Below are 1,153,433 nucleotides of genomic sequence, written 5' to 3'. Positions count from 1 at the left end.
GAAGGAGGAAGAAGGGAAGGAGAGAGGGAGGAGCAGAGGGAGGAGGAAGACACACAGACAAACGCCCCTCTTCTCATAAGTTGCTTCTGTTAGGTGCTTGAGCACAGTAAAAAGAGTAGCAAGGCCATACAAGACCAGCCCTTGTGCCTTGTGCCTGTGAGGCTCCCCTGCCCTTGTCAGCTCCAGGCTCCAGGCAGTTTTCGGCCCTGGCGCTTCTCCAGCTCCCTGCGGCTTCACGAGCTAAGCTCTCCTCCCGTACACTTTGCTTATGGCCATGGTTATATCCCCCTTAGGGCTGCGGATGAACTTCGGCCATGTGACTAAGAGCCCCATCAGTGTCCAGTAAAAGGTTCCTTGAGGAAGGTGGGAGATTTACCTACTTCCTGGGGTCGGCCATGCATCAACACTACAGAATTTCTGAAATGCATCCTGATGACACATCTTCTATTGTTCAGAGCAGCTTGAATACATCCTGTTGCCAGGCACTGTGCAGCAACTTAGAGCAGAAACACGCACCTCAGAGGCGGCTGTGGAGAGCATCAGCTCCCTTTGGTGAAAGTCACCTTTATCCTCCAAGGACTTTTGTCTAAATAAACAGTCACAGGGGGAAACTGAGGCAGACCTCTGTGGCCTGAAGTTGGAGTGAGACAGAAGTGTTAAGTGGGTGTAGTGCACCATGGGACAGTAAGAAGGGTGGGGACATGATCCGAGCCTTCACCCTCTAGATAAAGAAGATCTTTGTCTTAGGACCCCATGTCTCCATATAAGGACTGGTCAGCACATTGATATGGTCTTACATGTTCCTGCACTGTGACAGCTTTTTGAGGTTCAGCAATACTGAAAGAAAAAGCAGCTTGGGGCCAGGGAACATGAAGAACTTGAGTGTGGGGGAAGGGCACATGATGCAGAGCCTTGTAAAAATGGCAACCAATCCAATGGCTGTGTCAACGGCTGTGTCTAGAAAGAAACATGGCAAAGTCATCAATAACTCCACTACACTTCCCCTCTGATTTAGGTCAGCCTATGAGAGCAGAGTTTGTATAACTCTGCACTGTTGGTATTTGGGCCTGGATACGTTTTGTAGGGCTAGCCTTCTATATTGTAGGGCATGTAGTCTTAAGACTCTCCCACCTTGGTTCTGGAAACAATGCCACCCCCAGTTCAAATATGAACATAATTAGAAAGCAACAAAAACTATCCCCAGACATCATTTGATATTCAAAACGTCTCCTGACCTGAGAAACACTAATCTAAGGAATAGCAACTCTCATGTCCATCTATGAAATAAAACCTGGAGCTGAAACTTCCTCCATATACAGTCTGAGCCACTCCTGGGGTTCCCTCTAGTTGTGCTCTCAACAGACATGTGATCACTTGTACTCTTCCCTAGTGTCAGATCACCAGTTTCTTCTAAGATATCTAGAAGGTCACTGGACCCAATAGACTCAAGGTTTCCTGGGGAAGAACAATGCTATGTTCTTCAGGTTCCACCATTAAATCAACCATTACCTGATAAATAACATAATAGGTTTTGGACTCATGAGATTTTAAAAAGATCTGCCCCAAGCTTCTTAAAACTCTTTCTTCTCTCTGTCTCTGTCTCCATCTATCTCTTTGTCTCTGTCTGTCTGTCTATCTATTTATTGTTCTGTCTGTCTGTGTGTCTATGTCTCTCTCTCTCTCTCTCTCTCTCTCTCTCTCTCTCTGTGTGTGTGTGTGTGTGTGTGTATGTGTGTGTGTGTGTGCGCACGTGTGTATTATTGCACACATACCTATGTGAATTTTAAATTTTAAAGGTTGGCATCGAGTGTCTTCCTCAACTACCCTCTAATTTATTCTTTGAAATCTTTGAACTCTGAACTCATCAATCCAGACCATCGAGCTCTAGGGATCATCTAACTCCCTGTGGTTCTTGTATGCCAGGTTTTTAAATGGCTGCTGAGGGTTACAACCCAGATCCTTTGGATTATGGAACAGGTGCCTCACTATCTGAGCCATCTTATAAACCATTTTATCCTATTCCAAAGCAAAGAAAAACTTGACCAATATTTTTAAATGCTGATAAATTCTAGGCATACTCACCACTTGCCTACCTACCACTATTTCCACGTGGGCCCATGCCATGCCTCTCCTTTTCAGGGCTTCCCTTCTTCAACTCATTGTCAATAGGGATTCAAATGTATGCTTAGGGTTCATCATGATTGACAGCCTATGCTCAGATAATGGGGCCCACGGGCCAGAAACAGATGACACCATATGAATACCTGACAGTTTTTTTTTCCATCTCCCATCTACCCAGTAATAACTCTGATGAAAAGTTAGAGCTCAACAAGTTCATAGATGAATGAATGACGTAGTGTGTTGTCTGTTGCTGCCCAAAATCAACTTGGAGAGGAAAGGTTTCCAGGCTTCTAGGTTACAATCCATCATTAATCAAAGCACAGGCGGGAGATTGAGGCAGGATTTTATAAACAGAAACTGAAGCAGAGACCATGGAGGAACACTGCTTGCTGGCATGCTTCCCCTGTGCTCAGTGAGATGCCTTTTTTTTTTACATATCCCATATCTACCTGGCCTGAGATGGAACCATTTGCAGTCCCACATCAACCAGAAATCAAGAAAATGCCCCAACAAACACTCCAATAGGCCAATTAAAGCAACACAACTCCTCTTCCCAAGTGTGTTAAATTTTCAGTTGTAGTTAACTATGACAACTCCAAGTTACAAATGTAGTGATGAGATTTGAAAAAAAAAGTGCAAAATGAGAATTTCATCTAGAAAAACAGAGGAGGGAGAAGCTACACAGTCCATGGAGGTCTGCAGATAAATACTTTACACACCCAGCTATAGTTTAGGATGACAGTGCATTTCAATGGGGTCTTTTACCCTTAAACACCACCCTTCCCTATTGTGTCACCATAACACTTTCTATGGAAGTCTGGTCTCTAGTCATGAGCTTTCTTCATTTTCCTTCCTTAGCAGTCGACAGCACAGACTGTCATTTCTCTGTCCAGGTCTCCACACACCACTGATATTTCTATCAAGTGATATGCCTCATTTGACCAGTAACTAAGATCTCTTCTTTTTGTCCTATGGATTTTGGAGTTTCTTCATGATGACATTAGCCTATCAGTTCAGGTACAGCTATTTAAGAATAGTCTCTAAGCTACACTCTCTAAATGGGTGAAGCCAGGATACAGGCAGGGTCTCATGGTTTGAATAAAAAAGAACCTCCAGCCCAGGCTCCTGAGTGAGTGTTTGTTTCCAGCTAGTGGCACTGTCTTGGTGACTGTGGACCTTCTAAAAAGCAGAGGTAGCTATATAAAATCAGCTCCTAGGTGGGTTTTTAAAGATAATAGTCTGACCCCTGGTTTTGGCTACTTTCAGTCTTCCAAGTCTACCAATAGGTGACCAGCTGATACTAGAAACTCTCACTACCAGGGACTGAGCCATACCCCTCTGCCTCCTGTATTGTTGTAGAGTGCAAAATCTCTAAAACTGTGAGGCAAGATTAACCCAGCCTCCTTTCAGTTGTTTCCATGACAGACTTCGGTAGCATCAAGGCAAACAAAATTATCAGAACCAACAAGGCAGAACTTGCAGGCCTTATTATTTCTTACTCCTGGGATGGGATGACCCCAGCAAGCTCTCATCACAGATAATTCTCCAGCAGGAGCCTATGTTTATGTGACTGGGAGTCAGGGGTCCTCAAGAGGTCCTCAGAGAAGGATGATAAATAAAGTGACAGACAGAAGACAGAAAGATCACACCTGGCTCAGGCCCTGGTCCGGTTAATATCCTGCTGTCTTTCGCACCACGTTTTCTACTCCCAGTAGAACCTCGAAACCACATGTGAGGGAAGCAACCCAGCTCAAATGAAACAGCGTGGATAAAATGGCCTCACATGTCCAGATCTCCTCTTCTCTGGGCCTTGACTTCAGATCCAAATCAGAGCACCTGTGTCTTTGCTCTGCAAAAGGAAGTTGTGGGGAGGGGAGGGGGGGTCAAGGGTAAACTTAAGAGTTTTGACCTTAAGAGGCGCTTGCTGCCTTGAGCATCAGTCTGTTACACCGACAGTCACCACTGTTCTTTGTCAGGACACAGGGTTTGTGGAATGTGATGCTAGACACTGTGCAGGGTAGAGGCAGGCACTGCGGATGTCATTGAGGATAGCACAGTTCCATAGTGACATTCCTGAAAGGTGCTTCACAAAGACTTTGTAGATGTCATTTGAGGGGGTCATCCCAGCCATGGTATAAAAATAAAGTGCTTGGGAGTAAGTATTTTGAAACTGTAGGGCAAGAGAGGGGATGCTTATTGGTCTAAAAGAAGCAAAATTCAGTTTTGCATTCTGTACCTAATTTAGACATCACGTTCCACAAATTCAATGTATCATGTGCTTTATAAAGATAGGGAAATAGATTGCAATTTAAAAACACAGGCCTTTGGAGTAGCATGAGGTTCATACCCATGACTAAAATAGAAGGTAGGTAAAGAAGGAAGCCTTAAAAGGTTGAGCAGTCAGATGCTGTAGGAGGGAGAATCTGAGAAAGACAGGGCTAAGGACAGTCAGTCTGTCAGAAAGCCACAGTGGATCCTTTTTCAAGCTATAGGAAGTTTACCCAAAGAAGTAAAATTAACAAAGAAATTACTGAAACAGCCTGATGTGATGGTTTAAATATCCAGGTAGATCATTTAGGTATGGAAGAATTATTATCAAAGGCAAAAAAGAATTTCTGGATGGAAAGGAGGAGCTGGAAACAGAGGATATTCTTTTTTTTTTTTATTCGATATATTTTTTATTTACATTTCAAATGTTTTCCCCTTTTCTGGACCCCACTCCCCGAAGTCCCATAAGCCCCCTTCCCTCCCCCTGTTCCCCCACCACCCCTTCCCACTTCCCTGTTCTGGTTTTGCTCTATACTGCTACACTGAGTCTTTCCAGAATAAGAACCCCTCCGTTCTTCTTGTACCTCATTTGATGTGTGGATTATGTTTTGGGTATTCCAGTTTTCTAGGTTAATATCCACTTGTTAGTGAGTGATTGATCTTTTGAGACTGGGTTACCTCACTTAGTATGATGTTTTCCATCTCCATCCACTTGCCTAAGAATTTCATGAATTCATTGTTTCTAATGGCTGAATAGTACTCCATTGTGTAGATATACCACATTTTTTGCATCCATTCTTCTGTTGAGGGATACCTGGGTTCTTTCCAGCTTCTGGCAATTATAAATAGGGCTGCTATGAACATAGTGGAGCATGTATTCTTATTACATGCTGGGGAATCCTCTGGGTATGTGCTCAGGAGTGGTATATCAGGATCTTCCGGAAGTGATGTACCCAGTTTTCTGAGGAACCACCAGACTGATTTCCAGAGTGGTTGTACCAATTTGCAACCCCACCAGCAGTGGAGGAGTGTTCCTCTTTCTCCACACCCTCTCCAACACCTGCTGTCTCCTGAGTTTTTAATCTTAGTCATTCTGACTGGTGTAAGGTGAAGTCTCAAGGTTGTTTTGATTTGCATTTCCCTAATGACTAATGAAGTTGAACATTTTTTAAGATGCTTCTCTGCCATCCGAAGTTCTTCAGGTGAAAATTCTGTTTAAATCTGTATCCCATTTTTAATAGGGTTAATTGGTTTTCTGGGGTCTAACTTCTTGAGTTCTTTGTATATTCTAAAAATCCCCCATAAATGTCTCACAGAAGGGAGGGACTAGACAGGGAAATAGGGGAGGCTCTATGGCCTTCTAGAGCCACTTTCCTTCACCCAACAAAGGAAATTCTGGGTCTCTTGGCTGAAGGTTCAGGGGAGAGAAGCTACACCAACCAGGTATATGTCTATCAGATGGTGACAGGCAAGAACATAATAACAACTTAGCTGTGGACATTTCCAAGTTTGGCAGTGAAGGCTGTGGATAGAGACAGAAGCTAGACTCTGACAAAAGCCTTTTAGTTCTAGGGTTCTTCTGGGGCTCAGACTATATAAGAGAGTCTCTCTCACCCCAGGAGAGCAGAACTGAGATGAAGGATACCCATGCTTGAAGTGGGGTCTACTCCTTTTGTGCAAGAGTTTCTATGAGACTGGAGGGTAATAGAATGGAGGCAAGGTCACCAACAGCCATGGCTGTCCCCTGAGCTGATGGGGGACTACCAACATCTACCTTAACTCCCATGTCAAGACAGAAGGGTTCTCACAGTTCAAGAGAACAATTTCTTTCTGGCAAAGAGAAAAACAGGCTACCCACTGTTTTAAATAGAGATGGGAAAACTGAATAAGAGGAAAAAGAACAAAAGGAGGAAAGGAGAAGTGGTTCTATTTCCTAAACAGAAATTTTGTCTCTCCCACACACCCACAGCAAAAGGAGATGCCAGGAAGGAGCAGTCAGAGGAGCTGAGAGTGTGTTTCTGGCCTCTGGTGCCAGTTCTTGGAAGGATGAGTAGGTGGGACTCAAGAGTTCTAGGCTCATCTGAGCTTCATAGCAAGACTCTGCCTCAACATAGAAGGGGAGACAGAAAACTAAAGATGTTTGGAAAAGCCATAAGGAGTCACATCATTTTTTATTTACCCCGAATTACATATCACAAACACACACACACATACACACACACAGTGACACACACATACACACACACACACAGTGAGTGGTGATGTTAAATGACATTATGACAATTGAGCTGACAAGGCTCCCTGTGAAGAGGCATAGACCATCTAAAAAGCTCCAATACCAGGCATGAGAAACTCCCTTTCAAGCCATCCAAGAGACTCCCAAAAGGATTTACACTATTGCTGTTCCCCTGGTCTCCTTCCAGTAGTTAAAGATAGTTAAGCCCTACTGCTGAAGATATCATGTACTTAGCACTTAGGAATTAGAACGTCCAATCTGGCTCTGACGTGAAAGATAGGACCAGAAGGCACTGTGTAAGTTGCTAAGGCTGGGAAGCAAACAACTGTCCTACCCAGCTATGAGCCACAAAGCAGCATGACAAGATGACCCTTGGAGTGCAGTAGTAGCCTCATACAGAACCCTGTAACCAAAAGCTGTCTAATTGGACTTAAGATCTTGTCAACAAGGTGGAAATCGTGCCTGGCACTGGAAAGCTAGCCAACATCCTGGAGCTACCGAGGTCATGGATCTTAGAGGAGAACCTACAACTTCCGCTTTATTAAATCAGCATAAATCCTAAATAGTTCTAAATAGTTATCCTTAGAGCCAAGATAAATGTAGCTTTAACCCCTCATCAAAGACACTTCTCTTTGCAGCAGAGGGAAACCATTACAGAAAATCACACTGGTCAAAACACAGACAACAACGGTCATGAATGCTTTCTTTTATAAATCACCTTGGTCATGGGTCTCTTTGATAGCAATAGTGAAGTAACTAAAGCACCACCCCAAGTAAGTCCTGCTAACAGATTAAAATAAATAAATACAAACCTTCCACATCTATATGAAAGAGAATATCAAAACCAAGATTCAAACAATGTGGGAAACACCATGAGAACATTTCTGCCAAAATTTTATAAAACCTATTTTAAAAATTTTATATAGCAAAACCTAAGATGAGCGAAATCATCTTCCCATGTTTGTCAATAGCAGGAAAGACTGAGAAATTTAAGGCAAAAATTTCTAAAAATGTAGAAAAAGCACCACAAGGATAACAAGAAAGTAAAGAAAGAGAAAATGATAAAGTTGTTTTTTCTGTAAAAAGAAAATCAAAGACAGAAATAAGGCTGAGTATTTGTAAATCCAGTAAAACAGAGCAAGCAGCAGTGAGTCTAAGCAATAACCAAAAAGGGGCTGCTTCAGACTTCAAACTAGTCATAAGAACAGGAAGTGAACTCAAGAGCTAATGAGTACAGCATAGCCAATGAGAATGTGAGAAGACAGGGCAGCCATAAGATTGCAACAATATAGTCACTGCCTGGGTTCACCGTAAGAGGGGCCAATAAGTCCTATCCTGAATGGAGCAGTAACCAGTGCATACTGTCGGGAGGACCATTTGGGAATTCTTGTCAAACTTCTGACTCAGGGAGCTGTCCTAACATGTTACACACACAACAGTACATGTGTGTGTGATATAAGAAAAAAACCTCTGCAAAAACAATAAAGTGTGTGTCGTGTTAAAATGGCATAGATTTACATAAACTTGAAAATACACGGTATACCTATACATATATGCGTATAGCAACAGTTAATGAAAAAAGAGGTCATGAATTTGAAAGAGAGCAAGGAGAGGTTTAGGAGAGGGTTTGGAAGGAAAGGTAAAGGAGAAACAATGCTATTATAATCTCAAAGATAAATGCAAAAATAAGCATATAAAATGTGAGATGGTACACCTAAAAATATATACTTCAAAATGTATCCATCAAGAAATGGAGAAGTGGCCATGGGCAAGACTGCAGAAGTTCCTGGCCCCATAGAGTTTGGGGGCAAAGTATGAGTGAGAATTATCTGGGAGCGCGTTCCTGGGGAGAACACGGGCTCCTGTGAGCAGTAGCCATTTATATTTAATGGGACCACTGGTTACTTCTACCTTCTGTTTAATTCCTCTTTTTACTATGTTTAAGGGTTTGCTTTAACTGTGCTTGTTAGATTGTTTTAATTAGGAAAAGGCTTTTTCTGAGAGGCACAAGAGTCATTGGCGTTGGAGGAATAAAGGAGGCACCAGAGGTATTAGTAGCATTTGCACTTATGCGGGCCAAAGCATTTCCTGTTATGACCGACATCATTATTGTTCACGGAATTTGATATTATTATCAATAAAATAAGTGTAATAAGACTTTTCACATAAACCTAAGACACACACACACATACACACACACACATACACACACACACACCATGTCCAGATGTAGTAACTCTAGAAGATGTTGTCTGAGATATGAGCATAAAAAGATGAACACCCAAATCAGCTCATTGCTGCTTGTCTAAGGCCTTGGTCCATCAGTGTCCCTGACTGAGATGGAAGGACAACCGCTTGTGGCCCTCAGCCTGGCTAAGTCCACCACAACCCTGGCAGTTTCTTAGAAGATGCCTCACCTTCTATTTGAGCAAGCAGTAAAGTGTCAAAGGAGAGACAGGTGCTTTACTTCAGCTTACTCTGCATGTTTGACTTGCATTTGTGAAATCCCTACTTAGGGTTCTGATAAAGGCATGCGCTTCATGCTTCCATTATTCCTCAGTGCGTGCTTTGATTGATGTGAACATCTCAACTTTTGGGTGAGGTCTGCTAGTCCAGCCACAAAACTGAAGTTTCCCCTGAAGCTCGGCACAGGAATAACAGGGTTCTGTGCCTAAGGATGATGTAAGCATTGCATATTGTGCTTGCTGCTGGCCTCTGGAAGCCACTGGAGTCTCTGTTCCTTGAGTCAGAGGTTCAAATTCAGCAAACGAAATTGCCATGAATACTATTCGTCTGCGTCTTCTCAGAACCCCTTGGTCTACCTCTCAAGGGCAAAGAGCAAGAATTCAACTCCCTGTTTGTTGAGGATCAAGATGGACCTTTCCCCACTGAACTTTGTAAGTTGAAAAGGATGCATTTCACAGGTGTTTTAGATACAAACTAGGATAAACACAAGCTTTGAAAATAAATGAATTATTTTCTGAGTCTAAGTCAGAAGAGCTTAAATAAGATAGAAGTTTGTTTTTCAAACAAATAGGAAACTGGAAGAGAGTCAGTCCGGAAAGATGACAAACCCATTAAGCATTCTATTTTTGGCAGGGAAGGGCAAGATGATTCTAAAGTTCTGAATAGCCAGGACATTAGGGAATGATGGACTCACATGCAGACAGAGGCTGGGTTTGGTAGAATGATTTGATTAGTAATGTCTGCACTGTGCTTTGGAGGTGGGTGTGCAAGTCTGTTGTCCTCTTTAGACTGGATGGCTTTCAAGTTACCAAGATCAGGATGTCATAATTGATAACATCACCAGCTCTGGACCATTTTCACATGTACTTCTGATGTCAAGATAACAGTTATCTGACACCAGTTACTCATGATAGCGTATTCACTACAGTGAGTTTGTCTTTTAATGGTTTTGTTTTCTTTGTGTTTAGTTTTAGCTTTGGGTCAGGAAAATACAACTGTGTCTTCCTGACATCCCTTTACCCTTCCCGTTTTGTGGCCAGTTCAAAAGACCAAAGGAATGCTCTGGTCCAGCTTAACCTAAGTAGAGATATGCAGTTGGAGCATCTCTTGCTGAAAGGCTAGCCTTTGAGAACTTCAAGATGCCTCTTTGAGCACGGGCTTCCTCTCCAGCTCCCTTACCCCATTCTCTTTCCCCATGGACTGATGGAATCTGCCAAGGAGCTCATCTCCAGGTGTGTCTCTTCTCCCTGGAGGTGAGAGGATCCAGTAGAAAGTTCCAATCATATGGATTAGTTGTTTTGGCAGTTAGTCCCTGGTCTCCATGGCCCCCCTGCAGTCTATCACCTCATTAGCATAGAAAAAACACTGGTGGCCCCTAGGGGTCCCAAGGGAGTTAAGAGCTATATAGCAGGAAACAGGGACAAAGTTTAAATCTTTTTAAAATTATTATACTACAGGCCATGATTATGCAGACTTGCTTTAAAAGGTAGGGGTGAGATTTAAAAGTAGCTTACATTTTAGTAACCTCTGTTAGACAATAGATGTAGGAAATATAGGTATGTGAAATAAATACACACTGGTTGATCTGGTTCAACCCAAGAATATCCCATGATATTCTATAAAATTCCATTCTTAGTATTTGCCAGGGAGCTGGGCTAATGATCAACATGGCAATGGTAAATGATATGGGCCAAGCTCCTACTATGTGCTCACATCCTGTTAAACCCCTTCCTGATCTTTGCCTTATCTCAGCAACCCTGAGGAGAATACACCACCAGGCGGCATAGTTGCTAGTCACTAGTCCTGACAAGGGAAGGGGAAAGCTATGCCCTGGAGCCTGCAGCTAGTCACTGATAAGAACTAGGCAGCAGACAGCGGCCTCCAGCTCAGACTGTGTGGGCTCTTCACTTGTCACTCTCTCTGGGGCTTAGTACTTGCAGGCCAAGCAGAGACTCCCAATTTATAGGAACAGGAAAAGAGCTTGACTGCATGTCAGTCCTTCCCCAGGGCCTGATGGGTACCAGGGTGGATCCATGTCTTTAAAACCCATGGGAATGAAATGACTCTCAGTTTTAGATATCTTGCTGAGGTGCTTCCTACTGAGAAGAAAGTCTAAAACAATTTAAAATATGTTGGAACTTATGAACTTCCTCCACAGCTTTTCTTCATTTTAGAATCGCTGGACGGTTGAGTTGGACTGAAGTAGGATCAGCCTGAGAGGTGAACTAAGGAGCAGTTGGGGCTTTTCTCATTGGTGGAGTGTTACCTGCAGGTTACATGTAGAGGAACCAAGGGTGACAAATCCCTGGATGTCACAAAGAATTGTGTCAAGTCTCAGTCAAGGGGATACTCATTCTCATGACCTATTTCTCTTTCCTGCTAGACAGTGTGGGCATACGTACTTGTCCCTTCCTCTGTATCCTCCTCTTTAGTACCCAGAATGCATGTTAGATGCCAATGTCTGCGTTAGACACACGGGAGACAATTGATATGTGCAAAGCAGCTTCTCAGATCTCAGTGGGTCTGTAGCTCTGGGGCACACAGACCACGCACACAAAACTAAGTTGTCACAATGTTAAAATTCCAGTGACAAGGGGCATTGACTCTTGGTTGAGTTCAGAGTCTCGAAAACAGTGTCTGCCCACAACTATAGCATATCTTAGAATAAGGTCTTTGACATCATATCAAGTTTGTGAACAGAAAAGGAACATGACTGCTTCTATTAATCGTCTTTCCCTTTATAATGAAGTAGTTCACATGAAGCAACTTGATGGAGGGAGGGGTCATGTTGGTCCTTAATTAAAAGGAATATAGTCAGTCATGGCGGGAAGGGCATGGTGAGAAAGAAACAATGGCAGAATCCAGAGTCAGTTTGGTCATATTGCTTGCATTAGTGGTCAGGAAGAATGGAAACTAGGCTAGGAGGGTCTATGCTAAGCCTAAAGTCACAGTGATTTATTTCTTTCATAGAAGCCCTATTTCATAAAGGTTCTAGGCCACTTTCAAACCATGCCACCAGATACAGTCAAGTGTTTAATCAAATAGGACTATTTGGGGCATTTCACATTCCAACAAGAACACTAACTATCCTTTCTCTTCAAAATGGCCTGGGAGATAATTTTCTCAATGACAGAGCAAATACTTAAAATACATGAGGCTCTGGATTCCATGCCTAGAACAGAAATTAGATAGATAGATAGATAGATAGATAGATAGATAGATAGATAGAGGCAAACCGATTAACTAACTTACTCTAAATAGTATTGCATAGGATGTAGAATTCACCATCCAGTTTCTAAAAAATTATATAGTATTTTAAATGATTCTTTAATAATTTCATACAATATATTGTTATCTTTTCCTCCTTCCCTTAAGCCCTCCTAGGTCTATCTGCACCTCCCTACCCTTCCAAAACTTCATATCCTCCTGTTTTGTTTATAATAACCTCTTGTTTACAATTTTTACTTCTCAAAACTCATAGGTGTGGAGCCACACAATGGAGCATGGTCAACCTACAAAGATCCACATTCTTAAAAGAAAGAGATGGCTGTCTGCGCAGGACCCTCAGCTGGAAGGAAGTAGAGGCTAGAATATCAAATGGCTTGACCTGGCACAGGCAAGCCCAGCTGCTGTAACTTCACGGGCATAACAGCTATGTTATGTCCTGCAGATATTGTTTAGCTCAAGTCCTTCCCATCTCTGGCTCTTAGAGTCTTTCTGCTCCTTCTTCCATGTTGGTCCACAGGTTTTAGAGAAGGGCTGATATAAATACTCCACTGAGGTATTTTCCCTGTGCTTTGACTAGCTGTGGGTTTCTGGGCTAACCTCTATCTGCTACACAAAGAACCATTCATAGTTTTATAGGGCTTCTTCTCCACCAATGACCCTAAAGGAAAAAAGCATACATCTGGCCCAACACTTTAAAAAAAAATGATGCATTCATGAAGAATGAGAAGACAAAAAATAATAACAATAATAAACTCCAGAGCTTGCCCTGAGAATAATGTTCTACCAACGGGATGTATCATAAATATTAGCTGGCCAAGAAAGATGTTCCCAGATTTGTCCTTTGTCGTTTGTTAGCCAGACAGATAATGAGCTCCCATAGGGGATTTTTCTTTCTCATTCAAACACGAACTACATATAACTTCCATACTTCTGTGGAAAGGAAGCCCATAAATCACACATTATTATTTCCTAGAAACTGGAACTGTACAAGGGAGAGACCAACGAAATCCTTTGTTTCATGAGCTTGCAACTTTTTAATTAAATACCACTTTAAAGTCACACATACACGAGCCAAATGTTCTTGGCCCGTTCAGCCTCAGAGCACAGTGGAGAACTTCCTTGCCCTGGCTGCTGTCAAAGAGGCACAATTCTTGCCTTTTTATTTTTTTGCTCTAATATTTTCCTCTGTCAACTTAAGTAGTATGAAAGCAGCTCATAGGACAGAAACTAGTTCTAAAGAGCTTTGGGGAGACATCCTATCCAAAGAGTCAATCACAAACATATTCTAAGGGAAATAAAGAAGTAGGGGGAGAAGACATGGGTGAAGAGAAGGATGGAAATTAAGGGAGGGAGGGATAGCCTGGAGAGGACAGCACTAAGAGGGGCAAACCTAAGGCCTTTGATCTGGTCACAGGTCTAGACAAAGAAAGCACGATCTCCTGAGCAGCTTTCTTTGTGCAATTCTACTTTTTTCTTTTCCTGCTTGGTCAATACATTTATTCATTTATTGTCTTTATTTAAAAAAAAAATCTTCATAGAAAATTCCTTTAGCTTTCAGTAACCGAGGAAGTGTGCCATCTTTTGAGCAACCGGATCTTTCCTCTGGGCAAGACACATATTGGGTTGGTTCTACCTCTTCTACTTCACTTCTCTCTTGAGCTTCTTCTCATAGACTGGATTCTCTCAGATAGCAGCATGAGCTTTCTTATACCTCTCCTCCATCATGTCTGGAGTTCCCTTGCTCTTGAGTACTAAGAGAACGGTATCTTATATGCATCATCGGCTTCCTTCATGAAGTAGTGCATGCAGTCTGCCACTTTCTGACCTGTGATGTGCTTCCCATGTATCTCTGCACTTAACTCCTTGCTATCAGAGTCATAACCAGGAAATCATTTGGTACTATGAGGGATAGACAGGCCTCCATCCACAGGTCCCTTCAGGGCCCCAAAAACTTTATTGCCAGTTATAGTTCGGACAAGATCTGCATCCAAATAACAGGTAAAGGCACCAGGCTGACTATCAATGCTTTCCACATTGTATTTACCTCCATTCACCTCCAGTTGACCTTCCTAAATAGGTTTCCATGTGAAACCTATTCAGAAGCCTGCAGGCCAGCAACAGGCTAGTGCAATAGGCTAAAGCATAATTTGTCAGGCCAACTTTCACGCCAAAATTTGGAAGTTCACGTGCATATGCTGCACAGAGTATCATATCCCCTTCTATACTGGCATATGCAATCTGGTAGGTGATATCTCTGTTAGTTACATGAACTATCATCTTATATTTGGGTGTGTTGTACTTCGTTTTGTCCTGGATCACCAATCATTTGCATGCATAGTGGCCAGTTTTACCCTCTGGACACCTTTGAAAATCTCACTTGGTGTCTTTAAAAATGGGCCTTATTCTTAATACCTTCCATGGACCCTATCCTGTGGAACAGAAACCTGTAACCATGGCTTCAAGCAGACTTGCAGGCCCAGCCAGGATTCCATGTTTGGCAAGGCTTTAGCTGCACTATGCAGGCTCCTTATGTACAACTGCAAAAATATAACTACTGTGTCTCTCCAGAATGTGGCGGAAGTGTTCTAGGGACTGTCCCTAAAACATACTGCTACCCTTGCTTGTTCTCCCTTCACCAGTCGGCTAGTTGGAAAGAATCCACAGGTGATCCCTAAGGTAGTTGGAAGGCCATGACATGTGGGGCAAGTAGAACCATGTCATCAGACAAAAACTGGGAAAGTTGAGTGGATTCAGAAACCCCAGAAATTCTCCTATCTGAGAATGGTAGGTGGTTCATCTACACCTAACCTGGAGGCATTAACATATTGGAGGCATTAACATATTGGAGAAGCTTCCTATATAGAAAACATCCTTCCTTTACAAACTTTCATAACAATCCTCTTCTATTGAAAACCCCAAACTCCAAAGTAAGCTTGGGTCTGCTCCTCTGGACAGCCATACTAACACCTACATTTATTCCTTTACTTATAGCAAAGGATAGAAAATGTTTCCGGCTTCATTGATGACATAGTAAAAGGACAATGGTGTCTTTCTCCTTTTCTTGGGGAACTGGAGGAACCAATGCCTTTCATGGTACTTCTCCACAAGTGCCTCTTCTAGTCTCCCAGCATGCAAGCCTCACAATGTACTCAGCAGCCCAGGCTTGCATTCGCAATGAAAAAGAAGCACAGGCTAGGTGGGCAGTACAGACACCAGCCAGGGTCCAGAGGCAAGAAGGCTCTGCTCATGTTTGGTGACTTGACACTCCCAAGCTATGGGAGGAGGAAGGGCTCTAAGATGTCCATGAGAGAAGCCAAAGATGTGACCAGAAAGACTAAGCTTTGGGACATAAATGCCAATGTATCCTGCTTCCTGTGTGGCAGCTATCAATCTGTGCCCAAGTGCTTTCCCATGTCCTAAAGGAGCTGCTGCAGAACACATATAGGATCATGAACCAACAGAACTACCTATCTAGTACATCATGTCAGAACCATGTAGGAAACTGTGTGTAAGCAGTGCTGGGCTTCAGGAAGAAGAGATGAGGAATGTACAATGATGTCTACTGTGAGCTAGCCATCTGCATAGGAGGAAGTGTGGTTTCAAACCAGGGGCTGTGGTCTAAAACTGCCTCTAGGTTCTGTAGAATGGAGAAATTCAAAACAAATGACAACTCAAATACAGAGATGGTAAAAACGAGAGGGAAAAGGAGGACAATTACCCCAGAAGCAGTAAGCAGGTGAGCAGCTATCCAGACTGCAACCGTGGTGAACTGCAAGGCCTGCCGCAGAAGTGGGACAGCAGCTTGCCCAGGCTGTAGTGGGATTTGAAGAAGCATGTCACCAAGAAACTCTGTGTCCTCTCCTCCAGGAAGGCAGCCTACAGAAGCCTCTCTAGGCTTTGATAAAGAGATGTTTCAAACCAACCTTGTTAACGTGGCTTGCTTACTCTTCCAGGAATATGTCAAGAAATGGCAGTGAGAGTTGTGAAATGCCCACCAGACAGCACATCACAGCAGACTAAGCTACAGATTTGCCTAAGGAACAACTCTATTCTTTAATTTTAAATTTTAGGAATTGTGGCTTAGGAGAATGAATGGTGTATTAATATGGTGCATAAGCCACCAACCAAAGAGCACACATGGATGCATATGTAGCAGAGGATGGCCTTATCTAGCATCAATGGAAGGGGAGGCCCATGGTCCTCTGGAGGCTCGATGTCCCAGTATATGGGAATGCTAGGGCAGGGAAGGGGGGTAGGGCACACTTATAGAAGCAGGGGGAGGAAGATAGGATAGGGGTTTGCAGAGGGGAAACTGGGAAGGGGGATAACATTTGAAATGTAAATAAATAAAATAACCAATAAAAAAGAAGGTAGTAATGGATAACTGGTAAATAAAGCAAAACCGGTAGACCCAGGGTTTGTGGGTAGCTAGCATGAGGGTCTGGTAACAGATCTGTGAACATACTAGCTCACACCCTTTAGGCTGTGGCACTTGTATAAAGGAAGGTGCAAATGACCAGCCAGAGCCAACCTTGTCCCATTGTCCCCTCTGTGGTTCAATGCATTGCTTCAAAAGACCCTATAGGGTGTATGCAAAATCATTTGTGAGGTGTATACATAGATATACATGTGATACATGTGCTTGTTCTCTCTCTCTCTTTCTCTCTCTCCCCCCTCTGTCCTTCCCTCTCCCTCTGCCTCTCCCCCGCTCTCTCTTTCCCTATCCCATCCCCTCCCCCTGCTTCTATAAGTGTGCCCTACCCACCCACCTACCCACTCCTGCTTCCCTGCCCTAGCATTCCCATACACTGGGACAACAAGCCTCCAGAGGACCAAGGGCCTCTCCTCCCATTGATGCCAGATAAGGCCATCCTCTGCTATGCTACATATGCATCTGGAGCCACGAGTCCCTCCATGTGTACTCTTGGTGGCTTATGTGTACTCTTTGGTTGGTCCCTCTCTCTCTCTCTCTCTCTCTCTCTCTCTCTCTCTCTCTCTCTCTCTCTCTCTCACTCACTCATTCAAGAGAGTCCACCATCATTCTGGAAAGACCAATGTGCTGCAGCTGACACAGGGGAGTGGTGATTAAGAAATGTTAGGAAACAATCAATACAGCTGCACCAGCCACCCAGCCCACATCCCAGCTGAAACCTGACTGTGGGGCCCCCACTGGGGGAAAAAAGTCTCTATGGAGATGATCACTTCAAGGGATTTGGGGGGGGGGGGAACTCACTAGATAAACCCCTTGGTCTAAACAGTGACAAATGTCCTTTGTGGATATGAGACAGAAGAAGACTTGAGTGATGCAGAGGAGGCCAAGAGTTGTCAGGGGAAGAGACTTGAGGGATCCAGTCATGATTCTTTGGCAATCAAGAGGCCAGAGAGTCCACATAGAGTCAGTGTCTCTAAAATCCATGGGCTAGAAAGGAGCCCAACTATGGTGCAGGGAGGCAGGGCCTGGGGAGACACTAAGGTGATGGAGACTGAAGTCTGAAAAAAAAAAGACTCTCTTCTATTTCCCGGTATAATGAAGCTTCCACTTGCTTCATCTTCAAACTAGTTTCTCTTGAGATGTTAATCTCTGAAGTGATCCACACACCTCCCCACCAGGTCCTCAAACTAAAAATCTAACACCATCCTTGACTAATCCTCCAACCTTCTGTTAACTTTAACATACAAATAAATCTTGACTTGCTTCCTGCAGCTCTGCCACATGGCCTAGGCATCCTTGCTCTCAGTGATCTCAACAGTTTCCTGTGTACAATTCTGCATCCTGGCCTAACGTCTAAGTCCTGTTTCTCAGACTTCTGCTAAAGGGTACTACTGAAGTAGATACTCCAAAATCATCACAGCAATGCTGTGCCACCAAGCTCTTGCACTGACCTTCTTACTGGTCTCAAAAGCATGCAACTCCTGAGCCAAATAAGGGTCTTCACTTTTTTTAAATTAACTTTTTTGTATGGTTCTTCCCTATGACCTCCTTGGATAAATTCAGATTCTTCAAGTAACTAAAACACCACCTCCTCAAAGAGAGCTCATTGCCCAACTTAGCTAATCATTTCTCTATCATCCATACCCTTGGTCCCTACCTTCCTACAGAGCCTCAGGCTTCTTCAGGGAATCCCATCTGTGGAAACTGAGCATTTAAAGAGTAAACAACCATATCTATAAATATTTCCACATCAGGAAATGTAATATTGATCCTTTAAAGTTTGGGGAACTGTTGTATATGCCTTTTATAGATAATCTCTAATAAGATTTATTTGAAATGGAAATGCTACTTATCTCACTCACTACTGGGGATAGATAGATAGATAGATAGATAGATAGATAGATAGATAGAAAAATTCTGCATAGTGAAGAATTCCGAACTGTAGTAAAGAACTTCTTTTCTGGGAAGTTCACAAACATTCAGAATGAACATTCATGCTGGGGTAGAATAGATGTCCTTGTTTGAACCATGGGACACTGTCTGCCCTTATTAAACCTGTTTGCCATCAATTGTCTTATTTGGGACACCGTAAGGGCAAGAACCCTTAGGGTTTGCCCATTTCTATATCCAGCAGCAGAAGCTGACTGCTGTTCCATAACCACACTTTGAATCTGTGCAAAGATAGAGCCAGGAATCTGTCTTGTTTGTTGGGTGGCCTAGGTTCATTTAGGATACAGTCATCTCATGAGAGGACACCCAGAAAGATGAAACCATATCCCTAAATTCGTATTCATTCCATGATCCCATAATTTCTAACAGAATCAGAAACAAAGGGCAATTGTGAAAATCTTTGTCTGCACCCCTCCTCAGAGCCCCGGGAGTAGTTCTCTTTGCCTCAGATGAGGTTTGGCTGGTGTAAATCCCATTGTTTGTGCTTCCATTGGGAGAGGCCATCTCTTTCCCTGGACCTCGTGCACTCTTTGAAAATAACACTCACTAGGGGGTGTTTCTTACAGAATACATTTTCTCTTAGGGAAAGTTTCAGATGACAGATCATAAATTTAGAAGATCCTGGTCTCAGAAGGTATTTTGAATGATTTTAGTAAAGTACAGAAGGGAAATGTACCTTTAAGAGAACTATGGTGGGATGATCAGAGGAAAGAAACTATGTGTTTGAAAAAGGCTGGTTGACTTATTAAAACACCTGTGTTCTCTGAACAACCTAGTCATGCACTCCTTTGAATCAATAAAGAACCTATGACCAACTAGCCTTCTTGACCCACAGGTGAACTGACCCTGGGGCTTCCTGAGTACAAAGGCAGTCCACCACCTATAGACCGGAAGCCCAGGAGATCAGGATGTATTTGTCCCAAGATCTCTTCTTTTACTTTTTCTTCATATTTATTCTAGAACCTGACATAACTAATACCCAGGCTGACCCATGAAACCCTCTTGTTTTGAAGAAAATAAGCCTATTGAAGGCAAGAACAGATTGTTAAGGCCATCAAAACAGACTTTAGAAAGAGGAAGATCATATAGTTTGGGTAAGCAGTTGGAATCTTATTCCAGATGACATCTGGGTCAATCAGCTCAATATTGAAGGCCAAGACCTGATATGGCTTCCTCTGAATGCCAGTGGGGAACATGGGAATGGTCCAATTTATCTTACTTGTTAGCCTTTCTTCCTATTTGTTATTAGGGGCTCCTCTATCTATTTACATTCTGTGTGAGACATTCAGTCCAGTTGTCAACTTAGAGTGAACACTCTAAAATATTTGTGAAGCTGTTATCAAGAGGTATACTCTATTCATCATTTCACCTATACCTTAGACTCAGCTTCTAGGAATAAAAATCACTCATTTTTAAATTACTTCATTTTTTTCGTAGGCAATATGTAGACTGATATATCTCCACCAGATAAATACATTCTGAGCCCAACTGTAGCCACAGCCTAAAGGTGTTCCTTGGTCTCCCGGAAGCATATCCCATGAAGATAGAGTATCATGGGTCTCCCCTAACAAGATTTAAAAGACGAAGCTACACACAGCTGAGTATACAATCCCTGGACTAGAGCCCAGTGAAGTCACTACCTTGGGGGCCCAGGACTGTCATCACTGTCCTCACAAGTCCATGCTTCTGGACTCTAGCAGTAGACTCTACACACCTGCAACATCTGGCTTGTGGCTGAGTGCTTTGACTACAACAGACCGGAACCAAATTCAGCTTGCCGTGGGCAAGTGTACTGAGTCTCTCTAGAACATAAGTCTTTTTGACTCTGAAATGGGAAAGACCACAACTTGCTCCCAATGAATCAGATCATAAACTTGATATGCACACACCCTGCCTGGGTTACTATTAGGGTCCAAGTTCAGACACAGCAGGCCTTACTTGATGCGGAGATCACATAAGTTCTAGCAAGCATCAGGTGATCTAAAGACCACAGTAGGAGCTGCAAGGTCAAAGGGTCAGAGGGTAATAAACTAGATGTAGGGAATAAAAATAGATAATTAATAAGCATTGAAAAGCAAAGTATTTTCAGTACAATCATTTTGTTTGAAACACAGAAAATGATCGTGAATGGGGCTTGGATCTAATTGCTTTTAGCCCTGAGTTCCTTTAGGTAAGCTATATCATCCCATCTGAAGCCTCTTTGAACCCTTCCCATGAGCCCGGGTGTAACTACAGAAGTCAAGGGCACAGTGGGGAGATATTTTATTACCCAAGTATTTATGTATGGGTTTTGGGGTTTTTAAACTGGCAATTAAAACCCTGTAAATTTGTATTATCAACAAAATAAATGTAGACGGGTTAGTTACTCATTGCTAATAAATTTGATCATTCATTTAGAAAACGAATGTTCACCCAAGAATCACAGAGCACTCTATAAATATCGCTTCACTAAGCCGCAAACCACCTTGACAAGGAAGGCATACAGCACCCCTGAGGGGTTAAACAAACCCTCCTGGCTGGGGGGGTGGGAGGGGGGGTGCCTGAATTCCAGCCCCCTTGTCCCCTCCCAAGTCCAGTTCAGCTTTAGCCCCAGGGGCCAAGGCTTGGAAGCCTGATATCCGTTTGGAAGCATTTCAAATCAGCCTGCCTGGAGGCCCAGTCCTCACATCGCCCCAGGAACCTGTCTGCAGGAGCTTGGGAAACCATCTTTCTCTGCTTGTGAGGTAGGGGAGGTCACCCCCCTCCCTCTAGACCTTGCAGTTCAGCTACTACTGAGGAGCTCACTTCAGACCTGACTGGCCAGCTGTGTAACTGAGGCCTGGCAGTGAGGGGAAGGAGCTGAACTGTGTGACCTGAGATACCTCAGCTTCCCTACATTGTCAGCTTCAGGCCCTACCCTGCTTTGGCTCCTCCTCTCTTCTCTCCTGTAAAGGACATTCAGGCAAGCATTTATCTTGAGTTCCTGCGCCTTCACAGAGCAGAGCATTATTGGTGGCTGTGGAGACCACAGGCCTCCTGTTCCCTAGAGGTGAGCTGCCATTACTGCAGGCAAGGGCATCTGGGGAGGTGGGGTGATTTGAGAAGGTGGGTGAGAAGGTCCTTTCCTGGGTGGGAGTAGGTCACTGGAGCAGTAATTACTGAGCACATGGTGACTCTCAGATGGCAGAATCAGCTCAGTGTCAGACTGCATTGTGCACTCTAGAAAGCTTAAGCAATGAAAGTAGGAGGTCCTGTGATCCATCATACATACACATATATACACACATATACACATACATACACACATATACACATATATACATATAACACAGGCTCAGACACACAAACACACGCATACATACATACATACATACATACATACACATACATATATACACACAGGCTCATGCACACACACAAACACACAGGTACACACATGCATGCACACATGCACATACATTCATAAAACATACATATATACACACAAACACACACATTCATAAACACAGGCATACACACCCAGACACACACATACACACTCACAAACACACATACATATACATGCTCATGCATGTATACATGCACACACTCATGCATGCATAAACACACACACACATATACACATACACATACATATACTCGCACAGCCAAATACACGTGCATACACATGCACATCACACAGAGCCACACATACCACAGCACTACATGCACAAATACACCTGCCAACATCTATACACATGCCAATATGCATGGACTTACATACAGCTTTGCACCCATATCCCCCATCTACACATACACAAGGGTGTTCATGCTCACACAATCAGATGCATCTCTCGTCCACAGTTCCTACCATTCATGATATTTCTACCCAGATATCAATGAGCACACTTGGTATGTGTGCTTGTACATGCATTGTTCGAAAGAAACCCATAGTACTTCAGCTTACATTAAAACTTAAATGCTGGTTCTGATGTCAAATCTAAATAAGCATTTTTTTTTTTAGGGAAGAATCATGCAAATTCTGTCTCTTGTCATTTCAGAGGAGGGAGATAGAGGGGTAGTCTCCTTTTGTGATTTAGTTCCCTAAGCAGAAAGGAAGGTCCTTGCAGGTGACTGGCCATCTAACCCTAATGACTATTGGGTTGTACTTCTTCCCAAATTCATTTCCAGCCCATCTTCCTGACTGAAACACCTTTCCTTTCTGTCTTGGTTAGGATTACTATCTATTGCTATAATGAAACACCATGCCCAAAAGCAACTCAGGGAGGAAAGGGTTTAATTTACTCACAGTTCCATCACAGTCCCATATAACAGTTAGTCATCAAAAGCAGCGAGGGCAGGGACCTGGTGGCAGGAGCTGATGCGGAGGCCATGGAGGGGTGCTGCTTACTGGCTTGCTCGCCTTGGCTTGCTCAGCCTGCTTTCTTATACAATCCAGGACCACAACCCCTAGGGCCTCCCAAACCAATCACTAATTAAGAAAATGCCATACAAACTTGCCTACTACCTGATCTCATGGAGACATTGTCTCCGTTGAGGCTCCCTCCTCTCTAATGACTCTAGCTTGTGTCAAGTTGACATGGAACTAGCCAGCACACTTTCCCATCCTCCTAACCAGCAGTTATCAATCCTGCCCTTGCTGCAGAAAGGATAATACTTATGGAATCCCCATTCCCATAAGTATTAACAAAGAGTCCTACAGCATCCCTGAACATGGTCCACTGAGTGACCATACACCCCAGCTTTGTCTAGGTATGAGGAGTTCCAATGTGTACTTTTGTTTGCAGGTTAAAAGTTACCATCTTTTGATATTCTTGGTTACCTACTGACCTCTTTTAAACTGATGGCTACGTCTATGTTGTTACTTGTTCAACCTCAGAAAGGGCAGTATTCCTCTTCCCTTGCATACTTCACTGCCTTCTGAAAGATGGACTATCAAGATGCCTTGAGATGAGCTGCTCCGTTCTGTACACTGTGTTGGGTTGAGAAACACAGAATTACAGAATTTCTTATAATCAAAAGCGCAAACCATGTGGAATATTCAGCTTGCTACAATACACCTACAAGGATGAGGGGATCTATACATTCCTAGTATCTTCAAGTTTTCTATAGGCTAGGATTGATTCATCTCCACAGAAATCATCCATACAGTCACAACCTTAGCTACCTGCTGCAGGAGGGCTGTTTCCCAAGGGGACTAATGTCTACTGTCAGAAATGCTACAGCCTGCTTAATGGATCTTAATTTAGCCATACTCCCCTTCCTCAACGCCTTCTTCCCCATGCTTGGAATTGAATGTAAGGCCTTGCTTTTTTCAGGCAAACCTTTTACCACTGAGCTGTAGATCCCCACCCTACTCCTCATCAAGCCCTTAGCATACTTTAATTTTGAAAGAATAAAGATTGTCATAGCCACCAGGCAGTGGTGGCACATGCCTTTAATCCCAGCACTTGGGAGGCAGAGGCAAGCGGATTTCTGAGTTCAAGGCCAGCCTGGTCTACAGAGTGAGTCCCAGGACAGCCAGGGCTACACAGAGAAACCCTGTCTGGGGGGGGGGGGCGCGGAGCTTGCCATAGCCTCATTTTTGGTATGGCAAATGTCTGTTGGTTTCTTTGTATTTTTCTTTGGTATTTTTTATAAATTTGTCCAGAAGATATTCACTGCTACAACTTGTAAAAGTGGGTTAAAACTTGGTGTCTTCTTTGTATAAGTCAATAAATGCTGAAAGTGGGAAGTGACTGGTAAACCTTTTCTGTTCATGCCTTTCTGTCTCTGGAATTTCATTCCAAGTTTCCTTCCATCTAGACAATCCACTTATACATTTCAAACTCTCATTTTGAAGATATCTTGAAAGGCTCTTAGTCTTTACATTTCAAATGCCTCTCTTGCTAGCTGTCATTGATGGCCCCCACAGAGGACATCCTGTACACTTTCCCATAAGACATGGCAAATTCCAAGTGCTCTTTCATTCGGTTTTCAAAAACAGGACAAGTCAGACACATACTCAACTGTGAAATATCTAGTATGTGCCTACATACATAACCACTACCATAATCTAATTCTAGAACAACTTCATTGGCCAGTAGTGGAACCCCAACACTGAATACACACTACCAGTCACCGCATCTCACCCACTTCCAAACCCTTCACAACCGCCATCCTATGGTCCATCTCGACAGGCTTGTGTATTCTAGATAGTTCCTGTGAACAGAATGACATAATACTCTCTATCCTGTGTCTGGCTTTCTTTCACATTGTGCTTTCTCTAGTTTCCATGGTGCGGATTAGTACCCATTGCCTACCATTTATTGATTGGCATACATTTGGTTTGTGTGTCTGATCTGGCTATTCACATTTCAGTGACTATTTGTACATGTCTGCGTGTTTTCAGGTCTTTCCAATACTTAGGAGTAGAATTTCTGAGTAATGTAGTGAGTGATTCTTTGCTTAAGATTTGGAAGCTGTCAAGGCATTTCTGAAGAAACCACCATTTTTTTTTTTAATTCCCAGAAGCAAGGCAAGAGTGCCTCAAACTGTAGTACCTTCGTAGTACTCATAACTATCTACCTTTTCATGGTCAGGGATTGAAAAGAGAGATCTTTATTTTTAATTATGTATGTATGGAGTGCACACAGGAGAGCTGGTGATCACAGAAGCTGGACGCAGTGAACACCCCTCAAGTTGGAGTCACAGGTAATTGGCATCCAGTGTGGTGCCGAGATTGAAACTGGGGTCTTCTGGAAGAACAGAATGTGCGCTTCACTATTGAGCATGCGCTATCACATCGGCCTCCACAATCAGGCTTGAGTTCTTGTCTGAACCTTGGTTTCAGAGAATAAATATGAGCTAAGCAGGAGCATTTAACTAACTTGCTTTAACATACTTTGCCACTCTAAGGATCTTCCTTGACCCTGACTGCTGGTTCATGGGACCAGGAGGCCTGGGATTTTCCTCTCAATGCTGTGCTGAGCAAAGGCACTACTTTGCTGCATCCCTGTCCCACTCTTATGGGCCACATGAGGAGAACATAGATGCTTTCTGTATCACCTATCACAATGAAATGGGACATGTACATAAGCCTATCTAGCAGCTCCTATGGACCACACAGGGCAATCTGGAAAGTTCCCTGGCACACTTATAGCTCTCTCATAGTGTGCCTCTGCAAGTGCCACCAAAGGGAAAGGATGCCTTGACTGACTTTATAAATCTTCCATGTGTGTGCAAATATAATTATGCACACACATACACACATGTCAAGCACGTGAAGTATGTAACTCAAATCAGATGTCTTGCCTTTTTATCTTCTTGATTAGTTGGTCTCTGAGGAAGTCGTGAGCAGTTTTCATGATGACTACTTAATAACTCATCCTTCTGTTCATATTTCTGGGGCAACTTCCCAGCACCCTTCCAGATAATGTTCTCCTACGTGTTATGCTCTCTTCCCAAGACCCACATTGTCTAACAACAATTTCTCAAAATTCCAAGAGCAAAAGGACATGGGTGTGTCTTAAGTGAGCTACGTCAGATACATGACTGGACATATTTGTGTCTTTCTATATGATGCAAATTTATTGGGTAAACAACATGGTCTCCAGATCCATCAATTTCATTGGCTTTAACTCACTAAGCACTCTTAGTTTCAGTAGGTATCCTTGGGCATTGGCAAACACAGGGTCTTTTATACCCATCTTAATAACTAGTATCACCTCTCAGATTACATTTTATATTTCATTCAATAATATACAGGTTACAGAATGGCAAAGAAAGGATTTTATTTAAGACACAGGCAGATAGCTGGCCAAGACATAAGAAGCATCTCTGTAGTGGACTAGATAGGGGACTCATCTTCATCAATTGTAGGCCTAGGTAGCAGGCACATTGGAATGTCAATTTGACAAAGGCTATGCTGTAGACTGGAGAAACTGAGCTGGAAGCCTTGGGTCAAAGGTCTTTCACTGTCCATTTCCTGGACAAAGTTTACAACAAGTGACCAAATGATGGCTCAATGTGCCTGCCACATCTCAGTCTTAGGATGCTCTTTTTTTTTATATAATCCCAGGTAAAAGGGTCCTCTCTGGTATGATCAATAATGTCCTTGGTATAATATTTATATAACCATGTGTCCATGTGTTCCTGCTCTAGTTGACAAGTTCATAGGTGGTAATATTTTACTTGAGTGAATAAAGTCATTTATCACTCTGTGCCTTGTGATTTATAGCAGACAGACATTAATGACTTACCTGCACAAAGATTATACAGTTTATACCTCAGCATTTGCACTCAAAAGTGAAGTTAACTGTCCTATCACCCTCAGCCTGAAGGTTACTGTTCTACATAGTAGAAGAAGTCATGTCAAGCAGGGGATAGATAGATTCCCACAGGGTACTGAGGACTAGGGAGCTATGTGGCATCTGTAAATAGAACCTTCAGAGATACACAGACCTAAATCTCAATCTCTGGAATACTGTTTCCCTGTTCATGAACTTGAAGAGGTGATTGAATCGTGGGCCTTAATGGTCCTGCCTATAAACTAGGAAGACCCAGGGAGGCTTTAGGGATTCAATGGGTCAAGGCATTTCAGCAACTTGAAGAGATGAGGACAGCAGCCTAAGAAGCCAGTTCTCCTGGAACCAAGTAGACAATCCCTGCAGCAGCCCTTCTGGCCTTCCTTGTGTCTTGCTAAGCTCTAGGGAACAGGTTGGTCAGCTCCTTTAGTCCTCACAGCATGTCTGTGGCATCCTAGCCAGCACTGCTTGACAGCTGAAGGCACACAGAGATGAGGCATCCCCCTAGAAGTCACCAGAGGCTGGCAGCTCTCCAAATGTGCTTCCATTGTGGGCATCTGCTCTGATGACAAAGTAGGTCACAAAACAAAGAGACATGCCACAATAGGGCCTGTTTGTCCAACATCCCTTCCTGTGACCTCCCAGAAGTGGCCCACAGACAGCATCAGCCTCACTCTGGGTGGCTACGATGGCTCTCCTTTTATGTCTGGGAAAGAAGGGTGTCCCATAGGATCCAGCTGCCAGATCCCCAAAGCTCTGCTCCTGCAGCTCCTGTGTGACAACACAGCCTTTACTGGTGTTCTTGTTCCAGTAACAGTCAGAAATACCAATGACAACTCTGGGATTGAAGGCCAAGTAGACCTTACAAACTTGCACAATACATCTGTGTTATTGGTGGCCATTGATGGATAGCATATGACAGTCTGGAAAGTCAGCACTGGTTTATTTGAGTCTCACCTTCTTGGTTTTGTATTTTATTTTATTATTGATTTTAGAAAAATAGTAGTATGCAAATATACCCCCTACTTAAATAAAAGTCAACCTAAAATTAATAATCAATAAGAATAATGGCTGCATATTGTTGCCCCGTCTCAACTCTGAGCCTATGTCCCTTTCCTTCAAGTCCTAACTGGTCAAAATTCCTCCCAAGCTTTCTTTTTTGTATTTCAAGAAATACGAGTGGATCATTTGAAAAAATAGGTTTTTTTTCATATAACTGGTTTGAAAGTGTATCCACTGCTCGCAAAAATATTTCCTTACTTTATCTACTTACTGGAAAACTTAGAAAATCCTATCCAAGTCCAGGCCTACATAAGGACTTCGATCCTATATGTAGCTGGTCGACTCCTACACTGTAGAGCTACTAGCATCCATTCATCCTTGCTCTTTTGATAGACCCTTGATTTCCCTGGGTGAAGATTCTAAAATGGTCACTAATGATCCCTACCTCCTGGTGTTAGTGTCCTGGATAAGTTTTGCCCCCTTAACATGGGATAGCTTAATGGTTTACTTTTCTACTCATCCAAATAAAGCAAAGGGAGGAGATACCACACCTGGACTGGTAAGGTAGCTCAGTGAGCACTTACCAGGCCCTACATCCTATCATGACAAAAAGAAAGAGAAAGGTCTAGCAAGATGGTTCAGTAGGCAAAGGTGCTTGGCACTAAGACTAATAACCTGAATTTGATCCCCTGGGTAGAACAAAAGAACCAATTCCCACAAGTTGTCTTCAGGCTTGCACACATGCACAATGACATACAGACACACACACACACACACACACACACACACATATATATATATATATATATATATATACATACATACATACATATGTACATACATACATACATATATACATACAAACAGACAGACATACACATATAAGGAAAAAAGGAAAGAGAATGAGGGAAGGGGTAGGGAGAAGTAAAACCATCACATGGGAAAGATTCTAAGTTGCCTCTTGCTAGTGTGTTCTCCCTTGTGGATTATAGCAAGTTTGACATGATAACTGTTGGAGAGTCTTAAAGGAAAGCTAAGAGCAGCCTCTCTCTGACAGTTTACAATAACCACAGCCTGCCAACAACCCTGTGAGTCTAGAAGTATGTCCTCCACTATCACTGCCTCAGGCTAGTCCTCAGCCCTAGCCAACATGTCATGGACACTTAGGAGAAATGAACACAGGATGCAGACAAGCTATGCTTCAGTCCCCAGCATAAACTGAGATTCTAGAGTAGTATTCTTTTAGACTGCCAAGTTTATGTAACTTTTATATATAAATTAGAGAAAACCGATACAGATGTTAATTGCTTTGGGTCACAGTGCTAAGACAACTGCTCTCTGTGATGAGTGCTGTGTTCTAGAGACCTTTCCTAGACCCGAGTCTGTCAAGTCGTTAGGTAAGCATTTACTAATGGTACTCTAAAAACAGGCCAATTACGCAACAGAATAGGACGGTTCCTATGTCTACCTTTGAGCCAAAGGAAATTAATAATTTAAATAGTATCAGAAGGAGTAAAACTAACAACATACTCCATTGGTTGAATTTGCCTGATAAATATGGTAACCTTTAATAATAATAATAATAATAATAATAATAATAATATCATCATCATCATCTATTGGTCATTTTTTTCTCTTCTTGTAAGATCTGCTTCTTTCTGCAATTTCCTTTAATCTCATCTCAAGTCAGTAGCTAGAAAGATAGATGAATGAATGTTAATTCCACAGAGGATCTACCCTCTTGGTGATAGCAATATTGACCACCAAATATCACCTAATTTCTCCACTGTGAAGTCCCCTCATTTCACCCTTATGACTGTTATATGAAGTAAGCCAATCATTCTACTAATCATTAAAATAACCACCAAGATTTAGTACCAGTAAATATCTGAAGCCTGGTTGTGGTAGCTATAAAATGGTGGTCCCTGGATGCTCACCAGTTCATAGTCATCCTTCTGTAGTAAAACACTCCCTTTCCCTTAAATATTTATTAACTACATACACTTGGATTTCTGTGTTCACATGGTTCATAACTCATCACTTCCCTTTATCGCTGTGATGTTGACATTTTCTCGCTTTAGATAGTTGAGTCTCTCCAAGTTGACTCCTGTCTTCTCATCCCTGCCCTGACGTCTTCCTCCCTTTCTGCTTCCCTCCCTTCCTTCATCACTACTTTCTAGAACAAAAAAAAGGGGGTTCTTAGATGGGGACAGAGTTGAGGAGATGGCACAGTAAGTGATGTCCTTGTTGAGCAAGCACAAGGACCTGATTTTCAATCCACAATCCCAGCATTCTTATACAACTCTGCATGCATCTGGTATACCTGTTAATTCTAAAGCTGGGGCGGTGGAGAAGGCAGCATCCCTGGTGCTTGTTTGGCAGTCAGTTCAGCAGAATCAGGGATCACAGTTTCAGTGAAAGATTTCATCTTAAAAAATAGGGTGAAGAACTGATTGCAGAAGATACCTGACATATTCCTCTAGTCATTCTTCACGTACATGTGAATTCACCTACACATATACACTCTATCACAGGAGAATGCATACATGGGATAACATAACATATTTCAGAGTCAGCTAACACTCACCTTCCAATTTTCTAAGGAATGTTGATTCTACTTAATAAACAAAAGTATTTGAGACCAAAGTCTGGGACCAGATATGTCCATTAAATTGGAACATTTCAAGTGCACACTGTGTCAGTAGTTACCACAAAACAAAGTTCTGCTTTGTTCTAGAACTTTCTTTAGTTCCCTCAGCAAAGGATCATAGTTTCTTTTTCTGTATTTCTCACTCAGCTAATAAGAATTAGCTGCATGTCCTGGAGAGAATTAAGCATGTTCCATAGGACCATCATGATTTCCCATCTGCAAAGCCCCCATTCCTACCATGTTTGATAGTTTAACAACCAAAGTATCTCTCAGATGTCTGCACTTGGGACATCTACCCAGCTATCTACATATTTACAGAGCTCTGTATTGCTCTTAGTGAATTCTCTAGGCTCCTGGCATCTTTGTCTGTAGGGGACCATTATAATGCATTCCCCCTGATGTCACTGACACCATCTGAAGGAATGACAATTGGCATGAGGCTGCCTGACTGCACACTCTGTGTCTCCTGCTTGCCTTTCTCTATGACTGCAGACAGTGGGGAATACAGAATTCCCCACCTAATAGCCTACTCTTTTTGCTGGAATGCATACCTCTCCAACCTAGTGCTTGGGTACAACCTCGAAGCTTCCAACAACTTCTACAATGAGCTCTAAACTGCTGTGGCATACCCTTGGCTCTCTGGCTCCTGCTTTTTGGTAGCAGTTTCCATAATTGTCCCAATTCCCTTTTATTTTGTGATATTTGGATCTTGGTCTCCATGATTAGAATAGACTGCAGAATACTCTCAGAACTGAATGTGTAGCATATTTATTAAGACAGGAACTCAATAGATAGCCATTGAAAGTATAAATGTGCCACTGAGCAAGTGTCAGTAAGAAATATGATAATTCATGGCGTAAACACAGTATATATAAAAAGTACTCTGTGGACCTGTCCTAAAACCTCTATGGATGTCTGAAACTGCAAATGAAATTGAGCATGGTTCTTACATACATACCTACTGATAATGAAGCTCAGAGTATAAATCAAGAAGAAAAGAGCAATAATGAAGTAGCCAGATTGTAGCTGAACACTATGCTAAAGGTCATGTGATTATGGTCTCTCTCAGTGTTGATCTATATATTATGTTCATAAATCTTAGAAAGCTCAGCATATTACTCTTTTATTTAGGTAGAGAACTTTCACCATATTATTTTCCCAACCCCCTTTACTGTTTCTCTTTGGCGTGTCTAAACTACCAGTAATGCTTCCGTTACTGTTTAGCTTACCATTAAATATCAACCCAGCCCTGGAACACTGTGCTAGTCAATGCAGCAATCAGGATGTCTGATGAGTGACTAACCAGTCGGTTGCATATTCAGTATATATACTCTGAACAAAGGGATGGGTCCTATTCCCGGCAGGATCCCAAGAACCTCAATGCATTACCAATATGATACACTATCAAAATGTGTGGACTGTTTACTTCTGAGATTTTTCCTTTAATATTCTCAGACTTCAGACTGTGTGTAACTAAAAGCATGGGGAGCAAGAATGCAGGTAAGGAGAGGCGATGGTTAGGGGTTGCTGCCTGAGGGAGGAAAGTACAGAGCCCATCCCTCTATTTACCATTTTCTGCTCTAAGCTTTTCTTTAAATGCCTGAATTTCCTACCATTCGAAAACGAACATGCCTCTAAGGTGAAGAACAAGTCAAACTCCTGTCTCTTCCACATCTAGTGTGATAGCATCTGTCTTACTAAGAGAATTGCTAGATGAGACTTTATCAATTAGTCTATGCTAACTGGCCAGTGGGCCCAAGGGTCCACTTGTTTCTACCTCCCTATCAGTGTGATTACAAATGTACATCAGGATTTTTTATATGGTTATAAGTATGGAATTTAGGTCCTTGTGCTTGCAAGGCACTCTACTGACTGAGCTATCCCCAGCCAATCCTACAGTATTTAGAAAAAGCTAATTATTAGCTGTGTGATAGATATTTCCTTCAACTATTTATCACTTGTCATTCAAGACATAGCTATTCATTGGCAGTCATTTAGTTAAAGTTTAATTAAATCTTGAAATAATGTTACCTTCTTCCCAATTAGATTGCTTTCTTAAATATATATTTATTCTGTAAAATATAACATATAGTATACAATGTATATATTACATGTTATATTATATGGCATATATTATATAAAATATAATGTGCATATTATATAACATATAACTATATGTATATATATATACATATATGCTATGGGTATTTTATCTAAATATAAATATATAAACATATCATATTTGTATTTAATATATATTGCAGCCATTTCTCAAAACTGCAATATCCAGGAAACTGCTGACTCTCTGACTTCTTATAAAGTATGACCAATGTCACCCTTACTCAACAAAAACCATAATTGGCATTGGAGCCACTAAGACATACTGGTCAGTCAGCTCTGTGATATGCAGAGTAGCTGAGTTCCTTGTATTCCAACTGAGTCACCTTGCCTGCAAAGGTACAGTGTTCTTTGATGACTCTGGTATACACAGGATGGTTCTCATAGGTTTCCTCCTGAGGATGATTCTTGTGGTTCTGAATGAGAAAAATCAAAGATGGCAGTCCTCTGTTCAGAATTCAGCTCCTAGCTAGGAAGTCTTTGGCATTTTCCATTTCAGTTTTATTGGTGTGCATCTTATCTGGGAAACTGAATCATGCTTACAATTCCTTACATCCCAGAATATAATCCTTCTTCTTCAAAAGCAGGCAGTCTTGGGCTTTCTCTGAATGTCTCCTTGAAGCCAAACAACCTTTTCCTTCCAGCCAGAATTGAGCATTTGCACTTGTCATTGACTCTGAGTGAAAATGAAAAAGATCCAGCCTTCCAACTGGCTCTTCTCTGATCGCCTTAATTCATGGGAAGCCAAGGAGGAAAAATTGGTAGGTTCAACACTGTTGGACAAGGGTAAACAGAATCATATCACATTAACTGTAATTTATAGCATTTCAACACATTGCTGCCTGTGCCAAAGCCAGCAATAGTCCGCCACTATTGGAAAAGGGGGAAAATAGGGTGAGGCTGAGGGCTCAAGTAGGGAACCCAAATTTCTGTTTTCTACGCCAGAGTTTGAGAATTGGAGCCCCATCAACACTTTCTTGAATGTTTTGCTCATTCATACTGTAAAAATAAATATCACAAAATATTTTCTGGGCTCAGCCTCGTATGTTGCTAAAACCAGAGCCAGCCAGCTTCCAAACAGACTCACCGAGGCTCGCTTCACAAGCACGGACATTTTGAGGCTGGCAGGCAGCCACTAGAGGGGTTATTGAAATTCAATTCAAAATGATGGACTCTGCATGAAAATGCCCATTTATGAGCACTCCAAAGGGCCCAGCGTTTTACGGGAAGATGACAGCAATGACAGCTTCTAGGGGTGCCTGGAGATGATTAGCCCCCTAAACACACACTCTGAGAGCTTTGTTGGAGAGTCTTCTAAAGACTAAGGCTGTTTGAATGCATACGGAAACTTCTCCATAGATGAGGCTGCTTATTACAGGCTGAGAAAACAAACACATGCACAGGCTGGGGGGACAGGGTGGAATTCCTAGATAAAATATCCCATAGCAGGGTCTGAATCATGGACCCCAACCAGCATATCTACATCAGAGGCTGAACTGAAAGAACCGTTTCCTAGCCTGGGGGGCATCTTCACATACTCAGGGGCAGAACATTGAGAAACTATGTTCTTTCTGGAGCATCCCCAGAAACACTATTAATATAATATTTTTACTCACAAATGACCTAAGAACAGCTTTTATGGCTAAAATTATGCCTATGTGATGAATATATAAATCAACAACTCTAAAAACATTGTGCTTCTTTAAGAACTATCTTTTTCTCTCATGAACTGATATCGATGAGGACAGGACGTTATCACATTCATTGCTCCCTTTCCAATGGTTAAAAAGTATCCTCTGAAGCAACAAAAGGCCAAAATACACATGCTCAGTTATTTCTGAGTTCTTCTAGAAAATGCATTGCCTTCTATTAACTTTGTAAGGCAAGCAGTATCAGGATTTGTTAAAAAAAAAAAAAAAAGGAACTCAAAGGCAAGGGGATGGCTAAGAATTTGAGAAGTCACCTAGCATTGTTGTTTCATCTTGGACTTTGAGAGAAGAGCACTATTATTATACAATTTTAGAACTGGTGACTGTTTCTGGATATCAGAGGTCCACATACATTGGATACTAGCATGAGTATAAGCAAAGTTTGTGAATTATTGGTTTCACCCATTCTGACATTGCTTAGAATGTATGTTTTGGATCCTATCAAATAAGAGGACCTTGCTCTCAGCATTATCCAAGACATATATTGATTAATATTCATATAATAAATGTATTTCTGGAAGTGATTCCATGTCGTGTATAATGTCTCAAAGTCAAGAATGCTGTTTCTACAGGCATGTCAAGGTATCCATGAATCTGGAGCTGAAGACATCCATCATTCATTTGATGAACAGCTAACACAAGGACTTCTCATTTCCTAAGACCAGGAACTGTACTACACACAAAATGGTGGATATGATCAAGTCCTTATTCTCATAATATTACTTTGTTTTGTGAAGTTGAAAGATATAGATTCAAAATTGAGTCAATCAATGGTAACTAGGGAGAAAAATAAAATGAGCTGCAGATTTAGAGGAAAGTCACTGAGAGGGTGTTCTGGAAGGCTTCTGTGGGAGGAATATTTGAGCAAAGGCTCTCATAAGTGAGAGCTTACTCTGCTAATGGGGCCATCAACATCTGACAAGGCTCTAAAGAATGTTCTGGTTTGAAACAGCATCACACAATGACATAAAAACCAACAGACAAGAACAATTTATTGCACAACAATACTTGAATGCTGAAAATTGGAAACATGTTGTTTCTCCAACCAGGCTGGCAAACACTTAGCAAGGGACACGGAAAAAGAGGGAGCAGGGGCCCAGTAAGTAGGGCAAGTTCTGACGTGTCTGTGTGAAGCTGGGTAAGTTACTACCAACTCAGATATGTGTTTTCAAGAAGTCTTGATTCTTTATTCTCATGACTTAGTCCAGTGGGCATGGGGCTGCTATAATAGAATAGCATTAAAAAAAACATAAAAAGCAAATTAGAGACAGTAGCAGAAATCCGTTTTTTTAAATACTGGAAGCTGGGACAATTAGATATAAGCAAGGCTTTTAAAGAAGAGAACTTCTAGGTACACAGAATGCCAGGTTTTCAGTCTATTATCACCTGTCAGGAAGAGAGAGGGATCTGTGATGTCTCTTTCATGTCTTGTTCACAAGGTCTGGCTAATCACCTCCCAACCCCACCCCCAAGTTCCCAGTAAATACCATTGCAATGGGAACTGGATTTCAACATGGTTAGGGATAGGACATGAACATTAGACTACAGAGACTCCCAGATATTATTTGTTGAATTAGGCTTTACGGCCAGCGTGAAAAGAACAACCATATGGATTTCAGCAGGGAGAGGATTAAGTTTGGAGCTAGACATGATAGTCATAAATCTTGATTCTGCAATCCCCACACCATTCATCCACAGCTTCCTTCCGTGTGTCAATTTTCTCACGTGGGAAATAAAAATGTGTGTTTTTATCTAGTTCATATGACTGTGCTGGAAATTAACAAGTCCCTCTCAAGCCCATCCTACTGGTAATAGGATGCAGTAACATATAATTTTAGATTTAAAACATTAGAAAGAAAATATAATTCATTTTAAGCAATAATCCTAAGGGTAGTTTTCCTTCATCATCTTCAGAAAAATCTATTATTAGATAACAGCCCATCATTACCAGTGTCCACAGTACAGTCCACTCATGGACAGGTCATATTCGTTAAATCTTTCTAGAAGGATATATTATATAAATGGCAGTTTCAAAAATGTGTATTCTGTATTGTGGATTGATTATTGGCACAAAAAGCTAACACAGGGAGCAAGTACTTGGGAGCAAGTCTAATCTGAGTTCTCTATTTACCATGCACAGAATATTTTAAGAAGTCTAAGCTTCTAAGTGTAAGTTTAGAATAAGGTGACCTAAGGGAAGAGATTCACTGGTACCTTTAAATGGCTGTGAAACAGCTATTTCTAACTGAATATTTACTTTTTTGTGGAGCAATTTATGTATATTCTACTTAACCATAGAAATTGACTGAGTTCCTGGCAGTAGCTATTATGTTTAGAACTCAACCAAACCCCAGAAAGCATAATGAGTGATCAGAAGGAGCATATATTCTAGTTCAGAAGATAACAAACTCTCTTATGATGAATGTATTTCCTGCAGCTGTGACATGATTATCTCCATCATGAGGCAGAGCTCTGTGGCAACCGAAAGAGGACCTTGGGCCCCAGTCATAGCAATGACATAAGGACAAGAGAGTGACAGCCAGGCTGATGGTAATGGTGATGAGTCTATCATCCTTACCTCGCAGGAAGGAGATTCTAGTCACCACTTCCTCCTGCCTCCTAGGTGCAGGCCACCCTATACCTACTGTACATAGAGAGTCTTGAAAAGGACAAGAGCAGATAGAGGACTGGGAAAGGCCACTAGGGTTGGAACAACTTAATGGTTCAGCTTTTCACAAGCCATCATCCCTGATGAGAGGGAAACATTTCACTAATTGCTGTCGGATTCCCCAAGCTATTGTAAACAACCCCAATATTTCATTGTTTTCCCCATGCTAGACTTTGATGGAACACTTTCTTTAGTGTGTCAGCATCCCATCTAAAACAAACAGTCATTTCTTTGTAAGAATCGCACAACACCACAGATAAACAAATGGGTTCATAAATAATTTGAGGTATGAATGAATACTATTGTTACCAAGATCTCAACTAGGCCTCTTCTGGCACCCCAATCTTGTACTGAATGAACTCAGATGAGACATAGAATATAATTTAGAAGACAGGCAAATAAGGGCAAATAAATTATTATTCCAATCTTCTTGAATAGATATGCTTTATTATATCTTAATGTATTATATCTTAACATTTCTGGGTTTTAAGGGGACACATATGATTGGCAGGCTCATTTAGATTAACTCATAGGGAAAAAATAATAATGTGCCTCTGCGCTTTATTACAGAACCTCTGCTGCATGATAATCTTACAGTGTCATATCTTTACTCAGAGCAAGAAGCATGATTCAGATCTGTTAAGAATGAAAGAAAGAAAACACTTCTTTTACATCTATAAAAATAAAGCCATGCTTGGGTTAGGGAAATGGTTCACAGAATAAAGTGCTTACTGTACAAGCTTGAAGACTGGAGTTCAGATCCCTAGAACCTATATAACCAAGCAGGCATTTTGGCCATGGTTACATAGCAGCCACCTACAATTCCAGGACGCGAAACGGCAGAAACAGAGGATCCCCAGGGCAAGCAGAATGTCTAGACAAGCCAAAACTGGTAAGCTCTACCTTTCTAAAGAGACGTGGCTCTATAAATAAAGTAGAGAGAGAGGCCTAATATCAACTTCAGACCTACACAGGCACATTAATGGGTAAACATGTGCACATACATTTGCACCTGTACACAAGAACATGTACACATATGAATGCACACTACCCACAAAAGTGGGATAAAATAGAATTCTTTACCAGAAAAAAAAGCTTTTCTTTATGACTCTTTAGCTATCTCTAGCATCCCCCCTTTTATGTGGTATGTAAGGTAACACAATTGTGATACTACCTCCATCTTTTTTTTATTTGATATATTCTTTATTTACATTTCAAATGATTTCCCCTTTTCTGGCTCCCCACTCCCCGAAAGTCCCATAAGCCCTCTTCCCTCCCTCTGTTCCCTCATCTACCCCTTCCTACTTCCCTGTTCTGGTATTCTCCTATTCTGCTGCACTGATTCTTTCTAGAACCAGGGGCCACTCCTCCCAGAGAACCAAATAACCCTATTAAAAAGTGGGGTACAGAGCTAAACAAAGAATTTTCACTTGAAGAACTTCGGATGGCTGAGAAGCACCTTAAGAAATGTTCAACATCATTAATCATTAGGGAAATGCAAATCAAAACAACCCTGAGATTTCACCTCACACCAGTCAGAATGGCTAAGGTCAAAAAATCAGGAGACAGCAGGTGTTGGTGAGGATGTGGAGAAAGAGGAACACTCCTCCACTGCTGGTGGGATTGCAAGATGGTGCAACCACTTTGGAAATCAGTCTGGCTGTTCCTCAGAAATCTGGGCATAACACTTCCAGAGAACCCTGCTATACCACTCCTAGGCATATACCCAGAGGATTCCCTGGCATGCAATAAGGACACATGCTCCACTATGTTCATAGCAACCCTATTTGTAGTAGCCAGAAGCTGGAAAGAACCCAGATGTCCCTCAACAGAGGAATGGATACAAAAAATGTGGTATATTTACACAATGGAGTACTATTCAGCCATTAGAAACAATGAATTCATGAAATTCTTAGACAAATGGATGGAGCTGGAGAACATCATACTAAGTGAGGTAACCCAGTTTCAAAAGATCAATCACGGTATGCACTCACTGATAAGCGGATATTAGCCTAGAAACTTGGAATACCCAAGACATAATCCACATATTAAATGACGCCTCCATCTTTTACATGATGCTTTAAATTCTAAGGAAGAACAATTATAAAAATTTCCCTCCCTGAAAATTAGTGTGTGGGAATTAGGATTTTTCCCTGCATAATCTCATTAGGGCAATGGAAAGCCTGTGATTGGACAGGAAAAGGGAGGCAGAGCTAGGAGTTGGTGAGACAGAGAGGTCACAGGAGGAGGAGAGAGGAGAACTGAGATAGCTTCAGTCGTGGACCTGCTTGGCATTTATTAGCAACAAATAGCTATGTTTTTATAAGGTTAGAAATATTGGGATCAGCCAACCTAGTCTACAGAATGAGTTCCAGGACTGCAAGGGCAATGGAAAAAAACCTTGTCTTGAAAAACTAAAAAAAAAAAAAAAAAAAAAAAAAAAAAAATGGAATAAAGCTTTTATCATTATCAATTGGCTCTAAAATTATTGTATTGACATCTTATAAAATTTAATATTATTTATACATAAATCTGATTGGTTAATTAAGCATTAAGAGTCTCAATTCTACCGGGCAATTAGGTGATAAGGAGGCAGATCATGGGGTATGTGGGGAGTTGCATGGAAGAGAGATGAACTGGGGGGGGGGGAGGTGGGCACCAGAGAGATAGCCCAGTGAGAACCCTGTGCTCCAGTGGGCAGGAGCATGGTCTGGCATCATGGAGGGTTGGCAGGTGACTTTTTAATATTTTCCACAACATCAGTGTGTTAGGGATCATAGAAATTGAATTCAAGAATTATTTTGAGGAGAGGATTCATCCTTAATGACTTCCAAGCCTTCATTTTTTTTTTAATGAGCTACTTAACACTATGGGAATTTTTATTCTGGCTATGTGGAGAACAAGACATAGTTCAAGAGAGGTAGGGTGGGATTGTTAATACTGCGGTCAAAGAGGTAGTTAAATGTGGTTAAAGACATGACATAACCTTTCTCTACAAATATCCCTTTCACAACAGCTTTTTCAAAAAGCACTAGGAATTCATCAAACCATAGAGATAAAAGGCTTTTTCAATGAGATGTTTAAGACATTGAAGAAATAAATTAAAAACATTATAAGATGGACAGACCTCCCATGCTCATGGATTGGCAGAATTAAACCTAAGAAAATTGTTATATTATCAAAAGCAAATTTCATATTTAATAAAATCCCCATGAAAATTTGAATTACTTCTTTAAAGGACTAGAAAAAATCAAACAAAAACTCACATATAAAGTAAGAAATAAACAAAAACAAATCAAAACAAAAACAAATCCAAACGAACTTGCGTAGTCAAAGCAATGCTTAGCAGAAAGAACAATTTTGGAGACACCACAATACCTGATTGTAAATTATACTTCAAGCCACAGCAATAAATACTATGTGAAACCATAAAAAAAAAATGTGGTTCAGAAATAAAGCCACACAGATACAGCCACCTAATTCTCCACAAAGATGTAAAGGAATATCCAGTGTTAAAATAAAAAGACAGCCTTTCCCCCAAAGAGTATTGGGAAAGTAGGCATCCAGATGAAGAAGAATAAAATTGTATGCAGATATCTTACAGCAGACATTTTCTTACAAAAGTCAATTCAAGATGGAATTTGGTAAAAGGCATAAAACTTTGAAACTACTAAAGTAAACCTAGGTAAAACTCTTCAAGATATAAGGTATGATAAAGGCTCAAAAATTTATAGACCAATTATCCTGAAATGGGAAGGGGCACTACAACTGATTCTCAAGAAATCCAGAGGACCATGAAGTGATTCAATGTTTTCACAGAACTGAAAATTCTACCAAATTTGCTCTACCAAAATTTGCTCTACCAAATGAAATCAAGAAAACATGAAAAATTATCTGGAAAGTATTCAAATTTCACAAAAAATAATCCCAAATATTAATGAATGGGATTATATGAAGTTACAAACAGTCTGCACAGGGAAGGAAAGAAATAATTACCACAGTGAAGATGCAATGTGCAGAACTGGAGGAAATCTGTATTAACTGTACATCAGCAAAGGGAATGTTATGTAGAATAGATAAAGAAGAATACAAATCAAATACCAAAATCCAAAACCCCAATCACCTAATAACAAATAGAACAATGAACTAAATAGACATTTTTAAAAGAAAAAAATTACAAATGACCAATAAATAGTTGTAAATGTATTCGACAGCTTTAAACTCTAGGGGAAATGGCCTTAAAACTCATTTGAGATCTATCCTGCCCTAGTAATATAAACTGCTGCAGTCACTATGGAAGGAAAAACAGGCTCCTAAATAAAACTAAATGTTGAAAAGCCATATGACCCAGCTGCACCACTCCTGGGTGTATCTGCAAAGAACCACAGAGGCACATGCACACCCATTTTTGTTGTGGTTGTTGTTCTTGTATGTTTCACAGTAGCTGGAAAATGGGAGAAACCTAGATGAATGGATGACAAACGTGGGGGACATGTGCACAATGGATTTGCCTTTGAATCTAAAGAATAATCAACTCATGATAGCTGTAGGAGAATTAATTAAAAATGATTATTCTCTGTGAATAATCTAAACTCAGCAAGACAAATACTGCCCTGCCCGCTTTCCTTCATGTGTGAAGCCTAGATTTTAACTTGCATGTCTGTTTACACCTGTGTAAGGGGTTTATAGATGACAAAAGTAGAAAAGGGAATCATAGCTCACTTTATGAGGTGACAATAACCCTAGGACCAAAACATCAAAAAACCATTACAAGAAAAGAAAAGTGTCTTAAGGTTGGAGAATGTAGTAGTAGAATACACATGTTGTAAAGGAGAAGAGCCTGTTAGGAAAAGAACCAATAAGAAGACAGTGGGGTTTGGGGGAGAAATGAGCAAGAACACAGTTGTAATGGCTGGTGTTGTGTGCCAACTTGACACAGGCTGGAGTTATCACAGAGAAAGAAGTTTCAGTTGGGGAAGTGCCTCCATGAGATCCAGCTGTGGGGCATTTTCTCAATTAGTGATCAAGTGGAGAGGGCCCCTCGTAGGTGGTACCATCTCTGAGCTGGTAGCCTTGGGTTCTAATAAGAGAGCAGGCTGAGCAAGCCAGAGGAAGCAAGCCAATAAGGAATATCCCCCCCTTGACCTCTGCATCAGCTCCTGCTTTTTTGCCTTCTTGAGTTCCAGTCCTGACTTCCTTTGGTAATGAACAGCTGTGTAGAAGTGTAAGCCCAATAAACCCTTTCCTCCCCAACTTGCTTCTTGGTCATGATGTTTATACAGGAATAGAAACCCTGATTAAGACAAATTGGTACCAGGAGTGGGGTATTCCTGTGAAAACCTGACCATGTTTTGGGGAGGACTGTGGAAGGACTTTGGAACTCTGAGCTAGATGAACCATTCAGTGTTGAGACCTATGTGGGATGTTGTGTAGGAGCTTGGAAGATAATGATGAGAACAGTGCAGAAGATGGAGGCTTGGCTTGTGAAATTTCAGAGGGAAGATTAAGTACTCTTATCAGGGCCATGTTTAGATTATGAAGATTCTGTGATTTTGGTTAGCTGGGGTTGAAAAATCAGCTGTGATTAACAAGATACCAGAACCACTAAAGCAAACCTTTGTGTTACTGGGACTATTGATGGTAGTCAGCTAGAGTTAAGGAATTAGCCGTGATTAAGAAGAAACCAGCATCACTGTGGTGAAATCTTCTGACAAGTGTTTTTTGAGAGCACAGAGGCCCTGTTCCAGAGATAGCCAAGGTTGTACCTCATGCTATAGCAGGACTTAGTACCGTGTAAGAGTCACCCAGATGGTATTGATTTTGAAGGCATGAAGGGGTCATGAAGAGCAGATGAGGCTCTCGGCACTGTGAGAGGCTGGCTGCAGAAGGCCATTGGTGAAAGTGTAGTCTCAGTTGCAATTGATGGCCCAGGACTTGAAGGGGTCATGCAAAGGAGTAAAAACTTGGCACCATGAAGAGAGCCTATGAGAGGATATTGGTGAAGCCTAGTTACAGAGGAAGATAGCAGTGTTTGAAGATTCCAGAACCATGAGATGACCACCAAGAACAGTAGCAGCAATGGAGTACAGGCAGCTGGAGCCTAGAAGACAAGCTGTGTGCTACAAAGGGCAGAGCTGGAGAAGTGACCCAAGCCCTTGGAGGAGCCTGGAAGATCGTGAGTTGGATCCTAGACATTGAACTATTGGAGTTTGAGTTTTGCTTTTGATTGTGACTATGCCTTGATATCTTTCCCTCTTGAAGGAAGAAACTATTTTAATGGAGCCCACAATTAAGAGACTTTGAATTTTTAAAAGACTTTGAATTTTAAAAGATATTAGACATTTTAAAGGGACTGAACTTTTAATATGTGAAGACTGTGGGACTTTTAAAGTTATTTAGATCTTGGGGATGGATAAGAAAATACAGGTTGAGGCTTAAGAGTGATGTGCCTGTGTGTCAAGTTAACAAGGGGTTAATTGTACTGGCTGGTTTTGTGTGTCAACTTGATGCAGGCTGAAATTATCACAGAGAAAGAAGCTTCAGTTGGGGAAGTGCCTCCATGAGATCTAGCTGTGGGGCATTTTCTCAATTAGTGATCAAGTGGGGAGGGGCCCTTGTAGGTGGTACTGTCCCTGGGCTGGTATTCTTGGGTTCTATAAGAGAGCAGGCTGAGCAAGCCAGTGGAAGCAAGCCAGTAAGGAACATCCCTCCATAGCCTCTGCATCAACTCCTGCTTTCTGGCCTGCTTGAATTCCAGTCCTGACTTCCATTGGTAATGAACAGCTGTGTGGAAGTATAAGCCCAATAAACCCTTTCCTCCCCAACTTGCTTCTTGGTCATGATGCTTGAACAGGAATAGAAACCCTGACTAAGACAACAATATAAAGATACATATGCTCAAAATGCCACACTGGAACCCATCACTTGGGCATGCTAACTTTAAAAAGTAATTTGAAAGGACTCTAAAAAAATGAGAAACTAGGGCGTCTTACTCCTTGGACTTTGGAAAATATTTTATTTTTCTCTCTACATGACTGATTAAAATATATAAAAATTTACAGGATATACTGAATACACATTATTTTTAAGGCATATATGGAATAATTTTCAGAACAGTTCTAAGAAATCAGAGAATTTAAAATGTGAAATTAGACTATCAATCAAGGAAATAAAAAAGAAATAGGGATATTTCCAAATGCTTAGAAATTATGTAACATACTTCTATGAAATCTCCAGATTGAAGTCACCAGAATGAAGACTGGAAAATATTTTGAATTAGAAAAAATATAAATATTATATATCAAAATGTATTGTAGGCAACTCAAGTAGTGTGCAGACCTAAAGGTAGAGCTTTAAGCATAAAGATGAGTAAACATAAATGAAAACAAATTCCTAATGCTTCTATCTCAATAAACTGCAAGTGGGTTGACAAAGCATGCAACAAGAAAAGAGAGAACACAGCACAGGCTAGAGCCAAAGCAAAGAGGAGACAGGGACGCTAGGAGGACAGGTCTAATGAAATAAAAAACAGATTGCTTTTTAAGATGACTAAGGAAAGTAGGAAGGGAGAAATGAAGGAAGGAAGGAAGGAAGGAAGGAAGGAAGGAAGGAAGGAAGGAAGGAAGGAAGGAAGGAAGGGAGGGAGGAAGGAAGGAAGGAAGGAAGGAAGGAAGGAAGGAAGGAAGGAAGGAAGGAAGGAAGGAAGGAAGGAAGGAAGGAAAGAGGGAGGGAGGGAGGGAGGGAGGGAGGGAGGGAAGGAAGAGAGGGAGAGAAAAAGGGGAAAAGGGAAGGAGGGAGGGAGGGAAGGGAAGAGAGAGGGAGGGAGGACCAAGAACAAAGGGCATAGCTTTGGGGTGGGGTTTTGGGGGAGTCACCAGTGTCAGGATATAAAAAGCTTATCCCATGGCAGCTCACACAGACTTTAAAAATATTATAATGGGCTGTTTTGGATAACTTTTTACCAATAAATTCAACAACTTAGATGAAACAGATAAATCCCTTGTAAAATACAAGTTTTCCAAACTATCACAAGAATAAATAAGAGATCTATTAAAGAAACACAGCTTTTAATTAAAAAAATCTTCCAACAAAGAAAATTCTGGCCCAGATGGTTTCATGAGTCCTGTGTTTTAAACGTTCAAGAAGAAATAACAGCAATCTTATATAACATAAGCTGGGGGGGGGGGAGGTTAAAGAAAAGAAAACTTTTTTTAGCTCACTTTATGAGGTCACAATAACCCTAGCACCAAAACATCAGAAAACCATTACAAGAAAAGAAAACTACAGGCTGAGCTCTCTCATAAACACAAAGATAATAATATTGGCCACTAAGCACATTTCTCTTCAGCTAGACGTTTGTTTCTATCTATTTTGTTGAATTGATCTAACTTGTAAAAGACCTGAGACATTTTTGATGGCTCAAAGAAGGATTCAAGAACATTCAAGAATGGCAGGTTTTCTTTAAAGTTTTTAATTAAAGATGCCTATTCTGGGTCGGATGCCTCCAAGGAATACATTTTGCATCCCTAGAAGGAAAATCACTAGGACTCTTTTCTTGGATGAAACCCATCTTTTTGTCTACAATGCAGAGAAGAAAATGATCTCAGCCCAACTTGCTTCACACCATCTGCATGACGAGTATCTGTTGACACAACGGATAATGGCAGACCATTCCTTATTGTAAGGGGATGAGTTGCAATGAAAATATACAATCACACATTAGGACACATTTATATACAAGGGATGTGTGTAACTACTTGGCACCACATCTCCATGACAAACAATGACTTTATTAGACAATCCACGGCAATGTCCCATCTCCAGTTATTCTCATATAATGGACTGTTGGATCAAGAGATAGTAGTCCAATGTTATCTTTCATATTCACCATTTCAAATATTTTCATGTGCTATTAGTCTCAACACTCCTTAAGTGTGTCTAACCTGGTATGGCTATGTTGGCGCGTGCACCAATCAGGCAAAACTCCCAGGAACCTAGAGAATAATCTGGTAATTGTTCTGAGTTGACCAAACATTTTAAATGAGTTTATTAATGATTAGCTCTAGTTGCCAAAGACTAAAGATTCTCAAAACCAGGTGTCCAAACCAGCAGTGTGAGCTCCATGTAAGAACCAGCTAGCAATGCAAGCTCTTGAAGTCAGGCCCAATACATTAGACTATGATCTGAAATACAGACATTGGAGCTTTAGTCTGTTCTTCTGGGAGGTAGATGTCCACTCAAGACTGAGAACCACTGAGGGTCAATGTTACCCCTCTTCCTGCCACACCCCATTGTGTCATAAACATGTAGGCCATGTGTGTGCCCCATATGGAACCCCCCCAAGACATATATGCCTAAGAAACAAAGAAAAGTTATAGAAAGAGAAAATGTTTCCATAATCTGAGATCTTTAATCATAGAAAGTCAATGGCAGTTGTTGAGTTTTGTTGTGATATAAAGTTGGATGAGCTTGGATCTAATTTGTAGATACCTCAGCATTGGCAACCCCCTTTCTCACCAAAGGACTCACACAATATAAGTGGGTGCTGGTGATGTACGACACCCCCACTACACTGTGCTAAGGAGCAACAGGAAATATGTTAAAAAGGATGAGCTCTAAAACCTGGATATGAAGCCTGCCCCTCCCTTTAGCTACAAGGTCTTGAGTATCAGTCTTCTTGTGCTTTGATTTCCTCAGACAATCTTTTATTTTATGGGTCTGGAAGGATTAAGTAGAATGGGATTATATATATATTATATCATATCATATCATATCATATATCATATTATATCATATTATATATATATAATACATCTATGTTTTGTGAATAAATGGAACACATACTTATGAAGCATATTCTTGGGCTAGGGCTTAGAATTCAGTAATCTCTCAATAAGAGTTAGCAATTGTCATTATTAGCTTTTATACTACTGGGCTAGCAAAAGTAGCCTATTCATAAGTTTCATCATTGAAGGGATCAATAAAATTGAACCCATTTAATAGCAAGAGACAGAAACTCAGTGCTAGTTTAGGCAAGAGCGGGTGGGGATGGAGTTACTGGTTTGTTTAACCAAATTGTGGAAATGATAGTTTGACTCAATGTAAGACTAGAGGATCCTAATATTCCCAGGACACTCTGGTTTGTTCTTTCTTAATCACTTCATTTTTTACAAAATTATTTGATATTTCATACATGTAGACAAATATTATCGTATGCAAACTCAATTCCTCCCTCCAACCATGTATCCCCCTAACACGTTTTCCTTCCTTTTCGTCCTCCTCCTCTTCTTGTCATAGTTATCATTGCCATACAATCCTCTAATCTAAATATGTGCACGGATGCAGAGCATCCAACAGAGCACAGGAAACCTACTTCCAGGAACGCCCTTAAGAAGGAATGATCTTCCTTCTCCGTTCTGGTTAGCCTTAATTGTCAACCTGACACAGCCTAGACTCGTTTGAGAGGAAAAACTTGATTGAAGAAATGCCTGGATCAGATTGGGCTGTGGACACACAGACGGAGGATTATCTTGATATTACTAGATGTAGGCTGGCCAGGTCCACTGTGGGTGGTCTCACCCCTGGGTAGACAATGTTACACTGTATAAGAAAGCTGGCTAATCATGAGCCTGTGAGTGAGCCAGCAAGCTGCAACCTTCCATGGTTTCTGCTTCAAGTTACTACTTGAGTTCCTGCCCTGAGTTCCCTTAATGACCTGGAAGTGTAAGGCAAACAGATCCTCTCTTTCCCTAAATTGTTTTCTGTTAAAGTGTTTATCACAGCAACCAAAAACGAAACCAGAACATTCTCCCAGCTTCTGTCAACTGCCAATAACAACTCAGTAAAGGGTGGGACCTAGAGATCACCTCTCAATCTCTACCCAAATTTTGGCTGGCTTGACCTTCTTCGGGTTGCCGGAAGATAACCACAGCTGTTATGAATTTACCTTCATTTTCTTATACAAGGAACCATCTTCTTTCATGGAGCATAGGACACTGTCACCATGTGTTTCTAGGCTTACAATATTTGTGATGAGAGATGTTCCAACTAAAACAACCAAAGGGGACATGCTGCCCTTTGTGAGCTCCTGCCCTTCTTGGGACAGGTTTAGTTGACAAGTGCTGTCACCCCTCCTGTCTTGTCTCCCAATCCACTGTTCAAACCAGCAGCAGTCTCTGTGTAGATTTTGCTGAGAACTTATATCCTTGATGGTAACCCTGGACAATCTTCCCAAGCCATTTGACCCAGGAGAAGTAGCCAACCATGCTATTCCTTTCCTGTTGTTACTGTCGCTCTGAGAATTTCACAATCTGGGACTTAATGAGTGTCCTCATCTTTCATGGCTTTGGTTGAGTTTGACCTCAGGCTAAAAACAGGACATGTGTTTATTTTACCTGACAAAGTAGCCATAGCTGAAAGGCTAAGAGCATTTGAGTACTATCCCCCTCCCTCTGCCAGTCACCAGACCGACACACACACACACACACACACACACATGCACACACACACTGAGCTGTAATTATAATTTAACTGTCTGGGTCTAGCTTAAGGTGAGGAAAAGATATATTAAGCTTGCACACATGTTATTTGCCTGCCCCTACCCACAGCCCTTACACATTTCATATGCAATAACCTTCTATGGGAGGTGTGTGTGTGTGTGTGTGTGCTTGTGTGCATGCGGGTATATACACAGTCATGTTACAATTCTCATTTCACGAAGTCTATACAAAGAACCAAACACCTGGGTTGAGATTTTCCTAAAGGAGTCATCTGAAGTAGGTACTTCATGCCAAAATGTCACAAAGATTTATGTGCTTTCATTTGTGCATTAAATTGAGGACAGGTGGAGAACTCTCTAGCCTGAGAAAACCTGATAGCACCTTTCCCTTCTCCCTTAGAAGAGGGGTGGCTGTTAGGACTACTGCTGTTCTTGTTAGAAAAAAAAGAAAGAAGGAGTGCTCATGGTTGAAAAAAGTAGTATTTCAATGGTCATCTAATTATTTTTGCAATCTTGTTTCTCACAAATGAAGGCTCTGTACTGGCATCCCAAAGTCAGTTCTAGCTCAAACACAGCAGGCAATCCTGTACCCACAGAGCCAATAAACAGCTAGGCCTTCTTTCTTGCCTATGGGTAAGATCTCTGGGACCTCCACACATTCTACTATAATGTCTTGCAATAGGGTAGGTTACACACATGTAACCACTCATGCTTTAATTTGGTTCTTGTTTCAGACAACTTTCTAGGACCCAATACATCTAAGAATTGCTATCACTTGATAGGTTGCTAACTACTCTATGCTCACAGGGCTTGAAACAGGCCATTCTATATTCTGAATCTTCACCTGCACTAGGAGTCTGAATGTTAATGTTAGAAAGGAAGGTTTTGTCAGAAGATATGAGCATTCCAGGCTTTTCATGGGGGAAAGGACATACAACTAATAAGTATTGTTGTATGATCTCACTCAACTCCAATCCCAAGATGAAATTTGAAGCCTAGCGGTTTCTTACATTTTCTTGTGCAGGCATTATGGCAACTGTCATGACCTGTCCATCATTTAGAATGACCCATGAATGACGTGATTAGAGAATCAGAAATGCCCAGATGCCATTGGCAAAAGCTTTCCAATAAAATACTTCATCATCCCCAGAAAATTTTGCAGTTTGTTGAGCAACTCAGTGTGTGGTACATAAGTGTTTGTAGACAAGATGTCTGCTGAAGAAGATGGAAAAAGGAAATTATTTTTCCTAACGTTTTGCTGGTTCTTTATGAATTGCATATCATGTATCCCAATCCCACTCATCTTCCCATCTTCCCTTTCTACCTGCCCTCTACCCTTCCAATTCCCCCCAACCTAGGGGAAAGACCTCATTGTGGAAGCTATAGTGTGTCACAATGTGTCAAAAGGATACCCTTTTGTCCACACTTCTTTGTTTGCAAATGTTCATTGCAATGCCTCATTTGTTTGGTAAGAGGCTGTTAGCTTCTGTTACCCTCTCAGTACTAGAGCCGCACTGGGACTCCCCTCTTGGATATCCTGTTCTCACCCTGTGTCATGGAAATCCTAAAGTTTTAGATCTGTAAGACTGGCCCCTTCGTACAGTCCAGCAGTTCATCGATGTGGTAGATATTAGGGAAGGCCAATTCAAAACTCTGGATCTGGGCCTGAGACGTATACAAGCTGCTAGGCCTACCAGCTCTCTTACTTTTATACCTGTGGGATGGCTCACCAGCAACTCTTGCAACCAAGGCCAGCTCTCCCCTGCTGCCCAGGTGAGGTACAGAGCCCATTCTCCCAACTGTTGCAACCAATGAGATACAAGTCCTCTCATTGTCGTGGCTCTTGGGTCAGCTCTCTCACCTGCTGTAGATGGTGAGGGATTAGGGAGGAGAGAAAGGAACTGCTCCTTTGTCCATGCCACCACCCAGCAAACAAGACACAGGACCAGGACTGACTCTCCTGCTCTGATGCCCTTGGAGTGGGAGACCAGATCACCTGTACTGCCCAGACAAGGTACAGGGCCTGTTTTTCCCAGGTGCTGCTACAGGTGCACAATCCTCCTTCCCCCATGTTCCTTCCCCTTCTCCTCTGAGCAGCTGGGGGATCTTTCTTAAGCACACAACTCCAGACTCTTTCAGAATAGTTAAATTAGTTGCTTCCTTCCTTGGAAGAATTTTTCTCTGAAACCGCATGGCTCCTGGCTCCACTTAATGTTCTTTGCTGGATAATCACCTCATCACAAGTGTCCAGGCTGACCTGTTCATTTATTGTGCACGTTAGCATTTATATATAGTAATTGTGCCTATAGATGGGTACAGGGTGCCACTGCACTCACACAGCACACAGCACAACACGCACACAGCACACAGCACACAGCTGGCCCACTCACACAGGACCAGCTCTCCTGCTTGCCTTAGATGGCAAAAGGCAAGGCTTGGGGAATGCATCATTCCCTTACCTACACTGCTACACAGCAGATAAGGGCCAGCTCTCCCATGCTCATATCCTTGGGGCAGGCGCGCCTATGTCCTGCAATCAGGGTTAGCTCTACTGTGTTGCAAGTGAGGGGCAGGGCCAGCTCTCTTGCTCCCATGACCCCAGTCTGGCCAACTCTCCTACCCACTGCCAATGGCACATGCAAAAGGGAGGGGAGGGGATGTACCTCTCTCACTGATGCCACTGCACAGCAGACAAGAGACAGGGCTAGCTCTTCCACAACCACTACATCCAGGGCCAGCTCTACTGTGCTGTCTCAGTGAGGTACAGGGCCTGCTCTTCTGAGTGCCACAGCAGGTAAGGGACAGGTACTGCTTTTTTGCCCACTGTAGGTGGCAAAAAGGTATCTCTCACTTGCCCATGTCACCACATCACACAAGTAACAAAAAAAATAATTGCTTCCACACTCATGTCCTCTGGACCAGCTCACCCATAACCCTGCCACCATGGTCAGTCTTACTGTGTTGCTCAGGCAAGATACAGGGCCTGCTTTGCTGAGTGCTACAGGTGGTGAAGGGCAGGGACAGCTCTCCTGTTTTCATGACTTCATTGGGGCCAAGGAAAACAGGTTCTAGGTTAAGATAAATATTAATAGTTCGGTAAGATAAATACTTGCCTTATAAGGGTAAATCCCAAAAGAACAAACAACACAGAACCTGACTGAGCCTCTATTTTTTGTATGCCAGCATAGGATGTTACATTGCACATAGATTAAAGTTATGTGTTATAGCTGGAATGATACTGGGAGGGAGCCACATTTGGTTTTGAGAATATATGCTTTTTTTTTATATTACACTTGAGCTGAAGTTCTGATTAAAATTCCATTACTTGGTGTACATTACTTAAGGTTATTTTGCCATTGAAAAACAACCAGAAGAATTCTATTCAGATGTATGTGTGTGTGTCTATGTGTGTGTTCACTATTTAATTTTTGTTTTGTTATAAGCACCTTGTGCAGGGTAGGCAGGTGCTGTAACGCTGAGATATACCACTTCTCTCACAATGGGTTTAAATGCTTCAAATGAGATTCTACCATAAATTCACACAGCTCCATTGTTCTAATACCAGCACACAAATAATTGCTTATAAATGTCGATGGATGAATGGACAATGAAGTACCCTCTTATGGACACTACATAGGTCATCTAGTTGGGTAAACATGTTCAGCTCCATACTTGACCTTCTCAACCTGCATCATCAATCTCCCTAGATGTAAATACAGATCTCTCTAGAAATTAACACTCAGTCACAGGACCTGATCATCCCAAGTCAGATCTCTAACTGAACCCATGAACCTAAGCATGACCATTTCTGACTCCTCTCTAAGACTTGTTTTCTCTACCTCTCCCACCCTGTCACAGCATCTCGTGCATCCCTTTCATATTGGATCTAACTTGAAGTGTGCCTGAGTCTTGTTTGGGAGGCTGGATAGACCATATATAAAATACATTGTTCATGGGGTATTTTAGTTGGGATTTCTATTTCTGTGATGAAATACCATGAACAAAAAGCAAGCTTGGGAGAAAAGAAATTATTGGGCCTACACTTTCTCATTGTACTCTGTTACTAAAGGAAGTTAGGATAGAAACTCAAACAGGGCAGGAACATGGAGGCAAGAACTGATACAAAAGCTATGGAGAGGTGCTACTTACTGGCTTGATCCTCTAATTTGCTTGACTTGCTTTCTTGTAGAACCCAGAACCACCATCCCAGGGGTGGCCCTAACTACAATGAGCTGAGTCCTCTGCATCAATTACTAATTAAGAAAATTCTCCTCAGGCTGGCACATAGCCCAATCATAGAGGCATTTTTTTTTTTATCAAGATTTCCTTCTCTCATGTGACTATAGTTGTGTCAAGTTGCTATAACTCTAGCTAGCACAGGAAGAAATAGTCAACGTTGCTGAGTGTCCCCAACTAGACCTAGGCAATGGCAGTGGGTCCAGAGAACCTACCTCCATCAGAACACCTGAATGAGAGAAAATCCACTGTGGCTCTTTAGAGAGTACTTCCCTTGCCATGATGGTACCAGAATACCCTGGCCCCACCCTCCAGGACATAGAGCTAGCTTAACTCCCTGCCATTGGCAACAAACCCTGCCGTGACTTCAGGTAACTGAAATAACAATTCAGCAAACACTGTCTCTGTCACCCAGCACTGTTCCAAGCTCCATGTATTAGCTGATACTTAATCCTTACAGCAAGCGTATCATTCCACTCTCTTCATTAAGAAAGAAACTGGGGGGGGGGGGGGGTTTAGAGCGGCAGCGGCAGCAGCAGCAGCAGCAGCAGCAGCAGCGGCTGGTCCAGAGGAAGGGCCATCAGCAGTAGAACCAAGCGGACAGAGTCCAGGCAGACCCGGCGCCCACGACCACTGGCCATCGCTGGCCAGCCAGGCTGCAAGCAGCGGCGGAATTACGGTGCCTTTCACCACACAGAAGCCACATCAGAACTCTGCCTCCCACCAGTCAGTTACCAGGGCTCCATATTGGTTCTCGGTCGCCAGAGAAATCAGACTGAGGTACGCAAACATAACCCAAGACCAACATCGCGGGGGTCTAAGCCCGACGGGCGTTGGCCTGCACCCAGGCCCTGGGCTGATCGGGGGTCCACCGGGGTGCAAACCCGGCCAGGAGGTTTTTTTCCTCCAGGGCCAGCGCGCGCGCACCACCACCATTTTGCCTAAGGGAAGCCAGGGAGACCTAGCAGGTAAAACCAAACCGGCTAACAGGCATAGCCCGAGGCGGACATAGCAGGGGTCTCAGACGGTCAGGCCCTGGACTGCCCCCAGGTCCTGGGCTGCTCGGCGGGCCATCTGTGTGCCGACCCAGCCAGGAGCTTGTTTGCCTGGGCCGGCGCGCACCGCTGCCATTTTGCCTACAGGAAGCCAGAGAGACCTAGCAGGCAAAACCAAACCAGCTAACAGGCATAGCCCGAGGCGGACATAGCAGGGGTCTCAGACGGTCAGGCCCTGGACTGCCCCCAGGCCCTGGGCTGCTCGTTGGGCCATCTGTGTGCTGACCCAGCCAGGAGGTTGTTAGCCCAGCAGACTCTCCCAGCACTCTCAGGGAACTCGCGCACGCCACCATCCTAGCCACCTGACACACCCAATTAACACCCACAGCTGAGGGGAACTTTGCACCGACATTGGCCTGCCAGGCTTTTGCCTAGACTCAGGGCCTGAGCAGCTAGGCTAGCCTTGTGTGCACCAACCCGGTTGGGAGTTCTGCTGCCCAGATCAGCCTGGGCAGCAGCACCACATCTCCAAGTCCTGCAAGTGGCTAGCTGGGTTTCCGGTGCTCCAGTGAATCCATCGGGCCCCAGCGGGAGCCTTCGGGTGCCTGCTTTGGGATCTGAACAGCCTGGGCAGCATCACCCTGTCTACAAGCAGTGCAGGAGGTAAGCTGTGCACCAGAGGCCAACTGGGAAGGGGCAGCTTGCACTGGTGAGTCCAGCACTGACAAGACAAACTAACACCAGTGAGAACTAGATAGCAAAAGGCAAACGCAGGAACGTCACTAACAGAAATCAAGGCAATATGGCAACATCTGAACCCAATTCTCCTCTACCAACATGTCCTGGATACCCCATCACACGAGTAAAACAAGATTTGGATTTAAAATCATTGGTCATGATGGTGGTACAGGAACACATGAAGGACATACTTAAAGAAATTCAGGAGAAAATGGATCAAAAGTTAGAAGCCCTTGCAAGGGAAACACAAAAATCATTGAAAGAAATCCAGGAGAATACAAAAGCCAACAAGGAGGAATTGCAAAAAACACTTAAAGAAATACAGGAGAACTTTGGTCAACAGGCTGAGGTCATGAAAGACGAAACACAAAAATCTCTTAAAGAAATACAGGAGAACTTTGGTCAACAGGCTGAGGTCATGAAAGAGGAAACACAAAAATCTCTTAAAGAATTACAGGAAAACACAAACATGCAAGTGAAGGAGCTAAGCAAAACCATCCAGGATCTAAAATCAGAAGTAGAAACAACTAAGAAAACTCAAAGGGAGACAACTTTGGAGATAGAAAGCCTTGGGAAGAAATCAGGGGACAGAGATGCAAATATCAACAACAGAATACAAGAGATAGAAGAAAGAATCTCAGATGCTGAAGATTCCATAGAAACCATGGACTCAACAGTTAAAGAAAATGCAAAATGCAAAAAGCTTGTAACCCAAAATATCCAGGAAATCCAGGACACAATGAGAAGACCAAACCTAAGGATTATAGGCATAGATGAGAGTGAAGATTTACAACTTAAAGGGCCAGCAAATATCTTCAATAAAATTATGGAAGAAAACTTCCCTAACCTAAAGAGAGAGATACCCATGAATATACAAGAAGCCTACAGAACTCCAAACAGACTGGACCAGAACAGAAATACTTCCCGTCACATAATAATCAAAACACCAAATGTTCTAAACATAGAAAGAATACTAAAGGCAGTAAGAGAAAAAGGCCAAGTAACATATAAAGGAAGACCTATCAGAATCACAGCAGACTTTTCACCGGAGACTATGAAGGCTAGAAGGTCCTGGGCAGATCTCATGCAGACTCTAAGAGAACACAAATGCCAACCAAAACTACTATATCCAGCAAAACTCTCAATCACCATAGATGGAGAAACTAAGATATTTCATGACAAAACCAAGTTTACCCAATATCTATCCACAAACCCGGCCCTAAAAAGGATAATAGGAGGACAACACCAATACAAGGAGGGAAACTTCACCCTGGAAAAAGCAAGATAGTAACCTTTCATCAAACCCAAAAGAAGTTAAGCATTAAAATTTAAAAAATAACGTCAAAAATGATAGGAAGTAACAATCACTATTCCTTAATATCTCTTAACATCAATGGACTTAATGCCCCAATAAAAAGACACAGACTAACTGAATGGATACGTAAACAGGACCCTACATTTTGCCGCTTACAGGAAACACACCTCAGGGTCAAAGACAAACACTACCTTAGAGTAAAAGGCTGGAAGACAATTTTACAAGCAAATGGTCTCAGGAAACAAGCTGGAGTAGCCATTTTAATATCAGATAAAATTGACTTTCACCCAAAGTCATCAAAAGAGACCCTGAGGGACACTTCTTGCTGGTCAAAGGAAAAATACAAAAAGAAGAACTGTCAATCCTGAACATCTATGCCCCAAATGCAAGGGCACCCTCTTTCGTAAAAGAAACTTTATTAAAACTAAAAGCACACATTGCACCTAACACAATAATTGTGGGTGACTTCAACACTGCACTTTCCTCAATGGACCAATCAGGAAAACAGAAACTAAACAGGGACACAATGAAACTAATTGAAGCTTTGGACCAATTAGATTTAACAGATATATATAGAACATTCTATCCTAAAACAAAAGAATATACCTTTTTCTCAGCACCTCATGGTACCTTCTCCAAAATCGACCATATAATTGGTCACAAGACAGACCTCAACAAATATAAGAAGATAGAACTAATCCCATGCCTCCTATCTGATCACTATGGAGTAAAAGTGGTCTTCAATAGCAACAGAAACAACAGAAAACCCACATACACGTGGAAACTGAACAATACTCTACTCAATGATACCTTGGTCAAGGAAGAAATAAAGAAAGAAATTAAAGACTTTTTAGAACACAATGAAAATGAAAACACAACATACCCAAATCTATGGGACACAATGAAAGCAGTGCTAAGAGGAAAACTCATAGCCCTGAGTGCCTCCAAAAAGAAAATGGAGAGAGCATACATTACCAGCTTAATGACACACCTGAAAGCCCTAGAACAAAAAGAAGCTATTTCGCCCAGGAGGAGTAGAAGGCAGGAAATCATCAAACTCAGGGCCGAAATCAATCAAGTAGAAACAAAGAGAACCATACAAAAAAATCAACAAAACCAGGAGCTGGTTCTTTGAGAAAATCAACAAGATAGATAAACCCTTAGCCAGACTGACCAAAGGGCACAGAGAAAGTATCCAAATTAACAAACTTAGAAATGAAAAGGGAGATATAACAACGGAAACTGAGGAAATCCAAAAAATCATCAGATCCTACTACAAGAGCCTGTACTCAACACAACTGGAGAATCTGGAGGAAATGGACAATTTCCTTGACAGATACCAAATACCAAAATTAAATCAGGACCAACTAGACCATCTAAACAGTCCCATAATGCCTAAAGAAATAGAAGGAGTCATAGAAAGTCTTCCAACCAAAAAAGCACAGGACCAGATGGCTTCAGTGCAGAATTCTACCAGACCTTCAAAGAAGAGTTAACACCAATACTCTTCAAACTATTCCACAAAATAGAAACAGAAGGAACACTACCCAATTCCTTCTACGAAGCCACAATTACGCTGATACCAAAGCCACACAAAGATCCAACAAAGAAAGAGAACTTCAGACCAATTTCCCTTATGAACATCGATGCAAAAATACTCAATAAAATTCTTGCCAACCGAATCCAAGAACACATCAAAACGATCATCCACCATGATCAAGTAGGCTTTATCCCGGGAATGCAGGGTTGGTTCAATATACGGAAATCCATCAATACAATCCACTACATAAACAAACTCAAAGAACAAAACCACATGGTCATTTCATTGGATGCTGAAAAAGCATTTGACAAAATTCAGCATCCCTTCATGCTTAAAGTCTTGGAGAGAACAGGAATTCAAGGCCCATACCTAAACATAGTAAAAGCAATATACAGCAAACTGGTAGCCAGCATCAAACTAAAGGGAGAGAAACTTGAAGCAATCCCACTGAAATCAGGGACCAGACAAGGCTGCCCCCTTTCTCCTTATCTTTTCAATATTGTACTTGAGGTACTAGCTCGGGCAATTCGACAACATAAGGAGGTCAAAGGGATACAAATTGGAAAGGAAGAAGTCAAAGTATCATTATTTGCAGACGACATGATCGTCTACCTAAGTGACCCAAAAAACTCCACTAGAGAGCTCCTACAGCTGATAAACAACTTCAGCAAAGTGGCAGGTTATAAAATCAACTCAAGCAAATCAGTGGCCTTCCTATACTCAAAGGATAAGCAGGTTGAGAAAGAAATTAGGGAAATGACCCCCTTCACAATAGCCACAAACAGTATAAAGTATCTTGGGGTGACTCTTACCAAACATGTGAAATATCTGTATGACAAGAACTTCAAGACTCTGAAGAAGGAAATAGAAGAAGACCTCAAAAAATGGGAAAACCTCCCATGCTCATGGATCGGTAGAATCAATATAGTTAAAATGGCCATTCTGCCTAAAGCACTATACAGATTCAATGCAATACCCATCAAAATCCCAACTCAATTCTTCACAGAGTTAGAAAGAGCAATTATCAAATTCATCTGGAACAACAAAAAACCCAGGATAGCTAAAACTATTCTCAGCAACAAAAGAAAATCTGGGGGAATCAGTATCCCTGACCTCAAGCAATACTACAGAGCAATAGTGTTAAAAACTGCATGGTATTGGTACAGTGACAGACAGGAGGATCAATGGAACAGGATTGAAGATCCAGAAATGAACCCACACACCTATGGCCACTTGATCCTCGACAAAGAGGCTGAAAACATCCAATGGAAAAAAGATAGCCTTTTCAACAAATGGTGCTGGTTCAACTGGAGGTCAGCATGCAGAAGAATGCGAATTGATCCATCCTTGTCTCCTTGTACTAAGCTCAAATCCAAATGGATCAAGGACCTCCACATAAAGCCAGACACTCTGAAGCTAATAGAAAAGAAACTGGGGAAGACCCTTGAGGACATCGGTACAGGGAGAAAGTTTCTGAACAGAACACCAATAGCGTATGCTCTAAGAGCAAGAATTGACAAATGGGACCTCATAAAATTACAAAGTTTCTGTAAGGCAAAGGACACCATCAAGAGGACAAATCGGCAACCAACAAATTGGGAAAAGATCTTCACCAATCCTACATCAGATAGAGGGCTAATATCCAATATATATAAAGAACTCAAGAAGTTAGACTCCAGAAAACCAAACAATCCTATTAAAAAATGGGGTACAGAGTTAAACAAAGAATTCTCACCTGAAGAACTCTGGATGGCGGAGAAGCATCTTAAAAAATGCTCAACTTCATTAGTCATTAGGGAAATGCAAATCAAAACAACCCTAAGATTTCATCTTACACCAGTCAGAATGGCTAAGATTAAAAATTCAGGAGACAGCTGTTGTTGGAGAGGGTGTGGAGAAAGAGGAACACTCCTCCACTGCTGGTGGGGTTGCAAATTGGTACAACCACTCTGGAAATCAGTCTGGCGGTTCCTCCGAAAACTGGGCACCTCACTTCCAGAAGATCCTGCTATACCACTCCTGGGCATATACCCAGAAGACTCTCCACCATGTAATAAGGATACATGTTCTACTATGTTCATAGCAGCCCTATTTATAATTGCCAGATGCTGGAAAGAACCCAGGTATCCCTCAACAGAAGAGTGGATGCAAAAAATGTGGTATATCTACACAATGGAGTACTATTCAGCCATTAGAAACAATGAATTCATGAAATTCTTAGGCAAATGGATGGAGCTAGAGAATATCATACTAAGTGACGTAACCCAGACTCAAAAGGTGAATCATGGTATGCACTCACTAATAAGTGGATATTAACCTAGAAAACTGGAATACCCAAAACATAATCCACACATCAAATGAGGTACAAGAAGAACGGAGGAGTGGCCCCTGGTTCTGGAAAGACTCAGTGAAACAGTATTCAGCAAAACCAGAACGGGGAAGTGGGAAGGGGTGGATGGGAGGACAGGGGAAGAGAAGGGGGCTTACGGGACTTTCGGGGAGTGGGGGGGGCTAGAAAAGGGGAAATCATTTGAAATGTAAATAAATTATATCGAATTTAAAAAAATGAAAGAAACTGGGATACAAAGAAGGGTGGTTTTTGATTGGTTGGGTGGTGGTAGTGGTCATGATGGTGGTGATGGTGATAATGATGCTGACAGTTGTGAGGATGCTGGTGATGATGATGGTGGTAGTGGTGGTGGTGGTGATGATGATGATGGAATTTTTGTTTTGTTTATAATCACACAGCCAGTAAAGAGTAGAAACAGAACTCAAATCCCAGCTCTGGATTCATTTTGACTTCATGACACCACTTAGGCAAGAAAAACTATACACCTCATAAATAACCAAATATGCATGTTACCTTAGACATCTTCACCACCCTTTCAGTCTCTCTTACTAATATGAATTTGTACTCCAAAATACTGGAAATGCCCTCATTAGCGGATGGAAGCAGAGGTTGAATAGGAAGCTGAGAGATTATGAGATTTGGACAGGAGGAAGCTGCTGTGAACTTGGCATAAGGAAAGACATGGAAGGTCACTCCTTCGTCTTTGTCCACCATCAACAGACCATGGTACCCAGAGATTACTGCATGAGTAGGGTCTGCCTGGAGGTAAACAGATGAAAAGAAATTTCCAGAAGTTAGGAACTCTGAAGACAAATCAATGCTTCTTGATTCTCATTCAGGTGTTTCTGGAGAGTCAAGAGCAGCACAGCTGATGGCTGCTGTCCACAGAGGCACATAACAACAACTCCTGGTGGGTACTAATTGTCTGTGTCTAGCCCATCTCCTTGCCAGCATCTAACTGTGGGCATTAAAGTTTGCATTGTCAGAATTTAGATCTAAAGTCAACAGGAAAAGCTGATCCTGAAAATCTGGATTCCACCCCCAGACTAGAACAGAGACATACCTCCATCAGCAGGTGCATCACTATAAAGCCTTCCTCTGGGAAATAAAGATAAATCTGTTGACTATAAGGGGCACATTTTCCACATAGGATAGATTTTCACATAGCATAATTGCCTTCAACATAGGTAGACACTCGGGCTAACAAATACACTAGGAACATAGCTAGGAAAGGAACATTGGACTCCCATATCCCACCTAATGCCAAGATAAGCAGAATAAAAGGGATGATTGCCTAAGAAGACCTGGGTGGGAATGGTCCCGCCTGGCCAAAAGAAGCATGTTAAGGAAGGATTCCTCTCTTCCCCACTCAAGCAGGGCTGGTGTTAAAGTATTATACATTTGAGATGCTGCACCAGCCAGGAAAACTTCTAACTGATCAGAGACCAAGTATTTCTCTCTCTGTTGCTAAAGTTTTCAGTCTTTTTAACCAAATGTACATAGGGACCCACAAACATGGAGCTGGACACACAAAGTTATGCAAACACACACACAGGCACATACACACATATGTACAGGGACACCTACATCTCCTTCATTACAGAAAATACATTGTTTTGGGGCTCCCTAGACTTTGGCACATTTAGTCATCTTCCTAAGTCTGGCTCAAGTCCCGCCTCTAGGCAGACTCTGATTTTCTTCAAACAGACACCATCTCTCCTTCACTTTCTGTCTTTCCTTTCCTTACACTCTGCCTTTTATTGCTGTTGATTGAAGACCCTATGTCCCATCTGGGAGGGAGGATTGGCAGTGGAACTCATAGATCTCAATAGCTCCAGCTTTCCAAAGTATTAGAGTGCAGCCTTTTGCAAGGTCAATATCATCAAATGTTTCCATGGAAAATAAAATAGCCTATAAATGAATGGGGCCTTGAAATGGCATATTTAGGATGAAGAGAATGTGAGAACACTAGCTACAGGATTTACCTCTGTGGGACTCCTTTATTCAAACCATTCTTGTCTGTAGCTCCTGAGCCCTCCTTCCAATTCCTTAACTCTGCCCTCCACCAGAAGAAAAGCAAGAACATCAGCAAATGGGAAGAAATGATGAAACTTAGATCTTGGATTTGACTTTAGTTGAGATGAGAGGCATTAAGTCAAGAGCACAAGTACACCTTAGTTTTCACCTTTATAGAAAAGGCAGTACAAAGGATGTCTTGCCCTTTCCCAGCCACTGCCATGGTTTGAATATGCTTAGTGTACCAGGAGGCTCCACTGTGTTTGAAGGCTTGGTCCACAAGGTGTGGTGCTAGTTGGACCTTTGTGAGGTGAGGCATTGGAGGAAGGCTGTTCTGTGAAGGGTTTAAGTTATTTCTCAAATGACCCTTTGGCTTCTCTCATAAGGATGAGTACAGAAGGAGCCAGCCTGACTCCACATAGCCTTTATCAAGGATATGACCTTGAATGTAGCCACTCGCTTCAACAGATACTCCCACCTGGAGGTACTGCCAACTGCTGCCCACCCAGAAGACAAACCAATAGGGCCAGCAACCAACAAAACTGTTAGGTAAGTACATCTTATCTGGCATCTGGCTCAGATACTTGATTGTAATAACTCAAAAGTGAATCACACTTTCTCTCTCCTCCCTCCTCCCTCTCCCTCTTGCTCATCATCCCTCCCTTGTTCCCTCCCTCCTTTCTTTCCTGTTTTTCGAGACACAGTGTCAAGCTAATCACCAACTCACTAAGTAGTCATGGATGAGCTTGGACTTCTGATCCTCCTGTGCTGGTATGACCATACCCAGTATATGTGGTGTTGGTGATCAAATCCAGAACTCTGCGCCTGCTTGTAGAGCCCTACAACTGAGCTCCATCCTCAGCACTACATCATCATTTTATTACAAATTTCTAACTTTCCCAATTACCTATTTCCATAGCATAACACAACCTCTTCCCTGTTGGTTCCCTTCAGAGACTGTTTTTCCTATACTGTCTTCCTCTAGGGGAAGTTGAAGGCCAGAGGTAAGCCCATCTTTTGTAATGAAGCATAGACGGAGTGGGATTCTGTCCCAAGACTTTGAGAATTGGTCTCAGAAGTCAAGATCAAGAGGTCAAACTCCAGAGAAGTGACAGTACTGTCTGAACAGGCTGTCCCAGGTTATTTTACTTGGAGTCCCTCTCTCAGATGCTCTGCCCAGCCTTTCATACTCACCCCTGGAACTGAGCTTCTTGCTTTCCCTTTAGCCCTGTATGATCTCTCTAGCCTCCCTTTTCTTCTCTATGACCTTTCTAGCTTGTGATTCCCCCTCCATGAACTTCCCTGTAGATAACGAATTCCCCAACACTTGGACTTGCCCAGATCTAGTTCACTGCTAGCAGTCAAGACTTTACCCAAGAAATGCTTCAGGAGGAAAAATGTTCTATGCACACTCTAGAGGCACACACCGGGAGATGGTTTCAACCATTGTCTGAAAGAGCATGACACCACTGAGCAGCCTGGTGATGACTGAAAAGCTCACATCTGTTGGTGCACATGTGTCATGCCTTCTAGGGCACAACCTCTCTGCCAGTCTGAATCTTAAGGTCATCAGTGCTACCTGCCTAGCTCCGTGGGCATTTCCTTACAACAGCTTAACCAGAGTCTCCAGAGAAAACAATTCTCCTCAAATACTCAATATTACTTCTGTTGTTTTATGAGGGACAAGAAAAGTTTTCATATTTTGTTGTCATGTCCCAGCCAATTCATTGAAGGTAATTGTTTTGTTTCTTTAATGGGCCCTACTTTCTCACTCAGTCCTCTGGGGAGAGCTCGATGGCTATAACTTAACTACCTTTTGAGGGATATTTTAAGTGGCTCCATTCAATTGGCTCTCACTGCATAAAGTAGCCAAATCAAAGCTTTGGCGTTCCAACCCAAATATTTCTTTCTTTCTTTTTTTTCTTTTCTTTTTTTTCCCCCTGGTTCTTATACACATAATTACATGTGATTTACAGTGACGCACAAAATTTCCGGAAATGAAAACAGAAATCGTTGCTCAAAATTTTATCCACTCCAGAAAAAATATACCCAGGCAACAGAAGACAGATGTCACCAACATGGGGTATATGAGGTTGGAAAATGTTTGCTGAGTAAGAACAGCTCTGGTGCCCAGATAAAGGCTAAAAGCTCAAGCTAGGCCTTATCCATAGCCCAGAAAGAAATGGAAGGTCTCAGAGGATCTCCAGAACCTTTTCTGATACTCTTCTAGTGATCCCATGGTTTAAACCTCCTCCCACAGTCTAAACTTCTATGGAAGATCAAACTGGAGATTATGAGCTACATGGAGGCTAAGCCATGGAGGATCATACACAAAACTGCAACGTAAGCATGTATTCAGTGTCCCAGGGCCAAGGGATCTGACTCTCAGTACTGGGTCTCTAGGGAAGGTTCAAAGGTGGATGGTAGGGGTTCTCCTGCTGGCCCATAAAGGAAGGTTAAGCAATCAAACATTAAACTATTTTATGTGAGCTCAACATGTGAGGTGCTAGGATTTTCTCCTCCTGGGTAATAACAGCTGTGTACAATTATCAGCTCTAAATAGCAAGTGGCCATTGAAGGAATCTGAATCAAAACACCAGCCAGGGTATCATGAGGACTTCTGGGTAGCACCAACTTCCTCTGGGTGATCTTCAGCCATTTTCTCCCCTATCATCACCCTGTCAAAAGGGATGTGATGACTTTGCAACTGTCATCTGTAGGAACCCTTGCTCTAGATAGATGTCCACACCCATCTTCTAAATAGGTAGACAGAGGAAATGCTCCTGTCTGCAGTGTAAGGCCCAGGAAACTCAATATGGGGCCCCTGTCTGCTTTTTCAACCTCTCTTGCTCTCACACATTTCATATTTCCATTCTTCAGACTTCATTTACTTCTAGACCATATTCTTCAATCCCACACCAGGCAGATGATGGTCACTATTCTGCCTCCAGTGTTCACTCAGTCCATGGCTAGCTCCTACTCTCTTAGCCCTCAAATGTCCGCTTCCATGGAGAACATGTGCCTAGAGATTCAAATAATCCTCACTTTGTTCTCACTGTGGCTCAGGAACCACGTACCATGGGCTTCTTGCTTTTATAAATAAAGTTTGGTTAGTAGGCAAACACACCCCTTCATTTACACATGCATGACCTTGTAACTGCTTCCACCTTGAAATGGTAGACTCAAGTAACTATAATAATAGTCATAACCCACAAAGTCAAAACTAGTTCTCCATTCTCTGGCTATTTATATATGGTAAGGTAGGGGATTTCTGACCCCTCTTCAGTAGACTCCACACATATTATAGCTCATTTTTTTTCATTACCTACGTATTTCCAATCAAGCTTATGAGTCCAGACTTGCAGTGACTCTGTGTATACCGTTCAATGTTTAATCTTCGCATCTAGTTCATTGCCTGGCACAGACATCACATGGTCCTGTGCTAGGGATGGATTCTTATCCCATTACCCAGGTAGTGATGTTGGGGGAGCTGCACCCACGAAAAGGGGCCTCTCCAGAAATAAGAAGTCATAACTCTTGTTTTACAAGTATTTGTTTATTTGTTTTCAGTTATGCATATGGGATGATATGTACTTGAGGGCAGACACTTGTGGAAACCAAGGGTTTTAAATCCCCTTAAGCCTGATTTATAGGTCGTTACTGGCTACCTTATTCACGTTCTGGAAACTGAACTTAGGCCTTCTCCAATAACAGTATATGTTCTTAACCACTGAGCCATCCTTCCAGTACTGTTATTTTTTTTTAAATGATGTTTATGCAGAATGGCTGGGTGAGTCTGTCTCTATAGTGGAATGTAAGTATCAAGAAGCTAGCCGCCATCTTCCTTTGTTCAGTGTGATGTCATTAGCACCCAATCAGCACCTGGCATTTGTAGTATGTGAAGGAACCAAGGAGTGAATGGACAGCATCACCTCTGTGCAGCTTCTAACACTGCCCAGGACTGCACACTCACTGACTGTAAACCCTGCCGTAAGGAGCCAGCATGTACAAACTACATCTCAAAACAAATAGTCATGTGCCAATCACATCACTGCAGAGTCCTCGGGCTCTGGTAATCCTGAATGTACATTTGCTCTCAGGAACCTACTTTACTGAAGAAGAAGAAGAAGAAGAAGAAGAAGAAGAAGAAGAAGAAGAAGAAGAAGAAGAAGAAGAAGAAGAAGAAGAAGAAGAAGAAGAAGAAACAAAAGCAAAACCCACCCCTCCGTCTATGTACCTAGGATCAGCAAACTTGCCTGGTGGGAGTGTCACCTTCATCAAATCAATCATGTTTTCTTTACAGGTGAGAGGAGGAGGAGAAAAATGATGGAGAAAAACATTACAAATCACCACGGTGCTCAGTCCCAGGCTGGATGCTACATTCAGCCTCACCGTTCCCACCCATGAAATGGAAACACAAAATTCTACATCCTGAGATTGCTTTAAGTCCCTCATGAGATGAAGATGCATTGGAATTTGTTCGACACGGTGCACTGTTGGTCCATGAGGAGCTGCCCCTACAATTTCAGCCCTGACAGCAATGGATTTCCAATAGAATTAGTGTTCAAATAACTAGTATGACATAGAACCAGGTGACCACAATACTATACAGAGTACTAGTAGTTAATGATGGAGTTTTAAATATCTGATTGCAAATCATAGCTCTGAGTAAGTAGCTATCTGACCATGGGCAAATTATTGTGTCATTGCTGCTGTTATTGTAGCTAATGGTTTCTCTCCACAAAAAATTCCTTGGAGATATGTGGGGCATGACTGGGAATAAGAGATGGGGTGACTCCTCATAAATACCTCAGGACCAGCTCTTCAAACCACGTTCATGAAAGGACCCCTTCTCTATCAAACCTTGCAAACACAGTACCTTTCAACAACAGCTAGGATTATGACCATAATATAGTAAACAATGGAGAAAATGAACTTGAAATATAAACAGTAAGCTATATGCACAGAGAAGAAAATCAGAGATTGGACTTTCTACTAAAATCCACAGTCAACAGCAGTCAACAACAGTCAGTTGATGAATCCCAGCAGTCCATGCTGCTCTCCTGCTGGCTGTACAGGAAGTTATGACCAGCCGAGCCTCACTTGGAGGAGAGGATGGGGTATATCCAAACATGGCTCCCCTCTGAAGGACCTCTTGCCTTCCAGCAGAAGAGAAAGTCACAGGCATGAGTGAGGCTCTCCAAAGACACAGAGTCCAGGCCTGTTCTCTATAAGCCACGTTTCTAGTGAGTCTAGGGAACAGTCCTTCCATATTTTTAGTATTTCTCTGTCTTGATCAATCTCACCACTAAAATTTTGGGCACAGTCAGTGACATCAGAACTTTTTCTTCCATTCCTCTGCGTCCACCTATGTCCCTCTGGCTACAGTGACTCTTTCATAAGTGGGCCATAGAGCACATATTCCTGTGTCACACGCCTAATCAGTCTGCATTTCTTGTTCCTGCTGCCATAAGCCTTTTTTATTAATACATTTAGTCAGCACGAGGATTATGATTAGATACTCCTGTTTCTCAAACTTCATCCTGAGGATAAGACAAGCAGGAATTTGCTTCCAAAGCAATTTACTGTTGCTACTTTTTAATAATTGAAGGTTTTAGGGCAGTGATTTCTCTTTAAGCTTTCCGATAATCCCAGCGAAATCCGCATGTCAGAAAGTGGAGGGCAGCCCTCATGCCTCACACCGTGTCTGTGCGACAAGGGTGCTGACTGAGTCCTGCTTGGCTTGAAGACTGGGTCAAAACAAGAGAGCAAGCTGCGGGCAAACCAGGCAAACCAGGCCCTGCAGAACAGGAAGTGAGCAGCACAGTGAAAAATGTGCCCGCTTCTCTGCCTCCTTGCCCTCTCCTACCACCTTAATGTTAGCCTAGGCAGCAGCCCTACGTAAAATAAAGCAGGGACCAGAGCCACAAACTGTAGGCTGCGAAGGCCCTTCACAGGAGGGCACGGAATCAGGGAATCTCTTCAATATACCAGGTAACACAGTTTTGGTGGTCAACCCCCTCATAGCCTGATAAATATGGGGAGGGGTGGGAATTCCAAAAGCAAACACAGACTTCTCTGGGGTGTAAACTTAGCAGCACCAAGCACTTTGCAGGGTTCCTACCCTGGACAGGCCAGGAGACAGTACACATTTTCTGAAGGGTGCTTCTCGCACAGGCAGTCAGAACAGAGCTGTCCATTGCCAGAAACCATTCATCAGACTCCAGAAGAGGCTGTCAGCTCAGCCTCCAGGCCTCCAGCCAGCCTGTCAGGATCCAGGCAGACGGCCAGAGTGTCAGGGGCTGCGGCTGGTAGCCAACCAGGACTTTGATGTCTAAGGGTTGGCCAGCTGGTATGTGAGGGTGGCCCCGGAGGCTCTGAAATCATATACCCAGTTTAGAGGGCAGGGATTCTGAAGCAGGCTGTCCATGAGACTATCTCTAATAAAGATGGAGGGAGACCTCTTATATTGTTAAAGAATTATTTGAATTATTTCAGTATTTGTTTTTATTTAAATTTCCATTACACATGCTTTTCATTATGCAACTCAATTAGTATATAGAAGTTTTTTTCTCTCCTTAAAATGTTTAAATGAACGTAATTGTTCAATTTGGAAAGATTACAATGCTTTTATTTAATTAACACTGCAATAAATACATCTCTCTGTAATGAACCCCATACTTTTAGGCCATTAACCATTCAATAAATTTGCAATATGGAAGGTCCTATATGCAGAAGAAGATAAATAAAGCTATTTCACTGAATGTAGGAAAGCTATGATGCTGAACAGAAAATTACTGCATTTTGCTTCTCATCTCTGAGAGCTACACCTTGATTACAAACATATGTGCCTGCAATAAACACCACACATTTCCATGGCTGTTTTGAACATGAGCTACACTGGACATTAAAGAAAACTTCTAGGACACTGATGCTGAGCGCTCTCCATGGCACCTTCCCAAAGAGAGGTCCTTTCAACATTTGTTCAAAAGGTTCATCTGTCATGCGCCTTAGCAAACCTAGCCTTGGCCTAACAGGAAAAAAAAAATCAACATCTAACCAGCCAGCCTCCCCAAGTCAGAGTGTGCTCCTCGAAGTACACAGTTAGAGCCACTCCCGTCCTTAGATGCTTCATGATGTAGGACCATCCAAGACAGACCTTACAGCAACTAAGGACATGTCTCCTATGGCAAAGAGTTCCCAGCCCTGTGTCCATTCCCTCTTCCCAGGGATGTAATGTACTTGAACTGATGTAACATTAGTTACAGCACATATTCTCCTCTCTTCACACCTTCAACTCCTCCTAGTATGGAGTCCTGAAAGAACTGTGTCCCCAGCTGCCACCCAGTTTTAAATGCAGCTCCCAAAAGATAATTTGAGCATTAAAAAAAATTCAAGAGCTCACATGAGAATAACTTTTTTCCCCAATCCATGCACCTAGTTTTACAACTCTGGGAGAGCAAAGTAATCGTGAAGGCTTGGTTCTCAAATGTAATACAATGTCTCAGGAATTGGCCTGAGCTTGGATATAGACCTCCCTTATAGCAGGACTGATCTGAAGGGGCATTAGCCATTTTACAGGAAAGACTAAACCTAGCTAGTAAGGTTGGCATTTCAGTGTAGGGAAAGAAAGGCACCAAAAACAAGAAGAAAAGGAATAGAAGGGGGAAGGCACAGGCAAGTATGACCCAGGCATGTGTGAAGCTGTTAAACAGCAGATGTTTCCAACCATCTTGAAGTCTGGACCACAGTCCCACCCTCAGCAGTTCTGGCAGCCTCTCTCCAGAGAATCCAACACCTGGTAAGAGGGTGCTGGCAAAAAAGAAGCATTGAAATTGGGGGATATGAGCAAGTTTCTTGAGGTATTTGGGTTTGTAAGCTAGTTTAGGAAATCATGGATGTTGCACTGTCCTGGACGGCAGGGAACATCAATGGAGCTGGGTATCCACAGAGTGTAAAATGGATTGTGACTATAGCCAAGGAAGCAAGCCAAGCCAGAGGTGAGGAAGGCGGAGCATTCTCTGTGTGTGGTGCAAGTTTGCACCCCTGATGAGTTCACCATTACTTGTAAACAGCCTCGTTGAAGGAGGTTTTCATTGAATAATTCAACCATGGTCTAGAAAGGGCTCAGTGAGAACACGGTGTGAGAAAGTTTTAAGAGAAGAAGCAGAGAGATTTATAGAAATACACTGCCAGTGGTGGTTGATAGGCAAATTGGAGAAGACACTACAGAGCCTAAAGTATCTGAAGGGGAAAATTGGAAGTTTGGAAATCGTCAGGAGGAGCTTTGGAATCAGAAGGATGTAGAGATATGCCCTTGGGCTGAGATTAAAATGTAATTTTGTTGCCTGCTTCACGCACCTTACTTAAATTGGTGACCATAATTATCAAATAATCAATAGCTAAAATGCAGTGTTAACACTGAAAACAGAGGCTGCTATTGGATGAACCCTGTATGCCAGTTACCCTGCACGTTAAAGAGGAGGAAGCTAAGGCTTTAATGTGTTGGGAACTGGACCACAATTGCAAGAGAAGCACAGTGGAGTCAAGTGCAAGCTCTCTAGCTGCTCCATGGCTTCTCTCTCCACAGATATCTGGGAAACTCTATCTGTTGACTTATATAGTATTGTCCCCTTTGCTTTCCTCCATGACCCATTCATATGCATTGGTCCTGTCTCCAATCAGTTTTATAAGGATCACAGACTGGGACTCTTTAACCCCCCCACCCCACCCCCACACCCTCCACCCCCCTACCCCCACCCCCTTACCTTCTACCCCCCTACCCCCACCCCCTTACCTTCTACCCCCCTACTCCCCACCCCCTATCTTTCACCCCCTACCCCCATTCCCCTACTACCCACCACCCACCCCTCACCCCCATTCCCACCCCCATAGATCAGGAAAGACAGCAGACTACAACCATACAACATACTCCCTGGGTATTTAATTAGCTACATTTTATTTGTATGACAAAGGGCTGTCAAGGAAAGGAGACCCAAAACCATGGTGTTTGTGGAGTCAGCTCTGGTTTAATTCCCATCAGCTATGTACTACATGAATAGCTTTAACAGAGTTACTTACCTTCTCACTAAGAGAGTATAAGAAAGTTATAAATAATAACAATGATTTTTTATTTTCATAGAGCTACTATGAGATGTAAGTCATAGAGTCGAACTTAGCTAAATTTACTGAATTTACTAGCATGTAGTAAAGCAAAGAGTTTGACAGACAGTAAATGATTCTATTTTCTAGGCTATAGTTTAAAAGGAAATTTAAATAATTCAACTGATTAATAAAACTGATTCGTTTTTTGTGGACCATTGTGTTATTTTCCTAGTTCTTGCAGCCAAATACCTGGTAAAATGCAATTAAGGGTTCATTCTGGCTTACAGTTCCAAGGCACACAGTCCATCATAACAGGGAAAGCACGGGTAGTGGATGCCTAAAATGCATACCTGCATCCCACTGACAGGAAGCAGAGAAAACAGACAGAAAGTTGGGCCAGGCTCTCAAACCTCAAGTTTCATCCCCAGTGACCCAGGTCATCTTCCATGACAATGCTGCCAGCTGGGGACCAAGTTCTGAAACCTCAGGAGCCCACAGGGGATAGTTCACATTCAAATCTCAAGAAGCACCTACTAGTATCTGAACATTGCACCGAGCCCTTGGGAAAGAGAGCTAAAGTTTCTATCCTGATCCTATACTGTTTTAAACTAGGTGGTAGGCATGTAAGTGTGTTTAAAATAAATCAGTAGACAAAAATACATTCCTATCTGTAGGACAAGAAAGGAAAAATACAAGAGTTGAGTATGAAAGTGGGGACCATTCAGAGAGCCATCACTGAAGTCTGAATTCAGTAGAGGGTCATTTGCTGCAGTAGCGATGGCACAGCAGGCTTAAGTATGGTTAGTCCTGTTTGCCCTCCAAGAGTCCAGTATGAACCCTGATTTATTCATTCCAACAACATATACATATTTATAATGACCTTCCAACCCCAGAGGAGACAATGAGACTGGCTTAGAGCCAAACTAGCTTATACTCTTTCCTGGATGTGATACCTCCATTACAGGGTAGCATAGTGATCCCTTCTAGACTCCAGATCTTCCACTGTCCAGATCTCTTTTCACAGAGGATAAATATTGAAAAGTAAATGGGAAATAAAGGCAGGATTAGCGCCAGATGGAAGAAATGGGAAAGAACTGCTAGCAATGGGTAGAATCTAGGAATGGCCATTTGGTAGAAGGGGTTGTGGGTTAAGAATTTCAAAATCCTAACTTCAGCTCCTCTTCTGTAACATCTGGCAGTATGGTCTCCTTCCTGAGTATTTTGTAGTCCCATGTAAAGTATACATATCTTTACATAACGTAGGATAGTGATAATCATTCATGTCCATTCTAAGTTACAAGTAGATGATAATGGTGTGCTGTATTTTCAATACCTGCAGAGTACAGAAACAATAAGAAGAAAATATATGCATATTAAGTTGTTTTGGTTTGGTTAAGTTTTGGTTAAGTTTGGTTTGGTTGGGTTGGGTTTGGTTTGGTTTGGTTTGGTTTGGTTTGGTTTGGTTTGGTTTGGTTTGGTTTGGATTGGTTTGGTTTGGTTTGGTTTGGTTTGGTTTGGTTTGGTTTGGTTTGGTTTGGATTGGATTGGATTGGTTTGGTTTAGTGCAGAAATCCACTTTGAATCCTCACAGGTCATTGAGTTCTACCTAGGAGTAGAGATGTAAAGGGAACCTCTCTATCCTTGAGGACAGCCTCTTAGTCCTGATTTCCTAGTGGTCTTTGATGAGGTTTTTTTTTTTTTCTTACATGTCTTTGCATCCTCAGCCACAGACAATTTTAGGAAAAATCCAGGATGTAACCAGATAGTTGGTTTGAGAAATAGAAGGATGGAAAGGTCATCCAAGAGAAACTTAAGAATGTTCCAGAAACATAAACCCTTAGTTAATTAAAAACCAAAGCAGAATAATCTGGCATTTTCATAGCTGGGCTGGCCTTCTCTTTCCTTCCTGAACCTACTTTTCTCATCTTCTCAACTCCACTCTTTTATGAGCAATGAAGGAATGTCATGAGCTGGGATAGGGTGTCCCCTGTAAGGTCTGCTATGAAAGCCCTCTTTCCTCCAGTAACAAAAAAAAAAAAAAAAAAAGCATATTTGCATAGTTCTTAAAGGGCATTCCTGTCTCTTACATTCCTGTCTCTTAAACCAGCTCTATGTGACAGACAGGATGGTTAATCTAGTGCTTATAATGCAGTTAAGGAGATTAATAAAAGAGTTGCTAAAAATGTTCAATAGATCTGGACAAGAAAATCCAAAAGGCCAGACCCCAAATGCCATGCCAAGGAATTTGAAAGATGTTCTCCCCAAACTCCACATGTCTCTCGTCTTTCTCTTATCTGCTTTCTATTTTACTGTTTTCCCTTAACTCCCATTCTCTTATGACTTACATTTGCCCTTTATCTACACCTCCCCACTTCTTGACTTCATGCTACCTGACCACAAATCTGCCTCTCAGCACTACAGATTAAACTTATTGCAGATCTTGTTGGATCTCATATTTGCTCTAACTCTCCCTCTCTCTCTCCCTCTCATTTCTAATGTCTGAGCATGGAGCACACACACACACACACACACACACACACACACACACACACACGGCTTCACAACATTCTCCTTCAGTGGACAACTATCATTTCCTTCTCTGGCATCCATCAGGCCTTCTCTGAAACAGTCGCACCAATTCTCCTTGAGAAAACCTGTTCTCCCCTTGTCTTCCTTTCCTATTTGCTCTTCTCAGGTGCCATGGGTGTGCATGCATCGAGTCAGTAGGAGCCTTTTCAGTCCTGCAGCTGCAGGGATTGGGTCTTAGATGGGAGATGGGGCCCAAGGAGTGAAACTCAGAGCTTTCCTGCTGGGTTATAAAGCTCACAGGCTATGTCTACAGTTGTCAGGGCCTGCCTTTCCCACCTCTCGGGAGCAAATTACTTAAAAAGAAAGAGTAGTCAACAGAGAAAAGAACTTATGGACAAACTACTAAGAATTTTATTTGAGCACCTGGATTCAGTCATGACTAAAATGAGACCACTTATAGTCTATAAATGAACTGGAAAAAAATAATCTGGTTTTGAAAGTGTTGGTAGATTAATGCATCACCCCTTTAATTCCATTCTTCCTTTTTATTATTACTACTATTCTTTGACAATTATGCCCATGTATATACTCACTCTTCATATATATATATATATATATATATATGCCTTTGTGTTATGATTTTTCAGTTCTATGAACCATTGGAATGGTTTAGAGATTGCTGTAGTGATCAGGATGTTAGGAGAAAGAAAACTAAACCTGAGATGTGCTTTCTTGACAGAACTGGTTCATTCACAGAGTTCCATTCTTGCCATTTGAATGATCCAGAGCAAGCCTACTGGAGGAGACTCACAAGGCCCAGTTACCAAGCCAATCATAGCACATGTGAATGACCATGGTAAAGCCATTGTAAAATTTGTGACTGTAGACTTGTAAGCTATAAAAGCAGTAACCCCTGGGGGTGGCAAAAATTTAAGAGTTATTTGTTAAGCATCACCCTGTGTCAATAGATAAAGCATAGTGCCAGTTTTCCATTATTTACAACAAAGGGCATCTAAATAAAACAGTAATCTTATCCTTCCCCAGCTGCTGGATCCCATGAATAATATGATCATTTATAATTGATACTCACTATCTATATATCTCTCTAGACCAGCACTGTGCAATAGAACATATGCAATAATATATGGTTGATTACTCTGTTTCTGTATTGTCTATGATGGGTGCCACTTGATATATATAATGACTAAATTTCTAAAAGGGTGCATTAGTGCATTTAAGAATAGAATTTTCTGGAACTATAAATACATAGATATAACTAAGGGGGTTGAGTGCTTGCTGTGTAAGCATAACAACCTGGGTTTGGATCCATGGCACTTATATAAAAGTCAAGAAAATGGTACCTGCCTGTAATTCAGCACTGGGCAGCAGAGACAGGGCTTGAGAGCCAGCCAGGTCAGCAGAAATGGCAAGCTCCAGGCTTGATGAGGGGAGAGACCTTCCCTCAAAATATGAGATAGAGAAAGAAGGAGGAGGACACTTGCTTCTGCTCTGGCCTGCATACTTATACTGCACATGTAAACATACCTGCACATACATGCATGTGCACATACACACACACACACACACACACACACACACAAGAATTTAATTTTACTTAAATTAATTAAAGTTTAAATAGCCATCTGCAGCTACTACCTACCATATTTCAGAGGCAGCTTTAATTCCTCCTGCTTAAAACCAGGAGTCATGTCACTTTTGTTTATGATCATACATTCAGCGAAAGAAAAGGTTATTCATGTGTTTTACGATACAGGACCACACTCAGTGGCAAATGTGGATGTTCAGGCTCTCCTACCACGTGTGTATCTGATGTCTAATCTCTCTGGCCATGTGTATCTTTTTTTTTAATATGCACTGGTGTTTTGCCTGCATGTAGGCCTGTGTAAGGATGCCAGATCTTAGAGTTACAGACAGCCATGAGCTGGGAATTGAACCTGGGTCCTCTGGAAGAACAGTCAGTGCTCCTACCCAATGAGCCATCTCTCCAGCCCCATTCCATGTGTATCTTTATTTAGTGACAAAGGGAACTTTAAAAAGCTATGTGCTTTAGCCTGAGCCCTTGGGAGTCAGCAGCAGAGAAAATTCATAAAGGTACCAGGGGGAGATAAGACTCATGAAGCCACCTGTCTCTTTCCTCCCAGAGTAGATGCTGAAGCAGATACTTCAAACAATATGGCAGGGAGATTCCATGAGGCCCCAGGGGAACAAAGATGGGAGCCAAGTTTCTAAGTTGGAGATTATTCTCTCACAGGCCACCAAGGATCTCATGTCCAAGCCTAACCCCTAGTCTAAGCCAAGCCAAAGAAAAGAAAATGTTTTGACATATTCAGACCCTACCTATAAAACAAAAAAGCAAAAGTTGCTATATTGGAAATATATCTTTATTAATCTTGAGGCAAGGTCCTCTGTTTGACAACTACTAGTTAAAGAACAATATCCAAAAAAGAAAAAAGAAAAAAAAAAAACTTTGTCACCCATCACCTGCCAGAGGATTAATATCTAGAATATACAAAGAATTTTTTTAAAAAGCTTCTGCCCAAACCAAAATAATCCAAACAAATAAGTAAAAGATTTGAAGAGGTAGAACAAATGGCTAATAGATATGTGAAAAAAAATACTTGAATAATCTTAGCCTCCAGGGAAATGCACATCAAAACTCTACAAGATTCTAGCTGACCCAGTCAAAAAGGCTATCACCAAGGCAAACAATAAAAACAAAACCAGGAAAAAAACAATAAATGTTTGTAAGGATTCCCCCCTAAAAGGGACCCTAAAACACAGCTGTTGGGAATGTACACTAGAGCAACCACTATGAAAATCACCGTGAAGTTTCTTCATAAAACCAAAAACATACCTCTTATATGATCTAGCAATACCACTCTTGAGCATATGCCTAAACAGATCAAAATCAACATGCCATCGGGGTACCCGCACACCCAAGATTACTACAGCACCATTTACCATAGCCGGATGGTATCGAATCTGCCTAGATACCTATCAACAGATAAGTGATTTTAAAAAAAATGTAATGTATTTCTACATAATAGCATATTGCTTAGCTATAAAGTTGAATGCAATTATGGCATTAGAGAAAAAATTGGTGGAACTGAAGATAACAATGTCTAAGGAGGCTTAGAAAGACCAATGCATGTTTCTATTTATGTGCAGAATCTAGATGTAGGAAGGGGATGCTGACGGTACAAAGAGATGAATGAAGGTGAGCAAAAATGTCCCATAGCTGTGTGAAAATGTCACACTATCAGCAAAATAGAAGTAAAACTGCCTAAGGAATTAATGGGAGAGTGGTAGGGTGGAGGGGATGAGGGGGACATGCCCATAGAAGGCAGACATACACAGAAATGGACTTATGAAATCCAGCACTGTGTACACTGAGAATATGCCAATAAAAAGCAAAATAGGGGCTGGAGAGATGGCTCAGCAGTTAAGGGCACTGACTGCTCTTCTGAAGGTCCTGAGTTCAAATCCCAGCATCCACATGGTGGCTCACAACCATCTGTAATGAGATATGATGCCTTCTTCTGGTGTGTCTAAAGGCAGCTACAGTGTACTTATTCATAATAATAAATAAATCTTTGGGCGGGAGGGAGCCGGGACTGAGCGAGCAAAGTGAACCAGAGTGAGTGGAGCTGACTAGAATGAGCAGAGGTCCTAAATTCAATTTCCAGCAACCACATGAAGGCTCAAAACCATCTGTACAGCTACAATGTACTCATATCAGATCCTTAGAACTGGGGAAGAGCTAGGAAGCAAAGCCAAGTTTGCTGCAAGTCCTTCAGGAACTCTCTGGCCAATTAAAGCATTGACTGGAGATTCCTGGAGCCACCAGCTGCTTAGGTCCTCTGTCCCTGGTGTCACCCAGGCGGTTCAAAGATGACCCAGGGCTTGCCCCTCCCATGTCACTGCTTCCTTAGATGTCCACACCTGCTCACCAGGAACCCTGCTGGAGACCCCAGCTTTGAAATCATGTGATTGGTCTAACTCATTGTTTCTGTAACCTGACTTCCCAGCTCCTGTCTAGAGCCCTTGGAACTCCAGTGTAATCTCTAGGGCGCCCACCATCAAGACTCCCCCAGTGGTTTACATGCAAAAATAAAAGCCACAGAAGCCCCCCCCCCCCAAAAAAAAGGCAAAATAAAATACTGTTTTATGTTTTAAAAAGAAGACAATGTCATAATGACACCCATTGATTCTTACAATAAAAGTGATGATGATGATAAACAAATTAAAAATAAACAATGCCCAGAATACAATGGATGCCCAGTAATTATCTGAATCACAGTCTTAGAATGATCAATACTCTTTTCAAGCCTCAGTACCAGATAGTGGCCACCTATCAAGAAGATAGATAAGAGGTTAGATGGGTTTTGTTGTTGTTGTTTGTTTGTTTATTTGTTTTTTAAGACAGGGCCAGGAGGTCACATGTAGAACAGAGTGACTATGAACTTACAGAGATCAGCCTGCTTCTGCCTTCTGACTGCTGGAACTGAAGGCATACTGATACTGAAGAAGATGGCTCAACCAGTAAAAGAACATCTTGATTCTGATGCCCCAAGCTTCCAGCATCTCTACACACACACACACACACACACACACACGTACTCCAATAAACACATATAACTTAATTTAAAAATAATAAAATCAAGTCCTTTTAAAATATAAAAATAGTGTCCTCCGGAAGTGTCATGCCCAGTTTTCTGAGGAACCACCAGACTGATTTCCAGAGTGGTTGTACTATACCACTTCTGGGCATATACCCAGAGGATTCCCTGGCATGCAATAAGGACACATGTTCCACTATGTTTATAGCAGCCTTATCTATAATAGCCAGAAGCTGGAAAGAACCCAGATGCTCCTCAATGGAGGAATGGATACAGAAATGTGGTATATTTACACAATGGAATACTACTCAGCAATTAAAAACAATGAATTCATGAAATTCTTAGGCAAATGGTTGGAACTAGAAAATATCATCCTAAGTGAGGTAACTCATTCACAAAAGAACACACATGGAATGCAATCACTGATAAGTGGATATTAGCCCAGACACTCTGAATACCCAAGACACAACTCACATATCAAATGATGACCAAGAAGAAGGAAAGAGAGGGCCCTGGTCCTGGAAAGGCTTGATGCAGCATGGTAGGGGATTACCAGGACAAGGAAGTGGGAGGAAATTGATTGGGGAATTGGCAGAGGGAAGAGGGCTTATGAGACTTATGGGGAGGGGAAAACTGGGAAAGGGGAAATCATTTGGAATGTAAACAAAGAATATAGATACAAAGAACTCAAGAAGTTAGACCCCAGAAAACCAAATAACCCTATTAAAAAATGGGGTACAGAGCTAAACAAAGAATTTTCACCTGAAGAACTTCGGGTGGCTAAGAAGCATCTTAAAATGTTCAACATCATTAGTCATTAGGGAAATGCAAATCAAAACAACCCTGAGATTTCACCTCATACCAGTCAAAATGGCTAAGATTAAAAACTCAGGAGACAGCAGGTCTTGGTGAGGATGTGGAGAAAGAGGAACACTCCTCCACTGCTGCTGGGGTTGCAAATTGGTACAACCAGTCTGGAAATCAGTCTGGTGGTTCCTCAGAAAACTGGGCATGTCACTTCCGGAGGGCCCTGCTATATCAGTCCTGGGCATATACTCAGAGGATTCCCCAGCATGTAATAAGGATACATGCTCCACTATATTTATAGCAACCCTATTTATAATAGCCAGAAGCTGGAGAGAACCCAGATGTCCCTCAATGGAGGAATGGATACAAAAAAATGTGGTATATTTACACAATGGAATACTACTCAGCCATTAGAAACAATGAATTCATTAAATTCTTAAAGAAATGGATAGAACTGGAGAGCATCATACTAAGTGAGGTAACCCAGCCTCAAAAGATCAATCATGGTATGCACTCACTGATAAGCGGATATTAGGCTAGAAAATTGGAATACCCAAGACATAATCCACATATCAAATGATGTCCAAGAACAGAGGAGTGGCCCCTGGTTCTGGAAAGGCTTAGTGTAACAGTATAGGACAATACCAGAACAGGGAAGTGGGAAGGGGTGGATGGGCGAACTGGGGGAGGGAAGAGGGCTTATGGGACTTTCGGGGAGTGGGGAGCAAGGAAAGGGGAAATCATTTGAAATGTAAATAAAAAATATATCGAATAAAAAAAATTTTTGAAACTGGAAAAAAAAGAAATGAAAGAAAAGAAAATAAATCAAGTATTGTATCATCATTGTTTCTTCTATATAAAACTGAAAGTACTTTCTAAGCAATATAATAGAAATTTTAAGCACAAAATGTTCTTTCAACCAAACCAGCACCACCCAGAAACACTTTGGGGGGCTTGCAGACTCAGGATTTACCCATGGTCTTTGTCATCATTCAAGACAACTAGAGCTCCGAAGTTTGAATGTTCCAGTCCAGATGGGCTACAGCTGAAAACATAAGAGCTGAATACTGACTTTGGGCAAACCAAAAATGACTTACTACACAGGAGTTATGAACCTTTCAAGGCTTCCTGAGTTCCGGGTGCTGAGATCTCTATAGGAATGACAACACTCATCTGACCAAACGGAGGGAGCACCTAGGCTAAGAACTTATTGCTCTACATCCATCCAACCATAGGAACTTCACAAACATGTTCCCTTTTTGCTCTTCTAGACAACCAGGGTCATAGGCAGGAACATTCTGTCCCACTGACAAATGAAGACTCTCAGAGGCAGAAAACTGTCCAAGGTCACCCTTCTAGAGAGTGGCATTCAAGACTGAAAACCAGACCTACAGACCCCAAGGCACATGGTGAGGCTGCCACTGACTTGGAGAGCAGAGGTTACTGACTGCCTGGAAGCTTTGCAAAGCCAAATGCAGCAGAGATGTGCTGTTTTGGGAAGCTTCTTCTGTGTTTCCTCAACAATTCTTAACTGCACCTAAAACCAAGTAAACACTAAAACAAAAAAAAATAACAAAACAAAACAAAAAAACAAGTACTACTTTTTTTTTTCAGCATACCAAGAAATCTAGACACCTGCTTTTGTATATTTTCTAGAGGGGGAAAAATAGGTTCATTGTATGAAATTTATTTCAGTCATTTGAAGGGTTTTTAGTCAAGATGGGTCACATTTGCAATTCAGCAATGAGACATAAATGTTTAACACAAGGTCTTCCTCCTTACCCACCTTTCTTCAAGGATGCTCTGAATAATGCAAAGCCTGTTTCAGACTCTGCTGATTTACTTGAGAAAAAAGGATCAGACTGTTTTGAAATATTGTTCCTACGGTCTGGAGGACGAGAGCGTTAAAACACAGAGTAAAACTCAACAAGCCACTTCCTGTCAGCTGCTTCTCAAGCCTTCGTGGGTTCCCAGCACTCAATAAAAAAAACACAAGCTGTAAATAAACCTTGATTTCAACCGCGTTTTCCATCAAATGAATGGGACTTCTGGAAGGCTGCTTAGTACATGCTGGTGAACACATACACCCTTTGTACTTAAGCTGCTCATTTCCTGTGCCTTCATTAAGGACCTACTAGGTGCAGTACATTAGGCTGTTTCCTCCGTTCTCATAAAATGAATGATATCCAGATATCTTTTTACTTACAAAAAAAAGTACAGTATCATGTAATTGAACTTACTGGATATTTCGCATATTTTATCTTATAGGCCTAGATAAGCTGGTAGAGTAAGTTGTTTTAAAACTCCAAGGACATGAGAATGTCAGCTCAAAAGAACAGAAAGATATGTTTTATCACCTCAAAGTCCTCAGTGTCTAAAACAGGGATTAGCCCACAAGAGGTGTTAATTATTGCATTGATGGGCAGATGGATAGATGGATGATGTAAATAGACAAATTGACAATCGTGGGTGGATAGGTGAGTAAGTGGGTGGATGAATGATTATATGTATGGCTATATGTGGATGGATGCTAAACAAAGGCTTAACTAGGCCATTCAGGCTTTAAACACAGATCTGTATGTTGTTGCAACACTGGAAAGCATGCCACTATCCAATGGTTTGTTAAAGAGAGAAGGCACGCTGTTCCTCATTTCTAGCCCATGACTATAATATCCTTTCTCTAAAAGCATGCTTTGTGCCTGTGGACAGAGTAAAAACTCAAGACATCCAATAACAACCAACTGCCTTCTCTGACCTTCCTAGGTCCAACACGTGTGGAGCAGGGAAACATAACAGAGGGATTATCTTTGCTGACGAGTTCCCCGGTATTTTAATCCTGAAAACCTAAGGTTATGCAGGGAAAAAAAATCACAGCCATCAAAGGAATCTGAGATGGTAGTGGGGTGCCCAAGGTCCATTGCTACAACATGTGGAACTGTATCTGCCACAATGCTTGCTTAAGTGGGTCCCTAAGGGTTAACTGGGAAGGTGGAAGGGCAGAACAGAGCTGGGGAGAATAAACCCCAGGAGGAGGAAGAGGGGGAAAGCAACTCAGGCTGGAATCGTTTTTGTTTTATGAATAGTTTATGAGGCGTATCAGGAGTCACACTAACGGGCAGGGGCTGGAATGTTTTCTGGCTTTAAAGTAAAAGCCGCCCACCAGGCTGCGAGTGTGGGAGAGCCCAGATATGAAAAACACGGGGGCCCCTCTCAGCACTGCCCAGATAGCTTGTAAAACCTGCATCTTCGGGCTGCAGACACTAGCAAATGTGTCTCACCGGGGACACTGAAACCGCCTTCCAGTTTTACATGACCACTGTGCTGTGCTAAATGTTTCAGGCCCTCGCTTCTTCCACTGCCTGGAAAAGTACCATGGGAAGACCCGGGGACTGAAAAGAAGTCTGGAGGAGAGGACCACAGAGCCCAGGGGGCACTCTCTTCCACACCAAGTGCTTTCCATGCCCAGAACTGCACTGGTCACATGGAACAAGGAGGAGGTTCAGCCAGGGGTAGGTGGTCTTTCCAGTAGGGAGGAACACACAAGGAGCCTCAGAAAGAAATCTTTATTTGTCCAGATCAGCTTGGAGCCTTTAACAACTCTGTCTCTATTCACAGGCAAAGACATGGGTGCCCCACACACTGACCCCTCCATCTAAGGCCTCAGGGACCAATTCCTTCCTCCCTTCCTGACACCAGGACTCCATCCATAAGCTCATAGAATGACATCTTCAGGGACCCACATTCAACCACCCTCCTTCTGTGTCTGCTCTGTTCCTGGGTCCTGAGAATTACCTTAGCAACATCTCTTGTGTTCTCTAGGCCCACATCTTCCCTTTGTTCCATTTCTCAGGCAGGTTTGGGGCCCACCTCAGCCTCTGGATTCAAGCCAGCATCCGATTCCTGGCCCCATGCTTTCCTGGAATGTGAATTCAGATGTCAGTCAGCAGGTTAAAGTAAGGGACATTCTTGTCACAGAGCCTGACAGTCAGGTGCTGAAGTCTCTCCTGGCTGGGTACGCATTCCTGCCTCTGCCTTCAAACCCACTGTTCTCTCCCAAATCAATATGAGTTTGGAATCCTGGTTTCCTTGATCAAATCTGGACCACCACCACCCCCTTTATATCCCCTTAGAAATTCAAGTCAATTCATCTCCCTGGTAAGGTTTTTTTGTTGTTTTTTTTTTTTCTTACAGTGAGTTGAAAGGTTTTAGACTTTTGTTTGCTTTTCAGAACTGGGAGTATGCATACATCTTCTTGTATTATTAAAATTCATACTGCTATGATCCAGAGTGCATTGCTGTTACCACTGGGGAGGCTATCATGAATTTATTTGTGGAGTCTGCTAGACTCATGGCTTTCATGCTACTGGCACAACCTCCCAGAAGTACATGTACATTGGAAATTATAATGCACATATCAAATGACCATGTGGCCCTGGGAGTGTGCCTATATTTCTGCTTATTCACTTGTTCAGGTCTGCACTTTTCACATATTCAGTTGAGATCTGAACAACTAAAACAACAGCAACAAGAAGCAGAATATAAGTCCCTGGAAGAAAATACATAAATAAAACATGTGTAGTCATATATGTTGGTGATGAAAACATACAGGCAGCATGTAAAGGCAAAGAAAGAGGGATGGGAAGGTGCTTGGTGGTCTATGAGCAACACCATATACAGCACATCAACAATAACCTGATACGAGGCTCACCCCAGAAACACCCTCTGAATAGCATGGGTCTGAAGAAACTACAGCTATTAGACCAGATAAACAGTCGCCACTTCGGCTTAAGGAAAGAAAGAGTAGAGGTCCGAGCAGCAAAGACAGAGGTCTATCAGGAAGTGAGGGTAATTGGTGCCTATCAGTAATCTAGCCAGTAGAATCTGGTGACTGCTTTGCTCAGATCTTGGCAGGCCTAATAGTGTAAACTTTCCCAGACTCTAGCCCAACCTACAGAATCACAATCTCTGTGTGCAACCCTAAAGACTTGCATTTTCAAAGTCTCTTTGGTGATTTAAAACACACACACACAGACACACACACACATGAACACACACACATGCACGCACAAACACACACACACACACACACACACACACCAGCAGCAACAGCAACTTAAGAATGGCTTAGGTTAGTGGTCAGATCAGTTTGGCTTAAAGTGAGAATTATTTAAGTTCCCAGGAGCTTGAGATCACCAAGATCATTAGAAAAATAAAGCCCATGCTTCCAGAGGAGGTAAGAGGCCAGAGACACACTCAGCAATGCCAATGACTCTTTACTTGGGCTGTTCATGAACAAGGTAAGCAAGGCTTGTCTCGCCTCTTACCTTCCCCAGAGACGAACTCAGGTCCTGAAAGCCCATTGATTTAACTGCAAGGAAAAGAAAGTAGAGATAGCTAGGGAGTCTGACACTCAAGGACTGATTTTATAACTAGTTGCTGTTAAAGCCCATTTTCCTAAGGACTGTATGAACTGAAGGCTTGGATAGTATCAGCAATGAAGAAATCCTGTCAGGTGCCTGGAACAGGCTGTAATATTCCCATACTGTTGAATGCAGCTTATGAAATACAAGGACCAACCTAGGTTCCTATAGTTTCTTCTTCCCAAGATCTGTATTGGGGCGGGATGGAGTCTTGGCCTTGAATCTGTTTCAAGAGGCCTATACAATGTCCTTTGTGCCCACCAGCTCTATCAAAGAGCCCGGTGTAGTACAGTACTCTGTAGGCTGTAGGCAGGAGATGCCTTTGGGTTGATGAGGGGAGCTTTTATCCTCCTACAGAGGGGCTGGCTGTGCCCTGTTCCCTCCTGCCTTTCTGTTAGGCTTTTGGGAAAACAGTGGGCCATTGTGGGGGGAGAGTCTGCCTCTCTCCACATGAAGCCAAGGGTAGCTTGGCTTCTGTAAATGGTTCGTGGGACCAGTGAGCAGGTCTCCCATGGCAGCCCTTTGAAAAGCCCAGCATGAGAGCCGGAGAGCTGATGACTACAGGGCAGGTCCCCTCTCTGGGGCAGGACATGGCAGGGCCCCAAGACCCTCATCTCTATTCTTGAAACGTTTCAACACCTTTCCTGGTCTTGTCACATTGGGAAGGTACAGCCCCTTTGAAAGAGACATTTTGTAGACTTGGCCAAGGGCAAAATTTTACACCTGGCTGAGTAAAACAGGCCATATGGCAGAGCTGTTCCAGCCAGAGCACTTCAGTTACATGCTGACACACGGACACACATACACACTTGGCAAACTCAAGTGCACTGATCTCCAGGAGCATACCACATGACCCAGGATACTTACACCCAGGCCAGAGAAACAGACTCGGGCATGGGACTGAATGATTACAGGCAGAATGAGTGTGTGCGTAGTCACTCTGCAGGAAGCAGGTATTGTGTCTCCTCAAAGTCTTGGGTTTTGTTGTTGTTGTTGTTGTTGTTGTTGTTGTTGTTGTTGTTGTTTTTATGCTATAGCATTAAAGAGAGGGGACAGAGGCATACTGGATGATGCTGCATCTATAACACACCAAGGCAAGCAAGCTTCCCAAGATGTCGAGCTTGAAGCTGGCCTGGGGGAGCATCCTTTCTTACCAGAAGTGATGCAGACAAAAGCAGGAAGGGAGCCCCGGAGGGAAGCTGTGGGAAAATATGGGGAAGTTGTTGGCAGAGTTGGTGGGGGAGTAGAGAGATTAGAAAACAAGGAGTCAAGCAAAAGTTTCCACCAGCTGAAACAGAGAAAGAAATTTGACATGGAAAAATACCAGCCCAGCAATAATCAGTGGGGCCTCCAGGGGTTTCTGCCATGGTTGCAGAAAAGGGGGAAGAAGCAGGGATAAGACTACAGGAGGATTTACTTTTGTCTACATGAAGATGCCCTAGTGACCCAGACAGCTGAACACTTTCTCCCGTATACTGTCTGTCATGCACTCGTCTCCAAAGGTGTGAGGACACATAATCACAATGGTACCTGTATCATCTTCTGCATTTAGAGGGGCAAATGACAAACCTTCTCTCATGTGCACATATAATTCAGAGGATGGGGAGGAGAGTAAATGAATTATATCCCAGAACCCAAAATTGTACTTTCTAATGCATTGAACAACCTTCTACAAAAATGCTTCCATTCTGTCCACACATACTGTAAGAGCCAATACAGCTTGCCCTTTATGTGGTGGCCTTACTGAAAAGTCAACTATCCAGCAGAAAAAGTTCTCTGGGAGACTCTTCCCAAGGGATTCTGTAGAGATAAACTTGAAAGAATAAAGGGGTCAATGATCATCAGAAAAGGATCAAGACTTAAATAGTTTTGTGATAATCAAAAGTACAGAGGAATTGGGATCTCAGGCTCCGATTCCTGGAACAGATGCTTGAGATGTGGTACAGCAAGCAGGCTTCCCATGGGAAATGGGCAGCGAGGAAGCCCCAGGGATAAGTTGGTCTTACCAATAAGGGAAGGGAGTCAGTGTTAACACCGGAAAGAAGTGATCCAGGAAGAGGGGGCTTATTCACTTAGAGGCTCCGAGGTTTGGAGAGCAGGATGTACAGATGGATTGGAAGGAAGTTCAACCAAGGGAAAGAAGTTTATGAGGTGCTAGCAATGCTGAGGGGTGAATACAGATGGGTATACATGGAGGGCCCTGTGAGCTTCCCCTAAGCTGCCCAGGTCTGGCCTGATAGGGAGGGAATAACTCTTTCAATAACCCTGGTAGCTTCAGAGGTTGAAGGTACATCAATTGTACTTCAGGACCAACATGACAAAGGAAGTTGTAACTTTAGAGAAAGGTAGGAAACCTGTAAAATCATAGTCCCTTAACCATGGGAGGGGCAGCGTCTTCAGAAGCAGGACTAGAGTAACTGGGTATTCACATGGAGAAGCATAAAACTCTACTTCTATTTCTTAACAGTTGTAAAAATCAGCAGAAAATGGACTGAAGTCTTAAACATCAAGACTCCAAACTATAAAACTACTAGAAGAAAACACAGGGCAGACACTTAGAATGGGCAATGGTTTGGACAGGACCCTCCCTCAGCAGAAAAAAAAACCAAAAGTAAATAGATTGATGACAAACTCAGAAGCCTTGCAAAGGTAAAGAAAAACCTACATATGGAATGGGGTGGGGGGGAATGTATGTCTCAAACTATGTGGACTACATAAGGAATTCCAAACATTTATAAAATTTTGTTTTCAATTATCTGTATGCACATGTAACTTTGTAGGGGTATGTGCACATGAGGGCAGGTACCCATGGTGGCCAGATTTGAAGGATATTCTGAGGCTGGAGTTATCTGCCCTTATAAGATGCACAATGTGGGTGCCAGGAACTAAATTAATATTCTTTCCTAGACCAGTATGTCTGTCTGTCTGTCTGTCTGTCTGTCTGTCTGTCTCTCTCTCTCTCTCTCTCTCTCTCTCTCTCTCTCTCTCTCTCTGTGTGTGTGTGTGTGTGTGTGTGTATGCATCTGTGCACAGAGAAGTGCATACCTATGAAAAGAGACAGATGGATAAAAGTTGATCAGTGGATAACAAGTTACAGTTAAATGAAAGAAAGAGGCTCTGGGGGTATTGTGGTGACTAAAGCTACCTATACCATCTACTTTCCATCTAAAGTGGCTAGAAGAAAGAATTCTGGGTATTTTCACTATAAAGAAATGATACACACAAGTCTTGGGAAGATGACACATTTTGACTTAAACACTGCACAGTGTGTCAAAACATCCCCTAGAATTCAATGGATATACCTGCTTTTGTGTTTTATGTAGCATTAAAGAAAAACATTAAATATATCAAAATAGAAGTTTAATCTCTTCTTCTTACTCTGGCTCTTGAGAGAGAGAAACTTTATGTCAAAAGAAAATGTACAGATTGACTACTGGGAGATTTTAATTCACTGACATCTTCAACTCAACAAATTTCCTTTTGGTAGCATGTGGAAGAGAAGAACCATTTATGTTAGAGGAAAAGGATGGGTTCCTGGGTTTTGCCTTAATAGTAGGGCTTGGCTGGCAGATTTCTTGATCTCTTCTCTCCTACTCTTGCTGTTAAACAGATCTGGGTGTCAGAAACTTAATGGAAGATCATAGAAGGGGTGAAGGTTACCTTAAAACATTTGCCTCCCTATGAACAAATCATGGGTAAAGAGACAAATTCAAGCTTAAAATGTAGAGTCTGCAATCTCTGCACTATCACAAGTGTCAGTCAATTCAAACAAGCAACCTTGAGGTGTTTCTTTATGTCCTACTATTAATATAAATGTCCATTCATACCCAGCACACAGCCTCATCTGAGTTCAGTCCATCCTTAGACCCCAGCAGGGGAGGGGACACGTGTCTGATGAATGTATGCACGCACACATGCCATGGTGTACTCGTGGAGGTCAGAGAATGACTTTGGGAAGTAGGTTTTCTCCATCCACCTTTATGTAAGTTCCAGGGATTGACTCTGGTTGACATGTTTACTTGGCAAATTTACCACTCCCCTTCTTCAGCCCTCTCAGTGACCCTTGTACTAATTTTAATAATACCATTGGCCAAAGTAGGGCTCTCATTGAAACCTACTAAGGCTGGGAAGACCTATATATGCTAATAAATAGATATGTAGGTACACAAGCAATGCCTGGATGCTGCCAAGAGAACTGCAAAGCCACTGTAAAACCACATGCCAGTCACACAGCAATCGACACCATCGGGAAGGAGAGAGGTTGCCAAGAACTGCATTAGCTTTCACTTTCAAACTGGTAGAGGTGGTGGTGGCATTGGGGTGCCATGTGAGACAGAGTGTGTGAAGTGGGAAAAGCACAGGATGTATTTTGCCAATCCTGAGCAACCACACAAGGCAGTGAATGGCAGAGCGACAAGGAGTGGGGGTGGGGTGGGGACGTCCCAGACCCATCAACTCAAGACACTTTCCACACATTTCAACACCTGGTGAGATCTTTATGGTGCTGGGAATTCCAAACTGCCTGTGTGTCAACAGACAAGAGTAAAAGACAGGACTTTTATAGGTTTTGGCTTCCTGAGTCTTTATGGTGCTGTGTGTACTAGAGTGGCTGGGAAATCAACTCAACAAAGCACTGTGCCTAAGTGTGCCCCAGAGCCTGGGGATGGAGCAGGAAAACCAAGCATGGTGCTACAAAGAGGGAAGGCAGTGCACACAACACTTTATAAATTCATAAGGGTCCCTGCAGCTGGTGTGTGTGGCCTTGCCTGGTACACAGTAGTTTCCAAGAGCTTTTGATTTTGCCTTTGAAAATGCATTTTATCCAGGGAGATGCTGACTTGACTTCTTGCCTGGACTGACTGATGCCACATTGCTGGCAAAGTATTGACCAGTTCCTTCTAGGTGTTATTTGCATCTGAATCTGTAGCCTCAGTAAAGATGGGTCTCACCAGCTTGAGCGACCATCCTAACTACCCAGGCCATAACAGAACAAAAAATACGAACCCACTTCCTCTGGGTGCTCTGGGTGCGTCGGGACATCTACCTTCTTCTACACAAGGGAATCTACACTCTGGAGTCTCAGGCCTTTGGATTTGGACATCAGACTTTGAACTTTCATAGTTTCCAGCTTTCACATGACAGATTGGGGATAGGGTGTGAATTCTATGATCCCATGAACCAATCCCCATTATATACAAATATGTACATATATAAAATATTTTATTTCACATAAGTAAATAAGAATTATCTATTTTGAAGTTTTTCTGGTTTGCTTCTCTTATGACAATAAAACACCAACCAAAAGCCACTTGGAGAGAAAGTATTTATTCCATCTTGTAAATAACAGTTCCCAAGTGAGGGAAATCAATGTAAGAACTAAAGGAAGGAATCTGGAGCTCGGAACTGAAGCAGAGATGGTGGAGGCGTCCTGCTTACTAGCTTACTCAGCCTGCTTTGTTATGTAATTCCAGATGACCTTCCAGGGAATTGAGCTGCCCACAGTGGGATAGACTCTCACATCAATCATCAAGCAAAAATGACACCTCACAGACAGAATCATAGGCCAATCTGATGGAGGCGATGTCTCAATTGAGGTTCCTTCTTCCTAAATTACTCTATTTTGTGGTAAATTGATAAAAACTAACCACCACTGATGCTATATAAGTACATATGCCATGGTGTACTTGTGGAGGTCAGAGAGGCATTGGGAAGTATGTTTTCTCCATCCACCTTTATGCAGGTTCCAAGGATTGACTCTAGTTGACATGTTTACTTGGCAAATTACTTTACCACTCCCCTTCTTCAGTCCTCTCAGTGACCCTTGTACTAATTTTAATAATACCATTGGCCAAAGCAGGGCTCTCATTGAAACCTACTAAGGCTGAGAAGGTGCATATACGCTAATAAATAGATATGTAGGTACACATGCAATGCCTGCATGCTGCCAAGAGAACTGCAAAGCCACTGGAAAACCACATGCCAGTCTCACAGCCACTGGTGCTGCATAAAGTTCTACAGTAAGATACAAACTACCTCTTGCATAAATTTGAGCCATTTCCTACTCTTTATTCAGTATATGGATATCAATATAAGTCTATATTCTTTATAATAATGTATAATGAGTATATTATGTTATAGAAACAACACCAAGCTCTTGTGATCTGTGATAGTCCAGGCAAAGAATTTACCAATGTGATACTTTGCCAACTTGTGTCCTCCAAAGCAGTTGTACCAATTTACTACCCCAATGGGAACATAGGAACCATCCTCGTTTCACCAACACGAAAGTAGGTCAACAAGAGCAAGCCCGTGCCATAGCCATTTGGTTGGTGCCTGCTCCTTTTACCCTGGCCTCGTGTCTTATCTTCTTGCTGCCCACAAGACATCCTTCAAAGAAAGACTGTCTGCAAAACACCAAGATGCTCACTAATTACATTGTGTCATGTTGGTCCCAGTCCCTGGGGCTCAACAAGTTTGCCTCCCAAGAAGGCCAGCCTGCTGGCAGGCTCCCCACCCCCATTCACCCCACCACACAAGTATGCGCCTCTCCTAGCCAGCAAGACTTTTATTTTCATAACTTTGTGTCATTATCTCTGTGCAGAATTGTGAGCAGAGAAGAGGAAGAGGAAGAGGAGGGGGAAAAGCCCAACACAGAGAACATTCTTCTGAAATCACCTCCTTTCATTCTGAAGTTTTAATTACCCCAGATGACTTTTATCTCCAAGGAAACAGCCCCAGTTCCCAGAACACATGCTCCCAGCCTCATTTGACCCCCACATGGTCATGGGATAAAACGAAAAGCTAGGCTGAAGCTACTGAAGAGTCATAAGGAAATCATTTCTCCAGCAGATAGCATCTGTCCATGCTGGTGCTCAGGATACCCCAGCAACCATGACAGTTTCCAGGAACCAAGCAGACGCGGCTCGTATTTCCCAGTGCAGCGGCTGCAGATGCTCCTCCAGCAGCAATCACCCTACCCACAGCTTCCCACCAGTCCTCCTCATGGTGGTCTTCTGGCCCCACCTCAGTCAGTGGAGGCTTGAACTCTGATCTACCAGAGGCCAAGGAGAACAGACCCAAAGAAATGGAGACTCCAGCTGCAAACATTCTGCCTCCTAGCGCTAAGCTTAGCATGCAATCCTCTCTTAATCGCTCTGAGAAACATGGACAACAGTGGCTCTCTGGCTGAGACCTTCTGGATGAAATGAGATTATGCCATAAAGCTCACCTGTGACAGCTCACAGGGCATACAGCACCACACTGAATGGAGCACACACAAGCTACACTTGTACTTCAAGGTGTGACCTTTCCATTCTGATCCTGTTCTCCCTATCTCTCCTCAACTAGTATAATTGGCTCCTCCTGGCTCTCCCGGTTTCCATGCCTTCCTCTGATTCACAGAACGCACAGCCAGTAGGAACATCATTCACTCACTCACTCTCTCAGTCAATCGGGCCCATTCCATAGAATCCATTTCATTGGTTGATGAGATTTTTGGCATCTGGAACATGAAACATGAACTTCTGTGTCTAGGTATCACTAAAATGTTTAACTCTGAAGACTTTATCAGGATTTACCAGTGCCTCTTCCTCAACAGGAAGTCATTTTAAAAATTGAGTTTGTATAAAATCCATCCAAAGGTCTTGTTCAAATGATGATTCCAAAGCTCGCTCCTTGATTAGCTCTGAGGTAGACGGAAGCAATCGTTATAGGAATCCACTATCAAAAGTCAAAACAATGAGGTAGGGATAGGAATGTATTCTTCCTGTTACAGAATTCACCCAATATCTAGGGTACAGAGGGCATCACAATTAGAGCGTCTGAAAGACCACTGGACCAATCAGAACACATCTGAGTTCTACCAGGAGATGCACAGCACAGTAGGTATTAGTTAGCTAGTTAGCATATACCAGTGGAACATGCACATGGGTTTTGCATGCAACAAGGACAGGCACATATTCTAAGTATTGGGAAACCATGTGCTTAAAATTCCTGCAGATGTGCTTCTGATAGTACTTTCTCCCACAAAGTTCCAGTACCCTTCCTTCCCAGCCCGCGATGCTCTACTTCCTGCACCACACAAGCAGCAGCGATATGCGGAAGGGAGGATAAGGACTAGGGAGAGGCGGCTGTTAAATGTTCTTAACTTTTGTGGGCCACATGACTTGATAGCCTTCATTTGGCCCTGCTAGCTGTATGTGTACCAGTGAAGACCACAAAGGCAGCAGACCTAGTCTCCCCACAGTCCTGAGAGCTGGTTGTTAAATATTTACTAGCACACCATAGCAGAGAGGTTAATTTGCCCCTCCCCCATTCTCCCTTTTCCCACAGTGCTCATACAGGCTTGACCCCTACCCCTCAGCTCCAAATCTAACTGACTGTCCCAGAACCACCCAGATGAAATGTCACACCATGCTTAGCTGTTTTCTCTGGGAGAGTGGTTGGATGCCAGGTCACCAATCCCACTGGCAAAGATGCTCATTGTTAATGAATTCCACCTGCTGGCCACACCCTGAGCCTTTGGTGGAGTTAAGGAAGGATGTTCCCCTCCAGCAGCAAGGACAGTTGATGGGCATTCACCAGGCTCGCGCTCTCTCTCCCCCACCCCAGTTCTTACTCTGTATGTATGTTTGTCTGCCTGTCTCTGTCTCTCTGTGTCTCTGTCTCACCATCTCTTTCTATGTGTCTTTTCCTCTCTTCTTCCCTCTTTTAGTGCCTCTCTTCCTCTTTCCTTCTTTCCCTTCCTCCCTCTCTCCCCACCTTCCCCCTCCATGTGAAACAAGTGCTGAGCTACATGTTCAGCCCTCTCTTTTTTTGTATGTGTGTAGATACAATGTATGAGCATGTGTGTAGATGTTTACATGAGAGTTCACTACACATGTGTGCACAAGTGTACATGCATGTGTATCTTCACACATGTGGAGGCCAGAGGTTGACATGTGTCATGGATCACTCTCCACATTATATGCTGAGGCAAGGCATCTCAGTTAAACTCATAGCTCAACAATATGGCCACTCTGGCTAGCCATTTGTCCCTGGATCCCGTCTCTGATTCCTGAGGCTAGGATTACAGAAGAACCACCAAGTCCATAGAGCATTTGTTTGAGTTCTGTGGATCTAAACTCAGATTGCCATGCTTATATAGCAAGTACATTGCCCCAGTCTCTAGTAGACTTTTTCTCACCATTGTTCTGCATCTTCACTGGCCAGCTCTCCACACTGGGTCAATGGGAAGCAGGTCATTTCTGAGAATCCCTTCCAAAACGGTGTGCTCCAGCAAATTTCTTCATGGGCCTAAGGATGGAGATGCATTGGTCCTGGTAGGTGCTGCAGGATGACTCCTGATCCAATCAAAGATTGGCCCTACCACTGGAGATTCTTTGCCAGAACATTCCCTCCTCCATAGATTACAATGATAGAAATGCAAATGGAGAAAACCAGGCCATATTGTTGAGACAGGAGGGCCTTCGACAATTTGCCTCACACTTCAGCAACTTTGCAGTTTATGTTTGTAAACCTCACATATTTACTTGCCCTGGTTTTGTTACAGTAAACTCATTTGGAGTCACCACATAAAAGGGCTTTGTTTACACGGCCTCTGCTTTCAGTTTAGATTCCTGGTTTCATCTATTAAAATGAGCCTAGATTTATTCTCCCAAAGAATAAGAAAACTCTAAATAAAGCCCCAAGTCTTCCAGACATGGATAACAAACAGGCCCAAGACTCTATACAAAAGGCTTTAAAAAAACATGGCTGGCGAAAGAGAGAAAGAGAAGAAGTAAAAGGGGAAGGAGAGAGGGGCCAGGGACTCGGGCCTTTGCAGATCAGATCTCCTTGGGCACTGGAGCTTAGGGCTTGGGGTTTGTCCAAGCTTTCTGGCCTGAAAATCATGATAAGGTTCCTTTGGGGGTGTAGCTAAGAGTCTGAAACTTATGCTGCCTCAGTGGGGCTGCAATGAGGGTTCTAGGAGTTTGCATCTCCCTAGTTCTTTCCATTCTATTTTACAGCCAATACCCTTCAGGGGCAACCTGTGGGATATCTTAGTATTCACCCATTACTCAGAAGAAAATATTGATGCTTGCAAAGGAAAAAACAAGAACAAACAAACAAAAACCTGCTGGCATTGTAACACGTCCTCCTGCACTGAGGTATCTAAGGGTATTCATGCATACAGCATATCTTTCTGGAGCATTGAGGAAGCCCCTATTGATATTAGTAGGCAACTAAGATAGCTTGACAGATACTAGAATCGCCTATGAAATGGGTCTCTGGGCATACTACTAGGAGCTATCTTGATTGCACTGAGGTAGGAAGAACACTGTGGGCAGCACCATTCCCTGTGTGAGATCCTGTACAAGCAGAGAAGGATAATTGAGTAGCAGAACAAATCATGGTTTTCTGCTTCCTGAATGTGGATGCTTCAGGCCTCCATCATGATAATGGGATAGGAGAAAGAAAACAAAAACTAAACAAAAGGAAACAAACAACAACAAAAAAAAAAACAAGAAATACAAAAAGCAAAACCCTTTTCCTCTGAGTTGTTTTCCCCAATGCATCTTAGCACAGCTGTGGCAAAAGTGACTAAGGGACTGTGAAGATGTTGTTTGTTTTTATCCTTTCCCTAGAGCTTCGTTCCTCTTTCCAGGTGGTAGAAATGAGGAGTGACCTTCAAGCATACCAACTAACTAACGTTAAGCATAATGGGTGACTCATTTCATGATTGGAAATCCTTGCTGGGGACTCTTAAGGGCACTCCTGATCAGTTTGCTTTTGCTTTCCAGGTCTAGCTAATGGCATCTTGGGGTGATCCCAGGTCCCAGGGCTGGAGACTGTAAGCATGTCTTTGAATGGAGAGAAATGAAATTTATTAGCAAACAATATCCTCATGAACATATGCTGACTCTTGAAATCTATAAACTATTATGTGAGAGTTCAGGGGACATTGGCACACCTGGGTATTCTGAGGGGAAACATCCTCAGGGACGTGAGGCTTAATTAAAAATCCTGTGTAAAGTGGCCCATCATTCACGGTTTTTAAAAGTTTTACTTTGGAGGGCAATTATGTTGAGAGAAATAAAAAGGTGCCATCAGAAGTCTTGATGTGGTCTAATGTCATAGTTGCATTGCTGAGGACACTGCAGAGGTGCAGAACTGGAGAGCGGATCAATGGCTGTCTATGAGATAAGTGGATATCACGGTGTGGGGAGACATATGATTATGGACAGATGGGTGATGATGTAATTAGAATGGTGTGTTGACCAAATAATTCCACATCTTGCTTGTGGTGGTAGCAACACACATCTGCTTGTGGAATACAGTCTACAACTATTACACATTCCCCAGTGCCTGTCTGTGGATTTGATACTATTGTGTAGCTGTATAAGAAGTGGCTGCTGGGAACAACTAGGACAGAGGACAAGGGACCTCACTGTGTCATTATGAAAACATCTTTCTTTCGATCAATGGTTACTTCAAAATCAAAGTTTAAGCCTCAAAATGGTACTATATACATTTGTAGATATATTTGTAAGCAAATAAGTAAAAAGTAAAGGCTACATGCCTGCCCAAGCCTGTGGCCCTCACCCGATCTTGTTGGGATGGGGGCTCTTAGGAAGATACTTCTGCCTATCTGTAATGTTGGAATATTTTTCCAGCAGAATGCATTTGTGTATTTTTGTGTGGATAGTTTAGAAAAGCATTATAAACTTTGTAGAGTCAGCCAGAATCAACAAGTATTGATTGAACATGCACTGTTTGCCAAACACCGGGCTTGGGGGAGTTGCCAGACAAAACCCCTGTCCTCATAGAGGGTCAGCCCAGCTATGAAAACAGTCATTAAGCAGATGGCCATTTGTGTAATGGCTGCCAGGACTAAAAAGCATTGTGGTCTACATCAACCTGGAGCAGGAAACCTAGGATTCCTTTCTGAAGCCCCCACTGTCACGCTGTTCCCAGGAGCTACTTACCCACTAGAGGTTTGTTTGTGACATTTGGTATGCTTTGCACGACTCTACTGAAGAGCTGGAGAAGACAAGAAGGTCTTGCCTCACTTAGCAGAAAGCACAATCAAGAACATGACCACTGTAAAGCCCAGGAAGACAGCCATGAGCTACAGTCAGGTAGAAAGGTCTCAAAAGAGCCACTCCCTAACCTTTGATTCCCATCAATCAAATCGTTAAATACAGTGGTTATTTCAAATAAACTATAATGACTGGCACTGTGGTGCAAGTTTGCAAGTCTAGCTCTTAGAAGGTGGAAACAGGAGGATCAGGAGTTCAAAGATGATCTCAGCTATATAGTAAGTTTGTGGTCAACCTGGACAACCTTACAATCCTGTCTTTAAATGAAAAACTAAAAATTATATACACACATCAGATAGATAGATACATTATCTACTTTTCTGTGGCAGAGAGTTGACAGAAACAACTGGAGGAAATAAAGCTCTCTTTGTCTGAAGGTTTCAGAGTCTATCACAGTGGGGAGGGCATGATGAATCCGGCAGAGAGACAGAGGAAAACCAGGGCTCTCAGGATCTCAAATCCACACACTTCTCAGGGTATTTGTATTTAACATTTGTTTCCTTTAGGGGATATACTATTTTTTTTAAGCTTTAATTAAAATTTCCACATAAAACTGATAAGTATCAAGCAACTCTCACAGAAATGAGACTTGAGCAAGTTGGCTGGTCAAGCCCTGCATCATGTGCCATTTGAACAGTGAGCCCAGAACCAGCTGATTTGGTGCTTGTATGTTTGATTGTTTGCTATAGGGTAGAAACTGACCCTTACATGCTAGGTAACTACTCTTCCAACGATTATACCTTCATCTCTCTTCTTACTTTTTATTTATAGTATCTCACTATATTGCCCAAGCTAGCTTTAAATTTGGCAATTCTCTTGCCTTAGATTCTGGGGTAGGTGGATTACAGAACTGTACCAGAAGGCTCTACTTCTGGTTCTGAATATGAGACTCTAGATCCACTGAGTCTTTTCTATTCTGTTTCTATTCTCTGCCTAATAGCTCTTCTCCCTACTGGATTCTGCAGAGCTCAATGTGAGGTGATGTCTTTCTCTTTTGGTTGGTTGGTACCCACCTTCCTCTCATCTCCTAGATTAAGTTCTTTGTTCTCAGGGTAAACAATTTCCTTTCTCATCAAACAATTTTCACGTCATTTAACATGGTTCAACTCTCAAGCAAAGATTCAGGAGCTGGATGTCAAAACCAGAGGGATTCAACTTCAAACCTCTCGTGACAGTTGTTGAAAAGAGGCATTATTTCCACAGAAAATGTGAGAAGAGTTGTGAGGCATTAATGGGCATCCTGTCTGAGAATGGAATGGACATGGGAAAACAGAAGGGAACATCTGAAGAATCCTCAACAGCATTCTTTGAACTGCTGGAATTGGCCATGCCTGAAGACCCAAAGCTAGATGATTCTCTGTTTCTATTTAAGGTAGCCAGGAAATCCTGGGGGAGGGAGGTATCCTGTGTACAGGGTTTTTTTCTACAGTTTAAAAGCTGCTGGGAAGTCAAGGACCCTGGACTCAGGGTAAGTTGGTACAGTTGGCCTTCTCAAGTGGTAATCCTGCTACCACAGTGGCTCCTTATGAACTTCTTCCTATTGCTGCCTTATTTTAATAGATTAGATACACCATAAAAGTCTGTATTGTTAATCAGGACAGGCAGTATTGCCCAATTTACTTGAACATGACAAAAAAAAAAATCTATTTTCTCTATGGTTCCGTGGTAAATGCAATAAAGCTTAGGGGTTAAAAATAATGGCTCCTGACAAGGCCAGGCTAAAAATCATACCTGCCTCTTCTAACACATAGAAAGTAACTTTCAGAGAGTGATCTCACTTCCCTAGGAGGTGTTTTTCTCAGCAGTTGTTCTATTGCTGTGAAGAGACACCATGGCCAAGACAACTCATAAAGGAAAACATTTAGCTGGGGGTGTGCTTACCGTTTCAGAGGGTGAATCTATGATTAACTAGGCCTAGCATGGGTCTTTGAAACCTCAAAGCCCAATCCCACCAACAGACCTCCTCTATCAAGGCTGCATCCCCTGATCCTTCCAAACATTCTTCAAGTGGAAATCAAGCATGCAAATATATAAGCCTATGGGGCCATTTTCATTCAGACCACCATACTCATTTCAGAGAGCTATTGTGTGGAATAATCAAGAAAAATAAATGCTGGGGAATCTTCTGGGTATATGAAGATTCCCCAGCATGTAATAAGGATACATGTTCCACTATGTTCATAGCAGCCCTATTTATAATTGCCAGATGCTGGAAAGAACCCAGGTATCCCTCAACAGAAGAGTGGATGAAAAAAATGTGGTATATCTACACAATGGAGTACTATTCAGCCATTAGAAACAATGAATTCATGAAATTCTTAGGCAAATGGATGGAGCTGGAGAACATCATACTAAGTGAGGTAACCCAGACTCAAAAGATGAATCATGGTATGCACTCACTAATAAGTGGATATTAACCTAGAAAACTGGAATACCCAAAACATAATCCACACATCAAATGAGGTACAAGAAGAAAGGAGGAGTGGCCCCTTGTTCTGGAAAGACTCAGTGAAGCAGTATAGGGCAAAACCAGAAGAGGGAAGTGGGAAGGGGTGGGTGAGAAAACAGGGGGAGGGAAGGGGGCTTATGGGACTTTCGGAGAGTGGGGGTCTAGTAAAGGGGAAATCATTTGAAATGTAAATAAAAATATATCGAATTAAAAAAGGGGAAAAAGGGGAAAAAAGAAAAAGAAATGCTTAGTGCATAACCCCATCTGAGAAAAAATTACTGTTCACTGTCACTGACTTAATCATCATAGTCATCTTCTCAGTAATCCCACAACTTGATGTTGTTATTTAACCCTGCAATGGACAAAAATGGACTCTCCAGGGTTGCGTGGCATTTGCTTGGGTTTCAGTAGCCTTAGAGTCAAATTGTCTGGCGGAAATCACTCTTATTAACAAGAATACCCATGGAAATGGCTTGGCGCATAAAGGCTCATGCCACCAAACATGATGACCTAAGTCAATCCTTGAGACATACATGATAAAAGAAAAGAATCACTTCCCAAGAACTGTCCTCTGACCTCTATGTGTGTGCTGTGGCATTTGTGCACATGCACATAGAGGCACAAACACCAAATAAAATGAATGTAACTTTTTAAAAGGAATTCCCCTTACCCCTATGCTAGAGGTCCCAAAGCAGTTTGCTCTATTTTGAGAGGATCCCAAAATGCTGGTATAAACCAGAACAGTTTACAAGTCTCCTGCCTGCGGGATTTGGGAGTTTAATCTCTAGAATTTTCAATTCAGCACTTTCTGCAGAGACCTTGGACCAAATCAAGTGAAGACAGAGTTGTGCAATCTCACCTCATTCCTCAGATACCTCAGCTGCCCACGTCCTGGGGAGGTTTTAGGGAAAGCCCATCAGAGCTACACAAAGCATGTGTTTACATGGACATGGAGAGGTTCTCAACTGAGGTGAAGGCACCAGGGACTCATTTCCCATCACCACAGATCACCCTGCCTTCTTAGTGATCCCCACTTCAGCTGGTGTGGTGTACCCCTTCTGTCAATGTCACCAAAACCATTTTGTCTAAAAAGAATACAGGTACCCACATGACTGTTCTGCTGTCAGCCCCTTGCATCCCGGTCTGCCCCCTAGGTCTATAACAGTTCTCATCCACAGAACACACATCAAACCCAATCATTCTCAGGCTCAGGAACCACCAAGGACTTCCTTTTTCAATTGTGATAAAATGCCCCCCTACATATCTCCTGACATCCTTCAATCCAACCACACAGCACTCTGAGAACCCTACCTGCTCCCAGCTCTGTGCCTTGACTTAGCTGTGTCCTGTGCCCACGGGACCTTCTCTCACTGTCTGTCTTTCAAGTCCAGTCAGCCACCAATGCTTTCAGCGTCCATACATAAAATCCTGCAGAATTCATAATCAAAAATGAATCACTGATATCCCACTCTAGTGTGACCAGCAGAGAAGAGGGGATACAGAGTACCTTTGCACGAAGACCTGACAACAACTTATCCAGAGGTGAGTTTCTCAGCCCAGGAACAAGGCATGGGATCCTAAATATCTCATTTAGAATGACAAATTCATCAGTACTTTCACACATACCCATGCCTTTGCTTCAAGGACTCTGCTTATTAGTCAAAGTCCTGTGCTACTAGACAAGTATGCATCAGGCCACATTTCAGTCTCTGGTCCCTTGTTAGCTAAAGCTACATGACTATGTACTTCTTAGAGTGGGCAGTACGCAGCCTTGTGAGCCATTCAAAAGGCTGCAGCCAGCAAGGGAAAGAGGACTCTGGGGACAGCAAGATCCAAACAGTGCAGCTTCCTTCCAGCTAGCTGTAGTGCTGTTCATAACTTCACTTTTAACATAATCTGCTGCATTGATAGACCATCGACTGACTCATTCCCTGCTCTAGAACATTGTCTTCTTACCAGGCTGCAAGAAGAGAGGCACTCACATTATTTGGATCTATTTCTTTTTCCTATCCAACATCTCTTAACGACCTCCTGCTCCCATCTTCCCAGCTGTGCAGAGTGAAATACAGACAGACTGACCTGACATATAAGTGAATCAGTATCAGCGTTCAAGCCTTTATTTTTTAAATATTTTTAAAGATAACCATCACCGGTTCTTCTGCCAAGTAAGCACAGATAGAGTACATAGAAAGAAATCATAACTTAATCTCAAAACAAAGAAGCACCAGGAAGGCGCATTAGGGATAAATGTTGAAAAGCATGATGTAAGAAGAATGAGTGGCCTCCTCAGCTTTATCACTGGTTGGGTAATGTGTATGTGTGTGCACACCACTCTCACCTGGGCCTCTGCAATTGGTCACTCCTAAAGAGAAATTCTTCTGCCTTCCAAGTCCACACACTGATATTCCATTTTGACCTTGGCTTGGCATAGAAGGTCTTTAGAAAGCATGGTTTCATTTCCACACTTCCAGGTCTGAAGTGCTGGGGAGAAGACTGAATCCTGGTGGAAAGGCCCTGCCACCCACAACTTATTTTGACCATGAATTTTTTATTTATTTATTTTTATTGAGTATCTTCTTCATTTACCTTGCCAATGGTAAGACCTTTCCCAATTTCCCCCTCCCAAAAGCCCCCTTCCCAATGATTCCCTATCCCTCCTCCCACCCCCTGCCACCATGCATATGCCCCTCTACCTGACACAGTCCCACCTCCCCTCCAATTCCCCCCCTGTCTGTTTTCTTTTGTTGTGGTCTCTATTGAGCCTTTACCTGACCAAAGACCACTCCTTCCACTGATGCCCAACAAGGCATTCCTCTGCCCCATTTTTGGCTGGAACCATGTATACCCCTTGGTTGATGGTTCAGTCCCTGGGAGTCTTGGGGTATCTGGGTGTCCAAAGTCATTGTTCTTCCCATGGGGCTATAAACCCCTTCAGCTCCTCTGGACCACTCTCCAGATCCTCCATTGGGGACTCTAAGCTCAGTCCAATATGGTGGCTAGTTTCTGCCTCTGTATTTGTAAGACTCTGGCAGGGTCCCTCTGGAGAAAGCCATTTGGCCATGAATTTTGAAGAGAGGTCTGATATTTGTGAGGGCCTGCTGGAGGAGCTCCCTCGAGTCCCAACCCCAATTCAACTCACACGTGCCAGGCAAGGCTTCTGTTCCTTCAGTCAGTATCCTGAAGTGATCATGCCTTAGATCTCTCAGGGTTAACTGGGAAACCGAAGACTCCTTGGCTACCCAGGAGGCCCGCTACATCCCCTCCAAAGCAGACTGACACTAACTGAGCAGATGTTTCCAAGCTTGCCGGCCTCCCAAGGACTGGTCTCTAAAGGATCCCAGGATCTGGGCTGGGGATGACTGGGAGGGGGTCTTCCTGCTTCTGGGGAAGTTGGGATCATGCTGAAACTACATGTACATGAACTGGTGTGACTCTAGGCAATGGAAGAAGGAAGTGACTCTTCATGTGTGTTGATACACAGGGAGAATTGTAACCAAATGGAGACACTAATGTTCTCCTAATGAAAAGATGCTGCCATCAAACCAAGTTCAGAGACAGACAGAACAAAGAGAGCTGGGTGGCCCCCAACCTTAGATATTTTTGACTAGGCAACCAGCCTAACTCCCACACCCAATTTTAGATTTAAATATGTGACCCTCGATTGTACCTGGGCCTGCTTGAATGCTCCAAACTCATGATTACTTTCCAGTACTTGATGAACATCAATTCTCTGCCTCATCGTTTGCAGACATGATAAGAACAACAAAAATGTACATAATCCTCTCTCTTCAACACAGCGCGCGCGCGCGCGCACACACACACAGACACACACACACACTCTACATATAACATGATATGTCCATTGGAGTCAGGGGTGTCAGGGAAGAGCAGCAGAAAGCACAAGTGGCCCCTTTCCAATTCATGAACTCCATCCCCATTAAAGCAAGCAGAGAGGCAACAACCTCATTATAAACAGCAGTGGACCTCACATTTCAGCAGCACTGGAATCACTGACAGAAAAAATCTGAATGCAGCTCATTACCCTCTCCTAAGATCTTTCAGTAGAACTGGTGGGGCATGGGGCTGAAAGTGTGCTTGTTGAAGAAGGCTGAAAGACTCAAGAACATGGTTCTGTAAGGTGATGCTTGGTGCCCTCAGTAGCCAGTAGTAAGTGCTGAGTTATACCACCAACATATTATTGAATATATTGAGTTATTTCTAATGTTCAGTTCATTGATATTAAGGATGTTCTTGATATGCAATGATCACTATCATTTGTTGCTAGAAGTTTCCATCCTTCCAAACTCACTTCTAAGCCACTGGTAAATGCTGTCCTCTGTCCCTTCATGTTTCTGTGAGTTGGAATCCTTCAGTTCTCCATGTCTGTGTAATAGAACAGTATTTGACCTTTCATGCAGGGTGATTTCACTTAGCATGATGCCTTCATGATCATTTACTTCACAGTGTGCATCAAAATTTGATTTTTGTTTTGTAGGCTGAATAATATTCCATCATGTACATGTATGTATTTTCTATTTGTCCATATATTGTTTTAATTAGTCTTAGTGGCATTGCATATTGTCATGATCTTACTGGCCATGAATGTGATTTGGAGAAAAATCTACTTTGAAATTAGAGTGATGGAATTTGGGCTTTGTTTCTGCATTCTTTGTTGTTGTTGCATTGTAGAATTTGTTTTGTTTCATTTGTCTACTGTTACCACTATAACCCATTATCATGTATATGATTTGAAGATAGTTTCTCTCCCATTCTGTGGCTACATTTTCTCTCTCTTGATAGTGATCTTTGCTATACAGAAGTTTTTGATTTAATAAAATATGCTTTTCTTCCTTTTTCTCCCATTGCTTCTAGTTTGGGGGTCATATCCAAGAGGTCATTGCCAAATATAATATAATGGAGCTTCTCTTCTATTTTCTTACAGTGTTACTGTCTGTTACACTTAGACTCTGAAAAATCATTTTATACAATAAAAGATGCAGTCCAAACTTTTTTCTTCTGCATGTGGACATCCAGGCTGTCCAACAATATATTCCTCATGGGAAATGTACATCATTTAATTATAGCCAAGCTGACATGGGCATGTCTCCATGGACATGTCTCCACGGACATGTCTCCATGGGCCTGTCTCCATGGACCTGTCTCCATGGACATGTCTCCATGTTCTTCTGTTGTCCCTTTGATCTCTCACCTACCTGTCTTTATGGCATACAGTTTTGATCACTATAGTTTTGCAGCAAATTCACAATCAGGAAATCTGAACATCTAGTGAGTGAGTGTGTGTGTGTGTGTGTGTGTGTAGAAATGGAGACCAGAAAAGAACCTACAGTGTCCTGCTCCATCATTCTATATACTGAGTTTCCCCAACCCCCACAGTAGTAGAGTGTTTGATTTGCAGGTGTCCAAATCTAGCTTTTGTCTCGGAGCTCATGACTTGAACTCAAGTTCTCATGCTTATATAGTAAGTGCCCTTATCTACTGAATATCTTCCCAGCCCCAAATAAAATTAAAGAGCAAATTTATTAGTATCTGGAAATGACAATGGAATTCAACCTTAGGGTAACCCCTAAAAGGACATTGGAGCTGGGATGACCCATGTGTTCATTTTCCCAGGCAGCCCTAGATGACATGTGTGGATTACATGCTGCGTTTTATGATGACTCCAGCCAACACTCCCTCAAAAGGGGCTAGAGTTCTAAGTTGAATTTTAAAGGTATGAAAAGAAGGTGTCACCTACACCCATCTCCCCTGCATCCTCCCAGGATAGACTTTTACAGCTTCCCCACTAAACATTCATGTGGAACTAGATAGTCAATGAGGGAATTCTCACTTTGTGCTTTATAGCAACAGGTCCAATTTCTGAGAAACACCCAGGCGTCCAGCCTCTCAAGCCAAATGAAATGATACCAACTGGCTTCATTTGAATCCATGGGACTCTTAAGCTGGCCAAGAGGTGGTCACTATACCTTGCAATGGAATGCCATGGACTCACCCTGCGGTCCTGGGCAGAAATCCCAAAAGGTAATGAACTTGAACTAAACAAGCCTCCTCATTGGCTGGTGCTGTTGATGTTGTAAAAGACTCTGCCCAATGGCTTTGGGCCTGAGTAAATGTTGGCTTGGCTGACCTGGTCCACTGAGATGAATTGAGCATGACTAAGGTGTAAGGATGCCAACCCTTCCATTAACTGGGAAGGCATGCAGGGGCAGCAGAGAGGGGCTGCATACCAAAGCCACAAACAAAGACTCCTATCCAAGCAGGCCTGTTTGGGGGAACAGCTGGGGAGAAATGGGAGAAGACAGATCTTGAGGACTCTGGGGAACAGGCTTCTGAACTATAGCCCAAGAAAGTATGTGATAGCTTGCAGCATATATGAGGCCAGCCTCCCTGCCTATGAAATGAGCACGACACTCACCTGCATTTCCCAGTAACTAAGAAATCACTCACTGTAAGGGGCAGGTCATGGGAGAAGAAATAAAAACACTTACATCCTCAACAGGGACATAGCAACATCACACAGCCCAGGGTGGGGGTAGGGTGGCTCAGGGAGGGGAACAAATCAAAGGGCTTCAGTTTTAAGGACAATACTTTAGGATGGAGAATTCCTGGATGATTTTGGTACATTTCAATGACCCCTCTGTGTGTGTGTGTGTGTGTGTGTGTGTGTGTGTGTAAGAGAGATAAATCAACACATTCACAGAGAATTGCAGGTAGGTGTCAACGCATGCTCCTCTACCCTCATTTTTCCATTTGATTCACTCTTAGGTTGGGTACTTTATACTTTGGAGATCCCCCATAGTCCTGTGTGTTTTCTGTTCTGAAAACAGGAGATGTACTTTTGTTATAGTCTTAGAAAGTATGTCATTTTACTAAAGTGAGCACAGTGCCATTTGTCAGTCAAAACAGTACTTACAGCTTTCACTGTCCTGTGCTTGAAAGGCCTCACGTTAGGCCCACCATGCAGGTCTGAGCACACCGATTCACCCTTATTTGCTGTTTTGCTCCTATCTTCCTTTCTACTGACTCCTGGGGCCCTGGAATGAGACGTCATAAATATGGACTAATATAATGGAACACTGTTTGTTTCTGAAGACATGAAAGATGCTTATGATCATCTCTTTTTCTAAGGGCAAGTTGGGGTTTCTAGTTGACTTGACAATTCTTCCTTCATTTCATTAATGGGTCGGGGAGGGGTGGCTATGCCATGATTCTTTTGTAAACAAGCATGTCCTTTCTCTTTATCTCATGATCTTCCCTTGCTCTCTGGCAAAGGTCAGCCCATGCAGGGTCTCACTGTTGGCCATCTAGTGTCACTGAAGATGGGTATGCTCCTCATATGACAAACCTCTGATCATATAGCAGTCAGCTCACTAGAGAGCCTCTCAGAGCAAATATCCCTTACAACCAGGCTCTGTCCTCATCCTCCTTCCAAGTCAGAAAGTCTCTTGGTGAGTTACCTCAGGCTCTTGGGGTTCAAGCTTAGAGCTCTGTCCATTTACTGAGGATGAATGGGAAGCACCCCCAAAATGGGACAGTCATGGGGAAATGAGGACCCTACTCATCCCCTACTCAAACCTCCCAGCATCTTCAGTTTGTAATCAGTCGTCTTCTGTTCTCCAGTGAGAGGCTAATGTTTCCAAGACCATCCTACCTAATTAGGTCCAGCAAATTTTCCTAGATATTACATAATATTAAAAAGCAATCTTCCTGCCTCTTATCTATAGTGTTCCCCCAAAACAATCTGGTTTAAAATACTGTCAGATTCTTTATTCAAGAAGAGTTCTTTTGCCCTGGCACAGATTTTTTTTTTTTAACAAAAGACATTTGATGTCAAAAAATAACAAATTATAAGGGCTAGAACCATGAAAGATTTGTGTATGCCTCTAGCTTAGAAAGAAATTAATTTATAATGGAAAACAAGATATGCATTATTTTAAAACTGTTTTTCTACAAAGTCAGAATCTAGTTTTTTACTTTATTAATTTAAAAATCCTCAGAAAAGCATAAAAACATCATAACCAACATTGAACAGACCCCAAAACCACAAAACTTAGTGAACTTACATACTCTTAGAATCTGCATTTGAAATGGAAGTTGTGATATCTCTCACTAAATTTATACATTTTATCTTCCATCAAAAATTGACAGAATTAGAACTAGAAAAACTTACATATATATATATATACATGTTCACATGTTCACTCTCAGCATTCAGTCTGTTCAGTCTTACCTTATTTACATTTACCTTTTCTTTTCATGTTATATTCACATTTACACTTATTTAAATGTTTATATATATTATTGGCAAGATCCCTCATATGAGAGAGAATGTGTGATTTATTTCTGAGATTCTGTGACCTCACTTAATTTCATACATTCTATGTTTATCCACTTTCCTATACAGTTTTGACTTCATTTTTTGTTTTTATTTTTTTTAGAGCTGAGTATTATTTACACAAACACACAAGTATGCCTATTCTATTTCTGATAAAGGGTAAAAATATCCTATAAACTGAGAGAAATGAGAAAACAGACAAAAGAAAAGAAATATAGAATGAGAGAGAGCAAGAACAGAGAATAACAAAGAGAAAGGGCAAACCTCCACCCTCCCGGGATCAAAGCATGGCATAGAAATGGCATAACTACAGATCACAATTTTCTTTCCAAAACAGGCTTTCTAAGTGTCCATCGTTGTATGCCATATGCAGGCAGCCCTCAGGAAGCAGATTGGCAACACCCTCCTTGTGAGGGGTAGGAAGGTAGCCAGAACACACCACCTCCAGCCACATTTGGAGAGGAATGAACCAGTTCATCTTTGCATGGAGCTCAGCCACAAGTCAAGCTCTCAATCATAAGGTGTGATGCTCACAGTGAACCAGCAGTGTGGACAAGACTTGGGGAAGCTAATCACAATGAGCTACATAAACAAGGCTGCAGAGACCACCTACAAGCTCTTTAAATAACATTAGCTTAACAGCAACCATTTGAACAACGTGCTAATCTCAGAAAATCTTCTCATAAAAGCAACTTTTGGCAGCATCTCCTTGACGATCAGCGTCTTACTAAAGCTGGGAGAAAAAAAAAGCCACAGCTTTTACTTGAATGCAAACACATTGACTTATCTCTTATCCTCAGAGACAGAGCATAAGCAGCAAGGGCACACACCATGGGATGGAGCCATAGTTCAGTGGCAGAGTGCTTGTTTAGCATGCTTGAGGTCCTAGGTTCAATCCCTAGTACTGAGACAAACAGGCAAGACAAGACAGAGCCAGTGAGGGACAGAGATCTGAAGCAGAGCTGTGCATGGAGTACAGTCTGGATGTGACTCAGATCCCTCTTTATGCTTCTCCAGCATTCTTTGAGTCCCAGAAGGCTGAACTATATAGAGCTCACCTCTTAGATTCTCTTGCTCTCTATATTTGAGTAAGGTTTAGTCAGTGGAAAGTACCAGAAGGTCATGGAGTCTGGAGAGGAAAGAGTGTGCTAGGTATTTATTCATGATTCATTCATTCATGCCCTGTAGGGTTCCTGGCAGATAGTCCAGTCCTATAACCACAGCTCTGGTCAGGGTTGGTCTGGTAACCACATGCCTGGCTTTCACTTTCAGATCATACTGGCTGCAGTAGAGATGTTCAAGAAGAGTAAAAAGAGATGTAGCAACCTTCGCTGGTTTCTTGTGTGTCTGAGATGATAATGGCTTCTTCCAAATGTTTATGGTGGCAGCGATGCTGAGCAGTACACCAATGCCAGAAGCACTCAAGACATAAAATCGACACAGCATGTCACAGACTGGAAATGAGAGGGAAGACCAAAATTCATAAGCTTGAGGTCCAGGAACTATGATGATCAATTGATAATAAAAGGATTGCAGCAGTGGGTTGGTAAGACGGAGCAGATAAAAGGCTCTCCTGTCAAGCTTGACAACTTGAGATCAATCCTCTAGAGCCACACAGTGGGAAGAGAGAAAGTGACTCCCTGAAGTTGTCCTCCAACCTTCATAGATGCACCACATCACATGTGCACATGCGCACATTGGAGTACACACACACACACACACAGACACACACACAGTGGTTTATAGCACAGGAAACTCTACAATAAGATGGATGGATTCAAGGCTGAATCTTAACCCAATCTTCTAAAACCTGACCCTCAATTCTTCTCATGTTCTCCACAGAACTGAAATTCATTCTCCCAGGCCAGCAATACTCCATTTCTAAAACCTGACAGGAACACAGCAAATCACACACCAGTAACTTCGATGAACACAGTTGTAAAATATTCCCACCATATAAAAGTTCACATTCAATGAGCAATGAAAGCATCTTTAACCACATGAAACCGCTTCCTTTCCAGGAAAGCTAGAATAGTTCAACATACATAGATCAATAAATACAACACAGTGCAGAAACAGAATGGCAGGGCTCATCTCAATAGACAAAGAAAATGTGTTTTAAAAAAATGCAAAATTCATTCCTGACAAAAGTTTTGAACATATACGATATAGAAGAATCATACAGTAATAAATCAAGTCTGTATATTACAAGCCAATGATCAATATTATATTAGATGGGGCAACATAAATGCATTCCCTCTGAGATCAACAATAAGGCAAAGGTGTCTTTTCTCACTGCCCTCATTCAGTATAATACTGAAACTTTTAATAAAAGAAACAAATAAAAAGAATACAAAACAATGAAAAAAGTTTTAACATAAAAACCCTCAAAGCCCCTCCAGGACCATTAGAACTGATAAGGAATCCAGTAATGTGCAGAATACAAAAATCAATGAATAATGTTTAAATGAAGCGATGTTCTAACTGAGAAAGAAATAATGAGAGTGATCCTACTCACAACAACTACAAAAATAAAGTAAATTAAAGCAAGGTGTTAAAAAAAAAAAGAGTTAAAAACAAAGAGGAAATTCAAGAAATTAAGGCAAACAACTAGTCCAATAAAAATGGGTGTTTGAAACACACACATCTCCAAAAAAAAAGAGATACAAATTATCAACAAATATATGAAAACACTCAACATAATTAGCAATCAATGAGTGTCAATCAAAACTATGAGTCCACTGCAGGCCAGTTAGGGTTGCTTAGTAAATAAATGCTGGTAAGGATGTGGAAGAGCAGACTACACTGTTAGTGGGAATATAAATTAGCATAGTCATTATGGAGAACAGTGCAGAGGTTCTTCAAAAAAAAAAAGGAAAACTAGAACTACCAACAAGATCCAGTTACACACTCCAAAACATATGGCCAAAGAAATCTGCATACCAACAAGTTACCCTGGGTGCAATTCAAGATAGTGACCTCAGCCTAGGGAAGACATTCACGGATTTGTGGACCAAGCAAACATGGTTATAAACACAATGGGCTATCATGCAGCCAAGGAAAAAATGAAATCATTTCATTTGCTGCCAAATGGATGGAGATGGAGGGCACTGTGTTAAGTGAAATAAGCCAGGCACAGAAAGGTTAGTCTTGAAAGTCTCTCCACACACACACACACACACACACACACACACACACACACACACACACGCACACACACACACACACGCACACACTTAGGGAAACAAACAAAACATGGTCTGAAGGCAACTGGTGATTACTAGGGATTTGGAGAGATGTGGAAGTGGAGATAGAGAGGGGACAGCTGGATAAGATCTTTGAACACTGCATATGGATATGCTGATATCACAGGAAATCCCATAAATAAGTAGAGTAACTTGCATTCACACACACACAAAGAACTATAGATGGTGAGACTACAGACAACGACAAAAGCTCAGACTTGATAAATTACTAGTGGAAACTCCCTTAGTGAGTTGCTGTGTTGGAGTGTGGAAGAGATGATACAGGAAATAGAACCCACGACCTAGAAAAGAGATCCCATTACAAGGTAAGAAAACTCCTTTGCAACAGAGACAACCCCTCTGTTCTCCTCTTGTTCCCTTCCCTCCCCTTTCCTCCCCTCCTCTCCTCCATTCTCTTTGAACAGCAAAGTCATTTTCTTTCTAAAAGCTCAATTTGCATCTACACCAAAGCCTCATGCTGTTTTTCTTACAACACCTAATAAAGACAGATCTGTCCGGACAAAGCAACTCCCAAGCACCAAAGGAGGGGAAAGAATGAATGCTGGATTTATAATTACTGTACATTTTGTGAGAAAAAGAAAGACTCATACTCAAAGAACATTTTCATAAATCATGCCTATGATTTTAAAAATGTGGCTCGGAGAGACAAAACTATGCCTTCACGCCGCATCTGTTTCACATACACAAATGTGTCAGGTTTACATAAACCACACTGATAGAGATGAAAAATAAGGAAAGAAGAAGATAAAAATAGTTCTTATGGTATCAGCAACACCTCTTTTATTATTATTATATATGACGATGTTGCAATCAGTCACACTCATAGATTGCATTGGCTAATGACCTCAAACACTACAGAGAGAATGAGCCAACATCTACAATCAATTCTTTCCACTTACAAAAAAAAAAAACAATAAAAAATAAATAAAAAAATTAAAAACCCTCCAGTATTATATGCATGACCATTTCAGAGGTAGTAAAATAAAGTCATCATATCCCCCTCAGATGCAGTGCATCCCTGCCCTGCCCTCAGATGTATTCCTTTGGTCTGATACTCCCCTGGGATACAGAGGCAAAAATATAACTTCAACCACCTTCCCTTTGCCAATACTTACTGTGTGTAGCTCAACTATAAAGGTAACTATCCAAGAAGTCCCTACCCCAGTTGCTTCCCAGTCTTGAGGAGTAACTGTTGAGTTAGTTGGTCCTCTTATCAACTCCATAAAATATCCCTGTCTGTCCTTAATGAGCCTTGGAGGGAGGGGCACTTCATTTTTCCTTCAACTAATACAGTGTTTCTCACCCTGTGGGTGGGTGGAGACCCCTTTGGGAGCTGCATATCAGACATCCCACACGCATATCAAAAGTTTACATGATGATTCATAACAGTAGCAAAATTGAAGTTCTGAAGTAGCAATGGAATACTTTTAGGTTGGGGGTCACCACAGCATGAACTGTGTTAAGAGGTCACGCAGCATTAGGAAGGTTAAAAACCAGTGACATTGAGTTTTTTATTCGACAATTGCGAAGACCACTGGTGTTTCTGAAATGCATTGAGTGTGACCCCTAAATAAGGCTATTCACTGACGGAAGCACTCTTTTATCTCACCCACCTGCATTATTTACAGGTCTCCTAATTCTTCAGCTTTATCTTTTGGGCTGTCACCAGCTTGGATCTTGAAGTCCATTGAGCCATTAGCACACACTTTCTTCTCCTGCCAGGGGCAAACCAGTCTGGTGATGAAGAATTACTTCATGATGCAAACATCTACCCCAGATAGAACATCTTATTGATATTAATTTCCAAACTCCTTTCATCTTGATAGATTGTTTTTGAAGCTTTCAGAATTTTGTGGGTTTTGTTTCTTAAGACTGAGTTCCTATAAATCTGTTTAGATAGCTCATTTTGAGGTAATCCTGTTCAAAGTCCTGTATTTAATGTGTGTGTGTGTGTGTGTATGTGTGTGTGTGTGTGTGTGTGTGTGTGTGTGTGTGTTTGCCCATTGTATTTTCATCAAAGTCCCCTTCAGCTTCCCAGGCTAAGAAAGATGTGCATTTGGTTAACTTTCCTCACTGCTGGTCCAGTTTTTTTCAAGTATGTAATGTCTGACACGTTACAGTCCAATAAGACCCAGAACCATCCCAGTCAAAAGTGAGGAAAAGTTACCCCACAGCCTCACAAACCATGGCTTCTCCCCCACCTAAGAATGACTCAAAAGACAAACTCTTCCAAACTGAACTGCCCTGGCTCCTATCAGAGCTTAAGCAGCCTTCCTTCCTAGCATTTGTAAATCATGAATACTCTGCGCAGGCCAGAGGACATGACGAGTTCCTGGAGGCTGAGTAACAATACGCTTGTCTCCCTGAAGACTCCTCCCTTGCGATTGAATAAACACAGCTTCCCTCCTTGATCACTGCCCAGCCACAGAAAATAGAATGATAAACATGAAAGGATTTTTAAATCCGTACTGTGAATCCCATCACCCAGGACAGTGGTTGGCACCATATAGGTTTTCCTGCCCTCTTTCTTTGGTGTCTAAGCTGCCTTTACTGGGCTCTCTGATCACATCTGCAATTACAGCCCTATGTACTATTGGGATTATCCATTCTCCTGTCAGAAATTTTCATACAATGAACTAGCACATAAGGTTTTTCTTTGGTACCAGGTTGTCCTTTGGAGCATTTAACTTGCGGGTGCCTAATTTGATTTCAGGGCCTCACGATGTGGTTCCAAAATACCATTGTGAAGTCTCAATCTGCACTGTAACGAGCAGTCCATGGGACTCAAAGGCCATAAAAGCTTTGGTCTTTCTCCTTCTTTCATCTCCATCACTGATTTTATGCGCCCCCACCCCCCACTGGAAGAAGGAAGAAGTCTTTGTCTAAGATTAAAACCAAGTGCCATTGATATCCAAGCTCTGATGTATTCCGTGCCTTTGAAACATACTCCTCCTTTCTAATCCCCAAACCTATAAGCTAAGCACTACAGAACCTGGCTATTTCCTGTTTAGTCTCTAGGCCTCAAGTCAACTTTCACTCCCTCTAAGGAAAGATGGGTCCTCTTGCCATGTCTCTTCTTAATGTGCAGTGAACTTCCCATTAGCGCCTCACATACTAACCTTAACTGACTATTCTTTACCAGGATGGGACATCCATTGGCTAAGCTTTTCTTCTATCTACCATGGGATGTTTTCATGATGCGTGTACACAATGAGCATTTAATTGAATTCCAGAGTGAATCAATGTGTTCAAACACAAGATAAACAGGAGAAGGGAATAGAACTATTTCCAAAGCCTTGCTTTTCCAGACAGGGACAATCAGTGTACATAAGCTAATGCTCCCTGACCGAAATGTCCCCTACCAGCCCTTCTCCACCATCCTCCAAGCAGAAGTTCAACATTTCCATTTTAAACCCATTCTTCCCCTACTCATGGGTCATGTGGATTAAGTAGCCTGACTTCATACCTCACTTTGTGGGTCATTGACTGAGAATAAGACTTGAATATTTTGCTGGGTCTATTGGGAAGGAAGGATCTTGCTATCTGTTACTAAGTAGCTTCTGCTAGAACAGAGCTCAGCTTTTTTCTGGAGGGGTCAGAGATCTAAGTGTATGATGGTATACATTAAACACACAGCTCTATAATCATCTGTAGTAACCACCGCTGTGAACTTTTCAAATACTTTGATCCCTTTTAACTGTTCTACTTTTGATTTGATTCAGTTTGACCTTGAGCCATGTCTATTGAAATAGACTCTCACCATCTTTATTTTACTCTATGCAATAGAGACAGAGATGAGACCAACCGAACAACGCTCATGCCCCTCTCTGGCCATGGTCCCTCCTATGTAAGACCAGGGAAACTGATCACTTGGTGAATAGATCCATTGATAGTCCCTTTCCTAGGAAACACCACCTCATGTGACTTTTCTGCTCATGGCACAGAGGCCACAGAAGCATTAAAAAAAAAAAAAAAAAAAAAAAAAAAAAAAAAAAAAAACCTGGCCCTCTGCAACAGAAACATTTATAAGCAAATCATAAAATCTACCTTGCCAAACATTTCTGTTGAGAGTGAAATCCAGATAATCTCTTCCCTATGGGCCTTCTGAGACAGTCTTTGAGTTCTGAAATACAACACTTACAAAATTTTCACTTCATTCCCAAATTTCTAAAACCCTGAGAAGCAGCAGACTGGACTCCCTTCTCAGGCCAGGCCAGCACTAGCCACTGGTGAGAGCTGGGCTACCTCCAGGTGAACTCGCTGCCTCCATTACAAATGTGGATGTTGTACTTGGATGAGAAGCCCTGGGAAGAGACATAAAACTCTGCTGAGAAACAACCACACCCCTAATACCGTGGACCCACAACGATCCACTTGGCAGAGGAAACACCTACATGAGGAATTAGAGAAGGGAAGTTGTCCAACAGTCTGCTAAACCTTAGGAAACCTACAACTGTCCAAGAATGTCTCATAAATACAGCGATACACTTTTGTACAGACACCACACATGTGCATACACGTGTGTACACACAGATATTCAAGAGAATAGCAGATAAAAACAAAATGAAATGTTATGGTCTAAGAATTTTATTTTAGAAAAAAAATGCTATAAAGGAATAAAATTCAATCTCACTTAAATACATCCAGAGTTACTTTTACTAAAAAAAGAAGAAAATTGCATAAAATTTGGACTATGGCAAAAGTTCAGAAAATGAAAAGATGATTATTACCTATGGGTATTGTATCCAAAATGACCAAGATAGAGGACATAAAAACAGAACCAGGGTTTGGGCTATTTACTCTACACACACACACACACACACACACACACACACACACACACACATATTAGACACTTATCTTCTTGTAATTCATTAACATATATTAGCTTTTGGCAGAGTTTCTTGCAAATGTAATGCTTTGCCCCTGGACACATAAATGTGCATAATAGTCTCTTTTAGTAACATCTGAGATACCAAATCTGATATATTGAAGTTAGTAAAGAACAAAAATTCAAAGTCCCTAATGATGACACACATAAGTCTCCACTTGCTGTTAAGCCCACTGAGGCCTATGTACAATCAAAACTTCATCCCCAGGATCTCAAGGCACGGAAATGCTGCTCATAGACTACAAAGTTAGTTCCAAGCATAAGACACCACCACTGTGAATCTCATAGATGCCACCTGCTGCCCTATGACATTTGTAAAGTGGTCTGATTCCACTGATCCTTGGCTTCACTCTTGTCAAGGTATAGGCATAGCTGATTACAGTGCTTGAGTAGGAGGGTCATTGATAATATTGAATCATCAGAACTATTGTTCACCTTCCAAATGTTGTCTTTGCTGCAGAGCACTTTCTAGGTACTGAAACCTTTTGTGGCCCACAGGAGGGAACAGGTTTGCCTCAATCTCCTGATGCCTTTGCCTAGTTTAAGGGTGGTGTTGTTTCCAGGCAGATGACCTCTGGATATTTACATGGGCCTGAAATGGGATAACCCTGAACATGTAGTCTCTGAAAATTATAACCGTGGAGTAAAAAGGGACACCAGAAACTATGTCAGTAGAGTTACTGTTAATGAACTGTGAGCTCCACAAGGCTAGGACCAGACCACTTTAGTTCACTACTATTCTTGTGACATCCAGCAAAAGGCCTATTGCAAACAGTGATATGTGCTTAAAACAATCACCAAAGCAAACAAGCAGGCAAGCAAACAAAACATAACAATTCAGTCAATGGTGACTGGCCAGATGAACGTTGGCAAATCACAGTCAAGGCAACATTACCAATAGTCTTGGCAACGGCACCACTGAGAATGGGCAGGATAAGTGTCCTTTCATCTCAGCATCATTGCTTCACAATGATTGCAGATAAATAGCCTTTTTCATGGATCCTAAGCCTGGAGCTCACCAACTCTGAGACGTTAAATCAACAAGGGTGTTGGTATGCCTCAAAGCTGACTTTGGCCAAGCACCATGGGCATTCTGTGTCTTCACTAGTCACTTCTCCATTGCCTAGTCCAAAAATAAAGGGAAACCAATACCTGGCTGTCTACTGCCCTCTAGCACATGGTAAACATTCTCATCCACTATCAAACCATGTCTTTTGTTGGCTCAGTTTGAGGCTGATTCTCCACACAATATTCCAGAGAGCTGTCACCAATAACTGAACTTGGCCTTTGGGCTAGAGCTATTCTGTCATTTCTGGTCTAGCTCCGTTGTTGTTTTGCCTTGTTTTGTTCTGTTTTTATATCATTCTAAGAGTTGCTTGCTGCTTACTCTCTATCATCCTCCCTTCCTTAGTTTAACAACCTACTTTTCATTGGATGGCTCATTTCTCGGAGCTTCGAATTTACTGTCATCCAGTGACCAGGACCTGGGGGGGGGGGGGGCGGGTGCAGTATACAACATACCTTGAGTACAGGGTTGTTCTAAAGTAAACTGATCCTCTGCATCATGATTACTGGACTTCTGTCAGAGTGGTAAGAAGGCCTCCCTTGGTCTAGACTTGTTACAGGCATAGAACTGAGAGGAGCTGACTGAGGAATGGATGGAAACAATTGGATTAGAGCATGCAGATAAGAAGAGATCGAGTCTTTGAGGCCACTAAAGTTCTACCTCTAGTCAGAACCAAGCTCAACCTTGGGCTTAATGATTACAATGCTCTTTTTATTTTCCTTCAACTGGCCTGAGTTGAAGGTGCTGCTGCCTGAAACCAAGAGAGTAAGGCTTAATACAACACTGATTCTAGTACATTCTCTGGTTCTTTAAAATCAGATATCCCAGGAAATGACTCTAGAGGTCCACCACTCGGCCAGCGTTAGCCTAGCTTGGTGAAGGATACATTTAGGGCTACCATCTCTTTCCAGTAGGAGAATCTCATCTGGGTACAAAAATATAAGTATCTCAGAGATTCAGCAATGCCAGCAGGGTCTCAAAGGGCTTAGAGACCTGCTGACTGACTGCTGGTTTATGGAATTCCTTCTCCTTCTTTTTGCAACCTAAATGTCCTGAGCACAGAAATGCTCTCCACCCTTCACAAATATTCCTCCAAGTTCTGCCAGCTTTTGCCCTTCAAATCCTTTGGTAAACGGGATCCTTGGTGGGAAAGGCTAAATTTGAAGTCCACAGTCTGAACCAACCTCATTAACCATGAGAGCTATGTGATTTCAAATATGGCCTATGTATTTAAGACATGTCAGTAAAGGAAATGAATCCCCATAATGCTTATATTATAGAGATAGAAGCACAATGATAATTAAATTATGTATAACATTAGGAAGTGGCAAAAGCCAGAACCATATAGAACAGGTTGAGAGCTCTTGAGGGGAGTTCAACCATTCTAAACTAGACCTCAACTGTGATAATTGATATTGAACTTCAACTTAAATGAAGTCATAACCTTTGCAGAGTTGGGACATTCATGCACAAAGTAAACACTTCATTAGAATCTTTATTCTTTTAATTATCAAACTTCTAAAAATAAGGCTTCACCAGGGTGACATTTGTTAATTATTCAGGGCCATAGCCTTACACAAACCAGTCCAAGTATGTTTTCTTCTTTACATGCTCAGGGAGGGAATGGAGGAGAACTCTTTGGCCGTAAGCAGCCAGGAGCTGGAGAGTACTGCTTATGGGAAGTGTGCCGACCTCACAGTTTGCTTGGGCCTCACCCTGCCAGGGCATCATTTCCCATAAACATCTGGAAAATGAAGTTAGTACCAGAGGATTCTGATAAGTGAGCAGACGGCCACCCTTGACTGGGTCAGTTCATCTATTTTGATTTTTGCTTTTCCAACAGCAGCTGAGGATGCTGCTTCCCAGGGCAGATCTTTGAGTCCCAGGGCTAAGGAGTGGTTGCTGGGACGGGGTTCCTTGGACTGGGATATCCGAAGAGGTGGGAGTGGGGTGGTGCATTGGGCACATTTCCCATGCGTGCTGGGGTACATTTGTTCCTAATCTGTCCTCCCTCTGGCTTAACCACTTGACAGAGATTTATTTGCCAGCGTCATGATCACCCTGGATCCTTTGAGGAAAACATAAAACAAATCCCCAAGATTGGGGCAGGAGGGGGCAGCCATCAGTTACCCAGAGGGAGGAATGGCAGGCAGCTGTACAGGACTCCTGTGGTTTAAGGTGCATCTTGGGGCTTCAGGCCAAATTCCAGGTGCTGCCAGAAACCAAGCCAGAGGAGACTCTGAGTACTTCCCACTGAGTCTAACCAAGGGACCACAATAGCCCCACACCCATGAGACCTCCCATAAGTCCTTCCTGCCTGCTCAGTCGGGATCCCAGGAGTAGGCAGTGGAGACAAGAACATTTCAGCTCTTCAGAATTTCTCAGATCTCAAAGAATCAGAGGTGAGAATAAACTTCCTTGAGTAGATCATTCCTCTTCTATACTTCTTCTCCCAGAAATGGACAAACATGTGGAAGCTTGCCTGGTATTATTCAGGGTTCTCTAGAGTCATAGAAACTATGGACTGTCTCTACATATTAAGGGAAATTAGTGAGTAACTTACAGTCTGCAGTCCAACTAACCAACAATGGGCAGCTGTGAATGGGAAGTCTTAAGAATCTAGAAGTTGCTCAGTAACATGAGGCTAGATGTGTCAGCTGGTCTTCTGCATAAGCTGGAATACTAAAGAAGTAGGTTCCAACAGATATGCTAGAAAGTCCAAGCAGAGGAAGAATGAACTCTTCCATTTTCCATTGTCCTTCATAGGTCTCCAGCAGAAGGTGTGGCCCAGATTAAAGGTGTGTACCCCCACATCTGGATTTGGAATTTGCTGTGTCCCAGGCTGGCCTTGAACTCTGAGATTTGCTTGCCTCTCTCTCTGGGATTAAAGGCATGTGCTACCTTACCTGGCCCTAAGATTTTCATAACCACTATGCCTTAAGATCTGGGTCACATATGTACCCTCCATTCTGGATTGTAGTTCATTCCAGATGTGGTCAAGTTGACAACCAGGAATAGCGATCCCACCTGGTAACAGAGAAGGCTAAATTGTCAAAACCATATGAAGGCCTTGGCACATGCTAAGCCCTTCCAACACTGATCTCCAGTGATAATTTCTAATTGTGTTAATATAACAATGGGCACAGGCATGCTTACATCAGAGCACATAGCTCTGCCTGGGATGTGGACTCTCATCAACTCTGAAAATGAGATATATCAATGGGTGGAAGTACTTTTTTGTCAAGGCCAATGACCTGGGTTCAATCCCCAGGACACTCATGGTAGAAGGAAAAAACTGACTAGACTCATGCAAGTTACCCTCTGACCTCCATGCATTCTCTATGGCCCAAGTGCCCCCACACGCTTACATGAGTACAAACAAATAAATAAAATATAGTACCAAAAAAAGTATTTTTTTTTCAAAAGACTAGTCCCCTAGGAATACGATAACAAAAACCTTCTGTTTTATTACTTTCTTGTTATTCTAAAACCGCAGTGGGGTGATGCGCCTTGCACATTCAGGGCCTGCTACAGCAGGGTAGTTAACCTGTCTCTTTGTGGGGAGTGAGAACCATATACATTGGCACAAACCCAAAGCCTGGGAGAAATCAGGCTGTGCAAACAAAGTCTTTAATGGAAATCATCCTTTTGTCCCTCTAGTCATGACCTGGTCATTTCAGCATTAAAGACACATAAAATTTGGAACAAAGGCCCATGGGAACCATGGGTCTGAATCAAGACATAAATCCTACAGGACCTTGATCCACATCATGGGATGCAACGCACCGGTCCATGTGTCTGTAGGAATTTGGCATCCACCAAACACAGTACGAGATAGTGAGGGTGTCTTAGTGAAAACCATGTCCAAAATACATCCCACCCACAAAGAGGGCAAGAAAAGTACCGGGGGTGGGGGGGAGAGCAAAAAGAGAAAGAAATCACTTCAGACCTGGGAGAGGGGTCATGGTTTCCTAGAGACTCTGGCCTCTGAGTGAGCCGGGCAATATAGAAGAAGGAGATACCCCATTGCATTAGGGAGTCCTGCCTCTATTCAGAGACACAGCTGTACACATGAAATACCTCGCATTTCATTTTTAAAATATTGAGTGAGGGGTTATCATTGGAAGTGGGGCACAGATCATTGGGGGGGACTCAGGCCACATGGTGCAGAGAATACTCCTTCCTTAAGAAGGGGGTGACCCTGGAAGGGCCTATTCCCTCTCTGAACCTCAGTTTCCCCTTTATAAAATGGGGGTATAGTCAGAGACCTCACTTGGCTGTGGCAGGAACTAGATGACTTAGTTTGGTTTAAACATTTAGAAGAAGTCACAGCACGTGGGCCACGCAAGAATCAGCTGTGACATCCCAATATGCTGCATACTCCAGTTCTGAGGTGGAGCCCTGCACTGAAGCATCTGGTGCCTGGCCTAGAGCAGAGTTGGTACTTTCTGCTCAGGGAAGAGCTGGCTAGCTTGACACTGGGGTTTTCCTATTCTTTTTTCTTAAATTCCTTTTTTTTAAATTTTGAGATCATTATAGACATCACTCACATTTTTAAGACATGATAGACAGTGAATATGTCTCCCCATCCCAGGGAGCTGGGGACAGGGTGGGAAGAACGTGCTACAAAGATGTCCTAGAGTCCCATACTACCCAGATGTTTGACACTGACAGTAACAGCATCCACTGGGATGGGAGTCTCATTCAGAGTTCTCAGGTGTTCCTTGAGCGCCTTCTCTGTGTGTTTCATGACTCTATTCAGGCAATTTATCAGACATGCTGCATTGGAAGTCCACCATTACAGTCAAAAAAGGAGGACATAAACCCTGGTGCTGTGTCCACACCCATTTCCCTCACACTTGCCCAGTTCCAAAGTCCCTGAAATCACAAAACAGTTCATTGTGACTGACTAAGTCAGTTCTTTTCAAAAATTCATTTGATGAATAATGCGGGGGGGGGGGGGGGGGGGCGGGGGGGGGGGGTTGGGGGCACTGTATGGTCAGTATGGTCACAGTATACATGTGAGGGGTCAGAAGACAACTTTGTAAAGTTGGTTCCCTCCCACCTTTTAATTCCAGGGATCAAACTCAGGTTACTAGGTTGGGAGGCAGGCATCCTTACCTGCTGAGTCAATTGCACAGACTCTCATGCACACACATGCACACACACACACATACACTCACACTCACCACACATATGGTAAGGCTATTTGATCATGTGATATTTTATAAAGAAGGGACAGAGTGGCTCAGGACCACTCTAAATTCCAACCAGCAAAAGATCCTTTTATCAGCAGCCTCTCAACACTAGGTGCAGAGACTGACTTCTCAATTGTTACCCATCCTGAGAGGCATACACTTTTTATTCCTGAATGGTCAGTGGTGTTGGACCTACATCTCATGCTTATATGCCACATATACATCCTCTTGAGTAAAACATCCACCCATTTCAGTGAAATGTCTTTGTGCCTGTATCCTCTGTGAATTGTTTGGATCTCTTAATGTTGAGACTTTAGGGTTTGTTATATATTCTCAACCACAGTCTTGTTAGATGTATGCTTTGAAAACATTTTCTCTTCATTGGCAGCTTGCCTTTTTCCCCTTTGAGCAAGGTCTTTTACAGAGCACACATATTTAATTTTAATGTGGTACCATTTATCATTTAGCCTTTTATGGGTTATCTTAACTCAACCATAATAAAATACCATAGACACAGTATCTTAGGCAACAGGTATCAGCAGAGTCAGTGTATTGCAAGAGCTGTCTCCTCAGATTGCAGACCACTGACCCCTTGAAGAGACTTTCTTAAGTTGAAGTGGGTGGAGAGAGAAAGAAAGCAGGCTCTCTGCTGTTCTTCTCCCTTGGACATGAAGCCTTTCACGAGAGCCTCATAGCATGACATTATCTGAATATCACTAGTTTCCCAAGAGGCATAGCTCCAATATGATCTTGTAAGTGTTGGGGCTTCGAAGTAAAAACCTCAGTGGAGAGACACAGCTCAGCCCAGGGTATGTCTCACACTCTGTCATAAGCTGTGACTCTGCCTAGCCCTGTGTTCTGGGTATTCCCCTCCAAAGTTTTACAGTTTTTTCTTTTACATTTTAATCCATGTACCACTTTGAGCTTTGTAAGATGAGGTCACTTCTTGCCTTAGGGTATCCGCTTTTCCCATTGTTGAAATGATTATCTTCCCACACAGAACTTCTTTTGAAACTTTGACAGACAACACTGGGTATATTTATGTACATCTGGGTTGCTATTTTGATCTGGTCTGTGTATCTCTTCTTCTATAATCTCCGCATCACCCCCATGGATACAACTACACTGAAAACCGTAACCCTGAGGAAAAGAATTTCTCTCATTTTATTCTTTATTTGAAAGATTGCTCTGGCTATTCTGGGGTCTTTCCATATAAATACTGTAATAATCCCATCTACACCTACAGAAAATCTTGGTGGAATCTTATTAGAAACTAAATTAAAATTATAGATCATTTTGTGAAGAAATGACACCTTTGCGTGGTGGAATCTTTGAATAGATTGACATCTTTTCTAGTTTATTTTCTGTTGCTATGATAAAACACCCTAATCAAAAGCAACTTGGGGATGAAAGGGATTGTTCCAGTTTCTACTTCCAGGTCACAATCTATTGCTGAAGGATGTCGGGCAAGAAACTCAAGGCATGAAGCACGGACGAACGCTCTTTGATAGATCACTCTCTGGCTTGCTCAGGCTCATGCTCAACTAGCTTCCTGAGACTGCAAGGCCCACCTTTTGAGAAAGGTCAACATCCACAGTGAGCTGGGCTCTTCTGCATCAGTTAACAATCAAGATAATCCCTCAGGGACCTGCCCGTAGGCCAACATGATAAAGACGATTACTCATTTGAGACTTTTTTGTTTCAGATGATTCTAGGCTGCATCAAGTGGACAGTTAAAGCTAAGGAAAGAGCTCTACCCCTTGTCAGCTTGACACAAAGCCACATCACTTTAAACCATAAACTTCCATTCCCTTGTCCCCAGGCACTCATGTTAATATTACAATATAAAGCACGATGCAACTTTTAAAGTCCTACGGTCTTTAAATTTTTTCAATGCTTTAAAACTCAAAAGTTCTCTTTTAACATATGAAAATTCTTAAATATGGGTCCCTATAAAATCAAAATCAAGGTCTATATATTTTCATTCCAAAATGGAAGAATTGGACATTAAAAAAAAAACAGTCTTTAGGCAAAATCAAAACCTAGTAGTATAAATCCAAATCCAGTTGCTAAAAGAACTGACATCTGGGACCCACTCATCTTCTGGCTCCAAAAGAAGGGGGTAGTCTGTCTTAGTCAGGGTTTCTATTCCTGCACAAACATCGTGACCAAGACACAAGTTAGAGAGGAAAGGGTTTATTCAGCTTATACTTCCACATAACTGTTCATTACCAAAGGAAGTGAGGACTGGATCTCAAGCAGGTGAGGAAGCAGGAGCTGATGCAGACACCATGGAGGGATCTTACTGGCTTGCTTTCCCTGGTTTTCTCAGCTTGCTTTATTATAGAACCCAAGACTACCATCCCAGAGATGGCATCACCTGTCATGGGCCCTATCACACTTGATCACTAATTGAGAAAATGCTTTATAGCTGGGTCTCATGGAGGTATTTCCTCAAGGGAGTCTCCTTTTTCTGTGATAACTCCAGCCTGTATCCAGTTGACACACAAACCCAGACAGTACACAGTCCCATCTCTCCAGGTCTGGTATCCATTGTACACACAGCTTTTGCGTGGGCTCATACTGGCTCCAGTTCACACCATGATGGTCTCACACTCCTTCTGCCATCTCCAATATTCACTGCGGATCTCCACGGTGACAAGGCTGTACCTTCACCAATGGCTTCTCAGGGAATCCAACCCTGCACATGGTGCCAAGCCTCAGCTTCACTGCTTGGCCTCTTCAATCCTGTAGCTTTCATGCCTTCAAAACCATTATCCTGTGAGTGACTTTTAACATACCACCAGGTTCAGCTCACCAGCTTGGGATGCAGTCTTTGATACCTTGGACCACAGTTTCTGAGTGCTGACCACATGAAAACACATTCTCATTCCCCCAGGGAAGCATAGAATATATCACTTCAATAGTGACAAGCTCTTGTCAATCACAGCTAATCTTTCAGGCCTAGCAAACCAGTACTCTATTAACCCCAATGAACTCCAAAGGCTCCACTTCCGTGATGCTGGTTTCCTTTTCATCATAGCTGATTCCTCAGCTCCAGAGGATCGGCACACACGTTTCTTTTTTCTCTCTCTCTCTCTCTTTTCTCATACATTACATAAAAACTACAGTTTCGCTTCCCTCAATATCTCTCCCTCCCCTTCTTCCCTCTCCCCCAAGATCCACCCCTCTTCCATTTCCTTTTAGAAAAGACCAGGCCTCCCAGGCATATCAATCAAACACAGCATAGTAAGCTACAATATAACTAGATATAAACCCTCACACCAAGGCTGAATGGAGCAATCCAGTAGGATGAAAAGGGATCCAGGAGTAGGTAAAGAGTCATAGACACCTTCCATTTCTGCTGCCAAGAGCCCTACCAAAACAGCAAACTACACAACTATAATGTATATGCAGAAGACCCAGCACAGACCTGTACAGGCTCCCTGTTTGTTGATTCAGACTCCATGAACCCCATGAGCACTTGCTTAGTTGATTCTGTGGGCTGTGTTATTATGGAACACACAGAGATTCTCAATCCAAAAGAATCACATGAGTAGCCACTATCACAATATCCAGGTAGAATCCTTGTTTACCAATGAAACGGCACAACACACTCAATATTCCTCTAAGTGTTCATATCTCTCAAGTTGCAGCCAATCAGCCCATTGAACTCTGTACCCTAAAAGACTTTCGCAGCTCCAAGTCCCACCTTCCTAGGGAATGGTACCGCCACAGTGGGCTGGGCCATCTTACATCAGTTAACAATCAAGACAATCCACCCCTTGCAGATATGCCCACAAACCAACCTGATAAAGATGATTACTCAACTGGGAATCTTTTGTCAGGTGATTCTAGGCTGTGTCAAAATGGCAGCTGAAAGCAATCAGAACAATATAAGATCGATTTCATAAGTCAGTCAGAAATTTTAGTGTATAGATTCTATTACCTATCTTGGCAGGTTTGTACCTAAGTACTCAAGTCCTCTGGAGTGTTTAAAGAGGCACTCTATTCTAGTTTTGCTTCTCTCGTGTGCAGGATTAGTAAAGGACAATGTGATTGTTGATTCTCTGTGCCCTGATCTTGAACCTTGTGAAGTCCCCTGGGTCTAGGAATCCTTCTATAGAATCTTTGGGACTCTGTGCAGTGTATCAACTGCTGATAAAAATTATTTCCCCTTTCCTAATCTGTATGCTTTTCATGGTGTCCTATTCAGATATAACTACCAAGTCATCTGAGAAGAGAAACCGCAATTGAAGAATTGCATAGATCAGATTGGCCTGTAGACATGTGTGTAGAGACCTAGCTTTATTGTTACTTGATACAGGAAGGCCCAATCCATTATGGGTAGCACCATTCTCTGGGCATGTGGCTCTGTGCTATTATAAAAGAAAATTAGCTAAGCATGAGCCTGCACATGAGGGAGAAAGCAGAATACCTCTAGTGTTTCTGTTTCAAGTTCCTGTTTAAGTGGCCTGACTCCTCTCAATGATGTAGTGTGAGCCAGAAGTGTAAGATGAAAGAAACCCTACCCTCCTGTAAGTTGCTGTTGATCAGAGTGTTTTATCTCAACAGAACCTAGAGCCAGTGCCTCCTCCCATGTCAGCCTACTCTTTTAGGTGCTAGTGCAGACATAGTTTTTAGATGAACAACAAACACACAAGACAGTCAGGTAAAGCAATGGTCCCCCATAGCTCATCATTTTGTCCAGAGAATGACACAAGTACCAGGAGTACCACTGACTTTTAGTGAAAAGAGACCGGTGATAGTTTGAACATCCTACCAGGCAAGAACAGAGAATTATTCTTTCTAAAATGTCAACAGTGCTGAGGCTGAGAGATGCTGGGTTAGCTTGGGATCCCACTCATCTGCTCCACACATACTCAGAGCTGGGCCCCGGTTATAAGCCTCCATTTAACAACAGTTGAGAATCCCATTTCCTCGAGAATGGTGAGAATGTTCATTTCAGTCACCAGGTCTGTCATTCCCCATCGGGTTTGAGATCCACCTTTGAAATTCGATACTATTCATCACTAAACCATATACTAATTACTAACTTTCTCATAGTTAAGGTAAAATTAGTATGTTTCTAGAACCCCAACATCTATACGGTTATCAAAGGTTATACACCTCAGTGCTTTCTAATATTATGCCAGAAAAGGCCTTTGAAAATCATCCAAGAACAAGAGCACCCAGGGACATGTGCCTTCCTTTAGGTTTGAAACATTTTCTCCAATTATTTACCAACCGCAATCATGTTGTATGTTCTAAATAAGAAGGGGCCATCTTGTCATCAAGGAATGGAGCTCCTCCAGCAAGACTGAAGATCCCATTAGAAGACTATCGCTCCACAAAAATTAAGTGCTCAATCCCTGAAAAACCCCTAAGAACCAGGTTACATAGATTCTTTGATCAGGGCCCAGAAAAAGCTTCATCAAAAGGTATCAAGAAATTATGATTTGGCTGAGTTAAGAAACTGAAAATCCCCAAGAGCAGTAAGTTCAGGCACAGATGGATCCAGTTCCTCAGAAAGGAAATCTTGTCTCTCAATTCATCTGCCTCTCTGCCTCTCTGCCTTCCTCCCTCCCTCTCCCTCTCCCTCTCCCTCTCTCTCCCTCCCTCCACCCTCTCTCTGTGTGTCTGTCCATCTGTCTTTGTGTCTTTCTCTTTCTCTGTCTTTGTATCTCTCTCTCTCTTTCTGTGTGCACATGTGCTCTATTTTCAGAATGACTTTGTTCTCAGCATAGAAATATAGCTTATGAGAGAGTACCTTTCCCCTATATCTTCACAGGCCACGGTTCTGAGGAAAAGATGATGTGACTCTTCTGATAAGTCTCAGTGTGCTTCTGACCAGAGCACATGCCCATCCCTGAACCAATGTCAGTGCTCAGAAGAACATGCCAGTCCACCTGCCTGGGCTGTACTGGAGATTGGGGATGGGGAAGGGAAAGGAAGACACAGCTTCCTGATGAATCACAGTGATCAGGCAATGGCTGATATAACCCAGCAATGGCTTTCAATTCAGCAATGCTGGTGCCTCAAGATCAAACAAGACCCTTGCCTGGAGGGACCATCCCACCTTCAAGTGGCCCCATGGAAGACATTTGTCCTCTCTAAAGAACCCCCAAGTTCTCCTCAACTGAAGAATCAATTCCTGCATGGGTGTCCTCAACCATCACTATAGTTTGAGATCAAATTGTTCCATAGATCACAGGACAAGAAGAAAAATGGAGATGAAGCCAATGGTACATGACCACTACTATACATCTTTACCAGAAGTTCAAGTAAGCTCGTGGCTTGGGAAATCTTTGTGGTCACCTGATTTCATTAAGGAATAAATTGGTTATCGTAGGAGATTCCGAATAAAAACCCTGTAACACCAAAAGATACAGTGCCAAGGATAGCGGCCAGAGAAACCCTCTAGAGTCTGACAAAGATGGACAGGAGAAATGAGGAAGGAAAGAGTATGTGTTGGCCAGAAAGGCTTGTCTTTTCCCACTGGAGAAAATCAGTGGCCTGTGGAATTGTTATCAATATTATGATAAAATTATATTCTTTGCTGAAAGCATGAAGCCTGTAATTGGTGATTTCATCCTCTGATGTGGTCAATTACAGATACATACACTGGTAGAGTTCTTGGCTAGAAACCCTTGGGTCTCTTCTAAGAGCATGATAAATATGCACAGTGTGGCGGGTGACCCACTGAGACTCCAAGTCTATCCAGGAAGAGTCTATGCACACCTTGGAAAATCTATCATCTCTGAGACTGATCTGGTCTTCATCTAGATGCTGACAGGGCATCCTATGCTGCCCTTGGAGGCACATCACTAAGTAGAGGAAAGTGACTACGTGTGATTACATTTCAGCCAGAACTTTGAAACTGGGTGTTGGGGGGGTGTATGTTAATAAAATATCCAAAGGAAATGTTCTGAACTCATCAAAGGTAAGTAATAGATGAAGTGTACAGCAGGTTATGAGACACAGAAAACCAGGGGAGAAGAGTAAACCAGAACCTAACAAGATCCTTGGAAGAGGAGAAGAAGATAATCAGGTTATCAAGGAGAACATGCTACTGCATTGTAGGTACTGTAGGTACATAGTGAAGAACTAAAGGATACTCTAAATGGTGACCGGGCACCGAGTGCCTATGAAGCAGCCACCTGCAGAATAACTGTCAACATCCAGAGTGTACTGGCTGGTTCTGTGTGTCAACTTGACACAGGCTGGAGTTATCACAGAGAAAGAAGTTTCAGTTGGGGAAGTGCTTCCATGAGATTCAACTGTGGAGCATTCTCTCAATTAGTGATCAAAGGTGGAGGGCCCCTTGTGAGTGGTACCATCTCTGGGCTGGTATTCTTGGGTTCTATAAGTGAGCAGGCTGAGCAAGCCAGTAAGAAACATCCCTCCATGGCCTCTGCATCAGCTTCTGCTTCCTGACCTGCTTGAGTTCCAGTCCTAACTTCCTTTGGTGATGAACAGCTCTGTGGAAGTGTCAGCAGAATAAACCCTTTCCTCCCCCAACTTGCTTCTTGGTCATGATGTTTGTGCAGGAATAGAAAGCCTGACTAAGACACAGAGTGAAAATCCCTAGTGGGACAAATGGAATCAACGGATCTGTAAGAAATGGGTCTATTAGTCTGTTTTCTGCTACTATCACAAAATACCAGATGCAGACAACTGACAAAATTAAAAATATATATATTCAGCATGCCATTTGGGAAATGGGAAGTTCAAATGGTAAGAAACTCCTGTGGCTCAATCCCTTTACAGTGGAGACAGAAATGGTGTCTGTACATCCAGGGGATACAAGTAGCTACATATCTTATCCAAAGTACATCCAGGGGATACAAGTAGCTACATATCTTATCCAAAGCAAAGGTAGTTAGAAGTACTAAACTTGCTCTGGAGAAAGGAAAACCTAAAGAAAATATGCATTGTAGAACACAGGCACAAATGAAAACAGCAATCATCCATCAAACAGGGTGCTACCAAACATCCTCGACACGATAATTCTAGAGATCGAATGTTGAGAAGAAACACCATCCTGGAAAACAGACAACAGGTAGAGGAAAAGTGAAGAAGGTGATCACTATATTGGCACCAGGCCAGTAGAGATTTCACACACGATGAAAATGCTATCAAGTGGGCTGGGGGCAAAACAATAGGGTAAACATGCATAAATATCATTGATATCTGAAACAGACAAAGCTCTCAAGTCAATGGTTTATAGGAAAATGCAGAGCTAAGCACTTGAAGGCTACAACACTCTCCAATCTAAGTATACATACTTGCCTCACAGGACTCCAGAAAGCAAGCTTCCTAGGGACCAGAGAAATGGCTCAGAGATTAAAGGCACCTGCTGCTCTTCCAGAGGACTAGGTCCCATTCCCAGTACTCAGATGGGAGCTGACAACCATCTGAGACTCTTATCCCTGGGAGAGCTAATGCCCATTTCTGGAATCTGTAGGCCCTGTATGCATATGGTGCACAGAAACATATGCAGTCAAAACAATGGTACATACAAAGTTTGAAAAATACTTCTTTTGAAAAGCTAGTTTACAAAGCCTAAAGAAAGCTAAAGCCTAAAGCTTTATTTATGTCACACCATGACCAATGCCACTCCAAGTAGGATATGATGGGGTCCTAGACTGAGGAATAAAGAGAAAAAGTACATTATACTTGAAAGTGTTTTAGACTGTCAAAGAATAACTATGAAAATCAGAAATATAAACTTGTCAAAGGCACATAAAAGCATCATTGCAGAGTAGTTACACTATAAACGTTTAATTAGAAATAATGAAGTCCCAAGAGGCATGGTAGTTTATAACTGTAATCCCAACACCCAGAACTTAGGGCCAGGAGGATCTCTGTCACCCATGGGCCAGCCTGGGCAAATTAGAGATCTCTAGATTCTAATTTGGAACACCAAATGAGAAAGACATCTGATAGCAGCCAAGATCTGCCGTCCAACATACATACACCCAAATATACATGGGCAAATGTTCAAGCAGGTATGCACAAATATATTACACACATTAAAATAAAAATAATGCAGATAAAAGCAAAAATTAATAAAAATAGAAATGAAACATATAAGAATGACTATTGGTAAAGTTAACAGCTATTTCTTTGAAAACCAAAACAGGAAATTAATCATCATATCAATAAAGAAGATACGAGAGAAATACTATTAGAGATGAAAGAAAAAATCCTAAGAAATGCTTATGATTAGCAGTTTATGAATTATTACTGATAACTTATTTCCAGGAAACATAAATTTCTAGAGATAGAGGCAACCTAAAATTGTTGACTCAAGAAAGAAGAAAAGGCAGTCAAAATTTTTTACTGGCATTTTTAAAAAAATCATATCAATGGCTTCAAATGTTAGCACCAGGAAACACTACACTGGATGGCTTTACAAGCATGTTCTACCAAACAGAAAAGCACAGATAATTCTAAATTGATATAAACTCTTCTAGAGAACTCTTTTTATTAGACCAACCTGACCTTAATCCCAAACAAGATAGACACAGTGTACCGGGCTCACTGTGCTCATCAGCATACATGGGAAAAAAACGTAAACAAAATATTGGCCAACCAAATTCAGAAACACGAAGAGAAATAAAATGCTATTTTCAATTTGAGTGTGTCTGAAAGCACAACACTGATGGGACATAAAAATCATAAATTAATGCAGTTCATCATATTAACAACTTAGAACAAAAGCTGAATGGTTATCCCGCTAAATAAGTGTCCACCCCACCCCCCCACCTCCAACCCCCAGCCCCCCTGCCTTCCATAAAATGAAATCTGAAAAACAAGACTCTGAATCAAAGGTATTGCAAACATGGCCCTCAATGACAAAACACAAGCTGGTCAGTTTCTTACTTTACCAAGGAAAACATCTCAAAGAAGAACAGTAAACACAATCAGCAACGTGAGAGATCAGAAATGTTGACAACTTAAAAATCAAAAACTTGCTCATTTTCATCTTATTTTTCAAGAAGGAACTGGGAGGTTTGAGGATTATTTATTTGTTTACAATGATTAGAAGCAGAAGGTTAGTATCTAGGATAAAAAGGATTTCCCAAATCAAAATTTAATAGAAAGAATTATAAATGGAAATTTAGCATAGACTTAAGATATGATAAGTCTTAAATAATCATTAGAGAAACATGAATTAAAAACACATGGAGATCCTCATGAAGCTGAAGCAGAAGGGTTGAGAACAAGCCAGACTACAATTATGGTTCCAGCTCAGCTACATAGTGAGACATTTTCTTACATAAAAGGAGGGATGAAGGGAGGGAAGGGCAGGTTAGGGGAGGGAGAGACCCTCATCACAGTGAGACATAATCTTGGACTGGGCATATAGTAAGCAAATATTCTGACATTACTAAAGTTGGCCAGGACAGGAAACAGTGTGATTTCCACCACACTGTTGATGGGAACTTGACTGGCACAGCCACTATGGAAACGGACTGCACACAATTTCATGACAGTGGCTATATACAGGCACCAAAATCTGAAAAGGCCAGTCATTGGTTGGGTAACACTTCCAGGAAGCTCAGAGAACTCTTTCTCGAGGGTGTGTCAGTAACATACACAAATGGATATGGCCGGGCTGTTTACAGAAGAGTCAATCTGGAAACAAGCCCAGAGCCAAACAGCAGCTGGGGAATGGACAGCCATGAAGACCTTCTGCATGAACAGCACCCAGAAATCCAACAGCTAGAAACAGGCACTGTCACACAAAGGTGTCTCAAAATCAGAACACAAGTTATAAAAGATTACAAGCTACATAACTCATCTGTGTTACATTCAAATTCACATTTTAAGCCATTGGTTAGGGGTTTGTACATTAGCAGGACAGCAAAAGAGCAAGAGAAGAAGTAAGAAAATCAAAATTCTGAGCCGGGCAGGGGTGGCGCATGCCTGTAATCCCAGTACTCTGGGAGGCAGAGGCAGGCGGATTTCTGAGTTCAAGGCCAACCTGGTCTACAGAGTGAGTTCCAGGACAGTCAGGGCTATACAGAGAAACCCTGTCTTAAAAAAACCAAATCCAAAAAACATAAAACAAAACAAAACAAAAAATAAAATAAAAACATAAAAAAAAAAAGAAAGAAAATCAAAATTCTGGTTGCTGGTTACTTCGAATAGAGGGATGAAGCAGAAATCAAAGGGTGCCTGGGATTACTCAGCAGGCCTGGAGATTCTTTCATCTAAATAGATGATAGATACTCAGAAAGCATTTGATGAAGCTCAATGAACTATGCACACACATCTTTCTATTTTTATGTATGTATGAGATGCTTTACAATGAAAAGAACTCTTCCCACAAAAGAACATTTTCCCAACTTCAGACAGATTGCGAAATGGAGCTTCAGGACTTTTAAAATTGTGTGTGTGTGTGTGTGTGTGAGAGAGAGAGAGAGAGAGAGAGAGAGAGACAGACAGACAGACAGACAGACAGACAGTCAGAGACAGAGACAGAGAGAATATCTGAAATGAATTGTCAGAACTGTGTTCTTTGAAGAAATGCTGTGACTCACAAGGAAATTAAAAATGGAATAGTGACATAGCCCTCCCATTGAGTTGGCTGTACAACATAGCCAAGGAAATGGGATAGCTTTAAATTATAAGTCTGGAAGCGAGAACATGGCTATTACTAATTATAGGGTTTTTATTTAATCTAAAAAAAATTTAAATTTATTTTTGAAAATCAAAATATTTTAAATTTAAAAAGCCAAGAAGAGAATCAAATACATTAAACTGGATTAAAATAAGTACACAAAACTAAACAGGTTTATGTAATAGTCTACTGAACACATACCAGGAGAATATCATATTCTTGTGTAAAGTACAAGGTTCTGGGGGCTAAGGACATAGCTCACTTTTTAAAACACTCACATAGAATGCATGAAGAATCAAATTTAGTTCTTCCCATTGCACAAAAAGAACAGGTGACACACATCTGGAATCTCAGCATGCTAGGGGCTGAGGCAAGAGTATCAGTATGAAATCCTTGGCTGCACAGTAAAGTTAAGGCTAGCCTAAGCTATATGAGAGAAATGAAAAATATGACATATTCAAGACCCTCATAAATAAAACTATACTTATATCATAGTGCTTAATAAATATTAATAAATTGATATACCAAAAATACTCTTAGATATGGAAATGTATTTTCTTCAAAATGGTTTAAATTTATTAATTTAACCCTACCTAATTATCTAAGGACTTAATAAATTTACTAAAACTACCCGAAAACTGATGGATAAAAATTGCAAGGACAAAACAAAAATCTTCAAAGATAAATATAACTATGGGAATTTATCAAACTCCTGGATGTTACAATGTATCATGAAGCTTTCACATTGAAAACAATGTATACTGCAGGGAGTGGCAGCACCCACTTTTCTGCTCAGCATTTATACAGAGGCAGGAGGATCTCTCTGAGTTTGAGGCCAGTCTGCTCTGCATATTGAGTTCCAGGCCAGCCAGTTTACATGGCAAGAAAATTAAGTGTTCATGAAGTATTAACCATCAGAAACTTCCAAATAATGCATGTATGGATAGCTTACAGAAAAACCACAAGAGACAAAGGGAAAAATCACAGACACAGTCAGAAGTCATATTTGCAACCTGCCTAACAGCATTGCAACCAGCAGCTAATCCCTCAAAAACACTAGCATAGGTCAGAAGAAAATAGAGTAACATGCCAAAAAAACAGTGGAGAAAAATAAATAATCAGACTATAGTGCAAATGAAAATAATGTTATTTTCTGCAATTTTACCTTTACAAAGATCCAAGCCAAAAGAGATGAGGAAGAGAGGGATCGCAGGGGTGAGGGGTGGTGGGAGGGTGTAACCTCACAGGAAGAGAATGAGAAAAGCTAAGGAGGCCAGAGGCCAGAGAAGGGCTAAGCAGGTAAGCAGACCCCTGTGGCCAAATAATCATAATTATTATTCACCTGGTAGGATAAAGGGGGTGAGAAAAAGCATGGGATTACTGTAACATATAATTATCAGATTGATGGCAGGAAAACATATACATTTTGATTGTACGTTAAGCAATCATGTTGAAAAACATACCTTTAATATACATAAAAGGAATACACAACTTTGCAACTAACAGAGAGATCAAAGAAAAGCTGAACAGAAAGAACTTTGAACAAGTCAACAGAAGGATAAGAGAAAAAGATGGCGGGAAAACATATAAGGAAAAATAAGCCAAATATATAACATTGACTCTATTTAGGATATGGAACATGATAGAGCATTTCTCTTGTGCAAAAGGAAAAAGAAGAAGAGAAGAAAAGAAAATACTAGAAAACAGAATAAATCATTCTATTGCAACGGGATAATAAAGAGTACTTAAAAGCCTGAATAACTGACTTACAGAGAGGAAAAGTATCGTGGACAGAGAGGACGGCTCCTGTTTGGAACAGGTGGACAAAGATGACAGTCTTCCACAGACCAAAGTCAAGGAAATCAGCCAAAAACACAGAGCAGTCTACAAGACACCAGACCAGCAATCCTCAGAATTGTCAAGAGCGTAAGAACAGGGGAGTTCTGAAAGGCTGCCATGGGCCGGAGGAAACAAAGGGCATGGTGTAGTATCTGGGCTAAGATTCTAGAACTGATAAAGGACATGACAGGGAAATTGGTGGCATCAGAACAAAGCCCAGACTTCAGGGAACATTAACTAACTACCAGTGGCCATTTCTTAGTATACAACTCTTAACAGGTTGTGAGTAGAAACAGATCCTCCTTAATTTTCCCTAAATCTGAACATTTTTGCATGTTCTTTAAAAACAAAGTAAAAATATAAACCTGAGTGGGTGTGGTGGCCCATCTGTCATCCCAGAACTCCTGAATTTAGAAACGGGGCACCCCAAGAGTAAACTGATGGGCTAGACAAGCTCTAAGGTCAGGAAAGGACCTTAAAACAAGGTATATGATGGAGCATGAATATACAAACATATATGAACACACATTCACCAGGGCATGCATATCACATACACATATAAAAAAAAAAACCTAGAATGTTGACTTAAATAAAAACTTATGAACAAATTCAACAAAGTCAGCCAGCAATAAAAGCATATACAAAAAGAATTTCTTTTTTGTTTGTTTGTTTTTGTTTTTTGGAGACAGGGTTTCTCTGTATAGCCCTGGCTGTCCTGGAGCTCACTCTGTAGACAAGGCTGGCCTCGAACTCAGAAATCCGCCTGCCTCTGCCTCCCAGAGTGCTGGGATTACAGGTGTGCACCACCACTGCCTGGCCAAAAAGAATTTCTTAAAGATCCAACAGTATACTTTGTGCTAATGAGTTTAAAATCAAAGTACTGTTGAGATGCCACACACCCCAAATTGATCGGTAAGCTGATGCTAGAAAGCTTTTTGGTAGGATGTGCTCAATCTTAAACAATGAACAAATCTGAAAGCTTTATATTGCCTAGTTTCCAGCACCTTCCTAGGGACTCATGGTAGAAAAGCTAATGCAATAATGGCATAGACATATGGAACCAGAAACAGGCAGAGACATTTGCACATACAATACAAAGTGAAGAAATAAGAATGGTGTTTTCAACAAATGATGCCAGAATAGTGGAAAATGAGCACCAACTTCTTTATCATACAACATAACTCAGAAACATTACTCCTAGTTACTTAAAGGAAAATGAACGTTCACAAAAGTTGTATACACAACATTTTTCATGTGTGTTTGGTTGTGTGCATGTGTGTGTGTATGTGTGTGTATGTGTATTGTACTCTGTTGAGCATACACTGTGGGCATGTTCATGTAATTCAAGCACTTGCGTGTGAAAAACAGAGCTGGACATTTGGTGTTTTTCTGGATGGCTTGCCACCTTTTTGTAGATGAGAAATCTCTCCCTGTAGCTCTTTGATTTAGCTGGGCTATACTTGTCTCTAACTCCCAACCCCTAGTCCTGAGGTTACACAGATACACCACAATGCTTGGGTTTGTACACCAGTTCTAAGTATCTACACTAAGGTCCTCACACTTGTATGGTTGTGCTTTATCGAATGACCATCTCCGCAGTCCTATAGGACCTTTTTAAAAGTAAAGCTTCCATTCATTCCATTCATAAAAATCAAAATCTGGGGTTGGAGAGATGGCTCTTCTGTTAAAGGCTAGGTTCACAACCAAAAATTCTAAGAATCAAATCTAGAAGCAATTAAACTACCTACCAACCACAAAAGAGATATCAAATTGTGGCACACTTATACAGTAAAATATAGTTTACCAAAATAGAAGACCTAACGTAAAAGTTTCAGTATCTGAAATGTGAATCTCTGTTAAAGAAGACTGACATAATACTTAATGAAGAATTACAAAAGACAATCACCTTACAGTAGAAGAAATAGAATTCTCTTGTCTATTATTAATTCCTAACACAATACTTGTTCTATATAATAAGATAAAACAAACAATTTAAAAGTATAATCTTTTTTCTTTATTCATATAAAAAAAATCCACTAGTACTTTCTGGAAAACACTCAGCATTGTTCACTGTCTTTGTAGGAGAAGATGGAAAAACGTGCAATATGGGACAAACAATTGGGAGAACAATTTGGAAGCATTTGCTTAAATTAAAGATGGTTGTTGCCTGTGACCAGCACACCTACTTGTATGTCCTGGAGAAATTCTAAGACATGCCAAAAACAGTCTTTTGCTTTACTGTTGTCCATGCACAGTAGTGAAGAAGAAAGGAAAGACAAGAAAGGATGAAATAAAGCAAGCATGGAAGAACAGGCAGACAGAGGAAAGCAAAGAGAGAAGGAAGAAAATTGTCTCTGAGTGGTGGGATTAGAATATTCCTGAATATATTTATGAAGCCACATGCAAAAACATGGATGTGTTTAAAGAATGTATCACTGAGAGAGAAAGCCCTACAAGCTAGAGACAGTGGACTCATAAATATTTAAATAATTATACTTACATATTCTACAATAAACACACAATAAACTTCTTAAACCACTAATATCTGAAACTCACATTTCAGTATGTTACCATTCCCTTTGGCATTTATAGGTGTCAGGCGACATGATAGTGGAGTACTAATTCACACAGTGATTCCTGAACTACTAAGTATTCCCTACTTCTTTTGCTTTCACAATTTTGTGCCTCACATATTATACATTAAAGAGTTTTACCAGTTAAATAATATTAATTATGATGAAGTTATAGTGAGTGCAGCTGCAACAAGAAAAGTTGTTAGAAAGACTTCTACTTAAGGTTATAACAGGGTTCTTATAAGGACTTTCAATGTTTCATCAAAAAAAGTAGAGGATTACTAATACTTTACTGTGGATTGTTTACTTTTTAAGAAAACTGAGGGCTAGAGAGATGGCTTAGTGCTTTAGAGCATTGATTGCTCTTCCAGAGGTCCTGAGTTCAATTCCCAGCAACCACACGGTGGCTTACAACCATCTGTAATGTGATCCAATGCCCTCTTCTGGTGTGTCCAAAGACAGAGCTACAGTGTACTCACATACATAAAAATAAATAAATCTTAAAAAATAAAAGGAAAACTTAATTATCTGATAAATTGAAATTGTAAAAGATCATACTCAATAGAAGCAACAGGAAGCCTGGAAGTGGGTAATATACAGCAGAAAATTGTGCACCTAGAAATAGGAGTCTAAGACAGAAATGATAAGAAACATGGAAGGTATGCTTTTAGCATGTTCCAGAATGTGATCAAAATGATACAGCTCCAGGTTCCAGAATGAGAATCCAACACTCCAGAAGGAGAAGAAAAAACAAACAAACAAACAAACAACAACTTACCAAGACCCATTTATTTTATTTTCTTCTTGTTGACAGAATAAATTCAAACCAGAAAAGACAATTGTTTTTCTCTAAAAGGCATGAAGACAAACGAATACCTATGAAATTTATACCTCACTGGCACTTCATTAGCATTTAGAAATATACATTAAACATAAATATTGTGTCAGGACATGAGATATAGTGATGAACCAGACCAGCAAAATCATCCTTCCTGGGGCTTATAGTCTAAGGATGCAAGCAGGATCTCACCAGGAAATACTGCTAAGGGCCAAGGAGAAAAATAAAGACAAAATAAAAGGATGATGGGCAACACCATCAGACTAGGAGCATCTGCTGATCCGTGAATAGAGGTATGAACAAGGCCAGAGACCAGAACTAAGAGACACACATTCCTGGTAAATGGGACAGCAACAGACAACTGTGACCATGGCTAGTATGTTTAGCTCCACAAGGCGACAATGTGGCTAGAGGATGGTGAGTCCAGAGAACTCTGAGAAGAAGATGGAGACCAGATCACTCAAGCCTCAGTAAGGTCTATTGGTGAGAGACCATGGTTAGCTCAAGGAGTCTGTGCAACCTTTCATGGGAGGAGTGACTAAATGCCTGAAAACACAGAGATGGCACCAACAGAAGAAGGATGAATCTAGCTCAACTAAGTCTAGCTTAGTCAACAAATGAGTTCTGGGGGGACGATTTTAGAAATATGGGTGAACAATTACTTTAATAATCATGAATGACTAAAACGTAGTGGCATCTTTAAAAACCCACCCAGCCTGGATACTGACTTATGAGATCCACATTCCTGTTCCTCACTGTCCAACAATGCAGGAAGCTTGACCAACTGGGAACTTTCACTGCTTATACAACCTGGGAAAGAAACCGCGACTGTAATTTTCTGAGTTTCCTGATCCTTGTAAGTTTCATTTACTTCCTGAGTATTCATTTACTTCCTGAGTCTTACAATTCCTCAGGAAGGAATATTTTAAGTCTGAAGAAACAGTCCACAAAAGAGAGGAGAGACATATCTTCTTTGTTTGAAACTCACACTGAGCAGAAAGCACATTATAATGGGATGGAATGACCAGTAGGGTAAGTGGGAATGGTAAGATAATATATGCAAGAGGTGGCCAAGACTCAGACCACAAAAGTGATGCACTAGAGAAATATGAATCAGTACATCAAATGCAGGGACACCTAAGCTATAGATGAATAAGAATATCAGCGGAAGGATATAAGGAGAGAACTAAGGGTACCAGGTCCCGACACTGAGTCACCAGTGCTGACAGTTACTGAACAGTCAGAGAGACAGCAGTCATGGTGATGGGCCAGATAAATAAATAGAAATACTCTCTGGTACACATGAAGTCTGAGAGCCCTATTTATCCAAATAGTCATGAAAAAAAATGAAATGAAACTAAAGCCTACAAGTGATATTGTAACTTAAGATTTATGTTCAGGGGTCATTGGAAAATACCTGATATTTACTGGCACAGCATAGGATAGATAAACTCACTATGGTATTAGTGCAGATAGATTAGGACCCATCCCATAGCCCTCCTGAGACTGAGGCGGGATCCATGACAGGAGAGAGGAAATGATTCTCTAATTCCATCTTGACAGTTCAGATTTCTTTTGCACTTTATATAGATACTCAGAATCTTTTCTCATTCTTTTTTAAACTTCCAAGCTTAGATTTGATGAGTCCCAGAGTTTGGGATAATTTATGCATACAGCAATAGGTTTTTGATCAATCTGAGCAAAGCCAAAGATATGTCAGAGGAAAGGAGAGCAATAATTCTCCATTGTTTCCAGAAACAGAAATGGTAAAATGTTTATAATATGATTGCAAACTGGTTCTAAACCATGGTAATGCCAGGGTTACTTGTGACCACTTAAAAGAGAACACAATAACCAACCAAACCCAGCATAGGCTGGGTGTCTTTTAGGGTTTTACTGCTGTGAACAGACCCCATGGTCAAGGCAAGTCTTATAAATGACAACATTTAACTGGGGCTGGCTTACAGGTTCAGAGGTTCAGTCCATTGTCATCAAGGCAGAAGCATGGCAGCATCCAGGCAGGCCTGGTACAGGAGGAGCTGAGGGTTCAACATCTTTATCCAAAGGAAGCCAGGAACAGACTGGGCATACTCAGGCATCTAGGAGGTAGTTCTCCAAGCCCACCCCACAGTGACACACTTCCTCCAACAAGACCACACCTTCTAATAGTGCCACTCCCTGAGACCAGTATATACAAACCATCATACTGGGTGTGGTGGCATATGCCTGTAATCCCAGCACTGGGGAGACTAAAGCAGGAAGGCTACTAGTTTGAAGTCAGCTTAGGCAGGAAGGTGACACATAGGCAGACATGGTATTGGAGAAGTAGCTGAGAGTTCTACCTCCAGATCAACAGGCAGCAGAATGAGAGTAAGACATTGGGCCTGGCTTGAGCATCTGAGACCTCAAAAGCCCACCCAAGTGGCATACTCCCTTCAACAAAGCCACACATACTCACATATGGTCATACCTCCTAATAGTATCATTCCCTATGTGTCTAAGCAAGCCATTTTCAAACTACCATAGAGCCTATCATACTTGATTAACACATTCTTTTATTTTATAACTTAAAAAAATATTTATTATTGCTTGTGTGTGTTGATATGTTGCCTATAAGTACATCTATGTGACAGTGTTAGATCATCTGGAACTGGAGTTACAGACAATTGTGTGCTGCCATGTGGGTGCTGGGAATTGAACCTGGATCCTCTAGAATCCAGTGCTCCTAACCACTGAGCCATCTCTCCAGCCATGATTAACATATTCTTAATGAATGAGGACACAGGTAGGCGAGGCAATGTTCTCAAAGTGAAAATGGAACAGGGGATATTAATATGTCCGTAGTACTCTAGTGAGCTCATTTCTTCATTGGTATCCTGGGACTCCTGAGCCATTTGAGTTAAAGAGCTCTGACATGGGCAATGCTAAAGAGATCTCTCCTGAGTAAAATGAGTGTCTTTCTCTTTGGCAGGTACATGTTCAAAGCGGCTCTGACTGGTGGTTAGTATTGTGTAGTTAGTACTATTGATTAGTTGATTAGATGACCAGCTGTCGTCCTTGAGTGGAACTACTCTGTTCATGTAGCTAGACCCAGAGACAAGGCCTGAAGTAAGACTGTATGTCCTGTCCTGGGGACAGAGGCCTCTCTTATCTAGTGCAGTCACTTCTACTTGGCTCTGGACTACTAGCAATCCTAACCACATGTTTCATGGATCACGGCTCTGCTCATTTCTTCTCTGTTGATAGGATAAAGCATTCTAACCCAAAAAACAACTTGGGGAGGCAATGACTTATTTAGCTTATACTTTCAGGTCATAATCTATCATTCAGGGAAGTCAAGACAGACTTCCCTGTCTTGAAACTCAAGCAGGAACAAAAGTAAAATGCATGGAGGAACACAGCTGGCTCGCTCCCTCTGCTCACTCACTAGCTAGCCCACCTGTTAAAGTTGGCCCTCCCACACCCATCATTAGTCAGGACAATCTCGCACAGACGTAGCTGAAGGCTACCCTTATCTGAACAATGTCTCAACAGAGACTCCCTCAGAGGCTTGGTCCAGTTGACAACTGGAGCTTACCAGAACAGTGGCCATAAATCTTTATGCACTATCCTCACACTAGACATGACATAATGAAAAGACCATCTTCCCACCCTCCCTAGAGCCTTTATATAATAAAATGCACTCATTAACTGTAAAAGTCCTTTGAGAAATGTTAATTCAAGTAGATTGAAGATAGTATCAGACGCCACCTTCAGGGATTCAAGCACATGGGGAGGAGGAGAGGAGAAAACGGGGTGCTAACAAGATGTATTTGCTATGCTTTCCTAGGAAGAGAAACAAGCTAGACTAGATATGTTAAAAATGCCTTCTGTTTGGTTCCTGAGAAGCCAAGGAAGGGCCCAGAGGGCAAGAACCCTGACATGCTCTCCAGAACTCACACAGTGACGCTAATGAATATATTAAATAGCTAATGAATATATTAAAGACATGGTCAGCTGATAAAATTCAACACAGCTGGTGAGATGGCTTAGTGGTTAAGAGCACTGACTGTTCTTCCAGAAGACCTGGGTTCAATTCCTAGCACCCACATGGCAGCTCGCTACTATCTGTAACTCCAGTCCCAGTAACTCCAGTCCCAGAGCATCCAACACCCTCACACAGACATACATGTAGACCAAAGACCAATGCATATGAAATAAAAATTTTAAAAAAACATTTAAAAAAATCAAACCAACAGAGAGATATCCTTTACAAACAGTTTGAATGTTCCACATAAAGACAGGGCCTGGAATCCTGGGAGCCAAACCCATCACCTGAGAGATGAGACAGGACTGGGATTGGTGGCTGATAATCATCATTAAGACCAGCATGGAGCCCTCATCTTGCACAGCCAGGGTTAACAGGCACTCTGGTCCTGCAGCTCTGAGCCTGTAGTTTGAATGCAGAATTCCAAATCTCCAAAGGACACCCCAAGAGGTGCAAACACATGCAAACACTCGGCTGCAGAGAACATTGCTTGGCAGGATATATGTTCTTAATTTTATTTTCAGCATTCCAAAGCAAAAACTGACTGCTGCTGCTGGCACATAAGTTGGCACGGGGCAACGATGAGAAACACCAGCGTGCCATGTGCTTGTATGGCTGGCCTCAGCTTATACCTGAGAGGTTTAAAGGGACTGGATGCATAAGAGGATTCTAAGGGCAACAGGCATGTATTGGAAAGACTAGGTTCTAAATTCAAGGCAAATATTTTGCCCATAACTGTGTCAGCAATGAGCATGAAGCTTACTTTTTTTTGTTCTTTTAACTGTAAGTATGTGTTCTCAATGCTAGGATAGCTGTGCTCTGCTTGCACAGAAACACACTACATGCTCAGCACTGAGATGAGTGTCCCTGGTCCTCCGGCGTCTAAGCACTCAACCATTTTCCTGTAGAGTGTAGTTTTTCAACTACAGAGCCGGTCAGCTCAACTGCATACAGCTACCCAGTTGGGCATTTGAAAGAAGCAATGGAGTGCCGGCCACCTGGGTGACTTTCATCAAAGCCACACTCCCCAGGCTAAGATCCAGTTCTGACACACCTTAGGCTACCACCAACTTACAGAGATCATGCCACACAATTACACTAGAATCTTCCCCATGCATCTTTCTTACCGTCACATTTTCTCAGGTATATGTTCAGACATACCCACCTCATGCAGATAGAGAACATAGGAGAAGTGGGCCTATAACAATGTTGGGAGGATATGTCTAGTGAAAGATAAGATCTCTTATCCTTGGCAGTGGTTTTATCTATCCCTCTGTGTTTCATACCCCTTCAGAAATAAGCCCTTCACTGGCATATTAGAAAGGTCTTTTATCTCAAAAGCTTATCACTGCAGTTACTAGAGGCCTAGGGCTATAATAACACTGCTAAATATAAAAGGACCCATGTAAGCCAGCTATTGTGGTGCATGCCTGTGATCCCAGGACTCCAGAGGCTAAGGCAGAACCTGTCTCCAAAAGTAAATACATTAATACATTAATGCATGTGTTTATAGATAGATAGATAGATAGATAGATAGATAGATAGATAGATAGATAGACAGATAGATAGATAGATAGATAGATGCTTAGTATATATAGAATTATAGAAAACCATATTTAGTATATAAATGAGTAGTATAAGCATTGTGTCTAGGTATGCACAGGTATAAATGTGTGTGTGTGTGTGTGTGTGTGTGAGAGAGAGAGAGAGAGAGAGAGAGAGAGAGAGAATACATAAAGCATATATATATGGCAGCTTGAATGATTAAAGGAAACACTGACAAGCAGAGATTGGGAAGGGCTGGCACTAGGACAATGTGAAGCCCCTAGCAGCTAAGATGTCAGCCATGTTTAGATCTTGGTCCTGTTGGCTCCAGAGTTCAAATATCAGGTAGAAAATGTACTTACTGGTCTTCCTTGAAGCTCCTGAACACTCCCTGTCCTGCTGAGGGACAGTTGTTGTGGGAAGCTGCTTCCATAGCTAAATGAGGTAAGAGAAGGTTATCTCCCTAGAGGGAAGGCAAGCATTAGGAAGTTTTCAAAAGGGCCATAGATGTACAGAAGTGAACCATTGTGCACCAGAATAAAGACACCAAATGCAGACTGGCTAAACAGTGCACTACCCACCTACACTGCAGCTGGATAGCCATGCTTAATAATAATTAGGTAGACTGTGTTTAGTCCCATCATGAGGTGGATTCACACTGACCCATCTGACTTTAAATCCCACACTCCCAACCTACCAAACACACCACCAATCGCCTAGTATTGCTGATCCCCACACTTGCCTAGGGTAGACAATCAAAGAGAATAAACATGGTCAGCTTACCACCATTACCCACCATGGTCCCCATTCAGGGTTAAGATATCCCAGATGCTGTAGCAAGGGTTAAATGTGGCCACATTAAGAGGAACTACTGGAGTGGTACAAGGAAAGAAAATGTCTGAGAAATAGAATTTTGTCTCCATCCCATTACCAGAAAGAGTAGTGGGGCCAAGATGAGAGCTTGCCAGAATCCATGGAAAACCTCAGAGGATGTCTGTAGTGTTGGGCCTGGCCTGGGTGAATCCAGGAAAGATAAGCTATTTCTAACCCACTTACATTTAATTTATTAAAACACTTCAGGCCAAAGTTATATGAGTCCCACAAAGCACCATGGGTCTATTTTATTACACTTTAAGAAAGAAAAATTAAAACCTGGGGCTGGAGAGATGGCTCAACAGTTAAGAGCACTGACTGTTCTTCCAGTGGTTCTGGGTTCAATTCCCAATAACCACATGGTGGCTCACAACCATCTATAATGGGATCCGATGCCCTTTTCTGCTGTGTCTGAAGACAGAGCCATAAAATAAAATAAATACATAAAAAAATGAAAAACTACGACCTTTGCACAACAACAAAAAAGACTTTCATTGACATTGCTATGATTGTACAGAAAGTAGAAATAAGTAATTTTGTAAAGGCTTGACAAAATATAAAGGATAATTTTTATCATCCTCATTGTATAGTAAGGAAAAAGACTACATTTATAATGGCAGACAGCTTCACCAACACTCAAAAAGATTATTTTTCTCAGTTTGTATTGAAGCCTGGCTTGCCTTAAAGATTTGCTGAAAAGTCTTGGTTTACACATGTCAGCAAAAACCACACTAGGGTGGAGACCATGTGCCCATCACTGTGGCAATAGGTTGACTTGAGAACATGCGTTTGTGTGTTCAAGAATCTAAAATAGTCACAGAATAAATTGTGAATAAATTATCCAAATAAATCTGATTCCTGCCCCTACAGCTGAGCGATAAATACAGGCGTGAAGCACGGCTCACATAAACCTCCCTTGAATTTAGCCATGACGTCATTTTCATTTTGGGTGCAAGCAGGGAAGGTTAATGGTACAGCAAATGCAAGAGGAGAGAGGCCAATTTGGGTAAAGTGTTAACTTACTCAACTCTCAGACCGCAGCAGAAAATATGACGGTTCATTTAACAGCTCTGTGTGGAGTAATATGCAGAACTGTAGTGGCTGCAAAATCATCCTCCAAGAGCTCAGGAATAATTCTCTCTTTTTATTAAAAGTGCACAATGATGTATATCATCCATCAACTCAGGTGACATGTATTCCTAGTGGGAGTTCGAAATTGTGAGGATTCCGTTTGCTCCTCTGTGTGTTCCATGGGACAATGCCAAATGCGAGATCAAGCAAAAGAAATGTCATAGAATTTTCCACATGTTCCTGTGAACTAAAAGCGGTTCCCAACAGAAACTGTGCACTCTGGGGGTCACCAAGGGCAACCTTAAGGCTAACGGGGATTACTAGTGGGAAGATTTTTTTCCCTCATCAAATTTTCTCAAGTTTTCATCATCTAGAACTGAGAGGTAGTGCAGGCTATGGCATGTATTATAAAGACCTGGACTCTGTGCAACCTCTAGTGGAAATCCCTCCTTCTAGAAGCCTCGGTGAGGTGAGAGACAAAACCACCCTGGTCACTGATGTTCTAAATCATGTTTGGCAAACATTATCATCAAAGGTTCAGTAGTATATAGCTTAGATATTATGGGCCAAGAGTCAAGTGAAGGACATCACAGTAACTTCCCAGTCAATCACTCCCAATATAAAACTCACACAGGAAGCAGTATAAAAAGCAGCATAAAGGATTTGGCTAACAGGTATAATTGAAACTTCATTGATAAGAAAGTTTTGGAGACTAGACTACCCAAAGATGGAATCTATCCAAGGACTCTGTATCCTGCCACAGAAACATTTGCACATCCATGGTTTTCTCTGCTCCGTTCTCAATAGGAGGAAATGGAAACAGCCTAGATGTCAATCAACAGAAGAACAGATAATGAAAATGTGGTGTGTGGGAGGGTACATGCACACAGACACACATATGTGGAATTTTACTCATTTATAGAGACAAATGGAATGTGCAGGAAAATGCAAGGGTCTGGAATTCATTAAGTAAGGTGACCCGACTCAGAAAGTCAAACACATGTTCTCTGAGACATCTGGATCTTAGCTGTGAATGCGTGTATGTACATGTGTATGTATACGTATGTATGTGTGTGTGCAGAGATGGATGAATGGATATACGTATATACTTACGTGTGTATGTATGTGTATACGTGGGTATGGGCTTTAAAACTATAAAGGAGACCATGAAAGGTGAAAATAAGGTACTGAGGAAGGCAGGAAGGGCCATGAGATACGTAGAACATGAAACCAGAAAAGAGGCTTCTGGGAATGTGAGTGCAAAACTGGAGACAGGAGAATGGAGGGAGGGGAGTTTAAATTTTTGATGCAAAGGAACATAATGAAATCCCATACTTTGTTAAACAGACAAGAAAAGAAAAAGGGAGAAGGAAGGAAAGGGGAGAAAAGAAAAAGAGGGGACTGAAGGGAGAAGGAAAACTGGACCCAGCCCTCTAAAGCAACTTTATGTATAGGATTTTGGAATGGTGCCTGATGCAATCTGTTTCTTTTCATTTTCTCCCTATTCTTCCCTTGGTCTTTTATCCACCTATTCTAGGTTCATTGTCTCTAAACAAGATAAATCAACAAAATAAGAATAATCTTTTCCTGGCTTCAGAAGGTCAGAGCCCTATGTCTTTTGTTCTCCTGGGAATGAGGAAAAGAAAGAACTTCTGTGTAAGGACAGACACGGGAAAGGTAGTAATGTGTCCATCTTTGAGTCCTCAGCAAGTGACCAGCAAGGTGAGAGATGACCTGAATTTGAACACATGGACATGGGTGTGTCACAGAAAGGGAACCAAGACAGAACCATTCTGATACTCTCCCAGGCCAGGTATCATCAGGGAAAGGGAAGCAAGCCAGAACCATTCTGACACTATCCTGAGCCAGGTACCATCAGGGAAAGAAGAAACCTCAGGTCCATAGAGCTGGAGTGTTTGATCTGAAAAGAGATGGATTCTGAAGCCCAGATTCTAAGCAGAAGCTTAAGGCATCAGAGAAGAGGACACTTCTTGGTGGGTGGAGCAGCCCAGACCTATGGCCAACCCAGGAGCAGCCCTTACTCTAAATGAACCCCAAAAAATGACACGGTGTACCTACTTTCTTAGAGTATGAGTGGATGTGAAGGGACTTTGTAGATGCTGACAGGGGATCACTAGCTCTATGAACCAGGACTAATGATCAGAGGAGATGAGGGACAAATATAACGATACCAAGTCAACAAAAAAATGACCATTGAGGGACAGGGTTTGACTGGCAGCTCACATCCTAAAAGAGGGACTAAAGAAGAAAGGCATGAGATGGCCTATGCCTGCCCTTATGCACACTGAGACTGAGATGCCACCAAAGAGGATTGCAAAGGCTCTGCCGCTGGCCCCATGCAGAGATGACTAGATCCAGAAGCCAAGCATGAGTGATGACTGCATATACCTGTTCTCCTCTGAACTGGAAGAGGCAGGGTGCTAACAACTAAAATGGGAAGACAAAAACAAAACATCCAATTCTGCTAGCTAGTTAGGGACCTTTGACCTTGTTTTCCAGATGTGTTAAAAGAAAGACTTGTCCAAGGTAGAGGGAAAGCAGGTTTCTTCTGTGTAGTCTAGAATCTGAATCAGGAGCTACTCACCAAACTTGGGGCTAAAGAGTGTTCTTTGATTACACTGGATTCTTTGGTAAAAGATGTCAATTTGAATGGATGATGCCCCAGGAGGCAAGGAAAACATAAACATGCACATCCTACTTCTGGGTTTGATGTATTTGATGATCAAACAATTGATCTCTGAGGTCCCCTTGGACTGAGAAAATCATTTCAAATCATCAGAAACTTTAATTGAGAAATTGGAATATTTCCTATCTAGCTTTCTGTGTAGAAGTGATCCAGGTGAATACAGATGCTATAGCTAAAAACAGCAGGAGACCTAGTTGAGCTAAGCTCACTTCTCAATTCCAAAGACTCAAGTAGAAATGTAGAATGAGCTCTCCGTATGGTTTCTACTTTTATACAAGGGGGTGAGGTGCTGCTGGCCTCCTCCCTGTGACTTGTTCTGTATAGAAGATCCCAAGCTCTGGAGAACAGTGGGTATTTCAAAAAAGATAGCAACTAGAAAATATATGAGGCATACAGTAGGCACACAATAATTGCCTTATTTTTCTCTCTTACACAGTAGGAGCTGTTTGCCAATAAGGAGGCAGTCTAAAATAAATCTTTGCTTGAATTGGTAATTATTTTCCAGGTTTTCAAGGTCCATACAATTTAAAATGTGGTTTCCTTTTGTAAGTTGATCTTGGACCTTTATAAAAAGTATATGAAGAGCTTTCTAGAAATGCAGGTTGTAAGACACAGACAGCATTAGACAGAATGTGGAATCCCTTGGGGTGGCAATTGGGAAACTATATGTTACCACAATTCCCACACCCACTAAAACTCCAGACTCCAGTTCAACAGGAATTTAGGATGTCTCTCAATCTTCACCCTCTCTATGAGCCCTTTCCCAGCCATGAGAGCTAACACACTGCCATCTTTCATCCAGCCACAGTGTCTCTCTCCTGCCTGCTACACTCTTCAGTGGCTCAGTGTCCTCACCATCAGTCTATCTCCCTTTTCTCATCCCACCCAGCCTGGATGTCAGCATTGCAAAGTGACATTACCTCGTTTTCACTGTCACTTCTCAGAGACAAGGCCAGTACCTGGCACACAATGAGCACTAGGTAAATACTTTAATCTCTCCTACATCCTGAGCTCTCCTTTAATTCAGAGGACCCCAAAGGGAAAGTGTGGAATCCCTGTAATCTTTTAAGAGAAGAATAAAGTAACTGCATCCTTCAAACATTCTCTAAACACGGCCATTTTCTCTACTAAATAATCTACAGAGTCAGTGTTCAGTTGCATTCAGAGACATGGCCTAAATTCAGCAGATAGATGCCTGAAGCCTCCTGTCATAGACTATCTGTGACTCTGTCCCTTTTCCTACTGCTTTGGTCTGCCTGCTCCCTAGCTGATGCCCTCAATGGCCAAGCCCCACTAGGCACCACCCTCATTGCCTTCCACAACAAAAAAAGAGGGTGTGGTTGCAAGCATCTGGAGATGAGGGGGAGGCTGTGATTTCACAGAAGAGACACATCATTATTTTCTTGTGCCAGGATCATGTTTCATTTAGCTGACTTGGCTCCATAGCTACACAGCATCCCTCAGGCAAATAATACAATTAAACAAATGGAGAGGAGATTTAGTAACAATAAATTCCATGGAACCACTCATTGTTTTGCATTCTGTTTTAAATGTTGCTCAGCGTTTAGAAGGATCAATCACCCTGAATCTCATGGGCTCAAACTGGTATGGAAACTGCTAGTAAAAACTGATGGAGACTTAAAAATACACATACACACACACACACACACACACACACACACACACACCAAACATGTTTTAGGTGGCGACATTTTTTTTACAACCCAATAAATAAAAAACAATTATAAAAATAGACAGGATACGCATGGAAACATTCAGGCCAAAATGGAAAATAAATTAAAGAACTCAAGTCTGAGGCAGTAAGCACACAAGTTCTCAGGAAAAGAATTGTATGCTAGACTAGGTCAAGTATTCAATAGGAAACCAAGAATGACTGTCTCAGTTGTACCCAATATGCCACACATCCTCATAGGTTCAGATGTTGTCTTCTGTTAGCTTCTCGTGCATGAAACATGTTTAAAGCTCGTTGTCACCATTATAACTACCTCTAAGCACTATGAGTTTTGTTATTTACTTCCTACTTTCTTTCAAGTCCACTGACTTCATTCGAACATAGCTATACCTTATATGAAAGGAAATGGGTATTTGTTACACTATTTATTATATTTCCTGGAACCTGTACATCTTCCATCATAAATACATTTACTTAAAAAGGAAAGTATCTCATGAATATTAAAGGAAGGCCAGAATCACTGGTCTTAAAATAGAATACACAGGAAAAAAAAGTTAAGTATAAGAGACTCCTGCTTTTGGTCATAGCGGACAAGTTTGCTTCAGACTAAATCCTTTGCCAAGAACAACTTTAGACACAGGATTAAACATATAAAATATATGAAGAGAAAAACAAAGAACCTCTGTTTGAAGACATTCAAGAGATACTAAGGCAGCTAGGACTGAAAGATCCAAGAAAGGAGTGAAAAACACAGAGATAAATCTAGCAAACAGAGCTGTAGATTGGTAGATGTCACAGGACTCAAGCTCTCAAGAGTCAACCATTAGGAAAGAAAAACTGAAATGTGCAGGCCAAGAGTGAGCCTGGTAAGGGTCCAAGTACTACCATGGAAAGAAAAGGCATGAGAAATGAGCATTAAGTTGAAACAACTCAACAAAGACCAAAACCCAATTTCTAAGCCAACTCAAAGCCAAATAAAGTATGGTAACATACCAGTGCTAAAAACCCTGGACAGAGGTCAAGGTTAATGCTATTTCTCCAGGAGAAGGTAACATGAACCTGAGATCCATACTGGTTTTATACTTACAATATTTCCAGCTTTGATCAAAAAAATACCAGACAATTTAGGAGACCTAACCAAACAACCAAAAACTAAGGAGAAAGAAAAAACATACAGACCCATGTATGACCCAGTTATCAGATACAAACTTCAAACATCCACAATTAATAAGTTCTAGAAATCAGACAAAAAAATGTTATGAGAACTACAATTTTCTGAAATAAAGAAAGGAAGAAAGGAAGCAAGAAAGCAAGAAAGCAAGAAAGCAAGAAAGCAAGAAAGCAAGGAAGCAAGAAAGCAAGAAAGCAAGAAAGCAAGAAAGCAAGAAAGCAAGAAAGCAAGAAAGCAAGAAAGCAAGAAAGCAAGAAAGCAAGAAAGAAAGAAAGAAAGAAAGAAAGAAAAAAGAAAGAAAAGTCCAGAACTGAATGTTAGTAATTGAAATTAAGAACTCACTAAAGGGAGCTTAAGGCAGGCTGGAAATACATGGACTAAACATTGGAGGACACTAAGTGCAGAGACAGAGGGAAGTCACACAAGCAGAGTTCGAGTGTGTGTGTATTTGGGGATCCTGAAGAAGAAACAGGGAAGAATGGAGCAGATACAATAGTTTGATAGATACTAGATGAGTCCAAAGACATCAAGTTAAAGATTCAAAAATATTTACAACACCAAATAGAATAAAGACAACCACAAGAAATATGATAGTCAAACTGTTGAGAGAGAGAGAGAGAGAGAGAGAGAGAGAGAGAGAGAGAGAGAAGCCTTACAAGCAGCCAAAGAAAAGAAACACAGTACCTTCAAGGGATCAGGAGTAATAGGGAAGCTGGCTTTTAAACAAAAAAGGATGGAGGCCGAGGAACAAGAGGATGACATCTTCAACATGTGGAGAGCTGGCCACTGCCAACTTTAGAACTCTTTGCTCAGTGAGAACAGCCTTCAAAAATGTCTGCAAAGAAAAAAAGAGAAACATTTTCAAACAAACAAAACCTGGGAGGATTAATATCCAACAGGCATTTGCTGAAAGAAATGGCAGAGGGAAACCTCAAGAGACACAGGAAAACAGAGCAAGAGGAGCGTGAGAGTAAAAAGGGAAGAAGACAGCCCGTGTTGTATAAAATTAAATCGATATTGCCTCCACAAGGCCATGGGAAAACGCTTGTTTGTTTTTAAATGGTAGCATCAAATAGGTAGACTGTTGATACCAGAACAGAGAGGAGCACAGGGGATGGACTTAAGGCCATCGAGGGCCAGAATTACTCACGTGTAGTAAGAAGACTCTTTAGGACCCCACTCTAATAAGCTAAGGGTGTGTGTTTTCAGCTCTAGGAAAAGCACTAATAAAAGAAATAGAAAAATATCACCTAAAAGGGTCAGTAAGATGGAAAAAAAATGAGAGTAATAAATTTATTCAAAAAGGATAAATTTCTCCACAGAAGACAATTCACCAGAAAATATTGTGAAACTTTAAGAAAATTATCAGATAGTCATTTTAACTTACTAAATATTCTTCTCTAAGTATAAAATGCGCAACCTTTTTTAAGTATATGATGCTTAAAGGTGACTTATCTTTTAAAAACAGGTCAAAGTGGAAAGATGAAGAAAGAATAAACATGTCAACACTGGCAAAGAAATAAAAGAAGGAAAGATAACCAGCTAAACGCACACCAAGCAGATCCTTATAGAGGACGCGTGCTTGAAAGCAGAGCCTCTTTATAACAAGAAGGAAACATCCCTGGGAAGACTTAAGGATTCTAAAATGTATATACCTGATGTGGTAGCTATTCTTAGTTGTCAATTTGACTATATGGAGAATTAGCTAAAATCTAGAAATGGAAGGATCTTTGTTTAACTTGAAGCAGCAAGAGCCACTTCTAATCCAGATCTTTGAAATAGAAAGATACATGCTTTAATCATAATCGTGAGGTAGGAAAACACACCTTTAATCTGGGCCACACCTTCTGCTGGAAGACAGGGAAGAAGGAAACTTTTGCACTTTGCCCATTTGATATCGCCTTGCTAGCAAGTCCATTTCTCTTCTGACAATAGAGTCTATTTCTTGAGATTCTGGCATATTCTGAAGACCACCTGAGACATCCAGCATTGTGGACTAAACAACAACTGGATTTTGGAGACCGTCCACTCACAGCCAACCACTGTTGGCCAGACCAAAGCTTGTAAGTCATTCTAATAAATCCCATACATATGTATTGATCCATATATAATATATATATTACAAACATACACATATATACACATATATGTGTATATATACACATATATGTACGTATATACGGGTAGACAGCTGTGGCTCATATCATGACTACAGCATCTGTTGATGTTCTTGTAAGATGACATTACCTAGTGATATCACACCAGACTTTGTATTAAAAGGATACTTTGTGATGTGTATGCCATGATAAAAATCACTAAAGATGCTTTCATCACTGATAGAGTTTAAAGAATTTCCCCAAACACATCCTCAAGGCTTAACAATATGTGATCTCATACACACTTGACTGAACAACTATGAAAATATTTTTTCTATGATGCATTGAACATTTACTAAAACTGACACTTTCTTTGGCCAAATCTAAATAAGCATCAACAAACTGAAACCATGGGGTACTTGTTAGTTTGCATCTGTACAGGTAACATATTTTCATGAATATAGAAACTAAAACAGCACAAATTATTATCTTGCTGATAGCCAGACTGGAAGTCCAGGATGGAAAAAAAAAAACACCAAAATTTAAAAAAAAAAAAAAACATTTATGATAACACAAACAAATTAAATGCTCAGAGGCAAATTGAAACAATGAATACAAAATGTGTACATTGCAAATGTCAAAAAAATTCATGGAAGGAATTGAAGAGTATCTAGACAAAAAGGAATGTCGCATGGCTTCAAAGACTAGATGTTATTAAAATCAACACACTCTCCCAAACTAAAGGTTTCAGCATGATCTCTATCAAACCACCTCTTTCAATAAATGAAAAAAACAGATATTAGAATTTACATGGAAATTGAGGAAGACCTCAAATGGCCAAAAACAACCCCTGCAGAAAATGAACAAAACTGAAATATTCACATGTTCTAACTTCTAATCTTATACAAATCAAAGCAGTATGGTATTTACATTAATGATAGACATAAAGACCAATGGAATGCCTAAGTCCTTCTATGATAAATAGACCATCAATATCATCAAATCAACTTAGAGAGCATTTAATTTGGTGGCTCATACTTCCAGAGGGTTAAGAGTCTGTGACTGTCATGGCAGGAAACACAACCGTAGGATGGCTAGCACGGCACTGGTGAAGTAGCTGAGTGCCTACATCTGATCTGCAAGCATGAGGCAGAGGACAAACTAACTGGGAATAGCATGGAATTTTGAAACGTTAAAGCCCACGCCTCCTCCAAGATCCTTCCCAAAACATTCCACCAACTAGGAACCAAACATTCAAATATGTGAGCCTATGGAGCCATTCCCATGCAAACCACACTACCCAGTGGAGAAAAGAAGAGTCTTCCAAATGTGTTGCAGCAATTAAATATTTACCTGTGAAAGGATAAATTTGGATGAAACCCTATATCATGCAAAAATTAATGTAAAATGAGTTTCAAAAGAACTTTAAAAAAAAACTAGATCTTGAGAACTCTTCTAGCGTTTCTCTTTCTGTTGTTTTTGTTTTTGTTTGTTGTTTTTTCTCTGTTTGTTTTGTTTTGTTATGCTTTTTGTTTTGTGTTTGTTTGTTTGAGACAAAGTATCTCAGAGCACAAACTGCCCTCAAACATGACACTTTGCTCAAGATGATCTTAAACTCCTGATCCTCTTGTTTTTGCTTCCCAAATTTTGGGTTACAGGCAAGCACTACCACACCCAGATTAGATCAATTGAGCTCTAAAGAAGGAAGTTGTAATTCTTCGTGGCTATACAGTAGGCTACAGAGGAAACAAACAAGAGAAAAAGAACATAGAACAAAAACCAGGAAAATAATTATTTTTTGAAAAGTCATTTCTAAAGTAGAGGTCATTGTTAAGAAAATGAAAATATAATTCACAAGACAGAGAAAATATTTGAAAGCCATACAGATGATAAGTGTCTTGCATCTAGAATGCAAAGAGGATCTCGCAACTAAAATCTGAAAGAAAAAGAGTAGCCTAATTTTTTTCTTTTCTTTTCCCTCTATGAACCCCTATGAACACAGGTTAGTTGGCTCTGTGGGTTTTCTTGTGGTGTCCTTGATCCCTCTGACTCCTACAATCCTCCCTCCCATTTTCTGCAGGATTCCCCAAGCTCTACCTAATGCTTGGCTGTGGGCCTCAGCATCTGCTTCCATCAGTGGCTGGATGAGGCCTCTCTGATGACAACTGGACTAGGCACCAATCTATGAGCATAGAAGAATATCGTTAGGAATCAGGAATCATTTCATTGACTTTTTTTGGCCAGTTGTGTTTGGTTCAATCCTGGGTCTCTGGTTTATCCAGCCTCTGAGTCCTACCTAGCCTTCCAGGCAGTGTCAGGGCAGGACTCCCTCTCATGGCATGGGTCTTAAGCTAGACCAGTCCTTAGTTGGCCAATCCCACAATTTCTACACCACCTTTACATCAGCTTCTTGTAGGCAGGACAAATTATAGGTCTAAGGTTGTGTGGCTGGGCTGGTGTCCCAGTCCCTCCACTGGAAGTCTTGCCTGGTCACAGGAGATGGCTCAATGTCCCCCATTGCTAGGATTCTTCTTTGCCAGGGTCACCCTCATAGGTTCCATTGTACTCACTAGGTTTCAGCTTTGTCTGAGATCTCTTCCCCCCACTTCCAATTCCAGTTGTCCCAATGTTTCGAAAATGAATAAAGATTTTTGAAATAACATTTATTCAAATGAAATGAATAAATGACAAGAGCATACATGAAAAACTGCCCCGAAACATTATTGTAAAAATAATGTAGTATTGGTAAATGGTAAAAGCTGAATGACAGGCTAATACAACACACTTGAACATCTAAAAGCAAGCCTAGAAACATTAATAACTCCCTATAAAGAAAAATACTTATCAGTTGGGTGACAATATCCTCTGGTATATATATAATATTAAGAACTCATAAGTTAATTTAACAAGCATCTTTCAATCAAATATATTTAATGGGTAAAATATAAACCACATATTTTTTGAAAAGACAAATAAGAAGGAAAAAGTGATACTACATCTCATTAGTGAAAGAAAATACAACTCAAATTCAATAAAAAGTCTTTTAAAAATTAAAAATCTACCAAGCCAGTTGTGGTGGTTGCATATGTGGTGGGTAGAGAGACAGAAGCAGGAGGATCACAAGTTCAGTGATCCTTGGCCATACCACCTTATCAGTCTTACCCAAGTGGAAACTCGATAAGCTACAGTTACCAAACTAGATCATCAGAGGCACAAATGCTAAGGGATTAACCAACCACTTTCTAATTTGACTTAGGACAAGCTTCACAAGATAGAATTCAAGCCTGGAAGCACTAACAGGTCAAAAGCTTGTACCTAGGTGAATCACAGGCCCTAAGGGAGAACCTATTATTCAACTATATTATTATCCAGAAATAAATACAGTATTAAGCAGAGTAGATTTAAATAAACTCCTAAGAATGTATACCCACAGATTAACACACGTCCTAACCTTCATCACAGGAACTTCTTTTTCCAATAGATAATAATATGGAGATTCGCAACTTATCAACATGCAGAGAATAGAAGACTGGTTGAGCGCTCAGTCACACACACACATACACACACACACACACACACACACACACACAGAGAGAGGCATGCATGCACACACAGAGACTCCCAAGAGTCAGGGATTATCATAAAAGAAAGTTCAGAAAGATCCTAAGGGCCAGAGGCAGTGGGTGCCTCAACAAAGCAGTATTTTCCAAACACAACAGGCCCGTTGCCCATTTAAATTCATAGCAGCTATGTCAACATGCACAAGACCTTCACAAACCAAGCCAGGCAAAGTCCCAATATGGAGGAGGAGGATAGGCACAAAGTCTCACCCTTATCTGAGAAGCAATTGACCACTGATGACTGTTGGGAGAGAGAAAACCAGCTTTCCTCAAGGATATGGATACCCAAGATCCAGAGATGAGTCAATACCCAAGCACCCACCAGCCACACTATATAGAAGCAGTGGTTTGGTTTGGTTTGGTTCTGTTTGGTTTGGTTTGGTTTGGTTTGGTTTGGTTTGGTCTAGTCTGGTCTGGTCTGGTCTGGTCTGGTCTGGTCTGGCTTGGCTTGGCTTGGCTTGGCTTGGCTTGGCTTGTTTTGGTTTGGTTTGGTTTGGTTTTGTCTGGTTTGGTTTACTTTGGTTTGGTCTCGTCTGGTTTGGTCTGGTCTGGTTCTGTTTGGTTCTGTTTGGTTTGGTTTGGTTTGGTTTGGTTTGGTTTGGTTTGGTTTGGTTTGGTTTGGTTTGGTTTGATTTAGTTTGGCTTGGCTTGGTTTGGTTTGGATTAATGAAATTGGAAAGGATTAGTGAGTGCAGTAGGAATAGAGATTGGAGCAGAACCAGAGAGAAAGGAAAATGAGAGTAAGCTTGATCAAAACACATTACAGGCAAAGCATAAAATTCTCAAACAGTAAAACAACTACCAATTTTTAAAGTAAAACCTCAGTGAGATGTAACCCAATGTCTACAAGAAATATGAACTGTATATCTGACAAAAAATATCCACATATCTATCTATTTCATTATAAAAGAATGCCAATAACTACATAGAACCACAAAACAAATACTGGCAACCATGTTTACCTATGTCAGATAAGTACATAGAGAGGCATTTACACAGTACAATATAGTCTAGGGAAGCAAAATAATTAAGTAGTGTGACAATTCCTAAACTATACAGCATCCTACAAGAAGTGAACTGTCAAAGAATTCATCCTGACTGATTATAGGTACACAAACTGTATTAGAAGTCATAAAAGCTGTGCTGACTTGGGAAGACAGGACTGGAGAGTACAAATTAAAGCAAGGAGGACTGTACGCTGATTAAGGGTATTGAGTGATGACTATCCATTGAGTGGTTTGTAGGAAGGCATCAGCTGTGCATTTTCCTTTGTATATGGATATATTCTTTAATACATTACACACATCAGACACAAGAATATCTGCAACCTTCTTAGGTCTTTTAGTGAATTATGTAGACCAAATGCCATGATTTCTTGGTATACTTGATCAACATGGATGAAAAAAGACACGTCCATCAAAACATGGCATTGACAAAAAATAGATATGCTTAGTGAGTCAAGACCATGTCATTGAATCCCAGTGAGATCCTGCTGTAACTCTAACCTCATGTTCTCATCTTTCCCAGGAAAGTGAAGAAGAAACATCAAAGAGGTGCTTTAGTTATCAGGCCTAGACTGCTTCTTAATGTACAATAAACCAGGGCTGAAAAGGAAGGAATTTGTTTTCTCACAATGCTGTGAGACAGAATGGGATACCTTAGTACCCTTGGCATCTATGATTTGGCCTGCTGGCCCTCCATGATTTGCTGATAGGCAATGCTTCACCACCAATGAAAGCTATGAATGTGGCCTAATGTAGAAATGGTTTCCAGCCTACGCAACAAAACCGTCAGTATCCATACTATGACACATCAAGTCCTCTACCACCGGTTGGCTCATGAGCTCTAAGTTTTGCCTTTGATGGTGCTCTCTTAGTTTATTCTTCTCCAGCTACAGGGTTCTCACTGCTAGTCTTCAACAATGTTAAACACATCTCTGCCTTAGAACCTTTACACTTGGTGTTCCTTCTGCCTGAGGCTCCCCCCATTAGATATCCATGGTGGGACCCTTCCCTCCCTCCAGATCTCCATTCAAAATTCATCTCAGTAATTAATCATTCCATAGCACTCTTTAAAGAAGATTGCTACCCCCAGCCCCAACCCAGCCCAATACCTGTGTCTATGCCTGTTTGCTGGCTTGGGACTAATCACAGTATAATATTCTCTATTATGTCCTCTACTCATTTTGAGAACACTAGCCCACTTCTTTATAGCAGTGAGGAAGATAGACCACTGGACATGAAACTCAAGAGATAGTTTAGCCAAGAACTTGAAAATGTACTACCCCCTTCTAGCTTTGGAGTGAGAACCAAGCCTGTGGTTACAGTTCCCTTAGCAACAAAGTCCCGTTCATGTTCACTGGCTGGACAAAGCCAGAAGGATAGGTAAGCTGCTAAGACAAGGTTTCTGTTTATCTGTCAAACCACACCACTCACTCCAATTCCTCCCTTCTAGTTCTGGAGGATTATCTGATTTAGTGGGGGTTGGGGTGGACTCTTTTCTCTCACTCCCTGCCCCCCAGTGGAGGAGTACAACTGTCCATTCAGCAAATATCTACCCTTTGCTATTTATGTACCAGACAACACACCATGTGCCAGGAACAGAAGAAGTCAGTATTTGCCCAAGAGAAGCTCAGTCAGGAACAACAGGAAGGGAAGAGCCAGCCAGCTCAGCATCCCAGTCAAGCCTCAGCCAGAGCCCTGATGTACGGCATCCTGTTGGATCCTGACAGGTGTCAGGTTGCTGCCAGGAATGCACAGGCAGCGCACTGTGCAGATCTGCAATCATGTCCTCTTTATTTCTAATTGACAGAGACTTGACACTGTAACTCTCATGTCACTTTTACCCCACTACATGGATTAACTGAAAGGAAGCAAGGTCCAGGGAGAAATGAAGCATGGGCTTGGAATGCCCTGGTGTGGTTGTGCCAGGCACAGCTGCCTCCGGGGCTAGATCAGGAAAAGGACAGATACTTCTACTAAGATCTTCTTTGCCTTAGCTTATGTCTGGTTTAAATCAGAGGGGTTCTGAAGATGGCACTCTTCCTGCCAGACCCTGGTAAATTTATACTTGGTGCCAGGTACGCTGGTTAAGTTAACTGAGTAGATATTACTACCATAATTTAAGCCCATTTTGCAGGCATGAAAGTTGGCATAAAAGTCAAATATGACACCAGGCTTCTATAGGTGATCTTAGTTGGAATTTGAATTCAAACCCAGATTTGACAAATAAAACCCCCAATCCTTCTAACAATACCCAGCTTTTCCAGTCAGGTTCAAAGATTTCAGAATATGCTCTTAAGAGGAGGAATTTAAGGCATCAATGAACCTGAGTGATAGCTAGCTGAGTGAACTGACTGAAATAAAGTGGGGGGTAGAGTGACCCAGAACGCAACAGAAACTCACAGTAAGTGATGGGTGTTAAGTACATCATTGCATTCATATTCATTTTTCACTGTTCTCTAATTCTGTTCCCCTCTGTCTCTCTGTTTCTGTCTCCTAAACACACACACACACACACAAACACACACACATTGTTTTTTGCCTTAAACCAACTATATCCCCACTAATGAGTCTTTATGTTGGCTGGGAAGCTCCGATGATCTTATCAAGGCTGGGTTTAGCAGATGACATCTGTCTGAGTTTGTTAACATGCCTGCAGTCCACTGGCAGGTCATCTGAGGACTGGCTGGTTCAAGGTGACCTTAGTCATACATCTGAGTTAGGCAAGATTTCAACCCTGGGAACTATCAGAAAGTCAACCTGTGCCTATTTCCTACTTATCCAGTGGCAATAATGTCATAAAAGAAAGGGGGAGAACAGGATTCAAGTATACTATATGCATGTATGAAATTGTCATGAAATCCATTTTTTCTACACTATTAAAATATTCCAAGAACATATGCTGAGAGAAAGGAAGTCGGTGAGAACTCTACAATCCAGCTAAAAATTGGCATTCCATTGATTTTTATTCCCATAGCAGATTGAGTCACTGGTCAACTCAGATTCAAGGAGCAGACAGCCAGCCTCTAGTGGGCAGAGTCAAGAAATCACAGCACACCGGGCACATCTCCTTTATCCTAACAGAACCCACACTTCCCATGTGCTTCCTGCATACACAGGTCTCCATTCCCAAGTTTGTCATGACAACCTGTTGGCTGTCAGCAATTCCCCTTTAACTTAGACTTCTAGGGTCAGCTCATTTGAGGTTGTTGTTTGTTCTCTTCAAATATGGGCAGACCTTCACTAACCTTCCCTAGCAGGGTTCCTACTGTTGCCCTTTCATTTGGAATTAGTGATATCATTTGATGTGAGACTCAACTGGTGGATAAGCAAGGCATGGATCTCTGAAACAACAAGGCATTCCCAAGTCAAAACTATTTGAATTGGAAGAATTCTATAGAAGTTCATACAAGCTAAACCTATGGCTTCTGCCTCTCCCAGATAAGGTCTACCCTTCATTCCCTTTCTGCCATGAGCCCGTGTGCACCCTTCTCCTGCAAGCTACCAATGTCTTCTTTACCCCACCCCAATGTGGCCTGTGTTCCTAATTTGTTGTGCCTGCTGGCTGGAGCAAGCATTCTACCCTTTTTTGCATCCACTGAGATCCATTGTCTCTTAGCAACTTGCATTCTCAGATTTTCACACATGCAATCACTCAACAAATATTTGCTGGTCCATTGGGCCCAAGGGATACATCACAACTAGAGCTACACCCAGACACTATGCAGAGAGCTGTCACTCTTATGCAAACGCCCCAGCTCCCTGGGTCTGCTTGTTCTTGCAGGCACATGTGTCTGTGACTGTGCATGCGGCATACACCATGTATGTATGTGCATAGAAATTTTTGCATATCCCCACACACATCTTTTTGCAGCACAGACTACACTGGGTTCTGGTGATTTATCCATAGACTTTTTTTTCTTTTCCATGAAACTCAAAGTTCTTCACACTCTGAGATCACACCTCCTTATTCCATTATTATGATTCTATCACTCTGAACTCTCCTTACATTGAAATTCAAATAAACATTTGCTGGAATGACAAATGAGCGAGCCCTGGATGGAACCAGGCTCTTGGACTGTATTGAGCTCATCCACTTTCTTCATCGTGCAAATGAGAAAAGTTTAACAGCCAGGAAGATAAAAACTATTTCTCATGTCTTCTACATTGACGACAATTCGGTGGCGCCTACCCCGGGGTCAATGTGAGGGTGTGTTCTACATTCTAAATGCAGTTTCTAGGTCAAAGAAACTTTAATTGGCATTTTAGAGAAACTTGACACTTGGAGACCTGCAAGGTGGTTCAGCCAGTAAAGGCATTTGCCACCAAGCCTGGTAAGCTGATGAGCTAAGTTTGATCCCTGAGAACCACATTAGGAGGAAAAAAATTTCCTCTGATATATTCATAGTCACATAATCGCACAGTCTCTTTCTCTCTCTCTCTCTCTCTCTCTCTCTCTCTCTCTCTCTCTCCCTCTCCCTCTCCCTCTCCCTCTCCCTCTCCCTCTCCCTCTCCCTCTCCCTCTCTCTCTCCCTCTCCCTCTCCCTCTCCCTCTCTCTCTCTCTCTCTCTCTCTCTCTCTCTCTCTCTCACACACACACACACACACACCACAAATATAATAAAAATAAAAGCAAGCAAGCAACAGAAACCTTTTAAATTAACAAAATGCTTTATACACCAAAAGGGAACAAGAAACTGGATTATTGAACCAAACAGACCCAAAACAAAATTCCAGCACAGTTTGTTCTTGGACAAGCAAGTCATTTCTCCTCACCTCCAAGTTTCATCTTTTGTACCTGCACCATGGACCTACCCTGGAGATGTACTGGCAAGCTATAGAAAAAAAGACAGCAAGACAGACATAGGACTTGACACTCAGCACAAGCCGTGGATGTGTCAAGCTGTTCCTTTGCTGTTTGTTGAAATCAGAGCCAATGGGTGCACTGGTAGATGCTTGGTGTTTCAAATCTAACCATAATTATATTCAGGAGCTCCCCACAACTGTTATTAGTGACAGAAAGCTAGAGGTGAAATGTAGCATCTTCTGGTTAGGGATTTGGAGTACAATCTTACTTTGTACCACGGGATTTACCTGTAAGAATTAAAGCATTAGTGGGTCCTAAGCACAAGAAAAGGAACACATTCCAAAGTATGACAACAAGCCCCACATCTCTGAGTGACGCAGAAGCCATCTCTACAGCAAAGCCTGCTTCTAATGGCTAGGAGATGTTCCTATCCTGCGGCCGGGTAAGTCTACTCAAAAATCTGGTTTGTTCTAGCATAAAAATGGAAATGTAAAGGTTAGGAGACTATGGTTAAGAATGATTTTAAACAAGATTTTATGGCAACTGTAAGAACCCCTTTTATCTTTTATGTCTTCACTTTTATTGTCTGGACTTTTATGAGCTGTGTGCTTGAATTTGACCCAAATCCTGGGTGCCACACTCGGAATCATATGGAACATGTGTTCCTCTGACTCAGGGCATGGATCCTGCATAACAGACTCTTCTTCCCACCACCAAGTCAACAACACACTCACCCTGGCTGAGAGTAAAGAAGAAAAAATGCCACCTCTAGGTCCTGAGGAAATGTGATCTTACCACATTCTGTGGGGACAAAGAGCTGACCTCAACCAGACTCACCAGGAGAGTCTTTGACACCATTCTTACTACCCAAGCTTCCTGTGTTTTCTGGAATCATCTTTAATACTGGCAAGTACACAGCCTTGGCCTTACCAATATTTCTGTGTGATAAAATGGAATTTTTCCTTGGTTCCAATTGTCTCTAACAACCCCTTATCTCCAGACAGCAGCCCCTTAGAATGTCTGGTGTAGAACATCACAGACCCTGGTGTGGATCATGGATCAGGCTGATATTCTCTAATCTACATGAAATGTGTGCATGTGTATATGTGTATAATATGTGTGCATGAGTGGGTATGGTAAGTGTGTGTATGAGTACATGTATATATGTGTATATGTATATGCGTGGGATATATATAAGTAGTATGTGTGTATATGTTTTTATGTGTGTATACACATGTGTTGTATATGTGTGTATATATGTGTATGTATGGTGTATGTGCATGAGTGTGTGAGTATGTGTGGTGTGTATGCGTGTGTGGTATTTGTGCGTATGTGTGTATGTGTATGCATATGTGTGTATGTATATGTGTATTGTGTTCATGTATATGTGTATGCATGCATGTGTGTATAATGCATGTGTGTATGTATGTATAAGTGTATATATGTTGGTATAAGTGTGTATATGTAAGAGTGTATATGTATGTGTGTGTGTGTATGTGTATATGCATATGTATGTGTGTTATATGTGTAAATGTTTATGTGTATATATATTTGTATGTGCGTATGTATACATGTGTTGTGTATTTGTGTGTGCACATGTTATATATGTATACATGTATGTATGTATGTATGTATGTGTCTATGTGTATGTTCTGTGTATTTGTGTGTGCAGATGTTATGTGTATATGTGTATATGTATGTATATGGTATGTATGTGCATGTGTATGTGTGGTGTGTATGGTGTATATGTATATACCTATGTGTTCACATAAGAGGTAGAAGAGAACACCTGGAGTCTTTCTCCATCACCCTTCTTCTTGTCCTTTGAGCAGAGTTCTCTCTCTCACTAAGCCTGGATCTCATCACTTCTGCTAGATGAATTGGCCAGTGAGCTCCAAGTATACCCTGGTCTCTGCCAACCCCACCACCCCAATACTGGGGCTATAGACATACAGGGGCAGGCTTTAACATGGGTTCTGGGGACCTGAACTCAGTCCCTCTTGCTTTCATGTAGCACACACTCTTCCTCACTGAGCTATCTCCCTGGTATTCTCTTCTTAGAGGAGTTAACTCAGGTTGTTGTTGCTGTTATTGCTTTGCTGTATTTGCCTGCTTATTTGTTTATCATTTAGCCAAAGTTAGCTAAAAGCCATTGATTGTGTCTTAGCCTATGTATTTCAGGACTGTGCTGTTGAAAATGAGCCAAACTCTAAAGCAATGGTTGGTGTGTAACGTGAGAAACAAAAGGATGGAGAACCTGGGTGAGGTGATTAAGAACAGCAGAGGAGCATGCAGGACAAACTGAAAGAAATGGTTGGAGGTTGTCCTGGATAGGTACTGACAGTAAAAGCATGGAAGGGGGGAAAAGCAATCCTCCAAACCCAGAACACTACATATAAGCTGCTATAGCCACATGGGCTGGATGGCTCCAGTTCATTCTAACCTTTCTACCGGTTCTTGCCCATCTCACACCAAAGAGCCAGCAATACAGTGCTGTCTCCTGTTGTTCCTAAGCTGCCTGCCTCATGCCCTGTAAATACCTATAGAGCTTTGTTTTTTCTGGTTCATAGGGACATTAGCTACCCCGATAATGGAGATGCTATCTTCTGCTTCTAGTGACTTACGGTGTGGATTTCCTGAGAATGTGTAGATCTGACACGTGATCATGGACTATAACTCCTACCACTGGGGAGTTGGTAGAATCACCTGACATTTTATAAAGGAGGAGGCCAGGATGGGCATTAGGGAGATTGGCTGTTTCCCTGCTGGCTTGGAGGCGGCCTCTTCAGCTGTCTCTGTATACATAGGGAGGAACTAGGGACACTTTTACGAGAATGCTTATGTTGTTATCGCCATAGAATCTAGAATTGAAGAAGTGTGTGTGTGTGTGTGTGTGTGTGTGTGTGGTATGTATGAATAAACCATTAAACTATCTGTTTTAACCTAGAACAGAATGAACTAACAAGGAAAAAAATAGAATAAGGAGATACCAGATTTTAAGAACAAATTTACAAATTTGGGGAGGCTCCCATCCCTACAGGAAGCATCTTTGAGCACCCTGGTGTAGCCTAAGCAGCAGCTTTTACAAACGATGGCTGTCCCCCTTGGTGACAAGCAGCAAGCTTGCCTCTCCTTCCATAGTACTCTTTTGGGTTATTCCCGGGAGGTACAAAAGCACACAGACACCCCACTTCCTGGGGAGGCAGTCGTGCAGTGCTGAGTAATGACATGTAAACAGCCAAAGAAAGAGTGGGAGCTGGGAAGGATGGGCCTTCCTACTTGTAAAATGAATTCCACGAGATAAAAACAGCTGTGTTGATAGGAGTTACTTGGAATGGAGCCCTGGGTGAGGAGGTAGTGCCTGGAGACAAGGGGTTATTAGAGGTGATGGCACCAGGGGGAATATCCCACCTTATCACACAAAAATAATGTCTTTTAAAATACCAAATTAACTACTTGCTTCACAGCTGTTCTGCTTACTTAGTAAACCAAGGTCCAAAAGCCCGCCATGTACCTACCACACAAGCACTGTGTGGACAGCAATCTGCCCAGGACCACAGGCAGAAGAGAAGCAACCTGGCAGAGCACCCAGAGGGAAGTTTCTGACCATCGGCAGAGACAGCAGCCAGTCCTAAGGCCTCCAGGTATGGGAGGGAGCCTTGGCCTGCAATCCTAGCACTCAGAGCAAGGCACAAAGACCGAGGTCAGGGAGAGCTGCACTATGCACTCTGTCTGAAAACACAGAACCAGGAAACTTCCCTGCCTCAACCTGACTTTCCTTTTAAAATGTAAATATTAACACTTTCATTATTAACCAATTTAGAAGACAAATGAATTCATTAAATATAAACTAAGATATATCTAACCAGACTAGTCAAGTATAGTTAGTACTAACTTTTTGGTATTTTATCACAACTGTAAATTTTTCTCTACTTAGTTTCCTCCTTTCCTTCTTTTGGTAAATATTTGCACCCCACTGGGTGGTGGTGCATACCTTTAATCCCAGCACTTGGGAGACAGAGGCAGTCAGATCTCTGTGAATTTAAGGCCAACCCAGTCTACAGAGCCAGTTCCAGGACAGCCAGAGCTACACAGAGAAATCTTGTCAAAAAAAAAAAAAAAAAAACACAGCACAATAATAATAGTTTATAATAATAATAACAATAATACCTGCAACCCTTTAGCAAACATGATTTTAAATAGTCATGTCTTCTGATCATAAAAGTATTCATACTTATTTTATGTTTGCTTTAGAAAAGGTTTGAAATGCATTCAGGTATAAAATAAAAATTACCCACAACTTTCCAACAACAGGTCAATACCACCTATATTTTGAAATAAATTCTACCAGATCACTTCAGACTATAAATACACTGCTTTACTAATAGGGGTTATAGTAATTATGATTGAAAGAATCAAGAAAATCGTGTCTACTTTTTAAAGTTGTATTATTATTTATTAGTGTGTGTTGGGGTGGGGGATAGAGTCTGGGTTGGATGTATGCATGTGACTGTGGAAGCTGCAAGGGGACATTGGATTCCCTGGAACTGGAGTTACAGTTAGAAGCTGTCTAACCTGAGTGCTAGGAACTCAGCTTGCATCCTTCCAACAGCACAAGTGCCCTCGACCTCTGAACCATCTTTCCAGCCCTACGGTGTTATGGTTTTGAACCTGTCACATTCAATTACAACATTCTTATAAGCTCTTCTCAGTGACAATTCTTCTACAGGTATGGATTATACTTATAGAGCATACATCAGAGGACATTAAATGATTTCATCCTCTGAATGGATGCTAAAGGTTTATGAATGGGAGGTGTTATTTCTCATTTACAATCTGTTTCATATTTTTCATTGAGGGATCCACCCTATGTTAGGAACCATTGAGGTTCTGAAGCACAGAAGAGAAAGACCTCTAGTTACTGTTGTTTTTTTGTGTTTTTTGTTTTTTCCTACAGCTCTTAGATTATTTCCCAAGAGTACAAATGCCGGAGCTGGGGAAATGGTTCACTATTTAGCAGCTTACTGCACAAGCCTGAGGTCTGGAGTTCAGATCCCTAGCACCCATGTGTATGCCAGGTGTTCCAAAGGCAGAGAGAGGGTCGAGCGACAGAGCAAGCTAGTTCCCCAGACTATCCACATTGAAGATTCTGGGTATAGTTAAGAGATCTACCTCCAAAAAAAAATGTTTATAAACACAAGCCTCTTTGCACTACTGCCCAGAGAGTTCTGCATCAGGTAGGTGAACTTGCTTTAAGTTACTTCCAGTAACTTACTTCCTGTTAGATGCATGGAATTCCATCTTGCCCAGTCTCTGAGTCCCTCAACTCATGATGCTTTGCTTCAAAAATGAACCAGGAACTACTTAGGCCAACAGGAAATGGAGATAGATCCAGAGGCAGTTTCCTGTGCAAGAATGCATGCTATGTACCGAGCTCTATCAAACAAAGAAACTTTGTCGTAACTTTATATAGATGGAGTGGGGCAGAGGAAGAATTGGGAAGGAGCGAAGGAGGAAGGGAGGGAGGGAGGGAGGGAGGGAGGGAGGGAGGGAGGGAGGGAGGGAGGGAGGGAGGGAGGGAGGGAAGGGGAGAGAGAGAGAAAGCAAAGGTACAATATGAATGCCTGCCTTAATGATTAAGGCTGGAAACAACCATGGGTAAGTCCTGACAGCAGCCTCTGCCTTCCACACCCATGCACACTACACATAAACATTCACAAATGCACAGAAACCACACAGACATAAAAACCATGTAAAATGCTGCACTAAAGGAGCAGACAGAGTTCATTTTTACTCAGAGAAATACAGTATAAAAATGACCTTATCTATCACAAATAGTGAGCTTCTAACAACTTATGAATTTGGGAGATGGGCAATCATTTGTGGGAAAGATAACTGAAAATGAAGGTCTAAGAGATATAACTTATCAAAAATATCAGAAGCAGAGAAAACCCTCAGATAAATCAATTATAGAAGGGAAACCCAGCTGTGCATCCAAACACAGAACTAAATGTTTAATCCTGGTGTGATTCCCACTAGGGAGAAGTTCTGTCAAAGTTCTACAACTTTTCCATGTCTCCATTTCTTTATCTGCAAAATGGACATAATAATCAAATACACCTCAAAGAGCTACAGTACCTAGGATAGAAAACACACAACACAATTAGAATGGCGTCTAGGGATTTGACCATGCTCCAATGAGTATATGGACAACATCAAATGAAGTTGGTTTGGTTTTATTTGGTTGGTTGTTTTGTTTTTCATTTGTTTTGTTTTCATGGGTGACAGAGGGCTCATGAAGGAGGGGGATGGGTATGGGGGGAAGACTGGGAGATGAGCATAATGTGAAATTCTCAAATAATTTAAAAAAAAATAGGGCTGGAGAGATGGCTCAGTGGTTAAGAACACTGATCTTCCAGAGGTCCTGAGTTCAAATCCCAGTAACCACATGGTGGCTCACAACCATCCACAACGAGATCTGACGTCCTCTTCTGGTGTGTCTGAAGACAGCTACAGTGGACTTACATATAATAATAAATAAATCTTTAAAAAATAATAATAATATTTTAAAAGACTATCACTCAGCATTTCTTTATTTTTTTAAGATTTATTTATTATTATATGTAAGTACACTATAGCTGTCTTCAGATACACCTGAAGAGGGCGTCAGATCTCATTATGGATGGCTGTGAGCCACCATGTGGCTGCTGGGATTTGAACTCAGGACCTTCGGAAGAGCAGTCAGTGCTCTTAACCATTGAGCCATCTCACTAGCCCCCACTCAGCATTTCTTAAGCACTTGGTAGGTCATTTTTAGAATAAAGTCTAATTCCTGGTCCTTGTTGACAATCAATTCATAAAGAGAGCAAATCTAAATATCTAACTTCAAAAATAATTTCAATTTGTTGATCTAGAATGGACAATTGCACACTATATTGGCAAGCTATGACACCTGAGCTGTTATTTTCTGTTGTTTGGGGGCTTTGATGCTAGGACAGAACTCAGGGTCTTGCAAATGCTAAGTAGCAAGTGCTCGGCCCCTAAGCTCTACCCAACTCCTTCAAGTCTGAGTTCTCCGGCTCTCTCTTTTAGGGCTTACTCTACTTAACCTAATCTTCATGTAGGTCTTAGCAGTTCAAGTCTTTCATGGCCTGGGGACCATGGAATGTTCTCTACCTCCTCATTGTGTGACCCCCACAAAGCCAGGATCCAGTGGGAGAATTACTCCGTATGGGGTGCTTTTCTGAAGAAATTATCAAAAGTCAATTATCTGAAACTCTGGGTGCCATTTACTTGAAGGAAAAATGCCGAAATCCAGACAGAATTGACCTTCTGAGTCACATGACACACAGCCCACAGAAGGTGGATTTCAGTTGTGACTACTGACGTCCCTTCACTAGTGATTAATGGCATGGGGAACACAAGCCAGCGGGTCCTGACATTAAGAGAGAAAGCTATTTTAAACACCCCTGTCCTAATTAAATATTTCTTCTCAGAGCCCTTGCAACCTAAAAATAATTTTGATCTGTCCACTGGGGGCCACATCAAGTAAACATGGAGTTTAATTAGATTGCTTCAAGCAAGAATTTTATTCTCTGAGCTTTTGACAGGAGTGCTAACTCTAGACCTCAGGTCTGGCTTATCTGTGCATAGTGTCTGCTCGTGAAGCTGTGTTTGCTCACTTGGGGTTGTTTTTCTTTAATTAATTAATTAAATAAATTTTGACTGCAGAGAGGACAGAGAGAAGCATTTATAATTGATTTCATCTTTATAATTAGTCTACTGAGTTCTTAAGATTTCATAATTGGTGATGAAGAATGTATTTAATTATTTTTAAAAAAATGTTTGGGGTGTTTCCACACAAACACAACATGGAAGCCAGTGTTATGTTCCATGTACCTCTGCCCCCATGGAATACAAAAACTAAACACATCACACAATGTCCTTCTTCAAGGCTTCACTTTGACTAATGTCAATTTTGTCAACCAGTTGGTGGATCATTCAGTAAACTGGTGGTGTGACACCCTAGACTCTTCATATATAAGCAGCACATTACAGATCAATGTAGAAAGCGTCTCCAGTGAGCCTGCTACTAGGAGCATCCTGACATTGTTTCTAGTATCTCAGTTGTTCCTTCATCCATCCGTCTCTTCATTCTGACAGACAGGTGAGGCATGGCTCAGTCAATCAGGGTCCTCATCCTAACAGGACAACCAGAAATTTTAAACATAGTCAATTCTCAAACAGAACTGTAGACTCTAGAGCATTTCTTTTCAACCTTCCTAATGTTGTGATCCTAAAAGACAGTTCTTCATGGTATTGTGACTTGCAACCATGAAAATTATTTTGGTTGTTACATCACAACTGCAATTTTGCTACTGTTATGAATCATAATGTAAATACCTGATACGTAGGAACTCTGATATGTGATCCCCCCCCCCCAATGAGGTCACAACCCACAAGTTGAGAACTGCTGGTCTAGATCTACACAGCTGTACTAGTCTCATCACGTTCACTTCACTATTATTTGTTTTTTATCTTTGTCAATTTGACAGAACATGGTTATTTGAGGATGTTTTGTTTGTGAGTTATTTTATTATTAATAAGATTGGACATTTCCCCAAATATTTGTTGACTAAATGCATTTATGTCTTGAAGCATCTGCCTAGGTCTACTTGTATCTCTCCACCCATACATAAAAATATATTGCATGTACAATACAGTTCTTTAATACAGTTCTTTATGTTTTTATGACCTCATGACCACAAACTTACTTTCATTGCTACTTCATAATGGTGATCTTGCCACTATTATGAATTGTAATGTGAATATTTTTTGGAGATAAAGCTTTGCCAAAGTGTTCCACAACCCATGGGTTGTCAACCACTGCTCTACAGTTTTCAGTTTGGATGCCCTGCCCTTGGTGATTAGAACATTTTATGTGTTCTATGATTTGCTGGATAGTAATTCTGCAAAGTTATGGTTCTTGGTAATTTTCCTATTGTGGAGGGAGGTCTGATCTAAAATTTTAATTATTATAAATCAGCTCTGTCTTTGAATTGCTGCCTCAGTTATATGTCTGGAGGTACTACAGCCTCTAAATTATGTCTTTTAAATCTTCATCAATCTTTGTTTCTTCCAGACTGACTCATGATGGATTCTGAAATGAGATGAAACATGGATTCTATTTATATTTTTCCTCGAATTCAATAAGTCGCTTGAGTTTTTCTTAAATCCAAATGGTTCCACTGATGTCCAGAGAGACAACCCAAAAGGAGCCTCTCTCAGCAGTCCGCAGAATCCAGTGACGGCCAATGGAATGACCACAAGGCAATAAACAGGCTCCATCATAAATTATGAAGCAGAGAGCCAAATAGTTTCCCTCTGAGAATATTTTTTAAAAAAGCATTTTGTCCCAAATCTCTTGCCGAGGGACAAATGCCATCAAAGAAGAAGAGAGATATTTTCTGAGAGCCACAGTAAGAGCAGCTCTGGGTTAAACCAGATGTAATAAATGATGCAAATCCAGGGTAGGAGCAAAAGGTTGATCTTCAGTGGTGATTGCAATGACTAGCACCCTAAAGAGGAAGCCAGAAAACCACTCCTTGCTTGGAAAGGATGGAAAACTGAGAATGTGTGTGTTGAACAAGACCCAGTCAGTCACCTGATGTGTTGGTAACAAGTCCTATTGGGGTAAAGCAGAGCCTGGGACAGCTGCCTAGTCCAGTGTTTCTGAAACAAAATGAAGGGGTCCCAGAATCCTCACAAGCTGGATCTGTCTGGGAACATGGGGAAGAGGAATAGTATAAAACAGACAGGAAATAAAAGCACATTTGGTTCTGGGAGTGAATTCCAAAAGATGTAGTACTGGATTAGATACAATAAGTGTCAAAGATGGAGGCCAGATTCCCAGTTTAAATAGGGCCACTGATGCCTCTGTAGAGGATCACTGATCCTCTGAAAGGATTGTGATCTAGTTTGCCTGGGAGAGGGGAGAGAATAATTTGTCTTTTGGATGTCCAAGGAAAGGTGACAAAGAGAAGCATTAGATCTAAGAGCCAGGAATGCTACAGAAAGTCAGTGAAAAAACTGACTACCCTACTTTCTAAGGCACTCAAGAGGACTCACTCTGATGGCCCTGATGGCCTTCTCATGAGGGCTTCTGTGAACTAGCAGCAGGTGGACATGCCATTGTTTCCTGATCAGCACTCCTCCATCCTCTAGCCTGGCACACAATCATCCCCTTTGACAAACAATTCTTCTCATCTTTTTGGTCCTGTTGTTTCAAGTAACACGAGTCAATCAGTGCCTATGGTCTCCAGACATGGTGCCAGAGCATAGACAGGGTTTTTGGGGGGTAAGATGAGTTTTCATGAAAAAAAGGTCATACCTGGTCATGCAGTGCCCATTAAATATGTTTTCTGCCCAACTTGAAGCAACCATATGCTTGTAGAAGCCAGTCAATGCTTTCAGCAGAAGCACTCAGCTGACCAGAGACTAGGGAGGAGTGAGTGCTCTAGCAATTCTGGTGAGTGGTTTCACTCTTTGGGGTCACCAGAAGACTAGTACAAAGGTCACTTCCCAAGCAACACTGACACTGAATCTGTATCTTCCTGGCAAGCTCCATCTTACAAGACAAGAGCACAAATGACCCAATGTGTATATCTCTCTACTCTTTCAAACTTCAAGTACACCAGCCCACCTCCCACCAAAATCAGTTGTCAACCATCACTCGGTGTCTTGTGTAGAACCAAAGATGTGAAACCCTCACCTCTCCATGAGAAGCAGTCATAGTATAGCCTTCATCAGGCCATTGTGAAGAGGAGACTCCTACACACTAGAGAGTAATAAACACTCCACAAATATCCCACCTCAGTATATGATTAACAAGTACCTCCAGTGTGGCAGACCCAACTCACCCAACACTGGGACAGTCAACTTCTTTATCATCTCCCGAGTTAGGGGGATCTTATTAGGCTGCTTTTTGAAGGACTAATTTCAGTAAGCCTCCCCAAGCTGTTACCTGGTAGAGCTGCATCAAAACCTGTATAGTTCTGGCCCTGGATGTCTGAACCTCTCCTTTCCCAGAATTCCCAGAATTCCCTCTCTGAGAATATAGAGGGAGTAACACAGGGACCTTGTGAGGACATATCTGGAAAGGTTTTGTTCTGCATAGGAAGGATCATTTCTCAAGGGAATAAGGTACACACATGCACACACACACACACACACAAATACTCTTTATGTCAACACCATGCTGTAGTATTATTCTTGCTATTTTAGGAATGAAGACATAGAGGTATAGAGGGGCAGAGTAACTTATCCAATATTGTACAATCAACTGATAAATGATGTGGAATCTGAGTCAAGACAAAAATCTCTGTTCTTAAACAAAACAGTCCAGCTTCTCCATGGTGGTCCAAAATGATGACATAGCTTGCCCACTGCATCCAGAGTGCTAGCTGAGGCTCTGTGTCCTTAGGAACAAACCACACAGCATTGTTGCACTCATGCTTGTTGATCTGGCCTGTACACATCATACTAGATAGAACCAAAGGCCAGGAGGGTTTCTCGCCAGGCCTCTGAAACCTACGACCCACCAGTGTCTGGCACACACACAACCTTGCTAGGGTCTGGATGAAACTCCTGTACTAACCCTTAAGATCAAGCTTAAAAGACCAAGATATACCTGCTTAGCATGTGCAAGGCCTTGAGGTCAGTTCTGAACACCATAAGAAACAAACATCAACAACAAAAAATTCAGCTTAAACAGCCTGTTGACTTAACTTTCCAAATCTGGCTTCTGGAGTCTCCTCTCAGCTACTCCAGGGTACTAAGTCCTCCCGGCCACTGGGCCTTTGCCCCTGCCGTCATCTCCTCTAAAGGTTTTAGGAACACTCTTTTGTTCTTCAGTCTTCTGTCCTCAAGCCCGAGTCAGACTTTCATGTTTCAGGCTTGCATATATCTATGCGAGGCAGGTAAACACAGGAAATATTTTATCTTGGATCCTTCATATCTGATTCATACACAGGCATGCGAGCGTGCGTGCATGTGCACACACACATACACACACACACACACACACACACACACACACACCTTTGTAATAATCCACTTGACAGCATAGCTCCTTTACCTGAACATGCAATAATTCATGTACATCCCCCCCCTACCCCCTCCCTACTCCTACCCCCCTCATGCTAGCAAACCTCAAACCCCTGCACTCCCCCAACCACATCAGGATACAAGTACTCATACCTTTGAATAATGATGTGAGTTTCCCTATCCCTGATAACAGTCATATTTAGACAGTTTCTACTTATGTGTATTCCAGTGTCTCTGGAGAATACAGAAAGAATAGAAGGGCCAGTTTGGCCGGAACTCTTTTTGAGTGCACATGAAGAAAGTCAAAACTGTGTCTCCTAGTAACTTTTTCCAGAGTCCCCTGTTTACCAACCTATGCCTATGCATAAATGAGCATGCAAATGATAAAAATCAGATGCCTCATGGGAAGAGACATGTGCAGTCTAGAAATAATTACATAGCCTAAACTGATCAAAATCCTAATAGAGAACCACACAAACAACATCTCCTTGGAAACCCTGGGCTGCAGTCTTGGGCTCTTTAGACCCTCACTCTGGTGGCCCACTCTTAAGCTCTGCAGCTGTGTGTACCTCTTTTTGAATCTGCATTATTCATTTGCTTCAATACATTTATCTTGTTTCTTTTGCAAATCTGCGTGAGACCTTGTTTTCAATTCTTTGCCTAAGAGGCTAAGAACCTAGAAAATACCCAAGCCAGACTCCAACCACTGGTAACAAAGGAAAGGTAACCTGTGCATTTCCTTTAAAACAACACTTCCCAAAGTATAATCCCTGAACCTCAGAGAACCCACCTCCCAAGACTTACAGAATCTTAGAGACCATAAGCACCATTACTTTTATATTGCTAAACATTAAGAAAATGCAAGTCAGGTTATAATGGGTGCTCAGTGGATATTCATAGAGGCTGAGCAGGTATATTCCTTTCTGTAAAATCATGAGGACCTGAGTTCAGTTCTGAGCATTCAATTAAAGGTCAAGGGTAGTAGTCAACCTTTATAACTTCAACACTGCAGGGGGAGGAGGCAGACAGATCCCAGGGACCTTCACAGCTCCTTCCCAAGGATGAACCTCAGGGCTACCCCTGATAAGGCAGGGTGTATTGGAAATGCACATTGGTATTTGGAGTCATCCTTGGGGCCTTGACTCACTCATTCATGAATATTTACTCTTTTTAAATTTAATTTAAATTTTAATGTTTTTATTTGTATATATGATGTATGTGTGCACCCCTGTATGTGGGTTCATGCACTTCGATGTGCACGTATAGATGCCAGAAGTTGTTAGGAAGTATCATTGTTATTTTTGGAGACAAAATTCTCTCACTTAACTGGAGATTTGGAGATCTGACTCCAAAGACCAACGTGTACTAAAACATACAACTTCCCACTGAGTCCATCATTGTCCTTCCTTTTCCCAGGTGCATCCTAGACACATCAGAAAGATGGTTTGGAAAACAACCTTTGGTGGAGCTGAACACCTGTGGAAAAGAACACAGCACTTGGTGGTGTCCTTGGTATGGCCTGGGTGCTGAAACTGCAGCTTCAGACAAGTGCCAAGCTGTTCCTCCTTGCCCTGTCTCCCAGAGACCTTTGATTCAACCCTTTCAGACTTCAGTAAGAAGGCCTCCTCCCCACCCGCCTTCCCATGCCAGCCTCTTCCCAGTGCCTGTCCTGACCCAAACCACACACTCAGCCCAGGCTTGCTCTGTGAACACCAATGGTAAAGGTTACATCAGCAGCCAGCCACACCCCATGCTATTCCTAACAACTGAGTCCTCAGTTGCAAGCTGGGAGCTTTATACATTCTCTCTTTCTCTCTCTCTCTCTCTCTCTCTCTCTCTCTCTCTCTCTCTCTCTGCTATACCCTAACTAAACCCTCAAACTATAATACTTATGTTCCCACAGCAAAGACAAGGAAATCAAAAGGTTAATGGATACCAGATTTCTCCAAACTCAAACCCAGGGTAATACAGTTTGGCTTCCTAAGTCCCTAGCCCACCAGTACCCTAGAATGCCAACTTTCTCTACACATGAAAATCTTTTCTCCCAAACCAACTGCATCTAGAAGCTTGACATTGGGATAAAGAAGTGGACTCCAGACACGGTACCTACTTACCCATGACAACCAGGGGACAGGGGTGGGGGGGGGGCTTTGTTTTAAATTCAGTCTCCTAGACCTGCAGCCATAGCTCCAAATCTAGCTTTCAAATGAAATACCCAACACCACCCTCACAAGTTAACACTATATGAGCAGCCACCATGGACTCATTCACAGCCACCCCTGGAGAACTGAGGTCCTTCAGAGCAGAGGGAACTGGCTGGATCCGGGAATTTGTTGTGTTTTTTTAAAAATCTCCCTCCACTAGGGATATCTCCTCTGAGAAGTCCAGTGTTACTCTTCAGTTTTGATCCAAACAGCAGTAACCAGACCATGAACTCAGCAAAGCAGTGGGGAGAAAGATTAATGGAGCCCCCAAGCTGTCTCAGTCCAAAGAAGACATAGTTCTTCATCCAAGCCCACCCTGTAGTCGGTTGCAGGTAGAGAGAGAACTGGAAATAGGGAAAAGTGTCACAGGGTTCAACCTGACACAAGGCCTGTAGGCATATGCCACATTGTCCCAACCACAGCCAGGAACCACCCAGAACTCTGGAAGCATCCTCAGAACTGAGTTGCACTTTGTTACTTCCAACCAATCTGGTGGGGGGGGGGGAGTGAAGTATGTTAATAATTATTGTCATACTAACCATGAAAACACGTTAGCCACATTAGGCTAAATAAAGTTTTTAGGTTAATTTTCTTTGCTTGTTTATGGGAGGCTACAAGGAAACACTTGAAGTGCATAGATGGCTGGCAGTGCACTTGTGACAACACCGTCCAGGAAGAAGAGCAGAGTCAGCATTAGGGCCAGACTTTAGGTACAGTCACACCTGGATGTTCCTTCCTCCACCCCAAACCCAGCTGCACAGTCACGAACACTGCCTTTATCCTCCCGGAAGCCTGCCCCTCCCTCCACCTAGAGCTTACCAAGGCTCCCAGGCTCAGGTCCCATCAAGCCCAAGGCCAGGCCTCTTTCCCTTCCTGGCCACCCTGGTTGATTCACAGCACTGTCCTGACCTAAACAAATGACCCCTGGGAGCTGTTTCCGTCTCCTTTCATGCCTTCCGCCTTCCTGGCATGCCAGGGCCCCAGGGAGAGAAGTCCCGCTTCTGCCCCCACTCCTCGTGGTCTTTCCCTTCAGAAGTCTGTGTGTAATTGTTCTTTGCCCTCCTCTTTAATGAGCTACTGGCTCCTGGGTGCAGAGTACATGGGCCCAGACTTGCTCCTGTCTGAAGCTGGTTACTGCCCAGCCACACCCACCTCGCCCTAGCACTAATGCTCAACAGATGTGGGGCCAGAGTCTAGCCTCACACCCAGAGCTGCGCACCTGCCAGTCTCCGACCATAGCAGCAAGTGCTTCTGGGAGCTCCTTGCTGGGGGCATCTTCTTCTATTTGGTGGTGCATACTCTTCCTCCTTGTGCTCCCCTGCCAGTCCATGCTTCCTTCCTACCCATCCTCTGTGGCCAGTCTCTACCAGATGCATTAACGGAGAGAGAGGACCAATCTCTACCAGGTGCATTAACAGAGAGAGAGGAAACCCCTGCTCTGAAGGTACTTGATGTTCACAGCAAAGTAAAAGTCACATAGCTATCTTAGGGTTAGAGAAATCTACCTTAGGGATAGCCTCATTAGAGAAAGAAAGCAGAGGCAGCACAGGCTGAGGACCTGGCTCTGGTTCTGCACCTACTGGCTTGCCTGTCTGGATGCTTCTGGACCATAGCATGTCCCAAGATCACACACAGATGGACAAAATTTTGAACCGCAGTGCTGCTTCTAGTCTGTGATGTTATGCTAAGATAAATATCTAAATATTATTAATATTAAATATTAATATTTAAACATCAGTCCATTGCTAATATTAAGAGAAAGTTTTAATTCATATACATATAATGATCAACTCAGAGTAATTGACTTATCTTTCGCCTTAAGTGTTTCTGCTGTGCCTGAAACACTAAAACACATTTCTCCCATCCAGCTGAAACCCTGCACGTGTTGCCTGACCAATAACCACTCTCCATGCTGCTTAGACTCTGGTAACCGCCATTCTCCTAATTTCTAAATTAGACAAACATTTGCTCGGATTTCACATGAATGAGTGCATGCAGTTTGTCCCATGGCCCCTCACTTATTCCATTCCATGATCTCCCCCTGGCCTTTTATAAGAGTTCACACTTTATCACATTATGCCTGGAGAGTATTCTATGTATTCGTCTCCCATGTTTCTCTTTTTTAACAATAGGTGCCTAAGTAGGCTGAGTCCATGTCCTGATGCTTGCAGACAACGCTGCGCTCTGCATAGATGCTCAAGTGTCTCTTCAATATTCTGACTCCATTTTAAGCCGCTAGCTGTCTCTATGCCTCGGTTAATTCATTTGCACAAACTAATTGTTCTTTGAATTGTGAGAATTTGGGGGAACTGAGGTAGTGCTGACGGGTGCCATGGCCTGAGGACCCAATCAAAGGTAGCTGGTAAGTCTTCTGCTTCTCTGTGAACTCTGGAGAGTGTGGGAAGAGGGTCTGGGCCATTCTCTGTCTCGCTGCCTAAGTCTCCAGTGATGGTCTGTAAGGCCACTAAGGGTGTGACAGCAGAACAGATTTAGATGGATGGAGGTTTTAGGAGTTGGAGGCCGGTGTCCCTCCAAATTGCTATGCTAACACACTAACCTGCCCTTGGAAATACAAAGATTAGAAAGTTTGTATTCCACAACTTTATCCCTGTCCTAGGTAAGGGTAGCCATCTACAAGATAGGAGGCCCTCACAAGAAAAAACCCCCAATGGCTCATGGTCTCAAGCTTCTTGCTTCTTGAACCTCAAGAAAGCACTTCCTCAGTTCAAGGCACTCATTCATTCATGGTCTTTTGTTATGGAATCCCAAGCTCAGAAGCTGTAGGGTCCTGCTGCTCAGGGATCCTCACAACAGAGGCCAACCTCAGGCTCCCCACAAGGGTCCCCTGTTGCCTCAGGCAGGCCAGCAGCCTTCCATTAGGAGCCTGGGGCCCAATCTCCTGGTCTGAACACTGACCATGTGTGATTCTCTCCATGACATTATCATACCACACAGAGTCTAGAGCATGTTTTACCAAACCACCACTTTGCCGTCGGAATATTCTAAACTACAAGACAAGGGATGCCAGCATTAACAGAACACAGATACCAAGCACGCCAAGACACAGAAGTCAGTGGCAGAGCACAAGCCTAGTGGGTTCAAGGCTCTTCATTTACTCTGTGTACTGCCAAAAAATACAAAGACAATATGTGCAAATACAGACAACTCAGACCAAAGGGCAGCAATAGTCTGTTACTTGTCTGCCATTGTTGAGGGCCGGTCTGAAGAAAGAAGCCATCTATGAGAGCCCGTCCAAGTTCAGCTCATGCTGCATTTGCTAGACTGTGGCCAGTCTTTCCCCTCCAATGTCATATCAGAGCTGTTTTTCCTTGTCATTAAAATTCTTTGTGAACCACACTTTAAGGGCAGAATAATATTTTACCATCAGGTTGTGCCATGATTTATTTAACCGTTTCCCTATTGTTAGACATGTAGGCAGTTTCTGGTATCATGCAGCCATAAATAACGCTGCCAGGAACATGCAGCTACATAAATTTTTATGTGCCCACCTATCCCTGATTGTTTTCTTATGAGGGATTCGGAGCAGTCGGAAGGCTGAGTAACTGCAGGAGTGCTTTTATGGCTGGTGCCCCACACTGAGTGGCAGCTGAATAAGAATGCCCACCTTCCCACATGCCTACCAGCACTGGGCATTATCTCATTTTAATCTGGAGGTGTGTCATGGCATATCTCTGTGCACTACCTTGGCGATATGTATGAAGAGTCACAGACACTTAGGTTTGGGGGGCTTCCGCATGTCTGTGGGAGGTTATCAGATCTTAGAGTTACAGACAGTTGTGAGCTGACATGTGGGTGCTGAGATTTGAACCTGGGTTGTGTAAGAGCAGTCAGTACTCTTAACCACTGAGATCTTTCCAGACCTGGCACTTAAGTTTTAATAAACTGGATTAGGGGTGGGGAAAAAAAGCAGAAGAATGTTCTATCAATTTCTACAATGGCCAAGATGAGATATTTAGGTTTTTAAGAACTGTTGTGCTTGTTATTAAGTTTAGCTGTGGTTTGTGACAGTGACCTATAGCTGGCAAAACAGCTGGAACAGAGATGTGATGTGCATAACTTCATAGAACAGATCCTCCTACATGGACGAATGCTACTCCTCTAGGGGCAGGTCCACCTAGGGGGCAGGTCCACGCTGCAAGTACTTCCCAGGAGGCTTCATAGCCTTCTTCAATCCTGTACAGCAATGTCACTCCTAGGTCTGCAGGCACGCGAACTGAGGCTGGGAGAGGGTTTAGAATTGAACCTAATGGATTCCATTTGGGGTTACAGCCAGCTCGGGCACTACGGCCCCATTGTGGAACAACTGATGGCAGACAGTAGGCAATGCTGGCTTATTTTCAAGTGCTTGCCGCAATGGGGACCAAACCCACGCTAGCCAAGTGCTCTTACCACAGAGCTGTAGCCCACTTCAATGTGATTCTGTCACACAGGACAAGGTAACCCCAGACAATCTGTTTATTTTACTAGGTCCATTACAAGTTCCTCCATAGCATAGGAAAGGACTTGGTGCAGCAGCCCTTATCTAATAGGGACCCACAAATAAGCTTGTACATTTGTATGCAACAAATTTCTTAAAACGTACATAAAAATTAAATATGAAAATTTTCCAGTAAAGGATGAGTTTGTGTTACAGGGGGCATCACCCACATAACTGTAACTTAATGACTCCATATTTTAGTCATAAAATTATTTAGACATAAGTGGTTTATGAACTTCCCAGATATTCTGTCACACAAATAGGATTAATTGCAATATACCAAGACATATTAAACCCTGGCACAGAGAAAAATAATGAATGAATTCTCTGACTAGACTGGAGGGATGTAAAGTTACATACAACACACTGATTTCTGTTCAGACAATATAAATCTTTTTTATCTTTTAAAATTACCTTCAAAGGATACAGAAGACAGATGCCCAGGATAGACTGGGCAGAATGGACTGTGGGCAACAACTTCAGATAGGCTAGAGAGCAGAGAATGAATAAGACATGGCTGCCATCAGCTTTGGTTGGCTTTTTTGTTATGTTTTGTTTTGTTTTCCATCCAGACACCAGACAAAGAGAAAACTCAAATCAAAGCTATAAGTCATCCTTACACTGATATAATCCTCACCATCAGTCAAAAGAACAAAAACTCCGGATATTGAAAACAAAATGCTGAAAACATGAAGCCACCAAAGCAGTCGAATAACAGGATCAGAGGAGATGACGCTCTAGAGGCAGTTCTGAGGTGTTCACAGTAGACGGGAAGACTGTGTTAAGTCCCCTTCAGGAGAAAGATCTCAACTGAACAAGTGTGTAGCAGTTACCTGCACCTTTCTGTCATTTGGAAAACTCAGCATAGAAAGGGGACACCTCTTTCCACACCAAGGGGGACACTTGCACGTTGGCTTAAGACACATCGTGCAATTAGGAGCCCTGACTGCCGTTTGCCACTACTGTGGAGCACTGTATACTGGTGTACTCCTTGGCCATTATTATCTTGAAATCAGACCATCTGTGCTTGCCCTAAATGAGTGCCACAAGGCTCATTACCATTCCCTAGTAGAAGGGGAGGGTCATCAGATCCTCACCTGAGACTATAACAACTCACACATTTCAGCAGCATGTAAGTAATTCTGCTGAGCTGTAAATAGACTCTTGTGGCACAAGGAGGTGTGTCCAATCTACAGCTCAAGGATACATGTATCCCAGGACATCTAGGGATATGGTCCAATTTCATGTCAGCATGGCCAAAGGTTGGAGACCCCTGACAGCTAGAGTGTTTAGCAGGTGGCAGAAGGATAGAAGATAGGGGTAACTGTCTATGCGGCTATGGGGAGGCCATTACCCATGATCTCTAGGGTGGCAGTCTTCAGTGACACAATTGTCTGGGGGAGGTCACCCATGCTCTCCTAAATAATCTTCCATGGTCCTATATGTAAGTCCAAGAAACTCATTGGTTCACCAAATTGGAGCTGTATGGGTTCATATCTTTGGTCTGTCACTGTTGCCTGGTATTGGGAGAGTAGACATTAACTTGTGTCTCTGCAGAAAAAAAGCCACTTAATACTTGGTACCTAAACAGAGACAGGGCATAACCAAACTTGGGTTTTGGGGGAAGCAGATACATTGCTCCTGGTGTGGGTAGAAAGGCATATGATGGAAGCTAAGCTATATAAGGATGAAGTGGACTTAGGTACAATCTCAATATAGCCATCCTTCCCTGGGTGGTGTGAACCACGGTCTGGATATAGAAGCTGCTGCATTGCCCCTGCTATGGTTAAAAAGACATTCACTTGAAGCTATTGCATGCCAGGCTGAAGTGTTCATGGTGGGAATCCCATGGGGGCCATCTTTTTCCATGTTGTACAGAATGGCACCTCTCTTTGATAAATGTGGTCTGCCAGGACAATGTGGCAACATTTTGAGATCCCAAGAACGGCTGAGGACCAGAAAACATATTGCAATCCCTGGAAGCAGCGCAAGAGGAATGGGTGCTCGTTAGGAGCTGAGGAAGAAGCTGTCCTGCCCCGGCCACGGGTGGTAAGACTGCTGCTGAAGCTTAGCTGTCTGCCCAGAGAGAGATTGCCCACATAAGGAAGCAATTATGAGAGAGAAAAAGACCTGCTGGTACCATCCTCCACATTAGCCTACCATTTGGTAAGTAAATTGGATAAAGGAGAGGCTGAGGTGGACCTTCTTGTTTGCTGTTTTTCAGGGCTTGGGTGTGACAAAGGAAAGGGACTCCAAAGGAAACTCTGCTAAATAGGCCCCTCTAGGATCCAAAACCCTTGAGTACATAGGCATCAGTGGGAAATGGGTAAGAGAGACAGCAAGTGAGCTAACAGGAGAGAGCCTCTGTATGACGCCCAGTTCCCTGGGCCAGATAGAACTCTTTACAGGAGAAAGTTCAGCAGAGACCCAGCCTGGTATGGGCTTCTGTGACTTTGCCAAGACCCCTAGTGGGTCATGTTCTTTATGAGGTGGGAAAGGCTCTGGTGGATCTGAGTGACTTAGACCAGCATGTAAATCAGGTTTGTAAAGTACTAAAGCAATCAAGAGTGGATGAGAGAAAGAAAAAAGCAGATGAAGGGGAGGGCTGTCCAGGTCACTTGAAAGCAAATGTGGCAAGATTGGTGTGGAGCCAGGCTTCCCGCGGAAAACCTGACAGAGAGCCAAGCGCTGTATTTGTGAAGTTCTGGAAGGCTTTAAAGCCTGAATAGTTCACCAAAGAAGTGCAGGTGATCCCTGCTGCCAGCTGCTGTGAAGGAAGCAGATCTCATGGGTAGGCACTGGGCCAGCGGCTTCCCTAACAGGGAGGCTAAGGCTGCCTGTGGGCATAACCATTCAGAGTGGATTCAGGGTCCGGGCCCTACTCGGGTCCCGGTGGCCTGCAGAGACATAAAGAAGATGTGAGCATTTGTAGTGAATGTGTAGACAAGGGGTGCAGGTGAACAGGGCCTGCAGGCCTTGTTGAAGAGGAGGGAAAGGTCATGTGTTCCCCCTCCCCCCATGCCAGGACAAGTCACACAACACATGCCAATCACTACCTCATGCATCCTACCCAGTTTTCTAGTTTAAAAAGGCTTGAATGGTTCAAAAGCAGATCACAGTCATCCAGAGATGGATGAGATTAAACAGTTTTGGTTTTTGTTTGTTTGTTTTGGCACTTAGAGATAAGAACTAGGTAACGCTAGATAACACTGTGTGCAGGTTTTTCTTCCTAAATACAGGAGGCAGAATTTACCTGCTCATTTCCATTATAAAGCATGAGATCAAGGCTGAATGCAAAAAAGAGGATGAAGACCCTAGGGTACCAAGTCAGATGCTATACACTACCCTTAATTATCATAGGATTAACTATAAAGGCTTCATTAAGACACCACACAGCCAACAGCACACTAATGGATAAAGGAAATGCCTTCAAAAGACTCCCTGGAAAAGAAACGAATTTGGAGTGAAAGACCTTCCTGGTCCCTAGACATCACTAGATAAAGAAAAGGAGTGGCATCCCCAAAGGAGATGGATTTGCAAATCTTTAAAATTCAGTCACCCTCACCACCACCACCACCACACCCTCTTTTCCTCACTCAGCCTCAGAGCTATAGGTAAGTTTTTAAGCACATTATCATATTGTTCTCTACAGGCAGGCATGCTGTGTGGCTCGCCTTCTTTTCTCCACCAGCCTTGGAACTCCTGATGAGTCCCCACTATCTTCGCTACAAATGTAGCAATTTTAGACACTCTAAGTGGAATTGTATCCAGTATTTGTCTTTCTGCACCTGGCTTTTTTTCACTTAGCTTAATTTCCTGCAGACTCAAGTCTAACATTGGGTTAGTCGGTACCTACCCCTTCTTCATGGTCCACACTGAGATTGCTTCCATGTCTTCAGTTTTCAGTAGTCTTGACAACAATATAAATATAAATTGAATATGAAAGAGTAGGTATTTCTTCAGGGACCTGCTCTTAATCCACTGTAGGATGGATATGTGATAGGCAAGGTGAAGGAGCTTAGCCCTTAGCAACCAAGCTAGAGGCTCCATGTTCCACTCCACCACCCCAACCAATGACTGTTGAGTTAACAACAGGCACACCCACGGTGAGCCAATCAAGTCCTCTCACTAGGCACTTAGGTGTATTCCCTAAGATGACTGGGCTATTATCATCTTGAGATCAGAGCAGCTGTGATTACCCACAAGCCACCCTCCCAAGACCTGAGCCTACTCACAATCTCTAGTAAAAGAAGGGGAAGCTGCTGGGTCCCCCCACCCCCCACCCCCAGCCTAAGAAAATACAGACTCCCTGGGAATTGCTATCTGCACAATAAATCTGAATAACCTAAGGAAAGTCTTAGATCTGCATTTTCCTGATGTCTCCTGTTAACTTAGAATCCATGGTGAAGGTGAATTCATGAATACCTTGCTGGGGCCTCCTCCCTGGAACCTTGCTGATGCTTCCTCGGGTTCAGGCAGACCTTGCCATCATCACTTTGTAACTGTGGCCCCCACCCCCAACCTCATCCCCACCCCACAGCCTGCAGCCTGTAACAACAGCTATCAGATCCAAAACTGAAGCAACCAGAGCCTCAGGGCCCGAGCAAGGTATATAGAGTCTTCAAGGAGCTGCAAGACAGCCATAGGTACTAAGGCGCAGGCTGCAGAGCCCGGAACTATACAGACTGGACTCTGTCCTGCAGCTCCTTGAAGACTCTTCTCTTGTTTCAGTGTTGCAAACGGATCTAGATGTAGTGACACTTGAAGCCAGCCTGCCTTCCATAACAAAAGCCTGTCTCAAAAAGGAAAGAAAAGATAGGGGGGAGTGGCCTGGAGGAGAGGAAAGGAGGACTACAAGGAGGAACAACAATGGAATTCCCATCACTATGACAGTGTAGCAGTCTATAGTCTGAGCAAATGGTTCCCATCGTGTGTCTGAAGCACTGAGCAGCAGGCTTCCTATGCTGGTGAAAGATGGTGAGGGACTAATTCCCTGCTAGGTGCTTACTTAGCATCTCATATGTGCAGGTACACCTCGAGACCCATACTTAGGAATGTCCTACACTGATGGGAAATCCTATAGCTATTCTGCCATTTAGTTTCCTGGCTATATTGACCCCCCTGATAGGTGGCTCAACGCACAGAAGAAATGCTTCAAACCATCCCAACTGAGCTAGTTCTCCAAAGCTGATGATGACTCTTGTTGACTCGGCTGTTTTAGATACTTTGCCTAATTAATTGTGCAGAGTAGGAAACACCGGCTTAGTTTTTAGTAAACCAGGAAATTGATACTTGGGGATGGAAAATGGCATGCCTGAGGTCACAGGATGAGGCAGGGCAGGAATCCAAATGCAAACTGATTCTGTGACACACCATAACTACTCCACACTTACACACATGGGCGTGAAACTCTGATAGGGGATAAAAATAAAACGGGGCCGTCCCATCTCTCAGGCATCAGCTCTGTTTTAGTTACAAAGCCAAAACAGAAAGCAAAGCCAGAGGCAGGACCCACACTATCAATTCCGCCTACCCATGTGGACTGCTGGCCAGCGGGCTTGGCCAGCGACTCGGGTAGTCCTGGCTCAACACAAACCTGTGGTCAAGCATGTTTTATTGCATGCCGAAACTCAAAGATCGCTCAGCCTCCAAGACCAGACGTGATTGCAGGGCAACAAGGGAAGAGAGGCTAGAGACTGCCCCTCCTGGCTCTGAGGGTGGACACCCTGTCTGGCGAGTTGCCTTCTGCCTTCATAGAATTCCCCTGCACCCCACTTCAGGGAGGCCCCCATTGCCTGGGAAACGTCTCCAGTGCTTAGGCTCCCACGCCCAGGGGAGCCTCCATCTCTAACAGTTGGGGCCAGCCATTCAAATCATATTACACTGTAAGTGGTTCTACAAATTGTCAGCCCTAATGAAATTTAGCAAGAAGCAGCGGGAGAGGCGCAAACAGTTTAGAACTGGTTTCTTGGGTTTCGAGCCCCAAATTCAAGTGGTTGAAGCTTCTGATGGAAAAAAGCAGGGGGCATGCATTCCCCGTTGTCACTGGGGCACACTCTTGGGACTCTTTCTTTTCCAGTGCCCCACCCTAAATGGTACCAAGTCAGTATCCTTCCGCACAAGATAAAGTCTGAGCGATTTGTTTACCCAGCGAAAGTTTTAGTTGGTAGAGGCCCCGGAGAAACTCGGAGGGGAAGAATAAAGGTGGAGCGCTTGGGCCCCAGCCTGGATTACGGACTTCAGGAAAGCCCCCCACCCCCAGGAGGAAAACGGACCTGCCTGCCAGGAATCCCTCCAGGAAACCAGTCTGTTAGACAGGACCTGTGTTCTCCTCACTGCAAACAGTCTAGAAAAGGCAAGCTACACGCCAGCTGCTTCTTCCTGCTCTCTCTCCACCACTCAGTAACACCCCCGGATGTGCTCTCCATGGCCGATGGGTCATGTGCAGTCCCTGCTTGCAGATTATGATAGAAGACTTACCTACCACTGGTAGTTTATTGAGTGAGCACCATGTCCAGGTTAGTCCCCTGCACAAACCCCTTCCTGGGGCGTCCCTGGGAGCCGGTGCATAATGGCCAGGAACTGCCCTTTTCACGGATAAGAGCCAGGAAGGCCAAGAAAAGGGCCAATACTCTGTGGGTGGTATTGAAACCGATGATCTTGGGGGGAAAGCAACTAGCTAAGCAAGGAGAGGGCAAGGCACGTGGACAGATGGGCAGGAGGACAGAGGACAGAAGGACAAGGGCCAACCGATACAGTCTGTTGGCTTCATTTGCCCATGCTCTGTTTCCCACCTCTGAATATGATCAGCTTGCTGAAGAAGAAGTCAAACACTCTGGACTCTTTCCAGACTACTATGCGCATGTTGAAGAATGAGAGTCCAGAGAAGGCACAGATTTTGCCCAAAGCCACACAGCAAAAATGGCAGACCGTGATGAGCACGAATGCAGACCAAATGGTTTGGGTCTAGGGTCATGATGGTTGGTGTGCAGAAGATAATTCGTCCGAAGGAGGGAGAGGGAGGAAAAGCCAGGAGACCTCGATTGGAGCAGAGAGTCCTTGTAAAATGTCAGGTTGAGAATGTCTGGACTTCCCATGTTCTCCCAGGACTCCAAATGACGTCCTGGGCTTGGTGAATGGGAGCTACTGTGGTCCCAGAGCCTGTGCTATGGCCTCTGGGCTTACACATGAGGAGGCTGAAGCCAGGAGAGAGCCAAGTCTGCTCCAGAAGCACAGTGGCTGCCTGCAGCACATGCCTGGGATGCCAGGGCCCTGCCCCTGGTGTGCTCAGTGCCTGCTAACCTGGGCTATTTCTCAGCCTCCACCCAGCCCTGTGGAGCTGATGAGTCTATGCCACGCCCAGCGGCCATAGTCTCTCCTGAAATAAGGAAAAGCTTTTTGGAGCCATTCTTGCGGACCCCCACTGAGTCATGTGAATGTGACACCCTGAATCTGCAGAGCACAGGGGTTCTAGAGCACCCTGGTGCTGAGAAGGGGCTGTTTTTGTAGAAGCCTGTGATGGCCACAGCAAAGGAGTCAGGCAAACAGGATCCACAGTCCTCACCATCACCTACAAAGCAGTCACTGTCTCATGTATTAGAGATGATAATGTGGAAGCTCAGAAAAGTTCTGTAGGTGGCTAAAGGATGATCAGTTAAGGAAGAAAGCTTAGAGCCAAGGATTTTTTGTTTCTATTTTCAGGGAGATGATGATTGTTATTCTTTTTTTTTTTTCTTTTCTTTTCTTTTTAGCAGAAAGCTTTGTCCTATCCTCTGTGCCATTCTTGTGGCGAGTGTGTGGGAGTAAGTCTTTGAATCTCAGCTGTTCTCAGCCTGCTAATGCAACTAGAACGATAAATCTAGGAGGTCTCAAGAGGTCGCAGAGCCCAGAGTGCCTCACTGGAGATGGAAGATGACAGGGAGAAAACCCCATTCTGTTCATCACCACCTTCAGAGTCATGAGTGAGGGCACTTCTGTAAACAGGACCTACAATAGAGCAGTAAACACTTCTCTCCACCCAGATGGACTTGGATGGAATCTTCCTCAGGCCTTTCCATGCCTCTCCTATTTGGAGTCAGCAAACATTCTTCATGTCTCTCCAGGAAAAGTCACTAGGCGCCCATGTCCCATGAAGATGGGCTACCAAATTGTTCCAGGGACTCACCTGGTCTGCATTTTCTTCAAGCTAGGGGATCCACACCAAGTCTGGGGACACAGCAATGGCCTTGGAAAGCCAGAGAGCCAATGCATTAGATGGATAGAATTACTACTTCTAAATCTCAGAGTCTTGCAGTTGATACATATAAGGAAGCCACCCAGAGAATGTCTGGTGGATGTGTGACCCTCCTCTGCAGGGTGAGTCGGAGACCCAGGCCTCTCGGCCTGGGATACCATCAACTGCTGGTGTTCAGGGCAGTGACATGAAGACACAGAGAATTCACAGTGGCTTTTCAAAACCTCAGGCTCCAGCCTCCCAGTCTCTCACCCTGAAGTATGCAACCCTCCTAGTCTGCCCAGTGAACATACCAAGTCCTCTGGTCATATATAGGGGGACTCTGAGAAAACAGCATTCCATTACGTGGACATCTTCCCTTAACACTGCCATACAGCTGAAGAAGAGAGACCATGGCAGACGGATGGACACTTGGGTCAGACTTAAGCTCTTCAAATTACCCATTCCTTCATCTACAGAGTCAAAATACTAACTCGGGTAGTCCTGGAAGGTCTTAAGCAAAACAAAAGAAGGAACCATTAGTACCAAACAAGAATAAATGTTATCAGGTACAGGAGCACATAGCTATGATCCTAGAATTCTAACTTGGGGGTTTGGGGGAGACAAGAGGACAGCTAGCTTGGGGCTAGCCCAGGCTACATAGCAAATGACAGCCTATTGAGTCAGAGAAAAGAAAGAGAAGGCAAAAGGCCAGGGAGAGAGAGGAGAGAGAGAGAGAGAGAAAGAGAGAAAGAGAGAGAGAGAGAGAGAGAGAGAGAGAGAGAGTCAAACTTACCTTCCAATAGCATTTTAACATTTTTCAATTTCCAATTTGAAGAAATGAGAGGAGCCCATGCAGATGCCTCCCATCTTGCCCAGGTGGCACAGGTTTCCTTCCAGCAGAAGAGACACACCCCACCTAAGGGACTCAGCAGCAGGCCTCTTTCCTGCCTGCAGTCCGGCTACTGCACTGCCCTAGCCTACATTAATGACATTGTGAGTCCCCCAAAGAACAAGGGTCTTTCCTGGGCTAGGAGTGCTTCCTGTTTGGCATCTCCAGGGTGCCTCTGGCTCACAAGCCAAAGCACCTGTCGGTTTAGCTAGGTGGGGGAGCAGCAGCGGGCTGGCTAGAACAATACCTGGTGGTTTAAAGTCTTTGTTTCTCAATGGATTCCACCTTTTATGGAAAGTTGTGAGGCATCCTGGGGGGAGGGGGAGGGAAGTTAGGTCACATCATTTAAATATTAACTCTAATGGAGTGATTGCTTATGTCCCTTGTTCTGTGTGAGGGCTGAAATCATCAAGACTCTAGAGGACACTGCCCCATGAGTGGCAGAGGCAAACCTGGAGAGGGAGAGCCTTGTGGGACACCCAGGGATCACTTATTGAGATCCCGTGATATGGGTTTGCACAGGAAGTCTTGATTTTCATTAATTCTCACACTAATCCCACACCCTAAACACACCCTACTTGATAAGGACTGCCTTGGCTGTCACTCTCGGGCGTCCCCACCCCCCACTGGTGACATCTCACAATGTCTGGGGGCAACGTTGCGATTGTCCTACGTGAGAGAAGGCTGTTGTCTTCTAGGAGAAACCTGTCGGGAGTGGCACCAAAGTCCTATGATGTGCAAGAGAAACACCTCATAAGAGAAACACCTGGACCAAAAATGTCACCATGCTGAGGCAAAGACCCGCCCCCCAGGAAGGGGAGGGGCTGAGAGAGGGAGGAGTACTCTGTTCAAAACAAAACAAAAGGCAAAAAGCGATGGATAGGCCATACTGGCCCCCCGGAACGACAGACAGCTGCTCGGCCCAGCTATACCAGGGCCCAGCCCCCATTCTTCCCGGCTATTAATCCAGAAACCTAAATTTTAATGTGAAACTCTTTTAAAAGTCCACATCTAATTTGCACACCTGAAAAACACCGTGCTGGTTAAACAAGACAAATCGGGAGGCACTGAAATGAGGGTGCAGAGGGCAGGAGCCAGGGGCTGCCGTCTAAAGCAGAGAAAGGCCACGCCCCACAGGGGGCAAGTATTAGCATTACATCTCGGGTGGAGCCCCCGGGCTTAGTCAGTCCCTTGCCCTACCTCCTACCTACTCCCCTCCCAGACAACATTTGTTGTGCTAGGAGTCTGTAATAGAATCCTGCTGCTGTGGGTTTTTCCGGCACAACAGCTCTAGGAGCTAAGTAAACCTGTGATCTCCCATTTTAAATACAAGAGGTTCAGCGTCACGAAGCCGCCATTCCTCAGGTGGCCAAGCTAACTTCGGTGTTAGAATCTGAACCCCACACGAAGCCAGGTTGCTGGATCTCTGGTGTCCACGCGGAAACCTCTGCAAGGGTATAGCTTATCTCACTCTTGGGTCCACACACAGGCAGCAGCAGCGGACCTCTGTGGTCTGGGCAAGCCAAGTTCCCCCAAGTACTCAGAACCTCAGCCCCACATCTAAGGCTGCATTTCCCCATTGGGAGTGAGGTTCTTCTCCGGGTCACTGTCTGATACTTCAACCACTGGGAGGTGGCCTTGGGCACGGGTAGGCGGAGGCCAGGAGTGTCCGTAAAGCTACACAGGGCAGATTTACTCCCGAGAGCCACCCAGCCTGAAATTCCAGTGGTGCTGGGGGGAAGGAGCCCAAGTTAAGAAACTCCTGGCAGTCTCTGTGTCATTAAATAAGCAACCAGCAGAACATTCCGGTTGATTCTGTCTGCTCTTCAACTCAAACACTTTACGTCTCTCCCCAGCTCATTCTTTTTGTTCCCTGACCCTGGAATTTTATGGTAATCCCTTCTCTCCCCTCTAAATGTCTACAGGGGAGAATTATCTAGCAGAAATCCTACATCTCAGCAGCAGCAAAGCAAAGAAGGTAAAGGTACAATTAATCGGAGGCCGATGAAAGACCAGCATTAATCTACAAAAGACATCATTGAGGCTCAAACATAATGATCTCTCGCGCCAGAAATATCAGTGCCTTTTTTATTTTTAAGATTTGGAAGTCCTATGCCATTTTCTGAACACACCCCAGACTCAGATGAACTCAGGCCCTCTCTGCTAAACACACACACAGGAGCATGCTGGATTTCATAAAATGATTTTAATAAAAAAGTACAAGATATGAACAAAAATAAATAATCTTTATCTCCTTTCTAACTCAGCAAAATGTATAAAGATTGGTCTAAGTTGTAAGTCTCTCCTGTCATTATTAGATCGGCTCCCATCGACCTTTAATTACATCTGCTTTATAAAATTCCGCTAACAAGGTATTTCCCTAACATAAAAGACCATCCAGTCATCAGATTTAAGTGTAAACTCCATGTTAACAGGCAAATTCGAAGATCCCATTTATAAGTTTTAATTCTTAGGTCTCTAAATGTTTCTGCAGTTTAAGAAATTTCATCTTAAACCTTCACAACATGGCATCTTGTTTACAGCTCCACCAAGAGAGGGAAAACTAGAAAATGCTTTCCAAAACAATAAATATTTTTAAAGTATGCTTTACAATAACAGTGCAGCGATTTAGCACTTGCCTCCATGCCTGTGTGCATCAAACATGTACCAAAAGTTACAAGCAACTTCGCCATCCCCGCTCACTCTCTACCTATATTTCAGACTAAACAGTTATTGCAGGTGCCTTTCATTGGCGATCACGTTAATACTACTTCATACTAGCAATCAAGTTAATACAGCTCCTGTCCACAGGTTGTGGCAACCTGCTCTCGGGCTCTATCTGAAGGTTCCAGTGGCTTGAATAAGGTTGCAGAAAAAAGACACATTGGAACTGGGTATTGGAAAAAATCCTCGAAAAACAGAGTGCAGGCAGGCAGCTGTTGTCCTGGGAAGCAGCAGCCCCCAAGGTCAGGAGCACAAAGAAACAGGACTGGAGCAAGCTAGCCTTCCCCTGGAGCCCAGCGCTGACCATTTTGAGCATGGTTCTGTTTGCCACTGCCTGTATATAAATGCTTCATTGATGTTCCTGTACTGGGAAGGTCTTGAATGCTCTCCAGAATGGGAAAGAAAAAGATGCTGACATTGCTTCACCAAGTATATGTTTTAGCAATAAGGAACACTGGTCAATATACAACTGAAGAAAAACGGAAACAGATGTGCGTCCTAGAGCCACAAGCATTTGAATTTGCCCAGAAATGCTATTTTAAACACTCTATATGTTGGTCTACTGTAGTGTGTGTGTGTGTGTGTGTGTGTGTGTGTAATAATGCTTTCTTGGTTTCCTTTAAAGGTTTCAATATGTTACAAGGTTATCCGGAAAGAAAGGGGAGTGGGGAGTGTGGTGGAGAAAAAGGCAAAGGACTAGCTAATTTATCAGTCTATAGTCCTAACCAGGTTCTGGTCTACATTTCCAGAAAGCAGGAGGCCTTCTATTAATTGCACACCACACAAGGAATCTTTAGTTTCTGTTCTCTGCAGACCCTTGCTTTTTTCCATAAAGACTGCCCTCAAATGGGACATAGAGATGCCCCAAAAGATACCTGGTCAACCTGAATAGAGAGGCACAAAGCTTGTAGTGGCAAGCACAAGAAAACATACAGATATGCGTGCACACATGTACATGCATGTGTGTATAAGCTGAAAAGCTGCTCATGGGTGAGAGCGTGAGTCTTTTTGGTTCATCTCTGGGATGTTACAATAGCAACACACTCTAAAACAATTAAGTCGCATGCATAATGCCAAAAGAATGTGAGCAGTCCTGTGACCAGCTTCGAGCCATCTGCTTGATTCTTTCTCTCTTTTTGAAGGAACATATATAGGAGAAGAGAATTCCACTTTTGCTCCAATACATATAGAGCTCTATTGAGGTTTCCCAACAGTTTGGTTTTGGTAAAAAAAAAGAAAGAAAGAAAGAAAGAAAGAAAAAAAAGTCCACTATTCTGTTATTTGAACACATAACTCACATAACTGCCCTAAGCTGTCTCTTGTGGCTTCAACTAAAAATATTTCTCTACATGAATTAGCTGAAGGACAACTGAAACCTCTTACCAATATACAAGTAACATTTTATTTTATATTCTATCTTCCATTGGCATAAGCCTTTCAATGTTTTTTTTAACCAGTGAAATATACAAATCACACAAGACAGAAATATGTACATTAAAAGTACAGAATAAAGACCATGGGGGATATACAAAATATCTGAATGATGCGGAGAATATCTTACATTAAATAGTTTTTTATTTTAAAGCTAGGATTGTTAAACTCCACTCTGCTCATAAACATGAATCATAAAAAAAACATAATCTGATTTAACAAAAAAGAAAGAGAGAAAGAATACTTCATGGTTTTTGTAGAATAAAAACCAAAAAGTGACATTTTAAACTAAATTAGTGCTTTTTCTCATTTCAAGATCTTTTGCTTGCAATTCACTGTAGCTGAGGGGAAACGAGCACTGTTGGGCAATAAGTTAAGAGCCACAGGACTGAGGTGACCAGAAGGCTACCAAGCCCAAGAATGGATACATACATCTTTTCAAACCTTGAAAAAGAGTATTGGGCCTCGAAAACAACACAGCAGGTGTCACTTTTGAAACAGAGGTGCTCTTATTTTAAAACATTGTTTAAACTAGCTATCTATGTGGTGAGCTGGTTTGCTTTGGGAACTCAGATCTGTCCTGTCAGATGGGACAGACACAAGACCTTCCTGGGAAGGGAGTTAAGCAAATAGAGAGGAGGCTGGTGATCCTGGGCTCTGGGAGCCTGTCAAAGTCCAGGACTATGGCAAACCACAGTGCCCTCCCCACAAAGAACACCAAAGAGAGGGTGGAAAACTGGCCCTGGGCAGGAAGCAGAAAGGCTACTTTCTAACCAACATCCATTCAGGACAGGAGCCCTGAGCACTTCTTCAGAGTCTTAGCTTGCTTCCTGGTGTTCGTGGTAGGATCCTGTCACAGGCCAATGTCAAGACTCAAAAATTTTGGAAAAAAAAGAAATCCCAGTTGGACTGCAATGAAAGACAATACTTCTGGCATAGAACAAGCCCAGAGCAAACTGTAAATCTAAATCCCAGACTGCACTGAGATATAATTATATCTATATTTATATATGTATATTTATATATATGTTATATACAAAAAACTGAGATATCAGGCACCATTAAACCACACCCCCCTTATAAATGCAACTGTTCAAGTACACTAGAAACAGTTTTAGGGTACACCTGCACGATACTAGGCAAAGCACAAATGGAAGGTCTAAACACAGGAGTACAACAACCAAACAGCGGCAACACCTCTGTAGACTCCTTGGGCCAATGATACCAGCAAAACACACCAAGTTACCATACCTCCAAAGAAAAGCCTTAGAGAACAATCCCTAAGTAGCTGGGTTTGAGCATCGCTCCTCATGTACATTTTCTGCCCTACCAGTGCCGAGCAGCCACCAGCACTGCCATTTGGAAGCAAGGCCAGCAGAGAATCCAGAGAGGGCTTGGGGTCATAGAGGAAGATGGCTGCCCCTGTATCTCCTCAGAGGTGTCCTGGCCTTCTTCAGTGCTCAACTACATGGGATTTTCTTGTTGCCTGTGTGGGTGGGGAGTTGCAAAGGGGGATATATGGGTAATTTTTCATAAGAAAATAAGATTTTCTTAACAAGATTTTTTTTTTTTAGTCAAAAATCCCTTCATGGACATAAAGTCTGGTATTCAGAATCAGCTGGGCTAACACCATAAGATTGTGGTCTCAATGTAGAGAATTTCAAGTTTTCTAATTTCTAGGGACTTCCCTCCCCCAGTCTACCAGCTCCCCAAGTTTCATGAACTGTTAGAAAAAGGCCCATCCTTGCATGGAGTTATCTGTAGATGGGATGTTATAACATACATGATATGCCTGTTTATGAAGATATGAGATTCTTGCTCCTACCTTCTATAAGTTCATTCTAGAACCTCTGAAGTAGAGAGTATCTCATATTCTGTATTTTTGGCATATATCTATATTTAAGATCTTTTGTACCAGAGCACCTGTAATTCATTTTGGTCACAGGTCATAGCTTTGTACCACCTCTTTCACCTGGATACCAACCATCTCAAAGGACTCTCTGTTTGAGGAGAAAATAGTTCCTACGCCTTCTAGATGTGGACCCCAACTGCACAGCTAAGTTTGAATGCATGTTATTTCCACTTTATCATGTAGCATCAGCAGAAAGAAGTTTTATACTAACTTTGCAAAGATCCTCAAAATAAATATTTTTCTTAGTTTCCCCCGCTATTGCCAAATATTAATTATAATATTAATAATAAACCACAGAGTTCTTAGATGGTAACAGAAAGAGGAGAAAAAACCCAACAACACATGGTTCCAGCTGCAATTCTCAGGGAGAAATAAAAAGAACCAGAAGCACTGTACTTTCTATAAATAAGTGGGTCCTGGGAGTGGGACTGGGTGATGGGCAGGCACACCACTATTTGCACACGAACTGATCCACAATCTCCGTGCACTTCTTGCATTTGACATAGCAGCACCAGTGAAACTTGCAATGACAGCGTTCTGTCTGCACCGTCTTAAATTGGTCATAGCCACGCCCACAGCACATGAGCTCGCAGCCGTCCATCCCCTCTGAGGTCTTGTTGCACAGGCGTCCCTGCGTGCCCAGCGAGCCAGTGCTCTCGTTGCGCACACAGTAGTCCGGACTTGGGTCGATGTAGACCAGGTCCTGCGTGGTCGGGGAGTTGAAGCGGCTGTTGACCTGTACCAGCTTGCCCCGGCTGTTGAGCCTCATGGCCGCTGCGCTATCATACTTCTCCTTGAGGGCATCGCCCACCTTTCGGAAGTCCGCCAGCTGCAGCCAGCATGTCTTGAGGCTACATGAGCCAGACACTCCATGGCACTTACAGGCTACATCTGCCAGGTTGTATACTGTCTGTGGGAGGAAAAGGAGAAGGTTACTGTGCTAATCGCTGGAGGAGCGGAGATGCCAGCATGACCCTAGTGAACACTTTGTACAGGCAGCCATGTCCCCTGGCTGAATCAAGGGCTGTGTTACTTTTTCATTCCCTACCACTAGAAATATTGCACTGCCTTCTTTGAAACTCTGCAACTTCTTAGCCTTTATCATTCTGTCCACAACTATAACATTCAGATGGGAACAGGAAAAAAAATAATCATCCCAGTGGCCTCCAGTTTTGTGGGAGGGGAATGTTATCAGTACAATGAGATCTCCATTTCTTGCCTATCCTATCTGAATGGAGACCCACATCCAAGCCTGTGGAGGATGGGCTATTAAGAGAAGGGAATGGACACCTAGAGAGATGACCACTGGCCCTCGGGGAGTGCCAGGATTCGAACCCAGACAGTAGGACCCCAAGCCCATGTTCAATGACTTGCTAAGGGCTGAGCTGGGAGGGGTCCATCCCCAGTGGGATCAGGGTTTCCATGCTCGTCCATTCTGCTGTGTTACTGTGTTAGCTCCACTGTCAGGACACCTGCTCTGACACCCAGGACCTCATCCAATCGTGCCAGCAGCTCTGTGGCATGCGCAGAAACAGGTGATGACACAGTGGCACCGGAAGTAGGCTCACACGCAGGCCACACAGCCAAGTTGTAGGGGAGCTTGGTCTGGGCTTCAGTGATGCCCACTGCTGTACCCTCTACATCCCTGCTCTGCCCTGTCCTGTTCTAGGTCTCGAGGACCACCCAGCAGCCATGGACACAGGATGTCTAAATTTGCTCTTGAACTTAATTAATTGGCTGCCCCTTTCTAAACCTATTTGGCACCTTTGGATGGTACCAACTTCCTACACAGGAGGATAAAATTGAAGGACCCAAGCAAGGGCTTGGCTCTCCAAAGCCACTCCGTAAGCCTGGTCTTCCTCCAGGGCGATGGGGCCACGGCCCTGGGTTTTTGCCCAGTCACCTCAGGCCTCCCGGGAGCAGTGCTCGTAGATCTGGCCCCACAACACTGTGCCCAGCAGTCTGGGAGGTGGTGGTTGCCTATTTATAGTCCTGACTGCCCACAGTTCCTCATGCCAACGGCCTTCCAGAGTCATCACGGTATGGCAGCACTAGCCAGGGCCTGTCCAGAACCCAGAGCTGCTTCTGCCCAAACAATTATCTCCCTCCTCCAAAGAATTGTAAGGGCTTTCTTTTAATAGGGGCCCACAGAACTTGCCATAAAGACTTTCAGATTGAGGAAGATTTTGCAAATATATTTAACCTTTGCTCCCTTTTGAAGGAAAACCAAAAGTTAATGCCCTAAAAAGTGTTAATATGATTTTCTGGCATAGTGTATAACTTTCAGTGGTACCCAACCACCACTTTAGAGAGGTTGGTTTCTGTGTCTTTTAACTGACCAAGATCCTTCCTTCTGCCCATCCTTCCCATGACAGAACAAAACCAAAAGACATGGCACATAAAAGATGCAAGCATCGACAGTAAGGGCAACAAAAGTAGCCAAGTCACTTTTCGGCTTCTCTGGGGGTCCCTCTTGCCTCTTGGAAAGGTTTGACCCTCTTCTGACAATGGACAATCCTCTTCCCCCAAGGATTTCTCTCTAGGAAATAAGAGATAGGGAAGTTCCAAAGATGGCCCAGCACACTTCTGGTTGGAAGTGTTAATTGTATCCTACACAGGGGAAGATGCCCAGGAGATTGGGATCCTGGAAACACACCCTTAGGGGTTTTCAGAGAACGGAGCTGGACCCCTCCCCTGCAATCACTTGTGGACTTATTGTGACAATGACAACCTAGAGAGAGGTGCAGTCCCTAAGGTGGAGAGCCTGAGCCAACATCCTGTGCTTTCTCTCTGGCAACTATCTGTCCCCTCAGGGAAGCATAAACAAAATCTCATTGACACCCTCAGATGTTTAACATTCACTCGGAGAGGAAGTTAGCTGGAATTATCTCCAGGATCTGTGGCTTCCCTGGGTCCTAGTATTCTGCAGTGTTTAATAATTAACGTATCATTTATCAAGCACTGGCTGCTGGATGACTTTAAGCTATAATCTGAGATTGAACCAAAGGAAGCATTGTTGTAAGTCAGATTTCTTATGGTGTGGCCCTAATACCTGACCTCACTTCATCTTCACAAGGACCGCAAGTGGAAGTCCTTACCATGGCCACTGGAAGATGTGCAAATGTGGACACCCAGGATCTGATTTTCAGTCAGTGTCTCCAGTGGCCACTCCCCAGTGTTTCAGCCCTAAGCTCTGATGCATCTGTTTAAAATAAGTTAACTGAGGCTTGTAACATCATAGATCCACTGCTTTTCTTACACAGCTGCTAAGTGGTCGGCCTCAGTTTCCCAATCTGTGACACAAGGGTTTTGGGGCCAGAGGCTCCTTCCAGCCCTCTATGCTCTACTCTGTGATTATCTTCCTTTTTCTTCACCCCAAAATACAGAAGAGTGAAATCTCTGACCAGAAAGTTCCTGGCACCTACCTTGGGTTCTGTGAAAAACTAATGACCCTGGTTTTCAATGCTGCCAAAGTTAAGAAACATTTTCACCCCTTCATTTTAAAGCGGCCATAAAGTGCCATGTGTTTAACCGCAGGGGAAAAAAGGGTCTTTTAAAATATCTTGGAGTAGCTTTTCATATCCCTACCAGGAGAAGGAAAGAGGGGGGGAACCAGGAGGCTTAGGAAGGCTGGGGACAGACTGTCAGTTTCTCTTCTCTCTAGAGCCACCCTGGATTTGCCTGCTGGTCAGACTTAAGAAATGCCAAACTGCTAAAATGCCTGTTCTTTCCCTAAAGAAGGGCCCTTTGGAAAACCTTTCAGCCCATCAGGTCTGCTGCATAATGCCACAAGACAGACAGGGGAAAAGAAAATGAGTACCCAAGCTAAAGTGAGGCCTTGCATGGTGCTTTCCCCAAACTGAAACCCAGCCACAAATGGTGACCCCTACTACCCATCGGTGGGGACCAACTAAAAGGACACACAGCACACTCCTCGGAAAACAGCTGGATCTCCAGAGTTCATTTATGGATCATTTGACCCCCTGTAGGCAGAGGGCTTTCCAGAATGCATGCCTTTCTCCAGAGAAGCCCGTAAATGAGGAAGTGACTTAAGGAAAAAAACAAACTTTTAATCCCAGCACTCACTGACAGAGGCAGAGACAGGTGAATCTCTGAGTCAGAGGCCAGTCTGGTCTACAGAGTGAGTTCCAAGACAGTCAGGGCTACACAGAGAAACCCTGACTTGAAAAACCAGGGAGGGAAGGAAGGAAGGAAGGAAGGAAAGAAGGAAGGAAAGAAGGAAGGAAGGAGGGAAGGAAGAGAAGACAAGAAGAGAGGAAGAGGGTGAAGAGAAAAGAGGAAAAGAAAAAAGAAGAGAAAGTGAAAGGAAAGGAAAGAAAGGAAAGAGAAAAGAAAAGAAAAAGAAAAAGAAAAAGAAAAAGAAAAAGAAAAAGAAAAAGAAAAAGAAAAAAAAAAAACCCTGAGGGGGCAGAGCAGAGGAAGATACAGGATGCCAAGCATATACAGAAAGCCCAAGGTGTGAGTATCCTGAAAGACCTGAACTGAGCTATAGAGACAGGCGGGCCAGGACCCAACCCCTGTGTGTGTGGAGGGAGGGTACAGGGGGCAGGTTGGGGAATAAATGATATGGGTGTTAGTGGTGTCAGGGGGACCATGGCACTCACCCTGCGGCCTGCTTCATTGTTGTGCAAATTCATGAGGATGCGTGCGCTCTCATAGGAGCCCTTGGCGTGGATTCGTTCCCTTTCTCGTGCGTCCACAAATTCCTTGGCGAAGCGGTAGCCATAGTCGATGTTGTCCCCGCAGCCGCCCCACAGCCAGTCCCGAGGCAGGTCCTTGGGGCGTGCAGCGCGGCTGCAGCCACAGGTTGACAACTCGCCCTCCCGGCATGCTCGGCTCATAGCATTCACCACCCCAGCTGCGCTCACCGCGTACGTGAAGGCCGTCTCTCGGCTGCCTGCGATTAAGGAATAAGGTCACTAGATTGCCTGCCCCACGCAGAAGCCTAAATCTTTCTGGTAGGGGGAAGAGAAGGCGGGGCAGCACTAAGGCCCCAACACACTGGCCTGAGCAGGCTAGTGAAGGCTGAGAGCCCCAACAGACACCAATCATTGGAGAGGTAGGGGTCCCCAGCACATCAATGGGTCCCCTTGGACTAAATAGTGGGGCTGGAGAAAACCACTCGTCAAACACGGAAGCAAACAGTTCTCATGCCCCTGAGGGCAGGGAAAAAAAAAAAAAACTAGACAGCAAACACTGCAGAAAGAAGAGGAAGAAGCCCTAACACAGAAAACCTGGATTATTTGGTAAAGGAGAGAGAGAGCCCCCCCTCCCCATGCCTCAGCTGCTACAGAAGTGAACAGGCAGAGACAAACCTCAAGCTGACATCCCATACCCGAGCCACACCCCAAAACGTCCACCTGGGCCCTGGGCCCTGGGCCCACCTTGTGGCAAGCTCAGGATAGATCCAGTCACACACAGCAGCAACAAATAACAAAGGAGACAGCGATACCTGCTACCTGCGTCTGCTGGGATGTTTTAGAGCCCAGGCAGGACTCCAACGCTGGCTTGATTTTTCATTAACCCCGATTGAAGATATTCAGAATGTCTTATTTCCAAAAATGCACATGAAAGAAGCCATTGAAGGAAAGCTCAGAACCAGGCTAGACTTTTTTTACCCTTGTTTAATGTGGATATTATTTTCATCTTGAACAGAACAGAATTCGCTAGGCTTAGAAGCCTCTGTGAAGCTCAGACCCCCATCCTCAGCCACACAACGCCTGGGGGGGCCACAGAGAGTTCTTGCCTGGCACTCTCCAGCTATAATCTCTTCCCCTTTATGGGCCCCAGCTCACTGGGGCCATGCTCGATCCACTCTTTACCACTCTGTTTCTCATTTAAGAATAAGCAGTTAAGTTTTTTGTTGTTGTTTGGTTGTTTGGTTGGGTTGTTTTGCTTGTTGGTTTGGTTTGGCTTGGTTTCTCAAGACAATGGTTTCTCTGTGTAGCCCTGGCTGTTCTGGAACTCACTCTGCAGACCAGGCTGGCTTTAAAACTCATAGATCTGCCTGCCTCCGCCTTCCAAGGGCTGGGATTAAAAGTGTGTGCTGCTCCCACCACCTCCACCACCACCTGTACACAAGAATGTGCAGTTAAGTTTAAAACAGTCCCCTGGTTCATCTTGGTCCTACATCTACTACTGCCCTGTACCACTGGACCCTCCTACCCTATGCTCTACCCATGGCCTTTGCCAGGTGAGATGACAAGAGAAAGAAAACGGGAACAGACTCAGGGTGAGTGTTGGGGTGCGGAATAGAAAGTGTAAAGATAATTTCCATAGAACATTCATGGGGGCCCTATCCATAGACACCAGCCTGGGCTCTGCTTGTATACAGAGAAGTTTCTAATGTAACAAGAAGCAACTTGATAACCAGCTGCACCATGAGAGAGAAAGGATTAACATTCTGCCCATTGAATGAAGCTGGGCCTGCATTTAGGGGAATGACTGGTACACCTCACTTTCAAAATCAACTGTAAAATAAAGGTATTGAAACGGATGCCCACAATATAAAGGTCCCCTCTGATGCTAAAATCTCCTGTATCAGACTGGATTTCTCATCCAGTCAGAAAGCTTGCTAACTTTCATCTTTATGAAGTAGGGGCAAAACAAAGGCAGCTGATCTCAGCTGGACTTAACCAGCCCCAAAGAGAAAGTCTATCCAGGAGAATGGTCCTGCTAACTCTGGTGCCTGCCCTCTCCAGGATTAGTCCTGCTCCACAGCTCACTGGGACCATGTTTGATCCTCAGGAAGTCCTGTAGCTTCAAGTCATACAGACTCCTCTCCTACATTTAACAAACGAAAAACTGTCAGGAGCGTGCTAGTGGTTGGCAGGAAGATCGAACCAAAAAGTTCCAGTGGGGCTTTACATCTGTCTAGTTCAAATTAGAAAGCAGAGTATGTACGTTGTGGGAGAGGAAATAAACCAGGAGAGCAGACAGATTGGCAGGAGTTAGTTGAAGATTAACACTGATAATATGGGAAGCATTATGGCCTGAGCAGGAGAGGGCTGTGGAATAAAAGTGTTGATAGAGGAAAAGGAGATAAAATAATACTCAGAGGACAGAGGGGAATGAGACACTGCCCTTTGAATGCATAGAGCGTAAAGAGCTTTTATACAAAACACAAATCACACACAGCTCCTCCCCCCCACCCCCACCCCATAGGTCTAGTCTAGCTCAATCATTTCGATTTTTCATCCAGAATACAAAACCTGGTAGGAGTCTCTAAGCTAATTGTTGACTGTTGGAAAAACAGAATTTTGAAGAGGGCTGCTCGGCTAGGGGTGTGACCTGGGCATCTCTCTGCGGTCCCTCATCTGGTTAAGTCTCCCTCTGCATGAAATCTAGGCTGACTTAGATCCTCACATCCCTTAAAAATGGTGCCTTCCCGACATCTTTTCACAGTATAGAAACAAAGACCAGAGAGAGACAAAAGCTGGTAGGGAAGGGGAACATGGTGAAAAATGAGAATGTTTCCAAAATGAAGCTAGGGGCCCTTTGGGAGGCGTCTGTGCACAGAGCCTCCAGGGCAACGGGCACCTTAGAAAAATGAGCCTGGAAAGGGGTCAGAGGTGGCAGCAGGAACTTCTCAGACACTGGCCCCTCCCAGGGTCAGAGTCTCACAAACAAGGATTACTCTCCACATCCCTGGGATCCTGAGAGTTTTGGAGTAACCAGGGCACACCTTGGGCACCAAAGATGATTTCAACTGTCCCAAAAGTCATTGACTTCAAGCAAAGCCCGAGCTAGGAAAAAGAAGGCAAAGACTTTTTTCCATTCTTGGAGTTCAGCCTTTGTTCCTTCTCATCCAGAAAATTTCATTGTAATTTTCCTATACTCACCTTCCCCTCTTTCAAATATTAAGGAAAAACCAAAAAAGCTCTTGAGCGTCAAACCTAAGCTGACAGGTGGCTTTCTGCTCTAGGACAACCAGGTACTTGGGACCCCCTGGCCAAGGAAGAGACATCCTGTGCTTCTTGGAGCATCAGATGAACCCCCCCCACACACACACACCACAGCACTGGTCACTGGTCGCTCTCACCTCACCAGACTCTGAGTGGGTGGAATTCACACAAGCCCCACCATCCAGTCCCCACTAGGGAGTAGCACATAGTCAAAGACCAAAGAGAGGACAATGAAATGCAGGAGTTTAGAGTAGAAGCTCTGATCAGGTCTTGAGAACACAAGCAGTTTGGATTTTGGACCACATTTAAAAGGAATCTTTCAGCGGTACTTAGATTCCCTCAGCGAATGAGAGTACACTCTTGTCTAGAGCAGGCCTCCAGTCAAGGATGAGGAGGGAGAGGAGGATGTCCAATCAAAGCTATGTTCAAGTGAGCTTACAGTGAAAGCGTTTGCCACTGCCACCTTCCCCTGGCTTTTTCTAACATCTGTCCCTGTGAGAGCACAGTGTTTTTAAAGACAGCCGAGGTGCTTATAAAGGAAACACCCAACAGCACTTGACATTTAGATAGAATTCTGAAGGAGGTTTTTAACTCCTCTGTTGAAGTTTCAGAAGGCAGAAGTAAGGTCCCTACCAGATCCCCACTTGGCTACTTTAAAACATCCTATATCTAGGGACCATTCCTGGTTCCCTGGGCTTTGCTATCCCAATCCAACCCCAGGATATACATTAGCACATTTTAATCATTGACAGAAAGGACAAAGCCCCATGAACCTTGCAGGCTGGGGCCACAGGCTGTCCCCCCACTGGATTAGAGGAGTGGTTTCCAAACCTGTGTTATTTTTGTTTATGAAGTCCTTTGGCTCAAGCATCCACTTTTCTGTTCTCAATGAATGTACTTTTTAGGGTTTTCGTTCAAAAGTATTTTATCCATCTGTGATGGATATTAAGCCAACTCTATCTCCAGTCAGTATAAACAGTTAATTGCCTTGATAAATTGCTTCTTACTTTTGGAGTCACTGAAGTCATATTAATTATAAGGGCTTGTTTGCATAAAACTAAATAGACCTAAAATATTCACACTTAGAAAACACACAGAGCCCATCTGTCAAGTAGGGTCCTAGACCACTCTAGAAAACCACAGCAAAATGACTTTTCAACTATTTTTTTTTCTTTTGGTCCAATTTAAATGCTGTCTCCTTCCTGAATGGAACAACAAACTCAATAATGTATTTGAGATTAAAACCCAAGCTGTATGCAAAACACTTCCAATTGTAATTTCAAAGTTTCTAAGTTGAAAGAGCCCAAGTGTGTATTTTCTCTGCCAGTTGTCAAAAATCACACACACACAAGTTGTATCACTTCTTATTAAAATTCTTTCTGGGACTAAAAATAAAGCTTTTAACTTTATATATCTCTGTAGCCTCAGGAAATGTCTATATTAGGAAAATTAAAACCTTACTGCCGGCATCGCCAGCGTTCTGAAAGATGACAACTTGGGCCATTTGGATTGTGGCTTAAGACACAACCATCAGAAGGGTTTTTAGATTTAAAAGGGTTTAAATGACTCAGGTCTACTTTTGATCAATCAAAGCCAGTATCCTGCTTCTACTTTAAACAAAATGCATTTTACAAAAGAAAAAAAAAAAAAAGAAGTGTCGAAAGGAATGGTGGGATCTGAGGTATCCCCCTTCTGATCTGGTTCAAGGAATTAGAAACTACAATCAGAAGTGGGGCTCAGAACTAATACCATTCTGGAAAGTGACGCAGTTCCCAAGTCATCACCCAGGCTGTAAAGCAGACAGCTCATCAAGAATTCAAGCAAACATAGTAAAATCCCCCATGCAGACAGAGTTGATGGGCACTCAAACGTGTCCTACCTATTTGCATCACCCTGCCAAAGACAGAAGTGTTGTCCACTGTGCTGCAGTTCCACCTCCGATGCCGGAACTGGTACTGGCATTCCTTGATGCCTGTCTTCGCACCTTCTCCAATGTACTGCATGTGGTCCTGATACAAGTGGCAGAGCTTCTTCTGTCCTTGAGAAAGGCCTGCCAGTTGGCTGCAGAGAGGCTGTGCACCTATGATATATACTTCTGACATCTGAACAGGGTTATTCATACCTAGAGACCTGCAAAGGGGAGGGGGAGATGTTCATTCAAGATTTACGTGAACCCTAGAGGTAGCTCCCTCCTCCCTGAAAACATGTCAGCCACACAGGGCTTGAGGCAGACAGATGCCTTTTCTCTCCTGTTTGTCCGCATGACAAAGTAGGAGAAGGCCTTCATAGAACTCCTCTGTTTAAACTCTGCAGAAAACAGAGGTATTGTGCAGTCCCCACCCGGCCATCTGGCTCCCTCAGTCAGTGTTTTCATTGCCTTCTTCTCTAGTCACCACATACCTGAACTAGTATTTTCTGAGAGTCACTGAGAAAAGGGGGAGGTGGAGGTTTTCAGAGACCGGCCACTGACTTTAGAGAAAGTGACTTGGTGCTTACAAGGTGGAAACATTGAAAGTAGAGAGAATTAGGTAGGAGATAGCAGTACCCAAGGGATGGAAGTACAGACAGACAGGGATGTCTCTACAGACTGAAGAAAGTCCCCCATGTGTTTAGACACATTAAAGGGGATTCTTAAGTGAATGTGAAGGATTCAAGCTAGGAAATCCAGTGACCAGAAGTCACATTTGACAGTCAGAAAAGAAAAGAAAAGAATAGAAAAGAAAAGAAGAGAAGAGAAAGAAAAGAAAAGAAAAGAAAAGAAAAGAAAAGAAAAGAAAAGAAAAGAAAAAGCTACTCTGTTACCAGGGAGAAAAATATCCAGAATGCTACCGCACACAATCCCTTGGATGTACTGCAGTCCAGAGAGAAACCCTCATTTAGGGACATTTGACTATTTCAAGTTCACCCCCATTTGATCAAATTTCAAGTGCAAATACTCTCTATTTGGGTGTTAGGTGTCTTCTAGAACTCTGCTGCTTCAGATTCTGAGGGTTAATAATCTAAAACATCAGGAAAAAAAAGGGAAACTCATTTTTAGTTTACCTGGTGAGGGGGTGGCAGAAGTAAACTTTATAGCTAGGCTTACAATTATTAAAGAAGTGTATTTCCCCTTTAGTACACGATGTTACTGCAAGTCCACATCTCAACAAGGGCCTCATAGAAAAAGGCTGAGATTTATATATTCGGGTTTCCCCGTGGAACTGAGTGTATGATTTACAAAATGAGCGGGTTACAAGAAAATTCATATTTTAAAAGCTCACAGAACATAGATCCATCTATATTAGATGAATGTACCCACGCACACTCTTCAACTTTTAACGCTATAGCATAGTGGAAGTGTACGTTAAAAAAAAAAAAAAAAGGAAGAAGAGGCATACAGAATCAACTTACCACCAAGAATTAGCTTCTATTACAACCTGGGCGAAGGAGAAAAATGTGGCCAAAGCCATTAGGAAGAACTTGGAAGACATGGCACCTCCAGCGGTCCCCAAAGCCACTCCCGGCCTTAATATTCCAATGGGCTTCTGGAAAGGGAAGAAAGGAGCAGATGTTTATTGCCTTCAGATAATTTTCAAGCATACAAGTTCAAACAACGGAAACATCCGAGGTCTCTTAAGTTTACTGCTGATTGACTGCGCTTCTCCTCCGTGAGGTTTTTGATGGCAAGATATAGGCAGTTTCTTTTTTCCAAATTAATCCACCCACGCAACCTCACCAGGAAATCTTATTTCGCTAGGATCCTGCGCGCGGGGCACGCCAGCGATTACAAACATGTCTCAATGCTGTTGAGTCAAAGCCCGGGTACCAGGCGTCCTGCAACTTCCAGGCTCGTACCCCCTCGCTTTCCTCTAGTTCCCCGCTGCGCTCGGTCCCTCCCAGAAAATTCGCTCGGGGACCCGAAGCCACCCTCGTCCTCTCCCGGACCTGGGCCGGAGCAACAAGTGGAGCCAGAATTAATTCCATGGGCGAGAGGAGCGCGAAGGCGAGTGGAGCGCACTGCCGGAGGCTGCCGAGGAGGCGGGGTGGCCGGCGCGGGGGTGGGGGTGGGGGCAGGACGCGGGAGGGAAGGGCAGGGGGTGGGGGCGAGGCCCCAGGGACCAGCGTGGCGCGCGAGTGCCCAGCTGGGAAATGCAGCTCCGAATTAACATCGTATGTTTTATAATCAGTTTACGGGCCGATTTTGGGAAAGCCACTTCCAGATGGGGAAGAGCAGCCTGGATTTCCTTTAGGATCTGCTTCAGCCAGTTTGGGGCGGGGAGTAGATGGAGTTGGGGGTAGGTAAGGGATAATGAATGGGGAAAGGGTCGGCTCTCCCACCCCAGGGAACCCAGAAAGCCTGCCCCCTCCTGACAGCGGCCTATCAGTCTGAGGGGTGATGTAGGTCTCGGGAAAGAAGTATCCGGCTTCAGTTCCTTTAGAAGAGGCCCTTTCCCCTACCCTTCCCTTCCCTCGGACCTCATTATTCTGACTTTGTACTCTCCCTCTGGCCCCCACGTCCAGCAGCGGCTGGGGGCGGGGCGAAAACCACGGAGAGCCTGTTGTTTCTCTTGGAGTTGTCCCATGTTTTCATCGCACCACTGCGGGCCTGTGTCTTGAAGTACACAGCTACCCTGCCTCCAGTCTAGCCTCTCTGTCCCAAGTCGGGCTCAGTTCATTCAGTTCCAAAAGGTTGGCAAACGGGATGAGGCGACAGGTCCCCAAGCGGAGCCAGCTCCCAAGTATCGGCAGTGCCCCTGGCCTCCAGGGCGCAGGGAGCTGAGCGGAGAAGTTTCCTTCCTGAAGATTTTCGGGAGCAGAGAGTTCTCAGGCTGTTCCCACTGGTGACTTTTCCACCTGCAGGCGGCGGCGGAGAGAGAAGCGTGTGGGTGGGAGGAGCAGGTTTCCAACGCTCCCTTTTACGTCTCTGATAAGTGTAACTCTGTGATGCCCGAAGCCCCCGAGGGAGCCCCTTCTTTTGGAAAGGCAAGAAAGGTGAACCTCTTCCAGGCGAAGGCCCTGCCGAGACCAGCTCCGTAAAAGGGATGAAGGGGACCCTGTAGGCTGTAGGAACGCTAAGGGGCCCTGGAGCAGGCGGTAGCTTTCCTTTCCGAGCCACCCCTTTGGCTTGGACACCTCCGGGCTCCTGGTAGAGGAACTTATGTGTTTCCCAGCGCCAGCTAACCAGTGCTCCGAGCCTCGACTCGGCCGTCCCCAAAGCACGGCAAAGCTGGGGACGCATCCTGGAGAGAATAGAAATCTGGAGTTTCCCCAGTCTAAGAGAAAGAAGGTTCAGTCTCCTTCCCTACCCCCGCTCGAAGTGTCAAGTTTCCTCCAGGGGAGGGGTGGGCTTCAGGGTCTTTCTTTGCGAGCGACCCAGGCTGCAAAGGTTTAGAGTCCCCAGTGGAGGCTAAAACCGAGCGCGCGAGCGCGCGCGCGCACACACACACACATCACATCCATACACGCCCTCGTGCACACTTACACACACACACACACACACACATATATTGCGAAGGACTCCAACTCTCAAATCGCGGCGGGTCTCACTAACTTTTGGAGCTTCACAACGGGCGGGGCGCGCGGGGCGGGGCGCGGGTGGTAGAGAAATTGATAACAGATTCGGCGGATTACAGGGAATCTCTTTGTTAGAGCCGAAACCACACAAACCGAACCCTATCCCGGCCCGACGCCCCCGGGGCAAATCCACCAGTTCCCAGAACCCTGGCCAACAGCGAGAGGAGGCACCGGGTTTACTCAACTCCGGTTTCCTCGGTTACAGATTAGGGGTGTCCCAAGGAGATCGACTGGAGAGCCCCAAGAGCAGCATCTGCCTTGGACTCACTGCACTGGCCTGGAAACACCTCGGTTTTCTTTCCTCTCCAGTCTGTCGCAGCCCCACAAATCTGAGCGAATCGAGGACCTCACAGCGAAATCACTAATGAACACCTCCAGTCTAGAGTGTAAAACATCCGACTGGGTGAGTTTAGGAGAGATCCGAAGCGAAGAAGACAGTGTGGAAGGAGAACTTTCGGGAGACTGCCGCAACAGGGTTAAAAAAAGTTCTGGTCAAAATTATCCAGAGAATGAGCCAAATGTTTTCCAATAGGGGCTCTCTCGGAAAGAAGGCTGAAAAGCCGGAGCGTCTGTCCTTACCGGGCGCAGACTGGAGGGTGCGGGCTTTTAAGAGGTGCAGGGCAGGGGTGAGTGAAGTGAAAGAAAAGCGTTTGCGGGTCTTGAAGGCAAAACAGCTGAAATCTTGATGCTGCTGCTTCCCCATAAAGGAAACCTCAAAGCCTTCAGAGTGGACTAGATGAGAGATGCAGGCTATAGCATTGCTCTAAGGTGCCAACATGAAGGAGATAGAAGTTGGTGGGGAAAGACGACTTCCTCTGTCTAAACACACACAAACGTGTTGAGCTCCCAAGTGCAGAAACAGGCGGTCCCTTAAGGCGATCACCAGAGAGGCACAAGAGTCTTTTTCGAGGGTCGGAAGATAGCGGGCAGTGACCCTACTTCCCAGTCTGGTCATTTCCTTCTGCTAGACTCTAGATTTAGGGCCCACGTCTGGGAGTGGAAATGATGAGAGATGCCAACTAGGCGGAAGCAGAGAGTAACCCAGGCTCCCGGTGGCGAAAAGGAAGATGGGAAACTCCCAGATCTCCGTCCTTGAAGAGATGGAAATTGAACAGTGTTCTTCAGTCTGCTCTTTTTCTGAACCGAGAAGACGGATGGAGAAACTTGAAGGAGGGTCGCTGGCATAACTTGGTTCTCTGACTTCAAGAACGACATAGAGAAGAACTTGAAGAAATGGACAGTAGGGTGTCTGCTTAAGGGGGATAGACAAAGGAAGCTTTGCTCCCCATCTTTCGGGCCTGGGCCCAGCTGAGCTGTAACTGTCCCACTCCATGAATATGTGTGGAGAGGACACGTGTAGCAGGCTGAAATAGCTAGTGAGATAAGCCGGAGGTTGTCTGGAGCTACAGTCAGGGTTAGAAACCTGAAAAGTTCCCGAGTGACCCAGAATTGCCAGGAGGCCAGAGAACAGTAATAGTCTAGGAGATAAAATTCTTCTCCTTTTCCTAAGCCTCAGTGATGTACCCCAGGGCTCTCCAGGACCCACACACAATTACCTAGCTTAACCCAGCACAGAGCCATCTGTCTAACACTGAGTTGTGGAGAGAGAGAGAGAGAGAGAGTGAGAGAGAGAGAGAGAGAGAGAGAGAGAGAGAGAGAGAGAGAGAGAGAGAGAGAGAGAGAAATTAAAGATAGGTTCAGTCCCCAGTCTTTACAGGAGATATTTTACAGACGAAGTTCATAAACGAAAACAAAATCACTATTTTTGTGTTAGATAGATGAAGAAGCAGAGTCTGAGAAAGGGGAACCGGAAGGCAACAAGCATCCAGGACCACAGAAAGAATTGTTGAGATACCCAGGGCCACACCCGAGGCCTTCTATGGTGACACTCCCTCACCAGTAAAGGGAAAGGGTCGAAATCCTTCGTCCAAATTACCCAAGGCCTCTTTGCTAGATTACACCTATGGTCCTTTTCTATTCGAAACTCGAGACAACACAGATTGTCCCCTGGCGGAAATCTTAGGAAGGGTCTTGGTGGAAGAGTGGGGTTAAGTCGTCTCCGGGGGTACAAGTTGAAGGACTGAAACTCAGAGGGGTCTTACTTCCAGATGGCCAACAGGGGGCAGCCGGCACCGCGCGGCCGGTTAGAAAGGCCGTGTTAAAACTCAAGAGTTTTGCCGGCATGTAGTGCTGCGCCCCTTGTGCACAGGAGCGCCCTGGAAGGGAAGACCAGGGTCTTGGGCTGGGCCTCCTTTCCTTCGGGGAGGACCTAGGACCGAACCACCAAGAAGACTAAAGCCGGATTATCAAAGACTGGTCTCCGGCTTCCCAAGCCTCCAAAGAAGAGCAAGGGTCCCAACGCGTCCACCCATAAGCTACTTTTTGCCATTCCCCAGTCGCTGGGTACTTTACTTACGACATTGTCTCCTCCAAGACACACACCAGAAAAAAAAAAAAAAAAAAAAAAAAAAAAGCCTCGCCTGATGAAAAATGTCTTGAAAGCAAATCTGGCTAGGTGAGCTAATATTGTCAAGACAGCAGATGCTGAGGAGGTGCGACCTCATCTCCGGGCCCAAGTTATTTCCCAAGAGCGAATTGTCCATTTAAAGTACGACCAAGGAGTCGTGGCTCGGACAGGGCATAGAGGGTAAAACAGGGCCCTAGAAACACCAGGGTTTCAAATCCTTTCTTTGAAGAAAGAAGGTTGTTTGCTTTTAGGAAACAGCGTCGTTCCGATTTTCATCTTACTCCCTACTAGAAAGCTGGAAACGAGAGATATGAAGTATAAATGGAAATTGTTATCGAGATGTGAAGGGCAACCAGAGGAAAAGTTGTTTGGAAAATTGCTAGTTATATTTCAAGACGAAACGTTAACTTTTTTGTAAAAGTGAACTCTCTGTGACCCTAAGAGTGTGTGACTCGGCTTTAACATACAACTGACAATTAAAACAAACACGAGTTCACAAACTAACCCCCGCCCGCTCGCTCTCGCAACGCAGAGGCCCTAGAGGCTCTAAAGCACTAGGTTGACTCTGCTCAGGGGGTAGGATTAAAGCCACTAGGACCACTACTCCCCGCCCCCAATGGTGCAGTAAAGGACCTGAGCTCACCCAGAGGCCGCTAATAAAGCTAATAACGCGACCCTGCTCCCCGCGCGGGGTGCGCTCTGGCCCCCCGCCAGGCACTCTTAAAGGGATAGGGGCCGGGAACGCTCGGGTTACTCGACCTGGAGAGCCGAGAACTGGGCCCTGATCGGAGGTTGGGGGTGGGGAGTGCATTGCTCTAGGGTAGGTGGCCCCTAGCCTCCCTAGTCTCGCAGTCGTTTCTCCTAACACAGTCCTCATCCCGCCTCAGATCTCCAGCCACACAATCTCCGCGTGCTGGTGAAATGAGTTTGATATATACTTGATGAATCGAATCATTATCCAGTCGTTGAAATACACATAGTAAAGCTACATTCCGGTTCCCGAGGTAAAGAGGAACACTGTCTGTGACCCGAACTATCTTTCCTGCCCTCGCTCTTCTCCATAGTTGAAAAGGTTTGAAGAATAGCTGGTGCAAGAAGTCTCCAAGGACGCAGAGGCAGTGTCCCCGGGGTAAGGGACGAAAAGATAGGCGTCCCAGCCAGCGAAAGAAAGTTTAGCTTTCTCCAGGCAGTTAGAGAAATGGAGGGGATAGGGATAGATTGAAAGAGTTCAGTTAACTTTGAAAAGAAAAAACAAAAGTAAGGCGAGTCCGTGCGCACAGAACACTTACCTTCATGGCGAGGGGGAGGGGGCGCGGAGAGGAAGTCGCCACCCGAGCGAAGGCGGCCGAGAAATCCAAGCGAAGCGTAGGGGTTAAGCCTTGGGGGACGATCCAAAACAGGGCTGCGGGGTCCTCCTGGGCGCGTCGGGTGGGCGCAGCGACCCGGAGCGGAAGCGAGCACTGGCGCCCGGGCTCGGGCTGCGGAGCTGGTATAGCGTGGAAATGTGCCCAGGAACCGAGAGGGCGCCGGCGCGCGCGGGCGAGCAGCTAGCGCAGGGCCGAGCGGGGACACAGTGCAGGAGCCGCGGGTCCGACGAGGGCGCGCAGGCGACTGTTCCGCGGCGAGGCGCTCCCTCTCTAACGTCCATCAGCGACGGCGGTAATTAGGGCTTTCCAACCCCAAATGTGGGCGTGATTGTGCAAAAGACTTTACAACAAATAATAAAAAAAATTCTTCACAAGAAGGTGAAAAAAAATGCCCCACTACTCAACTGTGGCCCGAGGCGGGGAAGGAGGGGGGCAATCCCTGTGCCCAAGATGCCCCCAGTTCATTCACACCACGAATTCTGCAGACTCCTGGCGGCTCACGCCTCCTGATTGTCAGCTCCTCCTCTCCGGGTCTGTGGCCGAAACGTCTGCTTCCAGGGGCTGCCCCTGCAGCTGAGTTAGCTAGTGGACGTCTGCGTACACACACGCACACACAAACACACACACACAGGCAGACACAGAAACACACGCGCGCGCACAGACACACACACACACACACAGAGAGAGAGAAAGAGAGAGAGAGAGAGAGAGAGAGAGAGAGAGAGAGAGAGAGAGAGAGAGAGAGAGAGAGAGAGAGAGAGAGAGAAGCAGCAGCAGCAGCGGCTATGGGGCCACAGAACAATCAGGCACGCATGGTTTTTTCTCCGGGAGATGCCGCTGAAATCGCACAAGTCGCCATCAGAGCTGCAAGAGTCAGCGCCAAATTTTGTCCTTTCATTTTAGAGTCTGGCAAAAACCAGGCGCAAAGAAAGTGGGTTCAAGGCAGCCCTGAACTTTCTGCCGCCTGGTGGCTTGAGCCGTTGATGGACAGCTAGCCCGTGGGGGAACGCTGATTTCCCCCTTCTGGTCCCCTTTTCTTTCTTTCTTTCTTTCTTCGGGTTAACCTTCTTCTTTTCACCCCCCGCCTTTCCAGGGCGAACAGAGCGAGAGGATGGAGGACGCGGAGCTCCGCGGTGGCGACTCAACTCCAGAGGTCCATGGCGGCCGAGGCTGCCCACCTCCTCGGTCGCGGCCGGGGTCCGAGGGGCGGTCGTGGGGCCAGGCTGAGGCCGCGGAAGGAGCTCACGAAACAGCGGCCGCACAATCTGGACTCCGGACGGCGGAGGCGGTGCCTCGGAGCCTGCAGCAACTTTCCACGCGATGTGGTGCCCCACAGACTGCCCCAGCGTGGGGACCGCGTGCCCCCCCACCCCCCCGGCCCTCCTGACCAGCTCCCTCACTTTCGCCCTCCCTCTCTCCAGATTCCTCTTTCCCTTGGTGTTCTCAGCGAGAAAAAAAAAAATATTTTTAAAGTTGCAGAACCAAACGCTGGAGAGGCAAAGGGGGTTGGGGGGGGGGGAGGAAAAAAAAGTCAACTTTGCCTATGCGCATGCGTGATGAGGCCGTCCTATGACAAACTTCGCAGGATTTTAAAGCTGTACTACGGGCTGGGGTGCCAGGAGGCGGGGTACACTTCCCCTTGGGCCCCCTCCTCAAGGCTCCCCATCCCCCCAGGCATCTGTTGAACAAGGTCCATTTCGCTGCTGTTGCCTGCCCGCCTTCTGACTAGCTTAGCTTCTTCCAAAGCCATCGACCCGTTTGGAGGGCTGAACCCCAACTTTCCGATCCAGACCCCTTGGCTCAACTATCCCAAACTACATTTACTGGAGCCTCTACAGAAAGGACCTCACTGGGTCCTCGTTGGGATGTCTCCTTCCTACGCGCCCTGGGGAGAGTACTTAAAGCCTGGGCTTGGAGGGTAGGGTGGGCTCGTGCATCCAGCAAAGCCCCTGGTGTCCTAGAGGTTTGCTAAATAGGATTGCCCCTCACACCAATGCGGCCAGGCATGCTGCTGGTATAGATCTAGGTGGTGGCTCTCAGGTGAGAAGACTGTGAAGTCTAGGTGAATCGGGGGATCCAGACTCCGGAACTTCTAGACACTTCTAGATAGCTGAAATTGTTAAGACTTCAGTTGGACAGAGTTGATGGATATGCAACACCCCATCCACCAGCATGCCACAGGGACCATGCTCAAACCGTGTCTCATGGAATAATGCAATTCTTTTCTCCATCTTTCCTATCTTCCAGCATTCAAGGGTAGATGCTACACAAACACATACACACATATACACACCCCACTACACACACTACAAACACACATACCCTGCCACTTCCCCCCACACACATTCGACATACAGCCTACACACACGTACACACAACACATACACACTACACACACACCATGCTCTCACACACCACACCACATATGCATACGCCATGCCATATACACATACCACACCACATACACTCACATACACTGCACACTACACACACACACACACACACACACACACACACATCACTCACAAGAGTCAGTTGTCTTCATCCACTGGCTTGCCTTTGACCTAAGCACTTGGTGCTGACAGTTGGAGTTTGCTACCCTGTTTCTCACCCCATCCCTAGCAGCCCACCCTAGAGCATGCATGCATAAGCCACAGGTTCAGCTCCAGAGATGTGACTGCTCCTCCATTGACCCAACCACATATGTACCAACTGACTGATAGCCTTCCCATCACTGCACCCCTGGTCCTTTCAGTGCAAATGCAAACTGGGACAGATGGATGGATTCGGGCCATCCTCCCACTGGATTTCTTTTGCTAAGGATGCTTGTAGTCCCAGGGAAAGCCAGAGGGTCTCAGAACCTTGGGCCCCTTTCCCTCCAGCCCTTTCTAGGCTCACATCCCTTATCAATCTCAGGCATTTCACAAGTTTTCCTGCAGCTTTAGATCTGCACACTTGAGGGGGGAAAGTAAGGGTTTGGTTTTTTTTTTTTTTTCCCAATCAGAATTGCTTCCAGGCTCTCCTCTCTTCGCTTCCTTTCCAGCTACTCAGCTCTGTAGCTGCAGCTGCAAAGAAATTCCCATGCCCCTCCACCCCCAGCCCAGGTGTCCCCAGGCAGGCGCCCCAGCTCTGCCCTGGGCTAGCACATCTCCAGGCTACAACTCACCAGTGGCTGTTGAAAACAAGCAGGGAGTAGCTGTGAACAGAGCCCCACAAAGGGCAGAGAAGCCACCTGACTCCCCAGAGCCCTGGATTCCAGAGTCAGGCCACATAAGTGAACAGGACAGAAGACAAAATCCCTTCCACTTAACAGTCAAAGCAAAAGACACAGAGCATTTCCTTCCTTTTACTTAGCTGCTGCCTGAGTTGACTGAAGAATTGCTTGCTTCTCCACAGTTGCCATTTTGGGTTAGATCCAGCCTCAACAGTTCATCCCTTGATCCTCTCGTGGAAGATGGAACCTGGAGTCCCAGTTCCTCCTCTGTTACTTTGTAGATGTTCACAAGACCCCTCTGCAAGTCCATAGATTCTGAAACACATGTGCACACACACACACACACACACACACACACTACAAACAAACAGAAAATAGCTGGGGTACCCAGGAGGGCACTTAGAGTAGAATACAATGGCTTTTACAATGAGAGAGGAAAGGCTGCACCAAGCTGACTACAGAACCACTGGGTCTGGGCTATGCACTCAATGTTGCTAGACACCGACTTTTCTAGGGAAAAAAAAAAATCAGCTCTGGAAATTGAGGGAATTTTCAAATCCCCTTTGTGGCATGCAAATTTTGACTAGACCAGTTTTAGCTGTTCTTTATTTCACTGCCAGAGAATGTTCATCCTTCCAACATATTTGATTATTAGCTATTTCCCCAGACATCAGGATTGCTGTTTGAATCATATACTATATTTTGTCATTCAAGAAAAAAAATTTTTGGCAAGATTTCTAGCAAGTCTATCTGATCGCAATGACTTCAGATAAAGGGATGAGAGCTTCAGAGCTGGTGGTTTTAATAATGGTTGCACAGAGCTATGTCAGTGGCACTCTGGGCTCCAAGTACTAAAGACATCAGTCCTGTCCTTCAGACCTGAACAGATGGAAAATCTTCCCCTTCAAGTCTTTACTGAGGGGCCAAGGGTGAGTCTCCTGGAAAGCTAGACTGCATTCTAAGAAGCAGTCCCATTTGTGGGTGCTGGCTGGTTTAATTTGGAAACTAACAGATGAGAAAGGGAAAGAGAAATCTATGCCTCTCCACTTGGGAAGGTTCCCAAAGGAAAGCCTCCAGTTTGTGGAAGTCCCTCATCTCCTGGCAAACTATGGCTGCACTGGGGCATGTATTCTCTGATTAAGTCATTGAAGACACACGGGCAGGGCATCACCATGCTTCTCTCGTTAAAAAACGCTCTGGACTCCGAGGAACAAATAAATCAATATTTTTTTGGCCGCTTTCCCAACAGGGTTCTTTTCCCAAAGCACAGTGCAAGATAAGGAATTTATGAACGACGGCATCCGTGTGCCGCCTTTCCCAGCGGGAGAAAGCAGGGCCTGGGTTGTCATTCTGGGAAAATCTACCCTCTTTTTATGCCTGGCAAATAATGTTTTATGGCCCCGGGTTTATGGTGGGTGTTTTAATGATCTGCTGTAGAAAGCGGGGTTTTCTCTCCAGTCACTAGAATTTGTCAAGAGGTCCTGGAGGCCATAAAAGAGGGCTGGGCCCGAGGGACAAACAGGCTCCATCTTCTGAAATAAACTAATAAAGCACCCCAAGATGTTTACCTCTTTCCTTCAGAGTCAAGAGCAGCAGGACTGTGTGAGGGCCCTGCAGATGGAGCAGTAGAAAAGGGACAAAGAGGCCAGAAGGGGCTGGAGGGCTTCCCCAGCTCCACATGGCCACAGTCAAAGTAATCCCATCATAGAATACTGCCACTGGCCACTAGCCTGTAGGGGACAAAGCCTCCCTTGAGGTTAGGGGGCATTTTTTGGTCTGTGGGCAGACTCAAGGAAGTACCTTAAGAATCCCAAGCAATCTCAAGGTTAGCTGGGCATGGTGGTCATGATGGCACACACATTTAATCTCAGCACTCAGAGGCAAGGGCAGGCAGATCTCTGAGTTTAAGACCAACCTGGTCTACAGAGTTCCAGGAGGCAGCCAGGGCTGCACAGAGAGACCCTATCTCAAGAAAGAAAGAAAGAAAAGAAGAAAGAAAGAAAGAAAGAAAGAAAGAAAGAAAGAAAGAAAGAAAGAAAGAAAGAAAGAAAGAAAGAAAGAAAGAAAGAAAGAGAAAAAGAAAACAACCGAACAAGGAGAATCCCAAACTCTATGTGCCGAGACCTGCTCTCAGCCAGCACCCTCTCTTCTTTTTCAGTGGTACTTTCTGATGGTAGTGTCTATCAGGAATTGCCTGACTTGGAAGCCAGAACTCTCCTTTTCTTCCACCACCAAGAGTAACACATCCTGAGCCAGATCCAGGACCCCCTGTCCCCCAATTCTTACCTTTCTTCCTTGCTTTCAGGACACAGCTTGAAATGGGTGGGGGTCCTTCCACACAGCAAGCACAATGAGTGCTTGTTCTTTCCACAAGGTTCCAGCCTAGTCTCTACCTTGCTTAAAGTTCTTTAGGGTCTCCTCAGACCTTATGGGTCAACTCTAAACAGGTTGATAAGGCTCCATGGGGTGTGTTCTTTGTGTCTGCTCTGCCACAGGCATGAGATACTATTCCCTTCCTACCTGGATGACCTCACTGTCTTGCACTGGAAGCCCTCTCTGTCTCTGTCTCCATGACTCTCCCTTGTCCCTGATATGAGGATGCTATTCTCCCTCCCTTCAGATCAGAAATGACTTTATTTAATTCATATGCATATTTGACTGCACTAGAATGTGAATGCAGGAAGGCAGGGGTCTTTGTCTTGCTCAGGGCTGTGATTTCCCATGACTGACAAATGCTCTGAAATATGAATGAAGGGCTGTTCTCACCATGGTGTTGGCCTTAGTGTCAAGGAAGTAACCATCACAGTTCCTCTACTTTGTAGCATCACTGACAAAGCTAGCCCTAGATGTTTCCTCAGCTCCTACATGTTTTCCCAGTTTTTCTCTCAGCCCCTTTCCCTGAAGTGGAGAGAGTCCAATAAGAGAAATAATTTTCCTCTACAGATAGATGACATTCCACTTTATCGGCTCCTCACCAGGGCCCATGAGTTTGTCCTTTGGGTTGGCATTTGTTTCTGAAAGGCAGACATCATGGCTGTTCTGGAAGACCACTCAAGGCAATCATCTCTGTATTGCACAGGGTCGCCAAGCAGTTACTGACTGGGTTGAGAAAAGCCCAGACTGACCATTTGCAGTGAGCAGGGGCCTTCCCTCTGCTCAAGAGAAGCTGGATTTCTTAGAGAGGTAGAACAAAAGGCTGGGGTTTGTTTGTTTGTTTTTGTTTGTTTTCAATCATTAGTGTTGGATGCCTAAATCTATGCAGCAAGGCTTTGGAAGTCAGGGTTAGCTTCCTTATCAAGTCCATTAGTTTTCCTCCAAACCCAACACACAGCTACCTCTGGGCAGGCTGCTTTACCATTTAGCTAAGCCCCTCTCTCTAGAAGGGAAATCTGGACATACAAGAGTTTATTTCCCATTTATTGGACTTGAACAGGCTGTGGTACCAGATGCAAGAAGCATCAGAACCCTTTAGGGAGGAGCTGGCACAGGGCAGATTTGCTTCTATCGATTTTTATAAGGATCAAATCTGTCCCTTCCAGACCCTGCCTTCTCAGGACTACCTGTCAAGCTGACAGCTGACCTGGAGACAGCCTGAAAGTGAATGCTAAAACAGGCTTGCCCAGCCTGAGAAAGACAAGACATTTCCCAGTGCTGAGGAATGTAAGCTTCTCTCCCCAATAATCTCATCCCCGAAACATTATCTTTAAATATTAGGCATACATTTTATTCATTTTTTTAATAGACCAAGGTTTAAGTTGGTGTCTCTTTACAGTAAGAGAAAAGTAATTGCACACAAGTTGTGGTGTGCAGATGCATTGTGGCTAAATAAAGCTACTTAACAGTTACATAGCTATTATTCTTTCCTATGCAGAGAACATCTTGTTTCCTTTTGTGTCGCTGGGGATCTAACCCAGGGCTTTTAGTCATGCTAGGCAGGTGTTCTCCACCATGCTATAATCTCAGCCTAAGAACGCTAACATCTATTATCATCAATTCTAAAGGAAAAATATGTTATTAACTATAATCAACATATTAGATAGTATATCCCTTGAATTTTTCTCTTGTATAATTGAAATTTTTATATCCCTTGATTGACATTTCCCCAGGTTCCTCTCTCCTCAACCCTAATATATGAGTCAACTTTTCATTGTTAGGATGAACCATCTGAAAACTAAGGAGGAGGGTCCACTTTGGTTATTTAAATGGGCGGATTCCTCTAGGCATGGGGTGAGGTAGAACATCATCACTGGGAGGGTGTGGCACTGAAAAGCTGCTGGCAGAACAGCAGTTGCTAGGATGGGTGGGGGACTGGCAAGATACAATAGTCAAAGGCAGACCACCGATGGCGCACTTCCTCCCTTAAGGCCTCTCTTCTTGCAGTTTCCACAGCTTCCCTATAGTCCATTCAGTTATGGACTATATGACTGTGAACGAGAGATTAATATACTGGTGCAGTCACAGCTCTCACGAGTCCACCCACTCCCCCTCAGAACACTGCTGTGTGAGAGATCAAGTCTTCAACTTGGAAGCCTTTGAAGACCTTTCCAGACCCAAATTATAAGACCTTATAACCATTATTCTCTACAGTACTTACTTCTAGAAATTGATTCTTTTAAAAAAAAATGCACATGTAATTAAGATCATGGACTATTTGTCCTCTTGTGGCTGACTTATTTCAGTTCACACAATGTCCTCCAGGTTCAAACGACATTTCTTAGGACAGAAAGGCATTTTATTGTGTACATGTGACATATTTTCTTTCTTATGTATTTATTGTACTGTGGTGGGAATTGAACCCAGAACCTCACTCATACTAAACATTGGGGTACTTCCTCAACCTATATGACATTTTCTTTTACAATTTATCTGTTGATGACTTCCTAAATTGATTCTATATCTTGGTTACTTTTGCTGCTCTAAACATTGAGTTCAGACATCTCTTCTAGTCGTTGATTTCAGTGTGTGTGTGTGTGTGTGTGTGTGTGTGTGTATGTGTGTGTGTGTGTGTGTGTGTGTATGATTACTGAATCATATATGTGTGGTGGTTTGAATAAGAATAACTTCCATAGGCTCATAAATTTGGATAGTTCTGTGTCACTTGGTGGAACTGTTTGGGAATGGTTAGGATGCATGGCCTTGTTGGAAGAAGTATGTCATTGGGGGATGGTGTTGAGGTCTCAAAACCTCACACCCTCCCCTGTTAGCTCTTTCGACTTCCTACTTGCAAATGAGGATGTAAACTTAGTGGTAATATTCCAACTCAATGCCCAACTGACTGCCTGTTAACATGTTCCCACCATGACACTGTCTAATTCTCTGAAATCTTAAGCACCAATAAACCGTCTTCTGTAAGTTGCTTCAGTCACAGTGTCTCTTCACAGTAATAGAAAAGTAACTAACTTGTTAGTTTTGTTTTGGGGGGGACATTCATATTGATGTCTGTACTGATCATACTAATTTATATTCCTATCAACAGATGTGACATTCAATTTTTTAAAAAAAAAATTAATATATGAGTATTTGTGTGTACCTGAATGAATGTATGTTCACTGTGTATATAGAGTTGTCTAGGAGGCCAGAGGGCATCAGATGCCCCGGAACTAAAGTTCTAGATGGTTAGGAGCTGCTTGATGTGCTGGGAACAGAACCCAAGTCCTCCTCAAGAGCAGTAAGTGCTCCTACCACTGAGCTGCCTGATTTAAGTTGCACATTTTAAAAATGTGTGTGGGGTGTAGTATACACAGGTGTGTTCATGTGTATGTGGATTAGGGTCCACTCATGCAGGGACCAGAGATGATAGGTGTCTTCCTCAGTCAATTTTCACCTCAGTGTTTGAGAAAGGGTCTCTCGATGAACCTAGCGCTTGCCTATTAGTCTAGGCTGGCTGGCCAGTAAGCCCCAGCACTTGACTCTCTACTTCTTCAGGGCTAGGATTCCAGGTGCCTAGTGCCTGGCTTTTAAATGGGCTTTGGAGACTGACCCCAAGTCCTAATGCTACCATGAGCATCTCTCCAGACATGACCTTTAATTTTGGTTTCCAAATCAACAGTTCAAAAAAAATATATTAAAAGAGGGCCACATACTAGCAACATTTTGGTCAGGTATCTGGGCTTCTTGACCTCACATTGTACAAAGTATCCAGGGTGTCTTTTAAAATGTGTCCAGGATGTTATGATTAACACCTCAATTGCATGTTCCACTGATTTTTAACTAGAGTTGTTCTATCTTAGTCTATGTGAATTCTTAGTCTATGTGAATATTCCCAGTCTCCTTTTGGGGGACTTCACACAATTCTAAGCAGCAGACTGTATTGTGAGTCATTTTAATTTTTTGCATACTTAGCCATTGTCCTACTCCAAAACATGACTCTGTTATGACTTCCCAAACATATATCAATAAACAATTGGGTTTTGAGTAAAAGCTGCTTTCCTTCACTCAGTTGAACTCCCGATTGCAGTGATCTATATAGGTCCGTTAAGGTCAAGTGACAATTCATTGATTTTGAAAAGCATGAATAACATTCTCTCTTGCAAAAGATCCCCACATAGCTGCATGTATTTCACGTAAGTGGTTTTGAATTAAGCAAAGATTTCCACTTCACCCAGAAGAAAACCAGTTGCTCCTTGGTAATACCACAGAACTCAAGGAAGTGAAATGAAAAATTGCAAAGGATTACACGTACCTAGTCCAGTGGGTACATATATCTACCAAGTATATACAGGAACTGGATGGCGCCAGTCATGTGTCATCTGTGGACAACCTTCTTCCACTCTGCCGAGGGGCACGGTCCTACCCCCATGGCCCTCACTCCTTAGTCATGCAGATTTGTCATAACAGAGATTAGCTGGGACATAAGCGCCATCCCTTTCTTCTCTTGCCTATTCCACTCAGGCAAGTTTGAAAATATTCCTTAACTCTTTGAAAACAGGATTCAAGGCATAGCACGTCAGCCTCTAATTCAAAAGTCACCAGCAGAACATAAAAGCAAACCATAAATTTAGAGTCAGTTTGTTGGGACTGTATTATGGCTACAAAAAAAAAAAAAATCAAAGAGCAGCTTAAAACACATGGAAAGAAATGGCCATAGGTGCCACAGGCGGCCATTCGCTGTTCATTCATGTATTTGGTGTTGGCTAATTCAATACATATTCCATAGCTTTACCTACTCACTTAAAGCACTAATGGGACATCATTCATCCCCTGGTTATGTTAGCACTGGCTTGGCCAGATCCTGATGGTCTGTCCATTTCAGTCCATCAATTACTGGAGAGATGGTTCAGCAGTTAAGAACACTCACTGGCTGCTCTTCCATAAGGCCTAGGTTCAATCCCCAGCATCCACATGAGAGCTTACAAGTGTCTAACTCTTAATGTAGGGGACCTGACACCTTCACACAGACACAAATGCAAGTAAAACACTAATGCACATAAATACAACTCACTTTGTGGTATTCTCTCCTCCTTGTCATTATTGTATGTGCCTGGTGAGTGTCTTTCCTCTGAGCCCTGGAGAGGCAAACACTGGTCCATTTCTCTGTATCACCAGTAACCCTTCATCTGTATCTATGGCTCGGACCAATGTCACCCAAAGAAGGATCTTGATTCACAGGTTGTTCATCTTTATCTGCTATGCTCGAGATATGTGGGTAGCAATGCAAAGAGGGAAGCTGATTTGCTCCTAACAGGGGGATGTGAAGTAACTTGTTGTGATAGTGAGGAAGACAGCGCATCTAGCCTGGTCAACTTCACGTATCATTCCTCCTTCTCCTGAACAGAGCTCCCAGAGAATCCCGTCCTCCCAGCCAGGTGATTGGAGGAGAGGGCTCTATCAAGCTCAAGGCGTTAGCATTTGACTTAGGCCTGGCCCATAATTCAAGCCTCATTGGTGGCTGATTAGATCAGGAGAGAGAGACTTAGTAGTTTGGGGTCTGGCAATAGTGGGATGGGAATCACCTCTACTTTGAGGCTTGCAGCCTTGCTAACTGTAAATGAGGAGACCCTGAATGAGGCCCTGAAGAACACTGCAAGATGAAAGGTAGCTTTGGAGGTGAACACAGTGTGTCCATCCAGATGTGTAGAGAAAATGGGACCTTGCCTTTGATCTGTGATGGGTCCAGCTGTGCTCAGACCACAAAGTTGGTTTGAGTTGGCTTTAAGATCTGTAACTGAAAGTGTACTCTCCCTGTTAGTTTGGTTTAGGGACATTACCATAGGCAGAATCAGGTTTAGGGTTAAATGAAAGCTACCTGTTTCCTCTGAGGGTTCAGACTATCCTCATAGACAGACACTAAAGGGAATTTTCTTAATATGAGGCTGTCAACACATTATCTTGAGGTAGAACATGTCCTGGAAGAAACTACATCCGGTGAGCTCTAATGCATACACCAGCAGAGCTGAATGGGAGCAGATGCTATGCGTGCCAGGAAGGTCTATAAATGCAAGTAAAGATCAGGTACAATACATGCCTTTTTGGAATTTACACATCTTCCCTGCCTAAGAGACCTTCTTCCCCTCCGGTAGAGAATATATTCACACATTCGTTTATTTGCACAAAGTGTATGTAAACATGCATATCATACATAATAAAATAAAAGCATGAACTGCAGAATGCTCCAGAAATGGGCTCTTTCAGGGCAAACTCTTTGGCAAGTCAAAAATCTAAATCTTAAACTTCCAGTACATACCTGAGTGTGCCTTCTGAATTCATTACGTTTGCCAAACTTGCACTCGGTCTTTGTAATCTCATGACTGTGACATAATGCCTAATGTGAATAACTCAAGGGAGATAGGTTGGCTTCAGTTCCTGGGTTTTGAGAGTTTGGTCCATGTGCTTGGTATCATCACAGCAATAAGACCATGATGAACAGGAAGGAAATGGAAAGCAGGGGGTTACAAGAAGGAGCAGAGTGTGATACAGTCCCCAAAGATATGCCTTCAAAGTGACCCCTCTTCCAACTAAGCACCACCTACAACCTTTCACCATTTCTTCACTATGTCCACTCAGGGTTAATCTATTCACTAAGTCAAAGCCTTCAGGATCTAACTGTCTCTGAACTAAAAGACATAAAACTTGATATAAAATACACAGATGATGTGTACTTTTTTTTTCTATCAGACAGCAGTGTGTGTGGTAGAACTCTGTGGTCAGGTAAGGACTGGGATCCATGCTCTCCTTGGCATCACTGGGAGGCACTAGGTGTTTTGTTTTTTTAACCTGACCAAAGCTTGGCTCTCTAAATGGGATTATTCAAGGTACCCAACTTGCTGGGCTTTTGCAATGATGGAACAAGAAAGCACAATCTCAGTGTTTAGCACAACACTTGGCATGAATCTTGTTCTTAGTCAGCGTAGACGTTCACCTGGAAACTCAAGAGACTGGGGTGAAATCAATCATGCCATAAAAAATGGACTGTGGAAATTTGCACAAATCCCCAACACAAAGTTTTTGTTTTGTTTGCCTTTTGATTTGTCATTTTCATAAATCTGGAGGGCTCACCAAAAAAAAAAAAAAAAAAAAAAAAAAAAAAAAAAAAAAAGGCTGTTGTTAGTGGATGACTACAGGGTAGCAAGACTCTTGATAAGCACACATTCCAATGGGGGGGGGGGTTGAGGGTGAGATGCTTGGATTGAGTAAGGGCCAACCAGTGATCATCACACCTGGCAGTTCTAAGAGCGAAATGCAGAGACCATTACACAATCTATGATTGTGCTAATATCTCCTGGCAGATTGTCACGTGCTCTTGCTAGGTGTCAAGGAGGTACAGGGAAATCAGGTGATCTGCTTGGGATCGCCCACCCAGGAAGTAGCAGAGATAGGTCTCAGCCCTGGCTTGTGTGATACCCCGGCCCCCAAAGTCAGCCTATGCACTGCTAGGGCAGAAATGCTCTGAGGAAGTGTGTGTATTGTTGAAACAGAGGCGTAAGCATGGCTTACCACAGCAGTCCCCTCTTGTTGCACCAACAAACACACCAGAGGTTTTGGGGTGATGAAAACACTGCTTTCAGAAGCAGCCATTCCTTAGCTATGAGGCTGGAGATATTACATCCCTCTGTAGTATCTGTAGAGTTTATTGAGCTCAGCCCTACCTAGCCTAGAATATCCAACCAGAGTTACCAAGGCACAGGGACATTTTCTTTCTTGAGAGTTTCCCAGGACTTTGCAAACATGACCCTATTAATCCACTCAGTGCTCGGATGAGATAGGTAGTTGGAAGTTATTATTATTCTCACTTTCAAAGTAGAAGATCTGAAGCCAAGAGAGATTAAGCAATTAGTCTGAGGTCAAATGGTGAGCCAGGGACAGACCTAGGAATGAAACAATTATCTTCTGAAATTCCAATCGAATGCACAGACTGACTGGCTTTTTGTCAGAACGTCTACGGTTGCAGCTGCCTGGGTTTGTATGGGTTGCTTTAATACCAATATCCAAACGGATATAAGGTTTTCCTAAAGGATTGGCTGAAAACAAAGCAGAGAAGCAGGCAGATTCCCTACATACTGTCTTACCCCTAATGGGGTATCTGCTTTACCTAGATCTGAAGTCTTTTATTTCACCTGCTAATAGTTTTGGAGGGCTAGGGCCCAGGGGCACAGAGACCTCCTTCCTGCTTGTGGGTTCTGCCCTCCATCTCTCACATCCACCCTTTTGTTTAGAAACAGGGTCTCTTTCCCTCTACCTCTCCTTATCCCTTTACCTCCCCCTTCTCTTTTTCCTCCCCTCCCCCTCCCTCTCTCTCCTCCTTCCTCCCTCTCCATTTTAAAATATTTTTATTTACCTTTTTTGAGAATCTCATATCATATTTTGATCATATCCTTTCCTCTCCCCAACTCCCTTTCAAATCATCTCCTACACACTGAATCTCATCTTCTTTCTCTCTTAAAAATAAAAACTAAAATCAACTCCCCCCTCCCCATGCGCACACAAAGCCTACACACATAAGTAAAAATAAAACATGGGACCTGGTTTGTGCGGACTTCCTACCCTTGAGCATAATGCCTGCTTCAGAGTGTGTTGAAATACACAATGACATTCCGCTGAGGAAAACGGAATTCCTCTCTCCCAGTGGCTATCCATTGAAAACAGCTTCTTGGTGAGGGGTGGGATTTTATATCCACTTCCTTTTCTAGTTCCGGGATTGTGTTTAGGTTGATCCTGTGCAGGTCTTGTGCATGCTGCCATGGACTCTGTAACTTCATTTGTGTTACCAATCCTGTTGTATCTGGGAGACACTGTTTCCTTGGAGCCTATCACCAACTCTGGCTCCAACATCCTTTCTACTTCCATGTATATCCCTGAGCCTTATGGGGATGGGGTTTGACAAAGACAGTCAAGGCAGAGTGCTCCAAAGACTCTTACTCTTGGTGAATTGTCTAGGGTGGGTCTCTATTTTAATTACCATGTCCTACAGAAAGATGCTTCTTTGATGAGTTATTGTTCACCGTGATGATTTGAAGTTCTGGTTGAAACTCCAGGCTCAGAGTCCAAGCAGTTTTAAGACAGGATATTTCTAAGGAAGCCATACTGACTTTAACTTGTAATCATCTTGCTTCAGCCTCCTGAGTGGCAGGATTACAGGAATAAACTGGCATGCCATATTCTTTTCTTTGGGGCTTGTGTATTTTCATGTGTGCATACATGTGCATGTTCATAAAGGTGTGAATGGCATGTATGTACTTGCGTGTGAAGGCCAGAGGTCAACTTAGGGTGTTATTTGTTCTTCAGGACTACCTTGGGTTTTTTTGGTTGTTTGATTGGTTGGTTTTTGGTTTTTCAGTTAGTTAGTTGATTAGTCAGTCTGTTTTTACTGTTATTTTGTTTTAAGAAAAGTCTCTTAAACACTAATTGATCCTTCTATGCTAGACAGCAGTGAGTTCCAGAGTTCTTATCTCCTACTGGTGGGGTTTTGAACCCATTTACTACATAAGGCTTTTGGGTCAGATGTAAGGAACTAAAATCAAGTTGTCATTCATATGTGGCAAGTGTCTCTCTAGCCCCATGTGTTCTTTTCTTTAGAGATAATCTGCACCACAAAAAGGGTTAGGGAACATTTTCTCCTATGTTGAGACAGAAAAGATGAATAGAAACTATTTTCAAATTGTGTGAAATCCAGAATCCAACTATTTAGCTTTGAGCTCCTTCTCAGTCTTTAAAGACACTCTAGTCTTGGGGCTATACAGTTTGGGCAGTAGGTGACATTGTACGGCCCAGGTGAGGAGAAGAGAAAACTTCCAGGTGGAAGCCCTGCTTCAAGCAAGCATTTCTAAGGGCATATGAATAGGGTATTCATCCATAGCTGACAGTAACACTCCTGCGTTCCTCTGTTCAGTTCAGACCCTGGCCCTCCAAATACCTGGCATGATGTTTTCGCCTTTTCTGATTACTTCAATCATTCCAGATATTCAGCCACTCTGTTTTGATTTTGTATAGTTTTAGTTTGTCTAGTGAGATTTCAATGAATTCATTTCTACTGGTGGGAAAATATGGTCCTATTTGATTCACTAGGTGGGAGACTCTCTTTATAAGTGGCTATATGCCATGTTCCAGGGTTTGTTTTCAGGATTCATGGTGGACACTCCTGGATCTGTTGAATTCCAGTCTCTGGAAATCTGTGGGACCATGGAAGGCAGTCTATGGCCTGGCTGAGAGAGGCTTAGTCCGGAGACCCAGTAGAATATTCTACAAGTGACAGAACCAGAGAGCCATGCTCCGAGACTCCTGACTCCGTAATGCCATAATCCTGTGGCCATCAGTCATATAGAGCCCCAGTGTTTTGGCTGGATTCCAACTCCACAGTCACCTGGCTACAGCCAGGTTTCCTCTGCCCCACAGTTATCTGGCAACAGCCAGGTAACCCAGCCCACTATAAAAGATGCCAGGCCCTTCCTAGCTCTTTTGCCTCTTTCTATTGTTCCTTTCTCTTCTCTCTCTCTCTCTCTCTCTCTCTCTCTCTCTCTCTCTCTCTCTCTCTCACCCTCAGTCCCCCTCTCTCCCCATTCTTCTCCCTTCTTTCCACATGGTCATGGCCAGATCTCTCCCCTCGATCTTTTCTTTCTCTCTTTACTTTTCTCTCTCTTTTTCTTTTCTTACTTCTCTATAATAAATCTTTGAAATCATGGGCTGCCTCTTATCAAAACCTGACGTGTAGGCACAATAGAATAGGCCTCAGTGTCTCCAGCCTCCAGACTGTACCAAAGACTCTCCCAGCTAGCCAGGCTTCCTCTACAGGTACACAGGAACCGTGCCAGAATGGCCCTGCATTCTGGGCAAAGACCTTCCCCCTAGCCTGGCAGCCTCCCCTCTGTAGATACATGGGAGCTGCTATCCTTACATGTGTACACGGGCCCTGCCCACCAGTTTTCCCTACAGAAGTCCTCATCAGACTTTTGGAAGAATTTTCCTATGCCTTCCACAACTTCTTAAAGTGCCAGAAGTCCTCCAATTTGTCACCCAAATAAATTCTACTTCTGTCCCTATCACTTTCTTACCCCTCCTTGGTTTTGTCTCACACACATACACACACACATATGAAGTCTGAGCCTGCACAGGAATGCTAGGAAGAAAACAACTTTCTAACCTAAACAACATAGCCATTGTCTTCTGTCCAGGAAATGAAACACTGAGGAAGTCCTGAGGCAGGAGGATTCCTTCCCTGTATGCCTCGAATTTCTTTTCTTCTAAACTAAAATTACAGTGGTCAGAAGCCAGAACATCACCAAATAGGGTTTAGGGTACATGTTCAGAACCTTGCCAAGGATGCCCATGAACATTTCCACAAGGACTTGAGGTATCAAAGTATCACACAGGTCTTAACTACTCTTTTGGGCTGTGGAATACTTGAAAGTAGCTTTGTGACAAGCATCTCACAGTATGGTAAGTACCATGTGTAAGCAGCTATGGTTGAAACTTCTCCAGCACCTAGGCTCAGGGAAACTGTACTATAAAATCAACCAATCACATCACAGACTATGGCTGCAGGTACTGGTTGCCAAGCAACCCAGAGCTAATCATACAGATGTGTGAACATCTGTTCAGAGAGAAAGGACATGTGCAACACCCAACAATGTGTGTAGTACCCCACTGTCAAGCCTACTACCATGTTTTTCCCTAAGCAAGCTCACATTTCTTATCACATAAGTCAAGCAGATTTCCCCCCACCCCTACTTGTTTCAACCTCCGTGTTTTATTGTCCCAAATCCTTGTTCTTGACTTGAGTTCATGTGCTCCTTGGTAGTACAAGTGGTAATTACACAAGCCTTTCCTTCCCTGTCATTGGCAACAGTCACCAAGGAAATTTACAGCCCCCAATATCCAGATCTGGAAACTGGTTATTAAGCATGGCTGAGGAAAACCCTGACGAGGCAAATGGCATGTGAACAAGGACTAGCTCCGGCAGCTCTTCGGAGAGAACAGCTGGGAGTGAGCCAGTGACCAGCGACGTAATTTCACTGCATGCTTATTATTTATGATCTATTACTGCTAATAATAGCTATCATCTCCATCTTTGTTCATGACCTAGCACTGTAACTGGCATTGTGTGAACTATTCATTTGGCTTTTATTATTATTTTTGTAATAAAAAAAACTGATAGCTCTGAGTGATAATTTTAGGATCAGAAAAGAAAAAAACAAAACAAAACAAAAAAGAAATAAAAGAAAAAAGAAAAAAAAAAAAAGCAAACCAGCAGCTACTCCTCAGGGCAGGCCAGAGCTGAATTGTTTGGCATGCGGGAGAATTGGAATTCTAAGGAGGGTTGTAAACTCAGGCCCGCTCAGATGCACGCCGGGCAACACAATGGGTGGGCTTGGCCAGGTGTCAAATTCTAGAGGACAGGGAGGACAATGAAGGGATGGACATGGCTTCCCACCCTCCTAGACTCAGAGCCCTCTGTGACTACTCTTGCCAAAAATATTTTTAAAACGGTTTATTTTGAGGCAACTTTGAACTTACTGAAAAGCTGGAAGAGTGTAAAAGTAGCATCTATATGTCCCTCTCAAATGCCACTGCATCAGATCCTCAGGGTTTCTCTCTTTTATGTCAGTGTAGAAAAACATTATCAATTCCTCTGAGCCACAAGCTACCAAACACTTTAAACTCCCCAGCATTAATTTTTCTGAAACAAGACCACCCCTGTATCATAATGATATTCAAATAAGGAAGCCATCTTGCTACGACGCTGCCATCCAATCTCAAGTCCTCTTCAAATTCTGATGAATATCTCAATAAGAGGTCCACAGACCCATCAAGAATCATACATGATACTGTGATCATGTCTCTTTAGTTCTGTTTAATCTGGGTATTTCCTCAGGTTTTCAAGTACTGGGGACTGAACCTAGGGTCCCATGCTCACCCGTCCATCACTCTACCAGAAAATGCACCCTTAATTCCCAATTTTTCAAGTTTCAACTTGAGACTGCAGATCAAACAAGAAGCTCTTGAAGCTTAGGTTTACTACCTGCTTTTCTGATGTCTGTGGTGTGAAAACTGGTACATACTGTTCTTAGCATTTCTTAGGTCAAACCTTTGAAATGAAGAAAAAAAAAACACCCAAAAGGTAGAGAAGTATGTTGCTAAATGAAGTTTAACAAAATAAACCTAACTTCATAAATTATTTCCAGGCTAAAGATTCAGATTCAGATGCCCACAGGTGGATCTTGTCTTTTTCTGAGCTTTACCTGAGTAGAGATGGAAGGTTCTTCTCTGTCCAGGATTATGAGATGTTATCATGTTAGGGCACATGGCAACCATTTCCTCTGTAGAGCAATTTGTCTCAAGTCAACTGCTTGCTACTGTCCCTCCAGTGGTGGGCAGATACCTCAGTAGCTCCTTAGCAACTGAACAGGAAGATGCCCTTACTACTCCAAGCACACCTCTAACACTGTTTAGGGTACACACTTCATACTGGATGGATGGTATCTAGGAGTTACATTGTTCCTGTTGGCTCTGACCAGAACATAGGCCACATTCAGTTATAATGTTACGTACTTTCTCACAAAGAGAAAAAAAAATGCCACCCAGTAGAGACTCTGGAGCAGGCACCAGTTTGCAGGTCTTCTGCTGTTTAACTGAGCTGTGGTTTTCTTTGGAGGTCATAGTCTACTGCAAGGCAGCTTTGCCGTGAACTTTTCTCTTCACTATTTGCATTTAATGTCTGCCTTTCAGCCTTCCATTCTTGTTCTTATTTGGGGTTTATTAGATGCTTTTCAATAGATATATACCTTGAGCAGGGGATTCCATTCTTAGCAAGGGGATAATGAATCTTATCTCCTTCATAGAGGTGTGTAATATCTGAGTTCTTACCTATAGGACTGAGAGTACCCAGGGAAAAAGTTGAATTATGTATATGTGTATGTGTATGAGTGTGCATATGTGTGTTTGTTAGATTATGTAGCCCATGCTTGGCTTGAGCTTACAACCCCCCTGCCTAGCATTCTAAGCACCTTTGGTTACAGGTGTGTACCACAATGCTTGTGAATTTACTGTTATTCACGACACTTTTTCTGTTGGAGAAGAAGAAGAAGGAGGAGGAGGAGGAGGAGGAGGAGGAGAATGAGGAGGAGGAGGAGGACGAGGAGAAGGAGGACGAGGAGAAGGAGGACGAGGAGGAGGAGGAGGACGAGGAGGAGGAGGACGAGGAGGACGAGGATGAGGACGAGGACAAGAAGGAGAAGAGAAGGAGAAGGAGGAGAATGAGGAGGAGGAGAAGGAGAAGGAGGAGGAGGAGAAGAAGAGGAAGAAGAAGAAAGAAGAAGAAGAAAGAAGAAGAAGAAAGAAGAAGAAGAAAGAAGAAGAAGAAGAAGAAGAAGAAGAAGAAGAAGAAGAAGAAGAAGAAGAAGAAGAAGAAGAAGAAGAAGAAGAAGAAGAAGAAGAAGAAGAAACCCTAGCAGATGTGGTGTTTTAAAACTAGAAATTCTGACTCTACTTTGCACTCAGAAAGGGGTCTAGTCCTCTCATACTGGCTGTTTCTGTCACAGATACTCACATGATTTGAGTAGAGAGAGGACCAGAGGAGGTAGGAGGGTGTTTTTTTCTCAAAAGCAAAATCCCAGCCAAGCAATGAAGCTGTAGGTCAAAAGATTTTGCTCCTAAAACACTGGGAGTCAAAAAATAATCCTGTAGCTATTGTATCATCCACATTGCCACCAGAACATTTTAATGTAGAGAGTTAATCGTTTATCTTTGTACCTTGCACATGAAGTACATGTGTATGTCCGTGTGGATGGGCGTGAACATGTGAGGAGCATCTTCCTCTCTATCACTGTTTCATTTTTCTGAGGGAGGTTCTCTCACTGAATGCAGAGCTCATAGATGGCCGGAATTGTAGGGCAGTAAGACCTGAGATCCTGCTGTTTCTGCTTCCCAATGATGCTGTTAAGGTGAGTGCTGTAACACCCAGCTTTTTACCTGGTCTCTGGGGATCCAAACTCAGGTCTCCGTGCTTAGCTAGCTGTTTTCCTGGCCCCTAATTCAATGCTTTAAAAGTCTAACACAATGGGAGGACAAAAATGACCTTGGTGGCAAAAACTGACAAACACTGACCTAGCCAAAAAGGCAAAGCCAGTATCAACTGTGTTAAGTCATGTTGCAAGTATGGGCCCTCCTTGATAAGCTGCTCTAAAGATGGTTGTGTATCAGCTCTGTGGCCTTCCTCCCTTGAGTTCTCCAGGCTAAGCCCGGACAAGAGAGAGAAGCTAAACCCCAACCGAAAGAGACTTACATTTTACCCAGATAGTGACCTCCAAAGCATTCAAGGTCATAAAGAAAGGACAGTCTCAGTAATAGGAATTTAGGTGGCATGGCAGTTAAATTAGCATGGTGCCCTAGATGAAAACAGAAAAGAGAGATGAAGATCACACCAAGGGAATCTAAATAAAGTGTGCACTTCATGTAATATTATTGTAAGGAGTGACACGTGCATCACTAATTTATCATTTTAACAATTAAGAAAACCGCCTATCTGTGGGCATGGGGCCCTGTGTAAGCTCCGTGTAATGGGTTCTCTTACAAACTGGTCTCCTACAAATACAGCTTATGCAACACTAGACTTCTGTGAGAACCTCCTAAAAGCCAGAGACCAGGACAGGTTCTAGAAATGGTTTGTAGATAGGACTTTAATATTCCCCTGGGTATAATTTGGAAACCTTCCAAATCAGAACAAGAGGGCCCCTAGGTTAGGGCTCAGGAACTCCTGTGGGACACTGTCAGTTTCCTTTTCTGATAGAGATTTGACTTGAAGTTCCATGCTCCCCAGGTTGAGCAGGGGCTCTTGCTAGCACTGCTTTCAAGCCTGGGGAACCCTGAACAATATGTATCAGCTCTGAGGAGTTTTAATGGAATCATAATAGCACCTGCCTTATGGAATTGTGGTAAGGGTAAATTCACAGAGGCATAGCATTTAGCACGATGTGACACTAAATAGTAAGTACTCTGTCAGTACTGTACCTGGTCATGTCTGCAGCCCTACTTCTGTCAGTAAGGTGAAATGTGGATCAGGACAGTACTTACCTCACAGAGCTATGGCCAGGGTGGGTCAGAGTAGATTCCCAGTTTCACAGACCTGATCCTAGCAAATCCTTAGTATGGTTTAACTTCCTATTTACTGCCTATGTTTACTATCATCAGTAGGACTACGTTTCTGGATCCACTGTTGTCTCTGGTCCTCTGGAAGAGCAGTTCACAGATGGTAGAGGCAATCATGGGAAACTTTAAGGCTCAACATTAAACATTAGTATCAAGTGTTTCCAAGTCTAGAGGCCCCCAGGAGTTGGAGATTCCCTGTGTCTTTCTCACCCAGGTGGACTAGATTCATTGGTTAAGATGTAGGATAAGCAGTCCTGAATAAGTGCTGGTTGCTTCAGTAAGTGTATGATGCAAGAAATTCTTTTCTGATAGAAGTTATCTTTCTACAAAGACAATAAAATACAAAGAATAAACAGCCTCCCAAAGAACCTGACTATCAAACCCATCAACCCAAAGTGTGGAGGCCAAAGGCATTTCCCTTGTCAACTGGAGGAAGACCTTGGTCCCCTTTTCTCCTTCCCAAACAACCTCTCAGCGACACACATTCCTGTCTTGGATGGCTATAAGTTTACCACATCTTGCTAGATCAATCATTTGTGATCCAGCCTCAGTTTCTGCATCTGGTAAAAACACAGCGTTTTCTAGCAACCACTCAATGATTTCACTTTTGGCCAGAACTGGACTTTTCATTGTGATGATGTAATTCAAAGCTTTAAAAGAAATACAACTTGGTTCTGCAGGCTTAAAATGGAGATATAGCAACAAGCCATGGTTGTGAAGGGGACTGGTCTGTCTATGGTCCAACTCAAGCTGCAAAGGGCACTGTGTCTGCACATGGGTAACTACGTTCATCCAAATGGTGGCAGTGCTGGTCATTTTTTTTCTTCCTACTGTTTCCATCTCTCTTTCCTAGAATGGAATTCATGGTTTTCCATTAGGAACGTCCTTCCTACAGGCAATGAAGCTGTCCACCACATGGGATCACCCTCTCAGCTCCCACAAAAAGGAAAGATTCAAGATCTAAACAGAGCTGAAGTGTCTTCCCCTCTTGGGGACATCTGTAGATACTGAAAAGGTAAAGGTCTCTTCTCTTGAAACCCCAAATACTCAGAGACATCTCTGTACCACGGGGGAGAATTCAGGAGATACTAAAGCCACCAGCATAATAAGGGATATAAAGGAGGAAAGGGGATGAAAGGGAGGTGGAAGAGGAAGAGGAGGGGGAGGAACAAGAGGAAGAAGAGGAGGAAGAAGAATAAGAGGAAAGACAGGGAAAATGGAGGGTGTAGGTAAAAATACAGGAACGGGAGAGGGAATGAGAAGGAGACGGCCCTTGACATAACTTCCTGAACTGAACCTCTATGACCAGCTGTCCATCTTGGCCTTTCCAGTTAAGGAGGTCAATGGCTTTCCTTCTTCCCTCCCCACTCTCTTTTTCTTCTGTTGGCCTGTATGTTCTTCAAATGGTAGCCAGTCCCCCTGGCACCCCCAGCACCCCCAGCACCCCCAGCACCCCATACACACCAAGAGTTAGAAAGAGTTATATGGCATATTTGTGAAAGATAAGATGAATTCACTTCGGAAAGAAACAAGGTTTATTTGATGAATATAAATAAGACAATCGGCACAAAGTACTCCTCATACACACAATAACAAAGTTATGAGCTGTACATACCTTGCACATGGTTAATTCTACTAGACACGAGGTTACAGTGACTGGCTGATACATGCCCGTTGGTAGTTTCGAGGGTTCCTTAATTTTATTTTATTTTTTTAATTTTTTCATATCGATGTCCATAATCACATGGATCAATATCACAACCCACATGCCACTCACTTGAAGAAAAATTACAAGAAGCACTATCAAACAAGGGTCTCGGGGAATTAGATACACGGACCCTTGGCAGCATTCAAACGGCGCTCTACACAAAGACGGAGCAGCTAGAGCTTATGCCAATACACTTGAGGGCTCATCAGAAACACTGCTTAAAAAATAAAACTCACTTCCAAATGAAAGTTGACACGCTGTGAACGTGCATACTTAATACACAAAAATCATTAAATACAAAATTGAGACTGTATATAGAAATCAAATAGGGTATAAATACAAGCTTGCTTTCGTACAAGGTAGGACTTACACCAGCTTCTCCTAAATGTTAGCCCAAACTCTTTTGTTGTTGTTGTTGTTTAATTTCAACTACACTATTATTAGAAGGGAACCTGCTAAAGTTTTCACAAAGGAAATATCTTTTGAATAACACAGTGTTGGTTGTAAACCCAGACACTATTTTCAATGCCTGGAAAGGGATATTTTTGTTGTGACTTCCAAATATCAGAGAATATTACACAAAATGGGAAAGGATACTGTCTTACTATTTGATTTTGCAGGGACTAAATGAAATGTTTGCATGAAAGTAAGATCGATAATACTTTTGACCAACGAAAGTGGGGCAAAAAAACGACCCCCAAACATCAGCTGTGTCAAAATTGGCACGAATGCAGATATAGCTAACTACACAGAGTTGATCCCTTTGTTGCTACTTCAAGGACCCTGCTTACCATCCTGGTTCTTCTATTTCCAATTTCAAGTATTTAGTTGCAGAGTTCAGGCCTGGACCTGGTGATCAGAGGCTGTGGGGTCTTCTCTGACTGCATCCAAACCACACCTAGGGACTAGTCTGTGGCAACTCTCTGCCAAAATGTACTAAATAAACTTGCAAAGAACTCTGCTCCCTTCTGCAACAAAGACCTAGATCCTTTTGATAGTTAAAGGACAAACTTTTTTAAACATGAATGTATTTAGATCATTTATATAACACATAAGCTTTACACAGGTCACTATTTACTGACAAGAATGAAGCCCAAAGCAGGAAACAGGCTTGAATATATTACCCCGGGTGCACCAGGAATAAATGGTACAGCCCAGGGACAGTTTCCTTTCCCCAGCAAATAAGGGGTTTGTCTTTTAAATATCTCTATGGCTCATGAGAGAGGTCCAGAGTTAATTGCACCAACATTTTGGAAAGTAATAATGATTAGAGTCAATGCAAGATTTCAGCAACTTCTGCTTAGAACCCTTTCCACAGCAGCAAAGAAAGACAATGGTATTTATTAAGGCCACTCATGCTTAAATTCATTGTTTGTCCTTTAGGAATGCAGGTGGGTGGGAGGGTTTCTCCCATCGACAAGAAAATGGGTCAGGACAAGAGCTGCACATTCGCCAGGCTCAGTTGTGTGTGTTTACAAAGTTGTAAGGACTAATACTTTTTAATCTTCAGAGGAAGCAGTAGGAGTTGAGTTCTCCTTAGTACCTTGTCACTGTATGCAAAAGACCTTGGAGTGCGGTCTCTTTCCCTGGCATGTGCTTTAAGATAAGGACTCTGTATCCACACAGGTTGTATAATGCTATTTACAGACACACAGCTTTTGTGATTGTTCTTCATTCATCAATGTTTTCATGTTGGATGCCAAAAATGCTTTGGAATCCATGTTGAAGACATTTTCTTAAAAACCAAACAAAAAAGAGAGAGAAATGACCCTTCATTTACAGAAGACCCAAGCCCCCCACTGCTTGCACAGCATTTGGATCTCGGAACACGAATGCACCTCAGCTTCCCATGGAGCCCTGCATGTTAGGAGAAAGAGAGGAACCTGAGGCCTGGCCATGTCCCAGCGAGGGCCTCCAGGAGCATGGGGAATAGACACGCAGGTGCCTCAGGCTCTTGTCTTTCTCTGGTACATGAGCAGGACAAAAAAAAAAAATTATGAATGACCAATTTAGATGTGCCATGCACTGTCAGAGACACACACCATGTTCTCATAAGGCGATTTCTTGGCAAGTTATTAGTGGTTTAAAAAAATTGATTTCATTTCCAACCTGGCCCAGAGGTAACTACTGATAAAACCATTCAATATGGTTCCTTGACCGACAGATTAAAGAAATGGAGGAGGGTAAAGGCTCTCGATTTTTGGTCTTTTGGTTTCTTTGTCAAACACTCCATGCGCCATGGTAGTCAAACGCCAGCAGCAGCACTCGCTCACAGCAAGCTGAGATTGTCTGATAATCTAATGTGTTAGGACCACTTAGGCTGACCAGCAGGACCATGGGAGACAGAGCTAGCTGTCGGACGGACGCGGAAGCCGCACTCTGAATCTCGTGCAGTGCCCCTGTATCCAAGAGGCAAAGCAACAGGAATAACTCGCTACACAGCTTTCCGCAGAGAAGCTCACTTGGTAAAGGTCCGAATCCTTGATAGAAAATGAAGGAGTTGTTTTTCTTCTTCTTCGTACTCTGTCTTTCTCTTACACCCAAATCTGGGCAATCAAGGAGGACAGAATTGAGCGGGAAAGTAAAGGCGAAAATTCAATTCCCCTTCCTTTCGGACCTGCTGCCACGGTGGCCGCTGGTGGGCAACGAGGAGAACCAGGCTGCAATAGATTATCAGGATATTGCTGCAGTGCTGAGCTATCCTTTTAGCCAACCCTTCTGACAACTGCAACGAGAAAGCACATGAGTTAACAGGGAAAGACACTGGTGGTGATATCTGCTATCCCCGGGCAGAGGCTCCCCTGCCTCTCCCCACCCCCCACCCCTGCCAAGGCCACTCTCATTGGTTGGGGTCACGGTTTCCACAATGATTATGGTTTCGCTTTTTTAACTCCACTCAGAGATTAGAATTCGAAAGGCAGTCCATGTGCCAAAAGCTTTAACAGTCACTTATAAACATGTGACAGCAACAATTTCGAAGAACTGCAAAGCACGCTCTGACTGTTAGAACTGGCAGCTCCATTCATATGCATACAAGCAAAGGAACCCAAAAATCTGGGCTCAAACAGACTCTCAAGCACAAGCACTCCAAGTGTCATTATTCACAACAGCCCAAAGTGTCTGTCAACAAATGAGTGGCTAAGCAAAATGTGGTGGCATATATCATATGGCTACCGAAACTGCAGCTGTGACTGTCTTCACTGTGCTCAACTGTGTCACTACCATTCAGAGGCGCTTGGAATGCTGGGTGTTTCCAGTGTATAGACAGAGTGTGGCTATCGGGAGACTGTGGCAGGGAAGGGAGAGTGCAAATGTGTACCACACACACACACACACACACACACACACACATACACACACATGTATCCACACTTTTTGTTTCATTTTTACTTTTTGAGACAGGTTCTTGCATTATGGCCTGGGCTGACTTTGAATTCATGATTCCCCGATCTGCCTGCCTCAGCTTCCCAAGTGTTGGGACTGCGAGCATGTCCCTCCATGGCTCGTACTATACATCACTTTTTTTTTTTAAGTATCTCAAGTAGAAATGATTTAATTTAAGGAATCAAATCACATACCTGCAAAACCACCAGAGAAAACAGAGGAACAAATGTTAGGAGAACCAAGTCTAATTTGGAGGCACACTGTTGTCGAGAGCTAGGTGCCACTTGCCAGCCAGAATTTAGACAGCAGGTGTTGGAGAGGGTGTGGAGAAAGAGGAACACTCCTCCACTGCTGGTGGGGTTGCAAATTGGTACAACCACTCTGGAAAGCAGTCTGGCGGTTCCTCCGAAAACTGGGCACCTCACTTCCAGAAGATCCTGCTATACCACTCCTGGGCATATACCCAGAAGACTCCCCACCATGTAATAAGGATACATGTTCTACTATGTTCATAGCAGCCCTATTTATAATTGCCAGATGCTGGAAAGAACCCAGGTATCCCTCAACAGAAGAGTGGATGCAAAAAATGTGGTATATCTACACAATGGAGTACTATTCAGCCATTAGAAACAATGAATTCATGAAATTCTTAGGCAAATGGATGGAGCTAGAGAATATCATACTAAGTGAGGTAACCCAGACTCAAAAGGTGAATCATGGTATGCACTCACTAATAAGTGGATATTAACCTAGAAAACTGGAATACCCAAAACATAATCCACACATCAAATGAGGTACAAGAAGAAAGGAGGAGTGGCCCCTGGTTCTGGAAAGACTCAGTGAAACAGTATTCAGCAAAACCAGAACGGGGAAGTGGGAAGGGGTGGATGGGAGGACAGGGGAAGAGAAGGGGGCTTACGGGACTTTCGGGGAGTGGGGGGGCTAGAAAAGGGGAAATCATTTGAAATGTAAATAAATTATATCGAATAAAAAAAAAAGGATCTACATCACTTTTTTATATCTACCCTTGCATGTCTGATTTGGCAGCTGTTGCACAGGTCTGCACAAGTCCCACCTGCTAATGAGAAAGTCAAAGATCTCTTGATCTGCTCAGATAAGCATCCATTTTGGAGCATCAATGGAACGTACGGCTTGGATGAACGCAGCTATTACATACTTTGAGCAGTCTGTTGTAATTCTGGTTAAGAAACTTGAATAAGGGCACACACACACACACACACACACACACACACACACAAATGATTTTTGCAGAGCCAGAAATTTAGGGAGTTTCTAGGGCAGATCATATTACTCACTCGGGCACATAAAATCTCTGCAAACTTTGTATGAAAATTGTAAGTCTGAGCACGCTTTCTGTTTCATGAGTGCTGCATAGCTCTCATTCTTTCGTGTGCTAAGCATTCCTTAATCATCCCTTTAAAGGACTGACCAATGTATTAAAAGGCCATATAATGAAAAGAGAAAGGGAAACCTGAGGTAGTTTTAAAATGCACAGGTTGTTTTCTTTACAGATGGGGAACTAAGGGAATAATAATTATGGTTGATGTCCAATGTCCTTGATACTTTTCCAAGATAAAGTAGCAGAGAACAATTGTTTATTCAGTTGTGAGATAGGTTTCCAGCTGGGTACCAGGTCACAGAGCAGAACACAGGTCTTGCAATCACAGTGTTCTACTTGGGGAAAGGTAATAATTATTTACAGATAATTAAATTAAGTTTTAATGACTTAATTAATACTAATTTGTTATTTATAAATTCTGTAATATAAATGTAGAACATGTCAATTATTTATTATGATAATAATTAAACCATCCCTGATGGTTTAAATACTGATTTTAAAATGCCAAAAGTGATGGAGACAGCAGAAAGAACAAGTTGCATACCTCTTAATGCATTTGGTGAGGACCATCTCAGAGTCTTTATGCCAACTACATCTCCCGCTGCATCCGGGAGGCCCTGCAATGCTGCATGATTTTTTTTTTCCCATTGAAAAGACAACAGAGATAACTAAGTCCCATGGATACAGTCAGAGAACTGTCTTTAACAGTCTAGCATGTAAGTCTAGCTTGCAAATAAAATGATTATTTTTTTTTAAATGTTGCTACCCTTCAACAAAATAACCCATTCACCAAGAGGCTTGGATGAGTCTACAGGAAACAAACCAAACCCAACCCAACCCAACTTGACACGACATTGCCAGCAGTTACAAAAGAGATCACCACTCCTTCAGGCACAAGTGAGAGTGTACTTTTAAAACATTCAAACTGTGGCACCCAGCCTTCCAACAACAGCAACCAGCACCACTACCTGCTCTGAGGCTATTCCCAACTTTTGGCTGATTCTCCCTCACATGGCAGCTGGCCCTAACCTCTCCAGTAATCTCTTGCCAGAGCCAGCTCTGTGCTCTGGGGCAGCTGACAGCTCTACTATCATGGTGATTGACACTCCAGTGCACAGCTATTTCTATTGGGCTAACCTTGTCCATAGCTCTTTGCCATCCTGCTGCACTTGGCAAGATGGAGGACCTGTGGACTCTTGGCCAGCCTGGCAAGGTCTCCTCTAGGCTCCATCTGCCCTGGTGCTCTGTCTTTCAGTCTTTCCACGCTGTCCCCTTTGGCATCACTGCGTTGCTCTTCTCCTGATTGTCCATATACGCGTAGATCATTTCTCCAGAGGACTGAACTCTCTTTATTCTTCATTCTCAGCTTCGATGGTGTGCAAGCCAGGAAGTTTCCTGTATGCTCCCCTTATTGTAAATTGTCTAGACTTGCCCTGCCCAATATATGGTAGCGGCTGGCCTCATGTGGCCACTGAACGCTCAAAACATGTCTAATTCAAATTGAGACATGCTTAAAGTGTGAAATGCATACCAGATTTTGAAGGTTTAATATGGAAAATAAAAGAATGTACACTACTATCTCAGGAACAATTTTAGATACTGACTTCATGCCCAAATACTTTGGATGTACTGATGCCAATAAAATCCCTACCCCAAACTCTACCTGCTTCTTATCACTTCAAACTTGTGACTGCTAGGAAGCTCAGCGTTATAGACACTGCTAGCCGTTTTACCTCCATGGAACACCTATATCCCAGATAATAAGTTTGATGAAGGCAAAAGCAGGCTGTTCTTCCTCACTCTGCATCCTCTGAGCCTTGTGCAGTGCCTGCAACAGGGCGATTTCCCCTTTCATTCCACAGATACTAAAGATTACAGTAAGTAGAGTCCTAAGATTTCCTCCCTACCCAGACTCTCCCGAAACAAGCCTTTCCATCCTAACCCCTGGGTTTTGGAGTGGACTACGGTAGACCATGATTACATTAATCCAATTAGGGTTATTAAACAGTTTTAAACTGATATTCAGGAAGTTTGCCCAAACAAACGTAGCTTCAGGACAGGAGCCCTTTATTAACAGATATCTTTCTCCTGTCATCCTTACAAAAGAGAAATTCACATGTGAAAGACCTGGGGCCTCACCGAGCAAGAGAGAAGATAGCCACAGGCCTGAGGAATGACCACTTTCTTTAAGAGTTGTTCTCGACCTGCCTGATGATGTGACACTTTACTACATTTCCTCCTCATGCTCCCCAGCAATAAAATTATTTCATTGCTACTTCATAACTATAATTTTGTAGTTGTTATGAATTATAATGTAAATATCTGATATGCAGGATCTCTGATTATGTGCCCGCCGGAAAAAGGGTCTCTCAACTCCTAAAAGGGGTCGTGACCCACAGGTTGAGAACTGATGCCCTAGGCAATCCGCCGGCTGGCATTGCAAAGCTGTTAAGAACCTCAGTCCTAGGCCCACAAGCGAGTGAAGTCTGCAGTCAAGCCAGAGCCTGGAACCCACTGCTCCCCTTCGATTCCTCTAAGGGCTGCTTTGCCTTGTGCTGTATGAAAGCTATACAGACAGCAGAAGAGACCTTCTGGACTTCCGTTGGGGAGCTCATTAGCATACCAAAGCGCTTGCTGGTAACCAGACTCTCTCAACAACACAAATACCTGTTACAGAGTCCACGCTGGAGATCCGGGCTCCTCGCCACGCCCCCTACTCAGAGTTCTCCAGCTTGGAGCTTCCCTCCCCCAGCACTCACGCTACAGAACCCTGCTATTTCAGCCACATGCTGTTTTTTTCTCTGTCTCTTCTCTGTCTCTCACTCTTTCCTCTCCCCTCCTCCTCTCTCCTTATCTGCCCCACCCCAGCGTCCACCCACCCACCATGGCCCAGTCCATTACGCTGGTCATATTTAGCCTACTTCTTTCTGTGCTCCAGACTCTTCTACCTTACACTTCTGTCTGTACTGTGACGTCATATCTACAATACAAACCTTCCCCTCAGCCATACCTCGGGGTGATCCCGTCCTCACTTTCTCTTTGGACCTCCTGCAGAATTGTGCGGGCAATGTGCCTGGCACTGGTGACAAAGCCCGTGTGTTCACTGAACCTGTACTCTCATGGGGAGACAGACATATGCAGACATACAAACTGACACATGAGGGAGGTTTTCAATCTTTGTGCATCTATGGTCAGGAAGCGTACATTTTATGCATTGATTTTGGACAACCAGGAAGCAGATATCTCTGATTGTGGATGGGGGAAGATGCCTAAAATTTCTGGTGGAAGAGAAAAAAAAAGGCAGATCAACATCTTATTTATACAATTTGACCTCATTTTTGCACTCAGGCATAAGTAAACATTTGCAAGTGTATGCACAGCAGAATTACTATCAATACTATTGATGATGATATCATAGGAAGTATTTAAATTTTTTCTCTATTAGAATTTTCTTTTGCATTTTTTGGACATTTTTTAATAGAAGAATGTGGAACTGGTATCATAGTAGAATGTAAAGCTAGTTCCTTCTTGAAAAGAAAATCCCTGTTTGGTGTCACAGCAGCCTTTGGCTTGACTCTAGGTAGGGTGCAGAAGAGAAACAGGACAGTCGGGTGCAGCAGGGATATTCTGGCCCAGGACAGATACCCCCAGGACTGCCAGCTATAAATGTGCCTTCAGACTGTTTTTCTTTGGAATAAAGACACCTGCCTGGTTATGGCTTTCTTCTCCTGCCCTCTCCGTAGTGATTTGCAGAAACAGGCTGGGAGAAAGGGGTCTTTGGTAAACACAGAGGGGTTAAAGGGGAAACTGTTTAATAACAGTAGTAAAATGCAGGCTATTTTTGACATCTGGGTTAATGTCCACTCCATTCCATGTGTGTCCCAAATGTGTGCAGTGTGCCCCAGGAACAAAAACAGACACCCATTCACAACAGGCACGGATGCCCTAACGGTTTACACATGGTGCCCACATAAAAGGCCAGCAGCCCCTGATAGACTAATTAACCATGGCGGAGGAGAAGGTTCCTTCAGGGCCCTGGGCATCCTACAGAATAACTCCTCTGAGTGACTGTGTACAGGAAAACCCAACACAGCAGTAGTTTCTTCACATATATATGTGTATATATATATATATATATATATATATATATATATATATATATATATATATATATATATATATATAAAACTACATCTGTGTTATGACTTAACATCTTTTAAAATGGGACGGAATGGGTTTCTCATTTTCTTCATGAAGATTTATTTATTATTGTTGTGATCAAAGTGGCAACAAATTATGTTAAATCATTTAATTTTCTTGATAGGAGCAAACCACCTTGAAGCCATAACTCAAAAATATGAGTGGAAAGCAACATTTTACCTTGAGAGTGGCCTCCTACAGCTCCACAGGGCAATAAAATGTAACACTTCAGAGCCTGAAGGGCTGTAAGGGTGGGGGCAGGGCCAGCTTGCCAGCCCCGGTTTGAAGCTGTTAGGATGACAGAGCTGCAGGAGGCAGCAGCAGAGGGATTCTGCATTTCATCTCTGCCCTCCTCCCGCTGGGTGTGACTCACCCATATTTTAAAAGAAGGGATTCGGACTGCTAGGCAACCTACACCTGGAAATGGCCGCATACAGGGCTGTGTCTCCTTAGGATTTAGTTTTGTAATTATTATCGTGGTCAGGAGTATTGATGGCTCATGTCCCTGAGCAGGCTGCCTGTCTCAGCATCTCTGAATTATCTCAAGCGAGTCTGAGGGCACCACACGACCACTTGCTTGACTAACAGCCCCTCCCTGCAAGAAAACTGAGCTGAGGGGAACTGAGTGTTTGGGTCAAATTCCCTCCTTTGAACCTATATCTTTTCGACTCTTCAGTATTTTTTTTCTTCCTGGGCCAAAATTTCTAAAGCCTGGGTCTTTGTCTCTTATTCTTCCAGCTTATGTAATCTCTCTCTAACATTGGAAGCATTTATCAAATTATCTTTCCATGGTAAACAACCTCTAAATACATCTATAGCTATGAATATATGCATATATTCTACTTCAGGAAGTTTTTTTTTAATACTTTAATGGGACCAACTCTTCTCTCTTACACATGTTGATAAATGCCTGGCCATTGCAACACGAGGCCTTATCCCTCAAATCAGATGGACAACACCATGCCACATCGTAGCCATGCCTTGGGCCTGAGATCCTGAGATCCTGAGATCCAGCAATGGCCTTCTCTCAGGAGGCAGCACCTGATATGGCCATGCTGGGTGCAATATTTCACTGGCCACCAGCAAGTTCTGATGCCACCACAGTTTACAGTTGGGGTCAGAGTATTGTGGACTGAGCTACCTCTGTCACAGAAAGCAGGGACAGAGAGAGAAGGAAAACACCAAAGTCCCCTCTTCAGTACCAGTGGGAGGTGCTCCATCTAATCTTTAACACACTGGTTGAATAGTAATGAGCTCTGTTGTCATTTTGTTTCCTTACAAAAACAGGGGCTTAGTCTGCCCACATTTGAAAGACTGTAGTCCAGGTCTCCTCAGTCTCAAAATTATGGACCTCTGTGGCTGACCAGTTCTTTGCTAATGGGGCACTGCCCTCAATGTAGGATGGGTGGCTTGCAGCCTCCCTGGCCTCTCACAGTTAGACACCAATAGCACATCCACACTCCAGTCATGGCAGTGCAAAGACTGCAGATATTACTAAAATATCCTAAGGAAAAGCACAGTGAGCCCCAGGTAAGAATCCTTGATAGTGGTTGACTGTGGATTTTTAAACCTAGAAATATTTTGGTGAGGACATATGTGCATACATGCATTTACCAACCCACCACAGAAGATATGAAAAATTTTTGCAGAAATAAAGATGTATTTCTACGCTGCTTCATGTTATTTAACATACAGCTGCCTGGGCTTAAAAGTCCCTGGAAGTAGGTAAAACCCAAGGACCCAACATAATGAAAACATACAGCAATCTGACATGAAATAGACAGGCTGCTGTGCAGAGATAGCAAGGCACCTCAGACACTTGCTGAGTTAAGTGAAAAGGTAAAATCTAGTTTAAATTTATAGCATTCCTCCAGTGTCCCTCTAGGAGTTTGGCATTTTGCCAGGGTTCCTTGTTAAAAATTTGTTAAACGTGTTTGGCATTAACGCAAACACAAAGTGGTCATTTGTTACAAATTCTATTGGAATGCATTCATTTAAGGCAATGAAGTAGTTACTAGAAAAGAAAAAAAAGTTCATTAAGTACATTTCAAAAATACAATGATGTATGCAGTGTGTAACTGTGGCGCCCCTGTGGCTATATAAATCGCCGACAGAATAACCACACATTGTGTTCAGTTTGAAACTGGAATCTTTTAAACATAACAGATAGAACAAAACCTCGTTTTGTTTGTTGTCAAAACTGATGGGAGCCTTTCTTTTCTGAACTAGTTTAAATAACCCAGAGTTTGGCATGGATTTTCTAACATCTCCAATCAGGAAAACACACAGGTCAAAACAATGCTTTGGGAGTCTTTGAGGGGTGCTGCCAATGACATTGGAGATGAGGGGCTGATTCAGCAAACAGAACTCCTGTGCTCTGGAGAGAAGGGAACTGTCCCTGGGAATCCTGGAGAAGTCTATTTGGGTGGGGTCATACTTCCGCACCCTCCTAGTTGCAGGAAGCTATTAAGTTACCCATGGAGGGGAAACCGTAAGCTTTCATCACCGAGTATGGAATCCTATGTGCAAATACCCTAAGCCTGTGTACAGAACTACCATCTTCCTGCCCCACCCGGCCTATTCATAACTAAGGCATTACCGCTGAGCAACAGTTTGTGGCTGGCCAAGAACAGTCCCAAACTTGAGTTTCAGGAGAAGAAGGCTATGACCTGTGGCCTTGTGACAGGGCTTGCTGAGGATGTTAACATGGAGCGTCTTTTCAGAACCCACTGAAGCTTACTTGTGGGTCTTAACTAAAATTGAGTTAAAAACTTAGACTTGGTAACCTTAAGAAAGTCTGACTCAACTGCTCTTGTTTCTGAATAATAGAACCAGAACTGTAGAGTGCCCCAACACCAGGATCCCAGATCTAATATGATACTGACATAAGCCTACATACACAGAGCTCCCAGGCCTCTCTGGTTTGGCTTTTTTCTCTCTGAGCTTGGTGTAACCTGGGCTGCCCTCAAAGAAGATAGAGGCAGGATCTCCTGGTCCCTAGCTCTTAAAGCGTTCTCCCAGTTCAAGTGTGAATTGAGAGGAAACCTAGAACTCTGTGTGTGACCCGGATGAGTCTGTTTTTCCATTTACAAGTGCCAAGTAGGACCAAGAGACAAGACTGAGCAGAGGGTGTGTATCTCCAAAAGAGATAAGAATATAAGATTCAAAATGGACCAAATGAAATACAAGAATACTGCAAAGCCCACTTTCATTTTGTGTGTTTCAAAGTTCATGCCATTTGGGAAGTACCTTTTAAAGAACACACACACACACACACACACACACACATACACAAATAATAGAAGGTTTCAAACTTGACAAAAAATATATGGCCATACCATACAGAGACGCCATTAGAGCCCCTCTTAGAGTCTCGGAAAGGTCTGTGTACTCAGCAGGCTCTGAAATGGAAGACTCGACTCGCTATAAATTCTCCATAAAGACCCCATGGTAAATCCTCTCTCTCCAGTAGAGGCTTGTTCTTGAGACAGAGTTTTTCAAAGACAGATGAGAATAAAGTAAGATGTGTTTTAACCCCCTTACAAGAATTCTGTTAGGATGAGCTTGTCATGGGTACAGAAGGGAAACCTTTCCCTAAACTTGACAGAAAGATGGTTGTCATGTTCAGCAAGGAAGTAGGAGGGCTGGAGAAGCATTTTGGAGAATTTAAAATATGAAAGAACAGTCTGATAGCTTAGGTTTACTGACCAGAAGCGGTTCAAATGACAAGTGTTCCAGCAGGATCCTCAAGAGCTACTCCTCCTGGCAATTAGTTTCTGGGATTTGAAAGGGTCCTTCCCACCTTGCTGAGGTGGAATGCCATTTACTCTTGGGCTAGTGACTAATTAGGGGTCTCGTTTGAAGATCAAGGTTTTGCTATCCCTGCTTCCTAATAACATGGTTTGCCTGTCGGCCACCTGGGTCCAGACAAGACCTCCTTATCCCCCTCCCCAAACTACCAAGCACTGCCTCAGGCCAGAACAAGTGTGGGCAGGAAACCACAGATCCAGCCTTTTTGAGCAATTTAACCTCTTCATCACCAACATCCTGCAATCCTGTACTTACTTGATTGAGCTATCCTGAGATGAAGTCTGAGCTTGCTTCTAAGACAGATTTAAAGGCTTTGCTTCAATGCAAAGGAAACCCTTGAAGGTGCAAACTCTGTAGCATGCTTCCTCACTGAAGGAAAAGAGTAGGGGGGAGAATTCCACTTTTCCAGACGAGCGGGGACTCAAGAGGTTCTCTGCGTTTGCTTGGAGTTGGGTCATTTCTGGAAGGTACGTTAGAAGTGACTAGCTAAAGCAAGAGATACCGGGAACTAAAGCTGCATGTCACACATCTCGCCAGGACCCAGTGGCTATATAGTCCGAGTCTGGGAGAGCTGCTACCATCTTAACATAGGGCAGGGGAGAGGCCAACACAGCAGGACAAGTTAGCTGCAAAGCATGAAGCTCTAACAACTTGGGCAGAGCACAAACAGCCCTGAGGTTGGTTTTTTGGCTGTTGACACACTCTGGTCTGGGTAGGTTGTGGTCAGTAAGCCCATTAGTGTTCCAATGTGGCAACAGCGAATGCAGCAAGTTCAATCTGGTTCTGTTTAATTTCTAAATGCCCGTGCATGTGGCCAGTGATGGCCAGCTGAAGGCAGGCAACCTCACCACTGTGAACACAGCCATCACTGTCATCGGTGTGAAATTCATCTTAAAAACGATTCACTTTTGGCAGATAGAACCTTCACATTTGATTAATTGGACTTTGATTTCAATTCACTGAAGATTGCTTTGTTTTCTAAGCACCAAGAGTTTCCTCCAACAAAAGGAGGTAGCCTTCCCTGGGGGAGGAGAAGCTCTTTGGTAAGTGGGAAAGAAAAGAGAAATAAATACAGGCCAGTAACAAGCCAGGGGTTCGGGCTTTAAAGGTATTCTCTAAGCACTAATAATCTTCACCTTCAGCAATTACAGGGACAGGACAAATGCTATCTCCATCTGTTGTTCAGAGTTAAAAGTAAAACATATTCTGGAATGAGCTACAAAAGCAAACTCAATCTGGATTCTATATTGTCTATTAGCTGTGTTTATAAAAAGCACAAAACTTAACCCATGGCCTTTTCCCTTTCTTCCCTATTCTCCACTTCTCTTCCCTCCTTTTTGCCTGTGGGAGTCCTCCCTTTCCCATATGTGGGAGTCATCCCATTTCTCTATCCATTTACTGAGCCATGCTAGAACAGCTCCAACGTCATGCAATCTGCATTTAGAGGCATGTAAGCCACTATTTTAAGCAAATCATCATAGGGAACATGTGATTATGTAGTTAAAGTCATGCTAAGCATCAAGATTGAGAAAGAGCCACTCATTTAACCTGATTTCTAACAGCCCTTATACTCTGAAGAGATCAATAGCCTATTATTTGTCTACTACCCACTCCCAATGCAAAAAAAGCACTGTTAACGGGTGCTAGGGTGCTGTGAGCTTTGTTCCCAGCCATGGCAAGCCCTCCCCCCCAGGCACAAAGTAGCACCCCCAGTCTCTGAACTATTCTGCAAGGAAGGTGGGAAGAGTTTTCAAGGAGAAAGTAAGTCTTTGGTCCTTCCATGTGTGTACTGGACACACATGAATCCTGTTTTCATATGGTGTTGACCTACAAGTACTACAAATTTCTCTGTTTCCAGGGTTTTTGCCTGGATGCTGCTTTCAGGCAGATTTCAATCAGGAAGTAGTCTTAGTGTCGAAGGTCACCTAGAACATCCTTTAAAAGACTGCTGTAGGGGATGAAGGCATAGGTCTCTGCCTTTCCCTACAGGATTCTGCATTATGGTTTTCTGACTTCACGGTATCCTGGATGATTAATCACTTTTAGATATGAAAAAAATGAACATGTCTGAAGCGCTCTTCCAAACTGTCAAATGTTTTACCTTAGATCCTGTGTCTCCCTTTCCCAGAGAGTCCGAAGCAATACATTTTCTTTTGGAAAGTCAACTCTTGAAATCCCATACAGAAGCCCCAAGCAATATATCTTAACATCTTAATTTCATTTAGGAGGAATGCAAGGATTGATCGTTTATCATCCCAGGATTGAATGAACTATCTGGAGCATTCCAATCTACTGCTTCCACACAATTGATGGGATATCCACATGTCTTCTGGCTGCATGGGGGCTTTGGGGTCCAAGTTATCTTTGAAGGGGTAGGATGCTAAAAAGATTACCAAGGGAGGGTCTGCCTTTAAAGATGATGCATAGCTCCAAAGCTTGACTTGTTCCATTCTAGAACCTCGCTCAGCTATGACCAGGATGTTTGCTGCTGGGTTATTCCTTCTTTCACCCCTTATGCAGAATCCTGTGATCCTCCCATTATCCCTTCATAGACAACCTAAAAATGCTTAGGGAAAGCAACAAGAAACCCACTGGTAATTCATAGGATCTCTCATCCATTATGTGCCTGTTTAATGTATAGCTACTTTGTCCAAAACAGAATGGCGCCTGCCTGGGACACCATGTTGAGGCCACTGGCATTATAGCTGCCATTCAGTTCCCACAGGATGTATCACCACAATATCTTTACGTTCATAGGCAGAATTGGCCAACATGCTATAGAATAATGCTTTGGAGGCAGGCATCTGTGGTGTCCCCAATCTTGTTTGACAGGCATGGATAAAAGCAACAAATAATCACCTCAAGTCTAGGAGCTCCACAGCAGTGTTCCAGGCATAGCCACTATGTGATTCCCATAGGCAACAACATTGCATGAAATGCACAAAGAAACTGGCGGTTCCAGACATCTCTGAAAATCCTTACATGCACAGGCTTACTTCACTGCTCAGTGGGCCACTAAGAAGGAAAGTAACGGTGCCCCACCACACACAGAAAATTGAGGAGTACGATGAAGGCAGAGGCTATTGCATAGGACTCTAAGGCTAGTCACACTCTCGTAGTGCCAAAAAGTAGGCATGCTTTCTGGTTTGAATTTACATTTAAGTCCCGTGACAAAGTCTGACCTTGGAGGTCTGCACAAGAATCGAAGGGACCCAGGGCTGCAGCCTTCCATCTCTCTTCTCTACTCCAGGTCAGGAATCTAAGTGAACCCTAGAATTGTCCTGGGACTTCAAGGCTCCAAGCATAAGGGGGGGCACATTAACAATGGACCTCTGAGATGGGCTTTCTCTCTATCATTACATGGCTTCCTGCTATCACAAATGTTTGAAACTTAGATGTGGAGGTTCTCTGAGAGGGAATTTGTACACAGCTTTTGTCGTTGGTCACTTTGAAGAGCAAAGAGGAGGAAACTGTACATTCATGATGTAGGAGCTAGCTAGAAGGTTCCCTTATTAACTTCTAATACCCTGGTGGGGTATTAGACTTATTCTTCTAAGACAGGCTCAGAATCCAGGATGGAAATCATCCAGAGACTAAGGGGATAAAGTCTAGCAGAGTGGTTGTCTGAGACCAGCAATTCTTAAGAGTAACCTTTTAGCACTTGTTGTCCAGTGCAGCTGGATGCTGAAGTCCTCCAAAGCCAGCCCTGAGAGTGGACAGTATTTCCACCCCAACAAATGCATTAATCCTCTGCTTGGGCACCAGTCAGTGAACAGGAGGGTCCATGGGGCCTTTGCACACAGTTCCTCTGGTGTTGAGCACTGTGGCTCTGGCCCTTTCCCTGGCCACTCTCTGAGTATCCATAGAGGTCATCTTCAGTGCCATTTCTTCAAAGCCCTTCGTTCAGTGTGGTTCCTGGTCTCTGCCAAACCATTTCCTAGCCCTTTCTTCCCAATGTCTGCTCAGTAACTCCTGGTTGACAGGGGAGAAAGACACCATACATCTGTTATTGTTTGGCTGATGCCTGCCTGCCCAAGGTGGCCTTCCTGGAGACAGGCTGGGTGTTTGACACTCACTGTAGTGCTTCTAATGAACCTACAAAGCAAGGACTATGGAGAGAGTTGAGTCCATTAGTGGTTACAGCTGTTTGATGATTGCTTACCATGTCCTGGGTAGACTTAATGCTGAGTGCCAAGGCTTTCAATATTCTGACCTGGAGAGTTTGCCATTGCTCTGGTCCTTAATTGTGACATTGTGACACAGGGTCCAACTGTGTCTGTGAACCTCCTGTTATCTCGTCCCCTTTCTGGTTTGGTGAGATGATAGACAAGTGGATCCTTCTAGCATCACTAATATTGTTCATGTGACAGTCTCTAGAGTCAACATGAAGGCTCCAAAGCATGAAGCCTTGGAGCACACCTGTGGGGGATTAACTGTGATGGCAAGTCATACTCTTAATGTGGTGAGTTCATTCTGTGGGCTAGAATCCAGGATTGCATAGAAATAAAGAGGGAGCCAAGCACCAGAATTCAGTGCTCACTGCTTCCTGACTCTGATGCAGTGTGGCCAGCTGCCTCCCACTTCCACCTTAACCACCATGATGGACTTGTGTATTCTTCAAACTGTAAGCCAATACAACCTTTCTTCCCTTTCTGTGCTTATAGTAAGGCATTTTGTCATAGCAACGGAACAAGTAACTAATATACCTGCCTATATATAGCCACCTGCTGACTATACAAGCCCAATTAGCAGCAATCCTTATAACCTTTGCCTCTGTACTAACCATATGCATCAGTTTAATCAGAATATAGAGAGCATCAGCCTGGGGTATTCATACTTAGGATGTCTATGGGCTGGGTAGATATACATGGATATCATGAACCTTGTCACCTTCATGAAAGTGTGTACAGGATGGATGGGGCAGGAAGGGTGGGGCAGAGGAAGTACAAGCTTCCTTCTAACAGTAAATGATGTGCCTCCCAGCAGACAACTCTGTTGGCAGCTTTCTGCTTTCTCTTGGGTTCTTTCTGTTGGCACGGGCCACTTTACTTCACAAAGTGTGTGTGGGGGGGAGGGAGGGCACATGGCTTCAGCTGTTAGGTAAGTTTTCAAGGATATTTCTGTGCCAGCCACAAGAAGGATGCCTCAGGAAGAAATATGAAGTTAATTATACATAGACATTTAAGCCACAAGAAGGAGCAGTTGTCCTAAGTTTTTGGAAGGTGGCCTCCAGTTTTAGTTGTAAACTAGAATAAGCTCACTGATTCACTTGGCAAAGGTGCCGCCAAAATGATATATTTTATATTACTTCACAGCTTGTTTTGGCTAAACACTGTGAAAAAGAGAGTGGGGGATTACAGCTTTTAATTCTTCGGTGGGTAAGGCATTCCATCATGCAAAAGAATCGTACCACACACGCGTCAAAACACAAGGTCTTAGGTGAGGTGGCCCACTTTCTCAGTCTTTAAGAAAGAAAGGGAGCTGACAACTCAGAAGGAGGCCATGAGCCATATCTCTCGCTTTTCAGTGTGGCCTGTGGTAGACATGCCTGATAGGAAATAAGACTTCTCTAGCAACTGCCTTACTGACGCCCACCCCCCCACACACCTCAATTCCAGCTAAGCCCTATCACCTGGACCATCTCTGAACAGTGTTTCCAGGAGTATGTCACTGGTTGAGCTGGGTGGTAGGGAACTTTAGCAGAGAAGCAGAAAAGTCCCCAGTGTCCACAAGATGAGGAAGACAGCTAGGGGTACTGTTGCTATTTTTGCTTTCTTCTTTCAAAAATGACCTGCCCCTCTTCCCTTTCCATTTAAATACAAGTGATTATTTAATACAAAGGGTTTTTTTTTCCAGCCATGAAGCCATGAAGCCATGAAGCTAGGGAGTCAGTAATATTCTAATATTCTATGTTTGCAGAAATTGGGGTCAAAGAGGAATATACAAGAAATATTGCATGAAATATGAGCTAACTGAGTGGGTGGGCACAGAGATGAGTGCCAGAGAAATGGGGTGCTATAGCCAGTGAGCTGAAAAAGACTCTGGGCGAACACCTATGCTGAAATGAAAGAGTTAATGAGCTGGAGCCCTGAGGAAAGGAAAGAAAGGCCTGAAGCATGATAGAGTAAAGGCAGGACCAGAGATAGCTAGCAGGGGTCTTCTCACTGATGTGGTAGACAAGAAGAAGCAACCAAAGCAAGTCCCCATAAGGCTTTTTGGATGTATTATGGATGTGGATACTTCCTTTAGGATGGAGAAATAACACTGAAAAGCAGGGAAATGTACGGTTTAGGAAGGACTACCCAGGTCATATGGAGATTGAATTAAAGAGCTAGGAGCTCTCTCAAAGAGACAAACAACACACTTCAAGTCTTTTCAGAATATTCTAGTGTCTCAGCATGCCCTCCTTTGAGTGGTGGTGGTAGACAATCAATCGCTTCTTGTTTTCTGCTGACTTTCTCATTCACTGGTTCCTTCATCCACTTGATTATCTAATTCAATAAGCATTGATCTTTGCTTACCATGAATCTATGCATGTGACATTATTTAAAAATAAAGATGCATAGACAGAGGTCATTCCATATAGTCATGCTGGATTAGGACAACTGGATTAGGACAATCTTAAGCAACTGGGGTAGATAAGAAGGGAGAGGGAATATGAACTGAGAGACACAGGATTCCTGCCACACCAGACGGTGAATCAACTGGAATGAGGCACCTACAAGGCAGGGAACACTATAAACAGTGGCAGGAAGAGTCTTCCTCGGGAACCTTTAAAGAGCTTGCACCTCAATATTGGACTCTGGTCCCCACAGATGCATTGAGAAAATGTATTTTGGCATTTTGTGTGCAGGTTAGATTTTGTTAACCTGACACAAATCTAGATATACCTGGGAAGAGGGAATCAGATTGGCCTCTGAGCATGTCTAAGGGGCATTCTCTTGATTGGTAATTTGTGTGAAGGCCTAGCCCACTGTGAGCTGGACAGGTAGGCCAGGGCTATAGAAGAATGGCAACTGAGCAAACCAGGAGATTAAGCTAGTAAGCAGCGTCCCCTCCTTCAGTTCCTACCTTAGATTCTCTAGATGATCAACTTGTAAGACACATAACCCTTTCCTCCCCAAGTTGCTTTTGGTCATGGTATTTATCTCAGCAACAGGAAAGTGAAGTAGGATGAGTGTGTGAAACCATGTGGCCTGTAGTATGCTGTTACGGCAGTTATAGGTGTTGGTATCTGGACCTCCGAGACCTGTGACATCACATATACATGACCTATACGTCTGTTGCCAAGGCAACAGTCACCATATTCCCAGAATCCATTGGGCTCACTTTGTGTGTGTGTGTGTGTGTGTGTGTGTGTGTGTGTAAGAGAAGCACCTCCCCCTCTCTCTCTCTTCCCTTCTTCTCTTTCCACTGCCACCTTTACTCTTTCCCTTCTCAATAAACTTCATGTGGAACTCTTTGGCCTGGTGTGGTCTTTCTGGAGCCACAGCTGCCCATTGACCCCAACAATAGGGAATCTCCATGGAAATCTATGGGGTCTTGCTACTCTGCCCTCAACAAGACTGAAACTTCAAGGTGCTTAAATACTGGTATTGCTGGAGTCCCTGTGGCTAAGGGTCATCTAAGAGTCAAGAGGCATCTCCCCTTGTTCTATACTCCAGTTACCCAGTTACACAGCATGTGCTCAGAGGCCTGGGTCAGAGCTCTCTCAAAAGTAGCCATCTGTGAGAGAATTTGCACCCAAAGTCAATATTTGTTACAGGCAGCTGTTGTGTTTGCAATATGAAAGCTCCAACAGGTTCGTCTTAAGATATCAGCCCGTGTGGTCTCTAAACCATGACGTACACTTGTCCCTAGGAAACCCCTGAAGATAAGCCAACAGGACAGTATCCCACACAGTGGATTCTAGCAAGCAGCAATTCATGAAGCTTGAGGGGACAGCCCAGGACACAGTCTTCAAGGAAGCTGGGCACACAATCGAGGTACTTGTACTGCTGTGGGGTGCAGTTGGAGCCTCCCTGGCCTCCCTTGGTGCTGATCAGCTGTTCCCAGCTGGAAACAGTAAGGTCATCCTCTTCCCAGGGACACTAGCTGACACAGCTGAAGTACTTGGGCCAGCAAGAGCACACATGTCACTATATCTCTCAGGAGGAAGAGATTTTGGTCACCATGTTTCTGTCCTGAATGTGGTGTGGCCAGGCAGTACAGTTCTGGCTTATTGCATGAAACTAAATGTCTTTGGGTGGTTTAACACAATGGAGGGTGAGCTTTGTCTGGGCCTTGCTGATGGTTAGCTGTATAACCTTGAATCAAACATAGAAACATCTTGTGTGAGACAAACAGAAAAATCAAGTTAACACACAGGACTTGAAAGCAGTAGCAGACACTGAACATGTTAGTGACTTTCATAGATAGTTTGCGATTAAGAGAACATTAAAAAAATACAAGCCTATAATTTGTTTGTTTCTATCATGAAGTCATGTGCCACTATCTCAGAACAAAACTGCCAATTTGCCAACTCTAGACTTGGGAATTGGGGAAGAAAAGGGAAAGAGAGGTAGATAAATTCTCCTAGGAACCCTGGACACCAACCCGTTTGTTTCCTTGATCTTTATTGGTCATTGTGACAATACTGTGTCACTTCCAATTCAGATGAGGGAATCTGATGTTGAAAGCCATGGAGGGATGCAATAATTAGAAAAAGAATAAGACTCAGCTAGGGATCTCCCCTTGACCTCACTACAGAATACCCTTCCCTAAGTGTCTTCAGAACAGATTCAATTGCAAATGATTTTCAGCCACTGGGGAAAATCTAGAGCATCACTTTCTAGTGGGCTTTGGAAAGCCTTTCTTTGACCTCCATCCCTAAACTTTCCAAAATCTAGAAGGCACATAAGGCACAGCCAGAAGCATCTGACTCACTCCCTGTAAATTATTTTGCTGAGCCTCAGTTTCCTTATCTGTCAAATGGAGATGATAGCTCGACCGCCCACAGACTTCCTGAGGCTTGAGGGTAATATGTACATGAAAGGGTCCTGTCAGCAGTTGGGATATTAGAAAGGATGCTGCACAAAATTATGGTAGATTGGATTAAAAAAATAAAAATAATAAAAATAAAGAACCAGAAGGAAGTGGCCCAAGATAAAAATGCATTAATATTAACCAACAGGTTTCTTCAGAACAACAAAGCAACGAAACAATAATTTTAGAGAAACAAAACCCTGCCTAGGAGAAGTCTGCCAGAGGAAAGGAAATGAAGGCACAAGCAAGTGGCCCTTGGCTTACCTATTTGAAAAACACAAGATGAAACAGATTCTTTGTAAACCAATATTTGTAAAAGCCCCACTGGGCTTTTTGCCTGCACAGACTGCCTATTATCTTGGCAAAGGATGAAAACAAGTGAATTCTTATTTAAAACAAGCATGAAGCGAAGTCAGGTGAATTTCCTGGCATGGCTCTGAGCTACCATTCTCTGAGCCCTACTGTGTGCTAAGCACAGCAGTGCTAGGCACTGGACACCCATAGTTCATGTGACAAAAGAAACAAAAATACTTCTTATAGGAGGGTGCATAAAATTTAGTTATTCACATAGTCATCATTCATTCATTATCATTTGCCCCACAGATGTTTGCTGAGTGTATCAACATGCACAGACTTGGTACTATATAGTATAGTATATAATATAGTATATAGTATATAGTATATAGTATATAGTATATAGTATATAGTATATAGTATAGTATAGTATATAGTATAGTATATAGTATATAGTATATAGTATAGTATATAGTATAGTATATAGTATAGTATAGTATAGTATACTATAGTATAGTATAGTATAGTATAGTATAAGTATGGTTCCTTCCTTGTAGCCATGTAGGGTTCTCAGCCTCAGCACTTCTGATATGGAGGAGAGATGAGAGTTCTTTGTTTGATAATTCACTATAAGTTTTTACAATTTGTGTGTGTGTGTGTATGTGTGTGTGTGTGTGTGTGTGTAGGGGGAGTGTATGGCCCACCAGCTAGTGTGAAGTTTAGTGTAACTGTAGATCTTCTCCTTCCATGGTGTCCTAGAGATTGAACTTTGGTTCCCTGGCTTAATAGTAAACCACCTTATCTGCTGAGCCAACTCACTGGTTCTGCTTTATAAATCTTTGTATAGAAAGGGACCATTCTGTGAATGGCAGGGTATTTAACAATGCCCCCAGCTTCTAACCACATAGATATCACCCTGCTGTAATTACCAAAAATGTCTCCAGATCTTATTACATGTCCCTGGTGGTTGTAGTGGGGATGAGACAGAGCCCGCTGAGAACTGCTGCTTTAGGTTAAGAGATGAGAGAAGTATGAATCTTGGGGAGGATGTATCCAAGGCTGCATTTGCAGTAAGGGAGTCATACGCATAGAGCAGAAGCCAGAGCTGATCTTTGAAGTCTATAAGCCTGGTGTCTGCATGATGAGGTCGACCAGAAGGTGGGAGTTCTTGGGCCTGAGCCAGCAGGATCCTATCTCCTTTACAATCAAAGCATGTCTACCCTTCAATTATGCATTTGGATTCTCTGGCTTTTTTCCCCCCCTTTCTGTCTCTGCCAGATCACATCAGCCACAAACATTTCATTCTTGAAAACAGGAGGAAACTCTAGCTCGTCTGTGTTCTGGACCCCAGATATCCTTGCATCTTGCTATGAGATGTGAGTGGACCTCCAGTGAGCTGCTAGCTTGCCTCTGTAGCATAATTCATGTTTTGACTCCTTAAACAGTAAGTCAGTTGGGGCTTATGGAAAGTCCTCAAGGAAAGAGAATTGGGCTTATTATATTTTCTCTGCGTAGTCCTGGCTCAAATATCTTAGAACTCCTAAGCCTCGAGGTTGTGTTCCAATTCCAGGAGTGGCCTAACTTCTGCAAAGGTTGCTCAGCAAATATACGGAAGATAAAAGATTCCTTGGTAGACTGTCTGCCAGGCTCCTAAGCCTGCATTCATATCTAATTTATAATCACCCTTTGAAAAACAAAACAGGTTCCTCTTTCAAGGAGATCGCATTACCCAGACCTGGCATTGTGCAGGGGAGCGACAGGTGTAATTTATGTGAATAATCACCCACAATCAGCTGCACTTAAGAACCAACAAGGAACATGCTCTTTAGAGGGTGAAACTGCTGAGTCACATGCTCCTTTGCTGCTCCCCAAAGGGTGCCAAGGCCATGGACTGCTGGCCTACAAAAACCAATGTGGCTGCCTATTATGACTCAAGTGCCCTGGCCTTGAAGGCTGAGTTCATGCCAACATGGCTATGAGCTCACTGTGTGGTCTGGGAGGAGAATTTTCTCTTCATTGGGCCTCAGTTTCCCTTTTTTTGTGAGGTCAGGTCTAGGCTATCTTAGACAAGAGGAATCCTTTTGCTTTAAATGTCAGTGATGATTTGCCAGCAGTAGCATCTTCTCTTCCAGAGTTACCTGAGCCTATGAGTTTCTAGGTGAAGAGACCATCATGGAAAGGGCAGCATTAATGCTATCAGCCCCCTGCAGGCACTCCCCTCCAGGAATTACTGGAGTGTGCTTTTCCTGCAACTAACACTTGCACTGCCTCTGCCATCTAAGTAGATCCAAAGCCAGCTAGTCTTACAGGGTTATGCTACAAACCAGAACTCTGCAAGCTAGCAAAGGACCTGAGAGCCACCACTCCCTTTACTGCAGAAGTTAGGATCTCTGTCACAGCTCTGCTCTACCGTGGCAGTGCAAAAGGAGCCACAGCTGCGTTGTGAACAAGTATGGTACAAGCTTAGAAAATAAAAGAGGCTGACAAGCCAAATCAGGTTGTGGCCTGCTGTGTGGCTCTAAGCACCCACAAGACCTAGGTCTTCTCAGTGTCTGCAAAGCTTCAGTGCTCTGGATCTGGAGAAAGACAGGGGTGCTTTCTAAGAGTCACACACAAGCTGGAATAGCTCCATCTCTCCCTGGGTTTATCTTTCCTGCAGTCAAAGCCTAGGGGGAAAAAAACCTTCAAGAAGTTTGTCTACATTTGAGGAGCAGAGACCTTCAGGATAACCGCCATCAAACCCCACATCATCGATCTCCCTTCACTGGATCGGGGCCCCAACTGCAGGAGAACTGGGAGGAAAGGATGCTGGAAACCGCACTTCTCACAGGGACTTGGCTAATCACTCTCTGGAAAATCAAATCCAAGTGGGAGGAGCGGTCCGGAACCCAACTGCTGCAGGCAGCACCTGGAGGTGGGGTGGGCTTTCCTCCCACCAGAACACCTTTCTGGTGCACACGTGTGCACAATTTGGATCAGAAGGGAACACTGAAGAAATAGTTTGATTGTGAGGTCATCGCTTGAGGCTCCAAAGCCCGGCTGACCTTTTGAAGTCTGTGCTCCGGGAACTTCATTGTGTTGCATTTCTGACTCGATCCTGTCTCTGATTTTTCCCAAGTCCCTGCCCAGTGTTCCTTTGATGATGAGATTTTTGCCTTGATAGAGAGGCATAGGCAGAGGGAAGAAAGGGAGAGGGAAAAGAGAGAGAAAGGGAGGGGGAGAGAGGATAATACTCAAGGAAGCAAGAGGAAAGACCTGCTTGTTAAGTGGATGATCCACACCAGGACTGCTGGCAAAGATGTCTTTAAGGAGCCGTGTTTCTCCAGAGGATGGGATCCTCATGGGATCCTAGCATTTCTTCCAGAGAATGGATGTGAGCTTCAGGTCATGTAGGAACCTGTGCCCCTTCAAGTATGTAGTCCCCAAGAGTTCCTGAGATCTTGTAAAGCTGTAATTGCGAGTCACTTCTAGAGACGTGAAAGTTCGTCCCTCCCTCTGTCAAGCCATTGTGCCCTTGTCACCTGAGCACTAGTATTTGTTCAGCCCACTGCCTTTGCCTGAGGTACAGTTGAGTCCTTGCTGCCATCTTTTAATGCCAGTTTCCTGCTAGCAGAATATCATAGCACAGAAAGCTCTCTCCATGATGAAAAAGGGTGGCCCATTACAAAACCACACACACACACACACACACACACACACACACCACCTTGGCTCATCATCAAGTTATGGAAGGAGGTAACTGACTTTGATTGTGACTTGTTAATGGGAGGCTCAGGGGAGCTCAGGGTCCCCTTGTATGACTGGCCTCCCTTGTGTGGTAGCAGGCCCTTTCCCAAGTCACCAAGGTAAGGATGAGAGGCAATTTTCTCCATCATTCCATCTTCAACCTATTTGAAGAGTTTCAGGGTATATCGCACACTGGTGAAAGGTGTGTTTCTTGTCTGTTTGAAAGGTTTGGGAATTTCAGTAATCAATCACGATAGTAAAGGCGCTGGGCAGATAAGATGTTGTCCTCAGCTTTGACAGTGATAGTCTGCATCCAGGGTAGTTTTATGCCCAGATCCCAGGGCTACAGAAGATCTTTAGTTTGTCCTCTATCATCCTATGTATCTCTGGCTTTCCAGAGCTCCTTTGTGGTTGAAAGATAATGAGGGTCATTTCAAAGTAACTGACTAGGAGAGACCCCCACATGAAAGGGAAGAACCGGGGGCTGATTTCCCATCCTGCCTGGACCTGCATCCTGTCCTAGCCTTCACAGTAACACATAGAGTGATCTGAGTAAGTGATTAATTTTCAATGCCTTAATCAGGGCCCCTCCAGCTCTACCTCTAAGCTTGGTGACCAGACAATCTGATACAGCGCTTTCATCCTTGCCTAAAATAAGGGATCTTAGTGTGTGCTAGGTGTGGGCCAGCCTTGGGGTACAAAACCCAAGAGGGCATCCCTCTTGGCCCTGAAAGCAAAGAAATCTTTCTGTCTAAGACTATCTCAAGGATATGATGCTAATGACAATATTAATTGAGCTTAAGCTAGGTGCCAAGTGTGGTTACCGAGGCTTTCTGTATACATGGACTAATTCAGTTCTTCCCAATGCTAAGAACATACTGTACTCTCTCTGTCCTCACTTGAGACATTAGAGCATGCAGGGCCTCGAAAATGGTCACAGTGGTTCAAAGATATGTGGGAGGTGGCCAGCATCCAACTCACATGCAAGGTCCTTGAAAGCTGGGCTCTTAAAGGCGAGAAAAGGTATGAGGCCTCCTGCCTTACTATAACTACATTGTCAGTTAACAGATTCATTTCCTCATTTATTCTAAAGCACTTCGGTGCACTTCTTGTAGGATTCCCTACCCAAAATGAAGTCCTGGGATCCCAAGAGCAGCAGAGGAAGACAGCAACCCTGTTGACACAGGAGCAAAGTCTTAGGAGTCCTTCGGTAAGAGTCAAAGCATCCTGCCCGCCATGGAGGCTGGCCAACTTTCAAAGCCAGGAAGGACTAAGGATAACCAAAGTGTTACCCAAAGTGTCCTCCTCTCATAAGAAGAGGCTGTCTTTAAGCAGCCAGCCATCTCTCACAGGAAAAACAGTTAAGCTATGCAAACGCATTACAGACAGGAGTGGCCAGGTTAAAGCAATAGAGGCGAAGTCTAAAGAGGGATGTGTGGCACTGGATTCTTCTGGGACCTGGGATCAAGAACTCAACTCTCCAAAGGCTTTCTCGGTGAACTTTCACATCGAATAATACATGTTTAAGAGCATCTGGGGAACAACAGTTGGGGAACAACAGTTTGTGGAGTTCCCAGCACCAGGCACAGAGCTGCTCTCCTGATGTATTCGGTGACAGCAAATCCTCACCACTGTCCTCTATGACAAGGTCACTTCATCCTCATTCCAACCCATGCACACCTGCTGCCCCAGGGAAGATGAGACAAAGGAGCCAAAAAGTAGATGGTTACAAAAAAGAAAAAACAAAAACAAAACAAAAAATGGTCGCACCTCATCCACAGAGCCCTTCCCTATTGCCTATCTAAGTTCAGAGACCCTTTCCCACTATCCCTCAAACTTACCACCTTGGCACTTCCCTGATTTAGCTATATAAGGATTCCCAGCTAGAATGACTGTGTACTGTGTGAGAACAGGAACCCTTCTTTTCAGACCATTACTGTGCCCCTGCACTGTGCCCAAATTGTGTGTGTGCACACACATGAGAAATGTATGCTAATCGCTTGAGCTAAGTTGATGTGGGGTCTAGAATCAGACCAAGGCCAGGGTATGCTGAAGGCGGTTAAGTCATAGGCTGGGAAAGCACACAATATAAAAGCTGCAATTTGCTGCAAGAGTTTGTCAGTATTGACTAAATATCGAGTTCTCACCAGTACTGATTAAATATCGAGTTCTCGCCGGTGAGGGGCCATGCTGTACAGGGGGGTGGGGGTATGGGAAATGGCTATGTGGGAGTCCACTATCCTCTCACTCAGATATTAACAGACTCTGTTAGAGATGGGGTTAGCCCTAGATGTTGAGGCATGCTGATGCCCTCCGCCCCCCCCCCCCATCCCCAGTCCTTCTGCACAACAGGAAGGGGCTGTGAAGACTCAAGCTCTTGCCTTGAAACTACAGGCATCTTAATCCATTGCTTAAGAACTTTTGCCACATATAATTATTGACCTGAAATATCAGTCACTCTTAAGAATTCTATGCTGACAGAGGGCAAAAGAGAAGCGTCTAGAATATCAAAAGGCAAAGAGTCCAGATTAAAAAGAGAGATGCGAGACAGGCTGTTCCCAAGTCAAGCCTCTAATTGAGTCCAGTCTCTACCCAGCACCTAGGCCGCTCTGTCCTCACGCTGGGAGGTAGCTGGGCCCACTGACGCCATAACTCACTGCAGACCCTGTGGCCAGTCGGTCACATTTCCTAAAGAAATCACTCCTTACTGCCATTCTGAGTGCCATTAGCAATCAGTGTCTGGAAGTGACAAGGCCGTTGAAAGAACAGAGGTGGAGGTAGACGGGTGCCCCCTGAAGGGACAGACTCCAGAAAGCATCTAGAATTTCAAAAAGAGCAATACTAGCCTGAGATGAAACTGTGTCTGGGCTGGTGATGTTTTTAGCCAATGGCAATGGATAGAATAAGTCTCCAGGGAAGCTAGCTCCTCTATCTGGACCCTAGTTTGTCAATCTGAAGGCTTCTAGAAGGTGATTGGTATCTCTGTCCCCTGCACAAATTCTAGGGCTTTAAATGCAGAGTAGAGTCCTTTTCTTACAAAGGCAGTAGGATTTGGGGTAACACTAACAGTCTTGGGGAACAATGTCTAACTACAGATCAAAGCAAGGTTGTTCCCTCTCAGATTTAAAGAAATCGCAGGCTGCCTTGTACGGAAATTAAACAGAAAGAGCAATTTCCACGGAAAGCCTTGGAAACCAAAGTCCAAGGAAAAACCAGGCCTTAGGGACAAATGTCTCAGCCTCTTCCCCTCCCCACCTGCTCTCAGCCTCATTAGCTTTTTACTTTTCTGCAAAGTCCAAATGCCTAGACCAAAGGGCTTTTGAACCACAAATGTAGGTGGGGCTACTCGTCCACAGGAATATGCCCCCCTCCCACAGTGTGGGGAGCCTCCACCAACCTGCTTGTCCCTTTAGGGGTTTGGGGGAGACAGTGAAAGGACATACTCTGTATGGTCAGTGTGCCAAATCCTTTAAGGTTATTTAGGATGGAAAAGGAGTGTCAGGCAGGGAATCTAAACAAGTCCACTGTTGAGCGGCTGCGGGTCAGGCCTCTTCTTCTTTGGGTTTTTTTGTCTTTAGTCTTTTCTTCCTTTCTGAATTCCCCACCAGCCCATGAGACTGCTGAGCAAACCTCAGCTCTCGCCCTGTCACCAGGCTGTGCTTATTAAATGTGGGTGAATGTCAATGTCACCCAGCTCATTAATAATTGATTTCCAGCCCTGTCTCTATTTGCAGAGCAGAAGCCACTTACAGAGTCTATTATTCCAACTCTGTGTGGGGGTCATGAGGCCAAAGAGGTTCCACCAGGGGTAACCTTTGTTGACAGCGGTCACCATGACAACACCACACATCTCCAGTCTGAAGGCCTGGAAGGTGCCTGTCAGCCTCCCCACCCCACCCCCACCCCACACACAGTGAACTGGGTTAGTTTGCTGGGCTAACGAGAGCTGTATATATGAGTGATGCAGCTGGCAAAATGGGATTTTTCCGTTTTAATTTTGGTCTTTGTTGAACAGCATTGCATTCTTTAATGAACATTTTTGGAAGCTATCATGGAAAAGAGCATTTTCTAAGTCAGAAAAAAAACAAGACCCTGTTTTTCTTCCTGCCTCGTTTGGGCCAAAAATAAAGAGAAGGTAGGGAGCCCACCCCTGGCTACTTGTGGGTCATTTTAAGTCCATGAAACCTATATAATCTCAGAATAACTGTTTGTCTCTCTTCCACCTCAGCAAGGGCAGCAAGCTTAGACAGGAACTACTGTTTTGCATTTACCTACTAATATTTTGTCTTACCAGCCATCCTACTATCCTTTCTTTGATGAGTTCCTCAACACTAATGTTTAACAATTAAACGAAGCCAACAGAGTTTTAAAACATCCACACAGTTACAGACAGAGAGCTGTGAGGAGTCCTTATGTAGAAAATGTCTCTGAAATTATGACCCAGGACCTCAGAGCTAATTATGTAATTTTCTGCATCTGGAAAAAAAAAAACCAACATAATCAGAGGAAAAAAAATGTGTGAAGAATAAAGAGAGTGGGAAGTCTAGTGGTGGGTCTACCTCCCATCCCAGAAAATGGACCTACTGAGACTGCACAGTACTCATGTAAGCAAGCACACACTTGAGGATGTGATGGGTGCCAGTATCTGCCCTATGCTCGATCAGCTGCAGGAGAGCTTCACCAAACAAGGTCCTCTGGCCAAAGGCACGGAGCAAATGGTCTATTTCAACCCCACGTGTGTGGCTCTTTCTACATGCAGTTTTATATGTAGGGCTTTCCTAAGCCCTGCAACACACCAGTATGTTTAATTTTGCTTAATATAGAATGGACCAAATGTATCTGATTATAGTTTTGTTTTGTTGTTGTTGTCTTTTAGAGGACAACAACTTCTTGAGGTTTGGGTGTATTTCTGCTTCAGAGTTTGTCTACCATGAGCAAAGTCTGGGTTCAATCCCCAGGACTAGAATTTATTTCTTTAAAAAGAGAGATTAAAAAATAATTTGTAGTTAAGGAATGTTTATGTGGATAATAAAGATTACTTACTACAAATAACACTGATTTAATATGTCCTGTGCAAATATTTGCTTGTGAGTAAGCTCTTCCTGGTTCTGTGGAACCTGTGCTTCCAGGAATATTCTTTTGGAAAGACTGGTTGAATTCTGTGACTTATAAACAAAGACACTCAGGTACAGAAAGAGAAGATTTGATTAGGATCCCCAGATAATGTTGAGGGGGCTCAGACTGCTACATTTCCAAGTGTTTGCTCTGTGAGGTAGACTTCGTTGCAGCCTATCTGAAGTCATGTCCTATTCTACTCAGAGTGCTCTTGGAAGCCAGGCTGATCCTTATGTCTGTAATGATGTCTGTGAGGACTTGGGGTTTGGTTCATCACAGCTGGTACCCACTGAGTAAGGCCCCAGGCCAATCAATCATTTCATACTCTGCTTCTGGGGATAACTTGATGCAGGGAGGATGATTCAGATTGGAAGCTAGGGAATTGGACTGATGGAGCCCAACGGACAGTTGGATGGGGGAAAAGAGCCTTTCTGCTTTAAGAAGGTAGCTCAGATAAAAGCTTGGTCACTGACTCTGTGCATGAGCCCAGAACGTGCTTTCTTAGAATCTTCAACTCCTCATCTGGAGAAGCAGGGAGGTGGCTGGAGGGTGCTGAAGGCACCAGCCAGCTTTGCTATTCCTCCTCCTTGTCTCCTGGGAGTAACACTCCAAGCTGACCTCATGCAATGACTATACCATGAATAGCTACTTTTAAAATCAAAATCCTCTTCTCTGGGAAAGACATGTCTTTGTTCCTTTAAGAACTGGATCAGTTGGGTCTGGCATCCCACAGTCTACTTGCTTATGCAAAGCTCATGTCATTCCTGGGAGATACCCAGGGAGGTGCTGGTAGAGTTGACTGTCTTTTTTCCTCAAAGACTGCCAATCCCTCAGATAACAGTTCTACTCCCTACGCAGCAGGCTAGAGGTGCAAGTGTGTGTAGACTTTCAATTTTCCTAATGGAAATTTTGGAAACCCTGAAAAATTAGGTTCAGAGTTTGGGTTCAGCTCAGGTGTTCTTACTTAGTAAAATTCTCCATTTTGAAACAGTATTTGTATAAGAGAGAGAGAGAAAGAGAGAGAGAGAGAGAGAGAGAGAGAGAGAGGGAGAGAGAGAGAGAGAGAGAGAGAGAGAGAGAGAGAGAGAGAGAGAGAGAGAGAGAGAAGAGAGAGAATGTATTCAGGACATCGGCTGTGAAATCAACCAGTTTTTAAAATATTAACTTCCCAGACCCACCACCCATTATGCAAGCTATGTGCAATTGGTGATTTTTTTTGGCCCAAACTTTAAATTCCATGTTTTTAAAAGCAAGATGGCAAATAATTTGCCTTTTCTAAAGGCTTGGAGCCAGGCATAAAACAGTCTGGTCATTCTTAGGACCCAGCAACATCACAGCATTGATGACCTTACACAGTTAAGTCATACCACTGGTTCTTGCTGGGGATTGGAGCTCACACTGTGCAGGACAAAAGTCCAGTGGGACCGCAGAGGAGAAGCCACTGGCTTCTCATCACAAGTCAAAGCTAGGAACTGCTTATCTTGCTTGTGCATCTGATTATCAGTGGCAGAGAAAGTTCGCGGGACAGTTTAACATTTCATCAAGAGTGGCTTGCACAACTTTCACCTTGCCTTCTCCAGCACTCAACTCTCCATTTCTCAACACACGCCATCCACACAGTCCAAAATATGTGAGCCCGAGTGTCTACATAAGATGAGTTGTCTAGAGAGCCAGACGGGACTGTCATTAGATTCCATATAACAATCCAAGCAGGAATCTTTTTGCCCTGGTTAGTTTCACAAATGTTGAAAATAGATAAGCCTTTGTGGTCATGTGCCAAGACAATGTGCTTGAATCGCTTCAGCCCAAGACAGTCGAGGTCGAGTGACCAGACTTGAAAAAATCTTAAGGACGTTTGCAAATTCTGCCAAAATGCTCTTTATCAAGCATCTCCCATGCTCCAGGCACTGTGAAAATGCATGGAACACACCATCCTTAACCCTCTGAGCAACTCTGCCTAGTTAATATTGTAAAAACCCATTTTAGAATCTGGGAAATTGAGGCTTTAAAAAAAAAATCTGAGAATTTAATCCAGGATCAAGTTTTCAATAGAGACTTGGATTAAGACCAGGGCTTGTCTGCAGTGGAGCCAAGATATGAAACCAAATGTGCAAAGCCTGGCTCCTTCCATGGACCCTGGAGATGTGAGTTTGTTATTCTTTTCTTTAAGGCTGTAGCAGAGGTCACCACTCCTTGAGCTCCAGTTCTGAGATCATCCAACAGAAGCTGTTAGAGGCTCTGTGGAAAAAGTGGGAGGTCAGGGTGCTGGAGTGCAGGGGAACTGCAGTTAGAGTTTCTCCCTCTACCTAGAGGACTGCAGAGTTCATCTTGACATTCCACTTGATAAGTACTCCATAAGTACTTAGGAATTAAAGCTCACTTTTGGAGGTACCTGTGAGGCCGATCTTTAGATATGTCTGTGAAGGTGGTTTCAAATTGGATTTATAAAGGGGTAGGGGAACTATTCTTTGTCTCATTGACTGGGTGAGGGCATGGAATAAAGATGGAAAGAAAGAACGAGTGAGCACATGCATTCTCTCTCTCTTTCTGTTTCCTGGTTACCATTAGGTGAGTGGCTCTATTATATCCCCCACATACTGGATGAAAACCTCTGAAGCTATGAGTCAAAACCAACTCTTCCTACTTTAAAACTGCTTCTATTTTATGTCACAGCAATGGAGTGTGTAGTTATAGATACTAATACTATCAGGATCCCCAGCTCCCTCTGTTTCTCTCATTTGGAATATGCAACTCTATAACACCTAGCTCTGAATTGCCTCCAAGGACCTCCACCTGCCAAAAAAGTGAAGCAACTATCCAAGGGAAAAGGAAGAGCCTGGAGGGCTTCTCCCCATGGTTCCCCCTTTAGATCTTTCTCACTGCCAGATATTTTGGGTCACCTTTTCCACTGAAGTTTGTGTATGCTTGAAGAAGACCTACATAGCTGCCCTAGAGTAGACCAGTTGTCTCTACTTGATATGCAAAGGGATGCTCCAAGATCCCTCAGCCAAGCTTTCTCATAGATTCCACTGTAGCCAGTATACCCTCTTTCCTCTTTATGACTTGCACCTAGAACATCACCTAGTCCTTTCACACAGTATTCAGATTCTGGTCCTCAGCAAAGGAAATTCTTCATAGGGATTCCTCCTGTGCTGGGCTATAGGGCTGGTTTTCTAGAACATACATTTGCCCAAAGCTTCTGTTGTTTTTCTACCAACCCAAGAGTCCTGTCTTCTGGCTGTCCTCTCTCTTCCTGGACACACTGTGTCTAATGAATTTTTGCATCTGTCCCTGAGGTCCCTGAGGTCCTCTCTCTGAGGGGAGTGGAAAAGTGAGGCTGAAACAACAACACAGCCCTGGGGGAGTGGCCTGGGAGGAAGACAGCAGCAAAAGGCTGGCCATGCTTAAACAGTCAAATGTCTGAACTAGGAGGGAGAACTGCAGGCAGACAGGGTTTATATCAGCCAGCGATACAGAGGGCCAGAGCGGGGGACTCATAGGAAGAAATAAAAAATGGGAATGTTCGGCGGGACATCAAGAAAAACATCCTGATGAAGAGAAAAGGCTCCCACGAGGGAGAATGTTCTCATAAAGATGAGCAAGTGTCTAGGTCATCCCAGCACAGCTCCAGCAGCACAAACAAGGCCTGGCTGCCTCAGTGGCTCTGGAATGACCTCCCTCCAGGTCCTCCTTTCTTGGTGAAGATGATGGAGGTGGGTCACACAGATGATGGAGTGGAGTGGGTAGTTAACTGATCCCTGTATGTTTCCTTGGTTGTGAAAACTGAGAATAGCTTAGGCTTTATCACGACAGTGGTGGTCTTGGGGAGCATTTGGCCAGTCCTTTAGGGGTTGGACAAGTGTTGGAGGGTTGTCCAGCAAGATATGATTGTGTTTGTTGGCTCTGTGTACTGTTGGCTTCTCCCTGTGGAGGCTCTTTGGTTCACGCTTGTTGCTAACTCATGACTTCAGTTTTTGAGTTGTGGCTGTTTGGTAACCCTTCTCCACTCTGGCAGCCCACTTCTCATGGCCAATCAGCTCTACTCCTGCTCTTCCATTTATAATCCCAGGGACAAGAGCATGAGTCCCCAGTCCATCTGTTCATGGAGGTAAGGTCACAGGCCTATCTAAGAGACTAGTTGCCAATGAGTGATTCATGTACCATCCTAGTGTAATGGTGGTAACCAGCATGGGATAGGGTGGTTGGTACTCACCTGGCTGCCTGAGCAGCAGGAGCCATAGATAAGAAGTTTCTTTAGAGTGATATGGGCCCTTAGGTCTCACCTTCCTGTCTGGGTCTTTCCTTTCCCATATTCCAAGCACTTAAGGTAGTCTTCCAAGCTTCAAGTCTCAGTTTCCCCTTTATCAGCTCTTCTCCCCTCTGAGCTCCAAGGTGGTCCTGTGTGGGCGGGTGATTGCTCACCAGACAGCAGAAAGGCCACCTCATGCATGAATGTCCACTGGGTTTATTAGTCTTCAACGACAGTCTTTTATTGGTGACTGATGTGCCGTTTGTCCTTCCCTCCCTGACTCTATGCCAGATTCTACACATTTCTACCCTTTGCTCTGGCTGTAAAAAGGACAATCCTTCCTTCCCCCATCTATTATTCCACTGGTTAACCCCCTACCCAAGTACCAATGGTGGGGGAAGGGATATCCTTCTGTGACTTGTCCCCTGAGATATTAGTTGTTTTCCTCCCATTTGTCAGAGTCATTTAAGATAAAGCTGAATTCTGGACTATAGACAAGTGCAAGCTCCAAGCATTTCCTAAAGAACTCAGTGGAATGTGGAATAGAAGTCCACAATAAGGGACAATAAAGAAGTCACTTCTGAGGCTCATACCAAGGAAGGAAGGAAGGAAGGAAGGAAGGAAGGAAGGAAGGAAGGAAGGAAGGAAGGGAGGGAGGGAGAGAGGGAGGAAAGGAGGGAGGAAAGGAGGGAGGGAGAGAGAGAGGGAAGGAGGAAGGGAGGGAGAGAGGGAAAGAGGGAGAGAGGGAAAGAGGAAGGGAAGGAGAGATACTACCACAGCCATATGATAGACAAATCACCATGCTAGTGGACGCCGTCTACCATATCTCAGACAATGTGCTGAGGCAGATACCTTGCTTCATTCTCAAACAACCCTGGGAGCTAGGACTCACTACCTTCTTCAGTAAAAAAGATGAAGATGCGATTTTATGAAAATTGCAGAAAGTTTTGTTTTCTTACCCTGGGACTTAATGGCAGTAAATATCCGATATGAAATTTGATATCCATTTAAGTCCTAAATATGTATACTGGTGCTGTCACTGTCATGTCACTTGCTATGGCTCCTGCTCTTCCTAGGTGTAAGATTACACCTTCACCTGTACGGTGGATTGTTTTCTCTTGGCCATCTGAGTACTTCTTCCTCTTCCATAGAATCAATAATACCAGGTCCTGCTCTCTCTCTCTCTCTCTCTCTCTCTCTCTGTACATTTGATGTAAATACACATGTATTAGCAGATGTATACTCTTATGCCTGTGCCAAAACCAGAAGAGACTGTTGGGTGTCTATTCTATCATTCTCTACCTTATTACTTTAAGACACAGTCTCTCACTGAACCTGGGACTGGGCTGGAAGCCAGGAAACTTTTGTAATCCTTGTGTCTCCATTGCTAACAGTGCTGGGGTTACAGACACAGGTGCAGTCATGCCCAGCTTTCTAGATGGGTGCCAAAGATTGATCCCATGCTTGTACAACAAGCGCTGGTAGCCACTGAATCATCTCCGCAGTCTATGCTTCTATCTTTAGAGTATCTTCGCAAACCTAGGAGGAGCCTGCAGTCTAGCTTCATGGGCACAATGGCCACATCTCTCTCCTGGGCTCCTTCCAGGGTTTCTTAGCAAGATCCATTGCATCAGAGTCTTCCCTATCCATACTGCAAACAGCCAGAGGGCTTTTAAGAGGCAGATCCAGTTACTCTGTAATGGAGGAATTAGGATGGAGCAGTGAGACCTAGTCCTGCTGCACCACAGGAGGCCTAGGCTGCTGGATGAAGTCCAGGTGGCACTTGGGGTGGTCAGAAACATGGGGCAGTGTACCGTGTGCCAGAGGATTCCGACCAGAGAAGTCTGCTCCCTGTGCATCTCAGGAATACTCATCCCCCAGGAGGACTCCAAGGTACAGCTCTCTGCAGTTGCTGCTCAAGCAGCACTTGTATCCTAAACTGCTACCTTTCAGGAAGGTGTCACATGGAGCAGAAACAGAGCGCACTGCTACAGAGACCAGGGTAGGGCAAGGGTATCAAGAGCGGTAAGGAGCACTCAGGTGAGGCTCTGGGCTGAGCTTCCCCCAGGATTATAAGAGGTATAGCCAAGAGAGTTCTACCTATGATTTGGTCATAGCTGGGTTGGGTACCTGAGACCACCCCCCTCCATGGTTTCCAGAGAAGTCCAAAGGACAGAGGAGCTAGAGAATCCTTTGAGGGGCTCTAGGACCCACCACCCTGGTAAGTTTTTTGGTACCTTCACGTCCTTGAGCATGCACCCTTGAACATGCACAGGGGAACTCCAGTAGGTATCTGAGATATGAATGGGTAAACAGTCCTAAGACAGAGTGTTAGCACCACCTAAGCTCACAAAAGTGAGCCTGGGAAAAGCTTCTACTTGGGGAGAGACATTTGCTCCATTATTAATACAAAGCAAAAATTACAGCAGAAGCTACTGAGAGTCAAATACCTCGCAGGGCACATAGTGCCATTTCTCTCTGACTATGTGTGTGTGTGTGTGTGTGTGTGTATCTGCTTCTTCCAAGGGAATCTAGGACCTTAAGGGAAAGTTTTTTTTTCTTTTTTTGGTTTTTTGGATTTGTTTTTTTCGAGACAGAGTTTCTCTGTATAGCCCTGGCTGTCCTGGAACTCACTCTGTAGACCAGGCTGTCCTCGAACTCAGAAATCCGCCTGCTTCTGCCTCCCAGAGTGCTGGGATTACAGGCGTGCACCACCACCGCCCCGCTAAGGGAAAGATTTTAATGTCTGGTTTTCTACCACATTTGCAAGGCTCACATCAGTACTTGGTACACAGAAATTATTCAGAGTGCATGTCTCTTAATCATCACAGTGCCGAGAATCAACATGGTGTGCAGTGACGCTTTTTGTTTCGAAACTGGGGAAACTGAGGCTCAACAAAGAACCACTGGGGATAGCCAGTGAAGACTGAGTGGGGAGGCTGTACAGGGAGTGAAGTCCCCCCCTGGCTCTGCCATCTTGGCTCATGTTGACCACAGGGAGCTAGGTTCTACTTCTGATTAACTTCGAAGCTCTCCTGAAGTGTGGAAGTCAGTTCAAGTTCATAACTATTTCCTCACAAGAGGGAGAGCTGCTGCTGGTGGTCTGGGGCACTTCCCTTCAGAGTTTGAAATGGACTTGGGGTGCTTCTTAAGGGTTGGTAACAGTGCTCAGCTTATGAGGATGGTAGCTGTGGAGGACCTATCTGCCTGCGATTGTCCAGGAGAGTTCGCCATGCCCCAGGCCTCAGCCTCTGTGACTGTTCCTCCTGGCTGTGGAAGCCCCTACTTCCTTTATTCCCTTAGTCCAGCTTGCTTTGGACTGTGCAGCCTCTGAGAGGCAGGGCAGGACCCGGTGGGCCACGCTTGCAGCCCAGCAAATGTTCCTGGAGCCTTGTTTTCTGTTCTGTTGCTGGGCCATTTGTTTTTATAGCTTATCATTCCCGCAGGGGGGCTTTGAAAAGCTGCCATTGCTCAATGGATGCTTCCGGTTCGCCTCCATCAAGCCACATTTAATGAAAACCAGTTTAAGGTCGTCTTTCTCATAAAATGTCTCAGTCCCGCTCCGGCAGCTCCTCTTCAAGAATAATGAAGATGAACGCTCCCTTCCTCCTCTGGTTTCTTCTCCCCCGGGGGCAGCGTACAAAACCCCAGCCATGGGAGGAAGGGAAGCAAAGCCACCTTCTAGGAGCCAAGGAGCCAGGCTTCAGAATCTCAAATGTTCCACACCGAGGAGCAATCTGGCTTCTTCAGATGACTTGAGGAGTTGGCAAATCACAAATAAATGTTTTTAGGCTTCTCAAAGACCCTTGAGAGTCAGAATATTGAACCTAACACCTAAGGTCACAGAGTGGGCCTAGCTTCTCTGGGGTGAGTTGAAAAGAAAGGTAGTTGGCTCACCTAGGTCCTGTGCAGAACTCCCTCTGCTCTGGAGGCCGCACAGAGCAGCCAGGGACTCCTCTTCAGTGTCTTAGCCAGCATGGGAGATACCTGAGGAGTCGTAAGTATGATTGGCCTGCAGCTGAGGACGATAATGGTGGTGGTTTTATGAGTAGAAAGACATCCCTCTGATTCTCTGTGCAATGCCTGGGTACCAGCACCCCCAGAAAGAGTACCTACTCAACAGCCCAAGCTTTCCCTTTGCCCTCTGGGTGTGCCCAGCCAATGTATGACTGTGCCCACTGGGGTTCTCCCTTCCTATACCACAAAGTTTGAATAGGGCTGGTGCTTTCTTCCTAGACACAGTTACTTTTGTTTTTATTTTTCTATTTTGAGATGATTTCTGTGCACTCCTGGAATCTTAGCTGGGAGCCGCAGAGGAAGGAAGATCAGAAGTTTAAGGTCATCCTGCACTACACAGCTAGTGTGAGGCCTGCCTGGTTACACAAGACCCTGTCTCAGAAGACCAAAGCCAAACCAGATTCCAGATGGTCCCTGTGATACGGAGGCCCTTGAGCATTGCAGTCCTGGTCGGTGAGTTTGCAGTGGCTGTAGGTGATTAAGGGTGCTGACTGCACTGGGCCAATCTGGATTCTCTGCCTTGGAGACATGTGCCGCTCTTCTTCAACATGCATCTGCACAATTACCCATGGTTTTGTCTGTCACTCCACCCACTCCATATGTTCCTTGCTGTACCTTTCAGCCAGGAAATGGAGGCTGAGGAGAGATGGCTGCTCTGATGATGCCTGAGTTGTAAACCTCACACTTGGTTGTTCATGGGGAGGAAGGAGTGTGGGCCTACTGAGACTGGGCAAGGGCTGAACCAGGAAAGAGGTTATCTCTAATCTGTCTATCCCAGTTCTGGAACTGAAAAAGCTGTGTATCTTCTGGAAGGCACTGGTTTGTTTGTTTTGTTTTTTTTTCTCTACTTTCACACAAGGTGACTAGGCCACAGAAAGAATCTCCACTTTTCTGCCTTCTTGGGTGGCAGGCAGGCAAGAGTCAGACATGGAGAGAAAGCAAAATTGTCATTCTAGAGGGACAATCACCTCTCCCTCCTGCCAACATCATTTCAAAACTGGAGCTCCTCAGTGGCCAAATTCCACATTTTCTGAAGAGAAATGGAAAGCTGCTATTTATACAATCAGGCAAACTCTTAGTGTTTGGCGACAAACTCAGATGTGTAAGACACTCAGCCCGCTACAGGTCCATCAAAACATGGGTGGATCTCAAAAGTAACAGTAGTTGTAAAACTCTTCAGTAGGGATGGCCCCATGACCGAAGGTCCCTGACACCATCTGAGGACCTGAGTTTGATCCCCGGGATATCCCCCACCTTGTCTTCTAACCTCCACATATGTACTGTGGTATGAAGCCGAAATGAAAAATTTAAATGTAGTAAAGAGAAAACCAAACCCCAAACTATTCTAGAGTGTGAATTAAACACATAATTGACATTGCTTACTCAAAGAGTGGGTAAAGTCAGCTCCAAGACTACAGGAAGGGGACATGCTTTTCCTAGAACCCCATCAGTGTGGGACGGGATACAATGAAGTCCCTTTGTGAAAGTACTTGGGGAAGGGCAAAGGGCTGTACCCTGGTTATCCTCATTATCTGAAGATGCTTGTCTGCACTACTGAGACCCTGAACCCCAACCTGGAACTCTGCAGCTCTCTGAAGTGGTCCTCCTGAAGCAAGATGCCTGGGACAATATGGAAACCAGATGCGTGCACTGCCTTACCTCCTTTTTTTTTTTTTTTACTTTTTCCCTGTGCTTTTGTAACTTTCAAAGCTGTTCCACATTCATAAGCTCTGATATCACTAAGCTCCCAGCTGCCCTGGCAAACTGTTAGATCAGTTATTACCTTCCAGATGGGGAAACTGAGGCTCCGTGATAGTAAGAGGTTAAAGAGGGTCGGAGAGAGTAAGTGGCCTGAAACGGAAAGCCTGTGATCTAGATGCAGTCCTCCCCAGAGCGCTGTGAAAGACCTACCATCCTCAGGAGCTTTTGCAGTGCATGTGCAGGCCGCTCCTCCCAACACCAAAGGAAACCGAAGCATCCTAGTAAATATTACTATGACAGCGGTAACGAGAATGGAAAAGCAGCAGCTGCTTCTGAATGCTGCCTTCTCCCTCCCTCCCATCCCTGTCCCTTCCTCTCCCTCCCTCCTTGCCCCCTTTCCTCCTTCTTTCCCCCCTTTTCTTCTCCCTCTCTCAAGTGCTAATAGAAAACCTGTGTCCATTATCGCTTATGATGTAGACCACAGACTTCAACTTGACTTCCAGCCTAGCCCAACCTGGTCTCTGCACCTTTGCTGTCCTCCCTGGCCTTATGCAAGCATGTGTGTGTGTGTGTGGGGGGGGTCCCTCTTCACCAAGGCCTTTTTATAAAGCTAGCCTTCCTTCCTTCCTTCTGCTAGGCCTCTCTATGTTACCCTTTTCCCTCGTGGTTTATGTGTCCCAGCACCCAGGAGGCCTCCCTGAAATCTCTATTCTTGGTCACTGTCATTTTTCATAGAATTGTGGTCCTTTCTCTCTTGGTTCTTATCTGAATGATTTCATTTAGCTTCATTTCTTCCACTGGAATTGAAACTGCTAGAAGGCAGGGGTCTCAGAAGGTCATAGTTCAATAGCAAGGATAGCATAAAACAACTAGTCCATGAACCATTAATAGGTTAATTAGGTGCCACCTAGGCTATCCCTTTAATTCTCAAGCCTGATGAGCTCTATAGGACACCCTGTGCTACAGAAAGATTGTCTGTGACTGACTCCTACAAGGTCATTCATTGCCCAAGGTCCCACTTTGTGTCAGTCAGGAATCTCCAGAGAAGCAAACCTTGGGCATCGTAATATAGAGAAAAGAGCTATTTCAGGAACATATTCAGGTTTGGAGGCAGGTCTCAAACTTAAGAGGACAAATGTCTGGAGCCCCGGAAGACTCTGAATCCTAGGCTGGAGTACAATAGAAGTCACTAATTGTAAGAGGCCCAGTCCCATTACAGAGCAGAGGTTTTCTTTGACCAAATCCACCAATTTAAATTTCCAACTCATTCCAAACATACTCTCAGAGAATCATCTACAATAATGCTTCAGCAAAAATACCTGGGCCACCATGGCACAAAATTTAGCAGTAGGACCTCTGATGGTCATTGTTTCAAATCAACCATTAATAATAAGTCAGTACACTTGCCTCATCTTGCTCTTCTCCTTTTCCCGTTGGTGAACTATTTGGATCTTCCCAAGGCCGCGTCTCATACTTCAGTCTGCTTTCTAAGTCAAGCTACTGGGATTCCCACCATAGCCAGAGATCTGCCAACAGACAGGGCCTCCTTATGCAAAGTAGGCTCCCTGGCATTTAGGCCTGGCAGTACCTCCTGAACTTGGGTAACTTGGGTATCAATGCACCTTGGCCATGTTATAGTAGGGAGTCAGTTCTCCTGGTTTCCATGGATACCCATTGTCTTCATTTCCATCTTGGGGCCGCCTGCTCCCATTCATTGCTCTCTGGACTCTCTTCTCTCGCCCCTCACCCCTACCCCTGCCATTTCCCCCTCCTCTCTTCTCTGCCTTTGAGGTGTCTGGACCCATGCACGCCAAAGAAAGGGACCTATTTAATCTACCATATTTACAAGCTCTGTAAACAAGATCTAGTGGCTGAATCATGGAAAATGTTCCTTATATGAAAAAAGAGGTCATTTATGACTTTGCTCTATTAAAACTGTCTTGTATAAGTAACTCCACCCAGCAAATTAGGGGGAAAAAAAGAAGAAGCCTTAGTGTGCCCCTACATTATTTAATCACTCTCAGACAGCCATAGTCATGTCATTTCTAATGATTTAAGTCCCCCCAAATGGAGTTCTCCTCTAGGGAGGAGATAAAGGGTCCATTTCATGTTGTATTCAAATAATCTCTACCTTTAAAAACAAAACTACATTACAACTTTGTCCAAATGGACTTAAAAAATAAGAGGTTAAAAATCTGACCAGCTTAATTCTTTTCTGGAGTAGCTGAATAATTTATAAACATTATTCTCACTGAGACTCATTCTGCTTGGCCTTTGCGAGTTCATAATTGTGCTTCTGTGTAATTGCTGTGGGGCTTCCAGGTTCTACTATTTTCCTTATGCTGACAACAATAAATTATTAAAATGTGCTCAATGTCCTGTATTAATAACGTCTGAATCCTCTTGGGAGCCCCATGAAGAGCCAGCGCTTTACAGGGTTAAGTAACTGTCCCCAGGTCACAGCTAGAGTATGGTGGCTTGAAACACAAAGATCTCTGCCCTGAATTCCAACTGTCCCAGAAAGAAGATGGGCGCCCATGACTATGATTATAATCATAAGACTGAGCAGGAGGGGACAGGAATGAAGATGTCTGAAGCTTCTTCTTTGGTGTGTACTACAGTGTCTGTGTGGTCCACTGGGAAGTGTGGAGAAGTGCTCTTGCAAGTGGTTTCATAGGAATACCAAGTAACCTTTCCTGGGTTTCTCGAGGGAGGACTGAGTTCCCTCACAAGTATCTGGAGACACAGCGGAGACCCCAACTGTGCATCCTTTCATATTTACTTATTTAGTCATTCATTTATTGCTTTGATTGGAGTGGAGTCTGCTGTGCCAGGGCACAGGACACCAGGAGAGTTTTGTCACCTATAAAACCCAGGGGACCTTCCTTGTCCTATCTTCTATATGAGAAGACATTGAAGTGGTTTCAGAGACCTCCCTGGCTGGAAATCTCCTTGATCTCTCTCATTACATATGAAAAGAGTCTATTAAGTCAAACACTGCCTCTTTTTCACCAAATAGCCAAAGACTCTTCTTCAGAGGATGCCAAGGCATTTCTTAACAGGTAGACAGGAGTTGGAGGCTCTCCTTTCTTTCATTACATCATTAGCCTTTGGGAGGAGGTATAGAGAGGACCTCAGGGAACCATCAACCTGGTTAGGTTTGCCTGTTAGGAACAGGAGCCTGTTTTTAGGGTACACCAAATAGCTAGCTCATTCCTTGGGTGTTGGGGGTCCCAGGCTGAAGCCATTGACCCTTTCCTATTATGTGAGGACAGTCTGCAAATCTCCAAACTGTCTGTCGTCCCTGAGAAGACAGAGTCATCTGTAAATACCCCGCTGGGACTCTTGTCTACTGCTTGCTAGGGACTGTTTTTCAGGCAATCTCATAATGAAGATGGATCCTGGTTTCAGGGACAGTGCCAGCTTTACCTCTGAGTCAACACCTGCATTTGCAAGGTTGGCAGAAATCCCTCTGCTCAGACCAGAGAGAATATGAGGCTGGATATCCAGCCTTTGATGCCTTCAACACACAGGGACTCTGGGAAGGAAGCAAGGAAGCAAGGAGGAGAGAGGTGGATGGGTGGGGGAGGAGGGGAGGAGAGGATGGAAGGAGGGGAGAGTTTTTAGGCTTTAGCTGGTTGAAGCCAGTCCAGAGCATTTGCTCTTAAACAAAAGTATCCCCAGGGATCTACTGATTCCATTTGCCCTCTCTAGGTCCAGCCACCCTGGGTAAGTCAACACTAGGTACCATAGTCAAAAAAAAAAAAAAAAAATCAAACCACAAATTCACTAATAATAGGCGTAATTCTAATAGCAGAGACCTGCCGCCCCTGCTAACAGGACCGACCATAAAGGGCATTTGTTTCTAATTAAACACCAAAACCCTAAACCTTTCAACTCTGCATCCACAACTACTGTAAATGTTTATGAAAAAACGGGAAATTCTCATTTAATTCAAACCATGCCAGAAAAGCATTTTCGTTGTCTCAGCCGAGAAGCCCTCTGAGCCCAGCTTGAGCCCAGCTGAGCTTGAAATTGAGAGCGGCCTGGGCCTGCGGTGCTGAGTCCTTGCAGCCTGGGAGGAACCCCAGTCCTTGCTGCTCTGAAGGAGCAAAATCCAGCTGTTTTCTAGAAAGAGATCCGGCCAACTGAGTGTTAAAGCTTAGGGGAGGGCCGCAGACATCTAGGAAGTAGATCAGGGAGCCCACAAGAAAATAATTAGGACGGGAAAGTCTAGAATCAGATAAGCCATGCCAACAACTCACTGCTGGAGAACTGAGACAAAGTAGTTTAACTTTCTGAGTCTTGAGTCCATCAGGGACCAGGGCGGCCATGGAGGAGAAGAAGGGCCAGCAGGGGAGTGGTCAGGTGGAAAGGGTGATTAACTAGGTACCTCATCCCTGCTCTGACAGGCTGTCTACTCCTCAGAACTGGGGAGAGTCTCCTCCTTCAGGAGGCTGGAACTGAGAAGTCTCAGTGAGAGATGGCAGCCCTTCTGGTAATTCTGACATAATTAACTGTTCAAATGCCTGTCTTCAGAATTCCAATCACAGGGCTGTGACACCTGGGAGCATCCCAGAGGGCTGTAGAATTTCCCAGAACTCTGCTTCTTACTCAGAGACTGGCTATGCTCCCCAGAGGACAAACATTTCATTTGGCTGAGACACACAGGGGGCCAATTGGACATAGTCCCTAAGTCTTCGTTAAGTGGGGATTTCCTGGGCAGGTCTTTGGAGAAGAGGGTTAGCACCCATGATCTGAATCTTTGTCACTCTTTCCTCAAGTGGGTATTCCCTAACACTGCTAACAGTGGTCCTTCAGAAACAGATGGGCTGGTCTCCCTGTGCCTCAAATCACAGCAACCAGGCAGGGTAGAAGGCGCAGCTTTAGCCTCACAGCACCTATACACCTACAATAAGGTAACCAGGCTCCGCCCTCCTCTGCCTCTAAGTCACAGGTAGATCTAAAACTCTACTGGGTCAAGCAGTGTCACACTCCTTGGACTTCTGTAACTTAGTATAATCCTTATCCTAGGTTCGGAGTTTAGGGTTTTATCAAGTTATAGGAAAGAGATTCCTGCTCAAGGTAAGTTGGGCTGAAGTTGGGAGGGCAATGGCTGAGAGCCATCTTGCTCACCAGCTATCGTCTAAGGAGAAAGCCACACACATAGTCCAGGCGTGGGGTAGAGGGAAATCTAGTCTTAACTATTGTCAGAGTCCCTGGGTCTCACTATACCTGAAGGCAGAGCTCAGACTCATTCCATTAGCCATGAAGACTCCTCAACTGTCTTTGGATTTGGGGACTGGATTTTCTTTTACTTGCAACCAAACTAATAGAAAAGCAGAACTGATGAACACATGCCTGGAAATGAAGACTATGGGCAACACTGAACAAAACCAGTGTCTCTGCTGCAGCCTGACAGCATCCTAGGCCAACCACGAGGGCCACTATTGTATACTATTCATACACCCACCGTTTGTTCCCTCTTAAGAGATATGAACTGGACACTGGTGGTGCACACCTTTAATGACAGTTCTTGGGAGCCAGAGGCAGGTGGATCTCTATGAGTTCAGGGCCAGCCTGGTCTACAAAGAGAGTTCTAGGACAGCCAGGGCTGCACTGAAAAACCCTGTCTCAAAAAAAAAATATGAAATATGTGTTCAAGTAATAATAATATAAAGGAAAACATGGTGATTTCAGTAAGAAGAGGATAAAAGGTTCTTCTGACATATAATTGAGGACCACGGAAGTAGTGGGTAGTAATAGTTGCAAATAACAAGCAGAGTCGGGGACAGGAAGTGGTACGTGTCGTGCAGACACAGTGGGCAGTGTGAAGGAAGTTGATGTAGCCATCTCTGGAACAGCAGAGACAGTGTTGACACACATGCACCGGAGAATCCAAGTGGCCCTTGAGAAGGACCCTCCAACCCTCACATAGCCTGCAGCCCACTCTAGCTAGTTTTGCCCTTCCAGGCTTCTCAGCATGCAATGGAGTCTGGATTTTGTTTCTCCTGGCTGTTCCAGGAGAGGTCATTTGTGTTTGAGTAAGCTCTGCCACCACGAAAAGCTAAACAACTTGCTATAGCTTGGTGTGCTCTAAAGGCAACTTCCAGCACAGAGCCATGCAGCATAGGCAGGATATGCATCTTGGAGAAGATCAGAGGAACTCTATTCAATACTTCTTGTGGCCTTGCCAACCTCTCTCCACTCTGTTCTGCTGTATTCACCAAGGCATCTGTTTGCTAGGCCCATGCACCTGTCACTCTTTCTGTCTAGAATGTCACCCCTTTACTGACTCAACTCCAATTTATCCCTCAGATTGAACTCAAGTACCACTTCATCATGGAATCCCTCCCAGACCTCTAGGGTTCAGTTTCTCTCAGCACTGGGTGAAGAGCCAGGATACCTGGCACATAATTCCTAGGTATGAAGTCTTGTGTTCGTATTCACTAGGCTGCGTGGTCTTCCAGTGCCTTGGAGTTTTTGTCCGTAATGTTGATATGGCAGTGGAGAGGAGCATCAGGGGTGATAGCAGTATTCCCAGATAATAAACCCCAGTGAAGACAAGTTATCATCTGGACCTCAGAGAAACTCTGCCTGCCTCAGAACCTCCTCACAATTCCAATTTAATACAGCCATGTCCCTTGGATTGTCACGCATCTTTGCCAACTGCTCTGTGAGGCAGGTCAATGTCTGGCTCTGCTTGTCATTTAAGTTTTAGCACTGCCTGGCACATAGTAGGTGCTCAGTAAATTACTTGGTGGTTTGGGCATGAATAAAAGAAATCAGAAGAGTAAAAAGATAAAAAGATATTCTCACATTTTGTACAAACCCTAACCTCCAACTGTCCCTCCAATTGCCCATGAGCATGATCGCCAACGTTGAAAATATCTGTGATTTCAAAGAAAAAAAAAAGGTTCCAGAGATGCTCTGGCCATTGATTTCTAGCAACTCATTTTCTCCTTAGAAGTGAAACAAGGATCAGAGTAAACATGGTCGGCCAAGCAGATACAACAGTCCAAAATGTGCAGAAGTCAGTCTGACGTGCACCAAATGACTCCAGTCACTCTTCTAGAGTTCTTGACAGTTCCAGAGAAATGTCTGTATGGGTGACCTTTGGCTCAGATTTTACATAATATTTTGCTTTGCTTGGCAATGCTATTGTCTGAGAGCTTATATGTTTGGGGTATGTTTTTAATATGTGCCTCATACCATATAATGGGCTGAAGTCTCCTCTGAGATCCACGCTGGCTCATGGAAGTATGGAATATGTTATAGATCTGGGATAAACAATACTTTTCATGCCAAACTTCCCATCCATCCTAACTCCATGACCCTCCAGAGATCAGGGCTCTGTTTGCAAGTGACCAAAAGGGAAGATGGTTTGCGGGGAGACACTACTCATATTTTATTTCTTCGGAACATACTGAGGAGTCTGCAAAGTGGAGTGCTCAGAGGCTGGACAGGCAGACCTGGAAGCCCTCATCTTTTACACCTCAAAGCACACAGCTCAGAGTAGTTCTTAACCCCACCAGAGTGGGCTCTGCCGCTCTCTGTAGGTGGGAACTAGACATACTTCCCTCCCTAATTCTTCAGCCTTCTTCCACCTGCTCTTCCTTTGCCTCCTCTGATCCTTCCCGCAAAGACACAATGGTTCCTTGACTCTGATTCTGGCTGCACAAGGCACTCATGGTGGGTAACGCTGAACCACAACCCTCGGTTCCCTATAACTCCTAATGAAGCAAAAAGTGCCAAAGGGGTGAAGAGAGTTACCTGAATGAACACACACACACACACACATGCAAGGCCCGCATGCTACGCTGGGACTGAAGCCAATGACCCCAGGCTCTAGAAAGTCCTTCCTATCACTAACTGGCCACCATTGCCAACTACACGGCCAGGACTCTGGGCCCTATCTCATGACCTCTGTTCAGACCTGTTTGGCAGCTAAGTTGTCAGTTTATTGCATGCTAGAAATCAAATTATCTATATGAGACAACACACGTGTCCCCAGGCAGCCCAATCTGGGAAATGAAGCTGGAAGGAGTCTCTAGTAAGTAGACCTGAGCTCTACAGATTGGCTAGGTTTAAGGTATGGTTTAGATCCCTGTCATACTGCTCCTAAAGAGGTCTTGTGGGACATACCCTCAGCCTATCCATTAATGCCTTCCTACCTTGGTCCTCTCCCCTTTGGCAATGGTACACAAAGAATAAGAAAGACTGATTTCTTTTTGATCCTTCTTTTCAAGCAAAGGCATGACCCTAAGCTCTGATCTGTTTTAGCTTTTCCCTGGACAAGGCCATAGGCCATATTTTATGTTTACTCATCTGTTCTGGGGGAATGGAGTACTGCTAAGGTAAGGTGGCCTTTCTATTCAGGAGACCAAGGGTGTCCAGACAGGATCTCACCATCCTGTCTCAGGAGCACAAGAAAGTGGAGCATTATCTCTGAAAAGCCATAAAAGGAACTCGGGTCCAAACTTCTCTAGGTCAGGGAAGTACCAGGAGCCACTGCCTTGGTGCCAGGCAAATTCTTGGCAGTTCCCCATTCTAGGTAGGTAGACAACAGGGTGATAAGGTTCTCTTTGAGCCTTGAGTAGGCAGGAACCCGAAAGGCAGCTACAGGTACATAAATGGGCAAGGCTATTTGCTAATAAAACTTTATTTGTTTGTTTCTTTGTTTATGTAGTAAAGAAAACAGTAGTGGTGATATTTGGCATCCTAACCACCTCTGTCTCCTATACACCCAGATAGAAAAAGACTTCTCACTCTATAAACCATCTGAAAATGCAAAATGAGGGCAAAGGCCACCAGCCTCCACACTCCTAACATGGGGTCAGCTAACCGCTGCTAACCAGGGAAAGGGGGGCTGCCCCCTGCACTGCTCAGCAATATCACTCATCTTACTTTTTTAGATGCCAGCATCATCCTTAATTCACAAGCATTAAGGATGTCCCCAAAATTTGTCCAGCATCTCCAAGAGAACAAAGCGGCCTGTAGCATAGAAATTCTCTGACATCTGAGGCCTTCGTTGGTGTCCCTGTCTGGTGTTATACAGCCTTGGTTTGTACATCTGCTGGCACAGCTGAGTCTACCTAGGGTAGTCCTTCCACGTGGCCACGCACTGCTCCAAGCTGTGCCGTAGCAGTTACTTTCTCAGCCTTTCCTATAGGCTTCGCCTACATGGCTGTAACATCTCTCCCAAGTGAAGAGCCACTCACAAACAGTATGGCAAAGCTTTGTGGGCCCCAGATCACACAGCCAAGGAGATAGATGGAGGATTTCTTTTCTTTCTTTTCAAAAGAGGCATCACCATAGCTTCTGTTTCTTTTCTCAGTTGTTCGCATATTTTAAAGACATGGTCTCTCATTATGACCTGAGGCTCACTGATTAGATGACGCTGGTTGGTCAACAAGCCCCAGGGATCCACCTATGTCTACTCTTCCACACTGGGGTCTACAGGCACGTGCTACCATGTTCTTTTTTGTTGTTGAGTTAGTTTTATTTACATGGGTTCTCAGGACTGACTTCAGATCACCCCACTTGGTGGGGTGGGGTGAGTCTTTTACCCATCAAACTATCGCCATCACTGGAGATGTGGTGATATTGAAGCAGTGCTTAGTCACCCAGCCATTATGCCCAGCGATCCTCATACAGACTCACTCTCCCACAGCCAGGATTTTGTGCTTGAGGACCACCTGTCTTCCTAGATTCTTTGTCAACAAGGCACGGACAGTGTTAACACTATTGTTGACATGCTGCTAGAGACAAGAGAGATAAGGTTTTTGCACCCCTTACAATGCTATTAGAACATCAGTACCCTTGCTAATATTGGAGTCTATACTGTCTCTCCAAAGCATCAATTTTCAACCTTCCTAAAGCTGTGATTCTTTAATATAACTCCTCCTACTGTGATGGCCCCCCCAACCATAAAATCATCTTTGTTACTACTTTTGTTACAACTGTAATTTTACTAGTTATTAAACATAGATATATGATATGCAGCATATGAGAACCACCACTCTAAAGGTTCCTACCCTAGACTCCCTGAACCCTTCTCTGGTATCCTATTATACCATTACTCCCAAGAGGAACATCTCAGAATGACTTCTTTCTGTTCACATAGAAGCTCAATTTGGGAATTACTTTGTAGAACGGGATGAGTTATGGGAACAGTAGGAAAACATGGCTCTTGGGCAGCAAGAGTTCTAAGAGTTCAGCTTGAACCACAAACATTACCTGGGAAGTTGTTGGTTAAGGTCATACCAATTGAGCAATGTCCAAAGATCACCCAGAGAAGCATCTCTCTGCCAAGTATGACAGCTCTGCTCTTGGAGCCCCCTGCTACAAGAAAGCACTTTAATAAGTATCTAAGAGGCTGCAGCCTAAGAGCTCCTGTATCACAAATGGGACTGGCTGTCAGAAGTCTATTCAAAGCTGCCACTGGGAAGCCCTTTAGCTATGGTGACACCATCACAAACCAAAACAGCATATGTTGTAATGGAGTGGGTTGATTCTCCTCTGTTTTATTGCATGGTTTGAAATGGCTGCAAGAAGGGGGCTTGCTCTTCAGTCCCTTGACATTGTTCAGGCTACCATGATTGATATGTCTGATAGAAATTGCCCATCTTTGAAAAGAACAGCTTTTGCCTTTGTCTTCTGAAGCCCAAAGCTACCATGCAAGGGGCCAGATTACTCAGGGTGGGAGGACCAAGGGAACATCTAGGAGAATGATGGGAAAGAAAAGTCTGGCCTTCAGCATCCCTCCAGGATACCAGATAGGACAGTGATATCTCAGATGCTTCAAGAAAGCAACTTACTGTCACCAAGTAAGATCCCCACATAACTCAGAAACAAATAGCCAGCAGAGCTTTGATGAAATTCCTGAATGTAGTAAGCCTAAAGACAAGTTTGGGGTTGCTCCTTATGCAACAAGAAGTAACTAGAAAAAATTTCAGAGATGAAGTATCACAAGCCAGCTTAGAAATATGACCAAGGAAGCTGATGAAGGAATATCCTATTGTGTGATTCAGTCACTAAGGTCACTCTCTTAGTCAACTGGTAGCCCACAGAGTCTCTAATATCCCTCTCTAAGAGCATTAAACCTCTTTTCCTAGCATGACTCAGAGTGGTAGGAAGAACATGTCTTTCAAGAGGAACTCAAGAGATTGGCTCATCTATCTTCTTCTGGTTAAGTGCAAGCCTGGTTGTATCTAGATCATTCTGGAATATTCTCAGTAGAAAGTTTACCAAGCTATCCCCTTGTTTTTCAAAAGGAGACCAAGGAATTGAGGTCTTCCATGGACTTGGGTACTGAAGTAGTTAAGAAGAACCATGGAGCAAACAGGACTCTGGGCTCTTCAGCTCTGTTTCAACCAAAAGCATGTATAAACATTTGCAATAAAGTTTAAATTAAAGTGAAAGCCAAAACCATGCTTGCATGTACCAGTCTTCATGTTTTGTAAAGAACCCTCTAAAATCTTCATCTCTAAATCCCCTGCTTAGAAGGTAGAAAGAGAATGAGGTAGTGTTTTGTGCATCACATTATATATCCTGTCTCTTAGGCAGGCAGACATGGTGGACTATCCTTTCTACATTGGATCCATCCCTCCTCATAATAAGAGCACCGCCAATGTCCTTGGAGGAAATTATCCTTCCTCTGGTCTCATTTCATGCCCGACATGAGTGGGAACACTTGATTATATTTGGTCAACTACACCAGTCTCTTTTTCATTAAAAAAATGCACAGGTATGGGGGCGGCGGGCAACAGGACTCAAACCAAACCAGTGCAGGTCTCTCCTGAACAAACCTATTAGGACATCTAAAAGGTAGTTGGTCACTTGTTCATGGAAAGAAAACTGCTAGCTTCCAGATAGCATCAGCCCATAGCCACTTCAGTGTTAAAAGTGAACCAAAACAAACCCAAACCCAAACCGAATCCAGCCAAGAGATGAGGGGAACCCAGGGATAGAGAACAAGGGCATTTTGATAGCATCACACAGACTCCTGGACTTTCTAGTTATGTAAACTATAAAATTCTAGCTCCTCTCCTTTTGAAATTAAGCCAATTTAAGTTGAGTACTTGTCACTTGAAGCCAAGAGTCTCAGCTAACAGAACAAGTTATATCTTAATTGAGTTTCAGGATATCATCTGGGAGAAGTCTGTGTGTGTGTGTTCTGCTTTGTGTACACTGCCCACAGAGAGATGAACTTCCCAGGCTAGTGGGGAGCACCACACTCGCTGGCTGAGTTGCCTCTTCTTTCCAGCTGCACCTTTTTTTTTCTTTAAATGGAACTCGAGCTCATCTTTCCCCAGCCTAGACATCCCCAATGACAAGCTATTGGAAGGCATTTCTCTCTATGCTAATACCTGTGTTTGAGTGTGGTTTTTTTTTTCATTGTTGGTTTTTTTTTTTTAAATGATCATGATGTGATAGCAAATGAATGTTGGCGAATTACCAAGTGACAGGCGTAAAATTTTATGAACATGCACATTCCAGAGGAATGTGGAAATAAGCCATCCACTGTAGTCCACTTTGGCAGGACTATTACAAAAATATAAGTTTGGCATATATTGTAATTCATTTAAAGATGCTTAAAAACTCATCCATCAACCATGTACAGAAGGTCAAAGAAACACATGAATCCCAAATTAACAGTGTACAAAGCAGAGGCCTAAAAGTCAGCTCTTGGCTATCACAGAGGATACACACTGGAAGAGAACAGTGGTCAGCTTGTTTGAAAAACAGAGTATCTATAACCTTAAAAAGAACCAATAACCATCCATTAGCAGGGGAAAAAAAAGGCAGATAGTTGTCCTGGAAATACCATCTCAATTTTGTTCCTTGCAGAGGATTCAGGCTAGTGAGAATGTTTCCTAAGAGTCTGTATTATATTTTTTACTTCAAGGGCCACAGCAAAAAAAGAAGCAAAAAGATTCTAATTGTTTGTTAGCGCCTCTCTAGTACTAAGACCCACTCTATCCTGTCCTGAGCCGTGGGGAGTCCACTTATGTCTTCCCAACCCCAAGACTTAAACTTTGCTGATCAGATTACTCAATCCTTGGGTCATGGTAATTGGTTCAAAGATGGGCAAATGTCCCACCCAATTCATTCCTAAGATGTATGACATGTGAATGCTGATGCAGAAATGGAATCATTGTCAGGGTAGAACCTTCTCCTCCTGGATCCCTGAACAGAAAGTAATGATGAAAGCAGAGAAAGGGCGGCTTTCCTTGAGGTCACTGTGCAGAGAGCAGTAGAGTGGGGGTGGGAAAGATGAAGAGATAGAGAGATGGAGGCAAAGGTCTGAGATCCATCCAGCTGTGCTTGCAAGCAGACCCACGCCTGCCTGGACTCTGGAGGAACATTAGCCAATAAATACTCTTTTCAGCTTCGGCCAGTTGAAGCTGGGCTTTTGCCACTTGGAATGGAGTGCAATTTCACTGACACAGTTACCCACCATATTTACAGCATGACCAGGACCATAAAAGAAGTTGGATAGAGGGGGAGAGGGACATAGTTCTTACTTCAAAGGAGCTTGCAGTCTGAGTTCAGTGCAGTCTGGTTTACTAGGCACCTACTTAGGCCTAGGCAATTCCACAGGGAATGTGAGGCGCCTTCCCTCTCCAGGTTCTCCATGTTGTCAGCAGAGAGGATGGTGTTCTCTAATAGTTTGAAGAGGGGAGATTTGAGGGTATCAAGAAGTAGAAAGCCGCCATTTTGCTTTTAAAGAAGATCAAAGGTCAAGGAAAGAGAAAAGGCTTGGGCAGTATATGGATGTAGTAGAAGCAGCAAGCGAGAGATCACAAAATGTCCATTTTTTCTTAATGTCTTCTAGCCCTGGCTTCTATACTACCCTGTATTTTAATCCTTTAGGACACAGAAGTGTTTTGTTTGTAAAAAGTTGCACAGATGTAGCAGATCCAGCTTCTCGGACTATAAAGAGAGAATGGCTATTCCCATCTTGACGGATCCTTTTGATGAAAACATTGCTAGGTATATATAACCACTTGTCTTTCCATGCTTTTAACTATGGGACTTTTAACTGGACTCCTGGCTATTAGACACATGACTACATTTCCCAACTTCCCTTGAAGCCAAGCATGACAATCTGGTTCAATTCTAATGAATGAAATGCAAATAGAAGAATTGACAGCACTTCTACACAAAGGCCTTCCTCCTTCTCATGTAAGGTCCCAAAGGCCACGCTGAGCAGCCATTGGTGTCAGAAGGTCATGTGGACAAGCAGTGCTCACTCAATGAAAGCATAGTATCTTGGGCTTTGCTGGCCATTGGCTTTCCATGATAGCTGCTTGACTCTGATGTACAGCAAAAGGAGCCACATGCTGCACATGTCTAAGGACTTTTAGTTATAAAGACAGGTGCTGTGATGTGGCTATCATTTGCTGATCCCTTCACTAGAACCAAAGAACAGCTTGTAAAGGGAACCCATGGTGATTCTGCCACCCATCACCCTGATGTGGACTGCCATTCACCACACTTATATAAGAGGAAAGAAGTTTCATGGTTAGGCGAGAATTTCTGCCATTACAAGAAAAACCTAATACTAACCAAAAATCACTAAGAAACAATCCAGCTTTATGATATGATTCTGAAATATAACATTATTTTATAACAGATTCTATTTCATAAAATATTTGTTTAGCATAAGAATCAGAAATGAATGTTAAAGGAACAAGGAATTTATTTATGATTAGCTAGTTGTATTAATGCCTCTCCACAAATATTTTATCATCCCCAAGTTGGGAACTCAGTGGCCAACAGGCATACCAAGCCAACTGGGAAGAGAGGGAAGATATGGGTGGCAGGCTGAAAAAGCAATCAACCCTCTCTGCCCTGTTTGGTTCTCCTCACTCTAGATAAAGTCTGCATGTCAGTTTCCTCTCTCAGCACACTCTGCCGTCTGTCAGATGGGACTGGTATGATTTTCCCATCCACACAAAAGAGGAGCACTAAGCTTCCCTAAACATCATAAAGAAGATGTGGCTGGGGTGAGCCTCACAGGCTCACTGGGGTTTGAGCTCCCAGGCTCAGCCGTAAGTCACCCTCTGGCAACCAAAACCACATGAAGCACAGTGTTGAAAACTTGCTAAATCATTTGTCACTCAGAGGCTTTTAAAATAAAATACCCTCAGAAATAGTCATTTGATTTCAGACCCTGCACCCCAGGCTGTGCTGTGAAGGGTATAAATACTTGCTGGCTAGGCAGGTTCTGCACCAGAGCAACTATGGGGGATAGGGGTCTGTTGCTGTGAAGCCTCCTGTTCAGGACATTTCTCTTACATTCCACATTGCTTCATAAGGCTCAAATAAAATCTCTGAATTCAGTGAGCAACAGAAATCTCTGAGGGCAATGTCGTAGGGCCTGAGCTTTCTAGTTCTGGAATTAGGTAGGCACCCTTGACTTTGATTCTATGATATTCATTCGCTGAGATTCCGCTGTGTCAAGAGCAACCACTCCCTTGGGACTGTATGGGCTGAAATCCCAGCCTCACTACATATATGGCTTTGGGAAAATGCAGATGCTCCCAACCAAAAAATAGGTTCCATGAAGGCTCAAACTCATTCATTCAGTATGAAGAAAAGTTTAAGCACCTACTCAGGGTCAGATTGTATTTGATTTAAGAACAAAATAAGTAGGTATCCTGCACACATTAGAGAGGTGGTAATTAGCTAACATTTCTTGTTACACTAACAATTTCATATGTGTGTAAATAAATGTACTCATGTGGTGTGTATGTGTGGTGTGTGTGTGTGTGTGTGTGTGTGAACATATTCTAAATACTGGAAGTCCAAAGGCAAACCAAGTCTCCATTCCCATAGCATTTGCATATTGTCAGAAGGGAGACAAGACCAGTTTCTATAGTCACCACTGTCACAAACCAAGGATTTAAGATAATGATATGGAGTACTTATGATGGAATGGTCAACTGGTCAGGCAGGAGAAGGTGGCTTGAACTACCATGTTAGGAACACATTCCAAGCTGGGGGGCTTGTCCCATTGAAGAGACTTAGATGTGAGAAGGGTTTGGCACATCAGATGAAGACTAACCAGTAAGTAGTAAGGTAGAGTAGTGTGAGGTGGGGTTTGAAAGGTGGGTCTGCCCCAGTCTGTAGGACTTGGATGCTCTGACGAAGCATTTGCATTATTATCTAAGTAAAATAAGGTTCTGTTGGAGAGTTCTCATGGAGAGCTTGATGTGGTGTTCGTTTTAAAGCTTGATCCTTTAGAAAGCAGAGAGGACAGAAGTGGACTTCGAAGGGCTCTGCTGGGGGATGATAGTAGGAGAAGCTGGTGGGAAGGAGACAGTAGTAGGCTGACTGGAGGAAGGGGAGGAGGTGATGGGGGCGGGGACCAGAGGTTCTTCAGGGGGACAGCACATCTGAAAGGAGGGTGTGGAGATAGATTTCCCAGCAGGCAATGTATGTGGGTCTTGTGCCCTAGAGACATCACTCCTGGATAGGGCATGAAGCCACAGGCCGGATGAGGTCACTCAGTGATTAGTGGAAAAAGAGACAACAGCCTGAAGAGTTTCCTGCCCCCTTCCCTCTCTCCTGTTTTATCTCTATCTGGCTGGCCGGTTTCACTCCTGGTGATGGCTCCCTTCCTTGGGCCTTCTAGTCTGTTTCTTTTTAAAGGTGGCTGCTTTTGGTGTTTTTTTTTTTTTTTTTTTTCATTTTTCTCTGGACTAATTTTATTGCTCCTAGCCTGCTCTTCAGCTGCCTTGGCAGGAAGATACTGTATATTAAAATAGTTATTATTTTATTTTATAGCTCAGTCGAATCCATATTCGACTCATTGTAAGTATGCAGGCCCCTCTGGCCAGGTACATTTTTGCCATGATGGACTCTTACCAATGGAGAACTGTTCTTTGTCTCCCAGGCGAAGAACTGCACATGGGCACAGCTGTCCTGCAGAGTGGGTCAGTGTAACTGTACTGCAGCTCTGGACCAACTAGGCCACATAGCAGGGACCCGTGTGGTGGGAAGGTACCAATGTGTTACACGGGAACCAGAAGTCAGCCAGCATCCCAGCATGCAAATGTCTACCTCTGACCCCCTGATGGTCACCAGAGTTTCTTGTAACTGTGTCCTTTAGAGATAGTGGCAATATCCCTCGTGCAACCAGATTGGCCTTGAACTCATAGAAATCTACCAGTTTTCCTCCCGAGAGCTGGATTAGAGGTACACATCACCATCCTGGTTTCTGATTTATCTTTTGTGAATACCACCTCACCTTTCAAATTACAAATTCTCTATTACAGGTCTGTCTACTTCCCTTCTATATTATTACAGTTTCCTGGGCCCTCCTCTGGGGTCTTTTTTCTGGGTTATTTAAAAAATCTTCGTGTGTGTGTGTGTGTGTGTGTGTGTGTGGTGTATATATGTGTGTGTATCTCCTGACTAGTTTCAAATAAGCCAGAGAACTCTCAACAAAATGATGTTAGTTTGTGGCAAAAATCTACTTGCCCCTTTAAATGACTTTTACTGTGCCATTCACTTTATTGAGGCCTCGGGTACCTCATGCCACCTGGCCCTGGCTCCCCCTTAACTCCCTCAGCATGACCATTCTGGCTGTGCTCACCATATTCTTGTTAGATGGCAAAAACATCCAGCAGCTATGCTTTCATCTCACCTTTGTGTGGACTACTACTCACCACCAAGAACGTTCTTTTCCCAGACACCAGCGAGGCTTGCCTCTACCTCTGCCTTAGCGACCGGTGGCCCAGAGTGCCAGGTGATGGCTCAGCTGGTGAAGGCTGACTGAGGACAGGGTGGGCGAGGCTACTGGCTATTCAGTTGTGTCAGGCAGCAGTGGCACAGGGTATGCAGCCAACTGGCTAGCACATAGCGCTGCTAACCCCTGTGACGTCAGGAGTAGCCAGAGAAAGGTGTAGACCTTAGCTTTCTGAATCTTGAGAAACAAAAAATATCTGTTTTTTTTTTTAAATGCAAAAGACCCATAATGGCTAACTAAGCTGTGGCTGGCAGATAGACCCTCTTTCCTGACTACTGCTCTTAACAGGGATGTTGTGTCAGCAGTATGAATCCTGACATAAAATAATTTTATGAATCCTGGAGTCTCCATTCGTCATCCTGACAAACTGTTACCAAGAATCTGCTGTGTGCCAGGTACCCTAGTGAACGAGATCTTTGCCCATGAGGGTTGACATTGAACCAGGCAATATGTAGTCTTTTTGGGTACATGTGCATGCATGTGCATGCATATGCATGTGTGTGTACCTGCATGTGCATGGTCCCATGTGTGCTTTTACATGTAAAGTGATATGAAAGCAGGAGAGGGGAGCTGAGGAGGGGCTCTGGAATGTGGCTAGGGCTAGATCTGTCTCCACAGGAAGCTGCAGATGCAGGAAGATGACAGTAAGCCATCGTCCATCACCTGTGGTCCAGAAGGCACACAGAGAGCTACTGTACTGACCCCAGGGCACTGTGGATGCTGCTCATGAAGGGACCACTAGCTTCTCATCCTTTTAGAGTGATAAACATGGGATAGCAGGTTCCATTTTCCTCACGGTTTAGTCCTCTCTCCAGGGAATATGTCTGAGGAGAGAAGCAAACAGTAAACTCTGGACTTGCTTCCAGGAAATATCACCCAAGCCTCATATTCATTCTCCTTTTGTGAGAGCAGGTGCTCTTGTCTCTGAATGGAGCAAGCAACATTTCCCAACTTCCCAGGTTAAACAGCTGCTTGCAAAGACCGTATTTGGTAGCAACCGAGGAGTAAGAATTCTTCCATGACTATCTTGGACTACATCTAAAGGAGGAATTCAAGTTCCTTTCCATAGGATGATCAAGTTTGGTGGCTGCGGAAGGAGCTAGCTGGGTGCCTTGCAGAGAGGGAGGGATGGAGCTTACCAGGCTCTGCCAACTGGGACGGGGGAGGGAGGAGGGGGGAGGGGAGGGGTGTAAGGGAGGAGGGAGGGGGTATAAGGAGGGGGAGAGACAAGCCAGACGTGTGCGGAAATATTTCTCTTTGAGGATATTCTTTGTACCAATTACTCTTCAAAGATATCACGTTAGCATTTTTGGCACAACTTGACAATTAAATTAGATGAATGGTTTTCGATGTTTTTGCATCTGCCGAGCCTGAAACCTCTCCTTGAGCTAACATTTTTCAGCCCGTCACACACATTTTTTTTTTAAAATGTTGGCAAATCATATAAACACTGATTTCAATTAGGCAAAGAATTTAAAAACATTTCACTATTCATCTTTTTCAAAAAAACTGACACGACAAGTAATTAATTGGGTTTGATTATCATTCTCTGGCGTCTTAGTTTGGGGGGTACAGAAAGACACAGGCAATCAGCAAGCCTCATGGGGGATGTTTTCATGGTGGCATCATTTCTTGTATGCAGAGAGCCACGCTTTCCCTCCTGAAGACTAATGCCTTGACGTCCATCCCTCCACACAACCCCAATCCACACAACCCCAATCCACTCAACCACCATTTAATTTAGTCCTGCCAGAGGGCTTTCCTTCGGGGACCCTGCTCCCATGTGGGAGGGCAGGCAGTAGGTGAAGGCTGGGACAGAGCCCTCAAAGCAACCCAGTGTGAGCGTGGTCAGAAGCAAAGTCCCGGCCTTTTCTTATCTCGCAGTTACAGATTTCCCCACTTGTTGATGCCGCAACCAAGCTTGATTTTCATAATGACTTCCAGATGGTTTCCAAATGGTCTGGGACCAGAAGGTGAGTGCAGAAGGTGGCACGGGGCTGCTGATACCGAGAGGGGCAAGGGCAGCCATTATGGGGCCCTGTGTTCAAAGGTTTCAAAGGGCTCTGCCACTTCCACGGTTCTAACTCCAGGGCAGAACAGATGGTCTATGGCCAGATAAGCCACCAGGCCTTGAAGGGGATTAGGAAGTTCAAGGAAAATTCCAGACCTTGGTGCTTCCCTTTCTTCTCTGCCCTTTCTCCACGCTGGCCTTTCCCCTTGCACGAACCCGATAATTGCTTCGTGTTTCCCTCGCTTTTGCTTTGCCGTGCTCCAGCTGAGTTCATTTAGTCAACTTTAACCAGCATCAGTAACAGGGGAAAAGATGCTCTGATCTGCATCCCCACTTAGTGCTGAAGGCTTTTCTCACACTGCCAGGGATAACAGTTCACCCTTTTTCCAGTTTGATCTCAGCACAGTTGAATCTGCTCAGCAGTTTGCTGTTGCCTTCCTTGTTGGGAGGAAATCTTTTTGAGGCAGGGGTCTGGTGGATATTGTGCACTAGGGACTGAGGTCCTAGCTTTATTATATACTTTTCTATTTGGATGCTAAAGCTTAAGCATATGAGGCTAGAGATTAACTTGGGACAACTGGTCTCAGGTGTCACCTTTTACTTGTGAGCAGTCCATGCACAGCCCATTCCTAAGACATTTCTTTTGTGGGAAAGGGGCTATGCGGGGCTCTTACACACAGAGCAATCTCTCCCTCTCCCAGTGACTTTGGGCCAGGTATTAGAGAGCTAGAAGAGACTCTGCCCGGAGAGGCCATGAAACTATTCAAATGAGTTAATCCTTGCCTTGGCTTGTCTGCCCCAACAGAAACCACTACAAAGGTTCCCGCCATGTTTTTCCTGGCTCCCTCTGCCTTCTGATCACTGGCCCCTCCCAGGTGGCCCCCGCGCCCCATGCTGAGGCTCCTCCTCTCGGGACTTTGAAGAACAAAGTGCCTTTTCAGCGGCCCTTGTCTTCGGGTATGCTGGCCTCAGCACATCTGAATAATAATAAAATCCACAAACTCAAATGCTCCTACACGCATAGTAGGCCCTCAGTTAATGACCCCCAAGGCTTGAGAACTGAGGGGCCTATCCCTCAAATACACAAGTCCGCAGCAGCATCCTGGCTGTTGGTCCCCCAGGTCTCTTCCTTTCCCAAGAGATAATGTCAACAGCTGGCCACCCAGTAGGTGGAAATTCAGGTGGTCCCTCTCTCTAAGCCCCGGGGAACACTGATCTTCCAGCCAGCCACCAGCGGGGTGTGCAACCCAGGAAGGCGAGACTGATGGAGCTGCTGAAGGGAGGTGGTGGCACTGGGACACTGAAGGGGCTTTTCCTCACTGCCTGTCATTGTGAGACATTCCAGCTCAGAAGAACAAAGACTACAGCCAGGGAGCCTAGCCTTTTATGGCTCCGTGCTGGCAGTGCTTCAGAAATGACTTGGAGTGTGGGGAGGCCAGGCAGGTTTTGTCACCAGTTCATATGGACCTGGGCCGCTGGTCAGCGGTGGCTGAGGTGTTCATACGGAGCCAGGAGGCTGGGGACCTGAAGTGAGGATCCGATTGCTGAGGGAAAGTCATTCTTGGTAATGGGCTTTCCTCATGTCTGCCCCTCCACTGTCTTGCGTGCATCAAAAAGAAAAGGCTGAAGCAACCCCATGGTTACTCTGTTGGCTGCTTTCTGATGCTTGGGTTGAGGTATTTGGTCTAGAAAACAAAAAGCCAAGCAGTCGTTCCGCAGCAGGAGCCACAGGGAATACTCTGTGTGCCACAACCAGTGCCAACAGCCCTGTAGAGCAGTCTCCTCACTAAAACAGCAACATGGAGTCTGACGGGGTGAAATGACTTGCCTAGAGTCACTCAGTGAACTGTGGGTTAGATTCACTCAGTGAACTGTGGGTTAGATTCACTCAGTGAACTGTGGGTTAGATGTAAACTTCTGCTTTCTAACTTTAAAGCCCATTCAGGGTCTCTCTGTTTCCTTCTTCACAGTGAGGTGTTTGACCCTGGGGTCTTCTCAGCTCTGTTATATCAGCTCAAACAGCACCAAAATCCCAAGTTTTCCCCAGAAGCTAAAAAAAACCATAGGGCCTATGAAAATTCCTTTTCTATATAGACGGTGTGACTTTGATTATGTTGATTGACTTCTCTGAGGCTTATGAAAGGGAACAGAGAGTCCCAGAAGCCAGGCTGGACTGACAAATGCTAGCTCACTGCCATAGAAACCCCAGCGTCTATCTGTACATTCTCCACTTGTATCATTTTTTTCTCCACTGACCTCCCCTTGTCCCAAAGTAAAGACTTCTGGGGCATTACAGAATCACAGGGTAGGGCATGGTGAGGAACAGGTTTGGGCACTGGACAGACCACCTACACTTATCTCTACTGCTTGTTTGCTATAAGTACTTCCTTTTCTCTGGGCCTCAGTTGGTTCATCTGTCAAACGGGCATGGTGGCAGCAGGGCTGCTAGATGGGCTACCCGAGAAGGGCCTTGGAGGAGGCTTTCTGCACAGAGCCGGGTAACAGCAGGCACTCAATAAATGTCAGCCATTAAGATGCTTGTCGAACTTTACGATTCACTCAATTCCTCACAGGCCTCTGCATCTGGAAGGGCGCAGTGAAGAGCAACAGATGCCGGAGAGTCAGGACATGGGGGCTGCTGGATGGGACCAGCGGCAGTCACAGCCTGCTGGAGGCAGGCCATGAGCTGGGGAGGACGGGTAGCTGGAAGACCCATGGAGGTCCTCCCCATGTGGTCTTTACACTTATTAGTCCTCCCTCCATTAATCTAGCCTCCATCTGTCTTCCTACTCTGGGTTGCTCTTACCAGTCAGCTCCCTGAACCTTCCTGAGCCCTCAGGTCCTGTCTTGCTTTCTACCTGAGTGTCACCAAGCAAGGAGAGAGGGGATGCCTGGAGCGCACCACAGCCTAAGTAATGGGTCTGTCAACCAGTTCTTGGCAGTGAGGAAGGCCCAAGGCTTCCTAACTCCTGGGTGGTCTGACTTGACTTCCCCATTGCTCTGAAAGGAGAAGGCTGCTAACTTTTGACCATTGTGTTCAGTGTACCATTTGTTGTCTCCCCATGAAAGCCTGTTAATTAATACAAGGGGCATATTAGAAATGGGGGTATATAGTCATTTAGGTTGGCATTTCTCCAAGGCTAGACACTGCCTCTTTAACAACAATGGTTACTGTTGTGATGGGCAGCTCCTTGCAGTTCTTATACAGGTCAAGAACTGTGCATATATTTTTCCCAACCTTAGAAGAACTCTTCAGGAGTCAGTTCAGATAGTCTCATTTAACTGAGGCAGAGATGTCTATCAAGCAAAACTGACCAGCTGGGGGTTACATAGCTCTATGGTAAGGACTCTAGACTAAACTGCCCAGTACGTCAAGCTCCATCCACATCCTGGGGTGACTGCTGTTTCTCTCAAGTTCCTGATAAAATCTGTCAGAGTGTCCCTTTGCCAGAATCCTCATGAACACTCTCCTGAATCAGACTTTCACTTGCTAAGTCTCATAGCCTTTGGAGGGGCTACACAGAATGGATCTTTGCCAAGGAGAAGACATTCCAGTCAAGTAACACAGGAAAGGAAGGGGACGATCCCAGGCCTGGGTGCCAAGGAAGATGCCCGTAGCCTTAGGAAGAACCAGAGCTGTGGTTCAAATCTCCTGTCCTCTTATTTGTCAGTGCTGGGCATAGAAGTGAATCACAGGCCCAAGGCTCTCTGTTGGTTCCGGACTATGTGTCAATGCACTGAGGTTTGGACCGGAAGTTGGGGATAGGGGACTACACTCTCTATGAGCTCACAGTTCAGAGAGAGGACCTAGAGGAAGCTCCACTCCCCCGAAGTGTGGCAACTTGTATGGTTGTAGAGATGCCAGGGCTTAGTAAACAGAGCCCAATCTGCCTTGAGTCTCCAGGGGACCTGCACCAGTGTACCTAGAACTTTGGACGCTTACTGGTTGATCTGCAACCATGCAAACTGAGTGGCTATGCTAGATGACCCTATGAGAAGTCACCTGGGATTCTCAGACATTCTGCCCCTGTTTCTGTACGCAGGGCATGAGCCCAAGGATATCCCCCATCAGCTCCATGCATCCTCCAGACAGCTTGAACCCAAGGGCCTCTCAGTCTTTTCCCAGGGCGCAGCAAAAAGGAAGAAAAAGGAGTCTGACACTAAATGCTCTCCTACCCCCCACCCCCACCCCCACCCGCACAAGAATCCAACTGCAAAGAAAGATCAGAAGAGCAGGAGCTGACTGGCTATAGGCCTGGGCTTGGTACCACTTACCAAACTGCTTCATTTCTGACCCTGAGCAGAGGTCTTAACAGAGGAATGAACCTGAGGTCCAGAAAGGCTAGGGGTGATTTGAAGACCACACAGCTGTAACTGAACCAGACTCAAACTAAGTTCTTGGAGATGCAAAGGTTCCTATCAATTACTTCTATATGACCTCCTCACTCAAGGATCCCCCCACCCAACACCCCACAGCTGACAAGTTCACACTACTCCATCTCCACTCTATACCATCCTGTATCATCCAATATCAGCACGGCTGACACCTGGAATCCCCCATGGAGGGCAACTGTGATGCCATCATATGGATTCAGCGAAGGCCAAGCCCCAGGACAACGTTGCTCATGGTGATAGAACCTAGCCCTGCTTGGGAGCCCGAGCACGTCTCCTTGGCATTGGTGTGCCTCCTCTAGTCTCTGGCTTCTTATGGTTTGGGGGCTGAAGCAGAAGCCCCCACCTTCCTTTTTGGTTCTGAGCCTAAATGGGAGATGGAGAAGGAGTTGTTAGCAAGCCTCCTACCGAGCTGACTCTCTGGTAGCTTGCCTAGCTTGTGCCCATCCCCCAAACACACGACGCTCTCTCTGGCCTTGGCTCTGTCTTCCTCCAACTTCTCATCCCTCAGTTTCCTGTCTTCCGCACCTTGTCAGAACTGAACTGGTGACAAGGGTTAGTCATGGGCGGCATCTTGCAAAGCTTAGGGGAAGACTCCCTTGAGGGAAAGGTCACTTTCTAGGTCCCTAGGCCCTTTCCTCAGTTTCTTGAGAGATCTAGGATCATGGTGGCCATGTCCAGAAAAGAGACATGTCGTGCTTCCATCCTAGATAACTTAGGCTGAGAGGAGATCAAAAGACAAGTGAGGTTCTGGCTGCCAAACAGGCTCTTTACCGTCAGCTGCTTCCCAGGCCCCAGAGGCCTCCGCGAGCCACTCTCCACAGACCACCTTCTCTTTCACAATTGCTTCAAAAAAAAAAAAAAAAGATCCCCTCCTGCTCTTAATTGCATGCTGTGTGTTCAGATTTCCTGAAGTTCATGAACTGCTGTGAAATTCAAGACAAGCTTGCTTTCCCGATGGTTGCTACTTTTTTAATTCTAAATTCCACCCACCCTCTCTAAGAAAAAAGAGAGTAAGAGAGAGAAAGCCATCCAAGTGGAGTCAAAGAAAATTTATGTCAGTTGAAAGGAGAAGGCCAGCACTGAATACTACTACTAATAAAAGGGCAGTGGGGGAGGGGTGGCTATAATAGGGCCTCATCCTCATAAAGTGCCTGCAGTTTTTGATTCCCCAGGCACAGGAGGAACTAAGTTATCTCATCAGGGCAGAGTCTCAAAGGCTGCCTGTGCTCCCCCAGCCACTCTGGGTGCTCCACAAACACTGGAGCACAGCAGGCCCCAGCACAGGCCTGCTACGTGGGTAGGTGGGAAGCAAAAACCAGAGGACTTTCTCAGCTGTGGGAAGGGGAGCTAAGAAGCCTAAAGATTTCCTCTTGGTCACAGACTGAGTCAGAGGATTCCCTAAACAGGGCCCAGGCAGGCCTCCACCCTGGAGCCTGGGGGCCATGGCCACAAGCCATTAAGAGATGATCAGTAATAGCAAGAGTTGAGTTCTAGAGCTCTTTCTGCTGCTCCAGGCTTGGGAAGCTTTCAAAGTGAGAGCTGTACCAAGGCAGGAATTCTCTCCGAGCTTACTATATGAAATTGGGGAGATGATGGAGGTGTCCCCCAGAGTCCCCTAGGTTGATAAGCAGCAGGTGTTAACAGGGCTGACTGTAGCTCTCCAGGAGCAGCAGACTAGGAGAGTTGCTCATTCCTGCCGTGAGTTGCCAGCAACTGTCCTGTGACCTCTGCCAGGATCTTTGCGATGGATCCACCTGGATCCACCCTTGCCAGTGTCACTGGCAAGCATTCAAGTTCCATGTGGTTTCTTCAGCACCCTCACCACAATCCAATCTTGTCGCCACAGCCTAGCTCCATACTCATTCCCCAACCTTGGCTTAGGTCTCACCTCACTTCCTTCTGTGCTGGCCTTGCCTCTTCTTATAGTCAGCATCCCCTTTTGTCTTCCCTCTTATTCAAAGCAGCCATAGCTTGCTCCTGTGACAAGGGCTTATTTATTTTAAGGAAAGTGGTCTTGTCTGCACTTCTTTCCATTATGGATTTACTTTCTTTATGACAACCCTCCTATATTCGTTAGCTAGGATGTGTAACAAACTTTCCCCACAACTTATTGGATTAAAGGATTATCCAGTTATTATTGATTGCAAGTCTTGGTCAGTAAGGTGTTTTGCCTAGCCTTGGCTAGTCTAAGTCAGGCTCCTATGCATGTGGTTAATTTTGGCTTGATTCTCTCATGTGTTTCAGGAGTTTGGTAGCTGGGACAAATAGCCTCTCTTATATGTGCCTAGCCTGGGCTTGCTTTCACACAATAAGACAGAGTTCTAAAAGATGAAGACAAGGAGTTCATGCACAAATCACCAGGATCCTGGGGCCAAGGTGCAGAAGTGGCATGCTTCCATTTCTATTGCTTTCTCTAGGTGCCTGTCTCAAGGGAGTCCAGCCTCAAGTGGAGGGGAACCAGAACCCCACCTTTTAATAGAAACAACGATCAAGTCACAGTGCAAAGAACAGAAGGATCTGAAGGAACAGGGAAAACTTTACCAAAAAAAAATGTTTTTTAATACATCATCTCCTCCAAAGCAAGTTCTATTACAGAAGGGTCCTCAGTGAAACACTGGCCACACACCACAGAGGTTGTCATCTGTCTCCTTACAGAGTGTGCCTTACACGCCTGTGTGTATGCTTGTGTGTGCATGTGTGCCTGCCTGTATGTATATATGTGTGTATGTGTGTATGTATGTGTGTATGTGTGTGTGTATGTATATATGTGTGTATGTGTGTATGTGTGTATTTTTTTCTCCAGGATGTGTGCTTGGTGTCGTTTTTTAATCTGAAAAAATAAAAACCTCAAATGCAAATGACAAACCTTTTGTCAGGCTGGTTTCAAGGACAAGGCTGTATTCTGGGTTAGACAAGTTACAGCAGGCGTCTGCGTTGCGGAGCTCTCTCTGCTGGGAGACATATTTGCCCCATGGGATATCAAAATCCACGTAATAACAGGTCACGTTATAATGAGGTTTCCCTGCACATGCTTGCTCTCAATTTAGACAGCAGGCCCTGCCAGGTCTTCCTCCAGCTGCTGGCTTCAGACCTCTCTTTCCAGAAGGATAAGAACTACCTGTCAAAACGCAAAGCTCTAACAATGAAATATACAGCGCCGGCTGTGGGAACGCGGACGGTTTACTTCCACAGGCTGCAGCTGGTGTGCGTGGCTGAAATGATTCATTCCTCCAGCCAGCAAAACAAGTCCGCATAGAGGGTCTCCTCAACAGAACACATCCTCCCCCTGTTTCGGGCTCCATCTTTGAGCATGACCTAACCTCCTTTGCACCGAGGAGGAGCAGCCGGCTGAAGGCTAGAAAAGGCTGCTCTCTCCTCTGCTGCTCCCTGCTCTCAGGCAATATACTGTTACAGTTCTAGGGAACCAGAATGGCTTTTAAATCCTGCTTCAAGTATCTACACATTCCATGCTAAGCTGCAACTCTTAATTTAGTATCTCCATGGCAGTGGGGAGGGTTTCCAACAAGCACGTCTCTAGCTTCAGGGACATAGGAAGAGGACCCAGAATGTGATAAAATAGCCCAGGGATGGTTGTACATTTTAGGCAGGAAAATATAGAGAAAGAATGGCTTTGACACTGAAGTCAGGTATATTCATACCTGTTACCTAGCAGTGGTAAGGGCGGGATGCTCTCTTGAGGAATATACCTCAGGGCTGCATCTGAAGAAGGGACAGCATTGCTCAAGGCCTGAGAATGAAAACTCTCATCGTGCTAAAAAAAAAAATAAAATAAAAAAATAAAAAAATAAAAAAAATAAAAAAAAGAAGCAAGAAACGCATTTAAGCCACAAACAACAATAATGGCTTTTCAGGGGCAGTGAACCCAGAGCCCTAGAGCTCTGGTGACCAGAAGATGCTGAATTCATTTCTTTGGGGGAACGACTGCCAAAGGAGCCTCAGACTTGCTACCAACTCCCATGAGAGCACTGGAATCAGGTCTCTGAATCAAAGGTGCTAATTGCTTTCATAAGGGTGCAGGCCGAAGCGGAATCCAAGAACTTGGCAAATGTGACTTTCTCATTTCTTCCGGTCTGGGATGCACTTGCGTTTTGGAAGACAATCTGTTGACTAACTCCGCGAATGCAGATGATCTTAGAGGTGCTCCTCCTCCTTAACCTGGAGCACTGCCAGGCCACAATTGGTCACATGCTGCATGAGGGCTGGCAAGATGACCTAGTGGGCTAAGGTGCCTGCTCTCAAGCCAGCTGCCCTGTGGTGGATCGTCAAGTCCCACCTGGTGAACAGGTGTAAGGAGAAACCGACTCTTGCTCATGTCCCTTGTCCTCTGGCCTTCACAAGGTCACCATGGGTCATACGTCTCACTCCATTCTCACACACACACTTGTAATAAAATAAGTATAACTATAATTTGTTTTAAAATACTGACTGAACGAACGTTCCCAAGTACAGGAATGGAGTACTCTTGTAGGCACAAGCAGCTCACCTGCTTGACTGTGTAGGGTTTATAAACAAAACCAGGAGTCAAGCACACAGCTTTCTGGGCTCTTGATAGAGGTGGGTAGCACTTAATCCAGGGGGAGGGGCCATATAAATAAGGCAGGTAAAAGAGGCCTCAGGAGCAGGTGGTGCTGGAAGGAGGGTTTGGATGAGGTAATGAATCAATGTGGGCACATGACTGGCAGAAGGGAATTTCTGGCAGAAAGCAGACCTGTCACAGCCCAGGCAGCAGGTGTCTAGGCAGATGAGGAAGACTCTAGGAAGCCACTGGCTGTGGGAAGAGGGAGGTGAGAAGGAAGGGAAACACTGTGTCGGGATGTTGGGTGGCTCCAGGTTTAAGGAGGCAGCTCTGGGGGACTTCTCTTGTGTAAGTATCTACACATTTCTTTTCCAAGTGTGAGTCATATGGTTAGCCCTCCAAGAAGTCAGTTTTAGGGTGAATCACTCAGTGGAGAAATAAGACATCTCCGTTACTGTTCATGGGGCCTTTCCTCACAGCTGAGCCCCACTCTCCCCACTGAGATTTTCTCGACAGAGTACCTGAGAAAGAGACCCACATATCTAAAAATATACACGCCACGTGGAGGAGAGGGGGCCGTGTGTCTATCATCCATCATGGTGAGTTACAGACTTAACTTGTTTGAGGCAGTGATCACTCTGGCGGCTGATTAACTTAGAGAAGTCCGAATGCCCAGGAAGAATGCTGGGGTGCCTACAACGTGAATTTCATATCTGTGGCCAGCATTCTTTCTGAGTGGGAGTCAAGGAGAGGGTGAAAGCAACCAGGTATTTTTGACCAGTGGTCCACAAGTTCCAGGACAGGCTCTTGAAGAAATGATTTGTAACATTTCACGCACTAAACATGCTTTCTTGGAGAAGGGACCAAACCCTCTCAGAGGTTTTTGTGAGCTTCTACCAAATGAAGGCCCCTTGAATTCTCATGGAACAACCTTCATCCTGACTTTCTTCCCACGATGGGAGGAGAGGCAGCAGATGATGCACCCATCCTGCCCCAAGGAAAACTCTGTCATCAGGGAGATGACACCCATGTGTGCGTCTTCAAGAGAATGATGAGGCATGGTATTCATCTGCACCCTCTGATACTCCAATCGGCCAGAACACTGTCCAATGAAGGTTCTAAGCCTAAGCCTGCCTCTCTCTCTCTCTCTCTCTCTCTCTCTCTCTCTCACACACACACACACACACACACACACACACACACCCCTGAAACACTTCTGCTCTTTTCACTCAGCTAGCACCCTGTGTGGCCTCTATCATCCAGCTGCTTACACTATTGGTTGTAACCCTACATGGAAACAAATAATTGAACATGGGGAGCGTGAAATATTTCACAGTGGTAGAAGGTTTTTCTATTTCCGCAACAACAACAACAACAACACTTCAAAATCAAGTGTATATGGAATCTGCTTCTGGTAGTGTTTATTCCTGCTGTCTCACATGGCTGCCCTGCACTTTGGGCTCTGAACATACAGCACAAACATACTTTGTTCTATGTGTGCTGTGCTATTGGACAATGCCACCAGTTTCCTGAAACATCTTGGCCTAGGTTTGAGATTCCTGCATGCTATGATTGCATTGTTTCTACTGACTGTACATAGTATTCTTCTCTTATAGAAACCTAATGGATCAAGAAGGGAAAACTATGACTTCCCCACCATCCCTCTTTAGAATGCATGATAGTATATCTGAACTGTATTGTACTAGAATGTTTGGTTTTAAAAATTGATGTTTGAGTTGCTGATATAAGTCTAAATCAAAAAAAAATCTATCACTAAATGAATTTCCATTTTGCGATTAGGACAGAATGTCCAACAATTTCTGAAATGGCCCTAAACACATCTCTGCTATTTTGTACTGCATATTTATGCAAAGTGGTTATCTTGAAACCCATGATCATAAAGTCAAATTATAGATTGACTCTGAAAAATGTCGAAGATACTCTGTTTCCTGCAGAATCCAGGGTTCAACCATAATTTAAGCCTCTTTGTAAAAATACATCTCATTGGTCTGCAAATCTGCTTTCATCTTTAATGAGTGGTGATGTTATTTGTATATCACTCTTTTAAACTATATTTCATTATGATTTATTATCAGCATACATTTGATTTATATACCCATTCCATATACCTATATTCCTGAGATCATATTAAAATTTCTCAGGCAAAAAGGTGTTGCAAATGGAAATGTTTTAGAAATCACACTTAGTTACTCCTTATTTGGAGTTAACAGTAAGCTCTAGTTTCACAGAAACTTTCCCTGATATAATGAATGCCCTGAGAGGGCAGAAGGGGTACTTTCCCCCGTAAAACAGTCCTGAACCTATAGGCAGCCAAGACATATTTATAGATGGATATGCTGGTCAAGTTTCTTCTTAGAGAGGCAACTCTATCTATCTGAGCACCAACCCATGGCCAGGATAGAAGTGAGAGCTGGTCTATTACAACTGAGACTGCCTGTTCTTCAGGAACAAAGATAGGGTGTGTGTGTGTGTGTGTGTGTGTGTGTGTGTTTGTGTGTGTGTGTGTCTTATGAAGTAGATTCTTCTTTAAGAATGATTGATCTATCTCAATGACTCAATTTTGCAGAGTTGATTGATTCCCATTTCAAAAGTTTTTAAAGTTAGTGCAAACTGCTGACTGTGGTTTTTATCCACGTGCCTCTTTAGGACCCTAGTCAACAGTTCTGCTGGGCTTCACACACAGGCTGTCCTTGTCTAAAGGAGTACTTGTTGAGTCGGACTTGAAAAACTTAGTTAAAGCAGGTGACAGATGACACCTATCCTGAGCACACATTTCAACTTTCTAACATATGGCAGAGGGTCACAGAAATCCATTCATCATCTTTGTGCCTCGATTTTCTAGCCTATCGTCAACCTCGTATGGGGCTTTGGAGAGGAAGCCCTGGTTAGAAAAATGACTAAACACATGCCAGCCAAGTAGCTCTCTGCAGATTGTTCAGTCTGAGCTTGTCTCGCCTGACAAAATGGGAATAATAAAGTTTTATTGATCAAAGACAGGACTGTCAAGCACAGAGTAAGAACATAGTAACAACTAATTATTGACTTAGTGTCATTATTGTATTGGGTTTACAGTTGCTATTATGCTATGGTGACTAAAAGCATGAGAGACATCCCTACACCTAAACCAAAAAGACAGTGGCTAAGGATATACAAGGAAATATGTTTCTCTACTAATTTACTACGTACACATGAATGCTAGTACTATGCCTGGTACTACGGTGGTGTCAGAAGCTGGGAAATTTGCTCAGTTTAGGTGAGGAGCGCAGCCAAGTACATGATAGGACAGTCCCAGCTCTTCCCAAGCATCCAGGGATAGTCGTTTCTCTTGTTGTCACTCAGGGTGAGGCGTTCTTTATTTGCAGACTCATTCCCCCTCTGTAAAGTGGAAATGAAACCAACACCCACCCCCTGAAGTTTGTCTAGAGTCCCAGTCAATTACCAAACATGAAGCCCTCAGAGCTTTGCCTGGTTTATCTGGGGGCCATAAAAGCACAGCTACTCTATCTGATCTTTGTTCAGAAGAGCCAGGTATCCTGGGCTTATGGCCTGGCTCCACCTTTGCCTTGCTGGGACTGAGAAGAAAGGCAGCCCCTCCACGCAGAATGCTCATTTAAATGAGCTTGTATTACCACATTTCTCCCACCTTCCTACTGAATGAGGAGCTCTAGAGACTCCTAATTCATTTGCTTCTGTCACCAGAGCCTGGTGGGCAGAGCAACCAAGGTTCATATCTACTTGCTTGGGCCGTTTTCTTTTTTCTTTTTTTCTTTCTTTTTTTTTCTTTTGCATGAGGCACTTAGAGCTTGGTGGAGATAGAGTTTAACAAAAGACAGAGAGCCACAACTCTTGGGAAGATTGACAAGATAGCCCCCCCAAGCAAATTGGAATCACCCACATAGCACTTGGGCAGTCCAGTCCTCAGAGGGAGGGTATCCAGATGAATTGCTTGTCTTAAGTTAAGCAGAGGCCCAGATTTTATCTCAGAGTCAATGGACAACGAGAACCAGACCTTCCTGGAGCACACCCTGGGAGTTACAAATCCAAATATGGTCTTGTCTTGGCTGTGCTGGGAGCCTGATGGATGTCAGTCTGTTTGGTGGGAAGTGGGGGGACACTTGGGTGGACACTGGCCTCTTTCTGGCTGGCTGCCCCTTCCCCCGTGGTGCCTGAGAGTCAGTGTCTTGGACTCTTTGGTTTAACATCAGATTCAGGCAGCATCAGAACCACCTGTTCTGTCTAGGTTTTCAGTTTTGCTCTAAGACCCCAGAATGACTGTTTTGTCCTGTCTACTGGGGAGCATTTTATAAGACGACTGAAGCACTTCAGAAATAACATTTCTAAGAGAAGCCTCCATGGGGGGGTCTCTGCTCCTCCTGCTTTAGGGCTGGTGATTTATGCATAAAAAAGCCCCCACCCTCCACCCCCAGTCCCCAGTGTCATGTCGGGTTAAAGGGCTAGGCCTACTACTGATGAACTGTGACTTCATTCATCTAGATCAGCTCCAACAAGCTACTTGACAATATGGCCACATGCCTAGTAAGTCTTAAGGGTTCAAATAAGGGGCCCAGTTATAGGTTTCAAAGAAAACCCCACACCCATGCTCTTGGCCGTTTGATTTTTCTGGGGTTCTAGCCTTTAAAAGTAAGCCTTTAGGCATGCGATCTGGAAATCACATAGGATTTCCATAATTCATAGGAAAGACTTCTACCTAAGAGAAAGCAACAGGGGATAGATGCAACATATTATAACCATGCATGAAGGTGTCATAATGAGACCCATTATAATTCACATTTACTAATAAATTAGTCATGAAGGTTTTTTTAAAAGATGAAATAAAAGATTTCTATATGCATTCCTTGTGAGGCATGTCAATTTAGAAGGCAATAGACTATTTGGATGCTGTTACTAACTGTTAGAACCTAGGATACGGCAAGAGAGCATGCTCTGGCTTGGAGGTCTTTTGGACTCCCAGTCCTTCCTCTGTTGCCCTGGGAGTGACGACCTTCTTGATCATTAAGAACACAGGCTGACCTAGAAAAATCTGCAGGTTTCATGGAAATAAAGGATCTACAAACAACCCTAGCTGGGTTCGGCTTTGATGCCGATAAACAAAGTGAAGCAGGGCAGAACCACAGAACAAAAAAATCACAAGGCACACTGGGAGAAAGAAGAGAAAGGCTTTCCCCTGGGCCTGCAGCCATGGGTGGGAAGGCTCCGGGAAGCCTTGGGAAACAGCCCTGGGAGCTGGGCTCCCTGACAGAAGTGTGGGAGCTCAACTGCACTGTCATGGTTCACTCCGAGGTCTTGGAAGCATGCTGGTGTACCCCAAGAAGCCTGGCGGGAGAAAGAGCAGAGGTCAGAGCAGCTAAAGAACAACAAGAGATAATCAAGGAGAAGTTGATACTTCCCCAAAGAGAGAGGACAAAATTGGAGGGACCAAAAGAAGACAACAACTTTTTAACTCCAGGGGGAAGCAGAGGCTTCAGAGCTCTTCTAAGATGCAAGAGGAACCCTGGCCTTTCAGTGTTTCAGAGAAGTCCTTGGCAGCCATATTCAGGGCAGCCTGTAGATCCAGGACCCATTTCTATGTTTTCTATGTTCATCTCCTTTTCCTTGAATTTTATGTGTATGTGGGTCTTGTCTCCATGGATATCTGTGTACCATGTACATGTCTGGTGCCTATTGAGCCCAGAAAGTAGTAGAGGAGTGTTGTATCCCCTAAGATTGGAGTTTTATAGATAGATGTTCACTGTCATCTGGGTGCTGGGAATTGAACAGGCCCTCTGGAAGAGCAGGCAGTGCTCTTAACCTCTGTACCATCTCTCTAACACCTAAGAATTTTTTAAGATTAACATTTATATATTTTGTGTGCAATAATATATACATGTATATGCATGTGTTATATGACATGCATAGAGATCACAGTTTTAATGTCAAGTTCTCTCCTTCCATCACTGATGTTGGCTTATCAGGACAAGTACCTTCATGCACTGAACCCAATTTTAAATAATAAATCACCTTTGTCTAAGACCAAAGCAAATTCTAGCCACAATATATACAGAAACATTCTTTATAAAACCACAGTGCTAAGTGAATGTGTATATTTGCATATGTGTTATGTGTGAATGTGCATGTGCTATATGTGCAAGTGTATGTGTGTTATATGTGCATATGTGTTATGCGTGTATTTGTATATATGTTCTATGTGCGTGCATATTATATATGAATGTATATGTTATATGTCCTTGTGTGTGTGTGTCATATATGCATGTGTATATGTGAATGTGTATACATGTATGCATGCATATGTGTATTCTATGTACATGTGTATATGTGTTATATGTATACATGTGTGTATATGGTGGTGTGTGCATATATAGACCAGAGAAGGACATCAGTCAGTTGTCCTGATCTATCATGCACAATCTTGATTGTAATCTCTTTCCCTAAACCTGGATCTAAGCTAGCAGTTCCAAAGACCCAAAGATAGGCCATTCTCCTATCTCTGCCACTTATTGACACACACAATCATACCTCATTTTTTAGGTAAGTATTGGGGATTAGAAACCAGGCACTCTGACCCTCTGAACCATCTCCCCAGGCCCCAGGAATTTGTGATTAAAGAATAAATGTGCATTGGTGTACTTGACTGTCCCAGTACAAATGTAATTATGCCTGAGCACACCCCATGGGAAACCTTCACAAACACAAAAACAAAGTTGAGCAGGTGACAAAACTGGGATCTAGTCCATCACTGTGAATTTCTTTAGCACAACTGAAACGACTGTAAGTTCTAACTGTTCTCTTCTCCAAAACAGCTTGGTGCCTATGGCAGAGTCCTCATGGTCTAAACTCTCTAGCTGAACTCCCTAGCACCTTTTCTTCTGGAAGAGAAGCTCTATAAGTCTGTTACTTTACCATTTCTTCTCTGTACTAAACAACTCAGTTATATTTGCTAAAAGTTTTACTGCAAAATTTTTCAGATATGCTGAATAAAATGAAAAATAATATCTCAAACACCTATGTTCCCATCATCCAGTAGAATAAAGCTTAACATTTTGTCATAATCCCTTCACATCTGCTCTGCTAAAAATAAGAAACAGACTGTATTGTAAGGCTTCCTCCACCTTCTCCATTTTCACGCCCCCTCCTTCTTAACCACCACATACATTACACCAAGGAACATCATGTCTGTGCATGTCTCTAATGCAGTCAATATTTTATATTCTACTGATTCGTTCAGGGATGGTTATATTATGAATCTTCAAATTTAAACAAGTGTTTTCATAACACACCCATCACTGTATAGCCTGCTTCATTCTTTTAGAGGGAAGACAGTCTCTTCACCAAGTGGACCTGAGCAAACTGGGTCTCTCCATGTAGGCAAATGAAATTTGATCTGTATCTCTGAGTCTGGACCAAGTCAATTAGAACTGGATCAAAGGCCTTGATGTTAAGACCTGAAAACCTGAGAGTGCTGGAGAGAAACTAGGGAGAGCACTTCAGCAGACAGGCACAGTCCAGGGGAACCCAAAGGATTGCAAGAAATTTAAGGGCTACGCACAGCAAAATGAAGAAGCAACAGCCCGCTAGAGATCTTTGTCAACTCTTGTCTACTTCATGTGACAGTAGAGTAATACCTAGATTATAGAAGTTCTCAAAACAAAAGACTGAAAAATAAAATACTACAACAGATCACCCAATCAATCGACAAATGAATTGAACAGCCACTTCGTAAAGAAAGAAATGGATTGTCAATAAGCATTTGAATGTTTTTTCAATATCTTTAGTGAATAGGATAAATGAAAATTAAAACTTCATTGAGATTCCACCCTACTGGACTGGAGAATGGGTTCAGCAATTAAGAGAAGTTGTTGCTCTTCCAGAGGATGGGAGTTTGGTTCCCAGCACCCATGTAAGGCCACTCAGTACCACCTGAAACTCTATGTATCCATGGGCTCTGATGGCTGGAGGCACCTGAAGACACACTGCATATACCTACACACAAAAACACAACAACAACAACACAAAACAAATCTTAGAAAAACCAATCAAATCTCACCATAGTCAGAAAGTTATCATTAGGGGAATTACTGCAAACAAATGTTAGCATGGGTACTGGACAAAAGAACCCTTTAAATACTGGTGGGAATTGTAAGTCTGTGGAGCAACCATGGAAATAAAGTTGAAGGTTCATGAAGAAAAACAAAAATAAAACCCCTAAAAAAAAAAGAACCACCATAACCACCATATAGACCATAACCACCATAGAGACCAGCTATCTAACTTCTGAGTATACTATCAAAGGAACCCATTTTTATAATATCACTATTCACAATGACTAGAAGATGGGGCCTGCCTAGCTATGCATCGATAGACATAATGAAGGAATGTGACATATACAGTACTGTGGAGTTTTGCTCAGCCATATAAAAGAAATTACATCATTTTCACAAAAAGGGAAGAAACTAGAAGTCACATTATGTTAAGTGAAATAAGCCATGCTCAGCAGATTAAATATTGCACATTTTTCTCTCATATTGCAATCTAGATTTATATATATTTACATATACACATATGTATGTTTCATGAAAGCAGGAGGGACCTATTTAAGACAAGGAAATAGATCAGCGAAAGGAGAAGAGGCGGTGAGGAGTAAGTGCGAGCAAATATGATGATATAAATGTAAGGATATGTCACCATGAACCCCATAATTTTGTATGCTAACTAAAAATACTAATTAAAAAAATTTAGTGGGCTAAAGACATGACTCAGCCAGTAAAGTGCTTGTCTTCTAAGCAAAGAACTTGAATTCAATCTCCAGAGACAATATAAAAATGCTAGGTATGTAGGGACACCACCCATGGATGTTCTCTGCCCTCTGTCCACATGTGCACACATGCATAGGGTAATGTGCACATACATGTGTATATGTGTGGTGGTTTGAATAGGTTTGATCCACAAAGACTTATGTGTCTGAATGCTTGGCCAAAGGAGAGTGGCACTATTAAGAGATGTAGCCTTGTTGGAGGAAGTGTGTCACTGTTGAGGGTAGGCTTTGAGGTCTCCTCCTATACACAAGCTTCCAAGTCATCAGGCGAAGGCAAACTGTCCCAAGGAAATGGGTGGCAACATTTGTTTCCTTTTCCATATGTGAATAACATCTAAGGGGAAGAATGTCTTAGATTGGTTTTCCCTTTTTTGTTGATATTGGTGTTTACTTGTTTGTTTTTTCCAAGCAAAAATTTTTAAGCAAATATTCTTGGTTAGAGCAAATGGGAATTGCTGGAAATCTTTTTCTCCCTTTCCTCTTCTTTTATGTAAGACTGATTGTCATGTGTGGCCTCCTGTCTACCACTTTGTAAGACCTAGACCTGTGAAAGTGAGATCTTGAGTGCAGAGAGTTCCATGCTAGGGCAGAACCTCAAAGCTGGATCAGATCAATGAAAATCTGCTCGCATGATCTGCTTGCCAGATGTGGATGGACACTGAGCTCAGGGCACAAGCAGGGCGTGGAAGATGCCATCCCTCACAGAGGCTGGAGTGACTGACAGGCAGAGTGGCCAGAGACAAAGCAAGATGTGCATGGCTGTGGCCAGAGCAGCAGCTGCTGAGACTGAACCAGACATCTGTAACAAAGATGAGCAGTGGTCCCTGGGGGGCTCTCCAGACAGGTTCACCCATCTCTCTTTGCCAGACCCCTTGTCAGCAGATTTATCTTCTTTATTCTTATCCTTACTATACCCCAGGAGACTCAGAACAGCTAATTTAGTTATGGAAAGCTGCGATGCCTCTGGTTGATAGAAAGAGACATGGAGCCCAGGTATACCTGCCCAGTGCTATGACACATGCCTTCAAAGACACACACTGTGCTGTCTGTCCCCAAGGCCTTTTTAGAAGAACGTTTATGAAAAAGATGGGTGTCTGTAAAATGCTGTCCTAAAGCTGGTTTAGTGAGAGATGATGTGTCTACAATCCCATGCTGTCTGCCAAGGATGGCCAGGTGAGTCTCCTTAGTTGTGTTCTACTGTGCAGGGAAGGGATGGAACTGGGGTTCTAACAGACACAGCAGATAGGAAGCATACTAGGGAAGCCTTCCTCAAGGCTTCTGAAGCTCCTGGGTAAGTCCTGCCCAGGCCTCCCCAGGGAGAGAGAAGCAAAGCTGTGCTTGTGGAGACAGTGTCCCCGGCACTGCCTCTGTCTCCTCATTCCTGGGTATACATGACTGCTCATTCCATTTTTCCTCAGCTGCTGATAAGCATCTGATTAGTAAGCTTTTGTTTTGAAATAAGAGCCCTGTGGGGTCCTACTCTATGGGCATGCAGGGGAGCCTTTATATATGCCCCTCATCCCCGTCTTCCCTGCCTGTACCTCAGGGCAGATGTTTCCTCATTGCTATCTGGGGGATGATACTCTCAACAGGGAAGCTAGGGAAGGAAGGGCAGCCAGGAGAGAGACAGTGTGCAGGACAGGCAGGCTTAGCTTTCTCCTTTAGACTTTGCCCCTATTCCTTCCCTTACTAAGACCTCAATTTCTTGTCTGTGATAACAAAGTGCACTCATTTTCAACAGCTGGAGTGAGAAACAATGAAATGACCTCCGATCAGATTTCTGAAGGCATAAGAATGCATTGAGAAGGAAGGCAACCTCCAGGCATAGACATTAAGGTGCTTAAAATTGGAAAAGTTCTGACCCGTCCCTACCCAGCTCTGCTGAAAGCAACCCCCTTCACCTATCTGCCACCGGCCCTTGACATTGGTCCATTAGAGAGTCATTACTTGCACTGGTACTGTGTGTGCTAAAATGCATGTGGGAATAATAGTCCCTCCCATTTGAAAGGAAAATGAGGTTTTTGATGGTTTCAAATGAGACCTACAAGCATCTTATGGATGTCTGGATTTGGATATGTGCTGCAGGAAGGCACAGGAATAGGCTGGCCAATTAGGCTTCAGTCTACATACCATGTCCCTGACTCCTGCTCCTGCCCCCTGCTCCTTCCACCTGGGCTAGAATAAGGTCCTAGTGCCTGGCCACTGGCCACATCTCAGCATATAGCAGCTCTTTGGATGACTTCTGTTCACTATCTAAGTAAGAGTGGAGATGGGAGACCGAGAAAGAAGAGAGAGAGGGAGGGGGAAGGATGTGGGAACACTAAAAGCCATATGTGAAATGTGGGAGCACTGAGAACCAGATGTAGGATGAGGGAGCACTGAGAGCCAGATGTGAAATGGAGAAGCACTGAGAGCCAGATGTGGCATACAGGAACACTGAGAGCCAGATGTGGATGTGAGAGTACTGAGAGCCAGATATAGGATGAAGGAGCACCGAGAGCCAGATGTGGGATGAGGGAGAACTGAGAGCAGATATGGGATGAGGGAGCACTGAGAGCCAGATGGGGGATGTGGGGGCACTGAGCCAGATGTGTGATATCAAGATACCTACAGTTCACTGAGTGTCCCAGAACAATAGAAGGAAGAAAATTGGAGCTGGGGATATAGAAATTCACTGTTTCCCCTCACAAGGCTCTTGGCAAGTTTATTCATGGTTGTTTATCTTCCTGTTGTTAAAGGTGGCTGTTCTTCATATCTAAGCCAGGCTCTACCACCGTCAGAACACTTCTTTTTGTAACAAGTGTCAACTGATTTTTAAGAGGGTCAAGGCCATCCAAGAAAACCCTCCTTTGGTGATAGTCCTGTGTCTTTAGCTTTAGCACACAGGGATATGGGGACATCATATGTGCTTTACAGCTGATGAGCTCTTTTCCCTCTGCCTCTTCTAGCATTTGAACATCCACTCTCAGCTTCTGCTGCTTCTTCCTCTTGGCTCTCTGAGAGACACCATTCGCCCTTAGCGAAACAAGTGTTGCAACCTCCTAGCTTCCTCAGCTTCTCGCCTGTAGCTCCACTGTTTAACAGGGTTGGTCCCAGACTACATGGCTCAGAGTAAGAGCTTCCCCAGCCCCCTTCATCCTTCCCTCTACCTTTTCCCTGTTCTGTCTCAGTGACACTGTGCTCCACTCTTCATACCTTGATGCTGGCCTTGGCTTCTCAAGTATTATCTTACCGTATATATCCAGGTAGTTCTAGAAAAAGCAGAGATATTACAGAGGTGTGTCTAAGGACACAGAGTTGCATGTACTGAAGAACAAATGGCACTGACAAATAATCAGCATTTCCAAAGTGAACCTGCTTTCTAAAACACAACTGATGACTGAGCAGGCTTTCTGTGGCCTGTTCTCTGTGGTAGAATTTTGTTTTTAAGAAGACCTTGTTCATAGTAGCCTTATTTATAAAAGACAGAAGCTGGAAAGAACCCAGATGTTCCTCAATGGAGGAATGGATACAGAAAATGTGGTATATTTATGCAATGGAATACTACTCAGCAATTAAAAACAATGAATTCATGAAATTTTTAGCAATTGGTTGGAACTGGAAAATATCATCCTAAATGAAGTAACCCAATCACAAAAGAGCATACATGGAATACAGTCACTGATAAGTGGATATTAATTAGCCCAGAAGCTCTGAATACCCAAGACACAATTAAAATATCAAATCATTCCCAAGAAGAAGGAAGGAGAGGCCCCTGGTCCTGGAAAGGCTTGATCCAGCATTGTAGGGGATTGCCATGACAGAGAAATGGGAGGGGGTGATTGGGGAATGGGTGGAGGGAAGAGGGCTTATGAGACTGATGGGGAGGGGGGAAGCAGGAAAGGGGAAAGCATTTGGAATGTAAACAAAGAATATAGAAAATTTTAAAAAAGAAAACAAGAAAAAACTATTTTTAAAGAAAAGGAGGAGGAGGAGGAGAAGGAGAAGGAGAAGGAGGAGAAGGAGAAGAAGAAGAAGAGGAAAAGAAGAAGAGGAAGAGGAAGAAGAGGAAAAAGAAGAAGAGGAAGAAGAAGACGATGACGACCTGTAGTGACCAGAATTTTCTAAGTAGAAGCTTGGAGACTATAGACAAAGTTAACTTTACTTTTTTCTCAAATTCTTTGATTGCATGATAACTTCCCAGCATTTCTTAACCATCTCCATCAGGATTACTTCCAGCATCGTCAACGTTCTCATCCCTAGCACCTCCATCATCGCCATTACTATCTTCTTTATCACCAGTACCCCGTGACTGCCAAATTCTTCCTCTTGTATCATCAGCACCACCACCACCACCACCATCATTATCATCAGATGATGGCAATGTCCTATGAACCAAGATCTCTGTTGTGTACTTTATAGAAATTGCCTTACTTAATGACCACATCAAGTCTAAAATATTGGTTTCTTATCTTGGTGTTGCAGATGAGAAAAACAAAGCATACGTTAGTTCATCTGTGAATGAACAGGCCCTATACCTCAGAACACACTGCGGACTTTGCTGGAATGAGATGTGCCTTGCTGTCACACAAATGTGAGTGGACAAAGCAAACATACGTTCAACAGGCCATCACGAAGATGCTTTAAAGACGAGCCAGCAACCAGTCTTGCCATGAAGTACAGATATGTTGAAACCAGGAAGTTCATATCCAATCCCGATCGTATTGAGACAAGCCTGTCTTTCAGCACACGTACATTTCAGCTTGTTAAACTGAGATGACTCTACATTATTTCATGAATATTATTTGTTATGTTTGTGATTGGAAGAAAAAGGGCTTTATTTTCTTATTTGCTTAGAAAAACCTGGCAGTTTAAATGCTTTGCCTGGTAACATATACAGGGGAATTTATTAATGAAAATCAAGTTATCTGTTTAACTGTCAACTGAGAGATTGAGGGGAAATACAGATATGACTGCTTATCTTCAGCAGGATACACTGAACCCAAATAGAGGTCTAAGAGCATCCCTGTCTTCTGCAGATGACTTCGCAGCTTTCCTTTAGGCTGAAATTGTTCCTATCCAACTAAAGCTCTTCAAAGACTCAGTCCCACTCTTACCATTTAGGAGACAAGGAGAGAAGAGGAGGTGAGAAGCTCCCTTATAAATCGTCCCCCCACCCCTCAAAAAATCTTTGGTTGAGTAAAGATATTTCCACTTAAGAATAGGTGACAGAAAGAGTTCCCCCATAGGCAGCACATTAAGGCTTTGCTTAGAACTAAACAAATCTGTTCTGATGAAAGCTGGACATTCCTCCTGGCCAGGATCTAATGAAAATGTCAGTGTTTTATGCTGTTTAAAAACTGACAATTCAACAGCTTTACAGGAGCTATTCAATGTGTATCATCACTTACAAGAGCTCAAATGTAGACAAAAGAAAGGGCAACAGAAGAAATCAAATCACTTTGCTCAGATCTGCAAAGGGCCCACCGTCCACGACTGTGTCATTTTCAATTGTAAGTGAGCCTTGGGCAACAGAAGGCCTGGGCACAGGTATGGTGGGGATCTATCCTCTTCGATACAATCATTGTGATGAGCACATGTTACATTTTCATTTTATACTTCACCCTATTAAGGACACATGGCTTGGGGAACCAGAATACTAGAGAAGATCCTTAAAGCCAATCTAGGGGTATGTGTTAAGAGCATCTATGGGGGGGGGGGGGTTGCCAAATTCTGCTTTAGATCTTAACCTAAGCTAATAGAAAGAAAGACAGACTATGTAAGTTCAAAACCAATAGAGGGGAAATTAGAAAGCCTCAAAGCCAAGAAAGTACCATCAATTCAAACAGGGCAGTTTGATGAGAGAGAAGGCAGAAAAGAAGAAGAAAATAGAGTAAAATGTGCAAAATAGCATACAATAAACATGAATTGCTTAAATTCAGTCATTAAAAGACAGAGACATAAGAAGCTTTTCTTAAAATCTATTCATTAAAAATAGACCACTAAGGCTGGGCGGTGGTGGCGCACGCCTGTAATTCCGGCACTCTGGGAGGCAGAGGCAGGCGGATTTCTGAGTTCGAGACCAGCCCGGTCTACAGAGTGAGTTCCAGGACAGCCAGAGCTATACAGAGAAACCCTGTCTCGAACAAAACCAAATCCAAAAAACAAAAAAACAAAAAAAAACAAAAAAAAAATAGACCACTGAAAGACAAAGGCTAGAAATACAAAGATGAAAACACATATACAAACCAAAATGATGTTGCATCAGCAATATTATTAGATAAAGTTTAATGATAAAAGCAGCAATAGGGCAAAAGGGGTATTTAGTAACCAGACAGAAGGAGTGGTAATGGTAGACAAGAAGATTCCTACAGCTAGTAAAGTATATCCTAGAATAGAGAAATCAAAAATTGACAGGATTACTAAAAAAATCACCAAGATCCTCGGCCATTTTGAGCATAATTCATTTCATATCTCCCTGAAACTGAGATGGTAACAATGAAGACACTAATAGGAATTTGGAAGATTTCAGTTACATCATTTAGTAATTTTAATTGAAAAATACGCATCATCTTCACGTGCATGTGGAGTGACACTGAACTATGTCAACACATCCTAAGACACAGAACAATGTACTCGACACTTGCACTGTGTTAAAACTGTGCTAGAACATGCCTATAATCCCAGTACTCAGAAGAGTGAGGTGGAAGGATTAAGAGTTAAAAGTCAGCCAATGATGTGTATAATGAATCCCAGGTCATCCTAGGATACACAGACAGACATAGTTAAAAAACAAAACAAAGAAAAGAAAGAAAAATGAAGAAAGAATACTAAACTTCAGAACTTCAAACATTAAGATCAACTCACACAGTTCTAAGGCTAGAAAGCAAATTTCATTTCCCCAGGTGTGTCTTTGTATTCTAGCTCTTCATAAAAACCCTTCCTGACCAGCTTAGGCCGGTTTGCTTCTTAGTAACTCCACTGTGCTTTCTTCATGGCGCTTACAGAAGACATCACAATTCTCTTTTACTTCCTTGTTTACTACATTTAGTCACATTGAGATGGAAGTGATTTGCAATATCTCCTGGCTTGAAGTCTTGCACATAGTAAGTAGATCCTCTGTGACCATTTACAAACCCTGCCTGTCTCTCTGTGGCCTGTAGTGGTTGTGGCTCCTCAGAGACTGCAAAACCTAGATGGTGCCGTAGGATTATCTGTGATACATTTTCAAGAAGAAATGATGAGTGATTCTGTCATCATGCCTGAAATATGTTGTAGGTGCCAAATAAATGTCTGTTGAGTAAATGATTAAACTATGATTTCCATGTGACAGCAGCTACCTGATACCATAAGAAGCCATGTTGCCTGTCTAAAGTTCTATCATAGTAACTGAAGAGTCTGATTTCTGGTTGCTTCTCCTCGTGGCCTCTATCCCTTCATGGTATTGCATCCTGCCTTGCCAGAAGCTTCAAATATCAACACAGAAGACAATTTTTAATCTCTTGTTCACTAATGTATTCTGTTAATACTATGTAGATACTAGCATTTGTCAAGTCAATTAAAATTGATGCATTTGTTTCTTAAAACAGCCACATGCCAGCACAATGACTGTATTGTCCAATTAAAAAAAAGAAAAGATAGGGTGTAAAACAACAGCTTGATAACTCAAAATCAGAAATATGTTAAGATGCCAGACCGATGGATGGAGGAGGAGGAGGAAGAAGAAGAAGAATTATCATGGGCTCCAGACAAATTGCTCATTGACCTCTAATCTACAACAGTCATAATGTTGGTACTTACTTCAGAAGCTGCAATAGGGACTAATGAGATTACTCTATTAGTCTACTAAATACAGTACACTCTAACAAACTTCATAAATGTTGCTAAGACTTCTGGCCCTGGCATAATGAACTCCTAGCTGCTTTGCATTAATTTCCAAGTTCTCCTAGAGAAACAACTTTTCATCCAGACATGGTATAATCTACCTGTAACCCCACTACATAGGAGGCTAAGTGGGAGGATTTCAAGTCTGAGGTCTTACCAGACTAGATCACATACTGAGACCTTGTCTCAAAAGACCTAAGGGTTGTGAGTACTCTTAATGGTAGAACTCTCGCCTAGCTCATAGAAGGCCTGCAGACCCATTCATGGCATTGCTAACCAATCATAAAGCCCTAAACAGTTGCATTGTTAAGCTATTTTCTGGATCTCTTCTGGAGATTCACCACTAAGATGGAATGCACTTGATACTCCTTTGAATCTGATTTAATCTGTTCCTTACTAGAGCACAGCTAGATCAATCCCGGCCAATGCCACATGTATTTGTTATGTGGCCTTTTGAGTGAAGACTTCAAGAAGATGGGGATGAATATTTGAAGGGTGGCCAAGATGACAGCATGGATAACAAAAGAACAGATTGTCTGTGATGTTCTTTTCTAGCCTGACCCTTCTTCCTCAGAAGCAACTGTTCTAGAATGCAAACTTTCTACCATAAATGTCTACTTGTCAGATCTGTTCCAACACCATGGCCACAGGTGGGAACCATCAGTCACCAAGGGTCTGCTAGATTGTTGACCATCCAAAGAATATGAATAAGCCTTCCATTGGTTTCTGAACCCAGAGGCAGAACTATTTTGATGGTGACTCTTTTTAAACATCAGACAGTTCTGAAGGGCTATCCCCAAGGGATACCTACAGCCTAACCTTGCTTTCATCCAAGCAAAGGCAGCAAAGGTATTCAGTGATGCTCTTAAATGCTGTATTTTAAAGTTGGAAATGTTCTCCATTTTTAGAAGTCACAATACTGTCTATTCACATAGAGAAACTGACATACAGTATCATCATGATTTAGGGATGACTGTGTTTCTGTCTCTGTCTCTGTCTCTGTCTGTCTGTCTGTCTGTCTCTGCCTCTCTGTCTCTGTCTCTCTGTCTCTCTGTCTCTGTCTCTCTCTGTCTCTGTCTCTCTCTCTCTCTCTCTCTCTCTCTCTCTCTCTCTCTCTCTGTGTGTGTGTGTGTGTGTTCTAAAGGGCTTCAGTTCTTAGATAAGGAGAAACTGATATAAAAGGCAGACTATATTCTCTTCAAGCCAGAGTCTTTAAATGCCAGTGCTGCTGACATTTTGGGCTGGATCATTCTGTAAGGAGGTTAACCTCAGTAATACAAAGTGATTAGCCATGGTTTCCCACCTTTGGATAACAAGAACACATGCCTGCTCTCTAAACATTGAATTATGACAAACAAAAATGACTCAGAACATTGCTAATTATAATTATGCCAGAGATAGGCAAAACAATTCTCAGCTAAAACACCTCAATCTCAAGGTTTCTCCTTTTTATAGTATTCCTGATACCATGGTTTATCAAAAGGATCTACACAACATACAAAAAAGCAGGAATCAGTCTGAGCTAGGTAAGTCTCAATTGTTCTATTCATCTTCTTATGTGTGCAGTTTTGGTTAGTTTGGCAGTAAGGGTGATATTTAAGTCTTTTGCTCCTCAGGTCTGATCTTTATTGGGAGTTGTAGGGATGAAGCCGGCCTCAAGCTGCTCTGCCCCTAACCAAGAGCCAACAGCATGACTGCTGATGCACCACATCCATCTCTGCGACTCAATTTCCCTGTTGCTGACAATGCTTTTTGGAGGGAGCACTGCTTCAATTGTAGGTCCAAGATGGAAAACAGAAGATTTCTACCATGCACCACCCATTAAAAAGGCAGCGGTGGGACCACCGCCAGTATTCAAAGCAGTGACCAGCTGAATCAGTAGAAAATATTGAAGAAGGGGTCATCAGTGACGGCAGTTGTAAATTTGTAAATTTATCCTAGAAGATGGAGATGTAATCTAGCCCTCCGAGATGATGGATGGATGCAGGAATTAGATACCAAGACCCCGAAGATAAGAGATGCTCCAGCAGACGAGGCCCCCAAACTGAGCAAAGCAGAGATAAGCACATATAGATGGGAAACACATGGCCTAGAGCATACTAGGCATATGGAAAAGAAACAAGCATGAGAAATAACTTGGCATAAGGAAATAAAGGAAAACATCCATAAGGATCTACTAAGCAAATAACAGGTGGCTCTGAGGAGTACAGACCCACGATCTTCGGGGAACAGCAGGCCTGGAAGAGCTACCGTCACATAGCATCTATGCTAGCTAGCATCTGTTCCCGCTACCCAGTACAGTCCAGCTTCCAGCTGATACGATTTGGGTTCATTTCACTTGGCTACTGGAGTGTCATGGTTGGGCTGAGAATGTCCTTCTACACGCTCACCTATTTGAACATTCTGTTTCTAGCTAGCTGGTGGTGCTGTTTATGGGAGGTACAGCCTGGCTGGAAGAAGTATGTCACTGGGGCTGAGCTTTGAGGTCAAAAGCCTCATACTACTTCCGGTTCTCTTTCAGCTTTGTGCTTGCATTATAAGATGTCAGCTCTCAGCTCCTTGTCCCTGCTGCCATGCCTGCCAGGTGCTGATAGACCTTCCTGCCATGACCGACTCCTATTCTTTTGGAGATATCAACTAAAATAAACTCTTCCTTCTATAAGTTGTCCTGGACACTGTGTCTTATCACAGCAACGGAAAAGCAACCACTGCACAGAGGAAGCTGCTGAACCTCAGTTTGAGTTCTCAGACAATAGAGTCATGGCGTGTCTGCTTTGCCCGGATGGAATTACTGCTCAGAGGGATGGACTGGCTTTGCGTGAGCAATACTAAGCCTCTTCCCTGCCCCCGCTGAGGATGGTAGATCTTAAGGCATTGAGGAGACTCTCTTCTCCATCCCAGGGAGGGAATTCTGGGGGCCCTGGAAGCAAAAACACTTTCCCTAAGACCATAGCTCATTCTCTCTCTTCGCAGCTTAAACTGACTCTTTAGTCTTTTGTAGAAGATCACGAATAAGGATGAGCATGTGATGTGCAAAACCAGAGATGCTACACTCATAGAGCAATAGCCTGTTACTATGGATACATAGCTGGGGAGACTCAAAACAGAAACAACACCCAAATCCATGGTCCTTATTCTCAGATCCCAAAAGAAGGTCTAGAGCTTCAAGAGCCACAATTCAATTTCAAGCTTGGAATCCAATCTGCCTTCTAAAAGACAAGTCAAATGTTAAGTTTCCTTGTCTTAAACATTAAAAGAATCCTGGCATATATCTTTGCATCCTATAAAAATACAACTGTCTCCTTTATTCCCAAAGTACATGCTTGCTACCTGAGTGCCGTGAAGACCCACATTCATAGCCTTTTAAAAGGCAAATTCTAAGCAGACATGGTGGTCATCATTTTTACTGAAATTAAACTTAAAGGGCAAGAATCCTTCATTAGTTCCATTCATGTGACAGTGTGACCCAATGTCAAAGTGGGATCTCCTGCCCATTTATTCAGTTCCTACTGCCCCTACTTAGCCAACTCACTCGTGAGATATGCATGAAGCCAATAAAACTCAGGAGACTAAGAAGAACTGCACTATGCTTCCTAGGTTCTTAATGACTTGACAATTAGCCTCAATGAGGCTAATAAAGCCAACCTTTCTACCGTTTTATTAGTGCATCTGTCTAGCTCTATACTTGTATATGAATGTATCAACCAGTGGGGACAAGGGGATTGGGCATATTCTACTTCATGAAAAAGAGGTAAAATGCTTGCCTATTCTCTGAGTCTCCCTTCCCTTCTATGCCACTGTTGCTGTACGCATGCTTGAGGGTCTCATAAAGAAGGCTGAGATGTTACTGAGAGCATGGGAAGAGCAGGCAAACGGCATGAGAAACAGATGGAAGGGAGACGAAGGAGCATGCCCGGCCCTGAAGGACAGGCGGACCTTTATACTCATTATAAGAATGAACAAAATGAAACCACCAGGAGGAGGTTACGGAGTGGGTCCATGATATAATTTACATTATTTGAAGATCGCTCTGCTTATCTAGCTGATGAATTTATGCCCTTGGTGGGTATCTAGCTCCTGGAGAAGAGTACTTGGTTAGGTCCCTTCAAGGTCCTCATGACACACACTGGTAGAACCAATGGCTTTGAGAGTGTCGTGTATATCTGAGCACCAAAGATACTCCAAACTTAGGTTGCTGGGACCCAGAGAGTTTCAGAATCACTAGATCCAGGTGAGTCTAAAGATTTATATATCTGAGGAATTCCCATGTGATACAAGGAAGCAGGCTGATGGTCCAGGCATTGCCTCTGTGTTAAATCTATTGAGTATATTGGCCAGTGGAGGGACATGAATACTGTGTAAGATAGAACAGGGGAGCTAAGCAGTGGGTTGGGTGTGCCCTAGAACAGTAACAACTGACTCTAACTATCCCTCTTCCTTTCTAAATTATTATCTGTCAAATTCTATGATGGTGACAGCAAAGGAACGAACATGCCCCACATTCTGAAAGGAAACATCATAGTGATGAGAGGAGACAAGACATTTCAGAGACTGCACTGCCTAGTTTCATTGTATAGTAAATGCCATTCATATATACTTGCAAAGGAATGTGATTTACATGTGTGGGTGTTATTAACTGGCTCAGTCTAGACGGGGTATGAGTTGGTGATACATCCCTTGGTACTATTCCATAACTAGCAGTCAAGTTAAACTTTCCTGAGAACTTAGGACTAAAGATCATCATGGCCCATGCTATTTGACTCAGTGTTTGTACAACACGCAAACTATACAACAAAGTAGATTGCCAGTGTTTTCCTAGAAGGACCATTTAGAATGCCAGACTCAAGAGCTTATTTCACTAAGAAATACAATCTCAAGAGTGCAAAGTAAATGAGACTTTGAATATGAGGACATTAAAGAGACATAACCAAGTACTTCAGGGAAAAGCCGGGTGCAGCCTCTGAAGCCACCCAAAAAACCACAGCCAACGACTTGCAGCCTCTGTAGGTTTACTCTGTTCTGTATGGTGGAGCCAATACTCCAGCCAAAAAAAAAAAAAAAAAAAAAAAAAAAAAAAAAAAAAGTGCAAATCAGTTTCCAAATCCAAAGGCATTATTCTCTCTCTCTTAATCCCAGTACTCCACATTAATCACAGTCACCCACCTCCAAAAGGGTAAAAGTGAACACTGGACCCGCTCCGATGTCACAATGCCACCGGATCCTCCCCGCTGTCTCCCTCCTCCTCTTCTTCTTTACAGACAGGTAAAGTTGGATCTCTTGAAGGAACTGGGGGCTCCCACTCTAGGCAAAGGTTGGACAGGTGATCAATGTACAGCATGAGATTGGGCTGTGCCTACACGTGCCTCCGACAGAGCTGGATCATCTAGGACAATGAAAATTGTAAGTGACAAGAGAACAGTATTAACAGCACAGGCTGGGAACCGATGGGCAGCACACACAACTCCCCGGGACCCCCAGCCAGAATCCCTCCTCTCACTCCTCCATTCCACACACTCAAGCGCTGTGCCAGGCTCTAGGTGGAAAGAGGGGTGGGGGATACACACAGAGGCCCTGCCTTTGTGGGGCTTCTGGGGTACTGGGGAGACAATGAGACAGGTAAGCGCAGGACAGTAGAGTTGAGAACCTGGAGCACAAAGGCAGCCAGTCAAGAAACAAAGAGGTGTCCGAATAGTCTGGGGAGGTTTCCCACAAGTGACATTTAATATCCGACCTGAGACTTAAAAGGATTGGCGTGGGTCAGCATGTGCAGAACTCCTGAGATGCACAAAGATCAGGGAAGCAAGGGCAGGGACTAGAAAGGCTTTTCCTCTCCTTCATTCTCCACCCCATAGGTCTACACCAGTCTAGAGCACCCAGATTTGGCATCTGCTGCCCTCACCCTGAGATGACACCCATAAACCAGATGCATTTCTATCTCTGGTAGGATCTCGCCAAAGGAAATGTCTTAGGAAGCCGCTGTTTCTACAAGAAGTGAGAAGAAACCTGTGGTATGGAGTCTCTTATAAAGCTCACCCAAAGGAGTAAGCTTCTTGTGAGGTTGAGTTTAAAGGTCTGACTCAAAAGCACCGAGGGTCCCCTCCCTGTAGCTGTCCTACTGTGTGCTCTTCCTCCCAAGTCACGAGGAATCAGCAGAGGGAGCATTCCAGGCCTCCTAACCTTGGTGTTTCTCATCTCTCTAAGCTCCTCACGGCTTGATACCTCCCCACTTGCCTTTAGGCAATTTAGAGAAACCAGACAACTGGTGAAGTCAGTGCTGTCAGAGGGCCCCCACATGGGGACCAAACCAAACCAAACCAAACCAAAACAGAAAAGTTTGTGGGCAACCCAGCAGCTCGAATGTTGCCCAATGGTTCTAGGGGCTATGGTGGCTCTAGGATTCTAGCTGCTTGTGCCTTATGAAAGAAACCATTGTAAGGTGTAGTTTAAGAAAAGGCAACATCATCATTCCAGAAGCAAGCAGCCCACAGCGGCTTGCCTTTCTGTTCTGATATTATCATAAACCACGGGGCTTGAAAACATCCCTGATTGAACCCAGGAAGAAACAAAAGCCTCACTTCTAAGAAGGGGAGAAGGCAGCTGCTTTAGAGACAAAGAAATGATGCCTTTTTAACCTATGACAACACAAATTTGTTTAGGTTTGTCCTCCACTAAGTAAGTAAGCAATTAGGTTTTTTCCAATAAAAATATCCCTGTGCATGTGCAAACACCAGGGGCAATCATATAATTACCCTGCCCAATCAGATTCAATTGCTGACAGTTGAGTCCCCACTGCTCATTAACTTTAGATTGTAAGGAGGTCTTACGGAAGCTCTTGCCATGTCCTTACAAAGGCTCCCATACACAGGCGCAGAGCTGGCACTACCTCACGCACGATAATCACCCCTAAGCCACCGGTGCCAAGGCAAGCCCACTCCGGCTTTCCTCTGGAAAAAAAAAATAAAAAAGAAAAAGCAGAGAACTTTGAAGACCTACAGGTTTAAACACCCTGGCTTCATTTGGGGGAGCTCACTGCTAAATATAAGAGTAACCTTTCACCCCTACACTTTAAGTGGCATAATTACATAATTAAAACCAATTATGTCATTTAACAGAGACGTTTTCAAGCCAATTACCGCAATCACTGACCTCAGAAGATTTCCCACACTGACCTGTGACAATGAAGATTGCGATAAATTTAGACACGGGCTTCCGAAAGAAGGCTGGCACAGCTGTTGGGGTACGGTGGAGTCAGTGCGGATACTTCTAAACCAAAGAGACTGAATGCAATTGATTTGTTCTAATGTCACACTATGTGTATTTGCACAGTCCTTCCAATAGTCTAAGACAGTGGGTAAGTGATTTTTCATCCCTCAGTGACAGGAGCGTCTACATGTGGCTGAGAAGGGAGGAGAAGATGTTTACAACAATGTCTGAGTTAGGCGGACAGCCGACTCCAGCATTGGGGAGACCTATGGTAAGTCTTTCGAGCTGTAAACTTCATATTTTCTAGCAGCAAGGCCCACATGTGTGTGTGTGTGTGTGTGTGTGTTAAGCTCTACCCCTTCGCGGGCACACATCTGCCAGATGTTCCATTCCAGCTCATGGATATGGTATACCCAGGTCATAGTGACAGCCGCATCGCCTCCTAGCATTCTCTAGCCTCAGCACTGGTTCAGGGATGAATGGTTCTAAGCCAATGAGACACACGGAGCCTTTGCTGAGGGTCTTGGGAAGGAGTCTCACTCTCGCTCACTGCACTTGCATGGGGAAAGAAGAAAGCACTGGTGCTCAGTGGTCATTTTTGCCCCAGTAAGAGAATGAGAAAATAGACGCCAAAGACAGATGAACTCAGTTCTATAAATCAGCCGCCATGAATCCATCTATGCAGACACCACATTTAGAAAACTGGACCAGTTCTAAAACACAGAAGAGGAAGGATGAGAGCTCTTAGGACCTTCAGCTTGGACACACTTGCGGATAAGGATACGGACAGAATTAATGCAGCATGGCTATGGGCAACAATCTTGCCCCCGATCCTTATAACATGGTTAAATGCAGCCAGTTTCTTAGTTATTTAAGGAACATACCATTTTATGGGCAGGAAGAAAGACTTTAATCTGCAAAATGATTTTTATCACAAACTAAACATCCTTGTAACTTTTTGGTCCTCTGCTTTGGTCAAAGTTGTCTCTCCTTAGAGTTAAGGCAGCTGTTGGGGCTGAGAAGACCTCCCTTGACGTGTGCTTTGCCCAGCTCAGCACCACCCCTGTTCTCTCTGATGCCTGGATCCCCATGGAGAGAAGAGCTCAGGGCACTGAAGTCATTAAAAGTGCAGCACTGTCTCCCTCCTTTATCTCTGACCTCGAAGAAAAGCAAGATGAGCAAAAATTCCTTAAATATCAGAGTATCAGCTTAATTCTATGTAAATTTGGGGACAAGACCATTTGTGCTCTGAGGGTTAGTTGTGTATCCCGTATCCCTAGAAACCCACCAGATGCCAGTATCTCCCATTTCTCAGCTTGTGGCAACTGGACATATTAGTAAACAGGGCCAAATGCTCAAGGATCGGGGCCAGGACTAGTTGAGAGCCACTGCTTTAATGCAGTATTTGGAGACTGACCAGGACACACACTCCCTGCATCTTTGAGAACGTTGGTATCTTGTAGTATTGTGGTCTCAGTGAAAGGAAAAAGCTACTTTCTTTAGGACTTTAGAGCAACCATGTGGACTAGCCCTGGAGTAAGGTAACTAAAAATAAAAAACAAACAAATAAAAACAAAAACAAAACCACAAAACCCAAGTTAGCCATAGTGTTATCTATTACAGGCATGGAGCCCCAAAGACTCTCTAAGTCACTCAAAACCAGAGTGGAGGGAAAACATTTCTAGCAGAAATTGTCTAAACACAGAGAGGCAGAGATGAGGAGAGCATCAGAAACAAAGGCCAGGCCTCTGCATGGTGATCTACAAAATGAGCATTTGGCTTCTTCTCTAGGAAAGAAAACAGAACTTAAAGATTACTGCTGTGCTCCTTACACTTTCAGTTTGGCTGAAAACATGAAATTGGGGTGGACTTTACAGAAAACACTCCCTTCAACAAAGACCTAAAAGTCACCCACTTTATAGGGGGAAAAAAAGCCAAATGTGGCTAACACCTAGCTTATTTGGACACATGTGAGAGAAGACATTTAAAAGCATTAAAATTGATGGTTACATAGGTTTTTTTTTTTTTTTTTTCCTAAGAAAAGCACCTGGTTGCATTGTAAGTGATTAAGAGTAGACTGGTCAAAGGATCTCCCTCACAAATGGTCTGAATGGGGAACCGAGCTAACACACCCATTGCCACACAGGGAAGACCTTTGAGTCAGCTTGACCCCCCCTGCCCCGCCCCCTCAGTGAGGACAACCAATAAGCCCTCTGTTCAGCAGGACGGCAGCCCAGAGGCGTTCCCCAGAGAGATCTTGCTTCTAGGCACAGATTCTGTGTATCTCAGGGTCCTGAGCTCTGACCAAGTGAGTAGGAAGAACTGTTAGTTTGTGTGTGAAGACTGGACCTTATTGGGGCTTCCTATAATGTAGCGGGTTGGGTGTTACCACCTGTCTACCTAGACATTGCCCACGGTTGCCCACTGTGAGAAGCTCCAAGGGAGTTTAGTCACAGAAGGGACGCCTCACCCCCTTGTTCTCAGGCTCCCTCAGCTCCAGCTATCACCTTGTTCAGTTTTCTCATTCTTCTGGTTCCTCACTGTTCAACTGACCCCGTGTCTCACTGACTGCTACAAAATCTGATTATACAAAGAGACATGTCTCAAGTGGACAAGGAACATGAATAAATGGGTCTCTGAAGGCCTCGGCATCTCTCTTATTGTCCCCACCCCTCACCCCAACCCCTCGTTAAATAACATTTGGAATAGTCAGAGAAAACTGGGAAGAGCTTGGCCTGAGGTTTTAGCGCTGCAGTTCTCAACACGTGGGTCGCGACCCCCCGCCCCCCCCCCTCTCTCTCTCTCACACACACACACACACACATACACACACATACACATACACACAGGGGCAGCATATCGGATATCCTGCACATCGGGTATTTACATTGCAGCAGCAAAATAACAGTTATAAAGAAGCAATGAAGCGATTTTATGGTTGGGGTGTCATCTCAACATGAGGGACTGTATTAAAGTGTCACATCGTGAAGAAAGTTGAGAACCATCGTTCTAACAAAAGCCACACTAGTTCTCATAAGTTCCATAAGCAACAGTGGCTTCCAGAGGCTGCTGATTGACTCTAAAGGAGCTAGGCCTCTAAGCTTAAGAGTTTAATAGGCACTGTGGCATTCTTATAAGCAATGCGTTCACCCTTTACAGGTCCGCTGTTCTTGTCAGCCAGTGCATTTATGATTTATTTATATTTTACTTTTACTTTTTACGTGTATGAGTGTTTGGCCTACAGGTATGTATGTATCCCATGTGTGTGCCTGGCGCCTGAGGAGAATAGAAGAGGGTATGCAGACTCCTTCAAATGCAGTTATAGCTTCATATTCGTCCTCTTGTGGGCATTGGGTATGGAATCACAATTCTTCTGCCAACAGAACATGCTCTCCATCCCCCAAGAAAAATATAAATGTACTGGAAATCAAGCCATATTTTCTCTTCCCGAGGACTCTGATATAAAATTATTTGTTGTTCATCTGAAATTCATATATAACCAGATGTCCCATACCTTGGGATTTTTGTTGTTTTTTTTAAAAAATTATTGTCATATTTTATGGTGATGGATGTTTTCAGTGCAACTTAGGGCCTGGTGTATATTAGACAATTGCTCTAACACTCCCAAGTCTCCTTATAATTTGTTAAATCGGGTAAATCCTAATCCAAGACCAAAGCAGAGTTAAGTCAAGAAACGACTGTTCATGCCTCAGAATGAATGTAGCATTATAAAGAAACCCGAGTTACTTCAACAGGTTTAAAGCATCTTGACTCTAAGATGGTCAGAATCTGGCTCTGGTTAGAATTCAACTTCAGAGATAACTTAAGGAATTCCCAACCCAATTGCTCTTTTACAAGCAAGCCTGGGACCTCGGCACTCAGAGGATTATATGCTACATTTGCCTTGAAAGGTTAAAGTGGATGTAATTGTTAACCTTGCAACTCACAATCAGAACTGGAAAAGTGACTTTTAGGGGCACAAATTATAGGGAAATCATTCTTGATCCTTTGTTGGGGGGGGGGAGGGAATCACACACATCTTTGAGAACATTTGGTAAAAGCTGTGGGACTTCTCCATAGAAAAGTTCTTATACACAAATTTCCAGGCTTTGGCAGAGTGTCTTTCTTGAGGCAGAGAGGTCTTCCATAAAACCTATGAATCATGAGCCATTTAAGGGTCTAGGAGACTTACAGTGGGACAAGAATCCTTAAGTTTTCTGCCTTGGTGTTCCTCTCTCATGTTTGGGTTGGAAGGGAAGAGAGTAGGGTCGTACTAAGAAACTGTAAAGCAGAAAGCCATAGTGGTGCTGTGGGCTATCTATCAGGAGAGCAACAAGCTGGGCTCCTCAGACTCTGGTTCCATTGTTGGGGAATGAATAGGCCAGCCTGACTGTTGGCGCAGGGCATGTCCTTCCGACCCAGCAACCAGGTTTCTGGGAAGGGCTCTCTTAGGTTCTGGAGCACTGCCCAAGATTCTGTATTTTTTAAAAAAAAGTTCTAAAGCACTGGCTATGTAGTGGCCGAAGTCAACAAAGCACCCTTAGTTCTAAATCATCTGATTATCTGATCGTGGATTCTGCAGCACAGAGGTCAGGAAACAGTTGGGGAGGTTCTGGGACATTTTTCTTTGAGTCTAAGAGAAAACATTTGGCAGGGACAGAAGAGAATGGCATCCCAGCCTGACCACTTTCCCATTCACCATTTCCTTCTTGCCCGCTGTTACCCTTTCCTTCTCAGGACAAGTTGTCTGCCGCTCCAAAGTGCCTGTTGCTCCTCCGACAACACCCAAAACTTTTTCTCTCAGTTTTTTGAAGGTGCCTTTCCCTGGGTAACCAAGAGACCCATCACAAACTGCTGTATTAGTTAATAGTCTCAGTGGCAAAGGTGTGCCCAGCTCTGAGGCTCCAAAGCTACCTATGGATTAAGCTCTGGTAGTTTTTAGGGAAAAACAAAACAACACTGGGGGCAGAGCGGCAGTTAAATGTCTTACACAACTTTACCCACATGGCCAGTGTATTGAAGAGATCAATCCTACAGCCTTTAATTGAAGCTAAACAAGAAATAATGCATGTCTTACTCATTTTTTTTTTCCTCAAAAACAATCTACCACTTTAAGGAAGTTTTTAATGTCCACTAACATGAACCATAAACCTAATTTGAATGTTTATTGATACTCACTGACATCTAAGAAGATGTAGTGTGTTCACGGTTATCACCTCAAAGGAAAATAAAGGGCTTGGTTTTGGAGGTTTTATCTTTATCTGTCCTTGGTTCCTGAAACAGCATGAGAACCGCACACCCTCTGTTCTTGCTTGTCAAAGGATACCAGTGGCCTGCTGGGAAGAGCATGCTGGGAAGTAATGTTCCACACTTTGTGTTAAGATTTGAGGAGAAAAAAAATAGAGAGCTCGTGTAAATTACAGACAAAGTTGACAAATTTCACGGCTTAGTCATGGTTAACATATCGGATTTCATGGTTTGACAGAGATTAACAAGGAAATCATATTAGAGTTACAAGTATTAGTCGATTCTTAGGTATTTGGTAAAAGAAATTCTGTGTTCTCCGAGCACTCATTGCCCATTCAGTACCTTCTTTGTCTTTCCTGCCATGGACACCCACTCCCTGCCAGGCCAGAGGGAGCAAATGGGGGTCTCCCAAGTTCCTGAGTTACCCATAGTCAAGGCAGGGGCCAGCCCGTACTCGGCAGAGACCAAGGGGGAAGCTCCCAGTCTCCACAGAATAAAGCAAAGTTTAGTATTTGCAACCCAGTTCACAAAGCAGTAGGGAACAAAAACAGCCTCCTTCTATGCAGGGCATATAAGTCTACCTAAGTGTACGTACTAGGGAGGGAAATGAAGTATCACTTTTTCGAACTATGATATTTGAGTTGAAAACTACCTTTTCCTATCTTTATGAGGCTGTTCAGTGGAAGCCTTGCTGTTAGAAGTCACATGCAGGCGTGGACTTCAAAAAGCCTGCTGCCCGCCTGCCATTTGGCCCCAGGGCTCTGCATATCCTCTTTCTGCTAAGAGGCCTGCTTGCTTTGCATAAAAGATGCCAATTTGTCAGCCATCTGCTTTCCTTCTCTCTCGGAGCCTTCCTAAGGAGAAATTCTCTACACCTTCAGTCTTCCAACGACGTGGCATGTCCCACCAGCAGTAAGAAAAATCCATTCTCTCTCTGTCTCAGACCCATTTCCTTCCCAGGCTGTCCTCCTGGGTCTTATAGGATGTCCTTAATCAGAACCACATTACTCAGCCAGAGGAAGTCCCCCAGCAGAGGCTGGCAAGACTCAATGGCAAATTAGTTTCAGAACGTGGAGGGTCACTTTGGGAATAAAAGGCGCAGTTATCTATTGTGTTTTCTTTAGTTAAGAGAAGGGAGGCATGGTGCCAACTCTGAAGAAACCCCGGGTTTGAACAAGGAGTAGCTGCTCAGGAGTGGAGTACCATTCATTGTGAGCACAGCCATCAGCTGTGGAAAAACTACAGGGTTTTCTAGGTATCTTGGGCAGCAGTAGAGATTTTTCTCTCTAAACAGGCAGGGCTTCTATACTTCAGCAGTACCCCGCACGGGTAAGATTAAAAACAGCTAAGTTTTCTTTTTTCTTTTTCCATTGTGATTCTCACATGACTGTGTGTCCACACACACACACACACACACATACACACTCTACATTGGTGTGTCAGATAAACACATTTAAATAATAGCAGCTATCACTGATGTTTTCATAGCCATGGTAATCACTTTGGACATCCAGTTTCTTAAGTCAGTCCTTATTTTACAAAGGCTGAAATTGACTGGACCCAGAGTTAGATGAGATCCTGAGATCAAACATTAAATGTATCTGACTCCTTAAACGTGTGGGGGTGGGAGGGACGGGGAGGGTTTGTTTTTCTTTTTTTAGGTGTGTGTGTGTGTGTGTGTCCCACGCGCGCACACATGTGTGATAAAGGGTTTCTGTGCATGTATATGCTTATTAGACTGTGTATGTACACATGTATGTGAGTGTACATGGAAACCAGAGGTCCACATGGGATGTCTTCCTCTGATTGTTCTCCTCTGTAATTTTTAAAATTTTATCTTGTGTTCGTAGGTTCGAGACCATGGCCACACGTCTACTATGGTCACACATCTGCCATCATGAATGTCTGGAAGTCGAAGGCCAATCAAGCCTAGTGACAAATGTTAGGCAGGTGTGTACACTTTAGCTGAATGCAAGGCCTTCCCCACAGGAATGTAGGTAGGCTTCGAGCAGGCAGGGAAGAGGGAGAAGGGAGTTGTGTAGAATGCCAAGATTCCTTTCAAGAATTTTTCCGAGTCCAGCTTGGCTAGAGAGATGACAGGGAGAACCAGAGGGCAGGGAATGGAAATCTACCCCCCCCACCCCAAACTGCTGGCAGTTGTAGATCTTGAATGTGTGTTTACTCCAGGGTGTGTGTGGGGGGCATTCCAGGGTGCCCCACCTTCACTAACACCTTGGGGCATTGAACAATTAGAATGAACAGTTTTTCATCAAATGCCCCTCCATAAAACCATTTCCCAGGAAATGGAACACAGCATGAAGCCAGCTGACTGCATTTTCCACCAACAATGAGCATTGTGGGGAACAGGTACTATATTTAAATGATTTTCCTCCAGCTTTCTGCCAAGTGTGTCTTTCAAGGAGACCTACACTGCTGTGCTGAGGCTCCCTCCCCTCTGGCCATCAGGACTGGAAGAGCGAATAGGCCCTGTCTCTTCAACACCCATGTGTAAAAAAACGCCAATAAACAAACCAGCAAAGACCCACAGGCCTAATTGCCTTTTAACTCCACCAAGATGATAAACTCCCAGAGCAAGAAGGAAAGACTCCCAGGGATTTAACAGTTTATCTGCAGGCCACTTGAACGTTTTCTGTCTGCCTACACTTCAGTGAATTCTCTAATAAAAGGAAACAGGGCCTGAGCCTCAAACCCTTCAATGACTAAGAAATCGCAGATTTAAAACGTATGGCCAGCGGAAAGACAACCCATTAGCCAAGCTTTACTTTAGGTGTTTGTAAAGGCTGAGGCGAGGATGGCGGGGGCCCACTCAGCTCGGTCCCCCAACTGGTCACTTCCCTTCAGAGAACTGCTTGCCAAACAACCCAAGTCTTCTCACAAGGAAACTGCAAACCCTTTAAGTTTAAGTCAAGGGACAGGTGAGAGCAGAAACCCACACTGGTGATGGGGGAGGGGTCCCCAGTATCTTAACTTCAACAAGGGCATCTCTCCTTGAAGGGATTTCTTAGTTTCACTTAGTGATTGTTTCTGGTCATTTACAACACACCATGCAGAAAAGTAACTAAGTAACTAACTAACTAGCTGGCTAACTAATAAATCCCAAGCATTCTGCACTTACTGCAGTTAAACTGAAAAAATAAAATCAAACAGAACTAAACCACTTTCAAGTAAGTAGGAAGACTGGAGACGGGAAGTGGGGACGTGGCCACCCTGGAAGGCTGGTTCACAATGGTTACCTTTTACCAATGTGAAATTTTATGTTATGAGTTTCTAAATAAATAATAGGATAAACATAGGTTAAGCATAAGGTGCTTGAGGGGTCTCACAGGAGGCATTTTAGCAAGGACCCTGCTTGTCCTTTAGGGTTGGAAAGAGAATGTAAATGACATCAGAGGAACACATTGAATGTAAATAGGTATATAACAAAGAGCAGTTATAAAAACTTCCAAAATATGGCCTTTTTATCAGGCTGGATATAGAAAAACTAAAACCAACCAACTAAACAAAAACCCAAAACAACAACAACAACAACAACAAGCTCCCTGAAATGTTAGTATTTCTGTGAGTGGATTTGAAGGGATCTGACTCTTACACAGAGACTTAAATTAATGGATAACTGATTAACTTTCACAGAGCTGGGCTAAGCAAGCCACTGAACTTTTAAATTATTTAACCTTTCTTATTTTATATGTATTTATTTGTGTGTGTGGCATGAAGGGGAGGGGACACATGTCCCTGGAGGTCAGAGGACAACTGGTGGGAGTTGGCTCTTTCTGGCTGCCGTAGGGGTTGCAATGATCACACAGGTATACCTTTACTTGCTAAGCAATCTTCCCAGCTCCAATTATTTGAAAACCTTAATAATAAATATATATCATGTGCTGGCTAGTTTTATATTAATTTGAAACATGCTATAGTCACTGGGAAGAGAGAACCTCAATTAAGAAAATGCCTCTGTAAGAATGAGCTGCAGGCAGGGCTGTAGAGCATTTTCTTAGTGACTGATGTGCAAGGGCTCAGCCCACAGTAGGTGCTACCACCACCCCTGTGCTGCTGGTCCTGGTTCTATATGAAAGCAGGCTGAGCAAACCACGGGGAGCAAGTCAGCAAGCAGCACCCCTCCATGGCCTCTGCCTCAGCTCCTGCCTCTAGGATAGATCCTGCCTTGTGTGAGTTCCTGTTTTGACTTCCCTCAATGATCCACTAAGATGCAGAAGTATAAACAAAATAAACCCTTTCATCCCTAAGTTGCTTTTGGTCATGGTGTTTCATCAGAGCAGTAGTAACCCTAAGACATATTGTAGGTACCCGAGGCCTGCAAAGCTTGAGATGCCATACAAGCGACAATCAAGACAATGATTAGGTCTGTTGCCAAGGCAACAGCTGCCGTTTACCCAGAATTTCATAGCCTACCTTTACCTGTAATTACGTCACCACACCCGTATATAACCGGGCAGCGCTTCTTCCCGTTCTCTTTTCTCTTCCTTCTTCCCTCTTTCTCCCCTTCCTTCCTCCCCGCTACCCCTTCCCTATCTTAAACAAAGCCCCACGTGGAACTGTTTGGCCTGGCGTGTCTCAGTGCGGCTCACGGCTCCACCACATCCCAGCGCGCCGTGCGGTGTGCGCCTGAGCGAGCGCAGCGAGCAGACAGGACAGTTCTGCAGAAACCAACACATATTGTTTTTAGAAATTAGTTAAGGTACTGAAGCTGATGAGTAAATAAAAAAATAAATAAAAAGACAAAAAAAAACAAACCAAAATACCCCAACAAAATAAACAAACAAACAAAAAACCCTACCCCCTTCCAAGCATCAGGGAGAGAGCCAAGCATGAGATGTCAAGGGACAACCTTGCTTCCTTTCTTCTGAGAGACACGGACCCAGGCCACATGTGATGATGACATATGACATTAGCTGGACCATAATCTCCAGTGAAATGAGAACTCAATGGAGATACTAGCCACAGGCTCAGCTCTCAGCAGTGACCTCTCCGAGTAGCCCCTGTTCCTCCTGTCCCTTCCATCAGGGGACAAATGCCCTGAGCTCCTCTACCACACCGGCCTGCTCCATTTCCTCCAGCCTGAGCAACCCTGGAGCAGGGAGATTGCCAAGTGAAAAACCTGGACTGCTATTTTTCTATTAAAATCTTGTCCATGTTTTTCCTATTGGAACCTGGAAACAGGACAAATTCTGAAGGGATCCAAAGGAATTTCTTTAGAAAAGAATTCTGTTAACACCAAAAGCTCCCAGAGCGCCACACAAAGCAAATGCTAGACTTCATTAGACTGAAATGTGTAAGCAGAGTTCAAACCCAAAACGAGCCTTCCTTTGCAGCAGGCTGGGCTGCATCAGGGCTTATGCATTTGTACACTGATCCTCTCACATGCCTGCGACTCCCTGCCTCATCGTCTCATAATCAGCTCCAGATTTTCTATTTCTCCCTCAGTGTGAGCCGTGGAGCTTCAGATTTGGGAGAGGTACTGTTGAAGGGTATGGAAGTACACAGGAAATCTGAATAAAAAATACACTCCCAACTGAAGTTACGGTTCCTACCCCTGAGAAGGAACGAATGGATCACATAACTTAGAACCTAACTGCTCCATCCCAAGAAATTGTTAGAACACGGGCGCATACAAGGATTGCGTGTACAAATGGATGGGAGATGTCTTGACCAAAGAATGGAGAAAGAGGAAGACAAATGGATTCTTCTGAGCAATGATGTGTCTGTGTTTTAGATGTGTCTGCCAGAGCCCTAGGATGCTTACTGAACGATCAGATTTATCCGGGGTTAGCCTCAAACCTGAAGTTCAAACACAAATGACCTCTCTGGGGGTTTGAAGGGCTGCTCTTAAATTCATTAAAGTTTTGTGACTTCATAGATGACATTATTACACAGATAAGATGAGTTCTCTGTGGCCAAGCAAGTGACAGTCACACTGGAGGCCTGCAAATCAGGATTAGATTTTCTTTTTCACCTTGAAGACAGCTGCACTCCATGGGTCAGTGAGTCAATCCCCAAAGCAAGTGGGTGACTGACCGCTGTTATCAAATGTGTTTAAAATAGTCATTCTTTTCTAGACTGGATTGATTTTTAATTTCTATTTTCACAGGGATAGCTCTGCTTGATATTAATGTGCATCTCTTCCAGTAAAATAATTAGAAAGTGAACCAAAATTTCAAAAATCTAAATGTAGCGTTCAACCCATCTGAAGGCTACGCAGAGTGTTTGGATGAACAAACTCATTTTACAATTCTGCCCTCAATTTTGTGGACTGCAGCTCCAGAGACAGTGAGGCATTTTCTCACTGCCCAGATGGATCTTGGGACTAGCATCTACTTGCTTTTCACAGTGACTCTGCACATTCCAGGGAAGCCGGGGCATAAACACACAGGCTTTCACCCGCTAACCCCACTAGTCTGCTTCCTCCAAAGCCCATCATCCAAAACATCTCTTCTTCACAGGTATATGGTCTTGGATTTGTCACGCTGAATGTGAGACTTTACAAGGCCAATAAAATGACAGCTGGACAGAGGGGACTGGGTGGCTTTTACCAACTATGAAACACCACAGCCTTTAACTCCTGAGGATCAGGAACTTGAAAGCACTGAGATCCACTTAGCTTGGTGTCTGTCGTAAAGTTAAGGCTAATCCGATTTCCCCCCTGACTTGCAGCTCTATCTTAAACCCTCAAGCTCCTCCTAGGCAGACTTAACTGATGGAAGACTTGATTATGCCTTCTCAGGCCATAAATTCTAGATATTTATAACATAACTGTTGTCATTTGGGTCAATTAAGATGCTTTTACTGGCTTGGAACAACTACCTATGGGGCTTGTCAAATACCCTGACAGTGGTTTATGACCCTTTATGGTGATTTTATCTTACAGGGATATGAAAGATGCCTGCATAGAAAAATCACCAGGAAGCTTCTAAAGCGGCTTTCCCCTACTTCGTGATAACCCACACCTAGTTTCTACTCTGTCCCCTTTTCTATTCAGACAAAAACACAGTTTGACTTTCAACCCTTTCCTAGAGTTGGCATCTGTGATCATCTCTTCTCATCCAAAGACCTAAGAGGAAGAGATAAACACCTCATGAGACACTCTGTCATTAAACACAAAACAAAACAAAAAACAAAACAAACACCTAAAAGGTGGGTGGTGGGCTGGCTGGACACCCAGCTAGGACACACTGGGCTTCCCAATGTCCAACCTTTCTCTGACAAGTGCTTGCTTTTACTTGAGGGACAAACACACCCTCCAGAAAAGCTGACTAGATGACAACAAAGAACGGAATTTATTAGGGGATTTCACCCAGACAGGTTGTAGCTTCTGCCTTTGTGGGATATTGCATCCTGCTGTGTCTTCCTTTAACGGAGCCCCTGGGCACCTACTGTTTCCCAGGCACTGGGCTAGGCAGGGATAAGAGAGCTCAAGGAATTCCCAGGGTGGGGGTGGGGAGTAGGGTGGAGAAGCAGACATATTCACAATTACTATGCCAAGTGTTAACAGGCTCCGGGAGAGCTCTGTGCAGGAAGGCTGAAGGCCCAAAAAGTAACAGTTTCTTCTTTAGTGGGAGGAGATGTCAGGGATGATTGCTTGAGAAGAAGCATTGCTAGTTTGAGCCTTCACAAATACAAGGAGACAGGTAGGCCAACTGAGTGGAAGAGGATTTCCTGCAGGAAAAGCCAAAGCCACAAATGGATCTGAGGGTGCTTGGGGATTCCCCATAGCTCTTTATACAGGCGGTCAGCAGTGGAATGAGCTGGGGCTGAGAGGATCTTACAAGGCACTGCATTCCTCCCCCATGAGCTTTCTCCACCCTTAGTCAAAGGGGATGAGGCACAATGGCTTGCTCTCCCCTAAGCTAACTGGATGGATGGGTCAGAACCACTGCCCCATATCTATCGGCTCCTTACCCCCATGCACACACAGTTAACTGCCCCCGCCCCACTCCCCTCAGGATACCTTGGCAAGTGTCATTCTGACCTGTCATACTTGCTGGATCAGAGGACACTTCAGTTTTGATTATCAAAAGAGCATGTTTTGTAGAAGCCAGGTGGCACATCTATAGCTTCACCTGGTAAACAAAGGACATGTGACACCATGCCAGACACTGTAGTAAGGATGAATCAGAAAAGGCGTTGGGGGGAGACTTGGCTTCAGAGTGCAGCGTGATCCTGAGATACTCAGTGACTTATGCTGGGGGATCGATCTTTAATGGTCTTTAATCTTCTTGGTTTTTTGTTTGTTTGTTTGTTTTTCATCCTGCAGCATTTCTGATAATACAGTTTTATTTGAAATGAAATACCAGCAACAAACATCTACTATAAAAGGAAGACAGCCTGTGGAAACTACATCAGGGCAGGTAAAAGTCTACATCACAGGTAATGCTAGCTACTGGCTACCATTAATTTCCCTGGACTTGCTGCTTTAAATATGCTATTAATAATGTAAAATATTCAGCTTTGTTAGTTTATACTCTATTTTCTTCCCAAAAGGATTAAAACATCTAAAACCAAATAGAAGGAGCTCACGTTTCTAAGGGGGGGGGGAGGGATGAGGTTACATCTACTATGCCAACGCCAGGCTGGCTCTGAATGGATGTGGACGGCACTGGCATAAACATGGAAAGCCTTTAAAACTCAACATCAACACCCAGCTCTCCAGCTCTTTCAGCACCAAGGGATACAGAACCCACTCCTGCAGAAGGCCTGGGAACAAAAGTCTTTACCTTCTCTTGTTTGTACCTGAGGCTTGGGTGCAAGTCTCCTTGCAAGTAGTGGAGGATGGTAAAAAGCCACAGACACAGGGGTCAACGTTCTTCTGCCTGCTTCACGGTGCAAGGGGAAAGACCCTTCAGAAGGCTCTTCAGCCTCTTACAGATGAAGCTAATGTCAGTCTTTGGGCTCAAGAGTGTTGCAAAGATTCTAGGAAGACATGTAACAGTGCCCATGCTTAGTACCTCTGTATTGATCAACGAACAGTAGATGTGTTATCTTCTAGTCCTCTCCAAAGAAGAGCCAGAAGAATAAGGTGCAGACCATTGCCTTACCATAAAAACCCACAAGAGATCACAGGAGAGAGACTCGAAGAATGGAAAGGAAGCTCCAAGAAATACTGCTTCTAAACTCTGAGAAAATTGAACCAGGACTCCGGGAGCTTCAACAGGTCAGGAGAGGGAGATACAGCCAGCTTGAAAAAAAAAACGTAGACAAAGCTTCTGAGGAAGCACTTCTAAGCTGACTTTGAGAGAAGGATTCAGGAAGATAATAGGGCATTTTTGGATGATGACAAGCCATAATCACAAGGACGGAGGAAAAAGCAATGAATACTATTCTAAGAAGAGGAAAAAACAGTCCATTATCTGGGAGTGGTGGAAGTTCATTTAAAAAAAAAAAAAAAAAAAAAAAAAAAAACCTGCAGGGACCCCATCTCAGAGGGAATCCAAGAACAGACACTGAAGACACTGGAACCTGAGCAGCTGGAATCAGGGAAGGGACTGGTGGGGTGACACGGCTGGCTGGGATCTGTGAATTAGAATGGCTCCCAGGGTTGTGAGTCAGGGAAACTGTCCCAGAAGTTAGAGGTATGTGGGTCAGCCTAGAACTATGCTAGGACAGACTGGAAGAAGTGGCTGGAAGAGGCACTCTGGGAAAAACTGGTTGACTTCTGCTGGTGATGAGGCATGAAGTCTAGCTACACGGGGTCTGGGTAGAGACTGCTGGGTCTGACACTCAGGTCTGTCACCCATCAGCCATGGCTTAGAGCATCAACTCATGTAAACACAGCTTTCCCCCTAAAGAATGAGACAACAGACTCCTAACTTCACATGGACTTCTGCTGGGCTCATCCTAAAGTGGACCAAACAAACAACAACAATAAAAACAGTGACAATTTAGGTGATTTTAGTATGACAAGTAGCCAAACCATAGGTTTCTCTTTCAGGCTTATTTTTTTAATGACTTAAAAAAAAACAAAACAAACAATTATTTACATAGTTTATGTATGTGAGAACACTGTCCTGGCCTTTAGACATATTAGAAGAGGGCATCAGACCCCATTACAAATGGTTGCTGGGAATTGAACTCAGGACCTCTAAAAGAGCAGTCAGTGTTCTTAACTACTGAGCCATCTCTCTAGCCCTCTTTCTGGCTTATTAACATATAACATCCAACATTCAGTGTCGGTTCAAGAAGTCAAGGTGTCTGTATGAACAGTCACTGTGTCCCTGTGTCACCCATCTAGCTTGCTTCCATCTCTTCCTGAATGTGTCTTTTTGAAAATATAAGGCTCAAGGACAATGATGATGGTTTCTTTTATTTAAAAGAAATAATACATTGTATTTTAAAAAAGTAAAGGCTAGTACTTTTGGCTTATTTCATAAGAGGAAGGAGAGAGAAGATGACACACTGTACTAGTGGTTACCTGCCCCTTTTAAGCCCTGTCAGCAACACAAAAGCTTAAAACTGAAGCTTAATCCAGGGCACATTATCCCTTTAAGCCCATGCCTTAACTCAAGGGGACCAAAAGGAATGTCTGAATTTCTGCAGGAGTTTGCAGTAGGTTCAGTTAACTTTTAAGGAACACCCTATTCTCCGAAGCGCCAAAGAATCTAAATCTAAACCTAAAATGGTCTTCTGCTTTGGTTACTGAAAAATGTTTCTCATCTCTTAAGTTTCCCAAAGTCCATCTTGCACAATACAAACTGTAAAGATGAGCTCCGTCTGACCTGGTAAGCCAGGAATGAACAGCTAAGGATGTGGGTAGCTGGGGAAATTCTTGCTTAGCACACTTTTTGATCCTGAAAAACCATCACTGAGGCCCTGAGCCTACATGCCTTTGCTTCGCCATTAAGCTCATGGTATTTTGAAACAAAGTTTTGAGAAAAACCCACATAATCAGAGGAGATCAGGCAAATGACCAACTGATGACTTCAGTAGTCAACCCTGGGAGTCAATGAACGTAAGGACTTCAGATGGTCCAAGAACACAGCCGGAGAGAAGTGGTGGGGCACCTTCTCCAAGCTGGATGAAGTGCTTTCTCTGAGAGCTCTGTAGCCGACCTGGGCCCTGTATGGCTTTTTTTTTTTTTTTTTTAACCTCTTACTATGCAACAAATGAATGTTACCATGTAACATTAGCTTTGACTAGCCAACTTTGCTTCCTTGATGAATCAAGCCCAAGGTCAGTGATTGCTTTGATTATAGAAGGAAACAGGTGGTTTTTTTTGAGCTTTCTGGATGGGTAGCATAGGAAAGGTAACCTCTCAAAGATGGATGTCATCAAAGAACTACTACTGTTACCAGGGGAAACAAATCCCACTCCCCCCCACCCCCTCACCTTCCCCACCCCCGAAGCTACACAGGTCTCATCAGTTGCAGTCTAGCAGGATAGCAGAGGTTGTGCAGGGATTCTGCATAACTCCAAACAGCCAAGTGTTCCTTGGGGAAGCAGCAACATCTCAGTCCCATTTTCTAGTCTCTGAAATGAAACCTTCAGACAGGCATTGATCAGCCTACAAATATCCTCTGTTTGCTATTAATACAAAGTTTCTAAAACTCACCTCTCTCTCTCTCTCTCTCTCTCTCTCTCTCTCTCTCCTCTCAAATGTAGTTATTCAAAACTATAGGTAAATTTTTTGGAATGGAAAACATTCCCCTTAGCAACCCAGGAACAAATAGAAACTTGAATTTGATTCCATTGTATTACTGGGCTTGGATCTATTAAACAAACAAATCGGCCATTTGGGTGACCCAATGGCATCCCTTTACAAGATGAAAGCTATAAATTATCTAGATGAGTGAAGAGCCACCATCTTAACGTGATGAAGCTGCAGGGCCACCAAGCTCTTGGGATCAGCTATTCCTCTGCATTTCAGTAGCAACCACTTCAGCACCGCCTGGGTCTGCTGCCATATTTTGGTGCAAAGAAGAGACTCGAAAGTCATACCATAGCTACTGATCCCATTCTTCTAGTGATTGATATATTCTCTCTTAGCTTTACTTAACTTTGTAACTTTTAAGTAAATTTCTCACTGAACTTAATTTAAAACAACAACAACAACAACAACAAAAAAAACCCTAAAACCAACCAACCAAAACCCAAAACCCAAAACACTTGCACATTGGTATCTTCTCTACTTCCATTTTGTTATGTAAATAGGACAAGAGATAAACTTATATTTCCAGCAAACCTTTATGTGACAATGACATTTTCACTGTTCAGAGAGGATAGGACTCACAGCATTGTCTAATGCTAAAGCATTAACCCCCCCCCCCACTTGATGTGGCCACTGAGTTTCTTGGAAAATGACCAGTGTGACAGAGGAACTAAATTTTGCTTTCTATTTACTTTTAGTAGATTCAAATTTAAATCATCTCGTGTGGTTTCTAAAAGTCCTGAAGATTCACCTTTTATGCTTGTGAATTACCTCTTCCTGTTTAGTTGTTGATGTTTCCTATTTTGTTTATTTTTGTCTTTGATTTTTACATCTTTTTTTGTCTGTATTTACTCTTACTGTTCTTATGAACACCAGACATTAACCAAAAGACAGAGTACAACAGGATCTGTCCAGCTGAAATCCCTTCTTCCCCAGATCTTAGTCCTCAGGTTCAGTACATTGTATATATGTATATGTGTATTATGTGTCTGTGTCTGTGTATTATGTATGTGTGTATATTATATGTATTATGTATATCATGTATATTATGTGTATGTGTATATGCATATACACCCATGGAAATGTGGTTGGAAAGAGAAAATGAAGAGCTAAGGGATCCCAGAGGAAATAAGGCCAGGCCGTGGCCATTGTGATAGTTTCTCTTCCCCTGAATGAATCATCTGAATCCAGTGTGAGCGTGAGAGGGAGGTAGAAGTGCTGCGTGTACAGGCTGTGGATTGAACTCCCAGGTAACTGGATTCCTCCCGGGAAGGGTAGGCTCTGACAGAAGATTCTTTGTGGAGTGTCCTGTTGGCCCTGATGAATTGGGGATACCATGGAGCATTTATGGGAGGAATTGTTAATATGGATGGAGCTGAGAATTAAGAGGATAGCTCTGGGGGATTTCTGCCACTTGAGATGGAAACAACAGAAAAGAACAGGTAGTTGACTGTAAGGAGTCTTGCAGAAGGAAATGCTATTCAGGCTTACAGACATGTCTCTCCATAGAACAAGCATCTGCTACAATCCCAGGTCCTGCTATCTGCTTCATGCCAATGAGCAATCTAAACTATGATGCGGGGTATCTGTGGGGTGTGGGGTAGCAGGGGTAGATGAGACTGACTCCCAGAGACAATCCGAAGCTCTGAGTAATGAACTTTGGAGGGCTCAGGTTGTGTAATCTTTGATGACTGAACTTGGGTAGTGTTAAAAGACTTAGTCCAAAGGACCCTCAAATACTAAGAAGTAAGAGGGACCAACTTAAAGCACAGTACTTAAAGTGACATGGGGAATACTTTAGATAATGTTAACTTGGGATTTTCCTGGAGTCCTTCATAGTTTCTTATACTATTCTTCACTTCTTACTACTTCTGGTTTGATTCTAAATGGACAAAGAATCCTAAGCATATGTACTATGTAACTTTTACACATAGAGCCAATTCTGCCATAAAGCTACTAGCTATACAGTCAGGTACTAGACTCACAATGGCAGACTCTACAGAGCAGGCACTTGGCTACTGAATACAGGTGCCTGTGTTGAAAAGTAATAATTCCTATGGTGACAAGTACTATAGAGAGTTTAAAATAGGGGACCCAGACAGATAGGACCTGGGATATCTGGATGGCCCTTGGTTGGTGTAGTCAAGGTAAGTCCCTTCAGAAAGCATCAGCTGAGCTGAGACCTACATGATGGGAAACAGCCAATAATTAGTGACAGAGGCTGTGGTGAGCTCAGAGATAGCAGACCGTGAGATTCTAGGGTGGTCACAAGCTAAGTCCATTGCCAGGAGGGCAGAGAACAAGCTGTTAGTTTAGGACTGGGTGAACATAATATATAGTTATGTGACAGGAGGGTTGGAATGCACATAGGTCCAGCTGGAAAGTCCTTAGCAAGCCAGAGTAAGGACAGGATGGTTGGAATGCACATAGGTCCAGCTGGAAAGTCCTTAGCAAGCCAGAGTAAGGACTGTGGATTCCCCAAAATGAAAAAGCTCCCAAAATACGTAGAATGCCTTCCCTTAAGTATACTGCCAGCAGAGATGCTTTTTATATTGCCTTTCTCTCTCCAAAGAGAATTGACACTAATTCTTTAGGAAGAGTTTCCTTAAAGAAAGGAAAGATTACACTAATACCTTTTGTTCGATGAACTGGGGAAGGGATTGAGTTCTTCCAAATACTCACCAAGTATCCGGAGCCACCAAAAGTCACTACCACAGGGGTTTCACAGAGACAAGGCCCTTCCATGTTAGGCACAAACAGTCAACAGTCAGGTAGATCCAACGCCATTGGAGGTCATACCAACCTCTGGGTTTAAAATAATTTTCCAGCCTCTGGGCAAAGCACAGAAAAATATGTGTGCCCCATGAAAATGGAGATGGAGAGACAAATACCCAGGGCCAGAGCATCAGCCTGGGATCTAGATAAGGCTGGAGACGCTAAGAGTGGGAAAATCACGTAACACAGAATAGAAAGAAGGAACTGCGGCAGTAATGATTGGTTTGGGGGGAAAGCTGCTAGATGGAAAGAATTTGGAAGGTAAGAACTTCCAGATGGTCTTGCTGGTGCAGATAGCTATATATAGAGACAGAGGGGCTAATTAGTTCCTGGGCTGAGGCCCCGATTTCTGTTGAGTGAGTGATTGTCTTGTGGTGGTTTAGTTCAATACATGCCACATCGTGAGTAAATTAAGTATTTGAAGGCTTTTTTTTCCCCAAGCAATGGGAATTGCCCAACCTTAATATAATTAATTAAGAGTCAATGAATGTTTAATTTAGTTCTGGTACTTGTACCAGCAACACAATGAGCTCTTTGTCTTGGCCAAGGCTCCTAAATATTGGGAAAGGGAGAAAGGCTGGAAAAGAGCAAGGGTTAGTCAATAGTTTTTGCTCAAATACTCTGATGCACACATTGCCTCCCTAGTTTAACAACCCATCCAGTGAAACCCAAGAGTTTGCCCCTGAGGGAGGCTGTGGATCTAGGAGAAACAATGTCGCCTCATGCCTTCTGTTGGCACCAAGAGTTACAAGTTGCGTTTTCAAACTCCAGTTCGGTCAGCTGACTGAACCATCTCAACTGGCACATGCTCAACCATACTTTCATTTGATGTGTTCTTATTCTTGAGTCACAAACAGTCAAAGACGGTTGAGAAAAGCTAAGAGACAGAGGTAGGAAGAGCCATTTGGGACATTCTTTCCAGGGTGCTACAGTCAAATGAACAGCCTTTGGCTAGCCTCCAACCATTATCTGGCAGGTGACTAGAAAGAGATGTGTGGATTTTTATCACTGTAGAATTTCTATTATTGGCTTCTAAGAAAGTCCTAATAAAAACAACAGTAAAAGGGTCTTCTGCTTACTGTGTCCATCACGTGTTAGCCCTGTGTATGATATTTTATTGACATTACTGCAGTCAGTGTTCTCAACAATATGAAGCATCCAGTGTTCTTACCAATCCCCATGGAGCGCACAGAAACTGAAGCTCAAGGTGCTCTCCTGGTTAGTAAATAGAGGAATGGGGATTACAACACAAGATGTTTGGTCTTGCATTGTGTATTAACTTGTACTCACATCTGATCCCGTGCCAAGCTATTGTCTAATTAGACTCTCATTGGGTACATGAGCTGGAGAGACTCCCAAAGAGCTGGGAGGTTCTGTGTACACCAGCAGAATTTTTATATCCAGGGAAGAAGCACACACTGGGGGCTATTTCCATATCAACTTGCTGAGCTGGGAAGGGATACAAATGATTCCTGGATCTGGGAGCCACTGGCTTTTCATCCACATCAGGTCTGATTGAGAACTAACATGTTAGAGAAGAGAAAGGAGACCCAGGATACAGATGGGCACAAGGTTCAAGTCATTGGAATTTTCCCTTAATATACTTCTGGTGAGTGGTGACACTCTCACTAAGTCACATGAGAGAAGACAGGGAGGTGAGGCCCGTTGGTCCAAACTCACTTCTCTATTCGCCTAGTTTGGTTTAAGTAGAAGCACAAGGACACCAAACTACGCCCATGCTAATTAGCCCTCATTCCTACCACATCCTGTAGGACAGTGACCCTTTAATACAGTTCCTCATGTTGTTTTACTGTCATTCCTAACCATAAAATTATTGTAGTTGCTGCTTCATAACTGTAATTCTGCTAATGAATTACTGAAGACTTATGATTCATAATGTAAATGTTTCTGGAGACAGAGGCTTGCCAAAGGGGGTTACGACCTACAGGTTGAAAGCCATTGCTGTAGGATCTAACTACAAGTCTAACATCTAATGTAGAACTTTATAGCAATAAAATAGAAAGTGTAATTCATCTAAATAAATATGGCATTACAGACTCCAGGGGCAGTAAGATTTTTGGAAATTCAGGCAAATATAACTTTTACTCACTAATACCAACTTATAGCTAAGATACCCAATGCAGTTATGTAGAGTGGGGGAGGAAAGGAGAGAAGAGGGGATGATGGTTTGTTTCAATTTTCCACTAGTTTCAGGGTTTCAGAGTACTCTAGAGTTAGTGACCAGAATTTCAGCATCCAAACTCTCTTATTACACCCTCTTATCATTTTGTAACCTGTCCCTAGTTTTTGTGCACACAACTACTATCTGTCCATCTGCTCATCTCTCCATCTAATCCAGACAGAATCCTTATGGCCCACCTGCTAGGCATGGAAGAGTACAAGGGAATGCTTTTTCATAGGCTTTAGGACGAATAACCAACAAGTAGTATTTTGCCTGACTAACAGAAGCACTCAGTCAATGCTTGCTTAAGATCTCCACAGAGGAATCAAGATAACACAGTCTAGGGAAGGAGCATGGGGACCTGGTAACCCTTCACTAGTCGTGAGAGTGCCTGCCGTGCAGAGGAGGATGCCATAGCACTTATTAAATGAATGACTGGTGAAGTAGTGAATAGCCAGAAGGAAATCCAACAAATTCTGCATGGGGGAGGGGAGCTTTCCAAGGACACTAGGCAGTAGTGTCTGACTTCTGGGTGGGGGGGGGGGGTCTTGTCTCAGTTCAGGAACTGTGATCTCAGGGCTCTGGAATCAGAAGGACCTGGATAGGAATCTTGCTCAGCCATCCAATTACTATACATCCTGGGGCAAGAGGGTTATTTGTCTTTCTAAGACAAAAGACGAATCTCCCTCTCTAGGTTGCTGGGAAGATTAGAAATTGGAAAAACACAATGTCAGAGAGATACAAGCAAATCCTAGCAGGAATTCCTGTTAGGCCTAACTAGAAGCTTCTTTCCATCCAGTACCTATGTATACTTCCTATTCTCCAGGCATTAGCTAAGCACTCTGGAAATGTCAACACACTCCTTGCTCACAATAACCCTGTGAGTCAGGTACTGTTATCTGCCATTCTGCAGATAAGGAAAATGGGAGCAAAGAGGGTAAATAGCATGCCAGAGTCACATAGCCAGGAAATGGTCTAGCAGGGATTCCCACACTAGCAACCTGGCCAGCATCTGCACACTCAACTCTTGTGATGTGCTGCCTGCTGACAGAGAGAGCAGGCTTACTTCTTTCTCAAAAAAAGTTAAAAAAAAATGCAAAGATGTTAACCAATGCTAAACAAACATGCTGCAAACCTCAAGGATATTATATGAGATAATATATTAATTAAAAAACAAAAATATGATTCTCAAAATGGTCAGATTAATATGTCTGTCATTCTGACAAGGTATGAACTGTCAGGGACACTAGTTTCTACCTTTTCCTACCCTGAAGCTCTTACTGTGCCCTATTGATATGACTATCTTGACAATTACAGTTTTGTTATGTAGGTAGCATGATAAAAAATGTATCCACTAGAGGTTTTATATGATATCTCATATAAATCTTATTCTGTAACAACTCAATGAGTTAGGTGTTGCTGTCCATGATTTGAAAACAGCATGCAGAGCATTTCCTTGCGTTCTCTACCTAGGCCTCTTTCCTGTCCTGACACACTGTGAGGCTCAGCAGAGCCAACACTGAGCCCACCCTCCTGGAGATGCATAAGCAAATTCTACAATCAAGGGAAGCAAGCCGGAGGAAGTGCTGGGCTGGAAGGAGAAGCCATGGTCTATGAGAGCATGAAGTAAGACAATCTGATTGTGCCACAGGGGAATTATTCCCTGAGAAAACCGAGGGTAGGCATGGTTTGCAGTTAAAGATCCAGGCAATGGGACAAAAGACCCAAGGACCTTCTGGTTCTCACCCCTGTCTGTCTGCAATAGTCTCAGTTGGAGCAGGTCTCATCTGGACTCTGTCTTCACCCTTTACAGGGCATGATGCTCATGACCCTCTCAAAACACTAATGATTTTAATTATGGGAGACATATGACAGGTTAGCACAAAAGTGCCTGATATACAATGATTCTTTGTATTGTATTTAATCTACCATAACAAATATACATGTTTGAAAAGTGAGCAACTGCTCTCTATAGACTACTTAGAAGCCCAGTATGAAGACAGGCACATTTGGGGACTTCATAAAATAACCCCATGTATCTTGCTCATGGGGACATAAACCACTGACTAACAAATCTAACTCCCTTTGTTACTGGGCATCTAAGGTCAGCTCCTACTCCATAGAGTTTCTGCTTACTATAATGTGTACTGACAGCACAGGTACATGCAGGACTCCTTGGGACTCTGCCATGCATTCATCAAGTATTAATTAATGTCTAATGCATGCCAGGCACTGGTCTAGTCCCAGATACTACAGAAGTGGTGAAAAGAGGTAGACAACCTGTATTTACAGAGCTTATATTTTATGGATCCAGACAAAATGAAGACATCTCTTCTCTCGCACTTCATTCGCAGGCACAACTACCTTTTAAGTAGACATTGCCCTTGCATTTCTTTTAAACATATAAATATGACATCAATGCCTGATCCCCCTGCATGGTTTTCTTTCTCATCAGGAGACAAACTGTGCTTGGAATCTATAGGTACTGGGTGAGAAGGGCCAGGTATTCTGTTCACTTCCCTCCTGGCCTTCTAGAGTCGCCATATGAGTTTTAAGAGCTGGGACTCAATCATGGAGCGCTTCAGATGTTGAGGGCATATCAGCTGAAACCTCTGCATTGTGCTGCTTAGCATGAAGTTTCCCTCCTCTTTCTAAGTAGGTGACTTTGAAGTGGAACTGAAGGTGTGGTTAGGAATATGGGTGGTGAACTATGCAAACACAAAGCCATTTTATAAGGATCTGCTCATACTATAACAGAGAGAAGCCAAAACAACACATTGCCACTTGTATTACTGGCTAAATTGATATTAATATTAGTATTTCTCTATGTATTAATATGTTCTCCAGTCTTGCATTCTCCTGAAATGTCCAAGCCATAGACAATCTTGAAACGACCTGAGTAGTGTGGAAATGTCTATGCTTCTACTATTCATTGGGACCAGCTGGTTCTACTTCCATGATCTTCCATGAATTCTACCTACTAAACTCTCTTAGTTTTGGATATAGCCTGATCCTGTCAGAGCTTCACATATGAGATATAATCTTGACAAGCCATTTGGAATCCCTTCTGGAAAAAAAGAGAAAAATAAGAGCTAGTATTCTTCCAAGGAAATGAATGAGTCTGATAAAACTGTCCATATATGAAATGTAAGACGCCCATCCGAGAACCTGGCTGTAGAACCTCTGCTTAGACACTAGGATTAGATTATCTTCATAAATGGTCTAGGAAGGAAGTGCGCTTCGCTCTGCTAAGGCTCTATCTCCTGTTTTCAGTTAGAAGCACCACCTTGCATTTATTGTGCGGAAATGCTGGCAAAGCCATGTCTAGAAGGAGCATTAAAGGGATCATGAGATTTGACTCTGCAGTAGTCTCTTGCAACCTGGTGAAGCAATTCTTCCCCCTGGTACTACAGCAGCAAGAGCTCCCAGAGAGACAACCTGCCTGGATTTATTATTTCTTTTTTTTTTTTTTTCTAAACTTCCCTCTTTTGACCTCTTATCCAGATAATCAACTTCTGATTATTTTTAAAGTATGCTAATATTTAGACAAATCCTTCTAGATCTCTCTCAGGTTGGAACAGGAAATGCTTTGTGTCATTTTAATGTTTATCAACATTAGTGGTGAAATCCTGTCATGCCAAGGGAAAACATTTTCAGATGGGTTTTGATATGGCTTTATCAATTAAGATGCAAGGTCAGGAGCAGGCACAGAGAAAAATCACGTAGCTGCCGATTGGCTCACCCTCTTGGAAAAGCAACTGTTTCTACCACAAATTTTGTTTTCAAAACTTCTTTTTGATTTAAAAAAAAAAAACAATCCTTTCTCCCATCCTCATACTTATTCATACTAATCAGGTGTAGGAAGAATAAAAAAAATAAACATTGCTAGAGGTGAGGTTAGCAGCCTAATATTTGGAAATGAGTAAGTCTGGTTCTAGTCTTTATTTTGGCCTTTGTTGGCTGATGACTGTGGGCAAATCACTCCATTCGCAAAATGGATAGTAACATCACTACCTCACATGGCTGGCACAAGGGTTGAATGGGCCTCTCCCCATGCAATGGGGCATTGTAGATGATCCACAGTCATCCAAATGAATGAATGGACCTACGGATTCATCTGTTCTCACCAAACCAGTAATGTTTTAAATCAGGGTTTGGCAAGCTACTCTTGGGAGAAGCCAGCAAGTAAATACTTTAAGCTTGGCTGGCCATATGGTTTCCATCACAATGACTTAATTCTGTGATGCTGCATGAACCCAGCCACAGAAAACAAATTAATGGGAGTGGCTGGTCTCTAATAAAACTTTATTTATAAAAGTAGGCAGGCAGTAGACTAGACTTGCCCTGGAGGTCATAGTTCTACAGCCTCTGCTTGGCAAAGTCAAACCCTGGTCTGAACCTACGTAGTAACACAATGATGGGCCAAACCCATCAAAGACAGATGAGGAGATGATGTTCTACCCTGTTCTACCCTGGTTCACTTTCAACAATTGCTCCTTTCCATTACACTTCATAGTGTAGCAATTATAAGTCACCTGCTTCCCAGGCTATACTCCCGGCTTCTCACCCACACAGTAAGTCAGCCTGTTGTGTACCCCAGAGACCAGGCCTGTGGCAGATATCTTGGCAGGCCAGAAGCTCTCTTGGAAGGTTCCCTTTCTCTTCTTATTCAAATTAGTGACACCTGTGTTCTCTGTCTAATTATACAGAGTCAGTAACATTTTTGCCCATGTGCTGGTATAAAGAGATGCCATTTCTTTTACTACTTCTTTTCATCTGAGAAAGAGAGCTGCACTGTGGAGGATGGGAAGGCCTGAACAAAAGCTTCTGGGAGGCTTATTGAACTAACTCATCTTTATGCTGAACAGCTACAAGGTCCAGGCTCTGCATGAGCTAGCTCAGTAGAGGGTCAGAGCTCAGAGAGCATGGAGGGCTTTTCCTTGCACAAATACTAGGGACAGAGATGGGTACTCAAGTTTTCCTGATCAATTCCTAAGGCCAAGTTATTAAGATCTATATTGTGCTCATAGGTGAGATTGCTAGTGCTAATTAACTCCATATCTCCTGTGGCCAAACTGCAAGCATTATACAGATTTGTGTATTTATCTTTTGTGGTGGTGGTGGTGGTGGTGGTGGTGGTAGTGGTGGTGGTGTGTGTGTAGGGGGAACTCTTCTAGTAGACCATAAACACAAAAGAAACTGATCTCTATATACATGATGGGCCCTGCTACATTGGAGGTTTTCCTTATGCGTCTGTAGAATGAGACTGCAGATAGCAGTAAAGGCACTGGGGGAATAACTTGGCCCAGTCATCTCCCTGACTCCACAAGTTAGCTGTTGTTATTTCCATCATTTTATTGATGATAAAACTAAGGTTCATAAAGGTTAAGCCTTTTAGCCCAAGGTCAGAAAGCTAACCAATAGCAAAAGCAAAAACTGAACTCAGTTCTATTAGGTAATAACTTATTCTCTTCTTACTCCATTCAGTTTCTCCCCACACAATGGTTCTCCTTGTCCCAAACCAGACAGTGACCCCATCAGCCCTGTTTATATCACGACTAAAAGAAGTCACCATTCTCTTTTCCCCTGACCATGTTTGTTCCTAGTGCCTAGTTGCTCTCACCTATAAAGCCAGTGGATAATTTTCCACTGTCAATAACATCCTAACTTCCTCCAAGAGATCTTTGTATGAACTAGCTCTGTTTCTAGCATTCATTATGTTGTTAAAAGTACAAGTAACTTTTTCTCCATCTTTCCATGGCTTCCCGAACAGTGAATGCTGAGTTCTTTTTTGGTACAAATGCAAGGAGCTCATAACTTTTCAATGGATTATGAAAGTTATTCCCCCAGGGGCTCAGCAAAACAGTCATCACTAGGCATAGCCTTCGCATTACGTCAGTGATTCAGTCCTTGCTAAGCTAATGGTGGTTCTTAATAATATTATTGGAATTATTATTACCTTCAATTAAAAAGTTGGTCATGAATGGCTTACTACTTCAGAGAGACTCCCTAAAGAGACATGTTAGAATTTGGAATCTTTTCACCAAAGGGTACTGTGAGAGCAGAACCAGAGTCCTTCCCCATCCCCCTAGTAAATACATTATTTAATAAATACCCTATATTCAAATACTTTTATGTTGTTCTGGTATTAAATACCAGATTTTTAAATTAGCTTCCTTAAAGGGGAGATAGAGCTGGTCAATCACTACCACTTTGTTCTAAAGCATGCAAGGAAATCAAGAGAAGTTTAAGCATTTGTTCAAAAGGCCTATTAGGATCATTTCAATAGTATCACTGTAACCTTCACAGCAGCATCCCTGTGGGGATGGGCATCTCAGGGATGGGGATTCTAAGACCAGATGATGACTGGTCTATGACGTTACTACCTACTTCCTCCCTTTGGCAATACCTTGAAAGTGAGGAGCACTGCTCGCTGCATGCAAGGCCTTATGTCTTCTTATTCTGAACACATATTTACAACTAGAGGGAGTTTGTAAAGTGAAAATGGGAACACACTGGCAAGCCACAAGCAGCCTTTGTTGTCCCCAGAATATGATGCTCAGGCATCATATAAATAGGTTCCCAACCTAGGAAGATGAAGTCCATGGGCTAGGAGGAGAACAGTATCTTCAGACCTAATGCAGAGAGAAGAGAGTAATCGCCTGGTATAGGGATGGTTCTTGGGGACCCAGGTCTATAACTCTAGGAGATGGAATCCATTAGGTCAGGAAAGACCAGAGACAAAGAAGCCAAGGAGAATCCAGTCAGAAGATAGAATGTAGGCTCAGGGCTAGAGATAAAGATGCAGAGACACATTGTTTGACTTGTGATATAAATGAAATATGTGAGTAAATATTTATATAATAAGTGAATGACTAAATGAGCCAGATTTAGCATCCTGCCTTGTCCCCAAAGCTCTAGCAACCCTACATCAGCATCTATATTAACTCGTACTATTACTAAAAGACTTTCCCTCCCCCTATACCCCCCACAACCAAGCCAACGTACTTGTATGAACAGATAGTACTTTCTTGCCTATGAACCTTGTGACTAGATGCACATTTGTACATAGGCATGCACATGAGTTCCACTTGTGTTTTTAGTAAGATGACTTACTTCAAGACCCAGGTTCCCTTGAGTTCACAAGGGTGGGAAAGACAGGCTGGCGCTGCCTAGCAGGCCTCGCTCTGCCTTGATCTGGAGTGCTGTAGCCAAACAGAGTGTGTCATATCGGAGGACATAGCTTATGAGCATCTCTAACAAGCTCTGTCTTGCCTGATATGAAGGATGCTGAATAGTGCAGATCCTATGGTTATATTTAGCATCCTCAAGAGGAACTTGAGGTTGAATGGGGGCAACTTTGTCTACTTCTCCATGCCCCAGGGGATTTCCTTCTCAACAGCTTATTCCTGGACCCATTTTGTCAAGGACTAAGGTACCACATTTACAACACTCCAACTCTAGGATCAGCCTGGCAGCCTTCATTTGCCAAACTCTTTGCTGCGCGCGCATGCACACATACACACAGACACACACACACACACACACACACACACACACACACACACATACACAGACACACACACACACACACAGAGACACATATATACACACACAAACTGCTCCTGCTATGCACCTTCTGAAGGTCCTGCCTGTAACTCAGCCTTGGAAGTGAAACCCACAAGCAGCTTGATCTGCCTTAACTTACAGAATTGAATGTACAAGAAAGGACTCCGGCTTCAGGCTGGGTGGTAAGGTGCCCTTGTGACCCAGAGCCGAGATAACCAAAGAGCAGTTTCCTGACTAAAGACTGAGAAAAAAAAGATTCTAAGAAATGGAATGAGTCATTGATCACTGAGGGGACATGCTGGCTTTGTCAAGAGCACGATAGAGGTGGCAGTTAGGTGAGACAGTCTCCATCTCTTATGTACAGTACAGCTGTGCATCCAATCCCTGACCACAACATACACAGGCTTTTTATAAGCTCTCTGCAGGGATATTTTCTGCCTGCATGTAATTGCTATGGAAACCTTCTGTGTCAACTTCTTGATGATCTTGTGGAGGCTCTCTCTGCATTCTCACACTTTAGGGAGAGAAGGCAGTAGACACAGTCTCTAGGGAAGGAAGAAGATGGAATAAAACAGGCCAAGTAGATGAAAACTTCACACCTCAGTGACTGCTTCACGGAGAGGGAGTGTGACAAAAATTCATTCAGTGAGACTCCAGGGCATGGGAGGATGCTGTCTCCATCCACCTGGGTAGCCACACTGATGCCTGGGGTGGGGTGGGGGAGGAAGGAGCAGGGGGGGGGAGGGGAGAGTCAACTCTCAGCAGCTGTTTATTATCTTGTGTGAATTTCGTGAATTTTGGAGTCCACCAGAGATCTAAGTCCCCTGTAAGTATAAAGTTGAGCTCTCAAGAAGCAGAATGCTAATGAACTAATGACACCTTTTTAAAGCCCCTGGATCCAGCTATTCCTGATATCCTTGAAATCATCAGACACTGCTTTTTCAAACTTAAAGCTGATACAGTTCCCTTCCTCCCCATTTTCTTACAATTTAAACAGGTACAGGGGCTCTTCCACACTCAGATGAGTGGGAGAAGCTCCTGCTCTCTCCTTTCCCACCTCCTCCAGGTTCTTGTGATTAAAAGACAGAAAAAAGGCATTAGACTAGAAATTTCCTTCTAACTCCCATCCAGTGCAAACAGAATATTCATCATGGGTCCATATTTTCCACCAGCCAGCCAGTCTCCAGTCTCAGTTTGACTCACTCAAGTGCCTCTTAAAAGCTAAAATTACAGGTATAGAACACCAGGCCTTGCTGAGAAATACTTAGTGTTGACCAGCAAGATGTGGTACTTAGAGTTGATTTCACTCACCTCTTAAGGGCCAGTGTATGATAGAGACGTAGAAGATTCTCTTCCCCAGGCAGGAGCACCAGCTCAGGCAAACGGATGCATTCCAGGAGACACACACACTTCCTGCCTTGCCACCCCCAATGGAGGTACCCAGGGCTCGATGGCTGAATGACTGAGGAATTTGTTGAGTTGGAAGCCATGTGCAATTTGTGCCATTCACTAAGAAGTCTCTCTTCTGAACATCTTATTTGTTATTTATTTTATGCCTATGTGTGTGCACCCTTATGTGTGTGCATGTGGAAGTCACAGAGGGGATCAGATCCCCTAGAACTGTAGTTACACAGGCCATAAAAAGGTCCTGTGGTGCTGGGAACTGACCTTCAGTCCTCTGAGAGAGCATGGGGATTTTACCTGCTGAGCCATTTCTCCAGCAGAATTCTCTAGCTGGCTCTCATGCTTTTGGCCAATATGCTTGCTTCTCAGAGCACACAGTGCAGTTCTTTGGCCAACACCACCCATGCCGAACATCCCCTTTGATGGGATGAAAAAGGGAGAGGAGAGAATGGCATAGATTTATGCATAGATTTAAGCAGCTTTGCTTTTTCAGACTAAGTAACTCAAAAACCAGATGAAGTGCAACATTTTCTTGACAGGAAAACAGTGCTTTGCAACACTGAAGCCTGGAGGTACATTTATTTGCCTGGAGGGAATAATTACAAAACCTTGTTACCACTTCACTTACCCAGGCTTACATTTTCATGAACAAATGTGGCTCATGAAAACAATTCTTAAGAGTTTTAGGCTGAGAAGGAGAGGCCAGTTAGCTTAGAGAACCTTCTCTGAGGGACTGGGCTACCTGAGCTGACAGGTGGGGCTCTGAGACAGGTCTTTCTGACATTCACTTCAGGTTAAGCAAGAAATTGCATCTGGCTTGGAATAAACACCAGGCCTCACTGACAAAGCTCTCTGGCTCTCTTCTCTCATCTGTGGATCTCTTTCAGACCCACGTTAAGCCTTGAAGTCTCTTCGTCTGATTCAATACCAAAGTTTTGTGGCTTTAAAAAAAAATGCCAAGGTGAACTTTGTCCTATGAATTTGAATTTTCAATTTCTCCTTATGGTTTTATTAGGTTAACATAGGGAATAAATCGGATGCCATTTCTACCATAAACATTTCCTCAAGGTGATTCGTTAAGATGATTATTTTAGAAAGGTTAAAATGTAAGTTAAAAATCTGGGTTAGCAATCACCAGTTTAGAAGGCTTTTTATAAACAAACAAACAAACAAACAAACAGAAAACTGCCCTTTGGGTACTACTTAACATCAATAGCTGTCAAGATTTTTCAAAATCTTCATCTGATGCATGGGAATCAATATGATCCTCAACCATCCTTGTATAGCCCACTGCCTATAATTCACATTGGCTACAAAGAATTTGAGCCTCCTTCTTGAACAGACAAGGTTCTTTTGGGGGTTGGGGGGGGGAACTGGGACCTGCATGAGAGCACCTGCTACTTTAATAGAAGAAATTTCATGGAAATGACCATTTCCATAGTAATAAGTGGGAAAGAGAATACGGATGTCATCATTAAAATAAGACAACATTTGGGGGAACAAGTATACACTGATACTTTTTAAAAATTTCCCCATTTGGCTAGTTTTATAAGGGGGAAAGAATGACACAGTGGTTGACTTATTTGGCCCAGTTTTCTCTCCTCAGCCAGATTGTCTGAGGGCTTGAAGGGCCATCCTTGTCTTCTGTCCGTCCCATCATTAAGAAAGTGAAAAACAGTGCAGACATGTTCCATTTTCCCATGGAGCCACAGCCTCCCTCATCTCCTCATTCTGAAGTCCCTGGGTTATCATCAAGCTTATTTCCATTTTTAATTGATATCATTTGATATGCCAGTGGCATGAAGCAGGCTTCCCGCATCCCCTTTCGTCAGCCCCACAAGGACTCACATCCTCTGAAAACTTCAGAGCCTCACTTGGAAAGGGTTGCATAGTTGACTTTTACTGTGCATTTGGGTGTCGAACATACCCAGATAATCTAGAAAAAGGCAGGCACCCGGAGTTCAGCATCAGCCTGGTGGGAGGCCCAGCATCAAATGGGGAAAACTGTCTGGGGAGGGGTCTCAATCGATACGTGGTCAATTAACTCACGGATGTCTTAACAGAAGGTTGAGTTTAACTCACTTGCAATCTCTTTAAGCAGCAGTCCCGAGCTGAGAGTTTCTGATCCGGAGAACTGGAGGAACTCCTGGTGCAGTTACTAGACTCTGCAGTGAGGTGGGTGCAGGGAGAGGAGGCCCGTTCCAGTCAGTCTCCTACAAAAGGGCTGTGGCAGACTGTGGCCCATGAGGGGGAAATAATACATTTCAGGCAAGTGTAGGTTAAATAAGCCCTTGAGGACCAGTCCATGAACTCCACTCTAGTGGAAAATGAGGCCCACATTCCAAAGCAATTTCACAACACACCCATCCCCCCTTTTAATAACAGCCCATTTTTACGTAGGGGGGTTGCCTATTCTGCGATTCTGCAATAGTGAATTTGTGCTCATTGTGTTTCTGGATCACAAGGTGTGCCTGTTTCTTTCCTGCGTATCAGTTTGCAAAAAGTAATTGCCCTGCAATTCTTAATCCCACAGTTTCACGCATTCCTTTCTGCATTGTCCTAGTTTGTCATGTCTGACCTGTCACTGAAGTGCTGATCTTCCTCAGCTAAACTCCATTTGAGAGCCATCTTTTCGCTTCAAGATGTCTGGCACTAAGGTGTTCTGTTTTGACTAAAATAGCAAAACAGTTACAGAGTGTCGTTCCCAATCCCAAGGGGAAAAAAACCTGTCTATAAAGGAAATTGTAGCACTTGGACTCGGGACTATATGGACAGCAATTTTGTAAGTGTGACCTAATGAAGAACAATCTTGATATTTTCACCCCTTTCCGTGCTACACACCACACCAGCATTTTACATGCCCAATTGCTTTTAAGTCCCCCGTGATGAACTTCCCTGTTTGGTTTGCCCCTTCTCTATGCCATGGACCATGGGTGCCATTAGAACTAAGAACTGTTACACCCTCTTATCGAGAACAGCATATGGAACAGGGCAGGTACCCCACAAACATCTTCTGAATAGTAAGATACACACACACACACACACACACACTTTACAGATGGAGAAACTGAGGTACTGAGAAGTCACTTATAAGCAATTTGTCTAAGGTCAAAGAAAGAATAAGTAAAATATTGGGCTTCAAGTAAAATCTAGTAGTAAAATCTAGAGTCTTAAAAGATATACATGCTTCTCTGTCTCTCTGTCTCTGAGAAAGACAGAGAGACAAGGAGAGAGAGAGAGAGAGAGAGAGAGAGAGAGAGAGAGAGACATATGAGCACCCCACTGATCCACAGATTCTCAGAGGCCTGCCTTTTCTGTTTTCACCTTAGACTATTGGTCAGCCACTGAAGAATGCATTCCTACCTGTCTAACCCATACCATCCTTACTATGTTGATATATTTAACTGTTTCTTGGTGACATCCCTGTCCCTTCCCTATGATGTGCCATGTCTCTGTGCCCCGCGGCTATGGACTAGTAATTTCAGCCACTACAAAGTCTATAACCAACCGGCCTTGGAGAATGGCTTTTTGGCAGCAGCTGCAAAAACTGAATAAAGTTATTTGGAAATTAATCTGAGGTTGAATATTGTCTCACAAGTCTGGCTTTGGGGGGTGGGGCTGAAAGGAACCTATGCTGTGGTATAAATGTGAACTTATATATATCATGCAGGCACGCCCACCAGTCACTGACTGAAAGTTAAAGTAAGATTACCAGAGGATAAGAGGGACTTACAACTGTGATGTAAAACATCAAGAAATATGTCCTGGATTTCTGTGTTCTGCAGGGTTACCAAGTATGCTCTGAGCTAAGGAGAGTTAAAAGGGAGAGCCGGAGTGAGCAAATTGAAATATCTTTAGGTAGACTTAAGTATAGCTTCTGAGATTACAATTCAGATCAGGGCTTGAGAGCCCTTTCAGCATTCCTCCACTGCTAGTCATCTGACCAAGGCCTGCAAATAGGGAGGAGGCAGGCTGCCACTGCCTGGGAAGGGATGCTTATCTGATCTCAGCCCATCTTTCTTCAGGTTCCAATCCCAGCACAGCTGGCCACTCCTCACGGAGAGCCTCGGCAGTACAGGACAAACCCCAGCAAGCCAAAGGCTGCTGCTGCCTGTGGTCTTGCACAGCAGCTTCTTTGTGGGACGTACCCAGGAGCGGAGGTGGTTTGAGATGCAGCAGGGGCTACTGTCAGGCAACGGCCAGGCTCTGAAATAGGGTAGTCCCCATTTGTACCCTGGTAGCCAGAGACAAGGCCATGAGGAGAGTCCACAGACCACAAGAAAACAATAACTAATGGCTCAAAGGTGGCAAGTCCCTCCCTCCCCCCCACAGCCAGAAGTGGGAGGGGCTGAAGGTCCCTCATTCTTCCCTTTAGCATTTCTGCATTCACTCATCCACTCATCTACCCATTCAGTGACTGATTCACTCACGGTCCTTCAAAGGGTAACACAGAGCTAGGATTTAAATGGGAGTGCCCAAGGCATGCTCTTGGTTTAAGCATTTGGTTTCAAGCTGGTGGTACTAGTTTTAGAAGGTCCTGAAACTTTTGGGACACAGGCCTAGATGATAGATGCTGCCCTCTGGGGATGGGTTTAGGACATACACGGCACCTAGAGTTTCTTTCCTGTCTCTACCCCTTGACTCTCCATCTGATGATACCCCCTGCCATGGGAGCTGTTCCACACCATGCTTTAGCCTCCTTGGTGATCAGAACTTCTAGAATCAGGAACCCAGATAAGTATTCTCTTAAAACTTTCTGTCAGATGTGTCACCACAGTGAGGAGAGAATAACACAGGGGCTAAACCGGAGCCATAACCAAGCACAGGCTCGGGCAGGTCTTTTGTGAGACTTCCGGAGCACTCCCGAGACTGACCAGACTCCAGCACCTTCACCTATGTAGAGGGAACACCAACACAGCTCACCCCTCTGGGGGATGTTGCCCAGAGGCCCTGAGTACGTCCGAGCCCTTGATATACTGCCTGCTACGAAGGAAGTACTCCCAACAGATGTGTTTGGTGATTCTGTGGGAGCTGCTGCGATGTTGGTGACTGGTGCCTGTCTCTGAGTGCCAACTGAGGAAGACCTCTGCTCTGTGTGGCATGAGCAAGACAGTGTGTAAAAAGTGAAAACAGCCATAAAGAAGGGACCAGAGGAAAGTCCCTCAGAAGAAGAGAGGACCTAGGGTCTGCCTGCCTGGAGAGCGTGCCATGCCTTCCTGACAACCCTGCCTGCATGACTTCCACAGGGGACAGGGACATCTCCCCTTGGTAGGAGAGAGCTTACCTAGAGCTTCAAGTGGCCCAAGGAACAAAGAAGTCTAGCTCCTTCCAAGACAGCCTTGTGGGTTACTGTAGGTAGGAGAGGGAAACGTACTGCTGAGATATGGGGTTGTCTGCCATTCTAGGCTTCTGCGGAGTGAGGTTCAACAAGGTCACAGAAGACATTAGCACCTCAGGATTATTTCATATGCTAGCTCCCCAGACTGTCCTGAAGGGTACACATTCTGTAAGGAACTACCCTACTTCCTGTTTGGGGTTCCAGGGCCACTGCAGACACATATCAGAGTGTACTTCCGTCCTGGAGTCCGGCATTGCTCATTTGCATATTTAAAACCCAGAGAAGTTCTACAAAAGACAATTTGTTTAACTGGCTTAGTTCAAAATTATTTCACCTTAATATACTCGTTATAGTCCTGTACTCTCATGATCTACACAAAGAAGTGTAGGTCCGGAGGATGGGGCTTGGTCAGGGTCATAGTCAGGGACCATGCAGAACTGGGTTCTTGTACTGGCAACTAGATCTCCATTGTCTTTCTCATTTTCCCACGGAGCAAAGGTATCCCTGTCATGTGATGCTGCTCTGTGGGATCAGCGGTGACAATACTGACATGTCTGTCAAGCAAAAGTCACTCAAGGTGACTGCCTTTTAACAAGTGACTAAAAACAAACTGCAAAGGCATGCTCTTAGATATCTGATGGGGAAGAGAGCTTCAAATCAGAGCCACCGAAGGATGGACTGATGGGTATGGAGGTAGAGGCAGGCAAGGGAGGGGATTCAGCCCTCCATATCTGGGATAGCCCTCCATGTCCCATGCCTCAGTTTCCTCATGTTGAAATTAAGGAATGTGCCACCTTTCAGCTGTGCCCATTTGTCATCCCAATGTGAAAGGCCTTGTGGAACTCAGTGGCTATCTTTCTAGGGAACCACAAACCAGTACCAAGATGGCCTCCCCCAGAGCAGTGATTGCTATGCTCTGCCTTCTCCGTGGTCAGTACAGCATGGCTCCTGGTCCTCATACTTCAGTAGGCTTGCTCTAGGCCAGAAGCCCGGCCCACCTCTCCTGCATCCCACCACACTACCTTTCGCTTGAGTTTGTGGATTGTCCCTCCTTTGTGCCAGTTCTGTTCTAGCTGGGGAGTCTCCTTACAGGATTTTAGCTGAGAGAGTACCCTTGTTCTTCATCTCTTCCATCTCCTACCTTTGGACTCACCACTATCTAAGAGAGACTCCCCTGTTCATTTGTCTCTTAGTGTGTGATTCTGATTTCTCTCAAGGACAGACGGCTCTCAACTGCGCTACTTACTGCTTACTTGCCTGTCACAAAGACCTGGCAAGAAACAGGTGCTTAGTCAATTTCGATTAGAATAGGGGGGGGGGTGACTGATCTCTGTGAAGAGACAGCCTGCTTGTTCCTTCCGGGCCCATGGCAGACAGAGCATGCTGGAAGCTACCTAGGTAGGATGTAAAGCCGTGCCTCAGTACCCCCTCTTCCAGCCCTGTCCAGATGCCTATATGGTCCCTCACAGCACACCGTAGGAGGTCTCTCCTCACTGATGTCAAGGGGGAATCTGCCCTTGTGTTCTGTGAGTCCAGAGTTTCTCTTGGGACTCCCCAGGTCTCTCATAGGGATCAGAATCCAGACTGCTCTCCTAGAACCCAAGAGTTTCTTTGCCATGCCCAAGCCTTTCTTCCCATCCAGGAGGGACTAGCAATAAGGAATTTTAAAGTACATTGGAATCACTGATGTCTTTCTCTCCACATGCATCACCTGAGAGAAAGATAGTGTAGAAATGATAAAGCTGACTAGACAACATCCCCAGGGAAGCCTTGAACTCTGGGCTCTAGTCTTGAGACTCGGAAACCCCAACCGGGAGCAAGCCTTCCCACCTTTCCAAATGGTGATCTCTCTAGTATATGGAATGACCCTGAAGTACTCCATCCCTGTCTCGACTCCGAGGCTCAGGCCTCCATATGCTCCCTGTAGCGGTCCACAGGTGTGGGTCTCTTAGGGGTGAGTCTGAAAATTATAGCCAAGCAAGTATTTTGCCAAGGAAACCTCACACTCAGGGAAAAAGGAGAACAGCCAGTACTCTCTAATTGGTGCTTCCATTCAGACTCAGTCTGTCATGCACAAGCTTGGACCAAATGAGGGGATTTTCAGACCCGTTCAAGATTCAAAACTTTCCACAGACTGCAAAAAAATGTCAAAATTATAGCAGTGCCAAACCTCTCCTGTCTCATCATACCTGCTCCTGTACATTAGCTCAAAGCCTGCGTGGTCAGCAGACTGTGCTGCCGGCCAGCAAACACTCAGATCCTTACACATCCCCCAGAACCACAGTGCCACAGTTCTGTGGAGGAGATTGGCCATTCCCTCTCCTGTGGATGCTCCAGAGCTGGAGGCCCGCTTTCCTTCAGATCCTGTGGGCCTTCACTAAATTGTGTGACAGCTTCAATGTAAATAGGACACATCTGCATGGGTTAAAAAAATAGCCACATGCCACGAAGGGCAGCGGACTGTGTTTATTTATCATCCACAATTGGAAATCAGGTTCTGGTCTGGGTCCAGGACAGCTGATGGTTTGTGACAACCTCTAAGACATTTTGAAACAATTTCAGCTGACTATTGACTGTGAAAATTATTCTCCATTTATTTTGTTTTTAAGCATTTCCCCCTACTACCTGGATGAGAGTAGAGAGCCGGCATCTGCAAAGGTGTTTGGTCATCTTGGACCAGGATATCAGCACGCATATCTGATAAGGCCTTTGCTTCTTGCTGGCAATAGTGCACTTCCTGCTTTGGCTTTCTACTCTTGCCTGGAAACACACAGTGTCAACTAAGAGGGCTTCTGAGGCGTCCCTTCCTCCAGTCCTCGTTACCATTCAAGCAAGTGGTGGTCATTGCCTTGCATCAAGAAACATCGACTACAGATGTGAAGCTCAGTCTTCCGGTGGGCCCTGAACAGCTGGAGCAAGGGTGGGGAAGCTCTCCCTAAAGCTGTAGATGTGTTCTTCTAGTTGGGCTGCCTTGTCAAGCCTCAGTGGGAGAGGATGTGCCTAGCCCAGCAGAACCTTGATGTGCCAGGGTAGGGGGATACCCAGAAGGGGCCTCTATCCTCTCAGAGAAGAAGGGGATGGAGGATGGGGGGACTGTGGGAGGGGGATACTGGGAAGAGGGCAGTGAGTGGGATCTAAAGTAAACAAAGAAGGAAGGAGGGAAGGAAGGAAGGAAGGAAGACAGACAGAAAGAAAGAAAAAAAAGAAAAGAAAAGAAAAGAAAGAAAGAAAGAAAGAAAGAAAGAAAGAAAGAAAGAAAAGAAAAGAAAAGAAAGAAAAGAAAAGAAAGAAAGTCATAAAGATATTTAAGCATTCTGGAAAAGGTCATATCCTGGAAAATATCAGAATTGGAAACTGATACCATCATGGACAATTTTTACCATCTAGAGTCAAGACAGACAGACAGACACATGCCCACATGCCCACACATGCATGCAAACACATACATGACTACAAAGAAATCTTGCCAGCGAATGAAAGAATTCCTTTTGGAAAATTAATCAGTTATGAACGTGACATCTTCAGCTTTCCTTAGACACACCACTTTATTTCCAAATGCCATTATAGTAAACACACACATATAGACTTCACACCAAATTGGTCATTTTTATAGTCTGTTTTTTCTCACACTCCTACACGATTTCTGATTCTATTGAATTGAACAGGTGGATGATAAAAGTTAATCTCCTAGCAATACCCCTGATGGTGTGAGCTGGGGACCTTTTGCCTTGTTGACAGTAGGTTGGCATTTGGGGGAGTGACCTTAGAACACACCTGAAAAATGTCAAGGGATTACTGGTAACCTATCAAAACAGTACTTTAAGCAATGACCAAGACTGCACTGATGTGAAAAGATAGTCATAATACAGGGCTATATTTGTAGCACAGCTTAAATCTTATAAAAATCAAGTGCATGCCTGCATGCATGCATGCACCTACACTTGTTTGTGTGAGTCTTGAGAATCTGTACAGTAACATGGTGGGGGAGGGGCCTAGGGATGTTGACGGGAACTTCCATGTAAATACTCCTGCATTTCTAACCTTTCCAACGTTTTATAAGCTTGTCGTTTAAAAGGCAATAAAAAGGGACGTTTGAAGTGTTGTTGGCCAGCTGACCAGTCAACTGTGACAAGTGCTGTATGGTCATTTTGCCACCCAGGTTACATCTCTCTTGGATTCCCCTGCCTGCTGACTCACTCACCTCTGTCCCCCAGTGTCCACATGGTCTTTCTTCCTGGCTTTGGGCCATTCTCATTCCTGGTTACATATCCCAGTGGTCTTGCCTTCTGCATCCAGGAAAACCATGCAGTTGAGAAGTGCTTATACCCCATAGAAGGTTGCTGAACTAAGTCCGGTGGGTAAGGAAAGCACACTCTACTCCTGCTGTTCAGAAGGTGGCCAAGGAACTCACAGGTCTCAGGGTCCCAGCTAAGTGACGCCCAAAGCTTCACTCCCGTTTTGATATAGGCCATTCAGCTGGGCCACCCACACTCAGCATGCAAGGCGGAGTGTATTTTAGAAGACAGATGTCCTGGCTCATCAGCGGAACACAGACCCGATGCTGGATAGTAGCACCTGCCAATCAACTTGCTTCTCTGGTTGATCCTACTTTCCTGACGCTTTTAGAGTACAGTTTCCAATCTGACTTTTGTGTTTTAGGCTGAAGTTTCAAGGATGCATCTGGACAAAATATGCTTTCCATGTAGGCCAACAATTTATTTATTTATTGCTTATGACATTGTACTTGGCAGCTAAGAAGACATAAAACAATTTGAACCACTCTGAAGAAAACGGGTGCAGGGTTGTCCCCAGAGACCCTGATGGAAGATACTGAGGGCCAATGGGACAGGGCAGAACTTTCTATGATTGACAGGCAGAGCTCTGAGAGGCAAGGCTAGCAATGCCATTCCTGCCAGGAGCTCCCATATCTTTCTGCCCCAGCTCCTGCTTTGGCACAGGAAGAGACCAGAGCATATGTTGGAAGCCACATCTGGTGGTTCAGACTGAAGCTAGTGTGAGGACCTTTGTCATCTGCCTCTATTGCCGCGGTGCAAGGACTTTTTGAAAACACATAACTCAGTGCTGAATTTACTTCCTTCAGTCTTTCACCTGACACCAAAGGTCTCCTTGTTTATCCTCTGCTCCAAGAACAGAGCTCAAGCAAGGGACTGATAGGAGTAGGAGAAAATGTGTATCCAGGATCCTCACTCATCAATGGTACTCAGGCTAACACGTGACAAGCCCCTTAGAACTTCCCAGCAGGCCTATCGGCAGGTATCAGCCACCTACCTGTTAGGATTTGACAATTCCCGTTGTTTGCTTGTCTTTCCCTTCTTGCCCTGTTCCACACTGCCCTCTTGGTGCTTCCTGGGTCACACTTTGCCACTGCCAACTGTTTGTGTCCTGTCCTTGTCACAGGATCTGTTTATGCGGGCCCCCATTCAGACACTTCTACCACAGTCCTGGCTAGCATTTAAGACAGAGGCTGGCAATTAAAGGCCTATGACTGTCCCTGGCACATAGGTGCATGGGCCTGCACGGTGTTTAAAATAATTTAAATCAGTGTTCTTTTGTTAAAAAAATGTAAGATGTAACAGATAAATTTAAATTCTTGGCTTTTATTGAAAAGAAAAAAAAATGCAGTTATAGCTATCCAGTGCCTGCATCTCTTTATGGCACATGGGGCTTGCAAAGCTTCCTTATCTAGTTCTTAGAGCTGAACCTATAAGATTATGCTTTGCCTAGGGCCCAAGGCACTGCATGGGACAATAAGGTCTAGACTGTACCCAGGAAAACATGTAAGCAGAGGGGATGGCTTGGCCAGGGATACCAGGATGTCTGTCAGTCACAGGAAACCTCAGGGGGAACCTGCTCACAGCTGGCAAGTGCGTCTCTGTCAAGTGACTGGACAAACCCTTCCCTTTGGTGTTTGGTTCTAGCAGACAAAGGGAGCTTTGACTGTTATGTTTTATGTAAAAATAAAATTACAATAAAACAACCTCGAAAAGCTAGGAACCTTGTTCAAAGCACAAGAAAAGATGAATCTGGGATTCTAATTCAAGTTCCTTATAAGTCCACTGTGCAGGCTGTTCTTTCTGTAATGGAAAGTGGCTCAGTTCTTATATCCAGGGCACCTGTGAGTTCAGGGGAGACAATAGTGTAAACAGATACCATGACATCATCATCCATGCCTGACCCTGAGTCTGAGAGGTTCTACAGCCAAACTGGTCAAAGCAAAGAGGAAATCCATCTCCAAAGAAGCAGCCTTCAAAGTGGCTAGATTCGTCCAGTCAACAGAGCACACCAGAGTTCCCTGGGATTGTTTTACTACAACAGATATATGGACCCAAGTACTTGCCAGTTTCAGACAAACCCAGCCTTTCCTTGTGGGAACTTTCTGGGAAACTCGGTTAGACTGTGAAAGCTAGTTTCATTTACAATGGCTTTGGGCCACGCAGAAGCTGGAACGAGTGTGCACTGCAAGCACCGTCCTCTCCCTGCAGAAGCACTGGCTTAAATATACGAGCAAAGGCTTAAAAATGGCTTACGAGTACAAGTGGGACAGATGGTGATGAAAAGGAGCGTGGTGTGGTCCAAAAATCCGGAGTGTTGGACAAATAACTCATTCGAGAGGGCATCAGACTGAAGGATCCCTTGCACTAATTCACGGTGGGATGACAGCTTTCATGGGAGGTAACTACTGCAGTCTGTGGCCCCATCCCCCCACTCATCACCTGCAGGGATGGGTTGGTTGTTGGGAAATGCCATGCAATAGTGGTAACTTGCATGGTGTGCAAAGTGCTAAGGAACATCAAAGTAGGGGAAACACCCCTCCGATGGAATAGTATTTATCACCATTATCGGTATGGCTATACCATGCCTTACATTTTTCTCTATACTTCTGAGGTGTAACATTCCCCATGCATGTCAGCAAACAAAAGAACTTGAACTAGGATTCAATATGGATGCAGTCTCTCTTCCTCCAGACCCAAGTGGAGCTATGGCAAATGGTATGTAATTGACTTCAGTCATTGAGAAGTAGGTTGAGTTGGGCTATGAAAGAATTCAGGGTCTCAGATGATATATGTCAAAATCTGAGTCTGCCTCTAATTACCCTTGTTGACTTCCCTCTTCTTTTATGTTTATCCTCAGGCAGAGTTCTATTCCTGGTGTGGACCTAGAGCCTGCTACACTCCATGTTTTCTCATCTTGCCTTCCAGTCCCAAAGACTACTTCAGAATTGAGACTTAGCAATCAAGCTTTGTCATGAGCTCATCACTGATGTAATCATGAAAGACCTAACAGCATTGTGGGAGGGGGCGAATCTAGAGAAAGTAGACTACAATTGGCTGATTTGAGCCAGCAACTGGATGCAGGATAAGCTCTAGAACTGCAGAGGCCAAACAGAATTTCTTAAAGAAAATCCAGCAGCTAGCATCAGTAGAGGGAAAGAAAACTAAAGGGCAGAGGGCAGCTGTATAGCACTGTTACAGACTCGTGAACCACTCCACCCCCACACTGAGTCACAAGAAGATGGGGACCATCTGAGTACCTGAGAAAGCTTATCTCTGGGGTTATAGTGACCACAGGTGTGTGACCAAGCAAGGGCCACCAAGTTTGCTGACCTGCTGACTCCGACTGACTGGAAATAGCCCTGCTGTGACACATCAAGCCAAGAATCAGAACACCTGTCAAGACATCACCATGCCTCTGGTCATACAAGACAGACAGACTACAGCTGGTCTGACCCTACTGGAGGCTCACAGAACACCTTACACCTGCCACCCTCTGTGGGCCAGCAACCTTCTCCAAAGAAAACAAGTGCATGGAAGGCCTCAGACATTTGAAACTGTATCTTTCCCCATTTCTGTGAGAATTTCAGCTTTGTTTTTCTTGAAAGCTTTTGTTCTTCTGTCATCGTATTGAAACCACCTCAGAGGAGAGGCCTGCGGAAGAAGTCAACTACAGGGCTGCCCCTTGCCCTAGAAGGAAGACCTGTTTGCTCTATGAGGCCATGGACTCTTCTCTCCTTTTATCTCACAACATCAAAAGCTCACTGGTCCTTCTTCGAAGGTATCATCTCTGCAGCCCCGCTGTCTTTGTCAGCACTAATACAACACACCCTTTATACATCACTGTCTCAGTGATCGTGTCTACTAGGTCTGCGCATCAACTCTGATTCTCTCCACCGGAGGAACTGTTGTGAAGCACCAGCTCTAGATTCATACAACGGCTCAGTGTTTGCTCGTCTATTGCCTTACATGGAAGCTCATTCTCTGCTAAATAGCAGAATGCTTTTCTACTATTTATCCTCAAAGGAACTGGGAACATAATAACATCTTTAGAATTCTTCCTGTTACCCTCTATTGAATGCGTTTAAAAACTGAGTCAAAATTCATGTCAACACAACACACACATTATAAGCCTGGCTTTTGTTATTTCTGGAGTTGACAGGAGTTTAGCTTGGAGCTTTTGGTAAGTTGTTTGTTTTCTTTGGCCTTGGCCAATCTGTCTCTTTTGCCTTCTATAGTCTTTATATGTTCATGGGCATTTATAGGCTTCCCTTTTACACACACACACACACACACACACACACACACCATACATATCATGACCTTCCTCTCTACCCTCTATGTGCCTGGCCAACACTTCTTGTCCTTTTACCTTCAGCTCGGGGGTCTAACTCTGGCATCCAGATGCCCTCTAGTACTGACCTGCTACTGATAGCTTTTCTAGCTGTCCTTCCCTAGCTTGGAAGATCCCTGGATAAGGAGTGCATTTTATTTATCACTGTATACTTAGCTTCCAGGGCAAACTGTGGAATAGCACAAAAGCCCAGTTCCTATATTTACACATTTAAATGCATGAATGAATGCGAACAGGGGGAGCATGGCAGAGCTCGCATCTTCCCTGGCTGAACATAAGTTCATATCCTTACAAGGACAACCGAGGCTACATCGGTACAGCAACATCCTCACTCATGAGACAAAATGATAGTCATTTGGGGTAATTATTTCACTTGACATGCCTTTTGGCTCTTGATGCTACATCTAAGATATAAACATGTCTCCACTTCAGCTTTTACCCCTGGAATTGAGGGGTTGGTGTGAGGAAGGCATGATCTTTGACACAGTCTGGAGCTAAAAGGGACCCCCAAGGAATTGAGAGAAATCTGAGTGTTACTATCTTCAACTCAAAGACTTGGGGAGGGAAGTGGGAAGTCTCCATTTCTTTGACCATCTCGCTTAGAAATGTTTTCCTTCCTTGCTCACAGTCTGATGGTATAATAGTCCAAGGGCATTAAAACAGGGCCACAGGCTTTACATGATGAAAGGCATTCTTGATGGTGTTTGCAATAGTTTAATATATTTACTGGGGTGGTGTACTGTATTCATGTCTGAAGTCTGAGGGTGATGTCCTACAGATGCAAGCCTGAGTCACATTCCTGTCACTTGTCTGAGGGACCTAACTTCTATAAACCTCACAACCCTTACTAGTTAAACAAAATAATAATAATAATAATAAAAATAGCAAAATGATAATTTAAACGCATCAGCTCAATAATCAGGTACAGAAAATACCCACTCTAGCCCCTACAATGCTGGCCACACTTTGATATATTGCTTTTCTTCTCAGCATAACCCTGTTTCAGGGCCTAGAGAGAAAGAAAAGATGCCGGCTCCTCTCGCCACCTATTTCTGCTCTGCTGAGCACGGAGATGCTAGGCCAGCCGTGTGCATTACTTTGCTATTGCTGCCATACAATGAGCACATATTTAAGAGCTTAACACCACCACCCAGCCATTCATCACTTACTCCCGAGTTCTGTAGGACAGAAATATGGCAGAGCGTGGCTCAGCTATTTGTCTGTTCTGGGTCTCACAAGGCCAAAGGCAAAGTGTCAGCCAGACGGTCATGTTTTCTGGAACTCAGAGAATGAATCTACTTTCCAGCTCTTTCAGGTCATTGGCAGCAGTCTGCTCCACGTGGTCACAGGACTTTTGGGTATTGGTGGTTGGCGGAGAGTCCTTCTCGGCTTCTAGAGGCCACCCACAGCCTCTGGTTAGGGTCCCTTCCTTGAGGAGCTTCTTCTTCCTTGCTTGGAATGCTCTGACCTCTTTACCTCTCTTCTCTGCCCTTCCATAGTACCCCTTTTCTGCTTCCCTCCGCCATTTTATTTTCTCCTTCAGAGCTGAGGGACCTAACTTCTATAAACCTCATAACCCTTACTGGATCAAATCCAGGTTTTAGTAATTGTAGAACATGTGTGAGGATAAACCCTCAGCTTCAACTGTCTCCTCTACTTTATAGTGTTAATAACTACTTAAATGATTTGGAATACTCTATTTTAAAACAATTTATTTACTTAATTCCTTAATGGTATTAAAATGAAATTTTCATTCTATCTGCAAAGTCCCAGAACACCATGCATGGCTGGGTTTTGACCAAATAACCAAAGGATAGAGGTTGTAGGGCAGAATTTTTTTTTACATCCTGCTGATCACCCCCTACACACTGCACTGAACAATTGAATCAAAATCCATGCCAGCATAGGATACAATATTTGCTTTTCATTTTTTTATTTTTGGTCATTTCTGGATCTGGCTTAGCTTGAAACTTTTTTTTCTCCCCCAACACCCTCCCAAAAGAATGAGCCTCCCTCCTTTCCTTAAAACTGAAGCCCAGTTCAATTTGGAGTTTTAGAAACACATTTATCAGAGAAATCCTCTTTATTCTTCTCTTTTCTACTTTTTCTTCAATGAAGTCTATACCAATTTAAGACATTTAAGTGTTATAAGTTTAAAGTTTTTATGTAGGAAGTTTGACCAGTGTCACCGAGTGGGGGTCTAAATCTAGGGGGTGGGTGTGGATCCTGGCTTGATCCCAGTAGAACAGCATGGTCTAAGAACCTCTAGATGCCAATCAGAATGCTTCTTCCCACTGGCAAACAACCATGTTCTCACCAGCTCACCACCTCCATCTCACATGCAACATTAAAATCCCGGGTCTCCGTTCTGAAGAAATACTTGCAAATATGCCTAAAATGAACATACTAAAGTGCTTACTCCAGTCTTAACTGTCATACCAAGAATGACAGTGAAGTTAGCCTTGGCAGGGGGATGTTCTTATAATACTAGGCACACTTATTGTGGCCACAAGAAAACACTGAGGTAGGTCGAACTAACCACTCTGAAGTAGAATGGTTACCCAGAGGAGCTGTGAGAAGAAAAATACAAAATACCAGGAATCTGCATCATACAATGTGGTGAATGCTTCATCAGTGCATAAATGGGTATATGTTGCAGATGCACAAGGGACACATGTATTGATCATCAGGGACCTGGTATGCTGCAGAAGAGAAACATAAAACCACTGGTAGATAGCCTTGGAGGTGAATTCTGACCAGAGAGACAGTGATGGGGGAAGCCTTTTAGATTCAGCACACAGTAGGTGGTCAATACATACTGAAAGAATAAAGCAAATGCTCTTTTCAAGATGGGAAAACATACCCCCCAACCACTGCCTCTTTGCCAATTAAATCTACTAAACTCATGACTCAACCCTGTATATACAAGATTCAGCCGGATCTTTACTGTGGATGGGCAGGAAGGAAATGTTTTTCCTTATAGAGAGAGTGCAAGCATGGAAGATTTGGAATGTAGGCAACCTTGCTGTATTTTAAAATAGAACAAAACAAAGAGGTCCCTGAAAAGGCAGATCCTACAAACCAGATCTGAACGTGTGTAGCCCTCCAGGACATGCCTCTTGTACTGTGCGTGGCAGAAGAGCTCAGAGGAGAGAGGAACTCCTTCTCTCCAATGGCTATCTCTCTGGCAGAGAAATCTAACAGGATAAGTTCAGGCTGAGCTGCCTCCCTGCATCAGCCTTCAGGCCATCGACAAGTGGCTGTTCTGGTGGCCTGGTATCCTCAAAGGAGCTGGAAGGTTTCTTCATCTTCAAAGGCAAAGAGTCTTGGCGTTGCCTGTCAAACATCAGTGTAAATGAACCCCCCCCTCCTGTCCCTGTGGATCACATGTCAAGGGACCAGGCTGTATGAAGGCTGTGGTGGCCTCTTCGCCTTAGGGGCAGGACCAGAACAGCAGGCAGACTATGACAAAATGTTGTTAGTGTTTAAGTAGTATTTTTGAGCTTTTTAATGATTTTTTTTTTTTTTTACTTTTGACTAAGTGAAGAAAGCAGATGGAAATAGCCCCAGTGACTCCCAGGATTTTAAGATCAAGGAAGCAAGGAGCCTGTTTCCAAAGGATGGATGCTTGCCCCTGGCTGCTGCTGCTTTGTTTCTGTCTATAGCCGGTTACGGTTTGCAGCGTGACTACTCTGTAAACCATAAGATGGGTTCTAAGTTGTACCAGATGCTTAGTCACTAGCTTGGCCTCACTGTTTTTACCAGACGCTCATTGTTTTTCCCTGATATACACCCTTGCCATTAAGAGTGAGGTCCTCTCATCAGCATGAATGTCACCTGGAAGCAAGATGCCAGAAACGTAAAGGACACATGGATCTAACTGGGTGTATTGTCTTTTGACTTTGTCACCTCTTTTTCTCTCTCTCTAACTCTGGCAAAATCTACCTGGGCAAAAAAAAAAAAAAAAAAAAAAAAAAAAAAAAAAAAAAAAAAAAAAGGCAGAAACCAGACTATCAGGCTCCATCTGGGCCCCAGAAGAATCAGAATCTACATTTAACAAGATTTACATGTGGGTGTCAAATCTATTTGAGTCTACTTGATTCCTACAATGTTAACCTTTTAGACTCTGCTGCTAAATTCTGATCTCACTTGGCACCAAAGGCCAATGACAGGAGTCATCTGTCAACATGCTAAGTTGGTGTGTTTACTCCTCCACCAGAACTTTATAATATATTCTATAGGCAAACCTGCATTTTCAACCTGTGCACACAGGGTCTCCCCAACCCCCCACCCCCACTTTCAACTCCCATGAGTCAGAATTGGTCCTGGGCTGAGAATCACCATTACTACCAAGGAGCCGCCAGGCTGTGTTAATTGCTTTCTGGGTGGTGGGGAAGGGGGCGGGGACAGCATCTTGCCTTTGATCAGGAGGGAGAAGTAATGGTTTTACTCACATCCTGCTTTGTCTCTGCACAGGCCTAGCGCCCGGGATACATTTCAAGCTCCTGCTTTCTTCCTGGTATTCTGTTACTGCATACACACCTCCACCCAGGGCTTGGGGATGTGGAAAGCAAATGTGCTTTGTGGTACACCCACATGACAAGCTTCAAAATGGAAACAATATTTAAGTTAAACCTGGAAGATCAAGTTTGCTCAAAGCTCACAACACAGGGATCTTTTGAAAATGTTAGCAGCAGGTCCCTGTTTGATGGAGAGAGGCAATTCTTGATAGAGAAAGAGGCCCTGTGAGCAGATGCCAAATTCCCACTCAGTCGGCTCCACCCCCACTTTATTCTGTGTAAAGGCTGGGGATAATAACAGTACACCTGGGCAGAGCCTAGAGAACTTCAGGGTAACTTTACTTTTTAGGACCATAAGGAGTGTTTCTGGAGAGGGTTAAAGATGTGGAGCGTGGGCACGGGAAGTATTCCATGAGAAGATGAAGGCGGAGCTGAGGATGATAGGCTACAAGCTAAAGAACAACAGGGGAGATGGCCCACGAACCACCAGAAATCTAGGGAGCACAGAACAGACAGACATCCTCTCAGTGCTGGGAGACACCACTCTGTCCGCATCTTGATCAAAGTTTTTGGTACTTTGCTGTGGTAGCCATGGCAAGGAAAGATGCTAAGGGGAAACATCATCCTGGTGCAAATGCTAACAAGGTTTCCTCCTGCTCAGCACTGGGCAGTGAGCTCCTGATTATGTCATGGTTCACAAAGATTAACTCGGGGACATAGGACCTGGGCATGACTCTCATACAGGCTGAGGTGCTCTGCCAGGATCCCGCAGAAAACACATAGTCATACTGGGTCTACACTTGGGCAGTCTAAGTCCAGACCCCATTTTCACAGTCACTTAGTACCACAATTTCAGGCCCAGTGGGCAGGACACATGTTAAAAGTCTACAAGATACATCAGATAAGGATTTTAGGAACTCCCATCTCCATTGTAAGGTAGAAACTAACATTATGTCATTTATATTTTGTAGGAGAAGAAACAGAGGCCACTTAAATTAAATACATGGCCCAGGCTCTGAGAACAGCTAGTGTTGGAGTAGAGTTTAAACCAGGCCTGTGAAGTTTAAGGATGCCTCAGTCATTGCCTCGAGCAGGAGCTGGCATCTGCATTGCCCTACTCTCTGCACCTCCACCCATCAATACACCCTGACAAGTATTCCGTCCACCATGCCCTAGTGTGCACACTGTACCCGAGTGTATTCAGAAAGCTTCCCTTTCTTCCTCTGCTCTACATGGAAGTGATAATTCCTCTGTACAGCAAAGCTACTGGCTTCCTGGATATAAAGTGTGTGAGGTGGCTTCAGCCAGTGGACCGAAGTGCAACAATGGTCTAAGTGAATTCCAAGAATTCTTCTCGGTCATATATGTGTGCTGCTTCTATAAGTAGATATGGTGGTCACTTTGCCCACAAGAGAACATTCAGCAATCTTTGGAATCATTTTTCATTGTTACAGGGGTTTGGGGATGGGGGAGGAATGTTACTAGGATCCAGTATCCAGAGACTCATGGGTGCTCTTAAGTATCCCTCAATATACCTTATACAAGACCAAGAAGTATCTAGTCCTGATTGTTAACAGCACAAAGATCATAAACCTGGAATCCTTCATTCCAGGGGCCAACTGCCCATTCATAGAAACCAGCTCCACTGTCTGCAGCTTCCTGGGGACAACTTTCATGAGCTCCCGAGGGTCTAGTTATCTTGACATTAGAACTGCTAAGAGGGTCTGCCTCATGAGTTTGCTAGGGGACAGTAAGTTACATAACACATGCTAAGCTATGTGGCAGTGTAATGGCTCAGGGAAGTTACCCTTATTATTTCTGAAGCTGGAAGTTAAGTATTAGACTACGGGGCTTCAAAAGCCATTGTGTGGTATAATTTGGTTGTTTTAGCTAGGGCAAGGAATCTCAGAATTAAGAATGGCTGACCTAGGTACATACCGTGTTTGTACATACAGAGCAGGGTTCGGCATAGAGGAAACTCTTGTTTTAACTGAAAGCAAGAATAAATAATCCACACGAGCCTCTCTAAAATCCTTCAAAAGCTCCAGCAGTCACCTGTGGAATATTCTCGAAGGTTTCCATTTCTCAGTGCAGCTAGCATGCTGCCTTCCCAGCACCAGCTATTTTACATGGTTTAAAGGATTTCATTCACAAAATGGCCTCATTAAATTGATATTAGCTCCCCTACTTGTTTTGTTTTTGTAGTTTTGAATTAAGCAAAAATCAGTTCTAAAATATCTGGGCTGGAGATCAATAAGTCTTCTTCTGGTGCTATTGTTTGCCCCTCTACACTGTTAACTATCATCTTATTTTATCCCCTCCCTGCAAGGTCTTCCACAATTAGAGTTTTAATAACATGAGATAGGCTTTTGTTGGTTAGATGGAGTGCTTAGAACAATGCTTAATACACTATACTATGTGTATTACATAAGATACATGGTGCAATATATATATATATATTATATGATTATATAATGATATCAATTATATTATATCATTATGAGTCAGCTGATGCACAAACTCTTAGAAATTAACCTGTGTGGGGACAGACTTTGCATGAGGCTTAGGAGTTGGGTCTTCAGAACACTTCCTCTATAATGGCTCCTAGCAGTCACACAGGAATGAAGATGAGGTAGATTAGAAGGCAGGGTGGTAAATGACATAACTAAGTTCCAGACAGGCTTCCCCACCTCCTTAAAAGCCCTATGTAACCTCTCCAACTCAGGGCAAGAGAAGACTTATATGCTGTGATGAAGACAAGTACAGCCTTGTATGGACAAAGAGAGCCTGTGATCCAGCTACCTTCCACCCAAGACAAATGGAGCTCACTGCTGGACTCTGAATCCATGCCTATGCAGCTCATGGGACACCAGTGGGGTGTGCCGGTTTCTACTATCCCACATTCTAACACTACTGCCATTTCCTGTCTTTCTTTCCCTTCTTCTGTGCCTTACCCTTTCCTCATCCAGTCCTGGTGTTCAGGCCACACCGTGCATCTGTCAACTGTGGAACTCTTCAAGCTGATACCTAAACACCCACTTGACACTAGTTATATTAGGAAGTCATCTGACACTAAAACAGGATGGTTTTGAATTCTTATGATCAGAACCTTACTTTGACGTAATTAAGAGTATTGATTGTACTCATCAAATTAATGCGTGCTGCTAATTCTAGCACCTGAGAAGTGGGGGCCAGCAGGATAAGAAGTTTAAGTTCAGCTTAGGGCTATATAGGTACAAGGGTATTCTGGGCTACATGAGATCTTGTCTCAAAGAAAAAAGAGAAAGAAAAAAAGAAAGAACAAATAAACAAAAGAAAGAAGAAAAACAAGAAAATTCATTATTTGGGTGACCTAGTTAAAAGAAGGGACTTTGTCTAGGTTTTGTTGAATTGCACATAGTAGGTACTCAAAAACAATTGGTGAAGCTAGTTATTAAACATTTGGGCATTAGTTAAGCCTCATCTATTGTGGTATGTGACTCTTTCCCCTCCCAGTGTCTTCTTTCATTTCTTTTCAAATAATCTGAATAATTTGTAGGCAGGGGAACAGAGGCTTAGCCTTTAATCTCATCAACAAAGGACCTTCCAAAGAGGAGACATTCTTTTGGCTATGGTCGTGGGCATTTCGGATATAATTACATTTTTCACCCTAAAATTTCCCAATGAGATTATGACTTAAGTATGACATCTCCTTAACCCTCTCTCAGAAGTCTGCACTAGTAGCCCTACCCACTTTCACACAGCTTCTGAAGGATGCCAGCTGCTAGCAGCCATGCGACACGGAGCACAAAGGCTTGTCATCTACCAGGTTATGCCCTGCTTGCACAATTCCTTGAAGCCTCTTGAGAATGCGTCACCACCAGCAAGTGTGCACACGTTTTTCTTCGGGCGAGGGAAATACAATCCAGTCCTTCTCAATGAGCTGGTTCCAATAATTCTTTTATCAAGTCAGGGTCAGGGGAGATAACAATAGCAGTGTCTGGAAAAAGGCAACCTTAGAATTCGTTTTTTTGTGATCTTGCTGGGTTTATGGTATGCATTTGAATCTCTCCTAACCTTAAAAACATGGTTATTTTTCTCAAATACCTGGAAATTCTAAGCCTCTTCACTACCTAATTATAACAGGCCACTGATGGTGCTAGTTTACTGTGAATGCCCAGGCATAGGGTATGGAAACTCTGAGTAAATAATTTTTATTGCCTAGACTGCTTCCTCACCCCTGTGAGAATTAGATATGACCCATTCTTAGCATGGCTATCTATAGGAAGATGGGTTCCATTTGTCCCTTTGGCAAAATGTGTCACCATGGAGAAGGGACAACAGGTAGATAAATGCTTAGTCTCAACACAGCATAGGAGATAGGCAATACAATCCTTAGATCCTTCTACTGCCCAGTATGCTTAACGGGTATTTCCAGACATCCTGACACTACCCTGCTATGCAATAGAGTGTCAGAGGAGGGCGTGCTTGAAGCTAAAAAATGACACACATAGAACCTCTTATGAGGTTCCATAGAACCTCATAAGAACTTTAGGTGGGAGAAGAGGGAAAAACAAGCTCCCCATTTCCAGATCAAAATGCTGAGATTCAAGGTATTAAATAATGTGCCATGGAAGGCAAGTTCCAGAGGACACAGATCCCATTTTCAACCTCCCCCAAACTTCTACAGGTAGAATGACTGTTGTATTCATAGAAAAGGATGAACACAAAGAGGCAAAGGTGTTGGAAGAAATCATGAGAATAGGGAAATGAAGTGGTTGGTGGGAAAGAATCTGGCAGTGAAGAGGAAGGAGATAGGAACCTTGGGTTACTTCATGGTCTCAGCACAAAAGACCTGTCTTCAGTTGCTCATGGGAAAGGGGGTGGGTGGGAAGCCTGAAGTGGAGATCTGGAAAGGTCACAGAGGGATACAACTCAAGCCAATGCAGCAAGTAAGATACCCACTGAGCAGCTTTGGAGATAGACATGCCTGGTTGCAGCTCCAGTTCTAAGATTCTGGACTCGTGCTGAGCAAGGAGTTTCCCCTCTCTGTTCCCATGTGGTAGCTACCAGGTGAGGAGGTGACAGCCCTCGGAATGGTTACAGACAGCAGCACGCTTGGTCAAAGCCAATTATGCTTGGCAAACGGTAAGGGGTGGAGCCTATTAAACAATAGGGGAAGAAAATCAAAAGAACATTTTATGACTCATGATATTTGTATGACATTCTCAGTCACTGTCTACCAATTCACTTTTCATGAGAATTTTTCTGTCTTTTTTCCCTATCTATCTGCCTGCTGGCTGCTTAGGTTCTACAATGACAGAACTAAGTAGAAGCATTTGAGACCTCAACTCACCTTGTCTTGCTTTGTTCCTCTTCCCAACCCCACTGTAAAGGCAGCAAGACTGCCTTGATAGCCTTTTAAGTGAAGCATGTGTCACCTACAGATAAAACACCACTTTCCCACACATTCTATGTCATCGAATTCAATACAAGGCCTAGGAAGACAAGATCAGTGGAGCCATTTTAGCTCATCTGGACTGAGTAGACCTTTACTATTATTTTAAGAAACAGCAACTTTTCTTATCCAATCGCAGTTTCCTTGGGTAATGACAAGCCAAGTGGAAGGAACAGCTGGCCGAGGGTCTCATATTTAAGGATAAAACCTGAACCTTAGACATCTGCAGATATGGAAACCTGTCTTGTAAGCCCTAGAAAAACCTCAACAGTCTCAATATCCCTTCATTTACCCATGAATTAAATACAGTGTGGGTATCCTTCTTGCCTGTCTCATAGCATGGCTCAGATAGTAGACAAAATCAGAACATGGGACATCTTCCCTACAAGAGAGGGGACCATATGGCTTTCTCAAAAGATGAGGGTCTCGATGGAGAACTTTAGGGGCTGGCTTGTCCTCCTGTTCTAAAGAGAACAGCCGTGACCTGCACTCATCCCTCCTAGAGTCTGACCCATGACTCATGTAGGACACTCACCATGGAACACCAACCATGTGTGACCCTGCAGGCTTCTGGTGCATGACCAGAGCCAGTCCCAAGCACATACACACCCAAAGAGCAAATATGAAGCTGGCTTAACAGCCTGGCCACCATTAACATGTGAATGCATTTATAATTTTTAAGAGTAAGAACACAAAAAAGTTATCTAGGGTGTCTTACACTGCCAACTCCTTACCTGGCTTATAAAATCTCCCCAGCCCTAAGACTTGTATTACCAGGGGCAAATGCTGCTCCTGGACTCTGGTGCTTCCTGCTTTGTCCTTTTTTGACTCTCCATTCCAAGAAGGGAAAGATAATTCTCTTCTGTTCTGGTTGTGCTGAGGCCCGAGAGCCGGAAGAGCATGGAGATTGGCAATGGAAAGGCTGTGGCCACGCCCTTCCCTTCTCAGAAGAAAGCAGGCTGCTCTCTAGTTCCCCAGCATGTTGTCCATCCTCAGACATACAAGACTGAGAAGGATTTCTTTTTTTTTTTTTTTTTAAGATTTATTTATTTATTATATGTAAGTACACTAGTTGTCTTCAGACACCCCACCAGAAGGTATCAGACTCATTACGGTGGCTCATCATGGTTGTGAGCCACCATGTGGTTGCTGGGATTTGAACTCAGGACCTTTGGAAGAACAGTCAGTGCTCTTAACCGCTGAGCCACCTCTCCAGCCCCGAGAAGGATTTCTTATGACATGTTTTCATCATGTTCCCAAGCTTGGGCCTGGTGCCAAGGAACGAGAACACAGAGAATAAATAAAACCGTAAAACCAACCAAAATCAACAGTTGCCAGAGCCTTGCCAGAGCCGGGACTAGAAGAATCAGTTTACAGACCAGTTCTATGAGGCAAAGGAGACCTGCTTTATAATGGCAGCTGTCAGAAATCAGAATGTAGACAAGGGAAGAGCTAGGCAATCATTGGGTCTATTAATTATACTACAAGCCGATTCAAGGCCGCCAATACCTATCTCACACCCAGCAGGGACAAGGACTCTTCAGAGCATTGCCAGGAACAGATCAGCTGGGCAGTGGTAGTCCTCTCTGCTCCTGATATGTCTAGAGGGAGACCCAAAGTGCCAACCTCAGCCTGAGTGGGCCTTGGTTCTCCAGTCTGCCTGATAGCTAAACAGGAGTCAGTGTTATAAAGAGATGCCAGTTCATCTACACGGAAAGAGAGGCAAGTGGCAGGGCTCTGTGACAACCAGAAAAGGATCCAGGATTATTACCTTCAAAGACCGAAGAGTGGAAACACAGCTTGAACTAAGTCTGTGCTGCACCAGAGCCTCAAAGCTTCCCAGACATGCTGCTCCGGGACCGTGGAGAAGTGGCCTCCTGTCCCCACCATGGTATGATACAAGTCCTTAGCCCTGCTTCAAAATTACAAGGTTAGAGTTTGGACTTTCTCTATATGACAATATTAAAATCTGTTTCTGATTCCTTATTAATCTTTCTGATATTTCTCCTCTATACAAAAGAGACAATGACATTTCCTTTCTATTCTGGGTTAAATGGGTTTACCAGGCTTATTGAGGGACATGCCCTTCTCTTTCAAAGAATATAACAAATTTTCTTTTAGGTGTTTCTAAGAGAGCAGTTCCTACCACTCTGACAGAAGTCCTAAGATTTTTCTTGGGGACAGGCAGAATCTGAAGTTGCCTATACCCTGTGACCACCAACCAACACATTCACGGGGGTGGGGGTGGGGGGTGGGGGTGGGGGGTGGACCCGACTTATGAGCATGCTCAGTGTGTGTCAATCAAGCTGGGGTCAGCCCTAGGCATGCAGGGACCTTCATGAAATGTTGAAAGGATTGGAAGGATACCTCCTTCAGACTCTTTTCAGTGAAATTCTTTTTAACTTCTAAAGGCTTTGAGACCAGCAAATGTGGCCCAATGGTTACTGAACAGAATCTGCCTAGAGATGGGGCCCTGAAAGCCAGACCTCTTAATCCCCAAGGATGGACCACTTGGTTTAAGGACTGGCTCAGTAGAAGCTTTTAGCTACTGTGTACTAGTGTTCTTCCTATTAACATCATTTTCTGGAAAACAAAGCCAAAGGAATACCTACTCCTCTCGCAGTGTCTCGCCTGGGTGGAATGAAGTCACAGGAAAGGGGAGGAGAGTGCCTCATGTGGGAACTACTGGTGAGGGATGCAGGGAGCAGAGGGACATAACCTTTCTGTGTGGTGTAGCCAGTGAAGCATGGAGCCATTCACTCTTACTGTGGCTGCTGTCTGGCCTCCCCATTTGTGGGAGAGCTTGTGGAGATGCTTGAAAAGAGACAGGGCTGAACGGAAAAGAAAGCTATGCTCTAGCCTGCGACCACGCCCACCAGTCAGATGGCAGCAAGGTGACCTCTGGGAATATCTAGCAGCTATGGGTAAGGCAAGGGACAAGAGCTGCCACCTTCCTAAGCCGCCAAGTCTCCCAGGAGGAATCCTGAATGCTATCACTGAAAATGCCACACTGGCCTCACCCTGCCGATGCCGTAGAGGATCTCAGATTGACATACAGGGCAGAATGATGTCTTGCCCCCATCTAGGGCCTCTATTCTGTAAACTCCCCAGATCTGGGAACTGGAGATCCTCTGAGAAACAGACATACAATGTATGAGGTCCTAATTACAAGGTGAAAGTAATGAGGCAAGACTGTTACAAATGATCAAACCTATTGTTTTGGTATCTCCCAATACAATAAGGGCACATTGACCCTGAGATCTCTCAGCACTGACTCTGGGACTTCCTCCTGCTCTAACCTATGACACACTTATAGGCTGGACTTTCCAATGTGTGAAGTTTCCCTCCCCCTTTGCAATTCAGGATTTCATATTCCACCTACTCATATCGGCTTAATTTTGCCAGATGTGAGCATCTGGATTCCTCCAAGATTTATACCCCCTCTCCACATTCCTACCCTTCTTTGGGCCATTTGTATGATTTTTCTAACCTCACTCCAACACCTCCCAAATTAGTGTCATCTGTGGCTTCCCTCACTTGCTCTTTACGCCCCTTTACAGATCATTAATAAAGAGGTTAAGTAAGACCAGACCACCACACAATGAAGCAAATGGCAGGGGGAGGGGGTTGGGTGGGCAGAGAGCTCCTAATGCACTATCCCTGGCAGAGGAAGGATATGCATAATGCCACAAAACTCTGCTAGCTGCTTCCCACGTCTAGCCCATGGCCATTTTTCCGCTACTATTTGTTTATGTGTTCTTAGCCAGGTTCTAGGTTCTGAGAGTGTGATCTCATTTAAGCCAATATGCATAACTGTGCCAGGTACCAGATAATACTGGTGAGTTCCAGAAAATCCATAGCATGACTGTCCTATATTCTCTGTCCTGCTGGAGATCTCCTACCTCAGCCCTAAGCCCAGCATACAGGGCCACAGGGACAGCTGGCCTGAGACATCACGGTCCTTAGCTCCCTTCCAACTCACTGAGTCACAACTGCTCATTAAATATTCACTGGCTTTTCATGTTACTCATTAAATTTCTCTCTTACTTGAAAGAAACTCCTGGTAAAAACCATGGACAACCCAAAAAGTTTACAAAATTCAAGTATCAATGACAGAACAAAATAGGGAAAACAAAAGGTAATTGAAAGCGGTATGTTTTGTAGGGTAAACATTCCTTCTAGGGAACATGGAGGTAGCTCAGGTTTATCTGTGTTCACAAGAATCAGTTTTCAGTTTTGATTCTTCTTTCTTCTGCCTTTTGTCTCCCCTCCCCAAGTCACTAGCCCCAAGGTGTCAATCACTTTTCTTAGCTGGCAGATAGAGTTACACTTACCTATGCCAGGAGCAAAAAGTATAGTTATAACCTACCTAGGGCTGAGCCGCAGGCATGGTGAGGCACATAGCCCAGCTTCTCAGGTCCCTGGCACAGCCCTTTGAGCTGTGTACAGCATCCACCAAAAGAGGAAATAGAGAGCTAGACCATTAAGATACCTGCACAGGTAACTAGCCTAGCTCAGCAGTGCTGGGTCAAAACCCCGGCCTGCCCACATCCAGAAATTATAATGGTACCCAGGGGTGAGTGGCTCTTCCCTAGCCCTCTGAATGTCTGCAGAGAATCACAGATGCTCTTTTGAAGGAATGTGACCACATCCACATGGATTTCTCTGTTAACCACAGCAGTGTGTCTGTAGACTCTGCAGGGTTTGTGACACAAATATAAAGGTTGTGAATAATCCTTTAGAAAAACAAATATAAATCCTTCCAGGACAACAACTGCACTTTTTTCTCTACCTGTCTCCATCACTGAAATGAAGACAAGTCCCCCCTCCCCCACAATGAAACATGGAATTCAAAGACTGGGAAGACGATATTTAAGTTCTACCTCTGAGTAGTAGCTTTACTAACTACTCATATAGATGATAAAAAAAATAGATATACATATGGCTTCCAGAGGAATAATTTTAAAAGAGATAGTAGCAACAGGGAGAGAAATGAAGCTTACATTTCTCTATTCAGAAATTGATTTTGCACCTGGAAGCAGAGACATCATCATGATTATTCTACAACATCTCAAAATTGCTTCTGGATATTTCTCATTCTGGGTCTTGCAAAGAGAGTTGAAATCTTCTTCTGCAGAACAATATTGATAACTCTTAAGTTATCATACCCTCATGGGAAGCCAAGCACTAGAGACAGTCCCCATCCCAAGAGTTATGCTTGAGGACAGATAGCTGGAAGCCTGGTGGCTTTGTTCTCTGCTCTGCAAGGACCTGCTGACCTCCTTCAACTCCTGGGGCTTTGTTTTTCTACAGAATACCCTCTCCAAACACACTCTTCATCCCATTATTTATTATTACTACTACCATTAATGTTTTGTATGGTGCTGGAGAACATAGGCATTGTGTACAGCAGTACGTACATTATTACTGAGCTATAAACCTAGTCCTTATTTATATTTTTTTATTTTGAATAGAGATATCTCTAAGTGGCCCAGGATGACTTTGAATTAGGGATCCTTCTGCCTCAGCATCCCAAGTAGCTGAGATTGCCAGCCTGTGCCACAAGGAGGCATCATTTCTTTGCAATCACTGGTAATCAAGTTCTTGCCTTTTCTTCAGAGTTGGAGAAGATGTAGTCTTAATACTGGACTTTAGCCATGCTTTAAACTCAGCTTTCATATCACTGCAATGAGAGGCCAAGGATTCCCAGGCTGCTACACAGGCAAATGGGAAAGAGCACAGGTCAGAATCCTCCATGTGCCTTGGCTAGGATGACTGGACATCTGGAGAAAAGAGAGCCCTGGATCCCAGTTCAGCCCCCGCATCCCCCCCTCCATGCCCTCCAAAGGCCTCTGTAGCTTTGACACCCACAGAGGCCTTCTCAGTTTCATCCTTTCTCTGACCTCCCCATCCAGCCCCCCCTGGCTTTGTTTCCTAGTCTTTTCTCCAACTTGCACACTTGTCTGCATGTGCACTGCTGCTGCCCGGGTCAGCATCATTAATTCTCTCAGATGATGGAACGGCCTCTCCTTCTGCGTTCCTGCCGTGAAAATGTTGCCTTTACATAGCAGCCAAGACTGTTCTCCCTCTACCACAAACACTGAATTATGTCATGGCCCTGCTTAAGATCTTCCAGTGTCTACTCATTTTTCTTAGGCTAGAGTCTGAGCTTTTTCTTTGGCCTTAAAGGCCATATGCAGTCTTGCCCTTTCCCATCTCCCCTCCTAGCCTCTCTGTTTTGTCCTCTACTCAAGAGCTATGGTTTTCATAAAGTTTTTTTCTGCTGCCAGCTCTCTTAAACCTATCAGTAACTACTTCCTAAGCACATACATACACATGGTATACTTTGACTCTCCCTTTTTCAAGACTTGGCTTAAGACCTGCTTTCTTATAGGAAACTCACAGAATCCCTTATCCAATAAGTTCCTCCTGCAATCTGTAGCTTCCTGGTGTCTACCCAAGCAATGATAAAAATTTGTAATATGACTACTAATGTGTTTAATCGTTTATGTTCCATTTCCCTTCATTACATGTTAAGATTCACAGGAATCATCACATTTAATTTATTTATCATTATTATCCTTGCAGGTAACCAAGAACTTAACTATTTGATGAGCAAGTAAACATGAACTTTTGAATGAATGAATGTCGTAGTATCCAATAGTACAGGGTACAGCTATACCAGTCCATATCTTTAGGAGATCTACCCAAACAGATGCACTAGTAAGTATTCCTTAGAAGAGGCAGGAGAAAAATCCCAGATGAAGAGGAGGGGCAAGACACCGCTTGCAAGGCGTGTTTCCAGCCACTCTATTTTTCTAACTCCAGGTCAAGCACAGGTCTGCTATATGCAAAGAGGAGCAAGGAATGTACAAACTCTACAACTTCAGTGGGACCTCCCTTCCCCTGTTGTTCCATCTTCCCTGGGGGGGGTTGATGTACTGGGCACTCCAGTGGCGTTTCCACAACTGCTTCCATGTGTAAAGCCCTATGCCTGTGTTTGAATGTTTTATCTGTGGATCATGCCACACAACACAATTCTTCACTTGTATCAAGATAGCTATGCTAGCATCATGGTCCCACAGCAGAACTTGCATCCGCATTTGTATGAATCAGGTCATAAATTTACTTACGCTTTCAACTGAGAAAGATATTCCTTTCTAATGATTTGAGAAATAAAAATGATGTTCAATGTCTGCTCAATTATGAGATAACAAGAGCTCAAACAACTCAAAGCAAATATGGCATTAGGTCTCAGGAAACCTTAACTTGGTCTCCTACTGTCCCATCACCTTGAGTGTTCACAGAGACAAAGAGTACTTACTACTTAAGACCCTCAAAGGGCACCCTTATTAATGGAGATGAGGAGTAATTTGTTGATCTCTCAGACCAGTACACCAGGGGGTTCTCCATAAAGAAAGCAATGTAGAATGGAACAGCTGCCTTTTCTGGTTTTGTAAAGTAGGGAGATGATAGAGTTGAGGCTTTTTGTACATATTTGCATACTTAAAAGTAACATGCATTGAGGAGGATAGTCCAAGGACAATTATTTCAAACACACACCACAGGGATGCCCACGAGGACAACTTGCTAGAAAGGTATCCCAGAGGTAGATCCTAGGCATAAAAAAACAGGGATGTTCTACCAACTGATGTGAGCTGGGGAGAGCAAGGGAGCACAGAGCTGCAGTCAGAGGGTGCACAAATACATGCCGAGTACAAGCCACGCCGACTATGGAGTTTGTGGAACTCACTGCAAAATGAAAATGTAGACCCAATGAAATGCTCATTGGGAAATCTTAAGCATTTCACAGTGCTGACATCAGACCTTTAAACTAAGAGTGGATCTAGTCCTTCAAAGTACAAGGTCACAGCCTGATAAAACTAAGCCTGACCATGAGGATTAAAGGTGGAGCAAGGTTAATTCTAGGGACCATTGAAACTCCTTAGAAAAGCAAACTTCCCCAGTATAATTTGCTCTCATAAAATACCGCTCTTGGATGATCATGGGAACACAAATAAATCAAGCCGGGGCCTCCCATTCAGAAGTGGCGATAGCGGGAGGGGCTGGTAGGCTGTTATGCTAATTCCAATTTGTTATAAATTTTAGAACAATTTGGCCTAAATTATGATTCATTTCAGCACCAGGACTCCAGTTTCAAGCAAAGCCCTCCAATGCTGTTATAAGCATATAACGGATGCTTACACAAAGAACATGATGTAATGTTTCTTTCATAAGGGTTATAAATCAATACATTCAAAACAGTTAGTTTTTAAATGCACTATTATTATTCATCTTTAGTTATAAATTTAATGTCTTTTTAGACCCGAGAGATGGCAATACAACTAGAAACATGCGATGGTTGTTCAAAAACAGAAGATTCCCCCAGCATCTCATTATTTCAACTCTTAAAGACACAACTTTAAATGCCTGAGGATATATGAGTACACTTGTTTAAAGGAGTCTTAAAGAAAGAGAACAGTTTTCCCCAGAAATCTATAAAATGTATTATAACACATTGAAGTAGAATAATATATCCACTAATTTTCTAAAGACAGTTGGTTTTGGGGATGCACAGTATTTGGGGAACCTGTAAGATTAATAAGGGACAGGGACTTAACACTATTCTCTACACCTGCTTTGAGCGAATCAAGGTGTTCTATGGATCTCAGAGCTGGTTTTATTTTGAGACGGACACAGGAAACAGCACGGCCAATATCCTGAATCCTGCGTAGGCCAATCATCATTTCAGAAGAGATACAAGTGCAGACTAGCAAGCTAACATTTGCTTCTTGCAAAAAGAGCACGTCACAGAAGAGTCCTAAGCACCAGGACCCTTAAGGTCATCCTCCAAACTGTGGACCTGGCCTTTGCCTACACATCCTTGGCATGTGTGATGGAAAATGTCTCATGTTTGCTTTTCAATGTTAGAAACCCGTTACATTTAACATTGTCTTAGGTAAGTATACCTGTTATTGGCTTTCTTCCTATGTCATATCTTTCCAATGCTATGTTTCTCTTCATGTCTTTACTGGACAGGCTTTGATGATTTGACTCTTGCTGTCATTTTGGTGTCACCACCTCCTCATACTGACAAGCTTTCCTCCTGATCCCCTCAGCATCTAGAGTGTTCTTGCAAAAACTGCCTTCCCATTTACTCAGGAAGAAGAAGAGATGAAAGTTCTCAACTACAGGTTTCACTGGCATGCTGTGGCTCTGAGGGGGACATCTTTACTGTGCCTACAGATGTCCTACACCCAAACAAATTCTTGTTATTTCTTGCCACCAGAATTACCAAAGCCAAGTGGCATATCCATGAGACTTATAGCAGGTTAAACAAAGGAGTGAAACATGATAGTGAAACTGGTGCCTAAGGGTGAACCATACCAGTTCGGGGTTAAATTTTCATGAGCTGCACTGCCGTGCTATAGAAAGGCAGGCATTGAGAAAATACACACATCTTGTTATTCAGAGTCGTCTCAATGTTGATTCCCCGACACTGTGATATTTCATGTTTAACCCCCGAACAAAGACCTGCATGTGAAATATTTTCTGGCCAGAAAAAATTACCCTAGCTCAAAGTCTACCACATCCCTTGATCCGAACAAAATGACATATGCAGTGTCACCAAGATCAACGGCATACCCATGTCACCATACGAACATTCGACTCTGGGGTGGTAAACATTCATGGTGTATTGGAGAATAACAATTCCCAGCAGCCAGAGTTCAGTGTTCCATTTCTGTGTGGTATTTATACACACACCCCTACTCAATTACAGTCCAGAAAACAAAGCAAAGTAAAGTAAAGGGAGGCTTCTTCACTGCTAAGATCAGCTTTTCAAAAAAGCAAAAGCCCCCAATAAAATGCAATGTAAATCATTATTAATGCAAATCCTCTTAGAAGCACAAGTTTTAATAAAAACCACAGATTAAATACCACCAAGACCCCCTACAGCGACACATCCACTCTAACTCCCTAGAAGAGTTACAGTTGCTCATTCACCATGATTAGGCCTTGATCCTCATGTCTTCTTCAGAACTGCCACAGAAGGGGACAATGCAATGCATTCAACAGGCTTCTTAGAGATGACAACTTCAGCTCCATGAAGATAGATACTTTTATCATCCTTATTCCTTGCCAAACATTTGACACAACCTGAAGGACACGAGAGTCATACCATACTGGTATATCTGGTAAAGCAAGCAGTTGGCTGCAAACCACGACTGGAGGATTGCGTCAACCTTTTGAGTCTCCAATCATGCTTTAGAAGAGAGTATATGATTCCTAAGGGCACAGTTTACATTTGAAATGATAGAGAAACATTTGGATCTTGCCAAACCCAGCCCCAACAAGGCAGAGCAACAATGTGGTGGTATGGAGGGGTGGGGAGGCAAGGTGAGATGGACTGGGTTCTTGGGAATGTCAGAGCACGCGGCCATTCTGCGCTCATGGAACACAGCAGCAAGCACAGGACACAATCACAAAATCAGGGAGCACAATTGAGCACACACACACAATACAACACTAGAATGCAATCTATTTTTTGTTTGTTTTTTGTTTGTTTTTTTTTTTTTAAAGAGAAATGATAGAAAAGATGGTTTCTCACCCCTCAAAACAAAACTGGAGCTTTGGTTTACAGGCCCGGCTATGCCCATATGCCCTCCTCGTCATCCTGCGGCCGGCCCGAGGTAGGGAGGAGCACAGAGAGGAGGAGCGACAGAATGAAAGAAGAGAAGGTTAGTCACACCAACATGCACTGAAAAGCACATGAATCTGCACTTTTTGTTTCATCTTAAAGAACAAGGAAGAAAAAAAAAAACCATAGTAAGTTAAGTTCCACATCACTGGCTTGTCAAATGCATAACCAAGTTTGTATCTATGGCAACCCCACACAAAAACATTCCACCCTCTCAAGCTGTGACTCTGTCAAGATTGGATTAGGAGATTAAAATTAGTCTACATTAGCAGATGATTATTTTTTGGAAAGCATGCAATCTGAATTGCTTATGCCTAAGAAGTGGATTAAGCCTTTAAAGTAAGCAGAGAAGTAATTATAGTAATCAAATACCCTTAATTTCTTTTAAGCTTAAAGTATCAATAAAAGTTGAAGGAGAATTAAAAAAAAAAAAACTATTTGCCTAGGTAGGATACAATCTTTAGCATACATTGGTTATTTTACAATGCTTCTAGCACTCTACAATCTTAATTTTGGGGCTATATTTGGTGCTTTGGCATGTAGAAAGGTATAAAATGTTGAACAATTGATTTTACAATCAAAATTTTTTTTAAAAAACGAATATAAACTTTCATTTCTGAGGAATGCTTGCAGAAAGGATGTTGTTTAATCTAACATGTTCAGCTATGGATAGACAGAAAATCATTTGGCTTGTATTCTGGTTGAAAATATTTTCAAAATAGCTCTGGCCAATTTCTTCTTGTCGAGAAGTAGTCAATAAAGCAGGGAAACCAAATTCTTGAAGATAACAGTATATGCTTTATGGCAAAAGCCCCACTGTGAATAAGTCTCCTTGCCACAGAGTACATCTGAACAGCAGCTAAGGCAGAGCACTCCCCATATCTGAGAGCAGGGTGCTTTTCACAACACGCCAAAGACAACAGTTTGTCAGGATTTGGGTTTTGTTGTTGTTGCTGTTCTTTCTTTTGTATTTGTTTTGTTTCATTTCGAAAACTGGAAAGAGAAAAGAGACTAGGAAGGTTCCTTCACACTTGGGGCTGTACTACTCCAGGTGTGGGCTGGAGAAGTGGCTTGAATCATATGGAAATGGCGCTACCTTAGACCGGGAATTTCACACAACTCAGTATGTGCTTTCACATACATTAGTAAGCCGAGATAACTTTTTTTTATCTACTTGAGGATTTAGATGCACAGTCTTTGAACTGATTCCCAATACAGCTTTTTTCCCCTTTGTTTCTCTTGTGCATTTAAAATATTATTTTGAGAAAAGGTCCAGAGACATCAGACTGCCAAAAACAAAATAAAAAACAAAACAAAACAAACAAACAACAAAAAAAAGGGCAATGTTTCACAGAGCTTGAGAATCCCCCATGGGACTTGAGTCTATCAAGAGAGTTTGAACTGGATAAGTCAGTATGAATCTTCACTTGAGAGTTTTAATAGGAATATTCTGGCAGAAAACACGTGCAGTAATCAATTTGGGGGACTGTATGTATTTACTAGACAGTGTTCTGCCAACAGACTTCTTTATCCCTCTAGGACTGAGGAGAGTGTATTGTCACACTCACTGAATTGCCTCTCTATCTCTCGAGAAAAGCCAACTTGGTGTTCCTTTTCATGTTAATAAAGAGGAAAATTTTCCAGCAGGACACCCCAGGGCAGTATTAAGCAAGCTTTGGGGACCTAGCAACCTGTACAACTCAGGGCAGAATTTTTCAGTGTGTGTGTGTGTGTGAACATATTCCCTGAATATGTTTACATATTCTTTGACTTTCATCATAAGGCTCTTGATCCCCAAAGTCACTTCTGTAGGAAAACTCCCAGGCATGGAAAGATGCTACAATTTGCCAGTTACAAAACAAAATTGGCGGTTTTCTGTAAAATGTAGCCCACAGCCCCTGCTGACCGCTTCCTAAATGGCTGTCAAATAACCTTGCTTGCAGAGCAATGAATTTCATTTTGCATTTAAAACCCAACAGCACATTTACATGGAGTTTGTTCCAAGTCCATTCGTATAGGATTTCAATTTCAAAAGAAGAAAAGAAAAAGAAAGCCAACGCCACCAAAATCTGCCCCTGCTTTCCGCATAGTGACGTGTGGGCCAATGCAAATCACTTTTAGCAAATTAAATACATTAAAGAGTGGTAATTAATTATGATTGAAACAGACAGGAGCTGTAGCTTGAAAATATACACTGCCAATATCACTACTGTTCCTCGTCCACCGTAGGAATAAGAAGGAACTCCCAGATGTCGAGAGTTATTAAAAACCAGATGTTGAGATCCACGTCTCGTACGCTAGTGAATAAAGTAAAGAAATATGACAGCCCAACATAAACTCAGTGAACATTTAACATGGTAGAAATGTGGACAGATTCCTCTCATGAACTGAGAATATGATGCATTTTAAAATAGTTCATTTTCAACGTTGAACAAGGTTTTAGAAGAAAAATAGAAAGGTAAAGAGTGGCCATTTCTTGTCTTTCTTGTCTTTAAACATAAACATGAACTGACCCTCATCGCCAAGTGCTTTGGGTCAGAGTGAGTGTCCACTTGAGCAATACAAAACAAAGATGCAGGCGCTAATCTGCCAGGCAGCTTCATGTCTTCCAAACATTTGCAGCTGGCTGACTGCTCTCTGCTTGCCTCTCTTTATGCAAATATTAAGCTCTTTAGAAACCTTACCCTACAAAAATGTAAATCCGAACCTCAGAAAAAACAAGAACAAATATCAACAAAACCTATATATATCTGCCCGATCCCTAACTTGCTACCACATTATTTAGGGATGCTTGGAGTTTTAAAATGCATCTACTGAGCCTGTTTCCTCTTCTGGTGATTCTGTTTCTAGATCTACTTTGCAGTGGCTTTTCTAGATGCTGACTGGTGTTTGATCCCTGGTGTGTCCTCTGTGAGCAATTGCTCTGTAGGAAATTGCCAAGATATCTGGATGGGAAGAGACGGCTCTGGTCCATCAGCATCTGTTTGCTTTTGTCTACAGCATCTGAAGCTGGGAACATGCTCTGTGGATTAAAGCCCAGAGAAGAGAGACCTCAAAACAGCCAGTTCTGAGGTTAGGGGAGGCTTAAATGTCAAACAACCCCAGGAGGCATCTACAGCTTCAAGAACAATGAGACAGACAAGAAGCCTGGATGGAAGCCCCACAGTCCAGATGCCCGCTCTCATGGGATTCTCTAAATACTGAGATAAAACAAATTCCTGCCCAGATGTGCTGTTCACTGTTGGTTTGTTGATGACAAGATCTAGAAGCAGAGGAACTAAGTCATTGTTGACAAGTCAAAGGTTTGCTATTGTGTATGAGTATATATGTATGTGCGTGTGTTTGCGTGTGTGTGTGTGGGGGGGAGGAGGCATTTATTAGCTCATCAAGAAAGTTCTGAACAGGAATCTGATAGCCTGGCATGATAAACAACCTAGGCTAAGCCTTTAATTGGTCTCGATCTTTAAATGCTAGGTACAGCAGGTAGGCAAAAACGGAGCCTATCACTGGGCATGTTTTTTAAAACATCAGTAGTCCTTTTGGGGTTATTAGATTGATTGTTTTTCCTTAAAACTAGAAGATTAAGTTTCTAATGAAGACTTTTATCATCATACCCATCTCAGCTAGAAAAGAGGGTGGAATCAAGGGAGAGCCCCTTTCAATGAGTAGCTCATGGTCTTTGTGGGAACTTCACCACTATCTGTAAGGAAGTTAGCCTCACCTTCTGTTCAGATCTTACTGTGTGGGATCACGTCAGTGTGAACCATTTCAAGATTTTCCCTGACCCCTACTTTTGATCATAGGTTCTCTGAAACTTCATGTCACAAAAGCAGGGCTATGGTGTGGGGCTTATAACAAGTACTGAGCCTAGGTTCCTAAAAATCATATCCTCTTGATATTTCTACCTGTGGGGTATATGAAGGCAAACCAGCTTGACTGTTCAAGTCCAAATTGTCCCCCTAAAGACTGCTTAGTCTTTTATCTGTCCTGCCCAGGAATGCCCAAGGATCAGAACTTTATCCAAGTGATGGAGTCAGGTATAGCTGTGACCTCATACATCCCCTGCAGGAGCCACTGGCAGACATGTTCCCCCAAAGACTAAGAAAGCCTCAGGCAGGCTCACATAGATGGTCTTGCTTGGTAGGTATAAACACCTGCTCATTTCTGTGCTGTTTCAAAGCTATCAGTGCCTCCTCTAGGCCAGAGAGAGTGCCAACAGCCTTCTTTTTTTTTTTCTCCACCAAGTTTCAAGATAGGCACCAGACACACAGGTGTCAGGTAGCTTTTCGTATAGATATAAGAAGTTGAGCTGAGAGGAAGACAAGGCAAACCACCAAAGAACACCTGGCAGGGTGCTGTGGAGCCAAGGTAAAATTCCAGGCTGCTCAAGTGCAAACGTGACCTGTTCTGCCTCTGCTAGGGCTGAACCCTCAAGAGCCCATTTGGATCTTCCTTGGTGGAGTGGCTTGACTCTGTGTGCATATGTGTGTACATAGCTCTACTCTAAAGAACTCTGGAATGTGCACTGCCCTCCTCCCCAGAGGTTGATGGTCCCAGCTGAAGGATGAGGCTACAACCTAGGTGTGGTCCTCTGACGCCTGGAAGAAAAAGGTCCTCACAGGCCATGAGACTTGTTCCCATGGCCATAACAGCAGTACCTCAGCAAAAATTTAAACATCCCTGTCGGGAAGGACAGTGTCTTCAGTCCCTTTGGCGGGTTATCAGCCATAGGAACCAAGCAGACATTTATAAATGAGTAGAGAACGCTGCCTGGCTTTCCGCTGTGCTGGTGAGGATCCCTGCACACGTCTCCACAGAATGCTCCAGCTTTTCCATCCTTTTCTGCTTCACTCTTCTCACCCTACCTAGCCAAGGAGAACGCTTCCTTGGCTGACTGAGAGATGCCTGGTGTGATCCATGCTTGGAAAGGCACAAGGGGGCACCTCTCCGGGGAGAGGAAACTGCATAGTCTGTAGAGCCACGTCGGCTGGAGCTCAGCAAGCCTGGGGGAAAGGCCACTCCAGAGATACTCTTGCCAAGACACCAAGAACATTATAGATGCTTTGGTGGCAGCCCTGCCCACTCATTTTGAGCTTGGCATCTTTGGGCACTCACTCGAAATTTCTAGTACCATAAAAGAACTTTTTCATATTTCTTTCAAGAGGAAGAAATTCAGAGAAGCCAGTCCCTGGTGAACAGATCCAGTTCTCTGGGCTGAAGCGGAAACTGCTGGGAAGCTCTCTATTGGCCGATAATATTGTTTGGGAATGTGAAGTCAACATCTGCTAAGGGCCGAGCCACTGCCAGATAGCCATAAAAAGGGACAGGAGCGAAGACAGGCTTTATTTTTGCTTCTTCATCTATCAGTCATTAACACTTGGCTTTGTTAAACACAGTAAAAATTATGTTTTGAACATCGCTCTGGTTGGATTATTTCCTGGCTGGTGGGCCACCAAATCTCTCTCTCTCTCTCTTTTTTATCTTTCCTTAGTTGCTTACAAAGAAAAAAAGTGGGACCCGTGTGGTTCCCATACTTCATAGGGTGCTGGGAGAACTACATTGCAGAATGAAAATTCAACTGCTTCAAACTTGGCACATAGTTTGTGTTGGGAACATTCGGGAGTTTCTCGCCATGAATTAACAAATTGAGTGCTGTAACTCCAACACTGTTCTATACAATGCGTGTGTGGAAAGGAGCTAATACTACAGAGAGCCATGCTTAAACATTTTAACATCATCTCCAGGCTGCAAAGCTAGAGCTTCCTCAGCTCATTAATGGATAGACGTTGAATCAGAATGTGTCGGGTGCCATTATTTTATGAGTGAGTTACATATATGTAAATAACTTTCAGGTTTTGTGAGTGAGTGCAGTGTATATTAAAAGATGCCTCCAGCTCCTTCTCCTCAGCTGTTCCCTTATCTCTGAAGAGCTGCAAGTGCCTGGAGTGTGTAAGTCAAACATGATCCTTATTACATCAGTTAAAGGGGGTTGAGGGAGAGGCAGTGGTATTCAGCAATATAAAATGGATTTCCTGGCTTCCCAGCACTTCAAGGTTGGCCACCCCCTTTCAATAGAGAGCTGACATGCCGCCTGTTAGACAAATGGGACTGGATTAAGGCAGCACATTGAAAGAGAACCCAGCCTCTGATGTTGCCAAGCCTGAGTTCCACCTACAGACAGGCTGGGGAGTGTGGGCTGGGCCTGGAAGCCCCACTGACTGGAAAGACAGGGCAACAAATCTCTTAATGAAGCCCTAATACTGCGAACACAATGTAAAACTAAAACAAACCAGTACAGAGAAAAAGCCCTGCTCTACCCTAAGCAGAGCAAGAGCAGAATCCTGAACAGGGGCTAGCCTCCTGTGACTGAAACCCTTTCCTGTCCAGAGTGTCTCTGCATACCAAGCAGCTATGTTCTTTTTTCCCACACATTAAGACCATCTCTGCCAGGTTTATCAGGGTTTGCCTCAAGTGCTTACACAAGAGGAATTAACATCACACCCAGATTAAAGAGCTCTGGCAATAATCTGCAAAGCCAGTTTCCCAGTGTCTGCTAACCAGCCTCCTTTCCTGGCTTGGAATGGTTGGGTGAGCATGGAACTGCCAGTTGAGGAAAGAGGCACTTAAACCACCTCTCCCGACAACAGCACTCATCCCATCTCTTTACCTGTGGCCTCCAGAGCATCTGCTCTTAAAAGTAAGCAAACAAATAGACGTCCACCTTCCCTTCCCAATGGTGAGAAGATGGCACAGGCCATTTGGCACATATTTTAGTGGCTTTGAGAACTTCTGAACAGCATTGTGGAGACCACAGGAAGGTGGGGTTTGTGCTGTCTTTTTAGCTCACATGTTTATTTTTGCAATCTGCTGAGTTTTAAACACCGTGTCTTCCAATCTACTCATGACCAAAGAAGGGCTGGGAAAGAAGCCAGGGGCTTATAGACCCCAGGTCCACGAACCTACGAGGCTATCTCTGGCTCCATTGGAGAGATCTGGCCGGGGAATGGCAGTGGTAGAGATCTCTGAACCCCTTTCCCATCCAATAAACAGCAGCACCCAGAGGAGAGCTCTTCATGGGCTGTTGGCTTTGAAGCCAAAGGTCAAGGCTTCTTTCAGAAAGTGGCCATGAAATCAAATTTGCAACACATGCAACAAACAAACAAAAAACCAAACAAATAAACAAAAGGAAAGCTGTCCCTCAGGCAAACTTTAGACATGTGAGCTAAGATGCAGGGAGAACTAGAAATTATTAGAGTGAGACTAGAGCCTCACTTCTCCTCTCCTCTCCTCCTCTCTCCTACCTTTCCCCCTCCTCTCCTTTTTCTTTTCCCTCCCTCCCTCCCTCCTTCCCTCTTTCTCTCCCCCTCACCCCTGCTGTTCTAGAACTACATTTTTGTAAATCTAAAACACAGTGGTTAAATTTTTCTTCCAGGTAGTAAACATCAAAATATATTTATACACACACATCTACAGGAGAGAAATTTCTAGTTAAACATGATTGTGTGAGATTCTTCCATATGTGGAGACGTACTCAGTTCATCCTGACACATAGCGATACATACATATATACACACAGGACTCTGTGTATACATTTGCCCCACACCCATTTAACCTCAAAACATAAATTCTTTTTTTCCTTTCCTAAGCAAAAGCTAAGAATAACAACTTTATGTATAGAATTCATCTTCTGGGGGCCACAGAGCACACTGAACCCTGTCAGAACTCCAAGGGCTTTGCTGGAGCTACTCTACTATTGAAAGCAAGTGGACTCCAATCACAGGCCTAATCTCCCATTTCACAAAGGGCTGAGGGGTCTCGGGTTCTCCAATGGCTTTGTCAGAAGTCATGGGGACCAGAAGGCAGACTGGAACTGCTGATTGTCTTGGGGATGTGGCTCTATCAAATTCACATTGACTCAAATGTAAAAGGGACGCTTGTGGGGTTTGCCAGACAGAAAGCCGATGGGGCCTGAATAAGTCATCTTCCTGCAGCCATGACCTTGGAGAGGGACTACTTGTCTCTGTTGGCTTTAAATTCAATTCCCCTTCCACAGGAATACTTTGAGGAGCCTGAGTACTCTACCTAAAGCAGGTACTCAGGGCTCAGGTGTGAGCTGTATGTGAGGCAGGAGGGTGAGAAGGCAATACCTCTCCTCTTATTTCCAAAGTTAAGCAAACTTAGAGATCTTTGGTGTGTGGAAAGAGGGAAATGAGGACACATTTGGGATCTAGAAGCCTCAAAACTAAGGCAATAAGTGCCGCGGTCCCTGAAGTAGGGCATAGGTCCAGTCCCCTGGGCATCAGGCTCTGTGTTAAAGCATCACAGCTCAGACACAGGGCATGCTGAGAGCATTTGCAGTAGCCAATGGCAGCAGAGGGAGGACCAGTGATGACTGTAGCTGAGGACAGGGTCTGGAGACTTGCCAAGTAAAATGGGCCAAATATTTGTGCAATCAATTTTCTGGGGATAGATTTGCAGAGCAAGCCTTCTAATATTAGAATTCAATACGAGAAGGCCTGCATCTGCCTGGACTAGTCACTACCTGAAAGTATCCCAATTTTCTCGAATGAAAGATAAGCCTGGACTGAGGGAAAAGACCTCAACTTTGCTTTGAAAACTTTGCATTTGTTCGGCTCCCAGGTGTGCCAAGGGTCAAAGGTGAGTTTGCAGTGGAATATGGGTCCTGGTAGTCATCTATGAAGAGGGTCCCATGGTCCACAGAACACTCCCATTCTGGTTTAGTTTTGCTTCTACTTGAGAATCACTGTCTGGTGATCCCACGGCAATAGCAGAGTTTGCAAGAAGTCTTATTTTTGTCAACAAAGGGACAGCTAGAATAGAGAAGCATAAAGGGGATCAGGGAAAATCGTGTGGGAGTGGAATGAGGGGAATAAGGACATGGCTGCAGGGAAAATCACGTAGGAGTGGAATGAGGGGAATAAGGACATGGCCGCAGAAGATTAGACAGCAAGCAGCAAAAGCTGGGGCAAATGGGAAAGAAATCTATGAGGTATTTGTGCTATTAAGTTCATCAGGGAAGGAAAAACACATTTGCATTCTAGGAACAGTGGGGCAGATTGGCCATGCCAGCACAGATGGATGTATCTGCACAGAAAAGTCTATATGGAGAGCCACAGGTTTTGTAACCAGTATATCTACAGGCATGAATACTTGCCTTGGCTTGGAAGATTTTGAGTTTCTCATGTTTATTTTTTAGTGATTTTTTTTTAAATAAGGAATTTATCTTAGTTTTTATTTATGTGTGTCTGTGTGTACATGTCTGTAGAGGGTAAGGTATACACATGTGAGTGCAGGTACCCATGTAGGCCAGAAGGGGGCGTTGGATCCCTAGAACTGGAGTTACAGGTTGTTCTAAGCCACTCAACTCAATACTGGGCATTGAACTCAGGTCCTCTAGAGGAGCTCTTAATCACTGAGATATTTCTCCAGTCCAGCTAAGTGTCTGTAGATCATGAGTAATTTCTTCAAATACCACTTCTTAACCTGCATAACAGGGACATGTCCATCTGCCCTTCTTTTTCATATATATTATGTAATGTATATACCATTCAGAAAACATTTATTGAATGTGTACTCCGGGGTCAGAGATGTATATATGTGTTTTGCAAGAGGCAAAAAGAACATTAACATAAAACTTAATCACCTATTTTACTTTAATTCTAATAAGTATTATGTCTCCATATTTGTGGAATCTATGTCCCTCCTAGAGAAATAGGGTTTCTGTATGTAAATTTAAACTTTCAAGATCTGGAAATCATTTACGGTAGCAAAACTCACTTTGCCTCCAGTTCCTGTGCTTGGGTATTTTCATTCAGTGAATGGGGGCAGGGAAAGACAGGAAATTCTTCTCCTGGGCTTCAAAAAGTATTGCCTACTTCAGGTCTAAGATGCTCAGGCTCTGCACCCCACTTTCATGCTATAATCAAAGCCTCAGGTGTCTGTCCATGTAGAGGCATGTAGAATGAGCAAGCACTGACACCCGGGCCTGTAAAGATGCCACATCCCACTCAGCATATGGGATAGAAATGTGGGGATTCCTGGGCACACGAGGGGCAAGCTGACATGACCTGACTGTGCTGCATGTCACTGTGCTGTGTAGCTTTCTCAATGATGGGGTTAGAACAAATTTAAGAGGCAACAACAAGATTTTACTAAAATATGCCTTTTTCAGGGGCAGTAAAAGTTATAAGATACCCCACCCCAAAGGCAGAAAGACTTGGTATCGCTGATTTACCTTAAGGCAGAGAAAGACACTATGTAAATTAAATACCAGACAACACTGGTGACTACAGGTGCAGGGGTATTTAGGAGAAATTGTGCTAGCACTTTGTCTTGCAAAATGGATCTTGGTAATGTCAATACGAGTTGACTCACTAGCATGTCTCCAGCATATCCGTTTACTTTGCTCTTTATTACATCATGGGAAATACTTGTTGTGTACTTTGTGGCTATTTCTTGGCTTATGGGGGTTTCCTATATTTATTTCTCCATTATTGGGGTACTCTTTTCTGCTTGGACATATTTGAGGATGGGAGTCATCCTGGGGTTGCCAGCCTCTAGATCTTAACTGTTCCACTTTCAGGTAGGGGTTAGATGGTTTGACTCAAACTGTGCCATGGGTTCTCTGATTGCTCCTTCACATTCTCCCACACTCCTTGAGCTGCTTTGTGATCACCGAAGGTTGATGTATTTATGACCGGCCTTGATTTCTATGGCTTCACCATAAATGGCTCCCATAGCTCAGATCTTCACTGTTCTGATTGAGACAACTCACTCTCCAGGAAATACACAGAAGACGCATTTCCACTTTCCACTGTGTTAATTGCTAGGGATAGGGCCTAAAGTCTCTTCCTTTCCATGAAGCACTGCTGGAAATAGCATCTGTCTTTTTTTAAACTAGGTAGCTTCTCTTTTTTCCCACCTGAATGCCTGAGAATACTATTTCTCAAAGCACAGATGTTACAAAAACAATTTTTTTTTAAACCATGATCAAATAAGTCTGGGAAATGCTGGATTAAATAAAATTATAGCGCTTTCTTTCTTATATGCCATTTTAGATCCCTTGATCTGCTAATGGCACCGGGATGTTAGGAGACAGAGTTAAAATGTGCAGTACTTTTCCGAAATTCTTGGCCCACCATTGTCCAAGACTTCCCTCATGGGACTAATGTTCTAGAAGTTACTTGGGGAAACATGAGTTTAGACGTAAAATGCTTAGATTTGGTTTCTTTCAAAGAGAAATCAAAAATTTACAGTAAAGGGCAAAGGGACAGGAGAGAAATGGAAAAAGAATATAGTTCTGCAAGTGCCTGGCTATCCTTGTGTTCCCTGAGGGAGGGAAATGAGTTTCTCTGGCAATATAGAAAAGTGACTGATTTTTCATAGTTCCTCACTTTCATGTGTTCTGGTCTTGCCCTACACTTCAAGAAAAAAGGGGAAGGGTTTGAAATGGCTGCATATCTAGAAGACACAGACAGCTGACCCTGGTGTCTATTAGAAGGCCAGGGCTGGAAGACTTACAGGAAGACATCCTTTCCCTTTAAGTCAGCTCAGCTGACTTAGCATCGTGGACATTAAATGGAATCTCACCCAAATTAGCTCTGTGTCTAGACTGTCAGGGTGGCACCTTCTGATATAGGGCTCTCATTTTCTGTTAAGAAGTAGCTCTAGCCTCTAGGATGTCACTGTACATGGCCTATAGAGTCATGCATAGGGATTGTAATCAGTTGGGAGAGGCTTTGTACTTTTTCACAACTGCTACATTTTGTGACTGAACTCCTTAACGATGCCCCTGTTGATATTAGGTCATTGATATGAGTGCAGGGGAAGACACCATTTCCTAAATCTGGAGGCAGCCATGGTCTAACAGGGAATCTCACTTAGGAGGTCTAGTAATTCCATTTCTGGTGATAACCAAATATTACACAAGAGGTCCGTGCTTAACTCTCCCTTGCCCACTGGATTGACTGAAGCCTGGCAGCCTTGGTGATCCCAACTTAAAACTATAAAAGTCCTCTCCTAGGTAAGGCTATTTTCCTTCTACCATAAGCTGTAAGCTCAGAAACCTTGGCCAAGCTTCAGCCTTTAACCTATCTTGTTATGATTGACATGAACAAGAAAAAACCAGTAAGTAGACACTAGGGACCTAGATTGTCATGCTAGGGCTGAAGAGCAAGCACGAGGATAGGGCTTTATCTTGACTGTGTGGCCTCTCCAGGCTCTGTATAGGTCTGGCATGGGACATGTGCTCCGGGGATTAGCTGAGAGAGCGAGCCACTAGTAACCAGAATCTAGCCAGGTAGCCTTCCTTCTGGAGCATGGGATTTTTTCCTGAAGAAGGATACAGGTTCTATCTCTGTGCCCAAGTGTTGTTCAGGGCATTCGCTGACTTCAGTAGTGACAAAGGTATGTCCAAGGGCCCTAGGACATGTCTTAGGCAGACAGTTCTGGGAATGTTAACTAATTTTGGAGCCTTGATATTACAGGATCATTACTGCCCTGTGGTAACCTTTAGTGATGTAGACACAGGAGGGACTAACTGAGCAGGCAAGACACTCCAGTGCCAATCCCTGGAGAAGTGTCAGGAGGTCAGATGTTGTGAGAAGTACTATTCACAAAGCAGACAGATTTGATCTGGTCACCATTTCTGGCAGGGCATATTAGGACACGGGTCTCTGCTATATCAACAGGTCCATGGGTGACTCATTCTGGTTCTTCCTGGTGCCTTTCCACCATCTCTGTTACTATGTGGGGGAGATGGAGGTCCAGGATGGCCTTCTGGCATTCATGGCTCAGGAGGACTACCAAGGAACAAAGGGCAGTGTGCCAAAGGGCAGTAAGAAAAGCCAGTGTGATCTCAGATATGCTGGGATGAGCAGGTGTGGGCATGTGGTAGTAGGGAGAAAAACTGATATAGAAAACCAAACAAGATCAAGGATGGGTAAGGTAATGACATACAATAAATCTTTCTACTTTCCAGGTCACCAAACTCTAAAGCTGTTTCAGAGGGCTGCGGTCCAAGCACTGGGGCTTTTCTGCATGCGGCTTTGGAAATCCGCAAATCCCATGAGGAAACCTTCTTCAGTGCTGGGTTCTCTGATGGTAAGTTCTTCAGGGTGCAAAGGTCACAATTTCCATGGTTTGTGCTTTATATAACTGGCTGCCCCCCCTGGAGTTTTATTTCCTGCAAAACATACTAAGGACAAGACTTTAACTAGCTTCTTCGGTGTGCCCATGATTTGAAGGGAGAGAAGAGAGGCCTCTGAATACAAGGCAAACCCTCCCCAGCAAACACTGATGCATTCTCTACATGCAGTTAATACCACAGTGCTTCTTGCCAGTGTCTGAGATACTCTGGCTTCCATATGCCTTTTCCTAATCCCACCCATCTTATGAAATTTATTGTACAAACCATATGATGATCCTACATTACAAAAGTACAATAAAAGAAAAAGAAAACTATTAATATTGACTATATTGTCCTGCTTAATTTGTACCTAAGTTCATAATTTGCATATGAATCACCTTCAGGAGTTTTATTACTGAACAGTATAGTTTTTGCATAGTGGATGAGTATGGACCCAGTTGAAAACTGCAGGTGTTTTTCTCTCTTTTTTAGTTTTGTCATTTGGTCTTTTTATTTGCTCTACTCTGTCAAGGAAGAAGGTAGGCTCCAAACCAAATAAACCGGACTCCTTGACATCGCCAACAAAAAGGGCAGCGAAGTTGATTCTGTTTTTGGCATTTTACCTCACCACTAACTCGCATCACTGAGAGCTTCTGCAGGAGAGAGCTCAGAAAACCCAAGGTTTCTCTGGTTGCCAAGCTCTTGGGAATCAAGTGCTTTCTTTTAAAACTTGCAAAGACACATTCCAAAGTAACTAGCCATGAGATATGAGCCAGCACTAAGCTGCATAACCAGGAAAGAAGAAAGGAGGGGAGGAAAGAAAATGCATAATATAAACAAGAAAAGACAAAACCTTAAAGAGGAAGGAGAAAGGAAAACATTTAGATTCCTTGAGTGATGGAAATAAATACCAAAGCTATTAGTTTCAGTTCAAAGAACGTATCACTTTATGCTGTTTATTATTTCTTGAGGATTATTTATTTTATCTTAAAATATCCAAAGCCTAAGAGGGGGTCCTAGAGGTAAGCAGCAATGAAACTGACCTGGTCCGGAGAGGGCCTGTGGTTGGAATGCTGTGACCTCCCAGGAGACCGGTGGTGGTGGTGATGGTGGTGGTGGTGGTAATGGTGATGGTCTTCATCATAATTGTCTGCCATCAGCTTCATCCTATTCTGGGTCTATGCAAAAGGAAAACCAGGGAAGGCACCATTAGGAGCTAGACGACAAGCCCAATTGACCCAGGACACAAAGACCTCAGCACCTACAAGGAGTGCTCCATTTACATCAATCCAGAAGTTCTCATTTTCAGGCACATTGAAATGTAATAAAGGTGCTATGCCATTAGCTTTGGCAAGGGAAGTTTTAATCAGACCCTTGGAGCTAGCTAGGTAACACCTTATATGTCAATGTACTTTTTAAGAGGGAGACAAACACATGGTAAGGTATAGTCAAAGAGATCCAGAGTGAACGTACAGTCACAAGGTGCCCACAGTCACATCCTACACTCTAGAGAAGGCTCCCAGGAGGCCCTGGAAGGAATGCTTGGGGAGGGATGTGTGGAGTCACAGAATGCTCTCACAGGACAAGGCAGGGAAGTGCATGCCAAATGCAGGAGCACTGATGGAGATGGCTCACTGCTACAATGGTGACTTCTCAGGAAAGGGTGTCTACAGATATTTCAGCGGCCATTGTTTGAGAGAATTGGTGCAATGTTGGTAGAAAACAAGCTGACTGCTCTAATCATGCTGTGCTTATCACAGGGGAGCCTTGGAGTCATAGTTAAATTCTGAGAGCCACGGGGCAAGAACCAGACTGAGGATGAACTGGCGGAACAAGTTCATGAACACAACAACATGAACAATACCCAAGGTCTGCTGAAATGAGCAGAAGTTAGCTTGCCTGGAGATTCAGAAAGTATGAGTTTAAGCACAGGATTGCTAGATTCAAGAAGTGCTCCCACTAAATGTGTAGGTTGTATTATCTTAAGGTGATTAGCTGTCCTAACCTTGATATCCTGACCTCTATTTTTTTTTAAATACTTATTAATTATTAGTAAGTACACTGCAGCTGTATTCAGACACACAAGAACAGGGCATCAGATCTCATTACAGATGGTTGTGAGCCACCATGTGGTTGCTGGGATTTGAACTCAGAACCTCCGGAAGAGTAGTCAGTGGTCTTAACTGCTGAGCCATCTCTCCTTACCTCTAAAATGGGCATGATCCTTCCTGGGATGGCTGAGGAGAAAGTGCCAGTCAAATGCCTTTACTACCATTATTGCTGCCATGTGTTTTCCTGTAAGAATGTTCTCCTTTGCGTATGCTGGCTCCTTTGCCTGCAATGCCTCTCTCCCCTCCCCCCTTTTCATTCTAATTCCTGAGTCTCACTAGAGCCTACTCTTGTCTTTCTGTCTGTCTCTCCCATCTATCTATCTATCTATCTATCTATCTATCTATCTATCTATCTATCTATCTATCTATCCTTTCTTTCTTCTTTCTTTCTTTCTTTTTCTTTCTTTCTTTCTTTCTTTCTTTCTTTCTTTCTTTCTTTCTTTCTTTCTTTCTTTCTTTCTTTCTTTCTTTTGTTCCTTCCTTCCTTCCTTCCTTTCTTCCTTCCTTCCTTCCTTCCTTCCTTCCTTCCTTCCTTTCTTTCTTTCTTTCTTTCTTTCTTTCTTTCTTTCTTTCTTTCTTTCTTTCTTTCTTTCTTTCTTTCTTTCTTTCTTTCTTTCTTTCTTTCTTTCTTTCCATTTAGAAGTGATGGGGATTGAACCCAAGGCACTGTAAATACTAAGCATTTGTTCTAACCTGGAGCTACACCTCCTCAGGCCACAGAAGCAGACAGCAAGCTGATATGGCTGCAATGACCGGAAGGGCAAAGGGTGCTGCTATGCTAGGCAGGGGCTGCATGTCTCTCTTCAGTAGAAAAGGTCACAGAGAGTTGAGGACAGAATGTAGACTGCCATAGCGGTCCCCCTGGTGGTTAAGATGACAATGACCCATCAGAACTCTCAGAGCCTGAAGTTGGAGGCCATTGGAGCTTCCAACCAGTCAGAATTTTATTGTGCAAAAATAATAATTATTTAATAATAAAGAGTTTTACGGACCCAAAATGGTGCATGCTCTCAGTATTTCTCATGTACAACTGTGCGTTCCAAGATTTCCTAGGAGGAATAATCACTATTGCACTTTGGCAGCAGTAAAGCAAGACATGGACTTTAGCCCCAAGAGCCATTTCTCGACAAATGGCATGGACATTTCTGGTCTAATTTTCAATCTCTAAGCCCCCTTTCTTGTTTGGCCACTAGTAAAGAGAACAAACAGATGAACAGGTAGAAATAGCTATCTCATCAGTTCTCGGGGTCTGCTAAGTCTTGGAAACATCTCATGATCTAGCTCTACCTGCCAAAGGATGCCTCGTGATTTATTCATTCCATCTTTTCAAATGTGTACAATATTTGAAAGGTCCCAAAGTGAGCATAAAAGTGCATGTATATGATAAAATAATAAAAGTATTTTTTAAAAGACCCACTTAAAAACTAAATTAAAAAAAAAAAACGCTCAGGCAAACTTTGGCAGTCGCTAGCATTTCCATTCTTCATGTCTACTTAATGCATCAGAGGACCCAATGGACAAGTCAGGCCTTCGAGAAAGAGCAGGGCAGGAGAGCCCTGTGGATAAGATCTCCCTTAGCCCCCCCACCCCCATCAGACACGAGATGCTGAACTTCAGTGTTCACACCTAAAATTCCAGTCTTGCCACAGGGGACTGTCCTTGTGAACTCATGGCTTAATAAATCTGGGGCGGTTTCTTAATTGAGGCTCTGAAGTGAGCTATGAGACCCGTGATAGTGACAGAGGTGACAGTGGCAGAGGAAGGGGTGAAGCCAAGAAGGAGGGATGGGAGCTAAATGAACAAATAATAATACCGCTATTATAAACCTCGAGGTGCCCTTATTCTTCAGGGGAGCCCCCGTGACTTTATGAGGCCATTTTCTTCCCAGCCACAATGCTCAAGCCCCTACCTTTGAACTGTGTCCCATGAAAGAATGCACAAGCTAAACAAGATGCCGAATGCGGCCCTAAATGTGTCTGCCGAAACGAGGTGTCGGGGAGTGATCATGTCACGGGACGGGGGGACTGTAAATGAATGATGTCATCTTTCCAATTTGGTGCTGAAATATAAATAAACCACATTGTTCATATGAATACCAGATCTGGGAGAAATGTACACAGAGCGACTGGGAGCGGAAGGGGCTTCTTTTGATTAGTCTGGGAGGAGGGGAGGGTGTGAAGCGGAGGTGAACACTTGAGTTTCGTCTGATGCTTCAGACTGTTTTTATTTATCTTGCTGGTAACATAGCGCTTAAACTGTGGCCGATTTCTCGCAGCCTGGGTGATCATGTTATGTCCCATAGAACAACTAAGCAATCTGGCTCCTTTCATGTAAACCGAAAATGGAGCTCTTCCCATAGGCTGCCCCTTGCAATCCACACTGTTCACTCTCATCCCTGCCCAGTTACACTGTTTTTCTACTGCACAAAGAAAATCCTGGGAAGACAAGAAACACTAACTAACACTCCTTAACGGGCAACAAGAGAGAGCCTGCGCAAAGTTTTAACAAGGATCGAAACAAGGTTGCCCAAACTACACAGGTTCAACAGTGGATCCCTTGTGTCCCTATAACCAAAGGATACACAGAAGGCCCGCCACAAACAGGTCTTCTAGTAGATCTACCTGGAAATCCAGAAAAGCCCAGGGGAGTTGGAGATGCATAGCATAGCACTTAAAACATGGGGCTGATTTAGTGATTCACCAGGGCTCAATTTCACTTCGCCCACGACATCTCTATCAACCCGAAGCACCCATCTCTGGCCACCATGTCAGACTCTCTTTGCTATATACACTGCATCATCACTGCTAAGACATGACTGTGCATGTTCTACTCCTACTTTCTTCTAGAAACCGCCTGTTTCTTTAGGACCAATGCCTCCTAACGGCTTTCCTTTGGCATTCTTGCCTACCACGAGGATGTGCCCTTTAGTCAGTGTGACATGAGGTCCCCAGTATTCTCTGAATTTAATTTCCCCAGAGGCTCCCAAGGCCCTCAGGACAAGATCTTTGATTCTCAACATGCTTACAAGTTTCTTGTTAGGTTGCCTTTCTAACCTCTGTTCTCTTTGCCTTCTCTTCTGCTTTTGGAAGCCCTGTTTTCTGTTCCATCCCTGCCCTTCATCCTCTGTTCCTTTAAGTGAGCTACACCCTTGAGTTCTTATGCTCTTAGCTACAATGCCATCACCTCTAGATATACCTTCCAGAAGCCGCATCACAAGGAACCATGTGTTCCACTGTCTCTGCCAGAATCCTTCACCGGCCCCTTTCCAATCCCCTGCCCATCACAGTGCTTACCTCAAAGAATGGCAAATAACTGCACTTTGGCTTGTCTTCCTCCACTCTGTGGTAAAAGTCTCTTAAAGGAAGCATGTCTCCATCATCCTTGTATTTACCACCAAGTGAAGAGTCTAACAAATGTGTGTCACCCATGTAAATTAATGTGTTTGTGAATAAGGAGGACACAAGCTACCTAGCAAATGTGCTCTGTGGCAATGGATGGGTGCACAAATGAGGATGACACATAGGTTCATTTGGGACAGATGAAGGAAAGTATGCAATGGGAGGCTGTAATGACCCAGCTGGGCGTTTAACATTTATACTCTACCTGATGGGCATGCTGTTGCTGTTGTTGTTGCTGCTGCTGCTGTTGTTGCTGTTGTTGTTGTTGATGCTACTGTCTTTCTTGAGAGTGGATGGATAGGGATCAATGGATAGCTCTTGAGCTACTAGCCATATAAACTTGTTCTTCTTTAAGGAATATTTTATTTTCTAGTAAAGTGGGCCTAGAGCTCACCTGCCCAATTATTGCTTTATGAATAAGGAGGACCTATGTTTTATGATGTGCATTTTCTTACTGTCCCCTAGCCTTTGAAAGAACAGGGGACTTTGGAAGGCTTTTTACCAGTACCAAAAGTCAACCTGGAAAACCAGAACTTTATCCATCAACTAAAATCATGGAACATAGTGTGTGTAAAGGTGCTAGATACTGCATCTCCTCTGACATTTCTGAACAATGTATTCCAGGAGCTTTCAAATGAGATCAAAATCCTTCTTTGACTAGGTTGAAGATGCCATAGCTTAATGACAATATATAGCTATAAGTAATGCGAAAACTTCACATACATCTTAGCAAGGTGGCAATAAGGAATGAAACTTTGATAGTCATCCAGATGCTATTAACATTAAAATCTATATGAGTACAGTTTAAGGAAGAAGAAAAATATATACAATAAGATTTCTTACCAAGGGAAAGGAAGAGAACACTGCACTTTGATAATTACACTTCTCTTCTCACAGGCTTTGTTTTCTCCCAGCAGGGGAATCTAAAACATTCCAGAATTTTCTACGTGTCTCTTTCTACCTAATTAGAGCAAAGTGAGTAGTTCCTGCAAGTAAAAGCTGGGAAGCCAGTTGACAACCACAGAACAAGAAGGAGGGACAGAGATTCTTTGGAATGTTCCTACAGCTTAGATGGCAGTGGGTCTTAATGGAGTAGGATTTGGATTCCAGTGATGAGGTGACAGTGGACAATAAAGAAAGCAAGAGATGAAGCTGTTGGAACCAACACACACTAAGGCTCTATACCAGGGTAAGAATCAGTGAGTCAAATGACTTCAATAGATAACTGCTCAGAAAAGTCACTGAGTATTCTCTGAACTACAGTGGTTAGAACTACTGTGTGCCAGGTTAAGTGTGTGGCTAGCATGTACCTATCAGAGCCTTACTTTGGAGTTGCTGGGGAGATGGCTCAGTTGATAAAGTATGATGATCTGGGTTTGATCCCCAGCATACATGTTAACGTCCAGGTGTGGTGGTACATGCTTGTGATCCTAGAGCTGGGAAATCGGAGAAGGAGTCTCCATAGGGATTGCCAGCCTAGCCTAATCGGGGCTCCCAGGTCCAAGTAAAAGACTGTCAAAAAACCCAAGGTAGAGGCAGGCCAGTGGTGGTACACACCTTTAATCCCAGCACCTGGGAGGCAGAGGCAGATGGATTTCTGAGTTCAAGGCCGGCCACTCAACAGTTCCAGGACATCTAAAGCTACACAGAGAAACCCTGTCTTGAAAACAAGCAGGCAAACAAACAAAATCCTAAGGTAGATGCTTTCTGAGGAACAGTATCTAAGTTGACCTCTCTAAAATTACATGCATACATACTCATACTTCCAAACGTCCAACACACACACACACACACACACACACACACACACACACACACGAGAGAGAGAGAGAGAGAGAGAGAGAGAGAGAGAGAGAGAGAGAGAGAGAAGAGAAGAGAAGAGAAGAGAAGAGAAGAGAAGAGAAGAGAAGAGAAGAGAAGAGAAGAGAAGAGAAGAGAAGAGAAGAGAAGAGAAGAGAAGAGAAGAGAAGAGAATGTTGGGATGATTCTGAGTTTACTTGTCTATGAGAAAGAGCTCCCAAGCCCCTAATTGTTCACCTCATGAAGGGAGGAATAGTCCTGGTTTGTGGTCCCAGACTCTGACAGTAGTAATATGAAGAGTAAGGTCCTAGGCCAGCTGCAGAGGCCAAAGCAAAGGTAAACAAGACATGGGGAATGTAACTCAGCTATAGAGCTGACTACAGCTCACAGCACAGTGAGAAGAGAATCTGGATGGAGAGGGGAGGTTTAAATAAGATAACCAGAGGCTGGGGAGACTGCCCTACAGCTGAAGACAGAATCACCATGCTAGGCTCCTTTTCAGTAAGTAAGGAGACAAAGACAGCCAGGTGCCGCAGCACACTGGCCTTCTCCTGGCCTTGAAGAAGACATGCCACTGAAGACTTGGTATGTGGGTGCTCCTTTCTTTACTCCTTTATTAAATGTGGAAGCAGCAGGAACAAAACCTATCCGAACGAACCACTCACCTGCTCTCTTGGAAGAGCCTATCAGTTTGGGGTATAATGGGAGCAGTTTAGGATAGAACCAACGCCATATGTCATGTTTGTCAAACTGTGACGTCTTTGAGGAAATGGGCCAGGGTCTTGGCATCTGTTTACAAGTATTGACTGACCCTCTCTCCCTCCTTCTCTCACTTCTGCAATCTGCTATCACGCTTTTGTTATCACTTCCCAAGAAATGCAACAAATGCTATCAGACTATTTTTCCCCTCAGAAATCCCAGATAAAGTTCCACTAGATCTTCCCAAAGCTCAAGCCTTCCTTTTGTATAGATGAATATACCCAGAACTTGTCTCCTTCCTTACAGATACCACAGGCTTCTCACTGTCTTCGATGATAGAGCTGCTGTATTCTCTGGAGAAGCAGCACCTGACCTGCATGAAGGCAGCTTGTTTATATCCGATATTCATCATGAGTCCCACAGTGAATCAAATGGTTCCTACCTCTGTAGAATGGGCGAGCATGGGTGTGAGATCTTGAGTGCAGATCAAGCGCCACAGGCAGGTGTTAATGCCTCTGCTGGTTTCTCTAGGGAACAGTATTTCTAGTTTTGCTGTTTTTCTTTCTTCCCTTTGTTCTGTCTTTCTTGCTAGAGTTGTAAGATGGAGACTATCAAACAGCTTCCTACTGCCATCTTAGGAGGCTGGGAAATTCTCTGAAACATCTTGATAAGGATGCCATCCAACATCATCTCTGTCTTGCTGCCAGCTACATCCTGGGGATGAGGAGGTGATTGACAGAGAGAAAGAAGCCTACACTCCATCCATAGTATGGACTGTGAGCTTCCTAACAGTGTTAGGAAGAGCATGGGCATTTTACGAGGGAGCCACACACTAAAGTCAGTACTCATCACTTTGCTTATATGACCCTTGCGGTGTCAGAAAACAATGCTGTCCTGTGCTATCTTAGTCACAGGGCACAGCAGCCTGTGTCCCAGGCTGTGGTGGAGGGGCTACTTTAATAAGAACAGGAGCCTGTGACAATGTGTATTACTAGTAGCCCATAGAAGCGATTCTTAGCCTGGTTTACATGAGGAAGAAACAGAGGCAGAGAGACTCAGGCTGAACCAACTGGGACTGTGGCTTTCTTACTGGATCCCTGTGTCCTATTGCTTGAACCTTTGTGGATTGTCTCCCCTCATAAAAAGGGGGAAAAAAATCAAGTTTGGTCTGGAAGTGAGCTGGGCCTCTGGAGAGACTCCAGTCAGAGCATAAAAGAGAAGCAGCTCACGGGAGTTTAAAGTTCCTGGTGAGAAGGATGAAATCCACAAAGTCTCCACTGAGGTTCAAAGGAGTGTCTTGCTGCTGACTAACCCTACTGTAAACTCACAAGTCATTCTCTGCAGTCTTCGAGGTTCAAAGGAGTGTGTGCTGTTCACTAGCTCTGGCATAAACCCTCAAGTCACTCTCTACAATCCCTACTGCCCCTCGATGATGCTTCAACCCAGCACCAGAGGTTTGGATCTGGCTAACTTGAAGTGCTAACAACTGCAGACTACCAAGGAATTCCTAACATCCTGAGCACTGGTCCCTGCAGGGGGGTGGGGGGTGGGAGGGGGAGACCCTAGAAGTTTCCACCATCAAGGCACCAGGCTGAGCACAGGTCTGTCGAATTAAGTAGTGGGCAGCAATGCTATACTTAGCTTTTAAACACTTGTAAAGTCCTCTTCATTCATTTATCTTACTTGTCACTGACAAGCTCCTCAAGGACTGTAACAGTATGCAGAGCATGAAGAGCCTGGGTAAACAACACATATTTTATGTGGAATCTAAACTGTTTCAACCCTGAGAGTCAATAGAGGGTCTCAGAAAAAGCCGGGACTCTTCCACTGAACTGCGAGGGTTTCTCTGGGCATGGTCTGTTTTGAGCTTTTCTACAAAGCAGACTGGGAGATCAAATATCATTAAAAAATACATTCAAAAATTTAGTTGGAAAGAAAAGAAGACAGGAGGAGTGAGAGAGTGGGATGGAGGGAAGATGAGAGAGGGAGAGGAAGAGGAAGAAAGAGGGCACAAGAGCCACCAAGGATGGAAGGGAAAAACAAGGAGGAGGGTGATGGATGGGGGAAGGGGAGAGGAGGGGGTAGAGGAAGGAGGAAGGGAGAAAATGACACTGCTATGTGTACATTTGATGATTTAGATTAAACTGTGGTGACGAGGAAGGCTGCCATCTTCATTTAGTCCATAAGCCAACAAATGTTTGCCCTCACTGGCTGGTATCTGCCCCACCAGATCATCTCCACCCAGAGATGAAAGCCAACGGATGCCCTTAGGGCCTGGCAAGATGGAAGTGGCCAGGCCACCAGACAGGCACCGATGTTAGGAGCCCTGAGGCTGAGTGATCAGCTGCAGCTTGGAAAGGAGCCCTGATATTCTCAGATAAATGAGGAAGATCTAGAGAAATTAACAGGAGCAGACAGAGATGTCACAGGAGAGTCACAGAGAGGACAGGGCCCTCTAATGGTTACGTATTTGCTTTAAAATGCAATACACCAACTTATAGCACCCTCCTCTGAAAGATCATCTAAAGAAAGTACACCTTTGTGCTCTGAAGATACAGAGAAGGGGGTCTTCAAATGGATGGACCTTTGAGAAGCCATCAACAGAAAGAAAGAGTAAAAGCAACAGCATTGGTCTGAGTTACTGAGGGTGGAGACTAGACCCTCATAGCAGTCCTGGGAAAATGAATATACCCAGAAGAACCATTCTGTGGCAGAGGGACATTCTTCCACAGAGGCTCTTATGTGTGTGTGTTGAACAGGGAGATGATGCCATCTGGACCTGCTCCCAGTTCTGAAAATGGCCAGGCAGAAAGGCAAAACCTAAGACCACCTCTGTGCGTCAACCCTTCAGAACCAAGTAATGACAGCACAAGGTGGTGGGGAGGGACATTATAAGTGAGGCAGAGCAAACATGTCGTAGGGCTGCTGGCCATGCTGGGGAGGGAGGAGAGAGAGGGGAAGAGGGAGAGAGGGAGGGAGAGAAGGAGGGAGGGAGAGAGGGGGGAGGGAGGGAGGGAGAGAGAGGGGGAGGGAAGGAGGGAGGGAGAGACAGTGTGTGTGTCAGAGTCTGACTGGAGGGAGAGATGCATAGCTAGTGCTTTGGACAAGGAACAAATCACTCTCTCCACCTTGGGTAAGGCAAGAGGAAGAAATGAAAACATGCTCACCCACTTTCCAATCAGTCAGAAAACAAATGGGAAGAGAGAACTCACAGCAAGTGTCCCAAACACCAAATCTCCAAAGCCTTCCCTGAGGCATCAACTTCCCATAGTGGCTAGCTGACTAGGAGTCCCTTCTTTCTGTTTGAACTGGGATATCCTTGCTGGATTTATGTGGCATACTATGAACCCACAATGACAAGGACTGATTTAGTTCTAGGTGGAAGAGGAGTCTGAGTCTCTTATTCCACATAGGATGGGTCTACACAGGCTCTTACAGATGATCAAACAAGACAGCTCATCACTTGTAAGTTTCACAGGCTCCTCCTAGCTGACACATTCCTTTAGCACACAAACATAGTGTCTCATTTGTAACCTCACATCTCCTCTATTTCTTACCACCCCAAACCAGAGGCCAAGCCCAGGCCCTTGAATTTGACAGGAATCCAATTAAAGGGGAGAAATGAAAGGAGGGGTTCTCCCATCATGCTCATTTTCCTCATTAACATATCAGATTACATCCATCAAATGGGTACCTTAAAAGACGTTCTCTTAGCTACCTTTTAAAAACATAACCTGCCAATTCTGGCTTTCTATAGCTCTTCAAATGAAATAGCACAAGCTCAAAGCTTGGACCTACATAAAATCTCTATTCAAGTATATGTGTGATACATGTATGCTCACAGACACAGGGAAAGCTGACTGGACGATGGGGGTGGTCTTTTTAAAGATTCTAGAGGATTTTAAGTTCTCAGATCCTTTCCCTATTACAAAGGGCTCTCTAGAATATAGGGTCATTAACTGTGAGTGGCTGGCCACATTTTTAAGTAAGAAACTCTACATTCAATTAGAGGATGGGCTGAGGCTTCCAGATGGTGAAGGACGCCATCACTGACAGAATCAGGACTGAGACAAGGACTCTTCTCTGTTGGCCGTGCTCAGTTTGCTTGTCTTCCTACTGGTCTCGAAATAAAGACAAGTCATCCCTGCCTACAGCCTATATGACATTTTGCCCACCTGAAGACACGTAGCAGTGTGTTCTGAACTCTGTAGTATGAATTCCGATTCCATCCCCACAGTCTGGATGGTATTAAACATCCAATCACTTGGGTAGTTACAGCCAGGTTAAAGAATTTTCCTTTTATATTGAAATAGGAGGTTTAGTTCTCTAAGCGCATTATTGATTTAGCTTTATAATTGTCTTCTAATACCCATAAGTTTTTATATTATGCAAGTCACATAGGCAAGTAAGAAAATTAAACAGGGCCAGAAGCAGATTAAAAGAGAGAAAACCCCAATATCCTGATACTCTTGAGACTGCGGTTTCTTGGTTAATATTACTAGAAATGTTTGGATAATGCAAGCAAACAGACATATCCACACTCTGTAAAGTATCAAGAAAAAAAACGTATTTGGGGGATGGCTCACTTGCTAGATAAGCTGGGGGGCCCAAGTTCAGAGTCCAGCAACCACGTACACTGGGCACAGCCTTGTGTGCACCTGTAATACCAGCATGGGGAGGCAGAAATGAGAGAATCCCGGGGGCTTGCTGACCACACAGCCTAACAGGAAACAGAGCTTTGCTCCTGTAAGAGGAATTGTCTCAAGAGTATAAGGCACAGAGATATACAACAGGGCACCCGACATCTTCTCTTGGCCTCTGCATGAATATACACCCCACATACACATTTTATGTGCACACACATTATAAATAGATCCAACGATTAAAGCAAATGGCCATTATGTCTTGCTAGTCCTACCTCGATGCCTTAGTATGGAGACTCTGGGAGGCCAAGGATCTTCATTTTATTTAAAAAGATGACTCAAAAACCCTACATTATTGGCTGCTTTATAGCAGACATGCAGTAAACACCGACAGAATCAATCACTTATGGATGTTTGGGCGATTTTCAGCTTTTCTTTTGCCGCTAATGCTTTAAAGAATACTTTGGCAAGGGAACAGCTTGCCTTCTGACATGAGTCTGTTCTCAACAAGGATGGATGCTTCAACATACCACAGCTGTTTCCATAATACGTTAGGAAAAGAGAGATTCAAGCGATATCCCTGGAATAGAATATAAACATTTTAAACTTGGAAAGATATCACCAAATTCAACATCCAGGCTGTGCCTCTTTCTCTGGACTGTGCTTATACAAGCTTTCTTCAAACTCCTTTCATCCTCAAATATCTTGTAGGTGAGAAAGTGTCCTGCAGTTATGCTTCCCTATTATAACTTAAGCTGAGAACTCCTGATTCACATGGCGGCTGTTACTATTTCTTTAGCTAGAAGACTCCTCACATTCACTTTTGAGTCACTTGGAAGAGACTTTTTTCTTTTCTAATGAGAAGAATTGTACTTGTCAAGGACATCTGTGGGGCTGACTTCAGAAAAAGAAGAGCAGAAGCAAGATGAGAAAGTGATGGAAGGAGAGGCATTTGGGGGCATGCAAGGGACAAAGGCTCTGAGATGGCAGAGCTCTCAGTACTGGGGCACATTAGTGTCTAGTGGGCTCACTTGAGATAGACAGGATCAGGAAGGTATCAACTAGCTGGTGAGCAGGGTACAGCCAACCCCCTTTTCTTTAAGCTATACCCGGGATGGGTGGAGGTTATCCATAGACTATTAGGAGTTTTGGCTTCATTAATGAAGATAAAACTTCTCCAAAAATTATCTTTGAGTTCTGACAAAGTCTAATTCACCCATGGGGTGTCTTGTGACTGTCAAGCCACCCACTATATGTGCACTGGGGAAAGGAACATAGCACAGACTTTCCTCCAGATGGGATTTCTGTTTGTAGTGGCGCCCAGATGGTGACCTAATCCTTACACATTGACACTAGAGATGGGATACTAAGTACCTCAGGAGACAATGATTAAACAGCTTAAATATGATGTCTCCTGGTCTAGCACTTACCTGGAATTCTGTAGCTTCATTTGAAGGTAGCTGTCCTGCTCATGTCCCTTTCAGTTTAGGGAAAGACCTTGTTGTGTCTTTGGATACCTGAATACAGTTGTTTTATATAGCTCTGCCCTAACTTCATTGCTCGTAGTCCTCTTCACTGGCCACACCCCTTTCTTAGTACTGTCTGTAGTCTGACACACACAAGGTCACTATTAGGTCAGAGGAACTCATCTTAAGAAATAATTTCTAGAATATAATCTAAACCTGAGCCTTACATATGTCCTCACTGAACACTATTGAAAGACAGTTAATATACTTGTAAGGTCCAGAGATTACGTTTTTTAAGTATCTGTTGTGCAATGCTAAATACTCACTATATAGAGTTCACTAAACTTTTATCCCGATTGCCAGTTTCCCTGTCTGTCATTCACACACACACACACACACACACACACACACACACACACTCATGCACACATATGCATATACTCATACACACATATACATGCACACAAATAGGAATTTTAACACTAAATATAAACTATATTTTTAGCTAAATATTTCTGTTTACACTTATCCAAACTAGATTTGAGTATATAATTTCATCAGCTGGTGTGTTTCTCAACTGTGATTATATCTGATATTGCTTCACCAACCTCTACAATTTTGAGGCATCCCACTTTTAAAAGCCAAGTTTTTGAATGGCCAGATATAATTAATCCCATGTGCATTCTGGGATCAGTCCTTCTGATCATCTCAGTAGAGGTGACAGTATTTCCTCTGCTAATCTGTTAAAGGTAAACTTTTCAGTCAGCTATGAATCCATCCCTCAGGCCTTCTTTCTCAAACTAGTTAAGACAAAAGAGAAAAAAATACATATGACTTTGTCTAGATGAAATCTTGGTACTCTGTGCACTTATCAGAACTTATCAGAAAAACAAAGTGACTGGACCTTTATTAATCTTAGAGATAATGGCACCTTAGTGATGACTGATTTTATTCCAATTTCATAAATTATCAATTTAATAACTTGGGCACGGTTCAAAATTGGACCTTTATTACTTTATATAAGTAACAAATATCTGAGATATTTAGAAGTCAGTTTCTGGGAACAGGTAAATTTAGAAAAAATTACACACACACACACACACACACATATATGTAAAATCAACCACTGGCTATTTGGGACCGTTAATCTATATTCAAACTATGGACACAGTGTGTGTGTGTGTGTGTGTGTGTGTGTATGTGTGTGCTTCAACATTCTCCTCATGAAGAAAATACTTGGACAAATGCTCAGGGTAGGGGACAGGCAACTAAGGGCATGTTGTTGAGATGTTAATCACGATGTCAATCAAAGAAAGGTTTTAATGTTAAATGATCAGATTTTGTTTTAATAAATGATTGAATATTCATTATTACTACAATGGAATACTTATCAACCCTCCAAAGGAGTGGTATATATTTATATTTATCAAATGGAAAACATAGCGTAACATAGGGTCGAGTAGAAAGAAAATAAAACTGAGTTATAAAATAAGCTGTTCATATCAAAATGGTATATAAGTGCATGTGTGAGTTTTTCAGCCACATAAGGAAAAGATCCACAATATGAGCACAAAATACTGATGATCGTTGCTAAATACTTAGATTTTAAGATTATGTTTTGTCCGGCTCTCATTGCTCTTACCTCTTGGCGCTCTCACCTCTTTGTCCCTCTTGGGCTCTCCTCCCCTCCCGTCTCCACGTGATCATGGCCCGCCTTCACTTCTCTACTCTCTTTCTCTCTCTGCCTCTCACTGCCTCATTAACTCCCATCCTCTGCCCTGAATAAACTCTATTCTATACCAAAAAAGATTATGTTTTGTCTTTTATTCTCTTTTATAAGATGTAAATATTTTAATACATGTCAGGAAATGACACATAAAATCACAATGATTTGTTCATATCATACAAAAAATTAAAGAGATGGAAATTGCTTCTCAGATTATGAAATGCTATGGTAAGCATTTCAGTTCTGGAGAAGAAAGGATTTAGATTTTGGAGAGAGATGGAGAAGCTTAACTTTCAGGGATTGAAGTCTGGTGTCTTCTGTTTTAGTGATCTAAGACCATTCAGAATCAAATGGAGTCCCCTGAATAGCCCCTGACTAAATGGCCACAGCCCCACCCTTTTCTCTCCCCACTTTCAAATTCTGATGTCTCTTAGCAACCAGCATCACCAGTATTTTTCTAGTTTGGTAAAATACAGTGACTTCCTCCAGGAGGTCTCAGTTAGAAATCTGGCCCTTTTCAAATGTTTAAAGAATTCATACTTCAAAACTGTAAGGAGAGACATGCCCAGAGATATGAATACACAGCTGGCTAGAAAAGGAAATGTCCCCAAGTCCATGTCAGGCTCTGAACCAAGACTCCAGTGCCAAATTCAAATCTTCCCCCAAGAGCTCAGGGGACCTCAGCTGGATCAAGCCACTGCCCATCTGAATTCAGCATTGTGGGCCAGAGATTAGAAATCTCTCTTTGCTGGGTCTTTTCAAGTTGAGAGTACAGCTCCCAGCTCAGGAAGTTCCTAAGTGCAGCACTATAGTAATGTATAGGATAAAGTCATGCAAGAAATATTTGTCTCATTCCCACACAGTCAACATGGTAATTATATAGGAGCTTGGACATTAAGGACCCAGACATAAAGGGCTGAGTTAAAAGTGTAATTACAGCTCAGAAGCAGCATGTGCCTGGGGACATTATACTACAAAACAACAACAGAGAGAACACGCAAAATCTAGTGGTACATTGGGGTCTCCCTTTTACTATTTTTGGAAAAAAGTCCCATTAAAGAATAATGTACCATAATGACTATTCAGGAGCAGACAGGAATTGGAAACTGTTGATAAACTTGGTCTTTAGTTCTCCAGAATTTTAAGGTTAATGGACCAAGGTTCTCTCTGACAAACTTCATGGGACACTTTATTTGACATTCATGCTGCAGAGAAAAATCCTTCAGATACCCACATCTTATAACCACACAAAAGGAAGCTATTATTTTATTCTTGGGGTGACTGGGTGGAGATGTCTTAACAAAAGAGCCAAGCCATACCCAACTGACTTTTATAAAGTTTATACACGATGAGGACATGCCCTGGGTGGTGTCTAAGACTCAGTAAGCTCTCATGAGCTGAAATGACCCTAATATCTCAGGAGACATTTTATCATTAGTTGAAAATTCTGGTTCCAAGCTTGCTCTGTGCTGACAGTTTTCACATCACACTTGCTTGAGAGAGCAAAGTGATTCCCTATTGTCTTGTGCATCAGCTAGAAACGGCTCAGTTGCTGGGCAGGGCCAATCCCTTTCTCTCTAAACCACCTAGCTCGTTCCAGCTTCCTCCATCGAAATTCTCCCAAAGATGGTCTGTCTCTAATGGCAAGTATATACAGAATCAGCTCTACTCTGAGGCTTCTCTGGTCAGGAATAGCCCTCTGCACAAACCCAGGCTCTTCAGCTTCATCATAGCTGGGCTCAAGATATGCTCTTTTAAGGAAATTGCTGTAACTTGGAGTATCCTGGTGAGTTAAGAGACCTAGAAGTGGAGTCAGAAGTCCTCAGCTTCTCTGGAAGGTGTGTGGCCAAGCAGAAGTTATAGGCCTCTGATTCAGTTCTGATCGCAGCTCTGCTTTATCTGTCTGTATACTAGGCACCATATGGAAGCCCTGAGAAACTGAAGTTCAAAACCACCGTGCTCAATATGCCTCTCTCCTCCCTTTCAAATTCTCATACTTCCTCTTCAGCAGTGCCTCTCGGGGGCATGAAGCTTTATCATGTCTAAAGACTGGCATGATTTTGTACCAGCTCTGCTCTGAGAACACGCATGGTACTGTCTGTTTGCTTTGTTCTAGAACCAGTTTAATTCTTTTGCAGTTCTCCAGTATAAGAGAGCTGCCATCCTAATATCCACCAACATTTCAAAAGAATGTTATATTCAACCAAAATGCAGCTTCTGCTGTCCCTCGCCTTGAGATCGACTTTAAATAAAGCACAGCAATGGCATAAAACTGGCTCGACCTCAGATGTCTCTAGGTGAGGATCATGTTCCCATCAGCAGGACAAGAGATGCTGAGTAGTATTTTTGTTTGCTTGTTTGGTTGGTTGGTTTTTTAATCTTACCTTGGTTCCAGAGAACCTTCAAAGATAATTTGAGCCTGCATATAGTGCACAGGAACTGTTTTTGTCTTTTCTAAGTCTCATTTTCATCTGGAGATAGGAGGATAATTTGGGGTTATGTTCTTGGGAGAAGCCAAAGAGCGGGTACTGGAATGAAACCACACGTGACTACTCTCCTGACAAGCAGGGATGAAGAGTTCCCTGCTTTCTCCTTGTACATTTGCCTGAGAGGATCCCTAACTCATAAAATCTGCCAAAGCAGCTCTGCTGAAACAAAGAGTAAATTATAATCATGGATATAACAATCCTATTCAAATAACTGTGCACCTATAACTCTAAGTGATTCAGTAATCCCCAAGCCTGGACAGAGCCATCCAGTTCAATAGATTCCAGTGCACTAAGGGTGACTGACAACCAAACTATGTGAGATGCTGATCAAAGAAAGAAGACGGATAATTGCTTCCGACCCAAGCAATTTAAAATATTCAACGGTGGTTTTCAGGATGCAACTGTCTGGGAACAAAAGAGGAAAACCTATTTCCGAGCTCTTTTTTTTTTTTTTCTCTTGTGGAGTCAACACCAGGAGTTGGAACAAAATGATAGGAAGTGCCTGAGGTGATGCTTAAGTGAATGACCTGGTTCAGGAGTGTGGAATGCTGGGCTTACAGCCAGCTTTGGGCCCTTTCATTGGAAGAAGCAAAGACCAAGGTCAGTAGGCTACTCTCTCTGCTCCTGGCTGACTTCCTCTGTTCTCATGGAGTTGCCATTAAGTAGACTCATCACATAGCCTTCAAATATGTTCCTCAGATAAGCCATAGCTTTCTGCTTCCTCCACTCTTTTGGTCTTCGGTAAGAACCTTCATTTTTTCAACAGCTTGGTCTTTTTTTTTTTTTTTTTTTTTAAGTGGGAAGAAATTTCAAAACTCAGATATTCTGGTTTGTTTCAAAGACTATATTCTCAGTCATAGCCTGATACTTTCCTCCTGTGGGGGTGAGCCATAGTTGGCTGTGATTCACCAGTTTCCACCAGCTAACAATAAAAAATTATGTCCCATTCTAAAGAAACAAAAGAAAAATTATAGTGGAGTTGTGTATTTCCTTTCCTGTCCCCAAAGAGAATCTGAAGAATGGATTCAATATGCCAAATTAAGCCATGAGAACGAATCCATATCTAATAGGAGTTAGCACATGTTATAACACTGAACATGGCTTTGACATAATTTATATTCCAACTTCTAAGGCCCTGAGCTTAGCATGGTCTCATTCCAGTGCTGACTCAGGGACTGTTGTCACTGTGTCCTCTGAGAGTCCTTATCATGTGTAGGACGAGCTGAGGGCTCCTCCTGTGACAAAAGAAAGTTTCTTTACATAGAAATCACACCCACGATCCAGAACTGGAAACTGATTTCAAGGCACCAACTACTGTAAGTATAAAGTATGGCTGAGTCTTTGCAAGTCTAAGCAAGTTGTTCTAGAAACAGAAAGCTTGGTGATGGAACCCTCTTTGTCTCCAGCCAGAGTGGTCTGTCCACCTGCAGCTTGGAAGGCTCTAGAAGCAATTCTAAACCTATATTTAAAGCAGGGAAGATTAAGACTCCTAAACATTGGGCTAGCAGCTTTGGTTGGGTTTGTTCCACTACATTTCGTATCTATACTTGCCAAAAGCACAAAGAGACAACTGGGACATTTGCTCATAGCATCGACTATTAAGATAAATCAGCAACACTTGAGTGTCCCAGCTTCATAAAAAAAAAAAAAACCAAACCCTTAGCGATCTCACTTCACTCTCCAAAACAACAACTCTTCGCTCCCCTGCCTCACCAAGGGTTGCATCACTAGAAAGCCTAGGAACTCCAGGCTCTTCCTGCAAGCCAAATCCCAGCTCAAGAGACCTCAGAAGGCCTTGGCCCAATAGGCCTCTCACTGCCTGGACACAAAATATGATCAGGGGTAGGAGAGATGAACATTCCTTTGCCAGAAGGGAAAGGGCCATACTAATCTGGGTTCTTTAAAATAATAATAATAATAATAATAATAATAATAATAATAATAATAATGTGTGTTCTCTTTGCTTCATTTATGGTACTGCTGATAATTCATGGCCTGGCACCCCAAAACCAGAATACATGGATCTATTTATAAATGCTCATACTCAAATTCCTCCTTGGTCAGAGAACAGTTAAGTGGCCTTTGGCTTATGTTGAGACGCTAATTAGAGGCTGGGCTCACCATCCTACAAACACAGCCTTACATTCTGTAGATGCACAGCGCAGCTCCACCTTCACATTTTAGGACTAAGACTAATATTCCACACAGCTGTAGAGCCCTCACAGCTGTTAAGAATCCCATCCTGCAGCAAATGTTTTAAATAATGCTCCTCTGTGAGTCGGGTAGCAAACACTGGACCCATTCTACAGGAAGGCAGGTTGATTTGCTCGCTCTCAACCATTAGCAGGTGGAGATGAGTCCAGATTACATTTGCCAGAGGAGTGAGCTTTGAATCCTTTCCTACCCCCTACTATCCTTGAGATCTAGATCCTCAAGGATTGGATGTAAGAAAGACACAGCTGAATCCTGGTGGGGAAGAAAGGAAGTGACGATTCAGGTTCTGTACAGAGCAGCGGGACTGGCACACCGGCTCAGCAACACTGTGACTCATTTTACCCATCTGCAAACAGAGCCTGGTGATGATATCAGATCTTCCAATTTCTGTGAGCATTGCAGTAAGTTAAACAAGAAGATGCCTCTGTGCCTGGCATTGTGTTTATTTAAGAAATGTTAGCTGAGCTAATCGTCTGTGGAATGATGTATCATTACTACTCAACAGGCAGGTCCATGAAAGCAAACACCTCCCCTTGCCTGGGCACCCTTAAAGTCACGATCATCCTTCAAGTGCCCCTCATGTCATAATTGTGCCTATGCTGAAACAATCTCAGACCATCAAAGCTCTGAGGAGCTGGGAGTTTGGTGAGCCATCCCCACCTAGAGACAGGCATAGAGACCAAGAGACAAGTAAAGTGCACTGTCCAAGTTTCACAGAGCACTGAGATCAGAACTGAAGTAGAACCCCACATCCTGGGACTGCTTCTATATTCTGAAATTTCCATGTCTGCCAGGACCTTCCTGATGAACTGAGCCATCCTGGTTCACTGAAACAAGATTTAATTCTATTATTTTAGTGTGTGTGTGTGTGTGTGTGTGTGTGTGTGTGGTGAGTATGTGTACATGAATCTAAGTGCCCACAGAGGTCAGAGGTATGAGATTCCCTCTGGAGCTGGGATTTGCAGGCAGTTGTAAGCCACCTGATGTGGATGCTGGGAACTGAACTCGGGTCCCCAGGAAGAGCACTATGTGCTCTTAACCACTGAGCCATCTTTCCAGTCCCTCATTGAAACTTTTAAAAAGGTCAGCCACAGGGCCATTTTAAAAGCCCAGGAAGCCTGACAGCAGGCATTGCCTGGCTTTATGACCTCTGTGTCTCTCTCTTACTCTGGCACACAGAAGGCAGAGTTGATGGTCCGCCAGCAAGCTGTGTTTGTAATTTAGGAGAGGCTGCCCAAGAGAAAAAGGAAGTAAAGCAGCCACAAGACGAGCAGTTAATCGGAGGTTTCTGGACATGTACTCACAGCCCTGTATTTTGGCCTTCTGAGGTGTCGTTCTTGTGAGTTCTCATTGTTTTCTGGGATGAGAGCTTTCTCTCTTATCTGAACTTGTAACCTTTGCACATAGTTCCATTCCCAGACTGTGTGAAGGATTACTAGGAGGCAGACTTGGCTGGTTGTATACAACAGGCATTTCCTAATGACCGTATTAGGAGATAAGAGAGTAGGGTTTAGGTTGTTGTGTACATTAAAACACACACGCACACACACACACACACACACACACACACAAAACAAATCTCATTTAAACAGTGGTGTTGTAGGGTTATGGCTCCCCCTCCCTGTCAATTCAGTAACTGCACTCCAGGAGTAGACTGCAGAACAGACTCAATCCTTCGGGCTAAGTGTATTCATAGTGCTCCCTCCCTGCACCGTGCTCCACATGAGTGCTCCCACTCCACACAATGCTCCACATGGAACACCCTTTATTTAATATAAAATTTCTTTCAATGTATCTATCTGAGGGTGCCTCCACCATGAAGTTCTTCAGAGAATAGCACAATTGTTTTTTCCCTACCACACCAACCATTACTCCACATCTCATGTTTCACATTTATATTTTCTCTCTTATGTCCCTATCACTAGAAGACAAACTCCTTCAGGTTAGGAGTTTTGTTTTGCTCACTGTAGCATCCTCAGAGTCTAGAGTAGTCCCAGGAATATAGTACATGCTCAATTAATACTTGCTTTCCTACAACCTGCCTGAAAACCCTCCCTCCACTATTGTCTCTCTCAGCTCTCTGAGCATTAGAAGAACCTCTGGTAGTATCCTGCCCTCAGTGGATAATGGTGTGTGTTTAGAATAGAGCCGATCAGCATTAAGTTGTTGCTGGTTGGTTAAGCCTTAGCAAATGACAGGTGTCTTTGTAGGAGAGAGATATCTCTCAGTTCTCTAAACAACCCTGGCCAGTCACTCAATTTGGGGGCAGTCATCTTAAGAAACATAATTTTAAAAGGCTTCATATTCAAGTGTTCATTGCAGAATGATTATAAAAAGCATACACTAGGAACAAAGTAAAATCCCCAGTATAGGGGAATGCTGAAAAGGGATGTGCTTCTGATGGCTTCCAGGGACGCAGGAAACACACACAATATGAATGTGTAAAGAGATAAGAGAGATGTTCATGCTGCAGTGGGGTGTGTGCTCACTCAGATGTGCACAGAGCATGGAATGTTGGAAACTTTAAATCTTAACGGCAGTTATTTCTGAGTGCTGAGGTTATGAGTAATTTGGGATTTTTTCTTACATTTTTTGAAGGCTTTCTAATGAGTATATGCTATTTCTATGTCAAAATATTTATTTATATGTTCTCTACCATGGAAAAGTTCATATAGGAACTTTTGAAACACAATGAATCCATGATTAAATTTTAACATAGTCTCTGAGCAGTAAAACACCATCAAACATGAGTCTAAAAATTTTACATTTGCTTTTCGGCTTATTGTAGAAAAACAAAACAAAACAAACAAACCAACAATGAAACAAAGGCAAAGGACAAAGCAATCTGCATCTTCTTGAGAAGGAATCAAGTAAACAGGCAAGGAATTTAGATCAGCTCTACATACAGTTCTCTTGTGGGTGTGTACGCGTGTGCGCGTGTGCATGTGTGTGTGTGTGCGTGCATGAGTGTGTGTGTCTGAAGCCCAGGAAAGAACAGACTGATTTACACAACCATGGTGGCATGAGTGTGACTTGAACGCAGTTATGAAGGGACGAAGCACAAAGCCAGTGAAAAGGGCTTTTCATCCAGTTTGAAGTTCAGCATCAGGAGGACACAAGGGCAGGAAGCTGGGTTTTTTTCCCCCATTCATTTGAAATGATAAGGTGAAGACAGCTTGAAAGGACTTTTAATTATGAGGAACAGGGAGGGGTGCAGGCAGGGAGGGAAAGAGGGAAGGAGAGAGAGTGGGGGAAGGGGAAGGACAGGGACAGGGAGGCAGATACCAGAATCAAGAGAAGCCTGTTTTCTTTTTTAATTAATTATGTCAAATGACAAAAAAGAAGATGGAAAACCAACCAGAAAGAAGTCTTCCAAACCTGTTACCTTGCAATTAAAACGCTGCTGGCCATGGGCAGGCAGGCAGGCAGCAACATCTCAGGAAACCCCCAAAGTCCCGATGGAATGTCTTGTAAAGTGGTCTGGTGATCCAGGAAGAGGTGCACCACCCTCTATAGTCTGCACAGGGAAGCCTCAATCCACAGGCGCCAGCTGGAGCCAGACACAGGGACTGAGAATGAGCGGTAAGATTCAGCAGGAGACCTTTCTGTGTTTCTCTTCCTCTCTCTTGCTCTCCCTCGCTCTTTACCATCTTCTAATTCTTTCCTTCTTTGTACCAGCTCCCCTGAAGAGAAGAGCATGCAAGCAGTCTATTTTGAGACCTGCTTCTATCCTCCCATATAACTGGCCCTGAACATTCCCAGTACTTTGTCTCTGTATCACTAGGGAGGTTATTTGCTCCTGGTTCCCAAGGTTCCACAAGGTTTAAATGGGGGAATTTGTTTCAAATTCCCTACTCCAATACTAAGTTGGATGTAAGAATTCTAAACCATTACTCCAGGCTAAAATATTCACATGAAAGTTAATGGTGAAGAGCACGGGCCCTGTAGCCATCCGGAAGCAGTGTCACCTTCAGACCCACAAAGTCAGCATAATATGACTGTCAGATACCTTCTCTTCAAAGCGCCAGCCTCTTGAGAAACCCAGCCCCCTAGATAGGGTCTCTTGATCCCTATGAATCAGTCTGGTGACTTGGGGACATCTTGGGAAACTTCTCTTAGCTCTGCTCTGCTCTGGTGGCTGATGTGCATTTTTTTGGAGGCAGTCATGAAGAGGTTAAAGTTGAGGGGATTTCAAACATGTCTAATCCAATAAGAGGCTTGGTAAAACATGCGTTATCACTTAAAGAATAAATGTTTAAAAATAGAGCACAGATGTGCAATTTGAATAAGAGAGAGAGAGAGAGAGAGAGAGAGAGAGAAAGAGAAAAGAGGGGGGAGGAAGAGGAAGAGGAGGAGGAGGAGAGAGTAGGGGAAAGGGAAGAAGGGAGGAAGGGAGGGAAGGAGACATAGGATGTGAGAGATTTTGTGTCTGCAGGAGGTTCTGTGTTTGGTCCCCTAAGCTGACTACTCTGGTGTGTACATATTACTATTTGGGAGCTTCAGATCACTGAAGTGAAGTTGGCAAACGGCTCAGACCCAATCCCCACGCACATATTATCTTTTCTTTTTCCTATTCTTCTCATTCATATTTCATTTTTATTTTGTTTGTGAAACATATGGCTAGGGCTGTCCTGGAACTCACGATCCTTCTGTTCCAACCTCCCACAAGTGTCCAGATTACAGAAGTATGCCACCACACCCAGCTCCCTGCTTTTCCTAAGAGCAGGATAGCATACTGGTGAAGCTGTTTTCAAGTTGCTCTACTGGAGAAAGCCAAGAGCAAATGCTAAAAAGCATATATTTCATTCTATAACTAGTAGGCTAAACCCTTCATTGTTGTCACAAATACTGGAGAGAAATGATCTAAAAAGAGGAAAGAATAGCTTGGTCCACAATCTCAGTGTGTCTCTTGGCTGTTCCGTTTCTGGTAAGGGAACAAACAGTGCAGAGCTGCCCCCTCCCAGTGCCTAAGATGCAAACAGGACATCACAGAAAAGGTTTGTATTTTAAGGGCAACCCCCAACAGACCTACTTTCTTCAAAGAGGTTCTAGCCCTACTCCACCCCCCGCCCCTCCCCCACCTCCTAATAAGGCCATTGTATTACAAGACGACAAAGCCCTTGTGTTACAGTCAACTCCTTACCAGTAATGGCAGCTAGATAGCAAGCTTTCAATGCAAGAGCCTTTTAAAAGTTGGGCAACCCCAAAACCAAACACTGACAACTAGAAATACTTATTCTAGGAACCTTGAAACACAATAGAGAGCATCCAAAGTTATACAGGCAGTTATCACAAAAGACAGGCCATGAACTCCCATCAGACAACTCTGAAATTTCTGCTTCTGCAAATACTCTTTGACCCTGGGTCCTCCTGTCTCTTTCATAAGCCAATATCAACTTTCCTGGTGGCAGAAACCATAAACACATGATCAGTGCTCAAGGATGAAGTCAATATCTCCAAATCTAGAGTACCAAACCACATTAGAGGTGTGCCATCTATGCTTAGAGACAAGAGCTAACTGTTGACAACATGATTTTCTGATCAGACTCATAGGTGGTCCTCCAGAATCCCTTTCATGATCTGGGAAGATGCCCTCCTAAGGAGGAGAGAAAAGCATGATTTAACAGAAAATACTTGGCCCCCAAGTATTCACTGATGTGAACTTAATCAATGGATTCCCTGAGTGTTGGGGTTGAGGCATCAGCCTAAAGGAAGGAAAGTATTCAGGCTTAGGCAGCACACCAGAATCCTGTCCAAGTACTGGATATTCACAAATTAACAAAAATTTTTTTATAGTAACACCAGGTTTTGCCTCCTTGGGAACAGCTCACCTTTGACTTGAGATCTGAGAATGTTCTAATAAGGCCATTGTATTACAAGACGGCAGAGCCCTTATGTTACAGTCAACTCCTCACCAGTAATGGCAACTTTCAACACAGGAGCCTTTTAAAAGTTGGGCACCTCAAAACCAAACACTGAATTCTCTGGAACACACTTTAGACACATGTGAGGCATTGAAGTCAAAGATAGAGATGTGGCTATATCCTACCAGGGGACCAGGAACAACTTAACCCAGTGAGAGTCTGCTGAAACAACTCATGCTTTTTCATTGTGGCAATTCGATCTGGAGTGGGTCTGTGATACATTACAATGCTGGGATCGAATCAAACTTTTCTGGAGCTCGTCCAAGCACAACAAGAGGCTATGGGAACCCTACAACATGGGGGCTTCTCTATTGCTGTTTAACTGTGCTTACCTCATGAACTATAATGCTCATCTACATACAATGCAAGAGAAATGTAAGTGGACAACAGAATTCCTTGGTCTCAGTGGGAGGGGACAGACCTGGCTGATCAGTAAGTTGACTCTGACTTTCCCCTCAACATGCCTCTACTCATGTACATCTCCAGTTGTGAATAGGATCCCAGGCTCAGGAGGGGATCGCCTGGACCCTTTGCAGGGTGGCCTCTGCCATTCATGGTCCTATCTGTTTAGCTAATCCTTGAAGAAAGTCCTGACTTTCAACCCAGGGGAGGCAGGGAGACTGAGTATTCTGTGATGGCCCTGGCATAGCCATGGGAATGTTTTCAGAGACATAGGCACTCGCTGCCAACTCTTGGGGAAGCGCAGCAAATCAGTGGACCTGTCTTCTCCTCTAACGCCTTCCTGCTCCCAACTGACCTGTGCATTTCCTGATGGCTCAGAGCGATGCCCAGATCTGGGAGGAAAGGAAAACAAAACCCAAGCTCAATCTATCTCTGATCTCAGAAGCATTCAAACTGGTTCTGAGAAATAAGCTGGTTCTAATTTTCACTAAACAATGGTGTCTGGCCTTCATTTAAAAAGGCGTTTTCATCAAGGATGTGCCTATTGGTGCTTTAGCAACAGGGAAACATTTGGGAATAAGGCTTAGGGGGTAAGATTTAGATTTAAGCTTTCTTCAAAAACCCTTTAGCAGCAGGCAGATCCAATGGTTTCAGAATTAATCATTTTGAAGTCAGTCCTTTTTTTCAAGGGCAAAGGAAAGGAGTTGGGGGTTGGGACTGGATTCAAGACACCAAAGACCAAAAGATAGTAATTTCTGATAATTTTAAGAACTCCCTAGAGGACGAAAAAAAAACCATACCAAACCAAAATCCCCAAAAACAAGAAACAAAACTCATTCCCAACTGAGAACCACTCCTAAACTGCACAAATCTGGAAGCCAGATTTTTTTTTTTTTTTGCAAGGTGGGGCATAGCATTAGAGGTGTGTGCTTGTGAAGGAGCTGAAGTGGGAGGGAAAAAAAGTTAGGTTGACTCAATGGCCCCCTCTCCCACACTATGTCTAATCTTTTATCTTTTTTTTTTTTTTAATGCAACAAGAAAGGGAAAGTTAATCTGCCTGCATGGCTCTCTTCTAGAAACAACCTAATGTCAACACTTGAAAAGCATCATAAAGATACTTGCATTTTCAGGCATAGTTAGAATTTCTGAACTCACTGCATATCACCTCTGGCTTTCCTGACAGCTGTTCAGGAGGAGTTAAGGTATTTCTCAGCAAATTGATTTATGAGACACTCAGAAGTTGCCACAGATGGAGTGGAGGGGTCCCTGACTAATGAGAATTCTCTGCCAAATCTGGAATCTGAATGACATTTTACTCAAGAAGGATCCAAGACACTGGAAGTAGTCAAAAGCAGAATATGGTAAAGAGATTTAGAAAAGGGCTCGGTCTGGCGGTTCCTCCGAAAACTGGGCACCTCACTTCCAGAAGATCCTGCTATACCACTCCTGGGCATATACCCAGAGGATTCCCCACCATGTAATAAGGATACATGCTCTACTATGTTCATAGCAGCCCTATTTATAATTGCCAGATGCTGGAAAGAACCCAGGTATCCCTCAACAGAAGAGTGGATGCAAAAAATGTGGTATATCTACACAATGGAGTACTATTCAGCCATTAGAAACAATGAATTCATGAAATTCTTAGGCAAATGGATGGAGCTAGAAAACATCATACTAAGTGAGGTAACCCAGACTCAAAAGGTGACTCATGGTATGCACTCACTAATAAGTGGATATTAACCTAGAAAACTGGAATACCCCAAACATAATCCATACATCAAATGAGGTACAAGAAGAAAGGAGGAGTGGCCCCTTGTTCTAGAAAGACTCAGTGAAGAAGTATAGGGCAAAACCAGAACGGGGAAGTGGGAAGGGGTGGGTGGGAGGACAGGGGGAGAAAAGGGGGCTTATGGGACTTTCGGGGAGTGGGGGTCTAGAAAAGGGGAAATCATTTGAAATGTAAATAAAAAATATATCGAATAAAAAAAAAGACAAAAAAAAAAAAAAAGAAAAAAAAAGAAAAGGGCTCGGATTAGCCATCCTTTCAAATGCTTTGGGCATGGGACAACCATATTTTCCAAAGAGGATATGAAACCACCGGTGACCCATTACTTCAAAAGGTACTTTGGTGGTCCTCTCATTCATTCACATGCTCAACAAGGGGTTGATAAAAGACTATTATAAGTCTGCATCTGTGATGAGTCTAGAGGCAATCAGCAAGTGATGGAAGATCACAAGGTCTTCTCTTTTGGAGGTCACAAACTAGTAAGGCCAAGTTTCATCCATTACAAGGGCAAAGAAATAGACACGTGCATAGACTAAAGGGACAAATTGGAGAATGTGATGCAGTTAAGAAGGTTCTAGAAGTCTTCTTTGAAGTGACATTGAGTTGACATTGAACAAAAGAGCAGGAAAAGGAAAGAGGGAAACATATAACAGGCAGAAGGAAGGGCATATCCAAGGCAGAAAAAATACTGGTTTGTCTTTGTCCTGATGTCAAGCAGTGGCAAGCAAAGATTTCAGAAGTGAAGGCTGGAAGGTGTTGAGAACAAAATGAGACATCTTTAAGGAAGATTCTTTTCTGCTTATTAATGCAAAGAATGGCTGAACCACCTACCTGCTATACTTCTAGGCACAGGCACCACCACCATAGAAGGATAGAAGGAGGCTACAGCAGTCAGACTGTCGGCATAGTGCAGAGAGGAGCCTTCAGCCAAGGGGCCTCGCTCCAGCATCAGCTGAAAATCTCAGAAGATAGGCTAGACTGGCATGAGTCTTTACTGTAGCTTTAATGAAAGTACCAATGCTTCTAAATTCACAAGCCAACCCCTGGCAGTTCTTGGAGGCTGCAGCACTGGATGCTGAGCTGTATGTGTGGAGGGACCTAGCTATGCTCTAGGGCTGTGTTAGTATAGTCTACTTCGTGATTATTGGGAATTTCTAGCCCAGAGCAGGTGTCTCTTAGCAGATGCTAAGCAAGAGTCCTGCATAGCTCACTTCCCTGCACATAGCCTTCTCCATCCTGTTACACTCCACTGTTGCCCACCACCATCAGATCTGCCACGCTCCTGCTCTGACAGATCACCTCCTTTTCACTCCCAGAAGCCTCTTGGCTTGCCCTCTGCTTTCGGAGTCAAATCCTGCCTAAGGATTGTACATGTCCCTTCCATGTAACATTCCTGCCTCAGAGTCTGCAAGGATTCTTCCCTACTTGCTTTACCTTTTTTCAAGATTCCCTTTCCTTAGGAAATTCTTGTCACTTAACCCTAATTTTAACTCTCTGGCCCCAGTCTCCCCCAATCAACTACTCTCCTGTTCTTTCTTACATTGGTCTGTATGTTATTTTGTTTTTACCCTGTAGTTTCTAATTTTATTGCTTACTGCCTTTATTCCATGATTAAAATTAAGTTCTATAAGGAAGGCATCTTTACTCATTTTAGATCCTAATTAATATTCCAAAATTGTCTAATACTCTAGACACAGGAGGTACTCACTAAATACTTGCCAAGTCAAATACCTATAGGGAACCTGCTCTCAGCAAAGAAAACAAACAAGCCCTTCTCGCCTTCATAAGCTGAGGCACTGGAATTGGCTTCCTTGGGTGACATCTTTGAAATAGGGGACCAATAGTCTGTGCAAGATGAAGAGTATGCTGGTTCAGATTGTCTTTTCTTTAATCCCTAGGAGAGCTAAAGAAGGCCACCATACTTCAGTATTCAGCCAAGCAAGAGCTAAGTCATAATACTCCTCCAGCCTTGGAAACCAGCTCTGCACTACAGGGTCCTATGACAGTGGTTAAGTCATTTGACCTCTTGGAATATTGGTTTGATCAATTTCAAAATAAAAAAAAAAAACAATGCCATTGTCTTTCTCATCACTGTAGAAAAGCAGATGAAGCCCCAGCACCTAGAAGAGAGCCTGATGTGAAGAAGAGAACTGGTTGGCTACTAATGAGTAAAAACAACATAATAGGTGTAGGGGTGTGTGTGTGTGTATGCGCACGCGCGCGCTCATGTGCACACATACATTGGACAGTAGAGAGACTTTTTGTAGAAGATAAATTAAGTGTATAATATGGTTCAAACAAAATGGTATGCAAGTTTGTATAATATGGTGTATGTATCTCATGAACCTCATTGGGCCTGGATACCTGTTCAGACACAGAGGCGGCTGGCTCCCTAACCTTCCTTTCTTTTCCTTCATCTTTGCCTCTGAGAGAGCTATGTTCTCCACAGCCAGGCAAGAGCTGAAAAACAAGAGCAATTTCAGGTTCCTCATCCCTGGCTGCTCTCTATCTCCACAGGCTGCACCCACAAAGCAAGCACAGTTAATGAGCATTATGGACTGTGACTGGGGTCTAGGGCACTTGACATGTCTGCTTGATGTTCTCCAAATGCTTGAGAGTTAGGGGAAGGGAGCTAGGAAGGCTAGGTGCCAGTATCTGTCTTCTCTCTACACCAGACAGTGATGGCAGTATAATAAAATCTAAAGCACCACTGAGGACTGGCAGTGCTGATGATCAGTTGTCATGGCAGCCTTGCCAACAGCAGGAGGGATAGGTCGGGCATATACATATAACACTCATTATGTGCCAGGCACATGCACAGCACGCTGTATACCTGTACTTCAAGTCTTTTAATTGATTTATTAGCCTGATTGGTAAAGGAAGAAACTGAAGATCAGGGAGAAGTCTACAACCATCCAGATGCCTAATCTAGAAAATGGATGCAAAGGAAGCAGTTCAAGCCAGGATATCTTTGGTAAAATCCACTTAAGACTGTATGGTCTGAGCATGCCTGCGCATCCTCTCTGGACATCATATTCCTGTCTCTAAGGGCATCATCCCCTGCTCCAGTTATTGGGTTTTAGTGAGTGAATACATGAAAAGACCTTAGATTCATTCCTAGCTCATGGTGCAAGCTCACAGCTACTAGACATTATCTATGATATAATCTAGCTAGCTAAGCCTGAGAACTCTAGGCTGGCGTTGTGTTGATATGGGTGTTTAAGCAACTACGTCAGGTGTGGAAGGCATAGGAGCTTCACCATTTCTAGAAATATACCTTTACTTGTTTCCCCAGACTTCTTCCTGCATGGGGCAGGGCTTATGCATTTGGGGAGGAGGCAGGTAGATCTAAGCCTGAGACATACTACCAGCGGTGGGTCTTTGGTCTATGTAACTCAACACTCTTGGGTCTCCACTTAAAAAGGGAGAAAATTCTGGCTCCTATGTACAGAGCTGCTGTGAAGTTTAGGGGGAAAAACAATCTCTGAGGGATCCTGAACACAAAGCCTACACCACAGCAAACACTCAATAAACAGGAGATGGAATGGACTTTACAAGTAAATTAGCAATCTTCTTAGTCATAATCACTTTCAAGGAAGATACCTAAACGTGGGATTTTTATCACTGTCTGGTAGGTGGGACAGGAGGAAGGATTTCAAAGCTAAATATATCATTAGAAGTCTGCTCTCCACCTTTGCTTTCTCTTCATAAAAACCCTTCCAACTTTGCTTCAGTCTAGGTGAGAGACCAAGTCACACAGCTAGGCTATCCAAATACCCTATAGCTCCAAGCTGAACCTGTTTCAGAATGAAGGCTCTGTACAGTTTCCCTCCATTTTTACTGGCATCTGAGAATGCATTTTTATGAGGCTGAGAAATAAAGAAGAACAGCTTAAAAACTCATACTTGACCAAGTACAGGGAAAAACAAAGAGATAGAAAAAAGAAAGCCCCTGTGATTTGGTAGTAACATGTTGCCCCCCTCTCTCCTGGCTTGTTAGCCTGACCAAGCTATTTGATCCTGAATGATGGCCACCACATTTGAAATCACTGGGAAAGATAAAACACACCAAATGATACTGAATATCATAAAATGATGCTATCTTTTCTGGTCCCAGACTTCATGGCCACCAAGTCCTAGAAATCTACACAAGAGGTGATAGTCAAGATAAGAGGTAGATCTTCTGCATGCTCACCCCACAATGAGGTGTGTTTCCTTAGCAGCTGACTGACCTGAGACCTTTGGCCCATGTATGCATCGTAGCTGGACCCGTGGTACTTGGCCGTAAAATCTGGGCTGTAGCCAGCATCACAAGTGCACGGAATATTTGAGCACGGGGGCTGTTTCCTAGGCCTATAGACCTGTGGGAGAAAGCTACAATGGTTAGGTGCAGGATGGGAGGGTGCTATGTACTCAGGGAAGGAATTGGGGGAAAGCAAAGGATGCTTATCTGGACTTTCTGAGCCCAAGTGATTGGAAACCCCAGTGTAAAAAATGCACAGCCCCAAACAAAGAGGTTGGAAATAAGCGGTTCCTGAGCCTGGGGGCCAGTGACAGCAAGGCATGCCATTCTGTGGAATGATCCCAATGTCTGGCAGCAACTGAGACCCTCCCTCTGCAAAGAGAAGGTGCCCAGGCATGGCAGTGGTCTCTCTCTGTCTTTCAGCAACGCAGTCCTATAGGAAATGGACTCAAGCTCACCCCTAAAGAATGTCTTTTCCTTCCTGAGAAGGAGGAAGAGTTGGCATTGTGCAGGGTGGGGAGGCTTATTCCCAGGTACTCATTTTTAGCACAGTTCAGTTTAGCAGGTAAAGTGTCAGTCCCAGGACACCAAACCAATGTAGACACTACATGGTAACCATGTGCCATGGAAGGTTTCGGGGCCACAGGTTCTAGTCGAGATGCTGTGGCCACCTTATGACCTTATGAGGCTGCACACCACTGAGCTGAAAAGGTTTTGTAAAGTAAGGTTTTGAATGGATATATTTGACCACCACTTTACCAAAGTCCTCATCACACATAAGTGATTTCCCCACCCTTCACACGTGTTGGGGAGAGAACACAGAAATAGGCACGTTCTCTCTGCCACTGAGCTACACCTTGGGCTTTTCCCAACTTATATATGGAGAAGAAACAGCATCCATAGACTTTAGGGATGGTTTTCCAGTATATCTCAGATAAGATTATTTCCACCTAGGCTGCTTCCAGAATATACCTTCCCCCTACCCCCACACCCCGCTCCACACACACACAAGGCAGAGAGCTTTCTGTAAAAGGTAAAACCCCTTCCCTTTCTCTAAGACAAGCTCCATGGCCTAGAGAGAAGGAAATAAAGAATAATGGGGTCAAACGGGTGATTATAAATTAGAATGAATAATGGCAGACAGGTCTCCAAGCCTAGTCTAGTGGGACTAGCGTTGGGAGATGCCCCCTGCCCTGAAAGATCCTAAAGGGAACAGCTGAAGAAAAAAAGCTAGAGAAGGAGAGATAGAAAGGAATTTTTGGAAGTAGATGAAGGGAGTTCTTCACAGAGCCCAGAGAGTGAGCAAGATGGAAGGGAAAGGTGGTTACCAGAGTTCAATTAGATGTTTTTGGGATTTAATTAGAAATGCAAGACTACTGAAAGGAAGAGAGCCCAGAGCTATTTCTGTGAAGATGATGCTAATATAAAAGAAAGGAAAGCAGTGCCAGTCGCAGGCCACACAAGCCCAGCTGCATGCGCATCAACACAGAGAAGCAGGAACATGGTGTTTCAGCAACAGCGCAGGCTGCTTTGCTCCTACCTGGTTGTATCTGCGTGAGCCTGCAGAATGGACATGAGACAGTGAAGAATGGCAAACCCCAGCGAAAGCACAGAGGCCCCAGAGGCCCCAGACCCAGCAAGACACACCTGGCGTGCAGGACGCCCCACCTGCTGCTTTAACTGGTGCACCAGTCGGTCTTTCTCCCGCTTCAGCGCCATGACTTCCTCCTGGGTCTTTTTCTTTTTGGAGGCAGATAACTCCAGCAAGGCAATGTTTGCATCTTTTTCACTGATGGCCGCAAGTAGTGCTTCCTGTCTGGTAAGACAAAGATGATTGTGATATGTTTTTGTAAAATGAAACAAAACCAAAAATGCATCCTCAAATAATTAGCATTTGTAATTCACTTGAGCCATGAAATGATTATCTTTGTGGAAAGGAACTCTAAGCAGTACTGAAGATGCACTATACTTTGCTCTCGGACAAGGTAGCAGGGTTGGAATTATTAAGACCGACTCATTGTATCACCTGAGAGAGGGTTCCTTCAAAGGCTTCATAAATACAGCTACAAATTAGAAATGGAAGGGGATCAAGATTAACATCTATCCAGCCATCAACCTGTTTATCATCTGCAGATCAAGGCTCTATGTATCCAAGGCACCCTCACAAAACTAGGCAGCAAATTCATTATCACGTGAGATTTTACATATGACATTATTCTTTTGATGTCAGGTAGAGATCGTTACAAGACTCTCCTCAATTTCAATTTATTTAGTGAATGTGACCCTTGTTTTCATTTCAAATGCCTTGCCTGTGACACGCAGCTCCTCAGCCTCCAAATGTGTCTTCTGCAGAGAAGTTTCTCCAGTTATCATATCTCACAGTGATGCCCTGCCTGCCACCCTGTATCCCCGTTTGGATTCTGTCACATCATCCTGTCTAATTTTCCCATGGTAGCCTTTGCCACGCGACAGGAGAGTGTATGATTATCACTTGGATACCCTCTCAAACTTAAGGCTTCATTTATCCTTGGCAGTTCCAGCTTCTGGAAGGAGCTGTGGGTGATCCAAAACATTAGTTCTATAATAGATGTATTCATTTTTTAATAAGCTAATTTTTATAAACGTAGAAAACATAAGTTCACCTTCTTCTTCAAAAGAAGAAATCTTGAGATCAGCAGGTACTTGGACCACAAGCCAGAAAACCTGAGTTCAGTTTTCTGGAACCCAGCTCTACAAAGTTGTCCGCTACCTTTCATATGATACTGGGCCACATGCTGCCCCACGACATCATGCATTCAAGGATGTGCATTACAGACATGTGCACGTGCACACACACACACACACACACACACACACACAGAGTAATAATAAATAATATGACATTAAACATTTCCCTCTGGGTTTTTTTTTATGACCTCTGATCATTTGGTAGTCTCAGGTTGTTTTCTCTCATCTTCAGAGTCTATTTTCAGGAGTGTACTTGTTACAAATTGCAGCCTGGGATAATCTGGGACAATTTTTGACAAGCAAATGGCTTGCTTGGGTGTGTTTATGGATTCCTTCTCTGCCCCTACCACCTGGGCCAGTCATGCTTATTTTAGATCATTCACAAGACCTCATAGCTTCGGGGGAGCCTCAATATCGGGAATTTGGCATGTGCATAAGTTTCAAGACTAAAACTTGGTCATGCACTTGGGCTGTATTTTCTTATCCCTATCATCAGAATTGGCTTCTTCTAGATGTTTGGACAAGGTGGCCAGTATTCTCCCAACTGATTTTCATGACATGGATATGTAAGATCTTTATGGCCTCTACTAATGCCTGGCAGTGTGAGCTTCTGCCAGAGGCTCAGGCTGATCTCTGTAAGAGTAGAACAGATCTAGAAGTGTTTTCCTTTTCCAGATAAAAATTGGTAGAGCTCACACTGGAAGCTTCACTAAGTAGTATCCTTGGGGCAGACTTGCTCATCACGCTGCTACTGCATGCTCCTCCAAGATACTGGGCTGGAGAGGTTGTGTGGACTCCAGACAAGGGGGAGACACTGTGCTGAAGGATATATCTGAGTCTTGTCACTCACTGACTCTTTACAAATACATTTTTAAAAAAAAATGGTGACTGTGAACTGTGAATATTCTTATTTTAAGTTTTTGAACAAACCACATTTCCTCATAGATGGAGGAAAGCAGAAACATGCTACTTAAATCTCTCATTCTCTTCCAACATTAGTCATTTTCTCTGATGTCCCTAGACATACCACACAGGTCACCAAGCATTTTACTGTCTCCTCCTAAGCAGACGTCAAAAATACATTTTTTTCCCCATGGGTGTTAATTAAATGGTCAAATTTAGGAAAGCTTGTGGTAAATTGTGCTCTCTCCTTACAGACACCTCATACAGTTATATGAAGCCATTCAACATGCTGATAAAAGTCTTAGAGACATGTGAAAACATTTAAGTTTGCTGGGAAACTGTTCATCAGGAATCTTGTGCTTCTGTACATTTTAGAAGCAGCAGTATTATCTTCTGATAAATCTTTCCAGGATAATTGTAAATCAATGAGCCTTGAAGGACATAGGTAGTCCATCTCTGGGTCAAAGGGTAAGTGTGCTTGCTATGCCATAATGTAATGAGAGCAATGGGCCAGCATGCCAGTACTTATTACAAAGCATTCAATTATCCTACGATTGGAGGTGCTCTCCTGTAATACAACTTTGTGAATGTGGCCATCTGGTCTCCGTGGGAACAGTTGCAAGGGGAACGTATGCAAACATGCTAACGCTGATCTCTGTGTTATCACCAATAACATAATTTATCTCTGGCACAGAAGTCTCTTCTCGTCTCTCTTGAATGCATGACTGACATGGGATGGCCTGCTACATGCCACTAGAGGCAGCCTCAAACCCTCCAGAGTTCTGGAGATGGAAGGGAGTACCCAACAGGATCCCAAGAAGGTGAGAAACATGGACTTACCTTTACCAGTTTTCTGTTTATTCCCTGCTATGTGGTTCCTTCCTTTCACAAGACACCATCAGAATAAATGTTACGTACTGTAAGTAAATCTGTGACCTCACCAAGAAACAGCGGGTACCAGCTTCCAAAGCTTTGTAGATTTAGACATTTTCAACAAAGTTATTTATGTTCTGTCTATCATTCTCAGCCTTGCTGTTTAGATAGGGGCACACAGTTTTCACATGTGCAAGTCTGGGACAATCTAGGTTGACTCCCACTTGAAAAATGTCAAGAATCTCCTAACAAGGCTCTCCGAGTCTACTTTTGCCCTCTTGGCTGATTTTCCTTTTCCAAAGTTTGATGTTACCCAGCTTTAATAACAAGGCTTAAATGTTACCATAACCCAAAGACTGAGCATTCAAAACTTCCCTTCCCTATGAATCTATAATGCAGGATATTCAAGGCTTTAATACATCTCCTTTTATAATACTATATCATTAATTTATTATTATTATTAATTATTATTATCATTATTATTATTTATTGTTAGTAATTGAATCAAAGTGTTATGTGTGCCTGGTAAGCACTCTACACACCTGTAAGCACTGAACTACAAACTTAGTCCCAATAAATTAATTTTTAATCCTCACTTTAGTGTTAAAGAAAAATACAAATTAGTTTCTAATTATTTATAGATGTTATCACCAAGTATATCTCATAAAACAACTTTTATAAAAATACCTTCAAGGCCACTCATCAGCATTAATATTCATAAAATTAATCCATTTGGTTCTTTATTTTCGTTTATTTTTGTTGACCAATATGTCTTATATATGTTTGTACTATACAGTTATAAAACTCTCAGTAAAATTTATTTAATGAAGATCATATGTATTTTGAAACCCTTACTTAAATAATATGGCTAGAAAATAATATGATTCCACTTAAAATATATTGAAATTTATAGTAAATAATTGTGATCATAATATTACAGGAGCAGCTAGCAGAAGATAAAAAAATATATAAAGATAACCCATCAGGGTATCTGGAATGGTTAAGACAGTCTCTGACTGCATTTGTATAGCTAAATATGAGAGGCGCAGGCTCCAGTTGGCAGAGTCTTAGCACTGCAGTTTACTCAACCAGCTTTACAAAACGACCAGAGAGGGGCAATTCAAACACTTGCTCTACTATCTACAGTATTTTACATCAGGATGAGCTAACATCTGTGTGGTTATGGGTTTTCATTAGCTTTGCTTTACATGCATCCTTTTTTATAGTGTACTGAACACAATTTAGGAAAGATGAGCTACATTTTGCCAGCTCCATATCCTACATCTATGCCTTTACAGTTCCTGGGAGCCCAACTTGCCAATCCCCTGCCGTGGAGCACCCACACTCAAGTACTTCAATGAGACCCATGAAGCTCTGCCTTGAGGGAACAGACTGGAGGGCTTCAGTTAACAATCTCTGCTTTTCTCACTGTGAGGAGAAGTTTGGCTCAGTCACTTGAAAAGTTAAAAACATTTGCCGTTCTGAACAACCATTTTAAGAAGTCCAATTTAGAAGGCTACCAAGTAACAAGACACTTGACAATAAACATAAAGGAAGTTCCTTATTTTTCTAATAAATACTTTGCCTCCTGAACCCAAGACCTGATTTACTCTGCTTTAGAAACTGCTTCCGTCCCATCCACCAGAAATGCTGCTAGATCTTTAAATCCCTCACAGCCCTCAATCCAACCTTTTTCCTTACTCACAGACAATACATCCTTAGTCATTTAGTAGGGTTAAGTATATACTGGAAGCTTGCATTATTATCTGTAGAACACTGCTATACTTTAGTGTATAGTTACTGGGGTAATCTGTCTGTGCACCAAAATACAGCTTAAAATATGAAAAGGAAGCCCAAATATGCTAGCAAAGAAGATAAGATAATGCAAAGAGAAATAAATCTATGGGGTCTGCTGTGTGCCAAGCTATGAAACTGGAGCATAGACAGCATTTTATCAAAGTGCAGCCTAAACAAACGTCAAAGAGAATAACTTCTTTAACAAATATGGGCAACAATGGAGGGGAGCTAGGAGGAGTTCTGTGCCCCTCGTGCATTTAGGAGGGGTTAACAATGGATAAAAATGTGCACAGGAACACACTTAATAACCCTAAACTGTCATTCACTTTGTAGGAGGTAAGTCAAGACACAGCTAATAAAACACTGGAAAAAAATGGTTTTAGCCACCCTGAAAAACCACCCTCTAGAGCCCAGCACAGAAGAGGGCTGGAGGCTGCCTCCTGCCAGGGTAAATGTCTCCTTTTGTGTGTCACCCACAAACCCTCACCAGAGCTTCCGGATCAGCTGACGGTAAACGCACGGCTAGGACTCTTATCACCGTCAGTTTTAAAAGGGCACATTGTAAACATTTCTGTTCCACTCCCTGCCGCTCTCAGTCCACTAATGATGATTTGAGCTTGGAGAGGGGATCTGAAATTAATTTTTAAGAGTTACAAGTGAAGTAAGCCAATTAAAGACTGTTATAAATCGGACTGGAAGCAGATCACATTTTTTTTTTTCTCGTGGGCTCTTGTTTTAGCTAGCTGACCCATCTTTAGGAACACATTCAATTACAAAAGCAGATGTTTGAAAAAATGCATGCCATTAAGAAACGTTTGGATAATGACATATGAGGGTGGACCTACATCATGTATGGTGTTCAGCCCCGGGCAGTCATGCTCCAATCAGACTGTGGGGAAAAAAAATCCGCTCAATCAACTTTTCCCAGCTAATTGTTGTTTTCTTTCCCTTATGACCCTGAATCTTCAACCGTAAGTTCAGTAGGAGGTGACTTAAGACAGACGGTGACGAAAGATCTTGTTCAAAACAGCTTCTCCCTCCCCCTCTGTGAGTGCTGTGAGCAGTCCTGGACAAGGATGCTTACTTGCCTCTGTTTTAAAGATAGCTTTCCAGACAGCAACTGGGGATGGAAATGGTCTTTCATGTTCATTAATACTTGCCCTGACTACTGACACAGCGATATGTAAAAGCATAGGAGCTTTTATAAAAAAGTGGTGTAGCTCACTCCAAGTATGATCTACAAGGTGAGACATAGTTGAATTTCCACAAGAACAAAGAATAGAGAAGATTCATAAAGGCCCGGCTCTGGCAGGCCAGATTCTATAACGCACTTTGCTCACTCATTCACCTAAACCTGACCTCAAAAAATAGCATATTCCAATTACCAAGGACTCGTCCTTTGAAACTTCATAGCATCTGATGGGACTTTCCTATAACAGAGGCCACAGGGTCTTGTGGAAGCACTTTACTCTGTGCAATGGCTTCCACCTGAATTCTAGTTTACCACGTGACCCAAGGAAGCAGTTGGTCTACCTTGTTGGTTGCTTCAAGTGCAAGTGTGCTAGAAGCTAGCTCTCACACAGGGACACCTGTGGCACTAAGATGGCAAATGCCAGCACTCTTAGCATTACATGTCAAAGGAATGCTGTGAATATGAAGTTTAAAGATTTCCCTACTTGAACGAGGTTCAAGGCCAGAGGAAGCAGTATAGTAGGAAGGGCTAGCCCCACCCCAAATCATCCAGGCAATTCCTATCCCTTTGACGAGTTGATAAAGAAGCAATGAAGAAGTATGGGAGGGACTGTTGTCTACTTGTCTAAGTCTTAGCACTGCAGTATGACAGATTACTATATGCTAAATCTAAAGGCAAGAAAGTGCAGCAGGGGAGGGCAGAGAAGAGCAAGGGGCAAGGGAGGGCAGGGGCGCAGGGAAGGGCAGGGGAAGGTAGGGAAGAGCTGGGTAGGGTTTCTTTTGAGTACCTTATATTCTTCAAAAGAAGCTTACCCTTGGGATGAAATATCATTGGGGTCATTTAGAAAAGCTACAGATTGTTAGTACTTGAGCTTGGCAATCAACCATTCCTGGATCTACTTGTAAGCAATGCTTACTGCTTTTATAACTGGGCAATCATTGAATGTCTCTGAAACTTAGACTTAGTTATAACTGAACCAAGAAGAGTATAAAAATTAATGTGGAATATATGACATAAAAATAAAAACTGAATGTGATAATGCATGCTAAGGCTTCTGTTTAGTTTCTGACATTGCCACATGATAAATGCTACCAATGTCTGTCACAGAACTCAGACACCACCAAGTGTAAAGACTTGAAAGTTTTGCATTATCATATGCCAGGCCGCTCTTTGTATTAAATACATCTAAACATGTAATGAGTCTCTTCCTTTCAAGACAGTGTTTCAAAGAAACCTCGAAAATTGGTTTCTGGTAAGCAGAACACTTGACTTTCATGAGCTGACATCTGTTTCACAAACAAACTTAAAGGAGAAAACAGATTCTGAGTGTGGAAAGTGCTCTGTGGACCACAGAAGAGTTGCATCCCAGAAAGCCAGGCCTGACTTGGTTAATAACTGTTCAATATCACCCCAGCCAAAAGGCCACACAGAAGTGGGCTGAAGTGATTTTATTCAGCCTGAGGAACTGGGAAATGGAAGTTCTGAAAGGTGACCCTTTAAAACTCAAGGTCAATTCCACAGTCTAACCAACGTCAAACAACTCCAAAGCAACAACAAAATTCTCCCATTGAAAGAATCTTTACCATAAGCTGGTATTTCTGACATTTGTCTTCTGTGAGGAGAAGGGTGCTCTGTTGGATTTTCCTCCACTAAGACCTTTCTAGGTGAAGCATGACACGGAGGACCTGGGAGGTTACTGACGACTGATAATGGGAAACCTTATATATATGGACTTCCCTTTGGGCAAAGCTTTGCTTAATGTCTACCTAAAAGAAATACATTATCTATTATGATCATTACTGCCAAGTGACTTGTCCAACTGACTGACTTTTTGATTGGTATCCAGCAATTATCAGAAAATAAGTCACTTGACGTCAAGGCTTATCCTATAGGGTGCTTGCTCATTCGTTCTCTTTATTGGTAAGTAGGTATGTGTATGTATACATTTGTGTATGTATAAAATTATCTGAAGATGATGGACTTTAATTTCCTTGTGCTATACATTTAGAATTATTCATTTATTCATTTGTACAGGAAGCAACAAAATGCAGTCCTGTATCTAACCTGTTTCTAACTAGATATCTCCATTTTTAAAATTCAGATCTACTTTTCTTTCATACATACTTTTCTTTCATATACATACATACTTACAGTGTATGTATATACTTTGTGTATGTGTAAACTGCGTGTGTGTGTGTGTGTGTGTGTGTGTGTGTGTGTGTGTATACACATGCTATTGGAGGGTAGAGTAGAGTGTGGGATTCCCTGAAGTTCAAGTTACAGGCAGTTGTAGGCTACCAGCTGTGGGCAGAGGAGCAGAGCCATAGTCGTCTGGGAGAGCAGTGAGTACTCTTACTCACTGAGCAGGTCTCCAGCCCTGGTAATTCTCTTCTTTTTTCTTTTTTCTTGTTTTTTAATATTTTTATTTTCCATATTCTTTGTTTACATTCCAAATGATTTCCCCTTTCCCAGATCCCCCCTCCCCATGTGTCCCATAAACCTTCTTCTCTCTCTACCCATTCTCCAATCACCTCCTTCCTTTTTCTCTGTCCTTATATTCCCCTCCAATGCTAGATCAATCCTTTCCAGGATCAGGACCCAATCCATACTTCTTCATGGGAGTCATTTGTTATTCAATTTGTGCCTTGGTTATTCAGGGCTTCTGGGCTAATTAATATCCACTTGTCAGAGATTGCATTACATGCGTATTCTTTTGTGATTGGGTTACCTCACTTAGGATGATATTTTCCAGATCAAACCATTTGCCTAAAAATTGTGTGAATTCATTGTTTCTAATTGCTGAGTAGTATTCCATTGTGTATATATACCACATTTTCTGTATCCATTCCTCCTTTGAGGGACATCTGTGTTCTTTCCAGCTTCTGGCTATTACAAATAAGGCTGCTATGAACATAATGGAGCATGTGTCTTTATTGCATGCCGGGGAATCCTTTGGGTATATGGCCAGGAGAGGTATAGCAGGGTCCTCTGGAAGTGTCATGTCCAGTTTTCTGAGGAACCGCCAGACTGATTTCCAAAGTGGTTGTACCATCTTACAGCCCCACCAGCAGTGGAGGAGTGTTCCTCTTTCTCCACATCCTCACCAACACCTGCTGTCTCCTCAGTTTTTGACCTTAGCCATTCTGACTGGTATAAGGTGAAATCTTAGGGTTGTTTTGATTTGCATTTCCCTAATGACTAATGATGTTGAGCACTTAAGGTACCTCTCGGCCATCCAAATTTCTTCAGGTGAAGATTCTTTGTTTAGATCTGTACCCCATTTTTTAATATGGTTGATAATTCTCTTCTTAATGTATTTTTGTATTAAATAAAACCTCCTTTGTTTATGTTACATGGATTCCACTATTAAGTAACTTACAATGAAAAAACAAAATCTATTGTCATTCTAAGGCTGTGAGAAGGGAAGGCGCAGGGAGGGAGTGCACTGTAGAATTACACTATTACAGTGTCAGAGGCAAACAGAATTAAGGTCCTATGGGGAGGATCTTTGTAGATAAAATGATATAAAGTTTAGTTTCTTGTAAGCATTTTATTTAACATGCTTTTGGTTCATGAGAGGAACAAAGGGTAAATGTAAAGAGAGGGAAGGGAACAGTGTGTCACATCTGTATGCTGTGAGTGAAGGTGGTGGCCAGGCAAAACTCCAGGTGCAAGGAGGGGTGGGAAGATGTAATAACTACTAGAAAAGAAGCTGAAAGCTGTGCTCTTTTGCTGTGTGCGCTATGGATTGTTTCGGAATTTAGAATAATCTAGATAATCCTTTTCTTTGGGAAGTTGATGCTTTTAAGGCTTCCTCGTCAAAGATGTGATTGTTCATGTGGTGTCTAGGCTACTTTGAGAGGTCTAGATTTTAGGTCTGCCATCTCGTGGCCATTGCAATAAATACTGACATTTATTGTCATCCTGGCTCCACCCAAGTAGAGCCAGTTTCACGTCTAAAACTTTTATTATTAAAGATTACCAAAAGACTTCATTTTTAAAAGAAAAGGACATTGCCACAGAAGTGATTCATTTTGAATTCTAATTCAAATGTTTCTGCCAATATTTTTTCTCTCAGTGGAACTATAGATTCAAAAGTTTATCGATCAATTATCTGTGTACTGATATCAGATTAGGCCTGATGTGGTATCAGTCAAAGGGAATAGACTTCAATTGACTGGTTTTTGTATGCTTTTATGGAGTTAGGTCACTTAGTAGACACAATATTGGTTCAGCATTTATGTACTTACCACCGAGTTATTAAATGAACATCCATCATAAAACAGGTTATAAGTCTTATGCATGAATACCAAGAGAAAGAGCTTTTCTGAAAATTATTTATAGGCCAAATTACTGAGATCACACAATCACACTTGAATACTGTGAGTAAATGGAACAAGACTGTATGCATAATGGTTCTTACCCAAACTGAAGAACAACTACCAAGAGGCTACCATGAAGACAAGGAGCCCATCTGACACCAGTTCACTACCATTCATTGTGTGTGTCAACAGGAGAGAAAAATAAAGTACACAATGGTTTCCTGGTGAGATTCTGCCATTATTTTTATAACCCTAATCTATACAGTGGAGGGGAGCTTCCAATAGCCCCGAATAAACCTCAGGGCCTGAGCTTCTGCCCACATAGACCTTAAGTTTGGAGATGCTAAGCAACTGATAAAGAGACATCAGTAACAGAGAACTGCAAAAACCAGCCAGCAAACCCCGAACAAAGAGAACATTTTGCTAGTTACCTGAAATTTCCAGATTTACGGCCATGCTCTATGGGATACTACTAGAGAGTTCTGTGTCAATGGACAAGGGAATCCAAAACCAGAAAAGCATCACAGAATGAGAGTCTGCTAAACTACCTGAATGTTCCACATCTGGAAAGAATCGTGAAGGAACCAGCCCAAAGCACAATGGTATAGAAACCAGTCTCGGGTTTACAGTACGGGTGGCCCTGTGGCTTATGGAAGTGAAATTTACATCCTTAGAGGAATAATCACTATAGGTGGGAACATTTCTGACACAAAAGTATGAAGGCCAATCTGACTGAGCATGCTCTGCTGGGATGGCTATTTTCCAATCATATATATGAGCAACACTGACCAGATGGATGACTAGAGTCTGAATCTTTGATTCTTTCAATTTATTCAGTATATATTCACCATAGGCTTCTGTATACCAGGTACTGGGGAGTAAATGGACATGGGATAGATACTATCCCTGCTTCAATGGAATGTCTGATGTTGCTGACCTCAGAGAATCTCCACACAGACCTGAGGTGACTCTGTGGTACAAAATGCCAAGAAATGGCCTACTATTATGAAGAACAAAAGCAAGACCTTATGGAAGATCAGATACCTGGACATCATACTTACCAACCCACTGGTTGGGCATAGAAAGGCACATGGCATCCTACTTGTAGGAGCCATATGCTAGAATATGCCACAGCAAAATTCTCTGCAACCCTCTTATCTGTATTCTGAATATCTAGCACAAAGCCCTGTCTTCCTGGAGTCCACTATGTAGACTAGGCTGGCCTCAAACTCACAAAGTTCCATCTCCCTCTGTTTCCCAAGTACTGGGATAAAAGTTATGTACCACCATGCCTAACCAGGAAGCTCACTTTTTTATGGGTCAGAAATAGATGAATAATGACAATTTCTTATTTCAATCTGAAACCTTCTAAAATAAAAGTTGTATTGGCTTCCTTGTCTATCATCTATCTCTGTATCTCTGCATCTGTATCTCTGCATCTCTGCATCTCTGCATCTCTGCATCTCTGTATCTCTATCTCTGTATCTCCGTATCTATCTATCTATCTATCTATCTATCTATCTATCTATCTATCTATCTATCTAATCTATCTAATCTATTTTTGTTTCTTGGTAGACAAGAGTTTCTTCATATAGTCCTGGCTGTCTTAGAACTCACTCTATAGACCAGACTGGCCTTGAACTCAGAGATCCACCTGCCTCTGCCTCCCTAATGCAGGGATTAAAGCAGGCTTTTGTTTAGTTGTTTATAACACCAGTCAACAGATAATTTTTAATCCTTGAGGATTTAAAAGGCTGAGGAAATTTACTCTCACTACAGACAATTAACCCAGTGTCCAGCAGAGCCTATACACAAATTGGAGGAGTGGGGAGGGGACTAGAAACCCACAGAAGTGATAGAAATTAGCCCATTACAGAACGCACTAGACCTGGAAAACCACTTAGTGAGATAATATCCTAGTGACCAGACTCCAACCTGACATTGTTTCCAAGTTGCTGTGATCCTTCTCCCCTAGACATCCTTGAAGCTGGCCCACTCATAGGCAATACTTCTCTATAGTTCTGAACTTCAAATCACAAGACATAAGACAGGCAGCAAAGAAGAACCAGACTGCACAATTTTTATGTGGTCTTTCCAGGGTACCACTGATGAAAGGCTCAATAATAATGTGTTCTTAAAAATAACAGCATACTACAGCTGATGTCACCAACATGCATTCTAATATTGTCAACCAATAGCCTAGTGCCTTCTATATTTATAGAAAAACCTGCTAATAAGCATAGAATCCATATCACATGCTATGAGTGATAAGTAATGCATGAGGCTTATAAATTATTCTTAGTAAAATAATGTGAAAACTAAATTAATAAAAAACAAAGAATGCTTGACTTTTGACTTTTAATAAAAATAGAGGTTAAGCAATTACTGATAATCTTCATTGTGGTTACTATACAAATAGGCAAGGCCCAATAGAGCACATTGTTTGATATAGTTCTATCAAGGCCACCATTAACCAAGTTAACACTGTTGTGGTAAAGTTGAGTGGTGAGCCTGTGAGGCTTGAATAGAATACTCAAGATCATATGGCTTTTAAAGGAACCGGGATTTGAATCCAGGTCTGCTTGTTTCTAGAGCCTGAACAGTTGTACCTTTCTTAAAATGCTTGGTTATAGTAAGAAAGACATGCCCTTCTTGTCCGGGAGGATGGAGCAGGCTTTACAAAGGATGACAATGAGGCCTTAGTACAGAGGCAGAAAGGACTGAAACGGATTGGGGAAGAAAATGGAAGTAAGGTGGTTTCCAGATGGTTAGCTTGAGGAAAGGCTAAGAGGGGTCTAACATTTAAATTATATCTCTCCTGCTTATATACATGTTTTTAAGATGTGTCCTGTGAGAGATGTATCACTTTCAGGGGTGTTGAAGGATCAGCAAAGGAAAAGCAAGGTCACTAAGTAAGGTATAAGCGCTCACACACACAAGCAATAGGCACTGTAAGCAGGACTGCTCTCATCTTTTCTAGAGAGGAAAAGCCTGATCTGAAATTTGGCAACCACTTTCCTCATTTTTGTTGCAAATACATTCTTTTCTTAAGTGATGCTAATGGAAGTTACTATTTGGATAGTCATATTTAAGAGCATAATTATATTGTCAAGCATATGTTGTTTGCAAAAATAACATCCTGTTTTGCTCTGAGATATCCAAAGTCTAGAAAGCACTCATTCCATTCTTGAATATTACTATAATTAGGTTGTAGCTGAGAAAACATGTTTGGTCCTCCTCTATCCTGCTACACAGATGGAAGCCCATCTTTCTCTTAAAAAACTGTTTGGTATTTTTCTTAAATAATGTTGACGATGTCAAGTTGGCTGACTTAAAAAACTGTCCTGAAGCTAAATATTATGTCCTGAAGCTTAGTGACTATTCCTATGATAATGTCTGGCTCATATATGATATTTTTAGGATATATGTAGACCACTTTTTGGTTTCACAAATAGCCCATATTAGGCATGAGCTTGAGGGACCCTAGCAATCATAAAAGGAAGAAAAAACTGTCAATGTCAACTCTTGGGAAAACCAAACTTGAAGGTAAGTGGAAGGTCCAGAGTGAGATAGAACAGCTGCTTCCTAACACTTCGTTGTTCCTTTTGGTACAATTGGGCTTTTAACTCAATGACATGTATAAATTACTGGAACTTCTCAACTAAGGGATGGTCAATACCAGTGAATCATGGTAGCCACCTCCTTACCTCTCTGCTAGAGAGGATTCTTGGGATACCTTTCCAAGAGTAACCTAGCATTTTCACTAGGACTCAAGGATAGCAAACAAAGGTAGGGAGAAGGAAGTCAGTCAGATTAGTTGCTGAGATCTTTTTAACACTGGTGATTGGCCGCCCCATCCTATCTCTGGAAGCCTTTCTGTAACAACAGAAGATCCCCTTGGGTGATCCCTAGAAAGAAAGTTCTAGCAAAGAATGCATTGTGTGACTCAACATCTATTTTCATTCATTTCTTGGGACTGAAGCTGGAAATGATTCTGACTACCTGAGCCGGCAAGGTAAGAATGAGAAGGGTGCATGGAGAGAGAAGGGAGAGAGCCAGTGAGTGAGAATTTGAAAGGTGGATGATAGTGTTACTCCAGTAGAGGAAATCCTAAACCTTTCTCGGAAAGACTGACATTTATAGCATAACGTTATGATCTCCAGGCTCAATAAAAAAAGAAGTGATATCTGGCATTTCTAGAAAAAAGAAAAAAAAAAAAACTCCAGATGATCAGATAAAGGTCATACGGCCTGGCATTCCCCTCATTGGGAGCATACTAGGAATAATAGGGTCACACCAAAAGAAAAGGGAATATCCACAAGCTAGAAGCCATACAAGTTGGCACTTACTCTAGTGAGCCTGCAACCCACAGCATCTATTTCTCTATTGTGTTGAAACTGGCTGTTTGTTATCAGCTAGTGAGAACCACCCCTTCCCATTTTAGAGAAAGGACTGCCCCTGGCCATGGTAGGAGAATTTCTGCTATAGAATTGACAATCATAACCAAGCAGAGTTGGTATCTCCATGTATTTGATTCACAGAAGTCTATTGGTCCATTTCATAACTAGACAGTGTTGCCCAGAATTGGGCATGCTTGTAGATCCTACAATTGGAATCCAACAGCCAACATACATCAGTACCGGGTGCTGAGTGATCTGAGTATATTAACTCAGTTTGTGGTAAGAACCCACTAAGGCAGGTGTTATTTTGTCCCATTTGGAAAAGAAAGAAAGAAAGAAAGAAAGAAAGAAAGAAAGAAAGAAAGAAAGAAAGAAAGAAAGAAAGAAAGAAAGAAAGAAAGAAAGAAAGAAAGAAAGAAAGAAAGGAAGGAAGGAAGGAAGAAAGAGAAATAATGGAAGGAAGGAAGAAAGGAAGGAAGGAAGAAAGAAAACAAGCAAGCAGAGAGGTGTGAGTCAACTTGGCCAAGCTCAGTGTCCCAGAGTAAGGGAATGCCAGGGCAGGGAGGTGATAGTGGATGGGTGGGTGTGGGAGCACTCTCACAGAGGCAGTGGGAGGGGGGATGGGATAGGGGGTTTCCAGAGGGGAAACCAGGAAATGGGATAACATTTGAAATGTAAATAAAGAAAATATCCAATAAAAGAAAAGGAAAAACAAAAACAAAACAAAAAATGTCTTTATTGCAAAGTGAAGATTTGAACCAACCCAGGCAGTCTAGAGTTACTATATTTTTAAGAGTTTAAAAAAAATTTCAAGTATGTGTCTTTGTAAGCAGTTGCCCTCAGAGGCTAGAAGATGGAGTTGGATATTTTGCAGCTAGAGTTTCTGGCCCTTGTAAATTGCTCAATGTTGACTCTAGGAACTAAACTCATGTCTTCTTCCAGGTCAATATAGGCTCTGGGCTGAATCTCCAAACCAGTTTGAAGTCATTTGTGGTTAGTTTGACTTGCGATTTCCCCTTTCTCAACATAGAAAAAACACAACATGTTCACTTTAAACCCAGAACAGATTTCAACGGGAGTCTTGTCCCCCAGTCACAATGCTACTGTCAGTGGAAAGAGCACAGCACAGCTTTATACTGGGACATGGGTAATTATTACTTGGGTTGCCCAAGGAATGAAGCCAAATCTAAAAGCTTCTAAATTTCTTGAAAATTGTCTCAGCTTGTGACAAGATTCAGCAGGCACAGCCTATCATAAAATATTCCCAAGTAGACCCCTAAGGTCTCAAGACCAATGAAAAGGTGGCAAGAAATCCGAACCTCCTATCTACTTCTTTTGTTACTATAAACGTGAGGCCACCTCAAAACTAAAACAAAGGGGTTTAATAGAAAGTCACACGAATTATATGTATAGTTTGGACCAGTCATTTGATTTTAGACATCCTAGATGTCAGGTCTATATAATAAAAATGCTGCCTAATACCAATTCTACTAATCGGGTGACAATGAGAAGGCATCTGTCAAACTGTAAGAACCTGTAATGACTGATGGGCATTACTCCTGTATCTTTGCCTACCAAACTATGTCTTCTAAATTCCAAGTAGCAATGATGATATATGATTAATCTCAACTGGTATCTGGCATTGACATGCTTTCTGGAAGACAGAGTTTCCATCATTAAAAGCAAATATATCAAGCCAGCAGTAAATCAAGAAAGAAAAAGGGGTGACAGAAATATCAACTAGGAATCTATGGAAGGAAAATAATGGATGCTTTCAAATAGATGTGTGATTAATTGGGTTCAGTCCTCAATGTCTCATTATGCATATGCAAATTGTCCAAAACACTAGGAAAAGTACAAAATCCAAACTACCTCAGGTCTCATACTTTTTGGATTTTTGATAAAGGATAGATTCCCAACTTGTACTTACCCTCTTTTGGAATATATATGAGAGAAAACAGATAAACCAGTGAGCACAGTGAGTTTTGTTTATAGAAAGCACTTATTTCTGTTATAAATATAAACCTAATTATTATAACCACTATTAAAGCACTTAATAAATTTACTATTATCAGCTAAAAGATAGATATATTGAAATCACAACCTGTAGAAACCAGGAGAAAAATTACTTTAAAGAGGGATCTGGAAATTTTAAAATAGCAATATTCTTAACTTACTGTATTTTTCTTGACACATTTATTTGTTTCTAATTTTTTACCACAGTATCAAAATTTCTCTTCCATATACTCAAGAAAGTGCAAACAAGAGAGGAAAAATTTGTCTGATTAAAAAAAAACTGCTTTAAATAATATTGGAATGTTCAAGTCAGTGTTTTCATTCTGAACTTTGATTTCATCTCATAATTTCTGAGCAGGACTCTCTCAAACACTTAAGATCATTATTTTATAGTGAATCATCACAGTCAAAGTACATTCTGGAAAGGGTTGAAGGATTGGCAAAATGATATTAGGAGTATGAATTTAATTTGCTTTAGTGAAAAGAATAGATGTGGATATAGTAATTACTCAATTTTACCTAAGGATTTAAAAAAAAATCTCTCCATATAAGAACTATCAACAGTCTGATATAATTATATAAACAAAAGACTCATCTATGCATTTCTAGTTTCTCTTAGAACTGCAAGAAGTCCCAGGTGTACCAAATGACCCTCTGTTCTGATAAAAAACAAGTCTGAAATCCTTCTGCCTTTCTATCCTAAGCAAATACATCGTGAACTGTGATCATTCTCAGCTCAAACTGAATGGAGCTGGCCTATATAATAATGGATACTAATGAAGTACATATAACAGCAAAATAACTGCATTGTAAAGTTACAGTGATACTCTCATTAGACAAAAGTTGGAAGGTGGCAGGTGGCATTGCAATTTTCCTAGGACACAGACAAAAATTAATCTCACAATTACGCTTCTTAAAATGAGTTACGAAAAAGAGGCTCAGAGTTAACTTGTTGGTATTCATCACTCTCATCTCGGCCTTTTGCTCCAAGATCCATCTACACCTCGTTCATTTATCTCCCTGTGAAGACTGCTTACAATTCCCTTATTCCAAACTTGAAATACTGCCCTGTCTGTGAATATAGAAGCCTACGAGAAGTCCTGGTAATTGGTGCTTTTAGCTGCCCACTTAATCTTGCTTAAATTGCCAGCAAGCATGAAAGGGACTGATGGAGAGGCCCAGGTTAAGTAACCACCCGATGGCAAACACAGGGGATGAAGTTCATCCAGAACACCAATGATGTTCCAGATGATGGGAATGAACAAGTCACAGGCGAAGAATGCTCACTGGCTGGAAACAAGGTGACAGCCAGCTGTGGTAGTCAGGATGCTATTGCTTCTGTAACGGCTCAACCCAAGTACAAAGTGGACATGTAATCTCCAACTCCCCAAACCCCCCAATTTGGCCACTAAAGATGCTGTTTTACATTTCCAAACATTTTTCCCTGTCACTACCTTTTATACTTCAGTTCTCAGGTTGTAAGTATTTGTTACTTGCAAAGCAGCCCCCTTTGAACACTGAATCATGGAGGCATTTGTAACTAACTGCCAATGGGACCTGCCAAACAAAAACTCCCTGCTGGTGACATGACCACCTAGTGACCTCTAAAAATGTTGTAACAATGTGAAAAATAGCTCCCTCTTGTAGGAAACGGTAATTTTTTAAATTAAACGTACATCGAATGTTCACTTATATACAGATAAATGGTGTTCAGAGTCACCTTCTCTGTTTCCAATTTCAATCTTTTGAAACCTAGCCCAAACCTAAATAAATAAACGTTGATACTAAGAAGAAACTAAGAACTCAAGAGCCTTGCGATTTCGCAAACAGCTTTTTTCCATTTTCAAAAATCTAAACTCTGGGCCAGACAGAGAACAGGTAATGAGAAAGAACAGGCTTGGCAGTCCCTCTGTGGGTCTAAGCTGAAAAACATGTCAGGCAGCAGTAAGTGGCTATAATTTGGCAGGCTTAATGTCTTTAAAAGTTTGCAGCTTGCTTGAGAAAAAAATTTAAAAACAGTTATAACACTTACAAATTGAAACGCAAACACCAAGCTAAAAAACCATCCTGGTGAGATCTTGTCCTCCTGTGACGTTTAAATATCATCTCTAACTACACCTTCCTCTGTGCCTCTGTGACAGGTAGCACTCATGATTCATAAAGCTGGACAGTGGGAAGCCACCTGACGTGACTGTGTTCTCTGTGACTAACATTAGTGCTTTCTGTTTATGCCTCTGACCTCGGGACACTCGACTAGTCTTACCTTAAAAGGTAAGATGTGTGCCCAATGAGAGAGAAGGAACGGGAAAATGGGCATGGCCGTGAGTCGTTTTCAAGGCACTGGAATTGCTGTCTTCCAGCATAGTTTCTCCCTCTAGAGATCCCAAATCAGAAGTCCCCGAGCAACAGAGGTGTGGCATGTCAGGCGTATTTGATTCTCATTTGTCTCTAGTTCATTCTGAGGGTTTGGGATGAATTATTTGCAAATACTTGCCCACATAAAAATTTAAACTGCGTCTGAAAGAATGTAACACCAGCCACTATGTCCTTTCAAGCACCTAATGGGCCTGATCACTCCAGCAAAGGGACACGAGTCCTTTCTACCCCTTCCACCCCCACCCCCTACCAGGGCAAGGCAGGCATTTCACAATTCCCTCCCTCAAAGAGAAAGAAAGAGAATTCATGTTCTTCTGATTTAAAAAAAAAAATAAGACCCCCAAAAGGAAAACATGCTTACATTGAAACAGGGTCATCCTTTTCAAATCTTAGCTTGAAAACTTACTTTATTAACCAGTTGACACACCAAGTTCAATGTGCTTTAGCTGAGCATGACAAACACGAAATTAAAAACCAATTCCCCTTGGCGCTAAAGTGTGAGAAGAGTGGCAAACCATGCTCACATGTAGGCATGGGGAATTACTACCAATTCAGTGACCTTATATTTTACCACATAGTCACCAGCCTGAATTAGCAAATCTTAACATGTATTTTGGTCCAGGGTAAAGAGCTGACCACTGCAAAAGAACATTGCCACACCTCTAGGAGCATTGCAAAGATGGATTTTTAAGGGTATTCTAGAAGTAACTAAGGACCTACCCTATAGACTGGTTTATTTCAGTATTTGAAATGAGGAAGTTCTCATTGATAGTCTAATTTAATCAGTAGTAAATTAAGAATCCACTTAATCCCCAATGTTTTATGCTCAAGTCACAGCAGACACATTGTCATAAGACTCTCAATTAATGTCAAAGTGCCTCGTTTTCTTGTTTTGGAGTTGAGCCTAGTACTAATTGTTTCACAGGATTGACAGGGAATCAGTGAGAAATTGTGTATGACAAGTTTCACATGGTGCCTGGCACATGCTCAGTGATGAAAGGATGAGAGATAGAGGAAACTAGAAATCTATAAATATTATTTTTCTTGGAATTCTGATATTTTATACTTACATAAACTATTTGGCAAATAAGCTAACAATTTAGGAAATGTAATCATCACTTTTAGTGATATGTCCACTCTTTTGATCTTTAAATAATATATATGCATATACATATATAAATTATATATATATCATACACGCACACACACACACACACAGCCATATACTTTTAAGTTTTCTAATTTTTCCTAATCAAAAGAGCTGCTTCCCTTGTCTGCCTAGAACTGTATCTCACTTATTAAATGGAAGAAACTGTTAATAATGTTTTACATTTCTCAGAAATCCAGTATTTCGAAGCAAGTCTCTGAATTATGCCAAGTGACAGTGATCCTCTGGTGTTCTCCAAAAGCTAGCTTAGTTTGTTCTAAAAACTACAAAGAAGAGAATGAACTCATGTCTTAATAAAATGTCTTCTGTGCAGAAACTACGTCACACTAAGCATTCAGATGGGAAGGATGCACTGAGAGATGAGAGTCTGGGCATGAGGTGGTCAAGGACCCTGAAAATGGGATGAGTGGAGATACATGGAGTAGATTCCATAACCAGTGCTCTCGGCTTCTACCTCCCCATCTCCCAGAAGACCATGCTCTGCTTCAGGAAGTTCAAGATCCTTTGGAACCAATTCTTGGGTATTGTGAAGGATAAAGAGAAAGAAGTCCTGACGTTCTTGGATCTCTGTAGCCTTGCATGGCCTTTTCTAATCCCCATTTTTATCTTATAATTCTGAGTCAAAATCCTGGGCATGCTTAGCTTGCATTCAGACAAGGTGTGTCAGGTCTACAGTCAAAACAAGCCAGCTATTTAATCTAAAGAATTACATACAGGGAACTTTCTGTTCTGATTATTATATGCTAAAAACTCAAACAACTCCATTGCAGAAAAGCACAGCCTGTAGAGTGTTTTCTAAGAAGATTACAGTGATTTTTCAAGATCAATGAAGCTGAATGGGTAGAATGTCACCGCCAGGAAGTTTTCCACTGACAAATAAGGCTTATGCATATTATAATAGTTGAAGAATTCAAAACACGAAGATTGCTAAGGTGAGCACTAACTAACAGTTTCCACTAGATAAGATGCTTCTTTCCAGTTCTTTTTAGTTAGGCTATGACTAATGTTTTGATAATTTTAGTCTTTTGTAGTGGAATTTCAATTTGGACCGTCTTATACTCCCTAACAATTAAGCCCTACAGCAAAAGCAGCTGTTTCACAACACTGAAGAGTGCCCAGTTTACCTCTCTGTGGAATACCTCATTCCCAGGCACCCAACAGAGCATAAGTCAAAGCACCACCAAGCTGTGCCTAGTACCTTAAAAGAGACACAAGCCCTAAACTGAAGCCCTGCTGTGTCATTGATGCCTGGCCCATGGCAGGGCAAACTTACTGCACTGTCAAAGTAAGTAAGGATGGATACTGAAACCAGGCAGGCCCAAGTCTTGCACAGGAAGAAGGGGTTGCCACTGTCTCTGTCTTTGCTCTAGGAGTAGACTAGCTGGGGCATTTTAAGTCTCTTTTATTTAAAAACAAAGATTATGGTAAAATAAAATAAACATGGTAGCTTCTATCCTCCATACAAAAGACTAAACAACAACAAAAATGTAACATTAAAGTTTGCTAAAGTATGGAGAAGACCATTTTTTTTTCTTAGCTTGAAACATAATCAAGACAGAAAAGAGGGGTTTGGAAAAACTCTAGTCTTCAGCGAATCTAGTAGTTAATTTCACAGCTGCACATTCCTGAAGTTTATGTTTCTAATTATCTGAATGACTGACACTTTTAAGTTTTACAGTTGATTCTGAGGAGCAGTGCACTTAAATTTACACAAAGTCTATTTTTACTCTTAACGAAAAATAGTAATTAAGACATGCTTGGCTTTAATGAGATCTTCTTTGTACTTCTGAAGTTTCAGCATGCTGGTTGAAAGTTCTTTAAAAGTAAATTCAAGCATGTTGCCTTCTTATAATACAATCTTGGCCGTCAAGGCTTAATCTTTCTCCTATAGCGTCAGCACCGCTCCCTGGCACTAACCCCATAGCAAACAGTAATCCAGGGTCAAGGTTATCAGTAAGGACACACAGGCCCAACCCCATCTTCTAATTGAAGAACAAAGCAAATCACAATCGCAATGCTGGTGCAGGAGAACCACCACATCATAGGTAAATGAATGAGCATCTTACTGCCCAGGGTCAAGGGGCAGGAGGACTCACTAGAAACACATTGCAAAGCTGTTTTAGCTCCTAACCACCATCCTCTTACTATCTACAAGGAAGCAAGTATTTCACTGAGGCACTGGACGTTTGATTAGGGGATTTAGAGTCCTGTCTCAGTGTTTCAAATGATGCCCAAGAAGGAAGGAGTGGCCCCTGGTCCTGGAAAGGCTCAGTGCAGCAGTATAGGGGAATACCAGGACAGGGAAGTGGGAAGGGGTGGATGGGGGAACAGGGGGAGGGAAGAGGGTTTATGGGACTTTAGGGGAGGGGGGATCCAGGAAAGGAAAAATCACTTGAAATGTAAATAAAGAATATATCAAATAAAAAAAAAGTAGAGGAGGAAAGTAGGGAGAAATGAGGAAGAGGAGGAGAAGGAGGAGGGGGGGAGAATAAAAAAAGTTAAATCTATCCACTTGATATCTTCTAGACAGATGAGTGGAAACAATCTTTAATTCAAACCTTAAACAGGGTAAAGAAGTATTAACTTATGTAGTCCAGTGGCAACACAATGAGACACATGCCTACACACTGTGAATGTTTTTGTTTTTTTCCATATACTTCAGAGAGAAGGATAGATGACGTATAATGGCTGTCCATGACTGGACCATAATGGTAGGCAGTTGGAAGAATGCTCTGAGAACATCACCACTAACTGTGCATTCATGGTTGAATTCAGCCGTCTTCAGGCTGTCCTGTATTATTTATATGGAAACAGTATGGCATGCACAAAGAGATACTAAAAAATAACTCTCAGATAAATAATGCTTAGCATTATTTGACACATCTAATAAGCACGCACATGAAAGCGGAACAAAGGATGACACGTAGACCACGGTAGTGATTGACCCGTGCCCGCATTTGGATCTGGAATAAAGAGCGCCTAAAGGGTGTGATGTGAGCCTGTGAAACAACGAACCACAGTGAGAGGAACATTCTAGGCCAAAATGAGGATGCAAACCCAAGGCAGGAGGAGGCAAGCTGACTGAGAAGGCAGGGTCTCAGACTGAAGTCTTACCCTGGATCATTATGTAGAGCAGAGCCTGTTCCAGCTTTCAGAGAGATGCTTCAGAAACAGGCGAATCAGTACATGGACACTGACAGCACCCACACCCGTGGATGCTACCGTCCCCGTTCTTTCATGCTGGTCCCTTCGCCACCTCTGTTAGTGATACTGTACTGGTGTCGTCAGCTAAAAGTCTCCATAAGGAACCAAGTAATTCAATGCTAGGCTTTGCAGGGTCATCTTCCCGATTCAGACATCCAGTGAAATGTGAACTTCAGATAGACAATGAACGCTATTTTTTAGTGGAATTACGTCCACTAAATCATGGAGATACTTACATGGGAAATCTATTTGTTGTTAATCTGAGTTTTGCTTTAGCCTCAGCTTTTTACACTTATTTGACAGCTACTTTGAAGGCCCTTGGGTCTCTGTTACAATCACTTGCAGTCGTGAAACCGGCCATGACATACAGTAATAAATGGGGGTGGTTATGCTCTGAGAACATTTTATCTATAATATGTTATAGATAAAATAGGACAGATCATGGTAAAAGTTGCCCATGGGCCATACAGAAATCCAAAACTGAGTCCACCCTGAACAAAACACTAGGATTTAACAACAGGATGAACAACATCAAACATGGTGGATGTCATTTTTTATGTCAGCAACGTAAATAAATAAGCCTTTGCTCTTGCCTGCCCACTATTCCTGAGTTTTCATAGTTGCTTCGTTGTCTTGAAAAGATACTTCTTACATCATAATGTGTTGATACTATTGCCATACTATATACTATTGGGTGAAAAAAATCAACATTTCACATACATGGATGTTCCTACACCATTGTACCTACAGCAGACAAATAAGTCAGTGAGGCCCTGCCTCTACTTTTAAGGTCTCAGGGTGTGCGAAGGGGTGGGGAGATGATTTGATCAGTAAAGTGCTTGCCACACAAGCACTAGCACATGAGTTCAAGCTCTTCCTCCACCTTAAAAGCCAGTCATGATGGAATATATCTGTAATCCCAGTACTAGGGCCCATGGAGCAGCCAGCCCAGCCTAATTGTCTATCCCAGGGTTCTAGTTAGAGATTATGTCTCCAAAAACAAGGCCGATGAAAAAGAATGACAATTCCTAAAGTTGTGTTCTGGCCTCCAGAGGCATGTGCACACACATGCACATATAAATTCATGTGCATCCACATTTGCTCAACCACAAGTGCATGGGTGTATATGGCACATATGTATTTATCATATATGGGGATATGTAATTCAATGGTGGCCAACATTGTAAACTTAGCTTGGCCAAGTAAATCCATGGCCAAGACTGACAAAAGGGTCTAAAGGATTTTAGTCTCACTTAGCTTACAGTTGATACAGCCTGTGGGTCAATCTTGATGACAGATGATATAGACTTAGGAATGAACCAATAACAAAAAGAAGCAGGAAGGAATGGGTAAATATTCAAAGGGCTAAGAGAGAAGAACATAGCTAATTCACATAGCTTCCATGAAGTGAATTAGCTAAAGTAGCTGGAGTTGGAAGAAGAGTTCATCTCCAGAGATTAGGTGCAGGAGAGCCTGGCCTGAAGGTTAGAATCTCACTAGGCAGGAAAAGGTACATGTCTAATTACTCAGACAATCAAGGGAGGATTTCTAAGAAAATGGCATTATCTGAGACTTGAGGAATGTCCATGATTTCACCAGACAAAAGGAAGGGAGGCAGACGGGAAAGCAGGGGCAAATGCCCACGCACAGAAAGAACTTGATCTGTCGAAGGAATAATGAGAAGATTGTTGTGGCTAGGAACTGAGAATAATAGAGAAAGATAAGGTATCCCAGAGACCCTGAAGAGAAAATAGAGACCAGTGTTCCAATTAGTAGGTGCATCGTGATCGTACAGAGGTGGAACATGGTTTAATTCAGGAAGAAGTGGCTAGCATCTCTGCAATGAAGCTTTCAGCAAACTCTCCAAGGTCTTCAAGGGCCCTTGAAGAACAGGAGGAGACCATGGAGAGAGTTCTTGCCTTGGAGAGAGACTGCATTTGCAAGATGATACATACAGTAAGGCTGAGAGGAATTCAGCCACCTACCAACTGGGTGGTCTTGGGCTTTGGGCCTGCAACCTTTAAAGGGTGACCTTTTCAGTATCTCTGCAGAGCTTCCATGAAGGAAAGGGAAGGGAAGATGGAAATCAAGGATAAGTTTGTAGCAGAGGTATGTATTTTATAAATAGTACACACAGAGACTTTTTGACTTCTTTAACATTTTCAAACATCCCTTGAGCCTGACACAATGAAGTCTAGGAGGCCATTCCCAAACTTGACAAATCTACCATGCTTTCTCATCTTGCATTTCTGAAATATTTTAAACTTGGATATCAGGATATTACCCTATGAAATACAACATTTAGCATTTCTAGAAATCAATAACTTTTCCCTATATAATAAAATCTAATCAAACAAAAGCATTTTTACTTTAGACTTTTTATTTTAAAGAGATACTTGCTGCCGGGCAGTGATGGCGCACACCTTTCATCCCAGCACTTGGGAGGCAGAGGCAGGCAGATTTCTGAGTTCAAGGCCAGCCTGGTCTACAGAGTGAGTTCCAGGACAGCCAGGGTTACACAGAGAAACCATGTCTCATAGAAAGAAAAAAAAAAGATTTATTTTAAAGAGACACTTGCTTCTCATCCTGCGGTTTCCTGAGGTCAACTTAAGCCCACTCACTGAAGCACATTTCAGACATCAAGTTTAAGTCTTATGAAGTTCCCCAAACAAATTCCCAAGGCCTAACATTCTTTCCTGTTCCTCTCGGCCCTGCTGAGGGCAGAGCGTGCTCTTGGCAATGCTTCCCTGTGCATTTACAAGAGGGTTCATGGCTTCCGCAGGCTCCCATCACCAAGGGGCCTGCAACGCTCTCTGAGTCTAAAAAAACCATTCACCTCTCTGAAGACAGATGACTTTAACTTAAATTAGGTTGCCACCAAAGCCATAACAGACGAGAAGCACATTTGTAATTATTGCCTCAACTTCTAAGCCACTTACTTTCCTTTTTAGACAAGCTTTACTTCCAGGTAAGCACGGGGCACTCCCTCCTTTTTAGAATCGACTTCAGCCATATCTGCTATAACTATAACGTGCTTCCTGCCGCATGGGCTTAGGTTCTTTTCTCCCAGAATGGTGTACACCGGGCTTTATGTTCATCACAGGCTATTGTCTCTAGCTGGCTGGGAAGAACGCTAAGCCCTTGGTGAGTGTTTACTAATGAAGGAGAAACCTTACCGTCCTGGACAGGCTACCATTTTTTTCTTATATGTCGAAGCAGTGTTCCATATGTATAATATATGGATATTATGTATAATATATATATATATATATATATATATATATATACACACACACACACACACACACAATGGCTCCCTTAGACCCTGTATTCTCCCCACTGACACAGAACATGCAGCTATTGTGATGGTTTTCTGCATATGACTAATATATATATATATATATATATATATATATATTCTAAATTAAATTCTAAACTAGTAAAATTTCCTAATTTTTTAAAATTTTGATTGTGCATGCAGATTTTGGCAATGATTGGGCTGAATCTTTACATGTATATGATGAAGAAATATCTGTTCAAGAATTTACCCACACACCAACTGGCACCTAATAGGATCAAGTAGCTAAGACTAGATAGAGCAAGGGGTGTGCTTTCTCAGCTCTTAAATGAGGATCCTGCATCTACACTGCACAAAGCTGAATGTTACTTCAAGCAATGGAACATGTGCCAGTGAGGCCCAATCTTGGTGGAGCTCCCCCCACCTCCCCCCTCCCCCGCCTTTGGCGCACACTGTGATAGAGGTAGCTGCCAGATTCCATAGCCCTTCAACTCCGTGTCAAACTTTGTCAATTTTAAGAATGACCGATGAAAGTAATTTCTAGAAAATCAGTTTTCATCCAACTAAAGACAGTCTTAGCAGTTCTCAGTGTGTTACTGTGTTCCCAAGTTTCCTCTGGGTCAGAAAAGTGAGTCATGATCTATTCACCCTCCTTCCTCCCTCCTCCCCCCACTCTTCTCTGAGCTCAATCATCTTTCCTTTTTTCTGAATGAAGCTAAAATTCCTACACTAGAGATTTCAGACCAGGCACATATTCATTGACTACAGTTCCCTCATAAATCAAATTATGCAAAACACTCAAAATCACCCATATTACTGACTTCAAAAAAAAAAAAAGAGAGAACTTTTTCTTTCCTTCTTAAGACCTAAGAATGATCTGAAATATACTTTTCTAGCCAGATTAAGTTGCCAATCCATCTCCAACTATTGGTCCTTGTTCAAACTGGTGTAATGGTTCTACAAGGGCTGATCGTAAAGGGTCCTGAAATTTGTATTTAATTTAGAGATAAGTGCAGCAATCGATCTTTCCCTGGGTTTAAGGCAACCATTGTATTCTCCCCACTGACACAGAACATGCAGCTATTGTGATGGTTTTCTGTGTATGACTCAGACTGAACATTTTCAGACAAGCCAAACTGGCAGAGGCATTCTAGATAGCAGGAAGTCGGCATCAGGGAGTGGGCTGTTACTTAAGGTTCTTCCTCAAGGTTAAGGGAACAACTGTTACTGGAAAGGTTACCTCCTGCGGACACACTAAATGCATACACAACATTGCCGGACTGTCCAATGGCAGAGGCTGTGGACTAGACTGAAAGCCAGAGGACCTCTTGCCTTTATGTCTAGCATCTCTAATTAGTGTCTGCTCCTGAGCTCAGCTTAAGTGCATTTTGATAAGGAGACCCTAAGTCTGCCTTGCCCTTATCAATCTCAGGAAGAAGATTAAACAACAACAGTATCCAACCCTCCTATGTAATGAGGCAGAGAGGTGCAGGATTTTAAAAGGGTTGGCCTACTGCCATGGTGGTGGTGGGGAAATGAATCTACTCAGGAGCTCCAAGCTCTGGACATAGCTGGGACCCAAGCCCAGGACAGTGAGCACATTATATGAAGTTATAGCCCAGCCAGCCAGAAGAGCAGAAAGCCCAGACCCCCACAGACCCACTCAGTGCCAGCATCAGGATGGCTTATTGTTTCAGAGCCACTAGTTAGTGTAAAAAGGGACACCTGGCCCATTGAAAGGCTAGAACATGCAAGCTGGACACACCCAGACCCAGTGAAAGGGTAACTGTGATGGTCAGTCCAGGTGTACGGATTCCAAACCACAACCACATGGCTTCATTGCTAATATGTCTGCAGAACATGGATTGAAAGGTCATAGACCCCAGAGGTAAGGCAGTTGGCTCAACTTGTCCTTGCTGTCCTAGCTGCAGGGAGCCTTGCACCAGTGAGGAAAGAGAGACATGATCTCACAGGACAGACACCATCACTGCTCACAGTCACCCAGCCTTCTGCCCTGGCTTCTATGGAATGCTTCAACTGCCAAGAGAAAACGTCTAGCATCCTTTCAGGAGCTCTCTAACCAGATGTTCTAATGATACACAGAGTGTCACAAGCCAGCAACAGCAGGGGAACTCCCAGGCCTGTTCTGATCATGGATGGCCCTCTTCAGGAGGTCAAAGGCATTTTGAGGATGAGCAGAGATATTGCAAGATGGGAGGTGGAGCCATAAGGAATGGAGAACCCCCTGGGTTTTAGTCAACAACTACTGGGATCTGCACTGGGTTTCAAATATACGCGGATGGGGAAAGGCTCATGGGCAACGCAGCACGCCCCTAAATTGAGACCAACAGATACCGTGTATCTAGAAGTTGGCCCTTTGAATCATTCATCTCCTGATCACCAGCTCTGCAACCAGGGCTGTGCTCCACCCTGGGAGGACCATTCAAATCTTTTATCCATGCGCTCAGCCCTGGGAGGACTGCTTTGATCTCACTTATCCACTAATGCCAACATTTTAAGCTCTCCTTTTCTTATTCTTATCACCATCAAAATGTCATACTGCCAGGTCTAACTACACAAAATTCCTCATTTTTTCCCTTCCTTCCTTCCTTCCTTCCTTCCTTCCTTCCTTCCTTCCTTCCTTCCTTCCTTCTTTCCTTCCTCCCTCCCTCCCTCCCTTCCTTGCTCTCTCCCTCCCTCCCTCCCTTCCTTCCTTTCTTTTTTTTTTTTTTTTTTTTTTTTTTTTTTTTTTTTTTTTTGAGGCATGGACTCTCTGTATAGGCCTGGCTATCCTGGAACTCATGCTGTGAACAAGGTTGGCTATGAACTCATAGGGATATACCTGGTGCGGGGACTAAAGATATGCATCGCTACTACCTGGCTTCATTTTATGTAAGTAACAATTTCATATATGGCAGTCTAATATTTCCCATACCTTCCATGTTCATCCCCCTACCCTATCTAGGGTATCAATATGACCTCATCAGCCAACAGTGTTAGTTTTGTTTAATATACTCTAAATCTAGAACAATACTAGGCGTAAATTAGACCCCAAACCAACATCTATGCCAAGGACACAGAAGATGGCTTCAACTTTCTGGTTTAATAATAATAATGGTGGTGGTAAAATAAACCAATTGTTGGCACATAATCCCAGGGAAGGCTATTTGGATTAAAAATATCCTGGTATCATTGCGCACACACAAGGGAAAACTCTAAGTTTGTGCTTTGGTTCACTGAGCATCAGGGATATACTGTAAGGAACAAAGATTACAGAGGAAAGAAAGTGGCCTCTGTGTATATTCTTATCCAATTTGAGATTCTTGTCATTTCAGTCCCCTCCCTCCAACTCTGAGCTGCTGCCCCTGCCTGATGCCCAAATTATTCTAACTAGAAGTCCATAATCATAATCTTTAAAAAAGAAAACACAAACATCCTTCTGGTTGCATTGCTGAAGCTCGGCATAGTAATTAACCCCCACTGCCTTTTGAGACCCTCACCTAACCCATACTTTCAATCCGCTATGTTCAGATTCCAGAAGGGCTGATGAGGAAAGAGGGGACAAGAGGACACAACCTCAGGGATTACAGTAGTTCAAGAATCAGTTGGCCTGGTTGGAGAGGAAGTCCATAGGATTTCATGAAGAGGTACTGTCAACCTCAGCTCCAGTAAGAGTCCCACAGCCCATACACAGCTGTAGCCTGGAACAGAGCAAAAGCACCCAGAGACTCCGAGACCCCACGGTCTTTCAACAGTTTTATAATACTGCAGTCCCTGGTCTCTTGGCTTTCCTGTAACCCTACACTGTCCTCCAGGCTCTGCTGTGTTACAGTGCTGTGCTGCTGCATTGATTTGGGGGGTAGGGGTAGGGGTAGGGGTAGGGATAGGGGTAGGGGGCTGGAGAGAGAGAGATTGATTTGTGCTCACTTCACAGGTATGACTCTAAGATGCAAGGCCTTCCTTCTGAGGTGCTGGGGGCTCTTTTCAGACCTTTGGTCCTTAGCATGCTACCAGGAAATGGCTACAGTCTGGCCCAGTGGCTGATGGGCAGCTTCTTCTTCCCTGGTGAGCCCAGGGAACACAATCTGCCTTTTCAGCAAGCTTGCTTTACTTCCCATTTAAAAAGCAAGGCCTTCATTAATACTGACTAATTACTAGTATTTGTTTGGGCAGAGTTAGGAGAAGGACACATGTTGCTAGTTTTAGGGACATAAAACATAGGTCCATTTCAGGTCTTGCCCCATTAATTTTGTTTTAGGTCAATGCTTACCCCAACAGGGATCTTACTCTCAAGTACAGCTAGAGAACACATTGTTTTCTTCACTGGATGTTTTAGGAAAGCCAAGAGCCTGGCAAAGCAAAATTCTGCTTTCTCTGAAAGAGGCCCACGTGTTCCTCAGTCGTCAGTCTTCTTGCTCAGCTGCTAAACTGCCCACTGTCAGGGGGAATCTCTGTCTTTAATTTACAATTTCCTCCTTCCCCCATTGACTAATGGTAAAAGGAATGGGTGGAGAGAGAGAAGGAATGGGGGGATCCAGGGAGAGAGTGACAGAGGAGATTGAATAAATGAGGAAGGAGAGACTGGGACAGAGAAAACACACTAAGTCTACCCTAACCAGGCCTGACAAAAAATGTCCAGTGGGAAGACTCTTTCCCTTCCTGGTCTCTGTGTGAGCTGGGGCAGACCGGAGTCCAGGAAGCTGTAACCAGGGTAACTTGGATGACCCGCCTCCAGTTACAGAAGAGCAGGCAGGTGAGTCTGGGCAGCAGGGCTAAGGGGGCACAACAGAGGCAGTCTGGTAGTAGCCTTTGCCCTGGTCCATGGAGCTGGAATGGAGAGTACTTCCACCCTGAGGCTGAGCCAGAGGGGACCTGCCTCAGAGGGTCTGCATATGGCAGAATCTTTTATTTATTTATCATCTCTTCAGAAAGTGTGTTCTAGAGCGAATAGTTGTCCAGGTAAGCTCCAATTACCACAGGCACACAAGCTAGCTAAGCTGGGTTCCATTTGTGCCGTTCTTACAGGCCCAGAAACATGAGAGGCAGGAACCCTCATCCCGGATGGAGGGAAAGGAGATAAGTACAAGCTATTGCCAAAAGGGACAGAGACAGACGGAGCCATCACTGCCTCCAAAATACTCCTGACCTTAGGCGCTGGAGCTAGTGACTTAGGCTTTTCACCCAGACTTTAACCATGGACTGTCCCTTTGCCTAGGTGGTAGCTATCCCATTAATGAGGAGAAACTGGGAGAACACATATATTAAAATAGTGTAGAGCCAGACACACCCAACACACATACAAAAACCATTAGGTATTAACACGATAGTTAGAGCTGGTGTTAATACCAATTGCAGTCTTTCTGTGCCTGTGACTCCATTTGGACGGAGAAGCCTTAGAAAACAGTGGAATCATCCAGAACAGCCTTACCTCTATCTTTTCTTGCACCTTTTGTTTACAAGATAAATGTTTCTCTTTTCTTCTTCCTCACCTTTTCCCAAGAATAGTTTTTTCCTTTTTTTTTTTTAAAATTAAAGCAGCAATATAGCATCTCAGAAAGAAAAGTGATTTCTCCTCACAGACAAGGGCACTTGGCACCCAGTTTGCACATGATATCAACATGTCAAGACATCAAAAAGGATCTCTGATTAGCATGAAAAGCATGGGACTTGAGTGTAGCATCTAAAAGCCACATAGACCAGGTTCTCAGGCCACACCCTGTTGGAAACTGCTATTCCCAGCCAGAACAGGAAACAGATGCAACCGTGTTATGAAAATCAAGCCTCACAGGGTGCTCATCAAGCAGGCCTCAGGAGGCGCTAGCCACACCCAGGGCACACCTGGGTCTCGAAGGTCAATCTAGCAACACAAGTGGACACGCGGGCACCCACGGGGACCAGGGAAGGAAAGCACAGTGCAGCTCCAGTCTACTCTGGGCTTATTTACCGCAGCCTCCCCCCGCTGCTGGAAATGTTGTTCATTACCCAGAAAGCTGGATTTACGTGAGTTAATTTACAACTTGAAGATGTGATGCCGTGGAGCAGACTAGACTTTGATTTACAGTACATTTCCTGCTGGCATGAGTTTTTATACACCAGGCTTTAGCTTATCCTCCGACCGACAAATAATACTCAGCAATCATGCACCGTTGGGCAAACAAGCTGCAGTACACACTTTTACCCTTAATCCTGTATATAAATTTTACTCGTTACACTTGTGCGGTTCTCCTCGGAAGGAGTCTAGGAACACAGTGCCCGTTTGGTGTGTTGTTTATCACGGTAAAGTGTGACATAATTGACTATTTCCTTGGTGAGGGACTTTTTAAAGTTAGTTTTATAAGGCTGCTTCATTTTTATTTTTAAAAGGGAATCAAAGCTTCCAGAGTCTAGAAACATCTTGATGATTCTTCAAATCAGAGTGTTGGTATTCTTTCAATGTAATGCATTTAAGTACCTGTGAAAAATATAGCTTAAAAATGTACCCAGATGAACCAGCACCATTTGTTAAAAAGGCTATCTTTTTTTATAGTTGAAATTTTTTTCGATGTATTCTTTATTTACATATCAAATGATTTCCCCTTTTCTGGGTCCCCACTCCCCGCAAGTCCCATAAACCCTCTTCCCTCCCCCTGTTCCTCCATCTACTCCTTCACACTTCCCTGTTCTGGAATTCCCCTATATTGTTGCATTGAGTCTTTCCAGAACCAGGGGCTACTCCTCTGTTCTTTTTGGACATCATTTAATATGTGGATTATTTCTTGGGTATTCCAAGTTTCTAGGTTAATATCCACTTATCAATGAGTGCATACCATCTTTTGAGACTGGGTTACCTCACTTAGTATGATGTTCTTCAGCTCCATCCATTTGTCTAAGAATTTCACGAATTCATTGTTTCTAATGGCTGAATAGTACTCCATTGTGTAAATATACCCATTTTTTGTATCCATTCCTCCGTTGAGGGACGCCTGGGTTATTTCCAGCTTCTGGCTACTACAAATAGGGCTGCTATGAACATAGTGGAGTATGTGTCCTTATTACATGCTGGGGAATCCTCTGGGTATATGCCCAGGAGTGGTATAGCAGGGTCCTCTGCAAGTGCCATGCCCAGTTTTCTGAGGAACCTCCAGACTGATTTCCAAAGTGGTTGCACCATCTTACAATCCCACCAGCAGTGGAGGAGTGTTCCTCTTTCTCCACATTCTCGCCAGCACCTGCTGTCTCCTGAGTTTTTGACCTTAGCCATTCTGACTGGTGTGAGGTGAAATCTCAGGGTTGTTTTGATTTGCATTTCCCTAATGATTAATAATGTTGAACATTTCTTAAGGAGTTTCTCAGCCCTCTGAAGTTCTTCATGTGAAAAATCTTTGTTTAGCTCAGTACCCCACTTTTTAATGGGGTTATTTGGTTCCCTAGGTTCTACCTTCTTGAGTTCTCTGCATATATTAGATATTAGGCCTCTGTCAGATTTAGGGTTGGTGAAGATCCTTTCCCAATCTGTTGGTTGACGTTTTATCCTTTTGACAGTGTAGTTTGCCTTACAGAAACTTTGTAGTTTTATGAGGTCCCATGTGTCAATTCTTGATCTTAGAGCATAAGCTATTGGTGTTCTATTCAGGAACTTTTTCCCTGTGCCCATGTCCTCAAGGGTCTTCCCCAGTTTCTTTTCTATTAGTTTCAGTGTGTCAGGTTTTATGTAGAGGTCCTTGATCCATTTGGAGTTGAGCTTAGTACAAGGGGATAAGAATGGATCGATTTGCATTCTTCTGCATGCTGACCTCCAATAAAACCAGCACCATTTGTTGAAAAGACTATCTTTTTTCCACTGGATGCTTTCAGCTCCTTTGTTGAAGATCAAGTGACCATAGGTGTATGGGTTCATTTCTGGGTCTTCAATCCTATTCCATTGATCCACTTGCCTGACATTGTACCAATACCATGCAGTTTTCATCACTATTGCTCTGTAGTAAAGTTTGAGGTCTGGGATACTGAATTCCCCTGAAGTTCTTTTACTGTTAAGAATAGTTTTAGCTATCCTGGTTTTTTTTGTTATTCCAGATGAATTTGAGCATTGCTCTTTCTAGCTCTATGAAGAACTGGCTTGGGATTTTGATGGGGATTGCATTGAATCTGTAGATTGCCTTTGGCAATATGGCGATTTTAACTATATTAATCCTGCCAATCCATGAGCATGGAAGATTTTTCCATTTTCTGAGATCTTCTTCGATTTCCTTCTTCAGAGATCTGAAGTTCTTGACATATAGGTCTTTCACTTGTTTGGTTAGAGTCACCCCAAAATACGTTATGCTGTTTGTGGCTATTGTGAAGGGTGTCATTTCTCTAATTTCTTTCTCAGTCTGCTTATCCTTTGAGTATATAAAGGTTGGATTTGCTTGAGATTGATGTTGTAGCCAGCCACTTTGCTGAAGTTGTTTATCAGCTGTAGGAGTTCTCTAGTAGAGTTTTTTTGGGTCACTTAAGTATACTATCATATCATCTGCAAATAGTTATAGTTTGACTTCTTCCTTTCCAATTTGTATCCCTTTGACCTTCTTATGTTGTCTAATTTCTCTAGCTAGGACTTCAAGAACTATATTGAAAAGATATGGAGAGAGGGGGCAGCCTTGTCTAGTCCCTGATTTTAGTGGGATTGCTTCGAGTTTCTCTGAAAAGGCTATCTTTTTTCCATTGGATGTTTTCAGCTCCTTTATCGAGGATCAAGTGGCCATAGGTGTGTGGGTTCATTTCTGGATCTTCAATCCTGTTCCATTGATCTGCCTGCCTGTCACTGTACCAGCGAATTGATCCATCCTTGTCTCCTTGTACTAAGCTCAACTCCAAATGGATAAAGGACTTCCACATAAAGCCAGACACTCTGAAGCTAATAGAAAAGAAACTGGGGAAGACCCTTGAGGACATCGGTACAGGGGAAAGTTCCTGAACAGAACACCAATAGCGTATGCTCTAAGATCAAGAATTGACAAATGGGACCTCATAAAATTACAAAGTTTCTGTAAAGCAAAGGACACCATCAAAAGGACAAATCGGCAACTAACAAATTGGGAAAAGATCTTCACCAACCCTACATCAGATAGAGGGCTAATATCCAATATATACAAAGAACTCAAGCAGTTAGACCCCAGAAAACCAAATAACCCTATTAAAAATGGGGTACAGAGTTAAACAAAGAATTCTCACCTGAAGAACTTTGGATGGTGGAGAAACATCTTAAAAAATGCTCAACTTCATTAGTCATCAGGGAAATGCAAATCAAAACAACACTGAGATTTCACCTTACACCAGTCAGAATGGCTAAGATAAAAAACTCAGGAGACAGCAGGTGTTGGCGAGGATGTGGAGAAAGAGGAACACTCCTCCACTGCTGGTAGGGTTGCAAATTGGTACAACCACTCTGGAAATCAGTCTGATGGTTCCTCAGAAAACTGGACACATCACTTCCGAAAGATCCTGCTATACCACTCCTGGGCATATACCCAGAGGATTCCCCAGCATGTAATAAGGATATATGCTCCACTATGTTCATAGCAGCCCTATTTATAATAGCCAGAAGCTGGAAAGAACCCAGGTATCCCTCAACAGAAGAATGGATGCAAAAAATGTGGTATATATACACAAAGAAGTACTATTCAGCCATTAGACACAATGAATTCATGAAATACATCAAATGAGGTACAAGAAGAACGGAGGAGTGGCCCCTGGTTCTGGAAAGACTCAGTGTAGCAGTATAGGGCAAAACCAGAACAGGGAAGTGGGAAGGGGTGGGTGGGAGAATAGGGGGAGGGAAGGGGGCTTATGTGACTTTTGGGGAGTGGGGGACCAGAAAAGGGGAAATCATTTGAAATGTAAATAAAAAATATATCGAATGAAATAAAAAATAATAATAAAAAATAAAAAAAATTTAAAAAATGTACCCAGAAGAGGTTGTTTTAATTGGTGCCATATCTCTAAATGTGCAAACCAATAGAAGTAAAGGAATCTGTGGGCAAATACTCACACTAGAGGAAACCAAGATCACATTGTTCTTTTACTCCTGACAGTGTAAGTGTAAAGATGTCAGCTCTACCCGCTTGTTGAGTAACTCTGGTTGTTTCCAAGACTCTACTTCTGACATCATTTGAACAGTATAAGAAAGAAGTAAAGAAAAGAGGAGGAAGGATGAGGCTGAGAAGGAGTATTTTGTAGATCCCTAGTGTGAGCACATCATGGACCTAATACATATTGTCAAGTTATTTTATTCATCAACATTATTTTCAAATCTTGGTGTTAGGAAGAAATAGAACTCAGATGCTAAAAGGCAAAGATTGAGAATAATATAGTCTTAAAAATAAAGTTTTAAAAAAGATTTATTTATTTATATGAGTACACTGTAGCTGTTTTCAGATACACTAGACATGAGATCCCATTACAGATGGTCGTAAGCCACCGTGTGGTTGCTAGGAATTGAACTTAGGACCTCTGGAAGAGCAGTCAGTGCTCTTAACCACTGAGCCATCTCCCCAGTCCCCCTTAACAGATTACACTTTATGAGGAGGTCTTTTGTGAGATAAAAGTAATGACATACAACTGCAACATGAAACTAACAGTTGGCAAGGCAACATATAAGTTGGAGTGTGAGAGAAAAGGCAGGAAGATCAGCAGATTTTAGGTAAAAATTTGTGTCCAAAATGCAACTTTTTTATCAATTTAAGAAGAGGATCTGTAACAGTTGAAATATGGAGAAAAGGTATGAACAGACAAATCACTGAGAGGACTTGCAGGTAATAGATTCATGAAAGAACATCACATAGCAACAACTGGAGAATGAAAGTCTAACAGTGGAATACTAGGATTAGAAGGCTGAGGTGAAGATCTTTTCCCAATATTTTGGTTGCCGTTTTGTCCTTTTGATAGTGTCCTTTGCCTTACAGAAACTTTGTAATTTTATGAGGTCCCATTTGTCAATTCTTGATCTTAGAGCATAAGCTCTATTCAGGAACTTTTACCATGAATTCATGAAATTCAGTGAGGTAACCCAATCACAAAAGAATACACATGGAATGCATTCACTGATAAGTGGATATTAATTAGCCCAGAAGCCCTGAATACCCAAGACACAGTTAGCATATCAAATGACTCCCATGAAGAAGTACGGAAAGGGCCCTGATCCTGGATAGGCTTGATCTAGCATTGTAGGGGAGTACCAGGACAGAGAAAAGGGAGGGGGTGATTGGAGAATGGGTGGAGAGAAGAGGGCCTATGGGACATATGGGGAGGGGGGAACTGGGAAAGGGGAAAGCATTTGGAATGTAAACAAAGAATTTAGAAAATTTAAAAAAAAAGGAAGGCTGAGGTGAGGGATCCTGCAGTGAAGGCCAACCTATGTTATATAACAAGGTTGGGACCAGCCTGGGCAACATAGCAGGACTCTATCTCAACCACCATCCAACCAAATAGACAGACAAAGAAGTCAGTTGACCAAAGACCTGCTTCTCATAAAGCTTAATCTATTAATAGAAAAGGGGGCATGAGTAAAGACAGAATTCACACAATTCCAACATATCCAAAGCAAAAGTGACCATAACAGATCGGATCCCAGAGTAATGGCTCCATATGAGTGAGACGGGAGATACAGCAAACCTAATAGAATTTTGCTATGAAAGCTACGAAACAAAATGGACATATAGTGTCATGACTATGAGATCCATGAAATAAATTAAAAGATATTGTCAAATAATTATCTCAAAAATAGTCCTGGTACTGGGTTATTGAATAGAAGAACACCATTACATTTTTCAAGAACAGACATATTGGTTTTGGCTGTTTAAAGATTTCCAGAAATGTAGGCTGCTTGACAATTTCATTTTTAAAATTGCAATAGCTTTGATATGTAAAAAAGAAGAAAGCCTTGGTGAAGTCAATTTGAGACATAGCATAACAGCTATAAGCCATAATACCTGCACAGAAAGTTTAGCAAGACATTAGAGAAAGAAAGACAGTCAAGAAGAGTATACCTGAGGAATGGAAAGACTCATCATCCGAGTTCTACAGCCTAGCACTCTAATACATTAAAAGGAGCAAACACTTATGTGTCCATACAAGCCATTCTTTCTTAGTGATAAATATCAGAAGCACAGGTCCGATTCCTACCATAGGAATTAGCCTCTGGTATATCTATCTGCAGGGGGTGACCCCTTGTCTGTTTTATAAATTCCCCTTGGGAGCCCTTTACATTTTTTGATTTATTTACTTTATGTGCATTCAGGATTTACCTGCATGTATGGCTGTGTCCCATGTGCATGACTGGTTCCTACAGAAGTCATAGGAGGTCACCTAGAACTGGAGGTATACACAGCTGTGGGCTGTCATGGGGGTGCTGGGAACCCAACTTGGGTCCTCTGAAAGACAAATTCTTTTAACTGCTGAGCTATCCATATGGCCCAGAGAACTCAATAGACATTTATTTGAAAACTATGGGCTGAGAAAAATATTCAAGAGACTTTTCATAAAAATCTAAAAATTCATGACATGAAATCATGGGAAAATAAGAAAATCATGCATAGTTCTTTAATAAGTGTTACTTTGTCTGATGATAAACATCATTGTGGCAAAACACAGGCAGAATCCTTGTCTCCAAAAATAAGACATAACACAAGAGGCTCACTATAGCCACTATAGTTCCAGGCATCTTAACTAAAGCAATAAGATAAAAAAAAAAAACCTTAAAATATGGGTATTGCAAAAGAGATGCTCACTTGTGATTATTTACAGATCGCATAATTATCTATTTGGAAGGCATAGAAGTTTCCTAAAAAATGTTTGGAAAGCTATCAGATTAAAAAATATCTTCTAAGTTCTCCTTTTGTCTGTACTACTAGTTCAAAGAAAACAGGTAAATTATCTACTCATGACAAGTATAAGAACATAATAAATATATATAATAATTAATCATGAAGCCTAATTTTATAAATTCAAAACAAAAAATGTATCTTAGACTTTAAATCACGCAACATAAAAGAGCATCTTGATCATAAAAATTTTTATTTTGGGGGACTGGAGAGATGGTTCAGTGGCTAAGAGCACTTGCTGCTCCACAGAGGACCTGAGTTCAGTTCCCAGAACCCACATGCAGTGTCTCACAACTGCCTGCAACTTCAGTTCCAGGGGTCCATCACCTTCTTTCTGGTCTCTGAAGCAGCTGAACTTGTGTGCACAGGCCCACATAAAAATATGTATAAATTAAATCAATTTTTATAAGGTGATAGATTTTCCTTAAATTTATGATTCATTATTTGTGTTATGTATGTTAGCATTTATGTACAGATGAATATTTTATGTTTATATTTCTTTTCTTACCCAGAAAGCTCTCCTATTTGGTACCCAACAACACTATCATTTATAAATGTATTTTTTGCCCAAAGTCACAAAACTTCTGGGGTTGGGACTCTGGGAACTGTGTCCATATGGGTCTACCATGCTCCCAACAAGAGCTGTGGCACATTTCTTCTGTGCTGGTGTGGTCCTGTTTTATGTCAGAGGCGATATGTCCCCAAGAGGAGCGCTGCATGAGGGATAAGACCTCCCTAACTCAGAGTGGCCTTAACTGGAAAACGGCAACAGGGCCCGTTAGGGAAGTCAGAACTGACATCTGTGGCCTCAGGTTGTGGTATGTCACCCAAACACATTTCGACATTCTGTCCTGGATGTTGATTTGGGCTTTCGCCCAATACTTTGTGTGAAACCCTTGGACAAGGAGGTATGCCCCTGCTGTAGTAGAGACTCTGTCAACATTCAAAATAATGCTGAGGCAGCAACAGTAGTCCAGAGGGAGATGCTCAGGACTGTGACATTTTGCAGAGGACATCCCACATCCATCACTGTTCTTCAGCTTCAGGCCTGGCCTTGGGACCTTTCCAGGGTTCTGTGTATGGGACTTAGATGCTGGCAGGAAAGGCGTTAGCAAGAGAACTCTACTCCAAAGACCCCCAAACCACAGGTCCTCCCTGCCAGGCCTGTTGTCCAGACTGGGTGTCAGCAAACATTCCAAGACTTTTCCCTTTGACCCTAGGGGACTGCTGAGGGTGGAGCCTCTTGCCTGTGAGTTTTCAAGTTCACAAGATGACCTCATTTCATTTTTAAAAATGTTTTCTCTCATGCCTTTGTTCTTTGCTTGATTTCCATCTTTCAGAAAGTCTAAAGTCATAAAACTACCCTTAATTCAAAAAGGAAAGTTTACTCAAAGGGTGAAAGAGATTAAACACCAAAGCAGTTCAGGGCTTACAAGGCAGTCACTGAAGTAACTTTCTACTAAGTATCTAACCATGGACCAGGGGTTTGATGACAGCATATAAGTACCAATCTTTGAAGTCTGTCTTTCAAACTAGCCTTCAAGCTTTCTTTTGAGTTCTAATCTCCCCATGGTCACCCCTGAGGATGTTTTCTAAGCATGGATTTCTAGTAAACTTAATGAGTGGTCTAATTGTGAATATTGGTCTTATAGGAAGATGTTGCCATGACAAAATGTCACTGTAGCACCATGACAATAAGAGCTACAGTTAAAACTAGAGCTTCCAAGATAGATAAAAGGACTTTTCTATGACTCTCACTGAATCAGGACTCTGCCCCTAATTAGAACTGCTCCTTTCCCCATTTTATAAAAGAGTAAAGTCACCGATAGTAAGTGGATACAGCTGTCAGGCACCAAAGCCAGGTTCCAAAATGTGGCACTCTCTTTAGAGCTGCACCCAGATGTGCCCTGCATCAGAAGACTAAATCTCCATCCACAGCTGCAAACATTTCTCCACAGAGAGGCACCTAGAGGGGTACTCAGATGACTCACCCCATTCTACCATGGCGGAGCAACCCCCCCAAACGCTCTGTTTCACGCAGAGAACTTGTGCTTAGTAAGAACTATGGGCTGTGAAGGAGGTCTGCATTAGATCAGTGCTGTTGTGGCCACTCTAGCATAGAACCAGTTTGTGCCTCAGTTTTCCCATGGATAAAATAGAGGCAATATTTATAGTTCCAAGATCATAGGTAAAAAGGAGAAGTCAAGAATGTAACCTGAGATAAGCATTCTTAGAGTGCCTGGCTAAGCTGGTACTTTTTGAACTATCATGTAGTGAGAATTTTGATTTCTTCAAAAACCTAGTTACATTTTGATTATGTATTTTTTTTGTTTGTTTATTTTAGATAGCTGCTTCAGATTGTCCACAGTTGCTATGATTTGTCTCATGCTCCAGGACAGGTGTGATATTTGACTGCTGCAGATAGTTTATGTTTAGAATTCCGGGGACTCTTGAGAGGCTATAATGTGAGAACTCCACATTGAGGGCCTGGGGTGGCTGCTACTCCCCTGTGGCTACCCCAGCTGCTGGTGGTTCTGATGCTGCTGCACTTGCTACTGCTGGATTGCTGGTTGCTGATTTGCTGGATTGCTGGTTGTTGTTTTGCTGCAATGTAGGTTGGAGAAATCCTGACTGCAAATATTAGACTTGCCTCTAGGAACTCCATGCCTCTAATCAGCAGGAAGTAGTCTAAAAGAATCTTCATTCCCTTTCTCCTCTAATCTTTCTCTACTACCTAGTGTGAGGGGGTTAGAAGAGATGAGGGTGAAATGAGGGTTGGAAGAGTGGGAGATATAAGAACCCAGTAAAGTAGCCCCAAAGTACAGCCACACTATCACATTAATACACATATTTATTCTTAGCCTGGAAGCTTATCTTTGTTTAATACTCTGATGTATTTATTTATTTGATCCAGTCTCAAGTAATGATGGATGAGGCATTTATTGTTTGAAATAAAGTTCTATTTCTCCTACAATGATAGCCCTAGAGAATATCTCTTGTTGATCATATTTTAAAGTATCATTGTTATATACAAATTAAAGTAAGGGCAGACTGGCAGTGTCTTTTCTGTATGCCTATCATTGGGACCTAAGGTCACAGAATGTCATCAATGACAGTATGGAAAAATGTCATCTGTTTGTGACAAGGCTCGTCACTTGTCCCTCAGGTGAGTAGTCACTGCCAAGAACCTAAGGTCCCTAGAGTGGGACTAAGAAGAAAAACCAGGGCTAGGTAGCCACTGTAGAGACTGTAAGGTCTGATGGCACATGCCTGCTTTCCTAGCACTGGGAGGCTGAGATAGGAAGAACTTGTGGTGAAATAGCCTGGGCTACATGCAAAACTTTATGTCAGAATTTTTAAACAATACTTTTTAAAAAGAGAATGGGGAAAAAAACCTACAAGCTATAATTTGTCACATTCCTAAAGTGTTATGGCTTCCCACATCTTCCTAGCCTTCCTCTCATCCACGGCCTCTCCACTTCCTCTCATCCTTCCTTTCATACCGCATGTCAGTATTTCACTATGAACATATTAAAAACAAGTTCACATGATGAGATACTCTGCTAAGTGCTAAGTAGGGTTGTTTTCAATATAGAGAGGAAAAGAGTAACTTCATAGTAGACACAATTTATGTGAAACTAGGAAATATTTCCTACACATTATATAAAGGGAAGCAAAATCCTTTAGAGTACTTGAGTTTTTATGTTTTCTTTTAAATGAAAAGAAATCCTTCATTTTGCCTTCCCTGCTTTTGTGACCCTACAACCTAGATTTCCACAGAGCCTGAGGGTAGGGCTGATAGGGAAATAAATTTCCTTCACAGGAGATTTAAAACTTACAGAAAATGTCACAAAAGTTCATCACTCCTGTGTTCTCCCCAAAGCATAGAGTTCCTACTGAGCTTGTCAATGTCTCCTTTTTGGTTACCAATTTGTGTAACAAAGGCTGCCTGGTGAGGATACAGGACCTCATGTCAACAACAGAACATGCGTGAGGCTTAGAAATACTTCCTAGATACTTGTAAATTTCTGTAGCAGGAAAAGGGTCAAGGTTGTCTGCTAGTTTTCTTTCTTACCTTTTTCCCACTTTCATTTTGCTGGAGATCAAATCCAGGGCTTTGCTTAGAGAAGGCAAGGGCTTCATCCCTGAGCTATAGCTCAGCCCAGGAGGTGATCTGTTCACTGTTTCAAGATCCTTTCATCCACAGATACCTCAGGAAGCTTTCCTTGTTCCTTATGGTTTAGCATCGAAGATTTACCTGTTCATCTCATATTTTCTAGGTTTTCTGGATTTTTATAAGCGTACCATTTCCACAAAGTCCTCTTTTGTCTCTAGGTATATGTAAGGGATTGGTTCTCACATTGGTATAGTGTGTGTGTGTGCATGTGTGTGTGTGTGTGTGTGTGTGTGTGTGTGTGTGTGGTATGTGTGCATTGTGTAGTGTGTGTGTGTGTGGTATGTGTGCATGCGTGTGTGTGCACATGTGTGTGTACATACAGATGGCCACGTATATGGGTTCAGATGCCGTGTATCTTCCTCAGTAATTCTCCGCCTTATTTTAGGCAGTGTTGCACTGACTTCTCAAAGCTGGCTGCCTGAAGAACAACAGGTATTTTCCTATTTCTTCCTTCCGAGAGCTGGGGCCATAGAGCCACAACATCACGGATGTGGATGCTGTGGATCTGAACTCAGGCCCTCAGGCTTGCATGCAAGTACTTTACTTACTGGGTCACGTCCCCAGCTCCGTGTGCTAGCTCCCTAGTAGTCACTGCCAAGGACCAAGAAAGGACTGACTAGCTCACTGGGCTTCACTGTGTGTTGCTTGGCAATGACTATATTTTAACCCCCAAGAAGAAGGGAGATAAGGACAGGGTGGGAAGCATGGTACGATGCAGGTGTAGTAGGAACAACTTTAGCTTACAAATTAATGAGACTCAGACTATGGTTATTTTATTTGGCTTTGACCATTACTGGGGCTCACCCCTAATCTACTCTTCTAACTGCTGGCCTGGCTGCCTCCCCAGTAGTGTACCACAGATACTTGCTGTTTCTCCTGGCCATGTGCTTATGGTGGTTCCTGTCCCCTCGTGGTGGCTTCCTCCTCCCTCTCCTGATCTCTCTTCCCTTACCCAGGCCAGTTCTAGTCCTCCTACCTCTAATCCCTCCAGCAATTGGCTGTAGCCAGTTTTATTTAAGGGATAGTTTTAAATCAAGGAACAAGGTTTGTACAACAAAAGCTTCTAAACATGGGAAGTCACTCGTAGGCCTGGACCTTCTGGTACAGAATTTAGCATTATAATATATAGCCATAGACCAAACCTCAGCATTCAGTGAGAGATATAAAGGGGCAACGTCCTTCCTTCTTTAGAGAAGACTTCTTGGGAAGGTTGTCACAGATGTAAGTGTTGAGAGGAGAATGAGAAGAGTGGTTGCCCAACTTGAGTGATGAGGGAACATACAGAGGGGAGATGCTCGCAGTATTAATGGAAACCTTGAAATAGTTCCTTATTAGAAAATTTGTTTTCTGCATCTCCAAACTCAGTCTTTGAATGTTTAGGTGATTTAAAAAAAAAAAAAAGCTTTATAATTTAGCACCATTCTCTGATCCCTCTCCAAATCTCTTGTCAACTTACTGGAACAAAGGAACTGCTTAACTTGTAGTCCAGGATGTCTGCGCTGGAACCTTTTAGCTGACCTCTACTGTTCTTATAAACTTGAGCTTCAAATTTCTTGCTGTCTCTGGGGTTGGATAATAGCTGGTCACTGTGGCCCTGACATAAATATACATTCACCTTGTTGACTAGTCCCAACTAGTCAAGGTTCTGCATACGTTAATAGCAGATTGCCCCCAACACTGGGGATCCTGGTGACCCTGGTGGCAAGGAAGGATAGTCTGTAATGTGCTAATGAAAAGCCAGTAAGACCAACTCCTGATGCATACTCTACCCACACTGTCCCATCAGGCCACCTAGAAATGGCCCACACTTTGCTGTCCTGTCTCAACTAGGCCAGCTCTCTGGACAGAGGCAGCTCTACCCAGGAAGGGACTCTACCTCGGCAGCTCTGTTTCCCCCTGCTTCACTGAGCTCATACTGATTATTTCTGATGGCCTCTTTAACATATGAAGGTCACAAGGAATTTCTTGCAAGGTGCCATCTACTTCTCTTCCATCTCAGTGATACTAGGACTTTGAAATCAGCCATGTGGTTAAAATATTGAGCAAAGACTTAGATCTTGAAGTGTGCATTTATCCTTTCATTTATTTTCTTCATTCATGAACTGACTACTGCTGTAGATCCTGCCTGTACATCTGTTTTAGATGTGGAAAAATTTTTAAGTTCATTCATCACTTGAGCTAGCCTCACCATTATGTGTCACACAAAGCCTGCAAAGTGCCAACTTACAGTGGAACTGTTATCTTTTCCTTTGCAAATCTAATAAAAGACTAAGCCAAGTTTCACCCTGCTGTGGAGTGTGTATGCGTGTTGCATTGTAATGGCACAGAGCAGTAACTGAAGTACAGATTATCCATATATTTTGGGCATGATTTCAGAGTCCTCTACACATTGAGCCATGAAAATGACTCAGTTTCCCATGAGGTGCCAATGTCCATGACTACTGAATATATTCTAAAGACACGAAGATTTTGGCCTCTATTTTAAAATAAGGACTTACAACTAATTCCATGTGTCTGTGTGTAGGGATCTGTGCAAGATGTTCCCTTGCTGCTGCCACTGAGGACATATAATCATATTTGTAATTTTCTGATGAACTGGGCTCTAAAATACACAAATCACATAAATACCTTTTTTTTTTTTAGCACTGTCAATAAACTTGTGTGGGTAAGTACAATTAGGATTAAATGGGAGACTTGGAAAAGTAAAAATCATATAGCCTAAGTGATACTTCTTTGTTACTTTTTTCAAAAAACAACTTAAAGGAGGAAAGGTTTATTTGCCTCATAATTTATAGAGATAGTCTGTCACGGCAGGGAAGGCATGGCGACTGGGGTTCTGACCATGTATCAGGAGCTTGTGGCACAGCTTGTTAGCCCTCGGAGGTTCAGGAACTTGGGGTACAGAAGGGAAGGAGGGAAGCCTATAACCTTCCAGGCTCACCCCAAAAGGCCCTATGCCTGTCAGCTAAGACCCATGTCCAAAGGCCTCTACTATTTCCCAAACAGCATCGCTAGGGAGGATCAAGTAGTCAAATACATGAGCCTGTGATGAAATGAACATTTCCCATTCAAACCACGACCACTGGCACTGCCATTCTGAGCACCTGCAGCTAGGTTTGGGAGTATTGGCTATGGGTTTTGGCTATGGCTAGAAGAGAGTGTGATTTGAATAAGCTCCATGCAAATCAGTGGCAGTGCTTTCCTCAAGATGAAGACTAATACAAAATACTATCGGACTGTGTCTAGAAAGAAACATTTGCTCAGTTAATGCTCAACCCATATAGGAAGGTCACTCCTGGCACACCTCATACTCCTAGTACACCACAGGAAATATGTAATATATGCCTACACTGGAATATGTATGCATATGACAAAGCAGGCTACCTGCTTTAATACCAGTACTCATATGACTTTTAGCAAGAAATGTCTTTCAGCATTAATTTCCTCATCTGTAAAGTGAGGATAAAAATAGCATATGTCTATTAAGACCTACACCATGAATGTTGTAGGAAAAGTTAGGCAACCCCACTCCCTGGATGCTTTAAAAATGATTATTATTTTCATTCCCCTCAGTCACACTGGACTTGATTTGGCTTCTCAGTTATTTATGATGCAGCAGAATATTTTACAATTAACTTTTTACTCATTTTTGCTTTGTCTTCTAGTTCTTAAGAATTATGTTTTATTTTAGATGCTGAACCTCAACAAGGAAGATAAAGCAATCCTTTTTGATAAATGACCAAGGTTCAAACTGAATCCCTACAGAGCCATCATCATTCGCTGGAATTTCTACTTCCTATTCCAGCATACTACTTCCATAGCATCAAAAGAGTTTCAAAGTCAAGTCTTGCAAAACAGATCAGAACTTAACCTCAAAGAAGTCTCATGGCAGCCTCTGAAAGGCAGGGGCTTTCCAAGGCCTAAGATCTTTTGGTTCTTAAAAGGGAAGAATATGCATGTTCTAGAAACTGCCCCTTCACCTTCTGGAAGCTGCCTCTCCACCCTGAGACACTTCTGACAGGGACCAGCCACTTAGCTGGGAGGATCAACTTTGTTCAGTTCAGATGGCCTATAGTTTCTATTTTCAAATTGGTTTTGTTTTAAATAAACAATTATTGAGGAATATAGCCTACATGTAGGAATTTTCTCACTTCATAAGTATATATAGCCCCATGAATTTTTACAGAATGATCATATATGTGGATCCAGTGCATTTGAAGACATAAAATATAATTATACCCTAGAGACTTCTTGTGCCCTTTTCAGTCACTCCTCAACACAGGAAACCACTGTCCAGTTCTTCCATGGGTTACTTTTTGTCTTTTTGTACTAAGCACACACTTCTCTTTCTCCTTAAAGCCTTTGTCACTCAGCGTGCTAGCTGAACTCATCCCTGCAGCAGTATCTTATAACAGTTTGTTCTCATCCAGAATGCTGCAGTGCTTGAACATGCCGCTAGCCCAAGGCTTACTACTTGTGGTTGTTACCAGATGTCTTCAATTGTATTCTACTTGTGTGGGTGGATCCAGAAGGGGCTAGAGGGGGGAGGGAGGGGTGGACACGATTGAAATCCATCCTATGCATGTAGGGAAATTCTCAAAGAATCAATCAAAACACTAAAAAGAAAACAAAACAAAACAACAACAACAAAAACAAAAACCTTAGAGCCAGCATGGTAGCACTTGCCTGTATACAAAGAGCTTAGGCTCAAGGGTCAGCTTGAACTATAGAAGATCTTGTCTGAACAAATCAAGTCTTGAAAGTAAAATCCTGCCTGCAATAGCTTAATCAAGAGTTGTCATACTGCCTCTTGAGACCATGGACACCACACTTTTTCTAAGTCCTCAGGGAAGCAGAGCATCTTCTAAGACTCGAGAGATGCTAACAGTAAAGGATCAGCACCATCAGCAAGTGATTAGGCCTTTTCTACTTGACAGTGCTTCACTAGAGCAGTGGTTCTCAACCATCCTAATGCTACATCCCTTATGTCAGCATAACCCCCAACCATCAAATTATTTTCATGGCTACTTCACAACTGCAGTTTTTCTACTGTTGTCAACTGTAATGTAAATATCCGACATGCAAGATATCTGATATGTGACCCCTATGAAGGGGTTGTTTGACACCCAAAGGGGTCATGACCCACAGGTTGAGAGCCAATGAACTAGAGGCATACCCTCCAACAGAAAAGGCAAAAAGATAGCCCTGATGCACAAAACCACTAGAGACTTGGCCAAGAAGACAGCACAAAGTCTAAGCTGAAGAAAACACTAAAAATGATTGAAAGAAAATCCTTTGTTGAGGGAGAAGAGGGCTAGAGGCACAGTGTGGGATTATTTCTGAAACTCCATTATTATTACCCCAAACATTATACCTGAGAAGAATTTACTAGGAGCACTGGAAGAGAAAGAAACATTGTTTTATCTGGTGGTAATAAACTAGATAAAATTTCAAAAGAAATTTAGCCACCTTTTCCCAGGAAAGAATGAAAGCCTACCTATTTAAGAAACATGGAGGATTAAAAAAGAGCTCCTGTGTTTGCAGAAAGACAAAAGTCATCATCCACATCTTTGGATGAGGCCAGGATGCATGCTGGCATCAACAAGATATGACTTGGCAGCCAGTGTAGACAGCAGTGGGATGTGCTCGCCTGGAGACAGCCTCTGCTCTTTGGAAAGCAATGTACGAACCTGGCTGCTCTGCTTGGCTGACGAGTATATTCTCAGCTGAACTTCCTGTCCCCAGGTGTGCTCCTCCCTCCATTTCCTTAAACGAAGCCACAAGGCTTTTCCCCAAATGTAAACCTAATCACCACATCCACACCTAAAATTCATCCATGATTCTATATTGCTCATGGGATAAGGTCTGGAGTCTTTTGTGGATTTCAGCACATAGAGGATCTGACTTCTGCATATCTAGCCCTGCTCACCTCGCTCACACTCCAGCCCAATGCAAGGTTTTATGCTTCTCTCTGACTGAGATGCTCCAGGTACTGCCGCTTCCCCCTCTCCCCCAGCTTCAGGTCTCAGGCAACAGCCATGTTTCTAGGATTGGCTTCCTTGTGGTCTCGCCATGGTCTGTAGTCCCTCTAACACTCACATCACCAACTGTAGACTGGATCCCCATCCCAGCTGGCTTGGCCAGCACCTTTCCTTCCACATTCTTTGCATTGACTCATGCAAGATCACTCACAAAGCACAGTCACACCTGTGACTCCACCTAACACTATCTTCTTGATGCACCCTGTATGTATAAGCGAGGCACATTGGACATTACTGCTGCTAAGAATGACCCTCAGCCGCTCATAGTGGAAGGAAGACAGTGGGTAGACCTCTGCTTTCCGTCCTTCTCGGTAAGCAACTTGCACTCAGATCAGATCGTTAGAGGCCTGCTTCTGAGGAAATCCAACCCAGTCACGGAGCCATATCCCCAGCTGGACCATGAGCTCACTGGAGCTCGAAGCTGAGATGGCTCATCTGTCAGCTGACATCAGAGCCTGGTGCTGCACAGAGCCATGCTTGCTGGGAAAATGAGTTCCTCAGTGAACATTTGTCTCCTTGCTGCTATTTTAAAAGCAAGGAAGTCCAGCAAAGAGCTCAGGTGCTCCCTTCGAAACCTGGATTCCTTACTTCTGACTGGGTAACCTGGAGCAAGAGGATGGGAGGGGCAGCTTAGCTTCAGAAGCTCTTAGTCAGTGAGGGTCTCATGAGGGACAAGCAGAAGAGTCCTTCGTGGCTGTGCATACACCTGTGAAGGTGCTTGCCTGGGCCCTGTGAACAGACAGGAAAGGAGGGCTTGTCTGTTTGTTTTGTTGGTTGTTTTTTTTTTTCTTCCAGATCTCAGAGGCACTGGTGGCGGAAAGAGAATGATGGTCAAGTTAGAGACGTGTAACCAGTCGTTACACAGTCATAGTTCTGCTTTGATAAAGATTATTTATAAAATCCAGAATGGAAATGAGGAAGAAAAAATAAGATTAAAAGCTATCTAGACATAATTACTACATATAAATAGACATTTAAAAAATCAGTTGTGGCAACTCACATTTCTTATCCAGAAGCTGAGGGAGAGATCCTGAGATTGAGGCTAGCCTAGGCTACAGGGTAAGACTCAGTCTCTAAAAATAAATAAACAAGCAAATAAGTGTACATAAAGGATGTGCATGTATATATATCTATATCCCCTGCACCTATGACAACAGACATGTAATAAGTCATATTATGTCTGAAAATTTTAAGGTTTTATTTTTTTATTTTTTTAAACAGCTCCAAGTGCAAACCTGTGAAGGTTTAAAAAATGCTTAAAACATTTCAAGATCAAACTAAAATCCACTGTCATCTCACTGGCTCAATACTGCCCTTATTTGGAAGACACGTAAAAGCTCCATTAACCCACCAGGTTAAAAGCTTTGACTATGGGGCCAATGAAATAAACAGAATAAAAATTACAATACGGTCTGAAACAGTGAGATTTGTATTTGTGGCTGATGCTGAATTAACGGAAAGCCTTTCGAAGCCCCGAGTTGAAGGACCACCATTAATAGGCAACATTCAGAAACAGGAGGAGCTACAATTCATTTTCTTTCCCTTTATCTAGCTATTTCATGTGGTAGGGAGGGAAAACTCGGAGCTCTGCAAGAATGAAGAGTATGTGAAAGTTTTCACCCCTGGGTTCTCAAAGTTAATGCCGTCAGGGCTGGGCTTTCTCTCCCGACCCTCGCCCACGACTGTGTATCTTATGTATCCACGCACATGGAGGACATAAAATACATGTCAAACAAAATAAAGCAAGTTATTAAGTACCCCAAAACCTTAAATCTTAGTGGAAGTCAACAGATAAACAGACTATAACAGCAGAATAGTCTAAATACACAATGCATAATTCATGGCTAAACCAAAGCTAGGCTTGGGCAATATTTCACAGGCTCCCTCTTGCAGTGTTAGAGGTTAAGACTTGGTAAATTGCACTGCTGTTGCTAACTCAGCAAAATATGGACAATTAAAAGGAACTCTCCAGTCTTTCTAATAATGGGGGTAGGCAGAGAGACAGAGGGCTGAGATAGTGTTCTTTAGCTCTAGGAAATAGACATTAAAGCCTCTTCAAATACAAGGCCACCTATTGCCATACTGATAAATCATCTTACTGTTGACAAATGTCTGTGTCCTGCTTAGAGTGCTGTGTTGCTAAAATGAAGAGAGCTGAGCAGCCTCCATCCTAGAACTGCATCGTACCTGTCTTAGTCAGGGTTTCTATTCCTACACAAACATCATGACCGAGAAGCAAGTTGGGGAGGGAGGGGTTTATTGAGCTTACACTTCCACGTTGCAGTTCATCACTAAAGGAAGTCAGGACTGGAACTCAAGCAGGTCAGGAAGCAGGAGCTGATGCAGAGGACATGGAGGGATGTTTCTTACTGGCTTGCTTCCCCTGGCTTGCTCAGCCTGCTCTCTTATAGAACCCAAGAATACCAGCCCAAAGGTGGAACCACCCACAAGGGGCCTCTCTCCACTTGATCACTAATTGAGAAAATGCCCCACAGCTGGATCTCATGGAGGCACCTCCCCAACTGAAGCTCCTTTCTCTGTGATAACTCCAGCCTGTGTCAAGTTGACACACAAAACTAGCCAGTACAGTACCCAGTGGGTTCAGCTCAAGTGGGGCTCTAGTAAGCACTGTTGAATTTGATTCCAAGTTCTCAACTACCAGATACCAAGTTCCCAACTACAGTAAGCACTGTTTTTTTGATTCCAAGTTCTCAACTACCGGATGCGACAGTATAATGTGCAGAGAGTGTATGGCCTCTGTGCTGGTTGTTATTGTCAACTGACAGGACCTAGAATCACACTGAGAAACATCTCTAAGCACGTCATTGAGTTTCTAAATTTGATTAATTAAGGTGGCAAGGCCTATCCTAAAGATACTTGCGCATCCTTCCATGGACTGAAATCCCTGACTGCATCAAAAGAGATGGAGAGCTAAGCACCACTTTGACTGTTTTCTGTTTCCTGACTCCAGGATACAGTGTCACCACCAATTTCTCATAGTCATGCAGCCATGTCTTTACCACCATGATGGACTTTCTTTTGAACTGAAAGACAAACAAACAAACATACAAACAAATAAACATAAACAAACAAACCCTTCCTTACTTAAGCTGCTTTAGAGTTTTGCTTTAGTCTCAGCAATAAGGAAAATATCTAAGGCAGTATCCAAGAAACAGTGGTAACATGAAGTTGAATAAAAATGAGCATACTTATGCAAACCTAGATCCTGACAAGCTCTTCCACTTACTATTTTCTAAAACATAGGCCAAGCTAACACAGGCTAAGAAGGCAAAGCAAGTCCTTGGTAGATAGCTAGTGGCCTCAATGAAACCTGGTGCTGCTAAGAACCAATGTCTTACAGAGACCAGAAAGCCACATGGGCACTGAGATACAGAGTAGAACACTGGCAACTAAGAAATGAGAGCAGGAAGGCCAAATTGATATCCAGAAGCTCATATGTTTCCTGACAAGGCAGGGGGAGTGGGGGACTATGCTTGGTGATGCTGTGGGCCCATGCTTTGGGGAGGAGGTGGATTAATCTGAGTTGAGGTTACTGGGTGCATTTTCATGCCTTCCAGGTACTTTACAGATACTAGCCATAGTGTAATTTACAAGAAGGGTTCAGGTAGAAAAAGACTCCAGTGTTCAGACAGTCAATCTCTTTCAGATGCGCTGAAGTGAACCTGCAGGTCGAAACAATCATGTGAACATGCTAGCTGAACAGTGGTTTTGGTGGGCAGCCATCCCTGACTAAAGTGGCCTCAGAGTGAAAAAAATATCCTAAGATTTGAACAAATTCCATGGGAAGACTTCCTCCACTGACTCTGAGCAGTTGTGAGAGACTCACCAACCTCTAGAACAGTTTTTCTTTGATTATTATGAATGCAAGTCATTTTGACATAAATCAAGTACTGATGACATAAACCAATAGCAGAACATCACTGTTAATAAGAACATCAAAACTGGAAACTAATAAGAAAATTAAAATACAGAGCCTTCTACTGAGACCTATTAGTTAACAGGGATAGTGTTTCCCTGCCCATGAATGGCCAAGTTTGTGAAAGCCTCTGACTATAGTTAAGCAGCTAACCCTAGTACATTATTCATGAATCAAGAGAGCAAAGGTGACATAAAAACGTGAGTGTGAGTTTCTACTGTCACTAACTCTAGACAGTGATTATGAGTGGGTGCATTTAAAAGAGCGGGCTGGGCACACTGCTGGGAATTTGCCTCCATATATAAATTGTGCCAGATTCAGCAGCATAGATGCACAAATCAGAATTTCTCTCTAGACCTGTAAAATATCTATTGAAAGTAAAAACCACACACTTTTCACAACATGGAAATGACCCCACAGTGGACTTTCTCTGGGCTGCGCCTTAATGACATGAGTTCAGCTTGTATTTGGACACTGTTGCAAAAGATGGCTCTATGAAAACCACATCTGCACTGCTGGAAAGGGCTGGGGAGTACATTATCCATTATATGGTTCAATACTCCTATAGAAAACGAGGCATAAGAACCTCCTGGCTCTACAGTGCCAGGAAAATCTCTATCTCCACAAACCAGTCCATTTCCTCCTTTCCAGTAACAAGAATGGTACAATTTATTCTGTTGCCCTTCTTTCCCCGGGCTGCCAGGGACTCCAGGGGCCCAACTGGGTGATCAATTGCAATAATTATAATAGACTCTGTGGCTGAAAGAGTGATTTCCTCCAGGCTGTCAGGGACTTTGTTTTTAACTTGTAGTTTTGCTAATCATGTTTTGTATATCTGAGTCGGTGGCAAGTTTTCTTTTCAGAAAATGAATTGTGTATAAATAATAAAGGTTAAGAGATTAGGGGGTGTACCAAAATAAACATCCATTTTGGGGTACAAACAACTGTGGTAGATGCGGGTAACATACAGGTTGCCTCTTTCTCTTTAAGTATAGTTAGTAATGGCTGCATTAGTTATCTGCTGGTTGCCATTACATCTAGACACAGTTTATTCAGCCCATGGGTTATTATTCTACAAAATAATATGTATTTATTTGTGGTTGGTGCCTTCCAGAGAATTAATGCCATAATTCTGTAGAACTTGGTTAAGCTCATGGTTATTGTGAGGCCCCAAGAGTTGGCTCTGATGGTTTGGCTGAGCTCATGGAATCACAGCAGACAATTCTTTTATGTTACATTCACTAGATGTTTGAGATGGGCCGTCATGTCAATTTCACTTTACTTCCATGTTTTCTCTTTTCTTAAGTAATACATATGAAATTAATGGTTGATTTGCTTCAAATGGTCTATTTTCCTGCCATGAGCCTGTTCTATTAGCCAGCTTATGTTTAAACATATTTCAGTCGTATCGATTTTCCACTGACTAATAAGCAAAACACTGCTTCCCACAATCCTAGGAAAAGTAAGTTAACTTACTTTCAAATTGTTGTTTGAAAGATTGAAAGGAAAAAAAGAAGTTCCACATTACATTCCCAGGCTTGGGACAAAGCGGAGAGACCCCACGAGTTTTGAAAGCATATCCATTTCCTTGCACGTGGGGGCTCTACATCCTGGATGGCACAATGCACTCAGCCCCCCCTGTCAGTTAGAATTTAGGAAGTCATTTCTCTTTAATGGTTGCCAGACCTCCTGGATAAGCCGGGGCACTTTGCTCCGCCCCAGATCTCCACTGAGAATGGAACCTTCCTACATACTTTCCCTGCACCACGCCATGAACACTGGGATCCCGCTGGCATGAAACTGTTTTGACCCGGGATCACACTGCTGTGCCTTAACAGTGGGGTTGTTGCAATTTGGTAACGGATCCTTTCCTGGCTAACTTGAGTCAGCTCGTTTGCCTCATTCGATCCTAATGCCATGCTTCTGTAACTCCACCTCACCACCCCCTACCTCGCTTGCATGACCTAGCTCCAAGAATAGCTGGAGAACCTTGTTCTTCATCTTTGCAGAGGACCAGGGAACCAAGGGGGTGCACACAGGGACTGTGCATCTGTAGAGATCCACCTCAGATTGAACCTGAAGCAGGCTACTTCTTAGCAGTAAGACCTTGGGGAAGCTGCTCAATTGGAGAGGACCTATCTACATTAGCTATTCAGGCAGATGTGTATTCTAATTACAGTACCAGCCTCCTGAAGCTACCTTGGTTATCTCATCAGGTACTGTGTGTGCTAAGGGCTGATTTGAGGTGAGAATATGCATGCACCGTTCCTACACTCAAGAGCTTTCTTTCCTTTTGGAACCTGGGCAGTTAGATAGCTGCTAAGTGAACATGTGAAAATTACAGTCACAACTGTTCAGAGTTGCTGTAGGCTAAGTGAGCTGTGTGAGAAGCAGAAACCCCTAAAGTGAGGATGAGTAGAGATTCAGTACACAGAATGACTTGCCCCAGAGTTTAGAAGAGACAGAGGTCAACAAAGTACAGTACATGGACCCACCACTCGGGGCTGTAATAAAAGTTTAATTGGAATCCAGCCACATCCATCTGTTTACATCCTGTCTCATTGCTTTTTATACTAATACAGCAGAGGCCAGTAGCTGCAGTACATGCACACATCCCAACTGTCTGGCCCTTTAAGAAAATGGTTGCCATTTCTAAAATGGAGTAATCCATAATAAATGTTGAAAATAAAAATGTCATTTAGGTATTCTACTTAAAAATGATTAAGAGAATAAATCTATACCGGATACCAGAACTTCTTTAGAAAGTAGATTTTGGGTTCTATTTTCATACATGTAAAGTAAGGGGCTTTTATTTAAGGAGATTGACTAAGGGATTAAATGGAAAATCCCAGAAAAAAAAATGAGAATGCATGACTACTATAAAATTAAGATAGATGGTATAAAAATATTGTAAGACTTTTCTGAAGTTATTGTATTACTAGTGCATGTGCATTCCATATGTAAAGTCAGCTACCCATTCCTAAGGCTGGGTAACTGCTACAAAAGGCCTTCTTTAAACATCTGAGTGTGACTGCATTGGTGCGCTCACAGGAAGTCAGAAGACTCCATATAAGTCCAAGATAAACAGGAAAACATCAAAAGAAAACTTCAAATCTGTGCTTAAACCCTAAGTGAAAAGTGACAGTCCGAGCAATACACAGGGTCACATTGGGAAAAAAACTCTAGCATCGTTTGGACAACAGAGGTGCCTGTCCTAGCAGGTTACAGGAGATTAACCCTGAAGTCCTGACAAACAGTATTTCTTGGGAGCTAGGTGATCCCAGGTTGGTAGAAGTCTCCTGCTCTCAGAAGGAGCAAATGCAAATTCTCTTTGGAGGAAAGTATCTCTGTTTTAGTCCCTTGAGGGACTCACCTTGACTTGCCAAATATAAAATGATCCCCAATCAAGGGGATGTGGAAGGAATGTTAGTAGCAGACAAAGCAAGAGCTTAACTTGGGATAAGACACTGAAATTATTGATTGTAGAGTATAAGTAATTTTAAAATGCTTAAAATGTGTATAGCATATCAGAAGCCTCTCAAAGAAGTCCATTTTAGGTTCACTTTACATACATACAAAGGAATAAGGGATACAAAGAATTAAGCAAAAAGTAAACATGAAACAAATATGACCAAAAAAGGCTAAGCTATTTTAGAACCTCAAATTAAACTTTGAGAATTGAGAAAATATCCTTGGTAATATTAAAAACTCAAGGGATGAGCTTAGTCATATTTTAGAAGCAGCTGTGGAGAGAATAACAGAATTGGAACACCAACAAACCATCAAGAATGAAGCTCAGAGAGAGGAAAAGAGGGAAAATGAAAACAGAATGTTATGGAGAAAGGGGAACTCTTACACAAGTAATTAGTATCTTACAAGGAGATGCAGAAATATAGAGAAAGTGATATATATATACATATATACATATATATATATATATATGGATAATTGCTGAGAATTAAAACTGATAAAGGATATAATATTATGCATATAAGAAGCAGAATAAATACAATAAAGTAATACCAATACAACGTAGCACTGTACAGAGCATCAAGGAACTGCATCTTTAAAACAATCCTAGGAGAAACATAAGCACTGTTTGGCAGACAGTAAAGTTCTCTACAGAAACCGCAGGAAACAGAAAGCAGTGGATGGAGAACCAAGACAGTTTTCAAGACACAAAAATTGGAAATTTTTATAACTAAACAGTCTATATCAAAAGTTCTCCTGAGAGAGTAATGGATTGTATGTCTAAGGAGAACCTTGGCATGTAAACAGAGATGATGAACAAAAAGTGTTTTTTTTAAAAAAAACACTTATTTAAAAATCTAACTACAGTGACACAGGTCTCTAATTCTAGTATTCAGAGGGCAGAGACAGGAGGATTCCAAGTTCAAGGGCAATCTTGGTTGCATATCAAGTACCAGGCCAGGTTACTCTGAGCAGCATATATCAAGACTCAAGGACTTGAAAATCCCACGTACACACGCACACACACACACACACACACACACACAGTCCCTGGGGGAAGTTAATGGACCCCAATGTGATCAACTAAGAACCATCAGACAGACTTTGGAGAGGGTAAGGGCTTGTCTTAAGTAGGATAGAAGCAAAAGCCTATGGATTTCCCATCTCTTCCCTCAGCTCTTCAGTAGAACCATAATTCTTACATTTTTCTAACAGCCTTGCATAGCATGTGGAATCCTGCACAGTATCACTGCCAGCTATAGGAAAAGATATACTGCAATTAGTAGCATATAAATGACTCTTTTAGCTAGAAGTGCTAGTTTAGTACCAGCTGAGTAACAACACACAAAGAGGTTAGGCTGCTGCCCCATGGAAATGCAGAATATGCCCCCAAGCCAGGGCACAGTACATGGTGCCATCTCCCTATAGTATGAGTTCATAGACAGTTCACGGGATAAGGAAAGAGTCCTTCCTCACCCAACCCCCCCATAACTCACTGGAAGAATATTGCTTCTTCCAGAGAGTAATACTATGATATGACAGATTAGAAGCTGAGACTATGCTGTGGTCTTTCTGGGCTACTCATTCCTTCTACTAGCCCATCAGTAATAAAAGAGGTCCACATCATTGCCAACTAATAGGAGTAAGGAAGGAGACATGCACAATAGAAAGATTCAGTAGGAGGCCTATAATAAAATTGATGGTCAGTGAAAATAGCAGTCATAACTACAGGCTATCAAGGATTGAGATGACCTCCACCATCAAGAGTAGACAGAACGTGGAAACCAAGTTTACCCATGAGGACTTACAACTAGTTACAGAAACGGGGATTGGAGATGCCGTGTTTTAAGCTGCTTGTGATGATTACCTTCGGTAGTCAACTTGACACAAAGAATCACCTTTGAAGAAAGCCTCAGTAATGGATTGTTAACATTGGGCTCTCAATGTGAATATGTCTGTGAGAGTGTCGTTTTAAATAAAGTGACATGGGAAGGCATTGCCCACTAAAAGGAGCACCATCCCCTAAGCAGAGAACTGTATATGGGTGGAGGAATAAAACTATGCACATGCCTCATCTCTCTCTGCTCTTGACTGTGGATGTGATATGAACAGCTGCTTCAAGTTCACAATGGCACAATGACTGCTCCACTAGAATGACTATAACCCGAAACTGTTAAATTAAAATAAATCCTTTCTCCTCTCAGTTGCTTTAGTCACTGCAACAAAAATTAAAATAATATATTATTTACCCATTATGTCATTTCTCCATTTTCCTCTTGTTTATCCAACATCAAAAAGGACAAAATTTTTAGCTGCTTATGTTTGATGTATGGTTAAAAATGTCACTGTTTTACAGGGACGTAGCACTTGAAGTGACTTTACAACTTCCCTGGAATAGGGACACAAAGGATAACAATATCTGCTAATTTAGTTTCTTTCTCAGTTTTTATGATAGAATACTGTGGCCAAAGCAATTTAAAGGAGAGTAGATTTAATCTATTTCATGGTTCAAATATAAAATTCATCATAGCAAGAATTTTTATGATTTCTATGGAAAGCTAGAAAGGGTCCAAAGATTTATCTAAAAACCAGGTAATTATAGTTAAGAGAAATATTAATACAACTTACTGATACCTTCTCTTGGGACCTCTTCCATGTAAATAATATGAGTGGGTTTTATTTTATTATCAAATGAGCAACTAGATATCTGGGAAGAATCTATATTTTTCTGGTAGACATGAGTTTGGTAGACATAGCATACACAGATACCACTTATATGAAGGATTGGATCTCATTTGGCAGGACCAGGACAAATTATAAAATAAAACAAAACAAAAACATAATCTCATTGTTATGCAATCTTTACAAATTCCAAAATGGCCACTATCTCATATGCATTCCAGGACAGCTGTAGATGTGGCTCAATACATTTGTAGATGTTATTACATTGCAATCAGAAGGTTGGACATCAATTGGACAAAGTCTTATACATGTGCAGGGTCTCTGTGTGTGTACAAGTCACCCACTTACAAGGCCAAATCTACAGAAAGGCTAGTTACAGCCCTGACTGCTGCTTCCTCCTCCCAGAGCCTCAAGAACCATAGAGATGAAGTAGGCCTGAGTTCTGTATTCCTAACAAGTTCCTAGGAGATTCTGAGGCTACAGATCCAGGAACCACAACCAGAGAACAACTGCCCAAGGAAACAATCACCAGTGGGAAATCTCAAAATAAAGTGAATACTTGACCAAATAACTAATTCAGAGCCCCAATTTTTCATCTCAATAGATTTTTTAAACTGAATACCAAGCATATCTACAATGTGAAAAGAGTATGTAAAAGCACCCCATATACATTTCTAGATATAAATATATTTTCAGTATTATTTATGTAATAGTAATATTATTAAAGTAATATTAATATAATATTTCAGTATTCCCTTCCTTGGTAGATGCTCTCTTGCACACCATGTGTCAGTACACTGAACAAGTACACATTATATGTAAATAGGTCATAACCAAACAGGGATGTGAAGTGGAAACTTCTAGTTTCTTTGGAAATTTAGTTATGCCAAATGCTGTTTTTCTGGGGCACATAGGTGAAAGTATGTCTTGCTAAAGCAAGCACGTGAAAGAATATTTTCCTGAAGCAGACACAGGTGAAAGTATGTTTGGTATAGCAGACACATAAAAGGACGCTTGATGGAGTATTAAGTATGACCCCACAGACAGTGGGAGACAGACACTGAGCTTTGGTTTGGTTTATTCTGCCTCACTATTTTTCACTAAAGTCATGCATGCATTGGTTCGCCTTGCATAGTGTTGTTGAGATCAACTTGTGGTAACACAGTCATTGAGAAAAACTCACGAAGTTCCCACAGTAGCTTGCTGCTTCCGCAGCCTCACCTCATGCCTGATATTTCATCAAGATTCAACTATAGCTGCTGGTTCGTGCCTGGTGTCTGCCTGCCTAGAGGACTGGTCTGTAGCTGCTGAGTCATATTTGATGTCTGCTCTGGGACTGAATCGCTGCCAAAAAAGATTGAGCTCACTCCGGAAGAACTATTGCTGAACAGGACCACTTTCCCATATCCTAATAACTTTTCTCTTTCACTATCTCTGCTGGGTGATGAGCTAGAGAGGTTGAGCCCTTATTAAAGGTAGGTTGTAAAAATTTCATGCCTATAGGCATCCTATTTAGAACAGAGATCTGAAGTTGGAAGAAGAAGACACAGAGCTAGGATGAGTGATCACCCCCAGGTAGAAAAATTAAAACGTTAAAAGACCATGTCATTTTAAATTATCTATTAGTGGTCAGGTGGGAAAATACAGTTGAACACATTTTTGTTGTTATATAATTTGCATAAAAATTTAAAAAGCATTATAGGTGGGTCATTTCTTAAGTATTATAAAATCATTCTCTTCAAGAAATGATGACAAATTAGGTCTTCATGGTAACTTATTAAAATGTATTGAGAATTAAAGAACTTTGTCCCTGTGAAGTACCTAATCTATGAACACAAAACAAAATATTCAGAAAGTTCATATTCTCAACAAGAAACAAACTACTGGCTGGGAAATTTTGTAAGTCCATGGCTGGGAAATTTTGTAAGTCCAAGGTCCAAGGGCTTTTTGTTATTGTTTCTCTATAGGAGTAATCCAAAGTTAGAAATCCTTCTATGGAGATTAAACCATTGAACTGTCACTGAAGAAGTGTATCAACACAACTTTATTTGCACAAACATCCTCTGCCTGCAAGAACCAATACCAACTTCAACGTTGTGGTTTCTTATCCTTAATGTCCAGCATGGTGGACTGGTTGGTACTCATCACTATGATTCTAAAGGTTGAAAAGCTTACCCATATGGAGTGTAGGGAATCTGCACTACTCAACTTTATTGTTCTGAAAGAAACAGCAAGCAGAGATACAGTGGTGGTACTGAGCAAATATGAAAAGGTCATAATCAGCTTTAAGGAAAAATGGAGACTAGTACAAAAGAAGCTGCAATTTTTTGAATACTCTACCATTTAAGACCCGACTACTGGTAATTAACTTCCTGCTGTTCTGAACTAAGTCCATTACTTCCCAATTGTAATTTTAGTAAAATTAAATAATTGAATTTGCAAAAAAGAAAAACTTTAAATCAAAATGAAAAATAAGTGCTATTCCTCCCTATGACCTTCTTACTTTGCATTTGGATATGAAGTTAAAAATATATGCCCCATATTTTAAAGCTGTCTGTGAAGAATATTAATGAAAGAATACTAAGAAAGTATCATACTGGACTTTGTGTTTAAAAATATAAAAAGGCGCACTACATTGAAAAATCTTTAAATCAAAGGCATTTTAAACATGAATATTTTCTGTGATATCTGGGTAATTTTTCTTTTTTCTTTTTGCAAAGCATTATTTTTAAAGCAAAGATCAAAAAAGTATTTTATATCTGGTCCCTGTTGATTTATATCAGTTTAAATGCTGATAGTTCTTAATTCATGATGAAATTGCACAGAGCTCAATTTATAAATATTTATGCACAAAGCTAACAACTGTGAACTGCAGTAGTGTGTCAAGCTGTAAACACAGTCATGGAATATTGGTTCTTTCCGAGAACAGATGCTGGGCCATCTCCATGATGGGTCTGATTTTTATAGGAAGCAAAATAATAATAAAGTACCTTTCAGTATCTTTCTTTTTAGCAACTATTCAGACATGTCGGTTAGTCTGAGGAAAACAAACCTGGCACTTAAGTCTCTGTTCTCTCTGTTCTTGATATAGTGGTATAGTGGTGGTGGTGGTGGTGGTGTTGGTGGTGATAAATATATCCAACCTCTCTCTCCACCTCTTCTCAGTTATGATTACTTAGCTTATTTCGCACTTAACATACCCTTTAGGGCAATCCTTGACAGCTTTGGCTCTCTTCCTACACATACTTGAAGGGTCAAGGTCTTTTAGATGCAGTCAGCAACTCAAGTTCCTTTATGTCTTCCTTGTGGCCTACTGGCAGTGCTTTAGATGGAACACTTGTAACCCGAGTCTCTGGTCACTAGGCTCCAGAGATAGAACAGTTAGAACTCTATTGGAAGTTTGCCAGGTAAATACAATTGCCACTGGTTTAATCTGCCTTATTTTTTCTATGTTTCAAGATCCTCTAAGAGAAGGAAGGTTCAGAGACAGTTCATTCCTGCCTCACAAATTTTACAAAGAATCTATGATAGACACAAACTATAGACAGTAGATACGAATGCATTCAGAGTCATCCATCTTAGGTTCTCTGTCATTCTGCCTCTAGGTGAATGACGAAGTCCAGCCACCTTTCCTGCATGCATGAACACTGAAAGATACAGCCATAATCATAATAATGAGGTGGTGAGCATCCTTCCTTTCACATTGCTTAAGGTAAAGGTGTTTTATTGAGGGAAGGTGAAGAAGATCCGTTTGGAATGGGTCTCCATGAGCTTACCACCTTACACTTCCTTCAGCAAGCTCCTCAAAAACCATTTGGCGTGTGATAATTTACAGGAGATAAAGTGAACACCAGAGCTGTGTAAATATTAAGAACCACAGTGGCAACAATGTGAAATTATCAATATGACTGAAATTTAGAGGCCCCATCCCACTCCCACTTTCCAATAGGATCAATGGTTTTGTTCCTCACTTCTACAGGCAAAGCAGCGAAGGAAAGAGAGGTTCCTTCCTAACCTTTATACATTCTTACATGACTGCTCTGCACAGACATGTGACACTCATGAACACATTGAATCTTCACAACCATCAGCCTGGGTGTATTTAAATTTTCTCTGGCTAATTTTGATGGCCATATCACTTACCATATAGTTTACCTATTTCAATTTCTTATCATTTGCAAAATCTATCTTCCACTAGACTCACTATTTGTAAATCAGTTTCAGAACTTGGTCTGATTTATTTAAGCAGTGCATCCCTAACAGTGTACAGAGTATAGTAAACACTTCATAAACACAAGTTGTATATGTAAACAAAAAGTCAGAGGGATGTAGTAAGTTCTCCAACATCAAACAGCTCAGAGCTTAGCTTCATGATCTACACTCAATGGTTATAAGGCAGCTCTGGGCTTGGAGCCGGTCACAAAATTGAAGAGTCTGATCAGCTAGCTAGTAGACAGCTGTGGACAGTGCTGAGATAGCTGACATATCTCTTGACATATAATTTCCAAGGAAAATGGTAGTCTGACCAGAAGCACATTAAAATTATCATCTATTTATAATTTTATTTTTAAAAATGAGAGGAGTTTAATGTTCCTAGGTTGGGAAGACCTGAACAAAATACAAATGATCATCTTAAGATGGTGCCAGCAAGGAACTTAAACAAGTCCCAATTCCTTCTTCATACTAGTTTCCTGAGACTTGGTCCTCACTTGGTTCAGATGGCTGAGTGACTAGTGATGGTCAGACTCTGTCACACATAGAAGCATCCTCTGTCTTAGGCAGTTCATAAGTTGGGATAGGAGGAAGAAGCTAAAGGATATCAAATTAGCACAAAGCTCCAGATCACACAACAACAGCAACAGCATTAATGGCAATAAAAACAACTCTGACAAGCACTAGCAAGTATGAAAGGAAAAGGGATTCATAAATTTGTACAGCCACTAAAAATAGTGTGGTAGTTCTTCAAAACAAACAACATAGAACTATTATATGACCCAGCTACATAATTTCTGAGTATACATACCCCCCCCAAAAAAAATCCAAGTCTGCAAATAACAGATACTACCTACCCATACCATCTCCTCACTGCTCAGAATAGCAGTGAAACCAGCCTGAGTACCTACCGATGGATGGAAAATGTGGTGAGTATGCAGAAAGAAACTTTATGCAGCCACAAAGAATAACAAAATTAGGCCATTAAAAAAATTAATCTACCTGGATGCTATCATAATAAGCAAAACAAGCCAGATTCCTAAAGACAAATATATGTTTTTTTCTTACATAGAATTTGCATGGATAAAAACTCCAGGAAAGTAAAAAGGCCATTGCTAGGGTAAAAGGAAGGGGAAACAGGTATACAATAAGAAAAATTAAAGTCATGAATATTACCTAAGCACACTACATACATGCATGAACATGTCACAATTAACATTACACCATGCACGAAAATGTCACATGAAACACAACATGCATGCATGAAAATATCACATAAAATACTACACACATGCACGCAAATGTCACATCATCCCCTCAGTACAAATGATATGTGGTGACGGAAAGAATGTGAGGAAACAGCAGTGGTCCAATACTGCTAGGAATACTTTTCTGATTGGTTCCCTTTTCTTCTCTTCTGAATGCTGGTCCAGACAAAACCTCAGTCATGCTATACTCAAGGCAAACAGTTTCTCTGTAAAGGATTAAAGCAAATATGCCCAACTTTGTAGCACAAAATACCAAAGCTAGGTTGCAAGTTCTCAACCCTGGGGCACAAATGTTGCTTCACTAGATATTAAGTGGACACTGCTGAATTCTACAAAAGAACCCTTCATTTAAAAAATAGCATGGGTAGTTTGTCAACCCTTATGCAAGACATAAAGGAGCCAAAATGCGGAAAGAACCTGGGTCCCAGATGGATGCCATGTAACAGAACTTCTTTATCCATCTAGTCATGGAATGCCTGGGAGCTTAGAACTTTGTATTTGAAATACACACGCACGCATGCACGAGCGCATGCACGCGCGCGCGCGCGCGCGCGCGCGCGCGCGCGCACACACACACACACACACACACACACTTTAGAGCTAAGTCATGATCTAATTATCACATAAATTTCCCAGGAATCTTTGGGTTTTAGACTCTTCTGGGAACCTAGGAACTGTACACACATCAGAAAGTCTTTTCCAGATGTGACATCAGAGCACCAGGTTGTCTGTTTGCTTCCAGGAATTGTTGTTTCAGCATGCTGGGTAAGAGTTACACTCTCTACATCCTCTCTCCCCAAAACTGAGGGATGCAACCTGAGAAATCAAAGCCTAACAGAAAACTAAACATTCCATCTAATTATATAAGGTGAAAGGAAAATTTCTTCTGGCCTTTTGGACCAGTCTTCTAAGAATTCATTATTTCAAGCTTGCTCTAAAGCTGTTTTCCGCCCCCAAAAAAGTGGGAAGTTAATATTGCCCCAGGCAGACTCTTTTTTAAGAGTATTTAAACACAATAGCCATAATTTTCTTTACATCCAAATCTATTTGCATTGACTGCTATATTTTATTTTATATATCAAGGCAACTTGATCTCTTAAAGAAATTAGTCACTGCCAAATCTAAATAATCCTGAAACCATGACAAACCAGAGCTAAGCAAGCCCAAGGGCTGGCCAATATGCTTGAGCTGAAAGGAACTTAAAAAATATCTGGTTTTCCACTTCCCAGGTAGGAAAATTGAGAACATGAGAGGTTAACCAACTCAGAGCCATAGATTAAGTTACGCAAGAGTTTTAAGGAAAAAAAGCTATGAATGCTTATATTTGTATGCCTTTTTCTTAAGTGGGAGAAAAATATGGATTTATTTTTCCCCTTTGTTTGAAAAAAACCCACAGGAAAAAATGTAAATTTGAATGTATTTTTATTGTGTACATGTTTCTCTGTGTGTGTGTACATGCATGCATGTATATGTGCATGTGCACATGCATGTGTATGTGTGTGTATCTGTATGTGTAGTATGCGTGTGTAGATTGTGTGCATATGTGTAGGCCAAAGGAAGAGCTTAGGTATACTGTTCTATCACTCCCAGCCTCATCCCTTTCAGACAGGGTCTCTCACTAAACTTAGCACTAGGCTGGTGCCCTGCAAGTCCCAGGGGTCTTCTTACCTCAGATCCCTCCCTGTGGGGATGGGTAGCTGGTTGGTATAGGTGCTCTTTACCACATCACACTTTTTACATGGCTGTTGAAGGTTTAGACGCCTCTCATGATGCTGTGAGGCTATCTCTCCAGCCCTGAATCTCAACTTTTTAATAAATGTCATGATTTAATCACAAACTATAAAGTTGGAGTTTATAACATTTCCAGAATTTTTACCAATTTCTTAGATTTATTCAATTTTTAAAGAAAATTAACAGAGTGAGAGTTATATTGGTGCTTACAAAATAAGAGCAGCTGTGACTCCCCAGGAAGTCCCCTATCTCTGGAAAATCTTAGAGCTTTCACAAATGTGGGAATGGGGAAGTGCTAGTCAAATCCACTCAGATATAGAGAGATTATGTGGGTGAAAAAAAAATCGCCATTCCTCAAATAAATTCTTACCTGTCTTCCAAATTATATTATGGCATACCCAAGTATAGAGAAAGAGACAGTATTGCAAGCCAGCTCTACACTGCAGGCACTGGAAGCAGACAACCACCACTGAGGACTTCCTCTGATTGGTAGACAGCACATAGAGAATTGGGGAAGGCCACCTTCCCAAGCTACCATGTCTTTGAAAAGTAAGAGGCAGGACATGAAAAAAGTAGGTAACGGGTCCAGAAAGAGTATAGATGACCCTCAACTTACCATAAGATCATAAAATTCTCTTAGGTGAAAATGTCATTACTTCATTTAATATTTACAACCTACCCAACATCATAGCTCAGAGTCACCTACCTTCCCTATACTCAAACTTACATTAGCTTATAGTTGAGTGAAGCCATGTACCTCTAATGCAAAGCCTGATTATGATCAAGGGCAGAAGCTACAGGTAATTTATGGTATTCTGCATGGAAAAGTAAAACTCACAGTGTTTGAGAATGAATGCTTCTTGCACCATTTTAAAGAAGGAAACATGTACACTAAATTATCACAAGTTGGCAACCACTTATAGCCTAATTTCCACAGTCTCAGAAAGAGAAGGATGGCTAGGAAGTTCAAGAATATCAAGGCAATCTCTGGGAGAGCGCTCAAGGAGCATTTGTCTATGTACACAACAGAAGCAGTGAAATACCCACTGAGCTTCCCTATAAGCTGGTTGGCAGCCATGCCTCAAATCACTAGGCTTTGTGGTAAGGAAGCAGCTGAACAACCTAACCACTAGCCACATTTGATCTCCCAAGCTGCCTAAAAAGTATCAAACCTTTCCACCATATCCTCAGTTGCACCAAAAATCTTAAAGGAAGGAGCATCTCAGGTAGAGCAAAGTGCTTCTCCACTCCCGAGCCTGGTGTCGAGGGACTGGAAGGTTTCTGCAGTGAGGACTAAGGCATACTGCACACTGAATAATCCACGATGACAGTATTTTATGGAGATGATAAATCCCTTTCTTTGCAAAATAAGCATAACTCCCATGTCTGCAAATCATCAGGCACCTACCGTATGCTTTTAAAAAATGTACCTCAGCTGCTGTTCAGACAAGCGTTTTCTTATCCAGGCACGTGCAAACACTTCTGTTCTTTTTTGGTTACATGAACAATTTCTTTCAGAAGATTCAGAGTACAATATAAAGAAAATGTAAAGAACACACTGTGGTTTAATCAACTAAAAGTAACCTCCAAGTGCCAGTGAATTTATCACCCCAATATGTCTGTATCTCTCTTTCTTAGGCTTCCTTCCCTCCTCTCTTCCATGAACACAACATGTAGAGATATGCTACCAATATCAATCTATTCCCTCACTATGTGGAGAAAATGCTTCAATGAAAATAAACATACATATATATCACAACTTAATTTCTGCATTGGATTTCACTATGTGCCCATGTAAATATATGATATAAAAACACAATACTGTTCGGCCAAAAAGGTCCCATTATTGGACAAACAAGTCTTCTTACCCCAATACATTTTCATAAACAATACTTTAAAAGGTATTAATATCTGTGTACCTGAATTTTTCTGTAATTATCTAATTGTTTCCTCTAGATACACTCCTTAAAATAATGGTCACATTAAAAACCTTGACTGAAAAAAAAAATGTCTGCATAGCTGGTTCAGGCCTACAATCTCTGCATTAGGATGAGTCCATTTCAGAGCTCTCTGATAGAACCCGAAGACAATGGAAAAGCCAAATATTTGTACTAATACAGTAGTCACTAACAACCTGTGGCTTGTTATGCATCTGAAATAAGTAGGACCAGTTAAGTGGGCTGGTTTCTATTTTTTTAGTTTTTAATTTTAATCCAAATAACTAGGCTTGGAACAGGCTACCATATTCTAGATTGACTTCTTTGAGCTTTTCAGAGTACATATCCATTACATCTCTTAATGAATCCCATATATGACCTTTCAACCTTAAAATTAAAGCACACTGTCATTCCTATCAAAGAACTTATGCCCTGTCCTTCAAAGGGCCTTTGTGGCTTCTGAAGGAGAAAAGAGGCAAACATCAGTGTGTTTTGGTCTTTCCCCATTTCATATATGGTTGAAATTAATGTGGGGAAGGAGAATAATCTGCCCACAATTAGTTCAAATATGCAAATGAAGCATTTATCCATTGTTCTTTGTTATTAAAGTTGGCTCATCTTACTGGAGCCTTGACCAGATAGAGTTCTGTGGAAATTGCATGCTGGATATCCTACACCCTAACCTTGCCTCTCCTGGGGACACTAACTGATTCTTCTATGTATCTACCTATTCTTCATCGTCTCATAACCAATGTTAATGCTATCCACTTCTGCTGGGAACCTCCCCTGGTTGGGGACTAGCTTAAATGCCTCTCTCACTGTCTTCTTGAGCTCCTGCCCTACTCCATACATTGAAATAGATGCCCATTTTTTGATCTAAAACTCTGGCAGAGCAAGTTCTTTGACATGTCATTGGAGTTTACATACTCAGCAATTAACAAAACAATTCCTCATACATTGTGGCCCTCAGGGAGCACTTGCTATATCAGTATGGAAAACAACAAAATAAATTATCCTCAGAACATGTTTATTAGGAAGGTATAAGCATTCCAAGTTTTAAAAAAATAGTTTCAAATAATTCAGTAATGTGATCCTCAAAAATAAATACAGTAAACTATTTCAATAACTGAATCTTTCTGGAAATGTTTTATGATATACCCATGAAAAAAATAGTTTCAAATAATTCAGTAATATGATCCTCAAAAATAAATACAGTAAACTATTTGAATAACTTAATCTTTCTGGAAATGTTTTATGAGATACCCATGAATTATGGACTATGCATTCTAAACCTCAGAAGCTCCAATGGGGATGAAAAAGACAGACTCATTGATATACAACATAACAATTAACAAGGCAGTTGTCAATTTCAAATGGTAGGAGGTGTGAAGAATGCAGTCAATGAGTGTCAAGAAGACCTAGAAGCCTATAGAAAAGACCTCATTAAAGGGCATAAACAGGTCATACCTTGCACATGGAATATCACCAGTTTATAAAACTAGAGAGATGAAAACACAAAATCCAAGTTGTGTTAGGAAAGGGGTAAAATCCATACAGACATTAAGCTATAATTTATGTTCTGGTTCTTGGTGTAAGGAGAAAGAGGTGAGGGGGTGGGTCATGCATGTGCAATGGTGTTTATGTTTATGGGACTCATGGGCCTTTGCTAATGATGTGTCCTGAATCCAGCAGTCTGACTAAAATAATTCTGTAATCTAAAGTCCATTAAAAGAATGAATGAATACCAGGTGTGATATTTATCTCAATCCTCACAATAGTCTAATAAAGTGGATATAATCTTCTTCCCTATTTGATAAACTAAAAGTAAATAAGTAAGATATAAGAAAAGTAAGGCATAGAGAAAACATATACCTTATCCTACAGCAAGTGAGAGTCAGGAACTGAACCAAAGCAACTTTACTGCAGGACACTAACCTGCTGCCCACAATTCCACAATGTTCTCAGACTACAGAGGCTACCTACACTTGCTAGAACACTTTCTACAACCACACCAGATTGTTTAAAGAAACTGAATTATGTACAATTTGAAATTTAGTGCCAGATAACACGTTAAGCTCCAAAGAGTCATACAGATCAAGTATCCACTATTCCAGTGAGCTTAGCCAGAAAATTCTTTCCCGCAGAAAGTTCTACCAGACAAAGAAGAACAAGGCTTACAGCACAAGGTAACTCAATTCCTTGTTCCAGGATCTTTCCAGTATTCTGTACTGCCTTACACTTAGATTCCCCATATGAGCAGCTTCCTAATATGAGTTATGCCTAGGAAAGTCCTTTGGATATTGACCCTGGTCTGACAGAATACAGGTGTGGTCAGCCTTCAGTGCCAACCTTATGTTCTGCTCTGCCACTGTTCTTCACAAGACCCCAAACTGTGGAACACAGAAATGCTTAGCATGTGTAAATAGTTACATGAAAGAAAATAAAAGACTTGCCACAACATCTTCAAAGAGCCGACCTTAATAGAAACACCGAATTTTTATCATTCCTTCAAAATTATTTCTCCTATTAATGTGAGCCCCTCCATCAAAGCCACACATGCTGGGTTAGTCAAGTGCTCTCCTCGCCTTGGGCAGCACACGCTTCTCCAAGTCTTCTCATGTAACCCTGTTGGCTACTGTGAATGCTACAAAACCCACTTCAAAGCATGTGGGAAGAAGGAACAGGATCTACAAGGCCAAAGGAAAAAAAGACTCCAGGGATAGGCTAAGATACACAATTTGGAAAAGAAGATGAAAGCATTTATGGACATCTTCACAAGGCTATCTGCATCAGTAAACTGCAGATGAAACAAAATTATCAACAACTAGGAAAGTGCACATTAGGACTCCTCATCTGACTCCCTGTGTAGGAACTCAAGTGTCTTAAGAAGCAAGGAGATGCGTCATGGAAGCTACAGACCAGTGTGTGAACATTTTCTCCTTCGGAGTCTCATGACAATCCAGTTAATGTAAACCAATCTAGTAGCACAAGAATATGCTAATTTTGTAAGTGCGAAAACCAAGTCAATTTAAACTTGAAATTTCCAGAGAATCTACATATGATCTGGGATCAAAGCAAGATTTCCCACTATCCACACTGAAGGGTTTATGCCACACCATGTATCAATTCACATTACTCTTGAATTTTGAGGTCTATGGCACGTTTTATAGTCTTTCCTCTCAATTCAGACCTACACTAGTAGGGCTTGGATAAAAATTACCTGTGAAATCCATAGCTCAGGCATGAAAAAACTAAGACAAAAAAAAAAAAAAAAAAAGAAACTGTGCCTGATAGTTATACTTTTTTTTTTTTTAAATGAGTTACAGGGCAGATTACATGCTATCAGAAACAGTGGGATAAGGAGTGTAGTCTCCTTATTTAAAAAACAGTATATAAGCTGGATAACAGTTCTGGCCAATTTTCTTCATGTCCTACATAGTATATTCGAGATGCTACCTTCCCAGTCAGACTCTCAAATATAAGAGCACGTGCTAGAACTCAATGGGCCCCCAAAATGACCATAAAGCCATTTTACATGGTTGGGTATTTGCTGAGAAGATAACCCTGCCCCTGGTTTCTTAGACTGGGTACATGGTTCTCACCAGTTAGCTCTGTCTGCCTGAGGCACACAGGGTAGAAGTCTCCCTTAACTCCATAGTATTCTAGACCCTTACTTCAGCAACTTCCAAGTCCACCACCCCAGGGCAGTTCTTGTTAAGCCTGCTTCTACAACTACTGCATGAGCAATTCAAAAACAGATGCTCTGATTACTGGAAATAGGCCATTACCTATGAGATCTGTTGAAATATTATTTGCTGAACCAATGGGCACATGAACAAACTAGAATCTAACAAGTAGTTTCAGCTCTATGTAGGATTAAACTATGGCAAAATGCCCCCTTAGGAGAAATCTGTTTGGGCACGTGTTCTTTTAGAGGGAAGTAGACTCCTGGATGCATGGCTCTGTTGCCTGGTGTTGTATATGGGCATGTCTGGCAAAAGGGACTTTGCCTGCATAATTAATATCATTAGTAGAACAACTTTAAAATGAGCAAATCACATGGCTTTATTCTGGCGAACCCCATGTGACTCACCCAACCACTTAAAAGCAGAAGAGGAAGCCACAGATATTCTGCAGGAATGAAGGCTAAAGAGATTTGAAAGATAACACCTCTACCTGTCTAGATGTCTTCAAGATGGAGAGCCCATGTGAAAATCAAGAGAAGGAAGTTAATTCTTCCAAAACCATGAGTTTGGAGGAAGTGGCCACACCTGAGGTGAGAACCACAGCCCCTGCCTGCAGTGAACCCCTGAGAAAACCATGCAGCTCAGTTTAAATCCATCTGGCACGCAGATAGCAAATCGATGTGTTAAGCTTCTATACTTGTGATAACGTGTCATGTCAGCACCAGAGCACCAGTACATAGATGTAGCCAACCCCAACACAGGAAACAGCCCGGCCCAAACTGTTAAGACTGAAGTCTGATCTGAGAAATGGAAATGAACCATATAAGGCATGGTAAGGGGCAGGTTTCCATGGTACTCACAGCCCACTGGGGGTGTCTCTGGGAAACACAGAGTCTGCCTTAGTTATCACTTCTGAAAATAAGATTCTGGTTCATCAGTTCTTCCGCAGCCAGGGACAGTAAGCCTCATACTCCCAGGCCTTCTGTATCCCCCTCTCCCTTGCAGCCTCTTCTGGAAGAGGAACACACCTGATAAAACAAACGCTCAAAAGACTAGAAACTAAACTTTGACCCCTTGGGTTTCTATGCATGTAGACAGTGGCTTATAGAAAGTGGGTAATGTTTAGCTTTCCCAACTATATCCCCAGTGGGGGAATTCTTCACATGTATCTGATGGGAGGGGGTTTCCATGTAAATAGTAGATGTAATAGGTGTAATTTCTCTACTACATCTCCCCTGGCTGAAGTCTGCTTCTACGCATGGCTGTATCTGCTGGAGAGACTCATCTTTTCCCACAGCTACTGGGCATTGGAATTTCCTAGTGATGTAGCTTTGTGAATATAGGCAAGCTCTCTTATCAGTGTGCCTGTATGTAGCCTTTCCCTTACCACTGTGCATGACTTTATTCATTCTGTACTTCTCAAGTTAAAGTCACACTGCAGACACAAAACATTCTTACTTGCAAACGATGTTGGTGCTAACTCTAAGAACAAGAGTGAGACTTGGCACGCAGTACCTGGGGGGAATATTTGAAGGATGCAAGTAACCCTGAGCTGGAACCAGTTTCTTTGCAGGGACATAGCTAACCATTAAAGGAGACCTCGCTCCTACCTCATTCCTGTTGTTTTGGGAGAATTCAAGCCCTACCTGTTCTTAGATAAATAACTTGATTGCAAAACAAGTAGGTTGTCATAGAAAGAATGAATTGTTCTATGCAATGATTGAATCTGAAAACAGTGCTCCAGGTAAACCCACACAGTAGACATATGATGTCACCATGGAAAGGCAAAGCTGGCCAGGAGGAACTCTCTACACAAGCTGGAATGGATTTGAGACATTTTCTGGGGTCTAGCACATGTAGCAATACATATACTAGACACTTCCATTAAGAATATGACAAGGTTTCTCAGGATATTTCCACACTTCTCAAAGGGGAGGTATGCCATTCAGAAGGGTTTCCACTGCCACCTGATGGCCTCTCTGTACTATTTCTTAGCTCTGGACCAAGCATTCTTCACAAAGTCCATCCACTCTCACTAATATTACTTCCCATTTCGCCCATAGTGAAGCTGTGAGTTCAGGTCAGCTTCCCAAGGTCAGAAAGAGCAGAGATTGGTCTAGTCTCTGCTGGGAACATTTCCTGTCTTTATGGGTTTCACACTCAGTGTACACAATGTTGAGGATCCAATGCCTTGATCTTTGCAGGAGTTTTCTAAGCAACTTTCTGCATTCCATTCAGCTCTAACCTGTGCAAGAACATGCTTGTATAACCCTTCTGTGCTCACACAAGGAAGGGACAGTCCTCGGCTTACCAAACCTTTCTTCAACTGCTCCATTCTAGAAAGCAATTCAGTTGGCAAATGTGAGATTTATGTTATAAATAGCTTTGAATCAAATTTTATATACCTAGAAGGAAAACAAGACAAAACTAAAACTAAAACTAAAACTAAAACAAGCAAGCATCTCCAAACCTCTGCTGAGGCATTTCTGGGTTCCGGTTATATCCCTGAGCTCTGAAACAGAACAAACTTTTGTGTCCTATTTTATTAAGTTTACCTACTCTATTTACTAGTAGTTCTGTGGTTCAAATGTGTCCCGCCAAAAGTGTGCTGTAAAATTAATCCCCACATGCACAAGTACTCGAAGTTGGATCTGTATCAAGAGCTTTGGACTCTTCCTAGACTATGGCAGCCCTCAGTGAATGTCAGTCTCCTCAACAGCACGGTTTTCACACCTTTTCCCAGTTCCGTATTATTAGTGGCACACTCCCAGACAATGGGGATGCACCAGGCCCAGCTAAGTCAGGATAGCTGCCTTCCAGTCCTCTAACTGGGTACCAACATAGACTTGGCCTCCTATACTGACCCTTCGAGCCAGCCATCTGATTGCTTGTCACCGCCTCTTTCCTAGGGCACCAGACTTCTGGGGGATCATTACTAAGATTTAAGGTCTACATGATTAGACTGCCGAGTAGAATTCCTCTTTTCTTTGGCAGAACTGCCAAGACCGTCTACAGCTGCCCTGGAAGAAGACTAAAACCTGAATGTTTCAATTCATTACAATGACTTTGGTGAAATGCACAGCCTGTGAAACAAGCTTCACACTCAGAGCTTGGTGCTCATAGTCAAGTCAGCCTGATCCCAGCAACATATGGAAAAAAAATATGGTGTAGGACCTTTCCCATCACCAGAATAAAGCAGGCTAAATAAATTTAACAGTCAGAATCCTTGGCAGTTCCTTTCATTTTGATATCGAGATGAACAATACCAACACTAAATTATCTTGGGATTGAATATTGACCAGTTGTTTTTACTGACCAAGTGTTATTATACGAACAAGATATCTATAAAATACATAACATAATGCTCCAATCACCTTTTTTTTCTTACAGAGGAAAAAGGAGGACCACAGAAGCTGACCTCTGGCTTGGATGAATGGACCATGGCTGGCAGCTAGCCTGGGTACTTAGTGCTATCCATCTGGAGCTATGGAAACCACCAAAGTCAGAGGTTTTGATCATCATGACAAGCCAGCCAATGCACGTAGGACAATGCACATGATGTGTAAAATATACTATATGTATTTGTTAATAATTCAACAAAAAGCTCTGAGAGATATAGAATTAATATTCTCTAGTGGAAAGCATTTCTAAGTTGATGTATCCTCAAGTCTATAAATGTCTGTATATTCACATGGGCATATGGGAAGGGGCCCTCTTTTGGAAGGATCAGAATATATATGCTTAAAGCTGCTATCACTGCCATCTGAAACTTTTCTATCTATCCCTTTGTCTTTCTCTCCCTTCCCCCTCCTCTCCTCATATTATTTTAATGGTCCTGCTCTACTGGGCAATCAGGGCTATGGTTTGAAGAAAATGTCTTCAAATAAACATCTCATAGTGCCAGAACTGCCTTGGGCACACATTTTTCTTTAAATGGTCCTGGGAAGTGGTTTGTTAAACTATTAATCTCGATTAAAAACTCATGTGTTTGTTCAGTCCAATATGGGTCGCCACTTCGAGTGAAAGATCCCCTTAACATGGCAAAACCTCGACTTGTGACAAGCCCTAGCCAAGTATGACTTAACCAGATGCAGGCCCCGGGTTTCATTAGCAGCCACTGGATTCCATGTAAAATCAGATAATGATGGTTTTTCTCCTCTCTGCAGAGCAAATATCCTCAGCGTTTAATCAAGTCTATAGATGAAAAACCTCTATGTAAATACCTCCATGCAGCACAATGGCTTTAAAACTATGGTTTATCTCAACTCCCCTGACCTCTGACTGTTTAATCTGAGAGGGACCCCGTGCAATGTCAACTAAAAATAAAGGGACTACAATATTTATTTTGGCAGATTCCATACAAATATCATTGGGGGGGGGGACATGTGGTATATGGAAATTCTCTACCACACACAGAGAGAAGAGAAAGGATAGGCTCTGGAGCCCATTTCTCATTTCCCACTAGTGGGATAGCATCTATTGGATAATGATGGTATTAGGCTGCAAGGACACATGCTGCTTTGGAACACCCCGCCATGCTCTGTGGCTGGTTACAGGAAACCTCATGCTCCACCCTGTTGGATGTTCAAAGGGTGCAAAAGAAAAACCTGGGGAGCACAAACCTCTTTGGAGAGGCTGAATTTCAGCCTGGGCTTCCTCTCCTTTCTTGTGGGCACAATTTTGGGCGTCTGAAGTTAATTATTTGCAGGTGCATTTCAGCTGTGTGTAATGGAGTGGGTTCCCAATTAGGTTCTTGCAGGTGTAATTAGCAATTTCCACCTCTCTTTGAGGGGGCAAGTGGATAATTATGCCCACAAGGTGGTAACCATTCCTTGTGGGGTCTAGCAGAATGCCCATTTGAGACAGTTATCTGGCTATCTGACTTCACAAAATAGGACCCTGGGTATCAGAGGAAAATGTCAGGTGTGTATTCAGGGTATAAAAGTGGAAGTCTACATGGAGGGTAGGTTGGGGGTTTTCTCTGATTTGTTACATCCTTAAAAGAGTGAAGTCACAAAGTGTCATAAAGATCCATGGGATGCACTGAAGAATAAGGAACTAAAAGCCTGTGCAGATGTCAAGAAGAACAAGTTCAAAAGTGGGAGTTAATCAAAACCATAGAATTAATCTTTGGTAGTACAAGAAAAGTGATCCAGAAAAAAAATCTATTGACTGTGCAATGTTTTATAATGAAATCATTTTCAAATAAATCATCTCACGTAAGTCAGATGTTTAACGTTATAATACTCAACATTTTAATAACACCAGAGGGTTTACTCTGTTTTTTGATATCATTCTAAAATTGTATGTGTTTTCAGGTAATGTTCTTAAAACTATAAAAATTATTATACTATTTTTAAAGATAGTGCAAGTGAAGCATGTGGTGGAAAAGTGATATGCCCAAGGTTACATGATTCATGCAGCCAGATCTCAAATGCAAGCAGGCCGGCTTCAGGTGCTAGCTAGTTTGCCATGCAAGGTAAGGGGTTTCAAGTGAGAAGATGGAATCAGAAATAGAAGGATCTTCAGGATATGTCTTCATGAGGTGATTTACTTGTTTAAACATTTGTTCATCCATTTAATAAAGTAAGGGACACCTAGCAAGGCCTGTGCTTTAGCCACTGTTCTAGGTATCAAACATAAAGAGAGGGGGAGACATTCTTGCCACAACTATCAGGTTGATAGTTGATCATAAATGATTTATGATCTAGAAGCTTCCCAGGATGTGTGCTTGATGTGGGGAGGAAGAGAAGAGGGAGCAAGAGAAAAGGGAAGGAAACGATGTGCAAAGAGGGAAGCACACAAGAGAGAGGTCCAGCAAGGTGGCTCAGTGGGTAGAGGCGCCTGCTGTCAAGCCCAGCAAGATGAGTTCAGTTGCGGGAAATCCCACAATAGAAAGAGAGAAGCAACTACCAAAAATTATCTCCTAATCTACACAAGCATATCATCATTCCTGGGTGTAAACATACACACACACACACACACACACACACACACACACACAGTAAATGGAATAAAAAATTAAAAAATATTAACAAAGTAAGCGACAGAGAAAGCTGGGGACCTAGAGATTGAAGTGAAAGCAGAAAACTGATCATTGTGAACTAGTTTGTCTTCTGAAGATGAATCTTTTAGTAAGACAGAAAAAGTCACTTTTTAAAAATTTAACTAGTGGAAATGGACTGATTAAACTGTGCTGCGGAGCCACAGGGCAATTCCTAACATGTATCTTCTTGCTTTAAAGGAAAGAACAGACATGCTGACCATGGTGGACTGTGCAGAAGACAGCTCGGAGTGAGTTCTGGGCAGTCCATCTGATTCACAGAAATGGACTTGCTGAGAAATCCTTGCATAGCACAAGGTCAAGGATTGCTGGGACAAACCCCACACCTAGGCTCCCAGTGACCGACAGCACGCATTTTATCATCTCTAAGGGAGCAAGTTTTGTCAGCATAGTTCCATATTTAACTGTTGGTAAGATGAGGGTCTCAGACTGAAGGGTGAAAGTAGAACCATTGTTCTCTCTCGAGATGTAGAAAGGTTAAGAGAACTCCGTGACCAAGAGAAATGTAACCACTGCCACTGATGAGCTGAGGTATCAATAAAGGAAGATATGACCTGGTATGTAAGACAAATATTTCAACAGTTCCATCACTCAGTTTTCACAAAGGACTTAGGAGTCTCCTGAATCTACGACCTTATTAAGAGCTTGTGTGTGTGTGTGTGTGTGTGTGTATGCATACACACACATGCACACTTTCATGCCTTGCACACACAAACACACAGCATCTAAGTATCCATAGTGCTAAGAGCTCCTTATAGGACTTTCTGGGAACAGATGGCCTGATATTTTAGAATGTCTCACAGAAGTCAGTAGTCAGATGCTCTTGGCAAGGGCTCAGAGAATTCACACATCATGCCCAAGGTGCCACAGCCGGCAAGTATCTCCACAGAGAGGCATCTGAGCGCCCAGCTCTGTTCACACCGAGCTGCTGGAGAGCACATGGAATTGTTTTGAGAGTGATCTTTTCTTTGATGTTTCTTAGGACCTCACTTAAAACTTCAAACATTTTCTTCTTTGGTGAGGGCGTGAAGGATATTTCCACTGTAGGAGTCCCTTTGTTTTACCAGTTTCATGAAATAGTGGACATCTGTTCGGCTGGCTTATGAAAGCCTTGCAAGGAAGTACAATTGAAACTGCTGGAATTTGTATCCTGGCATGGTATGGACATATAGGAGAGTTTGAATTTGGCAGACCCCCATCTCGGCATGTTGATAGTTATCTAGAATAATGGCCTTTTAAGGTCCCCATTTATTCATCAAAGAATTTAAGATCAATCAGCACTTGAGGCTTGTTCCTGAAATGAGTGCTGTTACAATGAAATCCTCAAGCCATCCTGAGCGTCAAGAGCAGCTGCATACCTTAGGGCAACGAGGAGACCTACGTACACACCCTCTCAGAAAGCGTGAGGCATTGCGGTTTGTTTGTTTCCTTTTTTATTCAGAGGTACTATTTGTGACTTAAGGACTTTTGAATGTTTATAGTAAGCCTCCACTCTCCACAGCCTCTCTCCCTCTCTCATTCTGTCCCTCTGTCCCTTCCTCTGTCCCTCCCTCCCTTCCTCTCACCCTTCCTCCCTCTTTCAAATTCTCCAATCAAAATGGTTTTGCCAGGATCGGTTGTTGGCTCAACTTGGAGGTCAGGTACTGTGCAATGTCATTCATTCCCACTTTAAAAGACACAGAGGAATCATTTGGCTCTTTTGTGCTGAGTTAGTGGACCAAGACTGGGTCCATTTTAATGAGACACTTTATGTCCATTGTAGTTAAGCTTGCCTTATGAGAAAGCCGGTCATGGGCAGTCACCCATCTGAGTGATTTGAAGTGACCTCAGCAACTTCACCTGCCCCAGAGCCTTAAGTTCCCATCATTCAAGATGAGCCACAAGCAATGCTCTTAGAAAATTTCCCACATTCTCCCAAAGGGAATTATGTTCTTCAGCTTTGTGGAGGGTACTTCGTGTATTTGTTGGCTGAGACCCTTCACACTCTGGCTCAAGTCTTCCTCGCTTGCCTTGCTATCTCTGTGAACATCTTAAGGACAGGTCCCCATTTCTCCCTGCTTTGGGGTGGGCGTCTACCCAGCCTGGGTCATTCACGGTGTGTGTCTGCCTTTCTTAGCTTCACTACATATGACTAGTTCAGAGATGTATCTCAAAACCATGTGATGCTCACAGAGATGAGGAAGATTTGTGTGTAACACAGCAGCACAGAGAAATCCATTCCCAGTGGAAGAGAAGGAAGATGTATGTACAAGGGGTGCCCTGAAGGTGGCCTGGAGAGAGAATAGTGACCACTGAGTCCTGAATCTCTTCGGGTCTTCTGAGTGATGGGCATGAATTCCCTTGATCTACCATGTGTACAGAGTTTCTCTCCAGCAATATACTGACTAGAATATTTCATAACTACTTTGGAATCTATTTTACTTAAAATTAAAATTAGGGCTAGAGAGATTGTTCAATGGTTAAGACTACTGGCTTCTACGCCAGGGGACCTGCCCTTGATTTCCAGGACCCATGTGGCAGCTGACAGGCATCTACAGCTTCAGTTCTAGAGGATCCAAATCCTCTTCTGGCCTCCAGGAGTGCTGCATCCCTATGACACACACACTTATCTTTAGGTGAGATACACATAGACATAACATAAAAGAAACAGCTAAGTTAAAAACAAAAAGACCTAAGTGAACAAGACAGGTAACAAGCCAGTGTTGATGGGAGGCATCCAGAGGGTATAAATGAGGCAGCTGGCACAGGAGTGGCGACAGCTTCAGACCCTGGGGATCAGAGGGCCAGGGGCAAGTGGTAGAAAGGGGATTTTGAAAATGGTGCAGCAAAGGAAAAGAAATGGAATCTAAAATAAATAAACATTTAGTATAACCACTTTGGAAAATACTTTCATGGTATCTACCAAGGTTGGAAATATATACTCTTCTGGCTTATCTAATAAAGAGTAGCACAGTTGTAATGGCTCAAACTATAACAGTCAGCTCTCTATTAGGAGGATCAATGGATACTTGAATTAGGATATAATTGAGATGATATAAGTGGTCACAGAAAACAACACAAAAAATTCAAGTACATGGTGAATTTTATAAACATACTGAGATAGGGAAACCACACATACAAGAGCACATAACAAATAATCCCATTCATTTTGAGCATAATAGGCAAGCTCAATCTATGGAGTCAAAAGTCTGGCATGGATTAGTGCTGGGGAATAGTAACAGTGCGTGAGACAGGACTACTGTCATTCTAGTCTTCAGGTTTATAACCTAGAAGCTGGATTTGTGGATCACTGGAGTTTTTCCAAAGCTCCTCAAGTTGTACACTTATTTTTGTGTTATATATTTTCTGTGTTAAGTAAACTTAATAAAAAGAAGCTCTGAAAATGACTCAGTAGGTAAGAGACTTATTCCAGCAGCATAGGACCTAATTTCAAATCCTCAGCACTAATGTTATAAAACAAGACAGGAACAAGTGGGTGCACCCACAACCCCAGTAGTGGGTGAGGAACAGGATGCTTCTAAGAGTTCACTGGCTACCCAGCCAGCCTAGCTGAAAGAGCAGTCTTCTAGTTGAAAGAGAGAACTTGTATCATAGAAATGAGGCATCTGTTATAAAGGAAGATACCCAGAATCTGCTCTGGCTCTTGGATCCATGTACATAGGCACACACATTTACACACTGAGGTACATATAAAACACACACACACACACACAGTCTCCACACAACTACTCAGTGGGTATGTTTTGTTCTTGCCTCCTGTTCTACCTTGTGGGACTTTGTTCTTTCTATTTCTCCTTCCTTTCAGCAACCAGGGGCTGGGCCACATAGTGTATCCACCCTAGAGTTCCACCTTCCTTATGTCCTTGATAGTACTTACCCTACTCTCTCCTTATACACCTAAGCGAAAGTTCTGATAGCGTTCCACATGGGATTCCAGGGACGATTCTAGAAGTGAGGCATTTCTGTGGCCTGGTTGTTGAGTGGCCCAAATACCAAACAATGGGGAAAAGAAAAGGCATGCACACACTATTCTCTACTCGTCACATAAGCTTATCTTTTGTTCCTGGTATATAGGTCTGTTTTTATTTCAAGGCGATAGTGCCCTTAGGGAATCATGGCTGGGACTGGGACGCTAGCATATAGATAGGGAGGGTGCACAGTCTGGCCTATTTGTGATTTTTAAGGCTCTCTTTTCATCAACCATCTGAATGTCAACACACAAATAGTATAAGCCATGGATTAAAGACAGGCATCCCTCATCAGCCTGCACCCAATCATTCTGAGCCTTAGAGTGATCCTGGGGGAGGGGAGACCCCATTAGAGTCCACTTTTAATGTGAGCAAAACATAAACTGCTTTGTGGGCAAGAAGAAAACTTCAGCACAACTCACTATTTGTACATTTTGAGTTCTGACTGTTAAGGCAGTTGGCTGACTGCAGTTGATATAAAGGATAATACATTTCTTGTTTATATTTTCCAACATGAACCTGGGTGGAGTAATTATTGACGTTGAAGACTGTAAGAGTCCCCACAATATTTTATCATTTCTACTATCATTTCACCAGATGGTTTACATTAACATTGTAAAAATATGTTGTAAAAGTAGATTCTTAGGCCTCAGCACACACACCTGCTAATCAAAAATCTCAGTGTATTCAGGGTTCTGAATATTAATAAACTTACATATGTCATTCAGATCCATATTAACATTTAAGTAGCACTTAAAGGCCTATTTAGTTCATTCTTGTTTTAAGTGAACATCACGTGTGTCCAGTTCAGCTGCCCTGGCCTGATGTGGTTAGCATTGAAGTCAGTGTTTCCATTGTTCTCTATGTAATCACACAGCATGTCTTCTCATCTTTGCTTCCCCCAATCCAGATAAGACAGATCATTCCCTCATCCACGCATCATCACCATCCTATCATAATTTACTGAGGTCTTACTATTTTTCCTTAACCATGACTTATTCTAGTAACTTTCACTGTTTTAAAAAGGTAGATTTATAGTTGATCAAGAACATTGCCAGGGGAACATGAGAGGCTGGGACATGTCCTGAGCATCCAGGAATAGGCAATAATGTACAGATTTTCTACAAATGTAAGTGTCCATATTTTTATATTTCTGTGCTTGTGTGACTTTGTGTAATATCACTATTCTCCAGAACACCAATGTTCATCTCCAGCTAAGCACTTGTAATTACATTTTGTGTATATGTGGGTGTGGGCACACATCCGTGCTAGTGATTAAAAACCTAAGTTAAGGGCTCTACCATTGAGCTACACCTCCAGTCCTATCTAATAATTCTTATTTTAAGAGTTGTGTCACATTGTTTCTATAAATTGGCAAATTTGTTGCTGGAATAATATTAAATTAGTGCCATTTTCCATGTATAACCATTTGCTAATGTCAGTCATATCCCTGGACACTTTTCTCTGTGAAGCTAGTATTTGAACCACAGTAGTATCACATAGTCAAACCCATTGGCTAGTGTCTGTCATTATTGTGCTTGCTGTTTTGTTTAGACTATTATTATAAATAACAATGCTATTTCTACTTCCACCCCTTTTTCACAGTGTTGAGTTCTGAGCATTTCCCTTTCTGGGGATAATTGCCAATGAAACAAAACAAAATAAGTAGGAGAGAAAGAAGAAAAAAGCAGCTGCAGAAACCACAATGCTTCACAAAGCCTTGGGCACCTCAGAAAAACATGGGTCTGTTAATAGCCATAAAAGCTACTTTACGGAAGCAATATTGGCTACTTGCAAGGTGGGCGTGTCATCAGAACTGGCTGGTACCACATGGTACCTTTACTTTGCCACTCTGTGATTGCCAAGAGCAGTCAATCCTGTGCTGTTCTGGCGCACACAGCTACCATTGCCTCAAAATGACTGAACACAGTGTTCTCCTCAGATGCTATTACCACATGCTCCGAATGAGAACTCCTCCAGTTGACCTGTGTTACGGAATAATAATATATAAGGGTCCAAAGTCAGAATTCACTCACTTCAAGCATAACTGCTTGACCTCAGCAAATCAGGGAGCTCTCTAAGTTCCAGTTCTCACTTAGCAAGAGGCGATATGAAATCCAGGAATGGTAATATGTCTGAACTTGAGGCAGGAGAATTGTTTTAAGTTTAGGATCAGCCTGGGCTACAAAGTGAGTTAAGGCAAGCCTTGGCTACAGAAAGAGATGCTGCCTCATGAAGTAGCATGGATTGTGTGTACTGAAGTTTGTTATAAGGTCCAGTAAATTCATATAAGGTCCACTGCAGTGCGCACACTATGCAGCCAGACAATGACTTAATCATTTCCATGCACACTTGGCTCTGTCAAACACAATGCCTTCCCGTCTTTACCAGAATCTGTAACTAGATCCAGAGACCTTCGAGAACCATGTCAACTTAGCAAGCCTGACAGTATTACTTTCTACATTGGTTTTTATTCCTCTACATTCACTCTGTAGAAATGTTTCACTGAACTTGAAAAAAAATCAATAATATATTTGTTTCCTTATCGATAAGTACTTAAATAGTTACAAAAAGGTTACAAAAAAGATAGCTTGCAAGTGGAAAGGTTGGTGACACATAGTCTGGTCTGTGTTCCAACCTTCTGCCTATCTCTCCTTGGGGCCAATGGCTATCCCCAGAGAGCTGGCTGGGGTGGGAGGACACAGAGCAGAGCCCAGCCTCCTTCATTTTACCAACAGCCTTCACTTGTTGCTGGTGATGCCCTTCCTTGCATTAGCTGGGGCCCTGTGTGGTTGCCTTAAAAATAGGAAGTCACATGTTCTAAGTGTTCAGATGCCTCCAGACCACGCCCTTTTGAGAGTTTTCCCTGTGTCCTTTGTGCAGGCCCTCCTCCGCCCTCTTCCTGTACGTTCACTCATTCTTGCAGCATGAAAGCTGGGTGGCTTCGGTAATAAAGGACAGGAAAGGGAATCAACCAAGTTCTCCCCGGCTTCTTCTCTGCTACATCTAACTGTTCATAAATGCCACGCTGCCAGGAGAGTGAAGGCACGGATGAAGAGTTGGTCACCAAGGAAGCCTCTCTACAATGCACTTTATGTTGTTGCTTTAATATGCCCATTTCCCACGTAACAAGCACAGTGCTTCTCTGGAAACATGACATCACCTCTCCCATGGTCGCTGGCTCTCTACTTCTCTTTTTCTCATTCACTGACAAACATTCCTGTGTTTGAAGGTAGGAAAATATCAGGGGGATTGGAACTGCATGACTCAACGGTTCACAAATAAGAACTCTCACATGGAGAAATTTCTAGAATCCGTGATCCTACACACATTCAGGAGATACAGAGCTCCTCGTGAGAGATTGTTGTTGGAGGTAAGGGGCAGCATTTACAAACCTGCTCTGCTTAGAAGCAATGTAAAAAGCCATAAGACATTGCCTGTATCCAGGACAATCCAGGGCTCTGGCTAAAGTGATTGAAACCAGCTGGGCAGTTGTCAGCCATCTTAAACACTCGCTAGGGTCACTGTTGTGCTACCAACTATGGCTGTCCGGGAAAACCGCTTATGCACTGAGGGGAATGAAAGGACAAATGCTGAACTGAACTTTTAAGAGGGTGGGGAAAGGTCCTCAACAGCAAGCAAAGTTAACCCTTAGGACAGCCGATGTCGCTTAGTGATTATGGCTTAAAACTCTGGAAAACACAAAAGCAGCTTCCTAAAGACTACACTGGGCCAGCAGCATGCGATGTCGCTAAAATTGGAAAAGAAACTTCTCTTTCTTGCCTCCTAAGACAACGAGAAAAAAATGCATAGTCTCTAAGGAACTATGTCGAAGATTGTATACAATATTCAAATCGCCAAGTAAAGATATAATACGGAAGTATTCATGAAAAAGTGTGTTCTTTGAAAAGATTAATAAATATTTTACCTCCAGATATACTGACTGACAGAAAAATAGCATAGAACTAATCCATATGAGGGGCAAAAAAGACTCTCAGCATCAGGAACCATGGAGCATAGATAGGAACATGAATAACTTTTTATGTTCACAAACAGGACCACAGTGGCAGAATGGATCAGTTTCTTGACAGAAAAAAAAAATAACACAGAAAAACAGAAATAACCAAAATAACCTATTAGAAGCCACCACATGGGTCATAAAGGTATTTTACCATGGAAATAGCAAAATCCATCCAACCAAGGAGTGTGGTAAGCACCCTGAAACGCGGTTAAAAAGTAAAGCAAGACATACTGTTATAGGATTACTAAACACCGGCAATACAGAAAAATTCCAATGATACTCAAAAGCTGAAGATTTGTCACAAAGAAAAAGGAAGACTTTTTAAAATAAGGAAAAGTTTAAAGAATTGTCACCAGCAAATGTGTGCTACCAAGACCAATAAGTCTTTAAGCACAGGGAATCACACCAGATAGATATTTTGAGCCTTAAAAAGAAATAAAGAAAGCAATCACAAGTGGTGAGGGAGGAGCCTGGGAGGGAAAGTGCAGAGGGGGGTGGGAGGGAGAGGAGAACCTGATCTGACATTGAGTGAGAGAAAAGGACTTAACCCTGAGGGCCAGAAGAAAGAATGGAAACAGGCAACCTCAGGAGGAGGTAGGAGGTTGGGGAGACCCTCCAGAATGCACCAGAGACCTGGGATGTGAGAGACTTTCAGGACTCAAAGGGAGGGACCTTAGATGACAGTAGAGAGAGGAAACTTATAGAGCCCACCTCCAGCAGGAAGACAGGGCAACAAGTAAGGGAGGGGGTTGCCATCCCACAGTCAAAACTCTCACCCATAATTGTTCCTGTCTGAAAGAACTACCAGGATGGAAATGGTGAGGAACCCAAGAAAAATAAGGTCCAGTGACAGGCCTAGAGTGGGATCCAGCTCAAGGGGAGGTCCCAAGGCCTGACACCATTACTGAGGCTATGGAGCACTCTCAAAAAAGGACCTAGCATGACTACACTCTGGAAGACCCAATGGGCAGCTGAAAGAGTCAGATGCAGACATTTGTACCCAACTAATGGACAGAAGCTGCTGATCCCTGTGGTTGAATTAGGGAAAGTCTGAAAGAAGCTGAGAAGGGTGACCCTGTAGGAGGACCAGCAGTCTCAATTAATCTGAACCCCCGAGATCTCTTAAACACTGGACCACCAAGTAGGCAGCATACACCACCTGATATGTGCACACCCCCCCCCCCCCCCCACACACACACACATATACAGCAGAGGACTGCCAGGTCTAGGTTCAATCAAGGATGATGCACCCAACTCTCAAGAGACTGGAGGCCCCAGGGAATTTAGAGGTCAGGTGGGGTGGGGGATGGGGGTGGAGATATCCTTGTGGAGACAGGGGATGGAGAGGAGGTGTGGAAACAGTCGGAGGGTGGATGGGGGTGTATAGAATCTGGAGTATAAAAAAAATCCCAAATATATAAATAAAAAAGGAATAAATGAAAAATGAATAAAGAACAAAAAATGTTAAGTACTGGTAAGTACAAAAACATTTTAGTATTTACATCTCTTTAAATGATAATTAACCACTTAAGCAAGCATAATAAAAATGTTTTGTGGTGCTTAAATCAGAATAGGATTAAAACATGCAGAGAGGGCAGGCAGGTTGGGTGAAAGAGTGTGCTCTGGTATTATCTTTGGAAAAGTGTAACATTTGAAGGTAGATTTTGCTAAGTTAAAGATACATACTGTAAATATTAAAGCAACCACCCAAATAATAAAGTCATCAGTTTTTAAGAAGCCTTGATTACGTCTGACCACATGGCACATGCCACAGGCCCAGTGCTCAAAAAACTAAGATAGAAGGATTTCAAGTTTGAAGCTACATGGTGGCCCTGTTGCATACCTTCTTAATCCACACAAATTCAACAAAGGAGGGATTAAATAAAACAGAAGTAAAGTAAAAAAATAGAAAAATGATACACTTAAACTCAACCACAACAAAACATTACATTGTGTGAAGCTGTTCTAACTACCCACAATTAAAAAGTAGACACTTAACTTATTGGATAAGATAACAAGATTCAAATATATGCTGCCTATAAGCATAATGACACAAATAAGAGAAGGAGTAATGTTGGGAAGATGTGTACATGATAATACTAGTCAGAGGAGAATTAACATTAACAAATGGAATGAAGAGTATGTGTCAGAACAGAGAGGATCATTTTATAAAGAGTCACTTAAGAAAACCTAATACGAAATAGACACCATGTCAAAAAATGACTGGTGGCAACCACACCACAACAGATGACAACCACAGGCACAAGGAGTCAAGCTCACCAGCCAGTAGGACTGGCAGGCTAAAACTGCTCTGACATGCTGCACACCTATGAGAGGCCTATAGACCTATTAGACAGACACTACCAGCAAGCACTGGACAGCATTTTTCAGAAGCTGAAATCTCACACACTGAGGCTGGAAGTGTAAAATGGTACCGACCTTTTGGAGAACAGTGAAGAAATGACTTAGAAAGCCAAGCGTATATTATGTTATCACTTACCCACTCTACTCTCAGGTATTTCCTCAAGAGAAAAGGAAAGATACATATACAGGAAAATATCACACACAGGTAATGGTAACTTCATTAATAACAGTCTCAAACTAGAAGCAATTCAAATGTCTAATAGATCAATAGATCGACAGTATGCCAGTATTGACGACATATTAGTATGCAGTAAAAGGAATTACCCAATGATTCACATAATGAGTGGAAGAAACAGAGTTACATTCTATATGATTCTATCTTAGGCCATTAAACATTTTAGAAATGGCAAAAATAATCAATAGCATAATGATCTGAAGCATATGGTTCTGTGCTTGGGGTAGAGAGACTTGGAAAAGCAGAAGTGATGGATTACAGTTGCTTTTTGAAATTTGGAGGAACTAGGGATATATTCACCCTGACTCTTTTACACAATCATCCATGTGTCAAAATGCATCATGGTGCACAGAATATGTAAATGTAACTTGTTGTAAGCTGCTAAAAAGTTCTATTAGTGAGTAAAATCTAGTGGTCATCAACACGAACCAGCAGTGGCCTCTGTTGGGCATTGCCTACCTTTGTTCTGTTGCAAAGTGCCATGCTAAGTGCTTCCCATGAACCCCTAACTTAGCTGTTTTTATAGGCAGGTGCCAAGCGATGTTTCGGTGCCACGGCGAGGGAGAGACTAAGACAGGGGTGGTTAACTTCCACAAAGTCGCATGGCTTGACATGGAATTGATAAACTCATGATGGGGTTAGGGGTGGGGAGTCAGGTGGGAGGCTATGTCCATCCCAGCTGGAAATTCATCCTACTTCTAACTTCTAAGCCCAAACTCTGGTTACTTCGCTGTACAGCATTCCTTGCAGGAAGCAAGAATCAACTTATAATGCCTATGTAAGTGTTGGTTAAATTCTAGTCTCTCTAATTGGCAGGGCGGAGACTCAGCTTCACCTTTTCTTGGTTTTCACGCAGTCAAACAACCCTTGGATGAATAGATGCAGCGAATTAACTCAAGGAAACAGGCAGAATTACATGGGTTTTCTTATTCTTCTAAGTGGAGGCAGAGAGCAATTTTCACCATAACTCAGTTACAGAATTGCAACTGGGTTTTTCTCCCACCCTGCCCCAAAGGTTGAGGAGACAGAAAATCAGAAAGAGATTAAAAAATATGTCTAACACCAGAAAAAGTTTTTTTTTTTTTTTTTTGTCATTGAGACCAGAAGTTAAAATCAGGTTGGCTTAATCCAAAGCCCAATAACAACTGACTCCAAAAAAAAAACAAACAAAAAAAAAAAACAAAAAAAAAAAAACCGATGTTCAAAACTCTCCTAACTAAAAATGATGCCCTCAAGACAACTCTGAATGGATCAGAAGTGTTGAAGGTTTCAGATGAGCAGAGGCACACTCACAAAGGAATGTGGCTGTCCTGTCTCAGGGACAGCAATGAATGCCTAGCTCTCCCTGTCCCTGAAGACAATGCATTCCAAGTTTTCAGACCTATTGAACACCAGAAGGGCTCTGCTATTCAGCTGTCTGGCACCCCTGCTATCTCAAGGTTAACTAATCGGTTTCCTTTATAATTCACTGGAGACTGACAACTATTAGTCCCCTGTCCGACACATACTGACAAGTACTCTGGTTAAATATAGGTTGCTAAGAATTGGAGTAAAGAATTTTTGTAGCTCAAGTTTATCAAGAATATGTAAGCTCATGATTCCAAGTCATCTCAGTTACCTTGGTAGGGGAAGGGGGAGAGAAGAGGAAGGGAGAGATTAAACATGAATGAATATAACACGAATATTCCATTTTCCAGATTAAGACCCAAGGAAATCAAGAGGAAACAAGAAGCATGGTGGGCCTACCTGGCTTGCTATCCTTCTGCTTCCTGATTGGCAGGAAACTCCCAATGATCAAAAGTTGTGTGTGTGTGTGTGTGTGTGTGTGTGTGTATACATATGGTGTGTGTACATATGAGAGAGATCAAAGAAATGGCTCTACTGTCAAAGTGCCTGTCATAAAGCACAAAGGCTTACATTCAGATCCCCAGTGCCCATGTAAATGTGGGGTATGGTGCACACATCTGTAAGCTCTAGTGTGGTGCACACATCTGTAAACCCTAGTATGGTGCACACATCTGTAAGCCCTAGTGTGGTGCATACATCTGTAAACCCTAGTATGGTGCACACATCTGTAAGCCCTAGTGTGGTGCACACATCTGTAAGCCCTAGTATGGTGCACACATCTGTAAGCCCTAGTGTGGTGCACACATCTGTAAACCCTAGTATGGTGCACACATCTGTAAGCCCTAGCATGGTGCACACATCTGTAAGTCCTAGTATGGTGCACACATCTGTAAGCCCTAGCATGGTGCACACATCTGTAAGCCCTAGTATGGTACATACATCTATAAGTCCTAGTATGGTGCACACATCTGTAAGCCCTAGTATTGTAGGGCAGAGGCAGAATGACAGAAATTCACTTTCCAATCATTTTAGCCAATCAATAAGCTCTGGATGCTATAAGAGACCCTGTCTGAGAAATCAAGACAGAGTGGTTGAGGAAGATACCTGATATTGACCTTTATTTTCCATATGTACATATACCATCCACCCACACTTATATACTACACAAACATACAGACACAGGCATGCTTGTGTGGGCATGCACACACACACACACACACACACACACACACACACACACACACACCCATAAATGAGGAGACTTAAGTGATGAGTTTTATATATAAGAAAAAAATAAGAAAAAAAGAGTAAGATATGGAGAAAATTATAAATACATATAAATGATGAAAATGCATAACATTTAAGAATACATACATGCAGAAGCACTGGCTGTTTTCTAAAATTCCCTTCTGAGTTATCAAAGTTTAGTTTGTCTGTGACACTCAACTAAAGACAACATCTTTCAGCCTCCCTGTAACTAGATGTGGCCCAGTGTCTCTTTTGGACAGGGGATGGGCCCAGTAGTCAGAGACAGTCTGCAGACTATACCTCCAAAGGAAATACTATGTCCTCCCTCACCCCTTGTTCCAGGGGCAAATGCACAGACTAGAAAGAGGGGGAACCAGGAAGTGCACCATGCTGCTGATGCTGTATTAGTAACACAGAAAGAGCCTGGGTCGTTTGTGCCTCTCAAAGACTTAAGTCAGTTTACCTGGCCTACATAGAATTGGATATAAGGAAAGAACAAATTTCTATTTTATATAAGCTATGAGACTTTAGGGTCTCTTTGTTATAGTAGACTGCTTAAAGTCCAAAATAGCAGACCAGATCCAATGAAGTTGCTAATTTATAATATATTGAAAAGATAGAAAATAGACTTCTATTGCATTGTATCAAACTCTTCTAGAACAGCCAAGCAGTGGTTGATGAGCTAGGTCCAAGAAGATATGAAAAGTGTAATGTACTGTTACAGATTTAGAACCTACAAAAATATAGGCCAGTTACTCAGAGGGTTCAACTTTCTATTACAATTTCTTTCTAGGAGCTTGAAATATTTCACCTCTACTATGGACTGCATGCAGGGAGGACTTCCTGATGAAAAGCACAAATTCTTCTATTCCCATAATCCCCCTGCAAAGCTGTGTGGCCCCCAGTGCTCCTAGTCAGACCCATTGGCTCCTTCCCTTGCAAAAGGCTCGTTATTACATCAAAATCACACTAGATCATATTAGCTCTCCCCTTCAATTTCCTTTTGTAAAAGCCTGAAGCTTCATCACATCACAATGAACTATTGTAAAAATATATGGTAACAAATGTTTTCTGCCAGCCTCCACAAATTGGAGTGAGGCAAGTACCATACATTTGCACCACATTTACCCCAGACCATATTACCTGTAGACTCACTTGTGAGTTCTCAGATAAAAGCAAACACTGGAAATCATGCCAAAACAAATGAATAGTTTTCAATTCTTTCAAATATTAAATAATGAGATTTTCCCTCATGAAAATAAAAAAGAATAATACATAGCAGCAAGATCCATTTTCATGAAAAATGAGGCATAGACTCGCTCTCAACACCTTAAGCAGACATATTCTACACACGTCTTTTATTCCTGCGTATATGTGTGGTAGGAAAGTGTGTGTATGTTCATCCAAGTATAATCAATGAGAAAGCAGAGCAGTGCTCTTTATAACAGTTATTGGTTTGATTTGAGCGAGAAATGTCTTTCATGGACTTGTGCATTAGAATACTGTGTCCCCAGCTGGTAGCGCTGCGTGGGGAGGTTTAGCAGGTGTGGCCTTGCTAAGGTAAGTACACTACTAAGGGGAAGCTTTGAGGGCACATAGTCCTGACCTACATTTAGTTTACTCTGCCTGCTTTGAGCCTGTGCTTGAGATGTAATCTCTCAGCTTCTGGCTCTGGCCACCACGCCTCCAGACCATGGACCAGTCATGTTTGAGGCAAACAGTGCCTGGGAGGGCTAGACTCCTGGAATGCTCAACATATTCTGGTGTTTGAGTTGTGTCCTAATGTGTCTACATAAGTGTTCGTTCCAGGCAAATTTGCCAAGCTGAAGTCTGACAATCTGTGCATATTCCTTCAATGAAATACATGATTTAAAAAAAATTAAAGAATGTAGTAATTCCAAAATACCATCATTGTACACTAAAACTGGAAAAAAGTATAAAAAGATTGCTACGATTTCCTATCAAAAACACAAGCCTGAGTCAGGCAATGGTGGCCTTTGCCTTTAATCCCAGCAGAGGAAAGTAGATCTCTGTGAGTTCAAGGCCAGCCTGGTCTACAGAGTGAGTTCCAGGATATCCAGGGCTACAAAGATGAAACCCTGTCTCAAAAAAAAAAAAAAAAAAAAAAAAAAAAAAAAAAAAACCAACCCAAAACCAAACCAAGCAAAAACAATGACTCAAAACAAAATAAAAACAAAACTAAAACAAAGCAACATAAGCGCTAAGAAATATTATGAATGTGGCTATAAAAGCAGAAACATTACATTGGAGGACTAAAGGAAATACCAAGAAAAAGAGGAGAAAATGAAAATACAAGAACACTTAGGAAAAGATGCTTAAAAGCATCTGACACTAACAATACAGAACTCCAACACTAACTTCTGTACTTACAAGCTGCAGTTTTTACGCTTAAATGTCACCCATGGAACTGCTTAGAATTCTTTGTAACCCATCTCAAAATAACTTCACATCACTTTTCCCTCTAGATTTTCTGTGGTGAAATAGAAGCCATTGGGCTTATAATGCCTATATCCCTGGAGACAAGAACCAAGTAGTTCTGTGGTGGATTGAAATAACTTGATCACAGAAGCCCAACTTATATTTTCCATGTGGCAGCCACTTATACAAAAGATTTTTCAAGGCAGCCAGGCAGGTGTATGCTGTTCAGGTTGACGTTTAAGAGTCAAACATAAAATACCAACTAACACCAGCACTGTGTATGGAACAGCGTGACGAATGTCAGGGGAAGGGCAGCTTCAGCATCTAAGGACTGAAGTCATATTATTAGATATGTCTGCTTCCTTCTTCCCACTAGCCCTGACTCCTCTGTATTGGTTGTAATGTCAGGTTACGTATGTATGATGTGTTTTGTGAACAGAAAGATGTCAAGGAGATGGGAAGCTTCTGTTCTAAGACAGACAGTGTTCTTTGTGACAGTCTGCAACCAGAAAATGTAACAGAACACTTAAACAACAAGGTTAATGGCAAGAAGGCAACGAAGTAAGGTTCAGATCTTGTGCTTGGGACATTTTTCTCTGTATTTTTGAAGGAAAGTGAGTATCTTTTAAAGTATGACCAGAAAACTAAAAATACATAAAGAAAAGATGAGCAGGTTTAAAACTTAATGCCTAAATGGGAAACAAATACAACTGCAAACACACATGCTCACTGAGCAGAATAAAGGGAACATGTCTTCAGTGTTCCATCAATCAAGCAAAAATAGTAAGAGGAAGAAAGAGGAAATTCATGAAGAAAAAGAAATACAAATACACAAACTTGAAAAGTGTCCCCACTTATTCAACCAAACCAGGAGAGAGATAAATAGAATTTCCCCTCATTTCTACTGGGAAGGGGGTTTCCAATTGAAAAATACATCTTAAAAATTACCGAAAGTTACTGCTGGCAAGTGTTTAGAAATGGATTGTTTCATATGTAAGGGCAACAAAATCTGGAGATAAACCCAGCATTTATCCACAAGAAATAATTGGGTATATCATGATGTCATGCATAAAGAATACTCCCCAGCTATTAAAAGAACAGGAAAATCTGTGCTCATCTATAGTACCAAGCTCATATGATGTTACTAAGAAACCCAGGTTATGCAGCAGAAGCAAAAAGCATTTCACTACTTTCAAGAAAGAGGAGGAAGGGAGGGAGGAAAGAGGGAGGGAGGAGGGAGGGGAAGAGGGAGGGGAGGAGAGAGGGAGGGATAAAAACACTTAAATGGCTAAAACATTAACAGTGACTACCTCCACATGGTGATGGAGGTGACTCAGCAGAGCTTGGGCATTACCAAATGATTGATGCTGCAATAACAGCAGCCCTTTGTTTTTATAACTATTAAAGAGGATATATTCACTTAGAAAAAACAAGAATATAACCAAAAATAGCAAAAGTAAAATATTTGAGACATGCTTGGAACTGATGTCTATGACGTATTCAGCCCCAGCTAACCCATCAGGCTGTCTTTCACGACTTCCTCTTTTCCGCTGAAGGCAATCTGTTTCCATACTTTATTCATTGGACTTTCACTCAACACTGGATGTGCTTTTTCTGAGCCCGGTCGGCTCTGCATTCCCCTGTCTTTCATTCACAACCACTTTCTCCACAGGATTCAGCAGAGATCGATGGCCAAGCCTCTTGACCTGAGCCTGGGTTCCTAACATACTTTCGTTCCCTGTTGTCTTTCACTTTGCAGAGCCATCCTCCTGTCACCCTTCATGGAAACCCCATTGCTCCCTCGACTCCAAACTCCTTACTGTGACATTCCATCTTGCTGGTCCAACTCTGCACTGCCACCCCCCTTTCACATGCACCCCTTGTTCACTTGGTTCTGAACACCCAGTAACTACTTGCTTCTAGGACAACTTACCATTCTCAACCCCTTCCCCACATTTACAATCCCATGCCATCAGTCATAGTGTCTCCTAAGACATTAATGTCTGATTCACCTGCCGCAGACATTCTAATTATTTTTCAAGATTCCCACTAATTTGAGTCACCTCAATTAAGTCTTTGCTTAACCCTCAATTTAAAAAAGTAGTAAACACAAACATTTTTCTTGGTCAATATTGTATTCTTTTAAAGAGTCCTCCTCTCTTTATTAAATTGTGAGTGTATGTGTGTGTGTGTATGATATGTATATGTGATGATATATATGTATATATCATATAAGATACACACACACACACATATATATATATATGTGTGTGTGTGTATCTTAGACACTTCATAAAGACATGTATATACATAGAAAGCTAAGGAACCCTTGCCCGCTAGACTATATGCTAGGCAAGACTGTATCTGGCTGTTCTCAAAGCACACCCTGATTGTGGGCACTGTCACTCCCATTTTCTCTGTGGCTAGGAACAATGTTGTAAGAGGAAGTGACTTGTCAGAAACCACTGGTATTTGGTAGATCTGAGATTCTATTCCCAGGCAGCCCTCTGACTGCAGTCAGTCCTCTGATCACATGATCCGTATGAAGATATATGGAAATGGATGGATCTCAACACACAGAACCTACTAGATCCAAAAACCCATTTCCAAAAATGGTCATTGCATAGACATTTCAGTTTGCTATAAGCTGAAAATCCTGTACCCCAGGGTCTGTTATCCCTCTCAGCCTGTATTCCTCCAGGAACCCCACTACTTCCTGAGCAGTGTCCTCAGTTGCATGAGGTGTGTTTCAAACTTCTCTGTGTGAGTTTGTGGTTGTCTGTTTTTTTTTTTTTTTTTACAGAATTCAAATTTCATCTTTCTCCCAAATTCCAGCATCATCAATTGTTTCTATTCCAGAAAAGCCTAGTCCATTCTACTGTCAACCAATGCCTTCCTGTCTCATGAACTGCCTGTTCCTCAACTTCTTAGTCTGTATTTTAGACTGAGAGACTGTTGAACTCAAAGACAAAAATGTCTCCCAAACATGTTTCTCACTACCACTGTGGGTACTAGTACCTGTGTGCACTGGAGAATCTGGAATTCTAGGTGAATTCTAGGATTGCCCAAAGTGTGAGATGCCTGGTACTTGGTCCTCCTCATACAGATAGCAAATTCTACCCATTCCCAACTTGGTTTCCCAGAGCCACCACAACATCATCACTGTGGTAACTTCAAGTAGTATAGCTCTGTAGTGGAAAGTCAAGGTTTTAGCCAGGGCGGTTCCTTCCATACACTCTGAGAGCGCAGCCATTCCACGGACCTCTAGTTCCCATTGACTCCTGGGAATTCTTGACAGCCTATGATTTGAAGATGCACCATTTCAGCTTCTAGCATCTTCCTAGGGACTTCAGCCTCCGTCTCCATGTGTTGCCTCTTGTTCCGACTCTTAAGAACATCATTGGTGAGTTTTGTAGTCCATCTCAAGCCAGGGTAATCTCATTTTGAGATACTGTTCTACTTACAATCATCAGGTCATATGCTGAGGTATTTACTGAATGACAATTAAGGACTACTAGTGGATTTGTGACAACATTGGCATAAGGTTTCTTATATAGCAGAGTTATTATAAATTATTTGCATCAACTGATTTTACTCTGACATTGGGAGAGTGATCACTTCATTTTATAAACGAGGAGGATAAAGACAAAAATGGCCCAGCAGTTTTCTCAGGTAATTCATCCTCTTACCAGAATCACCTGTCTAAGGGTTCATCAGGTTCTCAGTGTCCTATTTAACAGCTGGGACCACTCCTACAAAGTCACATTGTAAATCTCAGGGTCCCAAACCAAACCATTTTTGTCAAAGCATACCATATATGCGAGCACAGTTTCTATCTGACCTTGCCAAATATCACTAATAGATCCTAGAGTTTGTTTCGGTTTTCTTTTCCTGGGCCTGCAATAAAATACCCTGACAAGAGCAACATAAGGGAGAAAGAGTTTATTTGCTTTGGTTCATAGTTCAAGAGTGCAGAATATCATAGTCGAGAACTCAAAACAAGAGCTTGAGGCCCATCTATAATCCAGAACAGAGAGTAGGGATTGCATGCATTTTTGCACTCAGATGCCCTGCTCAAGGATTGGTGCCACTCACAGCCGGTAGGATGCCGATTAAGGTAATCAAGATAATTTCCCACAGTTATGCTAAGACCCATCTTCCAGGTGAGTGTAGATTTCATCAAGTGTCAATCATGGAGTTTTTTCCTTCAGAACTTTATGTTCTGTATGTTCACCAATCACCAGCTCCAGATGGTACTCAGAATAAAGCATCCATGTCATCTTAGTTCTAGAACTTTCTCCATGCCTCCTTCCTTTAGCAGGGTCTTTTTAAAAGGCAGATATGAAGAGAGAAAAGTAGGGAGAACGGAGCAGAGGGGAGGAGGCTAGGAGGATGACTGAAGCCTGCGGTTTCCTCTTCTGTGTCTTTGGTGGCTAGCTGCCATCATCTCAGCTTCTAGCCTGTCCTAGCCTATGATGTGTATCTGCTGACAGACATGAGCAAGACTGGATCACATCAGCACAGTGGACAGCCAGACAGAAGCCCGGGCTCACAATCCAGACCCCACCAGACTTTGTTTGAAATTCAGAGACAGTCTGGGCTTCAGGCACATTCTTGGAAAAGCTCTGGTGTTAGGAAGAAGTCCGGCTTCAGTTGCTGAGGGAAAAAAAAAAAAAAAAAAAAAAAAAAACAGCCCAAAAACCAGATAATGAGTTTATTTCTAAGGCTGTGATGGAGGCTGGCAGTGGCTGAGGCAGGAGTAGCAAGAAGACAGCAGGTGCTGCTCGCTGTGGTTGCTTCTGCTGTGGAATCCCGAAGTCCGGGCTTTGCTCATTTTTTTAAAGGTTTGTTTGTTTGTTATATAAGCACACTGTAGCTGTCTTCAGACACACCAGAGGGGGGCATCGGATCCCATTATAAATGGTTGTGAGCTACTATGTGGTTGCTGGGAATTGAACTCAGGACCTCTGAAAATGCAGTCAGTGCTCTTAACCACTGAGTCATCTCTCCAGCCCCATCCTTCCAGTCTTTATTTCTTTATAATCAAACTTTTCTTCCATGAACTTTTCCACAGAGAATGTCACTTCTCTACAACTATTTACAATCATTTAGTCATAGTTTTTATTTAAACACATATACCAGCAAGAGGGAAAACACTAGAAAAAAGAATACCAAGAAAATAACAAAATTTTTAGGGGCTGTATGCAAACCCTGAAAACCTGGGGTCACGAGGGACTTGTCCAGTTTGGGTCACACTTTTATCATAGGGCACACACACACATCAGCAGCTAGACTTGGGCAGCTTCACTTAGACAATAGTTTCCCATCTCTTCTTGTTGGTCTAAAAGTAATGCTTTAGCTGAACACATTTTGCTTCCTTTTCCTGCCCACCTAACCTTTGAAAGATCTATACATGCCACTGACTTCCATAGTTGATGGAGATCACATCAAAACTGCATTTTTACAGAGACCTGGCTTAGTCGTGCAGTGCTGGATTCAGAACTATGTTCTCATAAGATATTTCAATTTAGAAAGCCCATAGGTCCAGATACTCCTTTGTAGAGGGTGTTGTGTCTTAGTTGTGATTCACTTAGTACTGAAGCAAAACTTATATTAATATATACTATATATGTGTATATATTAAACATTATATAATTTTATTTATGTATACTTATTAATTACTAATTAAAACACAAACTATTAAATATAAAATAATATATATTTATAATATAATTCATACAAATATTATACATTGTATATTATATGATAAAATATAAATGTATTATATTAATTCATTTATTTATATAAATTTATCTATATACATACACCAAGAAAATTTATTTATATAAATTATATATATATAAATAAATAAACATTTTATTTATTTATATATAAAATATATTTTATATAAATAAATAAAATTTATTTATATAAATTTATTTATATAAATGAATTAATATATGTATATATCAATTCACATTGTTATATATATAATTACATATATATATATAATCCACAGAATTGACTTGATAGCTGTGCTTTATATCACAACTGAAGGTGACTTGCTAATAATGATCTTTTCAGTTTTATTCATACTGAAGATGGATTCTTATGCACAGTCAGTTGTCTCACAGGTCAGACAAGCCATCCTAGAAAGATAACCTGGACCACTAAACACCCCCTGCCTATTAGTAACAGACCAGGGCCAAGAACCTATTTCCAAGCTCCAGCTTTGCCCATTACAGCCTCTTCAGAGATGAAAACAATTAAAATAAGAAATAACATAGCCTCACAACTGAGTTGCTGGAGGCATAACTAGACCTGTTCTTTTGACTCTTCCCAGTTTCTCAGCTGGAGTCATTACCTGGCTTGAGAAACTCCTCCTGCACCTACTTGGTTCTGTGTCTCCTACACTCGCTTTGCTTTACTCAGTAATAACCTGATAGTAACTCAGACCTTGCTTCAAAACTACTCACTAGAATTTCTTCCAGAGCCTCTGGCCACAAAGGACTGCATATTCACTAACCTTTGTGACCATTTTTCATATCTGGAACACGGAGAGTTGAGTCCCAACAGTCGATCTTTGTTAGGTAGGGTTATCCTAAGCAATATCCTTAATCTCTATATCCTGATGCCAACAATCCCCTCCCACTCTTCCCAGCTACAACAGTCCCCCAGAAACATCTCCAGTGGTCAAATGTTCCCTTAGGGGACACAATCACTCTGGGCTGAGAATAATTGATAGAGCAAGAGACATTTTAAAAAATGTACTGACTTCTTACTGGGCCCCCACACTTTAAAAGTTCCACCGCGAGCTGACAGTGTCAGCCAGAGACAAGCTCAACATATATACTATAGCAACTTAATGCCACTGAACTGAACACTTTAAAAGTTTAGCATGCTTGAAATGCTAAATTTTGTGTCCAGTATATTCTACCCCAATTTTAAGGCTGATCCCAAGCCCTAATGCCTCAAAGCACCCAGCTACACTGGGATGTTCCTACTGCTATACTTTATTTCTTCTGTTTTTTCTTTATTTTATTTTATATGTTGTGAAAATGATCCTGATCTTATATGTTATTTCTTCCGTTGTTGCTTTACTTTTGTGCTTGCTTGCTTGCTTTTTCTGACACTGAACCCCTGAGCTGAGGGATCCAATGACTACAATCTTCTTTAACTTCAGGAGTCTATAGCTGCTAACAGAGTATCCTACAGACATACCAGACTTCTCAGGGATCCTGATTTAAGAGCCTTCTTGTGAAACGCATCAAACCCAGATCCCCTAAGGACCTGGCCTGTGGGCCACAGAAGCCCGGAGACCTTCCAAATGCCGTGATGCTCTTGACAAAAGATGGTCTGGCATTGAGCTGTGAGGCCATTATTTTCATTTAAACCATACATGTCATGTCCTGTTTGTGAGAAACACGTTAAACAACTCAGAAACACATTCGCAGTGGGCTCTGAAGTGGGATTCACATTCCTATGGGCTGGTGTACTGTAAACTGTGGGAGGCCTCTAGGGAGAGTGGGACGGCTCATCCTCAAAGCTCTACTGACAATGGAGCCTTCCTGTTCTGGTCTGATGTGTGCCTTACAATTTTCTTCTACTCCAAAGTATGGTGAGCCCACAGAATCTATAGGAGCGGGAGTTCCTTAGAGATTCTGCCTCAGTGTGTCTTATCTTCATTACAATGTGAAGACTTGTGCTGAGGAAATATCCAGAAGGAGGAAAACTGTCCCATTTCCACCTACACTGCAGGGAGTGGTCTGTCCGTGGATGAAAGGCAAGTTAATGGGTTAGAACCAGCCGAGTAAAAGTAGACTCTGGATGGTCGGTGAGCCATCCCATAACAAAAGCACTCAGAAGGCATAGCTCCCATCCCCTGGATGGTGAGCATCACAAAACCACCTCAGACAGAATTATCCAGTCAAAGAGGGTGACACTCCTCATCCTCAGATGAGACAAATGACTAAAACAGGGAGAATTACTCGGGGAAGTGTTATTTGAACTTTACGTGCTATACTTAACAAAAATACAGAATTTATATGCAAGCCTCTTAGAGTAGTACGGTCAAATATATTAAAATTAGAACCTAAATCTAGGACCGCCGCCAAGTCAAATAATAAACAGTGTGATAACTATGTCTGCTTGTGTGCCATGACATTTCTTTAGGGGTAAAGATTTATCTTTTTAACCACACATATGACATCCTGTGGATGTTTTCTTAAAAATTGAACTATTCCCTCCAAATGCATAATGGCAGATTAACTATAAAGGAAAACAGAATCAAACAGGATAAATGTACCACAGAACTCATAAAAATATTTTCAAAGGAATCCCATGGTGCACTAGGTCAAGGATGGAGCGAGGAGACAGCTGTACCTGTTAGGATTTGTTAAGGATGAGAAGGCAAAGTTTGGTAACGAATGTGGACTCCTTTTTTCTGGGCTGATAGCTCCCTTGTCACTGGGGCTTTATTTGGCTTTGGCTTCACACAGCACAGTGTTCTGAGTCTCTTCTGTGGAACCCATGAGCAACAGTAACCATCACTCTTTGTTCTCCACTATCCTTCATCCTCCTCCAGCCTGCCTGCCAATGGTGAGACAGATGGACATCGCATGTCCCACAGATGAAGGTCACACCCTTCTTGGCACTCTTAGAAGCAGCCCCATCTCTGCCTTTATTTTAGATGAAGGAAAGTATCAAGTGTATCTCCTTGTATCTATTGTTGACAGTAAAGTCAAATGTAGATTTTGGCTGGGCCAAGACACCCTAATTTTGTATCTTTGGATACCAGCATGGCAGGGTGTCTAGTGGCGTCTGTTCAAGTTATTGTGATTTCAGGTGGTAGCTTTTTTTGTAGGATAAACCCCTACGAATAACATATATCACTCAAGGAGAGTCTTAAGTCAGAGAAAGGCCAATGATACGCATAGCTCTGGAAGAACTCTGTGGGATATCTAGAACTCAATGTCATTCCTTCTTCATCAGAAAATTCATTCAGGAAGTTCTTACTAAGCTCTGGTGCTATGGAGAAAAATATAAGAAAGTCTAGAAAGTCTGGATGTCCCCAGAGCATTCAGTCTCAACAGGGGACAGTAAAAAATGAAGCACATAATGGAGACATATGGATACATTATATATATATATTATATATATATAATATATATATACAGAGATACATGTATATGTATGTGTATATATATACACAGAGATACATGTATATGTATGTATATATATACACAGAGATACATGTATATGTATGTATATATATGAACACATGTATACATATATATGTATATTGTGAAAACATTATATACATAAAAACTTGCACATGAATGTTCACAAAAATATCATTTAAAATCACCAAAAGAATGGAGATGACTCAAATGTTCACTAATGAACAAACAAGAAAACCTTAGTGTGTCTACACTTAGAAGATATTTGACAGTGAAAATAAATGGAATGTTGATGCATACCATGGACTACAGTGACCTTGGGTGCAATATGCAAAGGAAAGATGCCGGCTACAAAGGCCACCACGTGTACAGCTGAATTCAAGGTACAGACCAGAAAGACCAATAGAGGCACAGTGAGGGAGGCTCTGCAGGGACTGGGTCGGGGCAAGGCAGAGGGACTGCTTAGTCAGTACCAAGCTTGGCATGCAGTAGTGACATTTTGGGGGATCCGATAGTGAAGACGGCATTACAGTACTGAGAAAAGACTGAATATCATTGCATGTACATTTTAAAGTTGATTAAAATGGTAAACGTGTGGTCCATCTTTTATTTTTTAAAGTGCTGAGAATCCTGCTCTGTCTTCTTCCTTCTGTTCCTCTACCCTCAGCACTTTGTTCTCCCCTCCCCCCATTTCTGGTTTTCTCTTCATATTGAAATTTTTTTTCCTGTTTGTAACACAAGACTGTTCCTTTACCCATTTTGACTGTGTGATTAATTCACCAGCATTAGTTGTATTTGCAATATTAAGTAATCAGCCCCAGTATTTATTTCTAAAACTTTTCACCAGCCCCAGCCGAAAGTTCTTCCTCTTTTAATGCTACAGCCATACTATGTTTGTTATTGAGTTGTTTTGATTGAGAAAGCATTTCACCATGTATCCCTGGTTGGCCTTGAATTTGTTGTGTAGACCAGGCTGGCCTAGATTCATAGCTGATCTGCCTGCCTCTGCCTCCTGAGTGCTGGAACCACACCTGGCCAGCTAGACTATACATACAGAAAATAAAATGAACAGAAACTGACAGAATCTTCCAGGGGAGCAAGGGAGCTGGGTTGTGACTACATCATGGTTTGCTTTGAGTTAGATGTGAGGTCTATGGTGAGAATACCTGGGCCTGTTTTGCAGCACAGAGGGAAAGCCCATGAGTGGAGAAGGCATGTCTGGCCAGATTAAGCTTCGGGTACAAAGGTGAGAACAACTACATTTGAAATGGACTGGACTGAGGAGTCATCACGTGCAGCTTCCCGTCAGGAATGGTATACTGACACTTTCCACCACACACTCTATGCAAAGTCAGCCATGAAGCCAGTTTAGCTCCAAACTGCCAGGCCTGGCCTCTCCTTTCCCATGGGGCATTAACTTAAAAACACAATGCAACTGTTGTCCCATATCTCGGCACCAACCATTAATAATGCACAGGAGGAAGAGGCTCTTTTCACTTACACTAACTTGCATGAGTGAATACACACATACATGTATACACACATACACAAATCCATGAATACACAAAGACATGCACACACATAACATGGGACAGCTAAAATACTTCTAACAGGGAACATGAACTACTTAAAGAAAAAAGAAATCTACAGATAGCAAAAGACTTATTAGTGGAATTAAGAAGAATCGGTTCCTATTCAGCACCATGTCTTGGGCTTTATCTTCTCATGTCATTTCTGCTCTGAGCTAAAACATGGTTTATATATTACATGTCTTTGGTCCATGTAAGAAGGAGTTTAAATTTACTGTGCTGGCAGGAGAAATGAATTTATAAACTCTACATACTTAAGTGTGCTTAAAACACTAGTGATAATAAGCTGCTTCTAGGCAAATGTGTGATCTAAATGACGCTGAGCAAAAATATTTGTCTCTGCTGCCGATCACAGAAGTGCAAGGCTGCTCACAGTGGAACAGAGATGGAGCCGCAGTCTTGCCAAGAAACCTTCAAGACCAGGCCGAAGGTGCACACCCACTCGCTGTGACAACTCACAAACCAAGAAGCAACTGACACTCTGTAACAGCCACATCTCATAGGCAGTTCTTGGATGCGTGGCTTCTGCCACCAGCATGTGGCTGAGAGGCCAACCAGAGAGAGGCCATCCTGAGCATCGCGTTGCCGTAAAGCCAACTTGGATCCTGTTTTCCTAGCATGTTGGATAAACCAAAACTCAGACTAATACTCTCTCGCACAGGTTCCTGGTGTCAGCAAGTCTTCAGACAGTGAAACTACCTACTCTCTCTGCCCAGTCCCTGGGCCTTCACAGTACTAGCACTGCCTCTTTGATCTCATACACACCTAGCCTCCCATGGCATCATAACAGCTGGGCTATGTTGTACCTATCCCTAAGACTCAGAGTGGACTCTCCCAGCAGGCCCCGAATCCACGATCATTTTCAGCCTCCAACTTTCAAACTTCCTCTCTAAATGGCTATTCTGATTCAAAGAGGAAAGACTTGCAGTTCCTTGGGATTATGACGCCTGGGCACAGTCTGTCCTGCAGAGGCCTTCTAGAGCAATATCTCATGCTCACACTTAAGGACTCCTAAGCCTTAGATTTCTCTCCTTCTTCCCCCCACTAGCTCAGCCCTTTCTAATACCCTGGGGGTAACTCCAGGCTCTATTACAACACTTTATTCCTCCAGGGCTTCAAACACCGAAGTCTGGAAGGCTTGCCCACTCTGGCTCTCTACACCACTGTCCACGCCACTGTCAGAGGGGCAGAATGACCTGAATCTCCAGGCTTCCTTTCTCACCGACCTGGCAGATCTGTACCTAATGAATACCAAATGGGCCTCCTGGATACCTCTGCCAGGAAAGGGCAGCCGTTGCCCCATTACACCCCACTGGTTTTCTTAGTGTTGTGGTACTGTGTCACCTTGCTTGGCTGGATGGTCACAGAGGTGACCACATTCATGCACAGGCTGCCCTTCCCACCCTGCCCACATCCAGCCCTAGTCCTCTGGAGGGAGGGTGAGCGAGTGAGGGCAAACCGCTCATCACTGCTGTCAGGGCCTCCTAAGCCAGAGGTACCCGGAGCCTGCTGCAGGTCCTGTTCATCTGCTTTAACCTCTCCCTGTACTGAAGAAGATAAAGCACGGATAGAAGAAAAGCCACCAGAGCTACAGATGATGGCACGGTGCTTATAAAACTCAGTGAAGGCTGGGACTGGGGTAGAAAGGTCCTTCATCCTAACCTAAAGGAAGTAAATACATAAAAATTATGACAAAAATCATATCTTAAATCACAGAGCAGAATTCTTTCCCCAAACCTCCTATCATTTCTCCTCATTTCACAGATATTTAAAGCATGTATTATGTTGCTATGGACAATTAGCCCTTTATCCAATTTGACTTGAGAGTTTAACTCTCCCACCCGAAGGTTTTAATTATGCCCTCAGCCCAGCACTTAGGCCCTGGTTGCTGCAGCTGGAAATCTGCCCCAGTGATGTTGTAACCTTGTTAATGTAACAAAAGAGGAGTTTACTTAAAACTGGACTCACTATGGACTTAAGCCAAATTTACTTGAAAGAGGAAAGAGTCTGTCAAAAATCCTACAGTAAACACGGCAAAGCAGCTCTTTCAGAGCCTCCCCTTAATTCACAGCGACAAGCAATTTACATGTAAGTGGATTCATATGCTCTACCAAGAGCGCCGAGCTCCACAGCGCAGGCGCAGTGCACTCACCCCTACACCCACCTCCCGTCTTTCTTTTCTTTCTTCCCTTTCAGATATTTTTTTTCCCCCATTTTGGATATATACAGTAAGCTGTTCTCCTGAGCAAAACAGCATGAACCCACAATGTTTTAATCGCTCAAAGCATAATTAGGACCCTCTAAACATTTACTAAGCAAGTCGCTCTGAATAAAGGCAACCAGAATTTCTGAAAGCTGCTCACAGACCTGAAATGTTGTCCTGTCAGAGACGCACTTTGAATTCTGTCTAAGCTGCCTGTCAAGTTCAAAAGCCTCTCCAGCCATCGAGGTATAAGTGGGAGGTGCTGGTGAAATACCCGAGCCCACGTTTGTCATGGTTGCCAAGATCTGGCAGACTTCTTACCTTCTCTCTTAATTAGATTACCTTTCTAGTCCACACACTAACACAAAGTGCACATTACACTGAATGTGCTGTGACAACAGCGACAGGATCGAGGGAGACCCTTCTGAAAACGTGTTAAAGAAAATGATCACTCCTAACACGTCTGGGCACTTGGGGAGGAGGTAATTCTGTGGGTGATGTCCTACTCAAGGAGGTGGGGATCCCTGGCATCTTCGACACAAACCAAAAGACATTAACTCCCCCTACCCTAAGTAGGAAGCCAGGCAGGGGCTTGCTTTAACATTCATTATTTTTAACTGTGCTCCTTGACAAAATCCACCCAGAGCAAACACTGGCCGGCGCTCAACTTCCTTTCATGCTCTCTGAAGGCTTAATTGGTTCTAACGAGATCAAAAGTTGTTTTCCCCCTTTGGCATGTATCTGTATTGTTTCTGAGATATTTGGAAGCTGCTAGACACCAAAGGCAGATCCATCATTCTTGGGACGACTCCATTCCTAGGGGTGATTCCAGGACACATCCCCTGTACCATGCATCTCATGCATGTCAGAGAACCCACGTGTACCCCCAAGAACAGCACGAAGTTCCTTCTTACCACCTGAAGAGCAACAAACAGACCACAGAGTCCTGGTACTCCTAAGATTGTGCCCCAGTAAACCATTCCCCATGGAAATGGCAAGGCCAAGCCAGAAGACTCAGGGAAAACATTCTAAGCTTGAGATGGTCCAGAACTCAGCCCTGTTTGGGGTTTTCAACACACCTAGCATAAGTGTAAGTGCCTCCAATTTATCCTACAATTTCCCCTCCCTCCTTCCTCCTCCCTTCCCCCCATCTTTCTGTTTTTCATTTATAGTACTTGGTTCCACGTTTTGAAATGGGCGAGGATGTTGCCAAGCAAATCATCTTGGGCCTTTGTAGCTCTCGGAGAAGCTGGAGAGGACAGGGCATAGACGGCAAAGTGAAGGGCAAGGATTCCCCACCACCCCTTTGCTAGCTGTGTCCCTAGGGCAACTGTTCTTAGCGTCTCTGAACCCTGGTTCCTGCTCTGTATCTGTGAAGAATACAGCCACCTTCATTGGATTATTACAAGCAATCGGTGTGAAGGAGAGCAATGGGCTGCACTGGGTCATGTGGGCGGAGCTCATCTATGGGAGGCAGGGCAAAGGAGCCATGTCTGCCTTTCATGGGTACGGCTCATTTTCAGATCTGCTCTTTTCTATGTTCTATTGTTTTATTAGTCAATACCAAGATCTAACTTAGATGCTGTTTACTTGACAAACATCCTATTCCTCTCTGTCAAACGCTTAAGTATGGAGGGCTCCAGATTCTGGTTGGCTTTTCACCTACTAATATTTTTTGGGGGGAGCGGAACACGGCCACTTTCTAACCAATGTCAACAGCATGTAGAAGCAAATGTGCCTTGTCCTCTGTGGTCATCTGGTACCTACTCTCTGTTCTGCTGGAATACAGATAAGATGCCTAAGCTATAGAAGCACATTTGAAAACTAAAGACAAAACCTGGCCACGACCAAGGATAAGACAAAGACGGCAGCCATTAGATAACCAGCCTACATTTTCTCTAGCTATCCACTTTTTCCAATACGAGAAATCAAACCTGTTGCTCTCTTCATGCTTGGCTATTATAGACCATGTCCACTACATGGATTTTTTCTTTGTCCCTGAAACTGTGGCTACAGAAAAAGAAACAGGATTTCAATGGATTTAAGAAAGGATTAGATCACAACCTGAGGTCCAGACTGCCTGCTACTCAGAGTTGCTGCTCCTCTCCCAGTTCCCAGCATGCTGCAAGGCCACCTGACACAGTGTGACTTTACAGCTGCCTGTGATACTTTGGTTTCCCTTGGGTTCCAAATTGCTATGTTTGGAAATCTCTCGAAGCTTGCCCTTGGTCACATTCCAGTAAAACAAGACTTCACTGGAGAACTTGTGCCTTCCCCAGAGTATGATGAAGGCTACTTGAAGTGGGTGTGGTAACGTGTCCTCAAAATTCTCCATTTCCCACTTTCCTATTAGATCCACCTTCATGTGGCACCCCAGGATTCTCCATGAATTGACCTCTTAGTAGAGATTAGAGAAGTGAGAAGAAACCATCCTACCCTAACCCCAATAATTCAAGCTGTCAACACCAGTAGACAGCTATACTTTGCTACACACTGATCCTGAACTGTGAGGCTGGTCTCACTTTGAAGCTGGTCCTCCGGCACTTAAGACTCCAAGTTGGAGGTGTATCATTCTTTAACCTGAGTACCTCCGTGTTTGAGCCTTCTTGTCAGAGCCTTAGTAGTTTAATACAGTGTTGACAGATGAGCAGGGTGACTCAGAAGCAAAGACAAAGGTGACGATTTAAGTGTGGAAAATGGGGAGCATCGAGAATGTGTCTTGCATGACAGAGGAATATGATTCCATAGTACATTTCCCCAAATGTGGGGCTCAGAGGCCAGATCCGATGTCTTCCATGCCTCAAGGAAACTGGATGAAACTCCAGTTTAGAATACTCAAAGACTACTTGGTAAAAGCTACTGTAAGTTATCTTCCTCCTGAAGCTCCTGGAAACATAACTGAGTGTCAGGATGGTCAAGTGATTTGAGGAGCAAGAGTTTGGGACGGCCACCGGAAAGAACACCCAAGCCTCTTTTCTCTGTAATAGCACTTACACATAAGATGCAGCCTAAGTCAGATCTTGTTGTGGTGTCAAAAATGTAAGAGGAAATAGCAACTATTAATACTATTTTAATTAAACGAATACACGCAAAATATTTGAGCGTGTAATCAATATAAATGTATTGCTGAGATAACTAATATTCCTTACTTTCATGTAAACTGTAGGTTCTCAGGCATTCATTTTACACTCCCTGCTCGTTCGGCTCAGACGGCCATGTCCTCAGCGTTCAGTAGTCATATGTGGCTTATCCTAGAGGACTAGGTATTAACCTGGCATACCAGTTAACCTCCCTCAGAACATATGTGTATGCACATGCATATATACATAAATATATGACCTCCACTGGCACAGAGGGCAGGGAACAATGCGTATCCCTTCCATCCCTTCCTATATTACTAAGCTACTATATACTTGACTCTGCATTAGGTATATCACAGCATAATCCAGGAACAACTGCTAAAAATGACCTATGAATGTGGTAGTTTTGTGCACTGGGGGAGGGGGGTTAGTTTTGTAACCTGGGGGTTTCATGAGGGTGGTCACTGTGAGTCCCAGCCTCATTGCTCTGCCTCATCACCACTATGATCACTACCACACCTCCTCTTAGTAAGTTGCACATTTATTTATTTACTTTGTGTAGGGCAGTACACAGGTGGAAGCCAGAGGAAAACTTGGGTGAGCTGGTTCTCGTCTTCTGTCATGTGGGATCCAGGGATCAGACTTACATCATTAAGGTCAGGAGGAAGCGTCTTTACCTGTCGAGCTGGCTCATTAAGTAGTTCTTGTAGCTGCTTCCCTAAGACAGTTTTACTTCTTTAGCTGCTCTGCTGGACCCACTCAAATCCCTCTCCAGACGAATTTCTCATTTCTATGGAACTGCTCAAAACACTCTCTGCTGAAAACACTCTTTGTATCTATCTAGCTTAAAACATAATGATGCAAATTATGCAATCTTATCTGACTATTTTCAGCTACTAGCACCAGACTTCATACCTACATGGGACTCAAAATAAATATAAGTTGATTGCCCTGAAGTGAATGGGTTGAATGTCACCATTTGCTGACTCTGGGGCCTTCAAATGCCAGCCCCTTCCTCTTGTTTCTGCGTTCCTTGGATGCTGACCTAAAAAAATGATTTTTTGAGGATTTAATTTCATATTTCCAATCATTACATATGTATTTCAATTTCAAGTAGATTATAAACAAATATTATAAGCCATAACAGGTGTCTTAGCTCAGGATTGCATTGCTGTGAAGAGATACCATGACCAGGGCAAGCCTTATAAAGGCAAGTATTTAATTGGGGCTAGCTTACAGGTTTAAAGGTTTAGTCCATTATCATCATGATATGAAGCATGGTGACTTGCAGGTAGACAGACATGGTGCTGGAGGAGCCAAGAGTTCTATTTCTTGATCTGAAGGCAGATAAAAGAAGACTCCTCCACACTGGGAAAAGCTGGAGCACTAGGAGCCCCCGAAGCCCACCTACACAATGACCCACTTTCTCCAACAAGGCCACACCTATTCCAACAAATCCACACCTCCTAACAATACCACTTCCCATTGGCCAAGCATATTTAAACCCACCACAACATACTTATCTTTTCAGATTTCACAGCACTAAATAGAAAGCCATCTGTAAGAGTTTTAAGAATATATGCATATATATCATATAACTCCTCCATTTAAAATGCACACTCAATGGGATTCTGTGTATCACAAAATTATAATATCATCGAAATTTTTATAAAACTTCATTTGCACACCAAACCAAGTCCTATGCCTACTGCTCGTCAGCACTCTATCTCATCCTCTGCAACCTTTGCTAATCACCAATCTATTTTCTGACTTTATATCTGCCATATAAATATCTATGATACAATATTTGGTCTTTTCTGACTGACTTCACTCACTCCGTATTTAAGGATTAGCATGATATATACCCTTGGTCAGTAGCTTGTTTTTTCTTATTATCATATAACACATCATATGGACATACCATGCCTGGTCATCCATGAAACATACATTGGTCATTTTCATCCTTTCCACTTTTAGGTCATCATGCACAATGTTCTTTTGAACAGTTAGGCACAATTTACTTTGCCAAGGTCACATACTCAAGAGTAGAAATAACTTAGCATTGTATGAGATAGCATTGTATGAGAACTCTGTGTTTAGCATCCTGAGAAAATACTGACCTGTTTTCCAACAGGGACACCATTTTATTAAAATGCTGGAAAGTATGTTAGGACTGTAGTCCCTCATATCCATATTGATGGTTGTAGCTACCAGTCCTTTACAGCCATTGTAGTGGGCATAAAGGAGGGCTTTGATTTACATTTCCCAAAGCAATGGTTTTGAACTATCTTTTAATGTGCTCATTGGCTATTTGGATTTGTTCTTTAGTAAAATAGTCTACTTACATCCTTTGCCTGGACAAGATTGAAGATAGAGGCTGCCTTAATCTGACATGGTAAATGATAAGAGAATAGATAATAAAAAAATAGACTCTATTCCAAAGGCAGATGTATGTCAGAAATCAAAGTATGGATGACAGGGTAATTGTAAAGGTGGAGGAACAGAAAGATGGTGCAGTTCAAATAACAAATTCCTCATAGCTCTGGCAGGATTTGGTCCTCTTAAATCTAAAATTAGGCCAGATAGCACTGGTCAAAAGAGAATGGCTGTCCTATCCACAGGACAAAGTCACAATTCTCAAGAGACTTGAGTCTACTAGTGCTTCTAGAGAGGTAGGAACTACTCTGGCATGACAGTTCGGTGGTGGGTCAGGTTATTTTGCTACACATAATGTCTTGGAGAGTTACAGCCAGTTGTCATATTAAGCAAAAGCCTCCCATTTAAGATTGAACTACTGTGGGCCTGGCAACAAGGACAATCATAAGTAAGGCACACAGGAAGCTTGGCAATTTCCAGCAGATAAAGCTTCAGGCCCATGATGAAGACGTGGAATGACCCAGAATAAGGCGCCTATCTTACACATAGAGAGGCCCAAGCTAACCAAGGACAAGTATCTGATCCACCAAGAAAGAATATAGTAGGAGCAACACCAACCCCACAAAGAAAACATTTCAACCATGCTAAGACTTAGTCTTCTCCTGAACATTGTAAATACTTCCATTTAAAGAAAAGGAAAACTTGAATTAAAAACAATATACAAAAGACACAATAAAGGAAAACTCAACCAACAAACTAATTCCAGAAGCATAAATCATAGAACATGATAAAACAAAACAAAACAACAATGTGAAAAATCAAGACAAGTCTTTCCTGGATTACTAACCTCAAAGTAATGGCTTCACACACTGCAGAGTTATAGTAACAAAACCTGAATGGCACTGATATAAAACATGCATGGAGATGGTGGAATAGAACAGCAAGAACACATATACACTTCCATGGCCTCTTTGACAAACACTGATGGGAAAAGGCATGAATACCCTCATGTAGAAAAATTAAGCAAGATCACTGCACTCACCCTGCACAAAAATCAATTTAACATAGACCAAAGGCCTTAATGTAGAACCTGAAATTCAGAATATACATGTGAAACTTATGATTTTTAAGAGATAAATATATTTCTAAAACGGTACCTCACTTATTGAACCTTGTTATGTAAAAAGGGAGGAAGCATCATTTCTAAGGAAGAGAAGCACTATAATGTGACTCTACAGACATGTGACTCTATTCCCATATTAGTCAAGTTTCTGAGTTGTTAAGGATCTGGCCTCATAACATTTTTAATGCATAGCAGATATGTTTTTCATAATCATTTGGTCCTGTCATGGTAATAGTTCTCTTGTATTCTTGCCTCTGAGACCTACTATGTGTATACTTCAACATTTTAAATATAAATTTTCTTTTTCTTTCCTTTTTTTTTTGTTTTGTTTTTTTCAAGACAGGGTTTCTCTGTGTAACCCTGGCTGTCCTAGAACTCTGTAGACCAGGCTGGTCTTGAACTCAGAAATCTGCCTGCCTCTGTCTCCCAAGTGCTTGGATTAAAGGTGTGAGCCTCCAAGCCACCACTACCCAGCAACGATTTATTCATTTTATGTATGTGAGTACACTGTTGCTTTCTTCAGACACACCAGAACAGGGCATTGGATCCCATTACAGATGGTTATGAGCCACCATGTGGTTGCTGGAAATTGAACTGAGAACTTCTGGAAGAGCAGTCAGTGTTCTTACCCACTGAGCCATCTCTCCAGTCCCTATATACATTTTCAAGTGTTCTTTTTAATTTTATGGTGTCTTCCTATATAGCCTAAGCTGATCAAATTCCTGATCCTGCCCTGTCTCTCTCTCCTGAGTGCCAGAATAATATGTATATACCTATATCTAGCTTGTTTCTTTAGTCTTTAAATAGAGCGGTGGCATCTGTAAAGCCCATTGAGTAGTACTTAAGTGGGGTGGAGTGGGGTCGACACACAAATACACAGTCAAGCCCTGCCAACCTGAGAGCTGCCCTGGAGGTTCAGCGACCTGGTCGTGTTGGAAGCTGTGTCTAAGTATCATGGATGTCTACTGAACCTGACTGAGTTTAAATACCCGGTAGCCTCTGACTGATCAGTTTTGCTCCTAATGTCACTAAGGGTAAAGTGAATGGTACTAAGAGAACTTCTAAGGACAAGGGCATAATTTACTAAGATTATAAAAACAAGGAATCAGAAGTCCATGGCAGTGGAAGGGAGAGTAGGGAGGGTTCTTTTCTTCCTGTAGGCACTGGAGAGCCCAGTTTCTGTGGAACCCCACTTCTGAGGACTTTAGCGTCATAACTTGAAACCCTCCTGGTCCTTCACAGCTGCTGCTGAGAGAAAACACCATCTCTTTCATAACTTGACCATTGTTATTTCCTCAACTAACCTAAATAAAGATGATAAGGTGGGGGCAGGGAGGCCCATTTTAGCTCGTCAGTCCTGGCAGGAGTGATCTCTTTTCCTTTGGCATATATTCTTCTTTTAATCATTGTATTATTCCAACTATTAAAGTCACGTAACAGGAAGTGGGTCAAACTTTTGTGTTTATATTTTAAGCTATGTTACAAAGCTGAACTCCAGGCTCAAGCTTTGAATATATTGTCTGGGTTTTTTCTATTTCCCCTTTTTTTTCTTTAGTTAGATGTTTTCAGACAATATATTACTATTGTGTTTTTCCCTTCCTTCAAGCCTTTTCAGATCCTTCTTCACCCACCCAACTTTATGTTCTCTCTCTCTGTTTTCAAAACCAAGCAACCAACTAAGAACAACAACAACAATCACAAAAGCACAGGCTTGAACCCATCCTGGCCCTCTGCATACTGCCAGAAACTCTATGAGTTCATGTATGCGTCAGTCAGTCTTGCTGCGTCTGGAAGCCATTGTCTCCTTGGAGCTGCCCATGCTCTCTGGCTCTTAAAGTCTTTCTGTCTCTCCTTTTGCATAGTTCCCTGGGCTCTGTGGGGAGGAGTGCTTCCTAGGCTTAATATCTTCCTCAAAAACTCCAGGTGAGTTTTTAGATTTTTAAGAGAACTCCCTTTTTTGTCTGTATCTCTATCTCTGTATCTCTGTGTCTCTGTGCCTCTGTCTCTGTCTCTCACTGTTTCTGTCTGTCTGTCTCTGTCTCTGTCTCTGTCTCTGTCTCTCTCTCTCTCTCTCACACACACACACACACACACATACACACATACACTAGGGTTTCTTTGTGTAGCCTTACCTGTCCTGGGACTAATTCTGTCGACTAAGCTGGCCTGGAACTCATGGAGATCAATCTGCCTATCAATTATTTCTAATGAAAGTGCTAAGAATTCCATACTCAGGTACCAAGAACAAACATCAATGTAAAAAGTCTGCTTGGAATCGTGGCTGTAGTGGGAGCTTTAGAAAATGGCTTGGTTAATAGCCAGCCTTCCACGTCCACATGTGAAGAAAACTGATCCAGGAAAGGGGGCTCCAGCTCTCCTTGGAGGAGGCTATTTGTCTTAAGGCATAGACTAGGTTAAGAGTCAAGGGTCTTGTGGCAGATGATCCCTGTTGCAGTTATGGGGCTGACATTTTGCTACCTTCAGCCAAAATCTCAAGTGTGGTTTTCCTCCACCAGCACAATGGCATCAGTTCAACCACTGAACTGACTGTTTTCATCAACCACTTGAATAGTGTATTTGATTGCTGGTCACACCTGAAACAAGCCTACTTTCCCTCTCTTACTTCAACCATTTCTTTTATCTTTCCAACTCATGTGTTGCTCCTTCCTGCAATTCTGAAAGGGACTTTCTCGTGGAAGCTTCGTACAACCCCCAGTGGGAGCCTCATATAACCCCCATGGAAGAATCCTATAACCCTGTGCTTCCTTTCCATCTGGAACAGATAGTCCAAACTTTCCCGATCAGAGCACTTGGCACACTGCATAGCAATTAGCAGCTTATATTGCCAACTTCTTCATTACATCATGAGCTTCACAAGGCAAGGGCCGTGGCACCATGCCCAGCCAGACACTGTGTCCTTCCATAGAAAAATATGCAGTAGCTAGCTACTTGTGGAATATGCAGAAGAATAATGAAAAGATCACCATCCAAAGGGGACGGATGCTCAAAACCTGTCACAGGAAGACAAGGGGAGCTGAGTACTTCCACACGAAATAGGGTTTATTCTGCAGCCTGGAGAGTAGAAGGGAGAACAGGATATAAAAGTAGCCTTAGACACTCAGGGTTGTGAAAGAAATTACTTCAGGGCCAAATGGAGAAGACTCAAAGAACACAGGTGTAAAACTAAAAACATATCAGATAACTGAAGGCAAACTTTCTAAAAGGCAGAGTTTGTGTACAGACGAAAGGATGCCTCTCTCTGTTGATACAGACTTATTAAGGCTTACAAAGCAGTAAATTTTGTGGATACATATGTGTGTGTCTGTGAGTATATATGCATGTGTATGTCTGTTTGTATGTATGTATTCACTTGATCCTAGAACATCCATAGGATATGTGATGTCATTGTATACTTGGCCAAGGTCATACAGTAGAAAGAATATTCACAGGGCCAAGATTGAAATCAGGCTGTCCATCCCTGCTCCCTCACATTACCTTGTCTATGACACTTTATCACCCCAAGAGCCAGGCAGAGGCTAAGTCCTCCTTTCCAGAATGGTTCCTGAGAATTAAAGGCTACTAGATGAAATGACAAGCTGGATACCACGAATCCCTGTTTCTATGGTGACACCTCGTTCCTACTACTCAGTATGGCCTGGATCAATCCTACTGGGAACTGGAACTTCCTAGATACTCTGTTTTGTGAAAGACTCCAGCCTTTGCATGCCATACTCTTTCTGGGATATCTTTTCTCTTCACCTTCTTTTTTAAAAAATAATTTTATTTATCTCTTTTTATATGTATAAGTGTTTTGCCTGCATGGATATCTGCATACCTCATGGCAGCCCAGTATTCTCTAAGGCCAGAAAAGGACATCAGAATCCCCTCCCTCCCCCTGAACTGAAGTTAACAGATAGTTGTGAGCTTCCATGTGAATGCTGGGAATCAGACCTGGATCGTCTGAAAGAGTAGCCAGTGCTCTTAGCCACTGAGGCATCTCTCCAGTTACTTTTCTTTTAACTTCTGCTACAGCCTCCGGTACAATGCTTCCAAATTCTTGACTCATATGTCATGCTTTCTGGAGCCATTCTCCTTTACTGTAAACAGATTTGAAAACTATAAAACCTATGCCCCCCAAGTCTGGATCAGCTAGAAGAAACCACACAGTTACCGATCTATGGATTATTTGGATATCAAAGGCACTCCATGACCTCTCTTCAGTCACTGAAGTGCTGCCAAGGTTGGACATGCAGTAATGGAGACTACAATATAATCCCAACAATTAGAGATGATATCTCTCTGGATCAGCATCTAGTGTAGTAGGAAGTCTGAGTCATTGCTCCAAAACTGATGAATGACTTACTAGATAATGCGATGTCACTGTGATCATTAATAAGAATCAAGACAAGAAGCTGAGTAGTCATGTTCACATGTTGCTTGATTTAGAAGCTTAATATGAGTAGTATAATCTTGATCTCACTCTCCAAAAGTAATGGTTCTCTTTTCAACACTTGGGTGCAAAGGTAATTTATCAGTTCATATTTACAAACTTTCAAAATCTTCTTATCATTTGATCAAGAAGCAAAGAGTAAAATAAAATAAGAAATACATCAAGTATCAATAAAAGGCCTTCCCTTTCTCAGGCATGCAGAAAAAATATCAGTAGCCACTAGGACTAAGGAAGAGGTGGAAATATGTCAATCTTAAGAATACTATTTAAGTATAAGTCTAGGGAGAACAGGGCCATGGATTAAGGAATGAATCCTGCAATGTAAATCTTTCTGGTTCCTTCATATGAAAATGCCAAATGCTTCATTTTATTTTTCTATAACATTCTTTAAAAGTAGAAGGTCCCAGGGCTTCCAACATTAGGAAGAAAGTCCTTCATTAGAATTCTCTTCCATATTAAAGTGTTTGCAATTTGTTGTACAAATGTTTATCTCAAAAATAATGTTTATATTCAAGTATTTATGGATAAAATAATATAATGTCTGGTATTTACTCCAAAATAATCCAGGCAAAGGGTGGAGCTTGGCAAGGAAGCAATTTCTGAAGTTGGACAGAGGGCATATGGAACTTCCTTTTGCTTTTATGTCTAAATGACATTAGGGGAAAAATTTTGCAGTAATTTATACAAGCCCAATTGGGCCACCAATAAGAAAGAGATGCTTCTCACCGGAACATTCCACACCATTGCAGAGAGGGGTCCTCTACCTTTTACAGAAGAAAAATTGCAACTCATCAATATGAGGTTGATGTCTATGCCTCATAGAGGGGCTTTGGATATAGTGTGAAGGGCATGGTCTTGTGATGCTTTAAAAAGTCTCACTTCATAGAAATGTTTAAAACTATCTTTTAAATATAAGCATTTGACACATTCAACTTTTCAAATAGCCTGTCGATTTAATTGTAACAGAAAGGCCTTCTCAGCAAAAGTCAGTAAGCAAGGATGGATTATGGACTGTGGGGAAATAGTTGCTACAGAAATAGAGTGTACAAGTAACACTCCAACACAGAGGGGTTAGCAGAAGTCTCCTACTGTGATCAGGCAAGACCTCACCAGGCTCTGATGGATTCCCTTCGGTCATGGATCTTTGCCAAGGCAAGGACTCTCTTCTTGAAACACACCCTCTACCATCTATCAGCTCTGCCCCTTCATCCACTTGACACAGCTCAATGCTACATCTGCATGATATTCTTAAGGCCCCACCTGCTTCTCTTTTACTGTGTGTTGATTCATGCTATAATCTGGATTGTTCTTTGATTAGACAATTATTGAACAGATAGTTATATCACACCTCTAGGATTCTCTCTTGCATTCCACTTCAAGACCTTCTCCCCTTCAGACAATCAACTTAGAGTGGGAGACAGAACAAAGGAGGCTTCCCCTGGGACATAGTAGAGGCTGCTGCTGCCTTCACCGATCACGACAGAAGATGGCTGTGAGACCCTCAGCTAGACACCTTTCTAAGGTAGGGGCTGCATGAATCATTCATGCCAAAGGGTAATCTGAGAGCTATCTATTTTAAGCAATAGCAGTTTTGTTTTAAAGTTCTGATTTTAGAGTTAAACCATCTGCCTCTCTTGCCCAATTTATTTAATTTGTGAAATGTAAGTCTTTTTAAATGACACTTCCTTAAACTACTGAAACAAATTTCATGTACTTGACCATGACTTTCCCCCCACTGTGTCCCTCTGGCTTCTGGAGGAAACAGAACTCACCACACATCTCCAATGAGCAGACCTCAATGAAGGAGCAGTGCACGGTGATAATGAAACAGAGATGCTGAATCATCGAGAGACTAGCAACAGAGGGCAGTCATTGCCAAGGCCAGACTGAGGCACAGCGTGCTAACCCTAATGTTTAGAAGCGTGAATGACTGCTGGTTACAGGACCTGCAGCCAGAGAGGGTAGCCCTAGGCCAGGGATATGCCTCAGGGCAAAAGAAGAGTGGCTCTTTATTTTCTATGGCCAGTGGAGCTTCCTGGTGTTCCTAGATCAACAAGCAAGGTAGCAGAGGGGCATTCCCCCACAGAGAGAGCAAAAACAGAGAGAGAGAGAGCAAGTGCCACCTCTATGTGACCTTGAAGAAAGCTCTAGCTCACAGGAGTCTTGGACAGGAGTCTAAGGGAACATTTCTTTTTTTCTAAGAAAACTTCTTAGAGGCAGAGCCAAGAGGAGCAAACAGCTTAAGCTCGGGGCTCAGTGAAAGGCACACCAAACACCAATTTGAAAAGGGAGCAGAGAGGAAAGAATTGAACTGTTATCACAACTCTGTGCTGGCTCACTGGGCATCCTCACCAAGTTCCTCAAGCACGTGAAGCAATGACAGATCCTTAAGGTGGGTGTTGGGGTTTTGTCTAAGCTCCATCCCACACCTATCTGGCAATAGCCAGGTATGCACCGCCCCAGAGATCTGGGCCACCATAAGAGGGGCTACTTGCTCCTCCTCTCTCTCTTTTCTCTCTGCTCTCCCACACTCTCTCACCTCTCTGCCCCTGGGGCTCTTCCCCCCTCCACGTGGTCATGGCCTGGCCGGCCTCCACTCTCCACTCTCCACTCTCTCTCTTCTCTCTCTTCTCTCTCTCTCTCTCTCTCTCTCTCTCTCTCTCTCTCTCTCTCTCTCTCCCTCCCTCCCTCCCTCCCTCCCTCCCACCCTCCCTCCCTCCCTCCCTCCCTCTACCACGAACTCCCACCCCCTACTCTGAATAAACTCTATTCTATACCATGTCTGTGTGTGTGTGGTCAGTGGGCCTCATCTTCCTGTATTATCCTACTATTCAGATCTCAGGAATAGTAGGATAACCTGAAGATCATGCCAAATGCTGCATTTCAATTCATATAATATGCTGATTCCCAAACTCTGTGACAAACAAACAACAAAAAACAAGGAGAGTGAGGGGGAGAGGGAGAGAGAAAAGGAGAGGGGGACGGAGAGAAAGGGAGGAAAACGAGGCTGAGTGAAAAGGAACAGGAGACTAATGCAGTCACACACCTAGGAGACTCATGACACATCAAAGCATCACACCACTCATTTCAGCAAGCTTGCTGAATGCCTATCAGAGACAAAGAACATCCAAAGCCTTCTCCAAGTTGTTCTCCTCTGTATACATCTCCACTGACATAAGTCCTCTGTAATGCTCCCTTCCTGTAAGGATGGACTTGGATGCTCACCCTCTACACGCCTAGGGTTGTGGCTTTCCTGATAGCTGGTCAGGGGCATCTGTGTGAGCAACAGTCTCTCCTTTGTACCCCCAGACCATCCTCTGGCTTACACTGGAGCTTCGATGTGATTCTCACTTTTATTCTATTCTAAACAAACTTGGCTAAAATATTTCCCTGGGGAAAGACCAGAAAAGTATCTCAGAGATGTTAAAAATGAAAAAGAGAAAAACAAGGTGGGGAGAGGTAGCATTTGTAAGGTTGGCCTAAGTCTTAAGATTCTTATTGACCAATTTCATTCTTTAATGCACAGTTGGGGAAATGGAAGCTCAAAGACAGGTATGGGTTAAAAAACAGTAGAATTCCAGAGCTGGAAAAGATCATGCAATCTATTAAACAGCGATGATCAAAGGAGCAGATCTTTCAGATCCCATCCAGGATTTAGGTGGTATAGGGAACTCAGTCTCTGAAGGCTTGGCTCTGAGTCCTGTACCAGTTCCACTGGGGCTTATTATGATGAGCTGGCCTACAACGACAAGATGGCAAGCCAAAATCAGGAGGTCAAGTTCATCTACACAAGTAGTCACACTACCACACCTTTTGGGCCTAATCATGATCCTGAGTGAGGCATATACCCTAGGAGTCCCCCTTGGCTAAAAGTCAAGTTTTAAACAAACATTAGACCCTATAAAGCCTTTTCCTTTCCCCTACATTATGAAATACCAGTCATTAAGCAGAGATTGCTTATGGGGTTTTCAAGTTTAGTATCATGAGTATCTTGGGTTGGGAACTATCCCAAGCCCTATAGGACAAATTCCTAGTTCCTACCTACAAGATACCACCAGTAGAAGGTTCCTTTCATGTGACAACCAAAACTATCTCCAGACCTTGCTATATATTCCAGAGAGGTAAAATCATCCAGATGGAAAGTGGTGATTTCAGAGAATCAGAGCCTATCAGTGAGGTTGATCTGAGTCTGAGTCAGACATCATAGATGCAGTATACTGGGGCTGACCCTGCTACCCAAGTCCAAGACACCCATAGTTCTGGGTACTTGGTTTCTGTGTGGTATATCTGTCCTGTCTTTTACCTTGGAGAAGTATGTTATATCTGACAGTTATCTCCTGTAAATGTTAAGCTAGACTGCTCAAATTTCTGCCAATATAGTGCTGTTCTCAGTTGGAAGAAAATGCCACATGCCCCACCCCCTCCACTTTGCCTTTTTGGCAAGGCTGGAAGACCCATACAAGCCTTCTTCTCGTTTTCAATGGACGACCTTTCTTAAGCCCCCCAGACTGCTGAACGGCTGGAGATAACATGAAGTGGAGTGCTTGGAACAGCTTAGGTTCCACAATTCCCAAGCATTTGGATTATTTAACTGCTGATTATGATTATTTAAGCTGAAAGCCTACACTATTCTAACTCAGAAAATGTTTGTATTTCCATTAAAAACCACCAGGCCAATGGCCCTTTTGATTGACACTTTTAACTATTAAAACTATATATACACTGCATTTTCATCTAAAAGACATGGCGCCCTTTATTTTATTTTAAGATAAGGAGCTGACTTGAAAGATTTCCTTCAGCTCTCTCCTTTCTGGTCCCTTTGTCCCCCTGTTACTGTAGCCTGTTGCCCTGCTCTCCTGATACTAGCATGAAGAAATATTTATCTGAAAACTGGTCCTTATCCCCACTAGCAGTGCTCTATATGATAAGTAGGTAACATCATGCAAATATCTCTTGCTGAGTTTAATTTTACTGCTTAAAGCCCAGAACAGTACTTTTACCTGGGCTGATTTGGTTTTCCAAAGGCATTTTAATCATATTACATATTACCTCATTGTGGGAATGAGGAAAGGCTTCTGATGCTATAGGACACACAACTTAATCCGTTTCAGCTCTTTGGCTGTATTGATTTAAGGATCACCATTTTGGCTTTGTTCATTTATTTCATATTTGAAGACTGTTGTGTGGTAAAAAACAATGCACAAAATACAGCAGAAGTCTAGTCTACTCTTGCCGAAAAGTGTAACAATGTTGAACCAAACTGCATTGCTGAGTTCATCACAGAAAAGACAAAGAAGAGTCTAATTCCTGATTGATTCATTTTCCAGGTTATTTTGTGAAATAATACTGGAAAGAATGTTTGAGATCATATTGTATCCCCCAAGGCTGGCTCTCTCTCTCTCTCTCTCTCTCTCTCTCTCTCTCTCTCTCTCTTGCTCTGTCTCTCACTCTCTGTCTATCTGTCTTGCTGTCTGTCTGTCCTCTCTCTCTCTCTATCACACACACACACACACACATACACACACAGGGGGGTGTCAGAAACAGACAGACAGGCAGACAAACAGAGACTGTATGGGTTAGGAAGAGTCTGAAGTGACCTTGAAGAAATGCTTATTCTGTGGTAAGGTGACTTAGCAGCTGGTCTATTTTTTGCTTTCTGTTCTGTAAAGAATTCTAAGTTTCCCAAAGCTATTTTCCTTTCCTTCTTTAATTTTCTTTCGATGGTGTTAGCTGTTCACAGATCTACCCACACAAAGACTACATCTTCCTGCTTGTGAAGGTGACATGTGTGACCATGTGACTTAAAACTCTTGTCAGGTAGTCAGTCCTCCCTGCATCTGATTATGTGGAATGTGAGGTCTATGAATAGGACCTTTGTCCAGAGTCCTTTCTATACCTTAAGTTAACACGGAGAAGAGTGACCAGCCTGCAGAACCACCCTTATGCATCGCAGATACTCAGTGACTATTGTTTTGAATGAGCTGTTAGCTGACTCGGATGACGGTGGCAGATATGTGTAACCTAGAGGCCAGGCAGGTTCCTTTCCTTTTCCTTCCTTCTGCTGGCTGCACTATGGTTCAGATACTTAGAAATGAGGCCAGAGGTCCACCACTGTAAGGTAGAGGCCAAATGCCGGGAGCAGCAAAGCTTCAAGACAGAAGGCGTTGCTCATATGACCTGCTAGAATGTAGAGTGTTCTGTTCCTGACATTGGAAACTCACTAGATCGCAGAGTGTTCTATTGGAAACTCACTAGACCATTCCACTCTTGTAATGTTATTTTTTTCTTTACAGTTAAATTTTACTTCCATACTGTAAGTTCAATATGCAGTGAGAGTTTTGTCTTCTGTTATGGGCATTAAGCAACCAATTTCAGAATTATGAGAGTGGGAAACAGAAATCATGAATGGCAACTAACTGTACTTAATGTCACAGTCTGTAACACAAACAAAAATCCATTCTGGACAAGGCATTCTTCAGAACATGTATTCCCTGCTTCTGTGCTAGCTTTTATCTCCACGTGTGACCTTTGTAGCGACAACAAGCAGCCCATCCGATGCAAATGTATTACAAAACTGGAAAGACATTCTAAGACACTCCAGCATGTGAGGCCATAATGCTTAATATATTTTAAACTGGAATCTAAGTTTTTCCTCAATAATTAATTGCTTGGAGAAGAAACTACATTGATGTTTAAAAGAAAACTTCTTAAATGGATAAAACTAAATTGTAGTTTGAAGATAAGATTAATATATCTGTGTCATGAATGAATTTAATAGAAAAATATTGCATACTTATAAGCTTAAAATTACTTTTTCATAAATGAGAGTCCCATTCACTCTTCATAACACCTCTGGGAAATAGTACAGTCCCTTGCAACTGAGTTTATCAATGTTAAGTAATGGCTGACTTCAAAACTCCTCTCCTGGACTCCATTTATCCTGTGCAAATTGCCAGGCACTTAGAATTCCTCCCTAAAGAAATGTGATTTGTCTTTTCTCATAATAGCATGGAGTACAGAATAAATTGATTTTATCATATTCTGCACGTCGCCTCTGCTTTGAAGGGCACTTACCTAATGAGTGGCTCTCTCAGAAAGGATCCCAGATCAAAGGGGCCAACAAGATGATGATGAAGCTTGAGCTGCTGCCTTACCCCATGGGAATGTACTAAAACAACTCAGTGTATACAAAGGCTTGCAAGACTATCTGGAGGAGATGTCGAAAATCTAACAGTACCCAGGAAATGAACATGGAGTCCACAAAAATCATCAGATGGGTTAAAAATGAGGTTAGTATAAAACTTTCACACAGGTGTAGGAAAATGTCAGCAAAACCTCAAAAGGCATACTTTAAATTATTGAACTGTTAATTAGTTATTAAAGAACATTTGTGACATAGGATTTTATACTAAGTGAAAAATATTAGCTGCCTGTCTGCCTGTTAAATTACTATGGCAGGCTAACCTGTCTGAGAAAATGCACAAGCAGATCAGCACTTCACAACCCTTATTCCTTTCAGCTACAGATATCAAATTCACCTGCCGCAAATTAAATAACCAAGCTTGGTTACTGGAATGCAAGGTTATTAAGCCTGGTTTAGAGCCAAACTTAGAAAGTTCTTAAGATTCTTTTAATAAAATTCTTTTTAAACAAGAGAAAAAGTAACAAAGACAAAACATAAAATGTCTCAGCAAAAGCTTTTAGCTATTTTTAAGTAAGGCAATATTCCTATACACTGGAAAAGGGTATACTGTCTTCTTGAATGGAAATACATGGTTAGGAAAGGTCAGATCTTTCTAGCATCAGAATGATCACTTAGGAGATAAACCAAGAAAAATCAAACTGAAGGAATGTTGGGGGCGGGGTGGAAAACAGGACATGAAATAAATCCACGTCTCTTCTTCTCTCTGAATGAGCATAGCCTCACATCCTGTGATATTCTAGAAAATGAAAGGTAAACACATTGTTCCTTGTCTCTGGGTCACAAATAACCAATAATGTCCTTACATTCGGGAATGGCTTTGTAAGTGAACCACCAAGCATCTTTACAGACACATAATAAACTACTGTTGTTCATTCTTTCCTTCACTCATCTGACTAAGAGTCTAAGCTTGACAAGGTCAGGTGGCGTTTCTGTTTCCACCAGGTTAGCACCTACCTTGCAGTCAAGGCTCAGTAAGAAGTTATTTCTGTTTGTTCGTTTTTTTTTTTTCACAAATGCTTATTGTTCCCAATATACTATCTTAAAATGAGCTCTTAGTGTAAAATCACAGTATGAGAAATCTTTCAGTTTTCTGATAGCATTTTATCCTGCTAATACTGATCTAAATCTTAGAGAACAGTCTCTGCCCACCAAAGTAGAAAAACAGGGGAAAAGCACAGGCCAGTGTGATATGTCTCAAGACGATAACACACACACACACACACACACACACACACACACACACGAATCCACTTAAAAATGAAATAACTGTCCTCCAACTCATGATTCTCCTTCCTCTGCCTCCTTCTGCAAATCCTATCATCACACCTGTGCCACCACAACTGGCAGAATGGCTCTTGTCTAAAGGAAATACAGGGACAAAGTGTGGATCAAAGGCCATCCAGACACTGCCCCACCTAGGGATCCATCCCATAAACAGTTACCAAACCCAGACATTATTGTGGATGCCAAGAAGTACTTGCTGACAGGAGCCTGATAGGGCTGTCTCTTGAGAGGCTCTGCCAGAGCCTAACAAATACAGAGGTGGATGCTGGCAGACCACCATTGTACAACCATTGGGGTCCTTTGATGGAAGAATTAAAGATAGAACTGAAGGAGCTGAAGGAGTTTGCAACCCCATAGGAAGAACAACAATATTAACCCACCAGACACCCCAGAGCTCCCAGGGACTAAACCACCAACCAAAGAGTACATATGGAGGGACCCATGGCTCCGGCTGCAAATGTAGCAGAAGATGGCCTTGTCAGGCATCAATGGGAGGAGAGGCCCTTGATCCTTCAAAGGTTCTATGCCCCAGTGTAGGAATTTGAGGGTGGAGAGGTGGGAGTGGGTGGGTAGGTGGGGAAACACCCTCATAGAAGCAGTGGGGAGAGGGAATGGGATAGGGGGCTTCCGGAGGGGAAACAGGGAAAAGGGAAATTGTAAATACATAAAATTTTCAATAAAAAATGAAATAATTGTGGACTAGAGAGGTGACTGCCATTAAGAAGGCTTCCTCTTTTTCAAGAGCTCTGTTCCCAGCACTCAGGGCAGCTGGCTCCCAATGTGTGGTACACAAACACACACACACACACACACACACACACACACACACACACTTGCATGCATCTATAAAACCTGAAATAGCCAAGAGTAATTGGCTACCAAAGGCAGGACCAGAGACCCTTGTGTCAGTGAAACAAGCATGAGTCTTCACTGTGATAGCTGTTGTAGAGATGTCTACATGTGTGAACATTGCAAAATATGCAATGAACCAGCGCAACTAGAGCTAGATCAGTCTCTGTGAGGGGGCCAAGCTGTCCCTATGCCCGTCTGAAAGACATTATCAGGGACTAAGTGGTCAGGATGCCAATCTATCCTGTTTGTTTCTGTTGTTGTTTACAGCTTTGTGTCAATCTTTATTACCCCCCACAAAAAAACATATATAAAAGCAAATAGCAGGATTCTTATCAAAGCTTTCTGTATATTGCAAAACATTTGGGGTCAAATAAATCAGTAAACCTGTACGTCAAAATATTAAGTAATTTAAAATAGCATGATTCTATCCTTGAGATATAGAAAGTATCCACATTCTGAAAGCAAGAGAATTGTGATTTATAAAATATAAAGGACACTCTAGTTTTCTGGACAGTTAAAGAAGGCACATTTGTAGAGGGATACAGCAGGATGGCCCCAGTGACTCTGTGCATTAAGGCCATGGGTGATTTATGATTTCTGGTGCTTCTTTATGTTTCCTTTTATTTTCCTCTAAAATGAACAATATTACTTAGCAAATACATAAAACGCCATCTCTTCTATGGCTGATACTCAGATTATATATATATATATATATATATATATATATATATATATATATAGAAAGAGAGAGAGAGAGAGAGACAGACAGACAGACAGACAGACAGACATTTAAAACAAACAAACCCAATAACAATAAAACATAAATGGGAAGACGAGCAGCTCCACGTCCATGGAGCGTGACCAAGAACGGCCTGTCCTAGGGCCTGGCGAATTCTCACTGGCAATTATGTGGACAGGAGTCTGCTTATGCAAGCTGGCAGAGCAGACCTAGCTCCCTTCCAATTCTTAGACTACATACCATTTGGCTGTGCGATGAATTTAACAGACACGCCTCTCAGTTTTAAAAGCCCAATGATAGATTTCAAAGTACTTTCACATATGCCATTTTATATTAGTCTTTGTCCAGTACTTTCTTTTTATCCTGACCTTAGCACACTTCCATAAAGCAGGCTGGGCAGGCATCACTCCCTCCACACTCATGAAAAGAAAACGGAGGCAGCCAGAGAGTCATCTCCCTTCATGTTCTGGTGTGAGAAAAGAATGTCTTCATCTTCTCCCAGTGCCCTATCCTTATTCCCTGTAGGCTGCATGGTGACGCTCTTCCTACCAGCGTATAGATTAGTAGACCAGGTTAAATATGAGTACCAGCTGGATGAAAACCCAAGTCTTAGCATAGCATGAGCAACAAGGGTCAACAACAATAACTTATGTATCTGATTGTTCTGGGCAACTCAAACTGGGCTCAGTCAGTGTTGTGTAACAATGTATCAATTATCAGCTTAAAAATCACAATAGATAAAATTGGTCTTCTGTATTCGATTGTTTGGGGCAACTCAAATAGGGCACATTCAATGTTGTATAACAATGTATCAATTATTAGCTTAAAAATCACAATAGATAAAATTGGTCTTCTGTATCGATTATTCTGGTATTCTGTATCCAACTCAAACAGGGCTCAGTAAATGTTGTGTAACAATGTATCAATTATCAGCTTAAAAATCGTGATAGATAAAATTGGTCTTCGGCTTGAGCCTTTGTAAAGGCTGATGAATCTAGCTGGGAGCCTCTATCAGTATGCTTGATCCATACTTGGGTCTCCTTAGTCTCGAGCTAGATATATGTAAGTTGGTCTTCTTCTGAGTGAGCTAAGTAGTGAATTGGGTTCACATCAGGCTTAATAAAGTAGGACTCTGTTTCTTTTACCAATAGAATTAAACAGAAGAATTCTGTCTTTATTTTGCAGTGGCAGCAGATTATTCAGAAATAATGTGGCAATTCACCAAAAGAGGCCTTAGGTAGGTGCTATCTGAAATCGTGAAATTCAGTGGGGAAACATACACATGGAAATGGTTTCTATGTTTTAGAAAAATAAATCCAATTTTAGATAAATGGTACTCCTCACAAAGTACTTTAACCATATGACATGGCATTCACTGGCCAACAGAGCCTTGGTAGACATGTCTCGTTTTCTACATGCCATGTGCTCTGCTCACAATTACCACACTTGCACGTTGTTAGAAGGGGAGGTGGGGGTGGGGTTGGAAGATCAAAGGTAGCTCCCTGTCACAGTTACAGGTAGAACAGGATGTGATGATTTCTAAACTCTATTCCTGTTCTCAAAAATTATTAAAGTACATGTTCTTTCTATAAACAAGAATTAAGAAAAAAAAAAACCCTCTTATAAGGGCATGCTGCATCATTGCAGCCGTAGAGGTGACATGGGAGTCTTGAAGATGGAGAACAACAAAGCTCTCTGAACGTGCATCAGCACACAAGGAGACAGAAGTGGCCAGCGGGTCAAATGCATTTGTGTGGTTACATTAGTGCGGTCACCACTGTCACCACACTACTGAGCACACAGATGGCACAGGGGCCTGAAACTCTTGCCTTCTTGGCTACACAAGGCTTTCTCTTTACCATCCCATCTGCTCATTGGCCTGACAGTCAGAAAGCACCTGCCATACACCCAGCTCTGCTGATAGCAACAAGATTGCAGCAGAGACTCTGGCAGACAGAAGTTCCAGACCTGGTAAAAATGCACACAAGGCTCCATGGGAGAATGAGGTAGTAGAAAGGGAACCTGAAATAGAAGACTTTGCTTTAATCCTGGCCAGGTGGCCTTAAGCAAATTATTTGAATCTCTCAGAGTCTCAGTTCTCTGGCTTCTAAATGGTGTATAATAATATCTTTTTTTTATTATATCATCTTTTATTAAACAAAATGCTAGTTTATATGAGTTTATATGTTAAAAAAAAACCTTACTCGTTCTTTGGTCTTGGAGAAACTGAGGTAGTTGAAGAGACATAAAAGTTTTATTCTCATTTATTAAACCCTTCAAAATATTTCATTCCATATTTTCCATGATCTAAGCTTTCTCGGTTTAATGCTAACCATGTGTAAGACTTGCTGGGTCACCATGAGGTCACTCTTCCATACCTAGCCACCAATTTCAAAGTCTGTGTTACTGGCTTAAGATGCTACAATTATGTATGCTTCCCCTTATTATGGGAGGGAGCAAGATTTAAATTATATCTTACTGGTTGTTTAATTTAAGTATTTATAGAAATGCTATTTCTTGACAAGTTCCTTAGGAATAAATCCACTGTGATTATTATTCAAATCATTTAACAATTGTCCTTCCTATTCTTCTCCATGATGATCTTTAATTAGCAAAGAAAAACAGGGGGCTGGGTAGGCGTAGGTGGGTTTCTCACAGGGCCACAGAAAGGACTACTTCAGAGCACCAAACCCATGTTATTAACTACAAGAGAGAAAGTACCTCTTTTTACTTACCGGTCCCCTTCCACCTGAACCAAGGTGTGCATGCTGGGGAAGGAGAGTCCAGCCTCCATTTAATCAATCTACCAAATCTGAGTTCTGCTTCCTTGACACTATGAAAACCAATACAAGCCAGGCACTGAACAAGACGGAGGACAGCAATCAGCAAGGTTCCTCAGCAAAGCTCCCACTGACTGCAAGCAGCACTCAGATTACCATGGTGCTTAACAAGGCCTCAGACCTCAGCAACAGATCTGTGAATGCAGTGCCATTCACAGAACACAGACATGCCTCACTCCAACGCTCGGTGTACAGTCTCGATGCAAGAGATGTTGGAAAAGGTGCACAATGAGCCGCCAAAGTACTAATTTAAAAAATTAGACATACCTCAAAATTCACCCATTTTCTCTGCTTTTTTCCCCCCTTGTTTCTAGCCCCTCTCTTTTCCTATCACCAAAGTGAGGTGACAGAGGACCAGGGGAGCAAAAAACGGGTACTCACTTCATCTCCAAGATCTCTTCTAGCTGTTTCCTCCTCTCAATCCGGAGGTTGGCCAGGTGTGCTTCTTTTTCAGCCAGAGACTGCTGGGTAGAGGCGAGGCGTGCTTTGGTGGCATCCAGTTCCTGCCTGGTTTTCTCCAAGGCATTCATCAGCTCTTCAATCTGAAAGGCACATGGAAGGTCACATGTCATCTCTCCTTTACTCAGACCATCTTGGTCTGAGAGACACAGAGGGACAACGGGACTTCCGCAACTACACACAAATAGAGCTCATTTGTTCTCCGTCTCTGGTGAAAACACAGCTTTCAAACGCAAGAAAGCCCCCAGCTCCCCAAGGTCTATTCAACTGCATTGACCAATGATCTTTACAGAAACTATTTAACATGTCTATTAGAAAGGAGTGCTGGACCCAGTTGGAACCTGTGGTTAATAATCTCAGGTACTCCTTCTTGGCTACAGGAAAATAAGACTCAGATACACTTTGGCTGGTACTTTTGTGTTTAGGCCTCCAGAGTGCTCTGACAGAAAGCTAATCAAGTGTTTAAGATTCATTCATGTTTTAACCTAACAAAACCTTGTTTGGCCAAAGGTATTTGATGTCCACAGAGCCTCGGGAGCCTTTCTCGCCTCACTTCCCTGACTTACAATCAGGAAACAGGCTTTGGCCAAAGGTAAACAGAATTCCAGCCACAAAGGGATCAAGGTTGGTTTGCCCCTGAAGTTTGAGAGGGTTCTAAACTTGAAATAAATGACATGTAACTTTTATAGAGTGCTAATACACCATAGAAATAAGCCAGACTATCAAATATCTAGGGTTTCAGCCAGGTCCCCCCCCACCTCAAATTGAACCAAAGATCTCTGAGACAAGGTCTAACCCTCTCCAAACCATTGGGGGCTTTTAAATCTAACACACAACAAAGAGGCTTGGTGTTTATGGTCATGTTCTAGAGACTTCCATGAAGAAAGTTGGTAAAATGTCATTCCCTGTACATATACAGTCTACATGCACCCTGCTGATTCAAAAATCATGCTCCAGGAAGTTTCTAGATTCCAGAGCTGATGTGTGGATTTCTAAGACTCTCCCTCCAGTTGAACTTGGCAGCATGTGCCCATCCATCACTAACGTGAACAGAAAACCCTTCATGATGTGTCAATGACATGTTAGGTCCCGATTCATAGACTTTCTACACAATTTCTGCAGTTTTACATGGACTTCATTCAGAATAAGCATTAAAGTTCATGTCCAAGGTAAATTACAAGCTTTTAAGGTTCAGAGCACCTTCCATTTTGCCCTGATAAAAAGGGGGAAACTTAATGACCTTGTAAATCAAAGCTAAAACTAAAATGTTTTAAAGAGCACAGAATATAAAGGATAATCTACAAAACTCTTAGAATCTTATATGTTTAACTGGTATTTACAAATACATAAAATCTAAAGGGCAATTATTGTTTTTAGCTTCACATGAAGATCAACAAATATAACTAGGAGCCCTTCTGAAAAGCAAGACATCAAAAGAAGCCTATTCCTTCTTAGATTTATGATTCTATAGCAATATTTCAGAAAGATATCACATGATGGAAAGACAGTGCAGTAGTTCAGAACATGCACTGCTCTTGCAGAGGACTCCAGTTCAGTTTCCAGCATCCACTTCAGGCAGCTCACAACTGCTTGTGACTCCATACAGCTTCTGGCCTCTGTCAACATAAATACTTGTGTGCATATACCTACACACACACACACACACAAACACATACACATACTTAATTAAAATAAAATAAAGCTTTTTTCAAAACTGCCACAATGCAGTCATTCCACAGATGAATTTAGAATATGTGTGGCTCCCCCGTGTTCTCTAGAGCCTGTTTCCAGCCATGAATGCTATTTACTTCAAACATACTATTTATTCCAGGGAAGATGGATATCTTATTCACTCTTATTAATTGAAGCTGAACTGTCTGAATCTGTTGACCCACCCAGAAATATCAAACTTAACTAGGTTTACAGGTTGTTAGTTCTTCTGCTACTAGTCTGCTTGTGGTAGATGGAAGCTAGTTACCTTAACAATAACCCAACCAAACAACTCTTAACCAGTCACAGTTCATAGCATCGATTCATTGTTTCAGCAATGCCACATGTTGAATCTGGACACCCAAGAGGTGCAATCCAATGTTTGAATGGTAGAGATATCATTTGTTCCCAGCATCCATCGTTCCTAGTATCCGGTGAAACTGATGTTCCCCACCATGTTACAAGTAGAGTAACACTACTTCAGGCTATGACAACCCTCCAACCCAATTTATGAGTTCCTAGACAAAAAGTACTGCCCACTGTGGCACTGGCCTCTGACCCACAGTTTCTGCAGCCACCTGCAAGCAATCACTGTCTCAGAGTATGTTTCTGGGCATTGCCATGGTTACCCTAGGTTTAATGTTTTAGAGTTCTGTGAATTACTCTCTTTACTCTCCAAACACGAACACTAAAGAATAATTGGAATTTCCCCTGCCATAGTGCTTCCTAGGTCAGGTTTAAATATTCCAGTTCTCCACAGATTCTGAAGGCTACAGATAGGGAAACTTAAGTTCTCTTTTCCTTTAAAATTAATAACATTATTTTTAGTCAAGACACCCACAAGTCCTATTGCCTAGAAATTAATATATTTTGTTGTTGTAATTTTCTACCTCAATACATATACATATATACATACATATAGAAATTTTATTTATATACACACATGAATATATTATCTCATAAATAATCAATGCACTTCCCTTTGTCATTAAATAATCTTTGAAAGTAGGGTTTTGTTTTTGTTTTTGTTTTTTTGCAAATTAGTAATTCTGTAGCCTCTCCAGTGTCCTAAGCATTATACTCTCCTTAGTGTTATGGTCTGAGGTTTATAACCCCCATCCACAATTCATATTCTCAAATCCTAAATCCCAAGGATATGGCATTAGGCAATACAGGCCTTGGGAAAGGATTTGGTCATGAGGGCAGACATAATCCTGAATCCTAATTCATGATTAATCTTTGATTAAACAAGACCAAGGAAGCTTGTTTCTTCTGCCACCACGTAAGGGCATGGAAAGAAATCAATGCTATACCACCTAAAAAGTCAGCCCTCTCCTGAACCAGAGCATCTGGTACTGTGGTCTTCAACCTCTCAGTCCCCCAAACAGTGAGAAATAAATTTCTGTTATTTATGAATCACCATGTTCTAAGTAAGAGCTCAAATGCTCTAAGACACTTAAAAGCCTATTTTTCAATTTCTTTTGGAAATCCCTCATCATGTTCAGCCTCAATCCTTTGCCCTGTGATTCTGAGCTTAGATCTTCCCATCTCTGGGCACAGACACTGAGGCATGGACTGAGGATTCACAGCTAATCAGAAGTCTCTTCAGTCCTTGGCTCCTTATGTTCACTTGGCCTTCACACATATTTAACCACCCATGGTCACTTCCACACGGATGTTCTAACAGCACTTTAAATTGAGCAGGCCCTACAACCAACTCTTGATCTATATAACACCTGCCTAAACCAAATCAGTACACTACCTGATCCAGCTCCAATTTGCCACTCCCTAGGATGCCTACCATATAGGCCCAACACTTAACCATTTCCTTTCCTAATCACATATATTTAAAACCTCAAAATCACATGTGCCTCTTTCTTCTCTTCTCTCTAATTCCCTACTCATCACCAAGTCCAACAACAGTTCTATTTTGCAAACACATTTTGGATCCACGGGTCCATCATTTTGACCCTGCTAGCTTAAGTCCCTTCCCCTCTCTTCTGTATTACAGAACTAACAATATGATATGTATGTGTATCGATCTGTCTGTGTGTGTACGTGTGTGTGTGTGTGTGTGTGTGTGTGCATGTATATGCGTATGTATATGTTTGCATCACTAGCCTCCATCTGTAAGCCCGCCCTCCATGAATACCTGGCTTTAACTGATCAGCCTCTCCACAATAGAACACGTTTTTCAGCTAGGTCTGAAAGATTTTGTGAAACATAATTAGAAAGGGGTAGAAAAGAGTAGACTAAAATAAAAGCCAGAAAAATATATTAGGAAAAAAAAAGTGGGAAATGTCTCAGGCTAGGGCTAGAGGGAGGTTTTGTTTGCTTTACAGAAAGATTAAGCTCTTGGAGAGGAAGAGGGGGCAATGAAGAAACAGTTGCTAGTGGACCCCAAGAGTTCTCTACAAGTCTAAGCCGAGTTGGCCTTCCCTTCTGATTTCCATTTTCAGCCATTTGAGTGTATATCTTTGAACTGATCTCAACTAGTCTGGCATTCAACAAAGTTCCTCAAGGAGTATTGTCACAACAAATCTTTCTGTTGCCAGGGAACCATACCTACATCATCAATATCTCTCAAGAAATGTCACTGGCCTATATCTGAGATCTAAGAGGTTCTGATTATCCACAGCAGTGTGCCCACAACAATGTTCCTTAGATATCAAGGATTCCACCAATGTGTCTGGGGGCTGATGGGTTAGTAGAACTGAAGGAATGAGAATCAACACAGGTGTCAGTCCATCATGCTCAACTCAAAGGGAGCTAAAAATCTACTCTTATCTGTTTTATTCATAGTATTCTATGTAAGATTTAACTTAAATTTAAAAATTAAGGTATCCAAATACCACAAATGGTTAAAACATAAATTATGAAGTCAGATTAGTCTCTATATTAATAATTCCTACTTCAACACTTATTATTTAAGGAACCTTGGGAAAGCAACCAAGTCTCTTCATTGATAATGGTGGTAACTCCTGAGCAAGTTAGGGTTGTATGACTGAAGCAATGTATGAGGAGCTCTCAGTGCAGGGATTGGCAAGCAGGAAACGACGGGAAACATCTGGTACATTCTTCACACAACAGCCAGCATAGCAGGCTGCTAAGATGCAATTCAAGAGCAAGCAGTTACTAAGTAAGGATTATGGCATTTCGGGGCCTCAGGTTCCTCACCTGTGAAATGGGGCTTGTAACAGAGCTTGCTTAGCTCAAAGACCCTCGTCAGAAATCACTACGTCACTCTCCTCCTTATTGGGACCAAATACTCCCAAAGAAGCAACTTAAGGGACAAAGCATTTATTTCAGCTCACAGTTTGAGATGATACAGTGGCGGATAAAACTTATGGTTGTACTGAAGGAAGTAGGAGGCTTGTGTACAATCATGGGCCTGGAAGGAGGTGGGTGTTGGTCCATAGCTCATTTTCTCTGTTTCTATTCTACCCTATCCCTTAGTGTATGAGATGGTGTCTACCACACTCTCAAATGGCCTTTCTCTTTGGTGAATCTCTCAACACCCTCGTGTGTACACCCAGAACTATGTCTCAGTCTCTAGATGGTTCTAAATCAAATCTAGTTGATAATGAAGATAGCTCCAACTTGACACCACAGGGGTAACGGCTCTTATTCACACAGTCCCAGGGAATGTCTGACCCATTCTAAGTTTGCTTATAACTGATTCAAGGGTTTCAGGCTTGCTGTCACCTGTCCTCAGCCACTTGGGCATATGAACATACACTTCTAGATAGTCCTTCATTCTTTTCTATTCAGCAAAGATACCCATCTTTCAGGGCCCTGTCTACACATCAATTTTTTATTTATTTATTTATTTATTTATTTTGAGATCGGGTCTTTTTTTTTTAATTTTTTTATTCGATATAATTTATTTACATTTCAAATGATTTCCCCTTTTCTAGCCCCCCCCACTCCCCGAAAGTCCTGTAAGCCCCCTTCTCTTCCCCTGTCCTCCCACCCACCCCTTCCCACTTCCCCGTTCTGGTTTTTCCAGAACCAGGGGCCACTCCTCCTTTCTTCTTGTACCTCATTTGATGTGTGGATTATGTTTTGGGTATTCCAGTTTTCTAGGTTAATAACCACTTATTAGTGAGTGCATACCATGATTCACCTTTTGAGTCTGGGTTACCTCACTTAGTATGATGTTCTCTAGCTCCATCCATTTGCCTAAGAATTTCATGAATTCATTGTTTCTAATGGCTGAATAGTACTCCATTGTGTAGATATACCACATTTTTTTCATCCACTCTTCTGTTGAGGGATACCTGGGTTCTTTCCAGCATCTGGCAATTATAAATAGGTGCTATGAAATAAATACTATGCTATGAACATAGTAGAGCATGTATCCTTATTACATGGTGGGGAATCCTCTGGGTATATGCCCAGGAGTGGTATAGCAGGATCTTCTGGAAGTGAGGTGCCCAGTTTTCGGAGGAACTGCCAGACTGATTTCCAGAGTGGTTGTACCAATTTGCAACCCCACCAGCAGTGGAGGAGTGTTCCTCTTTCTCCACACCCTCTCCAACACCTGCTGTCTCCTGAATTTTTAATCTTAGCCATTCTGACTGGTGTAAGATGAAATCTTAGGGTTGTTTTGATTTGCATTTCCCTAATGACTAATGAAGTTGAGCATTTTTTAAGATGCTTCTTCGCCATCCGAAGTTCTTCAGGTGAGAATTCTTTGTTTAACTCTGTACCCCATTTTTTAATAGGGTTGTTCTGTAAGGCAAAGGACACCATCAAGAGGACAAATCGGCAACCAACAAATTGGGAAAAGATCTTCACCAATCCTACATCAGATAGAGGGCTAATATCCAATATATATAAAGAACTCAAGAAGTTACACATCAATTTTAATTGATCAAAAGCTAGAATTCTTCAGAGCTGGATCAAGTATTGTTTGGATCTAGAGAGGATCACTGTGATTTTACGTATCATTTTTTTTTAAAGCTTTTGGTGTTGTTTTTTTGTTTTCTGGTTGGTTGGTTAGTTGGTGCTGTTGTTGGGTTGTTTCTGTTTGTTTGGTTGTTTGATTTTTTGAGACAGGGTTTCTTTGTGTAACCCTGGCTGTCCTAGAACTTGCTCTGTAGAAGAGGTTGGTCTTGAACTCAGATATCCATCTGCTGTCTCCTGAGTTTTTAATCTTAGCCATTCTGACTGGTGTGAGGTGAAATCTCAAGGTTGTTTTGATTTGCATTTCCCTAATGACTAATGACGCTGAACATTTCTTAAGGTGCTTCTCAGCCATTCGAAGTTCTTCATGTGAAAATTCTTGTCCCTCAATGGAGGAATGGATACAGAAAATGTGGTATATTTACACAATGGAATACTACTCAGCAATTAAAAACAATGAATTCATGAAATTCTTAGGCAAATGGTTGGAACTGGAATATATCATCCTAAGTGAGGTAACTCATTCACAAAAGAACACACATGGAATGTAGTCACTGATAAGTGGATATTAGCCCAGAAGCTCTGAATACCCAAGACACAACTCACATATCAAATCATTCCCAAGAAGACGGAAGGAGAGGGCCCTGGTCCTCGAAAGGCTTGTTGCAGCATTGTAGGGGATTACCAGGACAGAGAAGTGGGAAGGGGTTGATTGGGGAACAGGTGGAGGGAAGAGGGCTTATGGGACTTATGGGGAGGGAGGAACCAGGAAAGGGGAAATCATTTGGAATGTAAACAAAGAATATAGAAAAGAAAAAGAAAGAAAAGATTGTTCTCAGGAGGTCTTGGCTGGCAGGAAGGTTAAGAATTAAAGACAATAATTAGAGTTGAGATTTCAAAAATGACCATGAAAGGCAAATGCTAAGAGATACAAGGGACTGGAGGGGCTGCAGAGCCTCCAGGGTCTTCCTGCCAGCCCTGGGGTCAGTGCTGGCTCCCTGACTTGCTCCACTTTACCCTTTAAGGCAGCTTCCCTCACTGATTTGATCTATCTGGCTAGGCTGGTTGGTCAGTGACATTTAAGAATCCTCCTGCCTCAGTCTCCCCAGTGCTGGGATGAAAGTACATGCCAGCTCTTGAGGATCCAAATGCAAGTCCTCATGCTTACATGAAAACTACTTTACCAACTGAACTATCTCTCCAGCCCCGAGGGTCTGGATGGGGAAACCCCCAAACCCTAAACTATTAACTGCAGTTTGAAATTTTAGTGTATTGGTCTTTCTGTGTTGCAGACTATGAAATGGTTACAGCATCAAGACTATTTGGTTTCATTTGAATTTTTCCTAAGTCCATACACTTTAGTAAAGATAAAGCCATCAGCAGAGAGATGTCTAAAGACAACTTCTACAAGGATCTTTGAACCTGAATGATAGAGCAATAAAAGAATACATTTTAAAGAGGTTTAGGACATTAGGTTAGGTTGTTAACATGCATCAACGTAAACTTGCACATATATATGTACTGTTTAACTAAAGATCTGAAAGCCAGCTTCTCTGTTCTCTGCCAAGAACACTGCTCTGAGATCTATCCTGGGATAGCTTCCCTAGGCATGGTGGTCTCCTGTGCTTAGCAACTGCTTACTACCATGATATTTTGACAAAACCTTTCCGCCTTTATACTGTATGCCAGTTAGATGTTGGTAAGAAGACTGGGTAAGAATCTACTTATCTAGAAAAAAAAGACATTCTTCACACAGTGTTTCCAAAGCAGAGTGGCTTGTCTATGTTATGCCCTGCCATCGACCCCTTTCTTGTCTTTGTTCCGTTCTTAGTGTCTTGGTGTATACCCAGCATTGAAATCCCCACAACCTGAATTAAGAAGAAACGTGGACTAAGTCCTGACCTGGGACACTAGCTGGACTCTGCCAGCTTGTTGAAGGTTCGGAATTGATTTGGGTCATAAGGAGACAAATCAGGCTAGGGAAAGGCTAGGAGATAGTTCAGTCCATATAAGGTGCTTGCTGTGCACGCTGGAAGACCCTAGATCAATACTCAGTCTCCAGCACCCACATAAAGAGCCAGACACAGGGTGCATAGTCCCTGGGGCTTTCTGGCCAGTCAGCCTAGTCAAAGGAGAGAGCCACAAACTCTATCGAAAGACTTCATTCAAAACAGTAGGGTGGACAGCCCCAGAGAAGAAGACCCAAGGTGTCATTGATGTTCACAAACACAAACATGTACCCCACCATGAACATGAATATACACCCAAACAAACAAATGGAAGGAAAGAGGGAGGGAGGGAGAGAGGGAGGGAGGGAGGGAGGGAGGGAGGGAGAACATAATGGTACAGGCTTAATTCCCTCCTCCTGAGAATCAGCAACTTTTAGCTAATAATGCTGTGAGCCTCCAGATCTGTTAGGAGCATGGACTACTGACCAGTACCTGGTATTCATAGCTGGCCCACCCTCCCACCTCCCCTCTGCAGCATTAGAGTGACACTGTTTGGAAAATGTTGAGACTGATGGCCAGGCTGCTCGCCACCTGGACTGGACAACTGTCTCTAAATTATGCATGTAATTCACCTCCTCCTTGTTGAAGGAAGGCATCAAAGAACTCTGCTGAATCCATCGCCTCCCAACCTTCATCTGCTAACAAAACCCACGTCCAGCACCTCAATTTTAACTACATTTAGTATTTTCTCTTGCCAGAGTAATTAACCAAATCACATATCGTGACAATAAATAGGTAGAAAAGAAATAAACAAAACATATTCTCCTGACTTTACAGCTACCATTAAATCAGAGGGTACTAGAGGATAGGTACCAACCTCCAAAATGGCCGCAGGCATGCTCCACTCTAGCTGGCACCAGGCCCTGGGCAGGAGCCAGGGTTCAGTCTTTCAGGCATGCTTGCTGTGGTGCTCTTAGGGACATTCTCTGTATTATGTGTCACTGCTCTGCAGCAGTGTTATTATCTCTAACACTCTTTAGGCACAGGATGGAGAGCACTGGAGAGCAGAGGTTCCAAACTGGACGGCTGAACTCCTAATAAAGAGTGCCCCAGCATGTGTGGGCTGGGAACTTGCTGGGAACTTGCCCCTCTATGCACCAGTCTCCCCATCTGTTAAGAACATCCAATCACTGCATACCTGCAGGTGAGGGTGGGAGGGCCCTGAGCACAGAACCTACCTGCTTGCTCAGAGTGTCCCTGTAACGCTGAGGTGATTGGCTGCAGTGGTTATGAAGGGAGGAGTCTGTGTAAATGCTGGCATTTAGTTTTCAGCCTATTAAAAGATGACAAAGGTTTGTATTTCCATCCTTTAGCATGTTTCAGGAAGATGTCTGCCCTTCTTCAGTGGAATGTGGAAAGGTTTAAGCTTAACTTATAACAAGCCAAGTCAAAGATTTGCAAAATGTGTGTTGTTCATATTTTACTCTTACTGAGGCAAAGTTCAAAACAAGAAGCTGAAGGAATGGAGAGAGGTAATGGAGCACCCTACCCAATGGAGAACCCACAGCAGCGGGGATGCCAGCCAGCCTGGCTAAAGTGCACTTGGCCTGGGGGGTCAGTAGACCATAGGAACTGGATTTTCATTTTCATTTATTTGAATCTAAATAACCATATGCCTAGATCATCAGAAAGAACAGTATCAGAAGAGGCATATTTCACTGCCTTGATCAAAGGTAATATTCACTCTTTGTGGAAAGCTTATATTCCTGATCATAGGGAAAGCCTTTTTAATTTTTCTTACATTCAATAAAACTTAAGAATTACCATTTTGGTGAGAAAAAATGAAAAAGCAAAAAAGGAATTACCATTTGGTCCAGCTTTTCCACTTTAGCTACTTATCCTACAGATAGAATAATAGTTGTTCCCACAGTGCACACACTAACACTTGTGGTCACAAGTATTAATTACAATGTTGTTTTTAAGTATCATAATAAAATTAAATGTGTGTGTATATATATATATATATATACATACATATATATTATACATACATTTAAAAACACCTATGTATGTTTGACTTCCAAAGCAATGAGATTAGGAAATTATGTACTCATACATATGATAACATTGCAAAGAATTAACTAACTAGATTAGTAAAATATCATAGGCACCCAACTATTAGAATGCCAGTTATCTATTAGGTACTAAGTCACAAAATTTAATAAAAGAAAAGACATAAAACTTAGGCAAGACAAGAAGATTTATAAATAATAAGTATACTGCAGTTATAACTATGTGAGGATATTTTAATGTATATGTTAAGAGAAAAAGACCAGAAGGAAATGTATTAAACTATTCTCCTGGGTTGGACATCTAGATGAGAGGTTTCAGGCAATTTATCATAATCTTCCTTGTACCTATTGCTATAAAGAGGCACGGTTAATGAAATGAGTAATTTTAAGACATTTCAGCCAATGACTGTCTGCATAAGGTAGCTGCAGCCATGGGGGGAAACAGGTTGTAAATAGACCACAGCCTCTAAAGAAGGGAAAGGGAAGAATGCAGGACTGAAGAGCAGGACAGGGCCCAGCAGCAGCAGTTATGGTGGTTACTGATTTGGCCAAAATGACCTCTAAGTTGCTCTGCTTCTGAGTATGAGTGTCTGGTGCTGACAGCTCTTAGATTTATACTGATTACAATGTGGTTCACCAGGGAGTGCCCATGTGTTAGTGACTGTCAGCAGGAATTCCTACCTCCTCTACCTGCCATCCAATGCCCATGTGCCTTGTTCCTTTCTCCTTCTTCCCAGCTCAAGACTTACTGGGTTTTCAGCAACCAGTCTGATAATGTGATTTAGTGTTTTATTTTGTGTTTGCCTGATTTTGATATTGTTTTGTCTCTGATGCTCTCAAAATACATGGTCAGGACATTTGTTCCTGTCATCTGGCCACCTTTATTAGCCTGTTCTGTTCACTCACAGCCAGCAAATGAGAGTGCTGGTTATAGACAACCCTACTTCTTTATGAACCAATGGAAGTAATATGTACTTTCCAAAGGGGAAGAATGAGATGGATCCCCTGTGGACTGGGCTTGGGAGGAAATACTGTTAATGCTAACAAATTTAAATCGGCCCAAATCAAGCTTGAATCTAAGCCCAGCTCCTTGTTCTCAGGCCCATATCTATCTGCTTTGAGAAATAATAGTGGCTTCTCTCTACATCTCCTTACACATGGATTTCAGGAAAATCAAAGCATGCTTTCATCTTCCAGTTTGATACAGCATATTCACCCATGATGTAGGATCTCTATCACTGTGGGAGATAAACTGAGAGGGAGAAGGGGAAGGGAGTCATCTAGATCTCCCCTAACTCAAATAATACAGAGTGCCAGATCCCATTGGATCCTCATGTATTCCCAAAGAAGCAGATAAGAAACTAAAGCTGAGAAAAAGCAAAAGATTTACTGGTGAATTGCATGGGGCCTCTCTAGACCTGAAGAATGTGAGTCTTCTGAGTACACATATCACTGAGGAGTTGTTAAAAGATAATAAACTGGGAGATCTGGGAGGAAACCCTGGGCCCCTCAAGAACAAAGAAAGAGCCCAGCTCATTTTGGTTAGTGTCCCTACACCTGAATACAATACCTAGCATATGGCTGGCATACACAAACACATGCAAGGACATGCTAGCAGATGGGCTTGTATCCATTTTGGTGAGCTGTGTTCTTCGACCCTAGCTCTTTTCTAAATGTCTTAACTGAATACTTCATAAACTTGATTGCACAGAATTATGTAGTCAGGAGCCTGGATAAAGTATGACTGGGTGATCTATTTAGTCGCACAACCTTTATTTCATGTCACTGGAGATTGTATCTGGAGCCTGGGGTCCTTTTCAAGATCATAATGGTAAAACAAAATTCACTTTTTTGCAGAAGAAGGTATGATATCACTATTTTCTTGCCATTGTAGCTCATAGAGACTGACTACATTCCTAGTCACATGCCCCCCTCAGATCTTTACAGCTGGCAATGGAGACTCTCCCTCACATCAGACTCTTCTCACCTTCCGACTCAATTTATTCAGAAAGTTCCTGGTGCCTTTACAGGACTGGCATGCTAAGGCCAAGTCCACCAAGAATGATGCTATTTCTAAAGTCAGCTGAGCTACGGGACCCACCTGATCACAAGTGCGGTTGTCCTATTTCATATGGAATGTACACCCCAGGGAGAGGGACTCTCAAAGATCATCTTAGAATCCTGCCAATTACAGCTTTCCTAGCAATACTGATCAAATGGAACCAACTGAACCCGTGACCAAGACACTATTCACTGCTCAGTTCTCTGCCCTCTAAAGACACAAAACTGTGTTTCAAACCATGGAAGAAAATAGAAGGAGGTATTTTTCTAAGAGCTAAATCTTGTAAGAAAATCTACAGTTATTATACTTCATAGAAAGTGGTTTTCCCCAAGAACAAGGCCAAGAGGTCAGTAACCTCTTACATCTCTTTTTCAGTCCATTACTTTCAGTTCTAGCCTCTGAGATGTGGCAAGAAAAAATTATAAAACTAAAACAGAAAAATAAGCAGAGCTGTTCCTACATGCATATGACACAGTTGCCTAGAAAATCCCAAATCTCCCAGTCTCCCGAAATTCCATAGTGAATTGGGAAGAATTTCAAAGATCCAGGAGCAACACGAAAATCCAGTTGTATTTCTATATGCTAATAAAAATATGTGAAAAACACAATGTAGAGGTAGATGCCATTTATAACTGCTAAAAATGAACTAAATACTACTGGATCTATGCACAAAAAAAATCACAAGATTCTGATGAAACAAATCAATACAATTTAAATAAAGGCAGAAATATAGTGTCCCTGAGATTTAAAAACTAAATACAATAAAGATGCTATTTTTCTCCAGACTGATCTATAGTTTTTATATAATTCCTATTGTACTTTTAGAAAGATTTATTATGGGCATAGGCAAGCTTATTGTAAAGTTTCAATGAGGAGTCCAGGCTCCAGAGAAGCTCAACTAAGCCAGAAAAAGAAAAAGAAATAAAGGAATAGCTCTGCTTTCAACAGAGCTCTAAACAAGACAGTATGTAGCTTATGCTCTAAGATCAAGAATTGACAAATGGGACCTCATAAAACTACAAAGTTTCTGTAAGGCAAAGGACACCATCAAAAGGACAAAACGTCAACCAACAGACTGGGAAAGAATCTTCTCCAACCCTAAATCCAACAGAGGGCTAATATCTAATATATATAATGAACTCAAGAAGGTAGAACCCAGAGATCCAAATAACCCCATTAAAAAGTGGGGTACGGAGCTAAACAAAGAATTTTCACATGAAGAACTTTGGAGAGCTGAGAAACACCTTAAGAAATGTTCAACATCATTAATTATTAGGGAAATGCAAATCAAAACAACCCTGAGATTTCACCTCACACCAGTCAGAATGGCTAAGGTCAAAAATTCAGGAGACAGCAGGTGTTGGCGAGGATGTGGAGAAAGAGGAACACTCCTCCACTGCTGGTGGGATTGCAAAATGGTGCAACCACTTTGGAAATCAGTCTGGCGGTTCCTCAGAAAACTGGGCATGTCACTTCCTGAGGACCCTGTTATACCACTACTGGGCATATATCCAGAGGATTCTTCAGCATGCAATAAGGACACATGCTCCACTATGTTCATAGCAGCCCTATTTGTAATAGCCAGAAGCTGGAAAGAACCTAGGTGTCCTTCAACGGAGGAATGGATACAAAAAATGTGGTATATTTATACAATGGAGTACTATTCAGCCATTAGAAACAATGAATTCATGAAATTCTTAGACAAATGGATGGAGCTAGAGAACATCATACTAAGTGAGGTAACCCAGACTCAAAAGATCAATCATGGTATGCACTCACTGATAAGTGGATATTAGCCTAGAAACTTTGAATACCCAGGACATAATCCACAAATTAAATGATGTCCAAAAAGAATGGAGGAGTAGGCCCTGGTTCTGGAAAGACTCAGTGCAAGAGTATAGGGGAATTCCAGAACAGGGAAGTAGGAAGGGGTAGATGGAAGAATAGGGGGACGGAAGAGGGCTTATGGGACTTGCGGGGAGTGGGGACCCAGAAAAGGGGAAATCATTTGCAATGTAAATAAAAATAAATAAATTAATTAATTAAAAAAAATAGAGTTAGCAGTAGGTACAGGCTTCCTGCCTAGGATGATGGAAAAGGGTGGGGCCGCATCATTTGGGAAGGTTGTACAATATTGTGAACACATGAAAGACCATTGAATAAAATCATTGAAATGGGAAAAAAAAAAAAGCCGTCGCAATCCAGCACTCGTGGTCCACAGTCCTCTAACCCTGCGCGGGGTACGACTGTGGAACACAGAATTCTGGAATAAAGAAATCCTCATGTTATTGCATCGAAGAAAAAAAAACAAAAAAAAAACAAAAAAACAAAAAAACAAGACAGTATGGTAGGTACTTGCATAGGGATAGAGATGCAGATTGATGGAAAGGAATCGAGAATGCAGAAATAGGTTCACACAAACCTGCCTGAGTGATGTTTGACAAAAGCAATCATTGAAAGGGTGCTTTTTCAGCAGTGTTGAAGCAACTGGACAAACATACAGCAAAGACCAAAGAAAACTACTCCATAGCTTTCCACAAAAGAGAAGGGAAATGCTCAAAGCAGCAATGTTCTTACTGCCACTAAGCTGAGAAAGATGTCTGGTATTTTCAGATGGAGATCAGTCAAACTGTAACATATCCACAGATATGTGGTCAGTGAAGAATGAAAAGGAAGGAGTTCTGTTATACACTCCTCAGGTGACTCTTAAGCAGATCAAGTTGATTTTTTTAAAAAGAAAATCTCAAAAGATCACTCCACAATTCTATTAATAGAACATTAGTGAAATGATGAAATTATATAAATGGGTAACTAACATGGTAGATGAAGTTATAAAGGGAAAGGTGGAGAAACCCAAAGGCCATAAAAAGTTCTGTTCCCTTACTGTGTCAATAACAGCACTGGTTGTAATACTGCACTATCATAGTTTTGCAAGGTGTGATTATGGGATGTCATTAAACAAAGGATGCATGAGATCTGTCCCTAGTGTTTCTTTTTTTTTATTGATATATTTTTTATTTACATTGCAAATGATTTCCCCTTTTCTGGGTCCCCACTCCCCGCAAGTCCCATAAGCCCTCTTCCGTCTCCCTATTCTTCCATCCACCCCTTCCAATTTCCCTGTTCTGGAATTCCCCTATACTCTTGCACTGAGTCTTTCCAGAACCAGGGGCCACTCCTCCATTCTTTTTGGACATCATTTAATTTGTGGATTATGTCCTGGGTATTCAAAGTTTCTAGGCTAATATCCACTTATCAGTGAGTGCATACCATGATTGATCTTTTGAGACTGGGTTACCTCACTTAGTATGATGTTCTCCAGCTCCATCCATTTGTCTAAGAATTTCATGAATTCATTGTTTCTAATGGCTGAATAGTACTCCATTGTGTAAATGTACCACATTTTTTGTATCCATTCCTCCGTTGAAGGATACCTAGGTTCTTTCCAGCTTCTGGCTACCACAAATAGGGCTGCTATGAACATAGTGGAGCATGTGTCCTTATTGCATGCTGAAGAATCCTCTGGATATATGCCTAGGAGTGGTATAGCAGGGTCCTAGTGTTTCTTAAGACTACATGGGACTTGCAATTATATAAGAACAAAATGTTTAATCATCAAAGTTTATGTATCATAGTAGGAATTGCTTCCATAATAAAACAGCTGGAATCAATGTTTGGGAGGAAAAAAACCACAGTCATTGATGGACAATTAAACTATCCTATACTGGCAAGGAAAAGTCTTTCCTGAAAATGTCATAGCTAAGAAGACTTAAGTGGAAGTTAGCATGTTGTAAATGCCTTCCATTCTTGGGGCAGACTACATTTCCAGGAAGAAGTCAAGATCAGGGACTTGACACCTATAGAATCAAGACATGAAGCCCTAAGAACCACGGGACAAAATGCCCTTGCTGTGTTCTGTTTTCATAAAAACAAGCAGCCACACACAAATGTAGACACATTTTAAATACAGTAGGGAATCTGAGTAATAGAATACTACATATAAACGCGACAAGTAGATACTGATTTCTTTATCCTTATCACCCAGCTAAGTGACAAAAATTACATAATACTTCTTTATACTCAAATTTAATTTATTCTTCAAACTCTCGGTGTGTGGACTGGTTAGTTCATCAATGATAGAATAGTAAAGCCTAGACACGAACTGCCCCAAAGAAATCCTCCACTTCAGCATCTCTCTTATTTATATTTTATAGAGGCTTTAGGTTGACCCCATTGCTGTAGAAGGAAATCCACCCAAATGGGTCCCTGGGGCCCAATATCCCCCTCAGTGACATGGCTCCCTCTTCTCATAGCTGTTACTGCTACACGGAAAAACCTTTTTAATTAGTTAATTTTTTGGGGGGGTGGAAAAATCACAACATAAAGAGAAAGTCTGGGAAGAAGATGCCCATCCAACAGTTCTCACCACAGCAGTGAGACCAAGCCTCTCACACACCGAAGCACTTGCCTTTTAGTGGATCACAACAGCAGACCTGTGGGTCTTGGACCATCTTCCATCTTAGAGGCCACTAAGATGTTCTTCGACATCTTCCCAAGACCCCAGGGAGGGACACTCCTCCTTCTTGCTCTCCATTTTCACTAATGATAATAGAATTTTGATCCTCAGTTCTGAGAACTTTCTCCTTGGCTCTGCTCATGAATTATCCCACACCCCCTACTAGATGCTATGGATTGGACCCTGGGGAGCCCAGCACAGACTGGGAGACCTGGTCATGCTCAGGCTCTTTCTATAAATCGACCACAGTATACATCTTGCTCAGTGTTCGTGCTTCAGAGCAGAAACTAGCACTTCCTGATGACACATGCGTACAGATGTAGTCTTTGTTCATCTAGGCAGAAACAAAGTCCCCCAGGGCTTCATGGATAACAGTCTGTTCATTAAAAATGCAACTATGTAGAAAGGTTCTACTGGACAGCATAGTTTACACTCACACCCTCAGCTCTGGCTTTACTAAATACTGCATATATAAACAGCTATATTTTCCCTAGAGGAGTCTTTGGGATTTGTGCCTCTTACTCTGTTTTTGAAATAGGTATATTTTTTTTCTTCCTAGTGGCTCTCCAGATTAAAAATATATTCAGTGTTTTGGTTACCAATACAAGATTATAGTCTCGTCCCATATAAAGTGATTAAACCTAATCCCGCATCAAATATCACTCCAGTATTAAGTAGTCTCTAGACAAGTATAAAAAAGAGTTCAGTTCCTTGCCTCAATGCCAAATATTCACTCAAGACCTGATTGCTTCAGCTGGGACCTTTACTCTCTTTTATAGCTTCTCAAATAAATGGCTTTGTTTAAAAGTATTCCTTATTCTGTTTCCTGTCCCTTCTTCAAGAATGTTCAGTGTTACACGTAGCTGTAGCCAATCATGATATCCAGAGTTCAACTTGAGAAACAGCCCTGGTATTTAATATGTGTAACACCGATGCATGTATTTACACAAATACCACATTTGGTAGGTCACACTCAGGAACCTCAAAGACCCTCTCTCTAAGTAATAGTTCCTTTTGGACTACCAACAATTTAGGCTGTGTAACTAACCCTGGGTCCAGTTCCTTCAGATAAATCGTGCACGCCCAGCTGAGCCACTCTCCCGCTGGCGTTGGGGCCCGCCTGTCAGGCCCACTTCTCTGGTTAATGTCAGTAGCACTATGTATAAAAGGTGACTCCAGTGTGTACAAATGTTGATCTTTCAAGAAGTCGTGCCTAGGCTCACACACACATCTACTCTCTCCTCCACGAGGTCGCCAGCAGGAGCAGAGGACGGTCCAGGAAGGACTTGCCAAGAGCCTGGTCTGACTTGTTAGGTTATACAGTGCTTGGGACTTCCCTTTCCCTGCCTGAGATTAATCCATAATCCCGCTTTGTGTTTAAAGAACACAGGTTCTAAAGGCCTTGCCTATATGACAGTTTCAGAGGTGACAGGGACATGTTCTAATGCAGGGTAACAAATTGAGTGCCGGCATAAGTGTGCCCTGGGAGCAAGGGACAGTCAGAGGTGGCACAAGATGCCTGCTCTGATCCAGTCAGAGGTGGCACAAGATGCCTGCTCTGATCCAGTCATTTATTAAGGTTCCCAAAAAAGATACGAAGATCATATTTTAATAGCTGCAGTGTCCACAGGCAAGATGATAAAATAAACACACACACAAGTAGAACCTGTCTATAGTTTTACTGGTGGCCGTGCAAGCTTAATGAAATCAAAATGCCGTTGATGGGAAACACAGCTGGAGCTCAAAAGAAACGTAAGACTCGATGATGTGACTTCCAAACTGCATTTCATCGGAATACCAAGTAGTAGAAATGCTCTCATCTCGGCTCTGAGCAGTCCTAGTTTTATTACATCCAAATCGTTTCTTCCCTTGCCAGCTTCTTTGCTGTGAAGCCAATGCCCAGAGAGTTCCGTCTCTTCAACTCTAGCAGACCTGATCAAAAAAGCAGGGATTCCCACTGCTGTAGAAACCATCACCAATCTGCCTTCATCTGGATGCTTCTACTAATGTAAAACTCTCCACTCTATAGTCAAGAAAGGGAAGACCCAGGGGATGGTGCCACTGGAGGGAATGGCTGTGTAAACCCTGGAAGACGCTTTGACCACCAGTGTGGACAGAGTCAGCTGGGCTGGTGGCATCTTTTGCTCCAGACTAGAGAGACCATTGATCCACATGCCCACTTCAGTCTGTGACTTGGTTAGGGCTAAGATGACACTTACGATGGCTACTTCGCTGACCTTTAAAAAGGCAACCATATATATACATATATATACAAAAACCTCAAGAAGTTAGAGAACCAAATAACCCTATTAAAAATAGGGAACAGAGCTAAATAAAGAATTTTCACCTGAAGAACTTCAGATGGCTGAGACGCACCTTAAGAAATGTTCAACATCATTAATCATTAAGGAAATGCAAATCAAAACTACCCTGAGATTTCACCTCACACCAGTCAGAATGGCTACAGTTAAAAACTCAGGAGACAGCAGGTGTTGGCAAGGATGTGGAGAAAGAGGAACATTCTTCCACTGCTGGTGGGGCTGTAAGATGGTACAACCACTTTGGAAATCAGTCTGGTGGTTCCTCAGAAATCTGGGCATGACACTTCCGGAGGACCCTGCTATACCTCTCCTGGGCATATACCCAGAGGATTCCCCAGCATGCAATAAGGACACATGCTCCACTATGTTCATAGCAGCATTATTTATAATAGCCAGAAGCTGAAAAGAACCCAGATGTCCCTCAATGGAGGAATCGATACAGAAAATGCGGTATATTTACACAATGGAATACTACTCAGCAATTAAAAACAATGAGTTCATGAAATTCTTAGACAAATGGTTGGAACTGGAAAATATCATCCTAAGTGAGGTAACCCAATCACAAAAGAATACACATGGAATGCAATCATGGATATTATTGCAATCTGGATGCTTCTACTAATGTAGAAGTGGTTATCCACTGATAGGTGGATATTAATTAACCCAGAAGCTCTGAATTCTCAAGATACAATAGCATATCAAATGATACCCAAGAAGAGAGAAAGAGAGGGCCCTGGTTCTGAAAAGAGTTGATCCACCATTGTAGGGGAGTACCAGGACAGGGAAATGGGAGGGGAGTGATTGGGAAATGGGCAGAGGGAAGAGGGCTTATGAGACCGATGAGGAGCAGGGATCCGGGAAAGGAGAAAGCATTCAGAATGTAAACAAAGAATATAGAAAATAAAAAAAATTAAAAATTAAATAAAAATATAGAGACACCTAGAAGCAGAGAACCTTTGCTCCCACAATAGTGAAAGTATGCTAGGCACTAGAAGCATCTAAAAAAAAAAAAAAAAAAAAAAAAAAAAAGGGCAACGGTGAGCAGAGAAAAAGTTTTCTGCCCAAACATAGGCACCTAGGTCCTGTCTCCAAGTATGGGCTAAAAAGCAGAGTAATAAAGCTGTTGTTGTTGACGTGTTGCACACTCACATTTTCATGTTTTCTAGTGGAAGTGGGAAGGAGATGTGACTCTACTTTCACAGAGGACTCATCCCTTCCTGCAAAGGGTCTGTGTGGATTCCATGTGTGCATCGCCAGCTCCCTGCCTGCTCTTCCCACTATGTTTCTGAGCTATACCCTAGCCCTGTGAGAAGTCTGAGGATAAGCTCCCACTCCCATTTTTCTATCCTATCTGAATAAAATGAGTCAGACCCTACATCTAAGGAGATCAAGAAACTTTTACACCCATATCACCGACTTCCAAAATCAAAACCTAACTTAAAGAATCAGTACAGTTTCCACCAACTTGCAAATAAAATGCAAACCCCTCGCTTCAGCTAACAGTGGTCATGTTCATGGATCTTCTGTTCCTGAGCCCTTGCTCAGGGACTCAGATAACTCCTGGGTCACATTTGCCATTCCTCAAAGCCTTCACCCCTGCCCTTGACCCTTATGAAATCTACTTTTTATTATATACTCTTTCCAACCTCCCCCTCTCATGTTCTTCAAGTACATGGCATAATCTCATTCTCCAGTCTTGAAGTAAACATCATCACTTTCAAAAGGCCCCTTCCAGTTTCCTTTGATAAATCAGCTGCCAACTGATTTATCATATCTTTATATATCTTTATCTCATGCATATCTTTTTTGTATTGTGTACATTATTCTTCTATCAGCTCCCATTTTGTTCCCTTGGTAGCATGTGTCATTGTTGTAAATGGCTTAGCAATTTCTTTATATGTATCATCCCTTCTTCCCTGCAGAACCCTCTGTTCCATATCTGTTATACCAACTCTGCCTTTGAAATGCCTGTCCTTAGGCCTGGCACCCTTAGCATTCAGTTACCACATAACCAGAACTAGCAGAAACGACAAGGTTTTGCGTCTACGCCAATGATTGAAAACATCAGCACCTGATATCCTCTCAGGCGGTACACTCTCACGCCACCATCTCTGTCCTCTCTGGCATCTAGTACTGCATCTGAAACTCTGGGGGTACAACTCAACAAACTGCATCTGAATTCCTTCTGCACCTCGTGCTTGTTCAGCTTTGCATTCTGTAAGTTCCCCTGGTCACATTCACTTCCCAAAGGGCTTTCCATCTGGAGATACAGCTATCAAGACCTGCCCAAGCGGGGGAGGCAGAGTGGATGCATTTTCACAGAGTAAGTATCCTTCAACACAGAGGGTCTGTGATCTTTCAGCACAGGGGAGGCACCAGATTCACAGGTAGTTCTGTGTTTAGGGGAGGTTGGGAAAAGAAGCCAATCTTTGCCTCGTCCTCAGCAGGTGACAGACGTGGTTGAACATGACAGTGCTGCAGCCCAGCACAGTGCATGGCATTCAGCCCACCGCAACTGTCCAGACTACAGCAAGGACTCTGGCCTCTCTATCTTCATCCTGGTGGAAGAATTCCTGCAGATACAAGCATGGCTTTGTAACTGTTGCAATGCAGGTTGCATCCAGGATTTGACCCAACACCTCGGGGAGTAGCCCCTCACAAGTGGATGTGGAAGAGTCAGTGGCTGAAGTCATTCTCAGATCCATCCAATAGGCATAATCCACTGGATTTATCAATGAACTAACAGCTTCTATGTGGGAGAATATACAAGTCCTCTATGCATAAGGAGACTAATAACAGTAGTAACCTGTCCCTATACAACTTTGACTATGGTGCCTGGCCTTGCTAGCTGAGAGATCACAGAGTGTCATCCATCCAAGTGTTGCCGTAGGAATTAAGGTACAAGAATTTTTCCTTGACTTGGGGGGAGGTGGTCATCAGAGGTCTGTGTCTTTGGTGTCAAATGTATTCTATAAGCACTTACAAGAAGGAGGTAGGGAATTTCATTCTTGCCTGACCCATAGCAGTGGAAGTGATGGAGACATACAACAGTATAAAACATGAGGAAACCCAGGCTCTGGGACAGGAGTGATGAAGGCTCAAAGCCTTGCTCTGCCACTTACCAGCTGTGTGACCTTGAGCAAAGCACTTAGACTCTCTGGGCTCCTGCTTTTGTGGATTGGAGATAGGAATACACTTCACTTAGGGTCATAGTGAGGCCTAGAGATTAAAATATCCACGAAACACTCAGCCCTGTGCCCTGCCCTTAGTAAGCACTTGATAAATGATAAGTATTATTTGCTAAAACTAACAAGATACAGCCCAGGGTCCCAGCACTCCACACGTGGCAGAGGCAGTAGCCTAAGTGTGTCAGGGACAATACAATCAGAGAAGCAAGGCAAGAGATGAGGCTCCCTGGAAGCGACAGCATTGCAAGGGTGTTGTGAAGCAGGGGCTACAAAGTCAAATGCTGGCAGGCGAAGCAATGACTAGTGAGGCCCCGCAGGCGGAGTGACAGGCTCCTCTGTGGCTGCTAATTCCTAGGTAGGAGGGAACTGTCTGTATGGCTAAATTCTATTGCTAACAAAAGTTTATCAAACAATGCAAAACTTCTAGCTTGACTATCCTGTGATATCACTGGAGAGGTACTTCTATTACAGAGAACAAAAATAGATCTGGATTCAGAAAAAAAAAATCTAGGGGCTACATCTCGATTATGTGCAACCAGTACTGACACCTTGTTCTTAAAGAGGAACAAGATTTTGTCAAGAGGGAAAGCTGAAACCACTGTGGTATGGAACAGTATGCCTGGAAAGCCAAGGGCTGTTGTGGAAGCCAGATATGTAGACACAGGGCAGGGCAAAGAGGAAGGGAGGTGGCCAGGAGCAAGGGATATTGGAGACTAGAATTAGGTGATGGCAGGGTGGGTGGGGCTGCTGATGTGGAGAAAGGAATTCAAGTCCTAAAGGAATAGAGAACTGGACCTGTCATTCTCCACCTCTCTCACTCTTGCTAGACCCCTGTTTCCTCTTCCGTAAAATGGTGTCACTAGTGAGATATGTGCTAAGCTCTTCCCCAGCTCTGCCCATACCATTCAGAATGCCTTCAGCCTTCACCTGCAGCTCCTATGTCCTGCTAGGGGCTGTGGCTACAGCTCAGTACCCGGTGGAAGGGGATTCTTTTCCTGCTTCTGGGACCATCTGAACAGCCCCAGGGGATGAGATGCCTGAAGTACTACCAAATACAATTCCAGATAAGGCCAGATAAGTCAGTAGTCTGAATCCCAAGTTGAGCCAACTCGCATTCATTTACCAGACAATGTTTGCCTGGAAAGAGGGGAAGGAAACCTGTCCTGGTATCACTTCCACTTAATAGCTCAGGCATAAGATGGTTTAACTGCCCAAGGTCAAACAGGCAATCAGAGGGTTAGCGGCGAACCGGTAGCCAGTCTAATGCAGTGTTTCCATTTCAGCCACTCTGTTAAACTGCCTTCCTCCTAAAGCCTTTCAAATTGGCTTCTTTTTTTAAAATGATGCCTTGAGTTACATGCCTGGGCCATGTACACAGCAATCAAGACTCAGAGCCGGGTTTCCTCCTCTGCTCTGGAAGGAGGTCTGGTTGCTCTGCTTCTCTCAGTGCAGAGGACAGCAAAGCCTTTGATTCTCAAAAGCTAGACTCTTGCTACGAAGAGTGAACTTGTCAGAGCACACACATGAGGAACACGCGGGCCTGCAGGCAGGATTCTACCTTGGGGTAACTCAGGAGTATTGATTGACTGTCTAGGAGTTTCTCCCCCAAGACTGGAGATAAAAAAGCCTCAGACTGGCTTGAAGGGCACAGGTTCATACAGCCACACTGAGGCATGTTAGCACCTCAGGGGAAGCCACTGGGACCAAAGATCACACAGGCTATGGTCCAGCTCCTAAGCAATCTAGGTAAAATGTTATGGAGTTCTTCATCTTACAAGACTGACTGAGAGGAACCCTTATACACACACACACACACACACATACATATATATACATATATGGTTTGGGTTTTTTTCACCAATCATGGAGTATGAAAAGGAACTTATATATTAATATTTAATTTAATTTAGAAAAATCAAATATGCTTTTGCTTCTGTGTATAAGGAATACATTTGGTAAAGTATAATTATTGACATTAAAATATGTATTAAGAAGGCTTCCTGTGTTAGAGATATTTTATCCATCTGATTATGGTGACCTTCCCTCCCTTCTATACATACAAACTATATATCCAGATCATTTCCTTTTTATATACACTATCTTTAGGTTGATCCAATGATTGTCCTGTAAAACAAAGGCAAATTCTATTAAAAAATTAATGAAACTTATATGTAGAAACATAAATATTTGATTCCATCTCTGTTTAACATGGTATAAATATATACTAGAGTTTTTCCAAGCTCTAACAGCAATGCCCCCATGTACATCACCAATAAAAAAATGAACAGTTTTGTATGTTTTTGCTCTATACCAGGCATTGAAACATCAGTCAAGAGAGTGACTAACTGGGACTGGAGAGATGGCTCAGCTCTTAGGAGTGCTTGCTATTCTCACAGAGGATCCTGGTTTGGTTCCCATGAGCCACAGGGTGGCTCATAACTATCTGAAACTACAGCGTCAGGGGGACTCAGTGGTTTCCTCCACAGCCACCAGGCATGGCCGTAGTTCACTTACATATACATACTCAAAACGCCATCCACATAAAAATAAATAAGTCTTAAAAAATTAAGGAGTATGAATAACTGTATAATCCCATGTGTTCCTCACACCTCCTTTTTTTTTCTTGCCACATTTTATATTTGAACAGATAACCCAGGGAAAGGCTAAGCCCTTCCCCACCGACACACACAGCTATCTACTGGGATTTGAACTTGGGTTGTGAGGTTCGCATCTGATGATCTCTAACAAGCTTTGCTTTGTAACATTGTTTGTAAGAACTAAATGTAGGGAATTTACCATTTTTTTCTCAAGCTCCCTAGAAATCCATTCGCTAATAACCAAAGCTTATCGCCGCATAGTGCGAGGCGTGATGCTCTCGGGCTCTGTGCTCAGGTATCCTTTCCTCCCGCCCTCCTCCCGTCCCTCTCTGTCCCAGGACATGAGCCAAACGAACAGACTTCACTTCTCAACTGCTCTCTCCAGCTCTTATGCACATACCCTGATGATATAAATCAAGTGTCCAAAAGAAACCTGGGACTAGAGCTAGAGCTTAGTGCTAGGGTCCTCATCTAGCCTAGGTGGGCCCTGGGTTCAATTACCAGTATAACACACAAAGAAAACTATATTTACAAATGTTCAAAACATAAGTCATTAATTCAGCTGAAAACAAACCCAAACTGCTGAGACGTATGGCACCCAGCATGGAAATCTGGACGGCTAGAAAGATAACGTTCACCACTACTAAGACATTTGGTTTGCTCTAAAGTCCACAAACAATGTGGATCACAAAGGTCCTGGGGTCAGAGGCCTGGCTAAATGCAATCGTCTTGTAAGGGAGAGAGCATCAAGCTCATGGCTAGCTAGGCCTGCTGAAGGCTGGCGAAGACTGGAATGTGCAGATAATTATCTCCCAGGCCAGCCACGGGTATGTTTCTCCTACAGTATCACCTTTAAGACTGAGCCAAGACATTCCAGCCTGAATGAAGGTTTATTTATGAAAGGATTTAACACTTTTAGATCTCATTCTGCTTGTAGGTCCACCAATTTCCATTTCCAAATATCCAATTTCTTCAATTTCACAGAGCATGAATGAGATTTGAGGTCCTTGTGCAGGAAGGGAACTTTAAGAAACTAAAAATTCTTTTTCTTCAAGGAGGTGAAATTCTCTGCTAACACACCCACCAAGTAAAATCACAGGAGGGGCTGAGTATAAAAAAAAAATCAGAAGCCATAATATTATATTCAGGTGGATACAAATAGCTGTTCAGATACGTCCAGCAGCATGGTCTGCTTTGTTCGATTCCAAGTTCAAAGGTCAATGGAGCAATATGGCTGTAGCTGCTCTATATGAAAGGGGGAGGGGAACAATTCTTCCTCAAGCCAGGAGGTAAGGCTCAAGGCAACAGAGTCCAAATGGAGTCCCCACAAGCCTGATGGCCGGAGAGAAGCAATGAATCTAGAAGGTTTGGCAAAGCTCTTCATGGTGTTGTTGGCTTAGCCGATATTCATTTTGAAGAACTGGCCAATGGACCAGAGTCAGGTGAAAGAAAGACCTTCTGTTGAGAGAATTAAGAGGCCACTGGGAGCTCTCCAGTGTGATTTCTTACATGCCAATACTATTTAAAAATAATGATGAACTTGAAGTATAATAACCACAGTCTAATTTATAGAGATCACGATAGCTATCACTTAATGTCGTTAGTATACCAAAAGCAGTTTACAAAATAGGCACTAAAAATGAGAGAGCTTTCTGTTAAATGGCCACTTAATTTTATAATTCCTGATTATAATTCATTCATTGTGGGTATTTATTTTCCTATAAAAACCCAACCCTTTTAATAACCATTGCTATCGTATTAAATGAACAGTCAAAATGACATTCACATGTATAAATACCAACACACACAACAAAGGAGTTCATTTGGAAGGACATATCTCAGATAATTAATAGTAAATTTCCTTAAGGCTAGGCATGCTGAGGCTCACCTGTAATCCTAGCACTCAGACATCTGAGGCTAGCCTGAGCTACACAGTTAGACTTTTGTCTTAAACCAACCAAACAGAAAAAGTAGTTTAACTTTTTTTGATACTATGATACCAATATTTAAATAACATATATTTATAATATCTTCAATTCTGAAGCTACAAAGGAATGAGGAAATTATAATATTCTATTTTGAAAATATGTGATAATAAGAGAAGACAGAGAGGGGAAGGGGAGAATGACTCGTTGTCTGAATATGTCATTCTTGGCTAATGATCCCATCTCTATTTAGGATAAATTCTGCAAAAGTACTTATTGCATCAAAGAGCATACATGTCTTCAATATCTAAATAACTATCCCCCAAAACACACTCTCCTAGAAGACCATATGATTCCAGAATGTAAGGCAGAGAGAACTTTCTTTGTATTTTCTTTACTTGAACACCTCACATGGTTAATGAAGTTTTGCTCAAAATTATTTTACAAGAGAAAATGTAAATATTAGAAGTGGAAAGTTACTCTTTCCAAATGAAGAGTTATGCCTGTGGAGCAGACTCCCAACTCCACGGGCCCTGCTTCCCACACAGTCACCTGGAGGACACATGATCACCAGGCTCACAGCCAGTCCTTTGTACGTGGAATCTCAGTTTCAGAGAAAGGCCATTTGGAATTTCACAAACATGTTCTGCTCTGCAAGGAGTATCTCACTTTAAGGAAAAATATCTAAACGATCCAATTCAAGGGGATAAAGACTTTTCAATTCCCTGCTCTGACCCTGAAGCTAGTGCAATGCTGCTGGTCTCTTCCCAGTTCACTGAAAGACTTGTTGTTTAGAATCCACCCAGGCTACTGAACCAGAGCGGAGAAAGCAAGTGGAGTGATCGTCCTTGTACAGAGCCTCCAAACATGGAGCATTTCAAAACTACACTTAGTATTGTGTTCTGAAGTTTGCTAATTCTACAATAGAGGGTTGTCACATGAGAAGACATCTCATGATAGGGGCACAAAATCAGAAAACTTCCATGTTAAATGAACCAGCTTCCCACCAACCAGAGTCATGGTTTACCCAGCCCTTTCTTAGTGTCCGCTCCCTTTACAGTTAACTCTGGTTAAAACTGGAGGTTAGAGACTTGGCCTTTTCCTCTTAAATGTTCAATTCTTCTAACACCCTCTATTGGCTAAGAATGAAATAGAAGCTCAGTGCTCAGAGTAGATGGCGTCTCCTTTAACATCAAAGAACGCTGCCAGCATTTCTCTTTTTCCAGGGAACCTGTTCCTAACCAAATCCTTACACTGCCGAGACACATGCAACTCCATTCTCAGCCCTTCCAGAAAGTCATCACCCTACTGGTCTTCCTGTTTTTGTTTGTTTGGTTTGGTTTGTTTTTGTTTTTAAATGTAATTACATTTCAAGTGTTATTCTCTCACCAAGTTTCCCAGTTTCCCCCTCTGCTAGAAACCCCTCTCCTACGGCCCCTGCTTCTATGAGGGTGTTCTTCCACCCACCCACCCACTTCTGCCTCCCCACCCTCTATTGCTCTACTCTGGGGCATCTATCAAGCCTTCATAGGACCAAGGACCTCGCCTCCTCTTGATGCCTGACAAGGCCGTCCTCTGCTACATATGCAGCCAGAGCCATGTGTACTCTTTGGTTGGTGGTTTAGTCCCTGGGAGCTCTGGGGGAGGGGGGGTCTGGTTAGTTGATATTGTTGTTCTTCCTATGGGGTTGCAAAGCCCTTCAGTTCCTTCAGCCCTTTCTCTAACTCCTCCATTGGGGACTCCACACTCAGTCCAATGGTTGGCTGAGAACATCCTATTCTGTATTTGTCAGGCTCTGGCAGGGCCTCTCAGGAGACAAGTATATCAGGCTCCTTTCAGCAAGCATTTCTTAACATTCACAATAGTGTTGGAGTTTGGTGACTGTCTCTGGGATGAATCCCCAGATGGGACAGTCTCTGGATGGCCTTTGCTTCCGTCTCACCTCTGCACTTTTTCTCCATATTTGCTCCCATGAGTATTGTTCCCCTTTCTAAAAAGAACCAAAGCACCCATGCTTTGGTCTTCCTTCTTCTTGAGCTTCATGTGGTCTGTGAATTGTATCTTGGGTATTCGGAGCTTTAGAGCTAATATCCACTTATCAGTGAGTGCATACCATGTGCGCTCTTTTTTGATTGGGTTACCTCACTCAGGATGATATTTTCTAGTTCTATCCATTTGCCTAAGAATTTCATGAATTCATTATTTTTAATAGCTGAGTAGTATTCCATTGTGTAAATGTACCACATTTTCTGTATCCATTCTTCTGTTGAAGGACATCTGTGTTCTTTCCAGCTTCTGGCTATTATAAATAAGGCTGCTATGAACATAGTGGAGCACATGTCCTAATGACACCACTCTTGAACTTCATCTCACAAAACTGGGAACCCAGACCTGGAGCCAGATCCGTGATTCCTCCCCGGACAGACTCTCTTCTGCTTACTAGCCATGCCTGCAGTTGTCTATTTCAGTACACAAACCATTTTCAAAGATTCATGTGAATAAAATTGAGTAAGGCCAAACTAAAGATTTTTAAAATAGCTAATTAAATCTCATCTTATAGAGGTACTTTAACAAAACAGATGGTCGTCTCATATACCAGGCAAGCCTTTCTATGTGTATGTGCATGCATATACATGCATGTGTATACACTTGAGGGTGACCCTTGTACTTCATTTCTTAAGCTGCCTCTCACTGAACCTGGAGCTTGCCCATTCAGCTAGTCTGGAGCTGGCCAGCACGCACCAAGGGTCCTCCCCTCCTGCCTCTGCTTCCTCAGAACTCGAATTGCAGTTACATACACAACTGTGTCTGATTTTTATATTATCATTGGGGATCAAACAAGGGTCCTCATGTTTGTACAGCAAATGCCTTACCAAGTAAGCCATCACCCAATTCCCACCATGCAAACTTTAAACTTAACCCGCATTATAGTTAAAGAGCAAAAGTGTGTGGTGCTCTGCTTAGGATCAAGCAGAACGTTTGTCAGGACATTAGTGGTTTTCATGTTAATCTCAACTGTATTGAAATATAAAGCCCTGCATTTTTACCATTATATTTAGATATATTCATTTATTGTTGTTGTTATTAATATTAATATGTGTGTGTGACTATATGATGCATGTACACAGATGACTGTGGAACCCAGAAGATGATGTCAGATTCCCTAGAACTGGAGATGCAAACAGTTATAAATCACTCTACATATTCCCAGAAACATACCCAGGTTCTCTAGAACACAGGAGGCACTCCTAATGGTTGAGCTATCTCTCCAAGCCCAATTTGTGAACACATTTTAAAATAAAACCTGAACTAGGTTTCAAAACTCCTGTAAGGCAGTTGTGATGGTGCACACTTGCACTCCAGTGTTGATAGGCTAAAGCATGAAGACCATGAAATTCAGGGCCAGCCTCATCTGTTAAGAGCAGGTTCCTTCTGGTAGCCTGGCTGGCATAGTGACACACTTTCAACGCAAGAGTCCTGAAAGCTCAGATGATTGCTTAGTCCATGCTGCACTAAGGAAGACTATGGTCTGGGATGGCTTACCAAAACCACTTGCCAAGAACAGGCATTACGGGGTCATTTAAGTGACTTCAAAGGTCTGAATGTGATACAGTATTCAAAAGATTACTCTGCCTGCACTTAAGACATAAAGCCAAGGTCACATAAAACAATAGTCATTGATATTAAATTATAACATGCTTTGGATTGGGAAAATAAATGGCTATGTTTTTTCATAATCTGGGCCTTTTGACCAATTCTGTCACTTGACTGTGAGAGTATGCTAGATTGGCTTGGGTTAAGGAGGGAGACATAGTATCTGCACTAGCCACATCATACAGTTAGATCCAAGAAGTCTGCACTGCTACGGTCTGCAATAATATCTTCTCTCCCTTCCTCCTGTGCCTCTTTGGAACTGCATGACGTACAAAGACAGTGGACACACTGACTTTTTGTACCACAAAGGCTTGGTGTTCATCTTAAATTCACTGTCGTATTACAGCCTGTGAGAATGATGCATGGGTGAGTTTCGGATAATCAGGGGTCAAGGATTATTAAAACAGTTATTTGAGGACTAGGGAGACAAGTGCTTGAACTGAATTCCTGCTGCCTACATTAAGGAAAACAATCTGAGCGTAAGGATATATGCTTATAATCCTTGTTCTGGAGAAGCAGAGACACATAGATTACTGGGGCTCCCTGCTTGGGGAGCCTAACCTATATGATGAGTTCTAGGCTAGTATTATTTAAAAAAATTTATTTGAATATTAACAGTACCTGAGGAATGATATTGAGGCTGTCCTCTAGCCTCTACTCATGGTTCACATATTTACATGGCATGTGAACCCACAGAAGCATGAACACATACAGCCTACAGCAAAAAATAAAACACAAATGTACATACAACAAAATACAATCACTAAATTCCCAAGCTGGTGGCAAAGGCCTATAAATCCAGGTACCAAGGAGGCGGATACAGGAGGATCAAAGGCTCAAGGCCTACCTGGGCTACAAAGTGAGTTCAAAGCCAGTTTGGCTGATTTGGTGAGAACCAGTCTCATAATAAAATGTAAAAAGATGGATAGGAATGTATCTCAGTGGTAAAACACTTGCCTAGCGTGGTTTAGATCCTAGGTCCAGTCCCCACAGCAGAGGGAGGGAGAGAGGAAAGAAAGGAGGAAGTGTGGGAGGGAGTGGGGGAGAAGATAGGTGAAAGAAGAAAGGAAGGGGAAGAAAGGGAGAGAGCAGGGAGGGAGGGAGGGAAGGAGGAAGAGAAAGGAATGGAGGGAAGAAATACATATGGAAAGAGAGAAAGAAAAATATCTGAAGCCACAGCTCAGTGGTCAAGTGCAGGATGGCCTTATAGAGGATGCCTGGGTGACCTCAGAGTACTGGGGTGGGCGTGGATTACTATATTGACTTATAAATCATGACACTTTGATTACAGAACAAAAATAACACTGAAAGTGTTCCTAGGAGTGAACACTCCCCCCAGAAGATGTAGACACCCCCACACAGTCTTTGTATAAGGCCAACCCCACCCACACAGAGTATGAACTCAAGGGAAGAAAGGGCAGGTGCCAGAGAACTGCTAGACTCTGCATTCCCTGCAGACCCACTCTGCTCACTGGAGAGGAGTCTAGTTCAGGGCTAAGTGTGATCTGGTCCTAGTGGCCTATAGTGTGAGTGTGAGTTACCAAGCAACAACAAGTTTATCCTTTCAAAATGTGAGCTACGCTGATTGACTTTGGGCTCCCTTAACTCAAAAGTGTACGATTTTAGAAAGATTTACTTTTGGATTTCCAAACGTTTATTGCCTTGCTGACAGATTTTAGACTGGTGCTTATAACAGGTAATTTTTCATAGTACCACAAATCCAGAAAGGGATTCTAGACCAAGGGGGGCAAAAGGACTCAATCTCTAATCGCCATCAAATCACACAGATTCCAGAAACCACGTGACATAAAAATAATTCACAATCACATGTGAACAAGAACAGCATCATTAAAAGTCACCTACACTGCAAGGCCTGCTTCCAGGGGTTTTTCTTCTGCTCTTCAAATGCACAGAGCCTGCTCTCAACACATGTAGTGTACATCTGCGTGGTTCCAGGTTTACTTCTGCTTATCTAATAGCTTGGCAAGCCAGCCTCCTGCCTTCCCTGGAGACACTAGGTGTAAGGGATGAGATGGGTTTTCCCTCACAACAGTTTACAAGCTCCAGTTTCCTTGTACAGTACAATATTATGTCATGCTAGCAAGGGCAAGACACCACATCCCTTCTTTAGAGTCGCATCCCTGGTGCTAGAACAATATGCATGAGAGGCAAGATGCTTAATAAAGCCATGCCAAAACTGTGAGAACAAAGTTTAAACCAAAGTTCTATAGCCATACAAATATGATCTGGTGGGATATAAAGTGAATAAGTATAAATATAATAATAATAATAATAATAATAGGAAATATGATATGTATTATAAATGATCTGTTGTTATAAAAATATATAAGATCAAGTCCTAATCTGCACACTGAAATGGATTCCATTAGCTATAAAATTTCATCATAAATATATCTTGCATGTTAGCTTCCATGACATGGAAATCATTTTGAAATAGTTTACTTATCAGGATAATTATTTCTGTTAAATTGATTTTTGTGCCTCTGTACATTCTCTATGAGGATATTTGAAAGACAACAGAGAAGTGTGTTGGAGGGAAATATGTGTACGGATACTCACAGGAGTATTATTCATAACATCCTCAAAGCAGCAAGAGCACAGTGAAGTATGAGATGCGACTGGTCCACGTTCAACATGTACTGTATGTCTGATATGTACCACTGATACGACGTGTCCAAGGTAAGTAGCCATGGAGACAGAAAGCATGGGGGTGGTTAGCAGAAGGCTGAAATGAAGAGAGCCGGGAAGGATGTGCGGTTCCTGTTACTCTACAATAAACTGCAACAGGGATTGCATAACTCTGTGACTACACTAACAACCAAGTGAGTTTTATACTTCTCATGAGTACGTAGGATTTATGTGAAATTTATCTCAGTAAAGCTGCCATATGGTTTTACATCGTGGTGGATATCTGGTACATTTTTAAATATCAAGCAAGATAATCAATCCTCAATTAGATGTTGTGGTGGTTTGAATATGCTTAGCCCAGGGAATGGTGGCATGGTTAGGAGGTATGAACTTGTTAGAGGAAGTATAACTCTATAAGGGTGGGCTTAGAAACCCTCCTCCTAGCAACCTAAGAGCCAGTATTCTGGCTGCCTCCCGATCAAGATGTAGCACTCTTGATTCCTCCAGTACCATGAGATACTGCCATGCTTTCTGACCTGATGATAATGGATTGAACCTCTGAACCTGCAAGCCAGCCCCAATCAAATGCTATCTTTTATGAGAGTTGTCTTGGTCATGGTGTCTCTTTAAGCAATAGAAACCCTAACTAAGACAGAAGTAAAATCTAAAAGTAAAGGCACTATATTCTCACTGAGAACTAAGAACTTAAAAACAGACGTATGGCATTAACATATAGTTAGAAATCCCAAGGGTTTATTATTATTTCATGATTAAAGCATGCATTTCAGAAGTGATGCTCATTCTAAACAATCATTTGGGTTCATTATGTTTAATAGCTAAATCCTCTTTTACTCTAGGCCGCAGAGTCCTAGGTATGCAGAATCTAAGGAAAATCACACTACAATATACCAATGTCTCCCCTCTGCTACAGTAGAGTGGGCAGTGTGTCTCTACATGTGCACTAAAGAAAGGTAACAGGTTTTGTTGAATGCATAGCAAATACTTCCTCAGGGCATACTATTGTAAAATGGGGTGGGCAAAAACCTGAGGGAAGCTATGAACATCTACTTTAGTCATTGTTGTTCCAAAGATGTTTCCTCTTAGCAAACAATTGGTACAAGCCAGAGAATAATTTGGTAAACACTTCAGAGAGAAATCTGGCATCATCTAGTAAGTAAGGTAAAAGACACAGGAAACCTGTGACCCAATGTGGCAGATTAGAAAAGAAAAATGGTCGCAAGAGTCTTCTGCTCTCACTCCTTGAATCTGAGCTGGACTTGGAACTTGCATGAACTAACAGGCTATGGATGAGGTGAGGCTGTGTGTTGCACAGATAGAGCCAGAGTGTCGCACTAATAGAACTCTGCAGAAGATTCACGCATGGGATGCTATTCTGAGAACTCTCTTGGAACTTGCATGAACTAACAGACTACGGATGAGGGCGAGGCTGTGTGTTGCACAGATAGAACCAGAGCGTCACACTATTAGAACTCTGAGGAAGATTCACAGGATGCTATTCTGAGAACTCTCTTGAAACTTGCATGAACTAGCAGACTACAGATGAGGTAAGGCTGTGTGTTGCACAGATAGAACCAGAGTGTCGCACTAATAGAACTCTGCAGAAGACTCACAGGATGCTATCCTGAGAACTCTCTTCTTGAGAAAGCTTACCTTCTTTACTGTACAGCAAAAGACAGCAGCTCAGCTGCATGCGTAAGTGCAGCCTTGCCTGAGAATTCACTCCAACTGCAATTATATGACAAACCCTGGGAAAGAGCCAAAGCACTAGAATAGAGTTGCACAATTAATTATTTTAAATCGCTAAGTTGAGTGTTTGTTGCACAGTAACTGATAACTGATACAAACAGGAATTTCATCTCTAAGGGTATGCTAAAGATAAATCCTCACATTTTTATCCCAAGGGAAATGCTCAGGAATGTCCACTAAGTTAGCAAAAAGAAAAATATGGAAACAAAGATGTCAACTATTACAAAATTACTACATAAGATATGGAGTATTTACACAAGGAACACCATGAAACAGACAAAATAAGACAGCTATGCAGAGACCAACTTATATAAAGCTTAAAATAATGCTATAAGAAAAAAATTAGTTCCATCTCATCTGATTCCATCTTTTTTGTAGAAAAAGAAAGAAAAAAATAGATACTAAAAATATACATTTATTCTGTTAGCAAAAAGGAATTGCTAATACGTGGGCACCTGAGAAAACAGACCATTAAAGCCAGAACAAACCCAAAAGACCCATGGCCTTATCTTCAGAGAACTGGAGTTGTGGTAATAAAGGAAATAACTAGCATATACAGTAATTAAAGAAGAAAAAGTACCAGAGAGAAAGATGTCCTCAAAGGAAAACAGTGAGTGCTGGTGGGGTCTGCATATCCCAGGAAGACTTGGGCATGATGGAGACATGAAGGGCAGAAACCTAGCCAAGAGACCAGGGGAAGGAGGGTTTCCTCAAAATTCAGAGGTCAAGGGACCCCAAGTATTCTCAAGGACAGAGAGAGGGCCAGTGAGGAACAGAGGAAACACTGAAGCAATCTATGTTGTATTTAAGAATGTATAACATGGGAGTGTATATTTCTCTTAAAATTTTTTATTTAATAAAATTATAAAAAAAATAGTGTATGCTGGTTAGAAATACATACAGCATACATGTAAAATCATGGGAGGATATGTGAATCACTCCCACTGAGGGGGTCAGGGGTCGGGATAGGGAGCTACATCTCATCTCTTTAAAATGTGAAACAGACACCAAATTCATTATTTATATACTTTCATGTATTTATTAAGTAAAATTTATTTAGAATAAGGTTCTGAGAAGTTCATTTTTATTATATTATTCTATATATTTTGAAATGCCCTAAAAATGGTTCTGAAAATAAACACTCATACACACACACACACACTCACACACACACACACACACATCTCAGGATAGGCCTCACTGAAAAGAACAGCATATTTCACACAGCATCCTGTTTCATGCTCAGTTGGTGTCATTCCGCTCACAGGGACCTACTTTTATACATCAGTGCTTCTTGCCTACTTCAAACCTCAAAATGGCATCTGAACATGCGGCTGCCTGAAGAGGGATGCCATGCTGTGAGGACCACGGCAGCAACCACAGATGCATTTGTCCAGTGCTCAGTACTTGTAAACACCTTCCCCAAATCTCTATCTAGTATGGCCCCATTTCATCTTCCTCACTCTGGGATGGGGTTATCTCTGCTTCCACACTGAAGATCAGTGGCAGAGGAAGCACAAGCAGCATCAGGTCTTGCTGAGATATGACAGAGTGAGGAGAGGAGCTGAGATGTGAGGAGCAGAGACCAGACTTCAAGCCCAGCAGCCTGCGGGACAGCAGGGGTGGAACCCTCACATCTAAGCTCTGCGGGGAATGCAACAGCCTCCCAGCATGCCCCCAAACTGTTTCCATTACATGTTGCTCACATGCTGAAGTGAAAACCAACCACGAATGTGTTTGTGTGACTGGGCAATAAATGATTAACTAAACGGTTCACATTTGCTTTGGCTGATAGGATTAGAGGTTTGGGCCGAAATCTATGTAAACCATAATTGCCCACTAATGTGAATCTGAAACTTTGCGGAGTCTTGTAATAAAAATAAGGCCATTAAATAGCATCCAAATAGTTATGATCCTCTAAGCCTTTGAACTCTTATGAACATTAGCATTCTTGGGATGGCATTGGCTTTAGGGAAGGGAAAAGAGAGATGGGCGGGGCAGAGTCTTATGTAGCTTTGAAAGGCGCCTCCCATTTCTCACTGGGTTCCACATTCATCCTGTCTCCTGAAGGTGACATTCCCATGTGTTTGGCCCTATAGAGTCTATGAGGAAAGGTTGGTGATTAGCAGAATTCTCAGCAAGAGAGTCTAAAGCTCTGCCCTCGAAAACTTGAGTGACATAGAATTGGGGGCAGGAATACCAAAAATGAGAAATACAACCCAGTGCATTGTGCAGTTGGTCACAAAATGAGAAGGGTCGATACTTTATCATATTTTTATGTTAACAGGAATTATAACACACACACCTCCTATACATGGGGAAGACTAAGGGAATGTAACTTGAAAATCTTGTTTGTTAGGAATTATGAGCAACTTCTAAAGGCTATTTGATGAGACATCTGAAAACCAAAGTCAGGCCTAGTAGATGGCTTGGTGTTGGGAAAGCCATTGCCACACACACACCTGGTGACCCTGGTTCAACTTTTGGAACCCACACAAAGACAGAAGGAAAGAGCTGACTCCACAAAGTTGTCCTCTGCTGTCCATATGGGTGTCCTGGCAAATGCACACGCCCACATGCAATATACAGACACACAGTAAATAAAATACACTGGGGGTTAATTAAGGGGATGATTTTTCTCATAAATATAATTAACTGATGTTTTTTCTTATTTAAGGAAGGTTTTGTGGCCAAATTACATGCTGTCTGTTAGAGCTTTGAACACTGAAAAAAGTACAGAGTGACCCGGAATGGCTCTCACCATACATGTTAGTGCATGCAGTAACACACGCTCAAAGACTTTCTCAATCACACTCCAAAGTCATCTTGTCTTCCAATTAAATGACTGAGCTAGAATTTTCTATCAACTCTTCCAAAATGTTTCTTATCTACAGTTTCAAATTGCTTACTTTAAGTTTATTAAAATTTAATTTAAATTATTTTCTTACTGGAATCAAAGTAAACCCAATGCTCCCAGAGGGACATTTCTAACAAAAATCAACTCAAATTTTGCCTCACTTAAATATAGCCAAGAGCAGGGAAACACCACACACATAGCAATTATGGTGAGATAATCAAAGAACTCCACAGAGGGAAAATATAAAAACAAAACAAGAAAAAAACCACCCTAAAAAATGTCACTTATGGAATTTGAGGCTTTGGAACCTTGAGAGAGACCTATTTTAAGTAGAAACCCAGTTGAAGTAGCGTGTCTCTTTGTCTACCCTTCTCTTTCTCTCGCTCCTGGAATGGACAGGGAGAACAGAAGATGCGAACCACCACACTTCCCCCTCCCCTTTTCCCAGTCTCTATCTCTATGGCTGTCTCAGAGCAAACCATCTCCCTGGGAACTCAACTTCCTCCTCATTCTGAGCTCTCAGTTACAATCACAGGGCGCTCCAGAGTGACTGCCACCACCTCTCAGGCCTATGCAGGGAAACCCCAGCAGAAACTCTCTCCTGCTTTAAGGAACCCTGTTGTATGAGAAAATTAGGAGTAAAACTTGTTAAAATTTAAACAGACATACATATCCTCAAAGAAGATATAGACAGCTAAAAAGATGTTCAGTGTTTCATTAGACACTGAGATGCTTAGACACCGTGAGATAATAACACACACATGTACATACACACACACACACACACACACACAGATTGCTACCATCACAGCAAATTGGCTAGAAAGTACACAGAGAAATGAATGTCCCTGTGCATTACTGGCAGTAATATAGAATGGTGTTTCTACTATAAAGACAGCAATGCAGCTCTTCAAAACCCTAAACACAGAATGATCATATAACCCAACAATTCCACTTCCGATTGCATGCCCTAACAGTTAAGCACAGGGACATGAAAAGAAAGGTGCACGCTGCTGGCCAAGGATTGCTTCAACAGATACAATTCACATATGATGGCTGAGTTGGGGTAGACACCAAATTGTCACTGTGCTGAAATACTATTCATATCACTTATCCCCAAAATAAAGGAGATCCAGTTATGAGTGTGGGAGGGGAGACTATGAAGACAGTGTAATAAGTGAAGTAAATAAGAAGACAAATAAGGTATAGGTCCATTTGCTTACATTGATCAGAAGAATTTGTAGAAATAAAAAACAGAACTACAATTTTCAGGGGTGGGATGGGGAGAAGAAATGACAAGTTGCTTAGCTAATAATATATTTCTGCTTTGAAAGTTTGAGAGTCTGGAGTTGATGGATGATGAAGTACCTATTACCACCGAGCATTTAAACATGGCTAGAATTGCAGCAAGATGTATGTTCTACATGTCTTACCAAACAGTGACTGAGGATATAGTCACAAGCAGAATTATTCTCAACTATTGTGTATACTGACCATATACTGACTTACCTCAACTTCCATGATAGCTTGGAACTATGCTAATGCTGGTTACAAAGGCCCACTGGTGAGTGTTCCCCTGAGGAGAGGCTACATTGTAGTGGACAGAACCATAGCCATCCGGGGCTTTAAACCTCCCCCTGCCTTCAAGGTAGCATGAACATGCACAGATCCTGACTGACATCACTTGTCAATTTCAGCACTGAGTCTTCCAGAGATTCATACTCTTCCCAATGTAAGGAGCAGCCTCCAATTAATCAGAATCGCCTGTCAAGACAAATTTATTAGCTATGGTGATTTAGCTGATAGTTATTTTACTCCAAGTAAAATCGTACATGTTAAAAAGCCAGCTCTCATCAAGTTGACAATGCTGGGTAGAGATGTATAAGGGTCAGGCTTACCCTCTTCTATGTCTATGACATTTTATTGCCCAGAATCTGACTCATACCCTGGAAAGTTGGCTTGGATAACAATACAAGTAGCTATCCAGGGAGACAGAGGCTCATGTAAGCCTTCTAATAAAGAGGGGTTAGGCAGGTAGAAGTAAGCCTGCCTTTACAAAAGATACCATTGTCTTCTGGGCTAGGGCTTAAGGATTTTTTTTTCTCTCCAAAAAGATCAGATAGTAAATATGCCAGGCTTGGTAAGCTATGTCTCCATGACAACCACTCAACTCTTCCTCATGACAACACACAAAAGGAGGCTGCAGTCCCCAAACTTACTCACCTCCCTCCACTGGTAGGATGGTGGATGTGGACTGCAGCCATAGTAAGCCAAGCAGGGTTCTGGATAGCTCAGCTTTAGTCTAGATTTCTGCGAGGGTTCTTTCCCTTCCTTCAGAGTAAACCATTTCTGTTCTTATCTGAGTTCCCACGTCCACCACGCCTACAGTCACACCTGGAGGACCACTGGCCCAGAAAACTAATTGGGAGGAGAGAAGACAGAGACAAAGGATCTGAGAAGGCAAAACCTTGTGTTGTGTGGTATCTGGAGTGCAGGCATGAGGAGCAGGTACAAAGTTAAGAGCCCAGTCCCTCCCCAGCTGTAGGCAAGGGTAGATCAGCAGAGTGGATGGACCGACTGCTCCCTAATTTGACTTCATAGTGCCAAAGCTGATACTTTAAAATAAGAGTCAATCATACACTCTGAAGCCTGTGGATAAGCTTCTGGGCTCCATGTGTAAACCTGACACGTCTAAGGCCATATTGTTGTTGTTGTTGTTGTTGTTGTTGTTTTATAGAATGCGCCCTCTGGCTAAGGGTAGTCCAGATTACCCTGAAAACAGACACAAAACTAAGACAAAGTGATTTCTCCCACTGCCTTGTTCAGTACATTCTACTCAACCACGGTTGCAGCAGGGTCAGTATGCTTGGAGCTAGGTAAAGCATCTTAGCTGATCTGGGTGTCAATCAAACAGACCTGCTCAGAGCTGTCACATCCTAAACTGGGGGCAGGCTCTGGGACAAAGCAAGCAGAGTAAAGGCCAGACAGGATGGCAAGACTACGGGGCTCCACTCATCCCAGTAAAGAACTCTTGCCCGTTCGTCCTGTGAGAAGGGGTGGGGGGGGGGGAAAGGTGGAGAGTGAGTCAGGATAGAAGAACCATGTCTTAAAGCAATGGTTCAGCTGGGAAGCCTTGGCATGATCCAAACCAGAGATCACGGTCAGACCAAAGGTGGAGGCAGAAGATATAGAACAAGGGGAGCTGATTTAAGATGGTTTAGAGGTGAAAATCAGCAGAACCCAGGGAGCAATTTGATATGAAAAGGTAAGGAAGTGAGACTCGAGGGGGCACTCAAAGGACACTAACATTGTTGCTTGAGATAGCCAGACACATGCCTAGGCTGCATCTCTGTGAGGTCAGACCTGCAAGCCTCCAGTCTGATCTTTCCAGTTACAGAGAGAACCACTCACCCAACAAGAAGACAATCTGGAGAAACTTCCAACATGGAAAAATATAAAGACAAGACAAAGTTTAGAAATACCTGGTAACAAGTAATGAAATCATAATTACACACATATAAACAAAAGGCAGGCAGATACACAGGCTGTCCCGTGTCACGGTTAAAGCTGACTTCACTGTACACGGTAGTATTTCTACCCTGTTTTAGTGTTTTGCCTGTAAAATACACAAAGCTATAAAGTGTATATCACACGGGTGTCTGTATGTTTTACAGCCATGCCATGTCTTAGATGAACACTTCCTGTCCGGTAGTATTTCATGAGACACAGCATTTTTAAACAATGGAAGAAATTTTAGTAAATATATCTTTCAATCCCCACCAGGAAAAACGTGGTGATCAGAGTGTGGTGATATCAATTGATTGCTTTAAGTTTCTAAATTATTATCTCCTTTAAAATTTTTATTATTGTCTAAAATAATGCATATGCCATTAAATGTTTACCAAACTAATGTGTGGGGTGGGGGAGAACGGCAGAGGGTTACTCGGATACTCTAAATGCCACCAGCATTGGCTAACTAAAATCAGAAATGCATGGAGGATAAGGAAACAGGAGTGTTGGTAGGAAGAGGTCCAGGGCCTCAACAAAATGAACCCAGAACTACAGGTGACACCCAAATGCTAACCAGGAACCAGGATGCCAAAGCCCCTCCCCCAAATTCCACCCTAAGAGAACATTAAATAAAAGCTAGAACAGCAAAAGTCTTCAGATGGGAGAATGTGCTAGTGTTCTGCACCACCCATCAGAGAACGCAATAAATAAGGTCATAAGAACTTCCCAGGCCAGATTCAGGGTGTGAAATATGCAATAAGACCCCTAAACTCAGGTCACACTCAAGGGCCCATCTTTATGTTCTTGTTTTAGCATGCCAATAGTTCATTAGGAACAATGTCAGAGTCGGGCTTCAGATCTCTAGTCCCTGCTTTGGAGTAGAGGATGACCTCACTTGGACTGTGTCTCTGCTTTCCCTCCTACCTCAGAAGATTTGCTCTTCTCACTAGCCGACACTCATTTAAACCTCAGGCCTTGTGTGCATGCTCTTTACCTGAAGTGTTCACCCTTCTTATATCTACATATGGGGTCACTTCTTTAACTCTTGGCTGGAATGTTATACATTCCTCATTTCCCAGGTCTTCTTCTCCCCTGTCCCCTTTCCTCCTAATGCACTCAGTACCCAGAAGAGCAAGAAGCCAACAGATTCCTTCATTCCTGCCTAGAACTGTGGCTAAAATCATTCAAATTACAGAGGACCCAGAGGGCTGTGCCAACATAGAATTTATTCTTCTTCATTCTTACACACCTACCTGGCTCTCTGGAGTTTAAAGTTCAGAGCCTTGTGCACACTAAACAAGCACTCGACATCTGAGCTATGTCTCCTGCCCCCATACTGGAATTCTCTTCTGCTAGAAATGGGGTAACCCCATCTTTAGATAGCTGAGGTGGGTTGTGTTCTATTTGTATTTGTGCTGGTAAAATTTTAGGTGCTGTGATAAAATATGTCCAGAACAACTTATAGAAGAACGAGTTTGTTTTGGCTCATGTTCTAGAATTATAAAAGCCATCATGGTGGAGACGCATGGGCAGCAGGAACAAGAGGCTAAGAGACCAAATCTTCAGTGTCGCACAGGAAGTAAAAGCAAAGCAGGACTAGGAAGAGGCCATGGATTCTCAAAGCCTGTCTCTAGTGACATACTCCCTTCATGCAGAGCCACACTTTATAAACATCCCCAAATACCATCAACATCTTGGGAGTAATTGTTCAAATGCCCAAGCCTATTGAATACATTTCTCATTGAAACCACTGGGCTATTTTCGAACTATTCTTGTAGAGCAGTTAATCAAAGCCAGGGTGTTATGAACACTAGACAAGCATTCTACAACAGAGAGCTATAACCTCAGCTTTAGCATGAGGTGTCTTTTGACAAGGAAGCACAGAAAACAAAAGGAATCAATACATTACTTAGGCTAGCAAAACTGTTCTCCTTAATTACTACGAAAAGTCAAAAAAAAAAAAAAAAGGATCCTAATCTCAAAGGCCAGCCTTCAGGTTGGGAAAGGAGAAAGCTTTCATCTCCATACAGTGGTTAAGTCAGGGTAAGATATCTTAATTTCTTAGGAAAATAGCTCTACGTAGGTTTGGATCAGAGCCAGCCTGGATTGGGAACCCTAAGCAACAATTGAGATCGACAATAGAGAAGCAAAACCATGCAGCCGTAGGAAGCAAGGATAACAAACACGTGTGTGCTTTAACTCCAACGGGCAAGTTCACAAAGCACTTCTGAAATTTATTTCACAGTTGAAATGTGTGTTTAGCTTCATTTTGTGGCTGCCTCTGCGGGTCTGCAGGCTATGTGTACAGGGTGTTATAAATACTTTTCAGGGGGTCCCTTCCTCCCACCCATGTACCCCAAACTATCAATCACATTGACCAAGTAGCTGTCAAAGTCTGTTCCGAGGGCCCTCTGTGGCCCAGACCAACTGTGTGCAAACCGCATGGCCACAGGAGCCATGCTGTTTGCTTCACAGCCTCCTCTTTCCTGTGGCCTCTGGCCTGGAGACTACATCAAGCCCCTTAACTTACGGGAAGCGCTTACCCACCTCCAGTGCATGGGCGTACAAGACCATATTTAGTTCACCCCTCCCAGAGGTTACTTCACCAAACCAGGTGAGGCCAGACATCAAATAAGCACAAAGAAAGGACTTTCTGTCCCAAGTATCTGTCTATACAAATTCAGTGGCTTTTTAAAGGCTAACACTTTGGTGCCTAAGTGTCAAATTATTCTGATGTTTAATTTAGAAGTAGAAAGCACAGCCAGTGAATTAAGAAAGCTATGATGTTTCGAGGCAAGAGAATAGAGAGCAGATATCCATGGATGCACAGATATCCATATGCATACATATATACCATATGTGCATGTGTGCTCAAACAATGAGGGCAGGCTCGCTGCCAAGCATTAAGAAAAGTTTTAAAAATTTATGACGCTGGGAAAAAGTATACAGAGCCATAAATCTTAGACTTGCCCTGCAATCAATGCTGAACTACCAGAACAGGCATGCAAATCTTTAATACAATGTAACGGGAGACATGGGGGGATTAACTAAAGATCTACAATTAGCAATGACTCTAACATGACTTATCAGAAAAGGACTGAATGTCTGATCGGCGCTGGGTCTCGCAATGAGGATGGTGAGAACAATGGCTCTGCTCACCCTTCTCTGAGCATGTCCCATGGACGAAGAACGGTGGCAATGGCTGGCCACTGAGATGCCAGGACATACATGAACCACTGAGGACACTGAGGACCGACACTGAGGTCGTTTTCTCCCCATTTTAAAGAGGAGTCGATCGGGGAAAAGCAAGTTTAGGAACCTTCAATGGTCTCCAGGGCAGAGTGATGGAAAGGAGAGTAGGTTCCAGGCCTGTCTGACCCCAGATTAAAAAATGAAAAGTGAGACTACCCCTCTTCAGTGGGGAGGGAGAGAAGAACAAAAAGCAGATCCAGACAAAGAAAGAGGACCAGCACAAACTTGGGGAGTTTCTGGAAAATTCTGGCCTCCATGGAGTTAGCATTGCCTGTGATGTTGACATGATTTTGGCAACGAATGGTTTTCATGTGGTTATAAATGACTTTGAATTTTTCACAGTATAGAGGCAGGAATTTGAAGACTTGGAAATCCAATCAGTGTATTATTTATATGATGCTTAGAAACTATATGTACTTCATTTCAAAATAAAATCATGTAGTCTGAGGGGAAAAGAGAGATAAGTTTACAAAATATGCCAGAACATTCTTATCTCTGCACACATCATCTCCATTCTAAGTAGGCATGGTAGGGGTGGAGGTTGTTACTTTACAGCACACACCACCTTTCTCCTCGTGGCCTTTTGAGAAATGCCTTTGGAGCCTCCTCCAGAATCTGGCACAATGCCCCAATAGGACATAAAGCCAGCCACATAACCTTACAGACATGATTTTCAGAGCCAATCTGTGGACCAAATTTGGAGATGCTGGGTTTTGGATAGAACAAGATGCAATGATAAGGGAGGCCTTTTTGTGGGTTTCAAGGTGGCTAGAGGGGTTCCAGAAAGCTTTTGGGTAACAAAGGTCTCGCTGGGAAATTAATACAGATTACAGAGGTGACAGGTAGCAAAGAGAGAGTGCTCATTCAGAGAACAGAGTGATCAGTACAAGCTTCATCCTGAGGATAAAGCTTAGGTGTGACCGTGGCACTTACAGAGGCTCCGCAATTACCTAAACTTACCAGCACAGAGCTGGTGCCCACCACAAACTTACTAAATGACAATGACCTTTGTATCAATTAATCTCTAGTGAAGTAGTGCAGAAGTCGATGCCCATGTAACAGTTATTGGTCCAAGGCCTAAACATGAACAGGGTGCCCTCGGGAGCTAGCACTGCTTAGAGAGAGGCAGATCTCCAGAGGCATACTCAAGCATCGACAAGCTCATCTCTGGTAGCAAATCTGTTCAAACCATACTCATGACAAAATCTAGACAGTGTGTATCTGACACTCAACCATCCATATATCCTATTGTTAAAACAACTATTAATTTTTTTGTTGTTGTTACATACAGGGTACTGAAAAAGATGCCGATTTAAAAAACTACCTTCTCACAGGGCGATCAGCACTGGGGGGTCTCTGTCAGAACCCATGCCCTCCTCCCCTTTCCCTCTGTTTCTTGCTATCACACAGTCTCTTAGTTCTTTCTCTCAGGACAGGCAGCACAGCCAGTGCTTGGAACTGCTATGCGAGCTTACTCACGACTGTGTCTACCCTGTGAATCATAGATTGCTTGCAAGCCTGCCAGGGGCTAAGGCTGTTCTGGAGCCAGGTAAGAGAGCCCTGCCTTCTAGAGGACAGGGGATGGAGTGTCCTCAGGCATCTTCTCACAGGAGGGGAGGCTAAATGTGCAAAGGACTGCATACTACTATAAGTGTGCAAAGAACTGTGTGCTATAAGTGTGCAAAGGACTGCAATTACAACCCTGCATGGTAGAAATGATATAACAATCTATGCAGAAACAGTAAAGTGTGCCCTGCTGATGTTGATGAAGGTTACCTACAGCTTTCGGAAAGACATAAAATGGGTCATACTAAACAAGTACCTTAAAACATAGAAGACTGAAGTTCAGGCCATTCTGTCTCATGCTGTCATAGCATGGCAAAGGGGTTATATTATATAACAGGTGATTTTTAAATTATTACATTTTCCACACCAATATCATAAGTAAATACCTGACTATTTTATTCAAATTCTTATATATTTAAACTTTAAAAAAATGAAGTTCTCATTAGGAAATGGGAAATGACTGTATAGTCCTAGTGCCATGTGTCCGGGTACAAATGGTATTTACTGACTCATACATAATGGGAGAAGGTGGCCATCAGAAGAGAAAGGACTCTAGGAGGAAACGTTTTCAGGGACTCTTCCCCAAAAGCGGAAGAAGCTGCTGTGGGTGGAAGATAACAAAAGCTTCCCTTAGAGTCCGCCCTGTGGTGCTCATTCAGCTGCCCCATCCCTCTGGACCCTCTCTTCTGACTTGTTATATGGCTTAATGGTGACTGTGGTGGTTTGAGTAGGCTTGACACCCATAGCCTTGTGTGTGAATGCTTGGACCACTGGAGGTAACACTATTAGGAAGTGCACCCTTACTGGAGTAGGTGTGGCCTTGTTGGAAGAAATGCGTCAGTCAGTCACTGTGGGGGTGGGCTTTGGAGTCTGCTGCTCAGACTCTGCCTAATATGGAGGAGAGTCTCCTGCCTGCCTTGGGATCAATATGTAGAACTCTCAGTTCCTTCTCCAGCTCCCCATCTGTGTGGATGCTGCCATGCTTCCTGACATGATAATGGAGTGAACCTTTCAAACTGTAAGCCAGACCCAATTAAATGTTATCCTTTGTAAGAGTTGCTTTGGTCATGGTCTCTCCTCATAGCAATAAATCCCTAAGACAATGATATCTGTCTACTACTGAGTGTGAAAGAGAAGCAAGAACACATGACGTCATGGAGGGGATTTCAATTAAAAAGCAATTCTCAAGCAAGTGCTCTGTGGGAAATAAGATTTGAGAAAGAAAATGTTCACAGAATCTGTAATGCCTGTTATGTATTCTCTAGATTCCAGAGTTCCTTAATCTCTGGGCTCCAACCTTATACTCTATTGTATGCATGGTAATTCTGGGTATTAGGGACTTGATTCAGGCAAGCCAGACCTACAGTCAAGTATAGCTTTAATTCCACTGAGGAAGAAAATGAGCTTTTAAGAGGAGTAAAAACCAAAGCTATCATCAAGCCAGGTTAAAGGAGGTGCCACTCGTTCACAAATTATAGCTCACTTTTGAGATGATACAGCAGGTGGTAGCCCTCCATATGAACACTGTCCTGGGGTTCACACATTAAGGCTTACCATTTTCTAATTTGCATAAGGATTCTTCATGGCCAAGAGAATACAACCAAACTCAAAACAAGTGCATTGGTAATGCTGGGATCTCCCCAGGCTTTATTTTCTTGGAAGACTGACAGACAGCCTAATGTGAGCCCAGTATGGCACTTTACAGGGCCAGAGAATAGTTCCAACCAAGTGAGAGCTAACGCTTGGCACAGAAAAGTCATCTAAACTTTTAAAAATATTTTTATCAACTCTTTAGAAATTTCACACATGCTTACAATGTATTTGATCATGCTCATCCCCCACTCCTTTGCATAAGTCCTCTTGAATCCACCATCCTACTCTCCAGTCCTCCTCCCAACTTCATGTGCTCTTATTTGTTCTTTTTCATAACCCACAGAATCCAGTTGTGCCTCCCATATACTTATGAGTGTGAGGCCATCTACTCTTCTCCACTGAATGACTCCATATAGTATGGGCCATACCCTTAAGCAAAGCTGACTCCCCTATCTCAGAAGCTACTAACCATCAATAACTTCACAGTTAGGGGTGTAGTTTATGAGCTACTCACCATGTTGGAATGTTGACTGGATGGCCCTTGCGCAGCAAACCACAGCCATTATGAGGTCATGAGAGTGGCCATCTTGTCATGTCCAGAAGACACTGCTTCACTCTGGTCCCCACCACCCCCAACTTCTGGCTCTTAGAATCTTTCCACTGCCATTTCTTCCATGGCCCTTTGAGCCTTGTGGAGAGAGTGGTTGATATAAATGCTCCATTATAGCTGACCACTTAACAGTCACTTCCTCTCTGCATTTTGACCAGGTGCAAGAGTCTGTGTTCACCACCATTCCGCTGTACAAAGAACTGAATATTTTAAAACTGAAATAGCTCACACATATTCTTCTAAAGCATTCATCAGATCTGGATTTGTGGTGTTGCCCAATGGGAGCTCAAGACCAAGAGCCAACGTGGACTCTAAAGGTGAGGAGTGACGGGGGGAAGGTGGCCTGCTCCTCACAAGCCTTCTCCATGTTCCTTCCACACCGGTTTTATTCTCGAGCTTCAGTTTCTTAAGAACCTTGTCAGATGTAAAACTGTCAATCATTCTACCAAAGATGTTTCCAGTCAGTAAGGAGGAACCTGAACACATTATCTTTCAGCAAAGACAACACTCTATGCGCCGTCACTGCAGCGTCTACTCCATCTAAAATTAAACTCACAGAACTTGTTCCGGATCTGTTATCATCATTGTGATTGCCTAGACTAGCACTGATTAAGTTAAAAAAAAAAAAAAAACTCTAATTTTGTGCAATGTTAATAGACGTTCTAGGGTGAAGACAAAGGCCTTTTTGTCAAGCGATTTGGAAAAATGTAGGATTAAAAAACATTAAATGGTTCTCTTGTCCTCAGGACTTCTCAGAGCCTTTAATATAGGATAGAGGGGGAATTTTTTTCCAAATTGCTTGACAAATGGAACCATTCTGATATTACTGTATCTCATACAACTATCACTTCGATAAACATGTTTTGAGAAATGCAAACCTAGATCGTATCAATCTGGTATTTGTCTCATTAGTCCATTTTCTGTTTTCCCACAGTTCGCTGTGACCCACACTGTTGGGGGGAAATAGTTCCTATTGACATAATGGCTTATTAAAATAATAGTCTACTTCACAATTACGTTTGAAAGCACATAGATCCTGCCCTTGAGAAATAAGTCACTAACCCTCGTTTGCAGCACAGTACTGTGTCGTTCCCACATTGTGTATCTTGTGTCCAGACTGTCATGGTTCTAATCTATCTTATGCCAAAAAGTAACAATTAAGGTGTTATTATAACCCATTGCTTGAGGGAAGAAAACATGCTGTGTCCACGAGTGCTGAAGAGGCCTCTTCAATGTGGCAGAGCCTGCCCTCCAAAAGGAAAGCTGAAAAAGCTCAGACTCAGGACATGCATAACCAAGCTGGTGAGATCTTCCTAGCCACCACCTTCCCTGCCCCACTCTCTTCAAGGCTTCCCTGACCTATTTGGCTGCATCTCTCCAGGTATCCTAGGAGTCACTTTACATAAAGTGTCATTTGGTTATGACATATGGTCATTCTTCAATAGTCCTCAGACCTGAGAATTTTAAAGAAGGAAGGGATTGTACCCCACTACAATTGATGAGATGAGAAAACAGAAGCTGTAAATGACAAAACTCATGTGTTCAAGCCTACATAGATCATTTGAAATGATGGTTACCCCAGAATGCAGCCCTGCTGCCTGCTTGAGCTCTCATTCCTCCCTTTTGGGATGGCCTGAGTCTCAAGGAGTTGGAACAACAGTGATTCCATTCACTACCATCGCAGAGACTCAATTTGCCCATCTGCAAATGGCTTCAAAGACAATAAAAACCTCTAGAAGTCTGTTGATAATATCAAACAAGTCAGTGTGGTTTTGATCAACTGGACTGGTTGTTGAATGCCTCTTTGTACTAAGAATAATGAAGCTGGTTTGGCAAGTCTAGAGATCAGCCATGGGTGTCAGCCATGCTTGTTAAACAAGAGGGCAGCATGTGTGTTGACTGGTTGCTAGGTATCTGGTGAAGAACAGAACAGATATTCACTCAGTACTACAGAACTCACTCCCCAACTGCCCTGAGTGTACCTTTCTAAAAGTTGCCTGGCCCAGGATCATAGCCACCAAGACCCAAGGACCTACCAATAGGATACAAAGGGATCACAGCCTTCAGTCTCAGATAAGATCAACTCCCTCCTAATAACTACTCCAGCTCCAGACAGTGGCAGAGGTCTCTGTTGTGACCATGCTGCAGCCTGAATTCTCCCTGAGCTCCATGCTGCCCCTCTCTAGCACACTACAACAAAGTTGCCACATGTTACTCTCAGAGTTGGTCTTTCCCAGAGAACTCCACAAGTGACATGACCCTTGACCTATCCCACTGCTCAGCAAGCAGTAGCATTTGCCATTTTTTTTGTTGTTGTTGAATCTGCCAAACAGTAAAATACTCATTTTCTATGAAAAGAAACATTGAGAGTTTCTTTGCAGATGACATCCTTTATGGATGAAGGAAACTGGCAAAGAGTAAAAATAACTGAAATCAGTTTTCATTGTCATTTAGAGAGTCCTAAACTTTGTAGGCTAAATTGACAACAGTTTTCTCCAGCACCAACTTATCACTTCTTGAGTTACTCTATGTTTAAAGACAAGCAAGAGCTGTAAAGATCAGTAGCAGATCCTGGTTTTAAAGTACAGATAACTTTCTGGGCATGGTGGTATATGCATGTAATTCTAGCACTTGAAAGGCTGAAGCAGGAGAACTGGGAGCAGTTCTATATAGCAAAACTTTGTCTCAGAACAAAAAGATGAAAAAAAAGAAGAGAAAAGAAATAAAAGAAAGAATAAATAAAAGTTTAAAACTGATGAAATTTGGTTTTTATTTCTCGTTATCCTAGGCCACCAATGTAAAATCAAGTGCTGAAGGATAGAGGGTTTGAGGGTTTTGATCAGTTACCTAGCATAGACTCACCTGCAAAGCCAGTGAGCATCACAGATAGCTCTTAGGGATGCCAAAGCACCTAGGATAAGGTCTCCTCTCTTCAAATAACTCCCTTTAGGCTCTTGCACAGGTTCCAGATTTTTGCTGGACCCTACTTCTTTCACCAACAAAACAAGCTTACATTTAAAAAAAGAAGAAAGAAGTCTAAGGCCTTTCCTAGTACGGAAAGCGTATGCTTGCTTAACCTTGCAGGTTTTTCCCCAGGCAGCATAAATAAGAAAGATGTAGAGGTAAAGTGTAACAGCAGAGAAAATGTTAAAGGTGTCGTAAATTCAAGTTACCCAATCCGCAAACGTGAATTACAGGAGAGACTATTAAATGAATGGGAACAGACTTTATAGCTATATTTTCCTTTTGCAAGGTTTCCAGATAAATCATTGCCTATGGCACTGACTGTCACTTCCTCAACCTGGAGTGTTCGAATGCGTAGTTTAGCAGTGCCTTGGACAAGCCATAAGTCAAAGGTAACATTTTTAGAAATTAACCATGTCTAGGCCTCTGCCTTGGGTCATGACATGCTGACATAACAGCATCTGTTAGGAAGTGGGTGTGGCATCAGGGTGACACTTACTGTGATTTGCAGGTCCCACCCCACCCCCACCCATCCGCTTCCAACTTCTGGTAGCAAGAAACATCATAGGACAAAGCTGCCATAATCACCCAGGCCTGGGAAAGGAGGTTTAAGTGGACTAGTGTTTTTTAAGCATGCTGAATTTGACTGCCCCCTAGAGGCTTCATGAACAGTATGCATGTGAGTTACACATTCTATCTCTGAGACAATATAATTATCTCTTGCCTTTCAAGTGCAGGTTCTTCAGCAATGCCTCCATTTATTCTACTGTAGAAACACTTGGGTCCATGCAGAATCCATGTCTAAGAAGATGATCTCAACACACACCTTCACTTTGTGTGTTGTCAGTTGATCTGTTTTGAGACAGGATCTCACTATGTCATCCTGGGTGGCCAGGAATTTGCTACATAGATCAGACTGACCTTGAACCCAGAGATCCACCTGCCTCTGACTCCTACTTCTATGTGTTGGGCTCGAAGGAGTATGCAACCTTGTCTGGTTTGCAAGCATATGTCATTAATGCCCCATAGCTGAGTGACTTTCCAAGTACAATTTCTTGTCTAGATGTTTTACTTAAGGTGACATTGTCTGCAGCATCTTTTGAGCCTGGGCCTGACCATGACAAGAACAACACTAAATCTTTCTCTTCAGAGGGATCTACAATTGTCAGAGAAGCCAGAGCATCTCACTTATAAAGAGAATCCAATCACACTTGCCCCCCACCCCCAGCCTCAAGGCCAAGGTAAAAACACAGAGCAGAGAACATGCACAAAACACTAGAAGAAAAGTGGGTTGCGGCTCTGTTACTAGCAACATGGAATACCAGTATTGACGCTAACACACATGAAAAAAAATAAATTAAAAGATGCCTGTTGATTATAGCCCCAACTCCAGGATTAACCTTGCCAGGTTAACATTTGAAGTAATCAAAATCAAGGCAGTCTCTAGAGAGCTAGGTATCCTCCTAACTCCAGAGAGGAGTGCACCCTGGAAGGGCCTGCTGACTGCTTTTCTGCACTCCATGGAATTCCAGGAGGATGGCTGCCTTTCTCTTAGACACTATAGTTCAGGAACCAAAAGATACACAAATACAATAACATCTCAAAGGGAATCCCATCCTCCCTTGGACGCTGCCTCTGGGACGAACAAGAGATTATTACATCATTAGAGCAAGTGTCTTCTTACCCCACTCCAAGCCTTGCCATTCCAGCAAACTCTACCCTCATGATAATGATGATTTCATTTGACAAATACATTGGATTAAATTCTGTGGGATCCTCAGCTTTTGGCAAACAAATGCTCTCTTTACCAAGGACTGCCAAAGAGCCATTCACAGAATGAAAACCAAAAACCCTGCAGGAAAGAGTGAGCCCCTGTGTCTCCAGGGGGTAATTTAGTAGGTAGATTAGGCGATACTTGATTAAGAGTAAACCTCCCTTTTCTATGGATATATACAGTGTTTGTACAGAAGGGCTGGATGAAGTGGAGGATTAGGTCACAAATCCACAGGAAAAAGCCAAGAGGACTCTTCTCAGAAGAAATACGCAAGTTACTCCACATTTAGAAAAACAGTCATACTTTATTGGGAGGAAAAAATGGAAAGTTAAAACGTCCACATTTAGCATGCAGGGGGACACACTTGGCCAAGAACTAGTAGTCCAAAACCCTGATCAAGGCATCTGACACCCAACAGCATAGTTTAGCCATGGTTTTCCTTCAAGAAAGAGACTGTCAAATGAGATTTTTCAAGACTGCCAATAAAGACCTGCTACAACAAAAGTCATTTGGAACTCATGGGGATTGTAGTGCTAAAGAAAACAAATGTCAGAATAAATCTCATAGAGATAGAGAGGGAGATATGGGGTCGGGGAGAGGTTTCTGTGGAAACCCTCAGTCCTCCTTTGCGCTGCTACTATCAAGCTAGCTGCCCTTCTCTTCTGCAGACACACAAGTACTTGAACACTTTCCATCATTTGAAATCATTAACAGTCCAGTTCACAGTGCAAGAATGTAAGGATTATTTACCCCCAAACCAAGGGGATAGCCTGAGTTCTATGCACCTCTGTACACTGAGACAGAAAAGTGCAAACCAGGCTGAACCCCTACAACAGGTTAAAGGACAATGGCATTAAATTCTAATGAAAGTTGGAACAGATGTAGATTCTCTTTTCAAGCTGAGTTGGGGTGACCTTTGTCATCTTTCCATATGTTGAAAAAGATGGCTGAAATGAAACCTCCCTAAATCACCTAGCACGGTGCCTACTAAACAGCCACGGAGAACTAGGAACTCGATAAATGCCTTTTGACAGTGATGAATCTCTGAACACCGGCTGGTCAGGTTCCCTCTAATGGCTGTGCTTGGGTAAGTATGCCATAATGTGGGAACACAGATCATGGCTGGGGTAACAGTTTTGAGCTTGAAGAATTAAAAGAGAAACAAATTTAAGTCAGTGACTTGGAGAGATGAACATTAAGACATAGATCTTAACATCGCTACTTACTCTCTGTGTACCTGCTCCGCAGAGACAACTCAGGCTTGGGAACACCATAATGAACTGTATGTTTGACAAACACTATGCATTTGGGGTCTACATTTGTTACACTTCCTCTACTAGTAGATTCCAACTCTAATTGGAAGAGCAAAGTTAAATGATCTCCCTTGGGGGGAAAATATGGATCTACAAGTTTACATACATTGGAAACTGAAATTACTTCTAACTGTTTGGTAATCTATTTGTTTTGTTTGTTGGTTTTAGTTCTTAGAATTGTGCTAGAAGATCAGTAGTAAATGGGAACATTCACTCGCTTTTTAAACGAATCACTGTGGGGTTTAATCACTGGTAGAGAAGAAACTTTACAGTTCCCTGGGAACCTATAATTTGGAAACGGAAGCACACAAGAACAGACTTTAGTTTTCAGGCAATAAATTGAAGAGAACTCTGCAGACATACAACAGAAAAGGAGCATAAAATATTGGCGTGTGTGTTTCTTAGAATGTTCGTTCATTAACTCGATATGCTGCACAGGGAAAAACGTAGCCAAAACCTACAAAGATGTCCACTGGGACTTCAAATTGGCATGTTTGTTCAGCAAGAAATGAGAGGTGGGGTGGGGGAAGCAGCCTATTCTGGTAAGGACAATTTAGTGTGAATCTCAAGAAAGATGCCTTGTTGAAAAGTCTCCATATGGGTCCTTACAAGACACACAGAAGCCTAAAGCCCCAAGGCCCAACATAAATACCAGGCTTCCATAATCTGTGTCCAGGGGAAAATTCTACAGAATTATATAATCACAGTCACTCATATCTACCCTCACACAGCTGAACATTAACTTGAAAAATGTGTGAATATTTCATCCTCCTTGTTCTAAAGGTGCTTTTGTAGAAATCTTCATCGACTCAACTGTAGAGCATTGAATGCAGACCACGCTCTACCTACGGATGGCTCATTGAGGTGAAATAGTCACCAAGTATCTGCTGGTGACTCCCCATGGCCACCATCTGCCCTGGTTAAAAACTCATTATCAGCCTCTCTGGAAAGAAGTGCTAGTTACTGAACTCCACAAGAGTGGCACCCATACTGGGCTCTTTCCTAAGCCTAATCTTGTGGTATGCATGGGGGGGGGTGAGTGGGGCTCACTCGAGTTCTCCATTTGGAGATAGAAGGAACAAGGGCTGGAGAGGTTATCTGCTTTACTCCAGTCCACAAAGGACCAGTATTTGGATGCTGATAGCTTCTTCCTAGCTCCATACCCTTCCCTTCCCACTCTTCTTGTCTATGAGATATGTAAAGTCAAATCAAGAATGCTCTCTTCCTACACATTATGAGTGATCTCCTTTGAGACACAAAGTATTTTCCAGATCAAAAGAACACCTCCAGATGAATACTAAACTATTACCACTTCTTAATGGACACAAAAAGGTAGGTATGGTCCATTCTAATTATTTCTTTTTCTTTTTAAAAAAAAGAGTTATATATTTTACATATGTGAGTACACCGTAGCTGTTTTCAGACACACCAGAAGAGGGCATCAGATCTCATTACAGATGGTTGGGAACTACCATGTGGTTGTTGGGATTTGAACTCAGGACCTTCGGAAGAGCAGTTGGTGTTCTTAACTGCTGAGCCATCTCTAATTATTTCTTAATACCAAGAGAATCCAGTGGGATAAAAGTACAAGCAGATCATAAAACAATGAGTAATTCACATACAGATGTGAAAACTCACACTATGCCTTACCTGGGACAATCAGAATGCCTCACGGCTCAGTTGAGAGTGATGCTCGCCTGGGTTTGGTGACCTGTACTCCTTAGATGAGGCAAGAGTTCCTGAATGCTGTACAGTCACCCTCCCTGCCCATTAAATACACACACAAAGGCCAACTACAGCTGAAATCTTTCATCGTATTGGCTCTGTCATTTTCCTTATAATTTAGAACTATTTCTTAAAAACTTATTTCTTAACATACCAAAGGGCTAGCTAGCCTCAGTTTTTCAGTCTTCCTGGTATCTTCCCATAAGCAGAGTGAGTTCTCCAATCTACGAGTCAGCCATGTGCCTTGCTTTGACCAATGAAGTGCAGTGGAACTAACACTGTCAGGTCAAGACAAGGCCTATGAGCTCTTTTGGTTTCTCTCTTCTGTCTCTGCTGCTGCCAGAGTTTTCCGGGTCACTGACACCTCTCAGCCTGAGCCTCATAATGAACACTTGTAGGACAGTTATCCCTACAAATGTGTACCGAGTAGGGCAGGGGCCCAGCAAAGCCAACCCAGAGCAGCAAAGCCTCTTAGTCAGCATGCAAGTCAAGTATAGAATGATAAACTTCAACGGCTTTGAAGCTCCCAGTTAGGAGATGATTGTTACAAGGCTGTTACTAACTCCTTTCTACCAAAATTACAAATAACTCTGAAGGAACCTAGCATCACCATTTTTCCCCTAACATGCAAATTAATTTCTTGGTTGTGTTACTAAGCTGGACCCCGAAGGCAGTTGCTATTCTTGCCAGGAAATTATAAGAAGAAACAAAGGATGCCATGTGTCCCATCTAGCCTTGACCTAGAGGCTCCAGTTTGTGCCCCTTACCATTGTATCCTATAGGGAGCAGAGGAAGCCGGAGTGACTGAGGTCCAGAGTGAACCTGTGCTGTTGACATAGGCACGGCCATTTGCAGGAGCCCATGCTCAGAGAGGCATGGCACAGCCTTCCCTTGGAGACATATGAATGTTGACAAAAAATATTAACCATAGTCTTCTCCTCCTGAATATTTATGGCCCGGAGACTACTCTCCTACAGAGACTGCTCTTGCCAAAATTAACTAAACCTGTCTCTTCCATTCAACTGTGTACCATAAGCCCCGCCTTTTTGTTTATCTGTATTTAATAACCCTGCCTCCTTGTCCAGCTGTACGCAATAATCCTGCCACCATGTCCAACTCTATTTAATAAACACAGTGAGTCTCCAGGATGCTGCAGCTTCACCAACAGAGAGCCCAGGTCATCTGATCCCAGCTGTCTGTCCATGTGTTCATCTGTCTGTCTTCATTCTTTAGACACCCCAGTCAGATCCATCCCTGGAGCCATCCTGGACATAGCAGTGTCCTTGTTTAAATAGTAAATAAAATAGAAACTCTTTAATTTCGTCATTAATTTTTATTTATCTCTTTCAGTTCAGCATATCCATATCTTTCTCCCTGCCCCCACCACATCTTTTTTTTTTTTATCTCCTCTCCACTTCCTCCTTTCTTCTCTTTAATGGACTGTCTCTATGTAGACCAGACTGGGGACTTCTGATCATCATGTCTCAGTGCTCCAGTGCCATAGTTACCCCTCCACCCCCAGGAAGTTATTACTATTGGAGCACATGCTTCTAATATATTTCTACATGCCACATCTATTTGGTTGGGTAACATCAAGAACTCAAGGCACCAAATCATCACAAACCACAGTGTAAAACAAAATCAGATTAGCCAGATTAGTGGGTGCCATGCTTTCAACTACCCCCTATCCAAACAACCAAACCAATCCTATCTGAAACTTAAAGGGTTTAACAGACTAACATATAAACAGAAAGTACTTAATAGAACACTAATATTAAAAATGAAGAACATCTAGAAAATTTCATTCTCTGAAGGCAGCAATTCCTGCATCTTAGCACATCTGCTGAAAATTCAGGCAAGTGGGAGATTCACTCCCTATTAACCTTAACCAGAGACATTTCCATCTAAATTAATTGTGACTACTTTTTATTGCATTTCAAATGTTATCCTTTATTTGGGGTGGTCAGGAATGCAACTGAGCAATTCCAGATCATGTTATCTTTTATGAACTGGTCTACGAGGTAGTTATCAAGGCCCCTTAAGAAAATAGTGCTATACAAAAGTTCATGGGCCAAAATAAGACATTAATTTCTATAACTAGCCATGTTCTGAAAAAAAAGGAAAAAAAAAATGCTGCACAGAGAAAAGATAAAACCTTTGATGCTCAAAGCACACCAGCAAACAGCTATGAGAATACTCTGCATATACCACATAACTCTTTATTGTAAGTGTTTGTGTGTACATGTACATGTGTACATGTACATGCATACGTGGTGCACAGAAGCATAGAGACCTGCAGGAATTGGGCATGTCTGTCCCCCATGTGGGTCTCAGGAACTAACCTCTGGTTGCCAGCCTCAGCAGCAAGAGCCCTTACCCTCTGAGCCACCTCCCTTACCCTAAGTAAATGATTTTTCATCTCTTCTAGTTATCTCACAGTCAATTGTCACCATTTATTACAAGCCCAGCCTGTGCCAAAAGTAACCCAAAACTCTTTATAAGCACCAACTTGGCCCTAACAGAACTCTAAAGTGGAAGCAATCATTTCTGCTTTTCAGATGAGGAGACTGAGGCTTTGTGATGCTAAAGTGATCATTTCAGGAATTCTTGGTTCATATATTGGGAAGCTTGGAATGAAATCCAACTGAGGAATAACAACAGTAATTCCCTCAATGGGAACTTTCAGTCCGAGCACACAGTGATCCATGATTTATGCTCAGACTGTTCCTGTCAACCTGTCAGCTTCTCTGATGGTCCTTATGCTGCGGGTCGGTGGGAGGGGGCAGTCTCTGTTGTTCACTTCGGCCCCCTCAAGTGCACTGAGGCCAAAGTCCATATAGCCCATGAAGAGTCTACCATATCATGGCTCCCTGCCATCCCAGTTCTACAGAATTCTCATCTCAGGAGAGTTAGACTTGAGCTAAGTCTCTTTTCTGCTGCCTACTAACTAGGATGCACGTTGTTTTCCTTACTTGGAACCTTCTTTGCACACACAGAATGGGGTTTATTCTCACTCATCTATCACATATGAAAATAAAACCCTCTGATAATTATTTTCCCCCGACCCCTTCAGTCAGCAGGATGTATTTCTATCCTGTATGATGTCACCTTCTCCCCTTTTAGTTGAGGGATCTAGTTGAAACTCAGCACTTCTCCTAGGGTCTAAGTCAACCAACAACCTGATCACGGCCTGCCAACACGCACGTCCTATCCTTGAATGCATGCTATGCCTACTAGATAGACATCCTGCTCCTTCTGAGGGACTGTGTGCCACGAAGGCAGACTGGCTTCAAACCATCATCTGTCCAGGGACTTCTTAAACACTTTAAGCCAAAGGATTGAGGTGGATGGAAGAAGAGAGCAAAGCCTCTCTAGAGGAACAGAAGTAGAAGGTAAAGCCTTCCTGCAGGAGAAAGGAAGCAGAGGGGAAACGCCCCTGTTGTGAGAAGATAGAAATCCAGTGCAAAGTATTCCTGGTGGAAAATGGAAGCAGAAAGGAAAGCTGCCCTGTGTGGGGTGAGGGGTGGAAGGGGAAATCACAGCACCCTGTAGGGAGATGTAAACAGAGATCAGAGTATCCATGCAGAGGGATTCAAATGGAAGCAACGGCTGCACTGCTATTGGGATGTCTGAATCCAATTGGGCTGTCCTTGCATGGAGCCTGTGCAGTTAACCCAAAAGACTTCTGCTTTTTTTTTTTTTTTTTTTTTACTTCAAATAAAGCTGTGCTGTCTTGATTCACAGGTCAGGGAGTGCACAGTATAAACAGGGTGACAGCTAACAGACGTGAGGTAGCATAGCCTGGAGCACTGAAGCAGTGAGTGAAGGCACCCGCCACTGCCATGTTCCTCGACATTTGTGGTAGACAGGAGTAGTCCTTCAGAACCTTTCTGTGATTTCCAGTTACACCACATGTAAAATCACCAACATTTTTGTGTGGAATAAATGTCATGAGGGAAAAAAATGACATCTAAAAAGAAAAAAAAATCAAGGTGTTCTTCACTTTGGTTTTACCTTAGTTTTAGTTACTATCTCATTCTTTAGACTTCAATCTGACATCTATGATGGACCAAAAATTAAAAGCCCAAATCTCTGACATGACCTGTCAAGAGTATTGGAGAACCCATGGGCATAATTTAGCAAGCACCCACATTAAAGTGGGTCCAGAATTAGAAAGAACATCCATTTCTAGTTGTACTGTCAAGTCTAGATCAAGCATCTAGGCAAAGGACAGTTAACTTAGAACCACCAAAGCCTGCCTGGGAAACAGACAAAGTAACTAACATGAATCTCCATCTGTGATGTGATACAGCCTTTCCTTGTATCCCTTTTCAGAATAATTATTCATTTCTCTTTTGGTCAATTAAAAGGATGAACTATGAGTACACACCGAAATTATCTACTTCTATCTCCAAGGAGGGAAACTAATATATAACTGTAGTAAGACACTAACTAATAAGCAGAATTTAACATGAACTCAGGCCAAGTTGAACTCAAATTGCTCTGTTTAAATACAGGACTGGAGTAAATAAAAGCACTTCAAAGCCAATGTCCTGTTTCAACTTGAATGTTTTATTGAGTACACAGGGAGAGCTCTGTTCCAAAGCAGGGATGGCTAATGAGGAGAAACTGGTGTTTTAGTCCATCGGTTGCTTTCTGGAGTAAGAATATCTCTAAGAGATAACTATATCCACTATATTCACCAAGAAGACAGAATGATGATCTATTTTGGAGCCTTGGATTTTATAAATGGAGACCAGAGGAATGCATCTGAATGCCTTTTATGATAACGACATGCATCCCTTCCACCAAACCCACCCAACTTAAACACAATTCCAAACAGACACTCTTTGCCAACCCTGTCACTGCAGTCCTTACCTTTTAAGGGGAGGTGCAGGAAGGAAGACCCTCTGTGAAGCCCTTCCAGGATTTTCCACATTCACCTCTTCTTGAACATCATTTCAGAAATGATACTTTCTACCAAGACAGGCTTATTGGATTTCCTGAGCATATCTCCTAAGTGTCAGACTCAGGTAAAAGTCAAGCCCACCATACCCAAGCACGAATTCCTGCAGAGTTGGTTACAGATGATCCATCTGTAAATGTGTAGGGGCTGAGAAGCTAAACCTGGACTCACCTGCATATGCTGTGAGTTGTCAACCATGCTATCTTCTCGCCGGCGTACTTCTTCTAATAATTGGGCATTCTTCTTCTTCTCCAGCTGTTGGTTGTGCTTGAGGTTGGCCACCTTCTTATTCTGATCTTTCATGTGCCTGAGAAAAGACGGCACAGCATGGTTACATTAAACCACAGTGAAGGCATGTAGTGGCAGAACAAATCCAAGAAGTATTAAGTGCAGAATGTCCTGGCACAGGCTCAGAAAAACAAGGGGTTTCGAGAATCCTACATCAATTGAGCCACAATATTGTGGGTGCCGAGCACCCACAAATGGCAGGTGTCAGGAAGGCACTTGTTTATCCACGATGAGAGAGACAGGCCTAGTTCTCATTCTTATAAAGCAATAACCTCAGTGGTAAGACAGACAGACACTAAAGAGATGCAATTTGGGTTTCCTAAAGTTGAAGTAGTCAACAGCATGCCACAAGAGATGTTGGCAGAGCAATGTTTCCAGAGCAGATCAAAGGCATTAACCACAAGGAAGAGCACCCCAGGGAGAGGCTCCCGACAGACAGAGGAGCTTACCAGGTAGAAAAATGGCTGGTGTACAAGACAGAAGAAACTTGAAGGGCTATAATGATACTCCCTAGAGTGGAAGGGGCTTGAGGAAAGAGATTAGACTCCAAAGGCCAGTGGGCGGTGCACATGCTACCCTGTGGTCTACGACATAGAGTTTAGTTTCTAAGTAGCTGTCCTTCTTATTAGTGTTGCTCTTTTGGTTCATGTACTTTTCCTGAGATCATAATCCATTACTTGGACTTTCAAAATAACAACCCTAAGTCTCTAATCGGATGCATTGTTAACACATAGCTCAAGGTCATAGTTTGACTAACTACAATGTTGCACAAGACCCCAGTACTTGGGATAAAAGTTCATAGGATGCCAAATCCTATTAGCATAAAGGGTCAAGATGGCAAAAGACAAAGGAAAGAGGGTCGGTTAAATTAAAAATGCAAATTATAAGCTTAATGTAGACCATGCCACCAGAAACATTTAGTAAAACGCTCCATAGATGTTGGCAGCCATCTCCATGGCAGCTATTAGACATCTAATCCAACACACAAGGAGGCAGGAGAACAATGTCTAGGGATCAAGAGCACAAAGAGGAGGCTAGAGAGTGAATCCTTGGCATCTTTCTAATCCCTTCACCCCTGTCCTCAGAAACTACTGAGTCCTGGCTCCCAAGACCAGCAGACTGGAGACTATAATCAAAAAGAGAACTGGATGACACACAGCAAACACCAGACTGAAACGTTGCAAAAGTTGATGAGGGCCGCTCTCTACAAGCCACTCTTCCTTTAGCCCTCACAGAATGGTATAGGCCCCTCTTCCCTCCACTCCGGGAAAGTGACAGGCAAGAGCAATGGACCTGTAGCTCACCAATTCAACTAGACTAGCTGACCAGGAAGCCCCAAAGACCCTACTATCTCTGCATCTACAACTGGTTGAATGTAGGTTATGTGTCACTACAACTGCTTTAAAACACACACACACACACACACACACACACACACACACACACATTCTGGAGATCTGAACTCAGGTCCTCGTCATTGTACAACAAGCATTCAGCCAATAGAGCCACCTTCAAAACCTGGGATTGCTTAACTAGAGGACACTCAAAGAAAAATACATTTTGTACTAATGTCTACCATTAAATAGAACTAACTGCTAAATGCCCCCTACCCAAGTACATCCATACAAAATAGACGATTGCCAGAAGTGTTTGCTTGAAGAGCTCATACAGCTCTGGGTAATCCAAACACAAAGAACTCATTTCAATGGATCCGACAATTGTTGTTTAATAAATAAATAAATGTCAGATTCCAAGTCTACCTGTCATTTCAAGCTTTGCTGCACTTGGAATGAGTGGCTAAGGAAAATGAAGATCTGAAGTTCTGTGGATGTGGTGAGGGACTTCCTTCTCCATGTTGAGCCATTTCAGTATTCATTTCAAATACTGCTGTATTGACAATGCAGAAGTTTGCAAAAGAAGAGCTGGATTTCAAGTAGTGCTGCTCAGGATATAGACCAGTCAGATAGGCTGGAGCCAGGTGATAAGAACTAACCACAGGTCTTCTGTCCACGTGACTATCACCTGTGACAAACCCAGTATATGCCTTCCCTACAGAAGTACAGTGATTTTCAAATGCACTTCTAGTGGCTGAACTTCCTTCTGAGTATCCATGAAAACTAACAAAGAAGGAAAGATTTCCCTTTAGAGATAGGAAGGAAGCAGGGAGTAGTGTGGGTAATCTAAACACAAAGAAATCATTTCTATAGCTATGACAATGGTTGTTTAATAAACAAACAAATGCCAGATGCCAGACTCCAGGTCCATATGTCATTTAAAACTAGTCTGCATTTGGAAATAATATGCATGGGGAGATTGGTGGAGCTTCAGATAGGAAACAACCATTCACTCTAGGCTCCCTCAAGGAAAACTAGTTGAATTAGTAGAAATAGGGAAGGAAGGTAAAGGTGGCAGGAAATATAGTGTACCTAGGTCCCCTTGACTAAGACATGGCATCTGCACAGCTCAGTGGCATTTGGTGACAGCATGACCACTGTGAGTTTTTCTGGGACACTTGTACTTCCAGTATCAACATCTGCAAGAAGCCTGCCAGACCTCACATCTTTCCCACCTGCAGAATCAGACCCGTGCTGAATAAATCAAAGCGCTGAACTCAATACAGCCCTCCACCGGCTGTAATGTTTGGGAGGCAGGTTATACAGGTCAATAGACTGCAATACTCCCTTGCTAAACTCTCCAAGGCCATTTGTGTTTCTTCTCTAACTCTCACCCCTTGGGCAGTTCTGGGGTTCTGTGGGGGCTCACTTAAGGAGTTCTGTTCTCCAAGGAATTGCTATTCAAAATGTATCCAAGACACAAATGAGAGAACAGGAGGTGGAGAGACAGCACAGCCCTTAGGAGCTCTTGTTGTACAATTATGAAGAATGGAGTTTGGATCCCAGCTCTCACATGTTCATCCTGTAACTCCAAAAGGGCCCTGAGGACGGGAGGATTTGCTGGGGCTCCCTAGCCTCCAGCCTAATGAAGAAAGTGCAGGCACCAGGCTCACAAGAAGGATCATCAGACAGTGATGCAGGGGGACACTTAACCTCCCTCCTGGCCTCTGGGTTTCCCAATATACATACACAAATAAATAATGGTACAGTCAGTTTTAAATAAAGAAGTTAAATTGACTGGTCTCATAAAGGGTTACAAGTATTAAGGAGTTGGGATTAAGTATCTCCAACAGGTCATCAATGGCTGTGACGTTTGAAAGAATGTCAGAGAAGATAGAACCCTGCTCTTGCTGCTGGAACAATCTGTAAAAATAGGATCAGAAAGAGTTCTGTAAGTCCTGGTAAGATCATGTGAGACTGAGACCTCCAGAATGATACTGGAGACTTACTGGGCAGGAAGGACACATGTTCCTACAAAGGAAGAACATCTGTGCATTTGCATATAAAGGAGAAAACAAAAACTGTTTTTGAAATCTTACAGAAGCACCAAGATGATACCTACCTACTCTTTTAAACATCTTTAAAAACTAACACTATGGCCCCTGGTTCCGGAAAGACTCAGTGAAGCAGTATTAGGCAAAACCAGAACGGGGAAGTGGGAAGGGGTGGGTGGGAGGACAGGGGAAGAGAAGGGGACTTATGGGACTTTCGGGGAGTGGGGGGCTAGAAAAGGGGAAATCATTTGAAATGTAAATAAATTATATCGAATAAAAAAAACTAACACTATTCATTTTGGGGGAGGGTGCAGAACCTAGCTCTTCCATGTGTGGTTTGGGGCAGCTCAATTCACAAAGGCACTTCAGAATTAATTTAGAAATATTTAAAGTACACATGCCTGCCTATTGCCCAAGTCAACCCTTGTTCTAGGAAAGAAGCTCGCAAAAGCAACTACATACAAACACAGTACACTTGCAAAACCACTTCCACCAAACCATACAAAATGGAAATTTGAAAACATTCATTGGTCAGTTAGAAGGAAACTGACCAAAGAATAGAATCCATTAATCATCTGGGACCTAGCTAGCTAAATGAGTAAGGCTAGTTGAAAAACTTTCAAGATATCATAAGCAAGCAAACCAAAGAGCAGGATGATACACACAGTCTTGATTATGTGACATTATAAAGCCCATTTGGATACACACAAACATAAATGGGAACTTCTGGAAACCTCACACCAGGCTACTGGGGAAGAGAAACCAAAACACAACTTTGGAATGGGACTGGGAGAAAAGGAACTTCAATTTGCTCTAAGTGTGTGTGTGTGTGTGTCTGTCTGTCTGTCTGTCTGTCAATACATACAAGAAATGCACTGACAGACAATAAACATTAAAGGTACAAATTAGTGACTTCTGACCAATCAAATCACAAAGCACTGCCATCTCCAGCTGGAAAGTAGTCACTATTCTAACTTCTACATATGTGGAGTCATTTCGCCCCTTCTTGAACTTCTCAGTCACCATACTGCGTGCAGTCTTTTGTGTCTGACATTTTTACTGACTATAGAACTATTGAAGTCATCCCTATGTTTTTGCATATGGCTGTGTACATGTGGTGAACCTGTCTGTATGAGTGTTTGCACATAGGTGTGTGCACATACACATACATATACAAGACTATATATGCATGTAGAGACCCAAGGCTAATTTCAGGATTCTTCTCCAATTGCCTTCAACTGAACCCAAAGCTTGCTCACACAGCCAATAAAGGTAGCCATCTTGCTCTGAGTAGTCCCTTGTTTCTGTCTTCCCAGTGCTGGAATTACAGGTGGGGTGCCATGCCCATCCAGAGTTTATATGAATGCTGGGGATCCAAACTCAGACTTCTGAAAACCAGCACATGTGCTTCAGGTGCTGAGCTGGCTGCTGAGCGTGCACACCCATTTGTGTACTGGTGCATGTCATTCCTCTTTATATCAAGTAGTGCCGTGTTTCTGAATATTATTATAGCTCAGTTAGTCTCCTCATTTTCATCCAATAATTAGACTATGTAAATTAATTTAATGTTATGAATGAATAAGTGTCCATAAGCTGTCTCATACCAGACTTTTGTGGAAATACACTTTCAATCTCTTGGATAAATAACTCAATACATATCAACCAAGAATGTAAAAGGCAAAACCCTTGCGCAAGCCCATGTCGAGAGCCCACGAATCTGTGCTTTAAGTATATCTGTATTACAGTGGTTTAAAACATCATCTTCAGAACCAGATTTTCTGGGCTGTCATCAGAACTCTCCCACTTTCTAGTTTAGTCAGCCACTCAGCCACTCTGTGCCTCAGCTTCTTCACACATGAAATGAGACTCATAATTGCATGTAACTCAAACGTGACTGTGAAGGGTTGATGAGTTAGTCCAGGTAAAAATGCTTAAAACAGATCCCAGCAGGTTCATTTTCTGCATAACTTTCAGCTTACAGTAAGAGCGGAGTCGCATCTCGTGAACTACTGCACACAAGTACTTAGTGTCTTAGCTCCCACAGTATTGGGACTGCCTCACGCAGTGCGCTGTGGAATGCATCAGTAGATGCTTTTGTTATATACTGAGCTTCACTGGTACTTTCTTTTAATGAGTTATACTCCTGGTAGTTTATCCTGACAGTGGCACCGTGGAAGGTCACTACATGCATGAGGGAATACGAGAAGACACCGAGGTGATTGCACATGTAGGTGACCACACACATACACGATGGAGGCCAACAGTCTACACTATATGCAGAATTTCCAATAATAAAAGCCTTTACTTTTAACCACTGAGATGATCCCATTGGGGGGGGGGCTTGTAAATACCACTGAGTACTTTAGCACATCTATAAATTTACAAGAGCTACCATAAATATTCCAAGGATAATCTTACAAAAGGTGCTATATGTTGCAGGCAGGAGCACTTGAATCTCCTTTGTCCTTCCAGCAGAAATTCATGAGACAACCCAAAATCCAAAGACTGGCCTGGAGATGGAGACAGGTCTTTTGGCTTCCACACACCTGGCAGCTTCACAAGAACAATTGTTTGGCCATAGTTTGGTAATAGTCCATTGCTTAAGTCTTTGTCAAAACCCATGAATAAATGTCCAAGCCATATCTCTGAACTTTCTGACTTGACTTCCCTCTTCACATCTTTTGCCTTCCTGCCTCCTCTATGGTGCTCGGGGTTACATAAGAACCCAGAGAGACGGCCACCCTCAGATACAGCAGCTCATTTCCCTAGATAGGCCAGCGTGCCATCCCCAGAAGCAGATCATATAAACAAAGACAAGGCAGTAAGGAGAAGGAGGCTCAGACTTGAAATCTTGAGATGAGGAGCTTCCCAGAGGCAAAACATATCTCAGCTTTCCACTAGTTAGCATCAAGTGTGTCTAGAAACACTTCCTTAGAGAAGGTGACACCAACAGGCAATTCCTAACTCAACTCTGGAGATACTTAACTCATTCCAGGCCAAGTAGATCAAATGTAGTATCCAAATGTCCTGACTACAGAAGTGCAAAGACAAAGACAGTAGAGACTAGGGGAATGGTCAACCAATGACTGGCCCAACTTGAGACCCATCCCATGGGCAGGAACCAATCCTTGACACTATGAATGATGCTCTGCTACAATTGTAGATAGGGGCCTATAATAACTGTCCCACTCAGCAGCTGACCAAAACAGAGACCCATAGCCAAACATTAGACAGAACTTGGAGAGTCTTATGGAAGAGTTTGGGGAAGGATTGAGGGCTCTGAAGGGGATAGGGACTCCACAAGAAGAACAACAGAGTCAACTAGCCTGGATCCTAGAGGTCTTCTACAGTCTAAAGCACCAACTAAAGAGTATACATGGGCTTGACCTAGTCTCCCTGCACATATGTAGCAGATGTGCAGCTTGGTCTTCATGCAGGTTCCCCAACAGCTGAAGCAGGGGCTGTTCCTGACTCTGTTGCCTGCCTCTAGATCCTGTTCCCCTAACTGGACTGCCTTGCCTAGCCTCAGTGGGAGAACATATGTCTAGTCCAGAAGTGACTTGATATGCCAGGATGGGTACACAAAAGAGGCCTACCTCGTTATCAGAGAAGGGGGGATAGAGAGAGGGGATATGTGAGGGGGACTGAGAAGGAAAGGGGTGCTATGATTGGGATGTAAAGTGAATAAATATATTAATTAATGGAAAAAAATCAGTATCGTAAGAAGACCAAGACCAAGTACCTCACCATTTTTATATCAAAGCATCTCCTAAGAGACCTAAGACCTTGTTCAAGTTATTTTACTAGAGAATGGGGAATATTACATTTCCTAAGACTAAGGCTCTTAAGACAGCAACGCGCACTCAGTGAGTGATTTGTAAACACCAGCCAGATGACCCTGCTCAGGCTCTGCTGAAGACCATACTCATCCAGCATCCCTTTCTACCCATTCCAGAAAGACTCCTGGCAGAGGATACATATCAGAGGTAGTAATGATTCATGAGCAAAAGATCTATTTCCTGTAGGCATTTCACTCTGAGAGGAAATCTGAAGGCCAGGCTTCCTTCAAATATATGCATTCTCCTTCCTCCTAACCCTGCAGAATGCCACTCTACCAAAAGCTAAAGAGAGGTGCTAAGCAGTTGGGGGGAGTACTGGAGATGGAGGGGGAGTCAGCCAGTGTGAGAGCCTCTAGTTTTCTCCTCTGTGGAACATCATGGAATTAGTATGCCACCATAGGAGGTTCTAGTCCATTTTTTATCCTCTTCAAGATTCAAACCATGGGCATCTAATAAAGGAGGCTCCTCTGAGAAAGCAGACCACATACATCTGGAGTCAGTGCAAAATCTACTATCTTGGCTCTTCTTGCCTATAGGCATCCTGTCACATTATGGGAACTTGGGACACACAGGCTGAAGACGGAAGCTTTGGGATGGTGGTTTGTTCTACTCATTGCTAGGCACTGAAGGTGCACCATTTTATAGCACCCTCGTGCTAGAGCAGACTACATGCTTTGGCTTCTCAGCCCACAAATAAAAGCAATTCCCCTTCAGGATGACCCGTCACAGGGTGCTAGGGCTCCACAGAGTCCCTGGGGCCTTGATTCCTCTCTCAGAGGCATGAATGTAGAAGAGGCAGGAACACAGGACCCTTTTCCTCCATCTTCCACTGCCATGACAGTTCAAATCAGCACTGCCTGCCAGGCTCCTCATGTGCTTCCTGCCTCTCTAGCTTTTCTACTTATGCTCCTCCCCATTTTCATTTTACAGTTCTTCAACAGGTTCATGCATGCATTAATACATAATTTTAGTCATTGCCCCATTACTCTCACTCTTTCACCCCCACTCCCTCTTCCCAACAAAACTCTCTCTCTCTCTCCCTCTCTCTCTCTCTCTCTCTCTCTCTCTCTCTCTCTCTCTCTCGCGAGCGCGCGCGCGCGTGTGTGTGTGTGTGTGTGTGTGTGTGTGTGTGTGTGTGCAATATGTTCTACTAAGTTTGATTATAGTTACTTTTATAAGTATAAGCAAGAGGCTAATCACTGGGGTATGGGAACTTTTAGTGTCTACACAACTAAATAAAATTGTATGTCCTCCACAGCAACCATTATCTACTAACAGGGAAGAATAGGGCATCACAAGGTGCTTTCCCATCCCTGATTAATACTGTCAGGGGCAGGAAGAAGAATGGAGGCGGGGGAGATATAGATGTGCCTTGCTTTCTCCTTTTCCTCCCCTTCCATTCATCAGAATGCTTAACCTAAAGGATGTGCAGGTCCTTCTTCCTTAGCTAGTCTTCTCTGGGAATGTTGTGAAGACACCATGAAAGCAAGGCAGTGGTTTGCTGATCACCAAGAGGCCTTTTGATCTACTCAAACTGACATGACTAGCTATCCCTAGAGTAGATACTAAGCCAAAAATCGTTTTAAAATTTTCGACTAAAGGAAAAATACAAATGAGAATCATTGACTGTCACTGATCCAAAGGCAGCATGGAATGCTCCTTGTTACAAAGATCACTTTAAAAATCCAATTGAAAATCCAAGAGTGTGTGGGAAAACAAAATAACCTGGGTATTGCCTTTCTAATTAAATTTATATCCAATCAATCACTGCAATAGCAAGGGCTCAAGTCACTGAGACATCATGTAATGTGCTGGGGATACATGACATATGTCACCTACTTGACCTATGTAGCCTTTCTGTAGTTCTATTAGGAAGATCTGATGTACTTGTTCCTTTCACAGATGGGGAGGTTGCCCCAAAGTTGTAAAACTAATGATGTCAGAGTTTCAGTTGGTCCATCCCTGAAAATACATTTCCCCCTTTGGTCCTTCACATCTACTCTGTGCCAACCAATCAGAGACAGTATTGTAGCATTGTTTTCTATTGTGTCCTGCACTCTAAGCCAACTGTAGCAAGATCTAGGAAGAAGGCAAAGAGAACTTAAGACATGGTCTGTGTTCCGTGGTCCAGCCCTACTAAGCATCATTGAACTGAACCAGAGGACCTTGGACATCAACCTGAAGTAGTATTAGAGTATTAGACACAAAGGAAATGATCATCTCAGAAGGTGAGCTATCCATGGGGAGTATCAGGATTCAGGGAAGAGAGCCTAATTGTGTGTACCTCACAGTGGCAACAGTGTGGTAGACCGGAACAAACTGGTTCTTGACTGTCACATTCTGAACTGTCACTGTCATAAAGACTTTCATTCCTGTTGCACATACTGATTCAGAGACAATTATGAGAATGACAAAAAGGAGTGACAATAAAGTCAGACTTTCAACAACAACAACAACAATAAAAATAGAAGAGAAAATGAAGCAGCAAGAGTAACGCTTATGGTATTTAATGGCTCCTCTACATATAGATCTCCATGAAGCAAAAGGTAAACTTAAAATAAGGTAAGACCCAAGATAAAACCCTTGCCGTGTTCCTATTTCATATCTCCTTTGGTGCACCATTTGCTTTTCAAATAACAACAAAAACATGGACTCTGAGTACTTGAAAATCAAGCACTCACATAATTGCCACAATTCCAGGGAGCATTATATTCTTCTAGAAGCCCGTTCCTCTGCTGTTAGACACAGGCACATTAGGGCCAATTTGGTGGAGTGTCAGCTGTATTTACAGTTTGGGGTAATATAAAAACATATGGAAACTGTGAAAATTGACTCCCAGGAGGCTAATGTTAGAGGAAACCAACATTCCACAGTCTGGCCCAAGGTTGGGGCAATTTGCCCAAACAATATACAAGTAGAGCAAACCCCCAAGCGTAAGGGCACTTGGTGTGAGCAGGACCTGTTTTTACTGCATCCGATCTGGGACTAGGCTATGGCAACTCAGACATAAAGTAGGGGTAAAAGCAGGTAACAATCTTACGTGATGATTTTCCAGAAGAGAACAGAGAAATAATGTGTTGGAGTTTTGATTCTTTGCTATGAGCAATCAATTGGAAAATACTGCTAAGCAATAAAACTTCTCTCTGTTTTCGGAAGTCAGAGTGCATATGATGTGCTGTGCTAAGGGCCGTAAAAATATCTCTGCTGAATGAAATAACATTCTGACATGGAGGAAGATTTTATTCCCTCTCTACACATGAATAGATGGAGGCTTACGGAGGTAATTTGCAGCACGTCATACGGTTTCTAAGTAGGGGACACAGAATGCCATTGTTTCACAGATGCCAGAGACCACAGTCTTATCTGTTATACTGCAGAAACAGTAAATACATATGATGTCTTGGCCACAGAACTCTACAGAGCTTAATAACCAGCCTAGACACTCACTCTGAATGTTAACAATCCTTTCCTCTATGGAGAAAGTAAACTTCCAGCCTCAACATAGTCAGTAATTCTATGCATTCTTTGGAGCATTTGGTCCCACTGAGGTGTGGCTTATTAGACTATCCCAAAAATAATTTAGACTGGTGCTAAATTTTATATTCAGAGGCACAAAAAACATTTCCATGAGCCTACAATAGCCAAATTGCACTTGGCTATGCCATTACAGCTCCTGTAGTTTGATAGCACAGGCAAGGTCTGACCAGGTTGAAATCAGAATGTCACCCCCCCACACCTGTTCCCCACCTCCCCACCTGAGAGAGAGAGAGAGAGAGAGAGAGAGAGAGAGAGAGAGAGAGAGAGAGAGAGAGAGACATACACACACATTAGCTTTAATATAGAGAGAATAGAATTCTAAATTCATCCCATTTCCTGGCACAATGATTTCCCTTGAAGTTGTTTGCTGACTGAAGGGTGCCTTCAGTCCTGAATGATATAACAAGTTCCTTTCCATGTGGTCCTCTATTCAGTCTATAAGGTGGCTGTTAAGTTGTTTTTTTTTTTTTTTTTAAGCTAGTAGGAGTATCACTCTCTCCGGTCCTCTAATATGGAGTCTCATATTATTCATGCACAAATTGCGATTGACAGGCCAACATCTATGTTACATGGCATATCTATACGGGAGAGTGGATTATGTCACCTTTGCCATATTCCATCTCCTATATGCAAGCCACCGACACTGCTCATATTTAAGTGGAGGAGGTTATAAGAGGGTATGAACACCAGAGAAGAGAGATCATGGAAACCTTGTCAGAATTCTGCCTCCCTGTACACTACCCTACTGAGTTATGTATTACCATGGATGCAGCCTGCTTCCATGCTTTGGTATAACAGCCACTAACCATATATGGCTACTAAATATACTAGCATGGCTACTGGGTCCATAGAACTACTTTTTAAATATCACTTGGTGTGATATTTTAAATTTAAACAGTTACAGGGTACTAGTGACTACTGCACTGGATTGCAGGCTTGGACATTAATTTGTGTGCAAACTACATGCTTATTTTAAATCTTGGCTTTTGTACTATTCTTTTTCTCTCTCTTTTTTTTTTACTGTTAATTTCCAATAACTTTTAGGAATGATTTGCCTCGGTATCTATTCGACAGAATTACTAGTCCATTGTTCCAAACTTCTTCCAAACTATTTTCATCAGTTCCACTTAAAGAACCTTAAAGGCCTAAGTGGCAGCTGAAAAGGAATTACAACAATTTATGCATCTCTATGCTTTCCCAAGTATTCATCCCCAATGGCAATACACTATAAAATAAATGTCTGCTCTTTCTGCTCTTCTCCACATAAGTCACTCCACTCTTTGCTTACTCTGATGTGACTGAGTAACACTCCACTTCCTCAGAGATGGCCTAGGCACAACCATCCATGTCCCAAGGTCACTACAGCATCATGGTTTCAGTGTGCCATACTCTTCCTACTTATGGCTTGCAGGCAGGTCTCTAGGATCACTAGGTTCAAGATCTGTTCCTAACTAGAATCAAAATTTTAAAAGGAGAGGAAAAAGAAGGAATGAAACCCTATGGAACCTGAGATTACAGACAAGACCTAAACAGGGCTTATTCAACACTGCAATGGGATTCCTCGGAAAGTTTGATATTCTGGACTACTGTGAAGCTCCAAAACGAGACAGAGCACAGTGTGCTCACTACTTACTTGACCAAAACTGCCTTTTCCTCCGGAGTCATCTGAGATACCAAGTCTTAGAAGCAGATCTTTGGTTAGTTTCCTGAATTTGCCAATGTATCCACTCACAGGCTTGCCCCATCCACTACCAATTGCACTGCTGTCTACTTAAACTTCTCTTTAAACCTTTGGACCTCAAAAAAGTTCTCAATTTTAACTGAGCATGACTCCAGGCAATCACATTCCATCTGCAGATTATAACATTCTACTAGAAACAGTGTGTGTGATACAGAAGTGCTCATTAAAGGTGGTCTCGGACTGGCAGTGCATCTCAGTGGTTCACTTGCAGTATCAGCTTTATGACCAGTGCTCCATCCCTGGAACCCAGACAAAGGTAGACAGAAAGAAGCTCCTCCAAAAGGCCACCCTCTTGCTTTCATAAGCACTATCTGTGATTCATGTATATACACAGCAATGAATAAATGAATAAATAAATAAATAAATAAAATTTAAAGAATACTTTTAAACCAACAACAACAACAACAACAAAATATCAACATGAAATTCATAGCTAAGACTTAGTTGAGCCCTGGGTGGCTACCTGTAAAGGAACAAGCATGTGCGGCCTCTCAGTACACTAGAGGAAACAACTACTCAGAAGAGTCTACTAGCCTGCACACTTTTATTTGGCTGCTACAGTCAAGATCCTCAGGTTTTCAGGGATCTGCCAAATGATCTGGAGATTATCGGTTCCCAGGGTTGAGCAATTGGAAGTACCTCAAATTTATTTATTATTTATTATTCCCTTTGTTCAAGACCTGAGTATACAAGCAGACCCATCTTGTGGTCCACTAACTTTGGTACTAGGTGGTAGTTAATTCTAACTGTCAGCTTAACTAGATTAAAGAATGCATAGGGCATTGGGAACCCCACATGGGAAGACATTTCCAGACAGGACTAAGGAAAGAAGATTTGTTCTGAATGTGGATGGTACTACTCCATGGGCTGAGCTATATGAATAAAAGGGAAATGGAGAAAGCACACTGGGTGTTAGCACATCCACTCTATACTTCCTCTTTTGCCCAGCTATAAGATGAGGATTCCCAGCAGCATCATGATGCCCCACTCATCCTGTCTTCAAGGGATAAGATGGACTGTATCCCCTGAAATCACATGCTAAAATAAATCCTTCCTAGCTTAAGTTGTTCTTGTCTGTCTTGACCATTTGGTCATAATGGTGAGGGATACAACTAATACTCCAAGAATTTAGACAGAGTTAAATTCCAGTATTTCCTTAAGAAAGTTCAGTGCTCACCAAGATAGATTCACTTGGATGCAACATGGGCCATGCTTTTGCTAGGAAGAAACTGTAGGGTCTGCACAGACTCCAAGAGCCTCTGAGATAGGACAAATAGACAGTAAGGGGACAGTGACTTAGATTCTAAGAATGTGTGCTCACACCTCAGATAAGGGACTTCTTCATTGAAGAACCTGGAACAAGCAAATTATTTCCTCCTTTATAAATACACTATTTATGAGATAAGATATGGGCAGTTACACAGTGTTTAATCAAAGGAGAAACAAAAGGAGATCATGCATGAGAAATGTAATCAGGTGGGGGCTCATGAGTGCTACCTTACAGAAATGGTAACAATAAAGAAAAGAATAATAATATCTTCTGCCCTCCTCACATCTGAGCTGGTTTACTTTGGGGTGGAAGATAGCTATCCTTGATCACTGACACTTATTAGACAAAGCTGCTGGAAAAGAGGTTCCTATCCTCTCAGTCCTGCACTCCAAGACTCACAATATGCTAGGAAGATGACCCTCTGGAGTCTTAGGATATCTCAGAGTCAAGTTTACTATCTGTGGTCACATAGTAAGTGAAGGTTTCCAATAGAGGCCAGGTGGCTCAGAAATGTTGTGAATGCATTATCAGCATGGGAGGTAACACTTTGTATGTTCTTATGTTTGTGGAAAGGTCTTCTATTCTGCAATGTAAGTTATAATCACTCACCTCCCAGTCATTAGATATGCCCAGACAGCTCTAAGCCCATCTGCCCCTCTTGTGAACTGTCCCAAATGCATCTATGGACATGATTTCTCCATCAAAACACTGGATATAATTGGGCAAAAACAACCAGAAAACTCCAAAGGTTGGTCTAGACAACCATTTTTTAATGATGATTCTAAAGAAAAGAGAGCATAGATCCCCAGCCTTCCTGGGAACCCATCTGTATCTTCTGATAGAGCATACATAACAGACATCACCCCCGACATACTTTATTTTTCCTGAACAAGACCATTAGTTTTCCATATTAGAGCCATCAAGGGTCCACCCCCCCCCCCGTCCCACATTAAAATTTTCACAATTCTCCACACTCTTTTCAGTTTCTTTCCAGATGTAAGGGATTCTAGAGCTCATAAGCATAAGATGGCCCAATCTATGAGAATGTCATTGTCTAAACCCATAGAGCAGCCAGTAGGAACACCAATGTGTACTCCTATGCTTTAGGATCAAACAATGATTATTATCACATATAACACCCTACTTGACTGTCACAACCATGTGATGGCATGGATAATGTGATTAGACATTGCTGAATGATGAAACTATGTCCTGAGAAGTGCTTTACTAGGCAATCTCGTAATTATGCACATACCATAGACTATATTTAAAAACCCCATAATAGTCTGTTATACTATACAAGCAACTGTGCAATAAGCTACCAGGCATATCATATCAGATGCAACATCCAGAATTGGCCAACACAGCATATGTAATATATAACTGTGCAAATTGATAAGGCCAAGAAACAATGTCTTTAAGTGCTGATTCTGGGTAGAATCCATGTCAATGTGATACACTCCAAAGCTCATGTGATTTTCCTTGTTTGCCTTGTTATTCTCAGTGTATGACTCACTAATTTCCACTGTCATAGCTTGCCAGAATAACTACCTCCATCAAGAAGGGGTAAAAGCCCATAGGTTAGCTGTAAAAGTATTCCTCTGTAACTGCCACTGCCACACACCAGGACCTCTTTTACACACATTCTCGCTTCTTCACTACATACTCAGCCATCTGCATATTCTGTAGCTTCTTTCAAGTTTAATTCTCTCACACACCCCTAAGCAATGCTTGTGGAAACACCTGCTCTTTAGGCAAAGTCTCTGTTCCATATGGACAAAATCCATCTGAGCCTCTGTGAAGATGAGCAGGATACGCCTTAGACAACATCTAAGCAACCATTTATCCTGCAAGTGCCTGGAGATTGTAGATGATTAAAGTTGTGTGGCATTCCTATGGAAAAGTGGTTATTAACTGTTACTGTAGCCTCATCTGAAATGAGAAACAAGAAACAACTAGAAGACAGATTGTATCTATTGCTTGTGCTGTGCCAGTAACAATAAGTTATGCTTAAATTTTACTCTTGGAAAAATACTCTCAATATTAATTATTAAAAGAATATCATTACCTAAGATTTAAGATAAAGCAGTAAAGAGGAATTCCTTTGCAGAAAAGGGTCTCTTGCTCTCATAAGAACTCAGTCTCACATGTCACACTGCAGATCCACTTGCTGATGCAAATCCCATTTCTTCTTGCACATTACAAAATTAAAAGTCATGCTTCCAATTAGAAACAAGAAAGCTTTTCCTGTTTTTCCACTGACAAATGATAAATCTCTACAAAATCAACACAACTGAAACCCAGGCCACGAGAGAAGCAGCATTCTACAGTCAATGGTTGGTGTATGCCCCCAATGTCCACGTGTGAACACTCCATCTCTGGTGTGGCAGACTTGAGATGCAGAGAGAACAGTTATGCCCATGGGTACCATCTGTCTGAGTGGGCAGATGCTGTTAGCTTTGCAGAGGGTCTGATGTAAAAGGATTCTTATTCTGTCTCTTGACTTTCTGTCTTTAGCCATCAATAACACTTTGAGAAGGCCTTCATTATAATAGATGTCAACACCTTGATTTCTCAATTGTGAAAAATAAATTTCTTCTCATTACAAATGCTCAGTTTATGTCATTCTGTCACAGTAGCAGTAAAAACACTAAATTTCTTGAAAAAAATAAGGTGTAATATCCCTAAAGCTTTTAGAACTCAAGTCCTACATTGCTTTTATTTTTGAGATCATTCAAATGTTTACTTTTAAAAAAATTATATTATGTGCATAGATGTTTTGCCTGCCTGCATGTCTATGTACCATGCATGTGCCTGGTGTACAAGGAGGCCAGAAAAGGGCATCCGATCCTCTGGAACAGAAGTTATAGGCAGTTATTGACTCCCATGGGGATGCTGGGACTTGAACTCCAGTCCTCTGGAAGAACTGCTAGTGTTCTTAACCAAGCCATGCCTCCAGCCATAAATGCTTACTTTCAAAAATACTACATCTAAATATGGATCTTTTAGAAAGATAAGGGGTCTCTCTCATGGAATGATAAGGGTTATAGCTTCCCTGACCACTAGCATCTAATTTCTCTATGGCTATGTGGATAAAAGTGATTAAAGGAGCCAGGCAGTGGTGGCACACTGCCTTAATCCCAGTACTTGGGAGGCAGAGGCAGGCAGATTTCTGAGTTCAAGGCCTGTCTGGTCTACAGAGTATGTTCCAGGACATCTAGGGCTATATAGAAAATCCCTGTCTTGAAAAAACAAAACAAAACAAAAAAAAGTGATTAAAGGAAAAGTCCTGGCAACAACTAAGAACATGATAGCCCAATAATAACAATCAACATCATCTGGGCAAATGGCCTGTTGGGAGTAGACCATCCTGTGACAGAGTTACAAGTCTCTGTGAACCAGAAGCATTTCCTGGGCAACTCATCAGTGGAACTTTTCTGAGAAAGCACACCTTGACTGAGCAATTCACATGTGAGCCACAAATGACAACGACTGATTACAAGCTTCAGACTTGTGTAGTTTGCCGAAAGGCTTTTCCTTGGGCCACTAAAAACACCCGGGCAAATTCAGCCAGAAGAATAATGTAACCAAAGACAAGTTATGATCACAGAAAGTCATCGGTCAAAGTGCACGACCTATGCACCAGAATGCTGCATGTTGATTTGACACTGCAGACTCTCCTGTACATGCCCCTTTGATGGGTCAGTATAATTCCCACTAACAATAATGAGAGAGATGTGCTAAAAATGAATAGCTGCTAACTCCAGCCATCTGTGCATTCCTGGGACAAATAAAATTGAATGTCACCACCACCCTATTGGATTTCTTGGTAATGCTCTTTGCTGATAAGAACTTTGAAAAAAAAAAGTTTTCTTTTTCTTGCTCATACAAAGCATGCCCATTGCTCTTGCTACATAAAGAAACCCATTCTATTCTGAATCCAGGCAGTCCCTAAGACGTGGGGTGAGATAAACCCATGCTTATCAAGATAACTGCTTCCCCACTCACTCTAAATTGAGACAAAGTATACCCAGACTCGAATGATTAAAATGTCCAAATTCTTAGCAGGTTAACTCATTACTTTTCCTCCTTCTCTTGCCGGTCCTGAAAGCTAAGTAGCTGTCCTGTCCTAAGAGCCAGCAGCTATCACTTCTAAGCAACTCTCTTGCCCTAGGACTAAGTAAGAATGGACCTAATTCATTTTCCCTTTATGAATTACTGGCTGTCAAGACTTTGAGAAAGGTCTTGAGCTTTAATGGAGACGCTTAAAAAGAAAGATCATGTGCTAGTGAACCCAAGATGGTATGCTGGAAAGCCAGAAAATATGGATGACAGAGAAGCCAGCAGTTAGAAATTGGAGAAATACACATCTTTCTCCAGTGTTTACATATGAAAGGAGAGGCTGCTGCGACACCATCTCAGCCAGTGTCTGCAGAAGAGAGGGCACAGTCATTCTGGGACCTGGAAGCTCTGTGCTTAGTTCCCCCAGCACATCTGCAGGGAGCTTCATTTCCCAGGGCCCCAGCACCTGCTCCTCAGGGAGGGGACTTAAGCTCTGCTTCTGAAAAGTCCAAGGACTAATCATCAGGTGGATGGATCGCCCTTCTTCCGGGGGCCACACGGAAGGCTGTGGCACTTCGGATCCTCCCTTAGGTGTGATCATTAGATCTAATTTTATATGACATTTGATGACAGAACTGCTAAAAATATTTATTAGCTTGGCCAACAACTAAAGAAAAATAGTAATCACAGCTCTCTGGAGAGGCTCTTTAAATTTCATTTTATAGCACTATAAAATGAGGCCATACCCTGCGCATTTAAATGGGCAAATTATCTGGCTGGAAGTGGCTCAGTGCCTGAAGTTCAGTTGCAGGCAGTAGACAAAAACCAGCTAAGAGAACATTCAAGGTCAGAGTCCATTTCAAAGACAGTGAAGATACCACCATTGCCATCCCAATGAGTATGCAACTTATTTGCATACAACAAGCATTTATTTCAAACATGTGACTGCATGTATGAACGGCTATATTTAAGGACTTAGTATTTGGTAAATGGTTTATAATACTACCTCTTCACATCCACAAAAGGCAATGACAATATAATGCCATCAACTGATCATTTATAAGCAACACAATTATAATTAAATACAAATCCCCTAAGAATATCTTTCTTAACCTTTTTGAACTTTCATTAAAAATATTATTATTTATGAGACAGTTTAACAAAACACATTAAAGACAGTATAGAATTGTTAGAATACAGGAAAAAGTAAAATATAAAATAAGGGTCTAGCATCTATAACATATAAAGAGCACAACTCAACAGAAAGAAAAGTAACCCAATTAAACATGAATGTAGAGGTTTAAAATATGCTTTTCTTTTCAAAGAAGACATAAAAATGGCCAGTGAGACCATGCAATACATTCTACATTATTAGAGAAAGTAGAGCAAATAAGTTGCATACTCATTGGGATGACTAGGATAAAAATGGATAACATGTTTGGTGCAAATGTATAATTGAAAAGATACTTTGAAAAGTAATTTTCTATTCCTCCAGAGTTAGTAAGAATCACCACAGACACAGGAACTCTAATCCTCCATCCTAGTTTTCTTAGTAACCCAAGCTACTGTTTTCATAATAACTAAAAAGAGACAAACCAATAGCTGATCAAATAGATGCACAAAAAGTGGTATCTCATACAATATAGCATTATTCATCAAATAAAAAGGAGCAAAGTACTAACACATGCTATAACATTGATAAAACTCAAATACAACATACTGAAATATAAAAAAACCAATCAAGAAACACTGCATAATATGTAATTCTGAGTATATGAAATGTCCCAAATACACAAACCCAGACAGACAGAAAGCAGTTTAGCTGGCAGAGGCTGGAGAACAAGAGAAATGAATAGGGGAGAGGGGGAAATTTGAGGTTTGGGGGGCAAGGTAAGGGGAACTGCTACTGCATATGCAGTTCTTTTCTTGGTGATAAAATTTTAATTCCAGAATTAGATAGTTGTATAATTTTGTAAATATACTAACACCTACTCTTAAAGGGCTCATTTTATATTATATACACTGGAATTTTTTAAAATCACATAGGCTAAAATAAAACTAAAACATTAATTGGGACAAAAGAGTCCATTAGAAACTGTCTAACCTCTCAAGCTACCCCAGGAGTCACTCCCACGGCTAAGGAGTCTTCAGTAATCTTTCTAGAAACATTTCAGGCATGGCATCTCTAAATTTACAGAGCCCAGTAGTGGTGTAAGATTTGTAGTATACCGTGGCTGTCACACATGTCAGGAATAGGCACAGCACGCAGGAGGCTGCCAGGAGATGCTGATGTTGAGAGAGAAGCTGCCTGTGGGGTCCTGAGATGACCCTCTGGAGAAGTGAGGATCTATGCAGCTCTGGAATTTTCAAACACTCATTGAATGTAGAAAACGGAAAAAAAAATCAATACAGTTAAACCCCATGTGGAAAAAGGACTACATGATGCCCCATGTCTGTGATCCTAACACTCAACAGAGAGTTAGAGGCAAAAGGGTCAATTTTTAGATCACTCAGAGATACATGCATAGTAAGATCTAGACCATTCTGGGCAACATAGTGAGACCAAGCCTTCATAAATAAATAATAAACAAACAAACAAACAAATAAGCAACACCCTGAAGAGATATTTCAGTGGGTAGGAGTCCTTGCTGCACAAACATGAGGACCTGATTTGAGATCCCAGTATCCATATAAAAAGATGACCTAACTACATGTGCCTGTAAGCCCAAAGCAAGATAGGGTGGAAGCAGAAGGATGACTGTGCTGGCTGGCTACAAGCATAGCTCCGGAGTCACTGAGAAACCTTATTTCAAAAGTGGTATTTCCAGGAGTGATAGAGCAGGGAACCCGATGGTCTCCTCTAGTCTTCTTATGTATATACATACCTGGATAGTAACACAAATACACACACATACACATAGACACACACACACACATACATATACATACACACATACACATATACATAGACACACACACATACACACATACACGTATACATATACACACATACACACAGATACACACAGATACACACACACACACATACACACATACATATACACGTACACATACATACATATACATACATATACATACACATACATACGCACATACACATATACACACATACACATACATACACATATACATACATACATATACATACACACACATACACACACATACACATACACATATACATATACACACATACACACACATACACACACATACACACATATACATACACACATACATACAAATACATAATATACATATACATACATACACACGTACACACACATACACATACATACTTTTAAATTTAAACTGACTTAAAAATAAGAAAGAACTTTATGCATACAATGAATCAACTCAGACCCAAAGTAGGATTGGAGTGTGAAGAGCCTCACATGCCAAGTAGGGTAGTTGTACACAGTCTATCCAATTTAAGAGGAGGACCATGGGAACTTGTATGCACTGAGCTTCATTAACTTTATAAGGACTAGAGGTAGACTCTAACTCTTGCCCAGTGGTTCTCACCCTTCCTAATGCTGTGACACTTTAATGCAGTTCCTCATGTGGTGATGACCCCCAACCATAAAACTATTCTGTTGCTACTTCAGAACTGAAACGCCGTGGCCCTTGTAAAGCATAATGTAAATATTTATATTTTCTGATAGTCTTAGGTGACCCCCACACACAAAGGTCTTGACTTACAAGTTGAGAATTACTGTTTTAGAGGTTCCTCTCATGATGGTAGGCAGGGCTTGGCAGAGCAGGACAGCTCACCACATAGCAGCTAGAAAGCAGTGATGGGTATACCTGTGGTGATCCTAGAGACTCTGGTCAGGTCATGGATGGTACCACTCACATTTAGGACAGGTCCTCCTTCCTTGTGTTTCCTTCTCTGGAAATATGATCACAGATACTCCAGGGCATGCTTCAATATCCTCTTAGATGCACGCTATTCCAACACGGCTGACATTCCGAACAAACTACCACAAAGGCACACAGAAAACAATAATCTAGAGTGTCTTCCTCTTAGACAGCCTGGGTTCAAATCCAGAGCGACCTTGAATAGATTATCTATAACCTTAGTAAGCCTCGGTTTATTCATTTATCCGCACTAATCAAGCCTTCCTATGTGGTTGTTATGGTGATTAAAAAACTAAAAGCTTCACATAAAGCCTGGTGGCAAAGTTTTCCAAGAAGAGCGCTTAGAAGTATCTTTTTACAAAATTACATCTGAAAATGGGGTCTAATTATGTCTGAAGATAAGGTTGTGACAAAGTCTCCTGTGGTTTTGCACATTGCACAACTTGGTTCACTGACTCCTGAAAACAGGCTACAAAACAGCGCCTAACATTAAGGAAACTGAGCTAGGCCCAAAACATCTTCAAAGCCTGCAGGAGAGCCAAAGGTCTGTGGGAGAAGAGCAGACAGACAGAGCAGACAGACAAACAGCAGGCAGCAGGGACCTCCCACTCTCCCCAGCAGCCCAGATGGGAGAAGCCAACACAGACGCTTTCCATCAGGCAACAGACAAAGTCATTAAAGCTTCAAAGTTGAAAGTTTAAAAGTTTAAAAACAAAACAAAACAAAAGGCCCGCGCTCTGTAGGAATAAAGAGCATACTAGCGATGGCATGATACCTACCCTCTGACCTAAGACAAAGACAGCCGAGGGCCTGCCCTGGGAGTGGGCCCTTCACTCTCTGCTGCAGGCCCTCCCACTTGTCTCAGGCAAGATCAAGGCAGATGCAGCCCCACCCCCACCCCCAGCCGCCGAGGGGCGGGGCTAGCTTCCCCACAAAGTTGTTTTGTTTTTACTTTGTTTTGTTTCCCCAAAGGACAATCATCATACATCACACCAAAGGCCTTCGATTCTTTTTCAGCATTTTATGCTGCAGGAATTCTCTGATCACACTGTGTGGGGCCAAGTAGAACTGTCCCAAAAATGATTCCTGGAAGAAGCAGAAAAGAAAAAAAAAAAACCCTCCTAGAAATACATCTTCTCTCTTGGCCGCTGCCCCAGAATCCCGCCGGGAACCATCTTAAGCAAGCAGGAGGATGGATGGCCCAAGGTCTTCCCCCATCTCTGCCTTTCATGAATCTTGAAGTAGCTCCAAAGCTTCTACAAAGACGCTGCCTCCACGGAGGCCGCTCGCCAGGCCATTCACACTCACTTCAGAAAGAGGAATTTCACATTCCTGCTCCAGAGAGGGTGAGCATCAGACCCGCAGACCTGAAGAAGGCTGCTGGAAGTGCCAACACAAACAGCTTCTCGGCTCCCATTATGAGAGGCTTTTATCAATGCTCGGCATCCTTTGTGTTACAGAAACAGATTTCCTCCCCAAAAGAAGCACATTAGAGTAGTCCCTATGGTTCCCAGGGTGCTCGGGCCAAACCAATTCATACACACACAAAAAGCCTTGCTGTGGAGTAGGATATAGCAGTGAGGTGCAGCGGCTCTGGGATCAAAAGGGCTGTGTGCGAAAGCTGCTCCTCACTTGGTAGCTGTGGAAGAGTGAGACCATCACGGTCCAACCCTGAGCCTCAGTTTCCTCAGTGCAAAAACAAGATGATTGCTGTCACTATGAGGAAAGCATGAAATATGTCTTGTAGAACGCAGAATACTGTGCACGGCATAAACTAAGTACTCAGGGAAGCCTCTAATTTCTGTGGCTAACAACTGTAGGGTGCTGAAGAAGAAACAGAGTATATCAGCTCCCCTGTATCATCATACAGGGGTGCTATAGGCTGGTTTCTGTCTCCCACATCACAATTCTTCTTGAGACATGGCTTGTTCTTCCAGAAACACAGAAAGTGTAATATAAAATTCTGTAGTCTTTGCTGTTGTTGTTATTGTTTTGTCTTTTAAAAAGGAGTAACTATTTCAGGGCTGGAGAGGTGGTTCAGCAGTCAAGAGCACTGGATGCTCTTCCAGAGGTCCCTGGGTTCAATTCCCAGCACCCACGTGGCAACTGTTCCCTAGGATCTGATCCCTTCTTCTGGCTTTCATGGTCACCTGGCTCACACATGGTGCGCAGACACACACGAAAGTAAAACTCTCACACGCATAAATAAAAATACATAAATCCTTTCTCCAAGAGGATGTCCTTTCTCCAAGAGCTCATCACGCTGGCTCCTGTGCTGCCATTCCCTCCTGTGCCCTCCCCATTTCCCCATCCCTCATCCCCCCTCCTCCATCTTTAGTTTCCTCTCCACACCCTCCATCTTGGAGAAGACAAGGGGTTTACAGCCTTCAGTAGACTCCTGTTGCTTGTTTCCTACACTCTGAATGCTCATAATACCCTCACTGAGTATGCAAGGAATCCACTGCCTTATCCTTCTTGCCCATTTTTTTTCTGCCTCCTATAGAGGCCAATGGCAGACCTGCCTTTTCTTCTGAGCACGCCTTGAATATTCCCACCACCTTGCAGTCCACTCAGGCTCCTTACCTACTACCCCATCTGGTAAAATCACTCACATGTTTCTAGTCCAGAAGAAATACCATCACATCCTTTGAAACTTTCCTGAGCACCCCTCGTCCTCTGAATGCTCAAAGACTCATAGATACTGCCACCCTTTGCTACATATGAGGCCTAGTTTCAGTCTTTCTTTACAGTCTGTATGAGATAAGGCTGCTTCCCCAACATATTAGAAAACAGACGGCCTAAAACCTCACTGTCCTCTGCTACTTTCTGCTATATTTTCTATTCCTGACACATCCAAGCAGGAACTATCTCAGGTAGGTCTTATTGAAGTCAACGAAAGCTGGGAAACTGGGATTCTCAAGGGGAAAAGGACCATGAAATTGCGCTGGATGTCAGAGAAGAGGATAGAGAAGTCAGTATCCATGGTTCCTTGGAGCTGGAGCATCACACTGCTCTATGTAGGAAGAATTGTAGACTCCTCCGCACCATCCCTTCTACTGCTGCCTGGTGCATCACACTGCACTGTGTGCCTTTCCCAAGGCTTCTAATAACAGACGTTCTACCTCTCCATATCTTAAGTTCTTCACACCACACATAGTATCTGTTCTGTAGTATTCATGGAACATCTGCTGTTTGCAGGCACTACTTGGAGAAGATAAGGCCTTTCCAGAGAGAGTGAGCAGACATTGACCAAACAGCTTAGTGCGTGTTCTGTGTTCCAGTGGGAAGCTGTGAGAATGTATTGTACAGCCCTAACCTGGGCTGGCTGAGCTCCAGCAAACAGCCAATGGAGGAAGTGACATTTAAACTTCACTTGACCTAGGGAAAAAAAATGAAGTTATATCCATACTTCAAGCCTTACACTAAGATAAATTCCAGATGGTTCAAAGGCTTAAATTCAGAAAGTCAAACCATAAAAATACTAAAGGAATGTTCGTATCCTCTCAAAAATGCATATGTTGAAATCCAAACCCACAAGGTGATATTATTATGAGGTGGGGCCTTGGAAGTGATGACTGGGATTAATACCATTATAAAGGAGACCTAAGGAAACTTGTTTGCCCCTTCTTCATTGTGAAGGCAGGGTAAGAAGGTTCTGTATGAGAGTTAAAGCAGGCTCCCAGGACAGGGAAAATCATCTATGGCCCGTTGACCTTAGATTGCCACTTTCTGGAGCTGTTACCCAATAACTTTATTTATAAGCTAATCTGCTGATGGTATTTTGTTTTAGGAGCTAGAAAAGACTGAGAGAGATATTAAACATTGAAAAGATCACAGGACAATTGTCTTTATGGTCTTGTAATATAACATAGAATTCTAATAATACAAGATTTAGACAACATTAGGAAGACTTAAGATGACAAATTAGGAACAGTTTTAATTTTTTCTACATAAGTGTAGCCAACAATAATTACACAAGTGAAAAGGCAGGAAGGAATATTTCAAACCTAGACCCAGGATGAATTTCTCCAACATGTAAAAAGCTTCTACAAATCTGTATGATAAGGATTACGAGAACACTGTGGGGATAGTACGAATATACACAAGAAAGTCCCTTTACATTTGTACTTAGACCAGAAGAAGTTAGCACTAAACTTAAATGCCACCATCACTTGCCCTGGTAACAAGCACAGAAGAGTTAGAAACATATACTCCCAGTCACATGACAGACGAATGCCAATGGGGCTTCAAGGATTTAGTCCCTGTAGAGGGCAACTGGCAAAGTTCAGGAGAATTACACGTGTATTGTCTCAGCAACTTCACATTCAAGAACCTAACCTACAGATCCATCCATTCATAGACATACCAGATAGCACCTTTCCATAGTTAGCAATTATAACTATGTCAGGAAAAGAAAGGACCCGACCTGCCTGAAAGGCTTTTAAGAGATATCTGGTCCAATGTAATAGTATGTAAAAGGAAAAAGGAAAAAAATATTTTGTGTTCAAATGGGGAAGATCGCAAAGGTATTTATGAAGGGAAAAATGCAATGTTTGTACCAGTGAATTACTATGTAATTTTCAGAAGTGTTATATATAATGACTATCTGTTGTATATATTTATTATAATTATCTATTATATAAAATCATATCACTCTACCTCTGTGTCTTAGGATGCTATTTCTATGGGTGGAGTTGGTCACATCACAGTGCCTGCCTCAAAGCTGATATTCAATTGCTATTTGATAAATGTTTCTTAAATAATTATAGGAAATGCATAGATGAAGGAATACCCTGGATCTGGGATCATTCCTTTAAAAATAAATCAAATATTTTTCTTCATAAGTATAGAAAGGCAGTAGATAAATCCCATCTAAGAAGTTCTGGAAAAAAGTTAAAATGTGTCCTTAAACAAATACTGAATGAATTCTGTCATGTACTTATGTAAGATTGCCTTTCCTAAGCAGAATATGAATTTCCTATCTTCACTGGCATTTGTCAGATAATGCATTCAACATTTCTGCTAAAAAGTCGACTTCTCAGTGGCCTAGTGAGGATCCTAAAGACTTGATTGTAGATGCTCAGTTTTCTGACCAGAGGAGTAATGACAGTCTTCTCTAGTAAACACAGTCTTCTCTAGTAAACACAATGTTCTCTCTCACCTGTTCCTCTCGGCATAAAAACCTTTATCACAGCCAAACCGTAACAACTAAAGTCACTGCCATTTACAAATGTCTGTCTGAACCTGGAATGTGCCCCACAATCAGTAAGAATCCTAGCCCCGAGCCTGTGAGTGATAAGCAGATGTCTCCATTTTACACATTTTACACATGGAGACTTAGACATATACTAACTGTATCAATGATAACACTAACTTTTGGAATGTAGTCTATCTATGTTCCTACATTTACTGTTCTAACAATAGATAACAACTTGAAAAACACTGGACTAGGAGTGAAATATTAATATAATGTAATGCCTGTTCTATGACAGACATCCATGAAACCCAAGTGCCACAACTCTTTATCTGGTCAGGAATCCCTAAAGAGTCCCTACTTAGCATGCTTAGATGATGCAGGAGCACCCACACTTAGCAGAGTGATAGGGTACCTATCTTCCAATTACTCAGTGAGTGTTTCTCAGCAAGGCCCATTCCTTGCAGGTTATCAGGAGATTCTCCAGCTGTCAATTACTATAGCCCGTTCATTCTCTCCACAGCAATCATCTATGAGCAACACAGCATGCCGTCCTTAGAACTATCAAACTGACCAATGGGTAAATAGCGGAAGGCTCCAAAGTTAAATTTAAAATCACTCTCTTACACTTCAGCTCACATGTCTCAGTTCAGCCCTGAGAAGATCCCCGGGTTGACCAACGCCAAAGGCCAGGAGGGCCTATCCCAGGAAGCATGCTCCCATCTGAACAAGGTGGTACTTGCCTTGTCAATGCCTTCTAACAGGGTCCTTCCAAGACCTGAAATGCATATTTGCAAAGTGGTTCTCTAAGAAATTTGGCCCCACCCCACATCAAACTATCTACCATTGTGCCTTCACAGTTACAGACTAGGGCCTCAAGCAAGTAGCCCATTGCTTCAAAGCACTGTGGCAATCGCTCTTTCTCCTTGCCTTGAAAAGAACCGTCTTAAAACCAGCAACCGTGCACATAGCTCTTCCTTCACTAACAGGAGAAATGATTCTGCTAACCAGGTTTCTAGCTCAAAAAAAAAAAAAAAAAATCCCCAGAAAGTAACATTAAAGCACAGGACCATGCCATTCTTGTGCAGAAAAGAAAATTTTTTAAAAAAGCAATCACAGACTGACTACTCAAGGGAAACTCACTTTCATTTCCAAGCTTCCTCTATAGTTTCTAAAATTCAAGTTTTACTATGAAAATAATTCTCCAGGATGTATTACATGTCCAGGGGCTGAGGAATACAGAAAATACAATGTTTTCTACCTCCAGTAAAACAGTTGCCACCGATGCAAAGCCCACTGGGTTCTGGCTCCCCACCCTCTCTATCCAGCTTTCTTAGTTGAAATTATAGTCAACTAATTATTTTATCTATGGAATATTAGAAAACACTAAAACCATCACAGCCTCCCCCAAAGAACACTTCTAAAACCTTTGTCAGATGTAAAAATGACAAGGTATTTTCTCCAGAGGCTGACACGCAACATCCTCTCACTTTCAAACTGGTTTCCAATACCAGTGGCTTCACAGAGGCTCTGATAGGATCCAGCATGGAAATTCCAAGCCTTTCCCTGAATGCAGAAGAACTGTCCAGTTACTAGGTCTTCAGGTTTCCCTACAACTTGAGCCAGCACTGTGGGTAATGAAGTGATAGAATTCACATTTCATAAGGGAGGCTGTATAAAGGAAATATGATATTATTTTTTCTAGAAAGTGATTTATAATAATACCAAGAAACCAATTTTTAAAATTCCTTCCCCATCTCAACATTTATAGGAAAGGCTAATGTATCTTGAGAGATTTACTATTTGCTGATATTTATCCATATGGTGGCACCAACCAAATGCTGAAATGGGGAGGAAGGCTGGAGAAACGATTTTGGAATGGGACAATAACGAAGAGCTCTGTTAATTTGGTATCTGTTATTGTGGGCGGGGCTTGGCGAGGGAATCCTGGAACTACCTCTCACCATTGCTGCTGTCCCAACAGATCTGCACCTTGAGAATGACTTTACTCACTCCCAGAAACAAAAAGAACAGCAGAACATCTCAACTACAATGTCGGCTATGTTCCTGCCATTCTCGCTGTGTTCAATGGTACAGGAAGAATGCCAGGATAGCAGCTCCAACAAAAGCTGAAACACGAAAACGCTATAGAGCCAACGTCCTGGTTCCATAAATCAGAGCTGGCTCGGGGAGCATTCACCATGGCCAGTCCCACTGAGGCCAGGCTGGGAAGGTACAGGCACCCAACCCTGGCTACATCTCAAAGGTTCAAAATCACTTCTAAATATAGATCCTATTTTATGTCTGCAGAGACTGTAAATCAGGGAAAACAACTTTCTTCCATCCCCAATAAAATATTTGCACCCAAGGAAAATGCCAAGGGTTTCTGGCTTCCTACCAGTTTTGCTTGGGCATAAAATTTTCTGATGCTTCACCAGAGACGTCAGCATCAGTATAAGGCGACTTTGAAGAGGGAAATGATTTTGTGACCCATGGATAACCCCTCTAGCCTCAATGGGAAGTGGAGGGTGGGGGGAATAGAGACCGAAGCTCCATTTTTTTCCAGTTATTACCATCAGAGTACATTGTTTTTCTTGGGGAGCAAATCCTTCCTGATAGGAAGTGCCGCTCTTTGAATCAGTGAGCTGAGGGGTTAAGTGGCTTTTGTTACCATATTCCCATGAAAAAATGACTGCCAAGAATAGTCGAGGAACAAATTAAAAGAAAAGGAAGGGCAGAAGGAAAGATGCAGGGGGAGAGAGGAGGAGGAGGAAATAGGAAACAGAGGAAGCAAAGCAAACAAGTGACATGCATGAAGACTCCCCTGTCGCCATTTTGTCTGTGGTTTTGTTTTCCATGAATTTTCAACCATGTGGCTTGATGGAAGGTAATTCTTCCTTTTCTTCAGACAAGTGCTGTACACGCTTCTAGTGCAGGTGACAGAGAACTCATGGGGATGAGGACAGGGACCAAGATATGGGGGAGAAAACCACCAGGAGGCCCTTTCTCCTCAAGATCATACTTTCAGGAACATCTCTGCTGTGGGGTATCACACCTCTGGTGTGGAACATCACACTGCCGTCCTGGAGAAAACACCATCAGCCTCAGATGAGGGCCACAGGAAGAAGTAACATCAGGGTAAGCACTGGAAGGGCAGCAACCATACTGGGCCAGGGTGGTAGGACCAAGATAGCCCTCCTGAGTTCAACATGGAGGCAACAGCTTCTCCAAAGCCCCTCCAGGGATACACTCTCTAAACACTGTATCCAGAATCCAGCACATGGAAGGAGCTGCCCAGATTTCCCTAACTGCAGGATTTCTTGGAACTGTTACAAAGGTAACTCTGGCTGGAGTAGTGAAAGATCTCATTTGTAAGTCAGAAAGGACAGATGCAGGGAGGAAAATCGACACCTTCCCACACTGGCTATGGTAACAAAGGCAAATACTGTACTTTTATGAACTTCAGGGTTTTTTCCCTTTCTAATGTGGAAGAGACTGCTTTCCCAACCTTAGAAGTGGTAATAACAAAAGGCTACTTTTGTTAATATGTGAACATTTCAACACGGCATGTGGTGTTTGTTACTGGTGTCTTTGTAGCTACCAATCCTATCTTTTTTTATTTCTGTTATTAGTATTATTCCTATGGAAATTATCAACCTACATCATGAGCATTAAAATGAGGAATAGCATTCTTCAACATCAGGTCACGTTAATCGTATTCTCTAAAATGCCAGCACATACAACCAAGCCCAGCACATCGTAGGCACTCATTGCATTTAAGGAAGCAGTGGAACAAAGAATTGACCTCAGCAAATTATAGGATAGTGAAATGAATGGCTAGGTGGTTTTCATTATATGCCTTGAGCAGTGGGCCTCTGAGGTCTGGGAGGTTTGACTTTATCATTTGATAGAAGAGTGAGGGATTGAGAGAACATGGTACTCAGTTGGGAGAAACATCACGAATGATTTATTCTCATAGAGATGTTTGAAGTAATCCTGTAACAATGACTTACGCCTGCCACAAGGTACAAGCCACCAGGTCATGCCCATTCACGGGGAGATTCATGAGGTCTGTCACCCAGGGCACCTCCATGCAACACACCAGGTTCAGTAGGATTTGCTCCCAAAGCAACTCCTTACTCTCTATGCGAGGGCACTAAGGCCAAAACACAGAGACATCTAAGGAAGGATCCAAAGGAAGCTAGAGGCTAGGAGAACCTTCTGGGTTTATTTGGTTGAAACTTTGGCAGGAGTTTGAACTGGATCCCAAAGGATTTTTTTCCTTTTTAGTCAATCCTTGCATACATTTATCACAATAACCTCATCTGTCATAAGTCACATGTTAGAAATGAGCAATTCTTACATAAACCTGAGTACAATACAAAGATCCTACTAAATCTCCACTGTTTCCCACTGCTTTGTGTGTAAAGGGATTCTTCACAGAACACGCATTTACTGCAGTGGAGACCCAAACAGGTTTGGAACAAGACATGTGCACTACACCCAACCCAAATCTAATACCTGTCCTGGGTTTAACCATCAGCGTTTAGAAAGGAAATGAGGTAATCTGCAAAAGTTTTTGCAGAGAAGACTTTCTCATAGAGTTCAGGGTACGTAAAAAAGCCCCAGTGTCATTAACATTTCAAACCTCAGATTGAGAGGTTGAAGCTTGCATGGCAGACCACAGACTTATAAGCTCAGAGGGATCAAACTTGATAGTTCTAAAATCCATGGTGTGCATAAACATCCACGTATGTGTGTGGATACACACTCATTCATATTCTCTCTCTCTCTCTTTCTCTCTCTCTCTCTCTCTCTCTCTCTCTCTCTCTCTCTCTCTCTCTCTCTCTCTCTCATAAGCCATAAAAATACAGTATATGGGCCAAAATCCTGTAATCAATTCTATTGTTACATTCTATTTTATTTTGACTGGTAAACCTGGAAGTAGTTGCAAGAGGAACACAGTTAATTCTAAGAGGTTGCCAGAGCTTAAGGAAGATTTCCAAGACTCTACAGACTTTTTCCTTTCTGTAAGCTCAGGACTGTCCAAATTTTTCTATACTAAAGACGATCAGAGGTTTTTCCCAATGATGGCCCATTTTCTCCTTCAGGCTCATTTGAAGCAATCTGTTAAATGATATTGGAAAGATCTGAACCTTGATTTAGACTGCACAGTTTATCTACTAGACTTGGCGGGTATATTTTATCAAAGAAATCAGCACACAATATCCTTTATCCAGAGACTTACTAGTTACTCCAAGTTACTGTCGATCTTGGCCTTGTACAATGATGGAAATAATAATCCATGTTCATCTACTATGAATAAGAGGGAAACTAAGTACATTCCATCATAGTTACTGATACAAAAGAAGAGGGGAAAACTGAAGGCCCAGACAAGGGGTCTGAGGCATAAGGCCAAAGGGAGCCCTTGTCACAAAGGTTTTAAAATCTAAAAGTGCAGGTCAAAGGTCGTCAATGGCAGGGGGTCAGGGAAAGGCAGAGCAAAAAGCTGAAAGCTTCACTAAAGGAGTGAATCCAAACTGTGGAACATGGGCCTGGATGCCAAGTGGCCAAGCTTTCTGCCCATATCCCGTTGTGAAATTTGTAATTCTGCAAATAGATCTGGTGGTCTGGCCCACTGCACTAGATCTTTTGGTGAGCGCACTGTTGTATGTCTGTGCTCTGAGCACTAACAAGACCTCTGAAGTGAAGCTTTGAAGAGTGGATTTTCCTGTAGTCTGATGATGCTCAAGAGTTTTCTGAGGCAGTCATTGTGTGGCACCTTTGAACCCCTGAGACAGCTCAGGGCCTGGGAGCCTGGAGTCACAGAGCTGGGCGCTGGTGGGGCGACAGAGCTGGCATGTAAGGAGGAGGCTTCAGCTTGAAATTATTTGCTGCTGGTGTAAAGGCACTGGCCTGGTGGCTTAGGGGACAGAACAGAACAGAGAGCGGGAGCCTCCGTAAAGAGGAAAATTCAATATAGCCTTTCTCTCAAAAGAACTATATTAACTTCAAACTGAAGGCTGGCCTTTTTATCCTATTTTATATTTTGAAGTCTATATAGCACCCGGTCACACAATGAGCATCGTTCATTAAAATCATTTGAATAAAGAAGGCTTGTTGGGATGTGAAACCAAAAGCTCTTAACACAGTGACCAAAGATTGATGTTCTTCACAGAGCAAATCCTGCACTTTTTTGATAGTGCTGTTTTTTTTTTCCTGAGAAGATAACATGCATAAAAATAAAAAATAAAGAAAAAATCATTTGAATGATAAAGAAATTGCTGTTAGATTAAATATTTCATTATGCTAAATTACCACATTCTTGGAGAAAGAGGAACACTCCTCCACTGCTGGTAGGATTGCAAATTGGTACAACCACTCTGGAAATCAGTCTGGCGGTTCCTCAGAAAACTGGGCACGTCACTTCCGGAAGATCCTTCTATACCACTCCTGGGCATATACCCAGAGGATTCCCCAGCATGTAATAAGGATACATGCTCCACTATGTTCATAGCAGCCCTATTTAGAATAGCCAGAAGCTGGAAAGAACACAGGTATCCCTCAACAGAAGAATGGATGCAAAAAAATGTGGTATATATACACAGTGGAGTACTATTCAGCCATTAGAAACAATGAATTCATGAAATTCTTAGGCAAATGGATGGAGCTGGAGAACATCATGCTAAGTGAGGTAACCCAGTCTCAAAAGATCAATCATGGTATGCACTCACTAATAAGTGGATATTAACCTAGAAAACTGGGATACCCAGAACATAATCCACACGTGAAATGAGGTACAAGAAGAACGGAGGAGTGGCCCCTTGTTCTGGAAAGACTCAGTGTAGCAGAATAGGGCAAAATCAGAACAGGGAAGTGGGAAGGGGTGGGTGGGAGAACAGGGGGAGGGAAGGAGGCTTATGTGACTTTTGGGAAGTGGGGGGGGCCAGAAAAGGGGAAATCATTTGAAATGTAAATAAAAAATATATCGAATAAAAAAACAGAAAAAAATTACCACATTTTAGTAAAAGAAAAAAATATCCCTTAACTTAAGAAAGGGAAAATTATTGACTCGAACCTCCAACCATAGAATTCAAAGCTGGGATAGAAATTTCAAACAAAATGTTCACTTTTCTTATTAATCTACAATGCACAGTCAATCATGAATCCATGTTTCTACATCCTTTGGCCTGGATAATTAAAGTATAATGTCCAGTTAGTAAAAAGGACTCTAACAACTCAAAACTGAAATAATGACAGAAAGTTATATATATGAGTGTGTGCACTGCATTTGTGTGTGTGGAGTGTATGTGTGTGCTCACTATATCTGTGTGCACTGTATGTGTGTATACTATATGTGTGTGCACTGTATATGTGTATACACTGTATGTGTGTATGCACTATATGTATATATGTACTGTATGTGTGTGTGCATTGTATGTGTGTGTGCATTGTATGTGTAGGTACTGTATCTATGTGTATACTGCATGTGTGTGTACATTGTATATGTGTGTGTACTGTATGTGTATGCATTGTATGTGTGTGCATTGTATCTGTGTATACTGTATGTGTATGTACACTGTATGTGTGTGCACTGTGTGTGTGTATGTGTGTGTGTGTGTGTATGTGTGTGTGTGTGTGTGTGTGTGTGTACTAAGTAACTAACATACCAATCATTTTCGAGTGACTTTGAGGAAGCCCTATAAATCCTTTAAAGCACATTTTGAATTTGAATTAGAATTTCAAAACACAATTGATTTGATTGCTTAAACAAAAGGACCAAATGCTTCGGTTTGTGAGTTTGTGATGTCATCTGTCCCAGGGAGGAACTCGCGCCCCCTAAGCTGCACTTAACATCCTGCATTGTGCGTTTCCCTTGCTCCACATGGTGTCATCATGCGGTCTCTTTTGGGGAAATAGCACAAGGAATTCTCTTACTGAACAAATGCAAGCAGTAAGGTGAGCTCAGGAGGGAGACAGGGAGAGGGAAACGGAGAGTACTGACCTGAGAGCCAAGCTGAGTGGAGCAGGGGTGAGAGCAGCGGTTTGGAGACAAGCAGAGAGGAAGGGGTAGCAGAAGAGAACAAGAGGAGGGAGAGCCGTTAGTTTTAAACATACAGCCAACAGATGGTACATTAGCAGGTTCTATAGCCAAATGAAGGATAATAAAGCAACTTTTATCTGATACATACCCCGAAACCCTGGGCACACACGTAAGTTGTTCCCTTTCAGATCATGCGGAAGAAACCCAGACCTGCTCACATACACATAGTCAAACAGGCACTGGCGGGAACCAGAGAGCTGTCCCTGACTCAGTCCATTGACCACACTGGAATTTTTTAAAGGAACATTGGCAAAGGAAGTTGCTACCTACTTGTGTGCACAGTTTCATTTGATAAGACAAAACTGAAATCACTAAGGTTGGGCAATAAGCTGTGATGTCTTTGAATCTTATATTTGAATAAGTGGGTTGGGTGGTTACATCCTAAGAGGTGTTCTTCCTTCATTCTCAAAAACAGAGGAAATTAACAATTTGGATTCTGGCTCAAAGATTCACAGTTAATGCTATAGGGCACTGCGCCCAGCAGTGAGCAAACACCCTGTGAGGAGGGCTGTTGGTGAGGTACCACCTGCCTGTTAGCCTCCCTAGAAGGGCAATTTCCAAAGCAGAAAGAAGTTCCTATCCATTGAAGAAAAACAAGGTTCAGACCTTGCCACTGAGAATACTGGTTTGTTAACTTATTTGCATAAGAACTTCCAACCAGGCAAAACAGTGGTCTGTCATAGAAAGGCAAGCTTAGGGGAGGAAGTTATGATTATGCTCCCAGCTATGAAAAGAACATGGAACAGACGAACATTTTTGTTAACCTGTAAAAGACCCTTCCCAAAAGCAAACTGGATACACACAAAACACCTGTCCAACCATCCGTTCACAGGATCCCTGCCAGTTTATGTTGTAACGTAGTTTTAAGAATGTCGCATAAATGGACAAACAAATCCTTAAGATAAAGTCTAACCTAGAACATTTCAAAGGAAAACAATGTTGACAACAATGATAAAAAAGAAAGAGAACATTTTAAAGTGCTCACATGGTGCACGTCCCGGTTGGTCTCGGCCAAGTATCTCTCAGCCATGAACACACCACTCATCCGGACCAGACCATGGCCATCATTGTGGTGACTGTTGCAACAAAGCCCAGCGGATGTTTCTAATCCTTCTGGATCATACTGAATTGCGCTGAGGATCTTGGCCCTTGGTAGAAAATGCTGAGCTAGAACAGCTAGCACCTACTTCGGATGGAACTACCGTCTCCAATGGACCCTGGCTCAGAAGTCTTTCCATGGTGTCACTATGGTGTTTTAGTCCCTTAGGACTTTATTTTAAAGAAATTTCTTAGGCTGGAGAGATGGCTCTGTGGTTTAGAGTACTGGCTGCTCTTTCAGAGGACATGAGTTCAATTCCCAGCACCTACTTGACAGTTCAAAACCATCAGTTACTCCAGTTCCAGGGACGCTGACACCCTCTTCTGGTCTCTACAGGCTGCAGGCACACATACGGACTGTATACATACAAGCAGATGAAAAACCCACACACATAAAATATGAATAAATAAACTCCCCAAATAATTTTTAGAACATTTCTTCAAGTGCAGTAGTAGACAAAATTACTCAGAGGAAAGGAGTATATATCAAAATAAGTAGAACTCATATAGGATCTCTCCCTTGTACTGCAAGACTTTTAGAATATATTATCACACTCTAGAAATAATAAAGCTTAAGTTTGCATTTCAAAACAGAGCCCTGAAAGGCATCAAGGAAATTATGTCAGCACATTATTGAGAAAATCAGAGAAGAAAATAATAGTTTCTTTCTCAACATTAGATAAGGTTCTGTTAGGCACCAAAAATCATTTTTCAATGTCCAAATGTCTGATGGCATTAACCCTCGGTCCAGATAATTAGGCGGTACCTTGTCTTCCGCTCTGATGTTATGTCTTATGGGAGAAGTCCCCAGGGTCTCCAGTTCCCTTCCACCATCCGGAGGGATGGATATGGCTGAGGACTCAATTTGAGCTCTGGACAAACATCAGGAAAAGCCCTAGCAGATTTAAGATAATTACGCTAAGGTCATCCAACTGACTCCTTCCCATGGGTGGGATACAAAAAAGCCAGTAGCAGAAGGTCTTGCTTGACAGACCTATTATTCCCTTTCCTTCTCCAGGCACCACAGACTCCCTTGGAACTTAAATAGATCCTGGAGCTGATGAGCACCAACACAGCAGAGCGTTGTGCTTCATTGCCTCCAAGGCTCAGTCAGCTGCTAAGTTGTGTAGTCTACATGACAGGTGACATCGCAACAGATCAAAGGAAGCAGCGTGTACTTCTGACTCACTCTCAGGTTTGCTTTAGGCCATTGTCCCTGTGACCATCTCCTCCACAGCAGCCTATGGTTGAGGCAAGAGATTCTGGCTAGAACATCAGCATCCAGGACAAGGGTTCATCAGTTCATCGTGTGAGATGCACATTGTATATCTTTAAAAAGCTGAGTCTGTAATGGCTGACGAGAAACAGCATTCTCGTGGCACTGAAGGAATAACTTCACTGAAAATCGCAGTTGTATGCTACGCAGAAAATATTAATGGTGGAGAAACTCTTTTAAGTGAGAAGATGAACAGACTAAGGAAACAAACTGGCCTCTGGGAGAGAAGTTGGCCCCTACCAGGGTATCAGAGTCAGTCCTAACCTCAAACGTTTTGTTGCATGTGACAGAAGTTCTGGAACATTTTAGAACATGAACTGCTTCAAAAAGAGTTTTTTGCTCTGGTAGGTCACATTACAAGCCAGAGACCACAAATTCATTTCAAGTTCAATATTTTGGTTTTCAAAATCACAAAGTTAATTGCAAGCACTCTCTAGGATTCCAAAATGGAGATATATGTCATAACGCTAAGAAATCTTTAGTTCTCAATATTATGAGGTATGAATTTTGTAGCTTCAGCTAGCAGAGATACTAACCCATGCGAAGAGGGCTGCCTAAAAGAGTTGAGGAAGACTCTTTGGTGGGAATGAATACACATGCAAACCAGCAGATAATGCCTCAGAAAGGGAGGCCCAAGGCTGTGTCCCGTTTTTCCCAGGAGAGTTCTCCTCTGGACCTCCTCCCCACCTCCTTAGGGGCCTGGGCTAGGCTGGGACTCAGACATTTCCCAGACTGTGTTCTGCTGCCGGACCCAAGACGCAGGCAGGCAGAGACCTGGGACAGAGTCAGGCTCTAGCACATGTTTTATGAATTACAGTGCCTGGGAGGCATCAGCTTTAAGGAGAGGCAAATGCAGAGATAAAGAAAATGTGCAGAAAGTGCATAAAGATAAATGCCTGTAAAATCACTGCTGCTTTAATGCTTTCCATATTGAAGAAATAAAACTGTGAATATTCTTGATGATTTAATGGCTACATGGCCCAGCTAAGACCTGTTTTTCCAACTAGATAATTAAGCCATTTATATGTAAATGTTTATAGTAGCCGATCCTGATTTTCAATTACAGTTCTCAAGAACTGCTTTAGTACAGAAAAATGCCTTCTAAACATTCAGAGCATCACTTTCCCTCATGGAAGCAGTCTAATAATAAGCAGGCAGGGCTCTGGTGGCTTCAGGGCCTGCTAAGAGAGGACTCTTGGGCACCATGCATGACTTCAGTGCTGCGAGTTGAGTTTGTCTACATGACCCCTTGGTGGAAGGCATTGTTCTCAGCGGCTCCTAGGTTAGAATTCTAGTTTTGATTCTTCTGAGCTCTATAATCTTTAGAAAGCCACTAAATGTGTATAACGCATGCTTCCTCACATATTCAAAACGGGGGGTGGGGGAGCTTGAAGTTTCTGTGGGTAAGATTAAGTCAAATGCAAGTCTCCAGGTCAATTGTTCAACATAGCATCTGGCATACAGTGATGATAAAATACAAAGACTTTATTCTTAAGGTTATAATTGCCATTACTAATAATGATGCTGTTGCTATCTATGACATCATCTACTACAACAACTGCTTCTCAAAGAGGTTGGCTAGAAGTTTGTAGACCTACAGTGCAGCTACTCATCTCTGACCAAAGGATGGTCATTGGGAATGAATGAATGATCACAGAAGGTCATTCAACTTTTTAATGTCTAGTTTTGAAACAATGAGACAGAGTCATAAGTTCTTTGTGATCCTATACTAGCAGTTTTTTTTTCTTCTTCTTCCTCAGAAAAACTGGTCCTAAAATGTAACTCCAAAAAAGGCCATATAGAGAACTATATTTAAAATTGACCATGGCCCTGGAATTTTAAGAACCAGCACACTGGTAGACCTTTCCCACACTTTAAAATTAAATGCTCTTGAAGATTGATTTTTAAGTTTTATTATGCCTTAAATTTTTCTTTTGTATATATGTGTTTGTATGGATATAAGAAGAGGCATACATGTGCCACAGCGTGTGTCTGAAGGTCAGAGGGCAATGCTCCCTCTTTTCACTATGTGGGTCCTAGAAATCCAACTCAGGCTTAGTGGCAGGCACCTTTATCTGTTAAGCCACCTTGCCAGCCTGCCCTTCAAGATTTGGATTTGCAAAGTCACCTCAATAAAAAAGAAGCTGCCTTGTGTGCTAAAATTAGTTACACTGAATCAAACTTAGTTACAGTGTCAACAAAAAAAGGCTGTAGTTATTGAAATAACAATCCATAAATTTGGTGTTCAGATGATTAAATACAATATTGAAAACATTGCTGAAATTTCCCTGTGAATAATCTGCCCATCCAATGCAGGCAGTCGATATTGAAAACTGATTCATTTTGGCATTCCGTCCTTCATAAAGAGGTTAGTGTCCTACCTTATATGAAAACTGGGTAGATACAAAACAGAATACATTTTAATAAGTTGTTAGAGATTCAGTTTTAACAAGACTCAGGTCCCCAGTGTTGGCACATAGCAGATGCAAAATTGGAACCCAGGTCTTTCTTTAGCAAAAGCCCATTATCATTCTTGTAAGGCCACAGAGCACTGCTCTGCACGTCTTCAAGTCCTTCAGAACCTCACAAGGGTCTCCATCCAAGCTGGCAAGTATTCACTGATTTATTCAAAATTGGCTGATCTCTTCCATATGGATTGAATCTAGAAAAACAAATTGTGCCTTATTGCAGAACCAATGAGAAATACTCAGAGGTTCTATAGAGCTACGTAAGAGTGTTTAGAAAGACCTTTCCTTACAGAGGTATAGGAAAAAACATTAGTAACTAACATATTTTTCCTGACCATTCCACACATTAATACAATATAGGTATAGTTTATCTCAGAATGTAAAGATACTAGAAGTCTGTTTTAGACTAATTCTTTTAGACTGAATTTGTGATCATGTAGATGCTACCCAACATATTTAATCACATTTATTTTCCAAGCAGTCTAAGATCCTCTTAAGAGATAATTTTTAAGGAAGAATTTGTTACAGTGTGCCAAAAGACATCCAAAAGACATGAGCCTCCCTTATTCTTATCTGAAGACATTCCAACTATATTTCTTCGTATTCTCTGTTGTGTGTGACGAACCAAAACCACAAATGTTCATCTTTAAGAGGGAAGGAAGTGAGGTTTCAGATAGTCAAAGCACAAAGTTTTGCATACTTCATTGGTACAAGAACTAGTTCTGAGACAGCCCTCAAGGAAGCCAGGCTCTAATTTCCCAGACACTGAAAAGGCTCTTACTTCTGCAGAAGGTCACCATGCGTCTGAGTATTCCACGGAAAGACAACATCATCCCTTGCCTGGAAGGTCACCATCCTTGCATGTTAACTTTCTTCTGCCTTGTGATATGAGTGTGTGCTGGTGGGTGTTTCTGAGTGTACACCAAGCCATCACTGTTTTCTCACCTTGGATAACTCTCGAGGTGCAGAACTCACCTCTCAAGTTCGGCGATCTTCTTGTCTTTGTCGTTTTTCTCGTTCTCCACCTCCTTGAGGATCTCCAGCAACCTGTCCACTTCTGCCTGAGCCTTGCCACACTCGTCACGGTAGTAAGATGCTTCCTTGTCGAGCTGTTTCAGTCGGTCTGCAAACTCGGGGTTCATCCTGGAGTCATCTTCAATATTATGAGCCTTCAACATTACATTTTTAAAGAACATAGTTAAGACAATGGTTCAGAACAACAAACAGTGTAGTCACCAATGGCCCAGAACATAATTTTGGAGAGAAAATAGCCAACAAGAATTATGGGTATTCTGTCAGTGAGAAGGCAAACTGGGGGGAAAGTCATATATTCCAGGTACCTTAAGTAATGTTGACTTTAAATTATGTGATCGTGTCCCACAAGGGGGTTTCTTCTGCTGCTGATATTTTGTTATGCTAAGTTTTGCTACTTTTGACTTGTTCTTTCCACCAAAATGTAGGGGAGAGATGAAAGAAGAGACCACTGTCTAGTTCCTGTTCATTCAGTAAGAAGGATGGAGACTGTGTAATTCCTCCCAAGGCAATTTCCATCAAATGCTTCCATTTCTGATTCAGAGAATGAACAGGACAAGAGCAAATTGTTCTCCAAGGCCTGGGAAGGGCATATGTAGAGCCAGGTAGCCTTTAGAAGACTGGCTGACCAAATGCATCACCCTATTGAGAACTGCCAACTGAAGGGTTTTGGAATGAAGACCTCTTGAAATCAGGAAGGGCTTTCTAACTAACAGTCATACCCATACATTCTTATTTACTTGACTAGGTTTAGCCTAAACAATGAGGAGATGAGCGAGGTCATGAACAAGCACACAGACAAGAATCTTCAAACACATGCATGGGTGGAGAGCAGCTGTACACACCAGAACAGACACAGTCAACAACAAGCAACATCACTGTAGAATAATTTGCAGCCAAAGTATTTGTGGTTTTGTGTGCATGGATGTGTGTGTGTGTGTGTGTGTGTGTGTGTGTGTGTATGAGTATGGTGGCATTAGAGTTTATTTTTTTCCCCAAATAAACTTTTGGCTGAAATATTCCCAGACAGATGCAGGAACACCGCACCGCAATGTTTTGCCTACCCCTTGCTTCCCTTCATTCCTAATTGGCTTCTTCAAAGAGCAGGCAGGAAGAAAGCATGTGGTTTAACGATGGTGCACATTTAACATAGAAAGTTCAGAGAAGTCATACATGTATGGTTCTCCAAAAAATCCGTGTGTAAAGTAATACAACATCAACAATCCATTAGACTTGAGTTTTTCTGCTTTCCCGCTTGGTGGAGCACATGTCCACTGTACTTTTATTTTTTTTCTTTAATTTAAGGGAAAAAACAAGGCAAGCAAGCTCTAGCTACTGTGGGGTTAAATGGATCATGCATGGTTAGAAAAATTAATACTAATACTACTGTTAGAAGGTTGACAGTCTTTGCAATGATTTAGTAAAAAAAAATTCAAAAATTAGTATAAATAAAATAAATTTCTTACTCATGACAAAATCATTTTTAAATAATATTTTTGCATGTAACATATTATTTAAGCATGAGGATAAAGGGGGCATAATTTTTCACATTCTTTAAATTTTTCTTACTTAAGAAATAAACACAAGTATGAAAAACAACTTGGAAAAATCCATCAATCCAACATATATTAAAAACTGGTTACTCTTTTACCAACATATCTCGAAAGCATTTTGTTTTTGTTTAGTGTGCACTCTGGGCCTCTCTGTAATACACTAGTACATGTTTTCAGTATTTATAAAAATGAAACTAATTATTATGCTTTTAGGAGTTTGTTCCTGCATTAATCATATTTGTATATAAGGTGATTAATATTTAAATAGCTGAACTTCTACTTTGATAATTTAAAGCAGATAGTTTCATCTTAAAATGAGCTAACTATATACTTCTATCTGGGATAAAAGTAAATTCAATACTTTTGTGACAGAAAACACAATTTTTAAATAGTTAATATGTATTTTATTTCTTTCTTTACATTGTTAAACTGACCATTATTCTATGATAACTTAAAAATAAATTTTTGAATCATTCTCAAACTCTCCAATCAATGTCATTAGTATCTTAAAAAAACAATGAACCAAGCAATGAGCAATTAAAAACAACCAAAACCCATCAAAACAAATAAACACATTTTAGAGTTAAAATTCTTTTCCCATCTCGTATGTTTAAGGTTACCAAAAGGTTAACCATGATAATTTATCTTGCTTAATTTTAAATTCTTTGGATTATTACTATCATTTTAATTAGCAAATAAATGACTAAGAGTCATGAGACATTAGTTTTAAATCTAAATTTGCTCTATGTCCTATGTCAAGAGGCAAATCAAAAGAATTTCTAAAGACAGTGAAAATGTACAAAATGACAAACATCTGGAAGATAATGTTCATGTTCTATTATGACTATTATTTTATAAGAATCCCAGACATGAGGCTTGTGTACAGCTAGTTTATTAGGTTTGTTTAGTTTTCATCGACACAATCTTTAGAGAAGGCTCTCTGGGAGGTTTAGGAAGAAAGGACTGGCTGTTCCTGGAAGGTATGCATGTCCTTTGTGTAATCCTGAGGATGATAATCCAAGGTCAGTCTTTAACAGAGGGCAAATTAGATAAGGTTATAGTCTTTTTAGTCCAATAAGTGAGTATGGATAAAGGACTCATGTGATGTACAAACAGAAATCTAAGGGGGGAAATGCCTGAATCTTGATGTCTTCATGTAATGATGAAGATAGGTCATGTTATTAAAGTCCATTGGCAAGTTCATAGTTGTCCTATGTCTATTAGATAAAACCTGAACATGCTAACAATCCTTTCTTTTTAAATGATCATACATCTTTATGAAAACTATGAAAATCTCTCTTATAATGATTCTCTCTCTCTCTCTCTCTGTCTCTCTCTCTCTCTCTCTCTCTCTCTCTCTCTCTCTGTGTGTGTGTGTCTTTCTGTGTATGTGTGTGTGTGTGTGTGTGTGTCTATGTGTGTGAACATAGTACCTACTGATTTCAGGAAAAATAATTTATGCCAGAGTATCTCAAATCCTGAAGAAGAATTCTTAGAGGGGCTTTTTGATAGACATGAAAATAGCTGGCACTATAAAGTGCTCGCATCAATAGAAATCTTTAAGAAAAACTCTTATAAGGACATGAGGAAACTCTTTCTTGGATCATTTCTTAAGGTTCATGTAATGACCCTGACAGGACCTCATGACTGGGAAGATCTGTGAGTCCCCTGTCCATTCTAAATACAAATTCAAAAGTCTACATAAATTGCCTAGGAGTTATTAGAGGTAAGTAGCTCAACTAAACATGAATTGCAACTGTTCAGAGGGCCATTTTAGTCAAAGGAGAATGAGTTGCTGGATTGAGATCCACAGCCATGGGGCCATGCTCCACACCCAAAGCCACGGGAGGAAACTAGGTTTATAGATCCAATGTTTCCATCAAAGTTTGAAGGCAGGAAGCATCTCTAAAACTGGGGAGATAGGCAGATTGTTGCTTTTCAAATTATGACAGAAGTTGCTTCATCTACACTAGCAGCCTCTGACCTGGATCTAAGCAGGTAAAAATGCAGCTTAACATATCCCAGACAGTGCAGGCCAAACATTAAAGGACTCTTGCTTCAATATATCACTACTGTAACATACTCCTACCATTGTATCATTCTTCTGTATTCAAGATTTAAGTGAAAATGATCAGCAATTATTTCCTCTTAAGGACCTGATGGTTCAACAAAAGTTTGTCCAACTGAGAACGGGTCCCTCCCACCCCCATCTCCTAAGGAATATCAACTCAGTTTCTACTTTAAGTTATCAGGAACCTAAATCTTGAAAATACAAACTGGTACTTATTTTCAGAATTTATTCATCACAAATATGGACAAGAATATTCCTCTAGTTACTAAATAATTATTCTTTTGTTAACATAGATATTAAATTCTTAGGTCATTAAAAGAAAATCTAAGTATCAAGATCTATCTTAAAATATCTCTCAAAACCCTTGGAGCTACTCACAAGTGTACTATAGTAAAACAGAAAATCAGTAAAGAATATGACAGAAATGTCAGTCTTACATGTAAGATCTGTAAGTTTGGGGATCTCTAGCCTATGTCTCTTGTATTTCTAAATATATAGAAATTACCCTGTACATGGTAATAAAAAACAAAACTGGGCACCTCACTGATGTTGCCCAGATGTAGCATTTTGATGTGAACTGATTTGGAAAGCCTGGATAAAGAGCAAGGGAAATCTAGTCACACCTGGGGATGAGCAGTAGATTACGATACCCAGAAGTTATTCTAACAGAATTTATCAGAACTGTACCAGGAACAAAGCAGGTCTTTAGATGACTGATATATGTCAATCAAGGTAAAGAGTGGACAGCCCCAACATTGGAAACTAACGAGTATTACAATCACATATCTCAAAGTTCCTTAGACTTAGACTTATGAATGTTGAACACTGATTATTCTCACTGAGGTATTAATCTATAGTTTTAGAGGTCTAAGAAGGAAAGTACTGACTTCAATCCAGAACTCTGCTATGACACAGGCAGGGGACATTTACTTATAATATTACATAACTGTCCCTTTGAAATGGGCCCTAACAATTTTTTTAATAAAAAGTTATTTCTCTCAAAACAAATGATTAGTTGTAAGCTAAAGTACAAGCCAGCTGTTAGGTCATGAAGCTGTTGTCTTTTCCATGCTGTCTCTAGACTTCAGCAGTAATTTGCTAAACTTATGCACTGTGAAAACAGGACTCTCAGTCACAGCACTTTGCTGTCTGGCATCCATAGACAGTGTTTCAACATTCCTTTCATATCTTAATAGCAGGATAGGGTGTAAACTATTTTAGACATTGACATAATTCTAAGTTATGAACAAAATAGACTCATTAAATTTTCTGATTATAATTCCAGAACTACAACGTATTATAAAACTTAAATTTTCTTTCAACTAAAAATTAGTAAATACCAGACATAATTATTGACACTAAGTAATATATTTTGAAAGTAATAAAATATCTTGGAATTTTGTGTTTCATCATTTTAAAAGAAATTATACTTTTTAAAATTCAAACTAACTAAATTCAGAAATTCACAATCTGCATTTTAACTTGCCAAAATTTATTTTCATAGATAAAACAAATATGATACCTATAAATAAATATAAACAAATATTCAAAATACACACAAAAATAAAAATTTATAAACCCTTCACATTATTTTAAAAATAATTTTAAAACCCTTCATATAAAAATGTAATTATTAACATAATTCCCCTGGAATTTCTGAAAATTAGCAACATTGAAAACTAAAGGTATTATCGAGACATTCTGAAATAAAACATGTAACTATGTTATTATGTCATTTAGCATATTACTTGAGTTCTTTTGACATTGAATTCCTATATCAATTGTTGGATACGTGCTTGTATACATGTATGTGTTTGCATGTACCATCTGTATTCCCTGAAGTTGATTTTAAGTAGTTATAAATAATTGCAATTTTCTGTCTACATAATACCTTTAGTTCTCAATGTTGCTAATTTTCAGAAATTCCAGGGGAATTATATAATAATTATATTTTTATTTGAAGGACTTTAAAATGTGCTAAGTACATAGATTATTATTTTTGACACAGGATACTAGTTTAAGAGTGAATCAAATAGTTTTCAGAAATAGCCTTTTATAAAAAAAAAAAAAAAGGAAATTTCTAAGACAAAACAATAGTCATGAAGGCATCTGTAGTCAGCACTCTATGTCCCTAGGAATGCACAGTCCTGCAATGACATAGTGAACAGGGAAGGCTCCCTAAATGTGAAGAAGATTGCTATCTCACATTGTGTAGAATGGAAAAATGCCCGAGATTTTGTGTTTGTTTTATTTATGTTTTGTAAACCCTTAAACTAAACATAAGTACTGCACAAACTATGTTTACAAGAAGCAGGGTTTTAAATGGGTAGTGACTGGCCAGGGGAGCTCACAGAAGCACATCAGAGGGGTTTCAAATACACCCTTGCCAGCAATGGAGTATTTTACAAAGCACTCAATTAATGTGTCCGAAAAGCAAAATATGCTTTTAAAATATTGGAAAGACTTCTGGACACCATCTCTAAGCATACTAGGGTTATAACCAAGACAGAATTTGAAAGCAATGCTAAACTGTATTATTTGTCTAGAATTAAAAACTAAGGGAAGAAACAGACTCAGTGCATGTTGACCTACATATATTTACTGTGACAACACAAAACTCCTCCAGGATCGGAGGCTGGTAGTTATGTGAAGACAGGTTATTATTATGAGAAATAATTAAGATTCAAAGGCAAAATTTTAAATTCCTATGAAATGACATCATAGGAATTATTTAAGCACATTATTTAGCAGAATGGAGTATCTGCAGCAACAGAATAGAAAGTAAATGCTTTATGTGCTTTCCAGAATGTATTTGCAAGAAGATGTCAAAGCTTCACCCTTATTTTCTCTGAGTGTAGACACACAGACATTATACTGACAGCAAAAGGTTCTTATACATTCACGACAATTATAGTCAATTCACCAGAAACAGGAAGGTAGCCATATTCAAAATAAACACACAAGAGGAAAAAACTTCCTGGGTGCCAGTAACTGGTTAGAAAATAAAAGGTGAGGGTTAGAAAGATAGCTCAGTGGTTAAGAGCACTGACTACTCTTCAAGGGGACCTAGTTCAGTTGTCAGAACCCATATGGCAACTTACAAATGCCCTCAACTCTAGTTCCAGGGGAATCTGATACCTCACACAGACAAAATACCAATTCACATGTAAAAAAATATTAAAAATTATTAAAAATTAAAATAAATTATTAAAAACAAAAATAAAAGAAGAAATGCATTGGTTGCTATAACCATTTAAAAATTATGTGTGCATATGCTTCACAATAACTTTAAAAATGATACCCCCAAAATAAATACCCCAGCCCCATAAAAGAAAAATGTCAAACTTCACTGTAGAAAAAAATTTAAAAAAACACTTTAAAAGAGTTGGATCATGTTTATAAATAGTAAAAAATGATATTATAAATTTATCAGTGACTCTTAAAATTACCATATAGGATGAATATAACTCAAATTAAATCACCGGGAACTGTGCATTTTAATTGACAAAAGTGACTCCTAAATTCACCTAGAAGGTCAAAAAAAAAATTTAAGAACTTCCAAATGAGATAGAAACAAAAGCACAGAGAATCCAGCTAGAATGTGTCCTATGAGATGCTTAAACATCACAAAGTCACAGAGCTAAGATTCTGACCCAAAAGCAAGAGTCATGGCTAAAAGTCAACTGCGGCTCAGGAGCGGAGAGCTCTCTTCCTATGAGAGTATAATACTCAAAACTGTGACATCAGGTCAGGGAACATTTATGAACAATGAAAATTAGTTGATAATTATTAAAAATTTATACTAGACCTCCAATGTTAATCAAAATACAGATAAAAGTTTTATTAATACCAAAAATGGCATCTAAAATTTTAATACATGTAAGTGAAATCAGAGAATGACTTCAAAGTATAGAGAAAATAAGAAAATTCTAAATAAAAGAGAGAAGCAAAGAAAGAAAACTCACTGACCAAACTCCTCAAAGAATTCTTTGTATTAAAAATTAAATTGTCACAATATGAGAAAAAGTTGTTTATAGAACAGAAAACAACTCATAAGACCCAAAGAGAAAACTAGGAAATTAAAGGCAAGAGCTTACATATATTTTTAAACCTAAAACTTGTTAGTAATTAAAGAGAAGTCAGTTGACCTAAGGATTTTCCAAAGTTATATAAAATGACAGTTCTCAGTGTGGGCCAGGGTGTGGTCAAAAAGGTCATATTTAATCAGTGCTGGGTGAAGGCTCCTGGTTAAAGTTCTCCGAGATACAACATTGTAAGAACTATCGAGACAACCTTAAAGCCAGGATTGCTGGTCCAGAAAGTAATTATATGAAGAAGGAAAAAGGCAAGGAGAAGGGAAGGCAGAACAAGGAAGGAAAGAGAAGACGGAAGACTGGTGGATAGGTGGTTGGGGAACTTGTCACAGATAAACTTGTAGCACTGACAAAAACAGGTACATGTGGCCAAAATCCATAATAAACAGACTAGATGGCTTATCAGTTAAGAGGTACTCTAAGAAAAGGATTACATGAGAGAATGAATTCTAATGTTTTATTCCAATAAAAACCTAAAATATAAAAACTGAGCAAACATTTTGGTACAACTTGGTGAAAAGAAGTAGACAAGTACATAAGAAAAGAAGTAAGGATAAAAGGAAGGGAGGGAAGAGGGAGGGAGGGAGGGAGGGAGGAAGGGAGGGAAGGAAGAATAAAGGGAGGAAGAAACTGAGGGAGGGAGGGAGGGAGGGAGGAATAGAGGGAGGGAGAGAGGGAAGGAAGGAGGAAGGGAGGGAGGGAGGGACGGAGGGACGGAGGGAGGGAGAGAGAACATATGGACAGGCAGGGAAACAGAGAGGGAAAGAAAGGAGAGAAAGAAGAGTAGCATTTTCTCCTTAACAGTGCCTGATGGAGGAAAGGAATGCATGCCCATTCCCCTGGCTACATCTGCGGTGAGCTGGCCTCTTGCTCTTCGCTCTGTTATATCCTTCTTTACTTTTTCAATACCATGGCCGTATATTACTTTTATAACTAGGAGAAACACAGTCATTTTTAAGACTCTTAAGGGTAGAAAACCCATCAATCTGCATCCCTATCGGAACCCCCAACCCCTAAAAAAAACCAAACCTGGATCCTGAAAATATCTGCAGCTGGGGGAGTTAAAATAAAGAGAGAAGCCAATACTCCCAGGATGCCAAACCATTTGGTTAGCTTAATTAACATGGGGAAGAATGTAGGCCTAAGACCTTGAATTAGTCACTGAAAAGACTGCCTTTTGCTTTTGACTTGCTGAGGCCAGGCCCTGCGTGGAAGAGAAAGGGACAGTAGGAAAGACCATGACACTAAGCCATTTCTTTGGCCCTATCTACTTGAGAAGGACTGGTAGACTCCACCTACCATCCTGAGGAGTCTCTGCAGCCAGAGAACACAAATCTCTCTATGTTTCATATGCACAAAACTCTACGGATTTAGATTCTCATCCTGCCCCTAACTTGTAACTATGAAAAAAAATGTTTTACAATTTTGTTCTAGAAACATTAACCAAGAAAAAAAATGCATTTTTTAATATAAGAAGGGTGGTTTTGCAACCTTCAAGATATTCTGGTTTATTGCTGTTGTTGTTGTTAATTATTATTTATCATAATTATGATTGCTTTGTCTTAACCTCACCATTGTCTTGAGCCTACCTATTATTACTTTCATTCAAATGTTAGGGGAAAGAAAACTTAGGCAGTTTATTGGTTGGTTGGTTGGTTGGTTTTGGTTGTGGTACTCTAAGATCCATGTAGAGGACCCTCCAGCAAAGCATTAGGAATTATGTTGTAAATGTATTTGTTGGATAAAAGGATGGGTTCAGGCAGAATCTATTAAGTACATCAAGCATCTGGCACATGTACACACTTGGAGGTTGACTTAAGCAGTAACACTGTATCTTGTGCATCCACCTGTACACAGGCAGAGCTTGGCTTAAGAAGCAACACTGTATCTTGTACATCCACCTGTCCATAGGCAGAACTTGGCTTAAGAAGCAACAGTGTATCTTGTACATCCACCTGTCCATAGGCGGAGCTTAGCTTAAGAAGCAACAGTGTATCTTGTACATCCACCTGTCCATAGGCGGAGCTTGGCTTAAGAAGCATCACTGTGTTGACTGAATTGCTTCCTTTATGCTTTTCTTTTTTCTGTGATGTGTGCTTATAAGCAGAAGACAGAGTACATGATACATTACCCTTGACCAGTGATACATTCTAGCAAACTTCACTTACTATACCACCCAGCAAGCCAGTCTGTTGACAAAATAGAAATATTTCTTTTTTCTTTTTTTTTAAATAAACTAAACAAACAAATAAGTGCTTGATAGGAATGCTCATGTCATGAGGATAAAGAGCGAGTGGGGATATCTAATCGATTTTATTCATTTTTGAACTAGTTACCTGCTTTCCAGACATCATTAAACTAAAGTCAGAATTGCTATGTTCTGTTGTTGGTAGACTATGTCTATCTGCCCTCCAGCCTGTGAGGTATTTTGAACTTTTACAAACACTACATTGTTGTTAGGTGTTTATCAGTCTCTAAGAGACACAGCTCAGATATTAAAGTAAAACCCAGCTTAACATGGAGTTTATACATACAGCACACACATGCCCTGCTGACTGGTCTACAAATGCTGTCCCTGTGGCATTGAAGGATCTCACCTACAATACCGTAAGCCTAGATCTTCAAACTGCCTTGCTTTGTTCTGTTTTGTGGCCCGAGCGTTGAAGCTGGGAAGAAGGTAATATCAGAGCTGGCCATATTTCTTTGGCCTCTCAATTTTTAAATTTGGAAAGAAATGGCATTGGCTTTATGCAGATCATGTCCTTTTGACAGAGTGGACATGGGAAGAGACTGATCGGCAGTTTGGAAACTTCCCAGTGTGGCACACTGCGACACGGGCTCAGGGGATCCTCATGCTTTGATATGTTACAGCGGGAACGTTCAGGAATGACTTACTGGATTATACATCTGATTGAACAACTGTTCAGCTTGCTACATTGCAAAGGTTGGGGAGGCATTGCCGCACAGACAGGGAAAGAAGGAAAGATCCAGAAAAACAGCATTAGCTCAGCAAACCCAGTGCATTTGCACAGACGAGCTGCTCTTAAAAAAAAAAAAAAAAAAAAAAAAAAAAAAAAAAAAAAGGGAGAAGAAGAAATTTCAGTTTTTAAACATTCCACAGTGAAAGTGAAAGGCTCAAGGGAAACACAAATGTTGACTTTGGCTCCTAAAAAAGAATAGCTGGAATCAGAAATTTAAGGTTTGTGTTACTTTCCCTTTCTCAAGTTAAATAGCCCATGAAATAAAGAAAACTGTCCACTTTCGATGATACATGAAGTGCTGGCCTCCAGCAATGAATCAGAAGTACTTTTGGCCAAGCCCACAATTTATTACCTGAACTTCAAAGTTGGAAATAATAAAAGATTAATTAAATCTTATCATTGAATTTATAGCTCTTAGTAGGTAGTAACTAAACTTTCTACTTGGTGTCTAACTTAAACAGAGACCAGGAAGCAGCAGCTAGCAAACGGGATGTACCAGTAAGCACAGCAATACCATACTGATTTAAGTGGGGGAAAAAAATCAAGTCTGCACAGAGACGAAAGGAGCACGGTGTGGTCTGTTATCAGTTTCCACTGTTTCAATTTAGAAAAAGTAATTTTCAAAGGACAGTTATGTTCCAAGTGCTTTAGTAACTATAACGGGTGCCTGTCAATTTTATACAGTTATATGCGCTAAATATTACGTATAAATAGTGTTCCCAAGTTATAGTTATTAACTGATGACACATTAATTTAAGGCTCAAGTTTAAGGTATAGTGCATAAAATACTACAGTAATTATTATTTGGTATTAGGCTGAGACAGGACACCTGTTTCTTCAACTGGAGTATAGCAAATAATGATTTTAACATGCTTTAAAAAAATCTCCTAAAGCATGATATTGATTGGAAAACTAAAGGGAGGAGAAGTCATGGCTCTTTGGATTCTGTGGCTTTTTAGCAAATGACTAAAGATACAGGTCAATTAATCTCTACAGTGTAAGCCTTTAAAAAAAAATCATTCAATAGACAGTGTGGTCCATGCATCAACAATCAGGTCTTCTCAATCCCCGCATAACTAACATTAGTGAATAGACTTAATTACTATGCACACCTACAATTAGTACTTATGTCTTACCTGGTTAGCCTTGCTTAACTAACTCTTAAATCAGCAGAATTTCCTCACACATGAATATTTGACAGCAATTTCTAAGAGTTTGGGATAGAATACACAGAGTCCCTTTCCAGGGCATTTTTATCACAAAATAATTGAAGATGTCATAAGTCTATATCAAAGGGTATTTAAAGTGGCATGTATCAAACTTCTCCACAAATCTTTGTATAAAAAAAAATTAGCTTACTTTAGTTAGGCATTATTAATAGGATAACAAGTTAAAATCTCCATTGTCACTGGTAGACAAAGTCTGATCAACTAAATGCTATTAATTTATACTCTCATGTGGATTTCAGAGGGGAAAAAAAACTACCTAGATGATCACAAATCTTAGGTAAGATACCACTGAGATAACACATAGGCTATTTATTACACAGAATGATTATATTTTCAGCTTTTATTTAATAAATCTATTTTATTAACAAGTCACAGATCGTTCCATTTAAGGCACCTCTTTAAGCTTTCAGTGTTGCTTATTTTTCCTTAATGGTGTGTTTACATGGGCACTCATATGCTGTTGCCTTGTGCTGTGAAATACCTAATGGAGATCTCATTTCTTTCTAAGGTAAAGTTTTATAGAACTAGAGCAGAAATTAGAGACTACTAAAAAAACCAACTACTTCCTGCCTAAATTTAGTCAATACCAGAGAGCCCGATGTAACAATGTAGCATCTTCAGGTTAGGCATAAAACTATTTAAATTATCATTATGTTTTGAAGTTCACTGCACTATGTGCCCTGGAGATAGCATAAGTAAAGACTATGTAAATACTTAGAAAGTAGTTATGTTTTCATGAATTAAATAATTCCCTTACAGTAAAGCAACTATCTGGTGACACTGTAGAATCCTAAAATTCCATTGAATACCATGCTAAAATGTTGTCAGACTAGATGGTGTTGACTGGGAGCTTAGGAAAAGATGTGCTGCAAATGACCAAACCAAGTGGGGCAAACCAAGCCAGACTGGAGCAGACTGAGCTGAGTCCTATGGATGTGGCATCAATAAACGAATTGAACCATAAACATGGAGACTAGAGCATCAACATGTGAACCTCTTCCATTTGTCACCAGGGGATTTCAAAGGCCAACACTGAGTTATACTGACAAAGGACTTATGATCACCACGTATGTGTAGAAATCCCGGAGCATGTAGAGCTTTGACCTCCATTGCCATGGAGGGTGTTTTTCGGGCGTGGGTATATTTAAGGTTCTACCACTACTACAAGTGAGGTAAGATCATGCAAAGGCCATCTCCCTATTACTATTATTTCCTATTATTTCCCATGTTATATTTGAACATGTTTCACTATCACTAAGCTATTATATTAAGTAAAGTTAGTATTTTATAGAAATATGTTAAGAAATATGTTAAGAAAATATTTCATGTTCTGAACCCTAAAATGGCCAACTCAATCTCCATCTAAATAGCCTCAAATTGGCAAATAGTCCATATTTCCGGCTTACTAAATAGCATTACTTGAAGTAAGGGAGATGTTGAGACAACCCTGAAACTAACTTTTTTTTTTTTCAAATTTTCTTGCCGTGTTGCTAAAAGAGATTTACTACACACAGTTCACTTTATTTTCTGATGTGCTTGTGTGTGTGTGTGTGTGTGTGTGTGTGTGTGTGTGTATGTATGTGTTGTATGCCTGTGTATGCCCCTGTACAGACATGAAGCAGCCAAAGGCAAGCATGAACTGCCCTCTTTGGTTGCTTTTCTACTTTATGTTCTTACACTTTGAAATATTGTCTCTTATTCTGGAGCTCATCAATTAAGTAAACCGAGAGGCTCCAGAGATGTACTCATCTCCACTTTCCAGGAACAGTATTTCAGGAACATGCCATACTGCCTGGGATTTCTTTCCATGAATCTCCTGGGGATAGGAGCTAAGCATTTTACCCAGAAGCCATCTCCACAGCCATTCCTCCAAAGTCTTAGTAAGTAGACTAGGGTAAAATTTCTCATGGTGATTTTCCTAAAATCCCTGTGTGGCAAAATGGTTACATTTCAATTTGTATTGCATAAGTTCATAGAAAATAGAATATTTAAATGTTAAGCACTCAAAGCAATTCTTGTATAGATACATATATAGCTCCTATCTTTGCCATCCATGCCATCTCTTTTCATAACTATGGTTGATAAATCCACGTTCTAGTGTGCTGTGGGTCATAATCTAAATCTTGTTGTATGCTTTATTTGAATGTTAAGATTCTAATCTCTTCTGGTTAAGTTTTTACATTGTCAAGAGTAACAAGAGACTTAAATTGATAACATCATGAGTTTTTATATGAACAATGAGTGCAGACAAACCAAACAACGTAGGGAAAGAGGCAAAGGGACAAGGCATGACTCAAGATGTGCTCTACAACAGTGCAGGTTGGTGAGGACAGCGAAGGCCACACAGAAAGAGCCTGCTTTCTTTTTCAAAGACGTCTGACTGTAATGAGCTTCCTCAGATAGTAGACCATTACTAATTCACTAGAAACCATCACTAAATCTGGCTACAGATGCACCAGGGACGTGGCTACTTCAGTGAACATCTAGAAATTGAGTGTTGCCAGGAACATTTTTGCCATGTTGCATTACAAAAATTGGCCTGCTTCTGAAAGTTGTGAAATTTTGTCACAATATAAGGAGACCTGTGGATTCTCTCCTCTGTTGGAAATATTCTTGTTTACCCTTTTCAAATACTTTAGATTTTTCCCAGAGAATAATGGCTAGTTGTTTTTCCTTTCAATTCTGCTACTACATTATCTTTTTCAAGTTTTCTTTCAACAGGAAACTTCAGATAGATTTGGTTTTTTTTTTTTTTTTTTCAGATTTACAGAGAGAGACTTGATGCAGACTTCTTAGCAATCAACTTGAGTATTTAATTAAAATCCTTTTATTAGCAGACAAAAATGATAAGGAGTTTGTTTATTTTGAAAAAAGAAAAAATGCTTGTTCCTTAACCGTTTTATAAATTCATTCTAAAATCAGCACATTTCTTCTTAGACTTCGCTTACCTTTTTTAACTGTGCCTCCAGTTTGTTACACTCCTCCTTCTTTTGTTCAATGGCTATTTCTAAAGACTTCAGTTTGGAGTCCCTCTTCAGTCCTGCGGAAGCTAATGAAGATGCATGTTCTTTGAGGTCGATTAAACTAGACTGAAAGAAGAAGAATGCTAGTAAGCAAAACATCATGATTTCTCCCGGCAAGGTCATCAACATACATCTGCTGATTCTACACAACACAATAAAGTATGCATTACACAACAGAACTGGCACCTCTTTCTAAGAGAGAAATAATGATCTCTAACCTGGAAACTAAAGTTGGCTAGCTTGGAGAACAGAGCAGGATCTCACTGCAATTGAATTAAATATGACTAAATAGAGAAGTCAGCACACACAGTTTTTACACCTCAAAGCCATGCTAATGATAAAAGTCCTGAGGTGATCTTTTAGTATCATCTCTCCAAAGAGACACCTAAGCTCTCCATTTGTGTTTATTGTAATTAAGCTACACAGACTCTGAGACAGGTCTGAAGCAAACAACTGACTTTGATGCTTCTTTCCAAGGATAAATCAAATACAAAGGAAACATCCTATTAAACTCTAACAAATCCCCTATTTTAACAGAAACGCAACAATTAATCAAAAATAAAGTTCTAAACCTTTGTAGTCCAGATTCAATAAATATGATTACTCTTCCACTCACATACAGGGCTGCCAATATTGCTCAGATAACAATCATGTCCAGACTTCTAAGCTTCCCTAGATATCTTGAATTTTAAAATCCAAAAAAATACTTGAAGATATATCTCTGAACACAGTTTTTACTATCTATTAGGGCAAAGTTCATCACCAGATGTGAAATGGCTAAGAACCCCTACTAACAAAAATGGGCAGATTGGCCCTTTCTATCAACATTGTAATGGTAAGAAAGGTAGGAAGCACAGTGTTCTCTGAGTAAACAGTGATGCTGCCTACCACTTCACACAAGACCCTTCCATGAGTACTGGATGTTCTTAATTATGGAGGTCATCATTGCCTGGCAGAAAGTGCCTATACACATTTTTTTTCAAGACAGCAAGTTGAAGTTCATATTCACTGTTTGTCTTGTCCAAGGTCACCTAGCCATTAAAGGCAGGTCCAAGTCTCAAACTGAAATCTACAACTCTAATTTCACTTCCATAGGGTTTGGAGGAGGGGGTATGAAGGACCTTATAATCCAGTCATTTGTGAAGACAGTGAAGACATAGCTATATCATAAGTTCCCTAAGAACTGCAATTCTACGTTGTTCTTTTTTATATAGTAAATTGCCAGTTGTGATGGCCAGCCTTATTTTGGTTACTCTATAGCTCCTAGTTATTAATCTAGGTGTTGTGAAGAGATTTTTTTCAGGCATGACTAACACCTATAATCAGTTGATTTTAAGTTTTAAGAAGATTATCCTCTGTATTCTGGGTGGGCCTGGTCCTACCCTTTGAAAAAGCAAAACGCCTTAGGAACAAAGCTCATCCTTTTTCCTATGGATTATAACATCAGCTTGTGTCTGGGGTTTCTGTCTGTCTTGCCTGGTAGTCACATTATACCTGCTGAGCTTGTCCAGCCTCCCTTTGAGTATTTTTAGGGAGTCCCTTAATTAAGTTAAATCTATTAATCTGGGTCTGTCTCTGACTGAACCTCAAATGTCAATGCCAAGTGAATTCCAGCAGACTTGGCAATATCTCTAGAGTCGGCCACCTGATGCCCCTTTGTGGCTATCTGCTCTGGAATCCCCAAGCAAAGTTCCAGAAAATATACTGTCTTACAGTAAAAACACAGAGGACACTTATATTCTGTATTCATCTTCGCTATAGTGTAAAATGGTGAATAGGCTTTAAATAATTTACCATAAAATAAAAAAGCCTAGAATTTTGTATTCAATGTCATGTTTTTTTTTTACCTGGGCAATACTGGGTGATCCATTGAGAACTACTGGTGAAGGCAGCAAAATACCCAATACCCAAAGCATTAGTAAGTAAAGTAGAATTGTTGCTGTTGTTGTTATGTTAACTGATGTTCAAGCAAAAAGAAAAAAAGTAATAGGACCTAAAAAAATTCTCTAAGCCATACAAATATAGTTTATAAGGTAAAACTTAAGAAGGAAAAGTGTCTAGGAACCACATTGTAGTCAGCTGAATGGTAAAGATGCCCACAGGTATCACTGATGAAGGGAGACGCTGGAACTGTTTTCCTTGGAATTCAAGCAGCCTTGCTCCCTAAGTCTTCACACAAAACTGTGTGCTCCCTAAGACCATCAGTGAAATAAACGTCAACAAAGACAGAGCTTTGAGAATGGCAGATATGACGTGTTTGTTTTTCTGGACTCACCTCTTTCTCTGTCAGCTCAGCCTGTAAAGCATTGACCTTCTCTTTGAGGTCTTTGTTCTCCTTTCGAAAAGATTCTATCTCTTCTAGTCTCTCCCGATCATCTCTCTCCCGCTGCTCTTTCAAGCGCTCTATTATTCTCTCCTTCAAGGCAGAAAGAATACAAGGGTTAATAATTCATCAGTGTGTATCCCTAAGTCTATTGCAAAAGAAAAACAGAGACAATTCAACTAAAAATCCCTCTGTGGTGATCAACATGGAAGCCTCAACACTGTATAAATGAGGAAATGTATGGATATATGTTTGTGCCTGCATTTGTAAAATGCAATCAATACCATTTGACTTGTTAATATAATTAAGTATCACAGGGTGACAAAGTACTGGGCATATATATGTGTGTTCATGAGTGTGTATGTGTGTGTGTACATGTGTGTGTGTATATGTGTATGAGTATTTATGTATGTGTATATATGTTTGTGTGTATATGTTTGTGTGTGTGTGTGTGTGTGCGTGTTTGTTTGTGGATAGAAATATGTGCAGGTTAGTGCATGTGCAGAGAGATCCTGACATCTCTTATGTTCTTCAATACTTCTCTACCTTATTTTTTTGTGATGGTTTCTCATTGATCCTGAAACTCACTAACTTGCACAGTCTACTTGCTCAGTGAACTACACTGATCCTCCTATTTGTGCCTCCAAAGTGCTAGGATTACAGGTACAAGCTCCCATGCCTAAGTTTTTATTTTAATGAGAGCACTAGATATTAAAGTTAATTTTGTGTTGTTTTGTAGGAAGCACTTTGTAGAGGTTCCTCTATTCCTGGAATAAATAACATTATTATTATTAATTATCATCCTTGTTATTATCAAAAACTGTTATTGAAGCTTACACTGTGGTACAAAAATATATTTCAGATGACTGAAAAATAAAACCAGCCAAGAGAGAAATCATAGCCCCCAAAGTTTGCCTTCTCTAATAACAGCAGGATGGACCACTGATGCTCAGACTATGAGCTGCACTTCATTCACAGTCCCTGCAAAATATCTAGAGAAGGCCTAGAGGCAGGAGGGTCAGCCAGAAGTGCTTCAGTATGGAATCTACGCACAGTGCCAGGAAGAAGCAGGGTGAGACTTTGGTCTTAACCCTGCTTCCTTGGCTTCTTCATTTGGTGTCAAAGGACTTCCTGAAGATTCTTCTCAGACTACAAAGAAGACTATTGGGTGGTGAGGAGCCGGGCCTACTGCTCCAGCCAAGGCCAGAGACTGAGCCAAGGAAGAGAATGTGAGACTAAGAGTAGCCTGTCAGGAATGAGTTGTTTCATTGTATTTTTTGGTGTGTCTTGAGATGTATTCCTTTCAGTGGCTCCTTCACAGCTGCTGGAGACTCTAGAACTCAGGTTCAGTTTAATTGAAATCTAGACATCTCTTGCACTGAGAGCTTACTCTCTGCCAGGGGCTGTCATGTGCACTTCTTATCAGTCAGGTTCAAGGGCACAGATGTGACTGGTGACAGGAAAAGAGGCGAGGGCTCTGAGAGTGCCGAGAGGTGACTCATCCGAGGTGACCTAGCCGACTGTTCATACAGACTGAACTAAGGAGGAGAATGTGAGACAAGGACGGACCTGTCTCAAGTGTGGCTTTTCCAGTGTGTCTGGAGACGGTTTGCTGCTGCTGCCACTGCTGCCAGTGTTGCCGCCGCCGCCGCCGCCGCCGCCGCCGCCGCTGCTGCTGCAGGTGGTGGTGGTGGTGGCGGTGGCGGTGGTGGCGGTGGCGGGGGTGGTGGTGGTGGTGGTGGTAGTTGTCTGTTTTTCCCAATGGCCTCTTAACAACCACTGGGCACTGTAGAATTTGGGTTTAGTTTGAGCAAAATACAGATATCTCCTGCTCTTAGAACTTGTGCCAGGGGCTGTCACATTTGTTTAATGAAGAGGGAAGCTAGTTTGAATATTAGCCTGTGATTTAAGATCCCCTAAGAAGGCAACTGTGTTGTCAGTTATAATAATGCATATACCTAATGATTTGAGGAGAAAAAAATGACTAACTTACCTTGTAATTTTAAAGCATTTTACATCCAGTACATTATTAGGGCAGTGGGTGGCACAGAGAAAATGGGTCTATTAATTACACATATTTATTTCCTCCTGATGCCAGTTATGGTCCTATTTTACTCTGGAGGTGAAATGCTAACTAGATTCTGTGTAATCCGCAAAGGAAGAAGTGGTCACAATGAACTATAAACTTCTAAGGACTTTTAGCAGCTTCAAACTCCTAGGCCTTCTGATCTTTGCCTGTATGACAACTGTTGGTTGGACTTCTCTGTCCCATCCTCTAAATCACATAGATGCTGCCATGACATTTCTTATGCTCCAATGAAACCATGTCACCTTACTGGAAACCTCCCAGCAGCCCTGTGGTCAAATTATGACACACTTACTGCCTTTGGAAACCCTTTACACAGCTTCAACTTAAATTCACCCTCCCAGCTTAGTCTTGCAAAGAGCAGCCCTTGAGTCCAGAGCTGGACAACCTGCCTGGCAAACCACAGGGTGCTCTAAAGTGATGGTGGAAGGGAGAACTCAAATTAGGGATCCTCTTGGCTTCAAGCAAGGGTCAGAAAGTGAAGAACTGTGTTAACATTTAGAAGGTGTCAGAGCCATTTGGAAAGTAGGTCAATTTGCTTTAAACCCTGGGTACTACTGTCTAGACACTGAGAGAGAAGGAAGGAAAGGGGGACAGTGGGAAGAAGGGAGAGAGGGAAGGAAGGAGGGAAGGTAGGAAGGGTGGGGGGAGAGGGAGAGGAAAACAGAGAAACAGAAGCAAAACAAGCATTATAACACTTTAAAGGTTATTGATGATTCAATATGATAAAATACTCCTCTATTGATCACAGAACTAATTTAACCGTCACATGTAGAGGACCAGATGTCAAGAACATGTGTTAAAAAGGCCCTAATATGCCAGGATCCACTTAATTAACAACTAGCTTGCAGAAATCCCAACACCACGTCGCTGTTTGAGCCCTGTTTGCACTGGCAGGCTCTGTGGGCACTCATCTGGCTCTGCACAGCTCTCTTCACAAGATGCTTGATCACGGGGTAGGAACTGCGTCCAGTGGCCTAGGGCTCTACTGTTCAGCTTTCCCAGCCACTTATGTAGAAGGTGGCTACAGCCAGGCTTGGCCAGACTGGCTTTAATAAACACAGCGGGTTCGAGCTCTTGAGCTTCTGTGTGGCATACTCAATCTTAGTTTCCACTGCTGTTGGATCTCAAGCCAGCGTAGCCTCACGGGCACTAAGCAAACACTCTACTGGCATGCTTTTCCCCTGCCCAAGTAACAGAAGTTTGACTCAGTGACCTGCATCATTTTGTATGTCTTCTATAGTTGAATGAGTTCCTGGAAGTTAAAATAAAAAACACTCCCCTGGTACCATAATAAAAGGGAAACAGTAAGGCAGAGTTTGACATATTCCACATACCAGCCAAAGACAGCAAGCCATTACTTATTAAAGGCTGGGGACATCATTCAGCATAACAGCGCATGCTAGAATGTGTAAGACCCCGAGTTAGATTACCAGTACTGTAAAAGAAAAATAATTACTTATAAACCCACAAAATGTACTAATCATTTTTTTTCTAATTTACTGGTTTTTTTTCACACAATGTCTTATTTTAGAGTAGTGGTTCTCAACCTACAGGTGTAACCCCTTCAGAAACCTTCTATCGCCAAAAATATTTATGTTATAATTCATAACAGTAGCGAATTTACAGTTATGAAGGATCAATGACAATAATTTTGTGGTTGCTGGATAACCACAATATGGGGAACTGTGTTAAAGTGTCACACCATCAGGAAGGCTGGAACTGTATTAAAAGGTCTCAGCATCAGGAAGGCTGGAACTGTATTAAAAGGCCACAACATCAGAAAGATAGAGAACCACTGTCCTAGAGGATATGTTCAATTAACTGTGAGTGAAGATGGAATTTGTGAGAGAAAAACTATTTAAATTTATATTATGATATCCTTATAAATACAAAAATCAGGAAGTTTAAGTCCTTAGGATACTTAATCTTAGCTGTTAATTTGACTGAATTGAGCTACACATCAGAGATTAATAAAGCATACTCTGCATGTGTCTGTAAACCTATTTCCAGGGATCAGTGTAATAGGTACATTGATACTTTGTAGGACAATATGGCAGCATTATTAGGGAAAAGGGGAAATAGATGATAGAATCTAGAGGAAACAAGGGTATCTCTTTGGGGGTCCATCTTTCCTGTATTTCATTTCTCTGCTTCTTTGCCACCAAAACACAAGGTGCTGTCCCCCACCATGCCCTCTTCCCCAAGATAGACCAAGAACTATGAAATTGTGAGCAACATAGATCATTCTTCCCTATAAGTTCTTCTATTAGGTCACAGCTTTGGAAAAGCAATTAATACCACTTATGCCATCACTTATGGGCTAGGTGGCCTTGGCGAGTACTCCAGGAGAAGCAATAAAGTTTCAATCATAGGGCAACACTAACAGGATAGAAATGACTTCCAGGAGTCCTGGGTGACCAGTTGGTATGGTCACAATTAATAATGTTGCCTACAAAGTCCAAATATTTCATTTTACCTGATTGAGCCCATGACCTACCTTCAAAATGGAGGTATGGCATCACAGCTAGTGTTATTTTATGTAATCTAGAATAACCTGGGAGATGGACTATTGGACATGCCTATGGGGAAATGTCTTGATTACTATCGATTGATATGGGAAGAACCATCTTAGTTGTGGGTAATAACATTCCTTTAGCTAGGAACCCTTGACCATATTAAGGAGAGGGACAACTAGGTAATAGTATATATTCATTTATTGCTCACTTTTAGTGACTGTGGACACTATAACAAGATGCTTCGAGCTCCTCTATTGCCTTGACCTCCTGACCATGAGGGACTGAAGTAATTCATTGTCTTTAGAGGATTTTATAAGAATACTTTATCACAGTGGCAGGAAAAGAAACTAAGAGAGAAATTGGTGTCAGAAGTGGGGTTGTTGGCATGATAAACCTCACTATGTGACTCTTAAGCTGCTAGAACCATTTGGGGGCTAGAATATGGAAGAATTTAGAACTATAGGCTACAAAATCAGGTGAGTATTGGAAATATAACTTAACTGGTCATTCTGGTTAGATTTTTCAGTCAGTACCAATAGGGAGAGATATGAATACTATGGATGCTGTGCTGAGAGATACTATGGATACTGTGCTGAGAGAGTCTCAGAGAACAGGGACTCTATAAGGACCTGGGGAGTCATGTGTATGATATTTTGACCATGAATAGGACTTTCTGCCCTGATAGTTTGAGTGAAGCTGAATTTAAAGATCATGAACTAGTCTTTTTGACATTAGAAATTTGAAGATAGGAGTGTATCCAGACTGAGCATATCTACATTTTACATCACTTATTCAAATCTGTTGTGAAAACCAGCAAAAAAGCAATGGGCAGAAATATGTAAAATATGTAATCAGAAGAGAGAGGGTAATTATTAAAGAGAAACATATTGTTCTATACTTTGCTATTAGAACACATGCACTGAGGGAAAGATACTACCCACACAAGGCTCTGACTTGCAGGATTGCAAACTTATCTGAAGGGCAGGGTCTAAATTGAAACAGATTTGCCAAATGACTTCCTTGTTCCTGAAAAGCAGATGCCTAGAGATGTGCTTCCACAGGATCAGGTCACAGAAACTGATGTAACTATGTTCCGAGAGGGTCAGGCTCCATCCTGAGTGAGCACATCACTGTTTCATTCAAGTTTACAGTCATTATTTTCAGAAAATAAAAACAGCAGATATATAATGTCCATAATTGGGCACTGAAACAAATGAGCACAAACACACTTATTTGCTTACCTTGCTGTGTTCACTTCTACACAATTCATGCCCAGCCCTTGAAATGGTGCTGTCCAAACTCAGCTGGGTCTTTCCACTACAATTACACCAATTTAGAAGAAAAATATTCCTTACAGACATTCTCAGGTGATTAGAATTAGAATTCTCAGGTGATTCTACACTGTGTAAAGTTTGCTATTAAACAAACCATCCGATTCATCTGTGTGACAGTGTTTGAAGGAAGGAAAGGATTCGGGGCCATAGACAGCATCTGCATTCAGGTAATATACGGTAGAGTCAAGAGTCTCTGTACAGAGACCCTGAGAGTAGTACATTCTGAAGGTACTGAAGGTGAAAACCAGGATATTGTAGAAACTCCAAGACAGTGGAGATGCTAAGATCATGGGTAACTCGGGCAGAGTTACTGGCATGGAATGGAGATTATCCAGAGGATAATCTATATGCAGATGATAGCAGAGTTAAGAGGGTGGGGTTACACAGGCTTATTGGAACCCAAATGATAACATTATGTGCCCAGATGCCAGGCATGGAGGAGTAGGGCAATTTGGTCCTTTCTCTGTTGGGTTTTGGAGTGGTTATCCTTTTTTGTTTTTGCTTTTGTTTTTGCTGTTGTTATTTGGTTTTTGTGAAAGAATAACTATTTCTTGGTTTTTTTTTCCATTTGGAATAGGAATGATATTTACTCTGTGCCATTATTCCTGAAAGTATGTAACTTGTTCTTTATTTTAGGAAAGCCCATGGACATACATTTGTGAGATTTTTATCTTGGTTATATTAACTGATATGGAAAAGTCATTTTTGTGGCTATGAACAATCTCTTGGTAGTACAACCTGGATTATAGAGAGAGTTTACTGCATGAATACTTTCAGTATCCTTTTCTTCTGACTGTGAGCATAATGTGACAAGTTGCTTCTAACTCCTCCTGCCTTGATTCCCTTGCCATGAAGGATTGCACCTTGAACTGAGAGAAAATAATTCTTCTCTCCTTTACATTTCTTTTGTCAAAGCACTTCACCACAGCAACAGGTGAAGACACAGTGGGAAGTTAGTGTTCCCAACGCATCAGAATCTCTATACATGCTTAAAAGCTACAGGTCACTGGGGGTCACAGTGGAGTAGCTGAGAAAACAGTCTTTTAAAAAGATCTCAGGTAGTAAGACTATTTGGATGCAACCAAATGTTTCTGAGCTACGGAAAGAAGTAGTTAAGTATTCTATTACTTGCCTTTACCAGCTCCTCTTCAATGAGTTTTCTTGTGCTTCTGAAATACATTTTATTCTGAAATAGCATTTTATTTTGGGAATCCTTAAAAAATCTACTCCAAATAAATTCTTCTGAGTTAGTTTGTGTGTCATCATAGGAACCCCCACCCCCAATCAGTAGTAAATAGAGTTTAAGTGTGAGCAAGCTCAGAAGCCAGAGCTTCTCCACACCACAATTCTATTAGACTTCAGCATCTACATTTTGAGAATCAGCAAATTTTGAAGTCTATTAGACTTCAGCATCTGAATTTTTGAGCATGTCATGGAGTTTCCAGCTTTCTGCAGTCACCAGCAGTCCTCTCTGCGTTCCACTCCATCATCGGACTTCCCTCTTTCCACTCCACCATCAGACTCCCTGCTTTCCACTCTACCATAGGACTCCCTGAGTTCCACTCCACCTTAGTTCTCTGAGTTCTCAAGTCATCATCCAAGGCAGAACTCAGAAGCTATGAACCCCGGGTTACAAATCTGCTGTCTGAGCAATTCCCTGTCTAGGTGCTTCCAAAGAGACAAGAATTGGAGGCGAGGACATTCACAGGTGCATTTGGGCATTTTGGTGCTGAGTGAGACAGTGGAGAAAAGACTGGCTCCAGGGAGTGACTGGGAAATAATAAAGGCAAGAGAGAGAAGGCTACACTCACATCAGCCTCAGCTCTCTTGCCGATGCCCCCTGAGGGCATCAGAACTTAACAAAAGAATGACCTAGAATTGGGAACTTCTTTGACTTTAAATTCAAATAAATGAACGAGGGTCCAGAAAAACATCCTATCAAGAATCATGACACAAAATGTATATGGCATCGGTTTAAGTCTATGAATTTTAAGAAAGAAATCAAGAGGAAGGGGCTGACATATCACCCAAATATACAACAGAAAAACATAATTTAAATCTTCTTTGAATCATTTTCATTTTTAAAAACAAAATTACTTCAAAGAACTCTGGAAATAAACTTTCCAGGTTGAAAAAATAGCTTTCCTTGAACTATTAGTGCATTAATATTCTTATCAATTCCTAAATACAACTTTAAAATCTTATAAATTAATCTCAAATTTATAAACTCATAACTTTAATATGACCTTGAAGACTACCTAATCTAGAATTATAGCCCTTTTCTTTACTTTTCATGTATTTTCGTTTGCCACAAAGACTGAGTAAGTTGGGGAAAGCACACTAGGTTCAAGGTTTTATGTCAGCAGCTTTGATGGCTCTAAAACCTCCTGCTTATTCTTCAGTTCAAGTTATAACTAAGAGCATAGTGGCCTGGGAAACTGATGGGCTACATTATCTCGTTCTTTCATTCAACAGAGAAGACTTGAAGTAATACAACGGGAAATCACTTGTTGGGGTTACCTAGTTAAAATAGAGGTAGGCTGGCCCCCATACCTTGCTACAGTGTTTATTCTTTACATAATCATGCTATTGCTTACTATTATATGATATTCCCAAAAGAAAACTCCACATCCCACCAACCACCAAGTATATGTTATATAAAGCGCTGCGTAACTGAAAACGGTAATGGTGATGAGGAAAAAGTACACACAACTTTGCTTTCACATTTTCTTTGGTTTTTTACATTTTCTCCATTTCAAGCTGTATTTGAAAATAGTGTCAACAATGGACCTAAAATCTGTACCATACTGACATATTATAAGCCCAAACCCCACATGAGCTCTCCTTGAGAATTCTCATGAGCAGGGATTTTGCCCATCCTCACCTCTGTCCACCCACACCCCAGTGTGTCCTGGTGCGGAGCTTCTCTCTACAGCACAGTGTGGAGATCGAAGGGCAATGGCAGCCCTAGGTCTTGGTGCTTGCCTTCCATCTCCTTTGAGGCCTAGGACCACCCCGGGGATTCTTCTGTCTCTGCTGCCCATCTTGCCTCAGACACACTGTGGTTACACAGTGCTACCCAGCCCAGCGTTATATGTGCTGTGCTGATGCAAACTGGGGTCCTTGTGCTTGAACAGCACAGTTCACCCACTAAGCTGCTTCCCCGGCCCTTTATCTCACAATCGCTAAGGAACTTCACCTGCTCTCCCCGCCCCACCCCTGCAGGCACTGTCTCTGGCACAGGGAAGAGTCCAGAGCAAGGATACCATGTGGAAGATCCTCTGTAGACATCACACCTGCAAAAGCTGCATGGTGGATGGGTGGACTAATTCAAGCAGGGGAAAGGAACTCGAGATCATTTTAATAGTTAACAACTGAACTCAGAAATGGTCTATTTGTCTAATGGTTTTCACTTTCATTCTTTCATTATTTTTTTTATTCGTGGGAACCCTTTAAGTGTCCATCAGAATGAAAGCTTCAGAATGGCTTCCTATTCCAAAAATAGTAAAAAGGCAAGTTCTTCTAAGGCCTTGAGAGACCTTATTACCAGACTTCGTCCCAGACTCCTTATAAGTATTCTCCGCTCTGCCTGCAACTTAGGGGTCTTGCAGAAGGATTCATGGTTCACCTACTTCAATTTTTTCTTAAATTTACCTTTCCTGTCTCGAACTTAAAACCTGTAAGCCATAATACCTCTAATTTATTTCCATCTTCAGAAAATAACACTCCTCTGAAAACCCTCCTATGCCACTAAGTCATTACTTTCTCTTTCTCTTTCTCCTTCCCCCTCATCAGAATGAGAACATTGTAGAACTGGCCTTCACCCATTCACATGAGGGTGGGTAAGTCAACCAGTACCCAGCACCTACTGAGCAGCCCATAAGGTGCTGTGCTAAGCCCTGCTGATGGTAAAGTAAAATACACATGGTATACTGTCTCCATTTAGAGTCCAGTATAAAGAGGTAGTTAATTCCATTAAAACAGACGCACAGAGCGTTATAATTACAATAAGAACTTGTGGACGTGTGTCATGTGGAATGGGGTCACCAACACAGTGTCTCTATGGGAATGACTCATAAAATGACAATGACAACTGTCATCCCTTTTGACTGTTCTCAACACATTCTCTCCTAAACATAACAAAATCTGCTGGGTGGGGACTTCCATCACCCCAAATTCGCAGATGAAGACATTGAGGAACTCAATGCCTTAACCCAAATAGTGAGTATAGGACCTGGGATTCGAACTCACACAACCTTTCTGCCAAGTTCACATTCTCGGCTCAGAAGAATGAAATCTGTGCATAGAAAATCACTCTCTGAGCAAAGAGGAGCAAATGCAAAATGTCGGTGTCAGAGGCAGAGGAGAACATGACACATCTGAAACCTAAAGGGCCAACAAAGCACAGAGGTGTAAGGAAGAGACAAGCACAAGGCAGAGGTCCCTGACAGAAAAGGGCCTTATCAGGAAGAATGGGCCACCCTATGGGGCAGGCTAAGAGTTTCAGCATTCAAAGTTTAATGGATCGTTTATCAGACAGCCGGGGGGGGGGGGGGGTGCTGTTTTTTAGTTTCAAGAAGATGCCTGCAGTGTGCCCGGTCTCCTGGCTAACATGGAAGTCTGAGGACAAGCTGGGACTAAGGGCAGTGTGGGGACAGGGGAAATCAGGTGTGATTGCATGGGGGGGGTTGACTCCCCCCCCCCATGCTGTTGCTCTGAAGTCTGAGTCCCCGCTTTGGATGCTAAGCTCACCTTTTCTGACAAGGCCTCCTCCAGTGTGGCCAGAGCCGTGTCAGTGTTGCTGGAGTCTGTCTGCAGGGACTTCACTCTGTCTTTCAGGTTGGTCAGTTGTTTGTCCTTATCCCTAAGTTGTTCTTGCAAGTTTTCAATCTAAAAATAAAGATTGACATATTCAATACACATTTTTCAATGTAACCAAAGCCAAGATTCGTGAAAACATCCCTTTTTTATTTTTTTATTTTAAGTCCTGCTACATGGGTTTAATCACATCAGTATTATTGAGATTACATCTGACTTAGAATGAAGAAGTGTTTTTGAGAACTTAATCCATTTATTGCAATTTTCTCTTCATAAGCAGAACACTCTCCATATAAATGCAAGACCCCCAGTCATTTAAATAATATTATTTCTCTGTTTCTACCCATTTAACCATACTTTTAAGGCTCAAGTCCATAGACCTTGCCATAGAGAAAGCGGGTGCCCATTCTTTAGTAGACAGAGCCCACACAGCCATCCACTCAGTCCTTTTATCCAGCAAGAAACGTTGCGATATACCAAACGTTGTCAAGTGGCTGTTTCAAAGTGATTGCATGGAAGCCAAGTAGGTTATCACCAGCAGACTGTTAATGGGAAGAACTTGTGATATAAGTCATATGCAACAAGGACTAAACACTCCATTTGGCAACTAAGTCAGATGCTGGCAGCCAACCAGGCACTTTATGCAGTATCTGCCTCCCGAAATAAACACAGAAAACAGCTGATTATAAGGTCTGCCTGGCAGCAGCTACAAGGACTTTCTCCTAGGCATTGCGTCCACTATCATTCATGTTTTTAGTCTCTGCTTTCAAACCATGTATTTCTTATCTAAGGTTTTCTTAAGCCCGCTATACAAACAAATTTATTCATATTAAGGGTTTTTAAATGACAGGGAAATAAAGCAGTACAGCTCTGAGATAAGTCCATTCAAAATATTTGTATTCTGCACCCAGCTTTCTCAGGGACTCATTCCAAATACACGCTTCCCATTGTGCTGCTCGAGCAACTTTGAGATTACTTGACTCCTTGGTATCTGGAATGGCTGTGTAAATGGTGTTGTCAGTAGTCATGACAATGGAGAGATGGTAAATAAGGTACCACTATAGCATCATCCAGCAGTGATGAATCCAGGTATGGTGAGTTGTGCTATGATTCTGAGAGTTCAGAGACGTAGAGCAGGAAGGCTCTCAGAGGTTGAGGATAGTCCAGAGCATACAGTGAGTTCCAGATCAGCCCTGTGCTACAGAGTGAACACTGTTCCAAAGCAAAGCATAATGTTGTTCTAAAGAGAAGGGAATGACGCATCTACACCTGAGGTGATGGGACCTGGACTGGGCTGATGGACCTTCCCAGTGTTTCAGTGCATCTGAGCTAATAAAGGTAATGATACTTTAGACAAAAGGGACAGACAGATTTAGACTAGGGTAAACATTTATATCCAAGAACATACCACCTTTAAAAAAAATACTGTACAAACATCTCAAGGATGATCTTGGACTTGGGAGATGGTTTGGTCTTGGAAAGCAATTGCTGCCAGTATGTGAGGATCTGGAGTCAGATTCCCAGAACTCATGTAAAGGTAGATGTGGTACATTCCTGGGTCAGATAGCCTGATGTACACAGTGGCCAACAACAGAGTCCAGTCTCAAGGTAGGAGGCAAAGATAGATACTTGAGGCTGTGTTTGACCCCCACATACACAGCTTTTATAAAAGGACACCCAAGAGGCTACAAAGCACAGAACAGAAGAGTCCCTCGTATAACTTTTACAAAAAACTAAAACAACAGCAAACAAAGAACAATTCTTTAAGTAGTTCCAGAAGTAAAAATCCCAGGAGAGACATGGTCTTGAAGGCAGGTGGTAGAGCAGAATTTCTGGATTTTACTTTTGGAAATCTCAGCAATCTCCTGATTAAATTTTCAAACCAAGTAGGGCTTTAAAAAAAAATGACATTTGGTGGTACGGGGGCAGGTTGGAGGTTGGGTATAGCAGTTAAAAGTATTTGCTGCTCTCACAGAGGATCCCAGTTCAGATCCCAGCACCCAGGTCAGGTGACTTGAAACCACCTATAATTCCAGCTCCAGAGGATCAGACATCCTCTTCTGGTCTACACTCACCGAGACAGACACACAAACACATATACATAAGTAGAGATAAAAGAAAATCCTTAAAACCTACTAGTGAGGTTGTGTGTGTGTGTGTGTATGTGTGTGTGTGTGTGTGTGTGTGTGTGTGTGTGTGTGATATCACAGATGATGAGATTGATCAGGGCATAAAGGCATATGTCACCAAATCTGACAACCTTACTTCAATTCCCAGGGCCTACATGGTAAAAGAAGAGAATGAACTCCTGCAAGTTTTCCATTTACCTCCACACATGTGCTGTGTGACACAGGCGTGTCTGCACACATACACTAACACACAAATAAATGCAGTTAAATAATATAAAATACCAACTATACAAATAAAAATGAACAAACACTATAAACAATGAGCAAAAATAACTGTTCATGCCCCCACCCCAAAGGTCCTTCTGGAAGCTGGGTCCTCTGTGATGAAGCTGAGAGGTAGTGACACCATGGAGGCTCTACCCTCATGGGTAGATTATGTCCATCCTCACTGGGTGGAATTCATCTCATTGGACTCCATTCATTCTACCAAAAGTGGTTTACTATCACACAGCAAGCCCGTTCCCCTTCCAGTCACCTGTTGCTACATGACCACGCAGGGTCAGCATTGCCCCATTATAATGCCACCTGCCACTCTGTGCTGCAGCCCATTATGCTGCCACGAGAATCTGACGCTGCTGCAATACTGGTAAGCATCCAGAACTAAAACTATTTTCCCAGTTGTACAGAAGGACCCATCCTCGGTATTTTGTAGAGTAACACAAAATAGACAAGTTGCAACAAGTTAAAAGCAATGAAATTGATTGAAGGTCTTTAAAAATCCCAATTTTGATCCCAATTGCAGATTAAATGGAAATTTTAGAATCTGAAGAGGAAAAGGCATAATATAAAATAATTCAACATTAACTTGGTAAAAATGAAGTTCCTCCGTAGAGTAATATATGTATATGCTACATATGTGTATGTATATATAGCATACTATATACATGTATATGTATAAAGTATATCTATATCACTATGAATTTTTGACAATAAAGTAAATTTTATTTTCTCCCATATTTTTCTGTATCTTCGAGCTTTTTTTCCTGAAGATAATACACAAAATAAAGATACTTCCAACCCAACTACAAAACAAAATAATGTTATTAAAATGAGTTTTGAAGGAAGTTTTACTTCTTAAAAGGGCTTATTACATGAAGAAATGTTCCTTTTACCTCCCCAAAAGTAAATTCTTTCTGAAAATTAAATTTTAGGAAGCTGGCAAATGTAAAAAATTTTTATCTGCTAGGAAATTATTATATACCTTTCTCTTGGCTTCTGACAAGAGACACAAAAAATGATTGTGATCTTATTTCTTGAAAGTGTGAAACTTCTCAAGGTTCAAGTAGCAGGAACTGATTATTGAGCAAACTAAAAACTAAGGTTAGGTTTGGGAATTTCAAAGACTGTTTTTAGGAAACTTCACCTGTTACAAAGATTCAATTCACTGGAACATAGAGAACTCACTGGTTACTGTGACTCTTGGGGTGAGAGACAGGTTGAAAGACAGGTCTGTGAACTCTAATACTGAGACAGGTCTATGTACCCCAATACTGAGAGACAGGTCTATGTACCCCAAGGCTGAGAGACAGGTTTATGTACCCCAAAGCTGAGAGACAGGTCTTTGTACCCCAAAGTTGAGAGACAGGTCTGTGTGCTCCAGACCTGAGAAATACCACACTCGTCATTGAAGAAAGATGTTTCTTGTCACAACCATCCAAAACAGTAACCATACTGTGTCTGAAGCAAGGGCTGCACTTTCAGAGCAGATCCTTGAAGAGCAAGCAAGGAATGGCAACTTTCAGATCCTAGGGACTGCCTAGCAACCATGATCTTCGGTTTAAGCTAACGTCTGAAATTGTACAGTCTCAGACTCTCTCTCAGAGAGAATTCTTGACTCTCAATGAGCCAGGCAAGATTCAGATTGATAAGATTATGACTTCATGCCTGAGGATCCTTCATCGGCTTCCACTCTACTCAAGGCCATTCATGAGGCCCTTCAAGAGATGGTCCAAGAGCTGGAGCTAGCACATGACTAGCAGGAGTGAGATCCTAAGTTCCCCAGGACTGCCAGAAGAAACAAGCAAAAGAGAATTCACTTGCCCACCCACCAATCCCTACGCTGGCTGCCATTTTGACAACCCATGCTGCCAGGAACAGACAGTACATTTTCCTGCCTTCGTCTGCTACTTGTACTTGGAGAGCTCTTCCCATTCCAACTCTGTACCTGTGCAACTCTGACTCAACCCTTTGATGCCAACACATACCCTTTATCCTTCAGATAGCCTTCTCTGCCACACAAGTTCTGCCCCTTCTCTGCCCCTCTGCACTTTTTATACACATTAGGATGGCCTTGTCAAAGGCTGGAGAGGCAGCTGAGGGGGCAATCTGTCTTTTCACGTGATTAGCTCTGCAACTCTGCTGTAAGCTCATTTAAGACAAGTGAACATCTCTGGCCATTCATTTGTTGAATAAAGTAAGGAAGAAAAAAGAGGTATGGTGACTAAAGAAATTGCCTTATAAAGAGACCAGAGCAAGGAATGCTGGGTTCATTTGGCTCTTGGATTCTAGAAAGAAGAGATTAAAAAACGCTGAGTAAGGTCTTTATAGAGGCTCATGCTATAGCATGCTTATGTTTGTAAAGCTTACCCAATGGTGTCTTTCTGTTTTACTTTATGAAATTCTGAAACTCAATTACTAAAAAGGTCTTTTGTTTTTCCTTCAGACATATTTCCAGAATTTTGATATCCATACCTTGGATATTAGTTTAAAGTTATTAACTGGAGCTACAGAGGCAACCAGACAAACTTAATCAAATAAACAGTAGTAGTAGTAGTAGTAGTAGTAGCAGTAGTAGTAATAGTAATAGTAGTAAGAGTAGTAGTAGTAGTAGTAGTAGTAGCAGGTAAATTTACAAATTTACCAAAAAGGCAAAGATTATATGAAAAGGCTTAATTCTATGCTTAAAGTTCTGACACAAGTGGCCCAGGAGAGATGCTACTACCAAGCAATGGACAGCAGGTATCTGGGCTATGGGGCGACTACTATATAACATCACCACCCATGACCATGTGACCTTACAATCACCACAGTGGAAATGTGTCATCAAATTCCCAGCATTCCAACAGCTCTGACAGGTGCATTTAGCTAAATAAAAAGCAGAGACAAGATTAAGCTGATAACATAAGAGCAAGAGAGCCTGAGAATGCAAATGCTGGCTCTTCTCACTTTCCTGAGTGAGATGCTCTTCCTACTGCAGCAGGGAAGCTAGACTCTGGTGGCCAAACAACCGACTCATATCTACAGTATCTATGGAGAACTTCATTGTTCCAGACCCAGCAGACCCAGCGAACAGATGTGAGAAAAACACAGATGTTATTTTCAATCCCTCCTCCCTTCCTCTCTTCTACCATCTCACATGATATCATCCATGCTGACTTGATAAATATTCAGCTGTCATTACTTTTCTCCATTTTGATAATTTTGTGACTCTGAAAATGTAACATAAACATACTCATGAAGTATATAACCTTCAGACTGGCTTCTTGCACTGACCATAACTGTCTAGAGATTCATCCAAACTGTTAAGCTGTTCAATAATTCATTACTATTTATTTCTGAGTGGTGCTCTGTTGTGTCACTGTGGCGGTTTCTTTAACTATATGCCTGTTTAAAGGCATTTAGGTTGTTTCCAGTTTGGGCTAGTACAGGTATTTTACTATGAACATTCACATACAGGTTTGTGTTTTTTATCTTCAAAAGAATTTTTCACTACTCTGGTATAAATGCTATCCCAGGATGATTTCTAGATCATATGGAAGTTGTTTTTATTATGTAAAACACTATTGAATTACCCTCTAGAGCAATGGTTCTTAGCCTTCCTAATGCTAGACACTTGAATAAAGTTCCTTATGGTCCCCCAACCATAAAAGCATTTCATTGCTGCTTAATAACTATAATTTTGCTATGAACTATAATGCAAATATCTGATATCCAGGATATCTGATATGTGACCTGCAAAAGAGTGTCAACCGACAAGACGAGAATCATTGCTCTAAAGTTTGAACATTTCATATTTCACCTCTTCAATGTAAGAATGGTCTGGTTTCCCTACAGTCTCACCAGTGTTGTCACTAGTAGTGATTCTAGTGCCCTTTTACTCTGATTTCCGCCATGGCTAGTGATTTGAAAATGTTACCTTGTGTGCTTTACAGTGATTTGTTCCAAGTCTGTGGCTTATATTTTAGTCTTTTTGACAGGAGCCTGACTTCTAGTGCTGGGAGAGAGGCTCAGGAGTGATGGGTGCTCAGTCAGGGCTCTTCTGGCACAACTGGCACGGGCATCCTGAACTCAGCACTTAGAGCAGGCAAGACATGATGGCAGACAGGCTGGCCTGCTGGGCTTTGCTCATGACATCTTATGGGTTAACTGGATCATTGCTAAATGGACTGAGCTTCCCTTCCCTTCCTTCTGTCCATTGCCTTTTTCTTCCCTGTGTCATTTCTTGTTGGCAGAGTTTCTGTCACAGAGTTCTGGGACAGTAGCCTGGAGCAGGAAGAAAACCCAAGAAGTCCCTAGGATTTGTTCAGGAAGTTCCCACAGAGCTCTTTCCTGCCGGCCTGCAGAGTCTTTTATGATTACTGAGAGAGTTTAGAGCTAATAGGACTTTGAGAACTTGTGCTATCTAGAACTGAAAGCCACTAAAAGCTTTTTACACAAATGGATTATTTCATTTACTCCTAAAACTCTCACCATTGAAATAAATCTAAGAAGCTGGTTGAGTGAAGGTTCACATTTGCTCTGATTGGGGAGGCCTCACTCCTGCTTCACCTTACCTTAGCTGTTCAGATACCTGGCAGAACCTGGACTCTCAGACCTCGTCCTGCCACCAACACAGTTGAGGATCCATTGCCACCAGAGGGTAGAAGCAAGGGAGTCAGGTTCCAGCTGGGGAACAGAGGAAAGGTTTGCAGAAGATACTCTCTCTGTGATTCACTCTCAGGAAGAAGTCCCGTGGAAAATACATTCCAACAAGCTCACTATGATGCAAAGTCCTGGACTGGCCAAGATGCCAGAATAAAGACTTGCATCACACCACTAAAATTTGTATTTTCAATCATGGGTTGGCACACAGTAGGTCTAAAGTAAATATTCTTTAACTGAAGAAAAAAAAGTGACCATTTAAATACTCTGGGTTAAACTTGGCTCAAATTACTTCCTCCCAGACAATTTTCTTGAGAACAACCACATCGTGACACCCTGTGGAATACTTGAGATACTGCACAATTGCAGCTCTGCCTAGACCAGAGTTGATGCAGAGATACCACAAAGGAAACTGCTCCCCAAGGTGCGTCGCCATTGTTCAAAGGTCTCCAACAATATCATCCACAGTCTGACCCCATGGTAAGTAAGGCATTTGAAACTGAAGGGGGGGACAACGGCTTCCCATGCTTGGCGGGTCTCCATATTCCAGAGCATTCGTGATTTCCTTCTTAAAACTAATTTTAAAATGTTAACCTAGACAGTATGTTCTCAAGTGGTATGGAATTTTGTACAGTTTTTCCTTTAGATATAAAACGAAATAAGCAGCAATTTTTAAAACATCCCCACATTGTGCTAAAATAGAACATTTGTTAAAAACCCAGTGATAAATGACACCATCCAGGGCAGCCCCCAGAGGTACTCCTACGGTGAGACCCTTAAGAGCTCACACTGCAGGCAAGCTGTTTGGTACCCTGGCCATGGCTAACAGCCCTGCAGAGAGAACAGGGGAGGCCTTGAGGCATCCTCAGCAGGGAGCGGCCCGATGTCACAAAATTCATTTTTACTGAATGGACTGATGAAAAGATTTACTTTTTTCCACATAAAATCCTGATAGTCCATTAAATTTAATGTGTAAAACACTATTTTTTTTTCATATTTTGTCCACCCTCAAATAAAAGGCGAAGTTTATGCAAGGGATCACTGCAAGTAGCAAAAGTACATTTGCATACACATTTAACAGGAAATGACTAAAAAGATTTTATGGCACTAATTTTATCTGAAGGTCTACAGCTTAAATGTGTTGTACAAATTGGGAGTAAATTCCAACCAGGCCAGGACAGCTCTCATTTTTAAATTCTTCCCTGTTTATTCTAATAGTTTCTGACACCAGCAAGGATTCTGCTTATTAGAATATGCAAAGCACTCTGAGAAAAAGAAGAATTAAAAAAAAGAAAATAATGGGATACACAGGAAAATGTAAAACGAACCCTTTAAAATCTCACACAATTCGGACTCTATTCACAATGTGTCATTTCCCCTCAGATGTTTCCAAGGTGGAGTCTCTTTTAACCCTTGTGCATTTGTGTCTACTATATTTAAAACTTGAAATTTAGTTGACAAGATACTGCATGCCTCCTATGCCTTGCTTTATTGCAAGTTAATCCCTACACTAAAATGCAGTTGCAACAAACTTTACAAGTGCAGTGTGCCTGCTATCTTTGACTGTTTAAATAAAGTGCATTTTAGTAACTAAAAAAATTGACATTCAAGGTCACTTAAAGAAATCATTAGACTCTGAATAAAAACATCTTTTCTTGTCCCCACACTGTCAATAAACAACATGATAATCTTGTCACATTTTTGGCCACTGTCTCAGGAATGCATCTTAAGTACTCAAAGGATTAAATTAAATCTCACCTGCAGACAGGCTTTACAATACCGGCAGAAACCTTAGTTCTCAAAGGAAAATTACTTTCATTATCTTAAGTTAAAACCAAATATTCTGTCCTCGGGAATTTGCAGGAAAATAACAGAATCCAAGAAAACAGCTTGAGAAAACTTCAAGAGCGTTTGCTCTTTAAGACCTTGTCTGAAAGAATTATTTAAGGGAGAATTTCTTTTAGAAAATATTTTCTCAAGGTCATGCTAAGACAGCTATAAAACTGTGTCATTTAAATTACTTCAAGTTGATGCCTTTCCCCAATTTTGATTCTATTCTTGGGGGTAGAAGACTTTGGGTTTTCTTTGAGAATTATTTTATTCCTGCTTACTACTTTGAATTTGGATTGTCTATAGGCTTTTGCTTTTTAAGGAAATTATATAATTTTAAGAGCCAAACATTTAAAAAACAAGTGAAGACTAAGAATATAAGATGTATCATTTTAAGCTTAAAAATAAGAGGAGGGACTAGTATGAAATTAGAAGTATTTGTGCGTGTAAATGAAAATGAAAGTATTTCAATACTTACCAAATTGTTTTCCAACTTAAAGAACACTATGGACTTTAACAAAAGCTCTGTGGATAACCACTCACATGAGAGAAACTACCCTACTAAGAAAGCATTTCAATAGCCCCCACATGCATGCATGTGTGAGCTATTGAATGTGTGTGTATGCACAAGCAAACACACACACACACACACATATACACACAAAGTCAACCATATTATTGTAAGAGTAAATGGGGGCAGACAGAATTAGGACTCAGTCAAATTCTGGATTCTTGAATCATCTACTTCCTAAATAGATAAAATCCTGACCCTTTCTCCTTAAATCCAATACAACCCCAGAGAAAGGACAAGAACTATCTGACTGGAAAAAAAAAAATGAACATTTTGTCAAGGAACCTAGATCATTATTTACAGACAACTTACTCTGTTATTGGTTTGTATCCTTCATGCTAAATGAATGTTCTGTCCCCTACAGCAAATGTTCCATTTCAAAACACAATAACAGATGCAAGAAATAGAAACCACCAAGGTAATAGTCCTGGTGGCTGTAGAATGTATTTTGTGGTAGATTGGGGGAAAAAATGAACAAAACAAGAAACAAGAACACACAACGTGACTACAAATGAGTCTGTATGAATTTCACCATCGACACAATCTGTGAAGCCAGTCTGTCTCATAATATGGCTCATGGTTAAGTTACAATCCAAGCTTTGTGATATAGGGATTGAAGTGTGCTTCAGAATACACTGTCTTTAAAAGAGTCCCCCATTAACTGACATTTAAGAATTGAAGGAAGTACTTGCAAACTAACTTTTTATTTTCATCTTACATAGAAGCATACATGAATAGTGGTATGTCTCCACTTAGATATTTGAGCATAATCCATTCTTAAGCTTTGTAATGTTTTTTATGATTTATACATTTTATCTTTTTACCTACTCTTAATAAGTCTGAGCCTAGTCTTAAACTGTGAGAAACCCAGTTTCGAATGGTCTTCCCAGGCCCGGAAGATGGTTGGTTTCTGGGTACCCCAAGCCTTCTCTCTCTCTCTCTCTCTCTCTCTCTCTCTCTCTCTCTCTCTCTCTCTCCCTCCCTCCCTCCCTCCCTCCCTCCCTCTCCCCCCCTCTCTCTCACATACACACACCCTACCCAGTAACTGTGATGATCTTTAACAGTTATCCTATGTGAAAATAAATGTGAAATAATTACTAGAAATAAGATTTTCTGGCATGGGGCTAAGGTTAAACTGCTTCTCGAGATTCTAAGAATATTTGTAGGTATATGTTGATCATGCATAAGAATGGGTTTCATTTTGAAATTTTCACCTATGAATAGAATGTGGTTTGATGATACTCACTCCCAGGCTCCTCCCTTGTCCCCCTCCCCTGCTCCCCTTCCTCTTCTCAGGTAGCCTCCCCTCTACTTCCATGTCTTTTGGTTTGGTTTTTAGGTGTTTGCTGTTTGCATGGGGCACCAAATGAGTTTCACTAGGGATACTGAGCAACGGCAGCCATGAGAGGTTGCTTTCCCGGGGGCACAGACACCTTACCAATGGCTGCATTGCTTTCTAAACACAGTGTGTGGTATTCTTCACTGACACAAAGGAATGAGCAGATAGATCACAAGGCAGTAATTTAGCATCCTTTAAGAGGTAGCAACATGCAAATGTTTACACAAATGGAAACAGCCAGAGACCCCAGCAGGATCTCCTACTTCAATCATCCATTCTGTGGTGACAAATCATACATCAGCAAATATACATACAGATATTTGTGTTAATATTCAGCTATTAAAGTATTGAAATATCCATAATGCTAAAGCTTCTTGTTGGTTGGCATATGAGGACGATTTAGATAGCTAGTTCTAAGATGCTTGAGCCCAGGACCAGAGTCACTTATGGTCCAGAGAGAAGGTCAGTTGCAATCTGCCTGCTGAACTAGTTTGATATGTGACTTAATCTAGTAGATTTTCTCAAGCATTGGAACCAAAGCATTTGTACAGCAAATGAAGATTAACAGTAACAACCTATTTCTTCCCTAACCATTACGTTCTTCAGAACACTGAAGAAACAATATTCTCCCTACCCTCTAGGAATTGAGGTTATTTTTTTTAAGTCTAAGGATCCAAAAGCATTATTCCATAAGTTTTAGTCAATATGCATCCCAGCTCCTCCATACACATACACCACAAATATAAGGATCCAGGCCAGGGCAGTGCATGGGGAGGAAATGGGTCTCTCTAGCTCCATGTCCACTCTAAAAACAGCATAGACATTGGGAGTGTTTGCATTGATTATGTGCACATTCTGAGATGGTCAGGGTTTGAGAATAACTCATCTCCCTTAAAGGACCCTTCAATGGGAAGTCGCTGGTTACTTATAATTACTCTACATACAGCCTATCTCTGTTTGGAACACCTTGGAAATAAAAAGACTGGAGACATAACAGATTTCCATTAAAAAGGAGTACTGATCAGGTAAATTCTAGATGCTTCAGTATAAATGAAAGAAACTCTGTTTCATAGCTCTGCATCTTAAATTCCTATTACAAGGGCCTGTGGTCTAACTGGTATTGGGCAGATGAGCTGAAATGGTTAAGAAAGGCTTTTACTTTCTTCCTTTCAAGCTTGGTGTCCTTCACTCTTTTCCAGCAGTCACCAGCTGCATTTGAGAGGTCTGATTACAGCACAGGCAGAATTTACAAAGTCCAATAATGATGCAGGCCCTATGTTCATTTGGCTAATGGAAAGGAGTCTGTCTTCTGCTAAGTGTCAAGACTCCAATCTCATCTGCTAGACTGACAGCTGAAGAGAGCACAAACCCAGCTTCTTTTCCCAATTAAACACAGGCTCCTTTCTCTTCCCTGGGAGACCAGTCCTGTTGTGCAATTGGATATTTAAAGAAGCAGTCTGCTTTTGTTTATGCACTTTTGTTTCCTATTAAGAGCCAGAATGTGTTTTGCTCTTTTTTTTGTCCAAGGCAGCTTCCCCACGTACAGTTTCTGAATCCCAGGGATAGATGGCTGAGGATGGCAATCAGCAGCTTGATTCGTTAACAGTCCCCTAATACCACTGGATGCTGTCTTAATCAGAGGCCACACCGAAGGAAAATTATTCAAATCTGTATGGATCCAAAGGTGTCACATGGCAAGTCATTCCATCATATTCTGCAAAAGCACGAGATGTGGGAAGTTGATGCTGCTAAGACATGGAAGTCTCTTTCCAGAGAATAGATCAGGGTTTGTAGACGCTGGCTTAACGTGCAGCATGAGCCAGCTGTGAAGCCAAAGGCAGCATTCAAAACACACAGCATACTGAAATAAGCCCTCAGAAGAAAACTGAGGGGGAAATGGCCAGGAGCCAAGGTACTGACACCCTGAAAAGAGTGCCCATCTCTTCCAAGGCATACTTTCAAATCCACTGTGTGTGTGTGTGTGTAAGGCAAAAAGGTTAGCTGTAACTTTCTAAAACTTGCTCTGGTGCCTAATTTTCCACAAGTCTCTCCCACTCTACTTCTTCTTTGACTTGGCACAGGAATCGCTGGCAAGAGGGGCCACTTGTACCCTCACCAAAAGGGGCAAGTGGCTAATTATTTCTGTCCAAGCCCATCTGCACGCGAAATCAGTTGCAGATGTAGAGCTGTACCCACCAAAAGAGAAGTTGGTTCCATAGCACAGGCCTGAGAGATAGAGATACCAGGAAAAACAAGCTACAGCCCTCCAATGGGAGGGGGCAGGGGTAGGGTGGGGAGGTGTAGCCCTGTTTGGGTCTATAAATGTACTGTCATGGTAGTTTTCTTTTAAAAAAATTGAGAACGGCAAGCAAAATTGGAGATGGGTAGAAGGAAGAAAGAAAGGAAAAACAGAAGAGGGGAAAGGGTAGAAAGAATGTATTTAAGGAGATTTGGATAAACAGGTTAAAACTGCTCTCCACGCTTATCTTAATCTAAATGCTGAGCCTTAAGTTCCTCTAAAATCCCCACTCTGCCTCAGTCTCCTTCTTACAAGGAGGACAGGGGAAGGGAAAAGGAGCTATGGGCAAGGAGCACTTAATGCATTCTGAAAGGGTTTCCCACATTAAGTACTCTGCTTTCTGGCTTAATCCTCCTAAGGAGCCTCTCATTTGGTGATGTGATCTGTTTTACAGACAAGAGTTGCCATCGCCAGGTGGAAAAGGGAGAGTTGAATCCAAATCTGTTGGAGACTAAACATGGTGAAGTTTAGTGGCAGGAAACTCATTAAGTACCAGTGTTATAGAAAAACCAATCAGGCCAGCAGAATACTGGGGATTGAGCTGAGCTATGGGCCACTGGCGCTCAGCAAAGAACGGGACAACTGAGGAGAGAGGTAGATGAAGAATCAGCAGGAAAAACTGCAAAGTGCAGTGCCCTCCCAGGCACAGAGGCCGAAAGGACAGGAGAACAGCTAGACTGGTGACTCTCAACTGTCTTAATGCTGCGACCCTCATGTTTCGGTGACCCCCAACCTTAAAATTATATCGTTGTTATTTCGTAACTGTAGTTTTGCTACTGTTATGAATTGTAATGTAAGTATGCAGAATATCTGATATGTGATGCCTGGGAAAGGGTCATTCAGCCCCCAAAGCTGTCTCTACTTAATGTTGAGAACCACCGAGCTAAAGGCTTCACAGGCACAGATCACAAAGCTGTCCATCTCTGGGGCAACACTGTTAGTTTCTAATGCCATGACTGAAGTCTCAGCAATGCTGAAGTATTCGCGTATTCTGACCTCCACCTCCTTGTCCACTTAGCTCACTGTTGTGTGTCTATAGAATGTGGGTGGTATGTTTTACAGATATGTTCTTGACTATAAATCCAAGCAGACAGAACCTGCCCCATAAGAGGCTCTCCGTATGAACCAAATTCTGGGAGCTATGGGGCAACAAGCATTTATCAAGCTTCTGAAAAGCTAGGGCTCACTCTCTAGGGGGCCTGCAAGATTTGAGATATCACTCGACAAGGAAAACGGAGAGCCTCCCAATGCTGGAGTTGCATCTTATATGATCAAGTACATCATCAGCCTAAGAGAAAGTAGGACTCCCCAGGACAGACAAGAACACCGAGCCACTTATTCATCTGCCCTGAACTGAAGATGATGCCCCTCCAGACAGTCTTATTTAATGGACAGGTCTCAGCCCAGAGCTGGACACGGCTAAGAACTGCAACACAGCAGTAAGCCACACAGCCCTGATTGAAAGAAACTTACCCAGAAATGGCATCTTTGTTACTCTTTCCATTGTAATAAAATACGTGGACAAAAGCCATTTAGGGGATAAGGAGTCTGGTGCCTAGTTTGAGGGTATAGTCCACTGTGACAATGAAGTCACAGCTGGGAGAGCTTAGGAAAGTTGGCCGCATTGTATCAACCTCAGAAGTATCCCCAGAGGCCCACCAGGTAGGTGACTATTTATCACATCAAATGGACAACTAAGTTTAACCATCACAAACAACAAGGATGCAGAGTGATGTTCCATACAAATATGGAGCTCTCAATCTTGTGGAGTCAGGAACGATTTCTGCAGGAAATGACAACTACAATGAGATGTAGGGCATGGCTCACCCATAGTTAATAATAGTAAGGATGCTGGGAGAGAATTATGACAGAGAAAGTAAAAATCACCGATAGCCTGAAGGGAGGCCACAGAACCAAACAGGCAAGATGACTGTCAAGGGGTGTGTCCCATGATAATGACTGTACGTTAACACAGGAAAGAACAAGCGACTGCAGTTCATCTATGCCATGGGCATACGGTCAGAAATGAAAAACAGCAGACCACCAATTCCTATAGTAGCATGATGAACCACAGATACCTTATGCCATGTAAAGAAAGATAGACCCAAAAGACTAAGTATGTATCTCCAAGACAGCCTATAAAAGGCACAACAGTGCGGGTGAAATAACAGATCAATAGTTATCCAGGTACTTTGGTGATCAGACAGCAACACTAGAATAATGAGATTATAAATCTGGACTACAGGTTGATCTCAACGCCGTAAACATTTGTTTAAGTATGTAGAATGCACACTAACAGGGTGAACTTTACTATTAACTTACTACCATGGACACAGAGCCACAGGAGTCTTCTTCACAGTTGGCCTAATCTTTGATGGTTTCTAGGCTTCATTTCCTCATCCATGACATGGGCATGCTGTTCACTGTCCTAATGATGTCACCGGATTTGGAAAGGATTAAATGGAATAATATATATCTATAAAAGAATAAAATCCCATCTCAATGCATGGTGGTAACGTGTCATGAGTTTTAGCAAACATTACCCATGATAGTTCTTTAAAACAACACTTCAAAGATACCAAAGTGGTTTATACTCCTCCCTTCTGAATGCCAGGCAATAAAGAGGCTACTCCTTCAACGCTGCCACGGGGAATGCCAGCATGCGATGAGCTACAGCTCACAGCCCCTCCCTGATCAGCTGAGACCTTTGGAATCATCAGGAACTCCTACTTTAGGTTCCTGGTAAGATAAATGGCCTGATGGCTATTGATTATAGGGCAACAACTATATTCAGTTGGGGCTTTGGATTAAGGTCACAGTCTTTGGAAAAACAGAATAAAAAAAAATACAACTTCATCCTTTCAATAAAATTGTGTACAGTGTCCAAATTCCAGGTTATTTGTTGTAGGATATTGGGTAGTGTTTGAAATCTCAGATCTGTACATACTAGTGGCCCAGAGTGGCAGGTCTGAGTGGAGTAACAACACATAAACACTGTTAAACAGAAAGAGGAGCCTGGAGATGCCTCTGTGGTCAAGAGCACAGGCTACTCTTCTAGAAGACCCAGGTTCAATTTCCAACACCCACATTGAGGCTCACAACTCTTGTAATTCCAATTCCAGGAAATCCAATTCTCTCTTTTGGATTCTGCTGGCACCAGGTATACACATGGTGTGCAGTCATATATTTATATAAAATACCCATACACATTAGAACTTATTTTAAAACCAGGGAAATTTGAGTTTGGTGATTAAAAAAATAAAAGGTTAGAGCCACTCCGATTCAAATGACTATATCCAGTTTTATTTAAAGATAAGCAGGTAAAGCGTTCATCTGTACAGGAGATACAATCTAATTGGCTGATGTGTATTCTGGGGAGGTAAGCTGTGCACTGACAGCCTGGACCTAGGTGGAGCTCTGGTTTTGAATCCGGGAGACCTGGTGGGTACTTGTCACTGGCATGGGATGGTTTGACCACACCCCTTGGGCCCCTGGCTCCTATCATAGCTACAGCCTCACAAAACCCCTCCACAGAGAGGTGTGTGGCTATCAGTCACAAAGGAGCAGTAGTACCAAGCCTTTCTACGAGCAGATAAGATTCCCCCGAGCTCTCAGCCCAAGCCAATGAGAAATACCTGTTGTCAAACCCTGAACCACCCCAAAACTGTATATACATACTAACACAAATCCTACAGTTTTTATTAAAGATATGAGAGGACTACTCTGTGGTCTGAGAGCTTCTGTTATAAGAGCTGTAACACTTGGGAAGAGGTCTGTTCTCCAGAAACACCACCCACAGCTCTGCTGCACTCCTCCCTGGCTAGAAGACCTCTTGTCAGGCCAGCCCTACCCAACTCAGCATAGGGTTATGTGGAGTAACCAAGACAGCAGAAACAGAGGTAGTGCCAGTTGCAGAAGCAGAAAGCTGCAGAAGCGACTTTCTTCCCCCTGCCTGCACCCTCTCCCCTCTGCCAGAACTCTTGCACCCAGCTGGGCTAGAGATCTCTGTAGGAAGCCACCAGTACACAGTCCCACAGTGTATTAAATGTTTATTATGGTCCATGTTCTCTGCTAGCTAGGTATTCCTTCCCGACAGATGTTTTCAATATCCACTATGCTATTTCATACTCTTAACAATCCTATGCAAATGGTATTCTGTGTTCTTACTCTGTTCATTAGAAAACTAAGGCTTACTACCACAAAACAACTAGAGCTGTTTTACACAACTAGTGAGGCACTGGCTTGAGACACGGCTTGATTACTTAGGGGTTATCTCTTTCTCAAATAGGCATTTATTTTTTTTTAAATAAAATATTTTTTTCAATATTTAAGTCAGCAAGAAAAACTGCTCCAGGACAGCCCAAAACCTTGTTTTCAGGATATGTCAATTTTCAATCAAGTGAGGTGCCTCACACTTATAAGTCCAGAACTTAGGAAGGTGATACAGGTGGATGGCCGTGAGTGAAAGGCTAGCCTGGGATACATAAGTGAGTTCCAGGTAGTCTCTCTCAGTTTCTACTTAGTCATTCAAAGTGACTCTCCTGTTGTATGCATGTACTTTTGTGGCAAAAGCAATTAAGATTTGATATGAAACACTGAGCTTCAGTGCTGCAGCAGAGGCTAACATGGGGTTACACCATTCATAAGCTTGTCAGAGACACAGGCCCTGTGTGTAGAAACTACTAGAGCCCCATTAAACTTAACTTGAAACAACAGTCCCAGTGACTAAGTCTCATCAGGCAACAACTGCTACACAGATTGCCTTTTTCCACCAGCCAGCCAAGGGATGACAAGAACCACGACACAGCCTCCACACTGAACCTGGTTCCTATATCCTCTACTGGATGGCAGGTTGTCCTGCTGAAGAGAATAGCAGGAGGAAAAGATACAGGCATCCTTAACCCTGAATTTCAGGGATTTTTCTCTTTAAACGGAGGAGCATGTGACACGAGTAATGACCTTCCCTCCCAGCGGGTAACCATAAAGTGCACGGAAAATGAAATGGTTTGATTATCTTTATCATCAGTAAATTTTATTGTAATCCAAGGCCAAATAAAAGCATGTCTGGTTCTGATATACAAGCTCAGCTTTTATGTTCAAAGAAAATTTGACTACAGTCATCAAGGCTGTTCGTTCAAGCTCATGCAACACTTTTCCTACTATAATGTCCAGGGAAGCAGGTGACAGAGACAAAATGCAGAGGTCACTGGGTTGGCTTCCAGACCTGCCACTCTCGGGAGGCCCATGTGTCCAGCAGTAGCAACCTAGTTGCAGGAAGCTTCCTCTCTGCAGTGACTTCATCCTATTTCTTCTTTATCATCCAGACTTGAGTCTCCCCTCTCTTCAGCTCTCCTTGCACCCACTAGTGTTGAGAGGCATAGAAGTATTCTGCTTAGTACTGCCTGCCCACACATCCTTACCACTAACAACAGGACTAGAACAAGATTATAATGGGCTGATGGCATTTAGGGTATCCTCACTCAAGAAATGCAGAGGCATTGATTGCTATAAAATTCATAATGTAAGCATGAGAACATGTAAAACAGGGCTTTGGAGGAGGCACAGGCCAGGTAAGGAACAGCAAGGACAAGGACTTGAGCATCATTATCTTCCCAGTAAACTTATCTCCAAAGTAATAGTGGATGTTTATTGAGCAATGTTCCTAAGACCCCTCAGACCCCTGCCTTCCCAGGCCAGGGACTTGGCCTTTGTCATGTGATGACACTTCTTTCATGTTGACAACAAATGCTTTGGAAAACCTGTCTCTACTAGGGCTCAAGATTTAATGTGATCAATACTTCAGAAATACTTCTGATGATCCTCATAAGCTGACAGACAGAAAAGGTGCAATGCCTTTTGGTCTTCAGAGTTTCCTTTATGTTGAAAAGACACTTGCACACTTGAGCAACAAGAGAAGGCCAATTTGCCATGCTCCAAATTGAAAGGAAGTGTCACAACCCAGAGTGAATGTCAGATGGGGGAAGGGAAAAGGCAAATTAACAACCCAGACCAGGTCACAGGCTTGAGGCTGACCTGCAATAAATCTGTTTCTACTCTAGGCATCGTAACTAGGAGAGCTGGAGTCGCCTAGTGTCACGCAGACATGGAATAAGTATGAAAGGGTATTACTTTTCAAGAGGTTGGACTAAAGACTAGCAATCACTGGCCCTTCCTCAGCATTTCTGACTAAAAGATGGATGGACGTTGTGGCACATGCTCTCCCAAGTGCTTCGTGAAAGGAAGCCCTAAATCTTCCTCTCGTTGCTTTATAAGATTAGATAAGGGATGTGTTAAGGGTCTAGCAAGGAAGTGGTACATCCCTGATTAGGGATTCCCTTTTTTAAAAAGGAGAGGGGGTACAGTAATAGCCACCCCTCTTTTCTTGCTCTGGTGAATGCTCACAGCTTCATTATAGGGCAGGCACTACTGAGAGTTCACAGAGCTCATCACAGAGACCAGGAATGGGGGAGCTGTCAGCGCTAAGGAATTGGGTTAAACCACAAATGAGAAAGAAAAAAGCCAAAATTTGACTCTAGTTGTTTCCTTCCCCCTATTGCCCTGAGACAATTCTTTATTTTTCTTCTCCTTTTCCTCCCACATATGCACCATAAACAGTGCCAAATAAACCCTAATACATTTTATCTTTGATTTTATTTACTTACATTTCAATTGTACCAGAATATAAATGTTAACAAATTTACCATCTAAACCACTTAAAGTATTCATTTCAGAGGCCTCAAGTGCATTCCACTTAACGTACGCGTTGACAGCTGGTTATCCATGGAGATTTCAGCTTGCATGACTAGAGCTCAGCACCTGTACAGAAGCACTTCCTATAACACCCTTCACCTGTTTCCCCCTTTCCTTTAATCTGTCAGCATCATATCCATAGACCATTCCTTAGACATGCTTTGGACTATTGAATTTTCAGAACTATTAGGTTTTATAGTAATTGCAAATCCTCATACCTTTTTCATTCTACAGATATAAAAAAGGACCCACCTTACCAACAGGAAGATGGTATGAGGATAAGAATGAGCTGTTTATTTCACTAGTCTTTGGCACTCCTGGTCATGGCTGGTGCTGATATGGACATCTGAAACATCAGTACACAAAATATACAACGATTCCCATCCCAGTAGAACTAGATGATAGTGTAGAAAAGGTACAATGTTGGGTAAGAAAACACACATCCAAATAGAACTCTTCAGATGAATTGGATGAGGATAGAGTGAGAGAAAGCAGGTTACACTCCTCTGAGGTAAGTGGAGGCCTTTATTGAGAAGTTACAATAGAGCAAAGACCTGCAGGAGATAAGGCAGCCACTTACAGAGAGATGCAAAGTCCTGACAGAGCACCTGGCACAAAGCAGCCACTCACTGAATAGCTGAGAAATAACCCAGAAATAAAATAACAATCCTGGCAGTGAGGGCAGTCATAAACGTCTTCCTCACCTTCTCTCGGGATGCCTGGTACAGCTACAGAACTAACATGTTCTGACTCACTCAATAAACATTTATTGCTTCAGTTTGCTGTGGCCAAGTGCTCTCATCAGCTGGGACACTCATGGGTGGAAAGCACCAATATGGTCTGCATTTTCAACCAGCTCTACATGGAAGGGCTGGGGTGGGGCTGTTAAAGCCAGTTCTGGAGTTTCCAGCTCTGGGAAGGCATTAAGGAAGGAAGGACCTTGAAATGATAACATGCACTATCAAGTGACCCCTTCTCACTTAGAGATGTTAGGGAGCTTCCACTCTGGAATAGACAAAGATCAGGTGATTGTCTGACAGTGTGCACATCTTAGTGTTGGGGTAAGATCACGGGTGTGGTGGTGTGTTGAGTAAAAGAAATAGAAATTAAAACTGAAATAGTAAAAATGACCCAATTCTTTAGTCCACTGAAAATATTCAAATAAGGAAATTTAAAAACAACACATACAACCCAGGTGTCCCTCAATGGAGGAATGGATACAGAAAATGTGGTATATATACACAATGGAGAACTATTCAGCCATTAGAAACAATGACTTCATGAAGTTCTTAGACAAATGGATGGAACTGGAGAACATCATCCTAAGTGAGGTAACCCAGTCTCAAAAGAACACTCATGGTATGCACTCACTGATAAATGGATATTAGCCTAGAAGCTTGGAATACCCAAGACACAATGCACATATCAAATGATATCCAAGGAGAAGGAAGGAGAGGCCCCTGGTCCTGGAAAGGCTCAGTGCAGCAGTGTAGGGGAACACCAGGACAGGGAAGTGGGAAGAGGTGGATTGGGGAACAGGGGGAGGGGAGAGGGCTTATGGGATTTTCAGGGAGGGGGCAATCTAGGAAAGGGAAAATCACTTGAAATGTAAATAAAGAATATATCGAATAAAAAACACATACTACTCTGCATTATGAAAATGTCTACTAAAGACATTTTCTGTCTCTAAATTACTGGGTGTCTCAAAGAGATGCTATCAGTTTTATTTTCTGTAAAGTGCTGGCTCAACAGATTATTAATTCAAGTTATAAATGCCAACACCAAGGTATCCTAGGCTTAATAATCTGATGGCTTCCAGTTAGCAACTCAGTTATGGAAAAGCCCTCTCACACGGTGAGGTTCCACTAACCCCTTCTGCAGCCATGCCCCCTCTTTACACTTAGGGAGACATAGAGAGTGACAAGGCAGGGGGACAAAGAGGTAAATAAACTCCTGTTTATCTCTTTGGTGGTTGTGGCCTGTGAACTTAACTCCAACAGCATCTTGTCCTAGGGAAAGTCCTGAGGTTGGAAGTTTCAGTTACATACCCATGATTCACCATACCTCTCTCCAGGTAAGGGTCAGTACCTCCTCAGACAATCCCGCTACTATCCCTAATCACTTCTCCAGTTCGGTGAAGTCCCCAATTCTTCTCATGTGATGTGATACTTAATTTTACGTGTCAACTTGAGTAGATCCCAAGATTCAGAAGTTTTATCCAACTATTGTTCAAGATGCTTCATTAGGGTGTTGTGAGGGTGTAACATATATTTAAGTCAGTGGCCTTTAAGTAAAAGAGATTAATCTCTACAGTATGGGGAAGCCCTAGTCCATCAAAGGAAGGTTGGAATACAGGTAAATGGCTCATCTTCCCTAACTAAACTAAGAATCCATTCTCCAGGAGATAGCCTTCAGATTTAATCCTCAGTATCCTTCCCAGCTCTCCCAGGTTCTCTAACGGACTTACATGGAATGGATCTACAATTTACCAGTTTACCCTTAGATCTTTAACATGTCAATATCCCCATCAGATTTGGGACTCATCAGGCCTCCAGAATCACAAGAACCAATCTGTTAAATTAGATCCCTATGTACCAGGGCCTGTTTCTACAGATTAACTTAACTGGCATGCTTGTTCCTTCTTTTCTAACATGGACATTTTTGTCTGGGACTTCCATACTCTTCTAAAGCCCAGGGTCAAGGAATGGATCCTGAACATCTTTGAAATAAAGACATAAGAAACTTTTGGCAACTTCAGCGGGACTCTGGCTTAAGTTTCCCTACATAAAAAAAGGCGGGGGGGGGGGACTTATGGCCCAAAATTATTAGAATTTCCGCTATGGCTCGAAAGTCACCTCTGAGGCATTTAAGGAATATCTTAGAAATTTTCCCACTGCTACAACAAAATACTCCAAATACTTCAGGAAGGAAAGGTTTTATTGGCTCGCCATTTGAGGGAATAGCCCATCATGGTGCAAAAGTCAAGGTAGCAGGAGCTTAAGGGAACATCCAACATCAGGGAGAAGAGAGTCATGAATCTTCACGCTCAGTTAGCTCTCTCTTTTTTATGCAAGTTGAAACCAAGTTCCTTTGGGATGGGTCTCCCCATTTCAGTCCCATCATGATTGTCCCTAACCTGTATGCTTAAAGGCTATCCTAATCTAAACAACCCTTCACAGGTGTGCCTACAGACTGGCCTTCTAAGTGATTCCAGATGCCACCAAGCTGACAATCAACGCTGACCTTCATAACTTTACACTCTGTCAATCTGGCACCTAAACTTTTAAGCCATAACCTTCTACCACTCTTCCTCTGATCATATGGCCTTCTCATAGAGAAAAAACATAGTCAGCCCAACCTTCAAACCTCCCCAGTCTTTAACAGTAGCAGTGATGCCTAAAGTACAACATCCATGTCTTCTTTGAGATGCAAAGAAATCTCTTAATTATAATCTCCTATAAAATAAAAAAAGTAACCTACATGCTTCCAATATACAATAGCAAAGCAACAGCAACAAAAAAAAAACCCAAAAAATGATAATAAACATTCTCATTCCAAAAGGGGCTAGCAAGGAAGATTAAAACAAAGCAAGACTGCTAACCAGCAGAAGGACACCAGAAAAACTAACAAACAAAACCCCCAAACAAATAACAACAACTATGGAAGCTCTATGTCCAACATCTTGTGCTCATGATGGAAAACTCTGGGTTCCAAGAGGATTGAATAACCCCATTATTCTGAATCTGCAACTGCAGGGTATCAGACTACAGCGTGATAGTTTCTTGCCCTTGTGGATGTCCCCAGGTCCTGGAATCGGGGATATCCTTTGGTCCCTTCTATAATTCAGGCTTCACCTTCATAGCTTCATGTAGGTTCTCCTGGTTTCCTTCCAAGAACTCAAACCTGGTACACGCTGTCCAGAGTCTGTGGCTCTCCACAACTGAGGCATAAGGCTGTATGACCCCAACAGTCATCCATCTTTCATGCTTGCAAAACCAGCACCACATGGATGGCACTACCAGTCCCTGCTGTCATCTTGGGTTGGGGCCAGTGGTCTAAAAAACACAAAGGTGTCAGTTCTGTATGCTGTCCCTAGGGAAACACTTCTATAGGCAGATGCTGTTCAGGAGCCAAGCACTCCTTTAGTGGCAGTATCTGTTTCAGTTTAGGTTCATTCTCTTCAAACAAGCTTGCATTTTCACAGTTGGTACTTTTGATGGATGAGCTGGTACTTTTGATGGATGAGGTCTCCATCTCAGGGCACTTGTCCTGTCTTCCCAGTGCAGAGCAAGATGTTTCTTTTTAACAATTACAGATTGTTTTTTTCAGTATGCAACTTGGCTAAAAGTTTAATTTTCCTCTTTTTCACTGTAGTAGTGGATAAGGGCAGTAAAAAGTAGCCAGGCAATAATAGCCTGATACTCTAGTGTCTTTAAATTTTCTATGTCAAACAGATTAGCATATTCTCTTTAAATGCAACTTTACTCATTTTCTCAGGATATGGACAGAGTGAAGACATATTATTGGTCAAAATATCACACTAATGGCCCTTAATTTGGCTCCTGACAGAGTCCTGACTCTGCACTTAAACTTCATCAGTGAAGCATCATCTACAGCTCAAGTTTCTTTCACCATTCCTTTCTCCGAGTCTCCCTTCAGAACAGGCTAATCAGCTCTGGTTAGAGCATCCAAGGACTTTTCTATTCCAAAGTCCTCAACTGTTCCACGGCTCTCTTTAAAACTAGTTCTCACGTGTGAAAACCATATAGCCAAATTTTGCCCAGGAATAGCCCCATTTCTGGTACCAATTTTAGTCACTTTTCCTGTAGCTGTAACAAAATATTCTGACGGAACAATTTAAATATATAAGGATTCACTTTGGTACCATCGCAATGGGAAAGCCAGGGCCACAGGGTCTTGAGGCAGCTGGTCATATCACACTAACAATCATAAAACAGAGAACAAAGCCTCCTCAAACTTTACTATTTTTATTCTTTTTATGCAATCTAGGACCTGAAGCCAGGGAATGGACCCAACTTCCTTCAGGGTGAGGCTTATAGCCCCAGTTAACCGAATCAAGATAATCTTTCAAAGGAATATCCAGAGGCATGCCTGGAAGCTTTTCGCCTAGCTTATTCCAGATCATCATATCAATCCTGATGACTGCACAGAGATAGAAAGATTCTCTGTAGTTCTTATTCTAAACCACATTCTACGGGGCTATTCCATATGCCTTTCTTTAGAGTTGGGCCTTAGAAGAAAGCTATTGCTATGATCATATTCTCCTAGGCTATTTGATTCTAGTCTCCCAGTATCATTGAGCAACTGTACAGCTTAATACACTATAAATATTTTATAGTGATGAAACAGATTCTTACCTAGAAATGTAAAGATTCTGAACTGTCTAGTAGAAGTTACTCACTTTTCCTCATTCTCCATACCATGGGGAATCTAACTCTACTTCCATTAATACATTCATTTTCATTTTCCTAACGCTATTAATGTTTGCCAGGCTCATTATACAGCTTAATTTCTCTCTTGTTCCCTCACAGATTAGTGAGTCATGTAAAATTTTTACCATGTGTTCATTTTATAATTCTATCAGTCAGAGGTAGGATCTCACCAATTTTAAAATTGCTAAAGAATATCTACTATGCTTGGACCATCTTTAATACACTGAGTATAATTGACAAATGGATAAACAAATAAAGGAACACAGTCTTTCTCTAAGAGCACATCGAGTTAGCTTTGTACAGAGTAAGAGTGAAATCAACTACCTCTGATCATAACCAACTGCATTGCCCTCTCTAAGGACTGCCATTGGGATTAAAAGAAGCAATCCATGAATATGGCTGTGTGCTATGCATGGAAGACCTTGAAGTCCTCTATATGTTATAGACCATATAACCATAAGGTTATCATTATTAAACAGGTTGATCACTCAGACCAATTGTCCATATTCTACCTTTATGTAGCAACCCTATGGTGCCACATACCCAAGAGGCACTTCATAAAACTGATGGCAGTGGTCGTGTACCACAACAATTGCAAAACCTCCTGGCCTGCCAAGCTTAATAAAGTGTGTTATCTATTCTTTCAGACCACTGCTGGAGATGTTACAGCCTGACCTTCTATTGATCCCAACATCATCCCAATGGACCTTGTTCCATTATAATTTATTACAACAGCTAAATTGAATCCACATGACAGTGCTCAGAGCCAGTTCTCACTGTGATTCTCCATCTGCCCTTCCCCCACCCCACTGCCCCCAAAGATTTGTGGAGACACAGAATTAGATGATTTACTCAATTCCAGATATTACCGCTATTAAATTCCTTTCTTTAATCTTGCACATCCACCTAGAAAACCATAAAGATGGTTTGGCATGATTTGTTCTGCAGTCTCGTAAATTTATTATTAGTGCCGAGTCAGTAATCTTCACTTGCCTGCTCAATTCTTCCCAGCCATGGTCTTTATCTTGGGGAATTTGAGTTGCTTGTGGCTACTGACATCTTCTATATTCCTCAAGCCCTTATTTCCAGTTAGGAAGAGGCAGGCCCAGAAAGATATCTCATGAGCTGCAGGCACTACTGCTTATAAATAACAATTGGAACAAGCAGATGCTACCCAGGAGTTTGCCAAAAAATGTCTGAGCAAATTAGCACCTCCTGTGGGCTATAAGGCAATTTCAATTACTACAATTGATGTTCATGATGTCCCTGCACTGGGATGGTACCTTGGGTGTTTTCCTTATCTGGAATTATTAATTTTGTAAGCACTGTAGAATTTTTCTGCCTCCTCGTTCTGCATTAATCCGTGCTGACACTCTAACTAGTGGCTTATCTAACAACAAACTAGTTCATGAACTACCGTAACATCTAGCTCAGTCTGCTTGGTTCCCACATCCTTGATTATAGAGACTATAAAAGCATCAAAAGATGGATTATTCAAAGAAAAAATGTTTAGCTTAAAATTCTAAATAAAGGTCTTGTGGCATTGAAATGAAAAAAATGTATAAGCCACAGAGAAATGTACAACAAATGTTTGAATTACAAACGGAAATGAAATTCCAAGCCAAAAGCTCAATTATGGTTCCTCAATAATAACACTTTCTAAGAGTTTAGATTTGAACATGACAAATAACTTGTATTTCCTTATGACAAGTGTCATGTTTACTAGAGGATTAAGTTAAAGTTTCTGTAAACAGACAAATACATGAATTACCCTGGGTGTTTAACTAAGTTCTGCATCTGTGACCTTCAGTCAATGTCTATAAATGTACTTTGAGAGGGAGGCTTAAAATAATACAGAATACAATTAGCTGATATATGAAAGAATAAAATAAGTCATTACCATGACCAACTTAAGTGAGAAAATAAATGCTTCATTCCTTTTCCCCCTAAATTTTACATTATAAACCATAAATATGTATTTTCTTGTTAAGGTTAAATATTTATTTTTTTCACTGCCCTATAAAAATAAATACATAAATGTCAGATAAATTCATAAAATTCTATTTCAAAGACCTAATCTGATTTTTTAAATGAGAAAAGTTATACCATTTCTTTCCTCAAAAAAGTTTAATGCATATTTATCTGTAAATTACTTTAAAATAAAGTACTTTATTCATCAAGAAATAAAAGATAAGTAACAAAGAATGAAAAAGCTCAGGTTTCAGGAAAAACTCAATATCTCCATATTCAACAAGTTGAACTCACACCTCTAAAGTTTTGGACAGTACCATATATCTGATCCCAGGGGAAAGCAGATGTTTGCCCCCTGCCCTCTCTAGATACCCTTTACTGTAAAAATCTAGACAATGGAGAGGAACACACACACATACACACTACAAACAGCAATAACAATGAATAGACACCCTTCTCATTTTAAATGTAAACCAAGCTCTGGTTTCTTCTCTTCATTCTCAAATCTGTTTCTTGCTTCTTCGACACATGCAATTCACATGCACGTACACACAAGCATGTCACATCTTTTCCCTTGACAACTTTTTGGTTAGCCTCCCACCTATCTCACTTCCACAATAACTTGGCGAGTTTAGCACCAAAGGTTCTGAATTCTCTCCTTACGTCTGCCATGTGCCTTGGACAAAACATTGGTTTTTTTTTTGCTCTCAGGCTCCTCACCTCCTCATCTTCTTCAATGCCAATAGACTGTCCTGTGACAAGTATATATTGGCTTCAAGGCAACTTCATGGGTCAAATACTTTCATGATTATGAGATTATGACATGGAAATATGTTTAAACAGAGAGGTCATCTACAACACTACCTCTAAAAGTAGTAGTTTTAGAATGAACTATTGATACCTCTAGAATTAAGGAACCTCAAATCACTGTGCAAAGTGGAAGAAGCCATACACAAGAGATTCACATTGCACTGCCTAGCTCCAGTACCGTGGTGTTTTGGGAAAGATAAAAGTCAAAGGAACAGGGGGATAAATGAATACTTTCCAGAGGTGGGGGCAGGGACTGACTAGGAAGAGAGCAGCGCATTGGAAGTTTCTGAGCTAACAGAGCTGTCTTGTAGCACAATGATGGATGGGACCACACAACTGTAAGCTTTTGTTAAAACCCATAAAAATACAAACCACAAAGAGTAAACTTTGCTATATGTAAATTTAGATAGAGATTCCATAAATTAATCCAGCACCTGCTCCCTAAGTTCTTTGCTTTAGACATAAAAGAATTGATAGGATTTAGGGTTTAAATTCTTATATTTAGTCTCAAATAATACTTTTTCATGAGTCAACTATGATGTATATTTCACTCAACACATCTTTGTTGAGAAATCTGAAACCAAGCATGAGCTATGACCCTATGTTCATTTTGGAGATGAACCCTAACCCTCACCCTAACCTTAACCCTAACCATAACCATAACCCTAATACTATCAACTTGGATTTTACAGTCTGATCCTGAAATGTCCACAAAGAGTTTATACCAAAGTCATGGCTTCCATCAGTCTGCACTACCACTGAGAAGTGATGCACCTTTTGGAGGCGGGACCTTGTTGAAGCCACTGAAGAGGGTATATTGTTCCAAGCCCTTTGCTTCCTCCATGACTTCTCCATCAAGCTTTGCTTCTTGTTGTCTGTCTGGGGGACATAGTAGCTTCTATTAGACACTCCCAATGGTATATTCATAACGGTATTCCACCAGATACCACAGGCCTAAAAGCAATGGGGTCCACTGACAATGGCCTAAAACCCTTGGAAACATTAGTCAAAATAATTAATGAATAAATAAATAAATAAATAAATAAATAAATAAATAAATCTTTCTTCATTTAAGTTGATTTTTCTCAGGAATTTCATTATAGCAACAATAGAAAGTTAACTAACATATGCATGACTGGAGATTTAAAATCTCCAGACACACATACATTTTGACATATTCCTTTATATACACATTATAGCTTATTTCAATTAACAAAAATAACGTGAGTATTTTTCTATGCCATTAAATATTCTTTTATGATATAATTTATACTGACGAATTTCTATGCCTGACTATATCATCACTTATTTGGATAATTAATCACTCCAGAGTATTTTATCTTAAGTAGATCACAGGCTTATAGCTAAGTGGATGCCTGCACCTTAACTTTTAAAAAATGAATTCCCATGGGAAGAGTCAGTGATTGAAATGGCCCTGGTACAATGATTCTGCTGCATTAAGTTTCCCCAATGTCTAACATTTATACATGCCATCACAAGGTCCCACAGACCTTGTAGGACCCTTATCTCTAAGACAATGTAAACATGGAAGGATGGCTAAGACTTTCTGTCCCTCCATTCCTACCTGCTCACCTGACTGCCTGTGGCTGTGCCTCTAGCTCTTCCTAAGTTCATAAACAATTATAATTTGAAGAGCTGTGGTAGATGCCATCCTTTATGTGTTTTTATAAGTTAGTGTATCATATGTAACTTAAAGAATTTAGCATCATATTTTAGCACTACAGAAAGAACTATCTCCACCTGGGGTCAGTGGGTGCTATTCATTTGCACACATCCTGTTTGCTTAGCTTTGCTTCATTCAGAATCATTCACAAAAAAGAAAAATAAACTGTAGAATGGAGCAGGAAGTAGGGAAGACCTCACCCCTGGGAAGGAAGTATACCTTGTTCACCTCAGTTAAATATTTAGAATGCGTTAAAAAAAATTTTCATATGTTCCATGAAGGTGGTTATGTGACAGAATTGCCTACAGGCTATAATAGTTTTTTAATTCAGTAAACTACAGCCCATAGGCCAATCTGGCCATTCATAAAATAAAATTTTGTTGGAACACAGCCCTTCCTACTTATTTACTTGCTTTGAATGTAACCAGAACTTTGGACAGATTGTTCATTCTGTCCATTCCACTTCAATTTTCTATCAAACATTTACTAATCACCTAAAACATGCCTAAAACTGTGCTGGTTATAGAGATAAACACATGAATAAGCCCTGTTGTTTCTTTCACTGAACTCCAGATCTCCTAGAGAAACAGACATAAATGTGTAATAACACATTCTCAAAATTTTCAACTACTTTATCAGAAATACCATAATATAAACAGTTTACACTTAAGCAAACATTTTACAATAATGAAAAACCTCTAAAATTATAAAAATTTATAAAAATTCTAAAGATTCCCAAATTGGGAACTCAAGGCTTTAGAAATGGCTTTGTTGAGAGTGTTCCTTCAGTGGACTATAATCTTCCTTGTCCAAATGCTCTGAACCCCAGTCCTGTTTACTTGCAACTGAACTTTTGATCAGTTACTATACACTTGAATCTATTTCCCACAGGCATGTAACAAAACACATCCAGTTTAGTCACTTAAAACCACAACCACTTATCAAACATGACTGTGTAGGTCAGAAGTCCTACATAGATATCTGTAGTTTATGCTCAGGGATGGGATCAGGGTGTCAGCCATGATGGATACTTGTCTAGAAGCTCCAATAGAACATGCGCATCGAAGCACCCTCTTACTGCTAGCCAAATTTGGACTTCTGGGGTCTTGGAATCATAATTTTTCTTCTTTGCTGCTATACATGACAAGCCACAGCCAGTCACAGGGACCCTGCAGCCCTTGCCACATGGCCTCTCCATTCTCAAGGCAAAAGAAGATAATTTAGAATACATAAAAATTGCCTGGTCCTGCCAACTCTCTAACTTCAGGAGACAAGCTGAACATGCTGTTGTTATTAGGTCACATATATGTAGACCATCTTTATTTCTTAAAGTCAACTGTACTGTGTAATGTAACTTAACCATCAACACCAAATACATCTAGGTCACACTCATGGGTGACACCAGGGAGGAGAGGAATCTTGGGATCTTCACCTTAGAAACCTGATTGCAGCATTTTTGCTAGAATTATATATGCTTTATGAAGAACTATAACTACATTAACCAAGGATAAGTTACTAGTTATATGTTTGTGTTATTACTTGCTTTTAGAAACCAGCAACCTAAACAGGAAACATAATACAAATATTATTACAAGATCCCAAACTGACATATATATTCTATGCCATTAATTCAGAAAGTTTCTGTGAAAATTGTCTGTTTAAGGTAGTTATATATTTTGATCTATAAAAGTTGTAAAATCTGGTGAGGAAAAGGAAAAAGAAATACTGGAAATAATACGATAATATTAGAGATTAGGAAGATCCTGTGGAGTTATAGACCAAAGAACATACAACCCTGACTTAACAACTATTTGTAGGGGAAACTTACATATGTATTATATAAACTTTGAATTATAGACTTCCCTCACAATATACATTGAAACATGCTAATATAGATATGCATAACCTTACTTCACAGCAAAGTAGGACCCGTTGCCAAATACAGGATAAGTGAAAAAGACAGACAGAAAATTTTCCTTCCCACATAAATAAGATTGATTCAAATCAAATGGCCTGGGGAGTATGTGGGAAGACAAACAGAATCATCTCCAGACTGAAAAATCTAAAGGCTCAACCACTTCTAATCCCTATCACAAAACTGCAGGCAACAGCTGGCAACTGAGACGGACAGATGTCATGATGCCCTCGCCCGATAGAGTGGCAGTCGCAGCCGTGCACTCCAGACAATTTAATTTAAACTTTTGGGGGTGTTTTACAGGTGATTATATATGAAAACCTTTTTCAAAAGCTACCATGATGAAACTGAGTACAGAATATGAGGTCTTAGCCTGGAATCCAGTATTTATTTAAAAGTGAACTTGCATCTCTTGGTTTGGCTCAGCTCTCTCAGCGAGTGAGAATCAGTTCTCAGCATGAGATCTGGCCATGAACTGCATTTTGAAATAACACAGATAATCATTATTGCCACTTGTAAGTCACAAGGGACTAGGGGAGAACATTTACAGTATGAAAGTCAAAATGTCAGTCAATTTTTAACTACATAATATATTTGATTGCTAGAAGACATAAAGGAAAGCTCCTTGCTGTGAAATTGGTATTGTAAATGGAGCAATAAGTGTGGCCCAGCTATATTAAGCTACTTTTGATCCCCCAAACACACTGTGCTGCCTCTTCTTGCCAAGCCTTGAAAATGCTAGTCTTGGTGCCTGTACTAGACAGCAATCCCAAGTCCCTTAGCACCAGATTTAGTTGTCAACATTTCCAGAAACTACTCCTTGTTCATCTCATTCGTCCTGGAAGGGGAGATGTCCCTTTTGAGTACAGATTCACCAATACCATGACTACAGTGACCAGATAAACTTAAATACTAATTGTTCTAATAACTCAAAAGAGAATAATATATATTCTCTATAAGTATGGGACATTGTATATAAAAATTATAAAACATAGAACAATAGTAATAGTTCAATCATCAGTTTGTAAGGCATGGTTCCCATGCTTTGGAATTTGCATGTGAACAGTAGAGGTCCTGTTCACAAACTGGATCTTAAAGATGCTAGTGGCCAATGGCTGGGTGGAAGAGGTGGGACTTCCAGGTTCCCACAGGCAGGCTATGAGATGCAGGAGGAGGAAAGGGGATTCACCATGTTTTGGAGGGAGAGACAGCCATCAGATATGTGAGATCTCAAGTAGAGAGGTCATTGGTTACTTCCCCAACTGAGCCTGGGATAGCAGGCAGGAGATCAGAAATGCAACTAAGCTGAGGGCAGATTTAGGGTGCTAAGCAAGGAGAAAATAACCAGGCAACTAAGCGAGGGCATAATTAGTAGTATTGAGCCAAGAGTGAAGGTAAGGGCACATTTGCCACAGGAGGCTTAGAAGTGCCCTGCCATTGAGCTAAAAGAATATTAAAAATAAGCTAGTGTGTGTGTGTGTGTGTGTGTGTGTGTGTGTGTGTGTGTGTGTGTAGTAAAAACTATATGCAACACTGGTCTCATTTTCTTTGCTGTGAGCAGAAGAATTTGGGAAAGAAAAGGGTTTATTTGTTTTACAACTTCAGGTTAAGCCCACCATTGAGGGAATTAAAGGTAGAAACACAAGACAGGAATGTGAAAGCATGCCTACTTGCTGTTCCACACAGCATCACCTCTAATGGAGAATTGACTTAAAAAGTCAATGAAGTGAGGAAAGAACTAGAGAGGATGGTGGCAGGCAGGCAGCAGGCAGCAGGTAGCAGGCAGCAGGCAGCAGGCAGCAGGAAGCAGGAAGCAGGCAGCAGGCAGGCAAGCAACAGGCAGAAAGCAGACAGGCAGGCAGCAAACAGGCAGCAGGCAAGCAGACTGGCAGACTTATACTAGGATTTTTTTCACACAGTACAAAAAAATATAGTGCTACCCACAGCTGACTGGACTCTCTTACTTCAGTTAACAATTAAGACAATGCTCTATCTTTCAGCCTTAGAACTCATCTCCTAGGAACTCACCAAAATGCCCAACACAAAGAGTAGGGAGGAGGTACCACTATATTTCCTCCAGCTTTTTAAGAAAAATGGAGGTGATCCTTTGACCCCATACATACTAGGCCACAAGAAGGATGATAGTATAGATATCAAGGGAATGGGGAATGTTCATAAGGAATGCCACAGCAAAACAGGAAGAGTCCACCACAAAACAGAAGAGTACTCCGCATTACCCACCACGCAATGGCCTCACTGTAAACAAGCAAGTAAACAAGTATTCCTGCCAAAGAAGTAAGTGTGTGAACTGAGCACATAAAGCACTCTGAGAGCAGAGACATCTTCTTGAAGTGGATCAAATAGAATGTTCAGAAGAGAAGGGAAGCCAAAGAGAAGGATGCCTGGGTTCAGTGAAAACACCAGCCTGCTCCATCCAGAGAACCACAGTTTGTGAGGTCTAACAAAGCAGCCTGAGCTATGGGGTCCTGGCTTAATGTACAAAAAGAAATAAAGGACCTAGACTGTCCTAGGCTTAAAAAAACAAGGCAATCCTCTATAGACATGCCCACAACCCACTCTAATGCAGAGCCTCAACTGAGACTCCTTTCTCAGGTATAACTAACTATATTGGGTCAAGTTGCCAGTTAAAATTAACTTAACCAGCATCATCACGAATACTCACATGCACACATACACATCAACAGCATAATCATCACTGTAAACCACCTCAAAAATCCTATAGAAGAAGCATGGGAGAATGCTACACATATTGGCTGAGGAATTCTGCTAACCTGTGTAAAATGCATTTAAGGAAACACTATCTCTAGGCAGGGGAAATAGATAGTCAAGATGACTAGATAAACCATATATAAAGGGAATGACTCCTGTGAACAGCTTTCTCTGTATAAGTATTATTGCAGGTGTGATCTGCCTAGCATCCCTGGATTGGACTCTACAGGTCCAGGTAGATCTAGCAATCTCCCAGCTGTGGCAAACAAAAATTCAAATGCTCACTAGAAAACAGGAAAGAGGGTTGAGACCTTAAACCCAAGACCACTACTATGGTTGCAGATCCAACCCCTGGTTTGCCAGCTGTTTTTCCGCCTTCAGATGCAGAACAAGCTTGCATACACCAGGCCCTACTTTAGGTATACATCTCACTGCAGCAAACAGAGCCAAGGCTGGAGGTGATAGGTGTGGGAAGAGCAACAGTCATCTCCTCCTCTGAGCGTTATTATTCATAGATGGTTCCCTCCTGCAGCCTACACAGAACGTACCATACCCAGAACAGTGAGTGGGTTTGACATTTCACTGGGGCAAATGACTCTTCTCATAGAGTGACACTATTCTGAAGACAGAAGTAGATCTCAGAGACATTTCTCCTTTCCCAAGTTCTCATTCATCAAGAGCCCAGTGCATTTTGATTGAAGGCGGGTCAACATGTGGTAAGAATTTTGAAAAGAGATGAAGCTATCTTCTTTATGAACTCAAAATCTCTCCCAGACTGCAGAACCAACAAAATAATTTCTAAAGGACTTGACATAAAAATGAGCTCAAAACTCAAGGGTGGAGGTTGGACCCATTTAGGGGAAGGGTCTTGGATACATACTGTCAAGGAGGCACACATGAACAAAATTCGAAGCAGTCCTAAAAGTCTGAATCCCTACCGAGTTGACAATGTGAGAGCAGACAGAGGTGGGTGTGAGGGCCTCCATCAGCAGAGGTGGCACCTGACTGTTCATTTAGCTCTAGTTATGAGCCATGGTGATGTTTGCCTCCTCCTTTTGGCATCCTTGTGCTGACACATTTCTTAATTATAAATAATCTTGTTCTAAAACCAATTATTATGGTTTGAGATTTTTTCCTATGGATTTTTATGGCTTAAAGTAGTCAGAAGTAGTTCTGCTATATACACTTCCAAGCAGTATGCTTTCAATAACATGTTACATGCAGTTATATAAAGGGTTGTTAGGCATGAATACTTCCCTACCAGGATATCAGCTTCCTAAGGACAAGAGGATCTTTCCCTCTCCCTCTCCTCTCCGTCTCCCTCTTCCTCTCCCTTTTCTTCTCCCTCTCCCTATCCTCCCTCTTCCTCTCTCTCCTCCCTCTCCCCCTCCTCCTTTTCACTCTTCATTACTGTAGAAGTTACTGATACATGGGGAGTGTGGTGGTTTTAATAGGAATAGCCTCCACAGACTCCTATGTTTGAATGTCTGACCCATAGTGAGTGGCACTATTAGGAGGTGTGGTCTTGTTAAAGAAGTGGGTGACTGACTGAGAATGGGCTATGAGGTCTCAGAAGCTCAAGTCTGGCCAGTGTGTCTCCTTCTCCTTCTGCTGACTGCAGATCAAGATGTAGAACTCTCAGCTCCTCCTCCAGCACCATGTCTGCCTGTACTCAACCATGTTTCCTGCCATAATGATAATGGACTAAACCTCTGAAACTGTAAGCCAGCCCCAAGTAAATGCTTTCTGTTATAAGACTTGCTGTGGCCATGGTATCTCCTCACAGCAATAAAAATCCTATGACAGAGGAAATTCAGTAGAAGAGCGCATCTTTCCCCCTAAGTTTATATTGTCTGTCAGAATTTCAACCACAGTAATCCCAAACATGGAAAATAAAGGTGCTGAAGATACCAGATCCATACACACCATAGACAGGAGCCAACTCCATTCTCCCATCCTTCCATTTTCCAAGTCAGAAGGCAATCTACATATCTGCTGCTTGTTCTTCCCTCACTACATAAAGGACCCCTGCTACATACATTTACAGTGTTCATATAACTGAGACCTAGAATGAAAATAGTTACTGAAAATTTACAGCAAATTCTTTGGTAGCAAGTTTATGCTCTAAGCATCCATGATCTTCATGGCCATCAAAAACTGATGTACTTTAAATATTGCTACCATGTCCTAAAATCATGGGTACTATAGACGCTCCAAATGTACAATGTCATCAAGGTTTTATAGCATTTCCTACAAAAACTCAATAGTCAAGTAACACTTCATCAGCTGAATGTTGATTCCAGGTGTGGGAACAAAAGTCTATGGTTTCAAAACAAAACTAGTGTTTCTTGCCTTTGGTATAACATCAAGTAGATATTGCAGTGACCACTCACTTACAACCACAATTTTGTTTCCTAGTAAAATACTCTGTACCTTGGCAAACTAGGATCTCAGGGTCAAAAGTCCATCCTGAGTGTTCTCTCTTCCTGTAAAAGGCTGCTCAGAGGAGACCTGCCACTTGAGCTTCTCTCTTTATTCAGCTCCAGTTAAAAGAATATAGTCTGTTCTTCTAGCACAAAAACACTGCATGTTGCCAACGATGTGATATTACAGTTTTGACTTTGACATAAGCTTATTATTATTCCATACCAACACACCCTAATCCAAAGCTTATGCCACTCTAATCCAAGCCTGCTCCAAAGTAGATGTTTATGATGAGTGTAGACAAAACTCTTAAGTCTCCAGACCCAAAAAACAATGCATCATTGGCTTCTATATTAACCCCATATTTTAAAAGTAATTCTTGGAGAATTTGATACATTGTCTTTTTCTCATACTCATTTCTTACTCCAACATCTCCCAGGTCCACCTCCCGATCCATATCCACTCTACACTATGTTCTTTTTTAATTTTTTAACCCATCAGTCCAATTAGTCCTGCTTCTACACTCTCAAAGATGTGGCTGTCTACTAGAGGGTTTGGACCACCAGGTACCACACTTTTAAAGGAAAGTAACCCTCCCTCTCCAAGGAACTATCAATACCAATAGCTCCTTACCTAGGGACAGGACTTTGTGTGCACCCCTGTACCATATGCAGGGGCTTTGTCTAGCTTAAGTTTGCACAATTCTGAATCTGTCTATCACTTTGTAGATAACTTCTTAGTCACTATTAAGTTTTAATAGATCATGTCCCTTCACTATACTGCAAGGCTCTCATTGCCTATCCAAACATATTGGAAAATACTTAGTGAAAAAGAAACATGGGCTAGGGATGTATCTTCGTGGGTACAGTACTTGCCATACAAGCATGAGAAGCAGAATTTGGATCCCCAGAATCCATATAAAAACCATGCATGTTAGGCAGAGAACCCAGGCAAAGTCCAGAAAGCTGAGGCAGCTCAGCTGAAAACCCAGAGCACAGGCATTCAAGACAAGGAATCCCTGGAGCACACAAGCTAGCCAATGTAGTTGAATGGTGAGCTACAGTGAGGGTCCTGCTTCAGTGTTTAAAATGGAGATCTATCAAGGAAGAAACTTGAGGCCAGCCTTATACTTCCACATACATGTGCACACATAAGCACACATTTTTCTACACCTTCCGGTACCTGTGACCACATATATACACATACACATATATATTGGCAAAAGAAAGGTAAAAAGAAAAAAATTGATGCAAATCTGATTAAGCCCTTCACATTTTCAAATCCAGTAAGTTCATGATTTTAAACATGCTGTTTAAAGAAGATATGATACATAAACAGTGCCATTCTCAATTTTAAAACTTCCAAACTTGTACCCAGACCTTTGCTTCTGGCTATCAGGGGGAAGTTTAAAGTCCTACAAAATACGCACACAAGTTAAAAAGGTTCCCTAGATATTAAGTGTTGTCCCAATATCTTACCAACCACTATTTCCTTATGAATGAGAATATATAGCCTCGACTGCTGGCAAACAATGAACTGAGTTTGTCCTCCTCATCTAATGACCACACCTGGTGTCATCATTATACAAACATGGGTTTAAAAGAAAGTGAAGTTTATTCACTCAATTTGCATTATCCAATTTATTCTATCTTCTCAAACATAAAAAAATAAACCTTGTTACCTAGGTTAGAAGACCTTGGGCAGGCTTATTGTAAACCAAACCATTCCTTAGTCCTTTGAGGTAAATTCTTGGTCCTGAACCATTAGGTGCCAGTCAAAAGTAACTGAAACAGTGCATGGGACAGAGAACCCAATACTCAGTATTCTGTACACGCACATTCGGCAGATGCCAGTTTTGTTTTCAGTCACTGCTAAGGATTTAAATAGAACCTTTCTTTCATGGCTCAGATCTAAAAATGTTCCTGAAGGTCATATGCTAAATAAAGGCCTAGGCTCTAGCTGGTTGCATTTAAGAAAGTGGTAGAAATTTAAGGAGGTGGAACCTGGCTGGCTGAAGAAAGTGGGTCACTGTGAACAACTGACTAGGCATGGAGTCTACTAGTCCCTGCCCCTGCCTCACTCTGTAGCTGAGTGGCCCTGAGTGACCCTGAGATGAATAGCTTTGTCTGGAACACTGTCCAGCCACCATGAGGGTCAGCTTCACCTCAAGACCCAAGCAGCGGAACCAGCCAATCATAGAAAGAAACCTGTGAAACCCTGGACCAAAGCCAATCCCTCCTCCCTTGGCTTGATTTTTTTGAGAGACTTCGTCACAGCAGTGGAAGCTAACACAATCTTTTTTTTTTTTTTTTTTTGACTCCTTAGACTATACTCTTGTTCCTGCTGTTGTAACAATCTCTGCTGGTCCCACCTTCCATGATCATCCCCACCCCTGATAGACCCCACCCCCTTCAAGGGTCCTTAGTTGTCTCTGCCTGCCCAGGTCTTTTCTAAGCATCTTTATTAATTACCTAGTACTTAATATGGAAATCTACTTGTAAAAGTTCATAAATGAATTAGCAATACAATCAATTAAATAACCATCATCCTGAGAGAACTAGACAAAACCTTGTTAACACTTTGGTAAAGTTTCAAGAATTAATTTAACTTTAATTTGTTTGTAAAAGGTAAGCCAGTATACTATTTAGGTTTCTGGTCAAGCATAATAGATCAGGGACCTATCAGAAAGAGACTTTTCCTGTTCTCTAAGAGGAAAGAGTAGAGAATTCATTAATGGGTAACAGAAGTATAGGAAGGTGATGGGTATAGGCCATAGAAATTCACTGATAATCCCATCACAGACTACAGAAACATGTGTCATCTCTCTTCTTTGTACAGTGCACTCTCCAGTCAAGTTGGTAGGCATAGGTTTTCCTATGGTGATAATGGGTAGACCCATAGGTGATAATGGTAGACCCTAACCTTATCTAATCAAATGCTCCTGTTCAGTATTTTAACTCTGGAGTAAGTTCATTCACCCATTCATTAAATGTTTACTGAACAAATATGTGCTAAAAATATAGCAGTGGAAAAATTAATAAAGCCTTACATTCTAGGATCTGATAGTATCAAGTAAAAACTTTTAAAAGGTATATATTTTCCAGATGGTAATAGGTTTTATTTAGAAAAATAAAATTTCACATGTAAACCAGAGGAATTTGGAATATATACATGGTATTTTATGTGGGAGGGAGGTATTAAGGTCTATGATAAAGAGCCTTTTGAACTGAGATGTTCAAGAAACAAAGGCTTGAGTTATGTGAATGTTTATAGCTGCTCTGTCTGTGACAAACATGAGATTAACATATGTAATTTTACATTTACATAATCTCAATAGACAGTAAGAAACAAGTAACAACAATTTTAGCAGTATATTTTCTATAACTGATATACCCAAAACATTTTCATAAACTAATATATAAATTATTGTTAAGTGGTCTTATATGTATTTTCCTTGAAAAAATATTTAAGATATAATATGCTTATCATACCTATAACTCATTTCAACTGAAGACCTTAGCAGTTGATAGATAACACCATGGGTCTGGAACGAGTGCTCTATGAAAGCTTAAGTCCTATAAAAGGTCAGCACTATGATAGAGCATGTATGTCTTTCAGAAGAATACACAGCCCTTAGTTACTAATATAGCATGAGCAAAAGAAAGAGAATAGGAGGTCAGCTAGGGTTCTATGACCTTTGTAAGAGCCTCCACCTGTTCATGTCAGTGAAAGTTGAACCACTTGGACAGGATAGTATTAAGGACTTGTGACTTGTACAGCTGTGTCGGCCACCCTTCTTGACTCAATGATCTACTATTACTATCTTAACATTCCAAATTTGGGAGCAAGGGGTTCCATGTTTTCATTTATACTGAGACCTATAAATTATATAAGTGGTATAAGTGGTTGACATGGGAAAGTTCTGATTAGAGAGTGAGTTAAATTCTTTTGAGATCTAAATGGAAAATTCTAGATCCCATGCTAAGAACAGGGTGTAGGAACCATGGGTGGAGATGGATGTAAGAAAACATCTAGGGTAATGATGAAATAACCCAGGTGAGAGATGGTGACAAATGAGACCAAAAGGAGGAGCCAGTTATCCCCATGTGTCTGCACTGGCAGCATCGCAGGACCATGCTGGCCACAGTGGCTTCCTGGCCAGTCAGTTTGCTGCTGATCACAGTTTCCATAATAGCTACCCCTGGATCAGAAATTCCTGTATATTCCTAGCATTTTGATTTTCAGAGGAGAGCAGGGTTATTAAACAGTGCTTCCTCTTGCTGAGTGTCTTTTAAAGATGACAATAGCAATAAGAAGAAAAATGCTGGGTACCAAAAACTGCATAACACAGACAATGAGAACTCTCCAAAGTAAAACTATGGCGATTTCACAAAAATCAAGGTTCCCAATAGAGAATGAAATGGAACACTTAAAGAAGGAAGAAAAGAGAGCCCTGATGAAGCTGAGCATCTAATTGGATCACTGTGGGAGAACTCCTTGTATGTTCTCTCCTCTGATTCCTACTAAGTAAAAGTTAGTTTCATATAAGTGACCAAATCACTACAAGTAGTCCACGTGGATTTGGTCACTGTTATGGTCTAGGTGTGGTACCAAACATATATATGTTAAAACCTAATCACCAGTGTATTAATAGGTGAAGTCTTTAAGAAAAGATGTTCAACCTAGAAAACTGGAATACCCCAAACATAATCCACACATCAAATGAGGTACAAGAAGAAAGGAGGAGTGGCCCCTGGTTCTGGAAAGACTCAGTGAAACAGTATTTGGCAAAACCAGAACGGGGAAGTGGGAAGGGGTGGGTGGGAGGACAGGGGAAGAGAAGGGGGCTTACGGGACTTTCAGGGAGTGGGGGGGCTAGAAAAGGGAAATCATTTGAAATGTAAATAAATTATATCAAATAAGAAAAGATGGTCAAGAAAGTCATGACCTTCTATGTGGGATTAAGGACCTTATAAAAGGGCAAAAGGGAACTAGCTCAGCCTTTATGCCTTCTGTCATCCTGTGTGAATGAAGAACTTAGCCCTGGAGGAGCATGTAATAATGAGAAGGTGCCATCTTGAAAGCAAACAGACTTTGATCCAGGGCTCTCTAGCCTTCAGAAATGTAAGAAATTAAATGTCACTCTTCATAAATTCCTCAGTTTCAGATGTTTGCTATGGCAATAGAAATGGATAAAGACAACAAGATGTTATCAACCAAAGTGGATATAGTTACAGAATATATCTGAAGTATGTCATAAGACACACTCCCTAAAATATATCAACTTTCATAATGAAAAATATTTAAATTACTACTTAGGAATTTATATTTTCATCTACTCATCTCTCCTGAGTTCCTTAACATGAACTCAGGGCCCAGCACATGCTAAGTATGAACTCTTACCACTGCGTTACAACCCCAGCTCTTAGCCCCACAGACTTAACTTTTAGATTTGTATATACATTGGTATAATTCCTCAGTGATTTAGATTGCAAAGTACAAAAAAAAAATCTCTATTTAATCCTTGGGTAATCAAATAGAAAACACACAGGTCTTGCTAGAAATAACACAGTACAACTATTAGTAAATTAAATGCCAGTAAGTAAAAAGTTGTTAATTCTAATCTAAATCTTCAAAATATACTTTATCTTCCATAGCCCCAAATCTTTCTAAAATATCAGAGATGTATATGGCAGCAACTCTCAGCTTGAAGGGGGTGTATCAGCTACTCACTTTTTTCTGAAGAACATTGATTTTTCTTTCCTTTACTTCTAACATATCTTTCATATCGCGGATCTCTCCGGCTAGGGTGCCCTTCTCTTCAGTGAGGTCCTGGAGCTGTTTTGTTTTCTTATTGAGAAAAGATTCTTTCTCTTCCAGCCGTAATCTCAGTGCATCTACCTGAGATGGGGACAAAGACAGAAGGATTTGGCTTTACAAAGACGTCAATAATCAGTCCTGTTCTGTGTATAGGGGTGGCAGCAGACAGCACCTGAGCAGAGTGTAATTAATTCTGTTCAAGGACACCTTGGGGGGGGCTAGAAAAATGGCTCAGTGGTTATTAGCACCAGCTGGGTGTTCTTTCAGAGGACCCAGGTTCAATTCCAGTACCCACATGGTGCTTAACAACTATCTCCAAGGTTGTTAACTCTGAGGGATCCATTTTCTGGCCTCTAGAAAAACCACATGCATGTGGTACACAGACATACATGTAGGAAAAATACCCAAACATATAAAATAAGAATATAAATCTATTTTAAAATCACCTCAATACTTTTTGACAACCTATAATCAACTATAAAGTTCTGTTGTTCAAATAGCTGAACAGTAATACTTTCTAAAAATTCTGTAGAGTTTTCATGAAATAAGGCTCTGCCAAATAGTAGTATGTTCCCATCTTTGCTCCCCTACTTATGGGAAACAATGTGTTTGCTTAGGGCAGAGAAGAAGGCACATGAGTTCTTCCACATGAGATCCTGGGGAGGGAAAACATTGCTCATGCTTTGCAGGACCATCCGAGAACATGGAAAACACAAAGAGCATCTGGATGCACCAGACAGACACATAGGGAGGCTGCTAAATTAGAAAAATGCACGAGGCCATGAGGAAGCTATGCCGCCAGGGAGCAAATCAGACATCCTCAACTTGGATGATGACTGCTTTCCAAACACGTTTTTAAAAACAGACAAAGAGCACCAAAGAATCCCCGTTTTTACCTGAGTCCAAACTTTAGAAAATCAAGACTCACATTTTTCAAATGTTATGAATTAAAGGAAAAAAGCATAAGCTTTTCGTATTTTTATCTGTGTGTATTTATATGTGGTATGTTCATGTGATTGTGTGTACATGTGTGTGAGGATGCACGGGCACATATGTATTTGAAAATGTGGAGTCTACAAGTTGATGACAAATGACTTCTTTAACTGTTCTCCACATTGGTTTATTATTTTTTATACATAGTATCGTGCTAAACCTGTAGTAGCTCACCATTCAGTTATAGTGACTCTCTAGCCAACAAACCTGGAGGGATCCTCTTGTCTCTGCCTCCCCAGAAGTGTGAGTACAGATATGTACTGCCACATCTGACTTTTCCCTGGCTTCCGGGAGTTCCAAGTTAGGGTCCTCATGTTGCATGGCAATTATCTTATCGACAGTCATTTCCCAAGCCCCAAACCTTATGGGTAATTTATCATTCTGGATACCATGCATAAAGTAAGTTTTATTTCTAGACTAGACAACTCAGATCAGGTCATAGAAGAAAATCACCAAAGTATCAGAAATACAAATATCAATAATACAAAGAATATGAAAATAATTTAAAATTAATGTTGTCTTTTCAGATTCTCCTTTATCAATTTCCACTGCATTATCTCTTATGTTTACAAATACACGCTGTGCCAGTTTCTATGAACAACCATTATACACCATGGGAAGGCTTATGTCCCTAATCATTACCAGCAACCATCTACAAGTTTCCTAGGAGATTCTGTGCTAAACAATGATATTTTAATACATTACTCCCAAGGCATTTGTTTTTCCAATTGAATGTTAAGAATAGACTAGAAATCTTTGCTAAAATTACTGTACTACCATGTCAGCAGACATAAATGACGGCACCTGAATGTCTCTGTCTGTTTTAGATACAGTTCTACTGCTGTGAGGCAATACTATGACCATTTAGTATTAGATTCCATTAAATGAATCATTTAATTGGGGATCACCCCTCCTCCAACAAGGACACACAACCTAATCCTTCCAGAGTGTCTATCCGCTGGGAACTACACATTCAAAGCTATGAGCCTACGGGGGCCATTCTCATTCAAACCACCACACTATCATTCCATAATTCTTAGGTTGAAATCAATACCCCAATGAAATAATATTAAAGGTGGGACAGAGGAAGACTTGATAGAATGTGTAAAGAGCAGAAGACCTGAGTAAATATGGATTATTTGACATGGGCATGACCATGGGATGCCATGCTTCCTGAAGAAGGAACAGCAAGTTTGGCTACATGGGAGGAAATGGGAGAAGTACTAAAAGATGACAGGCATGCCGGTGTATTCCCCTTTTCACTTTTTGTTTGTAAAGTCTTGTATATGATTCCATAGGAAGGACACTTTTGCTCTACATATTGATCAAGAGCATATTGATCAAGATACATAATACAGAGAATTATCAAAGCTCACCAAACCATATAGTTCTATAATTTATACTTCAATATATTTAAATTTGGTGTTTCAACAAAATTGAAAAATATAAGTACTTAACTGAGAATTGACAAGCTCTTTCAGAAATAAGAGACCAAACAATAGCAAAATCAGACCCAGAAAGCAAAATACCATATAAGCCTCCTGAGAGAACAAAGGGGTTGTGGAACAATGGGTTACTAATGAATGATGGAATGCTATGGTGATGGATGTCTGGTCCTGGCCCTCCACAACAGAAAATCATGCAGCAGCAACCACAAGAAGTAAAAAGGTTAAAATAACCAGGCAAGAAAGGGTGACAAGTGATTGTCTTGGGAAAAACAAAAAAAAACAAAAAACAAACAAAAAAAAAACAACTGTGGCAACAAGATGTAGATGTGAGCAATTCTGATGGCACAACTAGAGAGAGCTAACATTCTGTGATCAGAGACTGAGAACAGCAGGCTCTCTAAGATGACAGTCCTGCATCCTAGCAGTCAAAGCAGGATGGTCCATCTGTGGACCAAAAGGAAATACCCATCATCAACACCAACATGTGAGATCAGGAATGGCAGTAGAGAGCACTGGATGAAGTGCATAATCCAAGCAGGGTTCGTGGCACTTTCTCACCACTTGTGATTCGCCAGTGCCCTGCTGTGAACTGTCCTGAGCCCAGAAGAGATTAAAGGTAAGCCCTTTTATGAGAATATTTTTCCTGGACTAAAACGGAGAGCAAGGATGGATGTGATCAACATGGTACTCACAACACCCAAACTCAATGTGGCAGGAAGATGCCAGTGCCAGCTGAGTTCTTCTGCATGGGAGCTTATTTTCCATGACCATAAGGCATGAACTGAACTTCAAAGGAATTTGGAACATGCCCTTCAATCACCTTCCCTCTATCTTTAAAGCTTTGTACAATCTCCTAGAATCAAGAGGGGGGAAAAAAAAACCCATGAGAGTTTTTTTTTTTTAAATAAAAAACTTAGACCTGAACTGCATCCAATTCTCAACCAACATTAACTCAGCTTGCAGTAAGCAAGTATGACATCATTTCTAAAGTCAAACTTGAACTTCCAGATGGTGCAAAACCACAAGCAAGCATGCAGGACTTCTGACCCACAGAAGTGTAACGATAGTGAAGAGAAGGCCAGAAAAAGCTTATCCTGTGAGAAATTACAATGGGTAATTCTAAAATGGGTATCAATGAGTGGATTAAAGTTGCCCTTACTAACATGCTGATATCTGCCAACAGTGTACAGTACATTAAAAAGGAGAAATCAGGAAGGCCTTCCTGTCTAAATCATGGCCCAACATCAGGTAGAAAGATAAAAGTTGAACTGTTTGGGAATGTGGAATACCTTTCTTTGTCCCTTCACTCAACACCAAATAATTTTAAGAGCCTTTGACACTCTCTCTTAAACTTTGGCAGTTGACTCAATAATAATACTTGGCAAAGCAAAGAGGGCTATCATTTCCAAGAGGAAAAAAAAAAGAAGAAAACGAGAACTGTATGATATAATCAATGCACAAAAAACCCATACATTTGAACTCCCATTTTCCCCATATCATTTAACCACATGAGACCTAGTCACCTAGTATTTAAACTACTAACAGCTTTCCATTTTAAGAGAATTTCTCATCTCCTTTTGATCCAGTTGTGTGTGTCAGTGTGTCTGTATCCGTGTGTGTGTCCATGTATAAAAACATGTAACATATGAAAAATTAACTTTGTATCTGGCAGTATAAAACAAAACATTTGTTATCACTTAGGTTCCAGGTAATAACTTGAAAGGAAAGGACTATGGCAATGAAATTGCCAAAATCAGAGTTAAACATTATTAATCTTCATGTCAGCACCCAGGAATTATAACCAGTTACAATAGTGAGGTGTTCTTCTAAAAATTCTATAGAAAAGGCTTCCGACTTCTCTGCTGTATTTTATGTGGGCCTTCAGAAACAGTTTCAAGATTGTGACAGAACACCAAGTGCTACTTGATGTGCCAGAAATAATTTTAAGAATCAAGTGGTTTATGTCAATCTTAAAATGGCAACAACGTTCCAGAGACAAACACTCGATGAGAAAGGAAACGCTGCTTGCGACTTACTTGACAACTCTTCAGGAATAAAACAAACATGCCTTCATGAAGAGCAACTTTAAAAGAGAAGGAAACCAGAATGCTCACAAAAGTTCCCAAGATAGTTTATTCCACATCCAAAGTCCTTCCGTTTGTTTGTTTTCCCTAATAGCAGACTTGGGCTAAGGGTCTATTTGAATTTGATTCAACTCACAATCATTCAAATGAGAAGATAGCTTCGAAGTTGGAAGGATACATAACATACACAGCTTCCAAAGACACAAACAACAAAATAACCTCAAAACCCGAACTTGCTGTGGTGGAAATCACTCGTTCTCATTCACAGCCAATGTTCTGCCCTCCTGAATGCTGAAAAAGACTGGGTTGTTTAGTTAGCCCCCTTGCAGAAAGATAACGTGTGAGATTTTAGTCATATTCCCAAATGTAGCACATCACTTCCTGTTGGAAGTGTTTGCCAACAGTGTTTGTTTTATACTGCCAGATACAAAGTTATTTTTCATATGTTTGTTACATGTTGTTATATGTGGACACACATGGATACAGACACACTGACACACACAACTGGATCAAAAGGAAATGAGAAATTCTCTTAAAATGGAAAGCTGTTAATAGCTTAAAAAACATTCTCCCATTATTTAGAAATCCTAGAGGCTATATTTTGGTAGATGGTGGAACTGCAAGATGTCAGACCCTCTGAAAGTCTCCATCTTCAAGGGCCTGTAAGAGGCAAGAATTCCCCCACCAACCCTTCAAGTTCCTGCAGGCATTGAAGGAAGAGAATGATACCTTAAACTACTCAGAAATAGCTACCATAACTTCTGGATCTGATAAGATGTAGGCATCTTAAAACTAGATTTTTACACAGTACCATGAACCTAGGGGAAATGAAAAGTCCTTTTTCTTCTTTGCTTTTTCTACACATAGGACCTCAAATTCTACTCCAGTTCTTCCACTCCATATTGAAAGAAGGTTTAAAAGGAAAAAAAAAAACACAAGGACAAAACTGAAGGGAAGCAGAGTCTTTGGGAATGAATATGTGAGCTAGATATAATGGGCTTGAGAAAGAGAAAGATTGAGAATGAGAATGAAGCTCATGGCATTGAGTTCAATAAATAGATAAGCAAACATTCAAGTAAGCATCTCTTCACAAACTTCAGTACACATACATGTCCAACCAATTCACAGCAATGACCATAAACCCAAGCATAGAATAGAAGCATGAACAAAGTAGGATACAAGAAATCAAGATAATAACAGTACCTCCTTCATCCAGTTCTTTTGAGAGTTAAATAATAACAGAAGAATGAAACTTAGCACAGTGACTAGCACCCAGAAACACTCAATAAATATTTGCTATTATATTTATATTTTATTACTGTGCTTTCTGCAGTCCTTAATCCAATGATTTATATACTGTAGAAATGTAATAAAGGATGGTTAACCAATAACTCTAAGGAAGGGTAAGGTTTTGTGCTCTAATATACACTACCAGAGTATTTTATATCATCCAACATTGATTTTAAAATATTTCAGCACACAGTGGATGATAAGTATGTAGGTACTTGGAGGTGTTTGCGTGGGTGGATACATATGTTTCCCACCTGGGAATAAATTCTCCAGGACAGTTAATTAGTTTGTTGCAAACTTTAATTGAAAGCTAACATTCCAGAGTCACACAAGAAGTATCTTGATAGTTTCTGCAGTTGATGAATAGCTGAAAATTGGTCAATTAACATAAATGATGTTACAAGTGATTTACCTTGAAGAGGTGAGTGGTGTGTGGCATATGTAGACTGGCTAAAGCAAGAATGTCCACTCCTACAGGAAAAAAAATCTAAGCCAATTTATCCACAATAAATATGATGATATAAGCCACATTGGAACTCTAAATTTTTTAAAGCTATACTATTAAAAAGAACAAGGAGATTATTTTAACAACATTTAACTCATTATATCTATATCACTGTTCAGCATATAATCAGTATGAAAATTATGAGATAATTTTACTTTTTCAGACTGTTTTAAAACCTAGCACTTACTCTGAGCTTCCTATACATCTTATTAAGACCACCCATGCCTCAGGAGCTCAAAAGTCATGTGTGGCATATGGTTATCATATGGTAACAACAGGTCAGTGATTCTATTAAGGTTCCAAGTTCTAGCCCATGGAACATGAGACTACATTTAGGATTTTAGTTTCTTTTGTATTTGAATGTTTCTGGCAGGATTTCTGTCCAGCAACAAACAAGGGTTTTCTAACTCTGCTGTGGAAATGTCATCACACTGACTTAGGTTGGTGCTTGCATGGTTCCAGAAGGATAGAATGAAGACTTCAAGGGTTGCCTGGAGAGGCCAAGACCAGACTGGACCAAACCTATTACAGTGGTTCCGAGTCCCGCATGGCCTGGAAGGAATGGCATGACATGGTTTTCCACCCCTAGAGCAGAGCCAGCAGGGCGTGGGTCTCCATGAGTGTTGAGTTCCTCCTTTAAAAAACATTCTCCCAGCCAAAGTTATCAGGCAATGTCTTCACTGCCAAGGTTAATGACTCCATGATAATCAGAAACAATACAAGTCTCAGAAGCAAGGGTATGTCTATACCCTTAACAAAGATGGTAAATTCTGTGAGCTTCAGGATAGTCCATACGGCTGTGGGAAAGGACTCTGAAAACATGAGTTTAAAATATTTTCTTAACTATGCAAAGTACAAGGATACAACATAAATTATATGAAGACCTTCGTAGACCTAAAAAAACAGAGGCAGCTGCACTATGAGCCAGCTTGTCAGAAAGGTACAAAAGTAGGCAGATTCCTGAGTTCAAGATTGGACTGGGACTGAGTGAATTTAGGTCCTGGACCAGATGTGGTCAGAATGGTAATCTTGGGATAGAATCTCACACAGCTAGATTTATTGTTTGTGCTTACAAAGGCAGGCAGAGCTCTGAATTCAGTTGCAATGTTAAAAAATATATATTTGCTGTCTTTTTCTAAGAATCAGAGGGTTGTGGCCATGGAATACTGATTCATGGGATAACCAAAAGGTAACTTGTAGTAAATGACTGAATTGATAAGTAAATAAAAACTGCGCCTTAGACTGTGAACGATAAGCTATCTAGAGGAACTGTCTGGAGAGCTCCAGAGAAAGCTGTCTTGAGCAGAAAACAAGCTGCGAGTTTGTACCGCACAATTGACTTCAAGTTGTTGTTTTTTACTGTTCTGAAATACCTTTCTTTCAAGAACGCCTCTCAAAATCAAGGCCAAACCTTGACATAGGGGTCCTACAGGCTTCCGTTCTATGACCATTAGAAACTACTGACCTCTACGAGCTGAGCGATCGATCACCTATGAGCACATGAACTTTCTGGTTCCATTGATATAAGTCTCACTGAAGTCTAGTTAGTTTATTCTAAGAAGAACTAACTCATAATGATCACCACTTTTTCAAATTTTTCATATAAATTTTTAATTATATCAAAAGTTAACTTTCAGAGGAAAAGAGGAAAAAAACCTATTCATTGGCAGTTATGCTACACAAAACTGGCCATACTAATGAGACCATATCTGTCTCTTACTGAGTGTTCAGTTGTGACACAGGCTTCTTCATCTCCCTTCTGTCAGTATTCTTTGTATCTCTAGTCAAGAAATAGGAAGATATGTTTTGGGGATAGCCATTATTCTAGGTTTTATAAATGTGGCTCTTTAACAACATGGTAATACCTGTGCATTACTGAACTGCACAGTTCTAAGACTGCAGATGAGGACAGGGCAGCTAAGCACTAGTCTGTTACATTTTTAACTTTTGATATGACTCTGTAGATTTCATATCACACATCCCAATTCCACACATCTCCCTGTCCCTTGGTATTGACCCTCTGCTCTTGCAAACTCCCTGGGTCTCTAGGGTATGAGAGCAGGAGAACTGAGCCTGCCTCATGCTAATGGTGGCATTGGGTGGCCTAGCAGGAGTATTGCTAGAGTTCTAGTGGTGCAGATAAAGGAGAGCTGACCCACTAAACAACTCAGTTACCACCCAGGCCAAGATCCAGGGCTCTGAGTTGACCTATCCCAAAAATCTATATCATTTGCTAATGGTTGGGATGTGTGAAAGAGCCAGTCTTGCTGATCCAAAGCTGCAGGATCTTCATGATACAGGGCAACAACAGGATAACCAGGAGAAGTCCTGATGAGGACCCAATACTGATGGTGTTACAAAAGCCAGAGACCTGGAACTAGACCATTAACTCATTGCAATAAACATTGCAAGTGAAGATGTATGGACAGATTGCAGCTTTCACAATAAGATGTTTTCTATGCTGTGTGTGTATGTGTGTGTGCTTTCATGCATGTGCATGTGCGTGTGTATGTGCATGTGTTTGTGTGTGCACATGCCCATGCATTCACGTGTGTGTGTGTGTGTGTGTGTGTGTGTGTGTGTGTGAATTTGAAGGTGAGGTTGCAAGAATGAAGGATAGATATGAGGTGACTGGTAGATGAGTGGGATTGGAGTGCATATTGTGAAACTCACATATGCTATTGGTGTTCTGTTCATAAACTTTCTCCCTGTACCGATGTCCTCAAGGGTCTTCCCCAGTTTCTTTTCTATTAGCTTCAGAGTGTCTGGCTTTATGTGGAGGTCCTTGATCCATTTGGAGTTGAGCTTAGTACAAGGAGACAAGGATGGATCAATTCGCATTCTTCTGCATGCTGACCTCCAGTTGAACCAGCACCATTTGTTGAAAAGGCTATCTTTTTTCCATTGGATGTTTTCAGCCTCTTTGTCGAGGATCAAGTGACCATAGGTGTGTGGGTTCATTTCTGGATCTTCAATCCTGTTCCATTGATCCTCCTGCCTGTCACTGTACCAATACCATGCAGTTTTTAACACTATTGCTCTGTAGTATTGCTTGAGGTCAGGGATACTGATTCCCCCAGACTTTCTTTTGTTGCTGAGAATAGTTTTAGCTATCCTGGGTTTTTTGTTGTTCCAGATGAATTTGATAATTGCTCTTTCTAACTCTGTGAAGAATTGAGTTGGGATTTTGATGGGTATTGCATTGAATCTGTATATTGCTTTTGGCAAAATGGCCATTTTAACTATATTGATTCTACCGATCCATGAGCATGGGAGGTTTTCCCATTTTTTTGAGGTCTTCTTCCATTTCCTTCTTCAGAGTCCTCACAAAGAATCAATTAAAAGGTTGGGGAGGTTTTGTTTGTTTGTTTGTTTGTTTGTTTGTTTGTTTGTTTTTAAAGAAGTTAGAAGTAGACACTAACAGTACATGATGGCTCAAAACACCCAGAACTTGAAGGACTATATGACCCACAACAACTGACATAAAGAAAGTAGCCTGAGGTGAAGCTGTGTATCAAGGAGGAGCAAGCTAAGAATTGTGGGAATGCTTCTCTAGAAAACTGATTAGGGCAACTTTTGCATGTTTACAGACTCACACAATTTAAATGCAGCCACTGAGACCAAGTTCAGCAGAGGGACACTGCCTCAGCAGAAAGCAACAGAAGCCCCTTTCTTCTAAGAGCTCCCTGCATTCAGCCTTTCATTGAAATGCCTCTCACGCTGACAGATGACAAGAGATTGAGTCATCTCAGTTAGGCCTTCCAGGCCTGCTGGATAATGTCAGTGAGATATGTATCTTCCTCTTGGCCACTGCAGTCAGCACGGTGTGGCACGGAAGGAGAAGGACATATAATCTCCCACCCCTGTGTAGCTTTCAGCCACATCTGACACTTAAACATAAGTGGGAAATCCTGCACCAGATATAGAAATCTGCAAGCAGCACAAAGAGAAACAGCAGTGGCTATACTGGAGAGTACTTTGTAATGTACAGTATACCTATCTTTCGTAATCCGTTCTCTTAATTAATATTTAGAAATCTAGAGTATGGGGATATTTGATATTTTTACAACTACATGCTATGCTTATAAAAGTTATAACCACTAACTTATTAATAGCACAAGTTATACTCTCATATTATTATAAAGATGATATGAGAGTCTTCTCTACCTGTCAAAAAAATTATACCTGAGTCCTTCATGTCGCCTACAGTAGTGAGGATGACCGTGCTGGATGTGAGTGTCTGCTATCGCCAGTGCAACATTCCTATCATATGTGGTTAATATGCCAGCCAATTCCTTATAAAGACTGTTTTCTTACTCAGGTTTTTGGCTACTTCTTACACTGAAATTAAATAGTTTTAAGTGACTAGTCCAAAGTTCAAAATTTAATGTTCAGTTCAGTTCCAGAAAATTTCTGAAAACACATGGGAATTGTAAGTCATGTGTTAATACTTAAAATTCTGTTAATAAAACTTCCAACACTAACCTTACCTCATTGAAGTTACCTCCCAGGTTCTTATGCTCACTATAAAACCAGAGCTGTCATAGTTTTGAATTACTATGAAAGGAAGTGAGCCATTCCAAAATCAAAGTTATTTTGCAACACGATGATAGTTATAAATTCAGATACTTAAAACCAATTTGCAGGAGTATCAATCTTAGTATCTTCTGACAATTCAAAGCTTATCTTCCAGGCTTCTATCCTTATTCAGTTATAGAAAATGGAGGTATCATTAATTTTCTCTCAAAAAAGCACATTTGATCTAAAGACAAAATTATTTTGCCATAAGAGTTTGAAGTCTTGATTCTATTTAGATACGCTACAAAAATTATGAACTATTAGCATGCTTAAAACCCTAGGTTCAATACCCAGCACTGAAAAAAACTTAGGACAATGACTGAAGCACTGATAATTTAAATCACTGATTTATTCAGTGCTGAAATTAAGTGGTAATTTTGTGACTCCTCAGATCAGTTTTTTTTTTTATTAACAAATCCAAATGAGTACCTTCCCAATGTATATTTGAAGAGTTTATAGATGGACAACAATTCAGACACTGTCCTTGTTTAAGTCCCATACCTTAAGATTTGTGTCTATGGAAGACTCCTGGAAAAATGTTTAATTTTTTGTAAGATTTTAAAACAACTTATTTTTATGTTGTAGCATCATTTCTATGATTATCACAACAGTTAAAGGAATCTATTTTGCTTCATGTAAATAATTCTCTAGCCAACAACCACTTACAATGGTTCAATCATTTTTGCCTCTTAAGTTTTAAGTGTCCCTCTGCTGAACCAATAAATATATGCTTGGTTAAAAAAAAAAAAAAAAACATGCATGGAACTTTGGTCTTCTTTTCCGGATAGTAGCCAAAAACTGTCTCATGACCCTGAGCATCAACAACAGGTGACAATTTCCAGTCTCAGTGTACTGTTGCCATGCTCTAAGGTTAGGTAGAATCAGGTATTAAATGTGTTTCCCAGTTATAATATTTGCTTTCTTAGCCTATACTAATCACAAAAATTAAGGAGTTTCATTGAGACATTTCCACAGAAGCATGCCATGCTAGCTACCTTTGCATTAACTGGACACAAACTAGAGTCATCAGAGAGGAGGGAGCCTTAATTGAGAAAATGCCTCCATAAAATCCGGCTGTAGGCAAGCCCATAAGGCATTTTCTTAATTAGTGTTTGGTGGGGGAGGGATCAGTCCATTATGGGTGGTACCATCCCTGGGCTGATAGTGCTACATTTTACAAGAAAGCAGGCTGAGGAGTAAAGGCATGAGGAATAAGCCAGTAAGCCACACTCCTCCATGGCCTCTGCATCAGCTCCTGCCTCCAAGTTCCTACCCTACTTGAGTTCCTGTCCTGACTTCCTTTGATGATGAATTATGAGGTGTAAGTGGAAGCTGAATAAACCCTTTGCTCCCCGCCTTGCTTTGGTCATGGTACTTTGTCACAGCAATAGTTAACGGTAAGGCACACAGCATGTACTTTAATCATATTGAGCTCTCTAGAGTATGCCTTTGGCCATCACCCTTTTGTCCTTCCAAATCCCTCACAGAACCCTGTATGTTTATGTTCTTTTTTTTCTCCCTTAAATTCCATATACAAGAAAAACTATGCAATATTTGCCTTTCTGAGACTGGCTTAATTTATTGTTTTCTTTAACTTGCTTATCTCTCGTTCCACCTATTTTCCTGCAAGATGACATGATCTCATTTTTCTTTATGGCCAAATAAAACTCTATTGTGTCAGAACACCACGTTTTCTTTAACTATCCATTTTTTGATGAACATCTTCACAATGTGGCCATTGTGGAAAGTGTAACAATAAATATGGATGTTCTTGCATCTTTATCGTGTGCCGATGTTCACTTCTCAAAGGGCATCCTCAGAAGTTTTACAGCTGGATCATCTGGATCTACTTTTAATTTTGAACAACAACATTTTAATCTTAAGATGGGGTTTGTAGGAATGTAGCCCTATCATAACTCCGGAGCATGTGTACATGTCTGTATTTGTTCTTAAGTGGTGAAGTGAAATAATAATAATTAAAAAAGACAAAAGGATTTCTCCATCTAATTTCTTTACTCCTAGTGGCTACAACAGGGCATAGGGGAAAGCAGATGAACTTGGCAGCACTGTAGTTAGAGAGGGACCCGAGCCAGCACAGTGCGCCAATCCACAGACCTCAGGCACAGTGCGCCAATCCACAGACCTCAGACACAGTGCACCAATACACAGACCTCAGACACAGTGCTCCAATACACAGACCACCAGTGCAGTTGGGATCATAATCATAACAAGTACGAATTCATGTCTAACAAACATTATCCATATCCCTCTTCAGTTAATATTAATGTAAATGTTAATTTTTTATTCAGTTTTATAGATCAGTAAGAGCTAATACATACTTAGTAGTTATGTCTGTCTCTGGCCCTAAATTATCACAAGCAATTAATATTACATATTACAATTCTTGGCTGGCTACAGGATTTTTTTTCTTTGAAACAAATATTTCTCTAAGGTATAAAACATTTGTTTTTTAAAACAGTCCATAGTACTGTAGGTGTGCATGCTTCATAATCAAGATTACTGTTAAAATGTAGTAAACATAAAGAATTATAAGTTAAAAAATTAAGCTATAGGGGACAGAAGTCTTCCTGCCTCCATTTGCACTAGGGAGTCAGGCAAATTCACAGCCTTCTGTGTGCAGCCTGCCAGGAGAGAGTGATCTCCCAGTAGCACTTTCACTTCTGAGCATGGAGGTGAGATCTCCACAATGTTTCTAGAGGAGAATATCTAGGAGCACACAGCGCATACGGTAAGTGGAGCAGCTAGGACAGAAGTCTTCCTGCCACCATTTGCACCAGGGAGTCAGGCAGCTCCACAGCATTCTGTGCACAAACCCTGCCGGAAGAGAGTTGGTCTCCCATGAGTACAGACACAGGCTTATAGGCCCATAAGAGGGACAAGCTCCAGCCAGAGACAGCAAGACCAACTAACACCAGAGATAACCAGATGTCAAAAGGCACGCACAAGAACCCTATCAACAGAAACTAAGGCTACTTGGCAACATCAGAACCTAGTTCTTTCACCACAACAAGTCCCAGATACCCCAACACTCAGGAAAAGCAAGAGTTAGATTTAAAATCATATGTCATGATGCTGATAAAAGGCTTCAAGAAGGACTTAAATAACTCCTTAAATACAGAAAAACGGGGTTAATAGGTAAAAGCCCTTAAAGAGGAAATACAAAAAGCCCTTAAAGAAATACAGGAGAACATGGGTCAACAGGCAGAAGCCATTAAAAAGGAAACACAAAAGGAAAACACAAACAATCAAGTGAAGGAATTGAAAAAAATGATCCAGGATCTAAAAGTGGAAGTAGAAACAATAAAGAAATCACAAAGTGAGGACCTCTCTGGAGAAAGAAAACCTTGGAAAGAATTCAGGAGTCATAGATGCAAGCATCAACAACAAAATACAAGAGATAGAAGAAAGAATCTCAGGTGCTGAAGATACCATAGAAAACATTGACTTAATAGTCAAAGAAAATACAAAATGCATAAAGTTTATAACTCAAAACATCCAGGAAATCTAGAACACAATGAGAAGACCAAACCTAAGGATTATAGGTACAGAAAAGAGTGAAGAGTTACAACTTAAAGGTCCAGTAAATATCTTCAACAAATTTATAGAAGAAAATTTCCCTAACCAAAAGAAAGAGATGCCCATGAACATACAAGAAGCCTACAGAACTCAAACAAGACTGGACCAGACCAGAAAGTCCTCCTAGCACATAATAATCAAAACACAAAATAGACTAAACAAAGAGAGAATATTAAAAGCAGTAAGGGAAAAATGGCAAGTAACTTATAAAGGCAGACCTATCAGAATTACACCAGACTTCTCACCAGAGACCATGAAAACTAGAAGATCCTGGGCAGACCTCATACAGACCCCAAGAAAACACAAATGCCAGCTCAGGCTACTATACCCAGCAAAACTCTCAATCAACATAGATGGAGAAACCAAGGTATTCTATGATAAAACCAAATTTACACAATATCTTCCCATAAATCCAGCCCTACAAAGGATAATAGATGGAAAATGCCCACACAAGGAGGGCAACTACACCCTAGAAAAAGGAAGAAAGTAAATTTCTTCCAACAAACTCATAAGAAGATATTCACACAAACATAAAAATAACATCAAAACTAACAGGAAACAATGATCACTATTCCTTAATATCTCTAAACATCAATGGACTCAATTCCCCAATAGAAAGACATAGACTAACAGAAATATTTTTTATGTGAATATTCAATTTTATCAGAAAATGTTTGTAATTCCTCTTTCAATTAATTTAGTAATATTTTATGTCTACCATTTTATCTGCATTATTTTCATGATAATCTTCAATTTTAACATGATTTTCTATATATTTCTTCAATTTTATCAGAAATATTTTCCATGTAAATTCAACTTTATCAGAAAATATTTAAAATTCCACTTTTAATCACCTTAGGAATACTTTTATGCCTACCATTATTTTATATAAAATTTTCCATGATAATCTTCAATTTTAACTTGTATCTCTACATATTTCTATGATTTTATCAGAAATATTTTCCACTAAATCTTCAATTGTATCATAAAATATTTCTACCTCATTTTTCAATTAATTTAGCAATGTTTTTTATGTCTACCACTTTACTGTTTAATTTTCCATGAAGATAGTCAATTATAATGTGTTTTTCCATATATCTCTTCTATTTTATCAGAAATATTTTCCATGAAAATCTTCAATTTTATCATAAAATGTTTTTGCTTTTATTCAATAAAAGAACATGCTTTCAGAAAAAAATTAAGCTATAGATGTGCTGAAAGAAAATATGAGTACTTCTTTTTGTTTTTAGATATAAGAGATCTAACCAATATTGACTTATAGCATAAATGAAAAGGCTAATAAGAATAAAATATGAACTTCAAATATCTTCATGGAAAAAGCAAATGAAAAATTGCCCAAAGTTTTTGTAAAAGACAGCAAAATCTAATGTCTATTCCAGAACATAGGGCATTGTTTCTAATGAGAGTAAGAGAAAGGAACTTTTCTTATATAGATTATTTCTAAAAGACAGATAAATATGAAGTTATTAAATGCCTACTTTATTCTAAGTTATACAAGTAATAATAAACACATTCAATTTCTCCTGGTGAACTAAGCCATCTACCAACTGCTATGAGGAACTGAGAGTAAAAAATACAGGCAAGCTCAGAGCTCTCAAGAAATCACTTAACCATTTCATTCCAAGCTTGTTCCCCTAGAGAAATATGCTAATGGCATATACATAAATAGATGATAGATCTGCATAAAGCAGGTTGGTATTTGTAAGTGAATATATTAAGGCTTTGAAGGTTTTCAAGCTATAAAAATACAATTATAACATATACATGTACACGTGATATATTATGCATATCTATATGAGTGTGTTCGTATTTGCTGTTGTATCCAGATTGATATATAGTCCTACATATTGATAGACACATATGTACTCACATACATAGAAAGACAATAGACTAAAAGATATATAAAATACAAAATGGTACCCATGCGTCATCCAGTCCCAAATGCCCCAACATGTCATCAATTAGGGCATCCTCCACAATGGGATCCCCATATATGCAACCTTTCTGTATATATTCTTATACACAGTAACATTTTGACTTTAGTCAAATGTTTAATTCTGAAATCACTTTCACAGATTTATTCTTCAAAATTATAAAATCACATATCCTGGCCTCAGGTGTTCAGAAATATCTTTCAGATACAAATATGACCAAAGGAAATGTTTCGTTAACTGGGCTCCATTGCAATACATTCTACTGGGGTATGTGGGAGACTTAGGAACATGCCCTTACAATTAAGCCATCTATTGGGGTATGCGGGAGACTTAGGAACACATCCTTACACTTAAGACAAGCTGGAGTCTCCCATGGACAATGACCTTAGGGAAGGGCAGACATGATTTTCAAATAGACAGTTATATGTAGCCCTATGAAAATTTACCTTGGCCACAGCAAATAATCTTTTCTCTGTTGGGACTTGAAAGCATTCTCATATTAACAAACAGAGAGCTAAAAAAAAGAAAACACTAAGTCCCACAGAGGAGAAAAGCAGTCAGTATAAAAATTCGAAACTTCTATGATGTGTAACAAATGTAAAGTAATAATGCTGACCCTCTCTGGTCTTCAAAATATTATTGTTGTTGTTATTATTGTTATTATTAATATTATTTATTGTTATGTGTGTGAGTGAGAGAGAGACAGAGAGAGAAGAGAGGAGAGGAGAGGAGGGGAGGGGAGGGGAGGGGAGGGGAGGGGAGGGGAGGGGAGGGGAGGGGAGGGGAGGGGAGGGGAGGAGAGGAGAGGAGAGGAGAGGAGAGGAGAGGAGAGGAGAGGAGAGGAGAGGAGAGGAGAGGAGAGGAGAGAAGAGGAATGTGTAACAGGCCACTAGATCTTAGTGGCCCCTGGACCATATCACAGTGATGTCAATATGGAAGTACCATTCAGGCTATAAAACTAAGCATATAGACAGCACCACCTGTCAAAATGAAAACTAACAACTTCATCAAAGCTCATAGTTTTAGGAAAGTCTCTAAATAGACTAACCTTGCTTTTTGGCTTTGGTATTTCTGTTTCCATCTAACTGTTCTTGCTAACAAGGTAAGTCAATCCTGGATTTTTAGTCTGTGTTTAAAAGCTCACCCTGAGAAAGTTTTGGGGTTACACAGGGATCCAGAATGGACATTGTGGTCTCTGGCTGACATATAAATACTTTCTATTGTTTTAAACTCACATCCAGATAGTCCCCTCTGGTGGATATCCCACAAAAGTGTGTGCACCATGCTACAAGTGTGAAGATCAGTAAGCAATCTTGTAGGGTTGGTTCTTTTTTTATAACTTTATGTGGGATCTGGAAGTTTGTCAATCTTGGCAGAACACACCTATACCAGTTATGCTGTCTCATTCATGGGTCTTTTGTCATTTTAAAAAGGGAAACCAAGGGCTATCTCTTTCTGGGTTCACCTGTATGGCTGCTGAAACATTTCCATGATCATACTGTGAAGACGGTGAATATTTAAGTATGTAAAATATGATATCCGGTGTATTCTCATTCCCTCTCTCTCCTCTCATGACAATGTGAATATTTATTATGCCATATTCTATTACTCTGATAACTGTGCCTTCTACAGAAACAGCCCTCAATTTTATTGGAGACAGCAAAACTGAGCGGCCCAAAGAGTCGAAGTTGGGAGTGGAGAGTTCGCACTGTTCACGGTGTCTTCACATGGATAAGATAAGAGGGTGGAGCTCCTTAAGTCAGCTCCAACTGGTTAGTCTGTGATTTTAAGACTCTGTGCTGTTAATGAATTAGTGGTGCAGAGACCACCAAGCCACTCACAGACTAAGGGACTGTCACTTCTAAGCAGCGTTAGCTCCTCTCAGCACTCTTGACCTTAAACATCTAAGGAGCACGCCTTGTCCGTGCAGTCTCAGGGCAGCTGTTGGCAGTAGCACTTCCGCATCCCATTTAGACACTTAATCAGAGCATCTTAGACAGAAAACTACTACAGTCCATGGCTCTACCTTTAACAATTACTAATTTTATGGAGGTGGGGGGAGTTTGCTGGCAGCATCCTATCTAGCTGAAACTCAAGAAATGCCCAGAAATGAGAGCACTAATCTAAAGGAAGCGGAGTCTGAGACAGAGGGGGGAAATATGTCTAGAAACTACATCTTCTGATGATGGATAAACCAAATGCACCACACTGAGCCCGCCATTCTACCACAAGTCAGATACAGAGACAGGATGAGTAAAGACACCACAGGGGAAAACACACTGCCAGACAACTTTACCCCCATCTAGGATGCAGAATCGGCATCCCTTAAGAGGCAATCACCTTAACTATGGTAGTCCTGATATAAACTATAGGGAAAGGTTACAGCCTCGGGGAGGGGGCACTTGCCTTTCCTCTGAAAATTCTTCTTACTGGGTATATCACAGCTGTGGGAAACAAAGAACCTAAAATACAGGCAATCACATTACTCTACCCCTACAAACCCTCCCTGTGATGAAGACATTTTACTGAATTAGATATATTGGTGAGTCAGCTCCCTTATTCTTAAATTTTGTGAGCTCTTCAAGGAAACCTTGCAAGGAAACTGTGTGTTCTTGTATCTTAGGAAATCTTGTTCTGTTTATCTCCCCTCACCAGTTCACTCCAGACAGCTGGAAGTAGCTTCAGGACCCTTTCAGGAGAAAAGAAGCCCATAATGGAGGCATGAAAGAGAAGGCTAGGAGGAGATGAGAGAAGAGAATGATACTTCAGAGGCCACGCCCAGCCTTTTTGGAAAGTTCAGAGGATGAAGAAGTGGTGCTCCCCATATATAACAGACACTGGGTCTAGAATATGCAGCCCTACGTCTTCACACTCCCAGGCACAGCCTGCTACCTGTTCACACCTTTGGCCTCCACATGCAATAACACACATGTATGCACACAGGCACATGCATTATATATGGGTGGGGGACAGAGAGTAGACACAGACAAGGAAGATGAAAAGTGGCAAGTAAAGAAGAGATGGGAGTTATGTGGTACAAGGCAAGGACTACCCGGAGTCTCTGGAAGCTAAGTGAGGAAAGGAGTACTACCCCCCCCCCCCCCTTTGTGGTCTCTATAGGGAAAGGACCGTTGTTGATACTGGACCAGTGTTTCCAGACTCCAGTCAGAACCTTCCTAAAGTTTTAAGTCACAAGGTTATAGTTATCTGTTACAGGAGCCCTAGAAACGTGTGAGTAGGTAGAGGATTTAAGCATGAAGTCCTGAGTTCAGTCATGAGCATGCATGCAAGAGCTATGCACAGTCACACTTGCCTATAATCTTGGTGCTAGAGAGGTGGAGAAAGGCAGACACCTGGAGCTTGCTGGTCAGTCAGTCTGGCCAAACAAGTGAGCTCCAGGTGTGATGGCAGACTCTGATTCCAAAATGAAGTGAAGAAGTGACATGAAACCTTGTCCTCTGTCTCAGGCTCCATCTCTCTCGGCCTCTCTGTGTCTCTCTCTCACACACAAAATAAAATGAAATGAAATATGATCCTCTTTTCATCCAGCATTTATCAACGAATATTTATTTTTTTTAAAAAAAAATATGGAATGCTTCACGAATTTGCGTGTCATCCTTGTTCAGGGGCCACGCTAATCTTCTCTGTTTCATTCCAATTTTAGTGTATGTGTTGCCAAAGCAAGCACAAATATTTAATTTTTATAGGGATGGAGAGATGACTGAAATACCATCCTTACTTCAAGAGGCTCTTATCTAAAGGGAGTGCTCCCTTCTTTGAAATATCCAAATAATATTCTGGGCAACAAAGTGTAGAAAAAACTTACTTTTTAGTGCTAAGGTTTCTACACTGACTCCACATTTCAGTTGATCCTCAGTGTTTTTTTATAGGCTGAGCACATAGTCTAAATGTTTCTCCATTCGCTGCCCCGAAGACCACATCTTTATCAAAGAACATAAACCTTAAAAAATGTCTTCAGATGACCAAAGAACAAGCATGGAGTGAAGCCCAAGCCCACAGCACAATGGGAGTCCCTGGGAGAGTAACATCTGGAGTAATGGTCCTGGTCTGCAGAGGTTTGCCTGGCAGAGCTTACACGTTACAAATGACAGAATGGAGACCATACTGGAACTGTTAGAGTAATCCTTCCAGAGAGTTCTACATTTTGACTACTAACAATGCTAAGAGAAGTTTATACAAATGGTAAAATATCCTACAATATTCACTTTTTGAAGCTGCTAAATTTTATCATATCTGTCAGAAACTTGAAGAATTTGTGAAGGCAAGAAATTACTGAATGTGTCCCCTCGGAAGATGAAAAACTAGGATGTGAATCCTTTCTATAGATCCCTTTCCCCCAGTCGCCACTTTCACTAACATTATTAAGTCACAATATATTTAAAGTTTACCAAGGTAAAGTAAAAACTTAAATAAAAAACCCTCTTGGTTATCAGGATCACACATGCTATACAAATTATTTAGAAGACAGTGTTAGAAGAGAAGGGAACCTAAAAAGCATTTTCATATCTTTGACAATTGTCTTTAACATAGAAATTTGGGATAATCAAATTAGAGAGGAGAGAGAGAAAAAAAGATTCTTCCTCTGTTTTTCTCCTCTTGGCAAAGTTCTCAGTGCAGAGTTATTTTCCAGGCAAAGATGGATGAAATTCTGTTCTCTGTAATCTCTGTGAAGATTACGAAAATAAAGTTTCATTTCACGGAACAGCTGATGTCCCCGCTGAGACTCAGTCACATCCCCATGAGGTCAGTGTTGGCAGACAGGACCTGTGTGCTCTCTGAATCTCTGCTGTGGCCATGAGGACCTCAGTATGACCTTCAAATTCCTTTTCCACCTCAGAGAGATAGACACCACAAAAGCTACTTTTGTCACCAAGGAAGATAAGAGCGTCTGCAGGCAGGACAACAACACATTATGGATGAGAAAGATTGCTTTCCTTCAAAGGATTCTCACATTTACATGCATGCTTTAGAACCCCTGTGAGAGTATCTGAGGGGCCTCACTCCGGCTTCTATTTAAAACAACAATAGTGTAACCATAACAAAACACCACTATTTATTGAATGGCTTAAGAGCATCCTGTCATTGCTGATAGTGAGGGAGACAGCACCATTTCTCCTATTTTAGGGTTGGAAAGCAGAGGGCTCAACTGAGGCCTCACACCCGCTCCAAGTCAGAATCAAGCCCCAAGGGCCTAGTGCAGAAACAGGATGGGACATGAAAACATTACTTCTTCCAACACCTAAGCTCCTCTGCCTCCTACCTCAAGGCCTGAGAAAGCCATTAGAGTGCTGTGCCCCCGAATAAAGGGCAGGAAGTCAATCATTCATTAGAGATGAAAATGTTCCAGCAAGAGGAAATTGGGTTTCTCTGAGCCACAGAAGAGAGCACTGAAAGGTCTGTGTTCAGACCTGCATCTGCCTTGGCCAAGAAGCATCCTAGTACTTCAACCCTCTACAACCAGTGTTGGTGTGGGGATCAGAAAATACATTTTAGTTGGCTTCTTTGTAGAATTAAACTTTGAATCCATAAAAATGGGACACTTTGAATACCAGTTGTCACAGGATCCTTGTCACTTGGATGTTCTTACACTCATGTTTTATTCATCCACAGACTGGCTAGCCTTTCCCTCCCTTTACCTCATGATTCAGACTAAACACTCTAGTTGAAACTGCCTGGCTGTGGAGATTCTGAGTAAAGAATAACCTGGGCTGGGTGCTTCCTGGGTTGGCTGAAAAGCAGGCTCTTACCCAGGGGGGGGCAGCCAGATGTCCCTCAGCTCCAGCCCCAGGGAGCCAAGAGGAAGCCAGGCTTTCTACAAAGCTTCACACTGCCCATAAGAAACTAGAAAGCTGTGCTATTATGCAAAATGTTTTCATTATATTTTTCGTTTTCACTGGTTTCTTTGATTAAAAAAAAAACAAAAACAAACCAAACAAACAAACAAAAAAACCAAATAATGAACAGAACCGTGAGAGAGTCTATAAAGAGTTCTGTGGACAGGATTCATCCAGTGTATTTACTAGCTCCCACACCTTCTGAGAAATACATCAGAATTATATTTAAAAAGAAAAAGAAAAAAAGAAAGATAAGTGCAATAAAATAATTCGACTTAAAAGGACACGAGAGTCTAACAGCCTCTGCATATTTATATGAAAGGTTCACTTTGAATAGAAAAATAAAGCAGACACCGTCATTTTGTGTCCTTTTGATGTTCTAAACTTCTAAAGTAGACAAAAACTGGATTTTTTTCCTTGAAAACCATGGAGTTCTTCTCCAATAAGCCCAGCTAGCTTCTTGAACTCATTAATATGAATAAATGAGGGGTTTTTCTTTTGTTTTGCTTTTAAATTGAAACACTGCTTTAAAAAAAAAAGTGTAGACACAGTCAGGGACATGGCCTGGGAGTAGAGGTTCGCAGTAGCATATTCAAAGCCTGTGGTCTCATTTGCAACACCACATTAAAGGTGGTGGGTGGCATTAGTCACAAAACTTGGGTTAATACTACTTGGAAATACTTGGCGATCTCGTTTTATAAACACCAGGATCTGTGTTAGTGCTGAGAAAAGGAGCAACACTAAGAGAGAGATCTGCTTTCATCGGTGGGCTGATAACTTCTTCAGAAAGATAGACCAATAAGCAAGCCAGACAAAGGCTGGTTGCCATTTACCATGGAGAAGTAGAGGACAGAGTGGGGTCACCTAAGTTCATCTAAGATGAATGAGTGACATCTGCCTGTAAGAGGAGCTATGGTCCAAGGGACAGAGGGTAGTAAGCTCAAAGGATGACCAGAGACAGAGAAGATCTCAAATCTAGATCCTGGAAATAGCATGATTGGCCTAAGAACCACAAGACATTTTGTTCCATCTATAGAGTTCTATTGATCTGTGGTGTTGGGGACAGCCAAAGTGAAACAGATGAACTGAGCCTCACTAAAGTCTCTGGATGTTGTCATGACAGCAGATAGAAGTGGCATGAACAGATCTGTTCTTGAGAAGAAGCACCTTGAAAACTTGTCCTGTCCTCAAAAAGCATTATTGTGTATGTGGGCAAAACCTTCCTTCTCTTATAAGGGAAAAAATTACCATCAGCTGAGTTAGCTCTCTGCCTTCCTTTTCTTATAAACCTCAAGCCTTAGAACAAGTTGATGACAGGCTCTTACTCAGCTCTGTCTTGCCCCCAGATATGTTTGGCAGTTCTAGAGACCAGTGGGTACCTGACCACCTGTAGACCAGCCTCTAACCTTAAATAGAAGCAAATTCAAGTTCTGGAGAAGCCCATTTATCCTGAAATCACTCCTTGCCCAGGCCTTATTCAGCAGCAGATTTCTTGACCTTTCAACCTTCAGATTTTCCCTGAACTCCCCTGGTCTGTCAGGGAGATGGAGCAATGTATGTGTAGAATATTCTGGCCCAGTCTCCATCACAACAAAAATACCAGGAGAGCCATCTTGTTGTCACATATACTACAAATGAAAATCTATTGCACAGACAGTGGCAGGTAAGTTAAGATGAGATGCCTCCGAAAGAGGCTAGTAGCCAGCTCTGGGATCACTGTCACCAGAAGCAGGCAGGGAGCTGCTTAGGGAAGGTTCCAGTAACATCAAGCTTCATCAAAGCCTATTAGTCAATATTTCTGGAAAGCAGGACACAGCCATCAACATCTCCAACAGCAACAGTGCCAAGATGGATCGGCGGAAGCTCCTCCCAGATCCCCTCCAGATTTATAGTGAAGATATTGGGAGAGTTAATCTTCAGTCCTCGCTAAACATGTCATCGGTTTCCCTTTCATCTATAAAGCAAGGTTAGAGACACCCAAATAGGCTCTCACTGTAAAGAATTTAAAACATCATTTTTCATTTTCAAAAAGTCAAGGGCTCGAGATACTGTGATGTTTCCCCTTCAGAACAGTGCTCAGAGAGCTGGAGATGTGATGTTCACAGCTGGTGAGTAACAGAATGGGACACATCTGGAAGGTAAAATCCAGGAAAGCTAGCAAAACAAAGCTAGTGTATATATAAAGATTTCAAAGGAAAACCGAGGAGCTCGTGGGACTCCCAGAAGCTGCACGTATATTTTATATACTGGAGTTTAAGGAAGAACTTTGAGAGATCAAGATAAAATGAAAATATACAAAATAGTTGAGTATTAAACACAAAAGCCCTATCTTAAAGCACTGGAGACCAAATCCCAAACTACTATAAATACTCACCCTGCATCCCTTGCAAGGAACCGATGAAGCTCTATGAAGGCACTAAGTTCCTTACAGGCATACGTTATAATATCTACCTGGTGATGACTGGGGAACTCAGCAAATAGAATCACTTTTTAACTTCAGTTATTAAGTTGTGTGTCTTTGATGTATGAAAAGATTAGGTTACCTGGAATACTAGAAAACTTGGGGCATTATATTTTAGGAAGTGCAGAGGAATTTGAACCAAAGCCAACATACCCAGCTGTGTCGTGCCTTAAAACTTTGCATCAGAACTCCTTTCATACGCTTATTAGCATCCACAGGGTACTTGGTGAGTTCCAGTTAGCATTCTACATGTTGCTGTTATTGGTGAATGAAATAGCTTTTATTCCCATGTGAGAAGTGGGAACAGAAAGAGAAAGAAAGAAATGTGAATACTTCAGGTTTGATCTCAGACAATGCCAACAGCAAGCGGAGGAGAATCAGAGAGCAGAAGGGGTTGCAGCGGTAAAAGATCACCAGAACACACCACATTGGGAAATGACATCTGAAGGATGCAAGGTTAGCCATGTGGCAGACTGGAGTGAAGATATTCAAGGTAGAGGGAAAGGCTGGGCTGGGACGTTATCTCCCGGCAATGAACCATGGTGTCATTACTAAAGAAACGTTTCAGGCATTCTTATACAAAATTGTGTAGAAACAGATCTCAGGTTTAGTGTTGTCTGTAAGTTGGAGAACTGCATAAAGACACACACACACACACACACACACACACACACACAGCTGCTCAAAGCTTGAACAGTAACAACAAAGGGCAAAACATTACTCCATCTCAGCATACAACAATAGATTCGAAATCACTCATCATTTTCACATACACATTTTCACATACACATACAGAGTAAGACTGGTCTGAATACTTATATGTGTACATATGTATTTGTACATAGGTATCTATACATATGTATGTATAAGTGCGCGATTCATAAACATACATGTACTTGAAAATAATATCCTAAAAAGGAAAACACTTGGGAATAACATTAATAACCATCCTTTAAGGAAAAAAACCTAAAGGTGGGGAAATACCTGGTAATATGGAATTAACTTGAATCAATCTACTCTTCCCCTAAGGTAACTCAAAAGATTCAATGCACTTTATACTGACTTTTTAGTAAGTTAAAAACATTCTACAGATTAACCGAGGAAAAAAATCAAACAAGCATAACAAATATTCTGAAAATGTAATTGCATGTGGAAAACAGTGTCTACCACAAGGTAGGTGAGCCTGAGAGAAGGCACAGTTCTAGTGATCAGGCTGGCGGGAGAGTCTAAAGACAGCAGTGGCTAAAGACAGGCAACACGTTTAAAAAATAAGTAAATAAAGTTTAAAAATAAGTAAATAAAGTTATCAACTACATTATGTTGGGATAGATTCATGAAATAGACATAAATTATTTTAGATTTATGCCTTGGATTCCATGATTATATATATATGTATATATATATATATATATATATATATATATAGAGAGAGAGAGAGAGAGAGAGAGAGAGAGCTTGGTAAGTCCTAAATAGCAAGTCTGTTTTACCATATAAATTGAAACTGGGTGCAGAGACTATAGCCCATGCTTATAGTGAAGTATAGCATTCAAGAGAAAACCAAGAGGTCAGCTGTCTCCTTGGGCTGGAGTGAGCTCCGAGCCCAGGACTACAGGAGGAGTACCTAACTATGGAAACAAGTCATGGCCAACCACAAGTGTTCTGACATGGTACCTGCATTTTATTTTCAAAAAGAATGAATAAACCCTTTAAAATGGTTTAAACTGTAACATACCAAGACAGAAAATAAATACCAAGGGGAGCAGAACACTTTTGATCTCCGAAAACTCTAAAAAGTGTGTGCTTGATGCAGCGACTCTTAGAGCCCAAAACATAAGGAAATGCACAGATCCAAAATAATTCGAGAGGAAGCATGTGCCTTTGCCAAGATAAATGATGAATAACCCTGATGTATAATCACACCAAATAATGATCTATTATTACACATTCTATGCAGACAATAAAGAAAATACACGCAACAGAGTATGGAAATGCCTAACCCTATGTGGTAACTATATTGGAAACAAAACACACTAATGCTATGTTGAACATTTAAACTTTAAAATCCCAGAGTTACCAAGACTAGGAAATTTGTTCTTGCTGTGCCCTAAAACCAAGTCTATACACATTGCCTCCAAAGCACACACGAGTAAAACAGCACATTGTACTTCATAAATATGTAGAGTGTGGCAATCAAAATGAACTTAGTTTTCAAAACAGCAATTTAGAAGTCTACACAGCACACCATAGAGGTAACCCTGGGATCCAGCAGTCCAGACAGACGTTCAGGACCCTCTACCACATCATAGGAAGTCTTCCACAATGACCAGACAGAAAGCCAGCCGGGATGAGTATGCCAGATAGCTGGGTGTGGCAGTGGACATGGGAGAAAGCAGGAGAAGCAGAGGCTAGGCTCAGCGTCAGCTACTTGAGGAATTGGGGATCAGCCCGAGTTACATGAGATCCTGTTTCTAAAATACCAAATTAACTAATCAATTAAATTAAATTACAGCAAGGGGGTCTAAAACTACACGGACACAGTTTTAATAACATTAAGCTAACTTCAAAAACAAAACCTCTAAATTTTAGGTAAATTACTGAAATAATTATGTCAAAAGTAATGTATATACAACAGAACTGATACTTTTTTTGGAAGAGAACTTGAAAACGTTTTTCTAAATTCTGTCATAAGGTTAAAGCTATGATTGACTTAAACATTAATAGTATAATTGTAATATATATTTTCATAGTAGGAAAATAATTTTTGGAAAGTGGTTTATAGAAAGAATAAAACAGGTGTTTTTGTTTTATAATTTCGGAAAATACAATTATTCATCAAATACTTATAGATTTTATTATATATCCCTAAAAGCAATACAGACATCCAGCACAGACTTAATTGTACAAAAAAACTAATGAAGAAAAGCCTTGGAACGTGTTAATCTCACATCTCTGGAGCCCAAGGCACAAGCTTTCAAAGGGTCTCCACTTATCACTCGGGCGACTCCTGCCTGTTTTGCTAGCTCTTCTAAGCTCTGCCCTACGGTGCTTTCACGGGGACAGGGGACAGGGGACAGGGGACAGGGGACTCTGCACACCATGTTGTCTCCAATTCAAAGATTGCTCCCATTTCAGATGCGGGAGCTCCCTCAGCTGAGTAAAGGTGGGTACGCGCCATTCTTACACCCGTGGCTTGGAGAGTACCTGACCGACCGGGACACATGGGCTTGTTTTCAGGCATGCGCTGTAGCTGGTGGCCTGTACACCTCACTCTATGAACTCACATCCTGCACTGAGTGCTAGGACCAACAAGGGATTCTATGTAGGAAGTTAGATGAACCACTTGGGCAAAAGCAAAAAGACCAGCAGCCAATGAAACATCCGACTTCTTTTTCCTCCCTTTCAGCTTTGAGAAGCCACCTTCTTCTGACTTGCTTAAGTCAACATCTACCACGGAAGAGGAAGTCATAAAAAGTGACAGCCCAGGCACCTGGCCCGCCTTGCAGAGCTGGCCACTCTCACAGCACCAGCATAAGAGTAGGTATTAGTGACCCTTAGCTCATCAGCACACCACTGACGCCAGGGAGAAAACCAAGAAGCCAGGCAAAGGATGCGCTGAACTTCATTCATTTCAGGACAAAGCGGGCTTCACCTAACGTTGTAACAGTTAGTTTCCATTGAACCGTGTCAACAGCTCTTCATGAAAGGCCTAATGGCTTATTATGTGAAAAGTTCCAAGGACTGTTTCTTAATGTTTAGCAGCAATGGCATGGCTTGGTCACTGCAACAAATATTGCTTAACTGTTTAACTTATAAGAGAAATGTAAAAGCAAAAAAAAAAAAAAAAAAAAGCCCAAATTCTAAATATGTAATTCATAAAACAGCATATTTTCTTTAATTCATTTTCTCGAAGTTTACAATATCTGTACTAATTCTCTGTAACTAGATATGTTCTGGATACATTCTTAGAGAATCTGTGCAGAATAAAAATTTGAAACATCTTAAAACTAACTAAAAACATCTTTCTAGTACGCTGCAAGGCAAATGCTTTTTAGATGTTTTGCATTTTTATGCTAAACAGCACAGCTGTGATTGATAAAAAGCAATCAAGCTAATTTAAGTCAATCAACTCCAGGAGGTTCTCATCGCTTGGATAAAAATGCTCTCTCACTCCTTAGAAAATAAATAAAGATTTAACAGAGTGGCTGGATTTTCTCGACTCTGCTTTCTTGCCATTCCAAAGGCAGCATATAACCAAGAAATCATGTTAAACAATTTCTGTCACTACTTTAAAGGAGAATTCAAACTTTTTAAAGTCATGTTTAATTAAATAGTCCTGGGCAACAGTATATTCTCAGAGAGGAACAAACACTGAGAAAAATAACACACATCCACACACATACAAACACAAGTATTCACACACACACACAAACACACGCATGCACGCACACACACACATGTATATATACATGCATACAACTCTTATAAGAGGTTCAAAATTGCTGATAGAAAGACTATAGGTTACTTTTCAGTCTCTAAGGAGAATGCCATGCTAAGCAATTTAGTTGATATTATTAAGATGATTCTGGACCTTTAAGATCACCATCTAAATAATGTAAGTTCAAGAGCAAGCTGGAAAGGCATGCCTTTAGCCAGCTTCATACATTATGAGAAAACGTGGAGGGAAACTGGAGTGGGGGGGCTGTTAAGATAGGTTTTCCCATCGTGCGGATGGGGAAGGAAGATGAAATAGTCTCAGTTTTCCATTCCCACCAGCAGGGTGCCACTCTGTACTTTGGACACTTGCAAACATGACCTAATGAACTGGAGCAATATCCACAGAGGTTCTCAGCAGAGATACTGTTACTCTGGTGGGAGAACACACCCAAACCATTTCATCTTTCGGGAACATTGTCTCCAAAAGGCAATCTGAAAACCCTAGCCCCTTGTCCTTCAGATCCTGGGACCTCTGATACTTGTGTCTCTGACAAATGAATGTGCTAATGTCTGTTTTTAGAAGTTAAACAGTATGAGGGAGCCCAGCCCATGCTGATTTACATAATCAGATGCTGAGATGCTCCTGGCTGCCTTAGATCACAAGTTCTGTCTCTTAATTTCTTAAACACAGGAAGGAGTACATTAAGGAAAAGACCGTGATAAACAAATGACCAAGACTGGACATTTCAGACTGGAGATCCTCAGTGGAATTAGTAGAAGTGCTGAAAAGATGAACTGGTGGAGTTTTTGTTTTTGTTTTTTTGTTTCAGGTTCTCTTAGAGCAAAAATAAGGAGTTCATCAGTATCAGTCTCCTATGACCTTAGTGATGTCCCCTCTGATCACTGTAAAATTACCTCACAGTGGCCACTGGCAATTATGGGGGAAATGCCTACAAAATAGAAAAACCAGCTGCAATTCTCACCCATATAACCAAAACTCCACAGCTTTGTGGATGCACACACACACACACACATTTCCACACTATGCAATCCTCCAGTTTTCTGTGACTACCAAATGTGTGCCCATATTTGAACCCAGTTCTAATTGATGCTATCTATGTGGGGATAGGAGTTGTCTCATGGGTTAACAACTTGTCTCAATAGACTGGCTAGACAGTCTGCTATTTCAGGTGCACTTTCCAAGCAGTGGTCTTGACATTAGCCACCCTTGCACCCATCCCATTTTGCTAGCAGTTACGGGTAAGCCATACTCTTCCTCAGCAATTTACGGGAACTGCTCATAGAACTCAGGGAGACGTCTTACATGTGGTTAGTAGTTTGTTCTAAAGGATACAATTTTGGAACAGACAGATAAAAGAAATGCATATAGTAAAGCACTGGAAAGGGACAGGGAACACCCATCATCTGAAGGGGCCCACTGGCCTGAAAGCTTTCTGAGCTGCACCTGTAAAGCATTGTGCATAGGGTCCACTAGGCATGCCCAACTGACTCCGTCACAATCATATCAGCATCTGAATTCCTGGAGAACACGATTCCCTTGCATTAGCAAGAACATAGAAATATGACTTGGGCTCTTTCTGTTTTCAGTATTTTTGAAGTTCTGCCATCTGGAGCCTGGCTGATGACAGAGAGCCTATCCCACTCCTAGAGTAGATAATTAGTGAGCCTTGCATTTGCATGCCACTCATCCCAGGCCCACTCCCTCCAGGGGCTGAGATGGCTGGCAATCTAGAAGGGCACATGCATTGCAACAATTCCATCCTTGCAGCCACATGCTCTAGAATGTGTTCTTCAACACTTGGTACGTCAGGGCTCCACTCCTTGCTCTCACCCACCTCCTCCATTAGGCACACAAACTGTGGATTGCCATTTCCCTTTTCTAAGATCAGGTACCAGGCAACCAGGGTGGGTTCCTCTGCTTTCCCTAGGCACTCTTGGAAATATTCAAACTATTCATTGCACTCCTAAACCAGCTTACCCTGACTCAAAGGTTCCTTCCCTTAAAACTCAGAGCAAAGGTTCTCCCCAGTTTTTCTTCTAGCTTCCTCTGCCTGCCTGACCTCAGTACTTCCTCGAATTGCCCCCTCATGGCAAGTCACATATGGTGCTTTGGGGAAGGGCGACAAACTGTCTTCTCAATAGCAGGAGACTCAAAAATATGTTGGCCTAACAGAATCTGAAAGAAAATAAAATCTAGTTTAAAATGTTAAGAAAGCCACACACACTATTTTGCTCTAGGCCAAGCAAGAGTGTCTGGAAGCTGTCTTCAGGAATGTCTAATTATTGGGGACCTGTATTCTATCACAGCACTGCATGTTGTAAAGGCAGATGAACCTGTGGTTTGGAGCTTAACTTGTCCTATAGATAATGGAGTCAAATCATCCAGACCTTCAGAGAAAAATAGCGAGCTTCTGTACCACTCTCCGGTAACACAATCACTCCAACAACTCCATCCTTACAGCCACGTGCTCTACAATGTGTTCTCTGGCACTCATTACACCAGGGCTCTGCCCCTTGCTCTCACCCTCCCCTTTCCAGACACAAACACCATGAGGAATTCTTGATGATGCCCATTGTCTTGTTGACCTTGTCCCTGGCTCGGAACGCCATCCCTTCTCCTAGCCATTTTCCCCACCATCGGGACTCAATTCTCTTTGAATCGCAGTCTCTCTCAACAGCAGAGTGTTGCCATGTGCTACCCAACATGGATTGGTCCGGAGTTCTGCTTCCCTCTTCCATCATGGCACCTTCCTGCTTCCTTGTGTTGTTTGTGCCCTCTGGGGAACCAGTTTTCTCTCTAAATAGCATCAACTAGTAGTGGGGAGCTTACTGAGAGTTGGCTCCATGGCAGGCTGTGTGTTCAGTGTTGTACCTGCATGGTATCCCTGACTCCTCAAGGCAAGTATTCCTTTCATCCCTGGCTTATAAGACAGACATTCTAGAAGGTTACCCAAGATTATATGTCAGGTGAAATGCTCTGGATCTGAACCTGGTTCCTCCAGCACCACGTCCGTCTCTGAATAGACATGGCTGCCCCTCCCCTGAGATGCATACTGTCCAGACGCAGTGGCAGCTTCAGTACTGGGTTTGACCCAATGGCCACATCAAAGAGGGTTGCTTAATGTCTATTAAACCGAACAAATAATTGTTTATCTGAACCATTTAAATTGTCACTGTTTCTCCACTGTGCTTTTTCATTTATCTGGAAATAAGACACACCTACCTGCACTCCCTGTGACAACACACACTTGACATAATCCTCGAAGAAAAAAGTATTTGGTCCCGTGTCCTGCTAAGACAACAGGTGAGATGGGTATTTTAATGGGCTTCCTCCAGGAATAGGGGAGGTGCATGTGTGGTGAGCACGACCTCAGAGTCCACGCTGGCTCCAGTGTCTCACACTCACTTCCTCCTCTCTCAGCAAGCATCCTAGCACAAAGCCAGGCTGATAAGATGATGCCGCTGTGCAAAGGTGTGTACAGAAAACATTCACCGTAACTTTCTCCCCTGGGATCTTTAAAGCCTCAAGACTGTTCCCCTACAGATATTCCTCCTACAAAGATTAGCTAGCCCTGTCTCCTTGGCTCAGCTGTAAACCATAAACCCTGCCTCCTTGATTCAATTACATGCAGTGACTCACAGCCCTGTTTAACTGTGTATAATAAACATATTGGCTTCTGCAGCTTCTCCATCAGAAAGCCCAGTCTACCCAATGTCAGTTTTTCTGTCTATGTAGCTATGTGTGTTTGTCTTTCCTTCATTCCCTCACAGCCCTGGTCTGCTCAAGTCCCCGTAGGCAATGCTAAAATACAGCATAGCATGTCCTCCAAAGCGGGAGGAGAGAAAACCAAATATTAGTTACACCTCGCTGGTTGTACATAGAAACCCACAGTGAGCTCCCGTCTCACCAGAGACTCACCCTTGTTCACACTGTACAGACAGTTCAGAATGCCAAGTGCTACGTGGGCTGGAGGAGAAGCGGGCAGGGTGACCTGAGAACCAGCTTCAAGCTTCTCCAAAGTCCGGGGTTGGGTGCATACATAGGTGGGTATATACAAGGCAGTGGAGAGGCACTGCTGAGCAGAAGCAATACAATAGAGGAAATACTCCAGACTCAGACACCAGTCAAGCTGAGCGACACACGTTGCTAAAGCAATCCTTTTAACTGTTCTTCCCGAATTATCTGTGGGACATAGGCCAGCCCAGTGACAGGGGGTACATTTGAGGCGGTGGAGTTAGAATTTTGGTTCCACCGATTCTGAGCATCAGGCCCACACCCTCCTCCCTCATCCAACTTCCTTGTTATCCAAATATAAGTACCACAATAGCCAAGGAATTAAAGTCCAGCAAATGGTGGTGTCCATTACTAATACTAATATGAACTGTGCCTGTAAATGTGGCTATTTCTACTTCCTAGGATGATTGTCAGCATTCCAGGGTACTCTAAACTCCCAGAACAGTATCTAAGCATCGCGGGTGGAGAGGCCCATTAGTATTGATCATTATCATATTGATACTAACATATACCAGATTTAGCAATTAGATGAAAGGACTTCCAAGAAATAAGGAAAAATAAATATAGTATAATCGTAGTAGTAGTATTAGTAGTAGTATAACCTTAGCTGCAAAATATCAAGCATGAGATACCAAATTAGGTGTTTTTCATGCACCAATGTTTTCTTTATACAGCCCACACAGAAACACATATACATAGTATAATTTTTCTTTTCCAAGAGAGTTTCCACCAATACCTGTAAGCAGTTATCAGTGGATTTTGGTGGATTTATTGTCTGTTTGTTTCAAGGAGAGAGTCTAAGGCCACATAATAAAATATTTTTTTAATTCTGTAGACTGTGTAGTCTCTATAGCAATTAATCAACTATATTGTAATGAGAAGCAGCCACAGATTATACACTCTAAATGGTCATGGTTGTCTTCCAATACAGCTTTCTTTACAGTAGCAAACAGCAGCTAGACCTGGGCTCCCAGTCACCAGCCAGGTTGTTTCACCCGTACGTTACGCGCCACTTCAATTTTCTTTCTTTCTTTCTTTCTTTCTTTCTTTCTTTCTTTCTTTCTTTCTTTCTTTCTTTCTTTCTTTTTTTGTTTTTTGGTTTTGTTTTTTGTTTTTTTTTGTTTTTTGGTTTTGTTTTGTTTTTTTGAGACAGGGTTTCTCTGTATAGCCCTGGTTGTCCTGGAACTCACTCTATAGACCAAGCTGGCCTCAAACTCAGAAATGCCTCTGCCTCCCAGAGTGCTGGGATTACAGGCATGCACCACCACTGGCCGGCTCCACTGCAATTTTAAATTGGTACTGCAGCATACCCTCAACTACACTAGCACATAAGCTATAGCCTCAGTAACAAAGTGGGTCCTGTGAGACCCGGAGGAGAAGCAATGATGCTTTGCTGTTTTATTTCCTTGTGAGAAGATCCATTAAGCTCAGGCCAGGTGAGGTTTATAGGGCATAGGTCATACTTGAGCTGTTCAGACCCATGTGGCCAGTACCTCACAAAGGAGGCACACAGCAGTAAACCCGAGGCTGGAAATGTGGCTCTGAATTTCTTTCACATAGTTTGCTACAATTTCACCTTCAGAACTTATGTCAGACAGCCCTCTCCCCAGAGAGCCCACCTTTGATCCACCTTTAACCATGCAGGCAATCTAATGGCCCTGTTTCATTAATAATGCCTGACCACTATCTTTCTCTTCCAATAAACAGTAACCTTCAAGGACATCATGTAAACACTTGTCTGGTTATTCATAGTGGTATCTACACCTACACTGCTGTTCAGATAGGATAGACAGTTGGAAGGAAAACATAGTTATTAAGTTATTAAGCAATTCAGGTAATTCATTACTAATCACATTTTACAGGTCTTTTATGTCGCATAACCTACTTAAGATAACAAACTCATTACATGAAGGCGACACTTGCATTTGGGCCTACTGATAGCCAAACCTTACTGTTAATCAGAACACCCAACTGCCTCCTGGGAGCCTGGGGACAATCTTCATTGGAAACATAGACCCACCAAAGAAATAGTCAACCAAAGAGTAGAGAGGCATGGAGAGAGGCTGAACAATCGCCTTCAAAATCAGAAAAGGTTTTTGTTGGTTTACTAAGAGTCCGAGTAATGTTTAACAGATGTGTTTTGTTTTATAGGCACACTATTATAAAATAATCTAATTGTTTGCCACTATTATTTTTAGAAGCCATAGGATGGATGAATGGATGTGTGAAGGAGTCAATGCAAACAAACCTCACAAATCTACAATTCCTGCCACTCTTAAAAGTCAGAGCATCTACCAATACTGGGCCTATAGATCCTGAAATTAAGAACCTTTGCTGGGTGGTAGTGGGAGGGGGAGGGGAGCTCTGGCCCCAAGTTCTCACTGTTCCAGCTGACCCTAGTCCCCCTGATTTATGAATTGTGGCTGGACCCTGTAATGTTGACTCAGAAATCCCTGGGTTATAAGAAGAAACAACAGAGGCAATTCAGAAGACAAGTCTCTGTAAGCTGAGATGGATGACCAGAGAAAATGATTAGTTTTCTTAGCAAAGGTATCAAAAGGCAAGAAGGAAGAAATGGGGGAAAGAGATCGAGTGATTGAAGTATTGACACTGGACCACCGTAAACACCATGAGGGGAAGAGATTTTCACTGCAGGTATCTTAAGTCTTAAGGCTAAACTTTGAAGATAGTTTTTATCCTTTGCATGTATAATTAAACTCTTTAACTTAGAATTATTCACTAAACATATCTTAGAAGAGTGCTTTAGAAAAGCTAATTATATATATATATATATATATATATACAGACATATATACATATTTTTTCCTAAAACTAGTTGTCAAAGGGGGGGATGGTAATTTGAAGACTGAAGGAAACAGCAATGTTTGAGCTCCCCTGCCAAGGACTTGTAATTCCTCCCTAAAGCAGCATAAAACCTACAAGTTCTCACCACACATGCTGACTGTAATCCACACCAGACCCACAGACCCACTCACTTCTCAGCTGAACTTAGTGCCAACACATATCCTCACACTGACTCATGTCAACGAACCTCTCTAAGATTATTTTGGCTTCGTCAAAATGGATGAAAAGTTCACACAGTCACACAGCCCTTGACCCTAGAATGTAAGAAACACTGAAAATAAGCTGGGTCCATGTAGCCGTGAATGGTTCACTGCAGCACTGTGTGTGGCAGTCCTATCTGGAAGGGGTGACTGTGCCCATATCCCTCTGTGCAGTGACCAGAGATCCCTGGAAGACCCAGTCGAGAGAAAGGGAAGTCACTGGATGTGAATCCAGTGAGTTCTCCTTATATTGAAAGGATTTCTTCAATGGAACCATGAGGCCTGGCATAACATCAAATTTGTAACCAGTCTGTGAGGAAACACTTCCAATAAAGACCCTGGGGAAGGACACAGCTTCAGTGTGTTAAAGAAGAATTAAGGGTGTGGGGAATGAGCTCAGTGGCTAAGGTGCTTACCATCAAGCCTGCTGCCCTGAGTTTAAGCCCCGAAATCCTCATGAGGTAAGGAAAGAACTGATTCCTGAAAGATGTCCTCTGACTTACAGAAGTGTGCAAGCGCTCTCTCTCTCTCTCTCTCTCTCTCTCTCTCCTCTCTCTCTCTCTCTCTCTCTCTCTCCCCCTCCCCTCCCTCCCTCCCCTCCTCTTTCTCTCTCTCCCTCTCTCCTCTCTCTCTCTTTCTCTGTCTCTTTCTCTCTTCTCTCCTTTCTCTCTTTCTCTCTCCCTCTTTCTCTTCTCCTCTCTCTCTCTTCTCTCTTTCTCCCTCTCTCTCTCTCTCTCTCTCTCTCTCTCTCTCACACACACACACACACACTCTGACACATTTTTCAACCTTTGAAAAAGACTTGAGGGGCCAAACATGGTGGTACACACCTTTAATCCCAGCACTCAGGAGGCAGAGATAGGCAGATATCAGAGTTTTGAGGCCAGTCTGACCCTGGCTGTCCTGGAATTCACTACACAGTGGGCAGCCGCACACTGACGCAGAAGCCCTCTGATCCGCAGGAGCAGGAGCATCGAGGCTCCAGCTCCCAGCATCTCCTCCCCACAGCTCCTATGGCTGCTACTGAGATACCGCCCTACAGTGTGCTTCCTCTAACGCTCTGCTGCCTCGAGGCTTCTGCTAAGGCCTCCTCTTTGGCACATTCTCAACTTCTCTCCCAACCTATGGACTTTTGTCTCTCATAAGTTCAGATACTCCAAGAAAACACTGAGCATATCTGATTATCTGATTAATTCACCCACCACAGAAATACATCTACTCTCACTTAACCCATACAAAAAGTTCTCTGGTATTTTAGGGAGATACATAACTTTCCCACTCATTTATTCTAACCAAATACCAAATAACCTAGCCTTAAGCCTCTTCCCAATCTCATCTCCAATATTTCAACACATTCTGATAATCACCTGCTGTGGTCTGAATGTTGGTTCAGCTGTGACTCACTTTTGAGCATTGCTACCTTCCAGGGTAATGATAAGGGGGAAGTCATTCGTGAGCAGGATACTTGCAGCCTGGGGTTTGATCTTTATAATAAAGCCCCACAGAGCTGGTGAGGCCCTTCCACCAGGTAAAACAACATGGAGTAGAACACTACATAGAACCATAAAGTTGGTTCTCTAGACCTAGATCTGTTGGCACTCTGACATTGAATGTCTCAGCTTCTAAAAGGTATACCACTACGGGATTTTCTTACAAAAGTTATCTGAATGAATGTACAGGAGACTCCTAAAGGGAGGGCAAAGCAGTCTCTTCTCTCACTTCCTCACTATCACAGAGTCTAGGTCACTAACTCACCAAACCACAATGTCTACTGTAGCCTCAAAGTCACTGGCTCACACACAGAAAAACAGACTTTTACGACTGAAAAATCAGACTATCTCCTGCCTTCTCCCCTGCAGTGACTTCTCTGTTTTTCTCCTGTGGTCTGGACTCTCCAGCTCCCTCCTGAGTTTACCCCAACACTTTTCTCACTGCACTTATGACACACTGTTGTTTTGCCTGCCCAGTGGCACCCAAGCCTACTCATTCCTGACACCCCAGTACTTGCATCCTTGATACCAGAATCAACGGCAGCATGGGTCACACTAGGATCACTGCAGGGTGGGTCACACTAGGATCACTGCAGGGTGGGTCACACTAGAATCACTGCAGGGTGGCTCACACTAGGATCACTGCAGGGTGGGTCACACGTTCCACTTAAGGGGACCTTTCATTTTTGTTTCTCTCCTTGACCTCATCCACAGAATAGAGGCTACTTAAGCATGGACTCCACCTGCCTTGTTTACTTTCTCTCCCAGCCACATTGGAAAGCATCAAGCTCACAGAAGACATCAATTTTTATCTATTAAGTAAGAAGAGGATGAACACATTCTCATTAGACTTAAGAACTGGATTCTAAACCAGGCAGTGTCTGCTGCCAAGTCTCATGATCTCCACTGTTATGCTACATACCTTATGCTGTCCCCACACCTACAGCCGCACGCCTCATTTCAAACAGGAGGCTACATTACTACTTCTCGGATAGGGTACACTTCTTCACCCCTGTACTTTTTCTTTCCCTTGCCCCTCCCCCTGCAACTGTTCTTACTGCTGAGCCCTCATCTCTGTGCCATTTTGTCTTCTGCTATTTTTCCCCTCCACCTCCCTCACCCTAGAAAATAAATCATCTGTCAGGGTCTACATCGTTTCCCCTCCTCTGTGAAGTCTCTCTTGAGGCTCCCCAATTAATTAATGCCCAGAGCTTTATACCTCCTTGTCTCTGCCTACAATGTAGAATCTATTCTACGGTGCTGTCTTTATTTCTGGAACTATATATGGAGAGAGACTAGGAATAAGTGGGTTTCACATAACTTACCCTGGACCTTAACAGGCAGCATATAATAATGTCTATTATATATATGATATATATACTGTATATGTATATATAATATTTGTATCTGTATGCATATATACTTATTTATTGCAGATGACTGTTAAATCCATTCTAACTATGACCACTTTACAGATATAAATCTGTATAATATAAGAAAACCCACTGTTATACAGTACTACAAACCTCAGGGAATGGAATTATGGATTATTTGACATTAAAAATGAGCTTGGCAACTGTAAGTGCTTAATAAATGTGATATGATACTATCATTTTAGTTTTGATGATATATGACACTTCCTGTTGGACAAAATGTGTTCAATTGTATTAACACCATAAGTGACTTCATCCTACTGATTTTACCAGCGCCAAGCACTTTAATTATGTTATTCACGAATAGAAAGCACCACTTTGCCAGAAAAAATAAAAACTATGAACTCCTAGCTTGAATTATAAGTTTCATCTTGAAGGTAATGCAATCAATATAGAGTGCAGAAAAAAGGCTTCATGTAGAACTGTAGAGGACTGGTATTCTAGCATAGAATCATCACAATATGTTCACTTTTCTTTTTTTCTTTTTTACATTTTTATTTAGTAAAAGAGACAGAAAGACCAACAGATACACAGACAGGGGAGTCAGAGGACACAAACAAGTCAGCTTGCTCCTCTGCCACATGGGTTCTGGGGATTGAATTCAAGGCAGGGTTGTGGCAGCAGGAACCTTCTCCCACTGAGCATATCATACAGCCCCCTACATTTATTTCTTCATAGGCACTGCGGATGTGTCATACCTTCTGAGACCCTGAACAAATCCCCAAGCTTTATAAAGACTGTTGATATGAACCCACACTTCTAATATCTAACAAGTGAACAGGAGGCAGATGGGTGCAGCCAGATGTCAGAGAAGGAAGAATGAGATAAAATGTCTCCACCCTCAAAAGCCAGCATCCACTTAGAGAGAAATCTGAAGGGCTTGGTGAAAATGACCAAAAGAAGCCAACTGGGTCTAAAAGGACACAGTGCAATGAAGATGCGCGGTCCAAAAGCAAGGGGAAATGGAAACGGGACCCTGCTTTGGCGCACACACACAAGTCCTAGAGCTGAGGAGAAAGACATTAAAGCCACGTTTGCCTTTTCTCTCAGGTCTCACGCAAGTTAAAGAGCACCCTTCTTGTGTGGAGAAAGAGGAACACTCCTCCACTGCTGGTGGGGTTGCAAATTGGTACAACCACTCTGGAAATCAGTCTGATGGTTCCTCCGAAAACTGGGCACCTCACTTCCAGAAGATCCTGCTATACCACTCCTGGGCATATACCCAGAGGATTCCCCACCATGTAATAAGGATACATGCTCTACTATGTTCATAGCAGCCCTATTTATAATTGCCAGATGCTGGAAAGAACCCAGGTATCCCTCAACAGAAGAGTGGATGCAAAAAATGTGGTATATCTACACAATGGAGTACTATTCAGCCATTAGAAACAATGAATTCATGAAATTCTTAGGCAAATGGATGGAGCTAGAGAACATCATACTAAGTGAGGTAACCCAGACTCAAAAGGTGAATCATGGTATGCACTCACTAATAAGTGGTTATTAACCTAGAAAACTGGAATACCCAAAACATAATCCACACATCAAATGAGGTACAAGAAGAAAGGAGGAGTGGTCCCTGGTTCTGGAAAGACTCAGTGAAACAGTATTCGGCAAAACCAGAACGGGGAAGTGGGAAGGGGTGGGTGGGAGGACAAGGGAAGAGAAGGGGACTTACGGGACTTTCGGGGAGTCAGGGGCTAGAAAAGGGGAAATCATTTGAAATGTAAATAAATTATATCGAATAAAAAAAAATTAGAGATCTTTTGGCAAAAAAAAAAAAAAAAAGAGCACCCTTCTCTGCCATGCCTGCTGAACTACTTGATGACATCATAAGACATTGTGGCCATGACCTCAGCTGCCCTGCATCTCACCTAACGCATGGCATTGCCTTGAAAATTTCCTTATAGAGAAAAAAAAAAAAATACAACAGGGCTTCCTTCTTCTGGACTGGTATTTTCTTTCTCAACAACCATAATTCTTCTAAATGAGGTCACAAATGCTACTTTATGTCATCTATAAGCATTTTCGGACTTGTCTAGAAGATAAAGGTTTCTTATCCAAACTAAAACCATTATCACAACATAAAAAAAAACTTGCCAGTTATTCCTTCACATATTATCTGTCAAACCTTTAAATTTCTCCATTTTATTTACTTAGCTAGGATCATAATAAGGTCTGTACATTGTGATGGGTGATGCGTTGCCGAGTCTTTTCCATCAGGCCCCTTCCCTGCCTCTCTCTATTCAGAAATGCATAGCCTAACTACCCGATGGGAGGTTTTCCATGTTTGCTAAGCCCAGCTGAAGGTTTTCTTTGCCAGCTTCCTCCTAGATTTTATTACATTTTCAGAAACTTTTTCAGAAAGACTGTTTCATTAGCTTATATATACAAGACAGAGTCTCCTGATGTAGTCCAGGCTGGCCTTGGACTCATGATCTTCCTGCCTCTGCTCTGGGATACTGGGGTTGCAGGCATGAGCCACCACAGCTGCAGCTGGGTGTTTGCCTTGGCTCTTTCCCAATGCCACCAGTAATTGACATCACCCCTCTCCAGGGTGACGAGCTGTCCCAGGCAGCATTTCCTCCTCTAGCCCTAGATTCACCCACTTCTACAAAAGCCTTAATTAAGACACAACTCACATATCAAATCATTCCCAAGAAGAAGGAAGGAGAGGGCCCTGGTCCTGGAAAGGCTTGATGCAGCATTGTAGGGGACTACATTGTAGGGGACAGAGAAGTGGGAGGGGGTTGATTGCAGAAGGAAGAGGGCTTATGGTACTTATGGGGGAGAAGGAAACCAGGAAAGGGAAATCATTTGGAATGTAAACAAAGAATATAGAAAATAAAAAAAGAAAAAAGTGAAAAAAAGAAAAATAGTGAATTGTGATGGGGTTGGTGGGGGGAGTACCTACTGCTGCTAGACTGTCCTTATTTCTAAAGCTTTTCAGAGGCATAGCTAGACTATGCAGTAGTATACAGCTATTTATTCTTAGCATATATTATCCTGTATACCAATTATCAAAGATGCACATGCTTATTTTTAAGCTTACCCCAAGTTCACCTGAGGATATGAACTGAGATGCTCCAGTCTAGTTTAAACCAGTGCTGACAACTAGTCTGCGCAATTCCTCTGTCCTATGCTGAAAATTCTAATTCTCAAGGGCAAAAAGAAAAGTGCTCACTTGATCCAGCTCTTCAGATACATCCATTTAGACAATGATAGCCACACCACAACAAATAGCATAATTACTGAATGATTCTTAAGGAGTTTTACATTTCTCTTTGTTCTTGAGTAAATCCACTAGAGATTGACACACAGAGAACTGAATACTAAAGTGAAGTGGAGATTCCTTGTTTTGTTGGAAACTCATTGTGTCATGTGATATTTATCTGGAAACTGTCTTATGAGAGGATGTTTTGCTAAAGCAGACACGTGAGAAGATGTTTTGCTAAGAAGAGACACATGGTATTTTTCTGGAAAGTACCTGGTGAAAGGGTCTGTGATGTTTTGCTGGAGTGGATGCTTGAAAGGTATGCACTGTTTGGGAAGTACAACCCAACAGACAGCTCTTGCATTGTCTCGCCTTGCAACTCTTGCTGCTCATTGTTGGAATTCACTGATGCTGGTCTTCTCGTATGACACTCTTGCGTTAGTTCACCTTGCTTTCTTCACTGATTTTCACTTGTTTTGACTTTGTAGAGAGAAACACACCAAAGAACTTCTGGTGGTATTCCAGTTGCTTCTTGCCACTTCCCAGGGCATGTGCTGATCAGCAGAACCTCATGGTCTCTTCTGGATCGTCCTGCTGCCACTGACTTATGTTTGGTGTTTGCCAGGTGAACTGGACTGTCGCTGCTGATTCATGTTCGGTGATTTGTTAATGGACTAGACTGCTGACAATGAAGATTGGAATCTCCCCAAAGAAATATTTCTCAACAGGTCCACAACCCTCATTTACTGTTAACCTTTCTTTTTCCTACCTCTAGTGGGTACTGAACTAGAAGGGAGGTTGAAACATTAAAGAACCATAATTAAAGTATGTTTTGAGAAATTTAAGCCTTCACTAAAGGCATTTGCAAAGGTACTGGGTCCCTGGTCATGATACTGTTCAAACTGCACATAGATGAATGCTTCATTTTCTCTCTAACTATTTATAAGGATTATATTTCTCTCTCTAACAAGGTAAGGATTATATTTCAAGGTTTAATTTGACTTTGTAATTATATAAACTATTCTCAAAGCTCCAAGACATTATCTATAAATAAGGTTCATTTCATCATCTAGGTTGTGTGCCTGTCAACTCCAGTATTTCTTTTCTTTTTTCTTTTTTTTAAATTTATTTATCTATTATATGTAAGTACACTGTAGCTTTCTTCAGACACACTGGAAGAGGGCATCAGATCTCATTACAGAGGGTTGTAAGCCACGATGTGGTTGCTGGGATTTGAACTCAGGACCTTTGGAAGAACAGTCAGTTCTCTTAACTGCTGAGTCATCTCTCCAGCCCAACTCCGTTATTTCTTATTGATTTTATGATTTGCTGCATCCATGCAGGTATGGCCATGGCACTTCAATCTATACATAAACAAGCATGCCAACTCTCTTTTTGCACTTGACAACGTCATCTAGAGATCACCCCATTTTGTATTAAGACCTAGATTATGTTTTGTATAGCTGTGTAGCATTTCGTTTTATACATCACCATGATTTATTAAATAAGTTTGATCCTGGTAGATATCTTGATTATTTCCAGTGTTTGTGGATAAGAATCATGAATGTTGAGTATTTTCATACTTTTGCCAGTGTACCTTTGATATCTATTTGTAGAACTGAGATTCCAAGACAAAGGTAAACATGGAAAATTTGGTAATTGTTGCCAAATTCTCCCAAGGAAATAACGATTCTGCTTTAAAACCATCATTATTAGAGGTTTAGTTTTCCCCTTGCCTTGCCAACAGAAAGCATTTTAAACTTTTGGACTTTTGCCCATCAGGTGAAAATTATTTTCAATGTAGTTTTAATATGCATTCATCTCCTCCGATTAAATATAAAACATTGGGTACATTTACATTCATTTCTCTGTACGCTGACTGAGGATTGGGCCTAGTATTTTACAGGGCTCTTGTCTCTTTGGTTATCTCTTTTCAAAAGTTCCATTCATTAGAAATATGAACTCTTTATTTACCACAAATTTCTCTAAGTTGATCTTTATATTCAATAATTATCATGTGCAAAAACTGTTTGCCACCAAATTTATCAGTTTTACACATCATTCCTATAAAATTATTTGTGGAAGCCTGTGAAAATGACCCAGCGAGTTAAGGGCTGACTGCAGCTATGAGGACTTCAGTTCAATCAGCATCCACATTACTTAAAAAACAAAACAAAACACAACCCTGGGCACAACATTATGGCTCTATAATCCTGGAGCTGAGGAGATGGAGACAGAAGGGCCTCTGGGCCTGCCTGGCCAGTCTAGCCAAATTAGTAAATTCAAGTTTCAATGGGAAACTTTGTCTCAACAGAAGAGAAAAACTGAGGAACACATGTAACATTTACTTTACCCCTCTTCGGGCATGTATACTCGCATGTGTACACACACACACACACACACACACACACACACACACACACATTATAGGACGTATAGTTTGTTTTCCAAATAGTTCAAATGGGTGTTGTTGATGGGCTCCCTGGTTGTAGATGGGAAAGAGGCTGGGGAGCTGATGTGGCCTCACCCATGACCTCACCCATGACCTCACCCATGACCTCACCCATGACCTCAGAGACAGCTGCATCTCCTTGCCCCACTTCCCTTCTCGGGATGCTCTCTGAATGACTGCAAGGGCATTCGCTCATGGATGTCACTGCTATGGAGAGATTTTCTGACAGTTGGTATGGCTGGTTCCCAACCGAGGAGTCACCTCAGCACATCCGCTCACACTTGGGAAGATGTTACAACTCCAAATTACAGTCTTTTCAGCTTCAGATAAACAACTACCAAGTAATGTTGTAAGGAAAATGCTGGCTGGAAGGTCTTGAGAAATCAGTTACATCTCAAAGAATCAAGTGGAGCTTGCCAATCAAACCCGATGATGTGATCAAATCCCAGGACCTCACAGAGAAAGGAAAGAACTGACTGAGAGTTAACCTCTGACCTCACAGTGAACGCTCATACTTGTTCTCTCTCCCACTCACATGCACATACACATTAATAATAATAAATGAGATTTCGAATTCTAAGTTAAATGCCAAAACTTTTGTAGACTTCAATATATTTCCCAGGGTTAAATCCATACAACTGACTGTCTTGATTGTACTGCCTTAAAAAAAAAATAAGAGCAGAAAACAAAATATCTGTACAAATATGTGGATTTAACTTAAAGGGAAAAGTACATTTAAATGGAGCCCCATCTTCTTACAGAGGCCCTGCCACGAGATTTAACTGGGCATTTTGGGGTTGCTGTGAAAATACACAGCAAAGAAACCTAATTGTAGTGTTCAGGGTCTTCTTCAAGGAAGACAGGAAGTAGACATGGAACCTGTGTCAGAGAGCAGAATCACTTTCTGACCTGCTTTCTAAATGCAGGGCTCATAAAAGGGTAAAAGTGGATAAAATGCATCCTGTTTTCAATAACATATTTTAAAGGAAAGCTAAGCTTGGAGGTTCTGCTAGAGCTCCCCTCCGGATGCTGTATGTCTCTGTAAGTGGAGGGTCAGAGGTGCAGAGACATGGCAGAGATATCTGTTCCTTCCTAAACAACGGTTTATCAGTACACAGGGCTCACCAGCAGGCATGGGTATCCCCAGCAGTGACTGGTTAATTGGGTACTGTTACTTCTAGTCACAACTTGTAGAAGCACAGCCAGCAAAAGCACTAACAATCCTTTTCTTTTCTCTCAAAGAAAATAAAAGGACTCTCCCTATCTCTCTACCCCAAAACAATGGCCTCAGATGATGAAAGGACTTAATGCAGAAATTAAAATGATTCAGTTATCTTAATTACATGTTTGGCCACCCGGGTCAAATAACATCCCCACCAGCTCACCCAGGAGGGACCAAATTCTTTTGTTTCAGTAGAAAAATAGGTTGCTCAAAAAATGCCTACAATGGCTGGGCTTGGAAAGTTTTTGATTAAAAAGGGATTTTTGTTGGAAGACTTATAATGAGATTTGAGTTGCAGCAACAATATAAAATTGAAAGCAGAATTACATACAAAAAGAGGAGTGTAAAATAGCACTGTTTTAGTACAATGGAAAATAAGGTGTTTGTGGTTTTGCTCTATAAATTCTGTGTTGTCTGCTCACATGTACTCCTTCTTGGCCTTTCTCTGAATAGCCATTCTGATTTCCAGATTCATTTGTGGTGGGGAACCCCCACAATCAACATCTCGTGGGCTCGGCTTTCTTCCTCTGGTTTATTGGCTTTTCAGGACTAATTCAGGGGCACGCATCACACTGGTGTTCAGTTGCAGGGCAGACAATGAATTTTCCTAATCCATTTAGTGTGCTGACAGAGTCCTGTTCACAATTTATAGAATTTCCTTTTAGACATCTACCTATTTCACAGTTCATTAGGATTCAAACTGAACACCTGTGTATATAAAGTCAGAAGCAATTTCATCCTAACAAGGTGTTAAATATGGCGTTTTCTGAGAACTCAGAACAACAACCTTACTAGACTCTTGACCTATGGCAAAGAACGATGTCAGTGATTATCCACGGTATGTTCTAACGATCCCCAAACAGCGATGCAGTGGCCACAGAACATTTTCACCGGCTTGGGAGGATCTTTGTGTTCCATTTTGATTCTTTTGCTATAGGTCATTCCTGTTTGTACCACAGGAAAGCAAGAGGCTGGTTGCATAATTCACTGGGAGAGCTAACACCTACAAAGTAGCTGAAAAAGCATAGACAATCAAGTCAGCCCCTTTAGCCAGGTCCTTCCCCCTAGCTAGATACAGAGACACCTTCACCACTCTGAGTCCCACAAAGCCTAACCTTAGCTCATTTTTATTTGACCCCAAACTTTTCACATCATTAATAAAGAGAAAATCAAAACAAAGCCCTTAGATGTTAAGGGAAGGAAAGTGTGGAGCTGGGTTTTGCCGTCCTCATCCCTGCTCTCAAAATGGGGACGGGATGCACGAAACAGAGGTGGTGACCCCTGTAATGACTGTGGTTCCCAACATTTTTTCCCTATTGGCAATAAAGCATTTTGCAGACCTCCCAACTGTGGCCACCGTGATAGTTACTGCTCCGTAGGTTTACGTCTTTTTCTTGCAGTTAAAAATGTTATCAATAAAAGTTTCAAATAGTGCCTTTTCCCCACTGAATAAAAACATTTAAAACCATGAAGCCAATAAGGGGACTGGACTGGAAAAAATATAAATGACAGGGGGACTTTCTTTGTATGCTTTTTTATTTCACCAAGTCCCTTAATTTATTAATGCTAAAGACATTCCTTGCAAGGTTTGAAAGTAGAACATTGTACCCACAAATGCCAAAAGGGTAGCAGAGCAGCAGGCAAAGCTGGTTTGGGTGTGTGCTACTAATTGCTTAAAAAGCACCTGCGTGCAACACTGCGCTGCTTGTGCTGGACAAGCATCAAAAGTCTATCCAAAGAAAGACAGTAACTATTACCTTTTGAAGTCTCCACTGAGGTGAGTAGAAAGTCACTTCCCAGAATTCAGGGCAAGAGGTGAGGCAGGAAGTAGAAAGAAGTCTTTACCTAGAAATCCCTCATAAAATAAAATATATATTTTGACAAATTTAAAACAATAAAAGACAGTGACAATCTTGTTCCAAGCTTGTGGGTCTTAAAGACTGAACAGTTCCTGAGTATGTAGAATTGTCTGCAAGGTACCACAAGAAGAATTTTCTGGAAAGAAAGTCTATAGATTATATAATAATCTGTAATTGATTACATATAATCTATGACATTTTCAAAAGAAAAGTTATGAACCTTTGCTATGGAACTCACTACCCTACCCAACACATGGTGCACCTTGCCTGTCAGAGCTAGAAACGCCTATATTCCTTGTTAGCTAACAAGTTCATAGACACGTAGATCACCTCTCTGACCTATCTGCAACATACGTTAGTATAAAACAAGCAAACAGAACTTTAACATTGTGTAGACTATGATATATCATATAGAAAATGTGTGTAAGAATTACCATGACTCGTACTTTGGCAATCATGCTGAGCCAGAAACAAGGATGCTCTCTAAAACAGCAGAAGCAAAAGTCTTCATTTGGGAAAAGAACCAATTGGTAGTACTCACAAAAGAAACAATAGGTAGTACGATTCTTTCTGTTTCAATTTAAGACATAAAAAGATATCTGGGTTAAACTGTGAAAGACTGGACTCTTTTCTTTCTTCTATTGTTCCTTCTTTTTTTTGTTGTTTTTGGAAAAGCATGTTCTTTTATTGAAAAAGAAAGTAAAAATATTTTATGATAAAATTGAAGATTTACATGGAAAATGATTCTGATAAAATAGAAAAAATGTATAGAAAAACACATTAAAATTAACAATTTTCATTAAAAATTGAAGAGTTAAGTGGTGGATATAATGAACATTGCTAAATTAATTGAAAAGGGAAGTAGAAACATTTTATGATAGAATTGAAGATTTACGTGGAAAATATTTCTGATAAAATTGTAGAAAAATGTAAAACGTTAAAATTGAAGATTATCATGGAAAATTTTATATAGATATAATAATGGTAGGCATAAAAGTATTCCTAAGTTGATTAAAAGTGGAATTGTAAACATTTTCTAACAAAGTTGAAGATTTGCATGGAAAATGTTTCTAATAAAATTGAAGAAATATATAGAAAAACATGTTAAAATTAAAGAGTATCATGGAAAATTATACAGATAAAATGGTAGACATAAAAAACCTTTCTAAATTAATTGAATGTGGAATTAAAACATTATGTGATAAAACCAGAGATTTACATGGAAAACATTTCTGATAAAATAGAAGAAATACATAGAAAAACATATTAAAATTGAAGATTATTATGAAAAATAATTCAGATAAAATAGTAGATATAAATTACTAAATTAATTGAAAGAAGAATTACTAACATTTTCTGATAAAATTGAAGATTTACATGAAAAATATTTCTGTTAGTTTATGACTTTTTATTGGGAATTGAGTCTATTGATGTTAAGAGTTATTAAGGAAGAGTGATTATTGTTTCCTATTATTTATGTTATTTTTATTTTTGTGTAGTTATCTTCTTATGAGTTTGTTGGAAGAAGATTACTTTCTTGCTTTTTCTAGGGTGTAGTTGCCTTCCATGTTTTGGAGTTTTCCATCTATTATCCTTTGTAGGGCTGATATCCTTTGTGGGAAGATATTGTGTAAATTTGGTTTTATCATGGAATACCTTGGTTTCTCCATCTATGGTGATTTAGAGTTTTGCTGGGAATAGTAGCCTGGGCTGGCATTTGTGTTCTCTTAGGGTCTGTATGAGGTCTACCCAAGATCTTCTAGCTTTCTTGGTCTCTGGTGAGAAGTCCGGTGTAATTCTGATAGGTCTGCCTTTATTAGTTACTTGCCCTTTTTCATTTTAATATTCTTTTAAAAGAATATTTTATTAAATATGCTTTTAATATTCTTTCTTTGTTTAGTGCATTTGGTGTTTTGATTATTATGTGCCAGGAGGACATTCTGGTCTAGTCCAGTCTGTTTGGAGTCTGTAGGCTTCTTGTATGTTCATGGACATCTCTTTCTTTAGGTTAGGGAAGTTTTCTTCTAGATATTTATTGGCCTGTTAAGTTGGAAATCTTCACTCTCTTCTATACCTATAATCCTTAGGTTTGGCCTTCTCATTGTGTCCTGGATTTCCTGGATGTTTTGGGTTACAAGCTTTATGCATTTTGCATTTTCCTTGACTGTTGAGTCAATGTTTTCTATGGTATCTTCAGCACCTGAGATTCTTCTTTCTCTTGTATTTTGTTGTTGATGCTTGCATCTATGACTCCTGAATTATTTCCAAGGTTTTCTTTCTCCAGAGACATCTCACTTTGTGATTTCTTTATTTTTTCTACTTACACTTTTAGATCCTGGATGGTTTTGCTCAGTTGCTTCACTTGTTTGTGTTTTCCTGTAATTCTTTAAGGGATTTTAAGAGCTTCTGCCTGTTGACCAATGTTCTCCTATATTTCTTTAAGGGATTTTTGTGTTTCCTCTTTAAGGGTTTTACCTGTTGACCCATGTTCTCCTGTATTTCTTTAAGGAGTTATTTAAGTCCTTCTTGAAGCCCTCTATCAGCATCATGAGATACGATTTTAAATCCAATTCTTGCTTTTCCAGTATGTTGGCGGTATCCGGGACTTGCTGTGGTGGAAGAACTGGGTTCTGATGTCGCCAAGTAGCCTTGGTTTCTGTTGGTAGGATTCTTGTGCTTGCCTTTTGCTACCTGGTTATCTCTGGTGCTGGTTGGTCTTGCTGTCTGCGGCAGGAGCTTGTCCCTCCTGTGGGCCTGTAAGCCTGTGTCTGTATTTCTGGGAAACCAACTCTTTTCTGGCAGGGTCTTTGCACAGAAGGCTTTGAAGCCACCTGGCTCTCTGGTGCAAATGGCAGCCTAAAGACCTCTGTCCCAGCTGCTCCACTGATCATATGCCCCATGTGCTCCTTAGCTGTCCCTCTCCAGAGAGAAGGCGAAAGAGATCTCACCTCTGTGCTCAGAAGTGAAAGCACTGCTGGGAGATCACTCTTTCCTGGTAGGCTGTGCACAGAAGGTTGTGGAACTGCCCAGCTCCCCAGTGCAAATGGCGGCAGTAAGACCGAAAGGCTAGACTATGATATACACACAGCCTACAGATCCAAAACAAACTCACAAAGCTGAAATAGAATAGGTGAGAAAAAAATTTTAACTTGCTCAAGCATCCAATCAATGAACAGCAACAACACTAATAACAAGAGCAATACAGGAAACTCAGCTTACAACTTAGTTAGAACACTTTACTACAAGCATGGAAAGCACGTTCCTGAATTCTGTGTTCAGACCTTCTCCCATACACACATATATGTTAACAGGGAGATTCACGCATAACCACACACCTCTGACTTCTATACACTGTGCTTGTTCCTTTATTTTTAAAAACATTCTAATTCCAACTGAAATAAACATTTGGACTTTATCCTTCCTATTTTCTGTTCATATTGATAATTACTCAAGCACAAGAAAGAATGTAAGCCAATTCACTAGTACACCAACTGCTGTGCAGGACATGACCTGCCGAATGGGATAAGATGTGTGTAGGAAACATTAAAGGAAATAGCAAAATAAGAAACGTGGCTGTGGGGTCCTTTGAAGCTATTTTAAAAAGTAAAATGTTATGTTAAGAGCCATGTGGTGTATCTCTGTACGTGTATAATTATTATTCCACTGATTTACTGCACACATGTCAAAAGCGCCTGGGTATTTGTGTAAGTGAAAACAAGCCAACCAAAGAGGCAAGCCACATAGCCACAAACCCAGACAACTTGCCTCCCACCTCTCACCCCACCCTTCATCCTACTACCTCCCAAACACAAAGGTCCTACTTGCAGAACCTCCCTTACAGAGAGGAACTACTATGCCAGTTCAGCTGTCATTTATACTGTGTTCTCAAGGAATAAGCAGTGAGAGCTATCATGTATACTGTACTACAGATAGACGGCTAAAGCCAGCTGGCAGCAGAGATGTCCCAGAGAAGCCAGTGGGACTCTTCCCATTCTCTTTTGTTCTGGCAAGAGCCTTTCGGAATGAGTCAGAAATCAAACTGCAAGCAACTGTCTCATGTCACAGAGCATGTTCTGAGAGCATGTCACAGAGCATGTTCTGAGAGCATGTCACAGAGCATGTTCTGAGAGCAAGCTCTATATCCCCCGGGTGCATTTTAACTCACATCTTCCAGTGAAGGACATAATGAGATGTAACATATCTCATTCAACAACCACTTCCCCACTAAGCAACCACATATGAGATAGGGAGACGGTGGTTTTCCTGTTGAGGCAAAGAAAAGAGAACACTTTTTTTTTCTTAGTTACCTTTCTTTTTTTCATTAATTAATTTATTTAATCACTTTACAACCAGATCATGGCCCCATTCCCTCCTCTCTTCCCAGTTACACCCTCACAGACCCCCTTCTCTCACTACTCCCTCCCCTACTTCCCAGAGAAAAGGAAGACCTCCCCCCTATGGGTACTAGCATACTCTGGCACATTAAGTCACAGCAAGGCACTCTAGCTACAGGAAGAGGTTCCAAAGGCAGGTAACAGAGTCAAAGATATCCCCAACTCCAATTGTTAGGGGACCCACATAAAGACCAAGCTACACATGTGCTACCATTGTATAAGTGGTCTAGGTCTAACCCATGCATGCTTTTTGGTTGGCGGTTTAGTCTGTGAGTACCCCTGCGCCCAGGTTAGTTAACTTTGTAGGTCTTCTTATGGTATGGTGTTCTTGACCCCTGAGGTTTCCTCAATTCCTGCCCCTAGCACTTTAATATATTCTCCCATGCTGCCAGAATCCTTCCATCACGATCCAACAATTAGAGCTAATTTTAGCTAAATTGCTTTCTTCAAGAGACAGATGTCATCAGGCCACTTATTCCTCTGTTTCTGTGCACAGTCATGTTAATAGAAGAAAAAAGGCAAAAGAAAATTCCTTGGCTATTTCAGCCAATAAACTTATTAATGTCTCACTCTCAGCTTCAAAGCAGGAGTGCAAAAATACCATCTCATTGTCCTCTGAGAGTGACTTCATTTCTACTTCAAAGCACCATCTCTCCATTGGGCCATTAAATTATTGAACATGGGACAGAAGCTGTCCACATAATGTCACCTCAGTCTTTTTTCATGAAATATGTATGGGTCTAATTTAAAATGGGTTAATTTGAAAGAAGTAAAGTAGAAGGATGGGTGGGCAGGAATCAGTATAATATAGTGAAATGAGAGGCCTTCTGAGCTGGTTATCCGAACTCTTCCTTCTGGAGAGAAACTGTCAGGGAAGCAGGGTACCTGTCTGGGCAAGCAGACTGCAGTGTTCATCATATTGCCTCCCACCCAACTCATAGTGAAATAATTACAATAACATTAAGACGAAAACGCAGGTATAAAATGCTGCTTTGTAAAACAAACATGCTTTTGGATAGGACTCAGCAAACTACCTGGCTTGTGCCTGCATAGGAATCAAGAAGGAATCCTTGTTGGACACTCCAATGCCTGCTCATTCCACTGAGAGTGCCAGCAATCTTTTTTTTCCATGAAAGACTAGACAGTAAATATCTACAGTGCTACAGCCCACACAAGCTCTATAACAATTGCACCACACTGGTATTATAGCAAGAAAGCAGATGTGTAGATGAATAAATGTGATGGGTTCTAATAATATTCTATAAAAATCAATCAAAGGACCAGAGTTGGATCCCAAGTAAATCCCTGTTTTAGAAAACTGTTAGCAGGCATTAGCAGCATTACACTACTAAATGCATAGAACACAGCTAACGTGACTTAAGCACTATATTTAAATTTTTTCTAAACAAATTAAATTCAAATGGCCTTGTGAGGCTAATGGCTCACTAATGAATAGCAGAGTTCTAGACCTCTGTACTTTTCCCCTTCAAATGAGATAGATGTAAGTCATCTTTCAATTAATGCCATAATCCATGTGTTAAAAAAGAAAATGCCCACACATGAGGGCATAGATCTATTCAACAAACCCAACTCACTCCTAAGTCAAATGTGTATGTCCTTCTACATTTTCAAGTCTATATTGAGACTTGAAGAGAGAGGTTGCAAAGAGCCCCTGAGAACATACATACCAATTATGAGGCCTTCTCCCAAAGTAGCCCACAAGGTGCAACATATAAATCAGCCGGGCTCACCACCTTCTTTGCTGTATTGCCCATTGCTTTTGAAGGCTGTTTTATTTACACAACAACTTCTGTATTTCTTATAAAAGAGAAATGTATAATCCAACCAGAAGAAGCAAGAAAAAAGTATAACAACACGTATGGAGTTTGGGGTTGCTTTGATTATTCCTCTAAATATGAATCAGAAATATCAAAGCCGTGTTTCCTTTAAGAAACACAAAGGGCTCACTTTCTTCATTGGGAAAATTAATAAGGAATCACCTATATAATGGTTGTCAAGTAAAGTATGGGTTAGTCTAATCATATTAATGATTTTGATCAAATATGTTAATTCCAGGTCCAATTCTCTATGATTCTCAAATCAAACAAAACAACAAACAACACCAACAACAATACTCTAAAGCCAGGCGTGGTGGCTCACACCTTTAATCCCAGGACTGTGCTGACAGATGCAGGCTGATCTATGTGAGCTAGAGGTCATCCTGGCCTACAAAGTGAGTTCCAGGACATATAGGGCTGTTATACAGAGAAACCCCATCTTGAAAAAATAAGATGCTCTAAACCATGAAAAATATAATACAAAATATATAAATGTAAAACAAACTCCTTGGGTACAAAATATGACACAAATCAACAGCAGACAATGAATCCAATCTTCATCATTATTTATCCCACTTCAGTATGAGACTGTCTTCCTTGAAAAGAGTCCCACATCTCAGGTACTGCTGCAACCTCAGTAGTAGAGTCACAAAATTGTGATATATACAACAGGTCTCACTTTAAAACCCAAAATTCTGTGAATCTCAAAACACATCTGGCCCCAGCAGTTCTGAGAAACAGTTCTTGTCAGGATTCTTTTCAGGATATCTCTCAGGAAAAATATTGTATATAGCTAAGTATCTCTGTTTTCCAGAGCCCAGGCCTTACCTCGGTCTGAAGGATGGCAGCCCTCTGTTCTTTGGCAGTAAGCGACTCTTTAAGCACTTCAATGTGTTGCTTGCAATCTGAATTTTGATTGCTAAGGGTTTCAAGCTTTGTTTGTAAGGCAAGAAGTTCTGACTCCTTCTTAGAAAGTTCCTGTTTCAGCTGATCAATCTGTAAAACAAGAAGACAATCACGAAATCTGAGAAAATTTTGTTCAAGTAGTTTACACTTGACAACTACTCCTTTCTCTGTTTTTAATGGCTGACAATTATAAAATATAGCATGAAATGTCATGTATCTGCTTAAAGAGATGGTCCTGGTCTGGAAGAGGCCCTACAGGGACAAGCAAGTAGACAAATGCATTCCATCTCACTGAGCCAATAGGTCTGCAATATTATGAAAGCTTCCTGCAAAAACCTAATTGTCTCTGAAACCCCAAAGTCTACTGTCAACAGGAAGACCATCAGAGAGTGGGGCAATGGTTAATTAACCAGAGAAACAAGTTCACAATGTGGACAATGACTCAAGAGTATCATTTGAAGACAATCTTCAAAAGAAAAATAGTTTAAGCATAAATAAGCCAAAAGAACGTAAAATATACATGAGCTATAAGAAAAAGCAAAACATGCATCATTCAAGTCACCAAGGATAAAAATAATGATTGGAGTAAAGCTTACTCTATCTCATATCCATCTCCCTCTAGCCCCCTGGGAACGGCCACTGAATTTTGAGATTGTTTTTTTTCAGTTCTATCATTAACTTTTGCACCCATACAGAACATATTATTAGCTTATTCATATTTTAAAACTTTGTGTTGCATATGCCTAAATGTTTATGTCTTAGAGACTAAATCATGTCCATACAAACCCATGTTCAAAGAACTTATCAATTTTTACTGAAGAAGAATATTCCACTGCAGGAGTTCACCTAATTTATTTATTAGCTCTGCTATTGGCCTGATGTTTGTTTTAGGTTTTTAGTCTTTACAACAATGCTACTCTGAAAAGAAATAAAACCTGATCATAAAACCATCTCTTGTTTCCATCCAGGTGTAAAGTTGCTCAACCACTCAGCATGCACATTCATCTTCGTCACTGTTTTACTGCTGTGAAGAGACATCATGGCCACAGCAACTCTTACAACAGAGAGCATTCTGTAAGCAAGCACTTATGATTTCACGGGTCTGTTACTGTCCATTATCCTTCACTCTAAAGACAGAAGCATGTGGCTGATTCGGCTGCTTGCTGGGGCTGGAACATTGAACCCTCATTCGATGACATCTGAACCTACTTTCTGTTGTTAATGGTTTCCCTCACTACTTCAGCTTCTCTTTAAATCCTTTTCACAAGTTGGAAGCTTAGCTTGGTGGGGTCTTGTGCTGAAGTACTTAACTGAGCATCAGGCCCTTCTTTAAACTTTGTATCTCGTTGAATCCTGGGCTCAGCTCCATTCTACCTTCTAATGCTCCTTTTCTCCTCAAACTGTACATTTTGCATTTTTCCTTGCTCAGCTTTCATATTTTCATTACAGATCTGTTAAAGAGTGCCCACTAATAACCATGCAACAGAGTTAACACCAGGCTGTCTTGAAATCTCCTCTGCCAATACCATTAATCCAAACTCTTCAATTTACCCTCAGGCAGATGTTTTTGGACAGAGACAGAAAGTAGGCCTATTCTTCCCCCAAAATATCACAAGAAAAGTCTCTTGGCCACTTACTAATATTCTTTCCCTCTAAAACCTTCTTGAGGTGGGCTCCCACAGTTCAAACTGCTGTCTTCCATGTTCCTGTGTCTATAAGGTGGCCTATTTTCCCTTACTTAAAGGTTCAACCACTTTTTAGTGCAAAGACCAAAAGTTAGTCTTCCCTATTCCTCCAACAAACAGCATGGCCAAACCCATCACAACAACATTCCACTCCTGATACCAACTTCTGTCTCAGCCACTGTTCTAATTCACTGAAGAGATGCAACTTTTACAAAAGAAAGTAATAAATTGGGGCTTCCCTACATTTTCAGAGATTTAGTCTATTATCATCATTACAGAGAGCACGTCAGCACACAGGCAAACATGGTGCTGAATAAGGAGCTAAGAGTTCTGCATCCAGATATGTAGGTAGCAGGAAGACAGTGACTTGGGGCCTGGCTTAGAATTTTGAAGCTTCAAATCCAACCTCCAGTGACACTTTTTCCAACAAGGTCATACCTCCTATCCTCAAGTTCTGCCATTTGCTAATAACTATGTATTAAAATTTATGGGCCTATGGGTCCATTCTTATTCAAACCACCCCAACATCTTAATCTAATTTTACCAGATAAGACCAAAATATTTTCCAAAGCAGTTATGTTGATTTGCATGACCACAGGCAGCTTGTCAATATGCCACCATCCCACAGTTTTCTATTACCAGTGCACTACATTTTTGTACACTGATAGGAGTCATGGGAGATGACCTTTAGAGATGACTTGCACTAGTCCCTTCTCCTCAATACTTCACAAATGTCACTCTTCCAAACCAGAAGTTGGGTCTGTTTTCCCACTCCTGAACTTGCACTGAACAATGATTCTAATTCTGAATGTGAAAGAGTCTCAGTACCTTTGTTCCTGCCCTAACTTAGACAACAACTGGCAATCTCTGTCCCCATGCTCAAAGACAACCAGCATGATATGAGTACAACCAACTTGTGATAATCCCAACTGGTAGCCTCTGTCCCCTGCTGGAAACTAGCTAACATGGGATAAAGCTAACAACCCTGTGACAATTCCACGATGTGCAAATGCACACCAGCCACATGAAACAGCCACTCAGGAAGAAGGGCCTGTCTTGTTCTAGGTCTCAAAGGGAAAATTTCTAACATGTCATCATTTAGTTTGACATCTGGTTTTCATGTGTAGAAAAATAATGTTATTTACTAACAAATATAGTAATTAGATCTTTGAAGATGCACTTTTAGGTTTGAGAAAGTTCTCTTTTATTACAATCATTTCAAGAGTTTCTTTAAATCATTAAAGATGCTTAATATTATCCAACATTCCGCCTCCATCCCATACATTTCTCCCTTTAATATGTTATAGTAATGAGTAACATCAATGGAATTTCAACATTATCCGTTCCTTGTATTTCTAGGAAAACTTCACTTAGTCATGATATATAATGTTTTTCAATGTTAATGGATTCAGCTTGTGGATATTCTTTCAGCATTTTTCATCTAGTGTTTGGGTAGAGTGCTCTGTTCTGTTCCCAACTGTTCTGTTGTTCTTGGGTTTGGGTATGTACTTCTCTATGGGAGCTTGTTTTAATGTGCTCTGAGAACTTTTCTGAAAAAAAAAAAAAGAATTCTTTTTTTACTTAGATGTTCATTAGAAAAAAATGAGCAAAACCATATAAAGCCAGTATTTTTCCCTACTAAGAACTCCACACTGCAACTAAATTTTCATATTTATTTGTAAGAAATTTTCGTAAAACCTAATATATATATATAGCTTTGTTTTCTTTCTCAAATATTTATCTTTAGTGTTTACTTGCTTGACCTCATCAGAAGAATGCCAAATTAAACCAACAGATCAGAGATCCAGTTGTAGAAGTGCTAACCAGACAAGTTCATTTTTTATTTTTTATTTTGTTAATTTTTGCACTTATTATTATGGTACTTTCTTCCTTATACCCTTTTGAGTTTTTCTACTTTATCTCACTAATTTTCAGCACTTTCCCCCATTCCCCTCCTCTCTGTTTGTTAGGTATGCATTATGTGTAGTGTGTGCATGTGCACATGTGTGGTACAGGTGTGTGCGTCCTGTACACATGAATGTGGAGGGTGCCGCTTCTTACCGTCCCCCACCTAGTTCTCCTAGGATGGAACTCTCACTCAGTCTGGAGCTTATCATTTTTGTGGGTTTTTTCCTCACCTCTCAGTTAGTTCAGGCAACCAGCAAGCCCCAGAAGTCCTCCTATCTCTACCAGCCCTTTAGCCCTAGCACTGAGATTACAGGTGCTAACAGCCATACCCAGCTTTTTACATGAATACCGCCGTTCCAAGCTCAGGTGCTCATGCTTGCATAGTAAGGGCTCTTAACCATTGAGTCAATTCCCTAGCACCCATTTTTTCTTACATAAGACTTAAAACTATTAATATCTTTGTTATACCACCTTAGCTTGATATCACTAATTCAATTTTCAGTACAGACATTAATCAGTCCTATTCTTAATCCCTACTATTTCCCTTTAATTCATGAATATCTTACAAGGCTATTTCTCAATATATTTTCAAGCGTATAGAGCGGTGTGTGTGTGTGTATGTCTGTGTGTGTGTGTGTGTGTGTGTGTGTGTGTGTGTGTGTGTGTAATTGGATTAACCTACATGAAGTGGGAGGGAGATAATGTTGTTCCTCAAAGCCACAGGTTATCCAGTGGGAAATCCACTAGTACACTGTCAGGAGTACACTATAAACCACCAAAACAGTGCAGGCCATTACATTTTCTCTTTGTCATTCATCATAGTGCTGAAGATAGCATATTGTGGACACAAGACGTGGAGAAATCAAGTTAACTTTAACCAGAAAGCTTCCTCCTTGTTGGCTAGCTTTCATAGTACCAGAAGATCTATGTAAGCTGCTTAGAGGAGAAAGTCACCAGTAGTCCTACCTAGCTGTGAACCTTATAAGATATAATAATAACCAGTGTGTCAAGATATACCCATGGGCGGAACACCAGAATGACTGCTATGGAGGCAATCAACTGCTTTTCTAGTTCGATTTGAGACCCATTCCACAGGAGAAAAATACATATCTGATAGTATAATTATTGCCAAGAACTCATAGTTGAGAAGCTCAAAGACCCCAGAGGTAAAACCAGTACTAATATTTTGCCAATAGTATCAAACTGCCCTCTATCCTTATCTCTATACCCACAGATTAGTGCAGTTCTCAGAACCTATCAGAATTTTTCTTTGTGCAGTAGATGAAGGTTAATACTGATGCTCACAGATGGTCAAAGTACAAAGAAAATTTAACTACAGAGTGCTCAGATACGAATGGGAAAACTGTATTACGCTTCCTTCCCACAAGGCTCAGGGATTCTCTTAGTTAAGATTTTATTGCTGTGAAGGAACACCATGACCAAGGCAACTCTTAGCAAAACATTTAATTGGGCCTAGCTAACAGTTTCAGAGATTGGCAGCATGACGGCAGACATACATGGTGCTAGAGAAGGAGCTGAGAGTTCTACATCAGGATCTGCAGGCAGAAGAGGGCTGTCTGTCTCACTGAGCATAGCTTGAGCATATATAGTCTCAAAACCTGCCTCCACAGTAATGGAATTCCTCCAGCAAAGCCACACCTATTCCAACAAGGCAACAGCTCCTAACATCACCTCTCCCTATGGGCCAATATCCAAACCACCACAGGGACCATCTGAGGAAGGGATGTGAGAACACAGCAAAAGCCAGAGGTCAGGGAGACCCTAAGTGAAACTGTATTCTTCACACAGCAGGATCACTGCGCGCACAAACCCAAAGCAGCTGTAGTTGTCTACCCAAGATCTGTGCACGATCATGACAGTGAACATTTCAGGATAGGACAGAGAGGGAGACAGTGATCCTCCTCTCTACCTGAGGAGCTATTGGCAACTGATGGCTTTTAGGGGAGGAAGAGTCAATTTTTCTTTAAGAATATGGCTTCCAGTAGGTTGACCATGCTCCAGTGCATGAGCCCACACCCAAGAGTATATGGGCAGAACAAACTGGACTCAATGAGTTGAAAACAAACAAATGAAATGGATGTAAGGTTGTGAGGATGGTACTAACAACATTTTTGTACAAGAGTCTGTAGACTTGTTCACTTCTTGAATGTACCTTAGAAGAGAAACTGTTAAGCCACAAGGTAACAAAATGTTTAGTATTTTGAGGAATGTGGTTGGATGCTTTTGCTGTCATTTAAGGGAGTATCTCCCACAGCTCTGCTTATCCTAAAATTTGCTATATTCCAGAGGATAGCCTTGAACTCCTGATCTCCCTGCCTCTGCCTCCCACTATACTGGGCTAGGGAAATTTTACAGTCTATGACATTGTTCATTCCAACCAGCAATATACAAAACCTCTAACCTCTTTTGAAAACACACTTAATTTTCCTGTCATTTAAATTATTGCCATTCTAGTGTCAAGAGAACCTCACTGTCACCAGTCTAATGGTAAATAAAATACATGCATCTTTATACATTGGCATAGATTTTTCTTTAGCCATTTATAAATCATTTTTGACAAGCACTTTATATCTCTTATTTAATTTCTTCCACTCTGTTTCCTACTTTATTAAATCTCCTCTCTGCTATGGTTGACCAAATGTTTAAACTAGTGACTATGCTTCCTAATTTCTGTTTTACACTCTCCCATTTCTAGATACTTCATTTGGTTATCATGAACACTGATTTGTATTTTTAGAGTCTCTTGATCATTCTTCATATTTAAATCACTTGTTCATTTAAATGCGCAGAGCGCACTTATTTTATAGGCTTTATCTTATAACTCTTAATTTGCAAACTCAATAATTTCTGGTTCTATTTGTTCTCTTTTCTAGTGTTTTTCTTGCAGATTGTATGATTTAGAGGGAAAGAAAGAGAATGATATCTGGAGATATTCTTGAAACTCATATCAGTTCTGTGACCATTCTAACCTTTTCTTTCTGCCAGTCCCTGAGACACATCCCAGCCAGGACCCTCTATGCCTTCTCCCTACCTGAATGTTCCTGATTAGCTCACACAGTGCACTCATGTGTGATCCAATCATGTCTCAAAGAAAACTTGTTAAATTTCTCTTGGCTCAAAACAGATAATACTTCCTGGAGTCCCTTAGACAGAATGAAGATGCATGGAATCGGGGGATTACTCTTGGTTCCTTGCACTAAGAGTATTGCTGTCTGGAATCCCAGGTTTATGTGGTACTGAGAATAACATTTCTGTGATGTACCTCACCTGAACTAGCCCAACCAGAAAGCTTCAATGTCCTTGTGACTGTGGAAACCCAAGGTCAGGTCTATCCATCCGATAGATGGCAACATGAATAAATAACCTGTTCTCTACCTATAACACGTGATCCACTGTGGCTTAGTTTTGGCCTGTGAGATTCCTTAATAGCTCCTACATTTGTATGCTTTTAATATACATTTCTCTTAGAATTTTGTTATTTTCAGAAACAGCAATAAAAGGGACATAAACAATACCTAAGTCACATGCAGCAGCTGAGCATGAACAGAGTGGTATGCCTTGCCAGGAGTGAGGACCCTTCAGGAGGGTTTAGGTTGCAGCAGTTACCAAAGAGGCAGATGTGGCAATTAGTTTTGATTGGCAGCTTGACACATCATAGAATCACCTAGGATGGGACTCCCAGTGAGGAGCTGACTAGCCTAGGTTAGCCTGTTGACATGACTGTGAAGCATTTTCTTAACTGGGCTTCCTGAAGTGGGAAGACTAGCCCACAATGGGTAGCACCATTCCCTACAAAGGTGCTTCTGAGCAGTGTGGTGCTGGGAAGAGGCAAGCTGAGCACAAGCGCCCACACATCGTTCTTTCTGCTCCTCACTGAGGATGGGACTTCAGTTTCTTACTGCTTCCGTCTCCTTGCAATGATAATTCAATGCTTGCTGATTTCGTTACGGTACTTTTTTCACATTAACCAGAAAAGAAACTACAGCAGTATGGATGGATGGAAAAACTAAATAAAAAAAAAAAAACTGATGGAAAACCACTAGGAAGAAGTCTCATGACATCAGCGAACAAGCATTTTTCATTGAGCTTACCAAAACTGAAAGAACTGGTAGAGGACTGAAGAGACAATAGTCTTGAGAAGGATTCTAAAAGGCTGGTGGGGAGGGTCAGGGGGAAGCATTCCAGTCACAGATTGATGGGAATGAGAACAAAGCACTCACAGCTCAGGCGAGCTCTTGCACCAACAGCATAGCACCTGAATTTAGTAATCCTGAATCCACACTCATATCCCTGTAGATAAGAAGTTCCTTCTCCCCAAAAGAACAGAACATAAAAAAAAGAGAGAGAGCTGATCAGAATTAGCATTACCTTAATGGTAATTAAAACAAAATAAGCTCTCTTGTGGCCTCACAGGATTGGGGCTGTGGACCTCAAATCACAGACAATTCAGCTGAGGCCCAGCATATAGCCAAGACACATATAAAACCCATTCCATTGAATACAACTCCAGAAGTCGTCAGCTCAGTGGGCTTCAAACAAAGACAAGGCTGTAGTACAAACTCTCACAAATACCCCAGGAGAAAGTTGCTGTGGGGCTGGGGTACAGCGAAAGGAATGCAAAGGAAACCTCCTAATCCTCAGAAGAGGGTGGGCGGGCGAATGGGAAGGAAGAATGTGACAGGTCCACACACACCTACTTTCTTCCACAAAAATGGGCTAATGGTGATAAAGCTGCTCCAGTCTATAAATATTAAACAGGCAGTCTCTTCAGAATAGCTTTCAGACTATTATTGCCGTGAGGTAAATTTCAAATAAATATTTATGCAGACAATAACTAAAAAAGGCTTTTCTGAAGGGAGTATATTTTACAGGAGGGGAAAAGAATCACATATTTCCAAAAATATGCCTTTTGCTTCTTTTATAGCCATAAACTCAATACAAATGGAAAGTGATGCAATGAACAAGCAACCACAGGACTGAAGCCAGGGAAGGCCTCTCTGTGATGGCCAGGAGAACAGCCCACTGGAATTACATCACCTACTCCAGATGAAGTTCGTGTGGACATCAGGCACACTTCATTCTGTCTGAGAATTATTCCCCCACTTATAACTGAGACACAACCAATGTCCTAAAAATCCCACTCAGCAAGAAAAACAGCCTTTTCTTTTCCCTGCAGATACATCTCCCAAGGTCAAGAAAGTGACATGCTTAGTATCGTGCAGCAGGTTATGAGGTTTGCAACCTGTCAGAGGTATATTTTTAAAAAAGTGTGTTAAGGGGAGCTCCATGACAGCACACTGGCACCTTTGACAAACAGTGAAGACAGAGGAAATAGCTAGCAGAAATCCTGTGGTCTGTAAACAAACTGTGTCAGGCTAGAAACAATGTCTTTTAGAGAAAGCGGGTGATGTAGATTTTTGGAAAAGCAATTACTTATATGCTTGACTATTTTCTCAGAGGTTTAACGATGTACTTGAAAGTAACTAGCGCTTCCCACAGCCTTTTAGGCTTGGGTTCCACAGTCTGAATTCTCTACCATTTGTAGGAAGAGTAGAAATTTGAGTCTCCATCAAGGAAGCATTGCATAAGACAGAAGTCTTTACAGGGAGCTTTAGCCCTTGTGGCCAATGGTTTTGTGTCAAAGGACTTGCTAGGAGCAAGGATTTCCACCTTCCCAATATATCTGATACTTCGACCTTTGTACCACTTTGAATTCTAAAACCCTACTTCTCCCAAAATATGCTGTCCTGGTTTTGCTACGATGCCATGTTTATAAAACCAGTTTTGGAGAAAACAAACAAATGATTTAGGTCTTCAGTGCTACTTACTTTTTAAATCATAGGTATTTTCAGAGCCCCACCCATCTACCTACTCCAGTTCCCGTGCCCAGGTCAATATCAAACTGTGGGTACACGGACTTTTCCACAGCTAGTTCAAATATTTCCCTGCCAACTGACTACAGGCAGCATTGTCAGGCTTAAATAAGGAATCCTGCTCACTCTTCACTGTAGGTAACCAAGAAAAGTCAGTAAAAAAAAAAAAAGTAATAAATGTGGCCCAGTCCAGTAACAACATGCTTTCAACCAGAAAACATAAAAATTGACTCCTACTGGTACATTTCAAGTAAAGTTTATCAGTCTATAAGGAACATTTTTATGAGGTATAACACATTTTTACTTGCATTCATTTCAAAGTCGCCTTCCGAGTCAGTTCAACAATCACAGTATTTCATCACTATTATTAATTGGGTTATAGTTCGTCAAGAATAATGTTTACAAAATTTAGCCACATTTTTTTTGAGCCAGGCACCTAATTACATTGTCTTTTTAACTCTCATCTAAGCCCTGTGAATCATTTTCTAAGACTGACAGTGCTATCCCATTTTATAGAGACAGAAAGTATGGCTGGGTAACTTAATTCTCCCCTAGAGCCTTCCTCCTAGCAAAGACAAGGTAGAGACGGCCCTGAGTCAGAGCAAGTCTTTAGTCAACACTTCACCCAACCCCCACATTATTCCACCTCAAGATCTTCTCTGCATTCTTTGACCGAGATTCTTTCTCGAAGCCTTTAAAGTAACTACCATGAGAAGTGAAACGGAACTCAAGGATATGGTCGCAGACAGATGTGGGCTGGCAGCCATCATGATTTCTCACTGAGGACCACATGGATGCTCTATTCACCTGGACAGAGTCCACACTGCAGGGTAGCCAGCCTCAACCAATTTGGGGCATTTTCAGCTGTGTAGGCTGCTTGACCACTCACTCAATCTCCCAGTAGTAAACTGCAGAGCGGGAAAGTGAACTTAATCTAAAATAGTAATACCATCTAAACCCTCCAGCTCTTACTCATAGCTGTGCCTCACATCTTCCAGTCCAGAGTGACTTGAACACTGTCTGCAGGTCACCCTAGGCCTGTGCTTACTCTACTCAAGTTCAGCTCTCCAAGATATGACTCCAAGAAAGCAACCAGATGGGAGACTAGAACAGAGGATGGCACTGGTAATTGTGTCCCAGAAAGAAAACAGCTCCATTCGAAGCCACTGAACATTCTAATTCTGACATCTCTAATCTTTGACCCACATTTTTTTCTCATACTAAAAAAATTTTGTAGCCAGGTTGCGGTGGTGGTGGCAGTGGCAGTGGCGGCGCACGCCTGTAATCCCAGCACTTGGGAGGCAGAGGCAGGTGGATTTCTGAGTTCGAGGCCAGCTTGGTCTACAGAGTGAGTTCCAGGACAGCCAGGGCTATACAGAGAAACCCTGTGTCAAAAAAACAAAACAAAACAAAAAACAAAATAAAACAAAAACAAATCCAAAAAACCAAAAAACCAAAAAAAAAAAAAAAAAAAAACAACATCAACAAAAAATTTGTAGTACTATGCTATGCCTATGTTAAAGATAGGGAGTTTTCAGAATAAGGCAGTATGTCTGATTTAAGTCCTTGAAGAAGCATCCATGTATACACACATATACATATGCAGTAAAGGTTTGACATATTATTTCTTCATATAATTTGTAAATACATATTGAATATAAATATGTTTCAGATGTGAGGAAATTGCTTAATTTTTCTCCCTTCTCTACTAGTGCTTTCTCTAATTCTGTTTAATGTTATAATGGGAGAACAAAGACTATTAAAATATTGAAAACTTTAAAAAGAAGACACAGAAGTAGAAAAAAATGTAATAAATTAAATTAGTAATGATTACTTTCAGAAACAAAATGGCTTAACAGGAGAATAGAAAAAGCATCCCAAAGTCTCAAAAGACCTATTTGTGGCTACTTATAAACATAATGGTTGTGTATATGTAAAACTGACCATTTCAGATCCTCCATCTACATGTAGCCCAAAGTTATGTTTTAACAAATAAAGCCAGTTCTCTGTACTGGCAATAGTGATGTAAATTAATGGAGAAGGTTGTTCTAATAATGCTTCTAAACATTAAAGAGTAACCAAGAGAGAAACAAGAACTCATCAGTACTGAGGGCTTTCTGGAGACCAAAGAAAATTGACTAGCTGCTTTAATTAAATAATCTCTGAGAATTATCAAAGCAGCAGGTCTACTTTTCTGATCTCTATTTTACAAATAAAGAAACTCCAGCTTAAAGATGCTAAACAATTTGACTTAGTGGGAGCACTGGGGCTTAAAATTATTTGTCTTATGCTAAAACCAGAATCTCTTAATAGCTTTGAGATGTGCCAGCAGGCTCACGAGAGCAATACCTTCTCACAGCACTGTCTAGGGATGGGCAAGAAATGAGACAGGACCAGGAGTCAAAAGAAAAGTATAGCTGAAAATGTGAGAGAGAGAAGACTAAAATTCTGCTGACTCCAGATACAAAGAAACACAAAGGAGCTCAGCCTTGAACCTCACAGAGTAGAAAGCCCACTAAAGACTCCCTTGGACCCCCTTCTGGATTAAATTTTCTCATCTTCTTTACTATGCATGTATCTCATTTCACACAGGGCAGCTCATGTGGGTCTTTGCCGAAGCAAGTAGGTAAACCATAACTTTCGTCTTGCAATGAGAACATGAAAGGCTGAGCCTCTGGGACCTACCTTGGTCTTCATAAACTTGGAGTGGCTTTTGTACACCTCAATTTGTTTGATCTCCTCCTCCCGGTCCTCTGTGTTAAGCACACCATTGGCTTTCAACATCTGGATCTCATCCTCAAGGTCCCGGATGTTCCGCTCCAATGAAGCAATTTTTGTGTCCTGTTGATAAAAGGCAAAGAAAGTTGAAGGGATTTTGTTTTGATTTTTTTTTTAATTTCATCATTCATTCCCAGAATAGAATTTAAGAATGCAGCTTTAGTAGTGCAGGATTAGCCATGCTGTAGAACTAGCCTGGTGTTCTGAAGCATTCATGTTTTCAGGTCGCAGGATCACTTATCATAAATCTTTTGCACGTTCATTGAACGTCTTGTGTCCATAATAGAGGGGTAACCTAGGTGCGTTTCACTAATGTCCAGGAACCAAATTACTAAGCAGTCATGGCAAAAATAATCATATATATGAGTCTTGTGTGTGTGTGTGTGTGTGTGTGTGTGTGTGTGTGTGTGTGTGTGTATGTATGTATGTATGTGTGTATACACTTGCACACACACAAAAAAAAAAACGTTTTGGTTAAAAAATGTAATTTTGGATATAGTTAACCAGGGTACATGTTTTGGTCCATTTGTATACACAAAATCAGTTTGTTCCTGTTTATTTCTTTGTATATTCTGTGGCTGCTTTAGTAGGCATGCTTGGAATTTGACTCTGAGAAGGAAATTCAGACTTCCTAATGAAGAGAACGATTCTCATCTCAAATACAGATATAAGTGAAATTAAATAACTGAATCCTGACTTGGTATGACTGGTACAATAAATATTGCAAATTTATAACAACTGGAAATAATATATCACAACATCATGATTTATTTGGCAAGCAGTCAGGTCCCTACGTGACAAAAAAAAGCCTGAGTACCTCTCAAGCCATTTCTGACCTACTGATTTACAGACTAGAGAAACTAGAAATATTACATTCAGATGTGGGATTCATTGAGAAAAAAACACCCAGTGACAGACTCTATACACAAGAGAATGCATAATAAGAAATGATGCTTGCGGAAGTGTAGAAGAGAGGGCGCCTACAGGGCAAGCCACCAAGCACAGCAAAAGAGCATTGCCCTAAGCTCCCAGAATAAGAGAAGATGCTAGAAGGTGCCTTCAGCATTCCCACTGTCTCCGTTTGTCTGCATTACACTACAGAGATGCAGTGAGTCTACATTAATTTTGTTATTAGATGTTAATGAAAACGGGGCAACAATTCCTTAATTAATTTTTAAAACTTGAAAGATTAATTCTCTAGTAAATACAATTCATGGCTCCTGTGTTTATTAACTCAATTTTCAAATGCTAGAACAAATGAGCCTGTCTTTGCTACTGTAGATTTTCCTTTTCTATACTACATGCCCAGCGCAATCCATACATCAATGCAGTTGCAATTATTATCCACAATGTAACTGCATTGAAAGAGGAAGAAATAGAAGAAGGATGACAACTACTTATTGGGTTTTATCATGGGTCATAACCAAATGCTTAATGCTGTAGCTACTTTCATTAATTCTCAGGGGGAAAAAAGCCTATTAAAATAATATTTAAATCTGAAGATTTCACAACAATTACAAAAATCCTACAGTCCATAGTTTTATTTCCCTTTGAAAATAATACAATTGTGTTCTTCCAACTATAAAAACAACATTCTTTCAATTAATTAAAAATCAAGAAAGTCTCCTTTAACCCTATTATCCAAAGATAACCACCATTTGTGTTCTGTACATAGCCTATCAGTATTTCTCAATTTTTGATGCAATTTCTAGTTCCAGTGAAGGATATATTATTTACTGAATTTATATGAAGCCCTACCCTCTAATGTGATAGTATCTAAATATGAGATATGAGGATAGGGTTGGATATGGACATTAGGCTAGGGCTCTTGGGGTGATAGTAGTATTCTCATTAGGAAAGACAATAGGATTTTCTGCTTTTCTCAGGATCGCTTTTCTATATATGAACACAGAAAGATGGTGGCCATCTGAAAATCATGAAAAGGTTCTTCCTTCACTAGAGCCCACAGGCTGGTATCCTGATCTCACATTGCCAGCTCCCAAAGTCCTACTGGTGACATCTCCCAGTCGGGCTTGTTAAGTCAGGAAGCTCTAGGAAGCAGACACTGGGCACCCCATGTAGGGACTTGTTTCAGTTTTGAACTATGAGAAAAGAAAAGGAGGGGAGAAAAGGCATAATGCTCTTCAAAGTAAGCCATTTTAAATTAACAAATTGTTCTAACTATAAAAATAACCAATGTTCAAGGTTATTAAAAGCTTGAAGAGTTATAGGACAAGTATGATTGACACTTTGACTACCATGACAACCTTCAGATTGTATTTATACAAAAAAATATGAAAAGATATCGGCTAAGGCAGTAATCAGTGTGGGCTGGGAAGATAGTTCATTGTCTTGCAAGCAAGTGGACCTGAGTATGACCCCCAGAATCTAAATTTTAAAAAAGGTTGGGCATGACGGTGAGGGCACAATGGATCCCTGTGGCTTGCTGGATGGTCAGCCTGACCTTTGTGGTCATCTCAGGCCACTGAGAGATCTGCCTCAAAATCCAAGCAGAAGAGCACCCAAAGAACTCCTGAGGATGTCCTCTGGCCTCCGCATGCAAGCATACACAGGTGCATACCCACTGCACACACACATATACACATAAACATATTCTCTATCTCTTTGCTGATATATGAATTGGCACTGATGAGATTTACAACTACTTAAATAGAACCAATGAGAGCTTACATGAGCTAAATGAAATCAATATAAGAACATCACTGTGTTAAACATGAAGAGAAGATTCAACTTCCTTGCTTTGTCTCCTATACAAAAATCTCCTGAGCTTTTTCAAGCTCCCATATGAAATGATCAGTGTGCGTGTGTGTGTGTGTGTGTGTGTGTGTGTGTGTGATGATAGTAAAACTTTTTCTGATACCCCCATGGCCCCTGGTAGATTTCAGGTCTCAATCATGTGGGCAAAAGGAGAAGAACCTGCTGTTAGTTTTGTTCCTAATCTATCTCTGAGACACTAGTTGGCAATAACCACAACTAGCAACTCCTAAACAGATAAGACACCTCTCTACCTGATGTTGAAGAATTACATCCTGTTGAGGAAAATTAGAATGGATCAAGACAGTTTATTCCCAGAACCAAGCTTCTAAATCTACATGCACCTGAGTTAAAAGTTCAGTAAACCATGGAACAGAACAAATTTTTCACTTCAATAATTTCCTTAAATTAACAACTTTTTGTCCTTTCTTCATAAGCTTGTTTTCCTTTAACCACAGGCATCCTGAAATGCAAAGGGAAAAGAAAGAATGAAAAAAAAGAAATAGGTATTTTAGAAAGATCTATTTATTTTGTCCTTATATGGTTCCTATATTAGAAAGCTACTTCAAGGACAAAAAAAAAAATGCATTCCCCAAACTCATAAGCACAGAAAAAGTCAAGAGAGACTTAAATCTATAGCAAAGGACAGAAATGAAGCACCAAGGTAGAGTTGCAGTTTGGGATGCATACAAGATGTTCAAAATCAAGCAAAAGAGTGGGGGAATTAAGCTTGAAAATCAAACAATGGCTGCCATATTCCTCTCCCCTATTACACAGCTCCACTCCAAGAATTCAGGGAGAAGAAATTTTATCTTTCATTTTTAAGAAAGTTTGTAAGGCTAATGGCACGTATGTGACAGCTTTAGTAAAAGACCACGGGAGTCCACATTACTCTGGGACGGCTGGAAACAGCGAGCTGACATCCTCTATGAAAGAAGATGCTAAATGAACATGCGCAATAGCTCTAAGCCGTGGTCTGCAATGAAGATGTAAAAGCCCTTCAATGACAACATGTTATGATATCCCCAGAGTTCTGGAAGGCAGAGATGCATTTACGAGTTAGTAGTCTGAACACTGTCACGGTTGCTAATGGCTCACATTTTAAACAATCTGTTATAGTTTTCAAACACACATAGGTTGTTTCATAAGTAAGAATCCTCCAGAAACAAAATCTAGGGAGTGCCTTTGACAGAAACAGAGAAATAAAATACATTATAGAACAACTCAGTACCCAAAAACTCCGTGACAGGGCCCTGTGAATCTTGGAAATGCCTGTTGGAAATGCTTGGTGCACATCAATGTCTGCAACTCTGAGAAATCCTACAGCAATGTATTCTGCCCAGGTTCCTCCAGTTTATCACCTTTAGCCATCAGTTCTTGTTATAACTTGGGCTATAGAGGATGGTCTGGTTGATAATGTGCTTTCCACATAAGCAGGAGGACCTGATTTTGTATTGGTAGACATGGTGGCACACCCTGTAATCCCAGTGCTAAGGAGGCACAGACATGAGGCTCTTTGGGACTTGTTGCTTAGCAAGCCCAACCGTATTGGTGAGCTCCAGGTTCAGAAAGAGACCATGACTCAAAAAATAAGGTGGAGAGTGATCAAGAAAAACAACAGATGTTGACCTCTGACCTCAATATGTGCACATATGAACATGTACACACACACACACACACACAACTATGTGACTTAACAAAATATCAAACCCATGATTTGGATTTGTCAAGAAAAAATATTCTTCTCTTCTACCTGAGATAATATATCTCAATTTAAAAGAAGGAAGATTAAATAGTCATATCACCATAGCAGCTTCTGTGATTCATACAGGGCCACCAACTAAGCTTGGTGGCACTTGTCTATAACTCTTAAAACAATAGCCCTTCAGCTACTGAGGCAGGATGATTAAAAATTCAAGGCTAGCTTGGGCTGTGTAGACAGACATAGGGGAAGGGAAATAGTGAGTAGTGGGGACAAAAGGAAAAGGGAGAAAGGAGGAGAAAGGGGGTGTATAGAGGGAAGGGAGGAGGGAGGGAGAGAGAGAAAGAGAGGGAGGGAGAGAAAGAGGCAGAAGGGAGAACCTGCAATGACTAGACAAATACAAAAATAAAATGACTTCATCATCCTGGATGTACCATCGAGCCTTAGCTGATACCTTTTCAACAGCTATGAGATATGACACCCACGAAGTTGTTTGGTTTAATGTGAAATTTTGGCCATAAACTTTAAACTATTTTAAAGTACTAGGGAGGAAAAAACCTAAAACATACTTGTTTCTGATCCCTATTAGGGGAAATGTCCCATCCCCATAAGTTATTTCTTCTTGTACATACATAAAATAATGCTTGTAAAATTTTATACCAAGTGTAGTTCAGAGTTTCCATTTAATGATGTGAACTAAAGACCATTTTACATCCATCAACCAAAATAAGTGACTGATGTCCAAATAAAAATTAAGCCATAAGACAATACTCCTAGCAGCCATTTATTCATAGGCTTACCATGCTAATTCTTAACAGAACCATGAATATTAGCAATGGCCACTGAGTATCACTGGAGCAATGGAGATGCTAGCTAAGCAAGGATACTCAATAAGTTTCTTTTTAAAAAGAATCTAGAGCTGTCTAAAATAGATATGCTTCAGATTGATATGAAACTTAGACCCAGGGAGTCTCTTACACACCTTTCCATTCACTCAATAAATGTACATTGGACATCTATTAAGCACCAATCTCTTCCCCAGGCACATAAGATACCAGATAAATCTAAACGAGACTCACGGGCATCTTTCTCTCTTAGAGAAGGCCTATATTCTAGAGCTTTGTTACTCACACAGGAGCCTCCAACAAGCAACTAGGAACAAGAAACCTGCATTCTTTCACACACACAAAATCTTTGGCTCCAACTCAAAACCATGAAATCATAATCTACCTTTTCCCAGAAATCCTAAAGTGCCCTATAATGACTGCAAGGGCCGGCCAGGTAGGACAGACTGAGGAACCAATGCAGAAAGACCAGAGCTAGATGGACATACATAGATAAACACAAACCAACTTTCAAAGGCTGTTCCACCTGGCACATGGGAACAGCAATCCTGTGAACAGCCTGCCTGGAGCAGCTATACGAGTCAGCATGTCATTGTCACTTTCTGTGTTTGTCAAACATTATGTTCCCCTTAAGCATCAAGAAACAGATTTCAATTCCTCTCTAGGAACTGAAGGCTGAAATGGCGAGTGGGTGGAACATTTAAAAAAGAAATATCAGTTAGTCACAAGAAGTAACAATTATGTGATTTCTGAGCATAGCAATGTACTTTTCTTTGACTACAGTGGGAATGACACATTTCATTTTAATATCATGACAAGAGAGAATTCATAAACGGTTCTCACAGAGCAGGGAACTCACCATGGCCACATACCAATAGATAGGCATTGATCAACAAACAAATGGCCAAACTGACTTAAAGAAGACATGATCTAATGCTCAGGAAACAGAGCTACATAATTAAATTATGTTTTATTTACAATAGATTTCTAAACTCTTATTACTTGATTCCACAGAGGCTTAAGACTGCTCAACCTTTAAAAGTCATCTACTTGTAGATGTAAATGCAGCAGAGTAAGGTTAAGTCTTAAACTAGCTGAGTCTCATTCGATCTCCAGAAGGGCCTACGGTATGACCATGGTCATGTAAGCCCCAGCCAAGTCCTCTAGAAAGAATTTGTCTTGGGCCTATGACATATTTGGAGGAAAAAAAATGTATACAGAGAAAGCAAAAATTCATCTTCTTGGTCCTTATCAAACTATGAGCAAATGATAATCTAGATTAGAAGATGACAAAGAGCAGGTCAAGTTTTAAATGACACTCATGTGTTTATCTATTTATATAGGTATCTATTTCTTCATGGAAAACATGTACAAACACAGAATCAGGTTAGATCCGAGCCAATCAAAGGCAACTTGGCAGCCTATCACAGTCTCATTTGTTTACACTGACTCATTCCTAGGAAACCCCGTGCTCTGAACGAAGTTCTTCATGCCACCCTGACCCTGATAGGCACAGTCCTGATATCTGATCATGAGTGAAGTGTGCATCTCTTTTGTCACTAACTAGATACCATGTGGCTTTTGAAAGGGTGACCTCTGTATATGAATTTGTTATTGTTCTTAACTTACTTAAGTGTAACAAAACAAGCTAATGGGGTTTGGGGAGACGGCTCATCTTCTATTAAGCGTATTTGTCGTTCTTGCAGAGTACTTGGGTTAGAGTTCCAGCACATCAGCTCACAAGCATCTGTAATTTCCTCAAGCATGTATATGATACACATACATACATGCAGGCAAAAATACTCATAACCATAAAATAAATAAATCATTTTAAGGAGGGGAGAGAGAGAGAAAATGAGAAAGAGTGTGTGTTAAAAACTCAAACAATCTGTACAAGAAGGTAAAAACTTAGCTGCCAAGGGCCATAAACCTAAGTGCAGATCTCAACTCTGGCTTCCAAATTTTGAGGTGACATACCCAGCATCTCTGAACTTAGCACATGCTAAGAAAACTGTAAATGTCTATGATGCTTGGGAAATATCTTCTATGACTTACTTTTCCCCCCACCACCACCACAAGTATACAGACACCACAGTCACCATGCCACACCACTGTTGTCTCTACTAACTCTCTAGTTCAATAGGAACACGAGCAGCTTCTATTTCTACTGCACCTTGTCAAACTTGGTGAACATGTTCCTAACCTCTCCGTGAGAAGGAAATAGAGGACAACATGGAAAACCTTTAGAATAGCAATCATAGTGGAAGCGACGTCTGCTTAGCTACTGCTTAGGGCTTGGTTTCTATTGTTGGGGGTCTACTGTTGTTTTGTCTTTTGTCTGATTAACTTATTTACCTTTTGGGGAAATTTATTTACCTGGCCTTCTGGGTTAGAAAGGGTTTTCAATTGTCCCTGCCCAGAGGCAACGACCAAGACTCAGCAACAGACCCGGGGATGAACTTGTAACTCTAGTAAAGTCAATCAAGATCTTTTAAGGAAATGACATAAGCAGATTTGAGATGCAAACATTCTCTCCTTTTCTGGGCATAAGGAAACATGGGTATATGTATGACATTGGCAACAGGCGATGGAAACCTGCCAATGACAGATCTTACAACACACTGAACAACTAGACTGGCTGGATCGCCAAAATGTGTAACTGAGGTTTCTGAGACTCTACTGTTTCCTGATCAACCTGAAGACTGGCTTCAGAGAAGGAGTTCCACTTTAGACACTTGGCCTATTCACAATCTTCCTTCCACACAGCACTTTTTGTCTGAAAATCACAGAGTATATTCAAGGGAAAACAGTGAGGATGTAAGGGAGAGATTAAGGGATGTTAAGGTTTCAGAAACTGCTTTCAAATGAGTGCACATGTAACACACACACACACACACACACACACACACACAAATACAAAGAGCATTTGGATCCTAGATCCCCATCTTTTGTGAAAGCAGTAATGAAATGTGTCTCTATAATTCAGCAAATGCATTGCAGAGACGATAGAAACATGGGTACCTCATTCTCCTCTATTTCTGTTCTAAACCTCAGGAAAAAGACTGGGTGAAGAGTCTCTCTGGCCATGCAGCCAACCTGAACTTCATGTTCCTTTAATAGCTCTAGCCATGGCCCTTGCAGGAGCAGAGACCTCTGCAGGACCTTGAAAGCATACCACAAATCCTCCTGTGTTCAGCCAGCTTGCTTCATGGAAAAAGCAAAGGCAGCAGAGGAATTGAGCCCACGCCATCACCAGTGTGGCCTGATGGATGTGGAAAGGGAATCGTGCCTTAGAGATGAGGATTATGACTGCCGGGACACTGTCATTACCACAACTTGAAAGGGGAAGTTCACATGAGGCCTGTGGTTGACTTTTCAACCCTATTGGTAGGGTTGCATGCCAGGAAGGAAATTGCAGCCCCAAAATAAACAATAGGCTGGGCACCATACAACAGCAATAGAGCAGGCAGTGGTTGCTGGATTGGACTGTGCTGACCAAGACACAAGACAAAAAGCTAAGGTTTCAATACTACATGAATGTCACCTCAACTCAGACACCACAGAGACATCTTTTGAGAATAAAAATTGCCTGCCTAAAGCCTCCAAACTTGGTAGATTTTTTAAAGCAGAACACTTAACTCCAATCTTTTCATTTGCCAGATGAGACCTGTGAGAGGCAGAGCAGGGCCTTGCTTGACGCTTGGAAGCAAGGGATGGAAGTCCCCAGTCATTTATTATAAACCATTATGCTCTGACGATAGGATTTACTGATTTTCTTCTCCACTGGTTTATCCTTTCAAAGACCTCTGAAAGCCTTTTCAATGTGCAGAGCATGACTATGTCTCTGCCTAGAGAAAGCTTAACTCTGTTTCTCTGGAGGTCTTTCCTCAAATGTAGCATCTGCTTCTTGTTTACAGGCAAAATTCAATTTCCAGATTAAAAGTGAAGGGGTTAAGAAAAGAAGATTCCTCAAGTATTGATTAAATACCAAGATTTCCACTGGAATCTTCATAATCCAGTCAAAGAAAACAAGAATAACATTTTAAGGTTTTTATGATGGCCTGTTGTTGATGATAGGTATCTGTTGGGAAATGTTTGTTGTTTTGTTTTGCTTTAGATAGGATCTCAGGAATTTACAAGTGTGTGTTCTCATAGCACATGTTGTTATCATATTGTTTTCCTAAATAAGAATTATACTTTGTCCTTACATAATTAATGCAACACAGTTGGAAGCATGACCATTTAGAAGGGAAAATAGTGTTAGTACCTGGTTTACATGTCATTTCTTTGGTATATTTTTCCCAAAATCTTTGATCAACAATGGTAAGTAGAACCTCTTTATATGTGTTAGCACCCTGGTAATCCAAGACAGTGAGGCAGAAAGACTAATCGAGTCTAGTTCAAAATCTGTTTGCTAATCACACTAGAGCACCTTCTCTAAGAGAACAGTAATACATCTCTACACCTTACTCATAAAGTTATTATATTAATTCAATGGTCTGTGTAAGCATTGTTACTACCTCTAGACCATTTTCAGGTCTCCAAAGCTCTGTACCCATTAGCAGTGGCCCATCTGGATCTTTTTCCTATAGCCACTGGCAATGGCTCATCTTCTGTCCCTAATCTGTCCATATTGAGCACTTCACATGGTTAGAATCAGGTAATGGATGGTCTTTTATGACTTGGCTTCCTTTATTTACAATAATATATCCACAGTTCTCTGGGTTGTTGTATGTATCAGTAATTTATTATTTCTTCTTGCTGAGTAATATACAACTGTGTAGATACCTCCAACTGGATTTCTTCATGATGAACATTTTAGTGGTTTTACTCTTGCAAATATGAGGAATGACAGTGACACTTGATTTCAATTTTGTTCAGTGTGCCTAGAGGTAAGGTCATGTTTAGGGTTTTGAGGTACTGCCCAGTAGCTTTCCAAAATGTGCTCCACCATCTTACATCCCCATACCAACATCTGACCCTTCTAAATTTTCCACATCCTTTTCAACACTCAGTTGGCATTTTTGTTTGTTTGTTTGTTTGTTTTAGGCATCCTTTGGAGGATGTAAATGTAAATAAAATTTAGCAAATGTAAATAAAATTATATTTAGAGTTAATTTTATTTACATTTCTCTAATGACTAATGATGCCTAGGTTCCTTTGGTGTTCGTATTGACTACCTGACCATCCTGTCTGTTTAAGTTTTTAATTATGTTATCTGTAGGTTCCCTTGGTGTTCATACTCACTACCTGACCATCCTGTCTGTTTAAGTTTTTAATTGTGTTATCTGTTTTCATAGCTGAGTTTTTTCTCCTTTCAAGTGAGTGTTTTATATAAAGGTAACATATATTTCAAGTTACCCAGCTTGTGTGATTTGCCCCACTTATGGTGAAGGATCATCACGTGAGCACTCACGAGGCATATGCCAACCAGCTCACACGTCCTGCCGTGAGCACCGCTGCCAAGGTATTCTTCCCTGACTCTTGGTTGCTCCTCGCCTACACTAAATTAGCCACCATCTGGTTATTTCACACATTAATTAGTTTTGACTGACACAAAGAACATCATGTTGTTTGTGCTCCTTTGGATCTGGATCCTTTCAAGTTGTTTTGTGGATGTTGACTGTGTTGTGGGCTAGAGCAATAGATTGCTAGTTCTTGCCGTACAGCCTTCCATGGAATGAACAGACAAGGTCTTACACAATCACTAAGAGTTAATTGTAGATGATCTGGGTTTGCTAATGTCATCATAACTGACATTCTTCTATAAATTTCATTTCATAACTGCTAATAGAAGATTAACCTTTAAATATGAACCAGACGTTTGGCTAAATGTTAACGTCTTAATCAAAACATACACATATTTGAGATTTCCTGTACTTACAATCATGTTGACTCTAAATTTTAAAAGAAAAAAAATGTTTTTATTTGTTTATTTCTAATTCTTAGACTTGCAATGTTGGACTCCACAGCGACAGACATCCCCACCTGTTCCCAGCACCATGGTGAAAGTGATCAAGTCTTGGTATGAAATATACTTGCTATAGCTTTCTTGTAGCTCCTAGACTAAGACAACTCTCCTCTTGTAATCTCAAGATGTTTTTGAAGGTGTTGCATCCACCCAAGGCTTTCTCTGTGTCTATTTAAATTACTTTCATTTTTCTTTATATTTTGCTATGTATTTTCTTTATTCTTTATATTTTGCTATATATTTTGCTATATTTATAATTTTGAATAACAAATATTAGTGCAGTTTTGCAGTTTCCCCTGCCATCTATCATGGCATCCATTTAACTTAGATAATTCATAGCGGGGTTTACTCAGATAATTACTTCCAGAACTTTGGTAGGGCTAGGCAGGAACATGGAGCTTAAGGAGAACACATACAGAACACGCAGTTCACCCTTCTTTTAGAAATACTTTTCCTATGATCCATCTAACTCCTTCCACAAATATTTGGTACAATTCTCTGAAGATGTCATCTGGACCTACAAAATTTGTGTTTGGGTTCTGAGGGGTTTTGTTGGCTTGGTGGCGAGTTTTTAAATGACATCATCATTGTCTTTAGACTCTAGGATATTCTATTTCTACTCACACAGTTTTGGCAGGTTGTACTTTGAACAAGATTTAGTCATTGACCTAAACTTTTGAGTTTGTTATCATGAATCATTGATTAAATATCCCCCTATTTACTTTTCAAGGTTTGGAGTGGTGTCCCTGTTTCTTCTGCTTTGGTTATCTGAGCCATCTCTCTGTTGCTGAGGCTTCTAAGCAGGGTCCGTCATTCTCGAGAATCTCTTCTGACAGTCAGTACTTGGCTGTGGTGCTCCTACTAAAAAAGGCTGCCATCTTGGTTCACTAATGTTGACTTGTGTTATTATTTTTCTTTCCTTCCAACTTCCTCTGGTTTCTCTTCCTTTGCTTCTAGGCTTAAAAAGTCTCCTCTCGAGCATCTGTCTGGCCTGCTCTTCCCCAGACATTCCTTATACTTGTCGGCCTCTTTGTCTTTGCTCTCACGGTCCTCTCTACTTACAACCCGTACGCAGCCCACCCATTTTCCACAATTGTGCCAGTTTTCCAAGGATGACCTCTAAATGCCACTTTCTCCAAGAAGCATTCCCTCCCCCAACCCCATCCCTACCTCATTTGATACCCTCTGCTTTTCCATAGCCCACTCTGTCTTTCTTACCTAATTTTGTAACCTGGGTGTCTACTCCCTTTTATTAGCACCTGATTGACAGTACAGGTTGTTGTTGTTGGTGGTTTGGTTTTCTTGGTTTTTTGTTTTTTGTTTAAGATCCACCATATGGTACTGTGCATACAATAACTGCTCAATAAATACAGATTTGTGTGATTCAAATTCAGGAGTGATATTTTTACAACTGACAAAATTAACAGTAGTAATTATCAACCCCCAGCATAGTCAGACAATTAGACTCAAGTACATCATAGGAAGAATTCCAGCAACAAAGGAAAAATGCTGTATTTTTCAAATCTTACTTGTTCTAAAGACAACTAAGTATCATTCACCGCTACACTGTACTGGACATTTTGATTTTTGCTTTTTTTGGATGTCACTTACAACCCACAATTTCCCCCTTTATTTAAGAAAAACAGTTAAATGGGACAGAAAAGGTTTCCAAAAGCTGTAAGATGAGAAGATGAAGACATTTCCTGCGGGGGTGGGGTGTGGGGGAACTAAGCTCCAGGATAATTCTAGCATCATAAGTGAAGGACGCATATGCTTTCAAAGGCTTCTTTTCTGATTGGATTTAAGACCCACTACCCAGGAGGAAACACATGCCTGGTACAGAAAAATTTAACCAAGAACCCATACGGGGAGCTCATAGGCACCAGGGGTGACTCTGCTAGCATTCTGCTAAAAGGACATAGTATCAAACTGCCCTCTACCTGTGCCTCTCTTCCCATAGACCAGTGTGGCTCTCAGCCTTTATCAGAGAAGCTTCTCTGTGCAGTAGATGGTGATTAACACAAAGCCCAGGGCCAGAATGATTTTAAGAGCTAGAGGTCGGGGGAGCCCAGAGCAAAATGGTCTTCAAGATAGCAGGGCCACTACACTCATGAACTGACAGTGGCAGAGGTTGCCTGCATAAGACCCCCAAAGATGGAACCACCCAACATCCCAGTACAGAGGGGTAGGAATTCACATGCCTCCACCCTAACTGAGGAATCATAGAAAGTGATGGTGTCTGAGGGAGGAAGGATTAGTTTTCTTTAAGGGTGTGGCCCCTGCTAGGTCAACAACACATCAGTGAATGGCCACACATCATGGAATACCTGGGCAACACAGAATAAACTGGGCTAATGAAAACCATAAAAGACATAGAGTTGACTGTCGGGGAGATGGGGGAATCTGGGAGGAACTAGGGGGAGCTGTGGAGAGAGAGTACATATGATCAAAATTTGTAAAATTCTAAAAAATAACTAGAAAAATATGTTTAAAGGTTTATTTTATTGAAAACGAAAACAGGGCTTTGCAAGACTGAACCAGTCATGCCCCACTGTTAAAAAAAAAAAAAAAAAAAAAAAAAAAAAAAAACAGAAATGAAAAAAAAAAACTTCACAATAAATAAGACTCAGAACTCAGAGCGGGAAGCAGGATCCATGCTGACGACGGGAGACATCTGAAGACCAGATAACGCACACGTGCAATGAATGAGCCCTGCCTCCCACCGCCAAGGAGAGCACTGAACCTCTGCAAACACACAAAGAAAGGGCTTCTCCAACACCCAGAGCTGACTCTGCTCTTCTTAGATGTAAGTCTCTGCACACTTTCCCAAGTTAAGTGCTGAGAGAGAAGCAAGTCACTTGACCTGTGAGCCAGTAAAACTGTAGAGAACACAAAACTAGTGGTCAGTGAACACTGGTGTGACTCAAGGGAGCACTTATCCAAATCCTAGCTGCCAACCTCCTAGCTGTAAGCTTATGAGCTGGTTGCTTATTTTCTCTAGACCACCGCTGTAGCATCTGGAATGGGATCATTGTATCTATTCCCAGGTTTACAGAGACTGATAACTTCTTTACGTAGGAGGAGAGTTTGCTGCTGGCATAGGACACCCTTTGCTTAGTGATGGTACCGTTTTACTACTCTTGTTTATTGTCCATAAAAGGGTCAGGAACATGTTTGTTTGCTCTACATTTACCTTACTTGCATACATCACTGGGGATCAAAGTGGGGGTATCATACAAGTGCTCTACCATAATGCCACACCCTGGGAGGGGGGTCATAGTCAAGCCTAGAAACCTGTACATGGTTTGAAACAGCCTTCAGGTAGAAATCATACTTGAGAGGAATGGCCCACGGGACATCTGCCTCTGCTGGCCACATGGCTCCAGAACTGAGTGTCCATGCTCCAAGAGAAATTCTATTATGTGGAGACATCTGGCTTCTTAATCTTCTGGAGTTGACAAGGTCATAAGATCAAGTGTGATTTCTGAGATTTTTATTAAAGTTTGTTCATCATTGGAGCATATTCGTTTGGTAAAATCTGAAGAATAAATAATTGCTGCTGTACTAGCCGAAAGTTAATTTTCTTTCCTTCTTTTGTGGATATGTGTGTACATGCATGTGGGGGGTTGGTGGTGGCTGGGAACACATCTGTGGCTATGCTCTCACACATACACACACACACACCACATGCAGAGGCCAGAGACATCTTTCTCAATTCATCATGATGCTCCAGTGCCTTCCCTGGCTCAAAGAAGGATGTCCTGGCGTTTAGCTGTGACTCGGGGCAGAGGCTGGCTTCTCTTCCTAATTTCATGTATTGAGAGTTTCCTCACTGAACCGGTCTAGGTGGGCTGGCCAGCAGGCCTGGGGAGCCACCTGCCTCCACATATCGAGTGCTGGGATTTTAGGCATGCCCCACCATGCCTGGAGTTATATGTTGGTGCTGAGCCGAGGATATGAACTCAGGTTCCTGTGCTTAGCTAGAACATCTATATGGCAAGCTCATAATTAGCCAAGACATCTTCCCATCCCAGAAAACTGCCCTTGTCGATCATCAGATTTTCTACGCTAAGCAAGTGACGGAAACCCAGGTCCTTTGCGATCTGAGCTGTCAAGTTGGCATGAAGCTTTATATCCCATCTCGGGAATCAGCCTTCCTCCAACATTGGTTTATTTTCTGAATGAAAAGCAAAGCAAACAAAACTAATCTTCTCCCTTCCCTGGCTTCTGTGAATGTTGGAACTCACAGCCATCTTCCTCAAGCAGGCAAGGAGCAGCTGTGTGAAACCATCTCTCACGAAGAAAGACAAGACAGAACCCAGAATGAGACCAAAAAGCGTGCCCTGATACTTCTTGAGCCCTGGATTAAGCTGTGCCTGGAGCTGTTCTCTATTTTCATTTGGTTTTATTGTCTTATTGGTTTTATCGTTTTACTTTGTTTTTCAGTTAAATATGCCAATGAATTTCCTTTTAACTTCAGCAACTCTTGAGTTAGATCCCCACTGGCTTAAAAGTTCTAATGAAAAATGTTTTTGAAAAGAGCTGACAAGTATTGCCATTCACATAATTTGTTATCTTCTTACTTAAAAAGTGGATAAAGTTTATCAATGAACTCAAGAAACTGAAGGCTTTGGGCAGCATGCTCATGTCGTGTCAGACTGATACTAAAAACAGGCTAAGAATAAGTTCTTTCAAAGGCATTAGCATTGAATAGAGAAAGCTGAAAACCTGCCTTTTGAGCTGTCCTTGTAGGCAGCTCTCCAGCAGAGGAGAGTGGAGCAGAGGAAAGAATCTTTGGCCATAGCATCAGAAAAGGAGCACCATGAAAAAGGAATTTCTCAGAGAAGGGCACACAGTTTCCCACATACAAACGTGGGGCATACCTGCCAGACCAGATCGGGGCCAAATTTAAAACGTGGAGATTCCTGCAAGAAGATAGATCATCAGTGATGTCATTTTCTTCTTTTCTTTTCACTCAAAAGACTTTACCTCAGGCTCAGCTGGGTGCTGGAATGTGTGTCCCAGAGAGGACCACCCCCTGTTGGGATACTGCTGCCTTCTCTAGAACCTGTGGAGACTTCCATGCAGATCAGCAAGTCTTTAGGGCACACAGAGCTCACAGAGAGCACTAGGGTGGAGCTCACACAAAGCCTGAGAGCAGCTCAGACCCTCACAGCAACCCCCTTTGCAAAGTTGATGCAAACATTTGTGAAAACAAATGGGGTTCAGAAGTTTACCCTCAGTTTCCCTATGGAACAAGGGTTAAGTATTGGATATCTTGTCAGCACTAATTCATGTCATCTTCCTGAAACCAGGAGGCTCTTAGAGAGCCTCTTCTGTATTTCTGAATGGGGCATAATGACACATGTAATCTTGGCATTTGGGAAGTAGAGATGGGAGGATCAGGTGTTGCTTCATGGTCATCCTTGGTTACATAGTAAATTCGAGGCCAGTACAAGAGACACGAGACTGCCTCTATAAAACAAACTCTGTCCCTTTCTTTTTTAACTTTAGATTTGACAAATCACTAGTTAACAATGATGATGTTCAACCATCACAAAGCCAAAACAAAAAACAATCTCAAATTCCAAGTTCTGAGTTTAAGTTCTGTTCAGTAGTCCCTTCTTAGGCTTTTCCTGTCTGGGTTCCCAATATTTCCTAATTTTTAATGCACAAAACTAGATGAGGTCAGAGTCTCTGTCACAAGTACACACATGATAAAGGAGATGACCCTACACCAAGAGCTTCTCTAACTCACTTTAGGTGTATGGAGTCTAGATGCTAATTAGACCAGACTTCTCTATGGATGAAATACAAGACAATGTTCCTATGAGCTGGGGAGGGGGCGCAGGAGGGGGCTCCCAAAAGGACAACAGAACTGGCTTCTGTTTCCTAGGACATACACTGGTCTTTATTTAACCTAAAAATATGATTCTAAACCTATAGTCAGCATCACCAACATCCACTGAAGAAAACTTCCAGGCTCACTTTACAGAGAATATGTTTATCTTAATCTCCCTTCTTATGGTCTATGCTTTCCCGCGTAGCCAGACTAAATGAAAGCCCTTTACTTACTTTTTTGTCTCATAATGAGATACGAAGTTACAACAGTAAATAGGATCAAACAGAACTTCTACTTCTCACAGTCACCAAAAATCTATCTCTCCTGAATGGTGAAATTTAATAAGGAAACATCATCCATACTTGGCAAGATGACTCTCGAGAGATTTCTAAAATTCCCCTTTTCTTTATTTAAAGGAATGGAAATTTAAAAATAGATTATATACATCATCTTCCTTATTTTTTATGTTGACAACTGAGGCAGTCAGTGTAAAAGTGGGTATGACAGAGGCTGAGCCATACTTACAAAGTAAAAAGCAACTCATTCCAGTTGGACTCTGTCTCTGTCTGTATCTGTTTCTCTCTTCCTCTCGTGTGTGTGTGTGTGTGTGTGTGTGTGTGTGTGTGTGTGTGTGTGTGTTAATGTTTTGGTTTGGTTTGGGTTTTGTTTTGCTTATTTTTTTTTAACTTTTTTAACTTTCAATCCAGTTTCAGGTTTGTCTTACAATGTTAAGAGAAGTTGAAATCCCAGTTACAAACCACACTGCCTTCAAAGTACAGAGTAAGTTTTCTTTCAAAATAAATTAAAGTTACACAAATTGACAACCCTTGAGATAGTTTTAATCATTACCACCTAATCTTATTAGTAATTCATTCAAATGATACTTTTCAAAACAGCCTGTTCAAGCATCTCCCGAGTGCCACATTCAGGTGAGTGACCTGGAGATATGGAGCTGTAAAGTCATTGTCTTAGACTGTTGCCACCAGGCCAAATCTTCTGACAAAAACACTGTCACTGACTAGTTAAGAAAAAAATCTCAAGTCACAATTACATAAGCCAAGAATTCAGTAGTTCACATAACTTTTTCTCTAGGGCTCGGGAACTTTTAACAGACAATTCAGAGTCATATGCTGTGACACAAGATCTGTGATCTGTGGGCAAGTCTTGGGATTCACACAGGCCAGTGGGGACTAGAAATCTCTGAGTATGGCCTCGTACAGACTGTACATCTACTCATGCTGAAAATATTTTCTCCCTAATAGGACAATTTAAATAAAATTTTTATTCTTAACATAAATAGGTTTTACTATTTGTTTCCTTCTGGCAAAAAGAAAAAAAAGAAAATTGGAAATAGGAGTACAAACGTCTAGACTTTAACAAACCAATATTACATTTACATTTGTTTCTTGATCTTGGTCCAGGTGTGTCCATCCCCCCTGGTTTAATTACTCCTCATGTGCCCTAAATTCAGTCAGGAAGGAATATATGTGTGTGTGTGTGTGTGTGTGTGTGTGTGTGTATGTATGTATGTGTGTGTATGTGTGTGAGTGTGTATGTATATATATATATATATATATATATCCTAAAATAGTTTCCCTGTCTCCCAATAGTACTTCTATACTTTGCCAGTATTTAATAAATTATTCTTACTTCCAGACTGGCTATGAAGAACCTACTGAAGTTAAAAGAAGGTATCGTTCTTTGAAGAATGAATACTGGGGAAGCTGGTGTTCCCAGATTTAATGTCTACAGCACATCACCATATCAAATCCTAGTTTTTCAAAGGTGTCTGTTTGGAGGAAGAGAGGGAGCAGGATTACTTGATTTAGAAATAAACATTTGCAATGTTCAAACAAAAGAGCCCTTAAAGACATCAGTCACTTTATGGGAAGGAGCCCAGCTCCTTTTAAACAAGGGCTACTTGGGTCCTTTATTCTTTTGCCTGGAAAAGTTCTTTAATTAAAGGGCCAATAAAAAAAATTCACTAAGAAAAGCAAAGAGACCTGGAGGCAGAGCGAGACCCTGCATGGTATCTAGGGACAAACACTGGATTCATGCAGATGTTTGTCAGTCGCTATCCAGTCACAACAAACTCCCAAGCACAGCTGGTTTGACAATCGTGCTTACTTCCTACCTTCATTTCGATGACAGTCTGGAGAGCCTTGGTCTTGGCTGGTTCCGGCTGAAGTTGGCTTCTTCGGTGCAATTCCTGAGGAGGAACACGATAGAAGTAAGCCTGACGGTTCATCCTTCTGTTATACCATGACCTTTACACAGCTACCACACAGCCCACCAGGTCCAGGTTCCCTGTACGTAAACATAAACAAGCCACAGGTGCCTCTTCCCCCACACGCCTCAGCATCCCCCCTGCCTGCAGCCTGTGCTCCGGTGAAAGGCTCCTGGCACATGCGCTATTTCTGAAACTTCCATCAATAATTAATGTCAACTGTGACAAAGCCAGAAAGTGATCATAGTCCAAACACTGTTCAACACGGACTGGTGCCCAGCCTTCGCATCGTAATTTATGAAATTATTTTACTCCGTGCTCCCAGCACAAGCACAGCAAGGAGACAGGGGAAGGAAAATGACTAACGTGGCTGCAGATCTGCTGCTCGCATGGCATTCTGCTACAGAAGCAGGTCTGCACTGAGCGATTTAAAGCCATTTCAGTACAACTGCGACACTTTCGGAGTGCTCTGGCGAGTCCCTGTGAATCTCTCGCTTATGGCTTTACACTTCGAGTTCTTGCTCAAAAATCACATCCGTGGGTGATATGCTTACAGAACATGATGCCAGGAAATTAAAACTGGCATTAAAAACAACTCTGTCCAAGGAAGAGACAAAACTGGTCAAACCCAAAACTCCTGGAAGGCTGATATTCTCTTAGCTAAAGAGCACATAGCACCGTTGTGATTTTAGGCTTGAAGCCTCCCCCCTGCCGCACGCCTCTCTTCAAAAGAACCATTTGCCAAGACTTTAAAAAGTCATCTTAGGAGAGGAAAACCAAGGTTTGTTCATGTCATACTTTGATTTCTTTAACAAATATCAACTGTTTTGTGAAAGTAGTTACCAGGAGGATAAATACAGGACTTACATATGCTAGTTCCTGAAACAGGTCATTTATAAAGACTTCAGTAAGATATATTTCTGGTTCCAGAAAAGCTAATTGAGAATCAATATGGAATACCTCTAGGCTTTTGAACTACTGGAATATATAAGTTAATGTTGCTAAAAAAAAAAAAAAAAAAAAAAAAAAAAAAAAAAAAAAAAACTGGGGAAGAGCAATATAATTTCTAGCTTTACCCATGAGGGCATTTAAAATGAACAACGTCTCAGCATTTCTGTTTACTGACACCACTATTTCATAAAGACAGGATGTAAACATCATAAATACTGATGTAAACACTTGATAGAAAAATACATCCCACACTAAAGATAGCCCTATCCAGGACAAGGCAATGAAGAGGTAACTTTAATCAGAATCCTCCTTTGGTAATCTATTATGCCAGTGACCAGGAGATCCTGATTGTGTGCCAAAGACCAGGCTGGGCACTGACCATCACCACCAACCCAAGCTAGGAGTCCTGAGACTCGTAACCCACCCTCAATGCTTTGAGCAACATAAACCACAAGTCTTACCTAATAGTGTTTCTCAAACTCGGATTTAAAAACCTCCCCCTAATTATTAAAGATGCTCACACATCAGCTGCCACATTTCTTCTGGTTAACACAGCCCTGAAGGGATAGAGTCTAGAGCTGCTGATCCTATTTTATGTGAAGAGAGAAACAGAAAGATAGTCTCTGTCCTTCCAGGAGCGTATGACTGAAGGATGTGGTAATACGTAGCTCCCTGGAGGCGGCAAGGGCTTTTGAAGGACCGACTTATAGATAGCTGTCTTTTTATTGAGCATCTACTGTCCATGGTACTGCTTGTTTCTTAAATTCTCAGCACTACCAAATGAGGAAGACGACCTAGATAGAAGCACCATGGTGCTACTGCCAATGTTTAAGCACCAGCACCCACCATGACCCACTTTAAGCCACCTAACTGGTGTCATTTTAGGGGAAGCTGGGAAATGCTATGGCTGAGATACTAACTGGGTCTCCAATGCTGCATTAGAATCTTGGTTCTGAGTGTGGCAGTGTGAGAGGCAGCAGAACCTTAAATGGTGCCGCAGAGTGGGTGCCACTGACAACCAGGAGCACTGTGTTCAGACAGGAGCAAGTGCTCCTCATGGGACCTTGTTTTGGCATGTTTTCCTAAGAGGTCACTACAAGAGTAAGCTGATCCCTTAAGCACTCTGTCCCTGCACGTGACCCTGTTCCTCTCATATGCACCCTCATCATGACACCATTCTTCAAGACATGATGCAGGCAGGAGTCTCCTGGGACCCACGCCCTTCTGTATGGACTTTGAACTTGCAGAACTATATGTTCAATATATCACTTGTCTTAGAGAGGACCTAGTACAGGTGCTCTATCTTACAGTAGAAAATGCAGAAAGTGTAAAATAGGACCTCACATAGCATTTTTCTAAGACACTGAAATTAAAAAAATATAATGTAATGGACCTGATGAAAAATGGGGAAATATTAATTTATTATAATTTACTTCATTCTGAATTTGTATATTGTAAGTTTCAACATCCAGCTTTCATGGGTCATAACCAACCTATTTCCATATACCATGGGGTGAATCTCACATACACTTCAACCGCTAAAGAAAGCAATTTAATCCTACGACTGCCTCCAACATTGTCGAGGTTTGCCAGACCAATTAAATCTCACAGATAAGAAAATAGTTAAGTCTCTCCTCAGAGTTGGTCCATATAGTTATTGGTAGGGGGAAAAAAAAACCAGACTTTGCAGGTCAACATTTCTGACACCAAGTAGTGTCAAAACAATCTCTAAGAGGGGGAGAGATAGGTCAGTACTAAGAGCACTGGCTGATCTTCCAGAGTGTTCAGGTTCAATTCCCAGCATCCACAGGGTGGCTAACAATTCTATAACTCCAGTTCTGAAGGGTACAATGCCCTCTTCTGGCCTCTGTTGGCACTGCATGCAACAGTACACAGATATACATGCAGGCAAAGCATCCATACTTATTAAGATAAAAATAAATTTAATAATAAATTTTGATAAAAGGCAAAGTGCAGTGCAACCCTGTGGTCCCCAGCACTTAGTAGACTGAGGATTGTAGTTCTTACCCTCCCTGCAGTCTGTCCATCGTGACTTCACTTTGTAAAGATCACCTTGATCCCTAGGCGATCTCTAGGTAAGAAACCAGTACAACCTGTGTCAGAGTGCCCAGAGCATCTGAAGGACCCACCTTAGTGATTCACTCATCTCTGAGGGTCTGGAAATGCTCACTGGGCCTTGGCAGGAAGGACCAATGATCCCTAAGATCTGGGCTCCTCTTCTGTAGCGCAGAACTGTTAGGAAGCTCCCTGCCAGCACACCATATCTAAACTGACCTTTTCTTTTTTAAATTGAATATATTCTTCATTTATATTTCAAGTGTTACACCCTTTCCCAGTCCCTGCTCCAACCCCCCGCCCAGAAAACCCCAACCCATCCTCCCTGCCTCCTAGAAGATGCCCCTTCGCCCAACCCATTCCCACCTACCCCAGCCCATTCCCCACACTAAGGCATCTATAGAAACTTCATAGGACTGAGAACCTCTCCTCCCACCAATGCCCAACAAGGCATTCCTCTGCTACAAATGCAGCTGGAACCATGTGTACCTTTCTAACCAATGGAACTTGGACAGAAATAAGAAATCTCTCCCACACAAACTTCTAAGCTACTCCTAGGTTTCTCTTCCTTCCTATCTGTTAATCCAAAGCTAAAAGACTTATAAGGCCAGAAAGATGGCCAAGGTCTTAATATAAAAGAAACCTGGGTCCCTGAAACACAATTTGAAGATTGATTGAATTTTGCAATTCAATCAAAAGTTGAAAAATTATTCTGAACAGCTACAGAAAAAGAGATTATACATTAACAACACACTTCCTGAAGTTAATTAAGCGTTAGAGAGGTCGACTTTATCTGGAGAAGGCTTCTCTGCCTCCGCCTATACAATGGCTATACGGGAAATAAATGCATTATCAGTCCTGAGCTGCTTGTTGCTTGGAAATTGCTAGAGATGTTAGTGTGTGATTATGTGCCCAATTTTTTTCCAAATAGACAGTAGATGAGTTCCCTCCTGGATACTTGTAACTATTCTTAGACATCTGCAAGACATGCCCACCAAGCATCTGAACTAGCAAATGGCCTTCCCAAGTAGAATTTGATGTTTCCTCCAGGTAAGGGAGGAGCACAGAGTTTAGCTTAAGTACACTTCCACCCAAGGCTTTTCTGGGTCAAAGATCTCTACATGAATTAAAATTTTAAAAGTGTGAATTCTCTTTTAGAGTGAACACACTCACACACACACACACACACACACACACACACACACACCAGTGTGTAGTGCTTCATTGATTCACAGAGCCTGGATTGGAATTTTACTTTTGAACCAGGATTTGCGGCTAAAAGCATCCATTAAACTTTTAGTGCAAAGAGCATGATATTGAGAGTCAGATATCAGGACTTTACATCCCCACCGGAGGAGCTGGATACATCCTTCCTCCCCATCTCTGAACCAAAGCAAAAGCTGCTTTCTGTAGGTGAGGAGAGGAAGGAAGAGCAATGCCTTTTAGCTTGAGAACAGTACTAATTAAATAGCAGCTGACTGAAATGCTAATCTCTGCCTGGTAACTCTTAGCAATTCCCAGTTTTGAAAACAGAAGAAAAAGAGAAGGGGGGAAAAAAACCCTGGCAGTGTAGGTCCCAACTGCCAACCTTTCCAGGTGATCAGTCTAGAATTATATCAAGATTCTAGAATTCTGGCCATGAAGTCTCAAGTGGCTCACTGATGTGACACATCTCTGGGCATATATTAAGCACAGTCTGAAAAAGTGCTTATTTCAAAAACATAAGAACCAACCCAATTCCAGCTTCCCAGCATCCATGTGAAAAATGAGAGTGACAGTAGACATCTGTGACTCTAGCACTGTGTGTGTGTGTGTGTGTGTGTGGTGTGTGTGTGTGTGTGTGTATGTGTATGTGTGTGCGCATGCACTTGGGAGATACTTGGGAGACGGGAGAATACCAGTGGCCTGGCCCCTGGCCAGCCAGTCCAGCTGAAACAGTATTCTCCAGGTTGAATGAGGGGTGTGTCCAAAACTAAGGTGGAGCATGGAAGAGAAAGACCCTCAGTGTTATCTTCACTGGCTTCCAAGATGAGCCTGGCAAGACAGTGTCCACAGATATCACATAAGTTTTCCTCAGTAAACAAGGAAGAAGAAAAAGACATTTAAAACTTAACTTCCTTCCCAAAGGTAATTACTATTTTATCTGGTTCTATCTTACATGCTTTTGGAAGTCTACAGACTCAACATGCCAACACAGTTCAGTGCTATTCCATGCTATGTTACCATGTTCATGAATTTGTAGGTCAGCAATATATTTAAGTATGAGATGGTAGTGATTTATCTGTATGGAATGATGCCTAGAGTTTGGGGCAGGAAGGATTGGAACCTTTCTGGAGATGGCTTCTTCCCTGATTGCCTTTCTATGTACTTGGAGAACAAATTTGAAGGCTGGGCTTTTCTAGAATTGCCTCTATGGGTACCAACACATAGCCTCACACTGTGGCTTGGGTATCCTCAAAGCATGGCAGACTCAAAGTAAAATGACTTCTTATGCTTAGTTAAAAGCCTCTGAGAGGAAGCATTCTGGAGGATAAGCAGGTGACTGCACTGTCTTTGAGGATCTAAACCTATAGCATCATTTTGCTGTGCTGTAGTTTGAGGCAGTAATGACTCTCCTTAGATGGCCAGGTAGGATACAAAAGAAGCTGTAGCCACATTTCATGGTTGCCATTTTGGGGGGCTGAGAATATAGCAAGGTACTTGCTAGCATGGGTGAGGCTCTGGATTCATCATAGGGGAGGAAACCCCCTAAAGACTATCACTTATAGACCAAAACCAACTGGGGAAATTAATAGGAAAGTAACAATATAGTTTTAAACACCAACCCATATCAGTTGTAAATATTAAAACCCAATATTTGGCATTCACTGGGGAGACACTGATTTTCCCTTAGAAAACTAAGATTGGAAGACCTAAGCAAAGGCAAGGCATGTTATGAGACATTCATATAAGAGCAGTTATTTAACTAGCAACTCAGTACTATTTAACTCATCATTGATCAAAACTTAACTTTATATTTGTACAGTCAAGTTCATAGTGTCACAATAACCGAGTACCACAATAACATAGTATCACAATAACCAAGGCGTAGAAACAATTCACATATCTAGACAAACATCAAATAAATGTACAAAGCAGAAAAAATTTTAATACCTATTACAATACAGATTGAATCTTTTGACAAATATCAGCATAATAGGAACTAATGAAATTCTGCAACCTGCATCGTTTCTGCCTATGCACAAAGTGTCCTGGTGGCAGCTCCTTGCCATGTGTCTCTCTGGGATTATTACACAGACAGCATAAAGCCCCTAATAGGCCACACTGCCTTTTAAGTTACAGAAATGCCAGATGTGCATATTGAAGTCTGGTTTTCGTGAAATAATATAGACTTTGGGAATGTATCAGTATAAGTGTCTCCTATTCTTTTTTTTCTTCTTCTTGTACATCATTTGATGTGTAGATTTTTTTAATTATATATTTTTATTTTCTATATTCTTTGTTTTCATTCCAAATGATTTCCCCTTTCCCACTAAGTGTCTCCTATTCTTTATGTTTTTTTCTATTACAAATAATATTTCTAGAAGTTAAGCAGTAGTAATTGGGACTAAAGCCCAATTCTGTCCCATGTATCTGGAATGCATAACAATGATGTCTTTTATTCAACAGGCTGTTTTTCTTGGATTAATTCTTCTCTTATTTTCTTTTGAGTACAATGTCAATCAATGTGCAGATCATAGGCCCCATAGAGTTCACCATGTTTTTGATAAATAAAATTTTATTGGAGCACTGCTTATGGCTGCTCCTATTTTGTAGTGGCATTACTTAGTAGCACTTACAGAGACTAGATAACCACAAAGAAACAAAAGTATTTGCTATCTGGCTCGTTACATACAATGTTTCAATCTCTTATCTAGGGCTTTTTTTTTTTTTTAATATTCAACCTAACAATCTCAGGAAAACATATCCATCTCCCTAGAGGTAGTTTAAAGTATATCCACATCCTGTGCATCCCCTTTATAAATTCCATTCCCTGCCCCCACCATGGACTGGACTCAGCAACTTACTATCCACAAATGAAGTATGCTGGACATGGTATATATGACTGCTGAGGCTTGGCAGTAAAAGACTGTATGGCTTCCTTCTTGCTATCCTGCTTGGATCACTATCTGTATAGGAACCCATATTCCACATCATAAAGATACTAAACAGTTCTATGGAGAAACGAAACAGGGGCCTCCTGCCAACAGCTACATGAACGAGCTACCACAGAGATAGGCTATCCAGCCCCAGGCAAGCCTTCAAATGACAACAGCTCTGTCAGGGTGAAGCCTTAAATGTGGCCTTCCAATCATGACTCCCTAGCTAGGCAACTCTTCAGTTTCTGACCCACAGACCCTGGGATAGTGAATGATCAGTATTTTAAGCCATGGATATTTTGAGGTGATATGCTCATAGATTATAAACCTACCACAGATCTTTCAGTATTTTAAGCCATGGATATTTTGAGGTGATATGCTCATAGATTATAAACCTACCACAGATCTTCCAGATGAATGTAGGTTCACACTTTCACACACACTCTCACGACTTTATATCACTGAATATAGCTTCAATTTTATACTAACCTATAAAATTGGGTATATCAGATTAACATCCAAGTCTGCCACCATGCAGTATGGACAGAGTCATGAACAAAGGAACTCTGTTTCTACTATATTCCCAGAGAATACTGGTGTGTTAGCCAAGAGTCGCTGCTCAACACTGTTTGACCACTGAGATAGAACAAATGATACTGTACTTGGGAGCCTGGGTGTTCTACAGTGCTTTCAACCAAAAACAGTGTGCTGTGAGGATAATAGCTATTACTTGCTTAGGCATGACTATGTGCTAAGCAATTTTCTAAGCACTCAATGAATATTAATGTGTTTAATTCTCAAAATAACCTCCTTAGGCAGGTACTATTATTATCATCGTTTTTCACTTGAAACAGAAGCAGACAAGTTAGGAACTTGCCCAAGAAAAAACTGATAAACTGCAGGGATTTGTTGCAGAGAGCTTGACTCCAGAGCCTGAGCTGCTAATCAAAACCCATGCTTGCCACTTGGCTTTGACAATGATATCAGAAGGTAGCACTGTGATTGCCTTTTCTCATCATAGTAACCTCCCCATGTCTCTTTGATTTGCCCTTCCATTTCCCATTGCTTTCTTCAGTACTAAAAAAAAAACATAAAAGAAATGCATCTAAATAACAAATAGTTCTGATATTCATATTAAATATTAAGGCTTTAAAAATAAGCATGAGTGTCACACAAAACTGGGGAAGAACAATTCTGTTCCAATAAATCCAACCCTCTCTATCTGTGAGTTTTTCATCTCCAAATGTAATCATTAGGACCAAAACAATTAGGGAATCCAACATGCATTGGAAAGGGACTACTAATGCCCTACTCAAAGTTGAGGAGCTATTGGCTGTGGATAGCTGTTGGAAGACAGGGAATTTTCCTTGGAGATATATCCAGATCATTGGTAGGTTGCCATGTCTTGGTAGATGGACACAAACACATGTGTGTATGGGCAGCACTAATTAGACTCACTTAGTCATTGGAAGAGGTGGGGAGATATTGGGAGCCCCAGGAGAATTTGAAATGGGGTAGGGGTGGATATGATCAAGACACATTATATATATGCATGACATTTTCCATGAATAGATAAAAATACTCTTTAAAACAAGTCTTAGGAAAATTGTGTCTGCACCTGGCAAGGAGATTTTGTTTTCTTGCCATTATTATATCAAGAGTTAAGTATAACAATAATTTGTACAGCATTTATATCTTGGCAATCGTGAGATCCTTCAAACATGGAGAAGGATGAGTATGGATTATATAAAAATCTTTTGTGCTATTATATAACAGTAATGATAATGATATAATAAGTAGTAAATGTAACAAACAGACAGTGTTTGTTTGAATAGGTATGGTCCCCAAAGAGTCACATGTTTCAATGCTTGGCCCATAGGAAGTGGCACTATTAAGAGGAGTGGCCTTGCTGGAGTAGGTGTAGCTTTGCTGGAGGAAGTGTGTTACTGTACAGGTGGGCTTTGTGGTCTCATAAGCTCAAGCTAGGCCTAGTGTGGAACAGTTGCTTCTGCTGGCTGCAGAACAAGATGTAGAACTCTCAGCTCCTTCTCCAGCACCATGTCTGCCTACAGGCTGCTGTGCTTCCTGACATGGATAATGGACTAACCCTCTGAACTGTAAGCCTGCCCCAATTAAATGATTCCCTTTATAAGAATTGGCATGGACATGGTATATCTGCACAGCAATAGAAACTCTAAGTAAAACAATAATCTTAGCAATCTTAAACACTTAAAATAATCTAAAAAAGTTAAATGAAACTTAACTGAAGTTAAACACTTAAAATAATCTAAAAAAGTTAAATAGTAAAACTTAACACAGCTGAATCAATGGGTAATTATCCTGAAATTTGGATTTTGAAGATCTCCTATTCAAGACACCCATGGGATATTTAAGGACTGATTACATAGCCAGCCACCAAGGAATACTCCAAATGTATTAGAAAAGGCAGAAATGATATACACCACATTCTTTATTACACACAATTAAGCAAGAAACTGATAACACCATCTCAGAGACAATTAGAAATGTGATCTTGGGCAGGTTGCTAGATTTTCTCTGACCTTCAGTTTCCTCCTGTGTATCAAGTTTATCTCCTGGGGTGATGAAGCTGGAAGAAGCTTATGACACACTGGGTGAGGCTTCCACACCAGACACATTGAACAAATGAAACGTACTGTTACTACTGTTGCTCTCAGACTTTTATTAGTGATCCTGGAAGGCTATCAAAAGTAGAGCTTGTCAGAATGCCTCCCTTGCCCATTTGTTCTGCGCCATGATGCTGCTGACCATATGCCCACTACTCCTAGATCTGAATTAGTAAAGAATGAAGTGCTTACTGAGAAACCAATGCCCACCACGGAAGATGCACATAGAACCTCTGCCTTCAATAGCTCACATTCAAGTATATGTGTTCTCACTGGAATTCAAATCCACCCTCGGGTATTCAGAAAATGTGTCAGAAGGACATAGTAGTCAATAGAAGGCTGGGAGGTGAAAGCAGAGAACTAAGGGAAGGGGCATTGTGGGAAGATTGTATAAGATCATAATGATCCTTATAAAGATTTCATCCATTAATACACACACACACACACACACACACACACACACACACACACACCCTTGCCTCAAAGGGAAGAAAAAGAAGAAATATGAGTGACCCAGAACCAAGAATTGCAGAGCTTGGTTGCCCAGTTCCCATGTTCCCACATGGAAGTAGTTCCATGGAGTTTTATAGCAACAAACCAAAGAAAGTCATAACTCATGCCAAATTTTAAATGCACTGGTAAATATATCAGAGAGGTGGTCCCAGCAAGATGGGGAAATCTCTCTTATGGGTCTCAGATGCTAACTGATGACACTTTTAGCTCTTTGTATGTTGGATGCTAGTGATCGCTAAGTTAATGCATTCCGAGAGGTCTTTAATCTAGTAGTCACAGAGTGATAGCTCTGACACAGACATAAGCAGGGAAGGGCGAATGCAAGGTAAGCTATATTTAGACTCTGGACCTGTAGCATCCCAACCTCTCTCATCCCACAGTTCTAAGCAGTCAATCGGTCTTTGCTGACATGTCTTCTCTCCAGGAATTCTTAACTTAAAATTCTACAGACTGTGAAATTGTTTCCATGGAGATAATAAATCTGATGTAAACTGACTGGTAATCTAAATTTTGTTTTCATACACACACACACACATACAGGCAATGGTTATTTGGAAGCACAACACCATACTACCTCTGTCTCCGTATACATACATTTCCCATAATCTATTTTAATGTAGAACTTGTCCATTTTACAAAGCCTCATTAAAGATTTTTCTCCTTATAGATTTTTCTTGGTCTTTTATATGCTGTAACCCTGGGAACTAAGTGAAACTCACAGAATTCAGATTGCTATTGAAGTGTGTTAGTAGGATCTCAGAAGAAATAATGTCATGCTTATCTCAATAATTAATAGAGATAGACAACAAATGAAACTCGGCCCAGACCTCAGGGAACTCACTGAAGGCAAAAGAAGGGCTGCACTAGAAGATGGAGCCACACCACAAGGTTAATTTCAACAGTTACCAACAGGCACTGCTTACCTGACAGCAGGCCCATTGGAAAGGCACATCATCCCTCTAGGAAGTACTACCATCCTCATGGGAAGGGGAAGACAGTCACACTCTGGGAGTTAAATAACGCCCAAGATCAGAGTTAGTAACACTTGGAAGTGTGAACAAGGTCTGTCTGACACTTAAGCTCACACCTTTAGGTATTAACACTTGGTTTAGATTGCTACTTGTAGGCTGATCATGCTCTGCAAACACACGGGATCTTTGAGGGTAGCTAATCGGGGTTTCTGGTTTGTTTCTTGATTCCTTTGTAAGATTACTAGTTCTGAACCACAGACCATGGGAGAGAAAAAAGAGCAAACAATGAGACCTGGTGATGAGCCTCCACTGCACTCCTGCTCTAGACACCCCCCTTCCCAAGCAGAAACAGACCCCTTGGAAACACGCTTGCTCTCACTGGGCAGAAACATAGCCCTTCAAACGTGGTATGCACTGGCTTGTACTAATCCCTGAGGAACAAAAGTGGACTATCAGACCCCTGCACCCAGGAGTAGGTCTTCCCAGTTATCTTTCTCTCAAAGACTCATTGCTGTCTTCCTGATTTCCCATAGGACACTGTCAGCTAATCTTCTCAGCCTCTGCATGTATTCTCACCTGGGCTCAGAGATAAAGCTAGGCCTGGCTGGAACTTAGAGTACTTGGACACATGGGGTGCTGTAGGTGATCATAGAAGAGTGAGAGACCAAAGATAATTCTCCCAAGGCCCTGGAATTTAATGTTTCCCTGCTAGATCTCAGTACTACATGGAACTGGTGAGTCTATTTTACCTTTGACTGTTTCCATTTAGCTGGAATGTCTGCTACTGTGGTCTTCTTCCTCTCCACTGCCAACTGCTGATAGCAGATACCTTACTTTACAAGCTCACAGATGTAGAGGAACTGTACACCCAAGGGCTATGCCTGTGGATGGCACCCAGAACCTATTTCATATACAGAGTACATACATAGTAGGACTTTTAAACTGATAAGAATTACATGATATAATGCTTCAAGCTAGTGCCATAGTAGAACCACCTTTGGTGAGGTCGTGATTAAGCTGAATTTTATTGTTTACTAAAGAAGGTAGTAAATCTTTGGGAGTCAGAGTAGGGATTATAAAAAATGGAATTTATTATAAATGACCAGAGATACCCCTCTCCTGCTTCTAAAAACTGTGAAGGTGGTACATGATATGGCAAAGATATTCTACAGATATTAAAATAAAATATTACACTGAGCTTTAATAAGAGATTATATGCCCTTAAAATCTGAGATCTCTGGTTGGAATCCAAAGGACTTGCTACAGTTGGGGAAGTCAGGGAAATCTTAAACTCTGGAACTCTAGAATGATCCTATGCCATGGCCAAATCCCTATGGACCATAGAGATAATGGGGTAAATGAGCTTGGAACCCTACTGATAACTGAAAGGAACACAGCCCAGACAACGCTTTGATTGTGTCCTGATAAGCTCAAAAGAGATACTCCAGCTGACCCACCCTGGACCTGCCAAACTTACATTTCACAAACTGTTCCACACACAGTTTTATGTTATGACAGTAACATAAAAACTAGTACAGGAAGCTGAATCTTTCACCAATCTTGGGATTCCCTCGCTGTTCAGTTTTTTCTACATTGAACTGAAACATATTGCTCTGTAACCTCCATACACTGGATTTTGTCATACTTTAAAAAAAAATATGTAAGGGAACACCATAATGCAGCTTCTGACTCAAATCCTTTCTTACTAATAAATCCTATTCATTCAGCCTTGGCAAAGTCAGGTGCTCTCAGTAAGACTTATATATATTAGGTCTAGGTCCACTCTTCTACCTTAGTCTAAAGCTGAAAAGCAGGGCCCAAACCAGGGTTGTTTATAGAGGGCACTAAAGGAAAACTCCACAGGAGGAAGAAAAGCGACACACAAAAGAAAGACAATTTAAACAAGTGGCATACACAGGCGCTGACTTTGAGGCTGAGAAAATAAAGAGCTGAAAAAACCTGCATAGTCTATACCACCCTAAGGCAAGAGAGGCAGGCTGCCCACCGCCTCTGTTCCTGCCAGCTACTGCCTACAGTCTTCTGGATGCTTCTAGGCAGTAAAAACTCTCATTATAGTCACCAAAGGCACATCTCTGGCATGTGTACCAAATCTGAGTCATAGCTTTATCTCCTACAGGCCATGGAGACAGCATACTCATCCAGTAAAAGTATTGCCATGGGTCCTGAGTCAAGCAAAATCGCACCTGTTGCATTTCATGACTCAGAGGTTGTAACAACCCCAGTTTGATCTGAGCCAGCAAGGAGTGATTAGGGTAAATTCCATTCCCTTTGTTCTATTTAGTGACTGGAAGTTCATTTTACCAGTGTAACTCTTCAGATTCGCATTTATTTTCCCTCCAAACAAAACTCAAACATGAAACATAAATGAATTCCTATTTTCCTCCCTCCCTCTCCTTCAGTCCATCTGCTCCCCTCTGTAGTAGTTTGAGTGAAAATGTCCCCATAGGCTCTTCTGCCTAAATGTTTGGTCTCAAGTTGGTGGAACTGTTTGGGAAGGATCAGGAGGTGTGTCACTGGGGAGAGGGGGCTTTGAGGTCTCAAAAGTTCCAGCACCAGTATGTCGATTACCATGCTCCCTGCCAAGATGGTCATGGACTCTCATTCTCTGGAACCATGAGCCCCAAGTTCAACACTCTCTTTTGTAAGTTGATTTGGTTTTAGTGGTTTACTACAACAAATGAACAGTAACTAAGATACTCTCTCATATAAATGGACTGACTGCTATGTATAAGATACTGTGGCATGACCTAGGGACAAGGGGGAATTAAGGGGCCCCTGCCATCATTGAGGCTTCCCACTTAGTAAAGAAAATAGCAAATATTAAAATAGGTTAAACCTACAAATATGGAAAGACACAGTAAGTGTTCTAAGTGTGAGAAAATGCGGAGATGCAAAGGAAGAGAGATACCAGGGATGTGGGGCAGGTGGCACAGGAATCCCCAAAATTGGGCCACTAAAGCAGGATTACAAACTGGATGTCAGCCTGAGCTGCACAGTAAGTTCCAGGCCAGTCTATCTATCTGTCTGTCTATCTGTATGTCTGTCTATCAATCTATTGAACAATCAATATGGGTAGATAGATAGATAGATAGATAGATAGATAGATAGATAATAGATAGATAGATGATAGATAAACAGACACATACACACACACATACACACACACACACAACTCTTATCTAAACACAATCCTCTATCTCACTGTATCCACAATATGAAAAAGAAAATAGTGATATTGGGAACCATTTAATCCATGTACGAACTGATTCCTGGATGTACTATCAATTAAGTACCTTATCTATTGTGATCATCCTCTTATAAATTTAATCTGGCAGTCAGGAAAGGTCTACAAGAGAGGGTAACATTCAAACCAAAACCTGAAGGATGACCAGTAGTCAACATGTGATGAACTATGGGAAGTAAGATCTACGTAGAGGAAAGTAGTAAACAGAAAAAGTGTGGTAGTGCTAAGATTAATAGTGTGGCAAGTAAAGGCCAGGGACCAGAGCCCTGACACGTCTACTGCGGGAACTCCTAGAGTACTTCTTGGCACCCCAGGACTCCACAAGTACCATCAGAGAGCATCTTTCATGGCACCACACTTAGCAGCACACATTCTAGAACACAGATCTCAAGTTTCCCACCCCGATTCATCCTTTAAGGCAGCTCCATTTTGATGCCACCTATCTGCTTTCTCTCATGGCCTCTTCTCTCTCCAGTACTTGGAGAGAGAAAGAGGGAGAGGGAGAGGGACAGGGAGAGAGAGAGAGAGAGAGACAAAGACAGAGAGACAGACAGAGAGACTGAGAGACAGAGAGACACAGACAGAGAGACAGAGAGAGGGAGAGAGAGGAGGAGGAGGAGGAGGAGGAGGAGAGAGAGAGAGAGAGAGAGAGAGAGAGAGAGAGAGAGAGAGAGAGAGAGAGAGAGAGAGAGAGAGAGACTGGCTGCTTACCAGCTCTAGCCAGAGGGCCCATTTTAGAGATGCCAGAAGGGGGTGGCAAATGAATCAACAGAGTGTTCCCTGCACACCCCCACAGTCCAGATGGTAGCAGATCACACAGAGCATAGGGCAGTTCCTACACAGATAACAACGTCCCTGGCTAAAGACTTGCAGCACACTTTAGACCATGGGAGAAAGAAGGGAAGGAGGTGGTGACAATAACATTTATACAGAAAGGACATGTTTCTTCTTTGGCTAGAGCCTGCCATTCAAACACTCATCTGTAACTTACAGTGTAAGGGCTCACAGAACCGGAAGGGAGCGTGGAAACCAGCCGGTCCAGTTTGCCACTCTCATGAAGCTCCTTTGTATCAGTGATGAGTCACCGAGCTGAGACTTGGAAGAGTTCACAGCTGAGTGGTCACACTTCACAGAATATCTCTGCTATCTAAACACCTCTCTGCTTTGCTGCATTAAGTCAAACCCACTCTCTCTGATTTTTCTTCTCTTGATCATATTCTTCAATACCTCTGGCCATATCTAAGCATTTGCTAATGACTTGACAATGAACTATTATATATAATCCATAGCTTAGGAGGTAAGTACTCATCTCAGAATTAGTTTTCAGGAAGCAGGACCTTCAGAGTGCAGAGACCAAGGTCTCTGCTATTCTCCAAAGTACAACTGAGATTTACACTGTACAGTTTCCACAGAGCACTGCATCTAATTGTTCTTCTATGATAGAAATATAGCCATTTCTCTCTCCCAGGGACTTTTCTTATAAAATAATACTCCTTCCACCATTCTTGATAGAACCAATGCTATTCTACATCTGACAAATATGTTCCTGTATCAGAAATGTTATGTGTATGCATGCATGGGTCAGTGCATTATCAATGATCAATGACTCTTGCCTGCACAAGCAGGGACCACTCACCTCTCCAAAGCAGGTCCTTACCTGCAACTGGTTTTTAGCATCCATTATAGAACTTCCAACATGGGGCTCATGCTGTCCCACAGATTAAGCCTTTAAACCATCGTTTGGTAGTTGGGGCTTCAGGGTACAGATGGTAAACACACATGGCCTGCTGGGATTGTCTATCAGCTAACTCCATACTCCTCCAAGCCTTGCCATCTAATTTTTGCAGCAAGCTCTGTGAAACCCTGGGCTACTTTTTGTGTTTCTCTTATTTTATGAATACTGGTATCAATGGGCTGACTTAAATGATGAACACAAGCAAAGTGAGCAAGTAGCTCCTGGGAATTTTACAGCTTGAAATGGCCCCTCTTTGGCATGAACCTGATGATTCATCCAGCAGGGATAAAACTCCTTTTCTAATATAAGAGAGGTGACGACATTGTCACTGTTGCATAGAAAGAGAGTTCTGAAGACTGGGTCCCAAACACAATACAATATTGCATTTAGGAACTTGCTTTACACATCTCTGGAAATGGTGAGTGGGTCCTTCTTTGAAACATATAGTTACTGGCTTTGATATTTCTATCCCCTTCTGGGGATAGAACCTGGAGCAAGGTACTGGATCTCCCTGTCATTCATGGTCTCAGGCATGAAGAGACACTAGCTGAACCTGTTGGGTTGAGTTGTAAGGATGAAATGGTTACTAGGTGGCAAGCCAGTTGGCAGCTGCATCTAAAAAAGTATCTGGAACACTGTTAAGGAAGTTGTTACATACACAGTTAAGTAAGTGTTAGCTACATAACAACTTCTTTAACAGTATGACCCAAGTGAAAAGCTAATGTCCTCCTGACAGTCTGGACTTAGAGGAGATCAGCAAGCACAGAAGGGCAGCTGGAAAAGAGGCCTATTCTCTAAAAGGAGGCCAGAAGAAGATGCCACAGTATGGCAGAAGGGCCCATTGCCAAAGTACAGTATGCAGGAGTCAACAAGGATCAAAGGGCAGTAATGGGGCCCAGGTGAAGGTCAGACACAGGCAGAGATGACACAGGGGAATCCCTGGTATTGTACCAGCTGGTATAAAAGGTGGTGGGAAGCAGAAAACAACACTCATGAACAAACTGTGGCTCTCAGGGGTCTGGTCCCAGTACAGGCTAAGTTCTGGCCTTTCATAACTAAGTCCTTTAGTACCTGTAGGAGCTTCCCCATAGTTGTGCGAGCACAGGTTCAGTAGGCTGCTGACATCACCATGGCACTCAGAGTGTGCACTAAACTAACACACCCATCACCCATTGCCAGTCATGCTCTCTAAGCCTAAGACAGTTCAGTCTCTTTTGCTGACTCTGATACAGATCCCACCTACAACCCCATGAGGTCCTAGGAGTAATTTCATTGGCAGCTGAAGAGGGTACCATCAAAAAACACAGGAAGAGAAAGGCCCAGAGATCAGATAGCTGAATGTATGAATGGAGAGATGGGTGGAATAAGTCAGGAATAATTCCTCTACAGAACCCAAGGCAGACACCATTTCCTAAGACACCACACATTCCCTACGATCATGTCTCCAAACCATAACTGACCCAAGGTGGAACAAGAAAAATACAGCATCCAGACCCGTACAACCCCACAATATCCTAAACATTATAACATTCACCATTGTTCACCCCCACTGTGTGTATATATACAAACACGTGTATGTGTGTATACCTGTGTGTGTGTGTGTGTGTGTGTATGCCTGTGTAGGCATATGTGAAGGCCAAAAGCTTGCATGAGGATGTTGTTCTCAGTTGCCTTCCACTCTAGTTTGGAGACAGGATCTCTCCTTGAATCTCACCATTTTGGGGAGAATGGCTAACTGGCTAGCCCCAGATTCTGCCTGTCTCTACCCACAGGGCTGGGATTGCAAGCACATTCAACCACACCAAGCTTTATGTGGGGACTGGTGAGTTGCAATCTGGTCTTTATGCTTACATAACCAACACCACCCACTGAACCATCTCCCCAGCCGGAGGGTTACTATCTTTATCTCCATTATATATACCAACAAATTGAAGGTACTCTCCTTAGGGAGATCATGCAATAAGGTAGCCATTAGATATTGTCGAATTTCTTCATTACTTCAGTGGATACATTTTCCACCAAGCCACAAGGTCATTAAAGGAAAACAAGACATCTGCCTTGGCCCCCACAGCTTCTATGGTCCAATACAGGCTAAGTATTCATAGAGAGTTCTCTTAAGGAACTCTCAATTCAGGTATGGGAGTCATGGTGTGGGCGGGAGATGCATTTACTGTGTGAACAGCATCCTTTTCCACATCTCATCCAAATAATGTATTTTAACAGAACCTGCCAGTGTGACTTCACCTGGAAAACGCCTTTGTTGATATGTTTAAATTAAAGATCTCAAAATGAGACAATGAAGGATTATCCAGATAGGCCAAAATCCATAGGTGTCCAGTGCCTCCCAGGGAGAAAGACAGAGCTGGAGCGGAAATGGGCAGAAGACACATGGATTAGAGGAGGGGACGATGTAAAGATGGTGACAAGACTAGAGAAATGCGGTCTGTCAGAAAGAGAGAGAGAAGGCTATGTGTGGGTGGAGATGAAGACAGGAGGGAGTGCAGCTGTCAGCCAAGGACAGCAAGGAACACTGAAAGTCATCAGAACTGGGAGAGACAAGAATGAATCTCCCCTAGAAACCCTGGAGGCAGAGGGCCCTGACAACATTTTGATTTCAGACTTCTGTCTCCAAAGCTATGAGCAGCTGAATTTCTTGTCTTTGAAACCATAGCTTATGAGTATATGCAGGGGTATGTGAGTAGACACGTATTATTCCCTTTAAATAAAATGAGACAATAAAATATATTATGTGGATAAGTCAACCATAAGAACTCAATGTTAAGTCATAATGATGTTGTCTCTTGAAGAAACCAAAGGGGCAGTTTGGGCCTGGGGAATGGTAGGGTAGTAGACATGGCTTGACCTGGTACAGTAAAGAAAAATATTCTGTCACTGGCCTGGTTTAAAATATCTAAAGTGCACTGGACTACCTTACATGCACAAGGCTTCAGGTAGCTTTTCCTGTTCCCAGCCCACACTGTTGCTACCTATGCCTGGAGACCCTGCATCCCTGTCCCCACCTGACAGTTGCTGCACCAGTGAAGATGGTGGGTTGGGTGGGAGCCAAGAATGTAAAAGGTTCTCAGAGAAGAGGTTTATCTCACTATGTATGTGACATGGTAGAAGACATAATCATGCTGTCCTCAGACAGAGAAAGCAAACTACCCAACTCTTCCCTCACAGAGATCCTGAGAAAATCCAGGAAGCAATACTCACTGCAATCGTTAAAGACAAGCCCCCAAGCAAGAAAATGGGGAACACAATAAAATATAGCCCATCTCACACTGGGTCCTTACAGCAGTGGTATCCAGGGCCAGGCAGATGGCTCTCAATTCATGCCTAAGGAACAGGATAGACTTTCTTCCATATATACATACACAGGACCAAAACTTCTTGAGATGAATTATTGGTAAGATATAGGGGAAATTGAATTAACCACTTTAAAAACACTCAAGCTGTCTACTGGAGTTTAGCTTCTAACAACTACAATGGTATAATCTTCCTGTTAGCTAACCCCTTGAAATAATAATTGAACTGGCAAGTCCGTTCCTCATAAACACTTTCATCATCTGGGTCTGACGAGGACTAGCTACTGAGCCACAGATAAATGTTTCTTCAAGACAGTAAATCATGTGCCATATGTTAGAAATTACTCTCACACCCCTATAAATGGGACTATAGCCCCCTATGTCCTTTCCAAATCAGCGAAAGGGATTTTTGGCAGCCAGACTCACATGAGAATCCCTGGGGAGAACAGGGCTAACCCTCAGCATGACACTTTGGAGCCTTCAGGGTCATATTTCACAACAGTGTTTCGAGTCTGTAGAGGCCATGTTTGTAAAACATGGATACTGAACAATAGAAGACAACTGGAAAGGGAGTGCCAGTCGCCTCAGATGCATCAAAGCTATTGGTGTGCCTGTGATGTGACAAATCCTCAGCCTAGAAAGCTGCTGAAGGTATGCAGCCCAGGTTTCTATTTCTTTCTCCCTGTGTAACTGAGCAAGAGACTTGAGCACTCCCTGCCTGAGCTTCAGGACCTGTAAAATGGACATGGTGACATTACAGGTTTTGTAAAGTCATGAACAGCCAATGTGATGATATAAATGTGTCCACAGTTTCCATCACAGTTTTCTAAACTATGCTTTGAAGAGGCCTACAACCACAGCAAAGAACTCAAGGTTTCTTTAGGCCAGGCCTGAAAGTGCCCTGTTCACTGTTGCTCACACTCCACTGGCCTAAATGTAGTCATGTACTCATACATGCAAAGACATCTGGGAAATGTAGTCCAATTGTGTGCCCAGGAACAAGAGGAAGCAAGACATTGGAGAGCAACAGAAATGTATGCATGTGCACTCAAACAGCTGCATGAAGTAATTGCTTCACTGACCACATGGAAAACAGAGACCTCTGTCACACTCTTCTGATTCCCAATCTCTTTTAACTAAACTATAATGGTCATAAGCCAACCAGCTGACTTTCACAATCCACCGCTACTCTTAATTCACCATGTGCTGAGCAAGTGTGCACACAATGACTGGCAAAAGGGATGTCCATACCAAGAGTAAAAAGACAAGATAGATGCCTTCCAACTTTTCCAAAAAGTCTTTGTATCTAGTTACAGACTTCACATACTAGAAATTGGCAATGTGAATCTAGAAACATTCGTCAAATTCCTATCATGATGCGATGTCTTTGGAATTGCAACAAACCACAGTTACAAATTCAGGAACTAAGAAGACTGCATGTACAAATCCAGAAAAGACAGGAGTAAAGGGGAACCGTGTGCACTCTGGACATCAGGCACCTGCAAAGACACAAGTAAGCAGAGGTGCTGCAGTTATACGCCAGCTCTTCCTTTTCAGATTTGATCCTTGGAAGTTGGTTACTACCCAGGCATAAACTAGTGCCATGTCCTTCCCTGACTCAAAAATGTGACCTCTTGCCAGTTGTGGGGAAGGTGGGGGGGGGGTCAGATACACAGCATGTGCAGAAACAGACAGGCATTTCAAGGGATAATGGAGTTGAGCCAGCCCTAAACAGAATGCTCTTCAGTGGCAGGGTAGACAATGCTATAGTCTGAGTAGAGCAGAGATGGCAGGAAGGGGATGAAAGGTCCTAAGTGAGAGAACACAGAGAAGTGCCAACTGATAAGTGTGTACAACTTACTTGAAGATAGGGAAAAAATCCTCATGGAGATTGCACAGGGTTCTTAATTAGACAAGTAAGTACAGGAAAGTACTATTTGTAATGAGAAGCCATGGGAAAGTAAATCTAGTGAACTCAACTTTTGTACTGGTCTTGTCTGAGGCACCTAAAGCCCAGTCAAAGATGCCTAGCTGGTACTGAACATGTGAACTAGAAGTAAGGTCAGAATGCTGTGGAGAGTCATGCTGGGGAATTATCAAATGAATGAGAGAACCAAATTACAAAGACATCAAGTCCACCACTACTCCTGTATCTAGTACCACTGTATGACAGTGGCAGCAGAAGGGGAAAGAGAGAGCTTAGATACACAAGGCATAAAAAGGGAAAGTATAATGTTCAGGTGACTTTGGACTATAGCTCCATTTCTTTACTGATTCAACGGACTCATTAAGTATCTACTATATAAAAAACACTGTGCCAAAGACTGAAGAAGCAATGGCAAATAAAAAGATATGGCATTCCCAGTGGTCTACTGAACAAGGCAGATGAAAGTGGAGGAAATTAAAACCTAATAAAAGATTCTACAAAGAAAATCAACCAGGCACCAGGAAGAGGATATATCCAGATCACAGATCTGGAAGGGCTTCTTTGAACAGACAGCTCACACACAAAGACTCAGAGAGGAGACAAATCCAGACAGACAGAAATGGCAAAGGGACCAGAATGGAAGTTTGAAAAGCTTCTGCCTCTTAAATGGGGTGGGAAGGGCAGTAAAGCAAGCACAAGTTAGATAATGAAGACGAATCCTGAGCTCACTCTAAAGGCATCAAAGTCATTGAAGCACAAGAGATAAGTGGTACAACACACACCTGGAAAAGCCTTACTTACTTCGCTGTCCTGCAGAGAATGAGGGTAGAGCTGGGTGTATCTCAGGCGAGATGGTGGGCATCTATACAGGAGTTAGAAGCAGAGAGAGAAAGGGCTCAGGTAGCCTTGAAATGGCATTTGTTATGGTTTGGATCTGAAATGTCTCCCAAAGGCTTTGTGTCCAAAGTTTCCTCTCCAATACAATTTCCAGAAATGATGCTTTGGAAAAATGATTGACTCGTGTGGTTTTTTGGTTTCTTCAACAAGTTAATCCATTGATAGCCTCATAACTGGATGAAATTTTGGAAGGTGGTGGGTGGTAGACACTTGAGAGGTGGAACCTGTTCAAAGAGAGTGAATCCTTTGGGGTATGTCCGTGGAAACCACACCTTGTGCACAGTCCATGTCCTAGTCCACTGCTTCCTAGCTACTAAGAGGTGAACAACCCTGCTCACCTCAATAGAATGAACAGCCTCAAATGTGGTGATACTCTACTTCACCATAGGCCCAAAGCAACAATGCCAAGCCACTTGCAATGAAATCATGAACAAATCAAATCTCTGTGCCTGAAGCTGATGTACTATTTCATTACACTAGCAGAAAACTAACACAGAATTATAGTTATTGGGTCTCAGTTATATATCAGATGTGGTGGGTACAAGAAATATGCAAAATGATCCCTATGCTTTCAAACTGAGCAATCAGGTGGATAAATTCTAGTCTTTCAAAGTCATTGTAAGAGACAAAGACTACAATGTCCATACATAACCTACCACCTGCACCAGCCCAGTAGGCGACAGCTATATACAAGTCTTCCCTTATTGGTCCTTCCTCTAAGGCCCGCCTCCCGTCAACAGGTTGAACAACAGCTTTGTCCTCATTCCTACTTTCCTCCATCACGTGGAATCCTGGACTATTCTCAACTTCTTTCCCACACACTTTGCCTACTCAAACTCTCCAGGAGGTCGTGAGGAGAAAAAGAACAAGAAAAAAGAAAGACTGAAAACTACCTAGTTTCTTTTTGCTAACAAAAATATCCTTCCCCAGATCTAACAAGTTACTCATGTTCCTCAGTTCCTCCCACAAGGGCCACCCTCAGCCAGCAATGAATCAACTCACATTCCTAGCTTCGTGTCTCCAAGTGGCTGCTGGCTACAGATGCAAGTCTAGAAATTCCCCAGAGCAAAACCCCATATCTCAGGACCCCATAATCATTTCCAAAAATATCCCTATTGTTAATATCAGTTAGTAAGCTAACTTTTGGCTGCACTGGCCAAGATGACTTGAGGTGAATATACAAGGGTGCGATGCTAGGACTAGAAGGACCTCCAGCATCACACACAACACTCAGTACTTTCTGAAATTAGGCCCTAGCAGCTCAGGAGCCAATCTCTCCAATTCTAAGGCATCACTTTGACTGCTATAGTCAGCCATGATGGGAGTCACCACACTATGGAAGCCTGCAAGTCTTACGAATCAGGGCTATTCCTCCCTGTCCCTTCAAAAGCCAATACTTAAACATTTACCAGCAAGCTGATTTTTTCAGTTTTTGAATATGGACACTGTGCTCCAGGGCTTATGTTAAGTGGTTTCTATGCTCCAATCTTCCCAGCAACCTAAATCAGGACAACGAAATTGCCAGAGCACCCATCAATCTTTATGCCTAGCTCTGACTCGCCTCATTATTTCAGTCCTTCTTCCTTTTTCATCTGAAAATTCTCAGTCACTTCTAACATATGACCCATTGCTCCTTACCAAGCCAATGCTGGGTTCCTCAAGGTTCAAAAACCATCCACAGTGTATCAAGCAAGAGAGTTCTATTTCTTTACTATCTTTTCCATGCCCTCTACAGACTTGTTTCACAGAGCTTTGCTCTTTGAATAAGCTATATGAAAACACTCATATTCAATTATTTTTTAAGACAGGGTTCCTCTATGTAACTATGGATGTCCTGAGACTCATTATGTAGAGCAGGCTGACCAGGAACAGAGGTCCACCTGCTCCTGCCACCTGAGTGCCGAGATCAAAGGCACACATCACCATGGCCAGCATATTCAATATTTTAACTTATAAAGTATGGGCTGGAGTCATTTTGAAATCATTGTGCTATGAGAGGGGTGTTTTGTTGCTTCTGAAAGCCTGCTTTCTGGATCTACTCCAGAAAGAGTATTTTCCAAACATGTTTGCTCACACAAGGAGCAAATGCTACCTGGATTCAGACATAGACTAAATACAGCACTTGTTCCAATGCCTGCATCCAGTTACTTCACCATGAGTTGGGGATTCTCAGTATTGAAACATCAGGCAAAATAGCACTGACCAGATGAGTGGACAAGGTTTTAGTCACTGGAACTCCCAAAGGCAGTAGTCAGTTTCCCTATTAACCATTTAAGACCAACAATGTCCTCAGAACCAAACTCTATTTGGATATTGAAAGTCTCTAGTTTAACTTTACACATGAGTTAGGGGATTTTTAACAGGACACAATAATGTCTTGTGTTAAGGATGAAAACCAGTTCCTCTTAATTATCTAAACCATATTACATGTTTATATAAATAGTACCCATAAAAGTAAATTAAAATTCCAAAATCACATTGTGGTGACTTTGTGTTTGTAGAAAGTCCCCAAAAATGTCCTAACCAAGGAACTCATTTGCAAGTGTCCCGCTGTCTACAGCAATGGACAGCTGGTAACCAAAAGTGAAAATGTTGAACATCTCTAAAGTATAGCTCATCACTTTTCTTATTTATGCATGCATTTATCCCAAGCCTATCTGAAGTATAACTGACAAATTAAAGTTATACAGATTTAAGATGTACATGGGATGCCTGACCCATGTACACATTGGAAAATCATTAAGACAATCAAACAAGTCTGAATATTGGCAACAATATGGTGAATGCAGAGGACATTATTCTAAATGAAAGAAGCCAGATATAAAATGTGAATACTGTATTGTTCAGTTCACAAGGTTACAGTAATCCTAAAAAACCTTGACAGAGGTTTGAACAGAGAATGGTGGTGTTTATGGGGCAGGGTCAGTCAATGTATATAAATGCTTATATACAATGTTTATAAAGTGAATATGCTCAAGAAAGTTTGTGTGTTCTGCATTAAGTATACTTAATGTACTACATACTTAAAATCTGCCAAAAGAAAAGATCTTAAATGTTCTCACCATATACACAAAAATAATAACTATGTAAGGTGATGGGTTGACTGGCATTGAGATCATCTTTCTCAGGTTCAAAGACTTTTGGGTCTTCAAGCTAAGAAAGCTCCTGAGCAAAGTCAAGTTAGCATTGTCCCCAGGCTTGAAATATTGAAATGTTTCTACCAAGTATCAGCTTATCAGACACCATCAAGATTGCCTATTATCTCCTTCCTGATTTGACTAAACTATGTCACTAGGTACCCAGACAATTTACATACCAAGTGACTGACCTTAAAGTCACTCTAAGGGTCATTTGTGGAAGCTAGACAAGGCTGTACTTTTAGTCATTTTTGTTGTTCTTGACTTCTGGCTAAAGAAGTTATACTCTAATCCTATTCATCCTAATTAGGACAGAAGGAAAATCTATTTCTCATTTCAGAAGAATGCAATTATCAAGTGGTGGAACACTCTCAAATTACATATGAGTTTGCTGCAATTTCATTAAAAGTTTCATCATTGTTTTTAATGGCTTATTGAAGCATTCACTGAAATGCTCCAGATAGACTAAGCTTATTTCCCTATTTATACTGTGATATCAGTGATTACGATTTAAGTAACCACCTGAATCGTCCCATGATTTTTTTGTCATCGTCCAAGAAAAAAGTATATTTAAAACAAAACAAAATAAATGGAAAAAAAGAACCCTTTCAAATTATAGTCACAATACTTATTTAAGTGTATATCAGAAGACCACACAGGCATAAAAGAAGGTACTTCGGATAGATCTATATAAATGCTGTCTCCAAATAGTCTCATTCTCACAGACTAAGCCACAGAGCAGCCTTATGCAGAGGCTGCATGTGAGTTAAGTTTTACTGCCACACTACAACCTTGCATGAATCCACCTAGGCAGTTTCTCAGATTCTGGGCGAGGCAGAAATGCATACCTTGCTCATAGCAGACTCTCTCCAACTCTCTAAGATGCCCCATACAGAGTTGGCCTTCAAGAAAACATATTTTTGTGATAGATGCATGGATTTATTTTAGTTTGTGCCCTACTAACTCTATGAAAGACCCTGATTCATTTATTACATGCAAATATTTGTAACTAGTTCCTTTAAAAATTAGTGATGTTTAAAAATTAATACTTATTACTTCAGTGTGAGAGTGTATGTCTGCCTGTGTGTGTGTGTGCCTCTGTGTGTGTGTGTATGTGTGTGTGTGTTTGTGTGTGTGTGTGTGTGTGTGTATGTGTGTGTAAGAGGGGGAGTGGAGGGAAGGAAGCATGTGTGTGAAAGTCAGAGGACAACTTATGTGATTTGTGGGACAAATATGTGGTACCAGATTTGGAATGTAAACAAAGAATATAGAAAATAAAAATATTAAAAGAAAAAATAAAAACACAAAGATGTGAAAGAAACCAAAAAAAGAAAAAAAAGAAAAAAAAAGAAAAGAAAGGGAAGATCTTGCTATTTGGGTCACTGGAGCACATTGCATTCTGAGGAGGACCCCCCTTTACCCCACTGTCTGATTAATATCTGTCCAAACTGTACTAAAACCATCTGCAACTCAGCTAACCACCTAACAACACACATCACTAGGACCCATTATCTTTTATAATGTTGACTCTTGGTATCCAAGGCCTGTGGTCCAGACAGACTATTTAAAGACATTAAAATAACAAGAGAGTTGCCAGCTGTAGGCATAGCCACCAAGACTACCATCGGGTCACAAGGCCAGATGGAACAGATGCCAGGAGCAAGACTAAAAAAGCAGAGACAAGATTCATTTAAGAAGAAAATTTGAAGCATACTAGGCAGGGAAAGCCAGGATTTTGAGAGAACCAATAACTAGCACAGTGTGGACTATAACACATTGGTAGCTTAAGAGACTGTACTATCCCAAAGTCCCTGCCCAACTGTCCAGTTGACCTTTGCATTTTATTTCCTTTCTTGTCAAATCATATCTAGAACAAGGTTAAAATTTTCAGTATCATTTTTTTAAAGCACAATACTAAGACTGGAGAGATGACTCAGCAGTAAAAGCACTCGTTCTCGCAGAGAAACCAAGTTTGATTCTAAGGATGAAACAGACTTATGTATGCATATGCAGAGACTATGAAACAGATAGGCTTCTCCTTAGATGCCAGCTGCTCAAATACTGATGCTTTAGGAAGCTCCTCGGCACTTGTGAGCAGGTGGCACCCTCTACCTCCAAACACACATGCACCAGGCACCAGACATAACCATCTTGTTATTTTTAAATATTTAAGTTCTCACCTAACAGGGATTTAAGTAAATACAGCACAGTTATGAAAAGGTCTGAAACACAATGATTCCTTTCATGTGGCTATATTTCAATTGAACTGCAATAAAGGTAATAGAATTGCATAAAGGTAGGGAAAATGAAGGAGACTTCAGGAGTAAAAGTAAAATGGGGATGGGGAGAAGCTGGAGAGATGGCTCAGCAGTTAAGAGCACTGACTGCTCTTCTAGAGGTCCTGAGTTCAATCCCCAGCAACCACATGGTGGCTCACAACCATCTGTAATGGGATCTGATACCTTCCTTGGGTGTATACTCATATACATAAAATACTCATATACGTAAAATAAAGACATACTCATAAATAAGACATACTCATATACATAAAATAAATCATATATTTTTTATAAAGTAAAATCTGGGCCGTTTGTATGTGCCTGTAAAATCTGTACTCAAGAGTGTAGTGCAGGAGACAATAGAGAAAGCTATGTCAAGGCTGACATATGAAAGAAGCCAATTGGCAGAAAAAAAGACTAGAACTCCTTCTAGACCTAGGAAACATGCAACAAGCAGAGCATTTCCCACAAACAGAATCATGATCTACACATGTGGGAGAGGCAAGTGCTATATGAACGACCTGTACAGGGTTATCTCATGCACAGCAAGTTTCAGACACATGCCTCTCCCTATGCTCACTAATTAGCTCATTCTCATTCTGGCCCTTTCCTTTCCTTTCCCCTTTCCCCCCCCCTTTCCCCCCCCCTTTCCCCCCCCCCTTTCCCCCCCCCCCTTTCCCCCCCCCCTTTCCCCCCCCCCTTTCCCCCCCCCCTTTCCCCCCCCCCTTTCCCCCCCCCCTTTCCCCCCCCCCCTTTCCCCCCCCCCTTTCCCCCCCCCCTTTCCCCCCCTTTCCCCCCCTTTCCCCCCCTTCCCCCCCTTCCCCCCCCTTCCCCCCCTTCCCCCCCCCTTCCCCCCCCTTCCCCCCCTTTCCCCCCCTTTCCCCCCCTTTCCCCCCCTTTCCCCCCCTTCCCCCCCTTTCCCCCCCCCTTTCCCCCCCCCTTTCCCCCCTTTCCCCCCTTTTCCCCTTTTTCCCCTTTTTCCACTTTTCCCCTTTTTCCCCTTTTTCCCCTTTTCCCTTTTTCCCCTTTTCCCTTTTTCCACTTTTTCCCCTTTCCCCTTTTTCCCCTTTCCCCTTTTTCCCCTTTCCCCCTTTTCCCCTTCCCCCTTCCTTTCCTTTCCTTTCCTTTCCTTTTCTTTCCTTTTCTTTCCCTTCCTTTCCCTTCCTTTCCCTTCCTTTCCCTTCCTTTCCCTTCCTTTCCCTTCCTTTCCCTTCCTTTCCCTTCCCTTCCCTTCCTTTCCCTTCCTTTCCCTTCCTTTTTTTATTAGATACTTTCTTTATTTACATTTCAAATGCTAACCCCTTTCCTTGTTTCCCCTCAGAAAACCCCCTATCCCACCCCCCCTCCTTCTATAAAAGGTGTTCTTCCACCCACCCACCCATTTCCACTTCCCCATCCTGGCATTCCCCTACACTGGGGCATTGAGCCTTCACAGGACCAAGGGTCTCTGCTCCCATTAATGTCCAACAAGGCCATCCTCTGCCACATATGTGGCTGGAGCCATGGGTCCCTCCATGTGTATTCCTTGGTTGGTACTTTAGTCCCTGGGAGCTCTGGAGAATCTGGCTGGTTGATATTGTTGTTCCTCTTATGGGGGTGCAAACCCCTTCAGCTCCTTCAGTCCTTTCTCTAACACCTCCACTGCGGACCCTGTGCTCAGTCCAATGGTTGGTATGAGCATCCACCTCTGTATTTGTCAGGTCCTGGCAGAGCCTCTCAGGAAACAGCTATATCAGGCCCCTGTCAGCAAGCACTTCTTGGCATCTACAATAGTGTCTGGATTTGGTAACTATATATGGGAAGAATCCCCAGGTTGGGCAGTCTCTGGATGGCCTTTCCTTCAGTCTCTGCTTCACACTTTGTCTCTGTATCTCCTCCTGTGGGTATTTAGTTCTCCCTTCTAAGAAGGACTGAAGCACCCACACTTTGGTCTTCCTTCTTCTTGAGCCTCAATAAATGGTTGCCATTCCTATTTGTAACCATGTGACCCCACAGCAGGATACCCCGGAAACTTTAGCAAACATCCCGGAACTCTATCTGTCCTTATAATATTTGGCAAGCCATCGGCAAGAGGGTATGATCTGTGCTGTTTCTAATTTTTCACTTCCTAATATGCCAATATGGCCACTTCCGTTGGCCCATGACACCTGGAGATCTTGCTAGGGTAGGGTGCCCCTCCATTTCTCTTGTCTCCTTTCTGCCCTTCCTGAGTTCACTATGACCCACAGCCACAGCTGAAGACCCAAAGTAGTCTAGGACCCTCTTATTCTACAGGGATATTAGCTGAATTTATGCTGGAATAAAAGAGTGACCTTAATTAACATCGATGGTCCAGGCCCTGTTATGTTAAGATACTGTCTCAAAAGGAAATAGCATTTCAACAGAACTGTTGGGTGTTCAAACCAAAACTCCCTAACCCTCTTCTAACTATGGAAAGACAGTGGGTGCTTAAGAAAACATGCTGAGTGAGTCCCGAGGAGCAAGTAAGTAGAGTTCTTCCACCACGGCCTCTGCTTCAGTTCCTGTCTCCATATTATTGCCTTTGGTTCCTGACTTCCTTAGATAATGGACCACAAGCTGTAGATGAAATGAACCTTTTCCTTCCCACATTGCTTTTGGTCATGGTGTTTTATCACAGCAATAGAAGCTGCAAGTCATGGGCTATTCATTGACCTCTGAGAGTCTCCACTGGGATAAGGGGCTACACAAATAAAAAGCAGAGGGAGGGAACTGGGCACTATGGGGCATCAAGGAGCAAGGCTTCCCCCACTCCTGTTTATAGCACTGCCCTTAATGAAACTCCTGGGCTCCCAGGGATAGTTAGTGCTCATGTTCCTTCTCAGTAGCATCCCTAAGGATACCCAAAACAACACTGCACACTCAGTACATACTGGCCACACCTAAATATGTCTCCTATCTTGGTTTTCTGGGCCACCTGGGACTTTTGAAAACCGAATTCCTCCCCAACCCCCATCAGAAATGGCTCTTCCTTTCCTGCATTCCCCAAATAGAGAAGATAGAGAAAACATTCTCCTCCTGCCAGCCCTGCTGCTTTGCTTTGCTTTCACTTGACCAGACTCAGGGTAACATCACTACCCCAGATAACCACTGTGAACAAAAGAAAGGGCTCTTGCCTCACAGAACAGAAGATATACTTTACTCTGGAGCCAAATCCATTTAACCAGGGATAGGGGACATAGGCTCGGGTTTTTCCCTAAATACTAGATTCCAGTCAGGCAGCAATCTCATGACGTTTTTATAGTAACAAAATAAAGTCATAAGATGGCACACTTTTTAAATATTTTGGTGGCTATATCAGGCAGGAGGGTTACAGCAAAGCAGAGAACTTAGCTCCAGGCCTTGGATGCTAATAGCGTTCTTAGCCCTTGGGCTGGTTAAAAAACTCTGTTTATACATTCCAAAGATTTGTTAAGTGGCCAGAAAGACGCTAAGTCCCTACAAATGGGCACAGTAAATGACTATGACATGCAGTAAAGATGCCCCAGGATAATTTTTTCCTGGATTTGTAACATTCCAACCTTTCCATATCGATGAAGTTCTAATCAGGTCAATGAGATAGACAAACTGGAAAACAGAAGGCATCTTAACCAGAGAAAAAGGAATACAACCTTTGTTTCATGTAACTGATTACAAAATGCCTTCTCCTTTGCCCTGAAGATGGCCACTTCCAGCTTAAGTCTCCAGAAGCGCCTCCCCCCTTCCCCGCCCCCGCCCCCCAAGATGGCTCCTGCCTTCACAATCAGCCCTAGACTTAGCAGGTGGGGGTTTGGGAGGGGAGTTGTTTGTTTTGTTGTTTGTTTGTTTGCTTGCTTGCTTACTTGATTGTTTTTTTTAACTCCCCTGCCTCCCTGAGCTGCTGGAGTTTAGGGAGAAGAATGTAATGGCTCCTTCTACAAAGTGTGCCTAGACCGCCAGCTGGTCAACTGCTCAGTGCTACCACCTAGGCCCAGGAGGGTGTCTAGCAGCTTTGCTGGGACACAAGGGGTCCAGCAGAGGGCACAACAGAGCCTAGGAGGGAAGAAAGATTGCAGGGATCACAAGGCTCCATTTGTGTCCGGAATCCTGAAAAAACAGAGAGACAAAACCCTTGGAACCCTTAACATGTTTGTTCATGATTCTGTTTTTCATGCTAAAGTTATTGAATTTCTTGTTTCTTGGTGCAACTGCTTTTAGGATATGTGTGTGCATGTGTGTAAAAATGAGTGTTGGGGAGAAGCAAATTCTTATGAACTGAGGTACTCTCTCAACTTCTGGAAATCCATTAAAAGGGTATCTTTGGGTCTATTAACTATTTTACAAAACCTTATTTTTTGTATATTTTTCATATATATAAAACAACATTTTTTCATATATATAAAACAACAGTTGCTGAAGATGTGACCCATTCCTGGCACTGGAGGTTTTACTTGGTGGCATGACACATTCAGCAGGGGCATAGTCTCCCCCATTACATGGTGACTCCATTTAAATTCCTTTCATTCATGTATGTGTTTTGGAAGCCTCTATAGTCGTAGGTCTCCACATGGTTTGACTCCAAAGAACAGCATGTTCTAGAGACAATGGGACTGATGCACATATGGTCTCAGACATGGAGACAGCAAGCACAGGGCCTGAACAGATCTAAGACGGATGAGGTCCCAGCAGTGAGAGGGAAAACAGACACAAGCCCCTCTCCCTAACCTAGAAGCTGTCTCCAACTGATACCTCCTGGTAAATAAATAGTCAGTTTTCTCCAGTAAAGTGGCACTGGGTTTATCAACCAATTCCAGGGCAGACCCCATGTACAGGAATGGTTGGCAAATACAAAATGAACTCCGTGGTTTCTTGTTTAATTGATTTGGGTTTTTGGTACAGTTTTGTTTTGTTTTGGCATTTTGTTTTCTTGTCGTTTTTAAGTTTGGCTGTTTTGATTTGGGGATTTTTGTTGTTGTGTTTTTTTGTTTGTTTGCTGAGGGAGAGGATAGGGAGTTAGATATATTACAGATGAATATATGATAAGATATAGATGATAGATAAAAAGACAGGAAGATAGACAGACAAATAGATGATAGATGGGTGATAGATAGATGATAGATAGACAGACAGACAGACAGATAGATAGAAAGCAATTGGTTAGGGAGGGAGGTGGGTAGGATCTGAAAGGAATTGGAGAGAGGAACATGATCAAAATATTATGTTCTTTCATACAATATATTGTATGAAAAATAAAATAGATCATGTATTTTAAAGTATAGATTTTTAATTAAAGAATGCTGATGTTATTAAAATGATATGATCAACAATCTAGCATGGTTGACAACTGACACAAAATCCTTTTCTTGGTATTTTTTAATCTATCTTTATATATGACTATATATACATGAATGGTGTGTGTGTGTGTGTGTGTGTGTATGTGTGTATGTGCACTTATATTTTTTGAACTATTACATGGTACCAAATTGCCTTAAGTAAATGGCCATATAAATACAAACTGTTTAATCAGTCCAAACTACTTTCATATTATAACCACAATTTTAAAACAAAGCACTAGAATTAGAATCTGAGTTAAGATATTACTTGGTTAATAATTATCTCAGCTCTGATTCTGTAAGTGCCCTGAAGTTCCTATTGCTTGGGAAAATAAAATGGCTCTCAGGACATGAAGGTTCTTGATCCTGTACAGTCCAACCTTCATGAAGAACTGCCATCACCTGAGGGATGGTTTTCTAGCCTCTCATAGTCCTAGAATCGAGAGATTGATACCTTGGCTTAGTCCTATAGTTACAGTTAATATGCTTTTTTAAAGTTTTATCAAATTAATTACCTTCACAGTACCAGAAAGTACTTTGCAGGCTGCTAAGGGAAAGAAGCAATGAATAGCCCTACCCTGCTATGATACCTATGAACTACAAAAGTGGTCAGCATGACAAGGAATCCCTAAAGACACAGCAGTGGTATTTGTATCATAGTGATAACCAACAGCTGTCTAATTGGATTTAGAGCCTGCTCAACATGAGAGAAATCATGTCTGTTATTAGTGACATAGCCAACTATCCAGGGCTACTGAAGTCATGGATCTTAGAGGAGAACCTATTATCACTACTTAATTAATCATAATAATTCCTATTACATTCTCACTACTTATTCTTATATTCTCACCTTTCATCAAAAAGCTTCTGTCAGAAGCAAAGATAGATAACCATAAATGGTCAAAATGTAGGAAACAAATGATAACTGGATGCCCAACCACAGTGGTTACATCTCCAACATAATTCCTGTGTCTGAAGTTCAGAGAGCATCACAGAAGATGGGGTGAAAAGATTATAAGAACCAGAGGACTAGAAATCTACTTTGAGACTGTACCTCCTAGAAATGACAGGAAAGCTAGACCTCTGATACTTCAGCAAGATGGCTGCCTCCTCCTCTCCAACCTATAGGTAAAGTATGGAGTAGAAGAGACTGTCTCTCCTCAGCATAGAAACAGGGAAGGATTGAATGATCACTCTTCTGCTTCCCAAAATGATGTCTGTGAACAATCTTTGAGGGGAGGGAGATTTGCTAGTGTAGGAGAGTAGGGGACAGAGAGAGCTATATGAATATTTATATATATGAGAAGCCAGTTGGCAGAAAAAGACTAGAAGTACTTTCCGACCCTGGCTATGTACGGCAAATAGAGCATGCCCCCAAAATGTATGCTACACAAGTGCAAGAGATGTGGCTTCTATGTAAATGATCTATAATGGATCATGAATCTGATGACCAGGCAGAGACTCTAACAGCACACATTTCCCTCAGCCCACTGTCACCTCAAGGAGCACTTTTACTTTCTTAGTACACTTTCTCTATTTCTGTCTCTAACCATGTGTCCCTGGTCCAATACTCTGTGTCCTGGAACACAAAAGCCCAGAAACTTCAGCTGGAACCCTAGGGCTTAGTACACAGATTTCCACCTACAAGTTCATAATGAGTTCCAGGTCAGCCAAGACTATACAGCAAGGCCATGTCTCCAAAGATCAAAAGAGAAAATGAAAAGAAAAAAATAGGAGAAGAAAACATCTGGAATATAAGATGAATGATTACCATTGGTTGCTGTCTTCCCTTGTTACAAAGCCACAATCTATTGAGTGGGTGTATCTTTATGTAAATATCCGTTTCAATTCAATATCACACATTTCCATGAGAACATAAAGGAATCTGTGTTTTTTTGAAAAATAGGAAAAACACAGAATGGTTGGGAGCCAGTACTTTCTTCTAGAATCTCACCTATGGATTCCTTTTGCTAGCTATATATAGATTTTTTTCCGTACCTGTTGATAACCTAAACTAGGATGACATGATACATAAAGTTTGTATTCTGCTTGAAAATTTTTGAAAAAAAAATGAAACAGTTTTAACATATTGAGATATTGCTCACTAGGTATTGTTTAAAAATGCATGTAATAATTAAAGATGCATGCAATGGTATAAGAATATTACACTGAGGAAAGGTACTTACCACGATGCCAAACAACCTGAGTTTGATTCCCAGGACCCACATTATAGATGAAGTGAACCAACTCTAGCAATTTGACCTCTAACCTCTATGTTTGCTATGGAAAGCATACATGTACACCTACATACACACACACACACACACACACACACACACCAAAAATAAAATAAAATTTTAAATTATTTTATACTGTTAAAACTATTGGGAGAGTCCTTGGTGCTGTGTATATTTCTTTAAAGGGAGAAACAGGTAAGTTGGTACTGGAATTTGTAGACCATATCTAAATGATACTTAAAGAATTGTATACTTTGAGAGTCTAGGGACCTGCATCCCCCAATCACTAAGTTGCTTCAAGAGTAAATGGAGATCAAGAAGAAAAGGAATCACATGCATAATTATGTCTTACTATTTCATAGATGGCATTTTTACTATGTGTAAACTGCTTCCATTTTGCAACATGCAAACTAGCTGGCAACACAGCAAAGTCGATTGTGGTCATCTGATCCCCAAATGCATGAAGAGTTTATCAGATCCAGACAATGTGGGCATAAACTGATGTGTCTTCAAGCAGATTTTCCAGTCACTCTCTTTGGAGACATAAGCCAGGAAAGGGTAGAATTTCCATGACTCATCCTATCAAATCATAAAGATGTCATAGGGACTGCCACAAATGGACTATTAATTGTTGCCAGAAATACTAAGTCCATTTTTTCTTAGTAAAAAGATGGCAATCCCAAATCTCATAGAGTCTGAACAAATATTTAAAACTCTGCTTTTCCCCCTCAATTTAGACACAGTTAATTCTGCTTTGTCTTAGCTTTATGTTCAGTAGTGTTCTGCTTTAGTCAAGAGGCTGGGAATTTAGGACACCTGCTTTGCTTTAGCTATACTTGTATCACACTGAAGTTTTCAAGCCCTGCTTTGCATAGCTCATCATTTTGCAGATGTAACAGCAAACACAGCACACAGAGTTATAAACGCCCCATGTGCTCAGCACAGTTGAAGAGCAACAGAGAGGAAAGGGGCATCTGTGCTGTCCTTCACACTTAAAGACTTTCCTTGCCCTTGAGTTCTATCCAAGAGTCAACAGCTTCAGAAGTTAACTTGATGGCAAAGGACACCTTAGTGGCTCTTTAGAGACAGGCAAAGTACAGATGCTAAGCTCACCCATAGAAAGATGCTCAGCTGGTGACAAAAGCCACAGCCACTGTCAAGAGCCTATGAATTGCATGGGACAGAGATTGGAAGTTGAGAAGCACACTTGAGACATCTCTGAGAAAACTGTCATTACCACCAGGCCAGAAAGTAAGCATAAAAGCCAGTCTGGGAAATAGTAGAGTGGGTAGAGATTCAGCTGTTAGTCCCTTTGGGAACAAAGTAGGTGTCTAGGATTGTAGCTGAGGCTCAGAGAAGACTTTTGTCCTTCACCCAATTTCCACAGTGCAGCTAGGGAGTCAAATCTCAGCCCCAGCTCCTCTACTCCAAAGCTTCAAAGGCTCACAGTGAGCAATGGATTGACTGGGCATCACAAAGGAACCTAACTTCCTTTGACACCATTCTTTCCCCGCCCTCTGCTTTCTCTCTCACACTCGATTTCAAATCCATTGATTTTAGCTCCTGAAGAATCTCATCAATATTCTTCAGGGTCTGCACCAATATCTTGCCCCATACCTCCTATTCCACACTTGCTTCTCATCTCTACCCTTCAAACCTCCAATCCCTGTGCAGGTAGCTACATACTTTCTTTGACCTCTGTGTCTACGGTATACACTCCTGGTGCATGCTTTCATCCTTATTCTAGAAATCTCCTTTGAGGTGTCCACTTCATCATTTAGACTCTTAAGTCCCATGAGATGTGGGCTCGTTGCTTTATTTCCAGACTCTAGCATAGTGTGCACATCACACACACATTTGCCAGTGCTCAGCAAAGATACACCAAGTCATCAAAAAATCAGCCAGCTTTGTTCCAGTGGGATCAAAAGGAGACCCAGTGTTGGGTTTTGCCACAGAGTTCCTTAATGGGGAAATAGAACAAGGGTCTGTCTGGGGATCCAGGTCTATCTTGATTGCTGGCTTTTGCTTTGGTGAGCAATATCAGTAGGCTCAAGCCCTACTCATATTTAATCAATAAATCATCGGTTCCAGGCAGTAGTTGAATCCTCAACCAATTTGTTCATGGAAAACACAGTTGAAATTTTCATGAAGTTGTGGCAGGCAGTCACTGTTGCTGCACAGACTTGTTGCAAGGGTACATACGCATGCACTTCCCTTCTTGCTTTACACCAGCACTCTATTATAGCATAAACACTTCAGGCACAAACCTCAATAGTACTCTTCAACCAGTAATGTCATCAGCAGGGCATATAATGTGAGACATATTGTTATAAATTAAACTGAGACTAAAATTCCTCCCCCTTTTCTTTCTCTAAATTAACTGACAATATTTCTCTTTTATGCAAGAATGGACTACCTGGGGGCTGATCAGTCAGATCTGTAAAAAGAAGGGGATTTGATCTAATTACTACAAGATGCTCTCGGTGATGTTTCCTTTCATATAAATTATTATCCATAGGAAAAGCAATTTGTTGAGCATGACTGAAGAGAAAAGAACATGCCAGAAATGGCACATCTTAAGATTAATAACTCTAAACCTGTCTAAGCTTAGAGAATGAATGCAGAATATGGAGAAACTGTCTTTTATACAACTCGGTGATTGCCCAATGGCATGTCCTTGAGAGAGTCCATAAGGGTGCGCTTTGTACTAAGCGCCCACATTTTAGGTTCTAAAGTAAGTGAAGCGTTGGGTAAGACTATAGGTGTGGCCTTTACTGTATGCTTAAATTCCACTATCAGGCATTCCCCAGGAAATTCCACAAAGACTCAAGATTGAATTAAGCTAAATAAACTTTTAAAGCCCCAAATCTTCATTAAATGCAGAAGTCTTGGACAAGCCTCTATGCCTTCTCAGCAGATATTATTTTGTTTACATCTCATCTTTCAGATCTACATGCTTTAAGAACTGTAGCATAATATGATATGACTTGCAGTCACGCTTGATATTCAATGAACACAGGCCACCTTGTTCTCAAGTCTGAGCATCTACAATGTGATAAGAACATTACCTACTCTAGAATGTACGGCAACCGTACACATTACATGTACCCAGCACTGCCATATAGGACTTGAAGATCAGAAATTCTATGAACCCACTCACTTTCAGCATAGTGGTAACACACTCAAGGGACTGGGGAGGGTGGTAAACCACCCACAGATAGTTCAGTGGTTGAAAGGTAAACCTTAGCTCCAAACCATAACAAATGCCATTTCAAGGCCACCTGAGCCCTTTCTCTCTCCGCTTCTAACTCCTGTATAGATGTCCACCATCTCGCCTGAGATACACCCGGCTCTACCCTCATTCTCTACAGGACAGCAAAGTAAGTAAGGCCTTTCCAGGTGTATGTTGTACCACTTATCTCTTTTTTTCCTTTTTTTTTATTTTATATATTCTTTATTTACATTTCAAATGATTTCCCCTTTTCTGGCTCCCCACTCCCCGAAAGTCCCATAAGACCTCTTACCTCCTCCCGTTCCCCCATCCAATCCTTCCCTCTTCCCTGTTCTGGAATTCCCCTACACTGCTGCACTGAGTCTTTCCAGAACCAGGGGCCACTCCTCCATTCTTCTTGGACATCATTTAATACATGGATTATGTCTTGGGTATTCGAAGTTTCTAGGCTAATATCCACTTATCAGTGAGTGTATACCATGACTGATCTTTTGAGACTGGGTTAACTCACTTATTATGATGTTCTCCAGCTCCATCCATTTGTCTAAGAATTTCATGAAGTCATTATTTCTAATGGCTGAATAGTACTCCATTGTGTAAATATACCACATTTTTTGTATCCATTCCTCCATTGAGGGACACCTGGGTTCTTTCCAGCTTCTGGCTACTACAAATAGGGCTGCTATGAACATAGTGGAGCATGTGTCCTTATTGCATGCCGGGGAATCCTCTGGGTATATGCCCAGGAGTGGTATAGCAGGGTCCTCCGGAAGTGACATGCCCAGATTTCTGAGGAACTGCCAGACTGATTTCCAAAGTGGTTGCACCGTCTTGCAATCCCACCAGCAATGGAGTAGTGTTCCTCTTTCTCCACATCCTCGCCAACCCCTGCTGTCTCCTGAGTTTTTGACTTTAGCCATTCTGACTGTGGTGAGGTGAAATCTCAGGTTGTTTTGATTTGCATTTCCCTAATGATTAATAATGTGGAACATTTCTTAAGGTGATTCTCAGCCTTCCGATGTTCTTCATGTGAAAATTCTTTGTTTAGCTCAGTACCCCACTTTTTAATAGGGTTATTTGGTTCTCTGGGTTCTACCTTCTTGAGTTCTTTGTATATATTAGATATTAGCCCTCTGTCATATTTAGGGTTGGTGAAGATCCTTTCCCAATCTGTTGGTTGACATTTTGTCCTTTTGACAGTGTCCTTTGCCTTGTAGTTTTATAAGTTCCCATTTGTCAATTCTGGATCTTAGAGCATAAGCTATTGGTGTTCTGTTCAGGAACTTTTTGCCTGTGCCCATGTCCTCAAGGGTCTTCCCCAGTGTCTTTTCTATTAGTTTTAGTGTCTCAGGTTTTATGTAGAGGTCCTTGATCCACTTGGAGTTGAGCTTAGTACAAGGAGATAAGAATGGATCGATTCGAATTCTTCTGCATGCTGACCTCCAATTGAACCAGCACCATTTGTTGAAAAGGCTATCTTTTTTCCACTGGATGCTTTCAGCTCCTTTGTCAAAGATCAAGTGACCATAGGTGTGTGGGTTCATTTCTGGGTCTTCAATCCTATTCCATTGATCCACTTGCCTGACATTGTAGCAATACCATGCAGCTTTTATCACTATTGCTCTGTAGTAATGTTTGAGGTCTGGGATACTGATTCCACGCCCCCCCCCCAGAAGTTCTTTTACTGATGAGAATAGTTATAGCTACCCTGGGTTTTTTGTTATTCCAGATGAATATGAGAATTTCTCTTTATACCTCTATGAAGAACTGAGTTGGGATTTTGATGGGGATTGCATTGAATCTGTAGATTGTTTTTGGCAAGATGGCCATTTTAACTATATTAATCCTGCCAATCCACGATTTTGCCATTTTCTGAGGTCTTCTTCAATTTCCTTCTTCAGAGAACTGAAGTTCTTGTCATATAGGTCTGTCACTTGTTTAGTTAGAGTCACCCCAAGATACTTTATGCTGTTTGTGGCTATTGTGAAGGATGTCATTTCCCTAATTTCTTTCTCAGTCTGCTTATCCTTTGAGTATAGAAAGGCTACTGATTTGCTTGAGTTGATTTTGTAACCAGCCACTTTGCTGAAGTTGTTTATCAGCTGTAGGAGTTCTCTGGTAGAGTTTTTTGGGTCACTTAAGTATACTATCATATCATCTGCAAATAGTGATAGTTTGACTTCTTCCTTTCCAATTTGTATCCCTTTGACCTTCTTATGTTGTCTATTTGCTCTGGCTAGGACTTCAAGAACTATATTGAAAAGATATGGAGAGAGGGGGCAGCCTTGTCTAGTCCCTGATTTTAGTGGGATTGCTTCAAGTTTCTCTCCATTTAGTTTGATGTTGGCTACCGGTTTGCTGTATATTGCTTTTACGATGTTTAGATATGGGCCTTGAATTCCTGTCCTTTCCAAGACTTTTAAATGAAAGGATGCTGAATTTTGTCAAATGCTTTTTCAGCATCTAATGAAATGATCATGTGGTTTTTTTTCTTTAAGTTTGTTTATGTAGTGAGTAGCATTGTGGGATTTCCGTATATTGAACCATCCCTGCATCCCTGGGATGAAACCTACTTGATCCTGGTGGATGATCATTTGGATGTGTTCTTGGATTCGGTGGGCAAGAATTTTATTGAGTATTTTTGCATCGATATTCATAAGGGAAATTGGCCTGAAATTCTCTTTCTTAGTTGGATCTTTGTGTGGTTTTGGTATCAGCATAATTGTGGCTTCGTAGAAGGAGCTGGGTAGTGTTCCTTCTGTTTCTATTTGGTGGAATAGTTTGAAGAGTATTGGTGTTAAGTCTTCTTTGAAGGTCTGATAGAATTCCGCACTAAAACCATCTGGTCCTGTGCTTTTTTTGGTCAGAAGGCTTTCTATGACCCCTTCTATTTCTTTAGGGATTATGGGTCTGTTTAGATGATCTATTGGATCCTGATTTAATTTTGGTATTTGGTTTCTGTCTAAGAAATTGTCCATTTCCTCTAGATTCTCCAGTTGTGTTGAGTACAGGCTTTTGTAGTAGGATCTGACGATTTTTTGAATTTCCTCAGTTTCTGTTGTTATATCTCACTTTTCATTTCTAATTTTGTTAATTTTGGATACTGTCTCTGTGCCCTTTGGTTAGTCTGGCTAAGGGTTTATCTATCTTGTTGATTTTTTCAAAGAACCAGCTCCTGGTTTTGTTGATTCTTTGTATGGTTCTCTTAATTTCTACTTGATTGATTTTGGCCCTGAGTTTGATGATTTCCTCTCTTCTACTCCTCCTGGGTAAATTAGCTTCTTTTTGTTCCAGTGCTTTCAGTTGTTCCATTAAGCTGCTAGTGTATGCTCTCTCCATTTTCTTTTTGGAGGCACTCAGGGCTATGTGTTTTCCTCTTAGCACTGCTTTCATTGTGTCCCATAGATTTGGGTATGCTGTGTCTTCATTTTCATTAAATTCTAAAAAAAATCTTTGATTTCTTTATTTCTTCCTTCACCAAGGTATCATTGAATATTGTTCAGTTTCCATGTGTACGTGGGCTTTCTGCTGTTTTATTGTTATTAAAGACCACTTTGACTCCATAGTGATCTGATAGGAGGCATGGGATTATTTCTATCTTCTTATATTTGTTGAGGTCTGTCTTGTGACCAACTATATGATCGATTTTGGAGAAGATACCATGAGGTGCTGAGAAAAAGGTATATTCCTTTGCTTTGGGATGAAAATTTATATATATACATGTGTGTGTGTGTATATATACATATATATATATACATATATATATACATATATATATACATATATATACACATATATAGATATGTATATATATATCTTAAATCCAATTGGTCCAAAGCTTCAGTTAGTTTTACTGTCTCCCTGTTTAGCTTCTCTTTTCCTGATAAGTCCATTTAGGAGAGTGGAGTGTTGAAGTCACCCACAATTATTGTGTTAGGTGCAATGTGTGCTTTGAGCTTTAGTAAAGTTTCTTTTATGAATGAGGGTGCCCTTGCATTTGGAGCATAGATGTTCAGGATTGAGAGTTCTTCTTGTTGGATTTTTCCTTTGACCTGCAAGAAGTGTCCTTCCATGTCTCTTTTGATGACATTAGGTTGAAAGTCAATTTTATCTGATATTAGAATGGTAACTCCGGCTTGTTTCCTGAGACCATTTGCTTATAGAATTGTCTTGCAGCCTTTTACTCTAAGGTAGTTTTTGTCTTTGACACTGAGGTGTGTTTCCTGTATGCAGCAAAATGTAGGGTCCTGTTTACGTATCCAGTCTGTTAGTCTATGTCTTTTTATTGGGGAATTGAGTCCATTGATGTTAAGAGATATTAAGGAGTGGTGGTTATTGTTTCCTATCATTTTTGATGTTAATTTTATACTTGTGTGGTTATCTTCTTTTGGGTTTCATAAAAGAAGTTTAATATCCTGCTTTTTCCAGGGTATAGTTTCCCTTGTTGTAATGGTGTTTTCCCCCTATTATCCTTTGTAGGGCTGGGTTTGTGGAAAGATATTGTGTAAATTTGGTTTTGTCATGGAATATCTTGGTTTCTCCATCTATATTAAGAGTTTCGCTGGGTATAGTAGTCTTGGCTGGCATCTGTGTTCTCTTAGAGTCTACCTAAGATCTGCCCAGGATCTTCTATCTTTCATGGTCTCTGGTGAGAAGTCTGGTGTCATTCTGATAGGTCTTCCTTTATATGTTACTTGCCCTTTTTCTCTTACTGCCCTAAGTATTCTTTCTTTGTTTAGTACATTTGGAGTTTTGATTATGATGTGATGGGAAGTATTTCTGTTCTGGTCCAGTCTGTTTGGAGTTCTGTAGACTTCTTGTATATTTATGGGCATCTCTCGCTTTAGGGAAGTTTTCTTCCATAATTTTGTTGAAGATATTTGCTGGCCCTTTAAGCTGTAAATCTTCACTCTCATCAATGCTTATAATCCTTAAGGTCTTCTCATTGTGTACTGGATTTCCTAGATGTTTTGGGTTACAAGCTTTTTGCATTTTGCATTTTCTTTGACTGTTGAGTCCATGGTTTCTATGGTATCTTCAGCATCTGAGATTCTTTCTTCTATCTCTTGTATTCTGTTGTTGATATTTGCATCTATGGCCCCTGATTTCTTCCCAAGGTTTTCTATCTCCAAAGTTGTCTCCTTTTGTGATTTCTTAGTTGTTTCTACTTCTGATTTTAGATCCTGGATGGTTTTGCTTAGCTCCTTCACTTGCTTGTTTTTGTTTTCCTCTAATTCTTTGAGAGATTTTTGTGTTTCCTCTTTCATGACTTCTGCCTGTTGATCAAAGTTCTCCTGTATTTCTTTAAGTGATTTTTGCATTTCCTCCTTATTGGCTATTAACTTATGACCCATATTCTCCTGACTTTCTTTAAGTGATTTTTGTGTTTCCCTTGTAAGGGCTTCTAGCTTTTGATCATTTTTCTCCTGAATTTCTTTAAGAGATTTATTTGTGTTCCTCTAAGAGCATCCTGACCAGGGATTTTAAATCCAACTCTTGTTTTTATGGTGTGTTGGGGTATCCAGGACTTGCTGTTGTTGGAGAATTGGGTTCAGATGCTGACATAATGCCTTGGTTTCTGTTAGTAACGTTCCTACCTTTGCCTTTAGCCATCTAGTTCTCACTGGTGTTAGATGGTCTTACTGTCACTGGCTGGTGCTTCAACCTCCTGTGGACCTTTAAGGCTATTTCCATGACACTGGATGACTAGGTTTCCTCTGGCACAGATTGCTGATATGCTGCCTTCCTTTTGTGCCTTTGGAGCCCTGCTAAGTCTTGCCTCAAGCAATGTTATACTTGGGTTGTCTCAGTGAACCAGGTGTTCCCCGACTGCTCTGTCCTGGAGCGAAGATGGCGGTAGAGCATCACTCCCTCTGTTGATCCTCACGTAGGACACAGGCCCCACAACAGGCTGGCTGGCAGACAACTGCCTATGTGCTCATGTCCTGAGCACAGGCAGACCCCTGCCAGTTTGCACCCCCAGAGATCTTAAGCTCAGGATAATACAGTACCTAGTGATGCTTTTCTGCCTTGACAGGCAGTGAAGATGGCCGTGGGGAGTCACTCTCTCTGCTGCTCTCCACATAGGACACAGGCCCCACGACCGTACCACTTATCTCTTGTGCTCAAATGACTTTGATGTCTTTAGAGTGAGCTCAGGATTCTTCTTCATTATATAACCAGGTTTTACTGCATCATACTGTTCACATCTCACAACATACTAATTGTATGGAACACTCAATAAACAAGTTACTTGTACAAATGGTTTTGGAAACACCACCTGTAATATGGTAGCTATGTGTGTGGCAGATGGTGTCATCAGTTTGATGAGACTTGGAATCATCTACAAGTCATTTTCAGAGGTTTAACAGAGAGAACCCCAACCCTGAATGTGGGTAGCACAATGAATAGCACCAGAAAAGCACTCTAAGTACCAGCATCCGTCTCTGTCCACTTCCTATCCCATGCAGACACCATGGGATGAGCTGCCTCAAGCTCCTGTAGCTATGCTTTCATTACCAGGGTGGATTGTACCCTCCATCAAGCCAAAACCAAATCCCTCCTTCCTCAAGTTGTTTTGTCAGGTTTTGTTATAGCAACAAGTAAGTCATACAATAGCAGTAAGTCCCAAATTAGCTGTCCATAGTAGATTTGTACTGAAAAATTATGGGAGAGCTCACAGGATCACTAGGTGAGCTGTCAATCAAGCTGAAATAGAGTACCTAGGCATCCACAGCATCCTTCTAAACTGTTACATCACTCAGCACCATCGTAGCTAACAGTCTGTCTAAACTATTGCCAAATGCTAATCACTGGACATTACCGCTAGCTCCACTGTGATTGCCCCTAAAGCCTACCTGATTCCAGATTTCGCCACTGTCACATCAGGACTAATGCACCTGACTGGCTAAGCTAAGATGTAGCAAACATTTTAATATATAATGTAAATGAAGCATCCTGATAGAGGTCACACCTGAACAATTACCTGAGGCTGGAGAGAGAGCTGAGTTGGTAAGGTGATTACCAATCTGGAATGGATGAGGCCTGATTTCAGATCCTCTGAGCCCAGGTTTTAAAGTCAAGCACACCGGTAAGGCAGAAACAGGAGGATCTCTGGAGCTCACTAACCAGTCAGTCTAACCCAACCTACAAGCCACAAAGTAATGAGAAACATTGTCAAAAATAATAGTAATAAAGTGGAAGGCTTCTGAGACACGACGCCAGAAGTTTATCTCTCTAGTCTCTATATTTAGGCACATGCATGTACATATCTGCACACAGAAATGGACATACACACCAAAAACAGGAAAAAAAAAAAAAGAAAGCACAAGGCAGAGATAATTTAGTCAGTAAGATATTTGCCTCACAAACTGCAAAGACTTGGTTCAATAACTCTAGAACCCACTGAGAAAAGCAGAAGTGGTGCTAAGTGCCTGTAATCCCAGCGCTAGGTAGGCAAAGACAGAAGGATCCCTAGGACTTGCCGGCCAGTCCATCTGTCTGAACTGGTGAGCTCTGTGTTCAGTGAGAGAATCTGTCCTTTAAAAGGGTGGGGAGCAGTAAAGTCACTCACCATTGACTTCGCACCTCCACATGGGCTCACGCATGCACGCACACATGTTCAAAAGAACACACATGTATACACATATCTGTTAGGCACCCCATGAGGTGAGAAACTTTAAAATCCTTAACTTACTTGGATAATCTGGCAGCTGCTATGGAGATTCTCTGCATTTTGTCAGGCCGGTGCCACACTGAGCATTAGCAAGCTTCAGTGACATAGAAACCACCCACGTTCAAACATTACTCTGGCAGCTCTGGTTATAGAAATCAAGGGGCATGCCTCAGCTGTAAGAAACCAGAGACCCAAAGCAAGCAGAAAAAGGCACTGAGATGGGAACAGAAGACAATAAAGAAAATTGATGAGCCCCAAAGCTGCGTTTTGTTTTATGTGAAAAATTGAACATTGTGAACTTCTAAAACAACAGCAACAAAAAAAAAAATCCATAGGATGTTGTTTCAGAGCTTATAAAAATGATCTGCTCATCATGGTTCTTGTCTATTGAGAGTTTATTTATACAGCACGCCTCACAGAACAGTAATAAAAGGCACTTTAGGGAGTCCTGCACAGGAGTTTTTGCCACCTTCTATAGAAGAAAAGAAACTGGAAGCTAAATTTGCACAAAACCACACTCAAGTAATCCTAAAGCATGCTATCTAACTCCATGTAGATATTCTGTGACACACAAAATCTGAGCAGTTTTAAAACTTTTGAAACAATTGACACAATAGTATGATGAGAGATTACTTGAGCTTGAGAAGACCCCGTGTAAGGAGAGGTGTGCATTTGATGTCATTTACTGACAAAGGTATATTGAAATGTTTCCAGTGATCAAAGACAATACTGCTAGCAACCGTTCTCAAACTCAAGATGTGAAAACCGATTCAGAGTACTGATCGCAAACTCTGAGAATGGCGGGCAATACCAATGGCACCTCATGTGGACAAAACGTGCCATGCCCTTAGTTTTCATCTTTGGAATAAATGTTCACAAATGCATAGTTTGAGCGCTAATTCCAAAGTTCTCGTGTCTCTGGCCATCCTATATTCCTCTTAGATCCTCACTTAAATAATGTCTGCCTCTCCCTGGACTTCGGTGGATGAAGACATCCTGAGCCGAACACTTTGGATACACACATGTACATCAAAACTGCCTCCTTGTAACCTTGCTGTTCATTGGTCAGTTGCTATGTAACCTCACTGTCCATTGGTCAATTGCTACTCTCCCTCAGACTTCAACAGTGACTTACGGCACCCTTGCTGGATCACTCAAAATAACCCTAGCTGCCTGTGGTGGTGAGCTTCACATGTCTAACAGAACTCGGCAACCTCTGAAATAAGGGTAGGTTTGTTTCAGTTAAATTCAAGAAAGGCAAGATCATAGGTCTGAATATCTGGAGAAGGTTACACAGTGCAGCAAATGCACTGGCTTATATCCTGTCCCAGGAGGTAAAAAGAGAAAGAAACTGATCCTTGGGGTTAAAGAGAGGGTAGGGTCAAATATACATCCCTTTGGGGAATGCACCCTCAACAGCCTATGAACAAACCATTAGGTCTCATCTCTTAGAGCTTTTCATCACTTGCCAACTCCGTCACACAAGGAACACCATTCTTTTCATGACAGTGCCTCGTTTAACAATCCTCAGATGCTGTCCTTTCCCTTTCTGAACCACCAGCACATTTTATATACTTCTCTAGTTTGGGCTTCTCCCTGGAATGCACAAGCAGGAAACTGAGTGTTCTGATATGGTCAGCAATAATCCTCTGTGCCTTACCTACAGGAGATGCCAAAAAAAAAAAAAAAAAAAGATTGAATAATGAATGGAATGAATGAATGAATATGGCTGCCACAGCTACATAAAAAATACAGTACATTTGTATTAATTCTATGATTCTCACAGTCACAGAGAAGGCCATGGCCATGAAATGTCAAATGAGAGAAAGGATCGGTCTAGACATGTCCCCATGTGCCTGATAAAGCTTGAGGCACTGCCTAGATCTTTTCCACATCCTGAGAACAAGCAGTTCTCAGAACAACTTGGCTTCTGATTGAATCCATCACACGCACTTGTACTCATCTTGTCCCTCCTAACATCCCAATAAGCTGACTTCCCAGCAGGGTGCTCTGTGCCTTGCCAGGAATACAGAGATACTGTGTGTGCCACCACAGCCTGAGCGCGGTTCCCTCCCAGATAGAAGGCAGCCAACCAAACCCGTTGACAAATGGGATTCTGTGGAATTTGGGCTGTCATCACATCTGCCCTCCTCGCTTTTCAAAGGAAGCTCAGGGTCTAGAGTGAGCATTTTGGAAACCAGAAATAGAGCATCCAATTGGGTCAAAATGAATGGTCCCATTTGAGAAGATTCTTTCAGCGGGAGGGCAAGGCTTGGTGGCACTGTGGTGGGACCAGGACCAACACTGTCCCCATTTCACACTATACCAATTGAATCATGCTTCTAGGGTGGAGAAATGTTTTCCTTCAAACCAAGAGGGCATGCAAATGGAAGCACAGGAAGTAAAGGCCACATTCACCCACTGCAGATAATTCAACGTAAAAGGGTTAAAACCCCAAGGAGCCCTGCAAATGATAACAGTTGACAGGAAGGGAAAGCCACAGTAAGCCTGCTAACACTTCAGCCTTAAGACTTAAGCAAGACTCTCCTTTGTTCAATTCACTGCTTCTTGACAGCTTCATCTGAGCTATTAAAGCTCTTTTTGCATCTCTCTGCAATAATTACCTATGCTGCAACCCTGGTGATAAAAGAGATGATCGCTGCATTCTTCAAGAGTCTTCATTCCTGAGTGAATTATTTCTATGCAAAAAAATATCTTCACCAATTGGAAGTTGCCAAAAGTACATGTTAATTTGCTCACATCATTCTATATTATTTAAGAATCTTAAGTCAACAACATATAAAGATATACCAAAAGCCACTTAGGAGAAACAGAAAGTGATCTATAAATTTAAAGACTTAAATGTTTACCATCGGCCACTTAGATGTACCTAACTAATAGGTACAAACACACAGAGAATTATGGAACAATCACATCTTTACATTTGGATCAGGAAAAAAAACATGCACAACTTTAGTCATGGCTGACAAGAAAGTGGAAAAAAGTGAGCCTCTTCCAACTTTGTTGGTAGATATCTGAAATGACAACACTCATTTATAACTGAAGATATTTCAACTGTCTGGCCCATTAATCCCACTGCTAAAAATCTACATAATGAGTTTATTCATACAAAGTCTGTACTATTTATGTAAAATGACATCAACAACAGCATTATTTATGAAAAATAAAAAGCAAATTTCCAAATCACAAGTAAATAGAAAATAACAATTGCTTAGAAATATAACTTGGGTGAGGGTTGATAGGTGTTTGAAGGAACAGAAGAGCAGAAGTGCGCCCTATTCCATGGTAAGCACACATTTCCATGGACTAGTCCTTCCTCCTCACGGCATTTAAGGGATTTGACAATAGAACTTTCAGCTTCTTTGAAATTATTGCTATGGTTAGAAAGACACTATGCAAAGATTGGTCCACGCGAATCATGACTCCAACACACACAGGGGGGTAGGGGAGAGAGGGAGGGAGGGAAGAAGAGAGAGATTCTTACTACCAAGAAGAAAAAGGTTACAAACCTTTTCTTACTTTACAAACATTCTATTCAGCAGGTATACAATTGTGGGAAACTCATGGCCCATCATTCCCTTCTCCTTCCTCTTCCTGCTCAGTGATAATAATAAAAACAAAAGGGACCAGAACTCTTGCTTTACTCAGATGCTGCTTTTACAGCTCTGATGTTATAGCAGTCTCAATTGTTTCTTTGTTTTTATTGGATATTTTCTTTATTTACATTTCAAATGTTATCCCCTTTCCCAATTTCCCCCCTCCCAGAAACCCCTTATCCCATCCCCTCTCCCCCTGCTTCTGTAAGGGTGTTCCTCCACCCACCCACCCATTTCCACCTCCCTGCCCTCAATTCCCCTACACTGGGGCATCTATTGAGCCTTCATAGGACCAAGGACCTCTCCTCCCCTTGACGCCTGACAAGGCAATCCTCTGCTATAGCTGGAGTCCTTGGTTGGTGACTTAGTCCCTGGGAGCTCTGGGAGGTCTGGTTGGTTGATATTGTTGTTCTTCCTATGGGGTTGCAAACCCCTTCAGCTCCTTCAGTCATTTCTCTAACTCCTCCATTGGGGACCCTGTGCTCAGTCCAATGGATGGCTATGAGCATTTGCCTCTGTATTTGTCAGGCTCTGGTAGAGCCTCTGGGGAGACAGCTATATCAGGCTCCTTTCAGCAAGCACTTCTTGGCATTCACAATAGTGTTTGGATTTGGTGACTGTATGGATCCCCAGGTAGGGCAGTCTCTGGATGGCCTTTCCTTCAGTCTCTGCTCTATACTTTGTCTCTATATTTGCTCCCATGAGTCTTTTGTTCCCCTTTCTAAGAAGGACTGAAGCACTCACACTTGGGCCTTCCTTCCTATTGAGGTTCATGTGGTCTGTGATATTAGCCCCAAAGCTCCGAATACCCAAGATACAATTCCCACCTGTGGGAAATTCCCAAATTTGACACCTGGCTTCACCTGTGCCCTTCAAAAACTGAACTTACTATTCTTAACCTTCGATTTTTGCATCCAAAACAGATAACATAGTGACTGACACAGAGAGTCGGTGAGTTATAGGTGTTACTGCCATCATTTGAATTTTTACAGTCCAAAAGCAAAAATTTAATTAATTAATTTTTTAAAAATCTGTCTACAAGTAGGCTGCCAAAAGGACATTTTGCAACACTGCCATTGTTCCGCCTCTGTACTTTCCAACTGAGTAGTTGCTTAGCCACATGGAACTGTAGAACACTGAGACATAGACAGTACTCTCTTTAATTCTATTTAGCCTTAATTAATTTAAATGTCAATGACCACATGTGGTTAATGGCTACTGTATCAGATAACATGGGTTTAGAATAACCAAAATACCATATTCCTTTGAAGGGAGGAAAACCTAGCCCAAGGCTGTGAAATCCCAGCTGGTGGGCCAGCACCAATCTGCTATCAAGTTTTCGCCAGCCCACAAAAGAACAGACACAAAAATCTTCAATGTTATGAATCTTTCATAAGGTTAAATGTGTTCCCTCTAAAGGATCATTGCTTCTGCCGAGGGTGGGTGTTCACTACACGTTTTATTTCTTTAAATCTAGTCTACTCATTCAACATGCACTCCTTTTAATTCCACATTATCTACGAGGCCTTGCCCTGAAGACACACAGTCAATCAAACAAATACCCACATGATGGAACTTACTTTCTAGTCGAAGGAGAAAGAAAATGTCCTCATGCACATGTTAAATTAACTAACATACGGTGATACAGAGGAATGGAAAGAAAGGTAAAAGGTTGGGGAAGCTCCTCACATCCTAAGATAGTTGATCAAATCTATAAAAGAGGCCACGGTTTTATTTATACTTCACACACACACACACACACACACACACACACACACGTACGTAAGACCCAGAGGCCTAAAAACAAAACCAAACTTGACAACCAAGAAGGAGGTCAGTGCCGCTGAAGCAGGGTGCTTACAGAAGTCAAATAAGAGCATCCTTTGGGCCCAGATTATGCACACCCTTAAAGGCTAGTGTAGGAACGTTTTTCCCAATACATTTTAGAATAATTTTGGATTTGTGGAATAGTAAATAGTTCTGAAAAATCTACCCCTCACCTTATTGTCTAATATTTAACATCACATATTTTGTGCTACATTTATGGAAATTAAGAAAATATCATCTCAATTGTATAATAAAGAAATAACATAAGTACAACACCGTTAAACTGCAGCCTTCAATCAAGCTTTACCAGTTTTTCTACTAATGTCTTTTTTCTGATCCAGAGCCCAGTATTCCATAATACTGGAATGTGTATCTTTCGTATTTACTCTAGGTTGGTTAATTTTCTTAACATGGGTGTGTGTATATTTTCTTTCTCCTTCCATTTAAAGTAAGTTCCATGATATGTGTACTTGTTTTATTTACTGTGTGTCTTCACTGTAAATAAATATAGTAAAAGAAAGAAAGAAAATACAGGGTCCAATATACCAGAATAGAGTTTAAATCAGTCATTTGAATCTCGTGCAATTTCTTAGTCCTTCTATGTCTTGCACTGCAATTTTAAAGCATACTGCCCATCTATTTTGGTCTTCCATTTTTGGTTTTCTCTAACGTTTGTCTTGTACTTGGCCAAGAGTTTAAGGAACAAGACTACCCCAAGGCAAAGGGCCTTTGTGATCTCATCACATGATATCAGCATGGCTTATTTTGCTGGTGAGGGTCTCTGGAAAAAATTCTCCTGAGAAGGGTGTGAGCAATGAGAGAGTTTTGAGCAGAAGGATATGATCTTAAGGTTATTTAAGGATATTCAAGGTTCCATATGAGAGACAGCCTATAGGAGGCAAGAAATGGAGAGCAGCCACTGAGGGGAGAGTTGGTGGATAGTCCCATGTGGTTTAGGATAGGATCTAGCAGCAGTGAAGATGGCAGGAAACATAGTGCTATACAAGTGTTAATGACAGAACACACAAGACTCAATGGTGATGCAGATATGAAAGACACAGAGGCTCAGGCTTTCTCTGTGCTCAGGCTTTGGCCCAGGCATTGCACGGAACCCACCGGAAGACTGCAATGCCTGTGAAGCACATGAACGGAGAGTGGAGCAGACGTGAACAGATGATCCGAGATGCAGAGGTGAGGCTGAGGTCAAGGACATAAATCTCTGAATCAATGGTAAGCAGATGGAATTTATATCCATACCCAGGATGAGATGAGCAAGGAGGGGGAAAAGGTCTAAAATTCAAAATGATGGTGGTATTTGAAGATAGCTGCCCTGTCTTCTTTTCAATTACTGTGTTGGGGAAAATTAAAAGCCAGAATCATCAAAGGTTTGTTGATACAGATAGATATATGAGATGAGATGAGATGAGATTAGATTAGAGATAGATAGATAGATAGATAGATAGATAGATAGATAGATAGATAATAGAGATAGACAGATTAGGTAGGTATGTAGGTAGGAAGGTAGATAGGTGGGTAGATAGATAAATAGATAGATGGTAGATAGATGACACAGATGATGTATGATGATAGATCATATATATATGTATATATATATGTATATATGTATATATATATGTATGTATGTATGTATGTATGTATGTATACACAAACACTCACATCCTGACACAAGTCTGGCATGGCAGCACAGGCCTGCAAACTCACTAGGAGAGAAGAGGGAGAAATGCTCAGTTGAGTGATCTTTTAAAAATGAACAGTGTTTTACACACACACACACACACACACACACACACACACACACACGGTGCAGATGATACAGAAACAGAAAGGCAGAACTTTGCTCTAACACGCTACATAAAATATCTCCAACTACTTTATAATCCTATTTCTTTCTATCACTTTTATGGACTAGGCACCGATAGATTAGTAAGGACAGGGGAGTGGGTAGGGGCCTGATGACAGCGGCCCCTCTGAGGGCAGAGAACAACAACTATTTGACAGTGCAAGTGAGGCAGTATGTGCAGTAGTCGAAAGCAGAAGGTCTGGAGCTAGGCGCGGATACGCCCCCACTTGGCCACCCACGAACAACAGAATTTTAAATAAGTGGCTTTCAGCTGGCACGCAGACCACACAGGAACCGTGTGCCACTCTCAACCTTGCAGCGAATGGCAGTTAATGCAGAGACTCATGGCTAATCGTGACACTGAGAATAAGTGACTGTTGGATGTGCAGTCCTAAACAAGATCTGCATCATCTCCTCCAAAGCTCAGGGGGCACTGTAGAGGGGAGGGCCAGAAAGAATGCAAGAACTAGATGGTTGGGAAGAGGCCCATGAAATGCTAACATCTGGACATGACATGGCTGCAGCAACCATGAATCATGGGAGCTGAGATACCCTGCACTGGGTCTACACAAGACTCGGCTTGCCAATATACAAGCACTGACGAAGGAAGGCTCAGGATGCTCCCCCTGGAAACTTGCCTGATGAAGGCTGATAAACATGAGGTAGGGTCATGAGAGTCATTAGAGTCAGGGGTGCAGCCTCTGGTGAGCTGCCCTTGCTCCAGTGGACAGTTCCATGCTTATATTCTGGCAGGCAGCTGAGCCCAGTTGGTCACAAACTAAAGTCATGAAATGGCATGGGAACTGTTGATAGGAAATAGGTTGGGGGGGATGAGAGAAGGATAAGGAAAGAGAAAAGGGCAAATGTGACATCAGACAGATGGAGAGATGGATATAAAAAATGTGAGTGGGCTTTCCCTCCTTTATCTCAGCTTGCTTACCAATAAAACAAGTTCCTCTTCTAATGGGCCATTTTCTCCAAGCATGGCACCATGACCAAAACTTTCCGTCTGCTATCAACATAATTGAAAATTTAAAAAAAAAAGTTACATGTGTGGCAAATACATGCATCTGTATGTGTGCTTGTGTGCATGTATGTGCATGTATGTGTGGTATGTGTGTGCATATGTAGTGTGTGTGTACATGTGTGTGCTTGTGTGTGCATATGTGTGTGCATGTATGTGCTTATGTGTGTGCATATGTAGTGTATGTGAATGTGTATGCTTGTGCATGCATATGTAGTGTGTGCATGTGTGTGCTTGTGTATGCATATATAGTGTGTGCATGTGTGTGCTTGTGTGTGTACATATACAGTGTGTGTATGTGTGCATATGTAGTGTGTGTGTGTGGAGGGGGGGGTGCGTACATTCATGTAGTCGCCAAAGAGTAACCTCCAGCGTCATTCCTCAGGCACTTTCCATTTTTTCTTTGAGGTGAGGTTTCTCATTGGCCTGAAACTTTGCTGCATCAGCTGACCAGCAAGTCCCGGAGATCCCCGTGTCTGCCTTCCCTGCACTGGGATTGCGAGGGCACACCACCATGCCTAGCTTTTCACATGATCTGGGAGGCAGAACTCAGGTTCTCACATTTGTGAGGCAAGCATTTTATTGACTAAGTCATCTATCTCTCTGTTCCCTCACCCCCCAGATAAATCTTTTGACAAGCAAACAATTTTTTATTAGAATGAAATGTGAGAGATATAATTAGTGTCACAAGTAATTATTTATACTATTTTATTTAATACTTGTAATTCTGCCAGCTAGCTTAATAATAATAATAATAATAATAATAATAATAATAATAATAAACATAAGATCTTTCCTCCAGATACTGAATTGAGACTTGTGATCTTTACATTCAAAATAAATTAGTAGGTAAAAGTTCAAGGAGAGAAAGTTTAGAAAAGAACCAAAAGCAAACTCATGCCAGACCTCACTCATCCACCATGCGATGCCACCCATCTTCTTAGGCTGAGGGTCTCAATCATCAATGTGTAAGGAAATCACCTAGGATTTGTTAAAGTAGACATTGCTGGGTCTGAGATCTTAGGTTGAAAACAAACTCCAAAGTGATACTGATGCTGCTATCCAAAGCCTACCATGGCCATGAGTAGAGCGCCTTCATCAAACCCACAGGAAAAGGTTTGTGTGGGCACTGATTTCTCTTATTTATTTCCAGCAGGGAAATGATTGATGGCCAATGATGCCTGCTGGATTTTAACCACATGATTTGCAAATCCAGTCCTCGATATTTACTGTGTGAATCATCCTGCAACCATCCGTAACTTCCAGGAATTCGTGAACACCAAACCACACTCTTCTGAAAGCCTCCCCTAAAAGGAAAGCTTAAGGGATACCCAAGGGATGTGAAGTGAAGGCATTTGAAGCTCAGTTCAACAACTGCTTCATAGCAACAAGGTCCAAAGAATGGAACTAAAGGTTATGCACGATATACCAGAAACTGACTACAAAGAGGTCTGAAAACACATGACAAAGACAGACAGCCCAGGCAAACTCAAGAATGCATAGGGCTGGGTTGGGTTGGTTTGTTTTTGAAACAAAAAGATTTATACCTCTTCATAAGGTCTAAATGCTTGTACTCCCTTTTATGCTATATTGCAATTGAAGATGAATGGGGGAGGGGAAACAAATTTTCTGCTGAGATTGGCCTACTGTAAAGTAGAAATTAAGAAATCAACATTCTACAGAAAAGTTTGCATTTGAGACTCAACACTGATTGACCACACATCCTGAGCATGTTTGGATAAAATATAGCTTCAAGGATGTTCATAAGTTTATAGCTATGGGGCCAATAACTCCTTGTAAGTACACATTGACCAGTGTCATAACAGAACAACAGTCCTGGACAAAGAAGTAAAAGCAGACCATTGCCCTGGGGAAACAGTCCTGAGGTACGCTGTAATAAGGCAAGGGCTTCCCCATGCAAATATACCAGGGGATCCTAGAGAAGGCAACACACCTCATGGAAGATTGTAGATATGCCAAAAATGCAAGCTACCCTGGGAAGGCAGGACAAGGCTCAGGCTGTAATGCAGGAGGATGCACAATCATGGGAGACACACCCTCTTACTCACTGCAGACCTTGGCCTTATGCCTCACATTCAATAGACACCCTCAAACACACAAGCAGAAAATAGAATGGTGGGAAAAAGAGGTAGATGACAAAGGACACAGTACAAGGATGCGGGATGGGCAGGTCTAGGACCAGAAAGCTGATATTCATAAAAATAGAGGGCATTTGGGACTTATGGTAAGGTATTTTCTGTTCTCTCTCTCTCTCTCTCTCTCTCTCTCTCTCTCTCTCTCTCTCTCTCTCACACACACACACACACACACACACACACACACACACGCACGCACGCACGCACGCGCATGCATGCACAAATGCACAAACACAAAACCTACATGAGATCTATTAATTACTTTTGCATACTGTGACCAAAATCACACAGGTATGCATGCACATGTACAGGCACACACACATATGCATACACACCTACATGAGATGATAGCTCTATTAGTTACTTTTGCACACTGTGACCAAATACCAGATAAAAGGACAAGAAGCAGGAAGGACTTATGTTGTCTCATGGTTTCAGAGTCTTTCATCCATTGTGGTCAGTGTGGCGCAGAAGAGCAGTTTAAATCGTAGCAGACCAGGAAGCACCCATGGCAGCAGTGAGGCACAGCTCCCTGTCCACAGTACTTGCATAGGACTGCCCACATTCAAGGTGAACGATGACCCCTCAGCAGGTCCTCTCTGGACACACAGACACAAGTGTGCCTTCCTATCTCCTAGGTAATCCAAAATCAGTCAAATTGGCAATGAAGATTACCCATCACAACAGGCATGTCAACCTGCCCATGATGATGATGATGCCACCGCCACTAGAGGCTAAGAGCTGTACACAAAACAGTAAGAAAAGGAGAGATGGTAATCACATATCAGACTAAGATTACTCGTATTATTTTCCCCAAAGCAGGCACTATGCCAGAGTGGGAGGACCTCCAGAGGAGGGATATCTGGACTGCCTTCTGTAATGCTGATACAATGCCCTCTGCTGGAAATGACTGCCAGGAACCAGGAAGCTGAGCTATGGGTGTTCAATAGCAGGCTGGATGCTTCCTATGGGTAGGAATAGCCATGGACACCTTAACAGAGGATGAAGAAAGTCCAGCTGAAACCCAAGCAAAGCAAACTGAAGGTGTTGAGTTCTAGGGCAGGTACCTCTGCAGGCATGGGGTAGCTGGCTCATGCATCGTACCTCTGCGGAGGCGAGAGCTATGGGATCTGTGGCAGCAAGAGAAAGGAGTCAGACACAGTAGGCTCACTTAACATTGTCTATAAACCGTATTTTTGTGTTACACTACGGAGGACCATAGAAGAAGAAAGCACGTTCTAATGATGTTCTCAGAGGTGTCCTCATGGCCTCCATATGGTCCAGACTATGATCGCTAGCCAGCCATCGCCTAATGTCTACCTTGTTTGAGACCGTCCTATTTAATGGTCATACTCTATTAACAGTACCTCCGCTTGCTCTCAGAAAAGCCTCCATTTAGAAGATATTTAGCATCCTTCATCCTATTTATCCTCTCTCTTCTTCAATGTTTCCTCCACACCACAGCTAAAAGATTACTTCGTCTACAGTGCTTAACTCCTTCCAGGTTAAAAATTACCACGCTTTCTCCATGTTGACTTGCAAAGCCTATCCTGCCAGACCTCCTCCGCATCCTTCCTTCAAACCACAATACCATCTTCAGCTCCTTGGGAGCTCTGGGGCCTTCTGCCTCAGCCTTTGCCATATGCTGGTCTTCCAACCAGGGATGCTCTCCTGCATTCCCTCCCCTGACCCGCTCACTTTCACTAAGCATTCGGCTTATCCAGAAAAGCACTTCCTCCAGGAATCCTCTGGCCTGCCCTCCAGAACATGCATTTGTACTTCTTTGCACTTCTGTCTACAACGCTTGGATTAGATACTTGTGTCTCTAGCTATCTGGTGTTTGCCCCCATGGAGCAGTCTTTTCCGGTCTACCCTGCTCACCCCTGAACCCACAGTGCATACAGCATTATCCTGTGATGGAAATGTTCACACACCACCATTGGGTTAGCAAACTGTCCTACGAGGCCACATACTACAATTTTTGATGTGAAAATAAACAAGATTCATTTTATTCATGGGTATTTTTTCATGTGTTGATAATTTTTATTGGATATATTCTTTATTTACATCTCAAATGTCATCCCTTCTCCCGGTTTCCCCCTCCCAGAAAATCCCTCTCCCGTCCTCCCTCCCCCTGCTTCTATGAGGGTGTTCCTCTACCCACCCCACTCCTACCTCCCCATTCTCAATTCCCCTACAATGGAGCATCTATTCATGGGTATTTTAACCTTCTAAAGCATTATCACAGATCACTGAAAATTTACTGACTTAAAGCAACACAGAGCTCTGCCTTTTAGTTCTGGAAGCATGAAGTTTACAATGGCTCTCCCAGAGGTTACACACAGGCAACGGCAAAAGTATATTCCCTGGCAGAAGGGGGGGATCATCTGCCTGCATCCCTTGAGGTCTCCACTCCCACCAGCAAGGCCCTTTTGTAAGAAGGGCAGCATAATCATAGGCTTTTAGATTAGGGTGCCCACATTCCTGAGGGCCATTATCAGGCCTACAACTACTTTTGAACGGATCGCTTTCCTTATGGGGATATAACAACAACCTCACAACAGGAACTGCTTGTTCTGAATCTTAGAAAGCCTCTATGAAAACTCAACTATTCCTAAGACAGAGTAGCAGCAAGGGGGAAATATATATACATATTTATATGTGTATATATATACATATATGTGTGTATATATATACATATATGTATGTATATATTTCACTCTTTCTGTCTGTCTCATATCCTGTACTTCTTAGATGATTTTCTTGATGCAGAGAAACTGGCTGAATAGCTAAAAGTAGAATGTGATGAAGTCACGTGAACAAGGGTGGGGGTGTTCCTCCTCTGTCATGGGCTTTTGTGTGAACTCAAATGAAATTCCAGAAAACTTCCTATGTTTTATTAAAACCCCTAAATGGAATTCAACAGGCTGGATGACTACTAAAATAAAAGCTCCTGACTTACCAGGTTTTTAGAGCAGGAACCCTGGAATTTCTCAGATAGACGCAGTATGTTGTATCACTTTAGAAGAGCTGCAGTTGGGGCTCAGACACCATGACAAGCTGTAGTACTTCACCCTATAGTCTATATCAGTTCTTGTACCCCTTTAGGGTTTTTTTTAATATTTTTATTTTCTATATTCTTTGTTTACATTCCAAATGATTTCCCCTTTCCCGGATCCCCCCTCCCCATATGTCCCATAAACCTTCTTCTCTCCATCCCTTCTCCAATCACCTCCCTCCTTTTTCTCTGTCCTTATATTCCCTTCCCATGCTAGATCAATCCTTTCCAGGATCAGGACCCTCTCCATACTTCTTCATGGGAGTCATTTGTTATGCAATTTGTGCCTTGGGTATTCGGGGCTTCTGGGCTAATTAATATCCACTTATCAGAGATTGCATTCCATGTGTATTCTTTTGTGATTGGGTTACCTCACTTAGGATGATATTTTCCAGATCAAACCATTTGCCTAAAAATTTTGTGAATTCATTGTTTCTAATTGCTGAGTAGTATTCCATTGTGTAAATATACCACATTTTCTGTATCCATTCCTCCTTTGAGGGGCATCTGGGTTCTTTCCAGCTTCTGGCTATTATAAATAAGGCTGCTATGAACATAATGGAGCATGTGTCTTTATTGCATGCTGGGGAATCCTTTGGGTATATGCCCAGGAGAGGTATAGCAGGGTCCTCTGGAAGTCTCATGTCCAATTTTCTGAGGAACCTCCAGACTGATTTCCACAGTGGTTGTACCATCTTACAGCCCCACCAGCAGTAGAGGAGTGTTCTTCTTTCTCCACATCCTCGCCAACACCTGCTGTCTCCTGAGTTTTTGACCTTAGCCATTCTGACTTGTGTAAGGTGAAATCTCAGGGTTGTTTTGATCTGCATTTCCCTAATGACTAATGATGTTGAGCACTTCTTAAGGTGCCTCTCGGCCATCCGAATTTCTTCAGGTGAAAATTCTTTGTTAAGATCTGTACCCCATTTTTTAATAGGGTTATTTGGTTCCCTGAAAGATCTATATGACAAGAACTTCAGGTCTCTGAAGAAGGAAATCGAAGAGGACCTCAGAAAATGGAAAAATCTGCCATGCTCGTGGATTGGCAGGATTAATATAGTTAAAATGGCCATCTTGCCAAAAGCGATCTACAGATTCAACGCAATCCCCATCAAAATCCCAACTCAGTTCTTCACAGAGTTAGAAAAAGCAATTCTCAAATTCATCTGGATAACAAGAAACCCAGGATAGCTAAAACTATTCTCAACAACAAAAGAAATTCTGGGGGAATCAGTATCCCTGACTTCAAGCAATACTACAGAGCAATAGTGTTAAAAACTGCATGGTATTGGCACAGTGACAGACAAGTGGACCAATGGAATAGAATTGAAGATCCAGAAATGAATCCACACACCTATGGTCACTTGATCTTCGACAAAGGAGCCAAAAACATCCAGTGGAAAAAAGATAGTCTTTTCAACAAATGGTGCTGGTTCAATTGGAGGTCAGCATGCAGAAGAATGTGAATTGATCCATTCTTATCTCCATGTACTAAACTTCACTCCAAGTGGATCAAGGACCTCCATGTAAAACCAGACACACTGAAACTAATAGAAAAGAAACTGGGTAAGACCCTTGAGGACATGGGCACAGGGGAAAAGTTCCTGAACAGATCACCAATAGCGTATGCTTTAAGATCAAAAATTGACAAATGGGACCTCATAAAATTACAAAGTTTCTGTAAGGCAAAGGACACTGTTAAAAGGACAAAACGGCAACCATCAAATTGGGAAAGGATATTCACCAACCCCACATCTGATAGAGGGCTAATACCCCTTTAGAGTTTAAAGAAGAGTACCATGTTCCACAAGCGCCCCATGTTTAGAGTCCCACAAAAGTTCAGAACCCTTTGGTTATGCCCTGTACTCAAGGCCATCATGCCACTGAAACCACACCTGTGTTATATTGAAAGGGGTCATTGCAACCTAGGCAACACCTGATTCACACAGAAAACCAAGTAGGGCTCACCCAGGGACCAATGCCTTTCCTCTTACATCTTTGGTTTGACTTCCCTTTCCCCGTTTAAGTCTATTTTTAAACTGCTGTAGCCAGCAACCATTCAGTAAATATCACTAAGTCTCTGGCTGCTTGATCCCGGGCTGAGTACTGAGGTTCAGTACTGAAAACAAGTGTGATATGAAGAATACTAAGAAATTGAAACTAAAATAACATAAAGTAATAAATGAGATGAGAAAATTGCATCTGAAAATTCAAGTTCTTCTGTAGACATGACCAGAAAGCCAGGATTTGAAAGATGTGACTGACATTAGTTGACTAAAGGTTGTTGGAAGAAGAATAACCCAGGCAACAAGAATAATGTATAATGGAACCTAGGGTAAGAATTTTGATCATCAAATCTTTCCTAATAATTTTATATCTACTTACAAAAGGAGAACATCCTTAGTTACCACGTATTCAAGTAGGAAAGGTCTTACTGGAAACCTGGGCATCAAACGAGCCTGCTGGAGCTATCAGCATCTGATGCACATGCACACAGAAAACCTCCCTTCCTTCCTCTCCATTTCAGGATGGCAGTTTCTGAAGACAAACCCTAAATGTGGAGGCCATCTGCTCAGCAGACTGTCTAAATCTCAGGAACAGCAAATGTTCTTCACTGGGAAGTGTTTCCTTTCTAAAGGACAATGACTTCTTGGTAGAAGACAGCATTGCTAGTAGTTTCTGAGAATTTTCCCTTCGGTAGAAATGCCATGCCTGGGGATTTGCTTCACATCCTTTGCTGCTGTAGTCATGTATCTGCAGATAGTTTCTCCAGAGCCTGGGTGTGTTTATAGGGTATGTGTGGCCCTGTGGTAAAAAACCGAGGCAGGTCCAATATTTTTTTAGAAGATTTATTTTGTTTTTATCTATATATTCATGTGTGTGTCCAATGATTATATATAACATACATGTGGGTACTCAGGGAAGGCTAGGAGAGAGAGTGTCAGATACCCCTAAAACTGGAGTTACATGCAATTAAGAACTGTTAGCCATAAGTGCTGTGATTTTGACTCAAGTCCTCTGGAAGAACAAGTGTTCTTAACCACTGCACTCTCTCTCCAGTTCAATCTTTCTACTGAAAGTCACCTTGCTTCTCTTATGCAAGCGTCATTACTTCTTTGGAGAACAGAAAAACAGATGACTAAGTATTCCCCTAAAAAGTACATAACCTAGAGGCAAGCAAAGCCAATGTAAACAACTCCATTCTGTCTAGACAATGCACAAAAAGATATATATAACAAGTGTTACATGAACAACCGAGAAACACTGGTAAAACAACTTGGCCAGTCAACGCTTAAAGCCTACAGGGGGGCATCTTTCATTTAGTTCTCCTACATATTTCTCCCAGGACATTCACGTACAGTATTTGAGAAAAAACACACCCACCCCATCGATTCTCAGCTTGAGCCCCTCTGTCTGCTCTCCTCACTCAAACCCTTAAAACTAAGAAGATTTAAGGTTTTATTCCCACCAACACACTTCCCAACCCACCAATGTACCTGAAGCTGCATTTTATACCTCGCCAAGCTGGTGTTTTTCCAGCGTCAGTGGGGATCTCCATCATACGACCAGATGACGGCATCAAGCCTTCCCAGACTCCACATATGTTTATTGCAAGAACAAACATAAGATTGTGCACACTCGGGCCCTTTCCAGTTGGCCTGTCTAACACCTGCTCGCACTTTCATCTTCGCTGTGAAGCAATCCTGTTAAAAAATTTATTTTTCAGGTGCCGCCTTGGATAAATCCGCCTTTTGATCAGGGAGAGGCATCCGTGAAACTGAGAAAGGACGCATTTTCCTCTTCCTGGGAAGGTCTTGAGGATGTCAGTCACTGTAAAAATCTTTCCTTGGGCACGCTATCCACATGTGCAAACTGTTCCTGTAAGGTCTAGGCAGAAATCCGCTTCAGAACACAGCCTTTCTCCCTGATAAGCAGTCTTGTCTGAAAAACACCAACTGGGCCTCCACAGCTGAACTACAAAGTCACATTGGTTTTGGTTTGGTTTGGTTGTTACATATTTTTTTTTCTATGACAGGACAGAAGGAAGTGATTCATATACCTGAATCCCCTAAGAAATGGAAATTTTTACACAAGCGGGCATTTTGACTTTCTTTCTTTGGAAGTCACGATGTACATGTGAGTTTTAACAATTCTTTGTCCAGTAGAGGACCTAAGGTGGCAGGAGCCACTATGAATAGCACACTATACAGATGACTCCTGTCTTTCTCTCCCATACACTCCAGCAGAGGTGTGTTTGTAAGTCAAATGCATAGTTACTGAAGGAATTATCACTAGGCCAATGGGATTTGTCCAACCCTCCCAAATTGCCACCCAGGCTAGAAAGGCAAGGCCAAGCAGTTGGGCCTGAGCTTCTAGTCTGTTGCATATGATAAAACCCCAAATGCATTTCTTTTTTTTCCTATTCCATCTACAAGGAAATTTTGCTTGTTTTCTTAATTGGAAGTAAACTAAGCCGATGAGAAGAACTCATTAGCAAACTTTGAATCCCCCAGGCAGACTCACTGAGCTGAAAACCTGTGACAGAATGAAGCACAGTATCTTGAGAACCACAGACAGAATGGGAGACCAGGCTAACTCTGCCGCCTCCCTTTCCCTTGCTCAGAGTGTGGAGTCAGAGATGCACTTTAACCTCCTGGAAGGCCTGAGCCAGACAAGAGGGGCTCACAGGTAAAAAAGTAGTCTGACCTGCCTCCCAGGGAGCTTCCAAGTATCTATCTTGGGTGTGGTTAAACCCAAAAGTCCTGGCCTGGGTTCAGCCTGCTCCAGTAGCTCTGTGCTCCCCAAAGGCTCACAGACTGCATGGCTGGTCCTGCAGAGACCCAGGGCTACAGGATCGAGACAGGAAGCAGAGCATCTTTTAGAGATATTTATTCTCTACGGTACTTGACTAGAGCAACCCAGGTCAGGAATAGCCTCTGATTCAATTAAATTGCTCTAGAATGTGGATCTGAACTAAAATATTATTATGTTTTTCTCTTGAGTATCTTTAAGATAAAGTAGCATGAAACTTGCAGTTTGGGGTTGGAGGGATAATTGTTGGTTAGATACACCTCAGGTACACCAGAGTTCAGGTCTCGGAAGCCATGTCAGACAGTTCACAAGAACCTGTAACTCTACTAGGAGATTGTAAGCCCTCTCCTGACCTCTGTGGGCACTGCACTCCCAAGTGAACCAACCTACACAATACACACACACATATACATAATTATAAAACAAAAATTAAGGTGAAGACTTCCTAAAAATGCAGTTCAAGAAGTCAAAAGAAAAGCTTATCTCTCCAGAGTCGTTTCAAGAAGAAGCCTTGGGTGAACTGTGGCTTCTGGCTTGCCCCTCTTAGCCTCTCAGGTTTCATGTCATATTAAATAAAATAAAAATAAAAATATTCAGTAAGTAAAAATGACTTGAATCATATTAAGGTTCCATATACATAAATACACAAATCCTAAACTGCACAATTGTCCATGTGGATGAGACTCGTGGTTTGTTACTCTATAATAATCAGTTAACAGTTAATACTGAACTACTTTCTTGGACTTAGCGCCTTTTATACATAATAGAAAAATCACATAGAGACATTTTTTTTAGAACCAAGCATCCAAAAAACAAGTTAAAGGGGAGCATGTCAGTGAGAGCACCCCCAAAGGCTTCCAAAGACTACAGACGCTGGGGGGGCATAGCTACTATTATTAATTAGAACCAGTTACACTGTTTTGAGACATCAGCTGTGAAATACTAACGAGTTTAAAATTCTGTGAGTTTCTATGCTAATTACAAGGGCAGATGTGCTCTTCCTAGTACACTGCGCAGACTCTAAGCATTGTATAAGATATAATTTCCCCTTCTCATCAGAGACATAAATAATGTCTCTATATTCTGCCCTAGCCCCATATATCACTGAGATGGTTGAAATGTATCTCTGGCCTCTGTAAATCATACACATGGCTTAGCAGAGCATCCTCCTAGACCACAGGAAGTGAGGACGTAGCAGGGAGCTCTCGAGTTACACACTGCTTGCGTGTGAGTTTCTTCATCGTCCATTTTAATTGATTTGCACAGACAGGAAAAATGGGGGGAACACAAAACTCTAACAAACCTTCCCAGCCTCAGCTAATTAGGCCAGGCCTGCATAAAGGACCTCACAGTTTCAGAAAAATCTGAAAGCAGTGAAATAAAAATGAGACGGGTGTGGGGAGGACCACGTATCCATCCCAACACCCGCTCTCAGCCCCTGTGCTTGTGACCCAGGCCAAGCTACAGGGAATGCACATGCAGAGCCGCTTCTTTCCTGAGTCACACAACTCTGACAATATGGTCCATACTGTGACTTTCTTCCTAAAGGAAGTGTGTGCAACAAGCCAAAGCTACCCAAAGAGTACATGCAAAGCCAAGCCTGACATGAGGAGTCCATGCACGTAACAGAACATTCACTGACACATGCACAGTGACTGATCACTAGCAGGGTCAAACATATAAGCTGCTTCAAGAAAGAAAGCAAGCATTTCCAGTCTTCATTTAAAAGGTTCTTAGAGTGTTTGTGTTGAGTATGCTGCTGCATAACTGTAGAGATAAAAACTAAAACACCTGGAGTAAGTAATCTAATTTTAAAGACTATTTGAATGCTCTATGGCACTACAAAATTGTCAAATATCAATTGAAAGAGGCACTCTAAAAAACAGTAAACAACCCATTTCTTCAAGCCTCTCCCTTACTATACTGGTCCATATTTCTCTACTAGTTCATACTTCCCACAAATGATAACAAAGAAAAGTTCTCAGTCCAAGACTAGTTTTCTATGCATATGTATATGCATATGCATAAACATACACATATGCATACCCATCTATATACATACACACCTTTAGGACAAGAGGCCAGCAAATCATGCCATGCTGACAAAATTCCAATGTCTAGCTTTTTAAATAAAGCTTTATTTGAGAACAGTCACATTCCTTTTATTTGTGTACTACACAGGACTGTTGTCACCTCCATGCTACAAAAGCACCTCTGAACAAGACCAAGTTTTCACAGAGTTTGAAAGACTGATCATCCAGTCCTTTAAGAAAAAATGTCTGCCAAGCTGTATACTAAGGCACAAGATGGTAGAGGACAGAGGCCATGTTGCGTAGTCTTGCTTTCCCAATATCAGCTGACACCAAGTCAAGAACAATCTCTGTCTGCTCACTGTCATCTGAGGGCAGCAAACCTCTTTGTCAGTCTGAAAGGTCTTCTGGTGCATGTACCTTTCCATAAGTATCCCCATTCAGGCTAATTTTCATTTCCAAGTGCTATTTATGCTCCATTTTACCCTCCTTTTGACAAGTTTCATCTCTAAATCAAATACACACGAGCTGTTTGGCTTAGAGTAAGTCCATTAAATTTCTCCATTAATTGCATTGGGCAGATGATTTGAAGGCCATAGAGTGCCTTTCACACTATAAACAACACATAACATTTGGACATTAACCAGCTCATAACAACTTCAAAGCATCATCATTCCCCCATATATCCACAGGGCACGTTCTCTGTACAACTCTACCAAATAACACGAGACACAACCCCAATTGGAGAGACTACTTGGACGATTTTAGTGAACCCACAGTGAGTATCATGGTGGCAAACTGAGCTTCCAGTTAGTCAAAAGGGAAAAGGCCACCAGATTATGCCATCCTGATTTGGGTACTTAGTATCTGCAAGTTCCTGATGCAGTAAAGGGGTATACGGTGATGGTTCCCTGCCTGGAGCTGTACACATTTCAGAGACAAGGACACGGTTAAAACCAGGTAATAAAAAGCAAACAGCAGGACACAGTCCTTTTGATGAATGAAGAAGACGGGGAAAAACTGACAGAAGTGAAGCTAAAGAAGAAAGAAGGGAAAGTTTTATGGTGTGATATGTTTTTCAGGGAGATTTTTTAAATGAGATGAGTTTCAAAGACAAAATGCTTTGGGCTGAAGAAGTGAGAATAGGACACAATGGAGAAGTGGACCAGAGCCTGATGCATCCACGGATCCTTTGTAAGAAGCTATTATTACATATTCACCAAATGCTTACTGGGTGACTGCCCTCCTCTTAAGAGAATCTGAGGACAAGAGACACTCTCTTCAAGGCTGAAAACTACCTTTGAAGCCAAATCCATATTGCCATCTCTCTGCAGTAAGAAAAGTAGAATGTGGGTGAAGAATGTGCTGGGATACAAGGCACAAGGGACAGGTAGATAGTGGCAAATACTGGGGACAAGGACCCAAAGAGTTTACATTCCTTACGCACATGGTGCATTTTAATAGGTGATATGCTAAATATATGTGCTGTAAATTGAATCATTTAATATATTGTAATACAAGTTCTGCTCACATCCCAGGGCATTAGAGGTCAGTCGAGCTCTGATCTTCAAAACATTACAGATACCAATTGTGAATTCAGGTCTTTATCAAAGTGTACTGCTACTCAAGCTTAAATGTGTGAAGTTCATCATATTGAGAAATGCGGGAGGAACCCAGAGTTCATTAGCCAAGCAGTAAATATGGTTATAAGTTAAAGGTCATTTCTAAATGACCCCAATGTTATTGTCTCCACAATTTGCCAAAACACATGTGCATTTTAGTGAGAAATACTACTTGAGTTACATTTTTAAAGTAACAAAAGTTCCTTTACTATCTGAATGCTTTTATAATCAGGCACTTGGAGAGGTGGTAGAAATGACAGCCTTTAGGAACCTGATACCCAAGCAGCAGATCCACAGCTTTTTTGGCGTGTCCTATCGACTCTCGTGCTAATGTGGGCTAATTCCTATCTATCATCCACTCCGTCTTCCCTTCCACTAGCAATACTGCTTCTCTGTTGTCACAGTCACTCCCAGATTCCTCACTAAAATAGTTACTCTTGTGAACTGCTTTCTTATATTATACCAGAGTGATTTGTTATTTTAACTTCTCTTGGCTACTTGATTTTACTTACATGTTTGCTAGGCACTAAAATCAAGCTCTGACCTTTGACAACATTTACCTCAGAGACCACATGATTCTCTGTTTATGTGGGGATGAGGGTCCTGTATATCTAGGACACTGATGGCATTTCTGGTTTGTGCCTATTAGATGCCTATTAGTAGTACACGTTCCTCTAAAGTAGTGGTTCTCAGCTTTCCTAAGGCTGTGACTCTTTAATGCAGGTCCTTATGTGGTAGTGTACCCAACATAAAATTATATCATTGCTATTCACAACTATAATTTTGCTACTGCTATGAATCATAATGTAAATATCTGTATGCAGGATATGTAGTATGCAACCCCCAGGGTGAGAACCATCACTCTAAAGCCTAACCATGTGACAATCAACTGTCCTCTCAGAAAAAAATCTTCTGCTGAAGACCTGTGGTCTACTCTAAGGTTCTTTTACAAAGAGAACAGGTGACAGATACTAAAATTTATGACTGGCCATCAGCCATTCCAAGCCTGTGTCTGTGTCAGCTCAATCCTTAGCATCTTTCATCTTAAAAATGAAGATATATGAAAAGAAGTTAAGTGACTTGTCAAAGCCACACTGCTACAAAGGACAGTGACCTGGACTCATCGATATCCAGCCCTCAGCTCATAATGCCTGAACCATCTTGCTATTCTGGAAATGCACAAAACTGAAAGCAATAAAGTAATCTTGCACACATCATCCCAAGTCTGTGACCTGGATCATCAGGGACACCAACCCACAGCTAAGGTTATCTTGCTGGCGTGTCAAGAGCACTGGCACCCTCCCGGAGGTACAAATCCACAAACAACCCATGTGAGTATGACCAGCTGCCTCATGCCTTCAGACTAGATTGTCTCCAGTGAAGTTCCGTTTTGCACAAGCACACCCTGTCTTCATGGTGCACCTGCAGGGAGTCAGGGACCGAAAACTGGTCCTACGAGTACCGTGGTCAGGGCCTTGCTTTTGAGATATTTGAAACCTCATGCATGAAACAATGCACCCAGGCACAAAGTGACAAGATGACTTACCCAGCAAACACTAATTTCAGCTAAATGTGGAGAAAGTCCAAACTGACTGCATCGTGAGTTATAACTGTAAGCCATTTTTCCATAAATATGTTTTTTTTAAGTAACTAACAAAGCTAATGCTACTCTGTAGACTGAAAGACAGTCCTTCAGTCTACTTACTGGGTGTACACGTGACCTGAAATTCATCTATCGTTTTTGTTTTTGAGTTTCCCATTATGACTGAAATCTACTTGAGCTCTTTAATTGGATAAACACTTCACTTTGACTCTAGTATGATCACTTTTAACCTGCTTTTTAAACCCTCTGCAAAGACAAACCTTTGCCCAGTCCATACAAACTGCCGCCTGCTTTATCCATATTAATCAACCTTACAACAACTCAAACTTCTTGAGATGGAGGGGAGAGAGGAGATAGAGAATGTCTTGATGGCTCAGATGGGCCCCAGACATTAGCGCAATGAGGCTAAGGGAGCCTTAGTGCTGATAGAACCCGTAGGCAGCGTGGTGCCCACTACAAGCTCCCGTGCCTCTGAGTGAATCTGCTCTCCTACAACTCCCGCTCTGTGAAACTGACTGGATGGTGTGCTTCCTCTCACTAATCTGTAGATTCATCTGGAAGTGCTGCCTAGGACACAAGAGAAACCTCATATTTAGAGTGTTGCATTCCTCCTGAAAAACAGCGCTTATTCAATGGGTTTTGTGTTCATTATTTTCAATACCTATTTACAATTACTGCAGGCTGTCCATATGAGATTACTGTTGAGTTTTGATTTTTAAAGTAAATATGTACTTTTGGTTTATTATATTAGCAATTTTTTCATTCCGGCCAACCAATGCTTAAAAAAAAAAATAAGGTAGGATTGACCTATGGAATTCATGGTATTCTGTTCATTCTTCCTGTTTGCAATCAATAATCAAGATCAAATCTTCTACTTGTTCTGTCAGCATCCTGAATGCAACTATTGTATTTGCCTTTGCCACCTGAATCTTTAAGGTCCTTGACATACTTCTGACAACCCCCACACCCATATCAAGGCACAAACATCCGCAACTCCTTCCAGAGCCAAGATGCACTGGAGCCTTTATGCTTCCTAGCAATCCTGTAACAACTCCCATAAACACAATAATGTTAAGTTCCAGGCAGTCCCGAGCTTTTTACAGTATTCGTTATATGCCTCTAAAATAATTTATAATGGAAATTCTGAGATGTCCTTCACTACCGAGGATATTGGTCTTAGGCCCAGCAACAGAACACATGTTCATAGGCATACACAACTGTATGTATGCAATATACACGTACACAGAAAAGAGTTCTGTTCACTTAACTCAAATTTATTCAGAACAGTTTTATGTTATTTATTTTCTTGAGTTTTAGACAAGATCTTTTTTAGCACATTACAGAGGCCTGGAGGGGCTTTCTGCATAGAAGACAAAGCCAAGCACTGTTAATGCGAAGTATAGTAACTCAGTGTTTTGAGAAACATGCCCAAACATATTTGACTATGAAGCCATCGGGCCAAGAAATCTTAGTGTCTGGAGCTGAGGGCAAAATTGGCAGTGGGGTTCTCATTATCAGGAGATTTCGTGCTACCTCATGGCTGCAAGGTCCAGCCTGCCTCAGTCTAACAAAGATTCGTAAGTACGATGCCAGTACTTTTAATATGCAAATATACCATATCATTTGCATGCCTGTAAAATATAAACCATAAAAGACCCAGTTTGCAGTTCTTGCTGAGCCTATTGCAAAGTAAGTAACATTAATAAGTTATCTCATGCTTCTGGATCCTCAGTGTCCCTATGTGGACATGTCAAGAAAATAGCATCTACTTCCTACAGGTTGCTATGAGAACTAAATAAAAAAAAATGAAAATGGATGATGAAGCATCAGGTACAATAGGAGTTCAATGCATATCAGCTAAAATCATCTTCTTCATCTAACACCTCCTCTATAAACCTCACCAAAAATAACAAAAACAAAATACAGAATACAAAACTCCATTAAATCCCTCAGATGGATATTCTTCCCAAGTAAGAGAACAACATACAAATCGTTCTGCACCACACCATAGGAATGTCTAAGGCTCAAAGACAGGTAGAAAGCTCCAGGGCACATTACAGGGGAAACCAAGAGAACACACAATACAAAGCAAAAGCAGATAGAGACCTTCTGTTCACAGTGCGAAAATAGCAATTGAGAACTTACCTTCAGCAAGCATGCAAAATTTTATGTCCTTGGGGAACTATTTAGTGTTCAGATATATATGTATGTATGTATGTATGTAATTTTTTACTGGAACAAGCTCGAAGAAGTATTACTAAGATCTCACCATCAAAACTAAGGTGGAAAGAAGAAGGTGACTGAGGCTTTCCTCACAGAGCCTAAATTCCCTCCCCACAAAATTCAAGATGGCGGGTAATTCAGGGAGCTGTTCTGGACGCCTCCTCATTATGTTTTTATAGCTCCCTTCCCATCATTAAAAAGAAGCACATTTCTAGTGGGTAAACATCCTTCAGTTGAACAAACTTGAAGCAAGACTATTCCTGAGTAAAGTTACCTTTGTTTTTAAAACTCCTGGGCATACTTAAACTGATGTGTGAAATTCCGTGAACTCCAGGCAGGGGGTGTTTCTCAAGGGCTGAAGCTTACAGTAAGACTAAGTAAAACACTGACTTACTCACCCACAAACCGGCAAAATCTTTATGCCTCACAAAGTCACTTATAATAAAACGCCAATCAAGAATTTACTAGGACGTGAAAGAGTCTTTAAGAGGACATTTAGCACAGCCGCCTAGAGAGACCATCTGACAGGTCTCCGCCATCTTCATATGGTTGATAACATCACAGAAATCCCACCATCTAAATAGTGGCAGCAAGCTCTTCTTACACATCACAGAAACTAGCGACTTTTCCCAACTGCCACCAGTTTGAGCACAGCCTCAAAACCCAATGTCTGTTTGACCAACAGCGCAGATGTCCAGCTAAATTCTGTCTGGCTGAAACATGATTAGAAAACATCCTGGCTTTCTTTAAATAGTAGGATTCATTTTTAAAGACAGGATGAAGAAAAATCCACACACTGTTTTGGTCTTGACTAGTAGCTACTTTGATAAATGATGCTGTTCTGCTTTAAATGACTCATAAAATGTTATCAGAAAGGCCTTGCGATCAGTTTTACAACTGATCCATACTCTCTCATAGCACAGGAAAAAGCAAAATCCCAAGACTTCCAGACACTGGAAAGAAAATATAGCTCATTCACGAGCACCATCTAGTGGGAGAAATGAGGCACATCTGAGGCTGCACTGGAATGTTTGAATGGTCTGTTATAAACCCATAATTTTGGAAAAAACTTAGTTCAATGTTTCCCCAAATACATTCCTTGATAACAGGATTCTGTCATCAAATGCATTTGAGACTCACTGGGTAAAGATCTGTGGGAAAGACAACTTTATTTCGGGCTATCATATATCCTACATATGCCAAGGCACACTGGGAATCTCTAAAGGGCATTTCTCAATTGAATTCGATCAAGCAAACTTTTTACTTATGGATACTTCAAAAGTCCTCAAAGAGTGCTGGAATTTCACACAACAATGCTTTGGAAGTGCTGATCTAATCTAGCTCCTGACTCAACGATTTACACAGGAAGACTCCAGCAACAAAAGTGGCGTGTCCAGGTTCTCAGGGCTGTTGTAGAGCCTGCCAAGATCCAGAGCAGGTGAGGTGGGAGCAGCCACGGGGCTTCCTCCTCCCACTCCGTAACATTAATGCTTTGCTGTGAAAGAAACTGTTCGGCTAGAAGGACCTTCTATTACAGACCGACTAAATACTGATTTCAAAATACTACTTTCCTCACAAGTTCTGATCCTTACTGTATTTTAATCTGTCTACAGATCACCCTTAATGCTAAGTGCCAACACGGGGGGGGGGGGGGGAAGGGAGGAGTAGTTCACCTCTCTATATTTTATTGTTATTGCTCTATTTGAAGAAACGCCATTAGTGAATTATGAAAATTATTTTTTATTCTTCCCATACATACATTTTACTCTTCCACTTAACTATAAACCTGAAAAAACAGTCCCAACACTTATAGTGACTTTTGGCTTTCAAATTCAAAGAATTATATCCACAAATAATAAGGTCTGAGAGAGGCAAGGCCATCATTTCCCCAGTAGAGCAAATGTTACATGGGATGAGAAATCTAGAAAGACAAAGCCAGAGGCTTCCAAGGATACTGCTGCAAATACACAGATAAACGAAATCTCTTTTCACTTAGAAATCAGTGTAAAGGAGCAAAGGCATAGCCCAGTTGGTAAAATATCTGCTACACAACATGGCGACCGTGCTCAGTCCCCAGGACTTACAGGGTTGTGCTGCTCTGTTCCTTTGTTTAAAGCATGTAGTGGCACATTCTTGTCACCCAGCAATGGGGATTCACTGGCCAGCCAGGCCAGCCTGCCAGACAAGTGACTAATCTCAAAACACAAAATGACTGTTCCTGAGGAATGGCACTGAAGCTGAGGTCTGGCCTACACACACACACACACACACAGAGAGAGAGACATACAAACACACACAGACACACACATGAAATATAAAGTACAAGCTAAAAATTAAAACAAAAAGCAGATCATTGCTTACATGCATGCCAGGAGCCAGTCAGACATCAACTGTGCAAAGACTTGACTTTCAGGAGCAGCTCCAAGAGCCGCATCTTCCCAGGATGGCAAGAGCTGAGCTACCCGCTACTCTCTGGTACAGACATCTACATCCGCATCCTTCACTGCCACATCTTATACCCTGGTGACGTCAAAGCAATTATGTCCTCGCAGATTCATACCATTAAGATTTAAAAATGATTTGACAATGACTTAAATATTAAGAATGAACAAAAGAAAGTCTTTAGGTTTTTTTGTTTGGTTGGTTGTGTTTTTTTGTTGTTATGTTTTTTATTTGGGGATTTGTTCTTCATTTCATTTTCTTTGGTTTTTTTTCTTTGGTTTGATGATTTTGGAAAGGGTGAGGGATTCTTTTTTGAGATAGTGTCTTGATATGTTTCCCAGATTATCTTTGAACTCACAGTAACCTTTCTCCCTTCGCTTCCCAAGTATTAGCATGGTAAATACACGCCACCACACCCGGCACATCCTTGGTAGTCTCTTGAACTATTTTTGCAATACTTCTGCTAGATTCCTATTTAAAATCTCTCCTGTGAATAATCTCTCTCTTAAAAAATAGTTAATGGACTAGAGAGACTGCTCAGCAGTTAAAGGCGCTCACTTGTCCTGCCAGGGGATCTAAGGCCAGTTCCCAGGACTCACATCAGGCAACATCTGTAACTGCAGGTCCAGGGGGTCTGACCCCTCCTCCGACCTCTGCAGGCACTGGACATACTCCCATAGAGACAGGACACACACATACACACACACACACACACAACTTAAAATGCTTAACACAATAAGTTTAAATTGTTAAAGAATTATTTACGTTTTCAATTATTTAAGACAATGAATCTGGGTGTGGCAGCTTGCATCTGTAATCCCAGCACATCTGTAATCCCAGCACTAACGAGGCTGAGACCAGAGGACTGCCGAGAGTTCAAGGAACACGGTTAGTTCCAGATCAGCTGGGCCAGAGAAAAAGAAAAAAATATTTATTTATTTATTCATTTATTTGTTTATTCATTCATTCATTCATTCATTCATCCATCCATTCATCTTAATGGAGATGATTTACTTCATTATCTCTAGGCAGGAAAACTTTTCTGTATGAAGCTTAACTCAAAGAATGTATTCCATAAATGGAACTGCAGAATCCACACCTTTACGGCGACAATATTTTCTCCCCTCAATAGTTATCCCAGTTTACCCAAAGCTTGGTCTTTCCTGGCCCTCAGAGCACCAAGCTACTGAGGTGACTGCACACCATCAGGTTACTCCTACTTCAGCCCACTTCAAACACATCAAACATGTGTAACAACTGAAAAGGCTTTGGAAATACTCGTTTGTTTGCACACAAACCCAGACTTCAATGTAAAGGACCTGTATGTGAGATACAAATTCTAAAGATTCCCTAAGCTCTAAAACCGTAAATTTTCAACAAGACTTGTACTTCTGGTAGGTGAAGAAAATCCCTTAATTAGGAACTCAACCTCAAAGCCTGAACAGGAAATTTAATACCTGTGTGTGGGATTGGTGTTTTAATCGGATTAACAGGGACCCAAATGCAAAGTGGAAGCCAGACAAAGGCCTTGTCAGTTAGGCTGGACGGGTTGGGAGAAGGCCGGCGCCCAGATTTGAAGTTGGCACAACTCAGAGCTAGCTGTGACTTCTCGGTGGTGTCTGCCCTGGACGCCTGTCTGCTTTTATCCTGCCGGCGGATTGCAGAGGCATGATGGGATGTGGTAAAGTAACTCTAAGGGGCATGAACCCACCTGAAATATTCTTGGCCTCTCTTCTGAAGCCCCACCCAATACCCAGCCCAGGAGTAAACAACATTCCTTAAGAGTCCCCTAACCACAAATGTTTTTCCCATTCCCAGAGCATCAGTTTATAGATTCTCTTTTGCTTTTTAAGTCTGTGCTTTGACAGGACCCACCAGTGTCCCCTGAGGCTCAGCTCTGAGCTAGGATGCACATAACTAGGCATAACTAATTCTTTGAGAAGAGAGTAAATGTGATTCATTTTTCTTTCCTACTGAATTCCCATGTAACAGTTGGTCATCTGACATATTAACATATTCATTCATTCATTCATTCATTCAGATAAACTATTCTCCTTATGTGTCAAGTTAGGTGCTGAGTGGTAATTCTGGCCTCATTTCCTTAGCAGTAGCAGAACAGAGAGAAGAAAGCTAGTTTATCTAAGTCTTGGGTTTTTCAGATATAACATGGAAAGTGATAACACCACCCGCTTCCCAACATTAAATTAAGTAACATACAAAATGTTTCGCTACATGTTAAATATTCCAAAGGTGAACTTTAATCACCCATGGGCTTTTAAAAAATAATAATTTAGGATCACTAAAATGGTATCATGGGTAATGGCACTTGCCACCAAGACTGAGGACCTGAACTTAATTCCTGGGCATGCGCACGCACGCACACAGGCACGCATGCACACACGCATGCAGGCATACACACAGACTAAATGTTTTAGTTTAAAAGAAAGTATTTTATCTAGTTATGGTTTTAAATTGTTTCAGCAACCATTACAAGAAAACTACAAAACATTGCTTTATATTTGATGTACAGCACCTAACTTTCTATCTCTAGACCTGCTTTTCAATGAAGCCTGTAAAGTCCACCCCCTAGTGGAGGATAGATGGAACTGACTTCATCTTGGCAATCAGAATCACGTACTAACCAGTTCCTTAAGATCCTTACCTTGCCTTCATCGTCTCATCTACCTCTACCTGGCTGGCACGTGGAAAGTGGCTTAGAGGGCATGCTTGTCCCCTACAGCTCATGTTACAGTAGCTAGTGCCACTATATCTGGCTGTGAGCCTCTGCCATCAACCTTCGATGGCTGTAGTATTCCCACGTGCTTGGAGGCTTGGGATGCTCGGCAGCTTCCTCTTCACATGAGCTTCCTGTCTACAACCAACCCCACGCCACCCTCTCCACTGAAGTAGAACTTACGGAAGATGCATAAGCTCATCTCCCTAAGCTGCCCTAAAAAAACGTATATATGTGTCTGTATGTATGTATGTATGTATGTATTCACAAGGAATATGTTCTAGGCATTTCTAGACCTCAGAAAATATGTTTGTTACATCCCTCATGTGAAACAGTGAATATATAGGGACTCTATTCTCAGGCGCCACCACCCTCCCAACCTTCCTCCCCCACCCCCACTCCAACCACTTTCCTTCTTTGATCCACCTCTTTCTGCAGTAGGATACACTCTTTCTTTTCTTCGGGTAGGGAGCTCCTCTCCTGCCACAATGCATTCTCTATTCTAGTGTTTAGACTGAGCACCTGGTCTGTGGAGGAGCAGCAAGGGTGCCGCCTTAAGCTTGTTAAAACAGATAACAGTATCTCAGCCTCTACCCCAGATCAGGTGAGCCAGAAACTGCATTCCACGAGATCCACCGGTGAAGGCAATCTCAGCAGCACAAGGCAGGGGCTGATGGCAGATGCCCAGTCAGTTCATCAACAGGACCTTCACTTCAAGAACAAGAAATAATGTTTTCTCCTTCCTTGGGCTTCTCACAGTAAATCAAAACTTTTGGTGTCTGGACTCCTAATAATTCGCTAGCCTCCATCCAGAAACCCAAAACTATTACCAGTTTCAGACAGAAAAAAAACCAACACCTTTGATCTGCCATGGAAAGGTGCAAGACAAACAAGAATCACTAGAACTTATTACAAATGAAAATCACACTAGTTAACATTTCAAATTACCTGATAATGACCTGCTACGTGGTCATTATCAGCAAGTGAGTTCAATCAACCTGAAATAAAGTTTGTTCTCGATAACAGAAAAAAAATAAATTAACATGGGCTTTAGGCTTTATAGTTCCTAGTAAAAATTATTCTAAATGTCTAGACAATGAAGACAAACATTTTATTTTATTAATATGTTAAGAAAGCCAAACCAAGATCTGCACAAGATCAAGCCAGCCAGTACACAGCATGAAGAAGGAAGGGAATCTTGAGGCCTGATAGCCTACTGGAGCTATTGGTAATTGATTGTCACTGGGTGAGGGAGTCATTTTTCTTCAGGGGTGTGACTCACAGGAGGCCAGCCATTGTCCAGTTGATGTCATCCTATACCATATGCATATGGGGAACACTGATTGAACTCAGTGAGTTATAAGAAGAAAAAAACTATGAGGTTTGGATGGGAATTTTAGAGAGTGGTCCGGGAGGAGCTGGAGGGGAGGATGGGGTGGTTGGGGACAGGTATGTTCTAGATAAACTGTATCATGTATGAAATTATCAATGACTAAATAGTTAAAAAATACTTAAACAGAATACAGTAAAGAGAATTTGTTCAAGATTTGTGGGAAAATTTAAGGTCTCCAGCAGAAGGTGTGGCCCAGGTTAAAGGTGTGCCCCACCACAGCTGAAACTGGGACTTGTTTTGTCCCAGGCTGACCTTGAACTCAGTGATCTCTCAATCTCCCTGCCTTAGTCTTCTGGGATTAAAGGTGTGTGCTACCTTGCCTGGGCCTAAGCTTTTCATGGCCACTATGCCTCAAGATCTCCATGCCAAGATCCAGGCCAGAAACTTGTGTCTTCTAGCCTCAAGATCTGGACCACAGGTGAGCCCTCCAATTCTGGGTTGTAGTTCATTCCAGCTAAGGTCAAGTTAACAACCAGGAATAGCCACTACACCTGGCCTAAGGGGTTTTTTTTGCAACCACAGAAAAAAGAGTAAGTAAGCCTATGAGTATACATATATAACTGTAGCCATATTTTCTTAGGTGCTGTTTTGTTTTGTTTTGTTTTGTTTTTTTGAGATAGAATCTCACGTTGTAACTTTGGCCAGAATGGAACTCATTATGTAGACCAGGCCGGTTTCAAACTCACAGAGATTCACCTGCCTCTGCCCCGAGGGTGCTGGGATTAAATACGTGTGTCACAATACCCAGAACAATTTTTCTTCTTTTTAACAATGACTGCAGGACAGGAAATTTATCATCTTTGCCATTTTTGTTTAAAAACAAATGAGAAATGGCTGCTGGGGAGTTACAGCGGCTTCCAGTAGGTTAATACTTAACAGGCTTATCCCAGTGTCCAGATTCTCATCAAGGATTTTGTTCCCCTTGATTGGAGACTTCCTGTTACGGTTCCAATCTCAATCCACAATCAAGTAGGCAAAGCTCTCTCTATGAAATGACTGTTTGTACTTTCAGATCAGTAAATCTGACATTATTTTTGTACAAGACAATAATTTCTTCCTATCAAGTCATACACAGTGGACTAACAGCAAACAGGGCAGCCAACATACTCTGGATGAAACAGGTCATGGGGCTACATACCCAAAGCCTGCTAAGTTTTACCCTAGGGAAGATGCTGGCCCACCCTCAGAACTTTAGGATTCCCTCAGTGCAGTTCATAACCCTATTGCCCCAGACGATCATAACCAAGGGTTGGGAAGCTTTCCTGAAAAGGGACAGACAACAAACATTTTAGTTTTACAGGCCAAATGTCTTTGTTTCAAAGACTCAAATCTGCTATTGTAGCTCAAAAGCAGCCAAGGGCAGTAAAGAAACAAATGGGTATGCCAAGTCTTCAATAGATTCCACCTACCAAAATAAATACCATCTTGACTTGGCCCATAGACCATAGCTGGCCAGTTCTGGTCTACAGACACCACTTTATCATGTCGTGTCACATCATATGAGAAACAGACACAGAGAAAATCATTCAAAGTGTCCAAAACTCCACTTGAACAATTTTAATTTAGTTTCTCTTTACCCACAATATCTCTTAGAGTGGATTAGATATGAAAACTGACTCTTACTCATTTACCAGGTGGCTACTTAGGAACTCAACACTATGTCTTACTCTATAAATCACTGTCATCCCAACTATAATCTCTCTCATATAATAAGTTTTAAATCTTGGAAGATGCATGTGCATTGCAATTCTACAGAACAATCCACCTCACCTCAAAACAACATGTCTCACTTATAACACATAAAATTGGGTTTTCCCTTCCTCTTTTGTGGTAAAGAGTGGATTGTTATACAGGAAAAAATAGGTATGATTAAGAATATTCTTAAAACTAGCATTATATCTGAGTAGCTTAGAACCAGTAATACTGGGAATAGAATGGAACAGGGCTTATGACAACAACAACAAAATAACCTCTTCTCCACTAAACTAGAAAACCTAAAAGGTTTTAGATGTGTACTAGGATATTACCTTAATATTTAGTTATAGTATATACTTGTGACTCTGCACTTTGGGTTTATGGAAAGTGGTATCAAGAAGCCAAAAAACTGTCATGTGGTTCTGAGATGGGAATAGGTATAAAATCAACCCAAGCTGGACTCCAGCTAGACCCATTAAAGGTAAATTCAAAAGCTATGCCATGTGTGTGGAAATATAGAAAAGTTATGTGAGGCTGTACTCAGAGGAGACCCGAGGCATGTGCTTCTCAAGGCAGGCGCTTCTCAAGGCATGTGAGGGCACTCAAGATCCAATCCCAGCTCATCCTCAGGGCCAGCGGCACCCAGCTCATCCTCAGGGCCAGGAGCACCCAGCTCATCCTCAGGGCCAGGAGCACCCAGATCATCCTCACGGCCAGCGGCACCCAGCTCATCCTCACGGCCAGGAGCACCCAGATCATCCTCACGGCCAGGAGCACCCAGCTCATCCTCACGGCCAGCGGCACCCAGCTCATCCTCACGGCCAGGAGCACCCAGATCATCCTCACGGCCAGGAGCACCCAGCTCATCCTCACGGCCAGCGGCACCCAGCTCATCCTCAGGGCCAGGAGCACCCAGATCATCCTCACGGCCAGGAGCACCCAGCTCATCCTCAGGGCCAGGAGCACCCAGATCATCCTCACGGCCAGGAGCACCCAGCTCATCCTCACGGCCAGCGGCACCCAGCTCATCCTCACGGCCAGGAGCACCCAACTCATCCTCACGGCCAGCGGCACCCAGCACCTGGACTTTGCATGTTGCCTCTTTCAGGAAGAACTCCATCCTGACTGTGCTCTCTAATTTCTTGCTACAAAATTGCTCTAATTTCTACCTTCAATGTCTACATATACCACACTCCCACAGCCCAGTTTTCAACCCATTTTCCCAGTCATGCTACTGAACCTCCTCCAGAGAGAAAATAAGCATGCTCTGTCAGTTCATGAGGTCTACAACTCCAAAAGTACCCAATTCCATAAGGGTTCTAAGAGGAATCCCTCAGGAATCACCTTCTGACTGAAAGAAGACATTACTATCCTAAATACATATGCATCAATCTCTGGCAAATCCAATTTCATAAAAAATAAAGCACTAGGTTTAAAGACAGGTTAACATCAACCAATTAATAGTAGGTGGTTTCAATAAGACAGAGAAACATCAGCATTAATTGATATCATAATTAAATGGGCTTAATAGAGCTACTGAATGTCCACTCAAACACCAAATGATATACATTTTACTTAATAGGACCCAGACATTTCTCTAAAATAGACCACATCCTAGGACACAAAATAAATCTTAAAAAATTCAAAGAAATTAAAATAACTCTGAGTGTCCTATCTGACCCCAGTTCAATAAAACTTAACACTGACAGCAAACAAATCTCTGAAAAGTACATAAACTCCTGGGGATTAAAAACTCATTGCTGAGTGATGAACAGGTCATAGAAAAAAATCAAGAAAGAAAATCTTAAAATCCTGGAGCTAAATGCAAGTGAAAAGACAGCAGAATCAGACCACTGGGGCACACTGAAAGTAGTCTTATAAGGGAAACTTATCACTCTATGTGCCTACTTAAAAAAAAAAATCAAAAAGAACAGAAACAAATGACCTAATGGTACAGCTCAAAATTTGGAGAAACAAGAACAAACGAAACCCAAACCCAATCAGAAGTAAGAAATAATAAAAATAAAAGTAAGAGCAGATATTAATGAGCTAGAAACAAAGAGAGCAATACAAAGAATCAGTAAATATAAGATTATTTATCTTCTTTTAGAAGATAAATAAGAGGGGGCTGGAGAGATGGCTCAGTTGTTAAGAGCACTGACTGCTCTTCCAAAGATCCTGAGTTCAAATCCCAGCAACCACATGGAGCTCACAACCATCTGTAATGAGATCTGACGCCTCTTCTGGTGTGTGTCTGAAGACAGCTACTTACACATAATAAATCAATCAATCAATAAATAAATAAATCATAAAAAAACAAAAAAAACAAGAGTATAAAAAAATAAAAAAGAAGATAAATAAAATAGACATTTTGCCCAACTAACTTAAAGAAAGGCATGACCTAAGTTAGCAGAATCAGAAACATTACAACAGACACACACACACACACACACACACACAAATCAGAATATTATAATGGAATGCTAAAACAAAGCAACAACAACAAAATAACCTCTTCTCCATTAAACTAGAAAACCTAAAAGAAATGGATGAATTTCTAGATTCAACCAAACCACTAAAATTAAACCATAAAGTTAACATGTAAACTGATCCATAGCAAAAGGGAGCTTGAAACAATACTTTAAAACACACACACACACACACACATACACACACACACTCACTCACTCCAGGGGACAAAGGAATAGAAAGTTCTGAGCCAGATGGAGTCACAGCAGAATCCATCTACCAGACTTTCAAGGAAAATATTCCCAGTCACACACACAAGCCACCACAACCAAATTGTCTTTATCCCTAAAATGCAGGGATGGTTCAACAGGCACAAGTCAATAAATGTAATAACCACATAGATGCAGTTAAATACAAACATCACGTGATCATCTCAACGGATACAGAAAAAGCCCATAACAAGGTCTAAGATGGCTTTACAATAAAAGTCCTAGAAACATATTCAAAAAAGAACCAAGAAAAGAGAGAAAGAAAAAAAGAATGAGATGAAAAAAAAAGAAAGGAACTGGGCACATTCCTAAACTCCTTCTTTGAAGCCAGTATCATTCTACTCCAAAACCAGGTAAAAACACAGAAAAATGGAAAACTACAGGCTAATATTCCTGAAAACATGGATTTTTAAAATGTTCAATAAACTACTTACAAACAGAATACAAACACACACACATACACACACACACACACACACACACACACACACACACACACAAGCCACCACAACCAAATTGTCTTTATCCCTAAAATGCAGGGATGGTTCAACAGGCACAAGTCAATAAATGTAATAACCACATAGATGCAGTTAAATACAAACATCACGTGATCATCTCAATGGATACAGAAAAAGCCCATAACAAGGTCTAAGATGGCTTTACAATAAAAGTCCTAGAGAATGTATAACTAGAGGGAGCATACTTCAGCATAATAAAAGCTATATGTGAGGAACATGTGGTCAACATCATCCTAAAGGAAAAAAAAGTTGAACCGATCCAACTGAAGTCAGAAGCAAAACTAGGGCCTCAATACTGCCCCACTGAGTACAAGTTGGAGCAAACAACAAGGTGGGAAAGGAAATCCATGGTATGCAAATAGGAAAATACGCCAAACCATCCCTATGTGCAATACCGTGACAGTACACATTAGAGATGCCAAAATCATGCCAGGAAACTTCTAAAAACAATAAACAAATTCTGCAGTGCAGTGGGATATATAATTAACTTACACAAATTAATAGTGTTTATATACACCACCAACAAACAGAGATCATGGGCATACTCCTATTCACAACAACCTCAAATAAAATAAAATATGTGGGAATAAAACTCACCAAGGATGTGACAGACCTCTACAATGAAAACTTTAAACCTTTATTTAAACCTTTGCTTAGAACTTTAAATGAAGAAAGACATTAGGAAACAGAGAGCTATCCCATGCTCATGGATTGGTAAGATTAATATTGTAAAAAAAAAAAAAAGATCATATTACCAAAAGCTAAGTAAAGATTTGATGCAATACCAATCAAAAATTCCATCTCATTCTTCACAGAGATAGGAAAAAATATACTAAAATTCATATGGAACCACAGAATACCTCAGAGAAATAAAACGATCGTGAGCACAAAGAACATTGTTGGAGGGATTCTCATTCCAAATCTTACAATGTATTACAGAGCCACAGTTGTAAAAACAATATCATGTTGGCACAAAAACAGACATGTGGACCAATAGTGGAATCAAAAAACCCAAACACGAGTACTTCAGCCCTTTAATATTTGATAAAGATGTCAACTAGAAAAAGAAAGTATCTTCAGCAAATGGTTCTGGAAAATGAGATGTTCACATGCATAAAAGTAAATGCAGACCTGTATCTATTCATCTCGCACAAAACAAACTCCAAAGGAATCAAAGGCCTAAGTGTGAAACCGGGACTGCTAGAAAGCATGGGCGTGCCCTAAGTGATAGTTATAGTAAAGAACTTCCTGAACACCACTCCATTTGCCCAGGAAGTAAGGACAACAACTGACAAGTGGGATTTCATGGAATTAAAGAAGCGTCTGCCTAGCTAAAGAAGCCATCAGTTGGGTGAAAAGGAAATCCACTGAATGAGAGAGCCTTTGGCATCTGACTGTAGAGTCATATACATACAGAATACACATTAAAAAAAACCTCAAAATGCAAATGACCCATTTACAAAATAGACATGGAAGAAAGAAAATGGCTAAGAAATATCTCAAACACTGGCCATCATACCTAGCAACTAGGCAGATGCAAATCAAAACAACTTTGAGATTTTCACTCACCCAAGTCAGAATGACAAACATCAACAAAACACCAAGACTGGATGCTGGAGAAGACATGGGGTTGTGGGGAGGAACCCTTGTCCTCTGTTTAGTAGGATTGCAAACTATACAACCACTAAGAAATCAGTGTGGAGAATTCTCAAAAACTAAATCTACTTATGACCCAGCTATATGAGTCCTTGACATATGCCCAAAGCACTGGGCATTCTACCCAACAAACACTTGCCCTGCTGTGCTCGCTGATGCCCTGCTTACCAAAGGTCAGAAATATAACCTGAATGTCCCTCAGCTGATGAGTGCATAAGGAAAAGGTGGTCCATGCATACTATGGAGTACTATTCATCAGTAAAGAAAAAGGAAAGCATGAACTTTGCAGGTAAGTGGATAGAATCAGGCAAGTTCATAACGAGTGAGCTGATCCAGACCCAACGAGTCAAACATCACCTGTTTTCTCTCATCTGAAGTTCCTAGCTCCAAATCTTCAGATATAAGCACATGTCCTGGGGTACCTGCAGAAACCAGGATAGTTTAAAGGGACAATTCCTGGGGTAGGAGGTTGGGTAAGGAAGTAATAGAAAGGCAATACCAGGGAACAGGCAATCTGTGGGGAAAGCACAGGGGTCTTCTAATAGGGAGCAAGAAGGTGAATGAATACAGAATAAGGAGAGTAAAATAACACCATAAATGTCTGAAAAGTCATAAAAATCATACAATTGTCTACTTAAAATGGCTACAATATTCATAAGTTGGTATAGAAATTACAAATATATTTAAATGAATTTTTTACTTCTTGGCTGACAGATCCTTCCATAGCCAAAGGCCATCTAACAAAAACCTCCACAACAATCACACGAAACCCTCTTTCGAGTTGTTAGTGTTGCCCAAGAGACTCCCCAAACATTATATGCTATTCCTATGCCTTTGTTGCTCCCCAGAGGCAGAAGGTATCTAGTGCTGGTGGTTCCTGCACATCAGGCACGGGGCCCAGAGTCCCCCTGAGCTGGAACTGACCTGAAAGTTTTCTCCCTAAGAACTAGCTTTCATGGCATCAGAACATACTTTGCAAGCATCCAAAGGAGGGGTAAAAATAGTTCTATCCAGCTATAAATCACAATAACAAGAATCAAATGATAACCCTTAGAGTGTAGTAGTGGCACACACACCTTGGCAGCAACCAACAGCTCTGTAATTGAACCTGAACTCCACCTCAATAAGAGGAAATTATGCCTAGTACTTGAAACATAGCCAACTATCTAGAGCTAATAGTCATAGACCTTGGAAAGAAACTAGAAACACCACTTTACTAAATTAGCATAACCCCTAACTACATTATAAATATTTCCCCTTATACCCACACATAAGTGTAGTCCTCATACCTCATCAAGAAAACCTCTCTTTGCAACAGAGAGAGACAATTACAGAAAACCACAACCAGCAAAATGCAGAGTTGTGGTACCTAGTCCCTGGTGCCCAGTCCCAGCTAATGCAGATGTATATGACAACCCCTACACTGAAAGTCAGGGACCATTGTGGGAGAGGACAATTGTAAGAGCCTGGGGAATAGGGAGTTTGCTATGAGATATATGCTCTAGTAATGTCAGAAGCTACACCCATATAAGGTCTCATAAGTATGACTGCATAAGTATATGCTAAAGAAGACAACAATAGACATGCTCAGTGGACAGGGGAAAGTCCACAAGGCCTCAGCCCTATACAAAGAGCAATGGGCAATAATCAAGGAATGCTGAGAGTGAGAGAAACAGAGTAAACAGAGAAAAGCATGCCAGTTGGCTTTCCAGTACAAACAGTAAGCACTGAAACATATGCATACAAGTTAATGTTACACAAACTGAGAGGGTTGTGTTTTATATTTAGGAATACCTTCTTACACTATACCTCAGCTGATCTCTTCATAGTACTAAGCAATATGATTTTTAATATACTGTGGGACTTGTTCAAATGGGGTTATTTACGTGAGGCTGTTCCTGTTTCTAGTAGCACCATGCGAAGACTAAGATATAGGACCACCCACCTGACTTAATGGTTAAAGGTGTTGGCTGCCAGGCCTGATGACCTGAATTTGTTCCCAGGAAACCACATGGAGGAAGGATATTCCCATAAGGTATCCTCTGGCCTCCAAACTCATGTGTATATGCTCACTCATACACAAATACACATATAAATTTCCCACAATAAATGAATGTAAAAAAGGAATAAAGAAATAAAATAAGTTTTAGAAGTTAATATTAAAAAGAAATGTTACTCCTATTGTTTTTGATTGCTTCCCAGAGACAGAAGGTAAGTCTCTATTGCTGATGGCACACACATCAGACATAGGGCCCAGAGTCCCCTGAGCTGGAACTGACCTGAACGTTTCCTACCTGAGAACTAGTTTTCATGGTACCAGAAAGTACCTTGCAAGCATCCAGAGAAGGGGTAAAAATAGTTCTACCCAGCTATGAACCACAACAACGCCAACCAGAGTCAAATGATAACCCTTAAAGTGGAAGGTTAGTGAGTAGTCCTTGGAGTGAAGTGGTACAGGTTTGGGGTTGGGAGATGGAGTGTTATTCTTGTGCATGAGGCTAAACTTAGTGTGTGCTGTCCTCAGGGACTGGCTTTCTGGAGTCAAGGGTTGTTCACGTAGCTTTAGCATTGATTGGCCACAAGAGCAGTTTTGCTGGCTTATTGTTAGTTGACAAGGTCTTGATTAAAGACAGTGTGATTACAGAGAAAACAAAGGAAATATAAATACCAGCACTTTGACTAAAATATAAACACTCAATACTCCAACCATCTGAATAAAACAATATTACACATTCAAGTGTAATTACCTGTCTACAAAAAAGAAAAAAAAAATCAAGGCTCCTAAGCTTCCTGTTGAAGTTATCATTGACATTATCTGAAAACCACATTGCCCTGGGCTTTATTTCACCAGTGCCAAAACTCACAAGGAGCTAGCTAGGCACAACGACACCACAATTACCTGCAAAGTCCTATCTTAAATGTTCTAGCCCTCACTTTAGTTGGTGGTGTGTCCACTCAAATTCTAGTGACTATGGCCATCCTAACCAGCTTTGGGAATGACTCCAATGCCAGTCTGTAGCAGATCAACAAACAAACATCCAAATGTGAGAAAATCGCCAGAGACACAAATAATGTCAACTGTGAGAAGTGACCTTTGGAGGCATAGAAAAAAACAGAAAAAAAAAACAAATAAAACATCAAAAATACAGGGCTAGGAATGGCTGACAGGGTAAAGACCTCGCTGCCTAAGCATCTAAGTTCAGATCCTCAGAAGCCATGGAAAAGCTGGGTGCCAGGCATGTCTGTAGGGCCTGAGTCAGATGCACTCCAGGGTCTGTCTGCTAGCTAGTTGGTCTTTCTGGCAGAAACAGCAAGCTCCAAACTCAGAGAGACACACTAAATAGAGCCAACAGAAAAAGAAAAAACAGGGTTGAGAGCTGATTAACTGGGACAATGAGGGGGCTTAATCGGTACAACGCTTGTCACATAAGCACAAGGCTCACATCTTGAGCACCCAGGGCCATGGTGACTCTTGGGAGAGAGAGACTGGCAGTTCCCTAGAACTTGCTAGCCAGCCAGCCAAACGGGCTCAGGAATCTATGCCACAAAGAATAACAGGACAATTGAGGAAGACACCCCAACATTGACCTCTGGTCTTTGCACATATGAACACACACATAATTATACACGCAGGCACATACACAGCATGTGTGTATGTACATACACATTTTTAAATTTGGCCATCAACTGGGACCTCTGCACCCCTAAAACTATTTAAAGATATCACTGTTTAACAGTTAATGATAACAGATGCTGTTCATCTCGGCTCTGTGTGAGAAGGAACGTTTCCAGCCAGCTGAGGCCACTCTCAAGAATGATTGCCAGGAACACTCAAACAGCTGTCACTTTTAAGGGTTCCCTCAGAGTGTTTAATCATTTTTAGAGTGTTAACATGTAAAGGGGGAGGCTGGTCAATCTTGAGGAGTTGTCTTCTGAGGAAGGGATCCTCTCCTACCCCATTGACTAATGAATAATATCTGAATACTCGACACTGAAAGCCTTTCCAAGGATGGCATTCTGGAGTCAGTTATCAGGGCAAACAGCAGGACCTCCCGTCTGCTGTACCCGACCCACTGAAGGCCAAAACAGACTGTAAATTTGCAAAGTAGTCACTTGGTTAAAAAAACAAATGTTCAGGTCCAACGAGAGCCCAGAATCAGTTTTGAAGGTATTCACTCTGAAGTAAATTTTCTTTGGAGGTGTTTTACAAAACTCAAATCAAATAAGCTCCCCCTTGTCAGTGGCCAGGCTCTCTAGGTAGATCATCCAGCAGGAGGTAATGAGACCTGCAGGAGGTCCCCCAACGAAGCAGAAGCTTTCCAATAGCAAATTGCCCTTCTGAACCAGGCACCTTTATTACTAAGTCTTCTACTTCCAAGGATGTAGATAACTGCTAAACACTGGATTTGTTTCCAACACCCTGCGGTGGGAAAGGAACAGCTCACATTCAGGGTCACGTGAGGGATGAAAGCTACCCCCCCCCACCCCGCCCAGATACTAAAATCTACCAAGGTGGAGCCAAGATGGAAACATCTGGCTGAAAGCAACCGCTATAGCTCAGACTGAGCACAATCATATGGCTCTTGCCAGCTCATCAGCTATATAAATATCTGTGCATTTATCTATAATTCATCTCCATCCCTTAAAAGGACTATGAGGAAGATCACAGGTGGAGACAGAGACTCAAAGCTCTCTGCACTGTCTTCTCATATTTTATTCCTTCTGATAGGAAGCCTACACTGCAACTCAAGCTTTCTCCAACATAAGGACACTGTGAAGGATAATGAGGCAGTCCAGTCATTTCCATGTTATGCTTACCTTACTAGCATCTGCCAGAGTGTCTAAAAGTACAATGACTGTCTTCTCCAGGTCTCACCAAGGTTATTCTGGCATCAATAGGTCCAACATCATAGGAAAACCCTCACTCCCTAGCAACTGGGATGGCTCATTGCCAAGCTGAGCATCTAGATTTCCCTGGGAGATGGGCCTCTGGGCATGCTGTGGGTAATATCTTGGCTCTGTAAACTGCCTAGGGAAGACACACTGTAACTGTGAGAGGAGCCATCCCCTGTCTGTGGACTGCAGATGCAATGTGACCAGCTCCTGACACTGAATTTCCAACAGGATGATTGTGAACCAAGTAAAGTCCTTTTCCCTTGTGTTGCTTTGGTCAGGACATTTTATCACAGCCAACAGGAAAGGAAACTAAGACAGATGGTCTACAAAAAAGCAGCAACATTCAAATATCCTCAGGGGACAAACGCAGAAATGTGATTATTATGCCCAAGTGTTTTAGGATGCAACTGACTAGATCCATCCCTTCTGCTTCCCAGAAATGTGAACTTAAGCATACCCAGCCTCACAGTCCACACCTATAAAACAATGTGACCTTCACTGGTAAGCTATGTAAGTACTAACTGAATGTTATGTGTGGGCCCAAACTAAATGTTCTACTAACTATATAATATGCTTATACATACATGCATTTATATAGCTATACATAAACAAATAAACTTTCTTACTATCATATCACTAGGACATTGTAATCATATCATTCAGTTTTAGCATATTATTTGCAAATTTCATGATCAAACTGTTTTCCCTTAAAACACAACTTACACTCCATTGAAAATCTTGCTAAAGTCACAGCTACAAAAATGACATCACACACACACAAAAAAAATAAACAAACCCTCTAGGTAAGACTCTATGCAAGCCTCTAGGTAAGCAAGTGTCTCTAGGAAAACCACTGGAAATTACTAACTGGGGCACATGCAAATACACTTGAAGAACCCAAGAGTTTATCAGCTGAACCTAAAAAGCACACTTTCTCCACACATACATACACCCATTGGCAGCTGTAGTCTCTCTCCTGCTCTGCCCATTCAGAAGAGACCTCTGCCAGCTGCAGCACTGATCCTGCCACATCTAAATAGGACAAGGAGAAAATGTCACGCCCTCTATTCAGTTATTAGTCAGATGTAGCTCCATGTGAAGCTACAGACTCTCAAGACAGCGCAATGGAAGTAACAATGGGAAACTGCAAGACCATGTGTGAGCTGTCTGATTTAAGACCTAACAGTGAGCCGGCAAAGCTGTCCACAAAGCCAATGCTAACCTCCCTGAACAACCCTCGCCTCCAGAAAACCAGTCCCCGAGGACAGCACACACTAAGTGCATCCTCATGGCTAAGAATAACACCCCACCTCCCAACCCCAAACCAGTACCAGCTGGTCTTCCACCACATCCAGCCAACTGGATCCTTCTGGAAATTCTAATCGCTGCCTGCTGGACCCATGTTGGCAAGCTTCTACTTCCTCAATGATTTCTCCACCTGAGAAAAATGGTGGCAGACACACAGCTATTGGCAGTAGCTTCAAGTTGAGAAGGATATTCAAGAGCATCCTTTGCACGGAGGATTCTTTTTCCATATTCATGAATTATGAAATACATTATATTTCTCTCTTGGCTCTTATCCTCCTCCTTTCTTCTAGGATAACGAAGTATATGATTTTTCACAGCAAAGAAGAACTCCCACAGAAAGCTGAATTGGCAGGTCTCCTGCTAGCTTACATTGCCTCTGTAAAAATTAAAAAAGAAACTCTCCTTGTTCAGCAGCTTACTTCCACCTCCTAGAGCATCCCTGCCATAGAATTGTTTTGTTAGAATAAAGCAATGTGTTGACATCTTCTGACACACTGTCCTAATACACATGTGCAGATCTCCTATTGCCACAATATAAATGGTATCCCTTAAAGCTGTACAGTGCCCATCTACAAGTCAACACAATGGTCCTGTGTCATGCCCCATCACAACTGGTATCACAGCACTTTAAATAAACTATACACATGCATTATTTAACTAGGGATATGGTCTGAGAAACCCAATGCTAGATAATCTTATCACTGGGTAGATGGACACCAGTGACTGTGCTATGCAAATCTAGGTGGTCAGTCCTTCTGTGCAGCAGAAGCAGAGTTCTATGGCATAGTTGGCTCTAGGCCTCAAACTAGCACAGCATATTGCAGGTAAAACAATGGGATATCGAGTATCTACACATCTAAACATTTGACAGCTGTGACATCCCTGGTTAACAGAAGTATTTCAACTGTTACACTTTTACTCAAGTGCTGTCACTTGTGTGGTCCTCTCAATGACCATTATATAATTATGTGACGTGTGACTCTCAGGGATCTGCACAACTCTTCTGATGAGCCAGATTTGAATACTGTATGTACATGTATAGCTATATCTCTGTCACCTGTATTGTATGCTATTTTTAATTATTCTCTTACTTTTGAGATTATAATTATATCATTTCTTCCTTAGCTTTCTTTCCTCCAAGCCCCCTTTCTGCACTCTTTCAAATCCATTGATTTTCATTATCTATTGTTACATATACACATATATACATATATTTGTGTATTGTGTATATATAATACACACACTATATATAATACACACATATATATACTATACTATATATATATATATATATATGTGTGTGTGTACACACACACACACACACTCACACACACAATGTGCTCAGTCTGTATAAAGTTACTTGTAAGACCCTATTGCTAAAGACACCATGCCTTTCAGACATGAATGAGAGACTCCCAATCTAGAAGCTACCTGAAAGCCTTCCTCCTGAGGATTAGCAATCATAGTACCTGAAAGAAAACAAGCAAGAGTCTTACCCATCTACCAACCACAATAACAACCAGATTCAAATGATAACCCTTAGGTTGAAATAGTGGTGTGCACGCGTGTGCGCGCACACACATACACACACACACACACACACACACACACACACCCCTTGGCAGTGACCAACAGCTCTGTAATTGAACCTAAACCCTGCCTCAACAAGAGGGAAATTATGCCTAGTGCTAGAAACATAGCCAACTAACTATCCAGGGCCAGTGAAGTCATGAGTCTTGGGGGAAGAACCTACAAACACCACTTTACTAAAGCAGCATAACCCCTAACTACATTCTTAATATTTCCCCTTATACCCACACATAAGTGCAGTCCTCACACCTCATCAAGAAAACTTCTCTTTGCAACAGAGAGAGACCATTACAGAAAACCACAATCAAGTAAAACGCAGAGTTGTGGTACCCAATCCCAGCTTATGCAGATGTATAAGTATATAACAGATTCTATATCTAAAGCTCAGGGACCATTGTGGAAGAGGACAAAGAAAGAGCCTGAAGAACAGAGGGTTTGCTGTGAGACTGTATCTCCTGGGAATGTTATAAGCCACCCCAATAAGGTCTCACAAACATGACTGCCTGTGTATAAGCTAAACAAGGACCCAATAAACATTCTGTAGACAAGCTAAAGTGGATGAGGGTCCAAGGGGAAGGGGGTGAGCTCAGCAGGCCTCAACACTCAGAGAAAGAACTTCAGGCAACTAAGAAAGCTAAGAGTGGGGGAAAAAGAAAAGAGCACACCCAAATTGGTTATTGTGTTGATATGAATAGGAATGGCCCCCATAGACTCATGTATTTGAATGCATGGCTATAAGGCACAGCACTATTAGGAGCTGCGGCCTCGTTGGAATCAGTGTGGCCTTGTTAGAAGAAGTGTGTCACTGTGGAGACAGGCTTTGAAGTTTCTTATATGCTCAAGCCACACCCAGAGGCACAGTCTCCTTCTGCTGCCTGTGGATCAAGACTCGGGTCCTCCAGCACCATGTCTGTCTGCACACTGACATTTTTCCCACCCTGAAGATAACAGACTAAACCTTTGATACTATAAGCCAGCTCCAATTAAGTGCTTTCCTTTATAACAGCTGCCTTACTCATGGTGTCTCTTCACAGCAATAACCCAACTAAGACAGTCACCCAATAACTAATAGAGATCCCTGAAGACAAAACATGTTATTTTTAAATAAACTTTTTCAAAAAAGGATCATTGTCTATGTCTGGTTAGATTATTCCCTGATGCTATAAGAGCTACTGTTGAAAATCAAGAAGAGACATTTTTATATTTATGGCATACTGATGATATGGTGAAAGAAAAGGGGGGAATATGGAGTTCTAAGAAATAAACTTATTTCCAGTATAAAAAATGTTCATCTTATCTTTGTATAACCAAACAATTTTCTAATAGTTGTGAAAACAGTTGGCCATTTTGAAATCCAGTTGCAGTGACACAGGAATAGTTTACTACACAGCTACTTCTTCCCTAAATACATTCGCCTGCCGTCCACTTCACCTTTTCCATCTTTAGAATCTGGCTTTTAAACTAGATCATGAAGAGTTCACAAAGCCCAAGATAAGGAGTTTTCCAGATCCAGGGCCTCTGTTTCCAAAACAATTGGATGGCCAAACCAGGAGAGCCACAACTTGAAGAAAGGAACTGATTCAAAAGCAAAAAATGTGTAAACAAGCAGACTTCGTATAACCTGCTGTTCCGGAGCACTAACATGGACTTAGTTACGTCCCCACCCCACCCCACTCCACCCCCAATACCTCATCAATCTACGTAACAGCGAATGCACTACACTGGGGAAACCTGGAACCTGGCCCAGCAGAGAGGGATGAGGGAAGGGTGGGCTACACAGGCTTTATTCTTACAACACAATATTCCCAATCCCATCTCATAGAAGACGAAGCCTTCTCGGAGAGGTTAGCCAATGCGCTCAAGGACACACCACCGTGAACAGGAAGTCTCCCTCCAAAGCCCGCCCCTTCTGACCCCTAGACACAGAGCTTTATATTGCTGTGCCTCTTAGAGATCTTGCTCCAGGGTAGATTCTGATTACAGAGGCCTGGGCTGAATTGTACATTTCCAGAAAACTCCCAGGAGACTACATCTCTGCTGCTGTAGCAAGGCTTTGGAACAATGTTTCTTAACAGGGGATAGTTTTTGTCCCCTGGGGAACTTCTGAAAATCTATAGAGACATGTTTTTTTGTTTATTTGGTTGGGGGGGGGGCGGTGACACAACGTGTAAAGGAAGGAGTGATGCTGTCCTGGCCTCTCTAGGCACAGTCAAGGGTGTTGCTGAACATCCCACAAGGCACGGGACAGCACCCACCCACCCACAGGAGGGAAGCAGCTATACCAGAAGGCTGCAGTGCTGAGGACCAGAAGATGAGTTCACTTAAAACATTTTCAAAGATCAAAGGTGACTCTGTATTTCAAAGTTTCTTCCCCAGAGCCTGACAGAAGCATTGATATCATGTAACCAATGACTAGAGCACAGTGGAATTTAATTTCCTCACAAATATACTTTCAATATATGAAGACAATCAAATCAGCAGATTACAAACAAGGGCTTCAGAAACTGCCTAGAATTTCTGCCTCAGTCTTTTGTTTTCTGGCACTGGAGGTCATTTGAAAAAGAAAAAAGATAAGATTTTTAGATGCATTTCTTTTTTAATTTCCTGTTTGGGCAGCTCAGCGTTTACCCAACTCTGATTAAGCAGTGCTTAATCAGATGCAAGCACCCTGCATCCTGCTAGGATATTGCCACATCTGAACCCTTAGCCACACAGTTCCTAAACCCAATATGGGAACTATTCATCTGGATCTTTTAAGTTCAGTAGCATCAAAAGGTGACTCTGGTTTAGTATTTTGTGCTAAGATTCAAAGTCTTTAAATGTTCTATTGTTTGACCTCAGCAAGCTGTAAAAAAATATATATATGATTTGAGTAGAGCAGGGTCTGGCTAAGACCTCCTGTCATTTTATAGGATGGAGGAATGTAAGGACAAATGCCACCTGAGCTAGTGTAAAGCCACAGGAAGTGGTCTGTCTTACTACCTGTCACTGAACTTCTCAATAACGGAGATACACAGCCAAAGGCCCCATCTAATCCAAAGGCCCCTCCTAGACAAGGTCGGTCACCACAGTGTCCCATTCTAGACGCGCATACCCTCCCTAAACTATAGAAGTGAACACATGAGCTCCTTCCTGTCCTTGCAGAGATGTGCTTACTGATTTCTCACCCTCCCAACCCCCTCCTCCCATTTCCATCACTGTGCTGTCTCCACCCCCTTATTACCTCTCCTTCCCTAAAAATGCTTCCCCTCTGATACCTCTGCTCTCTTCTTTGTCTTCAATTAAAGCTTGGGATCCTATTTCAAGGAAACCTCTCCTATTCCTGCCTGTTCCCACAACCATCACCTTAATGCAACCTCATGAAATCCCAGAGACTTTCAAAATCAACTCCTAATTGATGGGCATAGGATGAGGGGGATTGGCATGGCAACCAGGAAAATTTGGTTTGCCGGAGGAAATCTGGGCTGATGGAACTAGATCTGGAAAACCAGGCTAAACACTTCCTCTCCTACCTAAGCATGCCTTACATGAACACAAGAGACAATGTAACCTAACAGCTGAGAACAAGGCTTTGCAACAACCCTGACCGAGACCCCCTGTAGGGCTCCAGAAAGAGTGGCCCATCTCCCTGTGATCAGGTTCCTCATCAAGAACAAGGTGATATTAGCAGGCTTATTTTCATTAGGGCTACAGGAAAGATTAAATTCATGAGTTACTACATATTAACAGCTTAAAATAGTACCAGGAATACACTGAATGATTGAAAAAGCTCTAGCTACGTTAATGACAATGACAATAATCTTCTCTACACAGAGAGGACAAAGGGAACTGCAGGGGAAGCTCGCCAGCACAGATACAGGGACCAGAGGTTGGTTGTTGCCTGTGTCTGAAATGACTAGAAAGCAGGGGAGCAGAGGGGGAGGGGGAAGAGAGCAGATGAGCTTGGAAAAATCCCGTATTCCCTTCTAGAGGGTTTGTACATCATTCTCCGGTCAATGGAGGCTGCTCTAATAACAGATGAATGTTTCTCTCAGATGATCCTGATAGCAGTATGAGGATTAATTACAAGAGGTACCAAACTGGGAGGACCGGCCAAACAAAGGTAAAGAGAATAGCAATGAGAGCTCATAGATCTAAAAGTGCACAGAAGATGAAGACAGTTTCTCCCTCTCTCAGGGCCCATTAATTGCCCATAGCTCCTCCTCTAAGGATAGGGCCTGAAATCCATCCAGTCCTGTCTTAGTCAGGGTTTCTATTCCTGCACAAACATCATGACCAAGAAGCAAGTTGGGGAGGAAAGGGTTTATTCAGCTTACACTTCCACGTTGCAGTTCATCACTAAAGGAAATCAGGACTGGAACTCAAGCAGGTCAGGAATCAGGAGCTGATGCAGAGGCCATGGAGGGATGTTTCTTACTGGCTTGCTTCCCCCAGCTTGCTCAGCCTGCTCTCTTATAGAACCCAAGAACACCAGCCCAGGGATGGCACCACCCACAAGGGGCCCTCCCCACTTGATCACTAACTGAGAAAATGCTCCACAGCTGGATCTCATGGAGGCACTTCCCCAACTGAAGCTCCTTTCTCTGTGATAACTCCAGCCTGTGTCAAGTTGACACACAAAACCAGCCAGTACAAATCTCAAGGAGTCTTTCCCAAACACATAGACACATGAACAATATTAAATGGACTCAGCTGGCTGTATTTACACATATACACACATGTATGTATATATGTATTATACAATATTTATATAACAAGAATCAAAGTAGAGATCATGAACTTTAAAGAAAATGGGTAATGGACAAAGGGAACTGGATGGAGAGAAACTGTGTTGGAAATAATGTAAAAACAGTATTTATGTATGAAACCCTCAAAAAATAAAATGATGAATAAAAAATGTGTAGCAAGATTGTAGAATAAACAAGGTTCAGTGATATGTAAAAATACTTCAGCATTGGCTTAAATGACTAGACCATGAGCCCAGTCATGACACTGCCCTCTAGAGACTAAGAAAGACCAGGAAGTACATTCCTGTGAGTACATTCCTCCGTGTGCGTGTGTGTGTGTGTGTGTGTGTGTGTGTGTGTGTGTGTGTGTGTGAAAGAAAGAAAGAAAGAGAGAGAGAGAGAGAGAGAGAGAGAGAGAGTGTTTTACGTGCATTGATGTTTTACCTACATGTATGCCTGTGTGAGGGTGTCGGATTTTGGAGTTATAGACAGTTGTGAGCTGCCATGTAGGAGCCTCTGAGAATTGAACCCAGGTCCTCTAGAAGAGCACTCAGTGCTCTTAACGGCTAAGCCCCTCTCTGTGTAATTAAAATAGATGATCACGTAATGTCTCACTTGGTCGATAAGATTCTTCTCTGCTCATGAGATGTGCAGAGTGCTTCTAGGAGGCAGATACATATCAATAATGTTAAGGAGCCATGAGCAGGGTCTTGAATATATGTAAAACAAATAAAATGTGATTCCTATTATCAGGGTATAGTCTTGAGAGGAAGCAGGTATGTATATGAAGAGTAACAAGAAGCCAGCTCTTTGTAGAGTGCCAACTATAAGGCAGACATTGCATGGAGTAAACGTGTCATATTTAAGTTGATTTGTCAAGTCCTATAAATTTGATATTTGTCACACAATGTAATAATGTCTAAAAGCAAATGCAAAGTAAGACCAAGATGGCAGAGAGGTCACCTTAGATTTTCAAAGATCAGTACACTGGACCCTAATATGTGACCTACAAAATGCTAACAGACAAGATCTGAGCCTGAAAAGAAAAGGCAGTGGTTTGGAAAGGAAGAACAGCCTAGTTTCACAAGACCAGCTGACGTCCTTCCTTACCTTTCTTCAAGGCAACAGAAATATCATTTGCAGAGGCAGGCCCTGTTCTGCTCTTTCATAGGAAGTGGAGACGCATGGTGATTCAAAGTATACTAGGTATTAAGTCTTATAAATTTCAGATTGCTAATGAAAGTCCTGAACAGCCACAGGGGACGTGACAGCAAAATCAACCTCTAGAACAATCCAGGAAACACATTAAGGTTAAAATGAAAGGAAAAAATCAAAATGCAAGAAGTAGCATAATTTTAAATGGTATTATAACAGAGACCAGATGAGAAATCTAATAAGAAATAAAAATTTAGACAGTCTAGAGTGAAGAACTGTATAGAAAGAACTGACTAAAAGTTTTTTTGACTCCTAAACAACAGGTGATGGTACGGGTTGTCACTTCATGGGTCCTGTGACGTCCTAGGCAAGTTACTTAGCTGCCCTGGTTAGACAACAGGGAAATGTCAACACCTACACCTCACAACATTGTTCTGAAGAGACACCAAGCACAACACTAAGCTAGCTACTTGTCTACACCTAGAGCACGTTCATTCAGTGATGGTGCTGGTGATGACAACAGATCCTGTTAGCAGCCCCTAACAGGGCTATCCAAACTGAGATTCCGTGAGCCTTACCTAGTTAACCAGTAAGCCCAGTGAAACCTCAGGACTACACTGCTGTGTAGCACACTCAGGTGACTGCATATCAATAAATCAAACCACTATGAACCACACCAAAGTCCTCTATGCAAAACACAATTGTCTGAGGATGGCAAACCAGGGGGTGGGTGTGCAGAGATGAGCACAGTCCCTTCTAGTGTGACAGGCCAAATGTCACCACTCTCAGTCTCTACCTTTAAGTAGAGACTGAGAGTGGTGACATCTTTAAGTCTCATCACCTTTAAGTCTCTACCAGGCTCCCGCTATCATTTTATGCATCCACAGTTTAGGAGGAATCTTAATGTTTCCCACCGAGGCTTATGCCTGGCAGTGTTTTAAAAGTGTCTCAAATTTCAAGTGTGCGCCTGGCTGGGACCCAGGTACCATGTGGCAGTCTGCTTTTTGAAACAACTAAGCCCTGGGTCTTTAATATCATCCAAAGCTTGGCATGCATTATGAAAGAACTTCAATAGAGATAACTCTACCTGTAAGAGCATGGTTAGGAACATAGATACAATACCAACATCTAGAGTCATTTCTGGTAAGGCATAATTAGATTTTAACTCTCTTCATGTGCCCTCTACCAGAATGAAAAAAACTATTCCACCCTTTAAAGAAAATCATCTTACAATGTATTACAGTTTAGATGTCAATGTAAAAAGCAATATAGGAAAGATCATCAGTTAAGCTGTGATTAATTCCCAGCACATTAAGAAAATATACATAGCTGAAAGAGGAATCTCCGGATGGCAGGCTCCGACAGTTAAAGAACTACAGAGGATGTGGATGGAGATACAACTTAGTGGTTAGTAGCACATATATTGCTCTTGCAGGAATGGGTTCTATTCCTAGCACCTACATCGGGCAGCTCAGAACCACCCTCATTGGCACTGAGCACACACAAACAAACAGACACAGACACACACACAGACACAGATACACATGCACACACACTTCAATTTTTAAAAAAAAAAATAGTTAAAGAGAGTGGACACAGAACTCTTTAGAACAGCAATTCTGAAGCTGTGGGTTGTGATCCCTTTGACAAAATTCTTTCTCCAAAAATAGAAGCATTACAATTCATAACATTAGCAAAATTACAGTTATGAAGTTGCAATGAATGTAATTTTGTTGAGGTCACCACAACATGAGACACTGTATTAAAGGGTCATGGCATTAGGAAGGCTGAGAACCACTGACCTAGGGAAATATCTCTAAGGCTGCCCGAGAGATATAAAAAGAAAATAGCAATAATAGGCAATAATAAACCCAAAGCAAACTGAACTTTGAGTGGTAGCTAATCTCCACAACCCAGAGCTATGTTAAATACTGAAGCATTCCCTTGACAAACGACCACTAGACGGAGAACAGGCACTGGCATGCAGAAACACTTCTATAAATCTATGAGATTCTCTGCAAGAAAATAGCCTGCTCCATTAGTAGCTGTTAAAATCATGCACTAGCGAGTTCCTGTTGGAAGATCAGTTCCTTGCTAACCTTCCAACTCATTATGTGACTAGGCAAAGTTCAAAGATACATGCAGAAAACAGAAAAAAAATCTGTAGCCTAGAGGAAACTAGTGTGTTTCTCCAGGAAGGGGAAGCCTGCATGCAACCATACATGGTTTTAGAGTGAAAGAAAAGAAAAATGTTTTCTAAAACCAGAGAACTTGGTCAAGTGAGTCAAAAAATAAGTTTCTATACATCCAAAACTCTGAACCATACATGAGTTACATACTTACTGTTATTTCAATACATACCTTTAGTTAAGCTGTAGTGGGGCTCTGCTTAAGGCAAGATTTTTTAATAGCAATAATAAAAACACTTAATAGTATTTAGAGTAAAGCATGTGTGGTCATAATGTTTTAAAGCAGAGAAAGGTAAGGTAATTCTGAATGTCTGCAGCACATTTCCACGTGATAAAACCACTACACTAAAGACAGACTCTGTGGCTTGGTGGTACTGGGGGTGGGGCAGTCCATGTAGAGAAATATCACTTAAAAAGCAGAAAGGGGGACTCAAGAGTTAATTTGAGTATAGCAAAGACAACAACTTTTAGTATAAAATAAAACTGCCAACTAATGGTGAGAGTCTGGTGATCAGAAACTGAGGTTTATGTGTCCTCTTGGACCTGTGACTACCTCAGGAGAGTCAAATGACCTTCATTTTCACTAAATCCAAACCTTTTCACTTGCTATTTCCAAATAGGATGTCACCTCCACCCCCTCCCTTAGATTTCTTTTCCAGGACACAGTCCTGTATTTCTGGAGAGGGAGGGAAGGACAGATGTAGGAGTGGGGTATTGGAGGCAGCACCTCTCAATCCAGTGCCCCCTCCCTCTCTTCCTCCTCCTCCAAGCCTGCCCTCCTTTCTCCCCTATCTTCCCTCCTGTTACTTTCCATGCTCACACCCCCAACCCCCTCCGCTCGGCACATCTGTTTCCTACTTCAGTCGCTTGCTCTTACAGTATGGTGTTTGTGGTTTGCCCTTCCTTGAAGTTTCCAGAACACTGTGCTGGGAAGTTATATACTTTCCACTGGCCTAGGCCAGCCACCGAGAGGATATATCAGTTCACAACTGATCTTATCTTCTAGGATACTTCGAAACGTCTAAAGTCACAATTTGTCGATAGTGTCTTCTTCATAATTTGAAGGTAAGGATGTGGGTATTATTTAATCTAGTAGGTAAAGTGCCACCACCACACCATCCCCACCCCCATTCCTAACCCCCACATGCTACTAAGCACAGCCCCACACACAAGAAACTTCCCTGCCCCAAATGTTATGATACTAAACAACTCTGGGCTATAGGAAGGAAACAACTTTCCAGCAATATTAAGGGGCTTCCCTTAGCACTGACAATGCTTAAGTGGGGACGCTACCCAAACATATGGCTGCCCCAGAGGCATAGGCCAGATGGAGAGTTTGAGGTTCTCTTCCTGAATAGATCTGATGAGCATTTCCAATGGGAAAACTTACAGCAACTTATAGCAAATGACCCGGCCAGAACAAAGAAGCTCTTTTTCAAGTGAATGCCTTGAAGCAGCTATAGGTATTTAAAGCACATAGGCCCGGTGTATCATTAAGCACAGGTCCTTAGACTAAATAAATAAAATCTTAATAGAAAAAACAACAAAAAGGACAAAGTCTGATTTAAAAAAACATGTATTTATAAAGAAGGTGCATTAGTTACTTTCTGCTGCTATAGAAAACTCCTTGGCCAAGCCAACTTACAGAAGACAGGTTTTATTTAAGCTTACAGTTTCAAAGGGAGACAAGCCCATCCCCACCACAATGGGGAAGTGTGGCAGTAGGCAGGCATGGCAGTGGGACTAGCAAGCTGAGAGTTCACATCTTAACCCCAAGGATGCAGGAGGCAGAGCAGGTCAAGAATATCACACGGCTCTGAAGTCTCAAAGCCTGTCCCCAGTGGCAAACTTCCTCCAATAATGCCACACTTCCTGAACCGAATATCCAAACATCTGAACCTGCGGAGTTCTCATTCAAATCACCACAGCGCGGTTAAGTACTACAGGTTATGAGGGCAGATCAGAGAACAAATTTTCTTCTACAGTATCCACCATGTGGGTCCTGGGGATCAAACTTAGGTAGTCAGGCTTGCTGGCAAATGCCTCTACCTCTGAGCCATCAGCCCAAATGTGTATGTTTATTAGGCCAGAAAGACCTAATTGGCTCAGAATTTTCATGCTAGATCTCTCAGGTGCATTGTAAAGTTAGGGAATACTCCCACATGGTTCCTTTTAATTCACCTAAGTTGTTTTCCAATACCCACAACCCCTTGAATGAGTTTCAACTTTCTGTAATAACTGCCAATGTCTAACGTACTAAGAACCTAGGAACCAAAACTACAAGTCTAATAATTTTAAAAAGAAGAAAAAAAACAGGCAGAACATATGTCTTCTAACTAGAAAAGCATTTCAAAGGCTAGAGAAATAAAATGTAGCAAATTGCAGACAGGCCTTTTAACCAAATGTCTGATTTACTTATCTGAATCAGAAGTCAGCATACTTCTCTTAAGGCTCAGGTTGTAAATATTTTAGGCTTCGTAAGCTAAGAGGCAATATAAAGAACATTACACATATGGATATTATAAACATTTTGCAGCTAATCACTTAAAAGGGTAAAAATCACCCTGTAACTCCATCATGCAAAAGACTAAGGTGGGAAGATCACCTTGAGTTGAGGACTAGCTTGGGCTACAGAGCAAGAACCTACAAAAAATGAAGCACCAAAATAAACAAGTTGATTAATCAATAATAGTATTGTCTATTAATAGAAAGTCAGAGTTTGTGCAACAGGCATGACATTTGGTGCATAGGCTATATATAGTTTGCCAACTCCTAGCTATAGTAGTAAATATAATTTTCTTTTTTTTTTAAGATTCATTTATGTATGTGAGTACACTATAGCTGTCTTCAGACATACCAGAAGAAGGCATCAGATCCAATTACAGATGATTGTGAGCCACCATGTGGTTGCTGAGAATTGAACTCAGGACCTCTAGAACAGTATGTGTTCTTAACCACTGAGTCATCTCTCCAGACCAGTTTTTCTTTATGTGGTATATTCTAGATATTCATCCTCTATCAGATGCTTTTCTAGAAAAGATTTTTCTCCTATTCTTGCCTGTGTCTTGATGAACTGTTTTTGCTTGCCACAAAGAAGTGTTTTCCTTCCATGAGACCCCATTTGCCAATGGTTGATCTTATTCCTGATAAGCTTCTATCTCTTTCAGAAAGTCCTGACCTCTTCTCCCTTCAAGGAGATCCAGAATTCCTTATGTTAAGGTTTTTGGTCCATTTAGAATTGATTTTGTGCTGCCCGAGTTGAAGAATCAAGATGGAGCCTCATTCCTCTACATGTGGATATCCAGAGTTTCTTTTGCCTTTTCTTGGAGAGGCTATCTTTCCCCTGACATGTGTTTTTGTCTAAAATTAGGTGGCTATTGCTGCATGGGTTTATATTTGATTATTCTATTCTATCCCATTGATCTACATGTATGTTTTTTGAGCAAGTCCTATGCTGTTTTTTGCTACTATGGCTTTGCAGTGTAACTTGAAATCAGACCTCCAGCATCTTGCTCAGGATTGCTTTAGCTGTTGAGGTGTGTGTGTGTGTGTGTGTGTGTGTGTGTGTGTGTGTTTGTGTGTCCATATGAATTTTTTATAATAAATATAATTTTCAATATGACATTTCAACTTGCCTTTCTCCTTTGCCTACCAATTGCTCACATGTTTATACTTTCTCTTAAGTGAGCAGAGTATCACTGCAGGTTCCATCTTCCCAAGCATGTCAAGTTGACATGATTAGCCTTCACAATGACCCAGAACAAGTAGTCACAGTCCTAGTGTGTGGTCTATTCCTGATCAGACTGAAATACCCAGGTGTGAATTAGGAATGGGTAGCATTTAGACACCTACCAAATTGAATCCACAACCCATCCCTACTTGCTTTGAGAAACTGGACCAGTCCCATAACCTTTCTAGACATCAACTGCCTCATTTGAGAAGAGAAAATTCCATCTCATTTGGTAAATGAAATTTCTTAGAAAATGGTTAGCACTAACAATGGGGGGGGGGGGAGTTACTAAATGTTATGTTATACACCATCAAAGCTATGTTTCCTGGGACCTCAGCACAATTCCTCCTGAATTGTGAGGAACATTGAACAAGCATGTTCTGTACACTACCAAGCCTCTCCACCAGTAAAGAACAGGAGGACCTTGACATAGCCAATTCTGCTTCAATTTTACATGGTCACTGCTTATAAAAAAACACTGACATATTCACACCACAAGTGCTTGTGACTGTGGTTTTATTTGGGATGTGTATTTTAGTAATTAATGATTGTGATTAAAACAATGTCTGCTACCGAAAGGATCCTGTTAACAGAATCATTGCTCCTTGGGTGATAAGGACAGCAAGCAGCTTCTCCTACCACAACATGTTGACATTTTTGGCTCTCCCATGGCCTCTTACTCTACAGCAATCTGCCGCTTGCTTCCTTTCTCAACAGCTGGAATCACCTTATGTCTAATGGCCTCCTGGAGCTCCAGCAGTCTGATACTGTAAAAAACAGCCAACTACACTCATTAAAATCAATATGGGGTAAGACCTGACCCATTTCAAGTTAGTGTATAGCATTCCAACTTTAAGAAATATATTAGGATCTGAAGACAAGGCAAAAGACTCAAACATAAATGAATTATTGGTACAAATTTCCTATGTCATCTGAAATAGGAGGGGAAAGCTATGAAATCCTCCCTGTGTATGTGTTGTATTATTAACTTGTGTGTAGAGGGGGTGTTTTCTGAAATATTTCATTGACATTCATTCTTAAGGAAGTGTTTGGAGAAGGTGGAACTTATTTAGAATAAAGGGAATCTATCCCATTGACATCTGTCCATGAAAACTCCACATAATCTCAAGAGATACTACAGTCAAAATTAAATGTTTCCTCAGAAAAGAGGCAAAATGGAGAAGTATGACATTCTAGCACATGGTAAAAGGAAGGTCATAGAATGATCGTGTCTACTGAAGGCTTGGTGGCCAGAAATGATCAAGTTTTCATGAAAAAAAAAATTGCAATCGACCAATCGAGAGAAATGCTCTGTGTACTTGAACAGAACTTCATCTCCTTTTCTATATTCAGGACCTTGGCTGCAGGATGTCAGCAAAGCCACAGCATCCAAAGTCTTTCCTCAACCTTTGCATGCCTGCTGGGAATTCTCATTCACCCACTGTTCTACCATCTGCCCACATAGAGACTCACAGGAGATATATATTCCTCCTTGAAGCTCCCAGCATGCACGTAGAACAACGTCTTACCTTAGGGGTAGGGGGTTGACTTTGAGGTCCTATGCTTAAGCTCTACCCAGGGTGGAAGAGACCCTTCCCCTGGCTGCCTGCAGAAGACAGCCTTAGATGAACTGTCTCTTCAACTTCCATGGTCACCACACAGATTCAGACTACTGGCCATCAAAGTAGTCACAAGATCCTTCTAACTTTATTCCCTGACTTTGTCTCTTCCTGAATACACTGTCAACTGATCAGACTGCATGCCAGACTCCCAGGGCAAATTCTTCAAAAGGCTTGCTGAAGTCTGAGAAGTAAAAGTCAATATTTTGTGTCGAACACTTAGAGTTTTCAATGATCTAATCCCAAGTCCATTGAGCTGTTCCTTCACCTTTTGAGTATCAGCTGCTCCAAACTCAGTTTTCTAAAACCTAGTATAATTCTCATACCTGTGGCTTGACCTTATCTCTTCTCTAATCTGCTTCTTTACCATCAGACTCTTCTGCTACAGCAGCAGCAAAGGCCCATAAAGGGAAAACTGTTTCCTTCTGGTCAAGAGAGTGGGATCTGGCCTGGGGAGGGCACAACATTCCTGCTGGGCAAGTCAATCACCTGGCTTAGGGTCCACCCTTTAGGAAGATGAATCCATCTGAAGTCATGCTAAGGAGACTGGAACGATAGCTCAGCAGTTTAGAACAGTTGCTGTTCTTCCACAGGACCTAAGTTCAGTTCCCTGCACCCATGCTGGGAGATCGACAACTGCCTGCAACTCCAGCTCCAGGGTGTCCAGTGGCCTCTACGGGCACCTGTTCTCTTAGACTCACATATAGGCACACACATAGGAGACACATAGTAAAAATTAAAAAAAAAAACATTAAGAGAATGGATAGCTATCCCTTAATGAGATAGTATACTTTTCCTTCCCAGAATTCCCACCTCTAATACAGTCACTATGGAGCCTCTGCAAGACTGTGTCAGGTCTGCTTTTCTGAGTCTTGGCTCAGTGTGGTGATTTCAAATTGATTGACCCATGAAAGTGACACTATTAAGAGGTATAACCTTGTTGGATCAGGTGTGGCCTTGTTGGAGGAAGTGTGTCACTGTGTGTGGGGTAGGGAGTTGACTTTGAGGTCCTATGCTTAAGCTCTGCCCAGGGTGGAAGAGACCCTCCCCCTGGCTGCCTGCAGAAGACAGCCTCCTTCCGGATGCCTACCAGTCAAACTGTAGAATTTTCCACTCTTCCAGCAACATGTCTCCCAGCCGCACGCTGCCATGCTTCCTGCTATGATGATAATGGACTGAACCTCTGAAACTGTAAGCCAGCCCTAATGAAAGGTTGTCCTTTATAAGGTTGCCATGGTCATGTTGTCTCTCCAAAGCAATAAAATCCTAAGACACTCAGAAACATGTAACTTTTCTTTTTTCTTCCTCTTTTTTTTTTTTACCTCTTTTTGATACTGACCAGAGCCTAGGTATGCATTCTCTAGTACATTGTACTTTTTCATGGTTTCTCTGAAGCTCTCTACCACTTCAGTTGGCTGCTTATCCACCATAATGTTACTTACAAGTGGGGTCACTTTTTTTCTTCCTCTTCTCTCTCCCTTCTCCGGAAGTTGCCAAGATTTCAGCTTGTCTGCCCTGGAGTTTTCTTTTACAGTCTAATAAAATTGTTCTCTGTGAGTCAGTTCTTAAATTCTTTTATCAACCCCAGGAGAGGACCCCAGTTCCCTCAGTGACATTTAATGACTTTGGTGTGATGACCCAAACTTTCTGGTAAGACCTGTGGCCCTTGAGGGGCAATCATGCCAGAAGTAAAGCCGGTCGCCAACTCTACTCCCATAAAATTGTGCAGCATCTAAGTGTCGCTTGGTGTCCTCTGAGTGAATAACCCCAAGCAGTAGTGCAAGTCTAGAGCCAGACTGAGCTGAAATAGCTCCAACACTTGCTGCAGGTCATTTGAGGACAATGACTCACTACTTTGTGTCTCAACTTCTTTATCTATAGAATAAGGGTGGTCACAACATTCACCAAGTATAGCATGGGAAACACACAAAGTAAGCATTAGGAAGCATGATCAGTTTGAAATCACAAAATGGACATGGATACTCTCATAGTATCGTGCATCTTTAGACTCAATGTGTGCCTAAAATAAACTACTGAGACATTATCTAAGTATTTTAACTCATTTCCACTCATTAAAATATTTGCTGAACAGCTGCAGGTCTGAGAATACTCATGGAGTACTGACTAGGTTTATTTGTAAGGTACTATATTAACATAAGAAATAATTGTTCATTTTTATAATATATGGGGGGAAGGAAATCTTATAAAAGACCCTGTCCATAAAATGCTAAGTGTGTGTGTTTGGAATACTTAATGTGATAAGCTTCGTGAGTAGAAATAGAACATACTGAATCTCTGGAGTCAGAATTATATACGCCTACATCAGCAACATTGTGGTGTAGTCAGCAGAACTAAGGACAAGCATGTTAAAGAAAATGAGGCCACACTGACAGGGGGTGGGGTTGACTGGAGTATCATGTATAAATTTGAGCAGAGGTTATATGAGGGAGCTTTGAGTCGTCAGTAAAAGAATTAAAGCTCAAGAATACCAAGGTGACAACCTTGGCCCTGGTAGATCTTCCACTGGCCTGGGACATGCTAGACAGATAAACACATTGACCAGGAATTCGTATGACACACTTCTCACTGCCTCCTCAGAGCACAGAAGGCACACTCAGATCCAGTGTCCTGAGTATTGGTAGCCTTGGGCCATTAGAAACACTGGTCCCAACAACTTGAGCATTCTGCTTCTCCTACCAAAGAAAGGCTAGCAGCCCCCAAGAAATTAGCACAAAATATCAATAGTCATAATAGCAAAAGATAGACCTTTCCCATCAAGCAGCTTCAAGTATGACCAGTCCAAAGAGCCCTGACTCTGCACTAAGAAGCCCTAAAAAACAAAGTATAATAAACGTAAGAAAATCATATATATTTTCTCTCTTCGCTGAGGCCAACTCTATTTTGGATAGCTTAGGTGGAACAGTGTGTATTCAGAGAAAGCTACAGTACAAAGAAAGCCATTACCACATCCTACATTGTCTTAACAAATCAACCTTTATGGAAACGCATAAAGGACACAGTGGGTAATGCTGAGTCTTGGCCAACCCTTCACATGTCAGTTGTAGCTCCTGGCAATGATTTTACTGTTTCAAATAAGTGGGGATCATCACAATTATGTTGCTGTTGCTGCTGCTGCTATTGCCGCTGTTTCCTGCTACATAAAGAAGTGGTTTCACCCTTGGTTTTTTTCCAGACGGTAAAAAAACAAGAGGACACTAAAGCAAGCTACTCTGCTGCATGTAGAATCCCTGCCAACTCCAGAGTGCCTGGAACAATGGCCTGTAGGAGGCCTAGAGATGGGATGTATGTGAGGGCCAACCTCTGCCTGAGGATCAGTCACAAAGCCAGGAGCACTCTGATCCCCCACCCTGCACCACAGCTCCAACCTGGCTGGACTGCACATAATGAAAAAGAAATCAGAACACACTGAAGTTAAAACCTCAAATGTATTTTAAGTCCTGGTTTAAATTCATTTCAATTAGCAGAGGTCAGGCAGTTTCTATACTCATGCTGAGTTATTTTTACCGTTTAATAACAAAAGCACTCAGACATATTGTTCTACTAAAAAAATTAAATACTATAATAGAAGTGCATTCTCAGTCTTTGTAGAGAACATAGAAACAGCTTCCAAAGAAATTTTCCTTAAAGGATAATTAGTGAAGGAAATAACCCAGACTTTCAGCAATGGGAAACAAGTATTTGTGTATTATATGTTTTATAGGTCAGGAACGGTGGACCAGAAGCAGGATTTTTATTCACTAGCTCAGCCCTGAAGTCTTACAGCAAACACCAGTGCAACCAGAGAAAAATGAGTTACGTCTTCTGAGATGTTCTCCCTTTCTCAGGTCTTGTCTATAAGTGACCCTTTGTTCCCTCACCCCACAATATATCTGCTTTGCCCAGAACTCTGAAGCAAAGATGCTCCTAAGAGAGGGACTTACTCTCTTAGGAAGTAACTGACATCAAGACTCTAACTTCTGCTTCCACAACAGACCTCTATGAGAACCAATCAATTAAGAATTACATTTTTATTCTTCTACATGGCACCGAGCACAAAGATGAAATAAGGCAGCATCTAATACTAATTCTTCCACAATAGCGGAAATGATTGAAGGATTGAAACTAAGTTGACCTGATTCAAAAGGCAACTCTACCATTTACTACCTGTGTGACACTGGCAAGCTTCTCACTGCCCTTAGTCCTTCTGTTCCCCCAGGTAAGATGGACAAATAGGAGCACCTACCTCCTAGCACATGGGCCTTTCCCTCTGAGCAAAAGAGTCCTCTTCTGTCCTTACCTGGCTGACTCCTTACCCATCGAGGGAGGTCTCAGGTCATGATCACAGCCCTGCAAGACACCTTTCCCAACCACCACACTAGAGACTGGCCTCTCCCAGGCAACACGCTTTGCTTTTTTATAACTCTTCTCTATTTTCCCATCTATTTCTCACAATAGAAATCATAATAGAAATGGAAATACAGAATTAAAACTACTGGTTATAATTCCATTCTTTCAAACAAATAGTTGACAAAAACTTACATAATGAGCACCACACATAATGGCACACACCCCAGAGGCTAAGGCAGGAAGATGACAAGCTTGAGGCCAGCTTAAGCTATATAGGATATACATACATACATACATTCAAAATCAATCTGGAATAATAAATATACCCTGACTCAAACACACAAACAAATGATTACCCTAACTAATGAATAAGAGAATGGACAAATGAATGAGGTTGCCCCAAGAATTCAATGGAGTCAACATAGAGTATCTACGCAATGCCAATCACACATTTACTTCTGGAAATGTTTGAACAATGAATGGTTAATGAGCTTAAAGTCACAGTTCTTCCGATTTTTAACTCATAGACTTTGAAATGCCCCTTCTTGCTAACATCATACCACTGTATGGTCATTAGGCTTTAGGAGTGGCATTTGGGAGTGAAATGAGTTCTGCTAGGCCTCAGCATATGCTGGCTGGAAGTTCCACTCAGCCACTTCCACATCCACATCTTCAGAGAGCAGCCTGTTCGATCAGTGTATGAAGGCTGAGGTGGCAAAAGAGTCTACCTGGAATATAGGAGTCACGGCCTCATGTAATCTAAAAGGAGCATTTGTCAGTTTCTAACGCGTAAAAATATTCTAACCATGACCAATTTCAAGTTATCAATGGCTCAACAGCAGGCTCCCCAAATTCCTAAAACTCTAACAAAGGGCCTCACAAGCTACTTCAATCTTCTCTTGGGAAAGGAGGTTCTTTTAAACCTCTAAACTGATTGTCGCAGACATGCTTTTTACAGATGATCCATTTTTGATAAGCCAAGACCAGGCCGGCCCACTGAATTGTCTGATGACCAACAAAACTAGCTGCGTGTGCAGGCTGCACTTTCTGAAACTCTCAAACTGACATCAAGACTCTACATCTTCTGCTTCCACAACAGACCTCTGTGAGAACCAATCAATTAATTACATTTTTATTCTTCTACATGGCACCGAGCACAAAGATGAAGTAAGGCAGCATCTATTAAGTGCTACTTAGAAGCAGAATCTAAAGCAGGGCAGAGGCTCCTCCCTGACCACAATAACCCATGGAGACAGAGGGATGCTACAGCTGGTGGTTTCTCTGGCATCCCACTCTGCCTACATATATAACACCAGACCTTGGCCTTAAAATAAGGCTGCAGCTTTTTCTAACTACAGAGATGCTCCGCTCCCACAGTTCTGAAATAACATGAGTAATGTTTCAAAGTCTAACCAGTCTTTATTCAAATCACAATTTACTTTGCTCTTCCATAAACTGGCTTGGAGGATCGCTCACAAAGAGAAACAAGGTTGGCTTCTGCTCTGTTGTATCAGCCGCACACTGCTACATGGCAGGTTAATCCCAAATTAATTAACTTCAAAAACATATGTTCGTTACCTCATAGGTATTTTCCCAATGGAAGAGACCAGGCACAGCTTAGCTGGGTCCTTTGCCTTGCCATGTCTCACAAGGTTGTAAATTAAGACATCAGCCTAGCACCTGTCTCATCTGAAGGCCAAATGTGGTTGTCGGCAGTTCTCATTGTTAACGATCATGCTGAGTACCTCCTCTCCTCACTGGATGTTGGCTCAAAGCTGCCCTCATATCCTTACCATCTGGCCCTCTGATACATCAGCTTGCTTTATCAAAATACTATGAAGGCAAGAGGATCTACTTTCAAGATAGAAGCCTCAGTCTTATGCAACCCTATCATGGAAGTGACACCAGCATCTGTTGTCTCTGCCATACTATATTTTTTAGATGTAAGTCTCCAGAATGAGTCAGTCCCCAGAAGGAGGTAATCACACAAGAGTGTAAACTCCAAGTGGTGGGGACCATGGAGATTATTTTGGAAATCTGCCCGTCACATTTACACTCTCAGAATTCAGATGGAAATAGCAGACCCAGCGAAACATCTCTAAGTATTTTAACATAAGCCAAGCCATGTGGTTTCCAAAATATGTGGCTAAGACCTCATGAAAATAAAACAAGGGAGATTCAGAGTAGAGGACTGTAGTTTTGAAAATACCAAAGTCCACTAAAATCTCCCAAGCAAATACAAACAATATTACAGACACCTTATGAGAACATTGGTATCTTGACAGATCTCAACGAGGTAGCCACGCTTTCTTCACACCACACAAGGGACTCTTATGGTAGCTGCCCATCCAAGCAGGTGTCCAATCCCAAGAGATCTAGTCTACTCTGAAATCTGTCTTTAGTGCTGCCAATGTTTTGAAGACATACCTAATGTTGTCATAGGGACTGCAATTTAACATGTGGTGTCTCCCTTTAGCAGTTTTGCCTACAAGATGCTCTTAGAGCTGTCTTTACCACAGTAGCAAGAAAACTGTACAATCCCTGACTGACATACACATTTTTTCCTAAGCTTTAACTAACCATAAATTCTCAGATATCTGAGCATCTCAGCATTCAGCAGTGGTGGCCAGCCAGGGAAACTGCCTGCAGAAGATATCAAATGAGTAAATACACTACGGATGAACCATATTCAGAATTCCTGGAACAGAACATTCTAGACAAAATGCAAATGCAGACAAGGATTAACTTAAACCAAAATGTTTGGCATTGGCCTGTACATTAGACCACTGTTCTCAAAAAAACACACGTGTTTGGCTTTCCACAAACTCTGTCCCTAATTCAGTAATAAAAATACTTGGGGTCACTGTTTTAATCATCTATTTGCTTTGTTTCTTTAAAGATGTATTTGACAACCAAACTTAAGCAGACCTGTTCCTAAACTCCCCCCCCCAAAAAAACCCTATAGCCACCGGTGCAAAAGTGGCCATAAAGCGCCTTAGAGTTAGCATGTGCCACACAAGCTTGAATAATAATTGAACACAGGTGCAATGAGTTCAGAAGAACGCTTACACAAAGTTCTACTTTAACGCCACAGGCAGAGATCAGAGAGCCGATAGGGAAATGAGGTTGAGACTGTAGACATTTTCCCACCTGTGAGAGAGTGTTAACGTATTTCAGTATCTAAAGCAAGGGTCTTACCTCTCTCAGGTGGATGTTTTCCTTCTCCTTCTGGTCTAAAATCACTTCCAAGTGGCTGACCTGAGACTCAGCCTCCGCCATCCGCCGTGTGCGCTCATTGTCGTCCTCAAGGCTTTTGGACGGCAAGCCCTTACTCTGAAGCATCTCCAGGAGCTTTTTAATGGACTCGTCTCGGGCATTGAGAGTCTGTTTCTGGGTTTCGATTCTCAGCTCCATTTCTTCCAATGTCTTCCGCAGAAGGAACAGCTCCTTGGCCTGCCTGTCGTGCTCAGCTTGGAGCCTGCGGAAGTTCTCCTCTGTCAGCTCAATGGTGAAGTGCTCGGCTCCCCGGTTGCTACTCTCTTGCTGCAGAAGGTGGTTGAGGTCTCTCTGGGTCCGCAGCTCATCCTGAAGGGCCTGGATGGTCAGTTGCAGGTGCTACAGTGAGAAAGACGGAGCAGGAGAGGAGAGGGGAGAAACAGTTAGTGAAATGGCTGAGTGCCGTCAGCTGCCGCCACCACACCATGAAGATGAAATGTTAATCATGAAGTCCAGGGGCCAGCCGTGAAGTCCTCCACGGTGACTTCAGAAGCATGGGACAGCACATGAAGAGGGGAATTAATTCAGTGATGCTTTCTGAATGTCTTAGGAGAAGAGAAATGTACACACACACGGAAACGGTTTATTAGTGTCAACCACAAGGGAATTAAACATCTACAGTGCTTAGTTTAGGAAGGGAAAGGGTTAGAAGGAAACTTTCATGAAACACACCTTCTTGGGCCCACAACACTCCAGACTCAGTATTCCTTGTTTCCTAAGGTGTTCGTTATCCATTATTTTCCATAATAAATGCATATCCATTTAAAAATGAAAATAATAGCATCCACTACGAGCAGACACAAACAAGGACTTTATGTTTGTTTGTTTTTTATGAATAAAGCTGTGAACAGGTTTAGTAAACAGGATTACTGCCTCTGCAAGCAAAGGGAAACAAATGGAGACACAGACAAGCACGTTCAAACACACAAGGCGGGAGGCTGTGCAGAGGGAAACAAACAGGCAGCAAAGAGCGGACAAACCTTGGTTCTTCTGGCATCCAGTAACTGAACAGCATGGGAAATGAAAAAAAAACGAAGCAAAAAATCAACATAAAGAAAAGTCCAGTGCAAGCAAAGGATATTCAACAGAAAGAACTTAACACAGAGTACCTCCACAGAAGAAAAAGAAAAGAAAAAAAAATCTCATTAAGCCAACACCCATAAGCTACACACAATTCAGAGCATTGATGGTGATCAAGGCAAAAAGGAAAAAGGGGGGCAAAGGAAAAAGAAAGAAAGCCAATGAAGGCTTAGTCTCAGTCTCTCTCTCTCTCTCTCTCTCTCTCTCTCTCTCTCTCTCTCTCTCTCTCACCCACCCACAATTTTTAGATACTTTACCAGAAAGAAAATCACAACACTCTAGAATTCTCAAACATTGTTTCAGCCACCACAGTGGAAAACACTAGTGAACAGTTGCAAAAAAGAAACGCTTGAAGGAAGTCAGTTGGTAGATTCATGTCTTCCTTTCCAGACCAACCTCAGGCTGGTCAGGGGCAACTGCCACAAGCCTGAAGATGTTTTTTGCCCAGGGCCATACCAAGAGGCTTCAAAAATAACAGTTACTCATTCATTCACAGACACATAATCCTGCCTGTGAATCAGACCACAACATTAAGCAGAGGAATCCAAGCTGGATGTAAGACAGGACTCCTGCCCACAGGGACTCACAGTGTTATAAGGCACAGATAATACCATGTTTTAGTTATAAAAATACTGCAAATACTGGAATAGACAACGTTTGAAATCTGTCCGAAGTCCTGTGGCTGATACCCAGAGGTTGAGATCTTTCTGAATGTGGCCTCCGCCCAAAAGCTAGCACAAATGTGGTGCAGTGTTACGTTGTTCTGGAGGAGTTCCATTTCACCTTCACACTTAGGAAGGAAAAGGTCCTAGAGCACAGAGAAGGAGGGTATTCTCCTTACCTGTGTGCCATCATGCTTCACGGGGCACTGAATGCTCCATATTGACAGAGAACCGATTACTTTGTAATACAACACAATCTTGTAAATGTGAGTTTTGGGGTCTTTAGTCACCAGGCTGGACAAACATTGACACAGTTTTTATCATGTTGATCAGTACAGTAAGAGCCCTGTACCCTTTAGCAACCCATTTTCCATTTCCTTCCCAGGGCCAAAGCTCTGGGAACCAATAATCTTCTTTCTGTCTCTATAAATTTGCCTATGAAAGACATTCCTTATCAGTGAAATCATGAAATAAGTGGTTGCTTTGGTTTCATATGCATTCAGAATTTAATGCCTGCTTTAGCATCAAATTTTCATTCCTTTCTATAACTGAATTTTATTCCATGACAAAAAATATGCTAACTCTTATTTACCCATTTACCAGCTGATTTAGATCAAATATTCATAGCAGCATTGTATATATTGGCTAAAAATCTGTATGTCAATCAATTAATCAGTGCAGTAATATGATATATATATATATATATATATATATATATTCAATGAAATAGTATTTAGCCACAAAATTAGGAGATTTAAGTTAAGAATGACTCTGAAAATATTGTGTCCCCACAAAAGAAGGCAATCACAAAAGTCCACACATAGTGCAATTCTACTTACACAGTGTCCAGATAAGGAAATTTATAAACAACAGCAATAAATTAAGAATTGCCAGGAAATGAAAAGGATGTAACTATTGATCACATTGTTTCCTTCTACTGTGAAAAATATAATCTCAAACTAGATAGTGGTGTTAGTTACACAGCTCTGAGAATATATGACAATGGACAATCTGTACTTACGGGAGCAAATTGTAAGTTAAATAGTTTTTACCTTAATAAAACTGTCATAGAAAATAAGAACTAAGCCCACAGGGACATAAGATCTTTTTCCACCAAGGCTCTATCTCTAGGCTAATCAAAACAGATTTTATTGGAACATGTAAATCTTCTGTCCTGCTCTTGGGGGTGTGCTTTAGCTACTGTCTTCTGGTTACTTAAATACATTTATGTTAGCATGGCTTTGTCCTTTGATAATGATATGGGTTTCTGGGTTGAACTAAGTTAATTCAGAAACAAGTGTAATGAATCAAGACGATAAAAATGGAAACTAGGTGGATGATGTGAATTCTTGAGAGCAAACAAGAATAATGTCCGGTTGTGTGTGTGTGTGAATGTGTGTGTGTGTGTGTGTGTGTGTGTGTGTGTTCACATGGCCCATGTATAAACCAGAAGGAGGTTTCAAACTAAATCTGTAGACATGCTCTGATCACTAGGTGTCAATACTAGCATGCTGACTGTAAAGGAGCTGTGCCTGGGTGGGCAAGCTGTCTATAACCCTCCTCCCTGTTTTCATATCTACAAAGAAGGGCTCACTCTAAAGCCTATGTTATTCCTCAGTGGAATAACGAAGACAGTACATCAGGTGCCAGGTTTAAGGGAAGGAGAGAAGGTCCATTTATCCATTCAGTATGATTTACCTTCTATCTTTCAGACTCATAAAATATAAAACAGGAGGAAGAAGAAACAGCTCACTATAGGGGCAGGTCTGATGTTAAGGTCCTGTTCCCCAATTGGTTCTTGATCTGTCAGTAAAAAGGCAATGGGCCAATTGCTGGATGGAAGAAATAGGCAGGACTTCCAGGTCCCTGGAGGAAAGAGACAGATGCAAGGGAGGAGAGGAGCTCACCAGCTTTAGAGAAAGAAAATCCAAGCAGCCATGTGAGGTCTTAGGAGTTAGACACATAGAGAAGCTGTGTACCAGGTGAGAACTAGGTAGAGCCCATCAGCAAGTGTGTCGAGGAATGAGCGCCTGCTCTGGCATGAAGCTAAAAAAAGAAGAACCCATGGAAATACCCAGAGACATAGAGAAACGAAGTGTACTGAGGAATACTTAAACAGAAAATCTGTACAGCACTTAACATCTGCTACACATGGTTCCAAGCTCTAGTCAGCCTTCATAACAGCTCAGAAAGTTACCCACTATTACCATCTCCTCTTAAGTGATGAGGATATAGACACAAACAAAAAAACAAGTTGTTGCATTTCCCTCATCTCAGTAAGTAGCCTTATGTAGGAAGTCTGACCTCCAGGACCCTGTTTGAACCACTACACCACTTGGGTGCTGAAGTGACACAAGTCCTTCAGAACGTGCCAAAGAAGACTGAGGGAGGGTGGTTACAGCAGACAGGTAGACAGTTATAAGAGTTACAGCAATTTTCACAATTAAAAATTAACCATCCTCTCTATGTTATCCAAGTGAGATCCCTATCAAAGCCATAGTACCTTCTCTAAGAGCAAAAAGTAAGAAAAACAATGCCGAGTTTGCAAATTCCCCAGTATTCATATTATTTAGTCTCTCTGGTTGAAATCTTCCACTCTTCAACATGATGATTCACGCCTTTAGGTCAGTCACTCAAATCCCACTGGCTGAGTAATTATGAGCCTAGAAACCAGCAATCTCCAAGACTGTATTGCAGGACCATCTCTTTGGAATCTCCTTGCTATAGAAATGGTCTCACCTTCCCAAAGTCCTTTTCTGTATTGCTCATTAGAGGGAAAAGCACATCCAGTGCCCTCCTTCAACAGGACAGGGAAACTCCCTTGTTTTCAACCTTGGGCCTGGCTATCAAACTAATAGCATCTTAGCTAACCTCCTTCAAGTACAAAAGTGCATGTGTTGGACTGGGGTGTAAAAATCTTTTATTTCCATTCTGTTGCTATACTCATTCTCCAGTTGGCAATAGAGAACCAAAACTCAAAAGGAAAGCTCCTTTCTCTATGACCACTGGGAAAGTTAAAAACGGCAGCTACAGCAATGGAAGTCCAGACTACTGACTGCAATTGTTTGCAAGAATTACAAGTAGACTGCACCATATGTACCTTTGACATGTGTCTTTTAACCAGTTCTTCCTATTTACTTATAATCCTTAAACTGTCCCACACAGACAAATATCACTTTAGTCCATAAAAGATGGGTGTTTTTAAAGGACTCTTCTTATATCACACTGTCAATGGAATGGGAGCTAACTAACTTGGTAGGTCCAGTTTGCTTCCAATCTAGGGCACACAGAAGTACAATGACAGCATCCTAGGACAATGGGGGAAGTCATATCAACATGTCTTTCTAGAATGATTACATTTCCTGACACATCTCCCCATTACACTATAGCTAAATGAAAGTAAATCCTCCTTCCAAGCATAGTTAGGCTTATTTTTAAAAAAGAGGAAAAAAAAGAAAATGCAGGTCAAAAAATGGAGCAGAAACTGAAGGAAAAGCCATCCAAAGACTGCCCCGCCTTGGGATTCATACCATCCACAGACACCAAACCCTGAAACTATTGCTGATGCCAAGATGTGTTTGCAGACAGGAGCCAGGTATGGATGTACTCTGAGAGGCTGACAACACCTGACTGAGACAGATGGAGAGACTTAGAGTCAACTATTAGACTAAAGTCAGAGACCATTATGGAAGAGTTAGGAGAAGGACTGAAGGAACTGAAGGAAATCGAAACCCCATGGGAAGAACAACAGTATCAACTAACTAGACCCCTCAGAGCTCCCAGGGACTAAGCCACCAACCAAGGAATATACATAGGCCACTCTGTGGCTCCTGCTACATATGTAGCAGAGGATTGCCTTGTCTGGCATCAGTGGGAGGGGAGGTGCTTGATCTTGTGGAGGCCTGATGCCCCAGAGAAGGTGGATGCTAGAGGATTGAGGTGAGAGTGGGTGGGTGTGAGAAGGAGTACCCTCTTAGGGGCAAAGGAGAGAAGGATGGGGTGAAGGGCTCATGGAGGGGAGACTGGGAAGGGACAACATTGAAATGGAATAATTAATGAGAGAGAGAGAGAGAGAGACAGAGAGAGAGACAGAGAGAGAGAGAGAGAGACCTCAAGACCTTGAGACCTCTAAGGAAAAGAGAGGAGAGAATATAGGGGGAAAAGGGAAACAGAGAGAGGGTGAAACTCATAGGCACAGGCACAGGCATAGGCACACAAAAAAGTTCTAGTACCTCTCTTACAGAAGCAAATGCCAATGCAAATACTGAGCTGAACAAGGTAAGTGTATAGAATGGTCTCAAGAAGTTTAGCCCTCCCTGATCTCCGAAAAAGAAAAAAATCTTCTCAGAGTACAGAAGAACAGAGAGCAAAAATGCTTCACAGTGTGAACAAATTGGAGACCAGTAGTAATACACAGAACAGGTAATGTTTTTGCGATGTTTAACCATGAATATGTTTTAAAGAAATTGTAAAGAGCAAAAAATATAATAGTGACACTCTAAAATGAACTGTCAGATTTGAAAAGAATAAGACTATGTGTGGTAATGAAAAATACAGTATTATAGAGACTCTTGGCTGGCCTGCTACAGTGAAGACACCATCTCCTGATCCATTCTAGAGAACCTGCTGTACTCAGAGCAGTTGGTAAAACCCGCTTCCACCTCTGGAGTCCCAGAGCTGCTGCTGGGGGCCTAGCGAACACGCCACCAAAACCCCCACCCTCCCAAATACCACTCCTCTTCTGTTCCTTCCACTCCTTCTGCCACCACCGGTCCCTTTGCAGGAGTGTGAAGAGGTCAAGAGCACAGGTAAGACTGCTCCTACTGCTTAGAGAGCCCATCCAGAACCCTCAGGCAGGAGCCTTCCAGTTCTATCTCTGGCTGAGGACTATCCTCTCCACAGTGTGCCATATCCAAGTAGAGCCAGGAGATAGCTAATCTCCCAGCACTGTGGAGAGGCCTGAGAGTGCAGAGCTAATCCTGGACCACAGAGCTACATACACAAATACCATCACAAGAGATCTGGTCTCGCAGGAGTATCTACATACCTGTATGCACAGAGAGAACAAGAATCTCAGGAGTACAGATGCACGGGCTTGCAGGACAGATAAGCCACAGTCAGAGACAGCAAGACCAGCTAACACAAGAGACAACCAGATGGCAAAAGTCAAATGCAAGAACATTACCAACAGAAACCAAGGCAATATGGTACCATCTGAACACAAGTCTCCCAAAACAGCAAGTCCTGGATACCCCAACACGCTGGAAAAGCAAGATCTGGATTTAAAATCACATCTCATGATGCTGATAAAGGACTACAAGAAGGACATAAATACTCCCTTAAAGATGTACAGGAGAACATGGATCAGCAGGTAGAAGTTCTTAAAGAGGAAACACAAAATTCCCTTAAAGAAATAGAGGAGAACATGTGTCAACATGTAGAAGCCCTTAAAGAAGAAACACAAAAATCCCTTAAAGAATTACAGGAAAACACAAACAAGTGAGGGAACTGAACAAAACCATCAAGGATCTAAAAATGAAAGTAGAAACAATAAAGAAATCACAAAGGGAGACAACTCTGGAGATAGAAAACCTTGAAAAGAAATCAGGAGGCATAAATGCAAGCATCAACAACAGAATACAAGAGATAGAAGAAAGAATCTCAGGTGCTGAAGATACCCTAGAAAACATTGACTTAATAGTCAAAGAAAATGCAAAATGCAAAGAACTTATAACCCAAAATATCCAGAAAATCCAGGACACATGAGAAGACCAAACCTAAGGATTATAGGCATAGAAGAGAGTGAAGATTTACAACTTAAAGGGATAGTAAACAATCTTCAACAAAATTATAGAAGAAAACTTCCCTAACCTAAAGAAAGAGATGCCCATGAACATACAAGAAGCCTATAGAACTCCAAACAGACTGGACCAGAATAGAAATTCCTTCCATTACATAATAATTAAAACACCAAATGCACTAAACAAAGAAAGAATATTAAAAGCAGTAAGGGAAAAAGGTCAAGTAACTTACAAAGGTGTAAGTATCAGAATTATACCAGACTTCTCATCAGAAACTATGAAAGCTAGAAGATCCTTGGCAGATGTCATACAGACCTTAAGAGAACATAAATGTCAGCCCAGACTACTATACCCAGGAAAACGCTCAATTACCATAGATAGAGAAAACAAGATATTGCATGACAAAACCAAATTTACATAATATCTTTCCACAAACCCAGCTCTACAAAGGATAATGGGTGGAAAATACCAACACAAGGAGGGAAACTACACCCTAGAAAAAGTAATGAAGTAATCTTCTTTCAACAAACTCAAAAGTAGATAGCCACAAAAACATAATTCCACCTTTAACAACAAAAATAACAGGAAGTAACAATCACTTTTCCTTAATATCTCTTAACATCAATGGACTCAATTCCCCAATAAAAAGTATAGACTAACAGACTAGATATGTGAACAGGACCCAACATTTTGCTGCATACAAGAAACCCACCTCAATAACAAAGACAGTCACAACCTCAGAGTCAAAGGTTGGAAAACAATTTTCCATGCAAAGGGTCCCAGGAAACAAGCTGGAGTGGCCATTCTTACATTGGATAAAATTGACTTTCAACCAAAAGTTGTCAAAAAAGATAAGGAGGGACACTTCATATTGGTCAAAGGAAAAATCTACCAAGATGAACTCTCAATTCTAAACATCTATGCTCTAAATGTGAAGGTACCCACATTCATAAAGGAAACTTTACTAAAGCTCAAAGCACACACTACACCCCACACAATAGTAGTGGGAGACTTCAAGACTCCACTCTCAGCAATGGACAAATCATGGAAACAGAAACTAAACAGAGACACAGCGAAACTAACAGAAGTTATGAACCAAATGGATGTAACAATATTTATAAAATATTTCATCCTAAAGCAAAATAATATATCTTCTTTTTAGCACCTCATGGTACTTCCTCCAAAACGGACCATATATATAATTGGTCACAAAACAGGCCTCAACAGATACAGAAATATTGAAATAATTCCGTGCACCCTATCAGATCACCACGGTCTAGGCTGGTCTTAAGTTCAAACAAAAACAACAGAAAACACACATACACATGGACATTGAACAATGCTCTACTCAATGATAATGTGGTAAAGGAAGAAATAAAGAAAAAAATAAAGACATTTAAGAATTCAATGAAATTGAAGACACATCATACCAAACTTTATGGGCCCCAATGACAGCAGTGCTAAAAAGAAAACTCATAGCACTAAGTGCCTCCAAAAAGAAAATGGAGAGAACTCACACTAGCATCTTGATAATACACCTGAAAGCTCTAGAACAAAAAGAAGCAAATACACCCAAGAGGAGTAGATGGCAGTAAATAATCAAACTCAGGGCTGAAATCAACCAAATAGAAACAAAAAGAATTATAGAAAGAATCAATAAAACTGAGAGCTGGTTCTTTGAGAAAATCAACAAGATAGATAAACCCTTAGCCAGACTAACCAGAGGGTACAGAGGCACTACACAAATTAATAAAATCAGAAATGAAAAGGGAGACATAACAACAGAAACTGTGGAAATTGAAAAAATCATCAGATCCTACTACAAAAGCTTATACTCAACAAAATTGGAAAATCTAGATGAAATGAACAATTTTCTAGACACATACCAGATGCCAATGTTAAAACAAGATCAGATAAACTATTTAATAGTCCCAAAGGCCCTGAGGAAATAGAAACAGTCATTAACAGTCTCCCAACCAAAAAAAAAAAAAAAAAAAAAAAAAACCAGGACAAGATGGGTTTAGTGGGGAATTCTATCAGATCTTCAAAGAAGACCTAATACCTATGCTCTTCAAATTACTCCACAAAATAGAAACACAAGGAACACTACCTAATACATTCTATGAAGCCACAATAACGCTTATACCTAAACCAAACAAAGACCAAAGAAGGAAAGAGGACTGCCATTATGAGCACTGATGCAAAAATAATCAATAAAATTCTTGGCAAGAGAATCTAAGAATATATCAAAACGATAATACACCAGATCAAGTAGGCTTCATCTGAGGCATTCAGGAATTGTTCTATATACAGAATACGACAATGTAATCTACTACATAAACAAACTCAAAGGTAAAAAAAATATGATCATTTCATTAGATGCTGAAAAAGCATTTGACAAAATTCAGCATCCCTTCATGTTAAAAATCTTAGATCAGGAATTCAAGACCCATACCTAAACATAGTAAAAGCATTATACAGCAAACCAGTAGCCCACATCAAACTAAATGGAGAAAAACTTGAAGGAATCCCACTAAAATCAGGGACCAGCCGAGGCTACCCACTCACTATTCAATACAATACTTGAAGTTCTACCTAGAGTAATTAGACAACAAAAGGAGGTCAAAGGGATACAAATAGGAAAGGAAGAAGTCAAAATATCACTATTTATAGATCATATGATCATATACTTAAGTGAGCCCAAAAATTCCACCAGAGAACTCCTGATAAACAACTTCAGCAAAGTGGCTGGATATAAAATTAACAAATTAGTAGCCTTCCTCTACTCAAAGGATAAGCAAGCTGAGAAAGAAATTAGGGAAAGGACACCATTCACAATAGTCATAAATAATATTACATACCTTGGTGTGACTCTAACCAAGCAAGTGAAAGATCTGTATCACAAGAACTTCAAGCCTCTGAAGAAAGAAACTGAAGATCTCAGAAGATGGAAAGATCGCCCATGTTCATGAATTGGCAAGATTACTATAGTAAAAGTGGCCATCTTGCTGAAAGCAATCTACAGATTCAATGCAATCCCCATCAAAATTCTAAATCAATTCTTCATAGAGCCTGGCAGTGGTAGCATATGCCTTTAATCCCAGCACTTGGGAGGCAGAAGCAGGCGGATTTCTGAGTTGGAGGCCAGCCTGGTCTACAGAGTTCCAGGACAGCCAGGGCTACACAGAGAAACCCTGTCTCAAAACAAACAAACAACAAACAAAAAACAAAAAAAAATCTTCATAGAGCTAGAACGAACATTCTGAAAATTCATTTGGAATAACAAAAATCCCAGGATAGCGAAAACTATTCTCCACAACAAAAAAATTACTTGTGGAATCACCATCCCTGACCTCAAGCTATACCACTCCTGGATATATACCCAGATGATACTCTAACATGTAATAAGGACACATGCTCTACTATGTTCATAGCAGCCTTATTTATAATAGCCAGAAGCTGGAAAGAACCTAGATGTCCTTCAACAAAGGAATGGATACAGAAAATGTGGTATATTTACACAGTAGAATACTACTGGGCTATTGAAAACAATAAATTCATGAAATTCTTAGGCAAATGGATGGAACTAGAAAGTGTCATCCTGAGTGAGGTAACTCAGTCACAAAAGAACACACATGGTATGCACTCACTGATAAGTGGGTATTAGCTCAAAAGCTCAGTATAAACAAGATACAATTCATACACCACATGAAGCTCAAGAAGAAGGAAGACCAAAGTGTAGGTGCTTTGGTTTTTCTGATAAAGGGAACAAAATACTCACAGGAGTAATTATGGAGACAAAGAATGGAGCAGAGACTGAAGGAAAGACCATCCAGAAACTGTCCTACCTGGGGATTCATCCTATAAACAGTCACCAAACCCCGACACTATTGTGGATGCCAAGAAGTGCTTGCCGAAAAGATCCTGATATGGCTGTCTCCTGAGGGGTCCTGCCAGAGCCTTACACATACAGAGGCAGATGCTAGCAGCCAACCATTGGACTGAGCACAGGGTCCCCAGTGGAGGAGTTGGAGGGAGGACTGGAGGAGCTAAAGGGGTTTACAGCCTCATGGGAAGAATGATGATGTCAGCCAACCAGACCCCCAGGGCTCCCAGGAACTAAACCATTAACCAAGGGGTACACATGGTTCCAGCCAAAAGTGTGGCAGAAGAATGCCTCCTCAGACATCAGTGGGAGGAGGGATCCTTGTTCCTGTGAAGGCTCACTAGATGTCCTAACAAAGGGAAATCTAGGGGGGGAGGTAGGAGTGGGTTGGGTGGAGAGGCATATATTTTTTGAGGCAGGGGGTGGGAGGAGGGGTTGGGATTTTCGTGGAGGGGGGGAAACCAGGAAAGGTTTTAGCATATGAAATATAAGTGAAGAATATATTCAACCCTAACCCTAACCCTAACCCTAACCCTAACCCTAGGAGGAGGAGGAGGAGGAGGAGGAGGAGGAGGAGGAGAAGGAAGAAGGAAGAAGGAAGAAGGAAGAAGGAAGAAGGAAGAAGGAAGAAGGAAGAAGGAAGAAGGAAGAAGGAAGAAGGAAGAAGGAAGAAGGAAGAAGGAAGAAGGAAGAAGGAAGAAGGAAGAAGGAAGAAGGAAGAAGAAGAAGAAGAAGAAGAAGAAGAAGAAGAAGAAGAAGAAGAAGAAGAAGAAGAAGAAGAAGAAGACAGAAAAATAAAAGATAGGTAAATTAAAATCAGGAATTTCTGTTACACAAAAGACACTATAGAGTCTAAAAGAACGAGCTATAAAAATGAGAGAGCTCATTGTTCATAAAATGCCAAAAAATTATTGCCTGCAATATATAGTCCCACAACAGAAAAAAATGCAAGAAAATTCATTCCTGGCAGGCTCATGGCTTTAATCCCAGCATTTTAGAAGTGATAGAAGACAGATCCCTGAGAGCCCAAGGACGCCTGATCTACACAGTGAGATACCACAGCAGCCAGAGGTACAGAGTGAGACCTTGCCTCAAGAGAAGAGAGGGAATGAGAGGAAGGAAAGTGAAGAAGGGGAAGGTAGAAGGGGAGGGAAGGGGAAGGGGAGGGGAGGAGAAAGAAGGGAGGAGAGGAGAGGAAAGGCTCAGTGGTTAAGAGCACATTATTCTTCCAGAGTACCTATGCTCTATTTCTAGCACCAACATCTGTCAGCTCACCCACAACTGTCTGTAACTCCAGCTCCAAGAGATCCAGCACTCTCTTCTGGCCTTCACAGACACTCACTCGCAGAGAAGGAGAAAGGCAATATCATGTGTAGCAGCCTGGATTCTATAACAGCCTATCTGGTTCTAATCCTGGCCAGATCATGTCCCAGTTGTATGATGTAGAAATGTGTTTCTTAGCATGTCTGATTCCTCGACCATACATTAGGGGCTTACCTCATGTCATTGAGTTCAGATAAAATGTTCCCTGCACAGCAAGTATAAACTAGGCCACTCTCCAGAAGCCTATCTCTATATCCTCCCATGTCCTCCATAGTTGACTTAAAGGCCAGAGTGAAAGCTCTTGGATATTTGTAGGCCCTGGGGTAGAAGCACGTTGACACCTAGCATTCAGACAGGAAGCTGGCCTACAAAGGAGGAAGTGAGATAAGATCTCATAAAAAGTGACATTTGGCTGGGAAATCTTGCCTCTCTTCTCAAGCTAACACTGTATTGCTTAAGAAGAAAGGTGTGGGCTTTAACCCCTGACTGATTTCCTCATTTACCATGGCTTCCTCCAAGCTAACAAGGACCTTTCCTAAACCATAGTTTGGCCAACTGTAAGATGGAAATAATTGTGTGGATCTCACAGTATTTAATATTCAAAAGATTAAATGAGACTCTGTTTTCCTCCAGATAGACCCTGAGGAAAATTAATCCTCATCTTCCAATCCTGATGACTGATGACTTTTGATTACAACCCAAAGCTAAGAGCAGTCACCTGTTATTCCTCACTCATAAGACATCAAGTGCACTTGTGTTTTCAGTAGATTGCGTTTAACCCTGTTTCCCAATGTGCTTTTCCTAGAAGAACAGTGTACAAGATGCTAATACATTTACTTTGAGACTGTGCTGTGAGGGATGGTTACATTATCAATAAAATATGCTCATTATCTTTTCTTTGGGGTCTCAAATACACACAAAACACCTTCTCAAGGACAGCTGCTAATTTCCCTATCCTGAGAAGTTCAGCACTGTTACAGGCTCCCTATAATAGTGAATGAGATACAGAAAGAAAGATGGGAGGAAACTGTCTCAGCACTTGTCATCAGAGGGCCAGAGTGTGGGGGAGGCCGGGAGGCCAGGCCTCCAGGCCTCCAGGCCTCTCTGCGGTTAGTATGGGGAGTGGTGTCCTTGACGTGCACTTACTCTGTCCAGTTCTTTCCAACAAAACTCAAATGGCTCATGTTTGCCAGCTCATTCATCTGACATCTCTGATGGGAAGCTGCCAACCCTGTATCCACTCCATGAGAGGATAAACAGAGGATTTCACTGCAGCCACATCATTAGCAGATATGGGGATACATACCTAAAACCAATGTCTCCTCCAGCCAACTCTAAAGTCTCCCAACCCCCAGAAAAATCACAGAACTTCATTTTACACAACTCCCATAAGCTCCCACACTCATTTCTTCTTCTTCCTTTTTTTTAAAGAAAAAAAGAAGAAAAACGAAAATACAAGAAACTAAACCGTACTCAAGTTTATATGGAGAAATGAGAAAGAGACATACGCTTTCCCTGAGCCAATGTTTGGAAGGCCAACTTCCAACAGCTACTGGAGTCAGAATCTAATCCAGATTTCAGAATGTCTAAAACACAAAAAGGTAAATAGAACAAAATATAATTATATATGTATGATGTGCATGGAACACACAATTATTTAAATGGGGACTAGCCAGATGTTTAGAATCTACTGTGTCTTATCCCCAAACATGGAAAATATGAGTTCCTGGCAGATTTTTTAAGAATTTGTGACCTTAAGCTCTTTTCCACACTGTGGGGGAAAAACAAAAAAATGATAAAGTTTTTGCACTGTAAAGCAGTTTAGGGCTCCATTGCTATGAAAACTGCCTCCAAGATATATAAAAATATGAATTGGCTTATACCCAGATGTCTTGAAGTTTCTTCTTTTTTTAAATAAATCCACACTCCTTCTCAGGCAAGGACTTAGCATAACTCTTTCAAAGAAAGCAGAATTTCTCTGCAGACCACTTGGCCTGCTCTTCTTCTCTTGTGACTTTATTTGCTTATTAATCATTTTCCAGTTTGCCTCTAATCAAATTTTTAAGGCAGGTTCTCTGATCCTTCTGTCTGTAATCCCATGTACAAGATGCACAACACTTACCATAGCTCCAGCCCTTCCCTGGGCTGAGCCATGTGTATGAAAAGACAAACAACAGACCAACTAGAGGCACGTGCACAAGCTGGTGGAAGGGTTGGAAGGCTGAGAGGGGTAAGAAGAAAAGAGTATTCCCATATATGGGCCCAGGCCCTCTCTCTTCATGTCGAATACTCTAAAGAAACCCAAAGGGAGCTGAACAACACACACAGGATGGTGATTTTCACAAGCAGCAGGACCCTGGGCTCCTCACATGGACATGGTGCCACTGAAAATTGTAGAACCCATGTTGGTGGGTATGTGACATTTGGCCAAGATTTATAACACTAAGAACAGAATACATGGGAAAGTCTGCCTTTGTAAGCAAGAAAAAGTTCTGGGGTTTATTACACAACAACACTCTAAGGTGATAGAATTCTGGAATATTACACTCAGTTTAGATTTAAGGACTCCTGTTCTAATTATAGCTTTGTATTCAACTAGTTATAAGGTCAGAAAAATCACTAATCTTGTCTTTGGAGAGCAGTGAGGAAGTGCAAAAATTTGAGTTTGAATCGACCTACCTGTTAGAGCCCCTGTTGTTCTTAAAAAATCACTGAAATGCTCTTAAGGATCAACTCTTCGTCAATAAACAAAAAAGCAATAATTTTAACTAACATACAGAGTTCATGCAAGGACTACATGAGACGCTTGTTGAGAAAGCAAGCAAGCACAGTGGCTCCCATGAAAGAGGAAGCATGGAGTCCGACACACACGGAATGGTGTCATTATTTGGAGATAGTGATGGCTAGCAGCCCAGAATTTGAAATTCTTTCTCTTCCCTCTATTTAAGTGAGAAGCAGAGATGGGTCTACTGAACATAAATTTTCAATCATCAAACAAATGCAACAGTGGAAACAATATACTAAGCACTTCGGCATTTTCTTAAATAAGGAAAAACAGGAAACAGTTGTTTTAAGACCAACTCAAAGAATAGATGTAATTGATTTCCCATTAACTGGCCTACAAGGGGTTCTCAAGAATACCAACCATTCCTGTTTGGAATGTCAAGTCATTTTTCTAGTAATATACATAATATATAAGAAACTATAGGACAATAGCATCCCCTGCTGTCAACAGTTCTCAACCTAACATTAGTTTTAAAATAAAATCCTGAAGTTTAAGAAATTGAGAATTAGGTACAACAGTAAATAAACAGCACAAAACTAATACGATGGTAATTTTGAAGGATTTTTGTTTCATAATGCTTTGTCTGGGCATTTTTTTCTCCATACAGGTCTTTATGGTTTCTGGTCTTATGTTTATATGTAATGTGTGTGTGTATTAGTATATGTGTGTGTGTGGGTGTGTGTGTGTGTGTGTGTGTGTGTGTGTGTGTGTATGTGTGTGTGGTGTGTGTTTCTTGTGTTTTTCTTTGGCTCTTTTTTCTGTTTTTTTTCCCCCTGTTTTATATGCCTGCTTGTTTTCTGATGAGAGAGAATGGACGGATTTGAGTGAGTGGTGAGGTGGGGAAAATCAGGGTGGAGCTGGAGGAGGGGAAACCAAAATCAAAATATATTGTGTGGAAAAAATCTATTTCCAACTTACAAAAATGAAGTGGTATTTTTACAATATTAAGTCAGACTCACATGCCATTACAGAATACCACTTTTGTTTAATTGCTTGGCAAATCTTTTCAGATAGCACTTAAAAAATCTTTGTTGCCCATTTTTCCTGTTCTCTTCACCATCTCACACCATGTTTATTTAACAAACTGCCAAATACCTAAGTGCTTTTAGAATAGGTAAAAAGATTTATCTAGGTTAATTTCAAATGCGTGCATAGATAGTAATACTACCTACCCTGAGCCACGTGGATACCCTCACTAAACTCTTGTGCCTTCTACTCAAAATTTTAATGAGGAGAGATTCTTCTCATTGCTTCTCTTCTTGGGACACTCCACCCTGGGAGAGGAAAGGAAGGCATCCATACCACTTAGTATCCCAGCATCATTAACTAACTGGTAGGCTCTTACTCCACCTCATGTGTGCTGAATCGGGATCTGCAATCATGGCATGGCCCCTGGGATATCTGTAGGCACATGAATTTTTGAAAAGCAGCATCTTCAACCTTACTATTTCTTCAAGCAAAGCTCACTGGCCAATAAAGATGGAAAAGGAAAACACATTGAGCATAGTAAAGTGGTATGACTCATTAAGCCTAAGTAACCTGTGAGTGGCGCCCCCAACGGGACTACAAGACAAAGTACATGAGCTGGGTCATCTGTACTTTTACTCAACCACTACTGAGATATCTGTTATTTCCTAGATGCATGTGTCAAGATTCCTTCCCCAGTCAAAGAAGAAATTTTACCAGCTTTACTTACATATATACATACATATATATATATATATATATATATATATATATATATATACAATCACACAACAAAATTATGTATGGCATGCTTGTACACAATCATCATTTATTTTGGGTAATATAGAAATATGTTAAACTTAATTCTTCCCTGTTATTTGTTATCATTATTATTTAAATGATAATCTGAGGGAAGATTTTAAACAAGCATCAGAAATGCCAATACTACATTTGACATCTGCTCTTTTATTCATCTTTAAACAGCATTTCTGTGTGCCTATCTGTTGGTGGAATTTTAAGTGACTAGAAAGAGCATGAAGATTCAATATTGAAACTTCTTCAAGTTATAACTTGAACAATGTACTAGGCAAACAGAAATATATTGGTTCACAAGCAGCCTAAGAACTCCAACTCTCTAAGAGTTTTCTATAGTATTAATTCATTAGAATTGAAGGCCAGTATCCTTTTCTCAGGTATGAAGTTTGGGTACTTACCACTGTTTCCCCAAAATGTCTAAACATTAAATGTGTAAACACTTAATGAATATTCATGCAAATATGTTCATGTGTATAGAGAAAAGAGATTAATACATGAATGAATGAAGTAAAATGAATGAACCATACTCCATATGATCTTTAATACAGATTGTCTACTTGAAGGGACTTAGAATCACCAAGGAGACAAACCTCATGGTACCTTACCAGAGAGCTTTAACTGAGGTTTGAATGAGTGGTACCATTCCATGACTAGGGATCTGGACAGAAGAAGAAAAAGAAGAGAAGGGGGGGGAGAAGGGGGAGGAGGAGAGGGGAGCAGGAGGAGGAGGAGAAAAAGAAGAGGAGGAGGAGGAGAGGGGAGGAGGAGGAGGAGGAGGAGAAAGAAGAAGAGGAGGAGGAGGAGGAGGAGGAGGAGGAGGAGGAGGAAGAAGAAGAAGAAGAAGAAGAAGAAGAAGAAGAAGAAGAAGAAGAAGAAGAAGAAGAAGAAGAAGAAGAAGAAGAAGAAGAAGAAGAAGAAGAAGCTGAACACCAGCATTCATCTCTCTTTGCATCCTGACTCAGAAGTAATGTGACCAGCAGCTGTACATTGCCTTGCCACACCTTCCCCCACACAATAGGCTGAATGACCTCTTTAACTCTGAGCCAAATAGACCTTTTCTTCCATAAATTGCTCTTACAGGTATTTTGTCTTAGCAATTAGAAAAGAAATTTATATGTCTCATGAAAAAGTGTGCTCAAAATATCATAAGAATGTGATATCAATTTACAAGGACAAATATTGTCCAAAGCATTCATTGCTAGGTGAATGGAAGACAAAAGTCACAGGGTTTGTAGTGGGAGAATGCTACATTGTTAATTAGACAATTATTACTCTTTTACAATGCTGTGAATACACTTTTAAAAATCTCTGAATTGAACAACTTTAAACTCTGACTTTTATAGTATATCAAGTATATTTCAATGAATGTATTAAACATTAGGGTGATGTGGGAATGATGATGCAGCTAATAAAATAAAAGTGCTCCTTGACCAAACATGAGTTCTATCTGTCACCTGGAACCCATGTGAAAAAGCTGGGTATAGCACATATTGGCAATCATAGCACTACTACAGCAAGAGGATAAGTAAAGACAGGAGAACTGGCTGGAAGCTCGAGGGTCAACATGACAGAAAGAAAGTGACTCTGCCTCAACAAGGTAGAAGAGCACTGACTCCCAAATGTTATCCTCTGATCTGCACACAAACGTACATCGTGGCATGCCTGTACATATGCATACAGTTACACACTCATGCACACACTCAATAATAATTAATAAGGAGGGGGAATGAGAAAGAAGAAAGAAAGAAAGAAAGAAAGAAAGAAAGAAAGAAAGAAAGAAAGAAAGAAAGAAAGAAAGAAAGAAAGAAAGAAAGAAAGAAAGAAAGAGAAGGGAAGGAGGGAGGGAGGGAGGAAGGAGGGAGGGAGAGAGGGAGGGAGGGAGGAGGGAGGGAGGGAGGAAGGAAGGAAGGAAAGGAAGGAAGGAAGGAAGGAAGGAAGGAAGGAAGGAAAGAAGGGAGGGAGGGAGGGAGAGAGGAAGGAAGGAAGGAAGGAAGGAAGGAAGGAAGGAAAGAAGGAAGGAAGGAGGGAGGAAAGGAAGGAAGGAAGAAAAATGTTTAGGATGCTGAGAGACAGGCACATTACTGAACCCTTTCTATGTCCACTTTCATTTGGTAAATAGTTTCCCCCAAAATCACTTACATACTTGAAACTGTACTTTACTTAATATGCTTCAGGTTGAAAGAAAAGCAATCAGTTTGGCCTGTCTTAAGTCAAAATGAGCACAGGAAGGAGTCAGCAAAATATGTCATACACTTGGGGGGGGGGCGAAGCAAGGGGAGAAAGAAATGGGATATAACAAGGATCTCTGGAAAAGTATGTAACCTTTTGTTTTCTTCAACAACTTCTTCTTCCAAACTGAAAGTACCCAGGGCAAAGAGTATAGCAGGCTTAAGCCAGATATCCGCCATGGGTCAGTCAATCATGGCAGCTGATATCCACCATCAGCAGCTACTCCAAGAGTGAGGCTAGTAAAGAGCCCAAGAGGAATCTATAACAATTGCTGTCACAGTCATGAGCTTTTAAAAAGAAGATCTATGAGTACTATTGAATAATATAATCGTGACTGTAAGTATGTCTGGGTCATACTCAAATTAAGAAATTCCTAGAGCAATATATACAAAACTCTGATCAATGACATACAAACACACAACCGCTTCACCTTCTAACTTTTTAGAGGCCATAAAGGAACTATTCAACAGTGAAAGTTATAAAAGACTCGATTGGGAATAATACATCACCAGTGGCAGGGATTAGAAGGAAAAGCCACCTTGCTTACTTGTACAGGAGAATAAGCTAACCACAGCTTGCACAAAGCTACTTCTAAGACAGCAGTACACCTAGTTGCAAGTCACAGGCACCAGGCATGCAGGGACCTGCTCTTCCCCATTCTTCTGGTTCCTCTGACCAATCTTGCTTGGTACTGAAAACCAGAGGGATTCAATTACCACATAATTAGCATCAGGCATTGCCACAGCCAGATTTCCACACTAAAATCACCCATCTTTGAGCCAGATGCCTCCCCTCACCGCATACCCCGGATGGTACAGCTGCCACAACCACACTCTGAACCCCTCATTGTTTGCCAGAGGCTCTGAAGTTTGGGACTTGGAACAGATGATTCATTCCATCCAGGATGAAGTCACTTCTCTCTGATACAATTTCTCAGAAAATACCTTTAGGGAAATTTTTGAGGGTTAAAGTTCTTCTGTCTAGGCGCTGAAAAACTTTGCAGTGAGTTTAGTGGTAAACTGTGAAATAAATGTCAAGAAGTAAGGAGCCACTTTGGAACCTTGAAAAGGAAAGGAGCATCCCTGAAGATCCCTGAGAGAGCTGACAGAACCAGAGAGAGAACGTCAAGAACAGTTCATTTACAAATGTGATGGCAAAAGAAGTATGGCTAAGACGTGAGAACTCTTGATAGCAATCTTACACAACTCATTTGTGGTTGTTTTTACTTTATCTGTATTATTCTATACCTACTGTGTACGACAAAAGGTATGCTTAGTGAAGATTACAAAACCGTGCACTCGTGGGTACACACAAATTTCATAAGCTTTCAGAGTCCTTTTCAAATCTTTAAACTAGTAAGTGAGGATAAAACTTTCTCCAAAATACAGTAAGAAGTATTTTTAAACACGGTCTTGAACGTGTTTCTTTCATCTGCGGATAGCCCTCTTGTTTTACAATTCATTTGAGACTTTTAAAGTAAAGAAGAAGGGAGAGTGGCTTTTCAACTCCATGTCTGGAACAGAGCTAGCCTGGCAAGTCCAAAGGAGACATAAAGGATCTAAAAGTGGAGACTCGGCCGGAGCCGGAACAAGAGCTGCTGAACTGAAGACAAGTTGGAACTGAAGGAGGCCCCGACTTGCTCCAGGTCTTATAGGCATTCTTCCTGGTAAGATGGACTATTGGTCCCGGGCTACATAAATTTCAATATACTAGAGCCCTCTCCAAGTTACAGTGAGGCCAAAGGCCCTCCTGAACCCACACATCTGCACCTCATCTAAACTGGATGATTGTCCCTCGTCGTCGTCGTTGTACAGGTCTTTAGCTGGGAACTAAGAGCAGCTTGCTGCACAAACCCTTAGAGACCAAGATCTGCAAAATAAGTGATTTTTTTTTTTACTGCAACTTTGAACATTTTATTTTTTCAACTCAAAAGTCTAGGGGGAAATAAGTAAGAACGTGAAGAATTACAGGTTTTATGATTATAAAAGGAAGAAAATAAGCATATGCAAGCCCAGTGTCTGCACAGCACACACTGCTTATCCCTCTAAGAAAGCTTTTAAATGACATTGTTTTTTAAAATCACATTTTTAAAAGACTGGAATACTCGTTCCATTGGTCGAAAACAGGACTAGAGTCCGTGAAGCCCTGGATTCATCTCCAGCACCCCATAAACAGGGAGTCGTGGTATGCACCTGTAATCCCAAGAGGCAGGAGGATCAGAAGTTCAAGATAATATAAAGTACACAAGCCAGCCTGGAACTCTCGAGATCCTGTCTCGGTGGAGGAGCCAGAACTAGGCAAGTGCTCTAAATTGAACTATATCTCTACCCCCTTGGTTCTTTAATCTTTCATTTTGAGGCTGAGTCTCATTAAGTTTCCCAAGCTGACTTTCAATTTGATTCTTGAGCCTCAGTCTCTCGAGTTACTGGGATTGCAGGCCTGCACCACCAGACTGAACTGGAAGTGTCTCTGTTCTAATTTAATGATAATATACAAAATAAAATTAGGTGAAAATAAATGCATGGCTTTTCTTTGTAATAATTCACTTCAACCACTCAGTCAAAAAACTTACCTACGTATTGCCAACCATGATAATGCACCTTTACTCCAAGCACTTGGAAGGCAGAAACAGGCAGGGTGAACTAGAGGCTAGCCTGGTCTACACAGCACATTCCAGGATAGCCGGAGCTACATAATGGAATCCTGTCTCATCTACTGTGTCCTAGGTACAATACTACAGCAATGGTAGGCAGAGGGGGTGAGGAATATACTTGACATCACAGAATTGAATATCTAAATAGCTTTGTAGCTAATAAACAATAGCATAGCATATCAAAAAATGCTAAATGCAGGAATAAAGAAAACATGAATAGACAAGAGGCAGTGAGACATGTCAGAAGGTGTTAGTTTTATGCTGCATATATCACTTGGTCAGGCTTCCTCTGGTAATGATACATTTATTTCATCAAAGACCTGAAGGGACAAAGATATTTTCAGAGAACAGATTATTTACTTCTATTTGTCACAAAGATTGTTAAGAGCTTAAAAGAATATTTTGATTCTATTTTAAATATTTATGTACTACTAAAAATGTTTAAACTCCACAAAAGTATTTTAATACTTCATATACTATTCAAATTCAAAAACAATTTTAATTTTTTAGTCATTTTTTTCTGTCTCTGTGACAAAATACCTTGACCAACAGAAACGGATAGAAGAATGAACTTGGGGATGGGAGAACTTGGAGTTCTAGATGGGGCACACAATGGTTGGGAAGGTCGGCCAGCACGCAGCAGGAGCAGGAAGCTGTGAAATCACATCTTGGCTACACAAAGGAAGGAGGGAGGGAAAGGAAAGAGGAAGAGAGAGAGGTGCAGCAAAGCTACCAACTCTCAAAGCCTGCTCTCAGTGGTGGACTTCCTCCAGCAAGGCTTCACGTCTAACATTTCCATAATGTCCCCAAATAGTGCCACGTCTAACATTTCCATAATGTCCCCAAATAGTGCCACCAATTGGGGTCAAGTATTCAAATGCTTGAACCTGCGGGGGGACAGAAACCTGCTTTAGAACAGGACGGCAGTCTGAAAGAATGGGAGAATACAGGCCAAGAAACTGGTGAGGAAGGTCTGGATAACCCAAGACAAAGAGCAGTCATGGCCTAGGCAGTAGATGACACTGAGTCTCTAGGACTCAGGCAGAGCAGATGACCACCACCAACTGGGAAAGGCAGGTCAGCTGCAAACACTCCACTGTGTGTGAGTACAGTAAGAGGTGTTCAGGGGGGAAACTCAAGAGGAAAAAGAAATCAGAGTGGTGAGTGGAGTTGAGGATAGCTGCCAAGAGGACAGGAGGGGTAAGAAGGAGACGGAGGGATGCGAAGGAGGAAGGGCATGGAGAAATGACAGCTGAGTTCCCTACATAAACCACTGGGGCAGTGAACGGTGGACGTAGCAATGGAGAGCTCACAAACTCTATCTCAGGGCAGAGGAAAAAGAAAACTAGTTTCCCTGGAGAAATAACCATCATGACCTGCCTTCATTTAACTTTGGGGTTCATGCCTCTAGGTCTAGGAATACCCACAGAGAGAAATAAACCATCCCAGAGCACCCCTAAACAACAACAGGTAAAGGAGGAAGTCCGGAGGAAAACGAGAAGCTATCTTGAGGCAAAGAAAAATAGAAACACATACATGAAAACCTATGGGATTCAGCAAGGTTACTGTAAGGGAGGTTTACCACTATAGACACATGCTAAAAAAGAATAAGCAGTCCAACTATATACTTCAAGCAAGAACAAACTAAGTCTGGTGACATATCAAAGTCAGTAACTAATAAATATTAGAGAAGAAATAAAATAGGAAAATTTTTTAGAAATCAAACTGTAGTAGAATTTTTGAAAAAAAGAATCCAAAACTTTAGCTTGACTAAAAGGAGAAAACTCCCAGTCAGCCCTGAAGGAGATAAGAGAATTGTTGCCACAGCAGTCAAGGGAGAATCCTGAATAGCACATCCCAACCAGTTGAAAAATCTAGACTGCTTCTATTTTCAAATGTTGCTTGATATGTTTATGCTTATGCAAATATAGGCAAAAGTTAAGAATACACAAAACAGTCTGAAATAAAAGGATAGCTTCAGGGAGTCAACATAGAATCACACAGGCATGGGGAATCACACAGTCCTAGGGTGTCCTTGGGCCAATCCCTTACTCCCTGGAATAGCTGAAATAAATGTGTGTGTGTGTGTGTGTGTGTGTGTGTGTGTGTGTGTGTGTGTGTGTGTGTGTGTGTAGGTGGGCAGTGATCCTTCCCTAGGAAGCAAATGAGTCCTAAGTATGACCTCCCAAGCCTGGTGACAGAGTCTACCCTGCAGTACATGATGCACACAGAGAACAGACCTGGCCCCAGAAGGGGAAGCTGGAGTCTGGGGAGAAAACAAAAGCTACGGAGGCACCACACAGCGCCCTACCTGAGGATTTAATTGTTGAAAGGTGGGCACTGCCTAAGGCCAGGGAAAGAGCCACCCCAAAAGAGAAAGGGGAAGTAGTTAGTTGAAAACTCACACTTTGAAGATGCCCAAGCTATGCCCTTTGACATGAGAGACCCTGAGGAAGGAAAGCCAGCCAAAAGGCAATGCCAAAAATTAGGCATGTGACAAAAGCCCCCATAATTGCCCCTGTCATATCACCACATGATTTCAATCTTATGAGGGATCTAGAGGTAATAAAGAGAACTGCCAACTGAGTCCAGCGATGCCCAACATAATCTAATGACCCCTAGATTCATGAGCAGATTAAACCGTTGTGCCACTGAGTTTAGGATTGACTTACAGGCGTCTGTACACAAACGGCACATACAATGTTTAAAACATTGTTGGTGTGATATATTGGTTGTTTGTTTAGGCTTGCTGAAAAGTCAGCTCTAGAACCAACTTCCCTTCCTATTTTGGACCTATCATATAAAGCTCTTCTCCCAGCATAACAGCTGTCATCCCCAGTGGTATTGCTGTGACTACTCACAATAAACTCCTGAGATCAAGGGTATCAACTGTTGATGCCCCCTCATAGAAGGAAGGTTAGAGAGAATCATTGGCTGCTGACCCAAGACTCCAGCAGCTCCCTTCTGCACCTTGAAGTATACTTGCTTGTGGCTTTATGGTATCAAGAGATGCCAGAGTATGCAGATTGTAAAATGGTAACTAAAGAGGTAACTCCATTCATGCAGCTATGGGGGAGTCATTTCCAGTGGAGGAGCTGTGTTGCAGGTTCCCCACACTCCTATAAGTAAGCTCTCATTCATGCTCTGTAAGGAAGCCAAAGGGTTGTCACAAGTTGGACTTTAGTGGAATCATTCTTTGGCTCATTGGTGGTGCTCTATAAGAAGGGAGTCAGTGTTTGGTTACATGTCACCAGAGTGAGGGTTCTTGCTAAAAGGCCCAAGCATGCATGTCTCAAAGTGTCCTCCAAAGCCCCTTGTCTAGACACAGGTTGGTCCCCAGCCCTGTGCCTAACAGAAGTGAGGAGAGCCAAACAGTCCAAAAGTAAGAATAGACTGCTATTAAAAAGAGAGAAGGTGGCCGGGCAGTGGTGGTGCACGCCTTTAATCCCAGCACTTGGGAGGCAGAGGCAGGTGGATTTCTGAGTTCGAGGCCAGCCTGGTCTACAGAGTGAGTTCCAGGACAGCCAGGGCTACACAGAGGAACCCTGTCTCGAAAAAAACAAACAAACAAAAAACAAAAACAAACAAACAAACAAACAAACAAAGAGGGAAGGTGGGCACTGACTGCTCTTCCAGAGGTCCTGAGTTCAATTCCCAGCAACCACATCTGTAATGAGATTGGATGCCCTCTTCTGGTATGTCTGAAGACAGCAAGTGTACTCATATACATCAAATAAATAAATAAATAAATAAATAAATAAATAAATAAATAAATAAATAAATAAATAAATCCTTTAGAAGAGGAAGAGGAGGAGATGGAGGAGGAGGAGGAGGAGGAGGAGGAGGAGGAGGAGGAGGAGGAGGAGGAGGAGGAGGAGGAGGAGAGGAGGTGGACTGAGTAGAACATGCCCCTGAGAACAGCTACAAGGTAAGCAACTTCCAACATGGAGTACTGTTGTTAATTGCATGGACCAAAACCCAAAGAAACATCTGGAGAGGAGCCACTGCCCCCAGGACTCTCACAATCAAGAATTCCAGCATTATTGTTTCAGAGGTGCTTCCCCAGTCTTCTCTGTTAGGATTCTGTCTAAGCTCCACCCCACAATTACCTGGCAATAGCCAGGTATGCCCCTCCCCACAGTTGCCTGGCAATAGCCAGGCAGACCTGGCCCACTATAAAAGGAGATGCTTACCCCTCCTCTCTCTCTCTCTCTCTCTCTTATCGCTCTTACCTCTTACCTCTTACTCTCACTTCTCTCCTCTCTGCCCTCTTGGGCTCTCCTCCCATCCTCCCTCTCTCACTTGGTCATGGCCCGCCTCCACTTCTCTACTCTCTCTCCCTCTCTCTGCCTTTCTCTGCCTCCACTACCCCATTAACTCCCATTCTCTGCCCTGAATAAATTCTATTCTATACCATGTCTGTGTGTGTCTGGTCCCTCTGGGGGGAAGGGATGCCTGGGCATGGGCCCGCTGGGTCACCACTTTCCCCACACTGCCGTATACCATTCTCTAAACCTCTTTCTCTTTTTATGAACACAACATTTGGTGCTGAGACCTGGATAGAGAAATTCTGCAGGTTTGCTTGCCAGCTTTTCTATTTCAGCAACAACCTTGCTCACTAGGCATTTCTCGTGTCGTGGATGCCCATTCCACGGAGAAAAAGCCCTGTGTCTCCTATTCTTAAAAGTCAGATTAACAGCTAGTCACCGCGGGGACCAGAGACCACAGAAAACTGCTGGCTACTAGAATCTGTCATTCTTTAATAATATAACTGCTAAATTATTCTTTATTCCTCAGACTTCTGACTACATTGACAGCTAAACAGTTATCTCTTTACCTAAATTCTGTTTCCATTAAATGCTTCATATTTCCTCTTCTTGCTCTGTCACTGTCCTAATATCTGTGTTCCTATAGATTTGCCTAACTCTAATTATAAATATTCCACTATATGATCCAACTTTTTAATCTTGTTCCTTCTGCTCCACAAAAAGCTCATCTTAAAGACTGTTCATGTGGTTAATTCATGTTGTTAAACTTGTTAGCTACAGGAAACCTACCCAGATCTACTGTTCATGAACCAAATAAGTTCCAACAGGTAAATATATCTACGAACAGTTCCCACTTACAACATATTCCAAAAGGTAGGATTCCTCTGAGTTTCAATTGTACATCTTAAGAAAAATTTTCCTTTCACCCACATGTACTTAATCTTATTCCCTACCTATACTAATGTATTTCAACATGTTGTCAAGTCTAGGCCTTTCCTAAATCCAGGACAACTCCAGAGAAGCAACCTTCAGACTCTCCACTCTCCTCTCAGCTTCTCCTCTCAGACACAGACAGCTTCTACTAGACCCGTTCTTCTTCCTCAGATGGCTCCACAAGGCAGCAGCTAATTCTGAGACTGCACAAACACCACCCACACCCTTTTCTCTAGATTCCCCAGAGACACATTGCCCCCAATGTCAGCATGAAGCAGCCAGATATCACAACAGCGACCCTATTCCTGCTTCGCCATCACCTCTTTTTAATTTTTTCTTTTTTAATTAAACCAACACTAGGGAATGTTAGGATTCTGTCTATGCTCCATCCCACAATTACCTGGCAACAGCCAGGTATGCCCCTCCCCACAGGGGAGGGGGTTAGGGATGCCTGGGCATGGGCCCACTGGGGCACCCCTTTCCCCACATCACAGTATACCATTCTCTAAACCTCTTTCTCTCTTTATAAACCCAACACTCTCCACCAGATGTTAAAGTGCCAGATTTAAAGATGTTACTTGAGTTTGTTGTCTCAATTGAAGAGCTGCTCCAGTCATTTCCACTGAAAGTTTAAAGAGCCTGATATGATGGTGTTTCACTCTCTGCTGCTTCTCTGTCTGTGCTGATACTTAGCCCTTTACCTTTGCCTGTTATATGCTTCATGAACTCACTCCTTTTAAACTGGAAGCATTACCATAGATCATTCTCGACACAGGACAGTTACAAAACAGAAGACAAGCACTAATCACCAATCCATGGCCCTCTGCTAACTAACAACCCAAAGAAGTATTAATAACAGGTAGCCCTTAATGGAGTTAGAACTCATCTCATTTGGGGGGAGTTAAAAACACTGTAAAAAAATATGTGAATCACAGAATTCTGAAATACCAAGATTGACCTGTTACCTCCACTCTGATGCTTCTACTGACTGAAAAACATGTCTTCTTCCCATTTCCATGAAGGATAATGTTTTAGAATCAATGATTTTGCAGGTCTCCTATCCTCAGAAGCTGCCCGTCCTTGACACAACTAATCAACCAGCCAATCCCACCCCACCCCATGTGTGGTGAGTCACTCTGGGTAGTTCCTGTCCCTAAACAATTGGGCACTGGGTACTGCATGCTGGGCTATTTTAAACCCAGAGAAAGAGGTCAGAAAGCAGAATCAGTGTGAAAGGATGACTAATGGAGCAGCTCAGTGGTGGTGGTGACAGAGCATGCTGCTTTGAAGACGATCAGGACCTCTGTGACTCATCCTATCCTAGTGAGGGAAAAGGCAAGAGCAGTGTATTCTCAAGAGTCAGTAGACCACAGTCATGCTCAGATTCAATGGTCCTTCAAGGGTCTTCTCAAATCAGTCTACTTCAAAACAGGCATGTGTCTGCCCGAAGTTACCACAGGAAGTGTCAAGACATGAGCTCATGCTAAGTTGAAGAACATAGATGAACCGAAGCACTCACCTTCATTTTTCAGACACCTTGCTGCTCCTCCAGCCTGCAGAGCAAACTCTTGCCTAGCCACTGTAGCCTTTACCCTTCTTCTACCTGAACTGCCCTTTCCCTAGATGATGAGCTTTATTCAGTTCTTTGCTCAAAAGTCACCTCCCCAGTGATGTCTTCCTAGACCCTCCCTCTTCATCTCATCTATCTCTAATGTGTGTGTGTGTGTCTATAGTCTAACTATAACATGGGATCTAGGAGTGCAAAGAGTTGTCTATTTGCCCCAAAACAGCATATCCAGTACTGATAACAATGTAGCATACCTAGTAGATGCTCAATGAATATTTGCCCAATTAATAAATGCCTCCACTTTAAAAATGTGTTCTATACATTGCCTGTGTATCACTGAACCTTGATCTTTGACAAAGGAGCCAAAAACATCCAGTGGAAAAAAGATAGCCTTTTCAACAAATGGTGCTGGATCAATTGGAGGTCAGCATGCAGAAGAATGCAAATTGATCCATTCTTATCTCCATGTACTAAACTTTACTCCAAGTGGATCAAGGACCTCCATGTAAAACCAGACACACTGAAACTAATAGAAAAGAAACTGGGGAAGACCCTTGAGGACATGGGCACAGGAGAAAAGTTCCTGAACAGATCACCAATAGCTTATGCTTTAAGATCAAGTTCACCAATTTCTAATGGTCTTAGCCATTTCTGGCCAGAGGGAAAGCACCTGCTGGCCAGTTCATTACAAATCACGCTCTGACACCTGCTGTATCTCTCCTCTGCTCTTTTCCTCCATGGGAATCCTCCTCACTTGTGATGATTTCTCAAGACCTCCATGATCTCTTTCTCTGCAGTCTAGCTTTCTTTTGGAATATTTAGTCCATCAAACCTATGGCTAATGCACGTGGATTCTTTTATATGAAGAGCTCAAATTCTTTCTTATAAATGTCCCATAATGCTTAACTCAGAGCCTGAAGAACCCACAAAGAGGGGGTACTATTGTAGAACTCTACAACCTGATCAGCCAGCCAAAACATAGAAAGCACCAGGGGATAGTGTACCCATATTTCCATGTCTCTACTATATAGACCATTCATGCTGCTACCCACCCAATCCACATCCATCTCCAGACTGGAGGGAATCACAGAACACCTAAGCAGAAAGACTCGAATCCAAGCCTTCCAGTTAGCAAATGACAGAACTGAGTCACCAGCAGTCAAGAAGAAAAGCTAGGCTCAAATGAGTCAAGCATGAATAAGGAGAATTCCCTTGTAAAATGTATTCTCATTCAGAGATGTAATTAGCTCAAAAAAAACAGGAAGCAAAACAAACCAAAAAAAAAAAAAACCCACTATCTGAAAGCTGGTTTGAACAGTGTCCCACAGGCAGCTCCAATCATGCAAAGATAAAGTCTCCATCCTCATCTTGCAGGCAGCTGTAATTCCATAGGAAAGGGACAGGCCTACATGGTTCTAAGACTGGATAAACATCTGGGCAGGCTACGCCTGAGGCAAAAATAAAATGCTAATTAATTCAGGTCATGGGTTGAAAAGAAGAAGACACTAGAAAAGGCTCCACAGAGAAGGTGGAACTGGGCTGCATGTTTAAGACCTACTTATGCTTGAATGTGCCCCTCCAGGATGCTCCCAGGTTCTTGTGGGTGGGTCTGTGCCCTGGCTGTCTAACCCCACACCATGTCAGTCTTCATTTCACTTTAATAGATAATTCTTTGCCTGCTAGATTCAGACCCCATGAAATCAGGCATCTCACCTCAGTATCTACCAGAAGCTGTGTACACCACAGGTAATAAAGGTGTGTGTGGTATGTATACACGCTGAAACTGAGCTGAAACCTGGAGAATAGCCCACATCCAGGCTAGAGAATAATACAGTATTAGAAGGAATTTTTGAAAGGGTCTTTGCGGAGGCATAAAAATAAGGATGGAAAAAGAATATGGTAGTAGAGGAGATGGTAACAGCCATACTTCAACTAGCACACACCAAGCCCTGTACACGAGACCTCCCTTTTGATCCTCCCATCCAATCTAAGAAACAGATATTATATTTTTATTAAATTATTACTCCCATTTCATAGACAAAAAAATAAATGGGGTGGAGAGAGGTCAAATAGTTACTCAAGAGTAAGAGGCAGACTGGAGCCCAGCATGGAGAGAGAATCTCACATAAACATCTCCTGTCAATAAAAAAGCTCATGGCCAATGAGCTGAGGCAGGAAATAGGAGGCGGGACACTGGCAGGAAGATTCTGGGGAAATAGTAAGAGATAAAAGAGAAAGCTGCTGGGGTGAGACGGGACAGGAGATGGGAGACAGACCAAGGAGATCAACATCAACCAGCAGGTAGAGAAATTCAGAGAGACGCTGAGAAGATGAGAAGAGAGAAGTGGGCTGGGACTGAAGAGAGGTAACTAACCAAGGGGCAGACACAGAATAGTTAAATGGGTTAAGTAAGTTAGGAGCGAGTCAGAGAATGGACCAAAGCTTATGGCCTATGCATTTAATACCGAATTAGTCTCAGAGTTGACACCCCAGGAGCAGAACTGGGAAGGAAAAACAAATTTTAAAAATTATTTTAATACCAACAAGTCCAATTTCAGAAGCTGAGCTCTTTGTTACCACATGACATTTAACTGAAAGACAGAGAGAGATGTGTGAGGTGGGGGGAGAGGGGAATGGAGAAGGAAACCTAAATTTGGAATCTGGAAAAGTACAGGAAGATCTCTGAGAGCCACCTCAGGAAGGACTCAGCCCCAGCCACAGGCATCTGGAAAGTAATAATTGGGGTAGAAGGGTGGGACGGATCAAGGGACAAGTCCACAAACAGGGGAGTTCAGCTGTGCCCCACCCCTCCCGCTGTGCCCCACCCCTCCAGTCACTTCCTTTGTTCTCCAGCTCAAGGAAACATTAGATCCTGACACAATTAAAAGAATTTTTTTTTTTTACAAATTGTAACATGAAACATACTTCTGATGTCTAAAATATTTTGTAATGGGGGATGGAAAGATGGCTCAGTGGTTAAGAGCACTGACTGCTCTTCCAGAGGTCCTGAGATCAATTCTCAGCAACCACATGGTGGCTCACAACCATCTGTAATGGGATAAGATGCTCTTTTCTGGTGTGTCTGAAGACAGTTACAGTGTAGTCATGCAAAAAATAAATAAATCTTTAAAAAATATTTTGTGATGAACAGTTTACTGTACAATTTCGCTGTGGTGATGCTGAGAATGCTCACCAGTCATATTTTATTTTATTTTATTTTATTTTATTTTATTATTTTATTTGCTTGTTTTTTTTTCCCATACTGGGAATGGAACACAAGACTCCAAGTACACTGGGCACGTGCTTGACCATGCAGTCACATATATCCTAACCCTATTCTTTATTCTTTTAACCCAACTTGGTTCAGAATTAAAATCAGAAACAAATCAAGCTACACTAAATGTCTGACAACTACCATCATTTAACAGTGCTTTAGTTTTTTAACATAGTTTTCCAAAATGGTCTATATAGGTAGTTATCAAATATTCAACACATGTCAATAATTTACATATCTTTATAGCTTCCAGAAGATTGTGAAACTCTTGATTCTGAGGTGCATTATATTGTTTTCAGTTTTGTGATACAGCACCCATACTATCTAGTTTCATCCACAGGAGCCAAAGAAAAGTAGCAAGGTCTCATCGGCTCCTTTTGACTTCCAAGCTATGAGCTTGTGTCGGGAGCCCCTGGCTGTGGCCCGGCTCTCGCCTATTACCCTAAAGGTGTTCCTTTTATCCTTTCATCTCTAAATAAATGGTCTGGATAAACTATTGCTCACCTCCTTCCTGGATCCAATCTATACAATGTAAGAACAAGGCAGAAAATTATTGTTATTGCAATTCTTGATTTTTAAAGAAACAGCATTTAAAACATCCAGAGGGGCCCTATCTTTGGAGTTCCTACACTTTGTGAATCTGAACTCCATATTCCTAACAGGTTCTCCCTGTGAACACCAGAGAAAACCCCCAGTTCTTCCTGCAGTGGATTGAAAGAAATTGACCATGAAAAATGGTCCCAGGGTGCTCTCTTCCCGCTTGCACACAAAGGAAACTACTCCACCGAAGCCTACTGCCTACTGCCTGGAGAAGGGAAATCTCCAACCGGGTGGCGGAAGAGAAACAGAGAATATGAGGTTCACATCCCTGACACATTGTCTTCCAGACAGACGGAGGCCTAATTACAGGACTATCAAGAAAGAACTTTAGACACAGTATGATTAGATTCTAACTATCATCCTCTCGTTTTCCAAGGACTCTAGAATATATGTCACCTCTTTGTAGCAATCTCTGGGTCAGGGACATGTTATAGTTTGGAGCCTCAACTTCCCTCTACAGGCTATGTGTCAAAGGCTTGATCCCTGAGAAGCAGTGAACAGTACCAAGGACAGATGTAGTGACAGGAATTTAAGTCATTGGTAGAGTACCTTTGTAGGGGATGATGGGACCCAGCCCCTCCTTTCTCATCTTGCTTTCTGTCCACCATGAAGTGGGCAGCTGCTTCCACCACACTCTTCACCATGCTCTTCTGTCTCACCACAGGCACAGGGGGAGATGGACTGAGATCACTAAAAGAATGGACCAGAACAAGCCTCTCCTCCTGTCAAGTTAACTGCCTAGGATATTTTGCCATGGCGCTAGGAAGCTAGCTAATACCATAGGGAAGAAGATGCTGTCCCACTTCAACAATTAGAAAGTTATGCACCTGGTGGGGACGGGGAGAAGGATGCTAAACACTGATGGGAACACATTTTCAATACAGTTATTCAGACTCAGTCCAGAGCAGTCTTCTTAAGCCACCTCTTGTTCTGTATATTCACAGATTAGAAAAGATTCACCAATCACACATGGAGCTGATACTACGGGCAGAAGCCTTGGAGTTGATTGAGCCTTGTGGACGATAAAGCAAAACTTGACAGAAAGCAGAATTAGAACCAAAAAAATGCATATTAAAAAAAAAAAAACAAATGGTCACTAGACCAGAGAGTCATTTAAACAATAGTTAGAAGTGAGTCCTTTTAGGTTAGGACTCTCATGAAGAAGACATCCAGAGGAAGGGAACAGTAGGAAGCATTGTCTCCACCATGAGACATCCTTTCAGTTGGTACAAAACCACTGTTTGCAGTGTGAGAGAGCTTCACCCTTCAGAAACAATTGTCTCCTCCCCCCTGCAACTAAGTTGGCTAGCGGGCACCCAACTCTTCCGATGGCTACCTCCGGCCTTTGTTCTGTGAACAAAGGGGCTCCACACCTCGGCTATCGACACCGCCCCCAGGCCTGCGTTTACCTGAGCTGCCAGGCAGAAGGCAGACGACCCGCTGAGACTTGGAGCCAGAGGATTCACAGCACCGCCTTTGAAGCTACCGACTTCTGGGGGGTTGGCCGATCCCCCAAATGTCTATAAAACCTGTCTTCAATTTATTAAAAGCAGTCTTGACCAGAATCCCAGGCTTGACTCAAATCCCTTTGTCTCTGTCCCTGTACCCCAAGATTCTCTCAACAGGTAACCTGGTTCACATGTAGCCGCTGGCGGTTACAAGAAACATACAAGAGTTGAGGGGAGTGAAAGAGTCCACAAGACACATAAGTGAGCACCAAAAGTATCTATCATCGTTTGGAAATAGTTTAAGGGAATGCACTGACTCTGAAGAGAAAGAAATGTTAATAAGACATAGAGCTACTGGTATGGGGGAGAACACCCCACCATACGTGACTGGTGAAACTTTTCTAACCCGTGAATATACAGAAGAAGAGGTGGTATACCTTCGATCCCAGCACTCAGGAGGTAGAGGCAGAGGCAGGTGGGTCTTTGTGAGTTTGAGGCTGGCCTGGACTACAGAGTGAGTTCCAGGACAGCCAAGGTTACACAGAGAAACCCAATCTCAAACAAAAAAACCAACTAGACAAAACGATAGGAAGTGAGCCCAGGCAAGGGGACCCAGAGAGTCCAGGTCACACGGCACAGTGAATAGCAAGGAAGCCAGAGACTCTGGGTGTGGGTTTGAGCCTCTGCTCTTACTAACGATTAACCGAGCCTCTCTGTTTTCTATAGGAAACAAGGATCATAATTTCCATCCAATGTGATTGCAGACTGGCATCCAGCACATAGATAAGTACTGTAGTGGAGCACAGAGGAGGAGACATACAGAATCCATATCACACAGGGCCTCGGTAAAAAGACGGATGGGATCATAAACAATCCCAGTGGCTGCCACAGCTAGTGAGAGGTGTTGATAAACGGAGATACTGTAGATATTCTAGCTGGCAACTCATAGAGCATCCATCAAATGTGGCTGAGAAAGAAGATGTCCCTGTAGATAGAACTGAGGACTTGGGAAAGTGAAAGTATTTTATGTATTTCACCTTTTTTAATAATAAAAACTTTGGGGAAAGATACTGGCAAGTAACTTTTATTGCCCTAACTCCTTTTAGCAAACCACATGGAGCCAGAGAGATGACTCAGTTGCTAAAGAACCTGCATGGAAGCACGGACCTGAGTTTGGATCCCCAAAACCTGTGTGAAAATATAGACATGGCGGCACATGTCTCCCTCCCCCTTCTTGGGCTGAGGAACAGAATCAAGCAGACCCCTGAAGCTCTTTGCCAGCTAGCCTAGCCAAATGAGTGAGCTCTGGTTATATGAAAAAATAAATAAAGTGGATAGGAATCAAGAAAGATGTTTGGTATCAATGCTCGACTTCAGTGCACACACACACACACACACACACCATAGATAAGTTATAACACCGTAGATAACATTTTCAATGAAGCATTAAAAGGTGTGGTCATGGCAGTTGTACTAGATACTCTTCCTGAAGTGATGAAACACTGTCACACTGGTATCACACTTCCCAAGGTAAGGTCCTTCCTAATCCTTCAGGGTCGTCCTCGGAAACATGGAGGAGAGCAATTCTCCTGGTTTAAATGCTTGGCCATGCCAATGACCTGTTGTGTTATATCAATAAAGCATCTTACACCAAACAAGCAATTAGTAGAGGGCAGCTAAGAGCCCTAGCTGCTCTTATAAAAGGTCTGAGTTCACTTCCCAGCACCAATGGCACACAGCTCACAACTGCCTATAATTCCATCTCCAAAACAAAAAGCAGTTGTGGATTTGATTCATCTTTGGTCTCCACTATTTGCCAAAATTGGGAGATTAAATGACAGAGGCATACTGCTAGTAAATCGGTTACTTTTTTTTTTATGTGTGGCGTTTTAACTAATGGTGAAGATACACTTACAGCACGCCCAAGTGCTTCCACTCCAAGATATATAATCGACTGGCATGCATTCCATCTGCCCCAAAGCACAAGAACAGGGAAACTAGAAGGGACATCATATATGACAGTCAAAACCTGCAATCAAGCCAGATGTCCACTCAGAACTTAAGACAGGAGTAGCCGATGAGATGAGTCTATTTATATAACAGTATAGTGGGTGTATGATGCAGAACTATACACAAATCATGGATTCATACAACAAAGAAATTAATTTCACAAATAGTGTATGAACTGTGCCATACTCCAAACAGTAAGACTACATGATCCCACTAAAATAAAGTTAAAATCAGGCAACTTAACTGCACTGTTTATGAATGTATCCTTAGATGGTAAAAGTTTTTTAAAAAAAGAAAAGAAAAAGAAAAAAAAAAGAAAAGGCAAAGGTTACCCTGGAGTCAGGGTACCAGCTGGCTATGTGTAAAGAACAAGTTTGTCAAGGGGAAAGGGATGCAGGGTCTAGAGTCCTCTCTGGACTTGGATGATGGTGATGTGCATGTAATACTGACTCCCAACGCTGTGCACTCACATGGTATCTCCTTCATGTGCCCATGTTATAGTCGGTAAGACAATTGCTTACAACTCAATCATTCCTGCCTGTACCACAAAAGCCAGGCATTTTAAAGAAGAGAATCAGGGGGCCATGGTCTATGTGCTGGGATGACAGGAAAGATGGAGGACAGGAAAGATGAAGAACAGGAAAGATGAAGGACAGGAAAGATGAAGGACAGGAAAGATAGAGGATAGGCAGGGAGGAAGCCCTACAAAAGTAAACCTATTTTTGTGACAGAACAGCTGAACCTTTACAGCCCTTTCCTGTCTCAAGAGAGCCTCCAGGGTCAGTCTCTTTCTTGTATGAAGTGACTTTTAAGATAAGAAAATAAAGATCAACTAAGAGAAGAAATCTGTGATAAAACACAGACAAGAAAATTGCCACACAGACCAGCCACACAACACGCACAAGGTGCCAAGACAACTGTTTGAGAGCCACTCGGTCAAGTCCATTCCCTAAAACATTCTGTGAGACTGAGGTGAAGCCCTTTCTGCCTCGCTCTGTGATGCTGTACAATGAACAGGGAGCTTCACCACCTGGAAGGGGCGTGAGTGTGCACAGAGACAAAACAAGGCTGATGGGAGAAGGCTGAGGTAGTGCCTCGTGCCCAGAGAACAGACACCAGTGACATCATAGAGAGGCTTAGAAGCCCGTGTCCTCATTTCTCTCACTGATCCCCCAGTCTTCCAAACTGCCCTCAATTCAGGTCTTCTCAGCTACGGTGGGATCAGATATAGATCAAATCGTTTGTAGAATTCTAGTAACAAAAGGAGAACTAGCATGCAGGACTCCCTCTTCTGGATATTATTGTTTAATAAGGAAACCTGAGGCATCCGGATCATCACGAGCCATCACGGGGTGTGTGCAGCGTGCACATTCTCAGGACCAGAGGACAGGAAGGGAAGCATCAAGAAGCATTTGGAGGTAATCTCCTAAGCTGATCCCTATAAAGATCTTTGGACTCTGAGGATGAGATGGACAGGGCAATAGGCACACCTTGAACTACAGCGGAGAGTTAAAAAGGAAGCTGGGAGGTTGTGCCCAGAGCAACTTGGTGTTGCTGGAGTAATGTATGCTTGACAAGAGAAGGCAGAGAGCCAGGTCCTCGAGGATCAGAAAGCCACTTACATGTGTTTGAGCTTTGCCAAGTGTGGGTAAAAGGAACCTCCTTTAGAAAGGTTTAATCAGGGAGATGGTTTTCCAGGGTCCAATTTATCTTTTGGAAAGAATTAGAGATTTTTCCTCTGTCTACTGCTCAGCCTGCCTGCATGGCAACCCCCTTTCTCCCTCTCCACCCCATCTCCAGTCTCCGCCCTTTCCCAACACACCCAGTCTCTAAAGCTCCCATCAGCCTAGTAAAGTTCATGTCTTACACTGTCCTCCTGCAAAAGCTGGGTTCTCAATCTTCTCGGATACCATCGGGCGTAGGCAAGCCTCTAACCTATTCTTTCCTAGGGTAAAATGAGCACAGTTAAGACAGGCAGAGCTCAGTGAGCACAAATCCACGTCCTGTAAGCCCGACATCCCAAGTCTGATTCGTGAGACCCCAGATGGAAGGAGAGAGTCAACTCCCAAAGCTGTCTTCTGGCCTCCACATGTGTGTGTGCCAACACACACTCGCACAAGCAGCAACAATAAACAGGCTTAAACAATTAACAGCTCATTGTCTGTTCCTTGGAGGCTGTTACAGAAGTGGATAAAAGTAAGTCGAGAGTCATAGATTAGGCTGAGGCGTGGCTCAGCCGCAGAGCACTTGTCTGGTGTTTGCATGGCGCTGTGTTCTAGTCCAACACACTCACACAAAGCTCGCCATCCCCCAGAGCTGTTCTCTGACCCCACAAGCATGCAAGTATACACACACACACACTCAATATGCATATACATACATGCATGCATGTATGCATGCATACATACACACAGCACAGAGAGAGAGAGAGAGAGAGAGAGAGAGAGAGAGAGAGAGAGAGAGAGGTGTAGTTCTCATCCTTTAACAAAGAAGTTTCGTTTTGCTGCAGAGACCACCACAGAAATCAGAAACTGGCACAAATGTGAAGAATGACTGACCAGCCCCTACTGATGCATCCACAATATAACCCCTACCTAAGCTTAAAGGATATTGTAGAAGAAGAGGGGGGAGGGGGGAAGGAGACTGAGAGCCAGAAGTCCTCAAAATTTGAGATGAGACAGTGTGGCTTCCATTTGTGATTTTGCTCAGAAGCTACACCATGAATTATCAAAAGTATGGTTATCCAAATAAGGCCTATCCCATAACAACACGAGCTGGCATGCCATTGTGGAAGAGAGAGAGATCACACAATGCCCTATACCCACATGAAGAGCTATAGGCAACCAACAGCAACTGAAAGAGGGACAGACAGCATCCTATGGGGAAAAGCCGGTATAGGCTACCCAGTCCAAAGGGGTCGGCTCTAAACAAATACACACCTGAGCACCGGACTCTGCAGCAGTATATCAGTATATACATACAGCTGTGTGTGTGTGTGTGTGTGTGTGTGTGTGTGTGTGTGGTCTGTAGATTTTCAAAGGTACTTTTTAAAAACTTAAAAAAATTAAGTCTTTACTTCATCATCTTACTAATTCAAAGTATAAAAGGCATAATTTATATAGCATCTACATTTTACTTAAGCTATTTTCACAAGGCTTCCTTCTTCTTTTATATATCTATTAGTCTCATAAAGGCAGCATTAAATATTAGCATTAAAAAGATATATCCTGGAGCTGGCAAGATGGTTTGGTGGGCAAAGATGCTTGTCCCACAAGCCAAATGTTGATCTAAGTTCCAACTCCCATGGCCTATGGCAGAGACCAGAACGGCCTGCCCAGGGTGTGCTCTGACCTCCACACTCATGCCAGGGCATGCACAACTACACACATGGACACACACCCACACATAATTATGTAAAAGATATATATTGACAGACTCCACTTAAAATGAAAGTAATGGTGTGATAGTACGTTGTGGAGAGAAAACCCCAGTCATTCTCCCACTGGATATGTTCAGCTCTATAATTTTGGGAAGCAAATGGTCTTGTCTTATTGTGGACACAAGCACCCTACAGTGACATGTTTTTGCTCCTCCTGCTGCTCCTCCTCCTCCCCCCTGCTTCTCCTCCCCAACCCCTCCTCCTAATCTAATTTGCAGGGCATATTTTAGTATTATTAGTTGCCTTGGGGTGCTGTTTCCGTTCATGTTGTGTCTGATCTGACAATTGGCCACAAGGTGGCACCAAACTCACACCTACAGGACTAAGGCACTTCTGCTGGGTGCTTTTGGCTTCATGTTCTTAATCATAAAAAATCTTCCGGAAGATCCTGCTATACCACTCCTGGGCATATACCCAGAGGATTCCCCAGCATGTAATAAGGATACATGTTCCACTATGTTCATAGCAGCCCCATTTATAATAGCCAGAAGCTGGAAAGAACCCAGGCATCCCTCAACAGAAGAATGGATGCAAAAAATGTGGTATATATACACAATGGAGTACTATTCAGCCATTAGAAACAATGAATTCATAAAATTCTTAGGCAAATGGATGGAGCTGGAGAACATCATACTAAGTGAGGTAACCCAGTCTCAAAAGATCAATCATGGTATGCACTCACTAATAAGTGGATATTAACCTAGAAAACTGGAATACCCAAAACATAATCCACACATCAAATGAGGTACAAGAAGAACGGAGGAATGGCCCCTTGTTCTGGAAAGACTCAGTGTAGCAGTATAGGGCAAAACCAGAACAGGGAAGTGGGAAGGGTTGGGTGGGAAAACAGGGAGAGGGAAGGGGACTGATGGGACTTTCAGGGAGTGGGGGACCAGAAAAGGGGAAATCATCTGAAATGTAAATAAAAAATATATCGGGGGGGGGGGAAACATCTTCTATGGGTTCCTTCACAGCTTATTAGGAACAACACCATGAATTTCCAGGTAGAACTGTGTGTGAGTATGTGCAAAGTTAAAACTTTCTGCCACCTGTAAGAAAACTTCAAAAGTAGACCGACCTCTTCTCAAGAGAAACAAATATCACATCTGTACAGATTTCATTTGGCAGAGGGATAGGACAGTAGGGGGTGCAGATAAATCCTAAAAGTAAACATTCCTTCTCAGAACACAATCCAAGGATGGAGTTATGTGAGGAGAACTGTAAGGAGAAAACTCGAAGAAAATAAGACAAGAGACTTGTGACCTGTTTCAAAACAAGGAATTGTTCTTGGAATGCACTTTTGTGCCTGTCCTCGGCTTAGCGGGAAGTAGTGTGCCTGCTTCTGATCACTCGCTACAACTGGCTATTGTTATTTTTTTATATGCCTCTATGAACAAACATGTTTTTGCCACATGCACCTTTTCCTTATAACTGAACACTTTATTCCTATGATTCTTCTTAACCTTCATTCAGAGTATTAACTGTCCAATGCGCTGAAGAAAGCCCTCTATGGCATGAGGCTGTGGTCCACGTCCTCTGATGCTCTGAAGAAACCCCTCTATGGCATGAGACTGTAGTCCACGTCCTTTTTAGGCTCCGTTCTCCCAGGTCCCAACACCAATGAGAGCAATGAGCACTCCTGTTCTTACGGTAAAAATCCTGACTAATTTAGCACCCCAGATGGTACCCAGAAATTTCTTGTTTCTCCCTTTGTTTTCAATTGCATCTGATTGAGCCTAGATTAGCTGGCATAACTCTCTTAAAACTACACATTATTTAAAAGCTGAAACAGATTTACCATTAATACTCAGTGGAGGAGTTCATGGTTATTTTAAAAGGATAAGATCTATTTTGGGAGAATTCTACTTTCTATTCCCTTCGAATTCTTCATCCCATGAAGCCTGTTCCTGGGTGATTTAGTCTGGTTTAGAACCCTAAGAACTCATAATGAAAGCCCTCTGGAAACAGGCACCACACATCACTACGAGTTAGAGGAGATTTCTGCCAATTAAAAAGGAAGCTCACTGTGCCTCTGGAAGCCTATTTTTGGGGGGAGGGGGAAGGAGGAGGTTTAAAAATTAATAGTGTCCTCAAAGGGTCCAACTTCCTTTCAGCATGAAAAGGGAGAGCTAGCTGTCAGGATAAGAAGCTTATTTCTACCCATTCCCAGCAGTCACTACAGATAAGAGTGTCCACTTAGGGAGGTTTATAGGCTTACCAGCCTTTCAAGGAGGAAAGAAAAAAACCTCAAAGAACAGTGGGGCTGGGGTGGGCTGGGCTGGGCTGGGGTGGGCTGGGCTGGGCTGGGCTGGGGTGGGCTGGGCTCAGTGGTAGGGTGTTTGTGAAGTGTGCACAAGGCCTGAAGTTTGAAGCAGAAACAAAGAAAGAAACAAAGAAGCCAAGTAACAAAGAAACTGCGTAACAAAGAAAGAAGAAACCAAGATAATAGGTCCCACTCTGAGATCACCAAGCCACCGAGTCTCACTGTGCCCAAAAGACATTTTCAATCCTGTTAGCAATTCCAGAGTCACCTGTCTATTCTCCAGAACATTATTTAAGCAAGGAAATGCTTTCACTGTGACCTGTTGGCTTCTAAGTATTTGTGACTCTCAAAACACAAGGTAAACTCCCTTGGTCATTTACTCCTGTTTCCTAAGCGTGCAGGTGGTTTGAGACTTCAGGTGCAAGCCATACAGAAAGGCCTGGAAGATCTTTCCTATGCAATGCCTACTAAGGATGGGAAAGGGGCAAAGGCAGGCAGGAATATGGTCCTACTATACAGACCTCAAGAGCCTGCTCATCAGTCATTCTGGCTTCTACAAATGTGCAGGGCAACCCTTCCACCCTGCTTCTCCCTCCAGGAAGGAAACTCAGACAGGAACTTTGTGAAGTCACAACTCTCTTCTTCCAAGCCATGGGAGAACCGGAGCGATCTAGACACCTTGTAGCTTAAATGTGCCAGGCCACTTTTTAACTGCTTCAAGTCCTTTTCTTACCCTGGTTAGACACCCAACAACACTACTTATGACCATTACAAAATCTAGAATTCTCTCTAGATTTTTTTACTCACTGTCTAAGCAGTATGAGAATGACAAGATTTCAATAAAGGAACATCATGATTGGGTTGTTAGAGTCCATGACAAATACCCCTGGTGATGTTGTTGTTAAAAAAACAAATAAACAAAAACAAATAGGAAAGTACCACTCATTAGGCACTTGCCATTTGATGGCTACTGTGCTAAACACTTGAAATTTCCATTTAAAATTTTATTCCACAACAGCAGGCTTCCAAGGAGCCATTGCAAATCCTTGAGTGTCCCTTCCAAAGTATTCTCATACAGCACCAGGATCATCAAGAACCAGGACGGCCATGGAGATGATTCAAGCTGGTCCCACACTCAGGGCACTCATTCCACGGGGAAAGACCCCCACCACAGCGGAGCTAATGGAAGCGGTTCATTTTTATCACTATGTTCTGGATCTTGCTCTTCTTCCAACACAGTGGAACATAAAAATTGAATAGCAGGGACTAGACATTGTTAAGAACCAAAAATTCTCTTCTGTGAATGGAAGAAGTGATGTTTCAAGTAGACTACCTTCTTAACCTCACTGATGAAGAATCAACTCTCTGTGGAAGGGGTATTTACATAGAGGAAGTTCAAGTCCCTCATCATGCCTAATCAGTTACCTACCTGGACTCAAGCCAGGGCTGATCACACCATTTGTCTTTCAACTTCATGATATGTAACACCTTGCCAGACCATGCCAGTGAAACATTCAGACTGAATGTTTTCTCTCTCTTAAGCAGCCTTGTTCAGAATTGAGCCTAAATAACTGCTGCTTTGAGCAACGTTGCGATTTAGGTATGGTCACAGTGTAGCCCAATGGTCATATGCTAGAAGCTTGGATCCCAGTATGGGGTCCAGGGACAAGCGATTAGGTCTCTGGAATCCATGTTCTTAGAAGGGATAAATGTCATTTTTGGTGAGACCCCGCTGAGTTGCACAACACTAAGCCTGACCTCAGAATCTCTTGCTGCATGCCATATCATGTGAATACTTGTTCCTTTTTCTGTATGACCCCAGCATGATGGCTGCCACCTACCATGTTGTTAATGTAGCCAGAGGAGGCCTCACCAAGCCAACAGCATCATTATATTCAGACTTTCTACCTATCATAATGGAGAGACTAATAAAATTCTATTTATTTTATGTTACCTAGTCTCAGGAATTTTGTTATAGTAAAAGAGAAGAGAAAAATACAGTCAGGCCCTGTTCTAATGTTCTCTGTCTCTGTCTGTCTGTCTCTCACACACACACACACTCTTTTCATTCTTCCTACAGAGTAGAAAGTTGGAAGTTCCATAGCATAATTTCCCACTCAAATGTAATGTAAATTTGACAAGAGAAGGGACTTTATCCTGTTAATCATGGGATTTGGATGCCTACAACATAGTAAGTCCTAAGTTCTTAACAACTTACAGTATTTCAATTTTAGATCATTTGATTTCCTCCCCTAAAGGGCTACAGAGACATAGAAGACTGGGTCTAGCTTCCAGCAGGCACACAGAAATGCTCACTTGAGCAGGAAGCTTCAGAGCACAACACAGTTGCCTAAGTTTTTGTTCCGAATAAAAACTCCAATATTTTTTATCATAAATTTCTTTCTGTCATAAAATCCTCTTTAGCTTTGTGAATTCTGTTGTTTGCATCCTGAAGCCATGGTGTAACACTAGACCAGAGAACGCAAGAGCAGCAACGAAGAAAGGATTGCTTCTTTCAATAATCCTTTCTTTTGAAATTTACATTTCTTTGTCCCCTGAGGATACAGCTGATGATCTCTAGCTCCTCACCCACAGAGGCCTGTGTTCCTAGGACTTATCAGAATAAACAGACAGAGAGACACACAGATGGGTATTTTAAATACCACATTAAACAAAATATCCTTTTACATTTGCCAAATAAACAGGATTTCATTGCTCATATTCCCTGGATAAAGTAAAAAAGGAAAAGAAGGAAAGAAAAGGAAAGCAAAGAAAACAAATGTAAGAAAAGGGCCCAAGGTGTCTGAGGCTGTCTGCAGACCGGTCTAGGCTGGCTGCGTGGAACTTTCTCGGCTCTGGAGTGCACCAGGCTTCTCCATTGCCCTAGCAAGCACAAGAGAGTCTGATGGCAATGTGCCTTCACGTGCTCTGTGGAGCATGAAGCTCTCAGTCGCAGTAACCAAGTACCCTAAAACTGTGTCTCCAGTTAATACTGCCGCCTCTCTCAGAAGAGTCAGGGCAAGTTCTGCACCCCAGCCCAGCACTTAAACCTCAATCAGTGACAAATGGAACCTGCCATCCTTTAATAAAAGGTGGACTCTGACACCAACGTTCCTGAGTATGTTTGTAGATACGGTTACTATGGAAATAGGTTTTGCTTATGCCCCGCTCCTGAGCTTCTGCTGTCTTTTGCTCCCAAGCCACACACTTATACCACTAATTCCCAGCAAATAAAAACCCAGATTTGGGTTATTCCCACTGTTGGAACATCATGAATTCCACTGTGACGGCAGGTCACTCTTTCCACCATGATGGGTGCCCGATGTGTCCCATTTCACTGTTTAGTATTCATCCGTCGGGTGTTCTTGTTGGCTGAGCTGATGGAGGCAGAAGGGCCAAGATGCTAATCTGTGTGCTCATCCTCTCTAAGGCCACTTGCAGCAACAAGCTACACCCTCGGAACACAGCTTTCGTTCGTTGAAAACTGCAGTGCTTGAATATAGGCTGGCCTGCGTTCAATCATTTTCAACAGCTTTTATCGGACATCTATCTCCCTGATGGGAGCCTCTGGAAACAGAGTACTAAAAGAAGAAAGGTACCAGCTGTATAGTCTAGCTGGATAGACAAGCATTTGTTCTGTTAAATAACTAGTGTATGCATATGGTGGGGTGACTATGTGTTATTTTTGGAAATTAGAATATAATCATGTTATTTTAGCCCTTCCTTTTTCTCCCTTCAATCCTTCCTATGCGCACACACACACACACAGACACACACATACACACATACACACACACACACACACCACCACCACCACCACCACCACCACCACTACTAGGTTCTCAAATTCATGGCCTCTATTTGTTTAATTTCTGATTCATACATATATGTATTGGTAACTATATAAATACAACCTGCTCAGTCCATATGTTACTGGTATATGTATGATTCCAGGGCTGACCACTTGGGTACTGGATAATCAATTTGATGGTTCTTCCCTGGGGAGATTACTTCTGCTCTTGGCTTTTCTCAGCTAACTGTAGTTCTCCTTCTGTATTTGCATATCTATTGACAGCATCCTTGTCCAGGTCTTCTTTAGGTGGCCATGTTTCTGAGACTTCATGGGTGTAGCTTCTCTGACATTTCTAGCAAATGAAATCTCACAGCACAGTTCCCATTCCTCTGGCCCTTGCTGTCAATACTAATTGTAAATCATTAGGCAGTGCAATGTTCTTCTGCATTCCTGTTCTTCTTACTGACTATATAAGCCAGTGAGCACACCAATCACTTGATTCACTTGATTCCTTTGTGGTAGCACATTAAAATTTACTCCTAAAATGCATAATATATATTTATAAACTATAGTCTCCTTGCTATAGAATCAACCTCAAAAACGTACTCTTTGGAGGCTGAGGATATGGTGCATATTGTAAAGGCCTTGCTGGGCAAGCATGGATACCTGAGTTTGAGCCCCTTAGCAAATGTAAAAACTCCAGGCATGATACAGAGACAGACAGAGAGCTGCTCCGCCAGACCAGCATAATTGCCCCAGTGCCCAACCCTATCTAAAACACAACAAACAAAAAAACAAAAACAAAAACTACAAAAAACAAAATACCCAAGGCAAAGAACATCTGAACAAATATAACACCCAAGGTTGACCTCTGAGTGGCCAACATATGCATGTGTATACACATGTCCACATGACAATACAGAAAAAGAAGTGTACATGCACACGCACGCACACACACTTCTTGTCTTACTGAAACGCTGTGCCTTCTTACTGGTATTTTCCCATTGTCTTTCCCCTCTTCTCCCATCTCTAGCTTCTTATCTGTCATTCTTTGACAGATGAGTTCAATTTGTTGTATTTTATTTTATTTTTAGTCTATGTATAAATGATATCATCCAATACTTGTCTTCCTATTCCTGAATTATTTTACTTAGCATGGTGCCTTTATATGCCTTCATGTTGTCCCAAAAGACAGCACTACATTCTTTTAAGATACCAAATAATACAGTACATCATCTCACCTTCTGCTGATAGACATTAAGGCTGATTTTATACCCTAGCTGTTCTCAGTAAGCCTACAATGAATATGAGTGTGCAGACAGCCCTGGGCAGGCAAGCAGTTCGCCAAGTACTGCTCATAGATGTGTTTAGGGCCATGAAAATAAAACACGGGTGCTACACACATTCTTTTTGTTCCTGGGAACAACAGAGGAAGGAACCTGGTTATTTAATGAAGAGAAAAGCGCATGCAGTGTGGTAAAGAACAATATTGGTGGTCTCAGAGGTGGGGCAAGAGCAGCAAGTTTGTGAGTGAGATCTGTATACAAAAAAACGAAGATTCTAGAAAGAAGGCATACAGAATTCTTAACCTGACTTAATCCTAATCCCAAAGACTGCTCTCGAATACCATAGCTGTTTCTGGGCTGGACTCAAACTCTCCCTCTATACACACACACACACACACACACACATACACACCACAGTGGGATGGGGCAGGGGGCTTACCAAACTCCTTCTTTTAGTTTCTGCTCTAATTTAATAGACAGCTCTTAAACGTTCACAAGAAAACAAAAGAAGTAGGGTGATTTTTTATTTTCCTGAACTACGCCTTTGTTCTGTTTGTTCCTCACAGAAGCCACCATTAAAAATTAATGCAGTGTACATGGTGCAGAGGTGATCATAGCTACTTTCAGTGGATAGGAGAGGGTTAGCTTCAGAAGAGCCCCTTTACCTCACCTCAGGCCAGAGTTAACTCCTCTTGGAAATAAATGACCATCAAGAAACCAGAGGGCCCAGCCAGGCCCAGGGAACTCCAGCCCTCTGGTGTTTGGATTGCAGGACTGCAGCTACTTTACCTCAGGGGAAACTGAGGATGAGGTCAGGAGTGTTAACTAGACTGTATCCCATGGGTATGCCCTGACAGTCCAAACTGTACTTGGTGCGGTCCATAGTCTGGGCAAAGATTTAATAGACAGCTCTTAAACGTTCACAAGAAAACAAAAGAAGTAGGGTGATTTTTCCCTTGACTATTATTTGTGTCTTGGAGACAGGCTTTCACTGTAGCCCAAGCTAGCCTTAAACTCTACACCCTCCTTCAGATCCTCCTGCCTCAGCTTCCCGAGCCTTGGCTCATACCGCTGTTGAAGCTACCAATGACAGGAAGAAAGGAGGGGAGGGCTGAATGACAGGAGACACTGCTCCATCTAAATTCTCCAGAACTTGGAGTTTGACTCTTAAAAATTTAACTGAAGAAAATAGCTCTCCAAGTCAGAGCTCTCAGCATTTATTTTCAAAGAAAGTGGAAGTGCTGCATTAGTTTTTACAGCAATATTTACAGAACAGTTTGTTCTGGGGCCCCAGTGACATAAATAGAGTAAGCCTGGTGTACATACCGAATGGGTGACAGTGAAATTAGGGCCTGGTGTGGTAGCAAATTACCCTCTGCTCATCTCACCAACACCTAAGGTTCAGAAACAGGGGAGGCATCGTTTGAGGGAGTAGACACACCCACTTGCCCTACCCTTATGCAATTACCCAGTCTGCTAGAGCAAGATACATTGGCCCTATAATTACAAGATATGAACTTAAAAAAAAACCAAAAAAACAAAAAAACAAAACCCTGTGTCTTTTAAAGGCTAACTGCATCTCTGTTATGGTCTGTATATGCTCGGCCCAGGGAGTAGCACTATTAGGAGGTATGGCCCTGTTGGAGTAGGTGTGTCACTGTGGGTGTGGGCTATAAGACCCTCACCCTAGCTGCCTGAAAGTTAGTCTTCCACTAGCAGCCTTCAGATGACGATGTTAAACCCTCAGCTCTGTCTGCACCATACCAGCCTGGATGCTGCCATGCTCCTGCCTTGATGATAATGGACAGAACCTCTGAACCTGTAAGCCTGCCCCAATGAAATGTTGTCTATATAAGACTTGCCTCGGCCATGATGTCTGATCACAGCAGTAAAACCCTAACTAAGACAATCTCCCAGCCACACTTCATTAGCATAAGAACAAATGTGTTGACTGTCCAACAGCCCCAGTGACAGCTCTGCCTGCTATGGAACACAGCCACATGTGCCATGGCTGGGCTCCTTCGCCAGCATGGTCCATAGTGCTAAGTCTTGAAAAGCCAGAAAATACAGGAATAGCGTAACACAGGAAAGGCAGGAACAGATTGCCCAGTCAACTAGATAAAGAACCAATGGGAACAGGCCAAAGCTTCAAACTTGCCATGATTCTCATGATTGTAGTGAAGTAGGTGATGGTTATGGTGGGTGTAGGCAGGCAGGTCCACTGCAGTGCTTCTCTCTTTTGTCTTATCAACCTCCTACAAGATGGTTATTAATCAGTTTTACAGGTAAGGCTACAAAAGTTTACAAAGTCCAAGCCCAAAGGAAGGGAAGAGCCTCCCTATACTGCAGAGCTATGACAAACTAATTAGTTTATCTGTTATTTAAGCCACTAAGTCCACACACAGTATTCCAGAACACCTTAACTCCAAGCCTGCCCTAGAAGGAGAGAAAGAAACAAAATAAAGTGAATTACACTTTGCCAAGACACAGGATATCCAACACTCTGCACTTTGAATTCATCATTGCTCTATAAAAGCAATGACTAGCATGAAATCTAAGCACGTCCAGGCTCTCCGTGTAATTCCATGGAGACTTTTTTTTTTTTCAGACAAGAACTGGTAGCCCTTGCTGTCCCCATGTTAGAAGTGAATTTTGTGATTCCCTCACCATTCAGATACTGAAGCCCTAACTCCAAGCGTGATGGCATATGGAGGTACTGTCCTTGGAGAGTCAGGGGTGGGTGGATAGCAGGGGAACTGCCATGACAGGATTAATGCTCTTACAGAAGAGACGTGGGCTCTAGAATCACCAGATGTTAACTAAAAGCCAATGTGTGCTCCCTCTCCCTTTAACTTTATACATGGTGAGGTAGCAATCCTCTGAGACTCAGGAAGACATCCAAATTTACTTTCTATTGCTGTGACAAACACTATGACCAAAGCCAACTTAGGGAGGAAAGGATTTATTTGGTTTACACATCCTGATCACAGCTCATGACTGAAGGAAGAAGCCAAGGCCAGAACTCAAGATGGAATCTAGAGTCGGGAAGTCACACAGAGGCCTGGAAAAATACACTTAGTGGTTTTCTCCTCCTGATTTGCTTTCTTACACCAAGGACCACCTACCTGCTCAGGAGAAGCACTGCCCATAGGAAATTCCTACAGGTCAATCTGATGGAAACAATTTTGCAATTGAAATTCCCTCTGTCCAGATGATCCTAATTTCTGTCAAGCTGATGAAAAGCTAATCAGAAGATCCTCCTCAGACACCAAATCTGCCAGCATGCCAGTCCCAGCCTCCCTATACTACAGGGCTATGATAAACTAATTAGTTTATCTGTTATTTAAACCACTAAGTCCACATACAGTATTTTGTCATAGTAGCATGAACAGGCCAGACCTGTCCAATTTAACACGTGGAGAAACAGCAGTTCTTTGAAGCATTAATTAAAAAGAATACAGAGAAAAAATCGTTCTTTGTACAAGGAGATAAGAATGGATCAATATGCATTCTTCTACATGCTGACCACCACTTGAGCCAGCACCATTTGTTGAATATGCTGTCTTTTTTTCCACTGGATGGTTTTGGCTTCTTAAAGATCAGGTGACCATGGTATAGCTGTCCCCTGAGAGGCTCTGTCAGATCCTGACCAATACAAATGCAGATGTTCACAGCCAACCATTGGAATGAGCACAGAGACCCCAATGGAAGAGTCAGGGAAGAACTGAAGGGGTTTGCAATCCCATAGGAATAACAACAATATCAACCAACCAGACTTCCCAGAGTTCCCAGGGACTAAACCACAACAAGAAGAGTACACATACAGTGACCCACGGCTCCAGCCGCCTATGTAGCAGAGGTTGTCAGGAATCAATGGGAGAGGAGGCCCTTGGTCCTGTGGAGGCTTGATGCCCCAGTGTAGGGGAAGGCCAGGGCAGTGTGGTGGGAGTTGGGGAAGGGCACACCCTCATAGAAGCAGGGGGAAGGGGGAATGGGATGGGGGCTTGCAAAGGTGAAACTGGGAAGGGGGATAACATTTGAAATGTAAATAAATAAAATAACCAATGGGGGAGACTTTATTGGTGGAAGTTAAAGCTCAGGGGTTAACTTGACAGATTAAATATCTGCCCTCATCATAGAAATCACCAGAACATCAGAGTTGGGGGCGGGGAGGAGAAGAAAAAGAAGCAGAATGTGAAACAACTGCACTGCTCTTTCTCTTTCCTTCACTGTCTGAGGCAGCAATGCTTACAGTAAGTTCAGCCCAGAGCGGGCTGGAGAGACAGACACTCAGCAGTTAAGGATACTTGTTGATCACGCAGAAGATTCAGGCTCTGCTCCCAGCGGCCACAAGGTGGTTCACAACCATCCTTAAGGGTAACTCCTGAGAACCAATGTCCTTTTCTGACTCCTAAGGGCACAGGCAGTAGGCATATACAGACCACACATAAAACAAACTTAAAAAAAATTATTTTGAAGATCAACTAGAGGAAATGTTTGCTATCTAACAAAATTACATTCATAGACTACAGTCCTAGAAAGTGGCACAGGTCAGGCACCATCGGAAGGAAATCGGGTGGGGAGCAGGAAAGGGAAACAGAAAAGAAAGAAATGGCCAGACAACCCAGAAAATGAGACAGCTTAGTGCATGCTCTCCTCCAGATTCTAGAGAATCACACTTGAAGCGGCAGGTGTGAACAGAAAGGAAGCTCACACCCAGGAAGGCAGGAGAACTATTCTGGGGAGGTTTGTTAGAGCAGGTTGCCTGGAGAACCAGTACTCAGAAGCATGGAGCTCTGGCATGGGTACCCAGTCATTCACACATGCATACACACATGCAACAAATGTTTATGCCAGAGAGTCTGTGGGGAAGCAGACATGATGACCATCTGAAGAAGGTCCCAAGCCACAGAGAAATGACAGAGAAGCACCAAGCCAATTAACACTCCTCTTCACGGAATATATCCCAGGAACTCTGAGCACTCAACTGGGGGTGGGACTGAGGAAGGCTTCCTGAGGTGACCTGAGTTCTGAAGAGGAAGATGATGAAAGGAAGAAGGGGGAGTGGGGCATGCTATAAGAAATCTTTGTAAAGATCTGGGTGCAGTGTGGATGACAAATGAGAAAGAGGCTTAGACTAGAGGAAGGAAATAGGTAAAGAGATCCCTGAGACTGTCCAGGATAGAAATCATAAAGTTTACACTGAAGCTGGTATAGAAAGAATAAAAGGAGAAAAACAAGCTGGGAGAGAAGAAAACATTCCAATTTTAATTGGAATTGAAAACCAGTTTGGATGCGGGTTATAAAGAAAAGCAAAGAAAGAAATCAACAATAGTCTCAAACACATGGTTGATTGTAGTTGGTATGTTAGAAATATTCCCAAAGAAATGCACACAGGACAAGAGGAAGGTCAAGTTCAGACAAACGTGTTGAATTGCTAAGTGTTTTGGTCTACTCATCCCTAGGTGTCTGTGCTCAGTGTCTATGAATTATTCATTAGTATATAAAGGTGTACCACAAATTTTGCAGCCTAAAACAGTCTATGTTGGGACTAGAAAGATGGTTGGCTCAGAGATTAAGAGCACTGGCTACTCTTCCAAAAGGCTCAGGTTCAACTCCTAGCACCCCCATGGTGGCTCACAACCTCCTGCAGTTCCAGGTCTGGGAGATCTGATGCCCTCTTCTAGTCTCTTCGGGCTTATGTGGTACATAGCAAAATACCCAGATAAATAAAATAAATAAAATGTAAATATTTTAAATACATGTTTAGTATCTCATTGTTCATGTGCTTAACAGTCCCGGCTGAGTGAGTAGCCTACACTGCCACCTGAAGACATCGTGGTTTTCCAGGACCATGCTGCTGCCAAGGGACATGTTGGGGTGGGTCCATGGTCCTACTGCAGCAGGGTCTGTGCTGATTTCTGTGGACTGTGTTGCCACCAATGATAAGGATGCTGAAGTATAGCTCTCTACAGCTGATGGTTTCTGACAGGGATATGGGTGAAGAAGGACTCAGTTTTCTTTAAGGGGTTTGCCACCAGGAGTTTTAACATGTTCCAGGAAATATATGGCAACACAATTTGGACTTGTTTCTTTTTGTCTGTCTGACTGTCTGACTGTCTATCACAGCTGGGGATGGTATGCAGCTAGCATTTAGTGGGTAGAGGCCAAGGATGTGGCTGTATCTCTCTGGATGCTCAGAACAACTCTCCCTGTCCCCAACACCAAATATCAACAGTGTTGAGCTACAGTGTGGCACAGCACAACCAATTCTCCACCTGTTTTGTCTTGGATCTAGCATGGCCCTCCAAGATCAGCAACCAGAGCAGGGATCTCATGGTATCCTTGTCATTTTCTCCATGAGCACCTACATGTCAAGCCACGAGAATAACTGAGAGATGCTATGTGCATTAAAAAAATCATAGTAGGTTTTCCTTCTAGGAGCTATTTATCAAAGCTGGGCACAGTGGATCCCATGAATAATTCTAGAACTTGAGAGGCTGAGGCAGGAGCATCACTGCAAGTTCAAGATCAAGCTGAGCTACAGAAGAAAGTCCCTAACCCTCCCTCAACAAAAATCTATTTGTTCAACAATTTGTATTTGTATCCTCTTTCTAAAGTAAGAGCTTCTACCACAGCCCCAGCTAGCAGTTCTTGTTGCTTGAGCCTTTGTGTTATGAAATAAATCTCTGATTTAGAAGAACTGTGTAATGAACACAATATGTAATAAACAGACAAAGCATCAAATGCCAAGGACTGGAAGGTGTTTATTTTCTTACATTAACAATTCATCTTGAAATGTATAAAAGGCAAGGACGTGCAGATGGATGGCAACCAGAATTGATTCTTCCTTTAAAATTGCACATCATTATGAGGAAAAAACGAACACTGTTCTAAAGCTGGTCAGATGCACTGCTGAGCAAACAAACCCTTGACCATTTATTAGCATAAGTAAGAGTTGTAAGTATATTAAAGTGAGAACACAATGTGATTCTAGGAAGGAAATGAACGCATCATTTCATTTTTCCCTGTACGAAGATTTAAATCTATTCTCTAAATGATGTGCTAAATGATCCACCAATCTAATGAATACTGCGCCAAGCAGGGAACTGTCAAGTTGTATATTTCAACTCCCCCATCACCCAAGCTCAGGGTACAGTCTGGCTCCTCTTTCTCTCTCATATAAACAAAAACAAATCCATTGAATCCCAAAATAACTTAAAACTTTTGGGCCCCACCCACACTTCTGAGAAGACTCCAAGTTGCTCAGTCTGTTCCTGCCCTGTACTTTCCACTGGGAGCTGATGAATCAGACTGGACAGGACCCCATGTTCTTAGAAATTCCTCAGGAGCACCTTGATTGCTCCCAATTAGTAAGGCTACCCACAGAAGCCCAGTGAACCAGACAGCTGCACAGTCCGACCAAGGCCATCAGCTCCCGCTGGTTCCTGTCCCTCAAAGGACCAAATCAGATCTGGTTGTGAAACACAAGAGCTGCCCTGGATGCTCAGCCACAGATTACTTCTAATGAGGGATGGTAGAATCAAAGCAGCAGGAAAGCCCCAAATCACTAACAGTCACATTGAGAATGGACGGCAAGTTGTTTTTGAAACACGTGATCTCATTTCTTCAATATCATTTTCTAGGTTAACATGAACACATCCCAGACAGCAAGATAGGGACATACCTGGGCATGGCATAACAGCCTGCAGTAAAGTTCATCTGAGGCGGGTTTCACTGTGAGCTGATGTGGGTAGACTAAGACCTTGGGGAGACCTGGTTTAGAGTTTGAACTGGTATGTATATGGTTAGCATCTGCCTACATCCTTCAACCATTCACTCACACCTCACTCCTGAGCCCAGACATCAGAACCTTACAGAGATAAAAGCTCCACTTTCCTCCTTGGTGCCATGTTTTCCTTTAAACAGTGAGCGTCAAAATGGAGCATTTAAACAGGAGCGTTCATTGAGCTCCTACAATGTTCCCAGTGTGATACTCAGAATTTTATGTAATTGATCTTATTTTTGGTTCATTTACTTTCCTTTATCATTCTAGGAATTGAGTATAAGGCTCGCACATGGCCAGGGCTACAGCCCAGCACTCTTTTAACTTTTTACATTTTGAGGCAAGGTCACACTGAGTTCCAAAACTATCCTTGACCTACATGGTAGCCTAGATGGGCTTTGTGGTTCTCCTGTTGTACTGGCTGGTTGTGTGTGTCAACTTGACACAGGCTGGAGTTATCACAGAGAAAGGAACTTCAGTTGGGGAAGTGCCTCCATGAGATCCAGCTGTGGGGCATTTTCTCAATTAGTGATCAAGTGGGGAGGGCCCCTTGTGGGTGGTACCTCCTTTGGGATGGTACTCTTGGGTTCTGTAAGAGAGCAGGCTGAGCAAGCCAGGGGAAGCAAACCAGTAAGGAACATCCCTCCATGGCCTCTGCATCAGCTCCTGCTTCCTGACCTGCTTGAGTTCCAGTCCTGACTTCCTTTGTGATGAACAGCAATGAAGAAGTGTAAGCTGAATAAACCCTTTCCTCCCCAACTTGCTTCTTGGTCATGATGTTTGTGCAGGAATAGAAACCCTGACTAAGACACCTGTCCAAGCCTCCCAAATATCTGGGAGTATATGTCTGTGCCACCAGGCATGGCTTGATATTTTCTATGCTAAGCAAATTACCTTTACTTTAAGAATGAACAAAGCAAACCTCAGAGATGAAAATTAACTTGCTCAATAGCACAGATAATAAATAGTAGAGCTCAAACCTGTACTGATAGCAGAGTTTGGATATATTTAAATGAGAAGTCAACGAACTCTCCTATAAATAATGGAGGAGTAAATATTTTATTTCAGGCCTTCACTTCTCTATAGCAATCTCTCAACTCTACCTACCACAACTCATCATTTTTTTATATAAAAAAAAATAATCCATGTTTCTGTACGAAAATCAGAGGGCTCTAAAGACCTGGAAGTGTTCTCCCAGTCAGCATACATAGCTTTTTGAACCACTCACAAGAGCAGCAACCTTTTGGGGATCTATTAGAAACTGCTTCCCAGACACTCCAAACCTTCACTCTACAGTAATAATATCCAAAATGGTGTTCTGGATCCCTTGTAATTCATGTGTGTGTCCACAGGAGGTACTGATGGGGCCATAGCAGCTTCTGGCCTGCCAATGCAGGTCTCACAGGCTGACCTGCATATATACAGAGCAGTCATCCACTGTTCTACAAGGGCAGAAAAACTACTTCAACCATGTAAAGACCAAGGTTATTTGTGAAGCTCTCATTTCCTGCTCCAAAGTTATACTCTGATGAGACATTAGATTCTGTGAGATGAATGAGTACTATAACATAAGGTGATTTCTTAAAATATAAATAAATATTGCAAGCATCAAGGACATAGCTTTCCAGAGCCCCATCCACTTAAAACCCCTGTTGCATGCATACTTGATTATACTTAGAGATGTCAACTCATCAAATAAAGATGCACCATTTACACGTTTCCTTTTCCCTAAGATTTCTGCCCCAGTTCTCAAAATAAATGGATAAAGGTAAACTCTGCTGCAGAGTACACAGAAAAGGGGAGAGAGCAGTAGATCCTGACCACAGAATAGTTGCTGTCCTCCCTCTAAGTTGACATCGTGTGGATGAGATTTGGTCCCAGGCATTTAGTGTGATGTTGGAATGAACTTGAACCTCTCTAATCCTCAAGTTCCTCTCTAGAACAAACCTGATGGTGGCACAGGTTCTTGATTGAAGAAAATGGTATTTCTTATTTTTTTTATTAGATATATTTTTATTTTTTTTAATTTTTTTTATTCGATATAATTTATTTACATTTCAAATGATTTCCCCTTTTCTAGCCCCCCCCCTCCCCGAAAGTCCCGTAAGCCCCCTTCTCTTCCCCTGTTCTCCCTCCCACCCCTTCCCAGTTCCCCGTTCTGGTTTTGCCGAATACTTTTTCACTGAGTCTTTTCAGAACCAGGGACCGCTCCTCCTTTCTTCTTGTATCTCATTTGATGTGTGGATTATGTTTTGGGTATTCCAGTTTTCTAGGTTAATATCCACTTATTAGTGAGTGCATACCATGATTCACCTTTTGAGTCTGGGTTACCTCACTTAGTATGATGTTCTCTAGCTCCATCCATTTGCCTAAGAATTTCATGAATTCGTTGTTTCTAATGGCTGAATAGTACTCCATTGTGTAGATATACCACATTTTTTGCATCCACTCTTCTGTTGAGGGATACCTGGAACCTGGATACCATACTTTAGAAAATGGTATTTCTAAAGTGATCTACCCAATAGTATCCCTCAGCCTCCTCCTTCTCTGATATTGTCTAATAATAGACAAAACACAATGGAGTGACTGGGCTCTTGTCTGCTGTTTTACTTTGCCTGAAGATTCTTGAAAGTCTAAATAATTATCATAAGATGAGAGAGGCACTGTCACACAACTTATAGGAATTGCCTACAGTGTTGCTTTCTTGACATGAGGTATTGGACAGAAGAAAAGCATTATTTTAATCTAGCTTACATATTCAATATAGTTAGCATATTACAGCTATTACAACTATCGGGGCTTGGATTTCAAAAGGCAACTACATCCAAAAGAGATGCAATAAGCACTTTATTTTAGTAGCCAGGACTATGATGCTTCAAGTCAGACTTTTTGTTTTACCTGTCAGTGTTCCCACCTAGTAAATGGACATGGGCAAGCCCCTACAAGCCCTGATTTCCTCGGTAATACAGAAGGATGGCGTTTGTTCCCTGACTTTACCATGAGAGTGAAATAATATTCAGTATGATTCCTCATAGAGACTCAATACCTACTGAGTTTTATTAGTACCATTGTTATTAATGTTAATCTGTTACTCTTAAGCTGATGCCGAAGACCATTTGGTTCTGAATGAAGAGCTCAACAGAAAAGTTGAATAATAAAATTACAAGAAACAGTGAATGGTCTCAAGTGACATTTTGACAACTGGCTAACTTACTTGGTAGAAATTTATTTCAGCACAGGTGCATGAATTTGCAAAAGTGTACATGTGCGCAAAATCTGGTTTATTTGCTTTAAAAACTCCACCATTTCATCATCAGGACTGGTGCCTGGAGCCAGACAGGGGCCAAACATGGGCGTCTATCACAGAACAACTGCTGAGTTAAAATTAGAGCTTCGCTGCCCAATGAAGGCAGTTCCTCAATTTCCTTTCTCCTTTTCCACTTTTTGTCACCCTCCTACACCAAACCTTCCTACATCAAGCCTTCCTACCCATGCCAAGAATACACAGTTGAGAAAAGAGATTTGGGGCGGGGGGGGGGGGGGGGGGGGGGGGGAAGCAATATTCAGAAAAATTCTTAAAAGACTAGCATTTCAGGGGAAATGACCAACTACCTGATCATACACACTGCACTGCTGCTCTACGTAAGAAGTTCTATTACCTGTTCTATGTGATTTAATATCTGGAACCAACGGGCAAAGTATATATTCTTACTTCCACTTCACAGATCAAGAACTTGTAAGGAAAAATGACTTGCTCAAGCCCAAACAGCTGGTAAATAATAAGTCTGGATTTGGAACCTACTCTCATGGTAGCAAGTGTTTTTAATCATCTCTGCCACCTCCAAGTTCTGTGACGGATGTGGGGGTCTTGTACATAAAGACTGGGATTGGCACATCTCTTGAGGAACATAGTTTTATGAGAAAAGAAGGCAGGAGCCACAGTGATAAATGGGGAGCTGTATTCTCCAAAGCTGACATCAGTGTGGTGGAAGCACCAAGGGGGAAGGTGTGGGAGAAAGTGGGTCACAGAAGAGGCGATGTAAATTTTAAGTGCAAACTCGAGGATAAAATGGGCAAGAAAGAAGGAAATGGGCCGAAGGAAGCTTGGGGACAGAATCCTCCTGAGCTGAGGGAGGAAGGCGGGCTGTATGGTTGTATACAGCTGAATCATACAGAAGCAGAGCAGATCTACAGAGAACATGGAGCTACTTGAGGAATATCCTCAAGCATGCTAGGCAGCACGCCAGGGATTCTATAGGCAATCTACGGGCTGAAAGTGCCTGTAAAGGCAGCTGATGCCACAGGACAATCTAGAAAAGAAAAAGAAGAAAGAAGGTCTGCCAGATGGTCTGGAAAGCATGTAGGTGGGGTGGGGGAGTCCAGGCAGACAAAGATAACAACTCAAACCTGAAGCATGTGAAAGAAAAGATGATGCTTGCTTAAAAGAGGTCAAACAAGTCAACGTCACTCACATGCAAAACAGCGCCTTAGAATCATCACATTTAGGACAACCAACTGAAAACAGGTATGCTCTCTGAGTCAGTAAGAGAAAGGAGAAAAAGCTTTAAAGACAAAAGAAAGGTCAGTTCAAGGTCGTTAAGAGAGACTAACTGAATTTGCGTAGAGATGTTCAAGACTTGACAATTTGCTTCAAGAACACAGCTAAGAAATAAGAAAATTAAAATAACCCTCCCACCCCTGAAGAAGAAGAGGAGGAGGAGGAGGAAGAGGAGGAGGAGGAGGAGGAGGAAGAGGAGGAGGAAGAGGAGGAGGAGGAGGAAGAGGAGGAGGAGGAGAAAGAGGAGGAGGAGGAAGAAGAAGAACCACCATAGTAAATCTAATAAATGTAAATAAGGTGTAAATGGGAACAAAAGGAACTATAAAAAGAAGTAGGGCTTGCAAAACCATTGAGTAGGCAAAGGCATTTGTCACCAAGCCTGATGACCTGAGTTTGATTCTGGGACTCCCATGATGGAATAGAGAACCAACTTCCAATGTATTCACACACATACACAACACATACATACATACATACACACACACATTCACAGATACACACAATAATTGTAATTTTAAATTATTTTCTATGCTTAAAACAAAGGAGAGCCATCCTAAGAGCAGACGGAGGCAGCTGAACTGGCCTATGCAGCAGACACAGACATTGGTAGCTGTGAATAGTTAACCTGCACTGAGCTCTTGTTGGGTTGTGCTCCTAGTCACCCACCCGAGCCCTCTGGGTTCTCAAATGAAAGACACACACACACACACATACACACACACACACACACACACACACATACACCAGCTTAATTTTTAATATGTCTAACTAGCTCAATGGTTGGGTACTTCTAGACCTCCCTGTGGCTAGCACACACTCCCCTCTGACATTCCTGAGCTAACATTTTCCAAATCTATTTTTTATCTTTGGTTCCCCAGACCCAAGTGGGGGAGAGGCTCCTGAGGGGCCGCTTTCCTGGATTTTTACATGTCAGCAGGTCTTTAAGTCTGATCTCTCTACTCCCCCATCATGATGATTCATATTCTTTCTCTCTCTCTCTCTCTCTCTCTCTCTCTCTCTCTCTCTCTCTCTCTCTCTCTCTCTCTCTCTCTCTCTCTCTCTGTCCCTTGCCTGCACCTGCCTCTGTCTACCCGACTAGCCATTGACTGTATAGCAATTCTTTATTACCCATCAACGCCAGCTGGGGGCAGGGACCCTCAGCACCTGAAGCATGGCTTTTGAGAGCTGAATTAAGATGAAGCATTAGAGCCAATTCCCAACATCTCACCTTTTCTGTCCAATAAAAAAGGCTCTTCTCTCAGACATAAGTTGAGCATAACCATGACAATTATGTAAATTACAAAGTATGATATACAATCAACATCCAGTCTATCATATTTGTCAATTAGATAAAGTACTCTACCATTTATCCCGACTTAAAGAGTTTACAATTCTATATGTGAATTATGTTCTGACTCTAACATCTCTGTAAGTATGAAGATCATGCTCACAGGGAGAATTTTGTGAACTTTTCATAAAAAGATGCATCTCAAGTAATATATGAGGGGCATGGAAGCCAAAGTACAACCCAGGGAACAATTAGGCCTGCAGTAAGAGCACGCTTGTCTTGCTATCCTCAGAATTGCTCCCATGGTGCACTGCAGTGCCAGCAACCAAAGTTTCTCCGAGAAACTCTATGGATGTTACACACACCACCTGTGCAGGAGGGAAGGCATCTTCCCACTAACACAGGAAGAGCTTTAAATCCCAGCTATCTAGAGAGCTTAGGAAAGTTCCCTGTAAGTCAAGATCCATCCTGAACACTCTTATCTCCTCCTGGAGGGGAAAGAGGAAATGAGGAATGGGAAGAGAAAATCAAAAGGAGGGAAGGAAGAGAAAGGAGCAACTGGGGGGGGGGGAGGGAAGAACAAGGGCAGGGCAGAGGGATGGAGGGAAGAAAGTTTACTACTCTTGCTACCTACACGATAAAATCTAAATGCTTAAGCATGCCTTATAAAGGTGGCCCACTGACAAGTCCATCCTCTGCTATATATGTAGCTGGAGCCATGGGTCCCCCCCCCCCAACTCTTTGGTTGGTGGTTTAGTCCCTGGGAGCTCTGGGAGTACTGGTTGGTCCATATTATTGTTCTTCCTATGGGGCTTCAAACCTCTTCAGCTCCTTGGGTCCTTTCTCTAGCTCCTCCACTGGGGACCCTGTGCTCTTGTCTATTGGTTGACTGTGAACCACGGATATTGGTCTTGTGAAGGCTTGATGCCCCAGGGTAGGGGAATGCCAGGTCAGGAAAATGGGAGGGGGGGTTGGTAAGCAGAAGGAAGGGGATGGGATAGGGGATTTTCAGAGGGGTAATGAGGAAAGGGGATACCATTTGAAATGTAAATAAAGAAAATATTTAATAAAAATATAAATAAAGGTGGCCCACTGATCTGGCATGGTTGTGCACACCTTTGATCGCGTGTTCAGGAGGCAGAGTCAGGTGGATCTCTGTGGGTTTAAGGCAAACCTGGTCTACAAAGCAAGCCCAGGACAGCCAGGGCTACATGAAGAAGCCCTGTCTCAAAACAAACAAACAAATAAACAAACAAATAAACAAAGTGGTCTACCTCCACTTCCCAGGCTCTGCCTATGCAGAAACAGCCTCAGAATATGCTATTAAATGATGGCACACTGAAAAGCAGTGCGCACATCGTAGACTAAGCAAAGGACTGGAGAAAGAAGAACCCGTACTGTGTGACTCTACGCCTATGGAATGCCTGGAATGTTCAAATTCATAGTAGAAAAGGAGATCTGCAGTTACTGGGGACTGAAGGGAGGAGAAAGGAACAGGAAGTTATTACTAAAAGGCTATAAATTTCTATGGGGTGATTAAAAATTTTAAATATACAGATATAATTATAGCATTGTAATTATATGAGTAACATTATTAAATAGCTCAGTAAAGATTTTTAAATAACAAATTTACAAAAAATGAATACTGTGTACCAAAACCCATTAAGCTGTACACTGGAAGAGCTGAGCTGTATTACATGTAAATTATTTCTCAGTAAAAGTGTTAAAAACATGAGTGTGTACACAAAATTCCGATGAAAGTCAGGGAATGCAGGCACCCCTAACCGCTAAGAGAGATGAACTGCACATGGCAAACATGTATCTATTCTCTTTTCTAAGGGTTTCCATTGGTCCCCAGATTTTCATAATAAGCTTTATGTTGTTGCCTTTGTAGCCAAAATTAGTATAGGGAGGTGAGCATGCTAGCTGCGGCCTTCCTCACTGGGCGAGCCTCAGCTACTGCAGCCTGGGGTTGTGTCTAATGACCCAAATGAGATTAACAATGCCACCAGGGACTCGGGAGGAAGACTGCTGGGATTTACACTCTCACAAAGTGCCTCTTAGGGTCCATTTCCTCATCTGCGCAGTGGGGAGGATAATGGTACCTATTATACAGAGTTACTAAGATAGGAAGGAAGATAATTTATACAAAGAGCTTAAAACAATATCTGATATCCAGTTTGACCTAAATGGTTAGCCAAGTGCCAGCTGCTATTATTTTTACTGCTCCTGTTGGAATACTACTCACAGGAGAATCTCTCCCTATATGTAATCCTCTGCTAAAGCAGGAACTGGAAAACTGTGCTACATGGGCCAAATCTGACACGTCGCCCATTTGTGTGTGGACCCCAAGCTAAAGAATGCTTGTAATATTTTTTCTTTAGAGAGAGTGCCGTCATCAAAACTAAACACAGTTGCATGCAAGGTATTAACTGATGCTGGTCATAGGTGCCGCAGTAGAGAAAGAAGCTCACCAAGATGCTAAGCCTTCATTTTCCAAAGGAGCAGAGAGGTTCAGCCATCTTAGAAAAGACTGACATGCAGCTAGCTCACTCCAGTTATTTTATTCAAACATTACAAAAGGTTAGCTGAGACTAGGAAAAGTTCCAGATATCAAAGTTATCTTGCCATTGCTGCCTATACGAGCAGATAACACACAGAAATCTCAGTCCCTTCTGACCATGGCTAGCCATAACCAAAAGGAAGAACTCCAGGTGTGCCAGAAATGTCTTAGGACCAAGGTTGGTGCAGCTGTATGTTCTCACATAGCACCAAGTGCGGATTCTCTAGAGAGACAACATTTTTCAAGGTTCAAACTGTTTCAAAACAATGTCTCAGCCTCTACCAGCCCAAACACAGCAAATGCTTTGCTGAAACATTTCATTTAAAACCAGACACAAAGTCTTCACTATATATTTCACTTAAAGCCAGACAGAAAGGTTTCTCTAGACACATCACTACAGCATGGGCTGCTCAAGGATAAGCCAGACTGAAAGGAACCTTAAGTGCCACCTATAGGGGATCACTCACACCTATAGGCTGAGGGAGAGCAGGGGGCAAGTCTGGCCGCCATCACAGAGCAGGAGGCTCTGCCAAACAGACCAGATCTGTCAGTGCAGATGGACATGCACTTGAAACCCAGCAAGGTCCAGAGAGCGACAGGACCTTCCTTATTGCTGCATCTCCATCCCGGTAAGAGCACTGCCCAGGCAGAACCACTCCATCTAAGTCAAAAGTCCAACAGGGAAGCTCGTCTGCATCCGCAACCTCCAGTTTGAACTTCTTGCCATCCTTGCCTGTCAGTGAGTCCATTTCTGGGTTGAACTTAATGGTCCCCACTATAGCCAGGGCCATGACAATCTCTGGGGATTCATATTATTGCAGCCTGTGAAATTCCTGTTGTAGGAAGTGATAATTAGATTTTTCTCCCCCTTCTTAATGTCTTTCCTACCCCACTGGACAAGGTAAGGGCCACAGGTATTGCCCAAAACAATGCCTCTCTTCTTTCACCATCCTGATCAATGGTAACATGCATTTGCTCAGAGCCTTGTGGGATGGAGAACTTGACTTGTTGAATCTGTAGGCCAGTGCCTGTTAGTCCTAGCTTCTGACCATCCCATGTCTTCAGAGCTTGAATTGATACAGCTGCTAATCAAACCCACTCTGGCACCCAGAGGCCAGCCTTTCTTCTCCACTATAATGCCTACTTCTGCCACCATGTGAGTGAGGCAGGTCAGGGGTAAAGAGACCATTGGTGTGCAGCATTAGTTCACTGGGGTTAATTTTAATCCTTGATCACACTGGCAGCCAAGGTCTGGCACTGAATGATCCTTGAATTCCTCAGCTAGACTGGCAATGTCTGCCTGGCCTCTCATGCTCAAGTACTGTTTTGCTCAAGTCTGGGAACACTGATATGGTGGCCCAATTTCTCCACCCTCCTGGCAGATTGTTACTGTGCCAGTACAGGACATGAAGTTGACCCCAGGCCCTTGGTATTCCACAAAAGCACCTACGCCACCTGTCCCTTTCAGGATCACATCTTTGGGTGAGTTCAAATTGAAAGAGAGCCCATCAGCTTCTTACCAATCACCTTTAGACACTTCGGCCCCCAGGGTATGTCATCCATGACATCCATGGTATCAGTGCCTTCTACTCCAATGCAAACGCCTCCCAGGTCACCATCACTGGGGTGTGGGAGTCTGTGGCAATCAGAAGAACTCCAAGGTATGCAAAGTTTTCTACAATAATCTGGTGAGTGGTTCCAGAAGCCCACATCATCATACTGGGCACCTGGAGTTGCCAGGAATTATACACGTCCTGGTTTGTGTGTTTGGCCCTGCACAGGTCTTTCTCCTATCTCAAGCTGGGTCTCAGTCAGATAGTCACAGTGGATATTTGATGGCACTGTCACATTGGGCAGCCCACTGCTAACGGACTGCAGCATAGCAGTCTGGGCTGTTGCATCCTACATGGCCACCTGATCAGGATGCAGATGCAGTTATGTCTTTCCCCACCCAATCTCCTGCCTGTCTAGGTCATCCCGGTGTCCTTCTCTGGATGGATGGAACATGATCTTCTCTGAGAGAGTCAGAGGCTAGTTCAGCTCTCTGAGGACAATGTTAATGTTCTCTAGCAGATTATAGCAGATGTGCTCTTTGGGTTCAAAGTGGCTCATTGCTACACTGGCCTGTTGTCACAGCACAGAGGCCACATGGCACTGCCACATACCCGGGGCCTTCTGCAGCTGTGCCATTTTGTGCACTGACAAAGATGAGATAGCATCAATTTTAATATTTTTAGTGAAAGAAAAGAATATTCCATGACATGAAAACTGTTTAAGCCAAATTCCAGGGCTAATAATAGAGTTTTATTGGAACACTTCTACATTCGCTTACATATACCTATGTCTATTTTTTAATGCAGCTGTAAATTAGCCTATCTGATCTGTAAAGCCAGAAATATTAATGACCTAGTAATTTACAAAAATGACTGCTGATCCCTTGCTAGGGGATTAAAATCTAAAATCAAACCACAGCACTTGTTAGGGTTAAGCCACAGTATGTGAAAACCACCAAGGAATTAGGCTTTCTTTGATATTTATTGAGAGACTAAAACCAACATCTCTAACCCACTATCTCCATAGCAACCAGCCTGTTGATCCAGGCTGTAACCTCTACAATAACTGCCCAGGGAAGTCAGGACTTGGTCAGTGCCCACCCACTTCCTTATTTTTGCCTCGACTTCCAAATAAAAATTTTACTCTTCCCCAAAACCAACTATAAGATGCCTCATTTCTCATAAACTAGTTCACCCCCTCCTTCTTCATGACAGTGGCTGACCTCCAATCAAAGCGTGGACCTGAGACCTCCCATGTACAGCTTCCCCAGTGCGCTGCCTGCTCTTGAGTCTCCGCCAAGCACTAGAGATGGCAGTAGGTTCTCTTGCTACAGCACATCCTGTATAAACACCATCTGCTTGTTTTCCTTTGGGAAGTCTTTGTTTCCTTTCAGGTGACCTGAAAATTTCATCCCCAGAGATACGGTCTGCACTGTCTTGTTGCCATGGACTCGGTCTTAAATGGCATGTAGTAGCCAAAGAGGTCCCTCGTGCTTTGCTGTGCAGAGTGTCAAATCTGCAGTGACATGGTAAAATCATATGCAGGGGAATTCTACTCTTCTACTGAGCTCCTGAATGTATATTCTCCATTTCCTAGGACTGGGCTTTCTTCTTATTAGTCTTCATTTGTTTGGAGAAATCAGCCCATTTCTTCTAATACTTCTGTTTGCTTTTGTCCTGTGTTGTGCTGTCTCAAAGTGTTGTCACCCACAAAGGGAGCCACAGGATGCAGCCCAACGTTAGTTGAAAATGTTATTTAACCCACAATCACAGACTGGGAGTTGTGGGGTTCTTACCAAATTAGCACTCACATGGAGAAACTTTATGTGGGTCACAAAAAAAAAGATATTCTCTTTCTTCCATCTTCTATGTTTATCCCAGATACTGGCTTTAATCCAGAGAGAACAATTCTCTTTGGTTTTCCTGCAGGAGGAAAGGAAGGCCAGAGCCTGTCAGATCACCATTTGCAGGCAACCAGTAAAAGGCTTGGAGGTGTGAGACACAGAACATCATTCTCAACCAACTGTGGCCATCACATGTTACTTAAGTATAATTTTTCTCTTCATCTAGAAGAAAGAAGAAAAGAAACCCTACTTCTTATGCATACTTTCATTAACAACCCTGGTTCTTATGCCTATCCTACATAATTTCACCAAAGCTATTTTAACAGACACTATAGGAATCTGCTGGCTTCAAGAAAAAAAAAAAAGTTATTTACAATGCACCTTGGAGGGACCAAGGGGAAGATTGTAAACTCTCAGACTCAATTTCATTCACACGCAGAGGCCTCTGACCAAAATTCTGATTTAAATTTGACTTCTTAAAAAGTAACTTGGCCCAATCAAATGAACAATTCAGGAATCTGAATACAAAACTAATTTCTCCAGGAAATCCTCCGCTTCCTTTTCCTATATTCCTTCCCAGTACAGTGCATCTCTGCCTTCCTTATCCTCTAGTCTTGCCCCTGTTAACTTCTATCCTTCTCCTTTCCCTGTGTAAACTCCCTTACTTTCCCATCAACATTTCTACACCTCTAAAATGTCAGATGATATCCAAAGATCCATCCCACCAGTCTTAAGGTTTCTATTGCTGTGATAAGACACCATGACCAAAAGCAACTTTGGAGGAAAAGAGGTTTATTTCACCTTTATGGCTTTTAAGTCCATCACTGAGAGATGTCAGGGTAGGAACTTCAGGCAGCTGTGTGAAGCGGGAACTGGAGCAGAGACCACAGGGAAGTACTGCTTCCTGACTTGCTCCTCTTAGACCACCCAGGAGCATCTGCCCAGGGCGGCACCACACACAATGAGCTGGTCCTCCTGCTTCAATTACTATTCAGCAAAGTGTCCTACAGGCTTGCCCCACAGGCATATCTAACAGGGGGGAAGGGGGGCATTTCTCAACTGATCTCGCCTCAGCCGAACTTGTGTCAAATTGACAAAAAGACAAAAAAATAAATAAATAAATAAAAACTCACCAGGACACCATCTATGAGCCAGATATTAAGAAAACTACAGAATTTAAACTGTAGACTTTAGTTGAGTGCAAAGTTCTAATTAAGGATTCCCTAAATGCAGACAAGACTTCTATTTCTAGAATTTAGGGTTATTTTTGAGTGCATATGACCTGAGTTACCAGACTTTACCAACTTGAATACAAGTTCAATAAAATGCAAATCTTAAATCTTCAACAATTCTGCTCTGCAAAAATGCCTATAAGATCTGTCTTTTCATTTTATATATATATATATATATATATATATATATATATATATATATATATATATATATATATATAAAGAAAGTCCTAAAAGTAGAATAAAGCATTCTAAAATACATAACCAAACATCTCTAATAAACATAGATCAGACCATAACAAATCACACAAATGGGAAAAAAGTGAAACCTTAACATAATTCTAGCATAGATCAAAAAATAACTTTTTATGCTTTTTTTAAAGATGGTACTACATTGCATATGCATGTAGTATGTATGTACACATGAGTGCTCATGAGTGCATACATGCATATGCTATGCACATGCATGGTGTGGGGTGTATCAGAGGACAGCTTGCAAGGACCAGTTTCTTCTTTCCATGTGGCTCTCAGGGCTTGAACCCAGGTCATGGGGGTAAGGGGAGGGGGGCATCAGGCACCTGTACCTAGTGAGCCATGGAAAACAACTTTAAACATTTAGGTAAAAGGTTACCAGGTTAACAACAGGCTCTTTCATCTAATCCAAAGATATCCCCACAAACCCTTACGGCCATGCTGTCTACTCTCCCCAGTACTCACCAGCAACCATCCTAAGAGCGCATATTTGGAAGGCCCATAGTTCAAGGATTTCATTTCAAATGCTACATCCTCCTGCTATAGACACACATAGTAAAATATCACAAGAGGCTCCTATACCATAGGCAGCTCCCCTCCCATAACTCAAACAGCCTCTAAACTGGGTGTTCTGACACACACCTGCAAGCCCAGCACTTAGGAGGTTGAAGTAGGTGAATTGCTGTGTGAGGAGATTGGGCTAGAGAGCAAGCAATGGGCCAGCAAGAAGACTGCATGAACAGTTTCTGGAGCAATGTGAACAAATTTCTACTCACCCCAGAGAGGCAACAGTGAAACCCAATCAATGATTCCATCTAAGTCTCTCTTGGTGACATGATGAAATCACTGGGCTTCCCTCCAGGAACACAGGTGGGTGTGGAGTTCCATACAGGGGTGAATGAGACTGCTTCGGGGCCTGAGAAGCCTGATCCTATTCACCTCAGACAAACCATGCATGCATTTTAGGAATGCTATTCCAAGACACAGAGAGACTTGTGTTATGAATCGCTGAGGCTGAATGTAAGCTCCACCATGAGCGCATCCTTGCTTGACTAGGTAAACGATCAGAGGAATTCTCAGTGACAGAAACCTTATAAACAGAGCTGTCTTGAAGAAATGCTAACTCTGGCAGGAGGTATTAATGGCTCCCTCCATCTCGGAAGGACTCCTGGTCAGCCTCAGCTCCTCAGCATGGGTGGACACAGGCTCTGCTCTCTGCCTCCTCTTGGCTAGCCACAGGGGGTCAGTTCTACCACTCTCTGCCTACAGAAAAGAATAAGCTAAACACCGTCTTACACAAACACTTCGCTTTCTAAGTTTATCCCTGTGACCTGTGAAATTTGTTCCCTTGGCCTCGGCTAAGCAATTGATGTTTCTGGTACTGAAGTAACTCACACAGACCATTAATTATTCCCATCTTTGTCACTAAGGTTGTGATTTCAGTTATTGTGTTCCACCCAGGGTCACAAGCGCCTGTGCATAGCCAGTCTCCCATTAAATGGCTCCAGGGTAATACAACAATAGAATGGTCAACAAGGCCTTACAATACAGTTGACTCTGAAGACAACTGGGCAGAAGGTCGAAGAGGTAAAGATATGGACCTTTAGTCTTTTCTGGATGATAAAAAAAAGAGGAGCACATGCATGAACAGACCAAGAAACCATGTCAGACAGACCCCTGGCCCATGCTGCAATAGTTGGGGTTTGGCTAGGAATTGCCAACTTTTCCCTATTTTTTAATCTGCATCTCTAACTCAGGACCAACCAAGGAAAGCCAAATATTCGCTGCAAACCAGTTCCAAGATGGGTTTCGTTTTTAGTTAATCCTACAGCAGCATCCTGGAGTCAACGTTTGAAGCTCCCGCTTTGTCACTAGGAAGCTTTCTCACATATACATAGAACACACGTATACACATACATATACACACATGTCAAAATAGCATATCCACATCCAATATTCTAAAAGTCCCCTCAGCCATATGTCAGTGAGACAACATATTCTCACCTGTCTGCCTGCCTCCCAAAGGCTCAGGTTCCATTGCTTGCATTAATAAATCCTGCCTCCCCACACGGGCACATTGTTGTTCTTAGATCACTTACCCTTTCACTGGCATACCAAGGCCCTGCTCAGGCCAGGAGCTGACACGCTACATATGCCAGGGTAGAATGACAAATGGGTCACCAGTGTAGACAGGAATCACTGATCCCAACACCATCCTGCTGCCAGGCATGTCCAGCCAAGGGAATCTCATCCGTTCACCCCAGAATGACATACAAAAAGTGTCATGTCTTGAGAAAGCTGAGGAGGCAGGGAGAACCTCTCTCCATGCCCCACTAATGAGTTTAGACCAATCCCGGACACAAACTGCTAAGTTCATCACAGGCCTTTTTTCCAATTAGTTTTCACCAAAGCCTGATGGTGCAAATAGTGAACCCATGGGGTGCATGAGCAAACCAGACCTAAGGAAATTCAAGTCCTGGGTCTCTCACACCATACATGAGCCTCTGCCATGAGAAGGGATTTGTATATCCTAAGGGGCTTCATGGTTGTCCTCTGAGGAACATGACTGAGACAGATGCAGATACTTAGAGCCAATCACTGGACTGGGGTCAGGGACCCCTATGGAAGAGTTGGGAAAAGACTGAAGGATCTCAAGGGAATGGAAGACCTACAGCACCAACCTGGAACCCTGAGACTGCCCACAGTCTAAGTCACCAACCAAACGCCATATATAGGCTGACCAATGGCCTCAGGCACATATGTATCAGAGGACTGCCTTGTCTGGCCTCAGTGGAGAGGAACTGTGTAAATGACAGGCTACACCACAGCTTCAAAATTGTGGGTAAGCCCGTAATATGCTCATACCCCTACTAAATTACATTAATGAATGTTGGCGATGTGAAATAATATCTCTAAGCCTGATGATATCATGACAATGCATCGCTGAACACTAACAACCTCACACTGATTCCAGACACAACTGCCAAGGTCTTCTCATCGTTCCTCATTTAATCTTCACAGCAGACCAGAAAACGGAAGCTGAGGAATCTAGAAAAGGCCCCGTAGCAGAGCAGGAGCTAGAGTCCAGCATGACCTGTCAGACTCCATGTCTGTGCTATTACCGCCTTCACAAGTCTATGCACAACCCTATTGGACTGACCACACATGATAACAGCTCAAGCATGACAGCTGAAGATGAAGAATAGTAATTACACACCTGGAGAGGAAAGCCATCCTCCTGCAGGAACGTCTGCCCGGTCCAATATCAACACTGCCAGTCCTAGTTAGAGTCGGGTATTGTGCTTTAATAAATATAGAACAGAAATTCTCCTTGGTGTCGCAATTAATTGTAGTTTTTACATTAACCTGGCATTAGTGATTGTCTCCCTAATGATTTAAAATAAGCAGCAATTTTGTATAATAACCTATTTTCATAGCAAACCAGCATTTCAACAGGAGCACTTCACAGTCTAAAATCTATTACATTTTAGTCAATAATCCCATAGAATTACAGGACAGTCAGGCTAAAATTAGTGAAAGTATCTAGAAATCAAACTAATATGTGAAAGACTTTTAAAACTTAGGTTCAGTAACTTGCAACTGGAATACATCTCCAACTTTCATCAGTGAAGAGGGAATTCTGAAATAGTACCTGGGAATCCCGTGAAATACAAATGTCCATAAATTTATTTAGTTTTCTCAGCATAATTTTCTTCATAAATTTGAATACAGACATACATAAGCTGGAGCATTAGCATATTATAAAAGCCTACTTAAGCATGGAGAGATGGCTCATAGGTTACGGACCCAGGTTTGACTCCCAGCATACACATGTAGCTGATTTACAACACCCATCTGTAACTGGAGTTTTAGGAGATCAGACATCATCTGGCTTTTTCAGACACCAGGCATGCCAACTGGTCACACATGTCATACTTAGTCATACATGCTAGCAAAATACTTACCAAATAAAAAATTACAATAAATTTAAAAAGAAAAAACCCAGAAGCAACAGGTGATTAGCTAGAAAGTTTCTGGCTTCCCTGTCTCTACCCCTCCCGAGTCCATGCCTAAAATATGCAGCAGCACACTGGTCAAAAGTAAGAATTGACTGTTTATCTATAAAACACACAATCAATGGTCAGTCTTTGCCATCCCCCCCCCAATACACACACACACACACACACACAAAGGGTACTTACTGGTAGGAATTTGATCAGTGACTGCAGCTAGTTTAGGAGTTGAGATAGAATGTTAGGCCTAACTACCCAAGTCCCTCATCTTTCCAATGTACGCTGTTCCTTGAAAGAGAACCAAGACCCTCTGCCTTCTGTCTGACTTGCTCTGGGAACTCTGACATAGTAGCACAAACCCAGCCACAGAAAGCACAGACTGAATGGGAGCAACCGCAGGGTAAGTTCTGAGGCTTTGCTTATTCATTTGTTTTAAATCACTTATGAGCTTCATTTATGGACAAGCACGTTTGTAGTTCATGTAATTTCTGTGTGGTATGAAATACTTCTCTTTTGCTTTCTAACCACTTAAAAATGTAAAAATTTATTCTTTTATACTTGTTATATAAAACAAAACAACATCAACAAGAAAAACAAGAAGCAGGCCTAACTTCTAACTCGGTCTTGGGCTCTAGCTTGCTGATCCCTGGTCTACAGTTTCTTTCTCACAGTTTTTCACCATCTCATCTTTAATTAAGTCCACGTGTCACCTCTTCCTCCACACAGACAAGACATTCACTAAGCACTCACGGAATGCTTGTATATGCCAGGCCGCACACAAGGTGTGGATTATTTGTTTTTCTACTCCTGCAACAAAACACCATGACCAAAAGTAACTTAGGAAGGGATGAGTTTGTTTTGTCCTTCAGCTTGTGGCTATAAATGGGCATCAAGTTGGGAACTCAAGGCAGAGCCCTGGAGGCAGGGACTCAAGCAGAGGACATGGAGGAGTGCTGCTTACTGGCTTGCTCGGCATGGCTTGCTCAGCTCGCTTTCTTACAGCATGCAGGACCACTCACCCAGGGGTGCTCCTGCCCTCTGTGGGATGAGCCCGTCCACAGCAATCACTGATCAAGAAAACAACCCGCAGGCTTGCCTACAGGCTATCAAGTGGGGGCATTTCTTCAGCCCAGGTTTCCCTCTTCCTGTGTGACTCCAGCCTGTATCAGCTGACATAAAACTAGTCATCACGATGTGTCAACTCATTCATGCCCCTCTCGGCCCTAGAGATCAGCCTATCGTTATTTCTAGATGAGAGAACTGAGGCTTTGAGAAATATCATTAAGCCAGTAAGTTAAGCAATATGACAGTCCCTGCTTTCAGCATCCTCTTATTATACCTATCAAGACCTGTGGGGCAGAAGGCAAGAGAGAGCTATATGGACCCAATCCTGAGTAGCAAAGTAAAGGTGTTTGTCTCAAAAGCCTGAGCTCAGTCCCCAGGGACCCACATGGTGAAGGAGATAAGTAACTCCCAAAAGTTGTCGTTTGACCTCCACACATGCAACAGGGCATGCATTCTCATTCACTTACATTCATTCACAAGCAAATAAACATTGTTTAAAAATTAAATCAGGAATGATAATACTAGGTCACAACTATCAACACAGTAAGCAAAAGTCATATTCTCATACTTCTTCCAGGGGTTCTAGCCCTGGATCTCTTCTGTTTAACTGTGGGCACTGTCACTTTCAGTGCAACAACAGTTACCACTGAGCATGAGAGGGTCATGTTTCTGAAAATTTAACAACACATTTATTCAGGGTCCAGGAAGGTCACCTTCACACTGGCATATTTCTGGAATGGAAAAGAACAAGGACCCCTGTCTGCTCTTCCTTGAGACTTGCCTTAAGAAATGAGGCTCAGGAAATGAGGACCCAGGAAGCCCACAATGTTACCAGGTCACAGCTGTCCACAACAGCAGAGATTTTCATAGATGATGTAACCTTACATGTGAAGGAGGAAGGGAGGGAGGGAGGTAAATAGAAATGGAATCTAGAGACCTGGGGTGGGGATCTCTGGACCAGTCTGAAGGCCTGAGTGTGAGAGGAGCCAAACATTGGTTCTAATGTGAAGGGGCCTAGGTAGGGGTTAGGCGACTAGGGTGGGTTCAAGAGATCCAACGGGGGGCGGGGGAGTTGGCACTAGTTAGCAAAGAAGGGGATATTTTGTTGAGTCTATGGCTTTACTCACTCCTTCTAAAATCATGCATTGATTATCACTTTTGCACCTCAAATATAGGCCTTGTAGACACAGAAGTGAAGATAGACATGGCTCCTGCTATTGCTAGGCTTATAGGTTTCTCAGTGGAAGAAATACAAGGAAGGAATGCTAACTCTTCCAGAAGTATCAGTTGAGAGACATCCATCACAGAGGCAGTGCTATCTACAGCAGCCTCTTAAGATAGGTTTCTAAGGACCACTACCTAATGCTATACACACTGCATGAACTGCACCCCTTGAGCATGGGCCACATCTACTCGCCTCTGTTGAGCAACTATTAACTTACTATTAAAAGCTGTGGCTTCTGTCTTGATTATACTCCCTATTTGTCATTTGCTCAAAAGCAGCTGTTCTCAACCTGCATGTCACATACCAGATATTTACATTATGACTTATAACACTAGCAAACTTACAGCTATGAAGTAAACAAAATCATTTTGGAGATTACCACAACATGAGGAACTGTATCAAAGGGTCATGGCATTAGGAAGGTTAGAACTACTGGGCTAAGGTTACCATGCTTTAAATTGACCTGACAGAGAGGCCTAAAACCAAGGACTAAAAGAAATCTCTAGTCAACACCCAGGAGAAACTGAGGCCCTCAGGCCAAAAGTCTTCCAGGCACTGAGTCCTGTCTATGACCTCAAGGACAAGCCCATCCACATTTAAGCCTTCAGAAGCCACTGCAGCTCTAGGCGGCATCCATACATGTTAGAGACACTGAACTACAGGAAACAGATGCCTAGCACACAAATATGTGAGGCAATAAGTATCATGGTTTGGAGCTCCTAGGTTCAGGATAACTTCCTTTTTTAACAATTGCCAATCTGTAAACTAAGTTGCTCAGAAAACACCCACTTAAAGTTCCCAAGCTTCTCCCAAGTCTCACTAGAGCAACAGTTTGTAGAACATTTACCAACAGGCATAGATGTTCTGGTAACAGCAACCCTGATAGGAGGCATGCAAACAACCACTCCTAACAGGCAAAGCTGGACTAGCCACAACTATGCAACAGAACACATATCAATAGGATGAAATAAAAGTCCATCCCTTAGCAGTGTGTTAAAAGTAGGACAGAGAGGCTGGAGAGATGGCTCAGTGATTAAGAACACATACTGTTCTTGCAGAGGACCTGAGTTCAAATCCCAGCACCCCCCATCAGGCAGCTCACAATGGTTTTAACTCCAGCTCCGGGTTATCTGATAACCTGATGACCCTCTCATACACGCACATGCACGCATTCACACATACAAATAAGAGATAATTAAAAAAAGAAAATAGTTTTGAATCATGATTTTTGAAAGAGAGACAGAACAGAGCAGTCTAATACAGACTGGATGGCAAACAAGCATAGTAAATGAAGAAATCACAATGAACATGAAGCTATTTCTAGAATACAACTCAGGAGACTCAGCTGGGTTTACTTTTCCAGAGAGAAATGCATCTACCGTTATAGTAGCTCTGGCATGCTCTCCCATTGAGTTCCCTAACATCTGGACTCTAACTGAACTTCTCACTCTATAATTTCTGACAGTAGAGTACTGGGTCAAGGAGGATTGGCAATGTCAATCCAGTAGCTGTACCAGTTACTGGATCATTTCTGTCTAGTATAATGGCTTCACATAGCATGTACTCGATATATATTACAAGATATTAACAAACCTCGATTTTGTGATAGAAATATGTGCAGAAAATGAAACATTAAAGAGCGCATACAAACAGGATCAATGACCATCATCAGGTGGAATACTACGACCCTCCATATTTCTTTTGTGCATTTATCAACATATAGACATGTCCACACAATCTCCAAAATGTAAAGCAAGAAATACCAGAGACTCTCTACTCCAAGAAAGACCCATTGAGACCTGTGTGGCTTACTTTTATAATTATATAATCTTGTGATATAGGTCATAAGCTTCCACATTTTAGTCTTATTTACAATAGCTACCATCTCACTAATCAATTTGTAAACTTGGCAATCAAATTCTAAAGCACCGTGTGGCAACTCTGAAGTACAAATTAAAAGATCAACACCTACAGCGAAGCGTTATGCAAACAGTCTCAATCAGCTTTTATCTTTAAATAGAATTAATCACTTCACACATCAGCTCCCCAAAAAAAAGGCACCAAGTGGAAGAAAATATTGTATTAAGAAGAAGCACATGAGGTTCTTCAGTCTGCCATAATATTAGGTCTAGGCAGTTTTTAGAATACATTAGGGAATCCAAATAACAAAACTATACCGCAATCAAGCAAATGGAAGGGGATTTTGCAGGAGTGTGAGAACTTCACAAGTCTGCTAAGTCACTGGACTAAACAACAAAAGCAGCAAAGAACTTACATGCCAAGAAGCTTCAATACTTCCACTGTAGATACAGCAGCTCCTGAAATGAGGTCTCCAAGGGTAACTATAGTTTACAAAGAAACAGCATTTCCCCCATATAAGTCTAAGCTCCAAAGAGAGTAGAAAGTCATAGGCATGCCATTTTTAATCATTGTATTGCTTTAGAATGTCTCTGTAATAGTTAATCGTGACTGCCAGCTTGATGTGATATGGGATAATACAGGAGGCTTGCCTCTGAGCCTAACTGGGTCTTTCTGGGTTTGAGTAAAGAGGGAAGCCCCCACTGAATGTGATAAGCATCTTTCACAAACTTTGGGCCTCAGGCTGAATATAAAAGAGAAAGCCAGTCTCTCTCTCTCCCTCTCTCCCTCTCCCCCTCTCTCCCTCCCCCTCCCCCTCTCTCCCTCTCCCCCTCTCTCCCTCTCCCCCTCTCTCCCTTCCCCTCCCCCTCTCTCCCTCTCCCCCTCCCCCCTCTCCCCCTCTTTCCCTCCCCCTCTCTCTCTTCTTCACACTCTGGCTACAGAGCTCCCAGTGTCTCTAGCCCCTCCCCCATGCCTTATCCACCATGCTCAAATGCACTCCCAACTGTGAGCTAAAATAAACCCTTCCTTAAATTACTCCTGTTGGATACATTGTCACAGCAGTGGAGTAAAGTAACTAGCAGAGTCGCCAAGCAAGCCAGACAAATTGAGCCCAAGGGATGGACCCCCAATCCTACCTTGTTGAGAGTGTGCCAAAAACCATTCCGGGATACTGATTCAGACGCATGAGCCTCCACTGCAGGAGGCTTGCCTCTTAGGCTAGCCTCGAGCAGTACAACAGAAATAAATGCAAGACACATGTGGAAACTACATATTCTAGCAGCTGTATTTAACAACCATAAAAGCAATATATGTTAAAATCAGTTCCAATATCTTAATTTAACCCAATATATCAAAAATAATAATTCATCTCAAGGCAAGATCAATAGTAAACATTTCTGAGACATTTTATAATAATTTTGTTGTGCCAAATCTGTTAAGTGTGTATATCCTATTTAAGCGGATAGCAATCCAGACAGCCCATATTTTCAATACAGAAGAAACTAAGGAAGCTGTGGTTACAGTCTAGACAGGGCGGAGTCAATACAGGAAGGATCTATGTATTATATTAGTGATCAAGGCAGCTTATCTTTCATGGATTTAAGCCAAAGCCCAATTATATAACTATTTTTTAAGGAAGAAAATAACCCACAGCAACATCTATTTACATATGAAATAAATATATACTGAGCACCCTCTTGCCGTCACCATTAAGCCAAGATTTTCACGTAGCTCATTTATTTTAATGCTCATTGAAGCTCTATGGAAGGTATAGTAGTAATCTCCATTTCACACCAGAAAATTGAAACTCCAGAAAAATAAATTAAGGTCACACTTGAAGAAGGTAGTGTTGCATGGACTTCAGTTCCCAAAACTCTGACTCTAGAGTGTACACTGATTTAACAACAGAAAAGAATGTTAAAGTACAAAAAATAGTTGGCCAGGAAATCTTGGTCTGACATAATGGGGACAACATGGCTGATTGAAAGGCTAAGAAAGAAGTCTAATCTTGAGATAAATTCACCTAAAGAAGAGAAGGGATGGGGAACAGATTCGAAGAGAAACCAAAATGCAATGAACAACAGTTTTATATCAGCAGTTGGTGATAAAGATGATGAAGACGATGACAAGAAAAACTAAACTTTTTCCTGAGTATTTGCTTTGGGCCACACATTGCACTAAAGTCCAACACTATTGACAACCATATTCAAATATTACTTATGTACGCTGTCCAGTGCACTGTGGGATGCTTGGCTTCTAACTAGCATCAGTGACCAAGCCCACTAACAGCTCTCCACCCACAATAAGCACAGAAATTAAAAAGTGTCTCTAGATGCCTGGACTGCAGTTCAGCAGCAAAATATTTGCTAGCATATCTAAGACCCTGGGGTCAACTCCTAAGACTAAAGGGGGGTAGGGACAAGACACCAACAAACATCTTCCTAGATGGCAAAGTCGCCTCCAGTTGAAAATTCCTTTAGGGAATGGTTTGAGGGGTGATGTTAAGTGTCTTTATGGTTAAGAAACCGGAAAGTCTGGTTGGGCGGAGCTGAGCGCTTTAATCCAGGTCATCCAGGGGCTTTCCTATACTAGCTGTGCCACTCCTAGCTAAGGTCACCTCCCTCCACAGATGTCACTCATTTGCTGGTTTTGCTCATATTAGCTCAGATTCATGTTTTTGATTCCTTTTATGAACTTAGTCAAGTATGAGTGAAGGAATAAAGTCTGAGACTGCCCAGGGAGAATGAGACCTCCTGCTTTCTCTCTCTCTCTCTCTCTTTCTCTCTCTCTCTCTCTCTCTCTCTCTCTCTCTCTCTCTCCCCCCTCTCTCCCTCCCTCCCTTTCTCTCTCTCTCTCTCTCTCTCTCTCCCCCTCTCTCTCCCTCCCTCCCTTTCTCTGCCCCCTCTCTCCCTCTCTCTCTCTCCCCCCTCTCCCTCCCTCCCTTCCTCCCTCTCTCTTCCTCTTTCTCCCTCTCTCTCCCTCTCTCCTCCCCCCCCCTCTCTCTCTCTCTCCCCCAGCACCCAGCTAACTGTGGTTAACAGCAACACCGAGCTTCATAAGGAATTGAACTATCTGTCCGTCACCTTCCATCTAAGATGGGAAGTGACTAGGAATGGGACCTAACAAATACAGCAGCGTCTCCACCTGCTTCAAGTAATAGATTTGATCTCAAGATATTAAATGCATGGGAAACAGAAGCTAATTATTATGCCCTATTTTTGAATGTGAAAATTACTTATGATCTGTCTGTTAAACAGTTCAAAATGATCTTAAATGATAATTGACTATGAAACTAGGCCAATTTACACCTACAACCCCCCTGAAACCACCAAAAAGCTGAGACAACCATAAAACACAGAAAGAAAAACACTCCTGTATCAGTTTCCTTGTCTCTCAGCCATCAACTCCCGAGGCCAAAACCAGGGAAGGTACATTTAACCAAACACAATTGAGAATAAAGATGACCTTTTCAGTTTGGACTATGCAAAGGAAAGCCTTCAAGTCTCACACTTAAAACAGCCATTATTATAATGAACACACGCAGGTTATTATTAGATACAAAATGAGGAATGACTTCTAGTCAACTCATTGCCAACATCACTTAAAGTATTGTATGATTTAACACTTTCATTCTATCCCAATGAGGAAGAGCACACACTTGCTCGGACCAATTTACCTTTTTAAAATGCATTAGCCAGTTGCAGCAAATAGACTCTGAAGCACATTCTTCTTAGTGTCTTGGTGTCTCACAGGACTGGAGGAAGGGAGAAAGGGAGGAAAGGAGGGAGTGAAGGAGGGGAAAAGGTGACTCCACACCTTGGTGGTCAAGAATGCCAGGAGAACATGGCTAGGGAATCACCAAAGCAGGGCTCATGGGGGCCCACAGAGACGGAAGCCACAATCATGGAGCCTGCAAGGGTCTGCACTAGGTCCTCTGCGTGTGTGTTATGGTTATATAGCCTGATGCTGTGGGAGTGGGGTATCTCTAACTCTTTCACCTGCTCGAGGGACCCTCCCCATCCTACTGGTTTGCCTCGCCCAGTACGGATTTGAGGGTTGTGCCTAGTGTTACTGTATCTTGTTATGCTCTATGCAGTTGATATCCCTGGGAGGTCTGCTCTTTTCTGAAGAAAAACAGGGGAAGAATGGATCAGGGGAAGCGGTGAGGTGGAGGGGAGAGGGGCTGGGAGGAGAAGAAGTAGGAGAAACTGTGGTCAAGATGTATTGTATGAGAAAGGAATAAATTTTAATAATATTTGAAATGTAAATACATAAAAAAGCCAATAAAAAAAGAAAAAATATGTTAAAGCAACAGTGGCTGTAGCTTTGGGGCCAGGAGCCGGAGGCAGCTGCACATTACATCCATAGTTTGGAAGCAGAGAGAGATGAATGCTAATGTACAGCTCATGATGTAAAAAAAGAAAAACACAGTCCCAGGGACTGGAGAGGTGGCTCAGCAGTTCAGAACACTTGGTCCTCTTGCAAAGGACCCATGTTCAGTTCCTAGAACCCACATGGTGGCTGACCACATGGTGGACCTCCTGTTCCAGGGGATCCAATAATCTCTTCTGGCTTCCCTGGACACCAGGCATGCAGAGGGTACACACATATATAGATACGGGAAGGCAGATATTTACACAATAAATAAATAAATAATCTTTTTCTTTTGAAATAAAAAGCTTTAGCTGTTAAAAATGCTCCACAAATACTTTGCAAATAGCTTTCTTCAGTCTTGTTTGTTACATTATTTGAGTCTTCTATACTGTGACACCCCAAATCACTTGGTAGAAGCCAGACCAAAAAAAAAAAAAAAAAACCCTAAAACTTCAACAACAGCAAGAAATGAGATTGTTTAATAACCTACATGAAATTAAATTGCAGTAACAATTAAGTCAAGCAAAATACCCAAAATGTCTGCAATCGCTTTGCTTACCCCTAACAGCATAATAATAAAGAATGACTCTGGCCATACTTTTCTGTCATCCAGATGCAAAGAGTGGGACCATGGGCTTATCCTGAGTTCCCAACTCTGATGTTCCCCCAAACCCTCAGGCTTGAAAGAGGCTCCACATTAGATCTTGCAAACCAATACTTCTAGCACTGGGTTTTGATGTTTCTGTTTTATAGCTTCTCTTAAGTTTCTACTACTATTTCTGATTTTTAAAAGGGCTTGGATCACCTTGGTCCCAACCTCACAGCTTGACTGGCAGTCTGTGCTGGAAGACAGCACTTGTGTTGGGCTCTGATATGGATTGTGCTGCTTGACACAGGACAGCTGCAGCTCCTTCAAATGAGAAGACTTCAAATAGAACTGAGTACAACACAACGGTAGGTGTACAGCAAGTGACAGTATACACTACCACGTGACTCTGAACATGTTAAAACATACTTAAGTACAACAGAAGCACTTTCTCCAACATGAGCAGAGCCTGCGCCTTTTGTTGATGTTGAGGAGCTGCCTGGAACCACCTGTAGAGGGACTCGGACTTCTCCTGTCACAGATGTCCACCGGATCTGGCCCCAGGACTACATTAGTCACATAAAGCTAAAACTGGACCAAACACTGATCTTGCCCAACTAGATCTTAATTATCAAGACAAGATGACAAGCTTGTCAGCAACAATGAGAGTTGAGGCATATTAGGATATAGGAAAATATGCTATTTAAAGTTTATCAAAAGTCTGCTAAGTAAAATAGCAACCATATGAGTCACTAAGTATACAAGGATTTTATATGTGTCTTAAAGTTATATTCAGATTTTATGTGCCTATGGATAGAGTACAAATATTTGACAAATTAGGTTAACTTTGACTGTGCAAAAATGCCATAAACTAAAATTGTTTATAGTTGCTACAAGAGGTCTAACCATTCTGTTTTAGTACAAAGCTTTAAATATAGGCACAGCCTAACTGTCTTAGTTAGGGTTTCCATTGCTATGAACAGACACCATGACCAGGGCAACTCTTATAAATGCCAGCATTTAATTGAGGCTGACCTACAGATTCAGAGGTTTAGTTCATTATCACCAAGGTGAGAGCATGGCAATGTCCCGGCAGGCATGGTGCAGGCAGAGCTGAGAGTTCTACATCTTCATCTGAAGGTCACTAGAAGACTGACTTCCAGGCAGCTAGGACAGGGTCTTAAAGCCCATGTCCACAGTAGTATACTTCCTCCAATAAAGCCACACCTACTCCAACAAGCCCACACCTCCTAATAGTCCCACCCCCTGGGCCAAGCATATTCCAATTACCACACCAACCACTCCACCACCTACAACAACCACCACAATCACTCATAAAATCCAGCAGTTCTCGGAGTCCAGTCTAAGATGTCACAATCCCGGGAATGCTTGTCACAGTGTGAGTAACCTCAGTTCTCTTTAACTGGTGCAGAGCAGAGTGATCTTTCAAACCTTCTAAAGGGACTATGCCAGTAACACAGAAGTCAGACTGTCCTGCATATGCCCTTTCTGCTCCTCCTCCTCCTTGTTTATTTCACAATTCAAATTATCTGCTGTTTTTTGTCTATGAAGCCTGGATTAGATCAGGGAGGTGTTAGATAATAGTCCTTCACCATGACAACACTGTCACCTTCACTAATGCATCCAGGCCCTCGAGTGTCTTAAATCTGAGCCCTTCTCACCACCTGAACAGAAGGGTCATCAAATTCCATTTCAATGAGGAATACAGTTGCCCTCTGTCACCACTGTCTTTTATAAGAGAATCCTAGAGAGAAGAGTGTGGCCAATACATCAACGCTAGTGACAGGACTGTGTAAGAGGACAAATCATGTCACATGTGACAACTTCTCTTATTTTAAACAATGACTCTATGACTGCAACTAAGACAAGCAGATGTGTTGGGGAGACTGGGAACTAGTGTCTTCTCACTTTATGGTGGAGTCACAATCTCACACGTAACTCTTATTTATCTCCCACTATGTTCCCCTCTGTGAGGGTTTCAGTGACTGAGAATGTCCCCCACAGTCTTGGGTATTTGAACACTTGGCCTCAGTTGGTGGTTGTGTTAGGGGAGGTTTAGGTGGTACAGCCACATGGGAAGAAATACCTCACTGGGGATAAGCTTTGAGGTAAAATGCCTCACTAACGTCCAGGTTGCTCTCTCTATCTCTTTGGTTAGGATAAGGTTAAGGATGAGGGCTCTAGGCTCCTACCACCAGACCTTTACTTTCAACCCTCCCCTTCAAGATGGATTCTCAGCACTCTGGAACCATAAGAGAACTCTCTCTTCCTTGGGATGCCTTTGTCAAAATGTTTTATCACAGCATCAGAAAAGTAACAAATATGCCCTGCCGTGGTCATAACCTTTTATTTCCATACTGAATGTCTATGGAGCACAATGTGAACAAAGGACTATACTTAGCCCTGAGACTGGCATCCAAGGGAATCCACAGACCCTGACTTCTTAAAGCTTAAAGTATAGACTTCCTGAAGCAAATGCAAATGCCATCTTTTCCAAGAGACCTTCTAAAATTCCTTTCTTTATTATTCTCATGAGAATTCATTCTTGTAAGGATAGACAAATACCCTACTCTTTCTCCTGAGCACACCATAAAAAGAAGAGGGAATGCAAGAAAATATAAGACAATTAGGCAGCAGATATCAGGTAGAAGATAGTCATTACAGAAGGAATCTGTCAGGTGAAGAAAACTTTGATTTCAGCTAAGGAATGCAGAGGAAACTGTTCTCATCGAGTAGCAATAAGAGACATATATCTCCAGGGCTTTAAGACTGGTATTGTTGGGTCCACGGCAACGGCATGTGAATGAGAAAAGCCACCTAAAAGGTAAATGAACCATCTTACGTGCAGCAGGAGGTGAGGTACACATGCAGTCCTACTAGCCCTGCCCATGGTTATGCCACAGAAAGAACAACAGCTCAGCTTGGAGACTAAGCATTAGAGTAGAGTCAAATGTTTGCTCTTGGGGGAACCTGACTATTGTTTCTGCACTAACTTTCAGCTAGAACTGAGGCTCTTGTCGGATGCACTGCTTTACCTCATTTATTCTTTGGTTCTGACGCCTTAAAAGAAATCTCTCGGGCTGAAGAGATGGCTCAGCAGTCAAGAGCACATGCTGTTCTTCCAGGGATCCCAGTTCAGTTCCCAGCACGCACAACCTCCTGTAACGCCAGCATCAGGGTATCCAATGCCATCTTCTGGTCTCCACAAGTACCTGGACACACATGGCATACTCACACACAGACACACACACACACAGACACACACACACAGGTGGGAAGGCATAGATAAATAAATACTGAAGGAAATTCACAAAATTATGAAAGAAATGGCTGAAACAGATGTTATTCTTCCCAAATCTTTAGCTATTCTTTAAGAAACAAGAAGAAACCTGTTGCTGCTTTAGAAAGACAAGATTTGTCCTTTTGAGGAACAAAAGGAGGAAGTTCACAATCGCAGTTAGCAACAACTATATAAGTTCAATTTCACAAAAATTGTCTAATTTTTGGTGGTTAAATAAACAGCTAGCTGCAAAAAAGAGCCCAAAATAAGGATGCTATTTTAATAGAAAAAAATTATCTCAGATAATGGTAAAAAATTATCTGAGTTCTGAACTTTTTCCACTCTAAACCATCGACAGCCACACAAGAAAATGACCCATATTAAATGCAAATACAGTCCAGCATCTTCTTACAATGAAAACATAATAATATTTTCCTCACAACTTCTCCCCAGAGGACAAGACGCCATGATGAGCAACCACATTTATTTAGCTTTTTTTCTTCAACCTTTCAAGAATACTTTCCCCTGCACAAAAGGCCTACCACTCAGTTTCCTGGAAATTTTCCCACTGAATTCTGGGAGAGAAATTACAATCAGTTCAATACTAGGTGTCTAGTACTACTCTTATTTCTATGCCAAAATAGAATTCTGTGGCTTTCTTTTCATGGCTTCCTTTTAAAACGAAACTAGCTGGGTCATGCCATACCACCCTCCTCAATGCCTAAATGAGAAGAACATTATAAGATTTTCAGAGAGCAAAAAGCAGCAAAGGGTGGCAAACGGTAGCAGTGGGCTGTCTGGTACTTTGAGTTGACAAGGATGCTATAGACAAGACTAGGTTTGGTGGGAAAATCACATGATTAACTAGTGATGTCTGCATCAGAACCAAAACAGGAAGTGATGGCATGCTAATTGTCTTGAAGGCAATCTATCAACATACAAACTGAAAGAGTCAAGAACTGAGATATGTGTTTACCAGCATGAAGATTTGTATATTCTTTTTTGTTAATAGTAATTAGTACATGGAACAGGAGAGAGAACTCAAGCACCCAAAGTGGTAGCTCACGACCACCTGTAACTCCAACTCCAGGGTACTGGGCACCTCTGGGTTCCACAGGGACCTGCACATATATGTAAAGACACACATACAGGCATACACATGCACAACATTTTAAATTAAATATATATAAAAGAATAATCTAGTTCACAAATCACATAACCAAGAGTTTAGTCATCTGGTGTGATGAAGAAGATAGATTATCTGATTATTTGGGACAGAGGCATATTCAAAATCAGCCAGAAGCAGTGATAACAACCCCAGTAAGAGTACAGGACATTCACGTCTTTACGGTTGCGTTCTAACAGCCCAGTGGAGCTGCTGTGGAGAAAAGGCACTGACCCTAGAACATCCGCAACTGTTTCCAAATGTGACTCAGACTCTGCCAGGATGACACCCCGAGGTTTCACTTCTTCATCAGTGAAACGAGGAGAATGGCTCCTGTGCTCATCTCAAAGGAGGCTTGGAGGATTAAACCGGGAACACAGGTGAAGTACTCACAGTATAACACAGCTCAGACAACTTCAATCTCACTCATGGGAGTCATTCCAAAAATAAATCCTTAAAAAGTTCACTCAGGCCAACACTACGAATTATTCTCCACTGAAAGACAGCCATAATGAGCAGGAGCCAGAGCTTCCCACGGTGCCCTGGACGGAGGCCAGCGCCACTCCATCTGAGTAGCCTGGTCACAGCTTTCAGTAAGAACCACTGACTATTCCCACCTCAGTGGCAAACACCACAGCCAGGCAGTGTCACAGGTATAGGTGCTGCCGAACACACCCGGTACAATGGAGGGGCATGGAGGTCGGAGCTCCTGCACTGGCGCAGCCCCTCACCTGTTCTGTTCCTCCTCACCTTACTCACACCATGGCTCAGCAGCTAACTAAATACACGGCCCAATTCGAGGAGATGCTTCCTTCCCGTGTGATAAAGACAGGGATGGCACCATTACTCCAAAGGAACGTGGAACTGTCAGGAGGTCAATGGGTCAAAACCCAGTGGAAGTAAAATTGTAGGACATGATCAGCAACACGGAGGCTGATGGGAATGGGCCATTGAATTATCAGAATTGTTTACCATGATAAGTAGAAAAAAAATCAAAGATGCAGATGGCAAAGAAAGAATCCATGAGAATCCATTACAGTCCAAAAAGTACATAACTACATCACATCAGGACTACAGGAGGAGGCGTAGGTCAAATAATCAGAGAAGCAGAGACTGATGAAGACAAGAGACATAGAAATTATAAAGAACTATTACATATTATGAGTACAAAATGAAGACCTAATGTGGTTGTTTGAATGAGAATGGCCATCAAAGGTTCATTATCTGAATGTTCAGTCCCAGGTTAATGGAACTATTCATGAATAATTAAAAGGTGAGGCCCTGTTGGAAGAGGTGTGTCACTAGGTGTGAGCTCTGAGGTTTCAAAAATCTAAGCCAGGCTCTCTCCCTCTCCCCCTCCCCCTCCCCCCCTCTCTGCCTGCTGCCTATGAAACTGGATGTAAAGCTCTCAACTACTGCTCCAGAGCCATGCCTGCCTACTTCCCACCACAATGGTGGTAGCCTAACACTCTGAAACTATAAGTACACCCTCAATTAAATGTGTACGAGTTCCCTTGGTCATGGTGTCTCAACACAGCAATAAAACAGTAACTAAGACACATATATTCACATCCAGGGACAGGATCCTTCCGGTTTCCATTTGCACCCAGGGCTGACCCTGTGTTCCATATCAAAATCCCACCAGGAGAGAGCTGGTCCCTAGAAGTGCTGACACACCTGAGAGCACAAGTGAGATCACCACTTCTGCTCAAATACCTGACCCAAGAGGGACCCACCCAGAGCCCTCAGGACACAGGAGCCGAGGAGTAGCCTGGAACAGGATCCTTCCAGTTTCCATCTGTGCCTGGGAGCTGACCCTATGCCAACCTCGCCATAGCCAAATCTCGTTAGGAGAGGGCTGGTCTCCCAGGAGTGCTGACACACAAGTTTACAGGAGGGACAAGCCACAGTCAGAGACAGCAAGACCAGCTAACACTAGAGATAACCAGATGGTGAAAGGTAAAGGCAAGAACCTAAGCAACAGAAACCACTAAGACCACTTGGCATCATCAGAACCCAGTCCTCCCACCACAGCAAGCCCTGGATACCCTAACACACCAGAAAAGCAAGACTCTGATTTAAAATCACATCTCATGATGATGATAGAGGACTTTAAGAAGGACAAAAATAACTCCCTTAAAGAAATACAGGAGAACACAGGTAAACAGAATCCCTTAAAGAGGAAACACAAAAATCCCTTAAAGAATTACAGGAAAACACAAACAAACAAGTGAAGGAACTGAACTAAACCATCCAGGATCTAAAACTGAAAATAGAAACAATAAATAAATCACAAAGGGAGACCACCCTGGAGACAGAAAACCTAGGAAAGAGATCAGGAGTCATAGATGCAAGCATCACCAACAGAATACAAGAGATAGAAGAGAGAATCTCAGGTGCAGAAGACATCATAGAAAACACTGATATGACAGTGAAAGAAAACGCAAAAAGCAAAAAGCTCCTAACCCAAAACATCCAGGAAATTCAGGACATAATGAAAAGATAAAACGAAGGATAATAGGTATAGAAGAGAGTGAAGATTCACAACTTAAAGGGCCAGTAAATATCTTCAACAAAATTATAGAAGAAAACTTTCCTAACCTAAAAAAAGATGTTCATAAACATACAAAAAGCCTACAGAACTCCGAACAGACTGGACCAGAAAAGAAATTCCTCCCATCACATAATAGTCAAAACACCAAATGCACAAAACAAAGAATATTAAAAGCAGTAAGGGGAAAATGTCAAGTAACATATAAAGGCAGACTTATCAGAATTGCATCAGACTTCTCAACAGAGACTATGAAAGCTAGAAGATCCTGGGCAGATGTCATTCAGACCCTAAGAGAGCACAAATGCCAGCCCAGGCTACTATACCAAACAAAACTCTCAATTAACATAGATGGAGAAACCAAGATAAGATATTCCATGATAAAACAAAATTTACCCAATGTCTTTCCATAAATCCAACCCTACAAAGGATAAGAAATGGAAAACTCCAACACAAGGGGGGGAACTACACCCTAGAAAAGGCAAGAAAGTGATCTTTCAACAAACCCAAAAGAAGATAACCACACAAAAATAATTCTACCTCTAACAACAAAAATAGCAGGAAGCAACAATCAGTACTTTTTAGTATCTCTTAACATTAATGGACTCAATTCCCCAATAGAAAGACATTGACTAACAGACTGCATCAAATAACCCTATCAAAAAATGGGGAACAGACCTAAACAAAGAAATCCCAACTGAGGAAATGACAATGGACAAGAAGCACCTAAAAAAATGTTTAACATCTTTAGTCACCAGGGAAATGCAAATCAATAACCCTGAGATTCCACCTCATACTGGTCAGAATGGCTAAGATCAAAAACTGAGGTGACATCAGATGCTGGTGAGGATGTAGAGAAAGAGTAACATTCCTCCATTACTGGTGGGATTGCAAGCTGGTACAACCACTCTGGAAATCAGTCTGGTGGTTCCTCAAAAAATTGGACATAGCACTACCTGAGGACCCAGCTATACCATTCCTGGGCATATACCCAGAAGATAGTCAAACATGTAATAAGGACACATGCTCTACTATGTTCATAGCAGTCTTATTTATAATAGACAGAAGCTGGAAACAATGCAGATATCCCTCACCAAAGGAATGGATACAGAAAATGTGCTACATTAACACTATTCAGCTATTAAAAACAATGACTTCACGAAATTTGTAGGCAAATGGATAGATTTAGAAAATATCATCCTGAGTGAGGGCAGTCACAAAAGAAGACATATACTCACTGATAAGTGGTATTAGACAAAGAGCGTGGAATACCCACGATACAACTCACAGACCACATGAAGCTCAAGAGGAAGGAAGACCAAAGAGTGGATGCTTCAGTGCTACTTAGAAGGGGGAACAATATAATCAAGGGAAGTAGAGGGTGGGAGGGACTTGGGAGGATAAGAAGTGGGGGAGGGGGAAAGGAGCAGAATCAGGTATGGGAGGAGATGGAGGAGATGTACAGAGGGTCGGGAAATACAGGGACAAAGCGTGGAACAGAGACTTAAGGAAAGGCCATCCGGAGACTGCCCCACCTGGGCATCTACCCAGACACTATTGCTGATGCCAGTAGTGCTTGCAGACAGGAGCTTTGTATAGCTGTCCCCTAAAAGGCTCTACCAGATCCTGACCCATACAGTTGTGAATGTTCACATCCAACCAACGGACTGAGCGCAGGGACCCCAATGGAGGGGTTAGGGGAAGGACTGAAGGAGCTGAAGGGACCTTGTCTAGCATCAGTGGGAAGAGAGCCCCTTGGTTCTGTGAAGGCTTGATGCCCCAGTGTAGAGGAATGCTAGGGTGGTGAGACAGGAGTGGGTAGGTGTGTGTGAGCACCCTCATAGAAGCAGGGTAAGGCGTGATGGGATAGGGGTTTTGCAGAGGGGAAATCGGGAAGGGGGTAACATTTGAAATGTAAACAAATAAAGTTTTAATATATGTGCTGCCAAAGCGAGCACAACAAATAAAATTTTAAAAAAAATGCAAGATGCTACTGAAATCGTTAGAAGTAAACTTTAATGCTTAAAAAAATAAAAATAAAAAGACACATATATTCTGCTACTTTCTCCCACTTCAAATCAAATAGAATTTGTTATTCAGATCTTTCACATACACACATACACACACAAAAAAGAAACATGAAGGAAGAATGTTGATTAATTCATTCTTTTTCTATAGAAAAAAAAGAATGTCAAAAATCCTTCTTTTCAGACACAAAATCTAAATATATTAGTTGATGGTCCTGTCTCCCATGAATCAAACTACGTGCCAGTTTTACAGTGTATACCCTTAGACTATGATAATGGTAAGAAAGCACTCAGTGGACTCGTTAGAGTTGCTGTTGCTAGGGTTTGGTACTTGGAGTTTCTACGCATGCTGCTTTCACTCAACAGATTTCTTCTACCTTTACATCTGTGAGCAGCACCGTGCCCACACGAGGCTGAACGCAGTTTAAAAAGCTGTGTCTAGACAACTTCGGCAACGCGGCAGCAGTTCAAAGTTAAAAACTAGTTTTGGTTTAAAATCTTGACAGTAGAGAAAGCATAGTTGAGGGCTGGGAAGGGGCTGTGCAAATACAAGAACCTGAGTTCTGGTCCCTAGCACCCAGGTACTCATTAGGTGTTCACTAGGTGTGGCAGCTTGAGTCTGTAATCCCAGTGCTAGTGTGGGAAGCAGCGGTCTTGTTGGCCAGCCAGCTAGCTCAGTGATCTCCAGATTCAGAGAGGGAGAGACCTTGTCTGGAAAAAATAGGTTGGGGTCAATAGAGGAAGACACCCAACATCAACATTGACCTCTACTCCACACGTGCACAAGTGGGAACACATACATACTTGTGCGCGTACACACACACACACACACACACACACACACACCTTAAGATGTATGCTAAGGCCAAAAAGATGGTCTGAAGGAAAACATATTGCTTGCCACCGCCAAGCCTGATCACCTGAGTTTGATCCTAGGGACCTACATGATAGAAGGAGAAAATCAACTCCCCTAGTTGTTTTCAGACCTTCACACATGAGACATGGCACATATTCTCCCTATATAACACATACATGTGCAGACAGACAGGCAGGCAGGCAGATAGACAGATAAAAATGGTTTAATGCGTTCTGGGCATAATGGTGTGCACCTATAGACCTAGTTACTCATGAAACTGAAGGAGGAAGATTGTTTAACCTAAAAGGTTCAAAGTCATCCTTGGTAACACAATGACACTCCCATTTCTCCCAGCCCCCAAAAGTAAAGTTTTAAATGCAATCCCAGCCCCTAGTGACCAGCAGTAATGGTATATTGTCTTGGCTATTCTTTGAAAGGCAAGTGCACATCTACACACGCCTTGCTTTGACCACACACGCGGTGGCTTACATTCTGCTCCATAGCTTTTGTTTTTCTATAAAATGTAAATAAAGAATATATCTAATAAAAAATTTCTGCCATTTCTACAGGAAATTTGGAATTTAAATCTCCTAATTTTCAGTCTAATTTTTATGCCTTCCAACATGGCTGTGTCTAGTTTGTTAGCATTTCTTCTAGGCTCTGCCCAACAGTTACCTAGCAACAGCCAGGTAGAGCCTGGTTTGCTATAAAAGGACTGTTTGGCATCTCTCTCTCTCTCTCTCTCTCTCTCTCTCTCTTTCTCCTTCTCTGTCTCCTCTTTTTCTGCCTCTACTCCCTTCACACACCCCCTTCTCAAGCCCCAAATAAACTTCATTTTATACTAGACCCGTCATACGGCTGGTACTTCAGGGGAGGATGCCTTGGCATGGGCACTCCCTCTCACTGCCCGCATCAGGCCACTGCATCACAGAACATATCAAAGTGGACACTCAGTAAATAAGGTAACACCAATGATGCTTACCCATAATCCACAAGCAAACTGCCTTCCCGACAGAGTTTTTTACAAGGACCTAAATATCATACTATTTATGCCATATGTTTAAATTAGTTGAAGTTTTCAGTGTCATAGATATATAGGTGGCAGGCCAACATCTCTTCACAGGTTACACTCTAAAGTCTGTGTGCTCCCATGTTACCCACAGACCAATGCAGATTCACACAAGCTGAGAATACACAACTGCTGACATTCTGGTTTGCTGTACATAAACAGAACACAAGTTTGGAAGGTGAGTGATGTGTTAAAGTCCTGAGAACACCTTTACAATTCAGAGATACTTCACGGGGAATGACAATGGCTGGGGATGGAGAACCAAGCTGAAAAGTCTCAATTACACAAGCAAATTATTTCATCATATTCTCTACCTATGGGTTTTAAAAGTTAAAATTTAACTAACAAATTAGCGCATCCTCATAAACTCTCTTCCTGGTTATGAATATATTTTTCTAATTATGAATAATCTGTTTCCCCCATATGCTATGGAAGCACTGCAGAATTTTTCATATAAAACAATCCTATAGCTACACACACATTCTATAACAAGGAGATCAAGAACCTTAGCTCAAAGCACTTTTTTTTTCATTCGAGGAAAGTATGTTATTAACCTGAAGGAGGACTATCACAGAATTAACTTTCCAAAATGTAAAACGCTGGCCATATCACCACCCCACCTCAAAGGAACCCGATTCTTATCTACCTTCTAATTTCAGCAACCAATTTTCAGAAACACAAAGTACAGAGAAAGATTTCCAACTCTCTGCAGGGATGTAATCAACCAAATCCAAGCTGCTGGAAACACCACAGGACAAACAACCCCGTTCTTCAATAACTAAATAACAAATGGGAGCAAGGGGATACAGTGCCAAATACTAACCAATCACAACAGGCAGTCCTTTTCTGAATCCTGAATTACACTAATTGTTTTAAAGAAATCAAATTAAAAAAAAAAAACAAACACATTTTACACTTAGGAGACAATAGGAAATTTGAGCACTGTCTGAATTAAAGTTTGTTTTTTAATGTCACTAATTTTCCATTTATTTAAGAAAGTCAGAATTTTCTTTTTTTTTTCTTTTTTTTTAAATGTACTTATAATTATTTATTTTGCAGTTTACGCCCATTATTTGCATTTTGTTATTTTCTTTTTTTCCGTCTTTTTTTTTATTCGATATATTTTTTATTTACATTTCAAATGATTTCCCCTTTTCTAGCCCCCCACTCCCCGAAAGTCCCACAAGCCCCCTTCTCTCCCCCTACCCTCCCACCCACCCCTTCCCACTTCCCCTTTTTGGTTTTGCCTAATACTACTTCACTGAGTCTTTCCAGAACAGGGGGCCACTCTTCGTTTCTTCTTGTACCTCATTTGATATGTGGATTATGTTTTGGGTATTCCAGTTTTCTAGGTTAATATCCACTTATTAGTGAGTGCACACCATGATTCACCTTTTGAGTCAGGGTTGCCTCACTTAGTATGATGTTCTCCAGCTCCATCCATTTGCCTAAGAATTTCATGAATTCATTGTTTCTAATGGCTGAATAGTACTCCATTGTGTAGATATACCACATTTTTTGCATCCACTCTTCTGTTGAGGGATACCTGGGTTCTTTCCAGCATCTGGCAATTATAAATAGGGCTGCTATGAACATAGTAGAGCATGTATCCTTATTACATGGTGGGGAATCTTTTGGGTATATGCCCAGGAGTGGTATAGCAGGATCTTCTGGAAGTGAGGTGCCCAGTTTTCGGAGGAACCTCCAGACTGATTTCCAGAGTGGTTGTACCAATTTGCAACCCCACCAGCAGTGGAAGAGTGTTCCTCTTTCTCCACACCCTCTCCAACACCTGCTGTCTCCTGAATTTTTAATCTTAGCCATTCTGATTGGTGTAAGGTGAAATCTCAGGGTTGTTTTGATTTGCATTTCCCTAATGACTAATGAAGTTGAGCATTTTTTAAGATGCTTCTCCGCCATCCGAAGTTCTTCAGGTGAGAATTCTTTGTTTAACTCTGTACCCCCATTTTTTTCATAGGGTTATTTGGGTTTCTGGAGGCTAACTTCTTGAGTTCTTTATATATATTGGATATTAGCCCTCTATCTGATGTAGGAATGGTGAAGATCTTTTCCCAATTTGTTGGTTGCCGATTTGTCCTCTTGATGGTGTCCTTTGCCTTACAGAAACTTTGTAATTTTATGAGGTCCCATTTGTCAATTCTTGATTTTAGAGCATACGCTATTGGTGTTCTGTTCAGAAACTTTCTCCCTGTACCGATGTCCTCAAGGGTCTTCCCCAGTTTCTTTTCTATTAGCTTCAGAGTGTCTGGCTTTATGTGGAGGTCCTTGATCCATTTGGATTTGAGCTTAGTACAAGGAGACAAGGATGGATCAATTCGCATTCTTCTGCATGCTGACCTCCAGTTGAACCAGCATCATTTGTTGAAACGGCTATCTTTTTTCCATTGGATGTTTTCAGCCTCTTTGTCGAGGATCAAGTGGCCATAGGTGTGTGGTTTCATTTCTGGATCTTCAATCCTGTTCCATTGATCCGCCTGCCTGTCACTGTACCAATACCATGCAGTTTTTAACACTATTGCTCTGTAGTATTGCTTGAGGTCAGGGATACTGATTCCCCCAGAATTTCTTTTGTTGCTGAGAATAGTTTTAGCTATCCTGTGTTTGTTGGTATTCCAGATGAATTTGATAATTGCTCTTTCTAACTCTGAAGAATTGAGTTGGGATTTTGATGGGTATTGCATTGAATCTGTATATTGCTTTTGGCAAAATGGCCATTTTAACTATATTGATCCTGCTGATCCATGAGCATGGGAGGTTTTCCCATTTTTTGAGGTCTTCTTCCATTTCCTTCTTCAGAGTCTTGAAGTTCTTGTCATACAGATCTTTCACATGTTTGGTAAGAGTCACCCCAAGGTACTTTATACTGTTTGTGGCTATTGTGAAGGGGGTCATTTCCCTAATTTCTTTCTCAGCCTACTTATCCTTTGAGTATAGGAAGGCCACTGATTTGCTGGAGTTGATTTTATAACCTGCTACTTTGCTGAAGTTGTTTATCAGCTGTAGGAGTTCTCTAGTGGAGTTTTTTGGGTCACTTAGGTACACTACCATGTCATCTGCAAATAATGATAGTTTGACTTCTTCCTTTCCAATTTGTATCCCTTTGACCTCCTTAGGTTGTCGAATTGCCCGAGCTAGTACCTCAAGTACAATAAGTCAGAATTTTCTTAAAGGTTTTTATCTTTCAGACAATTGAGACTAAGATATTCATTCACAAACTGATCAGTAGAGTATCTGAGACAGGCAGAGGAGGTAGAAGTGACATGAAAAACTAGAAAAAGGTGATGTCATTGCCTCTGTTTATACTTCTGCATGTTCAAATCCTCCATAAAAATTTTAGCACATAAAAAAATTAAACTAAAATTGAAATGCTAAGATGATTTCAAACACATTTAATTTTTCTACAAATCAGCAGTATCAAGATTTCTCTTCTAAAAACCAACTTATTTTCTGCTAACAAACTGCAAACAAACTAATATACAACTTGTTAATACCTGTTTCTACAATGTTTATTGCTCTGTGAGCAATTTTTAGTCTGCTAAATAATGTAATTAGAACCTCAATCAGCTATCAAAAGAATAATTTAGTCTTATTTTAAGGCCATGCATTTTTAATATTTTTATTTTCTATATTCTTTGTTTACATTCCAAATGATTTCCTCTTTCCCAGATCCCCCCCTCCCCATATGTCCCATAAACCTTCTTCTCTCCATCCATTCTCCAATCACCTCCCTCCTTTTTCTCTGTCCTTATATTCCCCTCCAATGCTAGATCAATCCTTTCCAGGATCAGGACCCTCTCCATACTTCTTCATGGGAGTCACTTGTTATGCGATTTGTGCCTTGGGTATTCAGGGCTTCTGGGATAATTAATATCAATTTATCAGAGATTGCATTCCATGTGTATTCTTTTGTGACTGGGTTACCTCACTTAGGATGATATTTTCCAGATCAAACCATTTGCCTAAAAATTTTGTGAATTCATTGTTTCTAATTGCTGAGTAGTATTCCATTGTTTAAATATACCACATTTTCTGTATCCATTCCTCCTTTGAGGGGTATCTGAGTTCTTTCCAGCTTCTGGTTATTATAAATAAGGCTGCTATGAACATAATGGAGTATGTGTCTTTATTGCATGCTGGGGAATCCTTTGGGTATATGGCCAGGAGAGGTATAGCAGGGTCCTCCAGAAGTGTCATGTCCAGTTTTCTGAGGATCCGCCAGACTGATTCCCAAAGTGGTTGTATCATCTTACAGCCCCACCAGCAGTGGAGGAGTGTTCCTCTTTCTCCACATCCTCGCCAATACCTGCTCTCTCCTGAGTTTTTGGCCTTAGCCATTCTGACTGGTGTTAAGGTGAAATCTCAGGGTTGTTTTGATTTGCATTTCCCTAATGACTAATGATGTTGAGCACTTCTTAAGGTGTCTCTCGGCCATCCAAATTTCTTCAGATGAAAATTATTTGTTTAGATCTGTACCGCATTTTTAATATGGTTATTTGGTTCCCTGGGGTCTAACTTCTTGAGTTCTTTGTATAAATTGGATATTAGCCCTCTATCAGATGTAGGGTTGGTGAATATCCTTTCCAATTTGATGGTTGCCATTTTGTCCTTTTAACAGTGTCCTTTGCCTTACAGAAACTTTGTAATTCATTTGATTGGATGCTGAAAAAGCATTTGACAAAATTAAGCATCCCTTCATGCTTAAAGTCTTGGAAAGAACAGGAATTCAAGGCCCATACCTAAATCAGTCTGGCGGTTCCTCAGAAAACTGGACATGTTTCTGAGGACCCTTCCGGAGGACCCCGCTATACCTCTCCTGGCCATTTCCCCAAAGGATTCCCCAGCATGCAGTAAAGACACATACTCCATTATGTTCATAGCAGCCTTATTTATAATAACCAGAAGCTGGAAAGAACTCAGATACCCCTCAAAGGAGGAATGGATACAGAAAATGTGGTATATTTACACAATGGAATACTACTCAGCAATTAGAAACAATGAATTCACAAAATTTTTAGGCAAATGGTTTGATCTGGAAAATATCATCCTAAGTGAGGTAACCCAGTCACAAAAGAATACACATGGAATGCAATCTCTGATAAGTGGATATTAATTATCCCAGAAGCCCTGAATACCCAAGGCACAAATCGCATAACAAGTGACTCCCATGAAGAAGTATGGAGAGGGTCCTGATCCTGGAAAGGATTGATCTAGCATTGGAGGGGAATATAAGGACAGAGAAAAAGGAGGGAGGTGATTGGAGAATGGATGGAGAGAGGAAGGTTTATGGGACATATGGGGAGGGGGGATCTGGGAAAGGGGAAATCATTTGGAATGTAAACAAAGAATATAGAAAATAAAAATATTAAAAATGCATGGCCTTAAAATAAGACTAAATTATTCTTTTGATAGCTGATTGAGGTTCTAATTACATTATTTAGCAGACTAAAAATTGCTCACAGAGTAATAAACATTGTAGAAACAGGTATTAACAAGTTGTATATTAGTTTGTTTGCAGTTTGTTAGCAGAAAATAAGTTGGTTTTTAGAAGAGAAATCTTGATATTGCTGGTTTGTAGAAAAATTAAATGTGTTTGAAATCATCTTAGTATTTCAATTTTAGTTTAATTTTTTTATGTGCTAAAATTTTTATGGAGGATTTGAACATGCAGAAGTATAAACAGAGGCAATGACATCACCTTTTTCTAGTTTTTCATGTCACTTCTACCTCCTCTGCCTGTCTCAGATACTCTACTGATCAGTTTGTGAATGAATATCTTAGTCTCAATTGTCTGAAAGATAAAAACCTTTAAGAAAATTCTGACTTATTGTACTTGAGGTACTAGCTCGGGCAATTCGACAACCTAAGGAGGTCAAAGGGATACAAATTGGAAAGGAAGAAGTCAAACTATCATTATTTGCAGATGACATGGTAGTGTACCTAAGTGACCCAAAAAACTCCACTAGAGAACTCCTACAGCTGATAAACAACTTCAGCAAAGTAGCAGGTTATAAAATCAACTCCAGCAAATCAGTGGCCTTCCTTTACTCAAAGGATAAGTAGGCTGAGAAAGAAATTAGGGAAATGACCCCCTTCACAATAGCCACAAACAGTATAAAGTATCTTGGGGTGACTCTTACCAAACATGTGAAAGATCTGTATGACAAGAACTTCAAGACTCTGAAGAAGGAAATGGAAGAAGACCTCAAAAAATGGGGAAAACCTCCCATGATCATGGATCGGCAGGATCAATACAGTTAAAACGGCCATTTTGCCAAAAGTAATCTACAGATTCAATGCAATACCCATCAAAATCCCAACTCAATTCTTCACAGAGTTAGAAAGTGCAATTATCAAATTCATCTGGAATAACAAAAAACCCAGGATAGCTAAAACTATTCTCAGCAACAAAAGAAATTCTGGGGGAATCAGTATCCCTGACCTCAAGCAATACTACAGAGCAATAGTGTTAAATACTTCATGGTATTGGTACAGTGACAGGCAGGCGGATCAATGGAACAGGATTGAAGATCCAGAAATGAAACCACACACCTATGGCCACTTGATCCTCGACAAAGGGGCTGAAAACATCCAATGGAAAAAAGATAGCCTTTTCAACAAATGATGCTGGTTCAACTGGAGGTCAGCATGCAGAAGAATGCGAATTGATCCATCCTTGTCTCCTTGTACTAAACGCAAATCCAAATGGATCAAGGACCTCCACATAAAACCAGACACTCTGAAGCTAATAGAAAAGAAACTGGGGAAGACCCTTGAGGACATCGGTACAGGGAGAAAGTTTCTGAACAGAACACCAATAGCGTATGCTCTAAGATCAAGAATTGACAAATGGGACCTCATAAAATTACAAAGTTTCTGTAAGGCAAAGGACACCATCAAGAGGACAAATCGGCAACCAACAAATTGGGAAAAGATCTTCACCAATCCTACATCAGATAGAGGGCTAATATCCAATATATATAAAGAACTCAAGAAGTTAGCCTCCAGAAAACCAAACAACCCTATTAAAAAATGGGGTACAGAGTTAAACAAAGAATTCTCACCTGAAGAACTTCGGATGGCAGAGAAGCATCTTAAAAAATGCTCAACTTCATTAGTCATTAGGGAAATGCAAATCAAAACAACCCTGAGATTTCACCTTACACCAATCAGAATGGCTAAGATTAAAAATTCAGGAGACAGCAGGTGTTGGTGAGGGTGTGGAGAAAGAGGAACACTCCTCCACTGCTGGTGGGGTTGCAAATTGGTACAACCACTCTGGAAATCAGTCTGGCGGTTCCTCCGAAAACTGGGCACCTCACTTCCAGAAGATCCTGCTATACCACTCCTGGGCATATACCCAAAAGATTCCCCACCATGTAATAAGGATACATGTTCCACTATGTTCATAGCAGCCCTATTTATAATTGCCAGAAATTGGAAAGAACCCAGGTATCCCTCAACAGAAGAGTGGATGCAAAAAATGTGGTATATATACACAATGGAATACTATTCAGCCATTAGAAACAATGAATTCATGAAACTCTTAAGCAAATAGATGGAGCTGGAGAACATCAAACTAAGTGAGGTAACCCAGACTCAAAAGGTGAATCATGGTATGCACTCAGTAATAAGTAGATATTAACCTAGAAAACTGGAATACCCAAAACATAATCCACACATCAAATGAGGTACAAGAAGAATGGAGGAGTGGCCCCTTGTTCTCAAAAGACTCGGTGAAGCAGTATAGAGCAAAATCAGAACAGGGAAGTGGGAAGGGTTGGGTGGGAAAACAGGGGGAGGGAAGGGGACTGATGGGACTTTTGGGGAGTGGGGGTCCAGAAAAGGGGAAATCATTTGAAATGTAAATAAATATATCAATAATTTAAAAAAAAAAAAGAAAAAAACCCACTTCCAAAAAAAAAAAACAAAAAACAAAACAAAACAAAAAAAAAGAAACTTTGTAATTTTATGAGGTCCCATTTGTCAATTTATGTTTAAAAACCCAACAACAAAAATAGTAAAACCTATGCTCTAAAGTCTTTTTGTTTTTAAGACTACTAAGGAAAAAACCTCAACAGACATTTGTAAATCATTTTTATTAACTATTTCTGTGTGTGCGCGCGCGCACGCGCGCGCTGCGCGCGTAAACACACACACACACACACACTTCCTTTCTTGCACCTTTTGGAGTTTCGCCCTCTGGCAACCACAAGAAAAAGCAAACAAGTTCCAAGACTGGTCCCAAGGGTATAAGGTATGACAGTGCCTGGAAAACAGAATTTTTCCACCTCTGCTTGAAATTATACATCCCAGAAGCCCGACTAATTTTAAATTACACCACTGCCAACTTTGCTTGGTCTACCTGGTTTGTGAAGTGAGTGACTATGCAGAAGTTAACCTCACTTCACAAATTAAGAATCTGAGACTTGGGCTGGAGAGATGGCTCAGCAGTTAAGAGCACTGACTGCTCTTCTGAAGGTCCCGAGTTCAAATCCCAACAACCACATGGTGGCTCACAACCATCTGTAATGAGATCTGACGCCCTCTTCTGGTGAGTCTGAAGATGGCTACAGTATACTTACATATAATAAATAAATAAATCTTTAAAAAAAAAAAAAAAAAAGAATCTGAGACTTTTAATGCCCAAAAGTAACCTGTAATTCCTCATCTGCCCAGGAACCAGGTATCTTCCTGGAATGCTGGGAATTGTAGTTCTTGGAAAAATAACAAAGACTCATGGAAAAGTGCACAGCCTATATAGGTTTGTCCTTATAAGACTGCAACATGGGGCTTGGGGCCATTCCAGCTGGGAAATTCCAAGGAATGGTCCTGACCAAAGCCCATCTCTTGGTCAATATTTAATATTTAATAAAGTTTGCTTAAATCTGGCCTAAAATAGTAAAATGGGTTTCCTCTGACAAATCTCAGGTTTAACAGACTGAACCTACAGATTTATACACTATGAGAAAGAGTCAAATTGCAAGTGACTTATATCTAAGTTTCCTCTCTTCTTGTCCAAATATTCGCCTCCCCCTCACATAAACACATGGCCGAGTATAAGTCATGTTCAATATAAACTACTATTCTGTAATCTGAGAGATACTTATCTCTCCTTCAACACCCATCCTTATAGACTATCTCTGCCATTACAGAGCTCCAATGAACATAGCAGCCTCTGTGCCTTGTCATCCCAAGGGTTGGCCATAGACAAGTAGCATCAGCCCTACCCAAAAACTTGTTAGACATACAGAATCACGAGCCCATCCCAACCCCACTAAACCAAATTCTTCATCTTAAGAAGACTACAGATTACCCATGTACTCTGAAGTTGGTAAAGTATCTCCAAGAAAAACTCAAAGAGCTGAGGTCCATACCTCTCCAGACTTCATACTCAACCTCTCATCATCTGATGGAGTTTCCAAATCTCCAATGATCTGATTCACTGCCTTCATGTCTCACACATAGATAGAATAAGAATATTCCAACACATACATCTGAACATTTGAACTTATGTGACTACTAATGGTCTATTATGATACCATTAGATCAGAGCATCTCTCAACCCTCATCAGAGAAGCCTCTCCCTGACACTGATGACAGTTAACACAGAGACCCTCCTCTAACTTGTCAACATGCAGAAAATAAAGGGCATTCTCAGCCCTAAATGGGGCAGGCATAATATAACCCTCTCCTCAAGACTTGTGGATCTTTGTGAAAGAGGATGCAGAAAGATTGTAAGAGTCATAGGTGGTCTATGGCATCAAGGAAAACAGGGTCTCCAAGCACAACAGAGTAGGTACATATGCAAATTCACAGAGATTATGGTAAGACCACAAGCTTAGAGGGGTACAATAAGGTAGACATGAAATCCCATCACTAGCTAAAGAGCTATTGGCATTTTATGGCTTCTAGGAGAGAGTTGGTTTTCTTCAATGATGTGTGAATTCAGGAAATAAGATGTGTCTACAAAGACTTATTAAAACTACAGTGATATAGAAATGTGGGAAAGCTACAGGTCATCAGGCTAATTGCTTTATCTCCTTTAAAAGCCATTCCTTGCCCATCTCTGTGTCAGAACTAACATCCCAGTGACCAGCAGATAGAAAACCTTTTGAACTCTATTAAATTAGCAGACTCCTAACTTCCACCAACCCAGAGCTAACAGTGCTATCAGATAGCATCTTAGACATATAGAAAAGCTTCCCCTATTTACTGTAGCCTCCACCAATGTATTTCAAACTTATCCTGACATATGACTTCTTTGTTTTGTAATACTATGAAACTTGGTGAATCTGTTTCCATGTTGAAACATGGAATTGGAGGTAACCGAAATCTGTGTTCTCTGGCCACATGACTCAAAATGGCTTCAGAATAAACTACTTCTTACTCCTTTTCAGGTGAGAGCTGTGTTTTTTGAATCAACAGATACGACACCAGGTAAGCCAACTACACCACACAGGACCTGACACTATCAAAACACAAACTGGACAAGATGGGGAAAGAAGGAAAAAGAGTAATGTCAGTGTTAGGTGGGAAAAGATGGGGAAGGGGAGAGGGTATCAATGAGAGTAAATGGGAATACAGAGAGAATATATCCAGAGTACACTGCATGGAGGTCTCAAAGGGTCAATACAAATATGTGGAAGACAGTGGACACATTTTCTTAAGAATATAAGAGGTTGATGTTTCAAGAGAGGCTGAAATGAGGCCACCACTCTGAAATGAAAGCCCGCCCTTTCAGCATAACCTTGGCATGGATTTGTTCTACAATTATGTAATAATTTCCTGCCAACTATATCACACCAAAGGTATACTATAAACCTAGTCAGCGGGTTCCTTAAGCTTTCTTCATTGAACGGTAGCTACTTCACACATAAAACAGACCTGGGGTGGGTGGTGGGAGCAGTTACTTAAAGCGGTATCCCAAAAAATATACAAGTTGAGCATTCCTGAATCCTCAAATCTAAAACTACTCAAATGTTTTGTCGACACTCAAATGTTTCAAATTTTGGAGGCTTTTGGGTTTCAATTTTTTCAAGACTGGATACGTTCAACTTGGTAAATTGTATGAAAATATTCAAAACTCCTTTTTAAAAATTGAAATCTAAATTACTTTGGTCTCAAACATTCTGGATAAGAGATACTTAATCCCTATGCATGTTAAACTTAATCTTGATGGCATTTGCCTTCAATTTCATCTAGGTCTCAATGTTTCCTAATTCTTCTATCCAATTTTGACAGCTTCATGAACAAGCCACTCTTCCTGCTAACCACCCAAAATACTAAGCAGAAGGAAGGCCAGGAAAGAGACTCAGAGACCCACAGAACCTACTTCCTCCCACCTGACACAAACCCACTCTATTCAAATATGTTCTAGTGTGGCTATCAATCCACCTAAATGGCACTGGTGTGTAAAATTACCCTGTAATTCCAAATGCCATGCTGCACCCAAGAGACATTTCCCAGAAAAACCTGGGAGATGACCTTTATACTGACTCAAAGACTAAAAAACAGCTGTTTTTCCCTACATCTTTCCTCTATGCTGGTACTTGGTGATAAGAAGAAAATATGTTCTCATTTATATCTCACCTCTTAATTAACTAAAAAAGGCTTCCTTTACACACACACACACACACACACACACATATACTGAAGCAAACAGACAAAAAAAATGAATACTTGCTTCTAGGAAATCAATTCTCCAATAAACAAAAGAAGTTCCCTCTCATACATTCTTACCACTTATATCCAATAGTTTAATGTCTTGATGTTTCAAATTTATTCCATGTAAATGAGTAGCATGACCAGTAAAGAAAATTATTACATAACACATGTGTAGAGGCTGTATATTTTATAAATCAGTTCACTTTTATTTCACTAAATTAGTTCTATAAATCTACAACTTTTAAGATTCACTCATGTAGGTAAAATAGCTCATTACTATAATCTCAGTGCTTGGGAGGCTGAGGCAACAAACTGTTGTAGGCCAGTCTGGGTAAGAGGATGAGGTGTTGTCTGTCTCAAAAACAAAGAAACAAACAAAACACCCATGCCTTTCTTAGTTTTACTACTCCATCAAAAAAATACATATCAAATGATTCTTAAGGCAACACAATTGATTTAAAGATAAGCAACATAAGATTGTCTCCTGGAGGGACAATAGAAAAAGAGAAGACTTGCATATTATTATTGCAACTAATTATGATGGAATGCAACACAAAAAGCATACAATATAACTAATACCATAAATATGCTTTAAAAAGTCAGAGGAGGAAGTCATTTCTAGCCGAGATAATTAGAATGGAAAACGATTATCAAAGGAAGTAGCATTTACACCGGTTTAATAGATGGATAGATTTCAACGTGTGGTTGAGAGATTTGAAGAATACTCCTGACAGGAAACAGAAAGGTTGAGAGCATGTAAGCTGCACATGCAAATGAGTCTACATTTGCCAATGTAAAGAATGGGGCATGAGGACTGAAGATGGTTCAGCTGTTCAAACACTGCCTACAGGTCTGGAATGAGGGATTCATCCACACAGCAGCTCACAGCCATCTCTAACTCCAGGTCTAGGGAATCTGATGCCCTCTTCTGGCCTCTGAAGGTACCAGACACACATGCACATGGTACACAGACATACATGCAGGCAAAATACCCATATAAGTAAATACCACATTAAAAAAAAAAATGAAGGCATAGTAAACCAGGCAGGGAGGACCAGATAATGAGAGGGCACATTGGATGAAGATGACTAAATAATTAATAATGGTAGCCCCGGCCTGGCCAGTGGTCCTGAGCAAAGTCAGCAGCCACACAGCCAAGGCGGACTATTGTGCTGACTGAAAGGAAAGGATTGAAGATAATAATACATAGAGACCGATAGGTAGGGAGATGGTATGTAGGTAGGTAGGTAGGTAGGTAGGTAGGTAGATAGATAGATAGATAGATAGATAGATAGATAGATAGACCGTATGTCATTATTTATTGTTAAAATCTAAATGTTTAGGTGGCATTTCATTATATTCGATAATTTCACTGTTATATATTTATGCTAGTTTTGTCAGCTAGTTTTGTCAACTTGTTTTGTAGCTATTTGTTTGTTTGAGGGAGGTTCTCATTATGTAACTGGCTAATCTGGAACTAACTAGACAGACTGGGTCAGCCTTGAATTCATGGAGATCTCTGTCTTTCTCTCTTCTCTTCTCTCCTCTCTCCTCTCTCCTCTCTCCTCTCTCCTCTCTCCTCTCTCCTCTCTCTCCTTCTCTGCCTCTCTGGCTCGAGTGCTAGGATTTTGTCAATTTTTAATATAGAACAATTTCAGTGAAAGTCATTTTGCTTTGTGTGCATATAATTCCTAGAAGAATAGTCACTGGTTTAGAATATCATGAATATTTTAAACCTCTTGATAGCAATTTGCCAATTTCATTCCAAGAACAGGGTACCTATTGCCTATTTATGCCTCCCAGATTGTTAAGTTCATCTGTGTGGCTGTTTCCTTCTCAATCAAAAGAACCTGAACTTCTAGACACTCTTACCTCTACCACAACGAGACAGAAGCCAGACCAAAAATTAGAGGAAATGAAGAAAAAAAAGTAGACTTATGTCCTCTTGCTTTAACTGTGATTCCCTACAAGCTCCAGTAAACTACAGACATAGACTGGCTTCATGCGTAGGATCTATGGCGCTCCAAAGACAGAGCTTATAAGATCCTCATGCTTAATTAATTCTCTGCTGGAGCATCTTACAGTTTATAATAAGCTTTATACAAGTCAAGCCAATCCTGTTCACAATACAAAGTACCTAAGGAGATGCACATTACACACTGTCAAAATTCCCACCAACTAGAACCATATTACTGGGTTTCTAATGGGAAAGGAGGAGGAGAGAAGTCAGACTAAGGAATCAGTGCTTGCTCTCGAAGTGTGTATCTTCAGAATGTCATCATCAGATTATCTCTTAACTTCATCATACAAATCATCAAACGGAGGTCAGAAAGATGAAGGAGAACCACGAAAAGACAAAAGCAAGCAGAGCTTTTAAAACCTAGAGAGACAATAATTCAGAAAGACACTGAGTTCAAAGTCAAAGAGAACTTGGCTTTTTCTGTGACTAGATCATCTTCTCAGTGGGTTCTTGAACTGAATAAATTTAATTTCTACTTGGAAATTTTCCTGGTGGCCATCTGGAAAATTAAAACAGACAGGGTAAGTGTTGTTTTATTTTCTGAGCCACATAAAACAATTATTCTCCAGGGTCAATAAGGACAAGTCCAGAGGGACCCGTGCTGGGAATCCTCCTACTTCCAGTGACTTTTACCCATTGACTGGTATTCCTAGCATGAACACGGTCTTTTCTCCAAGCTTTATTTAGAGCTTAAAAAAAAAAAAATCAAAGCATGCCAACATTCCACAGGTGGACCCAGGATGTGTCAGGCTAAAGTCCAAAAGTCCACCTTCTCCTCCCACCCTGGTCCCATCTCAGCGTCTCACCACACCCTCTTAAATTTTGTCTCAAGCCAACTTTGTCAGAACCACAAAGGTGTTTCTTAGGCATGATGCCGCTGTGCTAAACCTCCCAAATCAGTAATTCTTGGGGGCAGAATTCATAAATATATTCTTTGGATCTACTTTGGATGAGTTTATGCACACACCAAAGCTTCTCAAGTACCGTGTGTACATATCACCTATGGGTCTTGCTAAAACCCTAATTCACTGAGTGTGTATCCTAGAACCTAAGAATTTACACTTCTAACAATCCGAAAGCATTAGTTTCCACTCTAGCTATACGTTAGTGTCATGTGAGAAGTCTAAAAAAAGAGACATACACCCAGGCCATACTTTAGTAATTGTATGAGAATCCCTAGTAATGGGGTCCACCCATCACCCTAGAATATGACTTCAGTTACACGTATTTTGAACTCCAGTTTCTCTATGTGCCACATGTGCTGCTAGTCCACCACCAGCCTCCCTGCTTTTCTTCTTCTTACCCTTTAAGTCCTTCTTTCTGCTATCATATGGAAGCTCAAGTCCTACTTCTGCAGGGAAGCCTTCCTAACCAATGTTCCCTACAGAAAACCCACAAGAGACTTTGTGCTGTGTACAGCACTCCTAACATATCTTCAGAACATCACAAACAATGAATACCCATTTTTACGAATACTAGATTTATGGTTACTTCACCCTAGCGCCCCTGAAGCCCCTTTGAAGGGCAGCTTCAGCCTACTGGCGAAATTCTAGCAGCTTTCATGCTTCAAATGGCCTTGTTAAAAAGTGTAGGCAAATGGTTGGATCTGGAAAAGATCATCCTAAGTGAGGTAACCCAATCACAAAAGAATGCACATGGAATGCAATCTCTGATAAGTGAATATTAATTAGCCCAGAAGCTCTGAATACCCATGCTACAATTAGCATAACAAATGACTCCCATGAAGAAGTAAGGAGAGGGTCCTGACCCTGGGAAGGCTTGATCTAGCATTGGAGGGGAGTACCAGGACAGAGAAAAAGGAGGGAGGTGATTGGAGAATGGGTGGAGAGAAGGTTTATGGGACATATGGGGTGAGGGGAACTGGGAAAGGGGAAATCATTTGGAATGTAAACAAAGAATACAGAAAATAAAAATATATAATAAAAAAAAGTAAAATGAAAAATATTTACAAGTGTTTGATTGCCCCGCTCCACGGTCATCTCAGCTCACAGTATTTTACAAGTTGTGATTAATTCAATCCTCATACACTCCTATGAGGTAGGCACTGGCATTATCCTTATTTTCGAGCTAAGAAATGGAAGCAGCTCAAAGGCTTAGTTCCTTGCTCAAGGACACAGGCTGAAGGCTACTAATGGAGAAGCAGGACTAGAAAAAACATCTCTTTTCCAGGCTCCACACCAATGCACCCTACACACTCTGCGTTCCTATCCACAGCACATAGTTACCCGGTAATGGTCAAAGCGCCAAGACGGCAGCACATTCCCTCAATATCTATTAACAGCCACTGTTTTGTGAAAACATTTTAGAAATCTGTAAGTAATGGATATTTACTTTCTACTGGACAAAATGCACACAGGGTGGGGGTGGAAGGGATAATGGGAGGAGGAGGATGATGAAGAAAAAGAGGATAAGAGGGAAGAGAAGAGGAGGAGGAGGACTGAGAGGGTCCTACTTGTCAACGGGAAGACTGACAATGCCTGAGGATGCCAAGGCACATGCACCAAGTTCCTCCCGTAGCCACCAGCTTACACACCTGAGACCTGAGGCAGGGCCTGGGAGGGGCTGGGCTGAAGCAACCACGGGCAACAGTCATGAAGCAAATCTTACCACCATGTCTAGAGCATTCCTTTCCACATTGCTACTAAATTGGTTTCCAAACCACCTACTGCAAACTCTTCCTAGAGCCTCTGCCTCTAAGCCTGAGGGGCAGAGGTGGCAACCAGGAGCAGAGACACCCCGCCTCCTTTTGCTCATTGGGCCAGACCTAGCACGTGACCTAGGCCTGTTTCCTGCCCAGGACTTTTATCTGTGGCCTTTTCTTATAGCTAAATTCGCCAAACTGTGCCTCCTATTCAGGTTTTTGTTACTAGAGGGAAAGGAGCTCTGGTGGAAGATTAAAAGGCTGGTGATATTTAATTTTTTGTAGTATTAACCTAGAATATAAAAAGAATAAGCTGGTTGGAGATAGGAAGAAATGATACTACTCAAACCAGAATCTGAGTAAAAACTTAACTTCCTTCTGCCTCTTCACCCCTCGTCACCTGGTTTCTGAAACTCCTTGAGCCCCAGATACACCTCCGAGCCTGTTTCCAAGTTTCCGGAAGATAATGTCACTTTTAGTACCATTTAGTAGTAATGGCGTCTACTCAACGCTTACTCTAAGTAGGCCATTTCTGTGCTATCTCAGTCTTCAACAGGAGTCATGCTCCTTTTCCCATGCCCCAAAAAGCATCTCCTAGACTGGCTTAGCTAACACCGTGAGGACGCACCGAGCAGACCTGGGTTATCAGTGCCATCTCACACCCACCTAAGGACTGTGCTGTCAGCCATTATGGCTAACCGCTTCTTTTTACTTTTGGCGGGGGAGGGAAAGAGAGAGGACATGGCTTCACTGCCTGCCTTCCTTGATATTTCAATCTCCTGAGGGAATTTAGTACTAATGCAAGTCCAGAGCTTCTATTTTCTCCAAACAGAGCCTCTAAATTACTGGAGTTGGCTTAAGAGTTTTCCCAAACAGGGAAACTTTTTTCAGCAGCTGTTAGCACCTGAAATTATAGAGAGATGGTTTTATAAAAAAAAGTTATATGCAAAACTCTATCCAAAAGATTAAATTTCTGAATATATAGAGAGCAAACAGATCTTAATTTATGTCCCTGTGATATAGCATGTAAATTTAGTAAATGAACTTTGATGAGAGATTTAAACACAAGGCATAAAGTATGTAGTCATTAAACATACCCTGTACTGTGATAGGTAGGCATCGAGCCATATGAATAACTTACATGATCTCTCTACAGGGAATTCACTCTGTGGTACTCTATCCCTACATTAATGGCTAATATTTAACTGAGCATTTACTATGCCCTTAGTACTCTGAGTGGATTTTCCCTTACATACAGGAGAAACAGTTGTCTTGTTTTCCTGGTTTGCAGATGTTAATCTGGGAATTTGGAGAGTTCAGTAGCTGAGCTGATTAGTGGCAGCAGAGACAAGTTTGGGTCTGCTGAGGTATACAAAGGCAGCTTTAAAAGCCAGGTCTATCGACCTCCGGAGGCCTTCCTCTGAACTGCTCCAAGCACCTTGGCTAGAGCAGTTATTACACCACACTGTGATTATTTACTTTGAAGGTCAGCCTTAAACCTTGCTCCCAGTTTTAAGATTCAATGCATTACTTTCACCTCTGTCTCTTCGTAGCGCAGGATAGACAAGGAACGCAATATTAATACCAAACTATTAGCTGAGCTATTTCTCACATAAGACCAGGGCCAAAACTTGACCCTGCTGAGTGAGTTTTGCAAGATGATAAATTACCTCTGGAAAGAAAAGTCAGGATCTAGAAAGCTAAACCTCATTTTTTGTTACAAAACTGAGACTCAGTCAATTCCCAAACAGAGGACTGCTAAGTTCTTTAGCTTAATAGATTGACTTGTGACAGTTTTGTGTCACGTAGAGGAGGAAAGAAACTGAGCATCTCTGAAAATCTCTCATAAAAATTTATCTGCAAATAACGAGAAAGATGTTGAAATATTAACGCCTCCTCCACACGCACATTGGGACGCATCCTCCGCCACCTTCCATCTGCTTGTCTGCCTCCTCCAGCGGGAGCACAGCCCGCTCTGCTCAAAGCTTAGCTCCACATCTTAAAAGATGTGGCCAAAAATTGTTTCGGCACGCCGGAAGGTATAATGCTCACATCTCAGACACATTTGGACATCCTAATTTAAAATAGGATAGAAAAAAATAGTCTTCTCGTGGGCTGTTTCTTGCCATGTTTAAAACACATCTCTTCAAAACTCCCTTCTCTATTAAAATCACAGGCGCAAGCTTGGATTCTAAATGGCAGGGCTGGAGACCACAGCCAGCACACCAACCCAGCAGCTCACCTGGTATCCCTATAATATCACTTTTGGTCCATTTCGACAAAGGAGGAGACTGGAGCCCAGTACTGTCCGTCAACTTTACAGACTCAGGGTTTACTACCAGAGCTTGGGGATGGCTTGTTTGGAGGGAGAGTTCTTCCTGTCAGCTGTTGGGGTTTTACATCTCTTATGGTGTGATTTCCTAAGGGACAGGTTACAGGGTCCTGCACACAGCTTCTCGGAGAGCTTCTCTGTGGAGAGACACCACAGTTGAACCTTAGAGCGTTTCTCTTTGGCTTCCTTCTTTCTCTGATCATCTTCCTTCAGGATTGCTTCTCAACTATCTGGCCGAGATCAAGTACATTTTCCTTCGGGCACTTTAAGGCGCTCTCTCAGCTCTGAGTGCTTACTATAGGCTCAACATGCACATAGATTCTCTTGGCAAGGATCGCTGCCCTCAGCTTGCTTGTTTATAACAATGCCAACAGCACACTGGGTAACATTCTTCCAGTTTCACCATGGTAACATTCATGGGCATTCCTTTTTAAGCACTACCTTTCCCTTGATGTCTACCGTATTACCCTTCCTAGAGATTTGTATGTGTGTGGCTGAAAGAGCAACTCTGGTTTCTGAAAGGCCTGGAGAACACGCCTTGGGCACCACTCCTCTTTCCCTTTCATGTTGTCTTAGTTACTCTTCTGTTGGTGTGACAAAATACCATGACTAAGACAACTCACAGCAGAGAGCATTTCATGGGAGCTCAAGGCTCCAGAGGGTTAGAGTCCATGGCCACCATGGCAGGGAGACAGAAAGGATTCTGGAAGAGCAGCAGAGAGGATAGCTGTGGATATAACGCCCATGATGCAGACAGAGAGGTAATTGGGAACGTGATGGGCTTTTAAAGCCCCAAGTCTCTCGTCAGTGACACACCTCCTCTGACAAGGCCTCAACTCCTAGTACTTCCTCAGCAGTCCACCATTTCCCAGCTACCTATACAGAACCTTTGGATTTTTCACTTACAAAAGCAGGAACAAAAAAAACCACATGATACTCTCAGAGTAACAAATGAGTAAATTTGCATGGTTGGCATGTAGTTAGTTATCAAAAGTGTTAGGTATTACTATTATTCTCTTCAAATATCTCTTCAAATACCTATTTAGCTATTAAGAAAATGATTTTATGAAGTCAGGACCCTGGCTGTGCTTAAGAAAAAGTGATAGACATGTTAGTAGGGCTTAGCTGTAGAATGAGTGTCTCAATTTCTTATGAGGTCCTCATCAGTGACACACCTCCTCTGACAAGTCAACCCCTTGTCCCCCTTAATCACTCCTTGTTGCTGCCCCCAAAGAAATATCTAGTATTACTTTCCAAATACAGAGACAATTATTAGGAACTGCTGTGTTAAGGGACAAGGTCACCATGGTGTAGATAGCTCCCAACTGTTCTCTACATACCCATCCTTTTGTGTGGTGCCACAACAGGACAAGCCAGACCCAAGCTTCCATCTCCCTTTGCTCCAGTGGCAACAATGCTTCCCCAGGAAGCACACCCACCACCCCGCTTTCTAGCCTCAGAGGACAGGGCCCTACCAACCCTCCTGTACCCGCACATTTCTGGAATCTGTATGGTAAGACACCAAAGCCACCTTCCCTCTCTAACCCCAAGCTCTCCCTGAGTGTGGAGACTACAGGGTTTCCAACGCAACAGACATAACCAGTCTGGGATCAGGGTAACTGTGGAAGCAAGTTCTTACACCTAACTAGAGAATCTTGTGTAGAGGTTTAAGTGTACTTCAACACATACATCAACCCAGTCATATCCCATCTCCCTTTTGACCTATTTAACTATATATTCTCCTGCATAGGCACTAAGGAGGAGAGAAGGAGAACAATAGAATTCAGTTACCAACAACCTATGTAAACCCCTAACAAACTTAGATTACTTTCTGATGGAAATGTATACAATAAATTACACTGTGGTCAAAGAATAATGCTCCTTATGAAATAAGCAAATGCCTTCTGCTATAGAGACATTTCTAACAGACTTCTTCTAAATGGTATTCAGACTTGAAAATGGCAAAGAACTTCCTTAGGAAATTCCTCCTCCAAGACTGTCACTTATAATGGTTAGCCTGCTTAAGTTGTAACTCTGGGCTTAAACACACACACACACAGATAAGTGGATGCACACGTGTGTAAAAATTGCATGATCACATGTACCCACCATGAAACTGAAAGCAGCTGCAGGGATGAAGTTAACTACCTTTGAAATCAGCAATGCCCTTAGAAGAACCAGGCCCGGGGATACTGAGTTCATCACAGCTGTATCTGCCTGTGCTTTGCTAGGAAGATCACGAACCACATACAGCTGTACAGATTCCAATCATCAGTAAAACAAAGACAGTTAACTTCCTTCTTTCAAAGCGAGCTCTGCACAGGGGATTCTGCATCTGCCTTCTCAGCATAAGGAGGTGGCACCTTTGTCTACACTGAACTCTTAGTAAGCGCTCTCTCTTCTGGCCTCTCATCTAGGAAACTTAATTCTTCTCACTCCCAGCCAGGCACCAGCCAGCCACCACCATTCAGAATCATGTCTCAGCCTGAGAACTAACCAATGCCTGGTATGCCTCACTCATCTCCCTTCCATTCTTCAGACCTGCATGATTGACTCCTGAATTCTGTGAGACCAAAGGGTCCTTAAGCTGCTCTTGCACACACAGACATGTGGAGTCAGGGTTCTTTTTTTTTTTTTTTTTTTTTTTTTGAGACAGGGTTTCTCTGTGTAGCCCTGGCTGCTGTCCTGGAACTCACTCTGTAGACCAGGCTGACTACAAACTCAGAAATCCTCCTGCCTCTGCCTCCCAGAGTGCTGGGATTACAGGCGTGTGCCACCAACACCCAGCTGAGTCAGGGTTTTTACTCAGGATTGTGTGAGAGCACCATTGTCTATGTTGGTATCAGGATTGGCTCCGAACCCAGTGACATCACACCTAGGCGACACACACACACACACACACATCTGCAGCCATGGCAACTGATACGCATTCCCAGAATCCACTTGGCTCACCTTCCACCTTTACCTGGGAGTGGCTACATCACTATTCAAATAAAAGGCAGACCCCTCTGACCTCTCTCTTTCTTCCCTCCCTCTTCTTGGCCACCACCCTTGCCCGTTTCCCCCAAAATAAACCTCTGCCTTATGGAACTGCTTTGGCCTAGTATGATCTTTCCAGACGCAAGCTGTGATTCTAACACAACAGTCTATATCTTACCACATACTCTGGATTCAGAAATGTTATTTTACCTTAAATCTAAGACTATGTATATCAACCAACGGGTGGACTACAGAAACCCAGAGACTTTATATCCTATCTAAGGGAGGTCCCACCCACTGGACTCAAAACAATAATATCTTGTCCATATTTAAGAAAACACTGGCAGTTAGAGAGATGACTCAGTAGTTAAGAGCACTGACTGATCTTATAGAAGACCTGGGTTCAGTTCCCAATACACACACGGCAGTTCACAACCATCTATAAATCTACTTTTAGGGGATCAAAGGCCCTTTCTGGTCTCTACGGGGGGACCGGGAACACATATACATACATGCAGGCAAAACACTCATATTCATAAATTAAAAATAAATAAATAAGTCTTCTTTTAAAAAGATTTAAAGAAAAACCCCAAACCTTGGCTTTTTGCATGACATTAACCTTTCAATCCTGTGAACCAATTCCCAGCATTATGTAGCCAGTTCGTGGCAAAGCCAGAGTCAGATCTAGGCCTCCTAGTCCAATGCAATTAAACTAAAGGCATTAGTTCTGTGCATAGTTTTGTATTTCATTAAATACCTATTTACTAAGCCAATGTTATATTCAGAATTGTTATTTCAATGAAGGGATGAATAGGTGATGGATGGATAGAGGGAAGAAGGGAAGAAGAGAAGGTCAGTAGGAGGGAGAGACAGATGGATACACAATACTGAGGGAGAAAGCAAAATACGGTCCACAAATCCACAAAATGCTTCTTAGAAAAAAACTGAGAGACAGCATTTAAGCCATCAATGCAACTGTCATAAGCCTTGCTAAAATCATTTATTTGCAGTTGGGGAATTTCTCACAGAATCTATAAGATGACAATGAAGTAGAGACAGGCATTTCATCTAATCCAAGGGTGTCTGCCTTTTCAGAAAGTCATGAGGAGGGGCCATGCAAGTCTTGAATCCACAGGTAAAACCTATTCTGGGTTACTTAAAAACAACCTTTTCCCCCTCTGCTCTCTCGGGAGCACGGAATATATTTCTGTAGCATTTCTATTAGGAGGCTAATTAGTATAGCTGAGAAATGCCATCAACAGCGAAAGTAAAATTAGCCTTCACTTGTAAAGTTTCTCCTGAGGGAAATGCTGGTGGCTCCTATCTCCAGCAAGCAAAGCAATGGGAGTGCTAAGTCAGCACAGGGCAAGCCGACTGCTTTCTCAGCAGCACCTGACCGCACCCACCAACACACCCACAGAAGCGCCAGGATCCCTGCCCCCTCTGCCTCTCTGCCTCACCGCCTCACCTATCCCATCTCAGCCCTGGGCCCCATGGAAACTGCACATGTAAGTCAAATTATAACAACACTGACTCTGAGAACACTTTGAATTACTTTCACAAGTGGTTGTGTGTGTGTGTGTGTGTGTGTGTGTGTAGGCATGTGGAGGCCAAGAGAACAATGACCCACCTTATTTTTTTAGACACGTTCTCCCACTGTGCAAAAGGGTAGGCCTGCTGTCCAGGGAGCCCCAGACAACCACTTGCTTCCCTAGTGTTGGAACTTCTACCCCACACCCAGATTTTTCATGTGGATTCTGGGGTCTTTACGCAAGCACTTTGCCTCCTCAAGCCATCTCTCCAACATCCTTGACAAGTTTTGAATAGAGAGAAGTTAAGGAATAGTTTGATGAACTTTGTCTTTTGAGATAATTCTATTAAGCAAGATGCCACAGCGGGTGAAACTGAGGCCCAGGAAGCGGAAGTCATTTGCTATCATGTTAGCATGTCATGGTTAGCATCAGATTCAAGTTTAGATTCATTCCAGGTTTGAGGTTTCCTGCTTTGTGGTAAAACCAAGAAACCTCCTTGGGTTAAAGTTCCCTGTGCTTCACAGGTCTCATTATCTGGCCATTTTCTGAGCACTTCCCTGGGTCTGAGGAAGAAACACCTTATATTTGCCCAAGGCTGAACTTTCATTCTTTCTGTTCTCCAGACTTGGTCTCACCAACATGACACTCCCTTTACTGGTTCATTTCCACCCTTCTGTGGCCTCCCCAGAACTCACAGAGCGGGGACACACAGGAAATTCACAGAAGCAAAACACAGCTCATCTTTATACATGTTATCCATGCTATATTAGGCACAGTATTAGCTTCTGATTCAGAGGAGGAAAATCCTTTAAGAAAATATAACCTTTATGAGCCAATTCGTCTTTCTGCTCTTTAAATCTAAGTGCACAAATTCCTCCCTGCATTCGTCCCTGAGTTTCAGTAAGTAAATCTCTAGGCATGCATTTTCTAAGGCTTGTTCCTCATGTAGGAAATGGGACTCTCTGGCCCTGGTCTCTGCACCCACCTTCCGCCCTTCTGAACACTGTCTCTAGGGCTCTACAATTCACACCTCTCTTTAATGAGTCTTTGAGTATCACATTTTCCCTCCTGATTCTCAAGGCAAGAACAGAACAGGACTAGCACACACACACACACACTTTTTTTTTTTTTTTTTTTTTTTTTTTTGGATTTTTCAAGACAGGGTTTCTCTTTGTAGCCCTGGCTGTCCTGGAACCCACTCTGTAGACCAGGCTGGCCTTGAACTCAGAAATCCACCTGCCTCTACCTGCTAAGTGCTGGGATTAAAGGCTAACACATCCCTTTCTTGACCTCAAAACTTCTAATGAGATTGCTCTGACTAGTCAAGGACTGTGGGAAATCCATGGGGGGTGGGGGGGAAGGGAGGGAAACAGGTTTCAAACATAGAGCCCATCAAGGACCCAGTGCCATGCCTCTGCTATCTACTCTCCCACTTCTACATCTCTTGCTTTTGGTGCTCAGACTGACTTCCTTCACAGCCATCATCATCATCATCATCATCATCATCATCATCATCACCAGCATCATCTGCGACTTGGATGTTTGTTCATGCTAACATATGCTAAATGTTTTTCCATGAACTTTTCCCTCTACCCAATTACACTGAAATCCTATAAAATATATATGCTGAGAAGGCATTCTTACTACATCTTCTTTACAGTGAGGAAAACAACTTCAAAGACTACGCTGGCCCAAAGTCCCATGGCTGGAGGTGGATGCCAGGCAATCTAGCTCTAAAGATGCTACTTCCAATCACCATCAAAGACAAGCAGAAGAGGAGGAAGCAGGCCCTGTTAACACCGCCCTGCCAGTTCTGCTCATAGATAGTCTTTGAACACTGAGTGCATCAAATGTCAAAGGAAAAGCGGAGATTGACAGAATTACTATGTAAGTACATTGGAGGAGTGTCATTTTACAAGCTACGTACAATGAAGGTAGGGAACTCCTCTTTAGCAAGCGTTAAGGATATGTTCAGGAATGGCACACAGGTTCTGACTCTCACTGAAGTTCATCAGAAGTTCTGAATGAAACATATAGGATGTGACCCCCCACGGGTTCTGACGTCACTTCACACCCCTCCAAAGATTCCCCCATGTGTGCAAGCTTTGACAGTCTATACTACAGTCAACTCTTGCTTTGAGCACTCTTTAGACTAGGTCATTCCGGGCTCAACACCAGCTCTACCATGTGTTATCTGTGACTCTAGGTAAAGTGCTCCCCCTAAGCTTTGCCTCAGTTGCATTAAGCCCTGGGGCTGCTGATTAACGGGGCTTCCCCTGTGAGACCATCACAGAGGTTAAAAGCCATATATGGAACCTTGGCACAGTATGTAGCACACAATAATTCCTGTTAATTACCGTCACTCTTTTCAGGTACATATGGGCGATTTGTGACAAGCTAAAGTAGTCAGTCTTTTCATTTCTTATTTATCAAGCAAGCATATGACAGCCAGAAAGGTACACTAAAAGGTTCTTTACTTCTAATATTTCAAGTGCGTGTCTGAAAAACACGAGTGCCCAGACCTTTGCCCACCCCAGCGTCACACCATCCCTTTCTAGAAGCTCTACAGGAGCTGAATATTGGATATACACGGTGTCCATTCTCCTGGCCTCTGGCTAGGCTTCTGCAGAAGATGGAGAAAGATCACACCAGATATCAGCAAGTCTTCTAATAAACAAATGTAGCAAGATGTTTCCTTCTCTAGACTAAACTGAGCCCTAGTAAAGACTAAAGTAGTCCATCATTTATCTCAAACTAGATAAACTCTCTGTCTACACAGAAAAGGAAACTGGTTTCTACTACTATTCATGAAATGGTAGAGGGATAGAAAGGACTTCTCAGACTTCAGCAGAGCTTTCTTATATGTGTGTGTATATATATATATATATATATATATATATATATATATATATATATATATGAGACACTAGATAACTAGAAACAACAGTGGGTATCCAAATAACTCTTACTTAATAAGCCACCAAAATCCTTGGTAGCCCTACACAAATGTCTACAGCATAAATGAATTTAACACTAGATTTAACCTGAAATGAGAGAGAGAGAGAGAGAGAGAGAGAGAGAGAGAGAGAGAGAGAGAGAAAGAGAGAGAGAGGGAGAGAGAGAGAAACAAAACCATCTGAGGTAAACTGTAAGTTTTTGAACCCAGAATATAAACTTAATGAAATAAATATCCTTAGTGCGAATATTTAATACATTTCATTATGACACTCAGTACTATTTAAATCCTTTCAAGTAACTTATTCTTGAAAATGCACTGAAGTTCCCCCACTCCGGTACGCTATACCTGAACGCCTTTACTGAATGGGTATAGTCCATTTACACAGTTCCACTTCACATAAATACTCACTCCCTAAGGTTCCTGACCCCCAAACAAACAAACACACACACGTCCTTAATGTAGACATTGTTAGATGCTCTTGAAGTTTAGAAATAAGAAAGTGAAATATACATAGCTCATTGTGTGTTCATTGGTCCCTCAAAAAGTGCATTGACTTCTCAATGGCAAAAGGCACAGAATTTTAAATTTTTTAAGAAGGCAATTTTTATTTGGTATTTCTGTCTTTCTAAATGTGGGAGGTTTCTGAACCTAGCCCTCAAGTCTAGCTCTCCATTCTTGCTGCATCTGGTGTCAGGGTCCTTGAAGGGAACACTAGCCCCATGTGGCTCTTTCTCAAAGTTCTTCCAATGAACACATCAGTGAATTGTAACATTCTTATTCACATAATATGCACTCAAGAACATTATCTTGAGATAGTTTTTAGAACTCGAGTTGTTACAACCTTAAAATAGAAAACAGTAAATTTTAACATACCTACTTCTAAAAGTTTCTAGATTCTGTCTAGGACCAAAACCCTATCCATGAACAAGAATCAATTATCCATGGGAACTAAGGTAGTACAAAAAAAAAAAGTGGATAGTATTTTTAAATTTCCCACAAAGATTGAATATTTAATGATATTAGATAAAGGAGCCATCCTGCTGAAACAGGATGGCAGGAACAGCTTCTAATATCACTCAAAAGAAACTTCTGCAGTCTCTCCAGTGGGCGTACAGGAAGAGATTGATAAGCTGTGAAGGTCAAGAGAGACCAGGAGGCTAAGGTTGTTGTGGAATTGATGTCCAAGACAGAGGCAATAGGTATGACATTTCCAAACCACCAAAGCCCTACTTGGTCTGGGTCTTTCTAATAACTGAAATAGACAAGCTTCCAATTACATGTGACACAAATGTGTTTCTCTGCGATGGTCATCATCCTCCCAATACCTTACCCATATATGCACTCTTAGAAAAATCTACCCGTTCTGTCCATTTCCCAGAGATGGTGGCACAGATCTATTGGGCTCTGTGGCTCTGAAGACATACAGAACAGGCTTTAGACCCAAGCTCTGAGCTTGAAATTGTAACAGAGCCGTCCTTGTTAAGCACCAGTATAGACAACAAACACAGACTTCAAGCTGTCACTTTCTCACAAGGGGAAACAGAAAGCAATATCCAGAAAGGACGAGGGAAAGGAAGACTTTGTACTGTGGATCGTCTTCAGAGTAACCATGGATGCCACGCACTCAGAGCACTTGGCTGCCTTGTCCGTCCTTCCTTCCCAGGGAGCACGCCCTCCTACCACCTCCCTTCCATGTGACTGGATTTCTGCTACTTTCAGTCACATTCCTCCCTAAACCTGAGATAACAATAAACTGAATAACTAGTCTGAGCTCTCAACAAGAACAGACAGAGGTTTTTGTAAGGGGGAGGGGGGAAAGTGCTTAAAGAAGAAGAAATCAGAAAGACTGAGACCCAAGAGGAACATCTGGCATACTGAATGGGAAAGCTCCCAAAAGAAAAACCCCTAAATAAGGTCAGAAATTTACTCAGGAGGAAGCTGAGGGGTTGGCAGCAGAGGAACTCCTGCACCAAGGAGCTGGCAAACTCCACTCAAGTCCTGTGAAGGAAGCCAAGCTCGGGAACTCTAGCTGGATCAGTGAGACCGATGGTCTTAGAACCCTGCTGCACAAAATGAAAGCTTCCTGTTCCTGAAGGGCCACTCTTGTTCATTCAGGGGAAGGGTTCTTGGAGGTCCTGAATGAGTATCCTGAGAGATGGTCTCTCATCCCTTGCTGCCTGTAGATTATAGTCCTGGAGTTGCTTCGCCCATCCTTTGTGATAAGTTTTCAAAGCAACCAAACTCCGTAGCCATGCTTCTAATCTTTTACTTGACAAGAATGCATGTGGTGTCTCTTGCTTGCCCTGCCTCCTCTGCCACATGCCCCACCAATGTCCCTTCCTCAAGCATGTCTCTCTGTCCTTCCTTCCTTCCTCATTGATAATATCACCCTCCTCCAATTTGTACCAGGCACCAACATTTCCATACATTTCCAAATCAATGAGAAGTTAGTTGCTGCTTTGGTCTTTGCTTATTCTTTTCCTAGTAAAAGACAAAATGGCTGCAGGTCTCTTCCAAGATGCAGCCAAATGCTAGCTTCACAGAAACAAAGAAAAGAAATGGCCCCTCCCAGAATTCTGTTTGTCAGGCTGGCCCAGCTCTTGGCTGCAAGCCTATACTCTGCCAAAAACCCCACTTCCCAAACTTCAGAAAATGTTCTCCACAGCTTTCAAAGCCTGACCTTTAAAGCAGATTTATCTGGGGGTGGGTTTGTGTATGAGAGAGATTTATAATTTTCTATATTCCTGCAAAGCCAAACTATTTATTGAGTCCACCTGGTAGTGGTAGAAATTTTCACAGAGATGCCAATGGATCCCCCCAAAAAAAATCACGAGAGCTCCACCTGCAACTAATTATAGAAATTGAAATTGAACTCTGGCCAGAAGAGAACCCACCCCATCTGTGTTGGTCAATAAAATCACCCTGTTGCTTTCTCCCGTCAATGAAGACATGTTGGCCACAGGAAGTGTTATTAGACAATAAATGTTTTTTGGATGATCCCTATCATCTATCCTACCTTCTCTTCTCTATGTGTGGTTTCAATAAGCACCTTTGGCATAGTGGGACTGAAAGAATCTACACATTGAAGCAATCCAACACATTTTCTTTGTTTGTACTTGCACTACAGAAATCTCAATTCCCAACTAACATGATCCAGAGAGTAAAAAGAGAGTCAGGAATCATTTAGATTTCTGCCAAGGTCCACCATACAAATTTTCTTGCCCTTATATGAACCAAATCTTTCCAAAGAAAACCTGAGAATAAACGCCAGTAAGTCTACTCATGTGGTACACATGCCTGAATCTAGGGCTGACAGCTAGAGATTACTGAGGCAGAAAACAGCTGACATCTGTGACGAAGATGTATAGCTCACTTCAAATCATTCTCTTACATTCTAACAAAGAGACCCGTTTTGGCACTGCACCATCTCATCGATCTTGTGAGCCAAAGAAATTCTCACCTATCTATAGAAGACATTAAAACTGCATTTCTGTCTAAGCAGATCATCGCCTAAGATTGGATAAAAGATCCTCCAGCTTTCCAGAAAACTGGGAGGAGGGGGTGAAAGACACTAAGAAGCTTCAAGATAGAGGAGAAATAAAACAAATGTTGTCTTTGTAAGTTCTGGCATTCTGTGCTGTATGAGATGATAAACTATATTATCCAGTGCTAAACCCATGTGCCTATGTAACTTTGGAAAAAACACACATAAACATATCTGCTTCAAGTAGAAATAAAGTAAAAAGCCTTACACAGAGAGGCCACATGTTATTGAACAGAATGCCCAGTCAACAGTGACCTACTCAGTCAGGGCTTTGCTTTCTTGAGTCATGAGAAATCTGGAGGCAGGCCATAGGGTAGGCCTATTTCTCAGCACTTTCCCTGGTCTGTACTCCACGATTGGAAGATGGCAGACCCAGTCCCAGGTATCACATCAGTGCTCACAACAAGAAATGAAGAAGTGCATTGCCGGTGACAGCTGTAATGATGGTGGCAGTTTGGGGGTATAGCAGTAATAGCAGCTCCCTAAGGCATTTAGTTTTAAAATATAAAGTTTCCAGTCAAGGGAGATTGTGAAATTGCTAGGTTAAATTTTTTTAATGTGCTATTTAATTTCAAGAGCTGGAGCATTACATATCATGATATACGGTGTTACTTGGTTGGGACCCTCCTAAGAGAGTACCACAAACCCAGCATACACTTTCATTCTCTCTCAAGTCTGGAGGCTGAGACAGAGGTGTCCTTCTGGCTGTTTCCTTCTAAGGGCTTGCAGGAAAGACATGCTCCAAGACTCTTTTCTTTGCTTGACTACAAGGTCATCCTCTCAATGTGTATGTACATATCTTCTCTCTGTGCATGTCTGCATCTGTGTTCAAATTTACCTTCTGAAAAAGAACAGTCAAGCTATACTAGGGCTCATGCTAAAGACTTCATTTTAAGGTGACTACCTATAGCATTGGCTTTTCTCCAAATAAGATCACAAAGGAGTTAGGAATCAAAACTACCTTTAAGGAGGAAAACAAAATTCAACCTAGAACATATGCATCATGAATTTCTATGACAATGTTTCTAGTATGTGTATCTAAAATTTATTTGACCTCTTTGGAAAATAACATTCTCCTGGCCATACTTTGATGGCCATACTCAGATTTCTACCAGTAGAAAGAAGGGAAACTTAAAGAAGGTACAGGGGTAAGACAAATCTATTGGAGTAGTAAATGCATCTGACTTAGCAAGTTTTCTGTTTCTATAACAAAACACCAGAGACTGAGTATAATGTAAAGAAAACTAGGTTTATTTAGCCCATAGTACTCAAGATCAAAAAGGATGGTGAGAGCAGCTTCTTGGCTCCTGGACAGTGTTCCATTGCAGCTGGCATGGCATGGCAAGAGTGTGTGTCGGAGTCATGAAGGAGCACGTGCAGAAAAGATCAGAAGACTGAAGTTGTAGCCTTGTAACTGGTCTGCTCTCACAGTAACTACTGGAGTCCAATCACTGCAGAGCCAATCGCTCCCATGAGACCAAATTCAGTCTCTAGAGAATTACTAAATTCATCCATGCATGGGACTGAAACCCCCATGACCCACTTACCTGTTAGAGGCCTCAGCACCTTCCAACATTACAAACCAAACTTCTGGCACATTAACATTTAGGAGACTAACCATATCTAAACCACAGCAACATCTCATTCCATCTATAAACGTGAGGGACCCAGCAATCCAGAGCCAAGCCTTCACTGTACAAAGTGATGACAGTTGAGTTTCACTGTTGTCAGACTGTCCCGATGCAGCTGCCTTGCTGCCTTCTCATTTGGATAAATTATATCTCTATCACTCACTCCCAGCTGGTTACAGCTCATCAAAAATGGATACGCACAGTCAAATAAGAATTTCAGAACAGGGTTAAATGACTCCTGCTAAAAGGGACTTGTAGTTACACAAATAAAATAAACAACAACAACAATAATAATGAGGAGTAGGAGGACTAGCTTGTAGAATGCTTGGTTAGCATGCACAAAGCCATGGGTTTATTCCCCAGCATTCCGTAAAACTATCTGTGGTAGTGCATTCTTATAACCTAAGCACTCAGAAGGGGATGCAGAAGGATGAGAGGTTCATAGTTATCCTTATTTACATAGTGATTGCTGGGCTAGCCTTGGATATATGAGAAAAGAAAGAAAGAAAGAAAGAAAGAAAGAAAGAAAGAAAGAAAGAAAGAAGAAAGAAAGAAAGAAAGGAAAGAAAGAAAGAAAGAAAGAAAGGAAGGAAGGGAAGGAAGGAAGGAAGAAGGAAGGAAGGAAGGAAGGAAGGAAAGGAAGGAAGGAAGGAAGGAAGGAAGGAAGGAAGGAAGGAAGGAAGGAAGGAAGGAAAGGAAAGAAAGAAAGAAAGAAAGAAAGAAAGAAAGAAAGAAAGAAAGAAAGAAAGAAGAAGAAAGAGAAGGAAAGAAAGAAGGAAGGGAGGGAGGGAGAGAGAGAAGAGAAGAGAAAAGAAAAAGAAAAGGAAAGGAAAAGAAAATAAAAGAAAAGAAAAAGAAAAAGAAAAAGAAAGATAACAGAAATGTTACTTTCTCTCAGTGTTTCCATTTCTAGGCTCCAAATAAGAATTAATAACTGATGTGTTGACTTTGGATCAAAAGTACTTATTAATATTGATTTAGAGTCTTATCTTTTCTGTAGTGTTAAGTCAGAAATAGAAACGATCACATATCCATTGCTTAAAAGCTGTACCATTCCCCAGACAGGTTTACTTACACTTCTTGGGTTACAGTTCCCAGTGACCTTGTCCCACTTCTTCTCAAGATGAGTAAATATTAAATCTAGTACAGTCTCCTAGTGTGGGATGCTATTTATACTCATGCAGAGCCTTGGCTAGCAACACACAACCTAGGGAACGTCTAAAAAACTGCTTTCCATATATCTAATTTGGAAAAGAGGTCATTAAAAGTACAAAATTAATAGTTGTACAAAATTTCCAGGAATATGAAAAGCCAGTAACATCTGTGCACAAAAATTGCAAGATCTTACAAAATGTCCACTTCTAAGTGCTTCAAGACAGGGTCTTGCTCTATCGCCCCAGCTGGCCTTGAACCCAGATTCAAGCTATCCTTCTATCACTGGGACAAAAAGTGTGTGGTACTCTACCTAGCTTCTTATGACATTTCTGAAAACACATTCTGTATATTCCTCTTTGATCACCACTATAGTGGTAAACAGAGTGAAGATACAAAGCCTGGAAAACAAGCTAGGTGTTGGAGTGCATGCCTATAATTCAAGCACTCAGAAGGCAGAAGCAGGAAGATCAGATCATTATAAGTTTGAAGCCAGTCTGGTCTAAATGACAAGTCTCAGGCTAGTTAGGGCTACATAGCAAGACTTCATCTCAAAGGAAGGAAAGAAGGAAGGAAGGAAGGAAGGAAGGAAGGAAGGAAGGAAGGAAGGAAGGAAGGAAGGAAGGAAGGAAGGAAGGAGAGAAAGAGACAGGGGAGATGAGAATAGAAAAACCTATTAATTTTTTGAGAAACTGAGTCACTTGGTTTCCTTATAATAGCATCCAATCCATACATCCTCCACCCCTCACCAACTCCCATAAAAGACAAAGGGGTTGTCTCAAATAACAACAGAACATTCATTAACAATATTTTTAAAGATTTTCTTTTTACATTTACAAGTGTTTTGCCTGAATGTATGTATGTGCATCGTGTGAATGCCTGGTGCCCATGGAGGCCAGAAGAGGGTGTTAGGACCCCTGTAACTGGAGCTAAAGACAATGTGAACCACGTGGCTGCTTGGGAACCACATCCAGATCCTCTCCAAGAGCAGCCATACTCTTAACCACTGAGCCACCTCTCCAATCTCTCATCATCAATATTTTAAACTCACCCTTCCCCAAATCAGTCTACTACTGTGATGCTGTGAACATGAGCTGTGGATTCAGCCACCCCAAAGAATAGATTTCCCAGAATACAGGCACTCTGGCTTTTATACATAAAGCTAGGCCTGTACCTATGCATTCTTGATTTTAGCTAACACCTATTAAGCTACCCTTGCCCACATGTCCTCTGGCTTACACACATTAAGTAGCCCTGCACACATGCACCCTGGGTTACACACATTAAGCTAGCCTTGCACACATGCTCCCTGAGTTACACACATTAAGCTAGCCCTGCACACATGCTCCCTGAGTTACACACATTAAGCTAGCCCTGCACACATGCACCCTGAGTTACATTCATGACCCTAAACTTCAGAACTGCAACTCTCAGCAGCAGCAAATGTATTTACGCCCATGTATCCAGGAGCCTGATCTGCAATACTTCACACCTAAGAAATCTGAGGCCACCTACCCACTGGCCCCTGAACTTTCTCCGATGTGCAAAGGGAGTGTGGATTTCCTTAAATCCAAAGATGAAGTCAGCTCCCATAAACAGAACCAAGAAGACATCAAAATCAATCTCCTCTATAAACTGCACCTGAGGACACAAGTCTGTGCTGGTTGGAGGCAACATTATAAAACTAGGAATGTTATAGAGAAGGGCACACAAGTTTCTTCACCTCCCTTCCATAATGGGTCTGCCTCCCATTTCTCTTCACATAACACAGTTCAAATTGTTTTAGATTCTACCATCCCTGGAAGAATGACATTTGCTGGTGCAGTTTCTAGTTGTTGTGCTTTACAAACTACAGTCAAGTGGATTTTTAAAAAGAATTTTATGTCCCTTTCTTCCATATAGAAAAAGGTGTTACACTTTTCCTTTACCTATAAAAGGAAGGTAGCGTTAAGTTAAAACAAGTTGTGTTGATATTGATAATGTTGCCCCAAATGTTAAAGGCTTTGTCCCAAGGATGCTGCTGCCAGGAGATGATAGGGCCTTGTAAGAGGGCCTCAGGCCACTGAAGCCAGGTCCTTGAAGGGGATTGTGAAAGCCCGGCTGAGCAGTTTGCTCTTCAACACACGGCACCACCGCTATCCACTGTGCCCATCAGAAGCCCTAACCAACAGCTCCACTCAATCTGTGACTGGAACTTCTCAAAATACGAGTCAAAATAAACTTTTTCTCCTCCCAAGTTAAGGAGAAATTTAAAACTGCGTCAAAACCACTTCTAGGGAAAATAAATTCCTAATTAAGAAAACTAAACCAAATTCTTAATCGGTTAATTGGAACTTGTCATTATGTCATTGAACACGACCAGCAGTTCTAAATCTGTGGGTTGCGACCCCTCTGGCAAACTTCTATCTCCAAAACTATTTATTTGACGATTCATAACAGTGGCAAAATCACAGTGATGAAGTAGCCACGAGAATAATTTTGGGGTTGGGAGTCACCACACCATACTAACTGTATTAAAGGGTAGGAGCATTAGGAAGGTTGGGAACCACCACGGTATACTAACGTTCTCTCAGCTCAGTGCTCCCATTAGTAGGCAGCAACCACAAAGTTAAGAGCTGGACCAATGTTCTACTCATTAGAATAACACCTAACTCATTATATGCCCCCAAGAGATGGCTCATTATATGCCCCCAAGAGATGGCTCATTATATGCCCCCAAGAGATGGCTACGAGCTAAGGCAGCAGTAAAATGGGAATGGCAATAGATTATTCCTCAACATTTCTCAATTATTTGTTTGTTTGCCTCTTTTGGTTTCTTTGATAGCTCTAACTGAGGCTGGCCTTGAACTTACTCCATGGCCAAGAGCAACTTGTAACTCTTGAGCCTCCTGCCTCCACCTCCCAAGTGCTAGGAATTGAGGCATTTGCCACCAGGCCTGACCAGCCCCACTTTTATGATAAACCTAAAAACCAACAGATGCAGTTATTAACCCATACCTAGGTCTTCTCTCTCTCATAGGAAAAGATGGCATACAGCACCACACACATACTTCCTTCAGCTGTGCCAACCCTAGTCTGGAGAATTAAGGAGTCAATGTGTCATCCTTAGGAATCTCTTGCCCTGGAATAGCAATTCTCAAAGCCAGGCACCCAGAAGCAAAAAGCCTGGGCCCCATCACTACATAGAAAAGATTACTTGACTTACTTTAGGGAACAAGAAATAAAAATTAGGAGGCAGTTGTAGCACACAGCTTTAATCCCAGAACTCGGGAATCAGACAGGTAGATCTCTGAGTTCAAAGCCATTCTGATTGGTCTGGTCAACTTGGTGAATTCTAGGCTAGCCAAGGTTACAAAGTAAGACGCTGGAAAGAAAGGAAGAAAGGGGGGCAGGGGAGGGAGGATCTAGGTGTTAAGCCACTGAGATTTGAAGTCTACTGTCACTCCAGAAAAGCCTACCCTATCCTGAGCAAGAGGGATACATATATCTGTAAATATACTTCTAAGATGGAATAAAGGGATTTCCACTAAAAAAAAAGTTAATGTTTTGTTCTTTACCTTGGAATAGCACAGATTAGAAGTTTTAAAATGCTTTTTACTAAAAACAAACAAAAAAGAATGTCATTAAGTTTATCTCACTGTATCTATTTTTCTTAGTCTCATCCATATATTTTTGTGACTATCAAAGAAGACATGTAACACAGTGATACTGCAGCATACTGTAATTTACAAATAAATAAATTTACATGCATAAATGTAGATTGGCGCTCGAACATAAATTCGGAGAGAAAAGCAGAGGATGAAAGTCATCTGACAGCTGACAGAGCAGAGGCCATGTCTCACACTATCAGTGCTTTCAATGCTGCTAAACTGTTCTAACTACTTAAAAAGAAAGCTGCAGAGAGAAAACAAACAAGACAGAGCAAGGGGAACGTTAGAGTAACAAGTTCACGAGGAGTCCACCAGCAGGCAAATCAGAACACAGCAGAAACAGCGGTGGAGAACGTTAATTTGATTTAAGAGTAAAGAGCTTTCTGTTCCAAATGAAAACAATCCCATTTCCACATCTGAGAACCAGCACTGGCTCCGCCTGACAGAGATAAGGCGAGGGCTGGTAACTCGAGGAAAGCCAATGAGGGCAGATCTTTGTCATGAATGCGATCATAGGTGCTTAGCTCCAAAGCACTTGTGGTCAGAGAATCTGTTGGGAGGGTCAGAGGCCGACCCCCACCAAAAGGTAGAGTGTAGCACAGGCCGACATTAAGACCTGCCAAGAGTCATTCATTCAGCCAGGCTGGAATTATCTCAGATTTCTAACAGAAAGTGAAATATTTCCTGGGAGTTCAAGAGCCAAATAGCATAGCAGTCTCTGCACCCCCTTAGCTCGCTCTCTCTCTCTCTCTCTCTCTCTCTCTCTCTCTCTCACCTCCAGGAAGAAACTGAGAGTTAAGCATAGGTAGCTCTGATTCGAGAGCACTTGTGAAGTGCTCTCTGTGTAAGACAGGCCTCAGATCATTGAGGACATGGAAAGTGGACACTGACTGGGCTGAGAAGGAAATGAGTGTTGAGGGAACTCAGTGGGGAGGAAGAGGAGGAACTAGTGAGGCAAGGGAAACCTCAGCTCTGTGGATGGAGACCCAGGATGGAGCAGGTAGCTCAGATGTGGTATAAGGCGAGCCTGGCCCAGGTCTTCCAGTAGAAGGTGCTATAGGCTCAGTTAAGGATGAATTCCCTTCTGGGACACAAGGAGGGTTAAGAAGGGAACAGGGGAATTGTAAGAAGAGGAGCAGCCATATTCATGAAAACTCTGAGAAGCTAATCTAACTAATTTTCCTATGATATAGGAGATGGGCCCAAGATGAAGAAGGCACTTTGCCCACAGTAGATTAATACTGAATGGATAAAAGCTAAAGACCAAGTTAAGATGAGCTGGGTTTCCCTTGCATGGTCTGAAAGCCTTTCATCCTGGTCCACACTGTTGTGCTTGCTACTTAGAGAACTGCTTGCTCTAAGAAACAAGGCTGGTTCAACAGCAGGACAAAAATAAACAGACAATAAAAATTCACCACTCAAGTCTTAATGTGAAGTGTTTACTCTCGCAGAGATTATCATTTTCGTCTTCTAGGCTGAGGGAGGAACATCTGAACTGCTGTTGCAAATGCTGAAAAAGAGAACAAAATTAACCACATAACAAAAGTTGGCAATGACGATGGATCTCCTCCCCAAATCTGCAACTAGGTGAAAAGTCTACCGGAGCAAGGAGACCAATCAATACGGCATAGGACTTCCTGCGTTCTGCTGTGGCATCCAAGAAACACGTTAAGCTTTAGCCTTCTTGGCAGTGCCAACCTCCTTGGTACATACATTAAATTCGGAGCCATCTGCAAAGCCTGAGAACACTGGGACAGGTCAGAACCTACCTGGTTTTCTTCATGAGAAACCCTCATCTGCTCCTTGAGGACAGACATGCGAGCTGCTTCCTCTTTCCTCAAGACTCTCTCCTTCTTAAGCTCGGGGCTCCAGAACGTCTTGATGCTGTTCATGGAAGACCCCAGTTTGCTGTCCTTAATGTCAAGCTCCTTGCGTAGGAGGTCATTCTCTCTCTGCAGTTCTTTGAGCTGGGCCTGAAGATCCAACATGGTGCTGTCTCTTACCTGCCTCAGCATGGAGGGTACCTGGTGGTGGTGGTGGTGGGAGGAGCCGCTCAGCCCTCCATGTTGGTCCGTATACGAAAGGACATCCGTGTGGGACAGCCCAGCAGAAGCAATATTGGGACTACTCCCCATGGCTGTGACCCGGCCTCCATACACAGCTCGATTTGTGGCCCTGCCCAGAGTCATCGTGCCCTTTGGGTAAGTTGTTGATGCCACCCCTTCATGGTCACTCAAGTACATGGGTCCAGACGTAGCATAGGCTGCATTCAGGGACTGGATATTCTCCATAGACAGAGTCTTGCCTGTCCCTCCCCCTCCCCCACTGCTTGTTCTTCGGTGGCCCAAACGAGGAGACCTTGGCAAACGCGGTGATCTGGAAGGGCTGCCTTCCAGATTGCTGATTGTTCTTGCACTCCCGTACATTTTTCTTCTGTGATGTGGTGCTACTGAAGAGAAGAAATGCTAGGCAATGTGAGGGTTTAAGCCAATGTTTCCTTCACTGACTAGAATTTTCACCACATTCTTTGTGTAGTCTGTACCAGGAAATGACTCCACTCAGAGATCTGCAAAATGATAAATGGGATAATTAAAAACAAACTTCTTTAGAATTCTAAATATGATTGTATTGCATCTTAAATATATATAAATCGAAAGAGTAAAATGCCCTCTTAGAAAACACAAGGTCCTGGGTTCAATTCCCAGCACTGAAAAAACCCATCCAGACAGATAGACAGATGAAAGGTATATAGAAGTGAATAATAATGAGTGACAAAATGGTAAATGATGGATGACAGATGATAGATAGACAGACAGATGATAGATAGATAGATAGATAGATAGATGATAGGTAGGTAGGTAGGTAGGTAAATAGATAGAGAGATAGATGGATGAAAGGTATATAAAAATGAATAATGATAAGTGACAAAATAATTAAATAAATGATAGACAATGGATGATAGACAGGCAGATAGATTATACATGATAGGCAGACAATGGATGATAGACAGATGATAGACGGACATACAGATACACAGATGGATGGATAAAGTGGTATCCATATACTTGTAATAATACTGAAACATTTATTACTACAAGTAAATATTTAAAATAAATCTTCCCATCCTTCCCCCAAAGTCTAAAGTTACCAAAGGCAAATATGAAATTCTTTTTTCCTTAGGAAAATGAAGTTCTCCCTCTTGGCCTGTACTAAGAAGGGTTAGGAAATCCAAAATGTCACCATCTAGACAATAAGAATAAAGTAAAATAAAATAACCCATCTTTAGGGACATGGCCCTCAAATCCAAAATGCTTAACAAGGACTCTTAGAACCAGTTCTATTGAGCCAGGCGGTGGTGGCGCATGCCTGTAATCCCAGCACTTGGGAGGCAGAGGCAGGCAGATTTCTGAGTTCGAGGCCAGCCTGGTCTACAGAGTGAGTTCCAGAACAACCAGGGCTACACAGAGAAACCCTGTCTGGAAAAAACCAAATCCAAAAAAAAAAAAAAAAAAAAAAATCTGCTGCCTGGGCTGCTCTTCCTCCTCCTGTGCCCCTTAGACATCAGTATCTACCACAGACCTCCTTCCCACTGCACCCAACACAGCCCTCTAGATAATTTCCCACCATTCAGTTGGCACTGACACAGTATTAGGAGCCCACTGGCCATCTCAGAGCTAGAATCAAGAGGTATTTCAACCAGCGCAACTGTAGATGTGGCCAGATTCGCAAAGCAGTTACCAGGGAAAACAACATCCTTCCTGTCTCTTCCCCTGCCATGCATCTTCCCAGCTAGTCACTGGAGAGTTCTTTTCCATATTAGTCGACCTTAATCTTCTTATGAAGCTCTTCCCACACACACAGAAATGGCACAGGAGAGCAGTACAGTAGATGAGAGCTCCTGGTCCCCTAACTCCTAATGACAAGTAAGAGAGGCTCCCTATCATGGTGAGTCAAGTACCTCAGGACATTTTCTGTGCAGCTTGGGTCATAAAGTTGCAAGTATTACTTCAACACTGGGACTCCGATGGTCTTAATGGGTGCCTCATGGCCTCCTGCTCTCAGGAGAGCTTCAATGTGCTTTGTTTCTCTACAGCGTGGCAAAAGAAGGACAGAGTCTAGAGAGTGGCAGACTGAGGCTGAAATCTCCACTCTAATACAGAACAGACAATGCCTTAGGCAAACAGTAAAGCCTGCCATGAGCGTTTGCTCTTCAATAGATAAATAAACACCATCTAACTGATTACACTCTAGACAAGACGCTATCTATAAAATACCTTTTTGCTACCTGACACAGAATAGTCAGTAAAGAGCTTTTGTAAGAATAAATGAATAGATTGCTTTTGTTTAGTGTCTCCATGAGATTGAAACAGTAAACGCATTGGCACATGCTAGAGGCGCCTTTGACTTTCACCTGCCTATCATTCATCCCTCTTCCCATCTCTATACACTCTTTCTATTTTCCTTGAATAAACTGTTTCTCAACACACACTTGCAGTTCACAGGACTAGATGAGGCTAACTCCCACTACTCCATCCTGGATGGGATCAAGGTAAGAATATAACCCATGTCTGTCCAAGTATTTTGCTCCATTCCAGGCTGGATAAGTAGTTCAAGGAATGGTACATGACTTTCACTGGTCCAAAAAGACTCCATCCCATGACTTTAGGTGGAACAAATAGGAAAAAAAAAATGAGGTCATCTTCAGTTGGAGTTATTTGTTTCCAAGATGGAGCTCTGAAAGCAATGGTTGAATGTTCAGCCCCTGAAGGGGGCATCAGCATTATGCCCTTCAAGGCTCTGGGAGGATTACAGAAGAAGAGGCAGAAAGAATGGAGAAATCAGAGGACAAGAGGGGATAGCACAGAAGACTGAATCAAGTACTCCTGAACCCACAGTGACTGAGATCACCCACTAAACTCTGTACAAGATTGGGCCTGTGCACATTCTATAACGAAGTGGGACAGGGCCCAATGAGGTCCCACCCACTCACCCACCCGAAAAGACAATATGTAGTTTATGGTTAATGAGGAGAACACTTTTTTATCGGTGATATAACTACCTATGGTAAGGTATGCATGCTCCTATAAACACCCCCTCACCCATGCTCATGGAAGCAACCCTTAGTAAACTCAATGGCTCATTAAAAAGAAGACATGGGATCACTCAGTGTCTAAGTAGGTAAGTTTGCTTGCCCTGCAAACTTGAGACCTGAGTTCAGTCTCCAGAGTCCATACGAGAGGGAGAGAGACCCAAGTCTCAAGATAGTAGTCCTCTTATCTCTACAGGTATGTCTCAGCGTGCCTGTAGACACACACACACACACACACACATACACACATACACACACACACATTGAGTGCACACAGTAGGAGGACAAGTTGGGAGAAGAAGGGGGTCACCATGAGTAGAAGACAGACAAGAAAGGGAAGTTAGGGGCAAACAGAACGGAGATACATCAGAATACACATATGAAAATGTCAAAATAAAACCCACTGTGCATAATTCATAAATGCTAATAAAAAAGGGAAAAAATAAATAAAAGATGGAATCTGGGAACTACCAGGTGGAAGGGGCCTCTGTGGGAATGAAGCTAGAGCCCAGGAAAGCAGAGCTGTACTGGGAGTGTGTGAAGCCAAGCAAGGAGATGGCCTTTGCTATTCTGAATCTAGTTTTCACTGAAGCTCTAGCTCACCCCAGGCCACTTCAGCTGCATATGCCAGACAGACTGACAGCACTGGCCGCCCCATGTCTTGACCTCTTCCTTCCTTCCTTTCTTTTTTCAAGTATTTATTTATGTATTGCATGTGTGTGCATGTGTGTAAAGCTCAGAGGCCAACTTTCTGGGAGTTCTCTCCTTCCACATGTCAGTCCCCAGGGAGAACTCAGAATGGCAGCAAGTCCCTTTTTCCCACTGAGGACTCTCACTAGCACACACCCGTGCTTTTATCTGTGTTCCTCACAATGCCCTCCTAACCTGACTCTAGGTTCGGCCCTGTGACTTGCTTTGGCTGACGAAACGACAATAAATGTGAGTGAAGCCGAGGACGTGGGCATGGTGCCTGTGTGTTCTCTCTCTCCCTCATTTCCTTTCCATACCCAGAAGAGCATGTTTCACCTGGACAAGAAAAAAAGTGAGAAACACAAAACATAGCCAAGTTGTCCCTGCCTGCAGCCCATCAACCCCAAAGCCAAGAAAACAGGGCCTGCATGGAGCTGTCGCCTCAGCAGCTGCCCACAGATGCATGAGCCACCGGGCTGAGAGGGGCTGAGCAGCACTCCATTAGTACTTCTTAGAATGTCACACAAGTTATGTGGTGGTCATTTTGCAGTATTGTGGGAACAAGGTATGACTGGAGCCTTTGCCTTATACACTTCCATTTGGCTAAATTCTGTATGAGTTCTTACACCCTAAGGACTCTTCACAAATATGTAGAGAAGTGTTTTCTATGAATGTTTCCCATTCTGTAAGAAAACAGTCTTTAAAAGAATTATAACATAATTCCCCTGTGTTATATAAGTACACACACATGTATATATATATGTATACATAAGTACATTAACATGCTATAGCTAAGATTTTTATATGAATAATCTCTTGTAAAAAGGGTATATCAATACACCAATAATAATAACTTAATTCTGTTACATAAATGCTTAATGACAGAGACAACAGCATGAATATTTAATAAGACAGAAAGATGTTAAATACTGGGAGTGGACAAGAGCAGAGTACAAACCAGTATGTGTGCATGCGTGTGTGCGTGTGTGTGTGTGTGTGTGTGTGTGTGTGTGTGCACAAGCACACACGGGTATGGGTGCAATTCCCTCTTCACACTTCTGGAAATCACAGATACATACACACACTAGCAGGGAGACTATGGAACTGACACCAGAATTGCCATTCTAAAAGGCATTCATTTTTCCCCCTTATTTGCAAGATCTGAACATTTTTCATAATAAAGACAAACTTTTATAATAAGAATTTTCTGGGATTTTTGCCTATAACTTCCACAGTTAAATTACTTTCCTATTTTTACTAAGCTGAAGATCTAGGGATTGGGGTCCTGGTTAGACCACAGTTAGAGCTGCACCTCTCTAGAAAGGACTCAGTGGAACTTGTCCTCCTCTGTCTTCTCCTCCTACATCTAGAAACAAAAGCATCTCATTTCTCTAGCTAGGTTTGAGGCCCCTCATAAATAACAGAAAATTTACACCTGCTTGGATTTAACCTCAGTGAGTCTGCAAGGCTGGCTGGCCAGCCAAGGCTTTGGAGCCTTACAATGAAAAATAAATAAATTTGTTCCTTTTGGAAACACACATACAACATACATGACATAGAACATGAAGAAACAATCTCTTATCTAAAAATCATGCACCCAGAAACTGGGTGGATGAGTCCACAGGTCAGAGCATTTGCTGTGCAGACAGGGAGTTCAAACACTAAGTTCCCTCGAAAACCTCCAGGCAAGCCTGCGAGCACCTGTAACCCCAGCACGTGGTGAGCATAGGAGGAATCTCCGCAGCTTGCTGGCCACCAACCTAGCTGCAGGTTCAGGGGGAGACAGTGTCTCAAAGAGCTAAGGCGAAGAGCAACAGAGCAGGAGGACTCCTGATATCCTCATCCAGGTATATATGCTCCTCGTGCCCACATGTAAGTACATATACATACACCACATACATACACACTACAGTCACACATGGAGTGAAGTAATGATTATGCCCCCTCATTTAAAAAGCAAAGTATTCTGACACTGGCTCCCAGTTCCTCAGGGCCCTTTTTATCCAAGGTTAGTATTAGATTTAATGCTAATATCAAGAAACAGAAACTTTCATTTTTACTATGTTCCAAAACGGTTAACAACCTACCCTGTCCTAGTTAAAGCCAGTCCTATTATAAAGTGTTCGGTAAACTGGATAAACGTGGCTGTTGATGACCTCACTTTTTACCAAGTTTACCAGTATATTTTTGTCTGTTATCTATTTTCTGTCCCTGTTATTTTTCTTCTTGAAGCACAATCTAATCTATATGGGCATGCATACCTTCTCCTTAATTAAAAAACAAAAACAAAAACCACTTCAAGTTACAGCCCTATCTCATTTTTAATGTTTGTATTTTCCTGTTTCTCCAGCCAACAATATGATTTCAAAGGAGCACACTGCTTTTTTCTACTACCTTCACCTGTATCTCTTTATTCCTAATAACACTTCTACTGCCTCTGTGTTTACTCTTACCTTTTTACTTTAAGTGTTCATTTGTCTTTGATCACATTTCCAAATAAGCATACACGGCAGCATATTCCAGGGCTGCATGTGTATTTCTCTTATTGCCCTGTGTGAGTAGCGATGATTTCTCAGATTAAAAATGTCTGCTGGACAACCTGAGTGCTTGCTGGCTCTATATGCATGTTGAACAACCTATGTCTAACCCCTGAAACCCATGTAAAGATTGAAAGAGAGAAGTCACTCCACAAAGGTGTCTCTTCTGACCTGTGTGTGTGACGTGGCACACACAAACACATAAGTATAATAATAAACAATTTCTTTAGAAATTGATTTCCCATTAATCACCAAGGATATGAAAAGCTTTATAGCTCAATTTTTAAAGAATTAGAGTCTGAAACTATAACATGTTTTTTTTCTATATTGTCTTCTAGACGGGATTCTCACTAGCCCTGGCTGGCCTTAGAACGATACAGGCTGGACTGATCTTGAACTCACAGATACACACCTGCCTCTGTCTCCTGAACACTGGGATTAAGGGTGTTCACCCCCATACTCAAGCCTTTTTTTCAGATCTTTTAACATTTGTCATAGGCCTAGATGCTTACTTCATTGTTAAAATAACTAAATGATTACTATAGACAATTCAGGTGTTAAAGAATTAAGCAAAAAAAAATTCCATCCTATAATTCATCAATGTTTTTTGATGCTTTCTCCTTCAGCGTGTATGGATGTAATTTTGGATGAATCAGCATGAAATTCTTCAGAGTCCCATAGCCTCCGTTTTCATCGATGTGTTATTCCTGACTTCTTCTCCTTCTCCACTATGCTTGAATGCCAGAAAACACTTTATAAAGACTTGATTATTAATGAATACCATAAGAATTCAAAAGATGGATTAGGTTACCATGACTTTCAATTTAATTGGGGTAAGAAATGCTTACATTAGCAGCACAGACCTCTGGGTGTCTTTCCAGAGGCAAGTACCTCATGAAGATTCTGACTTAACAGATAGTTTACCCAAGGATGGATTTAAACTCAAATGAACTCTTCCGAAGTAATGAGTTGTGGAAAGCAGAGCCTTGTTGGAGGAGGTCAGCTGTAACGGTATGTCATTCAAAGACTCTATCTCGCCTTACCCCTTTCTTGTGTCTCCTGGCGCCATGACATATGCTTCTGCATCTTACCCTCCTCAAAATCACGAGCCAGAATAAAGAATTCTTCCCTTCAAGGTGTTTTCTCAAAGAGTTTGGTCAGACATTTTGGTCACAGTGAAGACAGAAGTCTGAGCTGTCCTACTGGAAACAGAACCTCACAGAAAATCTCTTCGGAGATGAGACACCACAAAGAAACAGTATTGCTACAAAGGAGCAGAGCATCCCAGCCAGCAGCCAGCACTAAGACACATCAATGAGATAAGCTGCCTTGATCTGCCATCCAGTCTCCAATGAGTGACATTCTAATACTACAGCCAACATCAGGACCATCAGCCAAGCTGCAGAGCTGTAGGAAATAGTGAGCTATTGTTTAAAGCTCCTAGATTTCAGAAGGCTTTGTTATTCGGCAAGACCTGAGCCAGTCACTTAATGCCTTATTGAATGGTTATCTAATCATTTATTTAACTAAAGATATGACACGGGTTATTTGTTGGATAAAAATGTAATAATATTGTGATGGAAAACATTTCACAATATTTTGATTGAAAAAGTTCTGGCTGACTAATATTTTGATTGATGAAACACTGATGGTTATCCCCCAAGGATCATGTTCTAGAAGAAACACAAGACGGAACAATTTATACTCCCATCTTTTCTGTGTCTGTTTCCCGTCACAGTCCGTGCTCCTTACTGTCTGCATTCTTTGAAGCTACCATCTCTTCTTGAGACTACCAAAAAACCCCTGAATCAACTAAGGTTCAACATTGCATATTCAATAAATACACCTTGAGGTTAATGTTACCCAGCTCTACCTGTTCTCATCCGTACTTCCTGAGCAGTTTAGCAAATGTCTGGATTAGTACAGCTGATGATAATTTGGTTTTATACCAAGAGGTCTCAGAGATGCTAGAACTTTAAAGTGGCCTTGTATGATCCCAAAACTGAGTGTGTGGTGTAATTATTTATTATATAAATATTAAGATTATTTGGCAAGCAAACCCTTTTCCCTTTGAGATACCTGAATATTTCCCATAAAACATTCTGATTTCCTCATACAAAAAAATGTTTTTTTTTAAAAAAGAGATTAATTCCTAATATTGAATGCTGGAGTGAAAGGGATTGAGATAGGACATAATCTCTATCTGCAGGAAATTTACTCCCTAGAATGGACTTTCTTAAGCAATTCTCTTCATATCAAACCCAAGAGTGTTTGAAGAAATGATGGTTATAAGAACTGGGTACTACAAAATTGACCTCTAATGATAAAAGAATTGGCTAGAACCATGCACAGTTGCCCACACTTGTAATCATAGCACTTAGAAGGTAGAAACAGAAAAATCAGCAATTTATGGTCAGCCTGAGCTATACAGACAGTATAGAGACCAGCCTGGGCTACATATGATCCTGTCTGAAAAAAAAATGTATTACTAGATGTGGTCTAAGTATGAAAAGTTCATAGTAAAACCCATTATTTTGTAGAGTAAATGTAAGCTAACATAAAAACAATTGAAAATATGACTGGAGTTTCTGGCCTCGAAAGCTCCAAGAAAAAGAATAATTCCCTATTTATTGTCAAGCCTCGATGAGAAGCCTGAGTGTGTGCAAGAACACAAGTCATCTGTCAGCAGTCCATGACAAATAGTAAGGAAAACACTGATGTTTGCTCCACCAAGATCTCACTAGACTAGCTGGGCAGTGGTGGTGCATGCCTTTAATTCCAGCACTTGGGAGGCAGAGGCAGGCGGATTTCTGAGTTCAAGGCCAGCCTGGTCTACATAGTGGGTTCCAGGACAGCCAGGGCTACACAGAGAAACGCTGTCTCAAACACACAAACACACACACACACACACACACACAAAGATCTCACTAGACTAAGGTGTTCTGTTCAAGTGACTCCCTAGAAAACAAGTCAAATAGGCAATTCAGAGGCCAGAGTAGGAAAGAACAATGTCTTCATGACTACAGATCTGCTTCTTTTTAAATATTTTGATGGAATAAATGACAATACACATAGTGGTCACTCCCTCTTCTCACTACAGAAGGGCTAAAACCAAGGACAGTTCCAGTTTCTGGAAGATTCACAGAGGCAAATGGGTCTTCTGAAGCCGGATATGGAAATATGAAAAAGTCAAATCAGACGTTCCTGCGTAAGGTCTTGTTATCTGTTTGCTGCCATGACGGAAGAGTTTCCAGGTATTTGAGGCACTGAACTCCATCAAGATGTGACAAAAACTCTTGTGAGGAAACTGCACTTTCCCTTCTACAAGACTATCTGATTAGAAATTTGGTGATTGTAGATTATCTTGATTAGAAGTTCAGTAATGACAAAGGTTAGATGGCTGAAGGGCTGCAGTCTAATACTTGGGTTCTCTCCAGTGCTGTTAATAGCCGTTTTTCCCATCTCTGTATCTGACATAACATCCTTGTGCAGATCGGGTGAAACCTCTTGGGATATCTTAACTTAGCAAGTCACTAGCTTCCGCCAACTGTAAAGCTAAGGATGTCACCAGATAGCATCTGAGGCCTATAGCAGAAGTGTCCCCTGCTTCCATGGGTCACATCATGTTCCTACCTATGTATCCGAAAAGTGTGCTACTGTATGGTTTTCTTTGTTCTGTCGCTATAGAAACCCTATGAAGCTTTTACCATTTTGGAATATGGAATTCATGAAATCTGTGTTCCTAGGCCATGGAAATGAATACTTGAGTCTACAATAAGCTATCTCTTATCCCTAAAAAATAAGCAGCATAAATATTTGTATATACATGTGTGTGCATGTTCATGTGTGTGCAATGCTCATGTGAAGATCAGAGAACCATCTTAGGTGTCATCCTCAACAAAGTCATCTACCTTCCTCCTAATTATCATCTTCCTCTTCCCCCTCCTCCTCTCCTCCTCCTACTCTTCTTCTTTTTTTTTTCCTTTTTTTTTTTTTTTTGAGACAGGTTTTCTCTGTGTGGCCCTGGCTGTCCTGGAACACTCACTCTGCAAACCAGGCTGGCCTTGAACTCAAGAGATTTGCCTTCCTCTGCTGGGATTAAAGTGCTGTACCACCACTCCTGGCCCTTTTAATGATTGAAATGCACATACACAGACACACACACACACACAAACACACACACACACACACATGCATATGCATATATATGTATAGTGTGTGTGTGTATGTGTGTGTCTGTGTGTGTGTGTGTGTGTATGTGTAAATACAGTAAGACACAGCACATTATGAAAGTCAGAGAACAATTTCAGGGAGTTGGTTCTCTCTTTCCACCTAGGTTCCAGGGACTGAGCTCAGGTCATCAGGCCTACATAAGCACTTTTACCACGGGCCATCTCACTGTTCCTGCCATCCAGCCTCTCACTGGCCTGGAGCTGCCTGACTAGACAAGGCTGGTGGACCAGAGAGCCCCCAGGACTGACCTCTCCTTGCCCTGGGCTTACAAGCAAGCAGCCACGACACCACCACGTGGCTGTTCTGTTTTTATTTTTTTTTTCTTAATATGGGTTAGGGGATTAAATTCAGGGCCTCATGCTTACAACCCAAAGGCACCTTATCAAGTGAGCTATCACTCCAACCCACATGTCTACTTCTTAAAATTAATTTTAATTAGCAACCTAAGCCAAATGCATTATTTGGAAATGAGTTTCTTCAACCAGATTTATAAAAGAACGGGCACAGTTTCCTGAGACCAGACCACCCCTAAGGCTGTTCCACACAGAATTAGGTCAGGCTTGATCAAGAGGTGCAGACTCAGATAATGAAGTAAGGCAGAGGCAGGCTCCCCAGCTGCCATATCCCGACACCACCTCATGATTCCTACCTGTTCTAATGAGTCAGTCACACCCTCCGCCCTCTGCCCAGCTGTGTTTAAGTTCCCTGGGGTATTTTAAGACACTTGCTCTGACACTCAGGCTTTTCTGGGTTGCTGTTTCCTTGTTTCTCATCCACCCTGGTGGGTTTTTTTTTTTAATTCTCTAAAATGAATTTTTGAGAAAATAAAGATCAGCTTCATTCAGTAATCAATAACGCAATAATGTCTACTTCCCATTACTGACCTCAAAAAGACCATTTTTTGAGCTTTTCCTCTCACCTATAAAAGTGTCTTTAGGAAATAAGATAATAGTGATAAACTCTTGCTGTTTTAAATACTCTTACAGAACCAAGACAGAGTCCATCAGTGGAGTTCCTAATAAACTCTTTAAAATACCTGCCTGTGTATATCTGTAATATACAACACTAAGAAGGGTAAATTATTCATACCCTCGAGCTTCACAAAAACAGATTTTGCTGACATAAGAAAAACTATGACCCCCCCCCCAAAGAGATTAGTTGACCAACACCTTCCACTTTAAAAGCGCCTCATGAATAAAACTGGAAGTTCGTGGGTAAATTCTGCTTAAAACTCAAACAAAATAACAGATGGTCTCAGAACCTATGAGGATGTTGTCTCTAATTGCATATGGATTCATAAATAAAATATGCCCTTATCCATTCACCCTCTTAAAAAGGCTTAAGGACTCTCCAACTAGGAGCTCAGGGGAACATGACGGGGAAGAGCCTCAGTTCTTGTCTCCCTCAAGAGTCTCAGACTATCACAGTCTAGAATGCTCTATTTTAAGAGAAAAGCACTTCCTGCTATCTGCCCTAAATTAGGTTAAGTTTATTTCCACAGATTTTAGCCCTGGCCCATCACCTGAGCCCTGCTGACAGACCGTGTGAGCTGAGATCATCAGTGTCTCCCAAGACTTCGCCAGTTTAAAATATCTCTGCCTTCCCCCCCCACACCCCCCATCTTCAACTTTTTAAAACTCTGGGTCACAGATGACATTTGGTTCCAAAATGAACTCTTTCTACAGGAAGATGTGGTATAGAACAAGCCTCAAGTAAGAAGTGACTACCCATCAGGTTAAGGCTGCTGCAGACGTGGCAAGTTCAAGGCTCTTTAGAAGTTGCTTCTAGTTGCCAACACATAAAGAGATAGTTCACATGAAAATCCAGATCCGAGCTTCTTTACGGGGAAAAAAAATATTTAAAAATAAAAGTAAAGAAAAAGCCAAAAGTCTGACAGTGCACCTTGCTCTCTCCCCTCCAAGGCGATGATGATGATGATGATGACGACGATGCACTAGAGCTAAGCAGCACTGTGGGGAGGGGGAGGGGAAGGGATGCACCTCTGCTTTTCCTATCCCTCCATGCCCTATGGCCTTCCATCAGTAAAGCGCTGGCTCACTTCTACCTCGAGAAAGACCTTAAATAAGAATTCATTCTCTCTCAGCACGTACTTCAAGTCTACACTACCTTCTTTCTAAAAAGCTCCCCATTACCCCAGCGTGACTCTTGTTTAAGCTAGCCCATGCTCTCCCAAACCACCTCCCATTTTGACACTCTTGGTTCTATTTCCAAAACATCAGCCAAACTGTGTCAAGTTACAATTATAATCACAGAAATATCTTCACCGCCTACTTAGAACCCTTCGAGGCTTCCCAGTGCTGCAGAGATAAACCCTGTAGGATCTCTTTCCCATTTGCTGTCTAGAGACTCTGCTTCACCATCTCTGAACGGGTCTTCTTTTGCTCAAATGCATCAAGTTTCTTCCTGCCTCTCAGCCATCACACAGACCATTCATGGGACTCCTTCCTAATCATCATTTAGATCATATCAACTGATAGCTTACCTCCTACAAGGTCAGTCCATTTGAAGCATATTGCCAGGCCCTTTGGATATGATACTTAAGGCCAAATTCCCTTCACTTTGCAATATAAGTCCAGGACCATAAGCCCTGACCCAATAGTTAGACATACAATGGTGGGGTGGCCGTAGCCTAGTGAATACACCTGGAATGTCTATCTAAGCCAGCACATAGGTTCCAGCACTGAACCCTTCACTTGGACTAGCGACACAGGGGATGAGAATCTTAGTTGGAATTTCTTCTCTTTTAATACAGTTGGTCGGTCTTAGTTGTTTTTATAAGCCCAAGGGATAGCACATACGATAAAAGTAAGTCTTTCTCCATTTTGAGACATCTCACTACGTAGCCAGGTCTTGCCTGGAACTTGCTTGGGCTGGCATCAGCTTCCCATGTGTTGGGATTGAGGGTATGTGCTACTGCAGACTTTTGTAAAAGTAAATATTAATCCTACAGATTAATTTTATGGTGCTCAACTGAACCACCTCCGCCACTATCAGGACTTTTACCATGGTCCACGTCACACCCAGTTGTCCACACATGGCCCCAAAACACTCTACTCCTTGAGATCACATAATGGACTCTCATTTCTTGGGGTTTCTCTTCCTTCTGACCATAAGCCCTGACCATGCACCCCAGATTTTAACATGCATTCTAACACTGGAAGTCTCCAGAGGGTAATACAGACCCAAAGACCTCATCGCTACACATTTCAAATGTATACACCTAGCTAGTAACCTGGCAAATACAGCACATTCATCCTCCCACTCAACAAATGTATAGGTTAGAAAAGCATTGCCTGAATCCTCAATTAGAATGTTTACTCTAAACAAAATCCAATGGCAAAAGGAAGGCCTACTTAACCTTCAAAACCACCCATTCTCACTGCTAGTTCAAATATATTCCAGAGGCCTCACATATATGAATTCTGCTAGCTAGCACACTCAGCTAGTTCTAGATATATCCAAGACAGGGCAGCTTTTGCCTGTAAAAGACTAAATGATGATGTATTTCAAGTTTTGAGGGCCATTTGATCTCTGTCACAAGTGCCTGCCTGCCATTTCATCCCAACAGCAACTATAGATGATTTATAACCAATGGTCAAGGCTGTATTCCAATAAAAAATGATGGCAGTTGCATTTGATCCATAGGCTGTAGCCTGTTGATAGCTTGTCTATAACCTTACAAACACATGTCCCTTGGCAGACATAAGTGCTGGGATGGGCACGCTGTAGCAGGATCTGGAGGTAAATCAGGGTTTTTATATGGGCCGGTCACAAGCCTCCAGATACAAGAGTGGGCTCTGGAATGCCAGGCTCTGTAGACACCTGTACTGGTCCCCGTGCAGTTCTCCCTACGGAAGCCATGGTCACAGAAGGGCCAGAATGGCCCTAGTGGCTGTTCTGACACATGTCTTAGGACACAGGAGCTATGCAAAAGCAATCCTTGACTGTCTGAGAGAGAGAAACTGGAACTTCAGTCTCATGACCTTTTATTCACAACACTGAAGTCACTTCCAAGGACATGATGTGACAATTTTATAATGCTAAGCAGGGAGAAAGACATTGTGTTTTCAAAAAGAGAGGGAAAACCTCAAGATCAGATCTGGCTGGATTCACTCATATATCCATTGTCCTTCCTGATGTTCCCTCCAGCAGGTACTTTGCTGCCCTTCAGCTACAAAGCTGGGAGGTGGCAGTAGCTCTTCTTATAGGGATGGGGAGTGCCATTAAATGAAATGACACAAGAAAAATATTTAACAGAATGCCCAGCACACAGATAATATCCAATAAAAGCCAACCCAGATAACCTTGATATGCCCAAGGCCACTAGAAACCTCAAAACTATCTTGGAACTCTCTCAACTCATTAAGTTTATCCCTGTCTGATTAGCTTGGGTCAAACTCGGTTTGCTATTTTAAAATGTTCCAGTCATCATTCTTTTTGTTTAAGGGGTAGGCTCTCCTTTCTTCCTCTTGGACACATAAGAAGCATTGGGCTTAGCAGTAATACTTTTTATAGTTGTATTTAAATTTTTTTCATACAGTGTATTTTGATTATATTTTATTCTCCCCAAACTCCTCCCATCTCCCTACCTACCCAAACTTTCTCTCTCTCTTCCCCTCTCCCCACTCCCTGAGCACAAAAACAAAAATCAAAACCAACAAGCAAAAGACAAAAAAAGTGTCAAAACAAAATTAAACAAAAAAAATGGAGTTCATTTTGTGTTGGCCACCTATTTTATATTGGCCTGCCCTGAAGCAAGGTTATTAAACTCAGTGAGCCTCAGATTTTCCTTTTGCCAGCGGGCATCAATTTCAAACTGCTTCTTGGTTAGGAGTCTATTATTTTTTAAAATAGGAAAAATCTGCAGGCTGCAATAGTATATATCTACAGATGCCAAGGAATCACAATAGTAAACCATTTAATCTTAAATGCTACAAAAATATGAATTAGGAGAAAGAAAAAAAAAACTCCCACCTGCTATAGGCGAAGTTGTCAAAACTGCTTTCCTATTATTTTCCCCAAATCTCTATGAAACCGAGGCATACATGTGCACGCCTCACTGCTCTCCCTATTCTCTCTCTCTCTCTCTCTCTCTCTCTCTCTCTCTCTCTCTCCCTCTCTTCCTCCCTCCCTAATGCTCATTTTATAATTACTGTTTTCCATGTGCAGACTTAGCATGATTACATGTCTCGGATCGTGTTTCATAGCCAAGTACTTGATGGAGGAGGTTGACTACACTCCACACCCCAGGTGAGCAGGAGCTGTGCCCCAGGTGTAGTTCTTCCTATCAGCCGTTGCCCCTGCAAACATTTTAAACTCTATCCAACTATTCCAAAGTATGAGCTTAAAATGTAAAATACTTAAAAACTTTAAGAAAGATGCTATTAAAGTATATAGCTAAATCCACAAGTTAAAAGCATAACAAAAATCAAGAATAAATGTCAAAGTAATGAGATATTAAGTAAAATTAAATTTAAGATTACAGTAGGTACAATATGCTAAGTCCGTGGCCTCACATGATGGAACCAATAAATTGGTTGCACTGAAGAAATATCTAAGATTGCTAAATTTGGTTTTAAAACATCTGTGCACCTCCTTTAATCTACAAACGTGAAATGTCAATTGGCAATGCTTTAGCTATAATGCACTTACCATAGAACAGAGCTGGGGATTATTGGGTCTTACATTAAAAATCCCCAATCTGTCCACCAACAGGTGTTCCAGAGAAAGTGACAAAAAATGTAGAAGAGATAGAGCTCCATGCCCTTAACCCCAGACACTCCATTACACAAACTGCTTCTTCAATTGACAACAGCATTGTGTGAATGGAAAACTGTATGTATAGAAAATCACATACACTAGAAAAACTTTAGCAACAAGAACTCAAGAACATGAGGTGGAAGTTAGCTTAAATATGCACATTTCGGAGTAGAGCACTTATACGTACCTCATGCATGCATGCATCTATGTGCTCATGTGCTCATGCATGCATGCATCTGTGTGCTCATGTGCTCATGCATGCATGCATCTGTGTGCTCATGTGCTCATGTATGCATGCATCTATGTGCTCATGTGCTCATGCATGTATGTATCCATGTGCTCATGTATGCATACACCTATGTGTCCATGTATGCATACATCTATGTGCTCATGTATGCATACACCTATGTGTCCATGTATGCATACATCTATGTGCTCATGCATGCATACATCATGTATATATAAATTTATCTATTCCATCTACAAAGACAACAGTCCCTCAGTAGCATGGCTGATGCTCATTAAGGAACTGCATCTGAGCTTTTAAAGAGAACCAAGAGCACAATGCTGAATTAGATTCAGAAACCTCTTGAAAAACTGAATTCTCAGTGCCTAAGAGTTCATACATTCAGTCACCAGAAGGAGATCTTTCGCTCATGAATTCTAATAGGAAAAAATGAAAAGGGAAACTAAGAGACATGGCTGGAATCTACTCACTGGATATTTCTAAAGAACAAATTCAGAATGTAGCTTTTAACATGCCAGCTTCTAACATTTCCATGAGAAATGGAACAATATCTCCTTTATTTGGATTTATATTAACAACTCTTAACTGTTATACAAGGCTGTCAACTACTTGAATCCCTATCATTAGATGAAGGTCTTTTGAGAGCGATAGATGTGTACTCTAAGGGAACTCAATGAGAGGAAGTACAGTAACAGATGGAGACAATCAAGGTTTTCAACTAGGCAGAATCCGACATGGGGGACAGATCCATAATCACATTTGTTAAGGAACTTGAAAAGCTCATGAGAATTCAAGAGTTATCTTTATTTCAGTAATCTGAAGACAAATACTATGAGAATGTTCTTGATCACAACAGGCATGTCCACTGAGTTGGAGCATCTCCCTGTAGCCTAAGGAATCACTGTGAGTCTATAAGAAAGCAAAGAAAATGGACTTGGGAATCTAAAGCATGTGTTCCCACTGGGTAAAAGGTAAAGGGTGCCATGCTCCTCAGCATGAGTCAAAGTCTCACAGAAGTTAGATTTGTGAGAGGATTGAGTCATCACCCAGTGCACAGCAGGGTAGACCAGTTGACTGCCAAAGAACCCGCCTACAATAAATAGTCAGCATCATATTCCAGTTACAAGCAGCAATTTAGTTAATGCAGTTAAGTTAATGATGTTAATTTAAATTATTAATATGAAGAGTACTCAATTTCCAAATTGATTCGGGCTTTGTCAAAGTATGAGACACTTTAAAATGATCTCACCAACCTTATGTTTATATAATTAAAGTATCACTATAGTAATTTTATTCCAAAGAGAGACTGCCCAAGTTTGAGAGACTTTAAGAGATTTAGCAGACAGGAGATGTGAGTCCATGTCTCGGACTTATTATCTATTTAACTTTGGGCACATTAATGAGTATCACTAAGCTTCACTCAGTAGAAAGGCCTCAGCTGTAATGATGGCTACTTTACCAAGTTAAATGAGTGATTATTAGATCTAAGAGCATAGAAATGCTTGGCTGAATGCCTGCCGAGGCTCACTGAGTATCATTGCCATCGCCACCACCACCACCACCATCACCACCACCACCACCATCACCACCACCACCACCACCACCACCACCATCATCACCATCGTCTATTTTGATCAACAGATACATTGAGAGGTTTGCTTCAACCCTTTAATATAATATTTCCTCCTTGTGCCTAAAACAGAATTAGCAATGCTAAAATTTTTGCCAGAATGGATCTACAAAGATTAACTGGCCCAAACAGGTGTCAAAAGCGTACACGTAAAAGCAAAATTCCAGCCAGCTTAGCATTTGTTCACATGCCTACAGTCTCCCTCTGGTAGGATGAGACTCTTCCTGGCCCCACTGAAACATGGCTTGGCCATGCGTGCCACCTGCCACATCTAGGAGCAACCCTGTGGGTAAGTCATCCTGCTTCCTCGTCACTGAAAGGATAGCTATGAAAGGGTGGGCCCTCCAGCCCAAGTCCCAGAGTGAAGACAACCAGAGACTGCCCACCAGAGCAAATTAAGCACAGTGCTAAACAAAATAACAGTCAGGTTAGAAGAGGAACAGCATTCTCTCACTTCTCCCTTCCCTTTCTTACCTTACCAAGCAAGGTAATGTCATCCTCCTTCAGAACAGAATACTTCATGTTCGGTCTCTAGACAGATGCAAATGTTTGTGAATTATGTCCCTTCACGCATCAGTGAACATATCTAGGCACTGTAACTGTCTCTGTGTGTGTTTTCTTCTATTCCCCCCCAAAAATACTTTTTTTCCTTGTGCTTGGACATAAAGTGAAGACAAGCTCTACGGAGGCTGCATTCTGGCATGCTATGAGAGAGTTATACAAACAGTGCAGAAGTGAGTGTCAGCTAAAGCGATAGAACTCAGGATTTGAAGGGTCGGTGCATGTATGAATACTGTCTCAAGCAGAGCTCCGTAATGAGTCCAGTCACTCCTGTCCTAGGCATGCCCTCGCTGTAGAAAGGCAAGAGAATGGGCCTCCAGGCAATGCTATCTGTGATCCTATCTTACAACTGTTTCCAATTGCACTAAGCCACCATTGCACGTGAGCCTTTCTCAGGATAGAGAATTCAGTCCTCACAGCTCACTGACGGCAGCAGCCATACCGCTTTCATCTTCCTACCCACTGCACTGGTTGTAATTAAAACCAGTTCTGTGTAGAACAGTTGAAGCACTGGGCTTTTGAGGCCAAGAGTACAAGATTCAGATCCCAGTTCCTCCACAGACTTGGGTCAGGAGCCTGCGAGCAGATGCTACAATCATCACTCCGAAATGAGCATTTTAGAGGGCCCCAAGGGACTTCCCACTGCCAGGAGCAGCATCTCTGCCCGAGGGCTCCTTTTGAACCTTGGGAAGCTAATCTTCCCCTGTAGGAGACAGAGCAGAAATGCCAGGGAATTAAATATCCTCAAAAATACCATACACCATGGCTTACAGCAGAATTATTTGTATTAACCAGAAGGAGGAGCCTACTCAAAAGCATGAAAGCATCAACCCAGGAACTCAAACGTGGCATGCAGACAATGCACCGTTAATCAGGCTACGAAGGGAATGAACTTCTGACAGGTGTCATAACACAGATGCAGGAAAGCACTAGAAGGCACTGGAGCTTCATGTCCAACTCAGTCCTCTGCCTAAAGGAAATCAAGCACACAAAAGCTAGAGAAACTCCCCAAGTAGCATGCAGAATGCCCAGGACATACAGGCCACCAACATGCCTCTGACTTAGGGAATCAGAGGGCTGTGGGCTGACTGTGCCCTTCTCTCTCCAGCTCTGGTGTGCCATCTTAGCATCAGTCAAGACAGAGCTTGTCTTTTTCCAGCTCCGTACTGCACCTCTCTCACAGAGGAACCCAGAACCACGGCACTACATATCCAGGTACATCCTTTGCCAAGTACCACCTGTTTGCCAGAACATACCAACAAAGCTGTTACTTCACCTTTCACCTATGCCATCTGGCAAGCATAAACAACATTCAACTGGGGCCTACTCTATTAAACAAGACTGACAAGGGCTGGATATATTTCTTAGCAGTAGAGGTTATGATTATAGTACATGGAAGACTCTGGGTTCTATGTCCACCATAAACAAACATAAATAAACACAGTAGTGAATAATCTAATGTCTAGGGACAGACTCATCTCTCTCAGGCTGGCCTTGAACTCCATGTGGAGCTGAGTTGTAGAGCCTTATTGGGGCGCCATTCCACCTGGCAGAAACTTGACATCGACCAATGTGAAATTCCTCTCCTAACCTTTGAGCGGGAACTCCAGTGTTAGCCATAATCTCCTCCACCTAGGGTGGAGTGCTCAGACCAAGGTGAAGCCCATTGTTCTTCAAGGACCTGCAGTTTCCTGAGAAACACTAGCCACCTGTAGAGCAACTGAACCGGTTCTGCTGAGAAGCTTCCAGGCTTTGGGGGAAGGGTTTTCCCCTGCCTATATATTTGGAGTTCTCCATTAAACTTTGAGACCTTGAACGGCAATGTTGTCTTGGTCTCCATCTCTTTTTGCTGCCTTCCCATACATCCCCAGCTTCCCTTCCCGGTAACCTGATGTAACTGCGGGCAGCTACACTGAGGATACTCTTGAACGTTTAACCCTCCTGCTCCGGGGATGACAGGCATTCCCCACGAAGCCTGGTTGATGCAGTGGTCAGAATCAAATGCAGGTCCTTACACATGCTAACAAGCACTCTGCTGACCCAGCTGCATCCCATCTCCTAGAAAATACATTTCTGAATATGTATTTTCCTCAAAACTGAGGCAAACGCTGACTAAACACGCATGCTCAAGAGGAAGAAGACTACTTACATTTTGCTCAGTAGCGTCACTCTCAACATTTTCCCCTGACATTTCATACACAGCAAGACTCTTAACCTTTTCCCTTTTTTAAAGATTTATTTATTTACTTTATGTATATGAGTATATTGTAGCTGTCTTCAGACACACCAGAAGAGGGCATCAGATCTCATGACAGATGGTTGTGAGACACCATGTGGTGGATGGGATTTGAACTCAGGACCTCTGTAAGAGCAGTCAGTGCTCTTAACCGCTGAGCCATCTCTCCAGCCCCTTAACTTTTTCTTACTCCGGTCAACCACCGATAGTTGATCACATTTGGAGCATTTGACTGAACAGCATACATACTGGGCCTATCTAGTGGCAACTGTCTTTGCTCAGTTACAATATGAAGGTCACTCTTCTCCCTTCTATTGCCACCTATATTTTCCCCTTTACCTCTACAAAATAGTGGCAACATTCATGAAACAATCGGGTGACTGCACAAATACTGTGGATGACTCTTCTGAAATACAAGGGCATAGCAGCTCGAAACATGGGTTCCTAAATGGAGGCACAGAGGTTCAGAACAAGGTGTGAAAGGCAGTTCATCAGTGTTGCCTTTTAAACGTGTGAAGTCCAAGACAGGCAGGACACACAGAACCCGCAACAGAGCTCTCACCTCTGACTCCCAGCCGGCAGCATTTCAGAGGATAACTAAACCATTTCCATCCATCAACTTTCTCAGTCCACTCTCAATATGCTGTAAATCATCCCCAGGTTTCCATCTTAATATTCTAGAGGGTGGTTTGATTCTATCCACTTACGATGGACACAGACCTTTGTGTTTTTAAAGCAAGATCCACATTCTATTCTCTACTTAAATCTCACTGAAAAGAATTTGGTCCTTGATGACATTTACAGAGAGTCTCAAAACCTCTGAGTGGTGTGGAGTTCCACTGCAGGCCTTTGGTCAGGAGCAGCCTCACCTGGAAAATGGTCTGTGAACATTACCAAGGCTGCATAAAGTATGTTTACTCAGTGAAGTCTCAGTGACTGCTGCTAGGATGACTGTCTTAGTCAGGGTTTCTATTCCTGCACAAGCATCATGACCAAGAAGCAAGTTGGGGAGAAAAGGGTTTATTGAGCTTACACTTCCACGTTGCTGTTCATCACCAAAGGAAGTCAGGACTGGAACTCGAGCAGATCAGGAAGCAGGAGCTGATGCAGAGGCCATGGAGGGATGTTTCTTACTGGCTTGCTTCCCCTGGCTTGCTCAGCCTGCTCTCTTATAGAACCCAAGAGCACCAGCCCAAAGGTGGTACCACCCACAAGGGGCTCTCCCCACTTGATCACTAATTGAGAAAATGCCCCACACCTGGATCTCATGGAGGCACTTCCCCAACTGAAGCTCCTTTCTCTGTGATAACTCCAGCCTGTGTCAAGTTGACACACAAAACCAGCCAGTACAACAGGAGAACCGCAAAGCCCATCTAGGCTACCATCCTGAGTAGCACCTTACTCAGGAACCTTTCCTTCAGCTTTCTTCATGAACCTCTGTGGCTAGTTGCCTCCCAGAAGAGAACCACTGCTACCAACAGACACTCTAGCCTTAAAGGCCCCAAATCACCTGCTCTGGTTATAGTCCTCCTCGTGCCCAGAAGAGACCTGTCATGAGGTAAGTACATAGACATATGGCAGCTATATAATACAATCCATTATTACCTTATTAATAAAATCTATCATAAGAGCATATGTACTATTTTTGTTCCCGGGGTTGACATTGCAGACAATGTCATTTATTTGACTGCAAGTTATTTGATTGAAAGTCTGCATGCATGAACAGATATCTGTGTTTGGGTATTAATGTGTGTGTGTGTGTGTGTGTGTGTGTGTGTGTCTTACATGATACATATGAAAGAAGTTGGCCTAAGAATTGAGAAACAGAGGTCCCAAATAGGACAACCAATGGCAAATATACAAAGGGAACTCGGGCCAGTGTTACATTTCTGTAGCTAAAAGAATCTACCTGAAGTTATTCCAAGCAACTATTCATGTTGGGAATTCAAGGTGGGTCATTGGTGTATTTGAAGTCTGTATACAAAAATAACAGTTCCTTTTCATCCTCCACAAAAATGGCAAAGAATTCCCCTTGTGTGTCAGCCCCGGATAACTGTCCCATGTCCCCAGGCATGATGAGAAGCCCCTGGAGTCCTGTTGTCTCTGTGTCTACCCAGCATCAAATAGGATGTGTCCTCATAGAGCCCACAAGGATGCAAAGCCTTCATCCCATTCACTACCTAACCTCCTGCTCCCCTAGGGAGAGGAGCATTGGGAAAGAAAGAAAGAATGGGTAGAGGGGAGATTTGCAGCCTCCGGGGAGGAAAGCACATATCATCAGAAAAGATCTGAGACCATCTTCTGAGAGACATACATAAAGAAGAGTAACATCTCTGCTCCAGGTATATACTGCCCCTTGCTCTTCAAGGTCATGACTGTAGCCGGAACTGGGTGGTAGGAAAGTAGCAGGGCAAGCTTGTCTTCAACCAGGCAACAAACACCATCATGATAAGCGTGTGATGTCTGTCAGTTCCCCTGAAACAACAACCAGTTGTCTCAGGCCCCGCCCGACCTCACACCTTACAGAGACTCCCAGCTCTGCACCTCCAGGGAACAGGTTTCCACCCTCAGAGCAGCTACTGGTCACCAAAGAACCTTCAGCCAGTGCCAGTGCAGAGAATGAATTCCCACCCTGACAGCATCCACTGTGTCACAATGAAATTCACTGCAGAAGAACTTGGAGCAGCAGAGCACAGCAAGGCTTAGCTCCTCGTGAAACCCTGCTCTTTCTTGCTATAATTAGTCATGCATTTTAGCAGAAATGTCTCTCCTAGTTTGCATAAGGATATGAGAGTATTCTTACAAAACAGTCACACTGCTCCCATTCAAGCACTTGTCTTCTGACCCACTACGAAGTTATCTTGAATTAATAGTTTGCTCCTCAGGCATGTGAGGGGAATGTACTTTGGTGCCTGCAGTTCATTCATACTCAAAACTGTGCATAGATAGAAAGTAGGAAGGCAAGAAAAGAGATAATTTTAGACATGCACGTGCATGCATACACATGCACACACACACATGCACACACATATGCATTCACAGACACACATACCACACACACAGGAACACACACATATGCACACACCAACACACATACCACACACACACACACACACACACACACACACAAGGTCAATGGGGCCTGGAGAGATGGCTCACCAGTTAAAATGTTTCTCATGTAAGAGTGAAGACTGGAGTTCATATCCCCCAGAAATCCACAAAAATGCCAGATAGTCACAGATGCCTGCCTGTGACTCTGGCCAGAGAAGTCAGAGCCAGAGATTCCTAGGGGAAGATGCCTGGCACGACTAGCCTATCAGGGAGCTCTGGGATTAACTCCGAAAACCTGCTTCAATGAATGAGGTAGAAGAAAAATGGAGAATGATTTTCAACAACAACTTCTGGCTTTCGCCTATAAGCACACACACGTGCACCCACACAGATGTGCCCCTACATGAATGCAAAGGCATATGCATGCGCGTGTGCGTGCAACAGACACACACACACACACACACACAGAGAGAGAGGAGAAATGGGAAGGAAGGGGTTAATGAACAAAGCTGCTGTCGAGAGGCATCTATGAATATTGCCGCTGTTTGCCCATCTCCCAGTGTAGCCAAGAGACAGCTTTTTGTCCTATATTCATGCAGTGGGGCTGTAATCTCATCACTGACTTCCAGGAAAAGTAATCAGTTCTTTCCTGAAAGGGCTGGCTCCCTCCCTCTCTCTCTCTCCTCCCCTCTCTCTCCCCTTTTTTAATTTTAGTGAGTGCCCATGAGGTGCCAGCCAACAAGTACAGATCCCTGGGCTGTGACCAAGATGAACTCTCCCTGGCAAAGGCAAGGCATGTTCAAGAGCAGAGAATACACCTTGGAAACAACAAGTCCCAGAGGCAAGGAAGGAGGAGTTGCCCAAGACACCAAGGTCACAGGCCTGGAATCTATGAAGGGCCGAGGGGATTCAACTGGTGGGTAAACTGAGCGCCAGGCCAGGAGAAGGGTGCCCGATTAGATCTCAGTTAGGCAGCAAGGCAGAGGCCTGGGGCTTCTCCCACTGAGACAGAGTGAGGAGAGGTTACGAAAGCCTCAGCCCTGCCTCCATGACAACCCAGCCCTCATGTTGTTTTGGTGTTGACGCTATGGCCTTTATTTATTGCTTTTTTCTTTTTTTGCATTTGTAGGGACAGTCACTGCTCCCACTGTGTCCACTAATAATTAAGTAGCCTTGAGGGTCAGGTGGACGTCGGTCTAAATCTGGCACTTTGAGCTCTGCTGTTCCTTGAGTTCATCTAATAAATAGTAAATGAAGGTCTACTGTGTGGAAACCTACCCCTGGGCCCTGGGATCCTGTGATCACCACACCATGGAAGGGAGCTCACCATGGTCTCACACTGCACATGTGATGGCCTACCAGAAAAGAGATACAAGTCACTCACAATGCATGCCTAGGAGGAAAGAGGAAGCAGCCATGGGAACATTAGCAGTCCGCACTACAGATGTCAAGACACAAGGCGCTACCTAATATAACATGTGTCTATTAAAGGGTATATAAATAAGACACAATGAACTTGAAGGTCAGCTACAAGATTCACAACACCCTGCACCTGGGAGAGTATGCAGCTATCATTTTAGAGAAGTGACTTCACCATAAAGACACCTCAGGCCGCATAAACCTGAACTCTTGAGTTTTTAGGGAAATTTTTCTTTTTTTTTTTTCCATAAATTCCTCAGTGAGATCCAGCTAAAATTTACTTAAGAAGAAAAACACAAATAGAACTGAAAAACATTGGAACCTCTAAGCAGAAAACAAATTCTTGTACAGATTTTAAAAGGGGGAAGAGAGGCAGAAGCCAAGACATGCAAAGTCCAAGTAGCACCCTCCCACGAAAGCTCTAGAATGTCTGAGAGGTGACAGCCAGAAGGAAGTCCACTGACGGGCTCTGAAGTGCCACCAAAGCACCCTCTCACTCTGCCCTTCAACACGATGAAGGCAGAACAAGAGCACAATGACACAAGACGAGGTCATCAAGGGCTCCCTACATGGTTCTGACCCCCACCCTCCAGCTCTGAATCATGATGCACAGCTCATCAGGAATTCTCTCCATTACTCATCCCCTTACTTCCTGCCTAATGTGAGAGCATCTATAGAGGCTAATGCTAACCTTCAGGAAGCATTCACTTTGTTCTCAGAAGATTACAGTCTAACAGAAAAGCATGACTTAGAGTCACCCAATCACATTCTTATCTCTCTCCCCTGAGGTCTGCTGGATCCCCAGATTCTGCTCTGCCTCCATTACCACTCACACTGGACGTCACATACTGAAACCTTGATGCCCAAGCCCCAGGCTCTAACTCATGAAATTAAATTCCATGTCTCCAACCTGTGATTAAGCTGCTTACTCAAGCTTATTTGAACATACGTTTCCCAGTATGATTTCTACCGTAGTTCTTTATCCTGTCCAGCTGAAGGTAAGCCTAAAAGTCAAAGTGATACTGTTTTGAATTCCAGTCCCTCTAGTTCTGTGATCTTGGATAAGTTCTTTAATGTCTCGGAGCTTTAATGCTGTCACCTGTAAAATAAGTTGGATAGTGTCTGCTCTGAGGAATCCTTCGGAAAATACACATCAAAGATGTGTGTTTGGCTGCAGTAACGCCTTGTAGATAATGCAGTTCTTTGTTTCATTCACCAGGATTCTACAGGAAGCAGGTGTGGTGGCACTCAGCACTTGGGAGACAGAGACAGGTTATCAAGGATTCAAGGCCAGACCCCATCTCAGAACAAAGCATAGTAGTGAAAGACTAGTACTTTGTAGCTGGTGCTACAAAGAAGGACCATCAAGACTGAGATCTCTCCAGGCTCCAGCTCTGTAAGTAGTTATAGTCCGTTGTTCGGTTTGGTTTGGCTTGGTTGAGCTAAACTTAAACACAGGACTAACACACCTCAGCTTTGCTATGTTGAGGACACAGTCTTACCTTCATTGCTACAGTTGTTACTGCCTATCCAGATATTATACCTATATTCCCAACAGCAGAAACAAAGTGTCAAAAGCTAGTGGAGTGCACCAGTCAAGCATGCCCTCTTTTTTTTAAGCTTTCTGGAAAACCCCCACCCAATAATTTCTACCTCCATCATTACCAGACCTCTGCCTCATGACTTCTCTACAATGCCAGGGAGTCTGGGAGGATAAGCTAGGTATATTCTTATGTCAAAATAGAGTTACTTTAAAGAGTGGGCGGAGATGAAGATTGGGTAGGTAACAAACCAGGTCTACTCTAATATCAAATTAGCTGTTTTGCCAAGAAGCTCTGCACAGGGCCTCACACATAGTTACTTAAAAGTTACACTGTAGCCAGATGTGCTGACACACTCGAATAATCCCAGCACTTAGAAAACCGAACAAGGAGAATTGCCAGGTTCCAGGCCAACCTGGGCTACACAGTAAGGCTGTATCTCAGAAAAGGCAAGGTTAGACTGTAGGAACTACTGCTAATAGGTGTTGCTTCTGCTCACCTCACTTTCTGGCTAAATGGAATAACTTGGTTACAGCCACACGTGCCCCCTCGCACTCCTACAAATCATCTTAGCTACTTTTCCATTGCTGTGACAAAACCTCACAAGCAAAGCAGCTTATAAAAAAAAAGCATTTAATTTGGAGGCTCATGATTCTAAAGGGTTAGAGTCCATGGTCACCATGGTAGGGGACATGTTAGCAGACTGCTAGGCATGGTGCTAGAGACATAACGAAGAGTTTACGTCCTCATCCACAAGTTGGAAGCACACAGAGAACTAACTGGAAATGGCTTTCCAGCTAGGGCTTTTGAAGCCTCAACATAGCACACACACACACACACACACACACACACACACCAGTGACACACCTTCTACAACAAGACCACACCTCCTAATCCTTCCCAAGCAGTTTTACTAACTGTAGACCAAGTATTCCAATAGACAAGCCTATGGGGAAGAGGTTCTCATTCAAACCACCACAACTATCTACTGTTCTTACTGCAGCTTTTTCTCCCTGTAAATCTAAGAAAATGGCATTTCATCCAAGAATTCTTCCCCCACCACCTACTCGTGACAGTAAGTTCCAAAATGCCAGGTATGCCACACTGGCCCACACCACCGCATTAACAATTATGTCACAGAATATTGTCAGGTCCTAAGCCAGAAATAGTACTCTGATCATTAGAGTTACATATGTGTAAACACACCTGCTCTGACCATCAGCCTTCTAGAGTCAAATACAGTATATTCCAAATGTGAAGTGTAAACAGTGCTTGTGTGTGTGTGTGTGTGTGTGTGTGTGTGTGTGTATAGGTGTATGTGTATGTGTATAAGAGAGGGGGGGGGCTGGTGAGATGGCTCAGCTGTTAAGAACACTGTCTGCTCTCCCGAAGGTCCTGAGTTCAAATCCCAGCAACCGTATGGTGGCTCACAACCATCCATAATGAGATCTGACCCCTCTTCTGGTGTGTCTGAAGACAGCTACAGTGTACTTACATATAATAAATAAATAAATCTAAGAGAGAGAGAAAGAGAGAGAGAGAGAAAGAGAGAATAGAGAGAAATGAAGATAAGGTGATAAAGATCCCATTCAACAAGTACAAAGAGAGGGGCTAGGGAGATGGCTCGATGGGTAAAAGCTCACAAGCATGGGGACCAGATTTCAGATTCTGAGCACCCACTTAAGAGCTGGGAACAGACTGTTGCCCCCCAGTACACACCACAGTAAGAGAGAACAGTGAGGAATCCCTCTCTCAAGGGAATAATAGTATAGGACAATCAACCTTCTCCTCTGGCCTCTACGTGGGCACACATTCACAGACCACACACATCCACAAACCCCAAAAGAAAAAAGAAAATGAGTGGAAAAAAAAAGAAATAAAGCAATAAGGAATAGTTGTTGCCAGACATCATAACAGTGCACTCCTTTAATCCCAGCACTTGGGAGGCAGAGCCTGGCAGAGCTCTGTGAGTGGAGGTTAGCCTGGTCTACAGTGTGAATGCCAGAACAGCCAGAGCTACACAGTGAGAACCTGCTTGAAAATAACAGAAGGAGGAGGAGGAGGGGGAGGAGGAAGAAAAGAAGGAGGAAGAAGAGGAAGAAGAAAAGAAAGGAAGAGGAAGAGGAAGAAGAGAAGGAGGAAGGATAAAGGGAGGAAGAATAAGAGGAAGAAGAGAAGGAAGAAGAGGAAAAGGAGGAAGAAGAGGAAGAAGAAGAAGAGGAGGAGGAAGGGGAAGAAGAGTCCCTAACTACACCATACTTTGAACACACATGGAAGTATAGATTGTAGCTCATTGAGGTGTCCTTATCCTACTTCAGGCAGAATCTACCACTGAGATTGGACTTCCCTGATTGCAAGGGGAAGATTGGAACTTCCTTTCTCCAAGAAAGAGTGTCAGTAGACATGCCATTTGCTTGCAAGGTTTGCCAGGATGCTTGACGGCATCTGTCATAGCATGGGCAGGCCACGGGAGCCCCAGAACCCCTATGGAACACATCAGAACTCAACCTGTGGCTTACAGTCAGGGATGCTCCCAGAAGCCGAGCCTGCATGTGCCTGCAGACTTGACTGTAAAAATGAATACCTGTTGCTACAGGGGAGGAAATTCTGTTTCGCTGCCAGGGTTGACTGATATAGTGCGATCGCTTGGTATATGTTGGCAATTCTCATCTGTTCACTTACTTTGTCCCTTTCCTTCATCTAAAAAGATAACACTGGCTGCAACCAGTGATTTCCAGCTTGGACCCAACTGTCATAAACTCACAAGAGTCACACTATTAGAACTGGTGCTCTCCTGGTTTCTGTTTGTTCCACTAACTTATAAAATAAATAAACTATCAAGGAACCATATAAATATTGCTGAAACTAAACTGGTGGCAAGCAAGAGGTAATGCATGTGTCAGGCAGTGGTAACAGGTTGTGTGCTTTTTAAAAGCCAACAGATATTCTAGTAAAACAGGTGAGACAGAGTCTGTACAGTCTGTAATAGTAACCTAACTAGGGGCATAGGTTATGCACGGGGGTGAACTTTGGGACAGCAGGGCTCACCCCATTCATCCCCCACAATACACAGAACCGAGGTCTGTGTCTTCTTACAGCATAATTAAAGGGAGAGCGGGTGCCATGCTATTTTAGAAGAACAATTTAAAATGTAAGTATATTGAATCACTAGTGAAAAGGGATTTTTTTTTTTTGCAAGTGAAAGAAAAATGAAAATCAAATCCCTAGGGTGCAGGAAACCAACTGACTGATGTTAAAAGCATTTACTCAATCAGAACATGCTTAAACTGGAAATCTGAGGTACGGAGAAAAATATAGAAGAGTGTGAATTTTGTTTTATCTCCTTTTAAATCGTCATTAGTTTTAAACTTTTAAAAGTTTAGAACTAATTAGTGGGCCAGGAAATGCCCTACTAGAAACACATGGCACACAAAGCTGTTAAATTTGCCTATGGGCAGAAACGAGAGCCTTTGCATGCAGAGGCAAAGGATCATCAGCATCACAGTGGACTCTTCAAAGGTGGGCTCTGGATATGCTGGGCAGTCCACGGCTCACACTCGACTTGTGTAGACCTCACCATCAAAATCTTAACTGAAGGCCATGGCAAGGTCATGGGCTCTGGGTCAAATACCTACCATCGCAGACTAGGGTGTCAATGGACCTAATTCCCTTTCAGTCTCCATAATTAGAATTTAGGGGAAACAGCAGTACCGACCTCACATAGGCTCTGCTAAGTTTAGAATAAGGTAAGGAATGATCATGAAGAACAGCAGTGGCAATAGTAACTTGACAAAGCTAACCAGTATGGTACAGTCCATAATTTGTTCATACAACGCTGAAATCCACAGTATTCTGCTCACATCCAGGTCCAGCTCCCATAAGGTCTTTGGGCACAACTTATACTTTTCTAATGAATTCAAGGAGAAAGGTACTAAAAAATCAGGTTTTCACTAGTAGAAAATTGAGACGTGATCCTTTATCCACCCAAGAAAGTCTCACCAACTATTCCTTCCTTTCCCCAAAACTATCAAAAGGCTTTTACTACAGTTCTGAAGCGAACCAACAAGATGCCTCTCATGAGACGGTAAAGAAAGTCCTCTTCCCCGCCGCCACCTCCATCCTGACATCTTGCAAAGGAGAAGCAGACAGCTCTCACTTCCACAAGTTGAGCTAGACTGTCAAATCTAAAAGAATCCTTTCTATTCGTGTGAATATTAGCAAAGCACATTTTCCTGTTTCAAAAACATCTTATAAACCTACCAAATCTGAAAAGCAAAGTACATACTCAGAAACCATGTGAGTTCACAAGGACAAGGGTAGGGTAACCATAGGAGACAGCGTGCCACACCCTTCCCTCAGATAGCTCAACAGTAAGCGCATCTCTTATAAAGAAGACTGCAATTCTGAAGGAAAGGTAGATCATTCCAACCCGCTCCCAGCAGCCCATGCCCGCCTCGCTATTTACACAGATTCATTTCATGTTTAAGCCAACAACCTCAGCATCCACAGCTACAACTAGTGACGGACAGGCAAGACGGGAGGAGAACATGGGTCGAGCATACTTGCTTCCAAGCGCATTCTCTAGGAGTTGGCTTCCCGCTTCTCTGCTTCTCACAGCTGGAGTCCTACCTGGTGGAAACCAATGGTTAAGTAAAACCACTGATTTAAAGAGCCAACCAGGAAACTAACCATGACAAGTGGGAGCAGCCCTCCTCTCCCGAGCTTTGATTGGTTCTTGGGGTTCCACCGGTCCCGTTCTACCCACATAAGTGGCAGGTGCGGCTGTCAGTCACGGAGAGAACTGACAATTCACCGCTCTAGGAGTAAATTGTCTTTCATCCAGCAAAGGCAGGTAGCCGCCTAAAATCGATCTTCTCCTAACGGAGCGGACCCTCCCTCTGGCGAGGAGGAGAAAGACCCCTAACTACAAAATAAATTATGTAGGGCTGAACAGAGTAGAGTTTGCAGGTACTATTTGATTCTCACACACGGAAGGAGCCCTTATTCTTCGCTGTCCTAAAAATGATCTTTCAAAGGCTCAGACAGTAATAAAAATAATAATAACAATAATAATAATTTTTAAGAGCACCTCCTTGTAAGTACCCCTTGTGTAATTAGGAGGTGGGGAGAGTATCGGTAGGAATGCTGTTTAATTTCACATCATATCCTTTTACATACACCACCTCCTACCCCTCCCCAGTAAATCATCTTCATTTTCCCAGGCATGAATTTTTCTTTTTATAAGCTGCGTCCCTCCCCCGCCCCTCTTTCCCCTAGAGCCCACCCAGACACCCAGGCTCACAACCCCCGGGGCTGGGGATCCTGTCTTCTCCACTTTATTCAGCTTGCGGTTCTGTGAGACCCCCGCCCTCGTGAGCATCCCACCCCTCCCGGCAAGAAGGCAGTCAGGCAGAAAAAGGGGGGGGGGGGTCTGCAGAAAAGAAAGGCGAGGACAGTGAGGGTGGCCAAGGCAGAGGGACTGCGGGAGGTGGCCCGGGGCGGGCGCGAGAGGAACTGTGCACTTGTTCCAATCCGGGGGTTTAGACAGCAAGGCAAATCCGCCCTTAGGCCGCCCCATCCCTTCCCCCGCCCGAGAGAGCCCCGAGGAAGGCGGCTGCGTCTCCCCTCAGCTCCCCCGATAACGCATTGCAGCTGCCCACGAACGCCGGGGACCCGCACGAGGGAGCCGGGCCCCCAGCGTCGGCGTCTCACCTTAGAGATGCTCGCCCCGGCGCGGTCCCACATGGATTTTTACAACCTCGCGTGGCCGCGGCGCCGGGCGGCCAGGAGGAGCTGGAGCGATCAGGAGCGCGAGACGGCGAAGCGCGGGCAGCGCGGGGAGGTGGCGAGGAGGTGGCGGGGAGCGCGGCCAGCGCCGAGCGCCGAGCCCCGGGGCCGGGCCGGGCGGGGCCAAGGGGGCGGCGCCCGCCGCAGTCCCGACACGCGCGCTCACGGCCGCTCGCCCAGGCCCTGACTCACATTCCCAGCATTCCCGAGGAGCCTGGAGGGGCCGCGGCGGGGACCTGGGCACCTCCGCGGGGGGCAGCAGAGAGTCGAGTGCGTGCCAGCTCCGCAGCGCCTCCTGGCATCCTCCTGCCTGAAGCACCTGACCTCCCAATCCTCCCCCAGAAGCCCCTCCAAAAGCTGCCAGACACTTCTGGGGAGCAAGAACAGCATTTGCCTTTTAAGTTAACCTATAGAACTGGGGTGGGAGTTCCTATCCCCTGGCACCATCCATTCCTTTGCAGGTCCATAGAAGGATGACTCCACAAGACATCTACTTTATTGCCACCTCCTTGTCCCCCAAGGAAACACCAGATAGAAAAGTGTAAAAGAGCAATTAAGGCTCCTGTTCATCATAGGCATTTAGGTGTCTCGTTTGATTCCCATTTATGTTAGAAAGATGGGCCCTGAATTCACGCAGAAGCACACCGCTCCAGGTAAGGTGCGTGAGAAGGTGGACAACGTTTCCATAGGCAAAAGCTTCCACTCAACAAGAAGTCTTGAAGCCCTGCGGCTGCCACTTGGCATCAGGGAGGGAAATGGAAACGTCAGAGGTAAGCAGTCAATTCCAGAACAGCAGCGATTTCCTTTATGCCCTGATGATGAGCTTCCAGCAACTTCAGCGGCCAGATAAGAATGTCTCCTGCTGGGAAGCTCATACAAATGAAGAGGATCTGGATCCAGCAGTGGGGTGAGCAGAGGGAAGAACAGTGACTGGGGACAATCCTTCCTCCCACCCTGAAAGGGAGGAACTCATATGTTAACTGTTCACAGAACAGGAGGATACCTTCCTACGGCAGCCTAAGTGTCTCTGCCTTTTATAGCCTTGCCCTTTAAGGTTTTCCATAGCCTCCGGCACTCCTACTCTTCTTCCAACCCCAACAAATAGTGCCCATTCTCCTAACCTGGTACTTAAAGGACAAAACCAAACTGTATCTATTGTGTTCTGTCCCACATGGGCCCTTGGCAACCTGGGCCAAGGAGAGAGCCGTTTGAAATTCTTGACATACCCCATACTGAGTCGTTTCTGAAACGTGACTGTGCTAATTTGCTTCTCTGTTGCTGTGATAAAAACAATGACCAAAACCAATTTAGGAAAGGGTTGGCTTATATTTCCACAGCACAATCCTTCATCAAGCAAAGCCAGGGCAGGAGTGCAAGGTAGGAACCTGGAAGCAGGAACTGAAGCAGAAGCCATGCAGGATCACACCTTTCTGACTTGCTCCCCTGGTTTTCTCACTTTGCTGTCTTACTTAAACCAGCCAAGACCTTGAGCCCAGGGGTGGTACCACTTACCGTGGGCGGGGCCTTCCTACATCAATCATCAATCAGCGCGCGTGCGCGCTAGAATGCACATGTGCAAGCACTTACACTTTCTCACTCTCACAAAAACTGTAAAATGAGTAATGTATTTCAGAAAAGCCAAGTGACATATCCAAGATGGCACATTTATAGATTTTTTAAAAATACAATGTTAAACATTCACTATTGATGGCCCTCATTCTCTCTATTCCGTGACCTCTAAGTTCTAAGTAAGAATCCTTGGGTGTTCAGAAGATAATGTTATATGTATATAGTCCCAAGAATAGTTTTTTCTCTCTCTCTCTCTCTCTCTCTCACACACACACACACACACAGAGAGAGAGAGAGAGAGAGAGAAACAGAGGGAAACAGAGAGACAGAGAGACAGAGAGAGACAGAGAGAGACAGAGACAGAGAAAAGCAGAGAGAGACAGAGACAGACCGAGAGAAGCTCGTGGTTTTCAACAGATTTCTTTCAAAGTAGGTCCTCGACTAAGGAAAAATGGAAAAAATCGTCATTTTATGTAGAAAGCAAAGGACTGAGATTTTAGAGTTCTTAGGCATGTTATCTTTGTCCTCTCTGGGACTTAGTTTCCCATCTGAAGATTTTAAAAGCTGAACTAAAGGAACTTAAGATGTCATCCAGCTAATCTTCTCTAAGTTAATGCTAAATATATTTATGTACATATATACACGGACAACTACCCCACATGTCAAGTGCTAACATGTAACTCTTACCCAACTGGACAGAAAATTACAGTACAATCTTTTCCATCCTGAAGACACATCTCTCGCTTCAGAGAATAAGGAACAGTTTATTCTGAAGCCAAATATGAGTGTCCATGGCCTAGAAACACAAATTTAGGTTATCCCAAACCCCGTGTTCCAATGCAGTAGCACTTCAATGGCATTTTTTATGGTTACAGAACAAAGAAAGTTGTAAGTCAAAAGACTTTTCAAAAAAGCATCAGAGGAAACTTCAGGTAGGAAGGTCACGGCCAAGCACAGAAATCTCTGCTGTAGGTCTTGATGTTATTTGATGACATTTTTAGCTTTTAGATTTGTGGAAGCTAGGCATCTACACACAAGAGGATTTTCCCAAATAGTCACAAGGATGCAGGGTCATACGCAAAGGTGAGCAGTGAAGTTGCTATTTAGGATGCTAAGACAACCCAAAATAACATACCACCCAGCCCATTGTGGTATACTCCCCCACTGATCATTGATTGAGAAAATACCTTACACCTGAATCTCATTGAGGCATTTTCTCACCTGAGGCTCCTTCCTCTCTGATGACTCTAACTTGTGTCAAGTTGACACAAAACCAGCCAGTGCACACACAAAGCTAGACTTTCTTCTGTCCCCTCTACAGTGGCAAAAACTCCTGCCCTTAATAATTAATTATGCATCATTTATGAAAATGAAAGGGGAACTATTTGGGAAGTGGAGGGGTGTGGAAAGTGGGTGTGGTAGCCATCCCAAGATGGCGCCCGGGCTGGCTGCCAGGTCACATGACTCAACCCTGCATCCTGTTGTTCCCCTTGAGTCACGTATTCATTGGAGGAGTGCGCATGCACCCTTTGACGTCATATCAGGCCACTCTCGGGCCATCGTCTCGATCCTATCACGAGCCCCTTCGTGGTGGTCGCTGATTGGTGCAGGCTGGGATATAACTGGGGCAGTGGGCTAGGATGGAGGGCTTCCTGATGTAAGGTTTCCTGAATAAACTGCTTCGAGAAGAGTCGACTCCCTTATTCCGCTGGACAGATAATGTCGGTGACAGAGGGGATCAGCAGGAGTGGGAGGGGACAAGAGAAAGTGACAGGGGCTAAATATGGTTGGATACATTATATGCAGGAATGACAATGTCAGAATGAAGTCCATTATGTATAATTAACATATGCTACTAAAAGCATAAAAATAGTTACATGTATTCAGACAAAGTACCTAATTTGTGACTCCTTATCTACAAAATAATTGTTTTCCATTTCTTTTTACTATGCCTGTGATATGGATGTATATACATCCTGTCATAGTTTGGGTTTTATTGCTGTGAAAAGACATCATGGCCAAGGCAACTCTTATAAAGGACAACCTTTCATTGTTGTTGGGCTGGTTTACTGTGTCAGAGGTTCAGTCCATTATCATCATGGCAGGAAGCATGGCAGCACACAGGCAGACACAGTGCTGGAGATGGAGCTGAGAGGTCTGCATTTTGACTGGAAAGTAGTAAGGAAACTGCATCCCTGGGCATAGCTTGAGAATAAGAGACCTCAAAGCCTGTCCACACAGTGACATACTTCCTCCCACATGGCCACACCTCCTAATAGTGCCATTCCCTATGAGCCAATCATTCCAACACATGAGTCTGTGGGGTCCATTCCTATTCAAACCACCACATAACTATTCGGGAAGAGTCCTTTTTTTTAATCTCTCAAGAAACAGTGGTTCTGGACCTGTAACAATGATCATGTTAAGTAAAAGAGTAAAATTTGCATGTAACAGTCTCAAGCATTTGTAACTAATTTGTAAAGTCTATGCCAAATGTCCTAGACTGGACTGAGAAAAGAGAACCATTCTGCCCTGGGTACAAAATTGGGGTAATGTATTTGGTTACAGAGAGTAAAATTATACCAGTAAACAAATGCATTATATTTTGATTGTTACAATAGCCAGGCATAGTGGCACACACCGTTAATCCCAGCATTCAGAAGGCAGAGGCAGATGGGTCTTGATGAGTTCGAAGCCAGCCTGGTCTGCACAGTAAGTTTTCAGGACATCAAGAGCTATGTAATGAGACTCTGTCTTTAAAAGAAAATTATTTTTAGTTGTTTGTTACATTTATTTGTAACAAACTAATGTCATGGCCCTTAGGTAGAGGTTGGAGGGCAGCTTGTGGGAGTTAGTTCTCTCCTTCCACCCCGTGGGTACCAGGATCACCTGAGGTCCTCCGGCTTGATGGCAAGCACCTTTCACTCACCAAGCCTTCTCTCTGGCCCTTAACTTTTTATTAAAACAGCAAACTACATTCTGTATTTGGCTGTTTGGTTGTACATGATATTAATGATATTTTTATGAATGTATGTGTACTGAATAAAGTTTACTGGGAGCTACTGAGAAAGAAAACAAGAAAAAAGGAGGACAGGAGCTGCCGGGGTCAAGTTTTACTCACTGGGTTCTTATGCTAGGGCTGTTAGCTAACAGCTAACTTCTCAGTACAGGCCTTCTGTGCCACCCAGAAACCCAGCATTCAATGTCTCTGCAGCTCAGAGCCTTTCTAGGTAGAGGAAAAGCACCTGCTAAAAGAATGGGGTCTCCTTGTAAAAGAAACAGAAGCCACCAAGAAAAGTTTCTTAGGGAGGGTTAAGGCTGTAGTTCAATTGGTGCCTAGCATGTTAAAACAAATAAAAAAACAAAACAAAACCCAATCCTGGGTTCAATCCCCAACATTGCATAAATCCAGCTGGCCCACATCCACAATCCCAGAACGCAGGAAGTGGAAACCAAAGTCATCAAAGCAGCAAAGCCAAGGTCAGCGGGGGACACATGAAACCCTTCTTCAAAAGAAAACCTTTCTTGGAACTAAGATGAACTTGATTCCTCCTTTTAACCAAGAACCCAAAGTCTACCAAATACCTCCTCTAGGGTACATATTTGGGAAGTCAATGAGATAAATGAATAAAATGTCCGAGGACCAGACAAATATGAGTCATTAGTTAATAATAGGAGAATCATTAGTGTAATTTGAAGAGTGGAATCTGCAGTTGTGCTGCAAAGATGTAAGTGATAAGCTCATCAATCAACCCGCCTCAGGACAGGGGCCCTGCTGGATAAAGGCTGCATGGGGAATGGGGCTGAGCACTGCTTTGCTGGCCAAGCGCCGGGTGTCTAGCCTACCACCGACAATCCGCTGCATGTTCTAGCACATCCTTACAGACAGGACAAAGCTTCGAAACTTAGGTTGCCAAAAACTCATCCGTTTCTTGAAACGGGTTTTGGATCAGTTCTAAGAAACTGTTCTTCTCCAAACAAAAGCCTTAACTGCACAATTAAATGAAAGGAATCTCATTTGCTTGGAGGAGAATAATGGGGAAAAAAGTTACTCTGAATGGAAAAAAAAATGTTTACAAATTGGCAACCGCTTTCAACTGATTGCTTCTGGGTTTGATTAATGGGACGCATGATCAGTCAAGCACAGAGCAATCAGTTAAGAACATCGTTTATCTAATCTTTTAATGAAAGAAATATTTGAAAAACAAGAATTGTTTTAAAATAAAACTAAAGGATCTGGAGAGATGCATCTGCAGTTAAGACCTCTTCTTGGTCTTGCACGGATCTGGAGAGATGCATCTGCAGTTAAGACCTCTTCTTGGTCTTGCACGGAGCTGGAGAGATGCATCTGCAGTTAAGACCTCTTCTTGATCTTGCACGGAGCCCACAAGCAAGCTTACACCACCTATAACTCCGGTTCCAGGGGATCTGAGTACAAGATAACTCCTGACCTTCAAGGACACTGTACACACAAGCTGCATATATATATGCAGGCAAGACACTCTCACACATGTATTTTTAAAATTCAATAAAGTTTTAATCAAACTTTCCATAAAAGGTGAAAATCTGCCTTCTGAGAATACCCTGCTCCCCTAAGACCACTCTTGACCTCTGACCACTTGTTTTTTTATTCCATATATTTTTATATTTACATTTCAAATGGTATCCCCTTTCCTGGATCCGCCCTCCCCAAAAGTCCCATAAGCCCCCTTCCCTCCCGTGTTCCCCCATCCACCCCTTTCCACTTCCCTGTCCTGGTATTGCCCTACACTGCTGCACTGAGGCTTTCCAGGACCAGGGACCTTTCCTTCCTTCTTCTTGAGCATCATTTGATATGTGAATTGTGTCTTGGGTATTCTGAGCTTCTGGGCTAATATCCACTTGTCTGTGAGTGCATTCCATGTGTGTTCTTTTGTGATTGGGTCACCTCACTCAGGATGACATTCTCCAGTTCTACCCACTTGCCTAAGAATTTCATGACCTCGTTGTTTTTAATAGCTGTGTAGTATTCCATAGTGTAACTACACCACATTTTCTATAGCCATTCTTCCCTTGAGGGAATCTGGGTTCCTTCCAGCTTCTGGCTGTGATACCTAGGGCTGCTGTGACCACAGTGGAGCATGTGTCTGACCACTTTTAACAGTCTTACATACATTCCCTTGGATCCCTTATATCTCCTTCTGGGAATCAAACTCAGGCTTTGCACATAGTAGGCAAGCACTGAACTGCATCTCCAACAAGCTTGGAGTTCAGAACAAATGTATTTCCATGGGTCAGTTACGGGGTTTTGCCTGGGTCCCAGCTTTAAGCCTAATTCTGGACTCAGGGATTCTCACTTTGCCCATTCTCATTGGCAAAAGTGACTGCTTCAAGAGCTAGACACATGACCATTATATGCCAGTATAAATCCAGGCCTAGTGTGAAAGCTCAGCTGGCAAAGCTCTTACCTCACTAGCACGAGGACCAGAGTTCAGGTCTCGGAATCCACATTTAAAGAGTCATTCATGAACCAGTCATGGTGGCATATACATTTAACCCCAAGAACAGAGGATCTCTGTGAGTTAATGGTCAGCTTGCTCTACACAGCAAGTTCCAGGCCTGTCAAAGCTACATACACAAAAGTCATGAATGTGGGGTGCTTGTACAAAGGGCTAGAGAAGAAGGGAAAAGAAGGATTTCTGGGGTTCACTGGTCAGTCAGCCTAATCATTGAGTTCCAGGCTACTCAGAAACCCTCCCCCTCAAAAAAAAAATCTGAAAAACCAAAGTGGACAGTTCTTGAGGAACAACACTCAAGGTTGACCTTAGCTTAAACACACACACACACACACACACACATGCACGCACACACGCACACGCACATGCACACAGTCCTTTCCTGAGATTTTCCTGGTGGACCTGCCTACTTCTGCAGCCCAGAAGCTGTAAGGATGTACTAAAAAACTGGTGGCATCTGTGGTCCACTCTTGTGAAAAATCTGCATGTGATGAGAAGCAGAAATAAGAGGCAGACAGACCCTAAAACCATCTCAAAGCTCTTCTGTGTCACTCGGTCTTTAGTCCCTGAGTCATGACAGTATCCCTGTAACTGGGCCTGCCAGGCAGTGTAGTTTCTCTCGGAGGCATTCTTCATTTTCGTCTGCCATGTGACCAAGGGGGAGAGGGGGGAAGGGTGTTGATACACACTCCTCTGTGGCTTGATTTCCCTCATTTAAAACTGTATGCATTGCAATGTCCACACCACTGAACGTCTCCTGGTTAATGGTCCACTGTCTGGATGAATGTTTATGGCCTTTTCCTAGAGCCAAGAGCATAAAAGCTTTTAAAAGTGATAGAAAATCCATCAATAAGGGCTATGGCCACATCAGGGTGGGTAATTGGTGTGGAAATGAGAAGTTGGCACTGATAAAGTTCAAGAGACACTCAAATTCCCCAGCCACCCCACATAACATTCATTACACCTGTCTTACAGCATTATCTCTCTGTCATCTATGCAGACAACCAAATACGACACCTTACATACCCAGCACATTGAGTATAGTGACCTTGAACTCATCCACTCATTCAAAGGGTCTTTAAACCAGTTTGAAACATTTTGGGTGTAACTGAGTGGAGATTATATTTGTGCTAGATGTTAAAGCCTGGAACCATGGGTACAATTAGCAGTGAACTTACAATTGTCTGAAAAGCCAATACTCAGTATTCCCATCCCATTATTTCTGAAACAAGGAGCAAAGTGTAATAGCAGTTCAGATTTGAGTTTTTTCATCAAGCCTCAGTTCATCCACTTACAAGTTATATAATCTTGGATAATTGAGTTCCTGTAAGACTCCTAATCATGAGGAGGGGGTGTAGAGAGATAGTCGGGTACAATGGCCCACATCTGTTTGTAATCACAGCACCCACACGGTTAAGGCAAAAGGATGACAAATTTGAGGACAGCTTGCAGTACAGAGCATGATCCTATCTCAAGCACACACACACACACACACACAGAGAAGAATAATTAATAGTACTTGCCTTATACATAACTCGAAGCAAGTAGATAAGAAATTGCTCAGAAAGTTTCTTTGGCTGTGGCAGACCTATAGTAAATGCTCAATACATGAAGATTAGCATCATCTCAACACACAGTAAATTCAGCTGTCAGGGCTACATTCTGTGTCTGCTTTGCAATTTCCTCAACGACCAATGTGACTTTCAGAAACTGTTCTTTCTAAAGTTTCAGGAACACACATAAAAATCTGGGTGCTGGCCAGAAAACATTTGGAAGCAAAACAGTCCTAAAAATAAGGAGAGGAGACATGCCTTTTTAAATGTTGGATTTCTCTTTAAGAGCAAAATTATACCGTGAGTAAAGATCAAAATGCGTTCTTTCTGTGACCTTGTTCCAACGTGAAGTTTATTGGAGCATGATGCGTGTCAGATGTTGTTCAGAGTGGCATATGCCCTTCCCAAGGCATGTTGAACAGACACTGCATGACTCTGAATGGGGGTGGGTTCTAGCGGGTGTTTCAGGGCTAAAGAGGAAAGGACATCCTACCTTCATCACATCCACACCTCTCAAATTATGAACTGCAGAATATAATAAATAGGGACAAAAAATATATCCTAAATCCTTAAGGCAAATACTTTGAAAAAGAGAATTCAACGACCTTTCCCTGTCTGGTTTTGAGGCTTGGAAATTCAGACTCATTATTCATAGAAAATACACAAGAGGAAATCTTGCAGCTTGGGCTGAGCTGCAATTTAATATCTTCCAGGAACTACTTCCTTCTTACAATATCTACAGCTTACCCCTGTGCCCACCACCACTCTGCCTAGTGACCACTCTGCAGTCTTGACTTGGTAGCACATCTCCCAGAAGCTCTTGTTATAGACTTCCTTCCTGGTAACTTTTCCCAGGCTGCTCTGCTTTTCCTTCATCACCCCATCAAGTGGAGGAGCTGGAAAGATAGCTCAGTGGGTAAGAAAGAGCACCTGTTGCTCTTGCAGATGACCTAAGTTTAGTTCCCACCACCCATGTCAGGTAGCTTACAAGCACTTGTGATTCCAGATCCTGGCGATCCACCACCCTGTTCTGGCCCCAAAACCACTGTACTCACATGTACAGACACATACAGAGACATAACTAAAAGTACAATGGATCTTAACAAGATAACAGTGGAAAACAGGAATATGCCTGTAATTTAACACCCAAAAGGAGAATTTCAAGTTCAAGATCCAACCTGGGACTACATAGAAGGACACTGTCTAGGAAAACCAGATACTGGAGCAACAGCTCCCCAGTTAAGTGCACTGTTGCTCTTGCAGAGGACCAGAAAGCCCAAGTTCAATTCTTAGCACCTACATGGTCACTCATAACCTTCTGTAACTGCAGTCTGGGGGATCTAATGCTCTCTTCTGACCACACTCGGCACCAGGCAAATACATGTTACACATACATGTAGGCAAAACACACACCCACATAAAAATAAATGTCTTTTAAAAAAATGAAACAAAGAAACAAAGGCAGGCAGGCTAGACTAGAATACTGAAAGACTTCTAACTCTATACACACACCTATCTGTTCCACTTATGACAGAAATGGGGTCATTCCATTATGTCAACCCCAATGTCCAGCCCAAGGCCAAGATAAAACAAATATTTGGAAATTTTAATGGAAAGTCTATTTATTCAATAAAATTTAACTATAGCCTTTGGAAACTCAGCAAATAGCTCTGCTAAGAAACTTTCCTTGCAAAGGTCAAAAACGTCTTTAATTCCATGTAACCAAAAGGTATATTGATGTCTTGTCATCTACATTCTATAAAATGACTTGGTTATCAGTTTCAGGAAAGAAAGTGAAAATTATATCAATTAGCACTAATTGTATGTATAATTGACTAGATCTAAATAGGAATTGAAAGAGATAAAGATTAGAAGGGTCTTGAAAGCTAAATCGTACCCATCTGTATAGTCACAGCTGACAGCCAGACTATGCCACAGGGGTTCTGATTGACGCTGTTCACCTTCTCAAAGCAGCTTGTCTTAGTTACCTTTCTTTTGCTGTGAGGAGACACCATGACCAATGCTACTTATAGGACAAAGAGTTTACTGGGGCTCATAGTTGCAGAGGGTTAGTAGAGTCTATAGCCATCATGGCAGCAAGGATGGCAGCAAGCAGACCAGCATGTTGCTAGAACAGCAGCTGAGTCTTTACATCCTCACCAAAAGTATGAGGCAGAGAAAGATAACCAGGAATGTCATGAGCTTTAGAAACCTCAAAAGGGCATACTTCCTCCAACAAGGCCATACCTCCTAATCCTTCCAAAACAATTCCACTAACTAGAGACAAAGTATTCAAATATGTGAGCCCATGAAGGTCATTCTTTTTCAAACCACCACACACCTATGGCATGGGGCTCTTCAAAGTATTCACTGAAAAACAAAAACAAAAACAAAACTTCTGTAATAACCTCTTTCCCAGAGCCAGTTAGCTTCGGCAGGGAATCCTGTGACACAGGGCTCACTGTCAACACAAAACAGTGCATTTCATTATTGAATGGTTCAGAAAATTTGTTTTTAGTTAGGATTTTACTGCTGTGAACAGACACCATGACCAAGGCATGTCTTGTAAAGACAACATATAATTGGGACTGGTTCACAGGTTCAGAGGTTCAGTTCATTATCATCAAGGTGGGATCAAGGCAGCATCCAGGCAGGCATGGTGCCTGAGGAGCTGAAAGTTCTACATCTTCATCTGAGGGCTGCTAGGAGAAGACTGGCTCTCATGTGGTCAGGATGAGGGTCTCATTGCCCACCCCCACAGTGATGCACTTCCTTTAATCATGCCACACCTACTCCAACAAGGCTATACGTCCTAATAGTGCTAATACAGGGGTCAAGCATATACAACCCATAACAATGTTTTTATCCTATATTAAGCCCTAATATATATGACTCATTTTCCACCTGTCAAAAACATTCTGCTCCATGATATATGTCCCAAAGCTAAGTGTTCCAGTTTGGGAGTAAGACAGTTTCAGAGTTGAGTTTATTAGCTGGGATAATCACAGGCAAGTTGATTCATTCTTCAAGCCAGTTTCCAAAATTAGACAATATTTTTATTTTTTTAACTGTATATGGAATTTTACTTACATGTATGTCTGTGCACAACTTTCACGTCACTATTAACTTTCCTGGAACTGGAGTCATAGACAGTTGTGAGCTGCCATGAGGGTACCGTAAAACAAATCTGGGTCCTTTGGAAGAGCAGCCATTGTTCTTAACCTCAGAGCCATCTTTCCAGCTAGCTGCTTAATCTTAATATGCTGTCAACATTAAAAGACATTTGGCTGGGCATAGCGGTTTAATCTGAGGTAGATGGATTGCCACCAGGTCAAAACTGGCTTGGGCTACATAATGATTTCCATACTAGTTTGGCCTATAGTATGAGAAAAAAATCAAAAGATACATAAATACCAAGCATTTAGCTCAGGACACCACCTATGAAGAGATACTGGCAACCTCTTCTTATCTAACCACTAGAAGTTAATAAATGATCCCACCTAGCCTTTTCTAGACGAAGATCCCAGCTTCTTCAGTCGTTTCTTCTACAAGGAAGAAGTGACAGTCTTATGACATATAGTGGGTTGTTGTTCCAATAAACACCTAGAATTGAACCATGTCTGCAGGAGATAGTTCTAAATAGCAGAGCTACTGCAGTGGGAAAACCAAGTAACCCAAGAACAAAGCTTCCCTCTCTGCAGGAGCACAAGAAGTGCACAAGGCCTTGTCTGCACCCTGGGACAGAAGTGAAGAGTTTTAAACTCATTGGCAGTCTCATCTTCTGAAGGTAAAGTTCATTCGTCCTGTGTTCTAGTTATAAAAGCAACATATATTCAGGAAATATGCAACATCTTGGAAAGACAAAAAAAATCTTCCATGCTTCTACTACCCAGGGACAAATTTCCATTAGCATTCAGTGTATCTCCTCCCATTTTTAATTTACAACTAGACTGACTTCAAACAATTTCCATTTATACTTATGTATTTAATAATACCACTTCTAGCTGCAAGGGAGGCTTGGAAATACGGTTTCATTCATCGCCTTTACTTCTTTGAATGAAACTCGGTTTTATTAATCAGGAATATGGAAGGAAGACATTAGGTGGGCGGGAGGCACTGTCTGCTGTACCTCTTTTATTGGACACTTGGCTTTGTTTCCAGAGTTGCTGCCCCAGCTGGAGCAGCTTTAGAAAGTAGAGCCTCAATGGAAAGATTAGAACACTGGAGGCTCCGTCCCTGGAAACTATATACTCTCTCTCTCTTATCTATCTACCTATCTCTCCTTCCCTCCTTCCCTCCCTCTCTCTCCCTCTCCCTCCCCCTCTTTCTCCCTCCCTCCCTCCTTCCCTCTCTCTTTCTCTCTCTCCCCCCTTTTCTTCCTCACCCTCTCTCTTTGTCTCTCTGTCTCTGTGTGTGTGTGTGTGTCTCTCTCTCCTTCCTGACCATCACAATGTGGGCTATTGTAGCATGCCCTCCATGCCATGCTGAAACCATGAGCCAAACTACATTTGTCTCCTTTAAACTGGTTATGTGAGGCACTGGTCACAGCAACAGCAACAATAAAATCTGACTGATCCAGTGTATCAGGCTCTAGAGGGTTGATCATTCTACTCTAGTTATTTGTACCCTGTGTGTTCAGACCTTTACAAAGTAAACCGTAGAGCCAGTGAGGTAGCTTAGCAGGTAAAGGCCCTTGATGTGCAAGCTCCAGAACCTCAATACAATTCCCAGAGCTCATACAAAGATGGAAGAAAACCAACCTCACAAAGCTGTGATCTGACCTCCACGTGCTACTGCAGCATATACACACATACATACATAAACACACACCAACAATATACACATCCAACAAACACACACACATCATATACACACACACACACATACACCATACACACACCTACAATATACATACAACAAATGCATACATTGTATACACACACATAAACACACACCATACACACGCCTATAATATACACATACACCAAACACACACATACATCATATACACACACATACATACACACCATACACACACAACTACCATACACACATAACATACACACATACATTATACACATACCATACATATCATAAACATATATACCATACATACATGCATATATACATACATCATAAACACATATATCATACACACACATACATACACACACATATATACACCATTCATGTATGTATACAATAATAATAGAATTTGAAAAAGTTTAAAATTTTTAAGTAAAATTTAATTATGGACTAAAGCCACAAACTGCCTTCAAAATAAAACAAAAATGGAAAATAATTTAATTTTTTGCCTGTTTTTCTTCTCTGGGTACATAAATACTTCTACTCTGAGGACTAATCTCTAATTGCTTCTAATTAGATTAAATGCCCAACTCATCCTGGGTGTCTGGGAACATGACTAACAGCTGCCTCACCTCAAGTGACTGCAGATGTTGCGTGGGTTGGGGGTGCTAGGAGGGAGGATGACACCTCTCCACCACACTGCCTCTAACCTTACAGCTGAGACCAGGCCCCCCCTGCATCAGTGCACCCCAAGTCTCTTCCCAGAATGTGTGGAGATGCTCAGCTCTCGAGTCATCCTGACAACAGATTGGAGAGGAAACAACTTAGTGATCAAGAGAGCAGGAGACCTCTGTGCTCTGCAGAGATGGTACTTCGGATGTGATCAGGGAATCTCGGGTAGCATCCTCAGCTGCCAAGAAGAATGGGGATGAGAGTGACTTACATGGTCATAAGGAGGACTCCTCGAGCTAGTTTGTAGAAAGCCCAAACATATGCCCTGAAAAACACGCAATCAAGAGTGTTAGTAACAGATAGCCCACTCCACGGGCAGACTTAAAGCCTGAACAAGCCTAGTTCACTTTTGAACCAAATACCAAAGACTGTAAAGGGAACGCCTACTATCCTGAGCCGGGTGGGATTTCTCAGGAGTAAAGATGGTTTGCTCGAGGAATGTGAGAGTGGCAGAGAGGAGGACAACAGGCTCCAGGAGTTTTGGACTGAGATGGAGATGGTGAGGTCACCTAAGACTGTTTCTGACACTAGTGAAGGTGCACTCACCCTGCTCTGGAAATTAAATCTGTGTCTTACAACGAGAAAACTCCTAAAAGGGAAGTGCCAGATCCAGTTCTGTTGGGAGGGAACTCATGAGACCGGGGAATAAAGACAGAGGGGATTCAGTGTCCAGATAACACCAGCAGTTAATGTTATAACAGTGTCTGCCCTGAGCGTTTATATTTGCACCAAGCACTTTATACATGTCAGTCACAGGCTGCTGCTCACTGAGCACTTACTGCCTTACAAAAAATACTAATGCAAGTAACGTTAGACTCAATCTCACCTAACCTTCAGCACCACGCCCTGAAGTCACTCTCCTTGGAACCACACTGAAAGGACACCCACCCAGACCTAAGCACAAACAGCCAGTATGTTCACAATTCCCAGACTCATCTAAAAGTGGAGAAGAACCAGCCTCTCGGAGCTGTCTTCTGTCTCCTAAATCCAAGGTCTTAATCCACTGCTAGTAGCCTGAACTTCCTAGCATGCTCCCTGCAGGTTTGTCAGTGCCCACCCTAGTCTTCAAACCAGCAGCTGGCTCTTCAGAGTGTGCTGCCCACACAGTCACAGGATATAAATTTGCACCAACCTCCTCGGAGTGGGCTGCGGTTGGGTGTTCCAATTTTAATCATCGACAGCAGTGGAGTCTGGCCATTTAATCCACTCTGTCAGAGAAAAAGCAGCTGCATTCCGACAAAGCAAGCACTGCAAACACATGGCCGGTGGGATGGGGAGCTGACGTACTCCCGGCGGGTGGCACCTCTTCTGTGAGACCAACTTCTAAAGCATAATGTGACCTCAGCTTCTACATAGTGGGAACTTTTCTCAGTTATCAACAACTGTTGCAAATTACTACAGTGTTCGAAGTGTCTCCTTGCATCCCCGTTGCCTGGACGCACACATTTGAGAAAGAGCATTAAAAGTAGCCCTGTTTCTAGCATCGTCACTCCATGGGGTGAAGCATTTTTGTGTTATAAATAAACCAGAGTGGTAATAAGATTTCTGGTTGGCCTTTGCCTTTGGGACTTGATTTTTGACCTTAGATAAGGAGCTGAACCACCAGGAGTTCGGTAAAGGAAGTAGAGAACAAACTGTGGAGAGGGCCTCACAAGGCGAGCACCAAAGGCAAATAGGAGAGGTTTGCTCTGCTCTTGGATTCACTGTGGTCTGAGCTGTCCTCCAGGGGAGGAGGGGAGGGGAAGCGGGGGGGGGGGGGGGAGACACGCCCTTTTACAGCATTTACAAGATCACAGAAAGCTGACATTAAAGGTGGCATTTTAGCTTTCCTTTTTAAAAAATTTATTTCATCCTTCTAGCAAGCTTTGAAGAAGTGAGTGCTAATATTATTCCCACTCGACAAACAAGGAACCTGAAGCGTAGAGTTTGCCTGGTTTATATGGCAGGAACTAGAACCCGAGATCTCTGAGCTCTCCAACAAATTCATAGCTGACTGCGGATGTGTGTAAGATGATGTAAGCCTCCAACTATGAACTCTTTTTTAATTAATTTATTTTTATTTTATGTATATTGATGTTTTGACTACCTCTACGTCTGTGTGAGGGTGTTGGATCCCCTGGAACAGGAGTTACAGACAGTTGTGAACTGCCATGTGGTTGCTGGGAATTGAACCAGGGTCCTCTGGAAGAGCAGCCAGTGCTTTCAACCTTCTGAGCCTTCTCTCCAGCCCCTCCCCGATGGGCTCTTACAGAAAGCAAGTATGATAGGACCTTTTGCTAGAGGACCCTTGAGCTGAAATTAAAGGCTTCCCATAATAGTAAAACCAGCCTCCACTCACTGAACACTTACTGGCAGCGAAGAAGACCATAAACTTTATGTACACACAGGTCTGCGTTCACAGTAACCACGATTCTGGGTGGTAGAACATAGTATTCCCCACTGGCCAGTTGTCAACAAGGATGGCAATGTACCATAGTCCCTCCAGAAATTATGCTGGAGCAGCCATAAAATGTCATCCAAATGTCCACATGTGGGAAGCAGCTTTCTTGTTTAAGACAAGGGCCAGGGTCATGTCCCATGGTTACTCTCTCCTCCTAAATCTGGGCATTCCAGTCCTGAAAGCCATTACTATTCACCAAAATACCATAACGCTTGTGGCAATTAATAGACCTGGGAAGAGAAGGGCATTTCTTTGTGTGCTTGTTTCTCTGAAGTAGCATCTCGTATAACTCAGGACGGAGTTCTACTCACATGAACTTTTGATGCTCTGGCCTCCTGGGATAGCAGGCATACAAAAGAAAGGCGTGCCTGAAAAAAAAAATTCAGTATTCTGAACTTTAATTTATTTTTTCAGTTTCGCAAATCAAGAAGAAAAAAACAAAATTTTGAGGGACATTTAAATCACGTCTTACACTACTTTCACGTTGCTGTTGTGAAACAGCAGAGTGGTTAAGCATCTGGCTGGCTTGGATCCACACCAGGGAGTGAAATGGGCATAGCACGCACAAAGCACCCTCTTGTTATGCAACAGGCACTTGAAGGAAGACGGGTGCTACCCAGCATAGCAGCATAATGCCATGCCTGATGATAAATAGAGAAGATGCTAGCACAAGCAAAACATTTTGAATTCACATCCTAACTTTTCTGTCTCTTCTGGGATAACAATTTCTCATTGAGAGGTGCTTTGATGGTGGCTTGTTCCTAAAGACTTGCATTTGAGACTTTTTTTTGCTGAAGAAGGTTCTGGAGTCTTTCCACAGTGCCGATCATCTCTCCTGGCTAAACACAAAGCCAGGAGAGCACCAGCAGCAGGGAAGGAGCGTGTGATTTATTAGCTCTCCTTCTATTTGCTAAATCAGCCCGGGAAATGCAGATGTGCCAGATGAGGACCAGGCAGGAGGTGCCAGCCTGGCTTCACTCCAAAGCTTGTACAGGAACATGTACCAAATGGCACCCAAATGCTCACCGATGGAGATGGCTTTCTTATTTAGAATGAAGAAGGGTGGTAAGGACAGGTCAGGAACAATCTGATTTCTCAGCTTCCCAAGTGTTGCTACTTTGTTTCCAACCCAATTCCCTGGTAAAAGAAATCTCAATTTAATCAGTTAATAAAACAAGCTACAAGCCTAGATTGTAGATCTCCCACTACACTACTCTATTCCCATCTATATTATCCCATACAACTTGCTGTTTCTCCAGTTTAAGAGCTTGCCTCTCTGCAGCCTCTCTGTCGATGCCCCCTAGCTCCTCCCTTCCTGTTGATCCCCGTGTCTCCTCCCCTAAACTCTAAGCTCCTCCCCCTTCCTCCTGCCCAATCATTGGCTCAAGCCTTTATTTGAAAAGTCAAGGTGAGGAGAAGGTTCACAAGGCAACTCCTCATCTGAAGCCCCTCTGAGGAGTGGAATTAGCATCAAAATGCAAGCCCAGGGCTATCCACAGCACCCAAGTATGTAGGAAGAAACAGCAGCAGCTAAAGCTGGTTAGGCCGCCATGGGGGGCAATGCTTTTGGAAATGTGTTGATCCCCAAGACTTGTTAATACCATCAAGAACCCAAACAGGAAAATAGCACACATACACCAATGTCTTTGTCAGTGGTCACCAGTAGCCAGGTATCTTATAAACTTAAGATGTTCACACGCATTGACATTGGTTTGCTAGTCTGTAATTGGAGATAACAGAAAACCCAGGTGCTGTGTAGAAATAACACATCTCTGAAGATATCAGAGGTAAGGCTCCTCCAACAAGATTTTCTTTTTTAGGTCACACAGCACGGTGATGACTGGACCTGGAAGTCCTTTGAAACCTTGATTAGCTAGAGAGTTGTTTCTTGGGGAATAATTCTCCACTGTTGTCGTTTTCTGTGTGTGTGTGTGTGTGTGTGTCCGCGTGCACGCACGCACAAGCACTTCTCCATTTAGAGCCATGTTTTCCCAAGAGCCAAAACATATTCCATAAAATGCTAATCCCATGAGATACTCCTGGAAGGAAAACTAAACAGCACCAAATTCTCTCGAGCTTCCTTAGACACAAGAGCAAATTAAAGCTTCTGAGAAAGTGACATTCCTCGGGACAGGAAACTACCTGGGTGATAACTCAGTAACCCAGTCTTTGATTTCTTGGGCCCTTCTTCTTTACCTTTCATTTACCTCCATGAAGCTATTGCTCCTGGAGACGCACTATAGGACAAGGGCTCCCCAATCTGCGCTCTCATCAGACTCACACAGAAAGCTTAACTAGACAGAGTTCTTGGCCCTGGGCCAGCAAGTCTTCTAACACACCCTTAACTGCTGCCCTCAAGGCTGGCACTTGCCTCCCCTTACCTTAGTAAGGGCGCTGAAAATTCAACTAGGTTTAAGTCATTATATTCTAGAATTGTCTTTTATACAACGGTAGATAACTAATCCTTTAGAAGTTTTGCCTACCCTTTCAAAGCTTCCTAACTCGGGAAATTGGCAGAGTATGTTCTACATGCTTATTTCAAAGATAAAAGGACTGTTTCCGGCCGACCCTGTCATGTAGCACTTCAGTTTGGCCTGTCCATGATATCATCCACAGGCTCAGAAGCCTGAGATGCTTGTCTGTCTCCTGTTGTTGTAATGAAATAATCCCACAAAAGCTCCTTAAGAACGAGTTCATTTTAGTTCAGTGGTGAAGGTACGTCATGGTGGGGAAGCAAGAAGCAGCTCGAAGCCACATCGAATCCGCAATCAGGAAGCAGAGAGCGGTGAACGCATGCGTGCTAAGGTTCAGCTTGCTCTCTCCAAGCTACACGACCAAGGATACCTGCCCAGGAAACTCCCACCGACAAGTTAGGTGAGTCCTTGGAGACGGACGGAGAAAAAGACGTGTGCCACTCAGACCTCACGACTTGAACTTGGCCCCTGGAACCCACACAAAGGTGGGAGGAGAGAACTGACTCTACAGTTTTCCGATCTCCACATGGATGCCGCGGCATGTGCCGCTACCCATACCACACGCGCAATAATAGTAACACTAACATTTACAAAGTAATATCTCTAAATGAGTCTTCATATCAACTAATGATCAAAATAATCCCTGACAAGCATGGCCAGGGGCCTGTCTCCCAGGTGATTCTAGATTCCGCCAAGTCAGCAGTTACCACTAACCATCATGATCTGGATTTTAAGATTCTAAGTAGGGGCAGGAGAGCTGCTGGCTCAGTGGATAAAGGGGCTTGCCACCAAGATCTGAGTTATGTCCCTAGGACCCACAAAGTGGAAGGAGAGAACTGATTCCTGACAGCTGTTGTTTGACCCCCTTCCCCATGTGCACACCCCCCCACACACACACACAACCAAGAAAGAAAGTGTTATTTAAAAACCAAAAGATATCAAAGCAATATTGATCTTCTCCCTCTCCCCTCTATCCCCTCCCCCCTCCCTGGAATATTGGGCAGAACTTCATGATCTCATCCTTGAGTTAGTTTGTTAAATTCTCTTGCCAAGTTGCCTATAAGCAAGTGATTATGCTTTGAAATACTGTGTTAGTTACCATTAAGTTACCGGACACCCGTGAAACATTTGGGCACTAGACAAGCGCATCACATACCAAGTACCTCCAGGATACCTACCCAGGAAGCATTCCTCATTCATGAATCTCTTTTTCTGTTTCTGTGATAAAATACTCTGGCAAAAGCACCTTAAGGCAGGGAGGGTTTATTTTGGCTCATAAAGGTACAGTCTACTATGACAGGGACATTCTGGTGGCGGGCGCCTGAGACAGAGGGTCATGTTGCACACATACCTGGGAAGTAGGAGATGTGCTGCCTGGAACTCGGGCCCAGGGAACGGTGCAGCTCTCCTTTAAGGGTCTGTCTTTCCACGCCAAGGAACTGAATCATGACCGTCCCTCACAGGCAAACCCAGAAACCATGTTAATCTAAATAAACCCCTCAGAGGTATGCCTGGGGCTTTGTCTCCTTAGTAATGACACCGTCAAGCTGACATAAACCACCACACATCACGACCCCATGTTATCCCCCATTTGACAGAAAAGGAGACTGGGGGGAGGCTTAGAGCCAGTAAGCACAGTGACTGAGGTCTCAGCCGCAGCCGCTGCTATGCCAAGCTCTTCACGGCACTATACAGCCTCCCACAGGAAATAATTCTCCCGAGTCCAACTCTACCATCAATTGGGCAAATCCTTTTTTTATTGCCTACAGTAAAAAAAAAAAAAATCACATCTGGATGTGCTCACCCAAGAGTGGTGTGGTTTATCATCCTTTAGAAGTGAGTCCTTGCAAGGCTTTCTCTATCAATAATAGACACTGAATCAGCGTGTTGAGTCTTACTGGTATCCGGCTTCTGCATGTGCTGAGTAAGAGCTCTGGCCTTGCTTTAGTTCCCTCCCTGTGGCTTTCTCCTCGAGAATTGGCTTACTCCACTGCTGTGGGCTGATATGCCAGCACAACGCTGCAGCCTTCTTGGTTGAAGGACTCCAATTTGTCAGTACCTTATGGTCTCTTTTTTGCCCTTGAGCTATAGCTTTGGCTTTTCACTTTAATGCACATTAGCTTAAGAAATACAAGGCCAAAGGGAGTTATTCCTCAAGGTCTGTCTCTGTGAAATGTGGAGTAAGGTAGAAAACAGAAGAGGTGTGTGGAAAGCTGTTTGCCTCTGGTCCAGCTTCCCTTGTAGACCTGTGGGTGGGATGGGCAGATGCTTATTTTGGGAAGAGGCAATGCAAATTTTTTAACCTGAATTTTTTATTAAAAAAAAATTCCGACCTGGGTGGTGCACACTTTTAATCCCAGCACCTAGGAGGCAGAAGTGGGCAGAGTATTTGAGATCAAGAGTATTCTACATAACAAGTTCTAGGCTGATCAGGGCTGTATAGTAAGGATCTGTCTGAATTGATCAATCAATCAATCAATCAATTTGATGCTTGCCAAGTGTGATGGAACATGTCTGTGTAGAAGGGTTACAAGTTTGAGGCCAGCCTGAACTGAAGAGCAAGACCAGATCTCAGAAAAGGAACCAACCAACAAACTTGGGTGTTTGCCAAGCAGAAGACTTAGTATCCATTCTGTTCTTTATATCAAGGAAACAAGAAATCTATTAGAAGAGGCATTATTATAGGTTATTAAATACCTGGTAAGCACATATCAGCTTGCTAAACACCATTTATCTGGTATTTCATTGTTTCTTTTTCTCTTCTTTTCCTCTTTTTTCTCTACTTTTTTTCTTTTCTTCTCTTTCTGAGATAGGCTTTCTCTGTGTAGTCCTGGCTATCCAGGAACTCACTTTGTATACCCTAGACTGGCCTTCAACCCCAATATTCACCTGTCTCTGTCTCCAGAGTGCTGAAGGTGTGTGCTAATGCCAGCCACTGTGTGTCTCATTGTTTCCCTGATTGAAGTTAGATGCCCTCCTAAAGAAAGTATAAATATGTGGGACTGGAGAGATGGCTCAGTGATTAAGAACACTGACTGCTCTTCCAAAGGTCCTGACTTCAAATCCCAGGAAGCACATGGTGGTTCATAACCATCTGTAATGAGATCTGGTGCCCTCTTCTGGTGTGCAGGCATACATGCAAGCAGAACACTAAACACAATAAATAATAAATAAATAAATAAATCTTTTTAAAAAGGAAGTATAAATATTCTAAAATAAGAAAAGTATGGTTTCTGCCATAGCGACCCCGGAGAGCAACAGCAACTTCTATGCAACGTTGCACATCAAAGCGGAGATCGGGAGCACGCTCAGTTCAGCACCTCTGGTCCCTTCCACAGCATCCACAGGGTCTGTCATGTGCACTTCATCCGGAACCATCTCTGCCAGCCGTAGAACTATCAAATGCACAGATCCTTATACTGAACAGGCTTATTATTCTGAACACCTCCTTACCAGACTTCCCTGGCCCTGATCAGACTCCCTTCTATTCCACTGACTTTATGGAAAATAAACTGAGCCCCGCCCACCCCTCCATATTCAAACTGTAAAGCTCTGGCCTGATATGTCTGTGTTTGGAGACAAAGCCTTTCAAAAGGTAATTCAAACTAAGAAGAAACCTAAATCCAACTGACTGGTATCTAAATCAGAAAAAAAGTTGTTGGCCCATGGTGGCACCCCTGTACTTCCCGTACCCAGAAGACTGAAGATCAAGGCAGGAGAATCCAAAAGTCAAGGCCAGTCTGGGATGCAGACAGAGAAAGAGGCTGACAAAAAAAAAAAAAAAGCCAAATAAGGACACAGCAAGAAGCCAGCCATCTGCAAATCAAGGAGAGGCCTCAGAAGAACCCAAGCCTGCCTGCACTTGGCTCTTAGAATCCCAGCCTCCAAAGTTAAGAGAGAACAAACTCCTGTTCAAACCACCCGAACTTTGGTATTTTTCTTCTAGGTGCTCAAGTTATTATGATACCTCCTTTTAAGTTTTAAAACTTCGCCTAAGCTAGCCTCTTCAGTAGTTAATACTGTTCTATTTTATTTTATTCTTTGAGACAGGCTATTGCTATGTAGCCCCCCAGGCTATCCTCACACTCATGGCTCACTTGATTCTGCCCCCTAACACTAGGATTTTCAGCATACACCACCATGTCCTGCCCTTATTTTTAATCTTCATACTAGGTTCAGTTTTTTTTTTCAACTTAATAGACCTGCCACATATTGCTTCAGTAATGTATCTTATTTCCCAAATCACATCATTAACTCCTCTGCTATGGCTTAAATCTGGAATGTCCATGAAGGCTTGGTCCCCAGGGTGTCACTACTGGGATGGTGGAAAGAGGCAGAACCTAAATGGGAATTTACCACTATTGTTTAAGTAAGTTAACACAGCATCAATTTGCCTCCTAAATGTATACGTTTGTATCTATAGACAAAAGGTACTCTCCTTTTGTCAGAGAAGCCTTTCTTTACAGCTAGTGGTGAAGAATGTAGAGACTATTGACTGCAAATGAAAATGCATATGAGGGACTGTGGAGGGACCAGTTTTTCTATAAGCACCTGCACCCACATGTGCATACATTCATGCAAACACACGCACACACACATACACACACACACACACACACATGTATACACACACATAATAAAATAAAGTCCTCGAAACATATTACACAACCCTCTCTCACTCTTAAATGTCTAGAGGGAGGTTGTATAAACTCTGAGCATCTAAAGACTGCAATCACTTAAATAGGGTAATTGAACTCCCACTAGTTACCAGTTTGTAACCTTGAATCAATTGATCTTTGATTATCATCTCTGTGATCAGGAAACAAATTCTAAATTCTATCTTCTAAACAGTTTATCTAATGAGGCTATAGTGAGGATTAAATATGATTAAAACATGGTAAAGATCCCATATTGTGGGGACAGTAGCTCATCGCTATAAACCCAGCACCAAGAAGGCTCAAGCAAGAGGATCTCTATACATTTGAGACTAGCCTGTGCTACATATTCAGGCTGCCCTGAACTAGAAAGGGAGAGCCTATTTTAAAGAAAAGTCTCTATCATAAAAGAGAACTATTATTATTGTCAGCACTGTTTTAATTCTGCAGCTATGTCTGGAAAACAATTATTTCACCTGAAAGACAGAAATTGCCATAGATTCATTTCTCAGTATGCTGTGTCTCCCCTTTTGTTATCTCTGGGTTTGAGGTGAGTTGTGTAGGTTGGAAAAGACAAACAACAGAGCTTTAGCTTCTTCAATGTCATTTCAGAGAGAATTGGCTCTCGGTCATGCGTTCAGCTCTGTTAGTTATATTTTGTCTTAAGGAGCAATATGGCACACACAAGCCTCATCTATAGTCTGCTTTCTCAACCAAACCTATTAAATACAATACAGATAAGGAAATGCTAAACGGTGGACTTGCTAATTCCAGGCTAAAAGACCCTGGTTTTTGCTTTGTTCTAACGTTAAAAAAAAATCAATATCTAAAACATGATTCTGAACATGTTGTACAGAAGAGGAATTAAGAGTATCAATGTCTTATTGGAAAGTCTCCCACTGCCCACATTGCAGACTGGCGTTTAATCTGTTGAAGGATCTCAGCCCTTTTTGCAATTCTTTCCCTCAGCACGCTGACATGTGTCAGGGACATCATCTTGTGAGCACTGTGCAGTGTGTCAATAGACAAAGTACCCCAGATCATAGCCACAAAGGTCTACTGTAAAGCTCACTCTTTAGTCTGTAATCTTCACAGAGAACTCCTTTTGTGGCAGCCCAGGGAGCTCTCTGACACTAAACAGATTTCTTACTCCCCCAAATTCCCCTTCCTCTTCCAAAATCAAGGGTTTTACCACTACTGATTGAATTTGCAAGCAGCAGCTTAAAGTTAATCCTTATGACTGAGCATAGACACACAATCCACATTTTTTCAGACCCACAGATCCAGTACTCTGGCATCCAAAGCATCACAGTCAAGGATCTCTGAAAAGTAGTTTATCAAGACAGGCATGGTGGCACATGCCTTTAATCTCAAAACTCTGGAGGCAGAGGCAGGAGGATCTCTGAGTTTGAGTTCAGTCCAGTTTGCAGAGTGAATTCCTGGAGAGCTAGGGTTGTTACTCAAGAAACCCAGACTAGAAAAAAAAATGTAAAAAGGAAAGTGACTTATCAACCTCAGTAGCTTACTGCCACAGAAGAGACAGGTGAATTGATCTATTCAGCTGACAAAGGACTTTTGTGATTCAATCCTGGCTGAAATTTGCCTAGGGTGATACATGCCTCACATTAAAAAGAGAGAGAGAGAAAGAACTCTTTGTTTAAAATCTTTTCTGATAACCAAAGGGGGAGAAATAATGGAATTTCCTAGAGGCATTAAAACTAGAAAGAATAAAAGTTTTAAAAGATACAAACAGGGGGAATTACAATATATCTACCTCAATGTTCTGATTTGTGCTATTTCTTTTTATCTTTTAAAGAAGATAAAATGCTACCTGCTCATGCTGTATGAATAGTAATGAAAATGTGTAATCAATTTTGCAATGTACATCAAAAAAGACTTAAAAGTCTCTCTCTTTCCCGTTGGCATCTGTTTAAAATAAAACCTCTGTTAATATTTCATTCCATAGTCTTCTAGATTCTTCTCTCTGTATAGGCACAGGTATAGCAAGTGTATTTACCTAAGTAGAGTATTCTGTGTATATTATTCTTTAACCTTTTAATCCCAAAATTGTTAAGACTGTATTTGTCTATTCATATAAATCAATTTTCTTAGTAACTATGTGTCTATTAAGAAGCCACAGTTTAACCTATTACCTATTATGAATAACATTTAAGTCAATTCCAGTATTGTATTGGGACAGTACCACATCTGTATAATTACAGCAGGAAGATATTGTATGGTTAGTTATCCATATTTCTCTGGGTAATGTTAATCAAATCCCTAACATAGAATTGCTGGGTTCAAAAGAATATCCACTAATATTTTGATACATAATAATAAAATTTGCTCTGAACTGTTGCAACGATTTAAATGCTCATGAGAAATATACAGCCGTAATAATTCAGTCCCTCCCCACCTTTGAGCACTACATACAGTTCATCTTATAAATGTGTTATCATCTTGGCATTTACAGTCTCTTTACCAAACACTAAACATAGGGTTTGGAAGGTGACTCAACAGGTAATAGCACTCACTATACGAGCATGAGGACCTGAGTTCAAATCTCCAGCAACCAAATAAAATATCTGGGCACAACTGGGCACAATGGGGTAGAGAGAAGGATTAATGAGGATTGCTAACTGCCAGCCTGGCTCCAGCCTCAGTGAGAGACCCTGTCTCACGAGAATAGAGGTGAAGAGTGGCAGAGCAGGAACGAACCCCAGATCCTCCTCCGTCCTCGGCATGTGCATGGACAAGCACACTCACACATGCAAATACATTACACATGTGTGCCACGCGCAATCAAAGAAGAATAAAATTAGGACACGTCTATTGTTTACAAATGGTGTGAAAACAGATTTAAAATTTTCAATTCTTTGCTTCATTTAGTAAAATCGTTAAAACGGCAATCCTATTGTCTTTTCCTAAGCCGAATCCTCTCTCAAATATCTGAAAGCTAGGTAAGAATTCCTGGTCCATATTGCTGGATGATGCGTGTGCCTTGGGTCTCTGTGCTCACCATCACACCCTCCTATCCCTGGCTTCTCCAGGGCAGCAGGGTCTTCCCTTTCCAGGGAGAAAGCATGTTGAAACACTTTCATCAATTGCTTCTCCTTCCGTTACATGCTGCAACCGACTCAGGCTGGAGTGACCGAGGACGACAGAATTCAGTGCAGTCCTCTTTAGCACTCAACACCAGGGCTCAACCCAGCCACGGAGCTTGCGGTGTCTTTCTGTGTAGCCCCAGAGTCTCTGCAGAGAGCTACAGAAGCCACGTGCTTCAGCACCTGGACAGCTCCCCACCCAGTGCCTCTAGAGAGAGGGAGCGGGCAGTTTACTGAGCCCCCTAGCGGTAGCTTTACTTGTTGCACAATTATTCTTAAATTGCTCAGAAAAGAAAAAAATTGCTCAGAAAAAAAAAAGGTTGATAGAAAGCATCTTTTAAGAATATAGAGAGTATTTTTTGGTTGTGAGCTTAGCCTTTAACTGCTGGCAGGGGTACTGAAGATAGAGTACTGGGAGAGACGACTAGAATTGGGGGAGGGGGTGCCTAGTCTTACTATAACTTGTATGCTGCATTCAGTTGGTATCCCTGGAGAGCCTCTTCTGAAAGGAAATGGAGGAGGAATGGGTCTAGGGGAGAAGAGCGGTAGGTGGAAGGTTCTGGAAGGAATGGAGGGAGAAAGGCTGCAGTCATGATGTAATATTTGGGAGAAGAATAAATTTTTAAAAAGAATATAGAGAATAAACACCCAAGTTCCCACTACTCCTTCCTCAGTAGTAATACTGACCTCACAGATATACCTGCATACTTGAATAACAACATCTTTCCCTTTGAGGATATATTAATTCTAGACATGTTAGTCTTTTTTTTCTAGACTTCTCATAACTGCAGCACACGTAAATCCTCATTCTCCCATATGACAAGATGGATGAGTAGCTGATCGTGTGTGCTGATATTATACTGGTCATGAATCCTGATTCTGCCAGTTCTTAATTATATAATCTTAGCAAAATCACTAAACTTTGTGATTTACGAATGCCTCATCTCTAAAGAAGGGATTATAAGAACAAGTGCCTCTTGAAAGAGAACCAGTTTTATTTAGGGTTGTGGTAAGCTCACTCTGCTCCACACCCAAGGATATATGCGCAGCACTGATTGTACTCAAGAATTATAAGTTTAGAGAAAGAGGACATTCAGCTGGAAGTGGAATGGAGTTGTTCGGGAGTTAGAGGCAGTGGGATGAATATGATATAAACATTGTACACATATATGAAATTACCAAAGAATAAAAGTATTGTTTTTGAAAGTATATGCTTCAGAAGAAATGATAAAATATAAGTCTACTACTCAGTACTTCATCGCTGCTATTATCACTACTGTGGCTAATATAATTAGCTGATAGTATTCTGCAGTTATGACTAATGTGTTTCTCTGTATTCCTCCATTGAAACCCAGAACCCAACTTAACAGTGCTTAGAGATGGGGTTGCAGGAGGTCATTAGACCATGAACGTGAACAGTTCTGAGGCTTGTATTAGTCAGGGCTCTCTAGAGTCACAGAACTTATGGAATGTCTCTATCCATTAAGGGAATTTTTTGTAATTACCTACAGTCTGCCATCCAACTAATCCAACAATGGACAGTTGAGAATGGGAAGTCCAAGAGTCTAGTGGTTGCGCAGTCCCACGCGGCTAGATGTGTCAGCTGCTCTTCTGTGTAAGCTGGAATCCTGAAGAAGTAGGTTCCAGCAGACATGCTAGCAAGTAAGTGCAAGCAGATGAAAAAGAATGAGTTTTCCCTCTTCCAAAGTCCTTATGTAGACCTCCAGCAGAAGGTATGGCCCAGATTAAAGGTGTGTGCCACCAGCCCTTGTATCGGGGACTTGCTCTGTCCCAGGCTGACCTTGAACTCAGAGATGTTTGCCTCAGTCTCCTGGGATCAAAGGTGTGTATACCTCCTTGCCTGGGCCTAAGCTTATCATGGCCACTATGTCTTTCAAGATCTCCATGTGAAGATCCAGGTCAGAAACTTGTACCTTCCAGACTCAAGATCTGGACTGCTGGTGTGTCCTCCATTTCTGGATTATAGTTCATTCCAGATGTAGTCAAGTTGACAACCAGAAATAATCCTCATAGGGCTTTAGGTTAAGAAACTCCAGAGTTCACTGGTTTCTATCTCAATGAAATGACACATTAAGAGGAACTATGGGTTAGGAAGGGGCCCCACGGGCCTCCAAATCTGCCAGGATCTGGATACTGCTATTGTCAGCCTCTGTTAACAGAAACATAAACACTTGTGGTTTATACTACTCACTATATGATATTTTCATTAAAGCAGCCTGAACATAACAAGACACAGATATAAGCGTGCCATGGACCTTATTCTATGGGTTTCAATTACATTTTCAACAGCTTCAGACTACTGTACTGTATGCGTTTACCATTTTTGTTATGATTGTTGAGGTGCTAACCATTGAACCCAGGATCTTATGCATGCTGGCCAAGAGGTCTGCCAGTGAGCTACCTCTTCAGTCAAGTTTTCTGAACTAATAGGGTGTTAGTTCTCAGGGATGTCTTAATTGCTTTTCCTGTCATTTTAATAAAATCTACAACAAAAACAATTTGAAGTCGTGTCACCCTGGACCAAGAAGGGCCAATGAGGCCACCTCACTACTCCACAGAATTCTTTTAGTCTTTGCAGTGTAAGAGGTCTCTCATCTGCCTCTTCCTCCCAGGTCTCTAGCTTCTTTCCCTTCAGAGTAGACCATGTCGTGGGTAGCCTGGGTCATGACTTCCATTGCTATATCTAGAAGTATTGTGTGATGAACCAGCCCGGCTGATTACTGGGGATACTTTATCATCTCAGCTGTTTCAACAGAGCAGCAAACAACTGAAGTGTATGTCATGGTGAAATAACCAAAATGATGTGTGTCTCTCTTCTGAGATTCATTTAGGAGAACTGGAAGGTAGAAGACAGCAAAGCTTTAGCTCCATCTCAATGCAGTCGCCAACAGGGATGCCTGGCAGCCCCTTTTCCCCTAACGTCAGTAGTGTTGTGAATCTCTATGGTGGGTGTCCTCTGACAAGAGGATAAGCTTAACATGCAATCCCTTGTGTGTGTATCAGGATGTGTGGGAGCATTGCACATATGTGTTCATACGTAGAGGGAGTAGAGGACACTTCGGGTGTCATTCCCAGAACTATCCACACTTTTATTTTTGAAGCAGTGTCTCTTACAGAATCACCAAGGGGGTTATGCTTGCTGGACATAAGCCCCAGAGAGCCATTTGTCTCTGCCTCCCAGTTGTGATATCACAGGCACATGGAACTGCACTGGCTTTTTTAATGTGTGTTCTATGGATCAAATTCAGGCCCTCGAACTTTCAAGACAAGGACTATACTGACTGAGCCATGTCTCCAGCCTTTAATAACCCTTCTCTTTAATAACTTGATTCTGTTTGGACAGTTAAAGCAAGTATACACAGAATGATGCTAAAGCTGTGAAATAATATATACTCTTAGGTGCTAAGTGGTATGTACAAAATGTGAGCTCAACCTCTCAATCTGGCTGCACAGTACTAAGGAAGCAAACCTTGGAGAGGCTAAACTGTTTGCCCATGTCTCACAGAGCCTGTGGAGGAGTATCAGCACCTCGCCCACATTTGTCTGACTCATTCACTCAGTGGCTAGACTTCCAAATGAAAAGGACATGGTCGAGGACAAAGAAACCAGGAAACGAAGAGCTGGGGGGAGGGCGGGGTGTGCAGCAGTTAAGGACACTGCTGCCCAGAGGACCTGGCTTTAAATCTCAGCACCCACAGGACGGATCACAAGAATTTGTAACGGCAGTGCCAGGGGTTCTGATGCCCTCTCTTCTGCTCTCCGTGGGCACCAAGCATACAAGTAGGTACACAGGCATAAATGCAGGCAAAAACACCTAAACATGTAAAAATAAATAAATCAAGCAAAACAGAAAAAAAAAAAAACTAGGATATACCTTAACTTTCAGGAAAGTACGCACAAAGCTCGGAGATAAACCTAATGTGTCATAAGAGAAAGGAGGTGGGTCAGACTGACGGTGGGAAGAAGGGGGGTTTAATAGGAATTAGGAGCCAACAGTGCTGGCCTTGAAATCATCGGGAGGTTTGGAAAGGCTAAACAGACTGTGGTAAGCAGCAAGGTACCCTGGGGTCTGGGACACGGGAGTTAAGTCAGATGGCACCATTTAACACCCAGATGTATACTACACCCCTGCATCCAGCTCTCAGGAGGCAAGGCAAGATCTCAGGTTTGAGGCCAGCCTGTGCTACATTGTGAATTTGAGGCCAGGCCAGACTGCACAGTGATAATCCACAGTGAAACAGAACAAGCCACAGTTTATGGCTGGCGGGGGTGTGTGTAACTAAACGGTAGAGCACATGCTACCATTCTACCATTTCCATACCATGCTAGCATTCAAAAGGCCCTGAACTCCCAGCACCAAAAACAAAGCAAGTCGCTGTAGGGATGAAGAGATGTTCATTCTGTGGCAGAGCTCACAGAATGCTCTTGCAAAGGACCCAAGTTTGGTTCCCAACGCCCATGGCAGGTCGTTCACAATAATAGATACACTTATATAGTATACTTATATAGTATTTACTTATATAGTATGTACTTGAGTACGTATTGAGTGTGCGTTTATGGATGGTATATATGTATGTGTCCTTGGGTATGCAGATGCGGATCCACAAGCCTGTTGGGGGATGGGCAGAAGAGCACCCGCTTTCACCCCATACTAGAGATACAGATGCCAGCTGCAATGCTCAGCTGGTTTTCCAGCATGTGCTGGAGCTGTGGACTCAACCTCCATGCTTGCACAGTAGGCAGGCATCTCCCCTGCCTCTCCAAATGGGGTTTCCAAACCAAAAATTGCTGTTATTTCTTTTGACCTAACTAGAGCGTTCTTTATGTTTAAATATCTCCTGTGTATGCTATAAACTATACCTGCTACCTGACTTCTTCCACGTGGAGCCAGACATGGATATTTAGATTCTTTCCTATTAAATTTCCTATTTCCTATTTAAATAAATATGGTGAAGTCCCTTTGGGGACAGACCATTTTGATAAGAATCTTTTCCTACATGAAGTTCCATCTTGGGAATTCTAAAGGGACCTAGAAAACAGTTCTGTTCAATCAGCAGTGTTTGCCTGGTTCCCCTTGCTATGTTTCCTCTGGAGTATAAGTCGAAGCACAAGTTGGATTTTTTTTTTTTTTTTAGTTCATAAATTAGATTTTAAAAGCAACATCCATGGCTGGAGAGATGGCTCAGCAGTTAAGAGCACTTTCAGAAGTCCCAGGTTCAGTCTGGTACCCACATAGCAGCTCACAACTGCTTATAACTGCAGAGGGGTTTTTTGTTTGTTTGTTTGTTTTGTTTTTTTTTTAAATCAGCAGTAAAAAATCTTGCCACCAAGTGTGAACACCTGAGTTTCATTTCTGGATTCCACATGGTGGAAGATGGAAACTAACTCCTCCTAAAACTTGTCTTCTGACTTCCTCACATTTGAGATGGGTCCCCCATAGTTATACGTCAATAGATAGGTAGATAGGTAGAAACAAACATACATACATGCATACATACATATGTATGTAATACATACATAGATGATAGATGAGATAGGTGATAAGATAGATGAGAGAGAGAGAGAGAGAGAGAGAGAGAGAGAGAGATCTTAAAACTTCCAATCAATAGTGAACTGGAAAAATATCCCAATAGTTCTAACACACTGAACAGCTCAGAACCAGCTATAACGCCAGTTCCAGGGAATCTGATGCCCTCTTCTGGCCCTACAGGCACTGCACCTACCTGCAAGTGTGTGTGTGTGTGTGTGTGTGTGTGTGTGTGTGTACAAGCACATGCATGATTTAAAACAGCAAACACCTTCCAACTAAAGATTTTTTTTTTCCTAAGACCAACACAAAATTACAGGAATCACATGTGAGGATGCTGAGACCACACCCCATACCCTCTTTCCCTGAACCCAAACACTGTGTATTTTCTAATACAATTTCTTTGTGTGTTCTTGTCTTACATGACTGCTGAGGAACAGCGACAGAGGTTTGAACTTGGCAATCCAAGCACCAACAGAAAGATGTCATCATGTCTGAAAGGTGAAAATGAGTTTATGTCCTAACTACTTCTCACACACAATTGCCAGATAAAAATGCCAACTAATATTGCAGTGGAAATATGTCACTTTTCTTAAGTAATCTTTAACTCAGTCATAACTGACACCACCTTCCAGAAACAAAGTTCCCAAAAGCATATTTGAAGCATAAACTAATTTAAAGGAAAATGTTCAGAGAAACTCTGTAGTTTTCACTCCTGTAGAAAAATGTCTATCACTGAGTTACATATAGGCAAGTCTTCGTTACAAATATGTTATCATCAAATAAATTGGTATTAGTATCTGTATCTTAGATTATAGGAAAAAAGTCTGAGAGAGAGAGAGAGAGAGAGAGAGAGAGAGAGAGAGAGAGAGAGAGAGATGACTGACAATAGATGATTAAACCATGATTCGTTTGGGTTTTGTTTGGATTTGTTTTAGTACCAACCCCTGGGCTGTTTTACTTCACCAGACTTTCTACCTTCTTATCCTGGGGATTGAACCTGAGGCCTTGCATGTGCGAAGCAAGTGCTCTCCCCTGGAGCTACAGCCAAGCTACTCTGTCAGGCTGCTTCCTCTTCTTTCCAGATTTACAAACTTGCCAGTGACTTCATGGACTTCAGGATATACTCTTTTTCTAGCAAGGAAACCAGGCTCTCCTCAACAATTTCTTTTCAGCCATTTGACAGACAGATTAGCAGAGGAGTATCCCTCAGGAGGGATTTAATGGGACAACAGACTGCCCCAGGTTGGGAAGCCTCAGCTGCATTTAGTCTTTACCCAGAAAAGAGGCACTTCCCATCTTATCTTACAGTTTAGGAATCAGGGGTAGAAACTATAACGTGTGTGGCCCCTACCCACCTCTATCAATCAGGCTGCCATTAGTTATCATGGTTGTAATCTTCCCCACAGAGTTCAGGACCAGACCTAGGCTCCATCTCAATGTGCCCTGCCAGGCAAGCCAGTCAACTGAAATTAACAAGTGAGCTAGATATGATGGGGTCCACCTGTAATCCCAGCCCTCAGGGAAGAGGACTTGAGGCTGAATGTTCTCAAATTCCAGGCCAGCTTAGGGTACATAGCAAGATCCTGGTTCCAATAGTCAAACAACAAACAAATGTGAGATGAAATTCATTTACCATCACTGGTTCAGGAAAACATCCTCTGAGCTTTCTCAACGTGGAAGCCTTTCTTAATTAGTAAAATGTCTGATATGCTGAAATTCTTCCTAAAATAATAGCTTCTAAGTATACCCAGCTGGAATTCAAATAGTCTTATGTAAGTCAAGATTTAAGTCATAATCAAGAAGAATCAGTAATTAAACCAGAGTGTTGGCTAAATGGGTACTTGTGTTTGCTTTGCATGTAACCATGGAAGCATCTAAGGCTACTTCCCAGGAATGAAATTATATGAGAACTCAAATGGTTGTCTCCTTTTATTGCACCTTGGGTCTTTAGTATACCAAAGGCAATCCAGAATCATCCAATTAACCAGAAGAGCTATTAAAATCATCTGATTACAGACCTAGGAAGATTACATTTTCTCCTGTTCTGAGGACATTTAATACACACACACACACACACGTTCTCCAAATACAGAGACTCACATCACAACTGGACAGAGTGCAGAGAGTGAGAGACAGTAGAGACCTAGGTTCTAAAGGGGATGTGTTCATGAAATCCCTCCCCTAGGGGCTTAGGGAACTCTGCAGAAGAGGAAGCAGAAAGATAAGAGCCAGTGGGAAAGGAAACAAGGTCTTCTATACACAACAGGACCAGCGCACATATGAACTTAGAGACTGGGGCAGTATGCTCGGGACCTGCACAGATCTGACTTCACTAAGCCAGATTTGGGGGGGCGGGGGTGCCCCAGGGCAGAAAGGAGAAGTAGACAAAAACTTCCATCCTTAACCTGGGCCATCACCAATTGGAAACTAATCATAAAGGAAAGAGTTTTCTCTGAAGAAGTCTCATTGGGTATACAGTGCACACTAAAGGGCAGGCCCTCTACCCTGCAGTAGATGACCAAAGCAAAAGGAACTCAATGGTATTGAGGGCAGAGTAGGATGTCATAATGCTTTGTCTGGGCATTTTAACCCGACAGGACTTTTGCTTATACCTTACATTCTCTGAGTTTGTGTCTTTATGGGGTTTCTGTGTCTTTGCACCTGCCTGTGTTTCCTGTACTTTTCCTTTAGCTCTGTTTCTTCTGTTTGTTTTCTTCCCATTCGTGTTTTAATTTTATCATTTTTTAGATGCCTGTTTTCTAATGAGAGAGAGAAAAGGATGTGGATTTGGGTGGAAAGGGAGGTAGGAAGGATCCAGGAGGAGTTAGGGGAGGGGAAACTGTAATCATAATATAGCATATAAAATTATCTAGTTTTTAATTTTAAAAAGAGAAAGACAGATTCTCATGCAGTCTAGGCTGGCCCTGAACTTGTTATGTAGCTAAAGATGTTCTTGAACTTCTGAGCCTCCTGCCTCCACCTCTTCAGCACTAGAATCACCTGCATGAGTAACCCTGCCTGATTTATGTGGTGCTGGGGACTGAATGCAGAGCCTTATCCATGCTAGGCACACACACTCACCAACTGAGCTGCCTCCATATCCCACCAACATTTTAAATTTTCATTCACAAACTGCCAACTTATTGAATTCCTGTTCTCTGCGACCACATTGTTCTGTGATAAAGATAGCAACAGCGACCCGGCAGATAGGATGTTAAGATGTTCAATCCATCAGCCTTCAGTTCTCCTCCTGCCCTGGTCCACAGCCAAGGGTGGGGGAAAAGGGTTACATATTTCCAGACTCACTCGTTGTGGATGCTGCTGCAAATAGTTCCAGGAACTTCCTACTCTGACTTTTGAACCATATGGAACATTTAACAGTTAGCCTGCTATAATTAAAGAAAAAATTAGTTCTCTTAATTAATTCCAAGAATGTCATGTCATTCCTTGAAAGCATTTCTTATTATAATTGAGGAGGGTAGCAAACTATTATGGTTTAGATCTGAAGTAGAGTTCCCCGCAAGGGCTCCTGGTTTTGAGGCTTGATCCCCGGACAGAGAATCCAATCACTGAGACATAATTGAATCAAGAGAGCTCTGACTTAAACAGTGAATTAATGGACTTGATGGAACTGTAGAATCTGATGGCACTGGAAGGCAATGGAGACTTGGGGTACCCACAGCATTGGACAAGCTGAAACCTCTGTATCTGTGAGGCAAAAATCAATCTTTCCTTATTTAAGGCTAAGTCAGTTATTTTATTATAGCAGCAAAAGATACACAGACACACACCCACATACTTGAAAATGTATCCTCCACTAATTGTAAAATCAAAATATACAAATGTGGAAGAAATAGAAATATATGTTTAAAATGGGGGAGGAATAAGGAACTGGGATATATATATATATATATATATATATATATATATATATCACCAGGACACAGCAGAGCACACAGTACCAAGTAGGCTTCTGATGAACATTTGAAGAATAAACAAATGAGCAACTGAATAACTTGGAATTCTAAGACGAGGACTTTCTGTATTTATCGCTCCCATTTTACTTCCTCATCTGATTTAAACTTGCATGCTTCTGTGCTTTTTTAGAACCTTTTCAGTGTTTGTACCAATTTCTCTGGGGGTTCCCGAGCTTATGTGATTTCCTTTTTGACATTTTCATGCTCTGACCAGTAGAAAGCCTTGTCTGTAGCTTTGAAGACTGATATAACCCTGACCATGCATTTCTACATTTTCATTTCACAGTTTGGGCCTGTGAGAAGTAAAAGACTAAACCTTCAAGATGTAATAGTGTTGCAGAACACTCTGGGCTTCTGCCTGAAGAGTCCATAGATGCCAGTCACCCTCTCCAGACATATTGCCCTTCTGATTGGGAAGCTGCTATATAAGAAACTGTCCTTAACTCCTGAGCCCGATCACCCGTTGTGTGCACCTCCTCCCAGGAAGGACAGGGTTACTACAGACTGAATGCACCTCCTGAGGGTCGTACACTGATTCCTAACCACCTGTGTGGTGGCATTTGGGAGTGGATCCACAGGGAGATAGTTAGGTGATGAGAATGGAGGCCTAATCAATGTGATCAATCAATTTCATAAGAAGAGGTCAGAGAGCGAGCTATCTCTTGTACAACCACGTAAAGTATTAAAAAGCGGGAGTCTGAAGCCCTAAAAAGGACCATGTTCAGCACTCTACAGTGTGACCACCATCATCTTGGACTTACAAATTCGGAAACGGAGAGAAATAAATTCTAGCTGCTTTTCAGCTCTCCAGTCTACCATACTTCGTTGTTACAATCCAGTCCAACCAAGGCAGGAAACACACAGATGTCAACTGTTGCTCCCCCCTCAACATTCTTTCCCTTAAACATGGCAGAACAGATTGAAAGTGGTCTCCACACACTGTCAATCATAAGTCCACATAGCCCAGAAGGGCTCGTGTGCAGTGAGCCAAGACCAATTAGGTGTTCTCTTCTTAGAATCAGAACCATAAACCATAAAACACAAGGTTAAAAAAACTGTGTTATGTGGTTTCCCAACAGCATGCCCTGATGCGCTCAGTTCCAGATTCTTAGAGTCTTCCTAGATTCTTATCTTTGAGCTACTTCTGACATTTTCATCAAACCCAGCTCTGGTTTTATGACTTGCTTATCTCACTTTTATTACATGTAAGTACACTATAGCTGTTTTCAGACACATCAGAAGAAGGCATCAGATCCCATTACAGATGGTTGTGAGCCACCATGTGGCTGCTGGGATTTGAACTCAGGACCTTCAGAAAAGCAGTCAGTGCTCTTAACCACTGAGCCATCTCTCCAGCGTTTATCTCACTTTTAAGCAGACTATAAAAGCGGTAGTAATGAAAAGACCATGCTATTGGCATAAAAACAGACACACAGCTCAGTAGAACAGAATGAAGAATCTATACATTGGCAATACTCAAGACTTGAAACAACCTAAGTGTCCATCGACTGGTGAGTGAGAGAACATAGTATATCTCCACAGTGGAATACTATTTAACCATAAAGGAAGAGTAGAATTCTGTAACTTACGGTAACTGAAGATAATTGCATTAAATGGAGTGAGCCAGGCACAGAAATGACAACTACTATCCAATTTCCCTTAGATGTAAAAATCTAAAAATGGATAATCTCACAGAGGCCGGGTAGAATTATGTGTGTGGAGGGACTGCAACATAGCGATGGGTACTAGGCTGCACTAGGATCACAGTTAAACACACTGTGGCTCTGTTCCACAGTGCACCGACCAAGGCATACTATGTCGCTAGATAAAAGGATTTTGAAGAATTTTTTTGGCCATAAAGAAATGATGTGGTTGAAGAAACAAGTATAGTTGCCTTGATTTCAACATTGTCTAATATGGTTTTGGGTAGCCAGATCAGTGATTAAGAGCACCGGTTGCTCTTCCAGAGGACCCGGGTTCAGTTCACGGCACCCACCTGGCAACTCACAGCCATCTGTAATTCCAGTTCCAGGGGATCTAATCCCCTCTTCTTACAAGTGAGCATGGTCCTGCATCAGGATCTGAAAGCTTATATATGACCCGCAAGTGAGGGGGCGGGGATGGAGGAGAGGAAATGACAAGAGCTTTTTAAAATTCAAAGTGCATCCCCAGTGTCTTAGTCAGGCCTTCTATTCCTGCCTAAACATCATGACCAAGAAGCAAGTTGGGGAGGAAAGGGTTTATTCTGCTTACACTTCCACACTGCAGTTCATCACTAAAGGAAGTCAGGACTGGAACTCAAGCAGGTCAGGAAGCAGGAGCTCATGCTGAGGCCATGGAGGGATGTTCCTTACTGGCTTGCTACCCCTGGCTTGCTCAGCCTGCTCTCTTATAGAATCCAAGACTACCAGGCCAGAGATGGTACCATCCACAAGGGGCCCTCCCACCTTGATCACTAATTGAGAAAATGCCCCACAGCTGGATCTCATAGAGGCACTTCCCCAACTGAAACTCCTTTCTCTGTGATAACTCCAGCCTGTGTCAAATTGACACACAAAACCAGCCAGTACAATTGACCCCTTGTCAACTTGACACACAAACACATCACTATTAAGCCTCAACCCTTATTTTCTTATTCATCCCCAAGATCTAAATAATGTTAAAAGTCCCACAGTCTTTACACATTAAAAGTTCAACCCATTTAAAATATTCTATATCTTTTAAAATTCAAAGTCTTTTAAAATTCAAAGTCTCTTAACTGTGGGCTCCACTAAAATACTTTCTTCCTTCAAGAGGGAAAAATATCAGGGCACAGTCACAATCAAAAGCAAAACACAAACTCCAATGGTTTCAATGTCTGGGATCCAACTCACGATCTTCCAGGCTCTTCCAAGGGCTTGGGTAATTTCTCCAGCTCTGCCCTTTGTAGTACACACCTGGTCTTCTAGGCTCCAGCTGCTTGTATTCCACTGCTGCTGCTGTTCTTGGTGGTCATCTCATGGCACTAGCATCTCCAAAACACTGCTATCTTCCGCTGTAACTAGGCTTCACCAATAGCTTCTCATAGGATCTCTTCATGGTGCCAAGCCTCAGCTCCTTTGCATGACCCCTTCAAGTCCTGGACCATCAATTGCAACTGAGGCTGCACCTTCACCAATGGCCTTCCACAGCCTCTCACAGTGCCAAGAGCCTCAGCTACTCTTCATGACCCTTTTTGCCTTCAAAACCAGTACCATCAGGGTGACTCTTACACAGTACCAAGTCCTGCTACGAGGTACAACTTTGGCTATCTCTGGAACACAGCTCTGCACTCTCAGAAAACACTTCCCAGAAGATTTCACCTCAGTGATGTTGGTCTCTTCTTAATCACCGCTAATTTCTTAGCTCCAGTTAACCAGCATCAATAGTCCAAGTAACACAAAGATTAGCTTTAGTAGTTCCGGTATCT

The 1,153,433-nt window shown here is 42.2% G+C and overlaps 2 protein-coding genes, 1 non-coding gene and 2 pseudogenes across 5 annotated transcripts; all 5 read right to left on the bottom strand.

Annotated features, from left to right (window-relative positions):
* Positions 1–13,873: 13,873 nt before the first annotated feature.
* Positions 13,874–24,851, bottom strand: LOC127690804 (60S ribosomal protein L5-like; annotated as a pseudogene).
* Positions 24,852–193,231: 168,380 nt separating this feature from the next.
* On the bottom strand, positions 193,232–214,680 carry Wnt5a (Wnt family member 5A). Of its 3 annotated transcripts, none has more exons than XM_052189966.1 (5): positions 214,309–214,680; positions 208,390–208,523; positions 206,879–207,129; positions 201,700–201,992; positions 193,232–197,984 (listed from the first exon to the last, which is right to left on the bottom strand). In XM_052189966.1, the coding sequence occupies exons 1-5, from the start codon at positions 214,312–214,314 to the stop codon at positions 197,526–197,528; spliced, it is 1,143 nt and encodes a 380-aa protein (XP_052045926.1). In that variant the 5' UTR covers positions 214,315–214,680; the 3' UTR covers positions 193,232–197,525. The 3 variants fall into 3 exon arrangements, with proteins under 3 accessions (XP_052045926.1, XP_052045927.1, XP_052045925.1); XM_052189967.1 differs by lacking the exon at positions 214,309–214,680 and adding an exon at positions 209,455–209,818; XM_052189965.1 differs by lacking the exon at positions 214,309–214,680 and adding an exon at positions 208,924–208,995.
* Positions 214,681–240,104: 25,424 nt separating this feature from the next.
* On the bottom strand, positions 240,105–1,081,288 carry Erc2 (ELKS/RAB6-interacting/CAST family member 2). The gene is given in 18 exon segments (XM_052190312.1): positions 240,105–240,509; positions 240,511–240,609; positions 411,070–411,204; positions 444,577–444,745; positions 576,173–576,333; positions 637,870–638,005; positions 678,821–679,014; positions 689,491–689,526; positions 693,754–693,894; positions 696,104–696,244; positions 706,843–706,980; positions 749,467–749,634; positions 804,585–804,752; positions 816,835–816,990; positions 836,197–836,271; positions 950,354–950,770; positions 951,412–951,435; positions 1,080,597–1,081,288. Coding segments are annotated over 18 exon segments (3,420 nt in total). The 5' UTR covers positions 1,081,254–1,081,288.
* Positions 769,585–769,691, bottom strand: LOC127691812 (U6 spliceosomal RNA). Its single transcript, XR_007979385.1, has one exon. It is a non-coding gene; the product is annotated as a U6 spliceosomal RNA (small nuclear RNA).
* LOC127691106 (aconitate hydratase, mitochondrial-like) lies at positions 1,014,218–1,015,898 on the bottom strand (annotated as a pseudogene).
* Positions 1,081,289–1,153,433: the final 72,145 nt, after the last annotated feature.

Source organism: Apodemus sylvaticus, chromosome 8, assembly GCF_947179515.1.
Source record: "Apodemus sylvaticus chromosome 8, mApoSyl1.1, whole genome shotgun sequence".
Classification (NCBI taxonomy): domain Eukaryota; kingdom Metazoa; phylum Chordata; class Mammalia; order Rodentia; family Muridae; genus Apodemus; species Apodemus sylvaticus.
Note: the sequence above shows the minus strand (reverse complement) of the source record. Positions and strands in the feature narration are given on the sequence as shown.

Bases quoted from the DNA above. Each gene is read 5' to 3' on its own strand.
- Wnt5a (XM_052189965.1), bottom strand. From the start codon at position 208,962: ATGGAATTAATTCTGGCTCCACTTGTTGCTCCGGCCCAG. The intron at 208,524-208,923 runs GTCCGGGAGAGG...TTCCCTTTCCAG, and splicing joins CACTTGTTGCTCCGGCCCAG to AAGCCCATTGGAATATTAAG. The intron at 197,985-201,699 runs GTGAGTGCCATG...TTCCTCCCACAG, and splicing joins ACAATGAAGCAGGCCGCAGG to ACAGTATACAACCTGGCAGA.